Consider the following 1,073,573-nt stretch of genomic DNA (forward strand, 5'->3'; position numbering starts at 1 on the left):
TATATGTCAACAAATTGGATAACATAGAAGAAAATGGATAAACTCCTAGAAACATACAACCTACCAAGACTGAATCATGAAGAAATAGAAAATCTGAATAGATCTATAACTAATAGGGAGACTGAATCAGTAATCAAATATCACCCAACAAAGAAAACTCAGGACCACATAACTTCATTGGTGAATTCTACCAAATATTTATAGAAAAATTAATGTCAATCCTTCTCAAATTCTCTCCAAAAAATTGAAGAGAAGGAAGACTTCCAAACTCATTTTCTGAGGCTTGCATTACCCTGATATAAAAGCCAGTCAAAGACATTATAAGAAACAAAAATTATAGGCCAATAACCCTGATGAACATAGGTGCAAAAATTCTCAACAAAATACCAGCAAACTGAATTCAACAGCACATTAAAAGGATCATACACCATGATCAAGTGGGAGTTATCCCTGGAATACAAGGATGGTTTGACATATGCAAATCAATAAATGTTATACACTGCATTAACAAAATGACACATAAAAATCATATGATCATCTCAATAGATATAGACAAAGCATTGACAAAATGCAACATCTATTTATGAGAAAAACTCTCAACAAAGTGGTTATACATGGAACATACCTCAACATAATAAAGGCCATGTATGACAAGCCCACAGCTAATATCATACTGAACAGTGAAAAGCTGAAAGCTTTTACTCTAAGATCAGGATCAAGACAAGGATGCCTACTCTCAACATTTTTATTCAACATAGTATTGGAAGTCCTACCCAGAGTAATTAGGCAAGAAAAAGAAATAAAAGCCATCCAAATTGGAAAAAAGAACTGAAACTGTCACTATTTGCATGACATGATATTATCCTAAAAACTCCACCAAATGACTATTAGAAATAATAAACAAATTCAGCAAGAGGGAAGGATATAAATTCAATATACAAAAATCTGTTACATTTTATACACTAGTAGCAAACCATCAAAAAGAGAATTTTCTTTAAAAAAATCTGATTTATAATTGCATCAAAAAAATACCTAGAAATAAATTTAACCAAGGAGGTGAAAGAACTGTACACGGAAAACTGTAAAACATTGATGAAAGAAATTGAAAGAGACACAAATAAATGGAAAGAGGTTCAATGCCCATGGATTGGAATAATTAATATTGCTAAAGTGTCCATACCACCCAAAGTAATCTACAGATTTAATGCAACCCCTGGCAAAATTTCAGTGACATTTTTCACAGAAATAGAAAAAAACAATTCTAAAATTCATATGGAACCACAAAAGATCCCACATAACCAAAGCAACCTTGAGAAAGAAGAACACAGCTACAGACATCACACTTCTTGATTTCAAACTATATTACAAGCTATAGTAATCAAAATAGTACAGTACTGGTATAAAGACAAATAAACCAATGGAACATTATTGAGAGTCCAGAAATAAACCCACACCTATACAGTCAACTAATCATTGACAATGGCTCTAAGAACACACAATAGGAAAAGGATAATCCCATCAATAAATGGTGTTGGGAAAACTGTTTATCTACATACAAAAGAAAGAAATCAGACCCCTATCTTACCCCACCCACAAAGATTAACTTGAAATGGATTAAGGACTTAAATGTGAGACCTGAAATCATAAAAATTCGAGGAGAAAACCTCTTGACCTTAGTTTTGGTAATGATTTTTTGGATATGACACCAAAAGCACAAGCAACAACAGCAAAAATAAACAGGACTATATCAACTAAAAAACTTGTGCACAGTGAAGAAAGTAATCAATGAAATGAAAAGGCAACATGCAGAATGGGAGAAAATATTTGCAAACCACACATCTGCCAAGGGGTTAGTACCTAAAATATGTGAGGAACTCATATAAATTAATAGCAAATAGTAGACGGACCTTCAAGATGGCGGAGGAGTAAGAGGTGGAGATCACCTTCGTCCCAAAAATACATCAACATGTGGAACAACTCCTACAGAACACCTACTGAGTGCTGGCAGAAAACCTCAGAATTCCCAAAAGGCAAGAAACTCCCCAAGTACCTGAATAGGGCAAAAGAAAAAAGAAAAATCAAGAGACAAAAGAATAGGGATGGGACCTGCACCTCTGGGAGGGAGCTGTGAAGGAAGAAAGGTTCCCACACACTAGGAAGCCCCTGCACTGGCAGGGATGGGATGTGGGCGGGGAAGCTTCGGAGCCACAGAGGAGAGCACAGCAACAGGGGTGCAGAGGGCAAAGCGGAGAGATTCCTGCACAGAAGATCAGTGCCGGCCAGCACTCACCAGCCTGAGAGGCTTGTCTGCTCACCTGCCAGGGTGGGCAGTGGCTGCGAGCTGAGGCTCTGGCTTCGGAGGTCAGATCCCAGAGAGAGGACTGGGTTTGGCTGTGTGAACACAGCCTGGAGGGGGCTAGTGCGCCACAGATAAGCAGGAGGGACTCCGGGAAAAAGTCTGGACCTGCCTAAGAGGCAAGAGACCATTGTTTCAGGGTGCGCGAGGAGAGGGGATTCAGAGCACCGCCTAAATGAGCTCCAGAGATGGGTACGAGCTGTGGCTATAAGCGTGGACACCAGAGATGGGCACGAAATGCTAACGCTGCTGCTGCAGTCACCAAGAAGCCTGTGTGCAAGCACAGGTCACTATTCACACCTCCTGTCCGGGGAGCCTGTGCAGCCCGCCACTGCCAAGGTCCCGTGGTCCAGGGACAACTTCCCCGGGAGAACGCATGGCGCGCCTCAGGCTGTTGCAAAGTCGTGCCAGCCTCTGCCACTGCAGGCTTGCCGCGCATTCCGTACCCCTCCGTCCTCCTGGTCTGAGTGAGCCAGAGCCCCCTAATCAGCTGCTACTTTAACCCCTTCCTGTCTGGGTGGGGAACAGATGCCCTCAGTTGACTTAACACACAGAGGCGGGGCCAAATCCGAAGCTGAACCCCAGGAGCTGTGCGAACAAAGAAGAGAAAGGGAAATCTCTCCCAGCAGCCTCAGGAGCAGTGGATTAAATCTCCACAATCATCTTGATGTACCTGCATCTGTGGAATACCTGAATGGACAATGAATCATCCCAAAACTGAGGCAGTGGCCTTCGGGAGCAACTGTAGACTGGGGCTTTGCTTTCTGCATCTAATTTGTTTCTAGTTTTATGTTTACCTTAGTGTAGTATTTAGAGATTATTAACATTGGTAGATTTAATTATTGATTTGGTTGCTCTCTTCCTTTTTCTTTTATACATATAGTTTTCTTTTTCCTTTTTTTCTTTTTGTGACTGTGTATGTGTGTGCTTCTTTGTGTGATTTTATCTGTATAGGTTTGCTTTTACCATCTTTCCTAGGGTTCTTTCTGTCAGGTTTTTTTTTACTATAGTTTTTAGTGCTTGTTAGAATTGGTGGATTTGTTTATTGGTTTAGTTGCACTCTTCTTTTTTTAAATTACTTTTTTATTTTAATAAATTTTTAATTTTTATTTTAATAAAGTTATTTTATTTTATTTTATTTTTTCTCACTTTACTTCTGAGCCGCGTGGTGGACAGGGTCTTGGTGCTCTGGCCAGGTGTCAGGCCTGAGCCTCTGAGGTGGGAGAGCCGAGTTCAGGACATTGGTCCACCAGAGACCTCCCAGCCCCTCGTAATATAAATCAGCAAGAGCTCTCCCAGAATTCCCATCTGAACACTAAGACCCAGCTCCACTCAATGACCAACAAGCTCCAGTGCTGGACACCCCATGCCAAACAACTAGCAAGACAGGAACACAACCCCATCCATTAGCAGAGAGACAGCCTGAAATCATAATAAGGTCACAGACACCCCAAAAGACACCACCCATGGGAACATATGTATATGTATAACTGATTCACTTTGTTATAAAGCAGAAACTAACACACCATTGTAAAGCAATTATACCCCAATAAAGATGTTAAAAAAAAAAAAAAAAAAAACACCACCGGACGTGGTCCTGCCCACCAGGAAGACAAGATCAAACCTTGTCCACCAGAACACAGGCACCAGTCCCCACCACCAAGAAACCTACACAACCCACTGAACCAACCTTACCCACTTGGGGCAGACACCAAAAACAATGGGAACATCGAACCTGCAGGCTGTGAAAAGGAGACCCCAAACACAGTAAGCTAAGCAAAATGAGAAGACAGAGAAATACACAGCAGATGAAGGAGCAAGGCAAAAACCCACCAGACCAAACAAATAAAGAAGAAACAGGCAGTCTACCTGAAAAAGAATTCAGAGTAATGATAGGAAAGATGATCCAAAATCTTGGAAATAGAATGGAGAAAATACAAGAAACGTTTAACAAGGACCTAGAAGAATTAAACAGAAAACAAACAATGATGAACAACACAATAAATGAAATTAAAAATTCTCTGGAAGGAATCAATAGCAAAATAAGTGAGGCAGAAGAACAGATAACTGATCTGGAAGATAAAATAGTGGAAATAACTACCGCAGAGCAGAATAAAGAAAAAAAGAATGAAAAGCATTGAGGACAATCTCAGAGATCTCTGGGACAACACTAAATGCACCAACATACGAATTACAGGCGTTCCAGAAGAAGAAGAGAAAAAGAAAGAGACTGAGAAAATATTTGAAGATTATAGTTGAAAATTTGCCTAATATGGGAAAGGAAATAGTCAAGTCCAGAAAGCACAGAGAGTCCCATACAGGATAAATCCAAGGAGAAACACACCAAGACCCATATTAATCAAACTTTCAAAAATTAAATACAAAGGAAAAATATTAAAAGCAGCAAGGGAAAAGCAACAAATAACATAGAAGGGAATCTCCATAAGGTTAACAGCTGATATTTCAGCAGAAACTCTGCAAGCCACAAGGGAGTGGCAGGACATATTTAAAGTGATGAAAGGGAAAAACCAAGATTACTCTACGCAGCAAGGATCTCATTCAGATTCGACAGTGAAATTAAAACCTTTACAGACAAGCAAAAGCTAAGAGAAATCAACACCACCAAACCAGCTTTACAACAAACGCTAAAGGAACTTCTCTAGGCAAGAAACACAAGAGAAGGAAAAGACCTACAATAACAAACACAAAACAATTAAGAAAATGGTAATAGGATCACACATATCAATAATTACCTTAAATGTAAATGGATTAAATGCTCCATCCAAAAGATATAGACTGGCAGAATGGATAAAAAAACAAGACCTGTATATATGCTGTCTACAAGAGACCCATTTCAGACCCAGGGACACATACAGACTGAAAGTGAGGGGATGGAAAAAGATATTCCATGTGAATGGAAACCAAAAGAAAGCTGCAGTAGCAATTCTCATATCAGACAAAACAGACAGTAGAATAAAGACTATTACAAGAGACAAAGAAGGACACTACCTAATGATCAAGGGATCAATCCAAGAAGAAGATAAAACAATTGTAAATATTTACGTACCCAACATAGGAACACCTCAATACATAAGGCAAATACTAACAGCCATAAAAGGGGAAATTGACAGTAACACAATCATAGTAGGGGACTTTAACACCCCACTTTCACCAATGGACAGATCATCAAAAATGAAACTAATAAGGGACACAAGCTTTAAATGATACATTAAACAAGATGGAGTTAATTGATATTTATAGGCCATTCCATCCAAAAACAACAGAATAAACTTTCTTCTCAAGTGTTCATGGAACATTCTGCAGGATGGATCATATCTTGGGTCACAAATCAAGCCTTGGTAAATTTAAGAAAATTAAAATCATATCAAGTATCTTTTCCAACCACAACGCTATAAGACTAGATACCAATTACAGGAAAAAAAACTGTAAAAAATACAAACACATGGAGGCTAAACAATACACTACTAAATAACCAAGAGATTACTGAAGAAATCAAAGAGGAAATCAAAAAATACCTAGAAACAAATAAAAAGGAAAACACGACGACCCAAAACCTATGGGATGCAGCAAAAGCAGTTCTCAGAGACAAGTTTATAGCAATACAGTCCTACCTCAGGAAACAAGAAAAATCTCAAATAAACAACCTAACCTTACACTTAAAGCAATTAGAGAAAGAAGGACAAAAAAAAAACCCCGACGTTAGCAGAAGGAAAGAAATCATAAAGATCAGATAAGAAATAAATGAAAAAGAAATGAAGGAAACGATAGCAAAGATCAATAAAACTAAAAGTTGGTTCTTTGAGAAGATAAACAAAATTGATAAGCCATTAGCCAGACTCAACCAGAATAAAAGGGAAAAGACTCAAATCAATAGAATTAGAAATGAAAAAGGAGAAGTAACAACTGACACTGCAGAAATACAAAGGATCATGAGAGTTTACTACAAGCAACTATATGCCCAAAAAATGGACAACCTGGAAGAAACGGACAAATTCTTAGAAAACCACAACCTTCCGACATTGAACCAGGAAGAAATAGAAAATATAAACATACCAATCATGAGCACTGATATTGAAACTGTGATTAAAAATCATCCAAAAAACAAAAGCCCAGGACCAAATGGTTTCACAGGCGAATTCTATCAAACATTTAGAGAAGAGCTAACACCCATCATTCTCAAACTCTTCCAAAATATAGCAGAGGGAGGAACACTCCAAAACTCATTCTAAAAGGCCACCATCACCCTGATAACAAAACCAGAAAAAGAAGTTACAAAAAAGAAAACTACAGGGCTTCCCTGGTGGCGCAGTGGTTGAGAGTCCGCCCGCCGATGCAGGGGACACAGGTTCGTGCCCCAGTCCAGGAAGATCCCACATGCCTCAGAGTGGCTGGGCCCATGAGCCATGGCCGCTGAGCCTGCGCGTCCGGAGCCTGTGCTCCACAACGGGAGAGGCCACAACAGTGAGAGGCCCGCATACCGCAAAAAAACAAACAAACAAAAAAACACTACAGGCCAATATCACTGATGAACATAGATGCAAAAATCCTCAACAAAATACTAGCAAACTGAATCCAACAGCACATTAAAAGGGTCATACATCATGATCAAGTGGGGTTTATACCAGGAATGCAAAGATTCTTCAATATATGCAAATCAATAAATGTGATACACCATATTAACAAATTGAAGGAGGAAAACCATATGATCATCTCAACAGATGCAGAGAAAGCTTTCAACAAAATTCAACACCCATTTAAGATAAAAACTCTCCAGAAAGTAGGCAAAGAGGGAACTTACCTGAACACAATAAAGGTCATATATGACAAACTCACAGCCAACATCATTCTCAGTGGTGAAAAACTGAAACCATTCCTACTAAGATCAGGAAAAAGACAAGGTTGCCCACTCTCACCACTATTATTCAACATAGTTTTGGAATTTTTAGCCACGGCAGTCAGAGAAGAAAAAGAAATAAAAGGAATCCAAATTGGAAAAGAAGAAGTAAAACTGTCACTGTTTGCAGATGACATGATACTATACAAAGAGAATCTTAAAGATGCTACCAGAAAACTACTAGAACTAATCAATAAATTTGGTAAAGTAGCAGGATACAAAATTAATGCACAGAAGTCTCCTGCATTCCTATACACTACTGATGAAAAATCTGAAACAGAAATTAAGGAAACACTCCCATTTAACATTGCAAGCAAAAGAATAAAATACCTAGGAATAAACCTACCTAAGGAGACAAAAAAACTGTATGCAGAAAATTATAAGACACTGATGAAAGAAATTAAAGATGATATAAACAGATGGAGAGATATACCATGTTCTTGGATTGGAAGAATCAACATTGTGAAAATGACTATACTACCCAAAGCAATTTACAGATTCAATGCAATCCCTATCAAACTACCAGTGGCATTTTTCACAGAACTAGAACAAAAAATTTCACAATTTGTATGGAAACACAAAAGACCCCGAATAGACAAAGCAATCTTGAGAAAGAAAAATGGAGCTGGAGGAATCAGGCTCCCGATTTCAGACTATACTTCAAAGCTACAGTAATCAAGACATTATGGTACTGGCACAAAAACAGAAATATAGATCAATGGAGCAGGATAGAAAGCCCAGAAATAAACCCATGCACATATGTCACCTTATCTTTGATAAAGGAGGCAAGAATATACAGTGGAGAAAAGACAGCCTCTTCAATAAGTGGTGCTGGGAAAACTGGACAGCTACATGTAAAAGAATGAAATTAGAACACTCCCTAACACCATACACAAAAATAAACTCAAAATGGATTAAAGACCTAACTGTAATGCCAGACATTATAAAACTCTTAGAGGAAAACATAGGCAGAACACTCTATGACATAAGTCACAGCAAGATCCTTTTTGACCCACCTCCTAGAAAAAGAGAAATAAAAACAAAAATCAACAAATGAAACCTAATCAAACTTACAAGGTTTTGCACAGCAAAGGAAACCATAAACAAGATGAAAAGACAACACTCAGAATGGGAGAAAATTTTTGCAAACGAAGCAACTGACAAAGGATTAATCACCAAAATACAAGCAGCTCATGCAGCTCAGTATCAAAAAGCAAACAACCCAATCCAAAAATGGGCAGAAGACCTAAATAGACATTTCTCCAAAGAAGATATACAGATTGCCAACAAACACATGAAAGGATGCTCAACATCACTAATCATTAGAGAAATGCAAATCAAAACTACAATGAGGTATCATCTCACACCAGTCAGAACGGCCATCATCAAAAAATATACAAACAATAAATGTTAGAGAGGGTGTGGAGAAAAGGGAACGCTCTTGCACTGTTGGTGGGAATGTAAACTGATACAGCCACTATGGAGAACAGTATGGAGGCCCCTGAAAAAACTAAAAATAGAACTACCATATGACCCAGAAATCCCACTACTGGGCCTATACCCTGAGAAAACCATAATTCAAGAAGAGTCATGTACCACAATGTTCACTGCAGCTCTATTTACAATAGCCACGACATGGAAGCAACCTAAGTGTCAATCGACAGAGAATGGATAAAGAAGATGTGGCACATATATACAATGGAATATTAGCCATAAAAAGGAACGAAACTGAGTTATTTGTAGTGAGGTGGGTGGACCTAGAGATTGTCACACAGAGTGAAGTAAGTCAGAAAGACAAAAACAAATACTGTATGCTAACACATATATATGGAATCTAAAAGAAAAAAGAAAAAAAATGGTCAGAAGAACCGAGGGGCAAGATGGGAATAAACATGCAGACCCATACTAGAGAATGGACTTGAGGATATGGGGAGAGGGAAGGGTAAGCTGGGACAAAGTGAGAGAGTGGCATGGACATATATACACTACCAAACGTCAGGTAGATAGCTAGTGGGAAGCAGCCGCATAGCACAGGGAGATCAGCTCGGTGATTTGTGACCACCTAGAGGGGTGGGATAGGGAAGGTGGGAGGGAGGGAGACGCAAGAGGGAAGAGATATGGGGACATATGTATAACTGATTCACTTTGTTATAAAGCAGAAACTAACACACCATTGTAAAGCAATTATACTCCAATAAAGATGTTAAAAGAAAAAAGATGTGACAGATATATACAATGGAATATTACTCAGCCATAAAAAGAAATGAAATTGCGTTATTTGTAGTGAGGTGGATGGACCTAGAGTCTGTCATACAGAGTGAAGTAAGTCAGAAAGAGAAAAATAAATACCATATGCTAACACATATATATGGAATCTAAAAAAAAAAAATGGTTCTGAAGTACTTAGGGGCAGGACTGGAATAAAGACACAGATGTAGAGAATGGACCTGAGGACATGGGGAGGGGGAAGGGTAAGCTGGGATGAAGTGAGAGAGTGGCATGGACATATATACACTACCACATGTAAAATAGATAGCTAGTGAGAAGCAGCTGCATAGCAGAGGGAGATCAGCTCGGTGCCTTGTGACCACCTAGAGGGGTGGGATAGGGAGGTGGGAGGGAGACGCAGAGGGAAGGTATATGGGGATATACGTACACGTATAGCTGATTCCCTTTGTTATACAGCAGAAACTAACACAGTATTGTAAAGCAATTATACTCCAGTAAAGATGTTAAAAAATTAATGAATAAATAAATAAATAAGAACAAATAAGATATAAGGATGTAATGTACAGCACAGAGAAAATAGCCAATACTGTATAATAACTTTATATGGAGTATAATTTATAAAAATCTCAAGTCACTATGTTGTATACCTGAAACTAATATAATATTGTAACTATACTTTACTAAAAATAAAAAAAAAAAACATGGAAATGAGATAGAAAAAAAAGTACCTTAGGTTGTAAACAATATCTGTGGCTTTATCCTGTAATAGTTGGGTAATTATTTAGCACAACAGTGTTGATATTATTAAATTATTAAGTGAGAGAATTTTAAAAAAAGCAAATATAATAATAATCCAATTTTTAAATGGACGTGGTACCTGATAGTCTTTTTTTTTCCCAAATGAAATGCCGCTCAGCATCACTAATCATCAGGGAAATACAAATCAGAACTATAATATCACCTCATATCTGTTAGTATAGCTAAAATCAAAAATACAAGAGTTAACAAATGTTGGCGAAGACGTGGAGAAAAGAGGATCCTTGTAATTGTTGCTCACAATGTAAGTTGGTGCAGCCATTATGGAAAACAGTATGGAGGTTCCTCAAAAAATTACAAATAGGGCTTCCCTGGTGGCGCAGTGGTTGAGAGTCCGCCTGCCGATGCAGGGGACATGGGTTCGTGCCCCAGTCCGGGAAGATCCCACATGCCGCGGAGCGGCTGGGCCCGTGAGCCATGGCCACTGAGCCTGCGCGTCCGGAGCCTGTGCTCCGCAACGGGAGAAGCCACAACAGTGAGAGGCCCACGTACCACACAAAAAAAAAAAAAATTACAAATAGAACTACCTTATAATCACGCAATTCCACTTCTGGGAATATATCTGAAGGGAGCAAAATCAATATTTCAAAGAAATATCTGTAATGCCATGTTTGTTGCAGCATTATTCACAATTGCCAAGACATGGAAGCAGTGTCTGTCAGTGGACAAATGAATAGAGAAAATATAAATGTAATGGAATATTATTTGGCCATAAAAAGGATATCCTGCCATTTGCAACAACATGGATGAACCTAGAGTATATTATGTTAAGTGAAAAAATCAGGCAAAGAAAGACAAATACCACATGGTATCACTTATATGTGGACTCTAAAAAAAAAAAAAAAAAGGTAAACTCACAGAAGCAGAGAGTAGAATAATGGTTACCAGGGGCTAGGGACTGGGAGATACGGGGAGATTTCAGTTAAAGTATACAAACTTTTAGTTATGAGTAAGCACTGAGGATCTAATATATGGCACAGTGAGGATAGTTAATAATACTGTATTGTGTACTTGAAATTTGATAAGAGTAGATCTTAAGCATCCTCATCAAAAAATAAATTAAAAAGGTGATGGATGCTAATTAACTTGACTGTGGTAATCACAGTGTATACTTATATCAAATCATCACACATACTTTAAATATGTACAATTTTGTCAATTTTACCTCAATAAAGCATAAATAAAAATAAAGTTGGTGATCAGTTTTTGTTAAAGATGTACTACAAACCTAAAGATCCTCATTTAGGAATTTGGAGAATCTGTGCTTTTAATTGAAGGATAGAGCCATGAGATGATATCACAGCTGATATATAATAAAATTAGGCTTCGTATCACTACCTTTTTTTTTCTTCAGGACTTGAATTGTGACTTCCGTGTACTAAATAATATGAAATATACCTATATTTTACTGTGTCTGTAAATATTAATCTTGTCAGTAAATATTTTTCAAGTTTTTTTTAATGGGCAAAGGACTTGAATAAATTTTGCTCCAAAGAAGACATGCAAATAGCCAACAAACACATGAAAAGATGCTCTACATCACTAATCATTAGGGAAATGCAAGGCAAAACCACAATGACATACTACCTCACACCCATTAGGATGCTAGTATTAAATAAAAAAAAAAAAGAAAGAAAAAACCCAGAAAATAACAAGTGTTGAGGACGTGGAGAAATTGGAACACTTGCACCTGTTAATGAGAATATAAAATGATGCAGCTGCTGTGACACGGGTTCGTGCCCCAGTCCAGGAAGATCCCACATGCCGTGGAGCAGCTGGGCCCGTGAGCCACAACTACTGAGCCTGCGCGTCTGGAGCCTGTGCCCCGCAACAAGAGATGCCGTGACAGTGAGAGGCCTGTGCACCGCGATGAAGAGTGGCGGCCCCCTCTCGCCGCAAGTAGAGAAAGCTCTCGCACAGAAACGAAGACCCAACACACCCAAAAATAAAAATAAAGCCAACCAAATTAAAAAAAAAGAAGAAGAATTAAAAGCAGGGTCTCAAAGAGATATTTGTACACTCATGTTCATAACAGCATAATTCACAATAGCCAAAGGTGGAAGCAACCCAAGCGTTCTGATGGATGACTGGCTAACAAAGTATGGTCTATACATAGAATGGAATATCATTCAGCCTTATATAGGAAGGAAATTCTGACACATGTTCCAACATGGATGAACCTTGAGGACATTATGCTAAATTAAGTAAGGCAGTCACAAAAAAGAGAAATATTGTATAATTCCACTTATATGTGGTACCTAGAGTGGTAGAAATCATAGGGACAGAAAGTAGCATGTTGGTAACCAGAGGCTGAGGGGAAGAGGAAATGGGGAGTTGTTGTTTAATGGGTGTGGAATTTCAGTTTTGCAAAATGACAAGGTTCTGGACATTGGTTGCACAACAATATGAACATAATTAACACTACTGAACTGTACACTTAAAATGGTTAAGGTGATAAATTTTATGTCATGTGTATTTTGTCACAATTAAAAATTTTAAAAAGAAAGAAAATGAAGGAATAATGCCAAGCAAACTATGTCAACATATTATCTCAAAACACCCACGTTAGCCAGGAAAAAAAACTAATGTTCTATTCATCTCCAAGTGCAAAATAAGAAACAAATAACCTCAAAACATCAGTTACAACAATATCAGATCAAACTGAAGAAGCTAGAAAAAAGTCAGGCAATTAATAACTAAAAGCCAAAATGCCTCCTGTAATTGCATAATGGCTCATTTTCCCTGCTGCCTAGAAATTGTCAGCCCTGTGTTTGGAACCAATGAAGCAAAGGGAATAGAAAAGGGAGCACTTTGGAATAATGCTATTAGTAGGTGCATGGTAGCATTTTAGATGGCACACAGGCAAATTATAGAGTCAAAATGTCTCCACAGCAGGTTGATAAGTCTGCAGATGTTAGTGATTGTGTTCAGTAATTGTATTGGTAGGAATCCCTAAAGAAAGGACCTTGGAAGAAGCATGTCTCTTTTGCAAAGAAGTACCAAAACAAACCACAGGTGATGAAATATTTGAAGTGATAGATGGAAGCATCGAAACAAATAGTATCAAAACCCTGCATAAATGTAGGGACTGATGGTATAGCTGCAGTGACAGGAAGGAATAAGTGATGTGCATCAAGCATTTATTCTGAAAATTGTGAGACACCAGTAATACCTTATTTTATTCATAGAGAAGCCTTCATATGAGCAATTTTACCTATAGATCTGAATTTATATTGAATGATACTATAAAAGTGGTGAACCTAATGAAATTCAGGCTATACCGTCCCATCTGTTTTCAGCTTTTTCTACATAAATGGTATCACAATACACATTTCTGATGTTTCATGCTGAAGTGCATTGGCTGGCCAGGGAGAGAACTGTGTCAGGAATTTATGGACAAAAGGAAGAATTAAAAATTAATTTATGAATCATTCATACTATACAGATATACTAAAAAATAGTTCATGACTTTCTAAATGATTTAACTAATAAGTTTGAGCATCTGATAGAAATTAATTAAAAATTATAAGAACTGCATGAAAACATATAAATGTGGGTGGACAAAGTTTATGAATTCAAAGCAAAATTTACTTTTGATAAGTGGGGTTAATGTGATTTACTGGGGATATTAATCAAGACTAATATATGAATCCTAAAAATGATTAAAGACCAATAGAAGAATATTTGTGTAGGCTTAAGGAAAAGCTTCATTATTAGTTAGAAATACTAATACGATCAAATTTGATTGCATTCTAAATCTATTCACATTATCATATTATATTTGGTAATGAAAGAAAAAGAAAAGCTGCTGGATTTAAATAAAGAATCATCTTACACTTAAAGTACAACTTAAAGAGATCAAATTATATAAATTCGGGCGAGTGGCGAGGGGAAAGTTTCTGCCCGCTGAGGAATAAAAGACATTATTCTGCCATTTGGTACAACATATGTGTTCCAGTGCTAACTATTAAAATCTTGATTAAGATTTATGTGCAGCCATTTCAAATATAAAACGCAATATTAAAAAGTAAGTTCGTGAAAGCAAGATCAAGTTTCTCATTAAAGATTATTTTCAAAAAGTAAGACTTTGTATTTCATCTTCTAATCACAAGTATATAATATACAGAAAAATGTAATATATGTAAATGTAAATCCCCTCCTGTTTACTCCAGTGAGCTACAGAAATAGAATATCATCATTTTCTATGTGTGCAATCATGTAACAAATGCTGGGAAGCAATGTTTTAATGTATTATATGCACTGTTTATACTCAAAAGAGTACTACGGTATGCAGCTTTCCCCAAACTGACTCAATCATAGAACTTTTCTTGCGTGTAACTGGTTCATGTCTTATGGATCACTAGTGTTTCATAGAACACAGTGTGGAGACACTGAGGTGATCTAAACCTCTCACCACACAGATGAGGAAACTGGTGTCCAGAGAGGGGAAGTAAATTGGCCAAGGTCGTATCAACGTTTTCATATCTCTGAACCACCCCGTGGGTTCAGAGTTGAATACATTCTTGGATGATACAGAATCTGCTGATATTATATTGAAAGCAGAGCAAGCAATAGCATTTGGAGTTTTTCCAGAAAGAATCCCTCAAAGTTCAAGTGGAAGTTATTTTGTGAAAGATCTTTTCTTTCTTCCTTTTTTTTTCTTCTCTTTTGCATCTCTCCGCTTTCAAATCATTTGCTCTTTTCTCTTCTCAATCATTACATGGCTTCCCCAAAGAGGCAATCAAATTAGGATTGGGATAAACCCATAAACAATTCTTTATTGTTTTTTTCTTAATAATGACCTGTCATCATTTTAACTTCAGCTCCCTCAGAACTAGAGTTGCATTTATCCTGTGGTCTCCTGTTTTAGAATGCCCATCCTCATTTTCTATTATCACGTAATTCCTAGGACTGATTTGCATTGTAGACATACTTGTTTTTTCAATCATTCGGCTAATTTGGCTAATCAAATACCCTATTTTTCAAAGATTTTACTCTTTTAATCATCCAGCAGTTGGAAACATGGACAGCCACTGCAGAGTTCCTGAGCCCTGAGATTCCACAAACCCAACATGTGAGGTGGGGAACAGAGGCCAGAGCCTTCCAGCTTCAGATCTCCAATTCTCATCTTTAATTCTTTTTCTTAGACTTCCCATAAGAGTTCAAAGAGAGCCATATAGTCTGTATCTTGCCCCTTGTCACATGTTGGGTGTTAAAACTGCCTTGGAGATGGGGTGGACAACAGGACATGTATTGGGCCTTCTCCTCATGAGAACTGAAGCAGGGCTGAGCTGAGAGAGGGGTAGGGCTGTGACAAGGGCACAACAAAAGCCTCAGTCATTCCCACAGGGAGCTCTGGAGCTGGGACAACCCTTCAGAGTTGTCCCCAGCCGGGTGAGGGTCCCAGGCCTTTGGACCCCTACATCGTCCAGTCATTGGATGCCATTTAGCCCCTGGAAGGGGCATGAAGTTGGGCGAGGCAACTGTCTTCCGTTGAGGGCAGTTCCCAGTGCTCGGCGGTAAAGTGGCAGCAGCGGGGGGAATAAATCCTTCCTTTTAGAGGAGGCATCGGGAAGTACAGCACAGCATTCGCCACCACGGAGCTGCTTTGGACTTCAGGCCCGTCGGGTAAATACTCACCAGCAAATGCGTGGGCTCCATGCTGTAGCTGGAGAAACGTTCTTCAGACCCGCCAACCCCCCTAAATGAAGGCAAGTACCACCACCTGGAACCAGGTTGTATGGCTCAGTGCAAAGTTCAGGAGACCTGGAAATACCGGATGCTTTGCACAGCATAACCCACGGTTATGGATGCCAACTACCGAGTCAGTCCCCTTGTCCCTTGCCATATGGTATTTCTAGATCCAGGGTTGTCTCACTGTGCTTGGGAATCAGCTCCAACCCTTTCCTCTGGGAAGCGCTGTGCTCACCAGGCAGAGCTGTAGTCACCTCCAGAGTAGCGCCCTCCAGGCAGGTACCCAAGCAGCATCAGGCACCCTGGGATCCCACTGCACAAAGCCGTGCTGTCCTCCCTCCCTCTTTGGGGTTTGTCGTGTAGGTACCAAAGCAGCACTGACCTCTGCCCCGGACTCTCTGAAATGTTTAAGGAAACAACCTTCAGTCTTTATCTGCAGCTCTCTCCTCTTCTGGCTCCACCACTGGACTCAGTCCTTGGGGACCTGGCTGGGACACGCGTCCAAATGACAGCCCCTGTGCTATGCTCTGCGGTGCAGCCTCGCTGTTGACATCCCAGGTTCTGGATTTGAAGCCGGGATCTGCTGCTCACTACGTGCTCCCACTCAAGTTACCGAAACTCTCTGTGTCTCCCCTTCCTTATCTGGTAAAAGAAGACTTAATACGTCCTACTTCAGAGGTGGGAGAATTTTAAAAATTAACATATGCCGCATGCTTAGAATAGCGTGTGGCACAGAGCAAACACTCAGTAACATGACTTCTTTTCAGAATTGCCCTACCCTCCAAGCACTAACCCAGGCCTGGCTAACTGATCTCTTCCCTGAGGATTTCTCCCCAGCAATTCCTCAGGCAGATTTCTGATTGTCCGGCCTCTTGGCACAGTGATGAGCACAGAGCAGGCCCCAACTGCAGGCAGCCGGGTCCATAGCCACCCTTGGCACCTCTGACCTAGTACCAAGGGAGACCCACCCCCAGCCCTGGCTCAGCGGACCTCCCAGACAGGCAGGGAGCCCAGGTCCCTGATGAGTGTATCTTCTGTACTTCCTGCGGCACAGAAACAGCATGTCTCTCTTTTCAATCGCCCTTCCTCACTTTCTAATCGTTGCCTGTGCCGTGTACGTTCCCCTGGGCCTCTCGCTGCCCGCACGCCTCCTCCCTCCGGAGCTTGTGATTGGCATCAGCAAGACCCTGCCTGGCCCTGCGGTCCCCTCCCACACGCGGCGGGACCTCAGTGACTGTTCTCAGCTGCCCGTCCTCTTGCCAAAGTGCAGCCCTGACTCTGTCCCTGGCTGACTTCGGCCCAGTCACTTCCCTTCTCTGGACCCAGCGGCTTTACTTATCCCTGAAAGCTCAGAGCTAAGCAGGATGATTCATCGGCTCCCTCCAGCCCTAACAGGACGTCGTTGGGGACAACAAAGTGCAGAGGCGTGGGCTTCAGACACGGATGCGAGTCCTGGCTTCACACGCTCCCACCATGTGGCCTTTCGCAGCCTCTCTAAGCTTCAGCTTCTGCATCTTCCAAGAACAGATGACGGTTCTAGCCTAATAATAATAATAATGCCCTGACCCCATCTCCTTCCTGTCCTTCAATGCAGACTTTTCCAAGAATCCTTTACTCAGCTCATCTGAATGTGGTTTTTTCCCCCCATAATTAGGTCCCCGTGACACTGAACTACTCTCTTTCTGAGTGTACAAATGATGTGTACCTTGCATTCACATCATTATTATGGGGTGGGGACAATGTCCCCCCTGTACCCTATGCCAGCCCAACACAGGGTCTCACACATTGTAGGTCCACAAAGGACATCCTTTGATTTGATCATAGAAAAGAAACAAAGGCTCAAGTGTACCCCTCATCTCTGAAGTCCTGGCATCAATGACACATCAAAGGAGGGGTACCCCTGGGGTACACAGAGTAGGGGGTATACTAGGAGACTTTGCAAAATGTAACTTGGGAAACCAGAATTTACACCTGAGAGTTGATATAAATCTAAGGAAAATAAACCAAGTCAGGCCCCTGACCCCTCCCCATGGCCCCCACCACTGCCCTTTAAATAATTCCAGATGGCCCCTCACTGGGCTCTCAACAGCACCCACCAGTGTTGTTTATGTGTCACTAGGTTTGTCCCCTTTTGTGGGGAAAACTCAGGAGGACCCGGGAGCGGAGGCAGGTCAGGCTGCACCTGCCCACACTTAGGGTTTTGTTTTACAAACCCAAAGGACGCAGCTCTGCTCTATGCACGATTCCACACACACATCTGTTGTCCTGTCGCATGTGGGGAAAAAGTGAGAATAATAAAATCATCTGTCCTTTTTTATACCCAGGCCATCACTTCCAGACTCGACTCTAATTATTTTAACCACCACAAAACCCTCTTCAACAAAGGAGCGTACCAATTAATTTTCCCTTATCCGAGATGAGGTCATAATGCATTCCTCCAGGAAAGACAAGCTCTGGATACTGGAAAAGAAAAGAGATTTTAGGACTCCATTGTCATCTCTAATCCTCCTTATGAGACGAAGCTGGTTTTCTTGTCACTCAAACAGGTATTTACTTGGAGCTTGAAGTCATATGAGCCTATAGGGTCCTCAGGCAGAATTACAACGGTGGTAATTATTCGATTCCTCTTTGGTCTAATTTACTGCTCCTTGAAGTGTCTTGCGTGCAGGCAGGCCCAGAATGCAAATGATACGATTGCTTTCATTAAATCATCCTTTTATGACTGTATAATTTCAGTAATTAAAACCTTTACTAATATATTCTATGAAGCAGGCAGAATGTTACACTAATGTATGGCCCTTATTAATTTTTGAAAAACAGGGGTGAAATTTGAATAACCTGCTTCCTCACACTTAAGAGCTCTGGAAAGAAAAAAAAAAAAGAAGCCGGATACAAGTTTGATTAATGTAAACTAATTAGCATTCATTGTTTTTTATTCCCTCTTCCCCATCTGAAAAGTCACATTAGCGGGTATTCACATTGCCTACTACATATTTCAAATCCTATCTTATTCCTGGCATACCTTTGGGTTTGTGACCAAAGGAGAGAGTCTGCCGACCTTTAATCATCACAATTAGAGTGTGAGAAATCTAAAACATCATCTCTGACTTCCCTGTCTGTCTCAGAGAGTTCTAGGAGCTCTTGTTTTCCCCCAAGCAAGACCTTTCTATGTCCTGAGGAATACTGGCTACACTTGATTCGTTTTTTTTTTTAAGATTAGTTTTTATTGGAGTATAGTTGATTTACAACGTTGTGTTAGTTTCTGCTGTATGGCAACGTGAATCAGTTATACATATATCACTCTTGTTTAGATAAATGGTACAAATGAACTTCTTTACGGAACAGAAATAGAGTCACAGATGTGGAAAACAAACTTATGGTTACCAAGGCGGGGAGGTGGGGGAGGGAGATTGGGATTGACATACACACACTACTATATGCAAAATAGATAACTAATAAGGACCTACTGTATAGCACAGGGACCTCTACTCAGTACTTTGCACTTGATTCTTTAATGTGCCTATGGGCACGCGATCACGGGCATCCGCAGGCACACGCAGCCATGCACAGGCTCAACCAAACACGGAGCTGCTACTTGGGTGCTGTTCCCAAAAGATCAGTAAGAACTAGAATCTGGAACACAGATGGTTTCAGTTAGATCTGGAAGCAGGTCTCCTGCACTGCTTTCATCTTCTATATAACCAAAGAGGTCAAATGCTCACGCTCTGTAGTAACAGTTTCAAAAACACGTTGGGATGTACAGTGGCTGAATTCAATTTAAGTCTTAGTTTAAAAATAGCTCTTCTATCTGCAAGTCAAGTACCAAAGTCCTTTCTAAAAAGAACAATTTCCAGTCTGAAACTAAAATCCCATCTCAAGAAACCCCGAAGGGGATCGTCTTTTGTTTTTCTCGTTTGTTTTTTAAATTTTATTTATTTATTTTATTTTTGGCTGCGTCGGGTCTTAGTTGTGGCATGCAGGCTCTTTGTTGTGGTGCGCAGGCTTCTCTCTAGTTGTGGCGCGTGGGCTCCAGAGCACATGGGCTCTGTAGCTTGTGGCGCGTGGGCTCAGTAGCCCCATGGCATGTGGGATCTTAGTTCCCCGACCAGGGATCAAACCCACGTGCCCTGCACTGGAAGGCGGATTCTTTACCACTGGACCACCAGGGAAGTCCCTCATCTTTTGTTTCTATCAAACATTTAAGTAAGCAAGTAATTAGCTAGGGTTAGTACATCGGTAATTTTGACATCCGGGTTTTGTTATACTGGTGTGTGCTGTCGTTCAACAACCATCATCCCTAATATCAGCTTTTTTCAACATTTTTTTTAAACTTCTAGTATGTGCCAAACTCTATTCTGAGCTCAGGATCTAAAGCTATCAGTGGCTCCACATTGCCTATAAAATAAAGTCCGTTCTTCTAAGTCCTCCATGATCTGGCTCCAGACCTAGCTTTGCCAACATCATCTTCATCATTCTCATACAGTCACCTTCAGATCTACTTCCTGTTCCTAATACACAGGTTGTATGAACCATCTCTGCCTCTGCTGATGCCAGTTCGAAGGCCCTGTTCCCTGGTGGCTGCATGTCCAATTCCTTTGCTCCCTAAAATGCAGCACGAATGCCATCTCCTCTTTAAGTCCTTTCCATATATAGGGGATCGTGTTCATATCTGTGTTCATATCTGTGTCCCACAGGTCCTTATTGCTTGGGAAAATAAAAGGTGCCTTCTCTCGCAGATAGTGACTAAGGAACTGACCCCTAGTAAAAGTAGCCCTGTTTGACCCTGATTAACTACGAGGACTTGCTTGGCCCAGGCTTTGTCCTTCAGTCTTTCCCTGAACAGACCTGTTGTAAACATCCACATTTTAATGCACACAGAATTCAAATTGATGGCAAAGTTAAATGAGGACTCTTGGGAAAGATGTGAATTTCATGAAGTCAATGAAAGTGATGTTGGAGAAGTGTCTAATCTTGTGCTAAGTCATTGACACGTAACAACTGAGGAAGAGAATATCAAAGAGGGTGATACCTTCGAATGGGCTTTAGGAGACAATGATCTGAACACCAAACAATTAGGACAGGCCTTTGGAAAATTAAAAAAGCCCTCAAACATTTTGGGAGAAAAGACTGCCTTTTTGATTAGTCCAGGAAAGTGGAAAGAGAAGTGAAGAAGGTTGTCTTATGCCGTCATATAGTTTTGTCTGACAATGATGCAAAAAATTCTGTAATCAACCCTGGTTTCAGTTTTCATACACCCTAAAATTTAGTGGAAAGTTGTAATTATAACTTAAATTGTGTTACAGCAAAGATAATTTTATTTTTTCATAATTTTTCATTTGGTTTCCCTCAAGACAAAGTCCCAAACTGTTCACACTAGTTACTAGTTAATGCCCCATTTCAACAGGCTTTGCTTAGAACCAACTATCCTTGGATAATAAGGACCTCCTGGACCACTAGGGCGATAGCATCTCTTCCTTCTCTGAATATGTGTAGCCCTTTATCTGCACTTCTCACCCTTCAGCTGATGTTACAGCTCTTTAGGAACCAGTATTATCTCCCCCCATCTTGAGGCAAGACCTGCGTATTCAGTATTGGAGTTTGAGTGTGGCCTTTGCTGTCAGGCTGCCTACAATGAAATCGCACTTCTAACTCCTTCAAGCTGTGTAGTCTTGGGTGGTTTCCTTACCCTTTCTGCACCTCAGTGGCTCATCTGTAAAATGGGGACAATAAAAGTGTGTACCCTATGAGGTTTCTTTAAAATGTATTTTATTAATGTATATTTGATTTACAATGTTGTGTTAGTTTCTGGTGTATGGCAAAGTGATTCAGTTATACATATGTATAATAGTTTGCATCTGCTAATCCCAAACTTCCAATCCACCCTCCCCCATAACCCTTCCCTCTTGGCAACCACAAATCTGTTCTCTTTGTCTGTGAGTCTGTTTCTGTTTCGTAGATAAGTTCATTTGTGTCATACTTTAGATTCCCCACATAAGTGATAACATGGTATTTGTCTTTCTCTGTCTGACTGACTTTACTTAGTATGATGATCTCCAGGTCTATCCATGTTGCTGCAAATGGCATTATTTCCTTTTCTATGGCTGAGTAATATTCCATTGTATATATGTATATAGCACATCTTCTTTATCCATTCATCTGTGGATGGACATTTAGGTTGCTTCCATGTCTTGGCTGTTGTGAACAGTGCTACTATGAACATAGGGGTGCGTGTATCTTTTTGAGTTATAATTTTGCCAGTCCCGATATATGCCCAGGAGTGGGATTGCTGGATCATAGGGCAACTCTATTTTTAGTTTTTTGAGGAACCTCCATACTGTTTTCCATAGTGGCTGCACCAATTTACATTCCCTCCAACAGTGTAGGAGGGTTTCCTTTGCTCCACACCCTCTCTAGCATTTGTTATTTGTAGACTTTTTAATGATGGCCATTCTGACCAGTGTGAGGCGGTACCTCATTGTAGTTTTGATTTGCATTTCTATGAGGTTGTTTTAAAGACTAAATTAAGTAATAGACATAAAAGATCTTAGAATAATGCTTAGCATATGTTAATTATTCACTTAGTGCTAACCATTTTTAATGTTATTTCCATCCCCTGGAATGTCTAGGGGGAAGCCACTTTTACCTATTCATGTAGGTATCTCCCATGTGGAGGTGCGAACTTCTGTCACTGTCCTCTCTCCCCTAACTGGCTTCACCCTGGGCAGGAGATGTGACTTTATCTGATTAGAGGTTTTGAAGGAATAAACTGGGCATATTGACGTTGACTCAGCTCCTTCCTTTTTCCTCTTGGGACCCGGGCTGCTCGCCAATACTGGCACCAGCCCTGGACTTGTGGGGAGGGGGCCTGGGGTACCCAGATCTTCTATAACTGGGTCACTTTACCTAATTTGAAGATTCAGTTAAGAAGCCCATTTGCTCTTAGTCTTAGCTACATCTTTCAACCAATCAGTACTAACTGTGATATTTCGGTCTCCATCTGCCTTATTGTTTGTCCTATTTTTCAGTTAGTTCAGAACTTGAGTGCAGAAAAAATTGCTATTTACTGGAGGGCAGGGTCTCCTTGAAGATTCCTGGCTGGTAATTCAGTTAATGTTTGCTGGATAGATGAATAAATAAAGGCATAAATTCCAGATTCTAGTTTTCCTTCTTGAAACATTATTTTTCAGATAAGAAAGACCGCAATATAGCAAGCAAAATCCTTATTGTGTTTGGGTCCAGTGAGTCCTATTAAAGGATTTATAGAAAATCAATCACATACACTCCTGTGTGCAACATAGGATCACCCAAAGGGGAAAAAAAATGATACTGAAAATACAGTAGCTGCTCCCCAAATCCCTTCTCCAATGGCCCTTTCAACTCAAAGACCTGGAGATTCCAGCTCTTCATCCACTGTTCCAAGGATGCCAGCTCTGAGCATATAATATGCCTCATACCTGACCTTTTCTGGTCAGAAATTTGCTTTGTGAATTAAGAGACTGGTGAAATGGTCAGCCTCTGCTTGTGATTTGATAGCTGTTGACATTTTGTGTTTGTGAAACTTTCTTCTCTCTGCTAGAACTTTCTTTCCCCTAAACTAGCTGGGTTTCTCCTCAGGCATTGCTTGCACATCCCTTGTGCACCGTCCCTCCCCAGCCCAGTGCTCCTCATTGCTCACCATCCCTGATACCCCCCATACCCCCGAGTGAGGCTGGCAGGAGCCTCCAGCCTCCTCGCCTGGTGCTGCTGTGGGCGCCCCTCTTTCTGTTCGTCAGCAGCCTGCAGCAGCCCCTCTTCTCCCACTTCCCGTTCTCTGATTCCTTCTGATTTCCTGGCCCCATCCAGACTTACTTCTGGCACTTGTCCTTTACAAACCAGCTCAGCTGACATTTGAACTCTGTGCCTGAACTGCCTGGCCCACCACGGAACCCAGGAACCACACTCCAGACACCTGAGCTTGCCCTCGTCTGTCTGTCTTCTCTGGCTCTGCATTGCCAGAGATATCTGGCCCTGGGGTATACTGAGCTCCTGTCCTGACTGGTGCCCCTTACTGCCCAGTGACACACCCACTAGCCTCCTATATACCGAGCTCTCTCCCTAGGTCCGATGGCCCCATGAGACCGGCAGCGCTTCCTGGTAGGACCATCATGCCCTCTGATTATCATATGATCAGCTGCCTCCTGTTCATCCTTAGGCATTGGAGAGGGCAGTCTGTTTCAACCTCCGCTTGTCCCCCACCCCTGCTCAGCTCTACTGACCAGGGCAGGGAGTCCACTGGCCACTTACCCCATCCACAGTGGGCTCCAGCAACAGCCCTGCTCCCTCATACTCCAGCCCCAAGCCTGAATGCTTCTTGAGTCATGGCTATTGAGCTTCTTGAGTCATGGCTTCTTGAGTCATGGCTCTCCCTATTCCCTGGGTGGGCCTAGTCTACAGATAGTAAGTACCCTAGATAAGATACAAGTATCTTATGCCAACCCTTATCCACTGGGAGTGGCAGCCTCAAATGATGTGTTGAGGTTATTTCTGGGCTTAGCAGGAAAGAATGATGCAATCGATTAGTGATGTCTACCATGTGAGCAGGAGTGGGGAGGGGTGATCTATATGCTGTTTGCTATCCACTCAACAGTGCTTCTGCCTCAGTTTCCCTAAGCAGGTCTGATTCTCTGCTGATTCTAAAGTCTGGCCTGATATCTAGCCCACCTCACTGGCGCCCCAGATCCCTTCCATCTCTGCTGGAGAAGTGACTCAATTTCCTATCTCCTCTACCCGTGGCTTGGGTCCTGCCTTCAGCAGACTGGTCACTTGGGAATATGCCACAGTCACTGCCCACCCACTTTCAAGTATTTTGGTTTGCTCAGTTCTTCCTGCCACCATCTCCCAGCTGCAAAACTGGGCACTGGTTCAAAACCATAGTGAGATAGCACCTCATACCCCCTAAGAGGGCCAGAATCAAAAATTCAGGTAATAACAAGTGTGGGTGAGGATATGAAGAAATTGGAGCTCTCATACACTTCTGCTGGGAATGCAAGATGGTGCAGCCACTTTGAAAAACAGTCTGTAGATTTCTCCAACAAACATAGGCTACCATTTGACTAAGCAATTTCACTCCTAGGTATACACTCAAGTGAAATTAAACTTACGTCCACATAAAAACCTGTATACGAATGTTTATAGCAGCATTATTCATAATAGGCAAAAAGTAGAATCAACCCAAATGTCCATCACGTGATGAATGGATCAAAAAATGTGGTATATCCATATGGAATATTATTCAGCCATAAAAAGGAGTGAAGTACTGATACCTGTTATAACTTGGATAAACCTTGAAAACATTGTGCTGAGCGAAAGAAGCCAGGCACAAAATACCACATATTATATGATTCCATTTGCCTGAAAGTCCAGAATAGAGAAATCTATAGAGATAGAAAGCAGATTACAGGACTTCCCTGGTGGTCCAGTGGCTAAGACTTTGCCTTCCAATGCAGGGGGTATGGGTTCGATCCCTGGTCAAGGAGCTAAGATTCCACATGCCTCATGGCCAAGAAAACCAAAGACATAAAACAGAAGCAATATTGTAACAAATTCAATAAAGACTTTAAAAATGGTCCACATCAAAAAAAATCTTCAAAAAAAAAAAAAAGCAGATTAGTGGTTGCCAGGGCTGGGAAGGGGATGAGGGGATAAGAGGTGATAGCTAAATGGTACAGAGTTTCTTTTTTAGGTGATGAAAATGTTCTAAAATTTCCTAAAAATGTTCTAAAACCATGGTGATGATTGCACAACTCTGTGAATATACTAAAAACCATCAAACTGCATACTTTAAATAGGTGAAACGTATGGTATGTTAATGATATCTCAATACAGCTGTTTAAAAAATACAGAACAGGTCCTGGTGCCAACACCTACCTGAATGAGGTCTGGGGTCCTCATGGGCCCATCTGGCCTAGGCTGGGCTGGGTTGCGTCTCTACTTTGTGCCCCAGGGGCTTCCAAGCCAGCACTGCCTAGCTCCAGCCAGGACTCAAAGTGACCTTGCAGCATGACCACGTGACACAAGCAGGAGTGACTGTGAGAACAGGAGGGCATCAGAGGCCACGTCCCTCTTTTCCTGGAACTGCTCTGACAACTGCTGCTCATGAACAACTCGGCCAAATTCATGGCTTCACTCCTCCTATGCCAGCGGCCTTGTGAGCGTCCTGCCCTGGTCCCGGCCCTAGTCTGATGCTGGTCACCCTGAGGGGTCCCCATGCTCTCGGGATCCCTCAGCTAGCCTGTTCCCCCCAGCCCTCCAGAGGGACTGCACCAAGGATGGCTGGTTCAGTTAAGGCTACTGTGACTCAAAGTCCCAACAGCCGGCTTGAGTAACAAAGAGGTGGCAGGGGGGATTCATTCCAAAGTTTAGAGCCCTGTTTCTTGACCTTTTTTAAATCATCCCCTCTCAGGAACTGTTTCAGAGATCTCTGTGTGGAAATCAGGTCCCCTAACCCCATAAAATTTTAGTACTGCAGATATATTCTGTATCTGTTTATGTACTATGGCCTTTGGAGGGCCACAAACCATTGTAATAGCAAAGGCTTTTTTGCCCCCCAAGAACTAATTTTGCCTCCTTAGGGCAATATCACCCCTGTTAAGAATGCAGGATATTCTAGTTTTCTCCAGATATATAATTCGAAAAGATACATGCACCCCTATGTTCATTGCAGCACTATTTACAATAGCCAAGACATGGAAGCAACCTAAATATCCATCAGTAGATGAACAGATAAAGATGTGGTACACGTATATAGTAGTATTCCATTGTATATAGTAGTATTCCATTGTATATAATGGAATACTACTCAGCCACAAAAAAGAGTGAATTAATGCCATTTGCAGCAATATGGATAGACCTAGAGATTATTATACTAAGTGAAGTAAGCCAGACAGAGAAACACAAATATCCTACGATATCATTTATGTGTGGAATCTAAAAAAATACATACAAATGAACTTATGTACAAAACAGAAATAGACCCAGACATAGAAAACAAACTTATGGTTACCAAAAGGGAAAGGAGTGGGGGAGGGATAAGTTAGGAGTTTGGGATTAACATATACAAACTACTGTATATAAAATAGATAACCAACAAGGATCTACTATATAACACAGGAAACTATACTCAATATTTTGTAATAACCTATAAGGGAAAAGAACCTGAAAAAGAATATATATATATATGTATACATATATGTGATTCACTTTGCTATATACCTGAAACTAACACAGCATTGTAAATTAACTATACTTCAATTAAAAAAAAGAAGTTTAAATCCAAAACAGATTTTTAAAATGAAAAAAAAAATGTATTCTGTCTAGTTGAGCTACCATGAGCTGAGCCCCATTATTTTAAATATTTCTGTTGATCTTTGTACCTTCTGTAATTTTTGCTTTATAAATGTTATTTGGTGCAAGAAAAAATGAATGCAGGATATTCTAGAGGGATCTCAGGGGAACCAAGGCCACAGGTGTCCCGAACCTCAGAAATAGTTCAGAACAAGAAAGGAAAGTGGCTCTGCTTCTCTCCTCCTGCTCTATCCTTATCTGTGCACTTGCTCCTTTTTCTCTTCCTCTCTCTGCAAAGTAACTTTCTTCGCTGTGCAGCCACCTGTAGAAAACACTGCCCATACTCCCTAGTGTTGACTATTCAAGGAAGCAACCCAGATGAAGGCTGGAATCCCTTAGTTTCCAACCCTAATGATCATGGACGGACTTCTTCCAGTCCAGGTTGGAGTTGCCCACTTCTGAGACAATCAGTGGGGCCAGTGAGCAGGGTCATTAGGTACAAAAATGGCTGCTGGGGGTCCATCACTGTTACGAAGTGGACAGAGAAGACAATTTCCAAAGGAGGGATGCCCGAACATCAACATCCTAACACTGGCTTAGAAACCCAGCTCTCCCATTCCTTCCTCTCTTCCATACCTCCCTGAGCTTCATCTTCTGTAGATTACTCTGAAACTTCACCCAGACCATGGCTCTACTCCCAACTCAGGCGTGGACCTCTCACTAATGTCCTGAAGTGAATTAATACTCAATGAGGGGCCTGGAGAGCCCACTGGCCCTGACACAGTCGGGAACCTGGTGACTGACCTTGGCCAACTGCCTATCTTTCTTTCTGCGAATGGTCAGTTGCATCATGTGAATTTCACCTTGTCTCTCCATCCCCAGCTCTGAATCCTTGTTCTAAGCTGTGTTTCCTCAAAATGACCCTCTTGGCAGCTTCCTGGAAACCAGCCCTCACCTGTCCCAGTGTACTCTGTGCAGGACTCCTAGGGCCCACTGTCGTCCATACCTGGATCTTCTCCACGTCTATTACCTGCACGTGAACTTCATCTCATCCACCAAGCCGCAGCTGTCCCTGCCTTCAAGACACAACCTTAGGCTTTTAAGCAAACACTCACACCTGGGAGTTTCCCTAGACTTACTGAATCTACCTTCCTAGCCAGTTACACATTCCCTGATGTGTACTTAGTCATTCATCACACCCTCTCCCCTCCTCTGTGTGACTGTCCCTCCCAAGGTGTGGCCCACGTCCAACCTTCATTCTGTGCCCCGAACACAGAGGACCCGCTGCCCTGAGGTGCTCCCTGTTAGATTCCTCCTGGGCACCATTCTTTCTAAGGTGTCACAGTGGCAAGCGGCTGGCAAAGAATTTGAGTGACATGCCCTGTAAGCCAGAAACTGGCAAGATAGTAAGAGATGCTGAGAAGCACATGGAACAGCTCTGTCCTTTCATCCCCGAGGCAGCAGCTGTGTACTTAGTATTTGGAGCTCTCAGGACCTTGCTCCCCGGAGGAACATCTGTCTGGCTCCTAAGACTTGGAACAGAAAGTCGACAGATCCCAGCAGAAGTGCCAATCCTCACTCATCTCGATAGAGGCACAGAGAGTTCTTCCTGTTCAGTTTCCAGGAGGCTGATGAAGCTGAGGGGCAGTGGCAGGCAGGCATGGATATAGTCATCTTTAGAATCAAGTTTCAGCGTAACAGCCCTCGCCTGCACAGCCAGGCAAATGGCTGTGATCAGATAAGAGCAAATCCTTCTTTCTGCCCAGGACTCTCAACTGCCTCCAGACTCACAGGCAGATAAGTCTTCTCAAGAGGGAAGTGATCAAATAACAGGTGCAGAATGGTTTTATCAAGAGTTGTTCTGTAATAACCTATATAGGAAATAAATCTGAAAAAGAATAGATATAGGGGGCTTCCCTGGTGGCGCAGTGGTTGAGAGTCCGCCTGCCGATGCAGGAGACGCGGGTTCGTGGCCCGGTCTGGAAAGATCCCACGTGCCATGGAGCGGCTGGGCCTGTGAGGCATGGCTGCTGAGCCTGTGCGTCCGGAGCCTGTGCTCCGTGACGGGAGAGGCCACAGCAGTGAGAGGCCCGCGTACCGCAAAAACAAAAACAAACAAAAACAAACAAACAAACAAAACAGAATAGATATATGAATATGTTTAACTAAATCACTTTGCTGTACACCTGAAACTAACGCAACATTATAAATCAACTATACTCCAATATAAAATTAAAAACAAAAAGAGTTGAGTCACTGAGATGGTTGCCACAAAGAGTGGGGCTTAAAGACGTGGGTTGGAGCAATGCCCCAGAACTTCATATGTGAGGGACGCCTTCTTCCTCATCTTCACCAACCCCACCTCCACCCCCTCTCCTGCATTTGCTTCTCTCCCTACACCGGGGTCATTCCTCTCTCTGTCGGCAGCCTTCCTGCTCTCCATCTGCATCACGGCTGCCTCCATACATACCTCTCAAGGGATTATCTGGCCCACAAAGTGCCCCCTTCTCTAGGAAGACCCTTAAAACTCAGAGGTGAGCCTCCTATAACTTTTTCTGCCCCTGTGATCTTGCCTCTGCCCCACTGATCGTCCCCATAGTAGACCCCTGACCCAAACTGAGCTGGCCAGTCTCTCCTGCAAATTTGAACTTAAGAGAGACACAATGACCGGAGCCACTGGAGCAGAATCACACTGGTGGCCGCCCAGCTATCCTGCTGCTCTAGGTCTGAATCGGTCCCAATTCCTCTCATTGCTGTGTCAACTGGAACTATTATTATTGCTAAATCTCTCTTAAGTGAGCCAGGGCTAGATTCTGTTGGCTTATACCAAAAGAACTCTGAAGCTAACTGAACCATTTTTTCCATGTTTCTATTTCAGATTCCCTGGAGAGAGAATCTGACTCAACCTCGCCTCTGGAATGGCTTTTTCTGGGTCAGCGTCTACCCCGAGGCCCATCAGCTGTGGCCAGGAAAAGCAGGGCCACTTAGAAACATAGCTATAGTGGCCCACCCTTGGATGTACTGTTCAGGGTTGAAGACACCGTTTCAGGTGGCTGGGAAGGCCCCCAGGGAGGGTCTCCTACAATGAGATCAGGCAGGGAAGGGGGAGCCAGGCAGAGATGAGGGTAGTAAGCAATCTGGTGTGACTGCGGAAAAGGGCTTGTGATGGAGCGCAGTGTGGGGTTCGCTTGCCTTGAGCCTTATCATGTCTTTCTGAGGCAGGAAGAAATGTTCCTAGAATTACGTCTCCACTGGACTCTGCAAATCTTCTAACTTTGGAGGCTTGGCGCCTGGTGGGCTGCAGAGACGTGCGACTTCAGGTAAAGGATAGCGGTGCTAACTAGTATGCTTCCATAAGAAATAACTATCGGTTACTCGGAGCTCTGTCCAAAGCTGTGAGCCTAATTAGCTTTAATATCCTCTTTGCCAAAAAACCTAATGTGAAAACACAGACACACGCAAGGAAAACACATTTGGTTAATTAGCCTTGTGAAAACAACGTTCCTCACTTCTGCGCCAGCTCCCAGGTCTCTTCACTAAGCAGCCAGGGCCACGGCTTCCTGGAGGGATCCAAGGCCCTGTCTCTCTGATAATGAGAGTGGGCTTCGGGGAACCCTGCCTGCCACCTACCAGGTGCCAGAGGATGTGAGCTGGCTGCCACTCTTCATCATCTCCTAAGTCACCTGGACCGACACCTAGGTCAGAAGTGGAGCGAGTTGTGGAGTTAGAGCTGGAAGGGCCATGGGGAAGCACCTAGAAGAGCTCCCTCATTTTATTTTATCATTTTATTATTTATTGATGGGTGAAATATACACAAACATGAAATCTCCCATTTTAACCATTTTAAGTACACAATTTAGTGGAATTAAGTATTCACATTGTTGTACAACCATCACCTCCATCTATCTCCAGAACTTTTCCATCATCTCAACAGAAACCTTTATACACGTTAAACAATAACTCCCCATTCCGTTCTCCCCCAGCCTCTGGCAACCACCCTTCTGCTTTCTGTGTCTACATTTTTGATGACTCTAGGTGCCTCATATCAGTGGAACCATACAATATTTGTCCTTTTGTGTCTGGCCTATTTCATTTAGCATAATGTCTTCAAGGATGATCCATGTTGCAGCCTGTGTCAGAATTTCACTCCTTTTTCAGGCTGAATAGTATTCCATTGTATGGATATATCACTTTTTGTTTTCCATTCATCTGTGGTTAGACATTTGAGTTGTTTCCATCTTTTGCTATTGTGAATAATGCTGCTATTAACATTGGTTTACAAGTTTATCAATTTTTAATTTTAATGTCATATTACATAGTAACCATGCTCAGTGTAGAAAAACTTAGAAAATGCAGATAAATGAAAAAGCAAATCAAAATAATCCTTAACCACAACACTGAGAACTAACCCTATGAAGATTTACTATTTAGCCTTCCAAACGTACTCTCACTCCTTCAATTTCTTTCTCCTTCTATATATCCATGTAGACATACTTATATTTGTAAACAAGATGGAACTATACTATACACATTTGGCTTTTTTAATTTAATTTTATTTATTTTTTTATGCAGCAGGTTCTTATTAGTTATCCATTTTACACATATTAGTGTATATATGTCAATCCCAATCTCCCAATTCATCACACCACCTCCACCCACCCCACTGCCGCTTTCCCCCCTCGGTGTCCATACGTTTGTTCTCTACATCTGTGTCTCAATTTCTGCCCGGAAAACTGGTTCCTCTGTACCATTTTTCTAGGTTCTACATATATGCGTTAATAAATGATATTTGTTTTTCTCTTTCTGACTTAACTTCACTCCGTATGACACCCTCTAGATTCATCCACATCTCTACAAATGATGCAATTTCGTTCCTTTTTATGGCTGAGTAATATTTCATTATATAAATGTACCACATCTTCTTTATCCATTCCTCTGTCGATGGGCATATGGGTTGCTTCTATGACCTGGCTATTGTAAATAGAGCTGCAGTGAACATTGGGGTGCATGTGTCTTTTTGAATTATGGTTTTCTCTGGGTATATGCCCAGTAGTGGGATTGCTGGGTCATATGGTAATTCTATTTTTAGTTTTTTAAGGAACTTCCATACTGTTCTCCATAGTGGCTGTATCAATTTACATTCCCATCAACAGTGCAAGAGGGTACCCTTTTCTCCACACCCTCTCCATCACTCGTTGTTTGTAGATTTTCGGATAATGCCCATTCTAATTGGTGTTACCACATTGTAACATGTGGTGATACCACATTGTAACTTTGATTTGCATTTCTCTAATAATTAGTGATGTTGAGCAGCTTTTCATGTGCTTCTTGGCCATCTGTATGTCTTCTTTGGAGATATGTCAGTTTAGGTTTTCTGCCCATTTTTGGATTGGGTTGTTTGTTTTTTTAATATTGAGCTGCATGAGCTGTCTATATATTTTGGAGATTAATCCTATGTTCGTTGATTCGTTTGCAAATATTTTCTCCCATTCTGAGGGTTGTCTTTACATCTTGTTTGCAGTTTCCTTTGCTATGCAAAAGCTTTGAAGTTTGATTAGGTTCCATTTGTTTATTTTTGGTTTTACTTCCATTACTCTAGGAGGTGGATCAAAAAAGATCTTGCCGTGATTTATGTCAAACAGTGGTCTTCCTAAGTTTTCCTCTGAGAGTTTGTACAGTGTCTGGTCTTACATTTAGGTCTCTAATCCATTTTGAGCTTATTTTCGTGTATGGTGTTAGGGAGTGTTCTAATTTCATTCTTTTACATGTAGCTGTCCAGTTTTCCCAGCACCACTTATTGAAGAGACAGTCTTTTCTCCATTGTATATCCTTGCCTCCTGTGTCATAGATTAGGTGACCATAGGTGTATGGGTTTATCTCTGGGCTTTCTATCCTGCTCCATTGATCTATATTTCTGTTTTTGTGCCAGTACCATAATGTCTTGATTACTGTAGCTTTGTAGTATAGTCTGAAGTCAGGGAGCCTGATTCCTCCAGCTCTGTATTTTTTCCCTCAAGACTGCTTTTGCTATTCGGGGTCTTTTGTGTCTTCACACAAATTTTAAGATTTTTTGTTCTAGTTCTGTAAAAAAATACCAATGGTAATTTGATAGGGATTGCATTGAATCTGTAGATTGCTTTCAGTAGTATAGTCATTTTCACGATGTTGATTCTTCCAATCCAAGAACATGGTATATCTCTCCATCTGTTGGTATCATCTTTAATTTCTTTCATCATTGTCTTATACTTTTCTGCATACAAGTCTTTTGTCTCCCTAAATAGGTTTATTCCTAGGTATTTTATTCTTTTTGTTGCAATGGTAAATGGGAGTGTTTCCTTAATTTTTCTTTCAGATTTTTTCATCATTAGTGTATAGGAATGCAAGAGATTTCTGTGCATTAATTTTGTATCCTGCAACTTTACCAAATTCATTGATTAGCTCTAGTAGTTTTCTGGTGGCATCCTTAGGATTTTCTATGTATAGCATCATGTCATCTGCAAACAGTGACAGTTTTACTTCTTCTTTTCCAATTTGTATTCTTTTGATTTCTTTTTCTTCTCTGATTGCCATGGCTAGGACTTCCAAAACTATCTTGAATAATAGTGATGAGAGTGGACATCCTTGTCTTGTTCCTGATCTTAGAGGAAATGCTTTCAGCTTTTCACCATTGAGAATGATGTTTGCTGTGGGTTTGTCATATATGGCCTTTATTATATTGAGGTAGGTTCCCTCTCTGCCCACTTTCTGAAGAGTTTTTATCATAAGTGGGTGTTGAATTTTGTCAAATGCTTTTTCTGCATCTATTGAGATGATCATATGGTTTTTATTCTTCAGTTTGTTAATATGGTGTATCACATTGATTGATTTGCCTATATTGAAGAATCCTTGCATCCCTGGGATAAATCCCACTTGATCATGGTGTATGATCCTTTTAATGTGTTTTTGGATTCAGTTTGCTAGTATTTTGTTGAGGATTTTTGCATCTATATTCATCAGTGATATTGGTCTGTAATTTTGTCTGATTTTGGTATCAGGGTGATGGTGGCCTCATAGAATGAGTTTGGGAGTGTTCCTTCCCCTGCAATTTTTTGGAAGAGTTTGAGAAGGATGGTTGGTAGCAGTTCTCTAAATGTTTGAGAGAATTCACCTGTGAAGCCATCTGGTCCTGGACTTTTGTTTGCTGGAAGATTTCTAATCACAGTTTTAATTTCATTACTTGTGCTTGGTCTCTTCATATTTTCTATTTCTTCCTGGTTCAGTCTTGGAAGGTTATACCTTTCTAAGAATTTTTCCATTTCTTCCAGGTTGTCCATTTTATTGGCATAGAGTTGCTTGTAGTAGTCTCTTAGGATGCTTTTTATTTCTGTAGTGTGTGTTGTAACTTCCCCTTTTTCATTTCTAAGTTTATTGATTTAAGTCCTCTCCCTCTTTTTCTTGATGAGTCTGGCTAATGGTTTATCAATTTTGTTTATCTTCTCAAAGAACCAGCTTTTAGTGTTATTGATCTTTGCTATTGTTTTCTTTGTTTCTATTTCATTTATTTCTGTTCTGTTCTTTATGATTTCTTTCCTTCTGCTAACTTTGGACTTTGTTTGTTCTTCTTTTTCTAGTTCCTTTAGGTGTAAGGTTAGATTGTTTATTTGAGATTTTTCTTGTTTCTTGAGGTAGCCTTGTATTGCTATAAACTTCCCTCTTAGAACTGCTTTTGCTGCATCCCATAGGTTTTGGATCATCGTGTTTTCATTGTCATTTGTCTCTAGGTATTTTTTGCTTTCCTCTTTGACTTCTTCAGTGATCTCTTGGTTATTTAGTAATGTATTGTTTAGCCTCCACGTGTTTGTGTTTTTTACGTTTTTTTCCCCTGTAATTGATTTCTAATCTCATAGCGTTGTGGTCAGCAAAGATGCTTGATATGATTTCAATTTTCTTAAATTTACTGAGGCTTGATTTGTGACCCAAGATATGATTTATCCTGGAGAATGTTCCGTGCGTACTTGAGAAGAAAGTATAATCTGCTGTTTGGGGATGGAATGTCTTATAAATATCAATTAAATCTATTTGGTCTATTGTGTCATTTAAAGCTGTGTTTCCTTATTAATTTTCTGTTTGGATGATGTGTGCATTGGTGTAAGTGAGGTGTTTAAATCCCCCACTATTATTGTGTTACTGTCGCTTTCCTATTTTAGAGCTGTCAGCAGTTGCTTTATGTATTGAGGTGCTCCTATGTTCAGTGCATATATATTTATAATTGTTATATCTTCTTCTTGGATTGATCCCTTGATCATTATGTAGTGTCCTTCCTTGTCTCTTGTAACATTCTTTATTTTAAAGTCTATTTTACCTGATATGAGTATTGCTACTGCAGCTTTCTTTTGATTTCCATTTGCATGGGCTACCTTTTTCCATCCCCTCACTTTTAGTCTGTATGTGTCCCTAAGTCTGAAGTGGGTCTCTTGTAGACAGCATATATATGGGTCTTGTTTTTGTATCCATTCAGCGAGCCTGTGTCTTTTGGTTGGACCATTTAATCCATTCACGTTTAAGGTAATTATCTATACATATGTTCCTCTTACCATTTTCTTAATTGTTTTCGTAGGTCCTTTTCTTCTCTTGTGTTTCCCACTTAGAGAAGTTCCTTTAGCATTTGTTGTAGAGCTGGTTTGGTGGTGCTGAATTCTCTTAGCTTTTGCTTGTCTGTAAAGCTTTTGATTTCTCCATCGAATCTGAATGAGATCATTGCCAGGTAGAGTAATCTTGGTTGTAGGTTCTTCCCTTTCATCACTTTAAATATGTCATGCTACTCCCTTCTGGCTTGTAGAGTTTCTGCTGAGAAATCAGCCGTTAACTTTATGGGAGTTCCCTTGTATGTTATTTGTCATTTTTCCCTTGCTGCTTTCAATAATTTTTCTTTGTCTGTAATTTTTGCCAATTTGATTACTATGTGTCTCAGCATGTTTCTCCTTGGGTTTATCCTGTTTGGGACTCTCTGCACTTCCTGGACTTGGGTGGCTATTTCCTCTCCCATGTTAGGAAAGTTTTTGACTATAATCTCTTCTAATATTTTCTTGGCTCCTTTCTCTCTCTCTTCTCCTTCTAGGACCCCTATAATGCAAATATTGTTGCATTTAATGTTGTCTCATAGGTCTCTTAGGCTGTCTTCATTTCTTTTCGTTCTTTTTTCTTTATTCTCTTCCACAGCAGTGAATGCCACCAGTCTGTCTTCCAGGTCACTTATCTGTTCTGCCTAAGTTATTCTGCTATTGATTCCTTCTAGTGTATTTTTCATTTCACTTATCGTATTGTTCATCTCTGTTTGTCTGTTCTTTAATTCTTCTAGGTCTTTATTAAACGTATCTTGCATCTTCTTGATCTTTGCCTCCATTCATTTCCGAGGTCCTGGATCATCTTCACCATGATTATTCTGAATTCTTTTTCTGGAAGGTTGCCTATCTCCACTTCATTTAGTTGTTTTTCTGGGGTTTTATCTTGTTCCTTCATCTGGTCCATAGCCCTCTGCCTTTTCATCTTGTCTATCTTTCTATGAATGTGGTTTTTGTTCCACAGGTTGCAGGATTGTAGTTTTTCTTGCTTCTGCTGTCTGCCCTCTGGTGGACGAGGCTATCTAAGAGGCTTGTGGAAGTTTCCTGATGGGAGAGACTGGTGGTGGGTAGAGCTGGCTGTTTCTCTGGTGGGCAGAGCTCAGTAAAACTTTAATCTGCTTGTCTGCTGATGGGTGAGGCTGGGTTCCCTCCCTGTTGGTTGTTTGGCCTGAGGTGACCCAACACTGGAGCCTAGTCGGGCTCTTTGGTGGGGCTAATGGGGGGGGGGGGTGGGATGAATTGGGAGATCGGGATTGACATGTATACACTGATGTGTATAAAATGGATGACTAATAAGAACCTGCTGTATAAATAAATTAATTAAATTAAATTTTTAAAAAATATATTAAATGGGGAATTCCCTGGCAGTCCAGTGGTTAGGACGCTGTGTTTACACTGCTGAGAGCCTGCGGTTCAATCCCTTGTCAGGGAACTAATATCCCGCAAGCCTCGTGGCTTGGCAAAAAAAAACACACAAAAAAAGTATTCAGTGGAATATTATTTACCTTAAAATGGAATGAAATTCTGATACCTGACACAACCTGAATGAACACTGAAGACATTGTGCTCAGTGAAATAAGCTAGACACAAAGGTACAAATACTGTATGACTCCACTCAGTTGAGGTACCTAGACAGTGAAATCCATAGACACAGACAGTAGAATGGTGGTTACTAGAGGCTAGAGGAGAGGAAAATTGGGAGTTATCATTTAGTAGGATCAGAGCTTCTATTTGGGATGATGAGAAAGTTCTTGAGATGGATGGTGGTGATGGTTGTACAACAATGTGAACATACTTAATGCCCCTGAATGGTGCACTGAAAAAATGGTTACAGTGGTAGGTGTTATGTTATGTATAGTTTATCACGGTAAGTAAATAAATGAAGGAGGATTCACATCCACTTGCAGGCTTTTCTCCACAGGCCTCATCAGGTGTCATCAAAAACCCAGTTCTCCAGACTGGTGGTTGCCAAGGGGGAGGGGGTTGGAGGAGGGATGGAGTGGAGGCTGGGGTTAGTAGATGTGAGCTTTTATACACAGAATGGATAAACAACAAGGTCCTACTGTATAGCACAGAGAACTATATTCAATAAACCATAATGGAAAAGAATATTTTAAAAAGAATGTATATATATGTATAACTGAATCACTTTGCTGTACAGCAGAAATTTACACAACATTGTAAATCAACTATACTTCAATAAAAAAACATATTGATTAAAAAATAAAGAAAGTTCCCCAGATGATTCCCATGTGCAGCCAAGGCTGGGAACCACTGGTCTTTGGGGCAATTATCTTAATCCCTTATGGGGAAAAACATTGCTCTTAAACTACCAAAGATGGTCCCTTTGTGGGTTCTAGAAGGACCTGACGAGTGTGAACTAGCTGACCTACAGGCCAGACTGCCCGGGCTAAGTCCTGAGCGCTCCCCTTGCTCAGATGACTGCAGGCTGTTACTTCACTTCTCCAAGACGTCAGCGGGACTAACCAGAGTGCCTGCCCATGAGGCTATGTTGTTTTTTGGTTTGAGGAGTTTTGGGGGTTTTGGGGGTTTTTTTCAATTTACGTGTTTTATTTTAAATTGGAGTAGAGTTGATTTACAATGTTGTGTTAGTTTCAGGTGTCCAGCAAATTGATTCAGTCGTACATATACATCCATGAGGCTGCGTTGTGAGGGGACATGAGACAGCCATGCAAAATGCTTGTCACGTGGAAAGAGGTCAATAAATGTGGGTTGATATTATCAGTTTTCAAATCAGCCAAGAGTGAATAATTCCTACTATGTCCCTCGGCTATGGCGGGGGGAATACAAAGATGTGTCAGGTCAGTTCCTGCCTCTAGGCGTTTACAGTTATATGACTTTACAGCTACATGTGCCTTAAGAGAGACAAACCAAATGCTGTGGCAGTTCAAAGACGGAGGTGTGATGACGGCAAGGCTGGAGAAGGAAAAGCCTGAAGGTCAACGATATCTGAGCTGGCCCTGCCTGGACACGAAGCAGAAAGCTAACCCTGTCTGGCAACATCCTTCTCCTTTTCCGATGAGATATCCCAGCCTTAGAGGGGTTAGAGACCCACCCAAAGGTCAGAGTGCTTCATAAAATGCCCCAATCCCCACCCCTACCCCGCATGGGGTAACCCCAGGACCCTGATCACTGAAAAGCCCCCAGGAGGCCAACTGACAGGCCTCACTGCCCAAATGTGGTTCATCCCAGGGCGGCTCCAGGCTACACACAGGCTCAGTGTGCTCTGGCCACAGGCAGCTGTCCAAGCCCATGCAGCTGCCCTCCTCCCCGCCCAGGTGGGGGGACCCTCCAGGCCACCTGGGGTAGTGCTCCCTCTTGGGGACCCTAAGAATCCAACAGAACTGGAGGGGACTGTGCTTGGCAACCAGCTGGCTGGAGGGAGGGCAGGGCTGATGTTCTTTCATGGTCTTCCTTGGCCCTTTGTCCTCCCAGCTCAAAGCTTTTGTGATGGAGAAGCCGTCCCCATCTTTAGGGGGAGATCTGGTCATTAGAGCCTGGGAGGAGGAAGCCCTTCTCTTCCTGCGGACCTTGCAGCTTTGATGTCACTTAGGTTTCTGTTGAACCTGGACTTGGAGAGAGTCTGGAGGAGGGCACACAGGTAACGAGTGGTGGAACGGGGCTGAGGGCATTTCAAGCAGAAGAAACCGCACTAGCAGAGAGGCTCAGAAAAGACAACCCAGGGCATGTTTGGAAATTCGAGAAGAATCTGTCAGTTCTGATGGGGAGGGCAGCCCATGAAGGCGAGATGGAGATTTAAGACTAGAAGGGTAAGGGTAGGTCTGAGCCAGATTGTGGAGGGTTTGCCCTTCTTTCAGTCGACAATGGGGATCCATGGAAGGTTCTAGAACAAGGAGTGAGATGCGACTACAGCTGTGACTTATTTGTAGTTCGTTGAGCACGTGAATGAATGAGTGTCTGAGGAAGACGTGATAGTCGTGGGCAGGATGCCATGTGTGACAGAGATTGGCAGGAGGAGAGACTTGGGTGTAACGTGTCCCCATGGCCTTCTGTACGCTTGGGTAACTGGTACAACTGCTCTGCAAATTCAGCATGCAAGTAGGCTCGTATCCATTCTATTTCTTACAAATAAACAAAACCAGCTCAAACCCACACACCAGATTAAGGAGAAGTCCAGAATCTCCCTCCTGGTGTTCCCCCATGTTCCTTCCTTGGTTTTGCTCTTGGCTGCCCCAGGTTACAGTCCCCCTTGGTTTCTGAGGGAGGACCATCCCCTGCCTGGTGTCCCTGGGGCTCCCTGTGGTTCCCTGGGACCTGGTACCAGCTCCTCCAGCCTCACACCCAGCCATCCCCACCAGCAGTCCCAGGAGCCCAGCACAACTGGCTCAGGCCTCCACCCTGGGCAGCTCCCACTCCTGCCCAGCCTGGACACCCACCCACAGGAGGTAGGGCAACCCTCCCCTTCCCAAGGCTTGGGACACAGAGGACATCCCCTTTCCCAGCAATGTGGCCTCCCTAAATATTACCAGGAGCCCAGCAGCCTCCAAATGCAAAAGGTCTAAAACAGCTTCTTCTCCAAAGACAAAGTCACTCAGCCTCCTTGGCACAGATGCCCGGACCCCCTCCGGGGGACCCAACAGGCCCACCTTTTTCATGTGTCAGGGAGGCACATTTAGTGCCTCAAAGCTGACTCACTCAACTAAGAAACACCACTAACTCTAGGATCAGAGAAAGAAAAGGAGAAAGGGAGGAACAGAAGTACAGGGCATGAGATCTCCCACTACATTTGTACTGTAATATTTTCCATACTATCTTATTATTATTGTTGTTGTTTTACTTGGGGTTTTCCTTAACATTGTATATCCTGTATATGTTACAGTCTGAGCACGCGGCATTTGCTTATGAGATCTCTATGGAGGAGGGAGGAAAGTGAATGGGGAAGCTGGAAACTAAAACTGAGATTCACCGAGTGCCTTCTGCTGGCAGGCTCTCCGCTGAACGCTGTGCACGCATCATTTCATTGACCTCTCCCCACAGCCTTAGAAGGAAAGTATTATTGTTATTCTGATTTTACTGATTTAAAAAAATGAAGAAATAAAGCAGATGAATGCATGCATGAATGACAATGCCATTTTTCTCCGCCTTTCCATCATGCAAAGATGACTGGCGTTCCTGAATTATAAAACATTTTTCAGAAAGTCAGAGAACCAAAAAAATATATTAAAAAGAGATTAAAGCAGTATGATTTCCAAACCATTCAGTAAAGGATGAAAATAGCTTTGTTATCCAGTGCCTGCCTTCATAAAGTCATTGTTATCAGGAGTTAGAACCTGCATTAACTCTGAAATTAAAATAATAGCCCCACGTGCAGCAAATTCTGAAGACACACTCTATGGTTTTCCGAGCGCTTATTAACATTCTCCTGAACTTCAGTTGGATCTGAACGGTTTACCAAAAGAGGATCCAGTTTACGTGTTCTACTTCACAAAGAAAAAGCAACAGAATGGGGTGACTCTGAAAAGCTTCTTTTTTATATTAAGCAGGCCTGCAGTACAAACTCTAAAACGATCAGTATAATGCCTGCATTTAGGAACAGGAGGAAGGGCCTCACGCACACACCTCAGGATGTGTCTCCGTGGACAGTTCTGGAACCACTGAGCAGACTCAGGGCAGTCTCTGTGGAGAACGTGGCTCACAGGCTTGGTTCCAACGATCCCAACAGCAGCAGCTGTGACAATACATTTTTAATCAAATCTAAAGGCAAACTTATAAAGAAATAAACACTATTCAAATAAACACAGTGCATTTTCCTGAAATATTATGCTTTCTGGAAATTAGCCCAAACATATAAAATAAAGAGAATTCTATGGGGATTCACTATTGAGTCACAGATCTTGAAGGCATTATCTCTGCACTGACTTCCAGGACAAATGACACTCATAGTTGGCACTTCCTGCATGTTTCTGACCCTCTGTTCTGGGGCAGCTCACCCTGGTGGGCCCTTCAGGGGTGAAGCCTGCCATGTGGTCACAGTCTTTGGCATTGGGCTGAGAACTCTTAGACAGTAGAGCCCATGGTGTCTGATTAGCTCTGCCCAGCCTCATGAGGAGAAGGGCCTGGCCTGCGCCGCCTGATGTTCCAAAGATGGCTTTCCTGAGGACAAAGCAGGACAGGTTGGAGGGCAGATGCCACCGGTAGAAAGAGCTGTGGCCAGAAGGCGTGTTGCATGGTAATCCAGTACTTGGTCCATTTTCATTCTCCTGCCATTCAGAGGCCTGGCCCCCGGGTCTGCTTTCACTCTGCTGTTAGTGTCACAGAAACAATACTTTGAGTAAGGAAGAGAGAGCTACAAAGGCACAAAAATCTTTCATATTTGCTTTACACATGCCCTCCCCTGAGCTACCTGCAGACAGGTTTAATATGGGGATCTCTCACAGCAGGTGCAATAGCAGACAAGGATAGATGGGGAAAGAGAGGGAGGGAGGGAGGGAGAAGAGGGAGGGAAGGAGAGGAATGAAAAGTCCAACTTCTGAGAAAAGAGTTCTTTACAGCCAGATCAAACACAAAACTAGAGAAGCAGCAAACAGGACGATTTCTATTCTCATTCAACTCTCACAGGAGATAGGAACGCACACGCTAAAACAGCATTGGCCGGTGTAAGAGCTCACAGTTTTCCACAAAGTCTTTACCCAACAGGATTGTGCAGTTGAGTTGATCTACAAGTGGTTCATAAAAAGCTCCCCCCTCACCTCGCCAGACACACCGAAAAGCCAAGTTTCAAAGCGCCATGACCCTGATCACTGAAAAGCCCCCTGGAGGCTGACTGACAGGCCTCCTGCCTGAAGGTGGTTCATCCCAGGGCGGCTCCAGGCTGCACGCAGGCTCAGTGTGCTCTGGCCACAGGCAGCTGTCCAAGCCCATGCAGCTGCCCTCCTCCCCGCCCAGGTGGGGGGACCCTCCAGGCCACCTGGGGTAGTGCTCCCTCTTGGGGACCCTAAGCGTCCAACAGAACTGGAGGGGACTGTGCTGGGCAACGAGCTGGCTGGAGGGAGGGCAGGGCTGGTGTTCTTTCATGGTCTTCCTTGGCCCTTTGTCCTCCCAGCTCAAAGCTTTCGTGATGGAGAAGCTGTCCCCATCTTTAGGGGGAGATCTGGTCATTAGAGCCTGGGAGGAGGAAGCCCTTCTCTTCCTGCAGACCTTGCAGCTTTGATGTCACTTAGGTTTCTGTTGAACACCTGGATTTGGAAGCAGTTGGAGGAGTGCACTTAGGGATTGGAAGTCGTCCAGGAATTTCAAGCAATCAGATGCACCCGGAATGTTAGTAGTTTAAATCAAGGTTTGACAAATTACAGCTCACGGGCTAATCCAGCCCTCATCCTGTTTTTATACAGCCAGCAAGCTAAGAGTGGTTTTTATATTTTTTAAAAGTTGTAAAACAAACAAAAAAGAATATGCAACGGAGACATATGTGACGTGCAGCACCTAAAATACTACGTTTCCTTATGTGATTTACAGAATCAGCTTGCCAGCCCCTGGTAAATGAAGGCGCTAGAGATGATAAAATGTCTAAAGTTCACGAGGAAAGGTAAAGACAGTGAATCCCTGGTGGCAAACATTCATCTTCAATTGAGAATGACACTAGCTGAGCAGGCGCATGGCTCCCCTCTCACCTGATGGTGCCCTGCCTGCTTATTATAGGGTGATGAGGGCAAAGTTTCCTAGATGGAAATTGTACAACATGGAGGGATGTGATGGATAGTTTTATGTCGACTGGGCTGGGTCATGGTACCCAGATATTTGCTCATACATAGCTGGATGTTGCTGTGATGGTATATTTCAGATGAGATTAACATTTAAACCAGGAGACTTTGAGAAAAGCAGATTGCCCACCATAATCTGGGTGCATCTCACCCAATTAGTTGAAGGCCTTCAGAGAGAAAAGATTCACCAGCCCACCGCGCCCCCCGGGGGAAAAGGGAATTCTGCAGCACACGGCGTTTGGATGGTCTTTCAGCGTCTCCAGCCCACCAAACCCACCCTGCCGATTTTAGGCTGCCCAGCCTCTGCCATCACATAAATCAATTCCTTAAAATAACTCTCTCTCTCTCTCTCTGTCTCTCTCACACACACACACACACACACACACACACACACACACACACATGCACACACATACACGCACATACCTACTCGTGTGTGTATTCTATTTCTCTGGAGAACCCTGACTACTACCCAGGGGGCTGACCTATATACACATCTTGATAAAAAATGCTCTCTGGTTACAAGTGAGGCCTCGGTGAGACCTGTTCCCATGGTACAAGTCCATCAAGGTCAATAAACAGCCCCAAATGTCTACAAGTCAAACTAGACTCTGCTTTTTCTGTGTTTCCTAAGACTCCGCATGGGGCTGAGGACACACAGAAGTCAGGCTCCTGGCTACCGCAACACTCTCTGTCCAGGGCTCCCCCCGCCCCGTTCTTTGGACACATCGCCAAGGCTCTGGAAGAGTACTCAGGGTAGGGCTCATGAGGGTCCCAAAGTTGGCGGCAGCCCTCTGGCTCTGATCACCAACTTTCCTCCCACTTAGGAGGTAGTGCAGTGATGGAGACACAACAGGGCTGGGCTGTCCTAGCTCAGGAGCCCGAAAGGAGACTCCGAGGCCGAGCTTAGCAAGCAGGAGTTTTCCTGGGCAGTACTCTTGGGGCCAACCCCTTTTCTGGGCGAGTGCAGGAAGCATGGCTGGGCAAAGGAAGCAGGTGAGCATCAATGCCACCCCGCAGGGGCATCTGGCAATCCTGCGGGGAGCTCTGCCGCTGGGAAGCCCTTCAGAGGTGTTCCCGTTAGAGAGGGGGGTCAGGCCTTCCTACCCTCTCAGTGACCACTTATCTCTCTCCCCAGAGAGGTTGCCCAGGAAGAGGATGTGGTCTTGGCTGCAGGCAATTCCCAGAGAGGACTAAGCTGTGAGCCAGAAGGTGTTGGGAGAACGGGAGACTGTCCTGGAGGGGTGTCTGAAGGATGCAGCTGGCATTCACTACAGTGAGCTCAGCAAATAGCTTCCCAGCGGAGCCACCTTCCTTATCTGCAGCTCCACTTTCTCTGGGCTTCACCAACCTATGCAGACGGATGGGGTCCTAGCAGCAGAAACAGCCTGAATTTGCAGCACCTCCCTCAAATGAACATAACTCAAATGCCTCCGGTCTTACCCACTGGCGTCTGTCAATGTCACATCTGTAGCACTGACCAAACCCACCATTCATTTGATGAGCAGAGATTCCAGTGTTTGGGGCGGCAGATGAACTCTCCAGTCATTCTCTCTAGAAGCCCCTGGCAGAGTGGGCAGGGGAGAAGATTTCACATACGATGGAACCGCCTCTATCTCCAGTCCAACCCTCCTTCTGTTCTGTGCAGTCTCTTACTGAGCTGCCCATGGGCTTCTAGCCATGCCTACTCATGCCCAATGCCTGGGCCACTTCTGACCATCTCACCCCCTTCCACCCCACCGCTGGCCAGCAGGAAATTTCCATCCTTGCCCTTCTCCTGACCAGCTTCTGCAGAAGGGTTGCTGGGTTTCAAGTGACAGCTCTCTCACTGATGCCCCAGCCGGTCACTTCCCGGATCCCAGGCTCTCGGTGGTAGTGGGGGTGGGGTGGGGCGTGGTCAGGCCAGCCTCAGGCCATATCTGGAATGTGTACACACATCTCGGGCCCTCCCGCCAAGGCTGATCCACGCTGCTGGACCTTTGCTACGGCCACTGTGACGGAAGGTTCACTCCATCTTCCAAGTCACCCAACTTTGGGGAACCCATTCCATCAGATCACTCTCTATGTCTGAACCCTGATTAGGAGCTGGCTTTAAGTTCTTCCCACGAGACTCTTAGGATGTGTCTGAACATTTATATTTCTGTCCAGAACTTTCCAAGAGAGTCGAGAAGCTTCCTCTCATTTCTTGACAGTTGAAAAGTACCCACTCGTGCCAAGCAGGGGAACTCTGAGGGATTTTGCTACGTAATTCCAGAGCCATACTAAGAGAATCGTGACAACGCAGCCCAAAATGACGGCACACAAAGCAACCGGTGTCCTTTCAAGGTCTGTTTGGCAAAGGGATAGAAGAAATGCTTTTGAGATGCACATTTAAAGTGTCCCACCTAGGGAATTCCCTGGCGGTCCAATGGTTATGACTCCATGCTTCCACCGCAGGGCGCACAGTTTCTGTCCCTGGTCAGGGAACTAAGATCCCACATCCCATATGCCGCATGGCGTGGTCAAAAAAAAAAAAAAAGTGTCCCACCTACACTTGGATGATGGCCCAGCTCCACTGGTCACCCTCAGCATGATCTAGACTGGGATGACCACAGCTATGTGGGTCAGAAGAGCTGGATTCTTACTCTGGCTTATCCTTTCTTTGCTGTGTGCACCTGTCCTACCTGGGCCTCAACTTTCTCATTCGTAAAATGGAGCTACGGTAGCCTTGACTATCAGAGTGTAACCTTGGATGTCAAGTGAGGCGATGTCTGTGAAGGAATCTGTCAGGTATGAATTACACAAATGTGGAGACCAAGATGGCTGTGAAACTCACTGCCTTCATCAAGAATGCCTGGGCCGGGCTTCCCTGGTGGTGCAGTGGTTGAGAGTCCACCTGCCGAGGCAGGGGACATGGGTTCGTGCCCCGGCCCGGGAAGATCCCACATGCCGCGGAGCAGCTGGGCCCGTGAGCCATGGCCGCTGAGCCTGCGCGTCCGGAGCCTGTGCTCCGCAACGGGAGAGGCCACAACAGTGAGAGGCCTGCGTACCGCAAAAAAAAAAAAAAGAATGCCTCTGCCAAGGAGCTGGAACTGCCCCATCCTTCACCATTTGGGCCTCGCTATAATTCTGCCCACACTCGGCCCCTACACCATGTACAATGTCTTGGTCAACCAGGCCACACCCTACAGCCACCTCCGAGATGATGGGAATGTGCCCAGTTACCCCCAGGACACCAAGGCCCAGCTTGGAGTGGAAGGAGGAAGTGTGAGCATCCCATTCTCAGTGGCCCCCAATAAAAATGTGAAAACGGAATAAATAAATAAATTACACATATAAAACAAACTAGTGAATGTAACAAAAAAGAAACAGACAAGAGACTAGTGGTTATTGGTGGGGAGAGGGAAGCGGGGAGGGACAAGGTAGGGGTAGGGGATTATGAGGTACAAACTACTATGTATAAAGTAAGTAAGCTACAAGGATATATGGCGCAACACAGGGAACATAGCCAATATTTTACAATAATATAAATGGACTATAACTTTTAAAAATTGTGAATCACTTTGTTATATACCTGAAACTTACATAATATTGTACATCATACCTCAATCAAAGAAAAAGAGAACGTAAGTTCAATGAAGATAAGGACATTTTATGCTTCACGTATCTTTGTATTCTTTGAGCCTGGTAACTACCCTGTACATAGCAGAAACTCAAATACATTCATTGAGTGAAAGAAAGAAAGCAATTACACAAAGGTAGGGTCCACTTTCTAGCTTCGTGGTCTAACAGCCACACTGGGAGGTCACCACCACATGCTGCTTATTCTCTATTCCTGAGTCCACACGTGTGGTCCTCAGCCAGAGGCAGGATGTGTACGGGCTTTATCAACACAGCCCCTGCCCAATAGATTCCCAGATGCCCTGGTGGGGACTGGGAGAAGACGTAGGTTTTGAAAAATCGCCTCAATAAGTTCCACTATGACCCCCCACCTCCCAAGTTAAGGCTCAACTCCTTCAAAGAACCCACTGAGAATCAAAGGCCCTGGAATTCCCAACACCTTTAGCTCATTCAGAGCAAGAAGTTCACCAGACCTTCTTGAACTGTAAGCAGTGTCAGACACAGCATCCTCTGTGTTTTCCTAATGTGGGTCCTCACTCCCCAGCTCATTCGCTGGCTGCCTGGTCCATCTGGAGAGGCCTGGGGTGCAGCAAATGGTTTCCAAAGGTCTGAATTTAATGAGATGCATCTTTTCTAAAGCCATTCTAGAAAGAGATAGTGGCTTCCAGTGGGAGGTAAAGAGACCCCCTGGAAGCCATTAATCTTCCCACGTCTTAGGGTGTGCTAGGCAGGCAGTTTGGAAGGAGACCAAACCCAACTGCGGACCCAGGGAGGATTACTTTGGGGTGAGCCTGGCAAGTCGACTCTCTAAGAATGTGTACCTCAGCTGTCACCAAGGCCACTGCCGGATCCCAGCTTGGGAGGGGAGAGGAGACAGGGATAAGATTGGTGACAGTCTCTCAGCATGTTCTGCACTCCAGGCCCAGCCCTGTCCAAGCTCCACCTCATCCAGTCCTCACAACAACATGACGAGGTAGGTTCTTTATTTTTTTTTAATTGATTTATTTATTATTTATTTTTGGCTGTGCTGGGTCTTTGTTGCTGCATGCAGGCTTTCTTTAGATACGGCGAGCGGGGGCTACTCTTCGTTGCGGTGCGCGGGCTTCTCATTGCGGTGTCTTCTCTTGTTGCAGAGCACGGGCTCTAGGCGAGTGGGCTCACTAGTCACGGCTCGCAGGCTCAGTAGTTGTGACGCACGGGCTTAGCTGCTCCGCGGCATATGAGATCTTCCCAGACCAGGGCTCAAACCTGTGTCCCCTGCATTGGCAGGCGGATCCTTAACCTCTGCACCACCAGGGAAGTCCCCAATGAGGTAGGTTCTTTTTTTTTTTTTTTTTTTGTGGTACGCGGGCCTCTCACTGTTGTGGCCTCTCCCGTTGTGGAGCACAGGCTCCGGACACGCAGGCTCAGCAGCCATGGCTCACGGGCCCAGCCGCTCCGCGGCATGTGGGATCTTCCCGGACCGGGGCACGAACCCGTGTCCCCTGCATCGGCAGGCGGACTCTCAACCACTGTGCCACCAGGGAAGCCCTGAGGTAGGCTCTTTATTCGCCCATTTTACCGATTGGGAAGCCAAGGCTCAGGGAAGGTAACTGAAGCCAATAGCCAACAAGTGTCAGGACTAGGGTTTGACCCTTGCTGTCCAACCACTATGTTATGCCCCCAGAGAGAGGCTGAGGCATTGCTTCTCAGAGAAAAGTGAATGATCCCCCAGTTGGGAACTCAGAAAAGGGCCTTCCTTTAGGCTTAGCAGGCGTGGGGTGAGTGGCATGGGAGTGGCTTGGGGATGTGGGGAGGAATGGGAGCCCCCAGACCTGGGACAGCCCTTGGCACCTGCCTGGGCTTTCCATTTGGTGGTAAAGTCTCTGCTGCCATCCCCAGGGCTGCCCAGCCTCCCTTTCCTTGGCCTCTTCCTGTCCATCTTTTTCTCGGCGCGGGGGGGTGCCCCACAGTTCAGAGCACAGCTGAGCTGTTCCTCTGGCCTGGGCACCCCATCTGTTCTGCTCTCCTCCTTTCTCCAGGAGGAGGAAATGCCCGTTTTACATGAACACACTTGGGCACTGAGCCTCTTAGGAGCCGTCTGCGGGAGCTGCAGCCTGAAATGTGAAGCATGGGAAAGGCTGGTCCCCCACCCTGCCTCACACAGCTGCAAGTCAGTAGGAGGGCTGCTTGAGACAAGCAGCACTTTGTCATTTATTTTTCCTTTCCTCTTTTTTTTAAACACTTACATTCCATAATAGCTGGTATTCCTCAGTGTTTACTTTCATCATTATAAAGCCCTTATTCCTTAAATGTTTGCTTAACATTTTTTGCAGAGCAAAGGAGAAAGCTCCAAGGGCCTCTGCAAACAGCTGCTTCCCAAAGGCAAGGGAAGAAAATACCTAAGGCAATGCTGAGGTGAGAGGGTCCGTGAGCCCTGGGAGGTTCTCCTGGCAGTCCGAGGGCTGCAGCTCATTGCCAAGGCCATAATATGGCTGCCTTTAGAGCCCAGTCACTGACCAGTCTCTGGGGCCCATGAAGGCCACGGAGGTTATGAGAAAAAAGTCATTCCCTGGAGGTCCAGTACTTAAGACTCCATGCTTCTGGACTTCCCTGGTGGTGCAGTGGTTAAGAATCCACCTGTGAATGCAGGGGACATGGGTTCGATCCCTGGTCCAGGAAGATCCCACATGCTGTGGAGCAGCTAAGCCCATGTGCCACAACTATTGAGCCCGCAAGCCACAACTACTGGGCCCGTGTGCCACAACTACTGAAGTCCCTGCACCTAGAGCCCGTGCTCCACAACAAGAGAAGCCACCACAATTAGAAGCCCACGTACCGCAACCAAGGGTAGCCCCCGCGAACTGCAACTAGAGAAAGCCCGCACGCAGCAACAAAGACCCAATGCAGCCAAATTATTTTTTAAAAAAGACTCCATGCTTCCACTGCAGGGGGCACGGGTTTGATCACTGGTCGGGGAACTAAGATCTCACATGCTATGTGGCATGGCCAAAAGAGAAAAAAGAAAAAGAAAAAAGAAAAGGGGAGAAAACAGTTTCCAATTTATTAAAAAAAAAAGAAAGAAAGAAAAAGAAAAAATGGTCATCGCACCTTCCACCCAGAAGCATTCAGTGGGATGTGCCCACAGTGCTGGAACAGTTCAAATGATCCACACCCCAGTGGGGCCTCTGAGTTCAGGCCCCAGCAGGGTAGAAGTTTCTTTGGGGAGCTCTGAGACCAAGATTGGCTCCAGAATAGCCAGATAGCACCCCCAGCCAGGCATCTCCAGCGACTTCTTGGCAGGTCACTGCATGGTCTCTCCTGTGGCCCCTTCTCCTTGAATTAACGCCTTAAATTTGCAAAACTCCTTGTGATTTTCAAAACACTTTCACACGCATTTTTTATTTGATCCTCACATTACCCTGGAGGAAGGCACCTGGCAGATGAGTAACTGAAGCATTGGAAGCTTAATGGCTTGCCTAAGGTCACTTCGTGTTATGGATTGAATGTCTGTGTCCCCTTCCCTCAAATTCATACGAGGAAGACCTACCCTCCAATGTTAGGTATTTGGACGTGGGTCTTTGGAAGGTATTACATTTAGATGAGCTCATGAGGATGGGGTCCTCATGATGGGATTCGTGCCCTTATAAGAGAAGGTACCAGAGAGCTTGTTTTCGCTCTCTCCCCCCATGTTCATGCTCACACACACAGGGAAGAGGTCATATGAGCACACAGCAGGATGGCAGCCATCTGCAACCCAAGGAGAGAGCTCTCACCAGAAGCTGACCATGCTGGCACCTTGATTTTGGACTTCCAGCCTCCAGACTGTGAGAAATAAATGTCTGCTGTTTAAGCCATCCAGTCCATGGCATTTCGCTACAGCATCCCGAGCAAGTAATACATACACTTGGCTTCTAAGATCCTGTTGGAACACCAAGGTCTATGGCCTCAGCACCTCTCAGTGAATGGTCCCATTCTCCAGCTCCTAACCCCAGAAAACTGGATGCCATCCTGATTCCTCCCCTCCAGTCACCTCCAACCCACCATTCTACCTTAAATATCTCTGCAGCCCAACCCTGACACTCTGTCCCTATAGCCACTGCCTCCATTCAGGTCTTTATTTCTCACTTGGATGAATGCAATGCCCTCCTCCCCATTCTCCACCTGGCATGCAGAACACACACACGTGGTTACGATTCTCCTCCAAGTCACCTTTTAGTGATCCCCCAGGGCCTTCAGGGTCAAGCCCAAGCCCCTGGCACCTTCAGGGCCCTCATGGGTCACCTGATTCTTTCTGAGCAGGCATGCTGCTCCCAGGGCTGGGCATGGCACCCAGCTCCAGCCCACCACCCCTCAAAACCCTGCGGATGACTCCTAGTCACCTCTCAAGATTAAACTCAGCTTCACCTCTTCTGGGAAGCCTTCCCAGAGTCCCCCAGTCTCAATCAGGGGCTCCCAAAGCCCCAGGTGCCTCCTCTCATCATGAAGCTGCTTCTCCTGGGATATTCCTGTGTGCCGATCCCCTGTCTCTCCCACTGGACTCTGAGTTCCATGGGACACAGGACTGAGGTCTAATCTCCATATTACCTGGCTCTAGCTTAGGATACAGTTTTTGAGGGAGTCAATAGGTCCAAGGACTTCCATTGGATTCCTGAGATGCAGACTCTGTTTAGGATAGGATTTTAGAATTCCTTCTCCAAGTCTGTTATCTTCACTCTGTCTGGCTCTAAACTTGGCTTCTTTGAAAAAGTGCCCATGCTGATTCCAGCCAGGCTCCCTAGCTCCCAGCTGCGTCATCCTCATGCCTGCCTCCACCCACACACACCCACCTCCAGGGGTGAAATGGTACACAAAGGCAGAACCAGGTGCCACCTGAGAAACAGTCCTGAAGATCCCAGGCATCTGCTAGTTAAAGGACATCCAGCCTCCTGGAGGAGGGGACAGAGACAAGGGATAGAATACAACTGTTTTGCCTGTTTGGGGGTTGGGGGCAGGGATGGGTGGGTAGTGTATACTAACTTCTGCGGTGACTGTATGTGGGTATATGGACAAGGTCTGTCGTCTGTTTAGGGACCTGTTTTGTATTCTCCCAACCCTACACCCATTTTTCTTTTCTTTTTTGAATGCACTTTTTTTTTTTTTAAACCAAGGTCGTAGAATTCCAACTTTCTTTTCAACCTTGGAACCTGAAGTAGAATGCCCTCAAGTGGACAGATTTTAGTCCTTAGAGAGTCAGTGTGTGTGTTGCTGCTTATTTAAATACAGTTCAGTTGAAGCCCCAAGAGTGCCAAGGTCCTCCCTATGCTTTCCAGATGCCCTTCTTCTTCCTAAAACCAGGAGAGGTGAGCACCTGAGCAGGGAATCTCAGGTGACTTAATTTAGTTCACCGGTGCCTACTCTGAAGCACTGGGTGTCCGTTCTTGAAGAAACAAACTCACTGGAAGGGCATGTTTTCTTATTATATACTAATAACTTCTTTTACTAATTTGTACCAGAAGTTCCTTGATTGTGACTTATGCCAAGTAATTATGAAGATTTTTTTTTTTCTGAGTATTGCATGAAGGCTACCAAGTTGGAACAGGCGAGTCCTGGACGTGAAAGCTTTAATTTATCCAACTCATTCGTGTGTTATTTTTGTAGCTATAGTCTCTGTTTGCTTATTTGATGACGGCTGAAGCTGAAGTGTTCCTGGGCCCTGTCGTAAACCTAAGAGTTAACATATTGGTGGGAGCCGCTGGAAGTTCAAGACATTGTTGTGATTCTTTTTTTCTTAATCCCCCTTTTGTATATGTGATATTAAGCAGATGATGAGGCGTTAGTCTTGAGGATTTAACAAGGAAGGAGAAAGAAAGACCCACATTTCTGGGTGAAGTCTTTGCCCCTCTATGTGGAAAAGTGGATTGCGACTGTTCTCAAGTCTGTCTCTCAGTAATTGCACCTGACTTTAGGACCCCCCCCCCAAAATTGTTTTTCTGTTTTGCCAAGTTGTGCCTTTCCTTCTGGAATTGTAAGTGAACACAATAATAGTACCTGTTTACACTGTGAAGTGGATATTGTTACAGAAAATACACCAGAGGCTTTCTCACTTCTTAAGCTAATAATGCCTTGTGAATGTATGATCTACGGAGAAACGCTTGTAGTTTTTACCTGCTGATGCTATCTGTCTGCTGGAGAATAAATTCTGGATGGTTCTTTTCTTCACACAAAAGAAAAAAAAACAAAAACAAGGCTCAGGCCCCTTGGTCCTAGGGGCCTGAGCTGATCCCTAGGACCAAGGAAGTGGCACAGGTGGCCGTGTCAGAGGCTGTGACCCCTATTGATGGGTCATAAATACTACTCCACTCTGAGGAGTCGAGGCTGGGAAGCATCTGTGTAGGCGGGGTCTACCTTTCCCAGTCTCCCGAGCATCTTGGAGGGGCCTGTGGCTGGGTTCTGACCAGCCACTGAATGTGGTGGTGATAGTTGTACAACAATGTGAATGTGGTCGAAGTGGGGTTCACGGCTTCCAGGCCTGGCCCCTACCAGCCTCCTGCAGGATTCTCCACTTCCTTGGGGCTTCCTGGGAGCTGTCCTTGCAGGATGGCAGTGTTACCCTCAGCCCAGGCCCTGAATGGGACTCTACTCCCCCTGCCGCCACTGCCAGCTGCACTTCATGTGAGCAAAACAGAAACTCCTTTTGTGCTGAGTCCCCGAGATCTGGGGTTTATCTACCATTCATGCACCATTCATGGGAAAGCCAGAGCCAGGCGCAGACATAAGTGCTCGTGGGATCGGCCACAGCTCCTGGAAGGAATCGGAGTCTGCATAAGAGCCAGTGGGTGGGTGACTCTGGGGTGGGAATACCTGGTCCAGGTCCTGCCTCTACCATTTACTGCAAGGATGTGCTTGGGCCAGTCGCTTGCCCTCTCTGGGCCTCAGTTTTCCTCTGTAACATGGGGATTCATCTTAGTACACACCTCAGAAGGTTGTTCTAGAGGATGCTGTTGGAGACTCACCCTGTCCTTCCTTCCGAAGCTGGGCTGCTAACGGCTCCCAGCTGTACCCTTCTCTGTCCCCCTTCAGCCACCTCCTCACCCAGAGATTCCTTCGAGGTTATACCCCTACTCCCAACCCGGGCTCGGGGAGAGTCAATTTGAACAAGAGATTGAGGAGAACAAAGCCCTTGCCTCAAAGCGGCAACTCTGCGATGTCAGAGCTCCTGTGGTATCAGGCTGCGGTTACACGCCATCAAGACCGTCCCCTGGCTTCCCCTCTTCCCCTGCCCCATCCTCGCTTCCCTCACATCTACGATAGCGCCCACTCATTAAATCACCTGCCTAAGAATCCTCATCTCAAATCTGCTTCTGGCCAACCCTCTCTAAAACAGTTGCGAGGATTAAATGAGATTGTGCAGGTCAAACAGTGCCTGGTATATGGCAGGATCTTACGAGAAGGGAGCGAGCGTGATTACTATTCCTGCCAGAGCCAGCGCTGGTAGGGCCAGTCCAGCCCACAGCCACGGAGCCACGGCCTCAGGCTATGACGCCACTAAGATGCACCGCCTGCCCTGCGCTGAGCTCACCCCACCAGGCCCAGAGGAGGGAATTCAAGCAGAGAAGCTGAGTTTGTACACAGTTCACAGCCCCCAGTGCGAGGGGTCGGTGAAATACTACCCAAGGCAGCTCTCTTGTGAATATAGAGCTCTGATTGTTCCAAGTAACCAGGAACATTCCTTTGTAATAAATAAGCTGTCAGCAAGAAGGAACAGAAAATCTGGAAACCTGGATGACCGGGGACAAAGCTGATCTTATGAACAGGCAACCAAGTATGATTTGAGAGACGCCAAAAATCTCAACTTTCTAAACTCACAGCTTGTCCCAAAGCCCCTGCCCTCCCCAGCCAAGGTTCCTGAAATGCCCCCATTCCAAATGCATTCCTTAGAGTTTTGAGCACAGGTTTAGAGTCAAATGGACTTTGGGGTCTGTGACCCACAAGAGAAGAAGTGTCAAATTCAAGCCTACGTCTTAAGCAGAGCACGACTGGGTATCAGAAGTCTCCAGGTGGTGCCAGGAGGTCGGTGCTTTTGTCCCATGAAAACGATCAACTGCCAAGTTCACAGACACAGAAAATAGAATTGTAGCTGCATGGGGCTGGGTGAGGGGAGTGAGGCGTCGTTTAATGGGTACAGGGTTGCAGTTTGGGACGTGAAAGAGTTCTGTGGATGGATGGTGGTGACAGTTGTACAACAATGTGAATGCATTTAATGCCACTGAACTGTACCCTTAAAAATGGTTAAGATAGGGCTTCCCTGGTGGCGCAGTGGTTGAGAGTCCGCCTGCCGATGCAGGGGACACGGGTCTGTGCCCCGGTCCGGGAGGATCCCACATGCCGCGGAGCGGCTGGGCCCGTGAGCCATGGCCACTGAGCCTGCGCGTCCGGAGCCTGTGCTCTGCAACGGGAGAGGCCCGCGTACCGCAAAAAAAAAAAAAAAAAATTGGTTAAGATAATAAATTTTAGGTTATGTATGTTTTTCCACAATTTAAAAAAAAAAAAAAAAAAACCACTACAATCAGCCAAAGACAAAAGTAGCTTTGATGCTCACTGTGCTGAAAAGGTTGAAGGGGCCTGGCCCCAAGCTCCCAAAGGCCTTCAGAGGCAGCACCTGAACCAGGTGTTGGGCCAGGCCTGACTTCCCAGGGCATGTGCAGCGCAGGGTGGGGGGCCGGGACAGAGCAACAAGTGGGGAGGGGAACACAAGCCCTGCGCTCCCGGAGAGCATCGGGAAACCCTTCCACCCCTCCCATGTTTCAGATGAAACAAGGCAGAAGCGGAGTGAAAAGGAGAGGCTCTGGGGGCTCGGCTTTCTGGTTCTCTGCAAGGACCACTGAGCGTGGCGCCCGTGGGTAGGTCCGGGCCAGGCGGGCTCTGACAGTCAATCAACGAACAAGCATTTCTGGGGCTGCACCAGGGCACTGGGGATGCAAAGATGAGTGAGAGCCTCTGTCCTGCCCTGGATCCCAGCGGGAAGCCTGACAGGTGAATGGGCAGGTACAGCCCTGTGTGGTGGGGATTCGGGTGAGGGACCCATTCAGGGCAGGGGTGTGTTGAAGGAGTTGGGGAGAGTATTTGAAGGGAATTGGGGGCCAGGGAGTAGGCTCCCAGGTCAGAGAATAATCCACGCAGACCTCTCACGTTCTCTCCACCCCGCTCCTCGTTTGTCTGGGGTCCTGCTGACAGACTACAAGCTAAGAGAAAGACAGACTGAGGCCTTGATGGTCCACATGGTTGCCCCCTTAAGAATTCGCCACATTATTACTAAGACCGACTTGGCAAGAAAATGAAAGCTCTCTGGGGGCCAGGTGGGCATGGGGGACAAATTCCCACAACGAAGAAGCAGAACGTGTCCTCGGTGCCCTCCACCCTCACACCCCCTCCGCCATGAGACAGGGACTGAGGGTGGCCGTGAATGCTGCCCAGCAGTGTGCCTTTGTTTCTGCGGCATGTGGTTTCCAGGGAGACCAGGGTCACTGCCTACAGGAAAACACCCACCCACACAGCTTGAGAACAGGATGTATCCTCCGAGCCCTCCTGCGACGGAGGCCTCAACTACTTATATCCATAATTGTGTCCCCATGGGGATTTCAAGTGATGCTCTGACCCGGACATCCAAAGGATAGCAATGGACGCTTCTGGAGACGAGGAGCCTCCTGCCCTGCGTCATGTCCTAGGCCCTGCTCTGTCTGTCTGTCTCTCTCGACCATCTCTCGGCTGGTTCTGAAGTTAGGCAGGGAAGAGAGAAGGGTTACACCCTGACGCCCTGGAACCTTCCTCACGGCACCTGTTGTGTATCTTCCTTTCCCGGGGGGTCCTGGTGTGTGACCTTCAGGACCACGGGGGAAGGATGTGATCTCTCCTTCTGAAACTGCTGACTTCAGCCTGACTCCTCTGGCTACGAGTCCAACCCTAGGGACAGTGGGGGGAAGGGGAGCGGGGGTGGAGAGATACGGGGCGAGGCAGTTGTCGTGCATTTACTGCACATCTGTGAGCACTGCACACGCTCCCTCGTCCTCACACCACCCTGGAGGCTGGGGCTGTGCACCCTTGTTGCTGACTGCGAGGAAACCCACACGCAGGGCGTCCCCTGACCACATCCTCACCGCTAGGAAGTCGGGGGCAGGGCCCTGCTCAGGTCCAGCTGAATTCAAAGCTCTTAACTCGCTAAAATATACTGTCCCCTGAGACAGGGATGGACTTTCTGTGAACACCCAGCAGAAACCAAATTCAAATGGTTTTGGGGTGTTTTGTTTTTCAGTAAACATAACACCCCACTGCCTTGAAGACATCCCTCCCGGTCTCCCAGTCCAGTAGACACGCTAGTCTGTGTGTCCTCTCTCTGTCTCTCTGTCTCTCTCTCTCTGTGCCTCCTTCTCCCTGTATCTCTCCGTCTCTGTCTTCCTCTCTCTCTATTTCTATCCCTCCCTCCCTTCCCTATTCACCCTCATCAAGTTTGATTTCCCCAGTAGAGAGCTTTCCAGCTGTAATAATATATCCATCTTCTGGTGCTTAAGGCACTTTTACCTATTATCTCATTTGTATACCTCATTTCAGAGCATCTCTGTAAGGTGAAGGCTTGACAGAAATAGTGAACAAGAAACAAGAGCTATTAAAGAACGTACACAGTGTTCTGTACCAAAGCAGGGAGGTGCTGGGGCTCCATGAGAATACCCACTGGGCCTGGCATATGAGGCTTCGTAGCCACCTGCATCTAACTCCTCCAACAAGCCAGGAAGTGGGTCATTTTAAGAACAGAAGATGTGCTATGGAATCAACGTGAAGGAAGGAATTAGCTCCGCCTGGAGCATACTCTCTGAAATGACCATGTGACATTTGTGCTCAGCCTTCAAGGATGGGTAGGATTTTTCTAGGTCAACTACAGGAAGAACAAGAATGATCTGGAACAGAGAGGTGCCAGTGTCCTGGCTCGTTTGGGCTTGTGGGACTGGATAACCAGGTGCCTGATGTGGGCAGTGGAATAAAGATGAGATTCCAGAGACCACGGTGCTTTTTCCTCGGGCCAATGCTGTGAGTGTACCAAGGGGTTTAGGACACAGTCCTGCCCACGTGGAGCTTGTAACCTAATTGGGGAAATAAGATCGGCAAGCATTGAACCACTGGAGCCATCCATTAGAGGATGTGGCTCTAAGTCCAACTGAAATAACATTCCAAAGAAAGGAAAGATCAAGTGTGGGTGAGGTAAGTCCAGGAAGTCATCACAGGAGAGGGAGGAGGTGAACTGGGGGGAAAGGGCAGTATCTAGGGAGGCAAAGAGGAGAGGGGCCTGTGGGGAAGCCAGAGGGAAGGTCGGGGTGGGAGCCCGTTAGGCCTCTGTCCTCTCAGCATCACATTTGCCCCCAGACCGCCCCCCTTTCCCATCACCCTGCCCCGCATGATCCTGACTTGATCTATGGGTTGATACTTCGGTGGCGGGGGAATATAATGGGTCATTACATCGCTCTCTTTTTTATGTGAAAAGTCTACCACGGCTCCTTTTCTGGTGGAAAGTAAGTAAATCAAGGGGCGTGGGGTATCCAGTTCCCTGAGGGGGTGGATGGAAATGTCAGCCCCTGAACTGGATTTTCTGCCTGCCTAGTCCTTTCCATTGGCAAATTCAGGTGCCAGCTTTGTTTCTCATGCCTGGAACCTCTAGAGAGACACTGGCTGGCCCAAGGGACTCTAGAGAGATTGAAGCATATTGGTCCTCAACAATCAGCTTGTGAACGAATGAGTGAGAGAACGAATGAATGAATGAGGACCCGAACTCCCTTTCCTTTCCCTTCCATCACCCACTACAGGCAGCTCACCAGGTCCTGTGTCTCCTATTTGTCACTCCTTGGTACCTGCGGGGGACTGGCTCCAGGAACCCCACAGATACCAAAATCCACAGATGCTCAGGTCCCTTATATAAAATGGTGTGGTACCCGCATAAAACCTACACATCCTCCCGCATACTTTAAATCATCTCTAGATTACTTATAATACCTAATACAACATAAATGCTACATAAATAGATGATCCAAGCAGCAAATTCAAGTTTTGCTTTTTGAACTTTCTGGAATTTTTTTTCTCTCCAGGATTTTCGATCCGCCGTTGGTTGAACCTGCCAGTGGAGAACCTGCAGATACAGAGGGTCGGCCGTCCTCAATTTTGGCCAAATGCTGTTCTAAGTACCTTATTCATATTCTCTCTGACTCCCTCGACATCCCTGAGTATGTTCATGCACATCTGACGGCTGAGAAAATAGAGGTTCAGGGAAGTTGTGAATAATACCGATGATAATAATAATGTCAATGATTGCTGACGCTCACTGAGCACTGAATACGTGTCAGGCATTGTCTAAATGGTACAAACACATTATCCCATTTAACCCCATACCAACACTATGAGGTGGCCACTTCGAAGATAAGGAAACCAAGAAAGAGCTAAGTGATACAGCAAGTTCACACAGCAACTGAACGAATGAAGGAGACGAATGGGCACTAAGAAAGCAGGTGGGATCTTAGTTTCCCGACCAGGAATCAAACCCACAGTCCTTGCCTAGGAAGGTTGGAGTCTTAACCACTGGACCACCAGGGAAGTCCCATCACTTTTCTTTAAATAAATAATATAAAATAAAAATAAACCACCTTCCCTAACGTAATAGGATAACATATATAAATTGCCCAATTGTCCAAAACAATCTTACTCAAAAATTACTAGCTTCCTTCCCTATCTATAAAATAGAACTAGTCTTGTCTGCCTCTCCCTACCTTACAGGGGTTGGGTGCCAGTGAGATGAGGTATCAAATATGAAGACATTCTGTGACCTATATCTCTATGGGACACAGCTTCCCCCCATCATTCTCCTGGGGAAAGTGCGACGTTGATTTCCCAGCACTCGCTGGCCTCCCGTGGCTTGTGTCAGTGACTTAGGACCCAGCGTGATGATTTTGCCAGTTGGCTCCAAAGCAGACAGGTCAGTGAGGCCTCTGACATCTTACACTCCCGTCTGCCTGATGGTAAGTGAGTTACCTCTAGCGCCAAGTAAAGCTCAGGAAAGGGGATGACCACCTCCGTGCCCTTCGGGGAAGGACTAGGCCCCAGGAAGGCAGCCCAGAAGACCAGATGTCAGAGTGCAGAGTCCATGAACCAGACGGGAGCAGAAGGGAAAGCCTCTCTAAAGACCAGCGCCCCTACCAGAGATGGCTGGAGGCTGAGCTTCCCAGCAGCCCACGGTGGAAGGGAGCCTCTGAGCAGAGCACGTGTCTCACCTGGTGCTGCGGCCCCTGGGGAAGCTGGGGTCCAGGGACAGGTCCTGGGAGGCTGATGAACACCTAAGATGGCCCAGGTGTGAAGACAGGGCCACGCTTGGGGGCTGTTGAACAGGATGGTGGACGGGGTGGGTGGCTGGATGGGAAGGAGATTGGGCCCAAAGTGCAGAGCAGGAACCAGAAAGCCAGAGGGCGTGAGGCCAGAGGCAGAGAAAGCTCAGAGAACTGCACCCACCTCCTGACCTTCCTGATTTTCTGACAGCCAGCACCACAACTAGACAAAGGCACTCACCCTCCCCTCTTAGCCCCATTTCCACATTAGAAAGCCCGAAAAAGCATCAATTATCTGCTTCCGTTTTAGAAAGTCTTTAAATAATTAACGATTACGGATGGCTCTGAACTCCTAAGATAGGAGCTGCTGTGGAAATATCATTATTGTTTTGAAAAATAATATGTCTCCAATCACTAGCTCTGTTGTCTTATCCTTGGGGGTAGCTGTTTGCAAGCTGATTAATTAAAACTCCATTTTTCAGACTTTTTAATTTAGATGTTAATAAATTCAATACTTTTATCCATTTGTTGTCCCAAATAAGATCCTCTGGGAATAACTTCTCATTTACGATAGTGACCTGGGCAAGGAGGCTCATAAAACTGTATTAGGAATGCCTTCGACACGAAATGATGAAAATTGCATACAGTCCTCTTGCAGGCCTCCAAATTACTAGACCCGTGACACAGCCCAAACTCCACCGTTAAGTTGAATTAATATTCCTGTAAGAACTGTAATGCTTACACAGTCTGATTTTCTGTTTAATTTCTCAACCCAAGCCTATTGACTTTTCCATTTAATTGACTTTGCCTCAATCTTTACCCAAAGGAAAAAAAAGAGATACAGAAGCAGAGGGAAAATGACTTCAATTGCGTCTCTCTGCCCTTCCGCTCTGAGGCTGCCCCACTCCACGCTCCGGGCTGAGAGGCAGCCCACCTGGAAGGAGAGACACGGCCCTCATCCATCAGGGGAACTGGGGACCTGCACAGGTGGCAGGGAAGAGCCCATGTGACATTGGGCACCCTTTCTCAAGATGAAGGTGCCTGGAGATGGTACCCAGGACAAGGGGTGGTCAGAGATTTGGGGGAAGAGAGGGCTTCTGCCCATCCAGGAGGGCCAGCTCCCAGCCCTGATGGAAACGACAGCCAGCAGCCTCTCTGGGTCTTGGGGCTGCACAGCAACACAGAACTGCTCTAGATATTTACCGCAGGGTGTAATCTTTCTCAAAAAGTCCCGTTGAAGAGAACCCCACCCGTCCTCTGGGCATCACAGTCCAGCCCCCAAACTCTGTAGGGAGCCACAGCATGGTCCTTGCACTCCCGTCTCTCCCACCCTCCCCTCTTCTCTCCCCTGCTCCTCTTTTCTGTCACCTGGCCTCTGCTTCCCTTTCCTCCCCCACCTGCTCTCACTCACCCTGCGGGCTCTCCTCAAAGTTTTGTTTCACACTCGCAGTAGACCGTAATTCACCCATCACTCCGCAGTTACTTCAGGGTGACCAGAGGCAGTGGAACTACCCCCAAACCACATCTGGAATGTGGAAGGATGGTTTCATAAGCTATAGTCCCAGTCACGCCTCTGTTAGCTGCTATTCAAATGAACCTCGTTCCGTGAGCACGGTCCCTGGCGTGAGGTGGGTGCTCTGTGGGAATGAATAGGGTTGCAGTGACACACGCCAGTCCCCCCATGAAGTGCCACAGCGGCGGGCAGGTCTGGAGACGGCTCTGCCTGGCTAAGCCTTTCCTCACGTCTAGCTTTACTGGGGAGGCAAAAATGGCATCAACAGACCCGGGATGGGTGGATGGACACATTTCCCTTCAAAAGGGAGCAGGCTAATCGGACCATATGCTGAGAAGAGAGGTGAGAAAAGAAATCCCCCCGGATGCAAACACAGAACAAGCAGCCGGTGTGCACGGAACAGACAGCTCTGAATCCCAGTCACGGGGTAGCTTCCCTCCCGCTGCGTGTGCAAGGCCCGCTTCCTTGCATCTGGTGAACCGGTAACACCTATGTCCCACGGCCATCCCCTTACAGCCCCCATCATCTCACACCAGGGTCCCAGCCTCTGTGCTCACCTGCCTCCCATCTCCCTTCTGTTACCGACCCAGGTCCTTGGACTCTTCAATCACTAGAAATCGGTAAGAGTCCAGTCGAGAAATCCAGGTAAGGCAGTATTGGGAGCAAAAGCAAGTAACAGGTGCCCTTGCCCGCTCCCTGAGGAGGGTGCCAGCTGGCTCCTTAAGCGGAGTTACGACAGATGCAGGTCCCTGGGTTGGGCGGGGGGCAGAGCTTAGGTGGTCTGCCCACCCCCTTGGTGGTGCTGTGTGCAGGGATCATACACGGTCCCCTGCTTTTGCTCCCAGCACTCAGGAAGTGACAGTTGGTTTGTGGCCTTTTTGTATCTTATTGCTTACAGTTGCCCCAGCTGCGCACACCTGCAGTTATTTTTAGTTTCCTTGTATTTTGTTGCTGGAGGAGATGTTTGTCCAGGTGCAAGCGCTCTGGTAAAGGGTCCCAGGTCTCAGGGCCCAGGGACTGTCTCCCTTCCACTCCCACAACGTTCTCAACTGTATCCACAGAATCTGACCCAGGGTAGGAAGAGTTCATTTATGTTTTTCCCCTCATCACCAAAGCGGAGAGGAGCCTGGCTGCACCACGTTGAGAGGAGGTATAGCAAGGGGTTAAGCCTCAAACCTGGCCCTGCCACCTTCCAGCCATGTGACCATGGGTGAGGTACTCACCTCCTCTATACCTCAGTGTTCCCCTCTATAAAATGGGGCTAAAAACCATGGATTGCTTTTGTACAGATTAAATGACTTGATATGTATAAATTGCTCAGAACATTGCCTGCACACAGCAAGTTCCATGTAGGTGTTTGCAATTATCGTTAATAAGATGTTTAACCCCTGAGGGTAGGGAGTGTACTCTGCATCCCCAGATCTCCATCCAGTTTGTGGAACATACCAGCAAAATCATCTGGCATCCCCAGATCTCCATCCAGTTTGTGGAACATAACAGCAAAATCATCTGGCCGAAAGGCATGGGAGAGAAACGAAGTTAGACTCAAGTCCCAGCCGTATGATCTTGGATGAGTTATACGTTACAATGACATTCATTTTCGTGAAAAGCTTGAAAGTCTGCTATGAGGTTTGGAACGTAAAACCCTTATTAGCATAGCACCTGGTGCTTCAGGACACTGGATGAATTGGTGGCCGTACTCTTTGTCATTATTGCTGAATAAATGAGCACAGAGTGAGCTGCAGTCCCTCCAAGGATGGAATTACATCAGTAAATCTTCAGGAAACCTGCATCCCCATGGGCGGGTCCAGCTATATAAATTGCGGGGTCCAGTGCAAAATGAAAAGGTAGGGCCCCTTGTCCAAAAATGATTCAGTATTTCAAGATGGCGACAGCAGAGGATTGCACCAATTATGGACCTTCCTTAGGGCACAGGAGTCATGCCCGTGGGACCTGACCAGGACTAGTTTCAGCCGAAGGGACCAAGGCCCTCTTATTTTGTAATCAAGAGTCTCTGCCCAGAGAATTCGGGGGCCTCGTGTCGCTCCTCTTCTGGATCGCTCAGCAGGGCGAGGCCGAGAGCTCAGAGCTCCCAAGGCCAGGCCAACTGTCCTCAATGACCGTCAGTTCCCGGCAGGGGCCCGAGCACTCCCTCCTGCAGCGCAAGAAATGAATGACTCAAGGCCATCCCTTATCTTTGATTAAGTGTGGACAAAAAAAAACGTACATGGTACCTGCAGCCGATTGAATTACTGGCCCTAATCTCTCACCGCCCCTGCCACCACCCCCGCCCCCGCCAGCGTATTGACCTCCGCAGTAAGCTGGGTGCACCTCACTGCCCCTTGACTTGCGGCACGTCCATGTTACTTGCTTTGGTCGATGGGAACAGCTGGGCTTGCCCTCTGGCACACCTGCCTGTCACCATGGGAAGAACACGGCCTGCGTGGCCCCTGTCTCAAGGAAGAGGAGAGACACATAAAGCAGACCTGGACCCACCTCACAGTCTGCAGTCACGCCCAGCTAAACGCACCCGAGATCAGCTGAACGCATCCAACCTGCAGACCCATAAGCGAGAAATAAATACTCCTTGTTTGGGGCCAGTAAGCTTCGGGTGTTTTGTTAAGCAGAGTCACTGTGGCAACAGCTGGTTGATATAGTACCTCGCAACCCAAAGAAACTGTCACTCATCCCCCAGACACTTACTGAATGGCTATAATGTACCAGGCACAACTTCTGGGGGTTTGCAAATGAAACACACACACACACACACACACACATATCCTCCACCCACAGTCAAGTAACCATTTAGAGGAGAGAGCGAATCTGTGTAACCATTACATGGAGTGAGCAACTCTATTTTTATCTCCCAGTTTTATGCAAACATATTCCTGGAAGCCCACTTTCCCATGGCAGGCCCCATGGCTCTCCTGGTCACTCCTGCATAATACAAGAGTTCTCCAGTCCTCACAATCACAAGTCTTGGTTTAATAATTAAAATTCCAGCCCAGAGGAATAGTCAAGACTCCGCTCTTGATCCAAGCTGGAGACACCTCCCTCCACTCCCAGATCTCACGCCTTGGAGGCAGCGAGGCTGGCTGGGTGGATGTGGTCACGGTCCTCTCTAGCCCCCCTACCATGGGCTTCTACTCCTCCCGTCCAGCTTTAGGCCCACTGGAACTGGACTGAGGTGGGGGAAAGAGAAACAAGGAGTGGAGAGCAGAAAGTTCTCCCTTGACGGGCACTGCTGGGTGATCTAGCACCAACTTCCTCTTAAGTGAGGGAAGAGTCTTGTCTCATGTGCATTTATGAGGGCACATCTGGAGACACCCTCAAAACTGGGGCTCTCTTGCCATCAGTTCCCTTGACCTGTGTCAAAGTACCTCTATTCATGGTGGTTCCTTACTCTTTCCTCAGTCTCTAAGCTATCAGTGATCCCTCCAGCTCCTTTCAGCTGTGTCTGTCTGGCCCTCCAGGTGACCCTCTAGGAAAGGTCCTAAGATGGCCCACACTAGCCCTCTCTCACACATGGTCCAAAGTGGTCCATGGGCATCACCCTGCACCCTCTGACCTGACAGATGTCAGAACAGGCCAATCCCAGTGTGGCAGAAACTTCTGCCTTGCGCCTCCCCTCACAAAGCTGCTGGTGAGCCTGTCTCTCGCCTTCTAGATTTTTCAGGGGGACTCAGACCATGGACCGCTCTGTCCCCCAAACCAAAGGAGATCCATATTGACCTTTCTGGGTGATGTATTTAAAACTCTTCCATCTTGACTTGAGGTGAAGGAGGATATAGTTTCCACGCCCTCTATTGGTCATGGTTTTCAGATAAGAAAATAGAAACCACTTGTTATTTTAGTGAAAAAAGGGTGAAAGAGTGAAACTTCCCTTGTCGGCAATACTCTGTGTGTGTTATCACACATGCCAGGAGAGTAATGCATCCTGACTCCATGGGGAGAAGAAAATGAAGAGTCCACACTTGGAAATTTCCTGGGCTCTGCTGCATGCATCTCTTCCCTTGAATGATTTTAATCTATACCTTTTTCCTGTAATAAACCACATTTGTGAATAAAAGAATGTAAGTGAGTTTCTGTGAGTACTTCTAGTCAATTATCAAAATTGAGGGTGGTTTTGGAACCTCCTGAACTTATAATTGGTGTCAGAAGTGGGAGCAGTCTGATAGACTGTCCTCTCTAACTTCCCAGTTGCCTAACTTTTGCAGAAATCAGGTGCGGGTCAAATTCTTGGAAGGGCCAGAGGAGAGAGATTCAGGAGTGCCTCTCTAGCCCACCACAGAATTTCAGATTTATCACCATGGCAGTGATCCCAAAGATCAGGAAGTTGTTGTGCTACCTGGAGTCTGAAAATTATGGAAACCACTGCTGTTGTTCACATCTTCTCAATAGCCCTGAGGCAGGAGACTGGCTGGCAAACAGAGAATCCACTGGGAAAACTCATGTTGGCCAGAGCACATGCACCTGCCGCCATGCTGGAGGAGAAAGAACGGCTCTGCCTGCTACTCTGGCTTCCAAATCTAGCTACAGGGCATCTCATTGGTAGAATTAAACCACTCTGCAAACAAGCAAGTTTGGGAACCGGCCTCTAGACTCCTAAAGAGAAGAGAGCTAGAGCCGGGGGAACGACTCCCCGCCTTGGGCTCAGCAGGAGTTCTCACTTGGAATCCACTTCCTAATTTTCCATCACCAATCTTTGATGCCCTCACTAAGAATGAGGGGTTTGAGACTCATGTGACTGAATTTTGGAGAGCTCCACGGCAAATCCTGCAAACAGTCTCACCACTCTTTTTTTTTTTTTTGCGGTACGCGGGCCTCTCACTGTTGTGGCCTCTCCCGTTGCAGAGCACAGGCTCCGGACGCACAGGCTCAGCGGCCACGGATCATGGGCCCAGCCGCTCTGCGGCATGTGGGATCTTCCCGGACCGGGGCACGAACCCGTGTCCCCTGCATCGGCAGGCAGACTCTCAACCACTGCGCCACCAGGGAAGCCCTCACCACTCCTTTGAATGATGCATGTATGGTCCACGAGCTTCAGCCACAAGCACCCTTCTAACATCTCATTACACATGTATCAATTAGGATACAATAAACACTTGGAGTAATGAAGGTATGAACATCATTCCATGTTTTACCCCAGTCTTCTGTTTGGGAATAAGAGATGTGATCATACAGCCTGATATTCAGGTGCGACCCTTCTCTTTAGGACCCTTATTTCCAATATCTGCAATTAAAGGAGATAAATTAAAGAATTAATACTCATTTGGTAAAGGATAACTTGTTTATAAAACGCTTCACCTGAATAATAGGGATTTCCAGATATTTACCACTTGTCAAAACAGAGGAAAGAAACTCTACAGTATTAAGAGCTATTGTGAGTTAAATACCAATTATTAATTAGGTGAAGTATCTCAGAAGCAGTTATGAAATCACTGGAGAATCACAATTTGTGTAACACATTGTTTTTATGAATGCATCTTCTTTATAAAAAAAGACCCAACTATGCATTATGGGTATGGCATGGGCTGGTAAGTGCTTTCCAGAGGCCTCATGGGTGCATTTCCCATCTCCCTTGGATGCTAATCTCCTAAAGGGAAAGATTCTGTTGTCTGTGTTTATCGGTTAGAATGCTTTTGGCTGCAAGAAACAGAATATCCCAGTCAAAATAACTGAAACAATAAGGACATTGATTATTTCACACATCAGGAAATCTGGGAATATTCCCAGGTCTAGGGTTGGTTAATTCAGTGTAATGAAGTCATCAAGGACTTATTGACTTCCGCGTCTCCACTCTGCCATCCTCAGTGTTTGCTCGGTCCCCTCAAGGTGGCAAGATGGCTGCCAGCCACCCATCCTAATGCAATCACATCAGAAAGAAGGAGGACAACCTCTCTTTCCATTTCTCTTTTTGTCAGAGAGACAATCTTTCCCTAGAAGACTTTTCTTGCTGGCTCCGTAATCAAGGCTGTGTCTCATGTGTGGTATGCTTGACCAGAAAGGAAGGAGGAGGTTGGGAAATGTTATTGGTTCAGCAACCAATAGCCAACTCTGCTCTTTCCTGAAGCCATAGCTCAATGCTCTGCACATAGCAGGTGCTCAGTAGACACAAGCTAAGAAATAAAATACCCAAGAGCCAGCTGGGACCGGTGCTCACTCACTCAATCTCAATGTCCAGGCTCAGTAGCCTCCCTCACAGGCACCAAGAACCCCATTTTCCTTCCTCCTGTCCTGGAAGCGGCTGGTAAGGAAACAAGTAAAAGAACCCATTCTGTGTTTGGCCACTATCGTGCTCTCCCATCTCCTGCAAGAGACTATGCGCCCAGGCAGTGGGAGCCCAGAGACCCCGCAGGAGAAGAGCTGCTGACAGGAGCACGATTGTCCCCGTGAAGATGAGAGAGCCAGTCCCGGGCTTGACCTCAGGGAGGCCTGCCTTCAGATCAGGAAATAGAAGGGCCTTGTTCACATTCCCAGGGAAATTGAGGACAGCACTCTTGAGTGAAAATAAATGCGTCACGCAGGGCCCCTTAGAGGAGCTAAAACCAAATGGCTTTCAAGAGAAGAGAACTGTAGTTCAGAGGCAAAAGGTGTCAGACTGCAGAGGTCCCCATCCCTAGCGGGGACCTGTGGGCTGGACGCTCTCTCTTTCCTCAAGATGCAGATGGGGACTAACTGAAATGTCGCAGCCTCTTCCACTTGCCATGGTGACAAAATTGCATTGATCTCAGTAGCTCTGTGGCCTCTTACCGGCGTTCTCTCTGTGTCCACTCAGCTTCCTCCAGGAAACCAGAGGAAAGTGAGACTTCACCAAAGATCGTGGCAAGTGAGGAGCTTGGACATGGATTTAGCCCCAGCTGACCCTGTGGCGAGAGCTGGAGCAGCGCAGAGGGCGCAGACCATCGAGGCAGAAGCTGACCCTGTGGCGAGAACTGGAGCAGCGCAGAGGGCGCAGACCATCAAGGCAGAAGGAGGGAAAGGCATGCATCTTATACCTAAGGGAACAGAAGCCCCGGAGAGAGACACACAGGTACTTTGGCTCACTGGAGAGGCTAATGAGCCCACTCTCCGCTCCTAATTAGTTGTACAGTCTTGGACAAGCCGCATAACTACTTTGAATATTGGTTTCTTCATCTGTAAAATGAAGTTAATTATGTTGACTGCAAAGAGCTGCCATGAGGACCAAATGAGATGAGCCGGGTCGGGGGCAGATCTTCCCGGACCGGGACATCTCCGTGACCGTCGCCCTTCCTACCCCTCTCCCTACTCCGCCTTGGGGCTCTTGGGGGCAGCCGGAGGCTATACATCGTCACAGCACAGATGTTCTTCTCTCCCCAACACAGCTCTGAGCCTGCCAGTTGAGGGGGGATGAGGCAGGCAGGGGACCCCACCCATGAGTCCCCCCACTGGGAGCATTAGCCAAAGTCTGGACGGTTCCTTGGAGGAATCACAGATGCAGCCCTGCTCACCCCAATGGCTGGGAGCCATCTCTTCTTTACCCCCACAAAGAGGCACAGCTGCTGCTGTGAGGTCCCGGCTCCTTCCTCCTGCCCCTTCTTTCCAAACCACCCTCCCCGGGCCTGCCCTCATGGGGGCTGCTGTCCCGACCCCCAGCTTCAACCACCTGGCGGGAGCAGCTTTGGCCTTCAGAGACTAAGGACACCAGCCCCGCCTCCCTCCCACCTTGCCCTGGGAGTACCTGGACAGGACCCGCCCATGTCCCAGTTATGCTGCAGAGTCAGTGCTGATCTAAGTGAGAACAAGAGCCCACGTGGACCAATCCGGAAGAGTGTCCTCAGGGAAGTCACTGTCTATAGAGATGAGCTCTTCTGCTCCAAAGCTCCTGGGCTCCTGGATGAGTGTCCTTGGCTATCCCGAGCACCATGCCCTGGCCAAACACCAGCTACCCTGCTTTCACCGTCTTCTGATCCCCACAAGTCTCCCATTTGAATTGGAACTATCTCCTTCAGAGGAAACTTCCAGCACAAACAGAGATACCCAGAGCCCCCGGGCAACCCTGGGGTGGCAGCCAGGGTCCCTGCTTGTGACTTCTTATAGGACTCAAGCAAGAAGCATTAAGCCTCCGGATCCTCTGAAGCTTGATGTGTAGACATGATCTCCATCACAAGGGAGTTGTAAGGAATAACTGAACAGCAGTTGTATTCTTAAAGCCCTTTGCAAGGTGTCACGTAAATAATTCACCCTGTAAGTGACTGTCATATATATAAAATGCTAGAGACGGTGGGGAAAAGATTATCACCAGAGGCAGAGACACACACATTCGTGTCAGGAAAGCAGGTCTCTGGGAGTAAGGCACCTGCAGTGCCCTGAGAATTAAATGTCAGCAGGGACCCTGTCCCTCGTCTTCATTTCCCGGTTGCCACAGCAGTCAGCAGGAGACGCGTGTATGTGTTTTAAAAATCACCAGCAGTAAAATCCACTTAAAATATTAAACCAGCCCTGATCTGGGAAACTTAGAGTGGCATTGATTCTACCTATGATTGCTTTTAATTCTCTGCAAAGAGCGAGATGATCAAACATAACCATTATTTGGACATCCTATCTGTGGTCGCTAATTCTTTATTCTCTGAGCGCCATGGAGCCTGTGAAGGGGAGTTTTCTTTCCCCCAGTAGCATGGTGTTTAGCATTAGTCAGATGTCACGTACAAGTACAGCTCAAGGCCAAACTTCCCCAGCCCCACATATTCCCTCCATGGTTAATTGGACAGTGTTGAGTCAGCTTCATTCTCAGTGTGAAAATATTCTCAGAAATAGAACACAATTGCGTAAAAGTCAGCACACAATCCTTTAGTGGGACAACTTTGGTGTCCTAGCTCTGAGCTTGAAACAAACAAAAAGAGTCCCATCCTGGGGCTTCCCTGGTGGCGCAGTGGTTGAGAGTCCGCCTGCCGCTGCAGGGGACATGGGTTTGTGCCCCGGTCCGGGAAGATCCCACATGCCGCGGAGTGGCTGGGCCCGTGAGCCATGGCCGCTGAGCCTGCGCGTCCGGAGCCTGCGCGTCCAGAGCCTGTGCTCCGCAACGGGAGAGGCCACAACAGTGAGAGGCCCGTGTACCGCAAAATAAATAAATAAATAAATGTATTTTTAAAGGATAAAAACATTTCCAAATTTTCTTAATGGGATTTTTGCTTTTAATAATGAGAAGTGGTAACATTGATGGAGTGTCTGATCGGGGCCCACTCCTGAACCCAGAGCTGAACATACATTAACCCGTCTAACCCTAAGAGCAACCCAGGCCAGTCGGAGCCACTATGGCCCCATTTTACAGATGAAGAAACTGAGGCTTGGTGAGGTTAAGTAGTGAGGACTAAAATACTGCCTGCCATATCAAGTAAACAAAGGATGTTGCAGCCATCAAGCCATCACATTACAGTTGCCCAGACGGTGAGCCCTGAGGGAACTCAGGATGAGAAAACACAGGATCCTGGCTGCAGAGAGCTGAGGTGCATATCAAAGGAATGAATTCAGTGAGCCCAGACTGTTGCATCTTCCCATACATAGAAAAGCACTAAACTCCTTAACTTGTGATATCTGGTTTTCTTTAATTAACAATAATCTTTTCACATTCCGACTACCTGCCCTTTGTTGCAAAAACTCCTATATACCCCGGCTCCCCACCTCATCTCCTCACAGCAGTCTCTCAGAGTTATCTGAGATGCTGGCTCCTGGGCTTAAGTCCTAAAAATGTCCATCGAATAAAACATACTCTCAACTTCTAGGTTACACATTTTTTTTTTTTTCAGACGACAGTAACTCATCCAGGGTCACACGGCTGGGAAATGGGGATTCCGAGTTAATCTGACTCAGAGCCTGAGTTTTGAGTCAAACATATCCTGACTTTTTTCTGCAATCTTGTCTAAACCTTCTCTATTTCTACTGCTTCTAATACTTCATTTTTGTCAGGCTTTAAGAAAACTAAACTTCTGCCCAGAGAAAGAATGTCCTATCCATTTAGATGCTCACTTATTTCTTGGTGCAGAGGGCAAATTCCAGAAGACAGTTTCTCTACCAAGGTGAGTTAGAGCCCGGCGTGCTGATGCTGCTGGACCGTTTGAGATTGAAGGCCTGGTGGCACCCAGTCCTCCAGGTATGCTCCCCTGAGATGCCTACTCCAACAGTTTTGTTTGGCCATTGGGGCTGTTGAGAAGAGCTCACTGCACCTCGATTAGGCTGGTCCCCTAGACTTTGCCCACTGGCCTACAGCACTTGCACTGTCCCTCCGGGGTCAATCAGTCCCCCCTCCCCCGCCCCCAGAATACCCCTCTCTCATCCCTCCTGGACACACAGAACCCTCCCAGATTATCTGTGCCCCATAGTTACCAAAGGGGCTCCCAACTGGCTCCCCTATTCTGACTCCTTGAAAGTACCCTACCCACCCCATAAACACCTGCCGCCATTGTAACTACCTCAGCTCAAGAACCCACACCACCCACCTGGACCCTCATCATCAGCAGCAACCCCTAAACTCACTGGCACCTCACTTCATTCCCTGGCTCGGCCTTTTGTATCTGACTCTGTGGTGACCTAGTTCTGGACCATCCATTCAGCTCAGACCTCGGCCCCCTGAGACTCTGCTTCCAGTGTTGGCTCCTTGCCTCTCCCTGCCCACAACCCACCCCCCGCCCAGGGTCCATGTCCCCCCACCCCTTCCCTGCCCCAGTGAGAAGCAGACGACAGAATCCCATTAGGAGGAGAGGGAGGGAAAGACGTAAAGTGCTAGACACTTTGTAATGGTCACTTAATGCTCATGCTTTTGCCCGCTACTTGTAATTTATCCTCCACTTTGCTCCAGAAATGGGGTAAGAAGCCTTATGAGACTACATAAAAGGCCAACTAGCATGGATTAACAGCAGACGCAAAAGAAGAAAGAGTAGTAACAGGGCACATAAACCAAGATTAAAGAGCCAAGTGTGTCCATAAAGTCTGCGCTCGGCGTGGGTCATAGCTTCGCCTCCAATATCCCCTGCAGCCAATAAGAGGACATGAGCAGTAGCTGAGGCAGGTATTGCCGTTTCCCATTGACAGGTGAGGAAACTGACCAACAGGTTAAGTGACTCGGTCACATGGCCGGCTGGTCGAAAGGTGGCGATGAGATTTAAATCCAGGCCTGCCCGAACAGAAGACGCTTCCTGAGTCTATAAGACCCCCGGACTTCCTCCTGAACAAGAAGCATCCACCAGCCTCTCTCAGCCACAGTGGTATCACCTGGATGATTAGAGAAAAGGCCACCTGGCTGCAGTGGGCTTGTCCCCAGGGGCCACGGCACTGAGGGAAGTGGCCTCCTACCACTGCTCTGTAGGAGAAGCAGAAGCAATCAAGCTGCAGTCCTGACGGACGGCCTCCACTTCTGGGTGACAGTCCTGCTTCCCTGCTTCCCCCCCAAGCAGCATACAACTAATAGGCTCGTCATCTGGGCAGATAACATTAGCCTCGTCATTACCATTTCACTAAATAAGTCATTTTAAAGTAATTACATTGAACCCTAGAAAGAATTAGCTCTAGGGCTTCCCTGGTGGCTCAGTGGTTGACAGCCCGCCTGCCGATGCAGGGGACACGGGTTCGTGCCCCGGTCCGGGAAGATCCCACATGCCGCGGAGCGGCTGGGCCTGTGAGCCATGGCCGCTGAGCCTGCGCGTTCGGAGCCTGTGCTCCGCAACGGGAGAGGCCACAACAGTGAGAGGCCCACACACCGCAAAAAAAAAAAAAGAATTAGCTCTAGTTGACTCTTCCATTCCTGCTGATTATGGCATTGGCAGAATTCATTAGTCCTGTAGATAAACCAGAGTGTTTGTGGGTGCACTGGGTAGAGACAAGCTCACGTGGGCTGGTGCCAGGAGCCTGGGTGCATTAGGAAAGCTCAAGTCTGTGTCTGGCAACATGGCTTTGGGTCTGCCTGTGACCGCTCCGGGGCCGCAGCCATTAGCCCTGAGAGCTGCATCAGGCTGGGAAACACCTCCTCACTGGTTGCTTTGCCCTTTGCCTCTCCTTTTGGTTCCAGGAGAAAATCTGTGAATTGACTTAACCACTTTCCTCTCAATTTGAGAGTCTCAAAGAGCAGCTGGAGACAGTGCCCTGAGGGAAGGGGAGCCTGGACCCTGTGCTGAGGAGCAAGCTAGGGAGGACCAGTCCAGGAGCACCGGGTGCTGTGCAGTGGATGCATGTGGACAGTCACGGGCTGGAGTTCCTCCTTGGCCACTGCAATGGATGGATGTTCATGTCCCCCCAACATTTATGTGAAACCTCATCCTCAATGTGATGGTGTTCAGAGGTGGGGCCTCTGGAGATAATTAGGTCATGAGGGTGCAGCCCCCATGAATGGGATTAGTGCCCTTATAGAAGGGACCCCCCCCCCCAGAGAGCTCCCTCACCCTCTTTCCATCACGTGAAGACACAACAAGAAGATGGCAGTCTGCAACCTGGAAGAGGGACCTCCCCAGCACCACCCACGCTGACACTCTGGTCTCAGACTCCCAGCCTCCAAAACTGTAAGATGTAAATGTTTGTTGTTTCACCCAGTCTATGGTACTTTGTTACAGCAGCTCAAATGGACCAAGGCTGCCACCTACCCTTAGCCTCTCTAAGCCTCAATTTCCTCAGCAGTCAGTGGGAATAACAGTACCCTCTGGTAGGAGTGTTGGGAAGGCTGTCATTTGTAGTGTTAATAGCTAGATTTTAATGCAGTATTTACCACATGCTGGATACTGTTCTGAACACATAGACAAATTCATTTAACCATGATCACAACCTTATGAGGTAGGTACCATAATTATTCTCACTGTCAGATGAGAAAATTAGGATCAGAAAGGTAAATAATAACCAGGTGGCCCAAGGCCACACAGCCAGCGAGTGGCAGAGCTGGGCTCTGGAGCTAGATGGTCACCTCCACGCCCCTTGCTCTTAGCCACTATGCCTCGTCAATTAAATGAGATAAAGCATAAAACATTTCATAGAAATTCTGGCATACAGAAAAACTCAACTACTGTTAGCTGTTATTGCTGTTAATTTTGCACATTTAGTGGGATGGAGAGGAAAGGCCAAACGGGAAATTCCACTGGAAGGGACCATATGACCCTGGGTTCCTAGCTTGCCACTGTAGCCCACCTCCCAGCAGACAGGAGCCCATTTCAGAAGCTGTTCCCTCCGTAGACACTGTAGTAATTTTTCCGAACACAGAATGTTGGGTTTGGGGAGCTGGGAAGGAACTGAGTGACCCTCCAGCCCAGCTCCCCCACATTACAGATGAGGAAACTGAGGCCTGGAAAAGTCACAGAGTGGAGGCGGCAGGGGCCTGGCTCCCCTGACAGTTCCTCTACCGGCAGACTTGATGTCCTATGCTCTTATTTGCATGTTTTTTCCATAAATTTGCATATTGGGCTCCAGAGATTCAGCATGTGAAACAAAATAAAAGAATTTATGGATACTGAATTCAAACGTAATAATCAACTCAACATACTTGAAATGCAGAACAGAGAGCGTCACCTAGTGCCCAGGACAGCCCAGGAGCTGCTCCAAGGAGCCATGAGACATCTCCACGACAGCCCACCACAACCGGGACACAGATTCAGGACACGAGTCTCTCCATACAGCCTTCATGAGGCCCCAAGAGGCGAAGCAACTTCCCTAAGATCAATGGACAGCTTATGACAGAGCTAAGACAAGGACTCCAAGCCCCATAATGACGGCCACCTTCCGGGTGAAGCTGCCAGGAGGCCTTTCTGAAGTGCAATCTCTTCCTTCTCTGGCTGATGGCGGGGAGCCTCTAATCCCCTGTTGGCTCAGAGCTGTCCCCCTAAGGAACTGTCCCCTTGGAAAAATCCAGAGGCCACGAGCAGATGAGCCCAAGGACAAGTAAGTGCTGGGCTGTAATGGACACACCCTGGGTCGTCCCCGGGGGCACATCCCTGGAGCAGGAGGGCCCCAATGCTGGTCTGCTTGGCCTGAGGGAGTGGTCGGGAGGTAGGCCAAGGGAGGGAGAGAAATAAAAGCACCCACCGGAGCCCACGTGGGAAAAAAGAGAAGCCAAGGAAGCAGTCACCACCCTGCTGGAAAAGAACAAGCAGGACTGACCCAGGAATGCCCAGCTCTCTCCTCTAGAGCCCAGGGGTGAGAGATTAGCATGAGGCTGGGTGGAGGACAGCTCCAGATGCTGGGCGGGTCTCAGGAAGGGGGTCCTGAGAGATCCAGTTAAAGAGAGACTCGTCTGAGGACCCTGGGGCGCCAGGAACTCAGCGAGAGTAAAAGGCCAGAGACAGCCGGGAAGACACCCCTTCAGTCTGCAGTGGTTTTCCTTGCAGACACTTGGCTAAATACAGGGAATTTGCTGATTAATTCATGCAAGGCCCTGCCCATCACAGACGGCAGGGAAGCACCTTCTTCTCCAGAGACGGTGAGAGACATCGTGGAAAACCATCTTCTGGACTGAACTGAAATTGTGCCTGCGGTGGGCAGATGGGCCTTCAGGGGCTCAAGTTCAGGTTTCTGCAGACCCTTCCTCTCTGGTCCATGGCTCTGGACTTCTCTCTCTGCCTGGCTGGGAGGCTAGAACTAAATGGGCTCTAATTTGAGTTTGGGCATGTTGGAAAAAAGTAAAGAAACTGTCCTCTTCTTCACCTTCATGCGGGGTGGAAGGAAGTGGGCAGGGTGGGTGGGGCATTTGTAGGCTGGGGAGAGACAAAAGGAAAGCACAGGTGGAAGGAAGAGCCCCAGCAAAGGTAGCATGCTTGGTGACTGTAGTTAATATCAAGCCATCCTGCATGATTAAAACACAGCGATGGGGCTTCCCTGGTGGCGCAGTGGTTGAGAATCTGCCTGCTGGTGCAGGGGACACGGGTTCGAGCCCTGGTCTGGGAAGATCCCACATGCCACGGAGCAACTAGGCCCATGAGCCACAACTGCTGAGCCTGCGTGTCTGGAGCCTGTGCTCCGCAACAAGAGAGGCCGCGACGGTGAGAGGCCCGCACACCGCGATGCAGAGTGGCCCCTGCTTGCCACAACTAGAGAAAGCCCTTGCATAGAAACGAAGACCCAACACAGCCAAAAATAAAAATAAAAATAAATTAAAAGAAGGCTCAACATTTTAAAAAAAAAAAGAGTGATGAAACTGGGGTGAAGTCTGGCTGGCAACAGGACACCACTGAGAGCTTTGAGAAGGAGACAGAGTGGTGCACTGATGCTTTAGGAAGCAATTCCCGATGCAGGGGACAGAGAGGTAAGAGTTTGCAAGGAGAAGAATTAATTAGGAGGCCTCTGCACCGGGACAGGCCCGGCGAGACAAGGGAACAGGCTGAATTCAGGCAGTGGGAAGGAAAGGGGGAAACAAGGAGGGAGTGAAAAGAGAACTGACAGGAATCAGTGACGGATCAGCTATGAGGATGAGTGAGAGGAAGGCGTCAGAGATGACTGGGCTTGGAGCCAGAATGGCGAGGCAATGACATTAGGTGACATCAAGGATTTGGGAGGAGCGGGTGCGAATTAGGTATAAAGGGAGAAGAATGAGTTCATTTGGCAACGTGGAGAACCTCAGGTGTCTTCAGAAAAACCTTGTGGAGATCCCCAGAAGGCAGTTGGAAACTCAAGACCAAATCAGAGGTAGCTGGGCTGGAGAAAGGATGGAGATCTGGAGGTTGACCTCATTAAAGGAGCCAGAGAAGGAGACTGAGAAGGAAAACAGGAGAAATTGAGAAGGAAACCCTGAAGAATTCTGAGCAGGTAAAGGTGAGGACAGACACATCCTCAGTAGCTAGCAATGGGGAGGAGTGGGGGGGACCTATGGGTAGGTAGCAGGAGTCAAGAAGGCAAAAACAAAAGAACTCTAGAAGATTTTTTGTGAGAACGTAAAGCCCCAGAGTGTATAAGGCCACTTCCACTCCCAGGGCCTGTCTGGGAAAATAATAATTTCATAAAGAGTAGTGAACAGGAAACACGCAAATATCCTGGATTATTCAAAATGGTTTATACATCTCAGATTAAGACTGCATTCTTCAGATTAATTCACTCAGTGAATTCAAATGCAATCTTTTCATAACTTTATAATCATCGACGGCGTAAATATTTTTTAAAACCCGCAGTTACCGTCAGCTCCATCCTTCAGAGGCTCCAGCCAAAAATATTGTAATCATTCTCGACTCTTCCCTCCCAGTCATACCCCATACCTAACCCGACAGCAGATCCTATAAGCTCTCCTCACCACCTCCACGGCTGCAAGGCTGGTCCAAGCCACAAAATGCCTGATATTTTGCAGGTACTCAAAAGTCTAGGCGGAATGAATGAATCTCCAGCTTACGGGGCCACCCACCCCACCTTCTGAATCTCTGTCCACTGGCTCTATATTCAGCTCTGCCAACAGGGGCGCCCCCAGCAGGTGAACCCGCTCCGCAATCACTCCTACAATCGTAAAACCTGCCCCCTTGTGGTACAGCCTCCCCTTCCAGAGACACCAGCTTCTCAGAGGTCTGAGTTTCAGCTTGATGGGGTCTCTCTAAACTTCTGTGTTTTAATAATTCCAACCTCTTCCCTTGGTTCACTCAGCCCCACGCAGTTGCTTCCCACAGCTGCTACCTCCACGGTACCTTCAAGTACTCTTTTTATCCATTCAATTACTAGTTATAACTTTTTACCTAGATAACAATTTGCTGCGTTTCATTCTTTCTGTTCAAATAACTGTTATGGTTTCTGTCCCCCGGGGGACTGTGGCAGATACAACTCACTCCTCAGGAGAACCACCCGTAGCCTACAGCCTTCATACCTGGCCTTCGACCTGTAAATCAGGTGCTGAGAGTTGGGAAGGGCTCCAGCCCTCATGATCTAGGTAAGAGCGGAGGAAAGTCCTTGTTCACACTCTCTTCTGTTCCACAGATTTGCCTGAACTCCAAGATGCAGCTACTGCCCTCATGGCTCCCTGTGCCTGTCTCCACCACATGCTGAAGCCACTTGTTCCTACCCATGTCTCTCTCCTCAGACACACACCCACAGGAGGGATCCTACCTTATTCATGTAGCCCACTGGCCAGCATACCTCCCTGCACACAGTAGGAGCTCAATAAGTCTGATGAGCCTAATAAACATTTGATAATCCGATATTCCAACATGATGTGGAAGCCACTTACTTGTTTTCATGTGCTATCCAATCTACTATAAATACACACACACAAAAAAAATTCTATGTGGCAGTAAAAACAAAATAGAAAAGAGAGAAAGAAAAAAAATCAGTCTGCTTTAATCACCACAATGCAAAATGGGACTTACAGACAGGAAAACATGGCCAGTCTCCAGTGAGTCTCTCTCCTCATAATGTTCGGCTATAATTATGTTTGCATCATGTCTGCGTGTTATTATTTACATTTCCGTGTTGGCTGGTGTTTGTACAGTTGGCAGGGTTCCCGAGGAAGCTTTCCTTCTGAGGCCAGAGACGGCTGCATGTCTCCTGGAAGGGTTGCTGAGGTCCCCAAACATCTGAGCTCCTCCAGACAACACCAGCCTCTGAGATCAGGAGGACCTGCCAGACAGGCTTATCTTCTGTCTCAATCGATCCAAAATCTCCCTCTCTCTCTCCCTCTCTCTCTCCTTCCTCCTCCCCCCGCCCCTCTGTCCCTCTCATTTCTGGGAGAGCAGCTATTAAATTCACTTGTGTGGGCTTCCCTGGTGGCGCAGTGGTAGAGAGTCTGCCTGCCGATGCAGGGGATGCGGGTTCGTGCCCCGGTCCGGGAGGATCCCACGTGCCGCGGAGCGGCTGGCCCGTGAGCCATGGCCGCTGAGCCTGCGCGTCCAGAGCCTGTGCTCCGCAACGGGAGAGGCCCGCGTACCGCAAAAAAAAAAAAAAAAAAATCACTTGTGAAATACGTACAGCCCCCTTTATAGCTGCTAGTGTTTCGCCTGTGTAACTAGGAAGTGCATTGTTGTGTAATTCAGAAATTAATTAGTAGTAAAGGTTTCAAGAATGCAGGGGGAAGGGCGAGGCCAGCTGCACTTCCTCCGCCAATCATCTGGATTGCTTTCAGCTCCACGGGAATGTTGCTGGCCTCTCCCAGGGGCTTTCTGAGAGTTGGCCTTTTCTTCTTCACCCTGGGTGGTGAGGACACAGCTGCAGAAGCTACAGCTGGCTGCACATCAAGGTGCTTTGACCCAGTGCTGGGCAACAGCCCCAGAAGGTGGCTCTCAGCTGCCCAAAGGGCTCTGGGGGTGCTTCCAGCCCAGGGAGTGGAGGAAGTGGACGTTACCCAGCAACCTGAACCTCAGGAGGCCAAGGATACTGCCCTCTCTGGGGAATAGCCTGAAATTCTTTCCCTCTGATATAGAAAGGCAAAGCACCCCAGGCAGGATCATGGCACCGCAGACAGGAAGAAGCAAGGAAGGAAGGTGGCTGCTTCCTGGTCCAGCAGGTCCTGGGGGGATGCAGCACGGCCTCAAAGTCACAGCCCAGGCTTTTCCAAACAGGCTCTGTCTTTTCCTATGCTCTTCCCTCCTCTCATGCTGTTCCCTCCATCTGGAACACCTTTCCCTCTCATTTACTGGTGCCCGCACAATACCTAGAATATAGCTGATGCATAATTAATATTTACCAAATGACTGAATGAAGTCCCAGCTGCCCAATTCCTACCCATCTTGCAGGAAACCTGCTCCCTTTCCTGAGACAGCATTAACCTCTCTCTCTTCTCGTGGCCTGTCTTTTCTGTACCTCACTTCCAGCACTGATGTTACACTGTTTCAAATCGTGTTACTTGTGTAGAAGTCTGTCTCCCCCATTCGCCTGGAAGGTTCTGGGAGGCAGAGACCCCAGTTATTCATCCTTGCGCCACCCACTATCCCACCATCCCACCTCACCCCCCCTACAGCTCCCAGGGTGAGCACTGAGCCTGGCTTGTAGTTGGTGCTTAAGACGTTTACTGATCAAATTACTGAGTAGAATTGAAGAGCGTGGCTCCACGCCCTGAGAACCCACCCCACTGCCGTCAGGAGGCTCAGGGGATTCCACTCCAGGTCTCCAGGAGTAGCCTAGGGGCCAGACAGAAGCCCCTCATGCCCATTGGGTAAGCCCAGTGTGCAAATCCACACATGAGTGTCTGTGAGGTTCTGGAACGGGCTCCCTGCCAATCCCTCCCAGAGCATAAGTAGAATAACTGTGACTACAGGAACATTTGGGCTTGAATTTCATCACCAGATAATGTCTCTCATCTCCTAATCTTCTCTTCCTTGCTGAATTCAATCCAATGCAACAAGCCGAAATTGAAGGCTTACACTATGCACAGAACCACAATACCTTCTAAATCCCAGAGAATTCCCATGTGCTTTCCTCTGTTTTTACTAACTGAGCCGTTCCCCTCGGTGAACACTCAGAGGCAGATCGCTGGTCTGCAGGCCTCCCCGGGGGCCTGGCGTCCTCAGGGTTAGGATGAGTACTGCCCCGCCCCACTGGCTGAAAGGAGCCATGAACCTCAGGGTCAGAGAACAAGGTGACCTGAACAAAAACCAGGTGTGGCCCAGAAGGGGAGGCTCCAGCTCAGATGGTTCTGGAGCCAACAGGCCACCAGCAGGAGATGCCACCGGCAAGGACAGGCGGGCTTGGATGGAAACCACAGTGGAGGGAAAACTAGATGCCCTTTTCCCAGATTCCAGTCCCTACAGACCATCCTGCCTGGTCGTGGTGAGAAGGAGGAAGCCGGAGGGGACGGGCGCTCTGCGTGAGATTTAATTAGACTGAGAAGCAGATAGAGCAGATTCATATCACCAATATTCTTTCTTAAAGCCGCAATTATGCATCAATCATTCAATACCCCCCAAAAATGGAAGATTGCTGTAGATTAAAACCAGAAAAATGAGGACCCTGGTTGAATCCTCAGTCAAATAAACCAACTGTAAAAGTATATTTTTAAGTCTATCAAGGAGATTTGAATATAGACTGGTTATTAGATGTGAGTAAAGAATTATTGCTAATTTTGTTAAGTTGGATAATAGTTTTGTGGCTGTGTAATAAAATAAAATGCAGAGCCTGTGCTCTGCAACGGGAGAGGCCACAGCAGTGAGAGGCCTGCGTACCGCAAAAAAAAAAAAGATGCTGGGCATCTGAGAGGCTGCGCAGCGTGAGGCTTGGAGTGAGAGGCAAGAAGTCAGCCTAGGTGGCAGAGCGAGAACAGCTGATGCAGGAATTTGCTGTGTGCCCCGCTGCCCCAGCCCGGAGGAGCAGCTGGCTTTAGGGAGGCGGTGAGGAACGGAGGGGAGCCCCGAGCAGGGCGGGGGCCTCCACCAGCTGCGCCCCGGGCAGGACGCACAGGATGCCGTCGGGACCTTGGCGGGAAGAGCCCCCTGCTGCGTGTGGCAGGGCCACCGGCTTCTCCCAGCCCTGATCAACGAGGCTTCTGCGACTGTGCATAATTACCGAAAGCCCTGCTCGGGCCGGCGACGTGAGCAGAAAGCTAATACTGCGTGACTCGAAGCTCTCACGGGAAAGGGGACTGGCTAGAGGTGGCCTTGCTGGTGTGGAATTACCCGGCATAGTCCATACACCCTGACCGCCTCCCGCCAGTGTCAGGTTCCATGCCCCCGGAGGCCTCAGTTGCGTCTGGGGGTGGCATGGTAGCATGTGTGTCCTCACGTTTACTAATGAGGAAACAAGCTCGGCCTTTAAGAGAAGTGACGGGGCTCTGCAGGCGAGGGAGGATGGAGAGGAAGAGAAGGAGGCTCACCCTGACCCCCATAGCTGCCTCAAGCCTCCTGCCGAGCTGCTTCCCTCTCCTTCCAGAAAGCGGGGAAGCCGAGAGCCTCCAAGGGTTCTCTGCACAAATCAAAGACCCGCCGACGTGGGAGGCAATGGCTGCCTCGGCTCCTGGCATGGGGTGGGAAGGAGCCTGGGGACCCTGCAGGGGACACATCTTCTTCTTCTCGCCATCCCCCCCTCCAGCCCTTCACCCGCCCACGGAGGCTGGCTGTAACGCATCCAAACATCAGCAGTTCCCCTCTGGGGCTGCAGGAAATTGCTGTGAGGGACCAGTGCAAACCCATCCTCTCTACTGGGAAAACAAAGTGGGGCCCAAGTGCTGCAGAACTTCCTCATGTGCAAAGGAAAGGACACGGGTTTCATTCACCGAGCGCCTACTCTGTGCCAGGCACTGTTCTAGGCTCTGGAGGAATTAGGAACACTCTGCATTCACAGACTGTCCACAGGAACAGAGAAGACGTGAAACACGTGAACGCAATAACGTGGGGGAGGCCTCGGCCGGGGAAGCACAGGAGCCTCCCTGGGGAATCCACGCTGAGGAGCCGCCATCCAGCAGGGGCTGATCTTTCCTGAGATGCAGCCACACAGAGGGGCGACGAAGAGGCCACACCAAAAAGCAGCACCTCTGCTGCCTTAATTCAGGGGGCAGAGAGGAGCAGACAGCAAACTCTCGGGTGTTTAAGAGGAAAGCTATGCAGTGTGAAGATCCTTAGCTGGCCTCACAGGCTGTACTGGTAAGAAGTCCCCAGCACAACACTTCCCTGGGACTGGGACCCCCAAAGCAAATCTATTTTGTAACTAAACTGTTTTTTGGGTTTTTCTGTTTGGTTTGGGTTTTTTGCTTACCAGACTATTCCCTGAAGTAGCTTGTAGGCCTGAAAAATAAACCTCCCTGCTGCCCGCCGATTACAACACAGTCCTTTCAACTTAGGCAGCCATGCTATATTCGAAACGTAAAGGAGAACTGCTTTGTAGTACTTTATTTTTAAACAACGGGGTGGGTCAGGGACTTGTAGCTAACACCACCTGGGCCGACAGGGGCAGGCTGGGTGGTATCCCCAGGCAGCCTGAGGGCAGCTGGACATACACCTGCTGGGTCCTGCAGATGACCCAGGTGATGAATGCTCCCTCATACTTCTGACTACACGTGGAAGGACCTCTTTTCTTCTGGGACCCACAGACTGCCAAACAAATACAGCTCCTTCTCCACCCTCCAGTGAGTGAGCTTTCCCTGCAGGGGCGCCGTCCCAGAGCCTCTCCCTGAGGGGTGGGATCCCAGAGCTCCCACAGCCCCCTTCAGTTAAGGGCCTACCCCTTCTCCCCGCTGGGCCTTGGGAGAGTTGAAGACAGCATTAAAGTGGACTGGTGTTCACTCAGAATGGTCATCAACAAAAAGTCTACAAATAATAAATGCTAGAGAGGGTGTGGAGAAAAGGGAATCTTCTTACACTGGGAATGTAAATTGGTGCAGCCACTATGGAAAGAGCCTTTAAAAACTAAAAACAGAGCTACCATATGATCCAGCAACCCCACTCCTGGATATATATCCAGGAAAAAAAAGAAAACCCTAATTCAAAAAGATACATGCACCCCAATGTTCATAGCAGCACTATTTACAATAGCCAAGACATGGAAACAAACTAAGTGTCCATCAACAGATGAATGGATAAAGAAGATGTGGTTTATATGTATATATACACACACACACACACACACACACACACACACACACACAATGGAATACTACTCAGCCATAAAAAGAACGAAATAATGCCATTTGTAGCCACATGGATGCAATCAGAGATTATCATACTGAGTGAAGTAAGTCAGAAAGAGAAAGACAAATACCATATGGTATCACTTACATTTGGAATCTAAAATATGACCCAAATGAACCTATTTACAAAACAGATACAGACTCCCAGACATAGAGAACAGACTTGAGGTTGCCAAGGGGAGGAGGGGGAGGGATGGATTGGGAGATTGAAGTTAGCAGATGCAAACTATTATATATAGAATGGATAAACAACAAGGTCCTACTGTTTAGCACAGGGAACTATATTCAATATCTTGTAATAACCTATAATGGAAAATAATCTGAAAAAAAATATATATATATATATACCTAAATCACTTTGCTCTACACATGAAACTAACACAATATTGTAAATCAACTATACTTCAAAAAAAAAAAAAACAAGCTGACGGGTGTTATACCATACTTATAAATCATGTTCTTCTAAGGAACGTTCATCCAGCTCTACTTCTGGAGGTCAAAAGTTAATCTTTAATCAGACTAATGCAGAGGCCAAGGCATAAATGTGTGTTTTCCCTCCAGTAGGTCACAGCTATGGGCTGAATGGCTGTATCCCCTTCGAATTCATACGTTGAAACCACACCCCCCAATGTGGTGGTATCAGGAGGTGGGACCTGGAGGGCTAATTAGGGTTGGATAAGGTCATGAGGGTGGGGCCCTCATGAATGGGATTAGTGTTCTTCCAAGAATCATGAGAGATCTTACTTCCCCTCTGCTCTCCACCCTGTGAGGACACAATGAGAAGTCTATAGTCTGAGAGAGATCTCCAGAACCCAACTATGCTGCTCCTATCTCGGACTTCTAGCCTCCACAACTGTGAGAAAATGTGTCTGTTTTTTTATAAGCCACCTGGTCTCTGGTATTTGCTCAGACAGCCCAAACTGACTAAGACACTCATCTTCCTGTACACTTCATTTCCAACATCCGCGTATGAGAGTCAGCTCTGCCCCAGCTACCCATTAGGACACTAGGCTATGGTACCTATTTTCTTACCAACAACAAAGATCGTTGTGTTCCGCCATGAGCAAAACTCACCTGAACTGCATTTCCCCTCAAGCTATTTGTCAGGTAAGAATTCCCCTCAGCAAGAATTTTCCTATCCTTTCCTTTAGCCCATGCCGACCTGCAGTATAGCAATTTCTCCCGTCTGCAAGTGAGGAAGAAAGGCCTCTCCCCCAGCAGCCCTTCCCTGCACCCTCCTCAGAAGGGCAGGGGCAGCTCCTTTCCTGAAGGCAGTCCCCAGAGGCAGTTTAATCTATAGCAGGCCTTTCCTCCAAGAAATTCACCCACATTTCACATCTTTCAGCAGCTTTGGGCTGCGTCATTGCTCAAGAACGTCTTTTCTAAAGCAGGAACACCCCAGGGCACCCCCCAGATTACATATCGCTAGAGGAAGGCAGAAACCATTTTGACCCACAACTTTAATTAATTTCTGTCTCTCCATTGTGCTCTGGGATCAGCTTAAATGCTGCTGAAAGAGATCTCGGGCTCCCCGGACTGCTCCAGTGGGACAGGCCAGGATCTCAGGGAACAAGAAACGGCAAGGAAGAGATGAATCACCAGTGAATGCCCCCTTGAGGATAAATGTTCACAAAACTGTAAAGAAAGGGAGAAAAGAGGCAGGCAGGCTGGCAGGGAGCATCACCAATGTCCACAGCCCTGGGTCAGACCAACATACAGCACAGCCACTGCAAAATAAGGAGATCGGGGTGAGCTCAGGGGTCCTCAGGAGCTGGTGTGACTGCGCCAGAGGCGCTCTCCTGCCTCACGTGGTATGACTTGTTCTAGCTGTGTCCTCCAGTAAGTGCCTTGCTCAACAGGAGGAAGCAAGGAAGCCCTTAACTAGGTCACTACCCCCTGAGCCAGAGCCCCATGGAAAAGTGACTTAGGAAAAGCTTAGCCCCAAAGGGACTTCCAAAAGTTTCAGGTCCAACACTATTGAGCGGGTGTTTGTAGACATCCACAGACATGCTTCCAGGAGGGCCTTCCCTAGATCACTGAAAGGGGTCAATGACATTCCCATTCTAGAGAAGAAAAGAAGTGGTTGTACCCAGACAACTAGGCAGGGCCAGGAATAACCTGGTGCTCTAGTTCCTCTGCCTGAGAAACAGATCTAGGGCAATGCCTCCTGGCCTGGCCCCTCAGCACATACCCACACCTGCATCCCCACAGGCCAATAAAGGCCCTGCTGCATAGGCTGCAGCCCTCCACAGGGGAAGGGCACGACGTTGTCAGCGTAAGACATTATGGGCTTTGTACACGGTAATTTACACCCATCTATTTTGCATCTGCACTCTACCTTGTTGCAATTTAATTCTTTGTTTCTGATATCCTTCTATACGTCAATCAAAGATGCCTGGTCCTAAAAGTTAGGCACTTTAAATTATACCTACCACCCACCATTCCATCCAAATTAATAAGAGCTTGCATCCTTGAAATGATCTGATATGTAACTGTAGCTTTCTCTTTAAAACAACAACAATAATAATAATAATACATAATAATATTTGGAAGATTGATGACAATCACACTCCTCCCGGCAATGCCTGCCATAGAACATGTGCTGTATCCACATGGAAATAAGACGAGTCAGTGTGAATTAACAGCGCTCGGCAGCAATACCATCCAAGAATGTTCAAGTATCATCACCAAGCAGTTTATCAAAACCACTTACCTCTGCCAGAGAGAGCCGGACAATGCCATTCTGGTCCTTGTTCAGAAGGCTGAACAGTTCTAGAATGACAGAGAACGAATGACATCAGATGGGGATGTTCCTGGACTTTGGAACAGCCAAAGAGAGCTGTCTCTGTCCACCCCACCTGGTACCTTCCCCCGGCCCCTGCACCCTTCCCAGCTCCCACTCAGCTTCAGGGACCCTGAAAAGCTAGATCTGGATCCAGTGCCCAGGGTGAGGGTTTTAGACAGCAGATGTCCCCTTGCCCAATTAGACAAACCTCCAGATGTGAGCAGAGAAGGTCCTTTTGCCATCTCCACCCTCAGAAGCTCTAGAAACTTGCAATTCTTTCAACAGGGGTTGGCGATGGGGTCGTGGAACAGAGGTGGTTTCCCCATTTGTGGGTAATCCAGTCACTGACCCTTCCCCATTAGAATTTACCACTTCCCAGCCCTCACTGGAAGGAAAACTCCCTCCCTTAATATGATACCTTAGCATGAGCCCAAGGGGGCACTAGACCATCTAAAGGCTTCCAGAAGGAGACCCCTATTCCCTCCCTGGGAAGTGACACATGCTCTCATTATGATCCCCATGGAGGCACAGATGTTAAAAGCCATTTAAGGACCGTTGCTGGGACTCATTCATTTGGCCCAGTGACTGCATGTAGTAGGTGCACAACAATCTTTCCCGTTGCAGAGCACAGGCGCCGGACGCGCAGGCTCAGCAGCCATGGCTCACGGGCCCAGCCGCTTCACAGCATGTGGGATCTTCCCGGACCGGGGCACGAACCCGTGTCCCCTGCATCGGCAGGCGGACTCTCAACCACTGCGCCACCAGGGAAGCCCACAACAATCTTTTTAAATCTCCCAGAGAAGGCAGCACTTTGGGCGTGGCCAGCTTGGGCTTCCTCGGCCGCTTTAGTTTCTGCTTCCCCTCCCCCAAGGATGCCACAGTTTCTGAAGCCTGTCTGGTTCTGCTTGCTGGCCCTGCCCCCTGCCCCTCTCCGCACCTCAGGAGAAATGAGATAGGGTTAAAGGAGAGAGTGACTCACTGAAGAGTGTCTCCAGGCAGATCATACAAGCAAGGAAGCTGTCAAAGTCGATGCCAAGTTTGCTGCATGCATACCGCATGGAAATGGTCTGCTGTACCTGGTTGCTAAGGGTGAAACCTACGGGCAGAAGGGGACCAAGGTTATAGGTGGAGTGGGGGGCTCGGCCCTGTCTACAGCAGAAATCAGGGCTGACTCAGGCCTGACGCTGCCCCCTTCAGAAGATACCAGAAGGGTCTAGTCATCCAAGCAGTCTCCTTTTAGATAATCCTCAACAGGATAAGCCTCCTCCCTGATCCAAGAATAAGGCCTGTAGCTCCAATACTAACTCAGCTGTGCATCACATTGGCTACAGCAAGAAAAAACAGGGAAGGTGAGGGGATGGTCTCTCCTGACCATCCCCTTCACAGCCCTGTCCCCTGTGATTGCTATCACCTTCCCAGTAACAGGCAAAGTCCTTAGAAAAAGTCTAAAGAATCCAGCAACATTCCCTCCTCCCCAGATAAGGAAGGTGCTCAACAAATATTTGTTGTCACATTGACATCCAACATAAGGTAACTGCCACTGATGGTCATTAGCAACCATCATATTAAGAGTTTAAAATGAGCACATCTTGGGACTTCCCTGGTGGTCCAGTGGTTAAGAATCCACCTTCCAATGCAGAGGACGCAGGTTCGATCCCTGGTTGGGGAACTAAGATCCCACATGCCATGGGGCAACTAAGCCCATGTGCTGCAACTGCTAAGCTCTCACACCACAACTACAGAGCCCGCGTGCTGCAACTACAGAGCCCACACACCACAGCAAAAGATCCCACATGCCGCAACCAAGACCCGACATGGTCAAAAATAAATAAAGGAGGAGCTTCAAGATGGCGGAAGAGTAAGACTCGGAGATCACCTTCCTCCCCACAAATACATCAGAAATACATCTACATGTGGCACAACTCCTACAGAACGCTGGCAGAAGACCTCAGACTTCCCAAAAGGCAAGGAACTCCCCACGTACCTGAGTAGGGCAAACGAAAACAGAAAAAACAGAGACAAAAGGATAGGGACGGGACCTGCGCTAGTGGGAGGGAGCTGTGAAGGAGGAAACGTTTCCACACACTACAAGCCCCTTCGCGGGCGGAGACTGCGGGTGGCAGAGGGGGAAGCTTCGGAGCTGCAGAGGAGAGCACAGCAACAGGGGTGCGGAGGGCAAAGCGGCGAGATTCCCGCACAGAGGATCAGGGCCGACCGGCACTCACCAGGCCGAGAGGCTTGTCTGGTCCCCCGCCCGCGTGGGCGGCGCTGGGAGCTGAGGCTCGGGCTTCGGTCGAGCTCACGGAGAGGACTGGGGTTGGCGGCATGAACACAGCCTGCAGGGGGTTAGTGCGCCACGGCTAGCCGGGAGGGAGTCCGGGAAAAGTCTGGAGCTGCCGAAGAGACAAGAAACTTTTTCTTCCTGCTTTGTTTCCTGGTGCGCGAGGAGAGGGGATTAAAGCGCTGCTTAAAGGAGCTCCAGAGACGTGCGTGAGCCGCGGCTAAAAGCGCGGACCCCAGAGACGGGCATGAGACGCTAAGGCCGCTGCTGCTGCCACCAAGAAGCCTGTGTACAAGCACAGATCACTGTCCACACCCCCCTTCCGGGGAGACTGTGCAGCCCGCCACTGCCAGGGTCCCGGGATCCAGGGACAACTTTCCCGGGAGAACGCACGGCGCGCCTCAGGCTGCTGCAACGTCACGCCGGCCTCTGCCGCTCAGGCTCGCCCCGCACTCCGTGCCCCTCCCTCCCCCACGGCCTGAGTGAGCCACAGCTGCCGAATCAGCTGCTCCTTTAACCTCGTCCTGTCTGAGCAAAGAACACATGCCCTCCGGCGACCTACACGCAGAGGCGGGGCCAAATCCAAAGCTGAGCCCCTGGGAGCTGTGCGAACAAAGAAGAGAAGGAGAAATCTCTCCCAGCAGCCTCAGGAGCAGCGGATTAAATCTCCACAATCAACTTGATGTACCCTGCATCTGTGGAATACCTGAATAGACAATGAATCATCCCAAATTGAGGAGGTGGACTTTGGGAGCAACGATTTTTTTTCCCCCTTTTTTTTCTTTTTGTGAGTGTGTATGCATATGCTTCTGTGTGTGATCTTGTCTGTATAGTTTTGCTTTTACCATTTGTCCCAGGGTTCTGTCTGTCCAGGTTTTTTTTTTTTTTTTGAAATCTTCATTTTTATTCCTAATTGTATTACACAGCTGAATATGTGAAAATATGTTATTATTAACATTTTCTTAGACATTTGGGTTGTTTCTCTTTTGGAGGTGTTAAAAAACAAATTTCAGTAAAAATTCTTTATAATCTGGTGTTGATTTGATGAATTTTTTTAAAGATTAATTCATAAAATTGGAATAGCTCAGTCACAAATTGGTACTAGGTTTTCTTTTCTTTTTTTTTTTTTTTTGTCCCATACAGGATAAATCCAAGGAGAAATACGCCAAGACACATGTTAATCAAACTGTCAAAAATTAAATACAAAGAAAGCATATTAAAAGCAGCAAGAGAAAAACAACAAATAACACACAAGGGAATCCCCATAAGGTTAACAGCTGATCTTTCAGCAGAAACTCCACAAGCCAGAAGGGAGTGGCAGGACATATTGAAAGTGATGAAGGAGAAAAACCTGCAACCAAGATTACTCTACCCAGCAAGGATCTCATTCAGATTTGATGGAGAAATTAAAACCTTTACAGACAAGCAAAAGCTGAGAGAGTTCAGCACCACCAAACCAGCTCTACAACAACTGCTAAAGGAACTTCTCTAGGCAAGAAACACAAGAGAAGGAAAAGACCTACAATAACGAACCCAAAACAGTTAAGAAAATGGGAATGGGAACATACATATCGATAATTACCTTAAATGTAAATGGACTGAATGCTCCCACCAAAAGACACAGATTGGCTGAATGGATACAAAAACAAGACCCATATATATGTTGTCTACAAGAGACCCACTTCAGACCTAGAGACACATACACACTGAAAGTAAGGGGATGGAAAAAGATATTCCATGCAAATGGAAACCAAAAGAAAGCTGGAGTAGCAATTCTCATATCAGACAAAATAGACTTTAAAACAAAGCCTATTAGAAGAGACAAAGAAGGACACGACATAATGATCAAGGGATCGATCCAAGAAGAAGATAAAACAATTGTAAATATTTATGCACCCAACATAGGAGCACCTCAATACATAAGGCAAATACTAACAGCCATAAAAGGGGAAATCGACAGTAACACATTCATAGTAGGGAACTTTAACACCCCACGTTCACCAATGGACAGATCATCCAAAATGAAAATAAATAAGGAAACACAGCTTTAACTGATACATTAAACAAGATGGACTTAATTGATATTTATAGGCCATTCCATCCAAAAACAACAGAATACACATTTTTCTCAAGTGCTCATGGAACATTCTCCAGGATAGATCATATCTTGGGTCACAAATCAAGCCTTGCTAAATTTAAGAAAATTGAAATCGTATCAAGTATATTTTACGACCACAACGCTATGAGACTAGATATCAATTACAGCAAATGATCTGTAAAAAATACAAACACATGGAGGCTAAACAATACACTACTTAATAATGAAGTGATCACTGAAGAAATCAAAGAGGAAATCAAAAAATACCTAGAAACAAATGACAATGGAGACACGACGACCCAAAATCTATGGGATGCAGCAAAAGCAGTTCTAAGAGGGAAGTTTATAGCAATATAATCCTACCTTACGAAACAGGAAACATCTCAAATAAACAACCTAACCTTGAACCTAAAGCAATTAGAGAAAGAAGAACCAAAAAACCCCAACGTTAGCAGAAAGAAAGAAATCATAAAGATCAGATAAGAAATAAATGAAAAAGAAATGAAGGAAGTGATAGCAAAGATCAATAAAACTAAAAGCTGGTTCTTTGAGAAGATAAACAAAATTGCTAAACTATTAGCCAGACTCATCAAGAAAAAAAGGGAGAAGACTCAAATCAATAGAATTAGAAATGAAAAAGGAGAAGTAACAACTGACACTGCAGAAATACAAAAGATCATGAGAGATTACTACAAGCAACTCTATGCCAATAAAATGGACAACCTGGAAGAAATGGACAAATTCTTAGAAATGCACAACCTGCCAAGACTGAATCAGGAAGAAATAGAAAATATGAAGACCAATCACAAGCACTGAAATTGAAACTGTGATTTAAAATTTTCCAACAGACAAAAGCCCAGGACCAGATGGCTTCACGGGCGAATTCTATCAAACATTTAGAGAAGAGCTAACACCTATCCTTCTCAAACTCTTCCAAAATATAGCAGAGGGAGGAACACTCCCAAACTCATTCTACAAGGCCACCATCACCTTGATACCAAAACCAGACAAGGATGTCACAAAGAAAGAAAACTACAGGCCAATATCACTGATGAACATAGATGCAAAAATCCTCAACAAAATACTACCAAACAGAATCCAACAGCATATTAAAAGGATCATACACCACGATCAAGTGGGGTTTATTCCAGGAATGCAAGGATTCTTCAATATACGCAAATCAGTCAATGTGATACACCATATTATCAAACTGAAGGAGAAAAACCATATGATCATCTCAATAGATGCAGAGAAAGCTTTTAACAAAATTCAACGCCCATTTATGATAAAACCCTGCAGAAAGTAGGCATAGAGGGAACTTTCCTCAACATAATAAAGGCCATATATGATAAACCCACAGCCAACATTGTCCTCAATGGTGAAAAACTGAAAGCATTTCCACTAAGATCAGGAACAAGACAAGGTTGCCCACTCACACCACTCTTATTCAACATAGTTTTGGAAGTTTTAGCCACAGCAATCAGAGAAGAAAAGGAAATAAAAGAATCCAAATCGGAAAAGAAGAAGTAAAGCTGTCACTGTTTGCAGTTGACATGATACTATACATAGAGAATCCTAAAGATGCTACCAGAAAAGTAGTAGAGCTAATCAATGAATTTTGTAAAGTAGCAGGATACAAAATTAATGCACAGAAATCTGGCATTCCTATACTCTAATGATGAAAAATCTGAAAGTAAAATCAAGAAAACACTCCCAGTTACCATTGCAACAAAAAGAATAAAATATCTAGGAATAAACCTACCTAAGGAGACAAAAAACCTGTATGCAGAAAATTATAAGACACTGATGAAAGAAATTAAAGATGATACAAATAGATGGAGAGATATACCATGTTCTTGGATTGGAAGAATCAACATTGTGAAAATGACTGTACTACCCAAAGCAATCTACAGATTCAATGTAATCCCTATCAAACTACCACTGGCATTTTTCACAGACTAGAACAAAAAATTTCACAATTTGTATGGAAACACAAAAGACCCCGAATAGCCAAAGCAATCTTGAGAACGAAAAACGGAGCTGGAGGAATCAGGCTCCTTGACTTCAGACTATACTACAAAGCTACAGTAATCAAGACAGTATGGTACTGGCACAGAAACAGGATGATAGATCAGTGGAACAGGATAGAAAGCCCAGAGATAAACCCACGCACATACAGTCACCTTATCTTTGATAAAGGAGGCAGGAATGTACAGTGGAGAAAGGACAGCCTCTACAATAGGTGGTGCTGGGAAAATTGGACAGGTACATGTAAAAGTATGAGATTAGAATACTCCCTAACACCATACACAAAAACACACCATCCTCAAAATGGATTAAAGACCTAAGTGTAAGGCCAGAAACTATCAAACTCTTAGAGGAAAACAGGCAGAGCACTCTATGACATAAATCACAGCAAGATCCTTTTTGACCCACTTCCTAGAGAAAGGGAAATAAAAACAAAAATAAACAAATGGGACCTAATGAAAATTCAAAGCTTTTGCACAGCAAGGGAAACCATAAACAAAACCAAAAGACAACCCTCAGAATGGGAGAAAATATTTGCAAATGAGGCAACTGACAGGGATTAATCTGCAAAATTTACAAGCAGCTCATGCAGCTCAATAACGAAAAAACAGCCAACCCAATCCAAACATGGGCAGAAGACCTAAATAGACATTTCTCCAAAGAAGATATACAGACTGCCAACAAACACATGAAAGAATGCTCAACATCATTAATCATTAGAGAAATGCAAATCAAAACTACAATGAGATATCATCTCACACCAGTCAGAATGACCATCGTCAAAAAATCTAGAAACAATAAATGCTGGAGAGGGTGTGGAGAAAAGGGAACACTCTTGCACTGCTGGTGGGAATGTGAATTGGTACAGCCACTATGGAGAACAGTATGAAGGTTCCTTAATAAACTACAAATAGAACTACCACATGACCCAGCAATCGCACTACTGGGCATATACCCTGAGAAAACCATAATTCAAAAAGAGTCATGTACCAAAATGTTCAATGCAGCTCTATTTACAATAGGTGGGAGATGGAAAGAACCTAAGTGTCCATCATCGGATGAATGGATAAAGAAGATGTGGCACATGTATACAATGGAATATTACTCAGCCATAAAAAGAAGTGAAATTGAGTTATTTGTAGTGAGGTGGATTGACATAGAGTCTGTCATACAGAGTGAAGTATGGCAGAAAGAGAAAAACAAATACTGTATGCTAACATATATATATGGAATGTAAAAAAAAAAAAGGCATGAAGAACCTAGGAGCAAGATGGTAATAAAGATGCAGACCTACTAGAGAATGGACTTGAGGACATGGAGATGGGGAAGGGTAAGTTGGGACAAAGTGAGAGAGTGGTAGTGTATATATGGACATATATATACTACCAAATGTAAAATAGATAGCTAGTGGGAAGAAGCTGCATAGCACAGGGAGATCAGCTCAGTGCTTTGTGACCACCTAGAGGGGTGGGATAGGGAGACTGGGAGGGAGACGCAAGAGGGAGGAGATATGGTGATATATGTATAACTGATTCACTTTGTTATAAAGCAGAAGCTAACCCACCATTGTAAAGCAATTATACTTCAATTAAAATGTTAAAAATAAATAAATAAATAAAAGTTTTTAAAAATTAATATAAAATAAAGTGAGCACATCTGGCTCTCAAGACCTTATCTACAGGATGTGTCCTCACCTGCCTTCTTCAGGGCTGTCCTCATCTCATGGGTATCCATGGTCCCCGAGTGGTTATAATCAGTTTCCCGATAGATCTCATAAAGTAGAAGAAAATTTCCAGGTAGAAAACAGCTTTTTGTGGCCCCTGCAGAACCATCTCCCTCCACCCCACTTCCTCAGAAGGCCAGGGACACCCTCAGAGAAGGCTTCACTGATTCCTCCCAAGAAGTTTCCAGAACAAAATTAAGAGCTTGGGCTGAGGGCCGGTGCTAGTCCTTTTGCCCTGTGAACAGGGGAACTTCCTGTGACAGCACTGGCACATTGACAGCACTTCCGTTGACAGAACTGGCAATCTCTCATTAACTCCTTAGTCCTTCCTGCACAGTATATCCAGGTTTGGTGTTGCCTTTGACCATGATGAAGGATCTGGTCAGACCAGGGCAGCAAATAGATCAGGAATGGGTGTCATGGAAGGTGAGGGTCTAGAAACAGAACAGAAGACGGTGACAAGAGCCCAGAGTATGCACAACAGGGAGAGGGGTTACCAGCTACTTCTGAATCTTCAACCAGAGCATCTTGAATTCCACCAGCCCCAAGGTGCCCGTCCCATTGCTCTAAGCAGGTTAAAGGCCAACATGATCAAGCCCAGATTCCACATGCTCTATGGATTTCGTTCTCTTGTGACCTTGCACAGTGAGTGTCTGAAGACCTCAGTGAACATCCGTGTCTGTAGTAAGCAGGGCCCTGGGGTCACGGTGGGAAATGTTGGTGGGAGACAAATTCAAATAAAGATTAAAGAGTCAAACACTCACCAAGGCCCTCCTTTGAGGTCAGGTACAGAGCTAGGAGCAAAGGGCAAGTCAGGAGTCTAACGCCCTCCGTTCATTAGCATCCAGCACCCTCGTCATCCTGGGTCGTTGAGGGGTTGAGCTCTATGGTCTGTTGTAAATTCCCTTCCAGATTTAAATGTCTGGTTGATATTGATGTCATTGATAGTTGATGTCAAAATGTTATCAGAGGGACTTCCCTCGTGGTCCAGTGGCTAAGACTCTGTGCTCCTAATGCAGGGAGCCTGGGTTCGATCCCTTGTCAGGGAACTAGATCCCACATGCCACAACTAAGAGTTCACATGCCGCAACTAAAGATCCCGCATGCCACAACTAAAGATCCTGCATGCCGCAATGAAGATCTCACACATGGCAACGAAGTTCCTGCATGCCACAACTAAGACCTGGCGCAGCCAAATAAATAAATATTTTTTTAAAAAATGTTATCAGAAGAGTCCTCAGGAGCACGGTATTGGGATTCTCTGCCACACGGTCTACAGATGTTTGTCTGGTGTCCTGCAGGAGCTCTGAGCTTCTCAACACTGATTCCTGGGACCCTGGGACATGGTCCCAGGAGCACAGCTGGCTCATAGGCCACTGCTCAACCCAAACAGGCCAGGGGTTGTGTGCAATTCTCTGTGTCCAGCAATATTGATTAAGCACTGGGCTCGACCTGGGGGGCTGGTTTTGAACTGTCCCTACCCTCATGAAGTTCCGTCTCTTTGAAACTCTACCCTTTTCTCAGCCATCCCAACTAATCGCTAGACACCAGTGTGTTACAGCTCAGATGTTAAAATTCTGAAACAGAACATCATTCCCACCTCCTTCAACTAGCTAAACAAAAAGTCACGTTTACATACAAGGGTATAAACCTCACCCTTTAAGAAAGTCTGTGTCCTTATTTCCACGATCCACGCTGAGTGTTGGCTGTACCACAGCCTTCAAGTCCTAATACTTCGACCAACATACCTGAGAAGAGTAGTCTACAAGGAGAGCTAACGCTCTGGTCTAGCTAGTCCCATGTATACTTGTATCTCATTTCATCCTCACAAGTCTACATATTGTTATTCCATTTTCTGGGAGAAGAAACTGAGGTTCAGAGCATTTAATAACTGTGGTGGAGCCAGAACTTGGACTCCTGTCTGTTCCAAAGCCCTTGTCCCAGAGCACCAATGTATCCTCAATCCCAGATGGAATTGCCTACAGACTCCCGGGCCCCATCCCAGACTTAATGAATCAGCATCTCCAGGAGTGAGACTCAGGCAACTGGATTGTTAAAACCTCATGGTTTTTAAGTGCTGATACATGCGATAGTGGACCACATGTTATATGATTCCATTTACATGAAAATATCCGGAACAGGCAAATCTATAAAGACAAAGTTGTTGTAGGGCAGAGGATTTCAGGTTGTTGAGAGGAAAAGGTGAGTGACTGCTAATATGGGTGCAGGGTCTCTTTTGGGGGTGATAAAAATGCTCTAAAATGGGTGGTTGATGTTTATACAACTCTGTGAATATACTAAAAACCATTGAACTGTACCCTATAAATGGGTACATTGGGTGGCATGTGAATTATATCTCAATAAATCTGTTATATTTACACAAGGCTCCATGGGCAGCTCTGCTGCATATCCGGGTTCAGAACAACTGCCCCAAAGCATCCAAACCGTGGAACAGACCCTCTTGAAGAATGACTGAGTCACGGTCCTCCTGGAGCCATGAAAATGCAAACATCCCTGCGAACAATGAGTGAGTGACTACAAGGTCACCCTCAAATCTAAGTTAAAGTCGATAGGCAAGTTTGAGAAGAATGATTCAGAAATCAAGGAACTATTTGTAGAAAAATGAATCAATGCTTAACAGTTCTTTGTGGCTCACGAATTAAATTGTGGACCATGGAGACATCATAGAAGGACACAGGGCTGGAGAGTCCCAGCATCTGAAGCTCTGGGACCACAAGGATAGCACCCGCTCTCCGTGGCTGACAGCCTCAGCAGAGGGCAGCACACGCGTGCTGGCTAACCAGGACTCCTCTGCATGACTACCGTGTAAGTACAGTTCATTCCCACCGCCCCAAAGGTCATCAGATCTTATCACGGATGAAGCCCTCAGAACTGAGGGGCACCCTCCTAGGCTCCAGTTTTCCAAGAAATCACCTTCACCAGCAGCACCATGGAGAACGGTAACCTGGACCCACCTGAGGCCAAGTTTCAAGTACGTGATGTTCCACAGTTCCCCACTCTGCGCTTCATTTAAGCCGTTCCTTCCACCTAGGATGCCCTAACCTTCCCCATTCCTCCCCGAGTCTCTTACTCATTCTTCAATACACAGCGAGGGTTAAACTGGGTCAGAGTGACAAACAGGTTTTATCCTGTGTGATATTTCTCAACTACTGGTGGTGGCCGTGTCAATACTGAGAGACAAAGACAGACGGGGATAGAAACAGCCGGGGAGAAGGAGGAGGGAGGGGCCTCGTGGGAGGAGCCTCGTGGGAGGAGCCTCGTGGGAGGAATACTGTGATGAACAGGAGGAGGGTCACAAATGCCACATAGTTGCTGTCTTTGAATTAAAGGATTTTAAACAAGTCACTTCAACAGGGCACATCTCAGTTTCTTCACCTGTAAAATGGATCATCTCGCGCTTACTGAGGAGCAAAAATGAGATGACATTTTCCTTTACAGCTCAAGCAAGTCCCTGCCGTATGCTCAGAAAATGCTGGTTCCCTTCTCCCTCTTTCCCTTGCCTCCGTCTCACTGGGAGAGGTGGAGGAGTCCTGAAAATCAGGATCAGAGTAAAAATAATGTGACATTTAAAGGATGCATCCATCAGGCTGATCATCTCCCTGCAAGTGTTGATGTTGAATCCATCGAATTTGATGTCTGTTCCTAAATATTTAAATAGAAAAGAGGGGAGGGAATCAGGATCGTTTGAAGGCAGGGGAAATAATCTCCCTGGTAGGAAGCCACCGAGGATGCCAGCCAGAGTACGGAGCCAGATGTGAGCACCACAGAAAGGAAAGAGCATGGCGGCGGGCTCCTGGGCGGGGCCCCCTGGGGGTGGCACAGGTGGGCACTGGCATCGGGGTCCAGTGTCTGAACCTCAGCTTTGCTACTCACAAGCCACCGGGACTTCAGCAAACTAATATCTCTGAGCTTTGGTTTCTTTCTCCATCAATAAGAACAGTACTTGCCCCCAAAGCTAATTGGGGCTAAAATGAGATAATGGAAGTGAACTTCTTAGCACAGTGCTTGGTATATAGCAAGTTCTTAATAAACCAGCTAACTTTTTATTGGCTAGGTATCGTTCGAAGCACTGTACTTCTACTCCTCCAAATAACCCCATGTGGTAGATACTTTCATCCCTATTTTATAGATAAGGAAACTGAGGCCCAGAGAGGTTAAATAATTTGCTCAAGATCACACGACCCAGGCAGAGCTGGGATTTAAACGCAGGCCACCCGTCTCCATAGCCCAAGCTTTCAACCATGACACACAGCCTCTCACACGGCAGCTGTTATCCTTACTGCTAAATTGCAGGTATCTCCTGGGAGCTACAGCCATCCCTGGCTCCATACTCACCTTGCCCACACCTGAGAGCCAAGGCAGGAAGGAACCAAAGGCCCTGCAAATCCTCTCTTCTTCCCTGGGCTCTTTCTCTGCAAGGCAGGAGGGGAAGCTGGAGCAGGGCGGGGTGTCTCTGAGCCTGCGCCTGGGCTCTGAGCCCTGGGGAGCTGCTCGGCCCCAGGTGGGCTCACACCCGGCCTTGCCCCTGCATCCTGCATGCTCACCCCCTGTCCTGTTGCCACGGGTGAACATGCCCATCACTCAACCAGGCGGAAGCCTGACCCTGGCCCAGCCCTGGGCCCAACAAGAAGCCAGTTCCGTGCCAGCTTACATGGGGCTGCGGTTCAGAGGGAAGGAGCAAGGCTTTCCTCAACCTGGGTGCAGCTGGATCCTCTGACAGCCCCCGGGGCTTGCTAAAGTCTAAAGACGGAGAACTGTCACGACCTAGGACAGTCAGAATCCTCCCCTCCACACGCTTTCCCCAGGGATGCGCTACAGAACAAGATCTTCGATCTGCGCAGTTTCCCACTGTGTCAAAGTTATAAATTTGGCGGGAAAATTTCACTTACTCTCAACCCAACTTCTTTCCTCCCAAGACTCAGGACTCCTTCCTGCAGGGCCGGTTGGCCCCAGCACCAGCCCCGCCTTCATCCGGCCCAGCACCCCTCCCGCTCCAGCCTCTCCCACCTGCTGGACGCTCCATCAGCCCAGAGGGAATCAGGGCCCCGGGCCAGAGGCCAAAGGCCCCTTGTCCCCATCTGCAGTGCCCCTGGCCCAGTGCCTGCACCCATTCTTACCCCACCCCCACCCCAGCATCTGTCTTAGGCTCCCAGACTTCCTGAAAAGCCCCAAGGAAGAACTTACGTTTGGAAAACACCTCATTCAGAGCCGTCTTGAGTTCATTGACACTGATCTCAGAATCCTAGAGAGAGGAACCCAAATGCAAATCACGTCAGGCCCTGACAAGCGTTTCAAGACATTAAATTCATGTAGAGTCAGACACCAGGTCCACTGACTCTATGATTTTAAAAGGCTGCGACATCTTTTAAAAACTCCAATTCACAGTTTTTCTGGGGCCCCTGTAGCCGGGTGGGAAGTGTATATTAATGGCATGAGCGGGGTACACCTTCTGCAGAAGGCTGCTCACGGTGCCTGCTGCCCTTCTCCGGGCTTGCCTAACCCAAGACCAAGACATGGCAAGAAGCAATAATAGGAGGCAGTGCTGACGGGCCACACGCCTGATGTGGGACATCCTCAAACCCTCACAACAGCTCTGCACCCATGTTAGAGTTAAGGAAACTGTGATTGCTAAACACCATATACATTCACCATGTAATTGTCATTTCCATGTGATGTAACTGCTGGGGGTTCACAGCCACCAGTGGCAGAAACCTAAGACTGTCTCACCCCAAAGTGCCGCTTTCCCCACTGCACCTATGGGAGTTGCTATTTCACGCATAGCCCATCTCAAACTGGAAGTAGAGATTTAGGGGAGTAGGATTTCCCACGTGCATTTGGGATAAACACTGAGCCAGTAGGACGGTTCATCCCTTAACTCTGAGCTGGAGGGCAGACCTCGGGCAGGATGATGAATGAGGCTCAGAGAAGGGATGCTGGACTGAGATCTGGGTTCCAGTCGTGACTCCGTCCCTTACTCTCCATGCGACCTTAGCCAAGTCACTTCCTCTGGTGAGGTGTGGTCTTATCACTTGTCCCCATGGGGCCCCACTTCTCCCTGCCTCCACCAGCCAGGCCCAGGCTATTCTACTAGAAACCAGGGAGGTGGGAGCTGCACAGGGCAGCCTTGCCTGTGAGCACAGCTGGCCTCATTCAAGCACGGCACGGTCAGTCCCAATAACAAGACCCGGGGACCCTCTGAAAAGCCTTCAGGCCAAGAATGGGATGTTGAGATCTTGGCCTATCCCTCACCAGGCCTTGTGCCCCAGCAAGCTCCTTAACTCTCTGTGCCTGACCCTTCACCCGCAGAGCAGGGACAGTGACCGATACTGTCCCACCAGGAGAGAAAAGATAAGGTACGTGAAGAACTATACAAATAGGAACTTTTACTTTGTTATCAGTCTTGATGTTCTAAATAAAATATGGTCCCTTGGCAGCTAAGGCAACAAGGTTTTGTTAGCAAAAACACTGGTCTGAGCGCCCAACTAAAACACAGATTGACTCATTTTTGCAAAGCTTTTTTTAATGGCTATATAAAGGAATTTTGTTCCCAGGTTTTATCTTCTGCAAGGATTCTGATGTATTTTCTTCTATGCTATCCTTAAATCTAGAAAGTGGCTCTGAGCTTCCCTGCAGGGTGAAGAGCATTGTTTTTACCTTCTGTTATGGACTGAATGGTTGTGTACCCAAAAATTCATATGTTGAAATCCAATCCCCAATGTCATAGTATTAGGAGGAGAGACTTTTGGGAGGTGATTAGGTCATGAGGGTAAAGCCCTTTTGAGTGGGATTAATGCCCTTATAAAAGGAACCCCAGACAGATCCCTCACCCTCTTTCCACCTTGTGAGGACACAGTGAGACTTCAACAGTCTGCAAGCTAGAGGAAGGCCCTCCCCAGAATCCAACCATGCCTGATCTCACTTCCAGCCTCCAGAACTGTGAGAAATAAATTTCTGTTTATTCTGTTTCATACGCTTCCCAGTCTGTGGTACACTATTATGGCAGCCCAAGATGACGGATGCCTTCCAAGGCCCTTTGGCAAATCTTATTATCCTTCAAAGAGCAGTGCATTCACTGTATCTATGGGGCCAGTTGTGACACTTGCAGTCCTGAGTCTGCTCTGACTTATGGCCTCACAGGACTGGAATCACAATAAGCTAAGTCAGCAGGACAGGGAGGGAAGAAGCAGGGGGCACACCAGCATCTTCCCCTGGCTCCATGTGCCCCTGAGCGGTGCCGGCACCTGGGCCAACTTGAATTCCGCAGCCCAAGCTCCGCTGGTGTCCCTGAGGGCAGGCAGGGCGGCGGGCCGGTGAACACTAATCCCAGGCCAGGTTAACTGAGCCGCCTGCCACCTGGGCTGAGCGATTCCTCTCATCTCTGAAGGATATTGATATAGGGAAGTTTTGCCTCCCCGCTTTTTATAAAGTCAGGGCTCTGATCCAACAGGGCCAGTTTACACACAGAAAGGCTTTTGGTAGGATCTAGAGATTCGGATTTTCTGTGTTCTCAAAAAGCAGTCAACACAGCAAGAAAAATGGCCTTGGTCCCAAGATTCCTCTCCCCAGCAGTGCAGGAAAGGCCTCTCAGGTTTAAGACAGGAAAGTGGCAACAGACAGAGTTGGGGGACCGGAGACCTGCGGCCTCATCGTTTATACTCACGGAGATGCGAGGGGAAAGACTCAGGTGAGCTGAGCTTTCCAGAACACTCTCCTGCCTGTCTGGGAGCCTGTCTATGCCCTGTACTCACCTTCCCTGCAAGCTTCTCAAACAGGCTCCAGAGCTGGCCGTCTTCTTGTCCACCTCATTGGGGTGTGGCTAAAAGGCAGGGCAATTGGAAAGTTAAGATGGGACTCGTTGAGGAGAATGAAAGACAAAGATTTAAAATTCATTCGCTCGTCATTCACTACATCTGTCGCATATCTGTTGTGTGTCGGACACTGGGTGTATGGGGGTACATGACAGTAAACAGGAGAGGTCCAAGGTCCTGGCCCCAGAAGCTCTCCATCCAGCAAGGTCCAGGGGTCTAGGGGCTTCCTCTATCAGCGATGTGAGGAAGTGATCCCCACCAACCCTGAATTTCTGATTTCAACCCTGAATCGCTTTCAGAGATCGGTGGCAACACTGACAGCAGAGAATCTCGGTCTGGGTCTGTGGGCTCCTAAAAGAGATTCATTGATGACCTTCAAGGGGTCTGTGAACTTCAGGTATTGCATGAAAATTGGGAGTAACGTTAACATGTGTCTTCTTAGCTTTCACCAGATTCTGAAATAGCAACATGATTAAAAAGGAGTTAAAATCACAGCCTAGTGGAAACAGCAGAACTGGAAGCCAGAAGACAGGAGTTCAAACACCGCACTGACCAATTACGAAACTCCATCTCAGGGCTCTGACATCCATTTCCTCAAGTCCAGTATTAAATTAACTAGGCTTGTTACATGGGGTCATTTGAGAATCAAATGAGAACGAATGTGTGTCAAAGTCCTTTGAAAATTGCTAATCATTATATGAATGACTGTCCAGAGACTTTCTGATATGACCACGGGCTCTTTGCAAAATGGAATGAAACTCCTCAACTGTCATCACCAGACAGAAAAGTCACAAGTTTCCCAGATGTCTTGAAGAGTTTCAGAAAACCAAGTCAATTTCTTCCAAAACCATCACTCAGGAAAGTACAAAAGGCCTGATCTGGCCCAATGATACTGTACTATTAAGAGTAGCAGCGGTAGTGATAGTACTTACCTTTGTTGAGCACTTACTACCTGTCAGGTACTATACATAGATTGGTTCATTTAATACTCATGAGTACTCTATGAGATTGGTCTCATTGCTATCCACATTTCACAGATGGAGAAACTGAGGTTTAAAAGTGTTAAGTGACAGGCCAAGATTACACAGCTGGTACATGGTGGAGGCAGGATTCAAAGTCAAGCTTGTGCGCTGTTTCACCAGCCACCAGTCTGATCCCCAGAGCAGCTGCTCTCAGCATCTTACTGCAACTCAACCTCGCCAGGGCTCTGCTTCCTCATCGATAACACAGGGGTTTTAATGCCTATTATACTGTTTACATTTATGAGGAGTAAATCCAAAAATACATCTAAAGTTTTTAGAAGAAATGATAAATACTTCTCATCACACATGTATGATTTTAAAGTGGTCTTGTAGAATAAAAGCTTTATATCATCCATGTAATAAAATATACGATAACCTGAATCTAGTGTGAAGTCTACGGATTCTGAACATAGAGTAATATTCTATTATTCTGGGGGAAAATAAGTATGAACTGGAAAGAAAGGAAGGAAGGAAGGGAAGGAGGGAGGGAGGGGGGAAGAAAGAGAGAGAGAGAAGGACTTCCCTGGCGGTCCAGTGATTAAGGCTTCACCTTCCAATGCAGGGGGTGGAGGTTTGATCCCTGGTCAGGGAGCCAAGATCCCACATGCCTCGAGGCCAAAAAACCGAAACATAAAACAGAAGCAGTATTGTAACAAATTCAATAAAGACTTTAAAAATGGTCCACATCAAAAAAAAATCTCTAAAAAAAGGAAGAAATAGACTAGAGCTATACATTTCAATAAGGATAAATCTCAGGGCTGCGGATTGGGCTGGCTGCTCAGACCCACCTTCTCCAGCTCTACAGCACCAGCCTTAACATTCCTGCCTTCCAGTTCTACTGTTCTCCCTCAGGGACTGGGAAGGTCCTGGCTATAGAAGTCAACTGCAGTAATAGGGAGGATTCTATTAAAGCAACTGTATGGCCTTCTTACCTAGGAATCATGCAGACATTCAAATACTGTACTTATAAAAATGACACAAGTTATACATGAAAACGTGCAATATCAAAGCATATTAAAAGTTCAAGTCCCCCTTGGAAGGGGGGGCGGCGGGATGAACTGGGCGATTGCTATTGACATTTGTACACTACTATGTATAAAATAGATAACGAATGAGAACGTACTGCATAGCACAGGGAACTTTACTCAGTGCTCTGTGGTGACCTAAATGGAAGGAAATACAAAAAAGAGGGGTTATATGTATATGTATTGTTGATTCTCTTTGCTGTACAGCAGAAACTAACACAACATTGTAAAGCAGCTATACTCCAATAAAAATTTATTTTACAAAAGTGAAAGAAAAAATGGACACGGGCACAAACGGGTGCATAGCAGGTACTTCACCACTAGGGGATGTCATTGCACACGGGAGTTTCTGGATACCAGGGAGAAAGATGCTTTTAAATGATGGCATACATGGTCTGGCAAGCGGTACTTCAGTTCGTTCACTCCTTCAAAAAAATATTTACTGGACACCGGCACATGTTGGGAACTGTTCTGTATCTGTGTCTGAGATGTAGTGGTGAACAAGACATGGTCCTTGCTTTCAAGGACCTTAATGTAGTGGAATTATCTGTTGCTCTGAGAAAATATACATGAAAACGCTTTGGAAATGGTAAGGCAACCTGGCAAAAACAGGTATTATTTTACTGTTGTCATATTACATGTTGACAGCATCTTTGCAACCCTTCTCTAGTGTGTTTGTTCAATTGCTTTCTTTTTTCCCTCCCCCATTCCAAGCAGGCCCTTTAAATGTCCAGCTGTCCAAGTCTTGGAGATTTCTGGAGGGAGGAAAACAGAAGTTCTTGAAGGCAAGGGCAATGGCTCTTCCTGTCTCCTGTAAAGTCTTAAGTCCCCTGAATATATTATCCCTGTGACGTGTGTGTGTGTGTGTGTGTGTGTGTGTGTCAGGGGGAGGGGTACCTTAAAGAGAAAAGGCCAAGTTTCCCTGAGACCAAGAAGATGTTGGCAGTTCCCAGGGCCCTGAAATATGGGAACCCTTGTATGGCTCCATACATGATGCTCTGGAGACCTCAAGGGACGGTTGTCCCCTAGGCCTGGCGACTCCTAGTTTACCAAAGATTCTAAGCCGCAGACCTAGTACAGAAGCCCAAGAGCTGCCAGACATGAAGGAACCTATGAGCTGAGACAGTGGGCATCTCAAGGAAGAACAGTGAGGACCCGTGACTGGTACAGACTTCCTGGTGTTTCAGAAAACCCCAAGACCATGGGAGGTGGAGACGGTGCACCCCGACAATGACTGAGATTGAATTCCTGAAATGGGGGTTTAGTAAGTTTCTGGGGCTTTTTTGTTGTTGTTGTTGTTGTTGTTGTTGCTGTACGCGGGCCTCTCACTGTTGTGGCCTCTCCGGTTGCGGAGCACAGGCTCAGCAGCCATGGCTCATGGGCCCAGCTGTTCTGCGGCATGTGGGATCTTCCCGGACCGGGGCACGAACCCGTGTCCCCTGCATTGGCAGGCGGATTCTCAACCACTGTGCCACCAGGGAAGCCCAGTAAGTTTTTTTTATTAAAGTGTAGTTGATTTACAATATTGTGTTAGTTTCTGGTGTACAGAAAAGTGATTCAAATATATATATTCAGAGTATGAGAAAGAATATATGTATATATTTTCTTTCTCATATTCTTTCCATTATGGTTTATTACAAGATATTGAGTATAGTTATACTAGGTCTTTGCTGTTTACCTATTTTATATATTGTAGTGTGTATCTGTTAATCCCAAACTCCTAATTTATCCTTCCCCCTCTTTTCTCCTTTGGTAACCATATATTTGTTTTCTATGTCTGTGAGTCTGTTTCTATTTTGTAAATAAGTTCATTTGTATCATTTTTTTAGATTCTACATATAAGTGATGTCATATTATATTTGTCTTTGTCTGACTTACTTCACTTAGTGTGATATTCTCTAGGTCCATCCATGTTTCTGCAAATGGCATTATTTCATTCTTTTTTATGGTTGAGTAATATTTCATCATCATATATACCACATCTTCTTTATCTATTCATCTGTTGATGGAGACTTGAGTTGCTTCCATGTCTGGGCTATTGTAAAGAGTGCTGCTATGAACATTGTGGTTGCACGTGTCTTTTCGAATTAAGGTTTTCTCTGGATATGTGGCCGGGAGTGGGATTGCTGGGTCATGTGATAGCTCTATTTCTAGTTTTTTTAAGGAACCTCTATACTGTTCTCCATAGTAGCTGTACCAATTTACATTCCCACCAACAGTGTAGGAGGGTTCTCTTTTCTCCACGCCCTCTCCAGCATTTATTATTTGTAGAATTTTTGATGATGGTAGAGTCAGTTTTAAGTTGATTTAGCAGGGAAAAAAAAGGGGGAGTGGGGGAAGGATAGTTCTTCCCACCTGAATTGTGGACTCAGATCCACACCCTCCACACTGGCACACTGGCCTTTCTAACACACTTGGGACCACTAGGAGGAGCAGCTACTGTGAGAGACAAGGCCTGGGGGGCAGTGAAGGGGCTGAGCTGGCATCTACCTGCAGTGCGGAAGGGGAAGGGGGCAGGAGGGAGAGCTCTGACCAGCTGGGACCACCCAGAGGCAGAAGCACAGAAAGGGCCTCTGGTGCCAGGAACTGCAGCTGACTCAAGGCAGGGGCTGCTACTGACCATTAGCTTAACTACTGGACACCAAGTCCAGTTCAGAGACTAATGGGAATGAGAAGGAACAGACAATGGGGCACACGCTTTCTATCTAATAGACTCACGGCACAACTGCCCCGCCCCCAGGGCAAGATGGGTCCATCTTTGCCACCTCCTCATGCATCTGCAGAAATAAGAGCTTAAAGATTTGATATATGCCAAATAATACCACCACCCCTCACAAAACAGCCACACTCAACGTGCTGCCTCTGTGCACCGCATCTGAGAAACAGGGCAGGGAGGGAGGGGTAGAGGGAGTGAGGCAGGTGAACCCACAAACTCTGTGCATTTCTTCCTCCAAAGTCTGCTCTGAAATGACCTCCCCCACGGAGCCTCCCGAAGGAGGTGCTCACTCCGGCACCCTCAGACTACATTCACACAGGCTTAGATCCATTGCTGGCATGAGCTGCCCTTCATCTTTTTCCTTATGCTTCTGTCATTTGTCTAAAAGACTGGATGGAGGTCTGTCTAAGAGCAGGGACTAGATCTCTTTCTCCCATCGCCTTCTCCATCCCACCCAGAAGTGCTCAAGCTCACAGCAAGTGCTCTGAGGATCCACCTGCCTGAATGTGGGGGACACTCAGATTCCCCCTACGGGGTAGGAATGTGTTACAAAGTCTGGGTTCCAGGTGCTGCGTCTATCTCATCTTCATCAGGAAGAGCCAGGACCTAGAAAATGTTGTGGCCCTGATGAATAAAGTTATCGTCCTCAGTATATAAAGAGCAGTTATGAATCAATAAGAAATCCCAAATGACTGCTACGCATCAGTGTTAGAGCTTGGCATACTAAAATGCGGCATACCTCATGTGGGCTTCCAGCTACTACATCCCCAATTTCCCTAAAACACAAAGAGAGAAAAAAACAAATATGAGTAAGTCAAACATACAGCTAATGGCTAGGTTCTTTTAGGAAGTTTTTAGCTCTGCTGAGGGATTGGATTCCTACGCAAGACCTTCAGTTCCTACTAGCACCAAACTGCATAAACTGAACCAGGACCCCTCCCTTCACCTCCCCAACCACCCCCCCCACCCTGAGTTTTTCACCAGAGACAAGAACTGCCAAGTTCAGTGGGCACCCCATGGAATCTAGAATGTTCCCCCTGGTGGATCACTCTTCTGGGGAATTCTCTCCCCACCTTGCCCCAGTTACTATTCTCATCTTGCCCTAGGAACCCAGCTATGTGAATCCCTGTTGAAATGGTGTCTGAGGAATGAGCCACCAAGCCCACAGCCCACGTGTCCATGCACACACGCACATGGTTTACGTGGTGCAGTGTGGTGTGTGTGTGTGTGTGTGGTATGTGGAATGTGTGTGGTGTCTATGTGTGTGCTATATATGTGTTATGTATGTGTGGTGTGTGTGATGTGTGTGTATGGTATGTGTAAGGTATATCAGGTGTGTGTGGTCTGTTTGTGGTGTGTGTGTGGTAATATGTGGTCTGTGTGTATGTACGGCGTGTGTGTGTGGTGTGTATGTGTAGTATGTGTGGTGTGTGGTGTGTGAATGTCTGTTGTGTGTGTGTTGTGTGTGTCTGTGGTGTGTGTGGTGTGTATATGTATGTGGTGTGTGTGATGTGTGTGGTGTGTATGTCTGTGCTATGTGTATGTCTGGTGTGTGTGTTGTGTATGTGGTGTGTATGTCTGTGTTGTGTGTATGTGTTGTATGTTGTGTAGTATGTGTTGTGTGTCGTGTGTGTGTGTGTATGTGTTGTGGACGTGTATGGTATACGTCTGTGTTGTGTGTGTTGTGTGTGCAGTGTGTATGTATGTGGTGTGTGTGATGTGTGTGGTGTGTGTGTGGTGTGTATGTCTGTGCTATGTGTATGTCTGGTGTGTGTGTTGTGTATGCAGTGTGTATGTCTGTGGTGTGTGTATGTGTTGTATGTTGTGTAGTATGTGTTGTGTGTCGTGTGTGTATGTATGTGTTGTGGATGTGTATGGTATACGTCTGTGTTGTGTGTATGTCTGGTGTGTGTGTTGTGTGTGCAGTGTGTATGTCTGTGTTGTGTGTATGTGTTGTATGTTGTGTAGTATGTGTTGTGTGTCGTGTGTGTGTGTGTATGTGTTGTGGACGTGTATGGTATACGTCTGTGTTGTGTGTGTGATCTGTGTATGTGGTGTGTATGTCTGTGTTGTGTGTATGTGTTGTATGTTGTGTAGTATGTGTTGTGTGTCGTGTGTGTGTATGTATGTGCTGTGGATGTGTATGGTATACGTCTGTGGTGTGTGTGTGTGTGGTGTGTGTAAGGGAAGAGGCGGTGCTCTCATCTAGATCCTCCTCTATGAGGTGCCCATCCCCACTGCAAGGAAAACGCTCTAACCAGGCTGTTACTGGTGCCCTTTCTCTCTAGCCTTGACCTTTTTTAAGGAAAACTCCCCCATGTCCTACAGACCAACGTGTAGGGGCAGTAGCAGGACACCTAGTGAAGGACGCTTGAGATCTATGGTGTTCTACAAATTTCTTCTGGGAGCCGGGGGTAGGTCCCACACAGCGACAGGGCCTGCACCTGCGCGGAGCCAGGTCCCTCTGTCACCCCCGCCACCCCGGAGGGAAAGGACACACCCAGGGCCTTGGCCTTCTTCTCCGAGAACACCCTCAGGCAGAAGTCGCCGTCCTTGAAGGGTCCGAAGGTGGACGGCACCACCACGTACTCCCCGGGGGGCAGCTGCACACGAGCTGAGACCTGGCGCAGGTTGACGCAGGTGCTGGAGTGGGTGGAAGGCTGGCGGCCCAGGAAGAAGACCCGGCCCAGGTGCTCATCCCTGTGGCTCTCCAGCTGTGCAAAGCAACAGTCAGGGTCAATGTCTTGTGAAATCCTGGAAGACGAAGGCCCCAGAGTTGGGTTTTATCGCACTAATTTAGGGACGGTTGATTTTTAACCCTGGGCTGAGAATCAGGAAGCCTTGGATTCTGTCGTGAGCTCACCGTATGTCCATCATCAAATGTGTTCAGAGCACCTCTGGGTGCCCGGCCCAGGTTGAGGCACTGACCTTGGCCAGACCCCTTTCCCTCTTCCTGCTTAAATGAAGGATTGGACAGCAGGTGTGCTCCGTGTGTGTGCTCAGCTTCTCTCTGGATATCTGTCCTCATGAATCATCCCTCATTGAATCCAACAGACTCTCACTCTGCAGCTGTACCTGGGGGTGTGGCGCTGAGCTCCCCAATACAGGCCTGTGGCTTAAATACTGGTTCCCAAGCAACAGCAGCCAGGAGGGCCTGCTCACCTTGGCCTGGCTCGGAAAATTGCTCTACGAGGTACCAGGGTGATCAGATTTGGGGGAGAGGGGCGGGGCAGGGAGGCAGACAGAGGGGCTGGCCACCCCGAGGGAGGCCTGGCCCTCCTGGGAGGGGGAAGATGCTTCCCAAGACCCATCTGTCTGTTGGAGGGAGAGGGAGGTTGTGGTCATAGGCCATGGGCTAATTAGTGGCTACAGAGTGCTTTGAAAATGCTGTTGCCGGTGTTATTGCTGCTGTGATGAAGCCTCCCCATGGCACTGTATCTTCAGGACCAGGCTTCATCAAGATGCCTGTGACAGCGCAGGTGCTGGTGAGCTGCAAGGGCTGCGACTTCTGTGTGACTCAGAGCTGGACTGCCCACCCCAGGGTAGACAGTGCCTATTCGTGGTCACGCGACCCTCTTTGGATCGCAGCGGGACCCCCCAGCCTGCCCCTGCTGACCTGGGCACAGAGCAGCCACAGCCTTGGGATCCCCCCCCCCCCACCAGAAGTTTTCTACTCTGGGCAGAATGCTGGGGCGTGGCCAGCAAGGCCTTGGCCGAGTGCAAGTGTTAAGGGGCTAAATGTCATTCTTGCCCTCCCTGATGACTGCGAGGGGAGGAAACAGGAAACCAGCAGGGGAGAAGGTGAAGTGTGGGATGGGAGGTGGGAAGGGAACGGGGCAAACTGAGTTCTAGCAGGAACCCAGCGGCGGGACAGATTGCAGACGCCTCACCTAGGAGGCCAGAGTGAGAGGTGGAGAGTACAGAGGCAGGAGCTGGGGCCCCTCTGTCCTACTGGGGACTCCACACAGGCATGTGCCACCAGGGCCCTGGCCCTCGCACCTCCCCGTGGCCTGGCCCAGCCACGAGTGTGTGGGCCCAGGGTCAGCGTGAGCACCCCTGGGGGGCTTGTTGAAAGTGCAGGTCCTCGGGCCCCAAGCCAGACCTGCGGAATCAGAGACTCTGGGGCTGGGGTCCAGCAGCCTGTGCTTTCACAAGCCCCCCAGGCCTTGGAACCGCTGACCAAAGAGCCACCGGCACCTGCAGAGCACAGGCTCCACAGCGACGCACGGAGAGCACCGGGAGATGCTCCTGGAGGCCGCACTGTGTGTGCAGAGGACCTCGCTCTCATAGACGGGCCGCTTCTGATGGGAGCCACCACCCGTCAGACTTAGTGCACGTTTGAATTTAATGACTTTTGAGGAGTGAAGAGGGGCATGCCCTAAATCATCCATTCGCTCTTGTCTGTTGCCTCCATAACCAATAATATGCATCTGGGAGCCATCAGGCAGGGTAGACCAGCAATCGGCAGCCTTGGAAGAAGGCATAGGCTGGAACCTGTGAACGTGGGCCTCATTGGCACGCGCTACCAGGTGGCCAAGGCTGAGAACCCCGGGGGAGCAGGGATTAGCACAGCAGGGCAAACATACCCCTACATCATTCGAGTAATAGACTCCGGCTGCGGTAGCCCCAGACAGAACAAGTGGTTCCTAACCTTGGCCGCACGTTGGAATCACCCCAGAGATTCTGCCATAATTGGTCTGGGCGTGGAGATGTCTAAGAGCTCCCAGGTGTCCCTAGCGTGCAGCCGAGGAGAGGCTCGCTGGGCTGGGCCGAGCTGGGGCCTGACTGTGTGCCAGCTGCGTGGATGAGGCCGTCTCACAGCACCCCACCAGCCCCTGCCCACGAGGCCACCGGGATAGCTGGGCGAGGCCTGGGACCGTAGCAGGAAACCCCAGATGTAAGTACGACCCTGATGACATGCCTCTCTAACCCAGCTGTAAATCACTGGGGAGATGCAGGAAAAGCTGGGAGCCAAAAAGATCAAGGTGGTGCTTCCTTCTCTGGGCCTTTATTTCTGTCGGCTAGATAAACAGGAGCCTAAGTGAGCTACAGTCATCTTGTTTGTATCAGACCACCAGGCACACAAGGGGCACAGGTCACCACTGTCCCCTTCCTGGCGGGTGGGACCCAAGTGTCTTTACCAGCTCTCTCAGGATTAGCAGCTCACCAGATCCTGTGGGAGTTGGTTTGTGGGAGAACCGGCTTCCATCAGAGGAAGCACATGCCACTGGGTGCCCATCACGAAGGCAGCCCAGCTGTTCCTTACCAAGGAGGACATCTCCGTCAGTGTTCACATATCTCTTTGGGGACCTACAGGGCAGGAGACAAGAGCATGTCACCTGAGGGTGCCGTGGGCCTCCCTTTGTACCTTTGTGTCCCTCCCCACATCTGGCCCACAGACTGTGCAGTCCTGGGCCACTGGGAGGAATTCTGTGCTAAAGTGAGAGTCATTAGCATTTCTGAAACTGGAAAGTCATTGGTGAATTTTCAAGGCCATCTGTGGACTACTGAGCCCTAGAAAACCGAAAGGAGAAAAAAGTTCTCCTTTATTTTCATATTGTATAATCTACCAGGACCCCAAATGTTTGAGGAGGACTAACCTTGGGGGTTAAAGGAGAACTAACATCTTACAGACCTAGAGACCTGGCCTCCAGATCAAGGGCTTGGCCAGAAAGGGGGCTCACTCAACTAGAGACATAATTTAATCACCACTGGCTACAGGGATTGGTCCAGGAATAGGCACGTGACCCAGGCTGAGTCCATCACAGACTCCTCTAGGATTTTCAAATTGGAACTAAGGGAAGGGGCCCCCTTGTTTTATGTGGGTGATATGAGAGAGACTGTGCAGAAAGCCAGACCAGGAAGATGGCATTGACACCAGAGGGGAGATGTGAAGAGAAAGGGTCCTGAGAGCAGGCACGTCCCCAGTCCTAAGCATCCCTGTCCTTCCCTGGGTTTGGTGACATGAGCTGGTAAATTCCTTTTTCACTAGTCTAGGTAGAGTTAGGTCCAATTATTTGCAAATGGAAATGATGATGCCCACAGGAGATCTCAGATGCAGAGTGGGAGTCCTCCCATGCCAGAGAAGGCTCTGAAGAGGGTTCAATCCCCCCTTGTCCTTTTCCCACCTTTGCCCCTCCCAAGCAGGCTCTCTTGATCAGAAGAGTAGCAAGGGCATTGTTTGTGGCTTAGGTCTGTGGGCAGCTGCCAACTCTGAGGGAAAAAAATTAGGGAAAATTTGGGTCAGCTGGCATCCTCACTCTGAAGCCCCTGTTTATGATTGGCAGCAGAGGTAGAAAAGTCTGCAGTCACTCCTCTAAGTTTGCATCTAAAGCTAAAATCCCGCATGCAGAGGTCCCGGCTGTCTGGGAGAGCAGAGGTCCTCGGGGGATCTGCCTCCCAACAGCCTTCACCCCCAGGGCAGGGACTCTCAACCACCTCGGCTGTCTTTGCATTCACCCCGCCCACCGCCGCAGGCGATATGCTCTGATTCCACTGCCAAGAGGCCCCAGGCAGGAACTGAGCCAGCCAGCCAGGCCTCAGGTGGCACAAGTCCCCAGCCGCAGCATCCAGACAGGAGCGCAGGCCAGCCTTGCCCACTGATGGATGGAAAGGGACAGTCACCTTTGAAATGCAAGATATCCTGGATGCAAATGACAGGCCCGTGTGGCAGGAGCCTGTTGTCACAGCAGGGCTTTTTAGCCTTTGGGGGTTTCCGGCTGTTCCTCAGTCACTGTCAGTTTTCCCACCTCAAACCAGACTCCAGTTTGCAGACGGTTAAAGCCAGAAGAAGCAGTTCCAGGGGTCAGAGAATGGTACCCGCTGCAATCCCTACATGGCCTCTCTCCAACACCTGGTACTTTCTACAAGTCCAGGCACAGACACTCCCTACAGGGCTGTACACCTTCCTCACCCTGACGTTAAAGTGGCTGTGTTCACAGATGTCATGCTCTAATTTATACGCCTCTGGCTGTAAGAGGAAGGTCCACGAATCACATACGTGGGGTTATTTTATAAGCAGCTGTAAACTAATGTCTGAAAAATTGACATGCCGTATATATTATTTACGAGAGCAAATGCCATGCCCACAGAGCTATTTCCGTGTGTTAGCTCACGTACCTTTGAAAGAACACTTTGTTGATCTGGTTATAGAAGGTAGAGCTGGTGAATGAAGAGCTGGTGGCCACAGTCCCCATTCAGCCCACCCTTTGGCCACGCCCACCTCCTGCCTGCTCTCCCAAACTGTCACTTCCTCTACAGCTGTCAAGAAGCACATGATGTCCCCTATGGCTGGAATGTTCTCCCTCGTCCACCTTTAAAATCCAGCTCTTTTTTTTTTTTTTTTTTCCCCAATACACTGGCCTCTCACTGTTGTGGCCTCTCCCGTTGCGGAGCACAGGCTCCGGACGCACAGGCTCAGCGGCCATGGCTCACGGGCCCAGCCGCTCCGCGGCATGTGGGATCTTTCCGGACCGGGGCACGAACCCGCGTCCCCTGCATCGGCAGGCGGACTCTCAACCACTGCACCACCAGGGAAGCCCTCCAGCTCATTTTTTGACACCCTGATCAAATTCTTCTCCTCCACGAAGCTATCGCTCTCTCAGGAGACCTCAGCTCACCGTGCTGGTCCCCGTCATAGCAGATCTGCCCTGCCCTGTAGCTAGTGGAGTGTGTGTGTGGTTTCCCCCTCTAGATTGTGAGCACCCTGAGGTCGATAACCTTCTGCTCTTCCTCTGGATCTCAGCTTTCAGCACGGCACCCGGCACGCGGCAGATACGCACTAAAGAAGTGTTGAATTGATATGCATAGGGTAAGTGCTTTCTTGGTTTTTTATCCCTATAAGCAAAACATCTGTTTTGGTCCTACTTACATTCTAGGTGGGGATGGAAGGGATACGCTGGAGTAGAATTGGAGCTTATTTATTTGAAATACTTTTCTCCAGCCATCAAGCAGCAATTATTTTCCAACTCCCATTCCTCCAACACAAAATACTCATACATACACACACACACACACACACACACACACACACACACACAACTCTAAAGCTCTAAGTTCCAAAATAAGTGAAAGAAAGGGGCTGGAGGTCACGTGAGCTTGACAATTGCACTTTTCCTTACTGGTTTCTTATTACAGTACTTCTTTCCCATGCATTTATGTACACTGAGATGTTGGGCTTCCAGCCAGCTCTTGGTGTTTCTGATTAGAATTATATTTTTCCCAAGAAATTCACTTTTAACAAAATTCTATAAAAACAACCACCACGAATCCCTCCGGAATTCGTTATAAAAAGTCTTTGCCTACGTAAAATAAGTGGATTCCAATTCGATCCTGGCTAGACTTGTCAAGACCCAGAGGTCTTGCTTTAACCTACCTGTTAGGCTGTGAAATCTATAGAGGGGTGGTTACAGGGCAAACTGGGGTATTGAGACACGCACTGCAGCCTGAGCCCAGAGCCAGCTGTGACCTTCCATCCAGAGACACTAGAACTGAAAATGACCTGGGGCTCCTTTCACCCCAGCCCACGCCTTGTGTGTCCCAACAAGTGTTTCAAGGTTGCCCAGGGAGAAAGAGGATTTGTCTTTGGCTCCCTTCCCCCACTCTGTGATGTCCTCATACTCCTTGTGTCACCTTCTTGGCTCCTGTCCCCTGAGAAGCCTATACCTGGAGAGAGTCTAATAAGTGTAGCTACACTGAACCCTCAATGACAGACAAAGCTTAATGAATTACACGTCTCAGTGTTAACAGTAGAGATTTAAGCCAGAGGAATGAATCTCTAATTGTGGAATTCAGGCCTCAGTAAGGCCACTGGGGGAGGCATTTTGGGGAGCAAGGAAAATGCTTGATTAGGGACATCCAAACAATAAGAAAGATTTGCTTCAATTGCTGGGCAAAATATTCTGACCAAGGACATCAGGCGTGCCGTGACGGCTGACCCCAGCTCCAGAGTACCTTGTAGACAGCATCGGCTATGCTGAGCATGCACTGTCCCATCCTCTTCTGTCGCCTACGATTCTTCTGCAGCAGCCCCAGCAGCACCGTGCAGCCGGGTTCACCAATGCTCTCCTCCTGATGGTTGCCCACTTCGTCCAAACAGATTTTGAACTGGGGATTGGTCCAGTAAGTGGCTAGAAGTCACCAGGAGATGGTGGTTCCCCCCAGGGGGGATGAGGAGATCTGGGAAGAATAGAATGAAATAGAGGGAGGAATTTTGATCATCTCAAGGAAACATATCTCTGGCCAAACTGTGCCGGGTAAGCAGGGCTTGGCAAGTTTGCTTTACAAGGTGGTCAGTATTTCCTCCTATCTCCCTACCCCACCCACATACCAGCACACACACCCCACAGCACGTGGAAACTTTACACTTGTCCATTTGATCAACCAGGGCCCAGATATACTTGACGGGATATTCAAGGTCCCGTGGTCCCAGGGCTACACTGGTCCCCCTGGGAAGGAAACTCCAAGTCTTCTGGGGAAATGATTAACATCTCCTTGTTCTCAGCCTGTGAAGAACTGACCTGTGAAGATGAACCCATCTCCTGGAGGAAGGAGGTCTCTGGGGGGGAAAGCAGGTCCCTGAAACAGATGAGGACAATTCTAGCAAAATCTAGCTACCAAGGAGGCCTCTCCTGACAGACTATAAGAAGATGACCAACCACTCTTGCCCCCTGGGAAGCCTGTCTGACGGGCCCCCGCTTCAGATCACAGCCCAAAACAGCCATGACTGCTGATCCTCTGTCCATTGATCCAGGGGCCCCACTAGATGGCTCAGCGTGGCAGCCAGAGATGAGGGACGCTCCCTCAAGAGTACGTCATTTAATAATGCCCAAGGAATGATAATTGGCAATTAAGAAACACGCCTGCCGTACCACCTATGGATATTTTAAAACACTGCTTCATTTCAAATATGACCTTAAAAAAAAAAAATCTCTCCAAATAGTGACTGTACAAGCCAAGGCACAGAGAGGGCAAATGGGTCATCCAGGGACACACAGCAATTCTATGACTGACTCAAGTGGCAGAGTATGATTGAGGAAGATAGGCTTGGCAGCCATCTCCATGCCAGGGCCTCAGTAATTTCAATAACGATGTGCCCTGGGGGAAGAAAGGGGTGGGGGATGGAGAGAGTGCTTAGATCTTCTAGGTAAGGGTCCAATCTGATACAATAACAGGGCATTCACAGGTGACCAAGAGCCACTGGTTATTATATTTTCTTAACAATAAAATTACTTATTCAATTCCACCTTCCCAGAACTTCCAGATTTTTTTCTTTTATCTAAGGCACAAGTGTGTAGATTTTTTTTTTTTTTTTTTTGCGGTACGCGGGCCTCTCACTGTTGTGGCCTCTCCCGTTGCGGAGCACAGGCTCCGGGCGCACAGGCTCAGCGGCCGTGGCTCACGGGCCCAGCCGCTCCGCGGCATGTGGGATCTTCCCGGACCAGGACTCAAAGCCATGTCCCCTGCATCGGCAGGCAGACTCTCAACCACTGCGCCACCAGGGATGCCCCTACAAGTGTGTAGATTTTAAAACAAATATCTGTCGATTCCAGAGGAGCCAGAGACGATTCTGTAATCTTCTAAACTTACATCATTACCAAAGGGCAGGAACAGTCCATCTGTCCCGACAGCTAGCTGGCGGCACAGATGGGGTAGCGCTTTCGTGCAGACAGATACCTTAGGCACCCCTACAATTCCGAGCTCCCAAAATGATCCATGCAAACTTCCTACACATTTTCTAAGAGCTTGCTAATGGTGAGCATATTTTAATTTCTCCCAAATGCAACATCACTGCAATCCCTACATTTTTTGTTTACTCCTTAACGGAGCTGGAAGAAGAAAATGGGTGATAAAGATAACACATCCATTTGTATAACACTACACCATTTACAAAGCGCTTCCGAAGGTGGGTATTATCCCTCCACTTTGACGATTGGGAAATTGAAGCTCAAACCAGGGAGACGACCCTCCCAGGGTCCCAGAGCTGTTGCACCGGGCATCTGAGCGACAGTGGCAGGAAAGGACCACCCTCCTTCCATCTCTGCCGTCAGAAATGGGAGCTCGGGTTGGATGGGGATAATGAACAAGAGACCTGGTCAGGACCCAGGACTGCACCCACATGGGATTTTATTCTAATGCTGCTTCCACGCCCTGAGCACAGGCCTGCAATGAGCTCTGTCGCCCTGAGCACAGGCCTGCAATGAGCTCTGTCGTGAGAACAAGGCCCAATGCTTACAAGTCGAAGTCGGTTAACAATGTCAACGTCAGACCAGGAGGGACATGGGGCCTGGGGAGGTGGGCAGTGGAGAGGGTGGGTTTTGCTTTCTTTCATTTCTCCTTAGAGATGTGGGGTTGATTTTCGGAGTTTCTTCCTCTGGTGCTGCCTCAGCTGATTCAACCTAGGAGGAGCCTCTATGTGTAGATACTAGTGGTCTCCCGTGAACAGGGAAGGCTTCCCACCTTTAATAAGATGAGGGCCCGGGTTAGTGCAGAGGCAGCGGTTTGCGCCAGGCTATCCCCACCAGGGAGGGAGTTCTGATGACGACCAGGGGAGTGGACAGTGGCCATTAGCACACCCTGTGTGTGACCACCCCTGACCCAGGCTGTCTGTCGGGTGCAAACAAAGCGGAATGGCCGCTCGGACGGATGCCGTCTGCTGATACAGTGATGCCGAACCCGTGTCCCTCTAGCGCAACATTAGCCTCTGTCCCAGGGCACAGTGGGCCGGTTGCCAGCCAGCCGGGCCACATGGGGACGGAGGAAGCCTCAAAGAAAAACAAGAGGCCTTGGTGCGGGGTGACAAGAGCATGGTTAGTACGAAGAAGAACGGCCTTGGGGGGCAGGGGGCAGGTGGGTGAAGCAGAGATAGTCTGAACACACAGACGCTGAAGAATGACGTTACCTGAGATCAGGCCCCGGGTGAATGGCTGCAGAGCCGCCATCCACCACTGCTGCCCTGGCCTCCAAGCCCCAGAAAGAAGCTGGGCCACTAAGGGGTGCCAGGAGCCAGAGAAAAGAGTGCAAAGGCACTGTCCCAAGATTAACATATAAGGATGCCCAGCCCTGGGAGGACAAGCCAGAAGAAGGTGAGCACGGCAGCTCCCGCCTCACCTGCGGAGTGCTGGCAGCCGCCGGCAGTGGAGCCCCGTATCCAGTACCCATTGAATAGAATCAGGTTCCACTTGTGCACCTCCTCGCTGCTCAGGGAGTCCAGGGACAGGTTGCAGATCTCTAGCCGAGAGAACTGCCTCAAGAAATCCGAAAAAGACATCCTGGGGGCAGAGGGACAGTTGGGCTCTCAGTCGAGAGAGCTGGGCTGGAAAAGTGATGGAACGCGTGCCCCCTGGGCACAGGACAGACCAAAGGCCGTGGGCTAGCTCGAGTCTTTTCTGCAGCCCACTGTACAAATATGCAGGGGTCATTGACCACATTCCTCACTACTGTTAGCATCTCCATTTTTCTTAGAGAACCCCCACTCATATCTAACCAACCCCGCAAAGAGACGAAACCATCAACTGGAGAGACCCTGGCAGGTAAATTGAACCAAACCACCATCTCCAAGTTCCCTCCTGTTTACATCTAACTGGTGTTCAAGTCGGAGCCTAGAGATGGCCCCTAAACCACGTCATATTCTTAGCGGTGTCCCTATTATCTTCCTTAGCCCATGAGTGAAGGAAGTTATCTTTTTTTCTTTTTTTTTTTTGCGGTACGCGGGCCTCTCACAGTCGCGGCCTCTCCCGTTGCGGAGCACAGGCTCCGGACATGCAGGCTCAGCGGCCATGGCTCACGGGCCCAGCCGCTCCGCGGCATGTGGGATCTTTCCGGACCGGGGCACGAACCCGTGTCCCCTGCATCGGCAGGCGGACTCTCAACCACTGTGCCACCAGGGAAGCCCAAGTTATCTTATTTTGATGCTATGCTAAATCTTGGACTTAAAGAGATAGGAACAGTGCTCCTATTTCACTGGAAAGATATGGAAATGGAGGAAGACAAGCTGATAGCTAATCCGTGTTGAGGCCCAGATATCTTGGTTTCAATGCTTCAGACGTACTGGTACGGAGGTAGAACTACTCTGGGGTAAAAGCGGGAGGAGAAACAAGCCCTCCTGGCTGGGAACCATGTGGAATTCCTGGAACACCTAGAGACAGCTGCCCACCTGTGAACCAGGAATGGACCCACAACTAAGGGGACAGCACTCCCGCAGGTGACTCTCACCAGAACTCTCCATCCTCAGCTTTCTTGTCCAGCTTTTCTTTCTGCCTGGGATCTATGTAATTCCACTCCAGTGCACTGGGAAAGAAAGAATAGCATTTAAAGTTTTTTTTTTTTTTTTAAAGTTTTTTTTTAAAGGAAGCAGAGGTGATCATTCCTGAAGGGTTTGCTGCAGTGCAAGCTATTTACTGCAGCTCAACTTCCCCCTGAGAAATGGGGAATACCGAAATGATAGCCAGGGGTGGGAGGGGGGTGTAGCCTGGGGAAGGGACGGGGCTCCACGGGCCCTAACAGGGTGACCCCAGGCATGCAGCGGGAACACTGCGCCATGGCTTTGCTCTAAGTTCACTCTCCAGGCAAGTTTTACATTCATGTCTGATTCAGCCCCCCCCAGGCCCTGATCACAGGCCTGGGCAAGTCCAAGGCAGGAGCTGCGAGAATGGCCGCCACAGGCCACTCCACTGCTTCTCAATTGGTGAGATGTCCTTCTGGCTTATCTATCAGTCTGAAGTGAAGATACTGTGAGAGGGTCTGAGCATCTCTGGGCACATGAACATGGTCCCCTTCCTGAGCCTGCAAAATGACCATCAGGCCCAGTTTTGTGACAATTTCCATGAAGTAATGTCACCCTGTGAGGCCTCCTGCTGGCGGCCTTTCCATAGCAGTACCCACATAATTTGCTGAAATGCCATTTCCAGCTCCCTGACCTTTAAGGAGTTAGGTTTTCCTGAAATATGTATGCAACGCTAAATAACTGAGCAGTATCCAGATCCATCTTTAAAAAATCCCCTCCCTGATTGCTCTCAGCAAAACGTGAAGACCTCCCCGTCGCTGCATAAAAGCTGGGGCATACCCAAGCCCAGCCTCTTCCTCCAGGGGGGCTCTCAGGACCCCTAGGCATCAGAGATGGGAGCACCCAGGGCCTGTTTAGTTCATGGAAATAGTCATTGGATCAGACCAAACCTCAGGGGCTTCCCTGGTGGTGCAGTGGTTGAGAATCCACCTGCCAATGCAGGGGACACGTGTTCGATCCCTGGTCCAGGAAGATCCCACATGCTGCAGAGCAACTAAGCCCGTGCGCCACAACTACTGAGCCTGTGCTCTAGAGTCTGCAAGCCACAACTACTGAGCACACGTGCCACAACTACTGAAGCCCACGCACCTAGAGCCCGTGCTCCACAATGAGAGAAGCCACCGCAATGAGAAGCCCGCACATGCAATGAAGAGTAGCCCCCGCTCGCCACAACTAGAGAAAGCCCGCGCGCAGCACCGAAGACCCAACACAGCTGAAAATAAATAAATGCATTTTTTTAAAAAAGAGCCAAACCTCAGAATGTGCTTGTTATAAACAAAGATTAGGGGACTAGCTGGAGAATATGAGATCTGACCTAAATCTCCCAGTTAGTTTTTTGAAACTTAAAAAAAAAAAGTTCCAATTTAAAGACATTGGGCTGAGACTAGGGATGTTACCTCAGAGATGCAGCACCCTCCTCCCCCAGCAGCCATGTATAAATACCCGTGGCTGCGTCTCCACATGTAGCCTGCGGGGCTTGCCTGTCACCACCTCACACCCTTGGACCTGTCCCAGCCTGTTAGGGATCGAGCATCTTTGGGGAAAGGAGATAAAGTCATATAAGCCCCGTAAGCAGCTTGGGAAGCAGCTGCTGCTTAAAATGGCCGAAACTGGGGTTTCAGTTTCATTCAGCCATGACATCCTTTTGGGGCAGTTGGCAGAACTAAGGTTTTGGGTTTTGCTCCATCATAGGCAGGAGAATGAAAAATCTTTAATATAAGAGGTGATCCGTGGCCCTGGGGATGTGTTTCTTCATGACACAAACCTCAAGGGAAGTACCAGCTACGAGCACTAATGATGTGTGATTAGTTCATACATGTAATAAAGTTCCCTTCCAAAGCCCTGGTGGCATCATGCAGTGTGGACAGCACGTATGAGGTACCTACGAGGCTTAAGGATGTGCTGGGGGGGCGAGTTGTTATTATGACCATTCCCACTTCTGGTGGCTCTTCATCAGTGACACTGGCCAATTCTCCATCCTTCCCCAGCGCCAACCTGCCTCCCCCGTGCCAGCGGTGCTAACTAGGATGGAAACTGGGCCATGCTCTCTCCATCCTCCGGTACCATGGTGGCATCGATTCCAGGGCACAGCTGTACCAGGACACCACAGGAGGCCTCTGTGTCCAGGTACCACCTCTGACTGGCTGCCACTCTCCACTGTGAGAGGTCTGGGCCCCTGCGTTCATTAATGGCTTTGTTGGGAGAGATCATTACGCCCGCCCGTAATGAGCTCTGCGGGAGCGGGCGTCACTCCCACTCATCCTCACTGCCTCTGGCGGCCAGTGGCTCCTGGGATCCAGTTCCTATTTCTAGGCACGTTTCTTCTTGATGCTGAGGGGTTTGGCCTTTGTCCGAGTGACCAGGCTTTGTGGAGTGGAAAGAATCCGATGGAGAGTGAAGGGTCTCACCTTTGGATGACCGCGGTGGTAGGTAGAAAACAAGCCAACCCTCCGGCGCTCAGCAAAATTCCACTGAGCTGCCAAGCTTGCAAATGCCAAAGCAGAGCAAGGAATCGAAGACTACAGCTGAGTGGTTTTTGTTTGGCTTTTCCCCACCTGGAACCACCTAACACTCTTTTCCGAACAGGCTGTGTGCTTCGTGGACGGAAAGCACTGCCGAGCGTACTCCACTGTGGGTCTCACGATCACTGCGTGTTTTGCGTGATGCCTTCCCGCAGAGGGAGGTGAGCACGGCCGGAGGGAGGAAAGAACCTGCTCATCGCTCCAGGCCCCCATCCATTCCACTTCGCCCCACGGGTTCCGGAGTCTCATCAGCTTCTCTGGATGGCCCCGGAAATCCACCTGCAAGGGCCACAGACAAAGGCAGCTGAATCACCGCGCATACCCCTGCTGCCCTGCGTTCATGTCCTCGCCTGAGCGGACCTGCATTCAATCCCTCAAATGCCCCTAAACAACCACTTATATTTGCTTTTAACACATGTTTTCAAGCCTTAGCTAACTACTCTATTTTCCACAATCTGGTTGAATAAATAGTAAGTCCAGCATAAAAACAAGTGTCTATCTGCTGTAACTTGGATTAAAATTTGATAGTTGACTGACTCAGTTCTTAATATATGAGACCTATTGCCAATCAATGCCCTCCAACAAATACTAAGAACAGAGCAGTTAGCATTTTTCGAGCAGGTAGTATGCGCTAGGCATGGAGCTGGGCAGCTCGGATGCATTAGCACCTCATTTAAACCTCACCACAATCCTATAAACTGGGTGCTGTTTTATCTTCATTTTCATCTCTCTCAAAACTCTGAGACCCAGAGAGAGTAGATATATGTGTATGTATAACTGATTCACTTTGGTGTACACCTGAAACTAACACAACATTGTAAATCAACTATACTCCAATAAAAGTTTTAAAAAACAAACAAAAAAACCTCTGAGACCCGGCCAGAGGGGTTGAGTTATCCAAGATTACCTAGTTAGTAAGTAGTAGATGGAGGACAGGCACCCAGGCAGTCTCTCTCAAAGCCCATAGTGGGAAATCCATACATCCACCTTCTCCTATTGTCTACGGAACACTCACCAGGAGCCCCCACATGTGCCTTTGCATACACGTGCAAACATGATGGACCGTTCTGTCTTCAGTGTCTGACCCGTCATGCCCTCGCCCAGTGTTTACGTATATGTGCTCAATTCATATTTGGGAATTGACTTCATTAAAGAGCGTATTTGTGAAACACAAACATTCATGCCTTTTTAATAAATAACAAAAACTGAGACAACCACTGCGTTTCCTTTTTTGCCTTGGCCATCAGGAAACCCTAAACAAAATTAATTTCTCAACTGGAGCGCTGTCTTTAGCTTAGATTGTCTGGTGTATTTTACCTTTGTTGTATGGTTTTATTGTGTCCATGCTTTTCATTGTAAACCAATGCACATCCTTTTTGGAGGTAAGCAGACTATGGTAAATAGAAATAATGAAAAGTTCAGCCCATGCTTTCTCCTTGGGTTGGAACGTAAGGAATACTTGCTTTCCTTCCCACCATCACACCCCACCTTGAAAGTTGGGGCAGGTTTTACTGCCTTTTTCTCTTTGGAGATCCTATGGGTTTCCACTGCTTTATCTGTACAAACATACTTTTTTTTTTTTGCCATATGACATACAGTAAGATATACTTTTTAAATGCTTTTCTTTTTTTTCATTTTATTTATTTATTTTTGGCTGCACTGGGTCTTGGAAGCTGTGTGCAGGCTTTCTCTAGTTGCGGAGAGCAGGGGCTACTCTTTGTTGCGGTGTGCGGGCTTCTCATTGCGGTGGCTTCTCTTTTTGCAGAGCACGGGCTCTAGAGCTCAGACTCAGTAGTCGTGGCACATGGGCTCAGTAGTTGTGGCTCATGGGCTCTAGAGCACAGGCTCAGTAGTTGTAGCGCATGGGCTTAGTTGCTCCGCGGCATGTGGGATCTTCCCGGACTAGGACTCGAACCCGTGTCCCCTGCATTGGCAGGTGGATTCTTAACCACTGCACCACTGGGGAAGCCCAAACACCCTTCTTAGAATGAGTGTAGATCTAACTGATAATTTCTACAACTTTCCTCCAAAACTTCGTCCCTCTTCCTGGCCACATCTCAGAGGATAGCCTGCATTTAGTTAGAACCCATAGAGCTGAAGCTCAAAGAGGTTACATTATCCACCTCTGAGTGGGCAAGAGGTAGGAGGGCCCTTGTAATAAGCAAGAGCTGAGTGTGGGTCGGTGCCAGGGGCTCTGCCACCAGAGATGCTGCACCTCAGCAGGGCAGGGAAGGGCTAGGTGGTGATTCCCTCTCTTTTTCTCAAGGATGCCAAGGATTTATGGTAGTATCATTACGCATTGCCCTTCCGTCTCCCCATGCCCAAGTTTACCTCTTCCACTCCAGTGACAGAGGACGCGTGACTCTTAACCAGCTTCAGGCTGGTGATGGCTTCTGCTGCAGCTGCACTGGAGACCTGAGTTGAGAGTAAAGTCCACTCAGAGCGGCTGCCCCTGACCTTGTTGGGGCCAGTCCTACAATGCTTTCCAAGGACATGCTACACAGCCACAGGGCCCCGGTGCAGGGCTGGGGAGGGGGGGCGGGGGAAGGTGCAGCAATTAACCTCAGGTAAATAGAGCTCTCTCCATCCAAACCCTCTTTGATCAGGCCTGCCTGCCAGTCCTGGGGTATGACTTACCAGCCTTTGAAATGACACAGGAAGTGGGAAGCCATTTATTCTCCAGGAAGGACCCCACGCTGCCTGCAGAAGACTAATTATCCATGACAGTTGTCTGGACTGGCCCTGGTTCACCAGTGGCGGTGGGTGTCCCCAGGGTCCCTCCTCAACAGCCCCTCCCTCTCCCCAGACCCCATGTCACTTCTCCACCAAAAATACACATATCCTGCTGGGGTTTTTATAGAGAGGAGAAAGGGGGACTGCTCTTGCTTTGTCATTCACGTGTGTGAGGTCACCAGGTAAGGGTCGAGAGAAGGAGAAAGAGCAGGTGGAGGGGCAGGTGACAGCAGACCACGTGGCTGGTGGCCTCCAGGCTCTGGTCTACACACTACCTTGGAACCGCATACAGCCAGCCCCCAGACAGGGCACCACGCCTGGTTCAGAACCTCTTCCCTTTTCTTCAGTGTTCTCAAAGCCCATCATGTATTGTCAATCACCATATTTGTTTTCCAAAATCCCAAGATTACTTAGCAAGAGGGGGTAGCAAAGGTAGGGCCCAGGATCCAGAGATCAAGGTTGCATTCTTAGGGCAATTCCTGCAGTACTAACGGGGCTTAACACTTAGAACTCCTATGGTTTCTGAGTTTATGAGACCAACTCCAGTTCCTACCCATTACTTAGGTCTTCCCACCGGCTCCCACGTGCTAGGGACAAATATGTCACAGGACTTGCCCTGTAAGTCCTAGACTCTACTCTGGCCCAAAGCCTTCCCAGTCTCTAGCCCCTGTCCGGTTCCTTCCCTATCACACGTGGGGAGGGGCAGCAAAGAGAAACCGTCCCGGCTCACATCAATGGAGCAGGCCAGCAGAGACCCTGCTCGAAGGGCCTTCCGGATGATCTGAAACAGACTGGCTGGTGGCTTCTTCAGCTCATAAAACTCAGAGATGCCACCTGTGAAATCCTCAAAGTCTTCCAGCGAGAGCCTCATAAGAACTGTTGAGCCTGTTGGAAAAAAAAAAGAACACATGCATCATTCAGAGCCATTAGCAACCCCAGCGAGGGGACCACATGGGATGGGGTAGGTAGGACGTGGTGTGGTCTGGAAGGGACAGGAGGGCCTTTGCCAATTTTGTCTGTGGGCCAGGGAGGGGCTTAGGCACACTTTCACGTGGCCAGCTCAGCACTTTTCCAGGAGCAAATCTCAGATCACCTCTCACCAAGCCATGTGCTCTTTTAAAAACCAAAATACAATCCTTCCAGAGCTGACCTTGGCTTCTTGGGTTTCTGGGGGTTGGGGGCATGGGTAGGGATGATGGGGACCCTCCCTCAAAGCTGAGAGGCATCCCTTGGGGTTTGCTTTGGGAATAGGGCTGGGAAGGAACAGGGGTTGCACAAAAGGGTACCAGTCAATGAAACTAATTCAAAGAACCCCAGAGAAGACTTTGAACATTGAATGCCAGTGAGAAGGAGCATGACTCCCAAGCAAAGGGTAGAGACTTTGATGAGTTTGGGATCTAAGTACATTTGCTTTATTCTTCTTCTTTGTCATTCTTTTAAAAATTCACATTGGGGCTTCCCTGGTGGTGCAGTGGTTGAGAGTCCGCCTGCCAATGCAGGGGACACGGGTTCGTGCCCTGGTCCGGGAAGATCCCACATGCTGCGGAGCGGCTGGGCCCGTGAGCCATGGCCGCTGAGCCTGCGCGTCCGGAGCCTGTGCTCCGCAACGGGAGAGGCCACAGCAGTGAGAGGCCCGCGTACCGCAAAAACAAAAACAAGGTGCCTTCCTCAAGGTCACATGGCCTGGGGGAGACAGGAGGGGATGGATGTGTGGATGCTTGGATGGACATGTTAAAGCAAAGTTTCTCAAACTCAAGCACGCATCAGAATCCCCTGGAGGGATTATTAAAACCTAGGCTACTGGGCCCCAAACCCAGATTTCTGATTCTCGGCATGGGTCCCAAGACTATGGAAAGTACTGTCAAGGGCTGTGAGCAAGCCAGGATACCTGAAAATGAAAGATTCCCCCGTAGTTCTCCTGGAAGTTCTGGTCCCTGGGGTCCACGCGGTAAAGCAGCTCTTCATTCAAGGTAAGGGAGGCAACAGCCGCCAGAAGCCAGCAGTCACCTGCACCATGTCATGGGCGACACGCACTAGTCAGGCCAGGCATGCAGGGTCCCTGCTTTCTCTGAGCCTCACTGGCCCATTCAATCCAGAGTCACATGACTCCCTTCTGGGTCAGATAGTCTGGGACTCTTTGCCTCCAGTGTCTGAAGGTCCTGCTGCCTCCTTGGAAGTTCTGAGCTTCTCCCTTCCCCCCACCTGCCACAGGCTGACCATTCCACATGTCCTAAGCTCTCAATCAGTGGAGTAGAAAGTGCAAAGAAAGAAAGAAAGAAGCAAAAATCATCCTCTTTGATATGGGGAGGGGCAAGGGTGGGCTGTGACAAAGTGAGAGAGTGGCATGGACATATATACACTACCAAACGTAAAATAGATAGCTAGTGGGAAGCAGCCTCATAGCACAGGGAGATCAGCTGGGTGCTTTGTGACCACCTAGAGGGGTGGGATAGGGAGGGTGGGAGGGAGGGAGACGCAAGAGGGAAGAGATATGGGAACATATGTATAACTGATTCACTTTGTTATAAAGCAGAAACTAACACACCATTGTAAAGCAATTATACCCCAATAAAGATGTTAAAAAAAAATCATCCTCTTTGATTCCTTAATAACAACTTTAAGAAAACATTTGGTTGGAGGAAACACTGAAGCTATTTGGCCAGCTCAGGATGCGTGTGTGTGTGTGTGTGTGTGTTTTCCTTGCTCCGCTTGACCTTGGATAACGGAGAGTTGTCTCTTCGTGTCTGTTGGAGGACTGCCCTTTTATGTTTCAGAGCTCACCATGACAGCTGATAAGACTTCTGAGATATTGATTAGCATGAAAAGATCATACTTTTAGTCAGAAGAAATAAAAATCAAGAGAGGTTAAAAATGTTAGGGCTCAGTGTTGGTCACTTTGGAGATCCAAGTAAGTGCAGAAGAAAAGAGAAAACTGCTTTCTGTACAAGTCGGGACCCCCCAGACCCGTGCCCCTGAGCAGTACCTCCACGGAAGGCACCATTATCCCCTGTGGTGTCGACTTCAAAAGATTAAGCACAGCCGCAGACACCCTTTACTGACCTTAGCATCCTGTGGTGGATCTATCATCCTGGAATTGATGTAAATTTGTCTCACATCTCATTTATAGGCTTCTTCTACAACAGTCTCTGAGATCTCAGTGTGCTTACGTATGCTGCTCATCGTGTGAAGGAATATTTCATCTTACTGGCCCGACGGCTGCCTCTTCCCAGTTTCACTCCAGAGCCCTACCTCCAGGAGTTTAGGGCTTGGAGACAAGTTCCTCCCATTCCTATCCCCATCAAATGGCTCCAAAATCTAGCCTGTGTGCCTCAGCCTTCACTTTGTTCACAAAAAAAAATCTGAAGCTCTTCACCATATCTTCAGATAAAAGCCCCTTCAACCATTCAGAGACCCTCTGAGGACCTCGTCTAACTCTCTGTGTTCTTTCCACGCTGTGGCCCAAGCTGTACACATAGTCCAGGATGAACACACCACGGTTCTCTCAGACGTGGGCTGCCTGAGCAAGTGGTCAGGAAACTGTGACACAGGAACCCACCTCTGAGGACCCATCATCTGCTCAGTACGGCTCCGTCACCAGGTTATCCTAGAAAACCCTTTGCTCTATCTGCCCTCATCTCTCTCAACAGAGAGGCTCATGATTTGGTCCCAAATGAATTCCTTTCCCTCTTCCTTTCCCCGACCAGCCTCATGTAGTCTCTCTCTCTCTCCGTCTCTCACACACAGTTACTTTTTGAAGAGCTTTTCTGACCCAGAAGCCAGCCCTGCTCCTGACAAACGCCCTCCCCCCGATGGCAGTGGGCCCCCAGGTGGGACCAGAGCCGGAGGAGATAAGAATTGGTACAGCAGGCACGGGACTGTGGCTTCTCACTAAAGAAGACCCAAGGGGGGCAGTACCTCATTCAAAGGCAACTTCCAAAGAGTGGATAAAATAACAGCTTTTCTCCTCTCACTCCAGCCTTCTTCCTGTCAACACCTGTGACCACCCCTTTCCTCTGCTCAGAAATCTTCAACTTCCTCCATTGCTTAAGAACAAGATAAAAACTAACAGGGCCTCAAGACCCTTCCCAATATGCCTCCACCCTACTTCCCCAGCCTGCTTCCCACTGTCCTCCCACCATGAGTCTGATCTCCAGTCGAACTCGCATCTGCACACACCACGCCCTGGTCTTTTCCGGCACACGCTTTCACTCATCCGTCCCCTCGGCTTGTAGAGTCCTTGCTGCATGCAGCACCACCCTCTTTCCCCGCCTCCACGAAGCCTTCCCTGATGCTTCTCATTCTCCAGCCGCAGGTCACCTCTTTTTCTTTGTGTTTCCTAAAGACCTTGTTTATACTTCTCTGTGCCCAAGCTGCTTCCCAATCCAATCCCTGACCCACTTCGGTGTCCCGTGTGCTCCCTCCTCAGAGCCCCCAGCACCTTCTTGGGTGACTTGAACAAGACTGTCTCTGCAATCTCTTCCTGCAGGACAGGGATGTGGATTCCCCATCCTGGCATCCCCAGCGGGTGGCTGACACAGAGTAGGGCCTCAATGACCGTCTGATGAATAAAAATAAAGATGTGCAGAGAAAGACAAAAATCATATGATCTATATCACTTACGTGTGGAATCTAAAATAGCGCACAAATGAACTTATTTACCAAACAGAAACAGACTCACAGACACAGAAAGCAAACTTATGGTCACCAAAGGGGAAAGGAGGGAGGGATAAATTAGGAGTTTGGGGTTAGCAGATACAAACTACTCTGTATCAAACGGATAAACAATAAGGTCCTACCATATAGCACAGGTAGGACAAGATATTCGATATCTTGTAATAAACCATAATAGAAAAGAATATGAGAAAAGATATATATATATAGAAAACTGAATCACTTTGCTGTCCACAAATATTGTAAATCAACTATACTTTAATGAAAAAGACTTTAAAAATTATTTATTTATTTTTTCATCATCTTTTTAAAAAATTATTCATTTATTTATTTATTTTTGGCTGCGTTGGGTCTTCATTGCTGCGCACAGGCTTCCTCTAGTCGTGTCAAGTGGGGGCTACTCTTCATTGCGGTGCGCGGGCTTCTCATTGCGGTGGCTTCTCTTGTTGCGGAGCATGGGCTCTAGGTGCACAGGCTTCAGTAGTCGTGGCTTGTGGGCTCTAGAGCGCAGGCTCAGTAGTTGTGGATCGCAGGCTTAGTTGCTCCGCAGCATGTGGGATCTTCCCGGACCAGGGCTTGAACCTGTGTTCCCTGCATTGGCAGGTGGATTCTTAACCACTGAGCCACAAGGGAAGTCCCTTAAAAATTTTTTTTAAGTAAATATGTGACCAAATGAATCAATGACTCATATTTTGTTCTTGTGCAAATCCCCAATAGCACCTACATGTTTGCACCTGAATCTCCCTGGTGTCTGGAGAGGTGGAACCCAATGAGGACATGCGTTGAATCTGACAGGGGCCACCTAAGCCAGCATCAGGGGCCCCTGCCTCTAGAGCTCGGGGGTAGAGGGAGATAAGGGAAGACCATGGCGGAGGCGCAGGCCTCTGGGGAGGGGCAGATGACTGGGCTGCAGCCCTCCCTGTGCCAGGTGGCCTCTCACAGAGATCAGAGCAGCACCTGCCCTCATGATGAGGTGCAATCCTGGCTCTCTTCTGATACTGACATTCTTGCTCCCACACAGCTGCTTCCAACAGCCCACCTGGAACATCCCGTAGACATTACAATTCACAGCACGGACACAAAGTGCCCCTCAGTTGCTGACATAAAAAGGGGCTGCCCAGCTGGAAGAGAGTTTAACTTTCTCTTCATCTGCCTCACTGTTGCCATTTCCCGGGGTCCACCTGGCTCTCAGGGCCAACACAGAGCTGCAAGGAGATGCAGTGCGTACACGGGCTTTGGGATGCCTGCCAGGGACTCTGTAAGGTGTGCACGCGCTGTCATCACAAAGATGCTTTCTCTAAGGCACAGATCCAGTGAGCGTGTTCCTCTTCTGAGAGCTCTCTTGGGAAGACAGACATTTATGCCGTCACTCAAAACATTTCAGAAACGTGTTTGGGGATCTGCCTGGATGCTTGTACACATTCATCACGTTCTCCTCCGTGGACACATGGCTTGGACCTTGAGCATAAGTTTAATTTCCGAAGGCAACTGAGAGGCTTTTGGACCTAAGGTTGGTGGTGAATAGGGTGGACAGAAAAAGCTGGGAAAGAGTCTTGATGGACAATGCCCGCCTCTCCAGCCACTTTCCAGCAAGGGCGGGTCCTGGTTAGAGTGTTGGCTGACCAGGGAGCTGGAGGGGGAGGGTTTTGCGTCACTGACCTTACGGGGGGTCTGCGACCAGCTGAGCTTTCTTCTTCCTACTCCTTCTTCAGGTTATATACGTAATGGGTTTAATATTTATTAAAGTAATAAACTGATTTATTTTTTTACTCCGCTGAAATAATGCTCCCCTCGATCTCCTCACCCACTGCATCAGCAGGCTTCAGGGCTTCTAGTAAACAGCAGGCAGACCCCAGCCACTACAATGAAGTCTTTGCTCTGCTCTGTCAAAAACGCATTTTAAGCCAATCAAGAAATAATAATCCTGGGGCTTCCCTGGTGGCGCAGTGGTTGAGAGTCCGCCTGCTGATGCAGGGGACACGGGTTCGTGCCCCGGTCCGGGAAGATCCCACATGCCACGGAGTGGCTGGGCCCGTGAGCCACGGCCGCTGAGCCTGCGCGTCCGGAGCCTGTGCTCCGCAACGGAAGAGGCCACAACAGTGAGAGGCCCGCGTACCACAAAAAAATAAAAAAATAAAAAGAAAGAAAGAATAATCCTGAGTCAGGTTTTCTTAAAAAAAAAAACAACTCTAAATTCAAAAATTCCATTTACATGTTATCAAAGCTTGATGATCTAAACACCTAGTGTTATGACAAACCCTAGGTAGCAAGAACTTGGGCTATGACTTAAGAGAATTTTCCAGACATCAGGGGGGAAGTGGAGATGCTTCCGGACTACAAGCAGGAGAGGAGACGGGAAAAAGGAGAAAAGGTCAGACATTGGAACTGCTTGCATCGCCCCTCTTCCGCCTTGAGGTTGAACAATGGCCGGAGCAGGTACAATAGAAAAACCACAGAGAGATTAAAGAGAAGCTGAAGCAGAGAGCATTTACGCCCTGCTTCCCACGGGGCACGTGGGAGCAGAATAAAAATGGTAACACGGAGTGCTCAGGTGGAGAGGAGGTGAGAGAAGGTGGTAAAGGGCGCCCCCAAGTCTCCCTCTGCCGTCAGATAGTGACTGAGCTGAGGGCAGGGAGAAGGCACATCAATCCCACCACAGAGGCCATGGCGACCGCGTGGCTCAGGGCCAGGCCCGAGGCGTGACAGCGCACCGAGTCGGGCCTCGGTCAGCCAGGGAAGGTCCACTGGACCCCGACAGCACCAGCAGAACAGATCACACCACACGCTCGTCCCAGGAGAACAGTGGGACCCAGAGGACAGCAGCGGGCACCCGAGGGCCAGCCACTCTTCTCCCATAGGCTGGGGGACGTTCAGCCTTTCCTTCCATGTGGGCACTGTCCTGGGGAGGCCGGAGAGGGGCCAGCCTTGAAGAAGCAAGAAAGCCCCCAAACAGAGTGGCTGAAGGAGGAATATTTATCCGAAAGAGACAAGAGCCCGAAACAGGCAGAGGCAGAAAATACCTTTTATTGGCTGGTTGACGTTTCCCCCCACCTCATGGTCAGTGCAAACTAGGGCTTCCTCGAGAGCAGTCGAGGAAGGTAAAGGATGCCATGATGATTGCACATCTGAATGTAACGCAGAGATTCTGACCTGCTAATGTGTGCTTGTTCTCCAAAAATCCATCTTTAATGTTCTGCCCCAGCTGAGGCCTCCATGTCCCCTCTTCGCGGTAAGGCGGCTGCAGTGTTTCACACTCAGGCTGCTGTCTTCGCTCTGCACATTAGTGCCAAGCAATCACCAGAGCCTCCCTCCTCCCCTCCCTCCCGTGGGTGAACCTGCCTTTTCCAGTCCTCGGCATTCAGTTCCTGCCTTTTTGGCGACATTAAAACACATACACACACACTTGCGGCCGTGCTGGCTTTGTCGACAATGCCCATCTCTCAGGCTAGATCGAGAGCTGACTGGAGGCCCCGGCACAAAATACTTCCTTGAATGAAGTCACGTAGGTAGCAAAGTGTCAGATGGGATCTGACAATTCATATCCTAATTACCAGCAGGAAAGTCTCATGGCTTAGCCCATTTTGCGGTTGATATCTCGAGCAGGGAGAGATAAAACAGCATACATGAATACTGTATAAGGTTAGAACCGGGGGCTTCCCTGGTGGCACGGTGGTTAAGAATCCACCTGCCAATGCAGGGGACATGGGTTCGAGCCCTGGTCCGGGAAGATCCCACATGCCGCGGAGCAACTAAGCCCGTGTGCCACAACTACTGAGCCTGAGCTCTAGAGCCCGCGAGCCACAACTACTGAGCCTGCGTGCTACAACTACTGAAGCCTGTGCGCCTAGAGCCCGTGCTCCACAACAAGAGAAGCCACCACAATGAGAAGCCTGCGCACCACAGCGAAGAGTAGCCCCCGCTCGAGAAAGCCCTCGCACAGCAACGAAAACCCAAAGCAGCCAAAAATTAATTAATTTTTTAAAAAAGAAATGTGACATTAAAAATTTTTTAAAGACTAGAACCAGACTGAGAATTTAGAGCTACTGTCTTAGTTAATAAAGTTCCCGTAAGTTTGGGATTAGCAGATAACACTACTATTTATAAAATAGTTAGACAACAAGGACCTACTGTATAGCACAGGGAACTCTATTCAATATCTTGTAATAACCCATAACGGAAAAGAATCTGAAAAAGAGTATATATATATATATATATATATATAACTGACTCACTTTGCTGGACAGCCGAAAACAACACAACATTGTAAATCAACTATACTTCAATTAAAAAAGGAAAAAATATTAAAACTGAACAAGAAATTAAACTACAAAGCTCCTATAACATAGTGTATCCAGCTGGAGCAGGTTTCTCTAACTGAGCACTGCTGACACTTTGGTCGGGATAATTCTGTGCTGTGGGCTCTCCTGTGCACGACAGATGTTCAAAAGCATCCCTGGCCTCTACCCACTAGATGCCAGTAGCACCTGCCTCCCAGTGTGACAGCCTAAAATGATGGCAGACACTGCCAAACATCCCCTGGGTTGGGGGATGGAGGATCATTTCCCCCGCATCGAGACCTCATGAGCCAGAACAACCACAGTAAAATCAGGAGTTGAGGAAAGTCTGCACTGGAGGGAGGTTGGACAAAACGGCTTTGCATAAGTCTCCGGTTTTCAACAACTGCGCAGTATGAAAACGTCAGTAATGAGAATGATAATGATGTTTCTTTAGTCTATTACTCCTAGAGTCTTCTGGGAACCACGTTCTGCTTCCCCCTTCCTTCTCTCACTCCTGTCTGCCCTGGTTAAAGAAAATTATAACAGCCAGAGGAAGGCTCTGACTCGGTCATCAAGGTCGGCACCCAAGCCAGAGTAGGGTGTCATCTTACCCAGCTTCCAACATGTGCTCGTCTCAAGACCTCGGGTGTAGCACGATTAGACTCAGGCCCACCCACCTGGATTTGGAAGAGTGACCATTTGACCCCCTGCGCACCCCTCTGAGCTATATCATTCCGCCATTCCTCTTTCCCTGCAAATCATAGAGATGCCAGCCCTCACCTCCGCAAGCAGAGGCAAAGCTAGACATTTCTGAAACTGGACGACATCATTTCCACTGGATCCCCCCAGCCCCCTTCCTGCAGCCAGCCTCCATCCCAGACACCCCTCTGCCCTCTCCCCAGGCTTAGCCCTGGAGCACAGATAGACATCGGGCTCCAGCTCTGCAGTGGCCTTTTGACATCCTCAGGGCCCCTGTTTACTCTGAGATTATTGTTACCTGCTCCCCCAAGCCACATCACTCCCTGGAGCAGTGCCTACCCAGGCTGGCCGGGCTGTGCACAGGGCGAGGGGAGTGAGTGAATCAGCCATGTTCACACCCCCCACAGCCTAGCAGAACACTCCATTCACATTCTTGTCCTCTTCGAATCATTTGTAAATCTCCCCTATCTCGTACCAGCCTCCAACCCTCCTTGGAAAACATATGTTTGAGAGGTTCCCTTCCTTCAGGATTTGGAAGTAGTTCTTATATGTCATCATCACTCACCAGCATTTAGCAATCATTGCTCATGTAGGACACTGGGACAAGAGAGATGTAAAAGGCGTGGTCCCTGCCCTCGGGGAACCACAAGCTTAGAAAAGTCAAAATAACATGGCCTTTGCCCTCAGAAAGCCCGGGTTTAAATCCTCAGGCCCTGACTTGTCTGCTGAGTGACCTGTAGCCAACCCTTAACTCTTATGATCCTGTTTTCTAATCTGTAAAATGGGTTTGTACCTCACAGTTTATTGTATAGGATCATTTAAGCACAAAGGACTTATTTGCAACAAGAGAGATGTTTAAGAATATACATAAATATCAACCTCCAGTTGGAAGAGAGGACATCAGGACATAGAAAATATAAAAGATGCACATGGATGTACATGTAACAGCAGACATATTTTTAGGGGGCCTCTTACGTATCTTGATGAATGGTCCCCTGTGGGCAAGCCAGCTTCCCTCTACCCTGACCCCACTTGCCAATACAGCTTCAGGGAGGGCAGAGAGAGATGGGCAGGAAGAGGTGGGCTTCAAAAGTCCAGAGCAAGGAGGAGGGGCCCAAATGGGGTGAGGTGAGCCCAGAGGACACCCTCCCCAGGTGGGACTCAGAGAGAAAACCATTGTGGGGAGAAGTTCTGCACCAGAGAAGGCATGGGCAGCCCCCACAGAATTAAGAGCGTGGTGAGCCGTGATGGACAGAGGTGCCTGCCTGACACTCAGGAAACCCCCTGAGTTCCCCTGTGGCCTCAGCAAATAAGGGACAGAGGCCACCAGAAGGCAGGGCAGGAAGCAGACCAACCACCCCTTCAGCAGACATGGCCAGTGCACAGGAGGCCCCATATGGCCATCTTGGGGAGGAGAGGACAGAGGAGAAGAATCTGGAGGACTGAAGAGTCTTCCCTTCCCAAAAGGGACCGAGTTACACCAGAAAAGACTGTTTCAACTACTGGGTTGGACAAAGTTTTAAGTTGAGCTGGACTAAATTTAGTTAGTTCCCCACTTCCCTAGGCAGGGCTCCTGGGGAAGGTGAAAGCGGTTGTAGATCACAGGGACTCCAGAGGCGCTGTCTGAGACGAGCTTTCAGAAAGTCTCCCGCGATAAGCGACACTTCTGCTCAGAAGGGACAACTCCAGTGGCCTTCCCGTATCCAGGGCTAAACAGGAGCCTCAGTGTCTCCTGGGCTAGTAGGTGGTGGCTCTCGGGCTCTGTCTGCAGTGGTCTCTTTCCCTCAATGCGTCTGGGAACCAGTCACACTCACAAGTCACAATGGACCCTGCTCTGCCCGGGTCCATTCAGCACTACCACCTCCCGCTCTGAGTTACGTGTAAAGTGCCCGTTCTCTGCACCTCCTTGGAGCCTGCAGGTGTACTCTGGGCTAATGGACCGTGCGTGCCTGGCCCCTGATAAATCCTGCCAAATCCCAAAGTAGGTGAATCCAACGGTTTCTGGGCCGGATGCGTTCTTTCAAAATGGAGATGAGAACAAAAAGGCACCCGAAGCTCAGCCCTTCACCCTCCAAGAATTCCCCTGAAATCACATAAGGCCCCCCCTTCGTCAGCATCCCCCCAAAAAGGAGAGTGCCTTCCTACATTTGAACCTCTCAGGCTCTGCACCGGGTGAAGGGGACATTTAATCCCCACTTTCCAGATCTGTACAGCTGAGGCCCTGAGCAGCTACGGGACGTCAAGGTCAGTCAGTGTCTGAGCCAGGTCTAGTGCAGCAGGATGACTAGCTTCCTGCCTTTCCACACCCTGCAGAGCCCTCGGAAGCCGAAGCAAATTGGATTATCCCCCTATATGAAATACTGCGCCCTAGACTCCTGGGCAAGACGATCATGAAGTTTCAGGAGCCTTCTCTCCTCCCCTGAGACCACACACAGCTTCTCCTTAGCCTCTCCTCAAATCCCCGCTTTGCATCTACCTTCACTACTCCTCCCCCACCCCTCATTAACATTTGGTTCACCTTCTGACCTACCTCATCTAGTAGCAGCTACTTACAGGGCAATGGCATGATACAGTTGCTACTTCTTGGAGTTGTTATAAAGATAAAAAGGAGATAATCTATGAAAGTGCTTAGCTTGGTGCCGGCTGCAGAGAAAAGCCTTCAATAAGGCTCCTATTATTAGCAATTACCACCCAACACAAAACAATCAAAAATACAGGGGAGGGTTTCCCTGGTAGCGCAGTGGTTGAGAGTCCACCTGCCGATGCAGGGGACACGGGTTCGTGCCCCGGTCCGGGAAGATCCCACATACCGCGGAGTGGCTGGGCCCGTGAGCCATGGCCACTGGGCCTGCGCGTCTGGAGCCTGTGCTCCGCAACAGGAGAGGCCACAACAGTGAGAGGCCCGCGTGCCGCAAAAATAAATAAATAAATAAATAAATAATAATAAAGACATGTAGTCACCTTCAGGATGGGAATTTTATTTTTTCTTTTTTTTCCTTTGGCGGTGCCTCCCGGCTTGCAGGATCGTAGTTCCCCAACTGGGGATCGAACCCAGGCCCCCTGCAGTGAAAGTGCCGAGTCCTAACCACTGTACCACCAGGGGAGTCCCCAGGTTGGGATTTCTTTATTCGAAATACCTGATCCAGCCTGATGGCCAAGAGTGATATTGGCAAAGAAGGAAGAAAAAACACAAGTAGCCTCTGATGTAAGATACCCCTGTCTTCATGATTTAATAGTGATACAAGGCAAAGGGCTTAGGTAACAGATCAGAAGTCCAGTAAACATTCACGGAGCCCTGCTACACCCCAGGCACGGTGGATTATAGAGATGCAGAAGAGAGTCAGTCCCATGGAACACACAGGCAGGGCTCCCAGGGTTATTACAACCCCTTCTGCCCATCGCAGTGCCCTCTTCCGGGAGGACGAGGAACCATGTCAATTCTCTACTCATCGCAACCACCCGGCAGGCTGGGTTTGATTACAAGCCCACTGTACAGCTGTGCAAACTGAGGTGGTGAAGTCACAGGCAGACCATGAAGACCCAGGTCTCCCTGGGGGGCTTTTTGCACCCGGGGTGCTGAATTAGGCACTGCTGGTAGCACAGATCCAGAGAAAGAGAGCAGCCTTCAGGGAGGGACATGTCCCGGAGCACTGCAGGGTGGTGGATTCAGGGGCAGGGAGAAGATGGCAGGACCAAGGTGACCTGGGGCGGGGAGAGCACAGTCTGGCCAGACCTGGTCCCCACCACCCCACTGGCATATTGAGGTACACTTTCTCCGTTCTGTCAGCCCACTGCACACGGCCCCCTTCTTTTGGAGAACCCCCCTGTGGTTTGGGGGGAGCCTGGCAGTCAGAAGAGCAAAGCCCATGACCCAAGCTGAACCAGTCAAAAAGCACCTCACCCCTCTGGCTGAACCCAAGGAGTGGGCAAAGATCCCAACCACCAGATCAGAGACTTTTTCTGAGATCTGTAAAATCAAAGGTGGTTTGCGATACTACCAAGTTGAAGTCTGGAACCCTAGTGGTCATCTCTCCTTCTGCGTGAAGCCTGCCTGGCATGGAAGAGGGTGGAATGGAGACAGGACAGGCAGAGAGAGCTCCAGGAACACCTAGATCCCTAGATCCAGGCTTCTCGAGGCCAGCACTGCCCTTCCCTTTCCACGGTCTAGTGGGATGAGCCAATAACTTCTCCTTTTTCTTTAAGCTGGCTGGGTTGAACTTCTGAAGCCAATGACTAAAGGAGTCCTGGCCAGTCCAGAGTCATGACTTACCGCGTCGGGTGAAAGAAGCCAGAAGCATGTACTTCGTGGTGGGACAGAATCTATTTCTGTGGACACAGAGGCCTCAGAGGGACACGCATGGGCCAACATGCAAAGGAGAGACAGACGGTGCTGGGACAGGCAGCAGAGGGACAAGCGAGGTGCCCGCAGTTCCCTGTGTGATGCGCCAACCATGAGCCTTCGCTGGAAGTGGGCACCGCAGGCGCGCCCGACAGGGCATAATCCTACACTTAACAACTTATTCCCTCTCACTATGGTGTGGCCCTGAGATCTCCTCACACTGGAGGGATGCTGTGTGTGTGGCCCTTGCTAGATCTGGTGAGCGTGGGCTCTGCCAGGAAGACCAAGCGTGGTAAGGCTGCAGCTGCAGGGAACCCCTCCTCAGTGTGTCCGGGTGAAGAACTCCAGGCCTGGGGATCCAGGGAGGGATTTTGTCTGGGGGCTATTTCATCAACAGAGACGCATTTGATTACTGGTGTGGAGGCAAACCACACCGCCCTCAGGCAGAGACTGAGTCACCCAACAGAAAGTCATATTACACAGTAAGAATTACCTGGAGCAATTGAATCTTTAGCATTGCAGACTTCCCAGTCTTTCTTCCTATAATAATGTCTCCAAAGAAAGTTAGCTCCTGGACTCTACATGAGCACAGACTCTGGTGGGAGGCAAGGGGCTCACGTGGCGAGGATGAAGCCTGGCTTGGCGAGAAATACATCGTATATATATAATATAATTACATTGAAATAGTTATCAAAATATGTTTTTAACATTAGAATATGGTAAGGTTCGTACTTCTTTATTAACATTCTATATAAAAGTTTTGGAGTGGCGACTAATAAGCACCATAATTATGAGGTAACGATGAATATGTGGTATTTTGAATTATTTGCAACAATTGTAATGTACTATGAATATAAGCCATGATTTCTATTACTGTGCTTCATTGTCTGCATTCATACCAAAAGGAAATAATTTAGTGAGAGTTGGTGTAACTAAAGATGTAACGGTACAATTCTTTCATGCTCTGGAGATAATGTTCAATATACAAATCCTCTGGTGGCCCACTGACTCAAATTCACACTAAAGTGTAAATGATTGTGCTGGGCCCTTTCCTCAGAGTAGATAAGACAGTGGTGATAGTGGGACTGAATATGAGGTCACTAAGCACTGGGGATCAAATAGAAGGGAAAGATATTCCATGGTGACTGAAGCAGCCACACTTCAAACCTGCTGACAAAAACCCTCACACACACACTACCACGGAGAAGGACATTCACTGCACCATTTTGTATAATAGCTGAAGAGAGAAAATAACTCGTGTCCATCAGTAGGAGACAGGCTAAATCAACTGGTACTTCGCACAATGGACTGCAATATTCTGAGTGGTTACAAAGGAATGAAGCCCTTCATACGCTGACATGGAAAGAGCTCCAAGACATTTTATTTAGTAAAATAATAACAAATAATGGAAAGGTGCTAAACAATGTTTACAGTATGCTGCCTTCAAGGCAAGAAGGGGATACAAATTAGAATACGTATTTAGACTTGCTTGAATTTGCATAAAGAAACAGTGAAAGGATAGGAAAAAAAAAAGGTTCCAGGACAGCAAGCAGTGGAATAGATGGAGACAGACAGGAAGCTGAATCTTCACGGTGGACCTTTCAGCTGTTTTCATTTTTGAACAGTGTGTATTCAAAATAATAATAAAATCACGGTAACACAAAACTGTGTAAAGGACATCATTTTCATTATATAGATCAACTGTTAAAAAATAATAACAGGACTTCCCTGGTGGCGCACTGGTTAAGAATCCGCCTGCCAATGCAGGGGACACGGGTTCGAGCCCTGGTCCGGGAAGATCCCACATGCCGTGGAGCAACTAAGCCCATGCGCCACAACTACTGAACCTGCGCTCTAGAGCCCGTGAGCCACAACTACTGAGCCCATGTGCTGCAACTACTGAAGCCCGCGCGCCTAGAGCCTGTGCTCCACAACGAGAGGCCACAGCAATGAGAAGCCCGCGCACCGCAATGAAGAGTAGCCCCCGCTCACCGCAACTAGAGAAAGCCCGCGTGCAGCAATGAAGACCCAACGCAGCCAAAAATAAATAAATAAATTTTTAAGATAATAATAAATAAAAAATAATAACAAAGATGTTTTAAACCTGGAATAGACCCCACTGCACTGTGCTGGGCTGTGTCAAGCCTGAAAGGCACTGAACAAACATGAATCCCTGTCACACCCTGATTCAACAGGTGCAGCATGACTCCCCCTGGTTCTCTGATCAGGAAGTTTTCTTCTTAATCTCGCCACGATCCACCCCATCGTTAACGCCACCGAGCTCAAGTCTCACAGGCCACACAGGTTGTTGTCACTCAGCTCCTGGCAACCACCCTGGTGCTGAGTTGCAGGCCTGGCGTGCAGGCACCCACTTCGATACACGTTGAGGCTCCATCTGGTCCACAGGCCCTCCGGCCCCGTACCCAGCATCCTTCAGGAAATTGGACTCAACACCCGCTTTCCGCTCTGCTCATTAAAAACCACCACTGCAGCAGGGCTAACCCGGAGCAGCCTCCACGGCGTGGCCCCCTCACTTTGACGTGAGTCGGATTTGGAGAATCAGGTTCATTTACTGCTCCTCTAGCTGCAGGCTCCATCAGCAGCGCACGCTCACCATGGTAACGCTCAGGCCTCTTTTGGGAACGCTTCTTTTCTCTGAGCTTAAAACTATTCAAAGGAAGATCTATCCAAGTTGATCAATTAAAAGACACTTATTAAATACCTTTGCCAAAGTCAAAACATCTACAACAAGAAGCTGTTAAAAGCATAGATTAGAAGCTGTGTTTCCCTGAGACACGTGCTAAATTCGGTTAAATATTTAGCTGGAAGGAAAAAGGCACAGCACAGTCATCCAGAGCAATAAAAGGTCAGAACGCTACCCCTGTGTGAGCCCTCACACGAAGGCTTAGGAGACTGTGGCTTTCAGGGAACAGGGCTCGCGTCTGTGCGGTACCCGAATTGTTCTCACTGCTTTGTGCTCACGCACCATGAGCTCTGGCTAAGGGGATATCGGCTATACACGTCAAAGAAGAGAACATTGGAAGCATTTAAAATAAATGCCGGTGATTCAAAATCATAAAAGTTTCCCACAGGCTCAAGAGAACAGGAGGAACAAGGAGAAAAAGGATGGAGGGGAAATCTCCTGAAGGATAAAGGGTGATCGGGGCCACGTGGATGCTGAGATTTTGTTTGTTTGGCTAATTTTCAGCAAATAGGATTTGTCTCCTCCTGCCTTCGTTTCCAGGTCTATTTCCTGAAGCTGTCACTGGCTGGCCGTTTGGAAGCCCAGCGAATTCAATTCAGAGCCGTGTTGTCCCTGAAACGTCAGTGTTGTCCCACTCAGTGAAGAAACTGTGATGCCCTGGGATCAGGAGGGCTTATGAGATCAACAGTGCTGATCTGCTATCAAGGAAAACCTCGGTTTCCAACACTTAAGGCTAGAACGTACAAAATAAATTATTTCCTCAACTTAACTGAGCCTGATTTGGAGGGAATATGAAAGGTTGGGAAGTGAAGCTTCTTAATCCCAGGATTCCGGGCTGGAAAGAAGCTTGGCTGGAAAGCTGGGATTCTTCTTTTCTTACTCATGCTAAGAGCATCTATTATGACAGCCCATGATTATATAGACATGGCCATTCCACAGGGCAAATTACATCCACTTAAAGGTCACTACAAAACACAGCACAGCGTGGTTATCTACTGCATGCCTATAATTCTGGCTCGTGACTCTAGCACTAAAAGGGGTTAAATGAGCCTATGGAAAATCTCTTGTTAGGAGGAACCAAATGTAGTTCCAGCATTCCAGACCCAGAATGGAGAGTACGGTCTCAAAACACAAACGCATACGGATAAGTCACAGACATAATGTAGTCGGTCAACTCTAACAGCGTAATCTGACGTTACTCATTACACGTACACACCTGCTCTCTCCCAAATCAAATAGGACTCTCCCCAGTTACTCACCTAGCACACCCTGACAAACGTCTGCACGCGTGGCTACACCAACGATAAACTGAGGGCTGGGAAACAATTCCTGAAACCAATTGGGAAAGCAATTGCAAAACCCAAGTCACCAGATGCCCAGTGATGGTGACAGCAAGAGTGAAAGAACTTGATAGTCCCAAAATTCATGGAAGAGACCTAGGAGAACATCTCCTGCACATACCGCCTTTTATTGCTGAGGATGCTGAAGCCCAGAGAAGGCAGGAGAGCTACCCACAGTCACACAGCCAGGGGTGGCAGAGCAGGAGCTGGTGCCCACGGCCAGCTCTGTATCGCTATACATACTGTGTGGGTGTGTGGGTGGGAAAGCGGGTGGGGGGAGGGTAGGAGAAAGGCAAAGGCTGAGATAATGACATGAGGAACTGTGACCTCACCCATTCAGACAACACCCCTATTTACAGGGAGAGGATGAGGCTAATGTATAACACTCTAACAAAATGCCCTGCACCTTGTACATGCTCATTAAATACTTGACTCAATGATGACCCCGTGTGCTGATGGAAACACTGAGGCGTCAGGAAGTGTCCTATACAGAGAGGAGAACTCAGCTCCATTCCCACATCTGACCTACGCTTTCCCTGCTCACCTACCTCAAAGTGGCAGCCCTACAGCCTTGTATAAAGCTGCTAGCTCCTACCTAAATGGGCCAAGACAGTGCCTTTGGACTGGCTTTTTTTTTTCTTCCAAATATTAAAAAAAATGATTAACTTGTTTTCTATTAAAAAAAATATGTGCATACGGGTAAAAAAAAATCTAACAGGGCTTCCCTGGTGGCGCAGTGGTTGAGAGTCCACCTGCCGATGCAGAGGACACGGGTTCGTGTCCCGGTCCGGGAAGATCCCACATGCCGCGGAGCGGCTGGGCCCGTGAGCCATGGCTGCTGAGCCTGTGCGTCTGGAGCCTGTGCTCCGCAACGGGAGAGGCCACAACAGTGAGAGGCCCGCGTACTGCAAAAAAAAAAAAAAAAATGGTTAAGATGGTAAATTATATGTTGTGTGTATTTTACCACAATTTAAGAAAAAAAGAAGAAAGAGAGGGAGGAAGGAAGGAAGGAAGGAAGGAAGGAAGGAAGGAAGGAAGGAAGGAAGGAAGGAAGGGAGGGAGGGAGGGAGGGAGGGAGGATGGAAGGAAGGGAGGGAGGGGGGAAGGGAGAGGGAGGGAGGAAGTGGGAAGGGAGGGGGAGGGGGAGGGGAGGGAAGGGGAGGAAAGAAGAGCAAATGAACTCATTGGTGCACCTCATTTCTGGACACCCAACCTTCCTGCAGGCCCCTGAGAGACTTCAAGGGAAGAAAGAAATGAAGCATTTAGGAACAGGCTGAGTTTTCCCAGATTCCAAGGCACCTTCCCAATAGAGATAGAATCAGGGTCATTACAAACTCAAGAGTCTATTCAATAATCTGTAAGATCTTAGAGGATAAAACTGGGTCCTATAATGTATCCTGTGATACGTGAGCACAGCCTAGTCAAAAGCAGCTGAGTGAGAATCCTTCACTGATGACTGGGGATGGAGAGGGTACATTCTGACAAGCTTTTATTTATTCATCTGAAAACTCCCAATAATGGGAGTACTTCAGTTCCACATTAATCAGGTTCTACTACCTCATGGTCTGGCTTTTATAGCATTTTGTTGACAGGCACAAATCAGCATTCCAGTCTGAATTTATCGTATTTACGTGGACAGTGAGACCAGGTAAAGACACAGTTTAGGGGAGAACGTGAAATGTGGTTGAGGAGGTGAGGGCTTTAAGAGTTTCAAATGAAAGAAAAACTAGGCAAAGGCTAAAGATACCTGATTTTGGTCACAGAGTGAAATCTTCTCCCCTCCCCCCATATCCATCTCCCCTCCCCCAAGCTCCTGGGGGTCCTTCAGTTCCACTCGAACGTATTCTCCTCCCCTAAGTCTTTCCATCATTCAGTCCTAACATCCCACATTGCCATGCCCGTGATTGATGCCTCTGTTAGCACTTCCTTCATTCTGCCCAGGATGTCGGTCCTTTATTCATGTGTCTGCCTCCTCACAGTCTCCCTCAGAGCCGAGATCCCAGCTCAGTTTCTCCCCGGCCACCTTTCTAAACAGGGCATAGCCAATGCCTGGCCCAAAACAGAGGCCTAAAAAAACTGTCTGTTGAAATGAAATGTGGCTGCCAACTCTTGACACTAGAATATAAAACCATGGTTCCCAACCTTGATTTTGCCAACGTCCCAGGGCACCCATATAGGTTCCAGAGGGGCATGGAAGGTGGCTATGGGGGGCTGGAGGGGAGAAGGGCAAAGGAGTTATGCTCAGAGGTGGTAACTGTTGTGTAAAATTGATAGGATGAAAACAGAAGGGGTAGAGATAGTTGGAGTTAAAGGGTGATTTTGACCACATCCAAGGAGTTATTCTCTCCTTAACTTCCCTCTTCAACCATTGCCAAGAAAATAAGGACCATGGCTTGATTTTTCCCATCGTGGTCTAGAAGACAAACGGCCCCCTGGCCAAGGGTCGCAAAGCGTGTTCTCTTATGAGACTTGTGGGCCAGGCACTGAGCAGAGCACTTCAAAGGATTATCTCCATTCTCACAACCACTCTGTGTGTGGGAGGCTCCTATCCTTGAGGTTAAATCACTGACAAGGGTCACAGAGCAGTAGGTCATGGGCCCAGGTTTTGAGGGGATGGTTCTACATCCCTTGCCCTTGAGATCTGGGGTGGGGGGTAATCAGTGACAGCATCCCAGAGTCCCTGACTCCCATCTGTATTCACAGACCCCCAGCCCCACCTCTCCACTCCCTAGCCTCAATAGAACAATGACAATTCACAACCCCGCACACTTCAGCAACGACGTCACAATGTACCCCAGGACTGATTACTTCTAGCATTGGTTTTTTCCGTCTTGCACTGGCCCAGGGGTCCTATGCAATAGCTACCATGCCCTCTGTGCCTGTTATATGCCAAGCACTGTGCTCTGACCTTTATCTCCAGTCCTTGTACCAACACTGAAAAATAAGATGCCAGTAGCACCATTTTACAGATGAAAAAACGGAGGATCACAGCAATTATCTGTCCAAGACCACACAGGCAGAGGCAGGATTCAAATCTAACTTGTCTGTTTCCAAAGCCAGTGCATGCCTTCCCTCTATACATTATCACCTCTGAAAAGATGTTTTTTAAAGTGGAGGGGTGGGGGTAGGCTGAAATACGGGTTACAGGAACATAGGGCCAAGAACCATAACTTCTCCCTCAGCTACTTTTGACCAGAAGCGAGGGCCCTCCATCCTGACACTCAACAGCAAACCCATCTCCTTACCACGGGCTGCTTCCAAACAATGCCTTGAGTCTGGGGGGAGCATCGTCCAAGATCCTCGTAGTCCAAGGCTGGTGGGGACGCTGGGAACTCTGGATCCTTAACTAGGACCCCTGAGTCCAAGCACTTCTGCCTCAGGGTCTCAAAGTCCTGGCCCAAGTACTTCACGGCTTTCTGGTTGGAGCCAAGACCTTCAGCTGCCGCCTGCTGCTTGGATACTCAGCCACCAGCGCTGCCATGGTCGAGGGCTCCGTGGGGTAGACAGAAGGGCAGAGCTGCTCTGTGCTGTCAGAGATCCGCCCCACGGGGAGGGGAGCTGTAAGGCAGTGTGAAGGGGAGGTGGAACAGGTAAACATCTCACCCGAGGCCCTGCTCCAGAGGGAAGTGAGTCACAGCCAGGAACAGATATGTACCCAAGGTGCAAATGAATCTGCCCCACCCTCCCCTTCTGCTTTCAGCAGACAATTTGGAGGCTGGGAAACTTCCAGGGCCCCTCCCAGGCCATTAGCCTAAGAAATCCATTAGGATCACAGCCATCCATCCCCATCTCATTGCAAGACCCTGCTTACTTCCCATTGGTCCCATCAGCTGAGATGAGAAGGCTTATTGGGCAGCTTGAGGCCAGTATTTTCCAAGGAATTGGTTCTCAGCAGGAGGGTATGGGGTTAGAGGGGTCTCCTTTCCTTCCAGAAAAGTTTAGTTCCATATTCGCTAGGAGGACAAAAATATCAGAGAAGGGTGATTCATGGAGTGGATCAGAGTAACCCCAAGCAGAGGTGTCCCTCTACAAGTGAAGGCTTTGGCCTTTGCCTGGGTATCTAGCCCAACAGCACCAGTAATTAGCTCTGTCACCTTGGGCAAGTTAGTTAACCTCTCATCCCCTTAATTTTCTCACCTGTAAAGCGAAAGGTAATCGTCGGTTCTACCTTATAGTGTTGTTTGGAAGGGTGATGAGATAGTACACGGAATTTGCTTAGAATAGTACATAAGAAACACTCAGGAAGTACCAGTCATGGTTATTCCTAGGAACCAGGACCAGAAAGAGAAGGCCTGGGGAATAAGAGTTGTGGGTTCTAATCTCAGAAGGGAAATGGGCTCTGGGACCTTGCATTAATCGCTTTTCTCAGGGTTCCAATTTCCGAGGCCTGGTTTACCCTAAGGATCTGGAACGTCAGTGATTTTTGAACCTGGGAGGGGGAGTGGCTGAAAAATGGTCCTCCAAAGATACTGAGTCCCAAACTCTGGAACCTGTGAATAGTACATACCATATTTGGAAAACGATCTTGGCAGTGGTGATTAAGGATCTTGAAATGGGGAGATTATTGTAGCCCTAAATGGAATCACAAGGGTCCTCATGAGACAGAGGCAGAGGGAGACTTGACAACAGACAAAAAAGGAGAAGGCAGTGAATGAATAAACACCCACAGGTATAAGATGTCCAGTGGTTGGATAGATACATACCAGGTATAGTGGACCCAGCATCTTCAGGCAGGGAGCTCATGAGATTGTCTTCCCTGCTTCGGTTTCTCCCCGAGCCTCCCGGGAACACTCCCTTTAGACTGACTGAAATGAACAAGCCCTTCTCCATCTAATCACTGAGTAAGCACAGCTGGTGATTTCCCTTCTCCATAAGGGTCTCCTTTGGGGTTAGCAATCTCTTTCCCACCCCACCTGCCTAAATCACCTCCCTTGTCACGTCCAGATGCTGCATGAGCAAATTCATCCTCATCTAGGGAGACAGGTCTGAGCTGCTGGGAAGAGAGCCCTCATTTTCCGAGCCAGGAGCCATCTCTGCTCACCAGCCCCACCTGAGCTGACAGCCAACGTCTCCCCGTTACCCAGCCGGGTTCCCGCTGGCCCTGTCAACCTGAACAGACATCTCCCCAGCCTCACACCTCAGACACCCCACAAGAGCCACTGCCAGGTCCACCCAGGAAGCCCAGGATCCACAACAGAGGCCGATGAGGCCGGGGAGAAACACACCTGCCGGCACCGACTAGTAAGAACACTTCTAGGCAAACAGCGTTGGTGAGTGCAGCTCATATACAGCGCTCAGCTTATCCACAGCGGCTCCTCTCGGCCAGAAGGACAAGGCTGCATTGTGTCCTCAGCAAGGAAGACAAATCACCCCAAAGCCCAAGTGTGCTTTTCAGACAAAGTCTGCAAAGCTCTTTGTCATGCAGAACCTTAACTTCAGTCTCTCTCCTGGGCCTTCCCATTTCAGAATTCTAAGGCAAGCATGGGGTGAGTCCAGTGGCAAGAGGATTACAGAGTTCTCATACATCGCTGGTGGGAATGGAAAATATACAGGCACTTTGGAAGAGAGTTTGGCAGTTCCTCAGAGTGACAGAGTAACTTCTAGTAACATTCCACTCCAGGGAATTGAAACAGACTTGAAAACTTAAGTCCACACAAAAACTTCTACTCCGACGCTCATAAGACATTATTCACAGTAGCCAAAAAGTGGAAACAGCCCAATGTCCGTCAACGCGTGAATAGACCAACAAAATGTAGTACAGCCATGCAACTGAATATCATGCAGCCATAAAAAGGAATGAAGTACTGACATAGGCTACAACATGGATGACCCTTGAAAATATTATGCTAAGTGAAAGAAGCCAGTCACAAAAGGCCACAAGTTGTGTGCTTCTAGTTATATGAAATATACGGAATCGGCAAGTCCACAGAAACAGAGTAGATTATTGGTTGCCGGAAACTGAGCAGAGAGGGGAACGGGGACTGACTACAAATAGGTATGAGGTTTCTTATCGGGGGTGATGGAAATGTTCTGGAATTAGATAAGCAGTGATGGTTGCACAACATAGTGAATATAATGAAAAAAATCACAGAATTGTATATTTTAAAATGGTGAGTTTTGATTATGTGAATTATATCTCAATTAAAATTTTTAAATAAAAGAAAATAGTATTACAGAGAAGATGGCCTGCTGTGATCCACGCGTTCATGAGTCGTCTCTAAGTAAAAGATGGGTTCCCCGTCTGCCCAGGACAGGAAGTATCCCATCACTCCAAAGAGTGCCAGAGCTGTAAGACTGATCCGTATCTAACCGGCTCTGAGAAAACAGAAGGCTGGGAAGGCCAGATGTGTGGGCTCATCGCTCTCCAGGTCTGTGGGATCGCACACCACCCCAGTCTCTCATCCCTGGCAGGAAAGGGTGGATCCGCTCAAGCCCAGCTAGGAGGCTAGCTGAGACTGCCCCCCAGTGGCCAACCCAGACCCTGCGGACCCAGTGTGACTAATGTAAAAACTTACGTTTGAATAGAGGTAGCACTTTCAAGTCCATGACCCATTAGAGAGTCACAGCAAGTCTATGGGTAGATTGTACTGTCAGACTAACCCAAAGTTACTCACCTGGCAAACTTGACCCTAAGTCTTCTGATTTTATTTATTTATTTTGTTGTTGTTTTACAGTATTTTTTTAAATTAATTCATTTATTTATTTTTATTTTTGTCTGCCTTGGGTCTTCGTTGCTGTGAATGGGCTTTCTCTAGTTGCGGCGAGCAGGGGCTACTCTTCGTTGCAGTGCGCGGGCTTCTCACTGCAGTGGCTTCTCTTGCGGAGCACAGGCTCTAGGCATGCAGGCTTCAGTAGTTGTGGCTCGCGGGCTCTAGAGCGCAGGCTCAGTAGTTGTGGCACACAGGCTTAGTTGCTCCGTGGCATGTGGGATCTTCCCGGACCAGGGCTCAAACCCGTGTCCCCTGCATTGGCAGGCGGACTCTCAACCACTGCACCACCAGGGAAGCCCAAGTTTCCTGGTTTTAAATTCCATGTTCTTTCCAGGGCACAGGACCTACACTGCCTACCAGTGGGAAGCCCTGGCCTGGGCAATAGGCCATGAGGCAGGATACCTGAGAGAAAGAAGCCCATTGACCATTTGGCTCTCCAACCCACAAGCCTTCTCTGCACCAACACTTTGCTGGGCAGGGGCAGCCACCAAGTAGAAGGATCAAGAGACAAGTAAACACCACCCCTGCCCACAAGGAACGTCAATGCTATAGGAGAGACAGAACAACACTCAGAGAAAGGAGCGGCCAATTCTGAGGTGACAGAGGATAAGGAAGGCTTCATGGAGGAGGCAGCATTCCAGCTGGATCCTGAAGATTTAAGGGACTTGAAGGATGATTAGGATTTGAAAGAGGGCAGTGAGAAAAGGGCATTGGAGACTAGAGAAGCAGCAAGAGTAAAGGCAGGAAGGACAATTAATATCCTTCAGAGCGGCTGGAGTGAGGGATGAGGTGATGGACTAGATGATACAGTTTGTAGGGGCTTTGAACATGGAATTTTTCTCTATAGTTAAGAGGCAATCACTCTAAACCAGGCAAGAATGGATGACGGCCTAAATAAGGTAGTGGCCGTGGGTCTGGGCAGGTGGCGAGATGAATTGCCAAGGGTCCCTCCTCTGCGTGTACAGGAGTGGCCGGGAAGGCTGGGTGGGACAGGGGACATGGCCAGGATACCGCTGGCCTCACGGAGACCCTCTCCCACCCCACCCCTAGAGCTCTAATGGTTCAGGACTCATGTTTTGAGCAAATAGGGGCAACGTGATTTCCTCCAAAAAGGAAACTACTTCCTAGAAAAAAAAAAAAGCTTGGAAAAAAGGTGAGAACTGTCCTGGCCCAGCCTGTCGTAGAAAACAAGGCCATGGAAGGCTGGAACTGTGCACATCTAAAATTTATCATGCAAGGCTTCAGAGTGCCATGGGTAATTGCTGGAGCTTAGTAACTGTTTTCGAGGTCGTTCTTTTGGGCACGTCACTATGTCACACACTCCCTTGCCCTCTGTCCCTGCCGCCAGGGGGCCATGGATGTACCTGCATCGTCAGTTTTCTGCTTCTCTACGAGGTCATTTCCTTCTGCATACAACCTTCCTTTAACTTCTCCTCTTTCTAACCTTTCTTGAACCCATATCCCTGATCCATTTCTCCCTTTCTTTTTACAACAGAATTTCATCAAAGGGGTATATACATTCACTGTGCCTAATTCTCCCCTCCCAGGCTCTTTTACTATCCCTCCAGTCAGATTTTCAGGATAAACCACTGCGGCAATGAACCTCATGACCATGATGTTGCTAAAACCAATGGTTATTTCTCTGTCCTCATCTTACTTGACCTATGAGTAGCAATTAGTCACAGATCAATGCTCTTTCCTTCCAGAAACAGAGAGGGGGGAAGAATTTCACGAGGGATGTCCTTGAGTGGGCAAGAAAGGATCAGATCTAGAACCCAAGGGAAGACATTGGCCTTAGCTAGTAGTACAGAGAGTCCACCCCTAGTCACAGGAGAGAAGGTAGAACAGATGTGAACGTAGATATGACAGTGGGACCCTGGAAAGTTCTCTTCTGACTGCTTTAATTTTTACTCATGGAAATAGGAATTAAGGACATTAGCTGAGAGTGAGAATGGGGTGGAGGTGTTGGAGATTTGAAAGAGGGAAGGGATGAAAGAGAATGGGAGAATGAAAGGATGGAGACATAACAGTATGGTTGCCAGGCAACACTAATAGCACAGTGGAGTCAGTGATCATCAACTGAGTGTGAGACAAATCAGCCTGTATATTAGTTACCTATTGCTGCTAACAAATTATCCCAAACTTAGTGGCCTAGAACAACAAATACTTATTATCTTACCATTTCTGTGGGGAAGGAAGTCAAGAATAGCTTAGCTGCGTGGTTCTGGCCTCAGAGTCTTTCTTGAGGCTGCAGTTAAGATGTTGACTGGAGCTGCAGTCAACTGAAGGCTTGACCGGGGTGGGAGGATCCACTTCCCAGATGGTGCACTCACATGGCCGTTGGCAGGAGGCCTCAGTTTCTCATTCTGTGGGGCTCTCCATAGGCTGCTTGAGTGTCCTCATGACATGAGAGCTGACTTCCTCCAGAGCGAGCAATCCAAGAGACCAAAGAGGAAATCGCAGCACCTTCTACAACCTAGTTTCTGAAATCACACACTGTCGCTCCTGATTTATTCTACTCATTAGATGCAAGGCTACTAAGTCCAGCCCACTTTTTTTCTTAATAAATTTATTTTATTTTATTTATTTATTTTTGGCTGCTTCAGGTCTTTGTTGCTGCACGCAGGCTTTTCTCTGGTTGCGGCGAGCGGGGGGCTATCCTTCATCGCGGTGTGCGGCCTTCTCATTGTGGTGACTTCTCTTGTTGCGGAGCACGGGCTCTAGGCGCACGGGCTGCAGTAGTTGTGCGGCACGTGGGCTGAGTTGCTCCACAGCATGTGGGATCTTCCTGGACCAGGGCTCGAACCCGTGTCCCCTGCATTGGCAGGTGGATTCTTAACCACTGCGCCACCAGGGAAGCCCAGTCCAGCCCACTCGTAAAAGGAGGGAATTAGCCTCCACTTCTTCAAGGGAGGAGTATCAAAGAATTTGTGAGCATATTTTTAAACCACGACAGTTTGATTGTATTCTTTATTCCAGTCATGTTCGGCTGTGCAGGTACAGGTGCGGGTGCAGGCATAGAATAGGTGGAAAGTTGGATTGAACAGGGTTATGGACACCTGAGAACAGGAAATCTAAGAACCAGAGTCTTGATGGTACCAGGCTTTCTGAAATCAGAAGTTGAATTCTGCTGAATGTTGGATACTCATAGCTCCCCCAGCCTCAGTATCAGGACTGTGGCTCCTTCCACCACTGCCCTCCTGTTAGCAAGCCTCTGTTCTGGTCAACCATCTCATTCTGTCTGGCTATCAGCTGGCCTCCTTGGACTGCTCATCCTTTTTGCTCCAGTACAACTCTGAGTTTCCCACGGCCCATCGTGTCCTCTCCAGCTCCAGCTCTCTCTCTTGACTTGTCAAGTAAGTGAAACTCCCACCACTAACTAGCAAATCTTTCCTTCTGTGTTTCTCAGTCCAGTTTCCCAAGAGAGAATCTAACTGGCCCAGCTCCCCTTTTGGAGCCAGGCCACTTGAGTCCTATGTCACTGACCAGTTTAAGGGATAAGCTGCTGCACCCATGAAGTCCACGGTCTGTCCATACCGCTTGGAGCCCGTCACCATTCTGTGCACCTGGGCTCTGATGAGCGTCACCTGCTGGCAGCCCCTCCCTGTGTCCCTTTGTTGGAAGGAGGCACTGATCTCAGGCTGTCAGAGCCCACTTTGCCAGCAGTCACGGAAGCCAGAAGTGCCTCTCTAACCGGGGCCGTCTGCCCTCCAGGGTGCTTGGTGACATACTAGAGCACAAACATATCTTTTTTTTGGACTCTCAATTTCACTCAAAGATTTTTTTTTTTTGTAAGGCAAATTAGGGGGGGTTTTGGGGGGGTTGGGGGGGTTGGGTTTTTTTTTTGCGGTACGCGGGCCTCTCACTCTTGTGGCCTCTCCCGTTGCGGAGCACAGGCTCCGGATGTGCAGGCTCAGTGGCCATGGCTCATGGGCCCAGCCGCTCCGCAGCATGTGGGATCTTCCTGGACCGGGGCACAAACCCATGTCCCCTGCATCGGCAGGTGGACTCTCAACCACTGCGCCACCAGGGAAGCCTGCAAATTAGGTTTTTAATGAGAAACATATTTAAGGGCTTCCCTGGTGGCGCAGTGGTTAGGAATCCATCTGCCAATGCAGGGGATGCAGGTTTGAGCCCTGGTCCGGAAAGATCCTACATGCTGCGGAGCAACTAAGCCCGTGTGCCACAACTACTGAAGCTCGCGCACCTAGAGAATGTGTTCCACAGCAAGAGAAGCCACCGCAATGAGAAGCCCACGCACCGCAACGAAGAGTAACCCCCTCTCGCCACAACTAGAGAAAGCCCGCGGGCAGCAACAAAGACTCAACATAGCCAAAAATAAAAATAAATAAATAACTAAATCTATTTTAAAAAAAGAAATATATTTACGAAGATGTCAGACTCTTCCGAAGGATTTTGTATTTGCTCTTCTCCAAGTTCAAATGTCCTCATTTTAGTGGGTCAATTTTTGAATGTGGGGGAGAAAAACCCATACATAAAAATATACAAAATAAAACACACCAAAAAAGGAAAGATAAACACAAAGATCAGGAGGGTTTTTCCTTTCATCTTGAAGAGGAGGGAGATGGGGTGGGAGAGGAGCAGAAGAGAGGTATACATTTCAGGTAATGTTTTCATTCTCAGGTGGGTGGTGGCTACGTAGGAGTTCATTATACTATGAACAAGAAATGAAAGAAAACCATGCGTGGACTAATGATGAGCTTGTGTCCTAAATCAAGGATTATAATTAATCTAATTTTGGACATTAACAGAAAAAATGTTCCCATGGCAGGCAGAAGGGGAGATATTTATGGGCTGGGAATTTTGTTCAAGGAGCCTCAAATCTTATAACCCTGGTGCCACAGCAGAGCTTGGCATGAAATTGGTTGGAAGGAAGGTACTCACAGCCCATCAATCATTTTTCCCTTGCAGGCCATAGGCTGCACTGGAAATAGCCACATTTCTCATCTCCCCCCATCCCCATCACTAGGACAAAGAAAACACTGAATTTTCCACTGGGTTTTTCAAAGGGGAGGCAAAGGAAGAAAAAAAAATCTTCATAGGTGTTTATCAGACTTCCAACTTCCAGCAAACTTTAGAGGAGTGCCCCAAGCTGAACCTGTGAAAAACCAGGTGGGAACTTGGGCACATCATAGCAATTTCTCAAGGTTGATTCCAAAACGTCGAGGTAGATCCTTTCCATGGTTACTATTTGAACATATGTCCTATCCAGTCTTTCTCCTAAATGTCCCTTGAGTTACTTCCTTCTTCTCCATGCCCACAGCCACAGCTTAAGTACAATTCTTTTTTTTTAATTAATTAATTAATTTGTTTGTTTGTTTATTTTTGCTGCGCTGGGTCTTCGCTGCAGCTCGCAGGCTCTAGGTTGCAGGACACGGGCTCTAGGGTCTGCGGGCTCAGTGGTTGTGGTCCGTGGGCTTAGTTGCAGTATGTGGGATCTTAGTTCCCCGACCAGGGATCGAACCCGGGGGGGCTCCCTGCATTGGGAGCACAGAGTCTTAACCACTGGACCACCAGGGAAGCCCCTTAAGTACAATCCTTTATCCCTTCTAGCCTGGATCATGGCGATAGTCTTCCAAATTTCTCAAATCTCTCCAATCTCCAGTCTGATTGTTACTTTAAGTATTTCAATGCCCCTCATCTTGCCTTAAAGATGATGTCCCAACTCCTTGCCTTGGCATCGTGGCTCTCACCACCTGGCTTCTACCCCAGCCCCATTACCACAGCAACCCTATCTGCCCATGCTTCCTCCATACAGAGCTATGGGAAACTCCCCCAAACCTACCATGCCTTTTAACAACCCCCTATGCTCCCTCTAACTGAAATGACAGTCACTCTGTTCTCTCCCTGCTTTGCCATGACCTGTCTTTCTAGATTACATTCAAGTATCAATTTTCCAGAAAGGCTCCCAAGGTAAAGGCCATCCTGTGCATTACACTGAATTGTAATCATCGGTTTGCTTCTTGGTTCTGAATTGCCTCCACTCCTCCCATTAGAGTTAAAATTCCTTGCATGCAGGGGACTGCATTTTTCATCCCTATGTCTCCACTCACCCTTCCCCCACCCCATTATCTCAAACCCCTTTCCTTTGGCCCAGTACCTAGCACATATCAAATATTCAATACATGTTTGATGAATGAATAACTAGCTAAACATACAAGTTATATTCAGGCTTTGTATCTTGCATCCTTGGATTAGCAAAAGACAGAGTATAATTAAGCCCAGGATGGGTAAAATTATAGGAATTTCAGTACACATGTATCCTGAGGGCTCTTATTTTATGCGTAATTCTCTGAAAAGGTTTGCAAGTATGACTTAAACCAAGACAACATAAGAAGGGGTTAGGGAAGGGCTAGGGGGATCTAGGCAAAATAGTAATATAAATGCAGCCAATAAGAGCCCTAGACCAAGAGTCTGTAGTGGATTCCATCCTCCGCCCTGTCCCATCCTCATGGTGAATTGGAGAAGTCACTTTTCTCCCAGGTCTTCCTTTGCTCATCGGACACAGGGGACATGGGGGGGCACAGAGCACAGCTCCACTATGCGCTCAACCAAGCTACACTTGTCCGGAGGTGACCGGCTCCTGGGCCAGCTGAACGCAGCCATCAGCCCTGGAGCTGGGACAGGCTGTGCCCGGGGAAGGTGAGGGGCGCTCCTTTGCGGTTACTGTGCACTCACGCGCGCACACTGCACATCACTGCCCTGCACGTCAGGGCCCTGACTGAGCCCTTTACTTCCAGCATCCTCTGTTTCAGCAGCAACAACCCTGTGCAGTAGCAACTCTCATCCACCACGTTTTACAGATGTGGAAGCTGAGTTTCATCACACAGTTCATAAATAGCAGAACCAGGACTTGGCAACAGGTTTGTCTTACCTAAAAGCTCACGCTCTTCTCCAGGATAGCATATTGACACCGTTTAAAGAGACACATAAATGATCGCTTGGAAACATGCAGAATGAACGCTGGAGTTGACCTTGGTGGAAGCTGCTTTCTTGTCACAGACAGACCCCACCCACAGGGACTGACAGGTTCCCGTTGCTAGTGGGAAGTGAGACTCTTTACGCAGCAGGTAGCAAGGGCCAGGAGGTCCAGAGAGAGCCCAGCTCCTCCCTGCAGCCATGGCGGGGATGTGGTTTCTCAGATCAGCTGAGATTCTATCTAGCTGAAATTAGAGCTGCAAGCAGCAACCGTCAGTGGCAACGAATTTTTAAAGGTTATCAAAGCAAAGGTGTTCTGACTCCAGCAGCTGGTGGTCTCTGCTGCCCCCTAGATCCCTGTCTCATCTCAACCCACCTTGTGGATTCATTTAAAACCAAGTGCCTGGTGTAACAGTGTCTGTGTAGTAACACTCTTTTCCTGTCTCGCTCCTCAGAGGGTGGTAGCAAGCTGGGTTTTCCAAAAACACTTATAAAGACTATTTTAAACATATTTATAAGCAACTATGGCATTCTGAGAATTGAGAAAGGGAAAGAATCATGCATTCATCCTGCCTTTCCAGTATGGACTGTATTTCAGGGTAAATAGTTGATAAGGCAATGCTTTTCTATATAGAAGAATTGCAGCTAATAATAGAACAAATAACAGAATTAGAAGAGTCACCATTTTGCAACCTTTGAAGAAATAATGGGCTTAAGCAGCCACCAATGCATGATAAAACTATTAGATGAAAAGTTAAATAGATACTTTATAATGGATGGATCAGGCTGACAATACCTAACTGTGTTTATCAATTTGCACATCAGTGAAAATGTGAGATTATTGATTTCTTACATGATATCCTAGGATATACAACACAAGTCCACCCGTGAAGAATTCTATCCTCTCCCTAAAACTGAACTTAAATCTGATAAAACCTCTAGATCTAACTGCCATTTTAGGGAAAATCAAAGATTAGGCACTTTCTCAATGTCCATACTATTGACATTTTGAACCACATAATCCTTTGTTGGGTAGAGCTATTCCGTGCATTATAGGATATTTAGTAATATCCCTGGCCCAAACTTACTAGATATCAGTAGCACCCCTGCAGTCATGACAACCAAAAATGTCCAGACATTGCCAAATATTCCCTAGGTGGCAAAATCACCCCCAGGTAAGCACCACTGAGTTAGAGATACATGTTAAATGACACCATGAGGATACAATCAGCCTGCTCCCAAATGTGAGAAAGTCTACAGGACAAGTGATCCACTTTCTTTCAAAAATAAATGCCATGGGGGGAAAAAAAGGAGTGAAGGCATGTTATAGATCTAAATGTAGCTAAATTCATCAATAAAATGCAATGTTTGAGCCTTCTTTAGACCCCAATTTGAACAATCTGTAAAAAAACATTTTGGAGACAACTGAGGAAAACTGAACATAAGATTGGTACTATATGATGGTAAGAAATTATCGTTAATTTTGTTGGGTATGATAAGATATTGTAGATGTATTTTTATTGTACATATATATTTATATATATATATATATATATATAACTCCTTAACAGATAAACACTCACACCAAAGTATTTTCAATTAAAATTATATTTTTCTGTCTTTTGACTTAAAATATTCAACAAAGAAAGAGCCAGCAGAGATGAGTAAATAAAACAAGAAATTAAGAAAGTTGATCATTGTTGAAGCTGATTGATGAGTACAAGAGAGTTCATTCTGCTTCTCTCTTTACTTTTGTGTAGGTTTTACATGTACCATAACAAGATGGTAAAAATAGAATAAAATAAAAGCAAAAGGTCTTTTGCTTCTAGTAATAGTAGATCAGGTTATTCAAACAATCCTCCCACTAAGGACAAAAAAAAAAAAATCTGGATGAAGGTGTTTAAATTTAAGAGCATTAATAGCTAATGAGGGGGGACTTCCCTGGTGGCGCAGTGATTAAGAATCCGCCTGCCAATGCAGGGGACACGGGTTCGAGCCCTGGTGCAGGAAGATCCCACATGCCGCAGAGCAACTAAGCCCATAAGCCACAACTACTGAAGCCCACGCACCTAGAGCCTGTGCTCCACAACAAGAGAAGCCACCGCAATGAGAAGCCTGAGCACCGCAACAAAGAGTAGCCCCTGCTCCCCGAAACTAGAGAAAGCCCATGTGCAGCAACAAAGACCCAACACAGCCAAAAATAAATAAATTAAAGAAATAAATTTAAAAAATAAAAAGCTGAGGGGGCTTCCCTGTTGGCACAGTGGTTAAGAATCTGCCTGCCAATGCAGGGGACACGGGTTTGAGCCCCGGTCTGGGAAGATCCCACATGCCGCAGAGCAACTAAGCCCGTGCACCACAACTACTGAGCCTGAGCTCTAGAGCCTGCAAGCCACAACTACTGAGCTCATATGCCACAACTACTGAAGCCTGAGCACCTAGAGCACATGCTCCGCAACAAGAGAAGCCACCACAATGAGAAGCTCACACACCTCAATGAAGAGTAGCCCCTGCTCACCGCAACTAGAGAAAGCCTGTGCACAGCAATGAAGACCCAACACAGCCCAAAATTTAAATAATTAATTAATTAATTTTAAAAATAGCTAATGAGGGATTTCCCTAACCCTCTTACACTGTTGGTGGGAATGTAAATTGATACAGCCACTATGGAGGTTCCTTAAAAAACTAAAAAAAGAATTACCATATGACCCAGCAATCCCATTATGGGACATATACCCAGAGAAAAACCATAATTCAAAAAGACACATGCACCCCAATATTCATTGCAGCACTATTTACAATAGCCAGGTCATGGAAGCAACCTAAATGCCCATCAACAGATGAACGGATAAAGAAGATGTGGTACATATATACAATGGAATATTACTCAGCCATAAAAAGGAAAGAAATGAGGTCATTTGTAGAGATGTGGATGGTTCTAGAGACTGTCATACAGAGTGAAGTAAGTCAGAAAGAGAAAAACAAATATCATATATTAAAGCATATACGTAGAACCTAGAAAAATGTTATAGATGAACTGGTTTGCAGGGCAGAGATAGAGACACAGCTGTAGAGACCAAATGTATGGACACCAAGGGGGGAAAGTGGTGGGGGTGGTGGTGGTGGGATGAACTGGGAGATTGGGATTGACATATATACACTGATGTGTATAAAATGGTTAACTAATTAGAGCCTGCTGTATAAAAAAATAAATAAAATAAAATTCAAAAAAAAAGCTAATGAGGGACTTCCCTGGCAGTCCAGTGGTTAAGACTCCACGCTTCCACTGCAGGGGCATGGGTTCAATCCCTGGTCAGGGAACTAAGATCCCTCATGCCGCAGTGCAGCCTAAAAACAAAAACAAAAACAAAAAAAGCTAATGAGGATGAACCAGATAAATTGTAGGAAGGAGCCAGAAAGATAAGTCATTTATACAAACCTGCTTTTGCACTGAGGGTGTTTGTTTGTTTTTGCTGCTCCTGTAGGAACAGCTGAATAATAGCTTTAAAAATTAAGCTGAACTTTCAGCAGCCCTGTGGGAAGAAGGGAACAAGAGTCCGGCACAGAACTCAACCAAGGTGAGAAATCCAATACCCTCCCACACTTTAAATGAGACACTGAAGTTTCTCTTCTTAAAGATAAAAGCAAACCAGAAGTAAACTCTCACCTAGAATTGCAGGCTGAATCTGAGTGACCCTTCCAGGGAACCTCAGTCCTTAAAAGGGGACAAAAATGGTCCTGACTAGACCCAGGAGCCTGGCTGAAACAAATGAAAATCCTCTCTGGAGGAAGGTGATGCTATCCTATGTCTATTAATATTCCTATAAATATTTTTTCAAAAACAATATTTATTGAGAGCCATAAGTAATAACAGAAAACAGAAAGACTCACAAAGCCTTAAGCTTTAAGAATTTTCATTCATTAAATACCTAAGATTACTATGATTAAACTGATAAAATTCAAACTTTAAAACATTTGCATGACCAGGAAACTATAAAAAGCTACATCATGGATTTGAAAAAGTCAAAAGGAACTTCTAGAACTGAAAAATTCAGTAACCCAAATTAAGAACTCACTGGATATATTTGACAGTGGATTGGATACAATAGAAGGGAAAATTAGTGAACTGGAAGTTAGATCAGAAGACTGAAGCACAGAGAGATAAAAATATGTAAAGTAGAAAAAGATAGGGTTAGAGACATGAAGAGTACAATAAGGTATAATAACATAAAATTGAATTCCCAAAGGAGAGGAGAGAAAAAAAGGGGTAGAGAATATTTGAAGATACAATGACTGAGAATTTTCCAGAACTGAGTAAAATCATCAAACCACAGATTCAAGAAGCTCAATAAAGCCCAGGCAGAATAAATGAAGAGAAATCAATATCAAGACACATAATGGAAAACCCAGAAAACCAGATAAATGATTCCATAAAACCAGCAATGATTCCATTGCTGACTAGTGAGATTGCTTCTATATATGCAGGCCTGCATACATATTTGGGATTCAGTTTACTGTAGAGAAAGCTAAGAGAAGATGGGGTTGGAGAAAGAAAATGGGTGGAGAGACAAACTAGATGAGGATTTCATACTGGGCATCCTAGCTCCTGGCCTCAGCAGCCCTGCCACGAGTCTGCCCCATTCTTTGTCTTCAAGAAGTTGATTTTGCAGGCCATTTCCACGTTGTAGGTCTGCCATCAGATCTCACAGCTTCCCTGCTGTCACCAGTGGCGTCTTCTCAGAGTACCGCCATCACATCCATGTCCTCTGTGAGCCTCACCATGGTAAGGATTCAGTTTGGGGTCCTATCCACGCCTTCCACGTTTCCTTTCTGTACCATCCCAGCCCTGCTAAGAACTTCAGATGCTTTGTTATGACCTTGGATTTAACTCTTAACTCAACCGGCCCCCACACCCTCATGCATGTACTTTTGTCTTTGGCTTATTTTGGGTTGGTTTCTGTTACTTGCACCAAAAGAATCTCTCCTAGTAATATTACATTCTCCTAGTAATATTATTTTTAATAGGAGACTTTATTTTTTAGACAAGTTTTAGATTAACAGAAAAATTGAGCAGAGAGTACAAAGAGTTCCCATATACCCTTCACTTCCTACCCCTGTTCCCACAACACACACAGTTTCCTCTATTATTTTTGTTTTGTTTTGTTTTAAATGCTTTTTATTTATTTATTTTTAATAGATCTTTATTGGAGTGTAATTGCCTCACAATGCCGTGTTAGTTTCTGTTGCACAACAAAGCGAATCAGTCATATGCATACACATGTCCCCATATCCTCTCCCTATTGAGCCTCTCTCCCATCCTCCCTATCCCACCCTTCTAGGTCATCACAAAGCACCGAGCCGATCTCCCTGTGCTATGTTGCTGCTTCCCACCAGCCAACTATTTTACATTCCGTAGTGTATATATGTCGATGCTACTCTCACTTTACCCCAGCTTCACCCTCCCACCCCATGTCCTCAAATCCATTCCCTATGTCTACCTCTTTATTCCTGCCCTGCAACTAGGTCCATCAGTACCATTTTTTTTTTAGACTCTCTATATATGCGTTACCATAAGGTATTTGTTTTTCTCTTTCTGACTTACTTCACTCTGTATGACAGACTTTGGGTCCATCCACTTCACTACAAATAACTCAGTTTTGTTGCTTTTTATGGTTGAGTAATATTCCATTGTATATATGTGCCACATCTTCTTTATCCATTCATCCGATGATGGACACTTAGGTTGCTTCCATCTCCTGGCTATTGTAAATAGTGTTGCAATGAATATTGTGGTACATGACTCTTTTTGAATTATGGTTTTCTCAGGGTATATGCCCAGTAGTGGGATTGCTGGTTCATATGGTAGTTCTATTTTTAGTTTTTAAAGAAACCTTCATACTGTTTTCCATAGTGGTTGTATCAACTTACATTCCCACCAACAGTGCAGGAGTGTTGCCTTTTCACCACACCCTCTCCAGCATTTATTGTTTCTGGATTTTTTGATAATGGCCATTCTGACTGGCGTGAGGTGATATCTCATTGTAATTTTGATTTGCATTTCTCTAATAATTAACAATGTTGAGCATCTTTTCATGTGCCTCTTTGCCATCTGTATGTCTTCCTTGGTGAAATGTCTATGGAGGTCTTCTGCCCATTCTTTAACCGCATTGTTTGTTTTTTTGATATTGAGTTCCAGAGTTGTTTGTAAATTTTGGAGATTAATCCTTTGTCTGTTGTTTCATTTGCAAATATTTTCTCCCATTCTGAGGGTTGTCTTTTTGTCTTGTTCATGGTTTCCTTTTCTGTGCAAAAGATTTTAAGTTTAATTAAGTCCTATTTTTTTAATTTTTGTTTTTATTTCCGTTACTATAGGAGGTGGGTCAAAAAAGATCTTGCTGTGGTTTATGTCAAAGAGTGTTTTTCCTCTAAGAGTTTTATAGTGTCTGGTCTTACATTTAATTCTTTAATCCATTTGGAGTTTATTTTTGTGTATGGAGCTACGGAGTGTTCTAATTTCATTCTTTTACATGTAGCTGTCCAGTTTTCCCAGCACCACTTATTGAAGAGGCTGTCTTTTCTCCATTGTATGTTCTTGCCTCCTTTGTCATAAATTAGGTGTCCATATGTGCGTGGGCTTATCTCTGGGCATTCTATCCTGTGCCATTGATCTATATTTCTGTTTTTGTGCCAGTACCATACTGCCTTGATTACTGTAGCTTTGTGGTATAGTTTGAAGTTGGGAAGCCTGGTTCCTCCAACTCCATTTTTCTTTCCCAAGATTGCTTTGGCTATTTGGGGTCTTTTGTGTTTCCATACGAATTGTAAAATTTTTTGTTCTAATTCTGTGAAGAATGCCATTGGTAGCTTGATAAGGATTGCATTGAATTTGTAGATTGCTTTGGGTAGTATAGTCATTTTCACAGTATTGATTCTTCCCATCCAAGAACATGGTATATTTCTCCATCTGTTTATATCATCTTTGATTTCTTTCATCAGTGTTTTATGGTTTTTTGAGTACAAGTCTTTTGCCTCCTTAGGCAGGTTTATTCCTAGGTATTTTATTCTTTTTGTTGCAATGGTAAATGGGAGTGTTTCCTTAATTTCTCTTTCAGATTTTTTGTTGTTGGTATATAGGAAAGCCAGAGATTTCTGTGCATTAATTTTGTATCCTGCAACCTTACCAAATTCATTGATTAGTTCTAGTAGTTTTCTGGTGACATCTTTAGGATTTTCTATGTATAGTATCATGTCATCAGCAAACAGTGACAGTTTTACTTTTTCTTTTCCAATTTGGATTCTTTTTATTTCTTTTTCTTCTCTGATTGCCGTAACTAGGACTTCCAAAACTATGTTGAATAAGAGTGACGACAGTGGACATCCTTGTCTTTTTCCTGATCTTAGTGGAAATGCTTTCAGTTTTTCACCATTGAGTATGATGCTTGCTGTGGATTTGTCATATATGGCCTTTATTATGTTGATGTAGGTTCCCTCTATGTCCACTTTCTGGAGAGTTTTTATTATAAATGGGTGTTGAATTTTGTCAAAAGCTTTGTCTGCATCTATTGAGATGATCACATGGTTTTTATTCCTTAATTTGTTAATGTGGTGTATCACATTGATTGACTTGCGTACATTGAAGAACCTCGCATCCCTGGAATAAACCCCACTTGATCATGGTGTATGATCTTTTTAATGTGCTGTTGGATTCTGTTTGCTACTATTTTGTTGAGGATTTTTGCCTCTATGTTCATCAGTGATATTAGTCTATAATTTTCTTTTTTGGGGATATATTTTTCTGGTTTTGGTATCAAGGTGATGGTAGCTTTGTAGAATGAATTTGGGAGTGTTTCTCCCTCTGCAATTTTTTGGAAGAGTTTGAGGATTGGTGTTAGCTCTTCTCTAAATGCTTGATAGAATTCACCTGTGAAGCCATCTGGTCCTTGACTTTTGTTTGTTGGAAGATTTTTAATTACAGTTTCAATTTCATTACTTGTGATAGGTCTGTTTATATTTCCTAATCCTTCCTGGTTCAGTCTTGGAAAATTGTACCTTTCCACGAATTTGTCCGTTTCTTCGTGGTTATCCCTTTTATTGGCAGATAGTTGTTTGTAGTGGTCTTTTATAGTCCTTTGTATTTCTGCAGTATCTGTTGTGATTTCTCCTTTTTCATTTCTGATTTTATTGATTTGTGTCCTCTCCCTTTTTTTCTTGATGAGTCTGGCTAAGGGTTTATCAATTTTGTTTATCTTCTCAAAGACCCATCTTTTAGTTTTATTGATCTTTGCTATTGTTTTCTTCATTTCTATTTCATTTATTTCTGCTCTGATTTTTATGATTTCTTTCCTTCTACTGACTTTGGATTTTCTTTGTTCTTCTTTCTCTGGTTGTTTCAAGTGTAGGTTAGATTGTTTATTTGATATTTTTCTTGTTTCTTGAGGTGAGATTGAATTGCTATAAACTTCCCTCTTAGAACTGCTTTTGCTGCATCCCACAGGTTTCGGGTCATCGTGTTTTCATGGTCATTTGTTTCTATGCATTTCTTTATTTCTTCTTTGATGTCTTCAGTGATCTCTTGTTTATTTAGTAGCACGCTGTTAAGCCTCCATGTATTTGTGTTTTTTACAGTTTCTTCCCTGTAGTTGATTTCTATTCTCATAGCATTGTGGTCAGAAAAGATGCTTGATACAATTTAAATTTTCTGAGTCTTGATTTGTGACCCAAGATGTGATCTATCCTGAAGACTGTCCCTTGTGCCCTTGAGAAGAAAGTGTATTCTGCCACTTTGGGGTGGAATGTTCTATAAACATCAGTTAGATCTGTCTGGTCTATTGTTGTCACCTGGCAACCATATTTTTACTGCCTCCATATTTTTGCCCTTCCCAGAATGTCATGAAACGGGAACCATTCAGTACGCAGTTTTTTCAGATTGAGTTCTTTAGCAAAACATGTTTAAATTTCCTCCATGTCTTTTTGTACCTTCATAACTTGTATCTGGATTTTGCATCCACCAAACTGCCCCACCGGCAGAAATACCTGCTCAGCCATAAAGAACAACATTCTCCTAGCATCAACAAGACAACTCCTTAAAAGATAACATTCCTGGGCGTCCCTGGTGGTGCAGTGGTTGAGAGTCTGCCTGCCGATGCAGGGGACACGGGTTCGTGCCCCGGTCCGGGAAGATCCCACATGCCGCGGAGCGGCTGGGCCCGTGAGCCATGGCCGCTGAGCCTGCGCGTCCGGAGCCTGTGCTCCGCAACGGGAGAGGCCACGACAGTGAGAGGTCCGTGTACCACCAAAAAAAAAAAAAAAAAGATAACATTCCTTCTTGATCTTGAAAGGGGCCATGATGACACTTAGATCTGGATTGTGTAAACTGTCAATAATACATCATTTAATACACAGCCTTCTGTCTCAAAAAACTTATATAACTGTGCATTGACTTCTAATGGATGAAACAGTTCTTGGAGCTTTTTGAGTTGCTGTTCCCAGGTTACAGTCTTCTTTTGGCTTCAATAAAATTTTCCATTCCTTTCTTAGACCAACTGATTAATTTATCATTGACACATGATATATCTTTTCCCATCATTTTATTTTCACCCTTTCTTATCTGTAAGCTTATATATCATTCTGTTAATGCAGATCAGTCAATCAGTGATTGATTCGCTGATTCCCCAATGTTAAACCAACCTTCTATTCTTGGAACAGACCCAAGCTGTTGGTTGTGATTATTACCATATGTATATGGCTGGATTTCGTTTGTTAACATTCTCTTCAGAAGACAAAGCAGGATGTGGGTTCAGGTGGGAAGGGTGTGTCCTTGGGTGAGGTGGCCTCCTGCAACTAAAACACACCCTAAAGGAACTGAGAGTTGGAAACTTTCTGCTAATCACACTCCCTGCCGTTGGAGCAGCCCACATCCAGTGATTGACAGAGACAAAGGTCTAAAGACATTTTGGCCCAACCTAGCATTTCTTATGGGCCATGGATGGTCTAGAACATTCCATGGGATTGGCCAAAATTTTGTCTCAGCTGTATCACATTTTGACTTCACCCTCTGACCAAGACTACCTACCAAGCTTTATATATGTGTTATATATATTATATATATATATTACTTTTTTTTTTTTTGGCTCCACTGCATGGCATGCAGAACTCCCCCAACTAGAGATTGAACCCATGCCCCCTACAGTGGAAGTACGAAGTCTTAACCACTGGACCACCAGGGAAACCCAAAAGCTTTATATTTTAACAGCATTTTTTTCCTGGGTTTTGAGAATGTGGTCACATTTTCTTTTTGTGCTGAGCCCTGTAAGTTATGTAGCAGGCCCTGAGGGTGAGATCCTGTGCCACTAATTTGGTTGTCCCACGGGAGTTTGGAAAAGAGGAGTAATACTTTAAGCTATTATCTGTCATTTACCCCTTAATGTAAATGAATTTCAGATCCTTTTATGAAAGATCTTAAAACATGTAAAAAGCGAGCTTAGGGGCACTGCATACCTGGAAAATAGAAAGAATACCATTAAGGTGGGAAAAGGTGATGAAATGGGGGTCAGGGGTTAAAGATAAACTCCAAATTTTGTACCCAGTTAGGCTTTGTTAGACTCTTATTCCTGATGCTAATGTGAATAAAACATACAGCCCAGTTATTAAAAACTAAAAATTAAGACATCGTTTATATGAGTCATAAAATAATTCCCTAACCCCCAGGAGTACACTAACACCACATATAAGAGTGAACAATCAGAAACGTCATTCAACCTCTTGTTTAAAACTGGCTTTGAATGGCCCAACTCTGGAGAATTGGAGATGCTTTTTATTACCTGGGGTTCTCTGAAGGGATATCAACTTATCAGAGTTCTAAATAGAGAAAAATATCTGGAGTTAATTAAAATGTGCTGATACTGTCATTTTCCATGTGGGGCAGAAAAAACTAATGTGTAGTTAGGATATCAGCAAAAGGCTAGTAAAAATATGTCACTGGTAAATTGAATGTACAACTCTTGGGAAGTGATCACAACTTTTTTTTTTTTTTTTTTTTTTACATTCTGTTCCATGTACATTTGATATTTCTATTTATATGGCTACTTTGTACAAAAAGTAAGAATCTGTTTTCATGTGAAAGGAACTTGTACAGTTAACAACACTCTGGCTACAGGTGTGGAATAAACTGTTTCAGTCCTTTTATAAACAGATTTCAGACTCAGAAAGGATCTGTCAGACAGAAGAAAAACTAATCCAAGAGACTTTATCCACAGCATTTTGACCATATATCCTGAGCAAAGACAACTGTAAACAAATATTCAATACTGGTTGGTAGTTTTGATTTTCACAGTAGAATGGGTTAGCAATTTAAAACTACTTTCTGTGTATTCTTGGATTAAGTAAATGAAAAAATATATCAAGAATGATGGAAGCCATGTTTTTCATTGTTGGCGAAGGGAATTACAAGTATGGAGAGAGGGAACTTTAAAACAAATTCATGTGGTGTTTGTTTGGAAATTGAAGGTCAATGGGAACTTGTGTGCAAGGTATAACATTTAATAAATTAAAATGTTATTTCATTTATTCACTTTTATAAATATAAAGTGAAGATGAATTTATTTACCCAATGTTTAAAAATAATTTATTTACCTAATTAAAAGAAAACCAGCAGGGTAGCAAAGGTGGTTCAAAGAGAATTTGAAAGATTAAATATTTTAGGCACTTGGGAATGTAAGTTGGTACAGCCACTATGGAAAACAGTATGGAGGTTCCTCAGAAAACTAAAAATAGAATTACCATATGATCCAGCAATCCTGCTCCTGGGAATATACGCGGACAGAACTATAGTTCAAAAAGACAGGGACTTCCCTGGTGGTCCAGTGATAATCCTCCTTGCAATGCAGGGGACACAGGTTAAATCCCTGGTCAGGGCGCTAAGATCCCACATGCCACGGGGCAACTAAGCCCACTTGCCACAACCACTGAGCTTGCACGCTCCTCAACTAAAGCCTGCATGCCACAAACTACAGAGCCCACAAGATTTGGAGCCCAGACGCCACAACTAGAGAAGAGAAAACCCGCATGCCACAACTAGAAAGAAGGCTGCGCACCACAACGAAAACCCCCGTATGCCTCAACAAAGATCCCGTGTGCTGCAACTAAGACCTGAGGCAGCCAAAAATAAATTAAATAAATAAATAATAAATCTTTTTTTAAAAATCCTAAAACTTATTTAAAAAAAACCAAAAAGACACATGCACCCCTGTGTTCATAGCAGCACTGTTCACAATAGCCAAAACACGGAAACAACCTAAATGTCCATCGACAGATGAACAGATAAAGAAGATGTGGTACATGTATAGAATGGAATACCAGTCAACCATAAAAAAAGAATGAAATAATGCCATTTGCAGCAACATGGATGCAAATAGAGATTATCATTCTAAGTGCAGTGAGTCAGAAAGAGAAAGACAAATACCATATGATATCACTTATATGTGGAATCTAAAATATGGCACAGAAGAACCCATCTACAAAACGGAAACAGACTCCCAGACACAGAGAACAGACTTGTGACTGCCAAGGAGGAGGGGGAGGAAGAGGCATGGACTGGGAGTTTGGGGGTGGTAGATGCAAACTTCTACACTTAGAATAGATAAACAACAAGGTCCTGTGTATAACACAGGGAACTATATTCAATATCCTGGGATAAACCATAATGGAAAAGAATATTAAAAAAAAGAATGCAGGGCTTCCCTGGTGGTGCAGTGGTTGAGAATCTGCCTGCTAATGCAGGGGACATGGGTTCGAGCCCTGGTCTGGGAAGATCCCACATGCCGCAGAGCAACCAGGCCCATGAGCCACAACTACTGAGCCTGCGCTTCTGGAGCCTGTGCTCCGCAACAAGAGAGGCCGCGATAGTGAGAGGCCCGCGCACTGTGATGAAGAGTGGCCCCCGCTTGCCTCAACTAGAGAAAGCCCTCACACAGAAATGAAGACCCAATACAGCCAAAAATTAATTAATTAATTAATTTAAAAAACAAAAGAAAACAACAAAAAAAAGAATGCATATACATGTATGAGTCACTTTGCTGTACAGCAGAGACTGGCACAATATTGTAAATCAACTATACTTCAATAAAAATTATTTTTTTAATATTATAGGCACTGAATAAAGAATAGGATTTCTGGGTTAGATACAAAACTGGTTAATGTCATACAGGGCAAGGAAGCTGTAACCTTTGGGATCTGGGGATTTTGTTTCTTTGTGTGTGTGTGTGTGTGTGTGTGTGTGTGTGTGTGTGTGTGTGTGTGTGTGGTATGTGGGCCTCTCACTGTTGTGGCCTCTCCCATTACGGAGCACAGGCTCCAGACGCGCAGGCTCAGCGTCCATGGCTCACGGGCCCAGCCACTCCGCAGCATGTGGGATCTTCCCAGACCAGGGCACGAACCCGTGTCCCCTGCATCGGCAGGCGGACTCTCAACCACTGTGCCACCAGGGAAGCCCTCTTTTTTAAATTTATTTATTTATTTATTTTTGGCTGCATTGGGTCTTCACTGCGGCTTTCTCTGGTTGCGTCGAGTGGGGACAAATCTTCGTTGTGGTGCGCGGGCTTCTCATTGCAGTGGCTTCTCTTGTTGTGGAGCACAGGCTCTAGAGCTCAGGCTCAGTAGTTGTGGCACATGGGCTCAGCAGTTGTGGCTCATGGGCTCTAGAGTGCAGGCTCAGTAGTTGTGGCGCACGGGCTTAGTTGCTCCACGCCATGTGGGATATTTCTGGACCAGGGATCAAACCCGTGTCCCCTGCAATGGCAGACAGACTCTCAACCACTGTGCTGCAAGGGAAGTCCCGGGGATTTTGTTTCTGATTTCTTTGGTTTTTGTTGTTTTATTTTTTACCTGAAAGAAATGATTTATATCAGTACCAGGCAAAAATCTGCATGTTAACATGTAACCTTATACAGTCTGGGCTCTATTCAATGGTGAATAACCATTCAAACAAAAGTACATTTCCCTAAAAAATAAAAAAACCTTTGAGTGGGCCTTTAGCTGCAGAATGGACAGTGTCCTTTATAGAGCGGACAAGATATGTCTGCCATGAGGGCCAGGAAACATTGTTACTTCAGTAGCAATAAGCAAGCACCAGGATCTTGGTTTCTAAACACCATTCTCCATTACTCCATGAAGTAATGGTTAAGTACAGAGCTAGGGCAGAAAACGTATAAGAGAGATCTAGAATGTAGTTATGTGCCAGAAAGTAAGGGAGTGCTCAAAGAATGGTGAGGGCTTGTTAAAAGGACACAGGAGCCTGCTTGAAGGGACTCCAACTGGCCCAATCTGGGGCAATTTAAGCATAGAAATAAATAATGATAGCAAAGGATTAGAATCCATTGAGTAAAATAAGAATCTGTGTGTCTTTATATAAGTAACTGGAGGAGAAGGGAAAGTGCTTCCTAACAGTGGAATGCCAGCCAATAAAGGCAGAAGTAATAATAAAACGAGAAAAAACACTATTTTGTAATACTCAGAGTAATGGTTGATTCAGGCAAAACATATCAATGAATGCTACAACTAGTGGATGAAAGTTTGATAAGGAACAGGATATTTATACAGTTTCAAAATATTTCCTATCAAATGATTGATTAATTATAGAGGAAAAAATAGTAACTTTACAATGGAGACGCTGACAGACACCACCTTCACTAAGTAATCAAAATGAACATTACCAGTAATAGGACAAATCAATATCGTGTACCTCCTAATACAACGTCCTAAGAAGGACACAATATCATTTCTGTAATATTATTGCCAAAATGCATAACCTGAATCTGATCATGAAGAAACATCAGACAAACCCAAACTGAAGGACATTCTTTGGATAATTAGATAATAGCAATGTATCAAAGTTAAATATTCTGACTTTGTTACTCCTTAAAGTATTTAGGGGCATATAGACACAATGTCTGCAACTGATTCCCAAGTGGTTCAGGAAAAATACATTCATGTATTTTATATATATATGTATATATATATACATACATAATGGTATATGCATATACTCTTTTATATGCATATAAAAGAAATGAAGGAGTATGGTGCTTGCAAGGTGATGAGGTTTGGAAATGGCTGCTAAAGACACAGGGAATGTGATTTGCTGAGAGAATAGGGAGGACCTGAACCTTCTGGCCTCCAATTCCACCACTTCAGTGAAGCAGCAGTGACCAAGTCCAGTGTCCACTCACCAGTCATCTTCCTTGTTGATCCCTGATCTGCTGTTGACTTTGTCTCCTTGAAAACATCTCTTCCCTCCACTTCCACTGGCATGGCTCTCCTGGTTTCTCCTTCTGCCTTTCCATCTCTTCCCAGCTTTTCTTTCTCTGCCTATTTCTTTCACGCATGTGACATTTAGGGTTCTGGTCTCGCCACCCTTCACAATTTCCCACCTCAGGTTCATCTATGCTCACAGCCTCCATGACCGCCTCATGCTGAAGAATCTCCCACCCTCATCTCCCGCTCAGGCCCTGCTCTTCTAAGTTGTATCTACATTTCCACCTGTCCTTTGGGTACCTGCACCCAGCGGCATCTCAAACTCAACATGTCCCAAACAGAGCTCGCTGTCTTCCTGTTCACTCTGCCACACTGTTGCTCCAGTCTTCTCTACCTCAGAAAATATCCTGTTCTCAAGACGGAACCCTGAGCATCATTCTGCACTGAGCACCTTCAGTCAGTCACTGAGTCCTGTCTTTTCTGCCTCCTAATTCTCCCTCAAACCCGTCCACTTCTATCACTACAGTCACCCCCCGCCAATCCGTTGACCCCAGCTCTCCTTGGATCATTGCAACGGCCTCCTAGCTCTCCTCTCCCCCTCTAGGCCACGCGTCACACTGAGGTTAAACGCCGTGGGTGAGCACTTTAACCTGAGTCTGAACTCCCCCAGATAACTCACAAAGCCCTTTGTGTTCTGCCCCTGCTCTCCTCTCTGGCCTCATCTCCTACTGCCTCTCCCCTCTTGCACCCTACATGCCAGCCCCTCAAACTTCCCTCACTTCCTCCAGCCCAGTATCCCCCCATCAATTTGGAAACCTCTCCCGTTCCTACCCTTCCTCACTCCACTTGCTTCTCCCACCCACTCACTCACTCTTACATAAATTGCATTCAGCTGTCACGCATCGCTTGTTTACTACCAGACTCACCAAGTCTGGTTGAGGATCTCCTATAATGCACTTCCCACCATAGTATTTGCCACGGTGAACTGTGATTTCCTGTTTGTCTTTATCCTCGTGAGGACAGTACTGTCTTGTCCACGGTTGAAGCCTCAGTGCTCGTCGTTATACCTGGCACATTATACCTGGCCACATACAATGATAGAGAGATGGATAGATGGATCAATAGATAAATGATGGATTGATAATAGGTGATAGATGATAGATAGATGATAGGTAGATAGATAGACAGATGATAGAGAATAGGTAAACGAACAAACAACTCAGTATAAATTCCAGAGGGTTTTGGAATCTGGACTCATGACTTCCTGAGAGCCATAGCAATACACTTTGTCAGTTTTACTCATTATGGCCGAAAAGTATCAAAGGCCTTTGAGGTAGAGATTTCCTTTTCCACAGCGAGGTTGGGAGTTTTACGGCTTTGAAGGAACAGTACTATGTTTTGCCACGTGGTGGCGCCAGCACAACACCAAAGAGGCCTTCAGAGGCGCCATTTCGCCCCCATCATCAGACTGGGGGTGATACCACCCACCCTTGTTGACAGTGGACAGCATTATTGTGGTGTAAAGACTTTACTAGGGGCTTGTATTCATTGTCTGGGAAATCTTGGCAATATTTACAGCTCTCTGAGACTCAGAGAAATCATCCCAGCTCCACAAAAGGGCGGAGAGGATTATTTCCTCTCCCACAAAAGTGTGTCAGCCTATTGTGCTAATAAGTGAGAAGGCTGCTCCCCTGCGGAACGAGGAGAAACCTTGGGGAATTGCTGTCTTCAGAAAAGCCGAGTACTCTTCCCTCAGAGCCTGCCTCTGAGGGCTGAGCAGGCCCTGGGGACTGAGAGGTGGGGCTCTGCAATCCTGGCCAGAGTCCTGCTTCTGGAAGGAGGCTTCAGTGCTCCTGGCATTTCCTGTGATGGGGCTCAGGGGCCCCCTCCACCCAAATCCCTCCCCCTCTCCCCCCCAGCCTTACTCACCCTCACCTCCTTAACCCTTGATGACTCCCTCAAGGCCCTTACAAGGCCCTGCAGAGGCGGGCTCCTGGTTTGCAGTACTTTGTAATCAGCCCTGAATGCCCCAGGGTATTTGCACACCCCAGTGGGTGGAAATGGGGTGGAGAGACTGGGCTGTGTAATGGCCAGTCTGGTCCCAGGCAGACTCCCTGAAGACTCTCAGGGCTCCCCAACCCCATAGGCCAGCATCAGCACCCACATCTGAAGGATAGACCAGTCCAGCCAAGGAGAGTGAGGGGAAGAGGAAGTCGGCAGGAAACAGACCTTGACCAAGAACCTTCTCATGTTTCTCCTAGAGTGGACATCACAGCCGCCCCACCCTGGGGCAGAGATCTTCTGACTCTCTTGTAGAGAGCAATGTTTCACCCCACCCCACGATAAACACAGACACAAGACACAACCCTCATGGCTCTTAAGCCTGGGCTCCTAAAAACTCTCAATTCAGGGACCCCTTTAGCAGGAAACAGGGCCCTAAGCAGCATTTCCCCCAACCTATATAAGTGACACAGCCATGGGAGATACCAGCAAGCTTTGCCTAGAGTAAGCTTTGTGTCTATGTTCCTTCAGTCAACAGACCTTCACCAGGGACCCACCAGGTGCCAGGCACTGTGCCAGGATCACAGGGTGAATAAGAAAGACAGTTCTCCAGTTCAGGAATTTACAGGCTAGCAGGGAATCAGACCCATTAGTATTTGTCGCACCTGGTTATAAGCACTGTAAAAGAAGTGACACAGAAAGTGCTAAGGTAATAGCTCTGATTATTCATTATTGTGTTTTTTGATTTGCATTCAAAGCCACATCACAGAATATACATTAGAGAGCACTTATGTCTTCACGTGACTTGCATTTTTGATCAGTGCCTATGTTGCAGGAAGGGGGACCCCTTCCAGGGCCCGACAGTGGGCTCTTGTCTAACGCTTGGAAATGAATTGTCTGAGGAGACACTCGTGCTGACAAAGCCAGAGCCTTTATTGGGAAGGGGCGCCCAGGCAGAGAGCAGCAGGGTGACGGACCGCAGGAGAAGTGCTCTGCCACGTGGCTCAGAGCCTTGGGTTTCATGGTGATGGGATTAGTTTCGGGTTGTCTCTGGCCAATCTCTCTGATTCAGGGTCCTTTCTGGTGGTGCGCACAATGGCTCAGCCAAGATGGATTCCAGCGAGGAGGATTCTGGGAGGCTGGTAAGACATGTGGACAGGTGTCTCCTCTCTCCTTTTGACCTTTCCCGTAGTTTTCTGGTTGGCGGTGCCTTGTTAGTTCCGTGTTCCTAACCAGAACCTCGTGTTGTAAAATAACTCATGCAAATTGTTGCTGTCTTTGCCTGGCCTAGGCGGGCGGTTTCAGTCAGTGTTTCCCCTAACACCTAGACTGCTTGGGTGGAAGGAAATTCCTCCAAGACACTCCCTTCTGAGTATGAGTCAGGAAGCCTAGGCCTCCCAGGCATAACCGGGTCAGAGGCAGGGTAACTGGGCTCCACTACGTGTTCCAACCAGAGGCTGGACACAGCCTGGGAAGCGGGCAGCAAGATGGGAAACCCACCCCTTCCCACGAGGCAGAGGCCCTAGTGCTGGCTCCAGCCCTCCCCTATGACTGCTGGCCCTTCAGCTGTCACAGCCCTTCTCTGGCCTCAGCTTCACATCTGTAGTGATTAGATGGGAAGAAATGGTCCTGCCCTCTTCTCCATCTCTAAGCCTGTCGCCTTTGTGATTCTCATCCTTGCCATTAGGAGCTGAAGGATCTCCATGCTCTGAGCCAGATGCTGTGTGGCCACATCACTAAGGGGTGACTCAGACCCAGACAGGGCTCTGAGGCTCCTTTTGTAATTCCCTCGTTTGGCCCCAGGCAGGGTCTCTCTTTGGAGGTGCTGGGCAGAGCCTATCTCTGGGCCAAGGAAGAACCTGGGCACCCAACACCCAGGCAGTGACAGTCTGGCATGGGCTCTGTAGCTGACCACCTCATCCTCAGAAGAGACTTATGCTAAGGAATGTCTTTCCGGGGACCTCCCTGGCGGTCCAGTGGTTAAGACTCCACGCTTCCACTGAAGGGGGCGCTGGTTCGATCCCTGGTCGAAAAAAATGAAAAAAAAAAAAGGAATGTCTTTCCAAGCTTTAAATCATGTGGAAATTTAAGTTATAAATTGTATGGAGAATGCCTTGGGCACCATTATGCTTCATTGTGCCTGGAAGCCCAAATTAATGTTCTAAAAAGTAAGTATCTTGGGCTTCCCTGGTGGCGCAGTGGTTGAGAGTCCGCCTGCCGATGCAGGAGACACAGGTTCGTGCCCCGGTCCGGGAAGATTCCACGTGCCGCGGAGCCGCTGGGCCCGTGAGCCTTGGCCACTGAGCCTGCGCATCCGGAGCCTGTGCTCTGCTACGGGAGAGGCCACAACAGTGAGAGGCCCGTGTACCGCAAAAAAAAAAAAAAAAAAAGTAAGTATCTCTAAGTCTGTAGAAAAGTCGTGTGTGTGTGTGTGTGTGTGTGCGCGTGTGTGTGTGTGTGTGTGTGTGTGTAAAAGAAAACAAACAAACAACCTCTCAGGAGTAAGAAGCTTCAGGCAGTGGAAATATCCTGGTTATTCTACCCCCAGCGCTGGCTGCATTTACAAGTGGCCCCTGTGATTGGAAGTTGGAAGCAGAGGGGATGATGGACCAGGCAGGTTCTGGGGCAGGAAAAGCCAGAACAATGTACACAAAAGGCACAGGCAGAGAAAGAGGAGCTGGTGAAGGAGGTTGAGGAAGAACAGGCAGAGAGCTGGGAGAACAGCCGGGAGAGGGAGTCATCCTCGGAAGCAGAGGGAGGAAAGGTTTCGAGAAGGAAGGGGAAGGACTGCAGTGCCAGAGGCAGCGCACAATACCTCAGGTGAAAACAGGGAAGCCTTGGTATCTGCAAAACAGCTCAAAGGGTGTGGCTCAAAATATTATGTCTAGCCCTTGAGGAGGAACTAGATCCTTGACTGAAGGTCTGGAAGCCATCAGTGACCGTGGCCATTGCAGTTTGCGGCGTGCTGATAAATAAGGGTCAGAATGTTCATTTTTCTCCCCATTCGCTCCGCAAACCACACTGCCTCGTGTCTAGGGCAGGGCTTCCCAAATGCAGCTTTGCGTTCAAATTCCGACTCCACTATACTCACTAGCTGGATGACCCCAGGGAAGTCACTGAAACTCATGGTGCCTCGGTTTCCTCATCTGTAAATGTGGAAAAAATGACAAGAAATGAAAAAAATATGTGTAGAGCATTCTAGACAAAGACAAGCTCTCCCCAGGCTGCTCTAGCCACTGACGATACAGCAGAGGCACTGGGCTGGCCATTTCTGCCCACTGCTGACTTCTAAGAGGCCTGATTTGCTCAGGAGTCCCCAGTGGGTTGGCTGGGGATTTCTCAGGCGGCACTGCTGGCCCCCCAACCCCACTGTTTTTCCTTCTCTCTCTCTTTCCACAGGTGTCAGGCTTGCACTGTGGTGCAAAGGCTCCCCTACCTCCTCTGCTCCCTCCCTGCTTTCTCTTTCACAGGTATCACCCCCAATCAATCTCTTGCACGTCTAACTTTGTGTTGGCATTTTGCCTCCTGGAGGACCCAAATCGACAAACTAGGTAAAACAGAATTCTTTGCTACAGGACTTGCCTGAGCCTTTAATGTAAGAATATACATTATGGTTCTCAAGAGGGGAACATAATTGGAAGTGTTTCCCAAATTTATTTGATCACTAAAAGCTAACATCCACACACTCACAGCCACAATACCATAGAACATCCATTAACATCTCATGGAATTTATGATCTGCTAAGTAAAGTTTTGGTTTTTTTGTTTTGTTTTGTTTGCTTTTCTTTTTTTTTTTTTTGTGCTAGAACCATTTTAATATAATTATACACATCTTCCAAATCCAGGAAGAAAGGTTTATGCATATATAACTTTTCCATTTAACATCTGCAAACATAAACAACGAGGATCTCAGTTTAGAAATTCATCAGGGTCAGAGCAATTGACCAACGTGTCTTTACTGCTAGGCTTACCAACAGCAAATTACAGATGAATTAGTGTCCTTTTGTTTCTCTTCTCTCACCTTGTCCAGAGACATTCTGTTGTAAAGTTTCAGTGCAGCTCACCTCCAGCCAAAGGTAATCGTTCTAGATAAGTACTCAGTTGCTCTGAATTTACTTATAATTATAACCTCTTTAATCATAGAAGAACCCCTGCAGAGGTGGAGTTCAAGGTTGCATACAATAACAGGAGCTCACTGTTTTGAAGTCTAGCACAGATTAAAAACCACAGATGTACCATTTATATAAGACGTATACTGATTGTCTCTTAAACTACATATTGACTCCTTGTGAACATTATATATATATATATATATATATTTTTTTTTTTTTTTTTTTTTTTTTTTGCGGTACGCGGGCCTCTCACTGTTGCGGACCACAGGCTCCGGACACGCAGGCTCAGCGGCCATGGCTCACGGGCCCAGCCGCTCCGCGGCATGTGGGATCTTCCCAGACCGGGGCACGAACCCACGTCCCCTGCATCGGCAGGCGGACTCTCAACCACTGCGCCACCAGGGAAGCCCTCTTGCAGAACTTTTTATTTTCCCTGAGGTTAAGCATCCGGGCTATGGATTTGATATGACCTAGATGCTTTATTTTCTCTTCTTTTCACTTGGAGAAAATAATCTAAAGAAAAATTCTACAAAAAGAAGGTTCTACTATATAGCACAGAGAACTATTTTCAGTATCCTATGATAAACCATAATGGAAAAGAATATTTTAAAAAAGAATGTATATATAGGTATAACTGAATCACTTTGCTGTACAGCAGAAATTAACACAACATTGTAAATCAACTATACTCCAATAAAAACACAATATTGACCAAGAAAAAAGAAAAAGAAACAAAAAGAAAAATTCTACAAAAAGAGATTCCTTTGCTCTGGCCCTCTGAGACACACACACTTTCTCTCTCTCTCCTTCTCTTCTTCTCTCCCTCCCTCTCTCTCTCTCTCTCTCTCTCTCTCTCTCTCTCTCTCTCTCACACACACACACACACACACACACACACACACACACACACCCCTAGTGGCACACAGGCCTGTGGCCCGCCCCCAGGCAGCTGTGGGTAATCCCAGCTGCTCTGACTCACCCCTGCTCTCAGGGCTGCGTGACTCACTGCATCAGTGAGGCTAATGGGATGTCTGTCTGTCTGTCTGCACTGGTGAGTTCCTGTGGAAGGGATTATGCCATCAGAAGGAGATTTTGCTGGATCCAGAGAGATAGAATCATGTGAGAGGCTTTGAAAAGTACAGAGCAGTGTTTATTCAGGTTTTAAAAACTGAACCTTGTCCAGTGGCGGGTGTAGTCATCATGATGGGTAACTATAAGTAAATATGAGTAGCTCAGGACCACCAAGTTCCTTTGTGAGCAGAGTCCTGTGTGCAGAGGCCCTGAAGGCTGACGAATCATCGGCCAGGACTGCAGAGAAGAAGGTGTGGCCCGGGCCAGAGGATGGTACTCCCGGGTGACGAGGGGGTTCCTCTGTGAAGGGCTGCAGGAAGCTTCTGTTATGGCTGGTTTGCCTTTGTCGCCCAAAGGCCTGGGAAGGGGAACCTCAGCCACCTGCCTGGGAGGAGGTGCTTTCCCAGGATGGGCTGTCCTCCAGCAGACCGGCTGGAGGAGAAATCTGCCCACTCTGCTGCTGGACGGGTGGACAAGCTTTCTCCCAAGAGCCCCCGGGGGCTCAGTGGCCCAGCAGTGAAGGAAATTAACAGCTTCCAGGAAGGGTTGTCTCTTTCCTCTGCTCTCAACTGGGATGGTTTCGTAAAACACTTGCACCAGAAACCTGTGACTTAGGAATGAGTGCCTGTGTCCCCCATTTCATCCAAGGGTACAGAAAGCAGAGCCTGGTGGTGGCAGTGGTACCCGTCCATCGGGCAGTGCCAACTGGAGATGGAGGATGTCAGGTAAAAACACATCCAGACTTAGGTGGGGAAGACTTCTATCAGAAAGAAAGACTGTTGCAACAGGGGGAACTCTCAGGTCTCAGAAAGCTGCAAGGATCTCAAAATCAAAAAAAGAAAACACAAAACAACAATTTGTTTTTTAATAGAGTAAAGGAGGGGCGACAGAAATAAGCAGACTCTTTGGAGGGGAAGCTGGACAAACAAGGGGAAACGAATGGGGTCTGATGGGAAAAGGTCATGCTGGGGGTCAGGAGATTTCCCGGGAGAAGCTGATAAGCGGGACCTGGTCTGCTTTTTCTGTGTTTGCTCAGACTTGGAGGCAAGAGAGAAACCTGACTAAAGTTTGGTCAAGCAGAGTGTAAGAAATGGACACGTGAACACCTGGTCAAGGACAAGATAGATTGAGGGAGGAGGAATAAAATTGGTGAATACAAAACCAAACACAAATGGGGGCTGTTTCCATGGAAATGGAGTGCCTGGGAATTCCACTCCTGAAGCTCTTGGTCCAAAGGGCTCCGTTCTTAAATGTGAATAAATACTCGTGGCAGCCAATGCAATTCGAAAATCCTATGAAATCCGGGAAATTTAGAAAGTGGGGAGTAATAGGCAATCCCCCAAAGATTCTGAGGGACAGAGTAGTTCCTTCATATGCAAACCACTCCCCCCCACTTATAGAATGGGTGTGTGGCCCTCATGAACAAGAGCAGTGCTGACTTTAAAGCTAGGAGGAGGCTGGCACCCTGATGACGATTGTAAGGCCAACTGGCCCGAGGCAGGGGAACACAATCAGATTCACAGGTTGCATCAGACCGAATTCTCCGGACCACCCAGTTCCAGAAACTGCCCTGGAGACATTCCGGACCACCCAGTTCCAGAAACTGACCTGGGGACTTTGAACCCGGCCCAGCCTTCCCGCCTTTCGCAGGGCAGGACAAACCCTCCCCCAGGATACCCGAAAAGACCCCCAAATAAGGAATACCCTGCGCCCTCCCAGATTCACCACACCCCTTTCCCTTCTTCCCCTATAAAATCTTGCCCAACCCTCGCCCAGGTGCAACTTCTCTGGCCCCTTTCTCTCGGAGCAGTGAACCTCGCCCGGGAGCGCTCCCCAATAAAGCTCACTTGAAGCTTTCCTCGGTTTCGTGGTGCCGTTTGTTAAGATCCGACCTTACAACGATGGAAAAGTACCTGCAGGGCTGGCTCATACCATCTGCCTGCAAACCTTGAGGCCATGGAATCTCTGACTATGAAAGAATCCCGTAGGTCACCAGCCCCTATCTCTGCAGCCCCTCCAGCAGAAGGACCCCCATCTGGCTGGCCCTCAATCATTAAAGACCAAACACTTTGTGACCCCAGGTGATTCTGATACTCAGCCGAGTTGGGGAACCCCTGACCCCCTGAACACAGCCAGTGCTGCTGGAAGCTCTGCGTCACAAGCCACTATTTAATTAGTTTTTATGTTGAATTAAAATCTGTGCCCCTTTAAGTCGATCACTAGTTCCACTTCTCCCTCTGGAGCAACACAGAAGGAATACACTTCCTCTTCTCCAGGACTATCCTGTAAACACTTGAAGTTAGCGCATCGAGTGCCCAATATCCATCTCTTATCCAAGAAAAATGCCTCTATTTCACTTGAATATTTCTCACCCATTTTATTTATTTCTCCATCATTTATTAAGATAATGTGCACATGACATAACAGAGCCTGTCCACAAAGTGTCTGTTAAAAGAGTAAATAATGGGGGCTTCCCTGGTGGCGCAGTGGTTGAGAGTCTGCCTGCCGATGCAGGGGACACGGGTTTGCGCCCCGGTCCGGGAAGATCCCACATGCCGCGGAGCGGCTATGCCCGTGAGCCATGGCCGCTGAACCTGCGCGTCCGGAGCCTGTGCTCTGCTACGGGAGAGGCCACAACAGTGAGAGTGCCGCGTACCACACACACACACACAAAGAGTAAATAATGACTCTCATACAAATATAAAATAACTACATGTCAAAGATTTGATTTAACTCATGAATAAATGAGGGAACCAGTAGATATTAAAAAAAATAGTTTAAAGGAGAATGCAAAAGAACAATTAGGAATGCTGAATGGAATTTGTTAATAGATGCAAAACTGAGGGAGGGAATCCGTTTGATTGCGCTTCTACCCAAAGAAGTTCATTTGCATATACATGGACAATCATTATTTGCATTACTATCGATTTCTACAATGCACAGAGTAGTAAAATACCCTGAAGACTGTGAAAGGCACAGACCGCTGCAGATCTGACCCCTGGCAGGGTGATTAGTCTTCACCTAATTCCATAGAACACCAGGAATACTTTGTAATTCCAAAGACTTTTCAGTTTTTCCTGACAGATCATTGTTTCACTAAAAAATCCTGAATATTCAAATCTCAAACTGTCCTTCAAGATTGACTAAAATGCCACTTTATCTGGTGTTCCTCAGACTAAAAGATAATTAAAAAAAATAAAAGGTAAAATCATGACTCACATACGGATATAAAAGGAACAAGTTTTAAAGATTTTATTTAACTTATTAATTAAATGAGGCAACTAAGCATACGTTATGACTGATTCAAAGGAAAAGTCAAAGAGGCACAGATTTATATGAAGTAAAGAATAAAGAATATTGAAATGAATGTGCAAATGGACTCAACTGGCTTCTCCACGGTGGGGAGGGAGATCCTCCGCCCCACACTGAACAGAATTAATTGGCATGTAGAGAAAAATTATTTTGCACTGTTACTGTTATCTACAACTTTGGTTGTAAAATGACTCAAAAACAGTGAAAGGCTGGAATCAGATAACTTGGGAGAAGGTGCTCTAAACCAGACTTTCTCAGCCTCGGCATTACTGACATCTTGGGTGCTGACTAACAATTGTCACTTCCCATCTGGTTCTCAAAGTTGCTGACCTTCAACACCCGCTGAAAGGAGTTCAGGGTGGAGATCAGGAATGAGGCGCTCTGTGCTCTGAGAAAAACTGGCAGAACAGGCCTTTAGATAGTTAGATATTTTCAGGAGAAGATTTTATGAGCCCAATTTCTTGCACCTTCTCACATCTAGGAAAGCACTAAAACCATTCATGGAGACGTCTCCTTGTGACTAGCTGCAGCCTTCTGCCAAGATGTGAGCTTGACTGTATGTATCCCCCGTCACCAAAATCACATGTGTACTGTCCTCCCACCTCTTCGGAGCAGTTCCTCAGAGCTGATAGGCTGTCTCCCAGGCTATAATTCTCATTTTGCCCCCAAAAAACTTAACTCACAGCTCTCACGTTGTGGTTTTTTCTTTCTTTTTTTCAGTCGACATGGACCACGTAATTCTTTGTTTTGTGGGGAGCCGTCCTAGACGTCCGAGATGTTTAGCAGCATCCCTGGCTTCTACCCAATAGAGGCCAGTAGCACCCCATCATAACAAAAATTATCTCCAGACATTGCCAAGTGTCACCCAAGGCCGGGAGGAGGGGGCAAATTCACCCTCAGTTAAGAAATACTGCTCTAGGGCTTCCCTGGTGGCACAGTGGTTAAGAATCCGCCCGCCAATGCAGGGGACGTGGGTTTGAGCCCTGGTCCGGGAAGATCCCACATGCCACGGACCAACTAAGCCCGTGTGCCACAACTACTGAGCCTGCACTCTAGAGCCCGCGAGCCACAACTACTAAGCCCACGCACCACAACTACTAAGCCCACGCACCACAACTACTGAAACCCGCATGCCTAGAGCCCGTGCTCCACAACAAGAGAAGCCCACACACCGCAATGAAGAGTAGCCCCCGCTCGCCACAACTAGAGAAATGCCACGCGCAGCAACGAGGACACAACGCAGCCAAAAATAAATAAATAAATTTAAAAAAAATTAAAAAAAGAAGTACTGTTCTAAACAGTGCATAGCTTTCCACTGAAACACGAATTCTTCCATATTAGCACAGAGCTGGAGAGGAAGGGACGACCGCATTCCTTGGCACACACCCATTCTTGTGTATGAGCCAAGAATCTCACGCTACCTCTTCAACGAGCAGAATGGTCACAGTGGCCCCTAACACAGGCAGTGTTCTAAAGGCTTTACCAATATGGACTCCGTCCTCCCAGTTAAAAGTGAGTTTCAGATAAATAGCAATTAGAGAAGAAGAAATTTTCTTCCACCCTTCTATGTTCTTCCGGCTGGTCTAAAAATTAAAGTGACATGAGGCAGGTTAACAAGAGAAAATCAAATAAAAGTTTAATACCACGTATACATGGGAGAGAGCCAGAAAAACTGAGTAACTCGCCAAACTGGCTGAAGCCCTCTCCTTAAACACCATCTTCAGCTAAAGACAAATGAGGATGTTGGTGGTAGGAGTTTGGGACTTCAAAGGGGCAGAAGACAATTGACTTGGAGATGGAAAAGCAAATATTTGGTAAACAGATGTTTGCTGGGCCAGGTGGAGACAATGGGACACAGGGAGGAATCTGGTCTCTAGGCCAGTCTTCCCCACCACAGTGAGCCCACATTCTTTGCACACATCTCTGGTGATGGCTCTCTTCTGAAAAGAGGCCCTTTATCTAAATTCTTTAGGCAGTTACCGGGAAGGTCAAAGCTTCTTCCTGAGTCTTTTGGGCCTTGACTGTTTTCAGCTCAAAATAATCCACATGCCAGAGAGATATTTTGGGGTGGCAAATTTTGCTCCCCTACGTAGGAAATAATTTTTTAGTTTAAGTATGCCCCCGTGCAATATTTGGGATATACTTATACTAAAAATCATTAGTGTTTACCTGAAAATCAAATTTAACTGGGTGTGTTACCAAACGCAAGTTCATGTGCCTGACACACAGCGAGACCAAACAAACTGAAACAGAGTTTGGAGCAGAGAAAGATTTGTTGCAGGGCTATGCAAGAAGGCTGTCTCATGCTTAAAATGCCCCCAACTTCTCCAAGAAGTTCAGCAAAGCATTTTTAAAGGCAAGATGAGGGAGGGGCATGGTTGGTTGTTGCAAACTTCTTGGTGTTGGAATCCTTCCTTCTTGTAGCTGTTCATGTTGGTCAGGTGAAGATGTTCCTGTAAACCTCCAATGAAACAAAAGTTATTCTCTGTTTTGCAACTTTTTATCTCTATATGAATGTACTCTTAAAGGTCAGGGCCCTGAGAATAGGCTATCCTGTATATTTCAGGCTGTAGATAACATTCTTTTACAAAAGGTTCGGAGCCAGCATGACTAAACACAGGCAACAAAACAGATCTAATATGGAGTCAGATTTGTTCTTTCCTATTACAGGTGGATGTATTTTTATTTGCCAAATCTAGCCACCCTATCTGTGATCATATAGCTAACCAGTAGCAGTGTGTAGCTACTGGTCATGATTGTAACATGCCTCTGGTGACTTAGAATTCCTGTTCTGCCTCTAATTAGTTGTGCAACATTGGATGATGTCATTGAACCTCTCTGATGCTCAGTTCTCCCATCTGCCAATTGGGACTATAGCGGAGGGACAACCTTCTCACAGAGCTAATTTAGTTCCCTGGAGCTCTCTCCCCGATCTTCTGACTCACAGGGTGTGTCCTGGAGAGTCAGGACAGCCCCAGCCTCGCGTTTCGCCCAGGGTTGGGTTTGAATCCCCACTTTTCCACCAGGACGCCCAGGTGCACGGCGCGAGCCGGCTCGTCCATCCCAGGCGCCGGCCGCAGGTAGCAGCACCGGACCCGTGGGCCGCCGCCGCCGTCCTCCCGCCGGCGCTGTGCAGGCCGCCGGCCGGCAGGGTCTAGGGCCGCGCGCCGAGCTGGCGGGGAGCGGCCAGGCCACGCCCCGACGCGCGGAGTGCGCTGCCCTGCCGGGTGAATCATCAGCCGCGGCGGCCGCTCCCAGTCCCGCTGCCGCGCGCCGAACCCTGGCCGCGCCCCTGCGGAGCGACGCGCAGAGCAGCCGCTGAGACTCTCGCTCGCGCAGCGCGGACACCGGGCCGACCATGGCGGGCATCGCGGTCAAGCTGGCGAGGGACCGGGAGGCGGCCGAGGGGCTGGGCTCGCACGAGAGGGCCATCAAGTACCTCAACCAGGACTACGCGGCGCTGCGGGACGAGTGCCTGGAGGCCGGGGCGCTCTTCCAGGACCCGTCCTTCCCGGCCCTCCCGTCTTCCCTGGGCTTCAAGGAGTTGGGACCCTACTCCAGCAAGACCCGGGGCATCGAGTGGAAGCGGCCCACGGTAGGCAGCGGGCCCGCGGCGGGATGCGGGGCGGGCGGGGCGCGGAGACCGGAGGCGCAGCGACCGGGCCTCGCGGCAGCCGAGAACCAGGCCCAGCGCGCGGGGAGCCCGGGGAGCGCGCAGAGCCGAGCCCCGCAGCCGGGAGCCCCGTCCCCGCGCTGCCCAGCCGGGGACTCTGCAGGCGCGGGGTCGGGGGAAGCTCCGCGGTCGCCCGTGTCCCCTCTGCCACCTACGGCGCCCGCAGGACGGGCCGAAATGCACGCTGCCCGTAAATCCCACTAGCAGTCCCGCCAAAAAAAACTCACAAAAACTGGGTTGATATAGGGGGAACCTGGAGAAAACTTGTTGGACTCCGGTGGGGAGAGAGTCTGCGGAGAAGGGAGGCAGGGTGCCGGGGGTGGGGTGGGGGTGGGGTGAGTGAGACACTATCCAACCGGGAAAAGTCGGTCTCTAACTCGGTTAGGCTGCTTCAGGAAGGGAGAAACTCCACGCCTGGCCTGGTCCTTTGTGACTAAGGATTGCCTCATGCAGCCACGGTTAGATTTATCCAGTCGGAGTTTCCTGTTTATTTTTCCAAATGGGGGCCGACCTCCCTGTAACATTTACCCTGGGGATTATCAAAAGGACAGGGGAGATGCAGCCAGGAGCCAGTTCCTGCACCTTACTCACCCTCCCAGAATCCTCACCCCTGCATCTCAAGGGCCCCTCGGTGTTCCCTTATCCCGCCCCGCTGGGTCTCTGTCCTCCTTGCCCTGGCAGGCCTTGGAACAGTTTCCTTCCTGATTAGTTTGTCCATCCTATTTCCCCTGGAACCCCTCCTGGCCCCATGTCCTATGGGACACTTCACCGATCTTCCCCCACCAAACCTCAAGGAGGCTTCCTGGGAAATACAGGCTCCAGACTCCTGTTAGGGAAATAAACATTCCCGCCCTGCTCCCACTTCTCTGAGCCCCTCACCCCCACCCGCTAGTCACCTTCTGTTACTCCAAACCCAGCCCGTAGGCAGCAAGTTCAGTAGGAAGTGTCCTTGGCCTGGAGCACTTGAGTTCATTTCTTGCTAACCTGCGTGAGCCGTTTAACCTCCCTGCCTCCGTTTCTTCGTCTAAAAGAGGCGATGCCTACATAGTTTCCTCTCCCCACTGGTGCACCAGGCCCAGCACCTTTTAGTTTCTCAAGGGCACCCATCTCTTTCCTGCCTCACCTGCCAGGGATGCTCTTTCCTGGTTTTCTGGGGTCTGGCTCACTTACTCTTTGGGACTTAGTTAGATGTCACCTCCCCAAAGAGATCTTTCCTGACCATTCTTAGCAGCCCCCTTCTCATCTTGTTATTCTTTATCACTGAACCCTGCTAATTTCCTTCATAGCATTTTCACAACTTATAAATGTAATTACATATATTTGTTTGTCCTTCCTAGTGAACTGCAGGGACCATGTGTGTATTGTGCACCAGTCTATCCCCAGTGCATTCAGAGTATGCATTCATTCGTTCATTCATTCATTTAACAATACTTATCGAGTGCCTGTTATATGTCAGCCAGTGTCTTAAATGATTGGGATACATCTGTGAACAAAGACTGACTATTTGTGGAATGAGTGAATGCAAGACTAATTAGCCTCAAACAGAATTACAGCTGTGAAAGTGATAAACGAGAATGTATTCGCCTTACATTTGTATAGCACTTTACAGTTTACAAAGTGAATTTACATACTTCTTTGCTTATTCTTTCATTCACTCAATAAGCGTATCTTGAACACCTACTGAATGCCAGGCACAGTGCATATGGTTTCTGCCCCTGAAGGCTTTAGGAGCTAGTGAGGGGACCACAGACAGGTCACCCAACAGTTGGAAATGCCTGTAGGACTTCCAGATGGGGAAATAGAGATCCGAGACCATTTTAGGGCCCCAGATTAGGGCGGGACAGGGTGTTCACTGCACACCCAAGGGGGAGGGTAGCTGTTATTGTCCCATTCAGCAGTTGAAGAAATTGAGGCCGGGGGAGGTTAGCTATTCGCTCATACAGGTGTCTGGGGTGGAGCCAGGACTGTGTCCAGCCTATGGGTGTCCGAGAGCCACAGCTCACAGCCGCCCTCTCTGCCTTCTCCAACACCACTGTGGTTCGGGTCAGCCAAGGCGAACAGACACGTGTCCACTGGATCTAGATGGAAGCAAGTCATTGGTAACTGTAACAGAGCAATTGCAGTGGCATAGAATTGCAATGGGGTAGAAGCCGGATGGCTGTAGACCCCAAAGTAAGGAACCGGAAATGAAGAGCGTGCCCAGCTAATTCCAGAAGGGGGCCTGTGAAAGGAGAGGAGGAAAAGTGTCAGGGAGAGTGGGACCTGGGGCTTGAGAGGCTGGTTTTCAGATGAGAGCAATTGGAATGTGTTATATGTCGGGTCCCAGAGAGAAAAGCAGCGGGGAGACGGTGAAACGGAGCCACCAGGAAGTGAGAGTAGGGTTGCAGGAGGGAGGCAGGGGAGCAGGCCAGCCCTGGAGCGGGGGCTGCTCCTCTGGCCACAGAGGGCTGGGGGCTGGGAAGGAGGCTGAGGAGCACAGGGCTGCAGTCCCTGTGGCTGACGAAGAGGCACAGCGAGGAAAAAGCCGGCACCACCAGTCGGGTGGGAGCGAGGGCAGGTGTGTGAGTCCCCACCTTACCCTGAAACATCTAAGGCCTCTGAGTGGTTTATGATTTGTTTATACTCAGCTGGCTGAACTTAGCCTCACACCTGCATCTCCTGCCTCAAGTTCAGTGATTATGATCAACTCCTCTAGTAATAATTAATAGTAGGTGACTTTTATAGAGCTCTTACCAAGGCATGTGGACATAGTCATCTCATTTAACCCTCAGAACAACCTGATGTGGTAGGTACACTTGTCAGCGCCATCCCCATTATACAGATGAGGAAACTGAGGCTTAAAGAGGTGAAGTAACTTGCCAGGGTCATAGAACCCATATAAGAAGTGACAGAGCCAGAATTCAAACCCAGGTTGTCTGACTCCAAGGCCCAAGCCCTCAACCCCTTTCCTGGGACTGTTAAGTTCCGTATTTAATTCCATGCCCTTCGTGTTGTGGACAAGTTTCAATTTCCTGAAGCATCTCTAAGGGCCACTCTAAACTTTTCCTTCTTTGGAGAGGGTGCCAGAGGTGTGAGGAAGTTTCTCAAATATAGTGGAAAAATCCTTCTAGGGTAAGTGCCTGGCACACTGAAGATTGTCAGTATGATTTTTGGGCTCCCAGCACCAAACCCAGTCTCTTCCATCAGCAGGATAAGTGTTTGGCTGGCAGGCCTTGGGCCAAGCTGGCTTCATTTGCCTCCGCAGAAAAGCATTCTCACTGTCCCTGTCATTCCCCCAAACAGCCCAACCTTAACAGGGAAGGGACAGTGCAGAGGCGTGAAAGGAGTGTGTTCTGCTGCGGATTCCAAAAGAGCCTACAGCCTAAGCTGGGATGGCCAGGGTCTAGATCCAGGCCTCACCCAAGAAAAGCTGCTGCCTGACAGGGAGGGGGGTGGGGGGATGGGTACAGGGGGCTGGGCGCTCTGGGGTGGAGCTCTTACCAACCAAGGGGTCCCGGCCGAGGGAAGCCCAGATTCATGCCCTGACTTCCTCTGTGGTTTTGGGGTGGGGCTCTTCAGAATCAGGAAGCATACTCAGAGGGGGCTGCAGAAGGGCCAGCACTGTTCAGGGTTAGGTTCCAGCAGGCGACTTGTGGGACAGCCCTTGGAGGCTTGTTAGTAATCCATTAGGGGCAGGGCAGGAGGGAAAGAATATATGGTTTACACCGGTGAGTTCAAATCCCAGTGCCATCTACAGCTTACGAGCAGTGTATCTTGGGATATGTGGCTTTATCTCTTAGCCTGTCTCCCCACCTGTGAAATGGTGTCGGTGTCCATCTGTGCTCCCGGAAGGGCTGCCTGAGATAAAGTACCACACACAGTATTGACACACAGCAGGCTCACGGTACGTGGACCCCCAAGTATCATGGCCTGTGGACGAATCCAGAAGGCTAGATACCTTCCCCTGCCCTCAAGAAGCGTGTGAGTGTTAGGAAGACAGACTGGTACCCAGCACCACCACATAGCACACAACTAGCTGCTAAATTGCAGAGTACACATACTCTGGGATTCAGGATCAGAAGGATGGGTGAGGGCTGGACTGTGAAGGAGAGCTTCGTGGAGTTGGTGGCAGTGGGTCTTGAGATATGGTAAGATGTGGAAAAGGAGAGAAGAGCATGGGAGAGGGAGGAATTCCATGCAGGAACAGAGAGGGACCGGCATAGCGGGTGGGGCAGCTCCAGAGCGTGGACCGTCTCAAGGCCCCCAGAGGAGGCTGGACTTGGCACTGCCCTGGCCCTAGGAAGGTAGCGTGATGAAGTGGGCTGTAGGCGGTGTGGAGCGTTGGGGTCCCGTGGCAGTCTAACTGTAACTGCATAGCTCTCCCTAGAGGGGAGGGGAAGGGGCGGAGGGGGTCCGATGCACCTTCTGGGAAGCGAGGTGTCCTGACTACAGAAGCACGTGGCAGGTGGGTTGACAGCACTTTGTGGGTCTCGTTTCCAGGAGATCTGCGATGATCCACAATTTATTACTGGAGGGGCCACTCGCACAGACATCTGCCAAGGAGCCCTGGGTAAGTGATGGCATCTCAAACAGGCTACGGGGGCTTGTCTGAAAGGCTGTGGATAGAAGGCGTGAGGGATGATCTATGGCTCTGCTCCCTTGCCAGAGAGTTTGGCAATTTCCAGTTCTAGAAGCTTCCTGGAATGTCTTGTCCCCTGAGGACCCGGTGCTGCGGCAGACAAATGCACAGATGTGCGGTGAGGCCTCCTGGGTCCCCTGCCCTGGGCTAGTTGTTGAAGTTACAAAGACACTCCCACTAGAAGACGGAGGAGCTTCTGCATCTCAGCCACCCTTGGTGTCTGTATGTCCCGGGGCCCGTGTTGCTAGTGGCCCATGGAACAGTCAGACTCTGGGCTGAGGGCCAGGTGGGAGGCCTAGCCCAGGCCCGGTTGCAGCACTGAGACATCAGATCTCTGGGGTTCAGGGGTGGGATGGTGACTCAGTGTGTGGAGGAAGAGGAAACCCTCACACTCACTGCTGGGAGGAAGTTAACGTACCAGGGCGTTCTCAGTGTTTGCAGGACGAGCTCACCATGGTATCACAACAGTGAATGTGGGCGCTTATTGTCACAGAGGCAATTGAAATGTTCATTCAAGTAAGTTCAACTGGAGTAGCTGAATCGTGAGGGTCTGAAACTTTGCTCTCTGTAGCTGAGCTCTGATTTTCTGGACATAGTGCCTGCTGAGATTGGAACCTGCTCCAGCTTTGGCACGAAAGCCCCCAAGTTTTCTTTTTTTTTTTTCTTTAATTTATTTTATTGAAGTAAAGTTGATTTACAGTGTTGTGTTAATTTCGGCTGTACAGCAAAGTGATTCCGTTATACATATATTCTTTTTCATATTCTTTTCCATCATGGTTTATCATAAGATATTGAATATAGTTCCCTGTGCTATACAGTAGGACCTTGTTGTTTATTGCTGTACAGGACCCGAGGGTTCTGCAAAGAAGTCTTAACGATGGGGCCTGGGACCACTATTTAAGATTCTCATAGAATCCACGCTCATTTTTTTTACTCATGGCCTATGATCGCTGGAGGAGATTATTTGCTGCGAATAACCAAAAACTTGTTTCGAGCCATCAGCTCCAACTTGCTTTCCAGACCAGTCTATCAGTAACAAAATTAATCATCTTGAATTGTACCTTCTTTCCTGGCCCACCCAGCAGAGGTTCTGTCCTGGGAGTGACTTGTTTGAGGTCATCCAACAGCTGAAGTGAGGGCCTGGAATGCAAATGCAGAGCGTCTGTGTGTTTAACCCCTGAGCTAGGCTGGGAGTGACTTGTTTGAGGTCATCCAACAGCTGAAGTGAGGGCCTGGAATGCAAATGCAGAGCGTCTGTGTGTTTAACCCCTGAGCTAGGCTCCCCAGAAGGGGCATGGAAAGTTTTCAGTCTCTGAGGGATGTCAGGGCATTTGTGTGAATCGTTAGGACAGGCAACTGGGAGCCCCTTGTGAAATGGGTCTCCGAGAGCATGACCCAGGGCTGGGTGGCTCTCTGAGCTCAGCCTCTGTGTGCAAATTCCTGAGATGCCAGAGCACATTCTTACCCACAGAAAACGTACCTCCCATTTCCCACCTTCTCTCCCCCACAAAAGAGAGATGCCCAGGGGGCCTAGGGCACCTAGGTGGGTGCTCCAGGAAAGTCCAGTGGTTAGAGAAAATGGAAGTTAACGGGGCTAGAAGTTGATGGAGACTTTGACCAACCATGGGGGCTTTAGGAAATCTGGAAAAAAAATGACAACTGTCATACCCGGGCTAAATTCCACACCTAGACTAAGCATCTACTTTAAAGTTTAATGACATCTTAAGGGCCAAATTGCAAGATTTAAGTCCTGGTTAAATACTGTCAGGCCATTTGGAGAGGAGTCGCAAAGCTTACACTCCCTGGGGTAAAAATCCCCATGATATGGACCAAATCAAATAGAAACAAGATTCAGCATAAGTCCTTTAAAACATTTCTCAGTAATCAGGTCTGTGATTTCTAAGGTTTTTTTTACACCACATTGGCCGTTTTGTCCTCTTGGCCTTTTATTTTGGAGGATCTGGGTTTGATTACAATCTGTGAAGTGTGGTGGACTGAACTCTCGCTCTGATTCTGGCATCTGGACACAGGGTGGGCATGGGGTGGTGACTGTCACCAGGTCCCAGCAGGTTCAGAAGCATCAGGAACGGGGGCTGCGGCAGTGACACCTGGCCACACAACCAGAGATATGAGTCAAGGCTCAGCTCTTAGTTGGCAGACGTTGGACACGTCATCACTTGGAACCTCAGTCTCTTCTGAAAATGGGAGGGAGGGGGAGAGTCAACGGGGTGACCTCCGAGATCCCCTACGACGGGGCAGTCAGCTATTCTAGGGTCGTTCCTCATGCCTGACACTGAGTGTAAATCTTGTGCTGGAGAATCAAAGCACCGAGGGCAGATCTCTTATCTCAGAGCAGGAACGATAACAGCCCCTATCACTGTATAACAGTATGCAACTCATGGGGCATTTTCATTGCATTGTCTCATGTAATCATCCAAGTAAATATTTCCATCTCCACTCTGCAGATAAGAAAACTTATCTTATCTGGAGGCAGGGGGTGGGGAGCCCATGCAAGGCCACAAAGCTAAAAATTGCCAAAGGAAAGAACCCTGATCTGATTGTAAAGCTTTCCACACTCTTCTCACTCCCATCACAAGTGGCCATGAGGCTATGTTGAGGGATTTTGGAGGTAAAATTCTCAAAGCAAAATTTATTTTCCTACCTGTACTTTCTACCCTGAGACTCACTCAGTTCACCAGTGAACCTGGGCGGGGCCCATCCTGGGACTTGTACATTTCTCAGCCTCCTGCCTCCCTTCACAGGGCTGCCCAGCAATGGTTAATCCACCAGCTCCCACCCACTTTCCCAGAGGGTAAGCTGGAAGCCCCACCAAAGTAATTCCAGCCATGTTTGCAGAACTGCTCTGACGTGAGCCATCTGCTTTGCAGACCCTGGTTGGGCTCAGCACTGAGTCAGTGAAGAAAAATCTGCCCATCTGGAGGAAGGGCTGGAGACCCAGGCTGAACCTCGGCCAGGCTGGCCCTACAGCTAAATATGGCTCTGGAGTTGCTGCTTTCAGCCTCTTCTTACAGGTGATGGCCATGGAGTGGCCCCAGGAGCCCAGGAGGTCCCAGAGCTGAGCTCCTCCTACCTTTGGTTTTCACTGGGCCACTGCTGGGCTTTAACCACTGCCCCCTCAGAGCCCCCCATGGGCCCCAGAGCCTTCAAAGCTCTCAGAGGAAGGTAGCTGACCTGGCCAGGTGCCCCCATAGGCCCTCGGCTTCCTGGGGGAAGGCGCGAGGCTGCCAGCGCTGTCAGAGCTGTTGAAACCACACAGCCCCGTGTCTTTGTAACCTGGCCCCTCAGAGGTGGATCACCCTGCCTCTACCCCTAAAAGTCACGTGGGCCCCCAAACACTAGGAGATGCTTGGCTACGGGGTGCCCCTCCCCACAGCCCGGCTCAGCAGAGAGTGGGGAAGGGCAGGGCCAGTGGGAAAAGCGTGCAGGAAGGAGGTTTCCAGTTCCTGCTTCCTCCCCTGCTTACTAGCCTGGGTGACTTTGGGCAGGTTACCCAAGCTCTCTGAGCTTCAGTTTCCTCTTCTATAAAATGGGAATAATGATAATACTCCTTTCCCAGGGCTGTGATGAAAAATGCGATTAATATAGGCAAACACATTGGCAAATTGTAGAGTCCTGAACAAATTCAACCTCTCCCTATTTTCCCATTTTTAAATACTGTAAATAACTTTTTAAATTATATATTTTTCTCAGTGTCTACAATCCATTTTATTTTAATATAATCTAAACACATACCATTTAGAAAATACCAAGAAAAATTTATGTACAAGAGTTGATGCGGTTGCATTGGGATAAAGCTGGCACGTTCTTGCTACTAGCATAGCCCAGGAAACACCACCGAGGAAACCTAATATATTGGAATAGACGTTGCGGTGTTTGGCCCACAGTGTGATAGCTCTCAGGGTTAACCTGAAGTTGTCAGTGTTTGGTACTAGATGTACAATTTCATCGGTTACCCTGCAACCATTAAGACTTCTTACGCATCTTATATTTAAATTTTTAAGCAGGCTGTCATCTCTTAAGCCCAAGTCTCCTGGAATAGTCTGCAGTGCTAATCGTGCAAACAAAATATCAATCTCTATCCCATCAGAACACAGTCTGATAACTGGTACAAATGCTTCTTCAACAGCTCTTCAATCTTTTACTTCTTCCTGTAATTTCAACTTATCATAGAATGAGGTGAAAAAATCACTTCGATCAACGTGTCTTCGTGCAACACACACAACACACAACGCATTAATATCGGCACCTTTTGTATGTACTCCTGATCTCTAAGATCCAAAGGTAAAACTTTTTCCACCACCATTTTCAATTACAGATTGTGGAAGATTCTTGCTTTCACTGATTTCTCATATCCACTCTTTTATCAGGTTATTTAATTTTCCCCAAATTAAAAAATCCTGCGCTGCAGTTCCCCTTCCTCTTCAAAAACGCCAAAGGGCTTCAGAGTCTCAATTAGTTTCTGTGTAAGCAGGCAGTCAGTCTCCTTGGGGGCTGCTAAGCTGATGGGAGAGGTAATGCCATAGTGCTTCTGCGGCAGCTGTGTTTGCTGTGATCCCTGCGTTGTAACTGGAAACCACATGGTCTCCTGCGCGGACACTGCCCAGTCATCTGCCTCCCCCGCTGCCGCCCTGGGCATGACCCACTGAGACGGGGGTGAGGGGTGCCTGCCTCAGCCCTGGATCCAACCCCCTTAAATTATAATTTTTAAAAGCCATTTTAATAGGTGCCTTTTAAACATTTTAATAGACTTTGTTAGAACAGTTTTAGGTTTACAGAAAAATTGAGATGATAGTACAGAGAATTCCAAACACACCAGCCCAGTTTCCCCTACTGTAACTTCTTACATTATTAAGTGTGGGACATTTGCTACAGTTAATGAACCAGTATTGATACATTATCGTTAACTAAAGTCCATACTTTAGCTTTCTTTAGTTTTTACTTAAGGTCCTTTTTCTGTCCCAGGATCCCATCCAGGACCCCACATTACATTTAGTTGTCATGTCTCCTAAGGCTCTTCTTGGCTGTGACAGTTTCTCAGCCTGTTTTGGTTGACCTTGTCACTTTTCAGGAGTACTGGTCCGGGATTTTGTAGGCTGCCCCTCTATTGGAATTTGTAGGTGCCTTTTTAAAAAAAGAGTGCTTGTAGTTAAAAAAAAAAAAAAAAAAAAAGAACTAGAAAATAAGTGTTGGCTGGTTTGGTGGGGAAAATAAATATATTTTTTCCTGTTTCTTAAAACAATGGCTTCACCGCCAGCCCCAGCACTGCCCTCACCGTCCCCGACCCCAGTGGTTTCCCCCAGCTCCTGGGGCAGATGTGTGCGGTCCGTGAGTCCTCCTGTCCTCTCCCCGGCAGCTCTTCTGGTTACAAATGCTTTTTCACAGCTTTTCTCCCCTGTGGCTGCTGCCTGGGCTCCCAGCTTCCTTTCCTGCTGCACCTGAGACAGGCCCATAAACGCGCCAGGGATGAATCTCCCGGCGGCCCCGTCCAGCCCTGGCTGCCCCAGCCTTGGCAATCACACAGCGGGGTTCCTGCGTCATCCGAGGCCTAAAGTTGGGCACATCTCTCCTTGGCTGTCCCTGACCTCCTCTCCCCAGGGAGGAGAGGCAGTGGGAATCCTCCCCAAAGAATCCCCCCTCCCATTGTCATGTACATGTTCCTCCGAAGCCAGAGGAAACTTGCAAAGAGTTAACACGGTTCCTTGGCTCCCCGTGGGCCTGTGGGTCAGAGTGTGACTTTGCGCTTGTTCGGGCGCTGAGCCAGGAGCCAGGCCGCATCCCCGTGTGGACTCTGCTCCGTTTCTGAGTTGAGGGGATTGGATCCTAGTTCCGTAAGGTCTCACTACTTCTGACGTTCTGTGACTTCCACTGGCAGTCCCCCCTCTCCACCATCCCCCGCCGGCACCAGGCTGCAGATCGTGTTTGTTGAGCAGTAACATCTCCACCCCAGGGCCTGAGACCCTTGCTCAGATCATCCCCCACAGCATCAGCCACAGAGAGGCCCCCATCCAGGGGATTTCAGAAACGAAGGGCCATGTGTTCTGTGAGGCCTAGTGGGGTCCTGGGCAGCAACTGTGGGGCGAGGAAGCCCCAGGAGGAGGGCAGTCTGCTCTGGCTGGGCCAGCGTTGGGTGGCCTGTGTGCAGTGGGGCAGGCTCTAGACCAGCACTGTCCACCAGCACTTTGAGCCGTGCTGCGAACGTTCTACACTATCAATATGGTAGCTGCAAGCCACATGTGGAGCATTTGAAGTGTGACTAATGCAACCAAGGGACTGAATTTTTAATTTTCTTCAGTTTGGACATGAAAAGCCACGTGTGCGTTATGGCCACTGCAGCGTTGGAATCCGGCCTCCCATCCTTGACCTTCCGGGGTGGGATGGTCTCCACACAGAGACCAGCAAGCCACGTACATCAGTAAGCATCTGTAAATGGCAAGGTCCAGAGTGAGGACTTGGGTGTCCGTCAGTTAGAGGCTGGCCTCTTGGTTCTGCCGCTTCCTGGCTCTATCACATGGGGTAAATCACCGTCCTCGTTAAGCCTCGGTTTCCTCATCCATAACATGGGGATGATAGTAGTATCTACCTCAGAGGGCTGTGAGGATGAAATTAAATAATGCATGGAAAGCTCAGAGTGCCAGAGGCTGACACTTAGAAGGGTTTAATCACTGCAAATTGCAAGTTACCTTTGGGGAGAGTGTGGCTTGAGGGGAGTACGGAAATGAGGCTGGGGAGGGGAGATGGAGCATGCCCTGCTGTGTCTTGAACAACCAATGGGGTCCGTCTCTAGCACTTGGCATTAGGAGGTGACCAAGGCGCTGATGTTTGGAGAAAAGTTCAAGAGACTCGGTGAAGTCTCCTGCTCCAACTTTCAGGGCTCGTGCAATGGCCATTGCTCCCTGATGTTTCCCAAAAGGCCAGGAGGCTCCTCACTGCCACCACACTTGGGCTCTCTCCTCTCCCAGCACTCGCTTTGCCTGTAGCGCGCCTGCTATTTTCAGTCTCAAGCCTCTACTTACCCACCTGTGAAATGGGAACAAGGTGACATGTCTGTCCTTTCCTTTTCCCATGAGGCGGAGAACCTTAAGGCTGTATGACTGATGGTTTCCCTCTCTCTGGGGATCAGGACCAGAGTGAGAAAACCTCTAACGTTCACTCTTGCCGCAATCCCCGACGTGATCTCTCCCCTGTGTTTTGCTGCCCCAGCTGCACTGAGACTTTACCTTTCGTTCAACACTGTGAAGGCCCCCAGGAAACCAGGAAAGTGGATCCTCACCCTCTGGTTCCTCCGGGAGGTGAGGAAGGAATTCTGAGGAGTAGGAATCTCAGATGGGGTTGGCTCCACCTCCTTGCCTGCTGGGGCCTCTGCGCACGGAGGGGTTGGGGAGGAAGGCGAGGTTGTGGATGTGGATGGCAGGAAGACACAGGGCTACGGTGAGCTGGCTGGTAACTCCGCCATCTGGTAGTGACCGCAGCGTCCACGGTCGCGGGGAGCTGGGGGGCAGAGTCGACACCTACAACCGGGAGGCTGTGTCCTCCCGGTCCAGGGCAGCCGAGGGCGGCACGGGGCAGGGCCTCCCTTCCGAGAGTCTGGTTCGTCCGTGCAAGTTCGGTGTGCGACAGTGTGACCCTGAGGCCTCGGCGTCCTCATCCGCCTGCATCCTCCCTTCTCCTTCTCCCTTTCAGGGCCCCGCTCCTCAGGAGCGGCAGGGGGAAGGGAGGGAGAGGGCACACATGTGGTTCGGATCATTTGTTCTGGCTGCAGTCGCGCTTGCAGCTCACGGAAGGCGGCTGAAGCCCCGTGTTTACCAGGGCTGGGATGTGAGCAGAACGGAGCACCTCCACCTCCCCCCGATAGTGCCGATATAATGAGACGTGATTGTGTGTAGGGGGTCATTCCGCTTTGGGGGTGCCCTTCTCTGGGCTGCTCCAGACAGTGAAGCAGTCACGGAAGGGATGGCCCCCGTGGGACTCATCGGCCGCCATGGCGCAGGGCCGGGCACTGGCAGGGTGTGCACTTCCTCTGGGGAGCACCAGCAGCCCCGGGGCTGGGGGAGCGCCTGTTGGCTCCCAAGGACTTCCTTCCAAAGCTGAGACGCCCCAGGCTGCCTGGGCCAGGAGACAGTTATTCTGCCAGCAGGGTCTCGGTCTGCTGGAGACTGCTAAATACCAGTGTCTCGAGAAGTAGCCTCAATATCTTGGTCCCTTTATCATTTATCTAGCTGTCACCATGGAAAAGCAAAGGCACAGAGCCCTGTAGGGATGAAACACAGGACAAGCAGGACTTGAGAGGGAGAAGGGTTTCCCCGACCTCGGCCCTGCTGGTGGTTGCGGCCGGCTCATTCTCCATCATGGGGGTGTCCCGAGGGCTGCGGCACGCGTGGCAGCGTTCCCAGCCTCTGCCCATGAGATGCACTGGCAGCCCTCCCCAAGCATGACAACCCAAGATGTCTCCACACAGAGCCAAAAATCCCTTGGGGGTAAGGGGAGCAAAAACGGTCCTGGGGGGCAACCCGTGGTAGATCCGGGGAGAGAAGGAGGCTATGGACACAGTAAGTACCACGGGGCAGGCGGAGGGCAGTCATTGGGCACCCAGGGTGTGATGCCTGTTCTGGCAGCTGGTGAAGACCAGCCCCACACACGTCCAGAATCACCCCCCCTAAGCCAGCCACAGTTGGGAGTAAGCGTCGTCCTGGGGAAGGAGGAAACATGGAGCTGCAGTCAGGGCGGCATGGCTGGGATGTTTGACCCCATGGAGAGGAGCTGCTGCAGCAGAGGAGGAGATCGGCCCTCTCCACGTCTCGGGACGCTCCCCTTGGCGGGCCGTCTGTCTCATCAGCTTCCCGGAGCAGGCATGTGCGGTGCATCTCAGGTCCTGGGGTGCCCCGGGGACCGCAGAGTGGTTGGGTGTCTGGGCAGGCACGTCCCCCCCCCCCCCAGGGGCAGAGTCTGTCAGCTGGCAGGGGCCTCTTACTGCCCCTGGCCAGGCACAGATTTCAGGAAGGTCCTGGTCTCCTTGCACCTGTATCTACTGCGTGGCAATCTGCCCCACCATCAAAGGCTTGAAACAACAGCAATCATTTTCTCATTCTCTCCTGTGGTTCTGAAGTATAGATAGCTGGGCTTAGCAGGGGGGACTCTCTCAGGGTCCCTCGTGGGGTTGCAGTCAGATGGGGACGGGCTCAGGTCACCCGAAGGCCCCCCACTCATGTGTTTGGTGCCTGGGCTGGAGGCTCGTCAGCTGAATCTCTGGGGTCTTCCTGCATCCTGTGTGGTCTCTTCCATGGAGGCTTTAAGGGAGCTCCACTTCTTACACAGAAGTTACAGAGAGAGAGCCTCAGAAGTCACAGAGCATCACTTCTGCCATATCTATTCACTGAGACAGACAGAGGCCCCACCAGGTTCAAGGGGAGGGATGCAGATTCCACCCCCTGGTGGGGAAGGGCAAGGTCCTAGAAGAACAGGTGAAACCGGAAATATCGTGGCTGCCGTTTTGGGAAGATGCCACAGTTCCTCCCCTTTGAATAATGGTCACCAGTGGTGACCCAAGGCTGCTCGGACACTAGCCCATCGTGGTTGGGGCAGGTGAGTCCTCTGTTCTCTGGGACTTCCCAGTACGCAGGGCGGAGGGGCACTCAGCGGGCTGGGCTGGTGGTGCCGAGCTTTCCTGAGACACCCTGCGGGCCCCGAGGCCCTTTCTGCTTCCACTCGGCCATTGGGTGCCTGTGACCGAAAGGGCAGTGGGCTGCGACTTTAGGCAGAAGACAGAAAACACCACGGCCCTTTCTCTGCACCAGACTCGTCTTGTCTCCAGCTCCTTCTCCCACATCCATCTGGTCCTCCCTGTTCTGGGTCCTTAATCCCTCGTCACGCCTCTCCCAGCCTCTCTACCTACCAAGCCCCCATTACTCCAGGTGGGCCCTAGTTCTCACCTGGATTCCTGCTCTGGGTACCTGCCTGTCACCGGTCCATTCTGATGTTACTGCCAGAGGCCCTGTCATCAGGGAAGTGACGGCCAGTGGGGGAAACTGTTAAACGGACAAATTAAATATAAATTCTGATCATGCTATAGTAGGGGTCAGCTATGATGCAGTGTGAGGACACAGGAGGGGAACGGCAAGGGATGGGACAGTCCCCAAGGACGACTAAGGAGAGAGGCGGAGGGAAGGTGTGGGACAGAGGAAGCAGAGCAAAGTGTGTGCTTCCCCAGCAGGAAGAAGCCCATTCTGGAAAGTGCAAGTGGTATTTTCTTGTGCCTGGAAGGTCTGTGCACAAGAAGAAAGGGTGAAAGGGAACCTTCGTTTAAATTCCCTCGGGGTCAGTTCAGACTCTGCAGAAGTGTAACCCATCTCCAGACTCTGCCCTCCCTAGACCCCCAGGGTCCTCGCACCCCCTCTGCCCTGCTCCCCACCCTCCTGGACGGTGCCACGCCACCCCCCATACCTTCGGGTGCCTGCACTTGACCTTCTCTCTCCCTGCAAGCGCTTCCCACCCCACCTCCACCTCGCTCTCAGGACCAGTCCAAGCTGCCCTCTTCGAACCCCATGGCCCTACAGTCTGTGTGACCCGTTTGGACTTGAGTCCTGGGGCTCACCCCCCGTCTTCTCTGATGGTGTTTCCACATTGTTCCCCATGCCAGCTGGTGAGCCCAAGCGTGAGAAGCATCCTTCTCTAGACCTGGCTCAGGAGGGACGTCTGAGACCAGGTGGGAGGCAGAAGAAGCAGGTGCTCAGAGGCTCTCGGGGCGGCTGGTGTGCCCCAGGAGCCACGGGAAGCAGCAGCGAGGGGTGCAGAGCCCTGCAAGGCTGGCCCTGGGCTTCATGTTCTGTCCACTCTTTCTCCTCCGAGATGAAGAGCTTCCTCGGCCTGTGTTGCTTCATGGAGCACGTGCTCCGCGTTGGCAGCGTCCCTGCCCTCACAGAGCTTGCCTCCTCCTGGGACTGTCAGCAGGCACCATGCCCTAGAGTGATGGAGCTGCAGCGGGACAGGTGGGCCGGCAGCCAGCATCTCCCGGGTCCTCTGCTCCGCTTCCCGGTGGGTGGAGGAAAGACAGTGATGGTGGGAGGGAAAGGAGCAGAACACACACAACGAATATCACGCTCCCCTCTTGGGAAAACTTCCAGCAGCCACCAGTGTAATCCTCATCACCATTCCAGCCCCATTCCACCCCTCCCCAGTACAATGGGCCCCAGGCGTCCTCGGCCTGTGCTCAGCGCTGACCCTCGGGACTGGACACAGAGGCCCGGGGAGCACAGCTCTGGAAATGTATCGACGTGACTCTGCATGAATTTATCTTTTTAGAGGAGGGCTCCGGAGCTTAAAGGAGCTATTCATGAGGTCTGCCCGTGGGTGCTGTGTGCTCAGAGGGTGGGGATCTGGGCGTGCCGAGTGTGTGCAGTGGAGGGAAGCCTGTGTGTACATGGTCACGGTCACAGCGAGGCTGCAGAGGAGCCGGACAAGGGCAGCCCAGCTGGGAACAGTTAAACTTTTATCCAGGTAGCCTGGGTGCCCGAGTCCAGGAGGGTGAGGCAGCTGTGCTTAACGAACAAACCAAGATCCTACTCAAGCCTCCTTTTCCCAAGCAGATTAGAAGGGGAGGGGGAGGTCTGAACTACGAGGGGGTTCCCTGAGGTCCCTTGAGAAAAGTGGCTTAAGTGATCTCAGCAGGTGCCCAAGGGTGGGCCAGAGAGAACGACACTACATAGGCATTGAACAAGTGAATAAATTCAGAATTAATGCATGAACACTCTTCTGCCGTAGGCACAAAATACAGTAAAGTTTTGTGTGAAAACCCACAGGAAAGGCATGCGGGGAGAGAAAGTGAGTATCAGACTGCAGAGACGGGGGAGGCAGTTTGCTTGTTAAAGGAGCCTCTTGCCTTGTCTTCTGTGAGGGGACAGAGCAGAGTCCGCGAAGCCAGCCTCAGCCCAGGGGGCGGGTATCGGGGCCCCTGGTCCTGCGCTGGGGTGGGGGTGGGCGTAGGGGGCAAAGGCCACAGTCCCGGGTGAGGCACGGGCAGGGGTGAAGGTGAGGGGCTCCATCACTGCAGGGGCCCTTCTTGGGTTTTGGGTAAATGCGTTTGCGTCTACATCCTCATCACTGCGCATCCTTTACCTTTATTTACCGTCCCCCCACCCCCTGCTTGCTTCTGAAGATTCGGCAGGGGCTCAAGATGATGAGACAGGCCCCCAAAGCACTCAGCAGGTCACAGTCCTCCCCGGTCTCACTCCCTCCTCCTTCCCACCTACCCGCACCCCCATCCTGAGCTGTCTCCCTTTCCGAAACAGGGCGTAACTCATCCTCGCTCGAGACTTCACCTCTTCTGGGCCTCAGTTTTCTCCCTTATAAACTTAGAAGATAAAAAGAGCAGACCCTCAGAGACAGTGTTCTAAATGCTTGACTTTTTCCCTCCCATTTAATTCTCAACTCCGTGAGGCCATTTCCTATCATGAAACCCATTGTACGTATGAGGAAATGAGCACAAAGAGAGTAGTTTGCCCTGAGTCAGAGCCGGAATTTGAACTCCATGTTCTGGCTCTGTTGTTTCTTAATTTTGGGGGTGTGAGGGGGAAGGAAACCTGACTCCTCCCTAGAAAATGCATATGTTTGCATACATACAAAATGTGCACACAGTGTTTTCGGGTTCCAGATCTCTGAAGCCCATCCAGGACCCCCAGTTTCCCTTTTTCATCTGATCCTAACAGCCCTTTGAGGATATGTGTGTATTATCCCCCTTCCACAGCTGAGAGAACATGGGCTCAGAGAAATTAAGAAATGTGTCCAAGATTACACAATCTTAAGCGGCGGGGTCAGGATTCAAATCCGGGTCAGTCCTCCTAGCTCTATCCAGGGGATCTTTCCTTTCTGGTTGGGGGGTCACCTGGAGGCCCCGCGGGGCTGTGGGTGCCTGTGCAGCCCCTGCCCTGTGCCTGGGATCCGGGAAGGCCAGCCAAGGCGCACCTCCCCCTCTCACCTCCGTGGTGGGTCAGCACATCAGCCCAGCCGCAGCCTTCCTTGGGACCCGTCGGCACCCAGGCTGACGGCACCCAGGTTCTCATCCAGCGGGCCAGCGCTCCCGGTGGGCAGGCACCCTGCAGCGGGCTTGTGGACCTCCCTCTAGCTCAATGCTGGCAGCGAGAGCCCCAGGACAACGTGGACTGGACTCGTAGAGGGGGTTGTGCAGGAAGGGTGATCCCTAGGGCCTGGGCTGGAAGGACAAACTCGGCCAAAGGGGACTGACAGGGCGGCCGAGAGCCAGCCTCTGAGGAACCCAGAGAGCGTGGAGTTGGTGCAGGGGCCTCCTGGTGCCAGGAGGCAGCAAGGTGCATGGAAAGGTGAGAGAATGGGTGCGAAGCAAGATGAGAAGGGCAGTTCTTTAAGGGAACGGGCAGGAACACAGCCTCCAGCGGGATACGCCTTTTATAGGGATCCAGAAGTCCCCACTGGGGAGGGCAGGGAACCTCTGCGCCCACCCAAGTCCAAGTTCAAGGGGCAGGTCTGGCATGAGGTCCTGGACCGCCCCCGCCCCGGCCTCGGCTGGTTTCCTTTCTCTCGTGCTTTTTATTTGCTCCACCCCTACCCCGGCTCCAGACTCCCAGAACCCTACCTCTCCCTTTTCCCCACTAAGCTGCTCTCTCGGTCATTTTCATGTTAGGGCATGTAAATGCACGGGTCCCTTTCCCTCGGTACTTGCGTTTGAGGTCCCACCTCAGTGCAGGGTGAGGACTGTTCTGTCCGGGGAGTTTCGTCTGCACGTGGTGCAGATGTGCAGAGGAAGGGGGCTGCGGGCTCCTGTAGGGAGGGGCACCCAGGTGGGCTTCTAGGATAGGCAGCAGGGCAGAAGGTCCCCAGCCTCACAGGCCTGTACTGGCCGAGTGTCTCCCAGGACAGAAAGGAGGGGCAGAAGCTTAGCTGGGTGTCGGGGGAGCCCAGATGTGGGAGCGGTCAGCCTGTCGAGCCTGCTGGCAGGCCTTCAGGGTGGTTCAGGAACCTCTGGGCAGGGCCCTGTGTGCTGCCTCAGTGATGGACGGGGCCAGCAGCCACCTGCTGAAGGGAAATGTCGCAGGGAGCCAGGGTGGTCAAGGACCTCTAGTGACCCAGCTCTGATACTTGTCCCTGCTTGTGTGCGGGGCTCTGGAGGTATCAGGCTCCCAGAATGAGAAAGGCAGATGACAGGTGGTGAGTCAGAAGGTGTTAAGTGTTTAGATATGCCTCGCCTCATTCCTCAGAAATTGTTTTGGCCTAAACGCCCCCCCAAGAAAAGGCATACAATGAAACCATATATTACAAAGAAAAATAATCAGTTCTATAGACAGGACTTCCCTGGTGGCACAGTGGTTTAAGAATCCGCCTGCCAATGCAGGGGACATGGGTTCAAGCCCTGGTCCGGGAAGATCCCACATGCTGCGGAGCAGCTAAGCCTGTGTGCCACAACTACTGAGCCTGAGCTCTAGAGCCCATGCGCCACAAATACTGAGCCTGTACTCTAGAGCCCGCGAGCCACAGCTACTGAAGCCTGCATGCTACAACTACTGAGCCTGCGCTCTAGAGCCCGCGAGCCACAACTACTGAGCCTGCATGCCACAACTACTGAGCCTGTGCTCTAGAGCCCGCGAGCCACAACTACTGAAGCCCGCGCGCCTAGAGCCCATGCTCCGCAACAAGAGAAGCCACCGCAATGAGAAGCCCGCGCACTGCAACAAAGAGTAGCCCCCGCTTGCCGCAACTAGAGAAAGCCCACGCGCAGCAACAAAGACCCAAAGCCTTTAGCCAAAAATAAATTAAATTAATTTAAATTAATAAATAAAGTATAGACAATCCAGAAAGAAGAGGATGTCAAAACCTGGAGAGAGGAAAAAGCACATGGGTGCTGTCAGAAGGACCTCAGCCACTAGAGGTGGGCCCTGCAGCTAGTGTTGATGCCTGACAGCCGCTCACTGGGCCCCCAGGGAAGATCTGGTTCTGAGCAGCCCAGCTCCTGGAGCACCTCCCAGGGTGAGCCAGCGGCTCCTGTGCCCTCACAAGGTAAGCCAGCATCTCCAGTGAGCTCCATGGTCCCTGCCTATGTGAGATGTCAACAGCAAGGGTTCCAGGGTCAAATAAATTTGGGTAACATTCATATTATACCCCACTCCCCTTACCCCTGGGAAGGTCACAGTGTGTAATTATTGAAAGGCTCTGAGATGTCTCCACACTTGACCTGGTTAGCTTTGCATTTCCCAAACTTACTTGACCACAGAACCCATTTCTCAGGGAGCATCTGTTAACCCCAAGGAACTAGTTTCTACACAACACACTTTAGGGGACACAGGAATAAGTGACTTGATTGGTTGTTTGTTCTTACTGACTAGAGACCAATTATCATGGAAGACTTTACCAAAAAATAATCATTTTCATTTAGAAGACCTGATATTAAGCTACTTTTTTTTTTTTGCTGCAAATACTGACATAACCAATTATCTATTGAAGGCAATAAACTAGAGTTTCTGGTAATAAAACTACGATTTAAGCACATAGGACACATGTTCTATATAATAAATCATCCAAAAATAACTTCAGTTTGTGAAGATATGAATTACAGAAGGGGAGCCAATACTATGTTCGCCCAGTTTTTCTTTTTTCTGTTTCCCCCTTTTTGTTGTTGCTGTTCTGTACCTTGCTTTGTTTCACTTAACACATCTTGGAGATTATTCCGTATCAACAGAAACCATCTTCGTTTCTTTTCAGGGCTGCACAGAATATTGTTGTAGAGGGAGCATAGTTTGTTTCACCTGTTCTCTGTGGATGAACATTTACCTTTAGTCTTTTCTGTTGCAACCAATGCTGCAATAAATAACCTTACACATACATTATTTTCACACATGAGTATGTCTGTAGAAAGATTACTACATGTGGAATTGCTGGAGTATATTGACGATATCCTCAAATTGCCTTTGTCGGGATTGAGCATGTACATTCCCCCACAGCCTCTCCAAATGATCATGCTTTGACCTTTGCAATCCGAAAGGTGAAAAATGGTATCTTAGTATAGTTTTACTTTATGTTTCTTTTATGATGAGTGAGGATAAATGCCTTTTACTATGTGTAAGAGACATTAATTTTTCCTTTTTCCATTAACTCTGTTTATATCTTTGCCCATTTTTCTTTTCTTTCTCTTTTTTTTTGCGGTACGCGGGCCTCTCACTGCTGTGGGCTCTTCCGCTGCGGAGCACAGGCTCCGGACGCGCAGGCTCAGCGGCCATGGCTCACGGACCCAGCCGCTCCGCGGGATGTGGGATCCTCCCGGACCGGGGCACGAACCCGTGTCCCCTGCATCGGCAGGCGGACTCTCAACCACTGCGCCACCAGGGAAGCCCCCATATTTCTATTGAACTTTCATTTTTTTCCTTTTAAATACTAGGAAGATTTATATATCACTTGTGGTCTGGGAGCTGAATAACAGATATTTTTCCCTATTAATTTTTAGTTTGACCTTGCTTATGGTGATTTTTTTTTTACCATGCAAATTTTTTTTACTTTAATGTAAAGTTTATCATTTAAAATTTTTATGGCTTCTAGGTTACAATTTGATAGCCTATCACCACTCTAAGATTATAATAGAATTCTCCTATTGTCTCTTCTAGGATATATAGATTTATAAATATATTATATTTATAATGTGAACATATTAAAATATATATAAATACATAAACAATAAATATGTAAATAATACAAATGGCTAGATTTATATATAACATATAAATAATATAAAGTACATTGTTAAGATATATAATGTTATGTTTATGTAAATATTATTCCATTTACAATTTATCCCCATGACAAGATGAGCTATAACTTGATTTTTTTCTAGATGGCTACTCAGTTGTTCCAGTTCCAGTTGTGAATAATTTATCTTTACTAAATTCCTATGTTTGGAACTATTTCTGGACTTTCTATTTTGTGCCATTTATGTCTCTCTCTATACTCTTGCACAAGTTCTGTCCTATTTTAAATATGTTAGCTCTCTATGTGTTTTAATAGCTAATAGAGCTAGACTCCGCTCCCTTTAGATTTTTTTCTGGCTAGCCTTTATGTTTACTTTTTCCTTGTAAATTTTAGGATCAGCTAAGTTCCAATTTTTAAAAAATCCTCTTGCTATTTTTATTGGGGTTGCATTCAATTTATAGACTGACTTAAGAGGAAGCGCCAATTTTATGATGAATCTTTCTAGCCAAGAATGCGGGCCGCCCTTTAAACGGAGTAAATGACTGTCTACGCCTCTCCAGGCAGGATGGTGTCCTGGATGGATGACTAACTAACTCCAGGATGGAGTTAGCTATAAGGGTGAACAGCTGGTGGAGGACAGACCACAGTAGCCAGAGAAGTCTTGAACACTGTTGGATATAAACGGCGTGGCTGGAAGCCTCTGTAATCAAATGAGGAAGCATAACCATCCCTCCCAGAAGAGAGCCCTGATGTGAGTCGGAGGCAGTTGTCAGGATTCTAGAACTGGGTCGTGTACAGATGCCACCTTGAAGGAACAGTGCCTGCAGCCAAGGGACATAGCTCGAGCTGAGCTCACAAAGAAGGAGCCAGGGAAGAAATACACTAATCTCACTTTCCTCCCTCCCTCTGGTCTTTAGGGCTCCCTGCTGGCCAAACCCTCCCAGCAGCCAGAGGTCCCGGGAGCCCAGTTTCATCCACTGAGGTCAGCTCTGGGGCAGAGGGCAGGATGGAAAAGGGTGTAGGCTGGATGTGGGGAGGCAACCGGAAGGTACCCATCCTCACCTCCAGCTCACACAGTCCGGCACTCAGGCCCCCAAGACAGTTGTTTCTGCTCTGAGATAAATGGAGTAAATAAAGATCAGAAGGGGCTTCCCTGGTGGCGCAGTGGTTGAGAGTCCGCCTGCCAATGTAGGGGACAGGGGTTCGTGCCCCGGCCCGGGAAGATCCCACATGCCGCGGAGCGGCTGGGCCCGTGAGCCATGGCCGCTGAGCCTGCGCGTCCGGAGCCTGTGCTCCGCAACGGGAGGGGTCGCAACAGTGAGAGACCTGTGTACCGCAAAAAAAAAAAGAAAGATCAGAAGGTTATCACCTCCTTCTGCTCCTTCTAAAAGGACTTTGTACCTGGGCAGGAAGGCTCAAATCATGTAACAACTGGAAAACCCACCAGGAAGGGAAGGCAGGAGTTTCGTGGTGCACTGTTCAGTGACACATCCCCTGAGCGGTCTGGGCGGCCACCCTCACCCCTGCCAAAATATCTTCTTGTGTGACTGGAGAGCAGAGCCCAACAGACAAACAAGTGAGCACGAGGAAGAAATATTTGCTGAAGTCCAGAGTCTCTTATAGATATATAATTTAAACACCCGTAGAAAACTACACACCGGATCTTTCTTTTTCAAGCCCCAACCACGTGGCAACATTCCAGGAGAGGCCTTGGTCACTGGCAGGCACCCTCTCAAACCAGTTTGCGCCACAAGTGGTCTGGAGCCTCGGAGGTCAACGGGTTGCCTTGCCCGGCCCGTACCAGCTGGCCTGGTTTTTATCCAGACCAGGATGTGACTGACCCAAACAGGCTGTGCCAGGAGGAGACTCCAGTGACTTCTCCAACCAGGTCACCTCTACAGAAGCAGATCACCATGGGATTACCCGGAGGAGATGGGTTTTCATAAATCATTCTCAGCCCGGAGGAGTGGCACTGTGTGAGGCTACAGCTAATGAGGGTGTAGAACAGGTTTCCACGTGGGGAGAAAACCCTCAGGCGGACGTGGCCATCCAGGCGGAGCGAGCAGGAAGCTAGAGAGAGAACACTGTGCAGCCCAAACACTGAAACATAATGGAGTCACCTCTCAAGGACAAAAGCCCCCAAGACCGTGTTTTGTGAACTGGGTGAATTAGAAACTGACACCTACTTGGAAAGGAGACTGTTCAGATTATACATTAAAAGCATGTGCTTTGCTCAGGCACGTCTGACAGCCACTCATTAGCTGGGATCTTGGGGTGAGCCACCCAATGTCCTTACAGAGGGTGGTAATAGTACCCATCTACCCCAGATTGTTTTGTGGCGAGGAAATGAGATAACTTCATGATACTTTCGACTGAAAAAAACGCACAACCTAAAAGTTGCGAGTTACGTTTTATTCGGGGACCTATCTGGGGACTGTAGCCTGGGAGACAGCCTCCCTGGTAGCTCTGAGGGACTGTTCCAAAGAGGTAAGGGAGGAGCAAGGTATATAGGAGTTTCTACTGAAAAAAATCACATAGTGGACATGAAAAGATTACTGCTAATCACAAAAAAACAGACATCTCAAGTTAATGACTTTAGTGTTTTTCTATGTATGGGAGGATCCAGGAGTCTGGACTCATTGAAATTATTCCCTAGATATCATATGCGTCTTAACTATCTAGGACCAGTTTTTCTCCGTCCTGAATCCCCTCAGGGTGCACTGTTTGGGTGGCTGCCATGGCTGATGGCTTGATGGCAGCAACATTGTTGTTTCCTGGAATGAGAGGCAATATTTTGTTGTTGTTTGCAACGCATGTAAAGCATTTTAGCACAGGGCCTGGCACACAGTAAGTCAAGTCTCCGTGAGTGTAAACTGCGATAACCGTTGTCTTCAGATCTTGTAACTGAGAAAGCTTATATGAGCAGATATTAAATAAACTTTAAAAATGGGCTCTACATAAGGGAGCTTTCCAACTTAGTTAAAAATATTTTGCTGCGTGGGGTGAGGGAGAAAGTTAAGAAATCAGAATAATACAATAGGATTTCAAATGCTTTCACCTTATTAGAAATCAAGATGTTCTTCTGAGTGGCTCTAAGTCTCCCTCAACTCCAGAATTTGGAGACCTGATAAAAAAACTTTGAACCTTTGACTGTAAAATGCATCTAACTCTTGTTTCTTCTTGCTTGTGCTGTGATCTTAGTGCCAGGGTCTTGGCTGTGCAGTGACAGGCCATCCTCCTGTTGCTGTAAGGAATTGCATTGCATTGAATGGGTGATACGTTTGTTTGTTTGTTTTTTGTTTTGTTTTTGTTTTGTTTTTTCCTTTTTTGCGGTACGCAGGCCTCTCACTGCCGCGGCCCCTCCCGCTGCGGAGCACAGGCTCCGGACGCACAGGCCCAGCGGCCATGGCTCACGGGCCCAGCCGCTTCGCGGCATGTGGGATCCTCCCGGACTGGGGCACGAAGCCGCGTCCCCTGTATCGGCAGGCGGACTCCCAACCACTGCGCCACCAGGGAAGCCCGGGTGATGTGTTTTAATATTTCTGAGCCAAGGATATTGGGGTATTAAGATACAATATAGGATTTCAGGAAGCTGCCAACTTGTTACCCCTTAGTTTTAAATTTGAATTGCAGTTGGATTTTCCTAGTTAGAAGTGGGGTCTTTCCCTAGTTAGAAGAATCAGATACTCTTAACCATAGGAAATCTTCAGCAAGGTATGGTTTTTAAACAAAACCCAGGATTTGTATTCAGAGGATTTACATGTTAAGACCTGCTAACTGTGTAGAACACAGACTCCTGAGCTTCGTCCAAAAAAGGTGATAATAATTAGGATAATCATAAGATTTCTGTAAGGGTCAAATAAGATGTGGACCATGTTCTTTGTAAATTGCAGAGTATTATACACAATGTTAACTACTTGTTATTTCTTTCATTCCTTCTGGCGGAAGGAGCACAGACCAGAAGTTAAGAGTCTAGATTCCTGTCCCTGCACAGGTCCCCCTTTCCAGGACCTGTGACCTCAAGAAAGTAACTTAATCTCTCTCTCTTTTTTTTTCGTTTGGCCACACTGTACAGCTCGAGGGATCTTAATTCTCTGACCAGGGACTGAACCTGGGCCCCAGCAGTGAAAGCGCAGAGTCCTAACCACTGGACCACCAGGGAATTCCCTTTTTTTTTTTATAACTTAATCTCTAAAAGGTACAGTTTTGTGGTCTAGGAGACATTCTAGGATTATGAATCCTTTCAGAGGAAACATGTTAGATTGGAATAGGAAGGGATGAAGAAAGCAATCCTCTCTGAAGGGCAGGGGGAGATGAGGCCTTGCTCCTCTCAGGATGACCACGAAAAATACTTCTGGGACACGAAGGAAAAAAACAGGGAGCCTTGAAACGTGGCCACTGATTTCTGGGATGTCGCAAGAACGCCCAGGTCTGGTGGTGAGTGGTAATCTGAGACACATGTACGGTCGGCACTGACCTAGATGTATGACCCACAAAAAGAAAAAGAAAAAAAAAGGAAAAGGCATCACTACCTGAATTCAGTCACTGTCCCACAAATAGCACAGTCAGCCGTGACCTCCAACGCTAAAAAGCAACCAACAGGTCCTGCAGACACACACTCGTGTGATGCCTACACGCACGCACAAGGGAAAGGCATCGACTCTTGGTACCAAGGGAAAGAGAACCAGGAGGGCGTTAGAATGGCCCTCCCAGAGTCAGACAGAGTGGGCAGCTCTTCCGAGGATTTGACAGAAGAGCTACAGGAACCATGGGAATAACTGGTTTCAGGACAAATGTCGCTGAAGTTCCTACACTTGGGCCCACTTTATCCACACGCCTGTCTGCCTCCATGTATTGACAGACCCAAGTCATTTTCCAGGATTCCTAGAAAATCTTAAATAACCTCAAGGAAAATAAGAATCACAGTCATCTCCAGGTTCTCAAAGAAGGACTAAAGTCAGGAGAAGATCTGAAGTTGGAGGAAGGGGAATAGATTGAAAAGGAGGATCTCATGACTCGAAGAGCAGCTGTCACTTGATGTAGTCATCCTCCAGGGCAGACAGTATGATAAGGTCTAAGTGAGAGGGGGGTGGGTGCTCAGAAAAGGCCTGAATGTCGTCTGTTTCAATGACAGTCTGGTTCCTACAAGGCAGTGTACGGAATCAAGCCGGGAAGAGCTCCTCTACATAGATTTCCATCCTCACCAACCGGGGGCTCCTTCCGCAGGGCCAGTGCTTAAAACCCTCACTGTCAAGTTTCTCTGCAAGCTCCTATTCTCACTGTGTCAAAGAGTGTGTCTCTAGTTTGGTTTATATAAAGATCTAGTTGACCCAGAAGGTTGTCTCTGAGATCTGACAAACATCACACCTTTTAAACTCTTCCTTGCAGTGTTTTACTGTTGGCAGTGCACTTAACCTCCTAAGCCTTGTCATTCTCAGCTTTTAACATGGAGATGGTCATAGCACCATCCTCATAGAGCTGTTGTGAGAAATAAATGAGATGATGAACCTGCAGCTCCTAGAACACTGGCTGGCACATAGGAAGGCCTCATCAGTAATGGCTATTGCCCAAGCTCCCCTAGCAGTCAGGTGGCAGGAACTGGTAGCCCTGGCTAATGGGTCAGGAAATAGGGACTTGACCAGTTCTTGGAACTGAGAAGTCCAAGCAGGTGAGGCTTCAGGTACAGCTTGATACAGGGACTCAAGTGATGACACCAGGACATGGTTTCTCTCTCCAGCTCTCAGCCCCTCTCCCTCTGAGTTGGCTGCAAGACGGCTTCAGCAGTAGGCCGCCCCTCATTGTAGAGCCAGTGCAGTAGAAGAAGGCACCTGTCCACTCTCTCTGAAGCCCCAGGAGTGGTCTCCTCACACCTCCCTGGCTCTGGCTGGATGGCAGAACCTTCCCCAAGTGAACCACTGAAGCCAGAGAACATGCAGCCCAGCTTGCTGAAGATCCATCTCTGGAACTGGGGGCAGGGCCAGCGCTACCCAAACCTCTCAGGCAGGGAGACTTGCTTCCCGGAGGGTCACTGGTGGTGCCAGGAGGGAAGAGATGGCTGCTGAGTGGAAAACTGCGGTGAACCCACAGCGGCCGCCCAACCTAAGGAGCAAAGGGATTTAACTTCCTTTGGCTACTGACTGGCTGGTTAGGGAGAGGTGTGCTTCCACTTCCCACAGGGCCAGCTTGAGCACCTAGAGGCCTCAGAGCTGTTCCCCCGTCATTGCTAAGTGTTAGCAGGTCAGTCGGTTCAGCAACTCTCAGGACACCAACTAGTCCACAGAATTCAAAGACTGCGGTGAATTTCAGTAACACTCTTTAAAAAGAGTTGACATTTAAAAAAATATTTTTTAACTTATTTTCATTTATTTATTTTCGGCTGCGTTGGGTCTCCGTTGCTGCGCACGGGCTTTCTCTAGTTGCGGCGAGCGGGGGCTACTCTTCGTTGCGTTGCGTGGGCTTCTCATTGCAGTGGCTTCTCTTGTTGCGGAGCATGGGCTCCAGTAGTTGTGGCTTATAGGCTCAGTAGTTGTGGCTCGCAGGCTTCAGAGCACAGGCTTGGTAGTTGTGGCGCATGGGTTTAGTTGCTCCGCGGCATGTGGGATCTTCCCAGACCGGGGCTCAAACCTGTGTCCCCTGCATTGGCAGGCGGATTCTTAACCACTGTGCCACCAGGGAAGTCCTTCAGTAACACTTTTAATAGACCTGCCAATTAATAAAAATAAACCCAGCCATGGAGATCAAACTCATCTGAGGCTATTTCCTATTCTTGTCATGGGAAATTGTAGGAAAGTGCACATTCCTTAAGAATGGAGTAAACTGGGCTTCCCTGGTGGCGCAGTGGTTGAGAGTCCGCCTGCCGATGCAGGGGACACGGGTTCGTGCCCCAGTCCGGGAAGATCCCACGTGCCGCGGAGCGGCTGGGCCCGTGAGCCATGGCCACTGAGCCTGCGTGTCTGGAGCCTGTGCTCCGCAACGGGAGAGGCCACAGCAGTGAGAGGCCACATACCAAAAAAAAAAAAAAAAAAATGAATGGAGTAAACTTCCTCATCCTCGTCCCAGAACGCCCCCATCAGTCGGGCCTTTTATCTCGTGGCAAACATGACCCCTCCCCACCACCAGCTTGCTTCTGACCACCTGAAATGGGTGTGTGCTTTACACACATGCTCTCGTCACACCTCCCAGTTACTCAACGTGTCGCAGAGGAGGGCACCGAGGCTAAGGGGAGGCCAGGCTGCCAGACAGCTGACCATCTGACTGTCCCCATCTTTGACTCCCACGTGTGGTACCCACACACCCGCCCAGAGGTGTTCCTCGCCCGTCCTCAGGGAGATAGCCCAGGGTGCCTCCTCAGATTCTGGCTCTTGCGTCCATGGGGCTGCCTGCCGGTGTCTTCTTCCTCTCCCTCAAACTCGCCCACTTTTAAACCCTGTGTTGTCAGAAGCCTCTGCTGCTGAGTTGGAGTCCTCACTCCACACATGATGGCTGCCATGCACCTTCGGTGGCCCAGGCCCAGAGCCGGCTGTGAGGACACAGTCCAGCCATCACCGGGTTCTGGGTTCTTCAGGGAATGAATTCTCCCATCTGAACTATCACAGCAAAAACATTTCTCCCTCAGCATTCCCTCAAAGCATCACCCCAGCCCTCCTCCATAGCCCTCATGTGAGGACTGGGGAGGAACATCTGTGCCAGGCTCACCTTAGGCCTCAAGTGCCAGAGGTGGGCACAAGAGGTTTAGCATCCTCCCGGCACTGAACCTGTCTGATGAGAGCTCCTTACACCGTGTTCACAGGTGACTGCTGGCTACTGGCAGCCATTGCCTCCCTCACCTTGAATGAAGAAGTCCTGGCCCGAGTCGTCCCCTTGGACCAGAGCTTCCAGGAGAACTACGCGGGGATCTTCCACTTCCAGGTAACTTAAGAGTTGGCTCGAGCTTCTCCTGAGCAGGTCCTGAGGGCTAGGAGCAGGTGCTGGGGGCCAGGCAAGGACACTGAGAGACAGCAGGAAGCTGCCTGGCCTGTCGTCGCCCTGGGACCCTGTAAGGACAGCAATGCGGAGGAGGGCGGTAGGGCAGGGCACTCAGGAAGTAATTCCCACATTTCTTTAAGAAAGTTGACCATTTGGGGTCTGAGACAAAATGTTAAGGTACCGCTCGCTGTTCTCCTTTTATGCCGGTAAAGGAGAAATAGCATTTTGAAAAGCATAAGGCTGGAGGGGCAGGTGTGGCCTGGGAGGGAAGGGCAGGTGCCTCTGCGCTCGTTTCTCAGCGAGGCTGTACCTGCAGGAGGAGGGCTAGAGGAGAGCATCTCCTCGGGGATGCGATGGGCTTGGGGAACCGGCGCCCAGGGGCCGGGCAGGGAGGAGCCAGCTGCGGCTGAGGCTCTCAACCCCCCGCACACTGCCGCCACCTCCCCCTCCTGCAGTTCTGGCAGTACGGCGAATGGGTGGAGGTGGTGGTGGACGACAGGCTGCCCACCAAGGACGGGGAGCTGCTCTTCGTGCACTCGGTAGAGGGCAGTGAGTTCTGGAGCGCGCTGCTGGAGAAGGCCTACGCCAAGTAAGTGCCTGCCGTGCCCGTCCCCCCGCAGCCTGCCCCCAGCTGCCCTGCATTCTGGGAAGCAACACGGGACTTAGGCGAGGGCTGTCCCGAAGAGAAGTCCTCTGGTACAGAAGGACTACTTTGGACAAGATTGGGCTCTCAATTCTAAGAGATAACGCACCCAGCTCTTGCCGTTTTTAACCAAATGCACAGGAACGAGTCATGGTACTGATCGTGCCTTGAGAAGGGCCTCTGCTTCCTTGGCAGGTCATGTTACATTTTTGTCAGCTAAATACAGCAAAGAGTTGCTGCCCGTGGGCAAAACTATCCACTGCAGAGGTATGAAAATGATGCAGACTTGCCCACAGTACATAATACGCTGAGTAAAACTGGTTTCCCCAGCCGGGCCCCCACCCCCCCCGCAGGCTGCCCGGAGTCGAGCCTGTCCAGCGCTCAGCACTGCCCGTTCTCAGCGGGACGCCCACGTCGGCCCCCCTCCAGAGTGGCCGGGTCCTGGCCCTGCTGTCTGGGCTCCCTCTGGGAAAATGACCGGCTCTCAGGCATCAGGAGGATTTCTGTTCCTTCCAGCCCCTGCCAGGGAGGAGGGCCAGGAGTCACACACCCAGCTGTGAGAATCTGGGGCCTGAGATGCTACTAAGTCTTATGCTTTAACAGTAGAGTTAGGGAAGCCACAGGGCGCCAACATCGCCATGGGGAGAGACCAGCCCCTCCTAACACAGCACACGGAAGCTGCTTTCATTACTGAACTGTTTTCTTTTAAGCTATAAATGCCAAACAGCCAATTTAGCAGACCTCCCCTTTCCTGCCAGGATGTAGAAAGAATCAATACAGGAGGTTGGGCCAGATAAACACCGAGGTCCTTCCTAACTCTTAAGGTTCTGTGAGATTTTTCCAAAACCTTCACCAAGTACCAGGCAGTGGTAGCTTTGGCGACAGTCACTGGCCCTCGTGGGCACCCGGAGGTGGAGACAAACCAAGGAAAGACCGAGCAGGGGGTCCCTGCAGCATCCAACAAAAGAGGCGTGGGGGGAGGGGCACTCTGAGAAGCAGAAGTGTCCGCACCAGGTGGCAGCGGCATCTGTCCCCTCCCTGCAGGATCAATGGGTGTTACGAAGCACTCTCCGGGGGTGCCACCACTGAGGGCTTCGAGGACTTCACCGGAGGCATCGCCGAGTGGTATGAGTTAAGGAAGGCCCCTCCCAACCTGTTCAGGATCATCCAGAAAGCTCTGCAGAAAGGCTCTCTCCTTGGCTGCTCTATCGATGTAAGTCCAGGCCTCCCTCCCTGGCCGCACCCCCATCTGCTCTAGCTGAAGGGAGCCTCCGCCAACAGTGACCAAAGAGACCCACTGCCCTCATTCCCCACACGGTTGGCGCATCCTTTGTCCACCATAGTGCACCTCACCCGGAGCCCAGGGGCGGCTAGGCAACCACCCGGCTGGCTGGGGTACAGCCGCTGGGGCGATGGTGACCCCAGCCTTTCCTTCTCCCACCTGCTTACAACCCTCAGCCTCCTCGGACTCACCACCCCGGACCACAGCTTCCCTGAGAGTCCCCTGCCCTCTGCTGGGCCCAAGGCAGGACCATTCTAGACACCTTCTGCCCCACCTGCGGGGCCTATGACCGCAGGGAGCCCAGCAGCCTTCCCTCCACTGCTGCAGGGTTAAGGGGCCCGTGGCAAGACTTCAGAAGGCACAGGAAGGAACCATTCCCACATGCCACCCTTGCTGGTGAACGTCACCAGAGGAAGGGAGGTGGGCACAACCCCTGTCCCCAAGGAGCCTCCAGGCTTTGCCTGTGCCCGGCACCGGAGCCCTGTCCTAGCTCTGGTCCCTGTGGGGACAGGGGTAAGAAGTGTGGCTCTGGGGGCCCAAGTCTCTGTCTGACTCTAGGCAGGGATTCTCAGACTTTCTCTGCAAACCATGTTTGCATGGCAGAGACCCTTTCTACTCCGACACAGCCCTTCTCATTGACCCAGACAAAAATAACAACCTCCATCAGAACAGATGGGGAAGGAATGACTGGGGAAGTTCTAGTAGAACAGAAGCCAATTCTGAAGTCAGGCAGAAACGAACGGCTGTCCTAGTGTAAACCCTGCAGTGGGTGGGGCAGCCCTCGCAGTTTCAGGGGACTCAGCGCACCTGGGCCGCCGATGCCGTCCAGGTGTGTGTCCTGAGTCCCCTCCACGGTGTGCCCTTTCCTGCGGGAATTTGTGACCGCGCCGGGCACACACGAGTGCAAGCGCTGCTCTCCCAGAGGGCTGCCCTCGGCCTCTTCTCTGGTTGTGAATAGCTGGGCAGCGCCTCAAAGAAGTAGTAGGTGGGCCTCCAGGCGGGAGCGAGAGCCCTCCACCCGGGCCAAGGCCCTGCTGAGCCCTGAGCGACAGAGGGAGGGAGGGAGGGAGGGAGGGAGGGAGGCGGCCGGCCTGGGACTGATTCTCCCACATTTCCAGATCACCAGTGCTGCAGACTCGGAGGCCATCACCTTCCAGAAGCTGGTGAAAGGGCACGCGTACTCGGTCACTGGCGCCGAGGAGGTAACGCCTGGCAGGCATTTTCGGGGGTCTTTCTCTTGTTCGCCCAATGGCGAAAGCCATTTTTGCTGCTTGCTGAGGGTGGGGCCCGTGTTCCCCAATTCTTGCTGCAATTCAGGGCCAAGGGGATGGGCCGGCCCTCTCCAGCCCCTGCCGGCCACATGCTGCCCTCTGCTGGCCACAGGTCGGTCCAGGCCCTCTGTGCCACTGAGTTCCAGAATTGTCTCGCTGTTCTGGACCAGGTAAGATAATACAACAACACTGCATCTGTGTAGTGTTCCGTCCTCTTCAAAGTGCTTTCATGAGACTTCCGGGAAGATGGCGGAAGAGTAAGACGCGGAGATCACCTTCCTCCCCACAGATACACCAGAAATACATCTACACGTGGAACAACTCCTACAGAACACCTAATGAACGCTGGCAGAAGACCTCAGACCTCCCCAAAGGCAAGAAACCCCCCACGTACCTGGGTAGGGCAAAAGAAAAAAGAATAAACAGAGACAAAAGGATAGGGACAGGTCCTGCACAAGCGGGAGGGAGCTGTGAAGGAGGAAAAGTGTCCACACACTAGGAAGCCCCTTCGTGGGCAGAGACTGCGGGTGGCGGAGGGGGAAGCTTCGGAGCCGCGGAGGAGAGCACAGCAGCAGGGGTGCGGAGGGCAAAGCAGGGAGATTCCTGCACAGAGGATTGGTGCCGACCGGCACTCACCAGCCGAGAGGCTTGTCTGCTCACCCGCCGGGGCGGGCGGGGCTGGGAGCTGAGGCTCGGGCTTCAGTCGGAGCGTAGGGAGAGGACTGGGGTTGGCGGTGTGAACACAGCCTGCAGGGCGTTAGTGTGCCACGGCTAGCCGGGAGGTAGTCCGGGGAAAAGTCTGGAGCTGCCGAAGAGGCAAGAGACTTTTTCTTCCCTCTTTGTTTCCTGGTGCGCGAGGAGATGGGATTAAGAGCACTGCTTAAAGGAGCTCCAGAGCCGCGAGCCGCGGCTAACAGCACGGACCCCAGAGGCGGGCATGAGACGCTAAGGCCGCTGCTGCCGTCACCAAGAAGCCTGTGTGCGAACACAGGTCACTATCCACAACCCCTTCTGGGAGCCTGAGCAGCCCGCCACTGTCAGGGTCCCGGGATCCAGGGACAACTTTCCCGGGAGAACGCACGGCGCGCCTCAGGCTGGTGCAACGTCACGCTGGCCTCTGCCGCTGCAGGCTCACCCCGCACTCCGTGCCCCTCCCTTCCCCCCGGCCTGAGTGAGCCAGAGCCTCCGAATCAGCGGCTCCTTTAACCCCGTCCTGTCTGAGCAAAGAACAGACGCTCTCCGGCACCTACACGCACAGGCGGGTCCAAATCCAAAGCTGAGCCCCTGGGAGCTGTGCGAACAAAGAAGAGAAAGGGAAATCTCTCCCAGCAGCCTCAGAAGCAGCGGATTAAAGCTCCACAATCAACTTGATGTACCCTGCATCTGTGGAATACCTGAATAGACAATGAATCATCCCAAATTAAGGAGGTGGTCTTTGAGAGCAAGATTTATTATTCTTTCCCCTTTTCCTTTTTTTTTGTGTATGTGTATGCTTCTGTGTGAGATTTTGTCTGTATAGCTTTGCTTCCACCATTTGTCTGAGGCTTCTATCCGTCCTGTTTTTTTTCTTAATAATTACTTTTTATTTTAATAACCTTATTTTATTTTACTTTATCTTCGTTTTCTTTCCTTCCCTCCCTCCTTTATACAACGAATCATCCCAAATTAAGGAGGTCGACTTTGAAAGCAAGATTTATGACTTTTTCCTCTTTTCCTCTTTTTCTGAGTGTGTATGTGTATGCTTCTGTGTGAGATTTTGTCTGTATAGCTTTGCTTCCACCATTTGTTCCGGGTTCTATCCATCTGTTTTTTTCCTCTTAATAATTATTTCTTTATTTTAATAACTTCATTATATTTTATCTTTATTTTATTTTACTTCGTCTTCTTTCTTTTTTTCCTTCCTTCCCTCCTTCCTTTCTTGCTCCCTCCCTCCCTCCTTTCTTTCTTTCTACTTCTACTAATTCTTTCTTTCTACTTTTTCTCCCTTTTCTTCTGAGCCGTGTGGATGAAAGGCTCTTGGCGCTGCAGCCAGGAGTTAGTGCTGTGCCTCTGAGGTGGGAGAGCCAACTTCAGGACACTGGTCCACAAGAGGCCTCCCAGCTGCACATAATATCAAACGGCGAAAATCTCCCAGAGATCTCCATCTCAACGCTAGCACCCAGCTTCACTCAACGACCAGCAAGCTACAGTGCTGGACATCCTATGCCAAACAACTAGCAAGACAGGAACACAACCCCACCCATTAGCAGAGAGGCTACCCAAAATCATAATAAGTCTACAGACACCCCAAAACACACCACCAGACGTGGACCTGCCCACCAGAAAGACAAGATCCAGCCTCATCCACCAGAACACAGGCACTAGTACCCTCCACCAGGAAGCCTACACAACCCACTGAACCAACCTTAGCCACTGGGGACAGACACCAAAAACAACAGTAACTACGAACCTTCAGCCTGGAAAAAGGAGACCCCAAACACAGTAAGATAAGCAAAATGAAAAGACAGAAAAACACACAGCAGATGAAGGAGCAAGATAAAAACCCACCAGACCTAACAAATGAAGAGGAAATAGGCAGTCTACCTGAAAAAGAATTCAGAATAATGATAGTAAAGATGATCAAAAATCTTGGAAATAGAATAGACAAAATGCAAGAAACAGTTAACAAGGACCTAGAAGAACTAAAGATGAAACAAACAATGATGAACAACACAATAAATGAAATGAAAAATACTCTAGATGGGATCAATAGCAGAAGGCAGAAGAACGGATAAGTGACCTGGAAGATAAAATAGTGGAAATAACTACTGCAGAGCAGAATAAAGAAAAAAGAATGAAAAGAACTGAGGACAGTCTCAGAGACCTCTGGGACAACATTAAACGCACCAACATTCGAATTATAGGGGTTCCAGAAGAAGAAGAGAAAAAGAAAGGGACTGAGAAAATATTTGAAGAGATTATAGTTGAAAACTTGCCTAATATGGGAAAGGAAATAGTTAATCAAGTCCAGGAAGCACAGAGAGTCCCATACAGGATAAATCCAAGGAGAAATACGCCAAGACACATATTAATCAAACTGTCAAAAATTAAATACAAAGAAAACATATTAAAAGTAGCAAGGGAAAAACAACAAATAACACACAAGGGAATCCCCATAAGGTTAACAGCTGATCTTTCAGCAGACACTCTGCAAGCCAGAAGGGACTGGCAGGACATATTTAAAGTGATGAAGGAGAAAAACCTGCAACCAAGATTACTCTACCCAGCAAGGATCTCATTCAGATTTGATGGAGAAATTAAAAGCTTTACAGACAAGCAAAAGCTGAGAGAGTTCAGCACCACCAAACCAGCTCTACAACAACTGCTAAAGGAACTTCTCTAGGCAAGAAACACAAGAGAAGGAAAAGACCTACAATAACGAACCCAAAACAATTAAGAAAATGGGAATAGGAACATACATATCGATAATTACCTTAAATGTAAATGGACTGAATGCTCCCACCAAAAGACACAGATTGGCTGAATGGATACAAAAACAAGACGCATATATTTGCTGTCTAGAAGAGACCCACTTCAGACCTAGAGATACATACAGACTGAAAGGGGATGGAAAAAGGTATTTCATGCAAATGGAAACCAAAAGAAAGCTGGAGTAGCAATTCTCGTATCAGACAAAATAGACTTTAAAATACAGGCTATTAGAAGAGACAAAGAAGGACACTACATAATGATCAAGGGATCGATCCAAGAAGAAGATATAACAATTGTAAATATTTATGCACCCAACATAGGAGCACCTCAATACATAAGGCAAATACTAACAGCCATAAAAGGGGAAATCGACAGTCACACATTCATAGTAGGGGACTTTAACACCCCACTTTCACCAATGGACAGATCATCCAAAATGAAAATAAATAAGGAAACACAAGCTTTAAATGATACATTAAACAAGATGGACTTAATTGATATTTATAGGACATTCCATCCAAAAACAACAGAATACCCATTTTTCTCAAGTGCTCATGGAACATTCTCCAGGATAGATCATATCTTGGGTCACAAATCAAGCCTTGGTAAATTTAAGAAAACTGAAATTGTATCAAGTATCTTTTCTGACCATAATGCTATGAGACTAGATATCAATTACAGGAAAAGATCTGTAAAAAATACAAACACATGCAGGCTAAACAATACACTACTTAATAACGAAGTGATCACGGAAGAAATCAAAGAGGAAATCAAAAAATACCAAGAAACAAATGACAATGGAGACACGACGACTCAAAATCTATGGGATGCAGCAAACCAGTTCTAAGAGGGAAGTTTATAGCAATACAATCCTACTTAAGAAACAGGAAACATCTCGAATAAACAACCTAACCTTGCACCTAAAGCAATTAGAGAAAGAAGAACCAAAAAAACCCCAAAGTTAGCAGAAGGAAAGAAATCATAAAGATCACATCAGAAATAAATGAAAAAGAAATGAAAGAAACGATAGCAAAGATCAATAAAACTGAAAGCTGGTTCTTTGAAAGGATAAACAAAATTGATAAACCATTAGCCAGACTCATCAAGAAAAAAAGGGAGAAGACTCAAATCAATAGAATTAGAAATGAAAAAGGAGAAGTAACAACTGACACTGCAGAAATACAAAAGATCATGAGAGATTACTACAAGCAACTCTATGCCAATAAAATGGACAACCTGGAAGAAATGGACAAGTTCTTAGAAAGGCACAACCTGCCAAGACTGAATCAGGAAGAAATAGAAAATATGAACAGACCAATCACAAGCACTGAAATTGAAACTGTGATTAAAAATCTTCCAGCAAACAAAAGCCCAGGACCAGATGGCTTCACAGGCGAATTCTATCAAACATTTATAGAAGAGCTATCACCTATCCTTCTCAAACTCAACCAAAATATAGCAGAGGGAGGAACACTCCCCAACTCGTTCTACGAGGCCACCATCACCCTGATACCAAAACCAGACAAGGATGTCACAAAGAAAGAAAACTACAGGCCAATATCACTGATGAACACAGATGCAAAAATCCTCAACAAAATACTACCAAACAGAATCCAACAGCACATTAAACGGATCATACACCATGATCAAGTGGGGTTTATTCCAGGAATGCAAGGGTTCTTCAATATATGCAAATCAATCAACGTGATACACCATATTAACAAATTGAAGGAGAAAAACCATATGATCATCTCAGTAGATGCAGAGAAAGCTTTTGACAAAATTCAGCACCCATTTATGATAAAAACCCTGCAGAAAGTAGGCATAGAGGGAACTTTCCTCAACATAATAAAGGCCATATATGACAAACCCACAGCCAACATCATCCTCAATGGTGAAAAACTGAAAGCATTTCCACTAAGATCAGGAACAAGACAAGGTTGCCCACTCTCACCACTCTTATTCAACATAGTTTTGGAAGTTTTAGCCACAGCAATCAGAAGAAAAGGAAATAAAAGGAATCCAAATTGGAAAAGAAGAAGTAAAGCTGTCACTATTTGCAGATGACATGATACTATACATAGAGAATCCTAAAGATGCTACCAGAAAACTACTAGAGCTAATCAATGAATTTGGTAAAGTAGCAGAATTCAAAATTAATGCACAGAAATCTCTGGCATTCCTATACACTAAGGATGAAAAATCTGAAAGTGAAATCAACAAAACACTCCCATTTACCATTGCAACAAAAAGAATAAAATATCTAGGAATAAGCCTACCTATGGAGACAAAAGACCTGTATGCAGAAAATTATAAGACACTGATGAAAGAAATTAAAGATGATACAAATAGATGGACAGATATACCATGTTCTTGGATTGGAAGAATCCACATTGTGAAAATGACTCTACTACCCAAAGCAATCTACAGATTCAATGCAATCCCTATCAAACTACCACTAGCATTTTTCACAGAACTAGAACAAAAAATTTCACAATTTGTATGGAAACACAAAAGACCCCGAATAGCAAAAGCAATCTTGAGAACGAAAAACGGAGCTGGAAGAATCAGGCTTCCTGACTTCAGACTATACTACAAAGCTACAGTAATCAAGACAGTATTGTACTGGCACAAAAACAGAAATATAGATCACTGGAACAGGATAGAAAGCCCAGAGATAAACCCACGCACATATGGTCACCATATCTATGATAAAGGAGGCAGGAATGTACAGTGGAGAAAGGACAGCCTCTTCAATAAGTGGTGCTGGGAAAACTGGACAGCTACATGTAAAAGTATGAGATTGTATCACTCCCTAACACCTTGCACAAAGATAAGCTCAAGGTGGATTAAAGACCTAAATGTAAGGCCAGAAACTATCAAACTCTTAGAGGAAAACATAGGCAGGACACTCTATGACATAAATCACAGCAAGGTCCTTTTTGACCCACCTCCTAGAGAAATGGAAATAGAAACAAAAATAAACAAATGGGACCTAATGAAACTTAAAAGCTTTTGCGCAGCAAAGGAAACCATAAACAAGACCAAAAGACAACCCTCAGAATGGGAGAAAATATTTGCAAATGAAGCAACTGACAAAGGATTAATCTCCAAAATTTATAAGCAGCTCATGCAGCTTAATAACAAAAAAACAAACAACCCAATCCAAAAATGGGCAGAAGACCTAAATAGACATTTCTCCAAAGAAGATATGCAGACTGCCAACAAACACATGAAAGAATGCTCAACATCACTAATCATTAGAGAAATGCAAATCAAAACTACAATGAGGTATCATCTCACACCAGTCAGAATGGCCATCATCAAAAAATCTAGAAACAATAAATGCTGGAGAGGGTGTGGAGAAAAGGGAACCCTCTTACACTGTTGGTGGGAATGTAAATTGATACAGCCACTGTGGAGAACAGTGTGGAGGTTCCTTTAAAAACTACAAATAGAACTACCATATGACCCAGCAATCCCACTACTGGGCATATACCCTGAGAAAACCATAATTCAAAAAGAGTCATGTACGAAAATGTTCATTGCAGCTCTATTTACAATAGCCCGGAGATGGAAACAACCTAAATGTCCATCATCGGATGAATAGATAAAGAAGATGTGGCACATATATACAATGGAATATTACTCAGCCATAAAAAGAGATGAAATTGAGCTATTTGTAATGAGGTGGATGGACCAAGAGTCTGTCATACAGAGTGAAGTACATCAGAAGGAGAGAGACAAATACCGTATGCTAACACATATATATATGGAATTTAAGGGAAAAAACTGTCATGAAGAACCTAGGGGTGAAACAGGAATAAAGACACAGACTTACTAGAGAATGGACTTGAGGATATGGGGAGGGGGAAGGGTAAACTGACTAAGCGAGAGAGAGGCATGGACACATATACACTACCAAACGTAAGGTAGATAGCTAGTGGGAAGCAGTCGCATAGCACAGGGAGATCAGCTCGGTGCTTTGTGACCGCCTGGAGGGGTGGGATAGGGAGGGTGGGAGGGAGGGAGACGCAAGTGGGAAGAGATATGGGAACATATGTGTATATATATAACTGATTCATTTTGTTGTGAAGCTGAAACTAACATAAAAAAAAAAAAGTGCTTTCACATTTGATCTCACAGAAGCATTGGTGCCCCAATTACTGTAGTGGTCAAATCTGACTGCTTGCCAGCTGTGTGGCCTTGGGCAGTTATTTAAGCTCTCTTCTGCCCCCTAGTTTCCTCAGATTTAAATTAGAAACAGTAATAATAATATCCATTGTAGGGACTTCCCTGGTGGTGCAGTGGTTAAGAATCCGCCTGCCAGTGCAGGGAACACAGGTTTGAGATCTGGTCCGGGAAGATGCCATATGCTGTGGAGCAACTAAGCCCGTGCGCCACAACTACTGAGCCTGCGCTCTAGAGCCCGTGAGACACAACTACTGAGCCCACGTGCCACAACTACTGAAGCCTGTACGCCTAGAGCCCATGCTCCACAACAAGAGAAGCCACTGCAATGAGAAGCCCACGCACTGCAACAAAGAGTAGCCCCCGCTCGCCGCAACTAGAGAGCGCCCACGCACAGCAACGAAGACCCAACGCAGCCAAAAATTGATTAATTAATTAATTTAAAAAAATAACATCCATTGCAGGTTGTTGAGGTGATTCAAACAAGTTAATATATGTAAAGCACTCAGGCTGCACCTGACACATTGTGTGCAAGCAGGTCGCTGTCCTGGATTTTGCTGGCGGTTTTTGTTTGTTTGTTTTTATACTATAAATACTGTTAGGTAGCCACCATCCACTGTTAATTACAAAACCCGGACTAGATCCCAGGTCTTCTGACATGTGCAGTGCCCTCTCTCTCGCTCTCTTTTTTTTAACACCACCGCATATATCTTTTTATTTTGAAAAATTTCAAGTCTACAGAAAAGTTGACAGAATAGTATAATAAACATCCAAATGCTATTTTTCCAGATTCAACAGTGGTTGAAATTTTCCACATCTGTTTTGTCTCTATGTATGTGTACTTCCTTTCTGAACCATTTGGAAGTAAATTGCAGATGTCACAACAGACGCTTCACTCCTGAATACTTCAGCATTTATCTCCTACCCATAAGGACACTCTCTTACATAATCCCAGTACTGTTTTCATGCTGAAGAAATAAACATTAATTCAATAGCATGATCTAATATATAGTCCATGTAAACATTTTCCCAGTTGCTCCAAAATGTCCTTTAGAGTACCCTCGATGCCCCCAGTCCAGGGTTTAATCAAGATTCATGCACTGCATTTGCTTGTCATCACCAGTGTTCATTTGATGGAGCTCCCGTGACAAAAGTACATGCTCTTATAGTTAGTTAAACTAAGGTTCAGAGGTGACGTGCCAATTCAGCATCTAGAACAAGCACATTTGTGCCTCAGACTCAGGATAGAGGTTAAAGAGCCCTGGTCCTTGCGGCTTCCCTGGTGGCGCGGTGGTTGGGAGTCCACCTGCCGATGCAGAGGACACGGGTTCGTGCCCCGGGCCGGGAAGATCCCACATGCCGCAGAGTGGCTGGGCCCGTGAGCCATGGCTGCTGAGCCTGCGTGTCCGGAGCCTGTGCTCCGCAACGGGAGAGGCCACAGCAGCGAGAGGCCCGCGTGCCGCAAAAAAAAAAAAGAGCCCTGGTCCTCCAAGGGCCAGACCCTGCAGCAAGGGTCTGGGAGTCAAGGCCCTCTCCCTTTTGCGATCCCCCTTATTACATGGACTTGACGCCTCCTGCCCCTGGCTCATGGAGAAAAAGGGGCTTTGGGCCGGAGAACCTCCAGGCCTGGCTTGAACTCAACATCTCTCTCCTCTCCTTCCCCCACCCCTCCTGCAGGTGGAAAGCAGAGGAAGCCTGCAGAAGCTGATCCGCATCCGGAATCCCTGGGGAGAGGTGGAGTGGACCGGGCAGTGGAACGACAAGTGAGTAGGGCAGGTTCGGGAGCCGGCGTGGGGGCACTCTTTCCAGGGGTCTCTGGGGAGCTGAGGAGAGGGGGGGGGCATGGTAGCCGTGCTGAGAATAAATCCCCGAGAGCACAGGCCACCCCGAGTGGGACCCCGGGGGCTGGTGGCCCTCTAGGCTCTTAAGCAGTGCACTCCAGCCGTCTGGGTGCCTTTACAAGGGCTCCTGGGATGCTCATCCTTTCATCACCTCATGGTTCCTCCCTTCCCTAGCTCGGCGTCACCTTGCTATTGGATCTTCAGGGAAAAAATACACCCTTCCTCCCCTAAGCACTCGTTCTATCCCAAGGATGTAAACGTTGTGCCTGTGACCAGAGAGAAGTCCTTCTGTTGATGTCCAGGGTTCCTGGTAGGCCTGTTAGACCTTCGACTCTCTGGGGTGTACTCTGTGAGCCCCTCTCATGGTCTTCCTCAGCTCCCGTCTCCCCGTGCCCCTCCACAGCCCAGCACCCACGGTTCTTCACCTTTTCCCTGGCAGCCTCTGCCATGGCATAGAGACGCCTGCCCGGGACTGCAGGCCAGGCACAGAGGCCAAGATGAGCGCCCCTCCCCTACATCGAATTTCCAATCGCCCCTTAAAAGAGCTGACAGGCCCATCTCAGTTTGGGCCACTGATGCTACTTCATGTCTCTCTGATGGGCTGTGTTCATCTTCTGGAATCTTCCTTGCCACCATCTTCCAGGATAATGTATCCTCTCACCTTGCTGCCCTGTACCTCTCAGCCACCTGTGTGTTACTTCCCTCCCTTACTGGGGTCTGAGCCCTCAGGTGGGAGAGCATGTCCCCGGTCCTCAACTTTGGCGCATGTTGGGGAGAAGTCATCGTCCCACACTAGTTTCTAATGCCTCTCCATTGCTTGGTTTTCCAGCTGCCCAAACTGGACCACTATTGACCCAGAGGAGAGGGAAAGGCTGACCAGACGGCAGGAAGATGGGGAATTCTGGTAAGATTCTTAGGCGTTAGGGAAAGAGGTGTCTGATCTTTACTAGAAAATGAGTGAGATTATCGTGTTGAGGGAGCAGGGGCGTGGGATCCTGGTTTTGTTGTTGTTTTAAATTCACTATAAGACCTTGAACAAAACAATTCTTGAACCTCTTCAGTTTGTCCATCTCAGCAGTAGGGTTTCAAAGCTGAGCAGCTCAGCAGAGAAGGCTAAGAATCCCTGCAGGCATGTTCAGGTCCCAAGAGAAAAGAGGGGGAAGATGGGCCTTTCTCCCAACCAGTTCCTAGAGATTCATCCCGAGGCCTCAAGAAATGGGTCCCTTGGAGAGTAGCAGTGGGGCCCACGCGGCTGTGTCTGTGCTACTCTGGGACCACCTACGTCTGCACAGTACTGGCGTTTTACCAAATGAGCAGCCGTATTTTGTCTCATTTGATGCACGTGGCCCCCATTTTTACAGATGAGAGTTCTGAGTTTCACAGAGGCTTAAGTAACTTGCTGAAGGTCACCTGGCTAGAAGGGGGTAGCACCAGGACTAGAATTGGCGCCTTCCAGTGGCGGACCTGGTGGCCATGTGGCCCCGAGGTGCTGTCTCCTAGCAGCTCTGCCTGGCCCTGACTGGGTCCTAGTCTGGCCTTGGGCGGAAAGGTCCAGGCTTATCAGTGTGTCCTCCGGCAACCTGGGTGCTGCGTCCCTGCTTTTGCAGGATGTCTTTCAACGACTTCCTGAGGCACTATTCCCGCCTGGAGATCTGCAACCTGACCCCTGACACGCTGACCAGTGACACCTACAAGAAGTGGAAACTCACCAAGATGGATGGGAACTGGAGGCGGGGCTCCACCGCGGGCGGCTGCAGGAACTACCCGAGTGAGCACCCTGCCACCGCCCCACCCTGGTGTGCTGCACCCCATCCTGGCCGCTCCTACCCTCCAGGACCCTCTGCCTCTTCTCCCTGAGTCTCCACCTCAACACCCTTCTTGTCCCCTCAGCCCCTTGCCTTCTGCACTCACTTGTCTCCCTGCCCACGCAGAACCCAAGACGTGCTGTTTCTGTGATTCCTCTCTGGGCCCTAGATTCCCTGATGCCACGGCCTCGCCCACTAGGCAGCGTTAGTCCCACTTCATACCCCTGGGCTACTTTTTTTGTTTGTTTTTTTTTGCGGTACGCGGGCCTCTCACTGTTGTGGCCACTCCCGTTGCGGAGCACAGGCTCCGGACGCGCAGGCTCAGCGGCCATGGCTCACGGGCTCAGCCGCTCCGCAGCATGTGGGATCTTCCCGGACCGGGGCACGAACCCGTGTCCCCTGCATCGGCAGGCGGACTCTCAACCAGTGCGCCACCAGGGAAACCCCCATGGGCTGCTTTATCCACACGAAGCCCACGCGGCCTAGCCCAGCAGGGGGACCTCACCCACTGGACCTCTGCACATCCAGACCCTGGTTGTTGCCTGGCAATCCTCTTGTGCCCAATTCACTCAGCAGGTGTTGATGGGGTCCTGCTCAGATGGGGGCAAGGACTCCTCCTCTGGTTTATCGTTTGTTTATTCCCCTGACCCTTCTGCCTCGATGGCCCAGTCCTCCCCTGGCCTCTCCCACTCAGAAATTGTCCCATCATGATGACATTTGCCAATTATGAAACATACATTGGGTGCTAGGAACTGTGCTAAGTGATTTATTAATATATTACTCCATTGAATCCTCACAACAGCCTTCTGAGGCAGGCACTTTATTATCATCTCCATCTTTAAGGTGAGGGGACTGAGGCTTGGAGAGGTTAAGTGACTTGCCCAAGGCCTCACAGCCTTCACTGTGCCCTGGATTTGAACCCGGGCAGTCTGACTGTGGAGTCAGTCTTTAAGTACTGCAATGGCAATTCATGGTCATATATTGATTCTCTTGTTACAGATGAGGAAACCAAGGCTCTCAGTGGCATACCTGGGCCACAGAGCAAGTAGTCAGACTGGGACTAGCAGATTGGTGCCTCTAGCTCTGGTGCTTTTTTTTTTTTTTTTTTTTTTTTGGCGGCATTGGGTCTTTGTTGCTGTGTGCAGGCTTTCTCTAGTCGTGGCGAGCGGGGGCTACTCTTCATTGCGGTGCGCAGGCTTCTCATTGCGGTGGCTTCTCTTGTTGCGGAGCATGGGCTCTAGGCACGCGGGCTTCAGTAGTTGTGGCACGCGGGCTTCAGTAATTGTGGCTCTAGAGCACAGGCTCAGTAGTTGTGGCGCACGGGCTTAGTTGCTCTGTGGCATGTGGGATCTTCCTGGACCAGGGATCGAACCTGGGTCCCCTGCATTGGCAGGCAGATTCTTATCCATTGCGCCACCAGGGAAGCCCAGCTCTGGTGCTTTTAATCCTTCATCTCATGTATGCAGCCACCAAGCAAGTTCCAGAGGTGCTGGGATGGTCCTCTGCCTCAGATAAGACTATGTCTCCTACCCACTAGATCAGGGGTTGGCAGACTCTCTCTTAAGGGCCAGATAGTTGACCCTTTTGGCTCTGTGGGCCATCTAGTCTCTATGGCAACTATTCAACTGTTGCTGTAGCCCGCAGGCAGCCATACTTAAATGAACAGATATGATGACTGTGTTCTAATAAAACTTTACTTGTAAAAACAGGCAGCCAGCAGCCCATAGAGCCATAGTTGGCCAAACCCTACACTAGATACCTTTATCTCCACAAGTAGAATGTTAGTAGGTAAAGGAAGGAGAGCACATTAATTATCCTTAAAATGAATGAATCTCAGCTCCTTCCTGCAAGTTGGTTTTGAAAGTTGGGAGGGCAGAGACACCATGGGAGTGGGCAAGGGGACAGGCCCAGGAGGACGGGGACACAGAACAAGAGGCCGAGACGGGGCACAGGATGTTCCTGGCCCCTGGGTTCATTGAGGGGGGTGCAGACCTAGTCCCCAAGTCCCCCCAGCCAGGCCAGCTGGGCCATCTCTGACCCCCGAGTTAGAGCCTGGTGAGAAGATACCACGGGGAGATATCACAGCTGAGCCAAAGGAGATCTGGGCCTCAGCTCTGACCACCCTGTGCCAGGATGCCTCCCAAGCCCGGCCAGCCTGAGGGCGAGCGAGAGAGAACTGCAAAGGGGAATTTCTAATTTAGGTTCCCGTGAGGTTCAGACAAACCCCCAGCCCTCCACTGCTCATGGCCTGTTGCCACCGGACGGGCTGCCAGCCAGCCCTGATCTCTGGTTCCTCTGCCCTGCCATACCCCCACCCACCCATCCTCACCCCTCTCCCAGCAGCCTCCAACCCCTGCGACCAGTGCGGCCTCGTCCCCTCGTCCCCCCATGCACACCTGTTCACGCTGGGCTCCTGCGGTCTGAGTGACTGACCCCCGCCCCTTCTGGCTACAGATACCTTCTGGATGAACCCTCAGTACCTGATCAAGTTGGAGGAGGAGGACGAAGACCAGGAGGACGGGGAGAACGGCTGCACCTTCCTGGTGGGTCTCATCCAGAAGCACCGGCGGCGGCAGAGGAAGATGGGCGAGGACATGCACACCATTGGCTTCGGCATCTATGAGGTATGGGAGGGGCGTCCACAGGGCTGGGGCTCCTCCTTCCCTTCCACCTTGGCTCGTGTCAGCCCCTGCGACGAAGGCCAACCCCAGAGGCAGACCTGGAGATGGGACCCCAGGCCGGGAGCTTGGCCAAGGAAAAGCAAAGCCATGGGCCGGGCCAGTCCTAAGAGACTCATGCAGGGAGGTCCCTGCAATTGGTCTGGGTCACCAGGAGCCCCCGCCCCCCTTCCCCTGCAGCCAGCTTCCGGGGAGTCCCGCTCTTTCAAGTGGCCTCCGTGGCCCTTCTCACTTCCCCCAGGCCTGGCACTCTGGCTGGCCACCAATCTCCAAAGGACAGAACAGATGTAAGGCGAGGACAGAGTGTGCTGGACCATGTCCGGAGCCACTGTGAGGGCAGGAACTGAGCCAGCAGGTCCCGTCCCGCTGGGCAGAGCCCATGCTCGGGGCAGGGGAACGGTTGGTCCTCTGCTCCCACCAGGGCTCAGCCGGCTAGAGCCCCGCGCCCACCACAGGCGCTCTCACTGCCCCCATGTCCTTTCATTCCGAACCAACTGACCCAACACGCTGGGCCCGGTTCCTTTCCCTCTCCCTTCTCCCACACAGAGAAGCGCTGCTCCTGGCCTGGGGTGAGCAGTGGGAGAAGCGGGGTGCAAGGAAGACTTCAGAGCCGCTCAAGTGGGGTGCACTTTGGTGTGATGGGCGGGCCACAGTGATGTGCTGGAACCGGCCCACTCTTCCCAGCCCGACATTCAGTGAGGTCACGTGGGCAGCCTGAAGACAGCCACGGCAGGGAGGGGGCAGTATGTACAGCATGGAAATTAGCAAATACTACACATCAGGTCTCCCACCGAACCCTGAGAGCCGGGCTCCCAGCACGGCGCGTAGGAGTCAGACACAGTGTCAGGGAGAAGGCTGTCTGCTCACTTCACCCAGCAGGGAAACGCGGCTGCCACCCGTGGGGCGACGACCTGCCTGCTCACCCACCAACAGGTGGAGCTGGGCAAGCACCATCATTTCTAAAAATGCACATAAGGGCTTCCCTGGTGGCGCAGTGGTTGAGAGTCCGTCTGCCGATGCAGGGGACACGGGTTCTTGCCCTGGTCCGGGAAGATCCCACATGCCACGGAGCGGCTGGGCCTGTGAGCCATTCCGCTGAGCCTGCGCGTCCGGAGCCTGTGCTCCGCAACGGGAGAGGCCAAAACTGAGAGGCCTGTGTACCGCAAAAAAAAAAAAAAAAAAAAAAAATGCACATAATTCCAAGCTTCTCAGTCTCTGAAGTAGGAGCTGAGGACTTCAGATCTAGGACAGAATAGCTGCAAGAAAAATGCAGACTGAATTGTGACACACAGCCCAGACTTGGAAATCCAGCCATGGGCTTTCAGAGCCAAGAAGCACCTGTCCCATTTTAGAGATAAGGAAACTGAGGCCAGAGAAGGGAAGCGACTTGCTTGAGGAAATACAGATGGATGTGGCCGGCAGCAGCTTCGAACCAGCACCTGCTGGCCCCCAGCCCCGGGGGACAGCTGTGTCCCTGTGCTGCTTCCTCCAGCCCTGCTTTCCCTGGCGGCGAGGGTGGGGTGTGGGCTTTGCTACAGGCAGCTGGGTGACCTCAGCCAGGTCAGCCAGGTCACTTCACAGCTCCAGGCCTCGGTTTCTTGCTCTATAAGTTAAGAACGGTGCTAAGGGCTCATGTACATTATCGCCGGCTCATAAGATTTTTTTTAAAATGTGGGAATACGTTGCGTTCCTTGGGAAATAATTACTGGGTTGACTTAGTTCCTATTGGTAAAGCTACAGAGAAAGCGGGGTAGCAAAGGAGACCATCTCAGTGGTGACATTTCTTTCTGGAGCTTTTCCAGAGTCTGAATTCAGCGTGTTCTCCTTTATTTGCAGATTCCAGAGGAGGTACGTCTGGCTCACGTCAGCCGCTGTCCCTGCGGGCTCAGGTTCACCAACAAGGAAGAGGCTTAGACTGCTGGCTCGGGGGTCTTGTGAAGCCTGGGCAGGGGCTGGTGGCGATGAAGGATGAGTCCCCAGCCCCTCTGGGCTGCAGTGAGGTTGCTCAGGTCCTAGATCCCAGGGTCTAAGCACAGGGTAAGGCAGCTGGGGCAGTTGCCATGGGGCGTGCTGTCTCCCCAGACCTGGCAAAGCCGCTGTACACATATAGTCCCGGGTGGAGGGTCTGTGGTCCAGGGGCTGCAGGAGACTCTTCCTGGAGTCCTGTAGTGCTCTTAAAACAGGCCTAAAGGGAAATGATGAGCCCTGCGGTGGTATTATAAGATGGGGGAGCACAGAAAGAGGCCTGGACCCCATTCCCAGCTCTGCCATTTGCAAGCTGTGTGACCTTGAGCAATTAACCTGTCCTCTCTGGACTTCAGTTTCTTCGTCAGTAAAACTGGTCAACCATCCACCTTGCCAGACTATTGGGATGTGCGGTGATACGTGAGAGCACTTAGTAGGCCCACAGTTAGGCTTAACCGAGCTGGTGAGACACACAGTCGCAGTGTGTGTTTTTAAAGGCCACAGTTATTCAAGTCGACACACAGGACAGGGCAGTTGGTGGCATGCTGGGCCTTTGTGGATGCCGTGGTCAGACTGACACACCACATTTGAGAGCTGGGCCCCCTCCTCGCCGCGGTCCTGGCTGCTTGCGTCAGTGTGTCTATACCACACAGAACTGAGTGGATCCCGGCCGAGGGCACTTTAATGCCCCTGAGTCGTAAGGGGAAGGCTGAGGACCTCTGTCCTCCGAGTGGAGAGATGGTGCATCTGAAGACGGGGTGAATGTGGGTCTCCTGCTGTGTGTGCCTCTGAGCTCGTGTTTGGGGTAGAAAGTTAGCTTTTCATCTAAGATGATGCAGAGTTGTCGCCGTGAGCTTCTTGTCTCGATGAGTGGAGAGGACGGTGCTTGGAGCCCTTTCCACCCTCCACTCCGTCTTGCTCCTGTTTCTTCACCAGTTGACAGGACAGAACAACGTCCACCTCAGCAAGAGCTTCTTCCTGACTCACCGAGCGAGGGAGCGGTCGGACACCTTCATCAACCTGCGGGAGGTGCTCAACCGCTTCAAGCTGCCCCCGGGGGAGTACATCCTGGTGCCGTCCACCTTCGAGCCCAACAAGGACGGGGACTTCTGCATCCGGGTCTTTTCCGAGAAGAAAGCTGACTACCAGTAGGTCGTTCAGCCCTCCTCGTCCCCACGCCTTGTTCCTGCCCCGCCTGGACCCCCGCGTCAGCTTCTTTTTCTGTAGTACCCGCCCGCTTCGAAGGCTTAGCGTGAGGACTTGAGGTATCGAAGAGCGTTAGTGCTGTCCTCGGGTCAGCAAAGAAAATAGAGACTCGGGATCTTTCTGATGAGAAAGGGATGGTTGTAGAGCAAATTGCAAATGCCTGTCATTTGGGGCAGTGCTGGTAGAATCCCTGCGTCCCCAGCCCACCAGCCTGGCAGAGCCGAGGGTCTAAGTGCCAATCCCAGCGGTCCCTCAGATGTCTCCAGGCGCTCCCCCGTCCTCACTGGAGCCCCGCCATTCAGGGACCATTTTTGGCTCAATTCACAATGGCTGCTGGCTTAACCGTGTCTGTTCAGCTGGGCCCTTGACTGCGTGAGATGTAATCAGCCTTGGGCAACTTAAGCATAAGATTTACTGGAAGGCCCTGGAGACCCTCTAGAACTGATAGGAGGCTGGACGCCAGAGGACCAGGGTGTGGGAAGAGGGGGTGTGGCAGCTGCCATGTCCCCCTCTGACCTTGGGCCACATGCTCAGATCCATGTGGGATGGAGGGGGGCGGGCAGTGGGCGGGAGGGGCAGGGATCGCCGGGCTCCAAGACCATGCACAGCAGAGAAGGAATTTCCCTCTCTGTGGAGCAGAAGGACCCAGCCCTGCACACAGGACCGTGTGTGGGATAAACTAGCCAGGGCCTGAGCTTCAGCTGAAATCTCACCCAGGCCTCCCTGCCTTCTCCCACCCTCTGCAGAGCAAGTAGGCAGCAGGGTACACTGCAGGATTCTCAGTGTGAAGATTTATGACGGCAAAGGGCGTTTCACAGGGAGCCTAAAAGCTGTCCCTCCAGGCCAGAGCGCCAGCACCGTAGAGCCTGGGAAGCCTGTGCTCTTCGATAAAGACTGAAAACTAGCAAACAAAGCAGTTCTGACTCTCAAGTTGTTTTAGCCAGGACACTTCCTTGGATCATCTCTAACTGTAATTTCTGCTGTAGGGGATGTGTTGTCACAGAAACTTGGGATGCAGAAAAAACCCCTGTGCCCACCCCATGCTGGGTTTAACGGCGCAGTTTCATTTTAGCCGGGATTTCTGCAACGCTCCCTTTTCAGTGACACGTAGTTTCCTTCTGTTTCCAGAGTTGTCGACGACGAAATCGAGGCCAACCTTGAAGAGGTACCGTACTGTTTGAGCTTCACCCGCTCTGTCCTGAACAACCCAGGAGCGGTGGAGCAGAAAATAACCCCAAGGGTTCAGGAGGCCCCTAGGATTTCACGAGCAGAGCTTGAAACTAGGGTGCAGCCCTGGCCTGGGAGTCCGAGAGCGCCTCCTGCAGCGGCTGTGGCCGCTGCATGGGGCTGGACGGTCCCCTGGATGTAGCCCACACGCACGGGGTGCCTGGAGGATGGGACACCAGGCTGCTCTGAGCAGTGGGCGGTCTTGTCACTCCCCTTTCTGGCCCGCAGTGGGCGGTCTTGTCACTCCCCTTTCTGGCCCTCAGTTTTCTCATCAACAAAATGGAAACGTTGCATGACAAGATTTCTCAGGTTCCCTAGAGTTCTGGGAGTTGTGATTCAGTGGTAAATCCTGAGGGCTTTGAGGACTGCAACTCAGGAATTCCAGACCCAACCTAAGCGTCCAGAGTTGAGGAAGGATAGCACACAGATGGGAAGGAGCGCTCTTCCCCCGTCCTGGTGCCCGCAGCGGCCTGATGATGGTTATTCCTCAGCTGCTGAAGCTCCGTGTACTCAGTGAGACATGGAGCCATTTCCAAGGGCCTCACGGCTGTGCTCTCGCCACGTTCAGAGTCGTTCGAGACCCCGCCAGCTCGTCTTTACACTTCTGAGTCCCCATTGCTTAGATCATAAAAGGCCGTTTTGGTGGAATGTTGGAGAAGACGCCTATGTGAGAAATTAGAGTGTAACTCCTTCCCACATAGTTTATAGTCCCTCTTATGTGTTTTAACTGGAAAAAAAACTCCTTCCTCACACTGTCCTTTGTCTCAATCCCGGTAACCTTAGAATTCAGGCCTGAGAGAGGGAGAGAGGGTAACTGAGGTGGCGGGGGAGGCCACCTCGGAAGGGAGAGCAGGCGCCCGCTGGTCACTGCGTCTCACTTCTGTGCCTCACCTTCCAGATTGATGTCAGCGAGGACGACATCGATGATGGATTCAGGAGGCTGTTTGCCCAGTTGGCAGGAGAGGTAAGTGCTCCCCAAACCTCTGTGCTGTGCGCCCTGCTTGACGCAAAGGAAGAGACCATCTTTGCCCTCAAGGAGACTTCAGTCTAAGGGGGGGAAAGGAAACAAACTGAACAAAAAGCAAAGAGGAATTACAAACATAACTGGGATTTCCGCTCAGATTCCTTACCCAAGGCCTCCCCAGGGCCTCTGCACGTCAGTCGCCAGGGGCTTCTGCTGTCGGGGGTCGGCTCTGGCTGTGATCCTCCTGCCTGAGGACTCTGGGCCTCTCCTTGTGGCTGTTTTGTTTGCTCTGTGCCACTGCAGCTGAGACGTGGAACTCAACCCCTTCTCTTTGATTGCCACGAAAATATTTGGGGACTTGGAGGGTTTTCAGTCTCAAGGATGCAAGCAACAGAGAGAGTGTCAGCCTTCCCTGTCCTTAAAAAAGAAATCCCTCAGGCATCTAGGCTTCCGTCCGCTACAAAGTTAGCAGGCCTCTTCCTCCAATGACTCCAAACAAAGTCATTCTCCTCCATATATGGAGCACACTAGCTCTCTCGAGTGTCCACCATCGGCTTACCTGGGCCTCCTCATCAGAGTTGAAGCAGGTGCCACCTGCCCCATGCCTCCGCCCGCCTGTCTGCCTCCCTCCCTCCCTCCTGGTTTCTAAGGGAAGGGGCATCGTAGAGACATACTTCCCCACTGATTGAAACACACACGCACACACACACACCCCAAGAACGCACAATGTCAGTCTTGGTCTTAAATAATGGGGCTTGTCCCCCAGTTACACAATATGTGTAAGTGAACAGAGGTACCCGCACCACTTCTGAGGAGCTGTGACATCAAGGGCCACAGAAAAAGTGCTGGGCCAATCCTTGGAGACAGCCGGTCCCAGCCAGCTTTGCAGGAAGCCAGATCTGGGTTTTAAAGGGAGAGGAAGGCATGCTGGGTGCGAGGAAGGGTATAGAGAACTGAGTCAAAAGACCACAAACATGGGTAGAATGGAGAATTTATTCTTCATATTCTCTACAGCAGAGCAATGGCGAACGAACTCTGCCTGGAGCACGCTGTGCATTAAAACACTATCAGAAACTTGGGCTGTGGCTGTGCTCCTTGTGCGGCCTGGGGGGTGGTGGCAGCAGCGTATCCCGGGGACTTGTTAGAAATGCACGCCCACAGACCCCTCCCCGCCCCAGCTCTAATGCACCTCACGGGCTCAGCCAGAGTGGACACCCGTTACACGTCCGCTGCTCCGCGCTTCACGCAGCCCCAAGGGAGCCAATAATGACGCTCTGGTTGCATCTCCGCAGGATGCAGAGATCTCTGCCTTTGAGTTGCAGACAATCCTGAGAAGAGTTCTGGCAAGGCGTAAGTACCCACCCCTCGCACATCCCTCATCCTGCTTCTGCAACGTGAGGGGACACGGTGACCCTTCCCCTTCCCCGGCTCAGCAGCTGTGGCTGAACCGTCACCCCCACTCCTGCTTAAACGCCACCGTCACCACCAAGGAACCGGATGAAGGAGGTTCTCCCCGATGTGATAAAAAAGGGCAGAGGTTTCTGGAGTCTAGAGGTCAATGATCACATCCGGGTTTCCACCACTTACTAGCTCTGTTAGATAATCTCCCTGACTCTTGCTTCCTTATCTGCAAAATAGGCATATTATTACTTAACCTCTTCAGAGTGGTTGAATGTCTTAAGTGAGATGATGTGTAGGAACAAAGCCTGGGCTCCGTATATACGGTGACTCTTATGATGATTAATTGCTAAGAAAAAGCGTGATGGGAGCCAGAAAGCATCCCCTCCCTGGATTCCTGGCCGTATTTAGTGGGGAACCACTGACAGAGTGACGACAGCTCACTGATGAGCCAGAATGGAAAAATAAGGGGTCCGTCTTCCACTCCAGCTAAGGGGGTGGCATTAAAAAGGCTCATCTCCCAAATGTGTGTTTAAGGGAGCCTGGTCGAGCCAGTTCTTGATGGGAGAAATGTCACTTCCGTTGAGCCAGTGGGCCAGGCAAGTGGCTTCAAGGCTCCAGAAGTGACGGCCCTCAGCCCAGGCCGATGGGCGTCTATACAGAACGGACAGAACTGGGTGGAGACTTGAGAAGGAGCTGGAGAGCCATGGTCCTCACGCACCTTTTCAGGTGAAACTGTTTCTTAAGCAAAAAATATCAAAGGATGGACCGTCCACCTCCCCAGTGTTGATCACCGCTGCAGGGGGTGGGGAGAAAGCACCCCCACACACTGCTCTTCTCCCCCTCGAGTTAGCACCAGAACTGTGCTGCTGTGATAAGACAGCAGTCCACTGAGCAGGGGTCTGTACGGTATCAGGAGTTCTCAGCCTGGATCCGAAACCAGAGCGTATGTTGTCAGGGCTGAGCGTCAGCCTGGGATCGTCTCCAGAAGTCCCGTGGACTTCACTCTGGCCCAACCCCAAGAGATAAAAATCCTCCTCTTGAAGCCAAAGAAGGATCCAGGCCAGTGGGGTCTTCCATCACAGTGCACGTGAACGACACGCATGTGGTCCCTCACAGGAACCACGTGTGACCGATCCATGCCCGGGGGCCTCCAAACAAAAGGCTGCCTTTGAGCTTCTTCGCAGAGCTGCAGCCAGGGGGTCCAGCGGCCAGGGTGGGGCTTCCCCAAGGCGGACCCTGGTCCTCGGCGCCCCTCCTCCAATCTGGGGGTGATGAGAAGATGGTGTTTACCCTCGAGGCCACCAGGCACGAGTGAGGTCACAGCCTGTTAAGCTGTGTGGTTGTCATGAACCCAGGGACACTGAGCCCCATTGTTTCTGCACAGATGCGGGGAGGGGGAGGGGAGGGATCGGGCCACGCTGGGATTCTGCTGCTGCTTGTTGGGGGCGCGGCAGTAGCCTCACCCGAGCCCCGGAGCTCGGTACCCTTCCCCGCTCCACACCCAGTGACGACTCCTGCCCGAGGGCCCCAGGCACAGCCCACACCCACACCCCAGACGGGGTCAGAGCCCAGAACAGCAGCTCTGAGACAGGTTACGTCCTAACCTTCCACAAGGACATGATGAAAAGGGTGGGCTCCCCTGAAGGCTGTGGGAACAGACTCACATCTGTGACAAGGCTCTCACGCCACCTGTCGACCACCAACTAGACGGGACTCAACCAGTGAGTGACTCGCCTAGGAGAGCACAGGCTGCGGACAGGCTCTGGCCCTCTGGCTAACCCAGCTGGGGACACAGAGGTCCCCTGAATGCCTGCAGACAGGCAGTTAAGTAAACCTCTTCCTCTCTCAGGGCCCTGCCTAGAATAAACAGGCGGGGCCCCCGCTCTCTCCACAGGTGACTCTGCATCTTATGAACACTTCAAGGCCCAGACTCTTAGCATTCTCTTACTTATTTAAAAAGCACTTATTATAACTCCGTATGCCCATGGCCAATATACAGAGAAGTCAGGCAGATGTCACACAGCCTCTGCACTGTCCCAATATGGTGGCCACCTGCCTCGTGCAGCTATTTAAAGCAATTTAAGTGGCTCCCACATGGGAGGGTGCAGATACGGAATATTCTGCGATCGTAGAAGGTTGTATTGGACAGTACTGCTCTAGAAGATGTTCCTGTCACACTTATTTTTGTCTCCTAGGCCAAGATATCAAGTCAGACGGCTTCAGCATAGAGACCTGCAAAATCATGGTTGACATGCTCGATGTATCCTTTAATGGGCCCCGCAGGACAGAGGCTGGGAGAGTTTGAAACTTCACTCCGGGAAGATACAAACACAGGCCTCCTCCCCTGCACAGCGGCCAGCTGTCCCTACTGGCTGAGGCGTAGGACCGTTGTCAGCGCTGACCTCCCTTAGTAGGGAATTCGAGGGACTTCAGCTGAGGGAATGTGAGATGCCACAGGCGGAGGGGTTCCTGCAGGGAATTCCTGACAGCATGCCCGCTGTTCTCTGCCCAGCGCAGCTTGGATGTGTTACCTCTAGGGAAATAGTCCCTAAACCATGATACTTTTTTTTTTTTTGGCTGTGTTGGGTCTTCGTTGCTGCGCGCGGGCTTTCTCTAGTTGCGGCGAGCAGGGGCTACTCTTCGTTGCGGTGCACGGGCTTCTCATTGCAATGGTTCTTCTGGGCTATAGGCGCGCGGGCTTCAGCAGTTGTGGCACGTGGGCTCAGTAGTTGTGGCTCGCGGGCTCTAGGCACACGGGCTCGGTAGTTGTGGCGCACAGGCTTAGTTGCTCTGCGGCATGTGGGATCTTCCCGGACCGGGGTTCGAACCCGTGTCCCCTGCATTGGCAGATGGATTCTTAACCACTGTGCCACCAGAGAAGTCCCTACCATGATACTTCCAATGTGAATGCTTTCCCCAGTCATGATTTTCTTCCTGATTCATAAGATAGGGGCCCACCCTCCAAGAGCACTCTCCTTCCTCTTGCTCTGGCTCCTTCCCAGGCCACCACCCGGCCCTGAGGCCGACTCATCATCCCTCTGCTGTCCCTGCTGCTTACTGAGAGGCGCTGGGCAAGGATGGCCTGGATGGCTTAAGCTTCTATGAAGTTTCGTCTGGTGGGCTCATGGCACCTGCTGTGTAGCTCCCCTCACAGAAGGCCTCTTAGAAATAATGATACTCCCTAAATGGGCAAGGGCGCAGCCATTAGAAGCCATCTGAAGCCTCTGCATATCCTCCAACAGCTCCTTCTTAGCAGGAACTGGGGCCAGCTGCATAGCACCCCCAGACCCATCAGCACACAGTGTCGGGGAACCAGCAGGTCTCTATTGGGCCCTTCCACCAGCCCTCAGATGGAGGTCTAGCCAGTGTGAAGAGCAGGAAAAGGGTCCTTCTGCGAGAGCTTCTCGTGATTGAACTGTGGTTACCAGATGCTCCAGGGGAGAGGACAAACCAGGTGCCACGGCCCACGTGAACCCAGACTCTGGGAGCTTTCCTTAACTGCAGGCAGTCGGATGGGAGTGGCAAGCTGGGTCTGAAGGAGTTCTACATTCTTTGGACCAAGATTCAGAAATACCAAGTGAGAGCCCAGGAGGGCCGGGCGGCAGGGGCGGTGGGTCTGTGTGGGCAACGCGCCATGCACGTACTTTTGGACGCGGCAGCTCTTTAGGACGGTGGAGGAGCATCTCCAAGCAGAGGGGATTGTACTCATAACGGAGCTCAGAATGGGTGAAGACAGGGCTGGGCAAATGCAAACAGGAAAAACAAAGACTTCGCAAGTGACGTGGTTTACTCCCTGCCTTACTGACCGGAAACGGGGTCATCTAAAAGCCACCATCAAGTGTCCTGAAAAGGCCATGTAGCCGCTTGTAGTTGGGGTTTTTGACAGCTAAAGTACAAAAATGACAGAAGATAATAACAGGGGCTCGTGTAGTTGGCTAGGTGATTTGATGGGCGTATTTATAAACTAGCTCATGGAGAGGCAAAGTACTCTTTAAGGCAGAAACATGGGTGATGCTTCCAAGGCCAAACTAGAGGCATGGAGCTGGAAGAACTTCAGCCCCGCTTAGCACACAGCACAGAGAGGTAACTTGCCACCTTCTGGGTCACGGTTTTCTAACTATTTTGCGTGTTTCAGAAAATTTACCGGGAGATCGACGTGGACAGGTCCGGAACCATGAACTCCTATGAGATGCGGAAAGCATTAGAAGAAGCAGGTAACACTTCCTAACTGTGTTTTCTTTCTTTTATCTGTAGAATATGTGAAAACTTATTCTATACGATACAAAGTTTGGTAAGCTATGAAATAGAGTAGGTGCTGGTTCAGTACGAACACATCCTTTTCATTCGCCTTTTAAAGACTAATTGGTAAAATGAAATGGAGTCCAGGACGCTCTGCCCTCTAAGCCGTCTGGAATCTCAGTTTCCCTCCAAGGGCCCCAGTGGGTCGCAGGCAAAGCCAGTTTTCAGCAGACCCACACACCCTGCCCTCGTCCGTTCGGGTGCAGGGCTGGTCAGGCAGAAGTGTGATGTCCAGTTCCACCCTTGGGTGAGTCCTTAGCAGCACGTGATGTCAGTAAAAGGGACACCAGCTGTGGGAGACCAGCAGAGTGGGAGACTGGTGTGCTTAGGGGACAAATATGACAGTATGAGGTTGTCCATTCGTTGGGATGTAATGCTGCAGCAGAGACCCCAAATAAGTGGTTTAAACAAGATACACCTTCCTCTCACATAACGATTCAAGCTCAAGCCATCCAAGGCCAGACGGTGTCTCCTGCTGTCAGGGACCCAGGCTCCTTCTCTCATACTGTGTCACCAGCCCTTAGATCGTCACCCGTATCTGCAGGACGGGGACAGCTTGTCACCACAACCACGTTCTAGCAATGGGCTGACAGAAGGAGGGAAAGAGGGGCTCCTTGCCTTTAAGGGCACATGTCACTCTGTACACAAATCCCAGTGCCAGGACTTAGTCACAAGGCTTCAGAGGGCTGCCAGGGAAGCTGGGAAAGGCAGCCTTGATTCTAGGCAGCCATGGCCTGTTAAAAATTCTACAACTATGGAAAAAGGGAGAATTCATATTAGTTTAGCATGAACAGTTTCTGCCACATACATCCAGGAAGAATCTAGTCTCCAAGGCGATTCAGCGTAAGACAGACAGAAAAGGAGATAGGATCGATAGCATGAAATAGCCTGACCATGAAAGTAGGAACAGGCAAGGAAAGTCTTACATGTTAGTAAGGAGACGGGACTTCCTGATGGTCCAGTAGGTAAGGCTCCATGCTCCCAATGCAGGGGGTCTGGGTTCAATCCCTGGTCGGGGAACCAGATCTCACACGCATGCTGCAACTAAGACCCGGAGCAGCCTAAATAAATAATATATAAATATTAAAATGCAAAAAAAAAAAAACCAAAAGAAAAGGAGAGAGGCAGGGTGGAGGTGAACAGTGTGGAAACAGAAGCAATGGCAGAAGGCACTGGCTTTGCAAAATAAAAAGTCTCACAGCAGAGCAGCCAGGGGACCAAAGCCATCATAACTCTCATCTTCCGGGTCCAGAGCCCATGAACAGAGCCCCAGGGTGCAGTCGAACACTTGGCAATTGGTCTGCATGTCCATTTAACTGCAGGTTTCAAGATGCCCTGTCAGCTCCACCAAGTCATCGTTGCTCGGTTCGCAGATGACCAGCTCGTCATCGATTTTGACAATTTTGTTAGGTGTTTGGTTCGACTGGAAACACTATTCAGTAAGTGCCCACTTGGGTAAAGGCCCATTTCAGTTCTCTCGGTACGAAAGCAGCCTGCCTTTCCCCACGGGTGAAACCATCCTCACGGGTGAGCCAGAGACGTGTCTGTCCAGTTGAGAATGAAAATCCTTCTTTAATTTGGGGACAGAGGGAAGGAATCGTAACTTGTGTCATTCAGTGAACTCAGCTGCCAGGCTGGGGAAAAGGATAATGTGACCTCTGTTGCAGCTCACTTATATGACATCCCGTTTCTGCCTCCACAGGGATATTTAAGCGGCTGGACCCCGAGGATACTGGTATGATCCAGCTTGACCTTATCTCTGTAAGTCAGCAGCTTCCCAGCCCCTACTCCTAGGGGACGGAGGGGAGAAGGGCTGCTACTTGGGCGACAGAGATCTGTGGCTTTTGGTCTGTCAGGGTCAGGCTGTAAATTGTTGTAAGATCCCACAGTGCACCTCTACTGGCAGTCATTTCCCAACTACCCATTGGTTCTCGAGTCCAAGAAAACACACCTGGTCCCTCCTCCCAGAAGCTTTGCCTTGAGAATAGCACAAGGTTAAAAGAAGAAGAGGGTGGCTGCAGAATCCCTCTTAGAAAAATGACCTGCTGATTAGCATGCACGGGAGAAGACGCTTATTATGCAAAGAAACCCTGTGGATGAAATGTAAGTGGGTCTTGGGAAGAGCTGTCATTCTTAGATCTACTTAAAATACTTTCTGCACAAATTACTCTTCTCTACTTCCTCCACCTTTAAAATAAAATAACAATAGTAGATAAGCTTACCATATATAATGATTGTGCTCATGTGTCTGGAACCCCAGCAATGGGCACCTCTGAAACGATCACTCGAAATTCAGTTGGCATGCCAATTCCACAGAAAGCAAAGCGCAAAAATGTTCTCTTGTCATCCGAAGACAGAAAGTTCTCTCACTTCAAAGAAGGAAGCCAGCTGGGCTTACTTTTCATCCTTGCCCGGCTCCAGCTTGCATTTCCTCTGTCCAAGGGGGAACTGAGCTTAGAGCAACACAGGCTACAGAGACTGGGGTTGGGTGGCCAGTGCTGGGTAGGAATGACCAAGTCCCAGGGACCAGAGAGGAGCAGAGTGGTAAGAAGGACGAGGGTGAGGGACTGGCGCCGCCTTCCATTGAATTTCGAACTCTGGAGGAAGCCAGCAACTAAATAGCTCTTTCACTCTGGTATCAATGCATTTTAAAGTAACGCGAGCCAACTGCAAAATACGTTTTAGCTGCTTCCAAAGAACACTAACTTGCTTAAGACTCTGTGTAGCTCAGGAAATAACCCTCCCCTGAGACTGCAGTCTAAGGTAGAGGCAATACAATTGGGACCTAAACATGCCACGTGTGAAGTTTGGGAAACTGCAGCCCCCTTTATCCTTCTGGCTGGAAATCTCATTCCTCCCACTATTTTATGCGGCCAGCCTACTCAGACCATCCTCCCATTTCCTCTGAGAAACATCTCACCCACCGGCTTTCCCTCCTTTCCTAAGCCTCGCCTTTCACAGGTCCCTGGAGTTCCCCACACTCAACTCTCTTTTCGCTGAGGCTGCGACAGAAGAAGACCTCTCCTTCAGTTTGCAGCGATTGTTAGCCTTGCCTGCAGCTTGCAGTCCTGGGGAGCTTCGCAGAAGTCCTGATGTCCAGGCCCATCCCAGACTAATTTCATTAGAGTCTGATTTAAAGTTCGCAGATTACTCCAGTAGAGAACCGAGGTTGAAAACCACTAGTTTAAGGGCTATCCAAACTAACCTCTGATGTGACACTGAGGCAGGGATACAGAAATGCTAATTCGTGTTTTCCACGTTTCACGTGTTTCAGTCAACCCTGTAATACGATTCATGACCACCTAATTCAGATTTACGACCCTGTAAAAAGCTAGACTCTAGAAATCAGGTAGAAAAAATGTGAGTTAATACTCTGATATCTTAACCCTTGATCAGCTTTTCTCGTACAACAGTCAGTCTTCCAGAATAATCTGTAGGTACTCAGATAGCCTTTTAATTCTAAGAATGCTCACTGAACTGATTTGGTTTTTTTCCTTCCCCACAGTGGCTGTGTTTTTCAGTACTTTGAGGTTATAACTGATCTGCCTGAAGACTTCTCATGAAAGAATCAGCCACGGACTAAGCATCCACAGAGAAACTTTTTATCTGGATCTTGAACTTATGGGAACATTTACTTAAACTGATGATTAGAGCTGAAAATGATGATACTATCTGCTTGAGAAAGCAGAACTTTCAGATATCGAAGTAAAAGATTTGCATATAATCGTACTAAATGCAAGCGAGTCACTTAACCCTTGAAAAACTTAGAGAAAACCTTCAATCTGTACATAGGATACACTTTCCTTTTACACACTTTCCTGTTTATAACAATATTAAATCAGGAAAAAATGCAGGGAGGTATTTAACAGCTGAGCTTAATTTAACATTCAGTCAAACCTTAAAGGACATAAGGTCCTTGCCAGCAATATTTAAAGCAACTTTGAGTTTAAAAATACAGTTGTGACATGTACCAAAGAGCTGTCCAGGGGTTACCATTTCCCTTGAGAAAAATGGAAAAATATGCTGCATCACGAAGGCACCTGAAGAGGCCAGGTGAGAAGCACATCTCTCATTTGGGCTAAATAAGAGACAGATTTTATATAAAACTGATTGGTTAACAGTGTGTCTGTCTCAAGTCCTCGCACATGTCTGGTCTTATAAACTGAGCGTTACGATACTGAAGGGACGCTCCTGTTGCTCAGCTGAAGTGATGACCCAAACGGGGGGTCCCGTCTGCAAGCCCACAGTGACGGAAGACAGCACAGCTGTTCGCCGCCTGCCTCAAACCTTCCCAGACTTCACCGCTAGCGTTCGTGCATGGATTGGGGGGGACGCCCGTGGAAACCACATGAACGTGTTTCCTGGCTTCACCTTGGGTAAATGCTAGCGACACTGTACAGATACTGCCTTGTTGCCTTATCTTCTTGCAAATGTACTGTTCAATAAAGAGTCGCTCAGGCAATCGCACGTGGGTGCCGCTCTTCCTGAGGGCCCAGCGGTGAGCACACCCAGTTACATCCCGTCCCACTCTAGCCAGGCGCGCTCCCTCCCTCCCTAAATGCCGGTATTGAGAGGAAAGGGCAGCTGGCCTCCATTTCAGTGTGGAACTATAGAGCTTTTAAAAAATCCAATTCAGAAGCTTTGATAATGGACCAGAAAGTCAGCTCCAATTTCTACTGCTTCTTGGTCTCTGAAAGAGGTACCGGCAAGTCTGTGCTCCACCTGCCACCTGCCTGTCACTTTGGTGGAGGGGACAAGAGAGAGCCAGGAAGACATGCAGCTAAACCACAGGTCGGCTGCTGGGGAATCCTTGAGGAATCGCAGGAGGGAAAGATGTCAGACGACTAGAGAGAGGCAAATGGCAGCCTGCTATCTCATGAAACGATAGGAAGATGGATTTCCCAAATTCAACTCGCAGGAGTTTAAGTTTTCCTGCTTGCGGAGCATCTCAGGGCCCAGAGGAAGCGGGAACCAAGAACAGGCAGCACTTCCCCTGGTGCGGGGGTGGTGATTTTCTCCATTCAGTAGAACTGGGTTTGGGAGGGCTGGATGCTCCCAGTGACACGGGATTGCTATGGGAGGGGTGGGGTGGGGGGAGGGTAGGCTGACCACTGGAAGGGGAGAGGAGGGTGCTAAGACGGTTGAAATACAGGAGTGGTAGAAATTGGGAGGGGAAGGGCAGGCAGGCTCCCCCCAGTCCACCCAGGCTGCTCCAAACCTTTCCCACTGTTCCGGGTGCTCTGCCCCTCCCGGTGCACTTTGACCTGCCGTGCTGCCTGAAGCTGGAGTTCACAACTTCACTTTTAGTCACAGGATAAGAAATAATGCTTAAAAAAAAAAAAAAAAGATACGTTATATGCTTATCGTAGCAAATTTAGAAAAGATTTAAAAGAGAAGGGGAGAGATTTCACGGGGGGAAAGAACCAGATGATAAAGTAAATCCCCCCCAGACTTCTGCCCCGAGGAAGTCACCCTAATCTAATCCCCCATTGCTCCCTTCCCTCCAGTCCAAAAGAAAAGCCCTCCCCGTCTCTGCTCTGAACTGCAGTCTCAGCCTATCAGCTGGCCCCTCTCTTCACACTCTCTTTCAGGTGCCTTAGGCCTGCCACCTGGTAACACACAGCCCACCCGCCTCCTCCCGGCCTCCCCCCCTTCCCCAGAGCCAGGCCTCCCCAGCAGCTATGCCCCTGCATCTTTCTGCGCCACCTTCTGCGATCTGGCTAATGGCCCGACCACTCTCCTGAAACTGCTTTTGATGATCACCACTTACCTCCCAAAGCCAAAAGCTATGAACACGTATCTGTCATCACCCTCCCCGACTTTGTGCTGCCATCCCTGCCGTTCCCTCTCCCTCTCAGACACCCCCGCTCGCCTGCCTCCCTGGCTGACTCCCGTACTCCCCTGGTTAAAACCTCTCGGTGGCTCCACTGCCTTTAGACTCCAAGCACAGCTAGAGTTTACACCCTACCCTCCTTAGCAAGGCCCATTCTCCAGTTGCTTTATCCCCACTTATTTTTTCAACAATCTAAAAATTCTGCTCCCATAAAGATGTGAGCGCAGCATCGATGATAACACAAGCGAAAGGCAGCCACGCGTTCAACACAAACGACTGGATGAATGACGTGGTGGAATACTACACCGCCATTAAAAACCATGCATGTGATGCAACGTGAAACATAAAACAGGACAATACAGAACTGCTTTAACAGTATGCTCTCAACTACGTGAAGAGAAAATCACAAGCAAGAATAGAAAGAAACAGGCCCGAATGTTAGTTATGGTTGCCTCCATAGTGGTCTTTTCCCCCCTGGCTTCGTAACATTTTTCTATACTTTTAAGGAGCTTTTTTTTTTTTTTTTCCGGCTATGCCGCGTGGAGTCTTAATCACTGGACTGCCAGGGAATCCACTATAGGGAGCTTTAATATACGGATATTCTGATAATAAAACAAGCAAGTAAAAATACCCCCAAAGGGAGAATAAAAACAAATGATGCTCTAAGTTTCGGACTAAGGAAATAAAAGTGAGATGATCACGTTTTCCCAAATTTTCCCATCTTCCCTTTTCATACATTGGTGCAATTTGTTGCGGGTTTCCAGGTACCTTCACGTATAGTACTTAGTATGGTTTCCCTCGACCCCATCTCAGATTATACACACAAGGCTGAGTGTCCCGGGCAAGGTCACAGGATGGATGAGTTAAGTGCACCAGCCCAGGATGAGAATCCATTGGTTTTTTTGGCTCCTGTGCTGCTGTAACATGTTTGCCCAAACTTGGTGGCTTGAAGAACACCCACCATCTCCCAGTTCTGTAGGTTAAAGTCCAACACCTCTCTTATTGGGTGACGCATTCTTGCTGGAGACTGGAGGAGGATCTGTTTCCAGGCCCACTCAGGTTGGCAGAATTCAGGTCCATGTCGTTGTAAAACTGCGGTCCCCGTTTCCTTGCTGGCTGTCAGCCAGGGGTTTCCTCAGTTTCCACATTCCCTGGCTCATGACCCCTTCACCTTCAAAGCCAGCAATGGCAGGTCGAATCCCTTCACTTCAAATCTCGCTGACCTCCCCTTCGGCCTCATCTCTCCTGCTTGGAAGGGCTCAAGTTGGGCCCACCTGGGATGGGCCCAGGATAATCCCCCTATGGTCAGGTCAGTTGATGAGTAAATTTAATTTAAATCTGAAAAATCCTTCACGGCAGTACCTGGATTAGTGCTGGATTAAATAACCAGGTGTCTCAGTCCGCTCAAGCTGCTGTAACAAAATACCACAGGCTGTGTGGCTTAAATAACATTCTCGTGATTCTGGAAGCTGGGAAGTCCAGGATCAAGGTGCCAGCAGGTTCAGTGTCTGGTGAGAGTGGCAGCCTTCCTGGGGTGTCCTCACACAGTGCACCAGACTTCCTCTTATGAGAACACTAACCTCATTATGCAGACCCACCCTCAGGACCTCACCTAAACCTAATCACCTCCCAAGGGCCCCACCTCCAAATACTATCACACTGGGGGTTAGGGCATCAACATGAATTTTAGGGGGACACAGACAGTCAGTCCACAGCACCACAGGACAGGAATATGAGGGGCTGGAGGGGCATCTTTAGAATTCTGTCTACCACACAGGTCTTCTGATGTTTCAACCATGTTGTCACTACTTCTGCATGACTCTGAAAGGCATCATATGTTCTGTCATTCATCTATCTTCCTTTTTTGCTAGAAGTTAGCTACTCATAAAAATGTATAAGGAAAAGGGACCACTGGTTTTTCTCACCTGTATCTTCTATTAAATGAAACAGTTTCACTAAGCAAAATGAGTTCCCCCAAAATTCACAAACTTGGTAACATATTAATAAAACGACGTGCAGACTGTGTCCACCTAAGTTTTCATCCCGTAAATGTATATAACTCTAAGAAGAATCTGAAATAAAACGAGGACACTGAAACAGCCTATCAGAAGCTCTAGGTAAAGGTACAAGTTTCTAGCACCATGGCCTCTAGGATCTTTAAAAAGCGTCTTAATTCTATAACAAAGACCGCCACGAAACTCACAAATTGCAAAACTGAGCAAAGAAATACTTACGTTTAATCACATGGCTGGTAAAAAAAGAAATTCTTATTATTTTTCAGCAGGGTACGATATTCCAATGGCTTAGGAACGTTAAACAAGGCTGTTAACGTGACATAAAAAACTAAAGCCGGTAGAAAGCTTAGAGTCAAAAAGTTTAACTTTATTACAATTGTTTTTAAAGTCAGCTATGATCTTGACAAATATCACGGGTAAGTCTATATAGCAAGTCTCTAATTTCCGAGATACGAAAGACAATAAATATAGATTCAAACTTCGGCCTAAAAACAAAAGTCTAAATCTAATTACCTGTAGTGTAGTGTGGTTTCAATATTTTGAATACATGACGCTACAAGAACTCATACCATAAAGTTATTGCTCACTGACAACCAACAAACAGTTCTTCACAGACGACACGCAAGTGTGCGGCACCTTCGAGCCTCCGTGTGAGTCCCCCATGGGCCTGCTGGTGCTGGGGGACAATCTGAGATGGCATCATGATGGCACTGCTCCTTCCGGTGGGAGGGCAGGGACAGGGGCAGGCAATGAAAAACGCCCATTTAAGCAGGCCCCGCAGCTGATCTCCCAGGAGCCCAATAAGTGGTCCCGTTTCTTGCAGAGAACAGGACGGTCACCGTGTATCTTTCGGAGTGTGACACGGAGTACCTGTATCCAGCGCAGAGTGGTCAGCTTCCTGCCAAGCTCCGTTCATTCCGTCGTGCTGAGTATCCTCCACCAACAGTGGCTCTGCTCCAAGCCTTCATTTGCTTCCAGAGCCCGATCTTCATTGCTTTCAAGTTAGTTTGTCATTAAAATAAGTCTTACAAAATTTTTGCCACAAACAATCATATTATTTCTTCTTATTGGTAACAGATTAATTCTTCATTAACTAAAAGTGTGCAAAGTTTCAAGCCAAGCTCCTTTGTCTTGGTTTAATTCTTGGGTATAGCTGTAAAAAAGAATTTTAAAAATATTTACATACCGCACAGACGTGGGAGTATAACACATTTTCAAGAAATATGGGGGGTAGGGACGGGTGCTGATGTCACAGGAAAGAAATTAAACCAAAGAAAGAACTCCCTGCCATGTGAAACACCCAGAGCTGCCCAAAGATTCATATTTACCAACTCTTGTACAGAGGACATTCAAAGGTCACAGGGGTTCCCTCAACAGGGACAACGCCATGGTGCAGTGATATAAAATCCAGGATGCAGGCTTCCCTGGCGGCGCAGTGGTTGACAGTCCGCCTGCCGATGCAGGGGACACGGGTTCGTGCCCCGGTCCAGGAAGATCCCATATGCCGTGGAGCGGCTGGGCCCGTGAGCCGTGGCTGCTGAGCCTGCGCATCCGGAGCCTGTGCTCCGCGACGGGAGAGGCCACAACAGTGAGAGGCCCGCGTACCGCAAAAAAACAAACAAAAAAAAATCCAAGATGCTCTGAGCATTAACTCCATCTACACAGCCTACTGAACCGTAAATCAAGTCCAACAAGGACCACAAAGGACTAGAGGTGATTTGCAATACGCTATAAGCTCCAATGCTGGGAGCTTCCATTCCACGGGAAAAGATAAGAGGTTAAAAAGTCTCTATTTTAACTTTATTTCACAATGGACGTCACACAGACTTGAGGCTATCAGGAACCAAATGCCACAGACTAAAAGTCTACAGATTTGAGGAAGGATAAGTGGAGTTTTTTGTTTTAGGATTTGGTGGTTTTGTGTTTTCCATAACAAGAGCTGGCAAGGAGGGTGTTCAGGAAGCCAAGAGCAACTCAAACTAGTCATTCAACTGGCAAACAGAACAAAACCCTCCTCCCCCTCCCCTAGACAAAGGGAAAAAAGGGTTTACTGAAACAAAGTCAAGCCAGACTTCCAGCCCAAACTGCAAAATTAACTGAGGGATCAATGTTGTATCAAGGGTTGTTTTTCTGTGTGAGGAAAGATATTTTAGCCAATATAATTTTCTACACTTGTATGTGAGCCTCTGACTAAAACATTTATGCAATTTCCTTTTTAAAAAAAAAACCTCAAAAGGAACCCAAAGAAGTTGTGTAGGGGCCACTTCTACCCAGGAAAGATCTCCAAAGAACCGAGAATATTTAAACGTCCAATTAAAATGAAAATCTGCAGTCCAGTCCGCTGATTACAGAACCTCTGAAAGCCACCCAGGAGGCAGAGCTTGGTCTCTGACCAGCTGCTTCCACACTTGGGAACAAATCATTCTCCCCATGTTTCACTCACCACTGGACCTCTTTGTCAGAAAATTAAAGTTAAGACTCAAATAAGCAACTACTTCTAAGAGGTAGAGCTTTTCCCAGATAAGAAACTACAAAAAGCAGAAGTGCGTGCCTGTTTGCTCTCGGTGTTCATTAAAGAAGGAAAGAGGCTGCACGCAAGAGATTATGCTTCTCTGGCGCTAAAGACTTTGTAGAAGCAAACAGGAGGGCTCAAAAGAGAACTACCTTTACATTTCTGCTTTCGTCTGGTAATTGGAAAGATTTTTTTAACGGGCTCCATGGCTTAATTGTTTTTTTCAGTTTCACTACTCTTTATCGTTTATAGTATGATCACACGAATGAATATTGTCCAAACCCCAAATGCTTATCTAATAGCAAATTTTGCTACCAGGAAGACAGCAGTCAGGATATATGATGTCATTTACACTGCACATCAAACCACAAAGGAGAAGAGTCAGGAGGAGGAGATACAGGCCAGAATCCAAGCTCCAGGTCCCAACACCGGGGTCATTTTAACGAGCTCCACAGAGAGTAATGTCCGGACAGCGGGATGATTCCAGACAGAGCCCTGGTTCAGGGCCTCGAGTGGGACAGAAGCTCTCTGCGGACACAGACCATGTCTGTCTGACAGCTGATGAAAATACAGTGAAAATATCTCCCATTCTGTATATTAGACTCTGTCCAACTATACTAGCCTTTCCCTGAAAATACTCCCCCCACCAAGAATGTCTGCCCACTGACAGCAGTCCCTTCAGACTAATACAGACATGTTATTGGATTACATGTGCTGATATGATTTGATTATTTTCTTGGTTTTTATGAAACTTAAAATCCAAAGGTAGAGAAAGAACAAAGAATCTTGTCTCTGGTGCCCTGTTCAAGTTCCCTAGCAGATTCGGAAATCCTGACTTAAACAAATCCAGGGACTTCCCTGGTGACGCAGTGGTTAAGAATCCACCTGCCAATGCAGCGCCCTGGTTCGAGCCCTGGTCCAGGAAGATCCCACATGCCACAGAGCAACTAGGCCCATGCGCCACAACTACTGAGCCTGCGCTCTAGAGCCCGCGCGCCACAGCTACTGAGCCCGTGCGCCACAACTACTGAGCCTGCGCTCTAGAGCCCGCGAGCCATAGCTACTGAGCCCACGCGCCACAACTACTGAAGTTCACGCGCCTAGAGCCCGTGCTCCACAACAAGAGAAGCCACTGCAATGAGAAGCCCATGTACCGCAACAAAAAGTAGCCCCCGCTCGCCCCAACTAGAGAAAAGCCCGCGCATAGCAACGAAGACCCAATGCAGCCAAAAATAAACAAATAAATAACATAAAATAGATACAACATTAAAGAAATAAAAATTGTTTAAAAAAAAACATCCTTCACTTACTCCCAGCAAATTGCGTGGAACGTATCCCTCCTTGTCATTCAGGCGGGCCCACCACCATTCAATCTCATCTTCGTCTTCCCTGCGGATGATTGTCATGCAGTCTCCTTCTTTCATGGGTAGCTCGTCGTCATTCTGAGGTTCATAGTCCCAAAGGGCATAAATGACCCCTTTATTCATTATGCCCATCTTCTCCTGAACTCCTGAAATCATGTAAGATACAGAACAGAATATATGTAACTCAGAGGATACCACGCTCAGAACCTGTCACTCTATAAAACCAAATGAGAAGCAATGGGGACCTGCTGGAATGGTAGAACTACTACATTAAACATTCAATAAATAAACTTCCCGGGGCCAGGGGGAGCAGAGGAAGGCCAGCCGTGTAGAGGGAACATATAAAAGACAAGTTAACATATGCTATCATCTCTAAACCAGCTCTAAAAACTAACCAACACCTTATAAGCAGCTCTCAAAACTTCTCTTACTCAGAATACAAAACGATTACAAATCCAGGATAAAAAAAGAACTGTTCCAGTCTAGGATATTAAAAAAGTTAATGAAACATCTGTCCAATTTTAGCCTATTCACTAAGTGTAATGACCAAGGAACTCTGGAATCATTTTTGTTCTTTACCTAAAACTTAAAGCAGACAGAGAAAAATGACCAGAGTGTTGTGCCTATTAAAGTGGTCTCTATCAATTTCCAAATGTGGAAAGATAAAAGGAAAAAAATTATAAAATGTTAGAATATAGAAATATGGCCAGGTATATTAGACAGGATATAAAAGTCCACATATAGTCAACTCTAAAATGATGAGAATCAGAATTCTAAAAGATACTGAAATCCACAAACTGGGGAAGGAAAAAAAATCCCCAAATGTCCACTTCTTACCAGAGTTAATAACAGATTTGCAAATGAACTACGACCTTAGGTTGTACCTTTCTCCATTTATACCTTCCTATCCTATAAGGCGATGCTAATTAGCGGTCACAGTCATCAACGGGCAGGCAACACGGGGAAAGGGGAGGAAGAATTAGACAACAACGTCCTGGGCAAGTCAGAGGTCATTATCATTGTCACCTTTTTAGAAAAGCCAGGAAAATACCTGCTTGCCTGTGAACAGTTGGGTTTCTCAACTTATGCGAACCTAAATTATTATGAACTTATTTTTCCTGTGTCAGTTAATATGACATAGCACACACTACCTCTCACTCTGGGCAAAACAAGAAATTAAATCGTTCTTTTCCAAAAGAAGGCTCTATCTATCTAAATGGTCAGGTTTCTTCTACTCATGGGGACAAGCAAATTTCCAACTTTCAAGTTATGCTTGATAGAACTGTAACGCCACCAAGTTTTAAAGCACGCCAGACTCGTCATCTGGTTGGGATCAGAATGGTGCACTCAACATAACAACTTGAGTCTCATTTCCAGGAAACCATTAGGCATGGAAGACAATTTCTCATTACTTTGCTATTTACCAAACTAAGAGTTATGAGTCAACAATTTTCAAACGTTTCTGAGGGTCCTAAAAACATGCTCCATCTCACTGGCAGTTTGGGAAATGCAAACTAAAGGCACAGTTGAGACAGGCTTCCAAATCCACCAAAGGTCAAAGAGAACACAGAGCAAAAGGTACTCTCTGCTTGACGTATATTCCTGTGACCTGGCTATTCTACTTCTAGAGAAACACCAGAAGATGAGGACAAAAATGGTGGCCGAAGCCATGTTTATAACTGAATGCATGAATGGATAAATAAATAAAGGAAATAACATCTGCCAGAAGTAGAATGGAAAGATAAATTGTAGTAGAGTCCCAAAATGGAACAGTAGCGCAGTGAAAAGAAACAACAGCTACATGCAACAACACAGATGCATCTCAAAAACTATGGGGAATGAAAAAAGCAAGCCACAGAATCACCAGTATGGTTTATTTAATATGAAGGTCAAAAACGGGCAGAACTAAACAGTACCAGTTGTAGGATTCATACAGAGGTGATATACCTATTTTTATAAATTCAAGGGGGCAGACACCAGAGATGTGAGAGAAGCTACATCAGGGCAGGGCCCCTGCTGACGGCAGACAGAGCTCATGGTCTGTTTCCCAAGCTGGATACCTGGATGTTTCACTGTGTTCAGCTAGGATCATCATTACTTAAACTGCACATCTATGTCAGAAATGCTCTCGGTATCCACGATATATTTCATAAATTTAAAAAATCTGATCAAAGGTCCCTAAATGTTTTTTAAAAAATCATATCCCATACTTACATATAGCTTGATCGCCAATACGTTTAATGTAACAAAATACATATTAATATAACATACTGATTTCAAAATGTGTCCATAGGTCAAAATTATTCTTTGATGTAAAGTTGAGAACATAGACAGAGAGTGATCATAAATATCAACGATAAAAACTAGGAGCTGAGAGATGAAGAAGAGAACCTGCAGGCTGTGGTTCTCCCTCTGACCCCCCTCCCTTCTCTCCGAGAGCCTGAAAACAGGCCTAGTGAGACTCGGAAAACAGTCAAACAGAGAAGACGTTTCACCTCAGGCATCTTTCCATGCCTGATGCTTGAGTGGTCTGGGGTCCTGGGACGTACCTCCTCATTTGTCTCTGTCTTTTCCCCTTCTCCACTTCTCTCAAGCCAGACTAAAAAGAAACATTAACCTCAACTTCTAAGACTTGTAAATAAAAAAAATTTTCCTTGTAAATAACTGTGCCAATCAACATATATCCATCTAAAACTTCAAGTCCTTTTTTCTCTAGGGACAGAGCTGATGGGATGCATCAGAATCATAAACTCAAAAACAAGAAAACAAAAGAGTCAAAAAAATCAGTTCTAAAATATGGTGTTGCCTTTCTTTTCCTCTGCGACAAGTTCGATTTAGCAGGAAACCTTGTATCTGTGGATTCTTATTCCAACCCTGCATTTCTCTTGATCATCTTGCGGGGGGGGGTTCTGTTTACTTACTTGCACAGATACAGCATCACTCGCTAAGTACTGAAGTCTTACTAGAGGATCTTTCGATGGTCAAAAGCTATTAACCCTGCTAGGTTCAAGGCTGCATCACTGTCTTTTGTCTTTGAAGATGTCCCTGATAACAGCCGCTTCTAGGCACACACAAAAGCTGCATTCATGTTTGTGATCGAGGCTGCCCTATCTTCAATGCCCAGGACTATGTACAACACAAAATGCATTCCCAAATAATAAAAACCCTTTGGAACGATCCCCTAGAGATAAAGGATAAATGAATGCAGTAATCAGTGCACGTAAATCGAATAGTTCCGTACCGTAAAGAAACTGCGAGCACTGGGTGTAGCCTTCCTCCGTTTCCTCACATTTATCCGCAGCCGTCTGCATGTCACTGTAGGTCATGGCAAACACAGCGGCTCCGGACTCCACCAAAAACTTACACACCTGGACGCTGTTACAGGACGCAGCGCAATGCAGCGGGGTCCTGCGGACAAGGGCACAGCAAGGACTGGGGGTGCCTTCCTACACGGGACGACACCTGCCGCAACACGGCATCCGCAGGGAGAGCTCTCCAGCCTGTCACCCACCAGGCCCTTTCTCCTGAAAACCGCTCTCACAGATTTTTAAAAATGAGTTAAACATAGATGCTTGTGCCCATCCGAGAATTCCAGCCACAAAGAAAAATGTCGGGACGGCACTGGGGCCAGGGCAGCACCGCGGGTGAGAGGGGTCAAGGACAGGAGTGAAAGGACATGCAGTTCGTATACTGATCTAAAGCAGGGTAGAATATATTTAGCTCCATGTTCTGGAGCATCCAGCCTGATTATTTCCGCCAGGACGGAGGACCTAACGTCTTTAAATAATAGGCCTCCCCTCAAAACACGTGCCTGGGCTTCCCTGGTGGTGCAGTGGCTGGGACTCCGCCTGCCGATGCAGGGGACGCGGGTTCGTGCCCCGGTCCGGGAGGATCCCACATGCAGCGGAGCGGCTGGGCCCGTGGGCCATGGCTCTGGGCCTGCGCGTCCGGAGCCTGTGCTCCGTGGTGGGGGGGGGCCACGGCGGTGAGAAGCCCACGTACCGCAAAAAAAACAACAAAAAAAACACGTGCCTGTAAATGTCCCTTTATCACTACCAATTTTGAAGGAATTAAGTTGCACATAAAGAACTACCTTTACCCAACATTTTTTTAATCCTAATTCAATTTTAATTGGAAAAAAAATTGCCAATTCAATTCAGACCAGAAAAATGACTGGAAAATACACATTTCAATCTATATTAGCAACCGGTTAGCAGGAACTTAGGAATACCATGACAAAGAATCTTCTCCACCATCTCAAATGTTTCATAATGTATTATAAATGACTCCAGATTCATGGTAAAGGTGGAAGAGCCGGGACCACTGCCCAAACTCAGAAGATGGGCTGGAGGATGTTAATCAAGCCCTGAAGTACATGAGATTTCTTTACCCTTTTCTTCCCTCCCCTTTTCATGTTATTCCACTTGGGTTTTTCACAAAAGAAATTTATTTCCTTCACAAAAGAAATTTATTTCCCACCCCCCATATCCCAAACACTATCACTAATAATTTGGTGAATATTACTACAGACTTTTTAACTGCATGGCTTTTTAATTTTTTTAATAGTAAAAAATTATAATCTAAACTCCCAATACTAGGAAACAAAGACATTGTGACACATTAAGAGTTTGTTCTGCTTATGTTGCGAAGGTAAACTAAAAAAGTAGGCATAAAAAAGGCAAATACTGTTTGTTATCACTTATATGTAGAATCTGAAAAATAAAACAAATGAATGAAGAGAACAAAACATGCAGACTCACAGGTGCAGAGAACAAATCAGAGGTTACCAGTGGGGAAAGCTAAGCGAGGAAGAGATCAAGACGGGGATCGGGGACTAAGAGGTACAAACTATTATGTATAAAATAAATAAGCTACAAGGATATTTTGCACAGCACAGGGAATGCAGCCGATATTTTAATAACTTTAAATGGAGTATAACCTATAAAAATTTTGACCCTGTGTTATACACCCGAAACTAGTATGATATTGTAACTCACCTATACCTCAACTTAAAAAAAAACCTATTGAGAGCTAAACTAAAAAAAATATATAGGCATAAAAAATTATACATATAGGGCTTCCCTGGTGGCACAGTGGTTGAGAGTCCGCCTGCCGATGCGGGGGACACGGGTTCATGCCCCGGTCCGGGAAGATCCCACATGCCGCGGAGCGGCTGGGCCCGTGAGCCATGGCTGCTGAGCCTGCGCGTCCAGAGCCTGTGCTCAGCAACGGGAGAGGCCAAAACAGTGAGAGGCCCGCATGCCACAAAAAATAAATAAATAAATAAAAATAAATAAAAATTATACATATATACACATACATAAATGAGCTTGAAGGAAACATATTAAAATATTGATGGTGTTTACTTCTAGATTGTAGGATACAAATGGCTTGTTTTCCTCTTATTTCTCTATTTTGTACGTTTTCCACAATGGGCTCACATTACTTTTATAAATACAATTTTTTTAAAGTGCAACCAAAAATGCTTCTCCAAGAATTATTTATAACAAAGAATTGGAAAGCAATCTAAACGTCTAGCAAGAAGGAGACAGCCACAATGAATGAGTCACAGCCATGTGGTAAGAGATGAGGCTTTTTCAAACCTATGCATATGGGTGTCTGCAACTTATATGTGTATACATGTAAATTTGATATTACAATTATTTCCATATTGAGAGAAATACAGGCTATAAAATTTAAATACTTGCATAAATACAGTGTGATTATAACTTAATTTTTTTTTCATATAGAAAGAAGTAAATCTTTCCTAGGAATCATTATTAATCATTAAATCATAATTTAATTAATAATCATAATCATTAAATCATCATCCTAGGAATAATAATATTCGTCATTTACAATAATATCTCCTGGGTTTTAGCCACACACCAGTTCCACAAGATGCTCCATGAAAAATGGATTCCACGGTCAAAACTACTGGGAGAAGTTTACAAATTATAATCCCCTCTTAGACACACAGTAGTTTCAGGGAGGTGGGGGGACCCTGCTTAAATCAGCATTTCTCATATTCACTGAAGCATGCCAATGAACTGTGTACCACTTCGGGACATTTCTTATTTTTATTATTTAACTACTAAACTTCTGAAACTCCATCTGGGAAATTCCCTGGCGGTCCAGTGGTTATTAGGACTCTAAACTCTCACTGCCAAGGGCCTGAGTTCAATCTCTGGTCGGGGAACTATGATCCCATAAGCCATGCAGTGTGGCTAAAAAAAATTTTTTTATATAAAAAAACAGAACTCCATCTGCTTCCAGAACGGGAGTGAGATGACTATTACATGAAGACATATTAATTCCTTAAAAATGTCTCCCACGTCTCTCCTTCTAGATTACAAGCAGCATTGAGGACACGCACTGACATACTTCTTCCCTTCTAACAGCGTCTACAACACTGCTCCTCCGTTGCCTACGCAGCAGATACAATTGAAGTCTGAGTGGAGTTTAAAAGAAAACCTTACCATCCATCACTGTCAGCAGCATTGACATTTACACCAAACTGTACCAGGAATTTAACAATTTCTGTGTGTCCTGCACACACGGCGTTGTGAAGAGCTGTGATACCTTCATCATTAGGTAGGCTTGGGTCATCAACCTGTAACATCAATAAGAACAAGGGTGATCATCACTCAAATGTTTTGTCACCTTAACTGTCAACTATTAACTGGCTCTAGGATCAAGAGAATTGAAAGAGACTCTTGTAGTTTTTTTTTTTTTAAACATAATTAAAACCTTCAGGAGCCAAGAAAACTATACCAAGTACAGTTCTAGAAATACGACATTAAGTAGGCACTCCCTATAAAAAGGGTTTTACAAGCTGAAGAAGTCCCAGAAACTATATATCCTTATAGTCACTTTTGCTTATTTATCCTCCAACTTCCCACCACAGATAAGCATCTACGGAGAAGTCACGTTTGCCATGGAAGGGAAGAAAGGTCAACTAAAAATATTTTAAATAGCAGGTTTCTGAAAAGTAGGGACCACATCTGTAATTTAACACTGCAGGGTACAAATCCATACTTGAGCAACTTTTAAAGGAGGGTCATGATGTCCCTAAGGAAAGTACCCCCAGTGAATAACTGAACTTCCGCACTATTTATTGAAAGTGTTACAGCCACACCTTTAAAACAGAGACGCTGGTTTGGGAGCATGCTCAAGAGTTCCTCTCAACAACCCCACCTCCCAAAAGAGAAAACAATGCAAAAGTACAGTTTCCCTACAGTAGCCTTCTGATTAGAGCTTTAAAACAAAATACAAGGCGGTATATAAGAACCGTACTAATTCAATCGTACCTCATATATAATTCTCTGTACAAGGTCAAATTCTCCCTCCAAAGAGGAATCGAGAAGTAAAGCAAGGGGGTTGAATTTCACCCTCATTCCATGAGCAATCCGGTCTGAACCAGTTTTACGCAAGTTTGTCCTTTTGCCCTGCAAAAGAAATGCACGGAAGGTTAAGGATCCCGGTCTAAGCAAGAGACCAAAAAACAACAAGAAGGGAGGAATAATATCTCAGCTGAGATAGTAAAAGGAGCTTTGAAAATACATACATATATATATATATATATATATATATAAATTTTTTTTTTTTAGCGCTTAATGAATAAACCCACGTAACTAAGTGGGAAGAACCTAATTCTTTAAAGCCTAGTGAAAACTACATTTGGGTAACATGCGCTAAGAGTATAATCTGCAGTAGGAAGCAGGCTGGTTCTCTGTCAAGGATCAAAATTAGCCAAGATTGGTCTTTAATTACCTAATACAGTAGCGCTAACCCCACATTAATAAACTGGGCAAGAGCACAAACTGAGAATTGCGAGAGCTGACATTTATTGAATGACTATTCATTTATTCCTCTTGAAAACCCTATTATCCCATTTTACAGATAAGGAAGTTGAGGCACACAGCCAGTAAACATCAGAGCTGGAATTCAAATCCAAGGAATCTGGCTTCTTCAAAGCCCCTCCTTTTAACCATATCCAACATAATGCCTCCTGGGGGAAGGGGAGTGGAGCATATTATGAAAGTAAAAAATAAAGATTATTAGTCTGTCTTAGACATACCAGGGAGGAATCCTACAAGTCTTAAAATGCTATCACTATTTTATATTTAAAAATTTAACTGTACTCCAAGACACATGGGTAAATTAACCATCTTTTCTACATTTTAATATGTCAGGCTTAAAAAACTAAGGCAAATGTTAAAACTAGATCTAACATCCTATAAGACAGGTTTCTTAAACACAGCCAACAGAGTGGAAACATTTCCTAGGGTATGATATGCTGCACATACTTCTCTTTATTTTATTTCAGGTGTGGAAAACTACTGAGTTTTGAAAAACGTTAAGTAGCAATGAATATATTTCATAAATGTACAATGGCTAAAATGTTTCTGTCTCTTGAAAAAAAGAAAACAAGAGTAAATATTACATGGCTGAGATAACACAACTCACAAACAGTACAATCATACCCACTTTCAAACAACAGCACGAGAGAGTGGCTTCTATTTCACTTGAACCAAGAAGGAAAAAGTTTATAGATCACCTTCCCAGGAAGAGAATAACAGAATCTCGCATGTTTAACTCAAAGAGAATCACGCCTCAGGATGGAGCAGCACAGAACTGTTAAAGAAGTGTTAACCTCTATTTTAAAACTTTTTTTCACTAGAATTCAATGTTTACCATATAGAATTTTTTTTTTTTTTTTTGGCGGTACGCGGGCCTCTCACTGCTGTGGCCTCTCCCGCTGCGGAGCACAGGCTCCGGACGCGCAGGCTCAGCGGCCATGGCTCACGGGCCCAGCCACTCCACGGCATGTGGGATCTTCCCGGACTGCGGCACGAACCCGTGTCCCCTGCATCGGCAGGCGGACTCTCAACCACTGTGCCACCAGGGAAGCCCTACCATATAGAAGTTTTAAACAAACGTCGACTGTAAACTAGTAGTTGAGGCAACTTTGGATAATCATTATCTTTGACTTCTACCACATCTAAAAGATGTAATAAGGGATCAAACATATAAAGCACTTAAAAAAAAACCCTTACAATATGCTATGGTGCTTCTGCCCAGGTTTTAAAAATTCATAGCTTGGCATCCTACTGAAACAAAATGACTTCAAACTAAACTCTGAAGAAAACAACTTTGAAGACATTTTGGGATTCTGATCTTCTTTCACCTATCTCAAAGTGACAAAATAAACTTCCAAAGAAAAGCTTAACATTTGGAAGGAGTGCAGAAGACACGCCCAAGTCAAAACATACAAAGCTTTAGAATAACTTAGTGTCATCCAAAACCTACGGGAGGGATGCGGCAAAAGCAGTTCTAAGAGAAAAGTTTACAGTGATACAAACTTACCTCAGGAAACAAGAAAAACCTCCACCTAACCTTATATCTAAAGCAACTAGAGAAGGAAAAACAAACAAAACCCAAAGTTAGCAGAAGAAAAGAAATCATAAAGATCAGAGCAGAAATAAATGAACTAGAGACGAAGATAACAACAGAAAAGATCAATGAAACTAAAAGCTGGCTCTTTGAAAAGATAAACAAAATTGATACACCTTTAGCCAGACTCGTCAAGAAAAAAAGGGAGAGGGCCTAAATCAACAAAATTAGACATGAAAAAGGAGAAGTTACAACCGACACCGCAGATATACAAAGGACCAATAAGAGACTACTACAGGCGACTACATGCCAATAAAATGACTGTCCACACTAGAAGAAATGGACCAATTCTTAGAAAGGTACAAGCTTCCAAGACTGAACCAGGAAGAAATAGAAAATATGAACAGACCAATTACAAGTACTGAAATAGAATAACAATGTCAGAGCACAAGGACACCTGAGGGATCGCCATGATACCCAGAGACTTCAAACCAGGCTGAAGGAGAGGAAGAGGCTGAAGAGGGTCCACCCCCCTCTCTGCTCAGTTACCTCCCCCAGCCCCCATTTCATCTAGAACCCTTCCAATTTTATCAGCATTGGAAGTTTGAGGTTCCACCTAAATATGACATTGAAAATAAATTTCACTGCTAGAAAAAGAAAAGTCTGAAAGAGTGATATCACCAATGAGAGAAGTTAAACCATCTGCCCGATTTCACAGAGCGAAACTAGTGATCGAAAGTTCCAAATCCAGGTCTTTTCATTCCCAGTGTTGCCTTCCATAATATGCGACACCAGCTAGAGAAGAAACAGCAAACATGGTGTTTATAGGTATGAGAGCAAAACTTTGTTTCCTTCATAAAGAAAGGGGCTCTTCCCCCCAAATTAAAATGTTTGTGATGCTGAACATATTGCATTTTGATAACATTTATAAGATCCACTCTGTGCCAAGGGAACTGTAAAATGAAGGGCAAGCTGTAGAACACATTGGCTACAACAGGCGGTTTAAACACGGACCATCTTTGGTGAATGGCCGGCTGTAAGTACTCACTGGTGTTTCACTGAGTAGTGACGACTAGCCACCTAGAAAGCTGTGACAAGACAAAAGGTTTCTGCAGTGACCACAAGACACCACAGTACTTACAGGAGGCAGAGAAACCTGCCCAGTGATCTCAGGCGGACGCAGGCTCACAGGGTCTTCTCCTGGGCCTTCTGGCTCCCCAGACGGGTACGGCGGGGGTGGGTAGGGGGGGTACTCTTCGAGGTACACTTCAAGCAGAGGGGGAGCCTCTGGGTTTGGCTCTTCCACGTTGTTCTGGAAACTTGGACTGCTGTCTGGGACTCCTTCAGGCTCATACTCAAGGCTCGGAGAAGGAGCGGGCAGGTCACTGCTCTCTGTACTGGCGCTCCCTGCTTCCCCCGGGGATACCGGCTCAGGGGCCAGAGGGAGCGCCTCCTTCTCTGGCTCCACGTGCAAATATGGACTCTGGGTCTCCAGCGGGCTTTCCGGGCTAGCAGTCCCGGAAGTGGACTTGGATGCGTGTGCCGGGACAGAGATGGTCTCCATAGCGGCGATGGTGGTCCTCTGATACAGAAGTTTCTGAATATTCGGCCCATTAGGACCCTCTGGTTCTGTAATGGAGCTGCGTTTCTTTAGTGGCCGTGGTGCGTTCGACAGTTTCTTTCGCAGGGCTTCTAGGTCAGCGTCGCTCTGGTTTCGGTAAGGATTCGATAAGAAAGGCAGTAATTTGGTTGGGCTCAGTGGCCTAGGAATTCTTTCGTTTTCATGGGTCTCCTGAACTGAAGAAATGGGCTCTGTTTCAGGTTCCGGGCTGCCAGGTTTGCCCTGGGTATTGGAATAAATGTTCTCTGGGAGCTGCTGTGGGTTCTGGGCAGTAGAAATCACAGGCTTGCCATAAACTAATTGGAAATGGGAAAAAAAAAGCCCTGATTAGTATTAATTAAACAAAACTAGCAAATAACAGACATAGCTAACAATAATTAAAGCCTCTTTTAATTTCAGTTATTACATAATACCCTTCAATACAACTAATTTTTAAAAATAACAAATGACAAAGCAAGGTTTCCATCGTTGCATAATAAACTTATTACAGAATCAAAACCCTCATTGATTGTAAAGAGGTACCATTATTTTATGTACCAATGTGAAAGAAAATGTTGTCAATTATAATTGTAAGAAATCACAGACCATAGTATCCAAATTTAAAATGTAAAAATGTAAAAAAAAAAAATTAAAATTAAAATAAATAAAATGTCAAAATGTGAAAAGAATTTAGAATCAGTGAAAACTGGTGATCCTTTCACGTGTCCAGATTAAAACTAAACATGCACTATCCCATCTTTCACAATTTTCAAAAGGAAATCAATGTGACAAATCATTTGGCTTACAAAATTATTAATAACCACTTCTATTTACCAAAACTATTCTCCTTAAACATTCTGATTACATCATCATTATCTAATTCCCGAATTATTATATTAGCAGTTTTCACCAGACTCATGAAAAAGAGTAAGATGTAGCATATATACTAATTCTCTGCTGTGTAATTACTTTCATGACATTCTGGGCCACAATTACGTGCTTATTTCATAACTAGAAAGCCATTTTCATTCCATTAAAACACAGTGAATTTTATTCCAGTCCCGTAAACTAATGACTCTTAGAAAGAACCCAACAAGTTACCAAATTATGTATGTTGAACACAAAGTAATCTTTTTGTGTTTTATATTTAACTAGTAACTGTGTCCTCATTAGAACAACTTAAAATATAGTAGAGAACATTAAAAAAAAATACATATACAGAGGCAGTTGTCTAAACCTCTAGGCACCAAGAACACCTGGTCAGACCTAGAGTGAAGACACATCCCTCTGCACAGCGATCCCCTGCAGGCACTTTTCCCCACTCACCGAGGAGCTCGTCCATGAGCGGGAAACAAACGCACACAGGAAATTCAACACAGAAGGCTATGTCATCGCTATAGGTTTTATGCATCAATTTTCATATTGATTTCATTTTATTCACCTACCATCTTCAGCTACTACAGTAGCTGGCATTTAGCACAAACTCTTTTAAACTCCCCATGAAGAACAGAAGCCATAACGAAACAAATCTCTTAGGACAAAAGCATCAGTCAAAAGAGGTACACGTCACTGTGCTGTTTACTGATCGACGGCAGCTCTGGCGTAGGATGGAAACACATCCACGCAGGTGAAGATGAGACCAAGAATCTTACCACTCGGAAAGTGGGGCCCTCGGGAATGGGACTTGGTCAAGGCGCTCTGCACGGCCTGCTGGAAGTTTTTGCCGGGAGCCTGGTGCTGGGTATACATGGAGTATATGGAGCTGGCAGCCACGGTCTGGGGTTTCCTGAAGGGCGGAAGGAGGGTGTCCTTGGAAGGCTGAGGCGTGAAGGGCCGGACGGCAGCAGCAGGGGGACTTTCTTGCTTAGAACCTGGAGGAAGGGTCTGGTCCGCTTGGCCAACTGAAGGCATGCTGACAGCCAGCAGGACCCTCTGCTGCTGCCCTGCTGGTTTGGGTTTGTTTCCCATGGATGCGACAGCCGCTGACAACTGCTGAGGGTTTCCATCTGGCTTAACGTCTGAGGGCGACTGATTAGTTTGTCCGAAATAAGGCAAATTAATCTGTTTTGGTTTTGATGGAACAGGAGGTGGTACCTTCGCTACATTCTTATTTGCAGCCTGTGAACACACGACAGCCGATTAAAATACTGTGTAACTGGGTGTACAGGATGTTCCAGACACCCTAAACTGCACAAATGTTAAGTACAGACTGAAAAGACTAGCTCTGCATTTAAAAATCATTAAAAACTCTTAAATCTCTGAACTAAATCACACGTAAAAGGCACTTCAGTAATGCAATACAAATCCTGCCCCGTACGATTTCCTCCACATTGCCCCTTCCTATTTGGGCAACTGTAAGTGGCCACTTGAAAACTTTTAAGTGCCATTTTTCATATTCACGGGTGACACCAATAACTGAAAACCATTCTCGTTCATCGGAACTTCACGCAATCTGGGCCACGTGGTTAAAAAAAAAACTCCTAACTTGGAGCATGCAGCCATAGACTGCTTATCAAAGGGTGGGATCCTAACAGTTACGGAAGATTCATCATCAGATTGCTTGACATAAGCTAAGCTCCAAATTTTGAAGAAACAAGGTAACTGAGCAGCACAAATACAATGTTCTTCAATGCACTAGTATTTTTTTTAGAGAATCATACAAAATATGACCCAGAAGCAAGCATGTTAGTCATGTGCCAGTACGATGTGAGACCACAAATATACTCAAGCAACAGAATTTAAAATAACAGAATGCTGTTGTATTTTCTAATCTTCCAGATAGATTTTTTTCTCTCCCTTACATAATACTTTCTCTCTTCTAAAAAAAAAAAAATGTATATAGAATTACCATTAAATCTTAAAACTGGGATACTCTCAAGTACCTGAGCATCCCGCAAGATATCTTCACTGCTCTGGTTCTTCCTGAGGGTACCAAAGGCGGGTGGGGCAGCAGACTGGTCCACGGTGTCAAACATTGAAAAGGGACGCACTTTCTTCTCCTTCTCCCTCAGCGGAACCTCCCCATCATCAGCTGAAGAAGACAGGGAAAAAAAAGAATCACGCTGATAACCAAACTGCTTGTAATAAAATTTCTTATTCACACATGTTTCTCTCTCCTCAAACGTATACCCACTAAATGCTCTTCTATTCTTAAATTAAGTTGATTAAAGGATAACCCAACACTACAATGCTAGTACCTTAATTCCCTGGCTAAATGAAGCTGTTCTGGAAATAAACACAGTCCCTGGTCTTAACACACTAGAAAATAAGCTATCTAAAAAAGGATACACAGAACCTTTAGATGCCCAAAACAGAATATCCAGGAACAGCACAAGTAAACCTCACCTTGGTCTGGAGCATTTCCAGAGCTTTTGGACACAGAAGCAGAGGCTTGTTGGCTCGAGAAAAGATCTGCATTCGGAGGAGTCCAATCAGGGCCAAGCAGATGGATTTTAGAGCCTAGAACACAGAAAAGCAACTGCAATAACCTGGCATTCTAAGGAGATGTTTAATGGTTCACTTTGCTGCTAAGAAGTTAAATCTCTAAAAATGAGTTTAAATCTCAGACTCACAAAAACCCCAGTTAAACTTACCTTAGAAAACATCAGATTTTATACTTGTAATTGAAGAGTGCTCCTGCTGACTCAAATAAATTAATCACCATCAACAGAAAGTCCGTTTGAAGCAGCAAGGACGCATTACTCCTCACCGGGTAAGAAAACGTCACCATCCCACCCAGAAAACGACTTCCAATCTAGCAGACCAAGGGCTCTCTGGTGTGTCTTACATAACCACCACAAGTGATGCACACACAACAAAAGCAAAAGCACGGACTTTCAGCCCATGACTCTGACCACAGTCTTGGGTAAATCAGAGTATTCAGGTTTTTTCTACACTGGTATTTAAGTTTCAAAGCCATAGCTTTTATTTTTCCTTAAAAAACAAAACTAACTCTTTCTACAATAAAACCCAGACTATGCAGCACTACTGCTTCACAGTGGCAATTAATCCAAAATAATAAATAATTTTAAAGTTAGCTATCATTTACACATGATAGTGGTTACGGAAAAGAGACGATTCTATTTTTTTTTCTCCAGGGGTGAGTTTAATAAGCTCATTAAAGGATACTTTTTGCCCTGCTTTTCCTGCAACTCTCCCTTCGTTTTTTCCTCCTATTATAAAAGTCTGGCTTGCACCTGCCCCCCGCCCCCGGCCAAGTATCTGAGGACTACACACAGAATGCAAAGACCACTAACACAACGAGCCTCTGTTACTTTCACTTTTATCTCCCAATATGTTTACCTTTATTCTAAAAATTATCATCAGGCAAATTCTCACACAGAAACATATACGAATGGCAAACACCAATCATCAACAGAATGGACCAACTGTCTTGCATTCTGTGGAGACAACACCACTAACATATCTGGAGTTTTTATACCACAAGGAAAGTTCTCCAGTTATTAACATCAGATCAAAACTTCCTTATTAACGAGAAGGAATTCAAAACAATTTCCAGGTTTTTAAAAACCTGATGTTTTATTTCATTTCCTGAACAGAACCCTACAGTACTTAGGGTTAAGAAAATGATCATTTCTTAACCCCAAAGAACACAAGGAGATTCTCAGAATTGCCACATGAACAAGGGATAGGAAGACATCTTTTTAAACTCAAACCTGGAGGGGAAAAAAAAAAAATCTACATTAAAAAAAAAAAAAAAAGACTTGCTGTGAAGCACAAATAAAAGAAAGGTATACAAAAACAAACGAACAAATAAATAAATAAGTCAAATTTGGGGGAAAATCACAGTGAGCGCGGGAGCAGCTCGGCCCTGGAAGCACTGGGCAATGCCTGGTTTTACCTTTCACTTGTGAAGCGGCCCCAGATCTCATGCTGGGCAGTGTGTGGACCTTCATGGACCCCTCGGAAGCCTGCGTGGCCCCAGGCCCATCGGGCAGGGCTGGCTTCACCAGAAGCTCAGGCCTCGAGGCAATCCGGGGCATAGTTGACGACTGGATATAGGGACCGACCGCAGCCACTCGACTCGGCCCCGACGCCCCCGGCTGGGGCAGGTGTCCATCAGACGAAACCTTAGGAGAAAGCACAGAGCCTTTAGTATTGCAAGTCAGGCTGGGTCTGACTCAGAAAAGCCCGTGACGTGTTCATAATTTTGTTAAAAATCGGCACTTTCAGGATCTAGCCATCAAATCTACAAGAGATATCCCCAAACAAAAACACCCCATGGTGAACTCTCACCCACACTTTATTACAAGAATTAGAAAAAAGAGCAGAGCTACGTAGGTGATCATATTAAAAGTATAAGAACAGTGGATTCTCTTTCAAGAAGTCACAGGTCCCATCCCTTTCCAGAGGACGCACCGAGCAATGATTCTGAAGATGCTGCTGCAAGTACTGACCTCACTAGGATGGTCATCGTCCCCTCCCCCCGCCCCCTGCCAACAGCACACTTACTGGAAGGTTCTCTTTCTGCTGCAGGGCCGCCTTCTTCTTCCACAGCCGGTCCCTGAGCTCATTAACACGCTTGTCCATGACCGCCACTTCTGAATTGCGCTTATTCAAGCACTCCCTCTGTTGTTGCAGCTTGGCATTCTGTTCCTGGTTCAGTTTGTTTCTTAACTGAACAAAATTAAGGGAATAAAAGGTAGCCAAGGAGTAGGAAGAAAAATTTCTCAAACAGATAATCACATGGTTCGCTATCATACAATTTCTAAAAATGTAAGGTCCCCCCCCACTTCTCATCTCACGGTTTAAAATTAAGTGTTGGACCACCAGCTGTGGTCATAAGGAACACCTCAGATTTCCTGTCTGAGGTACTATAAAGTTTATTCTGGATTCTGCGGGGTTTAGGTCTTCCTCCCCTTCCCCGCTTTAAGGAAAAGAGTTCGAAATCCAGGACTTCCTGCCGCTTATGTGGACAATGCTGTCGTCCTAGAGAGGATGTGCCACTGAATGTCACAGGCGGCCACAGTTTACCTGCAGCTCCTTGTACAGCCGATCAAGCTCAGCCACCGCGGACTGGTTGTCATGGTGACCATCAATCCTGCCGTTCTTGAGCATCTCTAGCTGTCTTGTAAGTTCCTCTACTTTTGACACAGCCAGAACGAGCTCCCTCTGCTTTTGCTGGAACAAACTATTCATCTGTTCAATTTCCTCCACTAAAGTAAGAACAAGAAAAGCAACAGTAGTTGAAAAGAAAAATGAGAATGGACTGCTTTCCGGGCAACCAGGATGTACCATAAACTTTCTCATAAAAAGTAGAGAAATTTTTCAGGAATGTCCTAGAATCAACCTATTCCTTTATAAGCACCTCTAAATCAAACAGACATCTCTAAATCAAATCACTAAAATTTTAATTAAAATGGTATTGTAATAGATGGAGCCATTATATGCATAAAAATCCTTACCTTCATCAAATTTTCAGTCAAAAATTAGAGAGAAGAAAGAGGACTTCAATGCAGGGGGCCTGGGTTCCATCCTTGGTCAGGGAACTAGATCCCACATGCATGCCGCAACTAAGAGTTCACATGCCACAACTAAGGAGCCCTGGAGTCGCAACTAAGGAGCCCGCCTGCTGCAACTAAGACCTGGTGCAACCAAATAAATAAATAACTAAATGGGGGGGGTGGAAACTACTACTACTACTACTTTTCTTATACCAATGCGTTTCCTTACACCCAAACAGTTTAACACTGTAGCATTTAGCACTGAGGTAAACCAAATGGGAGCAACTCACCAAGTTTCCCGTTGCTTAGCCTCTTCTGTTCCACGTGGCCTTTAAGTGCTCTCACTTTTTTCAGCTTAGCCTCCTGATTCTCAGCTATTTCTTTGAGCCTCTTAAGCTTTTCCTGTTCAGCAGCTTGTTGCTGCTGACGCTGATCTTGCTGTTTCAAAAACTTTAAGCGCTGCTCCTGAAGATATAAGCCATCATCAGACATGGCATTTTAAACAGCAGACCACTAACCCACAATTAATCTAACCACACCCTGAGGTGCCCAGGCTGAGGTACACCGGTGGCGTTGCTCTGGTCTCACCATCTGTCCTACACACTGCTATGAGAACCACCTGGGGAGTCTGTGAAAAACAGCCTCTCCCGGGCCCAAGCCTAGAATCTACCTCTTAGGGGGTAAGATCCAGGAACCAGTATTTTTATCCAAGTGGTCCTTGTGCGGCAAGCAAGCAGTGATCCTTGAACTAGTTTTCATGAGCTGCGGCTATAATTTTAAGAAGGAGCTCATGTAGAGGGGGAGGCAGTAAAAGAAAGCTATTAAATGATACACTTCGAAGTCCAATTTGGATTCAAACCCAAGCTCTGCCATTTATTAGCTATGAGACTTTGGGCAAATTACATAATTTCACCAAATCCACAAGTCTGTCTCTTCACCTATAAAATGAGATGATCACTAGTCCTCCTAGGGCTACAGTGAGGATTAAACGCAATGTGAAATGTAGATCTCTGTCAACAGTATTGTACATAGTTAGTACACACTCAATACACTTAGAAAAGAGCTAAAGAACTACTTAGTGCCTTTAGAAAACTGCAATAATGCAACTTACAATTTTATTTCTATTATATTAAAATTTTTAACTGAGTAATATAGCCACACAATTTATAATCAAGGGTAAACTTCACAGATTAATACGGCTAAAACATACAAATAACACAGAAATAGTTTCAAAATAAGACCCGGAGGGTAGAGAGTTATTCTGTTAACAATCAACCTTTTTCTTTGAATTCATGTCCTTGCAACTCAAGGAATGCTGCGTCAGCATCACATGGGACCTTGTTAGAAATGCAAAATGTCAGACTCCAACCCACACCTACTGAATCAAAATATGCATTTTTAACAAGATCCCTAGGTGATCTGTATTCGTATTAAAGTCTGAGAAGCAATGATACACATGATTTTGAAAAAGCTGGTGTCTGGCATCAGAAGTAGAAAGGATGCATCGGAACCCTAGGAAGTATTCCAGGGAAGGCCATCGTGCATGTTGAGAACCACCTTAAAGAATCCCTGGCCATCACTTCAAAGCCCTGCTGGGGACCTTGCTACTCAAACCTTCAAGTTGTTCACCCCAAGTGAACTTACAGTCCCTCAAAGACTGGTCGGCGGCAGAGACTGGGTATTTAGACCAGGGGCTGGCAGACCTGCAGGCGAAATCCAGCTTGCTATCCGTGTTGTGAGTAAAGTCTTCTCGGCACACTGCCATACCCGTTCGTCTATGGCTGCTTTCCTGCTACAACTGCAGAGCTGAGACAGCACAGCTTGCAAAGCCTAAAATATCTCAGCCCTTTACAGACAAAGTCCGACAACATCTGGCTCAGACTAGAAGCCCATGGCTGGCAGAAGCAGCAGCAGGGAGACTGGTTTAGATAGCAGTGGAGAGGCTTCCCATGTTTTCTTTGTCCAAGGACAGGATGAGAATTAGGTGGTGGGTGAAGAATGTCCCCAGATAAAGGTAGGCAGCCTGTTACCAGTGCCAAGCAGCAGCTGGGGACAGGTTTGCATGAGCAACAAGTGCCTCTTGCTGTAGTAATGATTCAGGAGGAGGTCAGCCCAGAGCTGTGCCTACAAGCAAAGCCGAAAGGTTCTTTCCGCTGGTCCTGTTTTACTGATACTCAACATAGCGTGGTTAACTCTGATCAGAATGGTGGTCGGGAAGATCAGGAACAACTGGGTGATTTAAGGTTTCTACAAAATGCTGCAGTGAAGAGAAGAAAGCAGGTACCTTTCGGGTTGATGGTATCAACACGTATCTAGGAGGTAACTGGTTTACTAGTGAGGATGGAACATAAACGGCTTTACACACACATGAACAGGAGTGGCCCGTTAGGTCTTTGAAAACAAGGTATTACCTTAGTGGCCAGCATTTGTTGCTGGGCCTCAATCTGTTGCTGTTGGCGAGATGCCATTTCCTGAAGTTCAGCAAGTGTCAGGTCCATCCTAGGACTATTAACCTACCAAAAAAAAAAAATGCAAACAATCCAACTTAGTACAAAATGATCACAGAGACTCCTCACTCAAAGGCCCATTATAAGCATCACCTGAACCAATCAGGACAAAATTATTTAGCCATTTTTCTTCCATAATATTAAAGAAACCATTAACTTTTATATTAATACCCCACATTGACTTATTAACATATAAAACATACTAACATACAGACCAACACTCTTCTAAGCTGTAAATTTAAATTAACTAGTTTCAATAGTCAGTAACACAGATGGAACAACTTGGAATTACCTCGTTCTATAGTTAATTTAAATTAGGAAGGCAGTGTTTGACCATATTAAACGTGATACTGGGACACTGGCAGCAAACCTAGAATACAGTCATCAAAACACCCTTTAAAACTATGACACTAGAATTTTACAAATTCAAGATACATTGGGTCATCAGGGACAAAGCAAGATGTCCACTCTCTAAACATCCGTTGGACATGGTCCTAAGAGGTTTAACCCGTGCCACAGAACAAAAAAGTAGAAATAAACTGTGTCCAGATTGAAAACGAAAACGTTTCTTGGATGGGGCTAATGGCGGACTGTGGGAGGGCTCACGCCAAGGAGTACTCCCCCGAACTTTTGTTGCCAGTGTCCTTGTCCCTGTGGTGAGCCACAGCCGCCCTCAGACTCTGCAGGAGACCCTCCAGCGCTAGCAGAAAAAGAAGAAAAGTAGAAAAAGGAGATAATGAAGGAACAGCCATTATTCAGTCATTTTTCTGCAGCTTTACCTGAAAGGAGAATTGCGTCTATGTGATTCATTACAAGATACCAACAGCATCAGATATATCAGAAATACATCTACGTGTGCAACAACTCCTACAGAACACCTACTGAATGCTGGCAGAAGACCTCAGAACTCCCCAAAGGCAAGAAAGTCCCCACGTACCTGGGTAGAGAAAAAGAAAATATAATAAACAGAGACAAAAGGATAGGGACGGGACCTGCACCAGTGGGAAGGAGCTGTGAAGGAGGAAAGGTTTCCACACACTAGAAGCCCCTTCGCGGGCGGAGACTGCGGGTGGCGAAGGGGGAAGCTTTGGAGCCGCAGAGGAGAGCACAGCAACTGGGGTGCGGAGGGCAAAGCGGGGAGATTCCCACACAGAGGATCAGGGCCCACAGGCACTCAGCAGCCCGAGAGGCTTTTCTGCTCACCCGTCGGAGCGGGTGGGGCTGGGAGCTGAGGCTCAGGCTTCCGGCCTGAAGGGGTTAGTGCACCACGGCTAGCTGGGAGGGAGTCTGGACCTGCCGAAGAGGCAAGAGACTTGTTCTTCCCTCTTTGTTTCCTGGTGCGCGAGAAGAGGGGATTAAGAGCGCTACTTAAAGGAGCTCCTGAGACGGGCATGAGCCGCGGCTAACAGCGCGGACCCCAGAGACGGGCATGAGACGCTAAGGCTGCTGCTGCCGCCACCAAGAAGCCTGTGTGCGAGCACAGGTCACTGTCCACACCCCCCTTCCGGGGTGACTGTGCAGCCCGCCACTGCCAGGGTCCCGGGATCCAGGGACAACTTTCCCGGGAGAACGCACGGCGCGCCTCAGGCTGGTGCAACGTCACGCTGGCCTCTGCTGCCGCAGGCTCGCCCCGCACTCCGTGCCCCTCCCTCCCCTTGGCCTGAGTGAGCCGGAGCCCCGGAATCAGCAGCTCCTTTAACCTCGTCCTGTCTGAGCGAAGAACACACGCCCTCCGGCGACCTACACGCAGAGGAGGGGCCAAATCCAAAGCTGAGCCCCGGGAGCTGTGCGAACAAAGAAGAGAAAGGGAAATTTCTCCCAGCAGCCACAGAAGCAGCGGATTAAAGTTCCACAATCAACTTGATGTACCCTGCATCTGTGGAATACATGAATAGACAACGAATCATCCCAAATTAAGGAGGTGGACTTTGAGAGCAAGATTTATTATTTTTCCCCTTTTCCTCTTTTTGTGAGTGTGTATGTGTATGCTTCTGTGTGAGGTTTTGTCTATATAGCTCTGCTTTCACCATTTGTCCTAGGATTCTATCCGTCCGTTTTTTGTTTTAATTTTTCTTAATAATTATTATTTTATTTTAATAACTTTATTTTATTTTACCTTACTTTATTTTCTTTTAGCTTCTTTCTTTCTTTCTTTCTACTTTTTCTCCCTTTTATTCTGGGCCGTGTGGATGAAAGGCTCTAGGTGCTGCAGCCAGGAGTCAGTACTGTGCCTCTGAGGTGGGAGAGCCAACTTCAGGACACTGTTCCACAAGAGACCTCCCAGCTCCACATAATATCAAACGGCAAAAATCTCCCTGAGATCTCCATCTCAATACCAACACCTAGCTTCACTCAACGACCGGCAAGCTACAGTGCTGGACACCCTATGCCAAACAACTAGCAAGACAGGAACACAACCCCACCCATTAGCAGAGAGGCTGCCCAAAATCATAATAAGTCTACAGACACCCCAAAACACACCACCAGACGTGGACCTGCCCACCAGAGAGACAAGATCCAGCCTCATCCACCAGAACACAGACACTAGTCCCCTCCACCAGGAAGCCTACACAACCCACTGAACCAACCTTAGCCACTGGGGACAGACACCAAAAACAATGCGAACTACGAAACCTGCAGCCTGCAAAAAGGAGACCCCAAACACGGTAAAATAAGCAAAATGAGAAGACAGAAAACCCACAGCAGATGACGGAGCAAGATAAAAACCCACCAGACCTAACAAATGAAGAGGAAATAGGCAGTCTACCTGAAAAAGAATTCAGAATAATGATAGTAAAGATGATCCAAAATCTTGGAAATAGAATAGAGAAAATGCAAGAAACATTTCACAAGGACCTAGAAGAACTAAAGATGAAACAAGCAACGATGAACAACACATAAAAATACTCTAGATGGGATCAGTAGCAGAATAGTTGAGGCAGAAGAACGGATAAGTGACCTGGAAGATAAAATAGTGGAAATAACTACTGCAGAGCAGAATAAAGAAACAAGAATGAAAAGAACTGAGGACGGTCTCAGAGACCTCTGGGACAACATTAAACGCATCAACATTCGAATTATAGGGGTTCCAGAAGAAGAAGAGAAAAAGAAAGGGACTGAGAAAATATTTGAAGAGATTATAGTTGAAAACTTCCCTAATATGGGAAAGGAAATAGTTAATCAAGTCCAGGAAGCACAGAGAGTCCCATACAGGATAAATCCAAGGAGAAACACGCCAAGACATATATTAATCAAACTGTCAAAAATTAAATACAAAGAAAACATATTAAAAGCAGCAAGGGAAAAACAACAAAAAACACACAAGGGAATCCCCATAAGGTTAACAGCTGATCTTTCAGCAGAAACTCCACAAGCCAGAAGGGACTGGCAGGACATATTTAAAGTGATGAAGGAGGAAAATCTGCAACCAAGATTACTCTACCCAGCAAGGATCTCATTCAGATTTGATGGAGAAATTAAAACCTTACAGAGAAGCAAAAGCTGAGAGAGTTCAGCACCACCAAACCAGCTTTACAACAAATGCTAAAGGATCTTCTCTAGGCAAGAAACACAAGAGAAGGAAAAGACCTATAATAACAAACCCAAAACAATTAAGAAAATGGGAATAGGAACATACATATCGATAATTACCTTAAATGTAAATGGATTAAATGCTCCCACCAAAAACACAGACTGGCTGAATGGATACAAAAACAAGACCCATATATATGCTGTCTACAAGAGACCCACTTCAGACCTAGAGACACATACAGACTGAAAGTGAGGGGATGGAAAAAGATATTCCATGCAAATGGAAACCAAAAGAAAGCTGGAGTAGCAATCCTCATATCAGACAAAACAGACTTTAAAATAAAGACTGTTAGAAGAGACAAAGAAGGACACTACATAATGATCAAGGGATCGATCCAAGAAGAAGATATAACAATTGTAAATATTTATGCACCCAACATAGGAGCACCTCAATACATAAGGCAAATACTAACAGCCATAAAAGGGGAAATCGACAGTAACACAATCATAGTAGGGGACTTTCACACCACACTTTCACCAATGGACAGATCATCCAAAATGAAAATAAATAAGGAAACACAAGCTTTAAATGATACATTAAACAAGATGGGCTTAATTGATATTTATAGGACATTCCATCCAAAAACAACAGAATACCCATTTTTCTCAAGTGCTCATGGAACATTCTCCAGGATAGATCATATCTTGGGTCACAAATCAAGCCTTGGTAAATTTAAGAAAATTGAAATCGTATCAAGTATCTTTTCCGACCACAACGCTATGAGACTAGATATCAATTACAGGAAAAGATCTGTAAAAAATACAAACACATGCAGGCTAAACAATACACTACTTAATAACGAAGTGAACACTGAAGAAATCAAAGAGGAAATCAAAAAATACCTAGAAACAAATGACAATGGAGACACGACGACCCAAAACCTATGGGATGCAGCAAAAGCAGTTCTAAGAGGGAATTTTATAGCAATACAATCCTACCTTAAGAAACAGGAAACATCTCGAATAAACAACCTAACCTTGAACCTAAAGCAATTAGAGGAAGAAGAACAAAAAAACCCCAAAGTTAGCAGAAGGAAAGAAATCATAAAGATCACATCAGAAATAAATGAAAAAGAAATGAAGGAAATGATAGCAAAGATCAATAAAACTAAAAGCTGGTTCTTTGAGAAGATAAACAAAACTGATAAATCATTAGCCAGACTCATCAAGAAAAAAAGGGAGAAGACTCAAATCAATAGAATTAGAAATGAAAAAGGAGAAGTAACAACTGACAATGCAGAAATACAAAGGATAATGAGAGATGACTACAAACAACTCTATGCCAATAAAATGGACAACCTGGAAGAAATGGACAAATTCTTGGAAATGCACAACCTGCCAAGACTGAATCAGGAAGAACTTGAAAATATGAACAGACCAATCACAAGCACTGAAATTGAAACTGTCATTAAAAATCTTCCAACAAACAAAAGCCCAGGACCAGATGGCTTCACAGGCGAATTCTATCACACATTTACAGAAGAGATAACACCCATCCTTCTCAAACTCATCCAAAATATAGCAGAGGGAGGAACACTCCCAAAGTCATTCCACGAGGCCACCATCACCTTGAAACCAAAACCAGACAAGGATGTCACAAAGAAAACTACAGGCCAATATCACTGATGAACAAAGATGCAAAAATCCTCAAAAAAATACTAGCAAACAGGATCCAACAACACATTAAACGGATCATACACCATGATCAAGCAGGGTTTATTCCAGGAATGAAAGGATTCTTCAATACACGCAAATCAGTCAATGTGATACACCATATTAACAAATTGAAGGAGAAAAAGCATATGATCATCTCAATAGATGCAGAGAAAGCTTTTGACAAAATTCAACACCCATTTATGATAAAAACCCTGCAGAAAGTAGGCATAGAGGGAACTTTCCTCAACATAATAAAGGGCATACATGACAAACCCAGAGCCAACATCGTCCTCAACGGTGAAAAACTGAAAGCATTTCCACTAAGATCAGGAACAAGACAAGGTTGACCACTCTCACCACTCTTATTCAACATAGTTTTGGAAGTTTTAGCCACAGCAATCAGAGAAGAAAAGGAAATAAAATAATACAAATAGGAAAAGAAGAAGTAAAGCTGTCACTGTTTGCAGATGACATGATACTATACATAGAGAATCCTAAAGATGCTACCAGAAAACTACTAGAGCTAATCAATGAATTTGGTAAAGTAGCAGGATACAAAATTAATGCACAGAAATCTCTGGCATTCCTATACACTAATGAAAAATCTGAAAGTGAAATCAAGAAAACACTCCCATTTACCATTGCAACAAAAAGAATAAAATACCTAGGAATAAACCTACCTAAGGAGACAAAAGACCTGTATGCAGAAAATTTTAAGACACTGATGAAAGAAATTAAAGATGATACAAATAGATGGACAGATATACCATGTTTTTGGATTGGAAGAATCAACATTGTTAAAATGACTCTACTACCCAAAGCAATCTACAGATTCAATGCAATCCCTATCAAACTACCAATGGCATTTTTCACAGAACTAGAACAAAAAATTTCACAATTTGTATGGAAACACAAAAGACCCCGAATAGACAAAGCAATCTTGAGAATGAAAAACGGAGCTGGAAGAATCAGGCTCCCTGACTTCACACTATACTACAAAGCTACAGTAATCAAGACAGTATGGTACTGGCACAAAAACAGAAAGATAGATCAATGGAACAGGATAGAAAGCCCAGAGATAAACCCACGCACATATGGTCACCTTATCTTTGATAAAGGAGGCAGGAATGTACAGTGGAGAAAGGACAGCCTATTCAATAAGTGGTGCTGGGAAAACTGGACAGGTACATGTGAAAGTATGAGATTAGATCACTCCCTAACACCATACACAAAAATTAGCTCAAAATGGATTAAAGACCTAAATGTAAGGCCAGAAACTATCAAACTCTTAGAGGAAAACATAGGCAGAACACTCTGTGACATAAATCACAGCAAGATCCTTTTTGACCCACCTCCTAGAGAAATGGAAAGAAAAACAAAAATAAACAAATGGGACCTAATGAAACTTAAAAGCTTTTGCACAGCAAGGTCATAAACAAGACAAAAAGACAACCCTCAGAATGGGAGAAAATATTTGCAAATGAAGCAACTGACAATGGATTAATCTCCAAAATTTACAAGCAGCTCATGCAGCTCAGTAACAGAAAAACAAACAACCCAATCCAAAAATGGGCAGAAGACCTAAACAGACATTTCTCCAAAGAAGATATACAGACTGCCAACAAACACATGAAAGAATGCTCAACGTCATTAATCATTAGAGAAATGCAAATCAAAAGTACAATGAGATATCATCTCACGCCGGTCAGAATGGCCATCATCAAAAAATCTAGAAACAATAAATGCTGGAGAGGGTGTGGAGAAAAGGGAACACTCTTGCACTGCTGGTGGGAATGTGAATTGGTACAGCCACTATGGAGAACAGTATGGAGGTTCCTTAAAAAACTACAAATAGAACTACCATATGACCCAGCAATCCCACTACTGGGCATATACCCTGAGAAAACCATAATTCAAAAAGAGTCATGTACCAAAATTGCAGCTCTATTTACAATAGCCAGGAGATGGAAACAACCTAAGTGTCCATCATCAGATGAATGGATAAAGAAGATGTGGCACATATATTCAATGGAATATTACTCAGCCATAAAAATAAACGACATTGAGGTATTTGTTATGAGGTGGATGGACCTAGAGTCTGTCATACAGAGTGAAGTAAGTCAGAAAGAGAAAGACAAATACCGTATGCTAACACATATATATGGAATTTAAGAAAAAAAAAGTCATGAAGATTCTAGGGGTAAGACAGGAAAAAAGATACAGACCTACTAGACAATGGACTTGAGGATATGGGGAGGGGGAAGGGTAAGCTGGGACAAAGTGAGAGAGTGGCATGGACATATATACACTACCAAACGTCAGGTAGATAGCTAGTGGGAAGCAGCCGCATAGCACAGGGAGATCAGCTCGGTGCTTTGTGACCACCTAGAGGGGTGGGCTAGGGAGGGTGGGAGGGAGGGAGACACAAGAGGGAGGAGATATGGGAACATATGTATAACTGATTCACTTTGTTATAAAGCAGAAACTAACACACCATTGTAAAGCAATTATACTCCAATAAAGATGTAAAAAAAAAAAAAAGTTTCTTTTGTCTTTACACAAAGACAACACAATCATCTATGAAGAAAATCCTATGGAATCTACAAAAAAGCTACCAGAATAATTTATTTAGCAAGAATGCAGGATAAAACATCAATATGCCAAAATCAATTATATTTCTATATATTAGCAACAACCAGAAACTGAAGAAAGTATTTTTAATACCATTAACAATAGCATAAAAAACATGAAGCACTTAGGAATAAAGTTAACAGAAGATGTGCCAGATCTGCCCACTGAAAACTTCAAAACCTGGCTGAGAGAGAGAAGACTTAAATAAAGGGCGAAGTGGAGCTCATGAACCGAAAAGCTCAATACTGTCAAGACGGCAGTTCTTCCCAAACTGACTTACAGAGTCAACGGAATCCCAACCAAAATCCCAGCAGGCTTTTTTTGTATAAACTGACAACCAAATTCTAAAATTCCATATGGAAGTGCAAAGGACATACAATAGCCAAAGCTTTGTAAAGAATGCAGTTGAAAACATACACTACCTGACTTCAAGACTTACCATGTTTCAGTAACCAACACAGTGTGTTACTGACATCATGATAGATAAACAGATCAATTGTGCAGGACAGAGAGTATAAAAATAGACCCGCACATATATGGGGTAATTGATTTTAGAAAAAAAGGCAATTGAGTGGAGAAAGTTTAGTGTTTTCAACAAATGCTGCTTGTACAACTGCTATCCATATACGAAAAACAAAATGAACTTTAACTCTCACACCATATGCAAATGTTACTGCAAAATGGATCATAAACTTAGATGTAAAATCTAAAACTACAAAACTTCTAAACCGATCAATTATACTGTATTAAAATTAAGAACAAGTCATAGACTGGGAAAAATATTTGCAAATCATCTATGTAATAAAAAACTTGGATCCAGAATATATAAAGAAGCCTTAAACTCAGTAATAAGAAAGTAAACAACCCAATAAAGAAAAAATTAAGCAAAAGAGGTGAACAAATACTTCACCAAAGACAATACACAAATGGCAAATAAGCACATGATAGATGCCCAACATCATTAGCCATTAGAGAAATACAAATTAAAACCACAATGTAATACCACTACACACCTATTAGACAGCCAAAATGAAAAGGAATGACCATACCAAACGTTGGCAAGGATGTGGAAAAACTAGAACTCTCTGGTGGGGAATGTAAAATAAAACAATCACTTTGGAAAACACTCTGGCAGCTTTTTAAAAGTTAACATACAACACAGCACTGTAAAGCAATTATACTCCAATAAAGATGTTAAAAAAAAAAAAAAAGTTAACATACATCTACCAAATGACCCAACCATTCCACTCCTAAGTATTCACCCAAGAGAAATAAAAGTATATGTCCATACAAAGATGTGTACCCAAATATTCATTGTAGCTTGATATGGAGTAACTGGAAACAACCCAAATGTCCATCAACAGATGAATGGATAAGGAGTGGTGTAACCAGACAATGAAGTATCTCTCAGCAATAAAAAGAAATCAACTATTGATACACACAGCAAAATGGATTAATCTCAAAATAATTATCCTGAGTAAATTCAGACAAAAAGAGTACATACTGGATGGCTCCATTTATCCTAGATTCTAGAAAATATAACTAATTTGTAGTAACAGAAAGGAGACTTGCTAGCAGTTCCCTGAGGATGGGGAGGGAGGCAAGAAGGAAAGGATTACAGAAGGACGTAAGGAAACTTTTTTGGGGGGGGAGGGGGTGATGGATATGTTCATTAACTTGATTATGGTAATGGCTTCACAGGTGTACACATATGTCAAAACTTATCAAATTGTATACCTGAAATATGTGCAGTTTATTATATGACAATTATACTTCTATCAAGATGTTTTTTAACAACCCAGTGATGGGACTTCCCTGGTAGTCCAGCGGTTAAGACTCTGCATTTCCAGTGCAGGGGGCATGGGTTCGATCCTTGGTCGGGAAACTACGATCCCGCATGCTGCGTGGCCGAAAAAACAAATAAAAAATAAAAAACCCAGTGATAGGGAAAGATACATTGTGTCAAGACGCACTGAAATCCTGTTAATGGTTGAGACCATTTCTGTTATCGTCATATCAACCTTTCTTCACTGTAAGATAAATATGAGATCAGAGAAGAGAAACAGGAAGAATTTTGGGGGGAAAAACAAAGAATATGGGGAAAGGCAGAGTAGAAGCAAATGTAGGTTGGAGAGAGGTAATTTAGCTAATCCTTAACAGTATTAAAAAGTCTAAGCTCTGAAAAGAAAATGCCTACAAGGAATCCCAAGGATACCTGCTAAAATTCACATGCAGTAGCAAGAGTAGTAATATATCACTAATCGCTAAAAACGACGGCAACAAATAAAATCACCAAAAAAAGACACTTCCTCCAACCTGCTCAACATCTGTTTTGTTCTGAATTTAGGGTACATTCAGCATTTGAATTATTTCGACAGCCACGTGGAGATCATTAAAATTAACCGTTTTGAAGAAATAAATTTAAAATAGGCCTTTTAAAAAGGGCCATCCTTAAAAACCCACTGAAAAAAAAAGGAACAGTGAATGAGATTTAAAGGTTAAAAAAGCAGTATCACTGTGGTCCATACATGGCATGGGTAACAATGATCACTTACGCCATTCTCCTTTCTTCGATGTTCACCTGGAACTTTTACACCATTTCTTTTTAAACTTGGATCCTGAGACCTTGGTCCGCTCACTAGGCACAAAATTCAGAAAGCAGGCATTAACACTAGAGTTGACAGATATTTTAAGTCCCAGTTCATTTCTCAGTTCCCTGGTGGCGCAGTGGTTGGGAGTCCGCCTACCGATGCTGGGGACACGGGTTCGTGCCCCGGTCCGGGAAGATCCCACATGCCGCGGAGCGGCTGGGCCCGTGAGCCATGGCCGCTGAGCTTGCACGTCCGGAGCCTGTGCTCCGCAACGGGAGAGGCCACAACAGTGAGAGGCCCGCGTACCGCAAAAAAAAAAAAAAAAAAAAGCTCTCTGATATTTTAAGTTGAAAATATACTTAAAATGCTTTCTAGTAGCAATGAAGTTAAGGTCTCGTAATTCAGCCTGTTCTGGAAAACCTTACTTGGAACGGTGAATAAATAGTCAGCATTACAGGGCTTCCCTGGTGGCGCAGTGGTTAAGAGTCCGCCTGCCGATGCGGGGGACATAGGTTCGTGCCCCGGTCCGGGAAGATCCCACATGCCGCGGAGCGGCTGGACCGTGAGCCATGGCCGCTGAGCCTGCGCGTCTGGAGCCTGTGCTCCGCAACGGGAGAGGCCACAGCAGTGAGAGGCCCGCGTACCGCAAAAAAAAAAAAAAAGAAAAAAAAGAAATAGCACTAGAAAATGTCACATGCTAACCATTCCCATGCGTCAGATACCACAGGAGGCGAAGTTAAGAAAATACATGTACTTCTGATTACGGGTCATTCACACCGTTTGCTTAAGTGGCTCCTCCCAGTTCTCTATTTAGCTACTCAGCAGTGAAATTGGGAATAGTTTCATTGAAAGAAATAAAAGTGAAAATTACATCAACCCATCCTTGTACTCGTTAAAGAGTTTGTACCTTACACGGGAAGGAAGCAAATGAAAACAGAACAAGTGGCATTTCGAACATTTGGTCATTTTGCGATAATTCCGAAGTATTATCAAGTATTTCCCCATTTATTTAAGTAAAAAAATTTCCATTTTCTTAGCTTGGGAAAGTACTAATTGGAAAACACTGTGCATTCTGCTTTTTTGGCTAAAAAGAATTTTTCAAGCCCGAATATATGGGTCTTTCAGTACCACTTAAAGCATCATGAGGGGAAAATAGTCTTAAACTGATAAATTATAAGAAACAATATCAAAGAGAATTTCTTAAATACGTGAAATTAAGCTTAGACCTGTACTTCCCAGAAGTTAGAAAATTTATTAAGTTATCTCCCAAGAGGTTTTAGATTAAAATTTCTTTTGAATCAAATCTCTATTGTACCTGCCTGGAAGCTTAGCACAAATTTCCAGTAAATAAGTATGTCTATCCTCAGGGCCACGTACCACACTTACATCTAACTCCAATGCGTTAGCTTTACTTTTTTTTTTTTTTTTTTTTTTTGCGGTACGTGGGCCTCTCACTGTTGTGGCCTCTCCCATCGCGGAGCACAGGCTCCGGACGCGCAGGCTCAGCGGCCATGGCTCAGGTGCCCAGCCACTCCGTGGCACGTGGGATCTTCCTGGATCGGGGCACAAACCGGTGTCCCCTGCATCGGCAGGCGGACTCTCAACCACTGCGCCACCAGGGAAGCCCTACTTTTAAATACTGTTCAATTCTCTGACAAAACAGCTCAGGTAACCTGTGACAATATTTCCGTAGAAGAAAAAAAGAAATCTATCACTTAGGAATAACTGCTTTCTTTGCTGCCTCAAAGAAAGAGCACTCCGCCAGTTTCTCCTTGGCATGTTCAGTTACATAATCAGAGTAAAAAGCAAGAGTTTTAAAATTAATGTCATATACATTCTGGGTCACAGGTCCTAGTTAAACTGGAAAAAGAATACAGTAACAGTCTCCTAATCTGTAATCTAGAAGTCTACACCACAAAGGCTGACACTGAACAGCAATCCTGTTTTATCCCAGTTTAGACACTATGTGGCACTGGTGTTTTGCAACAATGTGAAAACAGCGTCTTTATCTTCAGATTATATTTCTCACATTACAGACACACTGAAACTGCGTACTGCACTATTGAGAGGCTGTTTAATAATTTACCCGGTACGACAGAGAAAGATATTTGAACTAGTAGATCAACGGGGAAAATTCATCTAATTTACTAAAAGAAGATGTATGCAGTAATGTAAACAAAGAACAAAATAAAAATAAGATGCAGATGCCAACTTAAAACCACAAAAAAGAAGGCTGCTTTAGGGAAAAAAAAAAAAAGCATGCTTATTTAAAATAAAATTACAGACACCAGAGACACTGAAAGGCCTGCAAGCCAGCCTGGCTGAAGTGACTCAGGTTCCACTCCTGCCTCTGCCTCTAGGGACGTGGCCTCTGACAAGTCATTTAACCCCTGAGTATCAGCCTTTCTCATCTGTAGAGTAAGAGGCCAGACTAAGTCAATTCTGGGGTCCCCCACAGTCTGAATGTCTAATTGCTGGGTACCATGTGGACATTTGTACTAAAGGAATAAAACTGAGATTCTGTGACATCTAATAATTAACCTCTGTTACCGACATTCTTACTCCCAAGAATTACACATATACTGAAGTCACAAACCTTCCATTTTAAAAGTTCCAACATTTTTAGAAACACCTAGTAATCATGCTCCGGCCAGTGGTTTCCCACTGAGAACAAAGTTTCCCCACAGATCTCAGACCTGAAACTGCCTTTTCTCCCATGTCCTATGAGATCTCCAGGGTCACAGGGATAGCTGTGTCCCGATGTCTAAGGGCTGCTTTCAGTCCACTATTTCTCCACCTTCACGTATTACCTTCTACCCTCTCCTCACTGTCATCTATAAACTCTGGTCACAACCCTCAGTCACCGCAGATGTGACCACCTGACCCCCCTGTTCTCCCCACTCCAAGTCCTGCCTTCATGCTGGATGACCTTACCACCCAAAAGCTCACCTCTAGGATCCGTGGCCTCCTACCTCCTCTCTAATTCAGGATCATTTTATGGGCCGGTGCAGGACCACGTCACCTAGAGGTGCTCTACCCCTGAAATCTTAAATTCAGACTCTCTACTTTTTGACCATAATTTCCTCTCACTGCACCTGTGCATGAATCTGAGACGTGCAGTTCCTTAGCACTGGTCTGCTCTTGCCCTGCAGCCCCCCTGCCTTCACTTCGCCCCCACCCAGCTTAGACGTCATCTCACCAACATCCTCGTCTTCCCTGTCCCACTGACTCCACTGAACTGGTCTGGTCAAACCCCAACCTTGGGTCAATCCAACCATCTCCTCTTACAACCCTCTGGGCTGCAGAGCATCACTGGGGAAAAAATCACCCATGGTCTCCTGGTCTCTAGTCTCAACTGGCCTCCAGGGGACCCTGGTCCCCCAGCAGCACTCTCTCCTGTTCTCCACCATGGCTCCAACCATCACTTTCACACGGCTGTGCCTCCTATCTCAGAGAAAACAAATGTTCTCAGATGAGAAGACCCTCCCACTGCTCCCACAGGGAGCACACATTTACCTGCATCTGCAAAGTTTCCCTTCCACCCAGTTAAAATGGAAGAGAGAATAAAGACGCAGACTTAGAGAACGGACTTGAAGACACAGCAGGGGCGGGGGGCAGGGAAGGGGAAGCTGGGATGAAGTGAGAGACTAGCATGGACATATATACACTACCAAATGTAAAATAGAGGGCTAGTGGGAAGCAGCTGCATAGCACAGGGAGATCAGTTCGGTGCTCTGTGACCACCTAGAGGGGTGGGATAGGGAGAGTGGGAGGGAGACGCAAGAGGGAGGGGATATGGGGATATATGTATATGTATAGCTGATTCGCTTTGTTATAAAGCAGAAACTAACACACCATTGCAGAGCAATTATACTCCAATAAAGATGTTAAAAATAAATTTTAAAAATAATAAATAAATAAATAATGGAAGAGAGATCCTTCCCCCGCCACCTCCCACTGGCTGACTTGCCCATTGAGCATTCCTCCTCCTTGTATTTCAACCCGCTGCTCTACTGACTCTTTCCTTCCCACCCACATTAAAAACTGTCGCCAAATTTTTCCCATCTTCCAAGAAAACAGAACAAACTGAACCACACCGCTTTCTCCCCACCCCCCAGTCAGGGCTTAGAGGAGCTGTCTATCCTCGCTGTTCCCACTTCCTTAGCTCTCACTTACCCCCCAAATTACCTGGCTCCTGATCACGTGCTACACCCGAGCATGAAATAAAACTTCAGATCTTTGTTATGACTGATAGGATGCTACCTACCAATGTCCCTGCCAGGGGGGCGTTCATGGCGAAGGAAGAACCGAACTTCACTCCTCTGACTTCCAAACCGTTGCAGGACATCAAACATTCGCTCATTATCGGCAACTGGACGTTCTAAAAGAAACGAATAAATGAGGTACAAATCATGTTATCTGCAGGTAAAAAGAAAGACGAACATATCATTTACTGTCTATCCTTCATGCAAATTATGCATTATGAATGCAGAAGTTACTTAGCATCTTACATCTTTTTTTTTTTTTTTTAGAAAATGAAGCATCACCAGCTTTCCACCCATATGATCAGGGTCAAGCGTGGGTGGAGTACTGGGGGGAGGACTGGATCCAGGCCGCGAGCAGGAGCTCAGGAGTCTAATTCAGCGGCCCCTCACTAGCCACAGGCAGGCTGGGAAGCTCTGCGGGTTCCAAAGCTCCTGTCATCTATTCCATAGGACAGTCTCTGAGGTCCCTTCTAACTCTAATGGCTCTATGATTCTCTAAGTATACACATGAAACATTAAAAAACAGCTTTCTAAATAGTGTAGTCTTACTGTCTATTGTTTTTTTAATTACAATTTTATAAACTACGTTAAAAAAAAAATCAGACACTTGCATTTCCAAACAAAAGCCTCTTTACTGCCCTGAAAATATGCTTCTTTGGCCCTTCTTCCGATGAGACTGCCAGTTGTCAGAACTCTTCTAGAGACAAAAAGAAGGGCATAGATAAATACCCTAATAAATGGGAACTTTAGCAGAAACCAGATATCTTAAGCTCCCCTCAAAAAATCTTCCAATCTTGAGGGCTTCCCTGGTGGTGCAGTGGTTAGGAACCCGCCTGCCAATGCAGGGGACACGGGTTCAAGCCCTGGTCCAGGAAGATCCCACATGTCACGGAGCAACTAAGCCCGTGCACCACAATTGCTGAGCCTGCGCCCTGGAGCCCGCGAGCCACAACTACTGAGCCCACGTGTCACAACTACTGAAGCCCGTGCACCTACAGCCTGTGCTCCACAACAAGAGAAGCCACCGCAATAAGAAGCCCGTTGCACCGCAACGAACAGTAGCCCCGTCTTGCCGCAAGTAGAGAAAGCCTGCGTGCAGCAATGAAGACCCAACACAGCCAAAAAAAAAAAAAAAAAAAAATCTTCCAATCTTAAGGGATCTGGATATAAAAACCAAATATACTGTCTGAGGATGTAACTGTTTAAAACGAAAGAACTCCGGTAACATCGATATAATTTTTAATATAAGAAAGTTGAAACAGCCTAAGAAAACTCAATGCACTTGTCAGTAATCAAAGACACTATCTGAGTACCTTAAATAAACAACACGGGCAGAGAATGGGGCAGCCAAGGGTTCAGCAGCCAATTCTGTGAACTAAGCCCTGAACTTAATCTGCTCAGTTGCAACGAAGTACAGCTCTGGTTCTTGACATACTGAGTTGACACAGATACCCCTCTCTCCTCTAAACTGGGGAAATTCTAACTAAGACCACCCTGCAAAAGGAAACACCCATAGCTGAGTAGACACCCTCCCAAAAGAAACTCTCAGCAGACCCTCCACCTCCTCACAAAAAAACCAAACACACACACACACACACACACACACACACACACACACAGACACTTTATTTCAAAAGAAGTGAAATCCCCAGGTTCCATAAGCAAAGAGGGAATTCAAAGGAAGGGAAGTAACTTCCAGTCCACGCTGGGTTGGACCGTCTTACAAGGTCTAGGAGCTAAGGTCCTGATGGCCTATGACGACAAAAAATCAGGCTTAGGCCAGCAAACGCTGAAATACACTTCAAAGGGTCTCAAAGCCGCCTATTCACCCCATGCTCTGACCACACCAATCCCCTTGTCCTGGCATCCGTGCCTATGTGACTTGGAACAAGCCATTCCTAGCATTGAGAACTGTCCCCATCACTCTTTTCTCCTTCTGCAGATGGAGCACATCCATCTATTCCTGCAGTCATCGCACTGTATGATAAATGTCTGCTGATTCCTGCTTTTACTTGAAGGCAGGACACTTTCATCTCTCTATTCCTCACATCAAGCACAGTTCCTAGTACATTATAGGAATCCAAGAAATGCTCTCTTAGCAAACAAATGAGCGGGGAGGAAGGAAATGGAGATGGCAAATAAAAGCTACATATTTTTAAAGACTGTCAGTTAAAGGAAATGGGAAACTTGAGAAGCTAACAAAATGGAAGCAACAAATTTATTATTTTTATTTTTTAAATTTTACTTATTCATTTATTTATTTTTGGCTGCACGCGGGCTTTCTCTAGTTGTGGCGAGCGGGGGCTACTCTTCATTGCGGTGTGCGGGCTTCTCATTGTGGTGGCTTCTCTTGTTGCGGAGCACAGGCTCTAGGCGCGCAGGCTTCAGTAGTTGTGGCACACGGGCTCAGTAGTTGTGGCTGTAGAGCGCCAGCTCAGTAGTTGTGGCGCACGGGCTTAGCTGCTCCATGGCATGTGGGATCTTCCCGGACCAGGGCTCAAACCCGTGTTCCCTGGACTGGCAGGCGGATTCTTAACCACTGTGCCACCAGGGAAGTCCAAATGTACTATTTTTAAAATGGGGCACCTTGAACAATTTACAGCAAAAAAGGAGGAGTTGAAAACATAACAGCTATTACTTGCTGAGAGCTAACATTAAGTGCTATGCTAACAGGGGCTATGCTAAACCCCCTTCAAATGTCAGCTCCTGGGATCCTCACACAATCCTATGCAATAGATTCAATTATTATCCCAATTATGCAGGGAAAACACTTGAGGACTACTGAAATTAAGTACCTTGTCTGAAGTTATAAAGCTAGTAAATGAAAGAGACAAGATTTTGATACCTAAGACCTTGATCTTAATCACACCATACAAACAACCCTCAAATGAATTATGAATTCACTGTAAGCAATCAGAAGCCCCAAACAATTTTTCATGGAACATTTCAAGGTAATTCTAAAACATATCTGAAAAAGAAAATACACAAGAATACTACAGGATAACAATGAAATAAGCACTTGCCTTACAATACCAAACCTTTTATAAAACTATAGTAATTAAAACTATTTGGTCCTATCATAAAACTAGAAGAAAACAATAAAAGTAACTGACTATAAAGCTTATAGAAACATAACTTCATATACGATATAACAAGAATTCAAAGTGACATTTCACATCAGCAAGGAAAAAGACAGCTGTTCAATAAGACACTTAAAAAAAAATTCGCGGGGGACTTCCCTGGTGGTGCAGTGGATAAGACTCTGCACTCCCAATGCAGGGGGTCTGGGTTCAATCCCTGGTCAGAGAACTAGATCCCACATGCATGCCGCAATTAAGAATTCACATGAAAAAAAAAAAAAAGAATTCACATGGCACAACTAAGGAGCTGGCAAGCCACAACTAAGGAACCCACGTGCTGCAACCAAGGAGTCTGCCTGCCGCAACTAAGACAGGCACAACCAAATAAATAAATAAATAATTTTAAAAAAAATTCACGGGATTTCCCTGGTGGCGCAGTGGTTAAGAATCCGCCTGCCAATGCAGGGGACACGGGTTCGAACCCTGGTCCGGGAAGATCTCACATGTCATGGAGCAACTGTGCACCACAACTAAGCCTGCGCTCTAGAGCCTGCGAGCCACAACTACTGAGCCTGTGTGCCACAACTACTGAAGCCCACGTGCCTAGAGCCCATGCTCCACAAGAGAAACCACCGCAATGAGAAGTCTGCGCACCGCAATGAAGAGTAGCCCCTGCTCACCGCAACTAGAGAAAGCCTGAGCGCAGCAACGAAGACCCAATGCAGCCATAAATAAATAAATAAATGAATTCATTAAAATAAATAAAAGAATTCCATCAATAATCAAAAACAAGGAGACCATGCCAGGCTCCCAGAAAAAAAAAAAGTTTCAACTCAGAGAGTGAGCCTTGGCAAAGTGAAAGAACACTTCTTGCTCTAAGAAAATCAGCCAGAAGGGTAGGCACACATGCAGAGAAACCTGAGGTAAGTACAGAGGAAGGAAACCGAGGAAGCTCACAATGCGTGGTTTCAATCATCTTGGGAAAGTAATTTGCAGAATGCAAGGAGGCCACCAGAGCAACGAGAAGCTCATTTATTCATTCAGTAAATATTTATCGAGCACTCCCTCTGAGCTGGGGTGCAGCAAGGAACAAGACAAGCAGGTCTCTGCTCTTAGGGAGTTTACATTCTTGTGCGTGTGTGTGAGGCTACGGGGATTAAAGAGGCAATAAACTAATAAACACACACAAAACACCGGACACACCTCACGCAGAGGATCAAATCAGGATGGAGCTGTAAAACAGAGAACCTCATGCCTGCTTTAGTAGGAAGCTCGGGAGAAGCACCTCCGAGGAGGCAATGTTTTAGCTGCAATCCAAATGACCAGAGGGAACCGGCAATGACAAAATCCGGAGGGAGAGCAATAGAGGCAGAGCGAACAGCTGCCGCCACTGGCTCTAAGGCGGGAAAGAGCGTTGTTTATCCAGGAATATAAAATAGCTGCAGGAGGCAGGCAAGGAGGAAAATGGTTCCAGATGACATCAAAGACCTCACAATCTCAGATCAAGACTTTGGATTTTATTCTAAGTAGAAGAGAAAGCCATCAAAGGGTTTAAACAGGAAAGTCGAACTATCAGATTTTTTTTTTTTTTTTTTTTTTTTTTTGCGGTACGCAGGCCTCTCACTGTTGTGGCCTCTCCCGTCGCGGAGCACAGGCTCTGGACGCACAGGCTCAGCGGCCATGGCTCATGGGCCCAGCCACTCCGCGGCATGTGGGATCTTCCCGGACTGGGACACGAACCCGTGTCCCCTGCATCGGCCGGCGGACTCTCAACCACCGCGCCACCAGGGAAGCCCGAACTATCAGATTTTTATTTAAAAAGGATCACTTGGGTTTCTTTATGGGACTGGTCTAATCTAGCTCCTATGTGAAGTAAGCAATTCGGGGAGAGTGCAGAAGACCTTCCTGAACACACAGCTGTAGGGAAGTCAACGGAAGATGAGTAAGAGGACTGGCCTGGGAAGCAGCGGACGCTCAGCTGGAGTCACATACCATGAACGGTGTGAATGCAATGAACACAGTGGGAAACTCGTGCTGGGACACTGCACCCCCAGGGGAGAAAAAGGAAACAGTGGGAGCTCACCCAGGCTGTACAGAAACAAAGCAGAAATCATGAAAACTTATTCCCGCATCTACAAACTCCTAAGGGGCCAAAAAGAAACCAGGCTGTCCCATTTCAGGGCTCCAAAGAACTAAGTAAGGGGGTTGATGTCAAGGCTTAAAATAATGCCTATGTCTCCAGCCACCACAGTAACTCAACACCGAAGAGCTTTCCCGAAAAACCTACAGAACCTCAGAGAGGGCAAAACAGTCAGGACACCTCAAATTCCTAATTAAGTGCAGCTTAAGCGTACAAGAAACACTTGTGAGCGCTATACATTTTACCATAACACCCCAGAAGCTTCCACCCTGTGTATCAGCTGCCTATCTTTTGACCTTTTATACTGGAGTGTCTACGGTGTCCTGCAGAAAAAGAAAACAGCAAAGAGCCTTTGTAGGTCGCCACAGAACTGGACTGAGAATACTAGCTCTGATGGACACCCTATCCCGCAGTTTCTCCACGGATAAACGCGTGCGGCACACAGCGCCTCGTCTAAAACCGATGACAATGAAAGACGGCACGACCGAAGCACGCATACCGGAGCCGCACCACACTTCAGCCAGGTGGCAATCGCTCTCGCCAGGTTCTTTGCAAAGATCCACCACGTCCCTGCAGATGGTTTCCGGAGTAACTGGGACTTCCGTGAAGTGCTGCTCGTTGTTGCTGAGGTACACGGTAAGAAACATCTGGAAACAAAAGGAGAAACACAACAGTTATCAGTACTGTCTACACTGGTGCTGGTCACTTTTTACTCACCTCGGATTCCTTTCCCCAGATGGTCTCAGTTGAAGTGCAAATGCACAACAGGACCGTCTGGCTGTTCCCTGGCCTGAGGAAGGGAGGGACCTGGAGCTCGGCCGATGGACACCGGCCCCCCTCTCCTGGCAGCGCCTGCAGAGCCCTTGGGGATCCCCGGAGCACAGGCAAATCAGTGCATACAAAAGGTCGTATTAAATTTTCTTCTGGGAATTCCCTGGCAGTCAAGTGGTTAAGACTACCTGCTTCCAATGCAGGGGACATGGGTTCAATGCCTGGTCAGGGATCCCACACGCCCTGTGGTACGGCCAAAAAAAAGTCTTCCTCTGACATTTTATTCATGTTATTTGTTTCCCAAATACTTATGTAGTTCTTAGTATGATGTGCCAGACCCATACTACAAATAGATCTTCTTATCAATCCTGTGAAGATGATCAGGGGATGATGATCTCACACACACACACACACACACACACACACACACACACACACACACACTTATGCAAAGCCTCTTTTGGGAAGGATACACAAGAACAAAACATGTGTTGCTTCTGAGGGTGGGGATGTCTTTTTTTGTAAAAAGAAAAGATGCAGGGCTTCCCTGGTGGCGCAGTGGTTGAGAGTCCGCCTGCCGATGCAGGGATCACAGGCTCGTGCTCTGGTCCAGGAAGATCCCACATGCCACAGAGCAGCTGGGCCTGTGAGCCACGGCCGCTGAGCCTGCGCGTCCGGAGTCTGTGCTTTGCAACGGTAGAGGCCACAACAGTGAGAGGCCCACGTACCGCAAAAAAAAAAAAATAAATAAAAAAGAAAAGATGCAGTATCTACTTTTACTGGGAGAAAGACTGCTATTGAGTTTTATTTATTTATTGTGGGGTCTTCGTTGCTGCACGCAGGCTTTCACTAGTTGCAGTGAGCAGGGGCTACTCTTTGTTGCGGTGCACGGGCTTCTCATTGTCGTGGCTTCTCTTGTTGTGGAGCACAGGCTCTAGGTGCGCGGGCCTCAGTTGTTGTGGCACGTGGGCTCAGTAGTTGTGCCTTGCAGGCTCTGGAGCTCAGGCTCAGTAGTTGTGGCGCACGGGCTTAGTTGCTCCACGGCATGTGCGATCTTCCCGGGCCAGGGCTCAAACCCGTGTCCCCTGCATTGGCAGGCGGATTGTTAACCAGTGTGCCACCAGGGAAGCCCAATACTGCATCTTAAAGACACTGCAACTAAAGAATTCAAGTTTTAAAAAAATAAATAAAAATGCATGACAATTAAAAAAAGGAATACAAGTTTTCATACCTATTAAATAACCAAAAATAACCCAAACAAAAAAACCGTTGTTAACTCCCAGTACTGAAGAAACTGAGTGAATCAACAAACAAATTGATGGCGGCAATGCAAGTCAGCACACTCCCATGCTAACTCACTCAGTGAGGACCTATGCCGGGAAGATTCGTGTGTATCAGGATAAAACAAAACAATAAACAAACAAAAACACCAGACAACTTGAAAGCGTAATCCCACTGTGAGAATTTATCCTGTGAAAATAACTCTAATCAAAGAGAATACAAAGCCTGTGAAACATGAACTTGATGGGCCATTATACATTCTGTAAAAATAATTAATGAGACTATGCCAAACACTGGGGGAAATTGGGGTTTTAAGGCTCTACCAAAGCAGAATGAGTAGGATCTGCACTGTGATCACACTGACACAAGGACATCATACAACAGCTGTAGCACCTGCCAACAGTCAGCCACACAGCTTCCCATCCAGCTTAAACCTCGCTGCCCATTACCCCCGAGGTGAGACAGATGCATTAGGCTCTTCTTTTTTTCTTTTTGCGGGGGGGGGGGGGTAAGGGGGGAAGGAGGGGGAAGGCAGTGCCTCATGGAAACTATGACGGAAACTGGCTAAAACAGCAGACTGGGTGCCTCAAGGATCCGGTCCAAGTAAGGGGAGAAGACGACATGCGTAAGAGAAGACGGCCCACTGGGTCAGCAGGCTCAGCCCCCGGGGGCTTCCCACCTCCTCCCTGCACTAAAACCATGAGTTCTTAAAGTAAGCCAAGTCTCCACTTCCTGCAACCAAAACTCTTTAACTCACATAAACATGTGTAGCAAAGAAAGTAACCCCCAAAACTAGAAAACATGAGAAGCGTACCCATTACAGCTAGAGGGTAACCCAGAAAAAAAAAGAGTTTAAGTGGATAATGTTGAAACAGTAAAATATATAAAATCAAAACTAGAATTTGCCAGGATGAGCTCAGAAGCTTTCACGCTGTTATCAGGTTCTCCACATTCTGATCAACTGTGCTACATAAAGATAGATACATAGCTCTAGGCCTCAACTTAGTCAACACTTTCAAACTGTTCCACAAAATGAACACAGGTTTCCACCCTGCTGCTGCTCTAGATACATATACAGTGCATTTAACGAGAGATAAATAATTTACACTTTAGTACTAAACTGTAGTCCTCCTCAATATTCCCTACCCACACCAATACTTTCTTTGAAGTTCAACACTTCAAACACAGTAACTGTTTTCTTCGTAAATATGAGACCTAGAGGCATTTATTAAATTACAGAAATATTTAATATACAGTATATATACGAAACATACTGTATCAACAAATAAAAGGCTATTACATAAGACAACAGCACCTTATTCAAACGATCCTCCCACTAAGGACCAAAAAAAAAAAAAATCTGGATGAATATGTTTAAATTTAAGAGCATTAAAAGCTAACGAGGGGGGACTTCCCTGGTGGCGCAGTGATTAAGAATCCGCCTGCCAATGCAGGGGACACGGGTGCGAGCCCTGGTCTGGGAAGATCCCACATGCCACGGAGCAACTAAGCCCGTGCGCCACAACTACTGAGCCTCCGCTCTAGAGCCCGCAAGCCACAACTACTGAGCCCACGTGCCACAACTACTGAAGCCCGTGTGCCTAGAGCCCATGCTCCGCAATGAGAAGCCCGCTCACCGCAATGAAGAGTAGGCCCCGCTCGCAGCAACCAGAGAAAAGCCCGTGCACAGCAACGAAGACCCAATGCAACCAAAAATAAATAAATTAATTAAAATTTTTTTTAAAAAAAAAGCTTATGGAGAGGCTTTACCTGGGTTCAGTCTCCAGGCTGCATCCTTGGGCAGCTTCGAGCTCGGGGGAAGGCAGGTGGAGCGCACATTCCAAAGACAGGAAAGTGAGTGCACGGCCTCCAAGCTGGGGTCCAGCTTGCAGGTCAAACCTGTGGTCACGCCTTCTTAATGACCTTCCCCAACAAATGTTCTTCCCTGTGTGCCAGCACGGCCTGCCCTCTCATCTCCCCAGGTCTTTATACTCCAACACTGCCTTCCCAGAGAGGCCTTCCCTGGCCATCCTGCCTAAAATCCCACCACCGTGCTCACACGTGCGCACACACGTGCGCCTCCACTGTCTCTCCTTGGCACAGTGACCATCATACCAAATATTATATTTATTTCACTTGCTTTTAATATCTGTCTTCCCTGCTAGAACATAAGCTCCACGAAGTCCAGGGCTTTTTCTGTTCCATACAATATCCTCGGCCCCTTGATCTGTGCCTGGTCTGTGACAAGCACACAATAAGTATGTGTTTACGAATGAATACGTCCAGTAGCTGTTACTGCACTTGACAGATTCACCTCTGATTTATTTTCAGAGTAAGTGTTCCCTCAGGTATTGACAGATGGTAGAGCAGATAGTATACAGCACAGCTACACGCACTGACAGAAATTAGCTTCCTCTCCTCATTTCTTCAAGCTTACATCATGCTACGTCCTCCTACTTCTGTTTCAACATTCTTTTCATTCATGAAAGATATATAGGCCATCTATTTTTGTTTTTTTTCTTTTTGCCACACCGCCCAGCTTGTGGGATTTTAGTTCCCCAACCAGGGATCAAACATGGGGCCTCGGCAGTGAGAGCACTGAGCCCTAACCACTGGACCACCAGGGAATTCCCTCTAGGCCATCTATTTTATGGTTTAAGTTCTAATGTAGAAATCATCCTCACTAAATAGTTATTATAGCACACAGCACAAAATTCAAGAGAGAGAGAGAGCACGCTGCGTGGAGAGGACTCAGCCAGCCCAGAGGAATAAATACCCAACTGGCTCCCTTCTTCTTATATCATCCATCCTACCACTCCCCACTGGATAAACCCAGCTAGAAGTCGGACGGCAAGGGAGGCCATTCATGTGGCTTATAGAAGTCAACCTCCCGGGGCATAAAGCAGGGTAGAGACAGGCCATGCTCAAACTCAATTACTTCAACCTCTATGTGGTTAGAGAGGGTCCTTGAGCCACAATCGAAACAGAATGAGAACACACGATATAGGAAAAGAATATCCCAAGCAGAGGGAATAGCAAATGTAAAGGCCCTGAGGAGGAATCAAGTTTGTCACATCTGTGGAAGAGGAGAGAGAGCAAGAGGAAAGGATTATAGGAGATCAAGTCAAAGAGGCCAGATGATGCAAGACCTTAGAGGCCACTGGTCCTCAAGATGTGGTGCGGAGAGAGGGTCTTTAACTATGGATGGCTAGGTCCCATCTTCAGAGCTTCTGATTCAGTAGATCTAGGATGGGGACTGAGATGCTGCATTTCTAACGAGCTGCCACGTGATGCTGGTACCTGCTGCCCTGGAAACCACAAGCTGAGAACCACTGTTCAAAGGCCAGAGCAAGGAATTTGGATTTTAATCTAAGAGACCATTGGAGGCAAATCATTAGAGACAAAAAGTAGGTTAGTGGTTGCCAGGGCTGGGGGAGTGACTGCTCAGAGGTACAGGGCTTCTTTTTGGGGTGATGAGAATGTTCTGGAATTAGTGGTGATGGTTGCACCGTCTTATAAACACACTAAAAAACACTGCATTGGATACTTCAAAATGGTGGCACGTAAATCATATCTCAACTTTTTTTAAAAAAAAGAAGTCACTGGAGGATTCTGAACAGGGTATTGAAGTCATTTTTATGTCATTTTTAAAAAAAATCACTCTGGCTACTATATGAATAGACTACAGTGGGACAGGCACGGAAGACCAATTAAGAGGAAATGTAGCACATAAAATGAGATATAATGGTAGCACAGACTGCAGGTAACAGCAAAGGTAGTGAAAAATGGCTGGACTGGGGTTATATTTTGAAGCAGAGCCAGCAAGACTGGCTTAATGGACAGAATATGGGATGTGAGTGTAGAGAGAAATTAAGAGTGAACGTGGATTTGGTGTCTAAGCAACGGAGTTAAGAGTAGTGTGACTTACTGAGATGAGGAAGGTGGAACGAGCTGGGGAAGGGCCCACAAGTCAGGGGTCTCGTCCAGAAGTCCTACAGAGAACAAGGATCCAGCAAAGGACTGGGAAAGATCCATCCATAAAAAAACCAGAAAGAAACCCAAAGGAGTGTGGAGTACCAGAGACCAAGTAAAGACAGTGTTTCAGATGAAGCTTAGAGATCTCAGAAATGAGGGCTGAGGACCGGTCCCCAGGCTCGGCAAGGTGGAGGCTGCTGGGCGCCTTGACCAGCGCTGGCTGAGGAATGAGATTGAAGGCCCGGTTGAGACAGGCTGAGAACCTGAGGGAAGGATGCAGAGACTCAGAACAGAAAGACGGAAAAAACGGAGCCACAGATGGAAGGAGACAGAGTGAAAGGGGTGCTTTGTTTCTTCTTTATTTCAACATGGAGTTTTTACAGGACGCTTTAATGGATGGAATGATCCAGTCAAGAGGAAATGATGTGGGTGATGCTGAATCTGTATCTCTAGCCACTGCCTGCTCCCTAGACTGCCCAGCGGTGATCTGCGTCCGGAGAACCCACAACCACTTCATGCTAGGCTTGGCCAAAGCAGTCCTGTTCTCACTTATTTTCTTTGTTGTAGTGATTTTACTTTTTAAGTTACAAAGATAGTTTACCTTTATTTTGAAGATTTCTTAATTGGACACCACAGCATGGTGACAGCGATATAGCTGGAAGAGGTGTCTTTGAGCCATGACAGTATGACAGCTCATGTGCAGCTGAGAGCAAGTGTCTTCCCATCCACACCAGAGAAGGGGTGGGGGAGAGGGACCACCCACCGGGCCCAGCTGCTCCTGATGGCCATAATACCTATAACTGCTACACTTCCCCCTAGAAAATTCTGATTAGAACACAAAGCATTTGAAATCAACCTTTAAAACTCACTTCACCCATCTTTAAATTTATAGACTTTAAGTATGTCCCCAAGTTATAAAGGTTAAATATCACTTGCATTTATATATCACTTATAATTTTAAATCTTTTCATTATAATCTGCCCACAATTATGGGCTTTACTGATAATTTATAACTATTTCAAATTTTATAGAGAAAGTGAAACGGGCATTTTCTCAATAAGTATCAATTCTCTTCTTAACTTTACTTGGAAAAGGAACAAAAAAGAAAAAAGATGTGGTTGTCAAGTGGCGGGGTGGGGGGAGGGATGGACTGGAAGTTTGGGGTTAGTAGATGCAAACTATTACACTTAGAATGGATAAACAACAAGGTCCTACTGTATAGCACAGGGGACTATATCCAATCTCCTGGGATAAACCATAATAGAAAAGAATATTAAAAAAAATAAAAGAAGAATGTAAAGAAAAAAGAGAAGAGGGTCAAAACAGAGGGCTGGGTAAACTAATCTATCATGTTAACCTGAGAAAAAGTAGGCACACATGCTCTTTATATTGCTACTTTCCTTTCGTCTTTGTTTCGTAAGTGTACTGTGCTACAAAAGATAAAAGAATTCTTCAAAATGTAATTTAATTACCTAAAAAATAAAACAAAATCAAGATGAAGCTGTTTTTATTTCATTTTGATGAAGCAGTTTTATCAGCACGTCGAAAACTTACTAAAGAAAGAAATTTTAGCCTATTCTATCAACTAAGTCCTTCTGAAAACAACTGTGGCCAAGAATTCATGATCTTTAATGATAAAAAATAAAACTGCTAAATCTTAGAAGGAATTTAGAAGGAAAAAGCACAAAGAGCAAAACTTTCAAAAATGTGTCAGTTATGTATTGTTTTATTACAAAACAGTATTCACCATATCTTACTATACAACTGGAAAAATATATGTGCATACATACATGTAATACATGCAAAGAAAAAAAAAAGGGGCCTGGAATTAAATTCACCAAATTAACAGTAGTTATGCCTTGGTGATAAGATTAAGAAATAAATTTGGGGGAGCTTATCTATGCTTAAGTTTTCTAGAATGATTAAACATTACTTGGATAATAAAATTGATTTTTTTTTTTTTTTTTTTGTGCGGTACAGGGCCCTCTCACTGTTGTGGCCTCCCCTATTGCGGAGCACAGGCTCCGGACGCGCAGGCTCAGTGGCCATGGCTCACGGGCCCAGCCGTTCCGCGGCACATGGGATCCTCCCGGACCGGGGCACGAACCCGTGTCCCCTGCATCGGCAGGCGGACTCTCAACCACTGCACCACCAGGGAAGCCCTAAAATTGATTTTTTAAGGAATCAATAATGAAATTAGTAAGATAAACATAAAGTACCATTTTTATTCCCTGGGCCCTTGCTGTGAGATATGTAAGGCAAATCAATATCTGTCTGACAATGCTTTTCTAGGGTTACCATACTGCCTTAACTTTAGCCGGGGACTAAAAATAAAAAATCAAGAAATATATCTTAAATGTCCATTAGAATGGAATATTATTCAGCCATAAAAGGAATGAAGTACTGATGCGTACTACACATAGATGAACCTTGGGAACATTATGCTAAGTGACAGAAGCCAGACACAGAAAGAAACATCCAGAAAATTCAAATCCATAGGGACAGAAACTAGATAAATGTTTAGCAGCGGCTGGGGGGCAGGCAGAATAGGGAGTGACTCTGGAGGATGGAGTTTCTCTCTGGGGTGATAAAAATGTTCTGGAATTAGTGGTGATAACCTTGTGAATATACTAAAAAAAAAAAAACCCTACTGAATTATATACTCTGTAGGGTGAATTTTATGGTATGTGAATTATATCACAATTAAAAATGCCTACTACATACTTACTATGTGAGAAATATAAAAATCTCTTAAAAGAAATAAAATTTACTCATGAAAAGATTAGAGAACAATTTAGCACCAAATTACATGAGTGAGGCTGTAGGTAAAATGGAAATTCAGAAAAGAGAAAGATAAATGTGATCTGAGGTACACTGAGGTTTCAACAAAGAGGCATAAATTAATGGAAAGCATTAAGAAATAATAGAAAAATAATAATCTATAATAACCTTACTTCCAAAATGCCATCTTTTCCTGATGCTGCAGATTTTTTTTTTTTTTTTTTTTTTTTTTGCAGTACGCGGGCCTCTCACTGTTGTGGCCTCTCCCGTTGCGGAGCACAGGCTCCGGACGCGCAGGCTCAGCGGCCATGGCTCACGGGCCCAGCCGCTCCGCGGCATGTGGGATCCTCCCGGACCGGGGCACGAACCCATGTCCCCTGCATCAGCAGGCGGACTCTCAACCACTGCGCCACTAGGGAAGCCCCAGATTTTTTTAAAACACCATATTCTCAAGAAAATAGAGGTGACTTCCTTAGCTTCTTTCCCATATGGAAGCAAGGAAAATGGAGTTCCCTAGAGTTAAATCCCCTGGGAGGCTGCCGTGAGAATCCTGGTTATTCTCACTGACTCACAAATGTGTTCCTAGGAACTTGTGACATAAATTAACTTCATCATAAACAGTGCAGCAATAATCAGATCAAAACAACACATGAGCCTTTACAGCTGCACCTGCGGCTACGAGGACAATAAATTGCTGGGGCATCTGAAAATGCTCATGGCGTCTAGCTTGGATGGAACAGAGGAGATGGCTTTTCTTCCCTTAAAAGCTGGTCAGCCCTTCTCAGTGACATACAGACATCAACTGTTAACTTCTTTCCAACTTGTAAATCAAGAACTTCATTTTTTTACAGTATGAGCCACAAAGAGAATAGATTACCCAATAAACAACAAGAGTCAAATCTAGAATATACTTAAGAGCAGAGGCTATAACAGACAGATCACATAGGGCAATACAAATGGTAAAACTTGGGGGTGGGAGGATAAATTAAATTAAATCAACAAGGCATCACTTACAACTATTAAATTAGTCTTCTATTAAAAGATGATATAACAGAGATGAGGTTGTGGGAAAGTGATTCATTCAAAGACATAATGATGGTACTAAAAATTGTTAAAAATCCCGTTTAGAAAGTAAAATGAATCATGTATCAAAAACCATAAATTTATGTATACCTCATGAATTATCCCTAGAGAAATAAATAAAATGAAGAAAAACTCTAAATGCCTGAAGATTTTCACTACGGTGCTAGATCAATAAACAGCAAGATAGAAAACTAAATATCCAGTAAGTTAAACAAGGAAAAGTAAGTTAAAATACAACTGCTGGAAGGACTATGACCCAGCTACCAACTACTGTAAGTATAGTGTTAGAAAAATGGTAAGAAAAAGTTATAAAACAGTAATATTAAGTTGTAGATTGTAACCATTTAAAACATCTGGGGACTTCCCTGGTGGTGCAGTGGTTAAGAATCCACCTGCCAATGCAGGGGACACGGGTTCGAGCCCCTGGTCTGGGAAGATCCCACATGCCGCGGAGCAACTATGCCCGTGCACCACAACTACTGAGCCTGCGCTCTAGAGCCCCCGAGCCACAACTACTGAACCCACGTGCCTAGAGCCCGTGCTCCGCAACAAGAGAAGCCACCGCAATGAGAAGCTCGCGCACCGCAACGAAGAGTAGCCCCCGCTCACCGCAACTAGAGAAAGCCCGTGCGCAGCAACAAAGACCAAACGCAGCCAAAAATAAATTAAAAAAAAAAAAAGTCTAAAACACATGGACACAGGAACTGACTTGTATGGAATATGTAAGTGAAATCCATGGTATTAGGAGATCGGATATAGATGTCACTTTAAATTTGTTTAAATCTCAACGTTAATATATTTTTACAGTAATTTACAATTTAAAAGTACACATAACACAATACAAATTGTGATAAAACAATGTGAAAATATTTCAGTAAAAATAGTAAATGTGGTTCGATTCTTAAAGTGATCAATCTGAAGAGAAAGAAGATTCAGGGAAAGATCAAACACTATGTTAAGTTGGGCCAGGCCACACCTCCCCACACGCTGTGCACGGTAATTCACACCTGTCATGTCTGAAGGAAGGTTTGCCTTTCCAAACATCCAAAGTCACAGACAATTTTCACTTAAAAAGAACAGATCAAAGATTTATTTTTAAGAGTTCCATTTTTACAGGACATGTATTCACTGTAACTATAATGTTATGCTATTAACACAAGAATGACTCATTTCAAAGAGGAATTATTTCAGATTAAAATTTGGAAGACTTTTCCAAGAGGAAATTAAAAAAAAAAAACTGGCCGGTGCATTTACAAGAAATGTACTTGTGTCAGAGGCCAAAGTTTATTCCTTTGACTGAAAAAACCATGTGAAGTTCCACAGAAAGAAAAAAAGAATTAAGAGTTTAAGACGTTCCCTGTCAGAGAAAGGAAATTAAGCTTTGCAATAACACCTTCAGAGGTTTGATTTACAAAAACTCAAATTGCTTAGGTTTACCTAAGAGGGGGAAAAAAAAAAAAACAATGTAAGAGGAGAAAAAAATTGTCCTTTAGAGAAAAATGAACAATCTGTAAAAAGAGTGACATAAATCCTCTGCAATCTTACAACTCACAGGAAACTCACCATAGGGACAGCCAGGTAATAATGCTCGTAGTGAGATTAAAGTCAAGATGGGTTTTGTATTTAATAATTCCTCTGTGGAGAAAGAATGTCATGAATGAAGGAAGCCCCCAGACTCCCTGCTAGAAGAGGATGCTGCCACTAGGCTTCCTATAACTGGTCAAGAAAAACACCTCTCTTAACACTCATACATCCAGAAAGGGGATTTGATTAAGACATAGCAACAGCAACCAAAGCTTCTTTCAATCTCTCAAATGCACAGAGCCATTCAGCCCAACTATGGCTTACAACCCTGGAAGGGGGTTAGAAATGAGATGCAGAGAGTTCCGATCTTCCGGGTTTTCAGCGTCCTGCCCCTTGGAGTCCCGGCTGTCTGCTCCCGTGGTCGCTCTGCTGGCAGGGACCGTGCACCGAAACACCCGGTGGCTCACTTGGCTCCCTATCTTGGACACACTCCGCCCTAGAGGTGGGCTGGGCTGCCGGCCTTCTGTAGGAAGTGTGCTGTCCCGTTACCCCAGTTATCCCAGCCTGGTCGGCCCTTCCGCCTCGCCCCCCATCTCAGTGGGCAACCCAACAGAGGTCTCTGTGGAGCCTCCCTCAGGAGCAGCGGGGATACAGCTTTGAGTCCTTTCCCTCAAACAGATACTCTCCAGCCTCCCTGATGATCAGTCCAACCTTATTACAGTTATCTGATGATCACTGCTTAGAGAGGCCTATTATGACTTCTGAGCCGTCTCTCCTGCCTAGAGTTTACTCTCGAGGCCATTAAACTGCTTTATTAAATTTTCATCAATTACCATGAGTTACATCTACTAATGTTGTATTAAAGATCAATGATATTTAAACCTACTTCTACACTAAGTATACCACTCATACACCACATGTACTGCCTTTTTAGCATGGAATATTTTAAACATCAGTCCATCAGTTTCTATGAGATATCTGAGTTACATAAAAAAAAATTTTAAAATCATATTCAATGGATTTTTTTTTTTTTTTACATCATAAGCTATTTCTTTGGTCACAATAGCAAGTGAGTAGAATCTAGAAATCAATGACACATTCGTCTCAATACCAATTTGAACAGTACTGTTAGAAAAGTTCATCACAGGGCTTCCCTGGTGGCGCAGTGGTTTAGAGTCCACCTGCCGATGCAGGGGACACGGGTTCGTGCCCCGGTCCGGGAAGATCCCACATGCCGCGGAGCAGCTGGGCCCATGAGCCACGGCTGCCGAGCCTGCGCGTCTGGAGCCTGTGCTCCGCAACGGGAGAGGCTGCAACAGTGAGAGGCCCGCGTACCGCAAAAAAAAAAAAAAGTTCATCACATATGGGATATCCCACCACAAAAAAAAAAAAAGCACTCCTTTCAAGGAGTACTACTGAACTGAAAACTGCAGGATGAGTAAGACAAGCAGGTAGAGGGCCATCCAGGCAGAAAAACATCACACGTAAAGGCGTGAGGAAACCTAGCACGCTATCCTCACTGCAATCCTGGAACTGCTGAAACAGGAAGGTGGGAGGACAAACAGAAGAGACAGGTCACTTTTTAACCAGTGAGCCGCAGCTGCTCCGTAGAAACCTACAACGTACAAAACTTGTTTTACACACACAGGGGATTATGGCAAAGTCAGATGGCGCAGAGCAGGTGGTGGACAGCAATATACAAGAAGGTGCAACTTACCGTGAGCGAAAGGAAAACGGATCAGGCCCCACAAACAGTCCTAACGCAGGGTCCCTGGGAGCATGTGCGAGGTGGCGAGCAGATCTTCCAGAACTGCCCCTCGATCCCGAAGGAAGGTTGGCTGAGCAGTGAGGAGGTGGCTGCTCTTCCATTCAGCACAAAGCAAACACACTATTTACTCCCCCTCCACGGTGGGTGCTGGGTTGGAAGTGCTGACTTGTTCTGTGCTTTGAGTCTTTCAATCACTTCCACTGCCCACTGAGAGGCAAAATATTCTGGAAGTCTATCTTGACACAAAAAGGCCGAAATCGAAATCTACTGGGCTAGACAATAAAGAAACTTTGTATCTAGCTAAGGAGGTTATATCATAGTCTGTAAGTAATACAAGTCAGTCTGGAAGAATTCTGGAGGGGGAAGAGACAGACTGCTGTTTCAGAAAGACCACCACAGGGTCTTCCCTGGTGGCGCAGTGGTCAGGAATCCGCCTGCCAAGGCAGGGGACACGGGTTCGAGCCCTAGTCCGGGAAGATCCCACATGCTGCGGAGCAACTAAGCCCGTGCGCCACAACTACCGAGCCTGCGCTCTAGAGCCCACGTGCCACAACTACTGAAGCCCACGAGCCACAATTACTGAGCCCGCATGCCACGACTACTGCAGCCCATGCGCCTAGAGCCCGTGCTACACAAAAAGAGAAGCCACCACAATGAGAAGCCCGCGCACCGCAAGGAAGGGTAGCCCCCGCTCGCCACAACTAGAGAAGGCCCGCGTGCAGCAACAAAGACCCAACGCAGCCAAAAATAGATAAATTGATTAATTAAAAAAAAAAGAAAGAAAGACCACCACGAAGTAGTGTAAGAAAGATCACCACGAAGAAGTGTACAGATGGATTGAAGGCATGAAGAACAGTAAGGGTAAGAAGATAAATAAGGAGAGGATCACCCCAGTCCAGGCAGGCGAGGGGTGATGCAGAAGAGGAGCACCAGGGGCTAGAGAGGAGGGGTCCGTGACAGTGATGAAACCATTATGGGAGAAAACAGAAGAACGGAAGGAAAGCAGGATAACGCCCAGGTCTCCCGACCACTGAAAGCAGCAAGCAAAACCTACCAGAGAAAGGATCCTATCTACCTTTAAAATAAAAGTGTTATCCAAAATAGCCCCCCCCCGGCAGTGGTTGAGAGTCCGCCTGCCAATGCAGGGGACACAGGTTCATGCCCCAGTCCGGGAAGATCCCACATGCCGCAGAGCGGCTGGGCCCGTGAGCCATGGCCGCTGAGCCTGCGCGTCTGGAGCCTGTGCTCCGAGGCCACAGCAGTGAGAGGCCCGCGTACCGCAAAAAAAAAAAAAAAAAAAATAGCCCCCCCTTTCCAGGAGATCAATAAATTACCAAAAAACGACCTACACATCACAAACCAGGTATCAGTTAGCAACTAGATATTGTTGGGGTGCAGAAAAACACTGGCACGAGGAGACCCTTTCTAGAATTCAAGTCGCCTCTGACTTGAATTTCCTAGATTGCTAGCTGCTTTGTATTTGTCAATAAAATGAAGATTATCACAGCGTTTTAAAAAAAAAAAAAAAGGAGGTCAAGGAACTTGTAGGTGAAAGTATCAGAAGCTTCCAAGGTGGCGTGGTCACATGGTCAAAGGCACAGTTGTTGTAAAACACTTGCAGGGTTACGGCTTCTGTAAGAAACCTGATGTGCCCCTCTCCGTTTAAAGAACCACGGGGACAGAAGGCGGCTTTCTCTCAAGCGCTGCAGAGCTCTCTAATGATATAAAAAGTCTGGTTTCTCTTTAGTCCCATAGGAGGAGCTTGTGGACATGTTACCCTCCCCATCCCTGTCCTGGTCTTAATCCCAACCCCGGGCAGGTGTTACTGTTTCTTCTCTCACCCTTGAAGCTTCTGAACGCCTAGAGCAAGTCACACACTGTGTGGACTGAGCTCACATCCAGTTCACACTAACAGCTGGGCCCTCGGTGTGATAACACTTTTATCCATCTTAGGTGGTTTTCTGTAGTCTTCCTATGACGTGGGTTATCAGTCTCTCGCACCTTTCCCAGTTCTTTCGCTCTGGCACCGCCATCATCCATTCTCACACAGCAACGGAGGGATCTTTTCTAACCTCTCAGATTATGTCACTTTTACTGCTTAAAACTCTTCCAGTGGCTGCCACATCCCCTCCCCTGCCACCTAAAATCTTCGCCCCAGCCCAGGAAAGCCTACACGCTGCACCTCTCCACCTCCGCTCCTGCCACCCGCCCCCCAGCCTGCTAATCCCCAGCCTCACCATCCCCATTGCTTCCTCCGGGCCTTTACACCAGCCCCTGGGAATTCTGCCTACTTGATATGCCCCTCCCACGAATCTTCACAAGACCAGCCCCTTCCTGTCATTCAGGTCTCAGCCGAAATGTCACTTCCCTGCCCATCCAATCTAAAGCAGCCATCCCAGTCACATGATGCTATTTAAATCCTACACACCTCTCCTGTTTTGTTTTTTTACTTTCCATATCCGCCCCCCTCCAAGCCCCACACTAAACTTCTTGAAAGGTAAGCTCCCCGAAAACTCTCTTCTTCTTTCCTGTGTCCATGGCACTTAGAACAGTGGCTGGAATACAGTGGATGTTCGCTAAAAATACCTGTTGAACAGATGTTGTCTCCAAAAGGCCATCCAAAAACAATCAGCAGGTTAATGAGGAAGAATGAAGAGCGATGATCTAATGTGATGTCGTTTGACATCAGTCCCTAGTTTACTGCCGATAAATTCATCTGACTAAACTGAATCACTATTCCTCACTATACAGACAACCCTGGGGCAGCAAGGGGAGATGCTGTCACTCTGCCCCCGCCCGGAGATCCCACCAGCAGCGGGCATTCCTTCAAGTCACTGCTGTCCCTCTCAAGCCGCTGGAAATGACGGCACAATGACGATGGCAATCTCTCAGCAGACGCCACGCTTTCCTTGCCCTGCACGGCTCCCAACACGCCTACGCTACTCTGCCCTTTCTTTCCTACCTCATCACCTTCACACCCTGTTTAAAGATACCATCAAAGAAAGATTATCCAACACCCCTCATACAAAAGGTAAACATTAAAAAGAAAGAAGAGAAAAAAAAAAGGTAATCATTACACCCCTTCTCTTTCCCTGCTGATGTGGAAGAACTAAGATCTCTATGGAAGTATTAGACATAGGAAAAACTAATAGTCACTGAGATGTTTACTCTGCACAGGGTGAGGTCAGCTCCACATCAGTCGAAACTTGGTAAGAAACATTTACCAATCTTCTCATCCAGTTTGGATTTAAATATGGGAAGATACCTCTGTTTTCCTTTTTCTACGTCAAAAATAATTATAGTTATGCTCTGAAAAGCAATATTTGAAGTTATCATTAGCCAAAAGAACATCATGACTACTGTCCTGCCCAGTATATAAAAACATTCTAGAGGGACTTCCCTGGTGGTCCAGTGGTTAGGACTCCGCGCTTCCACTGCAGGGGGCATGGGTTCAATCCCTGGTCGGGGAAACTAAGATCCCACACGCCATGCGGCTCAGCCAAAACAGAACAAAACAAACAAACAAAAAACCATTCTAGAACATTTCTTCACAGGTAGACCTCGTTTTCATTTCATTTCTGCCAAGTGACCTGCAGTAAATTACCGAAACCCTTTGAACTTGAAATTCCTTATCTGTTGTATGAGAAGGGGGTAGCCTCGCTTCACAGGGTCATAAGGAGATTATCTGGGATGAGCAGCCTAACCTCGGGGCAGGTGTTGGGCACACAGGGGTTCCAGGAGAAGCTCCCTCTCCATCCTGGGTGGGAAATGAGAGCACAGGGCTTTCACCCATGCTGGTTTACAGAGAAATTGTTCATTCCACCGTGGAAGACCGATACACTGCCTTGACCATTTTTTATTTTTACCACTAGCAGTTTCAACTGGTATTCTACAATAGTTTACTTTCCTAAACTTGCGCCTTAGGGATTTCTGGTAGAAATGTTTCAAATTTAAATAAATAGTACTAAGTTATAAATCTGCTTCTAGAAAAACCACTGAAATATGCATTTCAAAAGGGAAAGTTCAGTATTTACTGGCCCCATGAACATTTTCAATGAAAATCTGGTTCCACTAACCAAATAAATCATTTGTTTTTTGGATAAATTTTATGTAGAAAAGAGCTAAAAATGGCCACAGTGGCTGAGTCTGCGAAGCTACGTTTCTTGCACATGATCTAACTATGTTGAGAATTTGCATTTCTTCGATAAGATAGTTTTCTTTTGATAAGACAGTATGCAGAACGTTTTAAGAATCCTCCTTAATGCTCAGTGCTCCTAAAGGATCTCCTTAATGACTAAGACTTCTTGGCTCTCCCCAACAAGATGAAAACTTTTACTGTCTCACCTACCACTCCAGCATAAGTATACCTCTCACACGGTCTGTCATCTCTGTGTGCTTTTCTCAATGACATCTGATTAAGGGAAATGGTCTGTTCAGTACCTAGCACACCGTCAAAAAAAATGTATTTAAATAATGTTTGACTTGACGACATGGCATGGGCTGAAAAGAACACCCTGGATTCCTGAATTCTTATATCCCATTCTTCATATTCTTTGTGATATTTGTTAGTAGAGAAGGGTGGTGAGAGGTTTACAATACACGACGGCAAATCCTACCAACACGTATTGGTACGCAGTTACCCTATTTGAGCTAGAGAGAGGCTGGACCTCACATGAGCTGCAAGAATGGCTCAGTGTTAAGTTAGCTTTAGAAAGACTTTTTAAGGAGTCTCACACACTATGGTAGATTACCAAGAGATAAAGGTCTACAGTATTCCTTAAAAGCTCCAGAAAAGAGAGGTTTTGTTTTCTTGTTTTTACTGTCTGCTGCTGGGGGGCAGGGGACGTGAAGAGGGAGAGAAAACAGTTCTTCCTAGAAGCAGTGTATTAATAAATGACCCTCCGTGTCCCTCCCAGATAAAGAAGGTCTAAGTTAATTTTTTAAATATAAGCAGGTACACGTTTGTGCTACGTTTCTTTATAAAGTCTAAATCTGGTTTCTCTGAAACAGGTAAAAATACAGAAATTATTAAATGCTTTTCAGCTTTTAATTAGTGTAGCAGAAGTCACAAGGCAACAAATTTCACTACAGCACATGAAATGTGAGATACTTTGCACACTTTTTAAAATAGGTGATTTGTTTAACAGCCTTTGAGAATTACAATTCTATAGAGAACCTACCTTAAACTTTCTTCTGGAATAAAACCTAAACTCACTCACTACATCACTACTCAACAACAAAAAGAAATTCTTTCAGGACGTGGTATAATCATAATAATACAATGTTCCAATGCTATAACTTGAAAGGTTTGTAATTTCAAAACACAATCTCAGTTTGGGAAAATATGTGCAAATAAAACCAGCGCTTCGCTTCCCTGGTGGCGCAGTGGTTGAGAGTCCGCCTGCCAATGCAGGGGACGCGGGTTCGTGCCCCGGTCTGGGAAGATCCCACATGCCGCGGAGCGGCTGGCCCCGTGAGCCATAGCCGCTGAGCCTGTGCGTCCGGAGCCTGTGCTCCGCAACGGGAGAGGCCACAACACTGAAAGGCCCACGTACCGCAAAAAAAAAAAAAAAACAGTAGGGGCAAAACCAGCACTTCTATATGAAACTAATACAAGTATTTCAGCAGAAGTTAAGCTCTTGGGCTGTACATCTAACGAAGCTGCACCTAGTTGCCTTTAGAAATATATAAATCCGACTGACCAGGTATCAAACTTCTAAAGGAGCTACTACAATACCTCATTTTTTTTGGTCCCAGACTCCCCAGACTAGAAGCTCAAATAATCAGATATTATTTCACAGCATCATGGGATAACTAGAAATAATTACGATACCTCTGAAGCACCAAAAGATAAGAAGCCATAAACCTAAAAATAAATCATGATTAGTTCAATTGAGCTCTTTAAAATAAGCTATTATTTTCTCGAAAATATTATCCGTATTAGGGCTACATGATAAAATTTGTTTAGGCAGAACACTAAATTAAATAATCAGAAAAACCATTCTCCAAGTCATTAGGGATAAACAGGCCATCACTATTTCATTTAAATTATTAATGTAAATGTGAAGCTGCAATATGGGATTCAAATGTAAAATTATCCTTTGTGCCACTTCGTCAAACTGACTGCACTGTAAATACAGTCAGTGGCCACCAGGCACATGTGACTATTTCGATGTAATTAAAATTAAATATATTTTTTTAAAAATTTCAATTCCTTGGTCCCACTAGTCCCATTTCAAGTGCAGTGGCTGCAGGTGGCTGGTGGCTACCACACTGGACAGCACAGATACAGTTCATTTCCATCACAGCTGGATATAAATGCCAAATATATGACATCAACCACTGAGACAGGCAAATTCAAGTCCTCTGGCCTTCCATGTGGCACTGCAGAATACTGTGTGTGGTTTTGTGTGTACATTCTGTTAATTTACCTTTCAGCAGCAAGTACAAACAAAAATTTTGATAAAACTATATCTAAAAGAACAGTGAATGCTTTTAGAGTTAGCTAAGCTCCTTCATAAAAATATTCTTCTTTGAATACAACACTTCACAAAATGAAAGTAATGAAAAAAAGATATCTGATATAATTTTAAATGGCTGAGAAATTTTGCTTTTAATGATGATTTCCCTTTATTTGATAAGTAAATACACTATGAGAGTGGCTCACTAAAAAGTCATACTGCAAATGACCCTTTCTTTAATGAAGAAAAAATAAGGTGTCAAGTATGAAAGCATAATCAGTTTCTCCTCACCAAGTTGTGGAAATATCACAGAACCAGACATACTAACTATGGCAGGTATCTGAAAATGAGTGTAATTATTACCCCCTTTTCTGCAATAACCTATCGTTACCTCTATTGTGATTCTCAGCGCTTGTCTACTTATTTTTAGTTAGCCTGCTAAAATGCATCATCCCCTTCTGGTTTGGGGTCCAAGTATCACTTCATGTCCCACATGGAAGAAAATCACTTGATTCTCTAACATTTGGTGAGAAACCACATGAACACAATTTATTTGCACATTTTTAATATAATGCAGCCTAAATATCAACAGCAAATTATTTTTAGCATGCCTTTAAAAGCAGATCAAAAAATTGTACTCTTAATGCCACAGAACTATACACTTAAAAACGGTTAAAATGGTCATTTTTATGTTACGTACATTTTACCCCAACAAGAAAGTATATCAAGGCAACTATCTACTTTCTGAGACTATCCATTTTTCCATATTAAGCATAATGCTCTTCCTGATAAATTAGAATTTTTCAAAGTAATAAATTCAAAACCTCACTTGGTGGAATAAAAATCCATATTAAAAGCTAAAGAGGAGAATATATTTAAGAAAACAGTCTTATTTTCAAGTACCCCAAACATTACAGGATAAAGACACGTATAACATGAGGTTACTAAGTGAAAATTTGTTTCATATTTTTGTGTGTGGCAAGTATAAGAATCTCCAGTTTAACCAATATTGCAAATTCAGGAGAAGTTCTTATCTAGCAACTATTCTAAGTGAGGCAATGAGGCACCAACTGCTTCATAAACAGTAACTCTAATCCTCCCAACCACCCTAAGAGCTACTATCATCCCCATTTTGCAGATGGTGAAATTGAGGAACAAATCAGTAAAAAAGAAAAAAGGGTACAGTCACAAAGGTAGGAGCTGAGCAAATACTGCGCATGCCATCACACCACACAGTCTCATTAAGAGTCTACTGACATTAGGAAAGGCAATCAGAAGAACCATGCTGCTAAATTAAATATAGTCTAAAGAGCTACATAAATCTTTATAGATTGTGATGATCTGGTATGTAGTTGGGAGAAAGAAAACTTTCATAAGCATTAAGAAAGCCCAAAGAACACCTTCCTTCTTCAAGGAAGAAATCATATTGCAACAACGCACATTTGCTGTCTTGCTCCTATTTTTAAGAAGAATTCACAGACAACTTGCAAAAGTTATTTTAAGGCAAAGAAATGTAAATCCAAGGAATAAAAAATTTTAACAGCAAAATCCCTCACCCTTATCCAATGTCCGTATTTTAATATTGGGCATTCACATCACAAACCTAACTTCATAACCAGGTATTAAACTAAAATAGGATGCATAATGCTATTACCACTTTCAAATTCCCCGAATCCTGGCAGGACAAACTATCCCAAACCATCTAAACTCAATTATCAAATCCAATAAATTAAGTGTGTCCAGTACGTGAAAGTTTAGGGACGCCCTCCTTAAACACAAGCTAGGCGGCCTGGGGACAGAATATTATATTCTGCATCTGTGACTGCATATAAACAAAATTTGTCGCCACTCATTCCACAGATTGTATAAAAGTAAAAGAAAAGTTGTTTCGTTGTTTTAACAAATGAAGCCATAAGAAAACATCGGATGACTGCAAGATGATCCCGCTTCAGTGGGAGAGGTTTAAGTACAACTTCCTCGAGGAAACACTACTGAAGTCTGCATAAGCCATTGCAAGCCTCCAGGTTCTGCGACCGTTGAAGGAAAGGGGCATTTCAAATGTCTCAAACCTGCTGTTCACCTGTGTCCTGGTGGCCACGTCAAAAGCCTACAGAGCCTATAAACAACTCACTAATCTTCTCAGAGGTCTAGCTAAACAAGTTGTGGGAAACAGCAGGAACCAGGCAAATGCGTTTACTGCGATCAAAAAGTTTGAGGTTGCATTTATTAAAACCAGTTTCCAGAAAGAGATAGAGTGGCTTGTCTGCCATCACAGCTATCAAGATCGAAATTCAACTAAAAATAAAGCAAGAGTTCTCTTTTCAGTAGGTATATTTCACTCCAACTTAAAGTTGTTTGTTTAAAGACAAAGCAAATAACAAGATTCCCGGTTCCCTTGTTCTTGACCTTCAAGAACTGCAAAAAGTCAGGACCCAACCAGAGAGAAAAAGAAAAGTTCGAGTGGCTGCCTCACCGACTCTGGAGCAGTTGCTGGAACCCCTCCCCGCGGTTAGGGTCTCCCCGCTCCCGCACGCAGGAGCTTGGGGTGGAGAGCCCCGAGGATGGAGCCGCAGCAGCTCTCCCGAGGTTTGCAACGCAAAGACCACCCGCGACGCGGACTCAGGCCCGCGGGCTCCTCTCGGGACCTGCACGAAGGCGCGCACCAGACCCCCGCCCGCGACCCCGCACACTTCCGACCCCGGCCCCGGCCCCCACCCGCCAGCCCGCTTACCGGCATCATTTTGGACCCGAACCGCATCGAAGCGGATGGCCAGACCGCGGCTCGGAGCCGAGTGGAGGCGCCCAGGGGGTCGCGCGGTGCGGGGGTGGGGAGCGCAGAGGGAGGCCGCCCGGGAGGCGGCGGACCTGTTGCAAAGCGACGGCGGGTGGTGGGGCGGCGTGCGGGTCCGCAGAGTTCTCCCCGCGGTCTGGGGCGCCACCGAGCCCCGGGCCCACCTCCGACCGGGCCCCCGGACGCGGCTTTGTCTACTCAGCGCTCGCGACGGCCCGGACTCCCCCCGCTTTGCTCCGAAACCAACTAATCCCGGGGCCTGGCCCCCGCCGAGCCCGCGCCGGCTCCGCCCCCCGCGCGGAGCCCCGCCCGCGGCGCGCGAGGCTGGCTGGGGGAGGGGAGGACGCGGGGACTGAGCCGCGCGCGCCTGCGCGGGCCCGCGGCAGGAGGGAGGTGAGGCGGCTGGCTCGCGCCCGGGTTGGCGGGCGCCGGGTCACCTTTTCTTTATTTGCCTTCGGACGACGCGTCGCCGGGGGCGCGCGGCGGAGCGACCGGAGCGCGCGCCTGCAGGCGGGGCCGGGGACTGTAAGGCCGCCTCTGAAAGACGGAATAATGAAAGACGCCGGAGGAGCCCGGGGGCTGCGGCCGTCACTTCCCCGCAGTTTCGAACTGGGCCAGGAGGCTGAACCTTGGGCCGAGACTCGGCACCTGGACGGGTCCTCCCCGCGGCGGTGCCGCGGGGCTCGGCCGAAGCCAGGCGACCGGACCTCATGGGAGGACCCGGCCGCACGGCTGGAACGGCCGATGTCCCTGGAGGCCCGGCCACTGCCCCGTCCCAGCAAGATGGAGATCGGCAGGGCCGTCTCAGCCCGCAGCGCATTCCGAGAGTTCCTGGTGAAGGAGTCCTCGGGCTGTCGCCTTTCGTCTCATTTGCCATCGTCCAAATTCTGATTTAGAACTCACGTGTGACTTTCTATAACTAAAAACAAACAAAAAAACCAAACATTTAAAAATGACGAAAATGGTCAATTTTACCTGTTTTACCACAATAAAAATAAGTAAATAAAACCAAAGAAGTTTGAAATGCGTAAAGCAGCTTTCTGAGGCGCTGCTTTTCTGTTGCTCAAGAATGTCCTGGATTTCCTCTCTGAAGGTTGCTTGTTACACCCTCAGGACAGTCTCGGATGTGACCACACACTGCTCCCTTTGCAGGGAGCTAAGCGAAGGCCTAGGAGAATTGCAGAGGCTCATTTCGAAAGAGTAGCAGAGCTGGTTCCGGTACCCTCTTCCACCTTCCAGGGAGACAGATTCCGGGAACCCTAACTCCAGGAAGCCTTAGTTCTGGCCGAATTGTCCCTGTGAGCGAGCTTAAGTGGAGTGAAGCACCTGGATTTACCTAGCCTCAAGGATGGACAGTTCTTTCGTTGTCCAGTATATCCTTTACCAGAATCTCCATCAAAGTCCTATCCTACTCTTCCAGGTACATATCTGGAAATATTAAATATTAAACTATAACTAATTTGATTAGTATTAAAATGTCTCCAAAAATCTAGTTTAAAGTCTAGCTTTTCTAAGAGGATTGTCCTAAGTCAAGTAAAGGGAATTCATCCCTTTATTCAGTAAATATTTATCCAATACCTACTACATGCTGGGTATTCTTCTAAGTGCTGGGGTACATTAATGAAGAAAACAAAAATTGGGTGGACAACAAAATCCGTAGCTGAGTATATTAATAATTAAGACTTACATTACCAAATATAGTTATAAGGAAAAAATTAAAGGGGCTGAGGGGATGAGGCACGCAGGTGCAATTTTAAATCAAGTGGTCAAGGGACTTCCCTGGTGGTCCAGTGGTTGAGACTTCCCCTTCCAGTGCAGGGGGTGCGGGTTCGATCCCTGGTCTGGGAGCTAAGATCCCACATGCCTCATGGCTAAAAAACCAAAACATAAAACAGAAGCAATATTGTAACAAATTCAATAAAGTTTTAAGAAATGGTCCACATCAAAAAAAAACTTTAAAAATAAATGAATAAATAAATCAAGTGGTCAAGGTAGACCTCACTGAAAAGATGATCTGTGAGCACAGACTTGAAGGAGTGGACTACAGCAGCGGTCCCCAACCTTTCTGGCACCAGGGACCAGTTTCCCGGAAGACAACTTTTCGGAGGGGGAGGGGTGGGGGGATAGTTCAGGCGAGTGATGAATGCGAGTTATGGGGAGCGGCAGATGAAGCTTTGCTAGCTTACCCGCAGCTCACCTCCTGCTGTGCAGCCCGGGTTCCTAACAGGCCGTGGACTGGTACCAGTCCGCGGCCAGGCAGTTGGGGATCTCTGAACTACAGCCTCCATGAAGGCTTCCAGGCAGAGGGAATAGCCAGTGCTAAGGCCTTATGGTGGGAGCCTACTTGTCACATTCCAGGACCATCAAGGAGGCCAGGATGGCTGGAGAAGACTAGATAAGGTGGAGAGAAGCAGCAGATGAGGTAGAGTGATATAAGGAGCCGGATAATGTACAGCCTTGGGGGCCATTGTAAGGACTTTGGCTTTTACTCTGAGTGAAATGGGGAGTCATGGAAAGATTCTGAACGGAAAGATGGAAAGATGAGTACCATGATCTGACATATTTTAATGGAATCATTCTAGCTGCTGTGGAAAACAGACAAAGTTAGCAGAGAACCTGTAGGAAGACCTTGCAATAATCCAACCAAAAGATGAAAGTGGCTTGGGCAGTAGCAGTGGATGTGGTGAAAAGTGGTCAGATGTGGGATGTATTCTGAAGGCCGAACCCATAGAATTTCCTGATAGGATAGATATGGAATAGGAGAGTAAAAAGTCAAGGGTGAGTTCAAGGTTTTTGTCCTGAAGAATGGAAGCAGCTACCAACTGAGACGGAGAAAGACCCTGGGTGGCAAGTTGCAGGGAAGAGGCGATCATGTTAAATTTGAGAATCTTAATAAAAATAAGAGAAACCCTAATCCTGGAATTTAGCACATTTGTGGAAAACAAGACTCCCTTTTGGCAACAGGCAGGGACTATGTAACCCAAAAACCTACTTCATATTCCGCTGGCTTTCATTATTTTCTGGCATATGAAGAAATCTCAGAAACAACTATAAGATACCATGATCCAGGTCATCCAGGAAAGGGATTCTGAATATCGGTCACTAAACGTCCCATCCTCAACAAGGAGAAAACATCTCTCTTTGCCATCCAAAAACTGGTCACACACAATTGTAAATTATATTTAGAGGGAGCATGGGCAGCCCTGGCTTATTAATAAAATAATAACAGCAGTAGAAGAAAGGAGACGATTATTGGAATAAGATGGCCCAGGTCTATTTCTTTCCCGCCTGTTCTCACGGTTTGTCTTACTGCCTGTTTCTCCTGAGGAGAGGAAGAAAAGGGGACAGTGGCTGGCGATCGGTCCCAAAACTCACTTCCAGCCAATTGAGAATTCCCTGCTGCCAAATAGCAGGCATGTTTCTGTTGAGGGTTTGGTTTTGTTTTCTTTTCTTTCTTTCGTTTATTTTCTTTTTTAGCGTTGAGCATGAAACCCTGTCTATGCTTCGGTTTCACTCCTTCAGATTCTGTGCCATCACATATAGCTCTCAGATGGGTTGTTTTCTCCCTTCCAAAGTTCCACCTGTTTCTTCATGCCCACTCTCACCTGCTTATTCTGCTGAGAGCCTGTCCTCGTTTCTCCCAACTCCATAATTCTATATTCAACTCCGAGAAAGATAAATCAAATCACCACCAAGCTGGGTGCGGAGGAGCTGTCTTCTCTTTGGATCTCACCTCACCCCCAGGCACAGTACAATCAATCACTTGTTTGGCTGGAGTTCAAATGTTTGAGTTCCCAACTTCCTCCCCATGTTACTTTCTTTCCCATTTCCCTCAGGTGTTCCAAACCTTGCATCCCTCCCCGGCTCAGAAGATGAACTCCCAGTTTCCTTACCCAATGAAATAGAGGCTATTGGAGCTTACGTTACACACCTGCAATATCCTTTCCTCCACTTCCAACCCATCATGCAGCCTTTTCCACTTCCTTCCTCTTCTTCATTTCACTCTGTGTGCCTGAATTTTGCCAGGCACCGTTCTAGACTCTAGAGATACAACAGCCTGCAAAACAAAGACTCTGCCTTCATGAAGCTTGGATTCTAGTCAGGGAGTTAGACAATAAATGAATGAGATTATAATAGATGCTTTGTGGGGCGGGGGAAGCAACTAGGTAAACCAAAGAGTAGTGTCTGTTTTGGATAGGGTGGTCAGAGAAGTCCTCTGAGGGATGGAGTGAGGGAGGGAATGGGGCTCTAGGCAGTGGGAACAGCAAGGGCAAAGAGCCTGAGGCAGGAGTGTGCCAGGCATCTTAAAGAAACAGCAGGGAATTCCCTGGCGGTCCAGTGGTTAGGACCCTGCGCTTTCACTGTGAGGGCCTGGGTTCAATCCCTGGTAGGGGAACTTAGATCCTGCGAGCCACAGGGTGCAGCCAAAAAAAAAAAAAAAGAAAAACCAGCAAAAAGGACCAGTGTGCCTGGCGCTGAGTGAACAAGAAGGGTGGTCAGGGAGGTGGAAGATCGATTGCGTGGGACCATGTGTTCCACCAATTATTCCCCCTCTTGAAATCTCAGATACTCCATTTTTCAGGTTTCTTCGCCTACAAGTTTATTTGGTTCTCTCCTATACTCCCTGCAAATTGGCAGTAACCAAAAGACAGAGATGGGGCAGAATTTTGAGTTTCAAGCCCCCTTGCCTCCATCCACACTTTTCTCTTTGCCTTGAATATCTTCCCCCTCACCCTACTTCTGCTCATCTTTTAAGTGCCTACCTAAATGTCATTCTTGGAAGTCACGTTTCATGTTTCTCAAACAGAATTAATCAATATCTCATCTATATTCCATAGCCATTTATATATATATATAAACAATTTATTTATTATGGTACTTACCATATGATATAGAAAAAACCACATTTGTCTTCCCAACTAGACTCAGTGACAAAAGCTATTTGTTTGTTCATTTATTTGTGTATCTTCAGCCCTAACATTGTGCCTGGGCATGGTAGGTACTCAATAAATGTAGAATTGATGGTACTTAATCAGTGTTCACCATGCTCTCTTTTCTCTTTGCTAGGAACAAAACCTAGGGAGGTTTTGTTCCTGATTCCTGCAATAGCCTCAGGCAGGTCTTCCTGCCCTGTTTCCTCCAATCCATTCTCCTCCCTAGGAGTTGGCAACCAACAGGCCAGATCTGCCCTCCACCAGTTTTTGTATTGCCTATGAGCAAATACGGTTTTTAAATTTTTTAATGCTCGAGGGAGAGGGGAGGAATCAAAAAAGAATATGTTGTGACACAAGAAGATTATATGAAATTCAAATTTCTGTGTCCTTAAGGAAAGTTTTATTGGAATACAGCCACACATATTTGTTTACATGTTGTCTGTGGCTGCTTTGACACTACAACAGGGGAGTTGAGCAGTTGTGGTAGAGACTGTATGTCCGGCAAAGCCTGAAATATTTACTACCTGGCCCTTTAAAAGGGAGGTTTGCCGCTCCTGCTCTAAGAGCAACAAGAATGATCATTTTAGCAAAAGCGTAATCATGTCACTCCCATGCTTGAAGGTCTTTAATCAAAGTGGATGAGCATATGGATGGGGTAGAACTGAGGTGTGAAGGCCATTGGGGCCACAGGTGATAAATGTACACAGAAGTTAATCATACTTTTCTGTCTTCTTGTGTTTACTCTAAATTCTGGATAATAAAAAAAATTTTTTCAAGAAAAAGGAAAACCCTTCTATTGCCTTCTATTGCTGTTAGGGTAAAGAATACTCTATACATGGCCTCCAAGCCTTTGCTTGGTCTAGCTCATACCTACTGTCCGAGACAGTTAGGGCAGGAAGGAAGAACAGTAATTACCTCCCCAAATTCATGAAAAAATGATTCGAAATTGGTAACTTTGCAGAATAAACTCAGTGCTTTGAAGACATCTTTCCGGCTACTGACTGTATGTTGATTTGGTTTAAATAAGTCCCTGCTTATTGCAAGTCGTGGAACCAGGGGCTCCTGGTTCCTCAGCTTCTGTTGTCAATTCTCTCTCCATACCTCACCTTCCCCTCCCTCATCCAGTCTGCCTTCCTGCCCCATCCCCCCTCTGAAATAGCTCTTGATGAAATCACTGGTGACCTCTACTTCATTGATGCAATAAACATTTTCATCTTTCTTGACGTTTCACCAGCACTTAGCTGTGACTCATTCTCTCCCTCTCAAAACACCCATTTCCCTTGACTTTTAGGACAATGCTCTCATGGTTTTCCTCCTACCTCTCTCACTGCTTCTTCTCTGTGTCTTTTGAAGCTCATTCCTCCTCACCAGCCTTGACATGTTGAAGGTCCTCAAGGCTCAATCCTAACTATTTCCTTTTTTCACTGACTACCTTCTTCCTCGACAGTCTCATCCCCAGTCATAAACCTCATCTACACGTGGTATGAAGTTTTATATTTCCAAACCAGACTGCTTCTCTGGGCTCTAGAACTGAGCTGTCCAATGAGAAAGTCACGTACCATATATAGCTATTGAGCATTTGAAATGTGGCTAGCGCAACTGAGAAACTACAATTTTCATTTTAATTCATTTAAATGTAAGTGGACGGTAGTGGTAGACAGTGTAGTTACGGAATACTTACATCATCACAGAAAGTTCTACTGAGCAGTGCTGCATATCCAGCTGCCTGTTAGTCATTTCCTCTTGGCTGTCTCAAGGTATTGCAAACTCAACTTGTCTAAAACCAAACATGTAATCTTTCTCCCCAGCATGTCCTGTCTCTGTGAATGGCGCAAGTGTTCATCCATTTTCTCAAGCCAAGAACCCAGGAATCATGCTTGACTTTATTTCTTCCTCATCTCCAACATCTATTCAATCATCAAGCTGTGTTCATTCTGTTTCTTAAACATTTCTTCAAAATCCCCATTTTCCATCACCGCCGCTACTCTGCTGAAGCCACTATCATCTCTCATTCGTCTGATTATAGACAACCCTACTTAAAGTCTCTCCTTAACATTGCCTCCCAGCCCTGAATGTCTGTCCCTGCCCATTCTCTATCTTTACCAGGTATAGTCCCCTCCCTCCCTGAGACTCAGCCGCACCATCCTTTTTCAGTCCCTTTCACCCTCCGTGCTTCTTCCAGGACATACGGCAGTATGGCTCCGAGGACCTCACCTTTATGCCACGTGCCACCACTGAATATTTAGATGAATTGTGTTGCTAGTGTTATTCAATTCATGCCTGTCTCTCCCACAAGACTTTAAACTGTAGGGTATCGACTTCAGCTCATCCTTGTTTACCCCTGATCCTTCAGTACCTAAAATGGGGCCCGGTACATAGTAGTAGAATGAATAACTGAATGAACAAAAGAGTGAATAATGAGTTGTTCATTTGCCTGTGACGCATGTGATTAAAGCCAGTGCATTAATCAGCTCAGGCTGCCATAACAAAATATCATAGACTAGGTGGCTTAAACTACAGGAATTTATGTTTTTCATGGTTCTGGAGGCTGGGAAGTCCAAGACCAAGGTACCAGCCAGTTTGGTTCCACAGCGAGGGCTCTCTTCCTGGCTTACAGGCTACTGTCTTAGCATGTATCCCCACACGGCAGAGAGAGAACGAGGAAGAAAGCTCTCTGGTGTCTCTTCCTATAAGGGCGAGAATCCCATCATGAGGGCCTTCAAGACCTCATCTAAACTTTATTATCTTTCAAAAGCCCCACCCTCAAATACCATCACACTTGGGGGGGGGTAGTGCCTCAACATAAGTTCGGGGGTGGACACAATTCAGTCCACAACAGCTAGCATTTTGCACATTTTCCCAATCCTATGGCCATACATTATACTCATCACCCCAAAAAGCCATCTCATAAATGCCTGTAAGAGGCTCTGATTGAATGAGGGTGAAAGGATGTATGGAACAAAAACCCGTTGCTGGAAAACAGACCTAATGTGCTTGCCCTTCTGCTGATTGGTCTATGATGTCACCATCCATAAAGGACTATATTGATAATTACTACACAGCATTTGAAAAGTAAGACAGTCTACCTGATGTTACTTCAGAAAGTTAAACTGAGGCTTCACTGTTAGCAAGCAAGAGAAGTCTAGCCTGAAATACTGAAAATGGACACTTTCAAGTGCCGAGGTGTCACAAGGGCCATTGGCCATCAACAGAGCCTGCTGTGGCTTTGTTCTCCCCAATGCAAAGGGGTTTTTATTTCACTGTGAGGAATATACATGTATTTCCTCCTGGTCTCTGTTAAAATACACCATGTTAGATCAGAATGCACTGAGTTCTAGTCAGTTCAAAACCATTTAAAACCATTTTTAAACCAGGGCTTTATTCAAATATTTTTCAAGAGTGCCTGTGAAGGGACTTCCCTGGTGGCACAGTGGTTAGGAATCCTCCTGCCAGTGCAGGGGACATGGGTTCGATCCCTGGTCCGGGAAGATCCCACATGCCGCAGAGCAACTAGGTCCGTGTGCCATGGCTGCTGAGCCTGCGCTCCAGAGCCTGCGAGCCACAACTACTGAGCCTGCGTGCCACAACTACTGAAACCCGTGCACCTAGAGCCCGTGCTCCACAACAAGAGAAGCCACCACAATGAGAAGCCCACACACTGCAACGAAGAGTAGCCCCTGCTTGACGCAACTAAAGAAAGCCTGTGTGCAGCAACGAAGACCCAAGGCAGCCATAAATAAATAAATAAATAAATAAATAAAAGACTGCACTCCTAATGCAGGGGACACGGGTTTGATCCCTGGTCAGGGAACTGAGATCCCACATGCTGCACACCGTGGCCAATAAATAAATAAAGTTTTATTGAGTGTCTACTATGTGCATAGCAATATGAAATATACAAGTAAGACTTGATCTGGGCCCTTGACAAGCTTAGAAACTGGGGAAGGAGGAAATGCAGGCAGAAATAATAATAACTAGGCCCACCATTTATAGCACCATGCCCACACCATGCTAAGCCCTTTACAAACCTTTTCTTGTATGATCTGCACTAACTGTATAAGGAGATACTGAAATCTCCATTTTACAGATGGAGAAACTAAGGCTTAGAGATGCTAACTCATCAACTCATTCAATAAGTATTTACTAAGAGTGTATTATGTATGTGCAGGTACTATTCTAAGTTCTAGGGATATAGCAGTGAAGAAGACGGATAAGGTCCTGCTCTGCTGTCTAGAAGTTTTTTTTCTAATAGAGGATGCAAATGATAAACAAGTAAATAGGACAAGTGCCATGAAGAAGTTAAAATAAGACGATGTAACAGTGACTGGAGTGGAGTAGGTACTTTAGAAATGGTGGTCAGGAAAGTTCTGTCTGAAGAGATGATATTTGAACTGAGATCTGGATGACAAGAAGAAACTATCCTCAGAAGATCTGGATGAAGATGGTCCCAGGCAGAGGAAAAAGCACATGCAAAAACCCTGAGGGAGACGTGAGCCGGGCATGTTCAATAAGCAAAAGGAAAGCCAGAGTGACTAGAGCAGGGGGTCTCACCCCAAGTCAGACAGCCAATAAATAACACAGACGACAGTCAAATCTAGCTCTGCCTACAGCCAAAGCCCGCACTCTACAACTAAACATCACCTAAAGGGACAGATCGAATGTTCTACATATTGTCATCACTGACTCTGTTTTTAAGTTAACTTGAAAAAAATCCAAAGAAAATCCAAAATCCAAAGTAAAAGGAACATATGGAATCAAAAGTCAAAATAGAAGTCTTGCAAACAGAAAGGCTTCCCTAAGAGAGGAGCTAAGAAGACAAAGCATTGTATTGCACAAGCTGTATCAAACCCAGTTTCATCTAAACCTGAGCTCAACTTCAGCCCATTATGCATCTGCAGTTCTTACCTTGGACTGAAATCCCTTGGGGGTGATGGGAGGTAGCTCTAATACTTCAGATTAGGAGCTCAGATAAGCTTAATGTCCAAAATTCTTCCAGCTTCTCACGGGTGCCAGCAGAGAACTACTCAGTCTGGAGGGCCCCTACTTCTGGAGGCTCCAGCAGAAGAACCCTGGGCAGGCAGGAGCCATCATGGCGAGAGGTTCTGCAGGAAACCATGCTGGCTTGGCTGGTCAGGTGTGATTAAACCAGTGCGCGTATGGGAGGGGGTGGTAGGTTCAGACAGGTGTTGTTATTGAGATAGTCATCATAAGGTAAGTGGCAGAGGGCCAAATTGTGGGCAGGGCAGGCTTCAAGTTGCCAGGCAAACTGTCATAGAAAAAGAGGGCAGAAAACCTTATCGAAATGAAACACCACGTGTGAATCCAAGAGCAACGAGTTTTTCTAATACCTCGCCGGGTCAAATGAGCCCATTTTAAGGCAAGTTAGCCTGGATTTAACTGCACAGCCATGTCCCAAAGAAATCTCAGTCTTAAAGGGCTGGGCCTCTCCTCTGTATCCAGGTACACAGAATGTCCTACTCCAGCAATCCCTTCACCTGTTGATGAATATTTGGGCTGTTTCCTGATCTGGCTATTATGAATAAACCTGCTGTGAACATTCGGAAGTCTTTTTCTGATCATGTATTTTCATTTACCTTTGGCAAATAAATATCTAGCAATAGAATTGCTGGGTCATTTGGTTACTGTATGTTTACCTTTATAAAAAATTGCCAAACTCTTTTCCAAAGTGGTTAGACCATTTTACACTCCTGCCAACACCATATGGGAGTTCCAGTCGAGCCACGTATCTGAGAACACTTGGTATTGTCTGATGACTTATGGTAAGCATCTTCTCATGCTATTGGCCATTTGTATATTTTCTTTTGTGAAGTATCTGTCCAAGTCTTTAGCCCACCTTTAACTGGGTTGTTCATCTTCTGATTATTGAGTTGTAAGAATTTCTTGTATATTCTGGGGAAATGTCCTTTGACAGACATGTGCATTGAGACTATTTTCTCCCATTATGTGGCTTGTCATTTCATTTTCTTAATGGTGTCTTTCAAAGAGGAGAAATTCTAATTTTGATGAAGTTCAGTTTATCATGTTGTTCTTTTATGTTTTGTGCTTTCTGTGTCCTAAGAAATCTTGCTTAACACAAGGTTTCGAAGATTTTTCTCCCATGTTTTCTTCTAGAAAATTTATAATTTTATCTTTTACACTTAGGTCCATGACTTATTTTGAGTTACTTTTTGTGTATGTTATGAAATAAGGTCAAAGTCCTTTTTTCAATATGGATATATAGTCTATTCCAATGAAATAGACTATCCTTTCCTCATTCGATTATTTTGGCCTTTTTGTCAAAAATCAACTGATCATATATGTGTGGGTATATTTCTGGGCTCTCCACTCCATCCCATTGATTTACACGTCCCATAGTATCAAGATCCCCACACTGCTCCCTCTTCTCCAGTATCTTGTCCCCCAGCCCATGGATTCAAGCTATGTCAGCCGCCCCTAACTCTGATCTCTGCTTCCTCAGCTCAGAGGGACTTCCATGTTCTGTCTGGGTTCTATATCATGATGCCAAAGAAACTGTCCCCAGGTACAATGTGCCCAAAGTCAAAGGGCAAATGGCACTCACCCCTTGAGCTTCCTTGTCCTCAAGGATCACGATCTCATACTGTCTGTTGTTAAATGCCTGAAGACAGTTGCCGCATATATTTTGTCTCGTTTTATTCTTGTTTACGGCAGGAAGGTTAGTCTAGTACCAATTACTACATCTTGGCCAGAAGTAGAAGTGAAAGCATATACTTCTAACTCTATGGTTAGAAGAAACCTTGGAGGTACATCTGAGCAGCAACTATGGCAGCAGTTAACAGCAGCAGCTACAACTCTGTGGGCTCCCCAGTAGGGTCTGAAGTCTGTCACTTTTTTTAGTAGCTCAAAGCTGCAAAAATTGAAGTGTTCCGTTAGGATGAGGTTGATGCATTCAACCCTCAAGAAGGGTTTCATCGTCTTTTACAACTATATGAGGACGGAAAAAGGTTTCCTTTGGTCAGCTTATCTAGTTCTTTATATGGACATAAATGTATAGGTGTCCACTAACTAGCAGATTCCCTCGCAAATTCAAGGTCACCGAAATTTCTAGCTGACCATGAAGAGGTTTATAAACCCCAATGTCCTGAGGCAAGGCCCAGATACATCTTGTGAAGAGTCCTGATAAGGACACACATGCGTCCAACAGGGAGTATCTTCCTGGACTTGGGTTTAACTGATAGAACTTGCTGAGCCAGATGACAGCCAGGCGGCTCCCAGGAGGCAAAGTTGGGATAAAGCTGGGGCCTCACAGTTACATTGAGAAGCAGCAGGTGAGTTGACACCATCATCCCTGGGGATGTCTCTGTGTGTGTGTGTGTGTGTGTGTAGCCGGGAGGGGCGGGGGGGGGGCAGGGGGATGGTTGGAGAAGACAGCCTGAAAACAGGATGCTGGGGAGATGTGTCAAATCTAAACACTAAGCTGAGTGGTAAGCTGGGCCTATGAACCCCAGATAGTTGAACAAAGAGAAAGCCTGTGCACAGCAACGAAGACCCAACACAGCCAAAAATACATAAACTAAAATAATAATAATAATTTTTAAAATAAATAAATAAATTTTAACATTATTGTTTTGCAAGTCTAGATAAAGTTTTTACCATACGCCAAAGTGAACAAGGTTCCTCAGCTTTCTAAGTGAGCCGTCTTTTTTTTTTTTTATTTATTTTTGGCTGCATTGGGTCTTCGTTGCTGTGTGCGGGCTTTCTCTAGCTGCGGCGAGCGGGGGCTATTCTTCGTTGCGATGCATGGGCTTCTCCTTGTGGTGTTTTCTCTTGTTGTGGAGCACGGGCTCTAGGCGCTCAGTCTTCAGTACTTGTGGCGCATGGGCTTTAGTAGTTGTGGCACACAGGCTTAGTTGCTTCGCGGCATGTGGGATCTTCCCGGACCAGGGCTCGAGCCCGTGTCCCCAGCATTGGCAGGGGGATTCTTAACCACTGCGCCACCAGGGAAGTCCCAAGCCATTTTCCTAATTATCATGTGCACAAAATTTGTCACACATGCAACTTAGAGGTGAAACTATATACTCCTCTTCCAAGTGTGTGATGTTTTAAAAATAAAAAACCAGGGGCTTCCCTGGTGGCGCAGTGGTTGGGAGTCCGCCTGCCAATGCAGGGGACACGGGTTCATGCCCTGGTTCGGGAAGATCCCACATGCCGCGGAGCGGCTGGGCCCGTGAGCCATGGCCGCTGAGCCTGTGCGTCCGGAGCCTGTGATCTGCAACGGGAAAGGCCACAACAGTGAGAGGCCTGCGTACCGCAAAAATAATAATAATAATTTAAAAAAATAAAAATTAAAAACCAGAAAGGTCTTTTTATGTGTATTGTTTTCAGAAAAAAAAAAGGTTATATGCTCAACCAAACTATCATTTAAGAATAAGTTATTGGATAATTGATGATATCATGAGATTATTACAGATTTAAGAGTGATAATGATACTATTGTGGCTATTTTTATTTTATTTTTTTAAGTCCTTGTCTTCTAGTTATACATATTGAAATAGCTATGGATAGAATGATATGATATCTGGCTTTTGCTTAAAATAATAAAGGATGGCAGGAGTAGATGAGGGTATAATTGAAATGAGATTTGCCTGAAGTAGATAACTGTTAAAGGTAAGTGATGGGTACATGGGAATTCACTATATTGTTCTCTATATATGTTAGTTGTTTTTCTTTTTTTAAATTTTATTTATTTATTTATTTATTTTTGGCTTCATTGGATCTTTGTTGCTGCACGTGGGCTTTCTCTAGTTGCAGCGAGCAGGGCTACTCTTCATTGCAATGCACGGGCTTCTCATTGCAGTGGCTTCTCTTGTTGCAGAGCATGGACTCTAGGTACGCAGGCTTCAGTAGTTGTGACACACGGGCTCAATAGTTGTGGCTTGTGGGCTCTAAAGTGCAGACTCAGTAGTTGTGGTGCATGGGTTTAGTTGCTCTGCAGTATGTGGGATCTTCCCGGACCAGGGTTTGACGTTATTTGTATTTTATTACAAATTATTTGTATAACTTGTTAATAAGTTGTTATTTGTATAAGTTTAAATTTTTTCATAATAAAATGCTAAGAAAAGTCTTCAAATATTTAAAGGGTTGTCACTTTTAAGGACCCTTGTGATTTCATTGGGCCCACCCATATAATCCAGGATAATTTCCCTATTCTAAGGTCAGCTGATTAGCAACTTTAATTCCATCTGCAGCCTGAATTCCTTTTTGCCATGTAATATAGTCACTGGTTCTGGGTGGCCATTATTATGCCAACTATATTGCGATATGATTGACATGCTAAAAACTGCAATATTTACAGTGTACCATTGATAAGTTCTAACATATATGCAAATCTCTGAAATTGTCACCACAATCAAGATAATAAACATATCCATCACCCTCAAAAGCTTCTTTGTGCCCCTTTATAATCTCTACCTCCTTCCTCTCCCTTTCCCCCTTCTTCCCCATGTGGCTACCAACCTGATTTCTGTCAGTATAGAATTAGCTTGCATTTTCTAGAATTTTATATAGATGGAATCATACAGTATGTACTTTTGGGGGGTTGTCTGGCTTCTTCCACTCTGAATAATTATGAGATTCATCTATGTTTTTTTTTTTTTTTTTTTTTTTTTTGTATCTATGTTTTTATGTGTATCAATATCTTACCCCAATTTTCTTGTTGTGGTTCTGGTTAAGTAGTATTCCATTGTCTGGTTACACCACAATTTGTTTACCCATTAATCTGTTAATGGAAATCTGGGTTGTTCCCAGTTTCGGGCTATTACAAATAAAGCTGTTATAAACATTAGTATACAAGTCTTTGTATAGACACGTGTTTTCATTTCTCTTGGGTAAATAACTGGAAGTGGAATGGCTTGGTCATATAGTAGGTGTATGTTTAACTTTTTTTAAAAAGGGCCAAACTGTTTTCCAAAGTGCATGAGAGTCCCACCAGCAGTGTATGAGAGTTCTAATTCCTCCACATTCTCACCAACACTTGGTATGGTCACTCTTTTTCATTTTAGCCATCCTCATTGGACCGCTAATTAGATAGGGGTATCTTGCTGTGGTATTTGTTTGTATTTAAAATGCAAATAACTAGTGACTATTGATGTTGAGGATCTTTTCATGCCAACTATATATCTTCTTGAGTGAAGTGTCTATTTAAATCTTTTATCCATTTTTAAAATTCAGTTGTTTGTATTATTGAGTTTTGAGAATTATTTATATATTCTGCATATAAGTCATTGCTAAAATCAATTGAACCTAGAAGGTAAAGCCTCTGAGCTAACTACTGGCTTACAGGAAATACAGGGGATGGAAGAACAGGTTAGATGACACCCAGGAAAAACAATCAGTGAAATCCACGCTGTGGGAAACTCTATAGGTCAAAGGGTCCCATGTCCTTAAAACTACATGGAACATATGTATATGTATAACTGATTCACTTTGTTATAAAGCAGAAACTAACACACCATTGTAAAGCGATTATACCCCAATAAAGATGTTAAAAAAAAAAAAACTACATTGCAAAGAAAAAAGTGTGGGAGAGAAAGAGAAAGAGAGAACCTATGATAAATGAGACAAGAAACATATTACTATCACAATATATGAATACAGATTTGAATATCAAACTACAGAGAGAGAGTTAAAAAAGGGAGAATTGGGAAATTTAAACACTGACTGGATATTTGATGGCTCTAAGGAATTATTGTTTGTCTTCAGTTTGATAATAAGGTGGAATTTGCTTCAAAATAATCAGTAGACTGTGGAAGTGAGTGGAAGTAGGTGAAGATATACAGAGGAAATGATGTTGGCGATGCATTGAGAGTTGTTAAAGTTGTGATGGACACATGAAAGATCATAACACAAAAAAACTCTCTGCCTTTGTTTGAAATTTTGTGTTATAAAAATTTAAAAAACAAAACAAAAAAGTAAATTATTTTAAATGTACAATAACTTAGAAAGTTTACTGCCGAACTGTTCTCACTGAAAAATTTCCAAAGGATGCAAAAGAATAAAGGAAGAGGGGCTTCCCTGGTGGCGCAGTGGTTAAGAATCCGTCTGCCAATTCAGGGGACACGGGTTCGATCTCTGGTCTGGGAAGAACCTACATGCCGCGGAGCAACTAAGCCCATGTGCCACAACTACTGAAGCCTGTGTGCCTAGAGCCTGTGCTCCACAACAAGAGAAGCCACTGCAATGAGAAGCCCGCGCACCGCAACAGAGTAGCCCCCGCTCCCCACAACTAGAGAAAGCATGCGTGCAGCAACGATAACCCAATGCAGCCATAAATAAATAAATAAAATTTTAAAAAATAAATAAAGGAAGATGTAGAATATGAAAAATAAGAGTGAACAGAGAAACTGGTAATATATGGTAATACATCTAAATCTAAATCATTAATAGTAAAATAGCTTTTGCATGTTTAAAAACAAACTAAAACAAATACCAATATCAGGCTACGTATGGGAATAGAGTTTGCAAGAAAGGCACTAAATTCTTGCCTCATGCAGGAAGAGGATATAAATACTGATTAACTTCAAACTTTATTAGAAAAATACTAGGGATGCACGTTAAAAATTAAGGTAGTCACAAAAATATTACACCCAGAATTTTAATAAGTAGCATGAAGAAAATTTTATCAACTCAATAGAAGGCAGGAAAGAAGAAAGAAAGTAGTAAATACAAGCATGGAAAGAAGAAAACAAAATTGTATGACAGTGGGCTTCCCTGGTGGCGCAGTGATTGAGAGTCCGCCTGCTGATGCAGGGGACACGGGTTCGTGCCCCGGTCCGGGAGGATCCCACGTGCCGCGGAGCGGCTGGGCCCGTGAGCCATGGCCGCTGAGCCTGCGCGTCCGGAGCCTGTGCTCCGCAACGGGAGAGGCCGCAACAGTGACAGTCCCACGTACCGGGAAAAAAAAAAAAAATTGGATGGCAGTTTCAAGTCTACTTATATTGGTAATCATGATAAATGTAAATGGTAAAACACACCAAATAAAAGACAGACTCTTAGATTGGATTTTAAAATTCCAACTAAATGTTCTTCATAGGACATACAGCTTACTACCTATAAAAAGAAAATTAATACCTTAATGAAAACATTATAGAATTTAAGGAAATAGCAGTAAAAGGAACAAAGAGGGATATTTCATACTTAACCCACCAAGAAGACATAACTAAAAATGTCATGGAAAGCTTTTGTAAAAATTATATTCAAGAACTTCCTTTTCTATAGAACTTCATTTATTTCATGGCTCTGTACGTTTTTTTTTTTAACATTTTAAGGTTTTGTCCTTCGTGGGTCTTTCTGTATTTAAATATAGTACAATACCAAAATGTATTCTGGCACAAAAGTAATTCAGGGACTTTGAGGAACCAAGACTATGAAAGACAAATGGGAGGTAAGCAAGACCAATGGGCTGTTATTCCCTGTGGAGAGAGGAGAAGAGATCGCGGTAACTCCAGTGCAGACACAATGAATTCATTTCCACAACGTGCTGTAAGATGCAGAGGAAGGAGGTAGCTCTCATTAAAAGTGATCAGAAGAGGCTTTCTGGAAGAGGTGGTATGGTGGGCAGAATTCTAAGAATGATTCCCAGTGACCCTCACCCTTATATAATATCATCCCCCTTGAGGTTGGGCAGAATCCATGAATATGTTGAGATATTATTCCCATGATTAGGTTACCTTATCTGGCAAAATGGAGCTTATCCAGATGGGCCCGGTCTAATCACATGACTCTTCTAGAAGAAGAAAACTTTAAAAGGTGAGGGGAATTTGACTCAAGGGAGGTTCTCTGTTGCTGAGATGGAGGGGGCCACGTGGAAGGAGCCTAGAGCAATCACTAGGAGCTCAGAGCAACCCCAGCCAACAGCCAGCAAGAAAAAAGACTTTTCTTTCTACAGCTTAAGGAACAGAATTCAGCCAACAGTCTGGACGAGCTGGGAAGCAGATTCTACCCCAGAGCCTCCAGATAAAAGCCCACCCCAGCTGACACCTTGGTTTCCAGCTTGTGAGACCCTGAGCAGAGAACCCCGTTGAGCCTGCTCAGACCTACAGAGCTGGGAGGTAATAAATGGCTGTTGGTTTAAACCACTGAGTTAATTTGTTACACAGCAATAGCAAACTAATACAGTGACATTTGAACTTTCCCTTGAGGGTGGACAGGATTTCAAAATCTAGAGAAGAGGAGGAAAAAGCTCTCCAGGCAGAGGGGAGAGCATGGCCCAAGGTAAGAGCTGGAAATGTCGGGAAGCATTCAAGGAGCAGCCGATAACATTGTTGGCGCCAGGTTTCCTGTGAGGTTAAAGAGTTTGCAGTCAGCTTACAGGGATCTGGAATGCCATCCCAAGGAGTTTATCTTTTTTCCAGGATGTCATGGAGAGATATTGAAGATTTTCAAGCAGAGGAGTACATGATAAGAGCTGTTCTTGAGGACGATTAAGCTGAGATTATAGGTAGGGTGGATCAGTGACAAAGATACAGAGGTAGGAAGACTAATTAGGAAGTTATCACAATTGCCCAGAGAACCAGACACCATGGTGCCCACATCCCAAACCCTCAGCCCACCTGTGATTTCAGGTGACAGTCCCAGGCTTTCTCTAAGGCTCTGAGAGCCCTCCAGGTCCTGGGCTAGTGCAGCTTAGAAGTGCAGTGTTCCCCTCAACTAATGGGAGACAGAAGCGTTGAGTGTCTGTCTGTCTTCTGTCCTTTAGGTAGACTGTTCTGGGAGGTATTCTCTATACTTCTTAAAAGGTCCCAGTGGAATCACATCTCCATTGCTCAAAGCAATCCAGACCCTCAGCAACGTAACCTGATATTGGCTTTTACTCCTCTCTCTCTCCCCTCCCCCTCACTCCCACTCCCTGCGCCCGGGTCCTTCTATCAGGCTCTTATTTGGGGAAAATCCACACCAATAAATTCAGGTAAAGAGGGCTTAACCCAGGCTGGTAGTGTGGATGAGAAAAGGATAGAAACACTGCATGGCTAACTGGGCAATAGACGTCACCATTTGGACGTGAAGGGAACAAAGAGAGAAGAGCCCAAGAAGATACCAATGTTTCAAACCTGAGGGTCATTGGCAGGAAAAGTCAAGCGTGGAGTGGAGACGTATAATTTGTGCAGTTCTTGGACCAACATTTGCATTAACATATATATATATACACAAATTATAGAGCCATATACCACAATTAATGTCATGTTTTATGTCCTATATCTCGTTGCCGTTTGTCATAAAATATGTCATAGATGCCAATTGTTATTTGTGTAAAGGGGTGGCAGTACACCACCACCATCTGGAGAAAAAAGCTCCAGATGGTACCAACAGTTCTTAAATTATTACACACCTCCATGGGCCCCAATGGTGTCTCTGCCTGTGGTGGTCACATCCTCTCCCTGGCCTTTGCCCAGTGGAATTCTGCATGCCTAATGTACCAAGCACTGGACTTCCACAATCTACTAGAACCAATGTAGAACTTATTTTCCTGGGTAGGAAGATGCAAGATTTTTGTCTTATCCTTACGTGCAAACAAATAACAAGAACAAAAAGTGTGTATTTTCCGAGCCTCCAGCAAAACTATAGTATTATAACTTAACCTCAATTATGTGGAAATAAAATCTAGTCCCCAAGATTCTAGTAAAACCAAAGATGAAACCTTAAGGTTTGCCAAATGTCTTTTCCTCCAGCTGACTAAAAGAACCAAATGACATTGTTAGGGACTTCCCTGGTGGTCCAGTCATTAAGACTCTGCGCTCCTAATGCAGGGGACCCGGTTCAATCCCTGGTCGGAGAACTAGATCCCACATGCACACTGCAACTAAAAGATCACGCATGCTGCAACTAAGACCCAGCGCAGCCAAAATAAATAATAAATAAATATTTTTAAAAAAATAACATTGTTAGATCTTCCAAATAATGAGGGCTCTCATCTTTTGAGTGCTTACAATTTATTGAGAACTTTTACGATATTATTTTATTAAGTTCTCACAACTTGGTGAAGTAGTTATTAGATCTCCATTTTACAGAGGAAAAAAACTCAACCACTCAAAAAGGTATGGTAATGTGAGCCAGGTAAGTGGAGCTGTAATTAAAACCCAGATCTGCTTGATTCCAAATCCCACTCTTTCTGCTATGTAATCCTGACCTACCTGTGGGCTTGGTAGCTGAAGAGTGATAGGCCACAAAGGAGAAGACAGGTCAGCACTATTTCCTTTGGGTCAATGACCCTTAATCTCCTCCTTGTGATTACATGGGGTTTTCCATGTTTATTTTCCAGAAAAACAGAGGTAAATGATTTGCTTAAATCCCTGGGGATCAATACTAATAAGTTAACTCTAAAACAAGTGTGCCCAGTGTGACATTACCTCCCATCTCCACCCGTGTATTACGTTTCCTGAGATGACTCATCCTCTCTGGTCCTCATCCATGTAGCAACCTGCCAGCAGCCCTGAAGGCATTCATTCACTGACCTGCATCTTTCCACTCCCTGGGATTTCCACTTGAAAGACCTTCTGCCTCAGTGTTCACCGCAGGCTCACTCCTTGGTGCCTGGGGGGGTTTGCAGTGGGATTGAAAAAGAGGATTCCCACCAAACGATTTTCTAAAGTTTTCATAGGGAAAACATTCACACATACACACAATCCTGCAACGTGGTGGAGTGCTGGAAGAGGTTTCAAAGGTTAGGACTTCATCAGGAGCCCCTGAGCAGGGCCAGAGCAATGTGAACTAACAATTCCCAATGGAAACAGTGGCCCAGAAAAATGTCCGGGACCATGCTTAGTAGCAAAGCCACCTGCTCCTCCTGTGGATGAAGAAAGGGGAAATCAGTGGAGGGGGATCCAAGGCGTGCTGTAGGAGTTGGAGTAGAAGCCAGAATGTTCCATCCAGTCTGGCTTATCCCCTCTTACTGGAGCTGCAGAAAGAAGAGTAGTCAAGGCTGCTGGGAAAGGGGGTCATGCTGATTTCCCAGCACAAATAACAGATTAGTCAACTTGGAAAAAATTCAGGGTAGCTGAAATCCTTCCCAAACTCCTGATTTCGTAAACATTATTAGCTGAGACAGTAATCCACCCCTGGAATTCTGGAAAGCTTGACCTGCAGCATCTGCCGGGCTGACAGAAATAGCCTTTGATGGTAGCTTCAATCAGTGATACTAAAACCATCTAAAGAAGAAAGTGTCAGAGAGGAGGTGAGTTAGGGAGAAAGAACGGGTTCAGGGAGACAAAAGAAACCAATAGCATCTGTGTCTATCCAAGACCCTGCACCTGGGGTCACTGGACAAACAGCCCTGTCACCGGAGAAGTATCCTCTGATGAAGAGAAGGGATTTTTCATCAGGCTTTACAGGAACATAGGCGAAGAGTTCCCCACGGCCGTAATGCTTTGTTGTCGATACTCTATTCATAGGAAACAGCCTTCTGACTAATAATGCAGTCACCCAAGAGCCCGTCTACTACAAATGATGGCTCTGCTCCCACAGGCATGGCTTGGAGACTTACGCATCCTGTTCACTGCAAAGGGAAACCCCTGCTGCAAATCCTTCTGCTGGAATTCTAATGAACAAGTCAGTCTGCTGTCAGCTTAACAGGCATAAGTCTATCACTGGGTAGACAAAGAAAATCCAGAGGCTGGACCTAAAAATCCAAGTACTGAGCTGAGCCCTGAACTCAGGGACCTCTCAGAGGTGCCATTTGTGTGACCTGCTGGATTCCCATCAGTGACAACCCCCCCCGCCCCCCCCAAAATCCTTTTACACATCAGAATGCTTAGAAGTCACACCTGTGTTATCATAGTGTCACGTTTCCCAGGCCTGATCCATTCCTGAGACAGAGCTCTTTCCCTATCCTCCTACTCCTGGCAGGGGAACCTGCTTCCCCAGCCCAGATCCCTGCTCTGCTCATGTCATCACTATCTTGGTTCTGCAAGACCGGAAGTCTGTCTTGTCTATACTTTGTAGCTATTAGTAACTGTTTGTTTTGTTTTGTTTGTGTGTGTGTGTGTGTGTGTGTTGATGCCCACAGGCTTTCTCTACTTGTGGCAAGCGGGGGCTACTCTTCATTGCGGTGCGCGGGCTTCTCACTGCGGTGGCTTCTCTTGTTGTGGAGCACGGGCTCTAGGTGCGCGGGCTTCAGTACTTGTGGCTTGCGGGATCTAGAGCACAGGCTCGGTAGTTGTGGCGCATGAGCTTAGTTGCTCCGCAGCATGTGGGATCTTCCTGGACCAGGGTTCAAACCCGTGTCCGCTGCATTGGCAGGTGGATTCTTAACAACTGCACCACCAGGGAAGTCCCAGTAATTGTTTTTTAAATTCTCTTTTCTCCTCTGTTACTAGTCTATTAAATTTTGTATTCCTTATAGCAGTTGGATGCAAAATAAAAAATTAAAAGTATTTAAAGAAACACGGGGAAAGTTCTACATAATCTTAGTGGAAGAAGCTATCCTAAGTGTGACACAAAACCCAGATACCATTTTTTAAAAAGATCGATGAATTAAATTACATTTTCAAAAAGAGATTCTAAGCAGAAACTAACACGCCATTGTAAAGCAATTATACCCCAATAAGATGTTAAAAAAAGAAAAAAAAGAGATTCTATTGGACACAGAGAAAGGAACTTATTAAAAGAAATTACTAACACAATATACCATTAGTGGGACATATCGTAAGGACAAAAAGAACTAGAAAGAAATATTGAAATTTATAGGTTTATTTTTAGTAGTTGCATTGGTGATACAGCTCCAAAACTATCTTGTGTATATTGTAGGGTAATGGGTAAATTCATTAATGTTCCAGGGAACAAGGTTTTCTTTAAGAAAAGGAAGATACAATAGGGAATAAGATAAGGTGGGGAAAAAACTTGTGATGTCAGATTTGGATGGTAATATAAACTCATGATATACATAATATATATACATATAAATGTACATATGTATTTTAATTACACATATTTAATTTCATAAATATTAAAATTCTGCAGGAAAATATGATGAACAAAGACAAAAGACAAGCGAAAAACCAAAGAAAATATTTATAACACATATGACAAAGAGCTCTGTTTTTACTATTTAAAGAACTCCTATATATCAATTTTTTTTCTTTTTTTTTTTTTTTTTTTTTGCGGTACGCGGGCCTCTCACTGTTGTGGCCTCTCCCGTTGCGGAGCACAGGCTCCGGACGCGCAGGCTCAGCGGCCATGGCCCACGGGCCCATTAATTATTTATTTATTTAATTAATTATTTTTAATTTTTGGCTGCATTGGGTCTTCGTTGCTGCATCCGGGCTTTCTATAGTTGCGGCAGGTGGGGGCTACTCTTCGTAGCGGTGCGCGGGCTTCTCACTGCGGTGGCTTCTCTTGTTGTGGAGCACCGGCTCTAGGCACGCAGGCTTCAGTAGTTGTGGCTCGCGGGCTCTAGAGCACAGGTTCAGTAGTTGTGGTGCACGGGCTTAGCTGCTCCGCGGCATGTGGGATCTTCCCGGACCAGGGCTCAAACCCGTGTCCCCTGCATTGGCAGGCGGATTCTCAACCACTGCGCCACCAGGGAAGCCCTACAATTCTTGCTATAGGGACTTCCCTGACAGTCCAGTGGTTAGGACTCCGTGCTTCCACTACAGGGGGTGCAGGTTCAAACCCTGGTGGGGGAACTAACATCCTGCATGCTGCGTGGCGTGCCCAAAAAAAAGAAAAAAAAATTCTTGTTATATATTCCCACATGACTTTACAAGAAAAAAATATTTTTTTTTCAATTGTCACTTTTCCTAATGCCTCTAACTCCTAATAAAAAATAAGTTGCTGGTATTTTGAGAAGTTGAAATATGCTCCCTCACCTTCCCCACTTTATGTATGACTTGCCACCTTCTCTATTCAATTGACTGTGAACTTGTTCCTTCTGAAAGATTAGGTAGGATGAGAACTTAAATGTATTTCAGCTGATACATATCAACAATGTTTAGGGAAAAGTGTTCAGACTCCATTCGAATGATAGAACCATTTCAAAATTTTCAGGTTTATTGGTTTTCATCGTTGATAGTATAATGTTTTCTGCTTTGCCCGAATCTTTACTTCTTTCATTAGTAACACACGTTGGCCCTCCCCTGCAGTGATTACCTGTTTTCTATTTACTTGTCTGAAAACGACTCACCACCTCTGACCACTCGTCATGGGAAATCTGAGCACCAACTTTGTTTTTTTTAATATTTTGTTGGTAAGTTATGTTTTTCACCTTATTTTCCCGATTTTCATCAAAATTTTTGTTGCATTTTTCTTGTGAAGAAGCTGGGTTTTTTAAAATCAGATGGTCATCAATTTAAAATTTATTTATTTATTTATTTATTTTCTTTATTTTTTTTGGCTGCATTGGGTCGTAGTTGCAGCATGCAGGGTCTCCGTTGAGGCATGTGGGATCTTTCATTGTGGCTCGGGCTTTTCTCTAGTTGTGGTGTGCGGGTTTTCTCTCTCTAGTTGTGGCGCGCGGGCTCCAGGGCACATGGACTCTGTAGTTTGCCGACTCTCTCAGTGAGGTGTGCAAGCTCAATAGCTGTGGCACATGGGCTTAGTTGCCCAGGGGCATGTGGGATCTTAGTTCCCCAACCAGGGATGGAAGCCGCGTCCCCTGCATTGGAAGGCGGATTCTTTACCACTGGAACACCAGGGAGGTCCCGAGGAAGCTGTTTGGAAATTAAATAATTAATTACTTTCAAGTAGGCTAATAAAATCCAAAATGATCAATAGATTATAAGTGAAAAGGAGGTGTCCACCCTTCACCAAGTCTCCCAATTTCCTCTGCCAGAACCAACCACTGTTCTTGTTTTTTTTATATTTCCCAGATACAGTCAACGTATAAACAATGTGTATATTTGTATTTATACATTTATATATGTGCTTTTGTTTTTTAAACACTGAGATAACTACATATATACGATTTTAGTACCTTGCTTATTTTTAAATTTTATGATATATCTTGGAAATCTTTCCATATCAAGATGTATGACCTGTCTCATTGTTTTAACAGCGGCAGAGCATTTCGTTGCATGGCTGTATCATAATTTATTAAACAATCTCCTTTGGATGGGCATTCATGTGATTTCCAAACTTCTGTTACTACAAATAGTAGTGCAGTGAATATCCTGGTATTTATGTTTTGCATCCACTTGCAAGTGTGTCTGCCAGATAAATGTTAGAAGAGGAATTGCTGGGTCAGAGTATCTGAATTTGAAATTTGACAGCTATTGCCACTTTTGCCCCAGAGAATTTTTAATTTGCAATTTTAACATTATAAGTAAGGTCAAGTATTTTTTGATAAATTAAGAAGCCACCTGTTTTTTCTCTTCTGAGGAATATCTATTCTTTTGTTTTAAAAAGAATTTATTGATGTGAAATTCACATAACACAAAATTAACCATTTTAAGGTGAGAAATCCAGTGGCATTTGGTGTATTTACAATATTGTGCAACCCCACCTCTGTCGCGTTCCAAAACATTTTCATCACCCCAGACAGAAATCCCGTACTCATTAAGTAGTCCCCACTCCCCTTCCCCTCAAGCCACGCCTGGCAACCACTAGTCTGTGTTCTGTCTATGGATTTATCTATTCTACATAAGAAATATCTATTCTTGTCCTTTGTGTTTTATCGGGTTTTAAAAATTGATATATAGGGCTTCCCTGGTGGCGCAGTGGTTGAGAGTCCGCCTGCCGATGCAGGGGACAGGGGTTCGTGCCGCGGTCCAGGAAGATCCCCCATGCCGCAGAGCGGCTGGGTCCGTGAGCCATGGCCGCTGAGCCTGCGCGTCCGGAGCCTGTGCTCCACAACGGGAGAGGCCACAACAGTGAGAAGCCCGCGTACGGCAAAAAAAAACACAAAACTGTAAAATCATTCTTTATCTTTTATTTCTATTTTGGATCAAAAAGCTTCATGCTCCTACCCATGCTATTTATAATAATGAAAACATGTGAAATGCACTGAAACAATATTTAACTTTCTAAAATATATGTATGTAGACTATACTAATTCTAATATGTGAAATAACATTGAATTAAAAGCAGAACACCAAATAGTAGATAAAACTTGTTATATAAAGCCTGTGTAGAGGCATTATCAAAGATTTAAAAAAGTTAATTTGGAGGAATGGAAACAGTTTATAGTGAAGTCTTCATTAGGCTTGGGTTGAATGGTTGCTTCAATTCTCAGAAAAGAGCACATCCATCTGGCAAGCATTAAGGCAGAACAAGGAGGGGCAGATGGGCACAGTAATAGGTCAGTACCGGCAGAGGAAAGAATACCTCGATCGGGCTACTGATATCCCACCTTTGGCACCCAGGCAGTCCAACTGGCCAGCTAGACTTGGCCGGTGCACACCCAAGGGAATTCAAGGCCACCTGGTGGCTGTATCATAAAATTACATCTCAATTGATTCCTGGAGTTCAGATGTAGCAAGACAAACTAAGTAGGACTTGGATTGACCACCATTTATTGGCCAGCTTTACATGCACACAAAAGCACCTTACTGGCTCCTGGTTTATCATCACAATTTCCTACAAATCGTACTACTTCCTCTCATCTTTGTCAGGGTTCTTAGTCACGCCTTCTGTCACCCTCAATCAATATAATATCTCTCTTTATCATCTTTCCTCTGGAAATACCACATACTACTGCACGTGAGCGATCAAGATTCAGTCCTTAATGATAGGAAAACCACCCCTTCACCGCAGCACATTCTCCAGTTCTCCTCCAGAAACACAGCAATATATTTTATTATTAAACAATAAACATAATAAAGTAGCGCTTGATTCACAAAGATAAATACATATTATGTTTCACTGTTCTTTTTTTAAATGGCCCAATCATTGTAGAACATTATTCTCATCCTTGTCAACTCTTGATTATCCTTTGGGATAGTCTGGGTAATAAAAAGAGCAGCATTTAATCTCAGGTCTATTTCTGTTACTGTTGTTATTAGTACTCTCCCCAGAGAGCTCTATCTGCCTGAAAGGACAGCCCCCTCCCACCAGGTGACAAGTTCTGCTATGACATTTGAAAGACTTTAAAAAGGTAAGGAAAGTCTCTCTGGAAAGGAACTTCTGGATGTGGACACTTGACTACCTTAGCTTTTGTTTGATTACTCTTTCTGATGACTCTAGCTTTTGTTTGATTACTCTTTCTGATGACCTCTACTTCCTGATTACTCAACTTTCCATTCTGCATCATGAAAGTACATGGGTCATAGCAGGAGCTCAATAAACGTCAGTCCCTTCGCTTCTCGTCCAACTGATCCAGCACACTTGTGTAAAGACCGGAAGTATGAAGCAGGATGGCAAGTACCAGTCGTACAAGATATGAAGTCGGGGGAGGTGAGTGTGTGTGTGGTGGGGATGTCAGGCCCCTCCTTCCAATCTTCAGCTCCATTTATGGCTTTGATGAGTCCCAGGACCAAAGCTCGCCCTCTCTACTCAAAAGTGGGGCGCCCATCAGCCCTGCAGTTCGTCTCCTCCCAGCCTCAAATTGTTCAAACCCTCTTTCCCTAAATCCATCTTGTTACAGCACTACAATTGTTTGCTTTTTCCAAACTAATTGAAAATTAGAAGATGTGGACAAAAAGAAACTTGAAAACAGAGACACAAAAAACTTCTGAAAATTTATGGCATTAGTCTGAGCAGTCCTCCACTTAACTGGGTTCCAACACATTGGTTATTCATTGTTCCCTCAGTGTTTACTGTGCTTGTCAGTGATTAAAACACCAGAAATAGTTAACATCACCACTGGTGGAACACAGTGACAGTCTGAGTTTCCCAGGGTAATGCACCTGGAAGGGTGCACCACCACTTCTGTGCTGTTCTTCTAAAAATGAAACTAACCATGGGAAAACATAAAACAAACGCAAATCGGAAGACATTCTACAAAACTACGGACAGATACTTTTTAAAAATGGCAGAGTCATGAAAGATAGCAAAGGCCGAGGAGTTTGTTGCAGATCAAAGGAGGCTAAAGAGTCATTTCAAGGACATTATTGAGACAAGTGGCAAAATTTGAATATGGACTGTATAGTATTAGGTAATAGTATTATATCAAGGTTAAACTTCCTGAATTTTATAAATAAACTATTGATATACAAGAGAATGTCCTTGTTCTTAGTAGATACCTGCTAAAGTATTCTGAAGCAAAAGGGCACAAATAAGTTAGTGAACAAAATAATGTGAACATACAGAGAGAGAACAGTGATAAAGCCAATGTGGCAAAACGTGAAAAACTGGGATAAAGAAAATGTGGGAGTTCTCTGTATTATTCTTGAACTCTCCTGTAAATTTGAATTTTTTTCTTTAAAAAGAAAGAGAAGGGGCTTCCCTGGTGGCGCAGTGGTTGGGAGTCCGCCTGCCGATGCAGGGGACGCGGGTTTGTGACCCGGTCCGGGAGGGTCCCGCATGCCGCGGAGCGGCTGGGCCCGTGGGCCATGGCCGCTGGGCCTGTGCGTCCGGAGCCTGTGCTCCGCAACGGGAGAGGTCACAGCAGTGAGAGGCCCGCGTACCACAAAAAAAGAAAAAAAAGAAAGAGAAAAGAGGAAACACAAAAATAGAAGAACATTCAAGAATCAGGTCTTCCACTTCTATCTTTTGATAGGTTTTTCATGCAAATAAGAGAAGAGAAGAGTTTACATGTAGCTCTTATAGCAAATGCATTTTTAAGTTGAGAATAATACTGGTCGACCATTGGGGGGTTAGATTATTTTTCTAGGTGGCCCTCGCTAGGTTACTCTCTAACCAGAAAGAAGGCATTGATTTGCTTCATAGATTCTCCTAATTAATCCCGAATTATTCTACACATTCAGTTCAAGGGAGGGTGTGCTGTTCAATGATCACAAATAATAATAGTTGATGAGTAGTAAGTGTTTATGTGTGATGTGTATGAAACACTGAGTTAATCTTTTAACGGTATTGGGACATTTGGTTCTCAACAGTCCTATGAGATGTGTACTATTATTATAGCCATTTTTACAAATGAAGAAACTGAGGCACAGAGACGGTAAATACATTTCACAAGGTCACAAAACTACTGCATGGAGGAGCCGGGAATTAATCGGGTCTATCTGACTCCAGCACTGATGCTTTTAACTGTTGCGCTACTACCAGACATCCAGACACAAGGAGCCCTTGCTAAGCCAGCATCTTGTCAGGAGTAGCATTTATCTGCTGTGCCTACTCTTAGCGCTAGGATTGGATACCATGGTAAGTCTGGGTATCTCCCTAACCATCACATGCCAGAGAAGGCTATGAAGACTTTAAGGGCAGAGGAAGGGCCTCATCCCCTGCCCTGACCCCAGTCGTTTTTTCCACCTTCCACTCTGTACACCAGCACTGGATGGGGGGGCTTTAACTCAGGCTTGTAAAGACAGCCAAGACCATGAACGAACTCACACTGTGGAATGAAATCCACACGAAGCTGGCAGAGATGAACTCTGACGTTAACGTGCCTCGTCTTGCATTTCCCCCTTGCTTTTCGGGGTCTCTAGACCTCCTTCCATGCATGCCTCCCCCATCCCTTTCCCTTGAGCCTCTTCTACAGGAGAGGAGGCACTGGCTCTCCCCTCACTTTGTTCCACACCAACTCAGAGTTCAGCTGAAGTCCCAGATGGGATGGTTCTTCCCTCACACGCGTTGTACAAAACACCCACAGCTCGTCACAGGTTCTGTCTCCCTCCACCCTGCATGTCTATAATTCCCTGGCAGCAACCACTGAGTTCCACCATTCTGTCCCCTGCTCTGTCCTCCTTGGGGCAACAGGAGGGGTATTTTTTATTCCACTACTTTGGGCAGGAAAAGCAAATTATAGAAGGGAGTTCAAGCTGAAAACAGATTGCTCTGTCAAGCAGAAGCATGGATGCCTGTGACACCTTCTGACTAATACCACTCAAAACCCCCTCTGGATGCAGAAACCCATAAGCAAAGTGTAGGGAATGTGTAATGGAGAGGAAGGGGAGACCCAGTCCCTTCAACCTCCCAGAGGGAGAGAAACTTACAATGACCTGGAAATAATAAAACTGTTGGAAGCTTATGAAATCAGCCTTATATCAATAGAAAGTTCACCATTCCTGATGACACTGTTCCATTTGTTCTCCAATTATGTATAACCCACAAATGAGTCACCAAAATAGAACATTTAAACTTAACACCATCCCATTTGGGCATCTTTGTTTCCATACGCTTGAGTCATGCTCAGGGCTGCACCTGTTTTGCATGTAGTCACATTTCTATCACTCTGAGCTCTAGGCTTTGGCGCAGTAGCAGGATGGGCAGATGGGGAGGCCCCAGATCTAAACTGGATCTGTCAGCTGGAGAATGGCAGCATTTGGACAGCATCTGGTCTAAGAGAAGACAGTCTCCAGGAAGGGCAGAGCATTGACTTAGGTGATATACAGGTCACAGCTAGTATCTGTGACTAACATGATATGTCATGTGCCCTGATAGGCAGGTGGAACCCTACCTGTAATAGTCAGAAATCCAGGGAGTTAACATCCGGTAATTGTCAGATGGTTGCACCAACCACTAGACTGTGCCTCTTGGGCAGATTCTAGTACTTGGTGGTAGGACAGTACTGGTGGGAAGAAGGCAAAGTACCCCGATTTTGATGGAGAGGGTACCAGGCAGACATAAGCACATCAGAGACCACACTGAACCAGTCATCAGGCTCCTGCAGCCTGGAAGCAAGAGTGCATTGGGAGCAGTCCTTGATGAGCTATAAGGTCAAATGCCCTTCTACAAGGTCATGATAGGTCCTAGAGACTGATGCTCCAGGTCACACATGGCAAGGACTGTAAACCCAGGGAAATGGCTTCAATCTGGGCTCTCCACTGTCAGGAAGAGATCCTTCATTCACGTGGTCAGTATCTTCTGAGCACTCAGTACGTACCAAGCACTGGTTTACAATGGAGACTAGTCTCTGCCCTCATGGAGTCTTGAGAAACAGGACTCATTTGACCATCAATGAGAAAGCACTGAGACAAATCTTTACAGTACCTCTGGTGCAACCCTTACAGACTGGAGGCCAGTCTCTACACAGGTCCTGCAGACTCGTTTTTTCTTTTTATGCTCTGCACAGCAAAATACATAATGCAGTAAAGTGCACAAGAAACCAGCTTGATGACTTTAAAAACCCACCAGCACGGTGTTTTAAAAGGTTACATACACATCGGGCTTCCCTGGTGGCGCAGTGGTTGAGAATCTGCCTGCCAATGCAGGGGACACGCGTTCGAGCCCTGGTCTGGGAGGATCCCACATGCCGTGGAGCAACTAGGCCCGTGAGCCACAACTACTGAGCCTGTGCGTCTGGAGCCTGTGCTCAGCAACAGGAGAGGCCGCGATAGTGAGAGGCCCACGCACTGCGATGAAGAGTGGCCCCTGCTTGCCACAACTGGAGAAAGCCCTTGCACAGAAACGAAGACCCAACACAGCCATAAATAAATAAATAAATAAATAAATAAATAAATAAATAAAAAAGGTTACACATCAAAATGTCAACCCTGAATACAGAGAAGAGGAAAGGTAAGTTTGGTGGGCAGAATAATAGCCCCCAAACATGTGCATCTCCGATTCACCAGAGCATGTGAATAAACACAGGACACTTACACAGCAAAAAGGACTTTGCATATGTGATTAAGTTAAGGACCTTGAGATGAGAAGATGATTCTGGACTATCTGGGTGGGCACAATCTAACCACATGGTCCTTAAGATCAGAGAAACTTTCTCAACCAAGTTCAAAGTCAGAGGGAGATGTGACAACAGAAGAATAGTTGGAGAAATGTAACATCATTGGCTATAAAGATTGAGGAAAGGGACATCTTTATATGAGCTTTATATCATGCTTTGCGAGCACAAATCGTCACGAGCCAAGAGTCCTAGCAGCTTTTAGAAGCTGGAAAAGGTGAGGAGGATTCTCCCCCTGGAGCCTCCAGAAAGCAACACAGTGCACCTCGACTTCAGTCGGCCTTTTGTCAGACTGCTGACCTACAGAACTGTAAGATAATACGTTTTATTGTCTTAAGCCATTACATCTGTGGTCATTTGTACAGATAGCAATAGGAATCTAATAAAGTGAGAGATGGTGCCACATTTACGAAGCTAAAAGGATTGAATACTTTCTATTTCCTTCCCTAATATTCATTAAATCTTCCTCTATCATAACAGAAAATCAATAGGTAATGTCCAAAATCAATAAATCAAAAAATAACAGTTTAGCATATTCTTTATACATGGAGATAAGTACCAGAAGAAAAGCCTAAATGAAGTGAAAGTGGGTGACTCTGGGGAGTGAGATTAAAAGGCAGGGCAGGGTCTGCTGTTTTTAGTACCATTAGTGCTATTTTTAAAAATCTAAGGGGGGGACTTCCCTGGTGGCGCAGTGGTTAAGAATCCGCCTGCCAATGCAGGGAACACAGGTTCGACCCCTAGTCCGGGAAGATCCCACATGCCACGGAGCAACTAAGCCCGTGTGCACAACTACTGAGCCTGCGCTCCAGAGCCCGCGAGCCACAACTACTGAGCCCACGTGCCACAACTACTGAAGCCCGCACACCTAGAGCCCATGCTCTGCAACAAGAGAAGCCACCGAAATGAGAAGCCTGTGCGCAACGGAGAGTAGCCCCCGCTCGCCGCAACTAGAGAAAAACCCACACGCAGAAACGAAGACCCAATGCAGCCAAAAATAAATTAATCAATTAATTAAATAAATTAAAAAAAAAGAATCCTTTACAAATCTAAGGGGAATTAAACTTTGATTTAAAAAATGCTAAAGCCATGTAATTAGGCAGTTGTTATCCTTGGTCCAAGCATCTTATCATCTAATGTCTAGAGTTGTTCTGGTGTATATGATAGCCACTAGCTCTATGTAGCTTTTACATTTTAAATTAAAATTAATTTAAAATTAGTTTCGGGTGGGGGATATATTAGGAGTTCAGGATTAGCAGATACAAACCACTATACATAAAATAGATAAACAACAAGGTCCCACTTTATAGCACAGGGAACTATATTCAATAGCCTGTAATAAACCATAATGAAAAAGAATATATATACATCAGAATCACTGTGCTGTACACCAGAAACTAACACAACATTGTAAATCAACTACACTTCAATTTAAGAAAAGAAAAGAAAAGAAAATTCAGTTCCTTAATCGCACTAGCCACATTTCATGTGCCGGACAGGATGTATTGGATAGCATAGGTTTAGAACATTTCCATCATCGCAGAAAATTCCATGGTCTGTATCCTTCCTGCACTCTGCCCTACACACCCTGCATTCATTTTTGGGTTGGTGACCCCTGCCTAGAGGCAAGATAGGGCCGAAGATGTGAAGTATAAGAGACAACAGGCCAGTTAAAGAAATTCTACCTGCCAGCCAGGATTAAGGGAAATGGGATTAGGAAAGGAACAGATAGGCTAAATTCCAGTTATCTAGGGCTTTGTAATACACCACTTCAAAACCTATATGTCATAAAATAACCTGTTTTGTTTTGGTTTGTTTTGGCCACGCAGCTTGTGGGATCTTAGTTCCCTGACCCGGCCCCTGGCAGTGAGATCTCGGGGTCCTAATCCCTGGACTGCCAGGGAATACCAAAATAACCATTTTTTATTGTACCCATAAACTCCATGGGATAGAAACTCTGACCGGGCACATAGGGGAGGCTTGTCTCTACTCCAGAATGCCTGGGCCCAAAGATTCAATGAGTGGGGCTTGTATCACCTGGAGTCATCTCTACTCACGTTTGGCAAGAGATGCTGGCTGCTAGCTGGGACCTCCAGCTGGAAGCTTAGGCTGGAATATCTAAGCAAAGTCTCCCTGTGTGGCCTGGGCTTCATCACCACATGATGGCTGGGTTCCAGGAGGGAGCAAGCAACCAAGAGACAGGAAGTGGAAACTGCCAGGTTCTTAAGGCCTGGGCCCAGAGATTGGTACCCTTCTCTTCTACCATGCTTTATTGGTCAAGCAGTCACAGAGCCCAGATTCAAAGAGACGGGACGTGAACCCCACCTCTCAATTAGAGGAGGGTCAAAGAATTTGGGAGGACATGTTTTAATACTGCCAGAGCTCATAACTCCCCTCCCTTCCTTATCAAAGCCTACTTTTCAAGGAGAGAATATTTTTCTTTACAAAACAAGTCTTTATAAAACTTGCATCAAAAAATATTCTAAAAGTATAATGTGCCCTACTCTGTGTCAAACACTGTTCGCCTACTTTTTTTTTTTTTTTTTTTTGTAGGCTACTCTTTTGAGTAATGATATAAAGGAGAAAATAGAGACATGCAGTGTGGAGAAAGCTGCTTTCTTAAATGGGAGAAAATTTGAACATGTTTATAGGCTCAGAGGGAAAAGGGTGTTGCAGATATAGAAAAATAATCCAGATATTGGCAGGGAAAGTAGGGCTTGAATGAAGAGTACCAGGGAGGAAATTTACATCCAGCAGCAGGGGGCTATTCCTCCTTTGTCCCTTCCAGAGATTTCCTTTTAATGCAGATGTACCTTTTCCCTTCTGAACATTTAAAACACTTTTGCACAGAAAACTGTGTGTTTCTTAGTAGAAACACCCATGGGGAGTGGGGCATTTAATTTAAAGGTGCTGGGGCCCCCAGTGGTATTATTTCTACTACTATTCCTCCCACTTAAAAGAGGGTGAACACAGTTAGTGTTAAATATCTCTCCCCCAAGGGAATATGCAAGAAGCAGAAGAACTCAGACAGCTGCAATGAGCTCTCTGAGAGATTCTGATTTGCAAGGAATTGCAACATTTTGCCTTCACCCAAGTGTTCCCTGAAGTTTTGCTTCCACCTTCAAGAAAAGAACCCTTTACTGCTTTCCAACTCTTTTGCGGTACGCGGGGCTCTCACTGTTGTGGCCTCTCCCGCTGTGGAGCACAGGCTCCGGACGCGCAGGCTCAGCGGCCATGGCCCACGGGCCCAGCTGCTCCGCGGCATGTGGGATCCTCCCGGACCGGGGCACGAACCCGTGTCCCCTGCATCGGCAGGCGGACTCTCAACCACTGCACCACCAGGGAAGCCCGTCTTTTTTTTTTTTTTTTTTTAATTTATTTATTTATTTATTTTTGGCTGTGTTGGGTCTTTGTTGCTGCGTGCAGGCTTTCTCTAGTTGCAGCAAGTGGGGGTTACTCTTTGTTGCGGTGCGTGGGCTTCTCATTACAGTGGCTTCTCTTTGTTGTGGAGCACAGGCTCTAGGCACGCGGGCCTCAGTAGTTGTGGCACATGGGCTCAATAGTTGTGGCACATGGGCTCAGTAGTTGTGGCACACGGGCTTAGTTGCTCCGTGGCATGTGGGGTCTTCCCCAATCCAGGGCTCAAACCTGTGTCGCCTGCATTGGCAGGCGGATTCTTTTTTTTTTTTAACTTTTTTTTTTTTTTGTGGTACGCGGGCCTCTCACTGTTGTGGCCTCTCCCGTTGCGGAGCACAGGCTCCGGATGCGCAGGCTCAGCGGCCATGGCTCACGGGCCCAGCCGCTCTGCGGCACGTGGGACCTTCCCGGACCGGGGCACGAAGCCGTGTCCCCTGCAACGGCAGGCAGACTCTCAACCCAAGGGCAATTTTCTTCCTATTTTTTAAAAAATTTTTTCAAAGTCAGTTATCAACCTTTATCATGAAAAATTCCCTGAAATATAAATTTATTCCAAGCCACAGCATACAGGAAGCCTCACTCATCATTGCCAGGTTTACATCTTAGATTCTGATCACAAGGAACAAATGAAAGGATGGAGGCTCTTCTTGAACTCATTTTCCATCTGCAAAACCCACTGTCTAAACAAATCTTTACCCAGAAAGAAAGCATCATCTTTGTTGCAAAAGCAAGATTGTCTAATAGTGTTACCAGAGCTCTCTGTACCTCAGGTTCCTCATCTGTACCTGCCATGCACAGCTGAATGAATGCCCTAGGGCTGGTGTTTAAAGTGTACTACAAATATTAAGATGAGTTCCAAATGAAACTTTTGGTGGAGTTGAGTAATACAACTTGTAGCTTCCCCTTTAAGAATTAATTTCCCTGTGGAATCACTTAAAACCAAAAGGGCTCTACAGATTACCTCTGGGTTTAATCCTTTAAAGAAGCAAGAAACACCGGGATGAATTTAACTGTAACTCAACACTTAAGTACTTGCCTAAGTGCCTAAAATGGTTATAAGCCCTTCCCTGAGAGTTTTTAAGAAAAGAAATTCCTTTTCCTGAAGTAGTTCAGGTTTCAAGTGAAGCTGCTACTCAGGGGAGTTAAATTAAATAACCTCTAAAAGTTTTTTCCAACCATTGGGGTTTTTTTGTAATTCTCTTATGCTTTCCCCTTCTCTCTCATTTCAAAGATAATCAGGAAGTCTCCTAGGATAAGGTTATCATATTCATGTCTTGCCAAAAATGTAAGAAAAAAAACTCCTCTTTGATTGGATCAAGAGGAACAATTATACTTCCTAAAATGAGCTTAAGCTAAGAAAATGAAAAGGTTTATAAATAAGAAGTTCAGTGCTTCTTTTTTGGTCTCCTTTCATCACTGTGTGATTTACTTTAATAGTAGCCTGTCATTTCCAACTAGATGACTAGTGGCCTGGTCATGGGTTCCAGGGCATTTCATCTGTGGTCACCCATCTTACCCATGAAGAAATTAATATTTAGTCTACTTTTTTTACTATTATTCTCTACTGTAACCTCCTGACCCTTGCCCAATCAAAACGATCGGTGCGGGTTTCCCTGGTGGTGCAGTGATTGAGAATCTGCCTGCCAATGCAGGGGACACGGGTTCGAGCCCTGGTCTGGGAAGATCCCACATGCCGCGGAGCAACTGGGCTGGTAAGCCACAGCTACTGAGCCTGCGCGTCTGGAGCCTGTGCTCCGCAACAAGAGAGGCCGCGACAGTGAGAGGCCCGCGCACCGCGATGAAGAGTGGCCGCCGCTCTCCACAACTAGAGAAAGCCCCCGCACAGAAATGAAGACCCAACACAGCCAAATAAATAAATAAATAAATTTATAAAACAAACAAACAAAAAGATCGGTGCTATTCTGCTTTTACCTACAGAGAAAGAACAAGGAGAAGATAAAACAGGACCTTGTTGTTAGGGGGTGCTGGTTCATTTCTGATGGTCAAACAGGAAAAGCTGTTTTGAACTTTGCCCCATCAGTTCCTAAAACTGCAGCATAGGAACTTATAATTGTAACTGCCCTTTATCTTCCAAGAATGAAACTGTTTTCTCCAGTTGAAATTTAAGGGAATGAATTAATTGGTGTTTCTGGCAGGAGTGCTCTATAATTGCAAAGCATTGTTGAGTATCACCATATAGTTTTTTCCTTAGATGATCAATTAGGAGGAAGTATGACATTCTCAAAGCTATTCTCTAATTTGGTCAGCAGACCCTACCAAGAATATGATCCCCTCTCTGACCAGGTATAATCACAGTGATAAGTGACTTTCAAGCTTATGCCCATACCGTCCTAAATTCCTGATTTACCCCAGAAGGAGGTTCCCATCACAGTGTTCTGAGTGCTGGCCTTTGGGCCTGACTTCCCAGTGTGCTTGGATTTGAGACTTTTTGCCTGTCCTTTAACTCGTGATTTGCCCCACCTCATGTTTAATTAGGGTTTTTATTCGGAGTGTAGGATCTTAAAGTTTACCCCTGTTGGATTTCATCTTGTTAATATTGAAAGATTCCATAAGAAAATCTCAAGGCAAAAAGGGATCATAGGCTTCCCTGGTGGCGCAGTGGTTGAGAGTCTGCCTGCCGTTGCAGGGGACGCGGGTTTGTGCCCTGGTCCGGGAAGATCCCACATGCCGCGGAGCGGCTGGGCTCATGAGCCATGGCCACTGAGCCTGCGCATCCGGAGCCTGTGCTCCGCAGAGGGAGAGGCCACAACAGTGAGAGGCCCGTGTACCGCAAAAAAAAAAAAAAAAAAAAAAGGATCATAGTGGACCTTCAAGGAAAGGAAATAGGAAAGAAGTCCAGAGAAGCAAAGAGTTAACTAGGAAGCCTAGTTGAGTGACTTCTAAATTAAGAGGGCAGACTGAACCCTGCATTTACTTTTGCTGCCTCCTAAAACCCCAATAACAGGGATTTTTGGTTTAAGGCACAAACTCACATAGATAAAGAGAATGGAGTGGCCATGACAGTAAGAAAATTTTGGCATCTGAAAAGCTGATGGACAAGTGGTAACTAAATTAGCACTTCAGAGAATGCTAGTCCCTAAGCCAGCAGTGGGGAAAGACACAATTCCATGCGCTCCCCCAAGTCCTAAAAGCTTTAAGAACTGATGGCTTCGGGTTCTACTGAGAGTGAAGAGGAAGATGGGCTAAAACAGTTGATTGGATGAAGGTTGCTATTCAACCCCTGGAGCCCCTTCCCTACCCTCTTCGTAGGAGGTGTATTATCTGGACAATAAGGCGCCATGGAAGGTTGGCAATACTGTTTTCAGAGGATTAAAGGGAATATTTTCAGCTCAGCATCATTCTTATAGACAAAATGTTAGTGGTTTCTTCTGTACAGAATCCAACCAGTCCAACAGGAAAGTGTCAAGAACTGAGGCTTTAGTGTTCCTCAAACACACACCTCAGCCAGTCATCGTCATAGGTGAAGTCCACAAACAAGCCCCACCCACACCCTCAGAGTTTCCAAACAACCCGCAAGACTGCCTCTCTTAAATATAAGAAGCCTTCTAAGGCTCACCATGCATCTGAGGAAAATCCCCAGTGTGAAAAACAGGTCACAACGCGCACACACACACACACACACACACACACACACACACACACACACACTTGGAGGAAACAGAAACTGCAGAGATAAAACATCGCAAAACAATGATTAATAACCTCACAATGTTAAGAAGATGTTGCATTCGTGAAATAAGAATATTTAGAAACCATTAGCAGAAATGAAAATCCCAGTGAAAGGTTTAGAAGAGTTGAAGAAATTTCCCCAAAAGTAGAGGAAAATGACAAAAAGATGGGAAACAGGAGTGTGGAGGTAAGAAAATAAAAAGATCATTCAAGAATGTCTAATATTTGAACAGTAAGTTTTCTATACAGAAAGAACAGAAAAAAAAATGGAGGAGAGGAAATCTTCAAAGAAGACAGGCCATATATCATCAGGAATCAGAACGTCTGGAAGACAGAATAAAATGAAGCATTGCTGTCAAAATTTTGAGGGAAAATGATTTTTCAAACGAAAATTCTATCTCATATATCAATTAAGTATAAACATAAAATAAGATATTTTTAGATATGAATGGTCTCAAAATTTTCCCTCCTACGTACAGTTTCTCAGGAAGCTCCTGAAGTATGTATGCCACCAAAACAAGGAGTCAACAATGGGAGGGGAAGTTACAAGAAACAGAAGTTCCGAGTCAAGAGGAAGGCAAAGGGTTTTTCTAGAATGATGGTGCAGAGATATTCTGGGAAGACAGCCGTGCTGCAGGCACAGAGAGCAACCAAGTCAGACTGGAGCATGTTGGAAAGCTCAGGGAAAGATTTCTTCAAGAAGATGAAAATGATAGATGAGGTTGAAAGTGAGGAGATTTAGACAATTGTGGAAAGTTTGTGGTTGATTTAATACAAGTATAAAGAAAACCAAGGAACAACAACAATTTTTTTTAAAGACAATTATTAACCTCAGGGAAAATAAAAAGTTCTGCAAGAGGGCTTCCCTGGTGGCGCAGTGGTTGAGAGTCCGCCTGCCGATGCAGGGGACACGAGTTCGTGCCCCGGTCCAGGAAGATCCCACATGCCGCGGAGCGGCTGAGCCCGTGAGCCATGGCCGCTGAGCCTGCGCGTCCGGAGCCTGTTGCTCCGCAACGGGAGAGGCCACAACAGTGAGAGGCCCACGTACCGGAAAAAAAAAAAAAAAGTTCTGCAAGAAAGGGTAATCATAGTATGCTCCCTGGCTCATCTGTGAATAGTATATACATAGTTATAATAATGAAAAGATGGAATCATCCTCTAAACAAGATGGGATGGTGTGATGAGAAGTGTGTGTATGTGTGTGTGCGTATATATATATATATATATATATATATATATGTATATAATGTATATGGTAGTGGAGGGCAATGGTGAAAGAGAATTAAATCTTTACCTTTCATGGAAGGAAGTCAACAGATAATGTCTACAATGGGAATACCAAGAAATAACAATATAAACAATATCTCTAAATGACAATTTTTAGAGATAGGAAGATAAATATTAAAAGAAGCAGCTTAGGACTTCCCTGGTGGTGCAGTGGTTAAGAATCCGCCTGCTAATACAGGGGACACGGGTTCGAGCCCTGGTGTGGGAAGATCCCACATGCCGTGGAGCAACTAAGCCCGTGTACCACAACTGCTGAGCCTGTGCTCTAGAGCCTGCAAGCCACAACTACTGAGCCCACGTGCCACAACTACTGAGCCCATGTGCTGCAACTACTGAAGCCCGCGTGCCTAGAGCCCGTGCTCTGCAACAAGAGAAGCCACCGCAATGAGAAGCCCGCGCACCGCAATGACGAGTAGCCCCCGCTCACCTCAACTAGCGAAAGCCCGCGCACAGCAACACAGGCAAAAACACAAAACAACAAAAAAAAGAAACAGCTTAAAGATTTGAAAGTCGTTGCCTCTAAGGAAAGAAATACGATGCAGAGGAAAGCAGTACTTTTTGTAACAAGTCTTGTAGAATTGACTCTTTATGTGCACAAAAAATTGTAATAAAAATAAAAACTAATTTGAAACCAGAATGAATAAATGAAGGGAAAAAAAGGAATTGAGAAAGCCATTTAGCCTTGCTAAGAAAATGCTTTGATGATGAGTGAAGAGGGAATAGAACTCATCCAACACTTCAAAGCCAAGTGGAAAAGGGTCCAGAAATGAAGCAAAGGAATAAAGACCACCACTTGAACATATCATTGGATTTGGAAGAAAGAGGACATAAATCTGTCACCAAGGACGGTCAGTTAACGGCCTCTTCAGCTTCATTTCTCCCCACTACTCAACCATATGCAAATGGTATCTTTTCTCCATTTTACCCCACTCTCTCTCCACTGAGCTTTCACACTCTTGCCCCTATTCACCTGCCTAATTCCTACACAATCCTTCAGGATGTAGCTGTGCAAAACATTCCCTGACATCCTAAACTAGGGTGGTTTCCCCTACTGGGAATTCCTCTAGGACCCCATCACAGCATTCAGCACATGTATTCCAGTTTCTAGAACTCTCCCACTAGGCTCTACCAAAACTGAGGCAATGACTGGCTTCATGCCCCTATTGGTCATGACTCAACTTGTTGCAGATGAGAGATTTCCAATTCCAAACAGCTAACACAAATGGGAATTTATTGCCTCATGAGTGTTCAGGAGTGGAGTAGGTCTCAAGCATAGCTGGAGCCCTCAGCTCTCATCCTCTACCTCTATCCATTCAGATTCTGTCTGTGAATTGGTCTTATTCTCTCCTACAATGGTCAGGCTTTCTCCATGTTGGGATTCAAAGTAAGGGGGAAGTCTTCTCTACTGGCTCCACAGAAGAGTCCTGGGAAACACTCAGATTTTCCTTGCTTGGGTATATGCCAATCCCTGAACAAAGGAACAGAGTACTCTGGCCAGGCCTGAGTTATTGTGGCTAAAGGGATTGGGCAAGGCCTGGATCTGTTATTAGAAGATGGAAAGGATAGGGACTTCCTTGGTGGTGCAGTGGTTAAGAATCCGCCTGCCAATGCAGGGGACACGGGTTTGAGTCCTGGTCCGGGAAGATCCCACATGCGGCGGAGCAACTAAGCCCATGCACCGCAACTACTGAGCCTGTGCTCTAGAGCCCGCGAGCCACAACTACTGAGCCCGCGTGCCTAGAGTCTGTGCTCCGCAACAAGAGAAGCCACAGCAATGAGAAGCCTGTGCACCACAACGAAGAGTAGCCCCCCGCTTGCTGCAACTAGAGAAATCCCGCACACAGCAACGAAGACCCAATGCAGCCAATAAATAAATTTAATTAATTAATTAATTAAAAAAAGAAGATGGAAAGGTTAACAGTGTTCTCAGAACAACACTTGCCACTGAACCTCTCTGTGGGTGCTCACATTGTGTCCCCTCTACGTGCAGTGTCCTGGCTCATCAGACCTATTCCATGGAGCAGCTCGAGCCATAATCAAGTGGCCAGTTGTGAAATTGAGCAGAGCCTAGACACTTAACAAGCTAGGACCGAGGGCAGCCAAAAAACCCAGCTTTGAGACATCCTAGTTCCAAGAACATTTGGGAGAATTTTTGATCACGGGATAAGGGAACATGAAACAGTTCCTGAAGAGAAAGAGGAAAAATAAAGAAAAATTAAGGGTCAAAACCAAGAGTCGATGGCAACACAGAACAATTTCAATCACTGCCTAAGCCTAGAACCAACTCTCTCACTGGCTGACAATGCCACATCTCTTGACTCACCCCAAACTAGAATGATGGCTTGTTTTTGTGGCTTCCTTGTACCATAATTAGTTTTCTTTTTATTTGTTTGCTTGTGTGTTGTTTAGAACCTGGTTTATTTAAAAAAAAAATTAGGTAGCATGCTACTATAATACGTTCAGAGAGAAACTGAACAATCTGTGTGGTTTGCTTTACTTCTCATAAAAAGGGATTTCTACTGACTGGGGAAAATTATCCAAGTGGGAAAGGAGTACCATATCCTAGTATGTTAAGATAAGATTACAAAATTCTCTGCATCAACAGAATGACATCCAAAGTATGCATTTCGAAGCCAACATTTTGCAGAGGAAAGAATACTATGTGCTATGTAAATACTTAGAGGAAGTTAGATTTTTTTTTAAGCTACAGAGATGAAGGTGGTACTGTTGGAGATACCTCTGTGGTATGATGATGGGCCAAGCTTTGTGACAGAAACCATTCATTGCAAGAATTTAAAATGCAGTCATAAAATAACCCACAAATACTGAATGCCTAACCAGCAGTCAGCTCTCGATAATGCTAAGGACACATTATTTTTCACTGGAGAAGAAAAGGTGGTTATTTTTCTAGCCTGTTAAATATATTGATGGCTTTTTAAGCAAAAGTTTATTACTGTGAATCTCCTTCACTTGAAAAGCTTATTTCTGACATTTCTCACCTCAACTCTTCGGGGAGATCATTATACTGATGGATTCTTAAGCTTGTGTTATAGGAAAGGAAAGCCTGGGAAGATTAAGCCATTTTTCCTCGGTCACTGCTATAGGAACTGGCTGGAGCCATGTCCTTGGATGACAGCAGCTCTTTGCTGCCACCTCAAATTTTGACCTTCAATGACATTTCAGAAGGCCTGGGAAGTGTTTCAGTGTAAACGGGAAGAAAAATACCTTAAGTTTTGGCATTCCCAAGCCTAGAGCAAGTTTTTCTGGAACCTCACAGAAATCTCAATTTTCAATATTTTGCTTTTGTTCAAAACAATGCTGCATATATTTCCAATAACCATGAGTATGAGTAAAGTTTGATAAATAATGAGCAGTCCCCCACCACCTTGTACAGGTGGAAATGGGCCCGAGGGTCACTCACCATTCTCAAATATTTATAGAACAACAACTGTGTATGTAGCGCTATCAGATGCCAGCATCACAAAGTCCCAGCTAGAAAGGGTCCTTCAGGCCAGCGGGGAAATAAGACAATTACATATGCAAAATGAAACAATAGTATAGGGCCATGAATCATTAAATGATAAATGAACGGATGGGCAGGAAGCGGCTAGTAATTGCTGAGAAAGGAGGTACCCTTGAGAATGGGCAGCTATCGTCATCCAGTGGAACCCGGCCACCTGTGTTCACATCCACTCCACCGTCTGCCACCCCTACAACCTGAAGCAAATTATTTTACCTCTCTTTGCTTCCGTTTCCTGATCTGTAATGAGCCAAGATAGGGGTGGGGGACATGTAGAAGGAGAAACTGATACTTTGCCTTGTTTTCAACATGATTATGTTCTTTACGGTTCATAGTCAGATGAACAAAAACCACTTTGACTCCGAGATAAACCAAAAATGTCTGATTCTGTCCCCCCAAATAAAGAAATCTTGACTATTTCCCATAAACTCCCTTAAAAAAGCAATTCTATTTCATGCAACGTTGTCTGAAAATACATCATGACTTTTTTTTTGAATTTTATTTTATTTATTTTTTATACAGACATCATGACTTTTGAGAATATGATAATCACTTGAGAAAGCTGTTTTTTACTGTGAACAGATATGTAACCTTGGCAACTTGGTAGGTTTTATCTGTTTAAATCCCTGTGTTTGGGTTTGCTGTGCCAGGCCTTCTGAAGTTTGACTCTCCTGCATTCTTTGCAAGTAAACTTTTTCTTTCCTTTTGGAAATGCTCCTGTCTCTGAGCCTTCCTTTGACAGTAACAATAGTAACCACCTCTTAAAGCTATTATAAGGATTGAATTAATATTTATAAAGCACTTAGCACAGTGCTAGGCTTTTGTTCAATGATAAAGTGGTAGTAGTATGAGAAGGCTTCCCAGAGAGGAGCAGACTTTATCTGGTCCAGAAAAATGAGGAGGATTTAGATGGAATAGGGAAAGGCATGAGGGCAAAAATGTCACAGCCTGACTCAGGAACCCTGAGTAACCTTGTGGGAATGGAACAAAGGATTCGCTTTGAGTGTGGCAAGAGAGACGACACTGCTGGGAGTATCGGTTGTGAATTACACGTTGAAGGGCACGGTCTTATTGGTGAAGATAATAGAGTTAGTGATATTGTTTGTAGTCAGTGACATGATCACACTCTACTGTAAGAAGTCCTTTTGTCCAATAATGCCTTTGGAAGTCAGAGCCCCTGTTAGTCCTGAATCGCTGTTTGACGTTTAACTTGACTTTGCAAGCTGCCTTCTGCCTTTGCTGAAAATGAAGCAGACCATTGCTTCTTACCCACTCCCTCCAACCCCGACAATGCCAAAGTCTGCTGTTTCCTGGCAACCTGCTCAGAAGTCAGAATCGAAGCTATTTTGTAAACCAGTTAGAGAAGCCACAATTAGCTCCTTTATTATGTCCTAATAGCATTTTTTTCTGCCCATCTTATTTGAGCGGAAAATCAGCTCATCATATAATTTCTGCCAGCGTGTTGTGAGCTGTGCAACATTCATTTCAGTACTGGTTCTAGAACTCCTCTGCCACTGATCACGACACTAATCAAGAAGCTGAATTCACATATGGACCAGTCTAGAGAACATGACTAATACTCTGTGAACTATGAGTCTGAAGCTTAATTCCCTTTTGCTTCTACATTTTGTTTTCTAACCTCTGAAATTCTACACTTCCTTCTTAATTTGATTTTCTGATTTTTTAAAAATCACTGCATCATGTACTGGAAACAAAGAGCTTTTCCAATTTTCTGCCAGTTAAAATCTTTGCCTTTCAAAATCTTTGACCCTACCTGAATCCTCTCATCCTGGGAGTTTTTCTGTCTTGGCTAAGGAGCTCATAAGCTTTGTGAATGTACTTTAATGAATGTAACTATTTATCTAGAGCGGTTTTAATTTACTTATTGGCTCGATTAAATAATTTAGTCAGCATGGTATTGGGAAAAGAGCATTGAGTTCTTGTCCTGACTTTGACACTGGCTCATCACATGCTCTCAAACAAGACACCTACACACACTAAGCCTGACTTTTCTCATCTGTAAAACAAGAGGGTTGAACGAGACTAGACAATACCTAACATCCTTTCCAGCATTAAAATTTCATAATCCATGATCTCATGTGCATCTAATCGATCAAGATGTTCTAAGACAGATCACCTTACTCCATGGGGCTACACTGACTGTGATCAAAAACTTCTGACAAGGCTGCCAACGTTCTCTGCCTCCCGGGGTTCACACCCTAATGCAATCCTCTTCTCTCCAGTGTGAGCTGAACCTCGTGACTCCTTCTATCCAACAGAATACAGCCAAAGTGATGGGATGTCATTTCATGATTAGGTGCAATACTGCAATGCAATCTGACACTAGCCACTGGGAGTGACCACAGAGTCCACAGATTTAAGGGCACAGACCCCGACAAAATTGCCTGTACTTTAAATGCCAGCCACAAGTTTGGGCATCCCCAAGCCACTGACCCTTCTAAGCAGCTGGCTCCAGATCCAGGGATTCTCACTACCCTCTAGGGTTCAGCAGTTCATTAGAACAACTCACAGCACTCAGGAAAGTGCTATATTTAGAATTACAGTTTTATTGTAAAGGATACAAATTAGGACCAGGCAAATGAAGGCACACAGAGCAAAGTTGGGGAGGGCCTCAGATGCAGAGTTTTCACGTCCTCTCCCTGTAAAATTAGGACACAGCAACCTGACACACGTCAGTGCGTTCGCAAGCCAGGAAGCTCACTGAGCTTCAGTTTCCAAAGTTTTTATTGCAGTTTCATTACTTGTCCTGGGTTGATTTAATCATTGGTTGAGCTCAGTCTCCAACCCCTTTTTCTCCCTGGAGGTTGAGCTAAAAATTCCAACCCTTTAATCTGACTTTGCATCCTTTGTATATATATATATATACACAATGGAATATTACTCAGCCGTAAAAAAGGATGAAATAATGCCATTTGCAGCAACGTGGATGGACCTAGAGATTATCATACTAAGTGAAGCAAATCAGACAAAGACAAATATTACATGATATCACTCATATGTGAATTCCAAGAAATAATACAAACGAGCTTATTTACAAACAGAAACAGACTCACAGACATAGAAAGCAAACTTATGGTTACCAAAGGGGAAGGAGAGGGAGGGATAAATTAGCAGTATGGGATTGGCAGATACATACTGCCATATATAAAACAGACAAACAACAAGGATTTACCAGATAGTACAGGGAACTATATTCAATATCTTGTAATAACTTACAATGGAAAATAATTTTTAAAAAGAATATATATATCAGAATCACTTTGCTGTACGCCTGAAACTAACACGATATTGTAAATCAACTATATTTCAATTTTTAAAAAATCCAAAAGGAACTGAATCCAGTCAACAACCATGTGTGTGAAGTTGGAAGCTGATCCCTCCCCAGTTGAGCCTTCAGGTAACACCCTGATTTCAGTCTCATAGGAAATTATATATATATATATATATATATATATATATATATATATTTTTTTTTTGGCCACGCCGATGTGGGATCTTAGTTCCTGGACCAGGGGATGAACCTGTGCCCCCTGAAGTAGAAGCACGGAGTCTTAACCACTGGACCACCAGGGAAGTCACAGCCTTATAAGAAATTCTGAAGCAGAGGACCCAGCTAAGCCCATCACAGATTTCTGACTCACAGTAACTATAAAATAATAAATATGTGTTGTTTTAATTTGCTAAAATTTTGGGATAATTTGTTACATAAGAATAAACATAACTACTATACTGACCACGTTGTGACTAAAAGACAGTGATGTCCTGAAAGCAGAGAACCTAGAAGGTTAAACCAAATAAATGGATTTCCTAAGTAATGCTAAGTAAGTGAAAAAAATGAGATGGATCTGCTTAAGCAGAAAACTACTGGCATGGAGAGATTAAGTGACTTCCCTTAGATCAAACAGGAAGTAGTAAAGTGAAGATTTGAACCCCCAGTGGCCAGAGTCCAGAACCTGTGCAATAAAAATTCAAACTGCAAAACCACAAGATAACTGCCCAAGGTCCCTTACTATCAAGGCATTTCTCCCCTACAAGTTCTTATTTACATGCCATTGTTTCCAAAGAGGATATAGAGTGTCTCAGTAATCCTACAATACACTGTAATAAAATTAAAATAAAATCTAGTGAGGAAATCAGAATGAAGGGACTATCAGGATAGAAAAAATAGAAGGAAGCTACGAGGGCTTATTCACTGGGTAGAGGTGGGAGCCACAAATTCTGAACTCTGAATTTCAGGATTCTAGAAGAAAAAAATATGATCAATTACATGATGCACAGTGCTCTCAGAAGTTTAAAGCAATTTGTTGCACAGGAAAAGAACAACTATTAAAATCAGAGAAAATTTTTTTCCTGCAGGCTCTCACAAAGGAAATAGTGTGTAATATAGTCATCGACAGCCACAAAAACATCTATAGGGAACAAAAATAATGTTATGCAGCTTCCTGCTGATGTCTCAACACATGCACAGATTTTAGAGTAGCTAGAAAAACGGATGCAATGCCTAGCTTCTCTCTCGTTCATGTTTTTTCTTTCTCAGTATTTTTTTTATTCCTCCTACTCTGATACCTGCTCTTTGGTAATTTGAGCATTAGAGAAAAAGCTGTGAAATCTTGGGCTGAAAATGAAAACCAAGTACAAAATCACTATGACAATTACTGTTTTCATAAAGAGGAATTGGAAGAGGAAGAAGAGGAGGATGTAGTTCCCTAAGTAAATCAACTGCTTCTTTCTTTTGGACAAACTAACCCTCCTCCATAGCTGTGTGCCCTGCATTCCGCCATCCCACTAGTCAAAATTTAAATGTGCTATTAGGACACATTAGATTCCAACACTTGTATGTTCTCCGTTTGCAGTTGCAGCATGATACTATTTGATTTCTTTGCTGTGAAAACTAAATCCTACAACAGCCCAGCTGGGAATGTCCTGCCTCTTGTAACTATTTGAAGTCTCTGGATAACCTATTTGAACGCTCATTACTTCGTGGATCCCAATGACCTTATAAATGAAGCTATTATATGATTATGGAAGAGCTATTAAAAATAATATCAGGAAGCCAAGGGATATAAAACAAAAACATGAGTAATTGCTTTGGTCTGTGATCGTGAAATGTTTGGTTTCCATAAAAGGACAAGCCCTTTAAATCGAGGCAGGGAGAGGCAAAACGCTGTACAACTTCTTCCCAGAATGTCCTTTGGCAGATCAATGCCAATAGTTAGCCATTTAATTTCCATGTGATTGTTAGAAGAGACAAGCGATGGGACTTCCCTGACAGTCCAGTGGTTAGGACTCTGCACTTTCACTGCCGTGGCCCGGGTTCAATCCCAGGCTGGGGAACGAAGATCCCACAAGCCACCCCCTCGGACAAAAAAATAGACAAGTGATTCTCAAAGGTAAGGACCATCCCCCCACCCAAGATGGGGACTTCTCAGAATTTGGAGAAGTGAACTATGTAAGTTGAAATCACATTATAATGTTCTAATATTACTTTACATTGGAAAAAAGGAAAGTGTACATTTTCGATATGAAAATATCTGAAAGTAATTCTCAACAAGATCTTTGCTGCAGAGAACACAAAGAAGCACTGTTTCTCAAGGTCATAAGAAAGTAGGGGACATGGGGGCATGCCTCGCTATGGACATACCCTGTAAATCAGTACAGGATCTGAGATTTCTATCGTTATCAACGAGGACACAGACTTAAAAGTTGAGAAACGTGCTGGACAGTTGACCATGACTGATTCATCTTCCTCTCCCTGGCACCTATCATTCCATTTACACAAAAATCCAGGACAAAAAAATCCAATCTGTGATTATAGAATGCATACCAGTGGTTGTCTGGAGCGAGGGGTATGAGGAGTGGGGATTGACGGGAAGGAACGCGAGGGAATCTTTTGGGGTGATGAAAATGTTCGGTTTCATTTTTACTTTAATTAAAAAATACGTCATTGATTAAAAATGCTAACCATCAGGCTTCCCTGGTGGCGCAGTGGTTGAGAGTCCACCTGCCGATGCAGGGGACACGGGTTCGTGCCCCGGTCCGGGAGGATCCCACATGCTGCGGAGCGGCTGGGCCCGTGAGCCATGGTCGCTGAGCCTGCGCTTCCGGAGCCTGTGCTCCTCAACGGGAGAGGCCACAACAGTGAGAGGCCCGCGTACCGCAAAAAACAAACAAACAAAAAAGCCTATTCAGTCACTCTGCCCATTTTTTAATTGGATTGTTAGGTTTTTTTGCTATTGAGTTGTATGAATTCTTTATATACTTTGGATATTAACCCCTTATCAGCTGTATGATTTGCAAATATCTTCTCCCATTCAATAGGTTGCCTTTCATTTTGTGGATGGTTTCCTTTGCTGTGCAGAAACTTTATAGTTTGATGTAGTGCCACTTTATTTGGGATTTCAGAGAATGTTCTATATCTTGATTGTGGTAGTGCTTGCGTGAGCATGCACATTTGACATAATGCATCAAAATGTGTGCACTAGGGACTTCCCTGGTGGTCCAGTGGGTAAGACTCTGTGCTCCCAATGCAGGGGGCCCGGGTTCGATCCCTGGTCAGGGAGCTAGATCCCACATGCTGCAACTAAGATCCAGCACAGCCAAAATAAATAAATAAACAAAAACAAAATGTGTGCACTTTGCATGCAAATCCTACCTCTATAAAGCTGATTTTAAAGGGAAACTTAACAGGTAACCGAACTCTCGATCCCCTTCACCCCAACATTCCTCCCAGTGTTCCCCATCTCAGCAAATGTCTACTGCATTCTTTTATCCCCAAGGTCTCATCAGAGAGGCCATCCTTGACTACCCTAGATAAATAGCATTCCTTTTCACTCTCTATCCCCCAATCCTGCTTTACTTTTCTTCATAACACATATCCTCATCTTACATATTATATATGTATTTTTTATCTCCCTTAACTAGAATGTATTTTGTATGTTTTGTTCCCTGCTGTATCCCAAGAACCTAGAACAGTACGTGGCACATTGAAGATGTTCAATACATTTCTGCAGAGTAAGTTAAGGAATCCGTTTTTCTTTCCTCTTCTCATTGAAAGTCCTCAGCCCACAAACATCTTAAAATTGACATTGCTAAAGCTCAACTCTAGAAAGAGAAAGCTAAAGCTTTCTCTCTGCTGAAAGCTGAAACCTGTGGCTCTCTTCATCTCTCCCTCCCATTAAACGGCCCCATCATTCACCTTGTTGCTAAGAGCAAGGAACAAGGAATCATCCTTGATTCCTCTTTCTCTCATTTACCACCTTCAATCCATCAAAGATCCTTATTTAGGTTTATCTCCAAAATATATCTTTAATTCATCTATTTCTTTGTATCTCCACTGCCACCATACTAGTCCAAGCCAACATCATCACTGCTTGGCTTGTTAAAATAGCTCCTGACTTTTCCACTCACATCACCCAATCCTCTCCCAGTTCAATCTCCACACAGCAGCCAGTGACCTTTTCAAATCAGAATATGTTACTTCCCACTGAAAAGACTACAGTAGCTTCCTGGAACCCTTAGAATAAAATCCAGTCTCCTTCCCATGGCCCAGAAGATTCTATGTGATATTTCCCCAACCTGTCACTTTCCTTCTCACTACCACCCAGCCACCTGGCTTTCTTTCAGGAGCACCAAGTTCATTCTGGTCCCAGGGCCTTTGCATTTGCAGTTCCCTCTGCCTGGCATTCTGTCGCTTGAATCCTTCACTTGGCCAGCCCCTTCTTGTCATTCAGGTCACAGCTCAACCTCACCTCCCCGTTACCACCCTCCTGAACTGTTCAATCTCAATTACACTTTGCATGCATCCTGTCACATTCTATGTCATTGCCATCTAAGATCACCTTGTCTCCTTATTTGTATAATCATTTACTGTCTTACTCCACAATGAGCTCTATAAGGACCTTCTCTCTCTTGCTCCCCATGGCCTAGTGATTAGAAGAGTAACCGGCATACAGGAGGTTCTCACTAAACAGTTATTATACAAATAAAGGAAAATTCACTTTTAAATAGAAAGAGGTAGAGACATAAGTTTGCAAGCGTTTTAAACAGGAAACTAGTTAACCAATTTCTACCAAAGAGGAAATATTTTATATTCCAATATTCGACCCTTTAACCTTAAAATATTCACACTTTAATTCACTAATATCATTCCTGAGAAACTACCCTAAAGTTTTTTTTTAAAGGTAAAAGCTATATACACAAAATATTTATACCTCAGCTATAATGTAAATAAAAAGGTAGAAACAACCAAAATGGCTAATACTTGGTAAATGAGTAGGTGGATTACAGACATTTCACATTATAACTACCAACCCTCTCTAATATCAAGGAGAAATGTATCCGTTTTGTTAAAAAACAGCAGAACACAACTCTCTGTACTTTTCTGTTTACAAGTATGTGCAATGTGAGTGCAGTACACAGGGAACTGCAGGGGCAAAACTACTGTATGAGAATGACAGAAGTAGAGATAGTTTATGTTTTCAAACTTTTCTTTAATGTTGAATCAATTGATTTTTATAAGAAATTTCTTATACAAAACAAAATAATGTATACCCTCAGATCTCGTGGGACTGTTCAATAATAGATACTTGAAGACAGATTTTCCAAACTTGCTGGAAACAGAATTTCTTAGCATTCTTGTTAATGAAGCTGCCTGAGCCCCATCCCAGATCCACCGACTCCAAATCTCCAGCGAAGGTACCCAGGAATCCTTATTTTTAACAAGCACTGATGATTTGGCAACCACTGATTTAGGGCAGCAAACAGCATCATCATGACCCGAAAGATTCAATGTAGTTTTCAGTCCTCCAGTTGGCTTGCTCCCATCCATAAGGATATGTTTCTCATTCCTCTGCATTCCCTCTTATTGAAGAACCTCAGTGAACCCTCTTAATAAGCCTCTCAACCTACTTTTTCTATGCGCTCACAAAGTAGCAATGTTCTCAAGCAACACATGGTAAGAGAAAAGAAATGTGGAGGCTGACTTGGATTACTCAGTGAATTACAGGTAGAAAGTAGACCATGATACAGTTTATGAGATCTGGAGACAGAGCAAAGGAAGGTATTTTTTTTTTAAGTAGCATTAAAGTGACTGTGATGGTAGTTTAGGGAGAGAGTACTAATGGAAGAAGGAAATCAATAGGAACATCAAATAGACCTTCCTATGTGCCCCTGTTTCTCATTTCCTCCCCACCCCTGGCCCAGAGTAAGAGTGAGAGGCCCAGACCCTATCCAGGGACCCAGCTCAAGTTTTACTAGGCTAAATGCTGGGAAGAAGTTCCCAAGGGGGGTGTGGTGTTCATATACTCATTCCCAACGTGCGACAACATGAAAGGGTGTTTCGAGAGCCTGTCAAATGAACTAAGGATGTATAACAGGGGAGTCAAGAGAAAGAACAAAGGACAAAACAGGTCAAATGGCTCAGTGGCTAGGTCCTTGAATGGAGCAAACTCTTTAGACAACAACGCAAATTTGATGGTGAGGGCAGCAGAGTTCCTAAATGGCCTTCACTGTACTGAACAAGAGCATCCTCCTACTGATCATTGTGCTGGTCCCACCTGTAAGATTAGGTCCCTGACTGCCCTGGTTTCTTGTTTAACTCTGCAAGTTCACGTTTAGTGTCAGAGTCCCATCCAGAACATGATTAGCTCAGCTAGAGATTCTAACATTTGCCTTCCTCTCACTAGCCTCCCCCCTCACCTCCTGCTCTCTGAGATGATTTCCTAGAACTTAGAACTACTTCTTAATTCTGCCAAATATTGCCTCAACCCACCGGACAAAATGTCCTCTGATAAGAATGTTGAGAGAGTGGACGGCTGGCTACCCATCCTTGGGGGCAGTTTCTCCAGCTCTGGTTCCACCTAGTATCCTTCATCCCAGCCCTTGACACTATACTTGATTCAACATAAGAGATGACCAGGGACTTCCCTTGTGGCACAGTGCTTAAGAATCCACCTGCCAATGCAGGGGACACAGGTTCGATCCCTGGTACAGGAAGATCCCACGTGCTGCGGAGCAACTAAGCCCATGTGCCACAGCTACTGAGCCCGTGCACCACAACTACTGAAGCGCGCGCACCCTAGAGCCCACACGCCACAACTACTGAGCCCACGCGCGGCAACTACTGAAGCCCCTCACCTAGAGCCTGTGCTCCGCAACAAGAGAAGCCACCACAATGAGAAGACCGCGCACCGCAACGAAGAATAGCCCCAGCTTGCCGCAACTAGAGAGAGCCCGCGTGCAGCAACAAAGACCCGACGCAGCCAAAAATAAAAGAGATGACCAATACCCAAAGGACATCTGAATGATGCTCAAGGACCTTAGTTACTTGCATGCACTTAATATTTTGTAACAGGGCCAATGATAAAGATACCTTCAAAGAGGTAACAATTTCTTAATTCCTTCAGAGACAACAAAGCCTCAGGAAGCTCAGAACCTGAGCAGGAAGGCAGGCATCTAGCTCTTTAAAAGCCCCTCTCAGGGTATGCAGAAAGGGGAACCCATCCTCCTTGTAAGCTGGTGCAGCCACTATGGAAAACAGTATGGAGGTTCCTGAGAACTAAAAATAGAGCTGCAACATGATCCAGCAATCCCATTCCTGGGCATATATCTGGACTGTACCCCTATGTTCATAGCAGCACTGTTCACAATAGCCAAGACATGGAAACAACCTGAATGTCCATCGACAGATGAACGGATAAAGATGTGGTGCATATATACAATAGAATACTAAGCGGCAATTTTAAAAAAAAAGAAGAATGGGGCTTCCCTGGTGGCGCAGTGGTTGAGAGTGCCCCTGCCAATGCAGGGGACATGGGTTCGTGCCCTGGTCCGGGAAGAACCCACATGCCGCGGAGCGGCTGGGCCCGTGAGCCATGGCCGCTGAGCCTGAGTGTCCAGAGCCTGTGCTCCACAACAGGAGAGGCCACAGCAGTGAGAGGACCGCGTACCACAAAAAAAAAAAAAAAAGAATGAAATAATGCCATTTGCGATAACATGCATGGACCTAGAGATTTTCATATCAAGTGAAATAAATCAGAAAGAGAAAGACAAATACCATATGATATCATTTATATGTGGAATTTAAAATATGACACAAATGAACCTATCTACAAAGCAGAAACAGACTCACAGACATAGAGAACAGACTTGTGGTTGCCAAGAGGGAGGGGAGGTTGGAGAGAATGGATTGGGAGTTTGAGGTTAACACATGCAAACTATTATATATAGAATGGATAAACAACAAGGTCCTACTGTATGGCACAGGGAAATATATTCAATATCCTATTATGAATCATCATGGAAAAGAATGTAAAAAAGAATGTGTACATATGTATAACTGAATCACTTTGCTGTACAACAGAAACTAACACAACATGGTAAATCAACTATAGTTTAAAAAAAAATTTTTTTAAGCCCTTCTCACTGGCCTTCTGCTTTCTGAGATGTATTTGAATTGAGCAGCTGGGATCTGAACCACAATTGTTAGTTCAGACCCCATCAGATTCAGAAATATACCAGGCACCCCTAGTCTGCAGCTCTTGCCATCTCATTTTCTTTGATAAATTCTTGACTTTAACTCCCATTCCATGCTCCCAATTCTACCATCCACCCTCTCAGCTCTTGGCATCTTCTTTCCTGACATGCAATACATTGGCTTTGCTCCTTAACTCTGCCCTCACTTCCCAATGTGGCTCTGATGCACTACTGTACCTGCTCCCCATACCTATGTCCTAACATGTGCCCCCACCAGTAGGTATGGGACAATGACCAGGGGACAATCAAGACAGTAGAAATGCTGTACGTGGTGTTTCCATCCAAAGTTTTCAGGCTTTTCTCTATTTTAAGCTTCAGAATCATTCTAGCTTGCTGTTTAGGGCTTGAGACTCCAAACCATGGTGTCACATTTCGATGAAGCCTAGGAAAGTATGAAGCAGTTATTAATGAGTCATGGACCATCGTTTCTTTTGAAACCTCTGTAGGTAGGAGTCTCTAGTTAGTCTTGAATCAGAACCACTTTTGATCTCGAAGCTTTGTAGATCAGGATCTGCCTTGGGGAATAATATCCTTCAGACTTCACAGTGCTGTGGCTCACACTGGTGACAACTCCTCTACCACTGCCCAACCCCTGCAGACGTTGAAGAGCTGACCCCCGCCTTACATTCCAATGACTAAGAACTGTAAACGCCCCCCTCCACTCTGCATCATGATCATTTAATCTAATTCATTGGCTATTTGTGAGCATCTACTCTGCCAATGCACCATGCCAGCTACTCGAGGCGTACAAAGATAAATGAGACAAGTTTGCTTTGAAAAGAATTACAAATCCAAACTTAAGGGGAAAAAAATCAAAAGTATTTATCAAAAAAAAGTGGGATGACCTATTCCCCACAATGCTTTATGAAAATCACAGAAGTAGAGGCCAGTGCCTGAAAGCCAGAGAAAAGAAGAGTTCTTAAATAGTTAACTGATGAGAAAATCTGAGTTCTAACAGTACTATGAACCTGAGTACACAATTATGCAACCTAAAAACAGCAGCTTCCTCATCGATTATGCCATGGGAGTGGGGGTGGGAGGACACGTAAATACAGAAAAGCCAACCCTGTAGCACGCCTAAGGAATAGGTGTGGAGTTTATTTACAGTGAAGATTCTCAGAGTTTCTGATTTGGTAGATCTTAGATAAGTCCTAGGAAACTTCATTTTTAACAACCACTCCAGATTCTTCTGATGAAAGTTTCTGACCACAATTCTGAGACACGCTGACCCATAGCAACAGGAGATAGGGACAGATCATGCCTAGCTGTCCCAACACTTAATTGGAATATCGAGATTCAAATATCCTGCTTCCCTGCTATCAACTCATCATCTCTCACCATCCTTCATTAAAATGTTGTCTGAATGTGTGATAAAGGGCCTATAGCAAGTGAAGGAGCCTGACATTTAAGCTTCCTTTGCTTTATGGTAAATCCACTTATGTGAAGAAGTGAACCATGGAGTCAAGAAGGTGGAGTCCCATGGTGAGACTAGTTTCCTTAAAAGAGGAACAAGATAGCCAACTCTCTGCTCTCCACCATGTGAGGACACAACAAAAATATAAGCATCTATAAACCAGGAAGTGTTCCCTAACTAGACACCAGATCTGCCAGAACCTTGATCTTGGATTTCTCAGCCTTCAGAACTGTGAGAAATAAAGGAGTTTTTTTTGTTTAAACCAAAAAAAAAAAAAAAAAAGAAGTGAGCCATGGAAACATCTAGGTAAAGGACTTTCCAGGGAGAGGGAATGACCTTGAGGCAGGAGAATGCTGGGCGTGAGGAGAGTAAGAGGCCGTGTGTCTGAAGCATAAGAGTGATGAGGAGAGCAGTAAACAATGAGGTCAGAGCTGTCATGGAGGCCAGAGTTTGTCAGGTCTTGTTGGCCTTTGTAAGGACTTTAGCTTTTACTGAGTAATGGAAACTATGAAGAAGAGAGATGGGATCTGACTTATGTTATAGTAGGGTCACTTTGGCTGCTGGGTTGAGAATAGATGAGGGAAGATGCAGGAACACCAGTTAGGAAGGCGTTACAATAACCCAGGCAAGAGGTGATGGAGGCTGGAACAAGCAGTAGAAGTGGTGAGAAGTGGAATATTCAGAACATATGCTGAAGGTAGAGCCTGAAGGACTTGCTGATGGATTGGATGTGGGCTGTGAAAGAGAAGGGTTAAGAATGACTTCAACTCAGGGGTGCAGGGTTTCTTTTTGGAGTAATACAAATGTTCTCAAATTGATTGTGGTAATGGTCACCCAACTCTGTGAATACACTAAAAGTCATTGAATTGTACACTTTAAATGGGTGGCGTAGGATATTTAAATTATATCTTAATACAACTGTTTTTTTTTAAATGACTTCAAGGTTTTGGGTCTGAGCAAGAGGAAGGATCAAGTGACCATTCATTGAGATGAGGAACACTGTGGAAAGAGCAGGTTTGATGGAGCTCAGTTGGGGATACAGCCATTTGGAGATACACTAAATTTGAGATGACTATTAGACATCCAAATGGAAATATTCCTTAGGCAGTTGGATATTTAAATCTCAAGTTCACAAGAGTGGATGGGGCTGGAGATATGTTTGTTTTAGAAGGCAATAAATGAGACCACCTAGAGAGTGAATATAGATAATAAAGAGAAGAAGGCCAATGACTGAGCCCTGAGACACCCCAATATTAGGAGATCGGGGAAATGAAGAGAGAATGAAAGAAGAGACTAGTCGGGTAGAAGGAAAACCAGGATGATGTATGACCTGAAATACAGCAGGCACAGCAAGTATTTTAAAGAGGGTAGAACAACCTTCTCAAATGCCTTTGACAAGTCAAGTAAGATGAGAACTAAATATTGGCCATTGGATTTAGCAACGTGTAGCTCCTGGAGATCTTAATAAGAGCAATTTTGAAGATGTGGCCAGCGTAAGAGCCTGACTGGAGCGGAATCAAGAGAGAATATGAGAAGAGAAATTAGGGGCAGGAAACATGGCCAACTCAAGAAGTTTTGCAGTGAAGGGAAGGAGAGAGATGGAGTAGTAGCTGCAAGGATATGTGAGGTCAAGAGCTGTTTTTTTTTTAAGATGGGAAAACTAACGGCATGTGTGTATGCTGAGGAGAAATATTAGGTAAAGAGAGAAAATTTAATGGAGAGAAAGGAAAATTGCAGGAATGATTCCTTGAGTAGAGGAGGGAAGGTGGGATCTACTAGGGAAGCAGAAAGGTTAGCCTTCTCTGGGAGCTAGAAAATTCATCCAAAGTAACAAAAGAGAAGGCAGAGTACATGGGTAGGTACAGGTCAGTGGGTACATGTGGGATGAGAGCTTGTGGAAGTTCTATTTTGATTGTTTGTATTTTGTCTTTGAAGTAGTTAAGAAGCCAGATCAACAACTGAACGCAGGTGGAGAGATGGAGGAGTATTGAAGGTTTGAGAAGAGAGGAGAAGCTGTGAAATAATCATTAGAAAAAATGGTAGAGGGCTTCCCTGGTGGCACAGTGGTTGAGAGTCCGCCTGCCGATGCAGGGGACGCAGGTTCATGCCCCAGTCTGGGAAGATCCCACATGCTGCGGAGCGGCTGAGCCGTGAGCCATGGCCGCTGAGCTTGCGCATCCGGAGCCTGTGCTCTGCAACGGGAGAGGCCACAACAGTGAGAGGCCCACATACCGCAAAAAAAAAAAAATGGTAGAGGAAGTGAACTTGGGAAATGTACAGTGATTGTAGAGCAGCAGTAAGGCCCACTTGAGGGTCATGATCATGAATTTAAAATGAGAACAGTCAGCATGGTTACTTTTTTTTTTCTTTTTGGCAGCCACATTCAGCTCTCTATTGCAGGCAGAAGTAAGTAGAGAGTTGGATCTAGCCACACTATAACCATATTAATACCGTAGTTTAGCCAGAAGCATGATAAAGCAAGAAAGGGCAAGCGAGTAGAAGATTTCTACAAGGGAGTAATGATAATGACTATCAATGGAATTTGAGCAGAGTTAGGCAGGAAGTGATGTTATGAGAAGGATGAGGGACAGGAGAAAAACTAGCATAATCAATGGAGGTAGGTCCCAGGGGGTTCAGACGATTATTAACACTGAGGTATTAGAGAGAGTGAGCTGCAAAGACAGGAAGAGATGGCCAGAGACTGGGATGTTTGAAACATATATAAAAAGTTCCATGGGCTTCCCTGGTGGCGCAGTGGTTGAGAGTCCACCTGCCGATGCAGGGTACATGGGTTCGTGCCCCGGTCTGGGAAGATCCCACATGCCGTGGAGCGGCTGGGCCCGTGAGCCATAGCCGCTGAGTCTGCACATCCGGAGCCTGTGCCCCGCAACGGGAGAGGCCACAACAGTGAGAGGCCTGCGTACCGCAAAAAAAAAATTCCAGTCACTGATAATGACAAGGTCTACCACATGACTATGAGAGTAAGTAGCTGAGATAGAATGGAAGACAAGACCACTGGGAGCAGAGGGGAGGTTAGAGAAGGTGTATTAATCAGGTTTCTTATTTTCTGTATTTTACTGATGCTTAGACATCTTGGGGCATTTCAACCTGGGGAAGGACTGCCTCTCCCAGGATTTGCATATTCCTAGAGATAGAAAACAACTTGCCTTTGAACATGTCTTTGATATGCACACCAACCAATTCAGAGTCCAACCACCTCCTTTTACCAGCCTCTGTCAGTTCAGAACACTATTCCCTTGCCCTAAATAACCCCAGAGCCAAGTACAGGACAACTAGAGACAACCTGGTAGCCCAGAGCCTGCTGAAATTATTCAAGCTATCCAATCCTAAACTTGGTCAACTTGCCTATCTCGCTTCACCCATTCCTTCCCCCGAAAAAACACAATAAAGGCCCTGGGCCATACTTTCCCCTCTGTTCCTTCTGCCTCATAGCTGATCGTGGTGCTTCCCCACATGATTTCACATGGAGTAGCATGGAGGTTGCCAAGGGCTGGGGGCAGGGAGGAATGGGGAGTTGTTGTTTAATGAGCACAGGGTTTCAGTTTTGCAGGACGAAAGTGTTCTAGAGATTGCACAACAATGTGAATATTCTTAACACTACTGAACTGTACTTTTAGAAATGGTTAAGATGACAAATTTTATGTTTTTTTTTTACTGCAATTAAAAAGGAAAAAAATACATGGTTAATTAGAATCCATAGAAACCCTCAAAACTCTTTTTAGTCTATGAGTTCACCCTTCTTTCTATATGTTACAAATCTGCTAACAAATAGGAAAAACAATGTCTGGTTTTAGTTTCCTCTTTTCATATATAAAGTCCATCTTCCTGTGGAGGTGCCACTGAATAGCTTAGCCCCCAGCATACCTCACTGCACCCAACCCAATCTTATCCTCTCAGAACACACCTTAACCAGGAAAGCAGATGGATAATGGGGCCAGGATAATGTACAGTGACTATATTACATTACAGTAAATTGACTTGAACATCTTTAATCTAAGGAATTCTAAAGTCCACCCATTTGCTATCTCAGCTCATCCTCAAATTAACTTTGTGAAATAAAGAAGGAAGGTAATATTATTCTCTCATTAAATATGAAACTAGAAACACACAGATCTCAAGATGCGTAGGTCCATCCTGTACCAGAGATCATTATCTTGCAACGATCCTATGGTACGCTGATGGTGTAAAAACACATTTAGAACTCAGAACTCCCAGAATTTCAAATATCTGTTTTAGTTACAAGTATTTGTTTTGATTGGGAAACATCTCCAAAACAAGCATTGGTTTCAATAATTGAAACAAAGCAATCATTTGTTTTGAAACTTTCTCTTTTAAAAAGCAATATGTAGGGGCTTCCCTGGTGGCGCAGTGATTGAGAGTCCGCCTGCTGATGCAGGGGACGCGGGTTCGTGCCCCGGTGCGGGAGGATCCCACATGCTGCGGAGGGGCTGGGCCCGTGAGCCATGGCCATTGAGCCTGCGCGTCCGGAGCCTGTGCTCCGCAACGGGAGAGGCCACAACAGTCAGAGACCCGCGTACCGCAAAAAAACCCAAAAAAACCAAAAACAATATGTAGCGGCACAGATCCAATATACATAAACAGAAGACAAGTTAAATGGGCTTACTGGCAGGAAGTGGTTTAAATCGTTTCCAAAGTTTTATTCTGTTGTTTAGATCAGGGGTCAGCCTGGCCTAGATGTTAACTAGTTGACCACATGTGGAGCGATAAGGGGGTAGGAAGACTTTTCACAGGTCCATTTCAAACAAAACAAAACTGCATATAACTAGTCGATTTATCCAATAGACGAAGGGAGTGATGATTCACTTCTTAAAGGATTTTTTTAAAAATTAATTTATTTTTGGCTGTGTTGGGTCTTTGTTGCTGTGCGCGGGCTTTCTCTAGTTGCAGTGAGTGGGGGCTACTCTTCGTGTGGCACGTGGGCTCAGTAGTTGTGGCTCGTGGGCTCAGTAGTTGTGGCTCGCGGGCTCTAGAGCGCAGGCTCAGTAGTTGTGGTACACGGGCTTAGTTGCTCCGTGGCATGTGCGATCTTCCCGGACCAGGGCTCAAACCCATGTCCCCTGCATTGGCAGGCGGATTCTTAACTACTGCACCACCAGGGAAGCCCCTAAGGGTTTTCTTTATAAAGATAAAGCACGATTCCATTTACAGAAATTCAATTTCAATCCAACCTACCAAGAAAGTACATAACTCTAATAAAGCAAGGTAGAAAATGAACTCATTTCAGATCAAATTGTAACAGGTTCTATGAAGATATAGCAATACCCTAGGTAGAAAAATGAAATTACAATCTATTAGTGGAGATAAAGTTAACAGATTATAAATATGCACATACTTAGGCATAATTGAATGCTAAGCAATCCTAGGGTAGAAGAACTAAAGAAGTAACGTCAAAGAATTTTATGATCTGCAACAATGATGGGTAAAATGACCAATAGTTTACATACCCATGAACGGGGAAAGGACGCCAATGCTAACAAGCTAACCACTACCACCACCTCCAGTTCATCTTCTTGCTTTAGTTGCCACTCCCTTTCCTCTAGCCCTTAGTCATGCCTAGCTTCTTCTGCAGTTTCTACCATGCAACAATGAGATTCCAAACCAAAGCAGGAAAAGAAAGGACACATTGCAAACTTAAAGATTAAAGACCCAGAACGAAAGACAGAAAGCTTCAAAATTTAGTGATTTGTGCACCTTTAATCTTTGTCACAGGATAGTACAAGGATACGTAATGTACAACGTGAGAAATATAATTAACACTGCTAGAGGTGATATATGAAAGCTGTTAAGAGAGTAAATCCTAAGAGTTCTCACCACAAGAAAAAAAATTTTTCTACTTCTTTAATTTTGTATCTATATGAGATGATGGATGTCCACTAATCTTATTGTGATAATCATTTCATGATGTATGTAAGTCAAGTCATTATGCTGTACACATTAAACTTATACAGTGCTGTATGTCAACTATAGCTCCAGAAAACTGGTAGGAAAAAAAAAGATAGTACAAACTCTCATATGCTCTTCATCTGGATTCAGCAATTGTTAACATTTATCATATTTGCTTTATTAATCTCATTCTCTATCTATCTACATATTGAACCATTTAAGAGCAAATTGAGATATCATGCTCCTTTACCCCAAACACTTCAACGTGTATTTCCTAAGAAGAAGGACATTCTCTTATGTGACTGCAATAAAATTATCCAAATCAGGAAACTTAATACGATTACAATATTATTATCTAACGTATATTCTATATTCAAATTTTGCCAATTGTCACAGTAATGTTCTTATTGCGCTTATTCCTACTCCATGATCCAATCCAGGATCACCTATGTTTAGTTATCTTGTTGCTTTCGTCTCTTTTAATCTGGTAAAATTTCATAGTCTTTGTCTTTCATGACATTAACCTTTTTTAAGATGATGGGATAGTTACCTAGATTTGTCTACCTCAAATACAGGTTATGTATTTTTTGGTAGGAATACCACATTATGTTATGTCCTTTTTAAGATAACACATCAGGAGCTGTATAATATCCATTTCCCCCCATAACTCATGATGTCAATTTTGATCATTTGGTGTGGTGGTGTCCATCAAATTTCACTATTGTAAATCTTTTTATTTTGTAATTGATAGGTAATTTATGGGGATTATTTTGAGACTATGTAAATATTATATTCCACATCACACCTTTACTTTCTAGTTTTAGCATCTTTTGATGATTCTTGCCTAAATCAATTTTTTATTGAGATACAATTCACGTATTATAAAATTCACTATTTGAAAGTGTACAGTTCATTGGTTTTTAGTATATTCACGAAGTTGTGCACCAATCACCATTATCTAATTCCAGAACATTTCGTCACCCCAGAAAGAAACCTTTCACCCCTTAGCAGTCATTCCCCTTTCCTTTGCTCTTTCCAGTCCCTGGGAACCACTATCTACTTTCTGTCTTTGTCGATTTGGCTATTTCAGACATTTCATATCAACGGATTCATACAATACGTGGTCCTTCGTGTCTGGCTTCTTTAATTGAACATGTATTCAGAGTTCATTCATATGGTAGTTTTAATCAATCCCTCATTCCTTTTTACCTAAATCAATTATTACTATGGTTCTTGAAAAATGATGATACTCTACATCATTCCATCGACACTTACTAGTTAACATAATTTTTATCTCCGTTTATCAGGAAAGCACTTTAAGAAAATTGGAAGCACTTTAAGAAAATTGCACGATGAAGTTCATTTTAGACAGGGTTCCCTTGCCCTCAAGTCGTTTCCAATCTTAGAAGAAAGCGCTTACAAAGACTATCTTTCTTCTCTGCTTCCCACTTGAACAAGCAGCGATGTGCCTCTCTCGTCTGTCATCCACGGGCTCCTCCCCCTTCTCCAGGTGCCCCTCCCCGGCGGCTCAAGAGGCGGAAGTGACGCACAGGAAGTGTCCCTCTTCCCCTTGCTGTGGGAGGAAGGAATCAAACCCCCAAGATGGCGGCGGCGTCGGAGGAGCGGATGGCTGAGGAAGGAGGCGGTGGCCACGGCGACGGCGGCTCCCCTTCGGCCATCGGCTCTACCCAGCGACTTCCCCCACCTCCCCCGCCCCAGGCCCCGCAGCCGGGGTCCCAGGCTCCCCCGGTCCCGGCGCTGGCTCCGGACCAGCTGCCTCAAAACAACACGCTCGTGGCGCTGCCCATCGTAGCCATCGAAAACATCCTCAGCTTTATGTCCTACGACGAAATTAGCCAGCTCCGCCTGGTGAGGCCCCCACGGGACCCCCGCCGCCCTCTCCGCCGGGCCGAGGTTTGGGGAGGGCCCGAGAGGGAAAGAGCGTTCCCCGGGGAGGGAGCCCCTTGGGAGCCGCAGCCGGCGCCAGAGCACCGAGTGCGCCCCTCCCGCCCCAAAATCTCTGTCGGGACCGGTCCGCGGGTCTTGTCCGGAGTTTGCCCTTGCTTTGGGGCTGGGGGCGACTGCGTGCGGGAACTTGGCCTTGGGGGGCTCCGTGCCCCCCACCCGGAAGCGGGGCCGCGGCCGGGGAGGCAGCGGGAGCTGGGCTTCCCACCTCCTCCCGACCTGAATGTGGACCCCGGAGGGGTCTCGCCACCTGCCTTTTGTATATCACCCTCCAGCCCCCGGCCGGAGTTAGGGGGCCAGCACTCCGAAGTAGGCGAGATGATCCCAGCCAGGTTTGGTTTGTCTGCGAGAATAACGTATTGTTACCCCGCACCCCCCCCCCCGCTAAGTTTTTTTGTTGCAGAAAATAAAGTCGGATCGGTCGGTCCTCCCAAAAGCCGGTAGAGGTTTGGAGGAATTGGAACGTAGCCTCAACCCCAGCGCCCTAGTTGACCAGTAAAGTAGAGCCCTGAGAAGTGACTATTCCGGCTTTGCCTCACCCCTGATACTTCCCACCCATAGTGAAGCAACTTGCCCCTTGAGAAGGTTTTTTTTCTTTCCTGCAGTTCGTTTTCTAACTAGTGATTTACGCCCACCCACCAGCTTTAGGAGAGGTTTTATACCTTAAAATCACAGTAGTTTAGTCCATGATTTATGAAAATAAATTGCCATTGGGATTTTCTTCATTCCAGAAGTTTCACTGAAGGTTTGATGAATATCTTAGTTCAGTCAGGTATTTTGCTTCCTTTCAGTGAATTTAAGTGGTAAGGAAATTGAAGGAGGTGGACATTTTGAAATGATTGCAGACCGATTCTGTGTGGAAGCTAAATCTGTGGTCGGGTTGTTTTTAAGAGGACAAAGACATGTTGCTGAATGTGCTGTGTATAGCATTTTCTTAATAATCAATATGCCATATTTTAGGTGTACACCTCCAATCTAAAATTGATTATAATTGTATTTCTGAAAGTATACTTATTTTTTAAAGGAAAGTTGTAAATATTCATTCAAACTGGTGGACAGTTGTTGCGTTTTTTTCTTGTCAACACAGCACATTAACCATGCCAGTCTGCAGGATGGAAAATTCTTCATTTGAAAAGTGATATTTCAAAATGATTGTCCCTTAATTTCCAGGACATGTCATCCAGAATTTCTTGTAGAATCTTAAATATTCCTTCAGATTTTTATAAAGGATGATGTTTGATCAGAATTCATGGTATACATTCCTGGTGTCTGGAAATTGGGCATAGCATTTGATTGAATTGAGCCTTTCAGCCAGACAATGCCTTTGTAAAGCTTGGGATGTTCACAGTTCTGTTTTATAAGTGTTGAGGAAAACTGGGGGGGTTTGTTCATTTGTTGGTCATTTTATTTTTTAAAAAATTAAAAACGTTTTTAAATGGGGGAAAACCAGCCTGTCCTAGGGGACAAAGTTAAAAACACACCCCACAATTTATTAGTAAATGACATCTCTTTCAAGTGAAGTATTCAGCTGCATTCTTCATTTTTAAGTAGTTTTCTATTCTAGTGTTTTAAAGATACAAATTTGTAGTTTCAAAGATTTTTTCCATAAGGAGTCCATTACCACCCCTCCACTAATGAGTCCCTTGCCACCCCTCCACTCCTACCCCCCAAAAAGATTCTGCTGCCAGTTTTACATCTTAAAAGATGGGTTTTTTTCCTCTGCTTTAGTAATGGGGAACTATTTCTTATTCCTTTCTTAAGGTTAATGGATAACTCTTAGATTAAATGGATAATCTTTTGTGGGGATTTGGAAGTGTCTTTGGTTGTAGATTCATTGGTTTGATGTCATAAGGTACAATTCAAGTAACATGAAAGATTCTTTCTTGCCACTAGATGTCAGCATTAATTTAATTACGATCATTTAATGAAATTGGCTGCCTAGAGATAGTGCCTGTTAGGTCTTTTACAGGCCTTTTCTCATTTGAGTGACCATTTATACCTAAATGCTGTTTGCCAGAAAATCAGTAGCAGTGTGTGTGCTGCTATCTGGCATACAAATTACATAATTTCTTGAGTGGAGTTAGGTTGGATATAATTGGAAGAGAGTGATATTAATTAAGAACAGACTTGGTTTCCATAAAGCTAAATGTCAACTATTCAATGGTTGATGAGCTAGTTTATTTATTTTTCAGGTGTTTCTTTTTTCTTCCTTCCCAATTTACTTGCCTTATTAGGACCTCAGTCATAACTGTTGTTAGCACCTAAATTAGAGGACAGGTGCTTGATCCATGTGCTTAACCACTCTGTATTTTCTTGAAAAGATTTGCTCTAAGTTGAAATGGCTAAAATAACATTTTTCAATTGCAGTTTAGTTGATAATTTGCTTCCTGTTGCCATGAATTATTGAAGTTTGACTCTTCAATTTAGTTATTTCCAAGGGACTGTCCAAATGCCTTATTAAATTGGATTTTGTTTTGTTTTTTCTGCCATTGACTATTTGCTCCAAAAATGTACATGGAACTTGGAAATCCTGGTTACATAAAAATAACTCTTTAAATATTTAACTTCTCCAATATATTTAAAATTAATTGGATGAACACAACTTTTGAAATGACAAAACATGTACTTTGAGTTGTTCTGCCAATAAATCACACAAGTTTGCGCTGATGCAGCATTAGATTGTCACCTAGGCCTCCTTGGCAGGTATGAGAGTTTTTGAAACAAGTGGCACAGGTTAAGAAGTGAGGTCCTACGGCTGGTTACAGAGCAGATCAAAGCTAACTTTAAACGTATAACTTTGACTCATGCGTACAGTGTTCTCGCTCACTGAAAAAATGAGTATGGGAGGCTTTAAAAGCTGTCTTAGGGAATTCCCTGGTGGCCCAGTGGTTAGGACTCCCCCTTTCACAGGGGGTTGGGGTTCAATCCCTGGTCGGGGAACTGAGATCCTGGAAGCTGCGTGGCACAACCAAAAAAAAAAAGTTGTTTTAGAGAGATCCTATCATACCTTCTCCTCTGTGATTCTAGTGGAGCTCCTATAAAGTTAATGGAATCCTATTAGTGGTTCGGGACAAATTTGACTAAAAGTTAAATTCAGAAGTCCTGCTTATTATCTGGAATGAAATTTTCCAGTTGGTAACAAGGTACATAAATATATGCTTTTGTCCCAAGATATTTCTCTAAAGCACTGTATCTAGTTAAGTCTATTACCCATTTCTAGTTCCTTTTACATCTTTTCTTCAAATGTGTTTGAAAACTGCAGTTGTAGAGAGGGTTGATTGGTAGAAAATATGAAGGAAAATGGGAAACCATTACTTGTTTTTTTAAGTAGGCAAGCTGTCTTCCTCCTATCTCTTGCTCTATACCAGTAGTTCTCAAATTTTTTTGTCTCGGGACCCCTTTACACTCTTAAAAGTTATTGAGGACCCTAAGAGCTTACCTTTGAAAAGTCTAGAAAACACAAGAATACACAATGCACAATTCCCTTAGCTGTCATCACATGTCATGTTACCTCTAGAAAATTCTGCTGTATCTTGTGAGAGAATAAGCATGAAAATGGCAAATAACATCTTAGTATTATGAAAATAGTTTAGCTTCACAAACTCTTGAAAGGATCTTGGGAATCCCAAGGGTCACATACTTTGAGGACCACTGCTCTGTATCGCTGTATTATAGAAAATACACTCTCTGCATTGCTGGGGTTTTTTTTTTCCCCTACCATGTCATCAGGTTATTGATTTTATTAACAGGTACTTAAGTATAGGTAAGAAATTATAATATTTTGGGGACAGTTCACTCCTGCACAGTCTCAAAGCAAAGGTGTTCAATCAGTAACCCTGTCCACAGTATCATCATTGAGACAGAATGTAAACACCTTCCTTGAGCACGTTTACAAAGCACTAGGACAACAAATGCGTAGTAGTAAATACAAGAATGTAGAGGTTACTCAGGAGAGGCTTCCTCAAGATCATGAATTTTCATCCAGTCAGAGGTAGAAGAACATTCCCAGCAGAAAAAAGGCATGTAATTATCCTAATTGTTTTGCTCAGGCTAATATTAAAATATATATTTTCTTTCCAAGTGAATATTTAGGGAGGACACCCAGAGAATTTTTAATTTGTTGTAATTTTTTTTACCAGCAGACGATTGAGAATTAACTCTGTCTCTCTCTCTATGTAGTATTGTATCTTAAACAATCCATGCCAGGTAGATAGAACTTTTTATAAAAGATTAAAGTATTCTTACGAAAGAGGGGGCAAGTTGTATCAATATTTTTAATAGGTAAGGGAAATTAAGAGGAGTTCACTGAAAAAAACAAATAGGCCTGGCTCATTCATTGTTCATCTTTTAAATGATTTTATCACCTGTCATTAACTGTTTATCACATTTGCTTTATCTCTTTCACTTGTATGCTTATTCACCATTAGAAAGTAAGGTGCAAATATAATGACATTTACCCCTGAATACTTCTTCTATATAATCACAATATCATCACTTCCAAGGGATTTAATATTACATTTTATATTCAGATTTTTCAGTTGTCCTCAAAATATTTTTTTATAGCTTGGAGGGGTTGGGGAGGTAGTTAAGGTTCTTTAATCTAATAAAACATTAGACTCTTTAATCTAGAAAATTCCTCCCACTTTTTCACTGTTTTCATTCTTTCATGACTTTTTGAAGAATCCAGCCCAGATGGCTTGTCAAATGTTCTACACAGCAGATTTGTCTGACTGAGAGGATTATAGGAAGATCTTGGTCTAGCTCCATCTCTAAACTTTAGTAGTGTAGTAGGAACCCCCCACTAATGTCCTTAAAATAAAGAAGTCCTACTTTCTAGACTAGTGCCAACAGTTTCTATAGCAGTGGAGTATTATTTGAGACTCTAATCAGTTGAGAATAATTAGGATAATCATTTCGATCTGTATAGCTACTGATCACTAAATTTAAAAAGATGCAAATCAGAAGACCTGGATTCTTTTTTTTCCCCCCACATAGCTTGGTTTTTATTGAGGTGCTGTCCTAGGCACGTCTCCAATCCTTCAAATAATCTTGTGCAGCCAATACAAAAAAATGAGGAAACTGAGAGTAATCCATATTAGATTAAAGTCCATATTAGACTGATACATATATATGTATATCTATAAACAATAAGTATCTATTTGCTAGAAGACCCTTATTCTTAATTTCATTTTTTGCCCCTGAGTAGCTGGATGACCTTGGACAAGTCATATAAATTCTTAAGGCCTCAGTTTTCTCACTGTTAAAAGAAAGGACAGGTTCTGGTGTCTACATCCCTTTCAGTTCAAGGGTCTAATAAGCAGCCTAATCTTTGATAGTAGCTTCCTAATTAATTGGAGAAAAACATGAACTGTTCATTTGAAAACTGTAGAGCATGAAATGAGTACATAAAAATGTGATTCCATTACAGTATTTCCTTGATTCCAAGGTATAGTTTCATATTTTAACTTTTTTTATTTCCTGTATTTTTTTGGTCGTGCTGCATGGCATGCAGGATCTTAGTTCCCTAACCAGGGATAGAACCCAAGCCTCCCCACAGTGGACGTGCAGTGTCTTAACCACTGGACTGCCTGGGAAGTCCCCATTTTAACATTTTTGAAATGAGAATGCATCTTGATCAAATTGCATATATATTATTGTGGCAGTACTTTTTTCTTCTTCCAGAAGAGCTTTTATTAAATTGATAACATATCTTAAAGTCTTTACAGCGTCTTAAACAAAATTGAAGAAGCCCAGCATACTATATTTCAAGGCATCTAAGATATCTGAGAAAGAAATGCTGGCAATTATATTGTAATATATCATATATTGGAAGACCATTCCACTGTCAAATGTTAAAAGATGAAAAATGTACATCTTAGAATCAACTAAGATTTTATATTAGAGATTAGGTTTGACAGGAAAAGTGTGCATTTCATGGATTTATGGCGTATGTGTCTTGCATTAAGAAGGGCCATAGTGGCACAACAAAAAAGATTTCTAAATAAACACAAGTGAAGAAAAATTTTTATTACTGACCACTTAAGTTAGAAAATGATAAAAAGAATAAACATGGGGGCTTCCCTGGTGGCGCAGTGGTTGGGAATCTGCCTGCCAATGCAGGGGACAGGGGTTCGAGCCCTGGTCTGGGAGGATCCCACAAGCCGCGGAGCGGCTGGGCCCGTGAGCCACGGCTGCTGAGCCTGCGCGTCCGGAGCCTGTGCTCCGCAACGGGAGAGGCCGCGATAGTGAGAGGCCCGTGCACCGCGATGAAGAGTGGCCCCCGCTTGCCACAGCTAGAGAGAGCCCTCGCACAGAAGCGAAGACCCAACACAGCAAAAATAGATAAATTAATTAATAAACTCCTACCCCCAACATTTAAAATAAAAAAGAATAAACATGGCATTTTAAATCTTGAAGTAATTAACAAAGAAAAAACAAATCTGTTCTTCATACTAGAGCAGCAAATAACAGAGGGGCCAAGCTAAACGTCTTCATTGTAGACTGATTTGTTCCATTAGTTCCCTTTTGTTTTTATAGTATATATTTTCCTAATCTCTAAATACACTGGTTGTTTTTGACATAGTCATCATCTTTGTATATCAGATTCTAGAATTTTATTTTTCTGTCTTGGGTAAATTGCCAAATTGCTAGGATTTTTGTTTTGTTTTAATAACTGGAGAAATGAAATTTCTTCCCTTTAGCCTTGGGAAATAATTAAAATATCCCCAAATTTAGAGCTACACTTTAAATAAGATAATTTTGTTTTGCAAGTTAACATACATTGGCAGCAGTTAACATTAAACTGCTCACCTTGGGGAAAATTAGTGTATTGCTGTTTTTCAGAGGTCACTTTGCTTCCTTCTGAATCCTAAACAAGATAGATACATGCTCTATCGTGTCTTTGTTTTTATGCTCTCGGTCAGTCAGTGCTTATCGAACATTTATGAGTGGAATAATACCACATTAAATACTGTTATTTTCCTACAATATTGACTAATGCTTCAAATCTTTTTGGCTTTTGTGGTGCTCTTCTAGTTTGTCTTTGTGACCTCCTATTTTCTAATTTTTTTTTTTTTTAGTTGAAGTATAGTTGATTTACAGTATTCGTTTTAGATGCATATTTTCTGATCTTTTTTTTATCAGCTTTTAGTTATAATGGTCAGTTGAGGCTCCATTTATAAGCCTTTGTTTTCTTGTCTTTTACTTCATTTGGGATTCATCTGCAGTGGTTTCAGCTATCTTCATGTGAAATTTCCAGAACCATATCTTTAGTCTTAACATTACAGTTGCTTACAGAAAATGACCAATCAGCTGTACCAATACTAGATCTCTCCCAAAATGGGTGATCTTTTTCCTTTTAAACTTACTTCTCATTACTGTCTGATTTTCCTGCTCAAAACATGAGAGATTTTATTCCTCTCAGCTTTGCCTACATATCTGATCTGTCTTCAGAAGTAGTTTGCTTGCTAATGGTTTATTCCTTCCAGGCTTTGTGCCTTTGTTCTGTCAGTATTAACTTGGCAGTCCTTGCTTGTCCTCTCTTCCTTTAAAGCCTAGTTCAAATCTTGTATCATGTGAAGTCTCTTGGTTGACCTTACCTGGTTCCCCAGTCAGTTGTATACTCATACTAGTCAGTACTCATTCCGTTGCATTTCTAGATTATTAAGAGATACCTAAATTCTAGTATTTAGCTAGATTCAGTGCAGCAAAATTCTAGTATAATAAAATAATTTAGAAACTACCTTGGAAATTAGTACAGCAGTAATTGACCTTAATTTTTCACTTTGTAAATAAACTTTTTTTTTCAGTTTTGAGATGTAATTGATATATAGCACTGTATAAGTTTAAGGTGTACAGAATAATGATTTGACTTTTAAAAAATCAGGAAATCATCACCACAGTGGGTTTAGTTCCAGTATTTAACTCAGAAATTATCAAAGAGGTTATAGAGTCCACAAATAGAAAAAGTATTTTTCTACAAAGTTGTGTTAGAGGGTGTCTCACATCAAGTAGTTTTAACAACGTTAACAACAATGCAACCCCCAATTTTTATTCCTCAGAGGCACCACTTTCAAGTCTTTGGGTTGTTTGTCTTCTATTTGCTAATATCTGTTGACTTCCTACTACGAAAGATGAGAATTTAGCCTGCTTTATTCCCCCTCATCACACACAAAAAGACATACTCTCTTTTCCTTCCTCCAGTAACATGATAAAATTTCTTTTTTCCTCACATAAAGTTCAGTACCAGTGTTCATGGCAACGTGTTTACGCAGGATGAGGGCACTGGTTCTCATTTGTGGTCCAGGTTTACCAGAGGGGTTTCCAAGACCCTTTCAGGGAGTCTATACAATATAAAATATTTTCATTACTTTACTAATATATTATTTGCAATTTTCACTCTCTTTAATGCAGAAGAAGCAGATATGAAAATTCACTTGTTTCTGTTAAACCACGGATCAGAGATTTGTAAAAATGTAACTCATTAAATATTTTGTTTTAGAAACAGTTACTTATGTTAATACATATTGGGTTTATTTTTTTTCAGTAGACACTGAACAAATGTTTATAACTTACTAGTTAGAAATAGATTCCACCATATTTTAAAATATAATTTTTTAGAATTACTCTTAGTATCAGTACTTAAACCTTATTATGTTTTCATTTACTTTGAAATGAAAAGAACTGTTTACCTTCATACGTTTCATTTGCCATACTGGGATTTAGGGAATAGCTAGTATTTAATATTAGAGTATCAAAACCTTTATTAGCTCAACCCAGTTTACCAGAATTTTTGTCCCTATAATCTCAGGAGAAAGCAAACTTGTATCAAAAGTTTCATCAGTATTTCAAGTATTTGTCAAGCATTTGTTTTTAGGTGCTATGAGAGATAGAAGCATAAGACAGCCCTTGCCTAATTGACTTAGCCTTGATGTAGATTTATCTCAATAATATCTCAGTGTTGCACTTTCAGCAACACCTATACAGTGAGAATTAACGACCAGGTTGATCACTTTGAGTCACTGCAAAATACTCAGGAAACAAAGAACAAATGTATTTTGTGTAGTAGGTTTCATTAAGATAAAAAAGATACTGGGATATCTCAAATTAGTGGTAAGTTAAACAAAATTTATTTAACATAATTTTTATATAGCACTTTATAATTTACCAAGTGATTTAGTGTGTGTTATTTAATCCTAATGACATCCCTATATAGTAGATACTATCCATATTTTACAGATGTCTGATTCAGGCTTTCAAATAGAAGCTGACTTGCTCAAGGATGTATATTGGTTGGAGTCAAATTTAGGTGTTGTGACTTCAGATCCTGTACTTTTTTTTTTTTTTTTTGCGGTATGTGGGCCTCTCACTGTTGTGGCCTGTCCCATTGCGGAGCACAGGCTCCAGACGCACAGGCTCAACGGCCATGGCTCACAGGCCTAGCCGCTCCGCAGCATGTGGGATCTTCCCGGACTGGGGCACGAACCTGTGTACCCTGCATTGGCAGGCGGACTCTCAACCAGTGCACCACCAGGGAAGCCCCAGATCCTGTACTTTTTTTGTATAAAGACACCATGTTTTTAAAGGATTCAAGGTAGTTAAGTTTCTGCTGTACATGTTGAAATATTTTGGAGGATATGACAGTATCTAGTATAGGCTTTGGCCATCATAATCTGTCATACTTAACCCAAATCACTAGAAGAAATAATTAAAAACTGTCATTCTGGTTATAGATCATAAAAACTTTGTGAGCAGTTAGACTTAAGTTTGAATATGTTTTTGGCCAAAGGAGAACTTTCTTATTTCAAACTGTTAAAAACCTTCAAATATGTTGCTTTAATGGTCATCAGGATTATAGTCTCTGACCATAAAAGCAGGGATACATCCAGAACATTCAACAAATACCTAAAGACTCGGCACTTCCACTGCAGGGGGCACGGGTTCAATCCCTGGTGAGGGAACCAAGATCCTGCAAGCCATGTCTCACAGCCAAAAAAATTTAAAAAAAATATATATATATATATATATATTTTAAGGAGTAAAGTATTCCTTGCCTACACATAATACTAATTCCTTGCCTACACATAATACTAATTTTTAAATGCAATATTGTAATTTACAATTTACATATAGCAAACTGGGGAATAATACTGGCACAGAGAATTTTGAACCATCAGTTATGAGCCTAATTTAATTGTTACCAATTTGGTTTTTACTTTTTACAATTCTTCTTTCTCATTCTCTCTTCCCATAGGTTTGTAAAAGAATGGACTTGGTCTGCCAGAGAATGTTGAATCAGGGATTTCTAAAAGTGGAGAGGTACCATAATCTATGTCAGAAACAAGTTAAAGCACAACTCCCAAGGTATGTTATGGTTAGCATTGGCAATAATTTACAATTGGGGATTTTGTTTGTTTCTTGATTTTTGTTTGTTTTTAATCTCACTAAGGGTTTACTTGGGTTAAATGGTTTCCAAATTTTTGTAGCAAAGGGTACACAGATCACAATAAATCATTTTACTATGGTTTGTTCAACTCTCACCATATCTGTTCAACATTTTGGTTCAAACTAGGGCATTTAGGCAAGAAAATGAAATAAAAAGCATCCAGATTGAAAAGGAAGAAGTAAAATTCTCTATTCACAGATGATACAATCTTGTATACACATGATGTTGTATATAAAATACATTAATTATTAGAGCTAGAAATGAGCTCAGCAGGGATCCTGGATACAAGATTAGTACACAAAAATCAATTGTATTGGGACTTCCCTGGTGGTCCAGCGGTTAAGTCTCTGTGCTCCCAATGCAGAGGGCCTAGGTTCAATCCCTGGTCATGGAACTAGATCCCACATGCTGCAACTAAAGAAAGATCCCGTGTCCCACAACTAAGACCCAGCACAGCCAAATAAATAAATAAATTAAATAAATAAATAAATGTATGTATAATCCTATGCACTAGCAATAAACAATCCAAAAATGAAGTTAAGACAATTCCATTTACAATAGCGTCAAAAAGAATTTAAAAAACTTAGTAATGAATATAACCAAAAAAGTATAAAACTTGTATATTAAAAACCACAAAACACTGTTAAAAGAAATTAAAGAAGACTTAAATAAACGGAAAGGCATTCTATGTTCATGGATTGGAAGATTTCATATTAAGATGGTAATACTCCTCAAATTGATATATATATATTCAGTGCAACCCCTGTCAAAATCCTAGCAGTCTTTTTGCAGAAATTGACAGGCTGATCCTGTAATTCCTATAGAATTGCAAAAGGCGCAGAAATCAAAACAATCTTGAAAAAGAGCAAAATTGGAAGACTACCATTTCCCAGTTTCAGAACTTACTACAAAGTTACAATAATCAAGAGTATGGTGCTGGCATAAGGATAGACATACAGGGACTTCCCTGGTGGCGCAGTGGTTAAGAATCTGCCTGCTGCACCCTGGTCTGGGAGGATCCTACGTGCCGCAGAGCAACTGAGCCTGTGTGCCGCGGCTACTGGGCCTGCGCTGTGGAGCCTGCGAGCCACAGCTGCTGAAGCCCATGAGCCTGGAGCCTGTGCTTCACAGCAGGGGAAGCCACCACAGTGGGAAGCCCGCGCACCGCAGCACGGAGTAGCCCTCACTCACTGCAACTGCAGAGGGCCTGTGCACAGCAATGAAGACCCAACGCAGCCAAAAATAAAACAAATAAATAAAAAATTTTTTTAAAAAAAGGAATCTGCCTGCCAATGCAGGGGTCACAGGTTCGATCTATGGACTAGGAAGATCCCACATGCTGCGGAGCAGCTAAACCCGTGTGCCACAACTACTGAAGCCCACGCGCCTAGAGCCCGTGCTCCACAACAAGAGAAGCCACCACAGTGAGAAGCCCGCGCACCTCAATGAAGAGTAGCCCCTGCTCGCCACAACTAGAGAAAGCCCACATGCAGCAACAAAGACCCAACACAGCCAAAAAATAAATTAATTAATTTTAAAAGAAAGGATAGACATACAGATCAATGGAATAGAACTGAGAGTCCAGAAAGTGAACCCTTAAATTTTTAGTCAATTGATTTTCAATAAGAATGCCAAGAAAATTCAATGATGAAGGATTAGTGTTTTCAACAAATAACACTGGGACAAAAGAATGAAGTTGGAAACCTTTCTCAAACCATATACAAAAATTAACTGAAAATGAATTACAGGCTTAAGTGTAAATGTCACTGCTGTATTATAAAACCTTGAGAGGAAAACATAGTCATAAACCTTCATGAACTTGCATTAGGCAGTGGTTTTTTAGATACGACACCAAAAGCACAAGTAACAAAAGAAAAAAGTAGACAAACAAGAATTCATCAAAGTTTAAAATTTCTGTGCCTCAAAGGACACCATCCAGAAAATGAAAAGACAGCCTGCAGAATGGGAGAAGACATTTGCAGCTCATATATCTGTTAGAGGACTTATATCCAGATTGTATTAGAAACTCTTATAACTCAACAATAAAAAGATAAATAACCCCAATTTGAAAGTGGGCAAAGGATTCGATAGAAATTTCTCCAAAGAAGATACACTAAAGGCCAAAAAGCCCATCAAAGATACTCAGCATCATTAGTCATCAGGGCATTGCAAATCAAAATAGTATGGGATACTGGTTTACACCCACTAGGATGGATGGCTAAAATTTAAAAAGACAAATGTTGGGAAGGAGGTGGACAAATTGGAATTTTCACATGTTACTGGTGAGATTATAAAATGGTGCAGCCACTTTACAAAACAGTTTCTCAAAAAGTTAAACATAGAGTCACCAAATGACCCAGCAGTTTCACTCCTAAGTATATACTCAGGAGAAGTGAAAATATGTCTACACAAAAACTTGTACACACATATTTATAGCAGCATTATTCATCATAGCCAAAAAGTGGAAACAACCCAAAGGTCCATCAACAGATGAATGGATAATCAAAATAATGGTATGTCCATATAATAGAATATTATTCAGCAATAAAAAGGAATGAAGAACTACTGAGACGTGCTACAACATGGATGAACCTTGAAAACTATGCGAACTGAAAGAAGATAGACACAGAACACCACATAATATTATGATTATGATTCCAGTTATCTGAAGTGTCCACAATAGGCAAATCCATAGAAACCGAAAGTAAATTAGTTCTTGCCAGGGGCTGGGTAATGGGAGTGATTGATAATGGTTACAGGCTTTCTTTTTTTTTTTTAAATATCTTTATTGGAGTATAATTGCTTTACAATGTCTTGTTAGTTTCTGCTGTACAACAAAGTAAATCAGCTGTATGTATACATATATCCCCATATCCCCTCCCTCTTGTGTCTCCCTCCCACCCTCCCTCCCTATCCCACCCCTCTAGGTTGTCACAAAGCATCGAGCTGATCTCCCTGTGCTATGCAGCAGCTTCCCACTAGCCATCCATTTTACATTTGGTAGTGTATATATGTCGATGCTACTCTCTCCCTTCATCCCAGCTTCCCCTTGGCTTTCTTTTTGTGATAATGAAAATGTTCTGAAATTGGATAGTGGTGATGGGAACACAACTGTGAATATAGTAAAAACTACTAAATTGTACCCTTTAAAAGTGAATTTTATTGTATGTGAATTATGTCTCAATAAAACTTTTTAAAAGTTTAAATGAGCTGATTTTGTGGGCAAAAATATATGGTTTCTTGTCTTTATGTCCATGTGTAATTCTTTCATTAATTTCTCTAATAGCCATTAGGCTTGACAAAGCCAAAGAACAAAACAAAAAAAAAACTAATTTTTTTCAAATATTTTATCAGTGAGTATTGGATTAATCCTTGGCAAGGATTTCTAAACAGTGATTCATTTATCATGACAGTTAAACAAATTATGACCCAATTGTAGATTTCTAAATTAATGTGTAAATGTTAAACTTACATTAAGGCATTTTGTTTGGTTAACATTGTAGTCCACAGTACTTCTTTTAATGGTTGCCTTTTTTTTTTTTTTTTTTGGTAGGAGAGAGTCAGAAAGGAGAAACCATTCATTAGCTCGTCATGCAGACATCCTCGCTGCTGTTGAAACAAGGCTGTCTCTCTTAAATATGACTTTCATGAAGTATGTGGATTCCAATCTCTGTTGCTTCATCCCAGGAAAGGTAAAATAGAATCCCTTACCTAGAACAGCTGGATTGCACTAAGTAAACTTTAAATTATTATAAAGTTACAGAGTGATTTTTTTAAATAATAGAATTATTTCTACTTCTTTGGATGCACTTCTATGAATGGCTTTGTTTAGCTTCTGTGCAACAACATATACATATGTATCATTTATGTGATCTTTATATTTAAAATTATGATTTTGAAATATACTGTAGAAGTGCTACTATTCTTTAGAAAAGCTTTTTAAGGGTTCATACTCAAGAAAAAATTTTGCACTTTTACTTTTTGTTAAGATGCCAGAGATACAGCAATGAATAGGATAGGTATTGTCCCTGCCTTCAAGATTGTTATAATTTGGGGGAGGTGGAGTAGGAAAGACAAGCTGGTTTGGTTTTGTTTGAGAAATGTTTCATGAAGACAACTTACAAACTTCCAGATCTGACAAGAATAGATAATTACTGTGTAACAGTATACTCAGAGCTAAGTAATAGTGCTGTTTAACACAGAAATAAGTATATTGTGATATATTTATTGTTACTAAGTTAATAAAGATCCCAGCGTTCAACACACTACTCATACCTTCACTAGTATCTTGCTTCTTGAATTGAGTGTAAATTCAGAATGAAATAATGTCTATATCTTTTTATGTCCAAGAGATGGAGGTAGAATTAAAGATCATTTTGCTACTTAGTTGATACTGGCAAAAGGTTCCCTTAACATGGTTGGAACTAATTAATACCTAGTAAAATTTGAATGTTCTCTTTTTGTTATTTCCATAGATAATTAACATTGGCAATATTTTTAATGTACTTTCTCCATTTTCAACTTTCTGTGACGTACGTTGGGAGCCAGAGGAGTCCTGTTTCTTTTTGTTTGTTTTTGTTTTTGTTTTTGCGGTACGCGGGCCTCTCACTGTTGTGGCCTCTCCCGTTGCGGAGCACAGGCTCCAGACGCGCAGGCTCAGCGGCCATGGCTCACGGGCCCAGCCGCTCCGCGGCATGCGGGATCTTCCCGGACCAGGGCACAAACCCGTGTCCCCTGCATCGGCAGGCGGACTCTCAACCACTGCGCCACCAGGGAATCCCTCCTGTTTCTTATTTAAAGTATACTTTGGTATAGCGCACTTCCCTCATTAGCTACCGATGCTTCTGCACGGTACTATAAAAGAGTGACCGGGGCCTTCCCTGGTGGCGCAGTGGTTGAGAGTCCGCCTGCCGATGCAGGGGACACGGGTTCGTGCCCCGGTCCGGGAAGATCTGACGTGCCGCGGAGCGGCTGGGCCCGTGAGCCATGGCCGCTGAGCCTGCGCGTCTGGAGCCTGTGCTCCGCAACGGGAGAGGCCCGCGTACCGCAAAAACAAAAACAAACAAACAAAAAATAACAAAAAAAATAAATAAATGAAAGGGACCGGTTAGAAACTTTAGATTCTGATTCTTATGCCAGATTTTATCCAGGTCTGATTCATAGGCCTTAACTCTTAGGTGTTCCTGGGATGTTCACTGAACTAGAATAGGTTGTCTCCTGTAGCCTTGTAGTTTTTATTGCCTATCATAAGGTTGTGAATAGTTAAGACGCATCTCCAAGCTTCATAACCTTAGAGACAATTCAGTCAGTTGTTAACGAGAGTTGAGTAGTTTGCAGCGAAGTCCATATGGCCTGCAAAGCCAAAGATATTTTAGTACCTGACCTTTGCAGAAGTTGCCCATCTTTTGTTCTAATTTATCAGGATCATGTGATTAGAATAATATTTACTATCTATACAAATGAAGTTGAATCTAGTTGAGTCCTGCTGGTTTTTTGGAAACCACTTGTCTTTGCTTTTAATTCTAGTACCAACTGAGGTGGTGGTAGCAATGGAGAATGTCTTCAGCTTTCAAGCTGATGTGTGTCACCCTGGGCATTTGCTCTGGACAGCTCCTTAACTGAGACCTTTACCTTGCCTGCAGTGGAAAAGTCTTCCATTTTTCCTTCATCGTACCCATTTCTTCCAAAGATCTTATCCTGATTTATTTTTCTCCTACAAATCTGAACTTGACTGGAAAAACAACCCCCAGAAAACAAATAATTTTTGTTTTTATTATCACCTTGGCTTCTTCTCTTTCTTACAAGTGCCATCTATATAGCTTATACCTTGCCTAAAACAACACTGTATACTCAGATTATTACTTTTTATTTTTATGTAGCTGGTACTTTTTAGCTTAGACTAAATCTAAACTGCTAACTTACACAGTTTGCAGTATTTGGGTTGTTTTATTATTGTTCCTTTTTGAACTTCTCATCCTTAAACTTTCACATTCTATCTTTAGAACATAAGGATGTGGCATTAATTTTCTCATCCTTAAGTGAAGACATTCTATAAAATAATTTTCTTTCAGTTTAGCATATAATCTTGATTTGGTGTGTGATTTCTGTGGTAGTTCATTCTTGGTTTTCCCAGGATCTTGCTCCCGGGTTATACTTAAAAGTTCAGGTGCTCTTATACTTTGTAAGAGAACTCTTTTCGTGGTTTTGTATAGAATATATCCATTTTGTTAAAATTCAGGTCTCCAGTAGGGATTTCATCTCACAAATTACTTTTCACAAGTTACTTAAGTGAGTCTGGGTAATATGCACATTAGTTTAAATTAGATTGCCTGATATGTAACAGAATTTTGGACCTTTAACAGTTGGGAAGATTTTTTTCTTTTAATTATTCTCTGAAAGAACGGTTGAGTTTGTTCATAAAATTAAATGGCAGGATGAAGATAGAAGATTAAATATATGTTTACCTCTTAATTTCTCCCAGAACTCTAGTCAGTGGAGTGGAGTAAATGATCTAATTTTTAAAAGGAAAAAAGATAAAGACCCGTGAAAATGAGGTCAGAAAGTAGACAGTAGCAACAGAATTTTGGAAGCTGGAGAGTAGATGAATAAATGGTAACTGACTTAGCAGAACTGAGAAAGTTAATTCCTAAACTGGGAGTGGGGGAAGCTGGGAGGCAACCCAGTATGCACAACTGAACCTCTAGAAAATTCTAGGTCGAAAGCTCCAAGCATTTCTGAAAATGGGGCTAAAACAGGAAGGTTGGTTGAGAATCTATATTTAAGAATGATTTAAACCTATAGGTCCCTTCTCCAGCTCTAAACAAGCTAGATCATTACCCTTCTACTCAGTGAAAACCTAAGGCTTATTCACTGGAGGGGTTTAAAATGGAGTCTCTTGACAAGGAAAGCATACTAATAGCAAGGGCATTAAAAGAAAATCTGTCTAAAGATTAGTTGGGAATTTGCCACTATGGCTATGGCAGGGATCAGCAAACTTTTTCTGTAAAAGGCCAGATAATAAATATTTTTGGCTTTGTGAACCACATGGTCTGTGTCATGATTACTCAACTCTGAGAAACAGCCGTGATTCTACAACGTGTGGTAAATGAATGGGTGTGTGCTTGTGTTCCAGTAAAAACCTTATTTACAAATATAGGCACAGGTCAGTTAGGGCCATAGTTGCAGACTCTGACCACTACATTGATGTTGCATTCATCTTTTCTCAGAACTAGAGTTTAGATTCTTAGCTTATTCCTGTATACATTTCTCAAATCTTCTGTCTGACATATAGAAGTCAAACTTTTTATAGTAAGCTCTCGGTCAATATCAGCAGTTCACACATACTGAAAAACGCATGTGAGCAGAGGCCAACTAACCATTCTGGGAGATATAATAATGAAAAAAGACATGAATAATTTCTTCTCTTCACCATTACTAACAGCCCCAGTAACCCTTTCGTGCTTATTGAAACACAAAAGTCAGTGTTTTTATAGTGTAAATGATCATGTAAGATCATGAAGCTAGATTTCCCTGAACAAACATAAAATCTACATATTATGTATTATTGGTTTGTTTTTAACGTTTTTGATGAAGAATAACTGGTGGTGGTCACTTTCTTTATTCCTTTTTTGGGGGGTAACTTTTTGTTTTGATGTATTTTCACATGTACACAAAAATTGCAAAAATATTACAAGGAATTCCCATGTATCTTTTATCCAGGTCAGCAATTATTTACCTTTTGTCTCATTTGCTTTTATTCTCTCTCTATACATATTTTATTTTTTTCTGAACCATTTGAAGATGAGTTGGAGCTACTGTGACCCTATACTCTTAAATATTTCAATGTATTCCCTAAAAACTGGGACATTTTGTTACTTAACCATAGTACAGATATCAAACTCAGGAAATTTAACATTGATCCAATACACTTAACTAATCAGTAATCTGTATTTAAATTTCATTTCTTATCCCAATAATAGTTTTCCTAGCTATTCTTTTTTTTCTTCTTTTGGCTGCGTTGGGTCTTCGTTGGTGTGTGTGGGCTTTCTCTAGTTGTGGCGAGCGGGGGCTACTCTGGGTTGCGGTGGGCAGGCTTCTCATTGCAGTGGCTTCTCGTTGCGGAGCACAGGCTCTAGGCGCGCGGGCTTCAGTAGCTGCAGCACGCAGACTCAGTAGTTGCGGCACGTGGGCTCAGTAGTTGTGGCTCATGGGCTCTAGAGCACAGGCTCAGTAGTTGTGGCACACGGGCTTAGTTGCTCCGTGGCATGTGGGATCTTCCCGGACCAGGGATCAAACCCGTGTCCCCTGCATTGGCAGGCAGATTCCCAACCACTGCGCCACCACGGAAGTCCCCCGAACTATTCTTATTTCTGAGTCCAGAATTCAGTCTAGGATTACACATGGACTTGTTAATCCTCTTTAATGTGAAATAATTCCCTACTCTTTGTGTTTCTTGAGCTTCACATTTTTGAAGGTCATAGGTCAGTTTTTTGAGGAATAAATATCCTTCAATTTGAGTTTACCTAATGCTTCCAGAATATTGTATTTTTGTTTCTCTTAAAATTGGTTTTAATGTGAAGACATTCTTAAAAATATCTATTACTTGGAAGCATTTCCTCCTTTCACTATGCTGGTCCCCAAGTAAATATATACAGTCCACGAACCTTTAAAATGAAAAAAGAAGAATCAATCTATTCTCATTGATTTTTTTTTTAGGTCCCTGCTCTTATCCCCCTATACCCCACCTTTCCCACCATCTTGGCTAACTAGGAGTTCTGATCAGCTTTTTGTGTGCTCCATTCTTAAGTATACGCAAGGAGTAGAGAATTGCCAGACTAATATGAAACCCAGAATGAAACAAATGGGGAAAAATACACCTTTGAGAAAGCAATACAAGGATATGAAACTTAAAGAAACTGTGACTAATAGTCTAAGAGAAATAAGAAAATAGTCAAACACATGCCATATAAAGAAATATTTACAAATATGGAAGAAACAATTTTAAGTAAAAGGGGCGGAAAGGAAAATTAAGGAAATCTCAAGTGGAACAAAAAGACAGAAAATGAGAACATATGAGGTTCAGTATTTTAATAGGAGCTTTGTTTGCTAAACAGTAGATTAAACAAGATAGAAATTCATCTACAGTAGTAGAAATACTTAAATGATATTCATAGTATGTCATTTATTACTGTGCCAATTTAAACATAAGCATGATATAGTAAACTGCGTGTGTTAGAAATATGATAGCTGTTCACATTTGGTTTCTTACCATACTTTTTTAAAACTTAAAAATATTTTCATAACTATTATTTTATTATCTCAAACTTGGGTAGGATTTGGCATGTGGCATATTATTTGAAAGGTGTACAGAGAGCCATTAAAGAGTTTAGGTGACCTGCCTAAAACCTGGGATCTTTACACTGGACACAAGACTCACACGTTACATTCTTGCTGCTAAAGTAATTTTCAGAAAGTGATTAAACCTACTCAGAAATTGAAATGTTTTAAAAATCAGGTAAATACTATGCTTTCTTAATATGTGCCTCTAAAGCCATTGTAGCCACTGATGACTCTGAATGCTAGAAGCAGTTTGGTTCTAACATGCTGTGTCCTTTTTTCCTCACGTTGTCCTTTGCTTATAACTTTTGGACAGAGGAAAGAAAAATTTTTTTTTTTTTTTTTTTTTGCGGTACACGGGCCTCTCACTGTTGTGGCCTCTCCCGTTGTGGAGCACAGGCTCCGGACGCGCAGGCTCAGCGGCCATGGCTCACGGGCCCAGCCGCTCCGTGGCATGTGGGATCTTCCCGGACCGGGGCACGAACCCGCGTCCCCTGCATCGGCAGGTGGACCCTCAACCACTGCGCCACCAGGGAAGCCCCAGAAAATATTTTTAATTTTATTGAAAACATGGATGAGTCCATTTAACTAAATAACCTCTATATGGTAAGCTTTGAAAACATTGTTTCCTAATGGAAGACTTGAACAAATGGAAAGAGATACCTTGCTTTCACACTATATTTAGAAGGCTGAATACAGTAAAGATAAGATTATTTCACAAATTGGTTTACAGATGTGATTTAGTATTAGTAATCCCTATGGAATAGTTTGATATGAAGTTAATTCTGAAGAATCAGGGTTACGGAAGAGGATTCACTGCATAATAAATTTCTTTTAAAAACCCAGAATAAAGGCATGGTACGTAGTAGCACTACATACATGTTGATTTCCTATGCTGTCACCTGTCCATCCACATCATCCATCTCCTCAGTCCACTCCTCCTTTAGTCATGCTCAGACTTCTCTTCCCCATTGAAATTCTGCTTATGTCTCATTGCCAGGTCCTTCATTAGGCCTGCTCAGTTCTCTCAAACAGATCTTATTTCTCTCTTTCTTTTTCACACAGCACTTTGCTTGTACATTGAATTTACTCAGTTTGAGCTAGCCTTTCCTGTGTATGGGTCTTTGACTAAGTCATCTTGCATTGGATAAGATGTATGTTTTATTCATGCTTGAATCATTATAACAGTCATTTCTAGTCTAGTTCAAATATACTGTAAATATTCTTCTGTCTACCAGTATTTATGTACATAAACATAATATAAATAGACCCATTAATAAAGCTGTGGATAAATACTCTTTCAAATATTATGTATTTTTAAAAAATTCCTCTCAATAAAAATTCTGTTAACTGTGACCTTTATATTCAAAATCCAGCCTCTAAAAATCATGTTCTTGTATTGACTTTACCCCTGTGGCTTGTCCCTAAACAGTTTTATTTAGATGGGTTAATATTAAGCAATTTATGATATTTGACCATCTTTATCACTCATTTAACAGACGTTTATTGAGTATCTGCTCTGTGCCAGACACTGCTAGACTGTGGGGATCTGACAGTGAAACTAGGCATGGTCTCTTTAGTTGAGCTTACTATATTATAGGAAGACAGACATTTACAGAAAAATGTAGTACTTAAAACTTGTAATGTGTATTCTGAAGGTAAAATAAAGGATTTGATGAAGATGTTAACATGATTTAAACTGAAAGAGGGTTCAGAAAAGACTGCTTACTCTGAGAAAGTGTTGCTGAGACCTCAAGGATGAGTAAGAAATTTGGGGCTAGAGAAGGTAGGGGAGATATGCAGGGAGAACATTCCAGAAAAGAGATCATAATGTGCAAAAATCCTGAGCAAAAAAGAGAGAGAGGGTTTGATGTAGTTCGAAGAGCTCATGGTTACTTTGTACGTGGAGCTGGAGTATACGGGCATTGAGGCCAGCATAAAATGATACTGGAGTGTCGCAGTACTGATTTATAACACACATGTAAACGCCGATGAACACAGAGCTACTGTGGGTCAGTTAATATCCTAGCACTAGTACACAGACTCTCCGTCAATATGAAGGACCTTGAAAAAAATACTCTATTACTACTTTAGCTTATATGTTTTGTAATTAACAATTTTGTAATCATATAAATATTAAGTTGTTTTTTTTTCAAAGCATTGAGCTTATGCTAGCTTCCATAAATTTTTACTGTTTGGAGATACAGATATAGTTTGCATGTTTCTAACCCTTGAACTTAAACAAGCCAAACTGACTCAGACCTTGAAGCCATTGCCATTGTTATCCCTGCTTAAATGCTTTTCTTCCCAGATCTTCCAGTTCCTCATCATCATTCAGTTTTACCTTAAATATGTCAAAGAAGCCTCTCCTGACCAGTAAATGCTTACAGGTTAGGATTTGTTCACATAATTAAATTGTAAGCCCAAGAGAAAGTACTGTTTTCTTCATTTCTTTTTTTTTTAATATACGTAATAGTTCCTAACATGGTAGTTCAGTAAGTTTTTATTGAAAAAAAATGTTATTTTCTTTTGGAATGAGTTCATAATCTAGTAGTAATACCAAAAATAAATGTATCACTTAACCACTAGTGCCTCAGGATTCTGCCTTTGACTATTCTATTCTGTATCTTCTCCCTTAGCAATGTCAGTCCCTGTTATGCCATTGGCTACTGAGGCCTCTTCATCATTTGGAGTTTCTCTCCTGATCTCCTAACCTGTATCTCCATATATGCCTGCCTGTCTAGTATCACCTGCATGGCCCATGTAATTCAAAACTAGCATATCTCCTATCTTATTACATTTGCCTACATATACACCACCTTAGGCCAAGCCAATTCCTAGTCATCTCTCCAGGCCCACTGACGTGGCCTCTTCTGTGAAGTCTTCTCTGATTCATGATAAAGACACATCCTAACAGTTTAATTTTGCTGACATTTATTTAGCACACATGATGCTAGACTGACAAGGATCATCTCATTGCCCTGAGAGTCTAGAACGTGTTAAGGACTGTAATTTGTCCTGGTACTATTCTGCAAGATTTTATGTTTCTCTAGCAGTACTCAGCAGCCTGAATAAAGGAGAAGAAAAGGCCAGTTATAAATAAGATTGTTCCGTAGTTGGGTACTGGCTAGGTAAATGCAGCAGTGGAAATGAGTGGGATTCAAGGTGGTTTGAGATACTTTGGTGACAGAATGGTTTGGCTGATTTAACCCACAAGTCTTGTGAGGTGAAGACCCATTGGAACAGATATCATCCAGACTGGAGATCTTCAGAGATGTACATTATTATCTTCAGGTCTACGCTGAAGCCGTAGGAGAAAGTAGGGCTGACCTCACAGGGATTAAAGCTGAGGGCAGAATGCCTAAGGAAGGTTCAGTTACCATTCCAGCAAGAGAACTAGGAATCAGGACTGTCAGCTTTCTTCTCCATGTATGTATGCCTTGTGTTCCCCCATTGCAATTATTATTAAAATGAAAAAGGATCTCTTGCTACCCTTTGGCGATAACAAGAAAGTGGGCGGTGAGGAGACTTCATTCCAATCCACAGCAAGTCTAAGAGAAACAAAACTTCAAGGATAGAGCAAATAGTGGCGGTGTGAAAGAGAGAAGGAAATCAGGCTGAGTCCCTGGGGCTTTGGGAAACAGATTCAGACTAGAGTGAAGTAGGTTCAGAGGATTAGTAGAATATGGGTTTGGGTAATTCCCCCACCCTGACCCCTACTTGCATACAAGATCTAATCTCTTAGTTTAGTCTTCTAGTTTCTTTTGCAATTTGTATATCCCTCTTTACGTCACTTCTTTACACATCTTTCTCCCCAGTTACACTGATTTCCTTCAGGGCAGGAGCTGTATTTTAATCATCCTGATTCCGTAGCACCAGTAGAGTACAGAAAAGTTGCTTAAATAAATATAAATATGAAATGTATAAAGTATTATAACAAGCCCAAAGCCATGTGTTACAGATGGTAATGTTATCAGTGGTCAGTATATCAGTTAAGTCACCTGTAGGTCTTTATAGGAATTGCAAAACAAGCAGTCACTTTGCTCCCTGTTTAGCTGTTTTCTTTAAAAAAAATAAATAAATCTAAAGTGCTAATGAGAGCTCATTATTTTAGGTGATTGATGAGATTTATCGTGTGTTGAGATATGTCAACTCTACCAGAGCCCCTCAGCGAGCTCATGAAGTACTTCAAGAGTTAAGGGATATTTCCTCCATGGCAATGGAATACTTTGATGAAAAGATTGTTCCAATTCTAAAGAGGAAATTACCAGGATCAGATGTATCTGGAAGACTCATGGGCTCTCCTCCAGGTATCTTTTGTTTATAATACGTTCAGTTTATAATAATGTTCATATTATTATAATGTACATAGATTTGTAACTTGCTTTTCCCCCCCACCACTTAACCGTGTATCTTGAACTTTTCTGGGTCTGTAACTGTATCTGCAACATAATTTTTAATGACAGATTGGGCTACAGACCATAATTTATGTAGCTGATCTGCTGCTGTTAGGCACATTTGTTTCCAGATTTTCAGTGTTTGAACTACACTCTGAAGAACAATCTTGCGGCTAAATCTTTGTACATATCCACAACTTTTAACTTGGCTTAAATTTATCAGAGCAAATTGCTGAGTGAAAAGCTATGTATATGTGAATGGTTTTTGATGTTTCTGACTAGTTAGTATTCGTTATCCTATAACAGAATCAAATATACCAGACAAAACCCAAAAAATTCTTCATGGAAATAACCAGTTAATTATTTCAGCCCCTGGAGTATCTGGCTGCTACTTTAGAAGACAGGGTGCATAAGGCTGTTTTGAACATTGTCGGATCCTAGAGATTTGTGTCCTTATCTACTGAAAGAATGAATTGTTCAATATCTTCAACTCTTGCAAATACTTTAAATCTGGGAACAAATTTTTAGTAAAATATTTTGTTCAGATCAGTTAGCTCCCTGGAGTACTCGGTGGGGTAACTGAGTGGCTGTCTGTAATTTAATAATAAAGCTTACAGCATCTCAGCATTAACACATCTGTTATTTATTGAGTACCTGTTATGTGCACAGCACTGTACTGTGTCCTGTGGGGACTAAAATGAAGTATAATACATGGTGTCTTCTCTCAAGAATCTTATTATTTCAGAAGGTAAGACATATCCAGACTCAAATTATCGTAGGCAAGAGAAATAGTTTAAAGGAGTGTCCATTTAAATGTCAAATGAGTAGCAGAGAGAATCTTAAGGAAGATAAAATCATCGTTGGCTGGTCTGATTGAGACTTCACAAGAGGTGAGAATTGATCTGAGCCTTGTTAGTTGGCTAAAGGGAAGCAGAGAGAGAAGGAAGAATGCACCAGCTAAGGAAAATATTCTGAGTATTTAAATGTATAAGGAGAAAATTAGCAAGATGGGTTTTAGGGTGTGGATGGATCCATCTGGTCCTTTTAGAAAAGCTTCAGGAGATAGGGTTTTAAAAAAGTAGGTTATTAGTTTAAAATAGTGATTTTTGTGCCCATGTTACATTCTATTATTACTAAAACAGAATAGTTCCAAAGCCTTCCTACACCATGTCAGAAGTTCTTCCTGATCATCACATGTGATGTAACCCACTTTTTGATGGTGTCCCTGTTGTTTGGCTAATGTTGAAGCCTTTGCATATAACTAAGTGCAGAGAGGATCTGCGAACATGATAGGTCTGTACTTCTAACTCAGATGTTTTATGTTTGCTTGTGTGAAATGATTCTACTCTAATTTTACTATTTATATTTTCTTACTAGGTCCTAAAAATGCTTTATAATATTTTAAATCCAAGTTTATGCCATTAAATGCCCATCTCCATTTGCTTGGATTCCACATATTGCCACATGAACATGAGAATCAGAATTCAAACTCATTTATAGTTAAGACAAGGTGTCTGATTAATCCATTAGATCAAATAGATTGCAAAGAAGAAATTATCAGAAGTGATTTTATAAAGGATATTTCTGTTTTTGAGTAAGTTTAATTAATGAAGTATTACTGGTAGTGAGGCATTTTAAGTGATTGACCATTTTAAACTATTTCTCCACAGTTCCAGGACCTTCTGCAGCCCTGACAACAATGCAACTCTTCTCTAAGCAAAACCCTTCAAGACAAGAGGTTACCAAACTCCAGCAGCAGGTTAAGACAAATGGTGCTGGGGTGACTGTTCTCAGGCGTGAAATTTCTGAGCTTCGCACCAAAGTGCAAGAACAGCAGAAACAGCTTCAAGACCAGGACCAGAAACTGCTAGAGCAGACCCAGATCATAGGTGAACAGAACGCACGGTTGGCAGAGCTGGAACGCAAACTGCGAGAAGTAATGGAAAGTGCAGTAGGAGACTCCTCAGGGTCTGGGCAGAATGAAGAGTCTCCTCGGAAACGCAAAAAGGCCGCAGAAGCCATAGACTCTCTTAGGAAATCTAAACGTCTCCGGAATAGAAAGTAAACCAGAATGTGCTTCTAGCTCCAGAGGAAGCCCTGACTTCGTAGCTTGAGCAGTTCTGCATATCAGGACACTGTGAGCAACATGGTGTCCCTTAGCTCTAGGCTTTCAGAACACAACGTAAACTTGAACTCTCATGGTTGGGACAGTCTTTTCCCGCTTCTCCTCGTTGAACTGATGCGCAGAATCCTTTTATTTTGCAATAGATTTGTACTAACCAGACCTATCCTATCATGTTTTGAGAAGTTAACTTTATTTCTGTGCAGATAATGTTTAAAGCAAGTTTATCTGTTTCTGCATATATGCACATTACATAAGGATCTTAAACCAGTCTTGACAGACTAGAAGTTAAGTTTAATACATAAAATGTCCTGTTCACTTGAAAGAAAAGACCTACTTTTTAAATGGACAGTATCTTGTTTTTAAAAAAAAAGTTGACTTTTTGTTATAAGTGACCTTTGTCTGGAATGTCTGAAAAGTAGTAAATGCTTTTTGGTATTGAAGTAATGGGTAACTAAAACGGACTTCCATAGTATTGGCTGTAGAAGGGGCCTCTACAGTATTGACTATATATTTTTATAAACTACTGGCAAGGGACTTACCCAGTTGTTATATACATGTTTTCGGTTCACTTTTGGGGCCATGTCCTACATTTGCATGGATGGATGCATGCATTGCCTAGTCAACTCACTTAAAAAGCTCTTGCACTGGTATTGATCTTGAACCTCTACACTTCTCCACTTTTTAGAGCAGCGTCTTAGTTCATTTAAGCGCTTAACATCTTCCACCACAACAGCTTGCCTCTGGGGGCGGGGTGGTATTTGTATGTCCATTTGTCCTCCAGTTTTACAAGAATGAGAGAGTATTAGAGCCCATTGCTTTATCTATTCTCTGCAGGGTTCAGGTACACTGGCTAAGGCAGAACCCCAATTCTTTACATTGATGTCAGACTTCTGGCAACTAGTACTCTTCCTTACTCACCGCTGTGTGTGCTCATTGATCAAATGTGGTCATGACCAGTGGTGTGAGTAGGAAACCCAACCTGTGGGATGCAGTTTTGCCATTGAAAGAAAGTTCACTGAAGAAAATTATACTATGAAAAGGCATTTTGATCATTTCATTTCTGGGGAATGACCTGAGGGAAGCTTTTTAATATTAATTTCAAGCTTTCCTTATCCTGCAACTTTAAACAAAAGCTTTAATTTCGTTTGCACTCCTGTTTTGAGCTTGTAACTGGAAAAGCATGTCTTGCACTGTTCAACCTTCTAAGTGGTCACTTTAACAACCTCCAAATTGTGTACAGTGGTTATTTTCCCCACTTGTTTATTTTTGAAACAGTCAACTATTACTGTCCTAGTTTTATTTTAATGTACTAAATTATGTAGTCATTATTTGCCTGTTAAGTTCTTTTAAACAACTGTTGCCTTGGGCTTCAGTTATTTAAGGTAAACTTAGGTGTAGTATAGAATACTATCCCTTTCCAGGTGGGAGTTTGACACCTGTATAAAACCTAAGGTTTTGGTAAGTACCTTAGTTGAATAAAAGCACAAGGTCACTACCTTTTTTTATCTGTCCAACATGACTTGGTTATGCATCCTTGAGATTAACCTCACCAAATGAAACGTTTTCTTATCAATTTTTAACATTGTCCTTACATAATATTGTCCTTAGATTTTGATCAATTCTTTGTCTAACTTTGAAACTCCATTTACAATGTAGTATGTTTTCAATGAAAAACCATAAAATAACATCCAAGTGTTTTCATGGTTTGTTGGGAAGGTAATTTTAAAATAAACAATTTCCAAAAAACATTTGTCAGCCAAGGTCATCCATAAAAGTCCCTGTCTGGAACTCATTTTCTCAGCAGGTCTCATTTGTTTAATCATAGGATTTAGCCATATTGTCACAACTTCGGAGGAGGCCTACTGGAATACTCATGGCCTTTCATAGTCTGCTTTCATGTCAATAGGAAGACTTAAGTAACAGAGTACATGTTTACAGGCTTACAAAGGGATATAACCTCAGATGATCTTTTTAATAGTTGTTAATGAATTATTTAAAGTTCCCTGGGTCTCTTTTTAAACTACATCTGGACACCCTAAATGTCTACAGTCTCAGTTAACATGAGTATTTGGCTTCCATAATAAGCACTCACTATTAAAAGATAGATTTTCTGTTTCAAAATCCAAATTTCTACAGTATACACTTGTAGTCATCTGCCCATAAGGTTAATGAGTTGCACTTGTTAATGCATGAATGTGGCATAACAGTAGGAGATAAAGCACTACAGTTTAAGTCTTAAATCTTAACTAGCTAAAACATGTTAGGATGTTGCCTTGGCCCATTTGATAGCTGTTATACTTGCCTTTGGGTACTATAATGGTATTTAAGTTTCAACAAATCACAAAATATTTCCTTCACCTAAAACTGCCATATGTTACAGGAAAATTGTAAATTAGCCTCCCAAGAGAGAAACCATCCTGCCCTGGGTTATAGGTCGGTAATTTAAATGCTGTATGTTAATACTGTGTTGTCCTAGAACAACATTTTATAAAGTATTCCTGTCATCTTCCTTGGCTGTCTTTCAGAGGAGACTTCTCTAATAAGTTGTCCCACTTACGAATTGATTATGGTGCAATACTACAAACAGGTACCACGTGGAAGGGCCTGTGGAAGAAATGGAGAGGACTGCCTCCTCGCCCCCAACATGATTCTCAGCTTATCTCCCATGTGGACTTGGCTTGGTTTTCACATATTCTGAATTATGTATTATTTTAGAACATGAGGATATAGAACCTGGTTTTTGTTTGTTTGTTTTGAGCTCCTCTTGATGTACAGAGCCTGGAAATAATGGGGCAAACACAAATGTAATCAGAGTAATCATACTGTTTTAAAAACCTGGGGTGCCATCAGGTCTAAAGCCACTGGCTTTGGAAGCAACTTTTTTTTGTAAAACGTGTTTTTGGAGTACTGAACTTTACAGGGGCTTGCCTTAATCTCTATTTAGTAGTTTCAAATGTAGGCGCTATTATTCTACTTGTTAAAGTGTTAAAATATTCTATGTAGCCCCTAAGGTGGGTAGAACAGAGTATAAGTAATGCCTAAATAAATAAGCTAAAAGGTGTCACTACAGCTGGATTTTTGAGCGAAAATGGACATATGAACATAGGCTATGTGTAATAAAAATAATGGCACCTTAAGATTGCACTATTTTATGCATTATTTTATATGCCATTTCATAGCCTGCACTTTAATCTCCAAAGAAACAATGTATGATGTCCCAGTTCCTTATTACTAACAAACTTTTTCCTAAGACAGGGCACTAATTCTATTTTACTATACTGAAGTAGTTTCTTGGAGGTAGATTCCTCTTTTGAGTTCTCTATTTCCTTAGCCATAATATTTTCTAGGATCTAGGAACTCCCTATCTTGTCTATTTCCAACAGTATATAATTTTAATTTAATGTAATGTAAAATCTCATACTTGGTGATCAGCACATTCTTATATCCTGCTCTAGAAAATGAGTACCCATTTTTTAACACTTACCAAACCTTCTAAAAATAATGATATGCTGTAAGTAAGATTTGAAGCCAGGGATAAAGGCATTCTCAAAGGAAATGCCATGTATGATGCAGTCTCTTGGAAATGGCTGTTTCTAGTGTAAAATACAATTTGATGGGCTATTCAATGATTTGACTTGGGATCGGAATTCCTTTAACTAGTCCTCAAAAAGTTAATGAGTAAAGAACTACTTTAAAATAACAAACTTCTATAGCCTGCCATCTGAGGTGAATTATTTTCAAGAATTCCTATATAATCTACAAAATGAAATTAGCAATTAGTTGACTGCTGCCTACCATGATTTTATTTTTAATAGCAATACATTTATATTTGTGGTAAACACTATAGGCTTAGGTAATGGCCTTTTCCAGCTTCCTAAGAATCTTTGTTAAATTTCTGAAATTGAAACATTAAATTGAAATTTTTCCTGTTGTGTCTGAAGAGAACCATGGGATTTAGAAGCATATTGGTAATCTATTAGGTCCATTGCCAAAGTATACATCAAAGCTATACCAAAAGTTTAGACGTGTTTAAAATTACTTTATGTGGTACCATGTCTGTTTACTTACGGTCATGAGCAACAATAAATTACAATAGTTTACCTTCTGGAATTTTAATTGTTATAACCTAATTCAATTACTGGAAAGTGAAAAACACCTCCCGGGCACACGACAGGGTACGTAAATAAATGTGTTTTTACCAGTGTTACTTGTTTTCTTTGTATTTCATGCACAAAGATTATGGAGCTCTTCGTCTAACAAATGCCATGCTAATAGCTACCACCTCTTAAAGCAGTATATTGTTTTAGTTTAATCCTCATAGCCACTTTATAAAGTAGGTTTTACTCTCTATAAGGAAGTTAAACTCAGGTTAAGCAACATATCCAGAATGTTATACAAGGAAGTGCCTAAGTGAGATTTGAACCCAGACCTACCTGCCTCCAAAGCTTATGTATTTCTGCTACACTCTACTACATTCTAAAACAGCTGGGACCTATGAGACTCTAGATTACATTAATTCTTTAAACTCAATAAATATACAGAAGAACATTTCATACATCTACCAGAAGCAGTCTATGCCAAACATCACTAATGTTAAGAGTAACATACAGAGCTTAAAATCATGAAGACAAGGCTTGAAGGAGGCAACTTTTGTCCTAAAGTTCTTTGACAATGGATTTACACTAGGCATACAGGTAAAAGAAAATATTTTTAAGGCTTCTAAGAACGTGTAGTCTTAAATAGGCAGTCCTGGCAAGAGATGTAGCTGGAGGCCACTAGCGCATGTCCGTAGTTGCCTTACTATAATGTTGGCTACCAGTCAATACAAAAGTAGTGACCACCAATTCTCTTGTCCTGCCGGGGAAGAATACTCGTTCTCTTCTAGTTCTCTTTTCAAAATTCCTTCCAGCTCCAAGACTATTCAAAATTTCAATGCAATAAAATCATACAAATCAATTTCATCTCTGTTTCATAAAGATGTAACTGATAGGGAATTACTGGAAATGAAATTTTCTGAGGAAGAACACACTCTTCTTTGATAAATACTTTACCCACTCACTTTGTTTCCAACTTAGAAAAGAGATCACAGATGAATTTATGCTGAAAGATGAGGGTGACAGCCGTGGTATCAGTTACCCCAACACCATCACTGCATTCTAGTCATCAAGATACCACAGAAACATAGGGACTTCCCTGGTGGCTCAGTGGTTAAGAATCCGCTTGCCAATGCAGGGGACACGGGTTCGATCCCTGGTCCGGGAAGATGCCACATGTTGCGGAGCAACTAAGCCCGTGTGCCACAACTACTGAGCCTGGGCTCTAGAGCCCGCGAGCCACAACTACTGAAGCCCGGGCCCCATGCTCCACAACAAGAGAATCCACCGCAATGAGAAGCCCACGCTCCGTAACAAAGAGTAGCCCCTGCTCGCCACAACTAGAGAAAGCCCGCACACAGCAACGAAGACCCAACGCAGCCAAAAATAAATAAATATTTTTTAAAATTAAAAAAAAAAGATATCACAGAAACCTAGAAAAATAAAAACAGCTGCTGTACCTCCCAGTCTTCAGAGGGTACATCAGGGTGGAGATCTTTATCCCTATCTCCTTCAGGTAGTTCAGTTGCTATGCAAAAAACACATTGTTGGGAAACCAAGAATCTTTACCAATACTGTTGCTTTAAAAATAAAAGGATATCTCTTTATTTATGAACTCCTCATGTTAATTCCTGAAACAATTCTTACAGGCTCCATTAAAGATCATTTTTCTCATCCAGAAAATGTGTTTCAACTTGCTTATATTCCTCAGGTTTTGGTGAGTCATTTCCTGAAAGCAAAATTATAGGAAATCGTGAGGAGAAAAACACAGTGGCGGATGTTTGAGCACAAAGTACAAATTATGACTGGAAAGGAAATACAAATCAAGGATGAAATTCCCAAAATTCATTAAATTTTGTTCATAGAAATACATTCAACCAAAGAGCTTTCTCAACTTTTATGTTTTCTTTAAATTTTTTTCCCCTGGGATCTTTAGATTGAACAAAAGTCAGTTTCTACCTAGAATCTGAAGCAGCAATGTAAATAATTGGCTCCGGGAATGCAAAACCTATGGCGTGCTTTCTCTCTTAGGACACAGGGAAAACCCCTGTCTTCTCAGGGCTAAGCAGAAGATGGGGAGGGGGAAGCAGAAGCAGGGGACCTAAAATGCTTGTTCTTCCTTCGAAGGGTTGCAGCAAACTTACAAGAAAGTGCCTTAGCTCTCTAGATAACCAGTTTCTATAACCCTAGGTGCTGCCATAGTAGCTGCTTTCCATTCCCAAAGCAAAGGCAGCTTGTGCCTTCCTTGTAAGAGGACAATAAAGGAATGAATGTCAAGGGGTTAACAGTGCTCAGCACATAGTAAGCAGGTAATAAGTAATCAACTGTGGTAAATATATATAGGGAGATAGATATGACTAAGGAAATAGAGATACAGAAGATATATTGCATTGGCTGCATGTATTTCCTTCAATCCTTGCTTTAAGCATATTTAAATTTTTTTTTTTTTAAGCACGGAAAACAATTAGCTATTACAGGCTTTCTAGCCTCCTGGGGAAATTTATTTTCAATATTTTAAAACTTTTATTTTCAATATTTTTAATATTTCACAGGACTTTTTACACTGCCCGGCAGTGCTTCCTTGAGAGCCACAGGAGAGAAACCACTTTTTTTTTTTAATATTTATTTATTTACTTTTATTTTTGGCTGCGTCAAGTCTTAGTTGCAGCACGCAGGATCTTTTGTTGCAGTGCACAGACTCTTTGTTGTGGCACGTGGGCTTCTCTCTAGTTGTGGCGCACAGGCTTCAGAGGGTGCAGGCTCAGGAGTTGCAGCACATGGGCTCTCCAGTTGTGGCACGCGGGCTTAGATGCCCCATGGCATGTGGGATCTTAGTTCCCCGTCAAGGGATCAAACTCCGCATTGGAAGGCGGATTCTTAACCACCAGACCACCAGGGAAGTCCCAAGAAACCAGTCTTGAAATGCTCATCCTTCTCCACCTTGGGCTGAGGACTCTGATAAGGAAGCAGGACCTCGACCTGAACCTGGTAGAATAAAGAGAGGAGCCTCTTCAGAACTCCACTCCCTTCACCTTAAGACACAACCAAGTAAGAGTCAAGCATATGTGCAATGGAACCAGAATTGAGTGCCTACTCCCAGCTCTACCAATTATGAGCTATGTAATACCAGCTTGGGTGGTTAATACTTTGAGGCTCAGTTTCATCATCTGTAGAATACTTCCTACCTCAGAGAGTTGATACAAAAGCCCAAAGGATTCAGGGAGGGTGGTGGAGTAGGAAGAACCAGGAATCTGTCTCCCCACTTAGACAACAATTACGCTGGCAGGATCTGTCTGATGTAATTATTCTGGAACTCTGGGGTCTATTGAAGACTTGCACTTCCAAGGAAAGACTTGTGGTTAATTTGGGTCAACTTCAGGTCTTAGCACAGGAGCAACCAGCCACCCATCCCCAACCCATGATGGGCTAAAAGGACCCTGTCCCCCAAATATTTGGGATCTGTGTTCTGATCACTGATCACTGCTTCTGATCACAGAGGTGCAGACAAAGATTGCAGGAAGCCACTGCTGTAGCTCCCTCCATTGGTGCAAACCTCTCTCCCACCAGCTCTCCCACCGCCTCCTAGGAGATTTAAAGAGCCAGCACCCTTTCCACCACCACCCCTTCATCTTTCTCTTTCTTAATGTCTGGGAGTCAGACATTAAAGACGAAGACATTCAACAACCACTTTATGTACTGGGAAAATTAGAAAGTGACCAGGTATGCGGAAGGAAAGTCTCAAATAAAGACCTGAGAGGACATTAAGTTTACACCTCAGGCAGACCCTCAGCACAGAGACAGCCTACAACAATCAAAATAAATAAATATACAAAAACAATTACCAAAATCCAGCAAATCCTGGGCATGCAGGAGAACATGATTCCCAGAGTTACCACATTAGTAGATTCAAATATCTAGTTTTCAATAACAACAACAACAAAATCACAAGGCATACAAAGAAACAGAAAAGGATGGCCCATTAAAGGGGAAAATATAAATCAACAGAAACTGTCCCTTAAAAAGGACTAATGGCAGATATACTAGACAGATTTTAAGATAACTTTTTAAAAGATGCTCAAAGAACTAAAGGGAGATATGGAGAAAGTGAAGAAAATGATGTATGAACAAAATGGAAATATCAATAAAGAGACAGAAAACCTAAAAAGAAAAAGAAATTTTGGACCTGAAGAGTAAATAACTAAATGAAAAAATTTACTAGAAGGCAGATTTGAGCAGGCAGAAGAAAGAATTAGGAAACAGAAATAGGACAAGGAAATTAAGTCTGAGGAACAGAAAGAAAAAGATTGAAGAAATGAACAGAAACTAAAGGATCTGTGGGACACCAACAATAGGCCAAAAAACACATTGTGGGAGTCCCAGAAGGAGAAGAGAGAAAAGAGCAAAGAGAATATTTGAAGAAATTATGGTTGCAAACTTCATACATTTTATGAAAGACGTGAATATAAACATCCAAGAAGCTCAATAAACTCCAAGTAAGATGTACTTAAATAGACCCACGCTGAGACACATATAATCAAACTTTCAAAAACCAAACACAAAGAGAGAATGTTGAAATCATACAAGGGAGAAGTAAATCATTACATACATATCCTCAATAAGATTATAAGCAGATTTCTCATCAGAAACTTTGGAGGCCAGAAGGCAGTGGGTCAATGTATTCAAAGTGCTAAGAGAAAACACTGTCAACCAAGAATCCTGTATCTGGCAAAACTGTCCTTCAAAAGTGAGAGAGAAATTAAGACACTACCAGATTAAAAAAAAAAAAAAAAAGAAAAGCTGAGGGGTTCTGTTTCCACTAGATCTGCCCTGCAAGAAATGCTCAAGGGAGTCTTGCAAGATTAAATGAAAGGACACTAGACATTAACTCTAAGCTATATGCAGAAATAAATATCTCGATAAAATTAAATACATCTGCAATTATAAAAGCTAGTGCTACTGTAACACTGATTTGTAAGTGCACAGTTTTCCACATAAGTGACAAGATTAATACATTAAGAAAAAAATCACTAGTCTATCACAGACTTTGAAAACAAACTTATGGTTACCAAAGGGGAAAGGTGGTGGGGGGGGATAAATTAAGAGTTAAGGATTAATGTATACACACTACCATATATAAAATAATCAACAAGGACCTACCATACAGCACAGGGAACTCTACTCAATATTTTGTAATAACCTATATGGGAAAGATTCTGGAAAAGAATGGATATATGTATGTGTATAACCAAATCACTTTGCTGTACACTTGAAACTACCATGACATTGTAAATCAATCATACCCCAATATAAAATAAAAATTAAATTTAAAAAATCACTAGTTTAAAAGCTAGTATTATTGTAAGTTTGGTTTATAATTCAAAATCTTGTTTTCCACATAATTTAAGAAACTAATGCATTTAAAAAAATTATTAGTTTATGTTTGGGGGCACACACTGTAAATATAAAGAGGCAATTCTGTGACATCAACAATTGACAGGTGAAGGGATGGAGCTGTGAAGGAGCAGAAATTTTGTATGTTATTGAAGTTAGGCAGGCATAAATTCAACTTAGAGTGTTATAAATTTAGGATGTTAAATTTAATCATGGTAAACACCAAAAAAACCCTACAGAATATACACAAAAGTAAATGAGAAAGGAATTAAACATTTCACTACAAAAAAACTGACTAAACACAAAAGAAAAAGTGTGAGGAAAACAGGTAGAAAAATGACAAAAGTAAATCCCTCCTTATCTGTAATTATTTTACATGTAAATGGGTTAAACTCTGTAATCAAAAGACAGAGATTTGAAGAATGGATTAAAACACATGATCCAACTATCTACTGTCTATAAGACATTTCTGATGCAAAGACACAAATAGGTTGAAATTCAAAGGGTGCAAGAGTATATTCCATGCAAATAGTAACCAAAAGAGAGCAGGGGTGGCTATTCTAATATCAGACAAAATAGCCTTAAAATCAAAAAAGTTTACAATAGATAAAGGACATTATAAATTAGCAAAGGTTTCAATACAGTAAGAAGGTATAACAATTATAAACATTTACACACCTAGTGACAGACCCTTAAAATATATGAAGCAAAAACTGAGATAATTGAAAGGAGAAACAGATATGTGAAAATTAATAAAGGGAAACCTTATTTTAAATGGAGTCAGGAAGCCCTGAAGGGAAGCTCTCATGAACATACCATTTGTCACAGCTTACTTTACACTCTTGGACAGGAAGAAGTTTACTACGACATCAGAAGGAAGATTTTCTCCTTGCTCAGCAACAACTCTGCCAATGAGAAACCACCACTCCCTGAAATTTCCTGCAGTGGACTTTTGTTCAAAACAACCCTCCCATGGGGACTTCCCTGGCAGTCCAGTGGTTAAGACTCCACCCTTCCACTGCAGGGGGCACAAGTTCAATCCCTGATCAGGGAACTAAGATCCCCACATGCCACGTGGCGTGCCCAGAAAAATAAAATTAAAAATAAAAAGTAAAACCCTCCCAACTCCCCGCTTTCCTCGGCTTCTCTTCTTTGTTCTCTGGTTGCCTATGGTTCACCATAGTTTGCATGTCCCCAGTTGCAATCCCTCTGCTATTCCTGAATAAACTTGATTCTACTGGCTAAAAAGCTTGCCTTTTTGTTTTAAAGGTTGACAAATTGTTCCACAGGAATAGTTGGAGACAACAATACTGCACTTACAATAGTGGATAGAACAGCCAGACAGAAGGTAAGCAAAGAAATAGAGGACTTAAACAACACAAAAGACCAACTGGATCTAACAGACTTATACAAAACACTCTATCCACCAATAACAGAATACACATTCTGCTCAATACACATCATTCTCAAGTCTTTTCCAGGACAGACCATATTTGAGGCCACAAATTAAGTCTCAAAAGATTTTAAAAAATAGATTACACAAAGTATTTTCTTCCACCACAATAGGATGAAGTTAAAAATCAATAACAGAAGGAAAGTAGAAAATTCAAAAATTATGGAAATTAAACAACATACTCTAAAACAACCAATGGATTAAAGAAGAAATCACAAGAGAAATTAGAAAATACTTAGAGACTAATAAAAATGAAAACAAAACATACCAAAACTATGGGAAACAATGAAAGTGGTACTAAGGGGGAAATTTATAGCTTGCATTAAAAATCAAGAAAGATCTCAAATCAACAACTTAACTTTACAATTTAAGGAATTAGAAAAAGAAGAATTAAACCCAAATCTACCAGAAGGAAGGAAATAAAGATTAGAGATAAATGAAATAGAGAGTAGAAAAACAATAGAGAAAATCAATGAAAAAAAAAGTTGGGGGCTTCCCTGGTGGTGCAGTGGTTGAGAGTCCACCTGCCGATGCAGGGGACACAGGTTCGTGCCCCGGTCCGGGAAGATCCCACGTGCCGCGGAGTGGCTGGGCCCATGAGCCATGGCCGCTGAGCCTGTGCATCTGGAGCCTGTGCTCCACAATGGGAGAGGCCACAACAGTGAGAGGCCCGCGTACCACAAAAAAAAAAAAAAAGTTGGTACTTCAAAAAGGTCAGTAATATTTAAAAACATTTAGTCAGAGAGATGAAGGAAAAAAGAGAGAAGAATTAAATTACTAAATCAGAAATGAAAGTAGAGACATTACTACAAATCTACAGAAATAAAGAGGATTATTTATAAGAGAGTACTATGAGCAATCATGTGCCAACAAATTGGATAACTTAGATGAAACAAACAAATTCCTAGAAACACAAAAGTTACCAAGACTAAATCACACACAAAAAACTAGAAAATGTGAATAGACCTATAACTAGTAAGGAGATTGAATTAGCAATTAAAAATCTCCCAAAAAGAAAGGCCCTAGGTGTAATAGCTTCACCAGTGAATTATACCAACATTTAAAGAAGAGCTATTACCAATTCTTGTCAAACTTTTAAAAAAAATTGAAGAGGAGGGAGCACTCCTCATTTCATTCTATGAGGCCAGAATTACCCTGATACCAAAGCCAGTTAAAGACTTAAGAAGAAAAGAAAACTACAGCCCAATATTCCTTATAAACATTGATGCAAAAATCCTCAACAAAATACTAGCAAACTGAATTCAGCAGCATATTAAATGCTTATACACCATGACCAAGTGGGATTTATTCCTGGAATGCAAGGATGGTTCAATAATACACCACATTAACAGAATGAAGGGGAAAGTAACACATAATAATCTCACCTGACACAGAAAAAGCATTTGACAAAATTCAACACCCTTTCATGATAAAACACTCAACAAACTCGAAATAGAAGGAAACTACCTCATCATAATAAAAGTCACATACCAAAAATTCACAGCAAACATCATATTCAATGGTGAAAGAACGAAAACTTTCCATCTAAGATCAGGAACAAGGCAAGGAACAAGAATTTCACCACTTCTACTCAACATAGTGCTGGAGGTCCTAGCTGGAGAAATTAGGCTAGAAAAAAGAAATAAAAGGCATCAAAATTGGAAAGGTAAAAGGAAAATTATCTCTGTTCATGTATGATATGATCTTACATATAGGAAACCATAAGATCACACACACACACACACACACACAAACTGTTAGAACTAATAAACAAATTTAGCAAAGTAGCAGGATTCAAAGTCAACACATAAAAATCAGTTGCATTTCTATACACTAACAATGAACTATCTGAAAAGGAAATTAAGAAAACAATTCCACTTATAATAGTGACAAAGTGAATAAAATACTTAGGGATTAACTTAATTAACCAAGGAGGTGAAAGACTTGTACAGTGAAAACTACAAAATACTGATGAAAAATGTAAAGAAGATGTAAATATTGGAACTCATTCTGAGTTCACGGGCTGGAAGACTTCACAGTGTTACCATGTCAATACTACCAAAAGCGATCTACATATTTAATGCAACCCCTATCAAAATTCCAATGACATTTTTTGCAAAAATAGAAAAACCCATCCTAAAATTCACATGGATTTTCAAGAGACCCCAAATAGCTAAAAACAATCTTGAAAAAGAAGAACAAAGCTGGAGGACTCACACTTCTGATTTCAAATCTTACTACAAAGTTAGAGTAATCAAAACAGTGTGGTACTGGCATAAAGACAGACATATAGATAATGGAATGGAACAGAGAATCCAAAAATAAACACTTGCATATAAAATCAATGATTTTTGACAAAAGTGCAAAAACCATTCAAGGGCTTTTCAACAAATGATGCTAGGAAAGCTGTATATCCACATGCAAAAGAACAAAATTGGATTCTTCCCTAATACCATATACAAAAAGTCACTCAAAATGAATCCATGACCTTAATGTCAGACCTGAAACTCTTAGAAGAAATTGAGACAAAACTTCATGACATTGGACTTGGCAATGATTTCTTGGATGTGACACCAAAGGCACAGGTCATAAAAGAAAAAGTGGATAAATGGGACTTCATGAAAATTTTTAAATTTTGTGGATCAAAAGACACTATCAACAGAGTATAATGGCAACCCACAGAATGGAAGAAAATATTTGCAAATCATGTATCTGATAAAGTGTTAATATCCAGAACATATAAAGAATTCCTAAAAATCAAACAAACCAAAAAAAAAATGAACTACCCTATTCAAAAATGGACAAAGGACTTGAATAGACATTTCTCCAAAGAAGATGAATAAATGGCCAAGAAGCACATGAAATGATGCTCAACATCACTAATCATTAGAGAAATGCAGATCAAAGCTACAATGAGACACCACCTCACCACACACCTCACATTAGGACGGCTAGTATATAATTTTTAAAACATTTCTAATACAGAAAACAGCAAGTATTGACAAGGATGTGGAGAAACTGAAACTGTGCATTGTTGGTGGGAATGTAAAATGGTACAGCTGCTGTAGAGAACAATATGGTGGTTCCCCAAAAAGTTAAAAGTAGAATTACCATTTGATTCAGCAATTCCACTTCCAGGTGAATACCCAATAGAAATGAAAGCAAGGTCTCAAAGAGATATTTGCATACCTCTGTTCATAGCAGCAGTATACATAATAGCTAAAATGTGGAAGCAACCCAAGTGTCCACTGATGGATGAATGCATAAGCAAAGTGTGTTATATACATATAATGGAATATTATTAGCCTTAAAAAGGAAGGACATTCTGACACATGCTACAACGTGGATGACCTTTGGGCACATGATGCTAAGTGAAATAAGCTAGTCATAAAAAAACCAAAAACTGTATGATTCCACTTTGTTGAGGTACTTAAAATAGTCAAAGTTATAGAGACAAAAAGTGGAATGGTAGTTGTGAGGGGATGGGGAAGAGGGAACTTGAAGCTATGGTTTAACAGGTACAGAGTTTCTGGTTTACAAGTTGTAAATGGATCTGAAGGTAGATGATGGTGATGGTTGTACAACACTATTTATGTATTTAATAACACTGAATTGTACAGTTGAAAATGTTAAGATGGTACATTTCATGTTATGTGTGTTTTACCACAATTAAAAAATTGAAAAAAATATTCTTTATATACAAATATGGAAAGATCTACAAGACTGATTGTTAAGGAAAAAACAATGTGCTGACAAGTATTATAGTGTAACAACTTTTGTGTAAAAAATAAAAAAGGAGGAAATAACATACTGCGATCTAATTTCATGTATATGCATAAAGAAACTCTAAAGAAATAGCGAAGGAGTTAACAGGGGTTACATATTGGCATTGAGCAACTTTGCAATGGGGAACAGGAATCCACGCGAGAGTATCCCTAGATACTTGTTTGTATATTTTTCTATTTTTGAACCATGGAAATGTATCACCAATTCAAAAATTAAATTAACAAAACTTTAAATCTTATAAGCTATGTTTCTTTTTTTGAAAATAGTATACCTATGCTATAACTGAATTTTGGAACATATGACATCAATGATGATGAAAGGGAAGTAGGTAGAGGGAAAATAAAGCACTTTAAAGAACTGATGATTGTCTGCCTGCCAATGCAGAGGACACGGGTTTGTGCCCTGGTCCAGGAGGATCCCACATGCCGCGGAGCGGCTGGGCCCGTGAGCCATGGCCGCTGAGCCTGCGCGTCCGGAGCCTGTGCCCCGCAACGGGAGAGGCCACAACAGTGAGAGGCCCGCATACCGCAAAAAAAAAAAAAAAAAAAAAAAAAAAAAGAACTGATGATTGCATTAGCCATCATTTTTAAAATTAACTTTATAGAGGAATACATTAAATGCAATGAAATGTATCCATTTTAAGTGTACAGTTCTTTAAGTTTTGACAAATGTATATACTCATGTAACCACCACCACAACTGAGATATAGAACTTTTCACCACAGCAAAATGTTTGCTTTGATCCTTCCTAGTTGATTCCCATCCCAACACCAGCCCCAGACAACCACTGATCTTATTTGTCTTTTCCAGAGTTTCATATAAAAAGAATCATATATGAGATAGTCTTTTGAGTGAGGTTTCCTTCACACAACATATATTTCTGAGATCTGTGCATGTCAATGCATGTGTCAGTAATTTGTTCCTTTTTATTGCTAAGTAGTATTCTACCTTATAAATATACCAGACTTGTTTATTCTGTCACCTAGTGACAGATATGTAGATTGTTTCTAGTTTTGAGCTATTATAAATAAATCTGCTATGAACAGTCACAGCTAGTATACGTAAATCTGCTATGAACAGTCACGGACAAGTCTTTGCATTAACATGTTTACATTTCTCTAGGGGAAATACCTAGGAGTGGAATGTCTGAGTCATATGGCAAGTGTATGTTTAACTTTATAAGAAGTGCCAAAATGTATCATTTTACATTCTCATCAGGAGTGTATGATCATTCCAGTTTTTGTTTTGTTTTGTTTTGTTTTGTTTTTTGAGGTACGCGGGCCTCTCACTGTTGTGGCCTCTCCCATTGCGGAGCACAGGCTCCAGATGCGCAGGCCCAGCGGCCATGGCCCACGGGCCCAGCCGCTCCGCGGCATGCGGGATCCTCCCGGACCAGGGCACGAACCCGTGTGCCCTGCATCAGCAGGCGGACTCTCAACCACTGTGCCACCAGGGAAGCCCGAGCACTCCAGTTTTTTTGCATCCTCATCAACGTTTAGTATTGCTAGTTAAAAAATTTTTTAGCCATTATAGTGGATGTGTGGTGGAATTTCGTTGTTATTTATTTATTTAAAAAAAAATAAGTTTATCTATTTATTTTTTGCTGCGCACAGGCTTTCTCTAGTTGCCGCGAGCGGGGGCTACTCTTCACTGTGGTATGAGGGCTTCTCACTGTGGTGGTTTCTCTTGTTGCGGAGCACAGGCTCCAGGTGCGCAAGCTTCAGTAGTTGTGGCATGCAGGCTCAGTAGTTGTGGCTCATAGGCTCTAGAGAGCAGGCTCAGTAGTTGTGGCGCATGGGCTTAGTTGCTCTGCGGCATGTAGGATCTTCCCAGACCAGGGCTTGAACCTGTGCCCCCTGCATTGGCAGGAGGATTGTTAACTGCTGCGCCACCAGGGAAGTCCCTCATTGTTATTTAAATTTGCATTTCTCTGAGGTCTAATGATAGTAAGCATCTTCTCAAGTGCTTATTAGACACGTGCTTCTTTAGCGAAACGTCTTTAAAACTTTTGCCCATTTTGGAGGATTGCTTGTCTTGTTATTGTTAAATAAGAGTTCTTTATGTATTCTGCTTACAGATCCTTTGTTGGATATATGCATTATGATGATTTTCTCTCAGTTAATGGCTTCCTTTATTTTCTTGACAGTATTTTTTTTTTTTTTCTTGGTACGCGGGCCTCTCACTGTTGTGGCCTCTCCTGTTGCGGAGCACAGGCTCCGGAAGCGCAGGCTCAGCGGCCATGGCTCACGGGCCCAGCCGCTCCGCGGCATGTGGGATCTTCCCGGACTGGGGCACGAACCCGTGTCCCCTGCATCGGCAGGTGGACTCTCAACCACTGCACCACTAGGGAAGCCCTTGACAGTATTTTTAAAGAGCAGAAATATTTAATTTTGAGGAAGTTCATTTTATCAACTTTTTCTTCTATACTTTGTATTTTTTGCATCCTATCGAAGAAATCTTTACCTACCCTAATGTCACCAAGATGTTCTCTACTGATAATTTTAGGATTTTAAATTACATTGTTAAGGCCTAAACCCTATTTTGATTTAATTTTTTTGTGGATGATGTGAGATAAGAGTGGAGTTTTATGGTTTTTACATACAAATATCAGATTGTTCCAGCAACAATTGTTGAAAAAAAACTATCCTTTCCCCCTGTCGAATTACTTTGGCCCCTTTGTCAAAAGCCAGTGGGCTAGGTGACTTCCTTTGTGGTCCAGTGGATAAGACTCCACGCTCCCAATGCAGGGGGCCTGGGTTAGATCCCTGGTCAGGGAACTAGATTCCACATGCATGCCACGACTAAGGAGCCCGCCTGCCGCAACTAAGACCCGGTATAACCAAATAAATAAAGAAAGAAAAGCAAAAATGTTTTTTTTAGAAAAACAGTGGGCTATATATGGTCTCTACTCTGTTCAGTTGATCTATGTGTCTATATTTATACGCACACAACACTGTCTTGATTATAGTAGCTTTTTGGTATAATCTTAAAATTCAGTAATGTAAGTCTTCCAACTTTACCTTCTTTCAAAATGATTCTGATTATTCTAGATTCTTTGTAATTTTTTTTACGAATTTTAGAATTAATTTGACAGCTGATGGGATTCGGATTGGGGTTACATTGAATCTACAGATCAATTCTGGGGGGGTGATATTTTTAATAAGCTACCCCAAATATGGAAGCTTGGTATATTGAATATTTTAAGCTGAAGGAGTTTGAGAAAAATGGCTGAAGCAGGAAGGTCCCCCTAACCACCCCACTTCTCCCCTGACACAGTCATGAACCCCTCATGTGAGAGATGCCCTCCCTATACTCAGAGGAAAGGAGCGTCCTTATCTCTGAAGATAAAGGTATGCTGAGATGCTAACAGATAGGCCTTGCTAGGTTTCCTCCAGTTTTACCGCACGTACCATGTACCTTAACCTATCATACTCCTCCACACCTGTCCACCCTTCATCAAGCCTAGCATAAAAATACTCAGGTTTAACTATTTCTTCGGGTCTTCATTTCCTTATGAAGACTCCCACGTTATGTAAAACTTACATGAAATAAATTTGTATGCCTGTCTTTTGTTAATCTTTTTTCTGTTGGTTTAATTTTCAGACTCTAAGAGGATCAAGAAAAACTTTTTCTTCCCCTCCAGTTTCTGGTGCCCACACAGGAACTCCTTCAGCTGGGAACACCTTGCTGAGTCTGGAAGCTGTAATAAAGAGATCTTGGACCTCTGACAAAACCCAACAGAGGTAAGAATTCTTACCTCATTAATCTCAGATCTCTACCTGTGGGGACCTGTCAAGTGAAGGTGGTAAGAGTCTTTCCCTTTCCAAATTCAGATTAGCAGGAGAGAAACATTTGAAACAATTAGTTCTCCGGATTATGACTCTGGTTAATATTTGGTTTGAGGGTACCCACTGGTTGTCGATCCTTTCCCTCCTAGGAAAGGATTGCTTTCCTGTTTGTTTCTCTTTCTGTGCCCTGAGAACTTGACTTGGTTTTCCCCATTAGGGCATGCAGGTTCTGCAGGTGCAGGGGCCAATTGTCAGATTAGGGGCCCCCAAAGTACAGAGCGGCAGAAATGTCGGTTTCACCCATTTTGCGGCTAGCATCCTAGAGGCTGTTGCCTGCTCTGGGGTGGAGGGTTGTCTAAGTCTTTCTATCTTTTGGCCATCTTTGGGAGTGGCTCTAGATATTGGGAGGGCTGCATCTTTTGCACTCTCTTTGAGGATGCACTTTGCATCCATGTTTTAGTCATAAAAGGCTTGTTGGTTTTGGTTTCAAGTCACCTGATAGTCACTTTTTTTTTTTTAAGGAGCTACTTGGAAACTGGGCAAATGAAAAATCTTAAAGGACTTCCCTGGTGGCGCAGTGGTTAAAAATCCGCCTGCCAATGCAGGGGACACAGGTACGATCCCTGGTCCAGGAAGATCCCACATGCCACAGAGCAACTAAGCCCGTGTGCCACAACTACTGAGACCACACGCCGCAACTACAGAGCCCACGTGCTGCAACTACTGAAGCTCACAAGCCTAAGAGCCCGTGCTCCACAACAAGAGAAGCCATCGCAATGAGAAACCTGCACACTGCAACGAAGAGTAGACCCTGCTCGCCACAACTAGAGAAAGCTCGCGCGCAGCAACAAAGACCCAAAGCAGCCAAAAAAAAACAAAAAAGAAACTTAAAAGATCTTCTCCACAGATACTAGTAAAGTGTTTTAGCCATCTGAGTGGGTAACCTTAACTTATTCCATCTGCCAGAAGCACAATTTGGATCCAAGTGTTCTTTTATGAACTAGTGAGTTTTATATTAATATACCTGACACATGGTTAAAATTTTAAAGCAGAAGCTGTAAGATCTCTGTATTTGTCTGCCTGTATGTTTATGTGTGTATGTGTATGTGTGTGTGTGTGTGTGTGTGTGTGTGTGTGTGTATTATGTATAAGTGATATTTTTCTACCTCCAGATGGTATTACCATATTAATTTATAAAATCCCTTAAAGGAGTTCTATTCAAATTGGTTTAGAGATAAGTGAGTGCTCATATAAATTAAGTATTCCTAAAACTCTCAGAAATACAGACAATAACCCAAATTTTTTTAAAATTCATGTGATCTGGTGTAATTTTGATAAATAAAGTTAGTTTTCTAATTGTTGGTAAAATAAAAAATAGGCATGTCTTCAGAGTTGTCAACATTAAATATAATGCAGACATACAATTTTTTTTCTACCTAGGTTTACTAGTCAAACAAACTTACATTATCTCTACTAGATGTTTAAGATTATAAAACTTCCCTGGTGGTCCAGTGGTTAAGACTCCACGCTTCCAGTGCAGGGAGTGCAGGTTCCACCCGTGGTTGGGGAAATAAGATCCTGCATGCCCCACAGTGTGGCCAAAAAAAAAAAGATTATAAAATTATAAATCCAACCTATAAACAAAATGTACAATTAGAAATGAATTGCTTAATGCATGTCAAGTACCATAGTGAAAAAGAGAGATAAGAACCATGTTCTTAGCTTCTTGCACTCTTTGCTTTTGTGATTTTTTTTGTTTTTTTAAATTTTCTTGGCCGCCACGGGGCATGTTGGATCCTAGCTCCCCAACCAAGGATCGAACATGTGCCCCCTGCATTGGAAGTGTGGAGTTTCAACCACTGGACTGCCAGGGAAGTCCATGTGGTATTTTTGAAACTTACCTGATTCTCGACAAATAAGTTGTTTAAAGTTTGTTTAAAGTCTCATGAAATTTTCCTTACTAATCTAAAAATAACTATTAAGAAGTGAATTCTTAAAAAACTAAAAATATAGCTACCATATGATCCTGCAATCCCACTCCTAGGCATATATCCAGAGAAAAGCATAATTCAGAAAGATACATGCAACCCCAATGTTCAATACAACACTACAATAGCCAAGACATGGAAGCAACCTAAATGTCCATCGACAGATGAATAGATAAAGAAGATGTGGTATATATATATATATATATATACACACACACAATGGAATATTAGTCATAAAAAAAGAATTAAATAATGCCATTTGTAGCAATATGGATGGACCTAGAGATTATCATATTAAGTGAAGTAAGCCAGACAGAGAAAGACAAGTATCATATGATATTGTTTATACATGGAATCTTACAAAATGATACAAATGAACTTATTTACCGAGCAGAAAGAGACTCACAGGCATAGAAAACAAACTTATGGTTACCAAAAGGGAAAGGGGATAGGGGTAGGGATAAATTAGGAGTTTGGTATTAACATATACACACTAATATATATAAAATAGATAACCAAAAAGTATCTACTGTATAGCACAGGGAACTATATTCAGTATCTTGTAATAGCCTGTAATGGAAAAGAATCTAAAAAAAATACACATATGTGTGTATATATATATATATACATATATAGAACCGAATCACTTTGCTGTACACCTGAAACTAACACAATATTGTAAATCAGCCGTACTTCAATTAAAAAAAAAAAGAACAGAGACTTCCCTGGTGGTCCAGTGGTTAAGACTCCGTGCTCTCAATGCAGGGGGCCCAGGTTTGATCCCTGGTCAGGGAACTAGATCCTGCATGCCGCAACTAAAGATCCCACGTGCTGCAACTAAGACACGGTGTGGCCAAGTAAATAAATAAATATTTAAACAAAAAATTTAAAAAAGAACAAGTGGGTTAAAAAGATGTGAGATTAAAGTTTACAAATGAACTTTTCAATAATAATTATGTTCTATAATATATCTACTTAAAATAGTTTCAAAAACCTTCTTGATATCTTAAAGCCTTAAAGTTCACTCAGTTAAGTTAAATGATGGATATTAACTGAATATCTATATCATTTTCAAATAAGATACAATACTGAAACAATTGTTGAACATAGTTTATCTACTTGTGGCATTGTCTTTGTATCCAATATAGAGAAGCTACATATATTTGGGTCTGTTAATAAACATGAGAAGTTGTACTATGAAAAAGATATGCTTCTAGAATATTATAAAAATGGTATATTCATAAATTTGCTACAGAATGATAGTATGTGGTAAACAGTTCACAATTGCCTGGTTCATAGTTGAAGAGATTATTGGTCTGCTATTAACAAGAAATAGTTTTTAAAAAAGGAAAGGAAAGGGCGGGTGGGGGGAGGATTACTTTTTAAGTAATCTACCTGGGAAACCAAGGTTGTGCATCTTAGAATAATTTCCTGTGCTTCACATTGTCTTTATCAGGTCTTTAATTACCGAAGAAAACCAAGTCTTCTTAATATTAAAGGAGCTATGTTTTGTTCACAACTATTTAGCCTTCTGCATTTGCCTTAAAAATCTTTTAATGTCACTTTGGTTAATAAGAAAGATAATTAAGTATTGTTTCATAAGGATCTGTGATCCTATTCAAGTGTTCAAACCTTTTGGCATTTTTGACAACTTCTAAAAATCAAATTCTTTTTTTTAATATTTATTTTTATTTATTTATCTATTGGGCTGCATCGGGTCTTTGTGGCACGCAGGATCTTCTCTGCGGCGTGTGGGCTTCTCTCTAGTTGTGGAGTGCAGGCTCCAGAGTGTGCAGGCTCAGTAGTCGCAGCGCATGGGCTTAGTTGCCCCTTGGCATGTGGAATCTTAGTGCCCTGACCAGGGATTGAACCTGCATCCCCTGCATTGGAAGGTGGATTCTTAACCACTGGACCACCACGGAAGTCCCCTGAAATTCTAAATAGAGTCTTTTTGACTTTGAACTAACTTTGAGATTTCCCAGAAGGCCTCTGGAAAAATCTAAAAAAAAAATTATCTCTCACCTTGTAACAGAGAGATGTTAATTAGGTTTATTTGGTATGTTAAATTACATTGGAAGCATTGTCAAATAACAAGTGATGAAAAATCCTCGGGTTATGTGTGTATGAATATGTTACTAATACAAGTATTGCAGATTGCATGAAGTTCATAGAAATTTGTCAATACCCTTGTTGTCTAATCATTATCTTAAAATATTGTATCCCACAGAAATAACTCAATTTCCTTATGAAATGAACACTCATAACATCTTTAATCATGGCCATTTTAAAGTATTTTGTCATTTACAGTTATTGATTCACTCTGATTCTTCTTCGAAAGTGTTTGCAAGCAGCTACTGTGAGAATGCCACTTGAATAACTTTGACACCATGCCACTCGACTGAGTAAGAATTTCCAGAACAAATTAAGAAGCTGATGGATTCATAAAATGCTAATCTGAGATCAAGAAGAACAAGAATTAATTACATGGGACTGAATGAACTGATCGGGATGATTGTAATTTTTTTTTTGATTGATTTTTTTTTATTGTAATTTTTTGATGACTTTTTGTTTGAAGCATTGCTGGTTCTTTAATGTTTTGTTTTCCAGATTCAAGGAAATATTTTTCCCTTTTTTTAAGGTATCTATAACTTTGAGCAATTTGGTAAAGTATACCTTCTTCCCTACTTCATGGTTTATTTCATAAACTCTGAACTCCAGGTCAGTCAGCCTGGATATTTACTCTGGCTCTGGATATTAAAAGAGAATGCTCAAAAAGAGTCAACAGTTAGAAGATATATTGAAGGAAAACATCCACTTATAATAGCAAAAATAAATAAAGAGAACCTTCAGATGACCTTTTCATGTACGGGGATTAGTATTTAATTCATACCAGCAGAAAATATAGACCATATAACAATGGAATATTACTCAGCCATAAAAAAGAATGAAATAATGCCATTTGCAGCAACGTGGGTGGACCTAGAGATTGTCATATTGACTGAAGTCAGACAGAGAAGGACAAATATCATATGATATTTGTGGAATCTAAAAAAAATGGTACAAATGAACTTATTTATACAACAGAGATAGAGTTACAGATGTAGAAAACAACCTGATGGTTCCAGGGGTGGAGGGATAAACTGGGAGTTTGGGATTGACATATACACACTACTATATATAAAATAGATAACTAATAAGGACCTACTGTATAGCACAGGGAACTCTACTCAATACTCTCTAATGACCTATGTGGGAAAATAATCTAAAAAAGAGTGGATATATGTATATGTATAACTGATTCACTTTGCTGCACAGCAGAAAGTAACACAACATTGTAAATCAACTATACTCCAATAAACTTTTTTTTTAAAAAGGAAAATATAGACCAGAACCCTAACCCCAACCTCCTACCATGCCTTCCTATTTCAAGGAGTCACCACTTTCTGCACACCGGTCCTCAGCAGGTTGTCTCCCCTGGAAGTGGTACAAGTTGAGTCTAGGTCTGAGGATCAGTCAGCCTCCATTTTAGAGTCTCTTTCTGTCTTCCCAAGTCTCCAAAGCCCACTTTAGCTTCCATATCACCAGCTACAGGTTCTTTATGGATACTGATTTTCCCACAATTAAAAGAGAAAGAGAATACACATGCTACTCTGAACTCTTAGCAATTGTCATGGAAACATTCCCACTTAAGGGCTATTCTCTCCATCTGGATTATAGAGTTCAAATGCACAGCAATTCTACATAGCAATTTGCCCATTTTGCCCAAGCCAATCACAGTCGCTATAGACATTTCTCCCCTTGAGCTGATACTACCAGAACCACCCCAACCCTTTAGCAAGAAGTTTCTTTCTTCCAGACATTCTCATCAACCAATGTGAACAATGAGGCATTTTCCTCTCAATCTCCTGCCTTCATCCTGTATATCTATCTGCCCAGGAAATTTAGACCATCCTCTAGTATCCTTTCCAATTTAGTTTTATGTCCTAGCAATCCACTGTTTTAAATTCAGCAGAGACCTCAGAGAGGCTTTCTGCACACAATTTAAAGCTCTAGCTGCAGGATGATCTGACTCTCAGATTACAGTCTAGGGGTTTTGTAATGAGCCAGTACTGCAGATGTTAACTGTATGAAATAAAATTTAAATTAAAAATGTATTTTCTGGGACTTCCCTGGTGGTGCAGTGGTTAAGAATCTGCCTGCCAATGCAGGGGACACGGGTTCGAGCCCTGGTCCGGGGAGATCCCACATGCCGCAGAGCAACTAAGTCCGTGAGCCACAACCCCACGTGCCTAGAGCCCGTGCTCTACAACAAAGAGAAGCCACCGCAATGAGAAGCCCACACACTGCGACAAAGAGTAGCCCCTACTCGACACAACTAGAGGAAGCCCGTGCACAGCAACGAGGACCCAACGCAGCCAAAAAAATATATATATATATGTATTTTCTACTAATTTTTAAATTTATTGTGAAATATAGCATAAAACTGTTGTGTATAACATTATTTACAGTATAAAGAACAACGAAAAATACACTGTGTACTAAAGAAGAAATCAGCCCCTTCATAATCAACAGAATTCTGTTACATATTATAAGAGTTAAAAACATAGCTAACAACAACAACAAAAATACTATTGCCTTCAACAACCATAATGACCCTTTTATCCTTTCCATTCTTCTGAGTGAATAGCATAACTTCCTTTGTTTTCAAAACGTGTATTTAAATGTGTTCCCAAATGTACTGGTCTTTGGGAGTGTGTATAGTTGTGAGCTCAAGGTCCTTCCCACTGAATGGATCCCAAAGAAATTCCATTGAATCTGTAGATCAATTTGGAGAGTATTGCCATCTTACAATATTAAATCTTCCAATCCATGAATATGGGATGTCTTCCCACTTATTGAGGTCTTCTTAAATTTCTTTCAACAATATTTTATAGTTTTCAGAGTACAAGTTTTATACTTGTTTTATTAACTTTATTTCTAAGTATTTTATTCTTTTTGATGTTGTTGTACATGGAATTGTTACTTAATTTAATTTTCAGACTGTTCCTTGCTCGGGTAGAAACATAATTGATTTTTGCATATTGAGCTAATTTTTTGTTTAAGTGTAATCTTTAGGATTTTCTATATACAAGATCATGTCATCTGTGAATGAGATTGTTTTACCTTTTCCTCTCCAATCTGGATGATTTTCACTTGCTTGCTTATTGCCCTGGTTAAACCCTCCTAAAATGCATATGGATTTTCAAGGGACCCCAAATAGCCAAAAACAATACTGAAAAAGAAGAACAAACCTGGAGGACTCACACTTCCTGATTTTAAATCTTACTACAAAGCTACAGTAATCAAAACAGTGTGGTACTGGAATAAAGACAGATATATAGACCAATGGAATAGAATAGAGAGCCCACAAATAAATCCTTGCATGTATAATAATAATATAATAATTTTTGACAAGGGTGCCAAGGTCATTCAATGGGGGAACACATTCTTTTCAACGAATGGTGCTGGATAGCCACATGCAAAAGAACAAATTGAACCCTTATCTAATACCATATACAAAATTCACACAAGGAACTTCCCTGGTGGTGCAGTGGGTAAAACTCTGCACTCTCAACGCAGGGGGGCTGGGTTTGATCCCTGGTCAGAGAATTAGATCCCACACGCATGCTGCAACTCAGAATCTGCATGCTTCAAGTAAGAAGTCTGCATGCCACAACTAAATGTCCCACATGCTGCAACTAAGACCCAGCGCAACATAAATAAATAAATAAATAAATTTTTAAAATTCACACAAAATGGATCCATGACCTAAATGTAAGACCTAAAACCATAAAAGTCTTAGGAGATACATAGAGCAAAACTTCATAATGTTGGACTTGGCAATGATTTCTCAGATATGACACCAAAGGCACAGGTAACAAAAGAAAAATAAACAAATTGGACTTTATGAAAATGAAAAAAACTGTGGATCAAAAGACATTATCAACAGAGTTAAAAAGTCAACCCACAGAAAGGGAATGAATATTTGCAAATTATATATCTGATAAAGAATTAATATTCAGAACATATGTGAATTCCCCAAATTTCTATATTTGACTTTTAATTCATTCCACTGTGGTCAGAAAACTTACGTAGCATGTTGCAATTCTTTTAAGCATTTTGAGACTTGCCCTGTGGCCTAAAATGTGGTGTATCCTAGAGGATGTTTCATGTGCACTTGAGAAGAATATGTATTCTAGTGTTTTTTCATGGAGCATTCTATGGACATTTTTGAGGTCTAGTGGGTTTAAGTTGTTTTTCAATTCTTCTGTTACCTTGTGGAACATCTGTCTAGTTGTTCTATCCATTATTGGAAGTGGGGTATTGACATCTCCAGCTATTACTATTGAGTTGTCTATTTGTCCCTTCAATTTTATCAGTTTTGCTTCATGTATTTTGGGGCTCTGTTCTTAGATGCATATCCTAATGGATTGACCCTTTTATCATTGTAAAATGTCCCTTTTTATCTCTAGTAACTCTTTTTTTTTAAGTCTATTGTGTCTGATATTGGTAAAACCACTCCAGCTTTCTTATGGTTGCTGTTTGCACACATATCTTTTCTCACTCTTTTATTTTCAAGTTATTTGTATCTCTGAATCTGAAGTGTGTCTCCTGTAGTCACCATATAATTGGATCTTTTTAAATCTAGTCTGTCAATCTCTGCCTTTGATTGGATTGTTTAATTCATTCATAGTTAATATTATTATTGACATACCTGATTTACATTTGCTTTTTTACTTTTTGTTTCCTATATGTCCCATCTCTCTTTCCCTCTATTCCTCTTTTACCTCTTTCTTTTGCATTAAATGAATATGTTCTTATGTAAAATTTTAATTCCAGTAATGATTCTTTTCACTGTGTGTTTTCATTATGTTCCTTGTGGTTACACCAGGACTTACAATATGTATCTTAACTAATCAGAATATTTCAAATGTATTCTAACTTAATTCTAGTAAGATGTAGAAATGTTGCTCCTATATAGCTCTATTTCCTTTTCCTCCATTTTGTGCTATTATTGTTAAACATATTATATCTATATGTGTTACAAGTCCAAAAATACACTGTTATAATTGTTACTTTATATAATTTTATGTCTTGTAAGGAAACTGAGAGGAGAGAAAGTACATATAGAGTTTGTTATACTAACCTTCTTATTTACCATTTCTAATTCTCTTCATTTGCTCCTGTGGAATTGAGTTACCATCTGGTATCATTTCCTTACTCCAAGGCAGCTTTGCTCCCGTCATATCTTTTGTGCTGTTGTTGTCAAATATTTTACATTTCTATATGCTCTAGGCCCAATAATACGTATATATATATATATATATATATATATATATATACACACACACATATATACACTGCTTTTATAAATTGCTTTTAAAATTAGTTAAGAGAAGAAAGTAGAAGAAATAGGCACTTCTGCTGTCTTTTATCATTACTTAACATTTACTGGTGCTATTTATTTTTTCATGTGGACTCGAGTTACATTCTGAGGTCATTTGCTCTTAGCCAAAGAACTTCTTTTAGTATTTCTTAGCAAGTGGCTGTTAGACAACAATTCTCTCAGTTTTTATTTATCTGAAAACCTCTGTATTATGTCTTCACTTGTGAAAGATGGCTTTGCTGGATATAAGGTTCTTGTTTGACAGTGTTTTTTCCCAGCACTTTGAATATGTTATCCCACTGCCTTCTGGCCCTCATTGTTTCTGATGAGGGGTCAACTGTTAATCCTTTGGGGTCTTCTTTTATGTGACGAGTAATTTTTCTCTTGTTCTTTCAAGATTTTCTCTTTGTCTTTTAGCATTTTTACTCTAATATGTCTGGGTATAGATCTCTTTGTTTTGTGTTCATCCTGCTAGGAGTCCATTAGCTTCTTGGATGTGTAGAATAATGTTTTTCATCAAATTTGGGTAGTTTTCAGCTATTTTTTCAGCTATTATAATTTTTATTGGAGTATAGTTGATTTACAATGTTGTGTTAGCTTCAGGTGTACAGCAAAGTGAGTCAGTTATACATATACATATATTCACTCTTTTTTAGATTCTTTTCCCATATAGGCCATTATAGAGTATTGAGTAGAGTTCCCTGTGCTATACAGTAGGTCCTTATTAGTTATCTGTTTTATATACAGTAATGTGTATATATCAATCCCAATTTATCCCTCCCCACCTCCTTCCCCCTTGATGACCATAAGGTGGTTTTCTACATCTGTGACTCTATTTCTGTTTTGTGAATAAGTTCATTTGCACCATCTTTTTAGATTCCACGTATAAGCAATACCATATGATATTTGTCTCAAAGGGATCTTTTAATTGGTTGTCTCAAAGGGATCTTTTGTCTCAAAGGGATCTTTTAATTGGTTGATTTTTTTTGCTTTGCTGTATACTCTTCATTTCATAGATCTACACCAAGGTGGTTCTGCTTCCCCACCACCTCCACTGCCAGAAAGAACCTTAGAGTCCTTCCTTCTTGCTGATACAGATTGTAAGGGCAGTACTCGCTCTCAAAACAGTTATAAAAATGAGACAGTTAAAGGTTAACAATAAAGGAGGACCTAAATGGAAAATGTACAAAGAATTATTAAATTAGACAAAAACAATACATTTCAAAAACCCATAATGTATTGCAAAAATAATGCATAAAAAAGTCGAGCTAAGGGGCTTCCCTGGTGGTGCAGTGGTTAAGAATCCACCTGCCAATGCAGGGGACACATGTTCGAGCCCTGGTCCAGGAAGATCCCACATGTCGTGGAGCAACTAGGCCCATGCGCCACAACTACTGAGCCTGCGCTCTAGAGCCCGCAAGCCACAACTACTGAGCCCGCGTGTCACAACTGCTGAAGCCCACATGCCTAGAGCCTGTGCTCCGCAACAAGAGAGGCCATTGCAGTGAGAAGCCTGCACACCGCAACGAAGAGTAGCCCCCGCTCACCGCAACTAGAGAAAGCCCGCGCACACCAATGAAGACCCAAAGCAGCCAAAAATAAATAAATAAATAAATTTATTTAAAAAAAAAAAAGTCAAGCTAAGAATTACTGAATATATACCTGTATATAATGCAAAGGCTTAAGAAGCTATGCAACAAAACCCTTTTTTTTAAGGTATAATTTTCAGCTATTTTTTAAAAAAACTTTTTCCTGCTTCTTTTTCTCCTCCCCTTCCAGTATTTCTATTACATGCATGTTGATGACCTTAACGGTGTCCCACATTTCTTTGAGGCCCTATTCATTTTTTCTTATTGTTGTAAAATATACATAAAATTTACCATTTTAACCATCTTTAAACATACAATTCAGTGGTGTTAAGTATATTCACAATGTGGTACAACCATCACCGCTATCCATTTCCAGAACTTTTTTTTATCATCCCAAACAGAAACTCTGTACCCATTAAAAAAGTACTCCCCATTCCCCCCTTCCTTTGCCTCTGTTAACCTCTATTATTTTTTCTGTCTCTATGTCTGGTCAACTTTTAAACTTTAACCACAACAGTTCCATTTTTAATCAGACTTTCATGTAGGGAAGGAGGGGCAATTCTTTGGCTTAAAAATATAATTTAAAGAAAATAACTGCCTAGGGGAAAAAATAGAAAAATATAAGCAATTGGCCACAGGTGGAGGTGGGAATGGTGATGATTCATCTCACCCTGAAGTAACTCCAGAAACTCCAGGATATCTATGTTTATCAGTAGGACAAATCTCAGCTTAATTAACAAAGGTAAAATATGTGAAATTAGTTGATTCCCTTATCTGACCACACAGCATAGATGAATGCTTGCAAGGGCAAGCCTGGGGAAGGGAATGGTGCCTGAGTATGTTGTCTGCTGGTGTTCCCAAAGATTATGGGCCTCAACGTTTGCGGTTTCAAGGAATTGCTATTTATATCAATTGTTCGCGGTAAGATGATAAGATGATTAAGAGTCCTTTGCACAAGATTTAACGTGTTCTTCAAATAACACATTGGTCAGCCATGGAGAGAAACTCCTTGTATAATCAAAATCATTTCAAAGCATGTCACCAGAAATGCATTCAAAAATTATTAGAGCACTTGTACCTCCTGAGCCTGATAGGCATGGTAAATAGCATCCTCTTCAGGACTGAGGGAGAGTGTATGTCTCTCTGAATGTCCAATGTGGAGAACCTTTTTTAGCAAGAGTGGCTAAACAGTACCTGCTCCTGTGATACAATAGGAAATATATATATTTGATCTTTATCCCTGGTTCTTTTTTTTAAAATAAATTTATTTATTTGTTTTTATTTTTGGCTGTGTTGGGTCTTCGTTGCTGTGCTCGGGCTTTCTCTAGTTGCGGCGAGCAGGGGCTACTCTTCGTTGCGGTGCGCAGGCTTCTCACTGTGGTGGCTTCTCTTGTTGCGGAGCACGGGCTCTAGGCATGCGGGCTTCAGTAGTTGTAGCTCGTGGGGTCTAGAGTGCAGGCCCAGTAGTTGTGGCGCATGGGCTTAGTTGCTCTGTGGCATGTGGGATCTTCCCGGACTGGGGATCGAACCCGTGTCCCCTGCATTGGCAGGCGGATTTTTAACCACTGCGCCACCAGGGAAGCCCTATCCTTGGTTTTTGACACAGAGTTCCTAAATGGCTTGGAACACCCTGAGGGATGGGAGTGTCTTTTTTTCTAATGAAGTGTTTCTTGGCAGGGCCCTAGATGGCTTCAGGTTGGGGCCTTGTCACCAGAAAGAAAAGCATGATTAGGGTTAGAACTTTCAGGCTCACCTCCTAACATCTGGGGAGGGGAAAGGGACTGGTGATTGAATCAATCAACAATAGCCAATGATTTCATCGATCATACCTTTGGAATGAACCCTTAATAAAACCCCTTAAAGGATGGAGTTCAAAGAGCTTGCAGCATGGGAGATCCATGCCTCACCCCAAGCCCACCACTTTGCCCTATGTGTCTCTCCCATCTGGATGTTCCCCAGTTATATCCTTTATAATAAACCAGTAATAATAAGTAAAGTACTTTCCTGAGTTCTGTGAGTCATTCTAGCAAATAATCAAACCTGAGGAGAGGGTTATGGGAACCCCCAACTTATAGCTGGGGTTGGTCCAAAGTTCAGGAGGCCAGGGACTTGTAACTGACATCTGAAGTGGAGGACCACCTAGTGGGACTGAGCCCTTAAATCTGTGGAATCTGATGCTAATTCCAGGTAGTTAGTGTCAGTAAGCTGAAGAAATGGTGTTGGAAAAGACACCACATATTTCTTTGTTTGTTTGTTTATTGGCTGCGTTGGGTCTCCGTTGCTGCATGTGGGCTTTCTCTAGCTGCGGCGAGTGGGGGCTACTCTTCGTTGCGGTGCGCGGGCTTCTCATTGCAGTGGCTTCTCTTGTTGTGGAGCACGGGCTCTAGGCGCACAGGCTTCAGTAGTTGTGGCACGTGGGCTCAGTAGTTGTGGCACACGGGCTGAGTAGTTGTGGCTCGCAGGCTCTAGAGTGCAGGCTCAGTAGTTGTGGCGCACGGGCTTGGTTGCTCCGGAGCATGTGGGATCTTCCTGGACCAGGGATCGAACTCGGGTCGCCTGAATTGGCAGGCGGATTCTTAACCACTGCGCCACCAGGGAAGTCCACCACATACTTCTTGTCAGGAGGAAAAAAACCTCTTACTTGGTGTCAGAAGTGTTGAGGATAAAAACAGCAAAGAATCTCCTTTACACATCTGCCAGAAGAAGAAATAATTTCTTTATTTTCATGTTCAGGTTCTACGCATTTTATGGGCAATAATGTAAAAATATTTCCTTTTTTTCTTTCTTTCTATTTTTTTTTCCCACGATGGTCTGCACAAATTCTAATGCCTCTCCAGGCATCAGTGGACAAGAAACATAGTATTTTTAGGAAGGTGTGGGCCTTTTATGGTTTTATTTTGGATATGTATTATAAAAGCCTAGAAAACAGCCTCTGTTTTCTAGAAAACCCAAAGCCTGGAAAAGCCCTAAGTCCCTTGTAAGTTTATTATCAAACACAGTCACTTCCAGACTCTGGAAGAATAAAAGCTACACACCAGGGCTTCCCTGGTGGTGCAGTGGTTAAGAATCCGCCTGCCAATGCAAGGGACACAGGTTCGAGCTCTGGTCCAGGAAGATTCCACATGCTATGGAGCAACTAAGCCCGTGCGCCACAACTACTGAGCCCACGCGCCACAACTACTGAAGCTCGTGTGCACTAGAGCCCATGCTCCAGAACAAGAGAAGCCACAACAATGAGAAGCCCGTGCACCACAACAAAGAGTAGCCCCCAGTCGCCTCAACTAGAGAAAGCCCATGCACAGCAACGAAGACCCAACACAGCCAAAAATAAATAAATTAATTAATTAAAAAAAAAAAGCTACACACCATTTCCTCCACTCATGTGTATGGTTGGCTTCACACAGATGATAAAACTACTTCACCCTATGAACTGTTCTGTCACCGGTTCGTGGTGTTCACTGGGTCTTGAGCCCTGCCTTCGCCACAGTGCACGTCCCTTCCAGATCATTCCTTCTTCCATTTGGGATGTGAAGCCAGACAGCCTTGGTTCCTTCTTAGCGTCTGCCACTATGTGAGCTGTGTGATCTAAGATACATCACTTACCCTCTCCAGGTGCTAACTTCCTCATACGTACAACGTACAACGCAGGGAGTGTGTGACATATCTCATCAGAAGTCTGAAGTCCAGGACTTTTCTCTCTAGCCTTTGCCCTTTGCCCCTCTTCCAGATCACGACTTTGCTTTTGCATAAGCCGTAGCTGCTGGAGGATGCAAGAGTCATCAGAACATAACCGCTTTTGGATGAGCTGGACGTGGAAGGGTGCTGACAGGAGCAGATTACGTTTTCTTCGATAACTGTCATTCACCCCGTTCTGCTGAATTGTTCTGCCCTGACTCAGATAAGTCTCAAGCAGAGCTCAGAGCCTTTCAGCTTCTCTTGGTCACTAACCAAATTAATTCCCTTTATGTGGGTATTTAAAACTGCAGTCTGATCCCAATAAACATGATATTGTCTCACTGGACTAAAAGCTTCTTTCCGCTTTCTACCGGTCAGGCCTAATTTAGGCTTAGATGTTTACAATGGAAAAGGGCCGGGAGGAGGATGTCTTCTGTTTCTTCTCTCTTCCTGGCTTTTCCTCTGCCCCCTCTTGCAGGACTCTGTGGCATCTAACTTGGGGGAGAGGAGGGTGGGGAGATGGAGGGGTGGTGATAAGGCAGATTTTTTTTAAAAAGGACAGAGTCCCACATTACTGGTACAATTTTCCTCTGTTACGCCAGCAACCATGAAGGTGCAAATCCAGCCCTTGTCAAATGGTGGTAATCTGGCTCACCTCGCCTGATTCACTTACTGGCAAAGCCACAACCTGCAGAGACCCTCTGTCCACAGACAGCTCCCGAGTACCTCTCACCTTTAGGCATCGTCAGGCCCGAGCCGGAGACCAGCCTCGTGTGTCCCCAGACACAAAAGTCAAGTTCTAGGGTTGGTTCCATGAAACCCTCCTCACTTGGCCGGGATTAACAAAGCGTGCAGAGAAGAGACGCCCAGCCCACCACCAACTCACTCTAAAGAAATTCTATTACCTTCCTTTTTTTTTTTTCCAATGATTTAATTTTTTTTTCTTTATTTTATTTTTTTGGCCACGCCATGCAGCTTATGGGATCTTAGTTCCCAGACCAGGGATTGAGCCCCGGCCCCCAGCAGTGAAAGTGTCAAGTCCTAACAACTGGACTGCCAAGCAATTCCCCTCTCTTACCTTTCAGGATTAGTCTCTTTGATTCTTCTTACACTTCAGGGGGGTGATAAGCTAATAATAGCAAAATGTATTCATCATCTTTGAGCATGACCTACGTGGCACATCTGATCCCCTCCTGTTCACAGTTTTGGAGCCTCTGATAAAACTCTTAAACAAAAGGAAAGCCAAATTTGTATCCAGCTCTAATATACTTAGGATTATACTTCTAAACTTGCTGCCTAGAGATATTCTCACAAAACCTATCACACAGTCCACAAGTTTGAATTCCCTCTCTCTGATTTCATATCTGCAGGTGAGCAGAGACTTGACATTGATTCCTGCATACACTGAAAATGCATACGTATTTTTCTGTGGTACCAGACTATCAGGAAGCAAAGGCGTCTGGCTCCTTTCAGCAGAAACAAGTGAAAGCCCACGTGAGTGGGAGGCAGAGTCATGCTTGCAGGACTTTCTCATAAGATTCCCTCCTGACACACTGATTTTTTGCTTTAACTTACAGCCTGTGTCTCTTCAATGCCTCTAGGGTTGACAGAAAGAAATACATTTGGGAAATATGATGGCCTTTTCCACCAGTCTGCTCCTTCAGCAATTTTGCCACAAGAGTAGTTTCTTCTAAAGTGTTTTTCTACAGAAAAGTATCACTTTACCCCTATTTTCCAAATAGTGACACAGGTGAAAGAAGACGCAAGCAACTCTGCTCTGTATCTTCTGTAGCGTGCATGGACCCATCATAGGTCAGCATTTTTTGCTTATAGTAACATCACTTCAAAGGCCAACCTGAACTGGTTGTACGCTTTTCTTTTTTTTGTTGTTTTTGTTTTGTTCTTTGCATTTAAAAATATAATTTTATTTTTATTTATTTTTTAAATTAATTTTTATTGGAGTATAGTTGCTTTACAATGTTATATTAGCTTCTACTTACAGCAAAGTGAATCAGCTATACATATACATATATCCCCTCTTTTTTGGATTTCCTTTGCATTTAGGTTGTACACTTTTCTTATTTGAAAACTCGTTCTTATTGCTGAATCAAAGTTTATGCAGTCGGTGAGTTTGTGCTAGAAACTACTACTACAGGCACCAATCTGTCATCTGCTGCTAATCTCTCCAAAGTGAGTCTGAAAATGTTTTAGCATAAACTTTGATTCAGCAATAAGAACAAGTTTTCAAATAAGAAAAGTGTACAACCTAAATGCAAAGGAAATCCAAAAAGTTGCTTTACAATGTTGGATTAGCTTCTGCTTACAGCAAAGTGAATCAGCTATATGTATACATATGTCCCCTCTTTTTTGGATTTCCCTGGTCTGTTAAGATGTCTGCTTCTGTTTGTGTTACACCCAGCTGTTAGGTTTCTCTAATTGCTGGCTGATAGCTCTATTATTTTTGGTAATGTCCTTGAGCATAATTTGCTCCAAAATCTGATCCAGTTAAATTTGAGTCCCCTTCCAGGGATACAAGCAAATTGAAGTGAGGATAAATGAGGGCCCAATATTCTCAGTCTGCCGCAACTGTTGTAGAGCCTCCACCCTATGAGATGGCTGAGTGGATGAATGGACCCTTGACTTCCTGGCTACATTCTCCTGGAATTTAGCCTCTGCAACATGGAACTGAGGTGAGGGGCTTGAGGTGGAAGCATGAGAAATGCTGGCAACCTGCCCCTCCTGGGAGGACACCATAGCCCTTGACTGGGAGCTGGGGGAATAGGGAGCCTTATCTTCTTGGCCACAGCTACCTGGAGAGGAGCATCTGTTATGCTGAGCTTGGGTTAAGGGGAGAATGAGTAGGTCATGGTTCAGGTACCATAGACATTTGTTGTTGTTGCTGAGATTTAGTAGATTTTCTTGAATAAATATTTCATTTGCTGTACGCCCTTAGGGCACCTTCCAGAGACTTTAAATAGCTGTTGTGTTCTAAAACTTTCACCGGTTATAGTTGTTTTGCTGGAAAGGAGAGCTTCTAAAATAGTATTTTATTGTGGATTTTAATTGCCTGTCCTTGATATGTAATAAGGTTGAACATTTTTCACCTCATCCTGGGTCATTTGTGCTAGTTTATGCCTGTGTGCCCTCAGATCCATTCCTCATGTTTTCCTGCAGTGCACGGCAGAGGGGCTCACCCTTGTGGGCTCCCATGTCAGCTGGATTCTGGCTGAATTTGGCTAATAGTGTCCCCCGCACTGTGGAGGACACTTGAAGGCAGGAGAGTGAAGCCAGGGATTTCTCCCCTCCCTTCTTTACCCTGGGCTTTGCCTGCTGTGGTTGTGACTTGAGCTCTTCCCAGACATGCCCACGGCGATTTCAGCTTTCACTGGATAATGTTGCCTTCTGGGGTCCTAGAACATTTTCTCCTACATTTGTCGGCCCAGCTGAGGGGATGAGAGTGGTTTCCCACGTTGTCCTCACTATCCCATTTGCCTCTCAACTCCTCCGTCACCTGTATAACTAGTGCCTTGCATTAAATTCCCTCTGCTGTAAGTACTTGACGCGGTGTCTGTTTTTCAGGTTAGACTCTGACTGATACACCATTAGTGCTTCCTTTTCTGTTAAATTATTATTTTTTTCTTTTTTCTATAGTCTGCCCTCCTTTTCTTTTTAATTCTTAAGAGTTCTTTATATATTTTGAATACTTGTCATTTATTGATTGTATGTGTTCGAAAAACATACAATCAATAAATGTATGTATTTATACATACAAACTCTTCTCTCTGTTTATAGTTTGTCTTTTCACTCTTTTTTTTTTGCCTGTGTTGGGTCTTCGTTGCTGCGCCTGGGCTTTTTTTAGTTGTGGTGAACAGGGGCTGCTCTTCGTTGTGGTGCGTGGGCTTCTCATTGCAGTGGCTTCTCTTGTTGTGGAGCACGGGCTCTAGTGCACACAGCTTCAGTAGTTGTGGCACGTGGGCTCAGCAGTGTGGCTCACGGACTCTAGAGTGCAGGCTCAGTATTCGTGGCGCACAGGTTTAGTTGCTCCGCAACATATGGGATCTTCCCGGACCAGGGATTGAAGCTGTGTCCCCTGCATTGACAGGCTGATTCTTAACCACTGCACCACCAGGGAAATCCTGTCTTTTCACTCTTTATGATGACTTTTGATGAACAGTTTCTACAGTTAATGAAGTAGTCTACTTTCAAAATATGTTTTCTTGATCGTTTGTGCCTTTTGTGTCTTCTTTTAAGAAATCACTTTTCTAAACTTCCCTAAATAATATTTTCTTCCTAATTCAAAATCTTCTTCGTTTAACCTTCCACATTTAAGTCTATAAGATGCGTTGAACTAATTTTAGTGTAAAATATGAGGTGGCTTCAATCTCATGTCTTCTCATATTGATAACCAATTATCCCAGCACCATTTTTATTGAAAATCTTCCCTTTTCCTCACTGATCTTATATTTCTATATACTGATAGGATTTATTTCTGCACCCTCTATTCTGTCTCATTATTATATTATTTATCCCTGAATTAATACTATGCTATCTATATTATACTACACTGTATTATTAATATGCTATCTTTATTTATTAATTTATTTATTTTTATAGTACGCGGGCCTCTCACTGTTGTGGCCTCTCCCATTGCGGAGCACAGGCTCCGGACGCGCAGGCTCAGCGGCCATGGCTCACGGGCCCAGCCGCTCCGCAGCATGTGGGATCTTCCCAGGCCAGGGCACGAACCCGCGTCCCCTGCATCGGCAGGCAGACTCTCAACCACTGTGCCACCAGGGAAGCCCTATAAGAATTTTTTTATCTGGTGAACTAAGTCCACTTACCTTGTTCTTTTATTGATATGCCTTGGCTATTCTTGACCCTTTTACTCTTCAATATAAATTTAAAATCAGCTTATCAAGTTCCACCAAAACCCATTTGAATTTTTATTAAAATATATTAAATTTGTAGATGAATTGTAAGAGTGGGGAGAATTGACACCTTTGTGGTATTTAGTCTTTCAATCCATAGACATGGTCTATTTCACAATTTATTTAAGTCTTTTATGTCTTTCAATAAAGTGTTATTATTTTCTTTTGAAGATCTTACACATCTTTTGTTAGATTTGTTTCTAGGTACTTTTTTTATGTTATCATAAATGTATCTTTCAGGCTTCAGCAAATGAACTGCTGAAATTAGAACACTCCCTCACACCATATACAAAAATAAACTCAAAATAGTTTAAAGATCTAAATATAAGACAAGACCTAAATAGAAGACCATAAAACTCCCAGAAGAGAACATAGGCAAAACATTCTCTGACATAGATCATAGCAATATTTTCTTAAATTGTCTCCCAAGGCAAATTTAAAAAGAAGCAAAAATAAACAAATGGGACCTAATCAAACTTAAAAAGCTTTTGTACAGCAAAGGAAACCATCAATAAAACAAAAAGACAACCTACGGAATGGGAGAAAATATTTGCAAATGATACGACCGACAAGGGGTTAATTTCCAAAATAGACATACAGCTCATACAACTCAATATCAAAAAAAGCAAACAACCCAATCAAAAAATAGGCAGAAGACCTAAATAGACATTTCTCCAGAGAAGACATACAGATGGCCAACAGGCACATGAAAAAATGCTCAATGTTGCTAATTATTAGAGAAGTGCAAATCAAAACTACAATGAGGAATCACTTCACACCAGTCAGAATGGCTATCATCAAAAAGTCTACAAATAATAAATGCTGGAGACAGTGTAGAGAAAAGGGAACCCTCCTACACTGTTGGTGGGAATGTAAATTGATACAGCCACTATGGAAAACAGTATGGAGGTTCCTTAAAAAACTACAAATAGAACTACCATACGACCCAGCAGTCCCACTACTGGGCACATATCCAGAAAAGATGAAAGCTCTAATTCAAAAAGATATATATATACCGCAATGTTCACAGCAGCACTATTTATAATAGCCAAGAAATGGAAGTAAGCTAAGTATCCAACAACAGATAAATGAATAAACAAAATGTGGTACATATATACAATGCAATATTACTCAGCCATAAAAAGGAATGAAATTGGGTCATTTGTAGAGATGTGGATGGACCTAGAGACTGTCATACAGAGTGAAGTAAGTCAGAGAGAGAAAAACAAATATTGTATATTAACACATATATGTGGAATCTAGAAAAATGGTATGGATGATCCTATTTGCAAAGCAGAAATAGAGAACAAATCTATGGATACCAAGGGGGAAGTGGGGTGGGAGGAATTGGGAGATTGGGATTGACACATATACACTATTGATACTATGTATAAAATAAATAGCTAATGAGAATATACCATATAGCACGGGGAACTTAATGCACTGTGGTGATCTGAATGGGAAGAAAGTCCAAAAGGGAAGGGATATATGTATGTGTACGGCTGACTCATTTTGCTGGGCAGCAGAAACTAATACAACATTGTAAAGCAACTATACTCCAATAAAAATTAATTAAAAAATAAAATAATCAAAAGTTGATCCAAATAGTTGGACCTCACCAAGGTAGAGCTGCAGATCCAAGTTTCCCAAGTGTGAAATTGACAAGAAGACTTGCCGTTCAATTTTTTTCTTTCTGTATAGAATTTGTTGGGAAGACAAAGACGAAGCGATTGGTGCCATGTACAGGTAAGGATACAAGACTGGCACTTGTCTTATCTTAGGAGAACACAACCGGAAAGGATCTTAAAGATTATTTAACCAGGAGTTCCTAACCTGAACTCAGAAAACTAAGTTGTGATGGGCTTCAAAAAGTATGTAAATACTACCTGCTCCCCAAAATTGTATACTACATTTTGTGTATGTGTGTTTCTCTGGAAAGAAGATAGTTTTCATAATATTTTCTAAGGGTTTGTAACCTCCAAGAGTATTAAGTATAATTTAATTAACCATGAATACTATGATCTGATTACTCAGGTAAGAATGTTATTTGCTTTTCCTTCCCAAAGTTTCTTGTTCATTAGAACTCAAATAAACAAACAAAAAGACAAATAAATGATATATTTGAAGTTAAGAGGGAAAAAAAAAGATACATGTACCCCAATGTTCACAGCAGCACTGTTTATAATAGCCAAGACATGGAAGCAACCTAAGTATCCATCAACAGATAAATGGATAAACAAGATGTAGTATATATATGCAATGGAATATTACTCAGCCATAAAAAAGAATGAAATATTGCCATTTGCTGCAACATCAATGGACCTAGAGATTATCATACTAACTGAAGTCAGAAAGAGAAAGACAAATATTATATGATATCACTTATATGTGGAATCTAAAACATAATACAAATGAATCTATTAATAAAACAGAAACAGACTCAAAGACATAGAAAATAAACTTATGGTTACCAAAGGGGAAGGAGACAGGGAGGATAAATTTGGAGTATGGGATTAACAGATACGACTATATATAAAATAGATAAGCAACAAGAATTTACACAGGGAACTATATTCAATATCTTGTAATAATCTATAATGGAAAATAATCTGAAAATATATTTATATATATAACTGAATTATTTTGCTGTATACCTGAAACAATATTGCAAATCAATTATACCTCAATTTTTAAAAAATGAATTGCCCATTCAAAAATTTTAAAAAATGGAAAATGAAAAATCCACATGGAAGAACACCTTGATTTCAAAAGTATGGCTGCCCTCTTCTGAAAACTACATTGTCTGATATTTCCCAATATCACCAGGAACTACTGGGATTCTCCCACAGCTTTTTTTTTTTTTTTTTAATTTACTTACTTTTGGCTGTGTTGGGTCTTCGTTGCTGCACGTGGGCTTTCTCTAGCTGCGGTGAGCGGAGGCTACACTTTGTTGTGGTGTGCAGGCTTCTCATTGCTGTGGCTTCTCTTTTTGCAGAGCACGGGCTCTAGGCGCGCGGGCTTCAGTAGTTGTGGCACGTGGGCTCTAGAGCTCAGGCTCAGTAGTTGTGGCACACGGGCCTAGTTGCTCCTTGGCATATGGGATCTTCACGGACCAGGGCTCGAACCCGTGTCCCCTGCACTGGTAGGCGGATTCTTAACCACTGCGCCACCAGGAAGTCCTCACCCACAGGTTTTAACAGCAGACTGGATAGTGCCTTTCTAGAATAACTGGTATGATTGCTTCAAGATAAACTACCTGGCAGGAGTAAGGAGAAGATATGAAAGATAACACATTAAAAACTTTTAAAAGTCCACGCTAAAAAAAGTCCACACTAAAGAAACATGCCTATGTGTAATGAAAATACTTGTTAATCCCCACAAAAATCCTGTAGCCGAATTCTTTTCCTTTTCTTTAGAATGTCAAAATCCACATTCAATTCAAATGTAAAAGGTGAAAAGGATTAAGTGAAAACATTCCCTCCCAACCCTTTCCCCTAGATTCCCACTTACTCTCTTACAATAATAATCATTTCTTGGTTGTCTTTCTAAACCTATATTGTCTTTCTAAACCATATCCAAGGAAACACATATTATATATGTATTGTGTATGAAATACACTCCACGCCCCAGCCCATACCCAGTGTTTTGCATTTAACAGTACGTTTTGGAGATCTATTAAGACATAAAGACCTTACTCATTTTTTTTTTTTTAGTGTGGCATAGCATAGTAAGGTTAATCGCATGTGCCATTATGTGTTTGTTTTAGTTTGTCTGAGGTTTTTTTTTTTTCCCCTGGTATGAAACGCTAATAGATATGGACTTCAAAAAAAAACAAAAACAAAAACAACTGTAATCATAACACTATTATCACACTTAAATTAACAATAATTTCTCAATATCATCACACATCTAATCGATATCTGAGTTAAATGATCTCATGTCAATTTTAAAAGCTTTTGACAATTTGAATTACAATCTAAATAAGAGCAATACGTTGCAGTCGATTGATGTTTTTAAAGCCCCTTTTAATCTGTAGGTTTTCCCTCTTTTGTTTCCCTTGCGTTTTATTTATTAAAGTACCCAGGATGTTGTCCTGTAGAGTTTCCCACAGTCAAGATCTTGCTGATTCTATCTCTATGGTGTAGTTTAACATGCTCCTCTGTTCTATTTTCTATACATTAGTAGTTGGATTTAGGGGTTTGATCAGATTTCGTTGTGATTTTGTGTGTGTGTGTGTGTGTGTGTGTGTGTGGTGTTCTTTTATTATAAGAACACCCTGTTGGTTATCTTCCTTTTTGTAATCTTAGTCAAAGTTTCTTTTTTAATGGAAAAGTGGTAATTAATTTTGAAACAAAATGTCCTCTCTTTCAGAAGGAGGTGGTGGTTCAAACGACTTCTGTGACAGATGTATGGCTGAGCAATCACCTTGTAAGAGAAATAGTCACACAAGAATAATTCAGGGAAAACAACAAATTCCTCATCATTTTTCACTCTCAACAACAGTGATTTCCTTTTTCTTAATTAGCTCTTAATCACCACAAGCTCCGCATTTTTTCCTGAGGTATTACTTCCAGGAGGCAGCCAAAAACGGCTCAGTGAATAAGCTGCTTTTCAAAATCAAACAACATTTGGGCGAGTCGCCATTTATGACCAAGGATCCTCGTGATCGAGCTCCGGCCTTCCCCCGAGGCGCTAAAAAGCAGTCTTATTTAACTCGAGACCTTTCTTTCCTTTTTCACCTTTTTCCGGCCTTGGGCACCGGCACCGCGCAGGACAGGCCGCAAGTAGCCGGGACTTGCAGGAACTCGGTCTCAGCCGGTCGCCGAATCACAGAATCTCAGAACCCCCAGCCAGTGAGCCGCGGAATCCCGTCCACCGCTGGGGCCTCCGCCCGGCCTGCCACGCTCCGGGGCGGGCGTGGTGGTAGTTGGGGCCGGAGGGGCGGGGCCTCGAGGCTCCGCCCCGCTCGGCGACTGCTCTCCGGCTCCGCAGCAGCCAGCTGACACTAGTCGCGGAGCCGCCGCCTTCGCTTTCATCTCCGCCTCAGCTTCGGAGGATCCCGGCCAGGAGCGAGAGCCGGCAGCTGGCCCGCAAGCCGCCGCCGCCATGGGGAACCGCGTTTCTCGGGAAGACTTCGAGTGGGTCTACACCGACCAGCCCCACGCCACTCGGCGCCAGGAGATCCTGGGTGAGGTCCGGGCCCGCGCCCCGTTATGTGCGTGCGCGGCCTCCCGCTACCGGGACGCGCCCTCCTCGCGCGGCCCTTGCGCGCCCGAGGCCGGTTAAGAGTCGACTTCCTGCCGCGTCCCGCCGCCCCGGCCGCCTGGCCTCGCGGGAAAAGCCGGGGGAGGCGCTGGGCCGGAGCGGGAGGGAGGGAGGGATCCCCGCGCTCCCCCGTCCCACCGCGTAGCCCCGGCCCTTCGGCTGGGAGGCGCAGGCGCGCCCCCAAGCGCGGGCGTGCGGTCGAGGCCTGGGTTTGCTCAGAGCCGAGTCCCCGCGACTAGGCCACCCTTGGGTAGATCCTCTCGCTTGGAAATTCTCGTGCCGCCGGTCGGCACCGTTTCCTCCCCGTCTCCGTCCTCCCCCTCTCCCCTCCTCCTCCTCTCCCTCTCCCTGTAGCCGGCCCCGGCAGAGCCAGGCTGCGAGCGTGTGCGCGGCAGGGCGTGGTCCTGGAGCATCTGGCGGCCCACGCGCGGGGCGCGCTGACGTTGGTCAGCGCCACCCGGTCATCCTGCCGCAGGCGGCTGCCGCCTTGGGCCGGGGAGGGAACTCGTGGTACCCGACCCGTTTGACCGCAGGGGCTTCTCGGGCCGGAAAGGTAAGCGTTCCAGGGTCCGGATCCTGCTGCGGTCACGGTGTTCTCATTGATCCTCTCAAGGAGGCTCATGCAAGAAGGGCAGATTCATATATATTTTTCATCCATCCCAGTTTTGTGGACGAAAAGGCTGAAGTATGGAAGACTTGCCAAGATTAGCCTTCTGGTCCCCTGACTGCTAGTTTAGGGCCTTTACACCAGGTTAACTAGGCCTTATTCAACTCTCTAGAGGTGTAAGGCGCTCAGCTATTTGCAGCTTCTACATTATATAGAGAATTCTCTCATTTCTCCCAGGGTACTCTTAATGGTAAGCTAGGCATTGTGTTGAGTGCTTTACAAACATTACACAATTTAATCCTGCCAGTAATTAGGTAGGTGTTATTCCTGTTTTAAAGATGAAGTAAGAGTGAATAAGTAAACGTTAGAGGGGAATTCTGATCTGGGTTAGATTACCTTCAAAGCATTGCTTTTAACCTCTTTGCTGTTGTTTCAAAGATCTGGAAACTAGTGGGTGGTAAATTGAATAGAAGGAATTCTTTCTCATACACAGTATTCCCCTAGTTTTTTTTCTCTGCATCCATTTGTGCAATGAAAAGAAAAATCAAGCCCCTGATTTTTGTTGGGTAAGTTAGAAATTTCATGTTTTCACAAAAAGAAAGGAGTTAACCCTTTAAAAACTTTCATGGTCGAGCAGACCCTTCAGAGTTGTCTCTTGGACTAGAGTTCACCTTCTCCAGGTTGCCTGCCTCCTGAATAAAGCAACCTTTCCTTTCCAGCCAATACTTGTCTCTTGAGTCCCGCAAACAGCGGAACCAGAGTTTGGTAGCATGTGGTCACAGATCTAGTAAATGGAGGAATCTAGATTTAAATCCATATCCTTCTGACATTAGGGACTATTTTACACTGTAATAGAACTTTATAAATTGTTAAAAAAAAAAGAGTTAGTAGATCCCTTTGAAATGGATTTGTTAAAATTGAATCAGTAAGTTGGGAGCTTGAACCTTTATAGTTGCTATTAAGGGTATACTTTTAAGAGAGTTTGGTTCGTGGATGCTTTCCTTTTTATTTTTAATCAAAATGTGTAAATCACACATAGGAGATAGCATATGGTACATTTTATCTATGCCTGATCAATACATTACATAAGAATAATCTGGTATCCACGCTATAAAAACCAACTCCTGAATACTGGAACTTAGCTATCTATTTAAAATTCAGAAAATCAAGGAAGTCAAAAGGTGCTTGTTCATGCTTATCTCAACACTGAACATTTTTTCCACAAACTTATCATCACTGGACCGTTTCACTTGGAAAGTAGAAGGACTACATATTTCTCAATGAAAACATCATTTTCCCTGCAGGTGTAAATAAATACTGCTCAGTGTTCCATCTCAGGGGTGGAGATGGAATACCCTCAGGAAAGATAAAAATCTGGAGACTTGTTTAAATTATACTTAAATGGTGAGATATTTCTCAAATGTATCAGGTTTTGGGGGAGAGAGAGACACCAGAGAACATGGATATGTTGTTTAACAACCACCATCTGTATGCTAAATTTACAAAATTTATGTACGAAATTAATGAAGGCTAGGAACTAGACCATTATTAGTGGGTCAGATAATCACAAGAAATGCTCCTTTTACTGCTGTACTTCCACAGTGAAACAGCATTTTTTTAACAGCCTTATTAAAATATAATTCACAAACTATAAAGTTCATCCTTTTTTTTTTTTTTGGCCATGCCGCAGGGCATGTGGGATCTTAATTCCCCAACTAGGGATCAAACCCGTTCCCCCTGCACTGGAAGCTCAGTCTTAACCACTGGACCGCCAGGGAAGTCCTGAAAGTTCACCCATTTAAAGTGTACGATTCAGTGAGTTTTTATAGTGTATTCACAGAGTTTTAAACTATCACTACAATCTAATTTTATAAAGTTTTAGTCACCCTAAAAAGAAACCCTATACTCATAAGCAGTCTCCATATCTTCCAGTCCTGGGCAACCACTAATCTTTCTGTTTTTATAGATTTGCTTATTCTGGATGTTTCTTATGAATGAAATCATAAAATATTTGGTCTTTTGTGACTGACTTCTTTCACTTTGCATAATGTTTTCAAGGTTCACCCATGTTGTAGCATGCATCAGTACTCAGATCCTTTTTGTAAGTTTCGTGTTTGGTGTAAGAGAGAGGTCCAGTTTTATTCTTCTGCACATGGATGACCAGTTTTTCCAGCACCATTTGTTGAAAAGACTATTCTTTCCCCCCATTTAATTATATTGGCATGCTAGTATTGATTTTTATATACTATTACAGCTTTGCAAAAATTTGGTACAGAATTACTTGGAGGAAGTTGATTTGTCTGAGAAAAATGTGCCATCTTTGTTTCATGATTTTAGTGTAACTATGAAGTGTGTGTTATCTTCTATCCCTTGTCAGATGTGTCAGTTTAATCTAGTTTTATGTAAGGTAAAAATGCTGGAGCTCTAAACAGAAATAACACATTTTAATACAAAAGATTTATTACTTATCCACCAATGAATTAAACACTTGTTTGGAGGACTGCTCAAAATGCCCATATTTTAATGAATGACTTATTTGAGTTTTTCATTTATCCCAGGGTAGTTTTAGACGCAAACCTATTGAGTAATCAATAATCAAAAAGTAACCCTCAAAAGGATTATTTTTTTTGGCCTATTGCCTACAAAATTGTTAACATTGATGAAATGAACTAATACCAACAAAGATGAGAGGTTAGGGAGTGGAGACAGAAGAGGGGAAAGGAAAGAAACAAGAATAATTACCTCGAATTAACACTACCTTTATTTCTTATATCTAAAACTAGACTTAAATAACTTCCTGTCTTGCATTTTAAGCTTTTATTGAATTCTTCATTTCACCTTTAGGGAAAAGAGGGTGAAGCTGCTCTTCTTTTTTCTGAATCTTTTCAAGAACACTCTGAAAGACCTGTCCCAAGAAAAAGGTCCTTCTTCCTTTTGCTGTCCTGGGTCAAACATACTTGACAACACACAAAACAAAAGATGTTCATTATATCTGGGCTTCCATCTCTGGAGTGCCGGGATACAGAGAAGAATCTGCATTTGCCTGTAGGAACACTTGCCTGAAATGCAGAGATTTTTATTACTGGCCCTTCCCATAATACTTGGATATTTGCATGTGAATTCAACAAATAATCTAACACAGATTAGTATTGTTCAGTTCTAACGCAAAAAGAAAGAAAGAAGGGGGCGTGGTGTTGTGAATCCATAGAGTTCTTTGGAAATTACCCTAATTTCCAGGTGACTAGAAAAAGTCTACATTGGCAAAAATTTACATATCTAAATGTCTAAAAATAGGAAAATGGTTAGAAGTTACAACTGGCAACTAGAAGTGATTTAGTCATTAAAAAGGAAATTATGAAATCTAAGTATATAATATAGTGTATATAATATGTATATATTATATATAAGTATATTGCATATATAGTATATTGTATATATATTACATAAAAGCATATTGTAATAGTCTGTAATCTGCCAGACACATAGGTTTACCAGATTATGATTACCACTTTGTAAAACTTATAAATTTAATATACAAAAAATTGTTAGGAGTGAAAAGGCAACTAGATAACATGAAATCTTTACTCATTTGTGACTATCTTTCTGTTATTGTGGAGAGTCTAGATTTTGAGCCTTATTTTTTTCCGCATAAATTCTCAATTTGTTGTGACATAGTATTTAGTAATTTTACTGTTGAATACACTCCTTCCCTGTAGTAGACAAATATTTGATAAAGTCTCTAATAGAGGGCATATAATGACTTGGAAAAAGAAAAAAATTAATCCATGTGTTAATGTAATTGATGTTAGTTTAATTATAATTGCAGAACTATTGTGCACTTTTCTCAGTCTCTGAGTTTTTGTTTGTTTTTCCCTTACAGCAAAGTATCCAGAGATAAAATCCTTAATGAAACCTGATTCCAACTTGATATGGATTGTAATTTTGATGGTTCTCACTCAGTTTGTTGCATTTTACTTAGTGAAGGACTTGGACTGGAAATGGGTCCTATTTTGGGCGTATGCCTTTGGCAGCTGCATTAATCATTCAACGACTCTGGCTATTCATGAAGTTTCCCACAACAGTGCCTTTGGCCAATGCAAACCTATGAGGAATCGTTGGTTTGGAATATTTGCTAATCTCCCTATTGGTGTTCCATATTCAATTTCCTTTAAGAGGTATCACATGGATCATCATCGATACCTCGGTGGTGATGGCGTCGATGTGGATATTCCAACTGATTTTGAAGGCTGGTTCTTCTGTACCACTTTCAGAAAGTTTATCTGGGTTATTCTTCAACCTCTCTTTTATGCTTTTCGGCCTCTGTTCATCAACCCCAAACCAATTTCTTATCTGGAAATCATCAATACTGTGATCCAGATCACTTTTGACGTTGCGATTTACTACGTTTTGGGAATTAAATCTTTAGTCTACATGTTGGCGGCAACCTTACTTGGCCTAGGTTTGCACCCAATCTCTGGACATTTTATAGCTGAACATTACATGTTCTTAAAAGGACATGAAACTTACTCATACTATGGGCCTCTGAATTTACTCACCTTCAATGTGGGTTACCATAATGAACACCATGACTTCCCCAACATTCCCGGAAAAAGCCTTCCCCTGGTAAGTAAAGGATTTGATACATGTTCTAATTTCTGATGGTTATATGATCAAAATTACTTTTGACTTGCTCATTTAACATGGAATCTAGTATATTTCGTCCATCTAGGCTGTTCATCAAAGAAAACAGCAAGAGTCCAAGTCCTGAGTTGGCCAGCCTAACTTTACAAAGAGTTCACTGTCCTGGATCCCTAAGCCTAGCGGTAACACGTCTGGTTTAGAATGTTGGGGGATCTGCAAAATTGGCTAACATGTGAAGTAATTCAGAAATAGAGAATGAATTCCCTCTGTGAAGGGAGCAAAAGTTCACATAACCGTTATCACTGTTAAGCTGAATACACTTAGCTAAGGTTTGTGTTGGTTTGTTGTGAAATACAGAGGTCCTACATAATTGCTCTGCAAAATAAGTGAACTTCAGTTTCCAGTACCACAGACTTCCCACAGGTAGGGACCATCTGTTTCCTGTCACATAGACTTTCAGTGTGTCGTTTGTGGAGTAAATGAAAGACAGCACATTGACACTCATCCTTTCACCCTTCCCAAAACAGGATGATCCTCTCCAAACTTCAGTTGTATTTCTGATGAGTTCTCTTATTAGACTTGCCATCCTCAGAATGGATAACTTTTACAATTCCATTACCAAAAAAATGTTTCCGTAATTCTAAAAAGGGGAAGTGGTATGATGTGTAATATCAGGTTTTTTTGATTTTTTTTTTTAGCTGTGATGTAAGGGAACCATAGCCAGGTATTTTATGCTATCATATCCACCCAACCACATTTTATAGATTTCCTCTTCAGTTTTTAAATGTTGACTGTCTGCAGACTCGTATACAACATGACAGTGAAATACAACGTTTGATTATTGATTGGATTGCCAATTGAGGAAAGAAAGATCTAGAAAGGACATTGAGTTAGTGGGGAAATTTTGAATCTGGACCGTGTGATACATAATACTGTGTCATTGTTAAATTTCTTGGGTGCGGTAATGGTATTATGGTCTTGTCGGGGAATGTCCTCGTTCTTAGGAGATATGTGTAGAATATTTAGGGGTGAAGTATTCGGGGTTAGTTTTCATATAATGTCTGCAGCTTTCTTTCATCAAAGAAAGAGCAAAGTATGTGGCGTGTACTATATATGGAGAGAGAGAAAGTGGCCGTGACATAGTGTCAATTGGTGGACCTAGGTGAAGGGCATATGGGTGTTGGTTTTTCTGTTCTTTCAACTTTTCTGTCGGTTTTACATTTTTCAAAATAAAATGGGGGAAAGCACCACATAACTGGCCAAAGACAGCTTTGAAACGGTGTAATGTGGTGCTAGTGCAGCTACTTTGTGTCATTGTGGCCTGAAAAGTGCAGCCCACCTTTGCTTGCCTCTTCCCTGACTAGGACAGTACATTTTTATATTTTAAGAGGTTATGGTTTAAGGAGAAAGCCAGTCACCTTCGGAGCAAAATAATTAATTTTTTCCAATATAAACCACATACTTTGACTTGTAATTTTCTTGAACAGTCCCTGAACTGTTCAGCTCAAACATTACTTGACCTAAGGCCCATGGTTCATCAGTGAGTATTGAGTTCCCACTCCATTCCACACTGTTTTCCTGTTGCTTAGCTAAACTAACACACATTCTCAGAGTTCTCTTAAGTCTTCCTTTTCCGGCTTTTTCTATGGTGTATACCAAGGAGTATCTTGTTCTACAGTTGTTGTGCTGCAGTAGTTATGTTGCATATAACTGTCACGTGGTTAGTTAACAGGTATGTGTAGCAAGGTTTCTTTTAACAGCTTTATTGAGATGTAACTCATAGATACAATTCATCCATTTAAAATTCAATGGTTTTTAGATTGTTCAGAGTTGTACAACCATCGCTGTAATCAATTTTAGAATATTCTTATCACAATAACAAGGTTCTTTAATTTTTTCTATGTTTTTCGTGCTGTCTCTCTTCAACATCTTGGATTCTGTGTTTTTGTTTTCCTTTGGGATTTATTAGGGTAGTTTTTGTACATTTTGTTGAAGCCACAGAATTTTTTCTTACTCAGCAGTAACTAGTTTTGCTTGCTCATCACACTGGCAGTAATTTTTTTAAAAGACATTCTCAACTTGAGATGGCTGAATTGCACACTTGATAAGTGATTAATTTCTAAGTGGCATGCCACAATAATTGATCAGTATTTGTAGGTTCCTTAATGGCAGGGGATCAAGTGGTGCCTTTAAACCCTACAGTGGTGGCCGTGCAGTACCACACTTAAAAAGCAGCGAGCTGACTGGATTGCAAGGATTTATTGTTAAAGATTCCAGCTGCCAACTTTTACAAGTAAACCAGTATATTTAGTCCCTCAGAGCTTGTTGGAGCGTCATTAACTCTAGAGGATCAAGTGTATGTTACTGCTGAAATGGAAGCTGCTTTTTGTTTAGAATTTCCAAAGCTGCTGCTTTTATTTATTTATTTATTTGAGAGGGAGGCGGGAGAAAGTCTCATGGTTTCTCCTGAGTGTGTGTCAGACGTTCATCTGTCATCTGTAATAGGACTCAGCACTCACTCATCTTGCTGTATTTTCCCTTCCAGGTGAGGAAGATAGCAGCTGAGTACTATGAGAGCCTCCCCCACTACAATTCCTGGATAAAAGTACTGTATGATTTTGTGACGGATGATACAATAAGTCCCTATTCGAGGGTGAAGAGGCATCAAAAAGGCAGCGTGGTTCTGGAGTAAATGTCATTAAGGCCAAAGGAATTCCTCTCTGTAACTCCAGAATAGCTGAGAAAGTGGAATTTTTACTAAAAAGACCAGCGACGTTCAGAAGCTGCCCTCCTACAAATTCGAAGTCTGATCTTCATGGTATCAAGAAGCTAATCTGGCTGTAAACAGTCAGCCTGTCTGTGCAGCATTCAGCTTTACTCACAGGAAACTTGTTCACTGTATTACCACCGTGGTGGATGTTTTCACTTAGGTCTGACACTTTGTAAGCATATCATAAAAAAATAGCTTTTCAAAAGCTATTTCTAGTATGTTGTTTTCACTATAAGGATTTACTTTATTAAAACATCTAATAAACTGAGCTGTTGATCACAATAAGTAGTGTGTATCATATTTTTTTTAATTTTACTGTCTTTACACTATAACCAGAGTACTGGGGGTGAGCTTACTTTAAAATTTAAAAAGGCCTGGAACTATCTTTCACTGCAAGCCGAACGACTCATTTTTACTCTTTTCTGTTGTAGCAAAATACATGGAACCTAAATTAGTGCTGAGTCCTGCACAGCCTATTCATAAGTCAAGACATCACTGAGTTTAATCACAGAGAACCTTCAACTTCCTTTTCAGATGCGTGGACTCTCAAATTAGAAGCAACTCAACTAACTGATCAAGGGTTTCTTATCATTTCGTTTCAGCGGAAGCGGGTTGGGTCCGATGGTAGATGGTTGGTGTCAAGTAGCCAGTATCGAGGGCTGTTAGGCCGGCAGTCCTGGTTACCTGAAACGTGTCATTTGGGTAAATTTAGTGTACTATGGTGAACTATTTTTTTATCTTTTTTTTTTTTTTTTGGCCGGGCTGCACAGCATGCGGCATCTTCCCCTGACCAGGGATCGAACCCTGTGCCCCCTGCAGTGCGAGCTCAGACCACTGGACTGCCAGGGATGTCCCCGGTGAACTATTTTAAAGTAGTCCATGGTATCAAAACATCAAATAGTCTACAGTTTGTACATAACACCAACCCTCTGTCATCCTGAATACGAGATATTATAAAATTCTTACTTTTATAATTCCCAGCTGTATTGCAGTTTCGCATGCTGGTGGTGAAGCGTACCACGCTCATCCTCAGAAGGATTGGGTTTTCACAGACCTCATTTGGGGAGACAGAGTACTTTGCCTTCCCTTCCCTATCCTCTTGCCTGGGACAATTCCTACTGTCTTCGAACTATTGCTTAATGACCCTTTGCTTTAACGTTTAGAGTGATAACAGAACCAACTTTACAATTCAGATGTACGGGCTCAGTCAGTAAAAGTATCTGTGAAACCTCCCCTTGGGTTTGACACTAACTGAGCCCTCCACTCACTCCCCTTTGCTGTAGAACTTCAGTCAGTGGCTCAGCTGCCTTGCAAGTGCTGAAAACCCCCAGCTCTGCCAGCTCAGCCCCCTCTCAGTTCCATTTCCTTCCTGGTCCGTAGACGGGGGTGCCTCATTTTCCTTCCCAAAACTTGCCAGTTCTGCTTACATGACCTCTTGCCTGATGGAGGGTTCAGCCTCCTAGCGGTCTCCAGGCCAGTCTAGCTTTCATCTGCCAGCTTGGGCCATTCTTTCTGTCACTGGCGGTGACTTCCAAAGAGAGACCTACGAATCAGGGCGGCAGGAAGGCTGGGTAGCAGAGCCTTGAAGGCACAAGGATAGGTCCTGAGACATGGTTCAGTAGCTTTGCACGAGTTCTCCCTTCTGCCTAGATTCCCTTTCCCCATTCCTGGTCTGGGTCCTTCGGGCTCACACCAGTATTTGGTAGCCCATCCCTCTCGCCAGCAGGTCAGGTGCCACTTTTTGGACTCTCCAACCAGTGTTTGTTTATCTCATTCATGGTCCACATACTATTTTGTAAATACACTTTGTTTTCCCCTGAGGCTGTAATTTCTTAGGGGCAGGGATGACCTTTTATTTCTCTGTTCCCCAACGCTAACAAGAACAGTGCTTGGCTCAAAGTAAGTGCTTAATGAATGGAGAGAGACCAACAGAGGCTATCCTTAAACTTGAGAAGCTTTTCATTGAGAAGCTTTTCATTGAAAACAGAAACAAGGGCTTCACTGGTGGTGCAGTGGTTAAGAATCCACCTGCCAATGCAGGGGACATGGGTTCGAGCCCTGGTCCAGGAAGATCCCACATGCCTCAGAGCAACTAAGCCCGTGCACCACAACTACGGAACCTGCGCTCTAGAGCCCACGAGCCAGAACTACTGAGCCCGCGCACCTAGAGCCTGTGCTCCGCAACAAGAGAAGCCACCAAAATGAGAAGCCCGTGCGCCGCAACGAAGAGTAGCCCCTGCTCGCCGCAACTAGAGAAAGCCCGCGTGCAGCAATGAAGACCCAACGCAGCCAAAAATTAATTAAAAACAAAAAAAGATGGAGGGCATTTGAATAACCTTTAAGTGAGTGTGTATTCAGTCCACTGAACACTGTGGCCATTTATTGAGAATTCTTATTCACGGAGCCCTGAACTAAGTTTATGCATTATCTTATTTCATTCTCAGTATGTCTGTGATGTAGGTAGTACTATTAATATCTTCATTTTATAGACGAGAAGACAGGCTCAGAGAGTAGCTGGCTCAAGGTCACACGTAGTGAGTTGCAGAGACAGGATCTGAGATTGAGACAGTGACTCCAGAACCCAGACGCTTGACCATGCTTCCCAGGGCTTGTCTAATGAGCCTAGTCCTGCAACGGGAGCGGGAAGGAAAACATAGTTCCCATGCGTTACCAGACGTGCTTTCCTTCCACTGTCTTGTCCATCCCTTCCTGTGTGCCAGCAGCTCTGGCTAGATCTCTGGGGGTTTTTGACTTAACGATCTAAAATTCTTTTTTATTTTCTTTTAAGAGGTCAGCTTTTTATTGAACATAATACAAAGGAGATTTAATCAAAAAGACCAAAGCCTATGCCATTGTCAGACTCCTCAGAGCCTTCTTTCTTGGCTCCCATTTTGTCCTCCATCAGGGCAGGACCTCCTGCTGGGCAGGGCCACTAGCCCTATGCTGCAGATAAGCGTCTTGGTGTTGACATTGGCCAGGGCCTTTGCAAACAAACCTGGCCAGAAAGGTTCGACATTCACACTGGCTGCTTTAATGAGGGCGTTGATCATACCCTACGTTAGTGGCATCTCATCCTCGTGCAGGATAAGGGTTGGGTAGATGCAGGTGAGCTCGGAGACGGAGGCTGTGGAGGGGTGTGTGCCGAGTGGGCGGCTGCCAGGTGCAGGTGCCCCCAGAAATGAGGGCCTCACTTCAACACTGCCTTAGCTTCCGTGGAAAGATCAAGCATTTTAGCAGAAGCTGAGGAAACGGCCCATCTAAATTCTAGTATGAAACACTAAGGTTTAAATCCAAAGTAAAAATGCACTTACTTATTCATTCTACAGGTACTTGGCCAGGCACTGAATTAGGCAGAGAGGATGCAAAGACAAATCATGGTCCCCAGTTAAGGAGCTGATGCTCTAGTGCTGGGATATGCAAATGGAATCAGAATTCAGTAATAAAGCCATTTGGGCTTCCCTGGTGGCGCAGTGGTTAAGAATCTGCCTGCCAATGCAGGGGACACGGGCTCAAGCCCTGGTCCGGGAAGATCCCACATGCCGCGGACCAACTAAGCCTGTGTGCCACAACTACTGAGCCTGCGCTCTAGAGCCCGCGAGCCACGACTACTGAGCCTGCGTGCCACAACTACTGAAGCCCGCGCACCTAGAGCCCGTGCTCCACAACAAGAGAAGCCACTGCAATGAAAAGCCTGTGCACCGCAATGAAGAGCAGCCCCCGCTCGACGCAACTTGAGAAAGCCCGCGTGCAGCAACGAAGACCCAACACAGCCAAAAATAAATAAACACGATAAATTAAAAAAAAAAAAAAAAAGAAAAAAAAAAAAGGGCTTCGCTGGTGGCACAGTGGTTGAGAGTCCGCCTGCCCATGCAGGGGACACGGGTTCGTGCCCCGGTCCGGGAGGATCCCACATGCCGCGGAGTGGCTGGGCCCGTGAGCCATGGCCGCTGAGCCTGCGCATCCGGAGCCTGTGCTCCGCAACGGGAGAGGCAACAACAGTGAGAGGCCCGCGTGCCGCAAAAAAAAAAAAAAGCCATTTGCAGCAACATGGATGGACCCAGAGATTATCATACTAAGTGAAGTAAGTCAGAGAAAGACAAACATCATGTTATATCACTTATATGTGGGATCTAATATAAAAATGATACAAATGGGACTTCCCTGGTCCAGTGGCTAAGAATCCGCCTTCCAATGCAGGGGATGTGGGTTCGATCCCTAGTCAGGGAACTAAGATGCCACGTGCCGCAGAGCAACTAAGCCCGTGCACCACAACTAGAGAGAAGCCCGTGTGCTACAATGAAAGATCCTGCGTGCCGCAATTAAGACCTGGCGCAGCCAAAAATAAATAAATAAATATTTTTAAATAAATAAAAATTGTGAATCACTTTGTTGTAACCTGAAACTTACATGATATTAAAAAAATAATACGAATGAACTTTTCTACAAAACAGACTCACAGATCTCAAAATAAAATTTATGGTTACCAAAGGGGAAACGTGAGGGGAAGCAATAAATTAGGAGATTGGGATTAACATACACACACTACTATATATAAAATAGATGACTAACAAGGAGCTACTGTATAGCACAGGGAACTCTACTCAATACTCTGTAATGACCTATATGGGAAAAATCACTTTCCTGTACACCTGAAACATACACAACATTGTAAGTCAACTGTACTCCAATAAAAATTTTTTAAAAAAGAAAGAATTCAGTAACAAAGGACTCAGTGCCTTACATAGGAGAGTCACGACGTGGCTGGAACTGAATGGAGGGCACACAACAGTGCCGTTGATCAGTGTCTGAACTCTGCCAGACTGTGTCCACGGGCTCGCATTTTAATCCATGTTGGCCTGGGGGAGAGAGATACCATATCCCACATGCTCACATGAAGACATGGAGGTTCCAAGAGATCAGTGTGAGGGTGTGCGCTGCAAGCAGCGGGGCTGTCCACGCCTGTGCTCTTGCTGTTCCACTGGCACAGCTGACTCAGAAGTTACTTTGCTTGGATAAGGAGGGAAATGTGTTATTTCTTGTCTTCTTAGGAAAACTCTCCAGGAGCCTTAGTCATTTGAAATGAAGCAAGGATAGTCTAACCCTAGGGCTGGGAAGGCCCTGAAAAATCTTTACCTTCAGAAACCCAACAGCACTAAACCCCTGAGACCGTCTCGGTGTATCTGATTCTGAGATAGGACAAGGATGAGGGTGGCACCTGCAACGGGGGCTCAGAGTGGAGGAGAGGTGGCAGCAGAGACCTGAAGACATCAAAGCCAGAGATCCCCACTGGACTGAGGGTGAGGTCTGCGATGGGGATTAGCAAAACAGAGTGTGGTAACAACCCAGGGAGGGTCCCCGTTGGAAAAAGGAGCAGCATTTGACAACAGAAGGATATGCAGGTCAGAGCATGCCGGTACTTTTTGGTTGGAAAATTGATGACATGGTAGAGGAAGAAGAAGATTGGGGAGCGTCATCTGAAAATGGAGTTTGTTTTTGCCGAATTTAATCCAAATTGGCAGATGGTTCATAAAGCAAATAACTGGACCCAGCAGAGGGGAAGCTTTCAGATGCTGACAAGTGAATGCATCACTGCTGCTCACAGGTAGCTGCTGTAACAGGTGTGTGTGAACTGGCACACGAAGATCAAAAGGAAGGGGTCCGAGGGGGTCTGGGGCACACACTTAGAATTTTCTTCAAAAGACAGAACCCAAAGAAACCCAGGCAGCATTTCTAGAGTTAAAAGTGGATTACGTGGACTTCCCTGCTGGCACAGTGGTTAAGAATCCACCTGCCAATGCTGAAGACATGGGTTCGATCCCTGGTCTGGGAAGATCCCACATGCCGCGGAGCAACTAAGCCTGCAAGCCACAACTACTGAGCCAGCCCGCCTGGAGCCCATGCTCCACAACAATAGAAACCACCACAATGAGAAGCCCGTGCGCTGCAAACGAAGAGTAGCCCCCGCTCGCCACAACTAGAGAAAGCCCACGTGCAGCAATGAAGACCCAAACACAGCAAAAAAAGAAAAGAAAAAAAGAGTGGATTACGTGTTACCAGGCACATATCCCTGTATTTGTAATCCTCAGCAAAGACACAGAATCGTTGCATCATGAAATGACCTGGAGGAATAGAGTTGGCCTCAATGTTGGGTTCCTTGTAGGTCAGCAATTCATTAATGCAAGGAGGGCCACTAATATTCCTCCCCTGTGAAGTCATTATGCAAGGCTGCTGGAACAGGCCCTTGAACCCAGAGTAACCCTTCATTGGTCAAAAAGGGAAGGGGATAGTCCTTTGTTTCGCAGTGGTCGAAGCCTCCAATTTCCTTCCCACTTATGAGCTGAGATTATTTTGGCACATGGAGGGTAGGGTTGAGGTTTCCAGCCCCCTGAACAGCAGTCTCCGATCTTAGCCATAACCACACATCTTTTTTTTTTTTTTTTTACAATTTTGCAAGCAAATTTTATTTATTTTTAAAATTTTTATTGGAGTATAGTTGATTTAATAACCACACGTCTTGACAACTGGTTTCCCCTCCAGGCTGGGCCTTAAGTGTGCCAGAAAGTGGTTCTTTTCTGCTGTTGTCTTGAGTGAAAGCACTTTCATATCACCTTTCCATGCTTTGTCATGTCTGTTTCAGCGCTGACAATGAAAGCGCTGGCCTAACCAGCCAGGCTTCTAAACCCTGCATGTCCCCTTGGTTCCGTGCACACCCGACCAAGTGCCCCCGCTGGGGTCGCCGCTTTCTCTTCACAGGCTCAAAAGTAAATCTGGTAGCTCACCCACTGCACGCGACTTTAACGACTTTTAGAGTTGAAAACAACTGCAGATTCTAATTCAAACTCTGCCATCCCTCGATTTTGTAAAAGAAAGTTTTTCATCTCCAGCTACCTTCTCAAAAACAGATAAATAAAAGCAAGAGGATTCACCAAAAATCAACTCTGAATGACAGATTCATCAAATTCCTGAAGATTTCATTCTTTCCCTTCAGAGTACCTGATTCCCTCTGGGGCCCCAGCCCAGGGCCACCAGACAAGCTGGGTCTAAAGCAGTTTGACCAGAGCTGTTTGTTTCCACCAGAGGGAGGAGCTGGGCCAGAGGAAAGGGCAAAAGTCAAATTCCAAAAACCTCCTTAGTCCTTTGGGAACTGAGTTGGCCTTTGGCTAACTGATCTAGAGTCCCTGATTCTCTTCCTTTGTAGAGTCAGGAGATTTCTCCAACTATGTGTGAGATTCCTCCACCCCTGAGCTCTCGGGCCAGGCTCCCTGGGAAGTGCCTGGGTGGACTCCGATGGTCTCACTCATCCCTTTGATCCCTTTGTTGTCTCCTTTCTTAAAGGATCAGAGATAAGAGTGATCATAGGGACTTCCCTGGTGGCGCAGTGGTTAAGAATCCGCCTGCCAATGCAGGGGACATGGGTTCTGGCCCTGGTCTGGAAAGATCCCACATGCCAAGGAGCAACTAAGCCCATGCGCCACGACTACTGAGCCTGCTCTCTAGAGCCCGTGAGCCACAACTACTGAGCCCACATGCCACAACTACTGAAGCCCATGCACCTAGAGCCCGTGCTCCGCAACAAGAGAAGCCACTGCAATGAGAAGTCCGCGCACCGCAATGAAGAGTAGCCCCTGCTCTCTGCAAGTAGAGAAAGCCCGCGCGCAGCAACGAAGACCCCAAACAGCCCAAAATAAATTAACTAAAAAAAAAAAGAGTGATCATGTATTAGGAAAGTCACTGTCTTTTCTCTCTTTCTTTCTTTTTTAAAATAAAAACCCTACATCCTGACAAGAATGGTTAAGTGTTTGTTATTTTAATATTTGTTTATTTATTTGGTTGCTCCAGGTCTTAGTTGCGGCACGTGGACACCTTAATTGCGGCTCGCGGGCTCCTTAGTTGTGGCATGAGAACTCTTGGTTGCAGCATGCATGTGGGATCTTAGTTCCCTGACCAGGGGCAGAACCCGAGTCCCCTGCATTGGGAATTCGGAGTCTTACTTAACCACTGTGCCACCGGGGAAGTCCCAGTGTCTTATTTCAATTTAGCATCATTATTTCCTTTTAAATCTCACAATGTAAAGTTGGTAATCTTACTTCCATTTACAGGAGGAGGAAACAGAGAATCCAAGAAGTTACGTAACTTGCTTCAGGCTAGCCAACTTTTTATCTCCCAGAACCCAGACCTTAAGTAGCTTGTTCCCAAGCCCAAGCCCTAGCCCACACAGCGTTGAGGCTTCATGACTGAAGTTACTTACTTATCTCTGAAGAACCTCTGTTTGTTCGTGTGTGAAGCAAGGGTGTTGGGCTACAGTGCCATGCAGTTTGGAATCCTGGGGTCTCTGAATGCTCTACCATAAAGGCTGAAACCCACCCGCTCCCCATTCTCCTCCTCATATTCCAGGGAGAAACACCTAACGATGCCACAAGCTGTCTCTGCAACTAGCTCAGGCCCATGGTTGAACTTCTAGGGAAAAGTGACATTGCTCCAGACCCATTTGGACCTGCCTGCCCTGAGGGTTACCTAGGCTCTGTAAACATTTACTGAGTAAACGCATAATGTAAGCACAGGTGTAGGAAGAATTTAATCTACTTCACAGAATGATACGGTAAGAAGCCAAACTTTCTGAGGACGAAAGGGCGATAAATCTACTTGTTCCCAGAGAACCCTAACTGGGGGGCTGCCAATATTGATGGGGGTCCTGCCATGTGCCAGGCACTGGGCTGTTGCCTGGGCTGGTCTCTTCATGCCCTGTTAATCTTCCCATTGGTACCAGCCTCATTTCGCAGCCAAGAAAACAAATGAATAGGAAAGCATAAGTAACTTGTCTAAAGCCACAGTCAACTCAAGTCCAGTGTCTAAATTCAAAGTCCATGAGTTTTGCATTTGGAGTTACAATGAACATTTTTCTTGAATTCAGAGCCCTCTCCTAATTAGTGTAACGTGTGAAGTTTTTTTTTACAGATAATATCAATTCCAACACTCCCAGGAATTTGGGCAGCAGGCCCAGCGACATGGTGGCACCCAAAAGGGTGGGAGTGGGGATGGGTGGCATAGCCTGTAACTCCCTCAAGTTATTTCCACATTTGACGGGACCACAGGGTGCTTAAGCAGAAGTCAGAACAGGAGCCTGTGGCCTGGAGCTCACTTTTTTTTTTTTTTTTTCCTGCGGTACGCGGGCCTCTCACACTTGTGGCCTCTCCCATTGCGGAGCACAGGCTCCGGACGTGCAGGCTCAGCGGCCGTGGCTCACGGGCCCAGCCGCTCCGCGGCATGTGGGATCTTCCTGGACCGGGGCACGAACCCGTGTCCCCTGCATCGACAGGCGGACTCTCAACCACTGCGCCACCAGGGAAGCCCAAGAATTTTTTCTTTTTAATTGTAGTAAAGTCCACATAACAAAATTTACCTTCTTAACCATTCCTAAGTAGTATTAAGTACATTCACATTGTTGTACAACCAATCTCCAGAGCCGTTTCATCTTACAGAGCTGAAAGTCTGTACCCATTGAGCAAGTCACCCTCCCCCAGCCCCTGGCATCTGTCATTCTACTTCCTGTCTCTATAAGTTTGACTTGAGTGGTTTCCTCTTTTCAGCAAAACTCATCACTGGGTATGTCAATCCACACCACCAGCATTCCACAGCAGGCCTGTCTCACACTAGAGCAACAAAGGCAGGTAATAATTAGTCAGAGAGGGAGCCACACCCACCGCAGCTTCAGGCGAGGGCAGCTTTCAACACCCTGACTCATTCCCCCTTTGCAGCTGGGGCTTATTAAAGAGCTGCCGATTGTTCTACTGGAAGCGGTGCCCCAGCTTCGGAGCCGCTATTGGGCAACCGCAACTGTGTTTCCGTCATTAGCCAACACAGGGGAGCTGAAGCTGGGTCCCGCTTACTCAGGGTTCTCCGCACTTAGCGCAGCTGTTGAGACGATTTGGTTCCTAACGACCTGATCTGAATACTTGTCGCGGGACCGAATGGGTACGTGAAATGGGGTTTTCAAAACACAGCTTCCTGTGAGTGTGTGTGGGGACGTGTCAGGCCGCAGGGGTGAAAAGGGAAGAAGGAGGAGGCCCCTCCCCACAGGGGCCCTCACCCCACCTCCCACGTGACTCGCATACCTGCGGACGCACAGCAGACACACACACACACACACACACAGACAGACACACACACACACACACACACACACACACACACACACACACACACACACACACACACACACACACACACACACACACACACACACACACACACACACGCAGGATTTCCAGGCTTCCGCTGCCTCTCCCGTGCCTGTGCTGCAGCCACAGCGGGCTTCCTTTTGTTCCCCGTGCACCCCCGGGCCCACTGTCCTGGGGCCTCTGCGGTCGTCGTGTCCCGCCTCCCCGCACCCTGCCGCCCCCCAACATTAGGCCGCGTCCCTGCATGGCCAACGCTTTCTCAACACCCAGGTCTCACCTCAGATGCCATCTCTTTAAAGAGGCCTTTCCTTACCAACTGCCTGCTTTTGAGTTTCCCCCAAAGCGGACCCAGAAACAAGAATTCGGTGCAAGCCACTTATTTGGAAGGTGGTCCCAGGAGCACGACGAAGGGATGGGGAAATAAGTCAGATAAAGGTCACCTTGGTGCTGCGGCTCCTGAGACTGGACGGACCACACCGCAGAATGTCCCACCAGTGGTTACGGGGTGTCTGCCTTAGAGTAGTTCAAGAAGCCCTGGATGTCTTCGCTGTGTTTTTCTGCATCTGCACTTACGATAAAAGATCTTTTAAAAAGTCCCTCTGGGGCTTCCCTGGTGGCGCAGTGGTTGGGAGTCCGCCTGCTGATGCAGGGGACACGGGTTCGTGCCCCGGTCTGGGAAGATCCCACATGCCGCGGAGCAGCTGGGCCCGTGAGCCATGGCCGCTGAGCCTGCGCGTCCGGAGCCTGTGCTCCGCAACGGGAGGGGCCACAGCAGTGAGAGGCCCGCGTACCACAAAAAAAAAAAAAAAAAAAAAAAAAAAAGTCCGTCTGAGGGAGGAAGAGGCTGAGGTGTACATTCACCAACCCCTGTTCCTCTCTGGCTGGTGGATTCTCCTGAGGCCACTTCTAGTCTGCTGGGGCTGGGGCTAGAGGAAGCCCTTGAGAGACCCAGGAGGGCTTCTGCAAACGGGGGACTGGGATCTCCAGAGTGGGTGGAGAGGACAGGAGGGGCACTGATGGGTCTGCTGGGCCCCTCGCCACACAGTTTGCCACCCACATCCCAGGGGTAGAGCTGCTGCCACGCTGAAGAAGCTTACACCTCAGAGCCTCCTGCTGGCACAGGCCCCCTGCAAGCCCTGGAGGAGCCCTAGCCTTGTGTTGGGGGTTGAATCGTGTCCCCCCAAAAAGACACGTTGAAGTCCTAGCGCCCATACCTCAGAATTGGAACTTATTGGACATAGGGTCATTGTGGATGTGATTAGCCAAGATGAGGTCATGCTGGTGGGGGGTGGGAATAAATTGGGACTTTGGGACCGATATATATACACTGCTATATATAGAATAGATGACCAACAAGGACCTACTGTATAGCACAGGGAACGCTGCTCAGTATTCTGTAATATCCTAAATGGGAAAAGAATTTGAAAAAGAATAGATACATGTATATGTAAAACGGAATCGCTTTGCTGTACACCTGAAACTAACACAACATTGTTAATCAACTATACTTCAACATAAAATAAAAATTAAAAAAATAAAAAAGACAAGGTCATGCTGGAGGAGTGGGGCCCTGATCCAACAAGCCTTAGAAGAAGACGTCAACACAGGGACAATGCCATGTGAAGGTGAGGCCGGGGGGGTGCACCTACCAGCCAAGGAATGACTGGAGAGAGGCCTGAACGCATGCGCCCTCAGAGCCCTCTGAAGGAACCGACACCTTGGATTTCTAGCCTCCAGAACTGTGAGAGAATTGTTGAGGCTCCCAGTTTGTGATACTTTGTTATGGCAGCCCTGGGAAACTAATAGCCCATGTATTCTTTTTCTAAAAGAGGGTCCCCAAATAAGCTTCAGGCTCCACAAAACTGGGATCTGCCCTTGCCCATTTCCCTTGTTTACTTCCTAGTATGCCTCTCCACCGGAAATCATCCTATCCAGATATTTGTTCAGTTCAGTCATGAACCATCACAGGGGCTTTGTGAGAGCAGAAGCCGTATTTGTCTGTTTGCCACCGTGTCCCCAGCTCGCCTACAGAGCCTGGAAGTGCTCACTAAACTTTTGCTGAGTAATAAGTATTTAACTGGCTTCCAAGGGGGTTTGGATACATGGAGCACGGCATTGTTACCGAACCAAACTTGGGCCTGCTCACCCATAAGCCAATATGCTGATACTGGGCTGTGGTGAAGGAAAGTATGCATTTACTGCTGGGCTCCAAGCAAGGAGTCCAGGTGGCTAGTGCTTAAAAGGCCCACACTACCTGAAGGCTATCAGGAAAGGGTTTTTTTTTTTGTTTTTCTTTTTCCGCTATGCAGGCCTCTCACTGTTGTGGCCTCTCCCGTTGCGGAGCACAGGCTCCAGACGTGCAGGCTCAGCAGCCATGGCTCATGGGCCCAGCCGCTCTGCGGCATGTGGGATCTTCCCGGACCGGGGCACGAACCCGTGTCCCCTGCATCGGCAGGCGGACTCTCAACCACTGCACCACCAGGGAAGCCCAGGAAAGGTTTTTAGACAGGATAAGGGAGGGTTGGGGCGGCGTGCACGATCAGCTCATGGACATTCTTCTGATGGGTTGGTGGTGAGGTCATCAGGAGTCAACATCACCCACCTTCTGGTTCTGGGGTCTGCGTGCTTGAGGGCAGCATACAGTTAACTTCCACCTGGTGGGGATTTCAGTATCTGCAAAACAGCTCAAACGACATGGCTCAGAATATTATCTATAGCCCTTGAGGAGAAACTAAAGATCCCTGACCTTGTTTAGTGGCTAAACTATTATTATTTTGTCTTGCTTGACTGTTTTCCTTTGCTTCTGCATTTTCTCACTTCTCTGATGAAATTTATTCTTTAGAACTCAGGGAAGGCCTAGGAGGATAAAGTTTTTCTATAAACAAGAGCCAGGCAGAGGACATGGGTGGGAGGGGTCTGTCCCAGAAAGGCCAGCATAAGGCAGACAATCCTAGAATGGAGTCCAGAGAAGCTGGTTGGCAGCCCTCACTTTACAGACCTTTCAAAAGTCATTCTTTCTTGATGAGGGTTGGTTCACAAAATCATTCAGGGTTGGCAGACCCGGCATGGTGCTATGGACTCAATGTTTGTGTCCCCTTGAGACTGATATGTTGAAGCCCTAAGCCCCAATGTGATGGCACTAGGTGGTGGGGCCTTGAAAGGTATTAAGTTTATTTTATTATTTATTTATTTTTGGCTGCGCTGGGTCTTCGTTGCTGTGCGCGGGCTTTCTCTAGTTGCAGCGAGCAGGGGCTACTCTTCCTTGCGGTGCACGGGCTTCTCATTGTGGTGGCTTCTCTTGTTGCGGAGCACGGGCTCTAGGTGCACGGGCTCAGTAGTTGTGGCTCGCGGGCTCCAGAAGCGCAGGCTCAGTAGCTGTGGTGCACGGGCTTAGTTGCTCCGCAGCATGTGGGACCTTCCCAGGCCACGGCTCGAACCCGTGTCCCCTGCATTGGCAGGCAGATTCCTAACCACTGTGTCACCAGGGAAGTCCGAGAGGTATAAAGTTTAGATGAGGTTGTGAGGTGGGTGTGGGGAGCCTTCATGATGGGATTAGCGCCCTTATGAAGGGAGACACCAGAGCTTCCTCTCTCCACTCACACAAAAGAGGTCATGTGAGCACATGGTGAGGTGGTGACCTCTACAAGCCGAGAGGGGAGGTGTCAGAATGAAACCTACCTTGTCGGCACCTTGGTCTTGGGCTTCCCAGCCTCCAGCACTGTGAGAAATAAGTGTCTATTGTTTAAGCCCCCCAGTTGGTGCTATTTTGTTAAGGCAGCCACAGCTGACTGAGAAAGATGATATCAAGTAGTTCATGTAAGAAACATCTTGGATTTTTAAAAACTGGCTGCAAGGAAGGTGATTAAAAAAAAAAAAAAGACAAAAAAAAGAAACTTAGTGCAACCTGGGTTACCCATCCAGCGTGCTGTGTTAATGATCAGACCTCATCTGGAGTCTACCTCTAAGAGAGAAAAGCTTTCCAACAATCAGAATGGCCTCAGAAAGGCCTGGGCCAGCCTGCAAAGCAATGAGGTGCCCTTCTCTGCAGGGGCTTCTTAAGAGATGGTGCCTCCCAGTAAGAGAGCAAAAGGATTCTGGTCCTGGGGCCTTGGAGTCAGGTGTCGCCAGGGTGCCCTTTGGATCTCGGAGAGGCAGCAGTGAGTGGTGGCGTGAAGTGAGATCTTAGTTCCCTGCCCAGGAATGGAACCTGGGTAGCCTGGATGAAAACCAGGAATCCTAGCCACCATAACCCCTGGCTCCTGCCCCCAGTGAAAAATGCATTTCTCACGAGGCAAAATCTGTAAAAACAGATACAAAGTTTATTATTAGAGACACAGCACAACAAGTGGGAGAGCACACAGAGAAACAGTTTGTTTACTTAAGACAGAAGCAAGGCAGAGATGCACACCCAGAGAGAAAGGGTGTGGGCATCCTCCCTAATGAGAAGCTCAGTAAAGAGGCGTTGAAGTCATAAGGCAGTTCTTCCGTGTCTTTGTTTACCTTTGGCCAATTATCTGGTTTCTTTTTCCACACCTGATCTGCCTCAGGACCCTCTCGAACATGCATGCGCAACTTCTTTCCAAGATCGATTATAGCCCAGAGGCCTATGGGACGGCCTTAGCATCACATATTGTGGAGTGGCGCCCTCTCCTTTTTGCCCCCAAGGAGTCTTTCTGCGCACGTGCAATGTTTCCCTTGCCCCAAGGATGGGAAATGTATGACCTCTTGATCTTTTAATTAGTCCCACTCTATCCCTGCCATAAAAATGTCCAATGTCTGGTTATTTACCCTATTTCTGTTGCTGGTTTTTATATTGAGGTGCAGATCTGGAAACACAGACAGGAGTCTGGTCATAAATATGTAGTCCTGGAGCCCGCTTGTCTCTTGCTTCAGGAAATGTAAACAGGGGGCTGGTAATGAATGTCCGGCCTGGAGCCCATCTTCTCACCCCAGGAAGTGTGAACAGGAGGCCAGTTCTAAGTGTCTAGTCCTGGAGCCCATCTATCTCCCGCCTCACTTTCACCTTGGGGAGTCATTCTTCGTAGGAATGAAGGTGGGTCACTGGGACAGGACCCCGAAAAGGCCTGCTTCATGGGGAAGTAATGTTAACATCTGACCAGGGACAAAAATCACCCCAATCCATCGGATGAGAGAAAATCTTAGAGGCAGATGTTTGACAGCTGTTAATAGTGGTAGCCTCTGAAAAGCAAGATTATGGATGACTCATATACCTTTCGGCTGCCTTGCTGTAAATTTCTACAGATTCCTTTAGCAACAGAAAAATAAATGAACGAAGTTATCCACACGTGTATTAAAGGGCTCTCCCATAGCGAAGTGCTCCGCACTTAATCCTTTTCTGTGCCAACCGATGGCCAGCACTTAAGAGGACTTAAGTCCTCTCTCCTGAGTCACCGTTTTGGCCTTGTGACTACGCTTGGGGCGTTATTTAAACCCTAGACGTTTCAACTTTCCATAATTGTGCTTTGTTTCCTTGAAGAAAGGGGTTTTCAGTGGATAAGACTTGCCCAACTCTGCCTCTCTCTAGCCATGGGCAAGTTTCTTTATTTGCAAACTGATGATAAAGTCACACATCCCTCCCAGGGCTACAGTGAGAAGTGAATGAGTTAAAATGTGGGAAGGCTGGCAGCTCACAGCCACTGTCCCTCAGCCTCGAGGTAATGACCCGTGAGGCCACCGGGAGTGCAGGTATGATGGCTCTGCACAGCCCCTCCTCTGCAGAGGTTAGGGGTCATCAATGTCACAGATGGAGTTTGGGACAGGAGCAATGCTGCGACGCGACGCCCTGCCCTGGAGAGTGAGGAGGACAGAGGCAAGACCAGACCACCAACCTGGCCTGTTATGGGGCTTGAAAGTACCCGAGGGTCTGCCGGTCAACCTGGAAGAGGCTGACCAGGTGTCATGGATCTGATGAAGAGGCTGGTAGCACATGAAGGGATGGTGGCACAGCTAGGTGTAGATGCCTTTGACTGATGGACATTTAGGTTCTGTGGTCTCGTGGGGCAGAGCACCCTCTCCCCCAAAGGCTACCTGCCTCTCTTTCACTCCTTGTCCCCCCACCACCACATAAAATAACCACCGACGCACAGACCCACACACAGCTCTCGCCAGCCCTTTCCCTCCTTTTTTTCACAGCACTTACCACTTGTTCTATTTGGTGTGTGTGTGCATAACATAAACATACCTGGACTTACTGACTCTGCCCTTTTCTTCTCCCCATGCCCTCCCCCACCGTGGGAGGGGGAGACGCCCTTGGGGGAGGGACTTGAGTTTTGCTCTGAGCTGTACTGTCCGCAACTAGCACTGAACCTGCTCAGTTGCCGGTTGAGAAATATTTGTTGAATGAATTAATGAAATCTCTCCTCCCACTTACATGACTGCTTTTCAGTTTCTAATTTCAAGTTACGAGTGGACTATGGACTGCAAACTACTATATCTATTGTGCCCTGATGCCAATTAAAAAAAAATCAATCTTTAGACTCACCTGAAATGAACCTGATTTTCATCTGGCATCTGAACCTGTTACAGGTCCCAAGCGAGAACAAATTTAGCATCCTTCAAGATTTGAGACCTCACGTAAATCCCAAAGTCTTCCCTTTCTTCCAGCTTTGTCACACACTAAGCAGCGGGAAGGAGCGTTCCTGGCATTTGTCCCTCATCCCCTTTGCTGCTAATCATGCTGTGCTCCCTACCCGGCTCAGCCTCTTGACCTCAAATGCCTCTACTGCTCTCCAGCAGGGATAGAAGGAGCCTGTGAAGTTCCACCGGGGCAAATTTTCATTGTTGTGTGTCAGCTCATCCCACAGCCAGCTGCTTGGAACTTGGCTGCAGGGGAAGGAAAGGAAGGAGGGGGGAAAGTGTGGCACCAGAGCCGTCACTGGGCTAACGACTCTCCAGAGGCTTCACCTTGAGAACGAGGGTGGCAGGCACATCTGGACTGCACGTGATCTCCAGGGCGGCCTCGTTTGCTCAGTCAAGATCATCAGGAAGCCAGCGTTGGCAGATCTCGCTTCTGCTTCCTCTCTTTTTCAACGTGACTGAAGCTTTAGCTGGTCATGTAATTTACCTCAGTACAGCACGGAATATAGTCAATAATATAATAACTTTGTATGGTGACAGATGCTTACTAGACATTGTGGTGGTCAATTCATAATGCATATAAATGTCAAAGCACTATGTTGTACACCCAAAACTAATATAATATTGTATGTCAACTATATTTCAATAAAAGAAAAAAATCACCCAAGCCCCATCCAGGAACTCTGATTCAACAGGTCTGCAGTGAGGCCCAGGTAGCATTTAAAAAAAAAATTTTTATTGAAGTAAAGTTGAATTACAATGTCATGTCAATTTCTCTGTACAGCAAAGTGATTTAGTTATATATATATATATTTTCATATTCTTTTCCCTTATGGTTTGTCACAGGATATTGAATATAGTTCCCTGTGCTACCCAGTAGGACCTTGTTGTTTATCCATCTATATATGATAGTTTGCATCTGTTAATCCCAATCTTCCAATCCTTCCCTTCCCCATTCTCCCCACCCTTGGCAACCACAAGTCTGTTCTCTATGTCTATGAGTCTGTTTCATTTTCGTAGATATGCTCCTTTGGGTTGTATTTTAGATTCCACATATAAGTGATATCATATGGTATTTTGTCTTTCTCTTTCTGACCTTCTTTGCTTAGTATGACAATCTCTAGGTCCATCCATGTTGCTGCAAATGGCATTATTTCATTCTTTTTTATGGCTGAGTAATATTCCATTGTATATATGTACCACATCTTCTTTATCCATTCATCTGTCAATGGACATTTAGGTTGTTTCCATGTTTTGGCTATTGTAAATAGTGCTGCTATGAACATAGGGGTGCAAGTATCATTTTGAATTATAGTTTTCTCTGGGAATATGCCCAGGACTGGGATTGCCGGATCATATGGCAACTCTATTTTTAGTTTTTTAAGGAACCTCCATACTGTTTTCCATAGTGGCTGCCCCAATTTACATTCCCACCAACAGTGTAAGACGGGTCCCTTTTCTCCACAGCCTCTCCGGCATTTATTATTTGTAGACTTTTTAATGATGGCCATTCTGTGCAGTGTGAGGTGGTACCTCATTATTGTTTTGATTTGCATTTCTGTAATAATTAGCGATGAGCATCTTTTCATGTGCCTATTGGCCATCTGTATGTCTTCTTTGGAGAAATGTCTATTTAGGTCTTCTGCACATTTTTTGATTGGGTCATCTGAGTTTTTTTGTTACTGAATTGTATGAGCTGTTCATATATTTTGGGAATTAAACCCTTGTCGGTTGCAACATTTGCAAATATTTTCTCCCAGTCCATAGGTTGTCTTTCACTTTGTTTATGGTTTCCTTTGCTGTGCAAAAGCTTGTAAGTTTGATTAGGTCCCATTTGTTTATTTTTGCTTTCATTTCTATTGACTTGGGAGACTGCCAGGTAGCCTATTTTTAAGAGCCTCAGTTGATTCTTGTGTCATCGAGTTGAGAAATCCTGACACAGGATTCAAAGGCCTTTTGTAGCCTTACGATTCAATAGTCTTGAGAAGGAGAATATGTAAACTGTAGGTAATATTTTGCAAGATAAAACACATGCTAATGTTGCTGGATAACCTGAGATCCCCTGCGATGTGGAGAAATACCCATTGTTCTCTAGGATTCAAAGGCATTTGAAAAGCACAATGCAAACACTGGCTTCTGATTATGACTAAGGAGGGATGTGAGCATACTCTAAGGTTCCTAGAGTTAAACATTTGCCCATTTTCTTAAATCTTTTACTTCCGAGGCTGGGCAATACAATAGTTATTTCTTTGCCTCCACCCTAGCCATTTAAAAATCACTATTTAAAATATACATGGACAGGACTTTCCCTGGTGGTTCAGTGGTTAAGAATCTGCACTTCCACTGCAGGGGGCAAGGGTTCGTTCCCTGGTCAGGGAAGTTCCACATGCCATGTGGTGCGATCAAAAATTAAATAAATAAATAAATAAAATCTTGTCTGTCAGAACATCAGAGTTTACTGAGCGGCAACTGTGTAGAGAGGTTTCTGATACTAGTTGCTTGAGTTCAAAGAAAAAAATGTTATTCACTATTTAATAAAGATGATTATTATTACAACTCACACTAGTGAATGATTTAGAAGGCATTTTGGTAGTTCCCCAGGGGACATGACACAGAAGTCCATCTCCTGCCCCCAAAGCCAGCAGGATGTAGGAGGACAAAGTCTTTAGAGTTAAGACAGTCTCGGGTTTGAATTTCCAGATGCCACTTATTAGCTGTGTGACCAAGACAAGTTGTTCAACCTCTCTGAGCCTGTTTTCTCAAATACAAAGTGAAGATACTATATGTCTGAGTTTTAATGTATTAGTATACAGTTTATAAGTCCACCTTCCTCTTCTTCCCCCATCCCATGCCACCAGCAATAACAAAGCCTGTGACATTTTGTGTGTCAAGGCACAGATGCTCCAAACCTGTGCCGTGCAAGGTGCAAAATTAAAGTGGCACAAACAATGTCATTTTTAATAAATGAATCTAAGCTGGACTATAAACTGAGTTTGGCAATAAACGGTCAGAGAATCTGAATGCTGCTTCAACATCCAAGTTCTAAGTGAGCTGAGAGTAATAAAGGAGGCAGTTGGAAAAAAGCAGATATGAAGTAGATGCTCAAAAAGTATTTGTTGAATTAATTAATTTGCTTTTGCCTCCTTTTCAGATAGGGCTTTTTTATTTGAAAAACAGACTTCCTTATACGTACGCTGCAAAACAGGGCTTCTACAGTTCCCTAATCTATTTCCGTCACCCGTATCTCCACTTCTAAAGGCCTCGGTTATCGTGAAACTCATTTAGCTTTCTGCATTATTAGTTTTGAGAAAGTTCAAGCTAGCAAAACTTCCTGGAGTCTGTAAGGAAGACCCATTGTCCATTTACCAGGCTCACTCACAGTTAGCCAGAGTAGCAGAGGTTTTCCTGTCTGTGCAATGACGGTAATTAGAATTTCGGTTGTAATAAATATATATTATCTCCTCCTTAAAACTTTCTGCTTTAGAGAGAGAATGCTTGTGTGGGCCAAGCTCTTAGAACCAGTTTCTTTTGAATGCCTTGAGCACATTCAGGGGCTCCTTAGCCACAGAGAAGTATTGCTAAAAGGACTTCTGATCAGCAATAACTAAATGCCTGAGGAAGCCCCACCTCCAAAGCTTTGCTGATTTCTCTTCAGAGAGCCATGAGCCGTGAAGTTCCAGTTTGGCGGATTCCTGGGGTAGAAACAACATAAAATCTCCAGCAAATCTCCCCTATGTTAGCTGTGCTTTGTGCCATAGGGCAAAGTGATTCAATTGTGCTATTAAAAAGTTACTTTGTTCTTATTATGTGTCAAGTGCTATAATGCAAAAATGAATTAAGGACTCTGCCATTGAGAAGCTAGTACTTAAGTAGAGGGTGTTTAATGGCCACAGTCCAGGTCAGCACAGTCTGAGCAGAAAGTGGAGTGAGGGATTGGGCAGGGCTTCTCACCATGGGTATTTCAAGCCCAGAAGTGGGTCTTGTGTTTGGGTGGAGGGAGGAGGTGGGTAATGGGAACACCGTGAGCCAGGCCTGAGATGTGAAAGAACATGGTGTTCCACTGGAATGCCAATATATCCAGTCAGGGGAGGGGGGCCAGGACAGGTGCCAAAGGTGGATTGATGTCAGATTACAAAGGCCCATGCATAATTAGACCAATGTGTTTAGGCCACAGGAGGATGCTAAGCTGAGAAGTGACATGATTAATTAGTATCTTTTGAAGGCAACCCCGGTTTTAGTGTGTAAGCGATTGGAATAGGAGATTAAATAGGAGGCCAAAGTAAACGTATGAAAGACAAAGACAGCTTGAGCTAGGTGTCTGTGAGAATAAGTACATCTAAGTAATAAATGCCTGATCACTGAACAGAAGAACTGAAGATGCCTTCCACCTTCCTAGCTTGGGTGATGAGGACTGTGGGAGACAGAGCAGGTGTTCAGATAGAGGGAAGGGAAGCTAAGGAGCTGTCGAGTTTCTCCCTCTTGACACTTACTGTGGTCTTGGAAAACAGAACGTCCTTGGCTGCGATGTAACATGGACTGCTTATCTCCACACCTAAGAAGTTCTTTGGAACACACTTTGGTGAGTTCCTCCCTCCCTCCCCCTCTCAGGGGCAAGGCCTACCTGGCAGTGGAACCAGACTGCATGGGCAACATGCCATCTAAGGAAACATTCCCAAAGGCAGCATTGGCCCAGACAACCTCGATGGCTGCAGGCATCTTTGAAGCTCATATTCTCCCAGGAAGAGAGAATATTAGTGTTGGGCTAATTTAAATAACAAAATTCCACTCCCACTCACCTCTTCAACTTTATTTTCTCACCACTGACCAGATGGGAGGATAGTATGAGCAAAACGCCTGATGTTTTAAGGGGAAAGAGAAAAGAGTGGCTGGCTTATCCTCAAGTATACTGGGCTCTATGCACCTCTTTACTTTTAAGTGACCCATGTTTTCAATATTGATACTCCTATTGTTTTAAATTTTTGAAATGTTTATTATAAATAAAATCAGATGAAGAATCATGAATTACAGAAAAAATTTTCATAAGTTTTTAAAAAACCTTTTTTTAAAATAAATTTATTTTATTTATTTTTACTTATTTATTTTTGGCTGTGTTGGGTCTTTGTTGCTGCGTGTGGGCTTTCTCTAGTTGCGGCGAGCGGGGGCTACTCGTGGTTGCGGTGCGCAGGCTTCTGGTTGTGGTGGCTTCTCTTGTTGCGTAGCACGGGCTCTAGGCACGTGGGCTTCAGTAGTTATGGTGCGTGGGCTCAGTAGTTGTGGCTCACGGGCTTAGTTGCTCCGCGGCATGCGGAATCTTCCCAAACCAGGGCTCAAACCCGTGTCCCCTGCGTTGGCAGGCAGGTTCTTAACCACTGTGCCACCAGGGAAGCCCTAAAAAATCTTTTTAACTGAAGTGAACATACTTATAGAAAAGAGCTATGATAAGCACACGGTGCAATGAATCATCAGTAAGAAAACACATGCATGAAGCCATCACCAGATCAAGGAGGGCGTGGCCAGCATCCCAGAGGCTGGCCCACTTGGTGCTCCTTCCAGGCACTGCCCTCCAATACTAACCATAAACCTGACTTCTAATGGTATCGATCAGTTGCCTTTTTGAATTTTATACATTAATAAGTAGAATCACACGAGATGATTTCAAGACTGGCATCTTCCTCTCAGTATCTGTGAGAATCACCTGTGTTGTTGCATACAGTTCATCATTGCTGTGTAGTATTCTAGTGCATGAAAACACCATGTTTATCCATTCTACGGCTGATGGATATTTAGGTTGTTTCCATTTTTGGTCAATTATGAATTTTGCTATTTTGGTGTGTGCACTTCTGTTGGATACATATGTCAGAGTGGAACTGCTGGGTTATAAGCTATTCACATGTCCCTTTATCTTTTCTCATAGGACAAAGTGAGATTTCTATTACCCAATGAATCAACATTTTTAGTTCTCACATGGAGGGAGGGGCTGGGCACAGCCAGCAGTCTAATTTTGACAGTCCTGTTGTCTAAGAAAGGTAATTCATTTAACATTTATTAAATGCTTCCTGTGATCCAGGCACTGGGCTGGATGCTAAGGAGACAAGACTGACAGGATCCCTTCCTCACGAAACTTAGCAGGACACCCCAAGTCAGACAACTATAATGCCTGCACATTTAACTGAATATTTTTGTTTGTCCTTATTTTGTAAAAATAAGTTGAAAATTAAAAATGCTGATGCCAGTGATAAGCATAGGTCTCATGGACCTAAAGCAATGGAGTTAAGGGTAGCCTCTGAATGATGTGGGATTCCATTTTATCCCAAATCTATCTGGCCTCTCAGCTCTGGAACATGGGCAGTGCAAAAATGTATCCAAATCCATTCAGTTCCTGAGTTCAGGTAGTGAGAACTTCAACAGTGAGAGATATTAACAATGACTAAAGATTGTGCCTAACATGTAACTAGGTGCTTTCTAACTATTTTAGCTTTTGGAAATAAGATGCTCCTATAAACACAACTTTGATGTGTTTTCAGCAATATCCTGTGGATGAATGTTAGAGCGCACCTGTCTTTAGTTTCTCAGACACCAGCCCCTCTCCCCTCTGCAGGTCTCTATTGTCAGTTAGATCATGTATTCCCTTCCTGCATTTCCCTCTCAGCCTTCAGGACTCAGCTGAGGCATCATTTTCTCCGGAGAACTCTCCCTGGACGCCACTGCCCTTCCTCTGTGCTCCTCCTAATGAATGGCATCTATTCTTATCCCTTCACAGTCATTCTCAGGCTGTTTTGCAACTGCCTCTTTACTTGTTTCACTGTATTAATTAGGACATTAATTTGGCTGCTTTAACAGAGATCAAAATATAATTGCTTAAGCACGATAAAGGTCACATATAAAAGTCTAGGCCAACTGTGTCTGAGCAGTGAGAAAACTGCTCCACAAGTGTCCAGGGACCTTGGCTTTTTATGTCTTATTGCTCTGTCACCCCCTAGAATGTCTCCATTTATATGGTCACAGCTGGTTCATCATCACTTCATCACATTCTAGCCCTGGAAAAGGAAAAGTGGAATTAAGAGAGCAAGCAGAGTTTTCCTCTTTTTTAAACCAGTTGTGGTTTCTGAGGACATTCCCAGAGTCTGCCTATGGGCTAAGATGCATGAGTTCGAGGCAGGCTGCCCCCAGTTAATAATGGGTTCGCAGTCCAAGCCGCTTCTTTTTTTGGGGGGGGGGGGCGGGGGTCGTGGCCCTCGCTGGGCGGCACACAGTATCTTAGTTCTGCGACCGGGGATTGAACCCACGCCCCCTGCAATGGAAATGCGGAGTCCTAACCACTGGACCGCCAAGTCTCCAAGCTGCTGCTTCTTTGTAAGGATGTGGCCAGAAGCTGCACTCATCACCTGAGTTCATATCACACTAGCCAGAACTTAATCACTCTCCTACTCAAAGGAAGAAGGGATGAACGGATAGTATGGGACAATCAGCTATTTCTGCTAACAAATTAGGCGGAAACTAGGCAACAAACTAGGCCAAATTAGGCAGTAAGTTCTGAGTTTGTTGACCATTATGTTATCAGTGCTCAGCACAAAGCATTTAATGAAACTGCCTAATCTTTCACGATGCTACAGAGGATACAATTCCAGATGTTTCTCAACAGAGGACTGGACGTTGTTCACAAAAGAAAGAAAAGCTGGACCGCTGTAGACCAGAATTCTGACTCTTCTTATGCATGTATACACACAGGTGACTTTGAACAAGCTCTGAACCTTATTCTTTTTTTTTTTTTTTTTTTTTGGTACGTGGGCCTCTCACTGTTGTGGCCTCTCCCATTGCAGAGCACAGGCTCCGGACGCGCAGGCTCAGCGGCCATGGCTCACGGGCCCAGCCACTCCATAGCATGTGGGATCTTCCCGGACCGGGGCACGAACCCATGTCCCCTGCATCGGCAGGCGGACTCTCAACCACTGCGCCACCAGGGAGGCCCTGAACCTTATTCTTTTTAATGGGGATGCCATCCGATCCCCATTGTATGGGGAGTATGACAGTGTCTAGCACACAGATGGTACTTAGAACATGTTATCTTTCCTTCCTTATGGAGAAGGGCTGGCAATATCCACTGTGACATTAGTTGGTTAGCTTTCTGCCCAATAACTGCCGCTGTCCAACCTACGCAGCAGCTGATTTGCAAAGCTGATGGACATGCAGCCCATCTGATCTCTGATGCGGTCGACATTTTATGTTTAGGCTAAGCTAAACTACCAGAAAGTTCGGTAGGTAGACCTAATTGTCTAGAAATTGTCAAGAAAATTCAATCGTCAAGAAAATCCCTCATAACCTACATATATGATATACCAGACTGTGTCTCTCTTTTTTGACCATGTGGCTTGAGGGATCTCACGTCCCTAACCAGGGATTGAACCCGAGCCATGGCAGTGAAAGCCCAGAATCCTAACCACGAGGCCACCAGGGAACTCCGCGTGTTTCTCTTTTGATCTGGCTGATATCACGCACAATCAAATCTACTCCTCAAATTTCATAACTGTTTAAGACCTTCTGGCCCACCTTCTAATTTAACTTTCATTCCTAATCATCTCTGCCTAGGACATGATCCTGATTTGCTTTTTCTTTTGGTCTTCCTTCCTCTGGGGTCCTACAGCACCCTCCTTTCCATGCCCCTTCCTTGGGCATTGTGATATTCTGTTTAGATGTCTGTATCCATCTGTGAACTCCTTGAAAAAAAGGACTGTGTCTTACTTACCTGACTTGCTTTGATCTATTAATATTTTTTCCATCTTATCAATTACATTCTTAAAAGTAGCATAAACATTTTTATAGACTGAGGTGGAGTAGAAATTTTGGAAGGAAAAAAGGAGGTAACCAAGGCCGTCTATACAACCTAAGAATACACCGTGAGCAGCACTGTAAATGAGGGATGAGATGAAACATGACACAAATTAAACCCTCCCAAAAGTATCAGCTAGAGACCTGTGAAAGATGCACAGAGGACAGTGTGAAGGGGCTCCCAACTGGCTGAATCTCAGACAATCTGAACATCATATAATGAGAGTAATGGAAAACACACTGCAGAAGTAGTAATACCTGAGTTTGATGAGGAATGGGATATTTACATAGTTTCCAAGTACCTCCACACAACACACGTATGAATTACAAAGGAAAAGAGTAACTTCACAGTGTAAGAAGCTTGGCAGAACCACCTTAATTAAGTGACCAAAGTGAACATCACCAGTATTGGGGCAAATCAAAACTGCACATCACCTGACACGACCAGTGAGAAGAGCATCACCTCATGATATTCCTGCCAAAGATGCACAACCTGTGTCTAATCACGAGGAAACATCAGACAAATCCAGATTGAGGGCATTTTACAAAGTAACTGGCCTATAACCTTCAAGAGTGTCAAAAGTCAAGACAGGAGCTGTTCCAGACTTTAAGGAAACTAAAGAGAAACAGCAACCGGTTGCAATAGCTAATTCTAAACTAGATCCCTTTGTTATAAAGGACATTATTGGGACAACTGGAGAAACCTGAATGGAGCCTGAGGATTACATGGTAGCAAAGTATCACAGCTGATGTCCTGATGTTGATGGCTGGTTATGCAGGGAAACCTGGTGTGTAGGAAGTGTACATTAAAGTATTTGGGGGTGATGGGGCATCAGGTTGGCCAATACTCTCAGACAGTTTGGGGGGAGGGGGAGTTCTTTCTATTGTGACTGCAACTTTCCTGTAGTAGAGTCAAGGTTGTTTCAAAATAAACATTCTATTTAAAAAATGTATCTTATTTTATTTTGACAGTTAAAAATTATTTTCTTTTTCTTAAACAGGAGGTATAGGGTGTTTCCGTACAAGGTTGGCCAGATGGGAAGAATCTTTAGCTCTGACTTGGCCTCATTAATTTGAGCATAAAATGCTTACGTGAGACCACATCTGTGTCAAGTTGAAAGTGGACAGCTCAGAGCACGTGGGTATCTTTGGCAGCTCGATGCCCTGGACTCCCTGAAGGCCTGCTGCTTGAGAAGTCACCGGCTGAGGGACCACTGCAGAGCTTCATACATTGCTTGATCCTGAGAGGAGAGGACAGAATATAGAGCTGGTCACTGTCTGACATGGGTTTACCTGTGTTCCCCAAAATTCAGATGTTGAAGTCCTCACCCCCAGTACCTCAGAGTGTGACTGGATTTGGAGACAGGGTCTTAAAAGTGGTGATTAAGTTAAAATGAAGTCATTAGGGTGGGCTCTACTACATCCAATACAACTTGGTGTCTTTATAAGAACAGATGATTAAGGACTTCCCTGGTGGTGCAGTGGTTAAGAATCCTCCTGCCAATACAGGGGACATGGGTTTGAGCCCTGGTCCAGGAAGATCCCACATGCCGCGGAGCAACTAAGCCCGTGCGCCACAACTACTGAGCCTGTGCTCTAGAGCCCACGAGCCACAACTATGAGCCTGCATGCCACAACTACTGAAGGCTGCGTGCCTAGAGCCCATGCTCTGCAACGAGAAGCCACCACAATGAGAAGTCGCGGGCGGCAATGAAGAACAGCCCCCGCTCGCCACAACTAGAGAAAGCCCACACGCAGCAACGAAGACCCAACACAGCCAAAAATAAATAAATTAATTAATTAAAAAAAAAAAAAAGAAGAGATGATTAAGACACAGACACGCACAGAGAGAAGACCATGTAAAGACACAGGGAGAAGACCGTCATCTCCAAACAGGGCCCAGAAGAAACCAACCCTGCCAGTACCTTGATCTTGGACTTCTAATTTCCAGATCTGTGAGAAAATAAATTTCTGTGGTTTAAGCCACCCAGTTGGTGGTACTTTGTTATAGCAACTGGAGCAAACAAAGAGAGGTGGCCTTACCTCCCTGATCTAAAGTCCATATAGACTCCTTTTTACAGGGAATGCCTATGACTCTTATAATTGTTGACTAAAGTTTGCTGTAAAAATCAGATTAAAAGATTCTTATGTCTATATCTATTTAATGAAGAAAGCAAAACTCTAAACTGTACTGGGTCCAGATGAAAATGGGAGGCAGAAGCAGAGGCATCTTATACTACATTAACATTTGTAAACTGCCACAGCATTTTCCAGTTGGTGGTATCATTCTACATTTTCAGTAACAATGTATGAAAGTTCTAGTTGCTTCACATCCCTGCCACCATTTGGTGCTGTCAGTCTTTTATTTATCTATGTATATATGTTTGGCTGCGTTGGGTCTTTGTTGCTGTGCGCGGGCTTTCTCTAGTTGCGGCGAGTGGGGGCTACTTTTTGTTGCGGTGCGCGGGCTTCTCATTGCAGTGGCTTCTTTTGTTGTGGAGCACGGGCTCTAGGCACGTGGGCTTCAGTAGTTGTGGCACACGGGCTTAGTTGCTCTGTGGCATTTGGGATCTTACTGGACCAGGGCTCGAACCCATGCCCCCTTCATTGGCAGGAGGATTCTTAACCACTGAACCACCAGGGAAGTCCTGTTGTCAGTCCCTTAAATTTTAGTCATTCTGGTAGATGTGTAGTGGATTCTCACTGTGGTCACACTAACTTTCTTTTTTTTTTTTTTGGTGAGGCTGTGGAGCAACAAGAATTCTCATCTATTGCTGGTGGGAATGCAAAATGGTGCAGCCATTCTGGAAGACAGTTTGGCAGTTTCTTACCAAACTAAACATGCTCTTACTAGAAAATCCAGCAATCATGCTCCATGGTATTTAACCAACTGAGTTGAAAATGTATGTCCACACAAAAACATGCATACAAATGTTTACAGCAGCTCTATTCATAATTGCCAAAACCTGAAAGCAACCAAGATGGCCTTCAGTATGTGAATGGATAAATTATGGCACATCCAGACAATGGAACATTTAGTGCTAGAAAGAAGTGGACTATCAAGCCATGAAGGACAGAGAGGAACCTTAAATGCATATCACTGTGAAAGAAGTCAACCTGAAAACACTAATGTATGATTCCAACTGTAGGACATTCTGGAAAAGGCAAAGCTATAGAGACAGTAAAAATATCAGGGGTTGGGGGAGGGAGTGTTGAGCACAGAGCAGTGAAACTATACTGTAAGACACTATGGTGGTAGATTTATGTCATTACGTATTTGTCAAATCCCATAGAACAGGAGTCCCCAACCCCTGGTACTGGTCCGTGGCCTGTTAGGAACTGGGCCACACAGCAGGAGGTGAGTGGCAGGTGAGCGAGCAAAGCTTCATCTGTGTTTGCAGCCGCTCCCCATCGCTCGCATTACTGCCTGAGCTCTGCCTCCTGTCAGCATTATGGTGAGTTGTATAATTATTTCATTATATATTACAATAAAGTGCATGATAAATGTAATGTTCCCTGACCAGCAATCGAACCCAGGCCCTCGGCAGTGAAAGCACCAAGTCCTAACCACTGGACCGACTCCCCTCAAGTACCTCTCAAACCGTGTCAAAGGTGAACAGAAAATAGGTATTAGTGAAATGCTGAATTAACTCTGAAATAGGATAAAAAGGCCTCTGTATTTCAACACCACTGCTAAATAATATATGTAAAGACATTTTAAGCATGCTTTGCTTATAGCCAGATTAAAGCAATTCCTTTTTAATAATAAAATAACATTTTAAGTTATAAAACAATATTTTTGTAGAAATGTAAAGAAAATACAGATAAGCAAAAAAAAAAGAAATTAATCCTTAATTTCCAAAGATAACTATCATTACTATTTTGGCCTTACAGATCTTTTAAATTATTATTTTTTAAGTATTTAATTTTTAAAGATAGGTAATACATTCACATGGTTCAAAATTCAAACAGGATGGAAGGTCAACTTTCACACCTCTGTCCTCCAGTTACTCAGTTTCTTTTCCCACAAGCCACCACTGTTAGTTTCATAAGTAATAATTTCATAAGGGCCAGTTAATATGCCAAACAAGGAAAGTAGTCTCTTTACCTTAATGTTGTGCCTTATTTTTTTAAAAGATCAAACAAAGTAATAATCAGCTTGGTCATCTGTCTCATTTATCGTTTACTCAAAATTCATACCATGCCTACCTCCAAAAGAGAATATCTTCTTATTCACTAGTGTAGTTTCCAGAGATCAAATACTTAAAGATTTATGATCACCAAAAATATTAAAGAGAATATATTAGAATCAAGTAGCATCACTAGGGCATACATGTAGCCTTCCAAGGGATGTTCCTAAGAGGATAAAAAAAATTCTACCTTGTGTGGAATTATAGGTCCAGTTTTTTAATAAAATCAGTCATATGGCCTTTGTCATACTGTAGTTGATACCTCTGAAGCAAAAGCTGCTTGCAAACAATTTTCTAACATTAACAGAATTGAGTGAGCAGGTTAATATGTATTCTATGTACACATCTATGGTAGTGCTTACCATACAACTCTTAATGGCTCAAAATGGTTCCTAATCCACATCTTATGTGATTTTAAATATATCTTGTGAGTCTAGCACAGAGGCTGGCATATGTACAGTAGGTATGTGATATTTATGGATGGATGGGATCTTAGGCAACTCAATACACAGCTAGAGGCAAGAGGCACTATACTTGGGAAGTTTTTCTCTCATAAATGTCAATGTGACAGGCTTGATCAAGCAAATGGATGAACCATATAACCCTGAGTGTGAAGAAGAGAATCAATGTGTTCCAGCCAGTGGGTGTGGAAAACACTAAAACAATGAGTTAATAAAACAGGAGAGTTTCTATGGTGTGGCTTTAGTAGAGGAGGAAAAAAAAATTATAATTTATGTTTGAGTGAGGTTTCCTTCCTGACATCTGAACAATGCAATAGTAGGCAGAGTGAAAAGGCTATAATTTGAGATAATAGCTGGGAAAATAATCTCAAGGTCTCAACATTTATTAATAGTTAACCTAGCCTCAGGTCTCTGGTGAGCAGTTATTACTGAAAAAACCAAACCAGCAAAATAAGTTATGCTTCATAGGTCTATGAAGTGACACATGTTGGACAAGAGAATTTGACTTAATTGAGGGGAGAGAATTAACAGTGACTGAGAAGCAACTGGCAAAAAGAGTTCAATCTTCTTTGTTGGGATATCTGTCATAACAAATTACCAGTCTATTAAGTCTTCTTAGGACCACAATAGGACATGGCCTCTCACCAGAAACTAGGACAGGGCAGGTACCTTCAGATGGAGCCTAAAAGTTTGGTACCAATGAAGTGGGAATGAATGAGGAATACGGGTAGAGACTCAGAGAAGGAATATTTGCTCATGTGTTCACCTTCCACCCTCAACTGGTTACCAAGGATTTACTGGGTCAGGTGACACGTTGCTGCATTTGGCCTCTAAACTACACCCTACTATCATGTCAGCCAATTGCTGGACACGGAATTCACTTCACATGCCGTTGTTGCCCAACCTCAAATTAACAACCATGTGGCACCTGGGAGCCAACTGCTTCAAGGAAGAAGGCACCAGCTAGTAGGAATGATTTACCTGGCAGGAGAGCATGATGAATATTTCAGAACTGTAAAGACCAGCTCTGCGGACTTTGGGAGAGAATGTGCACACCCTTCTTCTTTCAGTTTTCTTTTTCCTTTTTTGACATCTCCTGATCATTTATTTAATGTTAACTCACTTCAAAGCAACTGCTATCTCTGTAAGTATGTCTGAAATGTTAAAATGTAGTAAGTGTTCCTTTTACATTTAACAAAATCTAGTGATTCTCTTTTAGTGTGAAAAGACTACCCTGCCGCTAACAAGTCAATTAACTTGATGCCAGTGTCTTATCTACAGCTTTTCATTCTAGGGCTTGAAGTCATGACCTTTACAAAACTATGCCCTTTAGGATCTGCCTGGCCAGAGTATCTAATTTCCTAGTGAGTCATAGTGATTGGTTTTGTCATGGGCTCTAACCTGAGCTGGACTAATCACAGGCTCCCTGAAACTCTCCTGCCAGAGCTATCAGGGAATTCTCTTGCTCTGGGGATTAATAAACCCCCTGTGTGTCTGGGCCTGCAGGCAGCCATCTACCCCCATGAGATGAAGCAATGAGGTTTATGGATCTCACATGCCTGAAGCCAGCAGTACTCTCAACTTCCTTGTTATGTGGACCAATAAGTTCCTCTTTTTTCCCACTTACATTAGTTTGAGTTGGGTTTCTGTCATTTACAACTAAAAGAGCCCTAATATTAAAAGTAGAAAGGGGTGGCTGATAAATGAGCTGCTCAACCTTACATTCAGAAAAACATCTCAACAAATGCCACACCTTTCTTTTGGTTTGATATGTTTTTCTTTTGGTCTGATTTTTGAAATGGATTTTATTTGACCATACAACTCCTCTAATTTCAACTGAATTCTCCTAAATTAGAAGGAAGAAGTTCCTCTAAAAATAGAGCTGGCATAGAATCCAGCAATCCCACCCCTGGGCATATATCCAGAAAAAAACTCTAGTTCGAAAAGATATATGTACCCCAATGTTCACAGCAGCACTATTTACAACAATCAAGACATGGATGCAACCTAAATGTCCATCAACAGATGAATGGATAAAGAAGATGTAGTATATATATACAATGGAACACTACTCAGCCATAAAAAGAATGAAATAATGCCATTTGAAGCAACATGGACACACCTAGAGATTATCGTACTAAGTGAAGTAAGTCAGATAAAGACAAATACCATATGATATTACTTATATACAGACTCTAAAATATGATACAAATGAACTTATTTACAAAACAGAAACACTCACAGACATAGAAAACAAACTTATGGCTACCAAAGGGGCTATAAAGGGGAAGGATAAATTAGGAGTTTGGGATTGCAGATACAAACTACTGTATATAAAATAAACAACAAGGTCCTACTGTGTAGCACAGGGAACTATATTTAGTATCTCATAATAAACCATAATGGAAAAGAAAATGAAAAAGAATATATATACATACATATCATATACATATATATATATCTGCATCACTTTGCTGAACACCAGAAACTAACACAACATTGTTAATCAACTATACTTCAATTAAAAAAAAAATTTAAGGAAGGAAGAAGTTCTTTGGTACAGCTTTGAACTGTGAAGGACTAGAACCAGAACAAGAAAGGACTGAGGCCCCAATAAACATAACGTAACACTGGTTTCAAATTTACCTGCAAAGAGTAAGCAAAGGTGGTAAAATAAAGATTTAATCTTTAATTATTATACCTGCAAGGATGAAAACGTGGCCAAATTTAAGGACAGGCCAAACAATTTTCAAACTTTGCATGATATGTTTGTAGCCATCTGTAATAAAATTACTTGAACATTGAACACAGAAGCTTTTCAAAATTACAGCAAGCAAATTAGAGAAAGAAGAACAACAAAACCCCAAAGTTAGCAGAAGGAAAGAAATCATAAACATCAGATCAGAAATAAATGAAAAAGAAATGAAGGAAACGATAACAAAGATCAATAAAACTAAAACGTGGTTCTTTGAGAAGATAAACAAAATTGATAAACCATTAGCCAGACTCATCAAGAAAAAAAAAAAGGGAGGGCTTCCCTGGTGGCGCAGTGGTTGAGAGTCCGCCTGCCGATGCAGGGGACACGGGTTCGTGCCCCGGTCCGGGAAGATCCCACATGCCGCGGAGTGGCTGGGCCCGTGAGCCATGGCCGCTGAGCCTGCGCGTCCGCAGCCTGTGCTCCGCAACGGGAGAGGCCACAACGGTGAGAGGCCCGCGTACCAACAAAAAAAAAAAAAAAAAAAAAAGAAAAAAAAGGGAGAAGACTCAAATCAATAGAACTACAAATGAAAAAGGAGAAGTAACAACTGACACTGCAGAAATACAAAGGATCATGGGAGATTACTACAAGCAACTCTATGCCAATAAAATGGACAACCTGGAAGAAATGGACAAATTCTTAGAAATGCACAACCTGCCAAGACTGAACCAAGAAGAAACAGAAAATATGAACAGACCAATCACAAGCACTGAAATTGAAACTGTGATTAAAAATCTTCTAACAAACAAAAGCCCAGGACAGATAGCTTCACAGGCAAATTATATCAAACATTTAGAGAAGAGCTAACACCTTACCTTCTCAAACTCTTCCAAAATACAGCAGAGGGAGCAACACTCCCAAACTCATTCTACGAGGCCACCATCACCCTGATACCAAAATCAGACAAGGACGTCACAAAAAAGAAAACTACAGGCCAATATCACTAATGAACACAGATGCAAAAATCCTCAATATCACTAATGAACACAGATGCAAAAATCCTCAACAAAATACTAGCAAACAGAATCCAACAGCACATTAAAAGGATCATACACCATGATCAGGTAGGGTTTATTCCAGGAATGCAAGGATTCTTCAATACATGCAAACCAATCAACGTGATACACCATATTAACAAACTGAAGGAGAAAAACCATATGATCATCTCAATAGATGCAGAGAAAGCTTTTAACAAAATTCAACGCCCATTTATGATAAAACCCTGCAGAAAGTAGGCATAGAGGGAACTTTCCTCAACATAATAAAGGCCATATATGACAAACCCACAGCTAACATCATTCTCAATGGTGAAAAACTGAAACCATTTCCACAAAGATCAGGAACAAGACAAGGTTGCCCACTCTCACCACTATTATTCAACATAGCTTTGGAAGTTTTAGCCACAGCAAAGGGAAGAAAAAGAAATAAAAGGAATCCAAACTGGAAAAGAAGAAGTAAAGCTGTCACTGTTTGCAGATGGCATGATACTATCCATAGAGAATCGTAAAGATGTTACCAGAAAACTGCTAGAGCTAATCAATGAATTTGGTAAAGTAGCAGGATACAAAATTAATGCACAGAAATCTCTGGCATTACTATACACTAATGATGAAAAGTCTGAAACTGAAATTAAGAAAACACTCCCATTTACCACTGCAACAAAAAGAATAAAGTATCTAGGAATAAACCTACCTAAGGAGACAAAAGACCTGTTTGCAGAAAACTATAAGACACTGATGAAAGAAATTAAAGATGATACAAACAGATGGACAGATATACCATGTTCTTGGATTGGAAGAATCAACATTGTGAAAATGACTCTACTACCCAAAGCAATCTACAGATTCAATGCAATCCCTATCAAACTACCACTGGCATTTTTCACAGAACTAGAACAAAAAATTTCACAATTTGTATGGAAACACAAAAGACCCCCAATAGCCAAAGCAATCCTGAGAACGAAAAATGGAGCTGGAGGAATCAGGCTCCCTGCCTTCAGACTATACTACAAAGCTACAGTAATCAAGACAGTATGGTACTGGCACAAAAACCGAAATATTGATCAATATAACAGGATAGAAATCCCAGAGGTAAACCCACACACATGTGGTCACCTTATCTTTGATAAAGGAGGCAAGAATATACAGTGGAGAAAAGACAGCGTCTTCAAGAAGTGGTGCTGGGAAAACTGGACAGCTGCATGTAAAAATATGAAATTAGAACACTCCCTAACACCATACACAAAAATAAACTCAAAATGGATTAAAGACCTAAATGTAAGGCCAGAAACTATCAAACTCTTAGAGGAAAACATAGGCAGAACACTCTATGACATAAATCACAGCAAGATCCTTTTTGACCCACCTCCTAGAGAAATGGAAAGAAAAACAAAAATAAACAAATGGGACCTAATGAAATTTCAAAGCTTTCACACAGCAAAGGAAACCATAAACAAGACAAAAAGACAACCCTCAGAATGGGAGAAAATATTTGTAAATGAAGCAACTGACAAAGGATTAATCTCCAAAATTTACAAGCAGCTCATGCAGCTCAATAACAAAAAAACAAACAACGCAATCCAAAAATGGGCAGAAGACCTAAAAAGACATTTCTCCAAATAAGATATACAGACTGCCAACAAACACATGAAAGAATGCTCAACATCATTAATCATTAGAGAAATGCAAATCAAAACTACAATGAGATATCATCTCACACCGGTCAGAATGGTCATCAACAAAAAATCTAGAAACAATAAATGCTGGAGAGGGTGTGAAGAAAAGGGAACACTCTTGAACTGTTGGGGGGAATGTAAATTGATACATCCACTGTATCAATATAAATTGATACAGTGGGATAGAGAGGGTGGGAGGGAAATGCAAGAGGGAGGAGATATGGGGATATATGTAAATGTATAGCTGATTCACTTTGTCATAAAGCAGAAACTATTAAACTACTAGAAAAAAAGCAAAGGAGAACATTTTTGCAAACTTAGGATAGTCAAGATTTCTTATGACAGAAGCAGACAAATTATAAAAAAAAAGATAAATTGAACTTCATCTAAATTAAAAACTTCTGCTCTTCAATAGATGCCTTTAGAAAATAAAAAGGTCAACAACAGGTTAGGAGAAAATATCCTCAATATGCATATCTGATAAAAGGCTTCTATCTAAGATGAACTAAGAATTTGTACAACTGAATAATAAGGAAACAACTCAATTTTTTAAGAGCAAAAGATGAGGACACAAAATAAGATATCCAAATGACCAATAAGCATATGAAACAATGCTCAACATTTTAGTCATTAGGGAAACACACATTTAGACCACACAAGGATACTATTCCACATCCAGTAGAATGGCTAAAATTAAAAGACTGAAAATATTTAAGTGTTGGTGAGACTGTGAGCCAACTAGAACTCTCATAAAATGTAAAACGGTATTACAGCCACTTTGGAAAGAAGGCTGGCAGTTCTCTATAAAGTTAAACATAAATTCACCATAAGACCCACCAATTCCTCTCCTGGTCATTTTTTTCCTTTAATGTGTATTTATTTATTTATTTGGCTGCATTGGGACTTAGTTGCGGCATCTGGGATTTTTTAGTTGTGGTAAATTTTTTAGTTGCAGCATGTGGGATCTAGTTCCCTGACCAGGGATCGAACTGGGGCCCCCTGCGTTGGCAGCATGGTCTTAGCCACTGGACCACCAAGGAAGTCCCCTCTCTTGGTTATTTACTCAAGAGAAATAAAAACACATGTTCCCCCACCCCCCCAAAAAAAACCCACACACATTCAGAGCACCATTATCCATAAAAGCCAAAAACTGGAAACAACTGAAGTGTCCACCAACAGGGGAAAGGATAAGCAAATTGTGGTATATTCATATAATGGGAAACTACTCAGCAAGAGGATACATCAAGCTAGTGAAAAACTGAGTGAAGTGGATGAGTCTCTAAAACAATAAACTGAGCAAAAGAAGCCAGACAAATGAGTGTATATTGTATGACTGCATGTATGACTGCATTTACATAAAGTTCTAAAACAGGCAAAGTTTGAGCATGATGACAGATGTCAGATCAGGGGTTACCTAGAGCAGCGTTTAGAAAGGGACTGACAACTACAAAAGAACACAAGGGACTTTCTGAAGTGATTAAAATGTCCTCTATATTGATTGTAGTGCTGGTTACATTTGCCAAAACTTACAGAACTGTACTTGTGCATTACATAGGTAAATTAAATTTCAATTAAAAAAAGGTTACAGCATGAGAGTGCCAAATGCAGAGCTATGTCAGTATGTCCTAATTCCTGAAAAGCCTCAAAACTTGGCTGTAGATAAGAAACAATTTCAATTAAAAAGATTTTTTTTTAATAACTAAATCTTTGGGAGGACACATATCAGTACTCTCTTGTTGATCAGAATGAAAACTTCCAGTAAGATTAACTGTAAAACTGTTTCTGATTTTAATTAATAAGATTATCTTATTCAAAGATATTCAGTAAAATAAAAACATTTCCTCTAGTATACAAAAATGCCTGAGAGGTCAAAGCAGACTTTCGTTTCTCCAAATATGGTAGAAGAACCAGTCCAAGTTCAGCAGACTTGACTTTACTCTAGCAGAAAAAGAAGTAAGTCATAGGCCTAAAAGATACCACCACCAGCCCAAACCCCTTAACTGATTATTTTAGTTAAAAGTGATAAGATGGTCAACTAACTTAGAGCATTTACACCAAAACCGGAGGCACTGGAACAAAGCAACCCATCGCATATATTGGGTTGGTCAAAAAAGTTCTTTCGGGTTTTTCTGTAAGATGTTATGGAAAAACCTGAACGAACTTTTTTGGTCAACCCAGTAAGTGTTTGAACTTGGACTTAAGTGTTTTCAATGAGTAATCATAAACACTGAGCCTGGAGTAATAAATGGCAAACGACTTAAAGGAACTTTTAGTATAGTCAATAAACAGGATCTCGTGGCTAAGGCACATTCTAGGAGTTCAGAAACACAAGATATCCAAGTGAACAAAACTTATCACAACAGTTTTCAATTTATGCATCTCTTAGGGTTGGATATTTTGTTGCTCTCTTTGTAAGTGTCATAGTAACCTGACTTCCCTTAATAGCAAATATTTAACTTATTACAAACAGAATACCTCAACACAGTAAGAAATAAATATGGGAAAGTCCGGTAGTTTTTGTAAGGACAAGTCACAGTGATTTTTAACCCTTCTCTGACCTTATGGTGAAGGTATTTTAGTCTCCTGAAACTAGGGGTAAGTCCATAGTGCTTAGTCTGGGCAGCTTAGGTTGAAGAAGATAAGAAATTATTTGTTTAAAAGGGTGAAATGAAGCAGGTCCAATAATACTTGAATGAGACTGATTAAAAATTCTGAGCTTGTGGAAACAGACACAAGAGGTCATTTTCTCTTTGTGTTTAGTCTCTAAAAACATTCAACATTACAGTCTCTCAAGAACACTCTCACAAAGGCAACTGTTTTGCTCGTTTTCATGAGTTCACATACCTACTACACTCAATTCTAGGCGCTTTTCTCTTATACCTTTAAGAGCACTGCTTACAACCCAATCCAAAAATGGGCAGAAGACCTAAAAAGACATTTCTCCAAAGAAGATATACAGAGTGCCAACAAACACATGAAAGAATGCTCAACATCATTAAAGAAATGCAAATCAAAACTACAATAAGATATCATCTCATACCAGTCAGAATGGCCATCATCAAAAAATCTAGAAACAATAAATGCTGGAGAGGGTGTGGAGAAAAGGGAACCCTCTTGCACTGCTGGAGGGAATGTGAATTGATACAGCCACTATGGAGAACAGTATGGAGGTTCCTTAAAAAACTACAAATAGACTTACCATACGACCCAGCAATCCCACTACTGGGCATATACCCTGAGAAAACCATAATTCAAAAAGAGTCATGTACCAAAATGTTCATTGCAGCTCTATTTACAATAGCCCGGAGATGGAAACAACCTAAGTGTCCATCATCGGATGAATGGATAAAGAAATGTGGCACATATATACAATGGAATATTACTCAGCCATAAAAAGAAACGAAATTGAGCTATTTGTAATGAGGTGGATAGACCTAGAGTCTGTCATACAGAGTGAAGTAAGTCAGAAAGAGAAAGACAAATACCGTATGCTAACACATATATATGGAATTTAAGAAAAAAAATGTCATGAAGAACCTAGGGGTAAGACAGGAATAAAGACACAGACCTACTAGAGAATGGACTTGAGGATATGGGGAGGGGGAAGGGTGAGCTGTGACAAAGCAAGAGAGGGGCATGGACATATATACACTACCAAACGTAAGGTAGATAGCTAGTGGGAAGCAGCTGCATAGCACAGGGAGATCAGCTAGGTGGTCTGTGACCACCTAGAGGGGTGGGATAGGGAGGATGGGAGGGAGGGAGACGCAAGAGGGAAGAGATATGGGAGCATATGTATATGTATAACTGATTCACTTTGTTATAAAGCAGAAACTAACACACCATTGTAAAGCAATTATACCCCAATAAAGATGTTAAAAAAAAAGAGCACTGCTTACCTCTTTTGATACAGATGACTTTACTTTCTTGAAAGCTTCTTCAAAGTGCTTCTGACTAACCTTGAGTTCACCTGTGGAGCAAATGCATAAATATACATATCTGGTACAGTATGCTAATTGTGATTTACAACTTAATTTCTCTTGAGAGACTTCTAAGCATTCAAGGGGAACACTGAGGAAATTAATGATGACAGTGGTTCTACTCTTTTTCAGAACAATACTCAAGCCAGATATATTCTGCTCAAGTTTTTAGACACTTTTTAATTTTAATTTAATTTACAAATACCTGACCACATTTAATTTTACATAAATGTGTAATGTTTACAATATCCTATATTAAAAAGTGTAATCTTTTTATTTGTAATCTTTTTTCCCCCAGCAATCAAAACAGTTTATTGTGGAACAAATTACACCAAAAAGTACTTTGTCCAGACTTAATTAAAGATTCTTATCCTTTAAAGAAAACAGTTCATGTGTTTTGTTACTTTGTTTTTCTCCCCAGCTTTATTGAGATATTGTTGGCATATAACACATTCAAGTTTAAGGAGTACAACATGATGATATGGTGGGTGAATATATTGCAAAATAGTTATCACAGTAGGGTTAGTTAACACCTCTATCCCCTCATGACAGCTTTTTAATTTTTGTGGTGATAATTTTTAAGATCTACTTTCCAAACAACTTTCAAGTACAGCTCACACTTGAACAATGCCAGGGTTAGGAGTGGTGACCCTCAGTCAAAAATCTGCATATAATGTTAAAGTTGGCCCTCCGAATCTGCGGTTCCATTATCTGCGGATTCAACTGACTGTCGATTGTGTAGTGCTATACTACACATCTACTGAAAAGAATCCACGTGTAAGTGCATCTGCACAGTTCAAACCCATGTTGTTCAAGGGTTAACTGCATATAACACAGTATTGCTAATTATTACACTGGATCCTCAGAACTTACTCATCTTGTAGCAGGAAGTTTGTAACCTTTGACCAGTATCTCCCCATTTTCCCCACATTCTGCTCCTCAGATTTTAATGCAGTACCACCCAAAGAAAACTATCACTCATAAACAGATAATCCTTTGTTATCTTTGTACTGTTTACTTTAACTTAATGGCAATGTTCATGAAAAAGTAGAACTGTTCTCTTTCAGGATAATTCAAATAAATTTAACTAAGAATGGAAAGTAGGATTCCATAGTATTCAAGAGTGCATACACGTAATTAGATGCTATGGAATTATATCATAATACATAATATATACAGGTCATATCACAACACTGGAATAGAAGGGTGTTTTAATTCCTTAAAAGGTTATGCCATCACACAGTAAGAGAAATTTAATAACTAAATGTTAAATAAGCCTTGGTTTACAATTTTAGTATGACAACGTAAGTGATGACAATTTATACTTAAAATAGTAAACTTTTATACAGATATTAAGATAGTGTATTTAAAAGTAAAATACAATGTGTTGCTGAACAGGTCAAATGGAAGTTGAATGGCATTACTGATTTCAGGTTCTGTAAGATATCAATGAAAAGTCCCTGAAGGGGCTTCCCTGGTGGAGCAGTGGTTGAGAGTCCGCCTGCCGATGCAGGGGACACGGGTTCGTGCCCCGGTCCGGGAAGGTCCCACATGCCGCAGAGCGGCTGGGCCCATGAGCCATGGCCGCTGAGCCTGCGCGTCTGGAGCCTGCGCTCCGCAACGGGAGAGGCCACAACAGTGAGAGGCCCGCGTACTGCAAAAAAAAAAAAAAAAAAAAAGTCCCTGAAGGACAGACAGCTGCAAATGCAAACTGTAGCAAAGCAGGGATGTCAAAATTTGTTACACATGTTTATAAAGTAACATCCAATTAGAATTATTATTTTTTTTAAAAAAAACATTTATTTATTCATTTGGCTGTGCCGGGTCTCAGTTGCGGCACGCAGGATCTTCATTGCCATGTGTGGGATCTTTGTTGTGGCATGTGGGATCTTTAGTTGCGGCATGCGGAATCTAGTTCCCTGACCAGGGATCAAACCTGGGCCCCATGCATTGGGAGCATGGAGTCTTAACCACTAGAACACCAGGGAAGTCCCCAATCAGAATTATTAGTAGCAGCTAATACATATACAGAGGCCTGCTAATTTTTAGTGACAAACAAATCCAAAGATAGTCATCAGATTCAGCTCTCAGGTAGCATACTACCACATAATGATTTCTTATAAGACATACTAATTTTGCTAATTATATCCCACCCACTTCCAAAATGAACTTAAAATAGCTTACAATAAAAGAAGTTCAGATAACTGAATCTTAAACAACCAAAAAAATGAGGGACTTCACAATCAAGATACACGTGTTGACAAATCTAAGCTAAGCATATGCTGCTGCAACTGTAAAGAAAATTTAGCTCCAAGATTCCTGGTAGCCAAAGAAAAAAGGGAAAAGAATAAAAGAAATAAATATGAATAAAGAAAGACATCTTCTGGGAAATCTACTGAATAAAAGGAGATCAACCTAGACTTGAACTTCAGATCAAAGTACAGGTTTTGAGGACAAGGCAGGTCTTTTGAAGAAGGTATTCGACAGTACTGTAAGGAAGATAGCCACACACTGCAACTGATCAAACAACTGTCCCAGGAACCAAGCAAAGTAGAGGTTATTTTTGTACTTGGCATGGTCGGCCTGCAGGTCACAAATGAATTGTTTTGTAACCCAAATAATACAATCAAAGACACTGTCAAATATGAAGAACAATGCAAAGCTGCTGACATGGCCCCAAAGGAAAATGTAAGTATATGGGAAGTTATTTCAATTTTTACTTGTTTGTGTGTTTTCTAAGCTCTTCAATTTAGGCTACATTTTAACAGTAAAGTAGATATCACCTTAGAAAAAGAATGAGAAAGTTTTCCAGTATTGATAAACAGACCAAACTCATGATGAAGACAGTAAATGGACCTACTTGCCTAACTCTAAACATTTGTATATGATGATAAGGAAAGATAGAAAACATTTTATTAGGCACCAAATAACTTTGCTATTATTATAGTTGTCAGCCACAGAGGTTATGTAATATTCCAGAACAGCTGCTAAAGGTCTCATCAGAAAAATGTCAGTTTTAATATCACAGATGATAGATGTTAGAAAATGGACATTTTCCAGGTTAACAGTGATTTTAGGTATCCAGAGTCATAATTAACTAGGACTGAGAGATTCTGTAGAGAACTGTACCTTTTTCACTTCCACTCTTCTGTCTTGCCATTTCCTGCTTCAAGGCACAGATAGAAGCCTCCCGTACCAAAGCAGAGAGATCTGCACCCCTGTAATAAAAGAACCGTTCTTATTCATTTATTCTTAGACACTGCAAAAGCCCAGAAAAAAGTCTGACAGCAATTTCTTTTTAAGTCACATATTAAACAATCAGGAAAGACACTAACCAATAATGGTGGGATAAACTGATCATGGTCAGTAGGAAAGAGCTTTTAGCTTTCACCTAAAATATTTCTAACTTTCAGAAGAAAGGAAATTATGAAGGAAACAATGCAATGAATCATAAATATTCCCATGCTAATCTCTATAGATACTAATGATAATATAAAAAGTCTAAAACAACCAGTCAGTAGAAAGCAACTTATACATTATTTATTGTAAAACTTTCATTCACAAGGCCCATGCTAAAGTGCTAACTGGCCCATTACCAGTATATACCAATAGTATATTACCTAATGTCTAAACTAAGCTTATATAAGAAATCATTTATGACCCTTAGTTCAAAAAAGGAAAATAAAAATGCTAAAAAGTCTTTGATGCACTTGATTCAAGCTCAAGCTGAATGGATACATCATAAATTACTTAAAATATGACAAGAACTAACAAACCTTCATTTAATGGTTCTGTGTAATATACTGAGTCAGCATGGTTCTTGAGTTCAATGAAAGACATTGGGGCTGACTGGTGTTTCAATACATTACATCTTTAACAGGATTCTTACAGATGCTTTGAGAAAGATTTTGAATTGGGGGATAAGAACCTCATTTCTAGACAAACATTTAACATATAATGTGACAACACACATAACTAATAAAATTAAAGACCCACAGAGTTTAAATTATTAACTGAATCCAATCTTTCTGTTGGTTATGTGTTAGGTTTGTAACATTATTTAATAATCACACACATTAACCAATAATGTAACAAGTAGCTGAAGACTGTAGTATTATACTGCCTTTCAAACTGTGAAGACAGTGGCATTAAAACTCAAAACATACAACATTCAACTTTAACCCTAACCCATTTATTAACTGACTCCTTATGTGGTATAATCCAGAAGATTTGGCCCAGGGAAGGTTCTGCCATCAAAACTGCCTCTGCTACCAACTGAAAATCTTCAGATTTTAGCACTCAAACATGTAAACTACTCACTTAAGTCTTATTTTCTTTAGCAGTAAGTTCATTAATTATAGACTGGCATGCATTTGACTCCCAATGAGGGGAAGAGAGACATTCTCCTTAAAGTTAAGGTAGGGCTTTTACATACGCCCCTCACCACCACGGCCTGGGGGACCACTTCCCTTTCACTGAGACAGTCACTGCTTTCTTAAGTGAGCCAAGAGTCCTGACCAGAGTGCGGCAAATCTCTCAGGTGCGTTGGGGTTGAGGTGGCAGAACAAAGATCAAGACTCAGATCCCTAGATGTTCATATATGAGAAAACTGGACATTAAATTTTGGATCCTGGCCACACGCCCTAAAAATGACCAGCATGGTTTCAAGTGGAATCATCTTAATAAGAGATGGTTATGTGGGCTTCCCTGGTGGCGCAGTGGTTAAGAATCCGCCTGCCAATGCAGGGGACACGGGTTCGAGCCCTGGTCCGGGAAGATCCCACATGCCGCGAAGCAACGAAGCCCGTGTGCCGCAACTACTGAACCCACATGCCACAACTACTGCAGCCTGTGTGCCTAGAGCCCGTGCTCCACAACAAGAGAAGCCAACGCAATGAGAAGTCCGCGCACCACAATGAAGAGTAGCCCCCGCTCGCCACAACTAGAGAAAGCCCGCGCACAGCAACGAAGACCCAACGCAGACAAAAATGAATAAATAAATAAATAAATTTATTTAAAAAAAAAAGAGAGACAGACAGTTATGTGAAATTCTTCAACCAGAACTGGAAAGAACTGAGTGCCTATATCAGTACCGGTGGCTATGTTCCTTGGATGTAAATTTACACTGCTGAACAACAGACTCCTGAAGACCTCAAAGATTAAAACACTGCTCTCCTTGACTGACTTAGCTTCAGAAAGCACATTATTTGACCGTGAACACCCGAGTATATTGTGGACAATCAACAGGGCTTTTTAAATAAGCCAGAGGGAGAGATGTCCCCTGTTAGTCCAACGTGAATTTCGTTTTCTTCCCTATGAACCAAAATGAGGAAAGTTAACAAATTTACTTAAAAACACATGAAGGAAACAACAAAATCAACAACCACCACACACATATGAAAGCTGAAGGCAGAAATATTTGACCTCCTGCTTTTACTACAGGCTGTGTGAATATTAACAGGTGTGCTGTGAAAAATGCATTCTGAGCCTTGAAAAACCTGTAGATTATTTTCTTTTAAGTGCTGAAGCACCTCGATAATTTCGCAGCTGGTAATGAAATGTCTGCTTTAATATTCTGGTACGACAGAGACAATTTGTGAAAGGCAGTGATGGTGGTCAGGGTAGCTGAGTACCAAGAGTGAACATATGAGAGGATTCCCCGTACTCCTGGGAACTCCTCAGAGCCTCAAAACGGGTAGTCCCTTCTCCAAGAAGGAAGAAGGAGGAAAAGCCAGACGCTGGGTGCTTTCCAGGATTCCTAATTTAACCCTCCCAACATCATTCTCCCTCATTTTGCACATGAGAAAACTGAGCCTCAGAGAGTTAACTGACTGGAGATGGAGATACTCACGTATAGCAATCACAGCGAAGGTCACCAGCAACTGCTTCCAAATTTACATCTGCATCCAGTGGGGGTTTGGTGCCATTCTGAGTAAGAGAGAAAAATCCACTTTCACTGAGGCTTTAAAGATCTATATTTTCCCACATAATAGGTTCTAAATAAATAGTAATGGCTGCTTGACTAAATGAATATAACTGACTCCCAGACTAGTGTAACAGATTTTTACAAATTTCAATTTTGAGAAATGAGGTTAAGAAGTAGATCCCAAACTGGGGAAAGCTGAAGGCAAACAATTTATGCTGGTGAAGTCTGAAGAATTTGTAAGTACTACAGCAAAAACAAAACACCAAGAACAAAACCCACCACCCTCAATCTTTCCAATGGTGAAGAATCACATTTCCTTTGCCTGATTAAATATGGCAAGTACATAAACAGTGATAAGTTTTGACGTGCATATGTGCTTAGTTTTGGTGTGAGGCTGGCTAGGAAGGGAGAAATAACATTGAACGTGGCCAGGAGAGAACAATCAGCAAATTGTTCTACAAAAAAAAGCCAAAAGCCCTCTGTGCTCAATGTGATCTTTCCTAATCCTTAACTAAAACTCAACCCTGACTTTGGTGCCAATTCCCCTTCAGCTCATACCAAGAGATGCTAGAAAGGACAAGTATCAGAACAGCCTTAGAATTCCAACAACACTTAACACAGTACCTTGCATGCATACAGTACACACTTAATAACATTTTTAGTGACTTAAACTGCAGAGGCAAACAAAACAGTTCTTAGTAACTTAAAGTACAGGACATTGTTAAGATGGTAGGTTTGTGAGTATCTGCTTTATTATTCTGACTTATTCTGATTCATAACTTAAATCTACATTGCATATTGTCTTTCCTTGGTAGCAAATATTACATGGAAATAAACAGTTTAAGAAGAAACACACAGGAAAAAAGTAAATAAACATATGTCATTAAGCCTCAAGTGTAAATATTAGCTCGGCAGGTGCTCCAAACAGAGGGTCAGACGACCCAGCACCTTGAGCTATCACCTGCTTGGTCCATGCTCAGAGGGTGTCCTCTCATGTCCTCCCAGCTGGGCATGTTTAAGAATTTAATCAACTGTACATCTGTTAGCTGCTATTATTTGATAAAATGCAAATGTTCATCTAACACAGGTTCAAGAAACAGTTATGTTTCCCATTCAATCCACTTCGACCTGCGAAATAAACATGGGAAAATAAACTTTCTGTGCGACCTTAGGAAACAATCTTTGTGCTTTTTTCTTTTCTCCCTCTGGTTGTGTGTAAAACTAGATGGTCAGACTGTGTGATCCCTAAGTTTCCTTCAATCTCATCAGTTAACCTTGTGCGGGAAGAGGTGGGCAATGCCTGAAGGAAGCAGGAGGCCAGCTTCTGTGGCTCTGGTAATGTTCTCTCTTTTACTGTGGTAAAATTTACGTAACAAAATTTATCATTTTAACCATTTAAAAATGTATAGTTTAGTGGCATTAATTACATTGTTACTGTGCAACCATCAATCTCTAAAACATAACCAGCCACCTTCCCAAAATGGAACTTTGTTTGTGTTAAGGGACAACCCTACCCTCCCCTATTCCACCCCCCTGCTCCACCAGCCCCTGGCAGCCGCCATTCTACTTTCTGTCTCCATGAAATTAACTGCTAATATTCTTTCTTGAAGGTTTTGTTTATAAAAACGCATGAAGTTGGACATTTAATGATATGTCCACTTTTCTGTACGTGCATTATACTTTAATAAAAAGGTCTGAAAAGTGGAAATAACACTGAACCAGGAATTTAAAAACTTGAGTTCTGAAGTTCAAATCTGCAACTGAATGGACAGTTGGTAAGGCCCCAAATCTTTATTGCGTATTTTCATAATTAAAAAAACCCAGCATCTTTTTTTTTAATTTAAAAAAATTTTTATTTTTGCCCAAGCATCTTGTGGGATCTTAGTTCCCTGACCAGGGATTGAACCCGAGTTCACAGCACTGAGTCCTAACCACTGGACCAGGGAATTCCCCCCAAAACCCAGTATCTTATCTCCAGATAAGGAGAGATAATTTGGTGCTATATTTGGGAGGGGAAGGGGAGGGGGAGGGGAAGTCTTGTTTAAATAGTGATGATGAACAGGTAATAAGGATTTATCATGATGCCGAACAGAAATGTTTGGACTTTCCAAGCTATGTCGGAAGTGGGAAAGCCTGAGGACACTGCCCTGTTGAGTCCCTCAATCTACTAGTAGGAGGAGGTAGGAGGTGGGGCAAGAGGCTACCTCATTAGGCATGAACCCTTTTGAGATTCTTTAATGTTCTTAAGAAACTATTAGGGCTTCCCTGGTGGCACAGTGGTTAAGAATCCGCCTGCGAATGCAGGGGACACGGGTTCGAGCCCTGGCCTGGGAAGATCTCACATGCACGGGGCAACTAAGCCCGTGTGCAACAACTACTGAGCCTGCGCTCTACAGCCCATGAGCCACAACTACTGAGCCCACGCGCCACAACTACTGAAGCTCATGCGCCTAGAGCCCGTGCTCTGCAACAAGAGAAGCCACTGCGATGAGAAAGGAAGGAAGGAAGGAAGGAAGGAAGGAAGGAAGGAAGGAAGGAAGGAAGGAAGGAAGGGACTATCAACCCTACCTTGATGGTCACCCAGCACATGGATGTTCCCTGTGCTGCTAGAGAATTTTACCTCAAACTATCTACTGTCCTGTTTTTTTTTTTTTTTTTAATATATTTTTGGCTGTGTTGGGTCTTTGTTGCTACGTGCGGGCTTTCTCTAGTTGTGGCAAGAGGGGGCTTCTCTTGTTGTGGAACACAGGCTCTAGGCATGCGGGCTTCAGTAGTTGAGGCACTCGGGCTCAGTAGTTGCGACTCTCGGGCCCTACAGCGTGTGGGCTTCAGTAGTTGTGGCACGTGGGCTCAGTAGTGTGGCTCGTGGGCTCTAGAGCGCAGGCTCAGTAGTCGTGGCACACGGGCTTAGTTGTTCTGCGGCATGTAGGATCTTCCCGGACCAGGGATTGAACCCGTGTCCCTGCATTGGCAGGTGGATTCTTAATCACTGTGCTACCAGGGAAGTCCCTACTGTCCTGTTTTAATCAAAAGCTCAATCATAAGAAACTGATTCATGGAGGACTGCCTAAGGATAATTCTTTTATACTTCTCAATATCTAAATTCTACTCTTGGGTCAAGCTGGACTTTCATAAAGGCTCACACATCCTCGAAGTGCATTTCTTTGACCTCTCATGAAGTTGTTTTTAATGAACTGGCTTTTAGTTATGTCTGCAGCTTACATTAGGAGAACCACCAGCTTCAGTCCTGAAAGGCTTATTACTGTGTTTATGATAGGGATATTGGTAAAAACTTCTATCACAACTGAGTGTCTTCTTTATGAGAATCCAGAGGAGAAATTTTTCTCACAACTGCATACGGGGAGCAATTGCCAACTTGCCATATTTAGGGCACTCTTTAAGTTAAATCTTTTGAGAAAGCTCAATATATAAAGGAACACAATAAACAAATGCTTATCTAAAAGTAATATTTTAGAAAAATAATTAATTCTTAGAAATTTAGATTCTCAGAAATTTTCTAATTCTTAGGAGATTAGTTTTTTAGAAAAATAAACCCCCAAAATACTATCAATTGAAAGAAAGTAACAAATTGCCTGTTTTTGGGGAGTGTGGTCTACATAGCATACTTCCAAATGTTTCAATAGCAACATTACTTTCCAATTAGTAGAAATAAGGGCTGAGGAATCTCTGTATCATTAAAATCTAATTATTCTTAACTGAAATGTGGCAGTAAGAAGTAAAATGGGGGCTTCCCTGGTGGCGCAGTGGTTGGGAGTCCGCCTGCCGATGCAGGGGACACGGGTTTGTGCCCCGGTCCGGGAAGGATCCCACATGCCGCGGAGCGGCTGGGCCCGTGAGCCATGGCCACTGAGCGTGCACGTCCGGAGCCTGTGCTCCGCGACGGGAGAGGCCACAACAGTGAGAGGCCTGCGTACAGAAGAAAAAAAAATTTTTTTAAATAAATAAATAAAAATAATAAAATAAAATATGATACAAATGAACTTATCTATGAAACAGAAACAGACTCACAGACATAGAGAATAGACTTGTGGTTGCCAAGGGGGGTGGGGGAGTGATGGATTGGGAGTTTGGGATTAGCAGATGCAAACTATTATATACAGAATGGATAAACAACAAGGTCCTACTGTATAGCACAGGAAATTATATTCAATATCCTGTGATAAACCATAATGGAAAAGAATATGAAAAAGAATATATATTCTTTTATATATATAAAGAACTGAATCACTTTGTTGTATAGCAGAAATTAACACAACATTGTAAATCAACTATATTTCTTCAATAAAAGAAAAAACACATCTTTGTATCCTGTTTTTGTGAGATAAAGTTTGCTCATCAGTAAAATGGAAATAATATTCATTTGAATATTTAAATATTCAATTCAAACAGTTCAAAAGGCAGTTGCAAGGATTAAGCATATTCATATCTGTGAAGTACCTAGAACACAGTAAGTGCTTAATAAGTATCACTTTTTATTATATCAGATATTATTATCTTAGCTCATGAAAATTTAACAGATATGTTTCTTGGTGAGATATTATATGTTTTAGTCTTACGGGGCACATTTTAAAAAACATATTGAGAATTTTGGGTCTCTTAGTGGAATTTTTATCACTATTTTAAAGACTGCATATTACCTCAAAGCACTTGGCAGACATCAAATAACCTTTCTGGCTTTCTGAGATAAGGGCAAGTTTTAATGACATTTATAGGAAGAAACAGAAATTAAGAAAAAAATGTTCTACTTGTCCAAGGGGTTTTTAGTGATAAACCTCTTATTACCACAACATTACCAGAAACACCAAATAGAATATATAAAAAAGTATTATGTCATTGCTCGTTTTTCTCTTAAGAAACTTAGACTCCAAAAGATACTGAGAAGTTGCTCTGACCCACAGATCTTTAGATTTTTAGGACCAAGACTAAAGAATTTTATTCTAATCTTCCCAAAATATTTCAAGTTTTAATTGGAAAAAGAGGAAATAGTATATATAAAACAATCTGGGGAATTTAAGTAAAAAGCCAGCAAACTTTGAAATAGAAAGGTTTATTAAACATTAAAAAGGCCAATTTTTCTCACTTTTGGCTGAGTCTTCATAAAGACTGCCATGAGGAGGAGGTCTGCCTTGTGGACTCTGCCCTGAAATTAGAGATTCTGCTTCCTCTCCCTCTACCCTGCTTTAGCTTTAGCCATCAACAAAGATCTTTAAGCAAAAACATTCAAGGCCTCTGGAGGTTTGAAAAGGTAAGATAAGGATGTGAAATGCAGTGCAAGCAGCTCTCCTCAGAGGGCAACAGCAAGTGCACCGTCACTCAGGCCTGTGTTGGCCCCTTCCTCTGGAGCGGGTCTGAGAACATGACACGCCCATAACCGCTGCAAAAATAGTCTAAACAGCCAAAAGCCCTCCTTTGCCTTTAGCATAGACAGATGCTGAGAACTGACTATATAACAGTCTAAACCACAGTCTCACAAAAGTTGCTTTTAAAGTCAAATAGATTTTTATCAAAATGTCTTTTTCTGGTTTCTTTTGTTTCTATAGTCACAACTTTGTGCATGGAGGCTGCCCAAAGGGCCTTTCTATCTAATTCTAGGCCCTTCCTCCTTAACCTCAACATTTATGTTTTTGTTTAAAAAAAAAAAACCACAAAACATTCTCCGTACCCCTCCCCCCGCTATATGCATATATGCTCATGATAGAAAATTTGGAAATATAAAGCCACTGAGACAGAGACAAGCAGGCCCTGACATCCAGCAAGTGGGCTTTGGTGTTGCTACGAGCTGGCTGGGCCCTCACAGCTAGGCAGTGCTGCTCTCCTGTTGAATATAAACAATTTCACAGAACATCAACATCAGAGAAGGCCACTCCATGACCAGGATGGATCAAGGGAAAAACAAGATTCCTGCATAATCATGTCTGAACACAGATAAAACATAAACACTGTCCAAACCACAGAATGGTCAAACATTGCCTGTCCCGGCTAATGTAAATGACAGCTGCTTCTTTCCCAATCACAGCCTTAGCCTTGGTCTAGCCTTCCTTCTTGGTAAGATTTATTAAGACCCTCAATCACAGAATAATGCCTGGTTTTTGAAAGCAATTCAGAGCAAAACCCCTTAAACTCTTCCCAAACCTAACACAAACACAAATCACTGAAGTCCTTTCTAACATCCTCTTACTGAGACACCCCACTCCTACAGTTCTCTGTGGTGCGGGTCCTCCCTCACTTCAAAGAGAAACAAGCCCTGCTTGTTCAACTCCAAGTGTGTTCCTGGTCTCTGACTGGAGGGCACTGAGAAGGCAGAAGAAGTAACCTGTAAGCCCATCCCCAAAAGGCAAGCACTGTTCATATTTTGCTATGTTTTCTTCTTGACTTTTTTCTTTATATTTCTTTATATAGTTGAAATCTCTAGGTTACTCAGTTGCCTTCATTTTTCTCCCTTTCTAAGGAATGAATTAATATGCCTGTTGTTGTTTTAGAAACATTCATATTATCTTTTCATCTAGAAGAAAAGCTCCTTATATGTAAGGACTATGTCTTCCGTGTCTTAGTCTCCCCATGGTATACACACAACCAGGGATATATTTAGTTTACAATAAATACTTGTTGACTGACTAGAAGATCATTCATTTAGGTTAATATTCTAGTATCTTATTTTCCTAATAATTTTATCTTTGAAGTGGGGCCTTTACCCCTGAGTCCAAGAGCTAACAATTTTAGAAAATAGCGCTGAAATTCTAGATGAAGGAAGTGTAAAGTTGTTCCACAGTGCTGAGTACCATACAGTGGATGACACACGTTTGGAAGAATGAGCCAGTCATTCTTCTGGGTCCAAATCTCTAAGGCCCTCAACACCAAATACCTCATGAATTATTACTCCAATCTTTGCCTTTAATTAGTGATCTCCCACAGACAAGTGTGAAAGTATCATCATTATATCATTATAACTATAAGAAATTTACAGAAACAAATTAGGATTGTATAAATGTGCTTGTGTGTGTATACATACACACATACGTTAACCAAAGCAATCAAAACAATATGGTACTGGCATAAAAACAGAAATACAGATCCATGGAACAGGACAGAAAGCCCAGAGATAAACCCACGTACCTATGGTCACCTAATCTATGACAAAGGAGGCAAGAATATACAATGGAGAAGACAGTCTCTTCAATAAGTGGTCCTGGGAAAACTGGACAGCTACATGTAAAAGAATGAAATCAGAACACTCCCTAACATCATACACAAAAGTAAACTCAAAATGGATTAAAGACCTAAATGGAAGGCTGGACACTATAAAACTCTTAGAGGAAAACATAGGCAGAACACACTTTGACATAAATTGCAGCAAGATCTTTTTTGATCCACCTCCTAGAGTAATGGAAACAAAAACAAAAATAAACAAATCTAACTAAACATAAAAGCTTTTGCACAGCAAAGGAAACTGTAAACAAAACAAAAAGACAACCCTCAGAATGGGAGAAAATATTTGCAAATGAAGCAACCGACAAGGGATTAATCTCCAAAATATACAGACAGCTCATGAAGCTCAATATCAAAAAAACAAACAACCCAAACAAAAAATGGGCGGAAGATCTAAACAGACATTAACCAAAGCAAACAGAATCTCACTATCATAGTCTCTAATGACAGAGCCAAGGAAAGGGAGAGAAGTGCCTTGATGCATCATCATCAAACTCGATGATACAAAGAAACAAGTACATATAACTAAAGAAGAGGTTCTTAATTTTGGCATTATTGATATTTTGAGTTGGAAAATTCTTTGTTGTGGGGCTGTTTTGTATGTTGTAGGATGTCCAGTAGCACCATCACTCCCCTGCCTTGGTGATAAACAAATGTCCCGAGACATTGCCCTTGGGGTGAGATGGGTTGTTGGTGATGGTAAAACTGACCTAGGTTGAGAGCCACTGAACTAAAGCAATGTGTTTTCATGGCTTTGACCACCAGCTATGTGCTGATGACAGGTGAAACCATAACCCAGCCAGAGGACTCCTCTGAACTCCCAACCACAGGACTAACATCCTGCTACACGTCTCCCCGTGGATAGTGCCCAAGCACCTGAAACTCAAATGACATCACCTCCTCATTCCTCAATCTCTTGTGTTGATAGACAACACCATCGATTCAGCTGCTCAAGCTGAGAAATCATCTTCCTTTTGCTTTACCCCCCTAACTCTATAGTTAATCCAATGTCCTATTAACTAAAACCTTTAAATAGTCCCCACATCTATGTCCTCTTTGCTATTCCCCCGATACTGCCTTAGTTCCGGCATGCCTCATTTTACAACCTTGACTTTCACCTTTCTCCAAGTTGGCTTCCATACTGCTGGCAGTGGGGTCTTGTTAACCCACAGAGCTGATTATCCTCCTGTTTCCCCTCCTGCTGGAGATAGTTATGAACACTGCTCTATGCACTTTTAAGTAAGGGTGGCCCAGTGAAGTAGGAACACAGACTCTTTCTTTGCCAACACAGAAAGAAAATACTAAAAAAAAAAAGTTAAGTTTAAAAATTTACCAGTGGCAACCACATAAAGAAAGGGGGTAAACCTTATGTTGTAAATGTTGAAAAGTGGGTTCCAAGGAAAGAGATCATTCTGGAGTAGCTATTAATTAGGCCTCCATTCCTGGGAAGTAGCACTGAGGAAAGAAGCTAACAAAATCTTATGAATGTCCATTAAGATTCCAATCTGGAGAGAAGCAGTCTTTGGAGCAGATATCCCTGGGAAAAGCTAAACACAAACCTTCAGATATACTATCGGGATTTCAGCAGAATCAGGAAGAAACGCCAAGGTATGCCATTCCCCAGGAGCTGTGCAGCACTGGGGGCACAAGCACATGGGAATGAGACACGCTCTGCATGAAGAAAGCAGGTCCAGGCATCATGCATTTCACAGGGTCTCTTTCAGAAGAGAATAAGTTCAGGCTTCCTTATAATGGTCAAATCAGTACCAGCTTAGCACTCTTTCCCACCCCCAGGCTATAAAAATGTGGACAGAAAGCAATTAACCAGACCTCAAATTGTAATGTGGGAAGTGTAAGAAAACTAGTTCCAGGTAGAGTGAGAGGGTGATGAGAGAACTCATTCACTCTACATTGGGACAAAGAGAAGGTATGGATGAAGTAACCATCAAGTTCATTTCATGAACTTGGGGGTTCCAATGAAAGGAAGGAAAAAAGGAAAAAAAGAGAAGACTTCAAGTTTAATCACAGTGAGTGCAGCAGAAAAAGACAAATTAAAGCAAGTAGACTGGGGCTTCCCTGGTGGCGCAGTGGTTAAGAGTCTGTCTGCCAATGCGGGGGACATGGGTTCGAGCCCTGGTCTGGGAAGATCCCACAGGCCGCGGAGCAGCTGAGCCCTTGCGCCACAACTACTGAGCCTGCACTCTAGAGCCCGTGAGCCACAACTACTGAGCCCACGTGCCACAACTACTGAAACACACACACCTGGAGCCCATGCTCCGCGGCAGGAGAGGCCACCGCAATGAGAAGCCGGCGCACCACAATGAAGAGTAGCCCCAGCTCGCCTCAACTGAAGAAAGCCTGTGCGCAGCAGCAAAGACCCAACGCAGCCAAAAATAAAATTAAATAAATAAATTAATTTAAAAAGTAAATAAAAAATAAAACAAGTAGACAAAAGATACAGAAGACAAAGGGTATCTAATATAAGAATAATCAGTGACCTTGAAGAAATAAATCCAACAAATGATACAGAAAAAGTATTCATACATACAACACAGAAACATTTCCCTGGAATGAAGGAAGAATTGCACCTACAAAATAAAAAGGCACACCAGACTTTAGTTCTTCACTAGTCAAAATAAAACCCCACTATCACCACCACCAGCAACAGCAACAACAAAAAATTGACAGGGACATATCTTATTTCAGTTATTAAACTTCAGAGATAAAGAATTTTTCAGGGATCCAAGCAGAAAAAGCAAGTCACCTACCAAAGAGAAAACAAAGATCAGACTGACCTCAGACATTTTACAAACACATTCAATGCCCAAACTCATGCTGCAATTTCTACAAAGACCAGAAAGACTGTGTGACCAAGGAAAAATTATATCATTTAATATGTCATTTAAGTATAAAGCTAATATATCATTTAATTATAACGACAACAGGCAGACATTCTTAATCATGAACTTGAGGAATACAGTTGAATAAACTATTAATAAATGGAATAAACCGGATGATGAAATACAGTCAACCAAATGACGAAATGAACTAAACTAGAAAACATAAAAGCTGTGGCAAAAGTGCTGGTTGTGAGTACTGTATCTATATAAATGTGAAACTAAGAATATGACTCTAGAACAGAATGTAAACTTGATGACACTGGGCAAATAAAAAATATACAGGGAAGAAAAGCTGGTAAGTGGAAAAAGGGAAATATAAGAATGCTAATTATCTAACTTTCAGAGCAGAAATTAAACTGATGCCATCTAAAATGAAACGTGTACTTGGAAGTTTAATAATTCCTTTAGTTTTGTTTTCTGTTAAATTTCAAATAAATTTAACTTTAAATAATGTGTTAAATTTATTCCCCTTCCTCCTCGTTCACTCAACCATCCAGCCATCCAACAACCCACTGTGTATAAAGATGTTTGGAACGATGTCTGCACTAAATGTTAATGCAGATTATTTTGCAGTAGTTCAATTTAGGGTGATCTGCTTTCTTCTTTGTATTTTGTATGCACTACTTACGATTTTTATAAAAAGAGCAAAGTCAGTACTGTACAGGCATCTTAAAAGTTGGCATATACCAACATGGAGGACAGAATTCAACATTGTGGCTTCAAAACTCAATTTTTCTCTGGATATTTAAAATGGGCCTATTATCTATTTACTTTTCATCTCCAAAAGCTTCTATTCCATTTCAAATATGCTCTGAGAACAATTCCTTTAAAGTAACAAAGATCTTATAGGCTGGGCAAATATTTAAAGCTACAGAAAAGACAGTGATTAGGCACCGTAAATGATTAGTTTTCTGTATTTAAAATGCAAGAAACATACACAAAAATGTACCATTTCCTTTACTCACTTTTGTGATAGTTTTTAAGATGGCAAGACGATCTGCTGGGGGTGGCAAACCCACAAAGAGTGTTTTGTCCAGGCGGCCTGGGCGCAGGATTGCAGGGTCAATGATATCTAGAGACGAAGGGAGGAAAAAGGCTTAAATAAATGAAACAGAATCTTTTACAAAATATAATTAACATGAGAGACAGGAAGAGTACATTTTTAAGAGAAAAAGTTGATAATTTAGACTTTTTTACAGTTAAAAGATTCTGCTCATCCTTAAGAAAGTGAAGTCCACCCGCCTCCTTCCTGCCTCAAACCTACTTTTCCTTCAGGATTCTCAATCTCAGATGAAGACCCCCACCTGCCCCTCCACATACCAGGCAGGTTTCTCCCTTCCCTCTAACTGGAGATACATTCTATCAATTCTATCGAGTCCGCCTCCCATTACCTAGACCCTAAGTCAAGGCCAAATGTAATGCCCCCCTAACTGGTCGTATTTCTAAACTTCCCCTCTCTGGGACCCCTTAGAATGCTGCCAAGGTTATCTTCGTAAAATACATATTCAATTCTCTCAACTCCCGCTTCCCACTGCAGATTGAAGCCTAACACTTGCACCCTCATGTCTCCGAAAAGTCTAAGGGTCACCTGACTCTACAGGGCAAAGGTTCTCAAAATTCTGGTCTCAGGAAACCTTTGTACTTTATCATACAGCATATACTATTGGCTTTCTTTTACTCAACATACTTATTTTGAGATTCACCTAGGTTGTTATTTGTATTAGTACTTAATTCTTTTTTATTGCTGAGCAGCATTCCATTGTATGGGTATGCCACATTTGTTTTTTAGTTCTTCTGGTGACAAACATTTGGTTTGTTTCTAGTTTTGAACTACTACAAATAGAGCTGCTATGAACGCTCAAGTACAAGTCTTTGTATATGCTTTCATCTCTCTTTAGTAAATACCTAAGTGTGGGATGCAAAGCAGTACGGCTATAACACCCTGTAGGTGTACATTTAACTTTAAAAAATCAACAAGCTATTTTCCAAATGAGTTGTACCATTTTACACTCCCAACAGCAGTAGTATATGAGAGTTCAAGATCCTCTATATCCTTGTCAATACGTTAGTCTTTTGTTGTTGTTGCTGCATTATGATTTAATCTAATGGCACAAAAATTTGAAATTACACCTCCTCTAGATTTCTAAAAGCAAGGTTATGCATACCTCCCTATTCAATTCTGCACTGTTACATTTGAACCACATAGTGAATTTTACATCATGATGGATCAACTTCGAATTCCCATGAAACACCTCAAATTATATAAAATGGAAGCAATTTTTAAAGCTTTGTGTAAAGCTTTCATGCTAACAATAAAAGCCGTTTTTTTAATGGGCAACTTTGGATTATAATGTATCAGGTGGCTCTACCTTAAAATGTTGATCACTGAATATCATGGACTTTGAACTGGCTTCTACTCCTAAAAATGTATCATCACTTAGGTGGACAACCAAAAACTCCCTTCACTTCAAAAGCTGCAACTCTGTTTCTTACAAAATAAGATTTGTGTAACCAATTGCCTTCTATGGGACAAGAACTATCTATGGTAATGGTGGGTTCAACTATTACACAGTTATGCTAATATTTTATTTTCAGAAGTACTTTACAAGAAAATGTAAGTATGGCTTCCAATAGGAATGTTATACCTGGACTTGGTACCAAGCTCAAATTTTAGTTTTGCACCAGGCTTTCAGGTTAAACAACAATTTGTAACCAAAACTTTAATCCCAAGGATTCTCACAAAACATGTAACAAATGACAGCATGAAAAAAAATCTTGCACAGCAACTCAAAGTTCAGCTCTACAATGTACCCTTAAACTGGCAGGACACTGGTATCTTAAATAGTCTCAAATTTCCAAATAAATCATGTTACAAAGAGCTATGTATTCATATACAGCAATCACAGAAGGAACTTCTGACCTAAAGCAAAGGTAAACTAATTTCTTGAAACTTCTTCGATTCTACACCAACTGGACAACCTCTTGTCCAGTGTGAACACTAGTGGAATTTTTAAACCTCTAATCTAGGTTAAGGGTGCAGCTTTAATTTTTACCTGCTGGCTTGTGTTCACAGTAGGTTTTAAAGACTGCTTGCTTAACTACAGCTGCATACCATATCCCAGCTATGGAAAACGTCTTCTCAATTTTTGCCAGTTTTGTTTCCATAATATTAAACATCATACTTTAGCTGGGCAGGAGTTGGAGATTTATTATCAGTCTACGCAAGACTAAAATTCAAAGCAAATTCAATTTTGCTTAAGGGAACATTGTAAAGTAACAATTCTTGATAGTACATGCCTCATATAGTCCATTTCAAACCACAGAGAATTACACCTTTATGCGTCACTGTGCCAACAGACAGACAAATGTGAACAGCTAAAACATCTTAAAAATGCACCAAGCTTGGATTTCCCTGGTGGCACAGTGTTAAGAATCCACCTGCCAATGCAGGGGACACGAGTTCGAGCCCTGGTCTGGGAAGATCCCACATGCCGCGCAGCAGCTAAGCCCGCGAGCCACAACTACTGAAGCCTGTGCACCTAGAGCCAGTGCTCCGCAAAACAGAAGCCACCGAAATAAGTCTGCACACCACAACGAAGAGTAGCCCCCACTGGCCGCAGCGAGAGAAAGCCCGTGCGCAGCAACGAAGACCCAATGCAGCCAAAAATAAATAAATTTATTAAAAAAGAAATGCACCAAGCTTATGAATTCTCAAACAAAACTTGACTTTTCTGTACATACTCCTGTCAAATGAAGTTATTTCCTGTACAACACTCCTCCTCTTGCAAACTGGCCTTCTATTTCCTTTCATTTGACCTAGATCGGCTACGAGACCTAGAGAAAGTTCAGGACGGCTTGTGATTTCTCTCCCAGAACGGCGATTTCTCTCTCTTCTCCTATCTCTAGAAAGGGACCTGCTCCAGCCGTAGGAGAAGGTTCTCTGTCTTGGAGATCTGTGGATCTGCGGCGAGGGAGGCCTCCTCCTTCAATAATCATCTTGAGGGACTTCCCTGGTGGCGCGGTGGTTAAGAATCCACCTGTCAATGCAGGGGACACAGGTTCGATCCCTGGTCCAGGAGGATCCCACATGCTGCAGAGCAACTAAGCCCATGCAGCACAACTACTAAGCCTGCACTCTAGAGCCCGCGAGCCACAACTACTGAGCCCACGTGCCACAACTACTGAAGCCCGCGCGCCTAGAGCCTGTGCTCCACAGCAAGAGAAGCCGCCACAATGAGAAGCCTGCGCACCGCAACAAAGAGTAGCCCCTGCTCACCCCAACTAGAGAAAGCCTGCCTGCAGCAACGAAGACCCAATGCAGCCAAAAATAAATAAAAATAATCATCATCTTGAGGGTGACGACCCCAAGAAGGAGGTGGGCCAAGATTTCGACTTCTCTTTTCACCATTCAACAGTTCCACTCTTGGGCTTCCCTGGTGGCACAGTGGTTGAGAGTCCGCCTGCCGATGCAGGGGACACGGGTTCGTGCCCCGTTTCGGGAGGATCCCACATGCCGCGGAGCGGCTAGGCCCGTGAGCCATGGCCGCTGAGCCTGCGTGTCCGGAGCTGTGCTCCGAAATGGGAGAGGCCACAGCAGTGAGAGGCCCGCGTACCGCAACAAACAAACAAACAAACAAACAAAAACAGTTCCACTCTTACTCGGCCGCCACAAAGTGTTCTCCCATCTAGCTCTGCCTCTCTGGGATCTTCAAATTCCACAAAAGCAAAGCCAGAAGGGTTTCTAGCAACCCACACACTTTGGATGGGTCCACAATGGCCAAAAGCTTGTTCCAATTCGGTCACTACCATTGTTTCTAAGATTACCTACATAAAGCTTACAGTCTAATGGACAGGAACCACAATGGATTTCGAGATCCTGGGCTAGAAACGCGGAGGCTCAAATCCACACACCCTCAGCTGGGTCTTTCCGGTCCCCTCCCGCCAGGCACCCGCAGATGCTCTCGCAAACCCAGCATCCATGAAATGACCTATAGTTAGTCTTTTTCATTTTAGTCAGTCATTCTAAGGTTTGCAGTGATATCTCACTGAGGCTTTAATTTGCATTTCCTTGATGACTAACAATGTTGAGCACCTTTTCATGTGTTTATTTGCCACCTGTATACTTTCTATGGTGAGGTGTCTGTACAATTCTTTTGCGTATTTTTAATGCCTTTTTTGTTGTTGTTGAGTTTTGAGTTATGTCGTTGAGTTCATTATATATTCTTTAAGAAATAATATACTTTGCAAGTATTTTCTCTCAGTCTGTGGTTTGTCTCTGTATTCTCTTAGTGGCATCTTTTGAAGAGCAGTTCAATTTATCCATCTAAGAAATCTTTGCTTAATCCAAGATAGAAAAAATTTTCTCCTGTGTTTTCTTCCAGCAGTTTTATAGCTATGGGTTTTCATTGGTCTTTGATTCATTTGGGTTAATTTTTGCATATGGTAAACGATAGGGATTAAAGTTCATTTTTCTTGCCTATGGATATCCAACTGTTCCAGCAACTACTGAAAAGGCTATTCTTTTTCCACTGTATTGCCTTTGTGCTCTATAAAAAAAAAAATCAATTGTCCAGATATTTGTGGGAACATTTTTTAATTCTACTATCCAATGATCTATATGTCTATGTCTATGCCAATACCATACTGTGAAAACATCTTTTATCTTAAATATACAAACAGAGATCTTAAAGCCAGATCTGCATGCCCCAAAATAAAGCTTGATATAAAGAATCCCAATTGTACTTAGAAAGTATTCTTAGTTTAGGACTTTTATAATCATTTAAATTCTCTGACAACATCACATTTAGTATTTTGTTGTTTATTATTTTAAGAAATTATTTACTTATTTTAATTACAGTAAAAAGCATCCTGAGCAATCTATATACCATAAAGTATGTGTGTGTATATATGTGTTAGATGATTTAAACTATGCTCTACCAGAAGCTCTTACAAAATTCTACATATTACATCTTTTCTCAAAGAAAAGCTGGCTCATACTCAACAATTCTGTTTCACTAACAGGCATCTTTTTTTTTTTTTTTTTGCGGTACATGGGCCTCTCACTGTTGTGGCCTCTCCCGTTGCAGAGCACAGGCTCCGGACGCGCAGGCTCAGTGGCATGTGGGATCTTCCCGGACCAGGGCATGAAACTGTGTCCCCTGCATCTGCAGGCGGACTCTCAACCACTGCGCCACCAGGGAAGCCCACTAACAGGCATCTTAAACACGGCATATTTAAGACTGAGATCCAGATCTTTTCCCATCACCTCCCCAAACAGGGCCCTACCATTGCTCTTCCCATCTTGGTTAATGGCAATTCATCCTTCCAGTTTTTCAGGCCTAAAACTTGGAGTCATGTTTGATTTCATTCTTCCACATCTATATCCAATCCATTAGCAAATCCTGTCAACTGTATGACACAGTATATTCAGATTCCTTCTACATTCCCAGGTGTCACCTGGTTCAAAGTATCTTGCAGCACTTAGATTATTTTTACAACTTCCTAAGTGGTTCCCTACCTAATTGTGTCAGAATTTTAGGTGGAAGACGGCAAGATAACAATTCTTATCTTTGCAATGAAGAAGTCATCAACAATTCCAAAGATCTAAGGACAAAATCCATTCACTTACAAATGAGACCGATGCCTGAAGAGGAGGAACTCTCCCTCAGATCTGCTGATTAAAAAGCAACTACTATTCTATTAAGTACCAAAAAAGTGCTAAAATTTAAGAGCTAATGGTAGCAACTTTCAACTTTAGGAAAACAGTATTTTGTTACAAATGGACCCTCAATTTTCAACAATGGTGCCAAGACAATTCTATGGGGAAAAGATCAGTCTTTGCAACAAAGGATGCTGAGACACGTGACTATCCACATACAAAAGGATGAATGGACACCTTCTTCACAACATACAAAAAATTAACTCAAAGTGGACCAAAGACCTAAATGTGAGCACTAAAAGTTTAAAACTCTTGTAAGAAAACATGACCCTGGGTTACACAGTGATTTCTTAGGTATGACATCAAAAGTACATGTGATTAAAAAAAGAAATAAATAAATTGAACTTTACCAATTTAAAACTTTTGTTCTTCAAATGATACCATCAAGAAAGTAAACAGAAAACTCACAGATTGGGAGAAAATATATATGCTAATCACATATCTGATTATGGACTTGTATCTAGAATAAATAAAGAACTCTTACTACTCAATGACAAGAAGGCATTAACCCAATTAAAAACTGGGGGAAGGATTCAAACAGACATTTCTCCAAAGAAGATATATAAACGGCCAACAAGCAAAAGAAAAGATGTTCAGCATCATTAATTATCAGGGGAATGCAAATCAAACTACAATGAAATACTTCCTCACATCTACTACATGGCTATAATAAAAAAGACGATAACAGGTGTTGGTGAGGATGTGGAGAAACTGGAAGCCTCATACACTGCCTTGTCACAATTACTAGTGCGAATATAAAACAATTCAGACATTTTGGAAAAGAATTTGGCAGTTTCTCGAAATGGTAAACATAGAGTTACCGTATGACCCAGCAATTCCACTCTTGGGTATCTGCCTAAGATAAATTATAACATATATCCAAACAAAAACTTGTACATGAATGTTCATAGCAGCATTATCATAATAGCTAAAAAGTACAAACAACCTAAATGTCCATCAACTGGTGAATAAATAGTATGTGGTATATCCATACACTGGAATATTATCCAGCAATAAAAAGGAATGAAGTATTGATACATTCTATAACATGGATGAAACTTGAAGGCATGCTGAGTGAAAGAAGCTAGATACAATAGCCCACATACTGTATGATTCCACTTACATAAAATATCCAGAATACGGAAATCTACAGAGACAGTAAGTAGACTAATGGTTGCCTAGGGCTGGCAGTGGGGGAAGAATAGGGAGTGACTGCTAACAGACACAGATTTTATTCTTAGGGTGATGGAAATGTTCTAAAATTAGATTATTGGTATGGCTGCACAACTCTGTAAATATACACAAAACCACTGAATTGTATACTTAAAACGGGGAAAATTTATGGTACACCACATATCTAAATAAAGCTGTTTTTTTTAAATTAGATCCTCAGACTGAAGAGATTATCAGTATGTCCAGTGAAATAAAAGTTATTATAAGATCAGACAGCCTTCATGAATCAGAAGTAGATCTCTTCTTATGATTCATAAACAAATATTTACTGAGTTCTAGGATGCACCAGGGTACCTGTATGTCAGCAGAAGTAATGCCAGGGCCTATGTTAATTTTATAAGGGCAGTACTTACCAAAGGGCAAGATATACTGGCTTGACCATGGCACCAAGTCATTGTTCAACTGCCTTCAAGAAGCATTCAACCATAATCCAAGGCCATTCAGAATAAATAGGTAAGGGAGCATTGCATTTGACTTGGTACTTAAGTGGCTGAATATCTTACTATAATAAAATCAGTATCTTCTTTTAAGTCACCCACTCTTTCATCTGACAAATAACTGTGGGCGTACAATAGGTAGAAACCCTGAACTTGAAGCTCTCTCTCAAATATAAGACTGCAGACTTACTCCTTGCCTAGAAGAAGCTTACACATCATAATTTACTTATTTATTTTTTGGACTGCACCATACATGGAGAGCAGAAACTCATTCTAGATACTGAATTGCTACTGGTAAGAAATAGACACCTACTCAATAGAAGAAAAAGTAATAAGCTAGTGTGGCCATCTGGGTTCCATAACCTATGCGTGCTGCTCAGGAGTGTTTTTAACCAGCTAGACAGGGGTTAAGTGGGAACTGTTCCTCAAATGAAAACATCCTTTACAGGACTTGGTATCTGAAGAATGCAATGCAAAGATGTGTACAGGAGAGTTAAATTTAGGGCATCTGTGCTCAAGATGTAATTTGCACCAGGAGCTCCATCTCCTTTGGTTGAGCACAGGGAACTGGTTTATTTCCAGAAGAGGGTATGGACTTTGGTATACCACAAGTTAGAAGAAGGCTGTCACAGTTTCTCAGAACAACCAGAGGTAGAATGGTGAGAGGACAGGATTTTAATTTACTTCCTAAAAATCAGTACCTCAAAAATTAGGGAAAAAGGATAAAGAGATGGAAAATAGGTGAAAAGAAGAACTTTAGTAGATCAATTCAAGAGGTTTAAAACCCACCAAGTGCGATGCATACAAGTGAAACAAACAAAAAAGTCACATAAAAAGGATCAGAATGACCTAGAACTTTTAAAAGAGAAAAAGCAATGCCTACAAATTACAAAAAACAAAATTTTCAACTCAAAATTCTATATCCAGCCAGGCTACCAATCAATAATGAGACTAGAATAAAGATATTTTCACATATATAAGAATTCAAAAAAAATGTACCTCCTACATGACCTTTCTTAAGAAAGCCACTGAAAGATAAGCTCTAGCAAAATTTAAGAGTAAAGCAAGAGACAAACATAAGATCAGAAACAGTGCAAAACAAAGGAAAGCAGGAAAGGGAAGTCCTGAAATGACAGCCATTTATATCACAGACCTAGATGGCACCAGTCCAGACTGGAGCATGACAGAAAGCTCCAGAAGGGAGACCTCCAAAAGCAAACAAAACGTCAAATGGAATTGATACATCATCTAGATAAATAATACTGACTGATGTATAACATAGTTGATGAAGAATGGGAACACAGAAAACAAAGCAAAAGAAAAAAATGAGGGTTACTAAATCTAAGAATAAAAAAGGTTTTAGGAGAAGGAAACCTAATCATCCTGTGATTCTTGGGTCAGCGGAGAGAGATTTTTTCAAAGTCATGGTAATGTAAGTGTTGACTAGTGATTTAACCAGAAGTTATAATAAATCTATATTATAATATTGGGAGGCTGGAGTGGCGAGAACAGATGGTGGGCATGGTGTGGCAGTGATGGTGGGCTGGGCTATGTGTGTGGAGAAAGGGTGAATGTAAGATAATGAATCTTCATTCATTGAAAAGAAGTTAATGGGTAGTGTGTGAAATTGATAAGACATAGCAGTATGAGCACATTATTTGAAAATATGGAGGAAACACAGCAAAAAAAAAAATAGCTCAAGGATTTTACCAGTAGAAGCCTCTGGGATGGGGGCTGGGGGACACAGAGGACCAACAGTTTTTGTTATAAGCTTTTCGGTGTCATTTGGGTTTTTTTGTTTTGTTTTCTTTTGTTTTGTTTTGCGGTACGCGGGCCTGTCACTGTTGTGGCCTCTCCCGTTGCACAGCAAAGGCTCCGGATGCGCAGGCTCAGCGGCCATGGCTCACGGGCCCAGCCGCTTTGCGGCATGTGGGATCTTCCCAGACCGGGGCACGAACCCGTGTCCCCTGCATCGGCAGGCGGACTCTCAACCACTGCGCCACCAGGGAAGCCCAGCTTTTCGGTGTCATTTGATGTTTAACTGATATCTCCCTGTGTGGGTTTTTCTTTTTCATGCCATTCACCAACTGGATCCACAACCTCACGGCTTATTATGGCCATTCTCTTACGGAGTTTGTCAATTTACCAGAGCCCTGTCACACAAAACAAACACTGTTCAAAATCTGAGACATAACAAAACAAACTTCAGTATGCAGAGGTGACTATGGTACAGAATGTAGAGGAAATGAACTTGTGCTTTAAAGAAAATATAATTTGGTTGGTGCCTGAGGGTCAAATCTTGGTTTTGCCACTGCTAACTTATCTGGTGGCAAACTAATTGGAATCTACTAATTACTGTGAGCTTTACAGTGAGGATTACCTGACAGAATATGGGAAGCACTCACTGCACTGGTTGGAATACAAGTGCTCACATGATAATTATGATTATTTGGACTCAGGCAGACTGAGATTCAAATTGCTGCTCCACCCTTAGTTCTACTTGGGCAAATAATTTAACCTAATTTAATTAAATTAAAATAAGTTAACTTTTGCAACAGTAAGTATATACATCATGGTACTTTCCTCACAGGGTTTTTGTGAGGTTTAACAAGGTGAACACTTAACACATTACTGACTGGGGGATTTTTGCAGAAACTGCTGCCTGTGGCCATAATACATCTGGTCAAAAATGTGTCAACAAAGTGCTTAGCATTTATTTAGCAAGGCTCCATGAACTCCAGTTATTATCACTGATGAGTTTTTTTTTTAATTAAAAATTTTTTTTACTGGAGTATAGTTGATTTGATGAGTTTTAAGTAAAGAAAATGGGATGGATTTATTTTCACCCCCTTTAGAGATACTTTAGAACTGAAGACACCTCAGTTCTTAAGGAAATAACCTTAAATTATTTAAATTATTTATTATTTTATTTAAAATAAAAGGAAATATTAATAATTTGGATCTCTGTGATTAAGAAGATGAAAAGACAAGATGCAGACTGGGACAAAAAGTTGCAAATTACGTATCTGACAAAGGACTCACATCTAGAATATATACAGAACTCTCAAAACTCAACAATAAAAAAGAATACACATTCCAATTTTAGAAAATGGGCAAAGGACACAAAGAGACAATTCACTGAAGAAGATATAAGGATGGTAAAGAAACACATGAAAAGAAGTTCTTATCGGCCATCAGAGAAATACAAATAAAACCATGATGAGATATCACTATACATCTCTTGGAAAAGGTAAAATAAAAACAGTGACAATACAAAATACCAGCAAAGATGCAAAGAAACTGAATCTCCCTTAGTATTACTGATAGAAATTATAGCCACTCAGGAAGACTTTGACAACCTCTTTAAAAAACTGAACATATACTTAACATACGACCCAGCAATCATGCTCTTGGGCGTCTATCCCAAAGAATTGAAACCTTATGTCCGCATAAGAACCTATATGTAGATGTTCAGAGTAGCTTTATATGAAACAGTCAAAAACTGGAAATGATCATAATGCCCCCAGAAGAGAATGGTTAAACAAACTAGAACCTCCACACCACAGAATACTACGCAGTACTGAAAAGGAACAATCTACTGATACACACAAGTATTTGAATAGATTTCAAGGCGTTAGAATAGGTGAATAAAGCCAACCTAAAAGATCACATTTTGTATGATTACTTTTATATAAAATTCTTAAAGTGGCACAATTATAGAGATGGAGAACAGATTAGCAGTTGCCTTGAGTTAGACATGGTGGGAGAGAGGTGGTTGTTACTAGCATAGCATGAGGGAGATCTTTGTGGTGATGGAATAGTTCCTGTATTGACTGCAGTGGTGATTACATGAATCTACACGTGTGCTAAAATGGCAACAAAATAGACAAATTACACAAATGTCTATTTCCTGGTTTTGATTTTGTACCATAGTTATGTAAAATGTAACAACTGAGTTAAACTGGGTACATGGAACTTCTGTGCATTATTTTTCTAATTTCTTTTGAATTTATAATTGTTTCAAAATACAAAGTAAAAATAAAAGTCACATATTTTATAAAAAGAAAAACAAAATCAGATCACTTCACTCCCCCACTTAGAAAACGTTCATGGGACTTCCCTGGTGGTGCAGTGGTTAAGAATCCACCTGCCAATGCAGGGGACACAGGTGGTCCGGGAAGATCCCACATGCCGTGGAGCAACTAAGGCTGTGCACCACAACTACTGAGCCTGAGCTCTGGAGCCCGCGAGCCACAGCTACTGAGCCCACGAGCCACAGCTACTGCAGCCCGTGTTATGCCTAGAGCCCATGCTCCGCAACAAAGAGGAGCCACCACAATGAGAAGGCTGCACACCACAACAAAGAGTAGCCCCTGCCTGCCGCAATTAGAGAAAGCCCGTGCACAGCAACGAAGACCCAACGCAGCCCAAAAATAAATAAATAAATAAATTTATTTTAAAAACCCTTCATGGCAAAATAAAATCCACACCCCTTTCTGTGGCCTAAAAGGCCCCTTGCACTTCTCCATCACTGCCCCCCAACTCTTTTCACTCTAGACACTGGCCTTCTTGCTGGTTCTCCAAACTTCTCACTTCAGGGCCTTTATACTTATTGTTTGTTCTCTGCCCGGAATGCCTTCTCCCAGATTTTTGCATGGCTTGATACTTCACATTATTTGGGTGCGTGCTGACATTACTTCTGAAGAAGAAGCTTTCCCGGACTATGATATCTAAAGTAGCATTCCTCTCCCCAAACACCTGTCATTCTCCATCCTCTTACCCTGTTTTATTTTATTTATTTGATTGTCTATTATTTACCCCCTGTTCCCCAGCCCCAAATCAGAATACATGCAGGCAAAGAATTTTTCTGAATTGTTAACTTTTGAATTCCCAAAGTTCAGTAGGATCAGGTATATAATAAAAATTCAATAAATATCTGATGAGTGAAGGAGTAAACCTGAGACTAAAGAAAATTATACTGGTATGACTGACCTACAACACCAAGCTGTAAGGCGGAATGTATAACTTGCACCATAAAACAAAGAATGTGATAAAAGAAAAACATACATAAGAAGGATTAAAGAAAACTCCCCTTTTTTTTACCTTTCTACTTCTCTCCTTTCGAATCTGGCGCTTCCTGTCACTGCCCTGACCAAGAGAATTTGTGTATTCTGGGCCTTGCCTTCAAAGGAATGGCAGCTTCCACCTTTATCTCTTGGAATCCAGCTGTCAAGTACGAAATGTGAGTACTCAGAGAACCATTCTAATAGAAGCCAAGCCACATGGAGAGGCCCTGGAAGATGACAACTGGTGGTGGGGATGGGCTGGGGGGAGGGGGTGTGCAGAATGCCGAGGCGCACCAAAGCACCAGACATGTGAGTAAAGAAGTGACCTTGAAAGGGGATCCTCTGGCCCAGCCATGCCTGCTGGTGGCATGTGGATCAGAGACGAACCACCTGGACAAGCCCTCCCTGAATTCCTGACCTACAAAATTATGAAAAATGCAAAAATGGTGATTTTAAGCCACTAAGTATCACAGTAGTTCACCACGCAGCAAGAGCTGACCAGGACATCGGGCAAGAAGGGGTTTCTTAAAGCTGAGCAGAATCCAAGTTATAAACAATCAAACAAAATGTCACAGGATAGAATACAATGGAACAGAACTGCCAAATAGGCATCAATACAAGTGAAAAGATCTAAAACATCTATTTTTAAATTTATGTGGATCCTCAACGTAATGGGGTTTGTTATGGGGAGAAAGGGATGGGTGAGGTACAGTGGAGAGGAAGACAATACTCAAGAACACTGGAAAGAACAAAACAGAGGTACCACATTCATCCTGTCATTCACTGGCTAAACTCAAGAGACTACTGTACTCAGTTCTGGGTTTTACAACTAAGGAGAATCTGGAGAATCCTAAGGAATTCAAAGATGAATAAAGAGATCGGAGGGAAAAAAAAAAACCCATGAGGAAAGGTAACGTACTTGAACCCTTTTGAAGGAAGGGATTTAAGTAAAACCTAGTAGTAACATTGAAGGACCTATTATTTGAGTAACACTGAAGGACCTGTTATTTTCTAATCTACAGAGATTAAACTAAAAGATAAGAGTGTTTACAATAAACAAATATGAAAAATGGTGAGTACGGTTAAAGACAGAATAGGTTATTAGAGCACACCAAAGACTGTCTTCTTGAAATCTACTAGAAAAATCTGTAGCTGCTCAGGAAAGGTAGGATGTGATTCTGTCCAAATCTGACAGAACTTCAAGGTTTCTTCGAGGATGACTCTCTGATTTTATGACCTAATGACTGCTCCTACTGCTAATACCAAAAGTGCTCATGATAATGATAATAATACTAAACAGCTACTTGCCACGCACTATGATAGATACATTACCAATATCACTTAAGCTTTGGGACAATACTGCCTATTAGGTGTTATTATCCTCATTTTATAGATGAGGAAGTACTGGTTAGCAAGATGAAGTAATACATGCCCAGGATTAATGTGGCATAATAAGGAATAAATACATTTGGTCTTTGCCCCTGGTTCCTGGCTAGAGCTTTCTGAATAACAGGAGTGTCTTTGTTGTGCTAATGAGATGACTCAAGGTTGGCCCTGCAGATAACTTCAGGATGGGGCTGGTTACCAGAACAACTTACCATCTGATTAGAGGGTTGGAACTTGGAGCCAGACATCTGGGGAGGTAGGGCGGGGCTGGAGACTGAGTTCAATCACATGGCCAATGAGTCAGTCAATCATGGATACATAACAAAATCCCAATAAAAACTCTGGACATCAAACTTGAGGGAGATTCCTCGCTGATGAACACAGTGATGTGCCAGGAGGGTGATGTGCCCTGACTCCATGGAGAGAGGGCATGGAAGCTCTGCACTCCCTCTGAGACCTAGCCCTAAGTGTACCCTTTATAATAAACTGTAATTGTAAGTATAGTGCTTTTCTTCATTTTGTTAGTCTTTTTAGCAAATTAGTGAACCAGAAAGCGGTGACGGGAATCCCCAAGTTTGTAGCAGGCTGGTCAGAAGTGCGTGTGTCCTGGAGACACCACTTGCATCTGGTATCTGAAGTAGGGCAGTCTTGTAGACAACTGACCCCTTAACCTGCAGGTTCTGACATCAATTTCAGGTGGTTAGTGTCAGACCTGAATTATAATCTACTCAGTTGGTATACACTAGTTAGGGTTGAAAGAGAACAGTTAGTAAGATATGAAGTGCTAGAGCCAGGATTCAAACCCAGTTCTGCCTAACTCAGAGTATTTCTAATTCAAAGATAAGAGTCTAATTCAAACCTTTCGATTTTTCATTTTAAAATGAAATGGTATATAATTCATGAAGGTTTTAGTATCTGTACTAACTTACAAGAAAAATTACATCAGCTTGAAAACTGAAAAATCCATTTAAGCAATTAAAGTCCCAAGTCACTGCCGGTAGACATCGTCAACACAAATATCAATGCAGGAGCAGCTATGATACAGCGGCGCATATGGATGGCAAAGTATTAAACAATATGAAGAGAACTGAGGACCCAAAGTAAAAGCCACCTTCAGTACTTTTGAAGTTTTGAGACTTTTTCTAAATCCCTCACTAGTACTTAGGCTTTTTAACAATTTAAAAAAATAGTTAAGTGCAGGTATATGGACATGCTTCCAGTATAAAATCTTAAAAACCTATCTTTAACCTTCAGATACACTGAAAAAGAGACTGGTTCTTGTCTCCTATAAGCTTGAGAGAAACCATAGGACATAAATTCTGATAATACTTTGTGGTCAAAAGTGTATGTTACAAGGGTTCTCTGCTAACAAGACAATTTTCTATGCACCAACACAGAAAAAAAATCTTACAGAATCCAAGCAATAATCTTATACTGTTTTTTTTTTTTGTTTTTACTATAGCTTACATAAAAGCTTTCTAAGGTTTTATTCCAACTTATGAACCAAAAAGGGATTTCCCAAACTTATTCTTCCTTTACTAGGACGTATATAAATTATACTGTTCGTAAATGCTGTAAGTTTTTAGACTCATCTGTTTTATATTCTTCTTTCTTACCTGGTCTGTTAGTGGCTGCCATAATAAAAACCTGCTGACGTGTTTCCAGACCATCCATCTCTGTAAGTAGCTGATTTACCACCCGGACACTTGCCCCTGTCTAAAAACAAATAAATACAGCTACATCAGCTCCCAATAAAAGAAAAATACATCCCGTTTTTTTTTTTTTTTTCCATGCAAAATAATACATTTGCTAACTTGAATGAAAGCTTTTGTCAAAAGATATAACAATTATTTCCTGAGAAGTCACTATATCTAAGCACTGTGCAAAACATATTCTCATCAGTGTGCTTCCCCAGCAATCCTGCTATCATCCACAATTCAGATGAGGAAACTGAGGCTTAGAGAGGCTATTTGTCCAAGGTCTCAAAGCTACATAAGGGTAGAGATGAAATTCAATCTCAGGCTTAGCTGATCCCACAGTCTTATGCCTCTGAGCTATCCAAAGATCTAAGAACTGAGGATTATATTCAATATCCTGTGATAAACCATAATGGAAATGAATATGAAAAAGAATATATATGTGTCTAACTGAATCAATTTGCTGTACAGTAGAAATTAACACATTGTAAATCAATTATACTCCAATAAAATAAATTTTTAAAGAAAGATCTAATAGCCACAACGAATTTCCTTTTGGGCAAATCTAGACTCAGCTTTTGAATGCCAGATCAGACTCCCCAGGATACTGGATATTCCAGAGCTTTCAGCTGGGACACTGAGGCCTTTTCTCTTTTCCTTGAAGCATGCAGTACAAAGTTGAACTACCTCAGGGCAATATCTAAGACGTTCAAGGAGTTGGTGAATAGGGGGATGTTTATCCCTTAAATGCAGAAATTTTTAAAATGCACAATGTAGGAAATGAGAAAAGTGGTGCTGTGTTTCTTTTTGTCATTAATTGCCTTTCTTCAACATAAATTTCATGTACAGAGGTGGTAATGAGTTTAACATACTGATTTCTCCAGAAAAAAAATTTGGTGCACCTTATTATCACCCCTTGGAGACACAGTATTAACCGTTAGGAGCTTGAAAGAATTATAATCAGTACTCAAAAAAATAAAGAAGTACTGGTTTTAAAAAAACAAACAAAAAAAACCACCCCAAAACACTGTCCTACCTAAGCAAGACAAAAACCTCACAATCAATTAAGGAAAAGGCTGACAGACTTTACTATATATAAAATTTTATATAATAAAAAAAGATAAGTGATAAAACTGGGAAAAATAGTACCAACACACATAATTGGACAATAGACTAATTTCCATCACATATAAAAAGCTCTTATAAATTAACAACAAAAAAGGGGAAGATGGAACTTCCCTGGCAGTCCAGTGGTTAAAACTTTGCCTTCCAATGCAGGGGGTGTGGGTTCAATCCCTGGTGCGGGAGCTAAGATCCCACGTACCTTGGGGCCAAAAAACCAAAACATCAAACAGAAGCAATACTGTAACAAATTCAATAAATTGAGACTTTAAAAATGGTCCACATCCAAAAAAAAAAAAAAAAAAACCTTAAAAAAAGGGGGGGGAACATTTCATTTTCAGTGTATGTGCTGCCAAAGTGAGCACAGAAAAACATTTCAACAGCAAAAGGGTCAGAGACATGAATACTAAAATTTAACATCATGTTTTGCCAATAAAATTGAGAAAAATAAAAAGATGGGTATTACCCATTGTTGACAAAGGTGTAGAAAATGGTTATTTTTAGTTGGTAGGTGTATGTAACTGGTAGTTTTTGCAAAGAATGACTGTTTTAGCTTTCAAAATATTTGTATACGTCTTCTACCCAGAAATTCTACTTCCAAAACTCTCACATATTCCCACATGTGCACAAAAATATGTGATAAGAATGTTTAATACAGTTGTGTTTACAGGGGAAACAACTGGAAACAATGTAAATGTCCAAAACAGGGGAATTGTTGAATTAATTCTTCCCTATCCAGACCGTGGAATATTTATTCAATAGTTACAAAATAAGTTATTAAGTACATGGGTAAAGTGTCAGATAGAATGACCACATTTATATAAAAAAAAAAGTTTAAATCACATATGTTTTTAAGCTTATAGAAAAAGTTCTAGACCACAAATGCAAAACACTAAACTGTCAGCAGAAGTAACCTCCAAGAAGAGTAACAGGGAGGAGAACTGGAAGAAAGACTTGACTCTATACTTGTATTTATTTGCATTTTTCACAAGCATGTATTCATGAATAACTTGCATCATTAAAAAAAGAATATGTTCAATTTTAAAATATTTTCAGAATCCCCTTCAGGTGAAAATGTTAAAGCAAAACACATATATCTGATTACAGGGATGTGTGGTAGCTGACACCCAAGAGAGATAACCTAGAAGTTAGAAATGTAGTTCATAAGAATGCAGACTTCTCTGAGGGCAAGGAGTTGACTGGATATACCTCCTAATTTAAATTACCACTTGATAACAGAGAGATGCAAACCAATGAAATGGGCTATCAATGAACAAAGGGTTTAATTCACAGCAAAAGGGAATAAATAAAAAGGAGTAAATTCCAGAGCATACCATGCCTCCACCAGCTGGATATAGTGTGTAGGATTTTGCTCTGGATCCCACATTAGATTTTGGAACGTGACGGCCGGCAGGAGAACCCGGGAAGGATCTCTGCCCTGGCCACTGACATCACTATCAGAGATAAGGCTGTAATAAGGATTTTCTGTGATATTGCTGACTGCTGGGTGAGCAAACAAAATTGCTATGATATAAAGCACACTTATCCTAGTCAAGTTTTGTTTTGCAACTTCTGAATGCTGGGAATTTTAAGCAAAACGAGGCACCTAATAAATGTTTCACAACCCAAGAACACACACAGAGTAACTATGTGAAAACAAATCACATAAGAAATATAATCATTTCCTCAATCATCTTGTAATAAATGTACTTACTACAGTCTTTGCTATCCTCTTCAAAAGGTTATATATATATATTTAAAATATATTCTTTATATTATGCTTCACTATGATTCAAACAGTATTCCTGATAACTGTTTTCCAGGTAATCACTGTACCAAAATTTCTAAGAATGGTGACTCAGTGTAGTAATGCAAGTGGTCTTTAATGCACACCAATTTATATCTTCCCCAGATAGAAATGGTGCTGCGTCTTAAAGCATATCATCTGACCCTACTTTGAGTGCATGGTGTCTTAAATTATATTTTCTCCAAGAACTCTGAAGACAATCATACGATTACAAGGTAGGCTATCCAAAACTAATAATCATTTCCATTCCCAAAAACTCATTTGTGTGAATCAGATATGTGCAACCAAAATAATACACAGAAAGAAAAATGGATACAGAGGCTAATAAAAATACAATTGTTATCCCTAGGCCCTGTTTTCAAATTACTAGTTTTCTTCACTTAAAGAGTCTCAGTGTTCTCAATGAATGACTTTATAAGAACTATTTGAACTTTACGTAACTTTGTAAGAACTTACAAAAGGTTTATGGTGCTTAAAAAAAAATCTGTAATCACCAAACTATGATACCTACCTCTCGGACTGATCTTCGAGGACATAAGGCATCCACTTCATCAAAGAATATCACGCAGGGTGCTGAATTCTTGGCTCGCTGAAAAACCTGTCGCACAGCACGCTCGCTTTCACCAACATACTAGCCATATACAGAAAGGAAATAAAATGTAGAGATGTTTCAACTTTGGAGTCTGGGCCAAATTATAGTAGTACTAGTTTTAAATGACATTTATATGTCAGAGTCCAAAAAGTATTATGTCAAAAATAGCCAGTTATATGTGGTTCAACTTAATAAGATTAGCTATTACTTAAGCTTATTATAAATTTCCTCATTTATAAAATGAAGACTAAATAGAATGAAAGGTCTCCTCTAGCTCAAAAGAATTCCACAATTATATGGTATTTTAGAACGGATCAAAGCTTTATGCATATCAAATACCCAGCAGTAATCTTCATTAATTCAACAGTATTTTAAATGTGAACAAGACAATTTACTGTTCTACTGCCGTTTCTACACAAGTCATCTTGCTAAAGGAAGAGCTAACGGTCATACAACATCAGAGGAGGCAACCTGAGCCAGTTAGACATCTACCAGGTTTCATAATGCATAATGTATGGTAAAATCAAAATACAAAGCAATTCACAAGCAGCTATAACATGAGGACTAATTAATATAAAAAGTTATATGTAAAAATACAGCTTTACTTTCAGCTAAGCACAAGAAATTGTTCTTGTAAAATTTTAAATTAGTTAACTAAGAAAAGCTTTGTTTCTCATAATAATACTGCTAAATAAGACAATTTGAAAATGTCTTTATGGTGCCAATTATATCATAAGGTTATTTTTATGACTATATGGTCATAATAAAGTAATTAAGGCATAGAATACATCACAGATGACAATGATTATTTTTATTTTCTATCTGAGTAGAACTTCTTTTCCTCAGATCTGTCCTGTAACTTTTCTTTGTACTTTTGCTTATTCTGCTTCTCTCACTTGAACTGCTTCTCCAACCTACCTCTAAAACAGCTCTTGCATTCTAGATCAAGATCACTAATCTTTCTTCCCACCACCCTCTCTTCTTTGCTCTTGCAGCACTTCCTACTATTATAACTTCTGAGCTATTCTACCTTCACTATATTACATCATAAAGTCCTTGGAAAGCAGAAGTCATGACAGTTTCAAATTTTTCTCTGATCATAACATCCTGCTCAGTGTACAAATACAGCAGACCTATTTAGTTTCCTGAAAAATCTAAATCAGCAAAAATTATATTTGGAATGCTGAAAAGACATTCAGTAGATATTTTTAAAGAAAAGATATCAGGGGGTTGGGACAGAGAGTTTCAAACAGGGATGAAAGAGAAGAATCAATACAGCCGGCAAAGGGACTTTGGACATAGCTAACCAAAATGACTAAGTAAAAGGAAATTTAATTTAGGGGAAGGTAAACCTAAAGTTTCAAAAGGACATATTAAAATCAATTCATCTTAAGAAATGTAACAATGATTAAAATTCCCACTACCTTGGCCTTTAAGAACTATTTCAAGTAAGGATCCTATACTTATTATTCCTAATTCCTTACTTGCCATCAGTTTTCAACCATTATAATCTGGCTTTTGCAAACATATTTATTGAAAATATTTTCCCTAAAGTCACTGGTGACATTCTAATTGCTAAATCCAGAGCCCTTCTTTCAATTTCTTTTCTATTGTATGGCTATATTGACAGGTGGAAAAAATTATCTTCCCTAGGTTTTCAGGCTTAGAAAGTCTTGGGCGTCCTCCACCTTCAGAACAGTCTCCTTTGCCAGCTTTTCCTTTCCTGGCCCGTAAATGTTGGTGTCTTCCAAGGTTCTGTCAGAGACCACCTTACAATACTACTCAACCTTACCCATTCCCTAGGTTTTAGGTGCCATTTAGATTGATACTTACTCCCAAATCTCTTCAGAGCTCCAGATTCACATTTCCTATAGTTTGCTGAATCCCTCCAAATGGCTCTTTAAATCTAAAACGTCCTAGAGCAAACTCATTTTCTAACCCCAAGATGTCTATCTTCCTCATTAGATCACTTAATCTCTCAGAGTCATTCTGACTCTTCCACAGAACTCTTCCCACATTTACCTCTAAAAAACAAACCAGATGACAATGAGATAAAATTTCATACTCATCAGACTGGCAAAAACGTAAGTAACTTTCATTCACTGCTGGTGAAAGTAAAACTCAATAAGAACCACTTTGGGAAAAAAGTGGGCAATACTTAATATTTTTGAAAGTGTATATACTGTAAGATACAGCAATTCTACTGCTGAGTACATACCCTAGGGTGAAAATATCTCACAAATATGCGTTAAGGACATATGTATATAATGTTCAACCTAAACATGAATCAAGAAAAAAACTGATGTTTTTAAGGGACTTCCCTGGTGGCACAGTGGTTAACACTCCGTGCTCCCAGTGCAGGGGGCCTGGGTTCCATCCCTGGTCAGGGAACTAGATCCCACATGCACGCTGCAACTAAGAGTTCGCATGCCACAACTAAGGAGCCGGCGAGCAGCAACTAAGGAGCCCGCCTGCCGCAACTAACACCTGGTGCAACCAAATAAATAAATAAATATTTAAAAAAAAAAAGAAAAAAACCTGATTTTTTTAAAAGTGTGGTTATACTCATTCAATGGACTATTGCACAAAGAATTAATAACTAGAGGTAAATATATCAATAAAGATAAATATTATAAATATAATGTTCAACAAAAATAACAATAAAATCAAGTTACAAAAGAACACATACCATTTATGTAAAGTGGCTTTGTTTTTGCTTTACCATTTATAAAACGAGTTCCAAACATATAATAAAAGTAGATATAATACTTTAATAAACCCCAGATATACCCATCACCCTGTTTCATTATTATCAGCTCAATTCATGATCAACTTGCTTTATCTATACTCTGTCCACTTTTCTTTCTACTTGATATTTTGATGGAAAGCCCAGACATCATAACTTTATTTGTAAATATTTTATTGTCTCTAAAAGACAATGTTTTAAAATATATATATTTTTTAAAAATCCCATCATTTATAATGTATTTATTTATTTATGGCTGTGCTGGGTCTTCGTTGCTGTGTGCAGGCTTTCTCTAGTTGCGGCAAGCGGGGGCTACTCTTTGTTGTGGTGCGTGGGCTTCTCATTGTGGTGGCTTCTCTTGTTGCAGAGCACGGGCTCTAGGTGCATGGGCTGCAGTAGTTGTGGCCCGTGGGCTCAGTAGTTGTGGCACACGGGGCTTAGTTGCTCTGTGGCACGTGGGATCTTCCCGGACCAGGGCTCGCATCTGTGTCCCCTGCATTGGCAGGCGGATTCTTAACCACTGAGCCACCAGGGAAGTCCAAAGATAATGGTTTTAACATAACTACATCATTATCACACTTAAAAGTTATTTTCTTAATATAAAGTGTCCAGTAGGTGTTCACATTTCCAATTCTCATAAACTTATTTTTTGAAACATGTAAAATAATACTACATGTTATTTAGGGATAAATATATAACATTTACAGTAAATGTAGAAAGAAGTGTACAGAATTAATAAACACCAAATTCAGGATTATAGTAAATTCTATGGGAAAGAGAATGGAGAACGTGATTAGGGAAGGTTTGCAGGGGGCTTTGAGTATATATTGGTTTTTTTTTTTAAGGCTGGATGTTAGATACATGGAGGGGTCATTATATTACTCTTTATAACTTGTTATATGCTTGAAATATTTCATAGTAAAATTTTAAAAATATTACACTCTTAAAAAAAAAGTTCCACTCTGTTAGCTCTCTAATATGCTAAAGGTAACATTTTGACTCTAGCTTGGTATGAAGGCCCTGCACTGCCTGGCTATTACTTTTTTTCCAGCCTCACCCTTCACCCCCCATCAACCCCTTCCCCTCAGCGCTTATTTTGAGTACCTCCTCCACTAGAAAGCCAAAATGAAGTGTAAGAGAGTCAAGATAAAAGTACAAATCCTTATTTTAGGAGCAAAGTAACATATTTAATAGGAAACAAAAAAAATTAGAGAGGGGATAAATTGAAAAAGCCTTTTAAAACAAACGATACCACTTTCATTTCTTCTTTGTTTGAATATTATGGAATGGCATTTTACTCTTCATAGGCATGAACAAGAAATAAGAAATTCAAAGTCTCTTAAATTTAAGATATAAGCTGCTTAAATGCAGAAAGAAGTTATTATATAGTAGTTCAGTGATTTCTTTCCCAAGTATTTTTATTTATTAATCCTTATCTCATTTGAGCTATACAACAACAGGACAAGGAAAGCAGATCAAATGTCAGCTCCACTATCCCCAAGCTGTTGGACATTGGCTAAGTTATACGACCCCTCCAAACTTGTTTCCTCATCTGTGAATCAGAAATGAGAAAAAAACAATTTGTATCTCACAGGGTGTTGAAGAATAATATATATAAAGGGCTTGACAAATTCAGAGTTAACACTTTTAATGTTGACTATTTTGATTATTTCCATTTTGCTGGTGAGAAAACTTAGGCTTAGAGGTTAACAGACTTAATTAAGAAAGCATTTATACACAGTAAATAGTACAGCAGAGCAAAGCTCAATCTCTTCACTCCTATTGCAGTGATTTTACCAAAAAACTCAACTGTTTCAATGATCTGAGGACCCTGTAATTTGAATGACCATTACTTTTCCTAATCAAAAATAATGGCTAATGCCACAACAACTTACCATATTTAGTAACTCAGGCCCTTTGACAGATATAAAATTTAACCCAGACTCATTTGCAACAGCCTAGTAAGAGAAAAAAGACACAAGACAAACATATAATAAAATAATAATAACAATAATTTGTGATAATGCAAGGACTTTTTGTGGTTTATACTCTAGTTTCCCCTTTTTATAGCTGCCTCTTTCTCAAGGAGAGGAGACAAATGGGAATAAAAAGAAAATCAAAGGAAGTAAATGTGAAACTAAAACTTTCCACAGACTAGAAATCAGACTAGAAATCAGATGGAAATGACTTGAAACATTTATGTAAATGTTTTGTTGACATAAACATGGTATATGTAAGTATATTTGTAGCCCTAGCTTAGAATCCTAGTGAAATCATAATCTCTGTATAAACAAATGCTGTGCCCAATAAAAGCAATCATTCATTCATTCATTCATAAACCAGAAGTCAAAAGCATCGGTGCCAGTCTTTACAGTATTTACAGGTTATTTTGTTTAATAAATAAAGATTAAACTGCATGGCTGAAAGCCAAAGAGAATAACAAAGGAGAAATATATGGTTATATGTGTAGAAGAATACAAAAATTACACTGAGAATGTAGAGATGAAACCCGAATAAAATCACTCACAACTTCAAAATGATCAGGGAATAAAGTTCTTTCCTATTCTTAGAACCTGATATCTGAGCTCAATATTTATGTTCAACACATTTCTCAGCATCTCCCCTTGGATTTTTTTTTTCTTTTTTTCATTTCGCATTTGGATCTCATAGGATTTTCAAATCTGTCGTTTCCAAAGCAGGACTCCTGAATTTCTCCCAACTCTCCCCAAATCCCACACCCCAAACTCTTTTTTCTCCCTATCCCAGTAAATATATTTTCTAAGCCAAAACCAGTGTCTCCCCTTGATCTCTTGTCTTGTCAGGTCAGCCAATCCATCTGTAAGTTCTATTAGTTCTAATGCTAAAATGTAGGTGAGTCTGATACTTCCTATTTCTCCACTATACCACAATCCTCATCCAGACCAGCATCACCTACTGTCTGGACATGCAAAAAAACCAAACCAAACCAAACCAAAAAAACCCTAACTGGCTTCCTCTCTCTCTTTGCTTTCCTCCAATCCATTCTCCACTTAACTCAAAAATGTAAATGAAGGGGGGAGGGATAAACTGGGAGATTGGGGCTGACATATACACATTACTATATATAAAATAGATAATAAGAATCTGCTGTATAGCACAGGGAACTCTACTCAGTACTCTGTAATGGCCTATATGGGAAAAGAACCTAAAAAAAAAGAGTGGAGATATATATATGTATAACTGATTCACTTTGCTGTACACCTGAAACTAACACAACAGTGTAAATCAACTATAATCCAATAAAAGATTTTTTTTAAATGTAAATGAGATCATATAGTTTTACTATGTTTCTCATTTATTTTCAAGTACAAATTGAAATATTCACCATGGCTTGCAAGCCTATATTTTGTGACATGACAGTTTCTTCTTAGTCCAGCCACTAGATCTTTCTCTGGTTCTAGAATTCACCAAGCCCTTTCCCACTTCAGGGATTTTGCAACTGCTGTTCCCTCTATCTGGAAGACTCTTCCCCTTCTTTCCCTGTCTCTTCATGTGGCTATCTAGTCCTTCAGGACTCTGTTCTGGTATTCCCCTGAATACCAAACCTAAAATAGCCACAACAGTTTGTTTATTTCCATCATAACTTAGCTGAATCTGCAATTTTATTGTTTTGTTTACTGCCTGCCTCTTCAAGACAGACAATAAATTCCATTAGAGTAGGTGTCATGTTCACTAGTTTATCCCTAGCACCTTGCACAAGTTCTGGCAAAGTGTATGTAGCTCAACAAATACTGGTTGAATAAATGAATGCATGCAGGCACTGCCAGGCAAAAACTGCTCAATATGTAGCTTATCCACATCTTGAAATCTCTGTCTTTCCGGCTGCCAATTTCTTAACTTTCCTACCTCTCACGTTCTAAGTAGAGTCAGGATACACATCTAATAAAGCATGATTCATCTACATTAGGTTTTCAACATCCATATGCGAGATAACTAAGATTTCACCCATTAAAACACCCAACAGAGTTCCTGAAATTATCAGAAATCTTTTGTCTTCTATTGATAAATGAAATACAGTGAATATAATTTAATTTTTTCATGGATATCATCATGAATCTTGTACTCAGTGTTAGGAGCTGTTTGCTTCCATACTATATAGTTGCAGATGACTAAATGATTTTTACTGTTCTCTTTCCAGTTTCCTTATTAGTCACCAATTTTCAGTGTGTTGGCCCCCAGCAATCACATGCCTTTACTTGATGCTATTTATATAATATGTGCTAGTGCTTAGAAATTTTTCATTATGTTATTGTTATCATGAGTAAACAAAACAACCAAGGTCATCCAAAATCTTAATTTTATAACCAATTCTAGGTTGCCAGGTTCTGACCCATAAGTGGTTCCATAACCTTACTCCAGTAACACTTTGCTTCTGCCATTCCAGGACATTTTCTATTACTTCTAGATTCTAGGGCATGTAGTCATGAATCTCTTGAAGCATCTAATAAAAGTGTGAACTTTCTCCCTGGAAAAAATACATATACTCATAATATATTGCCTGGGCTCATGGATCCGGTGAGCTGTTGAAGTCCATCCATGGAGTCCTAGGTAAGATTCCCTGCTCTAAATGGTCAGATACCAGAAATCTGACTGAACAGAGAGGGACCAAAATGTTGGCAATTTGGGGAGGCGGCGGGTGGGAAGAAGAGGAAAAATGTGATCTATGATGCCTTAACATTATTTAGGGATTTCAAATGATCTAAGCTATCTCCTTTCTGCTGTGAGCAGAATTAGTCAAAGGCAGATATAACTAAAACACAAACAAACATTACAAGGCACTCAGGCAAGGGAACTGCATCCACCCAGTGAATTCACATATTAGCTTGCAGGACCTTCTTTCTGGCTACGATTTTCTAAAACTGTTGTGAAAAAACATAGACCAGCAACTGTGGTGTTCTCCTTTCCCTCCTTTGTTTCCAAACTCCTTTACAGCAATGCCTTGTAAGAGTACTGAAAGCATTAAGCAAGGAAATTTAGTAATACAAGTAAAAATGTTTTTAAAAAGGTACATGTATATTATATAGGTATATATATATACATGGGCAAATGGCACTGTGGATATTTGGTATTTACTGAGGAGCCGCAGATTATTCGGCTGCTGTGAAACTTATTAAAAATGCCATTAATTTTGATTTCTTATTTACAAGTAATCCAAATTTTTTTTTTTTTTTTTTTTTTTTGCGGTACGTGAGCCTCTCACTGTTGTGGCCTCTCCCATCGCGAAGCACAGGCCCCGGACGCGCAGGCTCAGCAGCCATGGCTCACGGGCCCAGCCGCTCCACGGCATGTGGGATCCTCCCGGACCAGGGCACGAACCCGTGTCCCCTGCATTGGCAGGCGGACTCTCAACCACTGCGCCACCAGGGGAGCCCAATTATAGAGCAGCTTTATGGCAGAATACTACGCAGGCATTAAAAATACCGATGTGTATCTGCATATTCTGACATGGGAAGATGTTCAAGAAATATTGATAAGTGAGAAATGCATGTTTAAAAACCTTATAGTTGTAAATATATGTATAAAAGTTATTCATATTATCTTGATATATATGTACAAAAGAACATCTGGAAGGACTAACAACAAAATGAAACAGTGGTTACTAGTAGGCAATAGTGAGAGGATTATAAGTAATGCTTTTCCCTTTGCTTATCTATATTTTCTATTGTAAAAAACTAATTTTTCAAAATAACATTTGCAATAAGGAACGTAAAATACTTAACTTATAAATAATAACTATATCAAAGCAGGAAACAAGGTCAGCTATAAACTACAACTATGCAATAATGTTCATTAAAAACTCAGAATATAATACAAAGAAAACATGAAAATTTCTGTGTTAAAATCAACGGGGTTATGGTAGATTTAAAATTTTCTTTTCCAAATTTGCAATGATATACCTTGTGTAATTAAAATTAAAGTGGGAAACTTTCCTGAAGAAAATTGTCAGTCTTTCCAAAATGAAATTCTAATAATATGAAAATATGCAAAAATATCTCACTGTAACATTTAAAGTTAAATCCATGTTATCCTAACTGATAGTAAGAAATAAAATACATGCAGTTGAATTATTCCATACCTTTGCCAGCAGAGTTTTCCCACAGCCAGGGGGACCAGCAAGGAGAACTCCAGCTGGAGTCTCCAACCCAAGAGCTTTGAACTGATCTGGGTTACGTACTGGTGCCTGGAAAAAACAATCCCAACATCAATCTGTTACAAATGTCCACTTTCTACTGCATATTCAAATCATCTCTAGATGCTTATTTTCAACACTGATTGTGAGGCCTGAAGATAAGAACAGTGCCTGGCACAGAGTGCTTACCCCTGTTTCAAGCATGAGGTAAGTGATGATAAATTTAAAATCCCTGCTCTTGAAAAATGCATACTAAATGTAAGTTCTGAAAACATTTTAGATACAGTATTTCAACATTTTAAACTCAATTTTTAGAAAACGTAGATTTTCTAAATCTATAATCTAAATCTATAACCTAGATTTCTAGGTTATAAAGATTTTAAGCAATGGCCCCCTTTAAGAAATCAGAAGCAGCGGTACTCTGTGTAATCAAAAGCAAGAGACACCTGTTCACTATCATCTCCACGTATTTTCTCTTTCAGTAGTTACACACTTCTAAATGGATCATACATCATTAATGAACCATGAAATGATCAGGGAAGTAGAAAAGTAGGAGTAAATGAAAATCCAAAGTTTCACGGGCATTAAAACTGCTTTGACCCTTATAAGCGTGATCAAGTTCAGAAAGTATTTCTAATAATTTATTCTCGGTTAAAACCTAAAATGTTTTCTTTTCTTTTCTTCTTTAAACTCACTGCCATAGAATTCAAGCACAACCAAAAGAAAAAATCTAAAGCAGATCTCAGAAGAATGAAAAACCATCATTGGGGGCTTAATAATAATACAACAGATAAAAGAAAACATATAGTTAAGCCAATTTAGACATACAACCTAGTACACACGCATGGTCGTTTACCCATCATACACGCCAACAACAGTTAGCGGCAGATATACCTACCAATATTGCCATGGTGAGCTCCTCTCTAATGTCTTCCAGGGCACCAATATCTGCCCATGTCACATTTGGGACAGTGACAAAGCCTTCCCTTTTAGCAGAGGGTTGGACAGAGGATAGAGCAACAATGAAATCATTCAACTCAAGGCACAGCCCTTGCAGCTGCTCCTCTGAGAGGGGATCTTGGTTCCTCAGCAACCCCAAGAGGCTTTGCAATTCATCCTGAAAGGGAACAAATGAGGGGGAAAAAATGAAAAACCACAAAGTTTGTTGAAAACGTTATTGTTTGTACTTTAAAATATTATTACTCCAATATTTCTGTAAACTACACGAACTTCTATGCATTAAAATAATTTTCTCTATTGACAGAGATCACTTATTTTGCTCCAAATGGATTATTTGATTTAGTCAAGCAAAAATACATCGACTATCATCAACTATAGAAGAATGATTTTTATTTACTCTACTAGGGCTAGCTATAGCAAACATAAGCAGTTGGCAAATATTCATTTCAACAATCATGTTATTTCCATTTTTCATTTACAAATATTCATGAAACAGCTGAATTTTTATGAAATTAAAACAAAGTTACTCTGGCGGCAGTTTAATTTCATAATATGGCTCCGTGATAGTTTATCAACTAAACAGAAAGCAGGCAATTTTCCTAGTACGAATGAATCTTGAACTTCAAAGGCAGATTTCTTGCTTTGCGAGGAAAATGAAAGAACAGGTGTAGAAAGTAACTCTGAATAATTCAACTTATAAAAGTCTAATTTATATGCAATATTATAAAAGGAATGAGTTTACTATTATTTTTAACAGATATCATTGTGGTTCCAAATGAGTACGGAACAAACAAATGATCTGAAAACAAAAGACTTAGATCTAAGTTCCTGCTCTGGAAAGTAGAGGCCGTGTAGCCTCGGGCAAGTCACAATCTCTTAAGGTTAGTTTCTTTGATTATGAAATGGGAAAAGTAATGATATTTACTTAACAAAGTTATATGGAGCAAGTTATATAATATGTTAAAGCACCCTGTGCCAGCTATAAAATGCTATATAAATGTTATACTGAGTTTTCATGACTCACAAAACTCAAAATTTTAACAGATCTTGGATAATAAATGTCCCTCTCACATTCTCAGCACTGTCCTCCAGCACCATTTGCAGGTAGGGACAAGGATATGGTTGCATCAGCAGACTATCTTAGTATATCAAACCAAAAGGTAACCTGGAAATATAACAAAATGCCAATGTTCTCATAAGAGCTGGAAAACATTTTCTGTAAAGAATTAGAGTAAACACCAAAGGCTTTATGGGCCATGCGGTCTCTGCTGTATGGACGTCTATGCGAATTCAGCTGTGAAGTGTGAAAGTAGAAAAAGACTCCGTGTCAACAAAGGCGCATGGGGACCTCCCTGGTGGCACAGTGGTTATAAGACTCTGCGCTTCAATACAGGGGGCCCAGGTTGGATCCTGGTCAGGGAACTAGATTTCACATGCCTGCCACAACTAAGAGTTCGCATGCCACAACTGAGGAGCCCGCGAGCCGCAATTAAGACCCGGCGCAACCAAAAAGAAAAAAAAAGTATTAAAAAATAAAATAAAAAATAAAGGAGAATGGCTGTGCTCCAATATAACTTTAATTTACAAAAACAGGCAGTGAGCAGGTGGGCCATAGTTTGCCAACACCTGCTGTAGATTTCATAATCATTATTGTAAAAGGAATTTATTCAGAATCAACTGAAAAAAGTAAAACAACTTGTACTTTTGAAATTATAGACACTCTGGGTGTAACTGATAATTACTCTAAAGATACAATGCCAATGAAACAAAATCATAAACCCCAACTATATGGACACTTGCCTGCTTGTAAGATAACACATATTAAAAATGTTTAAATGACAGTTTAAGGTACCTATAGAGAAAGCACCTGTGTTTTAGAAGTGGGCTCAGTTCCAATCCTTTCTTCCTGGCCTCCTTCAGAGGGCAAACCTTCAATCTCAGGATTCTTCTGCTGCTGCTCCTGCAGCTTCATTAAGACCCTGTTGACTGCACACATGGCTGCCTCTCGGCAGAGTGCCATCAGGTCAGCACCAACGAAGCCCGGCGTTAGGTGTGCTAAGTGACGAAAATGAAAAGTTTCGGGAAGTCTTACTTTTCTGCACAAAGTTTGAAGTATTCTGTAGAAAAGACAAGGAAAAGAAATTCAGATTCCTAACCTACTAGTAAAAACAAGTCACGGAATATATTTATTTGAAGCCTTTCCTCTCTGTCAATGGTATCATAACAGGTAATAAGATCAAATAGCTCACTCATTCAGCAAATGCTAAATCGCTATAATATATCCTACCTTATTCCAACAGGGGTTAATATATACACATATCTGCTTTTTTAGAAACTATATTAAATTCTGTGAAGAATAAAAAATTGGTTTTTAAAAAATATTCTGCCTTTAAGAATTTTACAATATTACAGAGGAAATAAGACAAATGATTTATGAGGATATAAGGTAAATTCTACTTTTAGAGTAGTTTAAATGGACATCTGCCAGCAATAAAAAAGTCTCTAAACTCAAAATCAACCATTAATTTTATTCATCATGAAAAGTTATACTGATACAAACTTTAATATCCAATTTTATATTAGGACAGTTACTTCTCCAACTTCATCTTTATTTACTGCTCATCCTTTGTACTTATGTGTGAAAAATTTTGCTCAACTGAACTGGCAACATGGTATGTGTCAATGAAATATGGACTCTGGATAATTATTATTATTAAAGGAATATCTTAAACAATTTCTGGTAAGATTTACTGAATAAAACTTAAAAGCAGTAAAGATATTCAGGACAAAAGGTCTGATGCCAGGGACTTCCCCGGTGGTCCAATGGTTAAGAATCCATCTTGCAATGCAGAGGACGCCAGTTCGGTCCCTGGTCAGGGAACTAAGATCCCACAGGCCATGGGGCAACTAAGCCCATGCACCACAACTAGAGAGCCCGCATGCCGCAACTACAGAGCCCACGTGCCACAACCAGAGAGAAGCCTATGTGCCACAACTAAAGAGAAGCCCACACGCTGCAACGAAAGATCCCACATGCCACAACTAAGACCCAAGGCAGCGGAAAAAAAAAAAAAAAGGTCTGATGCCAGACCACTTGAGTCTGGATGCCAGCTCTGTCACTCTCTGTTATTTCATTTTTGTACTCCAGTTTTTCCATTTGTTAAATATATATTACAGTAGCACTTAATAGTAGGGATGTTAAGTGAATACATGCAAAGCTCCTAGAACAGTGACTGATCCACAATAAGTGCCCAATAAATGTTTGTTATTATTATTAGTTACATATTGTGATATTATAAATTAACTTGGACAAGAAAATATATTTTGAAATTTCCAAATTTGTAGGAGACTAATATTTTCAAATGTCAAGTTACTGGAGAATAAGTTACTATACAAATGTCATTTGGGATCATGTAAGTGAATAGAATAGAAGCAGATAAACATTTCTGACAAATGAAAAATAATTCACTTTGATACTGTAAACAATAGGAGCCAAGAAGACGTCCCATTATAGAACTGCTTCCTAAAGATACAGACCTGATTTGCTGCTATGCATAAGAATACTAAGAAATTTAGAATGTTAAGGAAACTAGCTAAGATAAAATAAATATCATCCTTTTTTTCAGTTACAGTCTACTCCTGAAAAAATGTAATTTTGGTCATCATACTATAACTCCACAGGAGGAGAAAATAACCATTAAGAGATTTCCAGTTTCAACACGGTTGAGTAAAAGTGTTTCAGCAATATTTCCTCCTCACCCCACCTCCAAAACAAAAACAAACAAACAAAACAAGAACAACAAACAGGAACACAAACTCCATGGTCAAAGAACCTAGGAAATTATCTGTACTCTACTCCCTCACCCCAAACCCCCCCATCCTATCCTGGAAGTACGGCAAAGAATTTGCAACAGAGGATCAGTCTTTATCTCCGTGAGGTCTTTAAAAAGCTATCAACACTTGTCTTAGGCTATAGGCTTCAGTATGGCTCTATAATAAAGACAGGTATCTACACTGATGTGAGATATTGAAGGAAACAGATATTTGTGGGGGGGGGGTGCTGATATATGCATATTTTACTACCAAAGAAGACAAAGGCCACCCAACATGGGTCTCTCCGTGTCAGCTCTAGCTGGTGCCCTAAGAACTATAAATCCCTATATTCAAGTATTAGGAATTCCCAGAATAAAAACTCAGGTTTAATAATATAGTTGACTGTAAATGGGATGAGTTTTAACTAATTTTTAAAAAATAAACCTTTTATTTTATAAAGTTTTAGATTTATAGAATTAGTGCAAAGATAGTCCAGAGAACTCTGTACACCTCATACACCTCTCCTGTCATTAAGGAAAATTTTCAGGATTACTGGCCCAGTATTTTGTAGAATGTCCTTCAACTGGGATTGGTCTGATATTTTTGTCATGATTAGACTAGAGTAAAGCATTTTTGGGAAGAAGACCACAGAGGTAAAGTGTCATTCTCATCATATCATTCATTATCAAGGATACATACTGTCAACACGACTTATTGTTGTAGATGTGAACCTTGACTACCTTGAGACAGTGTTTGAAAGGGTTTTCCCTTTGAAGTTACTCTTCCCTCCCTTTCCATACTACACTCTCTGGAAGTAAGTCACTTACGTCCGGCTCACATTTAAGAAATAGGGAGCTATACTCCACCTCCTTAAGGGCAATGCAACCACAAAAATTATTTGAAATTCTTTTGCACCAGAGACTTGCCTATTCTCACCCATTGATTTATTCAATCATTTATTTCTATCAGTATAGACTAACAAATACTTGACTATCTGTAATCTTGAACCAAAATTTATGAAGAAACTTGTGGAGAATGGTAAATGACCCTGCAGAGGGCACAAAGTCAAAATTAACATTTTGCAGAAAGGTGCGCTATTGAGAAGGAAGTATATTTGTCTGGTGGAACCTCAAAGACCATGAACCAGAGGCACCAAAGTGTTGAACTACAGAAATTAGGGCCACAGCAGGGAGCCAAAACACAGAAATTATCTGAAAATCTGCATAAGAAGTCTGAAGACGCCACATACCCTCCACCCTGTCAACCAGCAGGAGACCAGCAATGTACCCTCTGGTGAAACTGAACCAGGAGAGGGAAGCCCCAGGTTTGTGGACAACAGTAAGATCAACTCCATCAGAAAAAAAGGTCAAAGTCTGTGTCCAGTCGCTCAACCTCCTGCCCCTGCCCCTGTCAGAAGACCAGCAGCTAGATGGACAGCCCCATGGTGTTGTCTGAAGATCTTTTTCTGAAAAATCTGAATTGGTTCAACAAAAAGAATCTACAGAAATAGATATTTGGAGTTTTCTAGCTCAAAAGTTAGCTGGTCATATGACTGCTTTACAATGGCACTCACACTTCAACAAAGTGGCCTGTATTGCACACATGCAATCAGCCTCACTCTTAAGCTGCCAGCATGAAATAGTAATAGTAACAGCTCTCAACTGTCAAGACTTACCACATGCCAGGTCCTGTTATTATGACTTTATAAAGATAGCATTTCTCACTGCAGTATAATATACAGACCCAAACAAACACATATACATACACAAAGAAAAAAAAAAAACTTGGAGGAAACAGTGCAGAAAAAATTGTAAGAGGGCTAGCAAATGAAAAAAAATTGGCAATCATGAATTTCAGAAAAGTTACAAAGGTGAATAAATGAAATGTGATCCTCATATAGGAACAATATTTATAAAGATGAGAAATGAAAATGCTAAATATGGATATAGTCAAACTTCATAATACAACTACATAGTACAAATATATGAACATGTTTGGATATCAGATAAATTATTATTTGTTAGGTATATAAAAGCATTGTGTAATGCTAAATAAAAAGTCTTTATTCATTAGCTATGGACGTATTTATACCTGAAATGATATGCCTGGGATTTGCATTAAAACACTCCAAGAAAAAAAAAGTGGGGGATAAATAAAATAAAACTGTGAAAATGTTGATAATTATTGAAACTGGGTGATAAAAACATGGGGGTTCATTACTGTGACTGTTCTAAAAAGCATGTTTGTAAATTCTCAACCCTCCTCTCAGTGGGAGGTGGGGCTATGACTCCTCTTCTCAAATCTGGGCTGACCTGAGTGAGCAATCAACCAACAGAGGATAGTGGAATTGATGCTATGTGACCTCACTTCCAAGGCTAGAAGATCTGCTGTAGAAAGAGCTTAGACCTCAATGTCCAAGTCCAAGCCACCCCCTCCAGCATGGCCCCAGGTGGACTGGTGACCGGAGGATGCAGATCCTTGCTCCCAGGACCTGCCTCTTCCTGGGCCTCCTAGGGGAGAGTCACACGTCCAGGTGACAGGGCTGGGGTGTGTTAAGAGTGGCTGGTTTTGACTGCTGTTTTTTCCTCCCTTTGATGTAATGTTTTACAAATCCTGAGGTCAAGAACAGCAGTGCTGCCCAAGCTCCCAGTGCAGGGGGCCCGGGTTCCATCCCTGGTCAGGGAACTAGATCCCACATGCATGCTGCAACTAAGAGTTTGCATGCCATGACTAAGGAACCGGTGAGCCGCAGCTAAGGAGCCCACGAGCTGCAACTAAGACCCAGCACAACTATAACATAACATAAGGAAACATAACAAAACATAACATAAAATGAACAGCAGTGTCACTTCAGCCTGTTTCCTGCAATCCTCATGCTGCAGCCCTAACCTGCCATGGACGAACCCTTCCACCCTGAGGCTGCCCGACTCTGAGCAAGCCCACACTACCCTGTAAAGGGTGCCATGTGAGAGGCCTTCAGCGGACAAGACGAGAAAGGGGTTGGGGGGGCAGGAGGCAAGGAACAGACAAGATCAAATGATAGGTATACAGATAGCTAAGTAGGCAGACAAGCACAGCCCCGCTGCCCCAATCCTCCACATGTTCTAGCTCCAGCTAGAGTCTCTGCAGCCACGGGAGACCCTGAGACATAACCAGCTGGCTGAGCCTCTCTGAATTCTTTATCCATAGAAATGGTGAGAAACAATAAAAATAAACTTGGGGGTGCTTTGTTTTGCAAGAATAGAAACCGAAACAATTATATTAGACTCCTTCTGCGAACACATTTTACATAATAAAATGCTTTTAAAGTTCAGAAAAATACCAATAACTACCTCAAAAACTTCTTTTCCTGCTATGTGCCAAATGTTATGCTAGGTCCACTGATTTAATTCTTACGAGAAGCCTTCAAGTTAAAGTATTATTATCATTTTACAAATCAAGTAAGGTCTTGTTATTATTACTATTACTGTATTTCAGATAAATAAACTAAAGCTGGGAAATGTTAAACATCTAGAAAAAAGCACAGGACATACGGGCAGCGCTTGGATTCCCAGATAATTTCCTTCAATGACTCAAAGTTCCAGCACCTACTGAAGGCCTCTGCACCCCCGTCTCACCTGCCTCTGCCCTCTTCTCCACTTCATGGACCGTCATGCCCTGGACCTTATCAGCACCTGGATCTGTCCCACCTCTGAAATCACTAGCTCCAGCATCTCCTCTTTGCTCAGTCTCCCACACACCTGTTTTCAAACCTCAGTAGGTTCTCGGATTCACCACCGCCTCATCAAATAGTCCTATTTTTACAATTAAGAGTCCATAGTCTCTTTTTTTCTTTCTTAATCTAAATTCTAAATCTCTGCTTTCTCTGTGCCTGAACCTAGAATGTTGAGCATTGCTATGGGAAAAAAAATCATTAAACCAGCCCTACTGGTACCATTCCATACCCCAATCCTAAACACTGCCTGAAAATCCTGTTACCCCAGCCAGTTCATCTCAAATTAGCCAAGGAAGTAATTTCAGACCTTCATCCTCCTCAAACCTCTAACCTATCCATCATGAGCCTCACTTTCATCTGAAGATCTCGCTTTTTAATTCATAGAGACAACGCCCTCAATTTTCTAGTACCAAACTGATAATCCTTCTTGCCTGCATATCCATTCTTTCTCCCTTTACTATCATGTCAACAAATTAACCCTCGTTCTAAGGCCAGCACCGATACATAAGCTCTGACTCCCTGCTCCTCCCATTTCTCCTTCCCATCAACCCGTAAGGACACCACTCAAGCTTCTCCCACCTTAGAAAAGTCCTCTCTAGACACCCCATTACCACCTCATGAAGCCACCACAACCTTCTGCCTTCTCCCTCGCTGCAGACTCTCCTGAGTGAACCGTGGAAGTCTGCTGCTCTCGCTTTTTCAGTTTCCCTTTACTCCTCAACCATTCCAACCTGGAGTTTACCTCTACCATTCCACTCAAACAGCTTTTTGTTAAGGTCACTGGTGACCTCTAGGCTGCTCAATTCAAAGACACTTTTTCAGCCCTCCCTCCCTGGACCTCTCATTCCTCCCTCTGGAAACACAGACTTCTCTTGGCTTCCATTACGCAACTTTCTCTTCATTTTCCCAATGCTTCTGGCTGCTCTTCCTACATCCTGAGCCTGTTGGCCTCTTCGGGCCTGTCCCAGAACCTCTGACATGTTCTCTTCACACTCTCTCTGGACAATCTCATCTACTTTCTTAACTCCAACTGCCATCAATACATTGATGATTCCTAAATGTTGGCTTCTGTGGAGATCCAGACTCATCTGTCCAATTGCCAACTTGACATCTCTACTTGGACATCCTGCAATTGCCTCTAAACTCCATCTATCCCTAAATCCTCTTCTAAAATCTGCTTATCCTCCAGTATTTCCCACCCCTTAAGCACCTGAAAACCATCAGGTGCTTAGCGAGAAATCTGGGAATATTTCCCTCTTGTTCATAGCCCCCACCTCTCCACACATATATTCTATTGATAAACATAACTTATTGATTCTACTTCCTAAATGTCTCCAGTTATCTCAATTTGCACTCCCACCTCTTTAAGCCCACCCACCATTGCCTCTGGATATCACAACAGCTCCCTCACTGGGCTACCACAACCCATCTTGCTCTCCTGTCATTCCTTAGTCACACTGCAGCTACAGCGACCTTCTCAAAACAAAAATCTGTTTCTATCACTGTCCTGCTTAATTTAATTGCTTCCTACCACTTACAGAATAAGTCCAAAACCCTTACCAAGGTATCTGTGAGCTGGATTCTGTACACCTCTGCAGCCTTTCCACATCCTATCTCTACTTCTATAGCCATATTCTTCTTCCAGTTCCCTGGACACACTAAGCTCTCAGTCACCTTAGGGCCTTTACACATGCTATTCCTACCAATACTCTCATCACTCTCACCATGTGATCAGTTAATTGCTATTTATTCTTTGAGTCTCAGCTTCCTCAGAGACGTCTTTAAGAACCTAAGAACCGCCAGACCGGGACTTCCCTGGTGGTCAAGTGGCTAAGACTCCGCCCTCCCAATGCAGGGGGCCTGGGTTCGATCCCTGGTCAGGGAACTAGATTCTGCATGCCACAACTAAGACCAGGTGCAGCCAAATAAACAACAAATAAATTAAAAAAACATTAAATTAAATTAAATTAAAAAAAAAAGAGAACCTCCAGACCATGTTAGCTTTGCCTGATATATATATCCTCCCTAAGACCCTGTCTTTGTCTTTTTGTACTCATCACACTTCTGATTATTTAAAGTGGTGACTGAAGTGCCAACCATTGTGTCTCCTTGGTAAACAACAGGTGCTTAAATATTTCTTCAATTAATGACTTCCTAAGAATTATTATTTCTAAGAATTATTGATAAAATAAACACTGATGTAATTCTATTAATATATTAATTCTATTTATATAATTTCCCCATCTTAGAATTTAACTCATTAACATCTGCATATAATAATATAACTAGTTTGCTTCTGCCTTCAGAGCTAGACAAAAGTATAAAAATAAGAAAACTGTATTCTGCCTTTGTCAAAGACTCAATCAGAAATACTCTTCCGGGACTTCCCTGGTGGTCCAGTGGTTTAGACTCTGCGCTCCCAATGCAGCGGGCCCCGGTTCGATTCCTGGTCGGCAAACTAAGATCCCACATACGGCAACTAAGCCCACACACCACAACTACTGAGCCCGCGCACTGCAACTAGAGAAGCCTGTGCGCTGCAACGAAGAGCCCGAGAGCCCCAACAAAGACCCAGCGCAGCCAAAATAAATTAATTAATTTTTTAAAACTATTAAAAAAAAGAAAGAAAAAGAGAGACACACTTCCTTAGGAGAGGAAATTAGTGTTTAATGGGTATGGAGTTTCAGTTTTGTAAGACAGAAAAAGTTCTAGAGATTCACTACAATGTGAGTATACATAACACTACCGAACTGTACTCTTAAAAATGGTTAAGGGCTTCCCTGGTGGCGCAGTGGTTGAGAGTCCGCCTGCCGATGCAGGGGGCGCAGGTTCGTGCCCCGGTCTGGGAGGATCCCACATGCCGCGGAGCAGCTGGGCCCGTGAGCCATGGCTGCTGGGCCTGGGCGTCTGGAGCCTGTGCTCCACAGCGGGAGGGGCCACAGCTGTGAGAGGCCACAGCTGTGAGAGGCCCGCGAACCCTCCCCCCAAAAAAAAACAGATTAAAATAGCAAAGTTTGTGTTTTTTTACCACAAAAAATTAAAAAAAAAAACAAAATTTCTTCCTTAAAAAATTCTACCTCATAATTATATTCAAGAGCTATCTTCTTTCAGGCTTGACCTTGCTCTTCCCAATTGGCCTTAAACATAGTAAACATTTAATACCCCTCTTTAGTCTCAGAAAAATTCTTCCCCTAGCCGTCTAAGACTTAGCTAGACGATTACAGCCTACATAAAACACCAATGTATGCCTATAGAATTTACTTCCTGAATCTAAAATGGAGTTTGAACAAACCAACAATAGGCAATCATAAATAACTGTAGATACCAGAAACAGATGGATTTTATTTATTAAGTACAAAAGAAAAGGTACCTTTAGAGGAGAGAACTCTGACAAATTTTTCAAGTGATCAAACTTAACATCAACAACGATACAAACTGACACTACGAACTTCCTGAAATGTTCTGAGACACCTCACCATGAATGTAGCATTCTTGCTCAAAATATTTAACCCAAATCTAATCGTGAAAAAGCAATCAGATAAATTTAAGTTGTAGAGTGATCTACAAAAGACTTATCTAGACAATTCAAAAATGTCGATGTCATGAAAGTACTCTCTCCCCCAAAAAGGCAGATTCAAGGAGATTAAAGGGACATGCCAACTACATAGCAGGTTTGCTCTTTATTGAATCTAGGGTAAAAAAAAAAGCTAAACAAAATGAAAGATTAAAGGTACAATGGACAGTTTTGGGGCAACTGGGAAAATTAGAATAGATTGTGTATTAAATAATATTATTGTCAGTGTTAAATTGCTTTAGTATGGAAAATGGTATGATAGTTACACAGGAGAAGTATTTACAGCTAAAGTGTCATGATGTCTTCAACTATCCTTCAAATGGGCTGGCAAAAAAAATAAAATAGGGCTTCCCTGGTGGCACAGCGGTTGAGAGTCCGCCTGCCGATGCAGGGGACACGGGTTCGTGCCCTGGTCCAGGAGGATGCCACATGCCGCGGAGCGGCTAGGCCCGTGAGCCATGACCGCTGAGCCTGCGCATCTGCGCCTGTGCTCCGCAACGGGAGAGGCCACAACAGTGAGAGGCCCGCGTACCGCAAAAAATAAAATAAATAAATAAAATTAAAAAAAAATAAAACATACACACACACACAAATATATGACATTTTGTGTTTTTTGGGGTTTTTTTTGTGGTATGCGGGCCTCTCACTGTTGTGGCCTCTCCCGTTGCGGAGCACAGGCGCCAGACGCGCAGGCTCAGCGGCATGTGGGATCCTCCCGGACCGGGGCACGAACCCGTGTCCCCTGCATCGGCAGGCAGACTCTCAACCACTGTGCCACCAGGGAAGCCCTGAGGTTTTTATATACAGAGTGAAAGTAAATATGGTAAAATGTTAACAAGTGGTAAATTCAGCTAAAGGACAGATATTTATTGTATTATTTTTTCAACTTTTCCGTAGGCTTGAAAATTTTCAAAACATGGCTATCTAGGAAAGCCCTTTAAGAACTTTGTTGATGACGGAATAGTGATCAATGGACAAAGGATTTTATCTAGCAGGGATGATGGGCTCTACTGTGTCTATGTTTCTACCATTAAGTTTGGCACTTAATCAAAAAAAGGCTTGATAAAGGATACAGGCCTTATTTCTCTTTCTGTACTGTAAGCATCCTGAAAGCAAGGACTTACAATTTTTTATATTCCTCATATTACCTACCCCAGTGGTATATACATATACTATATGCTCAATACATGTTTGCTGAATAAATACAAACAACTTAAATACTAAATAATATTATTTTGCTGTGGGTATAAACATGTTAGTAAAGAAACCTGAATGGTTGAGTAACTATTTAAAGATTATATATGTGAGAATGCAATGAGCATAACTATAGATGACACTGAATACAACAGCTTAAGAAGAAAATGTCAATGAATGAAAAGTTGAAGTCACATTAATCACTGGGAAGAAGGTAAGGATGACCTGTTCCTTTCGAATGCTTTCTCCTGTCCAAAGTGTCTTCTGATCACTATTTTATGTCCTGCATTCATGAAGTCTCCTGTCCTTCACCTCTTCCCTTCTCCACTGTCCCCTTAACTATCCTTTCACTACATACCACTTTCTCTAAAAGCCACTGGCGATCGTGTACAGCAATTCAGTGTCTAACTTAAGCCGAAAGTCATTGTAAATACGGTATTTCAGGGCTTCCCTGGTGGCACAGTGACTAAGAATCCGAGACGCCACCACGATTAGAAGTCTGCGCACTGCAATGGAGAGTAGCCCCTGCTCACCGCAACTAGAAAAAGTCCGCGCGCAGCAACGAAGACCCAACTCAGCTAAAAAAAAAAAAAAATACGGTACTTCAGCACATTACTAGATTTTCTTTACTCCATTGCCTGAACAGTGCCTCCCGAGATATTTTTGTTACTGAGATATTGGTGGGTGTTTCTTTGCTCTATGGACATTCAACCCCAATTACTAGGAAAGGCTGGTCCTAGAGCAAACAGACAGCTTTCAACTCTCTGGCTACCATTTAATTATTTGTCAGGGAACCTGTGACCTTAGGCAGATTAGTGCAACAAGTTAAAATACTTGTTAAACTCAGATTTAGCCTGCATGTGGACAAGTGAGGACTATTCCATAGCTCTAGACACTCTCCCTAGGCTGATCGGCCACCTAAAAAACACAAGACACTGTTAATAAGACCAGATAAATGAGTATGGATACATAAGTCCAATATCACTACTGAAAAAAGCAGCCTGAAACAACTGCCGTATTAATGAGTAAATTGTTTTCTTAAGCATTAATTTAATGTGGGCTTTTTCCTTTCCAAATCAATTTCACTGACACATAAAGAGAGAGAGAAAGAAAAGGCTACATCATATTTCTCAACCCTCATTTTCAAAGCATTCAGTTCAGATGATGTAGTGGCATATAAACTTCATTCTCTAAGAGTATACCTTTCCCTGGATGCTTCATCTGGGATACCTAGGCATATCTCTCGGTCGAACCTTCCTGCACGTCTCAAAGCAGGGTCTAAGGAGTCTGGTCGGTTAGTAGCTCCGATGACTAGCACCCGAGCTGTAGCGGCCATGTCATTCAGATCTAGTAAGAACCAGACACAGGATGAGTGGTGAACAAGACACTTGACATTAAGGATAATAATGCTTACACAAGTCATTTACGTGGTTAGAGAGAGAGTATTACACACTGATAGCAATATATATATATGTGTATAAAACTAACATTCACTAAATGTCTAGTATGGGAAAGATGTAAGGAAAATACAAACTTTGTCCTCAAGCAGCTCAATCTATTTGAAGCACAGTAAGCATAAACAAAGCACCACAGTGATACGATGGAAGATATGAATTCAGACTGAGGAATCAGGGAGAACTTAGGGAGGAGGTAACATTCTAGAAAAGGCTTGAAGGGTAAATAGGATATTGATAAGCTGAAACACAGGTTAATGAAATTTTACATGGAAGAAAGGGAATGAGCGAAAAGCACAGAGGTACAAACAGGTGTGGCATGTTAAGACAAGGTGAGTGGTCCACCAATAGGGAGCCTCGGCAAGACAGAGTAGTATGTATCTCAAAACAGACTCACGGCACTGAGATCGGGGAATACAATATAGTCTCCAGTTGCTCTGGCCTAATCCAGATACAGATTTTTATTAATGGACAGAATGCAGGGCCTAAAGTGTATTTTCCACAAGTATTATTTCTCTCAACTGAACCAGGGGTGACTAGCAGAGAGTCTGAGGTTACACCCCCTCACAGGTAACTAAGTCCTCTATCAGCCAAGTAGTGAGGAATTTAGAGTATATGCTTTTGCCAACAGGAAGCCATGAAAGGTTCCTCTGGTAACATTTGTATTTTAGAAAGATAACTCTAATAATAATTTTGAATCGAGTAAAGAGGAATAAATGCAAAAAGAGTTGTTGTGATTTGAATACAATAATCAGGTTAGAGATGAGTGAAGGCAGGAACATAGGAGATAAAAACGAAAAGCCCAGTTTAAGGTCCAAGTTGTAGATAGAATCAAAAGCACTAAGCAAATGATTCAATGTGAAGGCGGAAGAGAAGGAAGAGACAAAGACAACTCAGTTTGGATGCTGTTAACTTAAATATGGAATACAAGAGGGAGGTCAGACATGCAGAAAGGGCCACAGGGGAAGCCAGTGGAGCTCTGGACACACCGAGTATGAGGGCATGTGGGACAGTCACCTGCAAGTATCTGACAGGCAGCTGCGAAGATGGGTTGCAAGCCTACCAGAAATGAAGATTAGAGATGTCATTTGACGGTTTTTCAATGCACTGAACAGGAGATAGTTGGGAAGTGGCGAGGGCAAGAAGAAAAGAAGATCAAGTGTAAATGCTTATGGGATATCTTTCTTTAAGGGATGGAGAAAAGGAGGCAAGTAAGTGAAGGAAAGCAGTAGGGAGTTGTCAGAGAACAGAAGGACAGAGTGTTACTCAAGCCAAGTGTGATAACAACGACAAGGACAAGGTGATCACAGTATCAAACGCTCTCAACCACCACCAGTAACACTCACTGGGTGCTCACCCCGCGCCAGGAACTACTCTAGGTACAATCGCTACCCCCAGATAACAACTGTAAGAGGTGGGTTCAGAGGGGTGAGGGCTAAGAGCAAACCAAAAGATGTGGCCAACGGTGATCATCAACGGGTTTTCTATGACTGTTTCAGTGGAATGGTAGAGGCAGAGAGACAACTGTAGGGGTGGGGTTACAGAATAGAACTGAAATAGAAACATATTTAATTGGCAGTGACTACTCTTTGGATAAATTTGGATTGAAAAGAAAAGAGGCATAAGGTATACGTTTGAGCGAGACAAAAAGCTCTTTAATATTTTTTGAAAACTGAATAAAAGGAATCAGCTTAAAAAAGAGACTCACGCTACAAGAGGAGATCCCTGAACAAGCAGAACTACTTTACAGAAAACGAGGTGACACCTCAGAATTGACGTAGCACCACAAGCTACAAACTTGCAGTCACAGGAAGATGTTCCTATGCTGAACCCTCCCTGCACTAATGCTGGTATAGAGCCAAAGCTGTTCCACTGCTGATTCAGGGATGCTTTCCGTCTCACAGCTAAAACAATGACCTAGGGTAGGAGTCTGCTTCCTTTTTCTAGTTCACGTTGCTCAGACACTACAGTCTTGGTGATATGCTCTGAACATAGCAAGGGTTAATAACAGAATTCAACAAGAACAATCATGGAAATCTGTTAAATCTTCAGTAATGAAAATATCCTTCCACAGGAAGTCAATACTTAGTAACACAAGTGCTGTTTCAAAAGCTAGAAAGATAAAAATCAGACCCTAGCTAGGATTGGCCACTTACTACAAGATAAATCCCATTCTTTTTCTCACTTTTAGAGGATCTGATCATTTTAAATTGAAGTTACATTAGTCAAAAGTATGAATTTCTGATTATTAAAAAAATGAAGTTTTACTTGTTTTTACACAGAGTAAAAAAAAACAAAAACAAAAACTAGTTAATGTGTTTCTGGGATAATAGCTCTCATAAATAAAGTATTTGTGGTAGCTCATTAATTGCATATGTATAAATAAACATCTGGATTCTGGCCTATGCTTTGCTAATCACTCACTGTATGTATCTGGCCCTTAGCTCTCTGTGCATGTTTCCTCATAAACAAATGATGATATTTTAAGATCCTTCGCAGATCTTAATAATTAGAATTATGTCTGAGTTTAAGTTTTTAAAATTAGGTGAAATTAGTTTTTTTTAAGTGGTCTCCTTAATTATCTTGTTCATATTAATTTACCTGAAAGTGTTAACTTCTTACAATTTCAGATTTATAAACTCTGATTTAATAATAAGGTTTTACAAAATTCTCAAACCGTAGGGAAAAAAATGACCACATGGTACAGGCTATTTGGGGCGAGAGAAAGAAACAAGTCCCCATAAAACCGAGTTCCTCCACTGAGTTTATGATTAACATCTCTATGCAAAACTTTATTCCGTTTCTTGTCCCACCCCTGTTCCCCTCAGGATTAAGGAGTATGAAAGAAAAGAGAGAACTGAGAGTGAGCAGGACTCTGCAGAGCCCTCCTGCGTACAAGCCCCTCTGTGTCCTCTGCTTCTTGTTTGGCCTTTGCTGAGTTCTAAAAAGTGAACCCAAGCAGCTAACAATTACAACAACAGAGTCACAGGACTCATAGTTCCTCCAGAAGGGATATATAGATAACAATCTGACGCATACCTTTCAGTGGTTCTACAGAAACTAAGACCCTCCACCCAGTGGAGGATGGTAACTACATGCTGACCACAAGCACAGAGCCCCCAGACTGGCTGGTGATTAAAATTCCCAAAACATCACCCTGTTACCTTTCCACCAACCAATCAGAAAAATGCCCAGGAGCTGATCATGTACCCTGAGACCCTCCCCTAATATCACCTTTAAAAAACCTTGCGTGAAAGCATCAGGACTTCAGGTCTTTTAAGCATTAGCTGCCTACTCTCCTTGCTTGGTGCCCGGCAATAAACACTGTGCTTTCCTTCACCACAACCCATGTCAGTAAACTGGCTTTGCTGGGCATTGGGCAACTGGATCCAAGTTCAGTTCAGTAAAAGGATGACTATGTAAGTTGAATTATTTACTGTTTTCCTTACTTTGGTTTATAAAGGGGAAACTTAAAACACACAAAGACACACCAAAAATCCCAACTAACAGGGCTTTCAGTAATGTTCTAGTAATAAGTAGTCTGCTTAATTCCTGTACTTGTTCATTTTTCCACATTTTAGTATCTCTGAAATCAGAATGCTTATACTATCAATGTGATAAGCGTTATGTCATACTTTGATTGGTGTTTTGCCATTTTCCTTCTCAGAGGTACATAAAATAATGGTGTATCTTATAACTGATAACAAATTAGCTTCAATAAAATAATGATAATTCAGAACACAGTCCTGGGACTTCCCTGGTGGTGCAGTGGTTAAGAATCCGCCTGCCAGTGCAGGGGACAAGGGTTCGAGTCCTGGTCCGGGAAGATCCCACATGCCGCGGAGCAAGTAAGCCCGTGCGCCACAACTGCTGAGCCTGCGCTCTAGAGCCTGCAAGCCACAACTACTGAGCCCACGTGCCACAACTACCAAAGCCCACTTGCCTAGAACCCGTGCTCCACAACAAGAGAAGCCACCGCAATGAGAAGCCCGCGCCCCACAACGAAGAGTAGCCCCCGCTCGCCGCAACTAGAGAAAGCCCGCGTGCAGCAATGAAGACCCAATGCAGCCAAAAATAAATAAATGAATAAATTAATTTAAAAAAAAAGAATTGATGCAGATATTTTAAAAAAAGAACATAGTCCTTAAAACATGGCAAGAAAATTTTACATAAAAATAAAACAGCAGAATAAGCAATCTACAACCTAGCATCCCAAGGAATACAAAATATGTATTACTTCAAATTTTCTTATGTACATAAAACATGCTGTTTCACAGTAGGTAAGATTTAGTTCCAAAAGTTCTACTCGTGCTGAGTCCTTTCCTCCAAATTTGTATCCAAAAACCATTAAACAAAATTGAAAAACAAATTACAGATAGGAAGTAATTGCAGTATATTTAACAAAAGATTTGTTTCCATAGTATATTGAAATATAATATTCACTCAAATTTTTTTAAAAATTCAATAGAACAATGGGAAAAGGATGAGAAAAGGGACTTTGTAAATAATATGAACAGCCAAAAAAGTATGGAAAGATGATCTACATCAATGGTAATCAGGGAAATGCAAATTACAACAAAGATACCAATTTTCATCCTTCAGACTGGCAAAAATTAAAACAATTCAATGTTGTGAAGGATCTGGAGAAAGTGATTCTCATATAGCGCCGGTAAAGATGTAAATGGCAGTCTTTTTGGAAGGCAATTTGCCATTTCCTATAAAAATTTTAAATGTACACTCTTTAACCATTGCTTCGTCTTAGAAAAATACATGTGTATCAAAAAGGACCATTTAAGGATATTCCCTACAACTTGTTGTAAAGCAAAAACCAAAACAACTTGAATATCCATCAAAATGGAAATATTTAAGTACAATGTGATAAATTTATCCTAAAGGATACCAAGCAGCAATTAAAAAGAGGTAGATACAAATGCATTAAAGTGGCAACATTTCCAAGAAATATTAAGATACAAAGAGCAGGTTATAGAATAGTGTGTATGGTGCAATCAGAGTATTGTAAAAAGCAAAACAATGTTACTGTATTTATACAGTGTGTGTAAATGCATTAAAAATAACTGTAAGATATACTCCAAAAATTAACGATGCAATCTTTTATGAAAAGAAAAGATTTCTGCTTTTACTCTTTTATGCTACTTGAATGTTTCATATCTTCACATCTTACACTAAAAAAAGAAAATTCATTTTCTTAAAATGAATTCATTATTTCAAACTGACCGTCCATGCAGGTTAGGAGCTGGGCTACAATTCTTCGTTCCATATCTTTTGAAGCAACTTCTCTTTTGGGGGTAATAGCATCAATTTCATCAATAAAAAGGATACATGGTGCATTTGACTAGAAATAAGAATATCACAAAAATACAATCATAAATGTATTCCCTGTACTGCAGCATAGTTAAGTATATACATTTTTTCAATCTTAAAGTTCAAGGATCATTCACCAAAAGAATAACCCTAAAGAAGGCAGTTCACAGTGATTTACTTCTGATTTTTATCTGACTTAGGAGAACTGAAAGGATTAAAAGAGAACAGTAAGAGACTACATATAGGATAACACATTTATAGTCTTCTTATCAATCCATGTTCTGTGATGATAAAACTACTGAAATTCTTTCGTAAATTAGGCACATTTGCTATGTTCTGAAATTTAAAAATAGTAAGTTTATAAATTTTAAACTAGAAAAACTAAGTTCACTACAAACGTTTCATGAATGTTCCTACCAACATAAAAACATCCAAGCTTTCCCCTAGAATCTGCTATAAGAGGAATTTAGGAAGCACCAGAGGCTTTGCTTTTATTTTTTTTATTGTGGTACCATCTTAACCATTTTAAGTGTATGCTTTAGTGGCATTAAATACGTTTACGTTGTTTTCATCATCCCCAACTGAAAATACCAGAGGCTTAGTTTGAAGACTACATTGAGTAAGAAAGGAGGCTAAAGTTCCAATACATTCAATGTGGACAACGATCACCTTCAGTCTTTTTTTAAACATAAACTAGATAGAGTTCAGAGAGAGTTAAGTTAAGATACAATATAAGCAACAACTACCTGGAATAGTCAAATTCACAGAGGCGGAAAGTAGCACAGCAGTTGCCAGGGGCTAGGGGCAGGGGAAAATGAAAAGTTAGTGATTACTGGGTACAGAGTTTCAGCTTGGGAAGATGGAAAGTTCTGGAGATGGATAGGGGTGATGGTCACATAACAATATGAGTGTGCTTAATGCCACCAAACTGTAAAAATGTTTAAAATGGCACGTTTTATGTTAAATATATTTTACCACAATAAAAAACAAACAGATTAAGAATCAGTTAAAATGAGAAATTTAAATAAAAAGATGTAGATTTACAATCTAAAGCACAGCTCATCCTTAGTTATTTAGTTAGGAGCGACACTGATTATGCTAAGAGTCAGACTGCCAGCCTGGCTAAGATATCTAAAAAGTGTGTGAACCACTGCATTTTAAAGGGAAAGAAATTTGGCCTGCCACTAGCTGCCTCTCTTTCCAATCCTCTTCATGATAATGTTTGCAAAGGAGAACCTCTGACTGCTCGACACATTACCCAGTTACAAAAGAGTAAAGTTACAGACAGCAAAGGTCTCAGAAAGCAAGGGCAATAGTATTTGTCAATGTTCTGGAAAACTGAATGAGAAAAAAAGGAAAAAAGAATAAATGATGGTCATCAGAATTTAGCCTAAAGCAAGCATGTAGTTTTCAACAAAGAACGATTTGATCTGATTTTACCTTTTTGTTCTCTGATTCACACATACCTTATTGTACTGACTTTCATCAGGAAACAGGGGGTCCAGGAAAGAGGGGAGCTAGACCATACATTTACTGAGCATCTGCTGTTAGGCATAGTACCAGCTCAGTACTGGTTCGAGAGAGATATAAACACACAACTAACAAACTAATTTTGCCCTTTGTCTCTTTTATCCTCATTCATCATTGTGTTTACCATAAACACGAAAGTTATTACTTGTCTTCCAGCTGTGTGCCAATTAACAATCAAATCAAGCTCATTTTGGAAAACAGGTAACACCTGAAAGAATTTAGATTTGCTCTGCACAGTACCCTTCCCACCCTTCCTCTGCACCTTCCTTGTGCATCCACAGCTTTTCCAATGACAGTCTATGTTTAAGTCACAGGAAACATCCTGACCAGGCTCACCTGTGTGAATAACTGCAGGAAGGAAAAAATCAACACATCCCTTCTGGGGTCTGACCAGAACCAGGACTTTACCTCTTCCCCATTTTAGAATAAAAGAAGCCTTCTTTTTCGTTGGCTGGCTTTCCAAATAAAGTCTCTATTCCTTGCTCCAACAACTTGTCTCCCCATTTACTGGCCTACGGCAGCAAACAATACTAGCTTGGACTAGGTAACGAATTTTGCTACATTCTTGCCATTTAAAAAAACATTTTCAAGTACTGATAAAATACACTTTCTCTTCTAATTTCCCATCAGCTTTGCATTTCAGATGCATTGGCCATGTTCACCAGGCCCTATATAATTGGGGTGCAAATGATGTCAACATAAATTTAAACTTTTTGCTATTTTTTAGTTTTCAACCAGTGATGACTAGTGACTGCTCAAGTGAGCACGTCATAGCTAACGTTTTTGGCTTTTGCTGTGTGCTAAACACTACATTAAAGATTTTATATGAACCCTCTCATTTAATACAATCAACAACCTCATGAGATTTAAGTAGTATTATTAACAGTTTACTAGTAAGGAAACTAAGGGTTAGAGTGGTTAAATCTCTTGCCCAAGATTACACAATTAGTATGTGGTGGCATAAGGAACTGAACCCATGTTTCTGACTTGAGAGTACATTTAACCATAACACTACACTGAAGATAAAACTTTCATGAGATACAAATGTCATCTTCCTCATAAGTTCTTAAGCATCCAAATTTTGATAACATGAATTATAATCAGAATAATATCCAATCTGTAATTTCTCTGGTAACAGAATTTTCTTTTCACAGCTTCAATTATACAAATAGAGAAGAGTTTATCCTGGCATGTCCATGGGTGCTTTTATAATGTGATAATCCTTAAATGTTAAAAATGTTCACACTGCTTACAGGTTGTTCGGTCAAACCTACGTTAAGGAAAGTAAAAGTGAAAAAAGTATCACAAAGAAAATCTCCTTTCAGCATATCGCTATTGGGTATGACAGCCCAGAACTTCTCACCAATTACGTTATTTTCAGATTAAACAGATTATTTTATCCAACAGTCTATGTTAGTTAATCTACTTTAAACATTTAGCCACCATGAGTAACAAACTACCATGTTTAGAAAAGAATGGCCAGTGAACAGGTTAACAAATACCAGCGTTAGAGAAAATAGGATCTTCCACGTAGCCTTATATTTGAACACCTAAAATTAGAGCCATTAGCTGACTCACCACAGCTTGTTCAAATAGCTCTCTCAGCTTCTGTTCCGATTCTCCAGATACTCCAGATACAATCTCTGTAGCAGCTACTTTCAATATTGGAAGGTCAAGTTCCTATGCACAAATACATAAAAGAATGACCAAATTGTCAAATTTTCACTTCCCTACTTTTTCCTCACTCAGTCCCTCTCTCAAAATTACATTTTATAAATGACCAATTTTCTGAGGAACCTCATCTTGTGTTGGTCCAATGAAAAACATTACCTAAAAATCTAAAATTTAATCCAAACACTTTGACTGGATACCTTTTTTTTTTTTGATGATAGAGAAATGGTTTATTCTTTTTTTTTTACAATGGTGCGTTAGTTTCTGCTTTATAACAAAGCGAATCAGTTATACATATACATATGTTCCCATATCTCTTCCCTCTTGCGTCTCCCTCCCTATTCCACCCCTCCAGGCGGTCACAAAGCACCGAGATGATCTCCCTGTGCTATGAGGCTGCTTCCCACTAGCTACGTTTGGTAGTGTATATATGTCCATGCCTCTCTCTCGCTTTGTCACAGCTTACCCTTCCTCCTCCCCATATCCTCAAGTCCATTCTCTAGTATGTCTGTGTCTTTATTCCTGTCTTACCCCTAGGTTCTTCATGACACTTTTTTTTTCTTAAATTCCATATATATGTGTTAGCATACGGTATTTGTCTTTCTCTTTCTGACTTACTTCACTCTGTATGACAGACTCTAGGTCCATCCACCTCATTACAAATAGCTCAATTTCGTTTCTTTTTATGGCTGAGTAATATTCCATTGTATATATGTGCCACATCTTCTTTATGACTGGATACCTTCTACTTGTTTTTACTCTGTAGATATCACTATAAAACTGTTATTATCTCTTCTGAATAAAGGGTCTTGAATCTTAAGAAATATGTTTGCCCCCACTTAGAGCTGAGCCAAAACAACTTCATCTGTTATTTATCTGCTGGAAAGGAAATAGCAGGGGGGTGTGACACAGTGGTCTCCCACACACCCCACCGGCGTTTCTCCCTCCCTGAACCCACAGAAACAGCCAGTTACTAGTCAGAGGAGGCAGGTTCTTAAAGTAAAGGAAGAGAAACTACCACCGTCCCACCAATACAGATGGCAGCAACCCTGCCTAAACCCTACTATTCTTCTGGCTATCTTGAAATTTCACTTCCTCAATGATATTCTCTTTGATCCTAACTCTTAACTTGGCTTAAGACAACATACCAACAACATACCACATAGCATTCTACACCTGTGTCTCCCACTCACTCACTGTAATTGTAATCATGAGCAACATTTATTTGTGTGAAAGACTGTTTAATGTCTGTCTCTCATTTGATTGAAAAACTCCTTAAAGATAACAACCGAGTTTGTTTTACTTATCACTATATTTCAATGTCTGGCATGCAGCAGTCACACAAAAGATTTATTCAATAAATGAATAAATGAGGTAAATCAATCAAGTTCTCCTATAAAAATAATTTGCTTTCATAGAGCACTATCTGTTAATGATTGGCATAGTATGCTATTCTTCAAACTGAAGTTACTTGGACATTTTGCATTTTACCATCCAACACAGTTTCCAAGAAATCTGATGGGACTAAAATTAAGATTGCTTTTTATTTTGCCAAGTGAGTACCTAGTATCACCATTTTAGAAAAGATATTTTAACACTAAAAAGGATAAAAACATGACTCTGAATGGAAATTCTGAATATTTAGTTCTATGGACAATACAATCTTCAGTTTTCTTATTTTACTGCTCTTGAGAACCACTGGCTTAAAGAGAAAGAGAAGTGACTAAAATGTAAACTGTGTGGTTAAAAAAAGAGTTGTTTACAGCTGTATTATTTTGCTTCCCACCCAACCCCTGCCATATAAATAACTGGATACATTAAAACAGCATCTCACACATAGCAGCATGAAAAGAGGTAAAAAAATGAAGAAAGGATCAGTCCTCCTGAGAATATGCCAAGTGTGGTTCAAGGTGACCAAAGAGAAAAAATAAAAACGAGTAACAACAAAAATTACAAAAGCAAACAAGTGTCAGCAAACCTCACCCCAGCAATTGCATGTGCAAGCAACGTCTTCCCACAGCCCGGTGGTCCATGAAGAAGAACTCCGCGTGGGGGTATGACGCCCAGGTGGTGGTACACCTCTGGGTGACGCATGTGTATGAGCATCTTGCAGACCTCCTGTTAGGGAATAAATAGGAACGATGATCTTCACAGCCCCAAAGAGAATGGATCAATGTGTAATGAAAGGACCTATTCTTTGGAGCAGCAAAGTACAGTAGACAGAGAACAGGCGTTAGGCTTACACCTGAGAATCCCAGCTCTAGTACCTGTCCTGTGACTTTAGCAATACCCCCTCTGAGCTTCCATTTCCTAAGCTTAATAATATCTACCTTGCAAATACAATGAATAGTAACTAGATTGTAACTGAAACAAACACCAAAAAATAGTAACTTTTACAACTGTTAAAGTAATACTCCTTATAAAGCATGTATCTTATGTACACTATAATTAAAATGGTGAAAAAAGTTGAAGACATGTTTCTTTTATCCCTCACTACCCTGAAGAGTACAGCCAGGCTTGCCCTTCTCACCTTCCTGGCTTTCTTTTCTATACTCAGTTCCTATTAGATAAAAAGAGAAAGGCTTTGTTTGAATAACTGATTGGCCATATCCATCTAAGGTAGAAATTCTGAATTTGAACTAACTTTTAATGTCGTATCATTGCCTCCAACATCTTCAAACTTCACCTTGGAGATCTGCAATTCTAGCCCCCTGGCTTTAGCTGGTAAACAAAAAAGGAGGTGAAAGGATTAGTGATTCAGTAGCAAATCAGAACTATATTGAATAATCTTTAAGTAAACAATTCTAGTAAATGTCTCTGCACACAGAAGGTCCCCCATGCAAAATAGCTTGGAATCATGATGCCTCTCTCAGAGCAAACACAGCTGCCACCACCCACAAGACTGGCGTCTCACCTTTCTTTAGCAGGACAGCCTCTATTTCTCCATCTACTTCCTGAAGATCTTCTTTCTTCCTTTTGCCTCTTTTGCTGTTTAGCCTGCCTTTTCTTTTTTTATTACTCTCCAGAAGAGAAGAATCTTTTGAATTCTGGGGGTGGGGTGGGGGGGGAGAAGGAAATTTAAATGTGCCATGCTTGGAATTATAATGCCAATATGTTTTTTTAAAAGATGGGCATTATTAAAAAAATCATTCCTGCCCTAGCACTTTCACCTGTTAGCTATTCCCAACCTATTTGCTTAAGGCTGATCTCTGCTGGGGATGTCCTTTTCCATAGCCTTAATTCTCATTTTATATCCTAACATTTGAAAACCTCCTTTCCTGATTCTTCTAATTAGAATTAATCTCTTCTTCACACTCAGAACACTAAATTTGCAACTGTAGTACAGCCTACCACAGTCGGCCTTGTATTTGAGTGACTCAACTGTCTGTCTCCGTCACTGAATTGTGTGCTTCTGGAGTTGGAGTTAAGACACTAACGTTCATCTTTTATTTCTCACTGAGCCTTTTACACAGTTGGTGTTCATTTGATGTCTGATCAATCACTAAATTAAATATGATGACAGAGCTGCTCTGACAGCCGTAAAACAGTATAATTCAACATAAGGGTCAAGTTTTTCCCTTGACCTTGCCAACGATAATAATGTTCTTTAGAGACAAATGACTAAAGTAAATAGATTTGGAAAAGGCCCACTAATAATTCAAAAGGGGAGGGGAGAGGTTTTGCCAAATCAAAGGGCTTGGTGCTTGAAAACCACTTAGAGCAGCAGCATCCGACAGAAATATAATACCAACCACATATGTAATTTTAAATATTCTAGTAGCCACATTTAAAAAAGGAAAAAAGAAACAAGGGAAAATAATTTTGGGGGGAAATTAATAATCTATTTTATTTAACCAAATATATTCAAAACATTATTATTTCAACATATAGTCAGTATAAAAATTATTGAGATGTTTTACATTGTTTTTGTAAAACATTGTAGTAAGTCGTCAAAGTCCAATGGATACTTCATGCTTACTGCACATCTCAAGTCAGACACTAAATTTTCATGGGAAATACTTTGTATTTAGATTTGTATTTAGATTTTATAAAATTTACAGCTGAAAAAGTAGAAGTTATTCTAAGTATACTTAGAAGTTTTCTAATAACTGAACTATTAGTTTTTAAATTTAAATTAAAAACTCAGTTCCTCATTTGCACTAACTGCATTTCAAAGGCTCAACAGCCACATGTAGCTAATATCTCCCACACTGGACAGCAAGCCCCAGAGCACAGACAGCCACTCTACCGGGAGACAGATTACCTTAAACCCCCTCTTTGCCATGCATTAAAAGAATCAGGTAGGAATGATGTCCAGGGGACTTCCCTGGTGGTCCAGTGGGTAAGACTCCACGCTCCAGTGCAGGGAGCCCGGGTTCAATCCCTGGTCAGGGAACTAGATCCCACACACGTGCCACAACTAAGAGTCTGCATGCCGCAACTAAGAAGTCCGCATGCCACAACTAAAGATCCCACATACTGTAACTAAGACCCGGTGCAGCCAAAATAAATAAATTAATTAAAAAAAAAAGAATTATGTCCAATTATGCTAGCTTTGTGATAATCCATCAAGCTTTACTTTTCTTTATATATGGTATATTTCAATTTAAAAAGATAAAAAAAAAGTGTCTACTTATTTTGTCCATTTTCATAGTGTACCCATTTATGTCATTAATCCCTCAAGGGATTAATAAGTAATTTTTTAAGTACTTTAAAAAAAAAGAAATAAAGCAGGGTTAGGAAACAAAGTATCCAATGATGTGCTAGTTTACATGTCAGGGAAGGCCCTTCTCCGAAGATTACATGTGAAAAGAGATGTGAAGAAATGATGGAGTGAGCCACAGGAATCTCAGGAAAGATGTTCTAAACAGAAAGTACAAGTATGAATGCCCCAAGTGAGAGAAGGTTTGGTATATTCTTTCTTTTTTAAAAATAAATAAATTTATTTATTTATTTATGGCTGCGTTGGGTCTCTGTCGCCGTGCGCGGGCTTTCTCTAGCTGTGGCAAGCCGGGGCTACTCTTTGTTGTGGGCTTCTCTTGCTGCAGAGCACAGGCTCTAGGCACACGGGCTTCAGTAGTTGTGGCTTGTGGGCTCTAGAGCACAAGTTCAGTAGTTGTGGCACACGGGCTTAGCTGCTCCGTGGCATGTGGGATCTTCCCGGAGCAGGGCTCGAACCCGTGTCCCCTGCATTGGCAGGCGGATTCTTAACCACTGTGCCACCAGGGAAGTCCCCTGGTTGGTATATTCTAGAAACAGCACAGCTGTGGCTGAAGCAACGCTGGGAGGTGGGGGAGGAGGGCAGCAGGGCAGCCAAATCATATAGGGCTTTCCTGGCAACTGCAAGATCTCTGACCGTAGAATGAATGAAGCCACTGGAGAGTTTTTAATAAAAGAATGACAATGATCGGACTTAACTTGTAAAAAGTTATCTCTGTGTGAAGAATAAACTAGGGGAACAAGAATGGAAGCAGACTCCAGTTGGAAGGTTATTTCAATAGTTAAGGAAAGAAAGAGTAGAGGCTTGGACTAGGATGAAAATGATGACGGTAGTGGGAAGTGATCAACTTCTACATGTATCTCAAAGTTCCTAAGTCTTTTACAAAACACAAGAATCTGCCTGATATTACGTTCAATGAAAAGGGTATAATGTGCTCCAACTACGTGGGGCTAAAATTCCACTATAAAAATACCTCTATCTCAGAGATCGGCTTCTTATCATTACTTTTCTCATCTGATAGGTCTGAGAAAAAACTGTCTTTCTTCCCACCCGGGGTTTTGTCAATAAACCATCCTCCTTCAGAACCTCTGGCAGGGGTCTTCAAACGAATGGAGCCTGTTTTGGAAGTTATCCGTGGTGTTGAAATCGTGGTTTCTCTTCGCTCCATGTCAGGAGTACTTGAAACAGAATCAGGATTTCCTTTCCGGTATAAGAAGAGCAGGGAACTGTTCATCTGATTTGCTGACTGTAGAAACATGATTTTAGCATAAATTACTCAATAGGTACTCATGAAAGTTTGATTACCTATATTAAGAAGCTTTCTACTTTTTCCTCTCAACACCTCTTCTCAAAACAACTGCAGTCAGAAAATACAGGTGTTTACAATAGGATAATTCACAAACATTTACTATTCAAAAAGATGTACCCCCTCCACTCCAAGTTAATGTACAAATTCATAATTAGCAGTTAAATAAAACCAAATAAGAATGGTTGTTTTTAAAAAATATAATAGAATGAAATATAATGAAAATGAGTTGGATCAAATATCAATTCAAAACTGGATCAAATATAACAGTATCATCATGACTTAGTTAATAAATTCAAAAGCTTAATTATCAATGGAAAAAAAAAAGAAAATTATAAATAATTTCACATATTATTCCCATACTTCCCTTTAATCCAAGCCTATTTATTGTCAATGCCAGCTCTTTGGCAGAAAAGGTATTCTTTTCTCCATTTTTACTATTAATTGCCCGTTCTTTTCTTGTCTGCCCATATTTCTGGCCATCCTCTTCCCTTCTTTCCACTATATAATAGGCTATACACACAAATACTGGAAGGATGGCCAATCCAAGGGTTCATCAAGGCTGTACACAGAAATATTCAATTATTTACTGATGAAGATGTTCAAAGTCTCTTATTCTATTCCTTATTGATCTTTTCTAAGAAGGATTCATAATGATTTTTAAAAAATCAAAGTTGGTCCATTAAATATCTGACTTACCTGTGGATCTGGGTAATCTTCCATATTTGAATCATCATCAGAATAGCTTTCATTATACCTCAGTAAAAAGAAGAAAAGAAACATTGTAAAGGCTTTTCTCCCACATCCCAAAAAAATTACTTCCCAAAACAAGAAAATATACTGAGGCAAAATACTATGGTAGTGAGAGTCCAGGCTTTGGAATCAGAGAAATCTGGATTCAAAATCCAGCTTTACTAGCTTCTAGCTTCTAGAAGTTACTAGCTTCTACTTAACCTCTCTGAGCCTCAGCTTCCTTATCTATAAAATGGAGATAATAAATAATGTCTATCTCACTGGCTTAACAGAGGATTAAATGAAAGCTTGCAAAGTCCTTAGCACATAGTAAACGCTTAATAAATTGTGGTTATCTTTATTCTAGCAAAGTGACATACAAATTCCCATCAGATCCAAGGGTCTCATTTAGGAACGTGAGATGCCAGCAGAAGAAATATTCCAGCAAGCCATGATAAAGCAGTTTGAGTAACAAATTCAACAGGACCAAGCCATGTAACCAAATGCAACTTCTCCAAGTCCATTCATGAGAAATGAAGGTACAAAGAGTTTTTCATATAATACGGCCAAAAACAACTATAAATCCTAGTAACTACAAACTGAAGTTACAATCTCAGTTCATTATAACTGACAGCTGATATCTAATAGCTTAAAGTAACTATAGGACTCTGTTACCATTTAATATAGTTTCTTTAGAAAATAAACAAGAAATGGACCTTTCCTAAGTAAAAAGATTTATATAAATTCTACGCCCACCTTTATAATTAAGACATGAATTCTTTCGTTATTCATTAAATTCAATTAGTATAATCTGGGGCATTTCTAATCAAGTTAAAAAAGGTGGATTATTCAAATACTTGGAAAAAAAATGTTTTGCTCTACAATTCATGCCCTACAAATAAAATTAATTATAAGTTAACAAAATTAATTATAAAGAGTTAAATGAAATACCATAAAGACACAAGAAAAATGTATAGGTAATTATTCTATACACTCTTGTGACAGAGGTCTTTCTAAGTACATCAGCATAAACAAACCATAAAGAAATAGGTAGAAAGACTTGACTAGGTAAAGATGCAAAACTCCTCTAATTAAAAGATGCCATAAACAAAAATAAAAGGCAAATGGCAAACTGTGACAAGCATTTGTAATACATAGAAAAAGAGGTGCTATTTTATACAAAGAGCTCTGACAACTAATAAGGAAAATTCAAATAGCTCTCAGATGAGAGATAAAACCCATAAACGAGAAATTCACAAAGGAAACATGAAACAATCAAAAAACTTAACCTCACTAGTTTTCAAAAAATTACAAATAAAAATAATATAATCAATTTTTTTGCCCAGAAAACTGGCAAAAATCGGGACTTCCCTGGTGGCACAGTGGACAAGACTTCGCGCTCCCAATGCAGGGGGCCCAGGTTTGATCCCTGGTCTGGGAAGATCCCACATGCCGTGGAGCAACTAAGCCTCTGCGCCACAACTACTGAGCCCGTGTGCCACAACTACTGAAGCCCGCGCCTAGAGCCCATGCTCTGCAGTAAGAGAAGCCACCGCAAAGAGAAGCACGCACACCACGACGAAGGGTAGGCCCTGCCTGCCGCAACTAGAGAAAGCCCACGCACAGCAATGAAGACCCAATGCAGCCAAAAAGTAAATAAATAAATTTATTTAAAAAAAAATTAAATATATAAAAAGAATACTATATTAGAACCAAGTAGGGTTTATCCCAAGAAGGCAAGACTGGCTTAACACTCAAAAATCAATGTAATTCACCAAATTAATAAGGGGAGAAAGCCAATAATAAAATCTTTCAATACCTGCATAAAAAGCATTAGACAAATGTTATACCCATTCATGATAAAAACTCTGAGCAAACTAGGAATATTAGGAAATTTTCTCAATCTGATAAAGGGTACCTATTTAAAAAACCTACAGCTAACATTATACTTACAGACTATCTAAAGTTAAAAACTGACCATACCAAATGTTGGTAATATGTGGAACTAGTGGAACTCTCACATACTGCTGATATAAATGTAAAATGGCACAAACACTTTGGAAACAGTCTGGCAGTTTCTTATAAAGTTAAATATGCAGTTACCAGGTGACTCAGCTATTGCACTCTCAGGTATTTACGAAGGGAAATGAAAACACTTTCCACACAAATTCCTGGACATAAGTTATCACAGTAGCTTTATCTGTAATAACCAAAAAGTAGAAACAACCCAACTGTCCAACAGCAGGTAGATGGGTAAAAAAATAGTGGCATATACATACATACAGAGCAATAAAAAGCAATGAAATATTGATACACACAACGTTGATAAGCCTCAAAATCATTATCCTGAAAGAATCCAAATTTTTAAAGTACATACTCTATGATTCCATTTATATAAAATTCTAGAAAATGTAAACATACAGTGACAGAAAGCAAATCAACGGCTGTCTCGGAACAGGGATGCAAGGAGAAACAAATTGCAAGTGGGCAAAAAAAACCCTGTGAGGTTGGATATGTTCAGTAACTTGCTTATGGTGATGGTTTAATGAGTATATACACATGTCAAAACCCAACAAATTGTACATTTTAAAAATGTACAGCTTAGGACTTCCCTGGTGGCGCAGTGGTTTAGAATCTGCCTGCCAATGCAGGGGACACAGGTTCGAGGCCTGGTCTGGGAAGATCCCACATGCCTCAGAGCAACTAAGCCCGTGTGCCACAACTACTGAAGCCCACGTGCCTACAGCCCGTGCTCCGCAACAAGAGAAGCCACCGCAATGAGAAGCCTGCGCACCACAATGAAGAGTAGCCCTGCTCGCCGCAACTAGAGAAAGCCCACGCACAGCAACCAAGACCCAGCGCAGCAAAAAATAAATAAAATTTTAAAAAAAGAGTAAAGGAACTTAAAAAAAAAAGTACAGCTTACTGTATGTCAATTTTACTGCAACACAGTCATAAAAAACTCAACAATATCACTGCTTTTTTTTTTTTTTTTTTTTTGCAGTATGCAGGCCTCTCACCGTCACGGCCTCTCCCGTTGCGGAGCAACAGGCTCCGGACGCACAGGCCCAGCAGCCATGGCTCATGGGCCCAGCCACTCCGCGGCACGTGGGATCCTCCTGGACTGGGGCACGAACCCATGTCCCCTGCATCGGCAGGCGGACCCCCAACCACTGCACCACCAGGGAAGCCCCAACAATATTACTTCTTAAACACAAAATTAATTGGTACCTTTTTATGTACGTGGCATTGTATTAGGGCAGAGAAAAAGAGAGCTAATGAGACAGTTCTGTTAGTAACACAAACACGTAAACAAATACTCTCAATATAATATGATAGACATGCTACACTAAATATCTATAACTAGGAGTTAAGGAAATGCTGAGAAAGGAGGAGTCCAAAAAGGCGTGAAAAAGCAATAACATAGCCTTTTGAAAGCTGACTCCTGCAGAAACTAACACACCATTGTAAAGCAATTATACTCCAATAAAGATGTTATAACCCCCCCACCCCAAAAAAGAAAGCTAACTCTTGAAAGCTGAATGAAAGTTCCAAAAGGGGTAATGAACACTCCAGCTACAGAAAACCACCCACACAAAGGCACAAAGAAAGAAGCTGACCTCTCTGGGGAACAGTGAGCATTCAGTGGTCTGAGGTAAAAGTCTGGACAGGTAAGTATCATGCTGGGCCTCACTGGCAATGAAGAGCCACTGAAGTTTTACAAGTAGAAATGTAACGTGATCAGGTTCATGTTTTAGGAAAAATGTCTCCATTCTATAATCCTTACTCATTATCCTCTTCACCATGTCTTGCTCTTTTAGCCAGATGTTCATCTTCTAATTCTGGTAGATCCTTAAGTTCCTTCTCACTACTAATTATGCTAAATACTGAAACGAAAAGAAAAATGCCATGAGCTAAAACAATTCTTTCTATGACTTTATTAATAATGCAGCTCTAACACTAAAAGACTCACCTTTTTCTACCTGAATCCTAAAAGCATTTCTTTTTCTTCGACCATAGTCTATACTGAAAAACATAACCAGAAGTTTAGTACAGTGGTCTCCACCAATATTTTCCCATTAAGCTCAATCTAAATTGAGAATATAAATTTGCTCTCATATATATATATTTATATAATTATGTCACTGTATTCACACTGAATATATAATTATGTCACTGTATTCACACTGACCATAAACCTATTTTCAAACAACTTCTGAGTTTATATTTTTACAACTGTGTAATTTTTCTAGATTAGAAATAGGGTTATAGCAGCAGCAACATTGCCAGCTTGTACTGAAGAAGACAGAGAAGGGATGAAATGAAGGAAGGCCACTGGACTTCTTGGATTCCACAGGGCAGGCCAAAAGAGGAATGCAGCTGCGAACACATTTATCCTTCAAAAAAAGGAAAGAATGACTACAAAGGAGGCTCCGAAGGTGTCAGGGTTGCCACTGATACCACGCGCCCAGCGGACACAGGTCCAGGGAGAGGCACAGTCTCCCACTCGGTTCCAAATGGCAGGGCAGTCATCCCAGTGAGCCCACAGGACAGAGCACTGAGTCAAAGAGGATTATTCTTAAAGTTTAGTGGAATTTCCCCTGCTAGGTTTCGGACTTCCTTGAGACCATGACCCCTTTCTTCTTCCCAATTTCCCCGCTCTGGAATGAGAATGCCTATCGTATGCCTGTCCCATCATCATATTTTGGGAACAGATAACTTGTTGCCTGACTTCACAAGTTCACAGCTGGAGAGGAATTTCGCCTCAGGAGGAATCATACTTCCAGTCACACTCATACCTGAGTTAGATGATATTCAGATGAGACTGTGGATTTAGAGTTGATGTTGAAATTGGTTAAGACTTCCAGGGCCGCTGGGATGGAGGGAGTATATGTGCAAACAATAAAGACATGAATGTGGGGGGCAAGAGGGCAGAGTGTTATGGGCTCAACTGTGTCCCTCCAAAATTCGTATGTTTTAAGTCCTAACCCCCAGCACCTCAGGATGTGACTGCATTTGGAGGCATGGCCTTTTAAGAGGTAAATAAGGTAAAATGAAGTCATATGGGTGGGCCCTAATCCAACATGACTGGTGTCTTTATAAAAATAAGAGATTAGGATACAGACACACACAGAGGAAAGACCATGTAAAGACACAGGGAGAAGACAGCCACCTGTAAGCCAGGGAGAGAGCTCGAAAGAAACCAACCCTGACAATGCCTAGATCATGGACTTGGAGCCTCCACAACATTAGGAAATAAAATTTCTGTTGTTCAAGCCACCTACTCTGTGATACTTTCTTACAGCAGCCTTAGCAAACTAATATACAGACTAAGGAAGTCAAGAAAATAGAAATAGTGAAATACACAAAGCAGAGACAATTAGAGAGGCAACAGAGCAGAAGAAGTGGGATTAGAGGCACAAAAGGAGGATTTAATCTTCAGTGGAAAGACTACTCAAAGACTACTACACATTTTTAGATAGTCAGGAGACTGAGGGAGATCATGCCTAACGGTTTTAATTTTTTAATGAAGCAGGAAAAGCAGTATACTCCTGACCAGAGTCATGTGCGAAACATAAGAAGCAGCCATTCTCCTTAGCAACAAGGACGGCTCCTTACACATCACAAGTGCCTGATAAATGTTTGTATAGATAAACTGAATTCTAAACGTATGGACTGGTGAACTACTGCCAGCGGCTATTAATATCGGTTGGAAATTTAGGCAAGATGTAAACTTTAAAAATGGTAGGAAAGAAAAGCAAGAATCTGGAGACTACATTTCTTTACCTGTACATTCTTTGTAAATCGGATGCTAAGACTCCAGTGTCCACATATTTGCCACATCGGTTACTGGTGAGGTACTAAAACAGAAAACATGATAAATACAAGACAATATAGTTCAAACTCAGTGACTTTAATCGACAAGTAAGCGACTGAGCTACTCAAACATGTCATATGTTAATGTAAACTCTCCATTAATAAAGTATACTGGAAATACAAATAAAAATCACCAAATAATTATCAAATCTGAATCAAAGAATTTAATTAACATTATTAATCACTATGACAACACAACAATAATAACTAGGATAGCTATAAGGCAGTAAGTAGGTGAGGGCTTCTTATACCCTAGGTTCCCAAATATACCAGAACAAAGCACTCAACTTGTGAGAGCACCGAGGGATAATTTAAGTTTGAGGGAACACAGTAATATTCGGTATCTGTCCAACAGTGCAGGAACTACAGTTGCCCCTTGAACAGCACGGGTTTGAACTGCACCAGTCCACTTTCAGCAGATTTTTTTTAATAAATATGTATTACAGTACTGGGTGACCCAGGGCTGGTTGAATATGTCAACGCAGAACCACACATGGAGGGCCAACTGTACACTTATACACAGATTTTCAACTGAGTAGGGGTGGGGGTGGGGGGAGGTGGTCAGCACCACACCCCCGGATTGTTCCAGGGTCCACTGTACCAGCCTGAGACAATTCACAGCTGCAATATTAAATCACCTTTTGATGATGTCATATCTTTGCAAAACTGGCTTTTTAAGCATTTGCTGTAATAAAAATCAAAGTGGCCGTGCTCCGCAACAAGAGAAGCCACCGCAATGAGAAGCCCGCGCACCGCAACGAAGAGTGGCCCCCGCTCGCCGCAACTAGAGAAAGCCCACGTGCAGCAACGAACACCCGATGCAGCCAAAAGTAAATAAATAAATTAATTAATTAATTAATTTTAAAAAAGAAAAGAAAAAATCAAGGTGGAACACGAAATGAGAGGAGCAGTGTCAATCTGATCCGAAGGTATGAGAAGTTGTGCTGTGCCCAATGGACTCACAAATCCCACTAGTAAATAACTGTGGTTATTTTAAGAATGAAATACAAATGCATTAACTTTCCTTGCACTTTTTGTATTATTTGTTCAAAAAGCTAATAAGTTATTTGGACTAAATAGTTATTAAATTGCTTGAACCTAACTACTTAATAAACAAACCCATTAGGTATTACTTTGGGCCTAGTAGCATCGTGAAAAAAATTACTAAGAAACTAAGGGCTTGGTAAACCTGTTCTAGGGGCCTTTTACACATTATCTCTTTTAGTACTCACAATGCTATGAGGTAGATGTCAATCTCCCCCCATTTTATAGGAGGCTTTAAAAGGTTAGTTACTTGCTCACCAGCACATAAGTTACACGGCCAGATTTCAAACCTGGAAGGTCTAACCATCAACTCTCAAGTTTCACTACTTGCTAGTTATCCAGTCTAGGTTCCCCATTTCATACAGCAATTTCTTCTCAAGGATCCCTAACACATAAGAACAGTCTCTGCATAAATGCCTCCAATGACAAGAGACTAGGTATCCACAGCTGGACCGTTCTTGTTAATCTTCCCCTTCTCTGAACTCCTATAACATGCTGTCATTTACCACAGTTAATCTTGAATTATACATATACATGTATATCTCATACCCACTGCAAACCAAAACGCAACAGAACTAAAACCACTTTAATCTGCTAAGTCTTAGAGTAATTTGTTATACAGCAATAGATAACTAATATGCTAGTTAAAAGGAGGCAAGTGTACTACTTGTGGGAAGATGTCTAAAACATACTGCTAAGTGAAACAAGCAGGCAGCAGAATAGATGCAGATGAGCCCATGTGTGTGATTAAAAAAAATTAATACATCTATAAGTGCATATATGCATACAAAATTTTAAGAAAGATACAACAGAAACTCTCCCTGATTACCTGTGGAGAAATGAAGTGGAGATGAAAGGAATTCTTTCTTTTCATTTTATACCCTCCCTCTTATGGTTTTATTTTAAACCATAAGAACCTACTACTTTTATAATGAACCAAAGTAAAAGCAAGAGAGGAAAACTGCTAATGTCAAATGCTGAAGAGCAGTCAAGTGTGGCAAGGACTGAGAAGAGGCCACTGGATTTAGCCATTAGGAGTCACTGCTCAGAGACCTGAATAAAGTGAAGGAGCAAGTTGTGCAAACATCCAGCGGAAGAGTAATTGAGACGGAGTGAACTACAACAGCGAAAGTCCTGTGCTTGGCATGTTTGAGAAGGTCCGTGTATGTAAGACAAGGCAATCAAGGGAGAGATCGAAAGGGACAAAAAGGTAGATGGGGCCAAAGTACATAGGGCTATTTCGGATGGATTTTACTCCAAACGTCTGAAAGTCCTCCACAGGGTTTTGAGCAGGGCCCTGGCAAACCAATTTTCCCTCTAAAAGGATCTTCCTGGCTGCTCTGTGGGGAACAGACTTTAAGTAAAACCAGAATCAGAGAGATCAATTGGGAAGCTACTGCAATACTCTAATAGGGAGTGTGATATGGACTAGCATGTTGGAGGAGATGGTAAAAAGTGGTTAGGTTTGAAGTATATTTTGAAGGTAAAGCCAAATAGGTTGCTGATTAATTGGTTACAGGAAGCAAAAGTCAGAATGAGTCTTAAGGTTTTTGGCCTTAACAAATGGATGTTATTTACTGAGATAAAGAACACTAAGAAAGGACAGGTTTGGAGGAGAATATCAAAAGTTTAGTTTGTATACGTTAAGTTGAAATATCTATCAGACACTCAAGAGGAGATGTTGAGTAGGCAGCCAGACGTATCAATCTGGAATTCAAGATAAAATCTGCATTGGATTATAATATAAATTTAGAAGTCATGAATGTGTAAATAGTATTTAAAGGTACTAGACTGCATGAGATCACCTAGAAGTGTGGATGGATAAGAGAGAAGTACGAGGATAACGGAAGAGAAGGTAAGAGCACAGGTGCTCAAAGGCACTTCCAACAGATGATAGGAAGAGACAGATCCAAAAAGGAGACTGTACAGTGGCCGGAAAAGTAAAAGAGACAGAAGGAGAGTATATAGCTCTTAAAGTATCTGTCTCTCTTTCTAACTAAGATTGCGTGCTGACTATACCATTCCAAGACATTTACCACACAATGCATTCCACTGGTGATTATGAAAATGAAAAAAAACCGTAGGTAAAGTGCCCATTATAAAGTCAGATCCAGAGTACCTGTTTTTACTGTGTCCCAACCCGACCCCAAATTTCCTGAGAATGGAAATTTACGTATTCTTCATGGCCCCCAAAGCGCTTCGCCCACACGGGCTTTCGAAGAATGTTTCCGTCCCTACTTCACAAGACAGGAAGATTTAAACTCAAAGGCCATCTGCACTCTCCTTGCTGATCTGCACTGAGGTCAAGCAGATCCGGGCTGGGCCCCATCAAGCCGCAGCCTCCCACGATCTCGGGCTGCTCCGTGAAACCCCGACCCACAGTGAGAAGGGAAGGCCTCGAACCGCTCGCAAAGAAGCGGAGTTGTCAACAGCTCCAAGCCCGCACCCAGACTAGAGCAGGCGGCTAATCGGGTTCGAGCTGGGAGCCCCCCGAGAAGGGGCCTGCGGTGACCCTGGGCACCGAACGCGGACCACTGTGAGGCCTGGCCGTTCGGGATACACACCTGGACGACGCGCTGCTTCAGCTTATTATCCACAAACCTCGCGTGCCTGGGCTTCATCGCTTCTGCTTCCGTCGCCGCAGCCTGGGCTTCACGTGAACCGAGGGCCTCCCCGAGGCTGCCCGCGGCGAACGCCGGGCCGGCTTCCCCGAGAAATGCTCCCCAAGCCGGCCTAGCCCGTGCCGTTCCCCTCAGGAGTTTTGTATGGCGAGTGAGGAAAAAAAACTACCGAAAACACACAGAGAAGACTTGAAAGCAGTAGGGAGTTTCTAGGAGTCTTATCTTACAGGCTTGTCCGAGAGGCCCTGGAAGACAAGGACCCGTTTGAACACGCTCAACTTTATTGTTCCCAACTGTGAGGTGAAGCGCATAGGCGGCTGCGGGGAGGTTAGTGCGGGCGCCTGGTCCCACGCATCTGTTTGTAGCCTGTTTCGGTTGTCAGATTCTAGGCGTTCCAGGCGCACCGTTTGCGAATGTAAAGTTAATCTTGACTTAGAATCTTAACAAAACAAAAACTAGATACTTGGGACGATTAGATCAGGATAAAAACACACCGCCACCCTGCTGCTTGCTTTCCCACCCAGTGACGCGCATTACTGAGACCCGACAAAGGGGCTTGGTGTCAAAAGAGAAGGAAAGATTAGCTTACCCAGATAACCAAATCATCTGTTACATTTGGAAATTACTTGCTATTATGGTATTTTCGACAGATAATTCATTGAGCACATCCAGTGGCAGACTCCATCTTGGCTTAGAAACTGCCCAGAATTTTATTAAACGTATGTGTTTGCCCGCAAGAAGTTCATCTTGCAGCGAAGGAGACACAAATAAAGGAACCATTATCAAAAAATTTACTGGCTTTAGTTTCTGTTTGTTTGCTTGTTTTAATCGTGTTTTCAGTATTCTTATTTGAGGTCTTACTTGGCTTATGGCAATATTAAGTGTGGCCTAAGTAGTGATGGAATTAAGAGAAGATGGTGAGATGTTGACAGTGTGGATAAAGCATGTTGCCTGCCATTTTAGTAAACAAAGGATATTGTGGCCATAAAGCCATCAGCCACTCTTGCTGCCCCCAGTGGTGCACCCTGAGAGGAATTCAGGATGGAGAAAAACAGGATACTGACCCTAGATAGTTAAGGTGCATATCAAAGGTATAATTTCAATAAGGCCAGACTCTTGCATCTTCCCGTACATAAAAAAGCACTAAAATCATTGACTTGAGATGTCTGTTTTTTGTGATTAGCGGTAATCTTTTGATGTTCAACTAAAGGTTTTTGTTTTTGTTTTCAGCAAAACTTCCTATGCATCCCGGCTCCTCCCTTACCTCTTTGGATCACACAGCTATCGCAGAGGCTGGTTCCCAGGGGTATAGTCCTCAGTAAGTCTGCCAAATAAAACATAATCCTCAACTTTTAGGGTATGCATTTTTTCAGTCGACAACAGATAATCTTCTAGCCAGGGTACCACTGACTTACTTTCTGTTCAGAGTTTAGAGTATAACACTGTTCTTTTTAATGGTTGTTATCTGTATACTGGATGAAGTATAGATTCTCACTCTGATATTCAAAACATTGGGCAACGTGGCTCCAACTTCATTTCCTACTTCTTCACTATATAGGTACTCTGCTTTTAGCTAAGCAGCATTGCCTGCATTTATTCAGCCAATGAATATTTATTGAAGACCTACTATGTCACAGGCACTGAGTACAGCTATGAAGAGACAGAAAAGATTCCTGCTTCTATGGGACTTATAGTTCTATTGGAAGGTAATAATGATAAACAGATAAATAAATTATACACAGCACTTTGCTTTCACTGACATTTCCTCTTATCTACAATGTCCTTCCTGGCCAGCCTATGAGTTTCAGCATCCTAGCTAACCATTCCCTTACAGCCTTTCCTGATATTTCCTTTTATTAAAATCTCCACCCAGTGAAGCCTCCTTTCATTCATTCAACAAGTATTTACTGAATACCTACCAGTATAAGTCCCTGCCCTGCCCGTGAGTCTTGTGGGGAAAAGCAAAATAATTATAATTGTAACTTTTATAATATTTTAAATTAGATTAAGTATTTACGTGCTTGATTAAACTTTAGTGAAGATTCCTTACAGCAAATAGCACAAATATACTCATTGCCCAGTAACTTTTTAAATGTAATTTTATTCTGTGCATACCACATGTACCACATAGAATAAAACAGGCTAAAGGGCCCAGCAGCATTACAACATATACCAAGCAGCATAGTGTATTAGTCTATAATTTGTTGGAGAATACTATTCTACACTTAGGGTCAGCTTCATGGGTGTGTGATCTGTGCAGCCGCAAAGGGCTTTGTGCTCAGAAGGGCTCCACGCTTGGTTTAATGCTCTGCAGTTGCTATCTTGAAATTCTTAATACTGTTTGAACAAGTGGCCCCTTATTTTAATTTTGCATTGGGCCCTGAAAATTATGTAACTCATTTGGACCTTAAGTACTCTAGAATGCAAACTTGTTAAGGGCAAGCAGTGTGTTTTTCACCTATTTACTGCATCAGGTGCAGTAGGCGATAACTGAAAGTAAGTTAATACTAGGCATCAATAACTGTAGGCTAGAACATTTTCCATTGGAATTATTTCCAGTAATCATTGCCCTGAAGACAATTTTACCTTAATTCCAGGGTTTAGATTTTACAGTACCATATACCTAAACCAAAAACATTACTGAATAGTAACTTGAGTGCATATATATCTCAAGAACTTCCTGCAGTAATTGAATTGTCCTCCATTCTTTAATGGTGCAACCCCACCTAGTGGTAGTGGCACATTTCACCTTCTGTTCATCATACCTTTGCCCTCCCAAATTTTGTATCTCACTAGCAAACAGCCTCTTGTCTAATTGTGCTGCTTAATTAGGGTGATCTATGTCCTGATTTACTCAAGAGAGTCCCGATTTTTGCCTCTTGATCAAGCACAATTATTAACAGTATTCCTTTTGTGGAAATAAATGAAAGTCACCCAAATGAGAACAGGCAAAGACTATTCAGAGCTTGATAATAGCAAGGGAGTTGGCCACCATCACTTGCATTTTGGCAGACACTCAAAGGCAGGTAAAGGATTGGGAAAGCTTTATAGCTGAAAAAGGGAAGGTTTCAGATATACCCTGATTGAAGACTGTTGGTATGGGGAAGCTGTAGGAGGGCTAACTAAAAGCAGGGCATCCTATGTGACTAGTTAGGGGAGTATATTTGGCTTTCTCTGGTGAGTCCTAAGTTTGAAGCAGGGACGAAAATTAGAGAAGCTGTCAGTGGAGTTCTGGACATTTGGGGCCAATGCTACAGGGTTTATTGTTTGGCTTCCCGGATTATTTGCTAGAGATATTGTTCTGACTTCCTACAAGTCCAACCTGTAGATAGCAGGCTGGCTTCCTGGTTTGGTACCTGCAGATAGTAGGTTGGTTTCCTGGACTGGTTGCTGCAGATTGTAAGTCAGAGTATTGTTTTGTTTTTTATTTTTTTTTACAGGGTCTGGCCATTGTTTATTTGTATATTCAGTTTCTCATCTTTATCTCTCATAGAGTTCCAGTTTGGACAATTAATTATATGGTCATCAATGTGTAATAGGAACATGGAGAAAAACGGTGAGAGTGTGCATGACCGAGGTTCCTTACCAAGGTTCAAAAAGGAGGTTGCCTGCTTGCTGGGAGCTGGAGACTGAGTCTGTATCCATGTTTCCTGAGGTTAAGAAAAAAAATCTTTGATTTGATTTATTTTAATTCCGATTTCTAATCAAGTTTGTTCTCCTTTGAGATAAATGCCTCATTCATGTCTCTAATTTTGAATAGAATAAAAATAATATCTGAGCTGGCATTTTATGCATTCGATCTACAAACGTTTGTCTACTACATAGCAGTTACTATGCTAAAGTCAGAGGATACAGTGATGATCAAACAGATATGGTCTGGGAACTTATGTTCTAGTGAGAGGGTCAAGCGGTGGGCTGGCAAAACAATTAACATATAATTACAAAAATGAAAAATAATGAGGATTTCATAGCCCTTGGAACTGTACCTTTTATATAGGTTTTCAGTGAATGATTGCTAAGTAAATGAATGAAAATTGTGACATAAATAATCAGGGTACTGTGATAAAGAATAGCAAAAGCAGCCTACCTCAGTCTCAGTAGTTAGCAGAAGAATTTCTGAGAATGTGACATGTGAGAACCTTAAAGATAGCAGAACTGGTTGCTGAAAGAGAATTTCAGATAGAGAGAGTGTGCAAAGTCCCTAAAGCAGGAAAGATGTTGACCTGTTCTAGGAAGAGAAAGAGAGAAAATATACTTCTTTCTTGTTTAAATCACCAGTATTTGAGGTTTCTGTCATTCACAACCAACATTAATTTGAGTGGATATGGGTAATCTGGAGGAATTTCAAAAGTTGAGTCTAAGATTAATGTGAAAGAACAAATGGTCAAGAAGAGCAAAAGATTCTTGAATAAGAATTCAATATCATTACTCTTTTTTTTAAAAAAAACTCTATTGATGTATCTTTTATCTATAATAAAATGTGTCCATTTTAGTGTATGGTTCAATATTTTAAAAATTGAGGTAAAATTAACATAAAATTCACCATTTAAACTATATCACAGATAAAATTTAGTGGCTTTAAGTATATTTACAGTGTTGGGCCAGTATCATGAATACACAGTTCGAGAACATTTTCATCATCCCCAAAAGAAGCCCCATATACCTTAACCAATCACTCCCAGTTCCTCCCTTTTCCCAGCCCCTGGAAAACACTAAGCTACTTTTTTTTTTTAATAAATTTTTTTATTTTATTTATTTTGGCTGTGTTTGGTCTTCGTTGCTGTGCGTGGGCTTTCTCTAGTTGTGGCGAGCGGGGGCTACTCTTCGTTGCGGTGCGCAGGCTTCTCATTGCAGTGGCTTCTCTTCTTGCGGAGCACGGGCTCTAGGCACACGGGCTTCAGTAGTTGTGGCACATGGGCTCAGTAGTTGTGGTGCACAGGCTCAGTAGTTGTGGTGCACGGGCTTAGTTGTTCTGCAGCATGTGGGATCTTCCCGGACCAGGGCTTGAACCTGTGTCCCCTGCATTGGCAGGCGAATTCTTAACCACTACACCACCAGGGAAGCCCTGAGCTACTTTTTATCTCTATGGATTTGCCTATAATGGACATTTCATATGCATGGAATCATACAATATGTGACTTTTTGCATCTGGCTTCTTTCACTCAGCATAGTTTCTTTCCAAGGTTTATCCAGGTTGCAGCATGTACTGGTACTTCATTCTTTTTTTTTTTTTCATTCCTTTTTGTGGTTGAATAAGATTTCATTGTATAGATACGCCACATTTTACTTATCAATTAATCAGTTGGTTGACATTTAGGATTATTTCATCTTTTTAGCTTGTAAGAATAATGCTGCTATGAGCATTTGTATACAAATTTTTCTATGAATACCTGGTTTCAGTTTTTTTGGGTATATACCTAAGATTGGGATTGCTAGGTCATGTGGGCATTCAATGTTTATCTTTTTGAAAAACAACCAAACTGTTTTCCACAGGAGCTGCACTATTTTACATTCCCACCAGCAGTGTATGAAGGTTCCAGTTTCTCCATATCCTGCCCAAACCTTTTTTCTGTCTTTTTATTTTCTTAATTACAGCCATCCTAGTGGGTGTGAAATGATAATCTCATTGTGATTTTGATTTGCATTTCCCTAAAGTTAATTTCTTAATAGCTGCCCTGGAAAGTACAATTAAACATGTTAATTTATAACAATTTACTTTGAATAAACTTTGCTGCTACTATATATATAGCTTTGTCCCCCTCATTACCTTGTCACATATTACATATTTATACATTGTGTGCCCATCAATAGCTTTATAGTTTTATGTAGCTGTATTTTAAATCATATAGGAAAGAAAGAAGAATTACAAACCAAAATTAAATTAATACCGACTTTTAAATTTGCTTATGTAGTTACTTTTACCGGAATTCTTTATTTCCTCATATGGTTTCAAGTTAATGTCCTTCATTTCAGCCTAAAGGACTGACACCCTTTACCTTTTTTGTAGGGCAGGTCTACTGGCAAAGAAATCTCTCAGTTTTTGTTTATCTGGGAATGTCTTTATTCTTGCTTCATTTAAAAACATTTTAAATTTCAGTAAAAAACGTGTAACAGAGTTTACCATCTTAACCATTTCTAAGTGTACATTTTAGTAGTGTTAGTCATATTAACATTGTTGGGCAACACATCTCTAGAACTTTTTCCTCTTGCAAAACTGAAACTCTGTATGCATTGAACAAAAAGTCCCCATTTCCTCTTCAACCCAGCCCCTGGAAACCACCATTCTACTCTCTGTTTCTATGAGTTTGACTACTAGAGTATCTCATATAAGTGGAATCATTCAGTATTTGTCTTTTTGTGGTGGCTTATTTCAACTTAGCATAATATCGTAAAGGTTTATCCATGTCATAGCATGTGACAGGGTATCCTTCTTTTGAAAGGCTGAATAATGTTCTATTGTATACCACATTTTCTTTATCCATTTATCTGTCAAGGGACATTTGGGTTGTTTTCACCTCTTTGCTACTGTGAAAAATACTGCAGTGGTGTGCAAATATCCCTTCAAGATTTTGCTTTCAATTCTTTTGTATATATACCCAGAAGTGAGATTGCTGGATCATATGGTAATTCTATTTTGAATTTTTTAAGAAACCTCCATTCTGTTTTTTATAAGGGCTGCACCATTTTACATTCTCATCAACGGTACACAAGAGTTCCATTTTCTCCATATCTTCACCAATACTTGGTATTTTCTGTTTTTTTTTTTTTTGACAGTGGTCAACCTAGTGGGTGTGAAGAAATATCTCATTATGGTTTTGATTTGCCATATACTGATTATTAATGATGTTGAGTATCCTTTCATATGCTTGTTGGCTATTTGTATATCTTCTTTGGAGAAATGTCTATTTGAGTTCTTGCCTATTTTGTAATTGGGTTATTTGGTTTTGTGTTGTTGATTTGCAGTTCTTTATATATTCTCGATGTTAATCCCTTATCAGATATATGATTTCAAATATTTTCTTCCATTCCATTGGTTACCTTTTCACTCTGTTGTTTCCTTTGATGCACTGTGTTTCCTTTAAAACACAGAAGTTTTAAAGTTTGATATAGTTCCATTTGTTTATTTTTTTGCTTTTTTTCCCTGTGCTTTTGGTGTCATATGCAAGAAATCTTTGCCAAATCCAATGTCATGAAGCTTTCCTATATGTTTTCTTCTAGGCATTTTATATTTTTAGGTCTTATGTTTTACTTTTTAAGGATAGTTTTGTTGGATCTAGAATTCTTCATTTAGAATTTTGTTGTGTTTTGTTTCTTTTCTTTCAGTACTTTAATTATGTTATCCCAGTGTCTTCTGGTGTCTGCGATTTTTTTGATCAGAAATCAGCTGTTCATCTTATTGAGGTTCCCTTGTACAAGACTAGTCACTTCTCTCTTGCTGATTTTGGAATTCCACCTTTGGCTTTAAATAATTTGATTACAATGTGTCTTGGTGTGAATCTCTTTGAGTTTTCTTTCAGAGTTTCTACTTGGTATTTGATGCGCTTGTTGAATGTGTATTTTTTTTTGGCTGTGTTGGGTCTTCGTTGCTGCATGTGGGTTTTCTCTAGCTGCAGTGAGTGGGGGATGCTCTTCGTTGTGTTGCACAGGCTTCTTGCTGTGGTGGCTTCTCTTGTTGCAGAGCACGGGCTCTAGGTGCATGGCTTCAGTAGTGGCAGCACCTGGGCTCAGTAGTTGCAGCACGTGGGACCTAGAGCACGCAGGCTTCAGTAGTTGCAGCGTGTGGGCGCAATAGTTGTGGCGTGCAGGCTCTAGGGCGCATGGGCTTCAGTAGTTGTGGTGTGTGAGCTCAGTAGTTGTGGCTTGCGGGCTCTAGAGTGCAGGCTCAGTAGTTGTGGCACACGGGCTTAGTTGCTCCGCGGCACATGGGATCTTCCTGGACCAGGGATTGAGCCTGTGTCCCCTGCATTGTTAGGCAAATTCTTAACCACTGCACCACCAGGGAAGTCCCTGGATGTGTAGATTCATGTCTTTCATCAAAGTTGAGAAGTCATTGGTCAGTATTTTTTTTGTGTGTGTGGTACGCGGGCCTCTCACTGTTGTGGCCTCTCCCGTTGCGGAGCACAGGCTCCAGACGCGCAGGCTCAGTGGCCGTGGCTCACAGGCCCAGCCGCTCCGCGGCATGTGGGATCTTCCCAGACCAGGGCACAAACCCGTGTCCCCTGCATCAGCAGGCGGACTCTCAACCACTGCACCACCAGGGAAGCCCGGTCAGTATTTTTTGAAATATACTTCCTATTCTTTTCTCTCTCTCCTCTTCTGGAACTACCATTATACATGTTAGTACCTTTGATAATGTCCCACAGGTTTCATATAAGCTGACTAGTTTTCTTTATTCATATTTCTTTCTGCTTCTCAAAGTAGGTAATTTCAATTGACTATTCTTTAAGTTTGCAGATTTTTTTTCTGCCTACCTAAATCTGCTGTTAAAACCCTCCAGTGAATTTTTCATTTCAGTTATTTTACTTTTCAACTCCTTAATTTCTATTTGATTCTTTTTCATAATTTCTATCTCTTTATTAATTTCTGTATTTGGTGAGACATCATTCTCACAGTGTCCTTTAGTGTTTTTGTAAATGGTTTTCTTTAGATTTTTGAGCATGTTTTAAATAGTTTATTTAAAATCTTTATTTATTTAAAAAAATTATTTATTTTATTTTAGTTACTTTTGACTGCATTGGGTCTTCATTGCTGTGCACGGGCTTTTTCTAGTTACGGCTAGCAGGGGCTACTCTTGGTTGTGATGTGCAGGCTTCTCATTGCGGTGGCTTCTCTTGTTTCGGAGCACAGGCTCTAGGCACGCAGGCTTCAGTAGTTGTGGCACGCGGGCTTCAGTATTTGTAACGTGGGCTCAGTAGTTGTGGCTCACAGGCTCTAGAGCACAAGCTCAGTAGTTGTGGCACACGGGCTTAGTTGCTCTGCGGCATATGGGATCTTCCCAGACCAGGGCTCGAACCTGTGTCCCCTGCATTGGCAGGCAGATTCTTAACCACTGCACCACCAGGCAAGTCCCTAAAGTCTTTGTTTATTAAATCCAGTGTCTGGGCTTCCTCAGAGACAGTTTCTGTTAATTTCTTTGCATCTTGTGTATTGGCCTACTTTCTTATTTCTTTGCATGCCTCGTTTTTTTTTGTTGTTGTTGTTGAAAACTGGACATTTTGAATGTTATAATAAGATAACTCCCTCCCCAGGTTTTATTGTTTCAGCTTGTTGTAATTGTTATTTGCTTGTTTAGTACTTTTCTGAACTAATTTTATTAAGTCTGTATTCTTTGTTGTGTGTGGCAACTAAGGTCTCTGTTCCTTTAGTTTAGTGGCCAGCTAGTGATTCAACAGAGATTTTCTTAACTGCCAAAATTTAGCTGTTTTTTTCTTGTTGTTTTTGTCTCAGTGCTGTAACCTTCTGACTAGTTTCTGAGGTTTTGATAAAGTTGATTCTGACAGTTTTTGCCAGTTTATTTTTGGATATTTTGTGGAGAGAGATATTTTTGGAGTTCCTTACTCCACCAGCTTTACTGATGTCACTCAAATTCGATTGGTTTTGACAATATGTGGACCTGTATAATCAGTACAAAGATAGAGATCATTTCTATCAACCCTGAAATGTTACCTTATGCCTCATCCCAGTCAATCCACTGTCCCCTAGATATAGGCCACCAGTGAAATGTTTTCTGTTACTTTATATTAGATTTTAATTTGTCAAGTTTCATATAATAGAATCATATAGTATGTATTCTTTTGTTTCTGATTTCTTTTGCTCAATGTAATATCTTTGAGATTTATCCATGTTTTGCATAATATCAGTAGTTTGTTGTTTTTATTGCTGGGTAGTATTCCATCGTATGTTTACACCACAATTTTTTCTTAGCCATTTGTCTATTCACAATTGTTGGGTGATTTCTATTTTTTTTATTTTCTCCACTATTTTATTTTATTTTTTTTAATTTATTATTTATTTATTTATTTTTATTTTTGGCTGCATTGGGTCTTTGTTGCTGCACGTACGCCTTCTCTAGTTGCGGCGAGTGGTGGCTACTCTTTGTTGCGGTGCACGGGCTTCTCATTGCGGTGGCTTCTCTTGTTGCGGAGCACAGGCTCTAGGTGTGCGGGCTTCAGTAGTTGTGGCACATTGGCTCAAAAGTTGTGGCTCATGGGCTCTAGAGCGCAGGCTCAGTAGTCGTGGCTCACGGGCTTAGCTGCTCCGTGGCATGTGGGATCTTCCCGGACGGGCTGGAACCCGTGTCCCCTGCCTTGGTAGGCGGGTTCTTAACAACTGCGCTACCAGGGAGGTCCCTCTCCACTATTTTAAAGTGCACCTTTTTAATATTACATTACCTCAGATATTCGAATGTCTTTTCTTTATATTTTATTTTGTTCAGTTGGTAGTTTGCTTCTGTCAGTGCTTCCCTCATTCATGAACAAATTTTTTCCCTATTAAGTTCAGACCTTAGAAATCTATCCTGTGTGTGTAGTGTAAATGTGCGTGTGAATGAGATCAAATACAAGCATGGCCCTGAATGGGAATTCTGATTCCTTTTGGGTGACTCTTTTTTCTATCCAAAGTAAAGCTTCCTTGATACTTCCATATGCTTTTTATGTCTCTATTAATCCTCAACTCTGCTTATAAATGGAGCTGTTCTATAGGATTCCTGTAATTTATGCCATTCCTCTCCTGCATATGAGGTTTTGGTCTTAGATTTACTTTCCTAGTTGGACATTGAAGTCTCAGCTTGTGATGATTGCAGTCTATACATAGCTAAAATTCTCTCATGAGATTTTCAGCCCTGTTTTAGTGCTTTACTCTGATTTGGGTTTATGAAACTAGGGTAATCCCACCTTTTAATTTATTACCTTAGTGTTTATTTTTTATGCTTCATTTTCTGTGACATTTCTTTGTGTTTGGCACTAGATGGAAGACATGTAAGTTATATGTCAGCTTGGTTAATTGATATAATGTTCAATCAATATCAGTTGAATTTTTCCCTTAGAAGACTGAGGATGTTGCGTTCCTGCTTTACTGCGTATGGGGTCACCAATGAAAAGTTTCATCCCAGTCTTTTCCTTTTGTACTTTTAGGTTTTATAGTTAGGTCTGATTCCATTTTGAGTTAATTTGTGAATGAGGTGAGGATTATGGGCCAAGGTTCATTTTTTGCCTATGGATATCCAATAGTTACTGAATAACATGTTCTGGAAAAGATTATTCAATTGTCTTTGCATCTTTATCAAAAAAGATATATTGACCACATATATGTGTGTCTTTTATGAATATTCTATTTTGTTCCATTTACCTATGTGTCTCTATTTTTATTAATATCACAATGTCCTTTTTTAAAATTTTATCTATTTATTTATTTATTTTTGGCTGTGTTGGGTCTTTGCTGCTGCATGCAGGTTTTTCTAGTTGCGGCAAGCAGAGGCTACTCTTTGTTGCGGTGCATGGGCTTCTCATTGCAGTGGCTTCTCTTGTTGCAGAGCACAGGCTCTAGGCACATGGGCTTCAGTAGTTGCAGCATGCAGGCTCAGTAGTTGTGGTGCACGGGCTTAGTTGCTCCGCAGCATGTGGGATCTTCCCGGAGCAGGGCTCGAACCCATGTCCCCTGCATTGGCAGGCAGATTCTTAACACTGTGCCACTAGGAAGTCCCACAAAGTCTTGATTGCTATAGATTTTAACATATCTTGAAATCAGGTAATGTGAATTCTTCAACTTTGTTTTTCAAAATTGTCTTGGCTATTATATTTCCTTTGCATTTTCACATACATTTTAGTATAAGGTTGATACTTCTATAAAAGAAATCCTGCTATTTTTTCTTTTTAATTTTAATTTTATTTTTGGCTGCATTGGGTCTTCGTTGCTACACACAGGCTTTCTCTAGTTGTGGCGAGCAGGGGCTACTCTCCATTGCAGTGCACAGGCTTCTTATTGCAGTGGCTTCTCTTGTTGCGGAGCATGGGCTCTAGGTAGGTAGGCTCAGTAGTTGTGGCACACAGGCTCAGTAGTTGTGGCACACGGGCTTAGTTGCTCCACGGCATGTGGGATCTTCCCCGACCAGGGATTGAACCTGTGTCCCCTGCATTGGCAGGCAGATTCTTAACCACTGTGACACCAGGGAAGTCCCCCTGCTATGATTTTGATTAGAATTTCATTGAACCTATAGACCAGTTTTGGAGGAATTGACATTTTAACCATTTTGAGTATTCTAATCCACAACATGCTTTATCTCTCTATTCATTAAATGTTTGATTTATTTCATGAATGTTTTGTAATTATCACAAAAAGATCCTGGAGATAATTTATTAGATTTATCCCTAAAATGTCTCATGCTTTTCTGGTGATATTGTAAGTGGTACTGTTTTTAAATTTTCATTTCTAACTGTTAATTGGTAGTATATAAAAATGCACTTGGTTCTTGTGTATTGACTTTGTGTCCTCCAACCTTGTCAATAAGACAATCTACACAGACAAAATTAATATCCTCCTTTCCAGCCCGTAAGTATTTTTTCTTCCCTTATTGTACTGACTAGACATAGCAGAGAACAGAAAGGAGGCACAACACTGAAAACAAGAAGATTAAGTGAAAGTCTTCAAATATGAAACCACAGTTCCATTTCCCCATTTGTCTCTCAGAACACTAGCAGCCTGGCTTATACTACTGTAGTCAAGAGCTTGGATTCTTTTCTGGAATAACTGCAGGTCCCTAGGGAAAAGATCCACATTTGAGGAGGTGAGAGTCAACCACTGATCAACTAGGTCATGACTGATCAACACACATGAAACCATTAATCAACCAGCCCTGCCCATCCACACTGAGCTTCCAACCACCTTTTTTTTTCTTTTGGCCATGCCGCATGGCTTGTGGGATCTTAGTTCCCTGACCAGGGCTCGAACCTGGGCCCTCGGCAGTGAAGGCATGGAGTCCCAACCACTGGACTGCTAGGGAATTCCCTCAACCACCTTTTTAGTGTTTGGGTTTTTTTTTAACATATGCAAAGACTGTCAAGGATCAAAGTGTGCTTGCCAGTAATCAGCAACATGAACTGAAGAGACCAAAACAAAGTAATGGGGGAAGAGAAGAGAGGAAACAGAGGCAAAGCACAGAGCAAAATATTTAAAGTATACTAAAATTTATACCCTCATAGAAATGAGAAGATTCTGTATCACTGAAATAAGAAGAGGATGCTATAAAAAAGAACAATCAGAGGACAAAACACAAAATACAGCAGGGATGGAAAGAGGAGAGGAAATAGCCTCAGGCTAGGAGGTCTCAATTATAATTAAAAGAAGTTTTATGAAGCTAGAAGGGAGAAAGCAGAAATAAAAAATAATAATCAAAGAAGTACGGACTTCCCTGGTGGTACAGTGGTTAAGAATCTGCTTGCCAATGCAGAGGACATGGGTTCGAGTCTTGGTCTGGGAAAATCCCACATGCCACGGAGCAACTATGCCCGTGAGCCACAACTACTGAGCCTACGCTCTACAGCCCGCGAGCCACAACTACTAAGCCCTCATGCCACAACTACTGAAGCCCACACACCTAGAGCCTGTGCTCTGCGACAAGAGAAGCCACTGCAAGGAGAAGCCTGCGCACCACAACGAAGAGTACCCCTGCTCGTCACAACTAGAAAAAGCCCATGCACAGCAACGAAGACCCAGTGCAGCCAAAAATAAATAAATAAAATAAATAAATTTATAAAAAAAGAAAACAAATGAACTATTTTAAAAAATAATCAAAGAAGCAACCCTTGAAATGTATCAGAACTGGAAGGCATGAGTATTTATATTCAACAAGCCTACTGAGTGCCTTGCACAATGAAAAAGACATGTTATCATGACATTTTAGCAGGTCAGGGCTAAGAGAAAATCCTAAATCTTCCAGGGAGAACAAATAGGATACATCCATAGTATCAAGAATTTTAGAACGGCACAAAATTTTCAATGTGTGCACTAATACAAGCTAGAAAACAGTAGAGTAATGGTGTCAAAATTATTCTGGAAAATAATTTTCAACCTATAATTCTGTACTAATTCAAGGTAGGAGTAGAACGAAGCTATCCTTAGACATACTATGCTTCTATGTATCCTTACATCCATGTATCCTTTCTCCAGAATCTACTGAAAGAAGCCATCCAGCAAGTGAGGGAACAGTTCAATTTGAGAAGCAAATGTATATTCTGCTCTTGAAGTGATCTTAGATATCAATTACATCCAGTTGATTGATGGTATTATTGGGATCAGCTATGTCCTTACTGATTTTCTGCCTGCTGTATCTATTTCTGTTAGAGAGCTGTTGAGGTCTCCAACTGTAATGGTAGATTCATGTATTTCTCCTTGCAGTTCTGTCAATTTCTGGCTCACATATTTTGATTCTCTGTTGTTAGGTGCATACACATTAAATATTGTTGTGTCTTCTTGGAGATTTGATCTTTTATCATCATGCAATGCTCTTTCTTATATCTGATAATTTTTCTTGCTCTGAAGACTGCTCTGTCTGAAATTAATATAGCTTCTCCTGCTTTCTTTTGATTAGTGTTAGCATAGTAATAGTGTTGAGAGAAAAATACCACGAACCTAGAATTCTGTATCCTGCAAAATTATCCTTCAAATGTGAGGGAGAAATAAACACTTTCTCAGACAAACAGAAACAGAGAATTCGTTGCCAGTTGACTTGCCTTGGAAGAAATGTTAAAAGAAGTTTTTTGGGGAGAAGGAAGCCAGTATAAGTCAGAAACTCGGATGCATATAAAGAAAGGAAGATCTTTAGAGAAGGAATAAATGAAGGAAAATAAAACCTTTTTCTTATTCTTGATTGTTCTAAGTTTGTTCAAAATAATAATAGCAACAATGTATTCAAATATATATATATACATATATACATGCTTATGTATAAGTGAAATGAATGACAAGATACAAGGGAGGAGAGACCTTCAAGATGGTGGAGGAGTAAGACATGGAGATCACCTTACTCCCCACAAATACATCAGAAATACATCTACTTGTGGAACAACTCCTACAGAACACCTACTGAATGCTGGCAGAAGACCTGAGACTTCCCAAAAGGCAAGAAACTTCCCACATACCTGGCCGTGTGGCTGACAGAGTCTTGGTGCTATGGCTGGGTGTCAGGCCTGTGCCTCTGAGGTGCGAGAGCCAAGTTCAGGACATTGGTCCACCAGAGACCTCCCAGCTCCACGTAATATCAAACAGTAAAAGCTCTCCCAGAGGTCTCCATCTCAATGCTAAGACTCAGTTCCACTCAACGACCAGCAAGGTACAGGGCTCGACACCCTATCCCAAACAACTAGCAAGACAGGAACACAACCCCACCCATTAGCAGAGAGGCTGCCTAAAATCATAATAGGTCCACAGACACCCCAAAACACACCACCAGACGTGGACCTGCCCACCAGAAAGACAAGATCCAGCCTCATCCACCAGAACGCAGGCACTAGTCCCCTCCACCAGGAAGCCTACACAACCCACTGAACCAACCTTAGCCACTGGGGACAGACATCAAAAACAATGGGAACTACGAACCTGCAGCCTGAGAAAAGGAGATCCCAAACACAGTAAGTGAAGCAAAATGAGAAGACAGAGAAATATACAGCAGATGAAGGAGCAAGGTAAAAATCTACCAGACCAAACAAATGAAGAGGAAATAAGCAGTCTACCTGAAGAAGAATTCAGAGTAATTACAGGAAAGATGATCCAAAATCTTGGAAATACAATGGAGAAAATACAAGAAATGTTTAACAAGAACCTAGAAGAACTAAAGAGCAAACAAACAATGATAAACAGCACAATAAATGAAACTAAAAATTCTCTAGAAAGAATTAATAGCAGAATAACTTAGGCAGAAGAATGGATAAGTGATCTGGAAGATAAAATAATGGAAATAACTACCACAGAGCAGAATAAAGAAAAAAGAATGAAAAGAATTTAGGACAGACTTAGAGACCTATGGGACAACATTAAATGCATGAACATTCAAATTATAGGGGTCCCAGAAGAAGAAGAGTAAAACAAAGGGACTGAGAAAATATTTAAAGAGATTATAGTTGAAAACTTCCCTAATATGGGAAAGGAAATAGTCAATCAGGTCCAGGAAGTGCAGAGAGTCCCATACAGTATAAATCCAAGGAGAAACATGCCAAGACACGTATTAATCAAACTATCAAAAATTAAATACAAAGAAAAAATATTGAAAGCAGCAAGGGAAAAACAACAAATAACATAAAAGGGAGTCCCCATAAGGTTAACAGCTGATCTTTCAGCAGGAACTCTGCAAGCCAGAAGGGAGTGGCAGCACATATTTAAAGTGATGAAAGGGAAAAACCTACAACCAAGATTACTCTACCCAGCAAGAATCTCATTCAGAGTTGATGGAGAAATTAAAACCTTTACAGACAAGCAAAAGCTAAGAGAATTCAGCACCACCAAACCAGCTTTACAACAAATGCTAAAGGAACCTCTCCAGGCAGGAAACACAAGAGAAGGAAAAGACCTACAATAACAAACCCAAAACAATTAAGAAAATGGTAATAGGATCACACATATCAATAATTACCTTAAATGTAAATGGATTAAATGCTCCATCCAAAAGATATAGACTGGCTGAATGGATACAAAAACAAGACACGTATACATGCTGTCTACAAGAGACCCCTTCAGACCTAGGGACACATACAGACTGAAAGTGAAGGGATGGAAAAAGATATTCCATGCAAGTGGAAATCAAAAGAAAGCTGGAGTAGCAATTCTCATATCAGACAAAATAGACTTTAAAATAAAGACTATTACAAGAGACAAAGAAGGACACTACATAATGATCAAGGGACCAATCCAAGAAGAAGATACAACAATTGTACATATTTATGCACCCAACATAGGAGCACCTCAATACATAAGGCAAATGCTAACAGCCATAAATGGGGAAATCGACAGTAACACAATCATAGTAGGGGACTTTAACACCCCACTTTCACCAATGGACAGATCATCCAAAATGAAAATAAATAAGGAAACACAAGCTTTAAATGAATGATATATTAAACAAGATGGACTTAATTGATAGTTACCAGACATTCCAACCAAAAACAACAGAATACACTTTCTTCTCAAGTGCTCATGGAACATTCTCCAGGATAGATCATATCTTGGGTCACAAATCAAATCTTGGTAAATTTAAGAAAATTGAAATCGTATCAAGTATCTTTTCTGACCACAATGCTATGAGAGTAGATATCAATTACAGGAAAAAATCTGTAAAAAGTACAAACACATGGAGGCTAAACAGTACACTACTAAATAACCAGGACGTCACTGAAGAAATCAAAAAGGAAATCAGAAATTACCTAGAAACAAATGACAATGAAAACACGAAGACACAAAACCTATGGGATTCAGAAAAAGCTCTTCTAAGAGAGAAGTTTATAGCAATAGAATCCTACCTCAAGAAACAAGAAATATCTCAAATAAACAACCTAACCTTACACCTAAAGCAGTTAGAGAAAGAAGAGCAAAAAAACCCCGAAGTTAGCAGAAGGAAAGAAATCATAAGGATCAGATCAGAAATATATGAAAAAGAAATGAAGGAAACAGTAGCAAAGATCAATAAAACTAAAAGCTGGTTCTTTGAGAAGGTAAACAAAATTGATAAATCATTAGCCAGACTCATCAAGCAAAAAAGGGAGAAGACTCAAATCAACAGTTAGAAATGAAAAGGAGACGTAACAACTGACATTGCAGAAATACAAAGGATCATGAGAGATTACTACAAGCAACTCTATGCCAATAAAATGGACAATCTGGAAGAAATGGACAAATTCTTGGAAAAGCACAACCTTCCAAGACTGAACCAGGAAGAAATAGAAAATTTAAACAGACCAGTCACAAGCACTGAAATTAAGACTATGATTAAAAATCTTCCAACAAACAAAAGCCCAGGACCAGATGGCTTCACAGGTGAATTCTATCAAACATTTAGAAAAGAGCTAACACCTGTCCTTCTCAAACTCTTCCAAAATATAGCAGAGGGAGGAATACTCCCAAACTCATTCTACAAAGCCACCATCACCCTGATACCAAAACCAGATGCCACAGAAAAGGAAAACTACAGGCCAATATCACTGATGAACATAGATGCAAAAATCCTCAACAAAATACTAGTAAACAGAATCCAACAGCCCATTAAAAGGATCACACACCATGATCAAGTGGGGTTTATCCCATGAATACAAGGATTCTTCAATATATGCAAATCAATCAATGTGATAAACCATCTTAACAAATTGAAGTAGAAAAGCCATATGATCATCTCAATAGAAGGAGAAAAATCTTTTGACAAAATTCAACACCCATTGATGATAAAAATCCTCTAGAAAGTAGGCATAGAGGGAACTTACCTGAACATAATAAAGGCCATATATGACAAGCCCACAGCCAACATTGTTCTCAATGGTGAAAAACTGAAACCATATCCTCTAAGATCAGGAACAAGACAAGGTTGTCCACTCTCACTTCTGTTATTCAACATAGTTTTTGAAGTTTTAGCCACAGCAATCAGAGAAGAAAAAGAAATAAAAGGAATCCAAATCAGAAAAGAAGAAGTAAAGCTGTCACTGTTTGCAGATGACTGATACTATACACAAAGCATCCTAAAGATGCTATCAGAAAACTACTAGAGCTAATCAATGAAGTTGGTAAAGTAGCAGGATACAAAATTAATGCACAGAAATCTCTTGCATTCCTATACACTAATGATGAAAAATCTGAAAGAGAAATTGAGGAAACACTCCCATTTACTATTGCAACAAATAGAATAAAATACCTAGGAATCAACCTACCTAAGGAGACAAAATACCTGTATGCAGAAAACTATAAGACACTGATGAAAGAAATTAAAGATGATACAAATAGATGGAGAGATATACCATGTTTTTGGATTGGAAGAATCAACACTGTGAAAATGACTATACTACCCAAAGCAATCAACAGATTCAAGGCAATCCCTATCAAACTACCAATGGCATTTTTCACAGAACTAGAACAAAAAATTTCACATTTTGTATGGAAACACAAAAAACCCGTAATAGCTAAAGCAATCCTGAGAATGAAAAATGGAGCTGGAGGAATCAGGCTCCCGGACTTCAGACTATACTACAAAGCTACAGTAATCAAGACAGTATGGTACTGGCACAAAAACAGAAATATAGATCAATGGAACAGGATAGAAAGCCCAGAGATAAACCCACACACGTATGGTCACCTTATCTTTGATAAAGGAGGCAGGAATGTACAGTGGAGAAAGGACAGCCTCTTCAATAAGTGGTGCTGGGAAAACTGGACAGGTACATGTAAAAGTATGAGATTAGATCACTCCCTAACACCATACACAAAAATAAGCTCAAAATGGATTAAAGACCTAAATGTAAGGCCAGAAACTATCAAACTCTTAGAGGAAAACATAGGCAAAACACTATGACATAAATCACAGCGAGATCCTTTTTGACCCACCTCCTAGAGAAATGGAAAGAAAAACAAAAATAAACAAATGGGACCTAATGAAACTTCAAAGCTTTTGCACAGCAGAGGAAACCATAAACAAGACGAAAAGACAACCCTCAGAATGGGAACAAGTATTTGCAAATGAAGCAACTGACAAAGGATTAATCTCTAAAATTTATAAGCAGCTCATGCAGCTCAATATCAAAAAAACAAACAACCCAATCCAAAAATGGGCAGAAGACCTAAATAAACATTTCTCCAAAGAAGACATACAGATTGTAACAAACACATGAAGGGATGCTCAACATCACTAATCATTAGAGAAATGCAAATCAAAAACTACAATGAGGTATCACCTCACACCCATCAGAATGGCCTTCATCAAAAAATCTACAAACAATAAATGCTGGAGAGGGTGTGGAGAAAAGGGAACCCTCTTGCACTGTTAGTGGGCATATAAATTGATACAGCCACTATGGAGAACAGTGTGGAGGTTCCTTAAAAAACTAAAAATAGAACTACCGTATAAGCCAGCAATTCCACTACTGGGCATATACCCTGAGAAAACCATAATTCAAAAAGAGTCATGTATCACAATTTTCATTGCAGCTCTATTTACGATAGCCAGAACATGGAAGCAACCTAAGTGTCCTTTGACACATGAATGGATAAAAGAAGATGTGGCACATACAATGGAATATTACTGAGCCATAAAAAGAATCGAAATTGAGTTATTTGTAGTGAGGTGGATGGACCTAGAGTGTCATACAGAGTGAAGTAAATCAGAAAGAGAAAAACAAATACTCTATGTTAATACATATATATGGAATCTAAAAAAAAAAAAAAAGGTTCCGAAAAACCTAGGGGCAGGACAGCAATAAAGATGCAGATGTAGAGAATGGACTTGAGTATGTGGGGAGGAGGAAGGACAAGCTGGGACGAAGTGAGACAGTGGCATGGACATATATACACTACCAAATGTAAAATAGATAGCTAGTGGGAAGCAGCTCAGCACAGGGAGATCTGCTCGGTGCTTTGTGACCACCTAGAGGAGTGGGATAGGGAGGGTGGGAAGGAGAAGCAAGAGGGCGGGGATATGCAGATATATGTATATGTATAGCTGATTCACTTTGTTATAAAGCAGAAACTAACACACCATTGTAAAGCAATTATACTCCAATAAAGATGTTAAAAAAAGGAAAAGGAAAGCAAACAAAAAAGCAGACTCATAGATACAGAGCACAAACTAGGGGTTATCAGTGGGGATGGAAGGGGGGAGGGGCAATAAAGAGTTATGGGATTAAAAAAGGGTTATTATGGGATTATATGAAATCACGTGTGTGAAACTTTTGAAAATTGTAAAGCACTATTGTTTCATTCAATAAAAAATAAAAAAGACTCAAGAAAAAAATGATACAAGGGACAGGAGAGAGGAGTTAGGAATAATTTATTATAAGATACTTGCATTAGCCACAAAATGGTATAGTGTTATTTAAAAGTGCTCCACAACAAGGGAAGCCACAGCAGTGAGAAGCCCGTGCACCACAGTGAAGAGTAGCCCCCCACTGCTGTACTAGAGAAAGCCTGAGCACAGCAATGAAGACCCAATGCAGCCAATAAATAAATATATATATATATGAAAATAAAACAGTAACAAATATGAATCCAATATAATATTGGTCCAACTATATCAATAATCACTTAAAAAAATTTTTTTTGGCCGCAAAGCACAGCTTGTGGGATTTTAGTTCCCCGACCAGGGATTGAACCCATGCCCTCAGCAGCGAAAGCGCAGGGTCCTAACCACTGGACCACCAGGGAATTCCCCAAAAATACAACCCAACTATATATCATCTACAAGAAACCCACTTTCAATATAAAAACACATATAGATGAAAAGTAAAGGCATGGTTGCTATGACATTAGAGCTTTAATGTTCTCACTATAACAACAACAAAATGGTAATTATGTGAAGCAAAGGATGTGTTCACTAACCTTATTGTGGTAATTATGTTGCAGTATATATGTGCATCAAATCATCACACTGTAAACCTTAAACTTACACAATGTTATATATCAATTATATGTTATAAAATTAGAGGGAAAAAAAAGCAAGGGGATAGGGATGGAGAAAGATGCATTGGGTCGTCCAAAAGGTTCATTTGGTTTTTTTCCATCAGATGGCTCTAGTACAAAGCATACTAACAGGCAAAAAAACACAGTCTGAAGAGACAGAGCAAGAACCAGATCCAGACTCAGTTGTGGCAGGCATGTTATAATTATCAGACTATGAATTTAAAACAACTATGATTAATAAGCTAAGGAACTACTGGAAAAAGTAGACAACGTGCAAGAACAGAGGGATAATGGACTTCCCTGGTGGTGCAGTGGTTAAGAATACACCTGCCAATGCAGGGGACACAGGTTCCATCCCTGCCGGGAAGATCCCACATGCCTCAGAGCAACTAAGCCCGTGAGCCACAACTAAGATCCCAGAAGCCGCGTGGAGTGGCTTGAAAACCTCTTACCATTCCCAAGTCAGGGATCCAGTGGGTCCAGTGCAGAATCGAAAGAAAATTTAGCACATGGCAAAGAAGTTCTACTGCGTCCAGAAGATTACAAGCGATCAGTAAATACTCGTTGACTAATTGCTTGTCACATTTTTGGAAATAATCAATCAGATTTAGGATAGAGACCCGGCCCACCGCTTTGATAGGTATTCGTACTACTGAACTACATTTCCCAGCATGCATCAGACTCACGGCGGTAGAGTTTTTTGGAAAAAGAAAAGACTACAACTCCCGGCATGCCGCGTCCCGGCGGAGTGGACTGTGTTGCTCCAACAAGCAGGGGTAAGGGCCTATCAGGGGGTGGGGCGGGGCTGGTCCGGGCACCACAGCCAGTTTGACGGAAGGAGCGGCGCGGCGGTGGCGGAGTAGAATGGAGGCGGCGGTGTTCGTCTTCTCTCTCCTTGACTGTTGCGCGCTTATCTTCCTCTCAGTGTACTTCGTATCCTTGCCTGAGGCGGGCGGAGGCCGACCTGGGGCCCTCCACCCGAGGGAGTAGGCTGGGGGTGGGCCTGGGTGGGGGCCAGGGCAGGTGCGAGGGAGCAAGGCAGGCGGCCGGCGGCCGGCGCGGGTACCCTGGGCGCTGGCCCGGCCCGCCAGACCGATGTGGCGAGCCCGGGCGGGAGGAGGACCCCGGCTGCCCAACTTCGCCCCTCACTCGGGGGTCCGAGCGGGCCTTTCTCTTGAAGCGCCCCGGTCCGGCCTGCCCGCCACAGCTCGCCCCTGTGACGCCCGGACCCGCTCTGCCCTGCGCGGGGGCTGGCACTTGGCCTCCCCTTGTGGTCCTCAGGAGAGAGGGGTCGCGGTTTTCCTCCTTTTGGGTCCTGGAGAGATCAGGGTTGTGGTTTTTCTTGCAGCTCCCTTAGGCCGGGCCCTTCGCCGGATGCTGGGGGTCCCGAGAACGACGGCTCACGTCCCAGGGGTGGTCGCTAGTGGACTGTCCCGCGCTGAGCTCGGCGGAGGCGATTTGGCGCCTCTTGTCATTCTCTGGGCAACACCCCCGCTGCCCTCCCCTTTGTTCTCGCGGGTGTTGGAACTTGTAGCGACCTTTCACATCCAGGAGTTGATTCATTTCAAAAACGGGTGAAGTGTTTCCTTCGCGATGCCTTTTTGTAGGGAGTGTTGGGAAGGGTTTGTTTTAGAAACCAGCTGCAGCTGATTATTTCGGTTGCCCCTGTCGGTTGCAGACCTGTAAATTCAGTAACTATACACGTAATTTAGTTCTCAGTCGTTTATCAGCTTTTACACTTTTCTGTGTCGACCCATGTTTAAAACTTCCGTATTTTGTATCGCTGTTCCTGCTACAGTATTCATACTGTATTTTCCAGGCCAATAAATGGTCGTTGAACCTAGCACTCTAGAAGGCGTGTGGGCTACAACTCTACTCTCGAGGGAGCTTCTAGTCTTAGTTGTCACCCAACGATGCAACGCACAATCCAATTTTAAGTAATTAAATGTAAGCGAAGAAAAAACATGAGAAGCTCTGCATTGTATTTTTTTCCCTTGGAAATTACATGTGTCCCTTTCTGACAGAATTAAACTGTTTGTTTGCCAGAGCATTCTGGCTTTAGGATGGTTGTACAGAGTATGTTTTCAGTGTGGCTTCATACTTTGTTGTGGCCTGGCAACTTGTTGAAGTGGGAAGGGACAAAACTTGGAATCAGGACTCCTTGCTCAGCTAGTTATTTGCTATGCACATTATTTCACCTCTCTAAGCCTCAGTTTTCTTATCTTTAAAATGGGGGAAAATGTTTACTTCCCAGATAGGTATGTGCACAATGAGGGCGTGTTAAGCACCTAGCAGCACAATGCCTACCCCATGGCCAATGTTTAGTAAATATTGCTCTGCCTTCCCTCCCTACCACGCATTGAACAGCAGTTTTTACTTTAACTGATGATTTCTGACGAGGAGAACCCTGAATTTTATTAGGCTTGGCGAGCTGACTGAAAGGGCAGCATCACTTAGGAAGTTTTGATGACCTACATCTCTCTTGTGGCATAAGGAACAGGAGCTTAAGTTCAGAGAAATGAGACTTGGATTTATCTTACTGCAGTTTGGAAAACTAGTCTTGATAATTTAAAATAGCGTTGGCTAGGGGATTTCCTGACGGTCCAGTGGTTAGGACTTGGTGCGCTCACTGCAGCGGGGCCCCGGGTTCCATCCCCGGTCAGGGAACTAAGATTCTGCAAGCCGGGCGGCACAGCCAAAAAATAAAAAAAGCCTTGGCTTATACCAGTTTATGTACATAGAAACATGTTAGGTGGAGTGTTGGACTTAGATATTAAGGTACATTCAGGATGTGTTTTGATGAAATTCAGCATATTGTATTATTGTATTTTGGGATTGTTGTACTAGCTTAATATTAGAGCCAAGAGGTGGAAAATCATCGGGTATACATTCTGTAGGGATAAGAGTTTTTCTGGACTTTGAACCAATAAAGAAACCTGCAGAGAAGGAAAGGGGTGGATATTCAAAATCAGATACAGGCAAGAGCAAAGGTGAAGAGAAAGGTGTGTTCATGGCATTTCTGGGTAATGGAGGAATAGGCCATCTGGAGCACAAGGTTGATTTTGGTGGCAGCAGGTCAGGTTTGGAAAGGCCAGATTAGATTAGATTTTGGAGGGTTTGAATGTTAAGGAGAGGAGGGCTTTCATTTTTAGCCTCTAGGCAATAGGGAGCCATTGAAAATTTTTGACATAAACAAAGTGGTGTATTATGAAGATAAGTCTGTAGAGTGGGTTGGAAACAGGAAAGATTGGAAGGTAAGAAACCATTAGGGAATGGGTTCATTTGGATCTGGAATGGGATACTAATTGTGGACAGGTGAAAGAGGAATTAATGTGAGTGGTGTTAAAAAGAAATGATTGATAGGACCTGGTAATGATTGATTCTGAGATATGAAACAGAAGGTAGAAATAACTTTCCATATTTTGAGCCTGGGCAAATGATGCTTGTGTCATTGACAGAAATAAACTGGAGGTGGAACTATTTGTGGAGAAAGTGATGCTTTTGACTTTGACTGGGTTGAGGTGATAGGGGGACTATCCATATGGAAAAGTATAGAATTTAGTTGAGAACATTTCTTTTTACCTATTTTATTGGACATTTTCGAACATAAAGGTAGAGTACTGTAATAAACCCCATGTTTCTATTGCTCACCTTCAGTGATTTTCAACATTTTGCCGTTCTTTTTCATTTTTTTCCCAACTATTGTGGGGAGGCTGGGGGTGCATTTTAAAGTAAATACCACACATTCAATTGAAGACTTTTTATGTCTATCTGTCCCTCACATTTTTATTTGTAAGTTTATATTTTGTACTAAAACCCACTTTTTGTTTAAGTCCAGTATAATATATGTAAGTGGAAAGTTTGATTATAGAGAAAACTATTGGGAAAACAAACCATCTGTAATCCAACTTTCAAGACATAACCACTGCTAACATATGACCAAGCTGAGTTTATAGTTTTGTATCCTTTTTTTTCATATCTTAAGTCTTCAAAGACATTTTATGGATATATCATAAATAAACACTTTTTCTACTATTGGGAATTCAGGTTTATAACATTTAAACTGTTTATATAGGTCATATTTTCCATTTCTTTTGGCCACTGTTTGACATTTGAGGAATCCAGCTTCAATGTTCTGGTATGGGTCACATTAGAATTGTGCATAATAAGAGGATTATTTTGTGAAAATCACTTGCTGAAGGAACATAAATGAGAAAATTTAGTTGTCTAATAAATGAACTTTAAGGAAATAACTTAATCTTTTCAAGTCAAAAATCTAATTCTGCTTTGCAACTGTGATTGCTTTCTGAAACTTAAATAGTTGTTATAAAAGAAGTCTAATAATTCCTTATCTTGATTGTCAGATAATTACATTGTCTGATTTAGAATGTGATTACATTAATGCTAGATCATGTTGCTCAAAATTAAACAAGGTAAGACATCTCTTTCCTCATTTTCTGGCATTGAAGGCAGTTCTCCATTTTCTGTGTTAAAGATAATTACAGATAGTCAGCATATGTGTATTTGATATTCATTGGAATGTTTGTGGAACTACTGTGCTTTGCAATATTTTTAGATCATGAAACTATACCAGAAGACCTAACTTGAAATTTTGTTTCTTTACTCTGGAAAGAGGACCTTTTTGTGGCTCCTTGAGAAATGGAATTAGTTGATTTGTTTTAAGGCCATTAAATTTAAATTAAATTTCTAGTAAATTATATTCCTCCTCTCCTCTCCTTCCTTCCTTCCTCCTTCTCTCCCTCCCTCCTTCTCTCCCTCCCTCCCTTCCTTCGCAATTGTCCAGAACATGGTTTAATACAGTGATAGATTTAAATAAAAGATTTTGTTTATCTGTTATGCTTTCAGAGTTCTTTTTTTTTCTTGAGATATAATTGACATGTAACATTGCATTAGTTTCAGGCCTCCTCATCTTTATTTTTAATTTTTTAAAAATTGAAATTTAATTAATTTTAAACAAATTAAGTTCCTGCTGTGTGCCAGGCAGGGCCCTCTGCTTTTTTAAAAAATTGAAGTATGGTTGATTAGGCCTCCTCATCTTTAGAAGAATGATTTTATACTGATAGATAGATCCATCTAATAATATATATATTTTTTCAGATGGATTGTATTTCTTTTTATATTTCTTGCTTACTATTTTAGGTGGGTATTTTGTGGGTTTTCTTTTACAAAAATACAAATAAACACACAAAAAAAGGTTACCTGGATTCTTCTATTGAGAAAGTTACTCCTTCAGTTTGAAGTTAATTAGTTTTTTTAACGTAAATTTTTGTTTTTGTGAAAGTTATACTTGCATACAACTAAAGTCAGAGGTACTACAAAGCTTGTAGTGAAAAACAGCAGTTCCTTCCTGACCCTTTTAAATCCTATCTGTCTTGCTTCTTAGGGGCAACTGATTTCAACACTTGAGCTGTTAATTTTTTTCTGATACTTATATTCATATTTCTCTATGTGCTTGCACTACTATTTCTTTTTCATTTTTTTTGGCCGTGGTGCGTGGCTTGCAGGATCTAAGTTCCCCAACCAGGGATTGAACCCAGACCACGGCAGTGAATGCCCAGAATCGTAACCAGTAGGCCACCAGAGAACTCCCACTATTTCTTTTTTATAAATTTCTTTTTATTTATTTATTTATTTATGGCTGTGTTGGGTCTTCGTTGCTGTGTGTGGGCTTTCTCTAGTTGTGGCAAGTGGGGGCTACTCTTCGTTGCGGTGCACGGGCTTGTCATTGCGGTGGCTTCTCGTTGCGGAGCACGGGCTCTAGGCGTGCGGGCTTCAGTAGTTGTGGCACGTGGGCTCAGTAGTTGTGGCTCACGGGCTCTAAAGTGCAGGCTCAGTAGTTGTGGCACACGGGCTTAGTTGCTCCGCGGCATGTGGGATCTTCCTGGACCAGAACTTGAACCCATGTCCCCTGCATTGGCAAGCAGATTCTTAACCACTGCGCCAGCAGGGAAGTCCCTCCCACTATTTCTTGATTTATCAGTTTTACATACTACCTATTGACTTCTGAGTCAATATGACAGATTTAGTTCTTAGGTACCCCCTTCTAAACATCTCTCCTATTTTTCCATTTTCTTTTTAAGTTTATATTCAATGTTTATATCATTATGATATACTATTATATTATATAAACATTTTTTATTGCCGAGCCTTATGGTAGACAGTGATCATATTTTTCTTTCCAATTTTTTTTTCTGCATAGCTTTGTCTTTTCAGATAACATCTTTTAAAGCCATTCAGTACTATTTTCTGCATGTTTCAAACATGCTAAAATAATCTGTCAGTTGTTTTTTTCTAGGTGACATTTCCCCTCAAGACCTACATCCTCTTGCTATAGTCTGGACTGGTTGCTCTTTAGGCCTGTTTCACAGCCTGCATCCTGGGACTCCTGGTTGGATCCCCTGATTCTTGGAAATCATGTCTTCCTTTCTCTTGGCTTACTACCTCGTTTTGCTGGAGTAGCTTCTTGAGATTTGGTACATGGGAATTAAATTTTGAGAACTTGCATGTTTGAAAATGTCTTATCCTTTCCCTTGATTGATAGGTTCTCTGAGTGTAGAATTCTAGGTTAGAAAAGATTTTTTTTTCAGAGTTTGCTTGGTCAAGGTCTTTTAACTTCTAGTGTTGTTCAAGTTGGGAAGTCTGGTGCCATTTTTATTTCTTATCGTCTTGATGGGATCTCTCTCTTCCCTCTCCTCCCACCCCTACCTCCATCCTCTCCAGAAGTTTTAGAATCTTAACCTTTATCCTTGGTTGGGTTTATTTATGGTAATCCTTGGTGTTTGGGAATTTTGCAGTGGTATACCTTTGTTTAGGCCTTTTTCACTCATTGTTTTGGGCATCTGAGAGGTTCTTTGAATCTGGGAAATTTTCTTCTACTTCTTTCTTTGATAATGTCTTCCCCTTCTATCTTCTCTCTTCTCTTTCAGTAACTTGGATTTGCTGGATAATTTATCTGCTGGATTGATCTCCCAGTTCTTCTTTTTCTTATTTTTGTCCCTTTGTCTTTTTTCTACCTTCTTGTTTTAAGATTTCCTCTGTTTTATCTTCTGAATTTTCTTGTATGTATATCATTTATGTCAAATTTTTAATTTCTAAGAGCTTTTTGTTCTCTTGGTTCATGCTTGACTCTCTTTGTTCTCAAGGATATTGATTATAGTAGTTTTGAAATTTCCTTCTGCTTCCTACATTATATCTGTTTTTTTCCAAGTTCCTTTCTCTTTGTTTTTCCCCCTTCTTTCATATTGAGGGCTTTCCTCAATTTCTGATACATGGCTATCTAGTCATACTTTAGGGTAAGGCATGAAAATACTCATTGGAAGCTCATTGGGTGGTCCAGGCTGTTGACTGACTGGCAGGTAAGACTTCACTGAGGGTAGTTGGTGTCTACCTTTTTTGGGGGTACCTGAAATAGCAGTTTTTTTGTAGGTGTTTTCTCTTGTGCCATTAAGTTACTCCAGAGAAGAATCTTTCAAACTCCTGCCTGGGTGAAATAAGCCTAGAGCTTCTTACCCCTAAGTTAGGGGAAGAACACATTATTAAGGAGGGAAGAGAAAGAGAACAGAGGGCTTGGTAGAAAGTTAGTATCCAAGTATAATAAGGTCAAGTACCGCTTCCTGAAACGTTTGTTTTAGGTTTTTGTTTATGTAAACCAAAATGCAGCCCACAGTAAGAAATCCAAAGTTTGAAAGCTACTTCTATGTGGGTCTGATAGCATGGAGGGGAGTAGTAGTAACATCAGCTAACATTTATTGAGGGCTTACTTTTTTTTTTTTTTACATCTTTACTGGAGTATAATTGCTTTACAATGGTGTGTTAGTTTCTGCTTTATAACAAAGTGAATCAGTTATACATATACATATGCTCCCATATCTCTTCCCTCTTGCGTCTCCCTCCCTCCCACCCTCCCTATCCCACCCCTCTAGGTGGTCACAAAGCACCGAGCTGATCTCCCTGTGCTATGCGGCTGTCCCCCACTAGCTATCTATTTTACGTTTGGTAGTATATATATGTCCATGCCACTCTCTCACTTCTGATGATATCTCATTGTAGTTTTGATTTGCATTTCTCTAATGATTAATGATGTTGAGCATTCTTTCATGTGTTTGTTGGCAGTCTGTATATCTTCTTTGGAGAAATGTCTATTTAGGTCTTCTGCCCATTTTTGGATTGGGTTGTTTGTTTTTTTGATATTGAGCTGCATGAGCTGCTTATAAATTTTAGAGATTAATCCTTTGTCAGTTGCTTCATTTGCAAATACTTGTTCCCATTCTGAGGGTTGTCTTTTCGTCTTGTTTATGGTTTCCTCTGCTGTGCAAAAGCTTTGAAGTTTCATTAGGTCCCTTTTGTTTATTTTTGTTTTTCTTTCCATTTCTCTAGGAGGTGGGTCAAAAAGGATCTCGCTGTGATTTATGTCATAGTGTTTTGCCTATGTTTTCCTCTAAGAGTTTGATAGTTTCTGGCCTTACATTTAGGTCTTTAATCCATTTTGAGCTTATTTTTGTGTATGGTGTTAGGCAGTGATCTAATCTCATTCTTTTACATGTACCTGTCCAGTTTTCCCAGCACCACTTATTGAAGAGTCTGTCCTTTCTCCACTGTACATTCCTGCCTCGTTTACCAAAGATAAGGTGACCATATGTGCGTGGGTTTGTCTCTGGGCTTTCTATCCTGTTCCACTGATCTATCTTTCAGAAGATAAGTATCAGAATGGCCATCATTAAAAAATCTAGAAACAATAAATGCTGGAGAGGGTGTGGAGAAAAGGGAACACTCTTGCACTGCTGGTGGGAATGTGAATTGAGTGCTTACTTTGTGTGTGGCTTACATATATTATTTTTTCTAATTCTCTGAAACAACCTCATGAGGTGTAAGTATTATCTCCATTTTACAGATGAGAAAGTCATGATTTAGAGAGGGTAGATAACTTCCTAAAATTGCACAGCTAATAAATAGGATAGAGCATGAGTTTTACTCCAGGTTTATCTGATTTTGCAGCTTACACATATTAGCATTATGTTAAATTGGTTACACTTTAAAAATGCATTTACATACTTAAAAATATTTTGGTTGATTGCAAATTAGGTTTAAGGCCCTTCTTCTTTGTTTATTAAGAAAAAGTGGGATATCCTTGGTGGTGCAGAGAATCCATCTGCCAATGCAGGGGACATGGGTTTGAGCCCTTGTCTGGGAAGATCCCACATGCTGCAGAGCAACTAAGCCCATGCACCACAACTACTGAGTCTGAGCGCTAGAGCCCGTGAGCCACAACTACTGAAGCCTAGAGCCTGTGCTCTGCAACAAGAGAAGCCACCCCAATGAGAAGCCCGTGCACTGCAATGAAGAGTAGCCCCTGCTCGCCGCAACTAGAGAAAGCCCACGCGCAGTAACAAAGACCCAATGCAGCCAAAAAAAAAAAAAAACGTATCTAAGGGAATTTCCTGGTGGTCCAGTGGTTAGGACTCCGTGCTTTCACTGCCCAGGGCATGGGTTCATTCCCTGGTTGGGGAAATAAGATCCTGCAGGCGTCGCAGAGTGACACCGTCCCCCCCAGGAAAAAAGAAAAAAATGTATCTGAAATCTAAATGCAAGAGACCTGGGACCAGTGTGTCTGGGCTTCTGTTATATAGCTCTGCCACTAAGTAGCTGTGTGACCTTCGGCAAGTTACTTAATCTCTCTTGAATTTTATTTTCCTCATTTCTATAAGTTGGGAGTGCCAGTTTGTGGCTCAATAAATACTAGCTATTAACTTCCATTAAAAGAAAAATCTCTACTCATAGGAGAGGAAAACTATTGGTGAATTGAGAACCTGCCACAATAGCTGTTGATATATGAGAACTATAATATTGCACAATAAACAAAGAACATAGATAAGGGCACTGGGTGCTATAAAGCCAATAGTCTGGGATTCTGTTATCCTGGTCCATTATCATATTTGTTTAACTTTGAGCTGATACTGTAAGCTGTTAAAGTACTTTTTTTTTTTGGTGGATGTGAGATGATTTCCCTCAGGGTTCTGGAGCTTGGAAATGTTTAGGATCGGTATTCTGACCTGAAAGGCAGCATGTATGTGGATATAAACCATCCCAAATTAGAGTAAGAGGCTTTAGCACAGATATTGGAATAGAAAGTAAATAATACTCTATTTTTTCTCTAGTTGTCATTTGTACCTGCTTAGAGAATGAATCTGAATCTTTGCTTAGGGTAAAATGTAATTAAAGACTAAGTGCATCATTTTTAAGCTGTGTCCTGATTTATTTGCACTGGGTAAGCAGTGATAGCAGTGTGCAAATCTGGGATATCCGAGCCTAAAAATAATCTTGAAACACTAGCTTGGAAATTCTCTGTACTTTCTTTGATTTAATTTCAAGTAACATGTACATTCCGGAAGGACACAGCAGTGAGATGTAATACTGTGTTCTTCCCTTGCAGTGGGTAATTCCAGAATTGGTTGGCCATACTATTGTCACTGTATTAATGCTCATTTCATTGCACTGGTTCATCTTCCTTCTCAACTTGCCTGTTGCCACTTGGAATATATATCGGTGAGTACAGTTTGTTTATTTATACATATGAGTACTGGTAGCATAAAGTTCACCCATTTAAACTATACTATCCAATATGTTTTTGGTATATTTATAGATGTAAGCAACCATCACCACAACGTATTTAAGAACATTTTCATCACCCCCAAAAGAAGCCCTATGTCCTTTAGAAGTCACTCCCCTCCCCCAGCTCTAGGCAACTGCTAGTCTCCTTTCTGTCTTTGTAAAATAACCTGTTCTGGACAGACATATCATTTAAAAGAGATCAATATGTGATCTTTTATGGCTTCTTTCACTTAGCATAATATTTTCAGGGTTCATCCATGCCGTGTCATGTATCAGTACTTTATTCCTTTTTATTGTGGAATAATATTCCATTGTATGGCAATACTACATTTTGCTTATCCGTTTGCAATTAATGGGCATTTGAGTTTCCACTTTTTGCCTATTATAAATAATTCTATGAACATTCATGTGCATATTTTTTTTCATTAAAATTATTCTTTTAATTTACCAAAATGCAATGTGATCATGTCTTTTTTTTATTATTAACATCTTTATTGGAGTATAATTGCTCTACAATGGTGTGTTAGTTTCTGCTTTATAACAAAGTGAATCAGCCATACATATACATATATCCCCATATCTCCTCCCTCTTGCGTCTCCCTCCCACCCTCCCTATCCCACCCCTCTAGGTGGTCACAAAGCAACGAGCTGATCTCCCTGTGCTATGTGGCTGCTTCCCACTAGCTATCGATTTTACGTTTGGTAGTGTATATATGTCCATGCCACTCTCTCACTTCATCCCAGCTTACCCTTCCCCCTCCCCATGTCCTCAAGTCCATTCTCTACGTCTGCATCTTTATTCCTGTCCTGCCCCTGTCCCTGCCCAGGGAATTTTTTTCTTTCTTAAGATTCCATATATATGTGTTAGCATATGGTATTTGTTTTTCTCTTTCTGACTTACTTTACTCTGTATGACAGACTCTAGGTCCATCCGCCTCACTACAAATAACTCAATTTCGTTTCCTTTTATGGTTGAGTAATATTCCATTGTATGTATGTGCCACATCTTCTTTATCCATTCATCTGTTGATGGACACTTAGGTTGCTTCCATCTCCTGGCTATATAGCTCTGCCACTAAGTAGCTGTGTGACCTTGGGCAAGTTACTTAATCTCTCTTGAATTTTATTTTCCTCATTTCTATAAGTTGGGAGTGCCAGTTTGTGGCTCAATAAATACTAGCTATTAACTTCCATTAAAAGAAAAATAGATAGAGATAGAGCTGCAATGAACATTTTGGTACATGACTCTTTCTGAATTATGATTTTCTCAGGGTATACGCCCAAGTGGTGGGATTGCTGGGTCATATGGTAGTTCTATTTTTAGTTTTTTAAGGAACCTCCATACTGTTCTCCATAGTGGCTGTATTAATTTACATTCCCATCAACAGTGCAAGAGGGTTCCCTTTTCTCCACACCCTCTCCAGCATTTATTGTTCGTAGATTTTTTGATGAAGGCCATTCTGACCAGTGTGAGGTAATATCTCATTGTAGTTTTGCTTTGCATTTCTCTAATGATTAGTGATGTAGAGCATCCTTTCATGTTCATGTGCATATTTTTGTGTGGACATATATTTTCATTTCTTTTAGGAGTGGAATTGCTGGGTCATATGGTATAACTCTATGGTTTGACCTTTTGAGGAACTACCTGAGTGTTCAAAAGCAGCTGCACTATTTTACGTTTCCACCAACTGTGTATGAAGGTTACAGTTTCTCCACATCCCTGCCAACACTTTTTGTTGTGTCTTTTTTATTTTAGCTGTCTTATTGAATGTGAAGTGGTATCTCATTGTGGTTTCGATTTACATTCCCTAGTGACTAATGATGTTGAGTACTTTTTAATGTGCTTATTAGCCATTCATATATCTTCCTTGCTCTATATGTTTTTAATTAATTTCTTTTTTATTGAATTATAGTTCATGTACAATATTATATGTTACAGGTGTACAGTATGGTGATTCACAATTTTTAGAGGTTATACTACATTTATAGCTATTATAGAATATTGGTTATATTCTGTGTTGTACAGTATATCCTTGTAGCTTATTTTATACATTTGCTGCATATGTTTTTGATTAGCTAAGTTGGCATGATATAAATTATGCTTTGGGAAGATTTTTCTGGAAGGATTATATAGTATTGATTGGATGGAAAAGAGGCAGGAGGTAGGGAAACCAGTTCAGAGACGGGGGTGAGATAATATAGTACTGGAATAGAGTTGTGATAGTGGGAATGAAAAAGATAGGGCTAGGGCTTCCCAGGTGGCGCAGTGGTTGAGAGTCCGCCTGCCGATGCAGGGGACATGGGTTCGTGCCCCGGTCCAGGAAGATCCCACATGCCGCGGAGCAGCTGGGCCCGTGAGCCATGGCCGCTGAGCCTGCGCGTCCGGAGCCTGTGCTCCGCAACGTGAGAGGCCACAACAGTGAGAGGCCCGCGTACCAAAAAAAAAACAAACAACAAGATAGGGCTATATAAGTGGTGATAGGAAGGAAGAATGGACAAGAGTTTAACCTATTGCCTATGAAAGATGAAGAGAGAAGTCACAATTGAGTAAGAGAAAGTTTTTAAGGACTACTGAGGAAGTGGTGACACTCCTGTTAGATAAGCTAGCAGTCAGAGAAGGATAAGACTCTTTGAGACTACAGATGGTCCTCGATTTACAATAGTTTGACTTTTGATTTTTCGACTTCATGATGGTGTGAAAATGATACACATTTCAGTATAAACCGTATTTCGAATTTTGAATTTTGATCTGTTTCTGGACTAGCGATATGCGGTACGAAGCTTTCTTGTAATGTTATAAAATAGGCTTTGTATTAGACGATTTTGCCCAACTGTAGGCTAATGTAAGTGTTCTGAGCATGTTTAAGGTAGGCTAGGCTAAGCTGTGATGTTCGGTAGGTTAGGTGTGTTAATTGCATTTTCAATTTTTGATGGGTTTATCATGATATAATACCATTGTAAATCGAGGAAAATAGGTATTGAGTTGAGATGCTATCCAGATATTCATTTGTAAATACCATATATACCGTTTATTCAGCCATAGATGGGCTACTGGGATTGGGGGGAGAATTTAGATTTGTGAAACTCAGAGAGCCATTTGCATTTCAAAGAAGTCATAATTGAGAAACCAAATGTGTGGCGAGAGTGAGGAACCCAAAGTTGGACTAGAGAAGCTTGGACATGCGAGAAGGAAGAGGTCATGATCAGTGCTAGGTTAGGACATGCATGCTGTGCAGATGGCACAGTTGGGATTCAGAAGCCTAGACGCTTAAACTCACTGATCCTCTCAAAGTAACCCAATTTTCTTATTTGTAAAAGGAATCATTTGGGGAAGAAGGAGAAGATTATCATATGTAATACTATATACACAGTGGTATTTAATAAATATGAAATGTTATGTGTTATCTCAAGAGGCCCAAAGACTCCACAGCGTGTTAAACACAGTATCTTGAAGATTTTTTTTTAAGTTTGAGTCTGAGTCTGTGTGAGCACTGAGTTGAATTGGTCTGGATATGGAACTCGGTGTGTGCTTACTGTGCCCTTTAGGTTCCGTATTGTCTTTGTAGCCCTGTTCTCATTCCCTCACTGTGGTCATACCTCCATCACTATAAAATGTACATCTCTTATTTGTCAAAATATTATTATTTAACTTAATATTTACATAAAAATTAATTTAAAATAAAATTTATATTTTAATTAAATGTAATCTGTACTTTTTAAGTGTCATGTAAAGTTAGGCACTGCGTTTGCATCTGAACTCTCCATTTACTGTCTTAACTGAAGAGTTTTATTTTACCACAGTAGCATTTATTCGAAATCATTTCTGCCTTCTTTAAATTGCTCTTTTCAAGTAGGTACCGTTTATTAACCATGCAGATTGAGACATATCTGTTGATCAGCAGGAGCACCAAACATGAGGATTCTATTTGGGATATAGAATCTCTCTTTTTAGTATCATCTGTGAAATGGGAATAATTATGTTTGACACAAAGATGTAAGTGTTAAACATAAAGACAACTTGCAGAGATGTTGTGAAGGTGAAGAGAATTGCATTAATTAAGTTAGAACCTTGTAGATAAAGAAGTTTCTAAGAACTTGATAAAGTTGGTTTGGTTTTGGGGCCCCCTTCACTTGTGTCTCATGGAAGACAGCTATAGAGGTATTACCGATTCAGTAGTTTTCTACAGAAGATGGGTAAAAGGGTCTCAGTGCATAAAATATCCTTCTCTAGAGTGTTAATGTATTTGTTTCAGAGGGCAGAAATTACACCTAAAATTAATAGTATTGTATTTTCAAAGGAAGACTAAGGCATGGCCTGTGACATCATTATAATACCTTGTCCATATTTGGTCATATAAGGCGGCGATGATTGGTTCATTTTTGAAGGTTGATTATTACTGGTTTACTTATTTTTGAATATTTATGCTGATGATTTGATTTTCCTTCTAATGTGTGTGCATCCTTTAATTTACCAGGTTCATTATGGTGCCAAGTGGTAACATGGGAGTGTTTGATCCAACAGAAATACACAATCGAGGGCAGCTGAAGTCACACATGAAAGAAGCCATGATCAAGCTTGGTTTCCACCTGCTCTGTTTCTTCATGTATCTTTATAGGTGAGTTTACAGTCCTGGCGTTTTCCTGGATGCCATATGCTTTTGACGGGTGAGGTATTACTATACCGTAGGATTTTGTATTAACATTGCAGAGCTTTTGGGGATTATGTGAATTTCTTGTGGCTGTGTAGATTTTTTATGTCATGTCATTGAATCAGGATTCCATTCTGTCTGACCTGGAGTAGAGTTACTCTGTGTTATTAGTTACTCCTTAGCTGTTGAGGCTATCAACATGCTTTAAACTGTCTTTGCTGTTCTTTCGCTCCCCTGGTATCCAGCTGTGAGGTCTCACTGCCTGTTATAAACATTACTATATGTACCCTCAGAGAGTTTCCCACTCCTGGGTCTTCGGGGGACCAGAGCACTGGCAGCAGCTCTCAACAACTTATATCCACGTTGGGCTGATCTTTCTTGGCATTAAGGAATTTAGGTGTGATGCCTTTTCTCCGGGATGCAAGTGGTCTGTTCGGGTAAAATTTCATCAGTCTTCCAGTTAGATTGGAAGTAAGAATTAATATGAAGGATTGGCTATCAGACACTGGAAGCCTCATGCAGTCCTGTTTAAACTTATATTTATTACCTTAAGTTTTAGAGATAACATGCCACCTTTTCCTTTACCCATTATAGACCCATAGAGTGCAGCAAAGAAGAGAAAAAAATTGTCATGTGTGTATGATTTGATTAAGCCTTTAAGAGGCTAAAAGTCAAGCTTTTGTATCCAAGCTTAATTGTATCATTCCTGTTTTTTTCTGAGGTAAATTTTAATTTTCACACGGGCATGAGACAAGTAGGAAAAAACTTGTACTGAACTAAACTTCTGTCACTCAAAAAAGTCCTAATAATTAGAAACTGTACAGAGATAAGAGTTTTAAAAACCTGCTATTTTGTCTGAAATAGCTTAGAAGTCAGAGCCATTTTAGCCTCTGCCTGAAAAAGCAGGCTTCCTAAATCCTTTTGCTATGCTAATTCCACACACAGATTAGATTGAAATTAGAGTTTAGGTGGTTTCCTTTTGACTATTTATCATATTTGCTTTTCTGTATTTTAAAAAATAGGACAGAAAAACTACACTAATAACATTTCTGGTTCTCATACATCATTGCTAACGTGCTTAATTTTTAATCCTAGCATTAAAGATGGAGAATAAAGAGCAAAATTTAACATGAAGAATACAATGATACACCTATTCTTATTCTTATTATTTTTTTTTTGTGGTATGCGGGCCTCTCACTGTTGTGGCCTCTCCCTTTGTGGGGCACAGGCTCCGGATGCGCAGGCTCAGTGGCCATGGCTCACGAGCCCAGCCGCTCTGTGGCATGTGGGATCTTCCCAGACCGAGGCACGAACCCGTGTCCCCTGCATCGGCAGGCGGACTCCCAACCACTGCGCCACCAGGGAAGCCCTATTCTTATTTTTATTACTTTTTAAAGTCAAACCATATGAAGGTATCTTTACCATCATATATGTTCCCTTCTATTTGTCGGAGACAAAAAGCAAGGTGGTTATCCTTTCTTCATCCTTCTCTCCCCTCCAGGTTTTATGCTTTGGAGAATAAACTAGAGTGGACATCCCCTAGGTCTTGATAACATGAGCTTCTTGAGACATCTGGGAGCAAAGCTAATGTAGTCACACTTTTGGGTGTAAATGTAGGATTAGGGAGCAGTATCTTGCTTAGTAAGACCCAAAGTCTTAGGATTTAAAAATGGACAAGTGTTTCTTACCTCTCAGTTGTTGAATTTAAAGCAGTGGGAAGATGGACTGAAGACTGGGGATTGGAGGAATCAGGAAGCAATTTTGGGGCAGGTTTAAGGTATGGTTCTTTACAATGAAGTAAAAGATAGGCAACCAGTATAACTGGTTTGCCTGAGTAGCTGCATTGCTCACTGGATGCATCCTTTCTTTTTCTTTCTTTTCCCTTCCCTTCTCAGCTTGTCATTTTTAGCCATGTTGCTATTTCCTTCCCCCTTGGCGTTCCTTGTAGCTCAAGGGATCAGGATGGAAGAGTAATCGCAGATGTTCTTGTAACACTTTTCTCTTAGCTTTGGTTGCTGTTTTTAAAAAGTGTTTACTATTCTAAATCATCCGATTTCTAATGTAGGGATTTATGCTGCTCCTTCTGTATCGCCTGCTACCACTTGTGTGGTGCCTTGCACATAGCAGACATTCAGCGTTTGTTAAATAGAATTAAAGGAAAAAATTCTCATCTTCTTTGGAGATTGGTGGAATCTATGCCTTTGGTGTTTGGTTAGGTGCCAGCCTGGTGTAATCTACCACTCCCTCACTGTGTGACCTGGGGCAAGTTTCTTATCCTCTCTGTGCCTCAATTTCTTCATCTGAAAATGGGATAATAATAGTACCTGCCTTATGGGCTTGTGATGTGGATTAAATGAGATAATGCACATAAAGCACTTTGGTTTGTGCTGACCTCTTGTAAGCTCTAACAAAGTGTTCAAAAATATTGGTTACTACCATTAATTTGTGCTGTGCACTGTGTACCCTTAGTTTGTTTAAATTTGGACAACGCATCACTTATACCATTAGTAGTGTAAGGGTATTTCTGTGTTTTAGTCATTTGCTCTCAGCATAGCAAGGCTGATTTCAGTAAAAAAATGATAGTCTTCTTACTCTTGTTAAGTGTGGTGGTTTTAACAGAGTATTTACTGAGTGACCGCCATGTGTCAAAGACACTGTGTAAGGCACTGCGTGTGACACAAAAGGAGCAGCGCAGAATCCCTGTGTCAAAGCTGGGAGCCTGCTGATTGCAGCACGCGGGTGTCATCCTGGAGAATGAAAGTGGGTATGAGCTGAGGTGTGCAGGAAGAGGCAGGGCAACGGCCCTGGGCCGAGAGGCTGGCTTCCCAGAGGCCGTGCCGGAGCCTGATGGAGCCTGCTGGATCCTGAAGTCTGAGAGGAAGTTACTGGGTTGATGGGGGATGAGAGGAGGGGTTCCAGGGGCAGGAACAACATGTGCAAAGATCTCCATGGAGAATTAAAGTTTTTTCCTAGACACAGCTTGTTTTCTCTAAGCTAGAGCCCAGCAGTGCTTTTAGGTTATGCTCCCTACCGCCACCTCTACCCCGGTTTTCTTTCTTTCTTTCTTTCTTTTTTTTTCTTTTAGTGAAAACGTTAGGGCCTTTTGATGTCCTAATATAGATATTCTTTCCTTTAGGTGTAAATGATTGCTTTTGCTTTTTACTTAAATGAGTGTTCCTTGCTGAGCCTTAGGGATGCAAGTCTGGACAGACCAGACTCTGTAGGAACATTCCTAAGGAAACATTAGTAACATTAATTTCTTCTCTCCACAGTATGATTTTAGCTTTGATAAATGACTGAAGCTGGAGAAGCCGTAGTTGAAGTCAGCCCACACTACAGTGCACAGTTGAGGAGCCAGAGACGACTTAAATCATCCTTAGAACCATGACCATAGCAGTATATTTTTTCCTCTTTGAACAAAAAATATTTTTGCTGTATTTTTACCATATAAAGTATTTAAAAAACATGAATTGAGTTTTTGTAGCTTTCTGGTTCTCAACTTTAGCCTGCACCCCCAACATGTGAAGGTGTTTTTCATCATCTGTATGTTGAAGATAGTTATTTGTATGTAGGAATAGGACTGTCATTCCAGCCTTGCATGCCAAAGAAATAGAGGACACGCTTTAAAGGGAAAATGTAATAGATGAGCAAAGTGGCTCTTCAGGTCTACTGAGAAGTCAGAGTACAAAGCGATACTGTTAGTCTGGGCAAAGGAAGAAAGAAACTAAACTACCCTTTTGTCTATATTGCGGCAGCTTCCTGTATTTAATATGGTTTACAGATTTATGGGGCTGTAAGCCAAATGTCTTTTCACAAGAATGTTAACAGAAAATGACATTTCAAAAAATAATATTTCTTTGCTGAATCTGTGAACCTTATAAGCCATTACACATACGATGTAATTCCTGCTTATAGAAAGGAAAATAAACCAAAAAAGCAAAACTTTATCAAGAGCTTTCATTTAAAAGCCGCTGCCTCCACAATCGCCCTCAAACCCATATACTCCCACTGGCCCTTGCTGCGTCTTGGTTTTGCATTCTCATTGGTCCAGTTGTATTTGATCTGTCCGATATATTTTTTAATGGGTTTGGAGAGGTGATTTGGTAGAAGATGCCCATCAGATCAGAAGCAGGAGTAGCCAGTCATTCGGTGTCGGTGAAACTGAGCCTGTCAGCGCTGTTTGGGGCCTGATTAACCGTAGCACTCCTGTCCTGCTGCGCTGACCACTGTCCATTTCATGGACATAGCAGTATCCGACCAGACTTGATTCCTTGGAGGTATATTTGTCAATTCTTGCAGTTGTTGAGGGCACTTAACCTCTTGGGCTCTGTTTGCTGGGTGAAGTGAACCTGGCAGTTCATTCTCAGTGCTCGTTTGTGTTTTAATGTGGCCATCTTAGGCGCTGGCATTTAGGCAAAACATGGCTGAGTCCAAAGAGGTTATTCACTCTGTTGAGGCAGAATTGCATAGTCACATAAGGTGTGTGGTCACCAGATATCAAATGTTGCCTGTCCTTTCGGCCCTGGACTGGGTCTAGCCTTGGCAGAAGCCGGAGAGGCACTAAGCAAAACTCCCTATTTGGATAGACCCACATTTTGAGGATGGTGGTATACCCTGGCCACACGTGAAAGGAAGGGTGAAATGGTAGGCAAAGTAAACTTGGTTCTGTTGGCCTCTTTCGAGCTTCAAAAATTGCTCCTTGGGGTATCTTGTTTTTCTTCCAGGCAAAGAGCCAAGAAGCTGTAACATAGAAGTTAGTTTGATGCATCTCTCTTACCCTTTCCTTCTTAGGCACCTTCCTCTATTTAAAAAAAGAAAAACAGTCACTTAACTCTGACTTTATCCCTAACTTCCAGTGCCTCTAAATGTTCTGCTCAAGCTTTGAAAGCAATGAAGCTGTTGGAGAACTTAAATCCTTAGAACTGAGAGATAAACAAGCTACTTCAGGAAGCTCAAAGGTGGTGGAGGACTGTTGACCAAAATGTTTTATCTTCTCATTCTTCTTTTTTTAAAAAATTGAAATTTTCACAATATTGTGTTAGTTTCAGATGTACAGCATAGTGATTCAATTATTTTTTTCAGATTATATTCCATTATAGGTTATTACAAGGTCTGGAATATACAAGTATTCTTAGTAACCAAAATAGAAACCTGTGTAGTTGAGAGCATCTGGCTGTCAGTTTACATACCATCAGGCACGTCTGTTGGTGAGGCTGAGCAGATCAGAAAGGTGCCTTGTTTATAACGAAAGACAGGAGCTCTTTACTTCTGAAACATTAACAGTGGTTAAAAACAAAACCACCTTTCTTGTATTGCTTGTCTGTAATCAAAGGCAGGAAAGGGGGTAACTCTAGTTTTTTGTTTGGATTTTTTAGGGGCCCTTCTACAAATTATGAAAAGAGGGAAAAAGCACTGACTTTAAAAGCTGTGGTTAAGATGCCGAAGATTAATCTTCTGTGCTTTTAACTGATTGGAGAGTTGCAGAGACCCTTAGAGATCATTTGGTCTAACTTCATCTTAGACATCTGGAATCCTCCTGGCTAGTCCAGTGTTCTCTCCCTTATCACTTCTCGTCCCTGTCCATCTGTGAAGGTAGCACCCTGGGCCCAGCCAGTGCAGACTACTATGGCATGCTCCTGGATGCAGAATATTTTTATCTGTGTATTCTGTCATTTTCCTTTGACCTTTTCCTTCCATCCCTTCAGTGGTTAGCAGGTGCACTTGCTAATCACTGGACTCAGCTGAGAGAGCCGAGGAAGAAAGATCTAAGGTGCAGCTTGGTTCATCAAAGCCTGACAGCCACCTTTTCATGCCACACAGATGACAATGGAATAATAATCCAAATCTGCTTCCTCTCATCTGAGCTCACTTTGAATTTGAGGGATAAGAAAGCTCCCCATGGAACTTTTTCTTCTGTGGCACTTACCACTTTCTATCTGGTGTTACGGTTATTTGTATGCAGTTAATCTCTCCTACTAGACTGTACACTCCTGGAGGGCAGAGTATCCTCTTATTCATATTTGTATCATTTTCCTATTGCTCCTGGCACCTAACGCAGTCCATGCCTTGCAGACGGAAACAATAAATGATTGTTGAATGGATACATAAATCTGATTGTGTAGTTCTGTTGCTCTCTCAGCATGAAGTCTAACTAATGTCCTTTACATCAGGGAAGTAAGAAGCAATGGAGCAACATAATCAAAGTCTACCATCTGTTTTCAAGGCAGTCACATTATGGAATGTTCTAAGACATGCTAGGTTAGGAAAGGAAACCGCTGTATTTGGTGTACTGGAGGCTTGTGAAGTCAGTTTTACTCACAAGTAATATTTTGTCAGAAGTAATTGTGATGAAAAGTATTATGTACTAGGTATAATTAATTACCCCCTGCATGTAAGTAAAATTGTTCTAATACATGGAAACAGGCAGCAAGATAGAGAAGGGAAGTCTTGAAATTCTATGCCTATTATCAAGATTGCTGCCACCTGAATTTGTGTACTTTAAGCCAAAAATACTATTTTGCAATGTAGTGTAACAAAGATGGAAATATTCTTGGTGTAGTGAAACTACAGTTAATAAGGCTGTTCAAAGAATGGGCTGTTCTATCTGAGCATTTGTCAGTGAAGCCTTTTGGTTTTAAGCCATACTTACCGTGAAAATTGTACAAGGTAGTAGTCAAATTGTTCTGCTCTAAATATAATCTAAGGACTGAGGGTCATTCAGAGCCTTAGGGTTTGCATTGTGAACCGCAGTAATCACAGTAATAATTACCGTCAGGACATACATGTTAAAGGGATTGGTCACTAAGAGCTCAAGTTGCTCTTTAGAATAAATTCCTTGATAAAAGCTGTTTTTGTTTTCAATGGCTTCCCTCTGAGGCTGGCTGAGGGGTGGGTGGTGGGTGAGTGGTCAGAATCAGCTAGCTGGGAGCTCAGAGGTTTGACGGTGGCTTCCCCTGCTGTGTATTTGGTTTGCTACATCCGTTATGGAACAGTCTTGGTTTCACCTGTATTAGCTCCCATTCAACATTAGCGCATAGTCAGAATGTGAGTCAGTCGAACAAATACTGAAATTGCTGTTCTCCAGTGCAGCACCTTGTGTGTAGGTGTTGAGAGGACTAGTAAAGGTTCGGAGTTACACACTGCTGTACTATCACTCTCCAGCCATCTCTCTGATTCCTGGTTCCCTTCTAAGCACCCGGTGCTTCGTCAGAATCCCCACTTTGTTATTTATCCAGGGGACTTGGTTCATCTTCAGTCTGCTATTCTAAGTACCATATATTCTTTGGGCAAGAGGCTGGCACTTGAACAAGGAAGGAGCTTGAATCCTTCGTCTGTTTTCACAGCTCAGTTCATTCAAATTGATAATCTCTGAAGGAGAGGATGTGAGTGGAATCAAGTTGTAGAGCCTGATCTTATCACTTTATCTGATCAGCAGCCTATTTCACAGGTTGGATGCAAAGCAGGCGAGGGTTGAACTTGACAGCTCAATTAAAAAGCAACAAGTTTGGCTGCCACTGCATCTGCTGTATCAGAGTGACCTGCAGGGCAAGGCTAGCTTCTGGTGTAGCTGTGTATAAAGATACTAACTTTTTAGAAGACAATAACAGGACTAATCCGTGTCAGTTGGTAATCTATTTTACCAGTTACAATAATCAAACTTACGGGCATTCTTGTTTTATCTGTAACCTACTACCTTCCCTCCCCCACACTATTTTGAAGCCAATACCAGACATCAGTACATATGTAGTATTTCTACACATATCTCTGTAAGATAAGGGTTCTTAAAACACACACACAGTCCCAGCAGCATACATAAATTGGTAATTACTTAGTACTAAATATACAACGGGTGCTCCAATTTCCCCCATTGGCTCAAGGTTTACAGTCGGTTTGTTCACATTGGGATTCAGCAAAGATCTGTACATTTCATTTGGTTAATGTCCTTAAGTCTCTTAATCTACTAAATTCCCTATTATTTTCCTTGCAATTTGTTGAAGAAACTGTTTCACTGGACATAGCAATCATTTGTTGTGTAGAACCTCCAGTATCTGGCTTTTGCTGACTGCCATAGACTCTTAAAAAAAAATCGTTTGTGATTTTACTATGTGCATTCTCACCCATCACAAGCTGTCTGGTAAGAAGATACTGTTAGCTTCTTTCATAGATGAGGGATCTCTGACAGATAAGTAATTTGTCTAAAGTGACACACCAAGTGATAGGATTTATATTTAAATCCAAACCCACTACTTTACAAAACAATTTAAAGACATTCAAATTTATTGTGCTTCTATCTTCTATGAAACTTCATGAGTCTGTTTTGTTGATTGCTTTAATTGTATGGAGAAAAATCTGTACAATTTCAAGTGTCATTTTCTTCTATGAACTACACAGTTAACTAGAATCAGTAAAGAAGTGTGCCCTTAAATGTTTTACCTATCTTTGACAAGTTTTTAACAGTCAATTTTTAATCTAGGGTGTAAGTGGCCATCTACAGACCAAGGGAGGTTTATGTGTGCAGTGGCTAATAGCATAAGCTCAGGGGCACCTGGCTTAGAATCCCAGCTCCTTCATACCAGTTAATTTATTTAAGCCTACTTCCCTCATTTGTAAAATGGAAATTAGAGTATTTGCCCCATGAAGGTACCTTGAGAATTAAATGAGAATGGAATGAGTGGCTCATCCATAGTGACTGGCCTAAAGCAAGCACCCAGTATATTAGCCCAAAGGAATACCTGTTCTGTACTCATGTTACTCAACGACCAAATAGTGTGTGCGTTGTGGTTAGTCCCTCTCATTACCATTCTTGCTCCTGCTTTTGATTCTTGGTCTCATTGCTGAAGTAATAATATAGCGTAGTCCCACGGTTTTCAAAACCCACCAGTGTGGATCAGTGTCAGCTGACAACATACAATTACCTGACGTGTTAACAAATTTGACTTGTGATCTGGAAGGTGGCTTCGAAATCTAAAAGTTAAAAAAGCCTTCAGTTGAGTCTCACGTGCCCTTGGATTTAGGAGTTAAAAGCACAGGCTCTGGAATCAAACAGGGGTTTGAATCCCAGTACTATCATCTATTAACTGTATTTCAGTCTCCTTAAGCCTGAGTTTATCATTGAAAAAAAGTGAGCAATACTTGCTTACAGAGATAGAAGTTTAAATAATGTATATAAGGCGCCTGGTACCCAATAAGCACTCCAGTTATTTATACAAACACTAGGAGAAAGCACAGAAAGAGAAAAAGGAAATTAAAACCAAACCAGTTGAATAGTATCAGTTCTTTGTGGACAAGAACACAAAATGTTACTGAAGTTTTTTTCATGCAAACCCATTAACAGGGGAGAAAGAAAAAATCTTAACTGAAAAGTTTTTTCATGCAAATCCATTAACGGGAAAGAGAGCCCATTTATACATAGTGTGAAAGAACTTGTAGAACAAGTTTTTCATTGATAATAAAATCAAGACCCCTTTTCTGAATTCACAGGCCACAAACTGGTATTTTTCCATTTGGGAATGAGGGAAAAGTTATTCAATATTTGGAAACTATTTGGTATACAACTCCCAATTCAATGTGTAGCTGCATTTTAAAATTATATTCAAAATGAGGAAAAAGCCACACAGAACTTAAATGAAGAACATTAGCACATTCATTTATTTGAATTCTAGATACGGCCTATCACCATGGCTAATTATGTCTTGAATAAGATGTTAAAAGTCTTAAATTGTGTATGAGGGACTCCAGTTGCATCAATTTAATACAGTGACCAAAGAAGCCACTAATCCTCGCATCAGAAAAGGAAATTAAAACTTGCTGAAAATTTGTTCTTGTTCTTCCGTTTCCAGCATTAGCTATACATTACATGCCGATTTAACATTTTGTTAATTACGTGATTGTACTGTTTCCTATACAGCAAGCCCATGTTACGCACGCTCATCAGGTTTGAGGGAGGAGAGCCCACTGCCACAAAACCAATGGCAGACACCTAAGATTCTTGGAAGTAGTGATAGGATGATGGGGTCATTTTGTTTGTTGAATGTTCTTTAACAGTTTTAAGTTTTTCTGGGAAAAATTTCAAGTAGAAGTCATGAAATGATGTAACTGAAGACCATCAACTTTTCTTTTGCTTAAATGAAAGGGAATTGAATTGTGTTTTTAAAATACAACTCTCTTAAGACTTATTAAGGTTGGGAAATTTTCTTTACCTGGTGCTGGGATCTGGCATGAAACTTTAAGCTAAGTCTGCAAAGTATAGCTGTATTTAAAGACTTCAAGTAGAAAAAACTTCTCTCTTGCCTGTTGATCAGAGGAAGTGGCAAACCGTACCTTTAAGGTGGTGAGCAGTAGTGTGGAAGCATTACCTCTCTCTGCCTCATCACTGGATCTGCTATCCTGAGTCTCCACTGATTGCCTGCCAAGTACTAATTTTTCACATTTGCACTTCCTTTTACTGTGCAGACCACCACTCTTAGTAGTAAAAATCATAAAGCCTACTTCTGTAATAATTCACCCTGATGGGCAATTGGTTTTCTTTTCTTTTCATAAATACAAATGTACTATATAGGTTTGTATACATTGAATGCTTTCTCCAAGGATATCTTTAAATAACTATATATTTATTTGTTATGAAATAAATTTTAATTTCAAACTGGAAATATATTTTCTCCCCTTGTCAGCATATCCACTGCCTAAACGCATAATTTCAGACGCAGTAATGTTTTTGAACATGAGGCTTATGATTCCTTTAAAAATGCAAATGTTCCTGAGAGTTTTCTAAATTAATCCATGATTACACACAACAGCTTTTAAAAAAACAGATATCTCAACTGGCAAAGCAGTGCTCTGTTAGACACCACTAAAAAACTCCAGGTAAATCTATGGATGTCAGATTCAGCAAATCAATTGTTTTAGGTAAAAATAGTACTAGTTAGACACTCAGGCTAATGCCTATTAGGAGAGTTAACACAGCAACAATTACTTAATTATTCATTCTGTTTATTGGATTGAAAGGGAATACAAACGATTGGTTAAGTGCTATGCACTGACATGGAAAAGGTGTATTAAAAAAAAAAATCCCAGGAAAGCAAATCAAAGTTAATGTAGATTCAATTGAACAAAAATTTAAAGACATTTAATATACTACACATTTATAAAATAAAAGTTAACAAAGGGTGTTTTGTAAATAATTAGTAGAACAAGTGAAAATAAATATATCAGAGACCTGAAGTTTCTTATGCTTTAATGAAATAATAAAGCAAAGAAATTTAAACTACTAAATATAATCTGAGAGGCAGTTAAAAAAAAAAACCCAATATTTAAGAACACAATCCTTTGAAACATTTAATCAGTCCATAGCAAATAGTTATTATATATCAAAAGCTCTAAGTTTTAACTAGTTCCACCACAATGCCATGTAAATCTTGACAATTTAGAAATCTTGAGATCAACACTTAAGTTCTTTTCTTGATCTCTACAGCTTGGTTTGTAAGTACATACATGCTTTTGTGGATCTATTCCCCTCGCCACACACACACATTTTCAAGGAGCCAATAACATTTTTTTCCATCTGTGCCTAAAAATGTTCCGATTCAGTTTTTAGCACATTGACCCTGATGATGAAAATGTTTTAAGTTAAAGATGGGGACACAATTTCAGTCTTATAAAAATATACCAGTATTAACCAAACCTTCAATTCAGAGAGGGCACTTCACATGTGCACGAGACTTTTAGTGAAACTGACAAGAACCCAGGACAGCTGTTTCCAGGACTTTTTATGAATTAAGTAATCTCTTTCACACAGACACACAACACACACACGCACACATTTTTATTCTCTTAGTTTCATTAAATCCAGGCTATCTGGATTAAGTAGATAAGGGATGGGTTTTTATAGTTTTTGTTTTTGCAACTATAGGGCAGCTACTATAACAATAGCTTAACAACACTGAAAATTTTCGATTAAGTTCACCCTGTTTTTAGAAAGTGTCTTAAGTATAAATGCAGATTCACCTCTTCTTTTAAAGTTAGCGGTTTAAATTAAATCCGATATGGTTTTTGAAATGGAAGTAGTATTTTGGAGAACAACCCCGAAAGAGAAGTTGCTAAAATCTAAATGAGAAATTAAAACGAAATAAAGATATTTATACACTTCAGAGATGGGACAAAAAGGATATTAAGAAAAATGTCTTCTTTCCTCCCCATTCAAAAGTAGCCATTCTTCTGCTGTGAAAGAAACTGACATGGATATTTCCCTTTCAAGAGATGTACGTTATATTTACCACTGTGAGCAGAGGTGATAGGGTCAGTTCTTGTGTGCAGGAACCAACATCCTAAAAAAGAAAATTTCAAGATGGGGAGGGGTGGGGGAAAAAAGGGTTTTCTATTAATGTCATGAAATGCCACTCCAGAGGGAGAACACTCCTAATAATAAAAATTACCATACTACTACTAGTGTGATTTCAAATTAAGAAAATACTGATAAAAATTGATTTTTTTCCTTTCAATTACCAAGTTATTTTAATTACTTAAGTTTATTTTTAAAGTTAGGTAATCCCTTTCTGTTCTCCCACCCACTGAAATGGGCCAATGTGTAGGGGCATTTGCAAAAAAAATTTCCTGTTTAAACTACTTACCTGGTTAAATATAACATTTACCTGGCCAATAAGAGCAAAAGAAATGTAGCTAGCTAGAATGAACACTAATAACATACAAAAACCCAAACTGAAACTTTGTCATCCCTCCCAGCTAATTCCCCAACTCTAATTCACCACCCACACACCAGTCTTAAGAATCCCCAAATCCAACACTGTACTACTAATAACCAGTTATTTGGAGGAAAAAGACATTTAATTTCATACGTGCTCTAGCCCTTAATCAATGAATAGTAACAACAAAAAAACATTTTTAAGCACATGGAAATGAGCCTACTAACCTGATTTTTGGAGCCAAAATTCTCCACTCTATTTTGATCTATGTGCAAAAAGTATTGGTACTTTTCAGTTTATACATTTGTTAGTATCTTGCAGCTGGCTTGGTAGTATTCTCACTCTGTATATTCTCACCTCAAGCCTATATAGAGACTACAGCACTGTCAGAAGTTTTCAGTTAAGAGCTATGAGTTAGACCATCCTGCTATCAGGTTCTTTGTACCATAAAATCCTAGGTATCTTCATTTATTTTACCTTTCTAGCACAGTCGCTGCATGGCACATGCATGAAGTAGACGTTTACAGCAAATTGGCACAGTAAAGTACCAGTATATATAGGAAGCTGCCAGTTAAGACAGACTCGGAACACAAACTCACCTAGCTGCTATAGAAACCTTTGCATAGTTGTTACTCCGTTTTAATGGAGTTATGTTCTTGTAAAATGTGCCTCTCTTTTACTCCACTTTTTTAAAGTGTTTTTAACTGTACTTCAGAAGCACTCTGAAAACTCAGATCTAGGGGTGGCTGGGTGAAGTATAGTAGACTTGAGCGCCAAATTGCCCCTGAATGGGCACAAATCTCCGTGAATGTTACACATGTACCATAGCACACTGTAACCAAATTTGTAAACAGCTGTGGAGTTTCTATGCCCACATTTTGTTAGTGATGTTACCATAGAGATTGGGGTGTATTAATGGCTTCAGGGTATACATGAATCACTTAAAATATGAATGGATTTAACTGTACTGAGGTAAAGAGAAGTTGCCACTTAATTATATACAGTTACCAATGAAGATTTTATTCAAGCTTAAAGTAAAAAGTAATTTTAGTTACGAAAAATGAAGTACCAGATAAACTGTAACATAGTTATTTTAACTTAGAAGTATCAAAACAGGAATTCTTGATTCTCTAAGTGGTGGTCTCTGCAAAATGGAGCTTAAAGAAATCTTTTACATTACCAATTTGATAAAATAATCTGCTGACCACGATCTATCATTTTCTGGGAGAATCCGAGCTATTTTAAGGCCAATTGTGTTTTTCTTTCTTCTCCCCTTCCCTGACTTTACCCATTTCTCCCTGCTACCTTCCCCTACCCACCCATCCCCCGATGGAAGAACTCCTAACATCCAAGCCTTTCTCTTCTTTGTGGATCCTGAAGGAGTCTACTCATGGTAATAATATATTGTAGACTTGGCTGGGCCGAAAGGGAACAGTGTAAGACTTTTTCTTCACCAGAATCTTATTTTGGGGGTATTCCCACTCCTCTTCCCAACGTAACAGCTATGGTCACCATATTTATATCCTCTACTAAAGAGGGGAGGGAATTTCCAAGGAGACTAAGTATGTTGTACTCAGCTGTTACGGGGTTTAAAAGCACAACGTGAACATCAGGCTTTTGGCTTATTTTAAACGTGAAATTCTCAAAATTAAAAGTGCTTTTCCATGAAGGAAACCCTTCCTTAAACTAAAAGGGGAGGGGAGAGGGAGACTATCCACAGCACCAGTTTAGAATGAGGTTCAGTATGGCAATATCTGAAAATCTGAGAAGAAATATTCTTTAAATTTACGTATCCCTATATGTCAAAATATTAAGGGCAATTAGAGAAATGACTCCTAGGTTTTAAACCCAGTTTAAGTATGTCTGTAACCTGCTGAATTCTTCTAACAAGCTCAGTTATACTGTGAATTTCCAAAGTGGTTATATCTGCTGACTTCTACTCTCTTGCTAGATCACACCAAAATGATTCCCCAAGTTGAGAACAACTTGGAACAAGCTTTGTTGAAAACCTGGACTGACTACTGATCTCTCATGTTGGTATAAATTTAAAATTCTCGTTATGAATCTTGAATTTCTTGACGATCAGGTACTGATGTTCCTTCAGGAATAAAACAAAAGGGGGAAAATCTTCAAAGCGCTACTCTGAACTTCCTGTGTGATGTCCTTCCAAGCACTGTTTCTGACCATGTCTCATGTGGTATTCCAGAAGAGCATCAGTTTATACTGCATATCTAAGTCATAGAGGAAACTCTTTTTAAGCTGGTTTAGATTCCAAATGTATACAAATGAAGTCACTTTAATCCTATAAATACTTCTTAATTTATTTTTAAAAAATTGTGCTGTTAACCCTTTTACGGGGCAACAAGCCATGTGAAAAGTACAAAACTTTTTGTCAAATGTAATATTGAGAGTGCTTTTGACATAGTTCACTGGTTTATCATCTGGATCAGTATATACTGCGCAACGGGCAAGGCTAGAATCCATGAACCAAGCTGCAAAGATCTCAAGCTAAATAAGGCGGAAAGATTTGGAGAAACAAAAGAAGGAAATTCTTTCCTATCCAATGTATACTCTTCAGACTAATGCACTCTTTCTATCAAGCCTTCTAAACTGTTAAATAAAGTTTTCCAAACAAGCATTTAAACTTCATTACACAGAAGAGCAACAAGAATGGATCCTGCCCGACAAAAGGCAGGAGGGAAAAAATTATATATACTGAGTTCAATGGGTAAGCCTGAATGTAGCACAGTTCTTCACAACCGATGGGGGGATAATTCAACATGGTGTCCAACAACGTTCTAACGACGTGCTTCATCTCAACTGGTTACTATGAAGCAAGGTGTAAATGTTTGGCCCCAGTCGGGCTTCAGAAATGGTTCTTTTTTCATGACGAGCATGTCTGTCCAGCTATCAATCATGTTTGTTTGCACCAAATCCCAAGCCATTAAAATACGACTAATTTTAAGTTAAACAGAAGTCGTCTGCTCCAGATTCGCCATCAACTATCCATGCTACTGCATTCCTCTGAATGAAGACAAGATGAAATGTGTATTGGGGGAAAAGAGGAAGAAGAGGGGAGGGGGAGAAAAAAGTTACCAGTTAGAAAGTTTTAAAATCAGCATCATGCCATTACAAAATATCGTAACATTAGAAAACAATCACATCGAGGCAAATTCTTGATACTTTCATCATTATCGTTAGAACTGTGTCCACGTCACATCTTAGGCTATATATTACAGTCTAAACTCAGGATTATTTTGAAAATTGGAGAACCCAAGAGAATAATCATATTGGAATCTCATACTTTAAAAATGAACCTTGAAATACTTATGCAGAATAGAAAAATCTTCATGGTAGTTTACAATAGAAGAGAATAAAGAAGATCTGGCAGTCCAAGATAAACTGTGCATCATAACTATGTATTTAATTCTCCTTTCAGTGGCTCAGTTTGAAATTCTGCAATATCACCCTACACTTCTGTGTGTGTGTGGGAAGGGTAATGTGTCAACAGCTCTACCGATATAAATTCACACACTCTACAATGCACCCATTTAAAGTGGACAATTCAATAGGTGTTAGTATATTCACAGGATTGTACAACCATCATGACAATCAATTTTAGAATATTTTCATCACCATTAGCAGTCGTAAGCGAACCCTCACCCTCCCATCCTAAGCAACGACTAGTCTACTTTCTCTATGGATTAGCCTCTTCCGGACCATTTCACGTAAATGGAACCACCGTAGGTGCTCTTTTGTGTCTGGCTCCTTTCACTTAGCATATTGTTTTCAAAGTTCATCCATGCTGTAGCATGCATTAGTACTTGATCCTATTCTATTTAGTACTATTCTATTAGTACTTGATCCTATTCTATCTATAGTCCTCAAAAAAAAAAATGCAGTTTGGAACTTTACTGTTATAATAAAAGGTCAGCAATTCTCTTTTTTGAAATTGAGTTAAGTGAAATATTTTTACTTCAATGACTTATAGTATCTTAGGATATCATGATTTTTGAATGTCATTTCCTTAGCTTCTCATCTATATTTTTCCAAAACGTCTATTCCAAACAGGTATTAATTAGAAAAACAAGTTTTCAAGTGTGGGAAAAAGAACCCAGAAGATGCCTGCATAAAAGGCATTACCCAAATTTCTAGTTATACAGAAGCTGTTTTCCTATTTTAGGTATAAATGAAATTTTAGGGCTATACCTATGTTGCAAAGCACAACTGAAAATTGCTGAATTAGAACCAGTGCTTACAACTGGGCCAAGTTTGGCTCACCCACAATAATGAGTATCCACAATAGCTAAGTTACCAAATAGCAGTGTAACTTTTGTTTCACAGTAGAAGCATAAACACACCCTTAAAGGTATGTCTAAAATAAATCCACTTACAAGGTAAATCTGTTACTATATACCTAATGTTTTCCTACTTCTTCAAATCAAATGTTTATTTGAAGAAATAACTTCCAAAATGACTAATAAAATTAGAAAAGCACATATAATCTCAGTTATAGATCTCTAAAACATCTAAGAGAGTGGGGCTTGAAACCTAAAAAAGGACAACAACGAACAATCGGAGATCAACAAGATTTTTAGTTTTAGCTGATTTCAGAGGAATGTTAGAATGTCATGTAGTGATGTACAGATACAAAAAGGTCCTTGAAGGTTCTGAATAACTGAACAGTAATTCTCAAGCTTTTTGACCTGTGTGCTCTTCGTGCTTTTTACTCTCATCTTTGGCTGTACATCCTCACCGACCAGTGAGATCTGGTCAAGTCTTTTACAGTTTGAACCACAAAGACAAAAGCACAGAAAATACGCTTTTAAACCACACATGCTACCCTGACAACCCTCCTCCTCTAAGAATAACTTAACTGAACAAAAAAATCTGTTTCTGTTTCTAGGTAAATTACTTCTTTCTAAGCAAACTAAATATTTTTGCTCTCGTTATCTCCTCTCTCTAGTACCAATATCTTGCTCAATTAAGCTATGTCCTTAACTGTTAAGCTTTTTGGCTTTGGGCTTTCTTCAAGTATCTGGAAGTAGTGGAAAAAACCTTTCAGACCTAGATTTGAAGACCTGGCAGCTCTCAACAAGTTAACTAGTCTTCCCATGCTTCAGTTTTTACATCCACAGAAATGAGGATAAAAACACTTTTACTTCTCTTACAGGGCTATGAAGATATTACGCAAGACAGTGTATATAAAGGGCCTAGCAGGCTGCCTGGCACATAGGTACATGATAAATTTTAGTTCCCGTCTTTTTCTCTATTGGTATTAACAGATATTTATTTTTAAGGGTAAAACCATAATCAAGATCATTCTAAAGTTGTTCAAATTTCATATAGTTCAAATTTCATATACTAGCTAGTTTTCATGGGTATGAAAGTATAAAATACTTCTTGCTTGATGAAGCAAGATTTTCAATAAAATTTTGAAAGTGGCAATACTAACTGGATGTAAATGAGGTGGCACATTGCAGCTTATTCTCCCCAGTGTCACCGATAAAACAAACAAACAAAATACTGCTGTGTCTTAGATTAATTAAACTTCTGCGGAGTGAGATATAGTGTACAATCTCTAAATGAGGGAAAAAAATTGATTGTATCCTACACTTTTAATAAAGTACCGCTTAAAAATGCTACAACTTTATGATAAGCAGGGCAACGTTTCATCTGGAGAAAACACAGGGATACTGTATGATAGTTACCTTCAATATTCTGGTGGTCTATAAAAGGCGCTGGTCCCCATATTCTAACGGTGCCGTCATCTGAGGCGCTGGCCATCATAGATGGGATCTGTGGGTTCCAGCTCACACAGTTTACGGTGCGTGTGTGCCCTGTCAGCTCCGCGATTGGCAGTTCACTACGTTTGTGCCAGATGTAAACCTTGTGATCTGAATAAACAGTAATTCAGAGAAAAGTCAAGGAGTTGTTACATATTAACAAAACCAACTGATTTTAAATTTACTGCTCATTACACACAGAACGTATAACTTATTAGAACTTGAAAGGACAACAAAAACAATGTGAATAATTTAACAAACTACCTTTTGAAAAAAGCCATTTTAATAAAATACACATTTTTTTCCCTGTTACTGATGACTGACTAGCTTGCAAGTCACCACAAAATCTATCTGTAATATCCTGTAATACATAATATATAATCACAGTCAAGATCTTTGAATATAAACAAATCTAGGATAGAGACAGATTCTATGGAAATGAGAGGTGATAGAAAAGCAATGTATCCAAATTCAAATATAGCAATTACGATAGCTAAATACTGAGTGCTTATAATGTACTAAGTATATTATTATTATTATTTTTTAATTATTATTATTTTTTGTGGTACGCGGGCCTCTTACTGTTGTGGCCTCTCCCGTTGCGGAGCGCAGGCTCTGGACGCACAGGCTCAGTGGCCATGGCTCACGGGCCCAGCTGCTCCACGGCATGTGGAATCTTCCTGGACCGGGGCACGAACCTGTGTCCCCTGCATCGGCAGGCGGACTCTCAACCACTGCGCCACCAGGGAAGCCCTTAAGTGTATTATTTAATCTTCACCATCATCATGAGGTGGGCACTATGCTTATCCCTTTTATGGATGGCGACTGAAGAAGCAATCTGCTCATGGTTAACAGCCAGTAAATGGTGAAACTGGGGTTGAAATCCAGGAGGCCCTGCTCAAGAGTTTACTTGTGAGGCTAGACAGCATAATAATATGACTTCGTAGTAGTCTATTTGTAATCTCATGAAGTGACCATAAAAAACAAAAACCCTGACAACTTTGTGATAAAATAATCTTCAAAAACAAACAAAGCAAAACAAAACAACGGACTAGTACAGAGTAGAAGTTCACAGTACGGGCTGTAGAGTCAGACTACCCAGTCCACACGCTCCCTGTATCACGGACCAGCCGTGTAACTTTGGGCACATTACCCACTCTTTGCAACTCCTCTGTAAACGGGGATCTGTACTTACCTCATCATGTTATGAGGATAAAGTAAGTCTGTACATGAAAAAGTGTTTTGAACAGAGTCTAGCACGTAGTAAACACCATGTACTACCACAAAGAGTTAACGAAATAGAAGTGATGGCTTTTCAGCAGAAGGCAGAATCCCAGGGTAAATCAGAAAAGTGTCCTATCTGAAGATCTGTCAATCAACTATGAGATCAATGTGGGAACTTTCAGTGGATGTGCTGCCAACTGAGGAAACTTCAGAGTGGTGAAAAGGTAATAAACTTGTGGTTAAAAAAAAAACCATGCCCTGGTTTCAACTTACAAAGATAAAAAGTTGGAACTGTTTCTGAACATTTTTTTGAGTATGTGAAGCAAAAGCTAAAAGGCACTCACTGAAGTACTGAATTTATCTTTCCTAGAGGGTACTTATTCTTCAATCATTTCTGAAAATAATTTTTTTTCAATAAAATAAAATTAGCAAAAGGAAAAAAAAAAAAAAGCCCAGACTAGCTATGTTTCCCCTTGGACAGAGCAAGTCCACAAAGAAAGATTACAGGCTTGAAAAGTGTGAATGCAACTGAAATCTGCCTACATTTGGATTTGCGAACACATACCCGTGGAGGATATTTGCTGAACAGTCAGCAAAAATTAAGATTTGATGTAGTCAAGGTCAGAATGACAGGCTTTATGATCAAGCTCTGCTTACTGTACCAGTTTAGGGAATCCAGTGCCTATGCAGAGGTAAAACATAAGTTTTTCTATATATTTCCAGCACAATGAAAAGGCTGGAGTAATGGCATAACTTTTAGGGGGAAAGGTTTCCTAATTGCTCTATTTTATACTGACATTCATATATTTGGGGATTTGGAAGGTTCTTGGAATATATTTCTGACAATAAATGACAAATGGATTACTGTGGTCATCTTGGGAGATAATATAGTTGCTATATCCACTTGGTGTTGAAAACACTTTTAGAACCATTCTAAACCACCTGAATCATGAGAATGCTAATCTCTTTCCATCATAGTTATGTTTCATTTTATCCCTAAGCAGAATATAATGTGTGGCTTAATTACATTATTCATCAGGCTTAATTCTAAAGTTAGTTTGGTCTTAAAAAAAAAAAAAAAAGATTGGGGCTTCCCTGGTGGCGCAGTGGTTGAGAGTCCGCCTGCCGATGCAGGGGACGTGGGATCGTGCCCCGGTCTGGGAAGATCCCACATGCCGCGGAGCGGCTGGGCCTGTGAGCCATGGCCGCTGAACCTACGCGTCCGGAGCCTGTGCTCCGCAACGGGAGAGGCCCGCGTACCGCAAAAAAAAAAAAAGATTGGCATCACTAGGGATAATGGTAGCAACACATATTTTTAAAGCACTTTTGGCTACATATTATTTTTAGAAAGAGCTATAGGGGATTGTGAGGCATAATTAAGAGGCAAAAAAACCCCCCAGGAGCAGGATTAAATAGAGCAAGGGGAAAGAGATCTTTGAGTAGGAAGAGCTAAAAAGCAGGTAAAAGGCTTATTAATATGTTTAGATCATATCAAATTAGAAGCCAATAGAGAACCTAGAAAAAAATAACATGATTAAACTAACAGATAAAAAAAGATTTTTTGATGGGAAAGAAGTGAACTCCCAATTGTTACCTAGTAAACCACTCTTCTCTTTTCTCAATCTTATCTGACTGATTTTTTTGGGGGGAAAAAAAAGAATAGATAAATTCACATGCTTCATGTTAAAATCTAAATCCCTAAATGTCTCTTTGTCTTAATCCTTAAATATCTTATACACAAAGGAAAAACTCATGTGTCATTTTGTGATCCTCTTAGCTACTGAGATCAGTTTTTTGTCAAGAAATGGGTAACAGAAACATCTTACACAGTAATTGAACATTACCAGGTGTTTACCAACATAATCCAGTTCCTTGGTCTACCTTGGAAAACGAGATTCAGTTTTTAAAAAAATGACTTAAATAATTTGCTGCTACAGTACTAGAACAGTACAGTGGGTACTCAAGAAAATGTGTTGAATGAAAATTTTCAATAATTTGCCATTATTTATGTTTCATCACCTTAAAACGTACACCAACTTTTAATACTGCCTCACTTACTTGTGCTTGCATATTTTAAACAATTTCTATTTTAAATCAGACTGACTAGTTTAGGCACATGCCTGCCTGAAATACCGATGTTATTAAACCAGAGAAGTTTATTCAAAAAGGTAGTAGACACAATTCTGTAATTTCAGCTTCTCTGAGACCATAAGAATCCTAAATTATTTTCTTTGGTCACTAAAGAAACACTGAAGATCTAACTATAGTCAATTTTGTCCAAGATCAGGTAAAACAATTAACCTTGATTTTTAAGATACTACCTACTAACATCTGAAAACCATCAGTCTCATGAAAAAATAGTGGGGCTTCCCTGGTGGCGCAGTGGTTAAGAATCCGCCTGCCGGGCTTCCCTGGTGGCGCAGCGGTTGAGAGTCCGCCTGCCAATGTAGGGGACGCGGGTTCGTGCCCTGGTCAGGGAGGATCCCACATGCCGCGAAGCGGCAGGGCCCGTGAGCCATGGCCGCTGAGCCTGCGCGTCCGGAGCCTGTGCTCCTCAACGGGAGAGGCCACAACAGTGAGAGGCCCGCGTACCGCAAAAAAAAAAAAAAAAAAAGAATCCACCTGCCAATGCAGGGGACACGGGTTCGAGCCCTGGTCCGGTAAGATCCCACATGCCACGGAGCAACTAAGCCCATGCGCCACAACTACTGAGCCCACACGCCTAGAGCCCATGCTCCTCAACAAGAGAAGCCAACACAACGAGAAGCCCACACCCCGCAATGAAGAGGAGTCCCCACTAGCTGCAACTACAGAAAGCCCGTGCGCAGCAACAAAGACCCAACGCCAAAAAATAAATAAATAAAATAAATCTATTAAAAAAAAGTCAACATACGAGAGAATAAAGATTTAACTAAATCTTGATTTCCCACATGCACTAAACACACCTCCACATAAGCCAAAATAGGCACTATTAATTTGTGACAATAGGAGGACTCAAATCATTCCAAGAAAAGGAAATTAACAGTGCACTGGATAAACAGCTCATACAATTTTTGATTTAACATCTTGAATTTGTTTGGAGACATGACTATGTTCACAAGTTGAGAGAATTATAGAACTTTCAGTCCATCAATATATGTGAACCAACAGAGACACAATTTACCTTCACTGCCACTAGCGATGAAGTCTTCATTATGGCCTCCAAAACATGAATGAATTGTATAAAACCCTTGTGTAACACCTTGATACTTTCTTACTAAAACTCTGTCTTGCAAGTCCCATAAATGAACTCCCTGTAAGCAAAAGAGAATTCAGGTATTTATTCTAACTCAACTCAAAACAATTTTAAAAAGTTACCTGTGACTATCCCTTTGCCTGATGAACATTTTCATTTTCTATTTATGCGAAATGCCAACTGAAAAATTTCGAGTTGACTCTACAAACTTAAGGATCAAACACATTTGAAATTTAAGAATTCACAGAAATACTTGTTTATATATACTAAAAATCACAATAAACTTTAACTAAGCTAAATTTTTCTGAGAATTATGCTAATAAACTCACCTGAGTTGCTACATTTAACAAAGCTAATCGGCCGTTCTTTGAAATAGTAAAAGACATAATGGGATGATCTTCTTGTACTCTGTAACCAAAAAATAATTTGTCAAAAGAAACATACTAAGAATCAACACATTCAAATTATCAAAATACAAAATGTTCTAGCTTAAGTATCACAAATTTTGTCTGTATTCGCTATTATATACTATATTTCAATCAATAAAAAGATTCTGAGTTAATAATTACTAAGCACCACCTGACTATCCACCCAAATTACCAATCAAACCAAAACCAAAACCATAATAAAAACTTTTTCTGAAGAAGTAAGTTCCACTACACTTTTATTTTAACATAAATCAGATAACTGTTGTTTAATGGATACAAAATATAGTTACATGTTCCTATCTGTAAGGTCCTCGAAGTTATATCCCCGAATTCGCTGGTGTGTATCTGATGCCAAAACAGTCTTCCCGTCACTCAAGCACCAAAGGCATTGCACTCTCACCCCTTCCCAGGAGTCAAGAAGATTACCGTCTAAATCCTGAGGAGAAAATTACTATTAACTCCATTATTTAACAGCACTCAGAAAGCAAACAAAAACAAAAGAATCTCTTAGCATATCTTTTTGTAATGTTTGTCTTTTCCTGAGACTGATCTCAACCTAATTGTTCCATAAGTGTTTTTAATCATCAGAATTTGAATATAGGTCAAATTTCATTACAATACCTAAGGGGGAGGGGGAGAATCTTAGTAAATCTATCTTCCCTTCAATAACCTACCATGCACAGATAAGTACAATAAATACAAAGAAAGAAAGAATCCTTAAGTTTTAAGGTCTCACAACTTTTGGAAAAGAATTCAAACATTCCTTTAAAATTCACTATACTGGGACTTGTCCTGTAATATTCACAAGTTATGATATGGAAAACAATTACTAAAACATTAATTATAACTTTATAGAACTTAGGAATCTGTTATGACATTTTTTAAAAAGTCACCAAGTCTGTAACGTGCTGAGCAAAGCTCTTAGGATCATTATCTTATTGAACATTCAGAGCTCTGAGAGGCATTCCCATTCCCATTTTACAGATTAGGGAACTACCAAAGTCCTGTATCATGAAGGTTTAAACAATGTATGGGATGGCAAAGTCAGCAGAAACATATATGCGTCTTGAACACAGGGAATTAAGAACTAATGGCTTACATGCTAAAATGTACAGCATGGTGACTATAGTTAATAATACTGTATTGCATATGTGAAAGTTGCTAAAAGTAAATCTTAAAAATCCTCATCATAACAAAAAAAAATTCTTGTAACTATGTATGGTGATGAATGTTAACTAGACTTATTGTGGTAATCATTTTGTAATACATACAAATACTGAATCATTATGTTGTACACTTGAAACTAATATAATGTTATATGTCAATTAGATCAATCAATCAATGCAGTAAAGTATTAGCCCATGGAGAGAAAGTCCAGAAATAAAATGCTAAATTAGTATATAACAATGGTATTGACCACTTGAAATAACTTTTTAAAAGAATTAGGGGCTTCCCTAGTGGCGCAGTGGTTGAGAATCTGCCTGCCTATGCAGGGGACACGGGTTCGAGCCCTGGTCTGGGAAGATCCTACATGCCGTGGAGCAACTAGGCCCGTGAGCCACAACTACTGAGCCTGTGCATCTGGAGCCTGTTCTCTGCGACAAGAGAGGCCGTGACAGCGAGAGGCCCGCGCACCGCGATGAAGTGGCCCCCACTTGCCGCAACTAGAGAAAGCCCTCGCACAGAAACGAAGACACAACACAGCCAAAAATAAAATAAATAAATAAATTAAAAAAAAAAAGAATTGGAAAATCATGGGTATATCAATAAAGAGTGTTGGGACAACTGGAAAAAAAACAAACAAAAAAAGAAAGAAATGGCTTACAACCATGCTGAGAGAATATGACACTAGGTTCCACGAGTCTAGCAGCCAGCTTAGTGAAATTGATAATTTGTAGTGGCTACATAAAAGTCTTTATGATAAATGACCTACATTGAATGATTTGATGGGATTTATTATCTTATTTTAGTTTTAAAAATCTAGACGGGCCTACTAGAACCACGCTAGGTAGTGATATGAGATGTGGAATCTAGATACAGAGTGATGACACGGGATTTGTATCACAATCTACCTTGTCATAAGACTTTTTACCTATTAATTTTTATTATCCCAACACTCCAAGATTAACAGGGCAGGTAATGATTAGAAGATACCTCCAATCAAGACCGCAAAGTTTTCTGGTAACACTCATCATCACTTTTATTCCTCAAATATTTAAAGACAGTCTCCTCATGAAATTCAGCTTTTTTTTTTGGATACAAAAAATTCCAAAGGGCTAAAAAAACCCAAAGAAATTAAATACTAAACCTTTTTGTCCCTATACATTAGGAACTTATTTATAAGAACAAAATGTTTAGTAGGACAATTTTTTTTAATGTTTTACTAAATTCAAAGCCTATATTTTGTATAAGCACTTGAAATGGTTTAAAAAAAAAATCCACAGAAAGTTCTATTGGACAGTGCTTTTCTAGAAAGATGGCAAAGTAGGTCTTCATATAGTATATTTTATAAAAGATATCAAGTCAAATGAATTCTTTATTTTTACAAAACTAAGTTTGCTTTTAAATAAGCAAACATTTGAAAGAGGGCACTAAATACTCACACACTGATAGAACTGCCCACGCTGACCTCCAGTCACAAAGCGTTTCCCATCTGGATTCCAAGCCACACTTGTTAAACTGTCTTCATGAGACTGGCTCATTTTTGTCCTTAGCTCTCCCGTCTACAAAGAAATAAAACTGTGGATGAGATCTTCAAGATACTCTTCTAAAGGAAATGTACAAAGAAAAAAAAAAGATAGTAACTGGGATATCTGGTTAGTTTAATACTTCTAATTAGAGAAATAAACTGTTTAAATTGCCCTCATAGAAAGAGACTATAGCACTCAGAAGAGAAATTAAGGACTTGAAGGAAAACTCAGGAGTCAAACAAAGCCTGGCATATGTGATCCAAAGAAGAGATGAGATAAACTCCAATAGAACTCTTGTCTTAAATCAATTACATTCATAAATTAAAACATGTAATTTTTCCCAAGTAAGATAATGAAATGCCCAGTACTACATACCTATTCCTTCTGAGTTTCCACTTCTCCTTAGTTCATAGTTCTTTATAAATTTTATTCTAAAATTACAGTTCATGCAATTAGCAACTCCTTAAGAACATGATTAATAGGCAGAAAAACTATGCCCTTAAACTAGGCCAAGACTGTAGGCAATCTAAATTATGTTAAACTTCATATTCAAGATGCTCAAAATGTAGTAGGAAAAATGGGGAGAGAAAAACAAAAATTATTTTTCTGATATATAACTTTATTTCAATTAAAAGTAACAGAAAAGAATGAAGAACTTTTGTACTGTTTAGCACAGTCATTTTAAAGCATTCCCAACTAATCAAGACTATTTAGTTGATTACAACCCTCAGATATCCTCCTGTTATTTTTTCTAAGTTATCCAACTTAGAAGGTAGACGCATACCATTTAATTTAGTCTTGATTCCATTTTGTTGATGGATTAGAAACAGGATCTGAGAGATAATAGCTGCCCTTGGTATAATAAAAAGTACATGGGCATAATTTTCCTGTGAGAAATGGGTAATCAAAAGTAAAAAAAAAAAAAAAAAAAAGTGCATGATCAGGAAATGGGGCCAAGTAATAAAAGCAAAGAGGGCACAAAAACCAGAATGTCTTCCTTACACTGAAAAAGAAAAAAAAAATTCGGCAATCTTAAATCCTTCTCCCATATTGTTTATTGCTCTCAAGTCACTGTTTTTTTGGGTTGCTCGATATAAACAGGTAAAAAATAAAAGTTTAGAAACACGAATACACATGAAACAGCTAAATCCTCAGCATTTTCTATTCACAAATGTGTTAATACACTAAGTTCTGAAGGCAGAAATGGTCTTTTTCTCTGTTATGCTCAGGACCATGAGTGTATGAGGCCATTACAGGTATCCCCTGCTTTTCAATAGTTCACTTTCAGCCAAGTGGCTTTCACAAAGACCTACATTAGTACCTGTTTTTGCTAACCAATAGACATCTGAAGAGGATTTTTGCTTTTACAAAAAAAGTCCGTGAAAAGGGAAAGTAGTGTTCAGTGTTTTGCAATGAATTGTCACAGAGGCAGCACACACCCTGAAGAGTGAGAGTGGCATCGCTAAGCTCCTTCCCAGGAACTGTGCTCAGCATCTCAGCATCAAGCTGCCATGGCTTTGAACTATGTGAGCATCTGTGCTTTATCTTGATTTCTTTTGTGCATCCATTAGTAAGATGTGTCCTAAGGTAACTGCTTCTTCACTTTACGCCAGGGGTCCCCAACCCCCGGGCTGCGCACAAGTACCGGTCCCTGGCCTGTTAGGAACTGGGTCGCACAGCAGGAGGTGAGCGGCGGGCGAGCGAGGGAAGCTTCATCTGCCGCTCCCCATCGCTAGCGTTAGCGCCTGAACCATCCCCTTCCCCTACCCGCCACACCCCCCCCCCACCCTGTCCGTGGAAAAACTGTCTTCCACGAAATCGGTCCCTGGTGCCAAAAAGGTTGGGGACCGCTGCTTTAAGCCATTTCAGCTTATGAAACATTCCACAGGAATACTCTACTTTTCAAGTAGCATGGGAAACCTGTAATTAGGAATCTACCTAAAAACACAAAGGAGCAATTTGAAAACTGACTTAAAAGAACCACTCTTTTAGAACAAGTCTATGTAACGTAATGCACAGTAAAACAGTTAAGCTAGAACATAGCTGAACTGTCCAGAAATTCAAAATTGACTCAAAGGAAGACTACACAGGCACTATAAATTGAGTCTCTATTATAGGATTATGACTATGTACCTCTCCTCCCTTTGAGGGGGGAAAAACAACTTTAATGGAAAAAAAAATTGTCTTTTAGGTCAGATTCAGTTCAAGCCTGTTTCATTGAGAAGCCATCCAATCTATTCTGTGCTTTGCCACCCCCCGAGCCCAATCAGAAATACAACACTGATTCAACACCGGTTTGATAAAAATGGCATAAAGACATTTTGGGGACAACTGAGGATTTTTTAATTATGAAATGAATATTAGACATGAGAGAATTAAAGTTAATGTTCTTAGATAAGATAATGGCATTTGATTATGTAGGAGAATGTTATTTTTTAGGAGATACGTGCTTAAGTATTAAGGAGTAAAATATCATCTTAATTTACTTCCAGATGTTTTGGGTATGGAGATATATATATATATATATATATATATATATATAAAAGCACGTACATTTGTATGCATGCATGTAGGTATGTACACACATATGTGACAAAATGTTAGTAACATCTGTTGAATCCAGGGTGGCCGGAATACAGGTCATCACTGTCATCACTGTACTCATCTTTCAACCTTTCTCAGTGTTTGGAAATTTTCTTAATAAAAAGCTGGGTTGAAACAGAAATCTTACTGTAGAATTAGATTTATGGCACATCATCTTCAGGTACATCTTAGTATTCATCTGTCCTCTATACCATCTTATTGTATGAGTCATTTCTATGGAGCTCTAGCTTCACTCTCTTGGTAAAAATCAACTTACTTATAGGTCCTCAAACTCAAAACCACATCCTTTCAACTTACACTTCTACACTCAAACCCACAGCCTGAACTATTCACCTGCCTAGAGGTTAAAAAACCAAAGAACGGGACTTCCCTGGTGGTCCAGTGGTTAAGATTCAGTGCTTCCACTGCAGGGGACAGGGGTTCGATCCCTGGTCGGGGAACTAAGATCCCACATGCCGCGCAGCACGGCAAAAAAAAACAAAAAAAAGAAAAGAAACATTATTAAAAAAAAAAAAAAACCCAAAACAACCACCCCCTCCCGCAAAATCACCTAACCAGTCACCTTATAGAAGTTTAAAAAATAATTATGTGCATATATATATATATATATATTTTTTTTTTTTTTTGCGGTACACGGGCCTCTCACTGTTGTAGCCTCTCCCGTTGCGGAGCACAGGCTCCGTATGTGCAGGCTCAGCGGCCATGGCTCATGGGCCCAGCCGCTCCAGCATGTGGGATCTTCCCATACCGGGGCACGAACCCGTGTCCCTCACATCGGCAGGCGGACTCTCAACCACTGCGTCACCAGGGAAGCCCAAAAATAATTTTAAATGATAACTACAAGGTTTCCAAATAGAGTCTGTAGATAATGGAGTGAACTCAGTGCTGAGTTTTTCTAATGGGATGGGACCCTAGATAAAGTGTTCAAGTTTTCATTTAGAAACCGTAATAAAACCCTTAATAATAAGTACTGAAAACATAATTTAAATTTACTAAACGAGATTGGAACATTAAATATAGGCAAGGAGATGGTGCAATTGCCATCAGAATGGAAAATTTGGTATAATGTCGATATTTTCACACTTGAAAGGTAAGTTTCGTGTACCACTGTGCAACTGTAAAACAACTGTAAAGTCTTTTTTGAGGTACAAAGTACTACAGTAAATAGTACAAATTATACACTACGAAGTACAACATCCCTAAAAATACCTGCTGATCATTCTTTCAAAAATGCTACTATGCTCAGCATAATATTTAAATTTAGTATAAATCTGGACACCTGGGTTCCATTTGACGAATTATCTTTTACAAGAGATACATTCATGGTAATTTAGGTTGAATGATGCTGGTCTACAGATCATGAATAAAGTTATAATGAATACATGCAGTATGACTATACTTTAAAGACTAAACCAAGGATGAAATCTGCTCACTTGTACATTCCAAAGCCAAAGCTCAGAGCAGTCATCAGGGCCACAAGCAACAAGATAGTTGTCATCTGGACTCCATGCAATATAAGAAACACCGTAAGCATGTCCTTCTAAAGTTTTAAGCAGTTTTAGCAGGTGTGTATCCTAGGAGGGAAAACAAGACAACTTAGTTAACTCCAATTCCTAAAGTCCCAAGAACTTAAATAGCTGCGAAGATGAACTTTGATAATATAATTTAAATCTGAGGACATTTCCACAGATTTCACCAATTTCCCCCCCAACTGAAGCTCTAACAGCTTGCTTCATAAAGACTTGTTCTTGCTGCAGTATCTGTTAAGCGTCTACTACACACAAGGGCATTGTATGCTAGATGGAAATAAAGATGACACAGACCTTGTCCTTATGAGACTTTCAAGGAAACTGAAAACAGGTATAATAGAAGCTAACCCCCTCCTTTTTAAGACAGTTTTAGTGAGATATAACTTACCATAAAATTCACCCTTTTTAAAGTATATGATTCAGTGGCTTTTAGTATATTCACAGATTGTGCAACCATCACTACTATCTAACTTGAGAACATTTTCATCACCCCAAAAAGAACCCCCATACTCATTAGCAGTTATTCCCCATTCTCCCTCCCTCCAGCGCTGGCAACCCGACTTACTCTATGGATTTGCCTGTTCTGGACATTCCATATAAATGAAATCATACAACATCTAAGTCTTTTGTAATTGGCTTCTTTCACTTAGCATGATGTTTTCAGGGTTCATCCATGTTGTGGAATATAACAGTATTTTATGCCTTTTAGTTGCTGAATAATATTCCATTTTATGACTACACTGTATTTTGCAACATCTGGATTGTTTCTTTTTTTGGCTATTATGAATAATGTTGCTACAACTATGTATGAGTTTTTGTGCAGACCTGTCTTTATTTCTCTTGGGTCTATATGTAGGAGTAGAATTGCTGGGTCATATGCCAACGCTGTGCTAAACATTTTGAGGAGCTGCCAAACTGTTTTCCAAGTGTTTGAACCGTTTTACATTCCCACCAGCAGAGCTATCACTTATTTAGTGCTGATCAGTAATAGCACTATCCACAAACAATATCTCATTTAAACCTCATAAATCTAAAAGGTTAAGTATTAATTCTCCTCCCCTGTATTTCAGGGAAGGAACTGAAGGTTCAGATAGGTTACAAACTTGCCTTTGTTGATACCAGGGAACCTGAGGTGCCCGACTCTGAAGCTTTACAGGATGAACTATATATAGTGCAAACACTGAAGTGGCAAGTGACAAGACTGGAAAACCTGACACCATTATTTTAGGCTAAAGGGTTAAATTTTATCCTGTGAGTGAAGAGCCACTTATGATTTTTAAGCTTGGGAATATATAATATACTTGGTTTTAGGAACAGAACTCATACAACAGTGTGGAAGATGAATCAGAACGAAGAGACACAGGATAAGGACACCCCTAATGAGCCAGCACAGCAGCCATATAGTTAAGACAAAAAAATGAGGCCCTAAACTAACATGGTCAGGACTGAAAGAGGTCAGATCAAAATATACATGGGACGTAAAACTGACATGACAGGATGAGACAAGAAATGTTCAAAGACAACCTCTAAATTTCTGTTTTAGGGGATAAGGATGGATACAGACAGTGAATAGAGGAAGCAGGAATTTGGCTAGACTAAAGACTTATGGAGACCAGTTTTGAGCCTCGGGGAAATTCCAATGGTGATGACCCACAAGCAGTTAGAAATGGGTCTGGAACTAGCCTGCTAAAACAAGACTGGGAATTTGTTTGACAAAATTCACCAGTTCACAATGTAATTACTTCTGATTCTTCTTCGGGAAGATGACAATAGGTATGGAGTATTTTATCACAGTATCATTAGGTCAAAGTGGCTTGCATAATTTAATAAGCAAGTCAATTCTTTTGGACTAGTTCAAGATCTTCTAGGAACAAACTTTCATTCATAGTGGTGCTTTAGATCTACACAAAGATTTGCTTCTAAACTAATGACAAACAATACTACTACAGAAGTGTTTAACTCAAAAACTAAATGTCCATCAACAGATGAATGGATAAAGATGTGGTACATATAATACAATGGAATATTACTCAGCCATAAAAAGGACTGAAATTGGATCATTTGTAGAAATGTGGCTGGACCTAGAGTCTGTCATACGAAGTGAAGTAAGTCAGAAAGAGAAAAACGAATATTGTATATTAACACATATATGTGAAATCTAGAAAAATAGTACAGACGAACCTATTTCCAGGGCAGGAAGAAAGACGCAGACGTAGAGAATGGACGTGTGGACACAGTGGGGAAGGAGAGGGTGGGATGAATTGGGAGATTATGTTTGACATAAACACACTACCATGTGTAGAACAGACAGCTAGCGGGAACCTGTAGTATAGCACAGGGAGCTCAGCTTGGTGCTCAGTGATGACCTAGATGGGTGGGATGGGGGGAGGGGATGGGGGGAGGGGATGGGAGGGAGGTCCAAGAGGAAGGGGATATATGTATACATATAGCTGATTCACTTTGTTGTACAGGAGAAACTAACATAACATGGCAAAGCGATTACACTCCAATAAAAAAAATACCAAAAACTGTTTCATGCACATTAATTAAAAAATACAACGCTGTAAAACAGGGGTCCCCAACCCCTGGACCGACACTGGTCTGCAGCGTGTTAGGAACCGGGCCACACAGCAGGAGGCAAGCGGCGGGTGAGCCAGCGAAGCTTCACCTGCTGCTCCCCGTCACTCCCCGTCGCTCCCCATCGCTTGCATCACCGCCTGAACCATCTTCCCCCCCGCCCCCACCCGTGGAAAAACTGTCTTCCACGAAACCGGTCCCTGGTGCCAAAAAGGTTGGGGACCACTGTAAAAGAAGAAGTTGAAAACAAATGAGAATATTAATATTGTATCTTCTGAAGTACAATATCTCTATAGTAAGATATTCCAAGTGGTAATACTGTGTTCATGGAACCCACTTAACTTTGCTTGGATTTTGGGCAGGGGAATGGGTAAAATTCCTTTTTGGAGGAAAGGTAAGAAAACCTGTTAAAAGAAACTAGGCATTGGAATCACATCAATTGAAACCTTAAGGTTCTCTATACATTCTTTTTTCTATCCATTAAAAGTACACACACACAAAACACATGTTCCAAAAGAGCACCAATTTTCTTAAGAAGTTTTTCAAATAGTATTTGACAGAATAAAATATCATGATACCAAAGTCTATGAATGTAAGCATTAACTCTGCATTTCCCAAGCTAATCTGGCCATAAAAGCCCTTTACATATAACACCTATTAACATCTTGCTTAAGCAGTATTCTCACAGAAACACTTTGGGAAACACTGGCATAAAAGTCTGAACTCCTTAGTGTGCAAGATCCTCCTCGACCTGGTTGCTACTTACTTCATTAACCTCATCTCCTAGTCTACAAAATCTCTTTGCCCAAATGTCCAGCCACATTATCTTTCACACAAGGACCAGGTGTAACTGGTTTTGCCTAAATAATTATTTACTTCTCCTTCACCCAAGACTTAACTTGTCTTAACTTTCCCTTGCTTTCCAGTTCCAGTACACTATATTATCAGGAGCCCAGTGTGACTTCTCTCTATCAAAAGGCCTGGCACACAGCAGGTGCTCAATAAATACTTGCTAAACCAAAGGAACTCTTACACACTGCTGCTAGAAGAAAAAACAAAATAAAAAAAGTTTTGATATTGTTGCTTTCTTTTCAGACATCTTGCAAATAACTACTGAACAAAAATGCTCCTCATAATAGTATTCAAAGGCTATGACTGGATCCCAACCTATTTTTCTAGTCATGTTTCCCACGCTTTGCCTTAGTCATCCTATTCTCTTACTTGGGGGTGGGGAGAAAGGAAGGGAAGGTCCCTCTCTTCCTTTTCCTGTCTCTACCTGTGCTATGCACAGCAAGCCTCAAATGAGGTACTCCTAACCTGTGAAGCTACTTGGTGCTTTCACAATACTTTACATATACTGTACGATTCTTATTTCAATGTATGTAATTCCCCTTTCTAAACTGTGCATTCCTTTCACAGAGGTTCTTAACCTGGGATCTAAAGGAGTCATCCAGGGATAGAAGCAGCAGTCCTTGTACTTGAAAATGCACACCTTTATTTTCACTAACCACAGACTGAAGTTCAGTATTTCCTTCAATCTTGAATGCAGGCAGTTAACAAGCAAGGTAGTATCAAGTATTATATTAGGTCATATTAGGTGACTGTTAATAATGGAAATCTCAAATATTTTCACATCATATTATAGTTGTTGCAGATATCTCAAAATATTATTTATGCTTGTCACTAATTCAAAATTCTTATAGCTATCAGATCTGCTGCTAGAATTTGTTACTGAATATGTTAATAAAAAAGCAGCATTATTACTATACTGTATCTGTACTATTTTGATAACTATATTTCAATATAATTGGGTTTCCTTTGTAATTAATATATAATATATACTTGGGCTTCCTATGTGTTTTGGTTTATGCATTTAAAAACATTATTCTGAGGAGGGGGTCCACAGGGTTCAGACTGCCAGAGGAGTACATGGTACAATAAAAGGGAAAGAATGCCTTATTTAAGACAAAGGGTAGATCTTATTTACCTTTCTTCATTCATAGCATAGTGCAGGTACACAAGAATTGATGTATGCTGTCAAATTTGATTCTCTTCTTTTTAAAATATTTCCTTTTATGGCTCCCTTTCTCTATTTTTTCAACATAAGAGTTCAAAACTTTATTGTGGGCTAATATCATATTCTAATTCTAAATTTTAAAATAAGATTACTTATAATTTCTCATTTTAGGTGAATGACTCCTATACCAAATACATCTCCCTAACCTATTTGAAGTCACGTACTTCCTTGATTGCTCGATAAATGTTTAATTGGCTGAAAGAAATGGAAACACTTATTTCTACGAATCTGTAGGTCACCTGGTTATAAACAAAGACAAATCTAATTTTAGAGAGAACTTAGAATTTTAAATCCAGAATACAATACTTTTCGTATGTATCACTGGGGGGGGAGAAATGGGGGGGGTGTTTAACAGAGGTTCCACAAATTACAGAAGATAATGAAGGGTTTCAGAAGGCAAAATGGTAACGAGTCTTTTCTAACCTGTGACAGAATGGACATTGTATTAATCTGTAAATCAAGTATTAACAAAGATAAACTGACAGAGACATTAAGAGCAGTAGGTCTGGAGTAAAAGTATTCCTGGATTTAAGTCTAACTCTGCCATTTATAAGCTGTGAGGGCCTGGGCATTTAACTTTTATCTAGGTTTCCTCATCGGAAAACAGGAGATATTAGAATCTCACAGCGTTATTCAGAGGATAAAACTAGATAATGCACGCACAGACCAAGTACAATCCTAGCACATAACGCTCAACCATTTTGATAATATTAATCTGTATATATTACCTAAACAACACAGAAAGAGATAAGACATGACAAAGATGACAAAAAATGCTCTTGGAAAAGAATGCTACTTATATACACATACTTTAAAAATATGTACTCAATCAATTAGATTAAAAACTACTTTTTGCAATCTAAACATTCATACTGGAGTACATACCGGATCAACTTGCCATATGATAACTGTCGTATCTTTTGATCCTGTTGCTAGTTTAGTGCCATCGTTAGAGAATTTACAGAACCACACTTCATTACAATGCTCCGTAAGTATCTGCTGAGTATAACATGGGAACTGCCTCCTAAAACAAATAAGTCCACAAATAATTATTCTTTTAAAATAGATTAAGAGTAATAATAATGAAAAAGGTTAAACAACTGATGAAACTTCTTTGAAGATCAAAAACTTTCAAAATAAAATATGAATGCATTTGTAAATCCTAAGAATCACATTTATATTGGTTATATTGAAAAAGAAAATATTATAACATTAGTCAGGCAATCTCAGGGGAAATCAGTAACCTAAAGTCTGCTTCAATTTACAATTTATCCTTTCCCCCCGCCCTCAAGATTAAAGAGAATTTTTGGTCTGATTAAGTCAGTTCATATAAATAAAAATTAACAACCAGGGCTTCATGTTTGTCTGTATAAGTGGGCTGGCATCAGGTTGTTCTAGAAGAAATAATGTACATTTTCATTTATATAAAAGCAACTTGGCATAACAAACAGAACAGGCACTGTAGCCAGACAGTTTTGGGTCACAAGCTTTATTATCTTTGCCAAGTCATTTAACTCCTCTGAGTCTCAGTTCTCTCATCTATAAAATGAGATGAATATATACGTAACAAGGTTCTTAGGGTTCCTATAAGGATGAGAAACACATCTGAAGTTGCTGGAATGTAACAGCTATTCAAAAGTGATTACCAGTATTACTTTGGGGACAGCACAGGAGAAGAGCAATACATGGTAGAGGCTGTAGTGGTCAAGAGTAAAGCCTTACGAATGGGAGCAGTAGAGTCTGAGAGACTTAGGTTCAAATCCTGGCCACTTACTAGCTGTGATTCTGGGAACTTATTTAATCTCTCTAAATCTCAATTTTTCCAGCCATAAAATAAAGACAGACAAGGGTACCTGCGTTATAGAATTCCTTTTACAAGGATGAGATAATGAATGTAAAGCATTTAGACTGAGTCTGACGCTTAGCCAGTACTTTGTAAGTTGCAGTTTTTATACATTAAGGGTAAAGAATTCTATGATTAACTTTCCTAAGTTAAAGAGGATAAAGTTATCCTAAGAATGACTATTCTCATTAAGCACTCACTTTTAAAAACCATTCTATCCTTTTCCAGTTTCTACATCAGGACTGTCCAATAGAGCTTTCTGTGATAATACCCACGTTATATAACTGTACTGTCCAATCTGATAACCCTACCTGTATGTGGCTAGTGAGCACTTGAAAGGTGGCTAGCACACTTGAGGAACTTAGATTTTTTTCATTTAATTTTAATTTGAATGACTTTTCCTTTACATTTAAATGGCTACATGTAATTAATGGCTACTGTTGGGACAGTACAGATCTGTATTGTAAAAAAGTTACTTAAACGTTAATGGGTAACTTCTAAGTCTGTTTTAAAAAAATGGTCTTCTCTATTTTTTTCCCCCACACACATGGTAATGTACCTTAGCAGTTGGCTACTTGGAGACTGCTTTAAACGTTTAGACTAACTATAAATTGCTTTAATATTAAAATATTAGTCTATATCTGAACTGAAACATAGTCAATTCCAGTTTACATTTATTAAGCACCTATTAGATGCCAAGGACTGCGCTACATGCTTTACACACAGTAGCGTTAATTCTCAAAACTACCTTGCAAGGCAAGTAATAGCCCCATTTTCAGGAGGCTCAAGGAGAGCAAGTAACTTAACATATATAAAACTGATAAATAATTGAACTAGGATTATAAACCTATGGCTGACTCCAGGGTCAGTTTTCTTTCCAAATATCATTTTTCAAATCATATTTTTCAAGACACTGCTGGATAAAATTTCAATCAAATAAGTACTTCTAAATCAAAAATGATTTTTCCCCCTCCTATGGGTAATAGTCAATATTTATTCAGTGAGAAACACTTTATATCTAGGTATAAAATACACAATAATTCAAATGGCTAAAGTCGATCATGAATGAAGATATATCTAAAATCAGAGCAGCAAAATGTTCTTAAGGAAGGAATGATTCATAATCAAAATTACAGGGTGCAAGGCAACCAGATTATTGACAGTCAGTTGTATCTGAATGTCAAGGTGGTATTTAAATTGTCATTATTATTACTTAAATAATCTTTTAAAAAGACTAATTGACAACCCCTAGTTTATTAAAAGGCTACGTCTTTGTTTTCAAGTAAATTTAAAATTTTAAGATTTGTTAAAAATATCAGTACCTTCCCAAATCAAACTGAAGAAAAGTAGCATTTTAATCAAGCATTTTAAACCTTAACATTTTATAAATCTTAACACTCTATAAATATTTTATGATCCTTTACTAAAAAATAATACTTATAAGCAGCTATCTGTGGAAATATTCTTCCACCGTTTGCTGGTGGAAAAAATCCCACAGAATTACTTAACAAGAAAATTCCTGTCCCTTACTGATCAAATTTCACCAAAAATATGTATGCATGAATTGTGAAAAATATAAATAATATACAATCTAATGAAATTTCTTCAGTGCTGATCAAGATAAAAAAAAGTTATAGTTCATATTTTCATAATCAATTCTTTATTCTCCAGAGATTAAAGAAGGCCGGTATTTAGATTTAAATGCTAAGATTTAATTCCGAAAATACAGTTTTCTAGTTTCAGTGCTAAAATGTAGTTTCTAAAAGGGAATAAAACAAACAATAAAAAATATCAACTTTTATTTTGAAGACATTCAGATGAGTCAGGAACACCAGCAATTACATAAAATTTAGGTTCTATTTTCCCAGTTCAGCAATAAAGGGCACAACTCACTCTAAAGACTATATATACTGACTTACTTAGTGCCTGACATCTATCTCCCCACTTAGTGTCTCCCCAGAGTGAAAAGTCAAGGCTGACTCCTTGGAGAAACTGGGTAGATGGAAGCCTTTCACTGAGAGAGGGAATTCAATAGGAAAAACAGACTTTGCAGGGATAAGTGAGAGGAGAGGGAAATTCTTGTTTGAGATGTTGCACTTACGGTACTTGAGTAATATCCACATTGTCGTATTAAGGTCTAAGGCTTAGGAGATAGTTCTGTAGCTCTAGCCCAGACCTAGGGGTCATTAGAATCATGTAAGTATAACCTAAACAGGAAGAGTAGGGTGAGAAAAGAAACATAGTTCTGGAACACAAACTTATTAAAGGGACAGGGAAAGCGGAGGAGCCTCTTTCCTGGAGGAGTAGCCAGGAGTAAAACCGAGTCTGGAAAAAGGAAAAGCTTCACGGCAAAGCAGTCAAATGCTATAGAAATGCTAAGATGTAGGTTGGAAAGTAGCCATTGGATTTAATAAAGATGTTGTTCTTTATCAACATTAGGAACAGTTCTGGTGTTGTGTTGGCTGCGTAAACCCTAATACTACAGAGATCTGAAAGGTGAAGAAGTAGTAAGGAAGGCAACTATTTTAGGAAGTTAGCTCTACTGCAGGCGGCGGGGGGGGCATGGGCAGTAATAACCAGGAAGAGCACAGAATCAAAGTTTTGTTTTGTTTTTAGAAGATTATAGGGAAGACCTTCCAATCGTCAATGGTTATTTCTGAGGAGCAAGAACTCTTTCATTCTTACGTAACACTTCAGAGTGCTTTCTATGCAGGTTTATAGGAGTTTGATCCCTGATCTGAGGGTTGGAAAAAGTCAGACTAAATACTGTCCATCATTTACTTTCACAGGTACTGGTATAGAAATTAAAGCACTTAAGAAAAATGTAGGTCATGTGCTCATAACATTGCAGTTTCCAAACAGGAAGGCAAGCTCTCAGCTTACTGACACCTCCTGAACCATGAAGTCTACCATATATACCTTTCAATGTATTCCACCACCAATAAATTCATGAACCACAAAAAATTCGGGTTCACAATCACCTTAATTTTAACATTGATCTCAAATTCCCTAAAGGAGCTATAAAATATGAAACCAGATAGCCTTTTAATCTATTATCTCCTCCTACCTCTATTCAACTTAAACGAAAAGAGTTAAAAATTCTCTTAAGCAAATCAGAGAACAATGTTAAAGAATAACAAGGGATAAAGGAAAAAAGATCTCTAATCACTTTCTTTAAGTACACCACGTAATTATCCAATACTTTAAGATAACTAAGACTTAAGTAATTTATGGCCAATAGTTCAATTATCACTATTTTTTAAATTGCAATGGGGGAGGGTGAAGTGAGAATCCAACTACATTTAAAAGTAGTTTATGCCCAAGTAAACGATGATCTTAAATCGCAGTGCATGTATGCACACATATGAGTTTTGTAGTTATTCAGAAATTCCTTGTTTTTCCAAAGCTCTCATACTTATACATTTTTGTTCTTCCTATGCATGTTATTTTCAGTAGTTCTCTGAGGATATTTGATAAAAGAAACTGAGCATGTGCACTGCAGCTGTTATGTCTGGTTCACCAGACCCAAATAATTTTCTTCCTGGAGTTTGAAAGATTTCACAATTTGTTTTTCAGTATCTTAAAAATTAAAGCTCTGCTGAAATTTTGGAGATCATTGTTCAAATAGTAGGGACTTTTTTACTCAAAACACTCCTAACATCGAAAGTGAAGCCCGAATTCTTCAAAGTTAAATTATGTAGATGGGTAGGTATGATAAAACCCAAACCAGAAAGTTAGTACCTGTTGCTCTAAACATGTCTAGTTGAAAGGTCACTTTCAACTAAAAAGCAGAACTTTCATTATGAAAAAAGTATTTCCATGACCTTTACGAGCAGAAAATAATCTGGGCTATAGTTAAAACAGCCATAATGTCCAGGAAAAAAAAAAATCACTAAGTGATCTCCGGCATCCAAGGACAGTAAACACTTCAATCACTGGCATTCTTATACAGTATCACTTACAAATTCTTAGAAAAATGGCCAGATATAGAAAATGACCAACCAAACCCACAGGCAAATAAAGGCAAAACAGGCTTTGCAGCTTCAGTTCTCAAGGACTGGTTTCCTATATAAACATATACAAATTTCTCTTAATTGTCAACTTCAAGAGTTCTAGCTGTACTTGTGAATGCTAAAGCAAACATGAATTGTTTTATGGTGACAGGATAAAACTCTAAAAAAACATTTTAATAAAGTTCATAAGTGAGACCATAAAAGGTTAGCCTACTTTAGAATGTAAAAAGTTTTTCTCTTACCTACTACAAACATGATCTATAAGCAGAGACACAGAATCTAGATTATTATCAAGTTTCGTATTGTGATATAGGCACCGATCCCTTTGTAGTTCCACCGCCTGCCGCAGGAGAGTTTGTAAACGCCGTGGAGGAAGCATCACTGATGGTGGTAAATAGGCTTTAATAGAAGATATTTTTAAAAAGAGAAATAAAAATTAAAATTAAAAAAACAAAACAGTTTACTTTTATTTAGGACATCTGACTCATCTTCTGCTGTACTTGCCCTTACTGTAATAATACCATGCCCTTAAATAGAGCAGTTCTGGGCGACATAACATGTAAGCTTCATGAATATCTGTCAGCACCTACAGCTAGGTTGCCACTAGAATGGCATACACTTGGGCAAGAGGGCTTTAATTTGCATGTGGATCCCCTAGAACAACAACAACAACTCAGCAAAAAATAAAAGGGCACTGATGATGAAAAGAAAATCTAGAGATAACTGTGTCCCAGAGGGAGATGAAGCATCACTGCAAGTATAGGAAAAATACCCACTTAACGAAGAGCGGGCCAAAATGTTGGAACAAGTTCCAGGTCCCATCAAATTGCTTCTAATGCCAAGGATAGTGTGAAAATTCAGGGAATATAACTGGAGTTTTGATTATAGATACCAATCTATTCCAATCCTTCAAGGCTTACACCTCCACAACCACATGGTCTTCTGATTCTTAGGATCTCCACTCCCACCTCAACATGAAAACACAGAATATGGTATAACCAGAGAGGGAAAGAGGGTCTTTCATTATAAAGATGTGGCAAAAATGAAACCCCTACTCTAATTTGGAAGTTATATAAAATATTTGGAAGGAGGGTAAAACATTTTACTTAAAGAAATCTGTGCCTTACTGTTGAAATCAACAAAAAACAGGCATACCTCGGAGATACTGTGGGTTCAGTTCTAGACCACCGCAATAAAGGGAACATCACAACAAAGCGAGTTACAAGTATTTTTTTGGTTTCCCAGTGCATATAAAAGCTGTGTTTACACTACATTGTAGTGTGTTAAGTGTGAAACAGCATTATGTCTAAAAAAAATGTACAAGCCTTAATTAAAAAATACTTTATTGCTAAAAAATGCTAACTATCATTTGACAACTCAGGGTTGCCACAAACCTTTAATTTGTAAAAACTGCAGTTATCTGCGAAGCGCAATAAAGTGAAGAGCAATAAAACGAAGTCTCCCTCTATCTAAAACACTTGTGGCTTAAAGCTGTGGTTTACATGTTTTTTTCTCTAACCACAGCATTTCTCCCCCAAACAGAATCTTAAGCGGAGCATCACTACATAAAAGAAATGAAAGGAGACTTGCTCTGGGACCAGCATCCTGTTACTGACTCCTGAAGTTAGCTTCTTAGACTCCATGGTGGAATTTGAAGTCTCTGATTTAAAGGGCCTCTTACACTGACATATATACACTACCAAACATAAAATAGATAGCTAGTGGGAAGCAGCCGCATGGCACAGGGAGATCAGCTCGGTGCTTTGTGACCACCTAGAGGTGTGGGATAGGGAGGGTGCGAGGGAGACGCAAGAGAGAGGGGATATGGGGATATAAGTATATGTATAGCTGATTCACTTTGTTAAAAAGCAGAAACTAACATAAAAATGTAAAGCAATTATATGCCAATTAAGGTGTTTAAAAAAAAAATAAAGACCTATCAAAAAAATAAATAAATAAAGGGCCTCTTAATGGATTCCCCCTCACTCCTCTTACATAACCACTTGATAAGAGTATGTCTAGACACAAGTCTTCCTAATTGATTCGTAGTATCATTTCTAAGAGAAAATACAGAAACATCAAAATTCAAGACTCTTACTCTGAAGTTTGTCCAACAGTTTGGATCTTGAAGCTGTTCCTTTGCCTTCCCATTCCGCTTTTGCACGTAGGTCTTCTGCATGGCTACACATCAGATACCTAAAAATATGACAGGAGAAAGCACCAAATATCAAACCCTTTTCTCTGAATTAAACATAATTGAAAAGTACTGATTATACTTTGGATATCTAGTTCTTACTAAGAAATATAAATCAGGAAGAAATTTCTACAGTGGACCCAATTCATTAATACAACCTGGCACCTGAATATAACAATAGAATAGTAGATATTATTGTTATGCTATCTATTAACAAAATGCTTCCTTATATTTACTGTTATGTATCATTATACATATGTAGCTCTTATTGGGTGCCAGGCTCTGTTCTTAACTAAGCACTCAACATATATTAGTTCGTTTTATGTTCATAACAATCCTGTATGAAGTAAACACTATTATTCTATTTTTACAAATGAGGAAACAGAAAGCTTAAGTAGCTGGCTTAGGGTTAAGCAGCAAAGTAGAAAATGAACCCAGGCATTGTAGCTGCAGAACTTTCTCTTAACCAGTATGCTAACCTAACTGCTCCTCAATAAACAAAACGAAACTAAAAAAAAAAAACCTTCAAAGATACTCATACTCAGTTAACTAAACAAAAACAACATACCTTCAAAAGTTTTTCATAAATGCCACTCAAGAAATGGTATAATTGGATAATCATCCTTGTGTCATCTTGTGAAAGGTACTGAGATCCCAAAGCAGAATATTTGGGAACTGTTTTATTACTCACTATATGTGCCGAAGGAGGCATAAATGCTAAATTCATGGATTCTGGAGAATACATGAGGGCCCCCTGCTGGAAGTGTGACCCTGACCTGGTTCTGGCTCTTCTCAGAAGAACAGGCTTTAAAAGTAAAAGAAGTGAAAGAATTATTCAAACCTGGAGATTAGACCTGGCAAGTAACTCTCCTGCTATTTCGCCTAGTACTCTGGTCTCAGACAATCTGTTCTTCTCATTTGTAACAAGGGTATTAAGTAGGGTAGTGAGGATTAAATAAGAGGGAGTATATGAAGTACTTGGTCTACTACCTGGTATATAGGTAGAGCTTGATAAATGGTCATGTAAGTATCAGAAACCTCTCAGTTAACTTGAGTATCACCACCTCCTTTTCTTAACTGCATATTGCATTTAGCATATTACATTTAGCATCTAAATAATGTAATAGCCTCTTACCCAACAGCAGAACTACTTGTTCTCTTGCTGTTTACTAAATATATAGTGCCTTAGCTGATGAGAACTTACTTTTTAATATGTAAGTAATTACACTCACAAAACCCTATAAAAGAAGTTGGACAATGCAAAAATTTGGCTTCCAAAATAACTTTTGGGGAGTTATTATCAATTTTACGAAAAATTGTTTACTTTTAGAATTTTCCAAAAGTTACCCATGGTTGCTCTGCTCCCTTTTGAAAATACACATTATACCCTAAGGTTTCAAACGCGTGTCTGTTTATGGGAAGTCATGTGGTATAACTCAAAGGACACTGGACTAAGAGGAAGAAACCATGTCAATTCGACATCTTGTCATTTCTGGGCCATTTCCTTACGTGAACAATACTTGTCACAGTTAAAAGATAAAAATGCAAGGATGAGGTTTAAGTGTTTTGTTGGAAGAAGTGGGTAGAAGGTCTCACCGTTTACGAAGATGAGGAAAACGAGAGGAGGAGCAGGTTTGTGCGGGCTGGGTGGGTGGAGGGACAATGGGAATTAAGCATTTCTGTTCTCAACACGTAACTTTGAGATACCTTTTAGACATCCAAATGGAGACTGTCAAGTAGGCTATCAGGTATATACACTTTGAGTTCAGATGAGAGGGTAAGTTTAAGAGCCACTGGCATGTAGATGGTATGTGAAGGCATAGTATAGAATGAGATCACCTAGAAGGTGTGTGTAGACAGAGAAGGGAGGGAGGTCCAAAACCAAGGGTTTGGGCACTCTAACATTTAAGGGATCGACACGAGGATAAAATGAGATTGTGTCTATGAAACGCTTAGCAAGGACCTGGTACATGACAAGTATATGTTAAAAAAAAGTCTGTATGCATCAACACTAGAAACTTTATTGCTTTTTTTTAATAGAAGATTATGCCACAGGGCTTTTATAGAAGATCATGAAATGGCATTTCACTGTTAATACATATTTCTTCTCCCTTCACCCACTTAAGCATCTCTCTATTTCAATATGGAAAGCTTCCTAGGATGACAAAAATAGTTTGTACACACATAAGTGAAATTACCCAGACAAATATTACCCAAGAATTTAGCAATACTCACATCTTGGGAAAATATTAAAAGAAATGCAACTTTGGAATGGTAACCTTGATAAAAATAGCTCCTTCCTCAACCTGGAGCTAAGAACTGAGCTTTCTTACCCACTAAGAACATGAATGCGCTCTGTATTGTATTTCAGTGGCGTCAATTCACAGCGTAGAACTTGAAGTGCCTCCAGGACCTTGCCATCCTCCAGGTATTCCAGGTACTTCTGCTGCAGCAGCAAAAACTTCATCCTCTGACATGACAGAAAGCAGCAGTCAGGGGAAAAAAGTTGATGGAAGTTTCAGAAAATGTTTGTGCCTAAACAGAACAGTAGAAACCATTCTACTATGCCCTTTAAAAATAATTGTTATAAAGCTTTAAAAAGACTCAAAATATTTTGATTTAATAGGGTCACAGCAGATTAAATGTGACCCTATTGCTCCATTTCACATATTAATAAAAGTCTGCTTTGAACAAATAATCTCAAATTAGAAAAGATCATTAGTGACCAAGGCATCAACACAGGAGAAAATTAATTCTGCCCTCAAAACATTCACCTAGAATTTTACTTCTTGCGTGAAAAGCTAGAACTATTTCAAGTATTCTAAATTTGCTTTTTAAAAAGTCTGACTTCTATAATGGCTGTTGGGGGGTTTCATGCAACAAGTTTTAAAAAGACAGCAGAAAAACCAGTTAATGGAGGAATTACTTAAAGGCCACAATGTGAAAGAAGGACTAAGTAGACCAGAAAGCAGAACTGGAGCCACTGGGTCAAAGTTACAAAGTGTCATATTTTGGCTTATCAAAGGTAAGAAAAGGTGTCCAGCAACTGGATTAGAGGCTGGTGTGCAAAGTACTGAGTTTCCTATGACTAAAGTGGACAAGCATGAGCTTGATGGACTCACTGTCTCTAGGTGGCAATAAAGGGATGCCATCGAAGGTTGAACAATCGAAGGTTGAACCCAAAGGTCTTTGTGTATTGGTAACTATCTTGATGCATTTCACTATGAAGCACAATTATTATCAACTCTTTTCCCCCAAAAGGACAAACCATTTCCAGCTTACTGTGAAGCCCTTTCACATTTAGTTTTTTTCTGAAATGTGTACAGCTTTAATACTTTTAATGTTCCTTTACTCTGTTACTTTACTTTTGACTTGAAAGTGATCATCGCAGTTTTAGCAGCTTTTTGCTAGACAAAAGAGCTTTTACGAATATTAAGCTTGCAATTTCTTTTAAACCTTAAACCTAATTAAAGACCACTGCTTGGAGGGACTCATTTATCAAATCTGTTACTTGTGGCACTTGAGCAAGTCAACTGATGCAGGTAGAAAATTTAGTAGACAGGAAATGTTAGTCATACTTAGAGATTCCAAGGAACATAGAGGTAAAGATTCCAAATGCATTCAAAAGAAAACCCCAAATGACAGCCTTTTCTTCTTCATTAAGATGCTTACTTTAAAAGACATTAAAAATAAACTGCTGTCAAAAATGGTGTGGAGAAATTATCGTTTATTCACAAAATTAAGAGTATAACGAATTGCTCTGTAAGATTTTCTTTTAGGGAGTATTGGGGAGGCAGGCATAACCTACAAGCTTATAAAAATCGTTTCTAGAGAAAGTAAACCAAACAAACCCTCCCATGTAAGTTAGGCATACATTTAAATACATCTTTTACAAGATACATTGCTTATGTTTGGTAATAATCGAATCTTAAATCGATAGCTAAAGAACAAAAGAAAAAATTTCAAACTATGAGGTAAGCTCCTATAACTAGAAAAATTACACTTAACAAATTTTACACGTAAAGTTAGATTTACTAATGAATGTTTCGGAAATAGGTTACCGAGATGCCCTGAAAACACGTTACTGCACATGTAACCTAACGTTAAACTCTAGATGTCAAATAAAAAAAATACTTTAAAGTCCATCAGGTGACAAAAAACAAAAGACTAAATAGAACAAAATCTAAAAATCAAATATTCAAAGTTATTATGGATATTCTCACCATTTTATCTTCTGAAAAAACTTCAACTCTTTATGAAGAGTTCATATACTTCCATTTATCAATATAATGTTAAGAGTTTCACTTTACCTAGGATTTTTGAATCAAACTTGAGTATCATTTAGTTGCAGAATTTTTCTGTTTAAATGCCATTGGCAGCATGTGTATTTAATTTCTTCACTGAATTTTCTTAATAATTGGGAATCTGGGGGAAAATTCTGTCTGTTTTTATTCAGGGCAAGTCTTAACTTTGGGGGTATCAATCATTAAGTCCTATGCACGCCACCTTCCCCATTCCAACGTGTGTAGGGACAGTGCCCTAGTTGCTATTTCCTACTTCCCCCTTACTTTCCCATCAAGATCCTACTAGAACATGTTACTCTCTTTCTATGGAGCAAAGGCAGGGCAGGAGAGAAGAGAAACGCAGAGTAAAACTTTGAGAGAAGCCAATATACACACATATTTCTGTATATACATGGAATGCTATAAAAGCAGCGCAAGAACATTTCCCTATGAGTCATTTTATCCAGATTAAGACAAAGAATACCCTCAAACAGATACCAATTCCTGGTAGTGTGCATGGCAACTAATAAGCTACTGGCCAAGAATAGCTAGAGATTTGGTTGAGAAACTGTTTATTCTCCTAAAAATCAGTTCAATTCAAGTATTTGACACATATGATAAAGATGGAGAAAGTAAAGCTATATTTTACTTCCCCAAATTTAAAGCACAAAAATGTAAATACAGTTTCAAGAAAATGAACATCTGTCACAAAAGACGTTAATTATGTACTGAAAAAATTTAAAGAATCAGGCAAAACTGAAGTTTGCTGAGGTGGGGACAGGGCTTTACTATGGTTTTTTTTTTTTTTTTGAAAGATCATGAACTTCTTAAATGAAGAAAAAAAGAAAACAGGTTGAGATAATAAACTCTCCTTTGTATCCTTCCCCAACTCCTAACTAGACCTCTGTAAGAGATCATTCCTGATCTCTGAAAAATGTTTCAGCATCTTTGGGCCTAGCAGTAATTTTTTCTCTTTTACTATCTGATAAAAACTTGAAATTGGTAAGTGACTAGGTAGGATAGTTTGAAAGATAGATAGTGCACGTGGTAAATCCTGCTGTTGTCCCCCATCACCCTACCCAATATTTGGATTTACTGTTTCCTCCCATATAATTATACTGAACTCAATGTGAAGCTCTGAAACTCAGAAGTTATGATACACAGGAAGTCTGGTTATCAAGGGCAGTTAGCTCCTAGCTAACTTAGCAGTGGTTCTGACCAGCTCTGAGATAAGGTTATAACCAAGTTATAGCAATTAAATCATGACTCAGAGGAAAGTAGAAATGAATTATATTTAAACCATGGTTTTCAAAACTCCTCCCTATTTGACTTTAAAATATACTAGTAAATTTCTGTAGATCAATATTTGAACACTTTTGTTAAGCATGTTTCTATTCTATTAAAATAAGAATCAGACATTTTTAGACATATAAAAGTTTTGTTATTGATCTCAAATACCCACCCAAATTCCCCAGACATGGCTAAGAATATCTGAACCCAAACTAAAACATGTTGATTCATAAGCTCAGCTTCCAGAAACTCTGGAAAAAATTCTGCTATTCCTAGTATCATTTGACTAGAAACCATTTAAAAATACGGGGGTTGAAAGGGGGGAGTGGATTGGGTCAATAGAAACATTCAGGTTTAAAAAAGAAAATACAACTTTAGTCTAGACTAAGTTATCAAATGTGTCTGGGCATACAATTAAAATAATTATGTTAAACAAAAGCCAAATAGTTGTCTTCTAAGGTATTATGACAAATTTACATTTACATTAGATTATCTTCTGGAGATGGAGTGGGGGAGAGGAGTAAATCTAAACACAATTAGGTGAAAAAATGCTGACCTGAATCTTTAAAAGCAATTGATTCATTAATGTTTAAAGTGAGATAAAGTTGGAATCCCTTTCTGTGTATAAATACCTAAACAGTTTGATGGTGTGAGGCTCAGCCAGAGATTTAATCTTCATCTCTTATTAGATCCTAGAATGTTCTACAGACTGAACAGGCTGTACAAAGAAAGGATTCCTCCTTATTATCTACAAAGACGATTTCTAATGAGATAGTTATAATCTAAACCCAATACACAAGCCTCAAATTACTATAAACAAATAAGAAAAAAAGTGTGCCTAATTAATAATTTTTACTGCTAAATTACAGATATAATTTGGATGAAGCTTAAAAAAGGATAATGATCCTCCAAGAAATCACACACTTATTTTAAAATAGTCCATGGGCAAGTTCTCTACTGTCACCATATAAGCACTGTTAACTTGTCCAGTGGGAAAGGAAACCCAATTCTTATTTTGGCCTTGTAATTGTCTTTATATTAGGGTCACCTTCCATTCTGTCAGGGCTAACAATTTACAAAAAACTGCCCAATAAAAATTTACTTAGGTATTTTTTTTTTTTTTTTAAAAAACCCAAACATATGGGTTGGGGAAAATTTAATTACTAGAAAATTTGCAATCCTTTTGAATATAGATGTTTAACTTCTGTGTTTTCATTTTAAAAATTTACCATGGAACTGATTATTCCATGCGTTACTATTGAATCAGATGCCTGATAATAAGTTAAAAATTTTAGTATTTACGGAAAAAAAAAACCACCCACAAAACACTAGAGCGTCAATTTAACTGAATCCGTATTTGTTCATATTGGTTGCTCCTTTAATTCACCTGAAGTCCATTCTCTAGGATATTTTTGTCAACAATTATATTAAGAATTTGAAAACTCTTGTAATTAAGATTTTTTTAAAAAAAAACCCAAAACTGAAACAGGAGAGTCTATTAGGTCTATGCACAAAGGCAGAAAGATTAATGTTTGACCCAATTAAAAAAAAAATCAAAATGTAACAGGCATTTACTAATATTTAACAAACAGCTGATTTCCCTACTTCACTTCCTATTTGCCTTCTGTCCCTCCCCCACCAGACAGGAAACTGCTTTTGACAACAAATGAATCAGCTAGAAGTTAAAAAGCCAGCAGCCAGCAGCTGATTCTTCATGGTTTCCAATCACAAGGACTTAGGAAAAACTCATCCCCTCCTCTCCCTCACCAACATCTACTGAAGAATTAAAGCCTATTAGTATAAAAGATTCATTAAGATTTATGAAAGAGGCTAACAGATTAAACTACTAAACTGATCTTGTCAGGAAATAAGGCCGGTAAGCAGAGCCCAATGGTCAAATTTGCATACTAAACCTCCACCAGAGTGATATCTATTATACAAACTTGGACACTGTCAATTCACACAACTGGAATGCAAGAATGGAAAATGGTGAGCACACCAATGGAGCTGGTTTGAATTAACTACAATTCCCAAAGATTTGTTTTAAAAAAAGATAATGAATGTGTCAGCTACTTAAGGCTATATGGATATATATACACCCAAACATGTTTTCTTTACCAGCACATTCAGTATTTTAAATAATAAAAGTATAATTTATTCCTGATTCTATAAATATTAAACTCCTATTAACAGTACCAAAAGCATAAAGATCTTTCAACATAATTTAGCAAAAGCTTAATTTATAAACTCAAAGGTTCAAAGGACACATTTACTAAACATGATTTTAAAAGTATAAAACTCAAACTTTAAAACATCAACACTCATCCTAGTTTACAAGTTTAATTATTTGAAAGTTAAGGCCTTATCTTTTATAAGAGGCAGAAGCCTAGAGTTATCAATAACCTACTAAAATAAGCATAAATGTGAAACTAAGAACAAAAGTGTATTTACCACAATTATTCCCAACAACGTTTGAGAGATTTCAAGTGCGCCTCTTACCACAATAGCATGAGGAGAATGCACTAAAGGCTTTAGTTCATTCAGGTCATTTTCTGCCTGCAAAAATTGGTATAAGAGAAAAACAGAAATGTCACAAAATGCACATCAAATATACAATTTTAGCAGCAGTTACACAGCTCTATATGCCCTACTTTACCTTATCCCAGTCTCCTTCCATGACATGATTTCGGAATTTGGTAGCAGAAGGATGTTCTAAACGACATCCTGACTCTTGCATGAGGAGATCAACAGTCTGGCTGCAGGAGAGATACAGTGTAAAAAAGACCTGACCAACTTTAGGGTTTACTCTTCCAAATAAACTACTGTCTATGAAAACAGTTGCAAAAGTTCTTAAGCTAACCTCATGATGAAGGAAAAAGAAATAAATAGCTTTGATGTGCTTGGCTAAACAAACTTGATTTTTAAACTGCCACCTAGGTTTACATCTAGTCAAGTCAAAAACGTTCTTGAAACCAGAATCAAAATAAATTCTTCCTCCTTTTCCATTTAATGTCTTTAATGAAGTATAAAATTTCTAAAAATGTGTTCTAACCAACCGGTTAAAAAAAGTGAAAAACCATGATCTACATACTAACCACGTTACTACATTTGGAAAGATAAAAACTGTTAGTTACATACAAGGTGATGGAGATGACCTGTATTAGGTAAAAGCCTTACATCCAGATATTATGTTTGCAAAGAAATTCTAATAGGTCAATCTTTAAAACTGAAATAAATCCAGCATCAAAAAATCATTCGCTTTCTCTCTATACTAAAAATAGCAAATTTACTATGGTGTAGGTTCCAAACAGTCACGAGTTATTTCCTCCTGCTGCTGTCAGCTTGCTTCTTGTCTCAGTAATATGTTCTGTTAGCATTTAGGAAATGCTTTTCCTTAGGGAACAAAGTGAAATCTTCCTTCGATATACTTCTTTCAGAGCTTAAACGATTCACCACATGTGGTTTCTTCCATCAGATATTTTGATATCTAAGAATCTTTAACAGTCTTACATATTTGCTTATGTTTCAATGCTTTCTTATTCAGCTCCATTTATTTTTCAGCAAAAAACAGTGCAATAATCTGCCTGAGAATCAAAATACTTATGTCACTTTTAAAAAGTGCTCTTTTCTCCCTCTCCCCAGAACAAATCTATAAATCCAAAATACACTAAGAGCTTATTTTAATCTATGCTTTGAAGCTGGAAACTGTTGCATGTTGTTCTCTAGCCTTAATTCTCTCTGGTTCTGCTTCATCCTCCATCAAGCTCCACGGCACTCCCACCAATCCTACTTTCCACCACCCCTGGTTTTCCTTTGTGTGTATACAAAACGGGGGTTTGGGGCCAAGGTCGTCTACCTTCACCCTACTTTAGGTACACAAGGTCATCTAAATTGTATTTGAAAATAAATGATTCACCAGATCAGATGTCCCTTTTTCAGAGGCAGTCGCCTTCTTGGTATTACAGTGGGATTTCAGACAAGTTAGTGGCAGGCCTCTTGTACACACACAAGGGCCTTTAAATGACATCAACATGGTAACTTACTCCATTATTCCCATCAGATTTATTCAGCAGCCTCCTTCCAAATTATCCCAGCCCCTCAGTTCCCATAACACTTGTAAGTGATTGTCTTTCCTGATTGGTAGTTTGCCTGGGTTGTCTGTCATGGCTGGGGGCGGGGGGGAGGTGTCCCACAAAGATGCCTCTGAGGTACCCTTGAAAAACAAATCCTCCAAGGTTCATTATTTCCACCAGCTCTAATCCACCCTTCCCCCAACATACACACAGACACACTCCCGCATCTGTCTTTATTGACAGACAATTACGCTCTGAAGGTGTACGGGGAGGGGTGACTCTTTTGGTTTCTACGCCCCCTGCCCAACCCCCAACCACGCAATTTGTCAGACTGATTGATTTCCCCTTATTTCCCTGCAGGTGGGCTCCTCCTCCCCGGTCAGCCTGTCTGAGCTGCGTCCTCCTGTATCCTGGGCCCAGCAGTAATTCTCCCTTTGCCTGAGCTCTTTCCAGCCACCCCCCGCCCTCCCCTCCCGCCAGCTTCCCTCCCTCGGTCTGTCCACACCAGCTGCCTGGAAGGGATACTTACTTGAGCCCTAAGCCATTCAAGTGCTGTCCTATTAGCCTAATGACATCCTCATCTGATTGGGAGAGCCGCTTCTTCTTCTTGAGGCTGCTGCCCAGTTCTGGGGTGGCCAAGGAAGAGGAGGCGGCGGTGGTGGCGGAGGCAGCTGCAACGGTGGCGGAGGCTGCGGCGGCGGCCCCGCCGGGGACCCCGTTATTGACATTCAGGCTGTTGCTATTGTTGCTGGCGGCGGAGGGGGCGGAAGGCAGGAGCCCATTGGCGTGGGCCAGGTCCCCCGCGGACGACGACGACGAGGGGGACGACTCCCCGTTCTGGGCCGACAGGCAGGCGAGTTCCTGGGTCTGTCCCTGGCCCCCGCCGCCCCCTCCTCCTCCTCCGCCGCCGCCGCCGCCGCCGCCGCCTCCTCCTCCTCCTCCTGCCCCGTTGGCCTGCATGATGCTGCCGCTGACCAGGCTGTGGCCGCTACTTCGGTGGGGGACGGCAGCGGCGGCGGAAGGGGCAGCCGGGGGGAGTCCCACCACTACCACCACGGAGGAGGAGGAGGAGGACGACGAGGACGAGGACGACGAGGACGGAGGGGAGAGGCCTGCTCTGCCTGCCGAAGCCCCGGGCTCTCCTGCTCCCTCCGCCGCCGAGGCTCGGGGTTTCTTCCGCGGGGGCGGGGAGGCTCCGCCGGTGTCCGAGTCGGAGGAGGAGGAAGCGGAGGCCAGAGTTTCCTCGCCGAGAGAGGCCGTGGTGGGAAGCCGGTGGGGCGAGGCGGGGGAGGGGAGGCGGGGGCCGGGGAGAGGGTCGGGGTGAGGGGGGGCCGGGGAGGGGTCAGGGTAAGGGGTGAGATGAGGGGGAGGAGGAGGGAGAGGAGGAGGGGGAGAAGGAGGATCCGGGCCCTTTCCCCCCCCCCTCCCGGAGGCAGCTCGGGGTGCGCGGCCCGGGGGTCGGGCCGGGGGGCGCCGCGGGGCGGCTGCGGGGGCGTGGGGCCCGCCGCTGGGCTGAGCCCCGGCGGTGGCGGCGGCGGCGGCGGGCGGCAGCGGAGGCAGCTGCCGCCTCTGTCCTCGGGTCCGCTCCGCTCTGCTCCCTGGTGTGTTGATTCTTCCCCCAGCTGCTGCCTAATGGAGTCCAGGCGCTCGCGTCACAGGAAATGCCTATACTGCCCTCCTCACTCACTTCCGGTGGCAGGTATGGAACCTATAGGGGGCCTGTCACCCGGCACGTGCGCCGGGGGCCGGTTGGGCGCGAGGGGAGGGAGGCCGGCGGGCCGGCTGGGGCTGACCCCGACCCCGACCCGACCCGACCCGATCCACCCCGGAGCTCCGGCCTGGCCGGCTAGGTCTCGCCCCCAGCGCCCTGGCTGGGCTGCGTCGGCGAGAAGTAAGTTTGTTCCGTCCCTCCGAAGCCGGGCGTGCACAAGAGGGCGGCGATCGCGTGCGCGAGTGTGTGCGTGTGGACCCCAGGGTGAGCTAGAAACGCCAGGCGTGCGGAGGGACTGCAGATTTCCATCCCTGGCCGAGGATGGGGTCGAGCAGGTGGCGAGGTTTTGTCACGAGAACTCCCAGGCACAGGGCTGTGGCAGTCCTTGTCGACTCACTTAATGGTAACCAGGACTGACCAGCTCTTCGTTTGAGTGTGAAGAACTCGAACTTCCACAGCCAAGTGCCACACACAGTTGTCGTGCCCGGGCCATCCCAGGAGGTTTGAGATGATGAGCCTAGGAGACTCTGTGCTCTACCCCAGGAAGGTGGGATAATGGATAAGAGCAATATCTGATGGGGCCAAGGAGTCAGAAAAAGACTGTGGGTGTAGTGAGGCGGGACTTTGCTGAGGGGCTTTCACTCTTTTTTTAGCTATTGCCCAGCACCTCCTTCCAGCTGCCTCTTGAGTCACTGCCCAGTTTAGGCAGCAGTAATACAGACTGAGCTGTTGCCTCCAAAACATGCACCTTAAGGAGAATTCATACTCAACTTGAGATCCAGGCTTGCAATGTTTAGGTGAACTGTGAGGCTTCAGCGTCGCTGTAATTTACTCGTTTATGTGGATGTAGAAAAGCGGCAAGGAAGAGCTGGGCTGAATCTTGATCATTGGTGAATAGTCTCCATTACCCCAAACAATTATTTACCAGTGTGTGGTCGATAGCATATACACCGATATGTACAGACATTTTCTCAGAAATTTAAACAATCTTTCTCTGAAGAAGTTTTCCTGTGGAAAAACATGGACTCAACTAATGCATCTTTTTTTTTAAGATTTTTTTTTTGATGTGGACCATTTTAAAAGTCTTTAGTGAATTTTTTACAATATTGCTTCTGTTTTACGTTTTGTGGCCTTTTTTTGGCCTCGAGGCATGTGGGATCTTAACTTCCCGACCAGGGATCGAACCCGTACCCCCTGCATTGGAGGGCGAAGTCCCAACCACTGGACCGCCAGGGAAGTCCCTAATGCATCTTATAGCTCTGAAATTGCAAATTTTATAGCTCAAAGTAACTTTGAGGTCTTTGGTTACTTTTCAAATTTAGAAAAATAATTTTAAAAATAATGCTTATGAGAAATTATTAAAGAATCCTGAGCTTTACTGATCCACAGGCTAGAGGAAGGGAGAGGAAGACCACTGCAAGATCTGACAGAGATTTAGCTTTTAGTCTCATCTCTTAAATGTGCTTCCAGGTGGCGGTGTAATTTTAAGGTGACTCACATTCAATTTTATTATTCACCTGAAAGAGACCTGAGTTCTAGCTAAGTTTCGTAGGGCACTGCCACCATATCCAGAGGAGCCTGAATTACTAGATAGTTAACACTTCAGAGATCCCTGTTTGTTCGTTAACTTTAGACTTCTTATTAAAAGCGTTGTTATTGTTTATACAAAATTAAATTTTGCAAAGTCGTTTGTAATAATTTATGAGGCCCATAGCAGTGCTGAGGACAAGCTTCTGAATAAAATCTGTAGCTTTCATAAAGGAAACAATGACTTACTGGTAGCCACAGACACGGCTTACACTTCATGAACAAAAGTAAAGGATGAAAGGCAAAAGAAACTCGTCTCAACTGGTGTCTAAACTCAATATATATACCCCAGCTTTTCTATATTTTATGAGACCGAGACTGCTGTTACTAGAATTCTGAATTTATGAAGTCCACGTGTGCACACATTTTTCTCTAAAGTACAGCTGGAGACTCTGTTGTCTGAACTCTGGATTTTTTTAGAGCCAGGTTTCAAGTCCATTGCAGATGAATAATTCTGAAATACCACTCTACATACACTCAGAAACCTTCAGTAACACTGTATTACCTAGAGAATACAATCCAGAGTTTATCTTGCTCTCTGTAGATTGACCTGAATCTTTCTCTTTGACTTTGTCTTTTCCTACCCCCTTTCTGAACCCTTCACTGCTGTCCCCCAAATGTGCTGGGCTCATTTCTTCTGCGTCTGACCATACCTCCTACCTTCTCTTCATCCTTCTGATCCAAGACTTGGCTCCTTTCTCACCTCCTCGGGGGAGCCTTTCCTGACTTCCAGCCTCCTTGCCCTCCTTCTGAGGATCATTTATTTAACCTTCCAATATTGAAGTCTGCTTGCAATATATTTTTTTTTCTTTGTGGTACGCAGGCCTCTCACCGCTGTGGCCCCTCCCGCTGCGGAGCACATGCTCCGGATGCACAGGCTCAGCGGCCATGGCTCACGGGCCCAGCCACTCCGCGGCATGTGGGATCCTCCCGGACCGGGGCACGAACCTGTGTCCCCTGTATTGGCAGGCGGACTCTCAACCACTGCGCCACCAGGGAAGCCCTTGCAATGTTTTTTAACTTGGTAAAACCCCTTCTTCAAGTTATCAGAGAGGAGCCTTTCTAGATTGCTGTCCCCCTGATTTGCCTTCCCCTTTTCATCCTCATCCTGGAAAAAACTGAGATGCATTTATGAATAAAGGTCCAAGCTGTCTTTTAGGGGGGAAAAAACTGAATATATATTCAGGTATTTGATTCATTTATCTTGTTTCTGTGCTATTTTACCAAATCTTTATATGACCAAGCCTGTGCTAGCTTCCAAATAAGAGGCAACTTATTGTCCTAGAGATATTCAAGCAAAGGCTTTCAGGGATGTTACAGAGTAGGTAGTTGAACTAATTGATGTCTAAAGACTTTCCAACTACAAGATATCTGTGAGTTATGCACATATGCATCTCCCAACTAGAGTATAAATTCTTTGAGGTAGGATCTGTGTATTGTTCGTCTAAGCCAGTGCTTTTAGATTGTGGGTCCTGACCTATCTGTGAGTCATGAAATCAGTGTATTGGTCATGATTACAATTTAAAAAAATGAAATGGAAAAGTGAGAAAGAGTAGAAAACATCCAAGTCAGTCACCCATAGGAAAGGTCATTATTATTTTGTGGAAGTTCTGTTTCAATGGCAGATATATATCTATGCTTTACAAAGTACAATATATCTCTTCTGTAGGCCATTCTCAAAAAAGTTTCCAAAACACTCATCTAGGACATTCCTGACTGACAAAAAGGCAACTCAGGAAATTGGTGTTAGATATCTAAATGACAAATCACAAGTTCTGTCCACGGCAGTGTCTTAGCTGTAAAAATTAAAAGCTACTATATTAAAAAAAGCTGAGATAGTATAGGTGTTTATAATAAAACATGAAACCAAATTTTCTCAAAAGACTGTAAAAAAACTAGAAGAGACTATTGTTCTTCTGTCAAGTTTTAAGTTTGGTGTCTCAACCTGGTACTTAGCATCATCAATATTATTCAATTTATTCAATTTCTATTTGAAGAGGTAGTTTTCAGAATCTCAGGTATCCCTGGAGAGGGACATATTTGTGTTTACATTTCTAGCTTCATTCCTAGCTTTTCTTTGTTTGGGGAACAAACAATTAGTCAGCTGATTGACATTGGGCAAGTCATTTAACTTCGCTGCCCTGCACTCATTTCATGAATGAAGTGGGGATAATGGCACTGGCCTACCTGCCTCAGAGAATTGATCTGTGAGTCAAATGACATATCAAATATAACAGATCGTTGGGAAAAGACTATCTTGAAAGGTTTCAAAATATAACTTAAATCCTCCATCATTTCAAAAAGGATTTGAGGCAATGAAGTTCAAAGATATAAGAAGATTTTATAATTACTCATATGTCTGAGCTGTGGACTCTAGTCACTTATTAACCCCAACTCTGCCACTCAACTGTGTTCCTGTGTACCTCTAGCCAGACAAGTCTGAATATTGTCTTTATATTGGTCTTCCATGGACGGGGAGTTTCCAATACCTATGTAGTAGAGTGAAGGGCACAGTTACCTGGCAGTTTTACCCACTGTTCCATATATGTCTCTCCAGTGCTTGCTTATTTTCCCCCTTCTACAAACATTCCACTCATGCCACAAGAATCTAGTGTCCTCCTGTGAGGGGAGAAGGGGTGGCACACTGGGTGGATCTAAGTGCAGAGACAGGAGCCTTATATTCAGAAGTGAACAGGTGGAAGTATTCACTGTCCTCTAAGCTGAATACCGTCCTTTTCACCAAGAAAACTAGATTGTTCTTCTCCCGCCACACAGCTGGGTTAGACTGCTTGGAGTAGCTTGTTCTTGCTGCACTGTAACAAAACGCATGTAACACTAAGATGGGTGTGCAAAGACGTTCACTGTGTGTGCAGAGATATTCACTGCAGCACTGTTTGTAGGAGCAAAAAGAATGGGGTCATCACCATGTGGTGTTGTGGAAGTAGTATCAAGAAATATAAAGTAAAAGATGCCTATAACGGAAGTATGCATAATGTAATTCATTTGGGTAAATAAATGAATATATACACATACATTTTTTTCTGGTAGGATAGAGGAGCATAAGACAGTGGTTTACCTTTGGGTGGAAGGACTTGGGTGGTTGAGGAGGGAGGTTCCTATTTTTCCATTTGATACTTTTCTGCAGGGTTTGCATTTTCTAACTATATGTAAGGTTTTTTTTTTTTTTTTTTTTTTTTTCCTGCAGTACGCGGGCCTCTCACCGCTGTGGCCTCTCCCGCTGCGGAGCACAGGCTCCGGACGCGCAGGCCCAGCAGCCATGGCTCACGGGCCCAGCCGCTCCGTGGCATGTGGGATCTTCCCGGACCGGGGCATGAACCCGCGTCCCCTGCATCGGCAGGCGGACTCCCAACCACTGCACCACCAGGGAAGCCCATATGTAAGTATTTTTTAAGTGTCAATAAGGGTTATTTGGATTTTGCTTTTTTTGGTATTAATAAGTATCATGTTTTTAAAGCACTCATGTTCTTAAAAGCACACTCAAAACCAATCAAATTATTCATGAAAATTAATCATAATAAAAAATGCCAGAGGAAGCAGTGTTGTGTATAGTTGATGACATTAAATATATTTGCTTTTTTTTTTTTTTTTTTGCGGTACGTGGGCCTCTCACTGTTGTAACCTCTCCCGTTGCGGAGCACAGGCTCCGGGCGCGCAGGCTCAGCGGCTCCGCGGCATGTGGGACCCTCCCGGACCGGGGCACGAACCCGTGTCCCCTGCATCGGCAGGCGGACCCTCAACCACTGTGCCACCAGGGAAGCCCTATTTGCTTTTTAAACATCTCCTTCTTTCCCATTACCTGCACCTCTTATATTCTCAGACTGTAGATGCTGCGCGCACACACACACCCATCTCTCATTTGGTTAAATTCATCTGGGGAATAAAGGGCAAAAAGACATTCCTATTTATTAACTTTGAAAAGTAGATAAATAATTAATAGCCCCTAGAGTCCATGGACAGTGGACAGCAGGCCCTTTGGGCAGTCTTCCTTCTTCTCAGGTTCCTATATGTGGTTCATCCCTCTGGCACTATGATAATAGTAAATAATAATGGGAAAACACAATTATGATTGTTAACAAACAAATGCTAATTATTATGAGAAAATATGTGTTCTGATTATGTATACACAGCCCATATAGAGGTAATGGTCTAATGACTAGACTTTTAAAAATTAAAAATGTTAAAGACTGTAGTAGGTGATTATTCATAAAGTTGAAAAGAAAACTGTTTAAAGGGTCCCTGCATTTATTCAATTAATTTTATTTCAAAATTGTGCTCTTTACTAAATAATACTAAATGTATATGCAAATGTGACATAGTAGCCTAAATTAAAAAAAAAAAAAAAAAGAAAAAAGAAAGAGGGACTTCCCTGGTGGCACAGTGGTTAAGAATCTGCCTGCCAAGGCAGGGGACACGGGTTCGATTCCTGCAGCGGGAAGATCCCACATGCCTCGGACCTACTGAAGCCCGCTCGCCTAGAGCCCGTGCTCTGCAAGGAGAGAAGCCACTGCAATGAGAAGCCCGTGCACCGCAGCGAAGAGTAGCCCGTCGCAACTAGAGAAAGCCTGCTTGCAGCAACCACGACCCAACGCAGCCAAAAAATAAATAAGATAAAAAAGCTTAATGAACTCGTGAATGCCAGTCGTTGACAACAAAAGAGCAAAACAGTAGCTCTTAGCTTCTTTTTGTGGCTTGTGGAGCGGTCCTTGGCTAAATCAAGACCCACAGGACTTGCAGTCCCTTTATACTAATGGGGTTTGTATCTTCACTTAAGAGTACCCTTTCTATATACATATCTGAAATACAAGGATGTCCACTTTCTTGCTATACACCTCTGACCCTTTATCTCGGAGTATCTTTTTCTCTATTCCTGAATTACTGACATATATTATAAAAATAGCTAGAAATAGGTGTGTTTGTAAGGTTTAGCCACAGAGTTTCAACAACACCGCTCGTTTCCTTTTGTTTCCTAGTGTCCACTCTTTCCATTCTTATCCTTTCTTTCCTGTGATGGCACATGTCCATGGCAGGGCTTCCGTCATAATCAAACAATACGAAGAGTTAATACTAACCAGCCTTTGTTTTAAGTGCTTTACATGCATTGTACTATTTTAGCCTTCTCACCAACCTTATGAGGTATGTACTATTATTACCCCCATTTTACAGTTGATAAACTGAGGTACAGAAAACTTGAGGTCACATAGCTGGTGTGTGGGAGAGCTGGATGCACAGGCTTCAGAACTGGTATCAGTCTGAAAAGTCCCCTTTGTTTAAAGGGGCCAAAAGAAGAAATAAACAAGTCCTATAAATTGATTTTTCAACTTTGCCCTTTTTGTGTACATGAAAACATGGTCCCTCACCTTTGAAGCCCTCATCATCTCATTGGCCTAATTAGTGGTAGATAAGTGAGTATGTGAGGGCCAGTAAAAGGTTTTCCTCCCTCCAGAAGCTACCACTGAGAGTGCCTGAAAGCTCCTTATCAAAGATACAGTTCATTTCTCCAATAAGTCCTTGTTGAAATGCAGCGTTTTGCATAGAAGGGATAGCACACTAAAACTAGGTGTAACCTGGAGATTTGTTTATCCATTTAAACGACTTCATCTTAAAATAGTGAATGAGGGCCAGAAGGAATCAATGAGTTTAATTTTCTTTCAAAGCAGGAAAGCTCCAAACCTAGAGGGCTTCTTGGGAGACACATTAAGTCAGGAGGCCTCATCCAGCTTGTTTTTGCAACTACTTGTATCTATCTAGTGAGGGTTTCTAAACTGTGTAAGCCTGTACTCGTCTAGGATCGTGGAATAAGGAAGAACCAGCCTTGATTTATACAGGAATTCATACTTCATTGCTTTACTCCTTTAACAGCTCCAGCCAGGTCAGCTGGCAAAGGAAGATAGATACCTAACTGAGATGAGGTCAGACAGCATATGCATAGCATCCAGTGGTAGGACAGGAAGGGCCAGCTCAGGGAGGCTACCAGAGCTCCTGTTGAGAGTTTACTTTTGTAGGGAGGGCAGCCAGGCTGCTTAGAGACCTCACATTGGCATGCGCCCCGAAGAATGTGGGTAAATGATTGCTCTGCCACATCCAGGTCCCTGGAAAGTTTCTTTTTTAACTGCTTCTCTGAGAGTAGTCACACTATGTCTCCTATGCTAGTCTCTGCAGCAGATGTGGTGTGGGTTCTCCTGTTTCAGATACTCTGCTTGGTAACGAGGAAATGGCCTAGATGACTTCTGAGGTCCCTGTAGCCTAAGGGTTCAATGTTTCTGGTTTCCATCGTCACTACATAATATTACTTCGTTAGGTTGCAGAGGGGTAGAAAAGAGGAGTCATATATAGCCCCAAAGCATAAAACCTTGGCTATGCCACAGCTTTAAAAAAAAAAAAAGGTTTTATTATGCAAGATTTTAAACATACACAAAGCTAGAACAGTACAGAGATTCCCATTTCATCCATCCTCCCTCTTCTGATTATTTTGAAGTAAATCCAAGCTATTATTTTATTTATAATATATGTATTTATACTTCACTATGTAGCGCTAAAAGATAAGAACTCTTTTTGAAAACATTGCCACAATGCCATCATCATACCTAAAAAACTTAGTAATCCCTTAATTATCATCAAATATGCAGTTAGTCTTCAAATTCCCCCAGCTGTCTCACATATTCTTTTTTAATGGTTGGCTCGTGTGAAGCAAGGTCCAAACAGGATCCACGCGTTGCATTTGGTTGATATATTTCTAAAATCTCACTTTTTTTAAGGAAAAATTTTTATTGAAGTATAATATACAGAGAGGCGTGCACAAATCCTTATATACAACTCAGTGAAGTTTTTCTTATGAAACCACCACCTATGAAATAGAACTTTACCAGGACCCCAGTAGTACCCTACTGTAGTTTTAATTTGCATTTCTCTGATGACTGATGACGCTAAGTCCTTTTAAAATATTTTTTTGGAGGCATGTGTATATTCTCTTTAAAGAAGTGCCTTTTACAAATCTTTTGCTCCTCTCTCTCCCTTTTAAAATTGTGTTTCATTTTTCTTATTGATTTGTGGAATTCTTTATATATTCTGAATACGAGTCCTTTGTTGAATGTATGTACTGCATATTTCTTCTCCCACTGTGTGGCTTGCCCTCACTCTCTTAACGGTGTCTTAATGAACAGAAGTTCTTAATGAAATCCAATTCATCAGTTGTTCCCTTTATGATTTGTGCTTTTCGTGTCCTGCTTTAGAAGTCATCCCCTGGCCTCAAGGGCAAGACGATATTCTAAGTTATCCTCTGGAAGTTTCAGTGTTTTGCTTTTCGAAATTATGTCTACACTCCTTCGAGAATTTAGGATTGTGACGAGTGTGAGATAGGGGTCAGTGTTAATTTGTTTGTTTTAATTTTATTTATTTATTTATTTTTGGCTGTATTGGGTCTCCGTTGCTGCACACGGGCTTTCTCTAGTTGTGGTGAGTGGGGTCTACACTTTGTTGCAGTGCGGGGGCTTCTCATTGCAGTGACTTCTCTTGTTGCAGAGCACAGGCTCTAGGCACGCAGGCTTCAGTAGTTGTGGCGTGTGGGCTCAGTAGTTGTGGCTCGCGGGCTCTAGAGCGCAGGCTCAGTAGTGGCGCACAGGCTTAGTTGCTCCGCGGCATGTGGGATCTTCCCTGACCAGGGATTGAGTCTGTGTCCCATGCATTGGCAGGCGGATTCTCAACCACTGCGCCACCAGGGAAGCCCCCGTTAATTTTTTTCCATGTGGATACCCAGATGATCTAGCACCATTTTTTAGTTATTGTTTATTTATTTATTTATTTGGCCATGGCGTGGGACATGCGGGATCTTAGTTCCCCGACCAGAGATCAAACTCTGGCCCTCCACAGTGAGAGTGTGGAGTCCTAATCACAGGACTGCTAGGAAATTCCTGATCTAGCACCATGTTGAAAAGATTCCTTTCTCCTCTGTCCTGCAGTGCTATCATTATCCTAACTAGAGGACTGTACATGTGTGGGTCTGTTTCTCAACTCTCTTTGTTTTGTTGGTCTATTTGTGTATCTTTATGCTTTTTTTCTTTTTACATCTTTATTGGAGTATAATTGCTTTACAATGGTGTGTTAGTTTCTGCTTTATAACAAAGTGAATCAGTTATACATATACATATGTTCCCATATCTCTTCCCTCTTGCGTCTCCCTCCCTCCCACCCTCCCTATCCCACCCCTCCAGGCGGTCACAAAGCACCGAGCTGATCTCCCTGTGCTATGCGGCTGTTTCCCACTAGCTATCTACCTTACGTTTGGTAGTGTATATATGTCCATGCCTCTCTCTCGCTTTGTCACAGCTCACCCTTCCCCTTCCCCATATCCTCAAGTCCATTCTCTAGTAGGTCGGTGTCTTTATTCCTGTCTTACCCCTAGGTTCTTCATGACATTATTTTTTTTCTTAAATTGCATATATATGTGTTAGCATACGGTATTTGTCTTTCTCTTTCTGACTTACTTCACTCTGACAGACTCTAGGTCTATCCACCTCATTACAAATACCTCAATGTCGTTTCTTTTTATGGCTGAGTAATATTCCATTGAATATATGTGCCACATCTTCTTTATCCATTCATCCGATGATGGACACTTAGGTTCTTTCCATCTCCGGCCTATTGTAAATAGAGCTGCAATGAACATTTTGGTACATGAGTCTTTTTGAATTATGGTTTTCTCAGGGTATATGCCCAGTAGTGGGATTGCTGGGTCATATGGTAGTTCTATTTGTAGTTTTCTAAGGAACCTCCATACTGTTCTCCACAGTGGCTGTATCAATTTACATTCCCACCAACAATGCAAGAGGGTTCCCTTTTCTCCACACCCTCTCCAGCATTTATTGTTTGTAGATTTTTTGATGATGGCCATTCTGACTGGTGTGAGATGATATCTCATTGTAGTTTTGATTTGCATTTCTCTAATGATTAATGATGTTGAGCATTCTTTCATGTGTTTGTTGGCAGTCTGCATATCTTCTTTGGAGAAATGTCTGTTTAGGTCTTCTGCCCATTTTTGGATTGGGTTGTTTGTTTTTTTCTTATTGAGCTGCATGAGCTGCTTATAAATTTTGGAGATTAATCCTTTGTCAGTTGCTTCATTTGCAAATATTTTCTCCCATTCTGAGGGTTGTCTTTTGGTCTTGTTTATGGTTTCCTTTGCTGTGCAAAAGCTTTGAAGTTTCATTAGGTCCCATTTGTTTATTTTGTTTTTCTTTCCATTTCTCTAGGAGGTGGGTCAAAAAGGATCTCGCTGTGATTTATGTCATAGAGTGTTCTGCCTATGTTTTCCTCTAAGAGTTTGATAGTTTCTGGCCTTACATATAGGTCTTTAATCCACTTTGAGCTTATTTTTGTGTATGGTGTTAGGGAGTGATCTAAGCTTATACTTTTACATGTACCTGTCCAGTTTTCCCAGCACAACTTATTGAAGAGGCTGTCCTTTCTCCACTGTACATTCCTGCCTCCTTTATCAAAGATAAGGTGACCATATGTGCGTGGGTTTATCTCTGGGCTTTCTATCCTGTTCCATTGATCTATATTTCTGTTTTTGTTCCAGTACCATACTGTATTGATTACTGTAGCTTTGTAGTATAGTCTGAAGTCAGGGGGCCTGATTCCTCCAGCTCCGTTTTTCATTCTCAAGATTGCTTTGGCTATTCGGGGTCTTTTGTGTTTCCATACAAATTGTGAAATTTTTTGTTCTAGTTCTGTGAAAAATGCCAGTGGTAGTTTGATAGGGATTGCATTGAATCTGTAGATTGCTTTGGGTAGTAGAGTCATTTTCACAATGTTGATTCTTCCAATCCAAGAACATCGTACATCTCTCCATCTATTTGTATCATCTTTAATTTCTTTCATCAGTGTCTTATAATTTTCTGCATACAGGTCTTTTGTCTCCTTAGGTAGGTTTATTCCTAGATATTTTATTCTCTTTGTTGCACTGGTAAATGGGAGTGTTTTCTTGATTTCACTTTCAGATTTTTCATCATTAGTGTATAGGAATGCCAGAGATTTGTGTGCATTAATTCTGTATCCTGCTACTTTACCAAATTCATTGATTAGCTCTAGTAGTTTTCTGGTAGCATCTTTAGGATTCTCTGTGTATAGTATCATGTCATCTGCAAACAGTGACAGCTTTACTACTTCTTTTCCGATTTGGATTCCTTTTATTTCCTTTTCTTCTCTGATTGCTGTGGCTAAAGCTTCCAAAGCTATGTTGAATAAGAGTGTTGAGAGTGGGCAACCTTGTCTTGTTCCTGATCTTAGTGGAAATGCTTTCAGTTTTTCACCATTGAGGATGATGTTGGCTGTGGGTTTGTCATATATGGCCTTTATTATGTTGAGGAAAGTTCCCTCTATGCCTACTTTCTGCAGGGTTTTTATCATAAATTGGTGTTGAATTTTGTTGAAAGCTTTCTCTGCATCTATTGAGATGATCATATGGTTTTTCTCCTTCAATTTGTTAATATGGTGTATCATGTTGATTGACTTGCGTATTTTGAAAAATCCTTGCATTCCTGGAATAAATCCCACTTGATCATGGTGTATGATCCATTTAATGTGCTGTTGGATTCTGTTTGCTAGTATTTTGTTGAGGATTTTTGCATCTATGTTCATCAGTGATATTGGCCTGTAGTTTTCTTTCTTTGTGACATCCTTGTCTGGTTTTGGTATCAGGGTGATGGTGGTGGCCTTGTAGAATGAGTTTGGGAGTGTTCCTCCCTCTGCTATATTTTGGAAGCGTTTGAGAAGGATAGGTGTTAGCTCTTCTCTAAACGTTTGATAGAATTCGCCTGTGAAGCCATCTGGTCCTGGGCTTTTGTTTGTTAGAAGACTTTTAATCACAGTTTCAATTTCAGTGCTTGTGATTGGTCTGTTCATGTTTTCTATTTCTTCCTGATTCAGTCTTGGCAGGTTGTGCATTTCTAAGAATTTGTCCATTTCTTCCAGGTTGTCCATTTTATTGGCATAGAGTTGCTTGTAGTAATCTCTCATGATCCTTTGTATTTCTGCAATGTCAGTTGTTACTTCTCCTTTTTCATTTCTAATCCTATTGATTTGAGTCTTCTCCCTTTTTTTCTTGATGAGTCTGGCTAATAGTTTATCAATTTTATTTATCTTCTCGAAGAACCACCTTTTAGTTTTATTGATCTTTGCTATTGTTTCCTTCATTTCTTTTTCATTTATTTCTGATCTGATTTTTATGATTTCTTTCCTTCTGCTAACTTTGGTTTTTTTTTGTTCTTCTTTCTCTAATTGCTTTAGGTGCAAGGTTAGGTTGTTTATTCGAGATGTTTCCTGTTTCTTAAGGTAGGATTGTATTGCTATAAACTTCCCTCTTAGAACTGCTTTTGCTGCATCCCATAGATTTTGGGTCGTCATGTCTCCATTGTCATTTGTTTCTAGGTATTTTTTGATTTCCTCTTTGTTTTCTTCAGTGATCACTTTGTTATTAAGTAGTGTATTATTTAGCCTCCATGTGTTTGTATTTTTTACAGATCTTTTCCTGTAATTGATATCTAGTCTCATAGCGTTGTGGTCGGAAAAGATACTTGATTTCAATTTTCTTAAATTTACCAAGGCTTGATTTGTGACCCAAGATATGATCTATCCTGGAGAATGTTCCATGAGCACTTGAGAAAAATGTGTATTCTGTTGTTTTTGGATGGAATGTCCTATAAATATCAATTAAGTCCATCTTGTTTAATGTATCATTTAAAGCTTGTGTTTCCTCATCTATTTTCATTTTGGATGATCTGTCCATTGGTGAAAGTGGGGTGTTAAAGTCCCCTACTATGAATGTGTTAGTGTTGATTTCCCCTTTTATGGCTGTTAGTATTTGCCTTATGTATTGAGGTGCTCCTATGTTGGGTGCATAAATATTTACAATTGTTATATCTTCTTCGTGGATTGATCTTTTGATCATTATGTACTGTCCTTCTCTGTCTCTTCTAATAGTCTTTATTTTAAAGTCTATTTTGTCTGATATGAGAATTGCTACTCCAGCTTTCTTTTGGTTTCCATTTGCATGAAATATCTTTTTCCATCCCCTTACTTTCAGTCTGTATGTGTCTCTAGGTCTGAAGTGGGTCTCTTGTAGACAGCACATACATGCGTCTTGTTTTTGTATCCATTCAGCCAAACTGTGTCTTTTGGTGGGAGCATTTAGTCCATTTACATTTAAGGTAATTATCGATATGTATGTTCCTATTCCCATTTTCTTAATTGTTTTGGGTTCGTTATAGTAGGTCTTTTCCTTCTCTTGTGTTTCTTGCCTAGAGAAGTTCCTTTAGCAGTTGTCGTAAAGCTGGTTTGGTGGTGCTGAACTCTCTCAGATTTTGCTTGTCTGTAAAGGTTTTAATTTCTCCATCAAATCTGAATGAGATCCTTGCTGGGTAGAGTAATCTTGGTTGCAGGTTTTTCTCCTTCATCACTTTAAATATGTCCTGCCAGTCCCTTCTAGCTTGCAGAGTTTCTGCTGAAAGATCAGCTGTTAACCTTATGGGGATTCCCTTGTGTGATATTTGTTGTTTTTCCCTTGCTGCTTTTAATATGTTTTCTTTGTATTTAATTTTTGACAGTTTGATTAATATGTGTCTTGGCGTGTTTCTCCTTGGATTTATCCTGTATGGGACTCTCTGTGCTTTCTGGACTTGATTAACTACTTCCTTTCCCATATTAGGGAAGTTTTCAACTATAATCTCTTCAAATATTTTCTCAGTCCCTTTCTTTTTTCTCTTCTTCTTCTGGAACCCCAATAATTCGAATGTTGGTGCATTTAATGTTGTCCCAGAGGTCTCTGAGACTGTCCTCAGTTCTTTTCATTCCTTTTTCTTTATTCTGCTCTGCAGTAGTTATTTTCACTATTTTATCTTCCAGGTCACTTATCCGTTCTTTTGCCTTAGTTATTCTGCTACTGGTCCCATCTAGAGTAGTTTTAATTTCATTTATTGTGTTGTTCATCGTTGTTTGTTTCATCTTAAGCTCTTCTAGGTCCTTGTTAAATATTTCTTGCATCTTGTCTATTCTATTTCCAAGATTTTGTATCATCTTTACTATCATTATTCTGAATTCTTTTTCAGGTAGACTGCCTATTTCTTCTTCATTTGTTTGGTCCTGGTGTGTTTTTACATTGCTCCTTCATCTACTGTGTGCTTCTCTGTCTTCTCATTTTGCTTAGCTTCCTGTGTTTGTGGTCTCCTTTTTGCAGGCTCTAGGTTTGTATTTACCGTTGTTTTGGTGTCTGCCCCCAGTGGCTAAGTTTTGTTCAGTGGGTTGTATAGGCTTCCTGGTGGAGGAGACTGATGTCTGTCTTCTGGTGGATGAGACTGGATCTTGTCTTTCTGTTGGGCAGGAACGTGTCTGGTGGTGTGTTTTGGGGTGTCTGTGACCTTATTATGATTTTAGGCAGCCTCTCTGGTAATGGGTGGGGTCGTGTTCCTGTCTTGCTAGTTGTTTGGCATAGCGTGTCCAGCACTGTAGCTTGCTGGTCGTTGAGTGAAGCTGGGTGCTGGTGTTGAGATGGAGATCTCTGGGAGATGTTTGTCATTTGATATTATGTGGAGCTGGGAGGTCTCTTGTGGACCAGAGTCCTGAAGTTGGCTCTCCCACCTCAGAGGCACAGCACTGACTCCTGGCTGCAGCACCAAGAGCTTTTCATCCACACGGCTCCATAATTTGGGATGATTCGTTTGTGTATTCAGCTATTCCACAGATGCAGGTACATCAAGTTGATGGTGGAGATTTAATCCGCTGCTTCTGAGGCTGCTGGGAGAGATTTCCCTTTCTCTTCCTTGTTCGCACAGCTCCCAGGGGCTCAGCTTTGGATTCGGCCCTGCCTCTGCGTGTAGGTCGCCTGAGGGCGTCTGTTCTTCGCTCAGACAGAACGGGGTTAAAGGAGCCGCTGATGCGGGGGCTCTGGCTCACTCAGGCCGGGGGGTAGGGAGGGGTACGGGGTGCGGGGCGAGCATGCGGTGGCGGAGGCCGGAGTGACGTTGCACCAGCCTGAGGTGCGTCGTGCGTTCTCCCGGAGGAGTTGTCCCTGGATCCCGGGACCCTGACAGTGGCGGGCGGCACAGGCTCCCAGGAATGGGGGTGTGGATAGTGACCTGTGCTCGCACACAGGCTTCTTGGTGGCGGCAGCAGCAGCCTTAGCTGCTCATGCCCGTCTCTGGGGTCCGCGCTTTTAGCCGCGGCTCGCGCCCGTCTGTGGAGCTCCTTTAAGCAGCGCTCTTAATCCCCTCCCCTCGCGCACCAGGAAACAAAGAGGGAAGAAAAAGTCTCTTGCCTCTTCGGTAGGTCCAGGCTTTTCCCGGACTCCCTCCCGGCTAACCGTGGCGCACTAACCCCCTGCAGGCTGTGTTCACGCCACCAACCCCAGTCCTCTCCCTGAGCTCCGACCGAAGCCCAAGCCTCAGCAACCAGCCCCGCCCGCCCTGGCGGGTGAGCAGACAAGCCTCTCGGCCCGGTGAGTGCCGGTCGGCCCTGATGCTTTGTGCGGGAATCTCGCCGCTTTGCCCTCCGCACCCCTGTTGCTGTGCTCTCCTCCGCGGCTCCGAAGCTTTCCCCCTCCGCCACCCGCAGTCTCCGCCCGCCAAGGGGCTTCTACTGTGTGGTAACCTTTCCTCCTTCACAGCTCCCTGCCGCTGGTGCGGGTCCCGTCCCTATCTTTTTGTCTGTTTATTATTATTTTTTTTTGCCCTACCCAGGTACCTGGGGGGTTTCTTGCCTTTTGGGAGGTCTGAGGTCTTCTGCCAGCGTTCAGTAGGTGTTCTGTAGGAGTTGTTCCACGTGTAGATGTATTTCTGGTGTATCTGTGGGGAGGAAGGTGGTCTCCGCGTCTTACTCTTCCGCCATCTTCCCGGAAGCTCCCCACTCTATGCTTTAATTGACAAAAGTTTGTGCTAATACCATGCGGCCTTAATTGCTATAATTTTATAATAAGTTTTGCCATCTGGTAGTGTAAATGTATCAACTGTTTTTCTTCTTCAAGATTGTCTTGGCTATTCTTGACCCTTTGCATTTCATAGAAAAATAGAATCATCTTGTCAGTTTACACAAAAAAATTTCTGAGATTTTGACTGGAAGTAAGTAAAATCTGTAGATCGATTGGGGGAGAACAAATATCTTTGTAATATTGAATCTTTGTATCTAGGACTATGGCATATTTCTCCATTTATATAGGTCTTTCATTTTTCCTAGTAATGTTTCTTGATTTTCTGGGTAGATCTTGTACATCTTTTACTAGATTTATTCTTATGTATTGGATTTTTTTTAATTGAATGAAGGATTCTTTAAATTCTATAGTGCTTTACAATTTTCAAGAGTTTCACACACATGATTTCATATAATACCATAGTAACCCCTTTTAAAAATTCCCTACCCGTACATTGCCCCTCCCCCTTCCCTCTCCCCACTGGTAACCACTAGTTTGTTTTCTATATCTATGAGTCTGCTTGTTTTTTGTTTTATTCACTAGTTTGTTGTATTTTTTAGATTCCACATATAAGTGATATAGTATTTGTCTTCCTCTGTCTGACTTATGTCACTTACCATAATGCCCTCCAAGTCCATCCACATTGCTTGATGATGCTGCTATGAACATTGGAGTGCATGTATCTTCTCAAATTAGTGTTTTTGTTTTTTTTGATATATACCCAGGAGTGGAATTGCTGGGTTCCTATGTATTGGATTTAAAAAAATTATATAAGTTTCAGGTGTACAACAGTACAATTCAACATCTGTATACATTACAAAGTGATCCACCCCAAAAGTCCAGTTACCATCTGTCACCATACAATTGACCCTCTTCACTCCCTAGCCCACTTCCCCTTTGGTGACCACCTATCTGTTCTCTGTATCTATGAGTTTGTTTTTGATGTGTTTTATTTCTCCATTTGTGGGTTTTTTTTTTTAATATTCTACATATGAGTGAAATAATACAGTATTTGTCTTTTTCCTTCTGACTTATTTTAGTTAGCATAAAACCCTCAGGGTTTATCCATGTTGTCACAAATGACAACATCTCATTCTTTTTTGTGGCTGGGTAGTATTCTGTTGTATACATGTATTACATCTTCTTGATTCATTCATCCATTGATGGACACTTAGGTTGTTTCCATATTTTGGCTATTGTAAGTAATGCTGCAGTGAACATAGGGGTGCATATATCTTTAAAAAAATTGAGGTATAGTTGTTTTACAATATTATATTAGTTTCAGGTATACAACATAGTGATACAAAAGTTTTATAGATTACACTCCTTTTATAGTCATAAAACATTGGCTATATTCACTGTGCTATATTCCCTTGTAGCTTATTTATTTTATACATAGTAGTTTGTACCTCTTAATTCGTTACCCCTGTCTTGCCCCTCCCCCTTTTCCCTCTCCCCACTGGTAACCAGCAGTTTATTCTTTATATATCAGTCTGTTTCTGTTCTGTTATGTTCACTAGTTTGTTTTATTTTTTAGATTCCACGTGTAAGTGATAACATACAGTATTTGTTTTTCTCTGTCTGACTTATTTCACTAAGCATGATACCCTCCAGGCCCATCCATGTTGTTGCAAATGGCAAAATTTCCTTCGTTTTTATGGCTGAGTAGTATTCCATTGTGTATATCTATCTATCTATCATCTATCTCAGTATCACATCTTCTTTATCTATTCATCTGTTGATGGACACTTAGGTTGCTGCCATACCTTGGCTATTGTGAATAATGCTGTTATGAATATTGTGGTGAATGTGTCTTTTCAAATTAGTGTTTTTGTTCTCTTTGGATATATACCCAGAAGTGGAATTGCTGGATCATATGGTAGTTCTATTTTTAGTTTTTTGAGGAACTTCTATACCATCTTCCGTAGTGGCTGCACCAATTTACATTCCCACCAAGAGTGCACAAGCGTTCCTTTTTCTCCACATCCTTGCCAGCAGCTGTTATTTGTTGCCTTTTTGATTGTAGCCATTCTGACAGGTATAAGGTGATAGCTCATTGTGGTTTTGATTTGCATTTCCCTGATGATTAGTGATGTTGAGCATCTTTTCATATGTCTGTTGGCCATCTGCATGTCTTCTTTGGAAAAAGGTCCATTCGGTTTGTCTGCCCATTTTTTAAAAATTGAAGTATAGTTGATTTACAATGTTGTGTTAGTTTCTGGTATACAGCAAAGTGATTCAGTTATACATACATACGTGTGTGTGTGTGTGTGTGTGTACACATATATATTCTTTTTCAGATTCTTTTCCACTATGGTTTATTACAGGATATTGAATATGTTTCCTTGTGCTATACAGTAGGACCTTGTTGCTTATCTCTTTTATATATAGTAGTTTGTATCTGCTAATCCCAAACTCCTAACTTATCCCTCCCCTACACCCTTTCCCCTTTGATAACCATAAGTTTGTTTTCTATGTCTAGGTCTATTTCTGTTTTGTAAATAAGTTCATTTATATGATTTTCTTAGATTGTACATATAAGTGATATCATATGGTATTTGTCTTTGTCTGACTTACTTCACTTAGTATGATATCCTCTAGGTCCATCCATGTTGGTGTAAATGGCATTATTTCATTCTTTTCTTAGAGCTGAGTAGTATTCTGTTGTATATGTATACCACATCTTCTTTATCCATTCAACTGTCAGTGGACATTAAGGTTGCTTCCATGTCTTGTCTATTGTAAATAGTTTGTCTGCCCATTTTTAATTGGATGGTTTGTTTTTTTGCTGTTGAGTTGTGTGAGTTCTTTATATATTTTGGATGTTAACCCATTGTTGGACATATCATTTATAAATATCTTGTCCTATTCAGTAGGTTGCCTTTTCCTTTTTTTTTTTTTTTTTGATGGTTTCTTGTGCTGTGTAAAGGTTTTTTTAGTTTGATTAGCTCCAATTTGTTTATTTTTCCTTTTGTTGCCCTTGTTTGAGGAGACAGATCCAAATAAATATTGCTAAGGCTGATGTCAAAGAACATACTGCTTGTGTTTTCTTCTAAGAATTTTATGGTATCAGGTCTTACATTGAAGTCTTCAATCCATTTTGAGTTAATTTTTGTGCCTAGTGTAAGATAGTGGTCTGGTTTCATTCTTTTGCATGTGGCTGTCCAGTTTTCCCAACACAATTTATTGAAGAGACTGTCCTTTCTCCACTGTATGTTCTTTGCTATTTTGTCGTAAATTAATTGTCCTTATATGTGTGGGTTTATTTCTGGGCTCTCGATTCTGTTCCATGTATTGGATTTTTTTATGCTAATATAAATGGCATCATGTTCAAAATTAGACTTTCCTCTGCCTGTCCCAATGTTAAGACTATGGACAGGTACTTTATCATCAAAGATAAATTAAAAGTCCATATCAGAACTATTCTTTAGTCTTGAATTTAGCATGTTTTTACAGTTTATGTTTGCTTTTTACTTACAAATAATTTAACAATACAGCTGGTCTCCTTCTTTTAAAGGATCAGATTTAAATGCTTCCTTTGGAGGGATTGAGAAGTGGGTGGCTCCAGAAGGAAATATAGGCGAGGATCGAAGGATTCTCCTGGGAAGAGCTCATCCTACGGGAGTGGAAGCCAGGCTGGACCCACTTGACCCTGTAACAAAGCCCTGCTCCAAGGGGGGGAGATCGCGTGGTGTCTGTCACTCATGTGTCTTCAAGCCTGGGTGCTCCTGGACTCAAGTCTCAGTCCTTTGGTGTGAGGAGGGAAGGCTGCAAGTGAAAAATGCAAAGAACTCTTTTACTGGTAATTTCAGAAAGCACTGGGCATGCGCTGTACTGCTGTGTGACCCCTTTGATATCATATTACAAAAGGAGGACATTGTCCCTTACCTTATAACAGAACTCCTGTCTGTCGCTTTGGCACCTTATGGCAGGAGTCACCAGAGGCTTCCCCAGTGCCAGCAGGAGCAGTGGTAGTAGGAATAATAGCTTACATTTATTGAGTGCTTGTTACTTGTTACCGTGCTAGGTACTGTTCTAAGTACTTTATAAACATTAACTCATTAACTCATTTAATCATCACAACTACCCCATGAGGTAAATTAGATAATATTATTCATATTTTACAAGGGTGGAAACTGAGGCACAGAGAGGCTAGATAACTTGCCTCAGGTCACACAGCTTATAAGTGGTAAATCCAGGATTCAAACTCAAGCTAGCAGGCACCAGCGCCCAATCTCTTCACATTATATAGCCTCTCAGGTGGCAGCAGCGGATGGGGGCTAGAGTAGGAGAAAAGGAATAAACTGGGGATCCTTGAAGGGTGTCTGGCCAGGAGCCTACTCTACTTGTTTTTCAGCACCTGTGAGATAGCCCGTGAGGGCTGTAAGCAATATCTTGGGGTGGGGGTGAGGGCTGCTTTCGAGGGGTCTGGGGGCTAAATTAACAATTAACCTCAAGAGAAGTGGTGAGGTAATCATAATGGGATCTGTAGATCAGATTTACAGACTTCAAAACATGACATTGATTTGTTTTTCAATTTTATCACTTTAAAATTTCCTTGGAATAAGTGGAATCATGACTTCTGGTCTGTTGTTTCTCTGAGGTGACAGGCACATCTATATTTAGACCAATAGTCATGCTTCTGTGGTGATGGATAAGTGTGTGCCTCCAAAAATGGCCATGCATCGAAATAATAACATGTGTTCTTTGCGAACCAATAAATAATTGACGTTGTAGATTGGATGCACACACATCAGAGGGACTTCTATACAAATTTATTTGTTAAGCAGGGAAATGAACCTTTGTGCTAGGACCGTAGATAGCCACCTGGGCAAGTGTCCATGAGCTCATGTAAGCGAGCAGACTCAGATCCAGTCACATCACAAACAGAATGAACCTAGGGCTTCCCAGGCCTGAAGCAGGAGAACCATTAATTTTGATGACACTAACCGCAGCCTGGAGTTCCCTTTGACCCTATCCTTTCTCTCACCTCCCACGTTTCATGTGTCACTAAGCTCTATTGATTCTACCCTTTTAATAGCTTTCACATCTGTCTTCTCTTTTCCTTCTCCACTGCCACTAGTTGGGATCCTTGACATTTGTTCACCTGGATTGGACAATAGCCTCCTGAATGCTTTGTTCTTTTCTCTGAGTAGTTGCCTTCACTGCCATCAACATTATAAAGCATAAAACCCTCATGTCACTTCCCTACTTAAAAACATCTCAATGGCTCCCATTGCACAGAGGATTAAAATCTAACATCCAGAGGCTGGTCTACAAGGCTCCTTAAGAACTGGCCCAGACCTCTCTTTCGAGGTCCCGTCTCCCTCATTTTGTCACTTGTGGCGCCAACCATCCTAGACCTCCTGGGGCTCCTGGAACCCACGGTCTGTTTTCAGATTTGGTGCCTTTCTTGTGATGTTTCTCAACAGGGTGACTTCCCTGCCACGCTTTTTCTCACCTTTGCCCTTTCAGCCAACTCTTAACTTTCCTTAGAGATTGTCTTCGTACTCACCTTGGGTAGAAGGCACGGTATGCTTCTAAAAGCAGTTCTCTCACAGTATTGCACTGTATAAACATCTGTCTTCCCTGGTAGACTGTGGAGTCCTTGAAGGAGGATTTCATTCTTCATCTATTCCCAGTGCACCATAAATGCTTCACAGGTATTTGCTGGATGGATTCTTCCATTCATCCAAGCATCCATCTTTCTTTCAACTAATAATCATTGAGCAACTGCTATACGCAAAGCACTGTTCTAGTTGCTACAAAGCCATGCTGAAAAAGACACAAAATCCTTATTGCCATGGAGCTTATATACCAGTGAGAGAAGACAGGCAAGAAGAAAGAAAGAAAGAAAGAGGAAATAAATCAGGTGGTAGGACTTGTAGGCAGAGAATTAAAGTAGGGTCATGTGACACAGAATGCATGGGTGTGTACTTTATGTTGGATGGCCAGAGAGGGCCTCTCTGAGGGCAGCCTGGAGGCTGAGGTCTGAATGAACTACCTGGTGAAGGTCAGGGTAATGAGCATTCTAAGAAGAGGAAACGGATAATACAAAGGCCTTAGGGTAAGAGCAAGCTGACTTAGAATAAACACTGGTTACCTAAAGCCAGGGCAACAGTGGGGCACAGTGAAGAAAATGTCTCTAGCAGGCAGAACTGAAGCGATAGGTTACAGCTGGTTTAGGAGTCAAAGGTTCTTTACACCATACTATTTATTGGCAGCTACTAATAGCAAAATAAAAAGGCCCTGTTGTTCACAACTGATGCACAAAAGCCCTTAGGAATGTAGGTGCCTGTGGAATACCCCTTCCCACTTCACTTGGAGCCAGGCTATCTGTGTCAAGGTGGCCTGTGTGAAGAAACTGCCCAGTTGTAATCCACTTGGCTTTCTCTTCTTTGGGCAGTTTTCTCAAGCCACAGTTAATATAACCAAAAGAATGTGAATACTTTTATTTGCTCTGAAATGTGTCTATTTTTTAACATTTACAGTGGGAAAGGGCCTTTAATTTACCCGTCCCTCATTATTTTCCAGCTTAATATTTTTTATTCCCTTCCTGTGCTGAAAAAAAGGTGCTGTATCTGAAGATCTGTGGGCTTTTGTACAGGGTGAGCGTGTGCTCATGTACACACGTGGGGCACAGCTGAGGATTATGTAACAAAACTGTTCCGAGTACAGTTGGCTGATACCGAAGGCAACTCCAAATTTGGCAACTCCGAATTTCATCGCAGGTAGGCTGAGCATGAACTTGAAAGTCAGGAGTCATGGCTCAGGGCAGCCTGCGGGTCAGCTTTGTTTCCCAACTCAAAATGTTCCCTTGAAACCTTGGGTTTGGGTTCAAAAGACCCAAGAGTGTTCTGTTTCATAGAGAGGTGTTCCCTGCCACAGTCATGGTGATAATACAATTTTTATCTTCCCCAGTGGGTGGGTGGCCATCATGGAGGAGATCTGGTCTGATAAAAGTGTTCACATTCTTGTGGATATATTAACCAAGTGGCTTGGCCACACCAAGGCCATGTCTAGGCATCGTAATAGACCCCGCTATGGCACAGTGATCTATGTTTTGTGGGTTTTTTTTCCTTTATTTTTGTTTCTGGTTGTTCTTGGGAGAATTGACCATCTAGAACACTTACTTAACTATACAGTGTAATAATTTAGGATTGAAAGGAATTTTGGGTGTCTAAACTTTTCAGACAAGGTGACTGCAGACCAGGACGGTTAGGTGTCTTTCCCAGGGACAGACAGTGAGTTGGTGTCAGAACTTGGGTTCCTGACTCCCAGTCATACTGCCTTTAGTCACTGAAGGGAGGTAGCAAAGTGTGTTTTTTTTAAGCTAGTAGTCCATATTTAAAAATTGGGAGATTACACATAAACATCTGGATTTCTGGTTTCTCCAGAAAGACTTGAGTCCACACTCCTGCAGGATTATCGGTATTAACAGTGGCTTCTACCTTTATACAGGTCGAAAGAATACAGCTCAAGGTGATATTAGGAAGCAGATCTATTTGGCATCTGTAAGGCATTGGAAGTTGCAACTCTTGTGGAAGGATCTAATACCATGATCAGAAGAACTTTGGATATGTCTTTTCACTGTGACATTGTGGTATACGCTTGATAAGTTTTGCAAAGAGATTTTTTTTTTTTTGCGGTACGCGAGCCTCTCACTGTTGTGGCCTCTCCCGTTGAGGAGCACAGGCTCCGGACGCGCAGGCTCAGCGGCCATGGCTCATGGGCCCAGCCGCCCCGCGGCATGTGGGATCTTCCCGGACCAGGGCCATGAACCTGTGTCCCCTGTATCGGCAGGCAGACTCTCAACCACTGCGCCACAAGGGAAATCCGCAAAGAGATTTTTATACCGACTCTGCTGACTAATATTTCGTTTGTGAAGCCAGGAGCCTCCATAAAGGTTAAAAATAATTCAGCTATATTGTGTTGAAGTTGATTGAAGTGTCATGAACAGTGTCTGGAGAGCAGAAGAACCAGTTCTCTCTTGTTGCGATGGGTTTAGTCTGTTTACTTTCCTGGTGCCCTGTCGCTGAAGCTGGGGCTGGGAGGCCTGATGAGGAATGTTTCTTCTGGAGTTCCGACAGGCTCAGCTATTTGTCACAGCCTCTGAAGCTGCTTGGCTACAGGTAAGGAAGGCTGCACTACGGGAGGGATAATTATGGTCAGTGAGTTTGAGCTTTTAGCTTGGCCTTACTCTGCACCCAAACTCACGTCTGATTCAGGAAGTCTTCTATTTTTGTGTGTTCACATCAACGATTTCCTTACTCGCTTTATCAAAGGGAAACAGCCTTGGGTACCCGTGAGGAGATTCTGAATCCGGCCTTTTGCCTGGCTGAGTGCAGGGCTGGGAAGAAGGATTAAGTAGGGGGAGGAGTCATTGTCATTAGAATACCACACACATGGCCAGACCATACGCAACCGGCCCCATCTCCTCTGTGACTCACCGACACAAAGCATGATTAAACTGGAGGGGGCGGGTGGTAAGCAGGCATTGGTGAGGCAGGGGCCTGAATCCTTTCCCTTCCCAGCCTGGGGACCCCATTGGTTGTTCCTTTTCCAGAGGACCTAGAAGTCTGGGGATCTCAAGATACACCTTGACCAGTGAAGTCTGTCCTGGACTTGTGAAACCCTTGTTGTTTGAGTGGCCAAATGAGGTGGAACATGTGATGGATAGCCAGACTTTTCAGGGATGTGGGAGGCTCTTTGACTTACGGGGATCCAGTGGGTCCAGGATTATCCAGGAGTCACAATGACTGGGGTCTCCTTGAGGGAGATAAACCCAGAGAGATTAGGGTGGAGCTTCATGGTCCCTATCCTTGGCTTTGGTCTGGAGAGCATTGTCTTTGAAACAGTCAGGCTATGGTTAGCATTAGGAGAGATTCTTTCTGTTCCATCCCTCTTATATCATATGTAACAGGATAATGGAAAAAACAAAAAACAAAAAAAACCCCTCAGTTGCCATACCAGTGTTGGCCACATCAAAGCAACAGTTAATATACTAGTCATGGTAAATTAACATGGGTCCTGATATAAACATTGTTTTATCCATTTTTGTTTTTCAATGAACCATTTGGCTTGTATATTCTGTTTGAAACATCAAACATAATGCATGATCATATTTGAATATGAATACTACCTATGTTTTAATGATAACTGGGATTTTTATTATGTGTATGGTACCACAGGTGTATCATTTTAAATTATGTATATAGCACTTAAGGTGTATAGTGACTGAAATCATTACTGTTGCTTCATTTGGCCTATATAGGATGTACCAATTTAGCAGATGATGTCATTCAGATCACATAAAAAGTCCCCTTAATCTGCCTGTCCAAATTCATGGAAATCACAGGTCTTGAGAAGTATTTAAATATCAATAACATTGTCCATGAAATGTTGAATCCTTCTTTCCTTCTCCCCTCTCCTTACACCACTTCCTACCTCTTCCACAAGCTTGGCATTGTTATTCACAGTAAAGTTCCACCAGTGACAAGTCCCGGTACGTAGTGGGTCTGAACCCTTCCCTGGACCCATGGCCAGAAATGGGATGTGGTCCAGGGAACAGCCTAGACAAGTGCCAACTGGGACACGTGGCAAGGGTTCTCCTTCCTTTTTGACACCCTTCAGCTGTGCCCTCCCAGGGAGGAGGAGCCTAGGTCATCCTCCTTGCACAAGTCTGTGTTGTGACTGCATCAACATCCCCCTTTCTGCTGGGGTGGACGCTGGTGATTCCAGAAGGATGAGGCCTGCCATGGGTGGCGTCTGGAATCCTCCAGAGGATGTTGACTCCTCTAGAGCCAGATGGGGGGAGCCAGAGAAGTGGCTGGGCCCCTGGAGGAAGACGAGTGTAACTACCCCACAGCCTCAAGACTGCGATGGCAGGTGCCCTGCCCGCAGCTCTCAAGCATGGAGGGCGGATGTTTTCTAGGCCAGCAGCTCTGGACAACAGCCGGGTCAGGCCTGCTAAAGGAAGTATACATGAGGAGATCAAATTGGAAGTGAATAGGAGACCATGATGTTCAAGGTTAGGTAGGAAGAGCTCTTGATACAGAACTGGATTTTCCCTTTTAAAACAAGGATGGCCATAGCTGAACACTTCTCGTGTGTGTGTCCTCCTCTTGTGGTCACCCCTCCTCTGGTCTCCTGATTGAAGAGAGGAGAGATGGCCCTGGATTCCAAAAGTAGCCTCACAACTATAGGAGGCCCGACTCTGCCCAGCCATTTTTACATTTCCTACGTGAAACTCACCAGCGCTTTGACAGCTTCTCTGAAGACCCAGGAGTGCGGGGTTTCCCTCGTGGCGCAGAGGTTGAGAGTCCGCCTGCCGATGCAGGAGACACGGGTTCGTGCCCGGTCCAGGAAAATCCCACATGCCGCGGAGCGGCTGGGCGCGTGAGCCATGGCCAAAGATCCAGGGGTGCCCAACTGAATGGGAATCTATGGTCGGAGAATGTAATAGTTTTTTCCGCAGCTCCCTTTACTCTCTCCCTACCTAACCCTAAGTAGACAAAATATTGGGCCGAAGGGCCAAATAATCCTGTTTAGGATCTCGCCATCTCATTTCCAGCCGGGCACTTCCCCTTCTTGTAACTTTCCAGTGTGATTTGGGGAATACTATTGATAACTCTGACACCTGGTGGTCACTTCAAAAACTGCACTCTGGAAGGATCCAAGGTCCACTTCGATCACTTTTAGTTATTTTTGTTTTTCCAGTTATGATTTCAATGTAAATAACATGTACTTTATACATTAGTTATTATTACTAATTGAATTATTTATAAGTAAAATTCTTGCAAATGCATTCAACAGAATACACTTGAATAGAAAATTTCTGTGAAGATATACCGGAAACTTCATGTCATAGTCCTTAGGAAGTGAAGCTAGGTGTGGGGGGAGGAGAGACTTATTTTACTTTACACCTTCTAGTTCTCTTCGAAATTAATTTTAAACAAAATGGATGTGTTACTTTAATTGTGGCTGAAGTACCCCACTTGGGCAGGAGGTCCAGAAGTCCAGGATATTCCCCTCCAGGGCTCCTACCCTCTCCTGGTTTTGTGTCCAAGGACCTGTAGTGCTTTCACGTGTTTTGAGGGCATGGAGTACGGCTGGACTCCCTCTGATCTTTTTTTTTTTTTTTAACATCTTTATTGGAGTATAATTGCTTTACAATGTTGTGTTAGTTTCTGCTGTATAACAAAAGGAATCAGCTTTATGTATTCATATATCCCCATATCCCCTCCGTCTTGCGTCTCCCTCCCACCCTCCCTGTCCCACCTCTCTAGGTGGTCACAAAGCACCAAGCTGATCTGATCTCCCCATGTGATGCGGCTGCTTCCCACTAGCTATCTGTTTTACATTTGGTAGTGTATATATGTCCATGCCACTCTCTCACGTCGTCCCAGCTTACCCTTCCCCCTCCCCATGTCCTCAAGTCCATTCTCTACATCTGTGTCTTTATTCCTGTCCTGCCCCTAGGTTCTTCAGAACCATTTTTTTTTTAAGATTCCATATATATGTGTTAGCATATGGTATTTGTTTTTCTCTTTGACTTACTTCACTCTGTATGACAGACTCTAGGTCCATCTGCCTCACTACAGATAACTCAATTTCTTTCTTTTTTTATGGCTGAGTAATATTCCATTGCGTATATGTGCCACATCTTCTGTATCCATTCATCTGTCAATGGACACTTAGGTTGCTTCCATGTCCTGGCTATTGTAAATAGTGCTGCAATGAACATTGTGGTACATGACTCTTTTTGAATTCTGGTTTTCTCAGGGTATATGCCCAGTAGTGGGATTGCTGGGTCGTATGGTAGTTCTATTTTTAGTTTTTTAAGGAACCTCCATACTGTTCTCCATAGTGGCTGTATCCATTTCTCCCTCTGATCTTGTTCACTGATGGTGGTGGAGGAGCCCAGCAGCTGAGTAGAAACTGGTCCTAGGGAGCTGTCTGGCCGGAGTGCTGAAGCTGGGAAAAATTCCCAGCTCCCTTGGTGGTCACAGGAGTGAAGGAAGCAGTGCTCCTGTCAGGTGTGGGCTGCCCACTTCCCAAGGTCATGCTCAGCAGTGGTTGGAGAGCCAACCATTCATTCGAGTTTCCGATGCCTCACAGGTGCGAGGCGCCAGGAGCCAAGTTTCACAAGGCGTGGTGAGGCCACTCGGGGTGTGAGGCAGAAGCTCCCCGGGCTCTAACATCAGAGAGCAGGGCTGGGGGCGGATGTGGCCTGGGGCTGGCTGGCAGGAAAGCCCGGTCTGATGAAAGCGGCTACCTTCTGACTAGCTTCTCTATGCCTCTTACTGTGCGATACCAACATTTCCTTCCATTCTTGAACAGACCTCCCACTGCTTTCCCACTACCCCCGCAAAGATAACATACTTTTACGAATGTGTTGCACGTAACCACTTTCCAAGTATGTGCTCAGGACAGCAGACATTGCTCTCACTTGACTGTGCCCGTTCACCCGGCTTACCAACCAGTAGCCCAGAAACACCGGGGGGCTGAGTGACCTGAGAGGAAGATGCAAGACATTCAGGGGCAGAGCCCCAGGGGAGTCTCCCAGGGCCAGGTTTGGTCTACAGGGAGGAGAGAGGTCCTGCTGTCCTTGTAACGCAGTCCCTGAGGATGGGACCAGGACACAGGAGTGGAACTCTTTTGAAGCGGCTCTCCCGGGAAAGAAAATCATAGCACCCCACTCAATTGTTGGTCTTTATATCCAGAGAACATGTTTCAGCTCCAGTGATTAACTCTTTTGGGGAGTACCTCAAGGCGCAAGACAGCATGAGTGCTCTGCCAGGATCGGTTCCGGTGTCCACCATCGTTTTGACTCCCAGAGCCAGGCACTGACCTCCTGGTGATCCACCTCTCCTTCCTCCAGGTAGCACCCTTCTACCTTCCGGGACAATCAGGGTACCTCTCCTTTCCTCCTTCTTCTCTCCTACTGCTCGGATCAAAGCTCTCCAGCACACACCATGTAACCTTGAGGATGGAAACCACCTGCTTGGGGAGACAGAAAAAGGCTGAGACCCTGATGACTCACGTGGAGCTGCCAAAACAGTTCGACTACTTACTTCTTGTCCTCAATAAAGTAGGAGAATAATCTCCCACCTATGTGAATGACTGGGCTTTCTATTATCTGCAGCCAAACCTAACCGTAACATACACAGCGACCCTCCGTGATATCCAGGTGTTTTCTTGTTCTCGTCTATACTATGGCATAGGGGCAAATAGTTCTTAATAAAGAGCAGAAATAATACAAATTGAATCTCTGGCGGGGCTTTCCTCTGGTTGGACTCTGTGCACACAGCAAAATAGATCTGGTTGTGCTGTTGTTCTTAGAATTATTGATTTTAAGTCTTTCTCACAGTAGGGGTGGGGAAGAGCTGGAGTTTCAAAAGCACACATTCGTGTTTCTTAGCTTTGGTTTAAGTATGGTGGAGAGCGGTGACGAAGGCTACTAAGGTCGCAGAGGAGAAAACCAGGCTGATCTCATTGCCTTTGTAAAATGCATGTTTGGGGAATTCCCTGGCGGTCCAGTGGTTAGGACTTGGTGCTTTCACTGCCCTGGCCCGGGTTCAATCCCTGGTCAGGGAACTAAGATCCTGCAGGCATGTTTGGAGCTTGTAAAAAGCTCTGGTACTGAGCTCAGAGAAAGCAGAGGTGAGGCCCTTGGTTCCGTTCCCCTGCACACCAGGGAGGTGAGCTTGTTAGTGTCAGATGACCCATATTTTTCTTGATCTTTGAGTCATCTCAAAAAAAAAAAAACCCGACAGCTTTATCAAGGTATAATTGACATACAATAAACTGCACCTATTTAAACTGGATAATTTGATAAGTTTTGCCATGTGTTGACATCTGTGAATCTGTCACTACAATCAATAGAGTGAACAGACGCATCACCTCTAAAGTTTTCTTTGTAATCCATCATACCACCCCTGGCAACCACTGAACTACTTTCTGTCATGACAGATTAGTTTGCATTTTCTAAAGTTTTATGTAAATGGAATCATATAGCATGTACTCTTTTTTTTTCTGGTTTTCTGTCCTATTTCACTTGAATAATCTTTTTTAGATTCATCCATCTTTTTCATGTATCAATTTATCCCTTTTTATTGCTGAATAATATTCCGTTTATGGATATACCACAACTTGTTTATCCATTCACCTGTTGATAGATGTTTGGATCATTTCTGGTTTTTGGCTATTAAAGCTGCTATGAACATTTGTGTACAGGTCTTTGTATTATTCTTGGATGTATAGAGAGGACTAGAATGGCTAGATCACATGGTAGGAGTATGCTTAGCTTTTTTTTTTTCCAATCACATATTCTTATTACACTTACAACTTACTTTTTAAAAAACTTAGTTAATTTATTTATCTTTGGCTGCATTGGGTCTTCGTTGCTGCACACGGGCTTTCTCTAGTTGCGGTGAGCAGGGGCTGCTCTTCGTTGTGGTGCATGGGCTTCTCATTGCGGTGGCTTCTCTTATTGTGGTGCATGGGCTCTAGGCACATGGGCTTCAGTAGTTGTGGCACACGGGCTTAGCTGCTTTGTGGCATGTGGGATCTTCCCAGACCAGAGCTCGAACCTGTGTCCCCTGCATTGGCAGGTGGATTCTTAACCACTGCGCCACCAGGGAAGTCTGATATGTGGTCCTTTGTGATTGGCTCCTTTCACTTAGCATGATGTTTTCAAGGTTCATCCATATTGTAACATGTATCAGTACTTCATTACATTTTTTTAAAAATGACTTTATTTTTTAAAGCTGTTTTAGGTTCACAGCAAAATTGAGAGACTTTCCTTAAACTCCCTGCCCACACACACGCGCGACCTCCCCTGTTATCAACATCCCACACCAGAATGGTACATTTTTTACTATCTATGAACCTGCATTCACACACCATTATCACTCAACCATAGTTTACATTAGGGTTCACGCTTGGCGTTTTACATTCTCTAGGTTTGGACAAAAATATATAATGACATGTATCCATCATTATAGTATTCAGAATAGTTTCACTGCCCTGAAAATCATCTGTGCTATGCTTAACTTTTTATAAAGCTGCCAAACTGTTTTACAAAGTGATTGCACCATTTTACATTCCTACCAACAGTGTACGGGAGTTCCAGTTCCTCCATATCCTTTCCAACACTTGGGATGATCAATCTTTTAAGTTTTAGCCATTCTAATAGCTGTGTAGTGGGATCTCGTTGTGGTTTTAATTCACATTTCCCTAATGCATCTTTTGGTTTTTATTTGCTATCTGTATATTTTCTTTGGTGAAGTATCTGTTCAAATCCTTTGCCCATTAAGAAAAATTGTCGTTTGTTTTCTTGTCAACGTTTGAGAGTTTTTTTTTTTTTTTTTTTTTGGCTGCGCTGCACAGCTTGTGGGATCTCAGTTCCCTGCCCAGGGATCAAACCTGGGCAGTGAAAGCCCAGAATCCTAACTGCTAGGCCAACAGGGAAGTCCCGAGAGTTTTTTATATAGTGAGTTTTTTATATAGTGTGAACGTAAGTCCTTTATCAGTTATATGCTCTGCAAAGATTTTCTCTCACCTTTTGGGTTGTCTTCATTCTCTTAAGAGCTGAGGTTTAAAATTTTGATAAAGTTCATTTTATTAAATTTTCTTTTTATGGGTCACACTTTGGTGTCATATCTAAGTAATCTCTGCCTACTCCAATGTCACAGAATTTTTCTCCAATATTTTCTTCTAGAAGTTTTATAGTTTTAGGTTGTACATTTAAGTCTATGCTCCATCTCGAGCTAATTTTTATATGTGGTGCAAGGTATGGATCGAAGTTCATTTTTTGGCATATGGATATCCAATTGTTCCAGCACTGTTCCTTCTCCACTGGATTCTCTTGGCACCTTTGTCAAAAACTAGTTGTCCATGTATGGATGGATCTATTTCTGGATTCTCTATTCTGTTCCACTCATCTATTTGCCTTATTTACACCAAGCCACACTTTTTGACTCTTATAGCCTTTAAAGTCAGGTAGTGTGAGTCCTCCAGCTTTACTCTTTTTCAAACTTGTTTTGGCTCTTCTAAGTTCTTTGCATTTTAATATAAATTGGAAAATCAGCTTGTCAATTTCTACAGAAAATACCACTGAGATTTTCATTGTGATTGTATTGAATCTATAGAGCAATCTGGGAAGAGTTGATGTCTTAATATTGAGTTTTCTGGTCCAAGAACAAAGTCTATTTCTCCCTCTACTTCTTAAAAGAGTTTTTCTTTAATTTAATCAGTGTTGTGTAGTTTTCAGTGTACCTGTTCTGAATTTTTTTTTTCAGATTTATTTCTACTGGTTCATATTTTTTTGATGCTATTGTAAAGTGATGTCTCATTGTGGTTCTAATGTGCATTTCCCTAGTTGCTGATGTTTAACATCTTTTCATTGGCTTATTTGCCACCTGTATATCCCCTTCACTGAAATATTCTTTTTTTTAAAAGCAAATTTTATTTTATTTATTTTTTGGCCATGCTGCACGACTTGTGGTATCTTAGTTCCCTGACCAGAGATTGAACCCAGGCCCTTGGTAGTGAGAGCACAGAGTCCTAACCACTGGACTGGCAAGGAATTCCCTTCACTGAAATATTCTTTTATTGCGGTACGCGGGCCTCTCACTGTTGTGGCCTCTCCCGTTGCGGAGCACAGGCTCCGGATGCGCAGGCTCAGCGGCCATGGCTCACGGGCCCAGCCGCTCCGCGGCATGTGGGATCCTCCCGGACTGAGGCACGAACCGCGTCCCCTGCATCGGCAGGCGGACTCTCAACCACTGCACCACCAGGGAAGCCCACTGAAATATTCTTAATCCATTTTCTTTTTCTTTCTTTTTTTTTGAGCGTGAGTTTTACTTTACTTATTAAAAAAATTTTTTTTATTGCAGTAGAGTTGATTTACAATGCTGTGCCAATCTCTGCTGTACAGCAAAGTGACTCATTTATACACATATAGACATTATTTTTTTTAATATTCTTTTCCATTATGGTTTATCACAGGATATTCAACATAGTCCCCTATGCTATACATTAGGACCTGGCTGTTTATCCATTGTAAATGTAACAGTTTGTATCTGCTAACCCCAAACTCCCAGTCCATCCTTCTTCCCCCTGCCCCATTTTCTAATTGTATTGTTTGCTTGTCAACTGTTGAGTTTTGAGAGTTCTTTGTATCATCTTGGTACCAAGTCCTTTGTTGAATATGTGGTTTGAAAATATTTTCTCCCAGTCTGTAACAGGGTCTTTCACAGAGCAAAAATTTTTTAATTTTAAGAGGTCCAACTTATCAAGTTTGCCTTCTGTGGATCATACTTTTGATATTAAGTCTAAGCATGTCTTACCTAGTCCTAGATCTTGAAGATTTTCTCTCAAAATTTTCATAGTTTTACTCTTTCCATTTAAATCAGTGATCCATTTTGAGTTAATTGAGTTAATTTTTTGTAAAAGGTGCGAGGCTTAGGCTGAAGTTTTTTTTTTTCTTGGCCTATGGACATCCATTTATCCATTTGATTTTCCCTTCGACATTAGTTTTGGGCTGAGAATCTGATGTGTCTTGGTGTAGCTTTCTTCATATTTCATGTGCTGGGATTCATAGAACTTCTTATATCTGTGGCTGTATAATTTTCATCCAATTTGGAAAAATTTCAGCCATCATTTTTCAAATTTTTTTGCATCCCCGTGTCTCCTTTGTGACAGTCCTCTGGGGATTCCCATTACATATATATTAGGCTGCTTGAAGTTGTTCCACAGCACGCTGATGATTTCATTTCTTTAAATTCTTATTTTTCCCCTCTCCCTGTCTCATTTTGAATAGTTTCTATTGCTATGTTTTCAAATTCACTAATTCTTTCTTCTGCAGTATCTACTTTGCCAGTAATTCCATCCAACTTATTTTTTTTTTTTATCTTACATAATGTAGTTTTCATCTCTAGACGCCCCCCCACCAGGATTATTTAGATGTTGGTTGGTAGATTGGTATTTTATTTTATTTTACTTTTTCCAGCATATTAAGGTATAATTGAAAAATTAAATTGTAAAACATTTAAAGTGTACATTGAGATGATTTGATATACATATACTTTATGAAAGGATTCCTCCCATCTAGTTAATTAATACATTGATATCACATATTTATTTATCTTTTTTGCTGTTGTTGTTTTTGGTGAGGACATTTCAGTTCTACTCTCTTAGCAAATTTCAATTTTCAATTTTATAATACAGTGTTATCAATTATAGTCATCATGTTATGCATTACATTAGATACTCAGACCTTATTCATTTTATAGCTGAAAGTTTATACCCTTTTACCGACTTCTCACTACTTCTCCTACCCCACTATACCTGGTAAACCACCTTTCTACTTTCTGTTTCTATGAGCTTGACTTTTTGTTGTTGTTGTTCCACATGTAAGTGATACTATGTAGTATTTGTCTTTCTCTGTATGGCTTATTTCACTCGGCATAATGCTGTCAGTGTCCATCCATGTTGTCTCAAATGAAAGGAATTTCTTCTTTCACATGGCTGAATAATATTCCATTTAAAAATATGTATCTTACATCTTTATCCATTCATCTGTTGATTCTGTAGGTTATTTCTATATCTTGGCTATTGTGAATAATACTACAGTGTACATGAGAGTGCAGATATCTCTTTGGTATTCTGTTTTTATTTCCTTTGGATATATACCCAGAAGTGGAATTGCTAGAACATATGGTAGTTCTATTTTTAATTTTTTGAGGAGCCTCCATACTTTTTTCAATAGTGGCTGCACCAATTTACATTCCCACCAACAGTGCACAAGGGTTCACTTTTCTCCATGTCTTCATCAACACTTGTTATGGCTTGTCTTTTTTTTTTTTAATTTTTAAAATTTTATTAAAAAAATTTTTGGGCTGCATTGGGTCTTTGGTGCTCTGCATGGGTTTTCTCTAGTTGTGGCGAGTGGGGGCTACTCTTCATTGCAGTGTGTAGGCTTCTCATTGTGGTGGCTTCTCTTGTTGTGGAGCATGGGCTCTAGGTGCACGGGCTTCAGTAGTTGCAGCACGTGGGCTCAGTAGTTATGGCACACGGACTTAGTTATTCCGTGGCATGTGGGATCTTCCTGGACCAGGGCTCGAACCCATGTCCCCTGAATTGGTAGGCGGATTCTTAACCACTGTGCCACCAGGGAAGCCCATCACTTGTCTTTATGATGAAAATCATTCAAACAGGTGTAAAGTGATATCTCATTGTAGTTTTGATTTGCATTTCCTAGATGATTAGTAATATTGAGCACCTTTTCATGTATCTGTTGGCCTTTTGTATATCTTCTTTGGAAGAATGTCTATTCAGTACCTCTGCCCATTTTTAAATTGGATATTTTATTGAATTGTGTGAGTTCTTTATATATTTTGGATATTAAACCCTTATCAGATACAAGATTTGCAATTATTTTCTTCCATTCTGTAGGTTACCTTTTAATTTTGTTGATTGTTCCTTTTCCTGTGCAGAAACTTTTCAGTTTGATGTAGTTCCACTCGTTTAGTTTTGCTTTGCTGCTTTTGCTTTTGGTGTCAAATCCAAAAGGTCATTGCCAAGAGTGATGTCAAGGAGCTTACTGCCCATGTTTTCTTCCAGGAGTTTTATGGTTTCAGGTCTTAAATTTAAGTCTTCAATTCATTTTGAGTTGATATTTGTGCATGGTGTAGGACAGTGGTCCAGTTTCATTCTTTTGTGTGTGGCTATCCAGTTTTCTGAACACCACTTATTAAAGAGACTATTCTTTCTCCATTGTACATTCTTGGCTTCTTTGTCACAAATTAGTTGCCGAAATATGCATAGTTTTATTTCTGGGCTCTCTATTCTGTTCTATTGATCTATGTGTGTCTATGTGTGTCAGGATGATTGTTAGGATTCGTTTGCTAAGGATCTTTAAAAAATATCTTTCATATGTCTACTTAAATTCTGAACATATGTACTACAACTATAATGACTATTTTTGCGTCCTTGTTTGGACACAAAACATCTGGTTCAGTTCTGGCTCAGTTAATCTTGACTGATCATTCTTCTCTTTAAGGGTAAGTTTTCCTATTTCTTTGTGTGTCTGGTAATCTTTGATTGGATGCCAGAAATTGTTAATTTTACCATTTTGAATGCTGGGTATTTTTATATACCTATTAATATTGAAAAAAATTTTTAAAAGAATTATCAGAACTTATTTTTGCTTAGTTTTATTAAAAATATGTCATATAGCTTTTTTCCTTTAAGGAGAAAAGAAGGAACACGTTTCATAAAATCAAATAAGCAATGGTAATGTGTCTTAACTTGAAAAAGTTTGGAAATCACTGGTTTACAAGTTAGAATTGAATGAAAGAACAACCGTAACAGCCACAATTGGCCACTTCATGCCAGTGGCAGCAAACAACAAGATCAACTAGGGCAAAATAACCGCGTGGAAGCCCTGATAAGTGCTTAAACAGACTGATGGGCTGAGAAATCAGTATAGATATATTTTTGATATGTATACATATATATTAATATATTTTATTAATATTTTTGAACTTTGTTCTTAGATGCCGTTAAGTTCATTGGAAACAGTCCTCTGTTACAAACCTGCCCTTTTTTCATGAACTCCTTGTGTAGCCACTCTCAGCTTCTCCCTATTGGGCCACTCTGGTGTATCTTCCAAGATACTGGCTATTCTTGGTCATTTAGAGTCCTTCATTTCTTGTAAGAACACTCTCAGGTTTTAACAGGAGGATCTTTTGCTTTCTTCCCTGAGTTTTCTCCTCTGGAAATCCTACAACTATTGGTGAACTGGGGGAAAGAAGCTCCTTCATAAGTCATTTATTTTATTAGAATTTCTTCCTTGTTTTCAGGCGTCACTCTTCTTCCATCTTAGGCAGATTGCCATTCTTTTTCTTCCTCTCCTTTTTCTCTCTTTTTTTCCCCTTTTCTTTCTTTTAAAACTTTAATTATGGAAAATTTTAAGCCTTCAAAAAGATAGAGAGACTGGTATAATAGGTATTCCCACCTACCAATCAATAATCATTAATTTGTGAAACTATATTTTTCTTTTAAAAAACAGTGTTTTCTTTTTAAAATTGAGGTATAGTTGATTTAGAAACTGTATTTTTCTAATGCTTCTGATTTACAAACGTTAGAAACTTATTTTCAAGTTACATTAGAAATCATGTGGTAGGGAATACACAACCCATTTTGTCTTGAGGGTTGTGTGTGTAGGACTCTTGGCTTTTATCCAGGTTAGGATGCATACAACATGAAGACTAAGAGTCTCCAGTGATTCCCCAAGCATCTCAAATACTCTGTCACTTTGTGTTTTATACATAGTCCTTAATTGCAGCCTGTAGCCTTTGCTCTGTGCTTTGTTTATAGTCTCTGGTTGATTTAGGTCATATCTCATATTTAATCTATGTTCACGCTCCTTGAATACAGTTCCTAAGATTTCTAAGATTTTTTCCCCCTAAGTGTGTATGTATATATATATATACACAGACACATAACTAGAGTGTTCTTTATGTAGCAATTATGCTTAATAAATAAAAACAAGTTAGCATAATGTAGTGACAGGTCTCTGGTAGAATCCTGGCACTGCTACTTACTAGTTGGTGTGACTTTTCCAATTGCTAAACCTCTCAGAGATTCAGTATCATCATCTGTAAACTGAATAACACCCACCTTCAGGATGATGGTTAGGATTAGAAATAATACAACAAGAGTGTTTATCACAGTGCCTGTTGCATAGTAGTAACTCAATAAATGACAGCTATTATGATTGACAGATGTAACAGTGCTGTGGAATGGATAGCAAAGAGTATTATCCCTAATTGACTGACTAAATAGGCACCAGAGAGACTAAAATACTGACTAAAGTCACAGACAGATCCATAACCAAAGTCATAAATGCCACTTCCTGGACTCAGAGCCTCCTGCAAACATACCAAAATCTAATTTCTTCTTATATCTATGGGTGAATTCTATTTTATAATAGAAACAAAACATTTCCAGCAGCTCATTTCAAGGGGATTTACTAAATTTATGGTTCCACGCATCTAGGTTTGGGCTTTGTGCCCCAAACCATGTCCTTACATCCACAGTAATATTTGAAATGAGCATATCAGAACAGCACATCTCTGTTGTGGCGTTTTGCTGAGTTTATTTGTGGACAGACTGGTTCTCGGAATCACAGACTGTTAGTGGATTGTTTTTAAACAGAGCAAAGTGCTTCAAGCTTTCACACAGAGAAAGGAATGTTGAGTCCTACTTTCTCTGTCTCTATGTCTCTCTCTGTGTTTCTGTCTCTCTGACTCTCTCTTTGTCCTCTTTCTCTATCTCTGTGTCTCTGTCTTTCTCTCTCTTTCTCTCTCTCTCTCTCTCACACACACACACACACATACACACACACACACACACACACAATTCTTTTGATCTTACACTCTCCAGGTTCTGGAGACATATGCACACCTCTGTGTACTCTTCCAAAGTGGAGAAATGTCTTTCTCAGCTGTTTCCCACTATATTTTGCTGAAGTATAAAAATATGTCCTTATTTAATCATCTGTAAGTGTCTAGAGGACATAAGTTCTGCCGAAAAGTAAAGGCAAATGTAAAAAACCAGTGAAAATTATATAGAAGAGTCTCCCTTTTTTGTCCTAATTGAACAAAGTTGGGGAGAAAAGGACTGTTTAGGGACTTCTCTGGTGGTCCAGTGGTTAAGAATCCATCTTGCAATGCGGAGGATGAAGGTTTGATCCCTGGTCGGGGAACAAAGATCCCACATGCCTCGGGGCAACTAAGCCCGCACACTGCAACTACTGAGTCCACGCGCTCTGGAGCCCGTGCGCCACAACTACAGAGCCTGCAAACCACAACTAGTGAGAAACCTGCAAGCCACAACTAGAGAGAAGCCTGTACACCACAACGAAGAGCCCGCACGCCGCAACGAAAGATCCCATGTGCCGCAACTAAGACCTGACGCATCCAAAAAATTTAAAAAAACAAAGAAAAGGACTGTTTAAAGAGGCTCTGGAATGATATACCTGTAACCATGGCCTCTGATGTGAGATCCCCTCTCACTCTGGATTTACAATGTTACATTCTCCTTTTAGCAGGGATCACTATAAGCAAGTTAACTAAAATCATGGTGAATTGAAAAAGGAAAGAAAGAATGAAAAACAAGAGCCATTGAAAACCTTTTCCTCCCTCAGAAACAATGGGACTTCTCCTTTTATCTTTTTCAAAATCTTCTTCGTTAAGCACAGTGGCTGTAACTAAAGCATCTTTGTGTCTCTAGCACCTTTTGTCATGCTTTCACACAGTAGGCACTCAATAAATAATTATTTTTGATGCTGAATGTATAAATATGTATTAGTTGAGAATTTGCTATGTAGCCTGATTTTGTTAGGTGCTACGTGGACCACTAAAGAGGTATAACTCGGAATCCGTTGCTTTCACTGAGCTTGCAGTCCAGATGGGGACAGAGCGATTATGAGAAATGTTTGGCTATTATTTCCTCAAATACTTTGTCTACTTCATTTTATTCCTCTTCTCCTTCTGGGACTCCAGTTGTACATGTTAAATCTTTTGATAATGTCCCACAGGTTCCTGAAACTGTGTTAATTATTTCAATCATTTCTTCTGTGCTTCAGATTGGATAATTAATGTATTAATCTTTCTTCAAATTCACTAACTCTTTCTTCTGCTATCATCATTCTTCTGTTAAGCCTATCCAGTAATTTTTAACATTTCAGGTATATATTTTTAAATTCTAGAATTTATATTTCGTTCTTTTTTATAGTTTCTAGTTACCTGTTGATACTTTTCATTCAATACAAGCATATTTTCCCCTGTGTCCTTGAGCTTATTTATAATAATTGTTTTATAACCATTGCCTGCTAACTTCAATATGTGAGTCATTTCAGGACTGACCTTCATTGATTTTACTTTTTCTTGAGAATAGGTAATGTCTTCCTGTTTCTTTGACTGTTATATAATTTTGAACTCTGTCCTGGATGTTGTGAATGATATGTTATAGAGATTCTCAGTTCTGCTGTGTTCCCCTGAAGAGTATTTTTTATTTTTTTTAATAGTAGGAAGTTAACTTGGCTGAATTCAAACTAAACTTTATCTTCCTTGCAGTGAATGGTGGCTCAATTTTCTGCTCAGTTCTTTCAGTCTTAGCTAGACTACTTGAAGTCTGCCTCACACATGTATGGTTCCAACACGTGCCAGGGATCTGGCTAGAATTTATACACATGATTTGGGGCTCCTCCTTTCTGGCTCTCTACTTTTTAGGATTTCTCCCTTTGTTTTCCAGCAGCTGTGTTTCCCTCAAACTCTGTCTTCTGGTTTTTCAAGCCAGTAAGATTTTGGGGTTTTCTTTCTGACTTTTAGCTGCACTGTGTAGTGCAATTTGAGGACTTCCCTCAGGATAAAAGTCATAAAAAAGTGAAAAACTCACCAGTGCTTTTCTCTTCATCCAGATGTTGACTCCCTTTCAGTATCTACCTGTTTTTGGTTGCTTTTCAGTGTCTTCAGAGTTGTTTCTGTATTTATCTCAGAGTTTATATTTGTTATCTGCAAGAAGGTTGGTCTCACAGGAGCCACATGGCCATGACTAGTAGCAGTACCTAAGTAGGTATGTACGACCAAAAAAACATAGGGTCAAATAAGCAAGCTACTGTCAAATAAAGACTCAGAGACAAAAGCATTTAGAAAAGAAAAGAACTTTACTTATGAAGAGGTTTGCAAGGGAGTCCAGGCTTCAGAAAAACAGGCTTATCAAGTAAAAAAATGCAGCAGGAATTTAAAGGAAAAAAATCACCAAATTACTGAGTTTACTGTCATTCTGTTTATGGTGGAAAAACAGTAGTTTTCTTGCATGACTTTAACATTTACAAAGGTAGAGATATATCTTCAGACATTGATATTACAAAAGTTAGGGATAGAGATATTTTTGTTAGGGAGGCATTAACCTACAGGAAAGAATCAAGATTTCATATTTTGAGGACTAGAATTATACACAGTGATCACATTTTTTGTGTATGTTTTGTGTGTGTGTGTGTGTGTTTTGTCACTGGGATTCTTTATGGTCAACTCCCACTCTCACATGCAGATTTGACCTCATAAATTGTTTAGAGATTATCTGATTCACTATTATTCATTCAATTTGTTTTATTTAACTGGTTTTATTTATGTAGCATATAAGAGATGTTAATATACAAAGACATCCTTGTTATATATTAATAAAACCAGAGCAGTTCTGGTTTAAGAATTAACCTGTAAATCCTCTACAGTTGTAATTTACTTTTATGTATCAGAATTATTTTATTGCCTTTATCTGCTCATCTACTGAACTAAGGAACAAGGGCCTTCCAATTTGCTTCTATGAAGTTTACCTGTAGTAGCCTGAAAGGGTCCCTCTCTGTCTGAGACACTCAAGTTTGTCAAATTCCTGACCTGCTAGAAAATTCTTTATTACCTGTAAAGCTGATATTCTTTTTTTAAAAAAATTAATTAATTAATTAATTTTTAGCTGCGTTGGGTCTTCATTGCTGCATGCGGGCTTTCTCTAGTTGCGGCGAGCGAGGGCTACTGTTCGTTGCGGTACGTGGGCTTCTCATTGCGGTGGCTTCTCTTGTAGTTGGAGCACGGGCTCTAGGTGCACGAGCTTCAGTAGTTGTGGCACGTGGGCTCAGTAGTTGTGGCTCACGGGCTGTAGAGCGCAGGCTCAGTAGTTGTGGCACACGGGCTTTGTTGCTCTGCTGCATGTGGGATCTTCCCGGACCAGGGCTCGACCCCTTGCCCCCTGCACTGGCAGGCGGATTCTCAACCACTCCGCCACCAGGGAAGTCCCAAAGCTGATATTCTTTAAGCCATAGAATAAGTTCCAGGACAGTTTCCTGGGACTGGTATACTGGAACTGGCTCCTACTGATTCATGAGAACTCGTTGTTAAATTTATAGGAATTTTGTAAGCTGCTTGTTAAACATGGCCATTATTGGAAATTAAACTTTATAACTTACAATTAAATAAATTATATTTAAATCAGTGATAATAAATGCTCAAAACTTATCACCTCCTAATTATGTATGACCTTTTTTAAAACTATTTTTTAAAATTGAAGCAGAGTTGATTTACAATGTTGTGTTAGCTTCTGGTATACAGCTGATTCAGTTATACATATATATATTCTTTTTCATATTCTCTTCCATTATAGTTTATTATAAGATACTGAATATAGTTCCGTGTGCTGTACAGTAGGAACTTCTTGTTTATCTATTTTGTATCTAGTAGTTTGTATCTGCTGATCCCAAACTCCTAATTTATCCCCACTCCCCACCTTTCAACTTTGGTAACCATAAGTTTGTTTTCTATGTCTGGGAGTCTGTTTCTGTTCTGTAAATAAGTTCATTTGTATCATATTTTAGATTCCACATATAAGTGATATCATATGATATTTGTCTTTCTCTGTCTGACTTACTTCACTTAGTATGATAATCTCTGGATCCATCCATATTGCTACAATGACATTATTTCATTCTTTTTTATGACTGAGTAGTAGTATTCATATACTATCTATCTATCTATCTATACACACACAGATATATATCTATATCTCTAGCTATGCCACAACTTCTTTATCCACTCATCCGTCAATGGACGCTTAGGTTGCTTCCATTCTTGGCTGTTGTAAATAGTGCTGCTATGAACATTGGGTGCATGTATCTTTTTGAATTAGTTTTTGTCTTCTAGATATATGCCTAGGAGTGGGATTGCTGGATCATATGGTAACTCTATTTTTAGCTTTCTAAGGAACCTCCATACCATTCTTCATAGTGACTGCACCAATTTACATTCCTACCAGCAGTGTTGGAGGGTTCCCTTTTTTCCACACACTTTCCAGCATTTATTATTTATAGACTTTTTAACGATGGCCATTCTGACTGATGTGAGGTGATACCTCACTGTAGTTTTGATTTGCATTTCTCTAATAATTAGTGATGTTGAGCATTTTTTCTTTCTTTCTTTTTTAAAATATTTATTTATTTTTTTATTTTTGGCTGCGTTGGGTCTTAGTTGTGGCACATGGGATCTTTGTTGCAACGCTTAGGCTTCTCTGTAGTTGTGGCATGCAGGCTTCTCTCTGGTTGTGGCACGCGGGCTCCAGAGTGCATGGGCTCTGTAGTTGTGGCACACGGGCTCTCTAGTTGTGGCTTGTGTGCCCAGTAGTTGCAGCGCAAGGGTTTAGTTGCCTCATGGGCAAGTGGAATCTTAGTTCCGCTACCAGGGATCGAACTCGTGTCCATTGGAAGGCGGATTCTTAACCACTGGAACACCGGGGAAGTCCTGAGCATCTTTTCTGTATGACCCTTTTATTTATTTTTTTAACTTTTTATTTTTTTTTGAATTTTATTTATTTTTTATACAGCAAGTTCTTTTTTTTAATTTAATTTATTTTTTTAAACAACAGGTTCTTATTAGTTATCCATATTATACATATTAGTGTATATATGTCAATCCCAATCTCCCAATTCATCACACCACCACCACCACCCGCCACTTTCCCGCCTTGGTGTCCATACGTTTGTTCTCTACATGTGTGTCTCTATTTCTGCCCTGCAAACTGCTTCATCTTTACCATTTTTCTAGGTTCCACATATATGTGTTAATATACGGTATTTGTTTTCTTCTTTCTGACTTACTTCACTCTGTATGACAGTCTCTAGATCCATCCACGTCTCTACAAATGACTCAATTTCATTCTTTTTTATGGCTGAGTAATATTGCATTGTAAATATGTACCACATCTTCTTTATCCATTCGTCTGTCGATGGGCATTTAGGGTGCTTCCATAACCTGGCTGTTGTAAATAGTGCTGCAGTGAACATTGGGGTGCATGTGTCTTTTTGAATTATGGTTTTCTGTGGGTATATGCCCAGTAGTGGGATTGCTGGGTAATATGGTAATCCTATTTTTAGTTTTTTAAGGAACCTCCATACTGTTCTCCATAGTGGCTGTATCAATTTACATTCCCACCAACAATGCAAGAGGGTTCCCTTTTCTCCACACCCACTCCAGCATTTGTTGTTTGTAGATTTTCTGATGATGCCCATTCTAACTGGTGTGAGGTGATACCTCACTGTAGTTTTGATTTGCTTTTCTCTAATAATTAATGATGTTGAGCAGCTTTTCATGTGCTTCTTGGCCATCTGTATGTCTTCTTTGGAGAAATGTCTATTTAGGTCTTCTGCCCATTTTTGGATGGGGTTGTTTGTTTTTTTGATATTGAGCTGCATGAGCTGCTTGTATATTTTGGAGATTAATCCTTTGTCAGTTGCTTCATTTGCAAATACTTGCTCCCATTCTGAGGGTTGTCTTTTCATCTTGTTTGTAGTTTCCTTTGCTTTGCAAAAGCTTTTAAGTTTCATTAGGTCCCATTTGTTTATTTTTGTTTTTATTTCCATTACTCCAGGAGGTGGATCAAAAAAGATCTTGCTGTGATTTATGTCAAAGCATGTTCTTCCTATGTTTTCCTCTAAGAGTTTTGTAGTGTCTGGTCTTCCATTTAGGTCTCTAATCCATTTTGAGTTTATTTTTTTGTATGGTGTTAGGGAGTGTTCTAATTTCATTCTTTTACATGGAGCTGTCAGTTTTCCCAGCACCACTTAATGAAGAGACTGTCTTTTCTCCATTGTATATCCTTGCCTCCTTTGCCATAGATTAGTTGACCATAGGTGCGTGGGTTTATCTTTGAGCTTTCTATACTGTTCCATTGATCTATATTTCTGTTTTTGTGCCAGTACCATATTGTCTTGATTACTGTAGCTTTGTAGTATAGTCTGAAGTCAGGGAGTCTGATTCCTCCAGCTCCGTTTTTCTTTCTCAAGACTGCTTTAGCTATTTGGGGTCGTTTGTGTCCCCATACAAATTTTAATATTTTTTGTTCTAGTTCTGTAAAAAATGCTATTGGTAATTTGATAGGGATTGCATTGAATCTGTAGATTGCTTTGGGTAGTAGAGTCATTTTCACAATGTTGATTCTTCCAATCCAAGAACATGTTATATCTCTCCATCTGTTTGTATCATCTTTAATTTCTTTCATCAGTGTCTTATAGTTTTCTGCATACAGGTCTTTTGTCTCCCTAGGTAGGTTTATTCCTAGGTATTTTATTCTTTTTGTTGCAGTGGTAAATGGGAGTGTTTCCTGAATTTCTCTTCCAGATTTTTCATCATTAGTGTATAGGCATGCAAGAGATTTCTGTGCATTAATTTTGTATCCTGCTACTTTACCAAATTCATTGATTAGCTCTAGTAGTTTTCTGGTGGCATCTTTAGGATTCTCTATGTATAGTATCATGTCATCTGCAAATAGTGACAGTTTTACTTCTTTTCCAATTTGTATTCCTTTTATTTCTTTTTCTTCTCTGATTGCTGTGGCTAGGACTTCCAAAACTATGTTGAATAATAGTGGCGAGAGTGGACATCCTTGTCTTGTCCCTGATCTTAGGGGAAATGCTTTCAGTTTTTCAACATTGAGGATGATGTTTGCTGTGGGTTCGTCATATATGGCCTTTATTATGTTGAGGTAGGTTCCCTCTCTGCCCACTTTCTGGAGAGATTTTATCATAAATGGGTGTGGAATTTTGTCAAAAGCTTTTTCTGCATCTATTGAGATGATCATATGGCTTTTATTCTTCAGTTTCTTAATATGGTGTATCACATTGATTGATTTGCGTATATTGAAGAATCCTTGCATCCCTGGGATAAATCCCACTTGATCATGGTGTATGATCCTTTTAATGTGTTGTTGGATTCTGTTTGCTAGTATTTTGTTGAGGATTTTCGCATCTATATTCATCAGTGATATTGGTCTATAATTTCCTTTTTTTGTAGTATCTTTGTCTGGTTTTGGTATCAGGGTGATGGTGGCCGCAGAGAATGAGATTGGGAGTGTTCCTTCCTCTGCAATTTTTTGAAAGAATTTGAGAAGGATAGGTGTTAGTTCTTCTCTAAATGTTTGATAGAATTCACCTGTGAAGCCATCTGGTCCTGGACTTTTGTTTGCTGGAAGATTTTTAATCACAGTTTCAATTTCATTACTTGTGATTGTTCTGTTCATATTTTCTATTTCTCCCTGGTTTAGTCTTGGAAGGTTATACCTTCCTAAGAATTTGTCCATTTCTTCCAGGTTGTCCATTTTATTTGCATAGAGTTGCTTGTAGTAGTCTCTTAGGATGTTTTGTATTTCTGCGGTGTTTGTTGTAACTTCTCCTTTTTCATTTCTAATTTTATTGATTTGAGTCCTCTCCCTATTTTTCTTGAAGAGTCTGGCTAATGGTTTATCAGTATTGTTTATCTTCTCAAAGAACCAGCTTTTAGTTTTATTGATTTTTGCTATTGTTTTCTTTGTTTCTGTTTCATTTATTTCTGCTCTGATCTTTATGATTTCTTTCCTTCTACTGAGGTTGGGTTTTGTTTGTTCTTCTTTCTCTAGTTCCTTTAGGTGTAAGGTTAGATTCTTTATTTGATATTTTTCTTGTTTCTTGAGGTAGACTTCTATTGCTGTAAACTTTCCTCTTAGAACTGCTTTTGCTGCATCCCATAGGTTTTGGATCATCATAATTTCATTGTCATTTGTTTCTAGGTTTTTTTTTTTTTTTTTTTTTGCGGTATGCGGGCCTCTCACCGCTGTGGCCTCTCCCGTTGCGGAGCACAGGCTCAGTGGCGCAGGCTCAGCGGCCACAGCCCACGGGCCCAGCCGCTCCGCGGCACGTGGGATCCTCCCGGACCGGGGCACGAACCCGCATCCCCTGCATCGGCAGGCGGACTCCCAACCACTGCGCCATCAGGGAAGCCCATTTCTAGGTATTTTTTGATTTCCTTTTTGATTTCTTCAGTGATCTCTTGGTTATTTCATAATATATTGTTTAGCCTCCATATGTTTGTGTTTTTTACCTTTTTTTCCCTCTAATTTATTTCTAATCTCATAGTGTTGTGGTCAGAAAAGATGCTTGATATGATTTCAATTTTCTTAAATTTACCGAGCCTTGATTTGTGACCCAAGATGTGATCTATCCTAGAGAATGTTCTCATGAGCACTTGAGAAGAAAATGTAATCTGCTGTTTTTGGATGGAATGTCCCATAAATATCAATTAAATCTATCTGGTCTATTGTGTCATTTAAAGCTTGTGTTTCCTTACTAATTTTCTGTTCAGATGATCTGTCCATTGGTGTAAGTGAGGTGTTAAATTCCCCTACTATTATTGTGTTACTGTCAATTTCCTCTTTTATAGCTGTTAGCAGTTGCCTTATGTACTGAGGTGCTCCTATGTTGGGTGCATGTATATTTATAATTGTTATATCTTCTTCCTGGATTGATCCCTTGATCATTATGTAGTGTCCTTCCTTGTCTCTTGTAACATTCTTTTTTTAAAGTCTATTTTATCTGATATGAGTATTGCTACTCCAGCTTTTTTTCGATTTTAATTTGCATGGAATACCTTTTTCCATCCCCTCACTTTCAGTCTGTATGTGTCCCTAAGTCTGAAGTGGGTCTCTTGTAGACAGCATATATATGGGTCTTGGTTTTGTATCCATTCAGCAAGCCTGTGTCTCTTGGTTGGAGCATTTAATCCATTCATGTTTAAGGTAATTATCGATATGTATGTTCCTATGACCATTTTCTTAATTGTTTGGGGTTTGTTTTTGTAGGTCCTTTTCTTCTCTTGTGTTTCCCACTTAGAGAAGTTCCTTTAGCATTTGTTGTAGAGCTGGTTTGGTGGTGCTGAATTCTCTTAGCTTTTGCTTGTTTGTAAAGCTTTTGATTTCTCCCTCAAATCTGAATGAGATCCTTGCTGGGTAGAGTAATCTTGGTTGTAGGTTTTTCCCTTTCATCACTTTAAATATATCATGCCACTCACTTCTGGCTTGTAGAGTTTCTGCTGAGAAATCAGCTGTTAACCTTATGGGAGTTCCCTTTTATGTTATTTGTCATTTTTCCCTTGTTGCTTTCAATAATTTTTTTGTCTTTAATTTTTGTCAATTTGATTACTATGTGTCTTGGCGTGTTTCTCCTTGGGTTTATCCTGCCTAGGACTCTCTGTGCTTCCTGGACTTGGGTGGCTATTTCCTTTCCCATGTTAGGGAAGTTTTCAACTATAATCCCTTCAGATATTTTCTTGGGTCCTTTCTCTCTCTCTTCTCCTTCTGGGACCCCTATAATGTGAATGTTGTTGCATTTAATGTTGTCCCAGAGGTCTCTTAGGCTGTCTTCATATCTTTTCATTCTTTTTTCTTTATTCTGTTCCACAGCAGTGAATTCCAGCATTCTGTCTTCCAGGCCACTTATCTGTTCTTCTGCCTCAGTTATTCTGCTATTGATTCCTTCTGGTGTATTTTTCATTTCAGTTATTTTATTTTTCATCTCTGTTTGTCTGTTGTTTAATTCTTCTAGGTGTTTCTTCTTTAACTCTTCTGCATCTTTGTTAAACATTTCTTGCATCTTCTCAATCTTTGCCTCCATCTTTTTCCGAGGTCCTGGATCATCTTCACTATCATTATTCTGAATTCTTTTTCTGGAAGGTTTCTTGTCTCCACTTCATTTAGTTGTTTTTCTGGGATTTTATCTTGTTTCTTCATCTGGTACTTAGCCCTCTGCCTTTTCATCTTGTCTATCTTTCAATGAATGTGGTTTTTGTTCCACAGGCTGCATAATTGTAGTTCTTCTTGCTTCTGCTGTCTGTCCTCTGGTGAATGAGGCTATCTAAGAGGCTTGTGGAAGTTTCCTGATGGGAGGGACTGTTGGTGGGTAGAGCTGGATGTTGCTCTGGTGGGCAGAGCTCAGTAAAACTTTAATCTGCTTGTCTGCTGATGGGTGGGCCTGGGTTCCCTCCCTGTTGGTTGTTAGGCCTGAGGTGACCCAACACTGGAGCCTACCCTGCTCTTTGGTGTGGCTAATGGCGGAATCTGGGAGGGCTCATGCCAAGGAGTACTTCCCAGAACTTCTGCTGCCAGTGTCCTTGTCTTTATGGTGGGCCACAGCCACCCCCCACCTCTGCAGGAGACCCCCTAACACTAGCAGGTAGGTCTGGTTCAGTCTCCCCTGGGGTCACTGCTCCTTCCCCTGGGTCCCGATGCGCACACTACTTTGTGTGTGCCCTCCAGGAGTGGAGTCTCTGTTCCCCCCAGTCCTGTAGAAGTCCTGAAATCAAATCCTGCTAGCCTTCAAAGTCTGATTCTCTAGGAATTCCTCCTCCTGTTGCCGGACCTCCATGCCTGGAAGCCTGACGCGGGGCTCAGAACCTTCACCTCAGTGGGTGGACTTCTGTGGTACAAGTGTTCTCCAGTTTGTGAGTCACCCACCCAGCAGTTATGGGATTTGATTTTATTGTGATTGCGCCCCTCCTACCATCTCACTGTGGCTTTTCCTTTGTCTTTGGATATGGGGTATCTTTTCTGGTGAATTCCAGTGTCTTCCTGTTGATGATTGTTCAGCAGTTAGTTGTGATTCTGGTGCTCTCACAAGAGGGAGTGGGCGCATGTCCTTCTATTCTGCCATCTTGAACCAATCACTCTGTATGACCTTTTTAAAAAAAATGTATGCTCTTGTGACTTCTCTGGTGGTGCAGTGGTTAAGAATTCGCCTGCCAATGCAGGGGACACAGGTTTGAGCCCTGGTCTGGGAAGATCCCACATGCCGCGGAGCAACTAAGCCCGTGCGCCGCAACTACTGAGCTTGTGCTCTAGAGCCCGCGAGCCACAGTTACTGAGCCTGTGTGTCAAAACTACTGAGCCCGTGCACCACAACTACTGAAGCCCGTGCACCTAGAGCCCGTGCTCCACAACAAGAGAAGCCACCGCAATGAGAAGCCTGCACACCGCAACAAAGAGCAGCCCCCACTCCCGCAACTTGAGACAATCCGTGCTCAGCAACGAAAACCCAATGCAGCCAAAAATAAATAAATAAAAAAGTAAATTTATTTAAAAGAAAAGTATGCTCTTGAGGTTTTTTATATATGTATTGTATCTTTGTGGTGGAAATTCTATATAATTGTGCGTTATTGCATGTCTCTTCCCAATTCTATGTTCAGTGGTGTCATGTTAAAATTGGCCATGACAGGACAATTTACAACACAGACATTGGCAAATGATACCAAGAAGTACTTCTTTTTATTTTAGAGAGCCAGTTGTTAAATGTTTACCAACATATTACTGTTTACACACATTTCCCTTCAACTTGTAAAGCACAGTCCTTAGTCCTAGTAGCAGCTTGTCATATCTTTAAAATGAAATGAGCTTGTGTCTTATTGTTGCAAATTTGATTTATCCAGTTCAGTCTTATAGGAAGGAGAATGGATTTTTACTGAGCCTGAGTAAATAACTACATTATCACAAAAAGTAAAGGAATTTAGAAAAAGCATTTTGAATAATATTTAATCATTTTTACTATTGTTTTGGGTAGTTTGTACATAAAGTCTATTAATGTATTCTACAGAATCACTATTTTAGAGTTTTTCTAAGTGTTTTTTTTTAGGTTGAAAATATATACTAAGAATTTTCACAAGAAGTTTTTTTCCTCTGAATTCTAAGGAGGGATGTTGGAATAATTTACCACTTAAAGAATATTTCATTCCAATTTATGAAAGTATGTCCTCTTAGACTGATAGAGATAAAGGAGAAAGAAAAGGAGTTTTCCTTTTCTTCAGAACATCAACCACAATTAAATCAGTTTCCGTAATCCCAGGAAATTCATTTTTATTTTGCTGATCTCAGACTAAGCTGTCACGGAGCTTTCATGGAGTCACGTGTTTCTGAGCTTGGAGGCCTTCTGTCCTTGATACAGACTGGACAGGTGTCTGTGGATGTCAGCTTCGACTGGGAAGCCTGCACTTATGAGTCTGTTCACTGTACTATCAATAGTTAGGAGTACCTGTTACAGTTTTTCTTGTATCTCTTTTTGAGATTACTTCCAAAAGTTTCAATTGTTCTTCTGAGTTTATAGCAGAGGCCTTTAAGCAAGTGTGAGGGAAAGGCAGACTGCCATCTGTTTATGACAAGATTGAATGACTTCAACTATTTTATTTTAATATCCAACAAAATGAAAATGGAGGAGAGTGAGCCATCTAATCAGTTTACAAAGATTTAGTCAATAATTTCCCTGGATAGGGAGGGCATTAATCCCAGGGCCTTTAATTCAACCCATAAAATGTGTTTCATTTGTCATCAGTTGACAAGGGTGTTTTAAGCCTACTAATAAAATCTTTCTTCTATTTATTTATTTATTTTTTAAAGGAATCAATTTGTTGAAAGTTATTTGCTTAGTCTATGTATATCAACTTGATATGGTGGTAATAAAGAGGTGGGTAGGTGACTGATCTGTGTAATAGACATGCGGAAATTTTATATTTGCAGAGCATAAAGGAAGTTTACAAGCCGTTTTTGGCTTTTAAAATTGTCCTTAGCAAATTTTGATTGACTTTAGGGTTGTTCTAATTGTTAAATTTAAAATGTGTTTAAATTAATGGTTTTAAAACCTTTTGAAATACAGATTTGCCTGAACTTAAGTGAAGTTCATCATGGAAAGATCCAGACTGATAGCATGATTGAATAACTGTTCAACTCTATAAGACCTAGCACATAATTCTTTTACTTTACATTTTCAGTTTTAAAAACATAATTCCAGAAAGTTTGCAAAGTAGAATGAAACATAAATAACCCATATCCCATCTCTCTAATGTAGCTATTATCAGTTTTGGTAAATTTTATTCCAGAATTTGTCATATGTACATCTGTTTTGTAAAAAATTTAATCATTGTGTACACACAATTTTGATTATGGTGTTTTCTTCCTAGCACTGAGTCATAAGCATTTTTCATGTTGCCACAAAGTCTTGGTAGCCATAGTTCTGGTATTTGCTTAATGTGGAATTCCTTTAAATAGGAAGCTCCCTTAGTGCCTTTCAAATTTGGCACTGTTCCCAAGACATGAAATGCACACAGGTTTCCAGGAACATAGCTGTTGTGTTAAGTGAGATACAACTACAAAGAGGTTGAAAAGAAGCAGAATTATCCGCTTTGTTAGCAGGGAGTGGTAATGTGTAAACATGGGCTGGTAAACAAGTGTATCTTTTTTTTTTTTTTTTTCCCCCCAGGAAAGCAATCAACTCCTTATTAAGTTTCTCAACAAGGTGTCCGGATGGGTTGCAAGGTGCATCACAAGTGATTTGTTAACGTTATTATCAAAATATTGTAATTTGTGAATGATTTGCTTTCATCATGTATTAGAGATAATTCAGGTCACTCTCACACCTGGCCCTCCCGAGTGCTTTTTGGGAGCCCAGTAACAAGGGTAGGACTAAAGCTGTATGTAGGGGTTGGAGGCCAAGAGAGTGAGGAAGGACAGAATGCAATTCCTTTCTCCTCTGGCACCTCTGGTTATGGAGACTCATATACTTCCTCTCCAATCTGCGAAGGACAGGCTAGAGCTCCTTCATTAACTCTGCTTTGTGTTTATCACTGCCCTAGAACCAAAATGCCATGTAAATTAGCTGCTGTACTGCAGCATTTTAACAGACAATAAACTTGAACATATTGATCTGATGAGAAAGGACAATGTAAAATCAGGTATGGTTCTTCAGATGAACTGCAGAACCAGTTATAGTGTCTTTCAGGCTTTTAGTCTTTAAAAGTCACCAGGGTCGGGCTTCCCTGGTGGCGCAGTGGTTGAGAGTACGCCTGCCGATGCAGGGGACACAGGTTCGTGCCCCGGTCTGGGAAGATCCCACGTGCCGCCGAGCGGCTGGGCCCGTGAGCCATGGCCGCTGAGCCTGCGTGTCCGGAGCCTGTGCTCCACAACGGGAGAGGCCACAACAGTGAGAGGCCCGCGTACCGCAAAAAAAAAAGTCACCAGGGTCGATTTTTAAATGTCTTATCGTAGGTGTTGGGTCAAAAGCTGTGGTCATATAATCTCTAAATCAGCAGTGTTGGTATTTCAGATCCTTTATTGATAAAATTGACTAAAAGGACTTGAAAAATTAGATCTCATATCATTTTCATACAGAATTTCAAAAATTGCCAAGCCCCTTGAAATGCTGTGTAGTCCAAGTGATTAGCATGAACGAATTCTGCTCACATCTCCTTAGCAGGCCAAGTCCTGCCACTTTATCCCTGTGTCCTTCCAATGCTCTCAGACCACTAGGCTGAGAGAATATATGTCTGACAGTAGCCACTGTCACATACTCAGGTCCTCCTTCAACCTACTTTTTTTTTTTTTTTTTTTTTTTTTTTGCTGTACGCGGGCCTCTCACTTGTTGTGGCCTCTCCCATTGTGGAGCACAGGCTCCGGACGCGCAGGCTCAGCAGCCATGGCTCACGGGCCCAGCCGCTCCGCAGCAGGTGGGATCTTCCCAGACCGGGGCACGAACCCGCGTCGCCTGCATCGGCAGGCGGACTCTCAATCACTGCACCACCAGGGAAGCCCCCAACCTACATTTTGAAAGCAGAAAGGGGAGGGTGATAAAGTAGACCAAAGCAGTCACTGTTTGATCAACCCACTGCCTGACAACCCCTGTCCTTGAATCTGCATTTCTGCTGAACCTTTGCTTGTAGCTGAAGCCATGTGGTCAGCAGCTTGATAGTACTAAATACGGTTTCTGTAGCTTAACTCCTGTGGTTCTTTTGAGGTTCTTTTTGCAGCCACTTTATCTTAGAGAGCTCTGAGGGATTCCGTCCTAATCATCACAAGAAAAAACCCTTTTTTTTTTTGGTAACTATGTATGGGGACGAAGGTTAACTAGACTTATTGTGGTGATCATTTCACAATATATACAAATATTGAATCATTGTATTATACACCTGAAACTAACATAATGTTATATGCCAATTATACTTCAATAAATATCAATAAATAGATAGGTAATACCTACCGCCGCCAGTTGAATTCATTTGTTTATCAAATATCTATTTCCCTGCTAGGTGTCAGGCTTTGTGCCAGGTGCTGGGGTACAAAGGTGAGGCAAATAGACAGGGTCTCTGCTCTAGTAGAGTTTTAGTTCAGCTGGCCATAGATGTTAGTGAAGTAATCACACTCTGCATGTACTATTACAAAGAAGCTGTGCCTAGAGCAGCCGTGAGAGCCTAGAAGGGGCCCTGTTGCTCCAAGGGATCCTGCCTGCGGCAGTGACACTGAGCTGAGCTCCCAGGAGGAGTGGGCATTCTAGCTGAAGAGCTGTTGGGCACTGGTGAGAAGCGGGGCTCAGGGAAATGACAAGGTGAGCAGCATCCCCAGTGGAGGTGCAGCATGTGCCGATTCTCTGGTGCAAGAGGAGCAGCGTGAGTCAAAGGAGATGAAAGAAGGCCAGCGAGTTTGGAGGACAAAGGTGGAGTGGAAGGGGGGAGGAGGAGGGAGCAGACTTTGGGGAGAAAAATGGAGAATTTGAGTTTGTATTTAGTCAAGTTGAAGACGTTTATGAGATATCCATGGGTAGAGAGATACCAGCTAAGCAGTAGGACGTGCTCTTTTTAGGTGGAGTGGACACCACCGGGGAAGTGAAAAATTAGTGGAGAGCTCATGTAATTCCAGAGAGTCAGCGCTTGGCTTTCTGGCTGCAGGAGTTTGTTCATCTCTGATCTTCTGCACCGACAAAATGGTTACCAGGCAACGCCTTTCCCTTTTTCTGGGTACCTCAGAACTTCTGCTTCCTCGAGGCTTCTGCTGCTGCCTCCTCTCTTGTGTCTTCTGGCGTCTGCCCACTACCATCTACCTGAGGAGGAGCTGATTGGCCCATTTGGCCACAGATGGGCCTGGGGAAGGACTTTCACATCTGTCCATCAGGTGCCACTGGCACATGGGATGAGATAGTGGTGGTGGTCGCACAACAGTGAATCTACAAACGCTATCGAATGGTATACTTTAAAATGGTGACTTTTATGTTGTGTGAGTTATATCTTGATTTGTAATAAATCTAGGAATTCATCAATTATGCTGCGATGTATTATGATACTTTGAGTCAGAAAACCTGGGTCAAATTTCCTTGTGGAGTCATCCTCACCCTTCACCTCTAGAATCAGGAGAAGCTATATTTCCTAGGTGGCTGTGAAGATTAGACAGGACAACCCATGGGATAGACTTGGCTGTAAGAAGACCTGGGAGCTTTCTTTATCGTTATGGTTACAGCATGGTTTGGAACCCTATTATTTGTTTGTTTATTTATTTAATTGAGGTATAGTTGATTTACAGTGTTGTGTTAATTTCTGCTGTACAGGAAAGTGATTCAGTTATACATATACATACATTCTTTTTAATACTCTTTTCCATTATGGTTTATCACAGGATATTGAATATAGTTCCCTGTGCTATACAGTAGGACCTTGTTGTTTATCCATTTTATTTTTTTTATTTTTTTAATAAATTTATTTTATTTATTTATTTTTGGCTGCGTTGGGTCTTTGTTGCTGCGCACGGGCTTTCTCTAGTTGCGTTGAGCAGGGGCTGCTCTTCATTGCAGTGCATGGCTTCTCATTGAGGTGGCTTCTCTTGTTGCGGAGCACGGGCTCTAGGCGCATGGGCTTCAGTAGTTGTGACACGCGGGCTTCAGTAGTTGTGGCTCATGGGCTCTAGAGTGCAGGCTCAGTAGTTGTGGCACACGGGCTTAGTTGCTCCGTGGCATGTGGGATCTTCCCGGACCAGGGCTCAAACCCGTGTCCCCTGCATTGGCAGGCAGATTCTTATCCACTGTGCCACCAGGGAAGCCCTTCATTTTATATATAATAGTTTGCACCTGCTAATCCCAAACTCCAAATCCATCCCTCCCCCACCTGCCCTCCCCCTTGGCAACCACAAGTCTGTTCTGTATATCTGTGAGTCTGTTTCTGTTTTGTAGATAAGTTCATTTGTGTCATATTTTAGATTACACATATAAATGATATTATATAGTATTGTCTTTCTCTTTCTGGCTTACTTCACTTAGTATGATAATCCCTAGGTCCATCCATGTTGCCACAAATGACATTATTTTGTTCTTCTTTATGGCCGAGTAGTATTCCATTGTATATATATACCACATCTTCTTTATCCATTCATCTGTCGATGGACATTTAGGTTGTTTCCATGTCTTGGCTACTGTGAATAGTGCTGCTATGAATCTTTTTAGTGCTGCATGTATCTTTTTGAAATATAGTTTTATCCAGATATATGCCCAGGAGTGGGATTACTGGATCATATGGTAATTTTATGTTTAGTTTTTTGAGGTACCTCCATACTGTTCTCCATTCCTACCAACAGTGTAGGAGTGGAACCCCCTCATTTTATTGGTGCATTTATTATTTTTATTTATTTATTTATTTTTTTTGCGGTACGCGGGCCTCTCACTGCTGCGGCCTCTCCCATTGCGGAGCACAGGCTCCGGACGCGCAGGCCCAGTGGCCATGGCTCATGGGCCCAGCCGCTCCACGGCACGCGGGATCCTCCCGGACCGGGGCACGAACCCGCGTCCCCTGCATCGTCAGGCGGACGCTCAACCACTGCACCACCAGGGAAGCCCATTCGTGCATTTATTAAGCAACTTCTGCATGGATTGCTCTTTGCTGGGGCTCTTTGAGAGGACCTTGAAATTAGGAGAAATCCCCAAACTAGAGTCATGGCGAAGGGGTGAGTGACTTCCCAGCTGCTGACCTGGCAGCCAAGCCTGGTCCTGGCCAACACTGAGAAGTAATTGACATCTCTGTCACTTTGCTGGCCTGGTAGCCTTTTGGGTTATCATTTCTGCATCTCTTCCATCTGCTTTTCTCAAGTGATCTGTGTTTTCCAAAGTGAGTTCATCACATGAATCATATTAGGGTGTGAGTGGCCTGTTTAAGCCGTCTTTGTATCTTAAAGGAAGACCAAAAAAAAAACTCAGAGGGAGGAATCAGCAGGCCCTGCGAAAAGGGAGGGTGGGGTGAAGTGGGAAGTTATTTGGAAGCAGTGGTGCCTTCCTGGGCAACCTTGCGATCACCCTGATTCAGGGCCCATCTGGTCTCCTTATCCCAAGGCCAGCTTGCCTGTGCTGACTGCTATACCATCTGGAAGAGAAAGTCAGGGAAACAGCTTCAGTTGCTTGCTTTCCTAGGTTTAGGCTAACGTGGAGGCCACAGCAGCCTCAGCAGAGGCAGCACTGATAGTGGTCGTTGGTGGTGGCAGGGGTGTCATTAGTAACACTAATGAATCATGGCTGGGCCTGGCTCTCTTCTCTGACTCAGCCTGAAACTTCTTTCTGTTAACAGGAAGCCAGTAACCAGTGAAGTCAAAAGCTTGTATGAAACCCTCTGGATTGGAAACCACTGGGTGTTTTTTAAGCTTCTATTTCTAAAACAAGAAGGGAAACCATCAGATAGAAGCTTCCCTGTCTCCTTTGATGCAGAGGGACTAGGTTGGTTGAGGGTTGATTGTGAGCCAAGGCTCTTGTTTCTTATGAAACGAAAAAATTGTCCAGGAGTTTACAAAAACAGGAAGCTGGCAATGAAAGCTATTGGAATTATGTAAATCAAACAGTCGCTTTGGAATGCAGGTGGCAGTCTGCCTGTGGGAAAGACTGGAGAATGAGGCAGGATGGGAACAGCCAGGTTATCAAGCCACCGGTACAGCACTGGGGAGGAACTGTGAGGCAGGGGGCAATATATGGGGGTGTGGACCATCATTGCCCTGGCATTATCAGCCCAAGGCAGCGCTGGACGGTGGGGCAGCAAGGGCAGCAGGGAACGGGGGCTCTCTAGGTCTAGTATGAGAAAGTGAAGATGCTTACATTGCTCCAGGAGAGATTTCTATCTTCTCGTGTGTGTAAGGGATGGAGCCACGTGAGTGCTGGAGGCCCCTTACTGTGCACAGGCTCCAGAAAGTCCTAGCACACTGGCGGCTGCCAGGGGGCCTGGGAACCCGAGCTGTGATGGATGCCCCCAGCAGGAAGGGACCTGGGAGCACCATGATTTAGATCAGTGATTCACACACTTGGGGGTGAAGACACTTTGTAATAGCTTGTTGTTTGGGGGTGTATTCTTTTCCCTACCCTTTAAAAGTATTCTTGGTTTAAGTAACATTAAAGTAAATTAGAATTAACTTTGTCTTAGATTTTAAAATTTTAAAAATTCCTGTTATTTGAAACTTCTAAGACAACTGGATAGCCTTCTGAGGCATCACAATATTAGGCTTTGGACCCTCAGCTGTATCCTGTATGCCCTTAAGGGCAGAGGAAAGGCCTTTGGTACTGATCAGAGGGGTTGCCGTAGGAGTATCTTTGCTTGCTTACCCCTCCCCACTCCTGGCAAGGTTGACATCTGGGGTTACTTGATAAAATGTCCTTTTCCCAGACTCATTACTAATCACATTTTCTTGCTTCTAATCTCTCTTCCCTGCAGTCTATCATTCATCCTGCCATCAGAGTTAATTTCCTTAAACAGAGTCTATCGTGCCACCTCCCCTCCTCAACAATCTTCAGTGGGTCTCCCCACTGCCTACATGAACTCCAATCCCTTAGCATAGGACAAGGAACCTATGCCTCTCATGATTTAACCCTCTAATACCTTTCAAGTTTCAATGTCTTTTACATCCCTCCATGCCCCCCCCCCCCAAATTCCTGCGATACATGATTTCAGGTCATCTCTTGAACATCAAGAAATGAAAAGCTAGGCTCAAATTGGCTCATACAATACAGGGATTTATTTGCTCCTGGGTTAAAAAAAAAAAAAGGCCATTATCAGTGTGAGCTGCAGGCAGCGCTTGGTCCAGCAGCTCAACAATTTCCCCAAGGACCCAATTTTTTTCTGTCTGATTCTCATGGTCCCAAGATGATTGCCAGCAACTCTTGGGCTTTGTGCTTCTTTGTTCATGTCTCTAAAGAAAGACAGAACGTCTTTGCCCCAGCATTCCTAACCCATCGTCAATCTGATTAGACTTGTTTATGTCATCTGTTTACTCCTGCACCAAACCCTGTGGTAGTGAGATGTGCTGCTACAAGGTTCCTCCTTACATCAAAAGTTTTCCCCAGAACTGAATGGACACCTAAATGGACATTGGGACTGTCGGGAAGAAGGAAGAAGGGCTAGGAAACGCCGGGCCTTGTTCAGGATGGTTTGCCAGAGTAGGGTCTTCCTTTGGGATACCACTTGTGGGCAGAATCCAAAGTGCTGCTGAGTACAGCACCCTGATTGAGGCTCTTGTCTCCCTGGAGTCCTCACACATGAGGGAATCAAGTCATTTTACTGGCTTGATGAAATGGAAATTAGAATCCCAAGTGAGTATCTGCAAAGATAAAATAAGTGGTGAGACTGTGGCCAGAAATTACCTATGAGAAAGCAGCTGGGCAGCGGAGGGCCTCTCCTTGTAGAAACTCCATGTGGATGATGTAGCGGGAAGAGAAGAGGGGCATCCATGGAAGCAGAAAGCCAAGGTCTCCTGAAAGGTGGCAGCAGTGCAGCAGGAGTTGAGAGCTTCTGATCTGGAGGCTCACTCCTTCCTTCATAGCTAAGCCCACATTGCCTGCTTCAGAGACCCCTGGCTTGGGAGAGCAGAGGGCAAAACCTTTGCCCCAGTGAAGGTGACCTTACACTAGCCAGCCCTGTTCCACCAGGAAGCGTTAGGGGGAGGGCCAGGATGCGGACCAGGTGGATGGAGTCTAGATATTACCGAGCACCCCCTGCCTATAGTCCCTCTGAGTTCTACATAAACAATCAGTTGAAAAAGAGTGTCCCCTTTTCATAGTCTTTACCACTGGGTGTTTTCAGAAGCAATTTAAACACTGGCAAACCTAAAGGAAAGCTTTTATCCCCTCTCGAACCACTGAAAGGAAGTGGTGGAGAAAAGGGAACCTTCTGGCACTGTTGGTGGGAATGTAAATTGATACAGCCATTGTGGAGATCAGTATGGAGGTTCCTTAAAAAACTACAAATAGAACTACCATATGACCCAGCAATCCCACTTCTGGGCATATACCCTGAGAAAACCATAATTCAAAAAGGGTCATGTACCAAAATGTTCATTACAGCTCTATTTACAATAGCCCAGAGATGGAAACAACCTAAGTGTCTATCATCGGATGAATGGATAAAGAAGATGTGGCACATATATACAATGGAATATTACTCAGCCATAAAAAGAAACGAAATTGAGCTATTTGTAATGAGGTGGATAGACCTAGAGTCTGTCATACAGAGTGAAGTAAGTCAGAAAGAGAAAGACAAATACCGTATGCTAACACATATATATGGAATTTAAAAAATAAAAAATGTCATGAAGAACCTAGGGGTAAGACAGGAATAAAGACAGAGACCTACTAGAGAATGGACTTGAGGATATGGGGAGGGGGAAGGGTAAGCTGGGGCAAAGTGAGAGAGTGGCATGGACATATATACACTAACAAACTTAGTAAGGTAGATAGCTAGTGGGAAGAAGCCGCATAGCACAGGGAGATCAGCTCGGTGCTTTGTGACCACCTAGAGGGGTGGGATAGGGAGGGTGGGAGGGAGGGAGACGCAAGAGGGAGGAGATATGGGAACATATGTATATGTATAACTGATTCACTTTGTTATAAAGCAGAAACTAACACACCATTGTAAAGCAATTATACTCCAATAAAGATGTAAAAAAAAGCAAAAACAAACAAAAACACCATATGAATGGTGAGGAACAGAGCCAGAGAGATAGAAAAGGTGGAGGGGAGGGTGAGATGGATGATGAAAATGTGTGAGTTGCCAGGTAGAGTGGTGGGGGGCAAAGGAAGGCGGGGTAGGGCCTGGGGAGGGGGAGGAGGCGGAGCGGGAAGGAAGCCAGGTGCCAGCCTCGGGAGGAAGAGGAACAGCATCTGTTCTAAGACACACGGCTCCCTCCCGGGGAGAGAACCTGGTCCCGGAAACCTGGGAGACTTCTGCAAGGGTGAAATCACCACCCTTTTGGGAGGAGGATAAGAGAACGGTCTTTATTTTGCATTCAAAGCCAGTACACTATTTAGGCCACGACATAGTACCTTTTGTGTAAAACTTAACGTTGTATAGTTAAAATTCCTATTTGTTACGCAGGGTATGAGACACGGGCCTCACACTTGTTTGAAAGCCAGGCGGGCAGCACATTTACTGGCCTCTTTCTCCCGTGTTAGTCTTTTGGCCCGGAATTCCTCTGTCTTTTCCTCCCTGGCTTTTCCTCATTCCCTTTGTCTCTGTCTCGCTCCCCCTTTTCATTTCCTTCCTCGCGGCATGGGCGAAGCCCCGGGGTTCCCTGCAGAGCGAAGGCCACGCTGCCTGCGGCCCCTGGGTCTCCAGGTGCTGAAATTGACAGCCCGGGCCTCCCAGCCCCCAAAGCAGCACAAGCGGCGGCCCAGGGGAGGCCTGTGCTCTGGGCTGTCCAGAGCCAGCCGCAGCCCGGCGCCTCCTCGGTGCCCGCCCACCGCACAGGGGCGGGGGGGCCCCCCTCCTAATCTTATCCTCGCACAGCCCTGCCACGGCGGCTGCACACCGGAGCCTGGTATTTAATAAGTGGAGGGGAGTGCGGTCCTCCCACGAGGAGAGACGAGCAGGAGAGTCCCTATTGAAAACACAGCTGTTGCAGGGGAGATAGACAGGAAAACCGACCCAGCCCCTCTCTCTGGCAGAGGCAGCGGCAGCGGCAGCGGAGGGAGTGCCAACTCCTGTGAAATAACAGGCCCGGCCCAGAGGCACAAATGCCGGGCCCTGGCGGCCGCCAGGCAACCGGCTACCGGGAGGGTGGGGCGCGGGGAAGCCGGAGACCCCTGGGTCGTGGGAAGGCAAACAGGCGCTCCCTTCTTCGAGAAGAGTCCTATTTTACACCTGGTCACGGGAAGGAGGAAGGGGACTGGGCGGCCTGTCCTGGGTGGGGGAGGGGATATCGGGGAGTAGGTGCCACTTCCTTTCTTTGAGATTCACTTCCTTCATCTGAAAAATGGCAGTAATACTTGCCCTGCTTACCAAATGGGCTGTTCTGAGGACCACGTGGTTGAATGATGCCTCCCAAGGTTAGATCTGGGTTCAGACCCTACTGTTGCCACGTTAGCTGACCTTGGCGTCTGTTTTCTCATCTGGAGAGGACAATAATAGAACCTAACTCACAGGGTCCTGTTGAGGCTGGAATGAGCTTAGTACCGTGCCTGCTTTATTATAAGTTGCTCAATAAATGTTACTTCTTGTCATCACCAAGTGGGATGATTTTGTGTAAGCATTTTGTAAGCCCTGGTGTGTTCTTTAAAGATGTGAGAAATTATTCTTTTTTGTTTTTTTTTTGTAAATTTATTTATTTTTGGCAGCGTTGGGTCTTTGTTGCTGTGCGCGGGCTTTCTCTAGTTGTGGCGAGCAGGGGCTACTCTTCGTTGAGGTGCCCGGGCTTCTTTCTCATTGCAGTGGCTTCTCTTTCTTGCCGAGCTCGGGCTCTAGAGCACAGGCTCAGTAGTTGTGGCTTGCAGGCTGTACAGCGCAGGCTCAGTAGTTGTGGCGCACCGGCTTAGTTGCTCCATGGCGTGTGTGATCTTCCCGGACCAGGGCTCGAACCCGTGTCCCCTGTACTAGCAGGTGGATTCTTAACCACTGCGCCACCATGCAAGTCCAACATTATTCTTATATGTCAGGCCAGCTGAAATTCTTGGTTCCAAGCAGCATTTTGTAAAGGGATTCCCTTCCTAGTTTCCTTTCTCCCTAAGAAAGTTTCCCTTTCTTCCTGTGGTCGTTTGGTGCCTTCAGTGGGAGGCTTTTCCTGTGATTTACTCATTCTGCTTCCTCTGCCAGTCCAAATCCCATTTTTTCCTCTAGGGCCCAGCTCAACTCCTCCAAAAAGCCTTGTGTCACTAGCCTAACTCTACCTTAATCTACCTCCGAGTTCACCCAAGACTCTGTTGTATCTAAGTCATATCTATAGATTCAGATTGCTTGAGTTCAGAGCCTATATATGAGCTCTGTGACCTTGGGTAAGCAACTGAACCTTGCTAAGCCTCAGTTTCCTCATCTGGAAAATGGGGAATAACAGTAACTACTTCATTGGGTTGTTAAGCAGATTCGATGAGACCTTATTCCTGAAGTCCGCACCATGCTCGGCACATTGTAAGTGCTCAGTCGAGGTTCGTTATGACTTTTATGTTGCTAAGTGCCTAATGTGAACATTTTGTCTTCCTGTCTCGAGTGTAAGCTCTTTAAAAGCAGGCATGTCTTCTGTTTTCTCATCATATCATGAATTGTGGTGTACATGTGTCGGGTAATCAATAAATACCTTGAATACATTTTCCCCCCATTTTGGTTGACTCGTCTGTAAATTTGCAGATTGACAATGATGGCATATTGCTTTTACAGGGAAAAGAAACACCTGTATGCAGCACGGTGCTGGGCACTTTGTACAGGTTATCTCATTTAACTTTTACAGGAAGATCAAATCCCTAGGACAGTTATAATTATCCCCATTTTACTAACAAGAGAACTGGGTCTCAAAGAGATTAAGTTAACCAAGATTACACAGCTGCCAGGATTGGGAATCCAGTGCAGGTCTGTTTGAATCTAAGGTCTTATTTCATTTTATTTTTACTGTTTGTGCCTTCTAGTCACACTGTCTTTGCAGAACAGATTCTGAACTTTAATTTCATTTACTGGGTATACTGACACAATATGCACTCTTGGTGTTCGACAAAATTGAACTGTCAACTGATGACAAAAAAATCTGCGGGTGCAAAGTATAATACTTTGAATATGTCAGAGCTTTAACTGAAAGTAGTACTTTGACCCCTGTGACCTGTTGCACTAAAAGTTTGGTTATATCTCTTGAAGCGCTTGGCTTGAATCAGGCTTACTCTTGTTTGCCACTTGGAAAATACACCCTCTCTCCCGCCCCCCCGTCGGCAAGATGTTGTTGCCCAAGGTCTGGAGAAGTTTGGTTATTTTTAGGAATCTTGGTTCATAGAATTTTGATTTATTATGATCCTTTGGGAATGAAGCTTTTGGGATGAGTGAATCTTTTGGGAATAAAATTCCTTTGTGACAAAGGCAGCTGGATGTTAAACACAGCCACAAACTCAGCAGTGAAGTGGTGTTGATGTGAGTCCTCAGGACAGGGGCTGCATTCCCATCTTCTGCACACACAGCCACTCCTCTTTGTCCCAGAACAGTGGAATGTGAAACACTCTGGGCAGAGTTCTGAACGGAGCACATTCCATTTTGACTGTCTTTGCTCCTTCCCCTTCAGGCTTGGCGTCTGTTCTGCCAGGCATCAGAGTTCTGCCCTGTAACGCCCTCCTCCCTCCTCCTGGCTCCAGTAGTAAGGGATCTGTTGGCAGTCATGGACTCTGCTGCTCAGTGGACTGAGTTTCAGTGTGCGTGTTACTCCCGGGGGCATTTGCACAGGGGAGGATGAATGAGAATGGGGTTTGCCCCATCCCTACTTCTAAGGCCTCCCTTGAAGTTAAACCTGATTTAGCCCTTTTCGGGGAACAATGTGAGATCAGAAGGGGAGCAACAAGTTGCCATGTCCAGCAGCCAACCTTGGGAAATGGAATTAGTCATTTTTACATTAAACCTTTTTCTGTACTGGAATTTTGCATGGATTTAGCCATCAGACTATGCCCAGCATTGGACTAGGGAGAAAATTATCATGTTTTAATCTACCCCCAAAATAGGCATGTATGAGGCCAGGTGTTAGCGTTAAGACACAGAATTTGGGTCCAAACAGATTGGGTTCAAATCTTCAGTCTATTACTTAATAGCACTGTGACCCTGGGCAGGCTAAGTATCCTCTCTGTGCCTCAGTTTTCTCGTCAGTAAATGAAGTTAATAATAGCACCTGTCTTCTGGGTTTATTACGAGCATTAAATTAAATGAATATTTTAAAAGTGATTAAAATAGTGCCTGGAATATAATAAATTCTCTATAAATGTTTGTCAAATGCATATATTTGGTGTTTCTCTGATGTAATACACCCCCATGATGCTAGATACTGCAGCCTGATTTGTCAACTAGGGCCCATTGTTGAACCAAAAGGCTTTGAGTATAATAACACAGTCTGAACTTCAAACTCACCCCCATCCCTGCTCTTTTATCAAAGGGTGTCTGCAAAAGCAGCTACCTGGTATCTTGCTTCCCAGTTGGATTCTTGTTGAACTGTGGGAACCTCATAGGCTTACCAGTACGAGAAACCAATTTAAATTTATACCTTGAGTCGAGACTTCTCCTTCAACTGGTTATATAGACATTCGCATTTAGAGGTGTTTGCTATGTACCTGCACTGTGGAGATATGAAGTAGAACAAGGCCTGGTCCCTGATGGACCAAGAATGCTGTTGATTAGTCCGTGTACACGTTTGATGCCTGTGCACGAGGGGTTAAGCATTTCTGCACATCCTGGACGGCTCTTCATTGTTTTGTAGCCTTTTCTCTCTGAAAGCAAAGTCCATTTCCCTGAATATCAGGAGCAGGCCATCTGCTGTACCTGAGTAACAAATGAGAGGTGTTTCCACTTTAGCCCTGATTCTCTGTTATATGTAAGCATTGTGAGACTCCAGGCCTGAAATGTGTTTGGTGATGGGGAGTCTTAAAAAATAGAAGCTAGATGGTTTGACATAAAACCTATCCTTCCCATTTACCACCAAACACAAGCTTTTCCCTCCTTTCCAATTCTCTCTGTTTCTTTTTAGACAGTGGTCATTAAAGCCAGATGTGGCCTCTTCAAACTCCCAAGGTGGCACAGGCTCGGACTTGGGAGAGTTGTAAATGCTTTTGGCATTTTAAGGAGCAGGCTTTCCCAGCAAATACAAATATTCAGACTAGCACAGTTGGATTTTATATTGTATTTGTGTCTGTCCTAATTGGAATTCCTGGGATGTGATTTTCAAGTTAATGGGCAGTGACTTGGCTTGCCCTCTGTAGAATGGGGCCATAGGCCATGAGTGATACTCTCAGCAGGAGCTCTTTATGATAAAATATTGCTATAGTTTTCTGACTGATCTCACTTCCCGTTCCTCCCTGCTCTAATCTCTTGAACACGTCTTGGCCAGTTTGGTTTTCCTAGGCATAGCTCTGATCAAATTGCTGTCCTTCTCATATAACTTCCATGACTCCCCACTACTTGCAATATCAAATATACAGCTATCCCTTTAAGTCAACATTTTAAAATACAGTTTAACTCTACCTTCCAGCTTCTGTCATTAATTTTATATCTATATATGTTCTCTTATGCTGGTGAGACCTTATTGACTTTATTTATTAAACACTTATTATACTAAATGTGAGGTACAGTGTTAGACCCTGGGGTTCAGACATAAATACAATAAGATTTTTTTTTTGAAAGGAAAGGTTTTTTTTTAAATTAAAAAAAAATTTTTTTGGCTACACCGTGTGGCTTTTGGGATCTTAGTTCCCCGACCAGGGATTGAACCCCGGCCTCCAGCAGTGAAAGCGCCAAGTCCTAACTACTGGACCACCAGAGAATTCAATACAATAAGATTTTTATCATAAAGCAACTTACAGTTTAGTAGTGGAACTAGGCATCTGAGCAAAGACTGGTGGTAAAATGTGTCAGATAATAAATGGGAAGAGTGCCCTTAGTTACTGCTGGGCAAATGTTATGGTAAGTAGAACCCCCATCACTGCTGGTTTATTGGCCATGGGTGTTCCTCTCAGTTCCCGCTATCTGTTCTGGTTCCATGCTTCCCCCACGTCATGTATCATCACCCAGCCCTGGAGACCCAGCACCCTTCACCCTGACTCCAGGGCCCTGCCACAGTTCAGGCTCTTGCCATCTCCCCCCAGACTCCTGTTATCATCTCCCAGGTCGTCTCCCTGCACCCAAGCAACTGGCAGAGTGGTCTTTCTGCAAACCCCCCATCGGATCGTGTTCCTCCTCCAGGGGAGAATTCTCCATGGCTCTCTCTTGGTCACAAGGTGACTCTAAAGCTGTGCATGTGAGGTGCCCAAGTGATGAGGCAGGTGCTCAGGCTCTGGGCGCCTCTGGGCGCCTTTGGGCTTCCCTCATCCAGGAGTCTCAGTGCTGGAGTCATGGCAGTGCCTAAGCCTGGCCTTCCCAGGGCAGCATCCGGGCCTGAGGAGCATCCTGAGGCCTCGTTGCATGCGCAGAGCTTCAGTGGACTGTGCCAGTGTCTCCCGGGGCAAATCCAGGAAGCCGTGGCCACTCTCCCTGGGGGCAGGAGACCTGAGAAGGCAGTGGTGTCTGCAGTTTGGAACTCCATTGGCTTTTTGCTGCTTGCCCACCCCCTTCCTCCTGCCTTGCTTAAACTTGATCACTGAACCCTGCATTCCTCCCTCTTGACCAATACATGGATGAAGTGTCTGGATGCTCCATGGGGAATTCTCCGCGGGGGCTCTGCTTCTGGGAAGGGGGAGCAGAAGCAGGCAAGGCTGGAGGGCTCAGTGGGAGCCAGGTGCTGCCTGCCCCAGACTGTAGATTCCATCCTCCACTGGTGGGGAGGCATCAGGTTTTCAGTGGGGGCCCAACATGGTCAGATTTGTGCTTTAGAACTATAGCAGTCCCAGCCTGGAGCTACCGAGGCCAGTCAGGAGGCTAAGAACTGAGGCAATTGAGACGGCAAGGGCCAGAACCTTATAGTGTCCTGGCCAATGCCTTGCCCTTGGTGCTGTGGGATCAGGTAGGCAGGAAAGAGGAATGCGTAAGAGGTGATGGGTTCCAGGATCAACACTGAGAGATGTTTCCTATGGCTCCAAAGGGGATTCTGGAGCCAGTGATCTCTGTACTGGCTCTGCTCAGACTAGACCTCCCCTGGCAGTGGAGGCCTGAGGCCGAGGGCTTACCCTGTTCCTGCCACGCCCAGTCTGCCAAGAGAAGGGGAAATGGGAAAGGAGGTGAGCTGCCTCATTCCACCCTAAGCCCAGCGCTTAAAAAAGCCTGGCTGGACGTGTAAAATAAAAGCCAGAGGATGTGGTTTGGGTTGTCCCTGAAAAAGATCTCTATTTATGTGGAAGGATATTTTCAGATGAGGCTTAATGTGAAGAAAGGGAGGCTGCCCTCTCTGTAAGGGCTGTTCCTTCAAGGTGCAGTGCATCAGACTCCATCAGGAAGAGAACGGGGGCGGCCGGAGCTGTAGCCCGTTCATCTTTATCAGGGACACCATCACAGCTGGGGTGAGGCCAGAGGGCTGCCTGTCAAGTTTCTAAATCTCCATACTCAATGCAGTGTGCATCTCAGAGTGTGATGTTAGACGAGACACTTCATTTTCCCCAGACTCTCTTTAACCACCTGTAAAATACTCCTCCATCTTTTAGGAGGTGGCAGGAGGTGCCGTTAATTTGTGTTTGTGAAGTGCTCAGAGGTCCCCAGATGAAAGCTGCTGTGTAAATAGCTGGATTTTTTCCACCAGGATCGAACCTGTGGTTTCACAGTCAAGCTCAGATGTGATTGCTAAGCGGGTAGACTGGTTTTCATGATTTCATATTCTGATCCTCGGAGGACTTTTATTCCCTTCCAGTTTCTTTCCTTCTTCTTTAAAAATATTATCTAGGAAAATTCTTTAAAAATATGGAGCCACACAGATATCATGAACAGCCACGTACCCACCAACCAAATGAACAATTATTGACATTTTTTATAATTAACAATTTTTATTAGCATTTAAAACTATTTTTATCTAACAACACACCATGAGTTTATTTGTGGGTTTTAAACCTTGATTGTTTTTAAAAGAAAAGAAATAAAACATTTGTCTATTTCCCATCTCACTCATTGACCTTCCTCTAAGTCCCGAGGTGACCCTGTCATAGATATGCGAGTGTGTGCCTGTGTGCACCAGCGTTGGTGGCTGTAGTCTCCCCAACCCCTTGTGTGACAGAATCAAGCCATAGAGGATGTGAGTGCAGAGCATGGGGTTTGGAGTTAGGCGGCCAGGGATTGAGACCTGCCTCTTCCACTTCTGGCCTGTGTCCTTTGGCCTTTCTGAGCCTCAGTTTCCCCATCTGTAACCTGGACAATGATTAGTTCACAGCATTGTTAACATGGGAGATAATGGTAAATGGCTGGCAATAAATGGTGACTAATATTATTTAGCCATTTATGTTTTTATCTTTTTTTTTTCATAGATGGAAAACCTTTGAGAGCAGGACCCTTGCCCCTCGTCTGTATTAAATACCCTTTGTATTATTTACAGTGCCTCCTAGCTCAGTGTAGAACCTTATTAATTTCTTGAAGAGATGATTCTTCAAGGCACACAGGGGCTGGCACGACAGCAATTGTGTTCTTGGGACACCCAGGTGACACTGGGGCTGCCTAACTGAGGACATTCACCAGGTTCTGCTGTCGTCTCAAATCACACAGCAGTTCACTATAGTGGTGAGGGATGGAGATGCAGAGCTACCCCACTGCACTCGATTTTCTTAACAGTCATGGATTTTACGTCGTTGATGTTTCAGATGCATTTTTCCAAGACTGTGCCCTCATTCCACTGTTAAATGCTCATTTTGCAGTGATTTTTCCTGCCCACCATGGTTGGGATGTCTGTTTCTGGCAGAACATGGGATACACAAGACACAGGACACAGGGAACACAGGACACAGGGGAACACAGGACACAGAAACAGGCAGGAAGGGGACAGCAGGGGGCACCAAACCTGCACAGTTCTGCTGGGAGATGGAGCCTGGTTGAGCGACAGGGCCTCCAGCTTACGTTCTTATTAGTCTGTTTGCTTGTCTTCTCTTTCCCGGGATTTGGCCATTTCTTTCTGTAATAGATTCCACAGCAGAACAGCAGAGAATGTTCTTTGTTAAAAGAACAAATAAACCACCCCTTCCCCTTTTCTGGAAAAAGAAGCAAAAAGCTGCCCAGCGATATTAGGAATTCCCGGGAGGGTCCTGTGAGGGTCTTGGGCTCAGAGATCAGGGGCCCTGCCTCCAAGCCACAGAAGCTGTCACCACAAAGAGCCATGTCATTCATCATCCTTTGATTTGCATTTTTTTCATCTTAAATCGAGAGCCAGAGTTCCTTGGGTCCAAGTGCTATGGACTGAATGTTTGTGTCCTCAAAATTTGTGTGTTGAACTGCAACCCCCAATATGATGGTATTAGGAGATGGGGCCTTTGGGAGGTGATTAGGTCATGAGGGTGGAGCCCTCATGAATGGAATTAGTGCCCATATAAAAGAGGCTCCAGCCCTTTCCACCATGTGAGGACTCAGCCAGAAGAACCTGGAAGCCCTCACCAGTTACTGGATCTGCTGGCACCTTGGTTTTGGAAGTCCCAGCCTCTAGAACTGTAAGAAATAAATGTTTGTTGTTTAAGCCACTCAGTCTGTGGTATTTTTCTTATAGCAGCCTGAATGGACTGTAAGACATGGGTAAAACCTGAGCTGAACTATACATGTCTAAGTCCTATTATTTGCTATAAAAGTACAGTATTTGAGTTTATCTGTATGAGATAAGGATAGTCAGAGTTTCAGACCTGGGCACTGGATAGAGGTTATCTAGTCCAGTGTTTCCTAATCTACAGTCATTTCCATCCCACCTCTCCAATTTTTGACATATGAATCTGCACTCCAGCTAAATTATTTGCTTAGTATTCTAACACCCACTCATAGAAAACTTACATGAATTGATTTTAAAAGAAAACCATGACCATAAATAGAAAGTTAATATTCCTCAAATACATGTTAAGATAAAGAATTAACATTAAAATAAAAGCACCCAGTACATAGCCTTTGTTCTGCATGCGCGGAATTGGTGTGAATTGCCCCAAATCTCTGTGAGTTGCGGAGCTGAATTTAGCTGGGTCTGTTTCCTCTTTGGCACGTGGCCATGGCGGAAACAGTCTGGTTAAACCGGTAGGTCTTATGCTTCGGGATGGTCTTTGACAAAGTTGTGAACATGGCAGTGCCTAGCTTCCCTTCTTAACAATTTTCCTTCTGTTGCTGAGTATGAAAGCCAAAGAAGTCCTCGGGAAGTACAGGGGGGTTTGGATGGGGATCTAGGCTAGCTCTGGGTTGTATCTCTTAGAGCAGCAGCTTCCAAGACGTTTTGAATGCCCACTGTTGGCAGTGAAATGTGTTGAGTATGCACTCCCAGCAGATGTATACTCATTTACTGGTAATTTTATACATGCATTACAGTACCAATACATTATGCATAAAGATTCAGAGAAGACATACTAAAGATAATGTAAACAGTATTTTAAAATGCTTTGTTAATTGCAACAGTTTCTCTACAGTCATTCGCTAATATCTCAGGCACCATTTACGCTTAAGATTGGGTTCATTACCAACAGTAAATGTAAAGCTACATTTCAAATCGTCTTCTGGGTAACTTAAAAACTTTCTGGCTGACCTGTGAGATCTGACTATACTGTCGTTGTTTTCCCTTGTAATGTGGCTGACTAACAATGTGTCAGGGCTGCCTTTTTCTTGGTGTTTGTTTTTCTTGGTCTTGCATTGTTACTTCAATCCATGTTTTCTTTTTAGAAAGAAAATGTAAGCCTTTTGCCCCTTTTTTGCAATGGTTAGTTTAGTTAAAAATTGGATCCGCTCTGTAATTCCACTGACCTAGGCTCATCTGGAGTAGGTCATGTGGTGCTGAAAGAGAACCAATGTCCACACATCCCCAAGATCCCTAGAGAACCTCAGTGATGTATGATCGTCACTGAGGAGTGGACTGAGGGAAGGTGTGAAAGTCGTTGCTTATGGTGAATATTAATGAATCTTATTTTTGTATTCAATTATATAGAGATAAATATATGGAAAAGTTAATATTTTCTTCCTTCACCCTCTGGATCATCTTTTGCAACCCACAAAATCTAGAGATCACAAGCGTACATGTATAATCCAGGCGCTTTGGCTTAGCACGTGAAGCCCTTCACAGTGTAGCCTCAGTTTATATTCACCTACAAACCCTACCATTTGGCCCCATCTGTGGTTTTTACACGAGACCGTGAACTTTGAGGGCAGGCGTGGCATCCTATTCATCCTTATATTTTCAGAGCCCAGCTCAAGACCACAGACGGCATATTCTTAGATCTCAAAGCAAAAGTGCTGCCGTGAAGAGTCATGGGCTTCTGGCCTTTTGCGCTGGGCCTGCGTGAACCCTCTGCACCTCCCCAGACAGTGTGGCCTGGCCCTCCTGGGAGAGGTCTCCACAGACTTCTCCAGGTGCCTGGGCCCTGGCGCTGGCCTGCACGGCAGGAGCTGATGGGCCATTTGGCGCCTGTGGACAGAACAGTGCTGAACAGATGGGGCAGCCTACAAACTCTGCAGCACATTTTCTTACCCTCTGCTATCCTGGCATCATCCCCACTAGATGATCTGTCCCCAGGCAGCACTAGGGAGACACCCTCTCTCCTTTGAGGCCTTCCTGGGCCCCCTAGGGGTGTTTTAGGAGACAGAGGTAGAAAGCCTGATGGCCCCACCCACTCCCGCCAGCCCGGCTTCTATTTTAGGGCCTGGGAAGTGAGGCGCTGTTTTTAGAGTGGGGTGGGGCACATTTCACCTGGATCCTGGAGATGGGGCATCCCATGTATTGTGGTGGGCAAATACGAGTGTTCTGGCTATGGGATATATTTGGGTTTTGTGTGTTCATCTCAGTCTCTTGTGTTCCCTGCTCCCCTGCCCTGATCCTCTCAGCACTCCTGATGTGATGGAGGCTGACGTGCTGAGGGTAACCCCTATGCACCCTGAAGACCTGGGTTCCTGTGGTGCTGAAGAGACCTCAGAGGGAGGCTTGTTCTCAGGGCGTTAGCTTGTGAAGTGTGCAGAAATGACAGGCCGGGAACATATTTATCTGAGTTGTCCTGTAAACCAAGATGCATAAACTCACACAGTGTTTTTGTCAGGCTGGGGCAGGGCTTGTCTCAGCCTCACAAGGGTTGAAGTACCTCCGTGGATAGGCATTTGGTACCTCAGCATCTAGGGAATTTCTCTCTGAGGAGAAATGTGTTCTTGTTTTTCTTTTTCGGAGCATATCTGAGGAGAGTTGCTGGGATGTCATTACTGGCAATCCAGTGAAGATATTATGACTCTGCTGGACCCTAGGGATGATGGGTCCATTTGGAAGGGGCTAAGGAATCTGGACCACACCTGGGGCCATCCTCTAGGAAGTCAGCAGGATGATGGTTTCCTGTTGTAATTTGTAGACTGGAGAGGGTGTCCATTTGTAATGTTTGGAGGCCTGAGGTTTGGCCATGAATCCACAAACCCTCCGGGGAGGCTGCAATAGCAGAGCCGGCCCTCACCAAAGGGGGCCACAGACACTAGTGCTTCAGGAATCTCATACGTTTGTACTTTATGATGTTCTACAGCTTTTTAAGTGCTTTTGGATGCATTATTACTGCAATAAACATTTATTGAGTGCAAAACACTGGGGATGCAAGACAGACTTGGTACCTGCCCTCAGAGCTGTCCTTTTTCATTCAGTCACTGCAATAACTGTGACACAGGCAGGGCAGAAGGACTGGCCTCGTTTTACCATGAGGAAATGGAGGTTTGGAGACACAAGCAGCCTGCGCAGGGCCAGAAGCCAGCCTTTGGGTTCCAGATTCAGTCCTCTCTAGGCTTTCCACATTGATGTCTCTTGAGATCCAGATGTGGCAGATCTGGGTCTAAAATCACTCCATGTCACCAGATATGACATGTGTGTGACCTTGGTAAGTTATTTTAACCCTTTCAGCCTCAGTTCCATCATTTATTTACTTATTTATTTATTTATTTATTTAGGCCGCATCAGGTCTTAGTTGTGGCACGCGGGGTCTTCGTTGAGGCATGAGGGACCTTTCGTTACGGTGCCGGCTCTTCATCATGGCATGCGGGCTTCGGCCCGCGGACTTCTCTCTAGTTGTGGTGCGTGCGTTTTCTCTCTCTAGTTGTGGCGCGCGGGCTCCAGGGCGTGCGGGCTCTGTAGTTTGTGGCACACGAGCTCAGTAGTTGTGGCGCGCAGGTTTAGTTGCTCCGCGGCATGGGGGATCTTATTTCCCCGACCAGGGATCGAACCCGTGTCCCCTGCATCGGAAGGCGGATTCTTTACCACTGGACGACCAGGGAGGTCTCAGTTCCATCATTTATAAAAGGAGTTAATGATAATACCTACCCCCTCGGGTTGTTTTGCAGACGAGATAAGGTTTGTAACGCTTTAGCTTAGCAGTTGAATACCGTAAGCACTTCATAAATGGTAGTTATTACTATGATTATTATTGGACGACTTGCTGACTCTGGATTTGGAGATACCAGAGATGAGCTCAGGAGGCTTTATAGCTGTAATGCATATATCGAATACTATACCATTAAACAAGTTTCCAATGTTCAACACCCACTTCAGTGAAACCCTTCAAAACTTGTAGGATGTGCCCATTTACTAAGGCGGATGACTTACTTTGTTGACTGCGGTTTATCTGAGGAAGGCAAAGCAGTCGTCTTATTAGTATCAGTGTTATTATTGATTATGACAATGATGATAACAGCTATACTACTACTAATTGGTGTTACTATTATTATTAAAGTTTCCCTAGGTATCACCCATACCTCCCAGGGCAGGAGAACACTGCAATTCATAAGGACCAGATTGGGTTTATCTAATGTTTTATTCAGGCTCTTTGACTCTGAATTTATATCACCCATGGGGCATCTTTATTCTCTGATAGGAAGAGAGCCTCTCTTTACTCCTGTCCTGCAAAAAAAAAAAAAAAACCCTGTGACGCAGACGACAAACCCTAGGAAGGTAAGGTTAACAACAAAAAAATTGAGGAGCCCTAGTGCAGGATTTAGGATGGGGAAGCAGGTTCTTAATAACCAAGGATTCTCGCTAAGAAGAAAAGTTATCAAATGAACACCCCAAAGACAGGTATTCTTCATTGGGTGTACTCAGTTTGAGGCAGGTACAGAAAGAATAAGATCGGGATGTAAATATTAAAGCTGTACTTTAAAGAGAGCCAAGGAGTGTTAGGAGACCCATTAGCACCTTTGTATAGGGGCTGGCCAAGTAGGGGACTGACACCCTGCCAGGGAAAGAGCAGGGCATCTGTTACCTGCTTGGCCAGGGGGTCCGGGAGGGGCTAGGTCTCCTTGCAACCCACACGGTTCACTCCCATCGAATTGTCTCGCCCTTTTTCTTTGGCGCTCTAGCCATGGGCCCTCGCTGCAGGAACCGTGATTTCAAACAACATAATCCATGGGCTGATCCCGGCTGGCAAATTCTGTTTTTGTAAAGATACATAACACAAAGTAGAAAGACGGATATGCTGGGTTACATGCAGAATCCAAAAAAAATTTTTTTTTGAACCTCTTATTGTACTTCATGTCCTTCTCTTCATTCCTTCCCCAATTTTCCTTCTTTCAGACTCTAGGTGTTTAGTTTGGTTGCATTTGAGTATAAGTTTTCTCAGTGGGGTAGAGAATGTGGGACTTGGGGTGTGTATGGATAGGCCAGGACTTCTGTTTCTTTTCCTGGTTTTGTGCTGCCTTGATTTTAAGGCTTAGATCAGGGTTAAGTTGGAAGTACATTTAATCTGTAAAGCATCTGCTCCAGACTAAGGGGTTCAAGTTTTTCCAGAACCATTTAATTTCAGCCATAATTTTTGTCCACATAAACCATCCATTGCTGAATTGTTCTTGTGTCTTGGTCTTGCCAATGCAAGGGCCTATTTTTGGGGTGTGAAGCAATTGTTTGCTTCTGCTGTGCTAGTTCATTGCAATGAATGTGAACTACAGTTTTGTTTGTTTGTTTAGTTTTAATTCTGTGTTGGTTCCACGCTAACCCGAGAAGGTCAACAGAGAGGAGGCATCACTTGCTTGTCACTCTAGTTCCAAGAATAGTGGGTCTCAACCCTGGCTACACATTAGAATCCTCTGGGAGCTTTAGAAAACACCTGTGCCCGGGCCTTCCCTTCAAAGGTGCTTATTTAATTGGCCTGGAATGGGCTCAGGCTTTACCCCATTCCCAGCTGGTTCTGATGCACTGTAACAGTTAAGAACCACTGCAAAATCACACCATTTTCAGACCATTCTCCAAGACTCAGCTCAGGCTGGCTTCCCCTGAGAAGCTTTTTCGGACACCCTCTCCCCACAAACCTCAGCTCAGAGCTTTTCCTCTCTGCTCCCAAAGGTACCCAGTCTCTGTGTGTCTTGTTCCTGGTGCTTGTCTCCCTTCTGTTATAATTTATTTATTAGTCTGTCTTCTTTAAGGGCTTTCTAAGATCAGATACCACATATTTTAAAATCTTGGGCTTCCCTGGTGGCGCAGTGGTTGAGAGTCCGCCTGCCGATGCAGGGGACACGGGTTCGTGCCCCGGTCTGGGAAGATCCCACATGCCGCGGAGCAGCTGGGCCCGTGAGCCATGGCCGCTGAGCCTGCGCGTCCGGAGCCTGTGCTCCACAATGGGAGAGGCCACAACAGTGAGAGGCCCGCGTACCGCAAAAAAAAAAAAAAAAAATCTTTGAGCCCCCTGCACTAAGTACATTTCTGGGCAGGTTTGCACCAAATAAATGTTCTTTGGGTGAGTGAATGAATGAAACTGTTAGGAAGGCTGTTGCCCCAGAATCATACCCCTGCCCTTCCCTTGAATAGAAACCAATTACGCTTATGTAAGTTTCAGGAGGAAGCTGCAGAGAGAAAAAAACAAGAACTAGTTAGAACCAGTTAGGCCCAAGATGGCGGAAGATTTAACTTCCAGTAGACCTTGAGCCTCATTTATATGTTCATTGTGATATATTAGCATGGTATGACACACCCACCAGCACCATGACAGTTGACAGTTGCCAGGACAACAACTGGAAAAGCCCATACAAGGACTGAAAAGGAGAGTTGCATCAGTTCCAGGTCTAAACCACACCCCTGTTCTTGGATAACTCATGAATATCCCCCCCCACACCCTTCCCTTTTACTGCGATCCTTCTATATATTTGATGTCTCCGCCTGAATTGGGTTGAGAAGCTGTGATTTGTGAACAAGGTTCCTGCTTCTCCATTTGTTTGGCCATTGAATAAAGCTCGTGCTGTTCCGGTCTCAGCATCCGTTTTGTTATTGGTGAATCCGATTGGAAAAAGAACCCCCATCTCTGCCCAGGCTAGGACTCTGTCGCAGGTCCAGTCGACCAATTCGGTAACAGGACTACTCACAGATTGACCAGGAAGTCACTGCAGTCAATTTGTAAGTCAAGTTGTCCCACAGTTGTACCCTTTGATCTATACTGATCGTGTCTTTTTTTAGGACTCTTCTCAGCATAAGCCTGAAGTCTTAAGTACGTCGTAGAGGTATCTAGTCCTGGAGTCTTCTGATCAGAGTTTAGAAGCATGAGCTTGTTTAAGACTCTGGAAAGATCAGAAGAGAATGCTGGTGTCTTGAGCTGCTCACCACAGAGCCTTTGAGACATGCATCCACTTCCTTGGGTGTTCTGAGGAATCAAGCTATTCCTAGGTCCTGCATGGAACACGTGTTAATGATACATGCAACCTTCCTTGCCATGATACATGCAACACAACTCAGGAGTTCTCTGAAATGAAACCCCAAACTAGAAACCTGCTCTGATAGCCCAGGAGAGATCCTGGAATTGAAAGGGGTGCAAATGAATAGAGCATATGCCAAATTACTTAGAATACTAAGCTCTTCTCCAAAGGAACCTAGTTTTCAATAGGAAAACCACCAAGGTAACTTGTTGAAGAATCTGTGTTGAGTTTGCAGGGTTATTCCAGGTATAATTTTCAAAAAGCCTTCCTAGAATGAGCCGCTCAAAAGTAAACTGCATGCATGCAGGGACTTTGTTCTGCTCATCTCTGTATCTCCAGGGCATATGACGGTGCTCAGTCCGTAGGAGACACTCAGTACATTAAACTAATAGACGACTGGATGAATATGAAGTTCTTGTAGCTCCATCTCAGACCCCTGCTGCAATAAGCAGAGCTCTGTGCTGGGAAAGAGGACGACAGAAATTTACAGACACTTTCATTTCTGGCAACAGATCTGGTTTTACCCCAGTTGAGGCTGAGAAACTTGTGGACAAACTGAATGAATGGTCACCATCATTCCTCATCACCCTTAAATAAAACTCCAAACAGAAGAGATGATATTAGTGCCTGAAGTTTCCCCAAAGTCGATTTCTGGGGAGAAGTGAGCCAGAACACTTGCTGGTTTTCCAGCCTTTGTGTATTACATCCTGCCCAGCAGTGGGCATCCTTCCTATTGAGTGACTAGGGCACAATACACAGCCTTGGGCTTCTCCACCCAGACTTAGCTCAGGATTCAGGCTGGTTATTGCTTTTTCTGTAGTCTGCTGTTTAGGTCATACTTACCTTAAGATTTAGCTTTACTGGAAATGATGGAGCAGGACCAAGGTCAGTTTCTGCCATTGAAAAGAGGCCGTGGAGACAGTTTTTAAAATCTAGAGCTGCACTGTCCAGTATGGTTCCGCTAGCCAGCATGCGGCTATTGAAATTGAAATTAATTCAAACTAAATACCACTAAAATTCAGTTTCTCAATCATACTAGGCCACATTTCAAGTGCTCATATGACTCAAGTAGTCACACACGGCTAGTGACGACTATGTTGGACAGTGCAGAGTAGAATGTTTCCATCACTGTAGAGAGTTCTGTTGGAATGTGTTAGTCTAGAGGAACCAGAGACCAAGTCTGGGAACCCAGCTGATGGGCAGGAAGCTTGCTCCCCAGGGTGACTCAACAACAGCTGCACTTCTGTTGCATCTCTTCTAGCACTGTTTACTATTATTATTTTTTCCAAATGCTACCCAAAGATTCACCGTGGCTAGGAAACAAAGGAAACAATTTCTCTGTTTCTACACTTGTTAACGTAGAGACAGCCTTGTAAAAGGGTGTAAAAGGGCATCCTGACTGGTTAAGAGATTATATTAGGTTGAACCATATGAAATCCCTTTTTTGTAGGTCAGAAAGGGCTAAATATCATCAAATTTATGAGGTTCAACCTAATTCAAGGGAAAGGGAAAGAGTGGTAGAGAAATGGGGAGGAAGAGCATCTGTGGCTTGTGTTCCTTTCTTAGTCCTCTGTTTGTATACTATGGTTTGGCGATAATACAGATAGTTTTTTGTTTGTTTGTTTGTTTGTTTTTGCGGTACGCGGGCCTCTCACTGTTGTGGCCTCTCCCGTTGCGGAGCAACAGGCTCCGGACGCGCAGGCTCAGCGGCCATGGCTCACAGGCCCAGCCGCTCCACGGCATGTGGGATCTTCCCGGACTGGGGCACGAACCCGTGTCCCCTGCATCGGCAGGCGGACTCTCAACCACTGCGCCACCAGGGAAGCCCAATACAGATAGATTTAACTCAACAATGGATGGTGACTGAATGCCTGCTTCTTTCTTGCCTGCCACTACTGCGTAAAGAGAGGGTTATGTGTGTTTGTGGCAAATAGTCATGGAAGAGTTAGGAAGTATATAGCTGTGAGAAACAGAAAACCTGGCTTCATACATACTGTTTTCCTCACAAGCAGCCTGGATGTGGTAGTTCTAGAGCTGGGTGAGTAGTTCCATGACACCAAGGGCTCTGAATTGACATGTCTGCTTATTCTCTTGGCCTTCCCCTCATGGTTCACAAGATGGCTGCAGCAGCTCCAGGCATCACATCCTCATGTAATGATGTCCAGAGGCAGGAACTAAGAGCGGACTCAGGGGTGGGCAGGACAGCAAGTGAGCTTGCTGCATGGACCTCTCTTCCTTTAAGGGAGAAAAATCTTTCCCAGAGCCACACCTCCCCAGCAGATTTTCTCTCTGTCTTATCGACCAGAGTTTGTTATGACTCGACTCATTAAATAATCTGGAAAAGGGAAATGTGTTTATTAATCTTAGTTTAAACGTGGCCTGAAACTGGGCACATTTCCAAGCAAACAAAATGGAGATGTCATCAGCCAGGAAGAAGGAATAGGGGAAACGGACTCTGGGTAGGCAAGTCATACTATTTGCCCCGAGTTATTAAGATGCTTTCAGTTGGTAAATGACTTTTGAGAATATCTCTTGTTTTCACCTGCCTGACATCCACTGGGCCTCCTCAGTGATGCATACTGGTTCTCCTCTGCGTGTGGAGGGAGGGGGAAGGGACTCTTCCAGAATTCCATGGGTGGGAACATGATCTGAGGCTCAATTTCAGGACTTCTGTTTGAACTATTAGGAAGAGACACATTCTCCTTACCCTGGGAGTCTGCGAAGACGGCATGCCAGTTAAAGCTGTTGGTGGCTATTTTGCCTGCCTGCCTGAACACATGAATGATACACATGCTAATACAACGAATGACACGTGATTATTTTGGTGTTTTTTTTTTTTTTTTTTGGCTGCGCCATGCGCCTTGTGGGATCTTAGTGCCCCGACCAGGGATTGAACCGGCACCCTTGGCAATGAAGGCGTGGAGTCCTAACCACTGCACCACCAGAAAATTCCCATGAATGACACACAATGCTAACACAGAGGAAAGTAAAATGGAATGATAGGAGAAACTTGGTCTAAATGAAATTGCTTTACCCCTGTTTGCAGCTATGACAGACTGGGAGTCTGTCAGTCACATGACCTGATAAATGTGCCCCCCTCCTTTTTTTCACATAAGCTGGTTTGAATTGTGAATGATTCCTCATAGTTACCAGTACCTAGCAGTGAAGTCTTACAAGTGATAGGCTTTAAAATGTACCATCGAAGGCCAGTGAGGGTTTGTCTATCCCTGGCTGAGAAGTTAGCTCGTTTTGTTATGCTAACAAAGCAGCTAGTTATTCTCTCTTGGGACTCAGAGCCTGTGCCATTTGAAACGGAATCTTTTTTTTTTTAGTGTATATATATATTTTTATATTTTTATGTTTTTTACATCTTTATTGGAGTATAATTGCTTTACAATGGTGTGTTCGTTTCTGCTTTATAACAAAGTGAATCAGCTATACATATACATATGTCCCCATATCTCTTCCCTCTTGCACCTCCCTCCCTCCCACCCTCCCTATCCCACCCCTCCAGGCTGTCACAAAGCACCGAGCCAATATCCCTGTGCCATGCGGCTGCTTCCCACTAGCTATCTACCTTACTACGTTTGTTAGTGTGTATATGCCCATGCCTCTCTCTCGCCCTGTCACAACTCACCCTTCCCCCTCCCCATAACCTCAAGTCCGTTCTCTAGGAGGTCTGTGTCTTTATTCCTGCTTTACCCCTAGGTTCTTCATGATATTTTTTTTCTTAAATTCCATATATATGTGTTAGCATACGGTATTTGTCTTTTCCTTTCTGACTTACTTCACTCTGTATGACAGACTCTAGGTCTATCCACCTCATTACAAATAGCTCAATTTCGTTTCTTTTTATGGCTGAGTAATATTCCATTGTATATATGTGCCACATCTTCTTTATCCATTCATCCGATGATGGGCACTTAGGTTGTTTCCATCTCCGGGCTATTGTAAATAGAGCTGCAATGAACATTTTGGTACATGACTCTTTTTGAATTTTGGTTTTCTCAGGGTATATGCCCAGTAGTGGGATTGCTGGGTCATATGGTAGTTCTATTTGTAGTTTTTTAAGGAACCTCCATACTCTTCTCCATAGTGGCTGTACCAATTCACATTCCCACCAGCAGTGCAGGAGTGTTCCCTTTTCTCCACACCCTCTCCAGAACTTTTCAGGCTGTAGAATGTGTTGGCTGCTTCTTAAAGTTCTCAGTGAGTTTTTATGAGAAAGAGACAAGCTTCTCTCAAAGTTGGTCCAAGTAGAAGTAGAAAAAGAAGAAAAATATGTCTGATGAAAGAGGTCTTTTCTGCCTTTCATAGCTGAGAGTCAGGTAAAAGTATACCCTGCAGGATTGGAAGAGGTGAGTTCTCTGTCTTATGATGAAGTTTGTTCCAACAAAAGCAGGAAGACTAGAAACAGAACAGAAGATAAGACTAAAACCAGGAAGGAGCCTGAGCTGGATTGCCATTCATGCTCATGCTCATCAGAAGACATCATGGCAGAGTGAGAGCACAAGCCACAGGATGGGAGAAGATGTTACAGCACATATAACTGACAAAGCACCCATATCTGGAACTCCTACCAGCATACAAGAGACGATCCAATGGAAAAGTGGGCAGGATTGATCAATAGACATTTCACAAAAGGGGATATCCAAATAAGCATGGGGAAATGCCAAACCTCACTTGTCATGAGAGAAATGCAATGAAAACAGCTAGGGGATTCCACTATAGATTCTACTAGAATGGCTAAAATAAAAAAGACAGATCATACCCGTGTTGAACTGTTGGAGCCCTCAGACACTTCCGGTAGAAATGTAAATAGGTGCTTTGGAAAAGTGAGGTATTATCCATTAAAATTGAATGTGTGCATATCTTATTACCAAGCAGTTCCACTCCTAGATATATGAGTGCACATGTACCAAAGTCACAACAATATTACAACAGTCCCAAATTGGAAAACGCTAAACGCCCATCAACAGCAAATGGGTAAATAATTGCAGTGAACGCTATACTCCAATGAACATGAACAAACTATTGCTATAGTCACTAGCAGGACTAAATCTGGCAGATATAATTTTGAGTGAAGAAGCTTGACATAAAAGAACACATCCTTAGGGTTCCATTTACGTAAGCTTCAAAAACAAGCAAAAACAACGTATGGGGTTAGAAATGAAGTGAGGACTTCCCTGGTGGCACAGTGGTTAAGAATGCGCCTGCCAATGCAGGGGACACGGGTTTGAGCCCTGGTCCAGGAATATCCCACGTGCCACGGAGCAACTAAACCCGTGCGCTACAACTACTGAGCCTGCGCGCTAGAGTCCGCGAGCCACAACTACTGAGCCTGTGTGCTACAACTACTGAAGCCCATGTGCCTAGAGCCTGTGCTCCACAGCAAGAGAAGCCACCACAATGAGAAGCCTGCGCACTGCAACGAAGAGTACCCCCGGCTCGCTGCAACGGAAGAAAGCCCGCGTGCAGCAACGAAAACCCAACGCAGCCAAAAATAAATAAATAAATAAATAAAAAGAAATGAGGTGAATGGAGACCCTGGGGAGAAGGGGAGGGGGTCTGGCTGGGCTTTCGAGGGTCCTGATGTTGTCCTATTTCTTGACCTGGCACTGGTTACACTGGTGTGCTCACTTTGTGATAATTCATGTGTGATTTCAATACTTCTCTATCTGTCAATAACATAAAAAAAATCTTCTAATCATAGACTATGGAAGAAGAGAGATGGTTGTGAGAGTGCACATCAATGATTCATTAAAATAATAATTATCCCCTGAGCTGCAGGGCAAGAAGCAGATTAGCTGAGCCTTCCCATCCCAGGCTCCAGTTTTGAATTTCACTGACGCAGAGGAGAAAATGGAGGCCGTTAAACTGAGAAGGAGGGTAGAGCCCTCAGGCTGCTGCTAGGAAACCAAACTCCCAGGCCAGAGTCTAGATTAAGGACAATCTCTCTTGCTTTGGTTAATGTCCCATGAAATGGCCAAATGCAAACTGACTGAACGACTACTAAGTAGTGCACTTCTGAGGGAGTTATTTTGCCAGAGAACTCTCAGCACGACTAACAGGGCTTGTGATCGCTCAGCCCTGGGGCAAGCCTGGATTGCCCAACCTGCGCCATCTGGAAGTGGGTCCTCAAAGATCCTCCCCGGTGTCCCTCCTCAGGTGGGAATGGAAGACAGTGGGCAGAGGGGATCCTCTCAGAGAGCAGAACCGTGGTTGTCAGATGGGCCGCTAAGGACCCCACTCGCTGCTAGCGCACGAGTCCTTACTCATTCTGTCCAGCAGAACACAGTATAGGAAGAGGGCTGCTGATCGTGGCATCTGTTTCCCCTTCTCACTTCCAACTGAGACATTCTATTGTATTATCCTATTTTCTGTTCACGCTTGTATGCAAGAACACTGCTCTATATGTTGGGAGTGTTTATGTCTATCTTTTAGTCCGAAGGATGTCGAACTCTAGGTGCTATATCCGGACCTCATTGAGAGAAGTCCACATGACCCAGAGACCCTGGTCTTGGAGCTGGGTACAAGAACAGGACATAATTTTGGATTGTTTAAGACTGGAGAGGGAGTGCTTTAATTTTTGGATGTATGTGGCTTGGTTATATTATGTTAAGGATATAGATTATATTATATAGAATATAGATTATAGAAATTGTACAAATGGAAAGAAAGTTGTATAAAGATAACGAGAGGGTAGGGATGGATTGTAGAGTACGTTTGTTATTTTGCCTTCCAGTGTCAATTTCCTCTTTCTATGATAATAGCAAGGTTTTCTTTTGAAGAACTGTCCTTTTCCCAATTCTCAGACCATGTGGTCTTTTCCTTTCTCTTGGCCTTAGTGGTTGATCCGGAGATCAACCAGTGACGGAGGCCAGGAGCCCAAGCCATGAGATTCAATTTCTGAATCTCCTGGGAGAGAGAAGTTCCCTTTGCACTGGTGTGAGCCTGGAGCTGCTGGGGGCTGTCCTGCATTGCATGGGAAGTGTCTGCCTAAATGTAGCCAATAAAGATGAAAGCAGGGTAGGAGATGGAGAGAGACCAAGTTTTACAGCCTCATCCAGGTCTGATGACAATTACCCTCCCGTACCTTTTCATTGGACGAGCCACAAATATGTCATATTTTGCGTGAGACCATGTGATTGGGTTTCTGAAACTTGCAACTGAGAATCCTGTAGTCACAATCAGCTATGGGAAATGCATAAACGCCTCTGTGTGCTTTGGGTATGTTTGGTGCCCTGCAGCTTTCCTTAACTAAAAGGGAGGCAGTGGCTTTTACTGAAACAGCTATCTTTCAGGAATTAACACAGTAAAGGGAAGACCTAGTTGAATATATTCCTCTGTTTCTTTGGTTTGGCATCCAAGGCCTAAGAGGACTTGTCCTTCGGCACACCACAAGCACACTGCTTGGTACTACGAATCCCCCTTTCCCCCTCCTCCCAGGTGAATGACGTCCAGCCCCCCACAGTCTGGGTATCCCGTTGTGAACTTCAGCTGAGTCAGTCCATCGACGCATGTATGTCACAATGATGGTGGCATGTTCTGCTCCACACATGCACACGTGCCAGCAGCATGTCCCACCCATGTTAGAGGGGTGGAGGCTGGTAGGTTTATCAGCCATGACCATTAGACCTAGGATGACGTGGGATATAGCAAGACCAGTGGTGCTTAGGCTCAGGGATCTGTGGACTGAGGAACAAGGGGGTAAAACAGTGAGATTAAGGAATGATGGTTCCCGGAAGTACGAGTGGAAGGAACCAAAGGCTGAGTAGAAGAGGTATCAGAATAGGAGCCAGAAAGCACCGGACAAGAATCAGGAACTGGCAAGACAGGGAAGACCTGAGGCAGGGATGCTCTGAGGAGACACTGGGGAGGCCGGCCATGTCCTGGGGGATGGGGTTTGTGCTGCTCAAGGCTATTTTGAAGCATCTGCCTAAGCTCCGTGCTGCCACTAAGGAACCACCAGAGGCCTGGAGGGCACTCAGGTGTCCCTATCGTCCTCCACTTCAGCTGATGGGACCATGTCTAACACCACAGGGTGCTCTGGTCAGAGGTCAGGGTGTCGGAACAGCAGATTCACTTGCCCACATTTACCACTTATGCTTTTTCTTATTTATTTATTTTTTAACATCTTTATTGAAGTATAATTGCTTTACAATGTTGTGTTCGTTTCTGCTTTATAACAAAGTGAATCAGTTATACATATACGTATGTTCCCATACCTCTTCCCTCTTGCGTCCCCCTCCCTCCACCCTCCCTATCCCACCCCTCTAGGTGGTCACAAAGCACCGAGCTGATCTCCCTGTGCTATGCGGCTGCTTCCCACTAGCTCTCTATTTTACATTTGGTAGTGTATATAGTCCAGGCCACTCTCTCACTTCATCCCAGCTTACACTTCCCTCTCCCCGTGTCCTCAAGTCCATTCTCTACGTCTGCGTCTTTATTCCTGTCCTGCCCCAGGTTTTTCAGAACCTTTTTTTTTTTTTTTTTTTTTTTTAGATTCCATATATATGTGTTAGCATATGGTATTTGTTTTTCTCTTTCGGACTTACTTCACTCTATATGACAGTCTCTAGGCCCATCCACCTCACGACAAATAACTCAATTTCGTTTCTTTTTATGGCTGAGTAATATTCCATTGTATATATGTGCCACATCTTCTTTATCCATTTATCTGTCGATGGACACTTAGGTTGCTTCCATGTCCTGGCTATTGTAAATAGAGCTGCAATGAATATTTTGGTACATGACTCTTTTTGAATTCTGGTTTTATCAGGGTATATGCCCAGTAGTGGGATTGCTGGGTCGTATGGTAGTTCTATTTTTAGTTTTTTAAGGAACCTCCGTACTGTTCTCCATAGTAGCTATATGAATTTACATTCCCACCAACAGTGCAAGATGGTTCCTTTTTCTCCACACCCTCTCCAGCATTTATTGTTTGTAGATTTTTTGATGATGGCCATTCTGACTGGTGTGAGGTGATACCTCATGGTAGTTTTCATTTGCATTTCTCTAGTGATTAGTCATGTTGAGCATCCTTTCATGTGTTTGTTGGTGATCTGTATATCTTTGGAGAAATGTCTATTTAAGGCTTCTGCCCATTTTTGGATTGGGTTGTTTGTTTGTTTGATAATGAGCTGCATGAGCAGCTTGTAAATTTTGGAGATTAATTCTTTGTCAGTTGCTTCATTTGCAAATACTTTCTCCTATTCTGAGGTTGTCTTTTGGTCTTGTTTATGGTTTCCTTTGCTGTGCAAAAGCTTTGAAGTTTCATTAGGTCCCATTTGTTTATTTTTGTTTTTATTTCCATTTCTCTAGGAGGTGGATCAAAAAGGATCTTGCTGTGATTTATGTCTTAGAGTGTTCTGCCTATGTTTTCGTCTAACAGTTTTATAGTGTCTGGCCTTACATTTAGGTCTTTAATCCATTTTGAGTTTATTTTTGTATATGGTGTTAGGGAATGTTCTAATTTCATTCTTCTACATGTAGCTGTCCAGTTTTCCCAGCACCACTTATTGAAGAGGCTGTCTTTTCTCCATTGTATATTCTTGCCTCCTTTATCAAAAATAAGGTGACTATATGTGTGTGGGTTTATCTCTGGACTTTCTATCCTGTTCCATTGATCTATATTTCTGTTTTTGTTCCAGTACCATACTGTCTTGATTACTGTAGCTTTGTAGTATAGTCTGAAGTCAGGGAGCCTGATTCCTCCAGCTCCGTTTTTTTTTCCCTCAAGACTGCTTTGGCTATTTGGGGTCTTTTGTGTTTCCATACAAACTGTGAAATTTTTTGTTCTAGTTCTGTGAAAAATGCCATTGGTAGTTTGATAGGGATTGCATTGAATCTGTAGTTGCTTTGGGTAGTATAATCGTTTTCACAATGTTGATTCTTCCAATCCAAGAACTTGCTATATCTCTCCGTCTGTTTGTATCATCTTTAATTCCTTTCATGAAAGTCTTATAGTTTTCTGCATACAGATCTTTTGTCTCCTTAGGTAGGTTTATTGCTAGTTATTTTATTCTTTTTGTTGCAGTGGTAAATGGGAGTGTTTCCTTAATTTCTGTTTCAGATTTTTCATCATTAATGTATAGGAATGCCAGAGATTTCTGTGCATTAATTTTGTATCCTGCTACTTTACCAAATTCATTGATTAGCTCTAGTAGTTTTCTGGTAGCATCTTTAGGATTCTTTATGTATAGTATCACATCATCTGCAAACAGTGACAGGTTTACTTCTTCTTTTCTGATTTGCATTCCTTTTATTTCTTTTTCTTCTCTGATTGCTGTGGCTAAAACTTCCAAAACTATGTTGAATAATAGAAGTGAGAGTGGGCAACCTTGTCTTGTTCCTGATCTTAGTGGTAATGGTTTCAGTTTTTCACCATTGAGAACGATGTTGGCTGTGGGTGTGTCATATATGGCCTTTATTATGTTGAGGTACGTTCCCTCTATGCCTACTTTCTGGAGGGTTTTTATCATAAATGGGTGTTGAATTTTGTCAAAAGCTTTCTCTGCATCTATTGAGATGATCATATGGTTTTTCTCCTTCAGTTTGTTAATATGGTTTATCACTTTGATTGATTTGTGTATATTGAAGAATCCTTGCATTCCTGGTATAAACCCCCCTTGATCATGGTGTATGATCCTTTTAATGTGCCTTTGGATTCTGTTTGGTAGTATTTTGTTGAGGATTTTTGCATCTATGTTCATCAGTGATATTGACCTGTAGTTTTCTTTCTTTGTGGCATCTTTATCTGCTTTTGGTATCAGGGTGATGGTGGCCTCGTAGAATGAGTATGGGAGTATTCCTCCATCTGCTATAGTTTGGAAGAGTTTGAGAAGGATAGGTGTTAGCTCTTCTCTAAATGTTTGATAGAATTCTCCTGTGAAGCCATCTGGTCCTGGGCTTTTGTTTGTTGGAAGATTTTTAATCACAGTCTCAATTTCAGTGCTTATGATTGGTCTGTTTATATTTTCTATTTCTTCCTGATTCAGTCTTGGCAGGTTGTGCATTTCTAAGAATTTGTCTATTTCTTCCAGGTTGTCCATTTTATTGGCATAGAGATGCTTGTAGTAATCTCTCATGATCCTTTGTATTTCTGCAGTGTTAGTTGTTACTTCTCCTTTTTCATTTCTAATTCTATTGATTTGACTCTTCTCCCTTTTTTTCTTGATGAGTCTGGCTAATGATTTATCAGTTTTGTTTATCTTCTCAAAGAACCAGCTTTTAGTTTTATTGATCTTTGCTATGGTTTCCTTCATTTCTTTGTCATTTATTTCTGATCTGATCTTTATGATTTCTTTCCTTCTGCTAACTTTGGGAGTTTTTTGTTCTTTCTCTAATTTCTTTAGGTGTAAGGTTAGGTTGTTTATTTGAGATGTCTCTTGTTTCTTGAGGTAAGATTGTATTGCTATAAACTTCCCTCTTAGAACTGCTTTTGCTGCAGCCCGTAGGTTTTGGGTCATCGTGTTTTCATTGTCATTTGTTTCTTCGTATGTTTTGATTTCTTCAGTGATGTCTTGGTTATTTAGTAGTGAACTGTTTAGCCTCCATGTGTTTATAATTTTTACAGATTTTTTCCTGTAATTGATACCTAGTCTCATAGCATTGTGGTCAGAAAAGACACTTGATACCATTTCAATTTTCTTAAATTTACCAGGGCTTGATTTGTGATTCAAGATATGATCTATCCTGGAGAATGTTCCATGAGCACTTGAGAAGAAAGTGTATTCTGTTGTTTTTGTCCTGTAAGTATCAATTAAGTCCATCTTGTTCAATGTATCATTTAAAGCTTGTGTTTCCTTATTTATTTTCATTTTGGATGATCTGTCCATTGATGAAAGTGGGGTGTTAAAGTCCCCTACTATGATTGTGTTACTGTCGATTTCCCCTTTTATGGCTCTAAGCATTTGCCTTATGTATTGAGGTGCTCCTATGTTGCATGCAAAAATATTTACAATTGTTATATCTTCTTCTTGGATTGATCCCTCAATCATTATGTACTGTCCTCCTTTGTCTTTTGTAATAGTCTTTATTTTAAAGTCTATTTTGTCTGATATGAGAATTGTTACTGTAGCTTTCTTTTAATTTCCATTTGCATGGAATATCTTTTTCCATCCCTTCACTTTCAGTCTGTATGTGTCCCTAGGTCGGAAGTGGGCCTTTTGTAGACAGCATACATATGGGTCTTGTTTTTGTATCCGTTCAGCCAGTCTATGTCTTTTGGTTGGAGCATTTAATCCATTTACATTTACGGTAATTATCAATATGTATGTTCCTATTACCATTTTCTTAATTGTTTTGGGTTTGTTATTGTAGGTCTTTTCCTTCTCTTGTGTTTCCTGCTGAGAGAAGTTTCTTTGGCATTTGCTGTAAAGCTGGTTTGGTGGTGCTGAATTCTCTTAGCTTTTGCTTGTCTGTAAAGGTTTTAAATTCTGTGTTGAATCTCAATGAGACCCTTGCTGGGTAGAGTAATCTTGGTTGTAGGTTTTTCCCTTTCATCACTTTAAATATGTCCTGCCAGTCCCTTCTGGCTTGTGGAGTTTCTGCTGAAAGATCAGCTGTTAACCTTATGGGGATTCCCTTGTATGTTATTTGTTGCTTTTCTCTTGCTGCTTTTAATATTTTTCCTTTGTATTTAATTTTTGATAGTTTGATTAATATGTGTCTTGACATGTTTCTCCTTGAATTTACCCTGTATGGGACTCTCTGTGCTTCCTGGACTTGATTGACTATTTCCTTTCCCATATTAGGGAAGTTTTCAACTGAAATCTCTTCAAATATTTTCTCAGTCCCTTTCTTTTTCTCTTCTTCTTCTGGGACCCCTATAATTCGAATGTTAGTGCGTTTGATGTTGTCCCAGAGGTGTCTGAGACTGTCCTCAGTTCTTTTCATTCTTTTTTCTTTATTCTGCTCTGCAGTAGTTATTTCCACTGTTTTATCTTCCAGGTCACTTATCCGTTCTTCTGCCTCAGTTATTCTGCTATTGATTCTTTCTGGAGAATTTTTAATTTCGTTTATTTTGTTGTTCATCATGGTTTGTTTGCTATTTAGTTCTTCTAGGTCCCTGTTGATTGTTTCTTGTATTTTGTCCAATCTATTTCCAAGATTTTGGAACATCTTTACTATCATTACTCTGAATTCTTTTTCAGGTAGATTGCCTATTTCCTCTTCATTTGTTTGGTCTGGTGTGTTTTTACCTTGCTCCTTCATCTACTGTGTGCTTCTCTGTCTTCTCATTTTGCTTATCTTACTGTGTTTGGGGTCTCCTTTTTGCAGGCTGCAGGTTCGTAGTTCCCGTTGTTTTTGGTGTCTGCCCCCAGTGGCTAAGTTTGGTTCAGTGGGTTGTGTAGGCTTCCTGGTGGAGGGGACTGATGTCTGTGTTCTAGTGGATGAGACTGGGTCTTGTCTTTCTGTTGGGCAGGAACGCGTCTGTGACCTTATTATGATTTTAGGCAGCCTCTCTGCTAATGGGTGGGGTCGTGTTCCTGTCTTGCTAGTTGTTTGGCATAGCGTGTCCAGCACTGTAGCTTGCTGGTCGTTGAGTGGAGCTGTGTCTTAGCGCTGAGATGGAGATCTCTGGGAGAGCTTTTGCTGTTTGATATTATTTGGAGCCAGGAGGTCTCTGGTAGACCAATATCCTGAACTTGGCTCTCACACCTCAGAGGCACAGGTCTGACACCTGCCCGGAGCACCAAGACCCTGTCAGCCACATGGCTCAAAAGAAAAGGGAGAAGAAAGAAAGAAAGAGAGAGAGAGAGAGAGAGAGAGGGAGGGGGAGGGAGAGAGAGAGGGAGGGAGGGAGGGAGGGAGGCAGGAAGGAAGGACGAAAGAAAGGAAGAAAAGAAAGAAAGAAAGGGATGGAGGGAGGAAGGAAGGAAGAATAAAATAGTTATTAAAATAAACAATAAAAAAGTTAAAAATTAAAAGTAAAAGGGAAAAGAAAAGAAAGAAAGAAGAGAAGAAGGAAACCAAAAAACAAATCCACCAATGATAAAAAGTGCTAAAAACTATACCAAAAAAACCCAAAACCCCAAAATGGACAGACAGAACCCTAGGACAAATGGTAAAAGCAAATCTATACAGACAAAATCACCCAAAGAAGCATACACATACACACTGACAAAGAGAGAAAAAGGAAAAAGAAATCTATCTATATAAAAAAAGAAGAATAGAGCAAGCAAATCAGTAAACAAATCTACCAATGATAATGAGCTCTAAACACTAAACTAAGATAAACATAAAACCAGAAACAAATTAGATGCAGAAAGCGAACCCCAAGTCTACAGTTGCTCCCAAAGTCCACCTCCTCAATTTTGGGATGATTTGTTGTCTACTCAGGTATTCCACAGATGCAGGTACATCAAGTTGATTGTGGAGATTTAATCCGCTGCTCCTGAGGCTGCTGGGAGAGATTTCCCTTTCTCTTCTTTGTTCGCACAGCTCCTGGGGTTCAGCTTTGGATTTGGCCCCGCCTCTGCTTGTAGGTCACCTGAGGGCGTCTATTCTTCGCTCAGACAGGACGGGGTTAAAGGAGCAGCTGATGCGGGGGCTCTGGCTCACTCAGGCCAGGGGGAGGGAGGGGCACGGAGTGCAGGGTGAGCCTGCGGCGGCAGAGGCCGGCATGACGTTGCACCAGCCAGAGGCGCGCCATGCGTTCTCCCGGGGAAGTTGTCCCTGGATCACGGCCCCTGGCAGTGGTGGGCTGCACAGGCTCCCGGGAGGGGAGGTGAGGATAGTGACCTGTGCTCGCACACAGGCTTCTTGGTGGCGGCAGCAGCAGCCTTAGCGTCTCACGCCCGTCTCTGGGGTCCGTGCTGTTAGCGGCGGCTCGTGCCTGTCTCTGGAGCTTGTTTAGGCAGTGGTCTGAATCCCCTCTCCTCGCGCACCCCAAAACAATGGTCTCTTGCCTCTTAGGCAGGTCCAGACTTTTTCCTGGACTCCCTCCTGGCTAGCTGTGGCGCACTAGCCCCCTTCAGGCTGTGTTCACGCAGCCAGCCTCCAGTCCTTTTCCTGGGATCTGACCTCCGAAGTAGCCGGAGCCTCAGCTCCCATCCCCCGCCCATCCCAGCAGGTGAGCAGACAAGCCTCTCGGGCTGGTGAGTGCTGGTCGGCACCAATCCTCTGTGCGGGAATCTCTCCGCTTTGCCCTCCGCACCCCTGTTGCTGCGCTCTCCTCCGTGGCACTGAAGCTTCCCCCCCTGCCACCCCCCGTCTCCGCCAGTGAAGGGGCTTCCTAGTGTGTGGAAACCTTTCCTCCTTCACAGCTCCCTCCCAGAGGTGCAGGTCCCATCCCTATTCTTTTGTTTCTGTTTTTTCATTTTTCTTTTACCCTATCCAGGTACGTGGGGAGTTTCTTGCCTTTTGGGAAGTCTGAGGTCTTCTGCCAGCGTTCAGTAGGTGTTCTGTAGGAGTTGTTCCACATGTAGATGTATTTCTGATGTATTTGTGGGGAGGAAGGTGATCTCCACGTCTTACTCCTCTGCCATCTTGAAGGTCTGTCTCCTGCTTTTTCTATTAAGAATGACTGTATCAGGCTTCCCTGGTGGCGCAGTGGTTGAGAGTCCGCCTGCCAATGCAGGGGACACGGGTTCGTGTCCTGGTCCGGGAAGATCCCACATGCCGTGGAGCGGCTGGGCCCGTGAGCCATGGCCGCTGAGCCTGCGCGTCTGGAGCCTGTTGCTCCGCTATGGGAGAGGCCACAACAGTGAGAGGCCCGCGTACCGCAAAAAAAAAAAAAAAAGAATGACTGTATCTTCAAATGAACTTACTTACAAAACAGAAATAGATGCACAGACATAGAAAAGAAACTTATGGTTACCAAAGGGAAAAGGGCAGGGCAGGGATGGATTAGGATGGGATTATATGCATATATATAAAATAGATAACCAACAAGGACCTATTGTATAGCACAGGGAACTATACTTAATATTTTGTAATAACCTATAAGGGAAAAGAATCTGAAAAAGAATATATATATATAACTGAATCACTGTGCTGTACAGCTGAAACTAACACAACATTGTACATCAACTATACTTCAATTTAAAAAGTTATGGCAAAAATAAAAGAATGTTTGCATCTTATCATCCCACCAAATTTGAAGTCACAACTCCTCCCCAGCATCTGGCACCATGTAGACCAGAAGTAGGTGCTGAAAAAAGCTTGGTGAGTTTGACTGCTCACTCCATGTTGGTGCCTGTGGGGTATGTGCCTGGGGGGAAACGAAGCCGAATCCGGCACAGACCTGCCCACTGGGGGCCTGTGCTGACTTGGGGAAGTGTGGGGAGGGGACTCCAGCCTGCGGCCAATCCTGGGTCTGACGGACGTTGCCAACAGTGGCTTCTACTTACCACCCATCTGTTCAAGGAATCTTGTGAGCTCCTAAGATAATTTTTTGCTCCTGACAGAGAGAGAGAGAAAGTACTGTTTCTTACTGCAGAAGACTTGACTTCTTCATTTCACAAAAGCAGCAGCGAAATGGCTGTTGACTAAAATCGTGAACTTTGCCTGATGGTCGTCGGTAAGGCAGCAGGCCCTAAAACAGGGGCTGGTGCTGGTAAATACTGAGTAAGATAGGGGCTGGTGCTGGTCAAAGAAGTGCTGATAGCAGGTTCTCTTTGATGAACACTTCGTTACCAGTAACTCCACTCTGTATTTATAGCACAATATGATCTTACAAAAGGTCTCTGATGGAATGTTATATGGATTTCAGGCAAAGTGATTTCTAAAAAGACTTTTAAAGTCATAGAAGCTTAACCTTGATATAATGTTAAGCAATAAAAACAAGTTCAAATACATAAAGTTTGTATGTACAAAGTTATATATATATATGTATGTACACACACATATATACATTTGTCTATATCTGCATCTACATACTTAACACACACACAAAATTAATAGGAAATGCCCAGTGTTAATAGTGGTTTCCCTTAGGTCATGGAATGATGTGACGTGGGTTTTCTCCTTTTGTATTTCCAAATGCTTTATAACGATTGTGTATTATTTTTCTACATGAATATATATTTTATGATCAGAATATGAAGACACAATTGTTTTTAAAAATAGGGGGTGGTGGTGGGATGAATTGGGAGATTGGAATTGACATATATACACTAATATGTATAAAATAGATAGCTAATAAGAACCTGCTCTATAAAAAATTAAATAATAAAAAAAATAATGAGCTGAAGCCTATAAATGATAATAATGTATTTGAAAATGTCACATGTGGGTTGTATCACAAACATCCCATGTTTTAGAGATTGCCCAACTTGGTTATGGTCATCCAGGAAGCTAATGGTGGGACTGAGAATTAAGTGTGGGGAATTTTGAGGAACTTGGCCGTCTTCTGGCAAGTCCTTGCCCACGTACCTAAAGAAGACAGACTGATGACATCTCTTATTGCACAGCGTGTGTGTCATTTGTGGGGCCAGGAGATGGAAGCTGCAGGGAAATATCTTCCAGGGAAGTATCTCCCAGGCGGCTCTCACTGCACCCACCTGAGATGGAAGGCAGGATGAGTCTGATTTGTCGCAGGCTTCATGAATATCGGTCCCCAGCTTTTTGTAGTTCAGAGTGACTGTTCAGCTTTGCTCTTTCTTTGTGTTACACTGGGATCCAATTGTTCATTGGCACAGAGAAACCGAGTGTTTTCACTTTGATACATCAATCTGTCCATCTGCTGGTGTATTTATTTATCAGCATATTTGCAGGGAAGACTGCACGCAAAAGACGGTGTGGCAGAAGAAGTGAATTCAGGTATGGGCAGTGGGTAGGTGTGCAATTGTACTATTCCATCTTCTCAGGCCAGGGATTTTGATGTGAGGTGGGAATGCTATTAAAGTGGTCAGCATTAGCAAGAAGAAAGTGCTGTCTTGGAGATGTGCCCCTCTGAATAATCAGAAGGATCTGGGTCTCCATCAGATTCACTCAGTGACTTATGCTGCCCCTGCAAGGTGAAGCTCAGATGCTACTGGGGGGACAGTTGGTGGAGGAGGACAGAGGGAACTATGGGGTCCGTGACATAGAGGGACAGAGAGGGAAGATTATTTTCCAATGCCCATCGAGGAGTTCTCTGGGGGGATTCTATGGTGAAAATAAAGAATCCTTTTGACGCTGTAGATATATATGCCTAACCTGCTAAAAGTAAGACTTCTTTCCGATAATGGACTCGGCCTTCATGCCTTACCAGGTGTGATGGGCAAAGTGAGGGGTTAGAGATCCTAAATTTCTGCATGAAGATCCACGGGGGGGAGTCAGCTTGGCCTTGCTGAGTGCCTGCTGTGTGCTGTCCTCAAGTCATGCTGTGGAGACGAGGAAAACTGTTTCTCTTCTGGGGCGGTGGAGTCTGCACTTCTGTGAAGCCTGGGACTCGGGCGAAGCTCCTGCCAAACGCCTCCTCTGCAGTCCTCTAGAGCATAGAGTTTCCAGGACGAAGGCTGGAGGGAGCTAGAGAATATGATGCAAAGTCTGGTTTATATAAATAATTATTTATATGTCACTGTATTTTGTTTTTGAAGTTTATATGTGCCTCTATTCTTGAGCGATTGCCCAGTTATTTTAATGAAATGGAGTAAATTAAGTTGCATAAATCAAGTCTCAGATTGCATTTGGTTGTTGCAACATAATTATTCACAAGTTTCTGTTATCAGTATTAAAAACATTCGTGGGTTATAGGTTTTAGAGTTTATGAAAGATTTGCATAAACTGTATCTCATTTAATACAGCAAGCCTATGAAGTAGGGATTTTTGTGTGTGTGTGTGTGTGTGGTACGCGGGCCTCACACTGTTGTGGCCTCTCGCATTGCAGAGCACAGGCTCCGGACGTGCAGGCTCAGCAGCCATGGCTCACGGGCCCAGCTGTTCCACGGCATGTGGGATCTTCCCGGACAGGGACACGAACCCGTGTCCCCTGCATCGGCAGGCGGACTCTCAACCACTGTGTCACCAGGGAAGACCTGAAGTAGGGATTTTTATCCGTGCTTTACAGATGAAGAGAGTGAGGCTCAGAGGGTGAGATGCATTCAAAACCATACAGCGAATAAGAATCAGAACTGGGATTTGTAACCCTTCATTTCTTACTGTAAGCACAGCATTCTTTCCATCTTTCCGTTCTTCTCCTCCTTTACCTCTTGGGCTTAAAATGAACTCTCCCCTGGCTAACTGGATAAGGCAGACTTTCTAGCATGGAATTGGTGGCTCAGAGCTTAGGGCATCTTTCTCTCTTCCTATCATGTTGATTTGCAGATATCAAGGAGAGATTCAGGATGGTGGGAGAATGAGAGCATATTGTACTTCAGTTGTAACCACACTCATTTCTCCATTAATTTACTAAATATTTACTCTATGCCAAGCACTGATCTAGGGTCTGGGGGTACAGTGGGGAATGAGGCAGATGTGGATCCTGCCCTCAGGCAGCCTAGAGCCTCACAGGGAAGACAAGTATTAAAGAAGCCATTATTCACCCTACTGAATGCTATCAAGAGGTGCACCATGCACCTTTATACAATACGGGGTCTGAGACAGGAAGATCCAAACTTGGCGTATCTGGTAAGGCTTCCAAGAGAGAGTGATGTTCAAGCCAAGAGTAGAATTAGCTAAACAGAGTTCTAGGTCATGTGGAATGAGACACTTTTGAAGAATTGAAAGAACGTCAGTCCAGCTGGAATGAGTAAAGAGAAGGATATAGATAGACCAATGGAAGTGAGCTGGGACCAGGTTATGAAGGGAATGCAAAAACTCCTATCTTTATCCTAAAAGTTATGGGAAATAATTGAAGGATTTTTAGCAGGAGTGTGACATGATCAGATTTGAATTTTCAAAGTATCATTGTAGCTGTACTGTGTATGACAAATATGTGTATGAGTTTTGGACTTGGTGAGTTTGAGGTGGCTATGTGACACCCAAATGATTGATGGGCAGGTGGGCAGCCAGAGCTTAGGAGAAAGTCTAGGGTACAGAGGCAGATGAGAGAGGGTTTGGCATAAGTGAAACCAAGAGAGTGGATGAAGTCTACTTGGGGCAAAGGTAGAGAGAGAGCAGGTTTTTAGTAGCTATCTATTTTATACATATTAGTGTTTTATTCTACAAACATTTATTGACCATGATGTGCCTAGGAGTATTCTAGTACTTGGGCTGCAGAATAAAAAAGATGAAGATCCCTGCTCTGTGGGCTTATATTCTAGTTTGGGAGGTAAAACTGAAATACTTCAGCGAAGAAGAAGGAGAAGGAGAAGGAGAAGAAGGAGAAGAAGAACACCACTGCCCTAACAAATTCCCCAAAACTACGTAGCTTAAAAGAACAGAAATTTATTCTCTCACAGTTTTGAATGCTAGAAGTCCAGAGTCAAGGTGTCCATGGTGCCATCCTCTTTCTGAAGGATCCAGGGGAGAATCTGTTCCATGCCTTTCTCTTAGCATTTTTCGTTACCAGCAATCCTTGACATTCCTTGCTTTGTAGGTGTATCACTCCAGTCTCTGCCTTGTCATCACATGTGTTCTCCCTGTTTTGTCTGTCTCAGTGTCTCTTCTCCTCTTCTTATAAGGACACCAGTCATACTGGATTAGGGTCCACACTAATTCAGGATGACCTCACCATTTTTTTTTAAATTTTTTAAATTTTTTTGTTGAAGTATAGTTGATTTACAATGTTTCAGGTGTAGAGCAAAGTGATTCAGTTATAAATATAAATATATATATATTTATTCTTTTTCAGATTATTTTCCATTATAGGTTATTACAAGATATTGAATATAGTTCCCCTTGCTATACAGTAGGTCCTTGTTGTTTATCTATTTTATATATAGTAGTGTGTATTCATTAATTCCAAATTCCTAGTTTATCCCTCTCCCCACCTTCCCCTTTGGTAACCATATGTTTGTTTTCGAAAGTATGACCTCATCTTAACTCTATTCCACTTGCATAGATCCTATTTCCTAATAAGGTCACATTTACAGGTACTGGGTACAGTTACCTTACAGGTATTGGTACAGTTAGAACCTCAACATATCTTTCTAGACGACACAGTTCAACCCATAACACCTGCTAAGCAAATAGTAGCTGACTAATTATTATTTGCTGAATAAGTAAATGAAATGAATGACATGTGATTGGATATAAGATGTGTGCCTAGTTTCATGAGACTACTGTTGATCCGAAATGGAGGAATTTGGACAATGCCTTATCAAGGGTGGCAAAGCTTGTTAATTGAAATGCTGATTTGATTTTATAGGGCCAGGCAATGGACAATTATAGCTTACAGTTTGAGATTTAAGAATTTTAGATTTTCAATTTATCTAAAGATGTCACCATATTTTTGTCCCTTGATTCTGTAAAAAATGACTGTTAAAAATACCATTTGCCAGCTTGGAACACCCAAGAAGCAAGTCTGTGGTCTCCGAACAGAGATTATTTTTCTCGAGTTAATGTCTTTGAAAGTGGCAGTAATGGACTCAGGAAAGCAAACATGGAAAAAGCTAGTGTTAAGATGAGCATCATTTTCTATAATCAAAGAGTCTAAATATAGCCTCTATGATTATATATCAATGCCATAGACAGCATCTTCCCCCTGAACTTCCTCAAGTCTATCAGAAACATGACCCATTACATTTCTCACCTTTTCACAGCTTCATCAGAGGGGCTGTTATTTTGGGTCACCAGTAGGACTGAATCTGCAATGAAGAAATCTAGGAGGCTGGTTTCTTCTTAAATCCCTCATGCTGGGCCCTGTAGGCGGACACAAGTGCTGTGCTGGCAGGTACTAATGGCTGTAGGTAGCGTGCTTTGCAGGTTCAGCCTCTTTAGAAATGCGAGGCATTCCTAGACACCTAGCAGCCTGTGCTTCTGATGTTATAGGTTAAATTGTGTCCCTTAAAAAGAGACATGGAAATCCTAACTCCCAGGACCTCAGAATGGGACCTTATTTAGAAATAGGGTCTTTGCAGATGTAATCAAGTTAAAATGAGGCCATTAGGGTGGGCCATAATTCAATATGACTGGCATCCTTATAGAAGAGGGAAATTTGGACAGGGACTAAAAGAGAAGGCCACGTGAAGACAGACACACACAGGGAGAAGGCCATGTGAAGACAGATGCAGAGACTAAAGGACTCCAGCTCAAGCCAAGGAAAGTCAGGGGTTGTCAGTTCCAGAAGCTGGAAGAGGCAAGGAAGTATTAGAGGAAGCATGGTCCTGCTGACACCTTGATTTCGGACTTCTAGCTTCCAGAACTGTGAGAGAATAAATTTCTATTGGTCTAAGCCACCTAGTTTGTATTCCTTTATTATGGCAACCCTAGGAAATGAATACATTATTGCTTTCACCAACGTTTATCTGTCTTAAGTTTCCTTTCTCTAGGTCCTTGTACCCTGTTGGGTTAATTATTACTAAGGTATTTGCAGTTGTTGATGGCATCGTGGGGTGTGTGGGGAGTTGCTGAGAGCCGAATGCTCTGTAAAGGGACCTTGTCTGGCAGGTCACCCTCAAATGTGGTAATTGAGGAGAGTTTAATGAAGGGAAACCCAGAGGTGGACAGGGGTAAGGGAACTAACAGGGATGGTGAGGGATGACTCCTGCCAACTGGGGCTCATAACAAAGGGTGCCATTACCACTCCTTAGCCTGACAGAGGCAGGGGAGGGACAGTCACGAGAGCCAGGGACAGCAGTAGCTGTGGCCGTAGGAGGTGGCTGCCTAGCAGGATCTGCGTGGCAGGGAGGGAGCCAGGGGATCAATTCCTGCTCGTCCTCTTCTCCCATCCTCTGATATCTATTAGCTTCACCCAACCGGAAGCTGGAGGGCAAGAGAGCCTGGGGATGCGGGCTGTAAATGTCGGTCTTCCTGGGCTACAAAGAAAGGTGAAGCAGGGTAGAGTGAGGCTCCCAGGAGGGGGTGGCGGTGGGGACTGTGCACTGAAAATGCCAGATGGGGCAGGCAGCCAGCTGTCAGCAGCCGGCCCCTCCCCGGCTTTGATCCACTTGTCCAAGGATATGCCTGGTATGAAAGTCGCCCTTTCGAGCCTATTTGCGTTTTGGTGGCAAGTAGCTTCTCACTTTGGTGAGAAGTAGCTGTCTCTGAATGCTAGGTTCTAATGCAGATTCTTTTAAAGCTCAAGGGTGATGGGGCAGAGATGGAGGGAGAGAAACCTAACAAAAATGGGACAGATAATGGTGGATTGTTAGCTTGGAGGCAAGGATTGCCGGAAGGAAAATACTGACTAGGGATGAGGTTAGAAAGCAACAGATCATGTGCTAAGGGAAAGAAGGTGAGGTGGATTCCAGTTAATGGAGAGAACGAGCTAGAGAAAGACGTGGAAAGATGACCTGAATGCAATCCCGAGAGAAAGCAGTGCAAGGGATTTCAGAGTGTGAGAAACGGAGAGAACAAAATAGTATCTTTCTTACCGGGTTGTGGTGAAAAGCAAGTGAGTCAATGGATGGAAGAGTCCTCTTTAGCTCTGAAGCACTGCATACATATACAGTGTATAACAACGATCACTATAATAACCATCTAGTTGAGGGTACAGGGAGATGCTTGAACAATTTCAGCTAACCTGATGGATTGCATATGACTACTCATTGTCATTTTCACCTGTAATAAACAAAGAGGACTTCATTTCCTCAACGGAAGGTAGAGGACTTGGGTTATAAAGCAGGGCAGATCTAAGAACAGAAATCAGCCAACTGAGATGGAAAAGTTTGCAACTTCAGCTTTTTCAAACTCCTGGATTTGTTCCCTGTTTAATTCATCCTACGAGAGTCTCACTGACTTGGTAGTTTTCAGTACCTAACTGACTGGCCAAGAGGAGATGCTTCTGATTACCCCATGAGCAGGTGTACAGAGGAGAGCCAGGGCCATACTCCCATTCCTAAGGAGAGACCTGTTTGATGTTTTTGGTGTGGCCACAGCAACAATAGGTAGCAATCTCAAAGAGCTTTCAACTGAGGGTATTTCAAATCCCATGCCTCCATCTTCCCCCTTCTTTAGCTCCCGAGAAGAACATTCTCTGGCTCGTTAACTGCATCTTGGATGATGCCTTCTCTGTGATTTTTCCTGGTTCCTTCTTTGCTTACTCTTTATTTTATTTTATGTTTTTACATCTTTATTGAAGTATAATTGCTTTACAATGGTGTGTTAGTTTCTGCTTTATAACAAAGTGAATCAGTTATACATATACATATGTTCCCATATCTCCCTCCCTCCCACCCTCCCTATCCCACCCCTCTATGTGGTCACAAAGCACCGAGCTGATCTCCCTGTACTATGTGACTGCTTCCCACTAGCTATCTATTTTACGTTTGGTAGTGTATATATGTCCATGCCACTCTCTCACCCTGTCACAGCTCACCCCTCCCCCTCCCCATATCCTCAAGTCCGTTCTCTAGTAGGTCTGTGTCTTTATTCCTGTCTTACCCCTAGGATCTTCATGACATTTTTTTCCCTTAAATTCCATATATATGTGTTAGCATACGGTATTTGTCTTTGTCTTTCTGACTTACTTCACTCTGTATGACAGACTCTAAGTCCATCCACCTCATTACAAATAGCTCAATTTCATTTCTTTTTATGGCTGAGTAATATTCCATTGTATATATGTGCCACATCTTCTTTATCCATTCATCCGATGATGGACACTTAGGCTGTTTCCATCTCCTGGCTATTGTAAATAGAGCTGCAATGAACATTTTGGTATATGACTCATGTACCCAGTAGTGGGATTGCTGGGTCATATGGTAGTTCTATTTGTAGTTTTTTAAGGAACCTCCATACTGTTCTCCATAGTGGCTGTACCAATTCACATTCCCACCAGCAGTGCAAGATTGTTCCTTTTCTCCACCTCCTCTCCAGCATTTATTGTTTCTAGATTTTTTGATGATGGCCATTCTGACCGGTGTGAGATGATATCTCATTGTAGTTTTGATTTGCATTTCTCTAATGATTAATGATGTTGAGCATTCTTTCATGTGTTTGTTGGCAGTCTGTATATCTTCTTTGGAGAAATGTCTATTTAGGTCTTCTGCCCATTTTTGGATTGGGTTGTTCGTTTTTTGTTATTGAGCTGCATGAGCTGCTTATAAATTTTGGAATTAATCTTTTGTCAGTTGTTTCATTTGCAAATATTTTCTCCCATCCTGAGGGTTTGCTTACTCTTTAAATGTAGCTTTCGTCGAAGTTTTATCTTCTCATCTTTTCTCTTCTTGCTCAGCTTCCCTTTCTGAGGTGCTCTCACTTATATCCACTGCTGAATTTCTTATGGTGAATGCAAATTTCCAATGGTCTTCTGGATATCTTCACATGCATTTCTCATCAGTAACCAAAAATGACCACATTTAATTTAACATCACAGTTTCCACCATACTGCTTCTCTTGCCATATTTACCTATCATGACTCTTGGGACTTCTACCCTTGTTGTCACTTGGGCGGAAACCTCAGTCATCTTCCATTGCTTGTTCTTCCATTCTCTCTAGAATCCATTCTCTCTTGACACCCAAATAATCAATTGCCAAGTCCTGTCCTTTCTTCCCTTGAGCTTCCTTCCCAACCCAATACGCTGGTTCAGCTCTAATTTAAGTACTTACTAACCTTTCTCTGGATTATTTCAATCGCTTCTTGACATATCAAATTTCCAGCCCATTTTCTTCATTGTCACATGAGTCATCTTCCTACAAACAGGGCAGATAGTTCTACCCCCTCAATATCTTCAGTGTCTCCTTCTTGCCCAAAGTATCTGGTTCAGTTCCTGGCTGTGGCTTTAAGGCCCTCCAGGATTGAGGCCCGACCTGTCTTTCCAGCTTCCTCACCCACTGTGCCTGTCTCTGTGCCTACACATGTCACACTGCACTCCTCACCCTTCCCTGAACTTGCCATGCAAACCTCTATGTTTTTACTTATACTGTCTGTGGACTCTTCCTGCTTCCATTCAAATCCAGGTCTCCACATAGTTTCCCTGAGCCCCCTAGTTGGAATTAATCATTCCTAACTTCATCTTTCCCCAGTATTTTGCTTACTTCTCTTCTATACTTCTTCTTTAAATTTATTTATTTATTTTTGGCTGTGTTGGGTCTTTGTCTCTGCATGCGGGCTTTCTCTAGTTGCCGCCATGGGGGGCTACTCTTTGTTGCAGTGTGCGGGCTTCTCATTGTGGTGGCTTCTCTTGTTGCGGAGCACGGGCTCTATGTGTGCAGGCTCAGTAGTTGTGGTGCATGGGCTTAGTTGCTCCATGACATGTGGGATCTTCCCGGACCAGGGCTCGAACCTGTGTCCCCTGCATTGGCAGGCGGATTCTTAACCACTGCGCCACCAGGGAAGGCCCTATACTTCTTCCTTTCACGTTGCTTTATATTATAGCTAGTTGCCTTCCCTCCAGATTGTGTGCTTCTCAAGAGCAGCCACTGAATTTTATTCCATTCTGTATCCCTGTGACTCCATCCCACAGAGCTTCACACATAGTGGCCTCTCGATAAATGTTAGCAATTGAATGAATACTATTCAAATCCTACAATGTGGGTCATTGAGAGGCTGATTTTGAAGGCTGTATCATAGCTTCAGAATTCCTGATCTTTCTTCGCCCGAGCCAAAAGTTCAAAAGAAGATGGTTTAGTCACTGAAGAAGTAGCCTCTGGGAAGTCTGAAACGGAAACGCAGCTGTACTCCCATTTCATTTTTTTCCTGTGGTTTTTGTCTCACGGCCTTGACTTGAAATTTCAGTTGGAAACTTGAAATGCAATGAAAATAGTTTCTTCTGTGTCACCCAATAATAAGGCTATTGAAACGCTTCATTTTCACGTAAACATTTCTCTTGAAAATCTACTCTGCTAAAAAGTGGGGCTAATTCAACTGCCACCCATGCGGATGTAGTTGTGAGGATGACTTTAAATGAGACATTTTTAGACTCTCAATATGTCAACAAGTTAAGAGTTTCATTCATTTAAAAAATGTAAATAAATGCAGCTGCATCTGGCTATACGGACAATAAAAGTGAGATAGTGGTGGTGCTAAAGCAAGTGGGAAGATGCTCTGAATTGAGAGAGACACCCAGCTTTGAGGCTAATTTATGGAGCATTAATGAATATATTTAGAAAACTCATGCAGCAAAACTCATACCTCCAGCTCATGTTCTTTTCACTCTGTGAGCTAGCGGAATTCATCCTGACAGCTTAAGAACAACAAATAAAGAATGGGCTGCCTACCAAAACATCAAATGGTGAGAAAAGAAAGTCACGTTCATTAAACATGCATGTTGGAATTCTCCATTACTATACTTAAAATAATTATATAACTTCATATATCCCATTAGAATCTTTTGTTGAGTTAAGCAGTGTTCAACTTTCAGAATCTAGATTTCCAGAAATCAACTTGAAATCTGTTTGTTTGAAGATATAATGCATTTTCTCCTAAAATGCCATTATAAATGCAACTAGGTACCCAGGCTGGCCCACTAAAGCCATTTAAGCTTAGAATATTGATGCCATATTGTATATTTGCAAGGAAAATTAGTAAAAAATATTTGCACTGCAATATTAGCATTTATGTAAGTAGTTTAATCGCTCATCCTTGAAATTGATTAAGAAAGGTTTTCCTCTTTACTAAATGATAATACCTGTGGAAAAATAGATTTCATTATCGGAGGATGAAAATATAGATTGGTATTGTAGTGGAGAGTGAAGGGAAATTTGGGCTCTTTCCCAGGCTTTCTAATTTGATGCTATTGGCTCTTGAGGACATTACATTTCACTTCCAAATGTAGGGCCTTCCTTTTTCCTCATATGAATGTATCACTAGCACTACTTTAAACTTATCATTCATGATGAGGGTCATTTTTCTTTGACTCACAAATGGAAGAAAAAGGGGACAGAAGGGAGGGATATTTTCCTGAGGTAACTGAACAAAAAATTACATGAGAGGAAAGGAGGAGAAGAGGCTCTTAAGAAGAGTATGTGTGGGCTTCCCTGGTGGCGCAGTGGTTGAGAGTCCGCCTGCCGATGCAGGGGACACGGGTTCGTGCCCTGGTCCGGGAAGGTCCCACATGCCGCGGAGCGGCTGGGCCCGTGAGCCATGGCCACTGAGCCTGCACGTCCGGAGCCTGTGCTCCGCAACGGGAGAGGCCACAGCAGTGAGAGGCCCGCGTACCGCAAAAAAAAAAAAAAAGAGTATGTGTGCATATGAAAAACAAATTTCCCATATCGGTAAATTGAGCTGAGTCAGCAAAAATGAAAGCGCCACCGCCGCCCCCCCCCCGCTTAAAGAAGAAAAGAGCTATTCATTAGATTTGATGGTTCCCTGCCATGCTATTACCTCCTGAAAGTCAGGGACAAGCACAGAAAGGACACAGCATGCCACTGGCTATTCTTTTTTTATGGGACATTCATACATCGGTTGTTTGTAACTGAGATTTACTGCTCTCTCTCACTAACAACTTTAGATTTTACAATTGTGATTTATTTCTCTTTCATTTTCCATAGAGTAAACTACTGTATTCTCTTTTTAAAAAATTGTATCCATCTCTCACTCTCCCTAACCATTATCTCAGATCCAACTCGCTCCCCCTGTTTAGATGACACTTTTCTCAGACCTTTCTTCGGCCAAGAGTTCCGTGGCTTCCCATTTTCTTCACAAGTGGAAACTTTTCTGCCAGGTGTCCAGATTCTCCATAATAGGGCCTCCCCCTTTGTAGCCAAGTCCACGCCTCCTCCACTTCCCATCAGATCTTTCTGCTGTGATTTGGCCAGGATCTTTCTGGTTCTTTGAAAATGCCACAACCATTCCAGCTTCTATGCGTCATCAGCTCATGTTTCCCTTCCTGTAATTCATACTTTTTCCTCCCCTGGCTATCTACATTCCACCTACATGTAGGAAACAACGTTTGGGGGATCTAATTCTACTTATAATCATTTTAGGCACATGAGACCTTAGTAGTGATGTTTGAACTACATGACCCAGCCTTCCGAGTTACCCTTGATTGGACTAAGAGAGTATATCCGACCCCAGATGAAATGGTCAGATTCTCTCTCCCGGGACTTTGGAAATGAAACTGAAAACCAGTATGAGTGTTTAGATCTGGAACAGGTAAACTTAGGAGCTGAGGGTCAACCACATCCTCTTTTGTGGAAGAGAGACTATGGAAACCTAATGGTAGAAAGAGAGAGTATGCAACACTTAGGGTTCTTGGTCGAAAACAACAGAAACCAACTCTAGTTAACTTAAGCAGAGAATATTTATTTCAAGGATATTATGTAGCTCCTAGAATCAATGGGAAGGCTGGAGGGCCAGGTTTGGAAAATAGACAGGGATCAGGGGAGACTAGGCAGTCAGAGACAGCCAAGGTGTCTGCCCAGAGACCATCTGGTTGGAATGCCACCCTAGGCTCCATGTCCTGTCTTGTCTCTTACAGGACAATATAGCAGCTGCAATGATCTTTCTAAAATTTAACTCAGATTATGACACTCTCCTGCTGTTGTATAAGAAGAATTTCTTTGTTCTTTGTCCCAGGTTCCTGGCATGGAGCTTCTAAAAACCCTTAAAATTTCCCAAGTGATAGAAATGCTGTTGTTATTCATGGTGGGTCTTGATCATTTATCCTAATGAGTTGGCTTCAGGTTGGGAGTCATTTGGACCGTGAAGCTCTGGACACCAAGGCTTAGATGAGCATCTCTGGTTGGTAAACACATCCAAGTGCTGGGAGGGTGACACATCCTGATTCCCTGGGGACACTCCCAGACCACACTCTGTGTGTCTCTTCATTTGGCTGGTCCCGATTTGTGTCTTTTATAATAAAACTTCAGGTGTAAGTCTAGTGCTTTCCTGATTTCTGTCCATTGTTCTAGTGAATTATTGAACCTGAGGGAGTCATAGAAGCCCCTGAATTTTTAGCCAGCTATTCAGAAGTGTGGGTGGCCTCGGGACCCTTGAACTTGCGGCTGGCATCTGTAGTAATGCCAGTCTTCTTGGGGGCTATGGTGTCTCTGCTGACCCTGGGGGTTGGTGTCAGAACTGTATTGCTGTATTCTACCTGCTTAGCACTTCCACATGACTTTTACTGAAGCAGAATGAAATAAATCTTCACTGTGGCCTTGCCAGCCTTGACCCCTGCTGCCTCTCCAGCCCCGTCTCCTGCTACTTTCCTCCACATTCACTGCACTTCAGCCACAATGGCCTTTTTTCTGTCCCTCATACACCCCAAGCCGGCTGCATTTCAGGGCCTTGCACTTGCTGTTCCCTCTGCCTAGAATGCCTTTCCTCCAGATCTTTGCCTGGACTTCTCTGAGGGTGAAAGTGCTGTTGGTCTTGTTCACCTCTGTACCCAAGACCTAGAACAGTGACTTGATTGGTTGATTGACTGTAGACTCATAAATCACATAAGAGACCCGGTGAATCTGTTCATTGCGATTTTGCTACCTACAGGATCGAATCTGAGGTCTAATGTTTTAGCTAGATTGGCTCTGTGGCTATAAGACAAGAGGTTCTCTTTTGCTGTTATAGAAACTTTATGGTTCTCTAACCTTGACATTAGCTGAGATAGTAAAGCCCTGAGCTTGTCATTTTTTTTTTTCTTCTGCAAACTCACCAGTGTGTTCAGAAGCAGCCAGCCCGTCCAGAGTCTTTACGTTCATCATTCCCACCCAAATGGTCAATTATAGCCACGGGTCTCCTCAAGCCTAGCCTCCTATAAGCACTTCATCCCAAGCAGCCAGTGGTGGTAATTTAAGTAACCGTTTGCCACTGTGTACCATGGAGACCAGTATTCCATTTCCCACTGGCGTTGAGGTAATCACTGCATTCAAGCCAACTCAGCTCAGATAACCAATCCAGGTTCCCATCTTTGAGTCAGTTTCCTGGGGCTATTTTAGGCGCTGAGCGTGAGTTTAGCTGGGGAGGCAAAAACCACTCTTTGTTTTTTCAGTGGAGGGAATTTCACCCAGGGAAATTGGTAACAAAGGCCTTGGAGCAGGGACAGAGCGCAAAGCGGGAGGCTGAGTTGCTCATTTGAGGAGGGCACGCCACCTCTAGGGCTGGGTGCACAAAGAGAACACGCTGTTACCCAAGCCCACGACTGCGTGCTGCTGCGGCTGCCAGAGCAGGAGCCCAAGAGCCCTCCCTCCCTCCTGCCGCTGCGGCTGCCGCTACCACTGTTGCTTCTGCCACTGCTGTCACTGTTTCTGTTGCTCTTGCTGCCGCGCCACCAGACCTTTCATCTACTTTCCAGTCTCCTCCCAGGGATTCCCACTGGCAGAACCAGCTGCCCCGGGAGTCTGGAAAATGTAGCCTCAGGCTTCTGGGCCTGGAGGTGGAGAGGAAGTGGAACAGGGTGAGTGTTCGCTGAGAGGCCACAGCTTCCACGTGGCACAGGCTCAAGGCTCACTCCCAGGCGAGCCTTCCTTGCCCACCTAGACCGGAGCAGACCAAGCTGTGCTCACTTTCAAAACTTTCTGGACGTAACCCTCACAGAATTTCCTATAGTTTGTTATTGTATATTATATTGCCTATGTACATAGATGTGTATGTATATTTCATATTTGTATGAATTTATATCAGTTTCTGTTTTCCCTGATAGATGATTCTGGAAGGCAGGCCCTATGTAAGTTTTGCTCTCCAGTGTCTGCCGCGCCTACATATAATAGACACTCATAAACGTTTATGGAATAAATGAAGAGCTCCAAACACCCACACTTTACTGCTCATACTTCATCATTCTCTCTCCTCTAGTCTTAATTCCGTTCCATCTATCATAATATTTCAAACCCCACAGTGAACTGTGAGACGATTAGTAAGAAAGTTTGCTGTTTAGAAGGGTTCTTATCAACTTTTTTTTTAAAAAAATGCACATTTCACAACAATGTGACACTCCAGAGCGTTTCGGTCCCTCCAGACTCCCTGCCACTCAGAGTCAACTTTCAAGTCTGTGTGTCCTTCCTCTTAGTCCAGCATCAGGCCTTGAAGATCTCAGGTGGCATTAAGTTTAGGGGCCAGGTTGGGAAACTAGGTGCTCTCAGGGAGGGCATAACAGCAATAGATGTAAGAACAGACATCAGAAAGTCCCAGGCTGGGGGGAGAGGGGACCAGAGGAGGGTAAGGGCCCTGTGGCATTGGATGAGGGTGTGAAGCAGGGAGCAACTTCCCCTGAATCAGCGTGAACGATGGGCCTCTGTAAGGCTAATATTTGGCTTCTACAACATGCATTAGTCTGCTAAGGCTGCCATAACCAAGTACCGTAGACTGAGTGGCTTAAACAACAGAAACTTATTTTCCTACAATTCTGGAGGCTGAAGTCCAAGACCAGGGTGCCAGCAGCGTTGGTTTCTTCTGAGGCCTCTCTTCTTGGCTTGCAGGTGGCCCCCTTCTCACTGTGTCCCCACATGGTCACCCCTTGGTCCATGTGTGCATATATCTGTGTCCAGATTTCCTCTTCTTAGAAGGATACCAGCCATATTGAGTTAGGGCTCACCCATATGACCTGTTTTTAACTTAATTACCTCTTTAAAGGTCCTCACTCTAGATACAGTCACATTCTGAGGTACTAGAGGTTAGGATTTCAACACATGAATTTTGGGGGAACACAATTCAGCCTATGACATCACACCACCAAGCTTTCCTTCCTTCTTGCATATTTGCATATCTCTTTTATGGAAGCTTTTCTCAACCTGAACTCTCAATATATTCTTGTGCTTGGTATTCATTGAGTTTCTTGGATCTGTGGGGTTTATGAAGTTTTCAACAAATTTGGAAAACATTTTAAAAATACTTTTTCTGTCCCTCCCTCTCCTCTATTTTTGGATTCTAGTTATTTGGCTGCTTGAAGTTGTACTACAGGTACTTCGTGTTCATGAATCTTTTCTTCTGCAATTTCTAATTTACTGTAAATCCCATCCAGGGTATTTTTCTTCTTCCAGTTTTATTAAGATATAATTGACATACAGTGCTTAAGTGTAAGGTGTCAACATAATGATATGATTTACACACATCATGAAGTGATTACCACAATAAGTTTAGTGAACATCCATCAACTCAAATAGAAACAAAATTAAAGCAATAGAAAAAAATATTTTTCTTGTGATGAGGACTCCTAGGATTTACACTCTTAACAACTTTCATAGATAATATACCACAGTGTTAATTATATTTATCATGTTGTATGTCAACTCCCTAGTACTTATTTATCTTATAACTGTAAGTGTGTCCCTTTTGACTGTGTTCACCTAATTCTTTCTCCCCCCAACCCCTACCTCCGGTAACCATAAATCTGATCACTTTTTCTGTGAGTTTGTTTGTTTGTTTTTTAAAGTGTAATTGACCTACAACACTATGTTAGTTCCTGTTACATAACATAGTGATTTGATATTTCTATATATTTCAAACTGATCACCACAATAAGTCTGGTTATAATATGTCACCATACAAAGATATTACATAGGGACTTCCCTAGTGGCGCAGTGGTTAAGAATCCGCCTGCCAATGCAGGGGACAAGGGATCGATCCCTGGTCCGGGAAGATCCCACATGCCGCGGAGCAACTAAGCCTGTGCACCACAACTACTGAGCCCATGAGCCACAACTACTGAGCCTGCCTGCCACAACTACTGAAGCCCGCATGCCTAGAGCCTGCACTCCGCAACAAGAGAAGCCACTGCAATGAGAAGCCCACGTGCCGCGACGAAGAGTAGCCCCTGCTCGCCGCAACTAGAGAAAGCCCGCGCACAGCAGTGAAGACCCAACCCAGCCATAAAAAAAAAAAAAAGAACCTGCTTATGCTTTTAAAAAAATATATATATATACATTACATAGCTATTGACTGTATTCCCCACAGTGTATATTTCATACTCATGACTCATTTATTTTGTCATCTAGGGTATTTTTAATCTTAGACATTGTAATTTTCATTTATAGACATTCACTTATGATCTTTCATGTCTTCCGTGTCTATATTTAACAAGCTTAAAATTCCCTTTAATTTTTTGATCATATAAAATACACTTATAGCAAGTGTTTTGATATCCATGTTCACTAATTCTATCATCTTTGTCATTTCTGCATCAGTTTCAGTTGATTTGATTTTTCTCCTTGTTATGGATTGTATTTTCCTGCTCCTTTGCACGCCTGGTAATTTTTGATTGGATACCAGACACTGAATTTTGCCTTGTTGGGTCCTGGATACTTTCGTGTTTCCGTTAAATATTATTGAACTTTGTTTTGAGATGTGCTTTTAATATTTGTTAGGTGGGACCAGAGCAGCATTTAATCTAGGGATAATTTCCCCCTAGTACTGACACAAAACCCTTCTGTATACTGAGGCACTCTGAATCATGAGGGTTTTCACTCCGGCTGGTAAGAGCAGGAACTATTCCTGTCACTGTCTAGGGTTTGTTCTTTCTAAGCCTTTTTTGTGATTCTTTTCCCAGTCTTAGTTTTTTCTCACACATGAGCTTATCAGTGCTCAGCTGAAGGTTGGAAGAGGACCCTCTGCAGGTCTCTTAAGCTCTCTTTTCTGTGCAGCTCTTTCATCTTTGGTACTTTGTCCTGTGGACACTAGTTACCTTGGCCTTCCTGTACGGCCATATTTGTGTCCTCAACTCAAGGAGACCATGGGGCTCTGCCTGGTTTTCCCTTTCTCCTTTCTGAGCCACAGCCTGGATACTCTCTTAAGACAATAAGGTGGGCCAGTGTAGGACTCACGTTTGTTTTCTGTCTCTCAGGGATCACTGTCCTTAGTTGCCTGATGTCCAGTTTCTTGAAAACCATTTTATAAAATATATTTTGTCTGCTTTTTCTGGTTGGTTCAAGCAGAAAAAAATAAATAAATCTGGTCTCTTTTACTCCATCTTAGCTGGAACTGGAAGTCAAATTATCTACAGTTACCTTTTTATCTTTAAGTAATATATTTAAACTTACATGTCCTAGTCTATCAACTCCAAAAGTGAATCAGCATCTTAACTCTCCCAATGAAATGTGAAAACATTTGCACTCGCATAGCACCTCCCCCTTGTATCTCCTGTTTTTGGCACATTCGGAAATTTTTTCCCCCAATATATTATCATCAAATGATTATTATTTTAAAATTGTGTAGCTCTTCTTCCAAGATTTATAACGATTTCATCATGTTTTGTAACTGTATTTACCAGTTAAGATTCATTTCTATGTTTAACTGAATTCAGGTCATCACTATTTTTTTTTAATACTTTGGCTTCTCTCTGCATAAGTTCATTATTTTGACTGCGAAGTCCATGTCGAAGGCAGAGTACTTGTGCCATTTACTTTGGTGAATTTGCACTTGCTTATATTTTTAGCTTTTAGTCTAAGCACACCTAGGATGGATCAGTCTCTCCAAGTGGACTCATATTGACCAATTTCATGAGAGATTCATAAGAAATCTAGTATGCTATTTTGTTCATTTATAGTGAAAATTTTAACTCCTTTCAAGACCAAGATACTTACATTCTCTGGTCAGCGTATTGTGTCTCAACAGGGACGTTTACCCAGCAGGTCAAATTTTTTCCAAAGCTTCTAAGTTCTTGTGTAATCACAGCAAGATAGTTGTGGGTGTGAGTTGCGCTTTTAAAATATTTAAAGACATCGGGTTCAGAGCACCTATCTCCACTGTAAATTTGTCCCCGTGGTGTGTACACAGGATCTGTGGCCCAAGGCATCTCCTTTCCTGGATATCTTGGGTGAGTGCCCACAGTGACCTCTGACTTTTGTTTAGTCTGTTTCATTGCTAATTTGATGCCTTCCGTATTTATACCATTTTATCTGCTTCAACTTTGGATCTGTAACAATACCACAAGAATTTGCTTGTTTATACAGTGTTTGGTCCTAGCAATGCTTTATCTTTAAGATATTTTTTGGGTACATGTCAAACCTCATCCATTAAGTGCTGAGTGTTAGTTTTACTCTTTCAGTTTTGGAGGAACTTAGCAGTTGCCTCTCTGACAACGATCTCGTCTTTCTCGGAATTCCTGCCTGTTATTTGTTACTTGTTCCTGCCTTGTTCTGCTTGTTTCCTTTTGTAATAATCGTCTTATTGTTCCCAACTGTCCCTATCTTGAGAGATGTCCTATATGTATTTGAATTCTACTCAGTATTTAGCGCAACATCTTATACAGAGGTGTTCAATCGATACTTATCAATTGGAATAAAAAGATAGGTTCCCTGATCTCCTTCTGTTCTTTGTCATCTGAATGCCCAGATCTAGACTGATGCCCCATGTGTTCTTAAAAAAAGGGGATTTGGAAACCTATTTGAGTCCACTTAATATTACAAGGCATGGGCAACCCAAGCCACAGGGGAAGATAGACGTGAGCGAGTGGGAAGGAAAGGGAGCTAGTGGTTCAAGAAGGAAAATACACATGAAAATGCCAAGACATGTAAATTGAGCATAAACATCCAAGTTTTGTGAGTAGATTAATTATGATGCCTGTTCAGAGTATATCTGAGCAGCATTACTTAGTTATTGCAGCCTAGAACCCAATTATTTCAGCTATAGTTTCTTGGTGGAGTGGAGTAACAGGCTTCTATTAGGGACTAATCAGTTCTGCCCACGTTCCTATATGAAACAGTGTTCAGGTGAAACTCAAAGGATTCCGATGCCAAAGAACAGTGAGATAATGCCCACTGTGTATGGCAAAGAGACTGTAATCTCACCGGCCGTCGGTGAGGTCTGGCCTCAGGAATGCTGGCAGAGGGGGATGTGGGAGCATGGACACGCATCCTCATTCATCCATATCAGCTCTGGCCCTTCCCCTTGTTCACCCCTTTTCAAGGCTCTGCCCAGGGGTAATCACCTTCTGACTTACCTCTTCCACTCCAGGTGTGCTGGGTCAGGTGTGCTTGTCACGCATTCCGACACTACCCTGTGCTTCCTGATATTGTAGCCCTAAAACCACTGAACCATAATTGCCCCTTTTAGTGCTTTGGCCCTCTCAAGGGTGGGACTGTGTCTTATTCATCTCTGAATATAGTGCTGTTGGGCTGCGCCCCACAGACCTGCAAGCCTTGTAATTGCCCAGCTGCAAAACCAAAGGAAGAGCCTAGAGACAGCAACAGAGACATCAGTGTTTTATTGCATAGGGAATCTTTCGATGTCTGAAGCAAGGTCCTGGAGCGACCGTGTATGGCAGACAGCAGGCAGGACCTGGTAGCAGTCTTGGCTACTTGGGGGTGGGGGTGTGTGGTGGAGAAGGAGGCTACCAGTTATAGTGGGAACTGATGTCAGGTTGGCTCATCAGTTACCAGGGAAACCAGCAGAGGGGCACATCCCTCACTGCCCCTCGGGTTGGTGACCTGGGCAGATGTGTTCCCTTTGATAAACTATTGTAGTGAAGCTGTTCTGATCTAAAGGTTAGAACAATCACTAGCTGGGCTGTGGCGGGGGCAGGCATGTGGGCAGTTACAGATTAAGCTTTAGGATTAGGAGGGAAGGTCAGTCATGTGAGTAGGGTGTAGGTGAAGCAGGGACTGGTCGGGCAGGGGATGTACAGAGAACAAGAGAACAGTCATCTCGAGTGGCCTGACCGTACAGATGCTTAGCACATAGTGATGTTGAATGCGTTGTTCAAGGTGTACCTGTAGGAAGACCATTAGGGTTAGAGGATGAGCGGGTGACTCTGAGACAGTAGCTCACCCAGCTGTTACAGGACAGACACATCCTTGATGACAGAGATGCTGAGGCTTTTCCAGCCCACAAATATGACATGTCTGGAATGCACCGGTAAGTGGAGTACAGGCTGTCCTGGGATTTGGACCATCTTAGATACTCAGTTGGAGAGAGATGTGAAAGGTGTGCTTGCTTTCTGGGGACTCTCGTGAGCTCATTTGGCCCTTCTAGCCAGGTGGGCCTCTAGCCAGTTGGCTTGTTCCAGCCACCTTTGCCTGGTGATGCTTCTTAGCCTGTAACGTGCAGATTGGGTTTCTTCTCCCCTGGCAAGAATTCCTTGCTGTTCACTCCCACAGCCAAATAGGGTTGGGAGACCTCCAGTGCAGGATGGCCACATTGTGAGTTAGTTAGAGGTTTGGGGGACCCACCGCATTCACCAGGTTTTGATCTCTTTAGATGGCGGGCATCTCTCCAGGCTGTTAGTACCCTCTGCTCCCATTGTCCTCCCACCAAAACCCCTGCCAAAACTCTGCTCCCCTCTCAGAGGTAGCATTGCCAATGATGGGATGTGCGTTCTTTCAGTCCTTTTTCTATGCATTTACACACGTAACATACAAAAATGGGGTTTGGATTTCTTTTCTTTCTTTTTACAGATGAGTTCATACTACAAATCCTTTGGTTCTAGGTTTTTTTTCCTTCCTTCCTTCCTCTCTTCATCCCCCCTTCCCTTTCTTCTTTCCTTCCTTCCATCTTTTTCTTCTTTTCTTCTTCCACTTCTTTCCCTCCCTCCCTCCCCCCCTCCTTCCTTGCTTCCTCTCTCTCTCTCTTCCTTTCCCTCCTAATAAAATGGATGTTTATAAAGAATTATCTTGATCTTCTAAGGGTCTATAAAATACTTAATTTGCATTCAAACAATTGAAACCTCTGTAGGAAGCATCCATTTGCCGCAGGTCAACTACGCAGTTTGTTGAGGATTAATTAATCATGTAGTTTTGCAAAATTTCTCTTTTTTTCTCTCGTAAGCATGAATAATCCACCGCAAGGGGCCAGAAAACCATTTCAGAGACAACAGGGCAAGAGACTCCATTGTGAAAGTCCTGTTTGTGACCTGGATTTCTAGCTCTCTGCTCAATTCCTATGTGTCCCCTGGCCCTGAACACCCACTAGTGTTCTGCTTGGAAACATGCCCTGACCTTGTCTGGGAGAAACGTGGTTGAAGAAGTGTCTCTGCCTGCTTTTGTGCACATTCACCTTGGAACAACATGAACATGGTTAAACACTGGGATGGGGTTCTCATGGCAGATCCACATTTCTGTGAATAAATAACATTTAGTCAGCATTTACTATATGCCAGGCACAGTTATAAGTGCTTTACACGTATTAACGCAGTTAATTCTCCCAATCTTTTAAAGTGGGTTCTATCATGCTCCTTGTTTTACAGATGAGGAAAATGAGGCTCAGAGAGGTTGAGCCACTTCCCTCAGGACACGCAGTGAAGTATGAAGCAAAGATTTGAACCGGAGCAGTCTGACTCCAGATCCTGTGCTCATAATCATGGAAAGTGTTGCCTCCAAATGTAATTATGGTTTAATGAAGACTGACAACATTTCAGTCATTGTGTGAAGAACTTGGATTCGGTGATGCCTTTAATGGTCCTTTGCAGATTCAGGACAACACTGGCCAGGGCTGTTTAAAGATCCTAGGAACTCTTTCCTTTGGAGGCTCTATCCTATATCATTTAAAAAAATAAAATGCTACATGAAATGTAATTTTTTTTTGGCTGTAAATACTTGGAAGACCTTTAAGAAATAATTTTGCCTTTGAAGTAATCAGGCTATGAACAATTTACTTAATTCACAATTGGCTATGATTTCTCATTCATACTTGGAATTCTTATGAAGAAAGAAAGCCTAACCTATAGATCATTTTTTTTTTTTTGCAGTACACGGGCCTCTCACTGTTGTGGCCTCTCCCGTTGTGGAGCACGGGCTGTGGACGCGCAGGCTCTGAGGCCATGGCTCACGGGCCCAGCTGCTCTGCGGCATGTGGGGTCTTCCCGGACCAGGGCACGAACCCGTGTCCCCTGCATCGGCAGGCGGACTCTCAACCACTGCGCCACCAGGGAAGCCCTTAAGTGTAATGAAATTTTTATGAATATTAATTTAATAAATGAGGTTGACATATTTCATTTTTTAGGCATTTAATTAAATATTTATTGATTGTGGTCTTCCAGTGTTCTTTTCATAGTTTTGAGTGAGATGTGTGTGTGTGTGTGTGTGTGTGTGTGTGTGTGTGTGTATGTGTGTGTGTATATATATAGTTTTTTTTGGTTTTTTTTTTTACAGTCCTAAACCTTTCCCTTGCCCTTGAATGGACTTGTAGACCCAGCACTGTGGCTATGGGGCCTAATGAACATTTTCATTCATTCGTGCTCCTGGCCATACTCCACGTCTGCTTGTTCCCTACAGCTGACCATAAGTAGGCAGAATAACTGACCCCCAACTCCAGGTGGCTGGCTCTAAGGCCCCTCCTGCCCCAGATGCGTTGCTCACTGGCCGCTGGTGGTGTTTTACAGGGACTCAGCTGAGATTGATGAGGAAGAGTGGATGTACCTTACAGCAGGCACAGTATGTTGATGTTGTCACAAAGTGCTCCTTCATTCAATTCTTCCAGTTCGTTGCCTGCAGTCATGGGGCATTCACTTTCTTTCCTGGAATCATGAAGGGAGAAACTGCCATGCCTATACCTAGGTTCTTCTGTCTTTTTGTATCACTTGCTCTTAGCTTTGTAATGGTGCCTCTCTGCTTTACTATGTATTCTATCTGATAATCTGGAATAGCACAGTGGCTACGAACTGGCTTTGGGAATCAGACATCCTAATCATTATGGCCCACTTTGTAAACGGTCACAGGGGTGAGATGTCGGGGGGAGACTGTGAAAGGAGCTGAGGAAGGCCCAAGAACAACTTTTCTTACTTCACATTTTCATTTCAACCCAATGCTGCAATTTCTGAAAAATGGAAGTATCATTTTCAGCTTTTAAAGTCAGTTAATTACACTGCTGTGAACTGGTAAAGTAATTAATAAATGTTAACATTTGCATGTCATTTTAATTAAGAAATAAATGTCTTTGAATGAAAAAGTGCCTGCTAGCTTATCCATTAATTATCAGAGTACTGAAAGTACCCTTTGCAAGGTGGTTCCAAAAGTACCTGGGGAAAATGAGCCATCAATCACTTTTTTGCTTGTACGAGTCATGGCGTCGTCCTTCCTTGCAGTTCAAACTGCCAACCAGGTGAAGAGAGGGATCCCTTACCTGATAGGAGAGGCAGAGTCACCTCGACTCTCTCTATGTAGGTGGGGTGCTAGGCAGACAGTTGGCGTTCTACGCAGTTTTGCTTCCAAGGATGTTTCTGTTAATAACACCTTCTGTTTTCTACTTCTTTTATTAAAAAAGGGCAGGGGGAACAATGCTTTGTCCTCTCATGATAACTTTGTAAGGTCGGATCTTAACAAACGGCACCGCGAAACCGAGGAAAGCTTCAAGTGAGCTTTATTAGGGAGCGCTCCCGGGCGAGGTTCACTGGTCCGAGAGAAAGGGGCCAGAGAAGTCGCGCCCAGTCCTGGGCGTGGGAGATTTTTATTGGGGTGTAAGGGAAGGGTGGTTTGCAGGGGGTGGGTGGGGTTTGGTATACAGGGTAATTCCTTATTTGGTGAGAATACAGCAGGGCCAGGTGTTGGTTGGTCTGTTGTGGGGCGTAAGCCCACTTTCCCTTCCCGTCAGCCCCATTGTTTTCTGGGTAGGAAGTTAGAGTCTCTTGTTGATTCCCAGAACAGGTGAGGTCGTTATGTCCCAGTGCCTCTCCTACCTCATACTGGTCGATGTTTTCCCTTACCCTCCGGGCCTCCCTTCACCCGGGCCAACGGACCTTACAAACTTCTTTGTGATTGGTCTTCTATTTCTTATGCTTTGTTTGGGTTTTCACACAGTCCCTGCCAGATCATCGGGTGTACGCTTTCAGGGCCAGGAGCTAGGCCTATCTATATTACTCCTCTTTTGTAAAATTTTCTTATTTTTTATTGTAAAAGAAACATGTTTTAAAGCTATGAAGTATAACACAATTAAGAAAAATGCATGAAAGATAATAATAAGGTTTGAAAAATTATTATACAGCCAATACTCAGGTCAAAAGTAGAGCATTGCTAGCATCTCAAAACCTCATGCGTACCTCTTCCTATTACCCCCACCTCCAACCTCCCTGAAGGTAACCACCATCTTGACTTTGATGGTTATCATGTCTTTGCTTTTTTTTTTTTCAGTAGTTTTACCACATAAGTATGAATCCCTAAACGCCAAATTTTAGTTTCGCTTGTTTTTGAATTTGTATAATCCTAGAGTAGGTTTCACTCTGCCTTGTATTTGTCAACTTCATCCATATTGTCAGGTGTAGCTTTGATCTATTAATTTTCACTATGGTATGCCGTGGAATGAATAGACCACAATTGATTTATGCATTTTACTCATGGTGGACATTTGCCTCATGATAATGATGCTGCCATGAACATTCTTGTACATGTCTTTTGGTGTGCATTTTATGCATATGCAATGCCGCTTCTAGGTACTTCCAGACCTACAAGTGGAATTTTTGGGTCACAGGGTGAGCTTAGTAGTCTATATTGCAAACAGTTTTCCAAAGCGACTGAACCATTTTATACAGCCTTCAGTAACACCTGGGAACTTCTGTTGTTGCACATTCTCTCCAGCACTTGGCGTTATTAGTCTTTTTAGTTTTAAGCATTCAGGTGAGTGTTTAGTGATATCTCATTGTGGTTTTAATGTATATTCCCCTCGTGATTAATGATATTAGGGACCTTTTCATAAGTTTATTGGCTATTGGGATATCCTCTTTTGTGTAACACCTGTTCAAGTCTTTGGCCATTTTTTTCTACTGGGTTCTCTGTTGCTTTTTAAAAATTTTAATTGACTTTAGTAGTTTTATTTATAGTCTGGTTATGAGCCCCTTATCAGTTACACGTGTTAAAGCTACCTTCTCCTGCTTTGGTTTGTCTTTTCATTCTCTTCTGCCTTCCAAAACAGAAGTTCTTAATTTTGATAAATAAAGGTTCTTAATTTTAATGTATTCAAATTAATCCTTCTTTTCCTATATAGTTTGTAGGTTTCCTTTCTTGGTCATAAATGCATTCTCTTGTAGTATTTTTTAAAAGCTTAAATTTTTTTTGTCTTTCACATTTTTGGTCTTTTTTTTCATTCATATTTAGCTCTAAAATCCACCCAGAACTAATTTTTGTGAATGGTGTCAGAGGAACTTTCAATTTTTTTCCTTATGTATATCCAGCTGACCCAGTACCTTTATTGAGAAGACTCTCTTTCCCCCTCTGCTGTTTATACTGAGGTCACGCTTCTCTTGAGCTGACTTCTGTCAGTGACTGAGCACAGAGAGGGTACTAAAGCCTCATTTCTGTCCCATGTGGGGTTCCGCTAATGGGGACCTTTGCTTGGAGGCTACCCATTGGTCAACTGAGATTTTTTCAGGGCTGCACTGTGGTCAGAGGTTCTTGCTACCCCGTCTTCCTTCCACCTCTCACAGGTGTCAGACCTGCATGGTGGTCCAAAGGCTCTCCCTCCTCCGCCGCTCCCTCCCTCTTTATCCTTCACATGCAACTCCCCACTGGCCCTCTCTCCAGTCTATATCTTGCATGTCTAATCTGTTTCTTGGAGGACCTGAAATGACACAGAGTGGGCAGATCCTAGGGTAAAAGGGAGTCATACTGTTGTGTCAAGATGACAAAAAGCTGGACTGAGTTCAGGGCAAAAGAGAGCAGACGAAGAGACTGGGTTGAAGGATTTTCTGAAAAAAGAGTGAATGGAAACTGTGCCGACAATGTGGAGGGCAAGGGAGGGGGTGGAGCTGAAGATGACTAAGACTGAGACTAAAGAAAGCATTGTGTCGTGGAGGTGGAGCTTATTTGAGGGAACCATCCATGATATTAGCTCCATGCTAATGAAGGGATTTTTTTTTGTGATGAAAAAATTAATAGCAATGTTAAATTACATTTGTATTGAGTTTAACTGTGTTTACTGAGTGCATTTGCACTTTATCTCATTTACTTACTCTTTAACAATAGGGGAGAAGAGGGAAACAAGTAAGGGAGGTCCTATTTGTCTCCCGTTTCCTGTGGTCTTTACTGTCAGTCCTCCCGATCCAGACTCTTTCTTCACTTCTTTTTCCAAGGGCTGAAGATTCAGCTGAAGAAATTGATCAGGTTAGGCCATTTCTAGTCCAGGTGAAAGGTCAAGGTAGTGTTAGCTCATGGCTAACATGTATGGTGGGAGAGATCTTAAGGCCATGTCGTGGTGGGAGATGGGGGTGGAGGGTCTGAGATATACATTGATTTGGCCGGGAGACCCCATATTTCATAATACTCAGGGATGATGACTTCACAAAGGAAGGTGAAATGTTGGCTTTTAGGGGTCATTGTCAAGAGGGGGAGAGAGACATGATGGAAAGTGGAAAGTGTCAGTGAGAAGGAAAGACCATTATGAGTGGACTGGCAGAAGGACAATAATGTATTAAAACATTTAGATAGGGTTGCACAGAGAGTGTGTGTGTGTGTGTGTGTGTGTGTGTGTGTGTGTGTGTGTGTTCTAGCCTCAGGTAGGATAATGAAAAAAAGGATTAGATGGAGAGAAGAGAAGCATGAAAGACGTGTGGAATCAGAAAGATTCCAAAGAACTTTAAGATCCTTAAGACTGGCAGTCATTGATGTAGGCTCAGTCAGCTACTCCATCTTAAGGAACTCCTGGGGCTGCCTAGGCACTACTGGTAGTACAGAGGCCGTCTCTGGGAAGAAAGCTAGACTTTGAGTTTCCTTTCCATTCTAGGATTGGACAGACAGGTATTTATTTAAAAGTGCCAGATGGTTCAAGGGAGTTTCTAACTTTATACTGTTGGGTACCAGGTTTCAATCTAAATTTGAGCTCTGGTTCTCTGCTTTCCTGTTGGCCCTGGATTGAGAATAGCCTCTCATTTACCAGCCATCTGGTCCCTCCAAGTCTCTCCTGCTGAGTGGTGTCTCCAAATATCTTCCCAGAGAGAGGACAGAATCTCCAACAAAATCTATGAGGTAAATACATGTTTTTTCCACAAGGGGATCCTGGGGAGGAATAGGTCCCCACGTTGAAAGGGTCCTTGTGACGTGAATCATGTTGCTGTTTGATTCGATAGGGTGGGCTCCTTTGAGCAGTCACGTGTTGAGGTGTGCCCTACGTGGGTTCGTCCATTTCTGTGCTTCTAGATCTTCGGTTTCCTGAAAGTTCCTTTTCCAAACCAGCAGGCTCTGGTGCTAATTGTCCATCATATAGCATCAATAAACATTTTTTATAAATGCCTGCTACAATGCAAGGCACTGGTGGCAAAAAAGGGTAGAAGAAACAGTCACACGGGTGTTTGGAACATATCATTTGTTTTCTAAGATGACAAAAATAGAGAGCAATTTAGCTTTAACCATAACAATAATTATTTTTTGGAAAATAATCCATTATTATCTCCATCAGGACCATGTCTGGATAGAAGAGGTAAGGCTGTCACCAGGGCTTGTAGAGACCTTGAGACAAATTACACGATTAATTTTCTCTGCTTTCCACTCTCAACCCCTGGCCCTAACACCCCAGCATTTTTATCCTGGTGAGATCAGGTCAAAATGAATGTCAAGGGCTAATTGGAAGAGGATGAGAAGTCAAACAATGGACCCATGGGACTGGAGGGGCTGAATAGAATTGAATGGAGGCGTTAGCACTTGGTTTGCTCTGGGAAGTCTGGACTTTAGAGGCTGTGGGTGGAGGTGTGAGCCTCAGGCCCTTTCTTCTATGCACCAGATGGCAGAGCCACCTCACTGCACTCTGCCTGCTGCCTGGTCCATGCACCTGGGTGGCGCTGGCCTGCTCTGTCTCACACCTCTGTCTGCCAGGAGGAGTAATTATAGTTGAAACAAATGTATTGCAGTACCTGGATGGATACAGCTCAATTGACTCCTGACAGGTCTCTGGCTAAGAGAGCCTGCAGCAGCTGCGGTACTGGAAGAGCTGGTGGGGAGCGGGGTTGGGGGGTGGGAAAGTTTAGGACTAAACATGTGATGGGCAGACATCGCCCCACTTTCTAGTCCTCTTCAGTCTCACCTTACAAATGCCCCTAAGGCTGTGTGTGAGCAGATTTCGAAATGAACAAAGTCCAGTTTCTTCAATTCAGCAGAAGTTTTCTCAATACTAACAGGCAGGCTGTCAAACTCTTACCCATTTCCCAACATAGACTTTGAGTGCTGGGAGGCTTCTTTTGAAATGCAGCAGGGGAGTTTCCAGGAGTCGTAGACCTGAGGGTGTGGATGGGAAGGTCCACACTGCAAATGTTTTTCTCTTGCAAAAATTTTAAACCAGTCTTGTAATTGTGGTTTCAGTGTGTATCGTCCAACTGCACTCCCTGAGTCACTGTCACGTCCCAGCCAGACCTCCCGACCTGCATCTTCCCTGCAGCCAAGTGTGTCATTGTTGCCAGAGTGCCGTAGAACTGAGGTGTATAGATCATGCCATCTGCTTTTAAGGGCTAAGGCTGTACATTTCCTGGGCTTGTCCAGTGGGCCTTACCCCAGGGAGAGCGTGACCCTAGCTCTGCCCTTCTTGTGTTCTTTGCTCCAGGCCCTCTCATCTATTCAGGGAGCCTTCTGCGTACTCTGCTTGCTTCCGAAGTCTCCATACCCGCAGCCCCCCAGCTTGGGGCTTTCTCCCCTTTCTTCTCACCTGGCCCCCACCCCACTGTGTCAGACTAACTCGTGCCCCTGTTTAGAGCCCAAGGTTAATGTTGATCCCCCTGGGAAGGCCGAGCCTGCAAGCCTGGGACCGTGTGCTCCCGTGGCAGCCCCTGCTTCTCCTCTTACGCTGGTTATCACTCGCTTCTCCTCTCTTTCTCCTGCTAAGCTGTGTTCTCCGCGAGGCAGGGACTGTGCTGATGTTTCCGAGCACAAAGCCTGGCATGCGCTAGGCTCTCAGGGATGAAGCGAAGGGACGAACCGTCTTGGTTGTCATCCGCTTCCCTCACCCAGCTGACGTCTGGCCAGCTCCCCTTCCTTTCTTCCTCTCGCTGATTCACTCACCCCCTCTTCCAGACCACCAGTGAAAACACAGTCCTGGCCTGGCTTGGTTTTTTGTGTTCCTCCTGATTCTCATTAACTTAGAAATCCTCTTGCTTGTCTCTGTGTCATACCTGGATGCCATTTGTCTGACGTCTGTTTGGATGAAATAATGAAACCTTGTTTCTGTTGTTTGTTTGTTTTTCCAAGCGGCTTCAAGGTTACAGAAGGAGAAAAGCAAAACTGTGGGGAGAAGACCAATGTCAGAGGCTTTATTACTAAAATGTTGCTATTACCTGCAGCTCTCTTTGGTTTGGGGCTCTTTTGCATGACAAATATTTTCAAAATGATTTAGGGATTTAAAACATGTGGGCCGCAGTATAATCCAAGAGCAGGCATGGGGCAAGCCTTTAGCTTTTCTCCTTTCCTGCCTGTTATACACCGTGTAGCGATGGGGATGACCAGGTGAGACAGTCTCACTGATGTGAGACAGTGTGCCGGCTTGCAGGCATCCATTGTGCCTCGATTTTCATTTATTCCACCATTGGGCTGTGGCTTCTCTCATAATGATTTCACAAAAGGACTATTTTCTAGTCAGAAAGAGATCTAAAGAGATGGGAGAAAGGATGAAACACTTTTAGATGCTTATTTTTAGTAACATTGGAATAAATAACTAGATTGTAAGATGGGGAACCGGGAGTGGGAGGACTTGTTTGTTCCTGTCTTTGAATAGATCTGGAATCCGAGCTTGCAGTCTTCTTCAATCTACCAACAAGTACTGGAGTTGCGAGAAAGCCGCTATTTAGTTTTGTTCAAATTTGTTCTCAAATATTTACAGTGAAACAAGAATTAGAAGAATGGGCACCTAGCATATGCCAGCCACTGTGCTGTGTATTGTACCGAGTCATCATCTCATTTAATTGTTCTGCTTAAATACTGAGTAGCTTCAAAGAGTATTCATAAAATCCATGTTATGTGTAAAGAACTATGGTAGCGCGAACACCTGTGTTCAGCTTCACCTCTGAAATCCCCTGTGTGCTTCCTCCTCCTTCCTCAGATGTAGCCATTCTCCTTTGAACTTTTGCCAGTCTGGCAGGTGTGACATGGTATCTCGTTGTGGTTTTAATTTTATTTTTCCCTGATTACGAATGAGGTTGAGCACATTTTCATTTGACTGTGGCTATTTATATTTCTTCTCCTGCAAAGAGCTAGTTCAGATCTTTTGCCAACCCTTTTCTGTTGGGATCTGTATCTTTTTATTATAGATTTGTAGGAATTCTTTGCATATTTTAGGTACTACCTGCTATAGACTGAATGTTTGTGTCCCTTCAGAATTCAGATGTTGAAACCTAATCACCAGTATGATGGTGATCGGAGGTGGGGCCTTTGGGAGGTGATTAGGTCATGAGGCTGGAACCCTCATGAACGGGATTAAAAAGAGGTCAGAGAGAGAGAGCCCCTGTCCTTTTCATAATGTGAGGGTACAGGGAGACAATGGCTGGCTAGGACTAGGAAGTGGACTCCTATCAGACACTGAGTCTACAGGGACCTGAGTCTTGCACTTTTCAGCCTCAAGAACTGTGAGAAATAAATTTCTTTTTTTTGTTGTTGTGGCCTCTCCCGTTGCGGAGCACAGGCTCCGGATGCGCAGGCTCAGCGACCATGGCTCATGAGCCCAGCCGCTCCGCGGCATGTGGGATCTTCCCGGACTGGGGCACGAACCCGCGTCCCCTGCATCGGCAGGCGGACTCTCAACCACTGCGCCACCAGGGAAGGTCGCCCTTTGTATTTTTAATTTGCTGTCTCTACTCTCAGCTGTGCCTAGTGTCCTGCCTTTTTGACCCTCCTGGAGAGTAAGCGCCTCATCTTCAGCCAAGGCAGGGCTGAGGGAATGAGGGGGTGGGGGTCTAACTGTATCTTAAATAGACTTTCAGTCAATCCCCTTGTGTTTAGCTTCTCCATTCCCACAGGTACATGGAGATGATTTAGGATTCAGCTTTCTTAGGTCTTTAACATCAGTCATTGCTCATCCATCTGCTTTCCAGTTTCCAGTATTGTGCTACTATCATCTTTATCCCATTATCTTTGTTCCAGGATATTAACCTTCCTACAAGTCCCCTTTCCATTCTTTGTGGGGTTTTTGTTTTGTTTTGTTTTTTGTGGTACGCGGGCCTCTCACTGTTGTGGCCTCTCCCGTTGCGGAGCACAGGCTCTGGACGCGCAGGCTCAGCGGCCATGGCTCACGGGCCCAGCCGCTCCGCGGCACGTGGGATCTACCCAGACCGGGGCACGAACCCGTGCCCCCTGCATCGGCAGGCGGACTCTCAACCACTGCGCCACGAGGGAAGCCCCATTTTGTGGGGTTTTTGATGGAGCAGAGCCTAATGAGTGTGTATAGTCTGCTGTCTTAACCAGAGTCCTAAAATTTCTTGAAATAAAAAAGGCATCATCATAGGGAAAAGATTGGAAATCATTGCTCCAGCTCTTACTCCTTTCTACCCCTCATTTAAAAACCTTTTACTTTTGTGTCCCACTGTCACAAGTCTCCACTATCTGCTAGTTAATTTGACAATACATTTTGACTAACTGACTGGTGCAAATAATAATCAGACATGTAAATTACTCCTTGCTCTTGAGACTATAAGATGAGGAACACAAAACATGTTGATTACCTCCTAATGTGAAGATGGAAGAGAAGGAAATTGTACTTCTCTTTTGAAACAGTCTACTGTATATGGTTTGCATCATGGGAAAAATAATTATCATTCTTATGAGCCCATTATGTTGTTATTGAATGGCTGGCTTTTTAAAGGTGACATGCATCATTTTTCTTTTCTTAAAAGATTAGTTAAGGTCACATTTAGCTCATCTACTTTGCTAAGCCTCTTTAGGGATAAAATTTGAGTCATTCTAAGCCTGGAATTTGAGAGACGGACTGTTCATATCCAAATTACAATGAGATAAGGAGAACTCTGGGAAGCCTGGTGAGGAGGTAGCTGAAGCTGCATATCCTGGATGCCTTTTCACATTCCTGGATTCAGATGGGATATGCCAAGATGTAACATTAAACATTTGTCCATACAGAGGATTGGTTCAAGATGGCGGAGTAGAAGGCTTTGCATTCACTCCTTGCGAGAGCACTGAAATCAGAACTAACTGCTGAACAGTCATTGACAGGAAGACACTGGAATTCACCAAAACAGTACCCCACATCCAAAGACAAAGGAGAAGATGCAATGAGATGGTAGGAGGGGCACAATCACAATATAATCAAATCCCATAACTGCTGGGTGGGTGACTCACAAACTGGAGAACAATTATACCACAGAAGGCCATCCACTGGAGTGAAGTTTCTGAGTCCCACATCAGGCTTCCCAACCTGGGGGTCCAGAAGTGGGAGGAGGAATTCCCAGAGAATCAGACTTTGAAGGCTAGCGGGATTTGATTGCAGGACTTCAACAGGACTCGGGGAAACAGTGACTCCACTCTTGGAGGGCACACACAAAGTAGTGTGTGTATCAGGACCCAGGGGGAAGGAGCAGTGACCCCATAGGAGACTGAACCAGACCTACCTGCTAGTGTTGGAGGGTCTTCTTCAGAGGTGGGGGGTGGCTGTAGCTCACCATGGGGACAAGGACACTGGTAGCAGAAGTTTTGGGAAGTACTCCTTGGCATGAGCCCTCCTGGAGTCCCATTAGCCACACCAAAGAGCTGTAGCCTCCAGTGCTGGGTTGCCTCAGGCCAAACAACCAACAGGGAGGGAACTCAGCCCCACCCATCAGCAGACAAGATAAAACTTTAAGACAAAAGTTTTATTGAGCCTTGCCCACCAGAGCAACACTCAGCTCTACCCACCACCAGTCCCTCCCATCAGGAAGCTTGCACGAGCCTTTTCGATAGCCTCATCCACCAGAGGACAGACAGCAGAGGCAAGAAGAACTACAGTCCTGAAGCCTGTGGAATGAAAACCACATTCACAGAATGATACACAAAATGAAAAGGCAGAGGACTGTGTACCAGATGAAGGAACAGGATAAAACCCCAGAAAAACAACTAAATGAAGTGGAGATAGGCAACCTTCCAGAAAAAGAATTCAGAATAATGATAGTGAAGATGATCCAGGACCTCAGAAAAAGAATGGAGGCAAAGATTGAAAAGATGCAAGAAATGTTTACCAAAGACCTAGAAGAATTAAAGAACCAGTAAATAGAGGTGAACAATGCAATAACTGAAATGAAAAATACACTAGAAGGATTCAATAGCAGAAGAAGGGATAAGTGACCTGGAAGACAGAATAGTGGAAGTCACTGCTGCAGAACAGAATAAAGAAAAGAGAATGATAAGAAATGAAGACAACCTAAGAGACCTCTGGGACAACATTAAACTCAACACCATTCGAATTATAGGGGTCCCAGAAAGAGAAGAAAGAGAAAAAGGACCCAAGAAACTATTTGAAGAGATTATAGTTGAAAACTTCCCTAACATGGGAAAGGAAATAGCCACCGAAGTCTAGGGAATGCAGAGTCCCAGGCAGGATACACCCAAGGAGAAGCACACCAAGACACATAGTAATCAAATTGACAAGAATTAAAGACAAAGAAAAATTATTAAAAGCAACAAGTGAAAAATGACAAATAACATACAAGGGAACTACCATAAGGTTAACACCTGATTTCTCAGCAGAAATTCTACAAGCCAGAAGGGAGTGGCACAATATATTTAAAGTGATGAAAGGGAAGAACCTACAACCAAGATGACTCTAACCAGCAAGGATCTCATTCAGATTTGATGGAGAAATCAAAAGCTTTACAGACAAGCAAAAGCTAAAAGAATTCAGCACCACCAAACCAGCTCTACAACAAATGCTAAAGGAAATTCTCTAAGTGGGAAACACAAGAAAAGAAAAAGAACTACAAAAACAAACCCAAAACAATTAAGAATATGGTAATGGGAACATACATATTGATAATTACCTTAAATGTAAATGGATTAAATGCTCCAACCAAAAAACACAGGCTCGCTGAATAGATACAAAAACAAGACCCAGGGCTTCCCTGGTGGCGCGGTGGGTGAGAGTCCGCCTGCCGATGCAGGGGATACGGGTTCGTGCCCCGGTCCGGGAGGATCCCACATGCCGTGGAGCGGCTGGGCTCGTGAGCCATGGCCTCTGGGCCTGCACGTCCGGAGCCTGTGCTCCGCAACGGGAGAGGTCACAACAGTGAGAGGCCCGCATAGTGCAAAAAAAAAAAAAAAAAACAAGACCCATATATATGCTGTCTACAAGAGACCCACTTCAGGCCTAGGGACACACACAGACTGAAAGTGAGGGGATGGAAAAAAATATTCCATGCAAATGGAAATCAAAAGAAAGCTGGAGTAACGATACTCATAACAGATAAAATAGACTTTAAAATAAAGAATGTTACAAGAGACAAGGAAGGATACTACGTAATGATCAAGGGATCAATCCAAGAAGAAGATATAATAATTTAAAATATATATGCACCCAACATAGGAGTACCTTAATACATAAGAGAAATGCTAACAGCTATAAAAGAGGAAATTGACAGTAACACAGTAATAGTGGGGGAGGTTAACACCTCACTCACACCTATAGACAGATGACCCAGACAGAAAATTAATATGCAAACACAAGCTTTAAATGACACAATAGATCAAATAGATTTGATATTTATCGGACATTCCATCTGAAAACAGCAGATTACACTTTCTTCTCAAGTGAACACAGAACATTCTCCAGGATAGATCACATCTTGGGTCACAAATCAAGGCTCGGTAAATTTAAGAAAATTGAAATCATATCAAGCATCTTTTCTGACCACAACACTATGAGATTAGAAATAAATTACAGGAAAAAAAAAAGTAAAAAACACAAACACATGGAGGCTGAACAATACGTTACTAAGTAACCAAGAGATCACTGAAGAAATCAAAGAGGAAATCCAAAAATACCTAGAGACAAATGACAATGAAAACATGATGATCCAAAACCTATGGGATGCAGCAAAAGCAATTCTAAGAGGGAAGTTTATAGCAATACAAGGCTACCTCAAGAAACAAGAAAAATCTCAAATAAACAATCTAATGTTACACCTAAAGGAACTAGAGAAAGAACAAACAAAATTCAATGTTAGTAGAAGGAAAGAAATCATAAAGATCAGAGCAGAAATAAATGAAATAGAAACAAAGAAAACAATAGCAAAGATCAATAAAACTAAAAGCTGTTTCTTTGAGAAGATAAAGAAAATTGATAAACCTTTAGCCAGACTCATCAAGAAAAAGAGGGAGAAGACTCAAATCAATAAAATTAGAAAGGGAAAAGGAGAAGTTACAACAGACACCGCAGAAATACAAAGCATCCTAAGAGATTATTCAAGCAACTCTATGCCAATAAAATGGACAACCTGGAGGAAATGGACAAATTGTTAGAAAGGTATAACCTTCCAAGACTGAACCAGGAAGAAATAGAAAATATGAACAGACCAATCACAAGTAATGAAATTGAAACTGTGATTAAAAATCTTCCAGCAAACAGAAGTCCAGGACGAGATGGCTCATAGGTGAATTCTGTCAAACATCTAGAGAAGAGCTAACACCCATCCTTTTCAAATTCTTCCAAAAAATTGCAGAAGGAAGACTCCCAAACTCATTCTACAAGGCTACCATGACCTTGATACCAAAACGAGACAAAGATACTACAAAAGAAGAAAATTGGAGACCAATATCACTGATGAATATAGATGCAAAAATCCTCAACAAAATACTACCAAACAGAATCCAACAGCACGTTAAAAGGATCATACACCATGATCAAATGGGATTTATCCCAGGGATGCAAGGATTTTTCAGTATACACAAACCAATCAATGTGATACACCATATTAACAAACTGAAGAATTAAAACCATATGATCACCTCAATAGATGCAGAAAAAGCTTTTTTTGTGTGTGTGTGTGTTACGCGGGCCTCACTGTTGTGGCCTCTCCCATTGAGGAGCACAGGCTCTGGACGCACAGGCTCAGCAGCCATGGCTCATGGGCCCAGCCGCTCCGCAGCATGTGGGATCCTCCTGGACCGGCACCGAACCCATGTCCCCTGCATCGGCAGGCGGACTCTCAACCACTGCGCCACCAGGGAAGCCCCAGAAAAAGCTTTTGACAAAATTCAACACCCATTTATGATAAAACTCTCCAGAACGTGGGCATAGAGGGGACCTACCTCAACATAATAAAGGCCATATGTGACAAACCCATGGCAAACATCATTCTCAATGGTGAAAAACTGAAAGCATTTCCTCTAAGATCAGGAAGAAGACAAGGATGTCCACTCTCGCCACTACCATTCAACATAGTTTTCAAAGTCCTACCCACAGCAATCAGAGAAGAAATAGAAATAAAAGAAATACAAATTGGCAAAGAAGAAGTAAAGCTGTCACTTTTTGCAGATGACATGATACTATACATAGATAATCCTAAAGATGCCACCAGGAAACTACTAGAGCTAATCAATGAATTTGGTAAAGTTGCAGGATACAAAATTAATGCACAGAAATCTCTTGCATTCCTGTACACTAACAACGAAAGATCAGAAAGAGAAATTAAGGAAACAATCCCATTCACCATTGCAACAACAACAAAAAAATAACTAGGAATAAACCTACCTAAGGAGGTAAAAGACCTGTACACTGATGAAAGAAATTAAAGATGACACAAACAGATGGAGAGATATACCATGTTCTTGAATTGGAAGAATCAGTATTGTGAAAATGACTATATTACCCAAAGCAATCTACAGATTCAGTGCAATCCCTGTCAAATTACCAATGGCATTTTTTACAGAACTAGAACAAAAAAACTCTTAAAATTTGTACTGAGGCACAAAAGACCCCAAATAACCAAAGCATTCTTCAGGGAAAAAAATCAGAGCTGGAAGAATCAGACTCCTTGACTTCAGACTATACTACAAAGCTACAGTAATCAAGACAATATGGTGCTGGCACAAAAACAGAAATATAGATCAATGGAACAGGATAGAAAGCCCACAGATAAACCCACGCACCTATGACCAACTAATCTATGACAAAGGTAGCAAGAATATACAATGGAAAAAAGACAGTCTCTTCAATAAGTAGTGCTGGGAAAACTGGACAGCTACATGTAAAAGAATGAAATTAGAACACTCCCTGACACCATACACAAAAATAAACTCAAAATGGATTAAGACCTAAATGTAAGATGGGACACTATAAAACTCTTAGAGGAAAACATAGGAAGAACACTGTTTGACATAAATCACAGCAAGATCTTTTTTGACCCACCTCCTAGAGTGATGGAAATAAAAACAAAAATAAACAAATGGGACCTGATGAAACTTAAAAGCTTTTGCACAGCAAAGGAAACTATAAACAAGATGAAAAGATAACCCTCAGAATGGGAGAAAATATTTGGAAACTAATCAACAGACAAAGGATTTATCTCCAAAATATATAAACAGCTCATGCAGCTCAGTATTAAAAAAACAACCCAATCCAAAAATGGGCTGAAGACCTAAATAGACATTTCTCCAAAGAAGACATACAGCGTGACCAAATGGCACATGAAAAGATGCTCAACATCACTAATCATTAGAGAAATGCAAATCAAAACTACAATGAGGTATCACCTCACACTGGTTAGAATGGGCAACATCAGAAAATCTACAAACAACAAATGCTGGAGAAAAGGGAACCCTCTTGCACTGTTGGTGGGAATGTAAGTTGGTACAGCCACTGTGGAGAACAGTGTGGAGGTTCCCTAAAAAACTAAAGATAGAACTACCATATGACCCAGCAGTCCCACTACTGGGCATATACCCACAGAAAACCATATTTCAAAAAGACACATGCACCCCCATTTTCATTGCAGCACTATTTACAATAGCCAGGTCATGGAAGCAACCTAAATGCCCTTCGACAGATAAATGGATAAAGAAGGTGTGGTACATACATACAATGGCATATTACTCAGCCATAAAAAGGAACGAAACTGGGTCATTTGCAGAGACGAGGATGGATGCAGAGACGAGGATGGATGTAGAGACTGTCATACAGAGTTAAGTAAATCAGAAAGAGAAAAACAAATATCGTATATTAATGCACATATGTGGAATCTAGAAAAATGGTACAGATGAATAGGTTTGCAGGGCAGAAATAGAGACAGAGATGTAGAGAACAAATGCTTGGACACCAAGGGGGGAAAGTAGGAGAGGGGTGGGTGTGGTGGGGTGAACTGGGAGATTGAGATTGACATATATACGGTAATATGTATAAAATAGATAACTAATAAGAACCTGCTGTATAAAAAAATAAAATAAAATTCAAAAAAATACAATAAAAAAACCCATTTATCCATACAGATGATGGGGTGACGTGCACAAAAAATGGTTGAAGACTGTTGACAAAAATTGGGCAAAGCGGATGTGGGAGGATTGCGGGAGCTGGTTCTTCTCCAAATGATCTTTGCATTTTCATTTGTAAAGTTAACATACTATTTGGCTTTGATATGCTGAGGGCCTGGGGTTTTTTTACCCTCTGTCTGTGCCTCCTCCAGCTGTGACTGAGTTTATTTCTTTTAACTGCTATTTATAGTTGATAGATAGCCAGGTCTAAAATGTATTAGTGTATTAACATGAAGTTTTAGAGGCAAGTATTTTCTTATTATGATAGTGACAGATGTAGCTGGGCTTTTCTTTCATAGGTTTGGCTGTGATAAGTATGTTACATAAAGATAGAAAAAAACAAAACATATATAGTTTTTCTCCCTAATGTAGCTACTGACTAGTTTTAATCTAAAATAGTGGTGGAGGATATTGAAATATCTGGGGTGGTGGCGTGTGTGCCACATACCTGGATGAATCACCACAGAATTTTCTCCTTACATATATATATAATGAAATGGAAGAAACTTTATTCACCCGAATTCCTCTTGGAGAGAAGGAGTATGTGTTTAGAAGAAATATTTTGTGAAGCCTGTTGAGGTCAGGGTAGGGGACACCAAATGGCGTCCAGGAGGTATTCCAAATGCCTTCTAAGGGGGCTGAGTCTTGCTAACCAGAAGCTTTGTTTTTTCTCATTACTGAGATGGTCAGGTCTGCAAGCTTAGACATTAGGAGCAGCTCTTAACAATAGAAGGGGTAAGAATTGGACTTCGCTTTTCATTTATCTATTTATTATTTCAAACCTCTTTATTAAATCTTTCTCCCTTTGTCACTCAGCCATGTGACTTCAGCTGATGTATTGCTGCGGTACACGGCATGTGCCCAGGGTAACAGAAGCTTCAGAATAAACATAGCACATCTGCCTGAGGGATTAGTGGTCTCCATAAATTGTGGAGAATTCAAAACTCACATACATTTTAAATTTTTTAATATTTATTTATTTATTTGGCTGTGCTGGGTCTTAGTTTCTGCTTGCGAGATCTTCTTTGTGGCGTGTGGGATCTTTTTTTTTTTTAGTTGCGGCATGCAGGATCTTTAGTTGTGGCATGTGGGATCTAATTCCCTGACCAGGGATTGAACCCCGGGCCCCCTGCATTGGGAGCACAGAGTCTTAACCACTGGATCACCAGGGAAGTCCCAAAACTCACATACATTTTAAAAACATTAAATTTTAAAGAAATTGCTCTGGGTTCCTTGAGTCTGTGCACCTAGACACACCCCGCTCCATCACATCATGTACTTACCTTCCCCAGGCCCACACAAAGTGCTATAAGAATTCAGAGGACAGAGAGAACATTTCTGGCAGTGGACAGAGTCCTGAGTGAGCACAGAAGGCTTTATGGAATCTGGACGTGAGGTGAGTCTCAAAGGACTGGGAATATTTGTTAGGGAGCAATTGATGGATGTGTGTTGGGGTGGGTGTCCTCACCGGGGGACATGCCAGATGAGGGGGTGGCAGGAGTCCCAGCTCAAGGGTTGAAATGCCAGACAGAGAATAGACCTATTTGGCTAAACTGTGAGAGAGTGAGAGGTAAGATCAGAAATGCATATGGGATCAGTGGGTGGGAGCCAAGTATCAACGGTCCTGTTCATTATTGGGAATTTCTGATGATTTTGGACATTATCAAAGAGATGCTCTAGGGCGGTTAACAGAGAGATGGTATGCAATGGTGGAGGCTGAGTTAAGAGGCCAGGTTGTTTGGTTAGTGATTCCTAATCAGAGATTCTTAATTCAGAATCTGCTGTGGAACTTTTCTAACTATCTATGCGGGGTCACCCACCATTGGAGTTTCTGATTCAGGAGGTCTGGTGTGAAGCCCAAGAAAGCTGTATTTGTAAAAAGCTTTCCAATGAATTTTGTTGCATTCCCCAGTTAAAAAACCCTGGAATGGGAGGTGATTATATCGGGAAGGAAGAAATTTTCCTCTACCCTCTAGGTTCTTCTGGCTACTCTAAGAATTAAATTGACATGACACATGTATTAACAGAAGAAAATCAAAGTTTAATAACATGTATACATGGGAGAGACCCAGGAGAACTGGATAACTGCCAGAATGGCTGAAGCCCTCACCTTAAACACTGTCTTCAGCTAAAGACAAAAGAGGGTATTGAGCGTGGGGAGAGTCAGTTATTGGAAAGTCAGTTACCAGGAAAAGCACAATAAACAAGGAGAGAATATTCTGCAGATTTAAGTCTTCTCTACTGATAAGTTTCTAGAAATTTGGTCATTCTCCTCTTCCTGGTACAGTGGTGGGTGATACCCTTACAAATGGAGTTTTCCCTTGCAAATGGAAATGTTTCTTACAAAAGAGTCATTCCTACTTGGTTTTCAGAGTTTTTCCCAAGTCTGCTGTTTCTTAGAAAATAACCAGCTTAAAATAATATTCCAAAGAAACACATTTTGGGGTGGCAAATTCTGCTCCCCTACGATTGCCATGCCCTACTTTTAAAAAAAATTTTATTGGAGTACAGTTGATTTACAAAGTTGTGTTAGTTTCAGGTGTACAGCAGAGTGAATCAGTTACACATATACATATAGCCACTCTTTTAGATTCTTTTCCCATATAGGGCATTACAGAGTATTGAGAAGAGTTCCCTGTGCTAGACAGTAGGTCCCTACTAGTTATCTATTTTATATATAGCAGCGAGTCTATGTCAAACCCAATCTCCCAGCAATACCCTACTTTTAATGTAATGGAACTTGGATATGGGGTGGTAGCAATGGCAATGGAAAAAGGTTCAATTTGAAAGACTTAGTAAAAGAATAAGGAGGATGTGAATTGGTATTAGACCACTCCCTGCTCCAATGTATGTGATGTCCTGAGCCATACCCTACTATGAAATAAAATTCATAGTTTATGGCAAGACAAAAAAATTTAAACATAAATATGTTTTCTTTGCCCTTTGGCCTCCTCTCTCCCCTCCACTGTGCATTGTGTATCTGCATTAGGCATCAACCAAGCCTACCCATTGGCCCAAATACCTGCTCAACCATAAAGAGCAACATTCTCCTAGCACCAAGAAGACAACTCCTTAAAAGGTAACATTTCTTCTTGATCTTGTAATGAACCGTGGTGACCCATGACCCACTACTTGCTTTGTACATTTAGATCTGGATGGTGTAAACTGTCAATAATACGTACGTCATTGAATACACAGCCCTCTGTCTCAAAAAACTTATATAACTGTGCTCTGACCTCTGACAGGCAGAAAAGTTCTCAGAGCTTTCTGAGAGGCTGTGCCCATGTTATACTCCTCAATGTCTTGAATAAAATTTTCCATTTCTTTTTTGTTGGTGGTACTTAGCTCATTTATTTTGGTTTTGGTTTTTGTTTTTGTTTGAATAGGTAATCACAACAATTTAGTAATAAAAGTACTATAATAATTATAAACACAGCCTAACATTTACCAGGTTTTTTTTTTTTAAATTTTTATTGGAGTACAGTTGATTTACAATGTTGTGTTAGCTCCTGCTGTACAGCAAAGTGAATCAGTTGTGCATATACACATATCCACTCTTTCTTAGATTCTTTTCCCATATAGGTCATTACAGGTATTGAGAAGAGTTCCCTGTGCTATACAGTAGGTCCTTATTAGTTATCTATTTTATATATAGTAGTGTATATATGTCTATCCCAATCTCCCAGTTTATCCCTGCCCCCACATTTCTCCCCTGGAAACTATAAGTTTGTTTTCAAATTTTCCATTTCTTTCTTAGATCAACTGATGAATTTTTTCATCGACATCACTATCTATGTATCTTTCAGATTAGAACACGCTAGTTTTTCCAAATCACTTGTGGCTGCATTAGCCTCACATATAACTCTTTCCTTGGAAATAATTCCACAGAATACATATTTCTTTGAGATCTTTGTGGGCAACTTTTAAAAAGGATATTTTTGCACACTGATATTGCTTACATCATTCTTAATGTTTCAAAAGCATTTTATTATAATTTCCAGCTTCTTTTTTGTCCCATTCTCTCCTTTATTTATTTATTTATTTCCTTGTTGGTTATCTATTTTATTTTATATTTTTAAAACTTTTTAATATGGGAATTTTCAAATACATATACAAAAGTAGAGAGAATGATGAACCCACATACCCATCACCCAAATTTAACAGTTATCAACATTTTGCCATTCATCTTCATCTGTCCCTCACCTCAATTCTTTCTCTCTCCTGGAATTTTTGTTGTTGTTGTTGTTAGTTTCTGCTTTATAACAAATGAATCAGCTATGCATATACATGTATCCCCATATCTCCTCCCTCCTGCGTCTCCCTCCCACCCTCCCTATCCCACCCCTCTAGGTGGTCACAAAGCACCGAGCTGATCTCCCTGTGCTATGCGGCTGCTTCCCACTAGCTATCTATTTTACACTTGGTAGTGTATATATGTCCATGCCACGCTCTCACTTTTTCCCAGCCCTAGGAAATGAATACTGTGTGCAGCAGCGGGGTAGTGCCGGCATGTGGGCTTGTGCTCTGGCTGCCTGTGCCAAGGCGTGCGCCCTCTGGGATTTGGCATTTACACGGGCCTGCGTGGGAATATAGACAGGCTGAAGGAGCCAGAAATAAAGAAGAGTCAGGGATTGGGACAAGGGAGGCTGTGGAGGAGGGCCAGAGACCCAGGACGCCAGCCCTCGCGGGGAGCGTAGCACCCCAGAACACTGCGAGCCCTCAGCCACGGCAGTGGACACTGGGGTAGGAAATCGGTGTCCAGAGGAGACCAGAAACACCTCAGTAAAGGACACGGGACAGCATGTGGGCTGGATGCCAACAGGATAGGAAGTTTCCCCCTGCACCCTGGGGCCATCTTGAGAAGGAAGTGGGTGTGCAGCCAGAGTTCCTTTGGAAAGGGGAAGAGAGCTGATAGGGAATTTGAACTTGGAAAGTGAGTGAATCTTCACGTGAAAGAAATGTTTCTAATCTAGAAGAGCCTGAGTTATTTTTTATTGGAAAATTTAAGATTTGTGTATGTGTGTTATCATTGGGGATTGAGCACAAGGTAAGACTATAAGAAATATTTAGAGAAAATGTTTCTGGTTTCTGCATATTTGAGTTTTATGTAAATGTCAACTTCAATCCCAATCCACCCCTAAACACATATTCTATTGTGCTTTTCTCCCAGTGTTTCTTTCCTCCACTGAACTGTAAACTCCTCCTAGGTAGAGATGATGTGATATATCTTTGGATATCTGTGTCTCCAAGACCTAATGGTACAATTATGACACAAAGTATGTCCTCATTAAATATTTGTTGATTGAATGGAAAACTTCAAAATGATTAAGTAAAATTTTCTTTTATTTTTCCTCAATATATTTTTGTCAAGTTTTAGTTTTTCATTATTTTTCCAGTTTTATGGAGATACAACTGATATATGACATTGTATTAGTTTTTTAAAAAATTTATTTACTTATTTTTGGCTGCATTGGGTCTTCATTGCTGCGTGCAGGCTTCTTCTAGTAGTGGTGAGCGGGGGCTACTCTTCATTGTGACACGTGGGCTTCTCATTGTTGTGGCTTCTTGTTGCAGAGCACGGGCTCTAGGCGTGTGGGCTTCAGTAGTTGTGGCACACGGGCTCAGTAGTTGTGGCTCGCAGGCTCTAGAGCGCAGGCTCAGTAGTTGTGGCGCACGGGCTTAGTTGTTCTGCGGCATGTGGGATCTTCCCGGACCAGGGCTCAAACCTGTGTCCCCTGCATTGGCAGGTGGATTCTTAACCACTGCTCCACCAGGGAAGTCCCTGACATAATACAAAAAGTATTAGTTTTAGATGTGCACCATAATGATTTGCTATCTGTATATATTGTGAAATGATCACCACAATAAGTCTAGTTAACATCAATCAACCTCACCTAGTTACAAATTTTTTTTTATTGTGATGAGAACTTTTAAGATCTATTCTCTTAGCAAATTTCATATATAAAATACAGTATTGTTAACTGCATATAATCACCATGCTGTACATTACGTCCCCAGAACTGATTTGTCTTATAACTGTAAGTCTTAACCTCTTGACCACCTTCACCCATTTTTTTCAGGTTTTAATAAGTGTCCAGATTTTCTTAGAGCCCTTGCCTTGGAACTGCCCACTGCAAGAGTATGAAGTCTGGGGAGCAGGCTCAGGGTCCAGGCGGAGCCAGGAGGATGGCAGTGGCTCTAGATATGATGTCTGAGTGTGAATTCCCATTTGGGATTTCTCTAAGCACAAGAGTCATGGCTCTGTGGCGGGGTGTCCTCCACCTGTGAATAAATCAGGGATGGAAAAGAGGAATTTTTCCAAAACGGCCAAGTTTCTGGTAAGAGCTTTGCTGCTACTTAAGAAATATTTAAAACTTCCACAAGTGTAAATTAATGCAGATGTAAATAACCATTCAGACAACCAGGAATTTGACAAGCAGAGGTGTCTGCCAACATGTCCTGGGTAATTAACTAGATTTTTGCACTTTCTTTCTTTTGCTGGCAGCACTAGGCAACACTTACTTATTTCTTAGCTCTGACTTGATGCTGCCGATTCTAGGCGTTAAAAAAAGATTTTGGATTTTATTGTCCAACTTCTCAGACTATGGAACCTACTGTGAGAGTAAAGGCTGACCCTAGAATCTTCTGTTCTCGATTCTGAAGCTGGTTTAGCGTTAAGCCTTGGGCCAAGCCACTAGCTTCTCCCTGACCCTTTTTTTTTGTTTTTGGAGCCATTTCACACGGGATCATTCTATCTATCCATTTTCCAGATCTCCGTGGGAACTGATTAAAGAGGGTGAGCTCTGGTGATGAAAGCGGCTGAGCGAGCACAATCATTGCTGTTCAGAAAACTTGAAAATGCCGAAACTTCCTTTTCTAAGTTTGGATCTGCCTTTGCCTCACCTTTGCCTGGACATTAGAACATCTAAATAATTCTCAGGGGCAGAAGCTCAGTGCGTTGCTATTCACAGGCTCTGCCACAGAAGGTCACTGAATTCCCAGCATCTCTGTGCTCATTTCTTGTTCAAGGGCCCTTTGAAGGTATAACTGGTCATTGTGTAGTCTCCTCAGATGAGATGGACTATCTGGGGTTAAAGGAAAAATAAGTTACATCCCTTCTATGTGCAGGCAAAGCTGATTTTTGTCCTGTGAACTGCAGGCTGCAGCTTCTTTTTGAAGCTGACTCTTGGAGGGTTTGGCCAAGGGCTGTTTTTTTGGATTTTTTTTTTTTTCCAACAGTTGGGCACTTATCTCTGATGGCTGCTCTGTAGCTTAAAGTGATATTTCTGCCCCAAACTCAAGTTTCAGGGATGAGAAAAGATTTTTAACCCAGAATACACACACAGCTGGCCAGCTCCAGGGAAGGACTCCTTGGTCAGAGCGAGAGAGCTCCTTTGGGTGTTCTTTGAGTCTCTTCGGCCCTCACCTCCACACGTCAGTGTGGCACTGAGAGAGGAGAGTGAGGGCCCTGAGGGCGGGGCTGGGGCTTTCCAGCAACACCCAAATGGGGGCTTGGTGGGGACCAAGTGGGACCTTATTGTTTTGCTTGGAGTTTTGCAAATTACCAGTATATCAGCATATTTGCTTTTTTTTTTTTTGGCGGTACGCGGGCCTCTCACTGCTGTGGCCTCTCCCATTGCGGAGCACAGGCTCTGGACGCGCAGGCTCAACGGCCATGGCTCACGGGCCCAGCCACTCCGCGGCATGTGGGATCTTCCCGGACCGGGGCACGAACCCATATCCCTTGCATCGGCAGGGGGACTCTCAACCACTGCACCACCAGGGAAGCCCAGCATATTTGCTTTTAAATGTGAACACAGTACTTGGCATGTGGTCGACCATGAATAAATGTTTGTTAAACAAATGGAAAAATAATTGATGCCCCAATTCCACCGCTGATCATATGAAAGATTTTTGGGTTATCGGTTCCTTGGGGTGGTTTTACCACTAACTTCCTCGCTTCTCGCGGTAACTGCTCTCCGTCTTAATCTTGAACCTGAGGCTGTACCTATGCCACAGAGTCTTCCTTTCCATGGCTTTGGCTCTTTCCCACTGTCTCCCCTCCCAGGTGATGGGTCCTGGCTGAATTTGTGACAGCAGTGTCTGGAGGCTGGTGGGACTCCTAGGGCTATTACGCATTACCTTTTGCTGTAAGCTTTATAGGAGTCTTGGCCGCAGAAACAGCTCCTTCCCTAGAGTTGCATGTACAGAAACACGATGTGGAAGTCAATTGGAAAGGCAGACTCTAACTTCTCTTCAACCTGTTTTTATTTAATCCAGGTCAGTGTTCAAGGCAGCAAACCCACTTTTCTAATTAAGCTTCCCTTCTCACTTTTATTAATAAACTCACAGCCAAGCTAATCTGTTCAGTGGGGTCCTGCACCCCATCACCTCCATATATCCCACCCACCTGTTCCTCCAAGTGTCGCTAAAGGGTCAACTCCTCCATCAGGTTTCCCCTCTCTCCCAGCCACCACCCCCTCTGAACTGTGAAGTCATTTATGACCTGCATTACCCCGGTACAGTTAGTCCAGGCCCTTTGTGAAGTGTGGGATTTGGGAAATCTGTGGTCAGATTGCCTGGCTTTGAATCCCGACCCGTCCATCTACTAGCTGTGTGTTGTTGGCAAAGTTACCTAACTTCTCTGTACCTCTGGAACTTACACATGGCATCTGGGAGGAGCTTGGTCTCACTGGGGGAAATGGGCTCCTTGGAGGCCTGTTCCTGAGGATCAGGAGAGAACACACACTAATCAGGTCCAACTGTTTTGGTACCTGCTCCCTGCCCTGCACACCAGGACATAAAGGTTGGCACAGTCCCAGCTGCAGATCTTCCATTTTTATAGACCCCTGGCACTATAAAATGTAAAGCAGGGGCTTCCCGGGTGGCACAGTGGTTGAGAGTCCACCTGCCGATGCAGGGGACATGGGTTAGTGCCCCGGTTGTGGAGGATCCCACATGCCGTGGAGCGGCTGGGCCCGCGCGCTGGGTCTGCGCGTCCGGAGCCTGCGCTCTGCAATGGGAGAGGCCACAACAGTGAGAGGCCCGCGGACCGCAAAAAAAAAAAAGAAAAAAATGTAAAGCAGCCCATTTTTATTCCCAGGCGCGTAGCTGCCAGGTTTCCGCAGTCTCTCTCCAGGAAGCCAGCATCCCTCGGCTTCCACCTTTGACGAACAGGGAGGGGGCTTTAGAGTCAGAGCTGGACGTGGATCCTAGCAGGCTCTGCTACTTACTGTGTGACCTTAGGCAAGGGCCTTACCTCTCTGAGTCTCAGTTTTCTCATTGGTAAAATGGAGATGATAAATCTCCACAGTGCAGAGTGTGGGAATGAGAGGAGAGAGTGAATGTCAAGTGCTTGCCCAGGATCTGGCCCCCAGTAAGCACCCAGCATTCGGATTCATTTTTTTTCCTATTTATTTATTTATTTTTAATATCTTTATTGGAGTATAATTGCTTTACAGTGGTGTCGTATTTTCTGCCGTATAACACAGTGAATCAGCTATACATATACATATATCCCCATTTCTCCTCCCTCTAGCGTCTCCCTCCACCCTCCCTATCCCACCCCTCTAGGTGGTCACAAAGCAACGAGCTGATCTCCCTGTGCTATGTGGCTGCTTCCCACTAGCTATCTATTTTACATTTGGTAGTGTATATATGTCCATGCCACTCTCTCACTTCGTCCCAGCTTACCCTTCCCCCTCCCTGTGTCCTCAAGTCCATTCTCTATTTCTGCGTCTTTATTCCTGTCCTGCCCCTAGGTTCTTCAGAACCTTTTTTGTTATTTTAGATTCCATATATATGTGTTTTAGCATACGGTATTTGTTTTTCTTTTGCTGACTTACTTCACTCTGTATGACAGTCTCTAAGTCCATCCACCTCATGACAAATAACTCAATTTCGTTTCTTTTTATGGCTGAGTAATATTCCATTGTATATATGTGTCACATCTTCTTAATCCATTCATCTGTCGATGGACACTTAGGTTGCTTCCATGTCCTGGCTATAGTAAATAGTGCTGCAATGAACATTGTGGTACATGAGTCTTTTTGAATTATGGTTTTCTCAGGGTATATGCCCAGTAGTGGAATTGCTGGGTTGTATGGTAGTTCTAGTTTTAGTTTTTTAAGGAACCTCCATACTGTTCTCCATAGTGGCTGTATCAACTTACATTCCCACCAACAGTGCAAGAGGGTTCCCTTTTCTCCACACCCTTTCCAGCATTTATTGTCTGTAGATTTTTTGATGATGGCCATTCTGACGGGTGTGAGGTGACACCTCATTGTAGTTTTGATTTGCATATCTCTATTGATTAGTGATGTTGAGCATCCTTTCATGTGTTTGTTGGCAATCTGTACATCTTCTCTGGAGAAATGTCTATTGAGGTCTTCTGCCCATTTTTGGATTGCGTTGTTTGCTTTTTAAAATTGAGCTGCATGAGCTGCTTGTAAATCTTGGAGATTAATTCTTTGTCAGTTGCTTCATTTGCAAATATTTTATCCCATTCTGAGGGTTATCTTTTTGTCTTCTTTATGGCTTCCTTTGCTGTGCAAAAGCTTTTAAGTGTCATTAGGTCCCATGTGTTTATTTTTGTTTTTGTTTCCATTTCTCTAGGAGGTGGGTCAAAATGGATCTTGCTGTGATTTATGTCATAGAGTGTTCTGCCTATGTTTTCCTCTAAGGGTTTGACAGTGTCTGGCCTTACATTTAGGTCTCTAATCCATCTTGAGTTTATTTTTGTATATGGTGTTAGGGAGTGTTCTAATTTCATTCTTTTACATGTAGCTGTCAAGTTTTCCCAGCACCACTTATTGAAGAGGCTGTCTTTTCTCCATTGTATATTCTTGCCTCCTGTATCAAAGATAAGGTGACCATATGTGCATGGGTTTATCTCTGGGTTTCTATCCTGTTCCAGTGATCCATAGTTCTGTTTTTGTGCCAGTACCATATTGTCTTGATTACTGTAGCTTTGTAGTATAGTCTGAAGTTTGGGAGCCTGATTCCTCCAGCTCCGTTTTTCTTGCTCAAGATTGCTTTGGCTATTTGGAGTCTTTTGTGTTTCCGTACAAATTGTGAATTTTTTTGTTCTAGTTCTGTGAAAAATGTCATTGGTAGTTTGATAGGGATTGCATTGAATCTGCAGATTGCTTTGGGTAGTACAGTCATTTTCACAATGCTGATTCTTCCAGTCCAAGAACATGGTATATCTCTCCATTTGTTTGTATCATCTTTAATTTCTTTCATCAGGGTCATATAGTTTTCTGCATACAGGTCTTTTGTCTCCTTAGGTAGGTTGATTCCTAGGTATTTTATTCTTTTTGTTGCAAAGGTAAATGTGAATGTTTCCTTAATTTCTTTTTCAGATTTTTTTATCATTGGTGTATAGGAATGCAAGAGGTTTCTGTGCATTAATTTTGTATCCTGCTACTTTACCAAATTCATTGATTAACTCTAGTAGTTTTCTGGTAGCATCTTTAGGATTCTCTATGTATAGTATCATGTCATCTGCAAACAGTGACAACTTTACTTCTTCTTTTCCGATTTGGACTCCTTTTATTTCTTTTTCTTCTCTGCTTGCTGCGGCTAAAACTTCCAAAGCTATGTTGAATAAGAGTGGTGAGAGTGGGCAACCTTGTCTTTTTCCTGATCTTAGTGGAAGTGGTTTGAGTTATTCACCTTTAAGAACGATGTTGGCTGTGGGTTTGTCATGTATGGCATTTATTATGTTGAGGTAAGTTCCCTCTATGTCCACTTTCTGGAAGGTTTTTATCATAAATAGGTATTGAATTTTGTCGAAAGCTTTTCTGCATCTATGGAGATGATCATATGGTTTTTATCCTTCAGTTTGTTAATATGGCATATCACATTGATTGGTTTGCATATATTGAAGAATCCTTGCATTCCTGATATAAACCCCGCTTGATCATGGCGTATGATCCTTTTAATGTGCTGTTGGATTCTGTTTGCTAGTATTTTGTTGAGGATTTTTGCATCTATGTTCATCGGTGATATTGGCCTGTAGTTTTATTTTTTTGTGGCATATTTTTCTGGTTTTGGTATCAGGGTGATGGTGGCCTCGTAGAATGAGTTGGGGAGTGTTCCTCCCTCTGCTATATTTTGGAAGTGTTTGAGAAGGATAGGTGTTAGCTCTTCTCTAAACGTTTGATAGAATTCGCCTGTGAAGCCATCTGGTCCTGGGCTTTTGTTTGTTGGAAGACTTTTTAATCACAGTTTCAATTTCAGTGCTTGTGATTGGTCTGTTTATATTTTCTATTTCTTCCTGGTTCAGTCTCGGAAGGTTTGCTTCTCTAAGAATTTGTCCATTTCTTCCAGGTTGTCCATTTTATTGGCATAGAGTTGCTTGTAGAAATCTCTCATGATCCTCTGTATTTCTGCAGTGTCAGTTGTTACTTCTCCTCTTTCATTTCTAATTCTATTGATTTGAGTCTTCTCCCTTTTTTTCTTGAAGCGTCTGGCTGATGTTTTATCAAGTTTGTTTATCTTCTCAAAGAACCAGCTTTTAGCTTTATTGATCTTTGCTATGGTTTCCTTCATTTCTTTTTCATTTATTTCTGATCTGATCTTTATGATTTCTTTCCTTTTGTGAACTTCGGGTTTTTTTGGTTCTTCTTTCTCTAATTGCTTTAGGTGTAAGGTTACGTTGTTTATTTGAGATGTTTGTTGTTTCTTGAGGTAGGATTGTATTGCTATAAACTTCCCTCTTTGAACTGCTTTTTATTCATCCCATAGATTTTGGGTCATCGTGTTTTCATTGTCTTTTGTTTCTATGTATTGTTTGATTTCCTCTTTGATTTCTTCAGTGGTCTCTTGGTTATTTAGTTTAGCCTCCATGTGTTTGTATTTTATTTGTTTAGCCTCCATGTGTTTGTATTTTTTACAGATTTTTTTCCTGTAATTGGTATGTAGTCTCATAGCATTGTGGTCAGAAAAGATACTTGATATGATATCAATTTTCTTAAATTTACCAAGGCTTGATTTGTGACCCAAGGTATGATCTATCCTGGAGAATGTTCCATGAGAACTTGAGAAGAAAGTGTATTCTGTTGTTTTTGGACAGAATGTCCTATAAATATCAATTAAGTCCATCTTGTTTAATGTATCATTTAAAGCTTGTGTGTCCTTATTTATTTTCATTTTGGATGATTTGTCCATTGGTTAAAGGGTGTGTTAAAGTCCTCTACTATTATTGTGTTACTGTCGATTACCCCTTTTAGGGCTGTTAGCATTTGCCTTATGTATTGAGGTGCTACTATGTTGGGTGCATAAATATTTACAATTGTTATATCTTCTTCTTGGATTGATCCCTCAATCATTATGTAGTGTCCTCCTTGGTCTCTTGTAATAGTCTTTATTTTAAAGTCTATTTTGTCTGATATGAGAATTACTCATCATAATTGCTACTCATCAAAATTTCTTTTGATTTTCCATTTGCATGGAATATCTTTTTCCATCCCTTCACTTTCAGTCTGTATGTGTCCGTAGATCTGAAGTGGGCCTCTCATAGACAGCATATATACAGGTCTTGTTTTTGTATCCATTCACCAGTCTATGACTTTTGGTGGGAGCATTTAATCCATTTACATTTAAGGTTGTTATCGATATGTATGTTCCTATTACCGTTTTCTTAATTGTTTTGGGTTCGTTATTGTCGGTCTTTTCCTTCTCTTGTGTTTCCTGCCTAGAGAAGTTCCTTTAGCATTTGTTGTAAAGCTGGTTTGGTGGTGCTGAATTCTCTTAGCTTTTACTTGTTTGTAAAGGTTTTAATTTCTCCGTCGATTCTGAATGAGATCCTTGCTGGGTTGAGTAATCTTGGTTGTAGGTTTTCCCCTTTCATCACTTTCAATATGTCCTGCCGCTTCCTTCCGGCTTGTAGAGTTTCTGCTGAAAGATCAGCTGTTGACCTTATGGGGATTCCCTTGTATGTTATTTGTTGTTTTTCCCTTGCTGCTTTTAATATTTTTCCTTTGTATTTAATTTTTGATAGTTTGATTAATATGTGTGTTGGCGTGTTTCTCCTTAGATTTATCCTATATGGAATTCTCTGTGCTTCCTGGACTTGACTGACTATTTCCTTTCCCATATTAGGGAAGTTTTCAATTATAATCTCTTCAAATATTTTCTCAGTCTCTTTTTTTTTTCTTTTCCTCTTCTGGGACCCCTATAATTCTAATGTTGGTGCATTTAATGTCCCCAGAAGTCTCTGAGAGTATCCTCAGTACTTTTCATTCTTTTTTCTTTATTCTGCTCTGCAGTAGTTACTTCCACTATTTTATCTTCCAGGTTACTTGTCTGTTCTTCTGCCTCAGTTATTCTGCTATTGATTCCTTCTAGAGAATTTTAAATTTCTTTTATTGTGTTGTTCATCATTGTTTGTTTGTTTAGTTCTTCTAGTTCTTCTAGGTCCTTGTGGAATGTTTCTTGTATTCTATTTCCAAGATTTTGGATCATCTTTACTATCATTATTCTGAATTCTTTTTCAGGTAGACTGCCTATTTCCTCTTCATTTGTTTGGTCTGGTGGGTTTTTACCTTCTCCTTCATCTGCTGTGTATTTCTCTGTCTTCTCTTTTTGCTTATCTTACTGTGTTTGGGGTCTCCTTTTTGCAGGCTGCAGGTTCGTAGTTCCCATTGTTTTTGGTGTCTGTCCCCAGTGGGTAAGGTTGGTTCAGTGGGTTGTGCAGGCTTCCTGATGGAGGAGACTATTGCCTGTGTTCTGGTGGATGAGGCTGGATCTTGTGTTTCTGGTGGGCAGGACCGCGTCTGGTGGCGTGTTTTGTGGTGTCTGTGAACTTATTATGATTTTACGCAGCCTCTCTGCTAATGGGTGCAGTTGTGTTCCTGTCTTGCTTGTTGATTGGCATAACGTGTCCAGCACTGTTGCTCGCTTGTCGTTGAATGGAGCTGGGTCTTAGCGTTGAGATGGAGACCTCTGGGAGAGCTTTTGCCATTTGATATTACATGGGGCTGGGAGGTCTCTGGTGGACCAATGTCCTGAACTCAGCTCTCCCACCTCAGAGACTCAGGCCTCACACCCAGCCGGAGCACCAAGACTCTGTCAGTCAGTCGTCTCAGAAGAAAAGGGAGAAAAAACAAGAAAGACAGAAAGAAAAAAAATAATAAAATTATTAAAATAAAAAATATTATTAAAAATAAAAATGTAATTTAAAAAAAACAAAGAGAAGAGCAACCAAACTAAAAAACAAATCCATCAATGATAATAAGTGCTAAAAACTGTACAAAAGAAAACAAAATGGACAGACAGAACCCTAGGACAAATGGTAAAAGCAATGGTATACAGACAAAGTCACACAAAGAAGCATACACAGAGACGCTCACAAAAAGAGAAAAAGGAAAAAATACATATATATTAAAAGAAAAGGAAGAGAGCAACCAAATCAATAAACAAATCTACCAATGATAATAAGCTCTAAATACTAAACTAGATAAACATAAAACCAGAAACAAATTAGATGCAGAAAGTAAACCCCAAGTCTACAGTTGCTCCCAAAGTCCACCGCCTCAATTTTGGGGTGATTCGTTGTGTATTCAGGTATTCCACAGATGCAGGGTACATCAAGTTGACTGTGGAGATTTAATCCGCTGCTCCTGAGGCTGTTGGGAGAGATCTCCCTTTCTCTTCTTGGTTTGCACAGCTCCTGGGGTTCAGCTTTGGATTTGGCCCCGCCTCTGCGTGTAGGTCACCTGAGGGTGTCTGTTCTTTACTCAGACAAGATGGGGTTATAGGAGCAGCTGATTAGGGGGCTCTGGCTCACTTAGGCAGGGGGGAAGGAGGAGTACGGATGCCGGGCGAGTCTGCGGCGGCAGAGGCCAGTGTGACATTTCAACAGCCTGAGGCGCACCATGTGTTCTCCCAGTGAAGTTGTTCCTGGATCATGGGACCCTGGCAGTGGCGGGCTGCACAGGCTCCCGGAGGGGGGGTGTGGATAGTGACCTGTGCTTGCACACAGGCTTCTTTGTGGCGGCAGCAGCAGCCTTAGCGTTTCATGCTTGTGTCTCGTGTCTGCGCTGATAGCCGTGCTGCCGCAGCTCGCGCCCATCTCTGGAGCTCATTTAGGCGGTGCTCTGAATCCCCTCTCCTCACGCACCCCAAAACAACAGTCTCTTGCCTCTTAGGCAGTTCCAGAGCTCTCCCCGAGCTCCTTCCTAGCTAGCTGTGGTGCACTAGCCCCCTTCAGGCTGTGTTCATGCAGCCAACCCCAGTCTTCTCCCTGGGCTCTAACCTCCGAAGCCTGAGCCTCAGCTCCCAGCCCCCCGCCCACCACGGCAGGTGAGCAGACAAGCCTCTCGGGCTGGTGAGTGCTGGTCGGCACCGATCCGCTGTGTGGGAATCTCTCCGCTTTGCCCTCCGCACCCCTGTTGCTGTGCTCTCCTCCGTGGCGCTGAAGCTCCCCCCCGCCGCCACCCCCCGTCTCCGCCAGTGAAGGGGCTTCCTAGTGTGTGGAAACTTTTACTTCTTCACAACTCTCTCCCTGAGGTGCAGGTCCCATCCCTATGTTTTTGTCTCTGTTTTTTCTTTTTTCTTTTGCCCTACCCAGATATGTGGGGAGTTTCTTACATTTTGGGAAGTCTGAGGTCTTCTGCTAGCATTCAGTAAGTGTTCTGTAGGAGTTGTTCCACATGTAGATGTATTTTTGATGTATTTGTGGGGAGGAAGGTGATCTCCACGTCTTACTCCTCCACCGTCTTGAAGGTCCCTTTCCAGGATTCTTAATAACCACTATTTATCCATACTTTCGCAGAACACATAAACGGTTGCTGTTGTTAAATGGTGGGGTCATCGTGACATCTGGTGCTCATGCAGATGACGCTTCAAGGACTTGTTTTGTCCAAATGTGACAGAAGTTCCTTCATTCCAAATGCGTGTGTGTGTGCATGCGCACGCATGCATGTATACAGACACTCTGATCTTTATAATGATTTCAGATAATCTTTACAAGAACTGAGAAAATGGAATAATTGACTCACAGCGTTTTTGTTCCCAATGAAATTATTTTATTTTATTTATTTGTGTGTGTGTGTGTTTTATTTTAGTTTTTTAAACTTTTTATTTAATATTGGAGTATAGCTGATTAACAATGTTGTGATAGTTTCAGATGCACAGCAAAGCGACTCAGCCATACATATACGTGTATCCATTCTCCCCCCAAACTTCCCTCCCCCCATCCAGGCTGCCACATAACATTGAGCAGAGTTTCCTGTGCTATACAGTAGGTCCTTGTTGGTTATCAATTTTATTTTATTTTTATTAAAAAAAATTTTTGGCTTCATTGGGTCTTCGTTGCTGCACGTGGGGTTTCTCTAGTTGCAGTGAGTGGGAGCTACTCTTTGTTGCGGTGTGCGCTCTTCTCACTGTGGTGGCTTCTCTTGTTGCAGAGCACAGGCTCTAGGCATGCGGGCTTCAGTAGTTGCAGCATGTGGGCTCAGTAGTTGTGGCTCGTGGGCTCTACGGCACGTGGGCTTCCATAGTTTTGGCACACGGGCTTAGCTGCTCCACAGCATGTGGGATCTTCCCAGACCAGGGATCTAACCTGTGTCCCCTGCATTGGCAGGCAGACTCTTAACCACTGGCACCACCAGGGAAGTCCCTATCCATTTTAAATATAGCAGTGCGTACATGTCAATCCCAAACTCCCTAACTATCCCTTCCCCCCACCCTTTCCCCCTGCTAACCATAAGTTTGTTCTCTAAGTCTGTGGTGACTCACAGCTTTTAAAAACAGAAATGCCGGTAGAGCACAGAGGTGTGGAAAAGCTCAAGGAGAAGAGATGGGACTCTCAGAGCACATTAAAGAAAGGAAAGGAAATCATGGCAGTAATATTTAGACTCCATAAAATTAGATTCAACATTAATCTTGTGAGTTACAGACTCATGAGCTGTGGGGCTAAACTTAGTAGCCTCAGATTTTCTGCAGGACTCCTGAAATTGTTATTAAGGGTGGCATGCCTGCTCACAGCACGTGGGAAGCATGGGAATATATTTCACAACTGACAGAAATGCTCAGACCCTCCAGTCTCCTCTCTGAATTAGCAAACAGAAAAAAAGTAACGGCAGCACAGACTTATCATGTTAATAATAACGCCTGCCCTGTATGTGAAGGCATCCACTTCTGTGCTTTAAGAGGATAAAGGGCCAGACTCCAGCATGTACCATGAACCTCTTCCTGAAAGCTCTACAGTTTCTATGTAAGACAATTTCCCCTGACACAACAGCTGCCTCTTAAGTGGTATTGTTAAAATAGACGTTATATATCCAGGTGTGGAAGGAGCCAGGGCCCAGAACTAAATGGGGTGTTTCTAACAAAGGCTCATTGTTTGCCATCTGTTTACAGTGCCTGTTTAACATTGCTAATAATAGCAAAATCACAATTTCCACAGAAGGCAGCGTTGGCAGGAAGATGACACTTAGACGAGTTCAGAACATAAGCAGGGAGCTGCCTCCCACTCCTCTGCTTCCCTAACCCCCGGACCCTCTGAAATGGTCAGTTTTGGGGTTCAAGTCCCTCCCTGGTCCCCCTCTGTCCCTCTCCCCACCATTCTTTTGTGAAAATGTGGCTTCTGTGAAAGGCTGGGTCCTGTCTGCACAGGCCAAGCTGGCTTATACCTGGTGTTCATGTCAGAACTGAAACACATCTGCAGGGCGTGGAGAGATGAAGTAAGTAATTTGACTAAAGTCACACAGCTTGCAAGTGGAAATTTAAGCTCGAAGCTTCCCGACTAGTTTGTCATCTGATTCAATTCAGTGAAAAATACTCCCTTTGAACACATTCTACGTCCAAAGCCTTGTCCTAGGAGCCTCTACAAGTATTTGCACTCCTCTGTTGAGGTTCTTATCATAGATGGCTCTGTGCATCTCTGTTAGATTCTGAGTTCCTTAGAGGCATGGATTGTGCCGTGTTTATTGGGCCTGCAGAGTAGTAAGTGCTCTTAGGTAAATAAGTAAGGGGTAGATATGGTCCATCTGCAGGTTGCTCATCATCAGTGGGGCAGACTAGTTTAAGTCAACTACCACACCACTCAGACCGATAACTGCATCCATCCATCCATCCATCTGTACACATCCATTTCTTGAACACTTACTGGATTAAGTGATACAAACTTCCAGTTATAAAATAACAAGTCAGGGGCTTCCCTGGTGGCGCAGTGGTTGGGAGTCCGCCTGCCGATGCGGGGTCGCGGGTTCGTGCCCCGGTCCGGGAGGATCCCACATGCCGCGGAGCAGCTGGGCCTGTGAGCCATGGCCGTTGGGCCTGCGCGTCTGGAGCCTGTGCTCCGCAACGGGAGAGGCCGCAGCGGTGAGAGGCCCGCGTACCACAAAAAAAAAAAAAAAAAAGATATAAAATAACAAGTCAGGGTGATATATATATAGCACAGGGAATGTAGTCAATAATATCAAAATAACTTTGGTGACAGACGGTTACTAGACATCACGGTGATCAATTCACAGTGTATATAATTGTTGAACCAGCGTGTTGTACACCTGAAAATAATATCATATTGTATGTCAACTATACTTCAATAAAAATTTTTTCTAAATTCTTTTTGCATTACAGCATTACAAACTGTTCATTGATATCAAAAATTCTTTCAGTTTTAGCCTCAGTTCCCAGATCATCAGAGATATTATTTAATTCTCTTTGTTTATTTGATGTATGGTATTGTTGTGGACTGAACTGTGTCCCCCACTAATTCATATGTTGAAGCCGTAACCCCCAATGCTTGGAGATCGGGACTATAAGGAGGTAATGAAAATTAAGTGAGGTCATAATGGTGGGTCCTTAATCCGAAAGGAGTGATGTCCTTATAAGAAGAGGAAGAGACACAGATTCCTTTCCCTCTTCCTCTCCCTCCCCATCCGTGTGTGCACAGAAGAAAGGTCATGTAAAGACATGGTGAGAGGGCGATCACCTGCAAGCCAGAGAGAGAGCTCTCACCAGAAACTAAACTTTCTGGTACTTTGATCTTGAACCTCTAGCTTCCAGAACTGTGAGAAAACAAATTTCTGTTGTTTAAGCCACCCAGTCTGTGATATTTTGTTATGGCAGCTGGAGTAGACTAATACAATAATAAATACAAAGCTTCAAGAAAAAAAATTTACAGTGAATTATTGACTTTACGTCTTTCATTGCATCATCCAGGGGTAATTGAATACAGTGACTTAGTGCCAAATTAAAAACATTTAAAAACATTTCTAAAATTTTGGCTGAAATACCAGACTTTCTCCCTAACATACAGGCACTAGCACCGTCTGAACAAAAAGTTGCCATGAAAATATATCTCATTGACACCCTTTTTCTTAAACATTGACAATAAAGTTTGGTCATTATTTCAAGTATTATTCCTTCCAACTCCACAAGATCAACAAAATTTAAAATTTCTCATTTTAAAATAAATTTTTAATATGCTTTTATATGAAACAGTTGAAGGTTCATAGAAAGTGAATCTTTTACTCTTTTGATTTATAACTTTTAAAATAAGTTGTTTTCTCATTTCAGTAGATATATGTTTTCCAACAAGTGGGAACATAAATCTAGAATGTAATGTATTCTTAGATAGGTACTATCCTTTTTAAAATGGCTGTTGAATATTTCATGTTTGGAAATGCTTGACTGTGTTTAAGCACATGCTGGCTAGTGTTAGTTAACCTTTTAAAAGGTACTTTCTTAATATTTTTAATCATTTAATCAACATTTTGTTAAACTTAGAAGATTTTGTTCTTTCAAATACATTATTGTGTGAAACTGATCTTTTGATTGTTTTTCTCAGTGGTAATTACAATTTTCTTTTATTGAACCATGAGCTTTGGCAAAATGTGATTGCCACTCTGATGAATATCTAAATCTTTTAACAGTCAACTCAGAGCACCATTTGCATCCCATACTTACATCCCTAGCACTGATGAGACACTTATATCTTTGTTAAAATAATCTAATTATTTTACATTAAAGAAATAGAAAGTATTGTGTGCATTTGCACTGATTCTTGCACAGTGTAAAAATGTTCAGGTCGTTTGGATTTCCACACAGTAAGTATTCTAGGCTATACTTCAATATTAATATTGCTTGTTCTTTTCAGGCTCAGAAGATTGAGTTGTATGATATTTAAATGGAACATTAATAAATGTATCCATGTTGGTTTTCTCTTTATTCTGTGGGTTTGTTTTTAATATTTTATTTATAAATTCTTAAGTTTATAAATATTGAAACACTACATTTACCACTTACACAAGCATTACAATGCACGAATACAAGTAAAGTAACAACTATTTAGAATCAGTGGCAACCACGTGATTTCAATATAGTGATAAACCAGGATGTCAATAGCATGGTGTGCTCTGTGATAAATAAGCATCCGAGAGGCCCGTTTATCAATGATCCTTGTGACATCCTATGACAACTGGCCCAAATGAATGAGTTTAATTTAGAATTTTTAATTATTTATTAATTTTCCTGTTTGCTGCAGCAACTGTAATACTTACCAACTGGAACAGAAATCTTTCAAGAGTATCACACTCACTGCAGTTATACCAGTGAGGGAATAGGAAGTTCAGGGCCGGTGGGGTGGCCCAGTTATGATGTCAATGGTATTTCCTCCCTCTGTCTTTTTGGCTTCTCCATTCTTAATGTGTTGATTTCCTTCTCATGATCACAAGATGGCTGGTGTGCCTCCAGGCATCAGGTTTGCATTCCAGGTAAAAAGAAGTATACATCTCACAGGTTCAAGCTGTGTCACATGGCCACTCCTACCTGCACAGTGGCTAGGAAGAAAATCAAGGAATTGGCTTTTCAATGTCTACAGTAGCTGAAACAATGTAGGTTGGCAGCATATTATGATTTATAAGAAATATATCAATATATTTGGTCATTCAAATGTCCACCATCTTAGCTCACTGCTCCCAAAACCCCTGAAATGTCCTCAGTGATAAGAGCAGTGGGACATCTTTTGTGATAATATTTGGTCTCTTGTCCTCAGTTCCTGAAATCACTTCAGAGTCAGAAAGGTGAAATGGTGTCTCGTTATTCACAACAAGCCCCTTTTCCCACCACAACTGGGTTTATGTTAATGCTGTGACTCCTGGAAAGCACATAAGGATGGGGGCTAGCTGTGCAGGGAATCAACCATGAATAGAGGGTTGGAACTTTTAGTCCCACTCCCTGATTTCTGGGAAAGGGAGAGGGGATGGAGGTTGACTCTGTTACCAATGATTTAATCCATCATGCTTATGTAATGAAGCCTCCACAACAGTCTAAGAGGACAAGATTTGGAGAGCTTCCATGTTGCTGAATCAGAACCCATCGCTGTAGGTGGTGCATCCCAAACTCCATGGGGACAGATGTTCCTGTGTTCAGGACCCTTTCAGATTCTGTCCTGTGTATCTCTTGATCTGGCTGTTCATTCGTATCCTTTAATATCCTTTGTAATAAACTGGTAATCTACTATGTAAACTAGATTGCTAAGTACTGTGAACCATTCTAGCAAATTAATCAAACCCAAGGAAGGAGTCCTTGGAACCTCCAAATCAACAGCCAGCCAGCAGAAGCACAGGTAACAACCTGGTCTTGTGATTGGCATCTGAATTGGAGGACTGGCTTATGAGACTGAGCCCTTAACTTGTAGAATCTGATACTATCTCCAGGTAGACAGTGTCAGAATTGAGTTGAACTGTAGGTCACCAGCTGGTTTCAGAGGGTTGCGTGGTGATGTGGGAAAATCCTCCACATAGGAATTGGGTGCAGAACACTTTAGTTGGTCACTCAACATCTATTTCTAATCACTTTATTCCTTGTCTTCCTACACTGTGTCATAGCCACTTTTTTTTTTTTAAGACACTGCCTGGTGAAAGAGTTATTAATTACCTCAGCAGTTAGACTGGGAACCTTGTGGATCCCTAACGATGCCCACAACATATGGGTACTAAACAACAGTTGTTGAATAAATAGTAACGGCCTGGGGTTCTTATTTTCTGAAATTCTACCACTGCAGTCACCTTTACTGAGATACCATTCTATAACCAATAAAACTAAATAAAGCATGGCTGGGGAAAGGGCAAGAAAAATAGAGGCTGTGATATGGATGGAGACTTGAAAGTCAGAGTGGTAGGATAATGAAAATTTCTTCTGACGTAGAGACTTCTGCTGCTGGTAATGCTGGGCTAGATAATTCAGACCAATCCTCCGACTGAACACAATTTTAAAAGCTGGATGAAATATAAAAACATCTTCTTAAAAGCACCAAAGACTCAACAAGGGAGTAAGAAATTACTGGGGTCAAGTTCTGAGAGTGGTTGGGAATCTAGAAGCATCAGCCTAGCACGTGGGGTCAATTTTGCCCTAGAGGCATTTGCTAATCTAGAACAGGTGGCTGAGAGGCTGCTTTTAGTGCTTTGCAGGGTTGGAGCAAAAGTCAGAGTCCAAGGACCACCAGGACTTGGGACTTGAAAACCCACTCGCTTTGGCTTGGGATCCAAAAGGACTGTTGCATGTGAATAAGAGTGAACCATAAAAAAACCAACCCTTACACAGACCACAGTCAATGGGTAGCCCACGAATCTCAATCCCTGAAATTGGACTGAGGTAATTCTAGAGTGTTCATTTCCCCTAGACACTTGGTAAATGAAGTAGAAAATTTTCTTTGGAGGAAGATAACATCATCTCAGACCTCAAATTTCCACAAGAACTTTTAAAAACAATGTTTGACATACAATAAAAAATTACTAGACAGATGAGGTGCTAGGACTCCGGAAGCAAGAACCAGCAGAAACAAATGACAACAGATAAGCCTTAAAGGGACTCCAAATATTGAATGGTCAAGTTTCCCTTTGAGATTATCGTATCGTTTTGGTGTTACAAAAATTTATGCAGTATAATTACAACAATTAAAAGAAATAATTGATATCAAGTAAAAAGCAAAAATAGAGCTAGAAATATACCAACCACTTTTGTGTTAGTGGTGTCTGAGGGTGGTAAATTATAGCGTTTGCTTCATCTTTTCCCATCTCTGTATTTGCAAATTTTCCTTAATGAAACTTTATACTTGGAGACATACTTTGGTGAAAGATAAAGTGGCAACAAATATAACACAGAGCAGGGCTGAAATCACAGGTATGCAACCTCTACAGTTGCGGGGCGTGGGGCGGGGGAAGTCCTGTACTCAGAAGGGCCTCACCCCTGGTTTAAAACTCTGCCGGTTGCTATCTAGAAATTCTTTATATATCAATACATTTAAACAAGAAGCCCCACACTTTCATTTTGCGCTTGGCGGTGCAATGTAGACCTAGAGGCAATTACATGTTGACCCTTATGCAGATAAGGAAACCGAGATTTAAAGAGGTTTAGAAAGTTGCTCTTAGAACGGAGTCTGACTGCAAAAGCACATGCTCTTGACACTTTAGACCAACACCAATACACACAGAGTCACTGCTGCTGTCTTTCCGGCCCACAATAGTCCTCAAAGTCTAGTTTCCTCATTCCCAAGGTCAGACGGCGGGGGAGGGTGGAGGCGGCGAGTGAAAGACGCTCACGCAGAATTTTTTCAGGGATGCGCTGCAAACGCAGCCCGGAGTATTAAATCCACAGCTCGGGAAAACCCACCCGAACAACCCTGGGTTCCAAGAGCTTGTCCTGTGTGCCCAACCAACACGCTTCCAACTCCCTCGGCGCCACATTTCCCACTCCCGAGCAAGTGGCGAGAAACGGAGCGGCTCCTGCAGGCTTTAGATACGAGGTACACACATACCCTTCCGCAGCTTCCCGCCTCCTCCAGACGCACGTGTTTAAAGAGTCCCTGCTCCTCCCCACCCAGCCCCACCTCGGCGCGGCCGTCCTGCCCCGCCTACGCCGCTGGCTTCAAGTTTCCTCGGAGAGGCTGGCTGGCGCAACCGCAGCGGCGGCGGCGACCGGGATCCTGGCGACCGGGATCCTGCGTGCTCTTGGCCGCCCACCTTTCCCCAGCCCCGGCCGCCTCAGTCTCCGCCCGCCGGGGAGGGCGTGCTCGGCGGAGCCGGAGCCGAGAGGGAGGGGATCCCCGGCTGCGCGTCTTCACTTCTCGCAGTGGCACAGGCGGCGGCAGCAGCAGGTGGAGCGAGCTTCCGCGGCGAGCAGCTCTTGGCCTGAGATCCACTCCAGCTGCCCGGGCGGGAGCAGGCCCGCTGGGCTGGAGCCCGTGCCCGGCCCGGTCCAACCCCTCGTTTCCGGGGAACTTGTATTACCGAGGCCGGTGGGCCGGGGGCCGCAGCAGGGGCCGGGGCCGGGCGCGCCCAAGAGCGCAGGGAAGCCGTGGAATCCGCGTCCGGGGCGCAGGACCAAGGGGACCTGGCTCTTCCCGGCTACCTGAAGACCTGTTCTCCAGGGACTTGGGAGCAGCTCGGGGTCTGCCCGGGCACCTCGCTGGACGCTCTCGGTTGGCTCCTGGCTGGCGCGGGAGAGTCCCGAGCGGCGCTGTCGGCTCTTCTCTGTGGCTTAGGCGCGGAAGGCAGGGAGCTCTTCCCTGGGATTCCGGGGCCACGGGAGCTGTTCACGCGGTCCTCCGTGGAGTCCTCGCAGCCCTCGCCGTGTTGTCTCGAGAAGCTCGCCGGTTGACGCTAATCTGCAGGAGTTCTCTACTGATTTGGTTTCTTCCTCGATTTGGGGACAGTTCCCGCCAACGACGCCCGACGCACTTATTTTCGCAAATAAGCAGGAGTCCCGGGTCGCCAGAGCCTGCGGGAATCCTGGCCCCGTTCGCGGACCCTCAAGGCGCTTTCCGCTTGGCGTACCTTTTTTGCCCCCCTTTTGAGGGAGTGCGGTCCTTGAGGGGGACACCGACTTCCTAGGCGCTGCTTTGTGTGTGGTGGGGTTGGAGTGCGGGCGGCCCCCGGCCGGCCATGGCCTTCACTTTCGCTGCTTTCTGCTACATGCTGTCGCTGGTGCTGTGCGCTGCGCTCATCTTTTTCGCCATCTGGCACGTGAGTAACCGCCAGCGGCTTATAACTCTTTGCTTTCGCCCCCAAACGCGCCCCTGGCCACCTCCTTCCTCAGGTTCCCGAAGATGCCACCTCACTTTATCCACATTGCGAGTGTGGACGGTTGGGAGGCCGGCTGCGGCGCACCCGAGGTTAGACTCTCTGCCGCTCCGTTGTCCCAGGGCGGGAGACGGTTCGCTGCAATCCTGAGGCCGGGCGCGCCTTCGGTGCCCTGGTTACTGGCTGTAGGCGGACGGACCGCCGGTTTCCGGGGCAGAGCACCCTTGCCAGGGCCTGGCCTTGTGTCCCAGACCCCGGGGACTAGCGTCTACAGCCCCATCTACCCCCTTAACCTCCCCGGCCGCCTCCTCTGCTGCCCGCGGGAGGCGAAGGAGAAGCGCCACCGTCGGCCCGGCAATTAGTCAAGTAACTATAACAACTAAACATTTAAAATGTCAGCATCTGTGGTGGGTTGCATTTAGACATAATTGGAGACAAAGTGGAAACACGACGGGAGCGCCTTGTAAGAGGAAGTAGGGAGAGGCCGCGCCCGGGGAGCGGAGTGGACGGGAACCAGGTGATGGGGTTCGGCAAGGAAGGCAGCGGGCGGGGAGGACGAGAGAAAAGCGAGGAGAAGGCAAGGGAGACTGGGGAAAGACGGGCGTGAATGAGGCTGTGCAGGGTGGTCACGTAGAGAGAGGTGGAGGAGGGCGAGTTTCCTCCTTTGCCTTCCTGGGGACCGAGACAACCAAGTCCCGAAAGACTTTACAGGTAGCACATCTCCGCTTGGCCAGGTGCGCAGCATCTCCAGCGGGCACAAACTTGCGTGCTGCCCTTCCTGGGGCTACACCAGGTTGAGGGCAGTCGTGGTGAGTCCTGGTTCTGCAGGGGTGGTGTGGGAATAGTGGACAGAGTACTTCTGAAGAGAGGGAGAGAGGAGTGAGGAATGCTGATTCTCTCATAAAGACAGCACAACATTGGCCAAGTCAGTTGAACTCCCAGAACTTGGTCCTCTGAGGTTGTTTAAGCTCCCTGGCTTCACCCTCAGAAATTTGGTGGGAAGAATGGTTAAGGTCACACGTTTTAGAAGGAGAAGCACCTCAGTGCATCTTCCTGCCCAGCAAGTCAGGCGGCAGGGAAGGATCCCAAGATGAATTCCTGGACAAGGCTCTCTGGCAGGGAGGAGGGGAACCCCGGGAGGAGGAAGACTTCTAATTATGTCACCTTAGGGAAGACGCTTAGGGAAGACATCTCAAAAGTGAGAAAGTTGACCTGGATGATCTCCAAGCCTCCCCTGATGTCTAAGATGGTGTAAGTCTGTGAATCAGTTGCCTTAGGAATCTGGGGGTGAGAGAGAAGGAATTCAGACATGGGAATTTCGGGACTGATCAAAAATGCTGCGAGTGAGAAGTGATGGGATTTTGCACCATCTCTTCCTCTGCACGGGAAGGCTGGGTCTAATCTGCAGTGGAGAACTGAGCCTTGAAGTTGTTGACAGTTGTTAAGGGAAAACAAACCTTTACCTAACTTAGAATGAACAAGGGGTACAGAACAGATCGTGCCCAAACAGTGCAGTGGACCTCTACTAATGTGTTTGAAAGGAGCTTTCTGTGCTTCTTCGGATTTGGTGAGGCGTTTGCAATGTAGAAGGCTAACTACCTCTCTTCTTCAGAAATACTTTATTTGCTGTTTCTTTATGTTTTTGCCTTGGCCAGAGAGTGGCAGGTACCAGAGACCTCCATCAAACTGTCAGGCTTGGAGTTCTCTGAATTAGCCCTTGAAGCCAAGCAGGTAACCAGAAAGAATAATTTTCTCTCAGTCGGGAAGACAATAAATAATTCAAGAGCAGGTTAATTAAATGGGTGGTTTGTGCACCTGGTTGACTAACAGACATTTGACTCAAAATCAGGCATTGCTGTGATCCCATTGTTGGCCTCTACTCTTGAGGTTTCCAACACTCACCCCCTTGTCTAGGGGTAGCTGAATGCAGTCAGATTCCAAGTCTGGGTCAGGTCCTGACCTCATCCCTAACCTGGCAAGATTCCAGTTTCTAATGATGAAAAGAATTTGTGCTCTTTGAATTCAAATTGCGGTAACAACTCAGTCTCAGCCCCTTTTCCTTTCCTAGTCTTTTCCTTCTCCCTCTGTCCAAATCAAACATCCCAAAGCCCTACTGCGTTGCTTTCGTCGCTGAACATTGAAAGGGGAAATCTGAGACACATCGACACAATCTGTGTACGCATTGTGTGTGTGGGTGTTGGTTATAGGCAGGTAATTATTTCAACCAAAATTTATGTTGGTCTGTGTTAGACTCTGTGTTTGCTTTCTTTTCAGCTTATATTCCTTGTATATTTCTCGATCTGACGAACCATATTGATTGCTTACTCTATATTGACATCCCAAATAGTGAATTGGGCACTTAACAGTATATAGCAGTTAAAAGACCCACCCCACTGCCATGTCTGGGTTGTAAGATAAGAGGTTAGCACTTTTTCTTATTTAATGGTACACACCTACTTAGGGATAGTAAGAGTAGTTACTATTTATTGAGTGTCTGTAGTAGGCCAGTCTTAGGCATTTACAGAGGACCCCTCAGATGTACCTCCAACTGTTTACCTGCCTCTTCTTCCCACTGGAGGTCTGGACACAAGGATGGATGTGGCTGGCTGTAGCACATTTCTTTCCAGTCTTGGTTTTTACTTTGAAAATTTATCTGCATTTGTTTTCAAATGAGAAGATTTCAAATTACCAATTTATTTTATATGAGCCACTGTCTTTGAGTACATTTGTCACATTTGGAAGGTGCAGAATAAAACCGAGGGTTTTGGTTTTTTGTTGTGTGTGTGTGTGGCTTTTCACACCATCAGGCACATGGCCCCTTACTGCCCAGGCAGCCTTTTCATCCTCACAACTGACATTTTACAGATGAAGAAACTGTATCAGAGAGGTTATGAAACTTGCCCAAGGTTGCACAGCTGGGATGTATTAGATCTGAGATTTTAGCTGAGTCTGAGACTCTTAGGCCCGTGTCCTTTTTTTTTAACCCTAGTCACTGCCTTTGGATTGTTTAACTTTGATAATAGTGAATAATGTTTCTATCCAAACGATTACCTTTCTCTGTATAAATGAAATATTTGGAGTTGGAATTTCTGATTGGCGTTGAAACAAGAAGAAGATGACACCAAACATACTATGTATCCTTTTTAAAAAGAGGAAATTCTATTTCGTTTTTAAAAAAATTATTTTTCTGCTTATAAAATTCTACAGGTTCATTGCCCCAAATTTTGAAAGTACAGGGACATAATAAAGGAACAAAATCACTACTAATCTTATCATCCAGAAGAGATTTGGGTGTCTCTTTTTCCAAATATGGTGTATGCGTGTATCTTAAAACATTGCATACTGGATGTTTAGAAGAAAAAAAAAGTGTTCTAAAGGGTTTCAGATGTGAAGTGATGTCTGCTTCCAGCCAGTATAAAATGAACAGTGTTTATTAGTAAGAGCCCTCTCAGCTCCAGCTTGGTTGAGCCTGTTTGCAGACGGTCTCTTTTATATAAAGACAGATGAGACCATTCTTTGGGAAGATCAAAGATTCATACCAGTTATATCAGGTTAAAAAAAAATTTTTTTTAATATCTAGAGTCACTTTTTAAAACTCTGAGTTTTGACAACATACAACTAAAATTAATTCCCAATAATATTTCCTTGGATTCCTGGCAGCATTTGCTACTGGAGAGTTTTAACGGGGCCCTGACAGATGATAACAAGTAGTACGTACTGAGGGACAGTTTTGCTAGGTGAAATGTCTTTATGGTTGATCCTTTCAGCCAGTTCTAGCCTGTCAGAGATTCTGTCACAGGGAACTGAGTAAACCTCTCAGTTTCTCAGATTATCCATCTGGAAACAAAAAATGGGTTTACATAAATGATAGGATGCCTGGGGTTGACGATAGCCTGTCCCTTGAGGACCCTCCTTTGGCCTATTCATATGATGCTGAGCTCTTAGCCATGTCTTATCTGGTCTCCACTTTGTGTTCTGTCCGAGGCATCCCCATGCCCCCCACCCCCGCCGGTATCTCACTTTGACATGTGATGTTTGCACCTCCTGCCTCCCCGATTCCCCTCCTCTCTGGTGCCTCCACCTGGTTCTCCACTGCCTCAGAGCTAGCACAGGAGGATGCGCCACGAGAGCAGGGCCCCTTTCTGCTCACCATGGTTTCTCCGGAGTCTGGAACTGTGCCTGCCATGTAGAAGGGGCTCGGTAAATCCTCATACAACTTAATGATGAGGCTGGCGATATTCTTAATTTGGCATAGAAAGAGAGGCAAACAGGAGACATTTTTACATATGCTAAAATACAGCCAAAGTATAAAACACTAAAAGAGATAGCTAAACCAAGATTAAGCTTTTGGACTCTCACAGAGCCACCAACATTTCTGTGCGAAGCGTCGGAGTCATTAAACGACTTGGTTGGGACAGTCCCTGCTACAGGGCACAGGGACTGCAGACTAAGGGTGGGATCTCAGGATATCTTACGGGACAATGTCCACATCAGTTTGGTGTTGGGGGGGGGGGCCTGTCACGGAGTGGTGTCTACCTACCCCTGCCGCCAGTCTCCCACTCTTGCCGTCTCACAGCCCCAACTCCATAGGTAGATTCTATTGCCTCCTGGAAATGTGCATTTTATTCCTCTTTGCAAAAGGAAAGACTTCTACCCTCTTGGATCTAAATTCTGCACAGTTTTTTCACTGTCTCGCTCACATCTCACCATCGTCAACTCTGCTCACTCCAGCCTCCCACAGACTCCCGAGACAGCTCACATGGCTCTCTTGCTCTTGTGCACATATGACCTTGCATGAGGACACACTTTCACATGTGTGTGCCTGGGCTGTCTACGTGCAGGAGAAGCAGATGGAGGGCAGGGCCCTTATGTCCACGTTATGCATTTGCAGAACTTAGGAGGACACAGTGACCACGTGGGGAGCGCGTGGCTGGCCGTGAAAGGAGGAATGAACGTCCCATCTTTGGTAGCCTCGTTTGGCTTGGGAACTCAGAACTCCCCCTTCAAAGAAACGAGGGAGCCTGTGGCTCTGGGCTGTGGTGGCTGGCTGTGGGAGCAGTGCCTGGGAACTGGCCCGGCTGGGTGGCTGTCCGACTGTCCGGCTGGGTGCTGTGGGTGCTGGGTGCACTGGCAGCTGCTCCTACCATCTGCTCCAAGACTCGACTCGGAAGGGAGAGTCAGCGCAGTACAGCCTCCGGGATGCAGCGGCCAGGGTCAGGGCCGGGTGCCACTGTCAGAGACAATGGCTTCGCCCTCCGGGGCTGGCCACCACCACAGGCCTCGGCACTCCTGTCTGTGACGGGGTGCTGAGAACAGAACCTTCGTCACCACCTGACTCCGAGGCCATTGTCCTAAATGAACAAGTCCATTGCTCTAGCTAAAGGGTTTGTGAGGGCCTCGGTTACATACAGGCCTGGAGAGACAAAGGTTGTGCAGACGCTAATTCAGAGTGTGTTGAATTGGACTGGGTGTTCCTGTCCAGTCTCCGTCAGTTAATTACTCTAGCCCAGGTTGAGACTCAGCCTGCCTGGTCAAGCAGTCTGTTTTCTCTAGTTCTATCCTGTTGCTACCTTTTGCTCAACCTTCTCTGTGTTGCCCTGGTTACCTGAGAGAGAAAGTGATTTCACCTAGCCCCGCAGTTTCTACTTTGGGCTGTCTCTGGCTCCTCTAGTTTTTCAAATTGATTAAAAAAAAAATTGTTTTTTTAATTGGGTAAAGTAGACATAACATAAATTTGACCATTTTAACTCAGTTTTAAGCGTACGGGTCAGTGGCCTTAAGTACATTCACATGGTCGTGCAGCCATCGCTACCATCCCTCTCCAGAACTTTCTCATCATCCCAAACTAAAACTCCATATCCATTAAACAATAACTCCTCATTCCCCCTTCCCCTCAGCCCCTGGCAACCACCTTTCTACCTTCCGTCTTTAGGAATTTGACTACTCTATGTACCTTATATAAGTGGATTTATACAGTATTTGTCCTTTATGTCTGGCTTATTTTACTTAGCATAACGTCCTGATTGTTCATCCATGTTGTAGCATGTGACAGCATTTCATATTTTTTAAGGTTGAAAATATTCTGTTGTGTGTATGTACCACATTTTGTTTATCCATTCATCTGTTGGTTCCACCTTTTGGCTGTTTTTGTGAATAGTGCCGCTGTGAACATGGGTGTACAAATATCTCTGTGATACCCTGTTTTTCATTTTTTTGGTGTATAGACCCACAAGTGGAAATGCAGGATCAAATCGTAATTCTGTGTTTAATTTTTAGTGGCTCCTCTGATTTTACAAGCAGGAACTCTCTTGGTCCCTGGTCTTTGCTGCACCAACTCTGCCCTTTGTTGACCCTCTGGCCCCTGTGCGTTGCTTCTCTTTGTGTTCCTCTAGGATGGACCAACAGTAGGGTCCCAAACAGCCCATGTTTATTTGCTTGCTTAAATATCTGGTCTGTTTGGCTACATCACTCTGGAATCCTCAGGTCTTTTAGGTGAATAAAATAGTTACGGAATCTTTCTTCAAGTCTTAGCATTGGGTCCTAGCTGTCAGAAGTTATAAATGCTCCTTAAACAGATTTTACCAGAGACAAATCTTGCGGTTTGCCGTCATCCCTTGACCACAGTCATTTCTTCCAAGGGATTTCATCAGAAAGAGCTAGCAGTGTTTTCCAAGATTTTAGGCCTGAGAATGTTTTGGGTATGTGAGAACTGCGAAATGCACCTGACATTGAGAACGAAGGGATCTTGTACAAAAATTCGTTGTTGTTGTTCATTTAAACCATTGCATTTCAGCTCTTGAATCAATGGGAGGCCCAAAGCCCTAGCACTTCATTTGGTGGCTGCCAGGGAGGCGGACCAGGCAACCTTACCTGGGCCGCAGAGGAGTCAAAGACTCAAGTTTGGGCTTCCCTGGTGGCGCAGTGGTTGAGAGTCCGCCTACCAATGCAGGGGACACGGGTTCGTGCCCTGGTCCGGGAAGATCCCACATGCCGCGGAGCGGCTGGGCCCGTGAGCCATGGCCACTGGGCCTGCGCGTCCGGAGCCTGTGCTCCCCAACGGGAGAGGCCACAACAGTGAGAGGCCCGCGTACTGAAAAAAAAAGAAAAAAAAAAAAGACTCAAGTTCATTTCTGCTCTTAAGCTGGGGACTGCTGGGGCTTGGAAGTGAAGCAGGTTTCAGCTCACAGGGAGACAGTTTGGAGAATGGCTTCATTTCCTAGTCTCTTTAATCTGCCTTGGGTCACAAAAGTGGTTTTAAAAGACAAACCAGATTTGTAAAAAATGTCATTCACACACACGTGCACACAATTAACACCACAACGAAAAATACTCCCCAGCAATGCAAATCCCACACTTTCCTGGCCATAAATTTTGGGAGGATGGAATTAGCTTTTCTCTGTCTCTCTGGGGTCAGGGTGGGTGTAGGAGGTGGGGCATCCCTGTGTGTCCATTTGCAGTCCACACGGTTGGGGTTGAATGGCTTAGTGGGAGCAATTAACTATGCACTCGTACCCAACCCAGTGTCTGCTTCTCACCACGCAGAGGGTCGGGGCCAAGGGCCCCCACCTGTGTCTGCATAGTCTGCCCTTGAGTACAACCAACACCTGGGACTACTGGTGAGCTGAGGTCGTATTTCTGTGATGCCGTCTGGCCAGATGGAGCCATGGCCCCTTGTCCTCTGCAGTGTCTGTAAAAACTGTAGGTCTGTACTCAGGACATGTTTCCAACTGAATGACACACTGATTACTTTTCTCTGGATGCCTTTCCTTTCTAGCGAGGAAGAAACTACAGGCCAGGCCACTGTGAATCCAAGGTTCATCCCCCTCTCTCCGTTCCTTAGCTTTCCCATTCGCGTTCTCTTCCGGTTTTGGCTTCCCATTTGTATTGTTTCCTTCCCTGGCCAGCGGCCTGCACCCAGAGCTCCGCTCCCGGGCTGCCCGGCAGGTGCTCCGGGCTGGCTGGCATCTGTGGTTGTTGGTGAGTCCCTGGCATTAGGGATCCCAGGCCTTGACGGCTCTCTTTCCTTCCTTCCTTTTCCCCTTTTTCTACTGCTTCCTTTTCTTCCTTTTCCTCTGCATATATCTTAGCTCTGCCGGAGGCCACACAATATTACTTAGCCCAGCTGGAGGGCCTGAGCGCTGGGAAGTTAGCTGACACCACCTCCCTCCCCCAAGGCATCTAGAACTGTGGGCTGATATTTCCAGAGCATTAGTTTTAGATATCTTTTCTGTTTTTGTGTTCACATGGTCCATTTTGATGATGGCATAAAGCTCTCCTGCTGAGGAAAAGTGCAGGGGAGGAGAGCAGAGTCTTGGAGCTGACTTTCTTTTTTTTTTTTTTTCCTTATTGGCAACTGATTCATGAACCCTAAAAAAAGAGTTGATAGCAACATAGCCAGCTAGCGATAGCAGCCCAGATGGTCCCCTATATAATAGAGACATTTGTATCTTGGATAAAAAAATATTTAAATGTGTTCTGTGAACCTTATTGAGAAAGGAATTAGCAACAACTGCATTCAAGGGCTGTGGGTATGGAAATAGCCAAAAGATTCTAGTCCCCCTGAATGCAAAAATGAAGAAATGGAAATTGGGAGGTGTCAGGCTGAGATACGGGGGACTCCAGTGCGGGGAAGATGGGTTTGGAATACATGGCACTGCTCTCGTCTGTCGGCCTGAGGTAACCCACCCTCGGGTGTGTCAGGGGAGAGGGGTCCAGTCTGGTCGTGTGTGTGTGGAGGTGGAGCTACGTGTCCGGTCTGTGTCCACCCAGGCATACTGCCAGCTGTGGAGGCTTCACAGCAGCTGTAGGCAGACCGGGGCCAAAGAGAACAAATTTGCGCCAACGGTCTCTAAATTTTATGTTGAACAGATATACAGATGCTGCTGCCCATCTTCCTTTCTCCATTCACTGGGAGATGGTACAGGCCCAGTGAATCCCATGGGCCGGCCTGAAATCTTCATAGAACGTTTATTCTCATTGTCCTGTATCCTAAGCAGGCCATCGCGGGGGGCTTGGAGATTCCTGAGAGGCGTTCTGAATTGCGGTGGCATCAAGCTGACGTTGGCCACTTTGGAGGATGGAGGGGGAGGTGATTAGTAACAGTCACTGAACTGGAGTGTGTGAGGGGCCGTGCGTGGGGAAAGCCGGCCTCTTAGAGCGCGTGGAGTCACTGTCTGGAGTTAGGGGCAGGGACCAGATGCTGAGAGCGTAAAGCCACTTCGTCATTACCGGACTGTGACTTATCCCGCGATGATTCTGCTTGGAGGTTCTGGAGAGTGATGAGGAAATTGAGCTGAGACCAACCAAGCATATGTGCTGACTGGAGAAAAGTGACTGGAGAAAAATGTGTTTGGGCTTGACATCCTTTTCTCTCATTGGTTGGCAGTTTTAGAACCAAAAGGCCTGCCCTAGAAAGGGGCTGACAGCTAATGAGGCCGATGAGCTGCTGCTGCAGCAGCTCTCAGCAAGCTGCCCTGGGCTTTAGACAAGTCCCTGCATCTCCCCGGGCCTTTTGTTTTCGTGTGTGTAAAATGAAGATGCTGAGCCAAGTGCTCCCTAAGCTCCTGTCCAGCTCCAGAATTCTGTGGTCCTTGCATTGCCTGCTATATGCATCTCATCCAGTGCTTGCTACGTGCATCTTGTATTTCTCTTCCTTTTCTCTTGTCATAGCTTTTCCTTTCCAATGGCCTCCCTGGGCATTCGGTGTCAGATTTCTGTGTAGGGAATGTACTGATTAAGGTTCTTAGAAATCAGTGCAGGCCACCTTAATCAAAGAAGGAATTATGGAAATAGAATTGGAGTGCTCCTTGAAGGATGGAAAGCCTGGGAAACAAGACTTACAGCAACGGGATAACCTTGATTTTGATTGCTGCCCGCTCTGTCTTCTGTCCCTGATTCTCCTTCTAAGGATGGAGAGTCTTACGGGCTGAGCCTGGGTCAGTGCCCCCTGTGGGTTGTACCGAGTGGTGGGTAGAAGTAAGACAGGGATCTCCAGGCCTCCCCGGTGGAAAGACAGGCCCCTGGGTTTACCCTCCCACCAGGACTGTGCTCAAAGGGAGAGAGGTAATTCTCCAGAGGAAATCAGACCGGTGTAGGAAGGCGGCATGGATGTTGAGTGACCAAAAAACTGACAGATGTTCACTACTTGAGCTCTTCAGTTTAACTGTCACCTCCCCTGTAATCGGAGGAAGCAAAATTTTCTCTAAAGCGAAGGTTAACTTGTTACCACAGGCCCTGTGATGTGTTTTCCCAGGGGAGTTGCCGGAAAAGCTCTTATTTATCTTCATTCTCAGCTTGATGAGGAACAGCTGTGCTCTGACCAGGAGGATGGACTTACTGGACTCCCGGTCCTGAGTGTGTCTCCCCCACTTGAGTGACGACTGCCCACTGCCCTTTGTAAAGTCTCCGTCTTCTCATCCTTGAAACATTCCACGGAGGCAAGGTGAGGGAGCCTGCAGCTTTCACAGAGGCCACTGGATGAAGCTTTGCAGGAATTTAGCAAAGTGCATGCTAACCTAGAAGGTGGAACAGCAGTTGTGTGAATCAAGAATAAGAAAAAATGGTGTCTTGCCAGTTTGGTGTCCTCCAGGCTATTTAGCCCCAAATTCTAGAGCGCACGTGGTAAAGTGAAACCCAACTCTTCCTTTTCCTCTTGGAAAAGCAAACCCGTACCCTCAAATTCCCTCCTCTTTCTGAGAAAGTCCCCCACTGCCCCTCATCTAGACTGTGCTGAGCAGATCTGCTCAATTTCCATTCTCTGCTTCATACAGAGCCCGGGTCAGGGGACTCCCTCCCAAGCCCTGTCTGAACCACTTAATATGACCCCTCTGCATTCCTACCAGGAGTCACTCTCTTATAATTAGCAAAGTTGGCAACTTCCACCACTGTACAGGTAAGTTATTTTGCTTACTTTGACAACTGAGGCAGCATCAGTTGTCTCCCGAGGGGAGAGGTGATGTTATGGCTCGGAGCTGTGCCGTGTGCCGGCACCTCTGTTAAAATTAGCTCCTCCGTCATTCCAGGGTTGTCATGAAGGAACCAAAATGAAGTTTGGTGTGGCAGGATTATTAAAGCCAAGGGAGAAACGACTCTAGGACCAGCATGGTGTTTTCAAGAGGTCAGTCCCACTGAGCCACAGGGAGGCAATCGAAGTGCTGGGCCTGAGACATTGACCTTGGAGAGAGAACGCCGGCTTCACCACACCGAGAATTGGTTGCTGGAGCTGATTCGTAGTCCATGTAGTCCCTCAGTTTTTCAGTTTTTACTTCCTTATATCAAAACACCAAGTGGAGGGCTTCCCTGGTGGCGCAGTGGTTGAGAGTCCGCCTGCCGACGCAGGGGACACGGGTTCGTTCCCCGGTCCGGGAAGATCCCACGTGCCGCGGAGCGGCTGGACCCGTGAGCCATGGCCGCTGAGCCTGCGCGTCCGGAGCCTGTGCTCCGCAACGGGAGAGGCCACAACAGTGAGAGGCCCGCGTACCGCAAAAAAAAAAAAAAAAAAACGAAAACCACCAAGTGGAATATCTTTTTCAAGAAAAAAAATCGATAAAACAAATGAAAACCCAAGCTAGTAAAGTGTCTGGGGTCCAGGCTCAGTCAGCTGTTAGGGAGCGTGGGTGGCTGTGCATTGGCCCACGGCACCCTGCACTCTACTTCTTCTGCAAATGAGGCCGAGTTGGATGGGTTAGCTTTACGGTCTGCTGATTTGTTTTCTTTTTATTGACTTACATTGCTGACAGAGGACAGAGTCATATAATCGTATAGTCCTGGAATCCCGACACGTAAGGAGACCTAAGATCATCTGGTCTGTCTTCACGTCTGGAATGAGGTACTTGAACCCAGAGAGGCGAGGTCATGGCCGAGCCCAGCGCAAACCTCTAGGTTTCCAAATTCCCCTGCCAGTTGCTTCCTCCAGTCCAGAGGGGTTTCATCAGGCAACTTGTCGTGTTTTACAGCTACTGAAATAAAGAATAAAAATGTATCTCCTTGACCGTCACAGCTGTGCAGACTAAATCTTCATACTTCCCCAACAACTCACCATCGGATTTTGTGACATTTGGTTGTTTTCTAGATGGAGCTAAAGAGAACAATGTTGGTTGAATTAAGAAAAGAGGGACATGTAATATTCCGGCAATCCCCGTATTTAATTTATTGCATAGCTCTGAGGAAGATGTGCGTTGAGGGTTGTTTCCAAATTTTCGTTTATTTACAATGCTTTATCTTTGAGAGGTGCCTTCTCCCCTCGTGGACAGAGGTTTCCATTTGCGAGGCCCGGACACGTGGGTAGTCCAGATTCAGGGTCCTGATTCAGGACGTGTGCAGCACCCGGTGCCCGTCCCCAAACCACGTGACATGTCAGTTCACCTCTCTTTGGGTTGCAGTGTCTTTAATCTTCAAACAAGTGGGTCTTTTGTTCTTCCTGGTGTCCTGACTTGGGGGTCACCTTCTTTCCTGCAGCTTTCGTGCAAGATGATTTGGTCACACATCTTCAGGGTCAGGTTTAGCACTGGCCCCCTGCCCCAGCCCCTTGCCTTGAGAAGGTCTTTGTAAACGGTCAGTGGAGCCACACCGTTCCTCCCTTTTGTCATGGCATCTGTCCTCTGACTCAGCCTTGAAGGACACAAGGTCATAAGCTAGGCGACGGCTGGCTTGTTGCTCACACTGTGGCTGTGTAACCACTGCCCTCTCAGGTGGGTGTGGACAGCGCTATGGTGGTGTGTCCTCCACCACTAGATTTTCAGTTGATCCCTTTGGCCAGTGAACACCTGCCCTCTGCACCCCGACTCCCAATCCCTCCCAGGTGCTCTCCTCCCTGCCAGCAGCTCGCGTGACCCTTGCCTTGCAGAGGACAGTCAGATGCGCTTGTGATTTCAATGCTTTGCCAATGGATGAATAAGAAAGACATACAAAGCAAGTGGCATTTCTGGTTTAGTATAGTGACTCCAAGATAGAAACCCCGCTTTGGAGTGAGATGGGAAGAATGCTTCGCAGCCATGTCTGGGGAGAAGGTGCCAACCTGCTGGTGGACGAGACAGGGCTAACCTGCGCCTTGGACCCGGGACCCGCGAGCGTCGGCCCCGCTCCATGAGCTTTACGGTCACTCTGGGTGACGCTGAACCGCCTGGGAGACGGCGGGTGGTGTCTGCAGAGGATGCAGGCGAAGAGTTGAAAGCCACAGGGAGATGCTGGAGGGACACAGGATGGTGATGGGGCTTCAGCCCAGCCCCTGCCTCCAGGCTGGGCAGGGTCCGCCTTTTGTGGAACCTCTGCGAGGCTCCACGGCCCGCCTCTGCACTCTGCCCGCCAGGGTGCTCGTCCCAACGGTCAGGTGGATTCTCTTCGCCTGTTGTGGACCCTTCTTCCCTGTGTCACGTCAGGCCTGACGTTCTGAATCTGGGCTCTAGAACTCTCCTCCCGTTTGCCTTTCCTGACTTCACCAGCCACATTCCGCTGCTCTGGGCCTCACCCTCCTGCTCTGTGAAAGGAGGTGGCCGGGCTAGTGTCACCCCGAGATGTTATTTCTCAGAAGGGTAGGGGCCGGGACTCTATATTTTTAGAAAGCTCCCAGGTGACTGGGACATGCAGGCAGCGTTAGGAAGCGGGGGCACTGGACCGGGGATCTCCCCGACGGTCCATGGCTCTTTTGAACCTTATTTGCGAATGATTCCTTTCCAGGACAACACGTTAAATAAAGTGAATCACCTTGTCATTCCTTTACTCTCAGTTTGGTTCCACATGTGTCCCTCTAGCGTGTGATCCTTTTATTGGCAGTTCTATTTTCTATTTATCCATACAGTATTTCCATTTTTTCCTTCTCCAGGAAGTTTCCTATGATTTGCTCCCTACTCCCTGGTTTCTCTTTTGATTCAGGGCTCCCGTACGCCCTCAAGGAGGTGTATCTATCTCACAACAGAGAGCAGTCCTTGCTGTTTTGATGAGGAAGTGTGTTCTCTTGGTTGTTTGGTCTGTGAATTTTCATTCCCCCCTAACTAGGTGGACTCCTGACTGTTCTCCCCTCCCAGCAAGGAGCCTGGTCGTCAGTAATCAGAGGCCCCGTAAACACGATTGATCTTTGACCTCTGTCTTCTACGGCAGTGGTCCCTAACCATTTTGGCACCAGGGACCGATTTCGTGGAAGACAGTTTTTCCGTGCACGGGAGGGGGGCGGGTGGGAGAAGGGGATGGATCAGGCAGTAATGCGAGCGCTGGGGAGCAGTGGGGAGCGGCAGATGAAGCTTCCCTCACCTGCCCACTGCTCCCCTCCTGCTGTGCGGCCCGGTTCCTAACAGGCCGCAGAATGGTACCACTCCGTGGCCCGGGGCTTGGGGACCCCTGTTCTATGGGACATTGACGGCGCTGTTCACTCCCTCCTTGAAGTGGACTTTCAAATACAAGAAGCCCCTTTATCTGATGCTTCTGTGCTTCAGACCTCAGTCGGGTCCACTTGTCCCCTCCTCCCCCAACACCGCCCCAGCTTCAGGCCCAGCTGGCTCGAGTAGGAGGGGGACAGGGCGGAAGAGGAGTGACATCGGCTGCCCACCTTGTGGCCTGCAGTTTCCTTTGGCTCTCCGTCGTCTGGGAGTGCAGGCCGGATCACCTCTGCTTGGTGACAACGGTCTTCCTACATCACGGCCTCAGCCCACCTCTCTGGGCCGTGGTTTTCCCATCTGCAAAGTGAGGGCGTGGGCATGGTGACAGCTGAAGCCCCTTTCTGTTCTTAGGAGAGGCCCCACTCACGGCCCGGTGCCCTTAACAACAGGTACCTGCAGAAGCGGTTGATGAGAGCTGCTCAGAAAAGTCCTTTCTTTGCAAAGGATGTTGGTGTCAAGTCTGTCTGGGGAAGCCACGTGTGCGCTCTGGTGGTTCAGACTCTCGGGGCCCTTTGTGTCTTTTGGTTCCTGTGATGATCTGAATAAATTATTTCCCCTCAGCATCCCCACTGCCTTTTCCACCTCTTCTCTGCTCGTTAGCGTCTGTGCCCTGAGTGGGCAAGGCCCAGAGGGGCAAGGGAAGTGAGGATGAATTGGTGGAGCGGGTGCGGCACTGGGCCCAGGGACAAGAGGTTTGGGTGATGAGGGAGGACCTCTGCCACCATCTGCTGAGATGCCCTGTATGCCATCACTCGAGGGATGGTGAGTGGTCGTTTAGGGGCAGGGCTGTTAGGGGTGGGCCGAAGACCACTGCTTGTCGCTTCCTAAGCGGCGGGTCCAAAGGTGAAGGAAGAAGGAACACTCGATTGTGAAGAGGAGTTGGAGGTGACACGTTTCCCTTGAAATGGTTGACGTTCCACCACGATGACACTGAATTATTGTACTTGGCATTTGCTATATTTGCTTCCTTGAGCAGGCAAGTGCAATCCCCCAGGGCCTCCGAGGCGTATCTTCAGTGCAATTGGGATACGAAGATGCTGCAATTAGAGTCTTCGAGGCGCGGTGTGGTGGTGACAGAGCTGCTGAGGGGAGCGGCCCGGGCTCAGCCTCCCCTGCAGAGCCAGGCATCACCCCGGGCTGACTTGAAGGGCGGCACCTGCTGCGTGGAAGGCGGTTTAGCCCCACCTGCAGGGCAGGCCTGCAGTGCCTTCGGGAGGAAAACAGAAGGTTCCCTTGCCAGGGAATGCGCCTCCCTGCTCATCAGTCATTTCCCGGGGATGTGCCCAACATGACCATGTATGACCCAGCTGGGAATGCCCCCTCCATCCATCCCGAGCTGGCCTCTCTGAAGTCCTGCTTTTATTCAGCGATGTTGTCCTTTCCCAGGCACGCTGGAGACCCTGAGAGAGCTCTTCCTTGCCTCTCCATCCCCCAGCTCTGTGTGCGGAGAAGCAGGGCCTTGTGGTACCTTCCAGTCTTTGCTTCCCCTTGCAGCCACCAGCCCAGCCCAGGACCCCAATTTCTCAGGCCCTGAAGGAAGCCAGGAACCACCAGCTCTGTGACTAATCAACGTCATGACGTCCGAGTGGAACATTGCCGAGAGCACGGTTTCCACAGGCGTGACCTCTGCTCCTGCAGATTGAACTGGATTCCAGGGTCTATCTCAGCAGTGGTGCGTTTCTCAAACGAAGGACAGCCAGCTCTCAGAGGCTGTGGGCCTCTCGCCACAAACACACTTCCTTTTTCCACTGTCACGTTCTCTTGGTCGTGTTCTAGCATCTCTCTCATAGGATAGGGATATTGGCCTCTCCCCACCTCCAACAATTCCTGAAGCTGCCAGGCCCCCACTTTCCTTCCGCATCAATAGTTAATGGAAACTAAATGGGCTGTCATTTGTGAGACTCCTGGGGCAGTGGTTTTTGATTTGTCAAGAAAGTTGAAGGAGCGGTCCCATCTAAATCACTTGCACGTCACCTGAGATTAGGACCGTGAACCGTCCCGTCTTGTGTGCTCTCTTCCCCCTGTTCTGTCTCCTCCTCTGATGATGGTTAATTGATGAGAATGGAACACTGAATTGTCTTTGTAAAACCGGTGAAAGCTATAGGTTCCGTTCCTCCTGCATCTTGCTGTAGTTTCATTTAGGGTATCCCCTACAGGTATGCTCAAACTTGAGTATGCACGTGAATCACCGGGAAACTTGCACAAAGTTCAGATTAATTCCTGCCCTTGGGGATTCTGGCTTGGGTGGGTGGGCTGGTCATACTCAGTTTGGGCATAGAGATTGGTTAGAGAATGGTCTTTTACATGGATTGCTATTCTGTGCATGGATGGGGAGGCTATTAGCTACGATGATAGCTAATATTGATTGAATACTTAGTCCACCAGGCACTGTCCTAACTGTAGTGACTCATTTAATCCTTACAGTGTCCTCTTATGCAGATCCTGTTGTTAGCTCTAGTTTGCAGAGGAGTAGACGGAAGCACAGAAAAAGTGCCCGTGGTCACACAGGTAGTACATGGCCAAGCCAGGAGTGATTCCAGGCGGTCCGATCCCAGAGTGTGGCTCCTTTCCATGTGTTACCCCACCTCTCTGCTCTGCCGTAGCTTTTGAGTAACAGTTTCAAGCTCTCTGTGCTCTGTAGATAGAGATTTTTGGTTTTTTTTTTTTAAGAGAATGATTGGTATTTCTGATTTCTCATAGTCCTAGAACTGCACGTACATGTGAGTAGGTCTGATGAAAGAAAACCCAAAGATGGTTGGGTCCTCCATCTCGAGATAGAAAGCCTGACCCCTACTCGATACTCTGTAATGACCTATACGGGAAAAGAAAAAAGAGTAGATTTATGTATATGTATAACAGAGTCACTTTGCTGTACACCTGAAACTAACACAACATTGTAAATCAACTGTACTCCAATAAAAGCTAAAATAAAAAGAAGGGAGCCTGACCCTATGAGGTTGAAGATAGCGGGTGAGGTGGAAGAAGAAGTTGGGACATTGTTGACCGATGCTGCTGTAAGTCATAAACTCTCCTAAGAGAGTTCTTGGCGATGCATCTGGACGTAAAAGTCAAGATGCAGCCCTTCTCCAAGACCCCCAAAGGGTCCCTATTTCTGCCTGTGTCAGCCAGCTACGACCTGGCAGCTTGGATACATCTGCAGGCCTTCTGTGGTCCTGGTGGCTCTAGGCAGGCGTTCGGAGAGTGTGCGTTTTGGTTTTAGCTCTTATATTCCTGTCCTCAAATGCATATAGTCATTCCACAATTATCAAATACCTACCGAGGATCCTGGGCCTCAGGAAGAAGGGAGGAACAAAATATGGCCGGCCCTGAAGGAGATAGCAGTCTACAGGAGAAAATGCACACGGTATGAGCAATTGCACTCTGGTGTGCTGGTTGCTGTCTCCACAGAGCATCTTATTTGCGGTACCTTTTGCATATTGGTTCCAGCCGCATCTACGTGGAGGCTCATTCACACTTAAGGAAACTGGAGAAGATGTAATAGATGTTAAATATAACCACACTGGTCCTGCTTTGACCCCTGCAGGCCCGTCACCTTGATGGGAGTGACTGAGGCAAGACAGTGGGGCCAGGAGGCAGGACCAGGCAAGGCAGGAGGCCAGGCAGCCTCCTTGCTGTGGCCCCGATGTTCGGGGCACCTGGGGTGAGAATCCAGCCCAGGCGAGGCAGCTCCAGTGTCTCCAAAGCTGGGAGGTGGCTACAGGAGCAACCCTGCTGAATCTGGTGGGGCGTTTGAACTGGGGTAGAGGCTGAGTGACCCTGGGGGCCTCTTAGACTGGACATTCTCCATGAAGGCGGTGCTGGGTCTGCCCTGCTTTAACCATCACCCCAGCGCCTGCATGTACCAGGCACTCAACGTGTGCTTGGTGACTGAATGTGTAGAAGAGACTGTAAGGTATCTCTACTGGATAATTTCACATCCAAGGTGGTCGGTAGCTATGGGGCTAGATTACGGCATATCGGAGAGAGTGGGTTTGGACTAGTTGGTGTCTGAGGGACCTTTCAGCTCTAACATGCTGCCCGGCATACAGCAGCATGCATTTGTTGAAACAAATTCTACAGTTCTCTGGAGGAAAAAAGCATCCACGTAACCCTTCCCCGTTTATCTTTGTTCTCATCCGTCCTTCGTTAAGTTTCTCCTGGCTGCTGCAACGGGACGACTGTCCTTCATCCCGCAGACACCTGACCGTTCCAAACAGCCCGGTCTTCAATTTGAGACCCAGTTTTTTCTCTAATTCGCTGTAATGCTCATCCCCTGCCACTAGGGGGCTGAGGTCTTCCGGATCAGCCTCCAGTTCAAAGGTCTGGGAAATTGGACAGTAGGCAAAGGCCAGTCCTGAAGACTCAGCAATAGATGCGTAAGCGGCCAGGCGCCTGCACATCGGAGCTGGGGGCGCAGGGGGATGGCGATGGTTTCTGTGCCAGCAGCCCCTGTGCAGTGGTGGCCGAGGTCTCTGTGTGGCTAAGGGAGGTGGGACTGTATTAGACCCTGTGTGGGCTGTGCCCACGGGGGTGACAGCGGCTGCCTCGCCACTTTGAGCCTTGAGCAGTATGAAACTGCTCTCTTTCTCTGGGAGGGCGGGGCTTCTTTTATTTTAAAGGGGCAGAAATACTCAGAAGGAATATTTCTTTTCTTTACGGAGGAAAATGGTATGCTTGCTCCCTGTGCCTCCCTACCGTGTTTGAAGCTTCTTGCTGTCTCGTCTCTCCCCCTCCCCCCTGCCCCGCCTCTCCTTTGCTGCCTTGGCTCACCCCTCTCCTCCTCTCTCCTGCATTACTCTCTTGGGTTTTACCTTCTTTGGTGTCTGGCCATTGCTGGGTGCTGCTCTGGGTACTCAAGCCCAGCTCTAGAAGGGAAATCCAAAAAGGAGTGACCAAGAGACTGGGCGTGGCCTCCCATCCCTGGTTCCCTGCCTGTTGCGGAACTTGCCACGGGAGGATGCAAAGCCAGCAGTGCCGAGCGTTTTCAACCTGCTCTGCAGTCAGGGCTGCGCAGCTCACCCAGGAACATGTGTGTGACACGGCCTCCGTGCCCCTGATGTGTCCGTTTCCGGAGCACGGAGGGTAGTGAGGTTTAGGCCCTGGTCCAGTTTGGGACGTTGACACATGGAAGTGGTCCTCGTCTGGAAGCCTCTGCTATGGCAGCATGAACAGCAACCATTATGGCCACCGAATGTTTACATCTATCGTAGCTTGAAAATCTAAGGAAAAGCAGATCCAAAAGCCAATCGTTTCCACCACACCACCCCCCCGCGCCCACCCCCAAATGGAGGAGTTTATGTTGTAGCGTATATATTCTCTTTCCCCAGCCATCCCTTCCCTGAAAGAGTTAATAAGGGCTGAAATGACCAACCGGCGGGAAGCAGCGGGGGAGATGCGAGGAAAGGATGGACCATGTTTAATTCATGGATCAGATCATCTCTTGCCCTTGGCAATGTGCAGGATATTTTCAGCCCTGAGCTGGGCAGCCCTTTAGGGAAACGAGTTGTATTTAATTCAATTCATATTTATTAAGCACTCGGTTGTCAGTCACTTGTGTTTGGACTTACAAGAGACATAAAGTGTAAGATAAAGGCCCAGTCCTCAGAGATCTTGGAGTCTAAGATAATAAGTGTAAGATAGGGCTGCTGAGGTCTATGATGGAGGTTCAAAGTGAGGTCACCTCTGATTGGGGGCGTCACGGAGAGGTGACATTTATATGAGCCTGAGCACTTTGGCAGATGGAGAGGAGGAGAAAGATGGAGGGATTAGTCCAAATGGTTGGGACACATTTGGGGAGCTCTTATGTAGTCTGGCCTGGCGTGTCCATGGAGTATGAACTTCAAGGAGGGAATGTTGAGGTGAAACAGGAGTGCCTGGGCCCGGGCACCAGGAGTGAGAAGAAGCTGGCTAAGCATTTGCTGGCAGACTTGGTTCTATGTGGCCAAGGCTGTGACAGGAAGTTCTCACCCAAGACTGAGGTGATGACAAGAACCAAAGCAGTGAGCTGGGTCAGAAACCCTAGGAGAAACTGAAGCTCAAACACTTGGGAGACCCTAAAAGAAATGCACCGTCAAGCCATGAAAAGGCTTGAAGGAAACCTGACTGCATATTACTGTGTGGAAGAAGCTAATCTGAAAAGGCCATGTACTGTGTGATTCCAACTCTATGACATTCTGGAAAAAGCAAAACTGTGGAGACATAAAAACATCAGTGGTTGCTAGGGGTTGAGGGAGGGATGAATAGGCAGAGCACAGAGGATTTTTAGGGCAGAGAAACTCTCTGTGTGATACTGTAATGTGGATATACGCCATTGTACATTTGTCCAGACCCGTAGAATGTACAGCAGCAAGCGTGACCCTTAATGTAACTGTGGGCTTTGGGTGATGATGATGTGTCGGTGTAGGTTATCAACTGCGGCAAATGTACCACTTTGGTGGAGGATGTTGTTAATGGGGGAAGCTGTGCGTATGTAGGGGTAGGGGGTAGAGGGGCAAACCTCTGCGTCTTCCACTCAGTTTTGCCGTGAACCTAGAGCTGCTCTAACAGATCAAGTCTTAAACGACTTGGGAGAATATGCATTAACCTCAATTCTGGAGAGGACAAAGGCTGGCATGGGGCTGAGACTCCGTGAGCCAAGAGGTTGTGGCTTGGTGGCAGAGTGGTCAACAAGAAAGCAGGTTGGATGCAAGTAGGGTGGTGGAGAGAAGAGGAGACATCCTAGGAGATGGTCAGATCATCAGCCGGTGAACCCAGATCAGGGTGTGAGCAGGTAGAGGGTCTGGGTGGGTTAGGCTGGCTTAAGTGACCAGTGGCAGGTGGATGAGAAAAGAGTTAAAAATAGATGGAGTCTCTGAGCCCCTCTTAGGGGTGCCGCTTACAGAAATGGGAGGAGCTTTTGGAGAGGTGTGTTGATGAGTTCTTTTCTGGGCACGTTGTGTTTGAGGTTTTGGAGGACGCTGGTGAGGAAACTTCAGGTCTGGAGCTGGGGAGAGAGTGAAGCTGTCCAGCTAGGAGTTATCAGTCTAGCCATGGTAGTGGAACTTGTGGGAAGGGATGAGTTCACCAAAGGAAAGAGCATGGAGAGAGAATGTTTTCCATTCTTTTCCTTATTCATCTAATGTTTGTGTAGCACCAGGAACTGTAATAGGCAATCGTCATTATTCAGAGTCATCTAGGAGCCGAGAGCACTGTTTGGGCTTGGGGAGAAGTTTGCTTATTAAGGTGATGTTGGAGCTAGTGACGCAGGAATATCTGAATTTGTCACTTCTACCCTGGGATGTTTCTGAATGAGATGTGGATATAAGGAACGATAAAGCACTCTGGGAAACGAGGATTCACTTCATCACGGCCCAGGCCAGTGCTCAGGACTCTCCCCAGTGCAGAGAGCTCTAGCAAAGCTGCACGGGGGCTCACGGCTTATATTTAATGCCGAACTGGGAATCTCTACCTCCTCTTAGCTCAAAGCCAAATTTGATCACCAGCTAGCGTCCACACCCACAGGGCGCGATGGAGAGCTAAGACGGCAGGGCGTTTGGCTCAGGAGAGAGGAACGTCTTGTAAGGGCTTTGTGAGCTTTTCGTGCACGGAGACCTTGCCCACCAGTGAGCAGGGCACTCAGGTTCTGCAGTCAGGCTGGTAATTGTTCCTTCCTCGGTGGGAGGAGCAAGGAGGTTCTCAGCCCTTCTACACGCATGGGCTCCAACCACCACTACAAAATGCTCTACAGAATGTTAGAGCAGGAAGTAGCAGGCCCAGAACTGCGATTTGTCCTGAGTTGTGAATAACCCACAGTCCCTTGTTCCTTGAGTTTCTTCCTTTGGGAATCCCTGCCCTCCGCAGCCAGCCCGTAAGTGGTGGGGCTTCCCTTAATTATTGTGCGCACAGATTGTGGTAGAAAGATGCCCCAAAGATGTCCACGCCCCATCCTTGGAAACTGTGACTGTGTTACCTCACGTAGCAAGAGGGACTTTGCAGATGTGATTAAGTTAAGGACGCCGAGGTGGGGGAATATCTGGGTGGGCCCAGTGTAATCACAAAGGTCCTTTTAAGAGGGAGACGGGAGGGTCAGAGTCAGAGAAGGAGAGGTGATGATAGAAGCAGAGGTCAGAGGGTTGCCATCGCTGGCTGAGGCCCACAGCCAGGGAATGCGGGTGGCTCTAGAAGCTGGGAGAGAGAAGGAAACAGATTTTCCCCTAGAGCCTGCAGGACTGTTGACGCTTGATTTTAGCCCCTTGTGACCCATTTTAGAATTCTGACCTGCAGGACTGTAAAATAATAAATATTTGTTGTTTTAAACCACTATGCTTCTGGTAATTTGATACAGCAGCTATAGGAAACCAATACACCAGCATCTACCTGATTTCCAATATATACCTACATATAGGTGCTCAATTAAATTTATTGGATGAATAATTTAACTCTAAAGCCCAAGGTAGTGCCCTTGACAGTATTTTCCCGAATCTACTTGGCTTCATTTGGGTAGGTAGAAACTTGGGGGAAACTGCCCAAGCCAGGAAATCCCCAGGGGCTGCTCCTTTGTTAATTGCAAAATGATCGGTTCTCTAGTCCAGGCTGCCCAAGGGAGCGGAGCGTCTGCTGGGCGGTCCTGCGAGGGCTGACTTGATCGCCTCTGCTCTGTCTCACGCTTCACTGCTTCCACACTCTCTCCATCGCAAATCCAAATCCAGGAGATTCCCAGTGAGTTCAGAGAGCCAGGTGGAGTGATAGCTGCACGTGGCCGTTGTCCTTGACGAAATCTTAGAGGTCTTGGAATTGGCAGGAATTTAGAGTGAGCAAGGTGTGACAGAGAGTGGAGTCAGATGGGCGTTTGTCTCAGGAGAGAGGAACAGTGTGTAAGGGCTTGTTGAACGCGTGTGCTTCCTACTCTCAAGGTGCTCATACAGGCCAGTGGCTGTTGTCTGTAATGATCTACGGAAGAGCTCTTGTGTCGGGGCGACAGCTGAAGCTCTGCTTTGCACACAACCTAAGTATCCTGAAAGAGGTGAATTCCCCAACGCTGGGCCTGGGGCCCTGCTGGCCACACCCTCAACCAGCTTCTGAGGCCAAGGAGCCATTCTGGGCTGGGCTGGGGGGCTGGGGCTGGGGAGGGAGGATGGAGAGCTGGGAAGTGGGGGGAACCTCCCCCGGAGGACTTTCTGGAGTGTGGAACAGGCACTCCTTGCTTAAGTAGCGCTTTTCAATGCGATGGCTGCGTCTCAGGACCCAGACCAAGCAGGGAGGCTAGTTGGACACATACTTCCAAGAAGTTGCAGAAACTAAGCAATTTGATTTAAAAAACCTTGGAATTAGGCCTCTTGAGACCCACGTGTAAATTTGCACAAATAAGCTCCAGAGCCATGTGGCCTGGCCCGGCTCCCCGGCTCCGGACGGCGCCCCTGACCCTGTTGCCCTGTGTATAGCTCTGTTTTTGGCTCTCGGACTCTGGGCTGTCGTGTTGGCGAAACGTGGGCAGGAGTGGGCGGTAGAGGGAAGGACTGTGCCAACAGCCACAGCAAGGAAAATCCATTCAGTGCATTGGTGTGCTGTCCTAAACAGCTTTCTATTCACAAGGTTTGAGAGGCCTTATAAACTCTCTGCTTGGAAGTAAGAAGTTAGGAGAAGATTTGTCAGAACCCAACTCCTGAGATGGCGATTGAAGAGAAGGCTCCTTGGCTGTCTGGTGGAGCCGCCATTGCTGCTGCCGGAACTCAGGCAGGGCTCCCCCGAGCTTGGTTTAAGATCTGGGCTCCCTCCTCCCACAAAGGTGAGGAGGTAGGTATGACCCGCCTGCCTGTGTTCAGTATAGACACTGGCCTGATGGGGTCTTCTGGCCCAAGTCAGAGAGAGAGAGAGAGGAGGGTGGCATATCACACACATAAACACACACACGTCAACACTGAGTCCAGTGCAGTGGGCAGCTGCCTCTATGATGCGGTTTATTTGGTTGGAAGGAAGGACTTGGGAATGACAATACAGTTAGAAAAGCAGGGGAATAAAAACAATTAACAGTAAAATAGCTTTGAAGAGTATTTTTCTGATTATATGAATAATCATATTTATTATAAAAATGCAAATAATACAGGAATGGTATAAGGCAACCACCTAGCGATAACCTCTATTAACGTTGTGGTGACTATACTTTCATCTCTCTTTTTATGGATAAGGATAGCATAATTTTACATAGATGAAATTACATGGAATTATGTCATAAATTCTATTTTTTTTTACCACCACTTTACATATTTTTAATATTTATTTTTATTTATTTATTTTTGGCTGTGTCGGGTCTTCATTGTGGCACACGGGCTTCTCTCTAGTTGTGGCACGCAGGCTTCTCTCTAGTCGTGGCACGCAGGCTTCTCTCTAGTCGTGGTGCCCGGGCTCCAGTAGTTGTGGCGCGCGGGCTTAGTTGCTCCACGGCATGTGGGATCTTAGTTCCCCAACCAGGGATTGAACCCACATCCCCTGCATTAGAAGGCGGATACTGGACCACTGGACCACCAGGGAAGTCCCTTTACCACCACTTTAAAAAGTTCTGGTTTTTGTTGCTGTTCTTGTTGGACTGTTCCCTCCACCTGTGGGCACGTGTCTTCCCCTCCCATATTCAAGGTCACCAGCGTTGGCAGCCTGGTGTACATCCTTCATATATTTCTTCATGGTCATGTAATCATATGCAAACACAAATGCTCTTTAATAGTGTGTCTTGGTCTTGGTTTTAAAGTTTTCTGCACTTGCCTGTCTCACTGAATAACAACTCAATGAAGTCCCTCTCAGCACACCAGTACAGATCCAGCTCAGGGCTGCATCAGAAGCCATGGACAGGATGCATCACTGCTTAGGCAGTAATTCTCTTATTGATGAGCACTTACTGTGTCTCCAGTTTTTTTTTTGCCATGTCAAACAGTGCTTGGACATCTAGTCTTACTCAGTGGTGCCTTTATTTCAATAAGTCAGAACCCCAGAAGCAGGACTGCTGGGTGAAAGGTGTGTATATTTTCCTTCACAAGAGGTGTTATCACATTGCCTTCCAAAGGCTGTGTCCCTTCACATTCTCACCAGTAGTGGGTGGGGCTTCGTTTTTCTCTGCTTCCCCGATATCAATTGACTTATCACAATTAAATTGCTTTTCCATCTGATAGGTATCAAGTAATATCTCGTTGTTACCTTCATTTGCATTCCTTCGCCTATCAGTGAGGTTGAGAAACTTCCATAACGTTATTGACCTGTTGGCTATTCCTGCAAAGAAGTACTGCATGCAAGTTTGACCTGTAATTTCTGGGTTTTGGGCGGATGGAAGGCAATTGGCCTGTGACCTCACCCAGACTTTTCTTCCCTGAGTTGTGCTAAAGCTAAAGGCTTGGTGGAAAGGGAGCAGGCAGATGGTGTCTGTGTTGAAGCAGATCAACAATGGGGAATGGGGGAACTTTAATGCCTGGACTGGGACTCCACATAGGGTGGCGGGAAATAATGCGGCCCCAGTCCCCGAGGGGATGCTGGGTGGTCTGTGCACAAGAGCCAACAGGTTTGATGAGTTTAGCAGCGGCAGGGAGACTGCTGAAAGTCAGGTTGGCACAAGTATCCATTCCAGGTAATCAGTCCTTTTGCAGTCAGCTGGACTCTAGCCAGTTGCTTGGTATAGGAGGAATGGGGGTGGGATAAGGGGAACAGACTCAAGGCCCCTAGGAGAGGGGTAGACAAGGGCTAAGCAGTGCTGGGGCCCTGACAAGTACATTCCTTATTCAGCAAGCAAGTGCTATACTGGGCGGGGTGGCTGAGGAAGGATCCTGGTTGTACAAACCACATCCACATAGAAAGAGCATGAAAGACAGCAGAGATGCCCCACAGGGTTACCTCTGGACTTCCTTTAGAAACCAAACCCAGGGAAGCAAAACTAAGTCTAGTCTGCAGCAACTGGTGGGCCTGGGGCTGCTAATGTGCTTCCTGTTCCTGGTGAGGATGGCCCAGGTCATGGGCTTCTCTGTTCTGCACCCAGACCTATCCAGGCAGGTCTCAGCAGCTCTGGCTGTGCAGGAGTAGAGAGGGCAGAGGTAGTGGAAATGAGGCAGAAGCAGGAGTCATCAGAAATTTCCTTCACCAATGGTGAGGGTCGACACAAGGAAAGGAAAACATTTTGTACCAACCCAGTTGAGTGGCCACGTTTTAACAGCTAAAATAAATTGTTGATTAGGTTACATATTACTTCTAAATCATTTTTTGGCTAATCATATTTCAAACTGGGAAGACCTCATCCTTAGAAGCGACCGTATCTTATTACACATTGCATCTGCAGTTGTTTTTCTTCCTTAAGTTGTGGGTCTGCATTTCTCAGAGCAGTATTTTACACGAGGAGCAGTTGGGTTTCAAGTATTTCTACCTTTATATTGATCACTTGAACACACTTCTCTCAGGAAGGAATCTGTTAAAGAAAATATAAGACTGTCTTAGGCTTTCACTCTGTGGATGGTGAAGCTGTATGAACGCAACAGAAACTCTGTTACTGTTGCTTTTTAACATTGTTGCAGGTCAGTGTAGACTCCAGAGGCCTCCTACTAGGTCAGCTATCCGTTTTGAACAAAGTAAGGCAGCTGTGTTCCAGCCCCTCTTCCTTCTTTAACCTAAGCTTAAAGATTAGAAGTTGCTTTCAGATAATTTAGATGCATGTCTCCTTGCTGTGGAGCTTGTCTTTTTTTGAAATAGGATTTTCTATATGCTGATCGTACAGTTTTTTTCTTTTTTAACTTTGGTCATAAGCTAAGAACGACTGCAATAGACACTTATTTTAGCCATTGTGTGAAGCCTAGTTCTAAAACCAGCATCAGCAGATGTCCTGCAAAATTTAATTGGTTGCATCCAATAACTCCATATAGCAGGTTACCTCCTTTAGTTACTTTGGGACACACTTTGCATGTAACTCATCCTGGAGAATTCATTAGGAAGCTGTGTTGTTCAAAGCCAGCTATTTCCAGGAAAGCTGCCAGCCCATTCCCTTATGTGTCTAGCCAACCGTGAAAAAGCACCTCTAAATTACCCCCTGCTCACTTGACTGAGGAAGTAGCGTTTGTTTTTATTTTCTAGGACAGTCCATCAGTGGTATGTGATGGAAATAAAGATAAATACCACCCCCCCCAAAAAAGTCAGCTGTTTCACAGGAGTGTTACTGAGATCAAACAAACAAACAAACAAACACACCCCTCTCTCTGCTGAGCAACTGGTAACGAGTAGTACTTGCTTTGAAATTTCTCCAGGCCAAAATGGTTCCATTCTGTGCACTATATGGAATGTTGAGGACTTGTTCAATCATCTATTCACATACTGGAATGTATCCAGAGTATTTATTTATTTGTTTGTTTTGGTACCAAATTACTTTATTTGAAGGAATGGTACTAAGGAAAGAACTTAAGTAGATGTTTTGTTATTATAGTATTTATTTGTTTAATTTTTCGTTAGACCTGGCCTAACCTTCATGCCTCTGGTTGGCTCTGTATTGGTCAGGGTCCCAGTAGAAGACATATGACACATTCAGAGGAGGGTTTAATGAAAGGACTATTTACAGAGGAGGGGCTGGGATAAGAAACCAACAGGGATGGTGAAGCACCAGGGTCTAGCAGAAGGGGAAGCTGGTACTCCCCTAGGTCTGGAGAGGCAAGAGGGTGGCAGTTACCGGAACTTCATGAGAGTTATGGGGTTAGGGGTGCCTCCTGATGGGCCTGTGGCCTCAGGTGGAGGAACAGAGACACTGCCAAGCCAAGGTCCATCAGGAAGGGACCCGGGGCATAAGTACCCTGCTGGTGGCTCCTAGTGGCCTGACATAATGAGAAGCCAGAGGGCAAGGAAGGCCAGGTGGTACCTTTCTCAAGAGACTGAGCATAGGGTGGAGGAGGGTGGAAGGGGATCTGGAGGGGCAAATGGAGACTTTTCAGCATAGCTTACCTTCAGGTGGAAGGGAAATGGACATCCAGGCAGGAGAGAGGAGCCTGGTTAGAATCCTCATTTTCGCAAATCATTGTCAGGGTCACTGGCGGCCGCTGGAGCTCCATGTGGTAGGAGCAGCACAGATCACCTGCAGTTGAGGTCTCTGCTGAAACCCAGCCTCTTTCTGCGTGTTCTCCAACTGTTCAGACGCCTTGTTGGGAGATACATTAGCAGAAGACTATTTGCAGCACATTCAAAATCTGGGTGCTGTTGTCCTGCCTCCATAAAATGTTTTTCCTGAGTCACATTTTGTGTTGACTTCTCAGCCATCATTGAGGGTGGCGCCAAGGAAAAGTCTAACACCTATTGCTGTGTTGCTGTGTTAGTTGTGTGTGTCCTCTACTGTGGTTAAAATAGTGCGGTAATAATTTTCAGATGTGAGTGTTTGGGATAGTGTTTCCTCCGAGGAACCTTTTTCTTTCTGGACATTGAGAACTACGTGTCTGATTTCTCTTCCTACTTTAGCTTCTGGGAAGCTTAGATCCAAATTTTCAAACCAACTTATTTGGCTTCCTTTGGGATGTGTGTGTGTGAGTGTGAGAGAGAGAGAGAGAGAGAGATTCCTTCTCTCAACTATGGGTAAATTCAGTTAATCACTTAGGGGGTCTGGAGGAGAACGATCTGGATGGAGGTTTTGAATCCTGGGACCTGCCTCATGATGGATGGACATGTGACTGCCCTCAGGGAACTACCCTCCTGAATGCTTGAGTCCCCCAGGGCTCCATCTTTGGTGCGGAGATAATTTGTCCTTAAGCACAAACAAATCCACCTAGGAAGACTAGCGTGGGGTAGGAGAAAGACGTCCCCCACTTTGTCTGCAAGAAGCATTGGGTGGGTGGTGTGATCAACTAATGAAATATTTATACAGATATTTTGAGAAGTATAAAATGTTCCATGCTTGTTCATGCACTCATTTAATGTTTATTGCAAACACTGGGCCAAGGATACAAAGATGGGCAAACTCGTTCATTCATCTTTTTTTTTTTTTTGCGGTAAGCGGGCCTCTCACTGTTGTGGCCTCTCCCGTTGCGGAGCACAGGCTCCGGACGCGCAGGCTCAGCGGCCATGGCTCACGGGCCCAGCCGCTCCGCGGCATGTGGGATCTTCCCAGACCGGGGCACGAACCAGTGTGCCCTGCATCAGCAGGCGGACTCTCAACCACTGCGCCACCAGGGAAGCCCCATTCATCTTTTTAATAGATATTTATTGAGTAACTACTGTCTGCCTGGTCCTGATCCAAGAGCTGAGGATGCAGCCATATAAGGAAAAACTGAGGGTTTTCCCTTTCTGTTGTGTTTCCTTTACTGCTTCACTTCTGGTCACCAAGTGTGTGGAGGTTTTTTCCCCACACCAAGAAATCAGCTGGGTGTCCTACAATTGAACTCAATTCTAACACCGTCTGCATGGAGATAGTGTCAGATCCCACAGTTGAAGGGCTCAGTCCCACAAGACGGCTGCCCATTTCAGATGTCAACTGTAAGTGGTAGGTCCCCACTTTCCATGCAACTTCTGGCTACAAACTGGAGGTTGCCACGATCCCCTCCTCAGTTTCGATTAATTTGCCTCAGCGGCTCACAGAACTCAGGGAACCACTTCTTACGTTTACCAGGTTATTAAAGGATATGATAAAGGATACAGATGAACAGCCAGATGAAGAGATACATAAGGCGAGGTCTGGGAGGGTCCTGAGCACAGGCACTTCTGTCCTCATGGAGTTGGGGTGCATCCTCCTCCCAGTGTGGATGTCTTCACGAACCTGTGAGCTCTCCAAACCCTATACCCTTGGGATCTTATGGAAGCTTCCTCTTATGGGCATCATCAATCATTTACTCATTTCCAGCCCCTCACCCCTCTCTGGAGAATGGGGAGCTGAAAGTTCCAAACTTTCAGTCTAATCATGACTTGGTCTTTCTGGTGACCAGCCGCCATCCAGGAGACCACCCAGAGTTGCCTCAATAGGATGAAAGATGTTCCTACTCCCTTAGGAATTTGTAAGAGTTTTAGGAACGCTGTGCCGAGAACAGGGGCAGAGAACAATATATCTATTTTCTATTGTCTCACAGGAGTGATGAACAAAACGGTGTCTCCTCTCACAGAGCATTGCATCCTGAAATCCCACTCATAACCCAATGGGATCCTTTGCATATATTCTTTGCATATGTGGTACGTGCCAGGACTCACTTTTGAGATCAAAGCTATGTTTCCAATTAGGGTTACTATGTTAAAGATGTTTGTATTTGCAAAGAGATTTATAGCTTTTTTCCCATTCTCCCTACACCATGGAATGGTATCTACAGGTAAGAGTTAAAGACTTAGTGATAAACCTGAGGACTGTCTGTAGTTCCTGAGAAGGCTAATGTGCTGGGCTTTTATGGTCTGAAGGGTGCTGCAGGTGATGTGACGCGATAACATTCTCCAAGTCTCACACAGCACATTAGAGCTGGAGCGATGGTCAGGTAGTTCTCAACTGGCCCTGGCAATGCTCTCCTCCAGTTTTGATTTAACAGATCCAGGGCAGGGCCCATGCCCCCTTGTGTTTTGACAACTTCCCTAAGAAAGCTGAAATGCTTACCATTCCTGTCCCACGTTCAGAAATGCTGATCTGCTCCCATGTGCTGATTTGGCACACAAGGAAACTGAGGCACAAGAGGGCAAAGAGATTGCCCCACATCACACAGTCAAGAGCAGAGCCAGGACCCAAACTCAAGTTCCTGACTCCCGTGCAGGAAAGTGCCCTTTCCGTGAGCCCAGGCTGTTTACCTTATATAAGCGTGCAGGTAGTGAGGGTAGGGAGGTGGGGTGTTGACACACCCTTGCTGTGAAGTTATCCATCCCGCTTTCTCCCCTGCTTTGGAAGGAGTGCCAGCAGGAGCATGGCCTGGGCATTTTGGTTTCGTTCTCACTTGATACTGTAGTTGCTGTTCTTCCATTGAAGTATTTCAATTATTAAATTTATAGCGCCTGGCTCTTAAGACTTCTCAAAGCAGATGGTGCTCCTTTAAAAACCTTAATAAACAAAATGTTTAGGTATTCCCCTGGTGGTGGGAGAGTCTCTCGGCAGGAGATCATTCCAGCGGGCATTTGCTACCAGAAGTGTCATAGCAGCCCGTGTAGGTTTCCACAGAGAATTATGGCTCAGCCTTCCTTCACCAAACTCATTCGTGGGCGTGTGTGGGTTTGGAGGAAATGACTCCCAGAAAATGGCTTTACAAGGAAGGAGTCTGCCCATTAGGTGCACCATGGAGGCTGAGCTGAGTGCATTGGATCCATTTTTTCTTAGTGATTGATTCCACATTTGGTTTTGAGGACTTGAATGTTAAAGCCTTACATTCTAGTCCTGGTACAAATCCTTCTAGATTGGGAAAAAAATTCTGTTTTTTTTTTTTTTAATTGAAGTATAGTTGATTTAGAATGTTGTGTTAGTTTCAGGTGTACAGCAAAGTGATTCAGTTATATATCAATATATACATATATATATGTGTGTATATATTCTTTTTCAAATTCTTTTCCCTTATAGGTATTACAAAGTATTGAGTATAGTTCTCCGTGCTATACAGTAGATCCTTGTTGGTTATCTATTTTATATATAGTAGTGTGTATATGTTAATCCCAAATTCCCAATTTATCCCTCCCACCTCCTTTCCCCTTTGGTAACCATAAGTTTGTTTTCTGTGTCTGTGGGTCTGTTTCTGTTTTGTATATAAGTTCACTTGTATCATTTTTTTTTTAAGATTCCACATATAAGCAATATCATATGGTATTTGTCTTTGGCTTACTTCACTTAGTATGATAATCTATCTCTAGGTCCATCCATGTTGCTGCAAATGGCAATATTTCATTCCTTTTTTATGGCTGAGTCATATTCCATTGTATATATATACAGCACATCTTCTTTATCCATTCATCTGGAAGTGGACATTTAGGTTGCTTCCATGTCTTAACTGTTGTAAATAGTGCTGCAATGAACATTGGGGTGCATGTATCTTTTCAAATTATGGTTTTCTCCAGATATGTGCCCAGGAGTGGGATTGCAGGATCATATGGTGGCTCTATTTTTAGTTGTTATTTTTTTTCTTGACAAAGTTTGTTTGTTTTTTTTAATTTATTTATTTGTTTTTTTTTAAATTTTTGCTTGTGTTGGGTCTTCGTTGTTGTGTGCGGGCTTCCTCTAGTTGTGGCGAGCGGGGGCTACTCTTTGTTGCGGTGCACGGGCTTCTCATTGCGGTGGCTTCTCTTGTTGCGGAGCACAGGCTCTAGGCACGTGGGCTTTAGTAGTTGTGGCACACGGGCTCAGTAGTTGTGGCTCACAGGCTCTAGAGCGCAGGCTTAGTAGTTGTGGTGCACTGACTTAGTTGCTCCGTGGCATGTGGGATCTTCCCGGACCAGGACCAGGGCTCGAACCTGTGTCCCCTGCGTTGGCAGGCAGATTCTTAACCACTGCACCACCAGGGAAGCCCTATTTTTAGTTTTTTAAGGAATCTCCATACTGTTCTCCATAGTGGCTGTACCAATTTACATTAGACTGGGAAAGGAATTCTAAAGCCCCAAGGATGTTCCTCTCTGGGCTGTTCTTGAGATATACAAATATTTGCATAGTCATTTTCATCTGACCTGCATATGATTTACATATGCCTACTGAGACAAGTCTCTTCCAGGCAGTTTGCAAGTGGAAATTTCATTCCTTCAACTTAGGGTTGCCCTTTCCTGACTTCTCTCATCTCCTGTCATGTCACGTGTTCTTACTCCACTCCTGTCATTGAGTCTAAGGACCATGTCCTATCTTCTACCTGCAGCTCCAAGCACAATGCCTCTCATAGTAGGTGCTCATTAAATATTCAGTGACTGAAGTAATTCTGATCCCTTGAGTTGACCCACTATAGCCAAGTCACTGGTGTTGGAGGACAGGAAAGGACTAACTAGAGTTCTATAATCTCATAAAGAAAATGGAAAATAACATAAGCGTCTATCTTTCTGTCTTAGGGGCAAGGAAGGACTTCTTAAAAAAAAAACTTTAAGAAATGGATTTCCACTCAATGAAGGATACCACAGTTAATTAATAGGTGACGGATGAGAAAAAGTATTCAAAATGTCTAAAACTGAAAGAGGATTCACATCTACAACATACCAGCAACAAGTGCGACTCAAAAAGAAATATGGCAGCCACCACATAGAAAAATGGACCAAGCAGCTCAGGTGGCAATTTACAGAAAAAGAAATCTAAAAGGCTCTCCATTATATGGAGAGAGGCTCTTTCTGGAGAAATGCAAGTTAAAACAACAGAAAGATCAAACCTTAAAACCTATTAGACTTCAAAAGCTGGAAAGCTGGATGCTGCCAGGTGTTGGCTGGGATGTGGGATGCAGAGCCCTCAGCACTGCTGGGGGAGTACAGCCACTTAGGAGGGTAGCAGGGGAGTACTTAGTTCAATTTAGGAAAAAACATAAACCACATGGCCCAGCAGTTCCACTCCTAGGTATAAATCTCGATAAAATTGTCAGACCAATCCTTAAGGGAACATGCGTGGGGATTTGGGAGCATTATTTGATGTGCAAAGGTCAAATCGGTGTCTCTCACTGGGAGCATTGGTAGGCAAACCGTAGTGGCTACGCCTGTGGAGCCCTGTAGCTACGCTGCTGAGTGCAAAAGGGAAGAAAGAGAATGAAATACAGTTAGGTAAATTATTGATAAAATATATGCACACATTGGACTTCCCTGGTGGCGCAGTGGTTAAGAATCTGCCTGCCAGATCAGGGTACATGGGTTCGAGCCCTGGTCCGGGAAGATCCCATATGCTGAAGAGCAAGCCCAGGTGCCACAACTACTGAGCCTGCGCTCCAGAGCCCGCAAGCCACAACTACTGAGCCCACAAGCCACAACTACTGAGCCCGTGTGCCTAGAGCCCGTGCTCCGCAACAAGAGAAGCCACCGCAGTGAGAAGCTCGTGCACCACAACGAAGAGTAGCCCTCACTCACCGCAACTAGAGAAAGCCCGTGTGCAGCAATGAAGACCCGACGCAGCCAAATAAATAAATAAATAAATTTATTTAAAGAATATATGCACACAAACACACATTTTGGAAGAACACAACAAAGAGAAAGATACACATTAAACATAAACCAATAATCACCTATGATGGAGGGAAAGGGCTAATGGGAGAAAAGGAAATGAATAGATGAGTAAATAAAGTAAGAGAGGGACTTTCTCAGACCCATGGTGATGATGTGTCATGAACCAAGGAGTACGGTTAGTTCACCCTCTGCTCCTGCGGATCTCAAACCAAAAGAAGCAACTCACCGCCAACAACTTGAAAAAACTTAAGTTCTGGCCCAGAGCTTGGAGTTCTGCCTCCCTTTATACACATTCCACCTTCAATTTGATTAAAGAGTTCACACTTAGATTTGCAAAAATCAATGTCTTGCTTAATAGGCTACTGCTCCCAGAGGATGTTGCTTTTTCAGAGTTAACACAAGAGAATAAATCGAAGTTGGTGTTAAAAAAAAAAAAAAATGGTCTGGCACTTGTTAAAGTGGTAAGGAAGACTTTATTCAGGGCTATTGCAATAGGGGAGAGAGATTGGGCTTAATTCTGAATACAAGCACAACAGGGATTTGTAGTCAAGGAGCAGGGTGAAGGGGTTGGCGATGGAAAATCACTAAGAGGTGATATCAAGGGTGGGGGGACTTTTACTACACTGACTTAATAGGATTCTTGCTGAAGACAGCCCAGGGTGATCAGATATCGAGAGTGGGGATTCTCTCCAAACCAGCTTAGCAGGATTCTCGCTAAAACTAGACTCTGCAAGGATGGACATGGAGCCCAGGGCTGAAGCCTAGCTGGGAAGAGGGCTCAGAAGAGCCTGGGCAAGGAGAGAGCCTTGGTCACTGGTAGAGCCCAGTGCCCGTCTGCCTTTCTTTTTGTAGTATCTCCAGTTCTTACCACAGTGCCTGGCAAATGGTAGATCCTAGTAAGCATTTTTTAAGAATGACTAATGATGGCTCTTCCTGGGAGATTCTTTGGGGTGTGGGGACCTCACTGATGCATGTTCACACTCACCCTTGGGTGTGCACTCCCCCCAGAGCTTGGGCCTGCTGGCTGTGGAGTGCTCCAGGCCTGGGGGCTGGAGGAGGCATTTGCTTGTCCCAAGGAGCAGAGGATGCTGGAACCATCAAGAGGAGAAATTCCAAGAGCCATGTGGGAGGCTGATGGCCAAGACCCCAAAGGGTGTCTGGAGGGTCCCCGAACCCTTCAGGCCAGAAATTCCTCCTGAAATCTCACGTCTGAGAACCAAGGATGGCAGAGCAAACACAAACTTGGTAGGAGGAGGTGGGAACTGGGGCTGGCACTAGTTGCTTAGAACACTCTGTGGTTTGCGACTTGCTTCACGTGGTGGGCTGTGGCGCTGTGGGTGCTGGCTGAGCTGGGGGCTGGGAGAAGCAGACGGCTGGGGCCTGATCGAGTGGGACCGGGAAGACCCCAGAAGGCTGCCTGCTGCTGCCCTCCGCCTGTTAGCGAGTCCAAGCTCGTCCAAGCTCGTACTGCTCACCACAAGACAGGTCAATAAATCAAGAGGCAAATTGTCGGGACAAGGAATAGTGACTTTATTTGGAAAGCCAGCCGACTGAGAAGATGGTGGACTAGTGTCCCAAAGAACCATCTTACCCAAGTTAGAATTCAGGCTTCTTACATACTAAAAGTTGTTGGTTGTTGCAGACTTCTTGGTGTCAGAATCCTTTGTTCTTGCAGCTGTCCTTATAGGTGTCTATAGGTCGTGATGGTCCTGTAAACCTCCAACAAGACAAATGTTATTCTCTGTTCCGCAACTTTTTATCTCTGTGTGAGTGGAAAAGTGTTATACCTTTAAAGTTCAGAGCCTTGAGAATGGGCTATCCTGTATATTTCAGGCTATAGGCAATATTCTTGCAGAGAAAGCAATAGAATACAAAGGTTAAAGTAAAAGAAACAGATCCAATATGGAGTTAGATTTGTTCTTCCCTATTACACTCCCACCCCTGCCTCACGGCATGTGTTCTTCAGAGGGGGCTGCCTTGCCCACCACAAGTCAGCAGACGGTGGGGGGGGGGCGCCTTCTCATCCCCTCCTCCCCTCTGGATTTCACCCTGACCGGATGGCTGCTGGCTGGAGCTGGGGACTGCCCTGCTGAGTGTCGGCAGGAGAAAGTCGGCCGGGCCTGCCTGGTCTCCTGCTCTCTTGCCTCCCATCCCAGATGTGCCTGGCTCTGGGGGGTTCTTTGTTTTCTGTTAACTAGACGGGGACCAGGGAAGCAATGTCAGAACCACCTGTGTCTTCAAATTCCGGCAGAGGCAATGGCTGATAGGCCGTGTCCTGTGTTCCCCAATTTGTACTCATCATTCAGGTCTAGGGGCTGGTCTGGGGGCAGCTGATGCCTCCTTTCCCAGCTCACCTGCTTATCCCAGCCTCCTTCCCAGCATCCCAGTGTTCAGTCTCCCACCCGTGACAGGATGGGCCCTAGCACTTTCTCACCCACGCGTGTCGTCAGAGCAGCTCTGCCCTTCGCTCCTACCTACATCCTCCTTCCCTAAAGTGCCTGGGTTCTCCTGGATCCAGACTGTGTGATGCTAATGACTGTGCTCAAAATCAGGGAGGTGGGGCCCAAACATCTGTACGGTGGTAACAACTACAGCGATAAAAGTAGTAATTAATGTTTATTGTTGCTATGCACTAGGCATCGCGCCCAGTGCTTTATGGACATTATTTCGTTTGATCCTCACAGCCCCAGTAGGAGGTAGAACCCTTACTGTCTCCTGTTTCTATTTGAGGACACTGAGGTTGGAGAGGTTAAACACTTTGCCTGCAGTCACTCAGATAGATGAGGTGGAGTTTGGATTTGAACTGAGGGTTTCTGACTCACAGGCACATGCTAACCATTCTGCCGTGTGGAGCCTTTTATATAATGGCAGTTCATTCTTCATCCAACACCATCTTTATTTCTCCTGCTCTGACACTGTGGTCTCTGGCACCTCATTTCACGTGGCAACCAGTTGACGTAGGGAGAGTTATTATTCCCATTTTGTGGATAAGGAAACCATAGCCTGGAAAAGTGATGACAAGCCCAAGGTTACACAGCTAGTCCCTGCAGGGTAAAGACCCCACCGAGCTCTCCTCCGGGTGCAGGGCTCTTCCCCCTAAAGAGGCAGCACCTGTCGTGACGCAGGTAGGCATGGAGCCAATGGTGGCTCACTCTGTGATGGTGCGGGAAGGGGACATGGGGCCTACCTGCGTGGTACCCATGAGTGTGGAGTCCATCTTCTTGGGGGTTCAGGTGTGGCTTAGCAAACAGTTGCCTGTAGCAGTTTAGAATCAGTGAACAGAACCTTTAGGACTCTTCAGCTGCTCCAGCATCAGACATAAAAGCGACACTAACCCTAAGCCCATGTGGTACAGCCAATAAATCTGTTCCCGTGCCCCGTCTCTCTCCCATCCGGTGGAGCTCCTGACTCTCAAAAACGGCCCCAAGGCTTGGGCAGTGGTTTGAAGGAATTGCTCTTGTTGGGACAAGACATGGAGAGGAAGTAAAAAACTGACTTCTTTCTAAATTAAAAGTATATTCTTAGTGTGGCTTTAGGGAACTTACAGGAAGGCTTGTAGTGAGTATAAAAGCCTGCTTCCCCGGGGAGGTATTTATTTTGGGTTGGAAATGCTCCTGTCTGTTTCTTTCACTAACTAACATTCACGGGTGGCACCAAAAGCCATTTTTTCCTGATAACATCTTAGGTCACGGCAGCAACGGTTTCAGCTATTTTGCAACTGGACTCTATATGTTTCCCAGGGTTGCCTTAACTAATTACCACAAACTAGGTGACTTAATTGGAATGTATTCTCTCATAGTTCTGGAAGCTGGAAGTGTGAAGTCAGGGCAGGGCCCTACTCGCTCTGACGGCTCTAGGGAAGATCCTTCCCTGTGTCTTCCGGCTCCTGATGGCCCCTGACAACCCTCGGTGCTCCCTGGTTTGTAGCTGCACCACTCCCCATTTCTGTGTGTCCTTTTCTGTGTCTTATAAGGACGCTGGATTTGGGGCCTCTAGTCTAGTATGATCTCATTTTAACTGATTATATCCGTAGAGACCCTATTTCCAAATAAGGCCACATTCTGAGGCTTGAGGTGACTTTGGGGGGGACACTATTCAACTTATAACATGGAGAAATCAGGAAGTTCTGCCCAGGTGGCCCTACTGCAGATAGGAGTCTGAATGCACGCCTGGGTGACAGAGCTGTCCCTGTTGATGGATGGATCGGTAGGCGGAAATTCTGGGGGCTCAGGCCCCACGTGTCCTCTCATTAGAAGACTTTGGACAGCTTTTCCCAGTGTCCGATTGCTCTCTGGGGTGGGTTAGCCCCAAATCATTCTCTGGCTTCCTGGGTCTGACTAGCCAGGATTCCTGGTCTTTTCTCATACTGCCTCTGACCACTGACTTTTTTTCTGGGTGAATTAGCGGCCTTGCAGAAAGGACCCAAAGATCGTCGTCCCACCACCTACTCCTCAGTGTGCATACCTGACACTGCATTCACACACACTGACCTGTCTCATCGACGTCCCCCTCGGTCACACCCCTTTGTTGGATTGTGAGACCACAAGCAGCAGACGCGCTCAGTTCTGTGAGTAACGTAGAGGCCGTATCACCAACGGAGTAGTTGGGCTGAGCAGGGCCTCAGCTCACAGGTCTGCTTCGCGGAGCCGGTTAGATGAGTCCCACACCAGGTGGGATTCTTGGCCAGTCCCGCTCTTGGCCTCGTCCCCTCCCAGTGTCTCTTTCTTTCACTGGGCTTCAGCTGCCGTGGCCTTTTGGCACCTCATCCCCGCCGACCTTGTTTCCCACTAGGGCCTCTGCAGGCCCTAGTAACTTCTTTCTGGAAATTTCCATGTCTGGCTCCTGGTCATTCAGCCTCTCACCTGAAACGGCACCTCCTCCAAGAGGCCTTCCTTGACCGCCCTCCAATTCTAGGTCTTCATATCACCCTGTTGTATTATACTTTCTTCAGGCAGCCTATCATTTTAAGGTATGTTTCTTGTTTATTTATTGATTGATTCTGTCCCCTGCCCCTGTCTGTGAGCACAGGGACCTTATCTTCTGGCTCACCACTGTATTCCAGAGCCAAGGGCAGTGCCAGGGACATGGTGGGTGCCTAGGAAAGAGTCTTGGGCATCTTTAATAACTCAACACTTTCTTTGAACGATTTCAAGTCACAGAGAGACAACGCACTGTGCTACACGGAGCATCAGCTGACCAGGATTCAGAAACCCGGTTCCTGGTGTGGGCTGTTACTCGCCCACTGTGCCATGGCCAGTACTTCATTCAAACACTCCGCCTGGGGCTTGGTTTCCCAAACTGTACACTGGGGGGATATCCAGTGCACAGAGTCCTTGTGCAGATGGAATGTTGCAGTGAGATGATGTGATACAAATCCAAGATTGTGAGGCTTCAACCAGTGTAGATCTTTCAGAAACCAGAGGACACTGTGGAACGAACACAGGGGAGAGAATGTTCCAGACAAAAGAGGCTTTTCCGAATGCTAAACTCTGTGATGGGGCAGCCCTGGGGACTTATTAGCTAATGGAGGTTGAATTTTCTCTCATTCTTACTCTTCCAGGAAGGTTTTTTCATAGTAGAGCATAGTTATTTTTAGCAGAATAACTGTTTCAGACAAGCAAGGTGACTTTTGATCTCCTAATTATAAACGCTGTGGGCCTAAAGAAAGAAGCCTTCTTGAGATGCTTTGTAGAGGATTTCTGTAATTCCCTGCCTCTTGAAGTGGGTCCAGGCTGCTTCCCACCTCGGGATGAGGCCCGATGGGATGGAGGCTGTCTAGAGTTAGGGCTGACCCACACCTGGCTGACATTGCACAGGAGGGGCTCTAATCCCTGGTGAGGCCCCTCACAGGGCCTTCATTTAACCAGTGAATTTTTATTGAAGTATAGTTGGTTTACAATGTTGTGTTAGTTTCTGGTATACAGCAAGGTGATTCAGTTTTACATATATACTTTTTTAGATTCTCTTCCATTATAGATTATTACAAGATATTGAATATAGTTCCCTGTGCTAAACAGTAGGACCTTGTTGTTTATCTGTTTTATATATAGTAGTGCGTATCTGTTAATCCCAAGCTCCTAATTTATCCCTCCCCCCCTTCCCCTTTAGTAACCATAAATTTGTTTCTATGTCTGTGAGTCTATTTCAGTTTTGTAAGAAAGCCCATTTGTATCATTCTTTTACTTTTTTTTTTTTTTTTTTTTGGTATGCGGGCCTCTCACTGTTGTGGCCTCTCCCGTTGCGGAGCACAGGCTCCAGACACACAGGCTCAGCGACCATGGCTCACGGGCCCAGCCGCCCCGTGGCACGCGGGATCTTCCCGGACCGGGGCACAAACCTGCGTCCCCTGCATCGGCAGGCGGACTCCCAACCACTGCGCCACCAGGGAAGCCCTGTATCGTTCATTTAGATTCCACATATAAGTGATGTCATATGATACTTGACTTTCTCTGTCTGACTTACTTCACTTAGTATGATAATCTCTAGTTCCATCTATGTTGCTGCAAATGACATTATTTCATTCTTTTTTATGGCTGAGTAATATTCCATGGTGTGTGTGTGTGTGTGTGTGTGTGTGTGTGTGTGTGTGTGTGTGTATATATATATATATATATATACACAACATTTTCTTTATTCATCTGTCAGTGGGCATTTAGGTTGCTTCCATGTCTTGGCTACTGTAAATAGTGGTGCCATGAACATTGGGGCCCCTGCATCTTTTCAAATTTGAGTTTTCGTCTTTTCCAAATATATGCATATGAGTGGGATTGCTGGATTGTATGGTAGCTCTATTTTTTTTTTTTTTAAGGAAACTCCATACTGTTTTCCATAGTGGCTGCACCAGTTTACATTCCCACCAGCAGTGTAGGAGGGTCATCTTTTCTCCACACCCTCTCCAGCATTTATTATTCATAGACTTTCTAATGATGGCCATTCTGACTGGTGTGAGGTAATACCTCATTGTAGTTTTGATTTGCATTTCTCTAATATTAGTGGTGTTGAGCATCTTTTCATGTGCCTATTTGCCATCTGTATGTCTTCTTTGCAGGAATGTCTATTTAGGTCTCCTGCCCAGTTTTTGATTTTTTTTTTTTTTTGATATTGAGCTATATCGGCTCTTTGTATAATTTGGAAATTAATTCCTTGTCAGTCGTATCACTTGCAGATATTTTCTCCCATTCTGTAGGTTGTCTTTTCGTTTGGTTTATGGTTTCCTTTGCTGTGCAAAAGCTTATAAGTTTGATTTGATTAGGTCTTTCTCTCTCTTTTTTTTTTTTTTTTTGTTTTTTTGCTTTTATTTCTTTTGCCTTAGGAGACTGACCTAAGAAAACATTGCTATGGTTTACATCAGAGAATGTTTTGCCTGTGTTCTCTTCTAGGAATTTTATGGTGTCATGTCTTATATTTAAGTCTTTAAGCCATTTTGAGTTTATTTTTGTGTGTGGTGTGAGACAGTGTTCTAACTTCATTGATTTACATGCAGCTGTACCGCTTCCCCAGCACCACTTGCTGAAGAGACTGTCTTTTCTCCATTGTATATCCTTGCCTCCTTTGTCGAAGATTAATTGACTGTAGGTGTGAGGATTTATTTCTGGGCTCTCTATTCTGTTCCATTGATACATATGTCTGTTTTTGTGCCAATACCATGCTGTTTTGATGACTGTAGCTTTGTAGTATTGTCTGAAGTTGGGAGGGTTATGCCTCCTGCTTCGTTCTTTTTCCTCAGGATTGCTTTGGCAATTCTGGGTCTTTTGTGCTTCCATATAAATTTTAGGATTATTTGTTCTAGTTCTGTGAAAAATGTCATGGGTACTTTGATAGGGATCACATAAAATCTGTAGATTGCTTTGGGTAGTAAGGCCATTTTAACAATATTAATTCTTCCAAAGGCCAGTGAATTGTTGATTCATGATCCTGGGGCCGGGGTGCTGGGGAGCAGCTGGAGGGTTTGGGTCAGGACTTTTGGGGGATGAGTTAGCCCAGGACTAGTGGTGGCAGGGTCAGGGCTCAAGGTTCACAGAAACAGCTTCTCATCGAGTGTGTTTCTCTTCTTGGAGCTCCCTTCCTTTCTGGACTTCTCTGTGGACTCCCCAGCCCCTGGCTCTGCCTCTCTTGGAGCCTCCAGCTCTGTACACAACTAGGTCCTGGCATCTGACCTTCTCTCCCTCTTGAGCATCATCTCCTGCACAGCCCAGCCCCAGGCAAGGTCATAGACAATCTGATTAGCTAGAACCTCTGTTATGCAGCTTGTGGAAGAACTGTTTCTCTTGCTGTTTCCACTGTTTAGCTGCTGCCTTTTCTAGCCTTTTCTGTGCTCACTCAAGCCTCCATCTCAAAAGTTTAGCAAGAAAACCAAGAGGGAAAATGAAACAAGCAGTGAGGGTGGCTCGGAATATAAATTTGACCTATAAATTTGACAACTTTGGTGAAATCAGCCAGTTCCTTAAGGTCACAAATGCTCCAAGCTCATGTAATAAGAAATCAATAAACAGATAGTCCTAAATCTATTAAAGAAATTGAATTTTTAGTTTAAACCATAAAGAAAACCCTAGGTTTTAGAAGAAAAACCTAGGAGAAAATCTCTGTGGCCTTACGAGTTCTTAGATCCAAAAGAGTTCTTAGATCCAACACCAAAAGTATGATCAATATAAGAAAAACTGATAAATTGGATAAACTGATAAATGTTAAAATGAAAAACTTTTGCTCTTAGAAACATCCTATTAAGAATGAAAAGACAAGATACAGAATAGAAGAAAATATTTGCATACGATACAAATGAACTTATTTACAAAACAGAAATAGACTCACAGACATAGAAAACAAACTTGTGGTTACCAAAGGGGAAAGTGGGGTGGGGGGGATAAATTAGGAGTTTGGGATTAGCAGATACACACTACTATATATAAAAGATAAACAACAAGGTCCTACTGTATAGCACAATATCTTGTACTATACTCAAAATCTTGTAACAAACCATAATGGAAAAGACTATGAAAAATAATATATCTACATACATACAGCTGAATCACTTTGCTATACGCCAGAAACTAACACAATATTATAAATCAACTATTCTTCAATTAAAAAAATTTTTTAAATTTGCAATTTGCATAACTGACAAAGGACTTATATCCAGAATGTATAAAGAATTCTCAAAAATCATCAATAAGAAAACAGCTGAATTTAAAAAAATAAAATAGGCAAATGATTTAAACACACACTTCACCAAAGAAGATGCACAGATGGCCATTAAGCCCATGAAAAGGTGCTCAACGTAATTAGTCATTGGAGAAATGCAAATTAAAATTATAATGAGATACCTCTACACACCCATTGAAATGGTTAAAATGAAAGAAACCCAAACTGACAATACTAAGTTTTGGTGAGGAAGTGGAGTGACTGGAACTCTCATATGTTGCTGGTGGGCATACAGAATGGTACAGCCACTTTGGAAAAGAGTTTCTCCATTTCTTTTATAAACATACACTTACCACATGAACCAGCGATCCATATCCTCTTTGCCCAAGAAAATTGAAAACTTACATTTAGATGAAAACTGTTATGCAGATGTCTCTAGCAGCTTTATTCATAACTGTAAAAAACTGGAAACAACCCACATGTTCTTTAACAGGTGAATGAATAAACTGTGGTTCATCTCTGTAATGGAATACTACTCAGCAACAGAAAGGAACAAACTGATGATACAGGCAACAGCGTGGCTGAATCTTACATGCATTACCTTAAGTGAATGAAACCAGACTCAAAAGCCAAGATACGGCGTGGTGGCACTTAAATGACTTTCTGGAAAAGACAAAACTATTCATGGTTGCCGGGTCCGGGTCCGGGGTGGGGGTGAGGTTAGGGTTAGGGATGGGGGAAGGGTTGGCTCCAAAGGAGCAACAGGAGAGAATTTTGGGGGGTGATGGAGCCGTTCTGTGTTTTGACTGTGGAGGTGCTGGGATATAATGAGCATGCCCTAAATGTTAGCTATTATTACAGTCGTCTTGTTTATATAGCACGTATCACATTGTAGCAGAATGATCTGTCTACATGCTTCTCTTCCTTTCTAGCCCAGGAACTTGGTGAGGACAGGAACAGTATCTTGTTGATTTTTGTACCTGCAGGGGCTAGCCCCGTCAGTGCCTGTGAGTGAAAGATGCTCACTGAATGTTTGTCAAGTGAATGGAAGGATCATTTAGTGAGTAGTTACCGGGGGTAGGGATGCTGAAAGCCTTTATCCTCACTGTGCACATCGCCATCACCATCATCAGAAAACAGCCACAAAGTACCCGTTATCTCGTGGAGCTCAAAGGCATAAGCTGCACTCTGGCCTTCCCCTCTTCACACCCTCCTCCAAGTTGGGACCCAAGTTGGGCAGTGGTTGCTCGCTCTCAGATGCACTTACCAACTCGGAATCCCCATGGCTCCTCTCCTGCTGCTTTAAGCACCGGCAGCCTTTGCTCGCTTCAGCCCAGACCCACGTCCCGGCACTTAGACAGGGACATGGGCCCAGGTCAGGGCTGGAGGTGGGAATTACACAAGTGAGTCTTCAGTCATGTCCACGACGTAGGGCTTGACTCCTTCCGTCCATGAGCTCCCGGCCTCTTTGGGGAGCTTATATATGCTGCACCAACAGTTATGGGGTTCTAATGCTATCCAGAGATTTACTTTCAGTTGAATGGATCAAAATATGATGAATTGTCTTTATAATTGGTAAATAAGGAGCCGAAAGATTGCTTATGTCAGCCTCCTGGGAGCTAGGAGTGGCGAGCTTTGGGTTCTGCCCTTGGTCCTGCTCTGTTTGTATTTAGATCATGGTGAATGTGGATAATGAACACATTATGTTCATTAGCATTTGTAGTTGGGAGATAGATCATATCTCAACAGATTAGACCCATAGGGAGGAATTAAAAGGGATAAATGTCAGTTTCTGCTCTTAGGTGCCCAAATCCAATAATGGACATGTTGGAATGAGGTGGGCTTAGTTAAACTGAAGCACATGAAGAAGACCTGGGCTTTTAGGCAATGCAAGCTTGGTATGAAACCAGGAGTGTGATGTGGCTACCAGTAGGCTAATGCTATCAGGTTACATTAACGGAGGCATAGTTTACAGAACAGAGGAGGGGAGTGAGACGTTTACTCTCTGAGCCATCTGACCTCACCTTGAGTATGGTGTTCAGTTCTGACAGTCATGTTTTAGTAAAGACATTTACAACCTGTAATGTCAGTGAAGGGCAATCAGAATGATGAGGTAACTTAGTGCCAGTTAATCTAAGTAAAGGTTGGAGAGATTTCGCCTGAAGAAGGAAGATTGGCTGCATTCACCATAGCTGGCAATACTTAAAGGGGTTGCTTGTGGAAGAGTGATTCAACGATCCTCTGTGCCTCTAAAGCAGTGCTGTACACAATAGAACTTTCTGTGATGATGGGAATGTTTTACATCTGTGCTGTTTAATAGCTACTAGACAGATGTGATTTTGAGCAATTAAAGTGTAGTAACTGAATTTTACATTTAATTTTAACTAATTAAAATAGCCAAATGTGGCTACCATATTGGACACTGCCACTCTAGAGGAGAAATAAAAGAATAGAATAGGGGTTGGCAAATTTTTTTTTTGTAAAGGGTGAGATACTAACTATTTGGGGCTTTGCTGGCCATATGGTATCTGTGCAGCTACTCAGCTCTGCCATCACAGTGTAAGAATATAGACCATATATAAAAGAATCATTGTGTCTACGTTCCAATGAAACTTTATTGATGGAAACAAATTTGAATATGATATAGTTTTTACATTGCCACAAAATAGTATTCTTCTTTTGATTTTTTTCTACTATATTAAAGGTGTAAAAACCATTGTTAGCTCACAGGTTGTACAGAAATGGGTGGCAGGCCAGATTTGGCCTGCAGGCTGTAGTTTGCTGACCCTGGCTTAGTGTGTGGGTGGAAACCTTAGGGAGTTATATGTTAGTTCGGTAAAGGAAGATGATAATTAATTAGAGGTAGCCAGGGACGGAAGGAGCATCTTCAGTAAGTGGTGAGTTTCTTGTTACTACAGGGTTCAGGTATAGGCTGGATAATGAACTATCTGGCGAGGGATGATATAGAAATGTGTCTATTTAATACAACTTGTACTAGAATTTCCCCCTAATTCTGCAGGAGTATTGAAATCAGAATGACATGTGATTGCTCTAAAAGCATACTTGCTTTTTCGAGGGAAGCGTGTTGTTTTCCCTCACTTGGTACTTACTTTCACCTCCATGCTGCAGGAACAGGGACTGTTGAGGGTGGGATGGCAGCTTCATTGTTTCAGCAATTCTGCCAAGTGTTCAGGGACCCCTGGGATGTGCCTTCCTGGGGGAGTTGGTTTGTCCATTTGTATGCAGCCCAGGAGAGGACCTAAGACGTCCACACCCTAAGAGAGGACACTCTCGTGTCTGAATACCACCTTGTTCTGTCCCTGAGTCTCCCTGGGGACATCTGGGGGACAAGGTGGGCCGGGGTTAGGAAGCTTCACCTCTAGTTAGTTCTTTCTGTGCCTGGGTCACGCCTCGTTCTGTGACCAGAGAAGGTCACTTCCAACATTCTCCCCTCCAGACAAAGGGGGAAACCATTGCTCTCTGGGGACCTCTGAGTCTCTGTCCAGAATGACCTTGAGAACCCAAGTGCAATGGACCAAGGTGTGACGCCTTGACTGTCCAGGAGCTGATCGTCCAGGCTGTGGACGGCTAGAGATTGGGTTGTTTCTATTCCTGTCAACTCTGCTTTCTTGCTTTTTCTCTTCTCCCATTTGCCTGACTTCTATCCATTTAACTTCTAATCAGCATCTCTGCCAGAATAAACAAAAATAAAAAGTAAACAGCTTTTTCCTGAAGGAGAAAATGGAAAGTGCTGGTCTGAAGTTTTAAATTTTTGTATGCCTTTATCCAAACCCCAGACTACTCTCATCGAAACAGTGTTTTCTCTACATTTTTGTGAAGCACAGGAAACTTAAAAAACTTTATTTTGGGGATTTAAAAAATTGAGATATATTTGACATACAGCATTGAGTACATTTAAGGTGTACAGCATAGAGATTTGCTACACTGATGTTGCAATATGGTTGCCACTGTAGCGTTAGCTAACACCTCTATCCCATCACATAGTTATCATTTCTTCAAGTACTGGGAACAATTAAGATCTAGTCTCTTAGCAAGTTTAATGTTTATAATACAATTTTGTTGTCTGTAATCACTGTACTGTGTTAGGTCTCCAGGACTTATTTATCTGTTAGTTTTAAGTATCTACCCTTAAACAACATCCCTCCCGTTCCCTCTTTTGGGGATTTTTTTTTTTTTTGGAGGGTACATGGGCCTCTCACTGTTGTGGCCTCTCCCGTTGCGGAGCACAGGCTCCGGACGCGCAGGCTCTGAGGCCACGGCTCACGGGCCCAGCCGCTCTGCGGCATGTGGGATCTTCCTGAACCAGGGCACGAACCTGTGTCCCCTGCATCGGCAGGCGGACTCTCAACCATTGCGCCACCAGGGAAGCCCTCTTTTGGGGATTTTAAAGCATACACAGACATAGACAGGAGAGTACAATCAACCCCAGGTGCCCATTACCAGCTTTGACAGTGATTGACTCCTGGCCAGTCTTGTGTCATTGATAAACTTCGCCCGCCTCCTGAGTTATTTTGGACCAAATCAGAGGAAGCTTTTGATGTGGTGCATTGACGCTAACATCTTGATTCTGTGTTTTCTGTTTCAGATAATTGCCTTTGATGAGTTAAGGACGGATTTTAAGAACCCCATCGACCAGTGCAACCCTGTTCATGCGGTAGGTGGTGGGTGCTGGTGGCCGGAAGGGTGGTGTCACCCCAGGCCACCCAGGGCCTGTGAAGGAGGGCGAGGTCTCCATGAGTAGGATGAGTGAAGCGCAGGCTCGGCCCGGGCTGCACCTCCATGCCTGGCTCGGGGCAGCTGAGGTCTCCATTTATCATGCAAAGTCAAGTATAGCAGTCCCACCACCCGGGTGGGAGAGGTCTGTGTGCTGTGGCTGCGGAGTCCTCAAGGCCCCATGTTAGTGGGTTTTGGCTACGCCCCCTTGAACAAGGAGAGAGGCTCAGGCTGGCCACCATGTCGGCAGGTGTAGGAGCATCACCGTGGCTGTCCCTGCTCTGCACTTGGCCAGGTTTCTCCGAGGGAGGCTTGCAGGGGGGTTGCTGTATGCAGCTACTCACCCCATATCCTTCACCCGGGAAGCATTTATCTCGGGAGGCTCTGCAGGCCTGAGGTCAGCTTGCCTCCCCCTGGGGAACCCGATGCGGTCTGGTTGTCCGGTCCGGGTTCAGCATGTGAGAGACCTCCTGCCCCAGCACCTGCTCTTCCCAGAGTTCTGCTGCGCCATCTGGCTTGTCGGGCCGTGCCTGCTGCCCTCCCACGTGCCCTGGAATGGATGCAGAAAGAGGCCTCGACGCGGGGAGAGGAGGGAGACCTCACGTCTGTTGAGTGGGGGTGGGTGTTGGCTGTCCGCCCCTCTGCTCAGTGCAGCCCACATCCCAGAGCCAGGCACCAGCCCGCCTGTGGACAGAGCCTTTTCCAGACACTTTCCAGACCAGGACCACTGGGCCCAAAGGATGGAGCTCACGGTTCACGCGAGTCCGTCTCTCAGTCTAAGCTCGCTGGGCCTGCATTGAGTTGAACTTCCTTCCAGGCCCTGGTTTCCAGCGCCAAGGCATGCTTTTGTTTGAATAGTTCTGTTGATAGTTTGATAGTTTCAGTCAAAAGTTTTAGAGAGAACACCGGAATTTTCTAGTGTGAATATATATATATATATATATATATATATATATAGAAAAATATATATTAGTATGAATATTAACCTGGAAGGCTTATGACATCATTCTTTAGTGACAGGGACGAGGGGTCTGTTCTCCTTAACTGCAGGCCCCCTGAAGAGGGCTGTGCTCTTAGGGAGGTACCAGAAGACCAGGGGAGCAGGCTTTGGTGTCACCCTCTCTAAAGTACAGGGTTATTATTGGAGTTGCTTTTTTGCGTTTTTACTACATGCTAGGACCTATATATATGTAACCTATAATCCTCACAGCTCTGCTAGACAGGCATTATTTACCCAGTTTATAGACTCTTATCCAAGGACTCAAAGCTCATGAGCAGTGAAGTCAGGATTGGAGCCCAAGTCTGCCTGGGTTCTTACCACCTACTCTACATTGTGCCTTTAAGAGCCTGATTTTATAATCCCTTTGGCATCAAATTCTTTGATTCTATGAAAGAGAGCCTAACCCTCTCCAAGTCAACTGTGTGAAGCGGAATTTTGTGACAAGTTGGAAGAATCCCTAAGATCCACCTGAACACTTACTATATCTTATGAAACTTGTCATTATTCAAATCCACTTTGTTTCCAACTGCCAGCCTCACCACCACCAGTGATAACTTGGCTCCTGTAGGCCTGAACGCGTTGCACCTTGGGTCTCCTTTCTTTCTGGATGCTTTTGTGTTTGGCCCCAGCGTCCCACACTTGGCTCGTCAACATCGACCGGGTGCACAGAGCTGCCCTAGTCCAAGAGGGTGCTTCTGTTTGGAATGCCAGGGAGTCAAGAGCCTGCTTCCCTTCCTCCTGGTAGCTTGGGCTCAAGTTAGAAAGCAGCCCACTTAGAACACCCAGAGTTTCTTGTGTGATCTCAGGGTAAATACTAGTGAAGAAATAGTGCCCTGCCCCTCGATTCCATCATGCGAATTCAACACTGGGGTGCAGGAGGTTGGCCAAACCATGAGACGGGTTTGTGGAGCCCGTTTCCGTCTCACCTTGGCAGGTTCCTTAGTTCGGACAGAACAAAGAAAATTAGGACCCGTGTATGTCCCACTGGGAGCTTCTGTGCAAGGTCAGTGCAAGGACAGAAACTGCACACAGTAGGCGCTCAAATAACTATTTGTTGATGGAAGAATGAATGACTGAAGGGTGAGGTTGCATAGCAGAGAAGCTGGATCTCAACTCTTTATTCCTATTATTAAAAAGCCACACTTCTTCACAGATGTAGGAGACAAACTTATGGTTATCAGGGGAAGTGGGGGATGAATTGGGAGATTGGGATTGACATATACACACCACTATATATAAAATAGGTAACTAATAAGGACCTCCTGTATAGTATAGGGAACTCTACTCAGTACTCTGTAATGACCTATATGGGAAAAGAATCTTACAAAGAGTGTATATCTGTATATGTATAACTGATTCACTTTACTGTACACCCAAAACTAACACAACTTTGTAAATCAACTATACTCCAATAAAAATTTAAAAAAATAAAGCCACACTTTTAATTAGTTAATGAATTAATTAAGGAGTCTGGGTCCCAAAGGCCAGACATCTCATGGATAGACTCAAGCCCTTAAGTAAAGGACTCTTGTCTGAGATTTTTTAAAAAATCCATAGAAACCCTAAATGGAAGTGTATTAGACACATTTCCCCCAGTTTTTATGATGTTACTCCCTGGCAGGAACTTAAACGCTTTGGAAGCCCCATTTAACTCATCTTTAAGCTCTTTGGGCCCCTGTAGATCCTCTGAAGCAGCATCTCAGGCTCAGGTGGCTTGACAAAGCTGCTTCACTGCTCGGTAACTCCAGCCCTGGATGGACTTGTGTTATAAACAATTGCTGATTGGTGTGATGCTTTTTTTTTTTTAAAGAAGATGTTGGGGGTAGGAGTTTATTAATTAATTTATTTATTTTTGCTGTGTTGGGTCTTCATTTCTGTGCGAGGGCTTTCTCTAGTTGTGGCAAGCAGGGGCCGCTCTTCATCGCGGTGCACGGGCCTCTCACTATCGCGGCCTCTCTTGTTGCGGAGCACAGGCTCCAGACGCGCACAGGCTCAGTAGTTGTGGCTCATGGGCCCAGTCGCTCCGCGGCATGTGGGATCCTCCCAGACCGGGGCTCGAACCCGTGTCCCCTGCATTAGCAGGCAGATTCTCAACCACTGCACCACCGGGGAAGCCCGGTGTGATGCATTCCTAAATCAACGTGCATGAGGCCCACTGGTTCTTTGGATTTAAGCTCTAAATATTGTCAGACCCTCTGGGTGGACCCCTCTTCCATGTGGTAGGAAGAGGAGGAATGTTTGTTTTAACTCCTAGTTTCTCATGTTAACCCTTTCCCCTTCCTTTTGCCAGCTGGGCATTTAATATCATTGTAAAGTAATGAGAAGTGTCCTTTAGAGGATCTGACTTGCTGGGGAAGGAGCTAGCGTGTGTCCTGAACCTCCGTCTTACATGCCTGTTATCTCACACCTTTTCCCACTATTCTCCATTTAGGCAGCCTCAGTGCCCAGCTCTGTTTGTGCTTGTGTGTGCACGCATGCACACACACGTGTGTTGAGGAGGATGTGGTCTGTCTTCCTAGCCATGTGGATGCTAATTTGTCCTGATGTGGGCTCTTTCCTCTGGGCTTAAAGGGTGCACAGGAATCACTATATTTATGATTTAATTAGGGAAATTGAAGTATCCCAGCCACCTGTCTTCTCCTGATCCACGAGGAATCTCATGATCACATCGACCGCAACCAAAATTGCCTCAGTAATGACGCACTGGGAGATGCCACAGCTGTGTTCAGAGTGGCTTCAGAAATCGCAGAAGTCTCTGCGGGAAAGGGGAGGCGGCACTTCGTGTGTCAGGCGAGCATCATCACCTGTGCAGCCCTGGAGCATCTTCCTTTGGCAGCGAGCCAGACTCTGGAGCTAGACTTGGGCATCTTGAAAAGTCTTAGCCCGGGGGCACTGCTGGTGTCTAATTGAGTGGGAAGATTGCTTCCTCTAAATACAGCCACTTTAGAAAAATAAAACCAATGGGCCCAGAACTTCCCCACCTCACACACTAATCAGGCACACATGCTCTTCGCGGCTTGAATGGGAAGCCCTCCCCGGGGACCCGACCGCAGCCTTTGGATTCACGAGCATGTGGTGCCCGTTCTGCGGTTTGACTGTCTTATAGGGACACAGAGGCTGCAGGAAAAAGTACAGAAACCTGTGCTGGGCTGAGAGGGAAGCTGAGCCCATGCTGTATGCTGGGAAAGTTCAGTTAAGAGCAAATAACTATGACAAGGTAGATGGAGAAAAGCTCAAAGCTCTTTTTTTCCTTTCAATTTTATTGAAATATAACTGACATATAGCAGTGTATTTAGTTTAAACTGTATAGCATAATGACTTGACTTACATATATTGCTTAATTGCTTAATTGGTTAACATCCATCATTTCATACAGATACAAAAGAAAAAAGAAAAAAAGTGATGAAAATTTTGGGGTTTATTCACTTAGCAGCCTTCAAATATGCCACACAGCAGTGTTAGCTATAGTCATCACGTTGTACATTACATCCCCAGGAATTACATCTTATGACTGGAAGATTGTACCTTTTGATCACCTTTATCCAGTTCCCTCTCCAGCTCTGATTACCACAGATATGAGTTGGTTTTGTTGTTCTTGTTTTGTTTTGTTTTTAGATTCCACATGTAAGTGAGATCATACAGTATTTGTCTTTCTCTGACTTATTTCACTTAACACAGTGCCCTTGAGGTCCATCCATGTTGTTGCAAAAGGCAAGATTTACTTCTTTCTTATGGCTGAATAATATTCCATTATATATGTGTATACCACAACTGCTTTATCCATTCATTTGTCAATGGACACTTAGGTTGTTTCCATGCCTCGGCTATTGTAAAAACTGCTGTTATGAACATGGGGGTGTAGATATCTCTTCAACATAGTGATTTTGTTTCCTTTGGCTATATCCGGAAGTGGAATGATGGATCATGTGGTACTTCTATTTTTAACTTTTTGAGGAACCTCCATACTGTTTTCCACAGTGGCTGTGTCAATTCACATCCCCACCAACAGTGCACCAGGGTTCCCTTTTTTCCCACAGCCTCATCAGCACTTGTTACCTCTTTTCTTTTTGAGGCTAGTCATTCTAACAGGTGTGAGGTGATATCTCATTGTGGGTTTAATTTGCATTTCCCTGGGGATTAGTGATATCGAGCACCTTTTCAGGTACCTGGGGGCCATCTGTATGTCTTCTTTGGAAGAATGTCTATTTTCCTCTGCCCATTTTTAATTGGATCATTTGGTGTTTTGCTGTTGAGTTGTATGAGCAGAAACTTGTTAGGGAAAGCCACTTGAGTGAGAACATGGAGGTCATGACTGGGAGGGATCTGTGGTGGGTTCTGCCTCCTCTACTAGGGGCTGAATGTGGGGCTTCTCATGTTCTTTCAGCAGAAAATCTAACCTCCCCTCTCTTTTCTTTCCCATGCATCCTGATAGAGGGAACGGCTGAGGAACATCGAGCGCATCTGCTTCCTTCTACGAAAGGTCAGTGCAAGCACCCGGTGACGGAATTTGGATGGTCACGTGGTCACGGTGGTCACACAGTGGGAGGGGCTGGTGAGGCTCAGTGCCTGCTTTGGTCCTGTCTCCCCACAGAGGCGAATGGTGGCGGGGGAGGAGGAGGTGGGAGCACGTGATCACTTCTTTGGAAACCTCCAGAGACAGGAGAAGCTAATTAAAAGGGATGGCCATCAGTCAGTGTCAGGACAGCACTGGATATTTGCAAGTGCCCTCTGGTTGGATTTAGAGGTTCTTTATCTTTGCATGATGATGGATGGCATTTACAGCTGATGTTGCCTCACAGCCTTTGTTCCTGTCTGATGCGGGGCTCAGAAACGCTCCCACCTTGGCTCAGCCAAGTTTTTACCTGGTTGTTGGGTTTCCTTTGAGGTTTCAACCTGCCACTCAGCTTTGCGGTTTGATTGACAGCATCATCAGGAGTGTCGGAGGGGTGGGAAGGGAGATGTTATTAAAGCGGGAACCAAGCATTTAGAGTTGCTCTGAATGGCTGGGCAGTAGGTCACAGCTGCCCTCAATGCATTCAGGAAGCACACGTGTGCATGCATATTCACGTGTGCATGTGCAGCTCAAGTTTAGTATTTAGCAGGACTCTGTGGCGTAGCTGGGGTACCTCTGTGGCAGAGAGACCAGTCTGCCACGCTCCGGTAAGGAAAACGAGTACTTTTTTGCAGCAAAGTGTGGAGAACGGCAACTTGCATGTAAAACTAACAGTATCCATTGCCTTGAGCCAAAGGACATCCCCGATCTCTGTTCAGAGCAGATGCGCTACAGGTCATAGGAAAGCCACCTGTCAACCCAAAAGAAGTTTTTGAGCCTTATGTGAATAGGAGAGAAACCAAATGCCATGCCAAAAATTGATGGAAGGGAAACAATTTTGCAAGCATTTGAAATCTTTTCTATATTTCAATTAATGGTACCTTTCCTTGGGAGAGAGAGCTTGATCAAGAAGTCAATGATTTTTCTAGCTAATTACTTGTCCTTTAATGTTTTCCAAGAGACTCAGTATGTCATAGTTCCACATCTTTGTCACAGTGGGGAAGTAAGCTCAGATAATGAAAGTACTAGTGATCCGAGGAATAAAAAATGATTAAGAAAATAGCACATGACATTTGGTATTAAGGGAACTTCATGAATTTGTAAATTATTTTCCCAGATAATGTCTCGGACACCAATAACCTGCTCCAGCTGTCACTTCCCTAGACTCTGGTTTGTTCTTTAAGACTGACACCCAAGTGTCTTTCACACTGCAGATTGCCCTTTTTTCCCCATTTTGAATGTACCATCCTGAATTCTCTGGCAGAGCAGTAACCTGCGTCCATCACATTTGAGCTTTGCTCGTTTTTCTGTGTTGCTTGACCACTGACTCTAGCCAGACAGCAGGCAATGGCCTGTGGCTGCCTCTGCCGAGGTCCTACTTTACTGTCCTGTGCTACACGGTAAATCCTGTTACTTAACCTATTTTGTGTAAAGGAGTTTGTATCTGCTAATCCCATGGTCCTCATTTGTCCTTGCCCTCCTCCCTCTCCCCTTTGGAAACCAGGCATCTATTTTCTATGTCTGTGAGTCTGTTTCTTCTGTTTTGTATATAGATTCATTTGTCTTATTTTTTAGATTCCACATAGAAGTGATTTCATTTAGTATTTCTTTCTCTGTCCGACTTACTCAACTAAGCATAATATTCTCCAGGTCCATCCATGTTGCTGCAAATGGCAGTATTTCATTCCTGTTTCATGGTTGAGTCATATTCCATTGTATATATACATGTACCACATCTTCTTTATCCGTTCATCTGTTGATGGATATTTGGGTTGCTTTCGTGTCTTGGCTACCGTAAATAGTGCTGCAACTAACATTGGGGTGCATGTATCTTGTGGAATTATAGTTTTGTCCGGGTATATGCCCAGGACTGGGATTGCTGGATCATATGGTAGTTCTATTTTTAGTGTTTTAAGGAACCTCCATACTGTTCTCCATAGTGGCTGCACCAGTTTACATTCCCACCAATAGTGCAGGAGGGTTCCCTTTTCTCCACACCCTCTCCAGCATTTATTTTTTGTAGACTTTTTGATGATGGCCATTCTGACAGGTGTGAGGTGATAATACCTCGTTGTAGTTTTGATTTGCGTTTCTCCAGTGACATTGAGCATCTTTTCATGTGCCTCTTGGCCATCTGTATGTCTTCTTTGGAGAAATGTCTATTTAGGTCTTCTGCCCATTTTTGGATTGTTTTTTGTTGTTGTAGTTATTGAGTTGTATGAGCTGTTTGTATATTTTGGAGATTAACTCCCTGTTAGTTGCATCGTTTGCGTATATTTCCTCGCATTCCATAGGTTGTCTTTTTGTTTTGTTGATGGTTTCCTTTGCTGTGCAAAAGCTTTTAAGTTTGATTAGGTCCCATAATAGTCTTTTCATTTCTTCATTTCAACAGTGTCCATGACATGGCACAAAACTTATATTTACCACATGTAGTCCTTACATCATATTTGTATTTTTAAATCAAATTTAACTCTTTATTGTACTCCTTACGACACAGAAGGTCTCTAGCCTACAGTTTCCATCCCATTCCTTTCCTCTGTGTTTATGCCCTCTCCCCTCTTTGTAGTCTGTATTTTAACCTTACAAATAAGTTCTCAAGCCAGTTCTGGTTCCTTGCACTGGAAGAGTGGTGGAGGGTGGTGGTGATGTATACAGGCTTCTGCTGCTTCCTGCCTGTGCCCTGATTATCTGTGTAACCCTCAGTGTGACTCTGAAGTGGGGGTGATAAGTACAGCACCCTCCTCGTGGAGTTGTGAGAATTAAATGAGATAATACATGTGCGTCTAGCTCATCAATGCTCGGCACGTACTAAATGTTATTGTTATTATTATATGACACTTAGCTGATACCTAAAACTTCCTGTAACATCCCCGAGCACACCCGTGGTGCTGAAGGAAGCTGAGGTAATCCTCCGCTGGCGGCAGCCCCCTTAGCACCTCCTCCCATTTTCTTGGGGAACTGTCATTTGACGTTTGAGCAGAGTCACGGGGCAGGAAGGCCTGGGCCTCCTCTCTCCTGGCTCATTTTGAATGGGCTTCTGAGTTCAGATTCCCAAGCTGTGAGCACGTACTGGGGGCGGTGGAGAGGGCTGATGGACTTCGTTAGCATCACCACCTTCTGGGAACTGTACCTTCCAAGAAATTTCTTGGAGCTCATCTCCTAAACACCCCAGAATGCGATGCATCTCAGCAGCTGATTGTTGTTAAACCACCTCCTCAGCTTTCTCGGGAGAAAGGAAGGGATTTTCAAAGTGGATCCATTTTTAGCTCTGTAGTTATCAGAAAATGTGTTCTCTGGGTGATTGTCTGAACTGCAGGATTCTTGTGTCGATTTGTGCTCATGATTCATTCCTTCATGGCGAGAGCCACTTGCCCCTCGTGCTGTGCTCCCCACTGGGCATGCTGTCACTCTGAGGGTCGCTGTCAAGTGCGGGTTTGGGAGCGTGGAGAGCATGGAGAGCAGACGTTGGTTAGATGGCTGCTCTCGGGCACGCGAAAGGTCCTTGTCCGGAGGACACTGTCTAGGGGCCTCCTGTTGCGTCTCCAAGTTCAGGCAATGGTTAGAGGAAGTGAACTTAAGTGAGAGCCGCAGATTGGCATGAGAATAAAGAGAAACTTTCTTCATAAGCAGCTGTCCTCTAACCTTGAGGTTGGTCGTCCTGGGGGCTAAGAAATGTTCCCCTCCCTTAGGCGGAGTTAGACAGCCTGATGTCTGCGATGGTTTTGAGTTAGACGGAGCCCGCCTGAGAGGGGCGACTTAGTTGCATAGTTTGGGATGTCCCTTTGGTTTGACAAATCTGTGATTCTCCATTTCGCCCCCTGATTTCCCCAAGAGTGTGTCCAGTCTCACTGCAGGTTTTCTGACAGTGGTGGATATAAAAAGCTCTAGTGTGTGGATAATTTTCGCTCTCTTCATTGAGCAGTTGCAGTGGGACAAGAAAGAGGACGATGAGTGGGTTGGGGGTGAGGGTGAGGGTGACGGTGTTGAGTCCCTTGGGGAGGTATAACCAGTCTGGGGGCGGGGTGGCCAGGTGCTCCAAGTTTAATTCTGGAGAGAACAAGGCAGTGGTAAGGCCACGAGTGTAATCACTGATGGCCACCAATGCCCCTCCCCATTTCACGCTTCTCAGAACCACACATCTGTCTTAGGGGAGGCATCACGCTGTGAAGTGAAGCTGAATGGTGTGAACCTGGTTGCACTGCAGAAATTCCGCGATGTGCTTCTGAAAGCAGGGGCTGGGGCATCTAGGGAATGGATATGACACTTCTATAGTGTAAAGTCAGTTTGCTAAGTAGGAAGATTGCATTATTGTTCCCAATTCTTCACCCTCCCCCGTATCCAGGACTGGCTATGTAATTTGCAGGGCCCAGTTAAAAATGAAAATGTGGGGCTCCATGATGAAAGGTTATTAGGAATTTTACGAAGCTGACAGCAGAGGATTCAGCCAAAGGTGGGACCCTTCTGAGCGTGGGACCCAGGTGCATCTGCACAGGTGACATGTCCCTGAAGCCGGCCCTGCCTGTATCCATGACCTTTGCATATGATTTTGCAGTTCCTCCTGAGAGAAGCAGAGTACATTTCCCCTCCCTGCTGATGGAGGGCTCTGCCATGTGACGGGATGTGTCCACCGGAATGTGGCTGGGCTTGTGTGTACTGAGGCCTTAAGAGTTACTGGGTGTTTCTGCTCCTTTTCTTGCACTTCTGACATCATCAAGGCCAGCCCTCTGGTGCAAGGAGCATGAGAGGCAGGGGATACAGACCTGAGCCCACCTGTAGCTCAGAGCCAAGCACACTAGATCAGGTGACCCCCAGTCAACCTCTAGATGCATGAGCAAGTATAAATGATTATTGTTTTAGGGCACCGAATTTTGGAGTGATTTGTTATGCAGCATTATTATGGCAATAGCTAACTGATACTATAAGCATCTGCCACTTTTACAAGGGGGAAAATCTTTTTTTTTTTTTAAAGAGATTTTATTCTGTGCCAGAGATCAGCCATTTGCTGACTCTACAAATTTATAAATAGACAGTTTCAAAGTCTGTTCCAATTTCTTTGACCTAGGAGGAAGCTACTAAATACATTTATGTACCAGAACCTAGAGAAAGACTCATGTCACTTTGGAGCACACAGTTTGTTGTGCATTAACTGCTGGGAGAATGGTGACGACGGTGCCTTTTCTCTAATTATTGGCACTCCCTGCCACAAGGGATTGGCTTGACTTCTGGTCTTTTTAGCCGTTAACGCAGTTCTTCCTGCAGGGCTCTGGAGGGAATGGTCTATTTTCATGGAGAGACATAATACAGGGAAAAGGGACACAAAAAGTCAGAGGCAGTTGTATGGAATGCCTTTGAGAGGCCATCCTTGACTCAGAAGTTTTCCAGATCAGAATTCTCTGTGGCTTGGGGAATTGCTAAGGCGTGACAATGCTGCTTACTTTTCCTGAGTGACTACTGTATGCCTTTGAAAGGATTAACTCTTTTAATCCTCACAACATTTCTATGAAGTAGTCATGATTAATAGCCCCACTTAAAAGATGTGTCACATTTCATAAGCTGGTAGAGCTGGGATTTGAAGGCAAGTCTGTTTGAACAGAGTCCACATTTTCAATCACCACATGAAAGGGGAAATTGTTGGTTCGCTTTGGAACATGCTCCTTAAGGACCACTACTACAGCAATATTGCTCAGCTATTTTAGAGGGAAGATACAAATTCCAAAGCTACAGAGGGCTTCCGGGACCCTATAATATGCTTGGCTCACCGTCATGGGGCCAAGTGGATTCCTTTAAGGCTCTTTTCTAATTCTATTTAATTTCTTGGTGGGATGGTTCACCCCTAGAGGGAATGTTTGAAGAAAAGTAAAAATCTCCTGGAATAAAACTTGCATAGTTCAGAAACCATGTCTCATGTATAATTTATCTACAGATGCTTTCTGTGGCAAACTCCTTGTTAGTCAGAGGGAAAGATGGGACATTTTACTCACTGTGTAAATAGTGATGCTGTCACGGGGTTGCTGAACCAGAAGCCAGAGGAGGAGCCCTGTCCTCGCTTCACTCCACTCCCGAGGCTGCAGCAGGAGAAGCCGAGGACTTCACAACAGCTGCCTTACGTATGGGCTCTGGCCTCTCACTCGAATCTGGGGAGCTGGTTGGCCCTGTCCTCATTAGTTCTCCATTGCCATGATATTAGCGACTCAGGACAACTACGATTTATCTTTCTCATGAGTCCATGGGTCATCTGGTGGTTCCACTGATCTTGCCTGGACTTATAGGGAGAAGGGGGTGTTCTTCTGGTCTTAGCTGGGGCTCATTCAGGTGTCTGGCAGGCAGCAGACCGTAAGTTAATCTAGGATGGCCTCAGCTGGGATGGGCCATCTCATTCTCCAAAGACTAATCTAGACTTGTTCTCATGGTGTCATAGAGAAGCAAGAGAAGAAGTGGAAATACACAAGCACTTTTTCAAGCTTTGGTTTGCATCAGATCTATTAGTGTCCTATTATTGGCCGAAGTGAGTCGCATGGCCAAGCCCAGGGTCACGGTGGGAGGGACTACAGAGTTACAGGGCAAAGGGTGTGGATACAGGGAGACCATTAATGGGTACCATGAATGCCATCAATCTACCATATATTTGTAGGAGAGGGATGAGTTATCACCTTACTCCTGTTAGAATGGGGATGAGATAGCAGATGCTAGTGAGGATGTGGAGAAAAGGGATTCCTTGTGAACTGTTGGTGGGATTGTAAATTGGTACAGCCCCCTGTGAAAAACAGTATGGAGGTTCTTCAAAAAGTTAAAAATAGAACTTCCATGTGATTCAGAAATTCCACTTCTGGGTATATATCCAAAGGAAATAAAAACACTATGTTAAAAAAAAACCAAAAAAAAACACTATGTTGAAGTGATGACCTGCACCCCCATGTTCATAGCAGCTTGTTTTTTTACAATAGCAAAGACATGGAAACAACCTAAGTGTCCACTGACAGATGAATGGCTAAAGCACTTGTGATATATATATTTCAGACACAAAAAAGAAGGAAATCCTGCCATTTGTGACAACATGGCATTGTGCTAAGTGAAATAAGTCAGACAAAGACAAATGCTGTATGATCTCACTTATGTGTGGAATCTAAAAATAAAATAATAAGAATAACAAAACAAACTCATAAAAAAGAGATCAGATTTTTGGTTATCAGAGGGGGAGAGGGAATTTGAAGAAGGTGATCAGAAGGTACACACTTCCGGTTTATAAGATGATTAAGCACTAGGGATGTAAGGTACAGCATGATGACTGCAGTTAACTGGTATATGCTATATTTGAAAGTTAGGAAAGTAAATCCTAAGAGTTCTCATCGCAAGGAAAAAAACATTTTTCTTCTTCTTTTGTATCTATATGAAATGATGGATGTTAACTAAACTTATTGTGGTAGTCATTTCACAGTATATGTAAGTCAAATCATTATGCTATCTGCCTTACATTTACACAGTGCTGTATGTCAATTATATCTCAATGAAACTGGGGGAAAAAGGCTCAGAGGTTGGAAATTTTGCAGATTTTCTCTAGGATGGTGACATAGACTCTTAGATGTGTGGGTCTACACCTCTGTGGTGGTACTTGCAACACTGCATCATTGTCTCTTTGGATGCCTGCCTCTCCCATTAGTTTGTGAGTTCCACGAAGGAGGAACCCAACGTCTTAGTCATCTTTGAATTCCCAGCACATAGTGGGACATAAGGTTGATGTTCACTATATGATTAGGAGATGAAACGCTAGAACTGGAACAGACCTTGAAGGTCATCTAGCCAGATCCCTCCTTTTCAGAGGGGAAATTGAGACCAGAGGGCTAATGGTGAGGTGACACCAGAACCAGGGTGTCCTGGGCTGCTTGTGCAGCTCGGCCACCGTGTCCTTCTCAGAGACTGGGGTCACTGCAGCTGAACAGAGCTCGACTCAACAGCAAGCTCTCTGGAGACAGGGACCATCCCTTCCTTGTTCACTAGTGTGTCTATAGTACCAAGCGCAGTGTCTTTCAAGGAGTAACATTTCCCCCATCCCTACCCCCTATCAGTGGCCATTTCACTGTGAGTAGCATTTACTATGCATGAATTCTGTCTTTCCTCCCTGGGTACTGATCTCAGAGGGACAGCAGTAAGCGGTCTTGAAGAGACATCTTAGTTTCCTGCCCAGGAATTGAACCTGGGTAGCCTGGGTGAAAACCAGGAATCCTAGCTGCTAGTCAACCAGGGGCTAGAGGCTAGAAGCAAAGTTCCCTGGCTCTTGCCCTGTTTGAAAGCAAAAATGTTTCAAGGAGGCAAAAACTGCAAAAACAGGTACAAAATTTATTATTAGAGACACAGCACAATAAGTGGGAGAGCACACAGAGAAGGTTTGTTTATTTCATACAGAAGCAAGGCAGAAATACACACCTGGAGAGAAGGACTTTGGGCGCCCTCTCTAATGAGAGGTGATTTAAATCACTTACGTAGGACAGTCCTTCCGGGTCTTTGTTTACCTTTGGCCAATTATCTCATTTCTTTTCCCACATCTGACCTGTTCTAAGACCCTCCCCAACATGCGTGCGCAACTTTTTGCTAAGGTGGATTCCACCGCAGAGGCCTGTAGGGATATGTCCGCACTTATTATGGGGTGGTGCCTCTTCCCTTTTTCCCTTCCCCAAGGAACCTTCCTGCGCATGTGTAGACAGGGAAGTTTTCCTTGACCTCAGGAGTGGTCATCTCACCTCTTTACTCCAGCAGAGCTCAGCTTCTGCCAGCAGCTTTGTCTTTGGAGTGTCTGGGGAAAACAAAGCTTCAATTTTGCTCCGCTTAACAAACACCAGCAGTCCAGCCCAGGGGTCCATCTATCTCCTACCTCAGTACAACCCCACAGCAAGCTGGCATCTGATAGGCCTGGGAATAAGGCTGCACATCTTTATATTGTGGAGTTCCAGGCAGATATTGTGGAAAAGATCGACAGAGAAAGACCAAGCATCGTATGATATCCCTTTCATAGAGAATCTTCAAAAAATGATACAAATGAACTTATTTATAAAACAGAAACAGACTCACAGACATAAAGAGTGAACTTATGGTTACCAGGGGGGAAACGGGGAATAGATGGGGAGTTTGGAATTGACATGTACACACTGCTATATTTAAAATAGTTAACCAGGGCTTCCCTGGTGGCGCAGTGATTAAGAATCCGCCTGCCAATGCAGGGGACACAGGTTCGATCCCTGGTCCGGGAAGATCCCACATCTTCCCAGACCAGGAAGGCAACTAAACCCGTGTGCCACAACTACTGAGCCATGAGCCACAGCTACTGAGCCCGCATGCCCCAACTACTCAAGCCTGTGTGCCTAGAGCCCGTGTTCCACAACAAGAGAAGCCCGCACACTGCAACGAAGAGAAGCCCCCGCTCACCGCAACTAGAGAAAGCCCATGTGCAGCAACAAAAACCCAACACAGCCAAAAGTAAATAAATATATAAATAATTTTTTAAAAAGGTGCTTTAAAAGATAACTAAATAAAAAAAACAAAATAGATAACAAACAAGGACCAACTGTATAGCACAGGGAACTCTGCTCAATATTCTGTAATAACCTAAATGGGAAAAGAATTTGAAAAAGAATAGGTACATGTAGATGTATCACTGAATCATTTTGCTGTACACCTGAAACTAACACAACATTGTTACATAACTGTACTCCAATATAAAAGAAAAATTAAAAAAAGAAACAAAATAAGCAGTTCTCTAGTGCAAAGTGGTCTCTTTTAGGTGGATTCGTGGGGGGCAGGCCCTGCTTGGGCAATATTATCATCTGCAGCAGAATTCCAAGTGTGAAGAGAGTTCCCTAAACCTTCCTCCAGTGACTACTCTACATGTCCTCCTGTCATGACAACTATACAGAAATCTTATTTCCTTCCCATCATAAGAGGTGGTCTCCTTAGTACTGTAAGTATTCAAGGACTTTATTTTCATAATTCTGACTATCTGTGAGCAGCTCTGAAGGTCAGCCACATGTAGTAATCTGCAGTAAATCGGCATCATGAATTTGAACCCTGCATGTTTTGAGGCTAGTGGCATGAACGAGCCTAGTCAGCTGCCTAGCACCCTCATCTTAACACGCTTCGTTGTTCTCCACTCATTATTGTACATCCAGGAGTTCTCATCAATAGCTCAGAGAGAGCACTTAGAATTTTCTGTGAAACTTTGCTGCCTTTATTGTGAAAAATCATATGCTAGGATAGTGTCAGGAAGTGGCGAACGGTAGAGTTCACTGTTCTGTTGTGTTTGTCATTAGTGGCACTGGTGGTTTCTAATCGTTACGCATCTCAAAATCCCCCATGGAGATTTTCCAGCATACATCTGCTTAAGAAACACTTCCAGAAATTCTGCTCTAGTAGGGAGGGTCCAGTATTTAGAAAATGCCCATATGTGCTTCTCATGGGTGGCCAAGGTGGGGGAACACTGTGGAAAATATCTGGTGAGCTGGGTAGTTGGTGAATGTGCTGGTGATTCATAAGCAGCTCCCCAAAAGACTCCCCAGGATCTGGAGAATTGAGTCTGCTGAGGGAGAGGGGAAAGGGAGAAGAGCTTCAACCCATAGAGGCTGGCAGTGGGCGGGAAATACGGCCAGCTGCCGACTCCTTTGTGGATTGCCCAGGAGTGCTGAGCCCTGGGCTTGAGGAACGTCTCCCCAGCCTGCTCCGTCCTGGCTGTGTGTGGAGGGAGCATCTTCCTGACTCATGGCATGACGGAAGCTTGTGCCGGTCAGCTTCACAAAGGAAATCCAGAGGCCCTTGTAGTGGCGGAGGAAGAAATCCTGAAACCATGATTGACCTTAGGGTGCATCATTGAGAGTGGTCCCCCAATTTGACTCTGCCTCACATCATATCTGGACAGGTTATTAAAAATACAGATTCATAGGACTTCCCTAGTGGCACAGTGGTTAAGAATCTGCCTGCCAATGCAGGGGACACGGGTTTGAGCCCTGGTCCGGGAAGATCCCACATGCCACGGAGCAACTACAACCATGCGCCACAACTACTGAGCCTGTGCTCTAGAGCCCGTGAACCACAACTACTGAGCCCACTGGCCACAACTGCTGAAGCCCGTGTGCCTAGAGCCTGAGCTCTGCAACAAGAGAAGCCACCACAATGAGAAGCCCACACACCACAACGAAGAGTAGCCCCCGCTCGCTGCAACTAGAGAAAGCCCATGCACAGCAACGAAGACCCAACGCAGCCAAAAATAAATAAATAAATAAATTAGTTAAAAAACAAACAAACAAAAAAACCAACTTAAAAAAAAAATACAGATTCATGAATGCCCACCCCCTGTGATGCTTAATTTTATATGTCAAATTGGCTGGGCCATGGTGCCCAGGTATGTGGTTGGACATTATTCTAGGTGTTTCTTTGAGGGTATTTTTTGGATGCGATTAATGTTTAAATTGGTGGACTTTGAATAAAGCAGATTACCCTCCATAAGGTGGGTGGGCCTCATCCAATCAGTTGAAGGTCTCGATGGAACAAAGACAGACCTCCCCAAATAAGAGGGAATTCTGCAGGAAATGGCCTTCAGACTTCAACTGCAAGGCTGGCTCTTCCTGGATCTCCAGCCTGTTAGCCCCCATGCAAAATTTGGCCTTCCAAACCACTACAATTGCCTGAGCTGATTCCTTAAAATCTCTTTCTCTCTCTATCGCTCTCTCTCTATATATATGTCTATATCTCTGTGTATCTATAAACACACACATACATGCATCCTGTTCGTTCTGTTTCTCTGGAGAATCCTAACATATCCCCATCAATCCTGGGAAGTTCAGGTTCAGTAGGTCTGTGGAGGGGCCCTGGGCCTGCTGTGTAACTGAATCTCCTGTGAGTTGGATAAAATGATCTGCCTTCACCAAATGGTAAATATTTGCTCCAGGTCACTCAGCTCATGGGTCTGGTTCCAGAGCCCATGCTTACTCCCCTTCTCTCTTGCTGCTTCCGTCCATAGGAGCTGGTAACTTTGCAGACCTTTTGTAGAGCTTCTGTTGACCCTAGCGGTCAGTCTCTACAGGCGGCCAACCAAGAGAGTGACGACACTCAGTTTCCCCTGTAGTCTTCACAGACTGTGTGGGCCAGAAGAAGGAGGCTGGTTAACTTAACCGCATTCATCGGCAAAGCAGATTCTCACAGCAGGACCTAAGCAGATTTATGGACTCTCAGTAGTTTTGCTATGAGAAATCGCCAAGTCATTGACCGTTCTGACGGAAATCGTTTGCTTTTCTGTCACACCTTTTTCCTCTCCTTAATATACAAAGGAACTCCAGGTATTGTAGGACGTGATGGAGGCAGGAAAGCGTATTGGGATGTGGGTTCCACTGTGAGTAAAAGATACAAGGGAGCCTGCGCTGTCTGGGGGGGAGCCCGTCCAGGCTGAGGGTGGGATGGGAGGGGGACCCTGCCTGCCAGGGTTGTCTGGGGACCCAGGCTCCTCCTGCCCTCAGAGCTCTGCCATCGTTAGGGCATTTTCTTGTCCATGTGGTCCATGAGGGCGTCACACCACGATGTCCTTTCAAGCAGCAGGATGGAGGGGGAAGAGGAAAAGGGCCGTTTCCGTGAAGGATGTGACCCAGAAGCTGCACACATCACTTCCGCTTAACTCATCAGCCAGATCGTAGGCAAATGGCCACATCTGGTCTTTTGTGGGGGTCTCTATGCTCAGCTCCAAATTGAGGATTTTATTCCATAGAGAAGGTGGGTGGACGCTGGATGACAGCTGCAGGCCTTGGTCTCAGGGAGGAATTCAGTCAGCAGAGTGGCCAGGGCAGGGCACCCAGCCACCGACGTGCACCCCAGAACTCCAAGGGCAGTGTGAGGTGGCCAGTGGGGATGGCGGGCAGAGAGACTAGGCACTAGAGGTTGAGGTGATGTCTGATGGTACCTGGAGGAGCCTGGGCATGGTCGAGGGTGGAGAAAGGAGCTGGGGAATCCTGGGTGTTGGTCTTGGCTTCCGATGGGAGCCAGTCTGAATTTCTTCATTCATTCAACTGGAGTTCCTTTAGACCTGCTATGTACATAGTCCTGTATTATGTGCTGGTGTGTGTGTGTGTGTGTGTGTGTGTGTGTGTGTGTGTGTGTGTGTGTGTGTGTGTGTGTGTGTGTGTGTGTGTGTGTGTGTGTGTGTGTGTGTGTGTGATGTGTCAGTTGTGAAGACCTCCATTCAGCTAAAGGGGGTCTCGTTTTTCTCTCTGATTTCCTTCCCAAGAATTTCAAAGCTCTGATCACACAATATCTTGTATTACAGTCACTTGTACACATTATCTTCCACAGCTGTATTCTTGAAGGTGGGGATCACGTCCTCCTAATTTTTGTATCTGCTGCGTTGCCTAACGTGGTATCTGATTCATGTTAATTAGCTAAATGTATCGGTGAACGTGAGCCTGGCAACCACACAATGACTTGGATTATGAGTTTCATAATGTGTGTGGCAGAATTATCACTGCTGAGCATGGGATTGAGGCAAGTGAAGGAAACCAAAGAAAGGGCCATGGCAGGTGTGATGTGCTTTGTCTTAGCAGAGCACCTTCACTGCCCAGAGGGTGAGCATGGGAATGGATGTAGTTAGAGGGCTGGTCTTCAAGCTTGGCTGTACCTTGGAATCACCTGGGGAGCTTAAAAAGTACTGTTCCTGGATCCCACCCCCAGAGTTTCTGTTTCATTGGTCTGGAATGCAGCCTGGGCATTGGTGGGGGTGGAGGGGAGGTTTGAAAAACTCCCTAGATGATTCTAATGTGTAGCGAGGCTGCAGATCACTGAGTTGGAGGGTAGGGCAGGCTTCGGCAATGCAGGTGGGGAGGCATTTTCCTTTTCTCGGTCCCCCGGAGTATGATTTAGAGAGCCGTAATTTTCTAAATGGTACCAGAGTAAAAGCAATAATTTACCAACGGGTGCCCAGGTGAACTGAAGGAATGAGCGCCTGACTTCCTGCTTCCCAGGGGATGGTCAACCCAGCAGGTGACTCATTGCAAGTAATCGGCAGACAACTTGTTTTTTCGGTGGGAGGTTTGCTTCTAGATGCTCCCTTTTCCAAAATGTGGTGAGAAGAAAAAATTCTGTTTTTCGACCCCCCAAATGCCCACCCTTTCAGATACTCAATTCTTGCCCTTTCTAAATTGCTGAAAAAGCAAGAAACATTTCTGGGTCACGTTTCTGGGCCACAAAATATGCCAGTATTACCAAATCCTGATGGCCTCTTATTCCCTGTAGCATTGGCCAGTCTCTGTCTCTCCCAACAATTGGAACCGGGTACCAGCCTCTACCCAGGCAGGGAGCCTGAGAGCCCTGCAACTCAGATGAGAACTCCTACGGGCTCCCGGCTTGCGCTGAATTAATTCCGATGCTCCAGATGTATCTTCTCCCCACGGCATAGCTGTATTGCGGCATTACCATGCCGGTTCCATTCGCAACTTGTATGTGGTTTGTTATTCTTTAAGCAGTTTGGGGCATCGGGCCTCCCCCAGCACAGAGTTTCACTGGCTCTGATTCCTAAGCTGTCTCTATGGCACAGACAATTATGAAACACATGGGGTTTTGTTTCATTAGGATAAAACCCGGCCGTAGACAAGAAAATGCACTGAATACGTTAAATGTGCTATACAAATGCAAAATGCCGTTATTATAAAGGGACAGAAAAAGCCATACTGTTCCCTTTCTGCGTCTGCTAAATGGTCAAAGCAGTGATGAAATTCTGGAAGACAGTGATCACCGATTATAGCATAGGGAGGTGGGCGGGCAACACACAGCAAGAGCAGCTCTGCTACTGTGGCCTCTTTACTGGTGATATCACTGCTGTTACCACTCAGTGCATCAGCATAAAGTGGCACCAGTGCCACTGGTGTCCTGGTAGAAACTAAATAACGGAGCCACTTAGGCAAGGTTCCTGCCTTTGGGAATGTGTACACTGTTCAGATGACGTCAGCAGGACGGACTGATAAAACGACCGACAGTGCATTTTCTGCGAGGGTCTGTATGATGCTCTTTGTATAAACTAGACTTTAATACACACACGACTGTGGTACTTCAAATGCTTTCTGATAGCGGTGATCCCAACTGTTAATAGAGACCAAAAGCGATGGATGTTGGGTTGTTTTCAAACACTTGACATTTGTGTTATTCAAGTTATTGATAAAGGACTTCAAGCCCAAATATTCTGGACTTTAAAAGGAAGGAAGTGTGGGAGGGGAAAGTCAGAGGTATGATTCTTTGTAAAATGTTTGTTTTCCTTAGTCGACTATAAAGTCAGTGAGGGCAGGGTCTGCGTATCTTGTTCACCGCTTATCATTTTACCTAGAAAATAGCACCTATTCAGTAACTCTTTGCTGGCAGAGTGGCTGAATGTGCTCTGCACTTTACCCGCAGTCTCTGATTTATTTTTACACCAACTCTGTGAGGTGAAGATGGGGAACTGAGACCCGAGGGCTTGCGTCACTTGCCCAGGTCACTCAGGGTAGTGAGTGCTGGGTCTGGATTCAAATCACTCTGACTCCCAAACTCCTGCACTTATGTCTCCAGGCACTAGGGATTAGAAGCATGTTTCTTTGCATTTCCCAGGACAGTTCCATACTCTGAGTTTTGCAGAGCACACTTGGACACAAACCTCTAACACACTGGCATCAGACGATCCACTGTCAGCCACGTGCATGTGCGTGTCTTGCACTTCTCCAGTCTGACTGTCAGAAGGAGGTGAAGAGGTTTTGACTAAAGGCCTCTTCTCAATTTTAAGAGGCTGTTGGGAAACAGAGGCTTGGGAGAAAGAACCTACAGAAGACACTGTACCCTCTAGTGCTGGTACCCTTGGGATCTGTGTTAGTCCGCTAGGGCTGCTGTAACATAGTAGCCACGGGTTGGGTGGTTTAGACAACAGAAATTTATTTCCCCACAGTCTGGAGGCTGGAAGTCCAAGATTAAGGTGTCAGCAGGGTGGGCTTCTTCTGAGGCCTCTCTCCTTGGCTGGCAGATGGCCACCTACTTTTTGTGTCCTCACATGGTCACCCCTCTGTATATCTGTGCCATAATATCCTCCTCTTATAAGGACACCAGTCATATTGGATCAGGGCCCCTTCTAATGACCTGATTTAACCTTAATTACTGCTTTAAAGACCCTCTCTGCAAATACAGTCACATTCTGATTTACTGGGGGTTAGGGCTTCAACGTATGAATTTTGGGAGGTGGGGGCAAGGGGGGACACAATTCAACCCATCACAGGATCCACGCACCAGGGAAGAGTTTTTATGGAAATGACATCCCCTTGGTTAGGAGCAGGGATTGGCCTTACCTTGGATTCTACTCCTTGGCAAATAGCAAACAAGAGTGAAGAGTGAGCCCCTGGGTTTAGATTTCAGGAACATTTTCTTATCATCCACGGGTGGAATCTGGTGAAAGAGAAGGCAAGACTCTGATTCTTTGTGTTGGATTTTATTGCATGTGTATCAGAATAAAGAGCGAACATATTCTGAGCAAAGCCTGTGAAGAATTGCTCCCATCATTCTCCAGGAGAGATGGTCTGAGCAAAAGGGACAGAGCCTGGCCTCTTCATGCTGTCACACCCCTTGCAGGGAGCAGCGTGTGAAGCCAGTCACCCAGGCATAGACAGTTGACTCAGCACACGTGGGACGAGCCTGGGTCATTCATCATTCTAATTAGCCCTGGCTCCTCTCTCCCCAGCAGGCCCAGGGTCAGGACCAAATCGAGGTATGTGTTGTGAGCTTGTGCAGAAGGGCCAATTGCTAAGGTGGACTGAAGTTATATAATTATCGTAACTATTTTTGTTTATAGGACATCCTTTCCCAGGAGAGAAGCACTTCCCTTCCCAGGCATTTCCCTGCCCAGAAGTTGTCACTTCGTAGCAGGACGGCATGATCCATTCTGGGGCTGGAGGAAGTAATAAAGAACACCGCCCACCCATAGGGCCATGCAGGCTGCACAAAAAGTCATTATATGCATGGCTCCAGGGAAGGTCGACACGAGGCTCCTTCTGCAATGCAGACAGTGACAAGGGGGCTTGGGTTCTTTTTCTTTGCTGGGAGAGGTGAGCTTACCTAGATGTAGAAGGTTGGTCCTTGGTGGCCTAGGAAAAGCTTTTACCATGACAACAGTGTTTATTAAGTTACTGCATGTGGCGTAGAATATGCCAGACGTTGTGCCAAGAGCTTGAATGTGTCATCTCACTTAATGCTCGTCTCTGACGTGGATGCCATTATGATGTGGGCATCACTGTGGTCCCCTTTCACCGATGAGCATGTTGAGGGCAGAGGGGTTAAGGAGCTGAGGCTAGTACGTGCAAAGCCAGGATTTGAATCTAGGTTGTCTTACCCCAGAGCTTGCTCTTTGGGTTTTCTTCATTAATTATTATTATTTTATTTTATTGTTTTTTCCGTACGCGGGCCTCTCACTGCTGTGGCCTCTCCCGTTGCGGAGCACAGGCTCCCGACGCGCAGGCGCAGCGGCCATGGCTCACGGGCCCAGCCGCTCCGCGGCACGTGGGATCTTCCCGGACGGGGGCACGAACCTGTGTCCCCTGCATCGGCAGGCGGACTCTCAACCACTGCGCCACCAGGGAAGCCCTTCATTAATTATTTTAATTGTAGAAGTAGGATGTCCTTGTTTTAACTAGAAAGTGATGCTCAGTTAATATGAAGAAAATACTAATAAGCCCCCAACCCCTCTCTATTCCTGACTCTCTGACATAACTCACGTTAAAAGCTTGGGTCTCTGCCCTGCTCCTATCTCCATGCACAAACACAGACAAATGTACACACACGTGTGTATGTGCATACACTCAGAGTTGGCCTTTTGTTTTTTTCCCCAATAATTGGAAAAAATTTTCCTATAACTTTTCCCTCCACATACCATTTCATTATGGACACCCCTCTAGATCAATATAGTACTAGAGATCTAACTCTTTGAAAAATAACCGCACAAACTCTCATAATATTCCATAGTACACACAATTGAGTCAGTCATGTCCATATTTATGGACATTCTTTCTGTTTTCAGTTTTATTTGGCCCCTATCAGTAACCCTGCAATAAACACCTTTGTGTATTTATATCCTAGGCGTGGGGTTATCGGGTTAAACAGTATATGAATTTGTACTTCTGAAAAATTTGCCGGATAACTTTCCCAAAAAGGTTGCAGCAATCTGTGTTCCCACCAACGGTGTAAGAAGGTGTCTGTTTCTGACATCGTCGTCACCATGGTGGGGCGTTATTGGGGAGCCCTCCCCCCCTCACTGTCTGCAGGTACAGCCCCGGGAAAAATGCAGAGCTCAGCGGTCAGGGAGTTGTTCGCATAGACCCGAGTTTCTCTGTCTTGGAAGCACACTTGAATCTCCTGGGGAGATTTTAAAAATCTCGGTGCAGGGGCCCCATCCACAGAGAGCCTCTCTTAATTGGTCAAGGGGGCACAGGCAGCGGTGTTTGCAAAGCTGCCCAGGGGATTCTAATGGTCCGCCAGGGTGGAGAGCTTTTGAGAGCGATCCTGCAGACACCAGGGTCCTTCCTCACTTCCCTTTCTCTTTCCCTCACTACCTCACCACTCACCCCTAACCCTAACCCTAGCCCTAACCCCCTGATTGCCCTTTCTCTTCCCCTCATCCCTTCCTCCCTCCTCAGGGCCCTCTCCTCGCAGGTCAGTGGAGTCTTTACTGGAAGCTGCAGGTACTGTCCTTCCGCCAGCAGCCTCTCACTCACTGTCCTGGTCCCACAGAAGCGCACTGGTTGGAAGGGCTGACTTTAGCCCTTGCAGCACGTGCCCTGCTGGAGAGCCTTCAGGACCTTGTACGGCTAATGCTCTTGCGAGAGCCTCCTGGCTCATACGGGTTTGGAGCACTGTCTCCGGGAGAGAAGGGGCTGTGCATCACTCCTCTTTCAGGACCAGAGAAGCGTGGAAATGCTGCCCTCCTGCTGCGTTGGTGACGTCATTTTCATCCCACGGTCTACAGACCTTCCGTCCTTCCACCTGGCACCCCACCCCTGGTTCCCTGCAGTGTGTGCACTGGTGTGACCTGCACAACTGCCCCCAGAATAGCAGCCCAAAAGCCCTCACTCTACTGTAGGTATCCAGACCACCTGCAAAGTCTAATGCCCCGGAACTTCAGCCTCTTTCATGGCCTGATGGGTACACAGCTCTTCACTGCCATCCAATGCTTATCCTGAGACAGAACATTTAGAGTGCCCCACAGGCTGCTGTGGGGAGCCTGCAGACCAGCAGTGACCCAGGTGTTTTATACACAGGGCGTGTGTGTGTTTGTTTGGTGGCGGGGGTGTGTCTGTGCCGGCGCTTACCTTGTTCTGCCTAAATGCCCGCTGGGTGTTGACCCAGCCCATGGCTGGATGGGACCAGCAGAGTCCTGCAGAGCTGGGAGATAGGTCACATGCATGAAAATACTAGGAATGGTTTTGCTTCATGAAAGAGGATGAGCTTCTGGACTTCCCTGGTGGCGCAGTGGTTAAGAATCGGCCTGCCAATGCAGGGGACATGGGTTCCATCCCTGGTCTGGAAAGATCCCACATGCCGTGGAGCAACTAAGCCCATGCACCACAACTACTGAGCCTGCGCTCTAGAGTCCATGAGCCACAACTAGTGAGCCCACGTGCTGCAGCTACTGAAATCCGCGCGCCTAGAGCCCGTGCTCCGCAACAAGAGAAGCCACCACAATGAGAAGCCCGCACACCGCAACGAAGGGTAGCCCCTAATCACTGCAACTAGAGAAAGCCTGTGCGCAGCGATGAAGACCCAACGCAGCCAAAAATAAATTTAAAAAATAAAATAAAAATTTAAAAAGTGAGATATCTTTAAAAAAAAAAAAGAGGACAAGCTTCTTTCAGGAAACAAATTCCTTCAGAAACTCTATTCTTAGCTCCAGAACTGGTTAGGATACTTGAAAGAGGCAAGCAGGCAGGTAAAGACACCTGTGATGATGGAAACTCTGTAGCTGGCCATCACCGTTGTCAGGCCCACATAATTATTAACCACGGTATCGACCATTTGCAAAACGCTCTTCAAGGCACTGTTTTTAAACTTAGCTGCACATTGGAATCACTTGGGGAGTTTTAAGAAATTTTGATGCCTGAGTCCCATCTCCAGAGATTCTGACTTAATTCGTTTGGAATAAATCCTGGGCGTCAGGATTTTTAAAACTACCCCTGGGTGATTGTAATACGCAGCCAAGTTTGAGACCCTTAGCCAAGCAGGGTTCAGCATTCAGGTTCATTACTGCAAGTAAGTGCCCTGTGTGGCCTGACTGCTGAGGTCAGCGGGGCGGGGGATTGAATCCCACCTTGGCCCTGCCCCTCCCCTCCCTAGTCAGGGCGGGGCACAGACACCTGGTCATTAGCTCCCCCCATATCTCCTGGCACCCCCAACTGTTGGAAAAGCCTTTGAGCAGCTGGGATGCGTAGGCTTTTAGAGATCAGAGGTATTTCCAGCTCCAACAAGAAACAGGGCAGTGGTTTTCATTCTTGCCTGAACCAAGCGCCTTCTTGGCAGTGTTCATAAAATGCTGGGGTGCAGTCCCCACCCTCTGAGGTTTGCACATGGGAACTTAAAAAAATTTTTTTCGGGGGGAGGGAGAAATGTCAAATGTAAGGGGATGTTTTAAGAGTAGTATAATGAATACCCAAATAGCTTTCACCAAGTTTCATCCCTCGCCACATTTGCTGTGTCTGTTCTCCCCTCCCCTCCCAGGTATGGAGCACACACTCTTTCCTTGGCTGGACCATTTAGTTGCACATATTGTGATTCTCCACCCCTAAGTACACTTCCCAACATCACCACACTACCACGATCACACTCAAGGACGTTGTCATAATAATGTTATCTGAATGTCGTTCGTAGTCGCATTTCCCCTGTGTCCCCAATCATGTTCTTTATGGTTTTAAAAAAACATCCAGGACCCAATCAAGTATCATACACTGCATTTAGGTGCCATGTTTCCCACTTTCTCCCTTAATCTAGAACAGTCTCTCCACTTTTCTTTTTCATGGCACTGGCGTTTTGAAAGTGTCTCTGCATGTGGGTAGTTTTCTAAAGTTCCCCGGGTGTTTCCCATGGGCAGCAGCAGGGTTGAGAAACCCTGCATCAGAGGACTGTGCATGGTGTTTTCCCCACAGGAATATTTCTGTGGGGGAACCCTGGGGGCTGCCCCTTCCTGCTTCTCAGTCCTCAGAGCGGGCTGCCCCGTTTGCTCTTTGGACAGCCTTCTACGCGCAGCACAGCCCTGACCCTGCCGTGATTACTTTTAATTGATCTAGAGTCACAGGCCCCTCTGATCATTACCTTCTCTGGTTGCCCATCACCTTCACCTCCTCCTCTCCTCTCCCCGCCAGCATCTCCTGTGCCCATTCTGTTTTTTGTGCTGGATCTTCAGGGTTTTGAGCCCTCCATACTAATTGCTTGAGGCAGCCTCACAGAGGTGGGCAGGGCAGGGGTGGTATCTGCTCTCTCAGCAGCAGCTGCGGTGGGTGGTGCAGAAGGCTCTGTGGAGGGGGTGATCCTTCCGAGGCTGCCCCCCTTCCCCTGCTCTAGCCACACCCAGTTAAGCTCCATTCACTCTCCCCCTTCCTGCTCATCCCTCCTTGACTTTTTTTTTTTTTTGGCTGAAACTACCCATTCTTTAAAACTCAGCTCATGTAACCACTTCTGGGAAGCCTTTTGCCTCCTTCCTCGGTTGGGGTCTGGGCCCTCCTGTGGGCTCCCCTAGCCCCTGGGCGGACGTCCATCCTAGCACGTACCAGGCAGCATTGCATTTTCTTCTCCCCAACGAGACCATGAGCTGCTGAAGGACAGGGACTGAGTCTGGTGTAAGTCGAATTCCCCAGACTTTAGCGTGGGGCCTGCACCCTGTGGGTGCTGAGTCAGTGTTCCGTGAGTGAATGGAAGGAAGTGGGAGGGGAGTTGGGTCCAATTCTGAGAATCCTATAGTCACAGTCTTCAGGGTTAGAATCCTAGAATATTAGAGCTGGGAAGGGCCTTCATGAATTCTGGTGCAGCTCCTTCACTGAAGATAAATGAAAGTGCAGAAAGACAGAGATTCAATGCCCCCAAATGGCAGAGTGAAATCTAACTGGGTCTCCTCTTCACTCTGAGTCCTTTCCCCCGACTCACCTTTACTGCATTGGGCTATTTACTTATTGCATATTTCTAAATCCTGTTGACTTTCCATCATTCACAGATGGATAATCCTTCATATTGTCTACTGCAATATGCAGCCTCTGGTTGGCTATCTCTCCTTTCTGACCATGGGAAAGAGAAGTCCACTTTAATGAGAGTGTAAGCAAGATGGAATCAGGAGAGCAAATTTGTTGGATGAAAACTAACAATCACAAAACCACTCCTCAACCTTGAATAAAGGCTTCTGGACTGCTTTGGAACATCACAGGGACCCCCTCTATTGGTATGGGCAACTGAGAGTTTACCATCAAGTTCACGGAAGCAGTTTTTCTATTCTCCCTCCTCTATGTGGAATTGGCCAACTAGCAATGGGAGTCCAGCAGCAGTGGCATCACCTGGGAGCTTGTGATAAATGCAGACGCTCAGGCCCCTCCCAGACCTATGGGATCCTAGTCTGCATTTTAACAAGATCTCCAGGAGATCCGTATGCACGTTATTTTGAGCAGCATGGCTGAGGCCCCTCACTGTCAAATACAGAGCTGACTGGCTACACTGTTCTTCAGTATTTACCTATCTCCTTCTTGACTCCTCTTCTCTCACATCCCAAATGCAGGTGTTCATTGATGTTCTGCCCTTGGCCTTGTTATCTTCTTGTTCTAGACTAGGAGTTGCAATCAGCAGCCTGTGGGTCATATATGGCCTGCAAATTTGTTTTGTTTGTCCCATTCAATATTTTAAGAATCTGAAAATTTCGTACAAAAATCTGGATTTTCAGCTTCTTTGGGGGAAAAATTGCAAGGGATCTGGCAATATTGGAACCATATCCCTCAAGGCAGCCATCAGCTGGAGTTAGGTACTGGATGACCCCTTTAGATGGGAACTGTGTTCTTCAGATCGCCTCCACTCTGACCACTCCCCCACCTGTCTAGTACTGTATGCATTTGAGTGTAAGATTCTGCTTTCTCTGAGCTCGTCCCTTCCAATGCTGGAGCTTCTATCATTATCCATCTTAGAGTGGGCCCCAAACGTATACCTTCTCTCCTACTTTCTCTTCCTTTCGAATTCCAGGCAAGCATTTGAAGCCTTCTGTTGAGTATCTTTCCCTGGTCTGCTCCTTGTACCTCAAACTCAGTATTGGGGGTAGGAGTGCTGTGGAATCACACTTCTCTACCTCTTTGGATTGCACCAACTGAGAACAGACCTGAGTCTAGATGAGGCTTGAAACGCAGTGTCATATCCATCCAGCTCTATGGATGGTCATGGTAGGACTGCAGCACCTTGGAGAGCGAGTGCCAAAGAGGGGTTGGCTCCAGGCTTGTCTTGCCACGGAGGCAGGCTTTGGACCCTGACCACATAAACCTACCTCATGCTTGCAGAAGTGGAAGAAGAGAGTGCGTGCAGTTTAGGGACAGGCAGTCCCCAAAGCAAGATAAGTGAGGCCACAAGCTTCCTCCCTAATACTTCCCCAAGATGTGGAAACTGTTGCTTGGAATTCCGATTTTATGGAATGGGGTAGGGTAGGAATGCAGAGAAAGGAATTGAAGGGCTCAGAGTTCTCCCTTCATTCACCTGTCATAAACTTATAGATTTACAGCCTGCTCTTTTAGTTAACCCATCTTGGTTAACTGAGACACTGTCTTTCATGCCACTCAGGTTTAACACCACATCTGTTGTTGGTGTGTGGATTCTGTTTCCAAAGCGCTTCATGAATTGCAACTCTCCTCCCCCAAGCCACTTCCTCGAGAGCTCAGACTCTCATTTCTTTTGCCTGGACCATTGCAGTAGCTTCCTAGGTGTTTTTTTTCCCTCTGGCTTTTGGTCTGCTCCCTGGTCTTCCTCCTCGATTCACCCTGCACATCATTGTTGGAGTGATCTAAGCAAACCTTTATCGTATAGAGCTTCCTTATCGGGAAGCCTTCTCGGGATCCCAATTTTGGAGAGTAAATGACCGATACTTAGCATTGCTTCTAAGGTCCTCTTTGATTTCCTAACCTCTCTTTTAACCTTACTGAAATCTACTTCCCTTCAAACACTCATTTGCTCTCCCAACATTTAGTGAGTACCTACTATGTTCCAGGAATTGTGCCAAGTTCTGTGGATAGAGACATAAGACTGTGATTTTCTTTCTCTGTGCCTTTTCTTACACTATTGCATCACTTGGAATGTTCTTCTCTGTGGGCTAAAATGTTATCTTTTAGTTTCAGCTCAAATGTAACCTCTTCCATGAAATCTTTTTGAATCCACTGAACAAGAAATAGTATCTCTACTATTGGCTATTCTCTGCTTCATTGGCTTTTTAAGTGGTCTTCCTACATAGTCATATCTTATTTACATATTTGATTCCTTACCTGGCTGCAGTCTTCCTGAGGGCCAATGCTATGTCTTCTTCAACCTTGCGTTCTCTGTGGTGCCTGTGCTGTCCTAGCACGTAAGAGGCACTCTATTGATGAGTTTATAAAATTGCATTTTCTCCAAAGCTGGAAATAGAACAAACCCAGAGAAAAGTGTTTAAGAACACAAATAGATTAAGCATGATCCTAGGTATTACTAAATATAGCTGTACAGAGACAAATATGTCATGACTAATTAACAACACGTTTGTGAGCCACCTACAATCCGTTTTGAAATAAAGCAGTATGTTAAGACGTTAACTAATGTTTCTTTACCTCTTCCTTTTCATTCCTACTGTAACCAACTTCGGTTTTTATTTCTTTACTCAAGAGCCAGAGGTTTCCTTATAAACTTCTTTAAAACCAGATGCCAACTTTTGCCGGTCCATCCACTGTAACTCTGCCAAATTATTTCTGCTAAAACTGCTGTACACACAGTCCCTCGTGTGATTAGAGGCCTTTCATTGTTTCTCATTGTCTGTTGTATCGGGTCCCAATTTCCCTTGACCTTCCTGGCCCTCCCAGCGGCCTTTCCCAGGCTGTCGTCCTGCTTCTCCCCAGCTTGAACTCAGGCCAGACAGGGAACACCCCCTCCACTTGGATACCATTATCTTCCCTAGACTCTAACGGCTCACCTAAAGCCCATCCACTTCCATGAAACCTTTTATCATTTCAGCTGAGGGTAAGTTCTTCTTCCTCTCACTGTTAGCAGCTGTTTCCGAACCTGGTTGCTCATCAGAGTCAGATGCACAGCATTTCAAATCCAGATCCAGATTCTGCAGTAAGGTTTGGAATTCTGCATTTCTGTAAAGCTCTACCAAAGGATTTTGATGTGCAACAGTTTTGGGAACCAGTGACGTTCAGGACCCTACAATTTCATGATAGGATCTCACATTGCCTTGTGTGGCATTTATGGATCTATTTAATCTCTCGTCCCTGAAGGACTCTTCCTAAAGTCGGGACCATGTCATTGAGTTATCTTGCCTTTGGCAGGATATCTGGCTCACAGTAATATGATAAATTACTCAACAAGTGTTTGTTGAATGAACAAACGATTGCATGCACGTATGAGAGGCTTTTTCGAAGAGATGAGATGACGGGTAGAAGGAACTTTTAAGGCAGCCTGAAATGGAGAGGAAATTCAAGTGGAGAGAGGAGCTTTAAATTCCCATATTTTGTGCCAAAGGCAGGTGATAAAACTTTGGGGAGTCACTTTGAAATCTGTTTGCTTCCAAGGTCAAAATATTGCTCATAGATGAATTATTTCCAGTTTTGAGAAAATGCTTATCTATATAAGAATTTCCAATGTGTATCCAATTATTTGGTTGATTCATTTCTGGCTTTCTGATGATCAACTGGGTGTTTTTAAAATAGAATGTTTCAGCTCCTCCAGGATCTGGTCCCTGAGGTTGCTTTGGCAACCACCTTGAAAACTCCGGAAAGCTTTATCTGAAGTTTCCAAACTTCTCAGATTTTCCAGCTGCCACATTCGTGTTTTAGCAGTTGCCTTGACTGAAAGATTAACATTAAATCTTAATTAAGTTAACTAAATTTCCTAAAACTCCTTCACCCAACCACCCCTGCCCCCCCCCCCCGCCCCGCCCAGCATTCCGAGCTGCGTTGTTGTATATGCCCCTCGTGACTGTACTGGTATTAAACCCTGGATCTTCAGGGAAGTATGATCTTCAGCAGCATGTTAACCAGGCAGCAGACACACACTGCCCGGGAGACCTCGCTCTGCAGCCTGATAGTTTATTTAAAACATAATCACTGCACCTCTGGCTTCCAGGCACGTCTCTGGTTTTACTGAAAAGCCAAATAGAGGAAAGAAACAGGTCACTGCTGAGAAGCACGTGTGGTTCTTGATCGTCATGGTGAAGTCTTTGCACAGTTCCAAGCAGTATGGTGGACATCACAGCTCTCGCCTTGTTTCGCTTGTTCAGTGTGTGTTGGTTCATACACTGTCCCTGTATGTGGAGGGCAGGGAGAGACCGAAGAGAAAGGCAGACCACTCCAGACTGGTAGGTGGCAGGTTTACTAAGCAAGGGCGCTTACCTACAAGGTTGTTTTGGGTGCCAGCAAGATGAGCAAATCTCCACACCCGCCCCCCAGAATCTTTTTTTTTTTTAACATCTTTATTGGAGCATAATTGCTTTACAATGGTGTGTTAGTTTCTGCTTTATAACAAAGTGAATCAGCTATACATATACGTATGTTCCCATATCTCTTCCCTCTTGCGTCTCCCTCCCTCCCACCCTCCCTATCCCACCCCTCCAGGCGGTCACAAAGCACCGAGCTGATCTCCCTGTGCTATGCAACTGCTTCCCACTAGCTATCTACCTTACGTTTGGGAGTGTATATATGTCCATGCCACTCTCGCGCTTTGTCGCAGCTCACCCTTCCCCCTCCCCATATCCTCAAGTCCGTTCTCTAGTAGGTCTGTGTCTTTATTCCTATCTTACCCCTAGGTTCTTCATGACATTTTTTTCCCCTTAAATTCCATATATATGTGTTAGCATACGGTATTTGTCTCTCTTTTTCTGACTTACTTCACTCTGTATGACAGACTCTAGGTCTATCCACCTCATTCCAAATAGCTCAATTTCGTTTCTTTTTATGGCTGAGTAATATTCCATTGTATATATGTGCCACATCTTCTTTATCCATTCATCCGATGATGGACACTTAGGTTGTTTCCATCTCCGGCCTATTGTAAATAGAGCTGCAATGAACATTTTGGTACATGACTCTTTTTGAATTATGGTTTTCTCAGGGTATATGCCCAGTAGTGGGATTGCTGGGTCATATGGTAGTTCTATTTTTAGTTTTTTAAGAAACCTCCATACTGTTCTCCACAGTGGCTGTATCAATTTACATTCCCACCAACAGTGCAAGAACCCCCCAGAATCTTAAAAGTTTTTATAGAGACCTTAACTGGGTTAGTCATGTATTCAGGCCACAGGGTCTCAATAACACCTCACTCTCAAGGATATGTCCTTGGAACAGGTCCCACCGTGAGAACAGTAGACAGAGTGTATATTCCAAGGACAGGGGAGGGGGTGAGGAGCCTTTGATTCCCTGGGCCCCCCCCTCAAGGATTAGCCAGCAATCACATCCTCTGGGTGACCTCCTCCAACACTTCATCCTTCATGACCGGCCATTACAATCTTATATGTCCCCCTTCCGTAATGTGCCCTGAGTGGTCAGCAAGGGGTTTCCTCAGCACGGAAGTGCTCGTTTGGAGGCTGTCTGGCTGCATTGAAAACGGATGCCACGGTCTATAGACACATGCAAGAGAAAACACAGGTTAAGGTAATGATTCCTAAAGTAAGTAACAATTATTTTTTCATCAAGAGCCCTGTTGGAGCTCAGGGCAGGCCACCCCAAACTGTGCCTCAATGGCATACTGATAATTTTGAATTAAAGTTACTTAAGAAACGGTTGATGCAAAAGGGACAAGTTCACCCTTCTCTCTGTTTCCCCGAAAAGCAGTAAATAGTCTCTCATGGGAAAGGTGTACTCCCTGCATCTGGATGTAGAAGGTCACCCTTATCACCAGAGAGAGGGAATTTGGGGCTGAGAAGCCAGGTAAACATACCTTGTTACTGCTTTCATTTACTACCCCAAGACCAGACTGTTTAGATGCTTCACTAATTAAGCACCCAAAGCTTAGTTTCTTTGTCCTGTCAATTCCTCACAAATCTATTGTTTCTTTGTCTAAAAAGTATAAAAACTGCCTGCCCCTGGCCACGTCTTAGGTCCCATTTCTGTAAGACCTCCATGCAGATGAATTAAAAATTGTTTCTTTTTCTCCTGTTAATCTGTTTTGTGTCAATTTTATTATTAGTCCAGCCACAAGAACTCAAGAAGGGTAGAGGGGGAAATTTTCCCCCTCCCTGACGGCCCTGTGATCTGAATCATTGATTTATGAAGTCCCCTAGGCTGGGGGTCGGGTCACTCGGGGCATTCATCTGTGCCTTTATGGGATTTAATAAAGATGACACACTGGCAGACTCATCAGGTATGAACATACTACATTCTGTTTGGAAAATGGCACGGGTGCCTCCTTAACACGTAATGACCAAGGCCATACTCTTCTGGAGGACAGCTTTTCTCATTAGAGACGTTTCAGTGTTCAATAAGGGCAGGCTTTGTTGGCTTAAATCATTAGAAGCTTGCTGGGTGAATTTTGTGAGGGCTTCTGTGTGTGTGAAAACGTCCTCCAAGCCAACGGAGAGGACAAAGAGGGTGGCCAAATGATTGTACCAGTGGAGAGCAGAATGTGTCCATTCTGGGCTGGCAGTTTTAGGACTTGAGCTGGTCGAGCGTACCATCCATGTCAGCTGGAGGAGGGAGGCAGCACTGCCAGGCCCGAGAGATGGATTGGGGGCCGGGGTATACCAGGCTAGGACCCCCACCTTCTCCCTCTTCCAATGGTACATGTTCCACTCCAGCTACAGTGTGTTTTAACAGACCCAGCTTGCGGCAGGACAATGGGATCCCACCAGAGACTGAGTGGTTATCCCTTACCCTGGGGGGGCGGGCAGGTAACTCACCCATCCTGGTGGTACATCCCACTGCAAATTCCAGTAGGTACCTTCTTTCCCAGGCGCGATGGGGCTTGGGGTTCTGAGCAGCAGAGCAGGTTGATACAGGGTGAGAGTCGGGGCAATGGCTGTTTCTTATCATTTCCACACTTTTATAGTGTTGGGTGCACCGGGAGGTACCCCCAGTCTGGTGTGTGTGGTAACAGGCTCTACGGGTTGATCATTCAAATCCATTAAATCCTGGAACAGTACTTGAGTCTATCCGGCCAAGATCATTTTACTTGTTAGGAATTTTATCTGCTGCTTTACTATTTCATATTATCTTTCTATTAATCCTGCTGCTTGTGGATTATAGGGGAGATGGAACCTCCATTTAATGTCATGGTCTTCTGTCCAGTCTTGCATATCATGACCTTTGAAGTGTGACCCCTGATCACTGTCTGATAGATGAGGGAGGGTATCCATACATGGTACTCAGTTTCTTTAATCCCTTAATGGGGGGTAGCCTGGTTGGCATGGCAACAGGGAAAAGCTTGGGTTAAGCCAGACGCAATGTCTACACAAACCAAGGCATGCTTAAAATGTTTGCTCAGAGGGAGGTGGCCAGTATAATCAGTGTGCCAGTCCCTCACTGGTTGGGAACTTTGTGGATGGTCCCAGACTCCTTTGGCACTTGCCTTGGGTATAGTTTTGAATACACAGGGCATGGTGTTACTGCATTAACCAAGTCACTGTATTTCAAGGGCAGCCTAGCATTCTTGGTAATGTGTCATCCCACCCAAGTGCTGTGGTAGCTGCTCTTTCTATGTATCCTATCTTCTGTATATACTGGAGAGTCCGTTGCTAGGGCCCGTACCTGAGCTAGGGCATCAGCTTCCGGGTTGCCGGGGGTATCAGCGCCTTCTGAGCTGGGGCGTGGATGAGTGAAGACTGCCTCAGGCTCTAGCAGATGAACCCAAATGTCTTTCCGTGTACCCTGACCCCACAAGGGTTTATTTATGATCACCCATCCCCTGACTTCCCATTGTCTAAGCCACAGGATTAATTCCTTTAGAACAGCCCAACTGTCAGTGTAAAGGGTTAACAGCCTGGGCTCATGAGTAATCACCAGCCAAACTGCTCTGAGTTCAGCCCATTGGCTGGTGTGGTTTGTTCCTGTTTCCGGGCATCTGTATACCAAGCATCAGCGGGAACTCCCCCATTCCCTTTCTGTAGGCCATAGGGACTGCTGTGGGAATAGAAATAGGGTCATTTGGAGGATATACATACTTCACAGGGCCTAGTAACACCTGCATTTTTAGAGACAGTGGGCTGGTGGACAGGTGCTTCTCTGCAGCAGATGAGCATGCCATTGAGTCAAAGTGGGAGCCAGGGCAGAGGCGGGTCAATGGAACATATTCCAATCCATCCCTTGACAGGAAGGGATGTTCTTACCATGATATGCTGCTCCTTTGTGAGACCTTCTACCTGGAGGAGTACTGTGTACATTGCTAGGAGCTGTTGCTCTACGGAGGTGTGTCAAGTTTGTGCCCCCTTTTAGAGCTGGGACCAAAATCCTCGGGGTACTCTCACCTTCTCTTGTCTCTGCTATAGTGACTAACTTCCAGAGTCATAGATTCATATAACTCAAATGGTAGACCTGCTGGGGAGATGCCCAGAGCTTTAATCTGCTTCACTAGGATTTTTGCCTCCTCAAAGGCGGCTTGGTGCTGTGATCTCCACTCCCACGTGTACCTTCTGTCTCCCAGGCAGAGAGGGGAAGGAGGCACCCTGCCAGGTGGGGAAAAAGTGGCTGTGCCGCTTGGCAGCGGCGCCCTGGCTGCGGCGGCTGCAGCACTTGTCCCTTTTTCTGGCTCAGGGACGTGTCTTCTTGCCCACGACATTACTTCTGTGGGGAGACGGTCTTAATCTTCTGATGCTTCCACCTTTCTGTTCAGGCCGTGTGCTCAGAAACCTGGCCTGATCTTTGTGTGATAGTGAGCCTGGGCCACTGAAGAGTAACGTGGCTCCATTGGACACAGGAGGATGGAATCAACAGGCAGGGGCCTTTTTTTAGCCTTTAGAGAAGGAAATGGAATGGTTTCATCTTTGGACTTTTAAATACTATTGGAATGATTTTTTTTCTTCTTTCTAAACAGGGAAAATAATGTTATAAAAGGATCTTTTTTGTTATTTGTTGGCATCCCTCCCCCACACTCTGGTGTTTTAAAAATGCAAAAAGTATATATATATACATTTTTTTGTACAAAAACACTTAAAAGATTAAAAAAAAAAAAACAAAAAACCCAAATCCCTGCAAAGGCTTGCATCATTTTCATGTTTTTAGGGGTTTGGATAGGCTTGTATCTTATCAATCACAGCTTCTTGGACAACATGCGTCTTACCTGACCAAATGATTCTCCAAAACTTTGTGGTGACGCCTGGACCTTCAGTTTTCTGCATTTTTACCACTTATCTCTCCCTCACAGATATTCCAGCAAAGCCTGCAGAGTGTCCTGCAGCAGAGGCAAGTCTTCATATGTTACCATTGTCTCATCACTAATAGGCCCATTTTACTGATGTGGGGAAGAAAAACAGGGACAGATCTCAGGTTACCATCCCATGATATATTAGGATGCTGTGCAGGTAGCCTTGCAGGAGTACTTGAAAGGTCCACTGTTGTCCCTCACATATGAAGACAAATTGATCTTATCAGAAACCTGTACTTGTCAGAGTCCTTTCCACGAATCTCCTTGAAGATGAAGTACTTTTTCAGGAACATTTATATTAATGACATATACTTACATAAAATAGCCTAAAGAAAGTTTAGCATCATTTCTTATTTGATAATGTTTCCCATGTAACTTAACCTATCGAATAAGCCTAATTAGTTTAATATCTCTCTTTTATAAGGAGAGAAAACACATCTTTTGAGATGTTCCAGGGGCCCTCTGGAAAACCCCAAAGTTAGTTGAAAGTCAATAAGACTTCATTTAGAATTTGATTTTGGGGATTTTTAAAATTTTGTCCAAAATTTATAGCTGATTCACTTTGATATAAAGCAGAAACTAATACACCATTGTAAAGCAATTATACTCCAATAAAGATGTTAAAAAAAAAAGAAAAAAAAATCAAAAGTTTAAAACGCTTGATTAATTAGGGTTATAGGTCACTGTGAGACAATACTTAGTTATCCATTTAACCAAAGTGACAACTAAAGACTTCAAAGGCAAATGCAGAGTTATATAGTTATAAAAGAAAAACTTAGCTCTTTTAATAGAGAAGATTCAGTTTTCTCAAGACCTGATAAAGATGATATTAAGCACAGGAAATTATTTTTATGAAACACAGAATCTTTGTTTTCTAGGCAGATTACTTAAAAGATAAAGAAAAATCTTTCATAATCTTATCAAGAACAGACCAATAGTCCAAAAACCCTATTTCCTTTTAGCAGATGAAAGAAAACTGAGTTTCAGTTTTATATAAGTACCTTATTGATATTAAAGCTCATTTTTTTCTTTAAGCCAATTAAATAGGGCTCTTCTATAAAGTAACTTTGGTGATACTTTCCACAGGTAGAAACACTTCACATATACATAACATATATACACATACATACCTAAACAGACGGACCCAAACAGAGACCCCATAGCTTTCATTCCAAAACTTTAGCCATGAATTAGGTTCTCATTCACATGGCTAAAGCTTTTTACCAGTATTTGTGAGGAAGACTTTTAAGATTTACATTTGCCCTTGACGAATACTGTCAAGGAGGCTGTGGACTAGATTTTGGGCAAGGGAGCTTCTATAACAGCTTGTATTTTAAAAAGCTCCTTTCTCCCCCTTTTTTCCTTCAGTCTTTGTGGGCAGTGACTTAGTTATCTCTTGGGGTGTTTACATTTCAAAGACCTGACAAGATTTACAATTTCAAGGGACAGAGGAAGAATGGAAGTTTGCTCCTAGGAGTTTTGGGTGGATATTCATCTACTCTCAGAAGTCTAGGGTAATTGCTATTTAAAATTTTCCTTTGTATTGGGGGTTGGATGACATGGGGCACTCTGTTTCATTGTCAGTTACCGTAATATCCTCCCCTTCATTATCCTCACTTTCCCAGGGATTCTACCTCTAGTGTCCTAACCAGGCTTTGTCACAAGTGCTCAGATCTCAATCTGCAGCAGCTTGTGCCCTCCTAGCTTTGCAAAATGGCATACTAAGGTCTCCAATTTTCTGTTTTGTTCTCCCACCTGATCTGCCAGCCCCAAAGCTAGCAAAGTAGTGGACAACTGCAAGTTGTTTTTTTTTTTTTTTCTAATTTCTGCTCTTCTTCCAGCTCTCCAACCTGAGCTTTAGCCTGCAGTCGGGCATTGGTGGCCACTGACCTGCCCACGGTAAAGGCCATTTACTGGGGCCGCCATTCATTTCTCTTCTTTGCCACAGTGTGCTATGCATAGTTGTCCAAACAAACGCATGAAAGCAGTGGCATTCTGGGGGCTGCCCATACTCGTGCAGTGGTCCACAATCATCTCACATCTAGGCCACCTCTCCCCACATAGAAGTTTCTGGCCAACGTGGGATTTCCCTCGCAGATGCCTCTTTCCTAAAGCCCATTTCTTTAGCGTCCTGGCTGGCTCGCCAATTGTTGGTTTGTAAATTAGTCTTTGTATACAGAGGGCAAGGAGAGACCAAAGAAAGAGGCATACCGCTCCAGATTGGTAGGTGGCAGGTTTAATAAGCAAAAGAACTTATTTACAAGGCTTGTCTTAGGTGGCCGTAAAATGAGTAGATCTCTGCAGGCACCCACCAGAATCTTAAAGTTTATATAGAGGCCTTAATGGAGTTGTCTCATATTCAGTCCAGATGGTCTCAACACCACCTTACTCTCTCAAGGGTGCATCCTTGGAACAGCTGCCACTGTGGGAACAGTAGGCCTAGTATATCTTCCAAGGATAGGGGTAAGGAGCCTCCAGTTGCTCCGGTCCAGCTTGAGGGTCAACTGGTGGTGATGTCCTCTTGATGACCTCCTCCAATACCTTGTCCACATGTATGTGATGTGTGTGTGTGTCCAGGGGTTTACTTCTGTGAGTCTTACACTCAGTAGTCCTGGTTGAGTCAGGGCCGGATGACCTTGGGCAAGTTACTATGACTTCTCTGAGCTTCAGTTTCCTGCTCTGTAAAATGAGGATCATGAAAGCACCTACGTTAGAGCTTGTTGCAAGGAATACATGAGATAAGGCAGTCAATACTTAACATAGTGGTTAGGGCTGAATAAACATTAGCTGTTACTATTATTATCAACCAACATATATGCATATAGTCGGCTTATTGGGAGAAAGGAGAAAAGCATGTGCTATTTATTACCGAGTATTAAATCTGTCTGTTTTAGTACTTTGATCTGACTTTTGATCCTCCCGTTTCAGTGTAATTTTTAATCGTTCTGAAACACATGGCATTAATGTATATTCTAAGCAGCCTCTACAAGGCCTCGGCTCCCTGAAATTAAAACAGCCTTCAGAAACCAGCTTGGGAGTCACAGACAGGATGACACCAGTAGCCCTTATATTTTAGTCAAACATTTCCGGAGTTCTCTGTCTGAACAGCTTCACAGAAATATACACATTCATAAGACCCCCTCACTCCTTAAACTCACTGAGAATCATCTTATTGAGACAGGTTTCTTACATGGCACCAGGGAAAATGTGAAAGATACTGAGGGGTCAAGAGGAGATGTGTACTGGTCCATTTCCTTTGCTCTTTGCACGGACGTAAACACACACTGTGGACCCTCACTTTGCAAGGAGTGTGAAGAGCTGCATGCTTTGCACTTCCCCGGTGGCAGGAAGACGTGTTTTGAAGGACTTCCTGTATCTCCCGCATCTTTACTCTGTGAGGTGGTATAAGGCTGCCTAGCCCAGGCCCTGGTACATGCTAGGCCCTGAATAACATCTGTTGAATGAGTGGATGGAATGAATGAGCGGACCACGATTAAAATTCCAGGGAGACGTGATTAATGGGACCTACGGGTCATTCCATTCATGCACTCATTGATGAGTTATCATTGAACACCTGCTCTAGGACACCTGCCAACACTGTCCCCGAGAGCTGCGGGGGCACAGGAGAAGCACGGGCTGTCCCCAACTTATAAATGGATTGTTTGCCTTCCAGAAATTCACCTGAAAGCTGATTGTTTGATTTAAAAGCCCCTTTTCCACCTGCTGTTCAGTCTTTAGGCTATCCAGAGATTCATGTCACCTATGTGGTGAGGGATAGGATCACTATTACTGTAGAACTTTATCACCACATAAAGTTGTGTTTATCTCATGTACCTTCCCAAAGACAAACAAACAAACAAAAAAAGCCCTTATTCCCATATGCTTGTCCGGCTACTGCCCTTCACCAGCCTCCTTTTCACAGCCACACTTCTCCCAAAAGTGAACAAAGTGGCAATCACTTCCCTGTCCCCGAATCCGATGGGCATCTTTCCCTCCTGTGATGTTCATCTCCCCCAGCAGTGTTTGGCTGTCCATTTCTCTTTCCATCTTTTTTTTTTTTTCGGTACGCAGACCTCTCACTGCTGTGGCCTCTCCTGTAGCAGAGCACAGGCTCTGGATGCGCAGGCCCAGCGGCCATGGCTCACGGGCCCAGCCGCTCCGCGGCATGTGGGATCTTCCCGGACCGGGGCACGCACCCGTGTCCCCTGCATCGGCAGGCGGACTCTCAACCACTGCGCCACCAGGGAAGCCCTCTCTTTCCATCTTTAACCACCAAGATCCCCTGGCTCTCCTGACCCTGTGTCCTCTTGTCCTGCCTGTCTGGTTGCCCTTTCTTAGCCTTCTCGGTCTGCTCTTCTTTCTGTGCTCATCCCTTGAATATTGGTGAACCCAAGGACTTAATCCTGGACTTTGTTCTTGATCTCATCTCACTCTGCTTTCTCCTACCAGGAGATCTGAATTTCATTTACCATCAATGTTTCTATAACCTCTAAATCCCTCTTCTGAGGACCAGTTCTCTACACCCAGCTCTCCTACAGACACCTCAAATCCTGGCCAATCCTGAGCCCTTATCTTCCACCCACCGCCCACAAAACATTTCCTCTTTCAGTGCTACTCATCTCCATGAATCCGTGATCTAGCTGTTGAAGGTTTCTGAGAGTGGTCCTTGATTCCGCCTCTCCCTCACACTCACCTCTCATCTAATCAATTACTACGTTCTACAGATAGCGCCTCCTAAGTATTTTTCAAATCTATCAATGCGACTCCATCCCCTCTTCACCCATCCCGACCTAACCACCACTCTGTCTTGCCTGGACCACTGCAAAGAAAGGATGAGGCCAGAGGATGACTCTTCCTCTTCAGGGCAGCCTTCCCAGAATTCCAGACCCCCAGACCTTCAACCATCTGTTTTGCCACCCATGTTTCATAACAGTACGTGTTTTCCACACTAGGACATAAGCTCCATACAGACAGAGGTGATGTCTTATCCCCTTTTTCTATAACCCTCACAGCATATAGGACCAGGTGTATAATGAATGTTGGGTGAATGAGTGAGTGAATAAATACAATGAATATGTGTCTGAGTGTTTGCTTGGGAATCACAGAAGCCAACTCTCCCTACTGTAGCCTTGGCTTCTCAAAGGACAGGTTAGCTCCGGGAGTGGGGTGTTGGGGGCAGATGCATAGAGTACAAGATTCTTGGGATAAGAAGCAGGGATGGAGATTTGGGGAAAGAATGGAGTACAGTATGAAGACTTGTGGGTTTATAAAGTAGACTGAGAACTTTGGAAGGAGGTTTCAAGGAGCCTAGAAGGGAACTGAGAGGCACTCCATGGAGCAGAAGGAGCTGTGGGGCAAGGAGTGAGGTCCTCAAGTGGGATCTGTCTTTCCATCCTCTCCTGCCCTTCTCTGCTATTTCTTGGCTGCCCAGAGGTGGGAGTGATGAGAAATGGAGATGAGAAAGGTGGGGAAATGTTGTGTTCTTGCAACAATCTAGTGCAGCTTCTTGTTGGGCCCCATTGGAGCTCCTACATCTATCGAAAGGACTGATGGAAGCCCCTGCTGGGAGCCTGGAGCGGGGACCTCAGGAACAGCAGAGGGTTCTGGACAATAGCTGGGGACAGGTGACAGGTGGCCTTTTGTCGCTTTCTCATAACACTGGCCGGCCCATTCTACTGCTTCACACCTGTGCCCTGACAGTGGGGAGAAGTAGGAGGTGGCTACCCTGAGGCAGTCACTGTGCATGTGTGCGCATCTTAATGTGCTCGGGCTGCTATAACGAAACTTCCATAGACTGGATGGCTGAAGCAAGAGAGATTTATTGCTAACTGGGAAGTCTGAGATGAAGGTGGCAGTGTTGTAGCGGTCTAGTGAGGGCTTTCTTCTTGGTTTGCAGATGGCCACCTTCTTGCTGTATCCTCACATGGCAGAGAGAGAGAGAGAGATCATTTCTCTCATGTCTCTTCTTAGAAAGGCACTAATCCCGTTCATGAGAGCTCCACCCTCATGATCTAATTACTTCCCATAGGCCCACCTCCAAATATCATCACATTGGAGACTAGGCTTCAACGTCTGAATTTGGGGGGGCACGTTCATTCCATTGCACTGCTTATCCTAGCAAGGGCAGGTGTTAGCAAATCTGTTTCCTTCCTCCTTTGAACCTACTTTGCTTATACTTCCATTTTGCTTGTCCCCACCTTCTGCTTTGGATTTTATAGTCACTTAGGTGTTCAGCGTATCTCCCCTTGTCTATTGTAAGCTCTCTGGGTCTTACTCATTGCTGGGCCTCCTGCCACATTTAACCCAGCACCTTGGGTGCTTAGACCTCAGAGAGTTGAGCCGAGTTTGAATTTGCACTGATTCTCCTTTGCTCAAGCCCTTCATGACCAGTTGTACACATCTGTAAGGGACCAGCCAGGGCTGGGGCTGCAGCCTGTGGATATGCGACAAACATACTAAACTGACGCCAGACGCACTGAACCTGAGGCTTGCTAAATTAGTGTTGAACTGGCACTATTTTTTAGTCTACTGAGATGGCTCTTAGGGTTTTTCATACTCCAAAATTAACTTGATGTTGGCGATAGCTTTGTTTGTGTGGGGAAAAGAGTAGTTTATTTATAAACTCAACAAAAAATTGCCCTGTGTGCCAGCCGTTGTTCTAGGCATTGTGAATAAAGTTGTGAACAAGACAGGCTGCCCTCATGGAACAGTCTAGTGTGGAAAACAGACAACAAACAAGTAAACAAGTGTATAATTGATGTATTTTCAGGAAATGTTGGTAAGGGCCACGAAGAAACTAAAGCAAATAAGGAGAGAACCATGTCGGATGGAGAGGGAAGGCTCCTGTGAGGAGGTGACCTTGAGTAGATTCCTGAATGATGAGGCGGACACAGATGTGAGAATGTCTGGGGAGGGCCTCTCCAGTCAGAGGCAACAGCACACGCTAAGGCCCTGAGGTGGGAACAGACAGGCAGGGGATCAGGAACAACAAAGGGACAGATGCCACTGGAGTAGAGTGAGCAAGGGAGCCATGGTGGGGTGTGGGGTCAGAAGGGCACAGAGGCCAGATCATGTAGGCCCTCAGAGGTCATTGTAAGGAGTTTGGGTTTTATTCTAGGAGCAATGGGAGGGTTGAGCGAAGAACTGACATGATCTAATTTACATTTCAAAAAGACCTTTTTGGCTACTAGGTGAAAATAGATTGGGAGCAGGGGTGGGGTGGAAGAGGGGAGACAGGTCAGGAAGAGACTGCTGTTGTTCCTGTGAGAGCTGGTAGAGGCTGGGACTGGCCCGAGGTGTTTCCGTGTTTCTGCAGCAGGTTCTCTTTCCCCATGGCTGCCGGCTAGGCTGTGTGCCTGCCTCTGGTCTTCCACTGCCTCTGATTCAGGCTGTTTCTTTTGACTCGCTTGCTTCCCATTGTCTAAGTGCAGCCTGCAGTACATTCTGTTGTTCAGCTGTTGGTCTCTCGCACCAGCCTGGGGATGCCTGAAGCATAGTCACAGTGCTCATCTAATGCGTCCTGGTGCCTCCAGTGCCTGCCACAGTGTTTGACACCTCATGGTAGGCTTTCACTGCATGTTTGTTGAATGAATAAATGGTGAGTTTGCTGAGCACTTACTGTGTAATGTACTGATAGAACAACTGTATGGAGAGAGACCCACAAAGACACGTACAGACAAACACAGATATCCACATGCACAATAGTGACTCAGGAAGGATGAGGAAATCATTCTTCAGGAGCATGGGGAAGTATATTACTTAGGAGTCATTATTATTGACACACAAAAGGATCAGATTCCACAGAACACATGTTTCTAGGCATAGGAATTAGTGGAGAAGGAGGATTTTAAAAATTTGCAAACACCTAGAAATAGATTGGAGAGGGAAAAGGAAGATACATTGGTTAAATTTTCAAGGAAGTTTAATTGCTGCTTTTTACAAATTATATGGAATATTTGAGCTGAAAACAACTGTAGGGGTTGTGCAGTTCAAACACCCCTTCTTACAAATCATAGTTATTATTTATGGAGTGTTACTATGTGCCAGACGCTATTTTAAGAGCTTCACACATATTAACTCACTTAATACTCATAACAGTCCTATGAAGTCGATATGATTATTATTTCCATTTTATAGATGAGGAAACTGAGCCCATTGAGATTAAATAGTTCACCCAAAGCTCTACAGCTTAATAGGCAGGTCTAGAGCCCAAGTCTCTTGTTCCTTAATCTAATACTATTTTCACTAAGAAACTGTCACTCGAGCCCTTACTGGAAGCAAAATTTATGATATTATTTTGTATTTTTCTCACAATATTAATTTGCTAAATCAAACTTCTGGTAAACCTTGGCACAATCCAGCTAATATTAATCTTAGACAGACTTTGGACAAACCCATCTGTGTGTACTTGCATTCAGACCACCCCCTTACCTGGGCAGTCTGGAGGGCTATATTAGAATATGGTTGACTTAAAATATTATGTTAATTTCAGGTGTACAACGTAGTGATTTAACGTTTAAATACATTATGAAAATGATCACCATGATAAGCCTAGTAACCATTTGTCCCCATACAAAGTTATTACAATATTCTTGGCGTATTCTTTATGGTGTATATTATATCCCTGTGACTTATTTATTTTACACTGGTAGTTTGTACCTCTTAATACCCCTCACCTATTTCACCCAAACCCCTCCCCATTCCCCTCTGGCAACCACCCAGTTTTTCTCTGCTTCAGTGACTCTGTTGTCATTTTGTTTTGTTTTGTTTTTTTAGATTCCACATATGAGATCATACAATGTTTGTCTTCCTCTGTCTGACTTATTTCATTTAGCATAATACCCTCTGGATCCAACCAAGTTGTTGCACATGGCAAGATTTCATTTTTTATGGCAGAGTAATATTCCATTGTAGATATATACCACATCTTCTTTATCCATTCATCTATCCATGGACACTTAGGTTGCTTCCATATCTTGGTTATTGTAAAAAATGCTGCAGTCAACATAGGGGTGCATATATCTTTTCAAATTAGTGTTTTTGTTTTGTTCTGTTAAATACTCAGAAGTGAAATTGCTAGATAGTATGGTAGTTTTATTTTTAATTTTTTGAGGAACCTCCATACTGTTTTCCATAGTGGCTGCACCAATTTACAATCCCACCAATAGTGCACAAGGGTTTCCTTTCTCCACATCCTCACCAACCCTTGTTATTTGTTTTCTTTTTGATGAGAGCCATTCTGACAAGTGTGAGGTGATATCTCGTTGTGGTTTTGATTTGCATTTCCCTGATGATTAGTGATGTTGAGAATCTTTTCATGTGTCTGTTGATCATCTGTATGTCTTCTTTGGAAACTGTCTATTCAGATCCTCTGCCCATTTTAATTAGATTGCTTTTTCTTCATATTGAGTTGTCTGAGTTCTTTATATATTTTGCATATTAATAACCCCTTATCAGATATATCATTTGCAAATATCTTCTTCCCATTCAGTAGGCTGCCTTTTCGTTTTGCTGATGATTTGCTTCACTGTGCAAAAGCTTTTAGTTCGATGTAGTCCTATTTGTTTATTTTTGCCTTTATTGCCCATGACTGAGGAGACAGATTCAAAAAAATATTGCTAAGACTGATTTCAGGGAGCATACTGTCTTTGTTTTCTTCTAGGAGTTTGATGGTTTCAGGTCTTACATTTATGTCTTTAATCCATTTTGAATTTATTTTTTACATGGTGTGAGGATGTGGTCCACAACCACATGATTCTTTTGCATGTAGTTGTCCAGTTTTCCCAACACCATTTATTAAAGAGGCTGTCTTTTCCCCATTGTGTATTCTTGGCTCCTTTGTCATGAATTAATTGACCATATGAGCATGGGTTTATGTCTGGGCTCTTTATTCTGTTCCATTGATCTATGTGTTTGTTTTTACCAGTACCATACTGTGTTTTGATTACTGTAGCTTTGTAGTATAGTTTGAAATCAAGGAGCATTATACCGCCAGCTTTGTTCTTCTTTCACAAGACCGTTCTGGCTGATTGGAGTCTTTTGTGGTTCCATACAAATTTTAGGATTATTTGTTCTAGTTCTGTGAAAAATGCCATTGGTATTTTGATAGGGATTGCATTGAATCTGTAGATTGCCTTTGGTAGTATGGACATTTTTATAATATTAATCCTTCCAATCCATGACCATGGTGTATTTTTCCAGTTGTTTGTGTCATATTCAATATCTTTCATCAGTGTCCTAATTTTCAGAGTACAGGTCTTTTACCTCCTTGGTTAGATTTATCCCTAGGTATTTTATTCTTTTTGGTGCAATTGTAAATGGAATTGTTTTCTTATTTCTTTTTCTGGTAGTTCATTATTAGTGTACAGAAACACAAGATTTCTGTCTATTAATTTTGTATCCTATAAATTTATTGAGGTTATTTATTAGTTCTACTAGTTTTTTTGCAGCATCTTTAGCGTTTTCTCCATATAATGTCATGTCTTCTGCAAACAGAGGTAGTGTTATTTCCTTTCCAATTTGGATTTCTTTTATTTCTTTTTCTCATCTGATTGCTGTGGCTAGGATTTTCAATGTTATGTTGAATAAAAGTGGTGAGAGTGGGCATACCTGTCTTTTTCCTCATCTTAGAGGAAATGTTTTCTACCTTTCACCATTCAGTATGATGTTGGCTGTAGGTTTGTCATATCGACCTTTATTATGTAGCGGTATGTTCCCTTTATACCTACTTTATTGAGGGTGTTGATCATAAATAGATTTAAGTTTTGTCAAAAGCTTTTTGTGCATTTATTGAGATGATTGTATGATTTTTATTCTTTAATTTGTTAATATGGTATGTCACATGGATTGATTTGTAGAGACTGAACCATCCTTGCATCCCTGGGATAAATCCCACTTGATCATGGTGTGTGATCCTTTTAGTATATTGTTGAATTTGATTTGCTAATATTTTATTTTGTTGAGGATTTTCTTTCTATGTTCATCAGTGATATTGGCCTGTAATTTTCTTTTTTGTATTGTCTTTGTCTGGTTTTGGTATCAAGGTGACACTGGTCTAATAGAATGAGTTCAGAAGCATTGCTTCCTCTGAAACTTTTTGGAATACTTTGAGAAGGATAGGTGTTAACTCTTCTCTAAATGTTTGGTAGAATTTATCTGTGAATCCATCTTGTCCTGGACTTTTGTTTGTTGGGAGTTTTTGATTACTGATTCAATTTCATTTCTGTTAATTGGTCTGTTCATGTTTCTTATTTCTTCCTGATTCAGTCTTGGAAGACTGTATGTTTCTAGGCATTTATTCTAGGTTGTCCAATTTGTTGATGTATAGTTGTTTGTAGTAGTCTCTTACAATCTTTTGTTCCTGTGGTATTGGTTGTAACTTCTGTTTCATTTCTGATTTTATTGATTTGGGCCCTCTCTCTGTTTTATTGATAAGTCTGGCTAAAGGTTTATCAACTTGGTTTATCTTTTCAAAGAACCAGCTCTTAGTTTCATTCATCTTTTCTACTGGTTTGTTTTAGTGTCTATTTCATTTATTTCCACTCTGATCTTATTATTTCTTTCTTCTACTAACTTTGAGTTTGTTTGTTCTTCTTTTTCTAGTTCCCTTAAATGTAAGGTTAGGTTGTTTATTTGATATTTTTCTTGTTTCCTGAGGTAGGCCTATATTGATGTAAACTTCCCTCTTAGAACTGCTTTTGCTACATTCCATAGATTTTGGAACATTTTATTTCCATTTTTATTGTCTCAAGGTATTTTTTATTTCCTCTTTGATTTCTTCAGTGATCCATTGGTTGTTTAGTATCATGTTTAAACTCCACAAATTTGTGTTTTTTCTCATTTTTTTCTCATACTTGATTTCTATCCTCATACCTTTTTGTTTGGAAAAGATGCTTGATACGATTTCAATCTTCTTAAATTTATTGAGACATTTTTGTGGCCTATCGTGTGATCTCTCTTGGAGGATGTTACATGTGCACTTGAAAATAATGTGTATTCTGCAGTTTTCGGATGGAATGTTTGTATATATTTATTAAGTCCATCTAACCTAATGTATCACTTCAGGCCTATGTAACCTTATTGATTTTCTTTCTGCATGATCTGTCCATTGAGGTAAGTGAGGTGTTAACATCCCCTGCTATTATTGTATAACTGTTAATTTCTACTTTTATGTTTGTTAATATTCGATTTATGTATTTAGGTGCTCCTATGCTGGGTGCATAAATATTTACAGGTGTAATATCTTGTTGGATTGATCCCTTTATCATTATGTAAAATGCCTTTTTTTTCTTGTTACAGTCTTTGTTTTAAAGTCTATTTTGTCTGATATAAGTATTGCTATTCTAGCTCTTTTTTTGTTTTCATTTGCATGGAATAGCTTGCCCACCACCTCACTTTCACTGTGTATGTGTGTGTGTATCTTTAGATCTGAAGTGAGTCTCTTGTAGGTATCAGATATATGGGTCTTGATTTTTTAATCCATTCAGCTGCCCTTTGTCTTTTGATTGGAACATTTAGTCCATTTACATATAAAGTAGTTATTGATAGTATGTACTTATTGCCATTTTGTTAATTGCTTTCTTTTCTTTTCTTTTTTGGTAATTCTTCTCTGTTCCTTTTTTTCTCTTTTTCTTTCTTCCCTTATAATTTTATGACTCTTCTCAGTGTTATGTTTAGATTCCTTTCTCTTTATTTTTCGTGTGTCTATTTTAGGTTTTTGGTTTTTCATTACTGTGAGGTTCATATATATAACAATTCAATGGTCGTTTAAGTTGGAGTGAATTCTAACTACCCTGCATTTTACTCCTACATCCCATGTTTAATATTTTGACATCATATTTTACATCCCTTAACTACTATATTGTAGATATAGATGATTTTACTACTTTTGTCTTTTAACCTTCCCACTAGCTTTATAAGTGGTGATTCACTACCTTTATTTTTTTAACATTTTTATTGGAGTATAATTGCTTTATAATGATGTGTTAGTTTCTGCTGTATAACAAAGTGAATCAGTTATACATATACATATGTCCCCATATCTCTTTCCTCTTGCATCTCCCTCCCTCCCACCCTCCCTATCCCACCCCTCTAGGTGGTCACAAAGCACCAAGCTGATCTCCCTGTGCTATGCGGCTGCTTCCCACTAGCTATCTATTTTATGTTTGGTAGTGTATATATGTCCATGCCACTCTCTCACTTTGTCACAGCTTACCCTTCCCCCTCCCCATATCCTCAAGTCCATTCTCTATTAGGTCTGTGTCTTTATTCCTGTCTTACCCCTAGGTTCTTCATGACCTCTTTTTTTTTTTTGATTTTTTTAAGATTCCATACATATGTCCCTGCCTTTATTTTGTGTTTGCTTTTACCAGTGAGATTATTTTTTCATAATTTTCTTATTTCTGGTTGTGCCCCTTTTTTTTTTCCACTTAGAGAAGTCCCTTTAACATTTCTTGTAAGGCTGGTTTGGTGTGATGAATGCTTTTAGCTTTGCTTATCTATAAAACTCCTTATCTCTCTTAAATCCAAATGAATGCCTTGCCTTGTAGAGTATTCTTAGTTGTAGGTTTTTCCCTTACATCACTTTGAACATATTGTGCCACTCCCTTCTGGCTTGCCAAGTTTCTGCTGAAAAGTCAGCTGATAGTCTTATGGGAGTTTCCTTGTATGTAGCTAGTTGCATTTCTCTTGTTGCCTTTAAGCTTCTATCTTTATCTTTAATTTTTGCCATTTTGATTACAATGTTTCTTGGTGTAGACCTTTTGGGGTTCATCTTGTTTGGGACTCTCTGTACTTCCTGTACCTGGATGTCTGTTTCGTTTCCCAGGTTTGGAAGTTTTCTGCTATTATTTCTTTAAGTAGGTTTTCTGTCCCTCCCTCTCTCTCTCTTCTTCTTCTTCTGGGACCCCTATAATGTGAATGTTAGTATGCTTGATGTTGTCCCAGAGGTCTCTTAAGCTATCCTCATTTTTTTTAATTCTCTTTTCTTTTTTTCTGTTCAGCTTGTGGGATTTCAACTAATCTGTCTTCCTGATCAATGATCTGTTCCTTTGTGTTTTCTAATCTACTTTTGGTTCCTTCTAATGTGTTTTTCATTTCATTTCATTTCATTTATTGTATTCTTCAGATCTGAAGGAGATTCTCTAAGATCAGCAAGTGGGTCTGACCCAGGTGTCTTTCAAATTACTGCCTCTATTCTGGAACTTGGAGCATGTGAGGTTTTGCACATGCCCTTTAAGAGTGGAGTTTCTGTTTCCTATAGCCCTCTGGCTTTTCTGAATGCACTCCTGGGTTACTTTCAGAGCCAGATGTTCTAGGGACTTGTCTTTCCAGTGCGGGATTCCTGGGCTGGGAAGCCTGATATGGGCTTGGCCTCTCTCGCTTCTTGGGGACAAGCTTTTTGGTTGTGATATTCGTCTTGGTTGTGGGCTTCCAACCTGAGGGGTGTGGGTCCTGGGTCCTGCCTATATCATGTCTCTGCTCCTCCTACCCATCTTGTTATGGCTCCTTCTTTATATCTTTGGTTGTGGAAAATCTTTTCTGCTAGTCCTCAGGTTGTTCTCACAGAGAGTTGCTCTTTAAGGAGTTGCAATTCTGGCATGCCCATAGGAGGAGGTGAGCTCAGGGTCTTTCTCCTCCGCCATCTTGATGCCCCTCCCTCAGTTAGTATTAATTGATGGTGATGTTGGCAGTTTGCTCTCCTTCCCCAGATGCCAATACTTGTTCTCTCATTCAATCTACCCTTTTTTGCTTGTTTCGAGTAAATTTCCTCTAACTTGCTGAAAGTAACAGGTAATTAACACCACTTGATGGCTGTTAAGTGGGATAATCATCTGTTTTTATCCTGGTATGGTGATGCTCAAGACCACCCAGGCTGCTGCTCAGTTTGCTCTAATAAGGGAAGATCTGTGGGGCAATGAGAGAAACTCCCTTTGCTGAAAACAGCAGGTGCCTGTTACATAAATGATGTGGCAACAGAAGCCTTACATGGAAAACACCACTCTAGGAGGGCAGGGAGTTAGGAAGGCCCTGGGGGTTTGGGACCCTTTGTTCCCTACAAGAGTTGAGCTCCTTCCCTTCGAGTTGGGCTGGGAGGGTGGTGTGGGTGGGATGGGCTGGAGAGGGGAGGGCAGGGCTAGCAGCTGTGCCTAAGTTCACTGGTGAACTCTATGAATGTGAGTCCAAGGTCGAGACTAATTATCATCCACTGTGCATAGAGCTTTCCACTTGGGCAGGAGATGACTTGTTTCTGGCCTTGGCCTCCTTCCTGTCGCTGTGGTCAGGTAAAATCGTCATGACTGTTCTCTGGAAATCTTACAGGCTGGTAGAAGGGGTTTTTGATCTCAAGGTCATTTCTGTGGAAGATTTGGAAGCGGTGTTTTTCTAGGACACACGAGGAAAACAGTGACTATCTCAAACACCTCCATGAAGGGTGATGCCGAGTGTCGTTGGGGAGGCCCCCAGCTTGGGTATTCTGCTTTCCCCATACAGCTTATCCTCTAAATCTCAACTCAGAGGTCATGCTCCTCCAAGGAACCCTCCTTCATTTCCTCATTCAGAGTGGATGGTTTCCTCTTTCCTTTCTCCCTGCCTCGTGTTGCTTGAATCTACCTCTGTATGTCGGCTCCCATTTTGTTGTGCTGTAGAAGCTGTGGTTTCCGTGGTCATTTACATGGCAGCCTGCCCCAGCTAGGCTGCTTTGCACTCACTGCCTAGTAAGGGCTTATAATAAATATTTGCTGACTGAGTGCGTAAGTGGGGCTCTTCGGCACTGGAAAGCTTGTTAATCACTTATCCTTCTGCCCTTCTCATCCTAGAACTTTCCCTTCTGTTAGTCTTTCTCCTCTCAAACAATCTGAACTTTTGCCTAATCATTTCCTGTATTCTGAACATGACAATTCCTACTTCCCTCATCCCTGGCTTAGAGAAAGGAAGAAAGGAGTGGGTAGCTACAAGTGTTAACTTAAGATGTCTTTGAATTTCCCACTAGTTGTAGGAGAATTTTGTCCCTTTAAAAATATGGCATTGCTTGAGAGAGTGCTTTTATTCTCACCTCCTGCCTGAGTGGGCTCTTAGTTCAGTAATTTTACAAGTATGTGAGGAAACTGGCAGAGAGGCTTTTGAAATTCAAGCGTATCTTGAAGCTGCATGAAAATGGTGATAAAGGCAGACTGGGAGGTATGGGCAGGGCAGGGCAGGGCTGGAATCCCAAAGATTTGGTCCTAAAATGAACCAGTCACCTTCCAGGTTTAGAAAGTCCACTGAGACACAGGGAAGGCCGGAGACAGGCAGAAGGAGCTTGTGACAGTGAAGGGCAGAGGTGACCTGCCGAGGACAGGCAGAAGATGGCGGAAACTAGAGGCTGCGAGGTTCTGGAGGTGGAAGGATGCTGGAGGGATGACCTCCATCCCTGGAAGATGCCAAGGCCAGCCCTTCAAGATCAGAGACCATGGCCATGGGTTCTAAGGGAGCTTCATGGGTGTTCTTCCACATGCTGGTGGCTTGGAGAGCCGGGAGCCAGACACTACTGCCCTTATCTGCCTATGCTACCTACCCAGACTCAAGTCCGTGAGCAGTAGTTGGTGAGCATTGCTCTGTGAGTGTAGGACTGTCACAGCCCTGCTGGGGCACTGGGACCCTGGGTCTTCAGAATGGAAGCCTCTGCCTTGTGTGTTTGGTCTGTGAATCTCAGCTCAAATATTTAACAAAATCACCTGGGATGCTTCTGAAAAATGCATATTTCTGGCCACAGTTTATCTTAGCAGATGGGTATAGCACCCAGAAATCTGCATTTTAAACCAAGTGTCCCAGGCAGTTCTGCTACAGGTGGCTGGAGGATCCTATTTTGGGATTCAGTGCTGACCAGTCATTTCTTAAACTTTAAGGTGCATGTAAATCACCTGGGGATTTTGTTCAAACCCACCAGGTTCTGATTCAGCGGTCTGGGATGGAGCCTAAATTCTGTATTTCCAACAAGCTCCTGGGTGATGCTGGCGATGCCGGTCCTGGGGCCACACCTGGAGGCACAAAGTTCTCAGTGCTTCACCTGGGAACTGGTTAGAAAGGCAGGTTCTTAGGCCCCACCCAGACCTACTGAATCTGAAACTGGGTGTAGGGCCCAGCCACCTGTGTTTTAGCAAGACTCCCAGGTGATTCGGAAGTACCATAACGTTTGGGAATCACTGCTGGGTGATGGTGAAGCTTAAAGACATGGGCTGGAGGAGGGGGGCCAGTGGGAGTGCCAGGGTGGTAGAGCAGCGAGCAAAACCCGTTCTGTTACTTCTTGTCCCGGTTTCCTTCTCCTCCAGAAGCGAACCTGAGACCCTTGTGAACTCGACTGGAGGGAGCCCCTTCCTCATGCTGTTGTGCACGCACACTTTTCCTTCCGTCCCCGGCACACAGCACAGCTGGCGGTGAGGGCCCACGGGAAATGGCAGGGGGACTAGGGGTGCTGGAGCCCATGCGAGTCAGTCAGAGTGGAAGCTGGTCCCCGAGGAGCAGTTAGGACAGGAAGGCTCCCAGGCAGTTCCTGGGAGTCTGGGCAGGGAGCCAGAGTGGTCCACGGTGGCTGGGCCGGGGTCTGCAGCACGTCAGTGCACAGTCAAGTCCCAACGGGGGCCTCTGGGCCGAGCTGTGAACTGGGCCCTCCTCACTCTAGGTGGCCAGGAGCAGTGGGCAGCGGGGTTATGGGCTTACCCCGCACCGCACCTCCTCTCCCTGGACCTTTTCCTCTCTCTGTTGCCTTCTCCGCATGCAGAGTGAGCCCCTGTGGGTGTCAGGAAAGCTGCAGGAGCTTCCTCAGCGTGGATTCAACGTGCTCAGGGAGGATGGGTGGAGAGAGGGGAAGAAGCCAGAGGGCCCCATGGGGTTGGACAGTGGAAGGCCTGCAGAGGAAGCCCCCTGGGGCTGGAAGCAGCGCTCCGTGGTTCCCTGCCCCACCTCTGTGCCCTCACTGAACTCCTGGCCTCTGCAGGCCGGAAGGAAAATGCTCCTGTTTCTACGTCCTGGGTCACTCAGGCAGGATCTCCTTCCCTTGCTGTCGCCCCCTCTTGCCCCTGTGTTTCTGGGTAACAGGCCTGTGGGGAACATGTTCTGTGACTGATTTCCCCTGAGGCCTGGCTCAGTCTCCTGGGATCAGCCGTGAGGCTCTGATCCTGACCGAGACAAGGTCGAAGCAGTACTTGGCCCAGGCATTTAGGAGAAGTGCTGGCAGCGAAGGGCACAGAACCAGGTCCACAGTTCCTGGTGTGTGTACAGTCAGCATACCTCAGAATAATTTATGGGGACTTTTGTTTTTTTTTCTTACAGTGTTGTGTTAATTTCAGGTGTACAGCAAAGTGATTCATATTTTTTTTCCAGATTTTTTTCCGTTATAGATTATTACAAGATATTGAATAGAGTTCCCTGTGCTATACAGTAGGTCCTTGTTGTTTATTTTATATATAGTGGTGTGTATCTGTTAATCTCAAACTCCTAATTTATCCTTCCCTCCCCTCCCCCAATTTTATGGTGACTTTTTAAATTACAGTTCTAGACTAGGTGATTCTCTGTTGAGTATGTCCCAGAGTCATCCGCTCTCCCCTTTAAAATATTGGATAAACACTGTGCAAAATCCAGGAGGTCAAACAGTTTAACGTACCAGCATCATCAAATAGGCAACACTCTAGTCGGCCCAACCAGTGTTCCCGCTTAGTCATGCCATCTGAGGTCGGGGTGCCAGCTCTTAGCCGGAGGGACCAGAGGCTGCAGGGAGCCTTGCCCCTGGGAGGGCTGGCCCGCCCTCCCAACCCCCAGGCTGGTGCAGGCTTTTGCCTGACTGCTGTGAGGCAGCGCCCTCTCTAGGAGAGCTTTACCCAGAGCAATTAAAGAAGGCCTCAGACAGAATAAGGTTTCCTGATAGTGCTTGAATGCTTTTCTCAGTCTTCCATTTAGCAAAATCCCAGGTTCCTAAGCTGCCATCCTGTCCTTCCTTCCCGCTGTCTCCTCCCGACGTGAGTCACGTGCACAGTTGTTCATTTGGGGACAAATAGAGAATGGCTCTCCGTGCTGGACGTTTCTGAGAAGATTGCCTCCTCCCTGCTCATCCCAGAAGGGCTCCTCTGTTTTAGGGCCAGTTCGGTGTGGGCTGGGAAATCAGATGAAAGAGACATTATCTTTTTCTTCTTTTTCATATTCACTGGCTCCTGGGCAGATAAACCTTAGGACAGATACCACAATACAGGACAATGCAACGAAGGGAACTGGGTTATTGTTGTTTGAAAACAGGCGGGGATTGGGGTTTTTATGGTTTGAGAGGCAGGCTGTTAAACAACCCTTGGTTTTTCTTTCCACTTGGCAAAGCTGGAAGCCTGGTTTAATCAGAGCGGGGGTCAGAGGAGACCGGATGGAGAATCGGGAAACCAGATTTGGTTCTGGGCCATTTCACTGACTTTCAGGGTAAGAGTGACAAGTCCCGAGAATGGTAAATAGCTCATATGTGATTGTTAACAGTAACAATGATCACATTCATCGCGATAACGGCATCTTCCTTTCTTTGATGCTGCTTCCCCTTCGAGAGCACTGTCAGAGGACACCCTGTGTCCCTTCTACCACCCTTGCTGGTAGGTTGTAAATGTTGGCATCTACAGATGAGATAAATAAGGCTCAACATGCTTAGCTGCTTTTCTCAATATCACACAGTTGATCGTTATGTAACTGGTAAGAATTTATGTAACACTTTGAGATAGTGGGCTAATATTTTTAGCCCAATGTGATCACAGCAGAAAAGCTTGTTGTCTGAGTCAACAGTGTTCACTGAGAGATGGGTGGAATCTCTGGGTCTCACAGCTGCCACTCCCTTCAAGCTACCCTCAGCCCTGGAACCTACCCCTAGGCTTCTGTGGCTTGACTTTTAGGGTGTTTGGTCCCAGCCATGCTTATACCAGCCCCTCAGAAATTCTGCCCCCCTTGGGATGCATGGTGGGAGCCAGGAGCACATCTCCAGCACTAGGGTGCTGGCCACGCCTTCTCCTCCTTCACTGCCCCCTCCTCCCCAGTCTTAGGGAATCCCTGCTCTCCCTCTGGGGGTTAGAAGAGCTTCTCCTCTTGCCTCCTGATACCCCTCTCCTCCACAGCAATGAAATAAGGCATTGATACATTATTATAGTATTCTCCCATCATAGGTAAAGGTTACCAGTCAGCTGCAAATCGCTTGGGGGCTAAAGCCGGAGAATGAATGGATACCTGAATGAATGAGATGATGCATAAGTAGAAATAAAATAGTTTTAATACAAATAAAATAAAATTTCCAGGAAAACAAGGTTGTGGATGAAAGCTTAGAGCGGAACTGAATGTGGCACTTACAGAGGAGAAGAGATAGCTGCTCTGTTGGACAGAGGGAGCAGGGTCCAGGGACAGAAACCTGCTAGAATGTTCCTGCACCGCCTTGGGAGTATGTGCAGGGGCCCAGACCAGTAAGGGGCAGTAGAAATAAAAAAGGAAAAACAAACCCAGGTGGCTGTGAAGAAGAAATGACAAGATTTGGAAACCGACGGGTGAGGAAATGGATGAGACAGAGAAATCAGAGATAGCTATTATTAGCAGAAATCGGAAATTTAGGAGATAAAGGTTACAGGTGTTGGGAGGAGAGTGAGTTTTCAGCACACGGTGGCTGTGGGCTATTGGGATGGAAATGACTGCCAGGAAATGAAAATTGAGGACGAGAATCTGGGCAGGAAGTCAGGACAGGCGATCCTTCCCAGATGCCACATGCATCCTCTTAGAAGTGATAGAAGAAGCGGGGGAGTGGGTGAAATCTTTGAAGTCTGCACTGGCAAGTGTCTGAGCTTTGCTGGCGTGCGCTGAGAGCTTCAGCTGACATTGGACCTCTGCGTACATCAGGGCAGGGAATAGTGGGAGGAGGCTGTGTTGTCATCATACTCTCATGGCAGGCCCCCACCCCTCAGTTTACGATGGTGACACACAAAGCCTCCAGCACCAGGGGATGAGAAGGCTGAGTCCCAGCAGGAGGGGAATGAAATGAACATTTACCCAGAACTTGACCCACATCAGGCCTGGCGTTAATCCATTAAATGATGAGTGAGTGGCCGTTTTCGATGGGCTTGTGCAGAACCCGCCCAGGTGGTGACTGTCACCTCTCTGCTTTTGTTCTCACGGTTCCTCTTCCTGGAATGCTGACCTCTGGCTTCCTCGCATGATGAGGTTTTACTCATCCTTTCAAGTTCCCTTGATTCCGCCTTGATCGCAAAACCTTCTGTGAGCCCCCCTGGTTGGAGTGAATTGCAGTCTTTGCAGCAACCCCACAATACCTGTATTGAGACCTCTTATTTAGTATTTATAACTCTGTAAAGCAGGGCATAATAAGACACGGGAATTCAATAGACTGTGGCCTGCGTGAAACAGTCCCTCTGTTGTGTGAAAGAATGAGAGTGGCACCATTCCAACAGCTTGTCATAAGACAAGGAAACAGTGTTCTGCAGTGTGAGGGTATGACTCAGGATGGAGGGCGGGCGGGCGGTCCTCCCCTCAGTGTTTCTGTGGTTGGCCGGGGAGATTCAGGGGCGGTCTTTGTATAACCGAGATAAGCAAGGTTGGGAGGGGACAGCTAGTCCAACTGCCCACACGAATGAATAAGCATTATGCCCGCCTGGTGGTCATTCAGCCCGTGCCTCAGCATGCCCAGTGCTTGTGAAAGGAAAGGCGGGCTGGCTGATCCGGGGAAGGATAAAGAGGGATGATTACCGCTTTGCTTTTCTCACTGATTACTCATTTTGTACCAGACAAGATGGGTTAAATCACGCTGTGGTTAAGAAACAACTCCCAAATCTCAGTAGCTTAGAACACGGTCCAGTGGTCAGGACTCCGCGCTTCCATGGCAGGGGGCACGGGTTCGATCCCTGGTCGGGGAACTGAGATCCCGCACGCCCCCCGGGCAGCCAAAAAAAAACCCCAGAACACCCCACAAGTTTCTTTCTTGTTCATGTTTGGTGTCCATCACCGGCTGCCCCAGCGCGCCTCTCCTCACTTATGGCTTCCGGATGCTGGAGGACCCTCCAGCCTAAGTGCGTTTTGCCGTGTCAGAGGGCAGAGAGAGAGAGCCTGGAGCGCTTTGCTTCGGCTGGTAAATGCTCCAGCCGTTTCTGCTCACAGCCCTTTGGCCCCACCTTCCCGACGACGGATACGGGAAGTGTGTGGAGGGAAGCAGTAATGCCCACTGGTCAAGGCTGGTGCTCATGGCCCAGCCAAGGTTCACTGGGTCCATAAGTCTCCCCTGCCATTGAGACAGGGACTGCCTGGGGAAGCGGGAGAGAAACAACGTGTGGACGTAAAGGGCACCCTCGCCCTCCCACCTGCAAGTATGCGCTGCTCAGTGATAGGAAGAGGCAGCTGGGGAGAAGCCACCCCGAAGAGCAGCCTGGATTCTGCCGCTTTTATCCCACCCCCAGCAGGTGGGGCACCTCTGGACCCAGCTGGCCTCCCTTAATCAGTTTTCCTCAGTGTGGTGACAGTGACAAATCCTCCCTGCTCAGCAGGTTGCAGCTTCCGCTATAAATCAAGCCTCGAAGAGAGAAGAAACAGTGGTGCTGAATAGAGGGACCTGAGATCCAAATTGTAATCAGAGATTTGTGAGACAGGGATGATCCAGGCCTGGGGTGGCTGTCTCTTAACATGTTAATTACCTCGGCCTAAGTGGCTGAAATCAATGATTAAAAAATGTATAGAGATGTGCATAGGAGAGGTCACAGCCTCTACCCCCTGGGGCTGGCAGGCTGAGAACAGGGGCTTTCTCTTCGAACGGGAGGAGGTAAGGTGGTGTCTTGGCTGGCCGCAGATGGGGTTGGAAAGGATGGCTGCAAGGTCCTGTGAGGAGAAATGTTGAGACGTACCCCCTCCCACCAGGTCGTTGAGGCTCACGGGCTAGCTGTGCCGGTTCACCCACTGAGGCCACTGCCTCTGGACCGCTGGCTCTTGTACGTTGAGTCCAGGGTTATTGCCCGAGAATTCTAAGAGGCAGACCAATGCAATTCATTCTTCACTGGACTTGAGAATGAAGAAGATGCCACTTAGTTACAAAATGCATTTCTTAACACCTGTGCCTCTGCATGTATTTATTTCAAATGTATGTCCCCCACTGTATTTCCCATCTGGGGCAGTTAGCTCATCTGACTAAAGTGAGAGATGAATGAGACCAAAGTCATGTTCTTTCCCCAAATAGAAGAGTTCAAGGCAGTTTGTTTTCCCCCCAGAGAAATCTTGGTTTGTGACCACAGGCTGCATCCTGATGCCAGCCAACCACGCTCCAAACGTATGCACTTGGTCAGTTCAATTCATTTTATCAAATACTTGTTCAGTCTCTGCTAAGTACAAAAAAGCACTTTGCAAATGGAGATGAGAAAAGAATAGAGTTTGGCCAAGGTGGCTTATAGACTAGGGGTAGATCCGTGTGTGTCGAGAGGTAGGAAAGAAGGTAATGACTCCATCGCGGACAGGTTATGGGAAGTCCCCCTGAGTGAGGGTCGGAAAGCATGCTGTGGGGCTGCAGGGTGGGGTGAGGTGAGGTGGGGTAGGATGGGCTGAGCTTCCATTAGAAAGTGCTGTTTGAGATGGGCCTTGAAGGATGGTTAGAATTTGCTAGACAGAGCGAAGCATTCAGCGTGGTCTAAACCAGTACTGGTCCACGGCCTGTTAGGAACCGGGCCACACAGCAGGAGGTGAGCGGTGGGCGAGTGAGCGGAAGCTTCATCTGCTGCTCCCCAGTGCTCCCCAGCGCTCGCGTTAGCGCCTGAACCATCCCCCCATGGAAAATTGTCTTCCGTGAAACTGGTCCCTGGTGCCAAAAAGGTTGGGGACCGCTGGTCTAAATGACACACAGAGGCTATCCCCCCATATATATATGAATATGTATATACACATAATGAATATATATATTAACTTAATTCATTAAATATTAACTATTAATGAAATAACTAATTCATTAACTATTCATTCATTAAATATTTATTCCTATCTGTTTGGGAAAGATGGTACATTAATATCTCTATTTTGGGGTTTCCTTGTTACTGGCCCGGGGACCAAATTTCTCCTTTACAGTCACTTTGATTTTTGTTACAACTTTGATTTCTGTTAAGATGTAAACACCCTTGGGGGGTGGGTTCTCAATCACGTTGAGCTCTTTTTACATCAGTGCAGGTAGATTGGGCTCACGGAGTTTAGTCTTCCTGTTGGTTGCCTTCCACTATCTGACCCTTCTTGGTCTGGGCTGGTTTCTTTCCCCTTCCTCCAGAGGCTAAACTTTCCCTCTTTTGTCATATACTACATGTTCTTACTCTTGGGTTCCTCTTCATCCACGCAGCATCAAGAAAAATGCTGTTTCTCACTTTTTTCCCAACGCTCCTGTGTTTGAACAGTATATACATATTTGCTTTAGGTTTGTGAGTTTCTATGGGAGGATACACAGGGCCTAGGAGAACACGAGCAGGGCAGTTACAGAATCACTAGAAAGTCTATCAGTATTTCTTCCAGTGGGTCCTGCCTTGGGCCAGACGTCACAGGGGCTGGATGGCCTCTTCCGCTCTTCCCACCTGTGGTCATCCACAGGTGACCCCCTGAAGCAAGTGCCCTATTCTGGTAAGTAGGGTGCTGAGGGCCTGTGTCCTTTTTGGGTATAAAGCATGGCTCCGGTACCTTAAAGAGGAGAACTTACCAGAGATGGGTCACAGTCCAGGGGCAGTGACTCTGTGATGCTGCGGGAAGGACCTCTGTGTCACCAGCATGTCAGAGGAAGTGTCCAGGCAGGCGGACGTCAGCCGCTATAGATGCAGGAGTGACTCTTCCTCCCTCTAACGCAGGCCTGTGTCTCTGCTCCCTCTTCAGCTGGTGCTGCCGGAATACTCCATCCACAGCCTCTTCTGCATCATGTTCCTGTGCGCTCAGGAGTGGCTCACCCTGGGGCTGAATGTCCCTCTACTTTTCTATCACTTCTGGAGGTAAGTCTGCTTGGGACTGCCCTATCCTTCCCCTTTTCTGCTTGGTCAGCCTGCCCTCCAGAGACGATGTCCCCCCAGATGGACCGGCCACTTAGTGCCTTCCTCTCGTCCCTTCCCTTGGTGACCCTTTCCTCAAAGCCTTCTTTGCAAGCTGCCCTCAGACAATAATTCAGTAAGGGAAGGCCCTTCCTGTAGGTTCCACTAACCACAGCCTCAGCTCTCACAGATCAGCGTTAAAGGCAGCTAGAGCGTTATTCACAATAGCCGCAGAGAGGAAACAACCCAAATGTTCATCAGAAGATGAATGGATAAACACAATGTGGTATATCCTTTCGATAGAGTCTTATTGGGCAATAAAAAGCAATACAGTATTGATACACACTGGAGTCTTATTGGGCAATAAAAAGCAATAAAGTATTGATACACACTACAACATGGGTGAAGCCTGAAAAAATTACAAGTGAAAGAAGCAAGTCACAAAAGGCCATTTATATGCAAAGTCCAGAATAGGCCAATCTATAGAGACACAAAGTAGATTGGTGATTGCTAGGGGCTGGAAGGGAGAGGGCGTGAGGTGCGACTACACTGTTTTCTTTTGGAAAGGATGAACATGTTCTGAAATTAGATACTGGTGGTGGTTCTACAACTCTTATGAATATACGAAAAACTGCTGAATTGTATCCTTTTAAAAGGTGAAGTTTTTTGACAGATGAATTCTATGTTAATAAAAATAGCCCACCTACCATATGGGCTGGATTTTCTGGGACTGTTCTGATTTTAAATCTCTTCCCTGCTAAGACCGTGCATCAGATCATGTGATTTAGGTAAAAGAGAGTCGCCATGTGGGTATATAGGTAAAAGAGAGTCGCCATGTTGGGTATATAGGAGGCAGGGAATACGAAAGTAGTCAAGAATGCAGGTGTGCAAATAAGTTAACCACACTTTCCCTTCGTCCCCCAAATATTTAATCATTGTGATTACAGCATACAATATAGCCTGTATTTAGTCACATCTAGAACATTCACCCCTTCCTTCAGCAAACATATGGAACACACACTACGTGCCAGACATTATGGGGGATTCCAAGATGAAAGTAAAATAATACCGTTACCCCCAAGGAACATATACCCTAGTGGTAGAGGGAAATCGATTCTTACCAGATATATAAGGAACATAGGTAGGAGTGTAGAGAAGTGGAAGTGTGACACTGGGGAATCTGGAAAACCACATTCGAGGTTAAGGGACTGGCCTGCTCAGATGTAAGAAAGCACCTGGTGTGTCTGGGGAACAGTGATTGCTCCGTGTGCTTGGATGTGGGGTTCTCAGATAGAAGGGAGCAGAGATGGGGTTGAGAGCTGGGGATCAGGTAAGGAGGGTCTGAAATGATTTGATAGAAAGTTGGAGTTAATTTATTCTGTAGGAGAGGGATACCTCTCAGAAGTTTTGAGGAGGAAGGTGGCAGTGCCTGCTCCGAGTTTTAGGAAGGTGACCCTCACAGCCGTGGGAAGGCTGGGTTGGAGGGTGAAACTTTGAGGACGAAATCCAGTTAGGAAGTTCTGGTGAAATTCCAGGTGGAGAGACTGGAGGCTTGACGTTGGACGTTGGAATGGAGAGAGAAGGAGAGGGTTTGGAGAGGTAAACTGGACATGCCTTGGCCAGTAATTAGATGCAGGAGGTGAGGGAGAGGGAGTGTCTAGGCTGGGTGGCTGGGAGGTGACCAAGAGCGGGACACAGGTTGAGGGAGGAAATAAGACGATTCAGTTACATAACAAAGTCCTTCTCTGTAAAGGTAACCTAAAATCTGAATTTAGAGAGGAGTCAAATAGAAACATAATGCTGTTGAAATGTATCGCCTACCCACTCAGGGACTTTCCACGCCTACCTCCTCTGGTATCCACCACAAACGGGTGCTTTGGGGTTGCCTCTCCCTGTTTCACACACAGGTTACAGAGACTCACAGAGGTTACGTCGTGGCCCAGAATCGCTCAGCTGGGATATCGCAGGGCCACCTCTCTGTGGATTGCAGGCCGTGTCCTTGTCACCTAGGGGCTGACTCTTCTAAAATGAATTTATCCCGAGGTCCTTCAAATAGTGTGTTGTCAACCCAAGGTATCAGAAATGAGGTTAATTTACAAAACTTTGATTGGTACACTGCTTCTTAGGGCTATCACTCCTCCAAAAGGGAGGGCAGGAGAGCCAGCCGTGTCCTTAAACTTGGAATGTTTCCGTGTAAAAGAAGGGAGTGACTGCAGTCTCCTTGCCAGTGGGGAGCTCGTCTTACTTTTTTGAATCCCTGACAGTGTCTAGCCTAGTTCTGGTAATTTGTTACGTACTCAGAAAATGAAAGAAAAAGGAGTGAGGAGGGCAAATGTCCTTTAAAAAATAAGAGTCCTGATTTCCCTGGTGGTCCAGTGGTTAAGACTCAGCGCTTCTACTGCAGGGGCACGGGTTCAATCCCTGGTCTGAATGCTGCGCGGTGAGGCCACAAAAAAAAAAAAAAAAAGAGAAGAAGAAAATAAAAATCAGAGTCCTTGAAACCCCTCTATTTCATTTCCGCTTTCCCCTCCTTTCCAAAGGTCCAGCCGAGCGATGTTTCTAGTGCAGATAAAGCCCCCTCTGCCCTAGCTCCCAGTTTGTTTAAGTACAAGTAGAACCGCAGAACTTTTGTTCAGTACCTGTTCTTGGAGATTTTTTGGACCCATCACCTCACACAATTGTCACAACAGCCCTTTGGAGTAGGCAGTTCCAGTCCCATATTGCAGATGAGAAAGTTGAGGCTCAGAGAGGTTAACAGTTGACGTGAGGAGTCTCAGTCTGGGGACGGGTGGGCCTCAGGGCCCTGGCTCTGTCCACTGGGCCACTCAGCCACCCTGCCACCCCTTCCTCCACTTAATGAGGCCTCCTGGGAACAAGGCCACAGCAAAAGCAAATAGGTTGTGACATCTGCTCCTGGGCAGAGGAGAGGTGAGTGGCCTGGAGGGCTGAGACCTGGCAGATGTCATTGAATCTGGCTTGCGGTTTCCTCTCTGCATAGCGTGGATGACAGATAATGTCAGTGCAATCCTTTGAAGCAGATGAAGAGGGATCTGAAATACCAGCTCTGTGAGTTGCTACATTACAGGGATGCTCTTCAAAGCCGATGTGATTAAGCCCGTCAGACCACGCGTCCGGTCCTCGCTCTCACTCGAGGATCACGGCCTGTCCCAGAGCCTCACAGGAGCCATTAATTTGCACCTGGCCTCCTGATTCCATTACCAGACTGACAAAAAGAACAGCCCGCTGCGCGATTTCAGCTGCACTTTGTTCTCTGGCTTTGAATGAGGCTCTGGCTGAGGCCCTGGGGGCAGCCATCTGGTGAGGGCCAGAGGGACGGCCTCAGGGACAGGACTTGCCTCCTACCTGACCACTTCCCAAGGTCTCACACAGCGCAGTGGGAGAGTTTCTCTCCTTCCCGAAGCAAGGCCGGTTCACGTTGAGCTGAGGTGATGCTTTGAAGAAGGCCAAGTCTGCATTCACCTCTCTCCTCCCACTGCTCTTAGGCTTACCCAGTTTCCCTCGGGGGCTGCTCTCTCCCCGCGATGGCCAGTATTCTGTTCGCTGTGCTGGGTCCTTACATAAAGAAGAAAATGACCTGTAAACTACTCCACACTCAAGTGGGAATATGATGTCCCTCCCAGAGTATTCAGGATTCTAAAAGGGGGTCTGGGAGGAGGATAACCCAAAAGTAATTAATGTTTAATCCAAATAATTAATGTTGATGGTAGAGTTGTGGTACAGCGACACCAGGCAGCGGATATGCAACTGACATCAACCCGCGCCTGTGCCCCTACTGGCAACGCAGGTCCATACACATTGTGGGCCTCCCTCCGCTACCCCCTCACCCCCCCAACCCACATCCCTGGAGAAAGGAGGCTCTTCCTGGTATCTCCCAGGTACCACCATGGGACACGTTTTCCTTCTGTCAGAGCAGCTGTGTGTGAGGTGTACCTGATACTGGTGGATCTGAGTATTTGGGCGTTACCTGCTAGAAGACAGTGGCTGAGCGACTTTTTAGCAGTGCCTGGGCTGTAATTTGGACAGTGATTCTGGCAGAAGGCAGACAGCTGCTTAGCAGAGATTCCTCGGATTGGAAGTCTGGCATCAGGGGGACTCAGCCCAGACGACTTCAGATGTCCTGTCCAAGCCTCAGAGCCGATGATGCCGTGCGCTTTCTCTGCAGGTACTTCCACTGTCCGGCAGATAGCTCCGAATTAGCCTACGACCCGCCGGTGGTCATGAACGCAGACACCTTGAGTTACTGTCAGAAGGAGGCCTGGTGTAAGCTGGCCTTCTATCTCCTCTCCTTCTTCTACTACCTTTACTGGTGAGTTTCTGCCCCTTCTTGTGGGTTTGACCCCTGCAGCAAATGGAGAAAATTTCCGGCTTTTGCAGGTAGGAGTCCCAGCCTGTCAAGGATGCTGCCAGCCACCTAACTGGTTCAGGAGAGAGAGCTTCTGTGTAAAGAAGTGGGAGGGGTGGAAGGTCCTGCTGGAGGCCTTGCTGGCTGATAGGAACATCCTTTGGGCTACATGGTGCCAACCCCTCTTAGGAGATTATTGGTGAGGTGCACTTGGTGACTCCTTCCCCATGCATGGGGCACCCTGCCCCCAGCAACTCCACAGCTCAGACACTCAGGTCACCTGTGGCCCCGGATACATAGCCTCGTTGCCCCCTAGTCTGTGTGAAAGCAGTCTTGGGGACCACAACAGAGACCCCCCCCATGGCAGTCAATGCTTCACAAATGGGCATGTTGGGCCATTAAGTGCTTATACTTACAATTCTCCTAATATTATGTAACGCCATTCTAATTAATTAAAACATGCTGGCTTTGTAATTCTGTTTCAGGAATCTCCCCTCTTTTCACCTCTTTATTCAGAACATCCTAACTAAGCAGATAGCTATAAACAGACTGTCTCGTGGTTTGATACCCCAGACAGTGTCTTTTCTGAAAATGTCTCTCCTCCTTCCTGTTCCTCTTTGGGCTCATCTCTGGGGTGTCTCACCTGTCACCTTGCTCTCCTGTTGCTACCTGCACCAGACCATGCTATCTCCAGGTACCCCAGCACTGTCTCCAAAGTGGCCGGGTGGCCGGTAGCCGGGTGAGGAAGCGGAGGCTGGGGATGTTAGACTCCAAGGCTGCCTCGGGGTTCAGGTTAGGCTGGGGCAGCGTGGGAAGCAGCTGCATTTATCCAGCATTTAGAAACGAGCCGTTCTTCGAGCAAAGAGCGCGATACGTATTGCTCAGTGTATGAGCTAAAGGCTATCATTATCTGCACGTTACCAATGAGGAAACCTCGTCCGAGACGTTAGATCATTTTCCCACGGTCACAGCTCAGAGTGACGCAGTGAGAAGTCCCCCTCAGGTCCTGTCCCAAAGATTGAGCTCTTAACTGCTGGCTGTCTTAGGAAACCTCTAGAAAAGTCTTTATCGAAGTGTGGTCTTTGGACCTCCTGTATCAGAATCAGGGGTTGAGGAGGGTGTGCTTCTTAACAGTGCAGATTCCTGGGCTTAGATATGCTGATTCCGAATTTTGGGGCCAAGCGTCACTCTGGAGTTGCTGCCTGCGTCCACCTCGTCTCCCCTCTGCACCCCCAGCGTCCAGAAGACTCAGACGCCCCGAGTCTTCTCCTATAACCCTCAGGGCTGTAACCTCCTCTGGAATAATTCGGCCCTGGAGGGGATTCGGAATATTCTACCACATTCTTGTTGGAGTCAAGGGTTGATTCAGGCTCAGGGTGACCCCTTCCCTCCTCTTCCTGGATGGAGTGTCCTGGGACAACGCCTGCTTCAATTTGCAAGGAGCCTGAGGGCCTCCGAAGCCTCTCCGGAGCTTTCCGAGGTGCCCAGCAGATTGACCCAAGTCTCCCTGATCTAAGTCTGAACTTTCTAGCAACTAAAGCTTTCTCAGGCTGCTTCCTGCCATGGGCAACCCTCACGGGCTTAGCGATTTGGCACCTCGCGCTAACAAGGAGGTTCACTTTCTTCCCCGGAGTGTGCCCAGCCTCTTTGCGGGGCTGCACACAGCTCCTCTGCTGAGTCATGGGCTGAGGGGCCTGTCCCCAGAGACAGCATTGCCCCTCCTCAAAGCCAGCAGAATAAGGGCAGTGCGTTCCCTGGCTCCTGCCCCGTTAGCCTGGGATCCTCCTTAGTCTGGGTGGAGACTGAGGCAGATCAAGCTTCCTCATTTCAGTTTTGTTGCAGCAGCTGCTGGAGCCTAAGGCGCCGGAGGGAACAGGGCCTAGGGGTCATAGGAATTTACAGATAGAGAGCTCCTCTGCTCTCTGTCTGCTGGGCTGTGGCGGCCATATTGGGGCTTCTGCCCGTTAGATGACTGTGATCTTCCTGTAACTGATGATGTTCCAGGCATTCTGTTCAGTTTGGCGCTGCCTTTAGGTTACATGTGTTAATTACTTTGTTTCCAAAACAGAATGGGTATCAATTGCTCCTCCCGCCTCAGCTGGGACCCTGGGTGGCAACCAGGGTTCTGCCTTCTTTGTTGAACCTGACGTCTTGGAGCTCTTCAGGGCTCCTCAAAGATCCTGTTTCTCCCACCTCAGGGGCTCCCAGCCCCTTAGATCCAGGCTTGTGGAGAGCCAGGACTCTCAGCCCAGGCCACTCTTATAGGGACGGAAGGGGACCCACGTGCATGGAGAGCTGCCTCTGAGCTGAGCACAATGATAGAGACTCAAGTGACAGCAGCTGGGAACCCTATAAAGGTGGGGTTGGTGTTTTACAGTTTGAGGTTCCTGAGGGGCTCCTAAGGACCTCATGGAGATTAAGAAATGTGTCCGAGGTCCTAGCGGATAGTTAGCAAAGTATCTGGCCCCGGATTCTGGGCTGTCTTCCCACTGTGCTGTGCGAAGCATCCCAGCGTCCAGCGCCACCCGCTTCTCAGGTTGCCTTGTGGACCAGGAGACGTTTGCAGGTTACATGGGATGGGGATTACTTAATACGAATACTGATGCTAATATTAAAACTAAAAATAATAGAAGCTGGTTAGTCTAGTGTGGATTCTGCCTGCTTAATATAAAGATCTTTTCAAATCAAGGGTGTAAACCAGGATGATATTATCTGCCTACGTGGTACCACCCTCCTATCCATTTACTCTGGATCATGCCTGCGTCCCCTTCTGTTCATTTCTCTCACTCAGATTAGGTTGTTTATGGTTAACTTGATGGCAGAGGCCTCAACTGTTTCATTCCCTTCTGTATCTGCAGTGCCCGGCACACAGTAGGTGCTCACTAAACCCTTGTTTGCGCTACAGCTTAGCCGTACACTCCCTCGAGGCAGGGGCTGCACACTCGCCATTGTTTCCCAGCACCAAGAATGGCGCCTGGCCCGCAGGAGGCGCTCAATAAATATTGAATGAATGAGGGAAATGAAAGTGAGTAGACAAATACAGGGAAGCTGCGTGTTACAGTGGAAAGAGCACTCGCTCTGGTGTTGGGACGTGGCTCCTAGCCTTGCTGTGTGACCTTGAGCAATCCACTTTTCAGCTGACCCCCGTACTTCCCCATGTGGAAGAAGACCCCTCTAGCGCCAGGCCTGGCCAGTGAGGCTCTGTGTCCATGAGGTGCATCAAGTTCTCAAAGGCAGAACTTCAGCTACTCAGGGGGGCTTGTCCGGGCTTTGCAGCTGGAGAGGTTTAGAAGTAAAACACTTTAGTTTCTCGCCTTTGGTTTTGTTTCTTAGATTATCCTTTCTTCTCTCTATATTGTGAAAAGGTGGTTGTTTTTCTTTCTGCCAAATGGATAGAGTGTATATTTTGGTGTGGAACATTCTTCATTGTTGCAGAATTAGCCTGCAGCCCTTTCTAAGAGCACAGGGATGCGTGACCCCCTCCTTGGTAGTGCTGGGGCTCCACCTTAGGACACAGGCTCGTAATGCATGTTTAATGCCTGGGCTCTGTTAGAAAAAGTAGGGCCAGGGAGTTACCCAATTAAAATTCATCCAGTTCGTGTGCCCAGAGGGCCTGTGTTCACACAAAAGACCTTACAATAGTCATGCTCATCATTTCCCTAGCACTGCCGTATCATCCACCATAATCTGGGAGCCCCTGGACACAGCCATGTGGCAGCTGGTGGCATAAAGAATCCACTGCACCCCTCCCACCCCTGGGGACCTGCCCTGCGATTGCAGGAAAGAGGAATAATGGCCACGATAATCGTCCTGATGAGAATAATGATAGCAATCACATCTCTCATCCGAGGAACACAGTATGGTCTCGTAATAGCGTTTAGTCCAACATTGTGGGAAGTAGTAGGGGAAGAGTCCGGGGAGTAGACAAGATGCTCTCGTGACAGGAATGAGAAAGAAGCAAGGGGTCTGGCGTTTGGAAGGTGCCTCTTTTGAGGGCCGTCTGAGGTCTTCTGTGGGCTCCCACTAATGCCTTCTTTTCCTCTTCTTTCTGCATCCAGCATGATCTACACTTTAGTGAGCTCTTAACTCAAAGACCACGCACATCCTCAGAGACTGGGATGGGAGAGGCCCGAGGCTGCGCAGTCCACTTCTGCTGGTGATGGGAGAAGGGACCAGTGTGGGGATGTGACAGAGACGGGCAGACACTCTGAATCGGGAGCCGGAAGCATGCAGCAGCCAGCGGCCGAGTGCGCACGTGTTGTCACCCTGTGTGTCAGTCTTTGGCGTTCACACCCCACACTCGGGCTGTAGATCCCTTCTGAGCAGCGGGGGCACGAGGGGTGACGAAACGCGAAACCTCTTCTGAGCGAGAATTGCGGCTTCCTGAATCCACTTTATTGAATGGCTCCCTGAAGTTCACACTGCGTTCCTGGGCCGTGGGCGTGGAGGCTGGATGGCTGGCAGGTGCCTGCTAAGGAACAGCGTGACCCAGGGTCAAGGCTGTATCTGTGGGACTGATTGAAGTCCTCAAGGACGTCACCGGCTACCTGAGACTCTCGTGTTTCTTCCAAGCCCTGGCCACGCCCTTCACTTCAATGGGAGGGGCCTGGAAGGTGTGCAGACTTGCCTTGGGCTATAACCAGCCCTGAGCCTGCAGGGGTGTGTCTATTTTCCTGCTGTGCTTTGTAAGAGCCCAGCTTAGGATGTTAGTGACATCACAAGCTGAATTTGGGACAGTACGTTGGTAAAGAGTTATGGCCAAAGTCAGGGCTTGGGGGTGGTGAGATGGGAAGCGGGGAATCATAGGAAAAAATGATTTTTTAAAACACTGATGACATGTTCAAGGTGTTATTTCTTCACCACCACAAACTGTATTCTTCTGTTGTCATCCCAAACTATCACAGAGTCGCTGAATGCAAATCAATTGGTCAACACTAGTCAAAGCTACTGACTTTTAAGGCTCCCAAAACAATTCTGAGGCCAGAAAAAGCTGGAGTGGCAGCTCTGTACTGTGGGCATCCGGCAGCCGAGAAGTGAGACGACATAATTACAGCTTCATTTATGATGCTGCATCATTCGTGCTGTTCGGTTCAACACAAGGACATTAGCTCATTTAGAATTTTCCATTCGACATTCTCTCCTTTTTGGGTAGGAGTTGTACTCGGGGGTTGTAAATAATGACAAGGCTGAGATTTTTATTATGTTTAAATTGGGCACCATGATTCTGACCTTATTCCCCAAACTTCCCTTCTTTTCTTCTGTCTGACATACACAGGCTATTTATACATATACCAGCTTCCACCTGAAGTCCATGACTCAGGTTGATGAACGGTGTTTGTGTAACACATGCGCTGTGTTTAAAACGCAGCGACCGCTTGAGTGTCTCGCCTACCTGGCTGTCTCATTTAAACGCATTACAGGCTGGCTTCATCTCCATATGGATGGTAAACTGGTAGGTAGACAGAGAAGTTTCCAAAAAGCATTTTCCTTCTAAAACTTCTACCGAAAACAAAATGTAGACTTCTGCTCTGAGGTTGAAGGTATGGAACCGGAGGATTCAAGGCAATATTTTGGGGAGCAGACTTCCCCTTGGCCAATACCCACCGTCCTGGCCGAGTAACTGTGGTTGTGGTGGAGAGTTTCCTTTAGGGCTGGTTGGCTCCGTCTTTGACTCCATTCCTGAGACAACCAGCCACCTTCATCCAGAGAAGCCAGCTCTGGATTCCAGGCTGCAGGCAACAAATCTAACCCCACCGCCATCTTGAAAATGCAACTGAAGTCGGAGGGTAAACGGTCCATGTTACTTCTCACCGCGGAGCTCTTGTTTGTTTTTATACTTTGCCTCCTTCCAAAAAGGTTTGAAGTGGCTTATAATAGCAGGCACAAGTATGCAAAGACTGTTAAAATGGAAATAGGAAATCCAAACTTAAAAAGGAGGACACAGAGATACTGACTTCCTGAGGTACTCCATTTACTGGGAATTGAGCATTAAATTTGATATCATTTCTTTTAACAGTAAATAATAGCAATTCACATTTACACAGCACTTTTCAGATTGCTTTTGTATCTCATTTGACTTTCCTCACCATCCTGTGAAGTTGATACTATTCTTTTTCTCATTTTCTAAGTGAGGAAGCTGAGGTTCAGAGAGGGTAAGTGACTTACCTATAGTCACACAGCAGTCCCAGACCTGCCTTTGAACCCAGATTGTCTGACCTTAAAAACCCCATGTTTTTCCGTTTTAAACAGAGCATACGTGTTACACAAACACCATTCATAGACCTGAGTCACAGACTTCCTATGGAAGCTGGTACACTGAAGAGCTGACAAAGTAGCTTAGGGTTCTGTTAAGGTTTGATTAGCATTAACTTTTTGAGAGAAAGAGAGTATTTTAAAAAGAGAGTTATAGAGAAAGTATATCTTCCTTCAGGTGCTAGCCTCAGTCTTGCTTTATTGTGGGAGGTTCTTCTCTAAGGCGGTCCTCTAAAAGCTTTAAAGGTGTCAAGTGTCTCTTGGGCAGTTCTTATGTTTATGACAGAGAAACATCCAAATATTTCTCTCCCACGAGTTGTGACTGGGAGATAATTCCAGTGGTTGTTGGGAGTTTGAGCCAATTTTCAATTGCTGGGAGAAGCTAATTATGATGATAAGAATCAGAGTAATCCGCACAGTTGGTGGAGCCGTGTTATGTACCAGGATTTACGCCAGGACCTCTTCCAACTCTCACACTGATCCTACAAGGCAGGTTGCATATTCTCACCCCCAATTTACAGGTCAGAAAAACAGGGAGGCTCGGGACGGATGAGTCTTCCCTGGGTGAATCAGCCAGACCAGAGCTCGAGGCTACAAATAAATGGCCAAATAATAACAATGGCTAAAATTGAGGTGTTGAGCATTATTCTATATGTTTTGTGTGCTTTTGTCTGATCCTCATAACAATACCATGACGTCGATATTATCTCCACTTTATAGATGAAGGAAGTCCCGGAATATGAGTTGCTTGCAGAGACCCAGAGCTAGTAAGGGGTGCGTATATAGCTACAGCTGGAATTTAACCCCAGGTCTGCCTCTTCACACATAAATTTTTCCTTCTTGGATATCTTTGTTGCTCACTGTTTGTCCCACAGAAATGACCGAAGGGAGGAAGGGGAGTGAAGCAGGAGATACACACCCTGGATAAATCACAAAGTGAATATTACCCTTGGGTGATGGAGAGCTCATCCTACCAAGCATGTATGTGGGCATCAAGGAAGCGGGGGGGCACACACATTATGTGAGGGTGGCACTGGTGGCCTGGTTCCCATTGCCTTAGGGAGGCAGAGTGGATAGGCTTGGCATGACTGTGCCCAAAGGGTCAGAGCAGAATCGGGGGGGGGGAGCTAAATTTACTTTTCACTTCATTAATGAAGTGAACGATGGTACCCACTGTTCTGACTTGCTGTAAAGATTAAATGAGTTCACATTTGCAGAGAACTTAGAAGAGCGCCCTCACATGGTAAGCACTGACTCTTTGTAGTAGGTGAACCTTCCTCGCTATCCTTATTCTGCCCGGTGCCCACCCAGGGCAAGGTCCTCTGTTGGGAAGGAAGTCACCTGGCCATGTGGGAAGGGAGTGAAGACCCTGGACCCTGCTACCCTCCTCATGTTTTCATCTGTAATGTCCTGAGTGGAGGTCATGCTGGGACATGACACCTCTTTTCAATGCCATGTTCTCTGGCCAATCATGATAACAACTGCTGTTGAGTACTCGCCCTATGCCAGGTGCTGTACAAAGCACTTGACGTGCAAGGTCTCATTTAATCCCCACAGCGATGCTATGAGGTAGGCACTCTTCCTGTCTCCAATGTATAGTTGAAAAACTAAAGCTTATAGAGGTTAAACAAATGAGCAAATGTCACAATTCCTAGGAAGTCATGGAGCCTAGACTCCAGCCGAAGTCTAGCCTTGACTATTTGTTCATTCCTGTAAGGGAGGGCAATGGGATGTGAGAAAGAGGAGAAAAGGGGACAGAGAAGGGAGAACAGGAGAGGCACTGCCGGGAAGTGTGGGTTTGCTCACCTCACAGGTTTCACAGCCAGCAAGTCCCCGTAAATGACTTGGTAATCAGAAGCATTTGTGCTATGGGATCTTGTACAAGTTTCTTCAACTTTCTGAGACTCAGCTTTCCCATCTGTAAAATGGGAGGTAATAATACCTCCATTTGAGTGAGGTTGTGATAAAGTGATTATGTACATAGAGTTTGTACAGAGAGCCTGTCTCGTACTGGATGCTCAGTAGATCTTGGTCCTTAGAGCTCTGTCTACTCCCCCTCCCTTCACAGAGTTGAAGGGATGATTATGTCGCATAAAATGGTAAAACGCTTCTCATAGTAGCACATGGCAAGATTCAATGAATCTTAGCTTCCTTCCTCCCCTCCCTCCATCCTGGGGGCGGACATGGGTAACAGAGCTCAGCCCTCTCAAGCAAATCTCCCCTCTGCTTCCTATTTTTAGGCTTGGTAATTGCACCAATGTTGAATAAAATTGTCACGGTTATGACAGTTTTGTTCTCCTACGTAAGAGAGAATGCAGCCAACAAAATGCTTTGACAACAATTAATTGCACTCACGCTGTGTCATTGTACAGATCCATTTCATAACCTTCTCTTTTCCTGGACTTGGGCTGCTCTATTTCAAACCGTGCTCTGGTAAATGAAGTTTAGATCTCAAGGCTGCCTCTGCTGCCGAGGCTTAGGCAGAAGGCTGTCATCACTGTAGGTGTTCGAGGAGGCATCTTGGAACGTGCCCCGTGACTTGCCTCATCCAGGCAGAGGGAAGCGTGAGCCGAGCAGAGAAGTGATTCTTCAGGACACAGCCAGGCGTTTCTAGGGAAAGATGGGGAAGGTTTTTGCTTCATTCGGCCCGCATTTTCTTCCTCCTCAGCTAGTAGTGTGCCCAAGCTGGCTCATACAGGCTTATGAGAGCCAATCATTAAATTTCGCTAAATGGAATTTTTGCACAATGGTTGTTAAACACAGCTATTATTAAAACCGGTTATGTAAGCTTACAATTATATTAATTAAATTAAAACAAAGATAACGTATAGTCGAAAGTCATCACCTCCTAATTATTTTATTACGTTTTGCTGTGATCTGTGCTCTTGAGGCTATGTCTATTGTATCTACGGTAGAAACTCTGTATAACAGTGCTCTACTGTGCACCTCCTCCCATCTTTATGTTCAGTGGTGTCCCATTAATAGCTTGAAATCGGCCATGCTGGGAGTATTTACACCACAGAAAATGGCAAATGCTACAGATGAGACCCCTCCCTCTCCTTTACCCGCCCCTTCTGGTGCTAGTTGTTAAACATTCACTAGTACACCTTGTTCACATTTACCAGTAAACACTGTTCCCAGCTCTGGCACACTGTCGGGCTACACTGGGAGCCAGTGACCAGAGTGGCACCTGGGACCAGTACCCCTGAAGGCTTGGGCACCAGAACCCACTGTTCACCACCCTGAAGGAGCCACTGCCATCGTGGCCAGAACTGCCACCCACCCACAGCAGTGATGCCAGCAGTACTGCCACTTAAGCTCTTTTTGTCCCCTAGAGGTGATAGAAAAGGAGACTTTCAGTTTTGTGCACTGTAGGCCATGAGGGCTAGGGCTTGGGCTTGGAGATGATACAAGTGCAGCACACTCTGCTGAGCGTGAACCTACTGTTATACTTTGACCCTAGACTCACTACCCTTGAATTAACTTGGGGACCATCATTCTTGCTGTAGGATGGGTCTCTTCCCAGGAGGCTTCCAGGGTCCCCATGCAGCCAGGCCCATGCCTCTAGTCTGGATACTGGGGGAATACAGACTGCACTCTGCTATGTTCCCACCTCCTAATGTGGTCTAAGGATGAGTAAGATAAGCCTGTAAGGGGCCTGGTGCTGTGCTTTTGCACACAGTATAAACTCAGGAACCCTTGCTCTGCTCCTCCTTTCTCTGCTCGGCTTTACAGGCTGTTCACAGTATGGGTGGCCCCTCCCAGCCAGCCTACAGGGACCATTCTTCTGCATGCGCTCTCTCCTCCAAAAGCCAGTCTCCTGGTTGGGCCCCTGGTACCTCAGGGGACAGACACACAGCTTTTGGTTTAGAGACCCAACAGTCAGAGGTTGTTTTGTTTCCTGGAATGACTACCTCATGGCCAGGGAGGGAGACTAAAATGCCATGGCAGTGTTTCTGTTCAAATGTCGTAACAGGGGTCTGAGTAGTAAACCCCATCTGTCCTTTTCAGAAATGCTTAGCACATGAGAAAAGCAACATCATCTTTCTGGTAGGAATAACTTCTGACATTTTAGAGCAGGAAAAGTAGGGAAAAGGAGAAACCAGTTAAATACCAGTCCCCACATTAAATTATAAAGGAGCACATCCATCAAGCCCCCATGCCTGGGATAGTCTGTCTTGAATGCATCAATGAAAGCAGCAGGGTAGCACTAGAGGCTTCCGGGGAAATGTTGTTGGTTAGTGGCATCAGAGGACGGGTCTTGTGATGCTGTTCTTATTTTCCCAAATTGAGAGTGAGTTTGATGTTGAGGAAACTTTCTAGACTCTACAAGGTACAGAGATCCCTCTCAGTGGGGTGCAGACCACAGCATAATTTAATGCCTGGCAGATGGGCCAGATCCCCAAGGGACCGCTCAGAACCCTGCACCCTGGGCAACCAGTCTTTAAAATTAGCGGTTCTTTGTATTAATCAATATTTCATGATTAGATTCAAATAACTGTTCCACAAGATCTAGCCCTTACCTAACATGGTTACAAGTGCAGTGGAAAACTTAGCAGGAAAGACCCAAAAGCACCTCTAGCTAAAATAAGAAAAATGAGGCCTGATCGCATTCTTCATTTGAGACACAAGCCATCTGGGTCTGGGTTACTGGGGACCCCCACTGCACATTTCAGCCTTACAGTTTGGGGGAGCCCAGCCCCAGCCAGACACACATGTTCAGTGCCAGTTGGATTATAATACTTTCTAGGGAGCTAAACAGAGGGAACCCAAGAGTGCTGGTTCATGGATTAGCAGCAGGCTGCAAAGTGGAAGATTGTCCTGAAAGGGGTGCTGTGGGGCTTTGCACTTGACCCTGTCCTGTTTGACATTTCTTTTCAGTAACCTTCACGTGAAGGCAACAGATCAACTCTGGGATGAGTGGGTCCAGAGCAGGGCATCTAGAATCCATTTCACAGGACTAGGCAGAGAAGCTTCAAGAAGACTGCGCAGGGTGCTTCTGCACGTGGTCCTGAGCTCAGGGGTCAGCAGCGTGGCTCTGCACCAGGAGCTCTGGTCTGAAAGGCTGGTGTGAGGCCTCTGCCCATGACTCCCTGTGAGCAAGTGAAACTAGATGAAGCACAAAGGGAAAGAAAAAAGGGGCTCTGAGAATCATGGGCACCTTGGGAAGCTAGAAATAAGAGAAGTTAGAAGAGCTGCTATACATGAAAGAAGAGGTGAAGCAAATGCTTACCTGACTCAAGGGTTTACCCTGTATGGGACTCGCTGTGCTTCATGGACTTGGGTGACTATTTCCTTTCCCATGTTTAGCCGTGTGGATGACAGGGTCTTGGTGCTCCGGCTGGGTGTCAGGCCTGTGCCTCTGAGGTGGGAGAGCCGGGTTCAGGACATTGGTCGACCAGAGACCACCCGGCTCCACATAATATCAAACAGCGAAAGCTCTCTCAGAGATCTCCATCTCAACGCTAAGACCCAGCTCCACTCAACGACCAGCAAGATACAGTGCTGGACAACCTATGCCAAACAACTAGCAAGACAGGAACACGACCCCACCCATTAGCAGAGAGGCTGCCTAAAATCATAATAAGTCCACAGACACCCCAAAACACAACACCGGACGTGGTCCTGCCACCAGAAAGAAAAGATCCAGCTTCATCCACCAGAACAGGGGCACCAGTCCCCTCCACCAGGGAGCCTGCACAACCCACTGAACCACCCTTAGCCACTGGGGACAGACACCAAAAACAACGGGAACTACGAACCTACAGCCTGCAAAAAGGAGACCCCAAACACAGTAAGATAAGCAAAATGAGAAGACAGATAAACACACAGAAGATGAAGGAGCAAGATAAAAACCCACCAGACCTAATAAATGAGGAGGAAATAGGCAGTCTACCTGAAAAAGAATTCAGAATAATGATAGTAAAGATGATCCAAAATCTTGGAAATAGAATGGAGAAAATACAAGAAATGTTTAACAAGGACCTAGAAGAACTAAAGAGCTAACAAACAATGATGAACAACATAAGAAATGAAATTAAAAATTCTCTAGAAGGAACCAATAGCAGAATAACTGGAGCAGAAGAACGGATAAGTGACCTGGATGATAAAATAGTGGAAATATCTACCACAGAGCAGAATAAAGAAAAAAGAATGAAAAGAATTGAGGACAATCTCAGAGGCCTCTGGGACAACATTAAACACACCAACATTCAAATTACAGTGGTCCCAGAAGGAGAAGAGAATAAAAAAAAGGCACTGAGAAAATATTTGAGGAGATTATAGTTGAAAACTTCCCTAATATGGGTAAGGAAATAGTCAATCAGGTCCAGGAAGCGCAGAGAGTCCCATACAAGATAAATCCAAGGAGAAACACGCCAAGACACATACTAATCAAACTATCAAAAATTAAATGCAAAGGAAAAATATTAAAAACAGCAAGAGAAAAGCAACAAATAACATACAATGGAATCCCCATAAGGTCAACAGCTGATCTTTCAACAGAAACTCTGCAAGCCAGAAGAGACTGGCAGGACATATTTAAACTGATGAAAGGGAAAAACCTACAACGAAGATTACTCTACTCAGCAAGGATCTCATTCAGATTTGACGGAGGAATTAAAACTTTTCCAGACAAGCAAAAGCTAAGAGAATTCAGCACCACCAAACCAGCTTTACAACAAATGCTAAAGGAACTTCTCTAGGCAGGAAACACAAGAGAAGGAAAGGACTTACAATAACACACCCAAAACAATTAAGAAAATGGTAATAGGAACATACATATCGATAACTACCTTAAATGTAAATGGTTTAATGCTCCGGTCAAAAGACATAGACTGGCTGAATGGATACAGAAACAAGACCTGTACATATGCTGTCTACGAGAGACCCACTTCAGGCCTAGGGACACATACAGACTGAAAGTGAGGGGATGGAAAAAGATATTCCATGCAAATGGAAATCAAAAGAAAGCTGGAGTAGCAATTCTCTTTTCAGACAAAAGAGACTTTAAAATAAAGACTATTACAAGAGACAAAGAAGGACACTACCTAACGATCAAGGGATCAATCCAAGAAGAAGGTATAACAATTGTAAATATTTATGCACTCAACATGGGAGCACCTCAATACATAAGGCAAATGCTAACAGCCATAAAAGGGGAAATCAACAGTAACACAAACATAGTAGGGGACTTTAACACCCAACTTTCACCAATGGACAGATCATCCAAAATGAAAATAGATGAGGAAACACAAGCTTTAAATGACACATTAAACAAGATGGACTTAACTGATATTTATTGGACATTCAATCCAAAAAAAACAGAATACACTTTCTCTCAAGTGCTCATGGAACATTCTCCAGGATAGATCATACCCTGGGTCACAAGTCAAGCCTTGGTAAATTTAAGAAAATGGAAATCATATCAAATATCTTTTCAGACCACCACGCTATGAGACTAGATATCAATTACAGGAAAAAAAACCTGTAAAAAATACAAACACATGGAGGCTACACTATACACTACTAACTAACCAAGAGATCACTGAAGAAATCAAAGAGGAAATCAAAAAATACCTAGAAACAAATGACATTGAAAACACGACGACCCAAAAACTATGGGATGCAGCAAAAGCAGTTCTAAGAGGGAAGTTTATAGCAATACAATCCTACTAAAGAAACAGGAAACATCTCGAATAAACAACCTAACCTTGCACCTTAAGCAATTAGGGAAAGAAGAACAAAAAAAACCCAAAGTTCACAAAAGGAAAGAAATCATAAAGATCAGATCAGAAATAAATGATAAAGAAATGAAGGAAATGAGCAAAGATCAATAAACTAAAAGGTGGTTCTTTGATAAGATAAACAAAACTGATAAACCTTTAGCCAGCCTCATCAGGAAAAAAAGAGAGAAGACTCAAATCAATAGAATTAGTAGTGAAAAAGGAGAAGTAACAACTGACACTGCAGAAATACAAAGGATCGTGAGAGATTGCTACAAGAAACTCTACGCCAATAAAATGGACAACTTGGAAGAAAAGGACAAATTCTTAGAAAAGCACAACCTTCCAAGACTGAACCAGGAAGAAATAGAAAACATAAATAGACCAATCACAAGCACTGAAATTGAGACTGTGATTAAAAATCTTCCAACAAACAAAAGCCCAGGACCAGATGGCTTCACAGGCAAATTCTATCAAACATTTAGAGAAGAGCTAACACCTATCCTTCTCAAACTCTTCCAAACTATAGCAGAGAGGGCAACACTCTCCAGCTCATTCTATGGGGCCACCATCACCCTGATACCAAAACCAGACAAAGATGCCACAAAAAAAGAAAACTACAGGCCAATATCACTGATGAACATAGATGCAAAAATCCTCAACAAAATACTAGCAAATAGAATCCAACAGCACATTAAAAGGATCATACACCATGATCAAGTGGGGTTTATCCCAGGGATGCAAGGATTCTTCAATATACGCAAAACAATCAATGTGATACACCATATTAACAAATTGAAGGAGAAAAACCATATGATCATCTCAATACATGCAAAAAATGCTTTTGACAAAATTCGACACCCGTTTATGATAAAAACCCTCCAGAAAGTAGGCATAGAGGGAACTTACCATAACATAATAAAGGCCATATATGACAAACCCACAGCCAACATTGTTCTCAATGGTGAGAAACTGAAAGCATTTCCAGTAAGATCAGGAACAAGACAAGGTCATCCACTCTCACCACTATTATTCAACATAGTTTTGGAAGTTTTAGCCACAGCAAACAGAGAAGAAAAAGAAATAAAAGGAATCCAAATCAGAAAAGAAGTAAAGCTGTCACTGTTTGCAGATGACGTGATACTATATACAGAGAATCCTAAAGATGCTACCAGAAAACTAATAGAGCTAATCAATGAATTTGGTAAAGTAGCAGGATACAAAATTAATGCACAGAAATCTCTTGCATTCCTATTCACTAATCATGAAAAATCTAAAAGAGAAATTAAGGAAACACTCCCATTTACCACTGAAACAAAAAGAATAAAATACCTAGGAACCAACCTACCTAAGGAGACAAAAGACCTATATGCAGAGAACTATAACACACTGATGAAAGAAATTAAAGATGGTGCAAACAGATGGAGAGATATATCATGTTCTCAGCTTGGAAGAATTAATATTGTGAAAATGACTATACTACCCAAAGCAATCTACAGATTCAATGCAATCCCTATCAAACTACCAGTCGGATTTTTCACAGAACTATAAAAAGAAATTTCACAATGTGTATGGGAAAAAAAAGACCCCAAGTAGCCAAAGCAATCTTGAGAAAGAAAAACAGAGCTGGAGGAATCAGGCTCCTGGACTTCAGACTATACTACAAAGCTACAGTAATCAAGACAGTATGGTACTGGAACAAAAACAGAAATATAGATCAGTGGAACAGGATAGAAAGCCCAGAGATAAACCCACACACATACTGTCACATTATTTTTGATAAAGAAGGCAAGCATATACAATGGAGAAAAGACAGCCTCTCAATAGGTGGTGCTGGGAAAACTGGACAGCTACATGTAAAGGAATCAAATTAGAACACTCCCTAACACCATACACAAAAATAAACTCAAAATGGATTAAAAACCTAAATGTAAGGCCAGAACTATAAAACTCTTAGAGGAAAGCATAGGCAGAACACTCTATGACATATATCACAGCATGATCCTTTTTGACCCACCTCCTAGAGAAATGGAAATAAAAACAAAAATAAACAAATGGGACCTAATGAAACTTAAAAGCTTTAGCACAGCAAAGGAAACCATAAACAAGATGAAAAGACAACCCTCAGAATGGGAGAAAATATTTGCAAATGAAGCAACTGGCAAAGGATTAATCTCCAAGATTTACAAGCCACTAACGCTGCTCAGTATCATAAAACAAACAACCCAATCCAAAAATGGACAGAAGACCTAACTAGACATTTCTCCAAGGAAGATATACAGATTGCCAACAAACACATGAAAGGATGCTCAACATCACTAATCATTAGAGAAATGCAAATCAAAACTATAATGAGGTGTTACCTCACACTGGTCAGAATGGCCATCATCAAAAAATCTACAAACAATAAATGCTGGAGAGGATGTGGAGAAAAGGGAACACTCTTGCACTGTTGGTGGGAATGTAAATTGATACAGTCACTATGGAGAACAGTATGGAGGTTCCTTAAAAAGTAAAATTAGAACTACCATACCACCCAGCAATCCCACTACTGGGCATATACCCTGAGAAAACCATAATTCAAAAAGGGTCATGTACCAAAATGTTCATTGCAGCTCTATTTACGATAGCCAGGACATGGAAGCAACCTAAATGTTCATTGACAGATGAATGGATAAAGAAGATGTGTCACATATATACAATGGAATATTACTCAGCCATAAAAAGAAACTAAATTGAGTTATTTGTCGTGAGGTGCATGGACCTAGAGTCTGTCATACAGAGTGAAGTAAGTCAGAAAGAGAAAAACAAATACTGTATGCTAACACATATATATGGAATCTAAAAGAAAAACAATGGTCTGAAAAACCTAGGTGCAGGACAGGAATAAAGACGCAGACGTAGAGAATGGACTTGAGGACATGGGGAGTGGGAAGGGTAAGCTGGGACGAAGTGAGGGAGTGGTATTTACATATATACACTACCAAATGTAAAATAGCTAGTGGGAAGCAGCCGCATAGCACAAGATCAGCTCGGTGCTTTGTGACCACCTAAAGGGGTGGGATAGGGAGGGTGGGAGGGAGACACAAGAAGGAGGAGATATGGGGCTATATGTATATGTATAGCTGATTCACTTTGTTATAAAGCAGAAACTAACACACCATTGTAAAGCAATATGCTCCAATAAAGGTGTTAACAACAACAAAAAGACTTTTCAAAGAACCAAAGGCTCAAGAGAGACTTCCTTGCTTGTCCGGTGGTTAAGACTCCACATTTCTACTCCACGGGGCACGGGGTGGATCCCTGGTTGGGAAACTACGATCCTGCATGCTGTGTGGCATGGCCAAAAACAAAACATAACAAAACAACCCCCCCCAAAAAAACCCCAAAGGCTCCAAGTGGGCAGAGGGCAGGATTTGGGTGGAAGCAACCTTCCCCCCTTCTTTCCTCTTCGTATGGAGCTGCAGCAGTTGTTCCCTGGGAGGGTTCTGGAGAGGTGTCAGGTAGAAGGTGTGTTCTGTGGTCAAGTACCTGGGGGAACTGGGCTGAGCGCATCAGCAGACTTTCCCAAACCCTGCAGTCACGAGCATCACGAGGGATGACGGTCTCCGTGAAATGTAGCAGAAGAGACTCAGAGAGAGGCATGGGACAGATGAGCTCATGGTGACTGAGAGATGAGTATGTACTATGGGATGGAATAGGTTCCACCTATGGAACTAAGCATTGCAAGTAATGTGAAAAAGTCGGGCTTGCTCCACATTGGGTAATACCACTAGTGATCATCAATCCACATAACGTAAATGTAGGTTGAGTTCAGGATTTGATAGATTATAAGCTCTTTGAGGATAGGTATTTATTTCAATAGTTCTGGAGCTGGGCTTAGTTCTTAATAGACCACAGTAAATATATGTTGAAGTGAATTGAATTTTGGATTGCTTTTGGAACCAGCAGGAGGCAGAGATAAGTGCTACGGTCAGTAGGAATCAGTGTCCTATGAGGAATGTAGGAGGGAAGAGTGTTAAGACAGTGGGGAGGCCTGCAACCTGGAGACATCTTTCTGGGTTCAGTAGCAGGAGAATAGGCAAAGGCTTAGACAGAGCGCCTGCAGGTTGGTTCCCGCTGCAAACATCCCTGGGCTCGTTCTCCTCCCCATCACTGAAACATAGACTCAAAGGAGCAAAGACAGCTGGGCCTCCAGAGTCACATAGTGACTAACACTGAACTCCATCACCTTCTGCACCTGTAACAGTCGAGAAAACCTTGAGGGAAATAAAGCCAGGTCTTTCTTTGACTGTTGTTTATCGTCTTGAGAGAGTCTGGCTCATGGAAGCAGCTGTGGGGAGGAACATACAGGAAGTCACGCGCCGTGCCCTGGGTATTGCTCAGGTGTCTGAAGCCCATCGTCAGCTTAGCCCTTGTGTGGTTCTTCTGGCAGAAACAGGGCCTTCGTGGCTCCTGCTCTGTCCTCAACCCCTGGGAAGTTCTCCCATCTGGGGCTGTGGGGGGAAGGGAGCAGGTGGGAGCAGAGTAAGTGCTCAGGGAGAGTGACTTTAATGCCAATCACTTCTACAAGGTTGCCCTCTGTTCATGTCCAGCTTTTGAGCGGTTGGTCGGTCTGGTCCCAAGAGATGCAAGGGAGAGGTCAGGACTGTGCTGGGTAATGGATGGTAATGTGTTCGGTTTTGATGTTGTATAGATCAAGGTGATTCCAGCTATGGTGTGATAGAGACTGGCTCCATTTTTGATGTTTGACTGCTGACAGCTTTCAAGCCTCATCAGGCTCCCTTTCCCTTCCTCCCACATCTGGGCAAGCCGATAAGAAAGTCTTCATGCTCCCTCACTCGACACCAGAGGAGAGTTCCAGCCACAAAAAACCCGGCTTGTTTGAGAGCCCTCCTTAGTCCCATCCACTAACCACGATAAAAGCCCAAGCCAGTCACCCCTCTTCCCTGTCTCAAGCCATCTTTAGACCTGATTGGGAGCCGGCCCTGCTTTCCCCCGAAAGACTCATTCTGTGAGTGATAGATCTCTTCATGCCCTCTTGTGCATGTGTGGCATCATCAGTCTCCAAACCAAATTTTGGGTTGGGAGTTGGTCTGGCCCTCACGCCAGGGCAACCAAAACATATGGTAGCAGATGAACCCTGAATACAATAGAAGTCTATTTCGGGTTCATGTCCTAGTCCATTGCAGGAGTTCCTGGTCAGACAGGCTTCCATGAGCTCATTCAGAGACCCAGCCTCCTTCTATCTTGTGGCTCCTCCCATCTTGTGGCTCCTCCACCTATTCCAGGTCTTTAGAATTCTCTCCATTCAGTCAACAGATGGGAGAAGAACAGGGAGAGTCACACGATAGGTTTTGGAAGGGGTCAGACTTGGAACTGGTACACATCACTTCCCAACTTTCCTTTGCTTAGAACTCAGTCATAAAGCCATACCCACCCACATGGAACATTGGGAAATGTAGTCTAGGTGGGTTTTGGTGAATGTGTAGCAGTCCCCACCACAGACATGTTGGCTTTGAATATCAATTGGTCATTGAGGTGAAATATTTAAAAGGCAGTAAGATAGAGGGGTCGGAGGAGAAAGTTCTGGGCTAGAGCTATGCATTTGTAAGTCTAATTTCTAGGCAATGAAAGGGAAAAGGGAAAGAAAAGGAAAAAGAGGATAATTCTATTCATAATTTCCTTCTTGTTTGATTTTCATCTTTGAGGATTGCCTCCTAAAACCTCACTAGCAGTGAGGCGTGTTGACAGGGGGAGAAAAAAAGCAGGAAGATGTGAAATTCCACCCCTTGAAATTAGAACCAGCAGCTTGTCTACACACACACGCGCGCGCACACACGCACACACACACACACATATACACACATCACGCACACTCTTTTTCTTTTTTTTTTTTAATGATCTAACCTCTCCAGTCTCCTGCCCTTCTAAGCCTCCAATGAGAAGAAAAAGGAAGTAGCAGGCTAATTGGAGAAAAGGGTGAAGGAACGGCAGACTTAGTAAAGGAGAGAGGAACTCAGTCTGCGATTTTAAGGCTTAGAATGTCTTTCCATAAGTCATTATGGTCTCCTTGCCAGTTAATTTCATTTCAAATGAAGTTGAAAGGTAATCTGATAGGTTTCATTATCTCCGCAAATAATTCATCAATTCAGATGAACTCAGAACCATGACATAGCATGTAGGAGGATTTCAAGGTCTGACAAGGTGATAATTACCAGGACTGCGCTGGAACTGACAGCTGTTATCGGAATGATCTACTTTTTATTGAAATTCTTTGTGTGGTTAGAAAAAAAGATGCCTAAATCAAATTAATCTGCAGCAGTTGGCAGACCCATATTGCTCCAGTGCAGACCAGCAGAGCTGTGTGTGGATGTGTGTAGAGAGGACAGAGTCTGTGCCTGATTTAGAACTTCACAGGCAGAAGACTCTCACATCTAGCTAATGACAAGAGCTGTTCAGATATGCAGAGCCGAATGGTATGTTCAGTTCCAGAATCCTGGAGAAACCTGAGAAGGGGAATCAGACACATTTATCAGCCCAAGCCAGTTCCTTTGTAGTAGCTCCCACCTTACTCAGGCTGGCGATGTATTGCTGCATTAGCAGGTTACATCCATTCTACAATCTCCTCTCCCACTCCCCTGCCCCCAGATGGATGGCAGAAAGTGAAGATGGAACATAATTGTTTGTCTGGTGGACCAGAAGGAAAGATTATATCTTCTGTGAGCACTAAATCATTGCTTTAATGTAAGTATACTTAAGCTGATGGAATATCTTCTTCAGCCTTGACATACATGTAAGCTTATGAAATAAACTCATAAGGTTCAGGATAATTGTAACAGTGAATGGATAGATAGAGTGCATATATTAGAAGATCAGTACTTGCAAGTTAATGATCTATTTATTCATTTGTATATCACTCACTCATTCATTTATTCTATAAGGGTTTATAAAATATCTGCCATGTACAGCCCTGAATATATCAAGATGAATAAAATGTAGCTGATGCTCTCAGCCTTCAAGGAGCTCACACCTGTTTATTTCTCTACCTCTGTCTCCATCCATGCAGCCACCCATCCATCCATCCATCCATCCTTCCATCCATCCGTCCATCCTTCCATCCATCCATCCACCCATCCATGCAGCCATGCAGCCATCCATCCTTCCATCCATCCATCTTTCCATCCTTCCATCCATCCATCCATCCTTCCATCCATCCATCCATCCTTCCATCCTTCCATCCATCCATCCATCCTTCCATCCATCCATCCATCCATCCATCCATCCATCCATACTTCCATCCATCCATCCATCCATCCATCCATTCTTCCATCCATCCATCCATCCATCCATCCTTCCATCCATCCATCCATCCATCCTTCCATCCATCCATCCTTCCATCCATCCATCCATCCATCCATCCAACCATCCATCCATCCATCCATCCATCCTTCCATCCATCCATCCATCCATCCATCCTTCCATCCATCCATCCATCCATCCATCCTTCCATCCATCCATCCTTCCATCCATCCATCTGATGCCCACTGAGTCCTTAGTGGTTCTCAGAGATTCACCTGTGCCTCAACCCCCCAGTACTATAGCTCTCTGAACATCTAAAAGCCCTTCCCAGAGTTGATTTGTGTGCTGGATGTTTACTCCTCCTTCTCTGTTTCTGTGCTTTTGGGGCTGCCTGGACAGTCCTTATTCCAATACTTTAGTGTGAACACAAAGCCTTGCCCCATCACTGGTTTCTATCTCTCCAATTCATATGTCTTAATTATTTTGTGAGTTTAGTGATTTTATATAAGATGGGGGAAAAGCAAAGGGAAGAGTCATACCCTGGAGCCTTTGACCTCTACCCATTTCCTCTCCCTTTCTCTCACCCTTCTGTGTTTCTTCTAAAGATGTAAAAATATATGAGACTTCCAACCCTCCCTGCCCCAACACACACACACACACACACACACACACACACACACACACACACACACCCTACAGTCTCCCACTGAATAAATCATTCCCTGGGGGCTCAACTTTTACCCCAAGTCAGTTGGTCAAACACAGTTTTCCAAAGAAAACTTCCCAAAAGGAGTTCTAGAAAGGAAATGGATTCTTTCCCCCTCTACTATGTATTATTTATCTATGTATATTTTATCTTAAAACCCCAGTCTTAAGACAGGGCATGGATAGCTGAATAAGTGATGGGAAATGATTGATAGGCAGATAGATAGGCAGGTAAGTAGTTTACCTTAAAACTAGGGTCAGCTTTCATGTACCTCAGAAAAAGCAAATGAAAAACTTCAACAATTACAGTTAGGTTTGCACCTCTATTTCTTAAGCTAAAGTTTTTAACGTAGGTGTCTTGGCCTGAGATCTTGTACTGCAAGGTACGAAAAAGCATTTAATCAAGTTTAAGCAATAAGGCATGTACTAAGTTATCTACTGTTGTGTAACAAGTTACCCCAAAACTTAGTTTCATGAAACAATAAACATTCATTATCTCACCGTTTCTGAGGGCCAGGAGTCTGGGAGCAGCTTAGCTGAGTCGTTCTGGCTTAGGGTGTCTCTTGAGGCTGTAGTCCGGATGTTGGCCAGAGTTGTGGTCATGGGAAGACTTGACTGGGATGGAAGATCTGCTTTGGAAATGCTCCTCACATGGCTATTAGCAGGAAGCCTCAGTTCCTCATAACGTGGGTCCCTTCTCACAATGTGGTGCATGGCTTTGGAGTAATCTACAGGACAAGGGGAAATCACAATGTATTTTATGACCAAGACTCAGAGGTGGAGGGGAGTACGTGTGGGTGTGGCTAGTAGGGGTGAGGATCGTCAATGGCCATCTTGGAGGTGGCTTCCATAGCGCATGTACTTAAGGGCACCAGATTCAATTCCATGAACATCTGAGAGCAAGAAACTAGTGGAAGCAGAACTAGGAAGGTAGGAAGCTGTGGTCTCTTTCAACCCTGCGTCTTTCTAGTTCCTTTCCGTGTACAAGTGTTTGTGGCCTAATATGGTCACTTCAGGCTCCAACCCCACATACTTTTCAGTACCACATGAACAACGACAATAATAACAACAATGTGTGCTTTCTTAATATATTTTATAGTTATCACTATTGCAATGGCTAACATTTCTTGAGCAGTTATAGTCTATGTTCAAGGTTAAGTGCATTGCATAAGATTACATTCAATTGCAAAGTCATATGCCTATTTTATAGATGAAGAGACTGAGAACAGGGATGTTGAAGGTTACCTGGCTAGAATTTCTGTGTCGTTCATTTCACTTCTTTTGAAGGCAAAATCGCTCTGGTCACTGCCAGTTAGGTGACAGTACAGTTAGGTTACAGAACAGAGACTGTTCCTTTTGAGGCTGTGGGAACCACGCACCAAACTAGATGGAAAAATTAAGCATGGCAGGAAAATGGATTCACATATCTGCTGGAATAAGCAATCGTTTTGTTAAACTTAAGACTTTGCGTTAATTGCCACCATTGGTAAATAGAAATCTACTTGTGCAATGTTCAGACAGCAGCTAAAAGCATGAAAACTGCTATAAAAGATTTTTTTTCTCAGAATACCAGCAGTTTAAATGTATGCTATTATTTTTTCATATTAAATCTTGCAATCTCGTGGCTTGCCTTACAACTACTGAAGAAGCAGGAGGTTTTTGAAAGGCTACACAAGTAAAAATCCCAGAGGAAGGAGTGGATGTGTATTTCAAATATACATTCAGCTCCCTTTGCCAATAAATGAGAGGTTAAGGAGCCAGAATTTCCCCCATAAAAAGTAGAGAAATCATTTAACTACCAAGTGCTACATCCCACTGTATTATATTTTTGTCTCGTTCCATCTTTTTATATTTGTATTGTTTCTGGTGAATTCTTATTCACCAAGCCAGTGAATAGAGGAATGTGGATAAGTAGGATACATTTCCAAGGCGGGAGCGTTCACTCATTCATTCAGCAAAACACCTGTTGAGCTTTGGCACGTGAGGTGTCGTGCTGGGCGATGGTGTATTCAGGATTCATTCATCATCCTCTGATTGTATTTACTGAGAGCTTTTTAGCTTCCTGAGACTTTGAGAGATGCTGTGAAGATTAAAGAAAAAGAAGAAGAAAAGGGAGTAAGATAAATGAGATAAGCTTCTTGTTCCTAAAGGGCTTTGAAATCGCATTGAGAAAACAAAATTAACATGAAACAATCAAGAAACAGAACAAGAAAGTCTTTTTTTCCCCCGGAATAATGGGACTTTATTTCTATGCATTCTCTGTGCTCTACATGTTCAGAGAAACTCCTCTGGTAACAAACTATAGAAATGCTCCCTGAGAGTATAGTCTTAAGACAGTTATTGTGTGAATTTTTGTGGTACAATCTCTGAGAACACCAGGAGGTTATAGAAGGGGCTGAAGGGCCGAAGGGAGGGGCTGGGGAGGCTTCTCAGGGGAGGTGTCACGGGGGCAGGTGCCCTCACAGGGGGCTGCTAAGAGCCCTGGAGAGTGGGGTTGGGGGAGGGATGGTAAGGAAGAGAAGAAGGGGGTGCTCTGGAGAAAGTGCCCCCACTCTGACTTGGTTTCACCCCGGGTCAGACATTTTTCTGCCTTACATCTCACCCTCCCACACCCCTAAGAACGTCCAGAGCTAAACTGGATGCTGTGATGAACACTCAGGTTTGGACGAGGCGGGTTTAGAATCTCATGGGCCCTGAAACTGCAGCCCATGACACCCCCTGGATTCTAAAGATGAGAGTTTGACCCAGAGGAGGAACCCAACTCCCGGAGCCTTTGGTCCTTCTCTGGTTCCAAACAGAAAGGCTGGGGACCATCGTGGAAAGAGCTCAGAGGAGAGTGACAAGGGGATTATGACGTGAGTGCACAGCCTCAGGGGACAGGTATTATTCAATCTGGAAGAAACGGAAGGATGAAATAAATATGATCCTTAAGTACATCAGAGGTCTTACATAGCAGAGGCTGGGGACTAACCCTGATTTCTCTGAAGGGCTATGACAACTCCATCGGAAAGTTTGGGGTCAGTGCTGTTGGGCTACTGCCTACCCTGACATGACCAATGCCTCTGGACAGGCACCACCTATGAGGGGAACTCCAGGATTCTCCTCGGGTGGCCAGCTGCCCCAGTTTGCCCAGGACTTTCAGTCCTAAAACTGGGACTTTCCTGGGCAAACTGGGGCCAAGAGTACCTCCTTTTGGTACTTGCGTTTTGACTCAGCAGCTCACCTGGTCCAGGCTCAGGTGTGCTCCCCTCCAGTACTGCCCACGGGGGGGTCAGAACCCCCAAGATGATGACCCCCATGACCATCAGTTCCAGGGGCGAGTTGAGCTGAGATGGCGTTTACCCAAGACCACATGGTCTGGTTGCTCAGAGAATCCCAGGCACGGCAGGAACCTCGGTGCCACTTACCAGGCTTGGGGGTCACCGTGAAGAACAAAAGCAGGAGAGTGAGTGGGTGAAAATAATAAATGGATTGATTCTTCCGTCCAGTTGTCCAGTTTTCCCAGTTGGGAAAACAAATGGGTGACAAAATGGGTGGGGCCACAACTTCCCCCTGTCTGAGGCTCACACAGTGAATTTATTTACAGTCTCTCGGCTTCTAAAAGACAGGTCACGCACAATTCCTGACAGTTTACAAGACTAACTCTCTGCTGGGAGCATTTTTAAAAGGGCCGGATCTCTCTGGAATAATTTTAATTGTATCTCAGACAGCGACGATTTTTCAAAAAGGGAATGGTTTTAATTACACTTAAGCATTTCGACATGCTTGGCAACGTGCTAAGTACCTCACTGGGATGATTTTGCTAAACCCTCATCATAATCCTACAGGCAAGGTCCCATCACACTCCCCATATTAGCAGGTGAGGAAACTGAGGTCAGGAAAGTGAGGTCACCCGGTGGTAAGCTTGCCATCCGGCTGATGAGTTTGGCCCCAGAACCCGTGTTCTGCCCTGTGTCAGGTGCCTGGGCTAACCTGGCAGCCGAAATGAGCTTTAGAGGCTGAATTTTATCTTGGTGTCCAGGAGACACCTGCCACTCCTAGTTGGCACAAGTCATCAAATGAATAACCAACACCTTTTATATTTAGCTGATTTCATCAGAAACTATGGAAATACCTAAAAATAGCCTCTTGTTGGCGATGCTGGTTCTCATTTTTGAAGGTAAGGACATGGTGGCAGAGAAGCAAATCTACCATTCTATTTAAAGGATCATTATTCTGGTTTTGAATAATGTAAGACTATGCTGGGATGAGGGTTTACTAGTTTAAATGCTATTTTTCATGCATGAAATTGAAAGGAACTAAGCTTGAGCTGTCAGGGGAGATGAGAGAGAGACTCAGGCCTGAGCTGCTTTGCTTCAGAAAACTCACAGCTACATGCTCCTCGCTGGGGCTTCAAGTTCCCAGACAAGATGAGGGAGAATAAATTTGACCTAATCAAGACCTTTATCTTGAAAAACTTAAGTGGTTTGACCCAAACCAGGCACCTCGGAGCACATCCTGTCTTAGTCTGTTTGGGCTGTTATGACAAAGTACCATAGACTGAGTGTCTTATAAACAACAGACACTTATTTCTTACCGTTCTGGAGGCTGGAAGTCTGAAATCAGGGTACCAGCAAGGCGGAGTCCTGGGGAGGGCCTTTTTCTGGGCCCTCCAGAGTCTCTTGTGACTCTTAAAAGGACACTAATCCCATTCATGAGGGCCCCATCTTCATGACCTCATCTAACCCTAATTACCTCCCAAAGGCCCCACTGTCTAATACCATCACATTGAGGGACAGGGTTTCAACATATAAAATTGAGGGGACACAGACATTCAGTCCACAGCATCCCCATCAATGACATTGAACAACTGGATTTCCTAAACCAAACTAGATTGGAAGCCTCTGAGCTGTATGATGTGGATTCCAGCTGTCAAACTGTTAATTCTCAGTTCACAGTGGCTGAGTTATCTCATGGGGCCCTTTGTGAGCACTAAAAACAAAGCCACCCCCTCTGGGTGGATGCAGCTCCAGGCAGGCTGAGTTTTGGTCCCATTTCATCCCACTTAACTCCTCAACCCTGCACCCCTCAAGGGCCTACACGGTGGCTCCAGTCTCTGGGCAAACCTCAAAGCCTTTAGGTTCAGCACCTCTATGGGCCAGGTTCTACACAGGGTCCAAAGATATAAGAACAAGTAAGATATAGCCCTCGCTCTCAATGGCCATACAAGATCCTCACTCTGCTGAGGGAAGCAGACACAACAGCACATGAAGCAGGGCATCTGTAGGCAAGACGTGGCCTGGGAGTAGGGGAGCTGGAGGGTGTGAGGGGTGGGACTAAGGAGGGTTCTCTGGGGGAAGGGGCACTGGGCCTGAAGTGCATGCCTGGCTCCTCGTACTCAGAAGCATCTGGAGCGCCACACAGTTAAGTGTGGTTAAGAGCTTAGGGTCTGCAGTCGACGGGAACTGAGGGTGAATCTTGGCTCTGCCACTTACTAACTACACAACTTGGGCAAGTTATTTGTCCTTTACAAATCTTGGTTTCCTTATCTGTAAAATGGAAAAACAATAATCCTACTTTTATAGGGGTGTTGTGAGGATTAAATAAAATAATGGATGAGAAGCCCTTTGCGTCGTGATGCTCAATTGATGGCATTATTAGTATTATTGCCATAGGGAGTTTTGCCCAAGGACCCCATCTGATGCTTACACTGATGTAATCAGGAGGGAAAGGGCTGCGAGGGCAGCAGAGGGGTCAGTCCCACGTGTGGACGGCCAGGGCTGTGATTGCAGGAGGCTCAGAGTCACCAGAGCCCTCTGGAGCACCTGAGCCCCTCCCCATTCCCAGGGCATGGGAATACCTTCAACACAGGACAAAACCTTCCGTTGTGCAATCAGATGAGCATTAACCAGTAGACCATCCCAGAGGAGATTTCAGAGAAGAAAATTCACTTCAAACTTCTTTTCTCAGAGCAGTTTCTTGGTAGAAGGTGGAGAGATGGTGAAAGGGTGATGAGAAAGCAAGTTGGGGACAGAGAATCAAAATTCAGGGGGATTTTGGATTTGTTCAGGTGAAAGCTTGGTGTGCAGCGTGCTCGAGAGAAAACCAGACCAGAGCAGATGGCAAGGCCACTCTCTGGGTGGTTGGATGGGTCTGTCCTTCCAGAGGCCAGTTGGGTCTGGTCTGAAGGCCCCACAGACTCACCAAGGAGCCAGCTCAGGTGGGGCTGGGGGTCCAGGAGCCCTAGCAGGTTCCCTTGCTTTTCTCGCTCCCTCTCTTGGTCAGGCTCATTTTCTTATTTTTCCAAATCTGGAGCCAGAGGATGTGGGGACACACTGGGTCTGCCAATGGGCTATCCAGTCGAGGATTCTGTTGCCAACAGAAGCCTGAAGGATATGGTACCAAAGAGCTGGGCAGAGGAGTGAGTGTTCCCTGGTGGCAGCCTTGAACTTCAATTTATCTAATCCCTTTGATATTTTCTTCCAGCATATCCTCCTCCTGAGGTAAAGCATTTCCCTGAATCACTGGCATTGCTTTCTTTTAATGGACTCTGGGAAAATGACTCAAGAATTGCAGCTGAACCAAGGAGACTTCATTTCTAGGGTGGCACTGTCCCAGCAAAGATGCTAGTCCTGGCCGTGTCACCATCTTGTCCATTCCATCCCTGGCCTTCCGGGCTCCTGTTCTCACATGTCCTTAAGTTGTGCTTCAACACCTCGTTTTGTTTGGAGCTGATTGCTTTCTGTCCTTTGAGAGCAAGTGGCATTATATAACTCACCCATTGCAGGTGAGCAGGAAATATCATTTTACCGGAAGGGCCAACCTGTATCAAAATAGTGACATCCAAAATGTAGAAGTGGTGGTTAAAAATAAGCCATGCTCATTACATGTCTCCCTGCCCTACATAGCTGTCCAAAAACTCACATCTTGTTCTGCCCAAGTGTAAATAGTCTCCCTATTTAGAAATGGCACAGTGGGAGGTAAATGAATTGGCTAAGAGAGACCAGTCATAACTCATCACACTGAAATGCTTAAAAACTCTTTATGGAAAAATTCTAAGGCCTGTCAGTTGTTGAAAGCCAGGCTCTGTGCTAGGAGCTTTACATACATTATCTTATTTAATCCTCGCACCAACTCTTCAAGGTTCTTCTTATTTTATTTAATAGATGAGGAAGGGAGGCTCAGCAAAGTTAAGTAGCTTATTTAGGGTCATGCAGATCACGATAGGGAAACCGGGAGTCAGACAGCGGTCATTTTTGTCCTAAGCCCATGTTATTTGCACTAGACCCCATTGCTAATGACTGGTCAGAGGATGAGGTTATCAGGTGCATTTGAAGACTTGTCATTCACTATTATTTTTAATCAATTAATTTATTTTTGGCTGCGTTGAGTCTTCGTTGCTGTTTGCAGGGGCTTCTCTTCGTTGCGGTGTGTGGGCTTCAGTAGTTGTGGCTCGTGATCTCTAGAGCCCAGCCTCAGTAGTTGTGGCGCACAGGTTTAGTTGCTCCAGGACATGGGGGATCTTCCCGGACCAGGGCTCAAACCTGTGTCCCCTGCATCGGCAGGCGGATTCTTCACCACTGCACCACCAGGGAAGTCCCTGTCCTTCATTATTTATTTATTTATTTTTACATCTTTATTGGAGTATAATTGCTTTACAATGGTGTGTTAGTTTCTGCTTTATAACAAAGTGAATCAGTTATACATATACATATGTTCTCATATCTCTTCCCTCTTGTGTCTCCCTCCCTCCCACCCTCCCTATCCCACCCCTCTAGGTGGTCACAAAGCACCGAGCTTATCTCCCTGTGCTATGCGGCTGCTTCCCACTAGCTATCTATTTTACGTTTGGTAGTGTATATATGTCCATGCCACTCTCTCCCTTTGTCACAGCTTACCCTTCCCCCTCCCCATCTCCTCAAGTCCATTCTCTAGTAGGTCTGTGTCTTTATTTCTGTCTTACCCCTAGGTTCTTCATGACATTTTTTATTTCTTAAATTCCATATATATGTGTTAGCATACGGGATTTGTCTTTCTCTTTCTGCCTTACTTCACTCTGTATGACAGACTCTAGGTCCATCCACCTCATTACAAATAGCTCGATTTCGTTTCTTTTTATGGCTAAGTAATATTCCATTGTATATATAAGCCACATCTTCTTTATCCATTCATCTGTTGATAGACACTTAGGTTGTTTCCATCTCCTGGCTATTGTAGATAGAGCTGCAATGAACATTTTGGTACATGACTCTTTTTGAATTATGGTTTTCTCAGGGTATATGCCAGTACTCAGATTGCTGGGTCATATGGTAGTTCTATTTGTAGTTTTTTAAGGAACCTCCATACTGTTCTCCATAGTGGCTGTATCAATTCACATTCCCACCAGCAGTGCAAGAGTGTTCCCTTTTCTCCACACCCTCTCCAGCATTTATTCTTTCTAGATTTTTTGATGATGGCCATTCTGATTGGTGTGAGATGATATCTCATTGTAGTTTCGATTTGCATTTCTCTAATGATTAATGATGTTAAGCATTCCTTCATGTGTTTGTTGGCAGTCTGCATATCTTCTTTGCGGAAATGTCTATTTAGGTCTTCTGCCCATTTTTGGATTGGGTTGTTTGTTTTTTTTCTTATTGAGCTGCATGAGCTGCTTGTAAATTTTAGAGATTAATCCTTTGTTATTGCTTCATTTGCAAATATTTTCTCCCATTCTGAGGGTTGTCTTTTGGTCTTGTTTATGTTTTCCTTTGCTGTGCAAAAGCTTTGAAGTTTCATTAGGTCCCATTTGTTTATTTTTGTTTTTATTTCCATTTCTCTAGGAAGTAGGTCAAAAAGGATCTTGCTGTGATTTACGTCATAGAGTGTTCTGCCTATGTTTTCCACTAAGAGTTTGATAGTTTCTGGCCTTACATTTAGGTCTTTAATCCATTTTGAGTTTATTTTTGTGTATGGTGTTAGGGAGTGATCTAATCTCATACTTTTACATGTAGCTGTCCAGTTTTCCCAGCACCACTTATTGAAGAGGCTGTCCTTTCTCCACTGTACATTCCTGCCTCCTTTATCAAAGATAAGGTGACCATATGTGCGTGGATTTATCTCTGGGCTTTCTATCCTGTTCCATTGATCTATATTTCTGTTTTTGTGCCAGTACCATACTGTCTTGATTACTGTAGCTTTGTAGTATAGTCTGAAGTCAGGGAGCCTGATTCCTACAGCTCCGTTTTTCATTCTCAAGATTGCTTTGGCTATTCGGGGTCTTTTGTGTTTCCATACAAATTGTGAAATTTTTTGTTCTAGCTCTGTGAAAAATGCCATTGGTAGTTTGATAGGGATTGTATTGAATCTGTAGATTGCTTTGGGTAGTACAGTCATTTTCACAGTGTTGATTCTTCCAATCCAAGAACATGGTATATCTCTCCATCTATTTGTATCATCTTTAATTTCTTTCATCAGTGTCTTATAGTTTTCTGCATACAGGTCTTTTGTCTCCTTAGGTAGGTTTATTCCTAGGTATTTTATTCTTTTTGTTGCAGTGGTAAATGGGAGTGTTTTCTTGATTTCACGTTCAGATTTTTCATCCTTAGTGTATAGGAATGCCAGAGATTTCTGTGCATTAATTTTGTATCCTGCTACTTTACCAAATTCATTGATTAGCTCTAGTAGCTTTCTGGTAGCATCTTTAGGATTCTCTATGTATAGTATCATGTCATCTGCAAACAGTGACAGCTTTACTTCTTCTTTTCCGATTTTGATTCCTTTTATTTCCATTTCTTCTCTGATTGCTGTGGCTAAAACTTCCAAAACTATGTTGAATAAGAGTGGTGAGAGTGGGCAACCTTGTCTTGTTCCTGATCTTACTGGAAATGCTTTCAGTTTTTCACCATTGAGGACGATGTTGGCTGTGGGTTTTGTCATATATGGCCTTTATTATGTTGAGGAAAGTTCCCTCTATGCCTACTTTCTGCAGGGTTTTTATCATAAATGGGTGTTGAATTTTGCCAAAAGCTTTCTCTGCATCTATTGAGATGATCATATGGTTTTTCTCCTTCAATTTGTTAATATGGTGTATCACGTTGATTGATTTGCGTATATTGAAGAATCCTTGCATTCCTGGAATAAACCCCACTTGATCATGGTGTACGATCCGTTTAATGTGCTGCTGGATTCTGTTTGCTAGTATTTTGTTGAGGATTTTTGCATCTATGTTCATCAGTGATACTGGCCTGTTGTTTTCTTTCTTTGTGACATCCTTGTCTGGTTTTGGTATCTGGGTGATGGTGGCCTCGTAGAATGAGTTGGGGAGTGTTCCTCCCACTGCTATATTTTGGAAGAGTGTGAGAAGGATAGGTGTTATCTCTTCTCTAAATGTTTGATAGAATTCGCCTGTGAAGCCATCTGGTCCTGGGCTTTTGTTTGTTGGAAGATTTTTAATCACAGTTTCAATTTCAGTGCTTGTGATTGGTCTGTTTTTATTTTCTATTTCTTCCTGATTCAGTCTTGGCAGGTTGTGCATTTCTAAGAATTTGTCTATTTCTTCCAGATTGTCCATTTTATTGGCATAGAGTTGCTTGTAGTAATCTCTCATGATCCTTTGTATTTCTGCAGTGTCAGTTGTTACTTCTCCTTTTTCATTTCTAATTCTATTGATTTGACTCTTCTCCCTTTTTTTCTTGATGAGTCTGGCTAATGGTTTATCAATTTTGTTTATCTTCTCAAAGAACCAGATCTTAGTTTTATTGATCTTTGCTATCGTTTCCTTCATTTCTTTTTCATTTATTTCTGATCTGATCTTTATGATTTCTTTCCTTCTGCTAACTTTGGGGTTTTTTTGTTCTTCTTTCTCGAATTGCTTTAGGTGCAAGTTTAGTTGTTTATTGGGGATGTTTTCTGTTTCTTAAGGTAGGATTGTATTGCTATAAACTTCCCTCTTAGAACTGCTTTTGCTGCATCCCATAGGTTTTGGGTCGTCGTGTCTCCATTGTCATTTGTTTCTAGGTATTTTTTTATTTCCTCCTTGATTTCTTCAGTGATCACTTCGTTATTAAGTAGTGTATTGTTTAGCCTCCATGTGTTTGTATTTTTTACAGATCTTTTCCTGTAATTGACACCTAGTCTCATAGCGTTGTGGTCAGAAAAGATAGTTGATATGATTTCAATTTTCTTAAATTACCAAGGCTTGACTTGTGACCCACGATATGATCTATCCTGGAGAATGTTCCATGAGCACTTGAGAAGAAACTGTATTCTGTTATTTTTGGATGGAATGTCCAATAAATATCAGTTAAGTCCGTCTTGTTTAATATGTCATTTAAAGCTTGTGTTTCCTTATTTATTTTCATTTTGGATGATCTGTCCATTGGTGAAAGTGGGGTGTTAAAGTCCCCTACTATGAATGTGTTACTGTCAATTTCCCCTTTTATGGCTGTTAGTATTTGCCTTATGTATTGTGGTGCTCCTGTGTTGGGTGCATAAATATTAACAGCTGTTATATCTTCTTCTTGGATCAATCCCTTGATCATTATGTAGTGTCTTTCTTTGTCTCTTCTAACAGTCTTTATTTTAAAGTCTATTTTGTCTGATATGAGAATTGCTACTCCAGCTTTCTTTTGATTTCCATTTGCATGGAATATCATTTTCCATCCCCTTACTTTCAGTCTTTATATGTCTCTAGGTCTGAAGCAGGTCTCTTGTAGACAGCATATAGATGGGTCTTGTTTTTGTATCCATTCAACCAGTCTGTGTCTTTTGGCGGGAGCATTTGATCCATTTACATTTAAGGTAATTATCGATATGTATGTTCCTATTCCCATTTTCTTAATCGTTTTGGGTTTGTTATTGTAGGTCTTTTCCTTCTCTTGTGTTTCCTGCCTAGAGAAGTTCCTTTAGCATTTGTTTAAAGCTGATTTGGTGGTGCTGAACTCTCTCAGCTTTTGCTTCTCTGTAAGGTTTTAATTTCTCCATCAAATCTGAATGAGATCCTTGCTGGGTAGTGTAATCTTGGTTGTAGGTTTTTCTCCTTCATCACTTTAAATATGTCCTGCCACTCCCTTCTGGCTTGCAGAGTTTCTGCTGAAAGATCAGCTGTTAACCTTATGGGGATTCCCTTGTGTGTTATTTGTTGTTTTTCCCTTGCTGTTTTTAATATGTTTTCTTTGTATTTAATTTTTGAAAGTTTGATTAATATGTGTTTTGGCGTGTTTCTCCTTGGATTTATCCTGTATTGGACTTTCTGTGCTTCCTGGACTTGATTAACTATTTCCTTTCCCATATTAGGGAAGTTTTCAACTATAATCTCTTCAAATATTTTCTCAGTCCCTTTCTTTTTCTCTTCTTCTTCTGGAACCCCTATAATTCGAATGTTGGTGCGTTTAATGTTGCCCCAGAGGTCTCTGAGACTGTCCTCAGTTCTTTTCATTCTTTTACTTTATTCTACTCTGCAGTAGTTATTTCCACTATTTTATCTTCTAGGTCACTTATCCGTTCTTCTGCCTCAGTTATTCTGCTATTGATCCCATCTAGAGTATTTTTAATTTATTTTTATTGTGTTGTTCATTGTTGCTTCTTTCATCTTTAGTTCTTCTAGGTCCTTGTGAAATGTTTCTTGCATTTTCTCTATTCTATTTCCAAGATTTTGGATCATCTTTACTATCATTATTCTGAATTCTTTTTCAGGTAGACTGCCTATTTCCTCTTCATTTGTTAGGTCTGGTGGGTTTTCATCTTACTCCTTCATCTGCTGTGTGTTTTTCTGTCTTCTCATTTTGCTTATCTTACTGTGTTTGGGGTCTCCTTTTTGCAGGCTGCAGGTTCGTAGTTCCCATTGTTTTTGGTGTCTGTCCCCAGTGGCTAAGGTTGGTTCAGTGGGTTGTGTAGGCTTCCTGGTGGAGGGGACTAGTGCCTGTGTTCTGGTGGATGAGGCTGGATCTTGTCTTTCTGGTGGGCAGGTCCACGTCTGGTGGTGTGTTTTGGGGTGTCTGTGGACTTATTTTGATTTTAGGCAGCCTCTCTGCTAATGGGTGGGGTCGTGTTCGTGTCTTGCTAGTTGTTTGGCATAGAGTGCCCAGCACTGTAGCTTGCTGGTCGTTGAGTGAAGCTGGGTGCTGGTGTTGAGATGGAGATCTCTGGGAGATTTTTGCCGTTTGATATTATGTGGAGCTGGGAGGTCTCTTGTGGACCAGTGTCCTGAAGTTGGCTCTCCCACCTCAGAGGCACAGCACTGGCTCCTGGCTGCAGCACCAAGAGCCTTTCATCCACACGGCTCAGAATAAAAGGGAGAAAAAGTAGAAAGAAAGAAAAAAGAAAGAAAGAAGGAAGGAAAGAAAGAAGATAAAATAAAGTAAGATAAATAAAATAAAGTTATTAAAATAAAAAATAATTATTAAGAAAAAAAAATTTTTTAAAGAAGAAAAAGAAAAGAACGGATAGAAACCTAGGACAAATGCTGAAAGCAAAGCTATACAGACAAAATCTCACACAGAATCATACACATACACACTCACAAAAAGAGGAAAAGGGGAAAAAATAATCTGTCTTGCTCTCAAAGTCCACCTCCTCTATTTGGGATGATTCGTTGTCTATTCATCTATTCCACAGATGCAGGTACATCAAGTTGATTGTGGAGATTTAATCTGCTGCTCCTGAGGCTGCTGGGAGAGATTTCCCTTTCTCTTCCTTGTTCACACAGCTCCCAGGGGCTCAGCTTTCTATTTGGCCCCGCCTCTGCGTGTAGGTCGCTGGAGGGCATGTGTTCTTTGCTCAGACAGGACGAGGTTAAAGAAGCAGCTGATTCGGCAGCTGTGGCTCACTCAGGCCGGGGGAGGGGGGGTGGAGGGAGGGGCACGGAGTGCGGGGCGAGCCTGCGGCGGCAGAGGCCGGCATGACGTTGCACCAGCCTGAGGCGCGCCGTGCGTTCTCCCGGGGAAGTGGTCCCTGGATCCCGGGACCCTGGCAGAGGCGGGCTGCACAGGCTCCCCGGAAGGGGGGTGTGGACAGTGACCTGTGCTCGTACACAGGCTTCTTGGTGGTGGCAGCAGCGGCCTTAGCATTCTCATGCCTGTCGCTGGGGTCCGCGCTTTTAGCCGCAGCTCGCGCCCGTCTCTGGAGCTCCATTATGCAGCGCTCTTAATCCCCTCTCCTCGCCCACCAGGAAACAAAGAGGCAAGAAAAGGTCTCTTGCCTCTTCTGCAGGTGAGACTTTTCCCGGACTCCCTCCCGGCCAGCCGCGGCGCACTACCCCCTGCAGGCTGTGTTCACGCCGCCAACCCCAGTCCTCTCCCTGCCTCCGACTGAAGCCCGAGCCTCAGCTCGCAGCCCCGCCCGCCCCGGCGGGTGAGCAGACAAGCCTCTCGGGCTGGTGAGTGCAGGTCGGCACTGATCCTCCGTGCGGGAATCTCTCCACTTGCCCTCCGCACCCCTGTTGCTGTGCTCTCCTCCGCGGCTCCGAAGCTTCCCCCTCCGCCACCCGCAGTCACTACCTGCGAAGGGGCTTCTAATGTGTGGAAACCTTTCCTCTTTCACAGCTCCCTCCCACTGGTACAGGTCCCGTCCCTATTCTTTTGTTTCTGTTTTTTCTTTTTTCTTTTGCCCTACTCAGGTACGTGGGGAGTTTCTTGCCTTTTGGGAGGTCTGAGGTCTTCTGCCAGCGTTCAGTAGGTGTTCTGTAGGAGTTGTTCCACATGTAGATGTATTTCTGGTGCATCTGTGGGGAGGAAGGTGATCTCCGCGTCTTACTCTTCCGCCATCTTCCCGATTCTCCCCTGTCCTTTATTATTGTCAGGAAATTCTTGGCCTGATACTTGGCTGAAAGGTACTACAGTGAGGCTGCTTATGAGGATAAAGCCTGAAATTAAATTCCCTCTCACTGTGGTCGAGTCCATTCCTGGCTTCCCTGAACCCCAGGCCCTTGGCCTGGTTCTTGTTCTGTAAATGATGGTCCACATGACAGTGACAGGGTTGGTGTCCTGCTTGCCTCTGTGCACTGGCCTTTCGTGGATTTTCTGATAATAATGGCTGTTAAGATTTTAAAGCAGTCCAATAAATAGTGCCTCCAATCCTGTCCATATTCTGAATCAGAAATAAGGCAAAGAGGACTTCCCTGGTGGCACAGTGGTTAAGAATCTGACTGCCAATGCAGGGCACACGGGTTCGATCCCTGGTCTGGGAAGATTCCACATGCCATCAAGCAACTAAGCCCGTGCACCACAACTACTGAGCCTGCGCTCTAGAGCCCATGTGCCACAACTACTGAGTCTGCGCCCTGGAGCCCACAAGCCACAACTACTGAGCCTGTATGCCACAACTACTGAAGCCCGTGTGCCTAGAACTGGTGCTCCGCAACAAGAGAAGCCACCACAATGAGAAGTCCATGCACTGCAAGGAAGAGTGGACCCACTCGCTGCAACTAGAGAAGCCCCGTGTGCAGCAACGAAGACCCAATGCAGCCAAAAATAAAAATAATAAAAAGAAATAAGGTAAAGAGTAAGGTAGATGTAGGCCAGATATCATCTTAGTTGTGGATAAAGACTAGATTGGAGAACATTGTTTAGTGAGAGCAAAATGGGTGTCTGTTGCAGGATGGTGGGAAGCAACATCTGAGCTGGAGATTAGGTTGCAGGAGGTCCTTTAGGGAGTTCTCTCAGGATCTACAACCACAGGCGGAAGCGGAAAGAAAGCAGGGTGGGCAGAGAAAAGCAGCAATGATGCGGTCTTATCAGAGGCCTCAGCCTACTCCTTGGAGCATGCTGGGTCTTTATACTTTTATATAGGCCAGTCACAGGGTTCAGGCTGCCTCTGGCAAAGGGCATGACTTTGGAAGACAGCGATATTGTCAAGGACAATTCCCAGAGTGGGCTATTGGTTGAGGGCTGTCCGCCAGCAGCACCCACGCAGAGAGGGGAACAGTCGTTTGGTCCTCACAGTAAGCCCTGGCAGCTCACAAGAGTGTCCGCATGAATCTACTTCTTCATTCAGTTTCTAGAAGCAGCTTCTCCAGGATGCTGGCAGACCTCTTTTCCTGGCACAGACATATAAGAAAAGTGTTAGTGGGACAAACTATAGCTCCCATCACAGGAGCTGGTCTTGAGGCCACAACTGATGTTCAGTCTCCCACATCCTCAGAAAACACCTCTGCTGGTCTAAGTGGGTGGCCAGGTGGTGTGACTAAGACTCTCATCCCTGATGACGTTTGTCCCTGGGCGCCATACCGTCCTCAGGCTACGGTTGCTGAAGTTGTCGATTTAACATTAAAATTGGTTAAGGGGATGCCAAGAGATGCAAAACAGATGACCTGGGGCACCAGATTCCTCTGTACCCCCACGTGTACAGCAACCCTGCCTCCTCCTACTGGTCAGGGTCAGTTTCTCCTGCCAAGGTGGTAACTCTACTTCTTGTCAAGTTCCCTGGCACAGCAAAACCCAAGTGTCCTGGCAGTAGCCATTACTTACAGTTCAGCAGTTCTTTTGCTATATTCTCTTGTGGGAATGGACCCCCCCACCGACACACCCCAAACTTGGACTTCTAAACCTGAAAAGCCCAGAGTGGAGGAGATGGGAAACACAAAGTCTCCATTGGGTCACTGGCAGTGACAGTAACCGGAGACATGTCACTACAGCTTCCTACTACTGAACTCTGGATTTAGCAGAGCTGGGGCTGGGAAGAGCACATCAAGGTGGATCAGGGTTGCATAGGCTTCTTCCTCTACCCCCACCTCCTTCCTTGAGACCCCACTCCCATTCTCCTACAAGGACAGTCTGTCTCTGGAGGAACAAGAGAGAGTTTGTACTCTTTGGGGCTAGTTCATTCCTAAGAGGAAAAAGAAGCAATTGGGACAGGCATGGTCGTTCTGCTCTTGCCACATTGATCACTGTGGTATCACTCCTCTCCACCCTGACTGATGGGGTAGAGATGTGCCAGGAATGTTATGTGAATGGAGCTCCCTCCACATGGAAGGAAACATCGAGGATTGTAAAGAAACATTTCCTTCATCAAAAGTGCTTGTTTACGAAATTGAGTTATTTGTAGTGAGGTGGGTGGACCTAGAGACTGTCACACAGAGTGAAGTAAGTCAGAAAGAGAAAAACAAATACCGTATGCTAACACGTATATATGGAATCTAAGAAAAAAAAAAAAGGTCATGAAGAACCTAGGGCTAAGACAGGAATAAAGACACAGACCTACTAGAGAATGGACTTGAGGATATGGCGAGGGGGAAGGGTAAGCTGGGACAAAGTGAGAGAGTGGCATGGACATATATACACTACCAAACGTAAAATAGACAGCTAGTGGGAAACAGCCGCAGAGCACAGGGAGATCAGCTCAGTGCTTTGTGACCACCTAGAGGGGTGGGATAGGGAGGGTGGGAGGGAGACACAAGAGGGAAGAGATATGGGAACATATGTGTATGTATAACTGATTCACTTTGTTATGAAGCAGAAACTAACACACCATTGTAAAGCAATTATACTCCAATAAAGATGTTTAAAAAAAAAAAGTGCGTGTTTATTGAGCACTTACTCAGTGCCAAACCCCATGCTAAGTACTTTTCTTCAGTAATCTTCACAACAATCCTTTGAGGTGGGGACTATTTTTGCCTCCAGTTTATGCATGATATAGTGAAGCACAGAGAAAGAAATAGGCCAAGAATCAACCCCAGTTCCAAGTCAGTTCCAAGTCAGTCAGTTCCAAGTCCCAGGCTTAACCACTATTCCTTTAGCTCTCAAACTGGTAAACATAAGAATCACCTGGGGTAGTTTGTTAAAACTCAGATCCTGGACTCACCCTCAAAGATCCTGATGGGCGGGACTTTCTTGGTGGGCCAGTGGTTAAGACTTCATGCTCCCAATGCAGGGGGCCTAGGTTAGATCCCTGGTCAGGGAACTAGATCCCACATGCTGCAACTAAAAGATCCTGCGTGTCACAACTAAAGATCCTGTGTGCCACAGTGCTGCAACTGAGACCAAGCACAGCCAAAAAAAAAAAAAGCCTGCTGGGCTTGAGGCAAGAGCCAGGAGTAAGAATGTTTAACAAGGTCCCATCTACTCCCTGTGGAGGAGAATATGACTTAGGTGATTTGAGACCCACCTTTGAGAAATATTTCATGATCGTATATACTTCCTTCTCATTTGTAGGCCCAATGCATGAAAATAAATGTGTTACTATTAATTGAGCACATTTTCTGTTCCCCCTGCTGGAGGGAGGGTTAGAGGATAAGGAAGTTCATCTTGCTTTTGTGGAACATAAGTAACCAAAGATAATAGAGCTCACCACTGACGAAAGGGCTAAACCATGGGGCTCAGACTGTAAAAGCAATAAGAGTTTAAAAATGGAGCCTCCACTGTCAGTGCAGCCTGAGTGATTAGCAAAGGATTTAGATAAACTGAGGTGGTGGAGAGGAGTCAGTCTGGGAGTAAGAGAGTGAGGAGCAGCCTGGAAAAAGCATCTAAAGGAAAGAGTTTAGACATTGGGAGCTGTAGGAAAAGATGCTACATGGGAAGGAGTAGAAGCAATGGAAGCATCAGATTGTGGTGGCAGTAAGCAGGTGAACCGCAGCACAGAGAATGTCAGTTGCCTCCTAGTGAAGGACTCAAGCCCCCAGACCCTGAATGCATGCACACAACACAAATGCTCCACAGAAAGCCTGAGGAACTGTGAAGATGAGACAAGGTTTATGGATCAGCAGCATCAAATGGATGTTTCAACAGCCTTTATTGCCTATTGGCATCATGTGAGTGCTTCAGATGCAGAGAGAGATAAAACCCAGTCCCTACCCTCCATAAGACATGACCAAAGTGTCCAGTGTTCGGGAAGAGAGCTTAAATTTATTCATTTCTTTTGTAGGGGAGGAAAAATAATTTTATTCTAGTCTTCAAAGTTCCAGCTGGGGCCCCTATAACAAAAGACAGATTAACAAGAGAAAAACAAACTGAAATTTATTAATATTGTTTAAAAAACAAGAAAGGAAAAAAAGAAACAATGGCCTTAAAATGGAGTCACTTGTGCTAAGTCCCAGGTCAGCAAACCAAGACTTAATATCTAACCTAATTGCAGTTTCAGCCTCTCCCAGGAATGTGAATTTTAACCAATCTTGAATTACCTAGTTAGCACTAATGAGGTAATCCCCCTGATAGCCCCTTGCCATCTCCCATAGGAAGGTAACCTTGACTAAAACAATGCACTCTTTGATAGAAACTTCCTTTTTCTGTCTGCTTCTATAAAAACCTTCCAACTTGTACAGCTCCTTGGAGCTGCATTCTATTTGCTAGTTAGGATGCTGTCCAATTGATAAATCACTGAATAAAGCCAATTAGGTCTTTAAATTTACTCTGTTGAATTTTGTTTCTTAATAGATTTGGTGGCAGCAGTGGGATTGAAGGAGATTTCTGATGGCTTTGGGGACAATGAGAAATGCAGGTGTGGTACGCGTTGAACTCTTTGAGTTTTCTGTCTTTCTTGCTGTTTCTGAGGACCATGGGTAAGTTCCTCTTGGTTCTGAGCTAGGCTCTTTTTGAGTCAAGTTCCTGATCTCACTGGCTTTCCAATGTTCCCCATTTGATTGGAAAACAAAGCTCTTGGCTCTGTCCCCAGATTCCATGCTGGGAGCTGCTGGCAGTTTAGTCTGCAGCTCCCCATTTGTTTGGAATTCTTCCCCAGATTCCACAGTGGGAACCACTGGTGGCAATCACAACTCCCCATTGGTTGGGATTCTCTATATTTCATGGTGGATTCTCTGCAGTCTCTATTCTTTGGGGTCTGCTGGTTTCCCAAATTCCCAGATTTCACATTGGGAACTGTTGGTGGTTACTGGCCAGAGCTGAACTGAGTCTGACTTAAAAAATGGACCGGGTCCAGAGTCATAGTGGGTCTGACTTAAAAATTCAACTGAGTTCAGCTGTACTGGGTCCAGTGGGTTTTGGGTAGGTAAAGGCTATTTCCAGTGGGAATCTTGGAAGCCAAAAAGCTACAAAAATTGGTGAGCCTGGGTCGAGCCTTGAAAAGCTGTTAGAGTGCTTGCCACCTCCCAAAGACTCTCACGTTAGGATAAGTTGGTCATGGAAAATGAGTTAGATTAACACTAGGTCACTCACAAACATTAAGAAAATTTCCATGCAATGAGATGCACCATGAAACATCACACTATTACCAACTCCCTAAGCTACAGTAATCAAGACAATATGATACTGGCACAAAAACAGAAATATACATCAATGGAACAGGACAGAAAGCCCAGAGATAAACCCACACACCTATGGTCAACTAATCTATGACAAAGTAGGCAAGGATATACAGTGGAGAAAAGACAGTCTCTTCAATAAGTGGTGCTGGGATAACTGGACAGCCACATGTAAAAGAATGAAATTAGAATACTCCCTAACACCATATACAAAAATAAACTCAAAATGGATTAAAGACCTAATTGTAAGACCGGACACTATAAAACTCTTAGAGGAAAACATAGGAAGAACACTGTTTGACATAAATCACAGCAAGATCTTTTTTGACCAACCTCCTAGAGTAATGGAAATAAAAATAAACATATGGGACCTAATGAAACTTAAAAGCTTTTGCACAACAAAGGAACCTACAAACAAGATGGAAAGACAACCCTCAGAATGGGAAAAATATTTGCAAATGAATCAATGGACAAAAGATTAATCTCCAGAATATATAAACAGCTCATGCAGGTCAATGTTAAAAAAACAAACAACCCAATTAAAAAATGGGCAGAAGACCTAAACAGACATTTCTGCAAAGAAGACATACAGATTGCCAACAGGCACATGAAAAGATGCTCAACATCCCTAATTATTAGAGAAATGCAAATCAAAACTACAACGAGGCATCACCTCAATACTGGTTAGGATGGCCATCATCAAAAAATCTACAAACAATAAATGCTGGAGAGGGTGTGGAGAAAAGGGAACCCTCTGGCACTGTTGATGGGAATGTAAATAGATACAGCAACTATGGAGATCAGTGTGGAGGTTCCTTAAAAAACTAAAAATAGAATTACCATATGACCCAGCAATCCCACTACTGGGCATATACCCACGGAAAACCATAATTCAAAAAGACACATGCACCCCAGTGTTCATTGCAGCACTATTTACAATAGCCAGGACATGGAAGCAACCTAAATGCCCATCGACAGACAATGGATAAAGAAGATATATATACGATGGAATATTAGCCATAAAAAGGAACAAAATTGGGTCATTTGTAGAGACGTGGATGGATCTAGAGACTGTCATACAGAGTGACGTAAGTCAAAAAGAGAAAAACAAGTATTGTATATTAATGCATATATGTGGAATCTAGAAAAATGGTACAGATGATCCAGTTTGCAAGGCAGAAATAGAGACACAGATGTAGAGAACAAATGCTTGGACACCACGGGGGGAAAGCAGCAGGGGGTTGGTGGTGGAATGAATTGGGAGATTGAGATTGACATATATACACTAATATGTATAAAATAGGTAACTAATAAGAACCTGCTGCATAAAAAAGTTAAAGAAAAATAAAAGTAATTTCTGGACTTCCCTGGTGGCACAGTGGTTAAGAATCTGCCTGACAATGCATGGGACACGGGTTCAAGCCCTGGTCGGGGAAGATCCCACATGCCTTGGAGCAACTAAGCCTGTGCGCCACAACTAATGAGCCTGCGCACCACAACTACTGAGCCTGTGCACCACAACTATCGAAGCCTGTGAGCCTAGAGCCCATGATCTGCAGTAAGAGAAGCCACCGCAATGAGAAGTCCGTGCACCGCAACGAAGAGCAGCTCCCGCTCTCTGCAACTAGAGAAAGCCTGTGCCCAGCAGCGAAGACCCAACACAGCCAAAAATAAATAAATAAAAGTAATTTCTAAAATCTTATAATTTGAAATCTTAGAGTTCTGCTGAGTTAGGTTAAATAAGGGGAACTCATTAAGTATCAGCAGTGAAGACCCAACACAGCCAAAAATAAATTAATTAATAAAAATAAATAAATGAATAAAAGTAATTTCTAAAATCTTATAATTTGAAATCTTAGAGTTCTGCTGAGTTAGGTTAAATAATGGGAACTCATTAAGTATCTAGATCATTTTAAAATAAGATAAAATACTGAAACATTAAGTACTGAACACAGGTTTATCCACTTTTGTCTTCCTTTTTCAGAGGAACTAAAGATATTTGTGTCCTTTAGTAAACGTGTTTTGTGACATACTAAAAAATTTACTGTGAGAAAGCATATGTTTCTAGAAATTATAAAAGGTATTTATAAATTTGCCAAGTCACAGAATGCTAGTATTAAAGGTGGTTTACAATTGCCTACTTCTTAATTTTTAATAGAAGTTAGATTTTAAGGGTTTAACATTCTAATATACGTAATTAAATCCACTAGAGATAATTAGGGAAACATCTTCATAGGCAAGGAAAATAGAATGCGTGTTTGTGGTAAAAGAAGGTATCAAGGCAGGAGATAGATGGGTCCCAGGCTGAGCCGCTGGAGTTTGTCCCCTGTCAGGGGACAGGAGCAAGAAGGAGCTGAGCGCTGCCCAGATAAAAGGTAAAGAGACCACATATTTCTCATTCTCAAGGTCAAGGAGACCTTCCCGACTACACATGCATAGAAAGGCTCCTCAGCATCCAAAAAGGGAGGGGGGACCACCTCACAGTAGGTGATGTCAACCTACCCATAGGCCTCTTCGCTGGAATCCATCTTGGCTAAGAGATGTGCATGCACACATGGGAGGACCCTGAGATAAACCAAATACGAACGCAGAGCCAGGCAAAGCAAGATGACTGACCATAAGAAACCTGGAAGAAATGCCCCATATAAGTGATTCAAACTACTGCAAGGGCACAGCTCTTTCTCTGAGCATGCCATTGTGAGTCTACTCACACGTACTCTTTTTCCTCCAAATAAACAGTTGACTTGTTTCACTGCTTTCCGTCTTTTTGTGGAAATTCATTTCTACAAAGCCAACGGGCCAGGGCCTTGTCACTGGCTACTGGCCCTCGTGGTCTGGTGGCTAGGATTCAGCACACTCACTGCCACGGCCTAACTTCAATCTCTGGCCAGGGAACCAAAATCCTGCTTGAAGCCGCTGCAGGTGGAGGCCATCAGAGATCAGTATGAAGAATGGAGATACATTTTGTTGTTGTTGAGGAAAAAGAAAGTAATTCTGTCCTAAAGTGAGGCTGCTTCTTTCAGGATGGGAAAGAGGAAGAACAGGACAAAATCTGAATGTAAAAAAGAAAGTTGTAAAAGGTTTGTGGAAAAGGAAACTTTGGAAAGAAATTTTAATGTGCGGTCACGTTGGCTACGATTAGAATGAATTTAATTAATTTAAATACTTTTTAATATCAAAACTAAGCTGGTGCAAAATTAGAATTTGAGTTTTTCTCTCAAGGATGACTAAGTATTGTTTCACAGTGCCTTGAGATCCTATTTGACCAAGTGTGTTAAAATCTTTTGGTATTTTTGACAAACTTCCCCAAATCAGATTCTAAATGAAGTGTTGGTTTTTTGTTTTTTCTTTTTAACCTTGATATAACTTTGGGATTTTTCAGAAGGCCCCTGGAACATCTCAAGAGATTTGTTTTCTCTCCTTATAAAAAGAGAGATGTTAAACTAATTAGGCTTATTTGATATGTTAAGTTGCATGGAAATCATTGCCAAATAAGTTTTAGTAAGTCTTCTTTATGTTGTATTTGTATGGGCATCTTCAAGGAGATTCACAGAAGAGATGTTGACAAGCACAGGTTTCTGATAACTTTAAGATCATAAAACCAAACTGGGTTAGAATTTCCAGAACTAATGGAAAAACTGGATTCAAGCGGAACAAGAATTAATAACATGGGACTGTATAAACTGTGGAGGATGCTTATAATTTTTATGACTTCTTGTTTGAAACATTGCCGGTTCTTTAATGCTTTGTTTTTCCAGATTTAAGGAAACTTTTTCTCTTAAGCTACCTATGACCTATAGCTATTTGGAAACTTTTTCTCTTAAGCTACATATGACCTATAGCTATTTGGTAAACGAAGATGAAACATTTACTTTTACTCCTTACCTGATCACTCCAGAATTCAGAAACTCTTGTCTATTCTTTTCACGGCAACATAGATAGTTACTTGTGTAATTTCAATAAGGATCTGTTCTCCTTGTAATAAGACACAATTGGAAACATTGGCTATACTACTAAGGCTTTGGCTGGAATGTCATCTTTGAGAGAGATGTGCATAGACTCAGATATGATCAGACAGTTTTAAGGAACTAAGATTGGCTTTACAGAGACAATAAGGCCCCTTGGAGAAATCGACCTGGTACTTTGCTTACAAGGCCCCAGCAAAGCAGTCTTAAAAGGATCTTACGCAGTTGATCACTGTTCTTGCTGTACTTGTGTAGATAATCAGGCCAAATTTAGTGCAAACAAATTAGTTTTACTGTGATTATCTTTTGTAAAAAAAAATAATAATAAGGTAATTGTAGAGAGAAAAAATTGTTTGCACCTTTGTCTATGTTGGATTCTGGTCATGTTTATTGTCTTTGAAGTTTTGCCATATACCTATGGCTGGACTGGGCCCTAAATTCTTCTAGTTTCCTCAGATATCTGGCTATAGCTCTCCAAACTAACATTGCCAATTTTTTCCCACCCCTCTTGGGAATCGCTGAAAACAAAGATTACCCTTGACTTTTCTTGGAAGGGACTGTGCCAGGTCTTCCTCACTATCTAGATGGCAGCTAAACTTCAGGGACTTGAACCTTGGCTACACATATCACAGATATAGGAAGCTCCACCTGACATCTGATCTTATACCGAGGTTGGAGATTTGAATCAATTGATGAGGAAGAGAAGTAACTGACATTGACGTAGAATGCTTCTACCCAAGATGTTGGATCAAGACTTCCCACTTTAATTAAACATAAAACCCTTTCTTCTTTTCTTTCTTTCCTTTACTCTGGCATTAGCCTGTAAAAATAATGCCATCTGCCTGGACATTGCTAGTGGGGGTAATCTTTCAGACTGCTGGATTTGTCATAGAAAACTCTGATATGTCCAAGATGCTGGAGACCCTGTGGTCCTCACTATGACCAATTTTTCTTCTATTCCCAATGTCACCATAATCTTCTAGTTCTGCCCATTACAAATTTCTCCCTGATTTCCAATGCCTCAGTTTATCTGGAATAAACACAGCCCCCTCTCTATTTTGTCAGACTTCCTGACCCTGGGGTCCATTTCCCTGTCTCTTGTTAACAACCCCAAACCTGGGGAACTTGTTTCCAGGCTCTGTACAAAGAAAGGGACACAAAGCAAGGATAACAAGAATAAAATCACCTGTGCAGTCTACATGTCCTTTACTTTTACTGGCCTACATGGCTGTCACCTTTCCAGTCTTAAGCCACAGACTCAAAATGGGAATTACCCAGAGGCATTCATGATTCAAAATTAGCTTTCCTGGGCAGATCCCTAGTGCCCTGGCTAGGAGAAAGTGCCAATGAGTCTATGATCAGGAACTTTCCTTAACTCTTGAAGATATTGCAGAATCCGCTGCTAAAGCAATAGTTGCCCAACAAAAATCCTTAGACTCTCTGGCCAAAGTTGTTCCTGATATTAGGATATTATCCTTGATTATCTTTTAGCTGAGCAAGGAGGTGTCTGTGCTGTGGCCAACATCACCTGCTGCTCCTGGTTTAACACTTCTGGGGAAATGAAACTCGGTTACACAAGATCATTGAGCAAGCCACTGGCTTAAAAAGGTGACTCCTTCAAAATGGGGTCTTTCTTGGACTTATTTGATTTTGATTGGTTTGGTTTGGAGACTACGGCTCTGAAGTACACTCCAAACATTGGGCATTATCCTGCTTATAATGATCATAGGTGTCTCCCCCAGTGCGTTGTTATTTTCTCGAAATCTTTAAATGCATGTTTGCAACTGCTAACCACCAAGCAAGTGATCTCCCTAAGGCTGAAATGTCAAAAAGGGAACAAAGAGCATAACCAACTTACAAAATGTGAATCTGAAGTTCTGACCTGTGAAGACCACAGAGATTCAGCAAAAAATGTCAAGACCTGTGACTAACACACAGCGGATCAATAAAAGAAACAGGAACTGTAGACCAGTAGCTGGGAGTGATGCTAATGCATTAAATTTTCATCTCTCGTGTAAGCTGAGAGTCTGATCAAAAGGGAGGAATTATTAAAAAAAAAAAAGAAAGAAAAGAAAGAAACAACAGGCCCACAATGGAGTCACCTGTGCTAAGTCCCAGGTCAGCCAACAAAGACATAACACCTAATCTAACTGCACTGTCAGCCTCTCCTAGGAATGTGAACTTTAACCAGTCAATCTGGAATTGCCTGGTCAGCTCTAGTGAGGTAATCCACCTGATAGACTCCTTCCACCCCCCATAGGAAGGTGACCTTGACTGAAACAATCCACTCGTTATTAGAAACTTCCTTTTCCTGCTGCCTTCTACCTATAGAATCCTTCCATTTTGTACACCTCCTCAGAGCTCCATTCTGTTTGCTAGATGGGATGCTGCTTGATTCATGAATTATTGAATAAAGCCAGTTAGACCTTTAAATTTACTTAGCTGAATGTTGTTTTGAAGAACATGTATAACTCATGTATACATGAGAGATACCCAAGGGAAAATGAGTAACTCTCACAGGTGGCTTAAAACTCCATCTTATATAGCATCTTCTACTAAAGACAAAGGAAAGAAAGGTGCGTGTGTTGAGGGGGCAGATATGAGGAGGTGACCAGGAAAAGTATAGGTAACAAGAGACTGTAATACAGATTTAGGTCCATGCCTTCTCCATTGATAAGCGTTTAAATTTGTTCAGGGTGAGGGGTGATTAAACTTTTTCTTTCCTGGTAGAGAGGGTAGGGGGCCATGTTTGTAAATTTCTGTCCTGCTTTTAGGCAAATGTGGCGGGGAGGCAAAGAGTTTTTCTTGTATCTGCTTCTTCTCAACTGCCTTCAATATAAAATAATTCTTATACCAAAGTGACATATTTTGGGGTGGAATATTCTGCCAGCCTTTGCTTTCATCTGTTTGTCGACTGAAAAAAAATTTACAACCTAAAAGTTGAGAATTGTGTTTTATTTGGTGGAAACTTGCTGAGGACTTAAGCCTGGGAGGCAGCTTCTGAGGGACTGCTCTGAAGAGGTAAGGGAGGAGCAGGATATAGAGGGGGTATTGCAACAAAAACCAGGTCGTTGCAACATCAAAAGATTACTGTTAGGGCTTCCCTGGTGGCGCAGTGGTTGAGAGTCCGCCTGCCGATGCAGGGTACACGGGTTCGTGCCCTGGTCCGGGAGGATCCCGCATGCCGCGGAGCGGCTGGGCCCGTGAGCCATGGCCGCTGAGCCTGCGCATCCAGAGCCTGTGCTCCGCAACGGGAGAGGCCACGACAGTGAGAGGCCCACGTACCAACAACAACAACAACAACAACAACAACAAAAAAAGATTACTGTTAATTAAAGAAAACCAGACATCTCAAGTTAATGAATTTAGTGCTTTCCTATGTATGGGAAAATGCAAGAGTCTGGGCTCACTGAAATCATTCCTTTGACATGTAACTTAACTCTCTAGGGCCAGTATCCTGTTTTTCTTCATCTTGAATCCCCTCAGGGTGCACAGTTGGGGGCGGCTGCAGTGGCTAAGGGCTTATGGACATTTTTTGTCCACGTATTTAATCAAGGTTTTTTTTTAGAGCACTCAAGGGTGACTTTGTTATTTTTTTTAAGTTGAAGTACAGTTGATTTACAATGATTCAGGTGTACAACAAAGTGACTCAGATATCTTATGTATATATTGTTTTTCAGATTCTTTTCCATTATAGATTATTACAAGATATCACATATAGTTCCTTGTGCTATACAGTAGGTCCCTGTTGCCTATTTTATGTATATAATAGTGTGTATCTGTTAATCCCAAAGTCCCAATTTATCCCTCCCCTATTTTCCCCTTTGGTAAGTGTAAGACTGTTTTCTGTGTCTGTGCGTCTGTTTCTGTTTTGTAAATAATTTAATCTGTATCATTTTTTTAAGATTCCATATATAAGTGATATCATATGGTATTTGTCTTTCTGTCTGACTTACTTCACTTAGTATGATAATCTCTAGGTCCATCCATATTGCTGCAAATGGCATTATTTCATTCTTTTTTATGGCTAATATTCCATTGTATATATATACCACATCTTCTCTATCCATTCATCTGTTGATGGACATTTAGGTTGCTTCCATGTCTTGGCTATTGTAAATAGCGCTGCTATGAACATAGGGGTGTGTGTATCATTTTGAATTAGACTTTTCTTCTTCTCCAGATATATGGCCAGGAGGGGGATTGCTGGATCATATGGTAGCTCTATTTTCAGTATCTTAGGGAACCTCCATACTATTCTCCATAGAAGGCAGACTTTATTAGCTTTGGAAATCTATGCTGGGTAGGGACTGGGTAAGAAAACATGAAAAGAGAAATAGTCTTTTCCCCCCGGAGTTTATGCTTGAATGGGGAGAGTAAGACATGACGCCACACAGAAACTGATTGCAGAGGAAGTGAAGGGGGCACAAGAAGAGTGTCAGCCTGTTTAAGATCCTAATTTTTTCTGAAGGAGCCTAACCACAATGAATGTCTTGTGACTTCATACCTTGCCTCATCCCATAACAGAGTCCAGGTTTCTGCTGTGTTAGCACAAATCATGGGAAAAGTGTCCGTCTTGGACAAAGGGTGGAGGTGCAGAATCTGAGTGCAGGACAGATCTAGGGCTCCTGATTGATTGTCCTGCCTGTCCCTCTTTGAGATGGGCTGTGTCCCTGGCCTTTTAGACCTGAGAAAGGAAGAAATTTTAAGTCAGGTAGCACGTGTTGGTTCTAGGAGATGGGGCTGCCCTTAAGCTCAATTATGAGGTGTGGAGTTGATACCTCCTCTTTCTCTGGTCTCTGTCCATTTTCATGTCCCCCACCCCACATCCCAGAGTGTTCTCAGTGCTCCGGTTCTGGGGGCTGGCCTGCTTCACCCCACCTTTCCTTTCCTGTCCTCAGCAAAACTGCCCTCTTCTTTCCTAGACCCTCAGTCTCCACATAGTAAAGGGCAGTCTCAGTATAAAGTCTAATCAAGGTATTATTAGCCTTCCATGGAAACTTAAGGTGCTATCCTTCCAAGGGCAGTACATTTTAACTCAGACCCCATGTCCCAAACAAATAGGGCATCTCTAATTTGGAACTTTGAACGTGGAGGCTGGTGGGTGGGCGGGCCAGCACCAGCTCTCAGGAGAAGGTATTTCCAGAAGATTTTAAGGTGCCCCAGTGAGGCAGTGTAGTTCCCCCAAGGAACTGCAGTCAGGAAGCGTCAGAGTCTGAGTTTTGCCTGGGGCGAGTCACTACAACTCCCGGAGCCTCATTTCTGCTATTTGTAAAATGCAGAGGATACCTCCTAAGTCAAATCACTGAATTGTTCCCAGTGCAAATGAGGTGCGCAGGTGTTTGTGAACCAAAATGTGAGCTTTTCTTACAATATGGGGATGCTGGCGATGGCTGTGAAGTGCAAGGCCCTGGTGGGTGGGGAGTGGAAGTGGGTGCAGATTAATCCACAGCACTAAAACAGGCAGCTTCCCAGAAATCCTCACACCACCCGCCTAATTGCATACAGCTCTGGATTTAATGCAGCCGGCGCAGTCCCCTACCACCAGCCCTCCTTCAGTCACCCCTGCAGCTCAGTGAGAAGTTGAGTTAGACATGAAACATCTGGCTTTGTAGGAGTGAGAGGTTATTTCTGCTTCCATGTCCCTCATCATTCAAAAAAGAGGCAAATAAATGTTCAGAAACATTATTGTGAAGAGAGGGGGTTTGGTTCACCTGCTGGCAAGGAGGGAGCCAGAGGAAGATGACAGGGGAGGCATCTCCACATACAGGGATCTGGGTGGGTCGTGCTGTGCCTGGGACCCTGCGTGACTGCCTCAGATGGGCTGAGCTTAGCAAAGAAGGGACCAGCTTGGTAATTATTCAAGAGACTATTAAGCACATATTGCTTGTGGATTAATTAGTTTCAAAGAAGGAAGGAATTAAGTGGCCCCTTAACATGACGAGAAGCTTTAAGCTTTAAGATATGAATGGCAATTAATCTAGCCCCTCTGGTAAATTTGTAAGTGCACTTAGCAAATAATTACATCTAATTATAATGGCAATTATGGCTGGAGGTCACTGCAGATGGTCTTAACACAGGAAGCCACAGTCCCAAGGATGTGTAATTCACATGAAATCTACATGGTGTTTGTCAGATCCTGTGAAAAGGAGGAGGGGAAGAGCCCGGAGGAACTGGGAGAAGAAAAGAGGAAAAACCAGAGAGGGCCTAATAACATTCCTGATTAAAATTCAGTAGAGAAGCCTAAAAAACTGAAAAAAAGATTGAAATGCTGAGCAGACAGTAAAGCTTTAAGCCCCAAATGAAATTAGTAAGCAGATCTTCCATTACAATGAACACAATGAACCTGTATTGACTTCAGAGTTAATTTTCATTTCAGTTGGAAAAGCACTTGGTCTTTACCGGCTCATTTGTGAGATGACACACGCATTTTGGTTCTGTTGATCGCAGGTTTCTGGAAAGCTTGCCCTTACTGACTTTAAAGGATTATAGTTTCTACTCGGACGCTCGAGGAGTAATCTGTTGGGCAGGAGGGAAGAAAGCCTCCCTAACTACAACCAGTTAATGTTAAAGGTCCTTCCAATGAGCCATCTCATTTAAGGCTGCATGAAACCCAGAGAAGAGGGCCGATAAAATTGGAACGTGCGGTCTCTCCACTGTTTCCAGCCCAGGTAACAATGACGATATATTAATACCCTTCATTTATAAAGGGATTTCTCCTTAGGAAGGTTTTTGAAGCTAGTGGTTTTCCAGCACCGGAATTGCCCAGGGCATTTTAAAAAAAACAGCCAAATGCTCCATGGCTCTGTCCCGCAAAGATTTTGATGTAGGCTGGGTTGCTCAGGTGATTTTAGGGTACAGCTAAAGGCAGAGAAATGCTGATTTTAAAAGTGTGTCTTACTGCAGTTCCTCATTGCAGATGCTGGGGTCCACCCTTAAGGTTTCATATTCAGCAGATCTGGGGTGGGGGCTGAGCATTGCATTTCTAGCAAGTTCCTAGGTGATGCCGCTGCTTCTCGACCTCAGGCCCCCATGCTGGGAACCAGTGACCTACATAGTATTGTTTACAGTAGAGTTTATTAGCTTTCTGATGGTTAGACATGGCCGTGGCCAGCAGCCCGTCAGGGTGCACTGTGGCTATTCCAGCATCCTTTCGAACAACCTCCCAGGATCCTCCTTGATTTGCTTCAAACGGGCTTCTTTTCTGCTCTGGTTCTACCAGGCTCCTGACTTGCAGCTTCGTCTCCTGCTCACCAGCAGCATTTGGATTTGGGTTTTGGCTCTGGCTCCCCTGGCCCTGACTCTTGGCATTTCTTCAGGTCTTGGCTTGGTCCCCACTTCTGCCTCTTTATACTCCGGACAGCTCAGAGCGTATAAACTGTCCCTGGAGACCATACAGCACTGGTTCATTGTCAGTCCTCCTGGCCCCCTTACAAGGTGAAAATGGAAGCAGTGAGGATAGGAGTGTTTGTCAACATTGTTCTCATGCTTCTAACAATAGCCTCATCTTAACAATAACAACTGTAATGATACCAACAGCTGAGGCTCTCTGAATCCACATTATGTGCCAGGTATATGATATGTTAAATACTTATATGGATAACCTCCTGTTGTGTTTTTACTTGTATGGATAACCTCCTGTTGTGTTTTTCTTGTTTCCCTAACTCTACTGTACGTTGCCTGGGGCTGGGGATCAGGTCTTACACAGGCTGTCACTGTAACCGAATGAAGCTAATGGTCTTGTGTGGCTTTTGGTTATCCCCATCCCTTTATGATATGTAGTAACGTCTCTAATTGATTTAAGATGTCAAAAGAGAGAGGAAAAATATTGAGCTACGTAACAGGGCAGTCCTATGCCACTGGTCATTGCTATGAATGTCCATGCCACTCTGACCATCTGGGAGCATTGTGTTGAGTGTCTTTCCTCTTGTATGGTTGATACACCTCTGAGGCTGCGGTGCTGAATGCAGGGTCAGGGCGGGGGGCGGGGACTGGAATGCTTCCCTTCGCGCTGTGGTAGGGATGCCCCACCCTCTGTAGCCAGCACTGGAGAATGCATGGAAACAGTACGTGTAGCTAATTCTCTCCTAGTCTTGGGACATCTGAAACACAAACAAGCCTGGTACTCACAGCCATGATGTGGTTTAGCGAATCAGCAAAGACCCTCGGCTTATTTGGCAGTCAAGCCTTCCAGAACTGTTCCCATCAACTCTTCAGGGCAGGAAAGGCTTATTCTGAGATACAGAGTGAACTTGCAGTCTCAATTCTAAAATCATGTTTACATATTTAACACGGGAGTCCCTCTTGTAATGGGTTCAGGCCCTTCCTGAGAGCGGTTTCTGAAGGGCTTTCTTGTAGAGATGGATTGGAAAAACTGGCTGAAGCAATGTTCAGAAGAATAACAGGATGCAAACTCATCAGTAGCTTTTAATTAAAATAAAAGAGGCTTGTGGGGGAGAGGGGGCTGACAATATTTGATTCTTTTATTAGACCGAAGTGGAAAATGACCTCCTTCTGCCTAGAGATAGCTGTCTGCTGTAGACTGAATTATGTCCCCCCAGATTCATATGCTCAAGCTCTAACCCACAATGTGATGGTATTAGGACTTGGGGCCTTTGACAAATAAATGGGTTTCAATGAGGTCTTGAGGAATTAGTGTTCTTATAAGAAGAGACCAGATAGCTCCTTCCTCTCTCTGCCACTGAGCACACAGCAAGAAGGCAGCAGCTGACAAGCAAGGAAGAGCGCTCTCAACCAGAAATCAACCTTGCAGTCCCTTGATTTGGGACTTCCTGACCTCTAAACTGGGATGAAGAAATGTCTGTTGTTAGGCTTCCCTGGTGGCGCAGTGGTTGAGAGTCCGCCTGCCGAAGTAGGCGACACGGGTTCGTGCCCCGGTCCAAGAAGATCCCACATGCCGCGGAGTGGCTGGGCCCGTGAGCCATGGCCGTTGAGCCTATGCGTCCGGAGGCTGTGCTCCGCAACAGGAGAGGCCACAACAGTAAGAGGCCCGCGTACCGAAAAAAAAAAAAAAAGAAATGTCTGTTGTTAAGCCACCAACCTATGGTATATTATCGTAGCGGCCTGAACTGTCTTAACGTGTGTTGGGAGAATTAGAGCCAATTCCATTTTCATTCTGGCCTGTCAGAGGGTGCACGTAGGGGACTCCTGGTGGGGGAAAGGACCGGTGCAGTGTTTCCCAGCCACTCCAGAGTCCTAGGAAGTGACTCCAGGCCTTCTCTTCAATTAACTCCCTCACTCTAACCAGGGAGAACAGGCCGCCTGTGAAATGGGTCAGCTAACTGGTCAACAAGTGCGGGGCATTTGGACACCGAGCCAGCTTAAAACTCTGGCAGTGTGAGGACCTCAGGATTTAGATTCTAAGATAGGGCTGGACATGGGTTAGAAAGGAGCACCGTAATCAAAGTTTTTCTGTTCTCTTTGGGTTAGACTAAGTGGATAAACAGAATGGGAAGGAGAAAGGCAATAAACTACATGTATTTTTGAAAAGCTTGCTCTGTGAGACTTTGTCACCTTACTGCTTAATGTTTGTTATACTTAATCATTTTAGGCTCCATTAAATTAAAAAAATTAAAAGGCATGGAATGTTTTCAAATTTTTAAGGAACATATGATTTCTGTGCTGTTTCCATTTCTCCGAGCTACAGAAGATGCATAGCCCTCCGTCTATTCTCCAAAGCAAAACCAAAGGAAGAGAACACAGAAAGCGAAAGACCAACCTGAACACAGGCAAAGACGTTCTAAATGAAACATGAGCACACAGAATGCAGTAGGGTCAATGCCAGAAATGATAGGAACATTCAATATTAGCAAATATATTAATAGAGCTGATAAGAACCTTGGTGGTGTTGAGGGGTGTTGGGATTATGAAGTGGGAGCAGAGCAAAGTGATGTGATAAATAGCTTAATGGGATCACTCTGGCTGCTGTGTGGAGAACAGATTGAAGTGAGACAAAAGTGGAAGCTGTGAGATGAGTTAGAGATGTGGTAAGCAGAATAAGATCCTCCCAAATATGTCCACATTCTAATTCTGGAAGCTGTGGATATCTTATTTTACATGGCAAGGAGAATTAGGTTGCAGATAGAATTACGATTGCTAATCAGTGGATCTTGAGATGGGGAGATCATCCTGGATCATCCAGGTTGAACCACTGTAATCACAAGTGTCCTTAAAAGTGAAAAAGGGAGTCAGGAGAGTGAGAGAATGTTGCAGTGTGAGAAAGACTTGACCATGAGGCAAACAACGCAGGTGGCCTGTAGGAGCTAGAAAAGGCAAGGATGCGGATTCTCCCCTAGAGCCTCCAGAGGGAAAGCAGCCTTACTGACATCTTGATTTTAGACCACTGAGATCCATTTTGGACTTCTGACCTCCAGAACTGTAAGATAATAAATTGGTGTTGTTTTCAGTCACTGAGTTTGTGGTAATCTTTTACAGTGGCAATGGGAAATGAATACAGGTTTGCTCCTGCAGTCATCAAGTGGGAGTTGGTCCTGGCTTAGACTAGAGTGGTGGCAGCAAAGGTGTTAAGAAGTGGTTAGATTCTGGACTTTTTCTGAAGTCAAGTCGACAAGATTTACTGATGAACTGAATGCAGAGTCAAGGTGATTCTTAGCTGAAAGGGCTCCGAATTTCCATGGAGATGTGTAATTTGAAAAAGTACCCCTGGAAACTGACAGCTTTCCTCTCCCCTCTCCCAGCACCTTCACCCATCACACCCAAGGGTCCCAGGTCTGGACTAAAAGCATGACAGTTGGGTTCTGTGGGCCATTTTTTCTAGACCTACACCCTTTCTTGACTTACACCCTGAAGATACTACTACATTGGTGATAAGAGTCACAAAGAAAAAAACTAAATTGTGGGATGTACAGTATCTTTCCCATCCCCCTGACTGTGAAAGAAAGAGAATCATTGAATCTTCCCCCCTCTCTCCCTCTAAGGGGAAGTTTGAAGTTGTCAGCTCAGTGCCTGGGCTGGAGCATCTACTGGGAGAGGCCAGAGCTTTTCCATCAGAGAGGAAGCAAATATCTAGTGAGAGAGAGAAAAAATAGATCCAGGAGCTGGGGGGAGGAGGGGAACCAAAAGACTCAAGAGTCACTTGGATGGGTTATCGGGGAGGGTTGGCAGCGAGCGGGAAATGAAAGGGAGAGAGAGGCTTTAATCAACAAGGTGCAGAAGCAAGATTGAGAGGGAAGAAAAAGAAAGTATTTTAAGACACGTTGCGATGGTTTAGAGCTATATCCTCTGGGATATTCTTTAAGAACATCAGTAAAAATTGGAATTGCTTTTAAGTGCATAGCTGAAAAACTTCTCATGCCCTGTAATATATTTGTTAATATTCCTAGGCTACCCTCTCCTTTCCATACTGTAAGTACTCAGATTCTCAATCTATTATTTTTTCCTATGTGCTAAAAAGTGGAATTATGTTGCTTAGTCTTGGAACTGTGCCCCTTTTCAACTGCTGATGAAAACAATCTCACAAGATAAAAAGTTCTCTGTTTTATTAATACTATTCTGAATCATAAAACAATTCTTGCAAATGGCAAAGAAGACTTGTAAGGAAAAAACCCTGCAATTTTTTTTAGGTTAATCATTTATTTAACCAATAAATGATTAACCATTATTTATTTAACCAATTCCCCATTCTGTTTTTTTTTTTTTTTTTTGCGGTACGCGGGCCTCTCACTGTTGTGGCCTCTCCCGTTGAGGAGCACAGGCTCCAGATGCGCAGGCTCAGTGACCATGGCTCACGAGCCCAGCCACTCCGCGGCACGTGGGATCCTCCCGCACTGGGGCACAAACCCGTGTCCCCTGCATCGGCAGGCGGACTCTCAACCACTGTGCCACCAGGGAAGCCCCCCCCATTCTGTTTTTTAAATTTATTTTTTATTGAATTATAGTTGATTTACCATGTTGGGTTAGTTTCCGTTGTAGAGCAAAGTGATTCAGTTATACATGTATATTTATATATATGTATATACATATATATACACATATACATTCTTTTTCATATTCTTTTCCATTGTGGTGTATTACAGGATATTGAATATAGTTCCCTGTGCTATACAGTAGGACCTTGTTGTTTATCTCTTTTATATATAGTGGTGTGTATCTGTTAATCCCAAACTCCTAATTTATCCCTCCCCCCACCCCTCGTGGCAACCACAAGTCTGTTCTCCATGTCCATGAGTCTGTTTCCTGTTTTGTGATAAGTTCAGTTGTGTCATATTTTAGATTCCACATATAAGTGATATCATCATATGATATTTGTCTTTCTCTGTCTGACTTACTTCACTTAGTATGATAATTTCTAGGTCCATCTATGTTGTTACAAATGGCATAATTTCATTCTTTTTTATGGCTGAGTAATATTCCATTGTGTGTATGTATAGATATAGATATAGATATTCCATTATATATATACACAGACACACACGTACATGCCACATCTTCTTTATCCACTCATCTGTCAGTGGACATTTAGGTTGCTTCCATGTCTTGGCTATAGTAAATAGTGCTGTTATGAGCATTGGGGTGCATGTATCTTCAAATCATACTTTTGTCCAGATATATGCCCAGGAGTGGGATTGCTGGATCATATGACAACTCTACTTTTACTTTTTTGAGGAAATTTCATACTGTTTTCCATAGTGGCTCCACCAATTTACATTCTCACCAACAGTATAAGAGAGTTCCCTTTTCTCCACACCCTCCCCAGCATTTGTTATTTGCAGATTTTTTACTGATGGCCATTCTGACCAGTGTGAGGTGGTACCTCATTGTAGTTTTGATTTGCATTCCTCTAATAATTAGTGATGTTGAGCATCTTTTCATGTGCCTGCTGGCCATCTGTATGTGTTCTTTGGAGAAATGTCTATTTAGGACTTCTGCCCATATTTCGATTGGGGCTTTTGTTGTTGTTGTTGTTATTGAGTTGTATGAGCTGTTTGTATATCCAATGCTCTTGGATTGGAAGAATTAATATTAGTAAAATGGTCATACTACCCAAAGCAATCTACAGATTTAATTCAATCCCTATAAAAGTACCCATGACATTTTTGCACAGAACTAGAATGAATAATCCTAAAAGTTATATGGAACCATAAAAGACCCAGAATTGTCAAAGCAATCCTGAGGAAAAAGAACAAAGTAGGAGGCATAACCCTCCCAACTTCAGACAATACTACAAAGCTATAGTAATCAAAACAGCATGGTATTGGCACAAAAACAGATATATGGATCAATGGAACAAAATAGAGAGCCCAGAAATAAACCCACATACCTATGGTCAATTAATCTTTGACAAAGTAGGCAAGAATATACAATGGAGGAAAAAACAGTCTCTTCAGCAAGTGGTGTTGAGAAAGCTGGACAGCTGAATGTAAATTGATGAAGTTAGAACACACTCCCACACCATACACAAAAATAAACTCAAAATGGCTTCAAGACTTAAATATAAGACATAACATCATAAAACTCCTAGAAGAGAACATAGGCAAATCATTCTCTGACATGAATCATACCAATGTTTCTTAGGTCAGTCTCCCAAGGCAGTAGAAATAAAAGCAAACATAAACAAATAGGACCTAATCAAACTTACAGGCTTTTGCACAGCAAAGGAAACCATAAACAAAATGAAAAGACAATCTGTGGACTAGGAGAAAATATTTTCAAACAACATAACCGACAAGGGCTTAATTTCCAAAATATACAAACAACCCTGCAATCCTTAATGGTTGTGACTGAATAATTAGTTACCCTGGTAATGGGAGAATGCTTACTTTGATATTTCTGTTTTCTGAAAGATGTAAATGCTTGTGAATTTTCTTTGATTAACCAAAAGATCACTGACACTCTCTTCTTCCACATGAATGGATGTAAAAATGAATAAAACTTAAGACTTGGTTAGATTTCTTATTTTAAACCCCCAAATTGGGCATCTGGGCCCCATTCTTCACTAACAAACACTTTAGTTTACTGAACTGTGTTTTCTGGAATTTTGTGCTGAACTCTCCTGGTCTATGCGATCAAATGATATAGCAAGAACAATTTTCTGTCAGCCCTAAAAGAGAACGGACCTAAACTGACTACTTCAGACTCCAGAAATCATCCTGAGTAATAGGTTCACACCCCATCACCCACCCCACCCTGAGTCACAAAGGAGACAAGAGATGGAGGGTCCCCAAAACCATCTGAAGAAGGGGCCAGTCGTTAGGAGAGTGCCTGTCCTATCCAGGCCTGTAGACGTGTCTCAACAGGAGTTCCTCCTCCAGCATGGGACAGAATGTGACTGTGAAGATATTGCTGCATTGATGAGAAGAGTCATAAAGAAAAAATTAAACTATGAGATTTACAGCATCTTTCTCATTCCCCTGTCTGTGAAAGAAGAAGTTTCCAGCTCAATCCCTGGATCCCTCTTTACTTTTGGCCCATTTCAGGGAAGAGTGAAATCAGAGGACTGAAAGATTTTCACTCCCCCCAGAGGTTAGCCATATGTTAGCCATATGATGTTTTTTCTGTTAACTCAAGGACTCAACAGCCTTGTTGCTGTCCCTACTAAGGGATATTAATGAAATATCAGGAAGGGTTTCCCAGTATCTCCATGAAATTCTTTCTCTGACCCTTCTCATGGCTTACCATCTCTCTCTTTCTCATTATAACTTCTTTGCATTAATCATGTCTTTTTATTTTCTGTATTTTCTTGTGTTTTTCTATTTTGGGAACTTGCTGATCCTGGAGAGACTGCCTCTCCCTGGGCTAACTAATTCCTAGAGATAATAAAAAATTCACCTGCATGTTTCTAATGCCAACCAACCAATCTAAGCTCATATACCACAACCATTTGGGCTCTTACTGAACAATTAAACCCTGGATCATACCCCTCTGCCCTAATCACCCAGGGCCAGGTACCAGACAACTAGAGATAGGCCCTACACCCCAGAGCCCACTGAAATGATTCAAATTAGCCAACCCTAAGCCTACTTACCATGCCTTACCTGTTCCTTCCCACAAAAACCACAATAAAGTCTCTCGCCCATGTTTTCTTCCCTCTCCCTCTGCCTGCTAACTGACCTTGGTGCTTCCTCTGTGGCCCTTTGTGGCATGGCTGGTTCCCTCCTCTTGGGAACTGTGAAGTAACAGACTATCTTTTCAATGGCAGTCATCTCCTGATCTGTTGGCCTCACCATACCTGAGTAATAATAAAACCTATATTTTAAGACACTCTAGCTCAGTGCAGGACACATAAGGGTACTCAATAAATATTCATGAATGAGTGGCCAATGAAATGGGCAACTCAGCAGGTCAAGGCTTTTGCAGGTAACTGCTAGACCCCAAGGTTATGGCCAAGAGTAATTTCACTTTTCAAATTATATTTGGCTCTATCCTTCAATCAAACTTATCAGACCAAACTATACAAAAGTCCAGGAACGGGACTTCCCTCATGGGTAAGACTCCACACTCCCAATGCAGGGGACCCGGATTTGATCCCTGGTTGGGGAACTAGATCCCGCATGCATGCCACAACTAAGAAGTCCTCATGCTGCAACTAAAGATCCCGCATGCCACAACTAAGACCTGGCGTTTAGTGAATCTGCTATCTTCTACGACTGTATCCCCAAGACCTAGTACAGTGTCTGGCACACAGCAAAATGAAAGGAGAAAGCAAAGAAACACAGTCTTTTTTTTTTTTTTTTTGCTGCCTTGGGTCTTCATTGCTGCGCGCGAGCTTTTCTCTAGTTGTGACGAGTGGGGGCTACACTTTGTTGCAGTGCGTGGGCTTCTCATTATGGTGGCTTCTCTTGTTGTGGAGCACAGGCTCTAGGCACACGGGCTTCAGTAGTTGCAGTAGGTGGGCTCAGTAGTTGTGGCATGTGGGCCCTAGAGTATGCAGGCTTCAGTAGTTGTGGTGTGCGGGCTCAGTAGCTGTGGCTTGCGGGCTCTAGAGCGCAGGCTCAGTAGTTGTGGTGCATAGGCTTAGTTGCTTCACAGTATGTGGGATCTTCCTGGACCAGAGCTTGAACCCTTGTTCCCTGCACTGGCAGGCAGATTCTTAACCACTGTGTCACCAGGGAAGTTCCAAGAAACACATTCTATTACATACAAGAATCTAATCTCTTTTAACAGGAAAGAGAATATTTGCAATAAATGGAATTAGTTTAAGTGGTTAGGAATTTGAGAGAAAATTCTTCTCATACCACATCCTAAACTGAACTTTTGATGGAATAAGGCATTAAATATAAGAAATTTAAACTACAGAAGAAATAGAAAAGATACTTACCAACTTGCCAAGCTTAGAATAGAGGGACAGACTAACACAGTATAAACTTCTAAAACCATTCTAGGTCCAACAATCATGCAAACAAACATAAACAGATCCATGAAAATTAAAAATTTCCATGTTGGAGAAAAGATGGCAGAAGTAGTAGGACATGGTGTGTGTCAAGATTCTTAAAAATATTTACACTCTTTGCTATAATAAAGTACCAGTATGTTTGGATGGAAGGAAAGGGATTTTGAAACAAAAGGATCTAGGTTTAGGTTTACATCTTAGAATAAATTAATGTCTGAGATGGGGATATTACTATTTACCTGAAAAAGCCATTGAGAATAGGAGTAATGCAAGTAAAATTTCTGGAGATAGTTAGTGCTCAATAAGTAATCATTTTTATTAGCCATTATGACTATTTTGTATCTAAAATATCTCAGAGCAAAGTTAACTATGAAATTAGCTTTATACGCAAAAGTGTCTACATGGATTATTTATAGTCAGAAATATCCTGAATGTCTTCCCACAGGAAATGGCTACATAAATTATGGTTCATGTTCTCACTGGAATATCTTGCATCCATTAAAATGAATGTTTATGTCGGTTATGTAATATCATGGCAAAATGCTCATGGCGGGCTTCCCTGGTGGCGCAGTGGTTGAGAATCTGCAGGGGAAACGGGTTCGAGCCCTGGTCTGGGAGGATCCCACATGCCGCGGAGCAACTGGGCCCGTGAGCCACAACTACCGAGCCTGCGCGTCTGGAGCCTGTGCTCCGCAGCAAGAGAGGCCGCGATAGTGAGAGGCCCGCACACGGCGATGAAGAGTGGCCCCCACTTGCCGCAACTAGAGAAAGCCCTCGCACAGAAACGAAGACCCAACACAGCAAAAATAAATAAATAAACGAATAAACTCCTACCCCCAACATCTTCTTTAAAAAATAAAAAATGCTCATGGCAATGTTCAGTGGAAAAAAGCTGAGTACGATTACAATTTTATAAAAGGAAAAAATATGAATAACAGCCTGGCAGAAAAAAATACTGAAATGTTAACAATGACTGTGCTTATGAAGACTATGCATTATCTATTTTCTAGTATTATTTTCTTCATTTTCCAATTTTTTTAAAGTGAGTACGGAATATTTTTGAAATTAAACTCAGGAAGGAAAAGGGAAGGAAAAACAAAGATGCTCTGAAAACTTAATTTTGTCATCTGAATACTATTTAAAGAGTTAGTCTTGGGGCTTCCCTGGTGGCGCAGTGGTTGAGAGTCCACCTGCCGATGCAGGGGACACGGGTTCGTGCCCCGGTCTGGGAAGATCCCACATGCCGCGGAGCGGCTGGGCCCATGAGCCATGGCCGCTGAGCCTGCGCGTCCGGAGCCTGTGCTCCGCAACGGGAGAGGCCACAGCCACAACAGTGAGAGGCCCAGGTACCACAAAAAAAAAAAAAAAAAAAGAGTTAGTCTTGGGCAACATGACGGAGGCTATGACACTTCTCTGCCATGAAAATTTCTGAAAAGGGAGAGGAACCCTCTGAAGTTCTAAGACTGAAGGCTTGACTTGTCAATGACCTCATCTATTATGAGAATCCTTGAGGACCCTGATGGGGGCCACAGGGCAAGAATCCAGAAGTGCTGGACAACCAGAGTCTATTCTTGGAACCATATTTGGGGAAGTGGATCAGCGCCTTCACCTAGTGCACTTGGGGAGGGACAAGCTTCCAGATGTACAAACATCTGACTGCTGTCTGCCTCAGAATCTGTCTTTTCCTGCATCCTTTTCCCTTTCCTCCTCCTCACACTTGTATCATCCGCCTGCCCTCAAAAGCTGAGAGTTTGACAAAACAATCCGGTGTAGAATGTATAATAGCATGGTGTTTCCGGAGGGCAGTTCAGCAATAATGGGCGCACCCTTTAATTTAATCATCTTACTATTGGCAATCAATCCCAATGAAATAAACAGAGAAATGTGGGGAAAATGTATTTAAAAAGCTGCTGATCAGGACTTCCCTGGTGGTCCAGCGGTTAAGAATCCGCCTGCTAATGCGGGTGACGCAGCTTTGATCCCGGGTTGGGGAACTAAGATCCCACATGCCTCAGGGCAACTAAGCCCGGGTGCCACAACTGCTGAGCCCATGCACCTCAACTAGAGAGCCCATGTGCTGCAACTACCGAGCCCGGGTGCTCTGGAGCCTGCGCACCACAACTAGAGAGAAGGCCGCGCACCGCAATGACAGATCCCACGTGCCGCAACTAAGACCCAACATAGCCAAATTAAAAAGAAAAAAAAAAAAAAAAAAGCTGCTGATCATCAAGGTAAGGTACAACCGTGGGGGCGCTGGTTGAATAAAGTAATGCTTATCTATATGATGAACTAATGTGAAGCTATTCAAATTGTTTTGGAAGAATATTATTGTAAGTGTTAAGTGAAAAAAAGGAGTAAACTAAACGCTAGGACTCCAATTCAGGAAAAGAAAGACAAACAAAATCCCCGCAGATGTGTGGGTATGTGAATTTGAGTCGACCAGAAAAATACTACTCCAGTAAGTTGAAATAGTTTTATTTAGGTTGCATCATGTTGCATGACTACTCATTCCTTTACACTTTTTGCATGTTTTTAGTGCTTTTTTTTAACAATAAGCATACATTAATTTCAATACAACAAAAAATGGAATATTATCTAACAAACAAACGGACTAGTAATTATTATGGAAATTGAAGAATTTTTATGTCTAAGATTATCTATATTTCAAGGAGAAAATGATTGCTCATCTTGTCTTTTCAGTCCTTTGTACCTGGATCTCCTCACCATCAACAATGACACCATCTACTCACTCATAAAACTTAGTGAATGTGTGTTAGAACCTCAGTACGCCCTGACATTCAGTTCCTTGCCTTGGTGATGAGTCTATATGTAGGTTCATTTAGCAGTTATGAAAAGATTTTGTGAATTGTTGGACTGCCCAGGCCTACTTTCAGAGACAGCTGGATTTTCTGGGTCAGCCCATGTGGGCATCAGCTGACAAAGATTGCTGTGGAAACAGATCTAGGGCCAAAATCAACATGTTGGCCCCAAGAAGGTAAGGACTGTATTTGTCTTACTTTTGGTTTTATGCTCAGCAACAAGCATGCCTACCTGTACATATAAGAATCACTTAGTTATATGTGAATCAATTTTGAATGAGTGAATCAATGAGTTGATATTTGTTTCATAAATGAAGGAAAAACTCAAACAAAAAACAGTGGTGTGTTGACATCCCATTACTTTTGGGGGGGATGGGAGACAATTCTTTACAAATCTCTCACAGTCTTCACATCTAGGCATTAACAGCCAATTTACTCAGATTTATTTACATTCCAGGATAGTAAAGAGAGAGAGAATGTTTCCCTCCATGGAGAGGGTCCAAGACAGTAAAGATAAAGATCTGTCTCTTCCCCTCTCAGGGGAGATTTGTGTACATTGCAGGGTAACAAAGATCCTGTCTTGAGCGGGTGGGGGGGATGCGGCAGCTCAGGGTTCCTCAGCATCAGACGCCCACTCTGTGCATGGTATTCACGTGTGCCCACCTCTGCATCGCTCCCATGGGACTTGGGGAGTAAGGAACCCATGCAAATAGGAAACTTACACTGCTGTGCTGTGAGTAATAAAGCATCTAAGTCTATCAGGGCTCATTGTCTCCTTGTTGGCTAAATCTATGGGGCTGTGAGAAGACAACCTATCAGTTGTCACTGAGCTCTTAGTGAATGCTTGGCCATTGGACACACCTACTACTGTTTTTGCTTGGTGTCGATGGTCTAAGTGAGCAAAAGTGGGTTGGTGGAAGTACCCTGAGTATGTGTGATAGTACTTTGTCAAATTAGCATTTGGTAAGTGGGGTGTGTGGTGCTGGAGAGTGAGCTGAGTTCGGTTGAAAACAGACCACAGGAGAAACTGAGATAGAGGTTTAGTCCTCACGGGTTGAAGGAGGTACCAGCCACATTTCAAGGGACTACATGGGGAGGTCAAGGCAGAGGTAGAGAGAAAGGCAGGACCTGGAGCACCTGCCTCTATTAGGATCTGTGTGTACAGGGCTTTGGAGTTCCTGGGCTAGGGCCAGATTGGTCAATTCGGACCAAAAGAGCAGGGTTTTGGTAAGCTCCACTGGGGTGAGGGTGGAGTTATCCAAGGGGCACATAAAGGGGCAGGAGCTGGGAGGCAGGGGAGACTGTTGGTCACAAGGGCTGTTGGGAAGTCACATCAGGAACTTACATTTGCTTGGGACCCTGCGGGCTGCGCTCTAGGGCACAGGCCTGCATGAGCGGCCTAGTGTTCCCTTAAGGCCCTGCTGAAGAAAATGGAGGCAGAGGCAGCAACACCATGGAGTAACTCAGCTGAACTCTTGACGATGCATGTCATATTCAGACGAACTTCTCTTTTGTGACTTTGGCTAAATTACTTAATGCCTCAGGTTCCTATATCTATGAGACGACTTTCTTATAGGGTTGTTATAAAGCTTAAATACAAAGCATCCAGCAGAGTGGCGGACACAGTAGTGCTGTGCTTGCAACAGTTAATCTACTCTCTTCCCTGTAAGCCCAGAAATCGTATTACAATGTACTAAATTAGCAACTATTGACTACTCTTTTTATAACTTTTAATCTACAATTTCCACTTAGAAGAAAAGCTCTTCTTTAAATAAATAATTTCATTTAAAATTCTTATTAAAAGTAATTATAGATGCTTTTTCACAGCAATATTTAAAAGATACTTTAATAAACCAGTTGTCAATATGTAAAGTCACACAAGAAATATACAAAGTAGCTTACTGCACAAATGGAAATCTTATTTATCTCAATTCCCCAGAGGAAAGCGGGAAGGGGAATATTTATTAAGCGACACTCTTCAAGCCACTTTACAGGCGTTATCTTATTTAAAGTGTTCAGCAATTTTCTCTTTCATTATTTTGCAAATGAAGAAACTTAGGCTCAGAGAGATTGTAACTTGTACATGTTCAGAGTGTGGTGGAGCCAGAATGAACCTTGATTCTGTTTGACTTCAGAGCATGAAGTCTTTCCTTTACAAGTTTGAGAAACTCATCTGTAGAGAGTGTCTACTCTAAGCCTCAAGGCCTCGGCCCCTCATTCTCTGCGCCTTCCTTGTCTTTCCTTGGGCTTCCATCCCTGTCCTTCTCGATGAATTATGACCTCCTCAATGATTACGTCCATTATCCTCAGAATGGCGGGGTTTTCTGGCATAACTAAAGCTGGAACTTCGAGTCCTCTGGTGTGTGGGATTCTACCTCCTCCCAAATATTGAACTGCATCACTTAATATGCAAAGAGGGTTTTAAAATTTTTCTTTGTTTGCTTGCTTGTTTTTTCCAAAGGAGTGAAGAGGATCTGGTGAAAGAGCTGGGGGTGAGAGTGATAGCGGAGGGGCTACGTGGCATCCCAGTGGACGTTTGCCATTTTAATTTTTTGGACCTTCTAACTTTTTTTTTTTTTTAACTAAAGGACATTTATTTGTTTCTCAGTAAGACTTTGTCTTGAGGACATAACTAAACCGCGTCACCACCCCCACCCTGGTTTGAAGAAGGGTTAGTACAGTGAATGTTATAAAGCAGATACGAACAGTCTGAAGGACTGGAAACAACATAAACTGACAAAAACCAACTTCCACCTAAATCATCATAAAAATGTTTAAGTAAAAAAAAAAAAAGGAGTGGAGAGAAGGGGGCAAAGGGGGTTTCAGATTGAACAAGATCCTATTTCATCTAATACACTCAATCCTGGCTAGAGTGTACCAAAATGGAAACAGGATTACTATAATACAAAACTTCTACTACAGCACACTGTACACACCTGTGTTCCAAGCCCACCCCCATCCCCCTAACGCTTCCAAACTCAACTATTTCCCAGCCTGTTGGGCCTGTCGACGAAGGAGCATGTAGATCTTCTCTTTACTCCAGTCTTTGTTACAAGGCTGGTATGTCTGGGTATCAGCTCGGTAAACGAGGCAGCTGACGTCAGCCAGGTCATCCAGTTACGTCAAGTAACTGACTGATATCGTACGTGATAGAGGGGCTGTTGGGATTCATTCTCTTCAGGTGTTCATACATTTTACAAACGCCTTCCATGCATTCATTCACAGATTCATAGTCAGCATGAGTTCTGCTTCTGGCCTCTTGGTAGGCTGTACCAGCAAAATGGTGTGAGACATCGCGCCAAACTCTCGCCGCCGCCGTCGCCGACTCCGCTCTGGACCTTCTAACTTCTGAGTCCTCTCTGTGTATTTAAGACTTTCACAGTGTGAGGGGAGAGGTCCAGACAATTGTCCTGGCCTCTTTGTAGCCTGAATGTGCCACATGACTGAGGTCTAGGCAATGAGACAAACCTTGCAAGGGCTCTGAATTGGGAGCTAGTGAGCTAGAGGAGGTCTGGGCCAGAAGCTGAGAGATTAGTGTCACCGAAAGACGTTGTCAATGTCTGGGAGCCATCAGCATCTCTTGGGGGCCAAGGAACAGTACAACCCACTGTCGGATAAGAGGCTGTCCTTCCACACTGCTTCTGGTTGCCACTCGGCCACAGCCCTGGGCATGGCGGGTACCCTGAGGACTTCGGGTTCATCAGGGAAAGAGCCCTGAGTTCTATAGGGGTGTCTTTGTATCCTCCTGAGGGGCACCCTTAGTAGAGGGGCCAGGACGCTCAATGAGGAGCTGGGGCAGAGAACACGAGCAACTTTTTTCTGAGCACTCGTTAGATGCTCTCCCAGGGAGGGAGGGAGGGAGACTGGGAGGATTCAAAGGGGTGGTTTCTGTGTGAGCAGGTGGCAAAGGGCCATGATACTCTGGAACAGATGAAGTCTGAGATATTCAGGTGACCTATACATTCGAGAGATCTCTCATCAAAAACCCTGCCAAAGAGTGTGGGCTTGAAGCCGCAAAGATCGATTTCATATCCCACCTCTGACACAAATAAGGTGTGTCAGTGACATGTCAGAGAAATGGAGTCACAATGTTCACATCTGTGAAATGGCATAATAATGCACCTTTATCTACAATTTGTAGGGCAATCATGAATAAATGAGAGTCTGTTAGTTAAAGAGCAAGACGCTTTTGGGGGGAGCCAGGGCTTAGGTACAAGCCACACCTATACCTTAGAAAACACTTACTGCCTTAGCCAGTGCTAGGAAAGTGAGAGGCAGCTAATGGAAAAAAGCTAACGTTTTGATCTCCTCACATTTGCCTGTAACACATATTTGGAGCATTCTGACTAGTAGTTCTGTTCTTTGGGCTGAGAAGTCTTTGGAAACACAGTGGAGTGGACATCTGTTTGTTTGATTTTGAGGGGGGTACAGCATCCCTTCTTTAGGATTTTCCTCCCCACATCTGAGTGGTTCTGATGGGGCTCCTCATCTCAGTACTCAGGCTCCTGATCACAAGAATTGCATGTGGCCCAGACAACTAGAGCACAGAATTCTTTCTGGAATCCAATCTGGAACAGAGACACATGCGGTCAAAGCCCTCTGGTGCCACATTCAATGGCAGTACATTAGAGAAATGGAGACCACAGGCTCCTGCCCACTGAGGCCCATGCTGCTATCTTGTCTGTCTTTCTGAAACCATTCCTTCAGCGTTTCCTTGACTTATGTCCAGTAACTCCCCTCTCCTATTTATGTTAGAGTTTACTTCTGTTGCTCAAAGTAAAAAACGTCTTTACAGAGTGATTTTTAATTTGTGTAAAGGATGGAAAAGATCACTTAAAACTGAAACAGTAAAGTAGCTTTTGATTTTAAGGGGGAGGGTGGTTTCAGGATGATGGTGATCTATTTCCAGGTCATCTCCTTCCTCTTGCAGAGGCTGGTGAGAGGGTGAGGAAGAGAAGATCGTGCATCTCCCAGCAGAGCCATGCCTAGTGGGACACAGAAAAGGGTTGAGATAGGGCTGAATTGCTCTGCCTCACAAAGCAGGAGAAGTTTCTGGAAGACGGTAAGCAAAAAGATGGCAGGAGGCTAGAAATTAAGGGCAAAGTAGCCAGAGGAATTTTGAGAATAAGAAGAACACATTTGATGTGAAATAGTTTGAATTGTTTCACTGTAAATTCAATATCCATTTCCCCATGGAAAAAGTCAACTATGCACAAATTTCTGTATGACTGAATGTGTGTGTGTGTGTGTGTGTGTGTGTTTATTAAGGAAAGGGCCTAGGATCTATGTCTAGTATGATATGGTGTAGAATAGGGGTGGTAAAAATATGGGAAGGCAAGACGATGCATGCACTAAACCACTTTAGCAAAATAGGGTGCGTTCATTCCTCCTGGAGAGATTGGGTGGCACACAGGCTTGCCTCTGTAAGTGGTTTCATTTTAATCTCAGAGAGCAGAGTGCATCAGCTAACATCTGGTTTATAGGACTGTATTCACAATCCACACATGGATTTTGATGGGACAGGGGAGAGCTTGGAAGACAAGTAGGAAAGAACCTTGTTCCTCTAGAGCAGGGTTTGGCAAACCACAGCTGTTGGTGTAAATACTTTCACTGCTACACAGAGGGCTCGTTCGTGTACATCATTTCTATGGCTGCTCTCACCTGTACGGGCAGAGGCGATTTGCCACAGAAACCACGTGGCTCGCAAGGCCTAAAATCGTTACTCTCTGGCCCTGTAAAAGAAAGTTTGCCTTCTTCTGCTCTAGAGGCCAAAAAAAAAAGCCTTATAGGAATAGGCAGCCTTTGGCTTAAGTTTTAAAGAGGTCCTACATATTTGGCCCATAACCCTGAGGTGATGTGACATGGTTTATTTCAAGAGAAACCAGGTAAAATCTAAACCAAGTACCGGAATGTCTTTTTAAAAAATTTTGTCAGTGAATCTCTTAATTTTCCTCTCCTCTTGTCTACTGTTAGAAGCAACCTGGTAGAGGGTAGAGGGCATGGGTTTGGGATTAAATGGTTATAGACCTGCATCCTGGCTCTTCAACATACTGGTTGTGTGATCTGGAGCAATTTGCTTCACTGAGAAATCTGTTTTCTTATTGGTAAATGGGTGGAATAAAGCCCATTACATGCGGCTGTTGTGGAAACTAAATGATGTAACACTCAGTGTGCCTAGATTTTTGAAAACTCTCAATAGCTATCACCCACACCCTTCTCTCCCTACCCTCAACTCTTTGCTGTACTTTGTGCATATGAAGGAGAGCTTCATGATTAGCCAAGTGTCCCCAAGGTCGTCTTTTTGCTACTAAACAGTAGTAACTATCATTTGCTTGGCTGCATGCCAGCCAGGAGATTAGAACAGGCTGATGGAGTCATAATGTTTAGATCCCCCTGGAGTCTCCACATTATTCCAAAGAAAGACAAGAAATCAGATCTGCCGGGTTCCCTAGGAGTTCCCCAACCTTCTGAGCCCAAATTCTTGAGTCTGGGCCTCAGTGCATGTATGGAGCAGAGGAGGCCAAGGCCAAGAAGGGTTTTAGGCCAGGCCTGTAGAGGTACCAGTGGCCCAGCAGCAGAAAAGCTCAGACAGAATATTTAAGATAATTTAGGACAAACATCTTCTCTTTGGATTTGTGGACCAGGTTTAAGATCCCAGAGGCCTGACATGGGAACTGGTTTCTGTGAATAGAGGATTCCTGCTTGAACAAGGCAATACACCAACTTATACCCCACAGAGAAATTACCTGCCTACCTGCCTTCTGGGCAAATACCTTGCATACTAAAGTGCCTGAAAAGTCTGGCCTCTTGGACTTGAGTGTATTGTGGAACTCCCCTGGCTGCTGTGTTGTTTCTGTGTGAGAGGAGGAAAAACCTCTCTCCTACCTGGCTGCCAAGCCGGCTCCCAGTGGCGCTGAAGTTAGAAGAGCTCTAGTCTCCTGGGTGAAGGTTTAAGTCCTCTTCAGGTTCATAAAATTCATTGTCACCATAAGAATGCTGGTAGCCACCATCATCTGAGCTCTTGCTAAGCGTCAGCTGTTTCACATGGATCTGATTTCTAACCTTCACCACAGGCCGGGTAGGCTGGACTTGTTACCCCCATTTTAGAGATGAGTAAATTGAGGGTTAAGAAGTTAAATCACTTGCCCGAGACAAAGGTGGTGAAGTCTAACTCTAAAACCACACTCCAAAGCTCCCTTGCCGTATCTATGTTGCTTTTGCTCACAAAGATCTAGATCAGTGTTTCCCTACCTGCCCAAACTCTCCCCCGGAGATTCTGATTTGGTGAGTCCGAGGTGGGTTGGGAGAATTTAGGATTTGATAGGTGATTCTTGTCATCCGGGAAATTGGGAAACACAGGTAGTCATCAAACTCCTCCCTCCTTAGCTTCAAACTGTGACTCTTACAGGGAGACTGAAGTCAGGCATGTGGACGAGACACCAGTCGCTATAAAATCCAAGCATAAGGAGATGAAAAAGCTCAAGTTCGATAACAGCTCCGTTTCTTAAGAGCCTGACATGATTTCTTGGGGATCCAAGATATATGACATGGACTAGTAACCATGACTGGGATAATTGTGCTGAATTAGGTTAATTAGCTGTTGTAGACTGGCTTTAGCAGATGCCAGCTGTGAAAATGGTCAAAATAAACTAGACAGGCCTCAGAATGACTGAGAGTAGATTTCTTGGGCTGTGAGACCATCGTGGGCTCAGTGACAGGGGAGGTGGAAGATGGTTGCAGTGACAAAGCTGCAGGGAAATGCTGAGTCGCAATTGCTGAACAGTCATGGCTGGGCCTGAGCAGGTGTGAGGGTCTTTTCTACAGGGTGTCCTTCTTTGCAGGCTGCTAGAGGCATGCTACAGGATGCTAGTACGTCAACAGAAAGGACAGGGAGAAAAGATTTAGAAAAGCCTTTAATTTAAATTCAAACTTATGACAAATCTTTCATGTGGTGGCAACTTGAGGATAAAAACAAAATCATAGGGGCTTCCCTGGTGGTGCAGTGGTTGAGAATCTGCCTGCCAATGCAGGGGACATGGGTTCGAACCCTGGTCTGGGAAGATCCCACATGCCGCGGAGCAACTGGGCCCGTGAGCCACAACTACTGAGCCTGCGCATCTGGAGCCTGAGCTCCGCAACAAGAGAGGCTGCGATAGTGAGAGGCCCGCACACCGCGATGAAGAGTGGCCCCCGCTTGCCGCAACTAGAGAAAGCCCTCGCACAGAAACGAAGACCCAACACAGCTAAAAATTAATTAATTAATTTTTAAAAAATCATAAAACATTTATCTCCAGGCAAAAAACTGGCCTTTCAGAAATAAAATAGAAAATAAAGGAATGTGAAGCCAAGGGAAATTTTGTTTAATGTTCTGAATGGGCATGCAAAAAATCTCCCTCCCCCCCAGAAAAAAAACAAGAAGAAAGGAAGATGAGAAAAGAGGGAAAATAAATAACAAAAACAATAACAAGGAAACAATAACAAAGTAATTTAAAAACAGAAAAAAAATTTTTTGATTGTCTAGAATGAAAACCTTTTGGTCCTACTACCATTCAAAGAGTCTTCCCTGTTGGTGTGTGATGCTATAATTCTGAGTAAGAAGATGTATCTGGTAGGATTAGGTCCAAACGTGTACAACAAAAATAAATATGTAAGTAAAAGTGGCTTCAGCAAGATAGTTTAGTTCTTGCCATCATGAAAGAAGTCCAGACGGAGATAGTCCAGAACTAATGCGGCCATTTATAGTCTCAAAGACTCAGGCTCCCAGGCTCCTTCTAGCCATCTGTTCTTCCATATGCATTTGGCTTCTTCCCCCAAAAAGTCTGCTTAAACTCCAGCCTTCATATCCACATTTTAGTCCTCAAGAATAAGAAAGAAAGAGAAAGTGGCAAAGGGCATGCGTTAGCTGTCTTTCAAGGAAGTTTCCTGTAAGTTGCTCCCTAGCACTTCTGACACCATCTGACTGGACAGCAGTTAGGCACAGGGCCATATTTAACTGCGAGGGAAGATGGAAACTGGTCTTCAGTCACACATGTGCACGGCATGTGCACGGCTGAAGATTAGGGATTTATTCACAAAGGCAGAAGGGGTGAATGGATAGGAGAGTGGGCAAATGGTTTTTGCCACGAAATGTAATGTTCTAGCCACAAAGAAACAGCTGTGGAAACTCTGGGCTAGGTAACTGACAGGATCTGAGAATAAGCCTTTCCTTCCTGGCCCTGTCCCCTCACCCAGAGAGGGGAGGCTTACGGATAAAATGCTCTTCCCTGATACCCTGCCCACCCCAACAATGTCTCCAATCAGGTGCCCCAGAAAAAACACTTGCCATGAGCTCCGGGAGGCTGTGAAGGCTACTAAGCTTCACCTACATCATGGGAGCAAGTCACTGACTCAGAAAGAAAGGGCCCACCGGTGCACTGCCCGGTGTGTTTCAGAAGGCAGGTGCTGCCCTGGGGCACTGCCCTTTGGTGATTCCACTGCTGAAACTTCCTGCCATACCAGCTGGCCTGAGACCTGGAACTAGCACTGCTGCTGTAGCAGATGTCCCACCTTGTCTTCTGTGGCCCACAGTGCAAGGACTGATCAGTCAGCTGCTCTCGGTGGGGCTGAGAAGGCAGTAATGATGGGATGGTTGTCTGGGGGAGGGTTGCAGAGCTCAAAGGGTTAGGTGTGCAGGTTAATAAGAACATTCGATGAGCCTTTACTCTATGCCAGGCACCATTCAGCTTTTTAATATTCAGGCCTCACAATAGACTTGGGGAGAAGATGGGCTCATTATACCTATTTTGCAGATGAGAAAACAGAGGCTTCAAGGGGCTACTTGCCCAAAGTGAACTCAGCTAATAAGTGATACAGTCAGGTTTTAAGCCCCAGGCCCTTCTGACCCCAGGGAGTGCCCTTTAACCCCTACACTATGCCCTTTAGCCTTTGAAAGGTGCTGCTCAGAGATACTCAGCCCTTCCTGATGCTTTCACACTGAGATGTAGCCAGAGCAGCAGTACATGGCTACGACTGGGGTAGGGGTGGCAGGCTACATTTTGTGTTGTCGTATAGGAAACCAGGGGGTGAGGAGAATATTTGAACAAAACTGTTGCTAATTACTCTAAATAAGAATCTGCCCAGTGTAAGCTTGAAAGTGGCAACTTTTTTTTCTCCCTACTTCATTCCCACCTCTCTTGCTCTACTGCTTTTGAGCAGTTGTCAGTGACGCTAACAAGCTGGCAGGGGATGTCAGGAAAGAGATAATTTATTCCTCTTCTCCAGCAGCTGAGGATGTCACCTCCCCAATGACAGATACTCTCTTCCTACAGAGAGAAACCAGCAAAACCTGGCATCTAATGAGTGGCCAGCTGGGGTTTCATGCCTAATGCTCACGTGGTGAAAAGGGAAGGGGAAGGTTTTATTCCCAGGTACAGTTTTGTGCTGTCTGAAAGATGTTGGCTTATGAGGCCCAAAGGCTGGCCCCTGGGACCACCCTGTGAGCACAGACCCAACTGTCCAGCCAGCTGGTGCTGAAGAAGGCTCTGGTCCAGACAGCCCTGGTACTTCTTTGAGGCCATCAAAAAGGAATTGACTTAGAAAATCAGAGAGCTTGCTTTTTTTGTTTGTTTGTTTGTTTAGTTTTTGTTCTTTTTTATAATAAAGTTTGTCTCTTTGGTTTATGTCGCCATTTTCCTCATTACCAAATTCGTGGGTGGGTCTGTCAGCTTTAGACCAATGAGTAGACTTCATCAGAATGACAACTTTTTGATAACAAATCTCTAGTCCAGATCAATTTTTCTACATGGTTCCTAGTGTCCAGAAGTAAAAACAATAAATTCATTTTGCTCAGGAGTTCTTTCTGGAACTGAGACCTTAAAGAAATCTGTTCTGTGGTTCTTTATAAAGTGGCCTCTGATATAATGAACAAGATATCTAGTATTAGGATATTCTCATGATTAGGGTTCCCAGGTTGAGCAAATAAAAATATAGAACACCAGTTAAATTTGAATTTCAAATACGCAGTGAGTAATTTTTTAGTGTATGTCCCATGAAATATTTGCGACATAACTTCTAGTAAAAAATTATTGGGTACTACACGATCTCACTTATTTGTGGAATCTAAAAACGTTGAACTCATAGAAGCAGAGAGTGACATGGTGGTTGGCAGGGGCTGGGGAGTAGGGAAAATGAGGAGATGTTGGTCAAAAGGTACAAAGTTTCTTTTATGCAGGATGAACAAGTTCTGGAGATATAATATGTGGTTTGGTGGCTGTAGTTAATAATACTATATTGTATAACTGAAATTTGCTAAGCAAGTAGATTTTAAGTGTTCCGACCACACACACACACACACAGAGTAACCGCGTGAGGTTCTGGACATTTTAATTATTTTGACTGTGGTAATCATTTCACAATGTATACATATATCAAAAATCACATTGTATACCTTAAATATATACAACTTTTATTGCCAAAAATAAATTAGATTTAAAAGTTTTTGATGTTTATTTGAAATTCAAATTCAATTGGGATTTCCATATTTTATTTAGCAAACTGACTTGATAGATACAACATAGAGACTCACAGAGCTGCTTTTATCTTTTTTGTTTAACATTTTATTTATATCCACGTTATATACCCACCAAGTTCAGGGAGTCAAACAGTTCAACGTGGCTTGCTATAAATACATGGGTCTTCCACTATTCCCTCTTCGTTTCCCACAGTCCAGAAACAACAATTTTCAGCTCCTCTAGCTGATTTTTTCTGGTGAGGGAGGTGTAGCTCCATTTCTCTAACCACCATGCTTGTATTGCTACATCTTGATTTCTCCATTTTAGACATCCTCTATTGACTTCCTTCTATGCAAGATGAGAATTTAAGCTTTCACCACCCTCCCCAAGCCAACTGCCCTTCTTCACAGTCTCCCAGTGTAGTTATATGGTCATTTTGATCCAATCAAGAGTCAGGATTTACATTATTATGACCATGTAAATACTAATCACAGCTGAGCCATATACATTTCTTTTGTGGCATAACTTTTGGAATCTGTTTTGGTTGGGGGGGGGGGTTATAGTAATGGTCTTTGCTGAGTTTTTAAGGTACTTATCACTGACTTGTCCTAAAATTCTCTCCCAGTTATGTAAATCCCTCAATATATTCAAAACACATTAGGTATCCTCTCAACTTCATCTTCTCAGAAAAAGTCCTCCCCCTTCTTACCTCTGACTTGAATTGATTGATCTCTTGGCCAGCTGCACAGCTTCGTCCTGGGATCCCCCTTTATCACCATTCGTGGCACTCCCTTTGCCTCTTGTACTAGTTCACCTATTCCCTGGAGGCAGTGTCTCCTATTTCTCGGGTTACTCCCTCATCTGATGTGGTATAACTTCTGGTAGGCCCTCAGTAACTACTTGTTGAAGAAAGAGTGGATGAATCCATGAAAACCACTGTATGGGATGAAGACTCTGGCCTCTTGGAGGGTTGCCATAGGGACCTTCACCTTGCTTAGCACATGCTGTGGTACCTAAGACAACACTCTGGATCCCGCCTTCCTACTCCCATCTCCAGCCCCCTCAGCTGGCCTTCTGGTCTCCCCAGAAGTCAGGATGTCTTCCTTTTCCATAGGAAATGTCAGGGCCAACAGCACTAATGAGTTAACTGGTGAGCAGCCCGTGGGTGGCAGGCAGGATGCCTGAATGTCTTGCTGGGTTGGGCACTGCGGAGGGATATCCAGCCTCTTACTTCCTCCTGAGCCTGGGTGGACTCTCACCTCATTACTGAAATCTTGACTCTCTCCCACTGTTCCAAACAAAACTGTCTGAGTGAACAGCCATTAAAATGTCATTAGAAGCAGCAGGTACTGGGTGCTGAAATTTATGAAACTGTAGTGAGAGTGATGAGTAATGAAGGTTAATAGGACACTTGCTCTATTTATTTGGGTTTTTTTTCTTCTTCACTAGTGATTAATTAAATAAAGTGCTTAGCGATTTAATGGTTTGCCTCTCTCCTAACTGGATGTAGATGGTTATAAAAGGGATAGATTCATTTTTTATTTCCAAACTGTAGCCTGACAGAGGATGCTTCTGTTTTCTGATCCACACTCTCATTTTTCTCTTTCATCCACTTTTCCTCATCTGATAGAATAAACATCATACAGAATGAAATCTTAAGCGCTTTCCTCTTTCGACATACCAGAGATGTGACCCTGATGTCACCTGGTCTGACTAAACGTTCATTTATTCTAGATTCTCATAGCGAGAGCAAGGGCTGGACGAGGCAATTTTCTCCAGTGGGTAGGGAGACTGAGGCAGAGAATTCACATCTAGGTAAGAGAAACACAGAGAAATTCCTCTGGAACAACATGGTTGGAATGAAAACTAGAGACTTGCTCATGGCTGAGACCGTGCAATTAGAAACCATGTTCAATGAGCAGTTATGATGAACACTGTCAATTTCCACCTATTCAGGGGAAAATAACTATTTGCTTGTGTGGAATATTGCTCTGCCCTACTTGGAGGGAAGTATCTGCATGCAATTAATTTCTTTTACTAAAAAAACACAATCAGGACAGTTTTAGCTGCCACTGGCTGTTAATAATAGTCCCAAACTTAAAGGTAGTAATTGTTGGGGAAAGTACCTTTTAGTTCTGCAGCCAGTTTGAAAAGTTGGGTCTTTCCCTTAAAGCAGGTTAGACAAAATGGTTATAGATACTTTCTGAGGAAAGAGGAAGGAAAAGTTTACAAAACAGAATGAAGGATTTAAAGAGGGAAAGGTGGATGACAGCAAATATTAGATTATGCTGAGAGGAAAACATTTCCCTTTTTCCCTTCTAGGTTCTGTGGCTGGTCTAATAATTGAATTGACGTAAGGCAGATTAGCAGGAGAGAAACAAATTTAATTTCATATATATGGGAGTCCTACAAGCATATGAGACTCAAATAAGGAAGCTTTTATACCTTTTAAATAAAGAAACAATAAATTTGTAAAGACTTGACAAGGCAGAGGGATTTGGGCCAGGGGTAGTAAATGATGAAGTAGCAAGTCTTGTTTATACAGCCTTTTCGGCCCTGAATCAACCTGTCTCTGGTGATAAGGATACCTTCCTTCCTCCTTGTACAGGCAGGGTACCTTTCACATGGGAGATTTATCTCCTGTTTTTATGGAAGAAGGGCAGGATGGTGGGGGGAGGTCAGAGCAACCTTCCTGCTTCTGCCGTTTTCCCTGACTCCTTCAGCTTAAGATCTTCAATATGCGAGGGTACCATATTTTGGGGTAGCATGTCCTGAACCCCATCAGTGACAAAGAATATTTGTCCATGGTATTATTTAAAATAGTGGCAAACCCAATAAAGACCAGGAAGCTGAGAATGATGGGTGTACCTAGGTATAGATAAGCCAGAAAACTGCCAGGAGGTCTTGGACAAATCTCTACCTGGCGTGAGCTTGGCCACTTTCTGTCTTTGCTCAGACAGCGTCTTGGGGCAGAAACATTCTCCTTCCCCTACTTCAGCTGGCAGGATGGCACTCACACTCGGATGCTTCTTTCAAATGCCCTCTCTTTCGGGGTTATCCTCCCAAGGTGACTTGGGTACGCTTGTTCCTGTGCACCTACAACATCTGTACCCACCTCACATCCCACTGTACTGGCATTACGTCTTCACATGTTTGCTCCCTGCTAGAGAGTGTGCTACCTCTGAGACTGTCTTATTCATTTTCTTCTTTCTTTTTTTTTCTGAATTTTATTTTATTTATTTTTTTATACAACAGGTTCTTATTAGTTACCCATTTTATACATATTAGTGTATATATGTCAATCCCAATATATGTCTTATTCATTTTCATAGCCCCAGAAAATGCCATGATGCTTGAAAACAGTAAATATTTAGAAAATAAATGTTGAATGATTTAATAAATGACTGTTTAATTGCTATTTAATAATATTAAGAAGAACTTGCTTTTGAATTGTACTCTATAATCTTCAAAGTATATCCACACACATTATCTCATTTGCTCCTTGGAGCCTACTGTGAAGTAGGCAGGGTAATTTTTACTATATATATATTTTTAACAAATTTATTTATTTATTTATTTATTTTCGGCTGCGTTGGGTCTTCATTGCTGTGCGAGGGCTTTCTCTAGTTGCGGCAAGCGGGGGCTACTCTTTGTGGTGTGCATGCTTCTCATTGCGGTGGCTTCTCTTGTTGTGGAACACCGGCTCTAGGCGCCTGGGCTTCCGTAGTTATGGCACGGTGGGCTCAGTAGTTGTGGCTCACGGGCTCTAGAGCGCAGACTCAGTAGTTGTGGTGCACAGGCTTAGTTGCTCCGCGGCATGTGGGATCTTCCCGGACCAGGGATCGAACCCACGTCCCCTGCATTGGCAGGCGGATTCTTAACCACTGTGCCACCAGGGAAGTCCCAAGTATTATATTAAATAGGGCTTAGAAAGCAACTTCAATCAGTTCTTAGGCTTTAGAGAAGAGATGATATAGCCCAAGTTACATTGGTTATTGCACAATGAGAAAAACACTTGGAAACATCCTATGCTTGATCAGAACCCCTTTTTTGAGATTCTAGAAAAAATTCTGCGTCATCCCTATATTCCTTCTAATTATCTTTAGTTATAAGCAGATGGTCTTGTTTCCTGAGTTATGAATTGTGAATCCTGGGCACATATATAGAATTACTCTTGAGGTTATAAATCTAGCAGTAATGACTTAAGACTGAAAAAGAAATCTAGGTTCTTGCTTAGGGTGTGAGCTATGGAGAGTATGAGGTTATACTCCTATTCCATCATTCATCTCTCTGGGTGCCCAGGAGTTGGGGGGGTCCACCATCTTGAGTCAAACTTGATATGAGAGAAAGACTGTATCGGAGTAGAAAGATCCTCAAAGTGGGTGCTGAACTTTAATGTAGCTCTCTTTGTTCTGGGGTGTAAAAAGATGCTATAAAACTAAGATTCCAAGAAGAGAATGGAAGAAAAAGAATACGGCAATTTAATACCATAATGGGTCCTTATGCTTCTTCCATACCTACTATTTATCCTTTCTTCTCTGATAATAGCTCTGATTTTCCCTTAAAGAACCACTTCGCTCCATAAGGTTTTGGTGAGGTCAACCCACTGGTAGTTGGTTCCAGGGAAAACCATGCAAACTTGACCTGGTCAGTTGGTGTCTGCCATCTCCCTAGCCACAGTGATCAGCTCAGGAACGTGCACATGATTCAGGTTTCCACAAGGAGACTCCATTTTGAGGCTCTGTTGAAACTATTGGAATGGAGAGGCTGTCCTTCTCCTGGAATGCTAGCTAAAAGGAGAATATAAATCAGGAGCTGGCAGGGGTTCAGGGTGGATAGGTCCTGTCTGAGGTGAAGCCAACAAAGAAGAAAGCAGAACTAAGAGATGAGAAAAGAGCTATATGGGCTTGGTCTGGGTGACCTTCTTTAGTCCCGGGATACAGTTGCACCTAATGTCAGTTCTACTTACTTTGGATTTTTCAGTTACATGACCTAATACTTATGTAATAAGCTAATAATTTCTCTCTCTCTCAAATCAGTTGTAGTTATAGTTCTGGTATTTTTTTGTTTGTTTTTGCAAATCTTGATCAAATCAACTCCTGATAGAAGCATACAACTTGGGGTAATACGGTGGGAAGGGCACATGAAACCGATGAGAAAGCTTGGCTGGGAAGTTGTTCGTATGAGACAAGGTTCGGTATCTCACAGTACCCAGGTGGAAAAAAGGAAAGGAAAGGAGATTAGAATTCACACACACCTTCGGGGGACAGTGTGGGTGTGTGTAAGTGTTGGGGCAGCAGCAAGTGATACGGCCAAACGGTCACAAGGAAATGTCACTTGCTGGTGTTCCAGGTGGCTGCTGTGCTAAGGGGCATGTATGGGAATGGTTTGTAAAGACATGTGGTTGTCATAGTCAATTAGAAATTAGAAGTAAAATATAATTGCTACTGCTGTGTTTGTATCCAAGCAGCATTTGTTATGACCAGGTTATAAGAATTGCCTCTGGAATATGGGCGTGTACCTTACGCAGATTATATTAATGACTCACTTCGTTCACGTATGAAAGAGGTAAAGAGAAAGTGAGTTTTGTTAATAAAACTCTGCTGACCAGGGATTCTTCCTGGAACCTGGGGTTCATGGCTCGTGGTTATGCCTCAGAGCATCTGTGAATCCCTTGAAATTATGTGTAAAAATTGCACGTAGGTGCACTTTTCTGAGGAGAGGCTCCAATTCTCCAAAAGGCAGATGAACGAAAGAGTTGATCGCACCCAGAGTAGACGCTTGACCCACGTTGGCCAATCAGCAGCCACTTCCTCCTGTGAATTAAGACTTGAGAATGAGCAACTTCCAGTCAGTCTCTGAGGGAGGCTGGCACTGAGGAGAGTAAACTCAGGAACTGAGGGGCTGACCTAAGGAGGGAAAGCAAACACTGTCTAGCTGCAGGGGGAGAAAGGTGGAACCAATGTCACGGATTATGAAAGCATGAAGACATGTGGCCCCAGAGACAGACCGTGAGAGCTGTGCTCTGAGTCATGACAGCTTGCTGGTTCTTGCCTCAGGTGTCACATGATGCCTTGAAGCCTGGCTCTGCCTCTGCTTTGCCATCTGTGAGATGCTCCTGTGTCTTTCTAGGACATTTGCTTCTTTTTTTTTTTCTTTTTTTTTTGCCTTGGTTAAACTGGTTCCAGTTGGTTTCAGTTATTTGCAAATAAAAGGCTCTCAAATAAAACAAGGAGTTACAATAAAAAGACGTGAGAAGATCCTTGCTGGAGAGGAAGTGGAACAAGTGGGGGCTCATACATACATTGTCTCACTTAATCTTAACTGAATTCCTGCCATTTTCCAGCTGAGGAAATGGAGTCTCAGAAAGCTTAAAAACCCTTCCCCCCCCCCCAAAAAAAAAACAAAAAAAAAACCTTCCCAAGTCACAGAGCTAAGAAAATTTTAATTATGTTATGGTAAAATTTAATGAATACAATTTTATTTATGGCAATATCAATAACTCTCTAGTGATTCGGATATTCACGTTGCCTTCTTTCTGGGCAATACGAATGAAAATTGACAAATGAAAACTTCATGGATCTTCCATTCCTGGAGCCCCTGGCTCTTCCAAAGAATTTTTCAGCTCTCTTTTCAATCAGGAATCATTTCTTCTCTTTATTTAAAAAAAGAGTGCTGTCTTTTTTGCTATATTTAATAAATGTTTATTTTGTCATTATAAAATATATTTATATGTTCATTATACAAAAGTTAAATCCAGGAATATACAAATTGGAAGAAAAGCTACCATCCCAATCGTTGCTAACATTTAGATGTATTTCCTTCTAATATATTTTATTATACATAGTTTAGTTATTTTGGTTTTGTATTGTCTCTTGTAGTTAAGACCATACTGTATTAAAAATATTTTTTACCAAGTTTCTGATGTTCCTAGAACTTGGAACTTGGAGGAAGCTTGGCTACTAGTTGTGCTTCTAGTTGTTCTACTATCACTACTACTATTTTTACTAATGCTACTGCTATTATCTAAATGTGGAAACTTGCCTTATATTTACAAAATGCTTCCACTCGTATGGTCTTTATTTAAAATTAAATCTTTATTTTAAAATTAAAATGAGATATAGCTTCTCAACAAAGTTTTAAGTGTACCTCTGGTGTTGTTGGCTATGTGTATAATGTACAGCAGATCTCTAGAACTTACTCATCTTGCTTGCCTGAAATTTTATGCTCATTGATCTATAGTTCTCCACTCCCCCATCTACCAGCCCCTGGCAACCATAATTCCACTCTTTGATTCTATGAATTTGACTATATTAGATACCTCACATAAGTGAAATCATACAATATTTATCTTTCTATGACTGGCTTATTTCACTTAGCCTAATGTCCTGAAGTTTCATCCACTTTGTCAAATATTGCAGAATATCCTTCTTTTTAAAGGCTGAATATTATTCCATTATATGTATATACCACATTTTCTTTATCCATTCATCTGTTGATGGGTATTTAGATTGTTTCCACATCTTGACTATTACAAATAATGTGCTGTGATAAACATAAGGGTGCTAATAATATCTGTCCAAGATTCTGATTTCAATTCTTTTGGATAAATACCTGGAAGTGGGATTGCTCACTTCTGTGTAGTTCATATGGTAGTTCTATTTTTAATTTTTTGAGGAACCTCCATATTGTTTTTCCTAGCAGCTGCACCATTTTACATTCCCACCAACAATGTACAAGAGTGCAATTTCTCCACATTCCTCACCGACACTTGTTGTCTTTTGTTTTTGGATAATAGTCACCCTGTCATGTGCAGGGTGATATCCCATTGTGGTTTTGATTTGTATTTCCCTGATGATTAGTGATGTTGAACATTTTTCATATGCCTGTTGGCCATTTGTATGTCTTATTTGGAGAAATGTCTACTCAAGTCCTTAGCCCATTTTAAAAATCGTGTTATTTGTATTTTTTGCTAATGAGTTGTATGAGTTCTTTAGATATTCTATTGATTAACCTCTTATCAGATCTATTGTTTGCAAATATTTTCTCCCAATATGTAGGTTGCCTTTTTACTCTGTTGATTGTTTACTTTGCTGTGCAACAGCTTTTTAGTCTGGTATAATCCCACTTGTCTATTTTTGCTTTTATTGCCTGTGCTTTTGGTGTCATATCCATGAAATCTTTGCCAAGGCCATTGTCATGAAGCTTTCCCCCTATCTTTTCTTCTGGGAGATTTATAGTTTCAGGTGTTACATTTAAGTTTTTAAACCATTTTGAGGTAATTTTTGTATCAGGTGAAAGATAAGGGTCCAATTTCATTCTTTTGTTTGTGGATATCTAGTTTTCCCAACACCATTTATTTAAGGGATGGTCCTTTCTTCACTGTGTATTCTTGGTACCCTTATTTCTGGTCTCTTTGTTTTGTTTCATTGGTTTATGTGTCAGTCTTTATGCCAGTACCATACTATTTTGATTACTGTAGCTTTGTAATATATTTTGAAATCAGGAGGTGTGATGCCTCCAGCTTTGCTCTTCTTCCCTAAGATTGATTTGGGTATTAGGGGTCTTTTGTGGTTCCATATGACTTCTAGAATTGTTTTTTTTCTATTTTTGTAAAAAATGCCATTAGAATTTTGATAGGAATTGCACTGAATCTGTAGATCACTTGGGTAGTATGGACATTCTATCAATATTAGTTTTTCCAATCTATAAACATGGGATGTCTTTCCATTTGTTTATATCTTTAATTTATTGCATCAATGTTTTGTTATTTTTAGTATGTAAGTATACAAGGGTGTTGAATTTTGTTAAATGCATACTCTGCATCTACTGAGACAATCATGCGATTTTAATCCTTTATTCTGTTAAAGTAGTGTATCACATCAGTTGAGTTTTGTATGTTGAACCATTCTTGCATTGTAGAGACAAATCCTACTTGGTCATGGTGTATGAGTTGGGTACAGTTTGCTAGCATTTTGTTGAAGATTTTTGCATCTATATTCATCAGGGAATTGACTTGCCATTTTCTTTGCTTCTGGTGTCTTCAACTGGCTTTAATATCAGGGTAAGACTGGCCTTGTAAAATGAGTTTGAAGTGTTCTCTCCTCGTCAATTTTTTGCGAAGAATTTGAGAAGGGTTGGCATTAATTCTTCTTTAAATTTTTGAAGAATTCACCAGTGAAGTCCACGGGTCCTGGGCTTTTCTTTATTGAGAGATTGTTGATTGATGATTTAATCTCCATTCTAGTTATAGGTCAGTTTAGAATTTCTATTTCTTCATGATTCAATCTTTGTAGTTTGCATGTTTCTAGGAATTTATCCATTTCTTATCAGTTACTTAGTTTGTTGGCATATAGTTGTTCACAGTAGTCTCTTATGATCTTTTTTACTTCTGTGGCTTCAGTTGTAATGTCTCCTTTTTTCATTTGCAGGTTTATTGTTTGAGTCTTTCATTTTTTTCTTAGTCTAGTTAGGGGTTAATTTTGTTTATCAAAAAAAAACCAGTTCTTAATCTCATCAATCTTTTCCATCATTTGTTATTCCTTATTTTGTTTATTTCTGCTCTAATCTTTGTTATTTCCTTTCTTTTGCTAACTTTGGGCTTGGTTTGTTCTTTATCTAGCTGTTTGAGAACTTCTTTCTTTTTAAATATGGGTATTTATCTCAATAAAATTTCCTCTTAGTACTGCTTTTTGTTGCATCCCATACATTTTGATATGTTATGTTTTTGTTTTCTTTTGTGTCAAAGTATTTTCTAATTTCATTTTTGATTTCTTCTTTGACTTGATGGTTGTTCAAGAGTGTGTTGTTTAATTTCTACTTATTTGTGATTTTTTTTCATGTTTCATTCTGCTATTTATTTCTAGTTTCATTCCACTTTGGTCAGAAAAGAAACTTGGTATGATTTCAGTCTTCTTTTTTTTTTTTGTCGGTACGTGGCCCTCTCACTGTTGTGGCCTGTCCCATTGCAGAGCACAGGCTCCGGACATGCAGGCTCAGTGGCCATGGCTCACGGGCCTAACCGCTCCACAGCATGTGGGATCTTCCCGGACCAGGGCACAAACCCGTGTCCCCTGCATCGGCAGGTGGACTCTCAACCACTGCGCCACCAGGGAAGCCTGATTTCAGTCTTCTTAAATGTTAAAATTTATTTTGTAATTTAACATGTGATCTATCCTGGAAAAAGTGGAGAGTGTATTCTGCTGCTGTTGGGTGAAATGTTTTATAGGTACCTGCTAACAGGTTAGTGGAGTCTGACAGGACTCCACTTGTTCTATAGTATTATTTGAGTCCTCTGTTTCCTTATTGATCTGTCGGGATGTTCCATCCATTATTGAAAGAGGGGTATCAAAGTTCCTACTATTATTGTATTTCTATATATTTTTCCTTCTGTCAATGTTTGCTTTCTATATTTAGATGCTCTGATGTTGGGTACATATATATTTATAACTGTTAAGTCTTCCTAGTGGATTGACCAATTATCATTATATAATGTCCTTCTTTGTCTCTTGTCACAGTTTTTGATTTAAAGTCTATTTTATCTGTTGTAAGTGTAACCACTCCTCTTCTCTTTTGGTTACCATTTTCATGAAATATTTTTTTCTATCTCTTAACTTTCAGCCTATGCAAGTCCTCAAATCTAAAGTGAGTTTATAGTTATAGTTGGGTTACATGATCTTAACTAATCTTCATAATTCCAAAAATAATGCAAATCCTTTTAAATTTCCATTTTGAAAGGAATAAATGGGTGCTTACAGACTAAATGACTTGCTGAAGTCCATGTTTAGTGAGAGAAAGAGCTGGGACTAGACCCAGTCTTCTCATTGGTGGTGTAATACTGTTTCCATAGAACCACCCACTGCGTCTCTCCATCCCATCCTCTCCTACAGTCACAAGAGGAGCTGCCAAATGCCTAAAGCTCCTCAAAGGTGCAAAATTAGGAGTCTGGTTTCAGGTGTAAAGTTCCTTGGAAACCTCAGACATCATCCTGTATCCCCAGTCTCAAGTCTTGGTGGCTACGTGCTCAGATACTTGAGGGCTCTACGGTTAATATGTTATTGTGGTTCTGGCACTCAAGAGTATTAGGTAGTATCATCTGTCCTTTTCCTTGTATCATTTTTCACCCCTTTATTATTAAGAGATATAAAAAAATTAGATGATCTCCATCATATCTTGGTGGTTGCCATGGAGCTTAATTGTGCATCTCTTAGGCTGATAAACCAATCGTGGCAATAGTTGGATGAGGAGGAGCTGCCTGTGAATGTTAAGGTGGGACAGAGCTCTTCAGCAGACAGACTGAATGATGCCTTCCAGTGGGAGGGAGGATGGGTGCATAACCACACTGCCTAAGCGTGGCAGCATATTCCATATTCCAAAGTATAATCAGGGCCAAAATGTTCAAGGAAGTTTCCAAAGACTCTTATAATATGCTGGGTAGTTTCTTTCTCTGAAGAGGTAGTATAGAAATGAGGAGGACAGGTTGGGATTTGAAGAAACCAGTGGCTTTCATATGTTATTTGACATGACCCACAGTAAGAAATACACTGTGACTCTTGTGTGTGTATAAATGAAACAGAAGTTTCAGGAAAGAATGCTTTTACTACATGCTATGTACTCCTATGTTCTATGATAATTCCATTCCAATCCAATCAATTTAAATAAATGTGACTTATGACCCACTAGGTACATTTTACTATGCACTAATCCAACAATAGGTCATAACTCAATTTGAAACACTCTGAGATAAATCTTAATTGAAGCTCTGCTCCTCTACAACTTCTCCATCAGTAAAAGGAGATGGTGACGTCTTTCCTATAGGTGGTTATATTAATGAAATGCCATATGTGGTCACTAGGCAAGCTCTGTGCTTTGTTTTTTCACTGCTGTACCCCCAGCACCAAGTGCAGGGCGTGGTACATAGTTGGCACTCTATATGTGTAGTTATTTTCACTATTCCCCCACCCCCATCCTGCCCAGGTGCTGTTGGAAGCATGCAAGCTGCATTAGGGCACTCCCAGTGGTGATTCAGTACAGGAGAATTGAGACTAGCCTCCCTTGTGGGCCTTTATGAGGAGAAATATTGCAGAGGCTGTTGCGACCAACCCATCAGCTAAACTTGAATCTATGGAAGGCGTATGAAGTATAAGACCCTGGAATAGGACCAAGCAAGACTCAAAAAGAAAAAGAAAACCTCTATTTCTAGTGTATTTCCACCTACTAAGAGTTTACCTGATTGAGGAAACAATATAAAAACACCAAGAGGTAAGTAGGGGCACAGGACAAATCAGTACTAAATGCTGTGATTTTGTGGTAAAGACTGTAGGGCGGAGAGATCCAACATTTTTTAGTCGATGTGATTTTAGTATGCAATTGATTGAGAGCATAATGAAATAGCTCCAAGGAATTTATTAATGATTTTTCAGTGAATCTGTATGCTATTAGTCTTCTATAACATGTATGTATTTCTTCCTCAGTCCACAGACAATGTATTTGAGGATTCCTAACAATGTCAGGGATACGCTGAAGCCTTATTGCTGAGAGAAAGGGCCTTGGGGTCAGAGGACTGTAGGTTTGTCCCAGCTCTGACACTCACCAGCTCTGTGGCCTTTAGCAAGTGACTTAACTTTGTGGTTTTGCTTCTCGCAAAAAGGAGCTAGTAATTGCCTGCCTCACAGTGTCTTTGGGAAAGTTAAATGGATTAAGGTTTGTGAAAGTCTTAGCAGAGCTTCTGGCAAAGAGCGAATGCATGAGAAAGTTTCCTGATACTCTCGTGGTTTTGCTCCCCTTTGGGGTCCAAGGCTCTCGGCAGCAGAAAATCAAAGAAAGATGTCACCCCAGTGGGCGGGTGGCCTCCGGCTGGCTGGCCTCCAAGGCATATGGTAGTGTGGGTCCTTCTGAGACAGGCTGGGATCTGGGACCTGGGACCCTTTGCTGCAGTGCTTGCACCTGGACAAACGTCTCCTCAAGCAACAAAATACAAGGAAACTACGAGCGACTAAAAATAACTACATGCATGTGCAGTTGGGGCAAATTATGGACAAGATACAAAAAGACCAAAAAAACCCAACTGCCACTTCTGAAGAGCCGGGAGCACGTCTGGAGAAAAAACAGGGCACTATGCACACCCCCTGCACATACCACCACCAAAGGAGTGGGCAAAACACCTAAGCCGCCCCTCCTGCCTGCCCCTTGGACACATCCCCACCCTCACCCTACGCAGGGATCCAGCTCAGCCCCCCTTGCGGAGCGAGCAAGGGAACCTGTTACTGGTTCTCGCTGCCCCCTGCTCAGCAGGGGCCCCAATAAAGCCTTGCTTGAATTTCTTATCTGACCTTTTATCAATTTCTGTTGATTAAGGAGGCCAAGAAACCTGGTTGGTAACACTTCCAGAAGCCCTGCGGCTCCTTACAGGCATTACTCAGTCATCCTGTGGTAGAGAAGCCAGGAGGCGGCAGGAATTGTTTTCTTGGTGGAAGAGCCCTGGCGCGAAGAGGTGGAGGTTTCCCAAGCCTTCAAGAAGGCAAAACAAATGAATCACACCAAAAGAGCAAACCAGCAAAGGGACCTGGGTTCAAGCTCCAATTCTTCCACTTTGTGAATTCTGTGATCCTTGGGAAGTCCCTGAGACCTCTTTGAGGCCCAGTTACCTCATCCTGTCTCTCTGGGGGTGACAGAGATGAGGGGAGATATGAGGGTAGTACCATGAGCAACCTTATTTTTTCGTAGCTCAGAGCAGGTACAATCAGTCTGTCCTTTTTTCCAGAATAACACTCTATGAGGGCCCGTGCACACCTGCTCTTGGCTTTCCTGTGTCCTCCTGCCTTGCACTGCTCTGCCCCTCTCTTCTTCTCCTTTTATACCAACCCCCCACCTTGTAAGTACCTGCCCCACCCTTGGGAGATGCTCCTTCCTGCCCCAGGTGCTTGCCAGGCACTAGAGAATCAGTATCATCATAGCCCCTCTTGAATCCCACCCAGCCCCACTCATGCTGGAGCTCTCCATATTGAAAACTCTTTTCCAAGTAATGAACTACTGCAATACCAAAAGGGGTTTTACTCCATTCGTTCTGTGAGATGATGAATGTGATGGGGCGGGACCCTCAGAGGACGGCCAGGTAAAGGGCCGCCATCTTGTATAGGTGAGGCAGGGCTGAGGATCGTGGCCTCAGATGACCACCTTAAGGGGTCGGTCTGGAGGCAGTAATGGGATTCTTCAGATCCAGCCGCTCTCTCAGGCAGGTGCTTTTTGGATCAGTGACCTGCCCTGGGGAGATGGTTGCTGCCCACGATCAGGAGTTGCAGTGGGTTCCCTGACTAACATGGGAATCAAACCTATGACTGCTACTTCATCAGCACCACTAGTCACAACCCACAAAGCGAATTAGGCATTGTGGCCAAACAACACGGCCACGCATTCTTTGCAGCAACTCCCATCACAAGGTGGAGTCTATTGTTTTCCCCTTTGAATCCAGACTGACCTGGTGCCTGGTCTTCACCAGTAGGGTGCGTAGAATGTGGCACCGTGTGACTTCCAAGTCTGGGCCTCCAGAGGCTTTGTGGTTTCTGCCCTTGATTTCTCGAAACATTGCTCTGAAACTGTCAAACTGGAGACTGGGATCAAAGACCTCGTGGCCCAGTCACTCCAGCTGCTAAGCTCAGTGATCCTGTTGTCTGAACAGCCTGAGTGAGTCCAGGTACAACTGGCAGGAGAACTGCCCAGTCAGTCCACAGAATTGAGAGAAATGATCAACCACTTAAGCCCCTCATCTGGGGCTGGCTTGTTACACAGCCATACATAACCAGTATAGGCACACATATGCATCAGCAGAGAAATTTGAGATTTGGGCCTAGCTGGAAACTAGCCCAGGAGGTTTAGAGGTAGGACAGCCTCAGAAATGTCCATTCTGATAACACGGCCACATTTTACTTGTAGGCCCTTCAGGTTTACAAAGCTCTTTCACAAACATTATCTCCATTAATTCTCACAGCATTCTTGTGAGGTTAGGGGGTGTTGTAAGACAGGCTCCCCAGGGATGAGGCACAAGTGATGGAAATGGTTCCCAGGGGAAACCACTGAGGGGGTGTTGGAGAGGAGAGGGAAGAGGAAGGAGCCAACCAATGGTATGAGGTTTCAGGCCAAGTCCCACAGCAGGGGCTGATCCTTCAGGAGAATACTGGAGTCTAAGCTATGTTTCCTGGGACAAGAGACCCAGAGATTCAAACTTCTGCATCTCTTAGTCATTGACTAAGGGCTCCCTGGGTGGGGATGGGAGGGTGCAGAGAGAGAGAATCAATTCCCAGACATTTCTTGCTTCTTTGCTTTGGGGGACAGTCTTTTGAAAAAGAGCTGCAGGTACCGGCTGTTGGAAGCAACGTGTGTAGCAAAACCGGGGGCTGCTCCCTTGCACATCACCACATATGCCACAAAAGGGAAGCTTGAGGGCTTCCCTGGTGGCGCAGTGGTTGAGAGTCCGCCTGCTGATGCAGGGGACACGGGTTCGTGCCCTGGTCCGGGAGGATCCCACATGCCGCAGAGAGGCTGGGCCCGTGAGCCATGGCCGCTGAGCCTGCGCGTCCGGAGCCTGTGCTCTGCAACGGGAGAGGCCACAACAGTGAGAGGCCCGTGTACCGCAAAAAAAAAAAAAAAGGGGAGCTTGAACTGTGGCTGAATCTAAGTCTTGCCGGAATACTCTGTGATCCTTCCAGAACGTGAGCGCGTGGGGGGCCCGTGAGGAGTGGCTGCAAGCCCGCAGCCCACTCACCCCCTGTCTGTACTGGGAGGCTGGCAGGAGACAGTTCTCGTGGCTTCTCAGGTTCTGATGAGGTCGGAGGCCCTCTGCCTTGCCCCACCTGCGGTAGAGCTGCCGACTCTAACACAGCTTGGCTGCACGCGGCCTGGGCTTCTGTTCTTGGATTCTTTTCTGAGGAGGTCTGTCAAATGCGGCCACAAGAGGAGACACAGGAGAGGCTCAGAAACAAAGTTTTTTATACTCACAGGTCCTAGAGATGGGAGGTACTGCTGGCCCTGCAGTGCCACGTGGGGAAGACACCAGGGTGGTCAGGAGGCAGAAGACAGAAGTGAGTCATCCCAGAGCCTTTACTGGGGTTTCTGCAGGAAGGCGAGGCTTAGGACCAGCTAATTTGAATAACATGGGCTGGCTTTGGGTCATAGGGGTGCCTCCCGGCTGCCTGGAACCTGGCTCTGGGATGATTAAGCAGAGGGATATTCCCTAGCCTCAACCCCGCCCGGGGCCACGTGGAGGAGGGGGGCCTCTGGATTGCTTAGTCTGCAGATCAAAAGCACAGCTCCCTGCTGAGCCCTTGGCCATCTCTAAGAATTAGCAACCCAGGAAGAGGCAGAACATCATCATATACCGAAAACTGAAAATGTTTATAGTACAGTTTCTCAGCAGCAGTGTCCCACTCTGTGCTGTAGGCGGCTGACCCCTTTTGTTTGGTGTGCCCCTGTGCAACCGCAGGAGCTGGCCCCTTGGGCGATTCTCACTCCCCAGAGTTAGTGTGTGAATAATAAACTGCCCGAAAATAAGAAGATCTTTGTTTCTTTACAGGCTAAAGCTTTTCTTGCCCTGTTCTTGACAGGGAGATGCACAAACACGGATGCAAAACATTCTGAGGGACTCTGAGTAGAACACCGACGTTGTCAGGTATAATGGGCAAATATCACCTCTTTTTTGAGCAGAGAAAACATAGTCTCAGACCAATTATTATATGGATTATATGGTCAATGGTGAAGCTTGGACTAGACCCCAAGTCATCCGACTTCAAGGTCATTGCTCTGCCCATAGAATATGCTAAGCAAGGTATACCCAGACTACCCTGAATATCTAGGTCCAAGCAGAAACCCAGGTGGTAGAATCTTTCCTGGGCCAGAAGCTATATTGGAGCTCTGGGTCTGTCACAGCTGTCAATAATCAGTGCCTTCCCCCAAGGAGTCAGTGGTGGGAGCCGCCCAAGACAGGGCTTTCAGGGGAGAACTTTCTAGAAATGGCTATGTTTGACATCAAACATAGCCATAAACATAAAACATAAATCACGCCGTAGCCTCAGGGCACACCTTTAGCAACTGAAGTGGTTCTCCATCCTCACTTGGGGGGTCCAGCTGTCACTTAGTTTCTGGTCTTGGGTTCCAGCCTGTATTTCTTCTGTGTGAGCAGAGGTTAGCCTCTATGCGTCGGCTTCTTTAGTTGTTGAATTAGAATGATGGTGACCTTTCTGCTCTGTTATGACCTTGGAAAAGCACTTTGCTTCTCTGAGCCTCAGTTTCCTCATTGTTAAAATGAGAAGTTGACCTAATTGTTCTTCTGGGTCCTTTTCAGTATGATTGTTTGATTCTTGACAGGAACACTGTATGACTTATCATTAGCAAACTTGAAAAAATCAAAATGACAAGTGTTGCGGGGAAACTACATCACAACCTCAGCTTTAAAGCCTCCTTATGTGCCATCATTTGAAAAGTTACATTCCAATTAATTTGAATTGTCATGCTTTCAAAATCTGCCTTTTGTTGTTCATATCAGCAACTCACATTCATGCTATATTTTTTAACTGTTTATTTTGAAATAATTTCAGGTTTAGGAAAAACATAATACAAAGAATTTCCATATACCCTTCACTCACATTCTCTAAATGTTAAAATTGTACCACACTTGCTTAATCATTTGTTCTCTATCTATCTTCACAGACACACAATTATTTTTCTGAAATGTTTTAGAGTAAGTATTGACCTCTATGTATTTTAGTGTTTATTTCCTAAAAATGAGGACATTCTCTTATGTAACCACAGTGAAGTTATAAAAGTCATGAAATTAACATTTTTACAAATTTAGTGGAAGACCTTATTCAAAGTTTGCCAGTTGTCCCACAAGTGTCCTTCCCCTGGTCCATGATCGCATGTTGCATTTATGTCTTTTTTTGTGTGTGTACGCGGGCCTCTCACTGTTGTGGCCTCTCCCGTTGAGGAGCACAGGCTCCAGACGCGCAGGCTCAGTGGCCATGGCTCACGGGCCCAGCCGCTCTGCGGCATGTGGAATCCTCCCGGACCGGGGCACGAACCCGCGTCCCCTGCATCGGCAGGCGGACTCTCAACCACTGCGCCACCAGGGAAGCCCCCAACACGTGTTTTGAAATGTCTTTACATACACATTCAGTTACTTACTCTTACTTGCTGTGTAGACTTTGGAAGTTTTAAAATGGAGATAATAATTTGCCTTCACAGAACTGTTCAGAAGATTAGAGGAAGTAAAGTGGGTAGGGTCCCAGGCACTCTTCATATCCAGCAGGTGTAATTTAGCGCTTTTCCTCCCACCTGTGTGCCTGCCACAGGCTGTACATGGGGTCTTCTCTCTCTCTCTCTCCTTTGGCTACTGCTTGAACCTGTCTGTGTTGACATTCTTATTGCTTTCTGTTATACTCAGGGCAAGTGGAATTGGAGAACACTCCACTGGATTCATTTTAGATTACAAATAGAAAAAGTATTGCATTTACCCCAGCCGCTTGTTACTGAGGCAAGCAGTCCTGAACACAATAGGACCTGACAACAGGAAATGCAGCCTGAAGAATAAGCAATTATTTGCTGCAAAGAACTAAAATAAGCACATCAGGTAGGTACCAAGAGGGGCTCTTGTCCGGTTTTCATCAGCCCTGTTGGGTGTGGAGAGTAAGTGGCAATTATAAATATGACTTCCGTGTGGCTCCGTGTCATTGCTCTCTGTGTCCTCTTGTTGAGTACTGGCTCGTTGAACTCAGTGTGTTTGTTTGACACAGCGAACCTGAAACAAACCTGGAGGGGGCCTGTCTACCTGCCCTCCTCCGTGACTAGGTAAGTCCTGGGCTTGGCAAGAGGGAGTGGTCGTCATCACACCTGCTCGTTGAAAGAAGTGTGGCATCTTGCTGGTCAGGACATACAAAACCCAGGTGCATGAGGCTGGGTTCTGCTGCCTGACTTAGCTCTTCTCATGGGGAAAGTCAGCTCCAGTGAAAGGAGGGCAAAAAGCGGGCTAGGGAGCCCAGGCTGGGGCGTTGGTCCTCTTGTGCCCAGTCAGCTAATCTTCCACCCTGGGTGCTGCATCCTAGGAGTGGGCTGGGGAGGCACTGGAGGAGGGTTTGGACAGCTTTGCTCTCAGTCCAAATTTAGCTTCTGAAGTATAGGATGACCTGACTTTTCCACCTGTAAAATGGGGGTTTTGTCAGGTTCACTGAGAGGTAAAAAGTGACCCGCAGGTTGGCGGCAGCATCTTGCCTCCTCTCTGACTGTACTCCTGCAATTCTGTTTGAGGTCTGATTTGTCTCTTATCAAAAACAAATGCAAACTGGCTCCTTCAGTGGTGCCAAGAAGCCACTCACAACAAGTACTGGGTGAGCTCATTCACTCTCGTGAAGGTTCAAGGGCCCAGGAAGTGGTGTCAGAGTGCACACCGCCCTCCTCTGATCTCGGGTGGCCTCAGCCTACAGTGGCTTGAAGCAGGATTTCGGCTTCCCAGCCAGAGATTGAAGTCAGGCCGTGGCACTGAGAACGCTGAATCCTAGCCACCAGACCACCAGGAACAGTGGCCAGTGACAAGGCCCCTGGCCCATTGGCTTTGTAGAAATGAATTCCCACAAAGAGATGGAAAGTAGTAAAACAAGAAAAAGTGTTTATTAGGAAGAAAAAGTGTACGTGTGGATAGACACACGAGTGGGCTCAGAGAAAGCGTTGCGCACTTGTGGTAGTTTGAATCACGCATATGGGGCATTTCTTCCGTGTTTCCCCTGGCCGATCATCTTGCTTTGCCTGGCTCTGAGTCCGTATTCGATTTATCTCAGGGTCCTCCCATGTGTGCGCGCATCTCTTAACCGAGATGGATTCTAGCGAAGAGGCCTGTGGGTAGGCTGACATCACCTACTGTGGAGTGGCGGCTGCTCCCTTTTGCCTTTCTGTGCATGTGTAGTCTGGAAGGTCTCCTTGACCTGGAGAATGAGATATATGTGGTCTCTTTATCTCTTATCTGGGCAGCGCTCAGCTTCTCCTCCCTCCTGCTGTTGTCTTCATGTTGGAGTACCTGTCCACAGGGGGCAAACTCCAGCTGCTCACCCTGGGGCCCATCTATCTCCTGCCTCACCTCCGCCTGGTAGGCTTGCCCCCTGTCCTCTCCCCACTCTACTGCACCCCTGCACCCCTGCAGGGTATTCTTCCTCCACATCAGAATCAAGCCTGTTGATTGGTGTTTCCCTCCTGAGCACAGGAGGGCTCCCTTTCTCTTCACAGATAGCAGCTACTTTTGAGCTTCACTGTAGCTCCTCCCTTTGGCTTAGCCCCATGTGGGGGAACACTTGTTCTTTAAGGTCAAATCAAACGTCACATGGTAGACACAGGCCCTAATTGGGAGAGTCAATCACAGTTCATTTCAAATCCAAATCCAGAGTTTGGATGCAGTCTTGCGTCAGGATGGCTATGATTTTATCATAAAGAGTTGCGAGGGCACTTAGAAATTATGTATTTCACTGTTTTGTTTTTCAGTTTGTGTTTTGCAAAAGCAGTTAGTGAGGCAAGGACAGCAGTTTAAAAAATGAGATGAAATTGATTAAAAACAGTACAAGATAGATTAGAGCACCGCAAACAAGATGAACTTTATGTATTATTTTATGAGACTTCTGTTTTGATTGTATGAGTGTGAAAGCCTTGTATATGGGACCATAAAATCAGTTTCTTATTGAGATCAGTCTCAGAAAAATTTGAAAACTATGGATTCCACTTCATTGTTTCCCAAACTCTCTTCTCTGGATCATCTGCAACAGAATTACCTTAGGGAGGGCTTGTTAAAAATGCAGATTCCAGCTTTCTCAGCTTGGTGAGCCTGTGAGGACCTGAGGTGCCAGGGTAGCCTGGGCACCGGGAGCCAAAGCAGGTTTCAGGAGAGCACCAAGGTAGCCCTGGAGACACCTCACTGCTGGGCAAAAGACCACTGCCCTTGGCCCCCAAGTTCCTCCTCTGCCAGCTGGCCCCAGCCCCTGCCTGGCCCGTCCTATGTAGTGCGCTGGCCCACACTGAGGTGCGCTGCGTAGTGACGTGCTCCTTCGGGTTGTGAAGACCAAGATAAAGCCGTGTGGCTGACAGGGTCTCGGTGCTCTGGCTGGTGTCTGGCTGGTGTCTGGCTGGTGTCAGGCCTGAGCCTCTGAGGTGGGAGAGCCAAGCTCAGGACATTGGCCCACCTCCCAGCCCCACATAATATCAAACGGTGAAAGCTCTCCCAGAGATCTCCATCTCATCGCTAAGACCCAGCTCCACTCAACGACCAGCAAGCTACAGTGCTGGAAACCCCATGCCAAAGACCTAGCAAAACAGGAACACAAAGCCACCCATCAGAGAGGCTGCCTAAGATCATAATAAGTTCACAAACACCCCAAAACACAGCACTGGACACAGTCCTGCCCACCAGAAAGACAAGATCCAGCCTCATGCACCAGAACACAGACACCAGTCCCCTCCACCAGGAAGCCTACACGACCCACTGAGCCAGCCTTGCCCACTGGGGGCAGACACCAAAAAAAATGGGAAATACGAACCTGCAGCCTGTGAAACGGAGACCACAAACACAGAAAGTTAAGCAAAATGAGAAGACAGAGAAACACACAGCAGATGAAGGAGCAAGGTAAAAACCCACCAGACCAAACAAATGAAAAGGAAGTAGGCAGCCTACCTGAAAAAGAATTCAGAGTTATGTTAGTAAAGATGATCCAAAATCTTGGAAATAAAATGGAGAAAATACAAGAAACGTTTAAGAAGGAACTAGAAGAACTAAAGAGCAAACAAACAATGATGAACAACACAAGAAATGAAATTAAAAATTCTCTAGAAGGAATCAATAGCAGAATAACTGAGGCAGAAGAATGGATAAGTGACCTGGAAGATAAAATAGTGGAAATAACTACCACAGAACAGAATAAAGAAAAAAGAATTGAGGACAACCTCAGAGACCTCTGGGACAACATTAAACACACTAACATTCGAATTATAGGTGTCCCAGAAGAAGAGAAAAATTGAAGAGGTTATAGTTGAAAACTTCCCTAATATGGGTAAGGAAATAGTCAATCAAGTCCAGGAAGCTCAGATTGTCCCATACAGGATAAATGCAAGGAGAAACATGCCAAGACAAATATTAATCAAACTGTCAAAAATTAAATACAAAGGAAAAATATTAAAAGCAGCAAGAGAAAAGCAACAAATAACATACAAGGGAATCCCCATAAGGTCAACAGCTGATCTTTCAGCAGAAACTCTACAAGCCAGAAGGGAGTGGCAAGATATATTTAAAGTGATGAAAGGGAAAAACCTACAACCAAGATTGCTCTACCCAGCAAGGATCACATTCAGATTTGTCGGAGAAATTAAAACCTTTACAGACAAGCAAAAGCTAAGAGAATTCAGCACCACCAAAACACCTTTACAACAAATGGTAAAGAAACTTCTCTAGGCAGGAAACACAGAGAAGGAAAAGACCTACAGTAACAAACCCAAAATAATTAAGAAAATGGTAATAGGAACATACATATTGATAATTACCTTAAATGTAAATGAATTAAATGCTCCATCCAAAAGACATAGACTGGCTGAATGAATAATAAAACAAAACCCGTATATATGCTGTTTACAAGAGACCCACTTCATACCTAGGGACACATATAGACTGAAAGTGAAGGGATGGAAAAAGATATTCCATGCAAATGGAAATCAAAAGAAAGCTGGAGTAGCAATTCTCACATCAGACAAAATAGACTTTAAAATAAAGACTATCACAAAAGACAAAGAAGGACACTACGTAATGATCAAGGATCAATCCAAGAAGAAGATATAACAATTGTAAATATTTATGCACCCAACACAGGAGCTCCTCAATACATTAGACAAATGCTAACAGCCATAAAAGGGGAAATCAACAGTAACACAATCATATTAGGGGATTTTAACACCCCTCTTTCACCAATGGACAGATCATGCAAAATGAAAATAAATTAGGAAACACAAGCTTTAAATGATACATTAAACAAGATGGACTTAATTGATATTTATAGGACATTCCATCCAAAAACAACAGAATACACTTTCTTCTCAAGTGCTCATGGAACATTCTCCAGGATAGATCATATCTTGGGTCAGAAATCAAGCCTTGGTAAAGTTAAGAAAATTGAAATCATATCAAGTATCTTTTCCAACTACAACGCTATGAGACTAGATATAAATTACAGGAAAAAATCTGTAAAAAATACAAACACATGGAGGCTAAACAATACACTACTATATAACCAAGAGATCACTGAAGAAATCAAGGAGGAAATCAAAAATTACGTAGAAACAAATGACAATGAAAACACGATGACCCATAACCTATGGGATGCAGCACAGCAGTTCTAAGAGGGAAGTTTATAGCAATACAATCCTACCTCAAGAAACAAGAAGCATCTCAAATAAACAACCTAACCTTACACCTAAAGCAATTAGAGAAAGAAAAACAAAAAAACCCCAAAGTTCACAAAAGGAAAGAAATCATAAAGATCAGATCAGAAATAAATGATAAAGAAATGAAGGAAATGGTAGCAAAGATCAATAAAACTAAAAGGTGGTTCTTTGTTAAGATAAACAAAACTGATAAACCTTTAGCCAGCCTCATCAGGAAAAAAAGAGAGAAGACTCAAATCAATAGAATTAGTAGTGAAAAAGGAGAAGTAACAACTGACACTGCAGAAATACAAAGGATCACGAGAGATTACTACAAGCAACTCTATGCCAATAAAATGGACAACCTGGAAGAAATGGACAAATTCTTAGAAAGGCACAACCTTCTAAGACTGAACCAGGAAGAAGTAGAAAATACAAGCATACCAAACACAAGCATTGAAATTGAGACTGTGATTAAAAATCTTCCAACAGAAAAAGCCCAGGACCAGATGGCTTCACAGGCGAATTCTATCAAACATTTAGAGAAGAGTTAACACCTATCCTTCTCAAACTCTTCCAAAATATAGCAGAGAGAGGACCACTCCCCAACTCATTCTACGAGTCCACCATCACCCTGATACCCAAACCAGACAAAGATGCCACAAAAAAAGAAAACTACAGGCCAATATCACTGATGAACATTGATGCAAAAATCCTCAACAAAATACTAGCAAACAGAATCCAACAGCACATTAAAAAGATCATACACCATGATCAAGTGGGTTTATCCCAGGAATTCAAGGATTCTTCACTATATGCAAATCAATCAATGTGATACACCATCTTAACAAATTGAAGGAGAAAAACCATATCATCTCAACTGGATAGCTACATGTAAAAGAATGATATTAGAACACTCCCTAACACCATACACAAAAATAAACTCAAAATGGATTAAAGACCTAAATGTAAGGCCAGACACTGTAAAACTCTTAGAGGAAAACATAGGCAGAACACTCTATGACATAATTCACAGCAAGATCCTTTTTGACCCATCTCATAGAGAAATGGAAATAAAACCAAAAATAAACAAATGGGACCTAATGAAACTTAAAAGCTTTTGCATAGCAAAGGACACCATAAACAAGGCGAAAAGACAACCCTCAGAATGGGAGAAAATATTTGCAAATGAAGCAACTGACAAAGGATTAATCTCCAAAATTTACAAGCAGCTCATGCAGCTCAATATCAAAAAATCTTTTGAGAGAATAGAGTGCACCAGGGAGACAACTATGATTATTATAAGCAGGATAATTCCTGATGTTTGGAGTGCATTTTGGAGCCATGGTCCTCAAGACCCAAACCAATCAAAATGAAATAAGTCCAAGAAAGACTCCATTGAAGGAGTCACCTTTTAAGCCAAGTCTTTCTCAGTGACCTTATGTAACTGAGCTTCAACTTCCCCAGAAGTGTTATTTCAGGTGCAGCAGGAGGTGCTGGCCACAGCACAGACACCTCCTTGCTTGGCTGAAGGATAATCAAGGGCTATCCTGTTATCAAGAACTTTGTTCAGAGAGTCTAAGTATTCCTGTTGGGTATCTATTGCTTTAGCAGCAGATTCTGCAGTATCTTCAAGAGTTAAGGAGAGGTTCCTGGTCATAGACTTATTTGCACCTACTCCTAGTCAGGATAATAGAGATCCGCAAAAGGAAGCTAATTTTGAACAATGAGTGCCTCTTGGTAATTCCCATTTGAGTCTGTGGTTCAGAGATGAAAGATGACAGCCATGGAGGCCAGAAGAATTCAAGGTTCTGGAGACCACAGAGGTGGTTTTACTTTGGTTACCATTGCCTGTTTCCCTTTCTTTGTCTAGAGCCTGGACAAAGATTCCCCAGCTCTGAGGTTGTTAACAAGAGACAGGGAAGTGGACCTCCACGGTTAGAGAGTTTGACACAGTGGGGTGGGTCTGAGTTTGTTCTAGAAAAACTGAAGCATTAGAAATCAGGGAGAGGTTTGCCCTGACCAGAACCACATAATCACCAGGGTCATGGCAAACCCAACAGTCATTTGGGTGTTGGACTACCCCCCTTTACAGTGGTCTGAGATATGTGAACCAAGGTATTATCTTTTCAGACCATGGCAAGGCAAAAGGTGGACAAAAGAATCATAAAAACCTTTATGGAAAATGACGGTCAGAGAGGGAGGAGGAATGGAAAGAATGTTCTTGATCTGATGTCTCAGGACTAAGCAGTCTACCTAGACGTTGGCTACTTCTCTTCCTAGTCAATTTGATTCTGAGGTCTCCAGTGTTTGCACAGGTGTCAGGTGTAGCCTTTTTAGTTGCAAAATATCCACCCAAGTTTTGACACCTTGTAATTTGGCAGCAGTATTGGTGACCAAGAGTTCTTGGTACAGTCCTTTCCATGAATCTCAATTTCGCAAAAGCATTAGAGTAAAACAACTGTCTGTAGATGACAAAAGACTTTAAAATGCCCATGATTAAAGATCTGATGAGCATTCGTTATAATGGAATTGACAAGAAATTTGATCATTTCTGTGACACATAACATTTTGATGATAACTGGAATTAAGACTGATAGCATGCCATGACATATCAGACTTCAGGAAACTCATAAAATTTCTGAAACACTTATAACATATACCTATACAAATACCACATAAAGAAGGCTTAGTATCACTTCTTATTTGACAATGCTTCTCATGTAATTTAACATATCATTTAAGCCTAATTAGTTTAACATCTCCCATTTTATAAGGAGATGTTCCTTTTTTTCAGAACAAATATTTTGAGAGGTTCCAGGGGTTCTCTGGAAAATCCCAAATTTAATGGAAGGTCAAAAAAACTTCATCTAGAATTAGATTTGGGGAAGTTTGTCAAATATATCCATTTAGCCAAAGTGACAATAGAACACGCTAAAGGCAAATACAGAAGGTTACACAGTTGTGAGCAAAACTTAGCTTTTTTAATATTGAGAAGACTGGGTTTTCTTAAGTAATCAAAGACATGATAAAGACAATGTGAAACATGGTAAGTTATTTTGGTAGGACACAAAATTTGTGATGTCCAGGCATATCACTTAAAAGGTAAAGAAAAACCTTTGTTTACAATTTCTTATTATAAGCAGACCAAAATTCCAAAAAGTCTTTCTGCTTTTAGCAAGAGAAACCCAAATTCTAATTTTGTACCAGTAAACTTAATATTCAAATTTACATTTTTTTTTTACTTAAATAAATTCATTCCAATCTTAGACAGCTTGATCACACATAACTTTCAAAAGATTCCTTTTCCACAAACCTTCCACACTTTTGTACTGTTTCCCTCCCCCACCCCCTTTTGCTCATTCTGGAATAATCAATCATTCTACTTTCCTTATCAGCTTTTCATACACAGTTATTTATTTTCACTCTTATTATTTCTGAAGAGTTTTTAATAGTTTTTTTTTTTTTTTTGGCTGCATTGAGTCTCAGTTGCAGCATGTGGGATCTTCGTTGAGGCATGCGGGATCTTTCATTGTGGCACGCAGGCTCGTCATTGCGCCACTCAGCCTTCTCTCTAGTTGTGGCATGTGGGTTTTCTCTTTTCTAGTTGTGGTGCGCAGGCTGCAGAGCACGTGGGCTCTGAAGTTTGTGGCACACAGGCTCTCTAGTTGAGGCACATGAGCTCAGTAGTTGTGGCGCACAGGCCCAGCTGCTCCGCGACATGTGGAAACTTAGTTCCCTGACCAGGGATTGAACCCACGTCCCCTGCATTGGAAGGAAGATTCTTTACCACTGGACCACCAGGAAAGTCCCTCTAAGGAGTTTTAATTATATAGACTGATTAATTTCTAGATGTATGTTCTTCCCCATAGTAAAGTTTCCATATGACACAAAACATGTTTATTAATAATCTCACATATCTTAAGTTTCTCTGTATCCAAAAGTAGATAAACTATGTTCAGTATTTAATACTCCAGTATTTTATTTTACTTGGAAGTGATCTAGATATTCAATGACTATCGTCATTTAATTTAACTTAGCAAAACTCTAAGGTTTCAGGATAGGATACCAAAAATATTTGTGTAAATGGTTTAAGTAAACATACCTAAAACATAATTATTGCTGAAAGTTCACCTAGAAATTTTTATCTCACATCTATTTAATTCACTTGTTCGTAACAATTATTTTTAGATTACTCATGAAAATTTCATGAGATATTTCATCATCTTAGGTTATTTTTCTTGCTGACAAATTCTGTAACAGAGATAACATGATCTTACTTGAGAATAGAAATATTATATTTAATGCTGATAACTCTAAGGACATGCTTATTTTAATTAAACCAATCAACTGAAACTGGTTTTAATTACCAGATTTTCCCAGATCATATGAACTTGAAAATCATCTGGGTTAGTTTCTATTACATTTCTGAGAGTTTTAGGAATACTTAACGCATGTAAGTGCTTAATTTTCTTTGAGCCAATTAAATAGAGCTCTATTATAAACTAATTTTGGCAATACTATCTGGAGATAGAAAAATGTCTACAACACATGTATACAGACACACTTAAACATACAGGTGCAAACAGAGACCTTAGAATTTCTGTTCTAAAATTTTAGCCATGAATCAGGTGCAATAATATAAAACTCACTAGTTATAAAAGAAGTTAGATCTAAATTGTGTTTCTGGCAGATAGAATGAGTTAAGATTACCAGCTCAGATGGCTAAAGCATTTTATTAATATTTGTGAAGACACATGATTTTTCATTTGCCTAAATTCTGAAGTCTCCCTCATCCTTTCTCTCCTTCTGAAAAAACCAGCTCTCTGAAGTTTGCATTTCAAAGAGATGGCCCTCAGTTTCAAGAGAAGACCAGGTAGAACATTTACATATCAAAGGCACAGAGAAAGAATGAGAGTTTCTCCAAGAAAGACTTTTGTTTCCTAAGGGCAGAATTTTAACTATACTTACAAGCCTTTTGACATGAATAGGGAAGGTTTTGGGACTGGTTAAAAAGGATAGGCTGGCTTTGAACTGTTTCTAGAGCTGCATTCCTGGTTTTCCAAAGATTTGTAAGATAAGGACAGTTGCTTTTAATTCCTTAAGGAATTGGGTTGTAACTTAAATGATATCAAGGGGCTGATCCACCCATCCAGCTACATTATCTTTTTTTCTTCTTCTTTTTTTTAGATTCCACATATAAGTGAATTCATACAGTATTTGTCTTTCTCTGTCTGACTTGTTTTATTTAACTTAATACCCTCTAGGTCCATCCATGTTGTCACAAATGGCAAGATTTCATTCTTTTATATGGCTGAGTAATATTCCATTACACACACACACACACACACACACACACACACACACACACACATACATATAAATTTATCCATTTCACAAATCTTCTTTATCCATTCATCTATTGATGGGCACTTAGGTTGTTTCCTCATCCTGGCTATTGTAAATAATGCTGCAATGAACATAGGGGTGCATATGTCTTTTCAAATTAGTGTTTTCATTTTCTTTGATAAATACCAAGGAGAGAAATTGTTGGATTGTATGGTAGTTCTATTTTCAATTTTTTGAGGAATCTCTATATTGTTTTCCATAGTGGCTACACCAATTTACATTCCCACCAATAGTGCATGAGGGTTTCTTTTTCTCTACACTTGTTATTTGCCTTTATGATAGCAGATATATTGTTTGCAAATATCTTCTCCCATTCAGTAGGTGGCCCTTTTGTTTTGTTGATAGTTTCCTTTGCTGAGCAAAAGCTTTTTAGTTTGATGTAATCCCATTTATTTATTTTTGCCTTTGTTGCCCTGGACTGAGGAGAGAGATCCAAAAAAATATTGCTAAGACGGATGTCAAAGAGTTTACTGTCTATGTTTTCTTCTAGAAGTTTTGTAGTTTCAGGTCTTACATTTAAGTCTTTAATCCATTTTGAGTTTATTTTTTGTATATGGCATGAGAAAGTAGTCTTTTTTGATTCTTTTGTGTACAGCTGTCCAATTTTCTCATCACCATTTATTGAAAAGGCTGTTTTCTCCATTGTATATTCTTTTTTTTTGAAGTATAGTTGATATACAATGTTTTGTTAATTTCTGCTGTACAGCAAAGTGATTCAGTTACATATATATATGAAGTTCAACTCACTTTTCTGTCCAGCCACATGTAGCTGCAAATGGGGTCTAACCCACATTTATGTTGGTCCATATTTTAGGGTTCCCTACCTGACAGTTACCAAGTCAAGTTCTCAGGACACACAACAAGACAAACTAAAAGGTAATGGCTGCCCCTGGGAGAGAAAGGATCAATAACCAACGGGTCTGGATTTGAAAAGGAAGGGACAACATGAAATTTTATTTTCCTCCTTCAAGTGGGCACTTACAGACAGAGATTCAGGACAGCTGATTCTGGTAAGAATTCACACTCTTAGCCAACTTTGGCCAGTTTCCCCCGGATCCCAGCTGGAGGTGCCAGTATCTACCAGTACTTGGTAAGGTTTTCCATTCATTTGAATTTTAGTTTCCCTTGGTTGTCTAAGGGAATAATGTAGCAGTTTACCAGAAAAACCCTCAGAGTCCCATCAACCCTGGGAGGGGTCCATACAGGGTTCTCCCTTGAAATAAATATGGCGTATCTGTAAGGCACTAACTTGGCAGGCTTTTGTTTATGGTCATGTAGTCTCTTCAGAGTGGAAAGACAGTTTAGACAGTATTACTAGAATGACTACTCAAGTAAAAAAGAATAGAGAAGGACAGTAGGAGTTCCAAAATTCCTATAGTCTTTTGTTTTCGGTACCTCTTGTGTCTTTAAGTTTTCATTACCCTTTTGAAACAAATCTTTTAATAAAGCTATTTTGGAATTTTGGACACTTTTTGGAGGCTTTTGCATGCAAACTAAAATCAGTATCCTATTCTGTTTGTTTGATTTGGGAGCCCTTTCTTTCAAGTACATTTATTAATGATCTTGTCTGATTGAAATGTTCCTCATAATGGCCATTGTAATTCTGGGTTGTCTTAGTAAGATTTTGCCATTTTTGGATATCTGTATCTTTCAGGACCACAATTCTTAGACATAAGATCAGAAGGTGGCACAGTCAAGTCTTTGGAACTTAGTGATCCCGTTTCTTTAGCTAAGCCTTGGGTCTCTTGCAGCCAAATTTATACCTAAGAGGAACGTGCCTCTGGGCTGGGGATTATGTGGTGTCTTATAATGTACCTCGTTGCACGGAAATTTTCTTGAGGTTGGTGGTGAGTTAGTGTCAGTCTAAATTGTTCTCTAACCAACACTGTCGTCTTAGAGTTAGGTGGCTGGTGAGTGCACTATCACCTTTTAAGTGCTCGATCCATGCCCACAGATTTTGCAGTTTTGGCTTTCAAGATTTCCATGAGCAATAGCCTTTACCACACGTGCACAGCAGCAGTAACCAAAGAGATGTTACCATGGACTGGCCAGTAGGAGGCCTTGTGTGTATCACCAGCAATTCCCAACATGGTACTGGAAACTGGGGAGAGGACTGAACCAGTAGACCCTAATGAATGGGGACTGAGTACTGGGATTCCAATCAAATGGGGAACTGAAGACTGAACCAAGGGCTAGGGACTTGGGTTCTTGGTGGAACCATCTGCTGACTCAAGCTGACCCGTCCTGGACTGAAAAGACAATTAGATCCAGAGCTCAATGCAAAGAGAGAGGAGCTCAGAACCGGGACGAACTTACCCACAGCCCTTGGAAACGGCAAGACAGAGGACTCAAAGTGTTCGTTGGTACCAATGCTTGTGATTCTTATTGTCCCTGAGGCTGTCAGAAGTCTCCTTCATATCTTGTCACTGCCAGAAGAGTTTTGTTGTAAAATGAAACAAAATTCAACTTAGTACATTTTAAAGATCTTACTGGCTTTAATCAATGATTCATGAATCGGGCATCATCCCATCCAGCAGATAGAAAGGAGCTCTGACGAGCTGTACAAAAGGAAGACTTTTATAGGCAGAGGGGAGCAGGACAAGGAAGTTATACCAGCAAAAAGTGGATTGGTTGTGGCAAGCTCACTTTCCTTTGGGGACAGCATGGGTCTATCAGGCAGACGACCTCACTAGTGCTGATCAGGTAATTTCTGATTGACTAGTTTATGATTTCATTCCTGGGAGAGAGGAAACTGGAATTAAATTAACTGTTAAGTCTTGGTTTGGTGGCATGAAGCTTGGCATAAGCAGCTACATTTTGGGCCTGTTGTCTTTAGCACAAGTGAATGATGTATAGAAAGCAATTAGACCATAGTCTGCCTTCACAGAAAGAGCACAGCAAATGGGATCCATTATCATGCTAATTATTAGCAGGGTAGGAGCAGTAGTCATATTAGGGATAGTATGAGGACATAGCCCTCACAATGCTTTACGTCAATCAAAGACCTTTAGAAAGAGCTGGTGTTCTGATTATCTGCTTAACAAACTACCACAAAACAGTGGCTTAAAATAATAATCATCATTTGTTTTGCTCCTGCATCTGGGGTTTCACTGGACTCAGCTCTGCAGATTTTGCTCAGGGGTTTCCTTATGGTCACAGTCAGGTAGTAGCATCTTCCTTCTGGTGCCTAGTCTGGGACTTAACCAGCTGGGATCTAGAACAATGGAGGCTCCTCAGTAATCCATCTCTCCCTCTTTCTCTGGTCTCTCACTGTGTCCTCCCCACAAGTTGGCCTTAGCCCAGCTGAACCTTCGTATATGTCCATTGGACTGAAGGTCCCCAAGAAAGATTAGCAGAAGCTGTGGGGCCTTTTCTGAACTTGTGTGGGAGGTGACAGTGTCACTCTGCCACATTCTGTTTGTCAAAGAAGTCAAAAATTTCCACCCAGACTCAAGAGGGGGGGCCCTAGACCCCATGTTCCGATGGCAAGCAGGCTGAAGGACTTGCAGACATGTCTTGCAGCCTCCACAGCTGTGGCAGAACACATAATAGCCAGATAGTGGGGCTCACAGGCTCCTGGCATCCCAATTAAGTCTCTGGATTAAACACCAAAACATGAATTTATGATTTAACAACCTTATATTGATACATTTCTCATAAGAGTTGATCTTCCTAGTCAATATTCAGAGTCTCCATTAGACTCAAAACGAATGCTGGTCCTTTCCACTGCCAAGACTTGGGCCTTGGTGGGAGCATTTCCTAAAACATAAGGAAGAAACACAACTTCCCTTCTAGCACTTTGCAGGTCTGGGAGAGGCTGCTCCATCATATAAAATGGGTTATTTTTTGTTGCCATTTTCCTTGAGTAAAAAGTATCCCCAAAACATTCATAATCACTGCACAACTAAGTGCACTGGTAAATACAGGGCTGGAGAGAGCTTTGAAACATGAGTTAGAGGCATGGTTGTAATGGGATGAAGAGAGCTCAGGATGGAGACACCATTGCCAGGGTTTGATAGACAACCGGTGTGCTGAACAGAAAGCTGGCAGGCGGTGGGTGAAAGGAGGCACTGCCGGAGGCAGTGGCACTCTTCTGCTGGGTGATTAGGCAACAAATCCAGTGAGACACTGAGCTTCCCTGTGTGTGTACTGAGTGCGGAAACGTGTCAGGGGTCTGCGGCAATCCAGCTGTGGTTGACATGATTAACCCTTTGGTGTGTTCATGATGTTGGAGACCACTTCCACTCCCTTCCGTCACATGCAGAGTCTTAGCGTGGGCTCTGGATGTAGTGAGGAGAGCCCTTGGCTTATGGAGACTGCTCTGAGGGAATGATCTGGATCAAGGGGTATCTGGTTCATTAAAAAGATTATTAGCACCCTCCAAGTGGGTAGGGGGATCCAGTGGGAGTAGCATAGGCATGGCCCTGCCCTCTTGGAAATTTCTTTCAAGTTGGGGGAGACAGATCACAAAATACTAAATCTATCAATGGCATGTGGGAAAAGTCTGTCAACAGATGATTTCAAATGGTGATAAGTTGTGCTGTAGTGAGAGCAATGGGGGAGGGGGTGCAAGGTGTTGGGAACTACTTTAGAATTTTCTGGAAAAGCCTCTTGGAGGTAAAGACTTCTGAGCTGAAACTTGAAGAATAGAAGGAGGCTGGCCTGTGAAGACCTGGGTAAGGACCTTCTGGCCAGAGAAAACAACAAACATAGAGGCCCTGGGATGGGAAAGAGGCCCAGCAAGGAAGCCTGGAGTGCTGGAGCATGTTGAACAGCAGGGAGAGGGTGGAGGTGAGGCTGGAGACTCAAGCTGGGCTTTGCAAGCAGTCTGGATTTGATTCTAGAGGCATGAGAAATATTGACAATTCAGACCTGTCAAGTTCACGGGTATGTTTAGTTTGGAGAAGAGGAGGCAGGGCGCGACAGAATATCCATTTTCAGAAAGGTACTTTGTGTCACACTGATGTCTTCTGTACAGTTTTACCATTCCAGGTCGACAGACCTTGTGATGGTAACATTTACACATCTCAGATGTGTGCCATATATCTTCGTATTCCCAACTCACATCAAGATCTTAGAACATAGTAAATGTTCAATGAACTTTAACTCAAAAGGACAGAACCACGTGGCTGTAGGTAGTTGATACGGACGCCGCATAGGAATGATGGCATGATAAAGCTGTCCTGGAAAGGGACTGGCTACTTTGGAAGATAAAGAGCTCCCAGAGCTGAGAGTGTTGAAGCTGGGATGGGGGCATCCTTTATGAGGGATGCTGTAGCAGTGACTTGTGACCCCTATAGAGTAGTGTGAATAAAATTATGGTTCCACTATCTATTCTAAATGTCTTCTTCTAGGCTTGGACAACTCTGGAGCAACCGGGCATGAGCTTGGTGGGCTTTGGGATTACTCGACAGCCTCAGGTGTGAATCGGAGGTGGTGGTCCTCTGCTAGGTGTATTCTGGTGGGCTTGACTGCATGGCATTTGACTCAGTCTTCTTTAAGATTGTGTTACTCATCTGGCCTCTCGGAATCCAAGTCTGTACAAGCGACTCAGTGGTGTTCAAGGAGTGTGGAAATGGAGACCGTCTGCTCTCCCTCTGGAGATCCTGATTTCAAAAGGAATCCCTGTGTATTCCTTCAGGCCATAAGTCCTAAACGCTGCTTCATTCCACATTAATCCTTGGACATATCCGTTGGATTCCTAGAACAACAATGAACAAAATTAGACAGTATCTCCAGTCCTGAGGGTACCTAGGAGCAGAGCATTAGCTGGAAATCTGTAAAGAGCTCTGGTCAGTACGGAGAGCCCATGGGAGGTCTCCTATCTGAAACACTGAGAGCAATTCTGACACAGGTGAGCTGGGTATATGGTCCAATGTGGCAAGGTAGGTGAGTAGATTGCTCTGGTTTTGACCTTGATCCACAGTTGCTAACTAAAAAATAATGTTTATTAGTACTGCACTTTTTGGATACAATTCTACATCATTGCTGCCCGTCTGACATTTGTGAAATCTTGATTCCTCCTTCAGCACTTCAGGGCTTTCTTTTAGGGGGCAAATATCTTCTCAGGGAGGCTTTCCCTGTAGGCCTTCATTTTATGTTCTCACCTAAGGCTTTTACTTGTCTCCCTGAATGATTTTGGCATTGATTGCAGGACCTTCTTGGCTCCTAGGATATTAAGTCCGTAGTTTTTCTAAAGGAATATTTCCTGTTTCCATTGAGATTACGATGACTTATAGCACTTAAGAGAAACTGCTAAATTGAACATTTTACCTTTCAGTTTTCTTCTGGAACTCTCTCTAGGTAGGCTCCATAAATTCAGAAGGCGATATGAGTCCAAAAATGGTCATATGTATTCTGAGGTCCAGTAATGAGTTTAAAGAAACTCGTCGTATCTTGGAAAAGAGGTTAGTATTCCTAGGAAAGCTACTGAAAATTCTTTTGGGAATTCATAGAAGGAAGTGCTGATTAAATTCAATTAAACAAATTCCATCTACTGTTGAATCTACAGTATACTAAGCTAGGTCCTGTGGGAGCAACAAAATAATTAAATGGCCCTGTTTATTGAGTGCTTAGAGTTTCACTGGGGAGATCACCAAGGGGCTGTAAAACATTAAACGATCATCGAAGACACATGGAATGAATCATTGGCTTCATCTGTTGGAACAGGCACTGAGTTGTGCTCCAGGCAGCCATTAAGCAAGTGTGCACATCAAACCAACCACCAACGAAGCCTTCTGATAACACACGTGCACCATCCTTGGAAAAGTTTTAAAACTTTTTATTTTGAATTAATTTTAGAGTTACAGAAAGATTGCAAAGATAGTAGACAGAGTTTCTGTATAGCCTTCACTCAGCTTTTCCAAATGAGTCTCCGTAGAACACTACTGAAACTAGGGAATTAACACTGACACAATACTATTAACCAATCTCCAAACCTTGTTTAAATTTTGAAAACTGACCCATGAATGTCTTTTCCTGGTCCAGGATCCTACATTGTATTTAGTTCTCATGTCTCCTTAGTTTCTTCCAATCTGCATCTCAAGAAATTCTTATTCAGTAGGTTTGAGGTGGGTCCCAGGAAAGTTTCTTTTTCGAAAGCTTCACGAATGCATGTCCCCCAGTAGGAAACCTCTGCTCTGGCATATAAAGATAAGTAATGCCAACCCTAATATTAATAATATTACCATTTCTAATAATAGTTAATATATATTCAGTGCTTTCTGTATTCCAGATACTGTTCATTTGTGTTGTATTTTCTGTTCCTTTAGTCCTCACAACAACCCTTTGAGTTAACTTCTGTTATTATCCGAATCTTTCAAAAGAGGAAACTGGGGCAGAGAGAGCTTAAGTTACTTGTCCAAGGTCACATCGTTGTAACTTGTAACATCGTTGGTAAGTGCTGGAGCTGGGATTTGAACCCGACTAATCTGGCTCCAGAAGCCATGAAGTATCTTCATCACTGCATTGTAATTCCTCTGGTGGAAAATGGCCATTCTGTGATTGCAAACTCCGGAGATCTATGGTGTAGTAGATGATGTATGAAACATAAATAATTATGGCAGTGCTGTAATAGAATTATATTCACAGAGGAGGAAATCGTATCCCTGCTCTAGAGAAACTAACAAACGCTTTCTAGAGCAGATGACAACTCAGCTCAGGAACAATTCACCAGCCTCAGATGAGATGTTTGCCAGAGGATAAGGACAGTAAGAAAACGACATTCCAGGAGGACAGAACAGAACAAAAAGGCAGAGGGGAGGGAAAGCACCCGCGTTCCCCACAAGGATGGCCACAAGTGGGTCACACGGGTGTATGGGAGAGTTACAGGGGTGAGGCTAGGATGGCAGGCATGAGGGATGGATGTGAAGGGACCTTGAGTGGCCTATTTCTTGCAGATGAGAGATCTGAACCAGGGGATTTTATAAAAATCAAAGTCAGAAGAATGGAAGATAGACCTCAGGATTGGGTCTGATGAATCCTATTTGCACGGGTTATACACTCAGTGTGAGCTCTAGATCACAGTGTCAGAGGAGGCCAGGACATGAAAAACCACTCCGTTTAAGATGAAAATTTCTTCTGGTTGTCTGTGGGGAGGAGCAGGGAGAGGGAACTATCTTTATGTTAAATTGAAACTCTGATGGTGAATACGTTAGCTTTCTCATGAGGTAGGTGTTAGCTCTGTCACATGGTGTTCTAGTTTGGGCTCCCTCAGAAGTAGACCCAGAGATAAGGACTCTAAGGCAAGTGGTTTATTTGAGAGGGGCAGGAGGCACCAGAAGGGAAGGGTGAGTCATGAGACAGGGGAGGGAAGGCAGCCCGTGGAGGGTGTGTTATCAAGCCGGCCTCCTCTGTGGGTGTCTGGAGCTTAATCCTTAGGGTAACTATGGATAATAATGTGAAACATACTCCTAGATTTATCCCACCTGAGGGGGGAGGGATCTGGGGTGTTGATACACCAACTCCTGTCAGTCATTAGTTGAGGGCTGCTCCAGGGCTATATTAATTCCCCACTCCTGCCCCAGCCCCCTCAGTCTACAGAGAAAGCCCTCAGGCAAAGAGATGCATATACTTGCCCTTGGAAGTTGGTAAGTGTTCACCCAAGTGTTAGGGCGCCAAAGATATGGATGGGGCAGCAGCAGTGTCTGCTAAACACAGGGTGGCTAATCTAGGAAATGTGCCATGTTGAGTGAATAAGGCTTGTGAGCAAAGACCCAATAAATATTTAAAAATGGAATATTGAAATGACATACTGTGACATTATCATAGTCTCAAAGGTTTAACTTGTCCGTCACAGATGGTGATAAAAGTTCACCAAGGGCTGGCTGGCAGGGTAGTCTCTGTGAGAAGGTTTATGATGACGATAAGGCCCGAGCCAAGGAGAAGGTAAGCCCTGAGAGGCAGAATGAGGCAAAAATCACTAGAATGTGGCAAACTGGTGTATCCAGAGAGAACTTCTGCCTGGGAGGATGTGAGAAGACCTCACAAAGGACACGGAATTCGGCTCCGGAGTAAAGATGGTTAGGATTTGAAGAGGCAAAGGTGGAATCCAGGCAGAAACAAAGTCCACATGTTAGAAGCGGGACCAAGCAGGGAGACTTCAGTTCAGTTAAAGAGAAGGATCCAATGTAGAAAGTGTGGGAGGTAAAGCTAGAAAGAAAAGTTAGGGTGAGACCAGGGAGGACTCTCAAATGCCAGATTAAGGCGTTCAGACCTGTCTGGACGGAATCAACAATTGTCTAGGGCTTCCCTGGTGGAGCAGTGGTGGAGAGTCCGCCTGCCGATGCAAGGGACGCGGGTTCGTGCCCCGGTCCGGGAAGATCCCACATGCCGCGGAGCGGCTGGGCCCGTGAGCCATGGCCACTGAGCCTGCGCGACCAGAGCCTGTGCTCCGCGATGGGAGAGGCCACAACAGTGAGAGGGCCGCGTACCGCAAAAAACAAACAAACAAACAAAAAACAATTGTCTGTTTCTGAGAAAAGGAGGTACTTGCATGGAGCAGTACTGTTTGAATATTAATATGGTGCTTTTTTATCAGAGGAATTTGAAGATAGAGATGCTGAAGGCTAGAATGTCTTATGAAACTTATAAAAGCTCAGGTCATACAGTAGAGTAGGGAGGTAGCAATAAAGTGGAAATGCAGTGAAAAGACATATGCACAGGACTGCAAAAGAAAAATCAATAGGAAAGGGGGTTGGTATGGTGGGGGAGTTGGTGCTACGAATATGGAAGAAGAATGGCAGTGCTGAAGAATAGGAAAGTTGGGATAAGGGACAAATTTAGGGGGAAACAGATGAGTTTGGAGTGATTAAGTGCTGAGTTTGAGCCTCATGTGTCAGGGGCTGGGCTAGATGCTTCGGCGACTTTAAAGATGAATCAGACACGTATACTCTGTCCACAAGATACTCTGGTCTAGTAAGCAAATTAAGACATATTCTTAAACAATTATAACACAAGGTAGAGAAAGTAGGTGTGAGTAACTAGAGAGGTGCGAATGATGGAGTGCTCTGTGAATTCACAAGAGGAAGAAATCCCTTCCAGCTGCAGGGATTTAGGGAAGGCTGCGCAAAAGCATTTTAGCTTGATTCTGAAAAGTAGGTAAGATTTAACAGGTCAAGAGAAGAGCACTCCAGGCTGAGCAGTGCCAGGAGCAGAAGAGTAATGATAAACAAAAGTGTGAGTTTTGTCGGGAGATCCCAGTGGTCTATCTTCGAGGAGATGAAGTTGGAACACAGTCTGGAGCAGCTATAAAGGGCCTTTCAGTTTAGTTTAAAGAAATTAAATGTAAAGAAATGTAAATTTTAATACATAATCACTGAAGACTTTTGAACTGGGGACAAAGCAGTGAGAGAAGATGGGCTGGCTAAGGGAACAGAAAGCCCAGTCAGGTGACTGAACAAGACGAGATAATGAGGCTTCTACCAGTATGGAGACAGTAGAAATTGGGAACAGGATCTATTTCAGGGAGATTAATGAGCAGGAGTGTTCAGCAAAGTGAGTTAGCAAGCCAGAGGGTGTCCACGTGATGTAAAAAGCCTAATTCACTTTCATAGTGTACTTTTTTTTTTTTGGAATTTTGAATTTTATTTTATTTATTTTTTATACACAGGTTCTTATTAGTCATCCATTTTATACACATCAGTGCATACATGCCAATCCCAATCTCCCGATTCATCCCCCCACCACCCCCCACCGCCACTTTCCCCCCTGGGTGTCCATACGTTTGTTCTCTACATCTGTGTCTCTAGTTCTGCCCTGCAAACAGGTTCATCTGTACCATTTTTCTAGGTTCCACATATATGCGTTAATATACAATATTTCTTTTTCTCTTTCTGACTTACTTTACTCTGTATGACAGTCTCTAGATCCATCCACGTCTCTACAAATGACCCAATTTCGTTACTTTTTATGGCTGAGTAATACTCCATTGTATATACGTACCACATCTTCTTTATCCATTCGTCTCTCAGTGGGCATTTAGGTTGCTTCCATGACCCAGCTATTGTAAATAGTGCTGCAATGAACATTGGGGTGCATGTGTCTTTTTGAATTATGGTTTCCTCAGGGTATATGCCCAGTAGTGGGATTGCTGGAGTGTATGGTAATTCTATTTTTAGCTTTTTAAGGAACTTCCATACTGTTCTCCATAATGGCTGTATCAATTTACATTGCCACCAAGAGTGCAAAAGGGTTCCTTTTTCTCCACACCCTCTCCAGCATTTGTTGTTTGTAGATTTTCTGATGATGCCCAGTCTAACTGGTGTGAGGTGATACCTCATTGTAGTTTTGATTTGCATTTCTCTAAAGATTAGTGATGTGGAGCAGCTTTTCATGTGCTTCTTGGCCATCTGTATGTCTTCTTTGGAGAAATGTCTGTTTAGGTCTTCTGCCCACGTTTTGATTGGGTTGTTTGTTTTTTTAATATTGAGCTGCTTGAGCTGTTTATATATTTTGGAGATTAATCCTTAGCCCATCGATTCATTTGCAAATATTTTCTCCCATTCTGAGGGTTGTCTTTTCATCTTGTTTGTAGTTTCCTTTGCTTTGCAAAAGCTTTTAAGTTTCATTATGTCCCACTTGTTTATTTTTGTTTTTATTTCCATTACTCTAGGAGGTGGATCAAAAAAAATCTTGCTGTGATTTATGTCATAGAGTGTTCTTCCTATGTTTTCCTCTAAGAGTTTTATAGTGTCCGGTTTTACATTTAGGTCTCTAATCCATTTTGAGTTTATTTTTGTGTATGGTGTCAGGGAGTGTTCTAATTTCATTCTTTTACATGTAGCTGTCCAGCTTTCCCAGCACCACTTATTGAAGAGACTGTCTTTTCTCCATTGTAGATCCTTGCCTCCTTTGTCATAGATTAGTTGACCATAGGTACGTGGGTTTATCTCTGGGTTTTCTATCCTGTTCCATTGATGTATATTTCTGTTTTTGTGCCAGTACCATATTGTCTTGATTAGTGTAGCTTTGTAGTAAAGTCTGTAGTCAGGGAGTCTCATTCCTCCAGTTCCGTTTTTTTCCCTCAAGAGTGCTTTGGCTATTTGGGGTCTTTTGTGTCTCCATACAAATTTTAAGATTTTTTGTTTTAGTTCTGTAAACAATGCCATTGGTAATTTGATAGGGATTACATTGAATCTGTAGATTGCTTTGGGTAGTATAGTGATTTTCACAAGATTGGTTCTTCCAATCCAAGAACATGGTATATCTCTCCATCTTGTGTCATCATGATTTCTTTCATCAGTGCCTTATAGTTTTCTGAGTACAGGTCTTTTACCTCCTTAGGTAGGTTTATTCCTAGGTATTTTATTCTTTTTGTTGCAGTGGTGAATGGGATTGTTTCCTTAATTTCATGTTCTGATCTTTTGTTGTTAGTGTTTAGGAATGCAAGAGATTTCTGTGCATTATTTTTGTATCCTGCTACTTTACCAAATTCATTGATTAGCTCTAGTAGTTTTCTGGTGGCATCTTTAGGATTCTCTATGCATAGTATCATGTCATCTGTAAATAGTGACAGTTTTACTTCTTCTTTTCCAATTTGTATTCCTTTTTTTTTCTTTTTCTTCTCTGATTGCCGTGGCTAGGACTTCCAAAACTATGTTGAATAGTGGTGAGAGTAGACATCCTTGTCTTGTTCCTGATCTTAGTGGAAATGCTTTCAGTTTTTCACCATTGAGAATGATGTTTGCTATGGGTTTGTAGTATATGGCCTTTATTATGCTGAGATAGTTCCCTCTATGCCCACTTTTTGGAGAGTTTTTATGATAAATGGATGTTGAATTTTGTTGAAAGCTTTTTCTGCATCTACTGAGATGATCATATGGTTTTTATTCTTCAGTTTGTTAATATAATGTATCACATTGATTGATTTGCGAATATTGAAGAATCCTTGCATCCCTGGGATAAATCCCACTTGATCATGGTATATGATCCTTTTAATGTGTTGTTGCATTCTGTTTGCTAGTGTTTTGTAGAACATTTTTGCATCTGTATTCATCAGTGATATTGGTCTGCAATTTTCTTTTTTTGTACTATATTTGTCTGGTTTTGCTATCAGGGTAATGGTGACCTCAGAGAATGAGTTTGGGAGTGTTCCTTCCTCTGCAATGTTTTGGAAGAGTTTGAGAAGGATGGGTGTTAGCTCTTCTCTAAATGTTTGATAGAATTCACCTGTGAAGGCTTCTTGTCCTGGGCTTTTGTTTGTGGGAAGATTTTTTTTTTTTTTTGTGGTACGCGGGCCTCTCACTGCTGTGGCCTCTCCTGCTGCGGAGCACAGGCTCCGGACGTGCAGGCTCAGTGGCCATGGCTCACGGGCCCAGCCGCTCCGCGGCATGTGGGACCCTCCCGGACCGGGGCACGAACCCGCATCCCCTGCATCGGCAGGCGGACTCTCAACCACTGCACCACCAGGGAAGCCCCATGTGGGAAGATTTTTAATCACAGTTTCAGTTTCATTACTTGTGATTGGTCTGCTCATATTTTCTATTTCTTCCTGGTTCAGTCTTGGAAGGTTATACCTTTCTAAGAATTTGTCCATTTCTTCCAGGTTGTCCATTTTATTGGCATACATCTGGTTGTAGTAGTCTCTTAGGATGCTTGGTATTTCTGCAGTGTCTGTTGTAACTGCTCCTTTTTCATTTCTACTTTTATTGATTTGAGTCCTCTCCCTCTTTTTCTTGATGAGTCTGGCTAAAGGTTTATCAATTTTGTTTATTTTCTCAAAGAACCAGCTTTTAGTTTTATTGATCTTTGCTACTGCTTTCTTTGTTTCTATTTCATTTTTTTCTGCTCTGATCTTTATGATTTCTTTCCTTCTACTAACTTTGGGTTTTGTTTGTTTTTTCTCTAGTTCCTTTAGGTGTAAGGTTAGATTGTTTATCTAAGACTTTTCTTGTTTCTTGAGGTAGGATTGTATTGCTATAAACCTCCTTCTTAGAACTGCTTTTGCTGCATCCCACAGGTTTTGGATCATCATGTTTTTGTTGTCATTTGTCTCTAGGTATTTTTTGATTTCCTCTTTGATCTCTTCAGTGATCTCTTGGTTATTTAGTAGCGTATTGTTTAGCCTCCATTTATTTGTGTTTTTTATGTTTTTTCCCCTGTAATTTATTTCTACTCTCATAGCTTTGTGGTCAGAAAAGATACTTGATATCATTTCAATTTTCTTAAATTTACTGAGGCTTGATTTGTGACCGAAGATGTGATCTATCCTGGAGAATGTTCCATGTGCACTTGAGAAGAAAGTGTAATCTGCTGTTTTTGCCTGGAATGTCCTATAAATATCAATTAAATCTATCTGTTCTATTTTGTCATTTAAAGCTTGTGTTTCCTTATTAATTTTCTGTCTGGATGATCTGTCCATTGGTGTAAGCTAGGTGTTAAAGTCCCCCACTATTATTGTGTTACTGTTGATTTCCTTATTTATAGCTGTTAGCAGTTGCCTTATATATTGAGGTGCTCCTATGTTGGGTGCATATATATTTATAATTGTTATATCTCCTTCTTTGATTGATCCCTTGATCACTATGTAGTGTCCTTCCTTGTCTCTTGTAACATTCTTTATTTTAAAGTCTATTTTATATGATAGAGTATTGCTACTCCAGCTTTCTATTGATTTCCATTTGCATGGAATATCTTTTTCCATCCCCTCACTTTCAGTCTGTGTGTGTCCTTAGGTCTGAAGTGGGTCTCTTGTAGACAGCGTATAGATGAGTCTTGGTTTTGTATCCATTCAGCAAGCCTGTGTCTCTTGGTTGGAGCATTTAATCCATTGACGTTAAAGGTAACTATCGATACGTATGTTACTATTACCATTTTCTTAATTGTTTTGGGTTTGTTTTTGTAGGTCCTTTTCTTCTCTTGTGTTTCCCACTTAGAGAAGTTCCTTTAGCATTTGTAGAGCCGGTTTGGTGGTGCTGAATTCTCTTAGCTTTTGCTTGTCTGTAAAGCTTTTGATTTCTCCATCGAATCTGAATGAGATCCTTGCCAGGTAGAGTAATCTTGGTTGTAGGTTCTTCCCTTTCGTCACTTTAAGTATATTGTGCCACTCCCTTCTGGCTTGTAGAGTTTCTGCTGAGAAATCAGCTGTTAACCTTATGGGAGTTCCCTTGTATGTTATTTGTCGTTTTTCCCTTGTTGCTTTCAATAATTTTTCTTTGTCTTTAATTTTTGTCAATTTGATTACTATTTGTCTTGGCATGTTTCTCCTTGGGTTTATCCTGCCTAGGACTCTCTGTGCTTCCTCGACTTGGGTGATAATTTCCCATGTTAGGGAAATTTTCAACTATAATGTCTTCAAATATTTTCTCGGGTCCTTTCTCTCTCTCTTCTCCTTCTGGGATCCCTATAATGTGAATATTGTTGCATTTAATGTTGTCCCAGAGGTCTCTTAGGCTGTCTTCATTTCTTTTCATTCTTTTTTCTTTATTCTGTTCCACAGCAGTGAGTTCTACCATTCTGTCTTCCAGGTCACTTATCCGTTCATGTGACTCAGTTACTCTGCTATTGACTCCTCTAGTGTATTTTTCATTTCAGTTATTGTATTGTTCATCTCTGTTTGTTTGTTCTTTAATTCTTCTACGTCTTTGTTAAACATTTCTTGCATCTTCTTGATCTTTGCCTCCCTTCTTTTCCTAGGTCCTGGATCATCTTCACTATCATTATTCTGAATTCTTTTTCTGGAAGGTTGCCTATCTCCACTTCATTTAGTTGTTTTTCTGGGGGTTATCTTGTTCCTTCATCTGGTACAAAGTCCTCTGCCTTTTCATTTTGTCTGTCTTGCTGTGAATGTGCTTTTCCTTCCACAGGCTGCAGAATTGTAGTTCTTCTTGCTTCTGCTGTCTGCCCTCTGGTGGATGAGGCTATCCTCACAGTGTACTTTAGAGGCTTTAGTTTTGAGGCAAGTTCAGTGGGGCTGGCCAATGTTAAACAAGTCTCATATCTCATGTTAATTAGTTTAGGTTTCCTTGCTTTCCAAAGCTTGAGTTTTCACAAACATGGCTAAGGACTCTACTGCAATGCTGCCTCATTCCTAGTGGGAAGCTTTATACAGATCCAAGAGAGCTGTTGGTTGAAGTGCCTGAAATGCATTCATCCACTATTCTATAAGTAATTTTACCAAGTGAAAGT

The 1,073,573-nt window shown here is 43.4% G+C and overlaps 9 protein-coding genes, 2 long non-coding RNA genes and 4 pseudogenes across 24 annotated transcripts; 5 read left to right on the forward strand and 10 right to left on the reverse strand.

Moving 5' to 3' along the window:
• Nucleotides 1-86,316: 86,316 nt before the first annotated feature.
• On the reverse strand, nucleotides 86,317-187,441 carry CAPN8 (calpain 8). The gene is given in 24 exon segments (XM_030868595.2): nucleotides 86,317-86,340; nucleotides 87,327-87,385; nucleotides 88,378-88,494; nucleotides 95,500-95,582; nucleotides 96,030-96,094; nucleotides 99,127-99,191; nucleotides 100,734-100,791; nucleotides 103,298-103,344; nucleotides 103,347-103,365; nucleotides 108,860-108,896; nucleotides 110,617-110,834; nucleotides 117,073-117,248; nucleotides 120,229-120,389; nucleotides 121,333-121,407; nucleotides 124,118-124,203; nucleotides 126,256-126,339; nucleotides 127,388-127,511; nucleotides 127,513-127,542; nucleotides 127,808-127,824; nucleotides 128,546-128,664; nucleotides 144,607-144,676; nucleotides 147,933-148,209; nucleotides 187,097-187,253; nucleotides 187,306-187,441. Coding segments are annotated over 24 exon segments (2,304 nt in total).
• On the forward strand, nucleotides 187,425-249,776 carry CAPN2 (calpain 2). The gene is made up of 21 exons (XM_030868392.3): nucleotides 187,425-187,676; nucleotides 192,234-192,303; nucleotides 216,881-216,999; nucleotides 217,512-217,645; nucleotides 218,744-218,912; nucleotides 220,100-220,183; nucleotides 229,592-229,677; nucleotides 230,585-230,659; nucleotides 231,363-231,523; nucleotides 234,015-234,184; nucleotides 236,075-236,086; nucleotides 237,140-237,351; nucleotides 238,538-238,574; nucleotides 239,535-239,600; nucleotides 240,893-240,950; nucleotides 243,197-243,261; nucleotides 244,510-244,578; nucleotides 245,137-245,215; nucleotides 246,623-246,739; nucleotides 247,003-247,061; nucleotides 248,806-249,776. Exons 1-21 carry the CDS (start codon nucleotides 187,440-187,442, stop codon nucleotides 248,827-248,829), a joined length of 2,103 nt encoding a protein of 700 aa, XP_030724252.1. The 5' UTR covers nucleotides 187,425-187,439; the 3' UTR covers nucleotides 248,830-249,776.
• On the reverse strand, nucleotides 196,102-196,972 carry LOC115859441 (poly(A) polymerase alpha pseudogene; annotated as a pseudogene).
• On the reverse strand, nucleotides 240,597-247,815 carry LOC132597457 (uncharacterized). The gene is made up of 3 exons (XR_009564253.1): nucleotides 247,523-247,815; nucleotides 246,227-246,361; nucleotides 240,597-242,263 (listed from the first exon to the last, which is right to left on the reverse strand). It is a non-coding gene; the product is annotated as an uncharacterized lncRNA (long non-coding RNA).
• Nucleotides 249,777-253,494: 3,718 nt separating the features above from the next.
• TP53BP2 (tumor protein p53 binding protein 2) lies at nucleotides 253,495-319,596 on the reverse strand. Its single transcript, XM_030868385.3, has 18 exons — nucleotides 319,321-319,596; nucleotides 297,445-297,592; nucleotides 291,728-291,841; nucleotides 287,425-287,507; nucleotides 276,896-276,997; nucleotides 274,775-274,949; nucleotides 274,015-274,196; nucleotides 273,493-273,657; nucleotides 272,882-273,110; nucleotides 271,366-271,479; nucleotides 270,903-271,051; nucleotides 269,673-270,138; nucleotides 267,562-268,337; nucleotides 264,335-264,472; nucleotides 263,504-263,637; nucleotides 260,266-260,432; nucleotides 256,971-257,170; nucleotides 253,495-254,301 (listed from the first exon to the last, which is right to left on the reverse strand). The coding sequence occupies exons 1-18, from the start codon at nucleotides 319,345-319,347 to the stop codon at nucleotides 254,260-254,262; spliced, it is 3,411 nt and encodes a 1,136-aa protein (XP_030724245.2). The 5' UTR covers nucleotides 319,348-319,596; the 3' UTR covers nucleotides 253,495-254,259.
• Nucleotides 319,597-383,412: 63,816 nt separating this feature from the next.
• On the forward strand, nucleotides 383,413-414,293 carry FBXO28 (F-box protein 28). The gene is made up of 5 exons (XM_030868394.2): nucleotides 383,413-383,692; nucleotides 394,041-394,150; nucleotides 397,786-397,924; nucleotides 407,683-407,878; nucleotides 409,636-414,293. The coding sequence occupies exons 1-5, from the start codon at nucleotides 383,426-383,428 to the stop codon at nucleotides 410,028-410,030; spliced, it is 1,107 nt and encodes a 368-aa protein (XP_030724254.1). The 5' UTR covers nucleotides 383,413-383,425; the 3' UTR covers nucleotides 410,031-414,293.
• Nucleotides 414,294-415,799: 1,506 nt separating this feature from the next.
• Nucleotides 415,800-453,533, reverse strand: LOC115859443 (uncharacterized). Of its 2 annotated transcripts, none has more exons than XR_009564290.2 (3): nucleotides 452,947-453,533; nucleotides 451,086-451,463; nucleotides 415,800-415,913 (listed from the first exon to the last, which is right to left on the reverse strand). It is a non-coding gene; the product is annotated as an uncharacterized lncRNA (long non-coding RNA). The 2 variants fall into 2 exon arrangements; XR_009564281.2 differs by lacking the exon at nucleotides 415,800-415,913 and adding an exon at nucleotides 439,751-442,297.
• On the forward strand, nucleotides 453,172-461,769 carry DEGS1 (delta 4-desaturase, sphingolipid 1). The gene is made up of 3 exons (XM_030868395.3): nucleotides 453,172-453,395; nucleotides 457,960-458,702; nucleotides 461,266-461,769. Exons 1-3 carry the CDS (start codon nucleotides 453,314-453,316, stop codon nucleotides 461,410-461,412), a joined length of 972 nt encoding a protein of 323 aa, XP_030724255.1. The 5' UTR covers nucleotides 453,172-453,313; the 3' UTR covers nucleotides 461,413-461,769.
• On the reverse strand, nucleotides 459,258-482,981 carry LOC115859532 (large ribosomal subunit protein P1 pseudogene; annotated as a pseudogene).
• Nucleotides 475,947-585,752, reverse strand: NVL (nuclear VCP like). 6 transcript variants are annotated; one of them, XR_009564312.1, is made up of 24 exons: nucleotides 585,657-585,752; nucleotides 581,959-582,032; nucleotides 580,145-580,197; nucleotides 579,959-580,058; nucleotides 576,139-576,196; nucleotides 575,107-575,379; nucleotides 572,328-572,460; nucleotides 572,058-572,134; nucleotides 571,397-571,531; nucleotides 569,321-569,422; nucleotides 566,126-566,243; nucleotides 560,639-560,783; nucleotides 549,008-549,257; nucleotides 547,079-547,297; nucleotides 546,127-546,231; nucleotides 541,907-541,969; nucleotides 537,185-537,304; nucleotides 533,664-533,763; nucleotides 518,173-518,279; nucleotides 507,006-507,082; nucleotides 504,284-504,372; nucleotides 501,074-501,144; nucleotides 488,184-488,332; nucleotides 475,947-485,302 (listed from the first exon to the last, which is right to left on the reverse strand). XR_009564312.1 is itself a non-coding variant. In XM_030868398.2 (23 exons), the coding sequence occupies exons 1-23, from the start codon at nucleotides 585,711-585,713 to the stop codon at nucleotides 488,288-488,290; spliced, it is 2,571 nt and encodes an 856-aa protein (XP_030724258.2). In that variant the 5' UTR covers nucleotides 585,714-585,752; the 3' UTR covers nucleotides 488,027-488,287. The 6 variants fall into 6 exon arrangements, 4 of the variants coding, with proteins under 4 accessions (XP_030724258.2, XP_060156928.1, XP_060156868.1 ...); XM_030868398.2 differs by lacking the exon at nucleotides 475,947-485,302 and having other exon boundaries at nucleotides 488,027-488,332; XM_060300945.1 differs by lacking the exon at nucleotides 475,947-485,302 and having other exon boundaries at nucleotides 488,027-488,332; nucleotides 579,792-580,058; nucleotides 580,145-580,192; nucleotides 585,657-585,712.
• LOC132593526 (serine/arginine-rich splicing factor 3-like) lies at nucleotides 521,005-525,553 on the reverse strand (annotated as a pseudogene).
• Nucleotides 585,753-586,023: 271 nt separating the features above from the next.
• Nucleotides 586,024-633,337, forward strand: CNIH4 (cornichon family member 4). 3 transcript variants are annotated; one of them, XM_060301229.2, is made up of 5 exons: nucleotides 586,024-586,040; nucleotides 586,944-587,031; nucleotides 617,800-617,912; nucleotides 622,454-622,594; nucleotides 625,900-633,337. In XM_060301229.2, the coding sequence occupies exons 3-5, from the start codon at nucleotides 617,845-617,847 to the stop codon at nucleotides 625,925-625,927; spliced, it is 237 nt and encodes a 78-aa protein (XP_060157212.1). In that variant the 5' UTR covers nucleotides 586,024-586,040; nucleotides 586,944-587,031; nucleotides 617,800-617,844; the 3' UTR covers nucleotides 625,928-633,337. The 3 variants fall into 3 exon arrangements, with proteins under 3 accessions (XP_060157212.1, XP_030724265.1, XP_030724268.1); XM_030868405.3 differs by lacking the exons at nucleotides 586,024-586,040; nucleotides 586,944-587,031 and adding exons at nucleotides 608,166-608,282; nucleotides 611,714-611,782 and having other exon boundaries at nucleotides 625,900-633,328; XM_030868408.2 differs by lacking the exons at nucleotides 586,024-586,040; nucleotides 586,944-587,031; nucleotides 625,900-633,337 and adding exons at nucleotides 608,166-608,282; nucleotides 611,714-611,782 and having other exon boundaries at nucleotides 622,501-622,594.
• A 711-nt stretch (nucleotides 633,338-634,048) lies between these two features.
• Nucleotides 634,049-676,508, reverse strand: WDR26 (WD repeat domain 26). 2 transcript variants are annotated; one of them, XM_030868400.3, is made up of 14 exons: nucleotides 675,701-676,508; nucleotides 673,755-673,854; nucleotides 673,550-673,654; nucleotides 667,859-667,995; nucleotides 665,430-665,527; nucleotides 663,574-663,730; nucleotides 658,361-658,499; nucleotides 652,726-652,866; nucleotides 648,602-648,721; nucleotides 646,289-646,434; nucleotides 645,900-645,978; nucleotides 645,499-645,628; nucleotides 641,037-641,222; nucleotides 634,049-638,349 (listed from the first exon to the last, which is right to left on the reverse strand). In XM_030868400.3, exons 1-14 carry the CDS (start codon nucleotides 676,129-676,131, stop codon nucleotides 638,324-638,326), a joined length of 1,995 nt encoding a protein of 664 aa, XP_030724260.2. In that variant the 5' UTR covers nucleotides 676,132-676,508; the 3' UTR covers nucleotides 634,049-638,323. The 2 variants fall into 2 exon arrangements, with proteins under 2 accessions (XP_030724260.2, XP_030724261.2); XM_030868401.2 differs by having other exon boundaries at nucleotides 673,598-673,654; nucleotides 675,701-676,278.
• A 149-nt stretch (nucleotides 676,509-676,657) lies between these two features.
• On the forward strand, nucleotides 676,658-958,718 carry CNIH3 (cornichon family AMPA receptor auxiliary protein 3). 5 transcript variants are annotated; one of them, XM_060301346.2, is made up of 8 exons: nucleotides 676,658-676,870; nucleotides 679,293-679,493; nucleotides 681,675-681,866; nucleotides 885,211-885,279; nucleotides 890,771-890,818; nucleotides 947,327-947,439; nucleotides 951,659-951,802; nucleotides 955,897-958,718. In XM_060301346.2, the coding sequence occupies exons 2-8, from the start codon at nucleotides 679,479-679,481 to the stop codon at nucleotides 955,922-955,924; spliced, it is 609 nt and encodes a 202-aa protein (XP_060157329.1). In that variant the 5' UTR covers nucleotides 676,658-676,870; nucleotides 679,293-679,478; the 3' UTR covers nucleotides 955,925-958,718. The 5 variants fall into 5 exon arrangements, with proteins under 5 accessions (XP_060157329.1, XP_060157395.1, XP_060157374.1 ...); XM_060301412.2 differs by lacking the exon at nucleotides 679,293-679,493; XM_060301391.1 differs by lacking the exons at nucleotides 676,658-676,870; nucleotides 679,293-679,493 and adding an exon at nucleotides 676,904-677,062.
• A 61,056-nt stretch (nucleotides 958,719-1,019,774) lies between these two features.
• On the reverse strand, nucleotides 1,019,775-1,020,414 carry LOC115859550 (enhancer of rudimentary homolog pseudogene; annotated as a pseudogene).
• Nucleotides 1,020,415-1,073,573: the final 53,159 nt, after the last annotated feature.

The sequence above is a fragment of the Globicephala melas genome, chromosome 1 (genome assembly GCF_963455315.2).
Source record: "Globicephala melas chromosome 1, mGloMel1.2, whole genome shotgun sequence".
In the NCBI taxonomy this organism is placed as follows: domain Eukaryota; kingdom Metazoa; phylum Chordata; class Mammalia; order Artiodactyla; family Delphinidae; genus Globicephala; species Globicephala melas.

Bases quoted from the DNA above. Each gene is read 5' to 3' on its own strand.
- NVL (XM_030868398.2), bottom strand. From the start codon at position 585,713: ATGAAGCCCAGGCACGCGAGGTTTGTGGATAATAAGCTGAAGCAGCGC. The intron at 580,198-581,958 runs GTAAAGAAATGT...TATGTTTTTCAG, and splicing joins GATTTACAAAGAATGTACAG to TATAGACTATGGTCGAAGAA. The intron at 560,784-566,125 runs GTCAGTTTGAAA...GGTTCTTACTAG, and splicing joins GCTCCTAACCTGCATGGACG to ATCTGAATGACATGGCCGCT.
- CNIH4 (XM_030868405.3), top strand. From the start codon at position 608,214: ATGGAGGCGGCGGTGTTCGTCTTCTCTCTCCTTGACTGTTGCGCGCTT. The intron at 608,283-611,713 runs GTATCCTTGCCT...CTTGATTGTCAG, and splicing joins TCTTCCTCTCAGTGTACTTC to ATAATTACATTGTCTGATTT. The intron at 611,783-617,799 runs GTAAGACATCTC...CTTCCCTTGCAG, and splicing joins GTTGCTCAAAATTAAACAAG to TGGGTAATTCCAGAATTGGT.
- WDR26 (XM_030868400.3), bottom strand. From the start codon at position 676,131: ATGCAGGCCAACGGGGCAGGAGGAGGAGGAGGAGGCGGCGGCGGCGGC. The intron at 648,722-652,725 runs GTGAGCAGATTT...ATTTCTTTGTAG, and splicing joins TTTGGCTTTGGAATGTACAA to ACGGGAGAGCTAAGGACAAA. The intron at 638,350-641,036 runs GTAACTATCATA...GTCTTCATTCAG, and splicing joins AGACCACCAGAATATTGAAG to AGGAATGCAGTAGCATGGAT.
- CNIH3 (XM_060301346.2), top strand. The intron at 681,867-885,210 runs GTAAGTATTTTT...TTTCTGTTTCAG, and splicing joins ACCACCAGGGAAGCCCATAT to ATAATTGCCTTTGATGAGTT. The intron at 947,440-951,658 runs GTAAGTCTGCTT...CTTTCTCTGCAG, and splicing joins CTTTTCTATCACTTCTGGAG to GTACTTCCACTGTCCGGCAG.
- DEGS1 (XM_030868395.3), top strand. From the start codon at position 453,314: ATGGGGAACCGCGTTTCTCGGGAAGACTTCGAGTGGGTCTACACCGAC. The intron at 453,396-457,959 runs GTGAGGTCCGGG...TTTCCCTTACAG, and splicing joins TCGGCGCCAGGAGATCCTGG to CAAAGTATCCAGAGATAAAA. The intron at 458,703-461,265 runs GTAAGTAAAGGA...TTTCCCTTCCAG, and splicing joins CCGGAAAAAGCCTTCCCCTG to GTGAGGAAGATAGCAGCTGA.
- CAPN2 (XM_030868392.3), top strand. From the start codon at position 187,440: ATGGCGGGCATCGCGGTCAAGCTGGCGAGGGACCGGGAGGCGGCCGAG. The intron at 229,678-230,584 runs GTGAGTAGGGCA...TTGGTTTTCCAG, and splicing joins ACCGGGCAGTGGAACGACAA to CTGCCCAAACTGGACCACTA. The intron at 240,951-243,196 runs GTAAGTACCCAC...TTTGTCTCCTAG, and splicing joins GAGAAGAGTTCTGGCAAGGC to GCCAAGATATCAAGTCAGAC.
- TP53BP2 (XM_030868385.3), bottom strand. From the start codon at position 319,347: ATGCGGTTCGGGTCCAAAATGATGCCG. The intron at 273,111-273,492 runs GTAAGTGTGCTG...CTTTCTCCTAAG, and splicing joins AGCAGAAAGAGAACCTTCCA to GTTTCGTCTGATGGACACCT. The intron at 254,302-256,970 runs GTAAGTGAAGGA...TCTTTTTTACAG, and splicing joins TTCCACGCAATTTGCTGGGA to CTATACCCAAGAATTAAACC.
- FBXO28 (XM_030868394.2), top strand. From the start codon at position 383,426: ATGGCGGCGGCGTCGGAGGAGCGGATGGCTGAGGAAGGAGGCGGTGGC. The intron at 397,925-407,682 runs GTAAAATAGAAT...TCATTATTTTAG, and splicing joins GTTGCTTCATCCCAGGAAAG to GTGATTGATGAGATTTATCG. The intron at 407,879-409,635 runs GTATCTTTTGTT...ATTTCTCCACAG, and splicing joins ACTCATGGGCTCTCCTCCAG to TTCCAGGACCTTCTGCAGCC.